At 39.6% G+C, this 959794-nt stretch overlaps 2 protein-coding genes, 1 long non-coding RNA gene and 1 other non-coding gene across 14 annotated transcripts; 2 read left to right on the top strand and 2 right to left on the bottom strand.

Annotated features, from left to right (window-relative positions):
- Window positions 1-250382: 250382 nt before the first annotated feature.
- On the bottom strand, window positions 250383-894984 carry SEMA5A (semaphorin 5A). 9 transcript variants are annotated; one of them, XM_065546089.2, is made up of 23 exons: window positions 894535-894984; window positions 781655-781751; window positions 724096-724296; window positions 681833-681932; window positions 663091-663136; window positions 586317-586379; window positions 575806-575904; window positions 573604-573817; window positions 551277-551562; window positions 546577-546712; window positions 539667-539871; window positions 506747-506954; window positions 487692-487809; window positions 474610-474791; window positions 470640-470783; window positions 460348-460495; window positions 416796-417021; window positions 411642-411860; window positions 402922-403092; window positions 400704-400859; window positions 399248-399295; window positions 393215-393426; window positions 250383-251017 (listed from the first exon to the last, which is right to left on the bottom strand). In XM_065546089.2, exons 3-23 carry the CDS (start codon window positions 724217-724219, stop codon window positions 250826-250828), a joined length of 3297 nt encoding a protein of 1098 aa, XP_065402161.1. In that variant the 5' UTR covers window positions 724220-724296; window positions 781655-781751; window positions 894535-894984; the 3' UTR covers window positions 250383-250825. The 9 variants fall into 9 exon arrangements, with proteins under 9 accessions (XP_065402161.1, XP_065402162.1, XP_065402163.1 ...); XM_065546090.2 differs by having other exon boundaries at window positions 894267-894984; XM_005556585.4 differs by lacking the exon at window positions 250383-251017 and adding an exon at window positions 383120-391127.
- LOC135971234 (protein SERAC1-like) lies at window positions 644196-645316 on the bottom strand. The gene has a single exon (XM_065546088.2). It carries the CDS (start codon window positions 645210-645212, stop codon window positions 644439-644441), a length of 774 nt encoding a protein of 257 aa, XP_065402160.1. The 5' UTR covers window positions 645213-645316; the 3' UTR covers window positions 644196-644438.
- A 132-nt stretch (window positions 894985-895116) lies between the features above and the next one.
- Window positions 895117-903262, top strand: LOC102138282 (uncharacterized). Of its 3 annotated transcripts, XR_010587298.2 has the most exons (7): window positions 895117-895413; window positions 898192-898326; window positions 898499-898677; window positions 899254-899357; window positions 900476-900577; window positions 901029-901305; window positions 901663-903262. It is a non-coding gene; the product is annotated as an uncharacterized lncRNA (long non-coding RNA). The 3 variants fall into 3 exon arrangements; XR_006699009.3 differs by lacking the exon at window positions 899254-899357; XR_012413585.1 differs by lacking the exons at window positions 898499-898677; window positions 899254-899357.
- Window positions 898038-898107, top strand: LOC123574290 (small nucleolar RNA SNORD123). Its single transcript, XR_006699173.1, has one exon. It is a non-coding gene; the product is annotated as a small nucleolar RNA SNORD123 (small nucleolar RNA).
- Window positions 903263-959794: the final 56532 nt, after the last annotated feature.

The raw sequence follows: 959794 nt of genomic DNA on the forward strand, positions 1-959794 counted from the left end.
CTTATAGTTGCAGCGCAAACAGCAGACAAGCTGGGCTGCCCTGGACAGGCCTCTCGGGATAGAGATGATGCACCTGGCCTCCAACGCTTGTTAAAGTCCTACTGTAACAAGCAAAACAAACAAACAAAAGCACATAGTGTGCCTACTCACAAACTTTATTTTAAAAATTCCCAAAGGAACATAAAACTCGATTCTACTCTCCAAATCATCTCCTGGAGTACGGAATTGCAGGAGCATGCGAGGAATGTGGGGGGGAGCATTATTTTACCTGGATTTGGGAGTCAGCCCCCAGTGGCCTGCGACACAGGGGAGGAAGGCCCTCTCCAAGTTCTTCTTCCTCGTATTTCTTCTGACTCCGCATGATCCGGAAGACAGAGCGAAACACCTGAGGCCGACAGCCCACCAATTGGTCGCCGCTGGGCCCAGGCAAGGAGAGGAGGGTTCGCATTCTTTCTCCCTCCACCTGTGCAAGACTCCAGATTGGGGAGGAGCCTTATCCAGCTTTACATCAGATACCAATCCTGGATAGTGCATAAGACGTTCCCTTGCCAAATGGAGCCACAGCCCGGGGCCTGCAGTCCAGGCGCGCGTCTCAGGCAGGGCCCTGTGTCCTGCGCGGACCTGTCCTGCGGCGGCTCCCCTGGGTTGAGCTAAGCGTCCTCCTCCCCAGGCACCTCTGCTGAGCCCTGGGACGGCAGCTCGGCTACACCCGCTGCGGCTCCCCGGAGAGGTCTCGGAGCCCCAGGGCCAGGGCTAGAGGAAGGCACCACCACCCCCAAATCCCGGCCCACGGAGCTCCCCCTGAAGCCAGAGGTGCGACGCGTGGAGGGCGGGGCAGGACCAGAGCCCAGGACACCCGGGTCCGTCCCTGAGGACAGCAAGGAGGGAGGCCAAGCGCGGTGCAACCTGGGACGCGGCCCTTGCCGCACCTGACGGGCTGGGCCCGCCCCTTCCTGGAGGCCTGCACTCAACCTGGCCCTTGTCCTCTCCAAGGGCAGCCTGGACGCCGCCCTCCGTGACCTGAGCCCGGGCGCAGGAATCCGGGGTCCCCTGCGTGGCGACTCCCTGGAGGTTTTATTCCGGGGGCTCGGGGGTCCTGCAAGTGGTGGTGGAGGAAAGTGGAGATGTCGGGCCTGGTCTGTGGAAGCATTGTCAGATGGGGAGGGAGAGCCAGTAAGAAAGAGGGGCTTTGACAGATCCCAGCCCAGATCCTGTGGGTCTCCAGAAGGGGCACGGAGTCCTTGCGTGGCAATGGCCTTGTGCACAGCTGTGGGGCGCCGTTTCAAAGGCCCGGGGGAATGAGACACACAAGGAACCCAAGAGGCCATTAGAATGCAGTAATGAGGCCCTCCAAAACAAGGAGGAGGAGAAAGAGTTACTGTTCTCCCTATAAAGGGGAATTATGTATAGTTACATGACTTATATATAAATATACATATGCAGTTGTGTATATACACATACACACGTCATAGTGGGTCCTTCTTACCATTCAATTCGCCCCTCTAAACTGTCCATTCATGGTTGTCCACTGTAAAAAGACTAAGTCCTATTCTTTAGAGGAAGATGCAAGTAGATCCCAGATGACTAACACAGAATCTGCCTTTTGTTTGGTGAGTTGTTCACAGTAGGTAGGAAAACTTCTTAATGCATTTCTTCTGATTAGTAACAATACCTCTATCTCTAGAACATTCAGTAACTCACAGAACTCCCTGGCATTTAATGTCTTTAGTTATTAAGGTGAGACAAGGCAAAGGTTTAATTACTAAGGTATCTAATACCAGTATCTCCTTCAGACATCATTATGTGGGTGCACAGCTCTCCAGGAAGATTTAGAACACAATCACATCATTTTTATTTAAAATATATTTCCGGTTAATCAATACCTAAATGTTTACCATAGATAATCCATTAGGTGACTCGGGTATTTTCTAGATATGTTTTTGTGACAGATAGCTATATTATTTTCTTTCTTTTTTTTCCTAACTTTTATTTTAGGTACAGGGATACACGTGAAGATTTGTTACATAGGTAAACACATATCACTGGGGTTTGTTGTACAGCTTATTTCATTACCCAGTATTAATCCCAATACCCAGTAATTATATTTTCTGCTCCTCTCTCTTCTCCCAACCTCCCCCATCAAATAGGCTCCAGTGATTTTTATTCCCTTCCTCGTGTTCGTACGCTGTCATCATTTAGCTCTGACTTTTAAGTGAGAACATGTGGCTTTTAGTTTTCTCTTCCTGCACTAATTTTCTAAGGGTAATGGCCTCCAGCTTCATCCATCTTTCCACAAAAGATATGATCTTGTTCATTTTTGTGGCTGGATAGTATTGCATGGCGTATATGTACCACATTTTTTTTATCCAATCTGTCATTGAGGGGCATTTAAGTTGATTTTGCAAATCAAAACCACAATGAGATACAATCTTACACTAGTCATACTTTTAAAAAGTCAAAAAATAACAGATGCTGGTGAGGTTGCAGAGGAAAGGGAACACTTATACGCTGTTGGTGGGAGTGTAAATTAGTTCAACAACTGCGGAAAGCAGTACGGTGATTCCTCAAAGAGCTAATAGCAGAACTACCATTTGATCCAGCAATTCCATTACTGTGTATATACCCACAGGAATATAAATCATTCCGCCATAAAGACACATGCATGTGATTGTTTATTGTGGCACTATTTGCAATAGACAGCTATTTTCTTAGCTGTTTTTCTTCCAGAGGAAAATGATTGCTCAAACTTAATGTTTATTTCATGAATGTGTAAAGGAGAAAGGAACCCCAGTAATTAAATCCCAGATGACTCCTATGACTGGAGGCAGGAAATGTTTACTCCACAGCCTTATCAGTGTCCCAGGTAGTTGCAAATAGCTACATGTAACACTCCTCTATGACACAGCCTTTCTTATCTCACTGTGTCATATTTTATTTTTTATTTAGATTCAGGGAGTATATGTGCATGTTTGTTATATAGGCATATTGCATAATGGTGGGGATTATTGGGCTTCTAGAGCACTCATCACCCATATGTTGAACGTTGTACCCATACCCAGTAAGTAATTTTTCAATCCTCATCCTCCCCCAACCTTTCCTTTTTTTTTTTTTTTTTTTTTTTTGGAGTTCCCAAAGTCTAGTATTTCCATCTTTACATCCATGTGTATCCACTGTTTAGCTCCCACTTATAAATGAGGACATGCCATATTTGATTTTCTGCTTCTGAATTAGTCCACTTAGGATCATGGCCTCCAGTTAAAAATATACGATTTCACGCTTTTTTATGGATGAATAGTTTATATGGCACAGTGTATATATGCCACATTTTCTTTTTTTTTGTTTGGAGATGGAGTCTCGCTCTGTCACCCAGGCTGGAGTGCAGTGGCGCAGCCTCTGCTCACTGCAAGCTCCGCCTCCCAGGTTCACACCATTCTCCTCCCTCAGCCTCCCGAGTAGCTGTGACTACGGGTGCCCACCACCACACCCGGCTAATTTTTTTGTATTTTTGGTAGAGATGGGGTTTTACCATATTAGCCAGGATGGTCTCGATCTCCTGACCTTGTGATCCACCCACCTCGGCCTCCCAAAGTGCTGGGATTATAGGCGTGAGCTACCGCACCTGGCCTCCACATTTTCTTTATTCAATTGACCATTAATGGACATATAGGTTGAGTCCATGACTTTGCTATTGTGAATAGTGCTGCAATAAACATAAAAATGCATATTCATATTCCTTTTTATATCATGATATTTTCCCTTGTTTAGATACCCAGTAGTGGAAATGTTGGATCCAATGGTAGTTCTATTTTTAATTATTTGAGATATCTCCATATTGCTTTCCATAGAGGTTGGACTAATTTACATTCCTACCAATAGGGTATAAGTGTTTTCTCTGCATTTATTGCCAACATCTGTTGTTTTTTGACTTTTTAGTAATAGCCACTCTGTCTGATGTAAGATAATATTTCAGTGTTGTTTTAATTTGTATTTCTTTGATGATTATTGATATTGAGCATTTTTTCACATTTATTGACCACTTGCATTTCTTCTTTTGTGCTTCTGTTCATGTCCTTTGACCAGTTTTTAATGGTGTTTGTTTTCTTCTTGTTGAGTCATTTGAATTATTTGTAGATTCTGGATTTTAGTCCTTTGTCAGAGGCACAACTTGCAAATATTTTCTCCCACTCTGTAGGTTGCCTGTTTATTCTGTTTATTATTTATTTTGCTGTGCAGAAGATTTTATGTTTAATCAAATCTCACTTGTCTATTTTTGTTTTTGTAGCATTTGCTTTAGAGGTCTTTTATTATAAATTAGGTGTTTAGGCTGATGTTCAGAACAATTTTTCCTAGGTTTTGTTACAGGATTTTTATAGTTTCAGGTCTTATGTTACGGTTGTTAATTCATCTAGAGTTCATTTCTGTAGATTGTGAAAGATAGGAATTCAGTCCAGAGGCATCACATTGCCTGACTTCAAATTATACTATAAGGCGATGGTAACTAAAACAACATGGTACTTGTACAAAGATAGATACATCAATGGAACAGAATAGAGAACCCCCAAATAAAGCCACATAACCACAATCAACTGATTTTCTGGAAAGCAAACAAAAATAGACAATGGGGAAAGGACACCCTGTTCAATGAAGGGTGCTGGGGATATTGGCTGGCTATATCCAGAAGGCTGACACTTCTTTAATTGAAGAAAACCTGTATTCTACATAGCCATGCCTCACAGTATAGAGTGAGCTGCCAGCTAGTACTGTGAAATTGTTGGAGTAAGAATTTCTTTTAACCTTATACATGTTCATAAGTAGCTCACATTTTATTTTTGGGATTTAACATTAAGCGTTACTTTTTAAATGTTTTCTTTGGCATTTGAAATTTAATTTCCAAAGACAGAAATAAGGAAATTCACCTATACACAATGTATAACCACGGACGAGGTTGGTGCAGTGTCTGAATGGGTGGTATCTGTGGAGATCTTTCTGGCTTAATCCAGCTCAGGCACTTCCCAGCTGTGTAACCTTCAAAGAAATCCTTTAACCTTTCAGGAATGGTTAATTATATGTGTTAACTTGACTAGGCCAGGTGGCACAGTTGTTTGGTCAAATACCATTCTAGATGTTACTCTGAAGTTATTTTCAGATGTGATTCCTAGACTTTGAGAAAGCAGATTACCCTCTGCAATATGGGTGGGCCTCATCCAATCAGTTGAAGGCCTTAAGAACAAAGGTTGCTGGAAGAAGAAGAAATTATACCTCAAGACTGCAACATAGAAACTCTGCCTAATTTTCCAGACTGTTGATCTGCAGATATTAGTCTCAAGACTGGAACATCAACTCTTTTCTGAATTTTCAGGCTGGGAGCGTGCCCTGTAAATTTCAGAGTTACCAGCTCCCATAAACATATAAGCCAATTACTTTAAGTCTCTCTCTCCCTCTGGAGTGTATGTGTGTGTGTGCATTATTACTTGGAATAATGCCTAGTATATAGTTAACACTAAAAATAAATTAGGATGTAAGCATATCTTTTGGGAGGCGACTATTCAATGCACTACACTCTGAAATTCAATTCGTTGTTTTTGTGTGTGTGCATATGAATGAGTCGAGTTCTCAGTAAAAATATTTTGATTTTTGTCAACTGAAGAGCATGTTTCTAACTTTAGTTTTTATCTACATGTATTTTTTGTTGTTATTCATATTGTCTTAATTTCCCAGATTTAAAAATAATCTGTCTTCTTGGGTAGAGTAAAAATACATGAATACCTATAGGTTTGATGCTCATTAATTTGTTAACACAAGGGCAACATTTTCTCATTTAGAAACCCATCCCCTTGACTCCTATTCTCTTCTTATAATAAATATATTTCTGACACTGGCAATTCTTCAATTCTCTTCCAAAGCTATTTGATTTTGTGGCTGAGTAAGGCATACAAAAGAGTTACAATAATTTGTTTATAAATTAGGGAATAAATTGGAAAGACAATATTATGAGTATCAACTGTTGTGTTCAAGGACACCAGGATGGGGCTCTATTTTTTCCTGTTAATGAGGATATCCTTTGGGGATCCCAGAAGATACCAATGTTAGCAAACCTTCTTCTAAATGAAGTGCAGGAGTGGTGTCTGGAAGTTCTTCTTCAGTGAAGACTGAAATCCTGAGTCAAAAGCCTCCATGCTGCAGTGAGCTTGGAGATTCCCAGGTATCCTCAAACCTTCCCCTGCTCCAACAGTTTCACTGCTAAATGCATCATGTATCCCTCGGGGACTCCAAGGCCACACAGAGCTGCCCTGCAGTGTGGCATCTGCTTCTCCTCTCTGTGGCCACCTGATTTGAGACGACATTCTGTAATGCTTGACAATAAATTCACATGTAATCTGGGAAGAGGGAATCTTACTCACCCACTTTGCTTGTTTTAGTGTGATACTCTCCTCAAGTTAAATACAAGCAGCCTGCATATACTTTTATAAAAACACATGATACAAAAACAATAGCAGAACAAGCTCCAATTGTTTAATTTTAATACATTGATGATGTATTAGTCCGTTTTTGCACTGCTATGAAGAAACACCAGAGACTGGTAATTTACAAAGGAAAGATGTTTTATTGACTCACAGTTCCTCATTGCAGGGGAGGTCTCAGGAAACTTACAATCATGGTGTAAGGCAAGGGAGAAGCAGGCACCTTTTTCACAGGGTGGTAGGATGGAGTGAGTGCAGAGCGAAGGGGGAAGCCCCTTATAAAGCCATCAGATTTTGAGCTGGGTGCTGTGGCTCACACCTGTAATCCCAGGACTTTGGGAGGTCAAAGTGGGTGGATCACTTGAGGTCAGGAGTTCGAGACCAGACTGACCAACATGGTGAAAACCCGTCTCTAGTAAAAATACAAAATTAGCCAAGCATGATGGTGCGCGCCTGTAATCCCAGCTACTCGGGAGGCTGAGGCAAGAGAATCGCTTGAACCTGGGAAGCAGAGGTTGCAGTGAGCCAATATTGTGCCATTGCACTCCAACCTGGGCAACAAGAACGAAACTCTATCTCAAAACAAAAACAAAACAAAACACAATAAAACCATCAGAACTTGAAAGAACTCACTCACTGTCACAAGAACAACACGGGAAAAACTGCCCCATGATTCAGTTATCTCCACCTGTTCTCTCCCTTGACATGTGGAGATTATGGGATTACAATTCAAGATGGCATTTTGGGTGAGGATACAACAAAACCATATCAGATGAATATAATATTTTGGCAAAAATAAAGAGTATCTTCTATAGCTGTGAAAATAATAGCAGTTATTATTGCAGAAATGGTGCACCATATGAACATTTTGAAAATTAAAGTGTATTCAAACAGTATCTTTCAAAAAGTGTGGACAATGCCATGCCAGCCAAGAACTTTATTAGAGCATGACATTTTTTGGGTAGATTCCTCATAGATATTAATAATATTCAGCAAAATGTTTCAAAACTTTTCTATTAAATTCCATTGGCTGTTTTCAGCTAAGTGTGAGCACAAATATAAATTTTCTCACAGAACCTGTAAAGTACATGTATGTGCTTTGGTCAAAAAATAGGCTGAGGCGGATATCCAAGTCTTCAGGACTCGGCGAGTTTGGTGCACAGGTGCATGCCTCCACTTGTTATATAACCTGTTTTTGTAAGTTCATACTTGGCTCTGAGCCATTACTGTCTGCAAAAGGTATAATTGCCCTGCTAATACTGTATAGGGCCTCTTGGTGCTCAGCTTGACTCAACATGGCTGGACATGGCTCTTGTGCAGGTGCTCTTGCATCTAGAGAAAGAGAGAACACCAAATCTGTCCGTCTTTGCAGACAGACAGAGGGGAGCCAGGACACAGCTCAACTCGCTTGTGCCCGGTGAGAGTAAGAGTTAAGCTGCTGACCCTGAAGGTAAGGGAGAGCTAGCTGCGCAGCTGTGTGTGGGAGCTGGACTAAGCAGCTGAGACCCGGCAGTGTGATAAAGCTGTTGATGAGAGCTTTTGCTGAATAAAATCATCTTTCACCTGCCTACGGCCCCCCACTTGTTCTTTCTGCTCACCTACCCACTCCCTTTGGACCTCAACATGACATTTGGCATAGTTGTGAAACTGACAGAACCCAAAACACGTTTTTTAAAAAATCAAATATAACATTTTTTGTTGACGTTTTCAAAAGTTGAATGTAATCAATGAAACAAATTCAAAATCTCTGTTAACATGTTTAAAATTTGATTTTAAATAGTGATGAAACTGAAACGTGAAATTTCTGCTGTAGGATCAAAACAGTAAAGAATACTTTGGAATGTAGACTGCCTGTCTAAAATATTGGGCACTGAACATCTATTATTTGTAGAAGGATTCTGTTAAATATTATGTTAAATTATGAAGCATACAAATCTCAACTCTTAGGGATAATTTGCATTCATGTGATCTCTTATGGATAGCTGATATGAATATAATTCAGCATAAATATATTTAAAGTGTATTTGAAATACACTGGCAATTTTCTGGATTTTCTATAGAAAGTTGAAAATTTATATACTCTATGATCCACCAATATATTCATAGAGGTGTAGCTCTATGGAGGAGTTAAGAATTCTAGGAGTTAAGAATATATAAGTGTCTGTTCATAAGAGCAAACTTGAGACAATTCAGATATCAACAGGACAATGGATTCACACTGTAGAATATTAAATAGTCCCGAAAAGAAATTTGCTACAGCTGTAAGCAACAGTGTGAATTAAATGTTATACCAATACTGAGGAAAGAAAACACAAATATAGAAAGACTACATATAATAGTCTTGTAATAAAATTAATGATAATAAACTAAATGATATTCTTTGAGGCATATACCAGGTGACCAAACAATACACAGATTTAGTTTATTTTAATTTTAGATTGGGGGGGTTGGCCTGTTGGTGTGTTCTCACATTGCTATAAAGAAATACCTGAGAATGGGTACCTTAAAAGGAAGATAGGTTTAATTGGCTTAGTGTTCTCCAGGCTGTACAGAAAGCATGGCAGCATCTGGTCAGCTACTGGAGAGGCCTCCAGTAACTTTCAACCATAGTTGAAGGCAAAGGGGAAGCAGGCACATCTTACACGATTGGAGCAGGAGGATGAAGGGGGGTGGGGGATACATGACACACGCTTTTAAACAACTAGATCTCATGAGAACGCACTCACTAAACAGTACCAAGGGGGGATGGTGCTAACCCATTCATGAGAACTCTGCCCCCATCATCCAATCACCTCCCACCAGGCCCCACTTCCAACACTGGGGATTACAATTCCACTTGCGACTTGGGCAGGGACACACATCCAAATAATAAATTAGGGGGTATGTTTGCAGTTTTATTACAGGAGTATATTGCACGATGCTGAGAGTTAGGCTTCTGTTGATCATATCACCCAGATGGTGAACATAGTACTCAATAAGAAGGTTTTCAGCCCTCCCCCACTTCCTTCCCCTTCTTCCTCCTTTTGGAGTCCCCAGTGTCTATTGTTTCTATCTTTGTGTCCCTGTATACCTAAGGTTTAGCTCCCACTAGAACATGCAATATTTTGTTTGCAGTTTCTGTGTTAATTCACTTAGGATAATGGCCTCCAGATGTATCCATGTTGCTGAAAAGGGTAAGGGCATGATTTCATTCTTTTCAATGGCTGTGCAGTATTTCACGGTGTATGTGTGCCACATTTTCTTTATCCAATCTACCATTCATGAGCACCTAGGTTGATTCCTTCTCTTTGCTATTGCAAATAGTGCTGCAATAAACGTATCCGTGCACTGGTCTTTCTGGTAGAACTAATTTTTTCTTTGAGCGTATCCCCTGTAATAAGATTGCTGAGTCAAATGGTACTTCTATTTTTCCTTCTTGAGAAAGCTCCAAACTGCTTTCCACATTGGCTGAACTAATTTACATTCCTTCCAACTGTGTATAAGCATTCCCTTTTCTTCACAGCCTCACCAACATCTGTTATTTTTTAACTTTTAAACAAAAGCCATTCTGACTAGGGTGAGATGGTATCTCATTGTGGTTCTGATTTGCATTTCTCTGATGATTAATGATATTGAACATTTTTTCACATGCTTTTTGGGAACTTACAGGTCTTCTCAGAAGTGTCCGTTCCTGTTCTTTGTCCACTCTTTAATAGGGTGTTTTATTCTTGTTAATTTGTTTTAGTTCCTTATCCGTTCTGGAAATTAGACCTTTGTCAGATGCATAGTTTGCAAATATTATTTCCCATTCTGTAAGCTGTCTGTTTATTCTGATGATAATTTCTTTATAAACAGAGTGTTTGAAGTTTACTCCTGGAAGAAGTAAAATGCTTCTAGTGCCCAAATAATAGCCTTTTCTTCCCCAGTGCAACTTTGGTTTAAATCGCATATATGAACTCAGACTCTTGTCATTTAAGAGCCAATAATGGTAGACCTTCGGTATGGTTTTCGGCAGGTTCTCATGTAATCATGTCCCAGTGCCCTATAGCAGTGACTTTGATTATCTACCCATTAAGGCTCTCAGCTGTGGCAGATTAGCAGCTGTGGAAGAGAAAGTGTCCTTTTGTAAAGGAATAGCCATGTAAACACGGTAAGGAGAAGATAACAGTCCTGCAAACAATAGCTACTGAAGAAACCTGCAAAATATCTAAAAGAAATGTTAGCAGGAAATGTTGAAAGATTTTTATTGAAAAAATATTAAGCTATATAAAAGCTGCCTGCACCCTGAATACCTGGGAGATATATGGTCTTCCCATTCAGGCAGATGCAAGAGCAAAAAGAGAACAATCCTTCCATAATTAAAATATAAAAACAAAATATTAAATTATAACTGTAATATAATTTTTTGCAAGCAGTTTAAAAGAAATACTTTCATAGATCTTGCTAATTTAACTATACACTTATCTGAAGAAAATTCTCAAGAATAATTGAAGACATGTAAAACGCAGTGCAAAAAATTGTCTTACCAAGTAGCAAGGCATATTATAAACCCAGAATAATTAGAATACCATGGCATTCATATTCTAAATAGGCAAGCCAGTCATGAAACACAATAGATGTATTAATATAGATATATAATTTCATATATATGCAGTTTATCATAAAGATGGTATTTCAAGTCAATGATGAATAAAAGAGAAAAATAAATTATAGAAACATCAAAATGGTAAAGATAAAACAATGCAAATCTTTAAACGTATTATAAGAAAATAAAAGAAATTCATTTAGAACTTTGAGTTAGAAAAGACCCTTGTAAACGAATTACAAATGAAAGTTTTTCTCTTTATGGTAAAAATCATAAAGGAAACAAAATTAATCTGATATCAAGAAAACATGCTTGAATAGGCCAAAGTCACTATAAAATTAAAATTTGTGTTAAAACTTTAAAAATATTTGATACTTGTATAAAATAAAGGATTAATATTTACAGTTTATTTTAAAACCTACAAATACTTATAACCACAAAAATCCAATAGACCCAGGGGCCAAGTGTGGAGATAGGGAATTCAGAGGACAGGAAATCCAAACACTTGCAACACAGAGTCCAGCCCACTCCCTGAGAGGTGGATGTTTGGAAACTACAACACAGGGATGTCACTTTTTTGCCCACAACATTTGCAAAATTGAAAAATAAAAAAATGCACCATCGAACTTTGTTCACCATATAGGGAAACGGGCACTGTCATTTCTCGCGTGACAGATTGGTTCAGTCTTCAAAGGACAACTTGGCAGTATTTGCTGACATGATCAATGCACTTCTCTTTTGGTCCATCATCTCCACTTCTCAGAGACAAATCTTAAGACACATTCGCATGGAAAAAAACCAAGATAGTCACATACTTTCCGTTGTGTCTTTGTACTTAGAATTACAATATGGGAGAAAAGTACCTTGACATTCATCTTCAAGGGAATGGTGACACTACCCGACACCCCCGTTGTGACGTACGGTGCTGCATACTCCCCAGTGACCAGCCCCTCTTAAATTCCAGACCGCTAAAAGGTAACCATGCTACAGTGTGGTGTATGTCTTTCCAGAATTTTAAGTACCGCATTTCCAGAGTTTTAGTTGGAAATTATACATACATACGCATATATCTATGTTTACTTATATGAAATTTTGTAAATATAATATGTACATATGTGTATACATATTTACATATGGAAATGTCTACACATAATACATAATTTTGCTTAAATGTGTTTTTCTGAACATAAAATTTTACTAGATACATTGTTTTTTACTTTGTAGTTTTTCACGTTTAATAGGTTTTAGAGAGATCTGTATAATAACTCACAGAGCTTTCCCTAATTTTTATTAAGCTTGGTTTAAAAAACGTGAATTGATTATAAGGTATAGGAGAATGACCTATGCATGTGTATGCACATGTGTCTGTGCATGCATGCATGTGTGCCCATATGTATGTGAATCTATGTAACTGTGTACATGTCCACGTGCGTGTGTGTGCATGGGTGTAGGTGTGCTTATGTATATGTTGATTATTTTAAAATTATTAAACCAAACTTGAATTCCTCGGGTAAACTCAAATTGTCCATGTGCATTTTTACTTTTTGTTTGTCTGTTTTAACTTGCTGAGTTTGTTACTATTTGGTTTAAAATATTTTAATTCACATTCAAGAAAGAGATACTGGCCTGTGGCTTTCTTTTTAGCACTTTCCTTCCTGGTATTAGCAGTAATATTTCAAAAATCGTTTTTTAAAAGTATTTTCTACATGGTATAACAGAGGCTTTGCTATGTTTATTTACTATCTGATATGCTTATTTGATCATGCTGCTCATTTGAAAAATAACATTGGTATACTTTTTCATTACATTTTATTAATGATAACAATGGTCCTAGAACCTTTATTTTGTGGAGATGTTATTTATTCATCTTCAACCCTAAGCACAAATTCTTTATTCTTGTGAATTCATTCATTCTGTGTGGCTTTAATAATCTCTGTGATAATGGGGTCTCATTGTTGAAACATGCACTGCTTTCAATGGTGAGGGGTAAAGGTGGAAAATAATTAGTATCTATTTTAGGTCTCAAGGTCTTTCAGTGACAGTAGGAAAAATGGGGAGCAAAACCAGAGTAACGAGGAGAGAACTTTGTCCAGAAGGGATGCTGACTTAATTAATTTACCCAAGCTCATCGGAAGAGTGGAAAATGGACTCAAGGGGCTTCTATTCCCACGCATGTATTTTAATTGCTAAGTATTGTATCGGACATTTTGCTTTTTCCCTGTTAAGAACTAATCTCATTATTTTTAATAAAGATGCTCTATAAACCTGAAGTAAAAAAATAAACAGAATCATATAGTCAGCTTAATCCATCCATTCTTTTATTTAACTAAATGATAAACATTGGCAATAAAGGCATACTACATGACATAAAATGAGAAGAAAAACTCGTAAATAGACATTGTTCCAACAACCAAAATATCACTGTGTTTTCCAGGCTCATAGTGATTTCTAATTAAGCGCGTTTTTCATTAGTATTTTTGTAACTTTTTAAAGTAACAATATTTTCAATGTCATCATAGAGTATCATAACCAGAATATGGGCACTGATACAGCCAAATCCAGAAGAATTTCATAATCACGAGGGTCTTCCACGTTGCCGTTTTACTGACACACTCACTTCCTTCTTGCCACCAGCTCCTTCTTAACCCTGCCCACCATTAATCTGTTCTCCACTTCAATAATTTGGTTCCTTTAAGAATGTTATAGGCCGGGCGCGGTGGCTCAAGCCTGTAATCCCAGCACTTTGGGAGGCCGAGATGGGCGGATCACGAGGTCAGGAGATCGAGACCATCCTGGCTAACACGGTGAAACCCCATCTCTACTAAAAAATACAAAAAACTAGCCGGGCGAGGTGGCGGGCGCCTGTAGTCCCAGCTACTCGGGAGGCTGAGGCAGGAGAATGGCGTAAACCCGGGAGGCGGAGCTTGCAGTGAGCTGAGATCCGGCCACTGCGCTCCAGCCTGGGCAACAGAGCGAGACTCCGTCTCAAAAAAAAAAAAAAAAAGAATGTTATAGAACTGGAATCATACACTATGCAATCTTTTGGAAACAGCTTTTTTATTTTTATTTTTATTTTATTTTATTTTATTTTATTTTTTGCGCATGGCATAATTCTTTAGAGATTCATCCAGGTAGTGGTCTGCATCAGTAGTAAATTACTTTTTATCACTGAGCAGTATCCTAGTCTAGGGTTGTGCGATATTTTGTTTAATATTTACCCATCAAAGGACAGCCGGGGAAGAGGAATAACTATGCCATTTCTATCTTTACAGATAGAAGTGTTTTCTTGCCCTTCCAAATGCCTTTTTTCTTACGAAAAAGTAACATTTTTCTGCTTTACCGTATTCCTAGTACTGCCTACTCTACTCTACCCATTTTATCAATTGCATGCCCTCCGTTCCATTGTTTCCCTTGTTTATTTGCCACGGAAAGGTAAGTGCTATCCAGGATGGTCTGCCAGAGCTATTTCTGCCTTGTTCTCCCCCATCCATCTTTGAAAAACTTAATTTTTGCTATTCTGTATCCCTGTAACAATGCATAAACATTTCTCTAATTTATCATCTGTAATTAGTTTCAACCATCATACACAGTGACTCTTAAATCTGTGATGGTTTTGGACAAGAATATTAGCACTCTTGCTTTCCCCGCTGCCTTTCCTCTCAAGCCACATTAAAAATTTGCTCACATCTGCCTTGATCAAGATTTCTAAGACTTAAATGTGGCTTGTAACCATAATCAAGTCTTCGCTTTTATTTCCTATAGATTAATTCTAGCATTTGAAAACAAAATTGCTTCTACATACTATTATGACGAAATAAGTCATGTTTACTGAATACCATTCTCTTCAGCTGTGATATCAAAAACCCCATTTTGACAGAATTTCCATGATTTGGTTTATATTCCTTGATGAAAATTAAGTCAGGTTTTGGTGTGTAAAATCTCAGGATGTTGGTCCTCTTGTACCCTGTGTGTGGTGGGGAAGGGTGTTTTCCTGCCCTTCCAAATGCCTTTTTTCTTATGAAAAAGTAACATTTTTCTTCTTTACTGTATCCCTAGTGCTGCCCACTCTACTGTACCCATTTTATCAATTGCACACACTCTGTTAAGTTTTTTCCCTTGGAGATTTCCTTCATGAACTCACTAATGTCTTGTTCTAATTTGGGTCAGTTGTTTTCTCATCCAATCCAGAGTTGTAAATTTGAAGTTTTCTTTCTGATTGGGCATCTAGATTCTTACATTCTTCTAGAAGATTAACAAAATAGCCTATTTTTAAGTGTTTTCAGTCAGAAGACAGAGATTCAGACCCCAAGACTGAAAGTTACTTGCCCTGAATGTATTCCATTGAAGACAATGCTTCAAGTACCTTATGAAGATTAGTTAATTCCATCTTTCAGCCAAGTCTTTGGAGTATGCACCGTTGTTATCACTGTTTTACAAATGAGGATTGTGAGGACCTGAGGTTTAAGTCTATGCCCCAGGCCATGTCATCATTAAATTTTAGAGCTGCATTTAAATGAGTTAGGCAGTTTAACTTCAAATATTACTCTCTTATTGACTATACTATAGCAAGTTCTAAATATTTTTGAGTCTCATTTCATTTGTAGAAAGCTATGATGATTATAATTATTGATATTAATGTAGGGTGAAAAGCCACATGTCAGGAGTGACCAGGGAGCAGATCCCGAACGTACAAGAAACAGCTGAAAGGTATGTGTTAAACCATATGCGAGGCCCAAGACAGCTGCATTGAAATTGCCAGGCACAGGCACGCTGGAATGGAAGCTTCTTGAAGGAAGGCAAGGAGGATCCTTTTCATGCTTGAGTCACCAGCACCGTGAGCACTTGGCTTGATGCTGTGCACACAGTAGGTGCTCAGCGTGCATTAGTCATAGGAGTGAGTGAACAGCAGAGTCTGTTCCATGCACTTCTGTAGCCCATCTTCCTTGCTCTATTCTGCTACTCTAAGCACAGCACTAGTCATATCATCGTGGTGTATTTAAGTAGGTATTTGATCTTTGTGGCAGGAAAATGATAGTTTCATTATAGCCTAACAGTAGAAGTTCCTATATTAGAATGTGTAACTAGAGTAGAAACAGTGAAAAAAACATTCCTGGTAAGGCACATGGATACGGTGGAACGAGTATAGACTTTGCTGTCAAAGAGTTGCTTGGTTAATACAATTACTCAAGTGCCTTCTATGTGCCAGGCTTTGCTCTAGATTCTAAAAACAAGACAGAAGATAGCAAGCAAGGCACATTCAGCCTTGCCTATCTTTTCTCTCTGATGATTGTTTGCTTGCTTTTAAAATTTTGGCTCTGTTAATAGCTGTGTACTTCCATATGAGGAATATTATTCTAAGCCTCAATTTTTGTGTAAAATAGAGATATAAAAATACTTATCTCAAAGGGTTTTTGTGAGCACTATAGAACTTATATATAGATCTATGGGAGAGAGAGAGCACTTGATGGGTAATAGATGTGATTTCTCTTCTTTCTCTTCTTTTTTTTTTTCCTTCACAGCTCATGGACAGCTCATGCTGATCTCTTTTGCCATCTGAGCCCTAGCTTTCTTTGAAGACCACTCTCTATTTAATAAATGGTGCTGGGATAACTGGTTAGCCATAGTCAGAAGAATAAAATTGGACCCCTACCTTTAACCATGTACACAAATAAGTTCAAGAAGGATTAATGACATAATGTAGGGCCTCGAATTACAAAAATCCCAGAGAATAACTCTTCTTGATATTTGCCCTGGCAAATAATTTTTGGCTAAATCCCCAAAAGCAACTGCAACAAGAACAAAAAATGGCCAGTGGGACCTAATTAAACTAAAAGTCTTCTGCACAGGAAAAGAAACTATAAATAAGCAGACAACTTACAGAATGGGAGAAAATATTTGCAAACTAGGCAGCTGACAAAGCTATTCAGAATCTATAAGGAACTGAAATCAGCAAGAATAAAACAACCCAATTTAAAAATGGGCAAAGGACACAAGCAAACACTTCATAAAAGAAGACATACTTGGCTGGGCGCTGTGGCTCACGCCTGGAATCCCAGCACTTTGGGAGGCCAAGGCAGGCAGATCACTTGAGGTCAGGAGTTCGAAAAGAAGTCATACAAGTGGCCCAAAAATATGAAAAAAAATGTTCATTATTAATCACAGAGAAACGCAAATCAAAACCGTAATGAAATACCGTCTCACACCAGTCAGAATGGATATTACTAAAAAGTCAAAAACCAAAGATGCTTGTGAGGCTGCAGAGAAAAAGGAATGCTTATACGCTGTTGGAGGGAATGTAAATTAGTTCAGCCAATGTGGAAAGCAGTTTGGAGATTTTTCAAAGAACTTAAAATAGAGCTACCATTTGACCCAGCAATCCCATTACTGGGTATCCACTCAAAGGAACATAAACCATTATAACAAATTGACACATGCACTCATCTGTTCACCGTGGCACTATTCACAATAGCAAAGACATGGAATCAATCTAGGTGCCCATCAACTTGGGACTGAATTAAGAAAATGTGGTACATCTACACCACAAAATACTATGCAGCCATAAAAGAGAATGAAACAATGTCCTCTGCAGCAACATAAATGGACCTGGAGGCCAAAGTTCTAAAGGAACTAACGCAGAAACAGAAAACCAAATACTGCAGTGTTCTCACTTCTAAGCAAGGCATACATGGGCATAAAAATGGGTACAATAGACATCAGGGACTACTGGAGGAGGGAGGGGGGATACTATGATAGGGGGTGTTCTAGGCTCATTACTTAGGGGCAGTATATCCATGTAAAAAATCTGCACTTGTACCTCCATATCTAAAATCCAAGTTGAAATAAAAAAAAATAAAGATCACTCAATGTACAGCATCAATTTTTGGACCAAGATGTGGCCATCTGTGTTCCTAAAGACCTGTAAATGACTTCTAAGCTTTCTGATCATCTTCATTGCTAGTGATCTCCTAGCCCTGCAGGGGAGTACCTGGTGTCACATTCAAGGCTCAATGCCCACTGGGTTCACCCAAGAGTGATTTATGTGTTAGTTTCTCCCTACTTCCTTGTGCCATTCTGGATAGCTTCTTCAGATGGTAATTATTTTCCGCTCCAGCCAAGGCCCGATTAAAGACAGAACGCTGGAGATGAAAAGCTCCGGATCACACTGGCAGACTCTACTTCAGACATAAACTCTGGAACTTGACAGCTATGATGGGTCTCTTCATGTTGCTTCCACAGACTTAATGATGTCTTTAACATCTCCTACCTGAAGGCATCACCCATCATGCCACTGAGATGCACGGCCATATTTCAGTTAATTTAGCTAATTTGCTAGTTTGTAAAGAAACACAGTTCATACAATAAGTTGTGCATCTCTTGTTTTTTGGCAGGTCAGTTTTGAAATGATAACTGTTGTGATTGATGTGCTCTAAATAACAAGAGAAAAACAGTTCACCCATATGCTGAGGTGATAAGCATATGTTCCAATTTGGAGCCAAGAGAAAAGCAAAAAAACACAGTTTAAGCAAATCTTAGTTCTTGACAAACACTCACAGGGTATTTCAGTGAAGAAATATGCATATAGCTCAGGGAATTAAGAAATTGTCTAGCTCAGGGTGGAAATGACACCTTTATAATCAGAGTTTCTTGACTACAGTGAGTTCATTCCTTCTGTGATCAGGGTTGAGTCTTGGAATTTCCCATCAGTAGACTGATGCTGCTTATCCACGTAGGCGAGCACTACGAGGACAGAATGTGCTTCCTTACTACATCACACTAGAGCCACCATCTGGAGGTGGTCACATGGGAGAATTTGCTTCAGTAAGTGGAGTGTAATGGAACAGGGCTGTTGATTGCCATCTGTCCGTTTATAGGAAGTGTGGGCTCAAAAGTAGAAGAGGAGGTTGGCCGCCATGCTGCTTGACTTATTTTACATCCATCATTTGTTAACCGTGGCCACATTATGGGCAATTTATTTTGTTTATTAGCACATCTGTTATTATTATTATTTATTCCTAATCATAGGTACACAATACTTATTGTTTCATGAAGATAAGCTTGGCTTTGCCCTGCAATTAATAGCAATTACGTTTTTGTCAGGCTCATCCAATGACTGAGTCAGTCTCTGTGTCTTTAAGGTCTTCAGGCGATTCCTGTGCTCAGCAGAGTTGAGAATCATTGGAGAATGGGGAGGAGCCGCATGGTCACCGCCCCCAATGTCATCTGTTGCCCAGAAGATGAGACCTCCAGAGGCTGCCACTTTGCAGAGGGGCATGGGGACATCCTCTTTCTGTCATGCTCTGCTTCAGCCGCAGCTGGCCTCTGCTTCAGGTGTGGCCTTGGCACCTGCTGGTCATTCTGGAGTCACAGTTCATCCACATGCAGCCACCTTCCTGCCATACTGGCTTTCCTCCCCTCTGAGGCTGCCTCTGTCCTTCCCACTGTGAGGGCCAGGCACACTCTGCCTCTCTCTTCAAAGGCTTACACCCTCTGAGACCTCAGGGATTTTATGAACCCTCCTTGTCTTGTCTGCAGCTGCCAGGGGACCCGTGTCAGAGACTTGCCTTCCTGGACCTCTTGCAGGCTGCATTCTCTACTCCTAGTCCTGGATTTTAAATAACCACTTCCTGGTCCTGGATCTTAAGCCTCCAGAACGTCTTCCCTGGGGGCTTAGGCATAACACACATAGCCCCCCAAGCAAGCATAGATCTAGCTGGCATCTTCCCAAACTTCTTTGTTTCCAACCCGTAATTCTGTTCAGGTTGGAGAAGTCTGATTCTGTTGTCTTGGGTCCCCTCTCAAGTCTCCCACACCCCTGAGTAGATGCTAACTGGAGCTGGTCCCCCACCTGAGCCTGCCTGCAGTGTATGTCGGTTCCCGCCTCTCACCTGCATTCAGGAGGTCACAGGGGAGAAGTAACAGGCACGGGCATTATTCTCTCAAACGTGGCTTCCTCTATGCAAATGAGACCAGCTGCCTGCAGGGCCTGCCACACACGGGGCTCACTCTGCCAAGCGTGGTTTGTGAACTGTCGCTGAAATCAGTCTAGTACATCTTGGGTTTTTAAGTGGTCCTGGATGTGGGGATGTGTAGCAGGTGGGAGGAACGACAGAGACAAGACCAGAGGGCAGTGGCTTCTGCCAAAGACTGCATCTGTCTGGTTCTTTCCTGAGTGCATCATGCTTGGACCGCCTGCTTTGAAGACACTGCCATCATACCAACAGCATGGATGAAGCCAACCTCATTCACGTATCCACTGTGTCGCATCTTCATGAATAACCGTCTAAGCCGGGAAAGCAAAGGAGTTATTTTACAGAGAGACTGCCACCTAAAAGGTCTTTAATACTCCATTAAGTTTGCAGTCCTTCAAGTGAATAGTGGCCTATTAGCAGACTTTGCAGACAGGGTTCATTTCCGACATGGCACTGGACACCTGCTATCTCAGAGTCCAGGTATGAGTGTGCAGGTGTGTGAGTGCCTGTACCCCTGGGGGAGACTGTGTGTGCACTGGAACAGATGCTGGACGCAGGGGATCCCCCTTATGGTTGGGACAAGCCTGGAAACCTTATTTTAAAGCAGCACAAACCATCTACTTCCTTAGAGCAGGGAGCTTTCTTTAAGCTGCCATGACTTGACCAAACTGCCTCAGGTGCTGCCTTGGGACCTGCTGGGCTCCCAAGACCCAGGACCAGGAAGCAGTCATGTAAAATCCAGGACTAGGAGTAGAGAAGTCGCCCACAGGAGGTCCAGGAAGGCAAAAATCTCTCTCCACATCTTCTAACCCCACAGTTATGGCTTCCATTTAAAAATCGCAGTGGGGAGCCAGTTGTGGTGGCTCACGCCTGTAATCCCAGAACTTTGGGAGGCCAAGGCAGGCAGATCATGAGGTCAGGAGATCAAGACCTTCCTGGCCAATATGGTGAAAACCTGTCTCTACTAAAAATACAAAAAATTAGCTCGGTGCGGTGGCACGTGCCTGTAATTCCAGCTACTGGGGAGGCCGAGGCAGGAGAATCGCTTGAACCAGGGAGTGGGAGGTTGCATTGAGCCAAGATCGCACCTGGTTACAGAGCGAGACTCTGTCTAAATAAAAAATAATAATAAAAGAAACGTCACAGTGAGGGCTGGGCACAGTGGCTCATGCCCAGCACTTTGGGAGACTGAGGCAGGAGAATCACTTGACCCTGGGATGCAGAGCTTTCAGTGAGCTGAAATCATACCCCTGCACTCCAGCCTGGGTGACAGAGTGAGACTTTGTCTTAAAAAAAGAAAAAAAAAATCACAGTGTGGTATGCCAATCATATTCTAACTAATAATGTAACTAAACTTTTTAACTATTATCAGGCATGCGATTTCACCCCCATAACATTCCATAGACATATTTTCTTGCATAACATTCAGCATGGAGTCTGACTCCTCATCTTTGGTGACAGGTGGAAATTTAATGTTTACTCTTAGCCCCAAATAGAACTGGATAAACTGATCCTCTGCAGCGGCCCCAGGCAGTGTCCTTGAGGACAGTCTCTCTGAAGACCCTCTGTTCCCTGCCCCACCCCCGGTGTGCTTTGTCTTTCTTCTGTCTTTACATAGCTGCCTTCACTTGTCTCCTGCCTTTGTTGTAAATCTGCTTTGTGCAGCACAGCTAAATTATTTATTGCTGTCTTCTGAGTAAAGTTTGCATAAACCAAATTTGCTAGAATGACCTTCCGGTCTACCACCTGGCCCTCCAGATCACCCCACCCCAGTTTAAAGGCCTGGACAAGCTTCCTAGAGAACTCTAACACAATTCTCCAGGTATACTCCCTGAAAAAAATGAGTGAAAAAAATATACCTCTATGGAAATTGGTATATAAAGAGAATTAGATGCACAGTTGTGTTTCTCATCCCATCCCCAGAAATAAAACTGACTCTGGTGATCTGTCACGTTTGTTTCGTGGGCAGGAGAACTGTTCCCATAGTGGCAAAGTCCTCAGAGGATCATGAGGGCATAAGTGCTTCCTGGTCTCTAAATGAGCTACTGCTGAAAAGAATCTGTGCATTTGAAAATAACAAGAGCTGATGGTTAACCAGCAGCCTTGGAGTTTTTATCACTATCCCACTAAAACCAATCTTTGTGAAACCGAGCCTCAAAGATTGCTTTTCAACTATTAAAAAAGCTGTCACCTCTTAGACTGCGGCAAGAGCAAAGCTTGTAGAAAAACATTTTTGTTCGTAAAAAAGACTGGAAATTCTGCATGTAAAAAATGAATTTCAACTTCTCATGTTGTATTTCAAATACATATTTCCCACCTTGCTTCATGCTACCTAAAGTGTAAAAGAGACTTTGTATATGTATTTCTGTATTTCTTACATTTAATATAGGTGAGGGTTCTACAAAGGAAATTCTAATAAAGACAGTTTTGTGGAGTCTTTACATGCCAGTTTAGGACAGACAAATCTATATACCTAAACGGCTTTCCTTTAGGACTGTGTCTTAATTTCAGCTATTTCATAGGATGTTTTTAAGGCAGCAAAATATATTGATATTTTTATTTGATTGTAGGATTATTGTCTCCAAGTTACATTCGTAAATTACCTTGGTTTCAGAATGGTTCCCTTGTCATGTATTAAAATGGTAATATTAATAGTCTCAACAGAACAATAGTCCTAATAGAAACTGGTAATTGAGAAGTAGAAATGAACTGCAATGCAATTCATCTGGGGTTGAAGTTTGTATAGGTGATTATAATAGCAGGTCCATGGAGGAAGCTGGAAACCATCATTCTGAGCAAACTATACCAAGAACAGAAAACTAAACATCGCATGTTCTCACTCACAGGTGGGAACTGAACAATGAGAACACTTGGACACAGGGTGGGGAACATCACACACACCCCTATTGTGGGATGGGAGGATGGGGGAGGGATAGCATTAGCAGATATACCTAATGTAAATGACGAGTTAATGGGTGCAGCACACCAACATGGCACATGTATACATATGTAACAAACCTGCATGTTGTGCACACGTACCCTAGAACGTAAGTACAATTAAAAAAAAAGAAAGACAAAAAAATAATAGCAGGTCCTGTGAAAGAAGTAAAAGCATCAGGGAAAAATTATTACATCCCATTGGCAGTAATAAATCAATGAAATTAATTCATTTAATAAAATACATTTGGGTTTCAACTCTGCCTTAGATCCTGTGCTCACTGCTGGGGGTTAAACTTTGGAGGCCACAATCTGCGTTAGCAAGGAACACTTAGTACAGGACAGTTACTCCAACTCAGCATCATTGGTATTTTGGCCTAGAAAAATATTTGTTATGATGGAGAGCCGCCTGTGCACTGAGGAGTGATTAGCTGCATCCCTGGCCTCTGCCCACTGCATACCCCCAGAATCTCCTCTCTGGTTGTTACAATCAGTCATGTCTCCAAAGTTTTCCAAATGTCCCCTGAAAAACAAAATCACAGTTGAGAAGTCCTGACCTAACAGGACAGGGAGACTGTTGGAGTCAATGAGGTAAGGTGAGTGCTGAGATGCTCAGGGCATCTGAGGAAAGCTGTGAACAGAGAATTCTGTGTCACGGCCAGGAGAAGCCGAGAGGCTGAAATGTCTTGTTTCAACATTAGTTCATTCAGTTGAAATAGGCTAAAAATTTTTAACTTAATCTAGTAGAAAATGAGATACCTCTAATGCAACCTTCCCAGTGAATAAACAACATTTTCATTATCAACCAATTACTATGTTTTGGAATTTGCAACTTGTTTATGATTTTATGATGGGGAAGTTGTCCTTAAAATATTGTCCTATATTTTTCCACAAGAGTTTTATAGTTTTGCCTTTTATATTCCTGAACTATAATCTATCTAGAAGATTTTCTAACACGTTTAAACTGAGGTAGTGATCTAATTGTAATTTTTCTATATGGTGAGCAAGTTTTTCCAACCTGGTGGTTTAGATTCATAGTCTAGGTTCTAAACAGCTGTGCTTTGCAATCTAGACTCTTTCTATTCTTTCATATTGGTCCATTTATCTGTATCTTTAAGAGTGCCTGCCTGTGGCCATGTAATATTATCATCTATATGGTAGAACACCTCCTCCTGTTCTTTGTCAGAATTGGTTTACAAATCTCAAGAGTTTGGTAGTGTCATATAAATTTTGCAAAATTGTCCCATTGCCCCAAATCTTTTAGTTTTCTATTTGAATCACATTAAATATTTTGTTTAATTTGGGAGGGATGGTTATATTAACAATATTTAGTTTGTGTGCCATTTATTTACTATTTTATTTGACTTAATTGGCTTTTAAAATTCACTCTCTAAAGAACTAACATTCCTAAGGTAATTCCTGAATATGTGATAATCTAACGTTTATGCAAATGGTATTTTATTGCATTTTCTAATGACATTTTCTGAATTACAATAGATTTGTGTTTATATCTTTACAGCTGCTTTGTACTCACATTTTATCACTAGTCTTTCTGTTGATTCTTCTGTTTTATATGAATATCTATATGAATATCCCCTGCAGAAAAAGACAATGTTTGTTTTTTTCTCATAATCCTTATGCTGCTTCATTATTTTTTCTTTTTGGAATGATATTGAGAAAAAATGCCTAAAATGGAAATCTTTGTAGATTTAGCTACATTATAATTGAAAAAAAAAATACTAGAAACAAGAGACAAGTGATCAACCAGGAATTTATACTTGCTTGTATATTGTTACCAGTGACTATTATCTAAAATATCCTAGGAAGTCCTAAAATCAACATAGATAAAGTAACATGATCCAGTAGATAAACTGTCAATGAATCTGAAAAGGCAGCTCATAGTCAAAAAATCTAAATGTCCAGTGTGTTTGAGCATCCCTTCATATGCTTATTAATAATGAAAAGATAGTATATTGAAAATTGAAATGCCACTCTGTGTTCTCCTATTGCTAAAGATTAGAAAGTTAGATACAAAATTCATTGTCAAGGTAATTTGGAAAAAGAAAATTTTGGTGGGAGCTTGGACCAATGCAGTAATTTTGAAGACAAAGTCCAGTCTTTAATAAATTGGACTATATGTTTAACTTCAAACCCAGCGATTCCATTCCTAAGGAATGCATCCAAAAGGAGTCTCAGTGAGCAATTAATCATAGATAGTGGAATATGAAAAGGTGCTAAAAATAATATCTGATTTACCGTAGGCATAAGCCATGACTGCCCCCACTGAGACCTGAATATCTTGTCACCATCACATGGAAATCTTATGCAAGTTCAAAATGACATCTAAAGAATACTCATTTCATTATTGTTTGAAATAATGAAAAATCAAAGAGCCTAGATCTATCAATAAAATAATGAGATATCACAGAACAATCCAAAATAGAACATACTGTCTACATATTAACATAGATTTCCCTCAAAAACAAATTTGAAATGAAAAAATAATATTGAATATATGGATTTATATATGCATATGAAATATATGATTTAAAAATTAAAAAAAAAAAGTTTGCCCACTATTTTTTCTTAAATAGACACAGGGTCTTAGTCTGCTCCAGCTGCCATAACAAAATATCATGGACTGGCTGGCTTAAACAACAGAAATTTGTTTCTCACAGTTCTGAAACTTGAAAGTTTAAGGTCATTGTGGGCTCTGGAAAGAACTTTCTTCTTGGCTTTTGGACAGTGATATTCTCACTGTGCCCTTACGTGGCCATGCCTTGGTATGTGTGCATAGAGAGCGAGATCTCTGTATCTTTCTTTTCTTATAAAGCCACCAATCCTATTGAATTAGGACCCCGAGTTTATGACCTTACTTAACCTTAATTGCCTCCTAAAAGCCCTGCCTGGGGGGGGCGGAGCAAGATGGCCGAATAGGAGCAGCTCCAGTCTCCAACTCCCAGCGCGAGTGACACAGAAGACCGGTGATTTCTGCATTTTCAACTGAGGTACTGGGTTCATCTCACTGGGGAGTGCCGGACGATCGGTGCTGGTCAGCTGCTGCAGCCCGACCAGCAAGAGCTGAAGCAGGGCGAGGCATTGCCTCACCTGGGAAGCGCAAGGGGGAAGGGAGTCCCTTTTCCTAGCCAGGGGAACTGAGACACACAACACCTGGAAAATCGGGTAACTCCCACCCCAATACTGCGCTTTAAGCAAACAGGCACACCAGGAGATCATATCCCACACCTGGCCGGGAGGGTCCCACACCCACGGAGCCTCCCTCATTGCTAGCACAGCAGTCTGTGATCTACCTGCAAGGCAGCAGCGAGGCTGGGGGAGGGGCGCCCGCCATTGCTGAGGCTTAAGTAGGTAAACAAAGCTGCTGGGAAGCTCGAACTGGGTGGAGCTCACAGCAGCTCAAGGAAACCTGCCTGTCTCTGTAGACTCCACCTCTGGGGACAGGGCACAGTAAACTAAACAAACGCAGCTGACACCTCTGCAGACGCAAACGACTCTGTCTGACAGCTTTGAAGAGAGCAGTGGATCTCCCAACACGGAGGTTGAGATCTGAGAAGGGACAGACTCCCTGCTCAAGTGGGTCCCTGACCCTGAGTAGCCTAACTGGGAGACATCCCCCACTAGGGGCAGTCTGACACCCCACACCTCACAGGGAGGAGTACACCCCTGAGAGGAAGCTTCCAAAGCAAGAATCAGACAGGTACACTCGCTGTTCAGAAATATTCTATCTTCTGCAGCCTCTGCTGCTGATACCCAGGCAAACAGGGTCTGGAGTGGACCTCAAGCAATCTCCAACAGACCTACAGCTGAGGGTCCTGACTGTTAGAAGGAAAACTATCAAACAGGAAGGACACCTACACCAAAACCCCATCAGTACATCACCATCATCAAAGACCAGAGGCAGATAAAACCACAAAGATGGGGAAAAAGCAGGGCAGAAAAGCTGGAAATTCAAAAAATAAGAGCGCATCTCCCCCGGCAAAGGAGCGCAGCTCATCGCCAGCAACAGATCAAAGCTGGACGGAGAATGACTTTGACGAGATGAGAGAAGAAGGCTTCAGTCCATCAAATTTCTCAGAGCTAAAGGAGGAATTACGTACCCAGCGCAAAGAAACTAAAAATCTTGAAAAAAAAGTGGAAGAATTGATGGCTAGAGTAATTAATGCAGAGAAGGTCCTAAACGAAATGAAAGAGATGAAAACCATGACACGAGAAATACGTGACAAATGCACAAGCTTCAGTAACCGACTCGATCAACTGGAAGAAAGAGTATCAGCGATTGAGGATCAAATGAATGAAATGAAGCGAGAAGAGAAACCAAAAGAAAAAAGAAGAAAAAGAAATGAACAAAGCCTGCAAGAAGTATGGGATTATGTAAAAAGACCAAATCTACGTCTGATTGGGGTGCCTGAAAGTGAGGGGGAAAATGGAACCAAGTTGGAAAACACTCTTCAGGATATCATCCAGGAGAACTTCCCCAACCTAGTAGGGCAGGCCAACATTCAAATCCAGGAAATACAGAGAACGCCACAAAGATACTCCTCGAGAAGAGCAACTCCAAGACACATAATTGCCAGATTCACCAAAGTTGAAATGAAGGAAAAAATCTTAAGGGCAGCCAGAGAGAAAGGTCGGGTTACCCACAAAGGGAAGCCCATCAGACTAACAGCAGATCTCTCAGCAGAAACTCTACAAGCCAGAAGAGAGTGGGGGCCAATATTCAACATTCTTAAAGAAAAGAATTTTAAACCCAGAATTTCATATCCAGCCAAACTAAGTTTCATAAGTGAAGGAGAAATAAAATCCTTTACAGATAAGCAAATGCTTAGAGATTTTGTCACCACTAGGCCTGCCTTACAAGAGACCCTGAAGGAAGCACTAAACATGGAAAGGAACAACCGGTACCAGCCACTGCAAAAACATGCCAAAATGTAAAGACCATTGAGGCTAGGAAGAAACTGCATCAACTAACGAGCAAAATAACCAGTTAATATCATAATGGCAGGATCAAGTTCACACATAGCAATCTTAACCTTAAATGTAAATGGACTAAATGCTCCAATTAAAAGACACAGACTGGCAAACTGGATAAAGAGTCAAGACCCATCAGTCTGCTGTATTCAGGAGACCCATCTCACACGCAGAGACATACATAGGCTCAAAATAAAGGGATGGAGGAAGATTTACCAAGCAAATGGAGAACAAAAAAAAGCAGGGGTTGCAATACTAGTCTCTGATAAAACAGACTTTAAACCATCAAAGATCAAAAGAGACAAAGAAGGCCATTACATAATGGTTAAGGGATCAATTCAACAGGAAGAGCTAACTATCCTAAATATATATGCACCCAATACAGGAGCACCCAGATTCATAAAGCAAGTCCTTAGAGACTTACAAAGAGACTTAGACTCCCATACAATAATAATGGGAGACTTCAACACTCCACTGTCAACATTAGACAGATCAACGAGACAGAAAGTTAACAAGGATATCCAGGAATTGAACTCATCTCTGCAGCAAGCAGACCTAATAGACATCTATAGAACTCTCCACCCCAAATCAACAGAATATACATTCTTCTCAGCACCACATCATACTTACTCCAAAATTGACCACGTAATTGGAAGTAAAGCACTCCTCAGCAAATGTACAAGAACAGAAATTATAACAAACTGTCTCTCAGACCACAGTGCAATCAAACTAGAACTCAGGACTAAGAAACTCAATCAAAACCGCTCAACTACATGGAAACTGAACAACCTGCTCCTGAATGACTACTGGGTACATAACGAAATGAAGGCAGAAATAAAGATGTTCTTTGAAACCAATGAGAACAAAGATACAACATACTAGAATCTCTGGGACACATTTAAAGCAGTGTGTAGAGGGAAATTTATAGCACTAAATGCCCACAAGAGAAAGCAGGAAAGATCTAAAATTGACACTCTAACATTGCAGTTAAAAGAACTAGAGAAGCAAGAGCAACCACATTCGAAAGCTAGCAGAAGGCAAGAAATAACTAAGATCAGAGCAGAACTGAAGGAGATAGAGACACAAAAAACCCTCCAAAAAATCAATGAATCCAGGAGTTGGTTTTTTGAAAAGATCAACAAAATTGACAGACCACTAGCCAGACTAATAAAGAAGAAAAGAGAGAAGAATCAAATCGACGCAATTAAAAATGATAAAGGGGATATCACCACCGACCCCACAGAAATACAAACTACCATCAGAGAATACTATAAACACCTCTATGCAAATAAACTGGAAAATCTAGAAGAAATGGATAATTTCCTGGACACTTACACTCTTCCAAGACTAAACCAGGAAGAAGTTGAATCCCTGAATAGACCAATAGCAGGCTCTGAAATTGAGGCAACAATTAATAGCCTACCAACTAAAAAAAGTCCAGGACCAGATGGATTCACAGCTGAATTCTACCAGAGGTACAAGGAGGAGTTGGTACCATTCCTTCTGAAACTATTCCAATCAATAGAAAAAGAGGGAATCCTCCCTAACTCATTTTATGAGGCCAATATCATCCTGATACCAAAGCCTGGCAAGGACACAACAAAAAAAGAGAATTTTAGACCAATATCCCTGATGAACATCGATGCAAAAATCCTCAATAAAATACTGCAAACCAGATTCAGCAACACATCAAAAAGCTTATCCACCATGATCAAGTGGGCTTCATCCCTGGGATGCAAGGCTGGTTCAACATTCGCAAATCAATAAACATAATCCAGCATATAAACAGAACCAAAGACAAGAACCACATGATTATCTCAATAGATGCAGAAAAGGCTTTTGACAAAATTCAACAGCCTTCATGCTAAAAACGCTCAATAAATTCGGTATTGATGGAACATACCTCAAAATAATAAGAGCTATTTATGACAAACCCACAGCCAATATCATACTGAATGGGCAAAAACTGGAAAAATTCCCTTTGAAAACTGGCACAAGACAGGGATGCCCTCTCTCACCACTCCTATTCAACATAGTGTTGGAAGTTCTGGCTAGGGCAATCAGGCAAGAGAAAGAAATCAAGGGTATTCAGTTAGGAAAAGAAGAAGTCAAATTGTCCCTGTTTGCAGATGACATGATTGTACATTTAGAAAACCCCATTGTCTCAGCCCAAAATCTCCTTAGGCTGATAAGCAACTTCAGCAAAGTCTCAGGATACAAAATTAATGTGCAAAAATCACAAGCATTCTTATACACCAGTAACAGACAAACAGAGAGCCAAATCAGGAATGAACTTCCATTCACAATTGCTTCAAAGAGAATCAAATACCTAGGAATCCAACTGACAAGGGATGTAAAGGACCTCTTCAAGGAGAACTACAAACCACTGCTCAGTGAAATAAAAGAGGACACAAACAAATGGAAGAACATACCATGCTCATGGATAGGAAGAATCAATATCGTGAAAATGGCCATACTGCCCAAGGTAATTTATAGATTCAATGCCATCCCCATCAAGCTACCAATGAGTTTCTTCACAGAATTGGAAAAAACTGCTTTAAAGTTCATATGGAACCAAAAAAGAGCCCGCATCTCCAAGACAATCCTAAGTCAAAAGAACAAAGCTGGAGGCATCACGCTACCTGACTTCAAACTATACTACAAGGCTACAGTAACCAAAACAGCATGGTACTGGTACCAAAACAGAGATATAGACCAATGGAACAGAACAGAGTCCTCAGAAATAATACCACACATCTACAGCCATTTGATCTTTGACAAACCTGAGAGAAACAAGAAATGGGGAAAGGATTCCCTATTTAATAAATGGTGCTGGGAAAATTGGCTAGCCATAAGTAGAAAGCTGAAACTGGATCCTTTCCTTACTCCTTATACGAAAATTAATTCAAGATGGATTAGAGACTTAAATGTTAGACCTAATACCATAAAAATCCTAGAGGAAAACCTAGGTAGTACCATTCAGGACATAGGCATGGGCAAAGATTTCATGTCTAAAACACCAAAAGCAACGGCAGCAAAAGCCAAAATTGACAAATGGGATCTCATTAAACTAAAGAGCTTCTGCACAGCAAAAGACACTACCATCAGAGTGAACAGGCAACCTACAGAATGGGAGAAGATTTTTGCAATCTACTCATCTGACAAAGGGCTAATATCCAGAACCTACAAAGAACTCAAACAAATTTACAAGAAAAAAACAAACAACCCCATCAAAAAGTGGGCAAAGGATATGAACAGACACTTCTCAAAAGAAGACATTCATACAGCCAACAGACACATGAAAAAATGCTCATCACTGGCCATCAGAGAAATGCAAATCAAAACCACAGTGAGATACCATCTCACACCAGTTAGAATGGCAATCATTAAAAAGTCAGGAAACAACAGGTGCTGGAGAGGATGTGGAGAAATAGGAACACTTATACACTGTTGGTGGGATTGTAAACTAGTTCAACCATTATGGAAAACAGTATGGCGATTCCTCAAGGATCTAGAACTAGATGTACCATATGACCCAGCCATCCCATTACTGGGTATATACCCAAAGGATTATAAATTATGCTGCTATAAAGACACATGCACACGTATGTTTATTGCAGCACTATTCACAATAGCAAAGACTTGGAATCAACCCAAATGTCCATCAGTGACAGATTGGATTAAGAAAATGTGGCACATATACACCATGGAATACTATGCAGCCATAAAAAAGGATGAGTTTGAGTCCTTTGTAGGGACTTGGATGCAGCTGGAAACCATCATTCTTAGCAAACTATCACAAGAACAGAAAACCAAACACTGCATGTTCTCACTCATAGGTGGTAACTGAACAATGAGATCACTCGGACTCAGGAAGGGGAACATCACACACCGGGGCCTATCATGGGGAGGGGGGAGGGGGGAGGGATTGCATTGGGAGTTATACCTGATGTAAATGACGAGTTGATGGGTGCAGCACAGCAACATGGCACAAGTATACATATGTAACAAACCTGCACGTTATGCACATGTACCCTACAACTTAAAGTATAATAATAATAAATAAATTAAAAAAAAAAAAAAGACAAATGTTTATATTTGTTCTAGCTCATGAGTACACAGGCATTTGATGAATTACCCTGTACATTTTCTGTACTTGTATTTTCCCCTAAATTTCTAAAAACAATAAAGACAAAATTTTTAAAAATAAAAAAATAAAAAAATAAAAAAGCCCTGCCTACAAATAAGGACACATTGGGAGTCAGGGCTTTAATATGTGAATTGTAGGGGAGCACAGGTCAGTCCACAGCACAGAGATTTATGTTCATTTATTATTAGTTTAGTTTAAAAGCAGTTTTATGTAAACATTTATGTATTTATATAAACACTAGGTGTTTACATATATGCTTTTAGCAGTTGGGAGCCAGGTTAGGATTAATTGCATCCATGTGGAAAGTATCATAAAATAAAGATTCAGACCAAAAGGAAAAATATAAGATTGTTCATGCGCTGATGGATGAAAACATATTTCATCATGAAAAATATAACTGATGGTGAAAACTAAATTCTATACCAGTGTGGACAAGCAGATTATACTATGTCAATTTAAATATCTCAGTATGAAAAATGAATTGTGTATGAATATAGGTAGAGGGAACCCAAATAAGAGCAAGGATAAAATGAAGCTATTATAATTAATTAGCAAGATTGAATCTAATGAGAACCTAAAATTTCACTCAACAAAAATAAGATCATATTTTAGATGTTAAGCAATAGAAGTAATATCTTGTGACGGCTAAGACAGATGCAAGATGCTGGCCCATGTAGATGGGGCAAATCCAGTATTTGTGAATTTTGTAGCAATTAATTACTAGATGAAATATTGGTAGATAAATGAAGCACCCCAGTTTAGATGTGGTGAGTTTGATGCCATTTATGAGTGAAATAACACTTTCACTTATAAGATCACCAGAGGCACATGCTTTTTTTCAAACTAGGACAACTCTGGTCACATTTCAAATGATCTCTATATTGTCAAATCCAGTGGTTACTTCCCTGTCCTCGTCTTATCTTTTTTGTTTTGTTTTGTTTTGAGACTGAGTCTTGCTCTGTCGCCCAGGCTGGAGTGCAGTGGCCAGATCTCAGCTCACTGCAAGCTCCACCTCCCGGGTTCACGCCATTCTCCTGCCTCAGCCTCCCGAGTAGCTGAGACTACAGGTGCCCGCCACCACGCCCGGCTAGTTTTTAGTATTTTTAGTAGAGACGGAGTTTCACTGCATTAGCCAGGATGGTCTCGATCTCCTGACCTCGTGATCCGCCCGCCTCGGCTTCCCAAAGTGCTGGGATTACAGGCGTGAGCCACCACGCCTGGCTAGATCTTTTTCTTGAAATAAATTTCCTCTCTTGGGTTTCACCACATGACACTCTCCTGTTTTCTTTTTATCTCCTTCACTCTTTCTTTAATCTCACTTACTGGCGCTTTTTTTCCCCCCCTAAATCTGCCTGGGACATCTGTTATTCGTTTTTTTTCCCCCCCTTCTCCATTGGCATACTTTCTCCAGGTGAGGTATTCAGTGCCACGGTTTAAATCCATTACATGCTGACGACTCACAAATCTGTATCTATAGTCCTCGCTTTCTCCGGAGCTCTGGCCTTCTACAAATAACTTCATACCTGATATATCCCCCTTGGATGTCAGATAAGTGTATGGCATCCAATATATCCCATATGTAACTTGAAGTCATCTCTCAACTTATTCCTGTGATTTCTTCATTTTAAGAAATAGCACTAGAATCTACTCAGTTGTTCAAACCCCAAACTTGCCACATCTAACCTCTCAGCATGCCCATGGGTTAGGCCCTGAATTACTCATGTCTCTGCCTCCTCATTACTTTCTGTGTATCTGTGGTCTCTTACCCAGACCTCTGCCTGGGAATGGCCCCTGCTGTCATTCTTGTCTCCCCTGTAGTGTCTTCCCCACACGGTAGCCAGAATAACCTTTGGTAAATGTGAATCAGACTACATTATTCTGCAGTTGAAAAGCATCCATTGGCTTTTCTGATCTTACTGGAATTAACCACGATCTCCTTACCACGGCGATTGTGAATCTATATTAGTTGATCACTGTCTGGTGTTCTCCCCTTGTCTGCTTTGCTCTCTGCTGACACCATCATGTTTCAGGCACAAGAGCATTCTTCATGCATTTGAATGCACTGCTGTGTGGCACTTACGGCTTCAGTTCCTTCTGCCTGGAATTCTTTTCCCTTGGAGCTACACACAGCTGATTCTTTCCTGCTGATTCAGTGCTCAGGCCAAATGTTGCTTTGAAGAGAGAGAGATCTTTCTAAATAATCCGATCTCAGGTAGACCTTCATTGCCCCATTTTCCAAATCTAGGTTGCTATTCTGTGACCTATGTTGTTTTCCGTTCCAAACTAGTCTGCACAGTAGATACAATTGTTTTTCTGTTTTAAAGAGGAAGGATCTGAAAGCAGACAGGTCAACTGGCTTGCCTAGGTTGTATTGCTTACAACAGGCAAAGGTAGAATTTAAACCCAGCACATCATCTCTGTTCAGAATCCACAAAAAAAAATAATAAATAAACAAAAATTAAAAAAAAACATGGTTACTATAATTCGGCACAATTACTTATGTTGAAAGAAATATCAAACAAAAAACACTGATTTGTGTTGTCATATATTATGCCATTTTTTATTCTAGGGCTCAATGAAGATTACCTAGTATTTTCAATGTTGGAATTTCAATGTAGGTCAAATGTTAGAAATATTGGAGATGGAAACAGTAAAAATTACATAAACAAAGCAACTCAAACCACAAAACTCGTTGATGAAGTGCTGTGAACACTAATTTTCTCCTGAATAACTGGAAACATTGGGAGCAATGCTTGATAGCCACTACCTCTGAACTTCTCAGCTATAATATGAGGGGCCTGAGATCACTTGCTGCATCCTCTTCCTCTAGAAACATTGTGTTGAAAGTAGATTTTCCTTACAGGTAATTATTCTGTCTCTTATGGAGATAAATCTTCCATGCTTGTCTTCAGAGTTTCAGTGGGTCACTGTGCCCGGGCTAGGTGGTGAATCCAGCTGTAGCTTATTCTTATTTCCACAGTCGTCCAGTGTCCACAGTGTGAAACTTGTTTACTCTAGTCATTGTCCCATGTAACCCACCTGCCATTACTGTTAATAGTCATTAACGAAAAATACCAATAGAAGGATCCATGAATATAAACCTGTATCTTGCAGTTCATGATTTATGCCTTTTATATTAAAATATATACTATGTGGATCACCTGTTCAAATTCTACTTTCTTTCATGACTATGTTTGAATATTTGCATAAGGGCAAGAATATCAGACAAAACAGCATCTCTGCTAACTACCAAACTGTGCTAAGCTCCTGTAGAAGAGTTCGTTAGTAGTCAGTTTATAGTATATTACATCATGGTAAGACACCTTTACAGAACCTAGATGTAAAGGCATAAGGCTTCACCTTTAGCTACTGAGGTAAAATTTTTCATTGTAAAATTTCTAGGAATAATGAAGTATGAAAGCTAAATGTAAAATGTTTTTATATGATTATACAGAAAAGGGATTCTTTTGTTGTTTGTGTTTTTTCTTTTTAAAAAGTTCAACTTTTATTTTAGTTACGGGGTACATGTGAAGGTTTGTTACATACGAATATTACTGAGGTTTTTGGCATGGAAAAAGGATTCTAATGGGAATAAATCTGTCTCTACAGATGCATTTGCTTTTACTGAGTCTTGCCTTATTTCAGAGTATGTATTAATCCTTATAACAGAGTCTATGGTTCCTTCGCTATGGTGGACGATTTATGAAGGATGTCTCTAAATTTAGATAAAGCTGATGAGAAAAAAATATCATCTATAACAGTTGAACTAGGGAAGGGACATAATCTAATGTCAATAATATTATATGTAAATATATATGACATATATTACACATAAAATATACATAAAACTTATGTTTTATATATAAAGTATATATAAAATATTATATACGTGTGTGTGTGTGTGTGTGTGTGTGTGTGTGTGTGTGGCCCAGGGGTGCAGAGAAATTCTAGAGGCAAGAGATAGCTACAATATGGCTTTTTCCTAACCTGAGCCCCATCTGTGTCACAGATATGCTCTTTGAGATGATTAAATACCAGTAGTGATCACTAATACGTTAGGTTCATAAATAATCAAACTGAAGCTTCATATTTCACCTTTTCCTCTTCCGAATGGGGAAAAATGGGTAAAATTAAAGAAAGTGGACAAGAAGGCTGCTTCTCTCTGCATTATTTGAGACTCCACAGGTCCATGATTAATTGAAAAATGACCTGAAACATTAGGGTGTTGCCCATTGGAAAATCCACACACACATGCACACCACACACTCACTCATAAACATAGTACAGTATATGATAATGACCCTGATTTAGACTATTGAACAAACTTAAAGAAGAGGACAGAGGTAAAGTAACCTAAATAAAGAGGATATGACTTCAGTAGGGCTCCCTGGGGTCCAACACCCCGGTCATTCCCTCAGGCTATATAAAAGTGCACTGCCGTTCTAGAGTGAAAATCAACTTCTACCCCCAAAAATGGGAAAAGAGTCATGAAAGTAGCTTAAATCAAGAGAACTAATAGGAGTACTGCCCATATTTCAGTATCATGACCAAGATGGAATGCCGAATACACACACGTAGGACAGGGGGAAAAGTAGGTATCATAGGTGAAAGGAGACAACAGAACCAACTATACAGAACTATACAATGTCCTCATAGTATGGATTTTACTATTATGTAGCAGCAAAATTTATAAAGTTTCAAGTGTGTTAATTAAAAGCACTTTTCATAGGCAAATCAGAAATATCTCAGGAAAGTTACTCTAGAAGCACTTGGAGGAAAAAAATGACTTAATTAAATTATTCTACTTAGGGATGAAAAATAATAAATATATTGGAGATTGAGAAAAGAAAATTTTGAGTAATAAATTCATTTAGAAATGGCATTAAAATATTTCATGTAATATCTAAAAGCCAGACAAATAAAATTACAATTAATACTACATTTTTATAATATTTAAAAAGCTAGAGAAATTATACCTATGGAATATTCTATAAAGACTGTAGATCATTTCAACAATTGATTAAATTAAATAAAGAAAAATTATTTCTATGTGTTTGGATTATAGATTTTTAGACTTTTATTTATTCTTTTTAATTTCTAAGAATAAAAATGTAGAAATAATTTGGTCAGCGGAGTAGGTAACTTTTTCATTATTAAAAAACTAGTGTTAAGTAAGAACCTTAGTAGGCCAGTATAAAAGGTTAATGAACGTACAGAATTTCTCACTTATAGTAGAAAAAAATAACTGGTGGAATGGCTAATGATGATTTCGCAGAAACTGAAAATCACAAGTATCTAAGTTATAGGGATAAGTCACCTTAAATATAATATTTTCTCTCTTCATGCAGATATTAATAATATGGTTCTATGCAGAATATGATGGAGAAGCCAAGTGTTTATCAAATTTGTCACTACCCAGGTCAATTTGCCCGATTGGTCTGGGGTGGGCATTGGATCTTTATCTTGTTACAAACTTTCTATTGAGTTCTTATGTCTTATTTGCCAGGGTTGTCCCAATGCCTTGAAGGATTTGAAAATAATATACAGGGTCCTAGTTTTCCCCAAATGACTATATCACGTAGCCAAACACTCCTACTCTCAGGTTCACCTGTTGCCTGGGCAATCACGGAAGTGACACTATTTCCAGGAGCCCACAATAAATACCATTTTTCATGGATCACTTACATATTAGCCTGTATTCATTATTTTATTAATAGGGCTACATTTGTAATCCTGTTGAAATATGAAACTTGTTTTAAAATGTTGGTGCCTCAAGAAGAGAACTCAAAACCAAATTGAGGGGCCTACAATAGAATTGGCCTCCAATAAGAGCCAGCATCTGGCTGCAAAGCCACCAGTGTCTGCCCAGTCCTCCCGTGGGCAAAAGTGGAGGATCATTCCACAATCATCCCCAACACTACTGCTCTCCTCTATACATTTAGAATTAACTAGTTTCAGTTTTGTTCGAGGTATTTATGTTTTAGTCTTTTGGAAACACACACACACACACACACACATCATTAAAAAAAAAAAAAAGAGTGCTTTGTTTCCCTTCTGAATTGCACATGAAAAGTGATTATGGAGATGGAGAGTTGAGGACTTGTAGGGCTGTTTTCTATTTTCTACCAATTTGAAAGAGCCTTTACACAGCTGCCTATTTTTAAATATTGTTGGAAGTACTCAATATAAACACACACAAGTTATTTCGAGTAACCGTATTTCCTGTTCTACTATCTCATTTCTAGCTCCCTCCAAGAATCATGTACCCAGGCTCCAGGCCAAGGTTGGGACCCCCTTTTGGCCTTTGCTTCAGCTACTATGGCACCCTGTGTACCGTAATACATGAAAATGTCCTGGCCACTCTTAGAAATTTCAGTCAAACATTAAAAATGGAAGTTTATTCTCCCCCACCAACCTTTATTTTTGTTCCAGCCTCAATCATCTCCCTGTTTTATGGATATCTAGAACATTTATAGTCATCCCAAAGTAACCTACCCTCCGGGTTATATACTATTTTTTAGGTTCTGCTGTTTCTCGTGAGTCATCTATGCCTTGTGTGCCTGATTTGCTGAGACATAGCTGGGAAGAGGGCAGAGCCAGAGTGTCTGTGCCTCTTGGGTACCTACATCCCTGAACACAGATGTGGAGACCCTCTGTGAACTAGCCTGTCTTCACTGCACAATATCATTGCCAGAGAATTTTGAGCAAAAATCTTCCATCTAGTAGGAGAGCCTAAAAAGGCTCTCATCAGAATTTATGAAATAAAATAACATCAGAACCTAAATAAAGCCACCAAATAGGTACATTCGTTTTAAGTAACATGTTATTGATTCCAGTCTTGGGTCACAAATCTGTAGCTCAAAATAACTACCCAAGTGTTTCTAATAAAGCATTCTGATTTAAGAATTTTTTAATTACAATTACACTTGTAATTAAAAATTGTAATTTTTTAATTACAATTAAAGACAGTTTTAATTACAATTAAAGACATTTCTCTGTTAAAATCTAGTATTCGGCAAGAATGCTTTTTTATATTTTGGCATTTATAGATCCTTGGCATGGTTTATGTAAAACGTAAGAGAGAGGAGGTGTCAGAAAATACAAACAATTCCCCTTGGACAGGAAAGCAAAAGGAAACCCTGGGGTAATATGGCTTAAGCATCACCATAATGTTAGCTGTCTGCTGTCTACAGTAAAAAGATGCTAAAATTCACAAAGTTTATAAATGATGGTTCTCTTCTCTTATTAATCTAATTTTTTTCCCTCAGGGAAATTTAATCTCAAAGATTTCAATGGAAAACATATTTCAGAATAACAAAGGACACCTTTTATCTATCTCAGAAAAGCCGAACCACAGCTTTCTGCAAGGGCAAAAATACTTGTGTTAGTGCACATTTAAACTGAGAAGTTGTAAAAGTTAACTTTTTAAAAAATAAGCTATTTTTAATTTTTTAATGCTATTTCTGCAATTCATTCTTAAGAAAATACACATTAAGCCATGTGAACAGTGAAACTTAGAGCTTTCTAAAACCTTGAAAGTTTTTATTTCTGTGTGTATTCTTTAAATCATACATATTTGAGAGTCTAGGAACTGAGATAATATATTTAATCAACAGCAACAATTTGCTAGGTACCTACCATGTGCCAAGTAGTGTGTTGGATGTGGGGACACGTTAGTGAACAAGACTCTTCCATTTTCCTATGAAATGATGAAACCCTAGTCACCATAAAGCCCAATCATGTTACAATGGGGGAAGCCCAGGGCACAGAGGAATGCAAGCAGGGCAGGCCTGCCTGGTCGGGAGGTCAGAGAAGGAATTCCTAATAAAGGGATATTTAAGCTGAGACCAGACCATGGCTGAACGACGCGGGAAGGGGAAGACTGTGCTGGGCAGAGGATGTGGCAAAGGCCTGCAGGTGAGACACATCATTGGTGCCCTTGGGAGAAATGACAACCATCAGCAAGTGCAGAACCTGGAGGAAGAGTGCTGAGAATGAGGAAGTGGGGCCAAATCTGGAGGCCTTGAAAGCCTGGAGGTTCGTTCATCTACGATCAGTGTGGAGGGGCATATTCAAGAGTTTAAAAAACATACTCATGTTTATAAAAGTCACTCCAACTATAGAGACTGGAGGCATAGCACAAGAGGCAGGAGACAAGTCAGAGATCTGAATCCACAGTCCAGGAAAAAGATGATCACAGGCTCTACCAGGAACTGAATGATACAAATAAATATAGGCAGGAGATATTCCAGAAGCAAAGCTAAATATATTTGGTGACTGTTCAAATGTTGGTGGTGAAGGAGGAGAAGACCAGTGCACCTCACATAGCTGTGCAGGTTGTACACTGAGCAACCCAGGAGTGCCATGGCCTCACATCTACATGGAAGTCTCGTGAAGAACTTGTGCAATGTGGCAGAACCTGGAAGCTCATTGATGAAAGAATGTGCCCAGATCTCTATGTTGAGCAAATGGCAATGATTGATTTTATTTACTATAAGTTAGAAGGAAATTGGGAAATTGGGGTTTACTATAGGGGAAGAGTGTGAGTAGCGGTGATGAAAGGAAATGATGAGGTGAGTACCAAACAGTTTGAGTTTGAACGGAGATGAGAAGAGAGAAATTGACACGTATTTGTCTGGATATTGGCCTGACAATGCATGTTTGTGAAACCTCAGTGTTCAGGTGATAATTAAAGCAAGACAGTTGCCTGAGATTCGACAATAATAGTGTTTGGGGACTGAAGAAACTTTGAAATTTCAAAACCTTTGGAATGTCCCAATTATCAATGATGGAGAAGCCAAAGATGAAGAGGTGGAGGAGGCACCCAAGAGACCAGGAAGGGAGCCACAGGGTCCAGGAAGAGAGTGAAGAAGAGGCAAAGTAGCTGGTGATGAAAAAGTGACAGTGTCCACAGGGCCTGTAACACATGGGTGGCTGTGATTAGAGTGATATCCCATTGGGAGGAGGGGCAGAATCCAGATCATAATGATTTGAGGATGGAAGTGAAAATGCAGAAATAGAGGCAAGAACTCCTGACAGCTCTTTTATTCAGTTTAGTTGCGGATATGAGGGCAAGAACAGTAGCAGAGGGAAAGTTAAAAGGAGTATTGAAAATACAAAGAAGGAGAATATTTTTTAGAAGGTTAAGCAAGCAAAGTTAAAGCAATTAGCTTCCCGTAGAAGTAGGTACATGCCATTTATTGTAATACGAGTGTGCTATCCCAAATACTTATACATTTTTGTTTCACTTGAGCTGGCTCAAATCAAAAAGACATAAACTGATACAGAAAGATGTTCACAGGAGAAAATTTTCAAGAATCATCTTGAAAATGTATATGGCCTCTAATACAATTACTATTTTATCACTTTCTGGAGCAGTTCTCTTTCTCTTTTCAATTTACCTGTTCGGTGGCTCACAAAATTATAATGCTAGTGGTACAGGAAACTCTAATAGTGACAGATATGGAGAAGGAAAAGAACATCAATCTCATACTAAAGAAATTACAGAAATTGTGAAGCTGATTTAGAAGCAGTAGATGGATTCCTGGAAAAAAGGACCCTCTTCTGTCTGCATCCTGGTAATCAGCAGACCAAGAGGGAATTATTAATGTGTATATAACATCCAAGTAAATGAATTGTTTGAAGAAAATTTAGGATTAATAAATAGCCCATGACTTGAGAGTTTTCTTTTGAATACATTTTTGGGATATTCTTTGAAGATGAATTAAACCTTTTGTTTGGCTAAATACATAATTATATCAAGGTCAGCAAATGCAATGTACTCTTAAGGTAATTAGGCATTTATCATATTTATACTCAAACTAAAATGCTTGTATTTATTAGGTTTTCATTATTTTCAATAATATTTTTAAGGTATTTTAGGATTAACTTACCAATTTTCTTGATTTTATTGTTATTACTGATTTTAATGTTTTTCTTCCTTAATTACTGAGATAAACGAATTGGGTCTCCTCAAAATTTATGTGTTGAAGCCCCAACTTCCAATCTAATGTTGTATGGAGATGGGGCCTGTGGACAGTAAGTTTAGATGAGGTCATGAGGATACGACCTTCATGATGGAATTAGTGTCCTTGTAAGAAGAGACACTGGAGAGCCTGGTCTTTTTCTCTGCCATGTAATGATACAGTGAGAAGACAGCTATGTGTAAGCAGGAAAGAGAACCCTTACCAGAAACCAACCAGGCTAGCACCCTGATCTAGAGCTTCCAACCTTCAGAACTAGGAGAAAATAAATTTCTGTTGTCACCCAGTCTATGGTACTATGTTAAGTCAGCCTGAGCAGAATAATGCAATTACTATGTGGATGCTAAATGAGGCTATGGAGATATGCCATGGATATTCATCCTAGGTCAGGGCTTGTCAGTTTCAGCACTTTGGGCATACCGGTTCAGATAACTCTTTGCTGTGAGGGGCTGACCTCTGCACTGTAGCATATTTCACCATTCCTGGCTTCTACCCAGTAGATGCCACTAGCATCTCCTGTCCCTGTTGAAAGTCACTGTTTTAGGTAGTGTTTAAAGCAAAAAAAATTTATTTAGCATAAGCACCATTATTCTCTTCACACCTCTATTCTCAAGTCCACAAGCCTTTGTTACAACCAACAGCAAACACATGTTATTTTAGCTCAAAATATAATATGTGAGCACTCTCCAGTGGAGGGAGACTCTGGAATTTTGATTAAATTCTCAAGTGAGTCAAAGATGGATATTACACACACACACAAAAAAAAGCAAAAACAAAATCAAAACAAGTGGAAACTGAGCTAAATACGAATTTGAGCTTAGCCACTAAATTTATCTTTAATATCCTATTTGCTTATGCTTTTTCCTGCTACTTTTTCTATATGCAAAAGTCATTGGAAGAGGATGTTTTGAATTGCTGTAAGGAATAACTAAAGCACGTCAGATGTTCTTATTTTTGAGGAAAAGATATCTTGGTGTATTTATTTCTCCATCCCATCAGCTAACAATGACTGAGTAGCCAGCCCATGCCCAGTGCTCTGCTAAAGACAACGAAGCAGGTATTTCAATCAAACGTGATGCTGGATTTCCCAGTTCAGGAATAGCAAATAGGAAGTACATGTGTGTCCACAGCAACATCACCAATAACACAGTCTTCTGCCAATACCGGAAGGGCTGCTGCTTCATCCCAGTCACACCCACAGATGCCCTTCATCCCAGTCAGATTCATCAGGAATATGAAACCTATCTGCCTAGCCAGTGACTGCATTTTTCTCAGACCTGGTTTCCCTGCTGTCCCTCCACATCTTTTAACACAGAAACTTACTGATAACATTCTGCGCCCCAAAATGTTCCATTCATCTGAGGATGAGGACCCAAATCTTTAAGCTAACCAGATGGCCCCTGGGAAAATTCTAGACTCTTTTTTTCTCTCTCTCTCTCCCTGTCCTATACTCAGCTCTACAGTCAGTGGCCTTCTGTCAGTCCTTGAACCGAACTTTCTTTCTGATCACTCAAGTGATTTTCAACTGCTACTATTTTTTCTCTGTGGGATAGACTTTGCTTAATTAATTCCACACATCGTTTACAACGAGCACAAATGTCACTTTCTTAGGAGATGCTTTCTGACTTTCTCTCTCTCTCTTACTTTCTCTCTCTCCCTGCTTTCTCTCCACTTTCTGCTCTTACCTTCATGAGGGCAGAGGAAGTGTCTATGTCTTGTTTCCTGTATAAGCTACAGTGACTGGCACATAACATATGCTCAGTAAACAATTCATTCTCAGTTTATTTCTATTTTTAAAGGCAAGACTCTGTCTTCTAGCTGAACAGAAAACTCAGCTTAGGGCTAAGCAAGTACTAATTTCCCTGAGTCCGGATGACCACCTATATATAATTCTATTCTGTGAAACCAAGGCTTGGTTCCTTCTAGTTGTAAGTTTATGAGGACTTACAGCAGATGTCAACACTTAAGGCAGATAAGAAATTTGAATCACATAAACACTGCTAATAACACAAGTAGCTTGAATGGATCTTAAATGTGTTATGCTGAGAGTGGGGTAGAGGCCAACATCAGTGGTTTACATATTGTGAGATTATATTTATGCATCATCCTTAAAGTGAGAAAATTATAAAGATGGATAGCAGAACAGAGGTTGCCAGGGTTGAGGCTGGAGGGAGTCTCTTCAATATAAGTCTGTATCTTAATTATGTTGAGGAGTACTCAAACATACCAAATGCCAAAATCTCAGAGAGCTAGGCACCTTCCCCCAACCCCCACAAAATGAGGATATACACAAGCTGGTATAATTTAAATAAGGTCTGAACTGATGTAGATAGTATTATACCAACATTGATTTTATGGCTTTGACATTGTTCTGTGGCTGAGATTATCATTGCAGAGAGCTGGATGAGTGATACCCAGGAACTGTGTATATTATCTTTGCAAACTGTATGGGTCTTAAACTATTACAAAATGAAATGTTATTAAAATGTTTCAGAACATTGTAATATCAATGAAATCTAATAACATGTAGTTATTGATTTCAGTATTATAATAGTGGAGGCTTTTGCTTATCTTATGTGAGAAAAGGGTAAACATGAGTTATAAATAAAATCAAACAATTTTGGTGATTAGAAATTAAGATTTGGGTGCTAACAAGTATTAAAAGGAAGAGATAGTAGAAATATTCTATTTATCTTTTCCAGAAATTATCCAGGGAAAGATTGTTTTCAAGGCAGTGTGGTTGAGGGAGCTTTACAAATGGCTTCATGAAAAAAAAAATAGATGTAATACTTTAGAATATAGTAATTTTAAATAACCAGTGACTGACCCTGTTGAAATAATGTGTAAGAAATATTTATGTTAGAATTGGAGAAACTTTATCTAATTCATTATCCATCACATGTCCTAAAGCAGTAATTTCAAATAACTAAATACTATTAGATTACATTTTGTTTTATTTTTAAGCAATATTATTCCTCTTAAAGATTTTGCAATATTTCATTCTCTCTCAAATGAATGCCTTCATTATTTTCAACGATGCTGCTGTATTAAATCAGCCCAGGGAATTTGAGGTCTTCTTTGTGGTGCACTTTCAATGTCTGTGTATGGGGGCATCCACCTGATGGCCCATTAGCTGGGCAGCATCCAGCCTGTCTATGCTTGACAATTTAGTCACCTGGAGCACCACCAGTCCACAATGGCATGCTCCCATACAACAAGGAGACTGCAGAGTTCTACACTTCCTTATGTGTGTTTACTGATTCTTCTTGAGAATCAGTTTCTTTAGCTGATGTAAAAGACCCTTAAGGAACACCACAGTTTGTGAGTGAGGGAAGAATAAAATCTGTGATAGTTAATTTTGGCCATCAACTTGACTGGATTAAGGCATACCTAGAGAATTGGCAAAGCATGATTTTAGGGTGTTTCTGTGAAGATGTTTCCAGGGGAGATTGCTGTGTGAGTCTGAGTGTGTAAGTGGTAAACCTGCCCTCAGTGTGGGTGGACACCATCCAATCTGCTGGGGTCCCAGATAAAACTGAAACAGAGGAGAGAGAAATTAGCCTCTCTCTTCTAGAGGTGCGAAACATTCTTCTTCTCCTTGGATATCAAAACTCCAGGCTCTCCAGACTTTGGCTTTTGGACTCCAGGACTTATACCAGGAGTCCCCTGGGTTCTTAGCCTTCAGACTTGGATTGATCCACGCTACTGATATTCCAGGTCTCAACTTACAGATGGTCTTTCATGGGACTTCTCAGCCTCTATACACATAGGAACCAATTCCTCTAAAAAAATCCCCATATATATGTATCCTATTGGTTGTGTTTCTCTGGACAATCTTGACTAATACTTTGGTACTAGTAGTGGTCGTAGAGGAAGAAAATTTTAAGAATGAGTTTTCTTTATTGGTTTTGGGGTTTCAATTCTCTAATCTCATTAGGCCTAAGAATACCTAAGACTATGTGTCTAATAGTACAGACAGCACTGATAATCTGTGGAATGAACTGTTTATAGAGATACACAAATAAATGGATTTGATACTCCTAATTTACCACTTACAGTAGGCAGGGTACTTGGTGACTGTGATGGTTAATATTGGGTGTCAACTTGATTGGATTGAGGGATGCATAGATGGCTGATGAAGCATTGTTTCTGGGTGTGTCTGTAAGGATGTTGCCAGAGAAGATTGACATTCAAATTAGTGGTCTGGAAGAAGAAGACCCACCTTCAATGTGGGTGGGCACCATCCGATTGGCTGCCAGCCCAGCTAGAACGAAGCAGGCAGAAGAAGAGTATTGGCAGCTTGCTGAAAATCCTTTCTCTCTCTCTTCCCATGCCAGATGCTTGCTTCCTCTTCTCTTGCCCTTGGATATCAGACTCCAGGTTCCTCGGGTTTTGAACTCTGACGCTTGCACTCCCAGAGGCTCTTGGGCCTTCAGCCTCTGACTGAGGCCCTCACTGTAGGCTTCCCTAGTTTTGAGGCTTTTGAAATTAGTCAAGTTACCAGCTTCTCTCCTTCTCCAGCTTGCAGGTGGCTTATTATGGGACCTCACCTTATAATCATGTAAGCCAATTCTCCCTAATAAACTCCTTTTTATATATCCATATATCCTATTGATTATGTTCCTCTGGAGAATCCCAATACAGTGACTCCATATATGCCATAGTCTGCTTGTTGGTCCCTTCCTAATATCATGTTAATATGTGATCCCCAGTCTTGGAAGTGAGGCCTAATGGAGGTGTTTAGGTCATGAGGGGAGATCCCTTAAGAATAGATTGATGCCCCCCCCCCCATTTGGGGGAACATTCTTGCTCTATTTTTTCCCAGAAGAGTTGCTTATTAAAAAGAAACTGGTAACTCCCCTCTCTCTTGTTTCCTCTATCATCATGTGACCTCTCCACAGGCTAGCTCCGCTTCCCCTTCTGCCAGGAGTGAGTGGTAGCAACCTGAGACCCTCTCCTGAAGCAGATGCTAGTACCATGCTTCTTGTACTGGCTGCACAGCCATAAGCCAAATGCATTTATTTTCTTTATAAATTACACAGCTGCAGATATTCCTTTAGGGCAACACACATGAACTAAGACAGTATGATACTTCCAAATATTTGCAGAAAACTAATGAATATAATGATGATGGTTGGTTGCATCTAATGTTAGACAAGGTAATGAATGAAAAGGACAAGCTTGGGGATGTGATCTCCTGGCTGCAGCTCTGTATAAATAGCCTAAGAACTTCTCAGTGTTACCTGAGTCAGAATCTTCTCTCCTGTAACCACAGGGCTGAAACTGCTGAAAGTCAGATGCAATCCCCTATCATATATTTGACTGAATTACAACAAAAGTTGAACTTTCAGTCTCACAAAGCGTATACTGTGGAAGTGAGGGCATTGTCTGGGAAGAATAGGATCCCGTATGTTGGACTGGGACGTGTGGGAGGACCCTGACAAGGCTGGGAACATTGAGCTCCTAAATTTTGAAGAGTCTTGTTTCCCAGTGAAAGTGGTCTCCCATCTGCTTCTTCACCTTGTTTGAAAAGATTAACTCCTCGTTGACTGAGAAAATGGTAATGGCCAATTTTGAAACAGTTGCCAAGCAAAACAGTGCTAATTCTCCTCAGGACCCACCCTCAACACCCACTCTGCTTCTAGAGCTGTAACTAGACTCAAATCCCAGTGGGTCCTTGAAGGTGAGGTTCAAAGTGTGACCCGTGAGGATGTGCACTATCCTCCACCTGAGTTTTCCCAAATACCACATGTTCTCACTTACAAGTGGGAGCTAAATGATGACAACGCACAGACACATAAAGAGGAACAACAGACATTGGAGGCTATCAAAGGGTGAAGGTAGGAGGAGGCAGAGGATCAGGAAAAATAACTGGTGGGTACAAGGCTTAATACCTGGGTGATGAACTAATCTTTACAACCAACCCCCATGACATAGGTTCACCTATGTAATAAACCTGTACATGTACCCCCGAACTTCAAATAAAAATTAAAGTTTTCTAACTTACACAAATGGAAATCTGGGGAACATGTGTGAGAAAGTATGGGATAATGGTGAAAGAAACATAAATTTGGATCAGGTCATATTTATTAATATGGAGCCACTAAGCAGAGATTCTGTATTTAATGTGGAAGCTCAGGGATTTAGGAAAGGTGCTAATTAGTTGGTTGGTTTGTTGGCTAAAACACAAATTAAAAGATGGCCTGGCTGGGCGCGGTGGCTCACGCCTGTAATCCCTGCACTTTAGGAGGCTGAGGTGGATGGATCATGAGGTCAAGAAATAGAGATCTTCCTGGCCAACATGGTGAAACCCTGTCTCTACTAAAAATACAAAAAATTAGCCAAGCGTGGTGGCGGGCACCAGTAGTCCCAGCTACTTGGGAGGCTGAGGCAGGAGAATCACTTGAACACAGGAGGCAGAGGTTGCAGTTTGCCGAGATTGTGGCACTGCGCTCTAGCCTGGTGACAGAGTGAGACTCCATCTCAAAAAACAAACAAACAAACAAACAAACAAAAAAGATGGCTCACTGTGTGCGAGTTAAAGATGTCTGATATCCCTTAGGTTATGTAGACGAAGAGATTCAAAAGCCTAGGGATATTGGAATGTTAGAGTAAATTCACTGCTTTAAACGTACTCACCCCAAATGGGAGGGTGCAGAAGACATGTCTTCCACCGGTAATACTTTGAGAAATATATTTGTAAGGGAGCCCCAGCCTCCCTGAAGAGATCTGTGATTGGTTTTTTCTATAGACCAGAGCCTACAATGGAGACTGCTGTCCTCAGTTGGAAAACTTAAATGAAATGGGAATAATTGGATCTGGGGAGGCAGGGTTCAAGTAGCAGCATTCACAATTAAAGGCAAAGTGGACAAAGCAACAATCAGAATAGCCATGTGGATCCATGGCATTAACTACTTAATCATTTTGCTCCTAGAAGTGAAACAGACAGGAAGACTACTAAGTTCTTACACCATCTATCATGAATCAAAAAACAGGAAAACATGGGCCCTCAGTCCATTCCTAGACTTAAGCAAGTTTACAGGTCCCTTGAATGAAGGGGTGACTGGGTCCTTTCCAGGAAGGATGCAGATATACTGCCAAAAATTTGTACTGTTCAACTTTCTCCCATACTTCCCCAAAGAGACTTACAGCCTTTTGTCAGAGTAACTGTGCATTGGGTAAAAGAAAATAATCAGACATTTTGGGGACTCCTGAACACTGACTCTAAACTGATATTGAGTCCAGGAGAACTGAAATGTCACTGTGACCCTCCAGTTACAGTAGGAGTTTATGGTGGTCAGGAGATCCATGGAGTTTCAGCTCAGATCTGGCTCACAATAGGTCTAGTAGGTTCCCAAAACCAACCTGTGGTTATTTCCCCAGTTCCAGATGCATACTCAGAATTGACATTGGCAGCTGGCAGAGTTCCCTGTTCCCTGACCTGTGGAGTTGGGACTATTATGGTGGGAAAGGCCAAAAGGAAGCCATTAGCATTGCCTCTACCTAAGAAAATAGCAAATGCAAAACAACACAGCATTTTCCTGGAAATATTGCACAGAATGGTGCCATCATTAAAGACTTGAAAGACACAGGCATGATGATTCTCACAACAGTTCCATTGAACTCACCTACTGGCCTGTGCAGAAGACAGATGGATCTTAGAGAACAACAGTGGTTTACTGTAAGCTTAACCAAGTGGTGACTCCAATTATAGTTTCTGTACCAGATGTCATTTTATTGCTTGAGCAAATTAACCTGGTAATTTGTTAGCATTTTTTTAATACCTGTCCATAAGGTCAACTGGAAGCAGTTCACTTTCAGCTGGCAAGGCCAGTCATATCCCTTCACCATCCTACCTCAGAAATATATCAACTCTCTAGCTCTATGTCACAACGTAGTTCAAGATGAAGGGATCTTGAGCATCTTTTTCTTCCAAAATATATCGCATTGGTCCATTGCGCAGAGTGATGACATTACATTTACTGGACCTAGTGAGTGTGAAGTAGCAAAGATTCTGAACTTATTGGTAAAATATTTGCAGTGATTGGTCAGGACTACCTTGGGGAAATTGGACTACTACTCCCCAATGGAGATAAGGAAAAGAATGTCTTAAATACAGGAAATCCTTTAGGGTGTCTCTTAGTATTGCCATGCTCTGTGATTAAGGTCAATGGGAAATTACGACCATCCAATCCAAAGAAGAATATAAATAGCCTAGACCTTTCAGGAGTGAAGGTTGGGTCACCCTGCCAAATAGAGAACCATGGCCTTTTGAGATGCTTGTTGAAGGTAAAAGGATACAGAATGGGTAGTGGAAGAACAATATAGTTGTAATGACCAGCTATGACTATGTGACCAGTTACAGAAACGAGAAACTATAATTGTCCTAAGTATTTCCTCCCTATTTCATTAAAAATATGTTTTTGTGTGTGTGTGCATATATTAAGCAAATCTCCTTGTTTTCAGTTCTGCTTTTATTCCCTTATTATGTAATATAAGATTTATTGACTTTCTATCACTATTTAAGTAATACTGATTTTACATTATATTATTTAAGTTATAGAATATCACCTAACAACTTTATCTCCTCTTCTGGGGAAGTGACTAGTCCGTTTTCAGTCATAGGGAGGAAAGTTGCATCATGTTAGGTAGAACTTTTACCTTGTTATTGTCTTTATTTGAAGATTAAGTGTGGTTAAAAGAGCTTTGTATGGGTGCCAAGTTGACAAACGAGTGGACTTTTGATGGATAATGTTAGGTGTCAACTTGATTTCACTAAGGAATACCTAGAGAACTGGTAATGCATTGTTTTCGTGTGTGTCTTCAGGGTGTTTCCAGAAGAAATTGGTGTGTGAATCTGAATAGACTAAATGGGGAAGATCTACCCTCAATGTAGGCAGACATCATCTGGGGACCTGAAGAGAACTAAAACAGAAATGCAACTTGGTATCTCTTCTCCTTTGGACATCAGAATTCTTGGCTCTCTGGCCTTTGAGCTCTAGGATTTACACCAAGGATCCTCTGGCTTCTTAAGTCTTCAGGCCTGGACTGAGTGATGCTACTGGTATCTCAGGGTCTCCTGCTTGCAGACAGTCTGTCATGGGACTTCTCAGTCTCCATAATCACATGAGCCAATTCCCCTAATAAATTATCTATCTGTCTATCTATCTATCTATCTATCTATCTATCTATCTATCTATCTATCTATCTCTGTATCATCTATCTCTCTCTCTCTCTCTCTCTCTCTCTCTCTCTCTCTCTCTCTATCCATCCTTCCATCCATCCTACTAGGCTCTGTCTTTCTGGAGAAGATTAACTAATACATAATCCACGCATCCATTTCAAGTCTTCAGAGACTCCATGGTGCCCGGTATTTTATTTTTATTTTGTAGAGCCTGGCCCATTGTGTTCTCCTACATTGTCTATGATACCTTAGTTTGCCAAGCGGGGGAGAAATAACAGAGTTTTTAATGATAATATGTGGGAAGGATAATTATAAATAACAGATAAGGTGATGCTTTTTTATTGCCTAATTATTAGGAGCATTTCTCACCTTGATTCATTTTGCAGTCTAACATTTTAAATGTTTTTTTGGTCATTCTAACTGTAGTCTCTAGAAAATACAAAGTCAGGTCTTCAGCTGAGATTGTGAAAAACTTCCCATTTGAGGAAAGCAACGAGATGTGAAAGGCCAGAGGGAATGTCGTGGGATTGTCCTAGAGGGTACAGTGACTTTTTGAACTGCGTCTGTGAGTACACAGTTGAAGTGAGTCTTGCAGAACAGGTAGATATAGTTTTCTCAGTAAACTTTCAGCAGTGTGTGTATTTGTGTGTGTGTGTGTGTGTGCACAAGCACACTCAGACTTGTGTATGTGTTCTGGAAAATCTTCACTATTATTAGTTTGGGTATTATATTTCTTTTCCTTACTTTCTTCTCTTCAAGCATTCTTGTTAGAAAAATATTGGAAGAACTGTCTTTTTCCTTATGCCTTAACTTTTTTTTTTTTTTTTTTTTTTTTTTTTACATTCTTTTAGTTTATCTTTACTGTGCATTCAGAGAAATTTTCTCAATTCCATTTTCTGGCTCACTAATATTCTATCCATTTTGTAGTTAGACTATTACATTTTTTCTTTTCCTTTTTTTATATCAACTCCTAAGTGCTTGAATAGACTATTACATTTCTACTCTTGTTAAAATTTTAGATTTCAAGTCTCTATAGAATTCATTTTTTTTCTCTTTGATACGATACTCTTTTTAGATTTTCTGGGATGATGATTGCATTGATTGTAACGTCTACTCTGCTTCGTCTTAGAGGCTTGCTTCTTTTTAAAAGGATAGAGCCTTTTACTGCCTTATTCTACTCTTGGATCAATTTCTCCCACATCTCAGGGATGCTATGGACGAATGTCCACCAATTCATAGTCTAATGTGCCAATTACTTTGCATATATGCGATGTATGAAAATATAAATATTTAATTCTCTTTTTCTTTTACCATATATTACATATTTGAAAACAAATACTAGCGTCGAACTACTTTTTTGTTTTCCTCACATATTTAATATATATTTATGTTGGCTAGGTCAACTGGCCTCTTAGTAAAACTGTTCTTTCCACATCCACTGTGTATACAGGTACTCTGTGTGCTACAGTTATGACCTGTAAACCTACATGCTATCAGTGTCAGGATGTCAAAACTATCTGTTGCTGTTCAATACTTTCCCCTCTTGTGACTTCCATTTGTGGTGCTGTTGTAGGATTTCTTCTGGGCCATTTTCAGATATTTATGTATAACCTCTACTCTTTCTTAGCAGTCTGCTTTTACTTTTCAATGAATTAATTCTTTTTAACACCAAAGGTACAGTATTCGGCACATGGGCAGACCTAACAGATCTTCTGTGTTTTCTATCCTTGGGCATATGGTCAGATGTTATCATGACTTGTATATATTTCCTAGCAATGATGGGTATGACCAGTGACAGATGTGATATTGTGACCCCTTTTGAAATAAGACTTGACAACTGTGTACTCCCATTATGAGTTGCTTGTAATGTTCATTAACAAACAGAGTTTTAAAAGGAAGATTGGCCTCAATATGTTATCTGGACAAATAGGAAGCACTACCCAGGGACCTCGTACCTCCTGTCATCCTTCTTACAGTGCACACCCATTTCTTCCTCCATCACAGAACTTCCCCAGGGCTCTAGTGCACTAGAGCAAGACTTGATTCTGTTGCTTGGCCCTTCCCTTCTGACTTTGCTTATCATATATGTGTTGTGGTGGGATGAGGAGGATTGGAGAATAAGCTGGTTATGAATTTTCAAGGACATAGTTCTAACTGAGGCATGGCTAGAAAAGTTATTATTGACACAACTGCTTTGTCTAACTTAAGGAGATAAATGATAGTGTTGATTTTCTTGTGTCTAAGGCTAGTTTTAGGACCCACCATTAATCATCCTTTGTGGGAGAAGAAGTATACTATGAAGAATATTATGTCAATTACAAGGTATGATTCTAATTATTAAAAATATTAAATGCCTTTGAAAATTAAGGTTTATAATAATGTACAATAGTATAATTAGGTCTAATTTTAATTCAAGATACATCTTATAAAGAATGTCCACCTACTATGTGAATATCACAGAACATCAGAGAAAGGGTATAAACAATAGCAAGGATTTGCCAGGATTTGATATGTAATTTGTAGGCCAACCAAAAAATATGAATTCGGGTATCTGGTTAAAAAAGAAGGAAAAAAATACATAGCTATAAGTACTAAAATAGAAAATGGTTTTATTTATCCTTTCTTTTGCAGCAACTTTCTCTATTTGTTATGACGGATTTTGTATTTGTTATTTAATGTATTTTAAGTAATGAAAATTAAAATTTAAAATTGTTAGCAGGAATTTTACCATTTGTTTTCATATTATGCAACGCCAGTTTTACATGTGAATAAATTAAATAAATGCATTTAATTAATTTTCAGAGTCACCTATGTTATCCAACTCATATTTTGTGGTTCATAAATATAAACATGTATATTTTGTACATATCAGAACTGTGGAAACACTGTCCAAGACAAAACTTACCTGTCTTTTGTTTGTTTTTACTTATTTATAAGTGTACTTTTTATCAACGTTGTCTGCTGTTGGCTTACTGATGAGTAAGGAAGGACCAAAAGGGAATGAAACTGTAGATTGTTCCATCTTTATTTCCCTCATCCTTTACATCATCATTTTCAGCATACATAGTTAACAAGCAAACGAAAGTAACATGAGTCAAAAACAAGTTGGGACAAGTTTCCTTGATCAAATGTTTCTTAAAACACTGTCATCTTTCTGTGTTCAAAGCAAGTTCTAGCTGTGGTTCTAGTGGAAAGCATCACCTCTCAGGCTGTCATTGCCCTGGTTACTAGCCATAGGTCTAACGTGCTTACCTTATATTCACCTTGAATCTAGCTGAGCTACCAGCATCATGGGTCCACTGGCATTCTGTGCTCACTGACCACTGAGAAAGCTCTATGCAAATATGATGGTATGGAACTTCGGGCAGGCACCTTGCCCATTCTCCTTGGCTCAATCACATTCTTCATTGTCTCACCAAACTGTAGTTACAAAACATAAGCACAAAGATAAAATTATTAAGAATTTCAAGACAGTACAGCATCAAACCAAGTGTGGGGCTCTTCTGTGGTCTAAGGTTTGTCCAGTTACACGGGTGGCACACCCATTAACCTTGTCCTGGATTTCACAGGAAGAATACCCAGCACAAAATATAGCCACTTGGTCAACCCAGTCACTCATTTGGACAAATTATCCATAATAAAGGGCAATGAGCCCATCATGTTGTATCTTCCAGGTTCACTTCTAACCGGCACATGTCTACCTATGTATCAAACCTGCACATTGTGCACATGTACCCTAGAACTTAAAGTATAGTAATAATAATAAAAAAGGAAAGATCCTAGTGATTACTTACATCAGCTGCGTCTGCTGATAAATCAAAAGCAAACAATCTTTCATGAATGTGGGCTGAATTCTGCCAGTTCTCTAGCATATTCTGCCTATTTGCTTCAAAGAAAAATTTTCATAAACTCAGTTCTCAAACTTCATTCTTTCTGAGGCATTTTCTGCATAAGAACTCTCAAAGTAGATCCAACTCTCCTGGATTTAATTCTTCATAAGGCCTTTGATGTTCTTAAGGAAGCATAAAGTATTGATTTCATTCTATAGATACTTATTTTACATGTGTCTTATAATTCTAATTCAATGGTAAATGGAATACAAAACCAAAATACCTTTATAATCTGTGGATACTAATGCACTCAATATATCTCCTTATACCTAGGAACAAACTGAATAAATATAATTCACTAGTGTACATCTGATTTTATTTCTTTTCATAGCCTGTAACTTTGCCTAAAGCTCAAAATTTCTTTCTAAATATTTCAAAAAATGAATCCGTTTCTTAGATAATTGTCACCAGTCACATAATTAAAACAAGAACATCAAAACAATCATTGGTATACTTGAAGCATATTAAAAACAAAATGTAAACAAATGAGAACATTGCCTTTATTCAAACCAGTATGCATTCCTGCAGCTTTCTCACCATGTTCTGGCTAGTCTTACATTCTATGCTCATTCATTTCACTCACCAACCAAAATTATGTCTCCAGTGTTAGATAGTCACACTCAGACTTGTCATCCTCACCTTGAGTTCAGTAAGACTGTATTCTTACGAAGGCCTGTTTACAAGCTTGGTTTTGGCTGGCATCTGGGAACATGGCTATAAACAATTTCCTACACCGATATAAAACTTCCCTTAAATGAAAAGAGTAGGTCATTGTGCCTGGAGTGTGGGTGAAAATAATATGCTCAATGCCTAGCAACTCTTTTCTGTCTGGGAGTCTGGAGTTTTGTATGTGTTAGGCAGAAAATGCCTACATTAGTAGCCTATAGTAGAAATCCAAGGCCCTGAGTTTCTACAGAGCTTCACTGATGGACAACACATCTCACACATTGCTCAACTCATTGCTGGAGAAATTAGGTGCATCCTGTGCAGCTTCACTGAATTAGGACTCTTGGAAGCTTGAGCCTGATTCCTCCAGGGTTAGCATCCTGGACCTTTCCCTTTGCTGATGTTGTTTTATTTCCTTTTTGCTGTACTGTGTCTTGGCCATGAATGCAACTAACTCTGTGTGAAGTCTTCCTAGCAAATAAGTGAGCCTGGGAACAGTCTTGGAGACCACCTGCACACTTGCCCTCTAGTCATTTGATCTCACTATTTCCCACTATTTCCACTCTTCTTTACATACTGACTTTATCTCATGAATATTTCTGTTTTGGGAACCAAAGTCTTAGCATTCCTCCACAACTCTAGTGTTTCTATCCCCACAATAACTCTAATGATTATTCTATTATTTAATAAAGCTCACTTTTATCACCACTATTCTATTCCTGTGGAAACAGCATGGTCACGAATTTTCTCTGGGTTACTGCAGGAGTCTCCACCTGCAGTTCTCTGGCTCCAGTATTGCACGTAATCATTCCTCTATCTTTTTTTTTCCTAAAGCAATCCTTGTAGGACATAAATACAATCATGATTTCCCCTACTCAGAGCCCTGGAGAAGCTCTCTGACTGATAGCTCCCTGATATTACACAGGAGGCCCCACTTCTCCAGCCTTACTGCTTGTTGAGATTGACCTTGCTTCTATGACCCACCTACAGGCATGAGTCATAACAAACTCTTCTTTTTTTTCTAAACACACTTGAGAGTGTAGTGCTTCAGGTCTTTGTGAAAAATGCCCTCTCTTACAGGAATTCTTTTTCCACGCAGCAGCTACCAAATTTTCAGGACTCAATAGTTTCCTTCTCCACGAACCCTTTTGGTTTCTTATGATAGGAAGAATTGACCACTGTTTGTGTGCTATACACCCACTGCCTGGCATTGCGTCCTTTTGTGATAAGGCCTGTGTGCATGTGCACATCTGTGTGTACATGTACATATATTCTTTCTCACAAGTAGACCAGATGGCTCACATCATGTTCTTTTGGGGCTACCGATGTCAGCCCAGTTACTGTGGACCAAATGATTATGCACACTCCCTTTACTGAGCATATTTATTACTACCCAGGAAAAAGGAGCATCAGTCATCAATTTCCAGCATAAATTCAAAATAAAAACAAAGCTTTTAAATAAAACATATTCAACATAGTGTGGACAGGGTTTTGTTTTGATTCCTTTTTGATATGGTTATTTTTAACCAAATATGGAATAATTTTCAAAGGTCAGATAAATAAGAAAGGTGAATGATTCATGTTTGGTTCAGATGAAACTGTTTATGATAATGTTCCTGTATTTTCTTTCATTGTTCAAAGCAGGATGCCATAATATGTATAATAATTTATTTCTGTGGTTGAGTTGGAATAAATCTACAGTATATTGCTATTGAGAGTAATAAAAACCAATAAGCTCATGAGTGATCCTGACATTTTCACTTGTGTGATCTCATACACATTTCATAAAGTAAAATAATTTTTAACTTTACAAAGAAAAAAACAAAACACAAAACGACGAAGTCACAGTTTTGAGCCCACAGGTAATAACATACCAGAAATGACAAAGTGGCATTTTTAGCCATACAGATATGAAACAAGGGAATAATAAATAATTACAGAGATTTTGAATTTTGTTAAGCAAACATAATAAAAGGCTGAAAGTTTTATTCAGCAACCTCCTGGCAAAAGAAAAGTGGGTGAGTGGGTGGTGACTGGAGTGCAACTCTTCAAGTTTCTCTATAACCTTAGGTGATAACTACTGTCCCAGCAGCTACTGGAGGCCCAGACAGAAGAGCACAGCAGGGGATCCAGCTGCATGGGTGGCTTCAGGGGGCACAGCTTCAATAACACAACCACAATGTGCAAGTTTAACAGTTTTGATTACTCACAGGTCCTCAAGTCAGGCAAGGCAACAAGAGTGGGGCACACAGCAGTCCCCACTCCAGGTCTCATTTGGCAACAGCAACCACAAGCACATACCAGCAGGCTTACCCTATTTAATGGTCATCTGGGTGGGTGTCCTACTGTGCCAAGTAACTTTCTATTGCATATTGCAAACACTTCTAATGATAAAGGCAGTTCAGCAATTTGGGGCAAAGCGGAGGTTAAAACAGGGCTCTGCAGAGGGATTTCTTATCTGTGTTGATCAGCCTTGGCCAGGCCTAGGTAGCAGCAAAGTCTGACTTCGACATAACTCCTGATACATGTGGTGAGCAGTGAGCATTGAATTTAATCCATGTTATCAAGTAGCATATGAGTTTTCCTCCCAGAGTTAAATGGTGGCAAATGCAGGCAAATAATGAAGAGCTGAACAATCACTGAGTTCAGAAAGCAAGCATCTAAAAGAGCTCTTATTTTGAAAAGATAGTAAAATATGACAGCTGTGAGGCTCCAGAAATATTACAGTTACAATAGATGGTCAAAAAAACAAACAACAAAAAAAGGATTACTAGTCACAGGACCTACCAAATATTCTTTAATATATAAAGAATACTTGTGTTATAATTATTGCTTTAAATTTAGATCAGTGAATTAATAGTAACAATGCACCTTAATCCATGGGCCTCTTCTAAAGTATGGGGGTTAGGCTTGCCAGTAAGTTCCTCCTGGTGCAGCCTGTGTGATCAGTTAGTTGTGAGTTCTTGTATTGCTGAGTAGGATTCTGATTTTCCATCCAGGATCAGTGAGAGATGTGGCTATTAACTAGCCATTAGAATATGAGAGAGGCTGGAAACTGCTAAGGACTGAGTATTTGTCATCTGTGCATCAGGATTGAGCAGTCTTTGAAGATGAACTTCATTCATGTTTGTATCTATATCTTGCACAGCATGTAAAATAAATATTTGAATAGCAAACCTTTGTAGAATGATGAGTGAAATGATAAACAAAAAATAAAAATTAACTTTATACTGAGTGGCATTTTCTGGCTATATATGGATCCTCTGATAACCATTAAATAAATGGAAGGTTCCTGAACAATGGATCACAGCCAGTTCATAAAATCCTCCCATAAAGTTCTGACCAAAATAACCTGATAATGTTTATCTTAATATCCTAGACTTCCATGTATCTCAGTAAGTTTTTTAAACTATACTATTACTCTATAATAAATCCAGAAAAAAGTATACATTGGGCTTAATTCCCTATTAATATATCATTTAATATATATTCTAATAGAATATTCAAAAAGATATTAGAATATAAATTCTATGAAGGTAATCTACTATTTAACAAGGTTTTAAAGTGAAACTGTCATATTAGAATTTTTTGTAATATTTGGAATCACTCTATCTTCATTTTAAAGTGAAATATATATATTATACTTGCAATATATAATACTATTATATATAATAGATTTTGAAGAGTAAAAAGAAATTAGTTTAGAGAACACTAGAGACAAGCAGAGGAAATGGGATCTTCTAGCAAGGAATTTTGCTTTCCATCTGAGCAAAATGCAGACAATGGAGGATTTTTCAGGATATCATCTATGTCTTTAGAGCATCATTCTTGCAGCTGAGTTGAAAAGAGATTCTGGGAGGGGCAAGTTTGGGAACAAAAAGGCCATTAGGTGTTATATAAACTATTTCTGTAATTTATGTATAAAATGTTAGTGGCTTGCACCTAAATGATGGCAGGGAAGATGCGAAGAGGTGGTCAAATCAAGGACATATTTCAAAGGTAGAGCTACCTAACAATGTTTCCTGACAGGTGAGATGTGTCACACTAGAAAAAGAGGTGGGTCAATAACAAATATCACGAATTTAACCTGAGAAAATGGAAAGATGGAGAAATAGAGAAAGGAAGGCAGTTACGAGGAAGGACCTAGTGCTGTTTTGACACACTGAGGCTAAAGATGTGTATTAGATGTTTCCAGAGAGCTATTGAGCAGGGCATCACTGACATAATTCTAGGAGTTTGAGGGAGGGGTGTGACCTAGTGATACAGTGATAAAGATTCCTGCATTAGACCTTGGACATCCATCAGCACATACATAGATGGCATTTAAAGTTATGAAAATGAGAAAACCAAGGGAGGCGCTATTGAGAGAGAAGCAAAGAGAACCACAGACTAAGCCTTGAGTTACTCCAAAATTAAACATTAAAAAAAAAAAGGAGAAACCATCAACATAAACTTAACAAGGTAACCAAGAGTATATTGTCTTCAAGGCTGTATTAGTCTGTTTTCACACTGCTATAAAGAACTGCCCGAAACAGCATGATTTATAAAGAAAAGTTTAATTTATTTGCAGTTCCACATGGCTGGGAGGGCCTCAGGAAACTTACAATCATGGCAGAAAGGGAAGCAGGCACTTTCTTCACAAGGTAGCAGGAAAAAACAGAAGCAGGAACTTCCAAACACTTATAAAACCATCTGTTGTCACGAGAACTCACTCACCATCACAAGAACAGCATGAGGGAAACCACTCCCATGATCCAATTACCTCCCATCAGGTCCCTCTTTCAACACCTGGGAATTACAGTTTGGATTACAATTCAAGATCATATTTTGGTCAGGCCACAGAGCCAAACCATATCAAAGGCCAAGTGAAAAAAGAGTATAAGAATGAGGGAGTGATCATCTATGTCAAAAGCTGCCAAATAGTTTAAGGATTGAGAATTGATCCTCAGATTTCATTTCATGGTGTGAAGATTATCCTGAACTTGGAGAGCAGTCCTGGCACAGTGTTAGGGCAAGGCCTTTATGGAGGGGGTTTAAAAGTCAATAGGAACATATGAATCCAATGAAGCAAGTGCAGAAAACTATTTGGAGAAATTTTGTTATAGTGGGAAACAAAGAAAAGGGACAGTAGTCGGTGAGGAGGTAAAGAGAGGATTATTATTTAAGATGGGAGATAGAACGTGACTTTTGCGGAATAACGCGGGTAATCCAGTAGAAAAAGAAATGTTGCTGATGTAAGAAACGAACGGGAGAGAGTTGGTTAAGTTTTGCCCTGGAATAGATAACAGAGAATAAGGACAAATGCAGCAGTGGAGATACCTGCATTAGAGTATTTCAAAGTAGCTGCAAAGTTCATATTTGCCAGTGAAAAGTCAGAGTGTGTGGGTGCAGATGCTGGTTGATGGGTGATATATGGCTTGGCTGTGTCCCCACCCAAATGTCACCTTGAATTGTAACAATCCCCACATGTCAAGGGTGGGGCCAGGTGGAGATAATTGAATTATCGATGCAGTTTCCCCCATACTGCTGTCATGGTAGTGAACATGTCACATGACATCTGATGGTTTTATAAAGGGGAATTCCACTGCAGAAGCTCTGTTTTGTCTGCCGCCACGTGAGATGTGACTTGCTCCTCCTTGCCTTCCACCATGATTGTAAGGCCTCCCAGTCACGTAGAACTGTGAATCCATTAAATATCTTTCCTTTCCTTTGTAATTACCCAGTGTTGGGTATGTCTTTACTGGCAGTGAGAGAACGGACTAATACAATCAGACTCATTGCTAGTGAGTGTTTGTGAAAGTTCTCTTTTTATTAATGAAAGAAGAATGGTTGCCTTTTGATAGTATGACAAAAGAAAAATGTGATTGAGGAGAGAGTATAAGGTATGAAATTGTCACATAAGAGAGTATGTGGAAAGTAATCAGAGAAAGGATGTGTAGTATGATTGCCAGGTAGTATTGCGGGCCCATGTGACATTAGTGATCATGTGTTAGATGGGACACCAGCCAAGCTGGTGTTGCATTTTTATCTAGCCCTTGTCAGTTATATTGGTGTAGTGCACAGCAGGCAGTTTGCCCAGAAAGCATAAAGCAAAGCAAAAGATGGGCACAAATTTCAAAAATACACAATGTAACAAGAATATTACTCCCCTTTCTTAGTTTACAATTATGTTTTAAATTCCATTTCTAATTTTTTTGTCTACTTTCACATCTTTTGGTTTTTGCAGAGTAGCATATGTTGTTTTAAAAATGCCAAACAGCTCTTAAAAACTGTCCTCTTTAAGAGTTTATTTTTAGGGATATTGTCTGTTTGTTGGTCTTCAGTACTTTCTCAGAAACTTACATTTCTTCATTTTCTTTAATTATTCTAAAACAAGACACGATATGTCTGACCAGTCTTGGTATGTGTTATCAGAAGGTACTCTGTATATGTTACTAGGTATGGTTGATAGCTAGATCGTCTTCCCCATTCACAGCTAGAGACAGGCCAGTGGATGCTACGAATGCCCATCTTATTCCCAATATTTCCATATATGTTCATGGTAGTGGTTATTATATTTAATGTCTGTTAACAGGTGCTTTTGATATTGTTTTTAAATTATCATTCTCATTTCCAGAGGTTAAACAAACCCCCTGCAGCTAGGAGTGGTGAATCCACACATACCTGATCATAAAGCTTCTGTGTTACTGAAGTGAGATTTAAACTTTTATTGTTGTTCTGTTGACAATAAGATTCTCTTTGCAACAATTTTATAGTGTAATATGTTCGCCTAGAGTTAAACTGATAGTACCAGGACTTTAAGTGGGTACAAATCCTTGGCAATCTGTGCTTGCTGACCACAGGCCAACCCTTCAGCTCTTGGCCAGAGATAATGCACGTGGCAAGACATCCCACTGCTGCTTTCTTGGTACCCTTTTATTCTAACCTGCATTCATTAAACACATGCTCATTTATCACTCTTTCCCAAATATTGAATAATGTTTTCCCATTATATTAAATGCCAATTTCATTTTTCGACCTATGAATCATTCTTTTCAACTTTGTTGCCTTGAGTGAGAATATTTATTATATTTTTTGTTTCTGTTGCCAATTTAAGAAGTCATAGAATATAATAACAATTATTTCTATCCAAGTCTTTTGACATCATTTGATCATTTGACTAAGCCATGCATGGTTGTTCATTGTGTAGCGTAATTTTGCAATATATTGAGGATGTTTTTGGTGGTATTATTATGAAAGGACCAATGGGATTTTGAGATTTATGTAAGTGCCATTTGCTTCAAGTTTTAGTACAATATTTTTAAATTTTGAGAATGATGAATGCTTAATTGGCACATTATAACCAAGTGCAATGAATATATTGAAGTTATCATTGGAAAATTAGAACAGAAGTGATCATTAATCTCATTATGATTAATATAGAAAAGGAGTCTGAACGTTGCTTTCAATGTTCTCTTGTGTGAAATTTAAAACTATTCTACCAGTTCTAACTTCAAAAATGTAGTTGTTCCAAATCCCAAGTAAACTTCAGGATCATAATGAACTTTAACTTTTTAAAAAGGAATTTCATAGATTTTTTTTGTTATTGTTGTTTGTTTCTTCACTCTGATTTATTTTTGTTACTGTCAGTTACAGTTCTTGTGTTCAGAAATTTTAAATTAGAGGCTCTGAATCTCCTGAGCATGGCTGTTTGAAGTGAAAACTAACCATATTTTATGACCTCAATACTTTATGCATGATTCTAAAAATGTTAAGGTCAAAGGTTTAGTCTTGATAAATTTAGGGTGATACCAGACAAATTAAGATAAAACAAAATGATATGTACTACTCAAAGTAAAATTGCATAGCTCAATGTAATCCTTCATATCTACCAAAAATAAATATGTAAATAAACAAATATACATGTCGTATTACAATAGTGTGGTAGTGTGCTTCTAGACGAAAGTACTACAGTAATTTACAATAGTGAAAATTAGGTCCTATTTAATCTACTTGCTCTTCTAATTAGCTTTCCTGTGTAATAAGCAACTCCAAATTTTGCTGCATAAAATACTAATTTGATATTCTTGGAGATTGCAGGGCTCGGGAACTCAGGAAGTCCACAGTGGATGACACTTCTCTGTCCCATGACATCTCAGATGTCCATGACTGGGAAATGGAACACCTGGACTGGGACAATCTGAAGGCTGGTGCAACTCAAGTTTTCATCCAAGTATTCAGTTGTTGTCTGTCAGCATGGTTTGGGCTTGTAACAGCATAAGAGCATGTTGAAAGAGGACCTCTGGGAAGAAAGCTTTTCAATATCACCAAGTACAGGCTCCATGACTTTTTCTGACTTAATCTAGAAGTTATGGCATTGATTGCATCATACTCTATCTGTCTCAGGAGACCAAAATCCACACAGTTTCAAGGGAAAGTGACATGATCCCACCTTTTACTGGATGGAGGGACAAAGTAATATGGTAGATGTGGAAATTATGCTAATACTGCTTCCACTTTTGGAAAATATAATTTAGAATCTTTGAATACTTAACAATTTTGTTTCCATACCTGAGTATGTATAGTCACATGTATACAGAGCATACTCAAATACTACATATAAAATCACATTTATGCAAATAACACAAATATGCTGAAATCTGCCTCTTGACTGCTACCTGGAACTCAGCTTACACTTCAAATATTTTTATGAATTATTAATAAGGAAAATCTGTATGAGTTATATTATGATAACAGTTCTTTTAGCATATGAATAACAAGTTTACATCAAAATTATAGTATTGAAGATGAAATTCAGAGTCAACTTTTTTCCCATACATTAAGTGGTGAAATAGCTTAAAATGAAATGGAAAAAAGTTAAAAGACTTGTACCATCATGCTAGAATAAGACTTTTCTATTTTTATTTTATTTTATCAGATTCAGGGTGTACCAGTGCAGTTTTGTTGCAAGCATGTATTTCATAGTGTTGAAGTCTTGGCTTTTGGTGTACCTATCACCCGAACAGTGAACACTGTATACAATAGGTAATTTTTTAACCCTCATCCTGCCTTCCCATCATCCCCCATTTTGGAGTCCCCAGTATCTATTGTTCTTCTCTGTATGTCCCTGGGTACCCACTGTTTAGCTTAAACTTATATGTGAGAACATGTGGTCTTTGATTTTCTGCTTCCCAGTTATTTCACTTAGAATAATGGCCTCAGCTCCATCCATCTTGCTGCGAAAGACATGACTTCATTCCTTTTATGGTTGTGTAGTGTTCCATCATACACACACACACACACAATATATATATGTTATATATATAATATATATATATATATAAAATCATATGTTTTTATCCAATCAACCATTAATGGACACAAATTGATTCCATGGCTTTACTATCATGAATAGTGCCATGATAAGCATACAAATGCAAGTGTGTTTTTGATATAATAATTAATTTTCGTTGGGGTGGGAATGCTGGATCAAATGGTAGCCCTACTTTTAGTTCTTTGAGGGTTTTTTACAGTGGTTGTAATAATTTACATTTCTACCAACAGCGTAAGTGTTCCCTTTTCTCTGCATCATTGCCAATATCTGTTGTTTCTTGAATTTTTCTTTATAGCCATTCTGATTTGTGCAAGGTGGTGTCTCATTTTGGTTTTAAATTGTATTTTTCTGATGATTAGCGATATTGAGAATTTTTCCACATTTGCTGGTTACTTGTATGGCTGCAAATGAGAAACGTCTGTTCATGTCCTTTGCTTGCTTTTTAATGAAGGTATTTGCTTTCTCTTTGTTGAGTTGTTTGAGTTTCTCATAGATTCTGGATATTAGTACTGTTTTGGATGCATAGTTTGCAAATATTTTTTTCCCATCCATTCTGTAAATTGTCTTTTAACTCTGTTGATTACTTCTTTTGCAGTGCGAAAAGTTTTTAGTTGAATTAAGTCTCATTTGTCTATTTTTGTTTTGTTGCATTTACTTTAAGGTCTCAGTCACAAACTATTTGCCTAGGCCAATGTCCAGAAGAGTAAAAAGCTGGAGGCATCAAATTGTCTGACTTCAAATTATACTACAGAGCCATAGTAATTAAAAGAGCATGGTATTGGTATAAAAACAGACACATAGATCAAAGGAATAAGAACTCAGAAATAAAACCACAGATCTACAACGAATTGATTTTTAACAAAGTTGATTAAAAAATACACTGGGGAAAGGACACCCTTTTCAATAAATGATATTGAGAAATGGATAGCCATATTTAGAAAAATGATACTAGACAAATATCTCTTATTATAGGCATAAATTAACTCATGATGGATTGCAGACTTAAATGTAAGACCTGTAAAACTACAGAATATTCTTATTCTGTAAAACTACAGAATAAGATGGTTTTCTTTAAAAGTTTTAAGATGAAATTCGGGCAAGTATAAAAAGTTTTTGTAATATTGTCTTCTATGTGCACTATGAGCTGATGTTATATCAGAAAACTAATCTATCTGAAGAAAAATATTAACAACAGCTTACTACAAAATGTATTTTTGACACTGTCTATAATCATAAAGATTTTATTTGGTAATCACAGGGAAGCTGTACTGAGAGTAATTTGTTTTCTTAGCCTGTATATTTTTAGTTTACTACTTGGTATTTTTTGCATAAAATATAATATACATGAAATGTACGGAAACATAGACTCCTACCATACTGTCACATTTCCTTTTACTAACTGAAAATCTCTTTCCCTTTAGCAAAATTTCCATTTAAAACTTACAGATCAAGTGAATATTTGTATTTAGTTATATGTATTCCGAAAAATATAACTTATTTAATAAAACATTTAACTAAAATAGATCTGTTAAGACTAAAACAACTGTTTTTAGATTATTAACATCTAACTTTATGCTTTATTCATTATTTAGATAGATGAAATTGTTCAGCAATGATCATCAACTGCTGTTGGATAATTACAAATAGAAAAAATAAAGGTCATTTCAACAAGGCTAATGGTAACCTTATTTTAATGGAATTTCCAGAGAATAAAAACCGGTAGGTTAAAAGATTAATGAGACAGAGAAAAGAAAGACAGTGAGCATAATCAAGATCTTCATTGTCCAGTTGAGAAGAGATTTTACTGCAGTTTGAAGCAAACATGGAGCCAATAGAAGGTATTGATTTTTCATTTTCTTATTTTTAAGATGACAGATACTACAGCATTTTAAATTCTTTGTGGAAAAACCCAGTGGAGAAAGGAGCTAATGATACCAGACACTTTACAGAAAGAAAAGGGATCAAGGTTCCTAACTAATGAAGAATAAATTTATGAGCAAGGATTTGCTTACAGACAAAGAAAAGGGCACCTCTTTTGTTTTGAGATAAAATATTATTAAATGCTAAATAGAATATTAAACTTACATTGCCTAAACATGAATCCTAAAGTTTTGACATAATAAAAGGTATTACAGAGTAATCTAGGCAAAAAAAGTGTTTTATTGAAGGACTTGTACTAGGATAAAAAGGAGTATACGTTTCATAAAAGGAAAGAAAAGGAAAAACTTTCCATCTGCAGCTCTTCCAAAGGAGGTCTAAGGAACTGCTTGTCTTTAAGGAGGACATCCTCCAAAGCTGACCAGGATGCATTCTGGCAGAAACATCTATCAGATACCCTCTTCCTTCTCTTCCCAAAACATAGAACGGTTATTTTGACATCTTCAAAGAATTTAAATTCCTCAATTTTAATAATATATTCTTATCTTTTTGATAATACCTTATATTTTTGACGTTTATATTCTAAATGTTTTAGAAATTCCTATCTAAATATAAAATTCCATAGCACAGTATGGAAAATAGATGCAGATAAATCTTCTTAACATAGTAATATTCTCAAATACCTTTTTGTCAAGGCATACATAAAGAAGTGACAGAAAATTATTTTTACTTTATATCATTTATTCTATAAGTACAGAATATATAGTCTGTGTATATACCTATCTAGGAATAAAAACAAAATAAAATATACATATAACATTTTCACTTATATTCTATTCCTCTGACAACTAAAGCCAATGAAGTAGTTAAAAAATCTGAAAGAAAGGTTGTAAAGAGAGAGTAAAGAAATGCAATAATATAGTGAGTTCTCCATGTAGCTTCTACTGCATGTGAGCGTTCCTGCAGTGGTTCCATTTATTCCCTAAACGTATTTGCCTCATCTTAAGAAAATCATGGGATATATGAGGCTCAAGAAGATTTTTCTGTCTCTGCTATGAGTATATATCATGTTGCAAGAAGAAAACTTCCAGCTCCAACATAAAAGCAAAATTGAGAAAAAACACTGAACTCTTACGAGGCTCTAATGTGGAAATATTCTTCAATTTTATTACTTATATTGTGCCATATGGAACAGTTCTCCTCCCTACCAAACATCATTTGGACACTCAAACATGAAAAACTACCATTTATCTAGGGAGTTCTTATCATTGTTTTTGAGGCATACACTAAATAACTTAATTTTCCCTGATTGACTTTATCATTATTAAATTGTATTTCTTAATATTATTCCGAGTTTCATTGATAGGAGTCTGATGAAGACCTAGGCCCTAGTCAACACCCTAAAACTTACAATTATAGGAATATCATGAAAATATCACTTTAGTTATCAGCATTTACCTATCAACAGTTGACTCCCCTGACTCCCGTGTGTTCAATATACATGAAATAAAACAACATACATAAAACCATATAATAAGAAAAGAACTCAAATGAAAGGATGAGGTAGTATCAGAAGCTCAAGATTCCCAGGAGATACACATGGTTTAGCAAAGGCAACATAATAGAACATGAGAACGAGGCTAGTGGCTGTTATTTAAGAAGTAAGGACTAATGCTTGTAGGGGTGAAGGTGGCCAATCTGACTGCTGGAGCAAGACAGACAATGCTTACCTGCCTTAAGAAAATGACATCATTAGGAGAGCTGTGACAATAAGCGAATCACTCAACCCCTAAGGTCTAGCTTCATTTGTAAAGTGCCAGGAGTTGATCAAATGTTTTAGAAATTCCTATCTAAATATAAAATTCCATAGCACAGGATAGGCAAGCACATGGAGAGTGAACACTAGAGACAGAAATTCTGCCTTGCATGCTTCTTCCTAAATATCACTTGGATCTAGTATCCTTTATATGGCTGTGTGTGTGTATGTATATACATATTATACATGTATATAATATATAATATAATATGCATATAAAATACACACACAACAGATATTTTTCTGCTTAATTTGGTTTAATTTGATATTCTTTTTCTTGTATCTTAAGGTAGAAGCTAAAGTCATAGATTTTATACCTTTTTTGCTATATAGTTTATTACTATATAATTTCCTATATATAATGCCTAAGATGTAGCTCACAAATTTTGATAGCTTGTGTATTCATTTTTCTTCAGTATAAATAATTTCTAATTTCCCTTTTGATTTATCATTTGGCCCCATGTGTTATTCACAAATTCTTTACTTAGTTTCCAAATGTTTGAGGATATTTTTCAGATATCTTCCTGTTAGTGCTTTACAATTTTATTTCATCCAGGTCATAAAACATATCATGCATCACTGAAATCCTTACAAATTTATTGAGGTTTATTATGTAACTTACAACATGGTCTGTATTGGTGGAAGTTTTTTTTTCACTAGGACTGTGTATTGGTAATGTTGTGTGGAGTGTTTTGGAAATGTCAATTAGATCAAACTTGATAGTTGTTGATTTGATGAAGTATTTTCTCTCTTTAATGACTTTCTGTCTACCTGTTCCATCAATTTTTGGGGATAGGTATTAACATGTCTCTGACTATAATTATGAGTATTTCTATTTCTCATTCCTAAAGCTCTTTAATTAGGCATATAAATGTTTAGATTAGTGTGTCATCTTGTTGATTTCATGCCTGGGGGTAAGCAGGAAAAGTGAACAAAAATGTATTATCTCATTTGTCTTAGAATAAAGTTGAGTATATTGAAAAAGAAGTTTCTTTCTAGTTAAGACATAAATAAGTTTATGTCAGCAATTTGATGACTTAAAGCTTGAAATATGGAGAAGCAATTTAAATTCCTGGGGGAAAGGACAGAGAGAAGATTGAGAAATCACATGGGAGAAGGGTTTGGTGAGAGATAGGACTAGGAGGACACCCAGTGGTATGGATAATCAAAATGGTCCCCTGCAGAGCTGAAATGATTAAGATGGGACTGGTCTTTTCTGTAGGGTATATGATATAAACTTTTCCTGTAAATGACCCACAATATATTTATTCAGGTCTGCTGTTACATTTCTATTCTTTGTTCAAGTAGAATCTTTTGCCCAAATTAGAAAAGTTCTTGAATCTCAAGTCTTAGTTACCTTGGTGAGGCCTCGAGATGGCAAAAATGCAAGAACACTCAGTCAATTTTGACCATCAAAATGGGAGTTTCTGAGAGTTTAAAGGACTTTAGGAACTTTTGGACTTTCCCAAACTAGAATTTAGGGTTGGATGGATTCTATTTTTCCTAGCTGGAAGGCAAAATTAACCAAAAGAAAGAATTTTTATTATTAAATACACTGAAGTTACCTTTTGCAGAAGTGGATACAGTAGAAAGAAGTCCTAAATTCTATATATATGTTTTTTATATATATACACATATATATATGTATGTATGTATATACTGTTTCTTATACTTACCGTAGGGAATAACAATGGTAAGACACAGTATTAGTACATTTGAATAATTTGTCATTTGTCTATGGTCAGATGTTATTCTGGTTCTAGTTTTTAGAACTAAAACATATAAACTTATACATTTTGACAGAGAGTTCATACATCTACTTATAATGAGTTATAGGGTCATTAAAGGGAAATTTACATTTATCTGAGGAAGGTTATAGAGTCTTTACTTATGCTATTTGAGTTGTGTTTACAACTTTCCATATGGCCAAACTTTAACAATCTTTCACACAGATAAAAATTTCATTTGCAGTCACTCAAATATACTTAAGCATAAAGAATATATACCCAGAAATGTCTGCAGATAATTGAAAGGAAAACCAGCAATTGTGAGGATATGGAGTATGATTTAAAATATGCTATCTACTTTAAGTTTTTTAGAGGAACAGATGGGCCCTTTTCTTAAAAAGGCAATAGCTTCCACTGAGCTGCAGGGCCTTTGAGTGGCTCAGTGCAGCAGGTGCAGTGGCGCAATGAGGATATGGTAGTGGGTATGTTGTCAGCAGAAAAACCTCCTCCACCCCCAATGGAATATCCTCCGAATAAACGATAAAAAGTGAAGTAAGAGCTACTCATAAGTTATTTTAGAAGGATATTGAAAAGTTCTAAAATTCAAAACCCATGCCTCATTCAACCTGTGGAATTAGGCCTGGTTCTGAAGTACAAACTTTCCTATATTTGACATTTCCAATGAAGTTGAAAAAGAGGTCAGACAAACATCCATAATCATACTATGAGGTGGTTGAAAATAATGGATAAAGCACTGGCTTCATATCTTGCTGCAACACAACCCCCCTGTGTGGCGTTGGGCGTGTTATTTAAAATCTCTGGGCACTGATTCATCATCAGGAAGACATAAACGATAATGGAAACTACCTGATTGGGTTGTTGTGAGAGTAAATGACATGGGACATGTGTAAAACTACTCAGAACTATTCACTGCATGTAGTCATTGTTTAATAAATGTTTGCTCATATTGTGAGCAAATTTCTTTACCAAAGAATGTCCATTTAAGCACTTTTCTCCTACTGGCCATATTGCATGCTACGTCTTGGGGATGTATACCTTAAAGACTTCCATAAGGAGCTTTATGAACCACTATATAATAAAAGTCATTTCATTGATATCTGAACTCTCCAAAAGCATTTTTAAAAAAAGTGGGCATCTAGAAAATGGCTCTATATTCTTAAGAAATACAAAGAAAAGGCACAGTCAAAACTTGATTTGTTGTTTGGGGGAGAAAATGATCTTTGCCTTAAGCCATCAACCTATATTATCCTGTTAGTTCAAAAGCCTCTTAGTTGAACAATATCTTTGTTACAAAGTATCTACAGAATGAAAATTCAAAGACATTCAGTTTAGGAATTATCACTAATTATAATAATATAAATGATTAACTTTATACTTTTTTTTATAAAGAAAAGAGGTTTATTTCACTCATAGTTCTGCAGGTTATACAAGAAGCATGGTGGGGGTATCTGTTTCTGGAGAGGACCTCGATACATTTGTTAAGAATTATAAAGTTAGCCAAGTGTGGTGGCTCACACCTGTAATCCCAGCACTTTGAGAGGCTGAGGCAGGTAGATCGCTTGAGGGCAGGAGTTTGAGACCAGCCTGGCCAGCATGGTGAAACTCCCTCTCTACTAAAAATACAAAAATTAGCTGGGTGTGGTGTCAGGCACCTGAAATCCTAGCTACTCGGGAGGCTGAGGCTGGAGAATCATTTGAACCTGAAAGGCGGAGGCTGCAGGGAGCTGAGATTGCACTACTGCACTCTAGCTTGGGTGACAGAGTGAGACTCCATCTCACATAATAATAATAATAAATTCAAGCTTTAGAATTCTTAACACATTTATTGAGAATGGTCTAATTTGTAAGACTGCATTACTACTATAGGGATCATGTTAAGACATTTGGCCTTTAAATGCAATAAAATGCTGTCATCAGGCAATATGTGAGAACCAAAATATTCAATTGTGCAAATGCAGATTGTGTTTATGACATTAAATATAGATAGATAGATACTAGATGATAGATAGATAGATAGATAGATAGATAGATAGATAGATAGATAGATAGATATTCTGTCAGTATCTATTGTCAGGAAAAGCTCAAAAGGAAAGACAGTGAAACAAACAGCAGTGGCTTCCTCTGAACTGAGAAAATTCAAAAAATCAGGCAGCAGTCACTTCTTTACCTGAAAATAAAAGCTGAGCCCAACCATATTTGACAACTAGGGCGAAAGGAACACAGAGGCTGGTAGTGCATTTTCTTACGTCAGTATTTGTCTTTTTGTAGATTTTACTGTAAGTTTAAATACATCCCTTCACCTGGAAAGATGCACAAACACAAATCTGACTGCACTGGTATGGAACAATCTTTTCTCTGGCAAGGCCTCATTTTCTCTTGTCAATGGGAAAACTAAATTGTGTGGGTGAACTCCCATTCTCATATGGGGGTGAATTATCAGCAAGAGCTACAGTTCATTTAACTAGCCCAGTTCGGAGTGGATATTCATGCCCCAAAGTGCCCCAGTCTTCAGGAAGAGGTGGATTCCAAAAACCACCTTGGACTCCTGCCTCCTAAAAGGGTCTCTGTGATCTTGATGGAGTAAGTTCTGCTCCAGTGCTAAACCAAAGTTGACATCTGGTGGGCAGTTTCATCCTCTGTGAGCCCAGGTGACTTCCACAAACTCCATCCTGGGTACTCGAAGTGGTTGTGTGCAGCCTGGTCTAGGCTTTGGACCTCCTGTGAGGCCAAGGGTAACTTGGGGCGCAAATCACATTCCTCTTCTCTCGTTTGTTCACACAGGACTAGGTGAGTCTACAGGAGAGGGGAGTACCAGCCCCATGTCCAAAAACACTGCTCGCATCCACAGGGAATGTATTTTTAAAACTGGCCAGGCACAGTAGCTCATGCCTGTAATCCCAGCACTGTGGGAGACTGAGGTGGGTGGATCACAAGGTCAAGATATCAAGACCAGCCTGGCCAACAGGTCAGTAGAGATTTAGTAGAGGTTTATTAGAAGCAAGTTGAAACCCTGTCTCTACTAAAAATACAAAAATTAGCCGGGCATGGTGGTGTGCATCTGTAGGTCCCAGCTACTTGGGAGGCTGAGGCAGGAGAATCCCTTGAACCCAGGAGATGGAGGTTGCAGTGAGCGGAGATCTTGCCACCACACCCCAGCCTGGCAACAGAGTGAGACTCCATCTCAAAACAAAGCAAAACATTCTTGCTTCTCTCAGCCAAGATAGCATTTTTCCAATTAATATGTGTGTGTGTGTGTATATATGAAAGGACTATAAAATAATAGGAGGGGGACTATTTAGGTTATTTGAAATTTTTATTATCCTAAATTCCAATAAATAAATAAATAAATAGATAAATCCACATCTCTCTCTTTGCAAACAGGTCTCTGTCCAAAAATCACCTCTCTAGTGAGGAATCTACTGTTCGCCTATTTAAAAATGAGGTTCCAATGACTATTTTACAAAAGGACATTTTCTTTTCTTCGACGTACTTTTCTCCAGTGGTTAATGTTTTAATTTAAAGTTTTCTATCTTTCCCACTGGAATGTTAGCCAGACAAAGGCAGTGACTATGTTTCTCTGCTCCACTGCCACATTTCCAGAACCCTGTTCACAATGCCTGGCACAAAGAACAAGCTCAAAAATAGTAGCTGAGTGAATCTCTGGAGAAATGAATGATGTAATTTGAGCCTAATGATGAATCTGATGCTTCCATTTTCCCATTAGAATACACTGCTTTCAGAATACAATGGTGATAAAGACAGGATCCCTGCTATTAAGCAATTAACTTTCTATGGTTATATTTAAGCTATGATTTTTAACAACTTTATTGAGTTCTAATTCACATGCCAAAACTGTACCTAGTGAAAATATATCATCCAAGGATTTTTAGAAAATTTATATAATCATACCATCACTGCCACAATTAAGTTTTAGAGCAGGTCCTTCAACCCAAAAATATTTCTTGTGCCTACTTTGCAGTTAATCTCCACTTCTAATCTTCACTCCAGGCAACTGTGAATCTTGTTTCATCTCTATATCTGTTTCTGTGCTTTTCCTAGACATTTCATGTAAATGAACTCATACAGTAAGTAGTTTCTTTCATTGACCATAATTTTCTTGATGCTTCTTCAAGTCACTGTATTTTTCAGGAGTCTATTTGTTTTTATTAATGAGTAACATTTCAATATATGAGTATACCTATTATTGTTTATCCATTTACCAGTGGATAAACATGTTTTGGCTATTATAAATAAGGCTGTTATGAAAATTCATGCACAAATCTGTGTGTAGACATAAGTTTTCATTTCTATTGGGTAGACATCTAGTATAGAATTATTGAGTCACCTGCTAAGTGTATGTTTCATGTCTTGAGAAGGTACAAAATTATTTCCAAAGTGCTATTTTATATCCCCACCAGCCAACTCTGGTTTTTCTACATTCTCACCAATTCTTGCTATTGTCCATCATTTTGATTATGGACACTCCAGTGTGTATATGTTAAATGGTATATTATTATGTTTTTAATTTGCATTTAGCTAATGACTAATGACATTGAACATCTTTTTATGGACGTATTAGTTATTCTACTATCTTCTTTAATGAAACATCTTTGTAATCTTTTGTCCATTTTTAAATTTACTGTTGTTATTTTATTTATTGAGTTATCACTATTCTTTATGATTTACAAATATTTTCTCTCAATTTAATGAAGTCAAATTTATCAATGTTGTATTATGGTTTATGCTTGTGGTACATCTAAGAAACTCCTGCTTGTCTTGAGATAAAATCAACTTTCTCTTGTTTTCTTCTAGAAGCTTGATAGTTTTAATTAGCTAATTAGCTAATTTGTAGCAACCAGTTGCCTATTTACCTTTCATCTTTTCTCCCACGTAGCTTTATTTTTTTCTTCTTCAGATTTTTGCAACCCAGGAATGAAGAAGCTCCCCCTCCTCATTTTGAATAGAGTGTAAAAATTTCCCTGATGCAATGGTGACCTGCATGTGTAACAGCCAGCCTACCCCAGGGGCCATGGAACGAAGGGCCACTGGTCACAGGAGGCAAAGTGAAACACATGGTAGACTAAATGAATTTTAAACATGCAGCAAGATGCAAGAATCAGGAGAAGCAAGGAGGAAGAGAGTAGGACACAACTGGGGGTCAGGAGCTCAGCTGGGCCACAAGAGAGCCCAGGCACTAGCTGTTAGAGAAGCCAGTTAATGCAGTAAGCCCAAAAGGAAAGGGTGAAGGCTTTAGTCACTTACTGTGATGGTAAAACAAGAGTCTAAAACCGAGACAGCACCAACTTCCTATGTTCCATTTCTCCTCATGTCCAGGATCAGGCAAGACACCACAGATGTGGGGTCATTTTACTTTTGAGGAAGGACTGAACAAAAGGCTCTGGCAGTTTTATGGTCCCTAAGGTCTGAGGTCAGGAAGAAGGTGAGAAGGAAGGGCGCAGTGTGGAAAAGTTCTGAATATTGAGTCAGAAAGAGAGAAGAGCCCTCAAGGATTCCCCCTCATTTCACCAGGAAGGAGGCCTCAGCAAAGGCCCCTGAAGACCACCTCTGCAGAGGGCCTCAGGTAAAGAGACCTAGGAATGAAGCACTGAAGCTCGGAAATAAGCTTAAAAAAGAGCATGACTGGCTGGAGGGGCCCGAGCCCTTGACTGTAGCTCCCGTCAGAGGATGCATGCTTGGCTGTGGTGCACCAGCTCCGGCGTGGGGAAAGCAGTTTCCCCTTGCCAGGTGGAGCCTTTGTCATTGCCTACAGTGAGGCCTTAGGAATCACAATAGGGTTTTAACCAAGAGCTGGACTCATCTCATGGAAGGGCCACATATCTTGACTCCTGTGTTATGCAGTGTTCCCAGGATGTATCTTCCTCCTTCCCACATCTACCTTAGCTGCTGATGTTCTTGTGGATCAAGGTGACTCAGCAGAAGGAAGGTACCTTTAACCAACCCTCCATTTTCCTATCACAGAGATACTGGGGCAGAAAACCCCAGGCTCACCAATAACCAATTGAGAAACCATAACTTTTCTCTGAGCTTGTCAGGCACTGGACAAAGGGAGCCAGATGAATACAACTAGGGGGTGGCCAATTCAAGGATGGTATAGCTTTCAACCTGGAGACCACAAGATCAGTGCCTTATGCAGAGATACAATTTACTTGATCCATCTATTCTTTTCCACAGAAATTCAGCACAGATCTAACATATAAGCAAATTGCTTCTATGTTTTAGCAGAATGGAATATTCAATTATTTCAAGATTTCAGAAGAAAAGCCACTGTTGGCCTCAAATATGAATAACACTCACAAGAGTTGGTTAAATTACTTTACTAATATTAAAGGAGTATATCAACAGAAACTTGGATTCTTATTAAAATTGCAAAATAAAAATAAAAATAAAATTAAAGCCAAAAGTAGTTTTGAGTAGACATCTGCCTACATAAGTAATTCAAATAGATGGGAATTTTTATTAAAAATGGAATGAAGAGGAAAATTTTTAAATGCTCATCATGCACCCTGGCTAACTAGAAATTTTGCTTCATTAAGGAAAAATCAAGAATAGACATAGTGGCTCTCTCCTGTAATCCCAGAGCTTTGGGAGGCTGAGACAGGAGGATTTCTTGAGGCCAGCACTTCAAGAGCAGCATGGGCAACAGAGAGAGACTTGTCTCTATCAAAAAGATAATAAAAACCAGGTTAGCATAGTATGCACATGTCTATAACTAACTAGGAGACTGAGGTGAGAGAATTGCCTGAGCCCAGTAGGTCAAGGCTGCAGTAAGCTGCGATCACACCACTACATTCCAGCCTGGCAACAGAGTAAGAATCTATCTCTACAAAAGAAACAAATGAACAAACAAACAAACAAAACAAACAGCAATGAAAACAGTGGCAAAAAAATGACATAGAGCTTTTTAAAAATTCAGGTACGGTAAAAACAAACAAACAGATGTAGAATTTAAAAAAAAGGAATCACTCAAAGAAATGCCCAGAGGTAGTAGAAATATGTGGCAGTATATTTTGAGAGCCTGTATTCATTTTAGGATTTTCAAAGTAAATTTTAAGCAATAACAAATATATGGCAATACATGAATATATTATTTATTTGAGCCCATATATACATTACTCTTCCTTTCTCTGGAGAATTAAGACAAAGTTCACATTTAACAAAGGCCACTTTAACAATTGGGACATCTATCTTCACACTTCAATTTGTTATATCTAGAATAGATATAACAAATTAATTTTCCCAAAGTAATACAATCATTGGCATGATAATTAGAGTGAAACAAATTGCAGTGGTCATTTAGGAAAATGATGAATCAGTTAGAACCAATCAGAGGCAGAAAAGTTAACAATAAGACTATGACGAATAGATGAGTGATGGTAAAATCTGACCATAAGATGTACCCAGAGAAGAACTAAGCTTCCATACCCAAAGCAATGAGCATTTCATTATGGAATTGGGGCATGCACATAAGAGGAAGGGAAATAGATTTGTAAATGTTAATATTGTATTCCAATCATTTTATAGTCAAATTAGTTTCTTCCTACAAAAAAAGTCTCTATTCCCTGGAAAAACAAATTACATTGTAAAAAACACAATATTTTATTATACTTTAACTTTCTTTTAGGAAATTACTTTTCCTTTTATTGGCAAGGTGACATTCCTTGCATTCATATTTTTCTTCTCTAGTATCTTTAAAGTTTTAAAATTAATTAACCCCCCCAACATAAAACGTTGTTGATCTTGAACTACTAAATCACTTTTAATTTTATCCAACAGGAACTATATTCAGATTATTTTTTAAAAAACTTATAACACAAATTCGAAATATATTTTGAATCTATAAGAGTTGGGTTATGAATGTTATTGCCAAAAGGGCAAATATTTTAAAAGTAATAATTAATTGGAATTGCCAATGACTTTTCTGATATTGATTCATGTGTTTTGGTTAAAAGCATGGGAAAAATCAGACATTTTTTGCTCTAAAAATTCTAAGTAAAAATTTAGAACTCTTGAAAGTACTTTGGTCTAGAAAAATCGAGGCTTAAAATATTGGCATACTCTGCTTTCCTGTAGTTTTGCTTTAACTCACACGCATATGTTAGTAGTAGTTGAGATTTTGCTATCAATCCAAAAGCACAGAGACTTTCAGTCTTGCTCCTTCAACTAACAAGAGGACCAATCTGGTAGAGATACAACTGGAACTGAGACTGGAAAGATTAATAAATTAATATGTTAAGAATTGAATGTAAATGACAAGTTGATGGGTGCAGCAAACCAGCATGGCACATGTATACCTATGTATCAAATCTGCACGTTGTGCACATGTTCCCTAGAACTTAAAGTACAATTTAAAAAAAAGAGAGAGAGAGAGAGAAAAGAATTGAATTAAAGCAAAAGCCATTATTCATGAACTTCTGCAAGGACTCTGAACTTTCTCCCAGGATTTACAACCCTGTGAGTTCAAACTTTGACAATTTCATCGGTAACCTTGTAAGAGCTGATGGTTTACATAACAGCTCAGTCAAATGCCAAAACTCCATATTATATTTACATTTAGGTACATATAACTAATCATACTGTTGATATAATAGTCATACTGTTGATATAATAGTCATACTGTTGATATAATAGTCATACTGTTGATATAATAGTCATACTGTTGATCATAGCTAGGCCTTAACATCAGAGATCTGTAATTAGTTCAGAAGAATTTGTAAGCGCTCATTTATTTTTATATTTATCTTTTAGTATGTGTAGATATATTACCTTATGTAGAAATTTAGTACATGTGGAGATGTAAAAGTACATTATTAAAAGTATAAATGCTCCCTTGTTTTTGTTTGTTTATTATCATTATTTTTAACTCTCCAAAAAGGTCCACATATAGAACTTTTCTGCAAACCTAAATCTTCTCTTTCCTTGCACTGGTAGTGGCAATATCTAAGTTCTACTTTTCTTTTCATAACAAAAAATTATGACCCTATTTAAGATGCTTGCCTAAATTCATTATTGATTTTTGTCAGGGCAATGATGCTCTAGTAAACAAACATGGACCTTTTAATTGGTTTTTCTTCAAGTTGTTTGAATTGATGCATGAACGTCTTTGAATTACCTTAATAATAATTTAATAGTACGACATCCTTGATATTTTTCCTGATTATCCTACTAAAAGATGACATATGCCAATAGAATGAACTGGCCTGCTTTAGGAACAAATATACCTGTATTCTTTTGAGATGAGAATCAGCATTCACCATCAATAGTAACTTCTTCTGGGACTAAGGGATATTCAGTTGATTCAAATTAATTTATTTTACTTGTAACCACTTTAAACTATATAATTACTTATTGATAAAATTATCTGTAGAAGTAACAGATTACAAATGATTAATTTTGGGAAATGTGTTACAATTTATAATTTTTTCTTAATAACTATTGCAATAACAGTCGATTATAACAGCTGTGTATCCAGTACAAAAATGTTCCCCCACTCACAGGATTGCTACAAATAAAACTATGTAAATGCAGTGAATGTCAGTCAGCTCATTCTTGGTAATTGAACAAAAAAGGGTGATCAAAATCAGCTTTTTAAAAATAGGAATGTAGACTGAATTTCACTTCATTTTTGTTACTGCGTTTCTTTTCTCCTCTGCCTAACATATCAAGAACAGGAAATTATTTTCACATTTAGTTTAATCAAATAATTAATTATATCTAAATATGGATGCCTTTTAGATAAGTCCCCTAGAGATATTAAAAATGTCACAGTACACCACTGTTTCTCACAGCTTACTCTATTAGAGCTTCTATAACAAATGATTAAAAAGTCATTCAATAGGAGTAATTTTAAACTATTGAATCATGGCTCACAGATGGGATATTGGCTGAAGACTCTTGGCAAGGTTAAAGCAAGTCAGATTCATTGTGGCCTCACTCAAGCTTAGCTGGTGTCATATTATAAAATTCAACTTTTCTTATCAGATATTCTTCTACAACACATTGAAAGCAACTCTGAGAAGATGAGAAATATGTGAACATCATACATAAGATAAAAATGGGCTGAGGCAGCAAGGTAAAGTTCTGATAAGCTATCAGCCTTTCAGTTTCAGTACTTTTCTACAAAAAAGAGTGAATAGTTAATTCAAATCTGTTTTCAAACAAAGTTACCAGAATATAAAGTTTCGGTTCACTCTGGATGATACGCAAAATCTTTACCTGGCGTTTTATTTCTTTACTTTCCTCTTTTCAATTCTAATAAGATAAATTAAAGGCTTAAGTGTCTATAATAAAAATAAAAACAAAAACAAAACCACATGATCTCCTGGGCCACCTGAAACTACAGGACCCAAAGCACTAGGCTGAAAATAGCCATAAGGATTTCTTTTAGCTTCTGATTTTATTGTAGGATTTATAGGTTCCTTGGTCCTAGAAGAGGTGCCCAGGCAGGAGACAGAAGCATTAGCCTTTGCTCTTGTTCAGCTGCTTTACTGAGTGGATGCTCTGAGAGTGGGAAAGAGAAGTGTAGGATGCTGATAGGGAGCTCTTCAATTCCTGAATCTTCTCCTCTTCATGGAAACTTGGAGAAGATCTAGAGTTGTCAACCCACAAAGAAGAAACTCAGTAAGGGAACACTTACTGTAATATTAAGTCAATCCCCTAAGCCCCAGGGCCATCCACAAGAAACTGAACTGCACCATGTGGATAAGGTAGGAGCCTTGGATGGAGAGAGGCCCAAGGTGGAGTGAGCTGCTTCCTTCACACCTTTCGTAGACTGGGCACTGAGCTAGGGATCTTGCTGGCCATGCTGACGATGATGAAGGGCCCATCTCAGGAAAGGGACACAATCATTACACAGCCAGCATGAGGGCAGGAGAACAGTATTTGCCCTTCCAAAAAAAAAAAAAAAAAAAACCTTTTAGGACTATATTCCAGCAAAGCTGCTTTGTCTCTGTAGACTCAGGAAGACCCCTTTAATTTGGGCATAATCGTGGAAAGGAAATAAATAAATATCAAATGCATTACAAAGCAAGGAGGAAACTGGAGTTCTAAATGCCACCCTTTTAGAAGTTGGAGAACAAATTCCTATCAGTGTAACTTAAAAAACATGAACTCACTGAACAAAACCAAATTATGTGTTCCAGGGAGCAATTATCTACGAGAAAGTAGGAGCGCCAGTTTCTAATCAAACTTGGAATGAGGCTAAATATGTAAAATCTCTTTTACACTTTTGACTTTGCCAGAAAAATTTTGCTTAGACTGCCCTATTAATTTGGAGTTCCACCCCAAGATAGAGTCATCTGGGATAAATAAATAAACTACGTATGCAGAATAATGGTTAGAAACACTTCTTACTGGCGATTCTGTTTCACGGCTGGGAGAGGAATTTTCTAATAAAAAATGGAGTTAATGGGATACTCGGCTCACCTTGATGATATTAATTCTCTCAAATGAGCTGAGAGGAAGGCAGTTAACCAGCCATATTATCCCAATTTTACCTTGTCATTAATCCTCAATTGCCTGTCCCAGCTCCGGCATTCTTTACCCCATCCTGTTGCTTTATCTTCCCCAATTTTTTTGGACTGATACTGCCACGCATGGCGCTGAGTTCTCAGCTTGTGTATAAATGCAATATGAAACAGAGCTGAAATGCATTAAGAATGAGCAGCATATTCTATTGTGGATTAATTTGTTATAGTTATCATATCATTTTTGATCATTCCCTTTCCACTGTTTGTTCTCTGACCTCATCGGGGTTGATGTGAAGCCTCTATTTCAACAACTCCAGGCTCTAACCTCCACTCCCATAACTGCCTATCCTTGAAAACTGTGGATAGCGTTTATGTGATCCTAGGCTACTTTTTCCTACAGATGCAAGGTCTGGACCAGTCACCAGCTGTGTGTACTTGGGACAAGATAGTAAACTAAACTTTCTTTCCCGAGGGGGTGACATTTAAGAGGTCCTGTTTCATAACGCTGCTGAGACGATGAAATGAGTCAGGGTATGCAGACAGCTTGCACCCATATCCTCTTAGTTGACAGTCTTTAATTTTCCCCCCGCCCCCACCTCACTAAATTTTGTTTCCACTTTCCTGGACATAGTCGACTTCTTCATCCTTCAAGTTCATGTTTCATCTCTTTCTCTAAGCCTTTCTTTGAAAGTCCAGTACCAGGAAATGGCCTCTCATTTCCTTGAACTTCTCTGGGGTTGGTGGCTCCTTGCTTGATACCGGATACTATTCTTCCCAGGGCAGCTATTTCATTAAGTGGTAGATCTAAGTTATTTCCCTGCTGGGATGGCTGTGGGCAAAGCCAAGCTCTATAGTCCTGCTTTTTATCTGATGGAATAGGTGCTGGGCTTGCAATGGCTTTCCTTGCTTCTCTGCTTGGTTGCCTCATGGATTCTAAACACCATAGATGAGAACATGTTTAACCTTTCCTCGGTAAAAATCTATCTGAGGCAGCCATCAGATATCCTTTTAGTCTCATAGGTGAACGTTGCTTAGAAGACAAAATGGGATGTGATCTAGTAAATAACTCATGGTTAGGCAATAATATCACGTTAAATTTTCAGAAAGATTAGCAAAATAAACCATTGTATAACCACTTCTGTGACTGGCAGAATAGAATTGCATTCTTATTGATATGGAAGTTGTGATGAATTATATTGGCTAACAGGTGGCCTGTGTATTTTGTCACTTCTTTTTTTAAAAAAATTAATTTATTTTTTATTATACTTTAAGTTCTAGGGTACATGTGCACAACGTGCAGGTTTGTTACATATGTATACATGTGCCATGTTGGTGTGCTGCACCCATCAACTCGTCATTTACATTAGGGATATCTCCTAATGCTATCCCTCCCCCATCCCCCCACCCCACAGCAGGCCCCAGTGTGTGGTGTTTCCCTTCCCGTGTCCAAGTGATCTCATTGTTCAATTCCCACCTATGAGTGAGAACATGCAGTGTTTGGTTTTCTGTTCTTGTGATAGTTTGCTGAGAATGATGGTTTCCAGCTGTATCCATGTCCCTACAAAGGACATGAACTCATCCTTTTTCATGGCTGCATAGTATTCCATGGTGTATATGTGCCACATTTTCTTAATCTAGTCTATCATTGATGGACATTTGGGTTGATTCCAAGTCTTTGCTATTGTGAATAGTGCTGCAATAAACATACGTGTGCATGTCATTACAGCAGCATGATTTATAATCCTGTGGGTATATACCCAGTAATAGGATAGCTGGGTCAAATGGTATTTCTAGTTCCAGATCCTTCAGGAATCACCACACTATCTTCCACAATGGTTGAACTAGTTTACAGTCTCACCAACAGTGTAAAAGTGTAAAAGTGTTCCTATTTTTCCACATCCACTCCAGCACCTGTTGTTTCCTGACTTTTTAATGATTGCCATTCTAACTGGTGTGAGATGGTATCTCATTGCTGTTTTGATTTGCATTTCTCTGATGGCGAGTGATGATGAGCATTTTTTCATGTGTCTGTTCACTGCATAACTTTTGAGAAGTGTCTGTTCATATCCTTTGCCCACTTTTTGATAGGGTTGTTTTTTTCTTGTAAATTTGTTTGAGTTCTTTGTAGTTTCTGGATATTAGCCCTTTGTCAGATGAGTAGATTGCAAAAATTTTCTCCCATTTTGTAGGTTGCCTGTTCACTCTTATGGTAGTTTTTTTTGCTGTGCAGAAGCTCTTTAGTTTAATAAGATCCCATTTGTCAGTTTTGGCTTCTGTTGCCATTGCTTTTGGTGTTTTAGACATGAATTCTTGCCCATGCCTATGTCCTGAATGGTATTGCCTAGGTTTTCTTCTAGGGTTTTTATGGTTTTAGGTCTAACATTTAAGTCTCTAATCCATCTTGAATTAATTTTCGTATAAGGTACCAGCTCCTCCTTGTACCTCTGGTGGAATTCGGCTGTGAATCCATCTGGCCCTGGACTTTTTTTGGTTGGTAGGCTATTAATTATTGCCTTAATTTCAGAGCCTGTTATTGGTCTATTCAGGGATTCAACTTCTTCCTGGTTTAGTCCTGGGAGAATGTATGTGTCCAGGAATTTATCCATTTCTTCTAGGTTTTCTAGTTTATTTGCGTAGAGGTGTTTATAGTATTCTCTGGTGGTAGTTTGTATTTCTGTGGGGTCGGTGGTGATATCCCCTTTATCATTTATTATTGCATCTATTTGATTCTTCTCTCTTTTCTTCTTTATTATTAGTGTTGCTAGTGGTCTATCAATTTTGTTGATCTTTTCAAAAAACCAGCTCCTGGATTCATTGATTTTTTGAATGATTTTTTGTGTCTCTGTCTCCTTCAGTTCTGCTCTGATCTTAGTTATTTCTTGCCTTCTGCTAGCTTTTGAATGTGTATTGCTCTTGCTTCTCTAGTTCTTTTCATTGTGATGTTAGGGTGTCAATTTTAGATCTTTCCTGCTTTCTCTTGTGGGCATTTAGTGCTATAAATTTCCCTCTACACACTGCTTTAAATGTGTCCCAGAGATTCTGGTATGTTGTATCTTTGTTCTCATTGGTTTCAAAGAACATCTTTATTTCTGCCTTCATTTCGTTATGTACCCAGTAGTCATTCAGGAGCAGGTTGTTCAGTTTCCATGTAGTTGAGCAGTTTTGAGTGAGTTTCTTAATCCTGAGTTCTAGTTTGATTGCACTGTGGTCTGAGAGAAAGTTAGTTACAATTTCTGTTCTTTTACATTTGCTGAGGAGTGCTTTACTTCCAATTATGTGGTCAATTTTGGAATAAGTGTGTTTGTCCCTTCTTATAACATTTTTTTCTTCCATTTAGAATCCCATCTTATTGTCATGTTTTATTGCCACGAATTCAGTGGAAGCCAGCGTTTAGAAATGAACTCAAAAATATAGAAATGTTTCCAAGTTTCAAAAATATTTTCTGTTCTTCACAAAGCAAGTATATGCCAAGAATGCAGTCAGACAGTTGCTAAATTAGATCATAAAGAAATTAACTATATCTGAAATTCTCAGATAGATGGTTTATCCAGTTATGAACAGTTTCTAGAGGCGAAATAATTATGATTGTCCAAAGTTCTTTGGTAATTTTTCTGCCACTCTGCAAAGGGCTTTACATAAACATTGTTCAACATTCAGAACACCGTAAGAGTTAGCAACACAGCCATTCCCTTTGAGGAAAGGTAGTGCTCAGGCTAAACTGGTGGGCTAGTGTGGCTGATGTCAGTTGCATTTTTCGGTAGAGTGGTGGAAGGATCTGGGGAATATTTGGCTGTCTTCCTGACACATGTCCGGTCTGTAAAATCACATTATTTAAATCATTGTTTTCTTTTATATAATTATGAACTTGAATATTATATGTGATGACGTATTTAAGATCTTACACTAATATTGATTTTGAAAAATAGAAAAATACGATATCTAGTGTATGGATTATATAAAATAAAATTGATCATTGCAGAAGACAAAAAATGTACACTACTCTCGTTAACCTCCCTATATAATACATTTAATTTCTGCATATTTCTCTCCATTTTGTTCAGGTGTTCATATACCCTATGTCACTGTGGTAAAGTAAAAAGACAATTTTCCCCTCTCTTTCAATATGTATTAACCCATAAGATTTATTGAATCCTTTCCATTTACTTAGATAGAGGTCCTCATTTTGAGAAAGTAATTTTTCCTAGAATTTTTCCATTTCTTTTGCATTCTCTGCTAGTCAGAAAAAGCACAATAATTGGCTATTTTCACAGAGGCCAGTGCTCTGCCATGTTAAACAAAATACCTGAATATATTTGGATTTTTGTTCTCTCTGAAAGTTGTCAAGTAGAATGTATTGTATGAAACTCTTTCAATCCCCCTTCTTCTGACTGAAGTTTTAAACTCTTGAGACACAGGGAGTAGGGATGAGCCAAAAAGAGGAAAGGAAGACCCACATATAAGACAAAAGCCATCCTGATGCATGGAACCATGCTGCCAGGTTCTCCTGTAAGAATATTTCTGGCCAGAATCAAGTGATTTTGTCCCATAATATTTCTCTCAGATAATATTCAGTCATTATCAATCCAGGAGGTTGGAATGATCCAGTATGAACATAGTAATTATTACTGTAGAATTAAGGATGACACACTGCTATGTTAGTGAAGATATTCACATTATGAAGGTAAAATGCTTGTGAGGATCAGTTTAATAACTGATAACATTAATAACTATAAATTTAGTACTTAAACTGAATTATGTCATTTTTCTTAATTATACTATTACCACCTGAAAAAGAGAACCTGCAATTGGCTTCCTGTAACACTGGAAGCCTTGAGGCTTGACCTTTCATTTGTCCTTATCTGTGTAGTTTTCATGCACGGACTAGAAGCTCTTTTAGCTGATGTGGCAGTCTGGCTTCATGTGGAGTCCAGGGAATTCCACTGAAGTGTTGTGCTTTCACTGACATGTGAGGTTGAACAGTTGATTTTTCTTATGCCGTCATTTCTGTAACTCCATAGTTTATTGGCATTTATTATTATTAAAAAGCATCTATTCTTTTTCATATTTTGTAGGACAACTTACACATTTTAAACTACTTTTCCTGATATTAAGGACTCACAACATTCTTTTAAAGTGCATGACTTCATGTCCTTTGCAGGGATATGGATGGAGCTGGAAACCATCATTCTCAGGAAGCTAACACAAGAACAGAAAACCAAACACTGCATGTTCTCTCTCATAAGTGGGAGTTGAACATAAGAATACCCATGTATTCTCATATACAGGGAAGGGAACATCACACATCAGGGCCTGTGGGGTGTGGGTGGCTAGGGGAGGGATAGCATTAGGAGAAATACCTAATGTAGATGATGGGTTGATGGGTGCAACAAACCACCATGGCACGTGTATACCTATGTAACAAATCTGCACTTTCTGCACATGTATCCCAGAACTTAAAGGATATAAAAAAAGTGCATAACAAACATAGGCAATTTTCACTTTATGTGTTACTTGCTGAAACACAGGCTAATAGATAGTACAATCTAAAAAAGAAGAAATGCTAAGACAAAAACAAAAATTAGCAACTTGAACACGCTGGGCAACTTCCTGAGGCAAAGTAGCTCTGACGTCTTAGTCGTGAGTGATGTTGGCAAAGGTCAGAAGACGGTAGAGGGTACACTTCCACCAGGCCATGTACTTGGCAAGGGCTCTGTAACCCAGACTAAAGTCCCACACAAGTATTCATGCCCATCACATGCTGGACAGTGGGGAGATGTCTCCAGCTGTCCTTCCATAGTTTGTAGAGATTTACTCTAGAATAAACTTGCTCCTACTCTCCTTGGCTCCACCAGGAAGCAGAATTCCTCATTTGCAAAAATTCTTTATGTATAAACATTGTTTCCTGCCGAGAAATCTCAAAACTGTTCACTCTGACAACCTTACTCAAGGTACCTGCTGCCTTATTTTGGTCTTATCTGTATCAACCAGGTCTTCTCACATTTGTTGTCCTGTTGGATCCGGACATTGCAAAGCTGATACTTGAAACTGCATGTTCTTTCTTCTGAATTCTAATCGGTGGAATGAGCAAATGAAAGCAGTACTCATCCTTTTTCTGGCTAGATTCTAAATATGTATCCAGTTGTTTATTTTTAGCTGTGTTTATGTTCATTTCTTGCTCAATTTTTTTTTAAAAAATGTGGAGTCCATCTGTGTTTTTCTTTAAGGCTTTTGACTTCTGATTAGAAATACGTTCCCTCATATTCATTCCTATAAATATTCTTAAGTTTTGTTCTGGATGCAGTTAAATTACTTGCAAGGTATTTTTTATCATGTTGATACTTGCTTTTAGTATACGAAGGCAGGACAACAGCCGTATTTATCCCAGGGCTAATTATTCCACATATTGAGGCAAGATCTTCCTGGATACTCTATCTAATGACTTTGTGAGTTGTGAAGTTTTCTACTATAGGTATCAGGAATGCACACTGTTCCCTCCCTTGTGTGAGGGCCAAGTGCATTTTCCTCTAATAATCTCATGTGATTCTTTTCTGGGCCTTGGATACTTTCTTCACATGTGTGTGCTAGTCAATTTCTGCTCAATATTGGAGGGTGATATTTTCTCCAAGTTTCTCTCTCTCTCCCTTTATCTGACTCTTTCCTCTTCAACACTCTTTCCTATGAACTCTAATTGCTTTGGTCTCCCCAGATTCCCAGATCCATCTCCTGAACACAGCTAGTTAAGCTCCCCTTGGTTTCCAATCCTTGCATCATAGTCTGAAAATTCTTCCCAGATAGGAAGTTGGGGCAACCTCACTTTTCACCTCATTTGTTTTCTGTCTCTAATGTATCATATTCTTGGTTTCTCAATGTCTGTTTTGTATACTTTGTTTTTCCATATTTTGTCTAGATTTTTTGTCTGTTGCAAACAGGAAAGAGGATAAAGATACTGCTTTTTACTCTATCTTGGACGGAAGAGGAATTCAAATTATCCTTTCCATTATGTGTTTAACATGAATTGCTATAGTTCAAGTTCAACTTCCTTCAATTTTGAAAATGTTTTACCCATTCAACACAATTTTTCATAAGTTTTTAAAGAATCTGTACAAAAATCATTTGTATATGTTTATTGGCTAATTTATAGGAAAATTGCTTCTGTAAAGTAGACCACTTTATGATACAGGGATAAGATTTGGGATTTTTGATTCATCTCTTGGGTATTTCTCTCAGTAGCACTTTAAAATTTTACCTCTGTATTCTGTGTCTTACAAAGCTTATTCCCAGATATTTTATCCACTTTTGTTGATCTTAAAAATGGAATGTGTTATTTATTTATTTATTGTTATTTGTATTTAGATAAGTTATTGATTCTTGCATATTAATTTTGCATCCAGGTGGTGAGGTACCTTCTATTATTTATTTGAAATTATTCCAACTGAATATTTTTATCTACCTGTACAGCCTTGTCTCTCATACATATTCCCTCCCTCCCAAAATCATAATTTGTTTGTATTGTTTTCAATATGCATGTAGTATAAGAAGTTTGGTGCCTGTGGCAGCCATTATTTTTATATGTTAAATGGGTTTTGGATCTTTCTCTTACCTTTGGCATGTGAATTAGAAAGCTGGGATTTGAGAAAATTTTATTGAGAACTCTTTTCTATTCTACTTTTCTATTTCATGAGAGAGTCATAGAACTTTATAATTTCTTTTAAATTAATTTAGATTGTTCAAGAGAGAGATTTTACATAAGTATTAAGATTTAGCATAGTGATTTATCTTATAAATATTCAAAAATAGAAGTGTAACATAAGTATGGTAAGTGGATTGTGTGTGTTAAGAATTTAAGTTACATATAGATGAATTAAATATCTGGGTTTAGAATAAGTCGTTTGCATTAGTAGAGCAAGTTTAAATATATGGCTTGGAGAAATATTCAAATTCAAATATATATTACCCAAGGCTTAAAACTGAAAGAGAACACAGCCAAAAGAAAACAAATGTGGTGAGTGTTATGAGGGTGAATATTTTCATTTGCTTTGATTAAATGTTTTATTAAACATATTTTAATATTGTGGTATCTATTAACTAGGTTAATGCTAATGTTGGTAATCAATACCTAAAATTTCAGGATCTTAAAATATAAATTTATTGGCCATGTGCAGTGGCTCACATCTGTAATCCCAGCACTTTGGGAGGCTGAGGAAGGTGAATCACTTGAGGTTAGAAGTTTGAGACCAGTATGGGCAAAATGCTGAAACCCTATCTCCACTGAAATTATAAAAATTAGCTGGGCATGGTGACTCAGGCCTGCAATATCAGCTACTTAGGAGGCTGAGGCAGGAGAATCACTTGGAATTGGGAGGCAGAGGTTGTAGTGAGCCCAGATTGGCCACTGCACTCCAGCCTGGGCAACAGAGCCAGACTGTGTCTCAAAAAAAGTAAATAAATGAAAAATAAAAATAAATTTATTCATGCTTTGCAAGGACAGATTTGGATAAGAGAGGCTACTATAAGCATTTTGGGAATAAAAAATAAACTGAGGAAAGAGTGTCCTACATGATTTCTGAAGATGAAAGCAGCCACCTGCACTCAGAGATGCTGTCACTGGCATCTCAGTTGGTGACGCACAAAATGGGATGTTTCTCAGGCTCACAGGAAGCTTCAGAAGTTTTCAGGAATCTCTGAGAGGCTCGTTTCCGCTGTCCCAGTCAGTGGCAGTGAGGTGGGGACTTCCCAGGAGCTCACCCGGAAGCCACAGTAAACCCGCATCTGGTCTGCCCTCAGCTGGATCTGAAGATAATGGTGTCTCTTCCTCTACTATCTTCCAAATTGTGTGCATATTCTCTTTGGCAAATTCTAACCTGGAGCCAGACAGGGAAAGGGATTTTTCATTTCAACAACACAGAGGAGCTTGTAAAGGGATGGTGGTGGAAGTGATTTGACAAAAGCCAAACATGCATGCTCACCAATCCTGTGATGTGATGGGTCCTGGTGGTATGGTGCTTTATTGCCCACTGATGCAGAGGTCTGGGATTGTCCAGCCTGTAATTTCAACATTGCCACGGGCCTGCACATGGCCAGTGGTGGTTGGAAGCCTGAAGAAGGCACATTGACTTCTTAACTGTCTTGGACTCAAAGTGGACAATATCACTTCCACTGAGAGAAAGCAGTTGCAGGACCCGCCCAGCTCCATGAGGGGCTGCCTCCTGGGGACTGTTAGTATTTCAAATGATGAAAGGAGGAAGAGTGATATAAATGAAAAGTTTACTTAAATAATTTAACAAAAAGCAATCAAATAGACCTTTACAATGGAAAAAAATGCTAATTTCAGTATACAACATGAAATAACAGATTGTCAACCTTAAATTATACTGTTGGCACTTTGAAATTTCTTATTCATTAAATGATTGCTTTCACTACCTTTAAAACATGCTAGCATTTTTTTTTTCTTTTTTCTTTTTTTTTTTTTTTTTTTTTTTTGAGACGGAGTCTCGCTCTGTCTCCCGGGCTGGAGTTGCAGTGGCCGGATCTCAGCTCACTGCAAGCTCCACCTCCCGGGTTCACGCCATTCTCCTGCCTCAGCCTCCCGAGTAGCTGGGACTACAGGCGCCGCCACCTCGCCCGGCTAGTTTTTTGTATTTTTTAGTAGAGACGGGGTTTCACCATGTTCACCAGGTTGGTCTCGATCTCCTGACCTCGTGATCCACCCGTCTCGGCCTCCCAAAGTGCTGGGATTACAGGCTTGAGCCACCGCGCCCGGCCGAATTTTTTTTTTCTATGACACAAATACTAGTGCTAAAATCATCCCTAATTGTATTGCATATAAGTATTGAAATACTGTTTTCCCTGTTCTCTGCTGACAGTCACACTGGTCCCTGTCCTAAAGGGAATAATTACATTGCTGAGCACTTGCAGAAAATCAACCTTAATTAAAAATTGATGAAGGATCTAACATTTGCAGGTAAAATACATTTTTTAAACAAACATAGCAATCACACATGGTATGCTTATTTGGAGTTTTATGAATATCTGTATTTGATATGGTTTAACTTCCCCACCCAAATTTCATCTTGAATTGTAGCTTCCATAATCCCCATGTGTCATGGGAGGGACCCAGAAGGAGGTAATTGAATCACGTGGGGCAGAATTTTACCATGCTGTTCTCATGATACTGAATAAGTCTCAGGAAATCTGATGGCTTTATAAAGGACAGTTGCTTTGCACAGGCTTTCTTGCCTGCCGCCATGTTAAGATGTGCCTTTGCTCTTCCTTTGCCTTCCGCCATAATTGTGAAGCGTCCCCAACCATGTGGGACTGGGTCCATTAAACCTCTTTTTCTTCATTAATTTATCAGTCTTGGGTATGTCTTTATTAGCAGCCTGAGAACAGACCAATACAACATCCTAAAACCTTATTTTAGCAGAATATAGTCTTGTTTTGCACTCATTATTGTGAAAAAAACAAACAACAACAAAAAAAACAGAAGTTACCTGAACTTCCACTCAGAACTTTTAGTAAGCAATGAGAAAGTAAACAATATTTTTCTGTAACATCTTCTGTTAACTTCAGTGTGAAATGAGATTTGAGAGAATTAGTTAAACTAGGAACACATTATACTTTTTCTTCACTTACACAAGTTTCATTGAACAGCCTCTGAATGAATGAGCTAAATAAATGATTGACTTATGTAATGTGTTTATTTCTCTGTCTCTACACCAGGCTCTCAAAATCAGATATTTTTTATTGCTTGCCTAACAATATCTGCCACATTAACTTTTGTGAAGGAATAAAAGTGGAAATTACTGTCAAATGTGCCTGATCACCTCTTTTCTTTTCTACTGAAATGGTAATATTCCTCTGTGCAAAAATGATCTTACCTATGCATTCACAGCACACAACTTTATTTCCCTTCCTTTATTATGGTATTGAAATTCTAATGAAATTTACAACATTAATATCCAATCACTTACCCTATATCTAGTCTGCAATGTTACATACATTTTTCTCTGTAGAAAAACAAGAAGTTACTGAGACAGATAGACTGTTTCCCCAAAGAGGCATTACTGTTTAAAGGCATGGAAAGAGGTTTACTGTATGTCCCCGGGTCATCTGAGTTATTACTTAAATAGATGCAACTATCAGTAGCTGCCTGAAATACAAGCTTCTTCAGTGATTATCTTCAATTTGTTTAAAATTTGAGACCAATTAACAGAAACAGTGCATAGTGCTAAAGATATTTTACAAATCATATATTTCCAAGCAACTTTATTGTTCTAAAATAAGCTTAGCACAAAAGGTTTCACCTTATAGATGCATTATCTAAAAGTTTTAGGCAAAGTGGATTTAAAAGTGAATTAAGTCTCAAGATAATAAAAAACACATTTCCATATAATCTCAAATATAGAGTAGTATTACCATTTATATTTTTGCAAAGCACCTTTTCCTATATGGGTTTCTCAAGCAGTTACTTGCAAAATAAAATTCACAACGCTGAATGGAATTGGCACGCACAGACTTCACGAATAGTCATGTCAGGGCCAATTATAGCGCTGAGTTTTTGGTGAATTTGGGAAGCAATGAATTTTGTTTTGCTTTTGTTGTTTATTTCTTGCCATCTTATGTATTTGTGAAGGAAACCTGAATGAAAGACAGTAATAGAAATAAAGTAGACTTCCTCAGAAAAGGAATGTGTGTATGTCCCAGTCTTGAGAGCAGGTCTGCTCTGCGTTTCTCCAAGGTGGAGTAGATCCTGCAGTGTGCTTTCCACGTTGACCGAAAGCCTCAGAAGCAGCTTCTTGGGGAAGACTGTAACGTGTTTGGGGTCACTGCAGCTGGACCACATTAGCTTTTACAGTCTTATGGCAGTGCTACATTAAGCTATTAAACAAATCCCGCATTTAAAAATCAGTAAGACATGTTAGTAAATCAAAAATATAACTGAATGGGCTCAGTGTTGCTATTTTAATCTAAAATCATTTCTTTGCCACTGGCACATATATTAATTTGGCACTAGGCCTCCATAACAATAGAAAAAGTAAAATTCCCTGTGAAAATGCACAGTAATACATGAGCCTTCATTTTAATAAAACACTAAATTGTAAAAAGTAAATTATATATTAATAAAGAAAATGTAAATATGATTGAGAGTATTATAATATTACTGTACCTAAGTAAGCCTAGAAAATTGAGATATGTCCAGCAAAGAATGTAACTTACACTTATGTAATTATGTAAAATCATATAGAAAACAAAAATATTCTCTATTTTTTTCTAAATGGAAATTGATGGGTTTATATCCCCAATTATTGGCCTATATTTTATGTACATTTTATGATATTTAAAACATTAGTGAAAATTGTGCTTCACTCTTATTATACTAAAAAATGGCATGTCAGCTTTCTGTTCTTTGGCAGATTTTTGTGTTGATGAAATAATGGCTTAGTATTGATTATAGCTTTGCATTTCCTATATTAATAACACAAACCAGCAAAGTTGCTTACTTCAAGCCAGTCGATTCAAGTGATTGAACATCTACAGCAAGATGCAAACAGGTATGCAGTTTAGATTTTAAGTACCCTATCAGAATCAATACCAATGATATCTATGGTCTGTGTGAAATCATTATAAGCTAAAACTGAAAAAGAATGATTTCCAAATGACTGAGCTATTAATTGCTTAATGTTTCCCTCCGTGTACATTTTATTTTTTGATGTACGTTTTGTCACTTCCTCAACGTATTAATATATGAACACTTTCTTTTTTATGAATTAAATTAAATATCAAGCTCTTTGAGAACACTATGCAGCATTAGTGAATTTCAGCATAAGAATTCCACCTCCAGGAACAATGGAGATTTCAAATGCCATGAATTGTTTTAGTAGAATTTTGCTTAAAATCATTATTTTTTATTTATAGTGATAAGAATTTACATTTAAAAGAAAAAAGTGGTTTTAAATTTCAAATTTTTGCATTTTACCTGTTACTTATTTTATATGGTTTGGTTACTAACAAAGTTATATACCCATGTATGGTAAAATTTATTTTTTATATACAAAGAAGGGACCTTACATTGACTTTGAACTGAGACACATCTTCAGAAGTTATGCCACTAGTAAAGACAAAATACATGGGAGGAAAGAAGGGGAACATAAAATAAAATAGGGAGACAAGACAGAGAGGAAAAAAAGGTAAGAGATGTGGGGGCATTAGATTTGATCTTTAATCATTTGGATACTAAGTATCATTCTGGTGAGTACTCTCTCTGTGATAGATCTCTGACACAGCTACTCTCTTTAGCACCCATGCAGGAGCTCAGGCAGCTAGTTCACCCACTCCTCACCCTTTGTCTAACCTCTCTAAATAGTCCCACACATGTTTGTGTGGTAGGGACATAATCTTGGCACTATAAAACTTGTCAATCCATTGTTTCTGGCTTCCATAATTTCTGCTGAGAAGTTACTGTAGGTCTTAAAGTTTTAGGTTTTTCATTTGGAGATTGTGTGTCTCTTATTCTCTGGTTACCTTGGAGATGTCCTCTGTCTTTTATTTTGAGTGTTTTACTACAGTTTTGTGTGTGTATGTGTGTATGTGTGTGGCCCAGCTGCAGTGACCCCAAGCACAGACAGTCTCTCTGTCACCCAGGCTGGGTGCAGTGGCATGATCTTGGCTCACTGCAAAGTCCGCCTCCTGGGTTCAAGCGATTCTCATGCCTCAACCTCCTGAGTGGCTGGGATTACAGGCATGTACCAGCAAGCCTGAATAATTTTTGTATTTTTAGTAGACATGGGGTTTCACCATGTTGTCCAGGCTGGTCTCAAACTCCTGGCCTCAAGTGATCTGCCTGCCTCAGCCTCCCAAAGTGCTGGGGTTACAGGCGTAAGCCACCGTGCATGGTTACAATATTTTCAGGTGTTGGTCTCACTGTGTTTATCTTTCCTGAAGTTCTCCAAGGCTTCTAAATGTGTAAGTTGATGTTTTTCATTATCATAACTTCGATTTTTGCTTTGTACTCATTCTCCCTCTTAACTTTTAAAATTATGTACATATGTTTATTATATCTATATAATAGTATATATATTAAAAATATATAAATTATATAATATATAAAATATAAAATTTATATATATATGTATATACAGTTGACTTTTTTACCATGTCCTGAATGTATCTTATAATATGCTATACTCTTCAATTCTTTAAATCTCTCTGTGATTACATTTGATTACTTTTATTCAACCAGCTTCTAGTTCAGTGATCCCAATTTCTGCTACTGCAATCTTCTCTTAAACCTATCCACTGAGTGGAATACAAATATTGTGTTTTTCCACATTTTCAGTATCCTTTTGACTGTTTTATAAATTCCGTATTCCCCTTGTTTTTTTTAATAAATTCTTTTGTTTTTCTTTCCAATTTTAGGTTCAAGGGGCACATGTGCAGGCTTGTGCCCCATTGATGGGCATTTAGGGTGATTCCATGTGTTTGCTATTGTGAATAGTGCTGTGATGAACATATGTGTGCACGTGTCTTTATGGCAGAACTATTTTTATTCCTTTAGGTGTACACCTGATGATGGGATTGCTGGATTAAATGGTAATTTTTTAAGTCTCTGAGAAATCGTCAAACTGCTTTCCACAATGGCTGAACTTGTTTACATTTCGACCAGCAGTGTTTAAACAGTCCCTTCTCTGTACAACCTTACCAGCATCTGTCATGTTTTGTCTTTTTAATAATAGCAATTCTGACTTGTGTGAGCTGGCATCTCGTTGTGATTTTTGCATTTGTTTAATGATTAGTAATGTTGAGCACTATTTCATATGCTTGTTGGCCATATGAACATCCTCGTTTGAAAAGTGTTTGTTCATGGCCTTTGTCTATTTATTTATTTATTTATTTTTGAAATGGACTCTCCCTCTTGTTGCCCAGGCTGGAGTGCAATGGCGCCATCTTGGCTCACTGCAACCTCTGCCTCTGAGTTCAAGCGTTTCTCCTGCCTCAGCCTGCCCAGTAGCTGGGATTACAGGCATGCACCATCACACCCAGCCATTTTTTTTGGTATTTTTAGTAGCCATGGGGTTTCTCCATGTTGGTTAGGCTGGTTGTGAACTTCCAACCTCAGGTGATCCACCCACCTTGGCCTCCCAAAGCCCTGGGACTACAGGCGTGAGCGACTGTGCCTGGCCCTGCCCACTTTTCAATGAAGATTTTTTAATTTTGCTTGTAAATTTGTTTATGTTCTTTATAGATTCTGGATACTAGATCTTTGTCAGATGCATAGTTTGCAAAGATTTTCTCCCATTAAATAGTTTCTTCTTAAATAAGCTTTATTTTAAAATATTTAAAATTGAATCCAACAATTAGTTGATTTTGAGGGATCACTCCAGAAAAGTAAACATTAATTAAATATCTTACTGCTTTTATGACAGGGCCAGCTTTTGTGTTCAGACGTAAATATGCCCTTTCATAAAACTTTCTGAATTTGTTTTTTCTCCCTCTCTCATTTTAATATGCATCTTTAAAAAAATTCCTTGTGAATGTTATTGTTTGGGGCAGCTTGCTGTAGGCTGCTACAAACTATTAAAGTAAGAATGATATAAATATACAAAATGACTGAAATATGAATACATTGGGTGGATTATGAATTTTTCAATTTACTATCTCATTCGTGGTTTTGTAAATTACCTTTCCATGCTTAACTGGGGGTGAAGGTTGGTTCGTGACATTCACTTGTGTAATTTCTTATTCCATCTGCTGTCATAGAGGCTTGATCTTTCAGTCTTCCTTAATAGCAAAGTGAAAGAGGCTCACAGAAATCTTTTGTTTCTTTAGTATTTCAAAGAAAACATTTCTTTATATACTCTTGATAATTGGGGCAATTTCAAGTCACCATTTACGTTTTTCATTTGTTTGTTTTCAAAGAACAAGCTAAGACATTGCCTTGTGCATTCTTGACTGTTGTTCAGAGCTGGAGGCTCTTACTAGGAATGATAATTAGACTATGCTTGGGTAAGAAAATAAATATTCTTAGCGTTATCATCTAACACAGTGAATGGTTTCAAATGATTATTAATACCAAAGTCGCTAAGTTTATTTCTCATGAAGTAACATTTTGACTTACTACTAATAATGTGTTAGATTTCTTCAAAAAGATATAGTCTCCCAATATAATGTAGGGAAACTAACTGCCAAATGAACTATACTCTATAAATTCAGAGGAAGGTGATTTTTAGGAATACTTATTCAAGGTCTTCTTGTCATGACGTTCTTTGTTCAGCAAGGTAATATTTTAGTTTCATGATTTCAGTGACTTATGGCCACATTATGCCAGTGATTTACAAAGTCCTATTTGGTTAGCTTCCAATTTTTCTCTTCCTTTTCTTTTCGAATTGAAAAAATATCTTTAATCTATCTCAGTCATAATCATATTTTATAAGAATTTATGTATACAGTGTTCTGACCTTTCTCTATCAGTCAGCACTTACTTTCAGTTTCCAGTAACGAAAACTTGACTTCAGAGGTTTATCCTTCATAAGGATTCATTATCTTACATAAAAGAGGTATGAAAGTTGGCTGTCCAGATTCCGATAGCAACTCCACAAAGTGGAAAAGGCTCAGATGCGCTTCTGTTTCCTATCTGTACTACCACTTTTAGCATCGAGCTTCCAACCATAAGCAGAATGGCAGCTGGGATTGCAGCACTCAGCCCATCCCATCAACATTTCTAGCAGAAGGAGCCCTGCCCATAGTACATTCCTTCATGTGGACGCCAAAGTTAATGAGATAAAGACACTTTCTAAGTGACAATTAAAAGAATGTCAAAACAAACAAACAAACAAACAAACAAACAAAAAACAGGTTCATTCATTAGTTTTTAAAAGAGTAACTAGATTAAATATATGTCTACAGAATGTTAAGGTCCCCAAAAGATTATTTTATTATAGACAGAGAATTTTGCAGACCTTGGTTTGCAAACCTGGTCACCAGACCTACTCATAGAAAATTGTGGCTTAACAAATCATTCCTTGGTTTTAACATGTTTTTAGGAACCTTGGACCTCCCATATCAGGGTTTCCAAAAAAATGGTAATGAGCTAAGGATGGTATACAATATCAATGAGTTTCCCTTGCACACCCTTTTGTTAGCAATCTATGGATCTAGTGATCATCCAGCAATGTAAAGTACATCACCAGTGATTTATAATATGTTTGTACCATTAATAATTTAACACAACCACCCTAGCAAACAGATTTATTTCTAAAGCTGCATATCTATTCATAAGATTTATTAAAATATCCATACCTATTTTTACGCACAATATAAAGTTTATAGTGACTGGACTATTAAATAAATTGTCAACAACTCATAGAACTTAATTTTCTTTAATAGCTGATGATTTCCCAATAAATGGCTTATGATGCACTTCATCATCTTAATGAAATGTGAAGCTCTTTAAAATGAATGTGCTTGCAGAGGAGGTAATAATGCGCTTCATAACAACATTGTAGATTACTCGTGATTTGCTAGCATGTTTTCCCCACATGATTCTGCCATAAATACATTATTAGTGCATTAAATCTGCCATTAAAATAAAGTGAGGAAAACATTCAAAACAGTACTACTTAAGTTATTCATCCCATGCAAATATTTTGTATCAAAGGTAAAGGTTAAATTAACATTATGAAACTCACGAAACACATCCGCAATGGTTTTTCATTGTTTTATCCTAAAAATACCATGACATTAATTGCTTTATCTTAAACATACCATGACATTAAGTTTGGTTCTTGTTTACTATGTAAGTTTTGTATTCCTTGAAGATTTTGAGATGCCTATGGTTTCCTGGAGTCATCTGATATCCACAGACCTTCTCAACATTGTCTTCAACAAGTATGATATATGGCATATGACTGTATATGCTATACTTTTATATGAGGGAGAGTACAGCAGGTTTGTTTCCACTAGCATCACCACAACCACATGAGTAAATGTGTCGCATTACAACATTCTGTCATGACAGCTATGACATCATCAGGCAACAGGAATTTTTTGCTCCATTATAATCTTATAAAACCACTGTCATATATGGGGCCATCATTGGCCAAAACATTGTTATGCAGTGTGTGACTATACTTCTAAAGTCATCCATCTACAATGCATGACTTTTCTCTATGTATTGTATTTTCTATTGCCTGGAAATAGACTCACACATATGTGGAGTTTGAACCAACTGCATAAGAATCATCTGCAAATGTAAGGGATAAGTTTTTATTATAGGATTTAGAATTTGAACCTTAATGAATTTTTGAAAATTATTACAGTAGTAATCAAATAAATTAAATTGTGTAATTCCTAGTGTCTCAGAGTCTTCACGTAACATAGTATAACATGGAAACCAATGTTTGTCTTGTTCTTGCTTTATATATGTTTCTACTTATTAAAAAACCAACACATTTTCAGACAAAAGTTATATACACACTTGTGAAAAACAAACAAATAAACAAACAAAAACAGATTTTAAGTGCTAGAGAGTAGCTTGTCATTTTTCCTGACTTCTTATTCAACTTCATCTTGGACACTTTTCAAGTTGAAGGATGATATTTGACATGAATTAGACTTTTGTGTCATTGAGTACTCTTGCTGGAAAAGCCAAACTCTGTGGAGAATAAAATTATACTAAGAAAATCTGAGATCAACTTATCTCTCTACAGATGTCAATTCAAGCTCAATTTTTTAAAAGAGGCCCTGACTGTTTTAGTACAAGGATGCTGAAAGACCTCATTTCAGAAAGAGGTAATCTAAGAAATTAGATTGTATGTTTTGTTCAAGCCACGTTCAAGATTCCCTTCTGGGGAAACTTCGTCCTGAGTCTGTTTTTTCCAGCACCTTCAACATACATTCAATCGAGTATCCTACTAGAATTCATTTGTTGGGCTTCAATCTCCAAACCAAGTCTAGAGTTTTTTTTTTAATAGGAATATTATATCCTTTTTTTAAAAAAACCTCTCCAGCATCTAGCATAATAACTGATACATAAAAATGATCAGCATGTTTTAGAAATAAAGAAATACTACAAAGGTACTACTACACAGCATACTTAAATACCTGGTTTTAATTAATTTATTAGATGTTGTTTCTAATTTAGTTGAGGTAAAATTACTCTTTCTTATGGATTTAGGATTAGTGGAAACGTGTGCTTTTCTATTGATATTTGGTGTGCAGTTTAATGCCTATAGCTGAGAATAGATACTTTCCTTCTCTGTTCATATGCAGCATGGCACCTCACAAAACTACATACTCAAGTCTTCAGTCTATGCTAAATGGTCTTCAAAGAGGAGATGCGAGCTAGATATATTTTAGTGTAGCATTATTATATCAATATTCTTTGTGCTTAGTGAAAAGGATTGTTTTTATTGTTTCCTAAATGTAAGAATGGGCATGAATTTTTTTTTTTTTTTTTTTTTTTTGAGATGGAACCTCAGTCTGTTGCCCAGGCTGGAATGCAGTGGTGTGATTGAGGTCAGACAATTCTCCTGCCTCAGTCTCCCGAGTAACTGCGATTATAGGTGCCTGCTACCACACCCGGCTTTTTCTATTTTTAGTAGAGACAGGGTTTCACATGTTTGCCAGGCTGGTCTCGAACTCCTGACTTCAAGTGATCCGCCCACCTCGGCCTCCCAAAGTATTGGCCTTACAGGCAAGAACCACTGCGCTCAGCCGAGTATGTAGTTCTAAGAAATGCTTTTTTGACATAAACTATTAAATATTGCCTCACCAAAGGATATGAACAGACATTTCTCAAAAGAAGACATTCATACAGCCAACAAACACATGAAAAAATGCTCATCATCACTGGCCATCAGAGAAATGCAAATCAAAACCACAATGAGATACCATCTCACACCAGTTAGAATGGCAATCATTAAAAAGTCAGGACACAACAGGTGCTGGAGAGGATGTGGAGAAACAGGAACACTTTCACACTGTTGGTGGGATTGTAAACTAGTTCAACCATTATGGAAAACAGTATGGCGATTCCTCAAGGATCTAGAACTAGAAGTACCATATGACCCAGCCATCCCATTACTGGGTATATACCCAAAGGATTATAAATCATGCTGCTATAAAGACACATGCACGCATATGTTTATTGCAGCACTATTCACAATAGCAAAGACTTGGAATCAACCCAAATGTCCATCAGTGACAGACTGGATTAAGAAAATGTGGCACATATACACCATGGAATACTATGCAGCCATAAAAAAGGATGAGTTCGTGTCCTTTGTAGGGACATGGATGCAGCTGGAAACCATCATTCTTAGCAAACTATCACAAGAACAGAAAACCAAACACCGCATGTTCTCACTCATAGGTGGGAACTGAACAATGAGATCACTTGGACTCAGGAAGGGGAACATCACACACGGGGCCTATCATGGGGAGGGGGGAGGGGGGAGGGATTGCATTGGGAGTTATACCTGATGTAAATGACGAGTTGATGGGTGCAGCACACCAACATGGCACAAGTATACATATGTAACAAACCTGCACGTTATGCACATGTACCCTAGAACTTAAAGTATAATAATAATAATTAATTAATTAAAAAAAAGAAAAAAATATTGCCTCACATTAACAAACTTATTAGTATTGAATTACTTGTGCCTCTGGAATTAACACTACTTTGTCATTATGTAGTATCCTTTTTAAGAACCTACTAGATTCAATTTTAGAGCTGTTTCAGGACTCTAGTATTAATATTCATAAGCTGTTCAATCACTTTCTTTCCCATTATGCAAATCCAGATACAAAAGCCAGCTTAATTCAGTGGGGATAAACTAGATTGCACTGAAGGAATGAATGAACACCTAACTCAGTTTTTCACCAAAGGTCTATTTTTAGGCAATGGCCTACATACAAAGCTGGTAAACTGGGGGCTCTCTTCCACAAAATCACTCAGGGACTTTAGTGCAAAGAATCACCGTTTCTGGCCGCAGTGTTGGAAATTGGGAACTTCACCGTCACTGGGGCAGAAGAGACTGCATGAAGATCTCACACTGACTGGGGCCATGCCAGCCAAATGTCACATCTTGCGGCCCACTAGTTGCAACTAGACTTGTGACTTGTCAAATGGCTAGGTTGTGTAGTCTTCCTTGTGCCTGAGTGGAGAGTTGCATTTTGGTAACCCATAGCAGCCATTAACATATTTCTATGTTTGTCATGCTCTAAAAGAATTGTAATAACTTACAGTGTCTACTTCCTAGAAATTCTGTAGGATTAAATCGGTTGATATGTCTGGGGCCTGGCACTAAAACCTGTCTATTTTTATAATTATTATACTAATTAGTATTACAGTTGCCCTATTTATCCATGGGGGATAAATTTCAGACCCCAGTGGATGCCTGAAATCATGGATAGTAGTACTAAACTGTCTATACATTACAGAGGGTTTTATTTCCCACGCATACATAACTATGATAAAGTATGATCTATAAATTAGACACAATAAATATTAACAATAATAATAAAACAGAAGAATTATATCCATATACTGCTCACAATTTCACAGAGAGAAGATTCATTCTTACCATGGATCCTTGCAATCGTAGCATATAAGATTTTTTATTTCCTCATTAAATTGAGGACATTCGCCTTTTCACTTAAAGCACTTTAGGGCTTCCCTATGATACATCCATGTTTTCGCCGTATCATTATTCTTGTGCTTTGGGGCCATTATTAAATAAAGTAAGGGTTGCTTGAACACAAACACTGAGGTTCTGCCACAGTCAATTTGATAACACAGAGGGCTACTAAGTGACTAACAGGCAGGCAGAGTAGACAGTGTGGATTTGCTGTAGGAAGGGACAGTTCAGGTCCCTGAAGGGTTGGATAGTGTAAGATCTCAACATGCAATTTATAACTTATAAATTGCTTATTTCTGGACTTTCCACTGGGCCCTTGTTGGCCACTGGTAAGTGAAATGAAGGAAAGCAAAACTGCAGATAAGAGGGACTACTGTAATAATGGTGGTGGTGGTAGTGGTAGGGATAGTAGTAACAGTTACATTTGCAGTAGTAGCAGTAGTAGTGATACTGATAATAACAATAGCAGCAGTAATAATAGTGGTAGTCACTATAGTGAGGATAGTAGTGGCAGTAGGAGCAATAGTAGTAGTAATAGCGGGATAGCAGTAGCAGGTGTAGAAGTAGCAGTAATAGTAGTAGTAAAAGCAGTAGTAGTAACAGAAATAGTGGTAAGGATAGTAGTAACAGTGATAATAGTAATATTAGCAGCAGCAACACTAGCAGTATTTGTAGCAGTAGCAGTAGTGGTACCAGTCCCCTCATTGCTTGGAAGAATTCACAAAAATTGGACATATACACCAAACTAAAGTTGTACCATGTGAATTTCATGTCCCATTTTTAATTTTATCCCATTGATTGTTCTATAAATAATTCTCTTAGACATTTAGTAGAGATATATTTATTTTAACCTTTATTTATTTGAAAAAAGTGTTGAAATGGTTCATTCTCCTATAACAGCAGTTTATACGCTCACAGGAGTGTTTTCACCTCCTCTGTGGTAGCTACTATCTTAGGCACAGGAACCAGAGGCTTTGCTCCAGCCTCCACCTCTTCTGAGTTTTCTCTTTTACCTCAGTTTTAATACGTAAGTCATAACAATATGACCTTCTAGGACTTTTTAAGGATTCAACGAGTTAATATGCATCAAGTACACAGAAGAGTGTCCAGCCTGGAATAATTGCTCAGTTAGAGCTGTTGGTGTCCCTTAATGGCTCCTCTGTCCCATGCTGTCTATTTGCACCAGCCCCTTTTTCTCTTAATCAGACATCAAATATTTCTCTATCTTTGACCTGATGGATTGCTTTTAGCTGTTATATTTCATAATCTATTCATCAAGCATTTTGGGGTAATTTTTATTGTTTTTGCCAAGGTCCTTTAGTCATGTAAATAGTGAATTTATTTTCAGTGTTTGCTCAATACATGCATTTAGTGCTATACTTTTTTCCTAATTGATTTGTATTTTCTTAATAGCTAATCATGTATCTTTTTATGTCCCAATTGACCATTCATGTATCTCTCTTTTAATGTGTCTTTTAAAATCTTTTTCTTATTTTAATTTTTTTCTTTGTATTGAATAGTACAAGTTTTCTATATATTCTGGATAACACAAATGTTTTATTTTAGCTTGTGGCATATCCTCTCTTTTTTGTTATCTTTAAAAGTGCAGGTATTTTTAATTTACGTTTCTTTTAATGTTTATAATTTATGCATTCTAAGAAAATTTATGTGCCCCGATCGTCACAGCGTTTGTCTTATAGAAGTCTTATAATTTAAGGTTTTACATTTACATTTAGGTTCTTGATCCATTTAAAGTAAATGAATGTTGTGGGATAGGTTGTTCATCCACCTGCTACCACATGTAAGCATAGACTATGGTTCCAACATAGTTTGTTGGAAAAAAGCTATATCTATCATTTGGTTTTTTTTTTATTTTTGTATAATGTTTGGTGGGATTTTTGCTGTTGTTTCCTCTTTTGGTTCATTTTGGCTTAGTTCATTTATTATCATTACATGGCTGGTGGTTGTATGTTCCTTAACCGTATGTTCAGGAACTACATTAGATATTACAACCTACCTCTGTGTAAAGGGGCACACAGCAGAACACAAGCTCGCTGCTCAGCATTGCTCTTCTTTCGAGGAGTTTGGCCCCTCAAGCATGAATTGTCTATCATTTTTGTTCCAACTATATCTTTGGCATAAAATCCTAGAGCAGCAATCTTTCAGTAAAATCTCTTCATATTAATAAAACTTTTGACATCTGTTCTAAATTGCCTTTCACAAAGACTGAATCCATTTACTCTATCACTGAGGTATACAGCAGAAAGTATATTTACTTATAAAGTGATTAGCTTCTATTGTTTCTTGTAGCAATATAGGCGGTAAACAAAGATGTACAAAATTGAAGGAGTGATTCTGTCTACAAGAAAATTATTCTATATATTAGGGAGAAAATGTAGTGGCCAAGAATCCTTTTTAGCTTAATAAAAAAAAAAAAAAAAAAGATAAACGAATGGCTTTTCCTTGATGAACTCCAAGCATCATATAAAGATCACTGTAAATTTAAACTAGACAGTATATCAAAGAATAATATTACAGAGAATTTATGGTTTCACTTATATCACTTGGCCATGAAAATAACTAAACCTTTTTGTGCCTTTCACTCTTTTGTGTAGATTTTTTCATCAAGGCATAAATGATAGTTCATGTGTTTTAATAAACTGTGCATGATTTGAGGTTTGGAATGCTACTTGTTCCCAATTACATGTAAGAGCTCCTATTGTGCTGTTGGTACTTAATAAAAGTGTGTTGAATGAATGTTTCATATGGGATCTAAACTTTGCAACATCAGCAAAATCTTTAATCTAAATTATGTCATCAACAGAATTGCCTTTTCCTGAAAATTTTTTTATGAGTAACAAATAAGATCCTCTTCTGTTGATCAAGACTTTATTGGTGCATTTAAGAGATGGAGAGGCAGCTGGGTGCAGTGGCTCATGCCTGTAACCCCAGCATTTTGGGAGGCCGAGGCGGGTGAATCATCTGAGGTCAGGAACTCGAGACCAGCCTGACCAACATGGGCAAACCCCGTATCTACTAAAAAAATATTTAAAAATTAGCCGGGCGTGTTGGACATGCCTGTAATCCCAGCTACTCGGGAGGCTGAGGCAGGAGAATTGCTTGAACCCAGGAGGCAGAGGTTGTGGTGAACCAAGCTCACACCATTGCACTCCAGCCTGGACAGGCAAGGGCAAAACTCTGTCTCAAAAAAAAAGATAGGAAAAGGCCTGGACTAAGCTTCACAGGTCAGTACTGAATAAAAAGAATCACATAATTTGTTATCTCAATTATTGGTTGAATATACATTTTCATATATTATCTAACTTCAGGGTCTTTTCTTGCTACTACAGCTAGTATACAAACAAGAAGAAATTATTATTTTTATAACGTCAAATCTGAGACTTAAAAAATTCTGGCAATCTGCCATGATTCCTGCCTTATGCCCCCAGTATCTATGATGTATGGGTATGCGTGAGCCTGAGAACAATTGTGGTTCCTGCAAACGTGGGGAGAGGACTTGGTTTGCACATACTCTACAATGCATTAGAGAAGCCGGAAGAGGTGTTTACCTACTTCCCTCATATATCTTAGTCAAGACTCTCCTTGCACCATAATAAAAGCCTCTTGGCCTACTTGGCCTTGGATATTAAATATGTCTGCAGAGCTTCAGGCATATCCTCACAAAGGTTCTCTCTAAGCACACCTTTTTTACAGAGCAATGGAACCCAAAGTATTGATGAAACTATTAATCAAAACGTCATTCCTTCAAATGTTATATTATGGTATTCAATATTCTTATGACAGTTTGATTTTAAAGGAGCTAAACTTCATTCTTTTTAGATGAAAAAGTCTCAAAAAATCTCAACAACTAAATGTCCTAAGGGATAAAAATTTTCCAAGCTACAGGCATTCTGTTGAATTAAGATAAATCTATGGTAGGCGTTCAGGGAAAATCTCTTACAAATAACTAGCCCAATAATGTCGGCGATGATTGTTTCTGCCTCAACAACTTGGTCACCATTTACTCCTTTGTTTACTCAGGTAATAGTATAGTTACATATATGGCAGGTTAAAAAATAACACAGGACACATCTAGCAAAAATATTATTCGAATCTGTAAACTGCAAAGCTACAAGCCATGGAGCGTATGGAGTAGAGGGAACCAAAAGCAATATTACCAAAAATAGTATCTAATGCTTTCCCTGAGAAACTGAGGATACTTGTCCATATGTCTGAAATTTAATTTTGTGTGAGTTAATACAGTTTTTTTATTAATTTCTGTTATGTACAATGCATACGTTTCAATGTAATGTTTATTCATTTAATGTTTGGTATGAGCAGTCTTAGTACATCAATACTAATAAATAATTTGAACAAGAACCATTGATTTAGCTCATGATTCTGTGGGTGGGAAACTCAGTCTGGGTTCCATCTGGTAGTTCTGCTGATCTTTGCTATTCTGGCTCGCACACTGTGGTCAGCTGGAGAGATGGCAGGTATTGATTGGTCCAGATGGTCTCATGCTTAACAGTTGTATGGCTGTTAGTTGGGGCAATAAGGGGTGACTGAGTAATATGTTCTTGTTATCCAGCAGTGTGCACAGAGGTTGACTGCACTGAAGTAACAGTTTCCAAAAGACTTAGCAAAGTGTACAAGACCTCTTGATGCTGGATTTGGGACTGACTCACCTTCATTTCCCCACATTTCATTAGCCAAAGCTTGTTCATAGGACTGGGGAAGGTAAGGGGTAGAAAACATACTCTACCCCTCAAAGAAGGACATGGAAAGTTATGTTACAAAGCACAAAAATCAGGGAAAAGTGAAGATTTGTGGCTGACTTTTCCATCTATGAGAAGTCACTTAAGTATTTTTGAGAAAGGTTGTGACAAAATCAAATTAAACACAGAATAAAACAAAAGGTAAATTTTGTATATTTATGTAAAACCATTGGTGTTTATGAAAATGGTATGAAAATCCACATTTAGCTTTACAGTGTCTCTCTTGGTTACTACCTTGTCTTCTTCATTATGTAGCACAAATAACATTGTTCACACCTGCTGGTAGGGTACATTAGGATGGTGAGGACCTTGGAAAAGACAAAGGTTCAAATCTGATATCCACATATAACTGAACAAAATAAGTTGTCATTATTTTATTTATGCAAGCATTTAAATTTAAAATACCTTTTAGTGATGATTGCATGAGATATTGCAGCAGTCAAAAATTCTCCATTATTCAAAAATAAACATTAGCCTCATTAATTTCTTCTCATTGTTTGACCTATTGTTTGACATTCATGTAGGCTGGTTTTTTAGTAATGAAATTTTGACTTTTACTTTGTAGAAATATTTTCATATCATCAACACATTCAAAGGTTGGTAAAATAATGAAATGTCTTTAATATTTGAGAGAAATCTATTTTAACTCACTAAAATTAGTTAATAGATTTTGTTATCTTTCACTGTGCTTCTGATGTTAAAGGCAAGACAAACAACACTAGCTGAAGTCCAAACTAAAGTAGCTTCGTAAGCATTGTTCTTTTTCTCCAAATTAACTCTATTTGAAATCCAAATTTACCAAAGAAAGGTTACAGCATAATAACATAGATGTGATATATCACCTTCAGATCTTCTGCTGGGGCCCAGTCATGAGAGCATTGCCACTGGTGTTAACCCACAACCTCCCTCAGCGAAGCAGTCCTCACACCATGGCTGCTCTAGTTATCAGTGCTTTCCTTATTGGGTCCTGACCATACATTCTTGCAGCCTCCCCAACCAACCACCAGTGTTCACTTGGCAAATATCCTCAGTTGTCATACACATGGAACCCTTTCACACCACCTGCGGCATGCCATCATGGTTTTCTGTATTGTTTTATTATGTTTGCTTTTGTTTTTGCTGATGAGTTCTGTATCCATAAGGACTCTAGCAGGAGTGAGTGGATCTTCTCAAATGTTTCACCTAAGGTGTTTTTAACAGAAGGACTTGGACCCTTCGCAGAGGTGTGTGTGGAAGTTATGAGAACCCACAGAGAATGGGAAAAAAAACACAGAAAGTAGAAACTGAAAGAAGGCATTAACATTCTTATGCTTGAAGGGAGAAAGGAGAGTGAGTATTGCCAGAAGATAAGGGAACTGTACCAGCGGAGTAAAGTCATCCAAGGCAGAGCTGGGGTTGCAGGTGGAAGAATGCAACCTTGGCTCAAGAGTGGCATGGATGGAAAGGAAAGGCGGGAGGATGGAGGAAATATCCAGACATCACTTTCTCTTTCTGCTTTCAAATTTTCAAACTCAAATATAAACTAAGGGTAAAGAGTTCTGGGTAATGTAAGCCACAGAGATAAGCCTTCTGGGGCACAGACACAATCAGCAGAGCATCATGAATAAATGCCTCTCAACCTGAACATAGTAAAATAAAACATGAAAAGCTTTAATGCCTACCAGTCCTAAGCAACGCCTGGGAATAAGAATTGACCGGCATTAGGAATGATTTTTATTTGTAAATTGATTGAGCTGGTGTAACTTAATTGAGGAATGTTTGAGCAAAGTAGAGTTTGTGTTCTAGGTGAATGTTATGGTTTGGCTGTGCCCCCACCCAAAACTCATCAACAGGTGTAATCCAAATTGTAATTCCCAAGTGTCCAGGGAGGGACCTGGTGGGAGGTGATTGGATCAAGGAGGCGGTTTCCCCCATACTGTTTTCGTGATAGTGAGTGAGTTCTCAGGAGAACTAATGGCTTTATAAGTGTTTGGCAGTTCCTCTCCTGTGCTTCACTCTGTTTCCTGCTGCCTTGTGAAGAAGGTACCTGCTTCCCCTTCTGCCATAATTATAAGTTTCCTGAGGTCTCCCTAGCCATCCAGAACTGTGAGTCAATTAAACATGCTTTGTTTATAAATTACCCAGTATCAGGTAGTATCTTTACAGCAGTGTGAAAACAGACTAATAGAACAGTGGATGTGGTCAGTCAAGTAGGCAGGAGAAAGTTCATACAGAAATGTAATTCTAATTTCTGCTAAGTGACAGCACTAAAATATTTGGATTCTCATTGCTCTAGCACGCTGCTCCTTCCTGGAATTATTTTAGAAAAGTGAAGTCTAGAACTATTTTTGAAGGAAATACTAGGCCAGAAGGAGAGACATTAGAAGACATCTCTTTCATTTTTAGAAAATTGTTATATAAAAGAAAGCTTTGAAGTGGTTTGTGTGGCTTTGCAGAAGAAGATATTATAAAATATTCAAAGCAATTAAGAGATGTCTACATCTGCTTGGGTTTCCACATAATAATGCCATAGACTGGAAGGATTAAGTAACAGAAATACATTTTCTCACAGCTCTGGAGGCTGGAAAGTGCAAGATCAGGGTTCCAGCAGGATTCAGTTTCTGGTAAGGACTCTCTTCCTGCCTTGCAGAGTGCTACATGCTTGCTGTGTTCTGCTACGGCAGAAAGCTCTGGTGTCTTTTTCTTTCTTGTTTTTTTTTTTTTTTTTTTTTTTTTTTGATGGAGCCTCGCTCTGTCGCTCTGTCACCAGGCTGGAGTGCAGTGGCGTGATCTCAGCTCACTGCAACCTCTGCCTTCCTGATTCAAGCAATTCTCCTGCCTCAGCCTCCTGAGTAGCTTGGATTACAGGCACGCGCCACGCCACCACTCCCAGCTAATTTTTGTATTTTTAGTAGAGACAGGGTTTCACCATGTTGTCCAGGATGGTCTCGATCTCCTGACCTTGTGATCCACCCACCTCTGCCTCCCACAGTGCTGGGATTACAGGCATGAGCCATTGTGCCTGGCCTTTTTCTCTTCTTATAGAGACACCAGTTCTACTGGATCAGAGCTCCACTCTGATGACCTCACTTAACCTTAAAATTTCTTAAAGGCCTTATATATTTAATATAGTGCCACGGATGCTAATTTTTTCAACATGTAAATCTTGTAGGAACACAATTCAGTCCACAGAAAGGAAGAAGAAAAATACAATTCTACCTGGGACCAAAATATAAAAATAAAAATTACTAATGAACATAGAAACAAATTTTTCCTCAATATATGAAAGAATATTCCAGAGAGTTTTTTTTTTTAATGAAATGGCTTCCACAGGCCATAGAAGAATGACCTGATTCATTCTATACTAACTGCAGTAATCTTGTTTTCTCCCACTTAATAAAAATATTTAACCATGGACATTTTTTCATTCAAAAAACTGAAATAGCCGAGGTGGGCGGATCACAAGGTCAGGAGATCGAGACCATCCTGGCTAACACAGTGAAACCCCATCTCTACTGAAAATACAAAAAATTAGCAGGGTGTGGTGGGGCACCTGTAGTCCCAGCTACTGGGGAGGCTGAGGCAGGAGAATGACATGAACCCGGGAGGCGGAGCTTGCAGTGAGCCAAGATCATGCCACTGCACTCCAGCCTGGGCAACAGAGCGAGACTCCATCTCAAAAAAAAAAAAAAAAAAAAAGAAATAGCTTACACATGTCATCAGACAGAGTTCAAAACAAGTGAAACAAATTTAAGCATAAAACATTGGGTGAGACATTGGTGATCTTCCAAAATCTTTCATTTGTAGAAATTCCACCCCATTTTCTTAATCCAGTCTGTCATTGATGGACATTTGGGTTGATTCCAAGTCTTCGCTATTGTGAATAGTAAATGACGAGTTAATGGGTGCAGCACACCAACATGGCACATGTATACATATGCAACAAACCTGCACATTGTGCATATGTACCCTAGAACTTAAAGTATAATAAAAAAAATAAAAAAATAAAAAAGAAACTGTACCCCAATACGTGGGGTTAAAGATGTTCTTGTTGGACCAACTTGGAGGGAAAGATGTCAACCCAAATTCCTGCCCACAATTTCTCCCCGACCACCTGTCATACTGGCTTCAACATGGTGAAGGATGTCTTATAACTTGATTGACAGATAACTCACAACACTTCTTACAACTTGGAGATGCTAAGATTTAATGTTCTTTTGGTCTTTGGAAATTGATGTTTGCAACTTAATATGATACCTTATAACTCAATGCCTTTACCATAAAGAAAATTGTCGGGTAAATGTGTGGGGCTATGGAATTAGGGATTTTTATTTAAAGGTAGAGTGCTCATTAGAGTTCATTGTTACACTATCATGCCTAACATTTGGTTGATGTTCAATAGAGTTGACATATTTGAAGCAGGTCCCAATTAGTTAGGAAGGCTGTGTACTACACTTAGATCTCTGCATGCTTTGGGCTCTCCATAGTGCCTGGCCTGCATCTGTTTCATGGTCAGTGTGACCTATTTAATGAAGCAGGAATACTACGGTCAGGAGTTATTACATAACCTCTCAAAGTTATTGTTCCCTCATCTGTTAGAAGAGAGATGGTATCAGCCCTGTGTGGGTGGTATGAGGATATGATAAAGTAGTTCATGAAGTCCTTCCCCCAGAAAAGATCTGATTTCAGTATTCTTGGTTTCTCCCATTTACTAAAAATATTTAATCATGAACACAAGCAACTCTTAACTATGCTTAAAAACAAAAGAAACTGGGTCACTGTGCTGACCGGGTGGCGCGCTGGCTCCAGCTTCATCAAACCTTGGGTGTTGTTCCTGTGCCATGATGGACCCCAGAGTCCCTCCTCCAGCCCCTGTCCCACCCGCTTCCCCCAACCCATCCATTAGGCCAGCAACACTTGTAGAGATCACTCTGGGCTTTAATGTGGCGCTGGTGGGCTGGGACACAAGGGAAGAAGATAAACGCCTCGCTGAAACATGGCTGTGTTTACTGCCTGCTCTGGTGGGACAGCCCAGAGCCCGGCTGCCCATCATGTGGCTCCACCCTAGCAAGGGAAAAAGGAGGAATGCTGGACAGGAGGCCCGAGGAGCCAGATGGCAAGAGAGTGACAACTTCCTTTCCTGTGTGTACTCTGTTCAGTTCCTTCAGAAAACGGATGCCCAGAGGACTCCCCACCCTGGCCTGGGTCAGGAAACAGCCAGCGAGAGTTAGGGGCCTTAGGGCACGGGGCAGTTGTTGCGTTTAAGCCGACTCTGGCCCTGACCCTTACTTGCTTCCGCAATCCCCTGGTCCTCCCTGATTCGCACCTGTCCCTGCCCTCCACTCAGATGTCCGGGAGCAAACACTCCACCCTCCACCCTCCATTTTCCCCCACCACTGCAGCACCTTCCGGCCTGTTGCTAGACAGCCTACCTGTATGTCAATAAACAACAGTAGAAAAGAGAGAGAGAGAGCGCGAAACAAAACATGGAGGGAAGGAGGGAGGGAAGGAGGGAGAGAGGGAGGGAAAGAGGGAAAGAAGGAAGGAAGGAAGGAAGGAAGGAAGGAAGGAAGGAAGGAAGGAAGGAAGGAAGGAGGGAGGGAGGGAGGGAGGGAGGGAGGGAGGGAGGGTGGGAGGGAAGGAAGGAAGGAAGGAAGGAAGGAAGGAAGGAAGGAAGGAAGGAAGGAAGACAGGAACCCCCCAAACAATCTAGAAAACCTATTATAATTATTGGATCTAATATTCTGTCTTCCAAAATGATATCTAATGTAGACAATAAAATAATCAACTAATGAGTGTTCTCTCATTATCTTTTATCTTTCTCTCCCTTTTTCTTTATCATCTATATAATACACAGAAGTATTTAGTAAGAGGCATGAGGCAGGAAAAAAAAAATAGTAGCTCGCCCTAGATAATTCTCAGTGTGAATAATAATACCAGAATGGTCTTATTGTGGTTTAATATTTTCTCTCTCTGCTTACAGATGTAAGGGCAGTGTTTTTAATCACATGATGCAGCTCAAAATGAAGTCCCTGTGTGGTTTTAATACTGAAAGGACACACGCTATTACAAGTGGGAAAAATGTTGTAACACTGACCTACTAAATGTTACGTCATTTGGAGCAGCTGAATTCAACTCTATTCCCACCACTGGAAGTAAAGTATGTTGTTATATTTACAGGAAACTTTGAGCTGATTTTCACCATTTTCAAAGCCTGAATAATTACGATCTTGGCTTACGTTAGACTACATTGTAAAAAGCTTATCAAGTTTTGTTTCGTAACTGTTTTTATCATCTTAAAATGAAACTGCATATATTCATAATAAATAAAGAAATGTCATATATTTGTAAAAAACATGAAGAGGACGTGGTCTAGCAGCCACCTAACAAACACTTATAGCCCGTGTGCAATTACAGTCACAATGTAATGTGGCACAATGTAATGTACAGCACCATGTAATCCTGTCACCTGGATGTTTACCTCTGAGAGTCTCTTTGGACAGAAAAAGAGAAAACTCAGCTCCTGGTCACTCTCTGCATCATCCTCAGAGGCAGAGGAGTACTGCCTGGTGTTGTCCAGCTGACACTCCTGGGAAAGACCATTTGTTTCCAAGCAATAACAGATGGATGTGTGAGTCCACGGGGCATAGGAAAAAGTCTCATTCAACCAACTAGGATTCACATACAACTGTATTAATCCACTTATTAATATTTGCCTAACACTGTCCTAGGCAGGATAAAAGACATCACTTCTGACAAACTACCTGGCTTATATATGTAAAATTCCATGCACCAAAACATAAACACATACTTTGTGGATTAAACATAGCTTCTTGCCTTAAAATAGAATCATTAAGAATCTCTGGGTAATTCTTCAGGTGACGTAATGTGTAGATGAAAACAGCTATACAAATGTTTATACACACACACACACAATACTAAACAGCTATACAAATGTTTACACACACACACACACACACACAATGCTCCAAAGAGTAAAAGGTGAATTCTAAACCAATGTTATATTTAGTGTCCCGTAAAATTCCTATGGAAATCAAGCAAGAAAAAAGAACCTTAGGAAGGAGGCTGCAGATGGCAGGCTGTGGGTCTACAGAGGTGGTGAGCAAGGCTTACGTAGAATTTGCCCTGACAAAAATTTTACAATGCAATCCAATGAAATAATCATTCTTCAAGGACAATGACAAAAATGAATATATGACTGCCATATTTTCCAAGTTCCACTTTTGTATCTTTTCATTATTTTCCACTCAAGTTTTTATCTATTTTGTTCCTCTGTGATATATTTTCACGTTTTGTTGAATTTCTCTTTTTTAGAGCATATAACAGGCAGGATAAGTAGTTCCAAACAATGAGTAGAGGTAAAATTTTTCAAGTGCAATTTCAGATATCTGACTCAGCACCTGGGAAATTGTGGGGTACTCTTGAAGCTTGAAAAGTCGTCTCTTGCAAAAACATTACATGTTTACATGGTTTCTAGTATTACTTCCTATTTTTCTCCACTGATAAATGAGATATTCTTAAATGCTTTCTAAATAGAAAATATTTTCTTTAATTAAATTGGCAAATAATCACAGAACCCTTAGAAATAAAAACATATTAAGCACAGTAATAAAAATGGTAAGTTAACCATGTGTACGATATTGTCAGTGAATATATAAGGTCTACGCCAGTTTTTGAAAATCCAGACATGTCTTAATCTTTCCTCTAACTTCTATAGATGAGTCCTCATAAGTCATCAGCTAAACATTATATATAAAAATATTTGTTTCTTTAATATATTAGGTGTAGTCTCATTCCCTATTAGTAATGTTTTTAGAAAATGAATGTAACAAGGTATTTTTATTTATTATTATAATTTTTTATTATTATACTTTAAGTTCTAGGGTACATGTGCATAACGTGCAGGTTTGTTACATATGTATACTTGTACCATGTTGGTGTGCTGCACCCATCAACTCGTCAGCACCCATCAACTCATCATTTACATCAGGTATAACTCCCAATGCAATCCCTCCCCCTCCCCATAATAGGCCCCGGTGTGTGATGTTCCCCTTCCCGAGTCCAAGTGATCACATTGTTCGGTTCCCACCTATGAGTGAGAACATGCAGTGCTTGGTTTTCTGTTCTTGCGATAGTTTGCTGAGAATGATGGTTTCCAGCTGCATCCATGTCCCTACAAAGGACACAAACTCATCCTTTTTAATGGCTGCAGAGTATTCCATGGTGTATATGTGCCACATTTTCTTAATCCAGTCTGTCACTGATGGACATTTGGGTTGAACATTTGGGTTGATTCCAAGTCTTTTCTATTGTGAATAGTGCCGCAATGAACATACGTGTGCATGTATCTTTATAGCAGCATGATATTTTTAAAAGCATATTTTCTTGGAAAATCTGCATATTTTAAGGTAATACTATTCAGAGCAAACAGACAAACAGGAGTTAGGACTGAGGGGTTTCTGATTTGTCCTTAGATTTTTAGTGTAACATTTAACTAAGTCACTTATGCTGGTAAAACAAATTATGATAACAAGATACATTTTAAAGACAGATACTTTCTGTTGAAGTAAGAGTTAAAAGGATTGCTTTTCTATTATTAAAGAATGTAGAATTGCTATTTTAAAAATACTCTGTTTAGTAATACACATATTTTCAGACATCCCTCTTGAAATGAACTTGACTTTGGCCCCAGTGGTGATTCACTGAAGTCAGATAGAAATTTTTCCTGAGGAATGCAGTTTCTTTATATTGTTTACATTATTCAGCTTATTTGATATTCTGAGACAATGCTTATTGTTTTTTAAATAAGATACTAAGTTTTGTGTCTCTATTTGAAGCCTTGCTTCATATGAAACATTGCTGTATATGTTTTTTGTTAGTAGCATAAAAATGCTAATCATAGAGACTAAAATATTAATGCATTCATCAGTCCTATTCTACTGCATTTATATTTCCAATAAAATTTTTATTTTTTTTTACTCAAACAGTAAATGAATGTCTAACATGTAATCCTCACTTCATGATCTGGTTAATAAAATTATATTATTATCTGAAATCCCAAATTTAGCTACAACCCTCATTCGTACCCAGTGTAAAATGTCTTAGGTCCTCTAATACAAGAAATTACCTGCTCTGCTGATACACTCTATATTGAAGGACAGGAAAACTGTATGGACATTCTGAGGGGCACATGGGAACAGCAGATATGTCTTCCATTGACAGTAACAGAAAATAATGCTAGATTTTTTATTTTTTAATTTTTTTACATTAGAGCCACCAACCCTGGGACATCCAAGATGTCCAATTCACTGGGCTCTTCCCAGCAGTTTATCAACCAGACCTCAGAGACATCCTGTAATCAGGTGGTCATTGCCCGGAATTTTCCTGTGTGTCTGTGAATAATGTCATTGACTTGAATTCTTGGGGGCCAGCATCCCACAAACCGAGTCTAAATTCCTCTTCTCTGACACAGCTGGTGCCTGGTGTTCTGAGGCTTGCAGCCCTCAGGTCGCCTATGGTGTTTCTGAGTCGTGTGCAATGGACAGTAGGTGTTTATGCACATATATTATATGACTAATTTATCAATTTCATGGTGACTAAAGTATGCATTCAAGAGTGGGGTGTTATTGCTTATGTTTTTCCGGGCTACTCTTCCATTAAAGTGGTTGGAAGAAAAATTTTGAGGCTTAAGTTAAAATGTTTTTGTCTCGTGTGCACAGAATAATTCCCAAACAAATATGAAATAATTAATCATAGCGAAACTCAAGTATTTTATCATAAACTTTTCTGCTCTTGTTACCTAAATACTTACTTGGGTTTGGTTTATTTGTAAAGATAAAAATCACATTAATTTGTCACTAATTTTGTATCACCATATACAACACAGAAACAGAAGAGGGAGGAGACTAGGAGAGGTGGAGAGACCCATGCATAACCCCCTTAAAGGGGATCCAGTAAGCAACACCTTTGAGAAATGACCTGTGTTTGTTCAACTGATGAAGAAGACGTTATAGTGAATTTTAATTGGCAATAAAGTTCACATGATTAATTTGATGCTAAATAAAGGATGGCAAAACATAGAAATGCTTCTTCTATCCTGACTTTTGCATACTAAAGTGTTCTAAATAATCCTAAATATAGTGCAAACTTTGCACACTTTCACTATTGAAACTAAAGTGTTGTAAGTATTACCAGGTTCATACCTTGGATTAAATACAGCGAACATAATTTACCCTTTTCTTAATGACTGGAGGTTGTTACTGTGATTTAATTGTGTAATGTCCTGAGAGCCATTAAGCCTTTAAAATGTGGCACAGCTCTCACCGGCCTTGTGTTTACTCTGCTCTTGCAGGACTCTCATAGCCCAGATTCCCAACCACCCCAATCCTCTGCAATGAGTTCTCTAGTTGTGTTTTGCTTCCCAAATTATTCTACTGGACATGCCTTCATCCAGTGCCAATTGATTTAATTAACATTGTCCATTTGTGTGTTGCATTCTGATCTCACAGTGACTCTCCATCCTGCAATCTAGTTGTCTACAAGGAAGTGCAATGGAGGCATAAAAGTAGCTTCATGTTTTAGCCTGGAGTTCATAAGAAAAATCAAGGCTGAAGATTTACATTTAGGAGCCACTAATATGGAGATAATATTTAATGTCTATACATATTTAATGCCACTGGATCGCATATGATCTCCTAGAAGGGACGAACACCTGAGTGTGAACCGGGTCACTCAACTATGTAGAGGTTGTACTGAGAGGTTGGCACCAGCAGAGGAACCCATCAAGAACTGGTCAATGAGATCTAAGGAAAACCAGGAGAACGGGTCTCGGGGAAGCCTAAAAAAGTAGAATTTCAGAAAGGGAGACAAATTTGTCTAATGTTGAAAAGTCAATGAAAAGTGGGAAAGAAAACTGCCTGTTGGGTTTGATAAGATGATGATTCAATGGAGACCTTGAAAGAGGAGAATGAAAAGTAAGAATGAGGAGAGGATGGATGAAAAGTGGAGACTTAGGGACAGAAAGTATGGATAAGCATGCTTCATGGACATTGGCTGTGAATGGCAGCTGCAGGAGGTTAATATGGCAAAGAATGCTTGTTTGTTTATTATTAAGGTCAGATTTCTATAGATAGACACAGATATAGATATAGATAGTTCCAGATATACATATCGATACAGATACAGATAAGATATACAGCATTTGTAGCTGGTATTGTTGACTACCTTCTTCCACTACCCATTCTGCATTCCCTTTGCCTTCAGCAAGCACAGCAGGTGGTGGTGTTTTTCCTGGTGGAGTGACCCAGACTTTCATGAAGGGTCTGGGCCATTTGTAGTCCTGCCTGGATTGGGCTGTTGTAGTTTCCCATTGACCTTGATTGTAGGGCGTGGTAAGACTAAGAGACGCCCTAATGAATCTCTTGTATTCCATGCATACTCTTCCTTACCTCCACTGTGGAGTAACAGACTGATTTCATCTTGATAGTCCAGGTCAATTACCCCAGCCAACACTGTCACTCCCTTCTTAGCCTGTTGGCTTAAAGGTAAGAGAAGCCCAAAGTGTCCAGGTAGCAATTTTAATTTCCAGTTTAATGGAAACCTTGTTGTTTCTCTTGGTGGCAGCATTCCTCCCTCTGGAACTAAAACCTCTAGGTCAACTGAATGCTATGTCAAGGGAACAGAAAGCAAAAATTTTGCTAGTGGATCACTGGCAGTGATGGTGCACCCCTTGATTTTTGGAGGTGTGAATCCTGGCTATGGGAGAAACAGTACCATACATTGGACGCTGATTCAGAGCACAGCCTCTGGAGAACTTTGCCCCAGCCCTGCAAAGTGTTGTCACCTAGTTAGCATTGTAATTGTGACTTCAAAAGGCCATTCCATCGTTCTGTCAATTCAGCTGCTTCTGGATGATGAAGAACATGGTAAGACCAGTGAATTCCATGAGAATGAGCCCACCGCAGCACTTCTTTAGCCATGAAGTGAGTGCCTTGGTCAGAGGCAATGCTGTGTGGAATACCACGATGGTGGATAAGACATTCTGTGAGTTCACAGGTGGTAGTCTTGGCAGAAGCATTGCATGCAGTATAGGCAAACCCATATCCAAAGTAAGTGTCTATTCCAGTGAGGACAAATCTCTGCCCTTTCCACGATGGAAGAGGTCCAATATAATTAACTGCCACCCGGTAGCTGGCTGATCACCCTGAGGAATGGTATCATATCGAGAGCTCAGTGTTGGTCTCTGCTGCTGGCAAACTGGGCACGCGGCAGTGGCCGTAGCCAGGTCAGCCTTGATGATGGTAGTCCAAGTTGTGGAGCCCATGCATAACCTCCATCCCTGCCACCATGGCCACTTTGTTCATGGGCACATTGGGTGATGACAGGGGTGGCTGGTGAAAGAGGCTCAGTGGTGTCCACAGAACGAGTCATCCTATACACTTGATTATTAAAATCCTCCTCTGCTGAAGTCACCCATTGGTGAGCACTCACTTGGGATAAAAAATATCTTCAGTTTTTGACTAATCAGAGAGGTCCATTCACACACCTCTTCTCCAAATGTCTTTGTCACCAATTTTCCAATCATGCTTCTTCCAAGTCCCTGACCATCCAGCCAAACCATTGGGTACAGTCCATGGATCAGTATATAACAACACATCTGGCCATTCCTCCTTCCATGCAAAGTGCACAATCAGGTGCACTGCTCGAAGTTCTGCCCGCTGGGAAGACTCCCCTTCTCCAGTGCCCTTCAGGGATGTCCTAGAAAGGGGCTGTAGTGCTGCACCTGTCCACTTTTGGGTGGTGTCTGCATATCGTGCAGAACCATCTGTGAACCAAGCCCTAGTCTTGTCTTCCTCTGTCAACTGATACTAGGGAACTCCCCATGAGGCCATTGGTGCAGACTGGAGGAGAGAAGGCAGGGTGGCAGGAGTGGACACCATGGGCATTTGAGCCACTTCCTCATGTAACTTACCTGTGCCTTCAGGACATGCTCAAGCCCGATCACGTATATATCACTTCCATTTGATGATGGAATGCTGCTGTGCACGACCCACGTTATGGCTGGATGGGTCAGAAAGCACTCAGTTCATGGTAGGCAGTTCAGGTCACATCAGAACACTTTTTATAAGCTCTGATCTACTTAGATGTTGAAGTTGCTGAGAATAAGGTTTGGATGACTGGAGGAGAGCTGGGGTGGAAGACAGAAGAAAAGGTATCAAGATTTTAGCAAACAATCCTCATTGTGGCTGGGAAAAAAGTGATAATGCAAGGAATTAAAATGAAAAATATGATTTTGTATGTACCTTTGTTACCTACTTCTCTTTCTTGTGATCCACATGTTGCCTTTTCCACAGGACACAGATCCATAGATCCATTGCAAATACTGAAGATCACAAACTCTGCTCTAAGTAGAGTCACACTTTCTGACGCTAGGGGAAGAGGATTGTTTGTTTGATTCTTCACTTTATGTTTCTTACTTAGCTAATGAATTGTACTTTCTTAACCTAACTTGGGACCCTTTGGGAGCTCTCCCGGGTTCATCACAGGCCCACACAAAGCCCCTCCACCTTTAGCTCCCATAATGTGGACAGCATCCCTCCCCTCTTTCACAACTGCTCCCACCTGGCTTCATGTTCTGTCTCCCACTCTATATAGGCTCTCCCTGCTGGGGTCTGTGCAGGCTCACAGGTGGTCCTATTGGGTAGAACTATACGGGGATTTAGGTGAAAACAGTTGAAGACCATTCTCTTGTAAGGAAATGCTGCTCTGGAGGATCAATCATGTAACTGATGGAGGGTGTCCAGCTTCTTGGTGTCTTGAATAAATAATTGAACAAAACACACAAACAAAGCAAGGCAAGAATAAAGCAATGAAAGCAGAGATTTATTGAAAATAAAAGTATACTCCACAGTATGGGAGTAGGGGGCTCATGAGCTCTGTTACAGAATTTTCTGGAGTTTAAACATCTTCTAGAGATTTCGTTGGTTATTTGGTGTATGTCTTACGTAAATGAAGAGGATGAAGTAGTTACAACGTCATTTACTTGGTGTACACCCTATGTAAATGGAGAGGGTATTTCCTGTCATACCTCAAGTGTTTCCATTCGATTTAGTTCTAGGAAGTCAGCATTAATTAGCCTCATGTACCCTTCCTCCAGACCCTATTCTCCTGCCTCAATCACACTTTTATACAATGAAAATACCTACGATTTAATTATATAATTTAGGACATTCATTTTCATTAATTTATACAATTTTAAACCTATTTCTCACAAGTATATTCATAAAATGTTAGCTTAGCTTAAAATCTTCCTGGTTTTAAGAGTCTGTACATGTCAGTGAACAGGCAACCTACAGAATGGGAGAAAATTTTTGCAATCTACTCATCTGACAAAGGGCTAATATCCAGAACCTACAAAGAACTCAAACAAATTTACAAGAAAAAAACAACCCCATCAAAAAGTGGGCAAAGGATATGAACAGACAGTTCTCAAAAGAAGACATTCATATAGCCAACAGACACATGAAAAAATGCTCATCATCACTGGCCATCAGAGAAATGCAAATCAAAACCACAATGAGATACCATCTCACACCAGTTAGAATGGCGATCATTAAAAAGTCAGGAAACAACAGGTGCTGGAGAGGATGTGGAGAAATGGGAACACTTTTACACTGTTGGTGGGATTGTAAACTAGTTCAACCATTATGGAAAACAGTATGGCGATTCCTCAAGGATCTAGAACTAGAAGTACCATATGACCCAGCCATCCCATTACTGGGTATATACCCAGAGGATTATAAATCATGCTGCTATAAAGAAACATGCACACGTATGTTTATTGCGGCACTACTCACAATAGCAAAGACTTGGAATCAACCCAAATGTCCATCAGTGACAGACTGGATTAAGAAAATGTGGCACATATACACCATGGAATATGATGCAGCCATAAAAAAGGATGAGTTCGTGTCCTTTGTAGGGACATGGATGCAGCTGGAAACCATCATTCTCAGCAAACTATCGCAAGAACAGAAAACCAAACACCGCATGTTCTCACTCATAGGTGGGAACTGAACAATGAGATCACTTGAACTCGGGAAGGGGAACATCACACACCGGGGCCTATCATGGGGAGGGGGGAGGGGGGAGGGATTGCATTGGGAGTTATACCTGATGTAAATGAAGAGTTGATGGGTGCTGATGAGTTGATGGGTGCAGCACACCAACATGGCACAAGTATACATATGTAACAAACCTTATGCACATGTACCCTAGAACTTAAAGTATAATAATAATAATAAAAAAATAAAAGAGTCTGTACATGTCTATATTTCAAAGTCCATAAGCCAAGTTTGAAAAGGATTTTTTGTTGACAAAACATGATCAATGTCAACTGGCTTTGTGGAAAAGGGCTGGTGTTGCTGTAGAGCTAACCAATATTAGAAAAACAAGAGCAACAAAAGTATGTGCAATCATTGAGACAGATGCAGATGGTATAATGCTCTACTGGAAGAGACATGATTAAATGCCAATCAAGTATTAATTCCAACAACATGTTTGGGTCACAGTCCTTACTGGGATGTAATAGAAAGAGTACCGTTAGTCATAGCTCTAATTCTGATTAATCTCTTAGTGAGCTATATGACATTGGTCATGCAGGTCAACTTCTCTCATCCTCGATTTGCTTCCCTGCAAATTGGGAAAAATTATATCTACTTCATTAAATTCATGTGGGAGCTAATATACATATTTCTGTAAAAACCCTAGAAGAGCATCCAATCATCCTTCAATAAATATTCGTACATCACCCATCCACACATGTATTTCCAAGTGATGTTAATAATAAGTAAACTTTGGTAAGTTTTATATGAATAAAACAAATACATTTTTCTTGCCATTTATTGACTTTACTCATGATCTCATAAATGTGTTAAATACTGATGGAAAGGTATTTTCTTACTTGTGTCCTCTTTTCCCTATACTATGTTTTAGTTTCTGTGCCTTCCAGTTCATACTAGTTTAATTTTTCTTAATTTTGTGTATTTTCACAAACTAAAATAACTTGGTATGCCCGCTTTTAGAACAAAAGATACCAAGATAAATATGGTTCTCCTTTCTGGGCTTACTTAAACTTTCACAATGACTCTCTAAAATAATTAAAACATAGGAAAATACACTGATGACCTCAGGATGCTAACATTATTTTTTTATTTTTAAGCCCCTTTAGTTTCTCACACAGTCTTGGTTACCTGTATCGTGGGTGTTCATATTATACCAATTTTTTCAGATTAAAAATTGGGCAGTCACAGGAGAAGAGGAACATGTTCAGGAGGATGTAAATAGTATGACACAAAGAAGAAAATTTAAATTCATCCAAATCTTGTTGTCTTAGTCCTTTCAAGCCTCTATAACAAAATCTCATCATCTGGGTAGTTTACGAAACAATAGAAATCTTTTTTTTTTTTTTTTAATAATTCTGGAGGCTGGGAAGTTCAAAATCAAAGCAGATTTGGTGTCTAGTGAAGGCCAGCTTCCTGGATCATAGTCAGCACCTCCTTACTATATATTACATGGTGGAAGGGACAAAGAGTATTTCTGGGGTCTCTTTTATAAGAGCTCTAACCCCATTCATGAATGATATGGTTTGGCTGTGTCTCCACCCAAACGTCATCTTGAATTGTAACTCCCCAAATTCCCATGTGTTGTGGGAGGGACCAGTGAGTGGTAATTGAATCACGGGGGCAGGTCTTTCTTGTGCTGATCTCATCATAGTGAATAAGTCTCACAAGATCTGATGGTTTTATAAAGAGGAGTTCCCCTACACAAGCTCTCTCTCTTTGCCTGCTGCCATCCATGTAAGATGTGACTTGCCCCTCCTTGCCTTGTGCCATGATTGTGAGGCCTCCCCAGCCACATGGAACTGTAAGTCCATTAAACCTCTTTTTCCTCCTAGTCTTGGGTATGTCTTTATCAGCAGCATGAAAACGGACTAATACAAGGACCTAATCACTTTCCAAAAAGTCCCTCCTCCTAATATGATCGTCTTGAAAGTTACCATTTTGACACATACTTTTGGGGCAGATATAAACATTCAAACCATAGCACTTGTGTTCGCTCTGTAAAAATTCCAGGAAACATGAAAGATTAGATTAGATTAGTTCAAACACTCTTGCAATTCTTGTTATATTTGTACCCTAAAAGTGTGCATTTGTGAATAGTTCAGAAATAATATGTCTGTGGTTTAGATTTGAGAACCTTGATAGTATTTCAAAGAATGGGAGAGAAAACTTGAAAGAATCTTGTAAGGCAATGCATGAAGTTATTCACATAAACTTGTGGAAGAAGCAAACACTCAGCCATTACAGATACTTATCTTCTTCTGTACATGAAATATTTTTTACCATTTTTGATAAATTTTAGCCTATGAATAGTTATATTGGTTAATACTAGTCCAACATTCTAAAGCATTAGTTTTTGCAGTCACTTCTGCGATTTCACAGCCAAAATCTATTTGGTTATTTCTTTAACATGAGACATGAGTGAGAAGTTAAGTTAGTTTTACAATGAGCCCCCAAATTATCTAAATTTTAAAAATCACATCGTCTTCATTTTAAAAATTTACTATAATATTATTAAAAAGGCATATATCCAAAAGTCATTTTACATAAATAGAAGAAACATTCTGGCTTTCAAATGTCCTTACACTAAGAATCAACTGATGGAACAATAAACATCGTTCCAAAGGGTGTAGTTGCTGTTGTCCATTTCCATGGAGGATTCGGCTGATTGTGCCTACTCTAAAAGTACTTTGCTATTCATAACATATTGCTGCTGTATCTTTTTAAAGTCAGAGATAATCATATATTTTGTTTGTTAAATATATTTATATATATTTTAAATATATTTAAAATACTTAAAAATATTTAAAAATATATTTTTAAAGCAGTTTTGAGCTCACAGAAAAATTGACAGGAAGATACAGAGATTCCTCATATACCATCTGACCCCATACATGCCTAGCCCTCTGCATTGTCAATATCCCACAATTAACCAATAAACCACAGTGGTGCATTTGCTGCAATCGGTTAACCTACATTGCACATCAGTATCACCCAGAGTTTATATTCGGGTTAATCCTGCTTGTTATACACTCTGCGAGTTTGGAAAAATGCATAGTAATATGCATCTACCATAAGTCACACAGAGGAATTTCACTGCCCTAAAAATCCTCTGTGCTCCACTTTTATACTTTATTTCTCTGCTTTTATGTTTCATTGAATATATTATAATTTCAAACCAGTTTAATTTTAGCTTGGCAATAATTATCAAAATATTTTAAAGTCAAATATCATAAATCATTTCCACCCACACATAGTTTACAATCAAAGAAGATTCACCTTTTCTGATAATAATCTGCTCACTGGTTGATGTGAAGAGGGGCCCCATTTTTAAATTCAGTTTTAACCTTAAATAATCAACCACATTCTCTAGTTCGTATTTGCATGGTGCTGTCATCCATGTGCCTGAACTTTTAAAAAATAAATAAAAGACATAAAAAGAAAAAATAAATGAGACAATGCCTGTCTCAATTTTTAATTACAAAGGGATCATATGCATATAACAGAACATTTTAAAACAGAGAAAAACACTAAGAAAAAAATGGCATAATATTGCATCCCTTTTTCATGAGAAAAAAATAACTGTTCCCCACTGTTAAACGGTGTTGCATTTTTTTCCTAGTAACACAGCATATTAATATACTTTCACATATACATGCATGCACAGACTTATACAAACCTGAGAGGATAGTCTGACATTTGTAGGTAGGGGTATATTTGATCATCTTGTATATGCTATTTTCTATTTATCTGTCAGATTTTTCTATCATTTCTTTTTTCTAACTAATGGCAAATATTATACCCACACACTAACCAATGTGAGCCCTTCAGCATCCTGTTTCTGCCATGTTGGAGGATCCGCACAATGGTAAATGGGTTACAATCTTTGCTTTCATGCCTGTGAGAAGCCACACTATCCCAAAATTTGCAGCATCTGCCATCTAATCCACAGACACATGGGCCCTGCTTTCTAAGAACGTCCTGTCTCTTTTCATCTTCCTAACCTCGGAAACAGAACACAAGTTCAATTTGTGAATTTGGAATACTTTGCCCTGTGGCTAGTGTCCCAAAGTGAGAGTGATCAAAGAGAAAGGCCACATAAACAGAAATACTAAGATTTGTCTATATCTTATTTCTGCCCCTGCAGAGTACGCTTTAACAGAAAATCTACTCATGATGCTAATAATGGGAGCATAAAACCTCTCATTATTACTACAAGTATTATTATCAATGTCCAGCTGTAAAGAGCATTATTTAGGACATAGTTTAGATTTTGTAGGCCTCAAGTGATCAATTTTCATAAAAACGTTTGAGGTTTTTCATTGGGAAATCTGTACTTTTTTATTTCCTAGTACAGCAATTTATTTGCTTCATTAATGATACATTTAGTACAAATCTAATCTCTCTCTCTCTCTCTCTCTCTCTCTCTCTCTCTCTCCATCCTTTCTCTTCTTATTTCTCTTCTTTCTCTGACTTTCCAAACATCTTCTTCACCCAGCTACCTTTAACACTGAGCCCTTAGACATTAAACATTCCTGGGATAAGGCTAAGGAAATAGATCTTTCTACTTTGGTGGACAGGAGCTATAAAAGAAAGGCGTTTCTGTAACAGGTCAGAGAAGTGAGTGAGTCAAGTAATTTAACAAAGAAAAGGAGCCCCTGGTCATCAGCCTGTGGAGATATTAACAGCTCATTATCTCTCTGCAGAATGGTGGAGCATGGCTACACCAATATTTGAACCAAAATGGGTCATTTCACACTGCCTTCAACTGAAAAGGTCCCCCCAAAATAAATCACACCTTTTTAGCCGCTCAGAGATTAAAAAGAGAAGAAATAGAGTAACAAAATACATCAGTAGTCAGAAACAACAAGAGTCAAAAGCAATACTGTATGTATATAAAAGTGTTTAATTACTTTCACTTCCTTTTCTTGACTATTATGCATTAATAATATGTTATTACTCTTTTTTTTTTCTTTTTGGAGACAGGGCTCGCTCTGTTGCCCAGACAGAAGTATTTAAAATGTATAGGCAGGTTAATATAAGAAATATCATTCCAAAAGAGTAAATTTTCTCTTTAAATTTTTTTAATGAATCAATTTCAAAAATTTTAAATAAATTATATTTTTCATTATATAAACTCAGGCATGTATGTACATATATTTTAGTGGAAGTAATCAAATAATTTTGATTTGAAGCCTTTTAAGGCTCAGGAATGTCAAGACAGACATCAAATATTTAACAGATCTATGATGCAAAAGCAATTTCAGAGGCTTTTGAAATAGACTTTTGGCCTTATGCTGAATCATCCCATACTGAGGTGCTCTTTGAGTTATTACATTTGCCCTTCATGTTTGTGTTTTTCTCCTGCTATTCGCTGGCATTTCTTGACACCACATGCGTTCCTCCTAGAGGATTCTTTTCAGTGTCGTGTGGTGCCTGCCCTGGTTTGAGCAGCTGCATAGCCAAACTCAACATGAAAGAAGAGAGTAAGTAAAGGCCAAATCTAACAGAAGCAGCTTTAGAGCTGGGAGCATCTTCTAGTGACACACAAAAAAAGACATGCTCCCCAAAAAAAGAAAGAAAAAAAAAAACATAATAAAGAAAGACACATTTCAAAGGTGCAGAGGAACCAACTGAAAGACCTGCAGATGACCAAAACTGGGTCAATTTCAGCAATAAAATAAAGAAATATTGGATTATAACCCAAAGTATAATATGAATATCCATAAATACACACTGATATAAGTAACAAAATAAATGAAAAAAAATGGAAGAAAAGAGAAAAATCTTCCATACAGAAAAAAGTCCAGATAATTTATGCTAATGCTGTACTCTCAAGGAAGTAAAGCAAAACCCTGATTCCTCAGGTGTGGGCTGTGCATAATAACTTCCTCCCAAAGAACACAGTACAGCAAGCCAAGAAAAGAGAGTAACCACACATTACAGAAACAGGGATAAGGCCAATATCCACAGGGATGGATCACGTTGACATTATGCACCCTTGATAAGATGTGTAAGAATGGCATGTTTCCTCTTTAGTCTTTATCTCAAGAGTCTAGAACCCCTGTCTAACCTTGAGAAAAATGTTCAGCAAACCCAAACTGAAGGATATTTTACAAACTACCTGACCAGTAAGTGTCAAGGTCATCAAAAAACAAAGAATGTTATGAAGTCTTTACCAGGGCCGAGGTCCAGAATGGTATTTTCTACATTTCCTTCTTGGGGTTTTACAGTTGTAGGTCTTACCTTTAAGTCTGTAATCCACCTTTAGGTAATTTTTGTATATGGTGAAAGGAAGAAGTCCAGTTTCAATCTTCTGCAGATGAATAGCCAGTTATCCCAGCACCATTTATTTAATAGGGAGTCATTTCCCTATTGCTTATTATTGTTGACTTTGTCACAAGTCAGATGGTTGTAGCGGTGCAGCCTTATTTCTGGGTTCGCTAACCTGTTACATTGATATATGTGTCTGTTTTTGTACCAGTCCCATGATGTTTTGGTTACTGTAGCCTGGTAACATACTTTGAAGTCAGATAGTGTGAGTCCTCCAACTTTGTTCTTTTGCTTAGGATTGCTTTGGTTATTTGGACTCTTTTGTGGTTCCAAATACATTTTTGAAATACTTTTTTCTAATTCTATAAAAAATGCTGTTAGTAATTTGACAGAATGCTCCAAAACAAATTGCAACGAAAACAAAAATTAATGATGGGGCCTAATTAAACTAAAAAGCTTCTGCATAGCAAAAGAAAACTATCAACCGAGTAAACACATACCCTACAGAATGGGAAAAATAATATTTGCAAACTATGCATCTGACAAAGGTATAACATACAGAATCTATAAGGAACTTAAACAAATCAAAAAGCACAAAAACAAACAACCCCATTAAAAACTGACAAAGCACAAGAACAGACACTTCTCAAAAGGAGCGTCACGTTGTCAACAGCACAGAAAAAAAAAATTCAATATCACTAATCATTAAGGAAATGCATATAAAAACCAAACTGAGATATTATTTCACACCTGTCAGAATGGTCATTACTAAAAAGTCAAAAAGTAACAGATGCTGATGAGATTGTGGAGAAAAGGGAACATTTATACACTGTTGGTGGGAATGTAAATTAGTTCAACCATTGTGGAAAGCTGTCTAGAGATTTCTCAAAGAACTTACAGCAGAACTACCATTCAACCTAGCAACCTCATAACTGGGAATATAAATTGTTCTACCATAAAGACACATACATGCATATGTTCACCACAGCACTATTCACAATAGCAAAGTCATGGAATCAACCTAGTTGCCCATAAACACGGAGTGGATAAAGGAAATATTGTACACACACACCATAGCATATTACGCAACCATAAAAAAAAATGACATCATGTCCTTCCTTAGGACAATGTCCTTTGCAGCAACATGGCTGGGGCTGAAGGTCATTATTCTAAGCAAATTAACACAGAAATGGCTCTCCAAATACCACATGTTCTCATTTGTAAGTGGGAACAAAACATGAAGTACACATGGACACAAAGAAGGGCAGAGTAAACACCAGCGCCTGCCTCAGGGTGGAGGGTGAGAGGACAGTGAGGACTGAAAAACGACCTATCAGGTACTATGCTGACATCTGGGTGACAAAATTATCCATACACCAAATGCTCACAACACACAATTTAGCCATGTAACAAAGCTGCACATGTACCCCTTGAACTAAAAGTTGGAAAGAAAGTATAAACAAATAAAACATAAATAGACAAAACCAAACAAAGAAAAGAACATCCTAGATGCTATCGCAGTCAAGAGCTAGTCAAGAGGAGCTTGAGGGCTAAATGTAATGTGATATCTGGATGGGATCCCAGGAGAGAAAAAGACATACGATGAAAACTAAGGAAAGGCCAAAAACACGGAAACAATTACATGAAGTAATTTGAGTTAAGAATGTGCTATTAATTCTTGTTTATTGGTTGTAACAATTGTAACATACTGTAATGTATGTTATAGTTATTATTAACAGTATGCGAAACTGAGCTTGGGTGTACAGGAACCCTCTATACTGTCTTTGCAATATTTTTATAAGCCTAAAACTATTCTAAGATTATAGTTTATTACAAAAAAGACAGCCTCTTTCATAGTATTTGTGTGTTTATTCTCCTTATTATTTGTCATATAATCTGTTGTTTTAAATCATTGGTTCCCCAACTCTAATCTGCTGGAGAATCGCTAATATCTTTTTAAAAATTGTATTAATAGTTAGGAACTTTGCACTGTGTTAGATTTCCTTATAAAACTGTATCTACCCAGATCCCATACTGAGAGATTCTAATTTATTTGCTCTCGTGTGTGCTTGGACAACAGGATTTTTAAACACACCCTAGAGATTTCAGTGTACAGCCAAAGCTGGGAAAATCTTTCAACAATCCACATTTCAGATGTTGTTAGCGTGTTCCACACCTCCTCAAAATGCGAAGAGCTAATCAATTGTATCAGTGTCTCTAGAGATGCTTGTTAAACATGCAACTTCCTGGTTTACATCCAGAAGTCAGAATTATTGTCCTTTACTGGCCAGCAGGATGCCTAACCCTGAGAGGAAAATACATTTTAAAATGAGAAGATAATGAAGGAGGAGAAGGAGGCAAAGAAAAGTAACTGGGAACTAAATGTTACTGGGCTTATGATTACTTATCTGGCATACATACTTTCAATATTTTTGTCGTATTAAATTCTCACAACAATCCTTGTAAGTTGGTTTTGTTATTCCCACTTTACAAATGTGGAAAGAGACTCAGTGATGCTTATCAACTCACCCTGAATCACTCAGCTAAAGAGTTCAATGCAATTGAGTATAGAGAGTGCACACACACACACACAAACACTGTCATCCCAAGGATACCAAAATACAGAGATGCTTTAGTCCCTTATATATATTTGCATATAACTTACACACATCTTCTCATATGTTTTAAATCCTCCCTAGATTACTTATAATATCTAACACAATATAAATGCTATGCAAATAGTTATGTTTTGATGTCTAGAGAATAATGACAAGAAAATAGCCTGTACATGTTGAGTACAGATGCAACCACCTATTTTTCTTTTTCTAATATTTTGACCTGGGTTAGGGAACCCACGGGTCTAAAAAGCTGAGTGTATCTTGTCTCTAAAATAATGTTCTGCTTAATATAACCATCAAGAATGTGGGCATTCGCTGTGTATTTCCCAGCTGTTCATGTTTCTTTGTTTTGCCAGGAGTTTCTCCTGGAGCACCTACAAAGAAGTGCCGGAGTCATGGGATTCGTACACATCGGAGTGGATCACGCCATGTTGTGGCAATTATTTCCATAGTGATGAGTATGTGGGTAGATATAAGGAAATGCCAGTATGCAGATCCCAGTATCAAACTCTGATAAATAACTAGGACATAATATTGCTGAAAAGTCCAAATTCCAAAGTGTGAAATGAAAACATTCAGTGATGCTGTAGTATACCTGGACAAAATGTGCAAATAAGAAACATCAGGAAAACACACAATACAATTTGGAAATATCATCTGGTGGCGCATTGTTTACTTAGGAGGAGAGTTATAGTACTATTTAGTTTATCTGCACAGAAAACATGAAGAAAAATTTTTACTAAGAAGAATTAGGAGGCATTCTTCGATAACGAAGAGGAACACACCATATGTTGAACCAAGAAGCTGTTTCATCAAGGAGCATCAATTGTGTTGCTGTATTAAAATTAGATAAAGGTCTTGACTACAGATGGTGAGAGAGAAATTAGTGGGGCAGGCTGCATAGAGAAAAAACAGCCTCAGAGCACGACTCCATCACAAGCTATGTGAAAGGCAACAGGAAAGAAAGCACAATGCTTTGGTGGATCTTGAGGTAAGATTCAAAAGTTCTCCGAATTTGCTAATTGTTTTTTCGTGGAAAGAAAATAATCTCAAAATGAATGAAAAGAAAGCCAGTTGGGAAGAAGGGTAGTTAGGGAGAATATTAGAATAAGAGAAATGAAAATAAAACTTCATAAAAATAGAAAATTTGCATTGGGGGAAATGTTTTCAGAAGATAATAAATGCTAAGGTGATTTTATTTGCTTCATTTTTAAAATTTTTATGTTTATTTTAATTGACAAATAATAATCATATTTATGAGGTACAATGTAATGCTTTATATAAGTGTACAATATAAAATGATTAAATCAGGCTATTTAACTAATCTGTCATCTTACGTATTTATTAGTTGCAGACCAGGGGTTTCTGGTTCACTGCTTTGTGTGTGTGTGTGTGTGTGTGTGTGTGTGTGTATTTTTTTTATTTTTTATTTTTTTTTTTTTGAGACAGAATCTCGCTCTGTGGCCCAGGCTGGAGTGCAGTGGTGCAATCTCAGCTCACTCCAAGTTTGTCTCATGGGCTCACGCCATTCTGCCTCAGCATCCTGAGTAGCTGGTGAGAGGTGACAATGTGCTAGCAGCCCTCGCTTGCTCTTGGCACCTCCTTGGCCTCAATGTCCACTCTGGCCACTCTTGAGGAGCCCTTCAGCCCACCACTGCACTGTGGGAGCCCCTCTCTGGGTTGGCCAAGGTCAGAGCCTGCTCCCTCTGCTTGCCGGGAGGTGTGGAGGAAGAGCTGCAGGTGGGAACCGGGTTGCGTGGGGTGCTCACAGGCCAGCACGAGCTTGGGTGGGCGCTGGCTTGGCAGGTCCCGCACTCAGAGCTGCTGGCCGGCGCCCCGGGCCCCTGGCAGTGAGGGGCTTAGCACCCAGGCCAGCAGCTGCAGAGGGTGCACCAGGTCCCCCAGCAGTGCCAGCCCGCTGTGGGCTCCTGCGCAGCCCGTGCCTCCCCGACAAGCATTGCCCCCTGATCTGCAGCGCCCAGTTCCATCAGCCACCCAAGGTCTGAGGAGTGTGGGTGCATGGCATGGGACTGGCGGGCAGTTCTGCCTGAGGCCCCCATGCGGGATCCACTAGGTGAAGCCAGCTGGGCTCCTGAGTCTAGTGGGGACTTGGAGAACCTTTATGTCTAGCTAAGGGACTATAAATACACCAATCAGCACTCTTTGTCTAGCTCAAGGTTTGTGAATATACCAATCAGTGCTCTGTGTCTAGCTAACCTAGTGGGGACTTGGAGAACTTTAATGTCTAGCTAGAGGATTGTAAATGCACCAATCAGCACTCTGTCTAGCTCAGGGATTGTAAACGCACCAATCAGCACTCTGTCAAACTGGACCAATCAGCTCTCTATGAAATGGACCAATCAGTTCTCTGTAAAATGAACCAATCAGCAGGATGTGTGTGGGGTCAGATAAGGGACAAAAAGCAGGCTGCTGGAGCCAGCAGTGGCAACCCACTGGGGTCCCCTTCCACACTTTGGAAGCTTTGTTCTTTCACTCTTTGCAATAAATCTTGCTGCTGCTCACTCTTTGGGTCCACGCCGCCTTTATGAGCTGTAACACTCACCGTTAAGGTCTGTAGCTTCACTCCTGAAGCCAGCGAGACCATTAACCCACCAGAAGGAATAAACTCCAAACACATCCGAACATTGGAAGGAACAAACTCCAGACACACCACCTTTAAGAACTGTAACACTCACCGCAAGGGCCCGCGGCTTCATTCTTGAAGTCAGTGAGACCAAGAACCCACCAATTCTGGACACGCTGGGACTACAGACGCCCACAACCATGCCCGGCTAATTTTTTGTATTTTTAGTAGAGACGGGGTTCCACCATGTTAGCCAGTATGGTTTCAATCTCTTGACCTTGTGATCCACCCACCTTGGCCTCCCAAAGTGCTGGGATTAGAGGCGTGAGCCACCGTGCCCGGCCTGCTAGGTGTATATTAATGTGTGATCTTGATCTTGAATTGAGGCTCTGAAAGGGTATGACAAATATTGATGGCCATCTGCCAGCTACAGAGCTGTGAACTGTTCACTCATTTACAGTTTATAAACAACAAGATGACATCTTCCAACTTATCTTTCTGCTCTAGCAGAGGTGGGCAGTGAGGATAACTGTTCAGGTTCCCTTTTTGGAGGTCTGGTGTTATGAGCATGAGACACGGCACTCCTGCAGGGCACTCGCGGAAGCTCTCCCTGTGCCCATGGACAGACCAGCTCAGGGGCTGACATCTAAGCTTCAGATGGTGCAGAGCTCTGAGTGTGTGTGAGTGTGAGTATGTATGAGTGTGTGTGTGAGTTTCTGAGTGTGCATATGGGTGAAAGCGAGAAAGCGTGAGTGAGTGAGAGAGTGAGTGACTAGTCATCAGCTGTGATGGTGAAATTTGTGTGCCAAGTTGACTGGATTGAAAGATGCCCAGAAAACTGGTAAACTTTATTTCTGGGTTTTGAACATGTCTCTGGAAGAGATGAGCACTGGAATCAGTGGACTGAATAAGGAAGATCCCCTCTCACCTGTCACTCATAAGAGCAGGCATCATCTAGTCCCTGGAGGAATTCAATAGATCAAAAAGGTAGAGAAAAGGCAAATTTACTCTCGTCTTCACCTGGAACACCCACCTTTTTCCCTCAGCTATTGGCACTTCTGGGTTCTGGGCCTTTGGGTTTGGATTTGAACTACACCACTCACTTTCCTGAGCCCCCAGCTCACAGGTTGCATACTATGGGACTTCTCAGCCTCCATAATCATGTGAACCAAAAGTAAATCTCTTCCTTTCTGTCTATCTATCATCTATTTATCTACTTACCTATCTATCTACTTACCGACCTACATATCAATGTAATCTATCAATCTGTTAATCCCTATCGATCTATCATCTATCTACTTCCTACCTACCAATCTATTAATCTACTTGTCTACCTACATATCAATCTCTTGATCTATCAATCTATTAATCTATCTCCGTCTATTTACCTACCTACCTACCTATCTACATCCTATTGGTTCTGTTTCTCTAGAGAACTCTGACTGAGACATCATCAATGTCTAGCTAATTTTGTCTAACTAACAGCTTCCCTTCAGTTTTGGCTCGACTCTATCTTCAATTTATGGCCTAAATTTTCCTAAGCCCCAACATAAAAGAGCATTATTGACCCCCTGTGATAATTTGTTTAATATATTCAACAATTTGTTGAATTAATAAAAGTAATAAGAACACTCACTGATCTACTGATGTGAACTGCTAACCTTACCAGACATGTGCCATGACTTGTCTATCCTCCTAGATGTTGTGTAAAAGCATTTGAGAAAATAATGTATAAAAATCACACAGGAAATGACATCAGTTATTTATTATTAAACTTTGTTCGGGTTAGATGTTTATCAGCAGTTCACAATATTGATTTGAACAAAAAGGCCTCCAAGCCAATGCAATGAAATTTAATTTGTTAAAGTAAGATGCATTATTCTTAAGTATTTATATTTAATATGTCCCATGGAATTTTGAACTTAAATTTGGTGATGGTAAAACATAAATCATTTTAGACATCAACATTTTCTGGAAGAAGTGTGCCATGTATGATTGCCCATGTCACTTGGTGTTAGGTGACATTTTGGTTCCAGCAGGTGGTGCCATAAGAGCATGAAGGAAACTCCGTTCTAAAAGGACCTTAGGGAGTGGGGACTCTTGGAGTCATCAGAGGCGATAGAAAATGTCACAGAGCTTCTGTGGGTCTGAAGGTTCATGTTTCAAATGTTCCAGTTGTAGATTTTAAGAAAGTATGTAATTTAAAAATTTTAATTTGTATTTTAAGTTAGTCATACATGCACAGATTTGTTATATAGTTAAACCTGTGTCACAGGGGTTTGTTGTAGAGATTATTTCATTATCCAGGTTTTAAGCCTAGTATCCATGAGTCATTTTTCCTGATTCTCTCTCTCCTCCCACCCTCCACCCTCCACTCTCCAAAATACCCCAGTGTGTGTTGTTCCCCTCTATGTGTCCATGTTTTCTCATTATTTAGCTCCCACTTATATGTGAGAACATGCGGTTTTTGCTTTTCGTTCCTGCATTAGTTCTCTAACGATAATAGCCCCAGCTCCATCTATGTTTTTGCAAAGGACATGATCTCATTCTTTTTTATGACTGCATAGTACTCCATGGTATATGTACTACATTTTTTTTAATCTGGTGTATCATTGATGTGCATGTAGGTTGATTCCATGTCTTTGCTATTGTGAATAGTGCTGCAATGAACAGACAAATACATGTGTCATTATGAAAGAATGATTTCTATTCCTTTGGATATATGCCCAATAATGAAATTGTTGGGTAGGGCACAGACTTAGGGTTCTGAGACCTTTAAAGAGTGAGAGTCAAGTCAAAGAACTATATTTTATGGTTGGTTGTGATAGAAGTTCTCAATGTTGTAAAGTGTGGGAAAACAAACATTTTATTTAATGTTTTCCTTGTATATAGCCCAAGACAAGCTAAAAGCTTTCCTCCTTTTGGATTCTGAACTGGAATGGAGGAATTGACTCTGGAAAGTCCTGTTACTTTTAATGGATTGAATGTTTGTGTCCCCCTGAAAATTCACACGTTGAAGCCCTAAACCTCAAGACGATGCCATTCGAAGGTAAAAGCCTTTGGAAGGTGATTAAATTTAGATGAAGTGAGAGGGATGAGGCCTTTATAATAGGAGTAATGCCCTTCTAAGCAGAGGAAAGGACACCAGAGCTTCGTCTCTCCACTATGTGAGGACACACCAAAAAGGTGGCCATCTGCAGGACAAGAAGTGGGTCCTCACCGGGATCAAATCTGCTAGCACCTTGACCTTGGAATTCCCAGCCTCCCAGACCTTGAGAAACAAATGCCCGCTGATTAAGCGATCCAGTATATGATATTTTCTTACAGCGTCTGCAGACAACTATGGCACTGTTACATCAACTCAACACATCCTAAACTTAATTCACAAGTGTGCAGCCATCTTAGCTCCCAGATCAACCTTCTGTTCACCAGCAATTTCCTGCCCAAATGAACATATTCTCAGGTACCTACTCACATTCTTTCTTGCCTTTCTTTTCTCTGCTTCTTCCTGTTCTCCTATAATTCATTGCTCAGCGTTTGCCTTTCTTCCTCTCCCTTCCTTCCAGTATCTCTTCTTACTTTCCTTTTCTGTAACAATTATATCATTATGCACTTTGTCCTTCATTATATCCTAGAAGATAAAAAATAATTTTACTCCAGTTTGTTTTGAGATTGTCAAAACACACCTTTGGTAGGTAAGAAATACATAGTCCCTATTGTCCATATTAGGGTCTGAACATCAGGAAAATCTTGGCTATTGATAAGGTTTGGCTGTGTCGCTACCCAAATCTCACCTGGAATTGCAATAATCTCCATGTGTCAAGGGTGGGACTAGGTGAAGGTCACTGGATCATGGGGGCGGGTTCCCCTATGCTGTTCTCTTGATAATGAGGGAGTTCCATGAAATCTTATGGTTTTATAAGCATTGGGTGTTTCCTCTGCTGGCACTCATTCTCTATCCTGCAGTCCTGTGAAGAGGTGCCTTCACCACGATTGTAAGTTTCCTGAGGCCTCCCCAGCCATGAGAACTGTGAGTCAAGTAAATCTCTTTTCTTTATAAATTACCCCGTCTCGGGTATTTCTTCATAGCAGCATGAGAACAGACTAATACAGTAAATTCATACCACAGACAGTGAGGTGCCTGTGGTACCTCACATAAAGACACCTCAAAATGTGATAGCAACTTTGGAACTGGGTAACAGGCAGAGGTTGAAACAACTTGGAAGGCTCAGAAGAAGACAGAAAGATGTGGAAAAGTTTGGAACTTCCTATAGACTTGTTGAATGGCTTTGACCAAAAATCTGATCGTGATATCAACAATGAAGTTCAGGCTAAGGTGGTCTCAGATGGCGATATGAACTTTTTGGGAATTGGAGTAAGGTCACTGTTGCTATGCAAAGAGACTGGCAGCATTTTGCCCCTGTCCTAGAGACCTGTAGAATTTTGAACTTGAGACGGATGACTTACGGTACTTGGCAGAAAAATTTTCTAAGCAGCAAAGCATTCAAGAGGAAGCAGAACATATATTTTTAAAAAATCTGCAACAGCCTGACAATTCAATAGAAAAGAGAAACCCATTTTCTGGGGAGAAATTCAAGCCTGATGCAAAAATGTGTGTAACAAAGAGTTAAATGTTAACCATCAAGGCATGTCTCCAGGACATGTCAGAGGTCTTCATGGAAGCCTCTCTGATATGGTTTGGCTGTGACTCCACCAAAATCCCATCGTGAATTGTAGCTCCCATAATTCCCATGTGTTGTGGGTGGGACCCAGTGGGAGATAATTAAATCATGGGGGCAGATCTCCCCTATACTGTTCTCATGGTAGTGAATAGGTCTCATGAGCTCTGATGGTTTTATAAGGGGAAACCCCTTTCACTTGGCTCTCACTCTGTCTTTGCCTGCCACCATCCATGTAAGTGAGACATGACTTGCTCCTCCTTGCCTTCTGCCATGTTTGTGAGGCCTCCCCTGCCACGTGGAACTGTGAGTCCATTAAATCTCTTTTTCTGTATAAATTATCCAGTCTCGGGTTTGTCGTTATCAGCAGTATGAGAACAGACTAATACAGTAAATTGGTACCAGGAGTGGGATGCTGCAAAGCATTCAACAGGTAACTTGGGTGCTGCTAAAGGCATTCACTTTTCAAAGTGAAACAGAATGAAAGTTCATAAAATTTGCAAGCTGATGATGCAACAGAATAGAAAAACCCATTTTCTGAGGAGAAATTCAAGCTAGTTGCAGAAATTTGCGTAAGTAACAAGGAGCCAAATGTTAATTGCCAAGAAAATGGGGAAAATGCCTCTAGGGCAAGTCAGAGAATTTTGCAACAGCCCCTCCCACCACAGACGCAGAGGCTTAGGAGAAAACAATGGTTTCCTGGCCAGGCCTAGGGCCCCCTTGCTGTGTGCAGTCTAGGGACTTGGTGCCCTGCATCTCAGCTGCTCTAGATATGCTAAAACAGGCCATTGTACAGTTTGGGCCATAGCTTCATAAGGTGCAAGCCCCAAAACTTGACTGTTTCCATGTGGTTTGGAGCCTGTGGGTGCAGATAAGTCAGGAATTGTGGTTTGGGAACCTCCGCCTCGATTTCAGAAGATATATGGAACCGCCTAGGTGTCCAGGCAGAAGTTTGTTGCAGCAGTGGGGAACTCATGGAGTACCTCTGCTAGAGAAGCATGAAAGGAAAATGTGGGGTTGGAGACCCTACAGGGAATCCCTACTGGGGCACTGCCTAGTGGAACTGTGAGAAGAGGGCTACCATCCTCCAGACCCCAGAACGGCAGATCCACTGTCAGATTACACTGTGCACCCGGAAAAGCTGCAGGCACTCAATACCAGCCCATGAAAGAAGCTGGGAGAAAGGCTGTACCCTGCAAAGCCACAGAGGTGGAGCTGTCCAAGATCATGGGAGCCTACTTCTTCCATCAGCGTGACCTGGACATGAGACATGGATTCAAAACAGATATTTTTGGAGCTTTAAGATTTTACTGCCTCACTGGATTTGGGAGTTGCATGGGACTTTAGTCCCTTCATTTTGGCCAATTTCTCCCACTTGGTATGGGTGTATTTACCCAATGCATATACCCCCATTGTTTCTAGGAAGTAACTAACTTACTTTTGATTTTACAGGATGATAAATAGAAGGCTCTTGCCTTGTCTCAGATGAGACTTTGGACAATGGGCTTTTTGAGTTAATGCTGGAATTAGTTAAGAATTTGGGGGACTGTTGGCAAGACATGATTTGTTTTAAAATGTGAGGTATATGAGATTTGGGAGGGGTCAGGAGTGGAATGATATGGTTTAGCTGTGTCCCCCCATCAAATCTCATCTTGAACTTCAGCTCCCATAATTCCCACATGTTGTGGAAGGGACCCAGTGGGAGATAACTAAATAATGGGAGGAGTTCCCCCATATCACTCTCATGGTAGTGAATAAGTCTCATGAGATCTGATGATTTTATAAGGGGAAACCCCTTTCACTTGGCTCTCTCTCTTTGCCTGCTACTATCCATATAAGACATGACTTGCTCCTCCTTGCCTTCCCACCATGATTGTGAGGCCTCCCCAGCCACGTAGAACCATGAGTCCATTAAACCTCTTTTTCTGTATAAATTACCCAGTCTTAGGTAAGTCATTATCAGGAGCATGTGAACAGACTAATACACCCTCCCATCACAGGCAAAGAGGCATAGGAGGTAAAAATGGCTTCATGGGCTGGGCCCAGGGTCTTGCTGCTTTGTGCAGTCTCAGGACTTGGTGCCCTGCATTCAAGCTGTGGCTAAAAGGGGAAAATGTACAGCTCAGGTCATTGCTTCAAAAGGTACAAGCCCCAAGCCTTGGTGGCTAACACATGGTGTTGGGCCTGTGGGAACCTCTGCTAGGGCAGTGTGGAAGGGAGATGTGGGGTCAGAACCTCTACATAGGGTCCCCACTAGGGCACTGCCTAGCAGAGCTGTGAAAAGAGATCCATCACCCTCCAGATCCCAGAATCGTAGATCCACTGGCAGCTTGCACCATGCAGCTGGAAAAGCTGCAGACGCTTCAATGCCAGCCTGTAAATGCAGCCTGGAGTGGGGCTGTAATCTGCAAAGTCATAGGGGTAGGGCTACTCAAGGTCTTGGGAGCCCACCTCTTGAATCAAAGTGAGCTGGATGTCAGACTTGAAGTCAAATGAGATTATTTTGGAACTTTAAGGTTTAATGACTGCCCTTTTGGATTTTGGACTTGCATGGGGCCTATAGTCCATTTGTTTTGACCAATTTCTCCCATTTTGAATGGGTAAATACACCCATTCAATGCCTGTATCCTCTTTGTATCTAGGACATAATTAATTTGCTTTTGATTTAACAGGCTCATAGGGAGAAACCACTTGCCTTGTCTCAGATGAAACTTTGGGCTTGGACTTTTAAGCTAATGCTGGAATGAGTTAAGACTTTGGGGTACTGTTAGGAAGGCATGATTGGTGTTGGAAAGGCAAAATTTTGTTTTGAAATGTGAGCACATGAAATTTGGAAGGACCCAGGGGTGGTTTACCTCATGCGGTTCTCATGATAATGAGTGAGTCTCACAAGATCTGATGGATTTATAAATGTCTGGTATTTCCCCTGCTGGCACTCATTCTCTCTCCTACCGCCCTGTGAATAGGTGCCTTTACCGTGATTGTAAGTTTCCTGAGGCCCCCCAGCCTTGCAGAACTGTGAGTCAATTAAATCTCTTTTCTTTATAAATTACCCAGTCTCAGGCATTTCTTCTTAGTGGCATGAGAGTGGAGTAATATAGAGTCAGATAGACCTTGGTTTGGACCTGGCTCCACCACTTTCATGTGTGTGACCTGGGTCAAGCTTCTTCATTCCTATAGTCTCAGCTTCATCATCTGTGCAAAGAATGAAAATATCTCTTCTCTCTTAGCACAGCTGAGATAAATGAGGAAATACATCTACTACACCATGTCTGGCACATGCAAAGGTTAAATTAATGCAAAATGTCATTGGCAATGGATTAAAATACATTAAATTACAAAAACTAAAATAAATATATGCTCTTCACCTTTGTTGTTGTTTTGCTTTGTTTTGTTTTGTTTTATTGAGACAGGGTCTCACTCAGTCACCCAGCTGGAGTGCAGTGGCGCAAACTCGGCTCACTGCAAGCTCTGCCTCCCAGGTTCAAGTGATTCGGGTGCCTCAGCCTCCCAAGTAGCTTGTAGTACAAGCATGCACCACCATGCCTGGCTAATTTTTATATTTTTAGTAGAGAAGGGTTTTACCATGTTGGCCAGCATGGTCTAGAACTCCTAGTCCCAGGTAATACACATGCCTCGGCCTCCCAATGTGCTTACATGTATGAGCCACCATGCCTGTGCCTGCTCTTCATCTTATATAAAATTCAGGCTAATTAGAAAAATGTCTATTCTTTGGGCTTATTAACTTAGATTAAGAAACCTCTGCTTTTTTTTTAACTTTAAATTCTGGGATATATGTGCAGAATGTTCAGGTTTGTTACATACCTATATGTGTGCCATGGTGGTTTGCTCAACCCATCATCTTGGTTTTAAGTCCCGCATGCATTAGGTATTTGTCGTAATGTTCTACCTTCCCTTGCATCCCATCGCCTGACAGGCCCCGGTATATGATCTTCCCCTCCCAGTGTCCATGTCTTCTCATGTTCAACTCCCACTTATGAGTGAGAACACGTGGTGTTTGGTTTTCTGTTCCTGTGTTAGTTTGCTGAGAATGATGGTTTCCCACTTCATCTGTGTCCCTGCAAAGGACATAAACTCATTCTTTTTTATGGCTGCATAGTATTCCATGGTATATATGTGCCACATTTTCTTAATCCATTCTGTCATTGATGGTCATTTGGGTTGGTTCCAAGTATTTGCTATCGTAAATAGTGCTGCAATAAACATACGTGTGCATGTGTCTTTTTGGTAGATTGATTTATAAGCCTTTGAGTATATACCCAGTAATGGGATTGCTGGGTCAAATGGTATTTCTGGTTCTAGATCCTTGAGGAATCACCACACTGTCTTCCACAATGGTTGAACTAATTTACACTCCCACCAACTCTAGTTTTAAGGAAAAATCCTATAGCAAAGTTTACTTTTTGCATTTTTTGTTTGTTTTTCTTTGAGGTTTATCAATCACAGTTCAGTTATGCAGTCTCAGACTTCTACAGGGCCTAGATACCTGATGAGTTATGATGTTCGAAATTTGTACCAGTTTAGCATCAACCCTCAACCCTGTCTAAATAACAAATATGCAACAAGTTTTTCCTGAGTTTAGACATTCTACTCCACTTGGTAACTATAAATAAGCATTCTTTGAAGGGTGTATTTGAAAGGGCAATAAGACAGTATATTAATCTGTTCTCACACTGGTAATAAAGACAGACTCAAGACTGGGTAATTGATAAAGGAAAGAGGTTTAATTTACTCACAGTTCAGCATGGCTGGGGAGGGTTCAGAAAACTTATGATCATTGGGGAGAGGGAAGCAAACACGTTCATCCTCACACGGTGGCAGGGAGAAGAAAAATGAGTGCCCAGCAAAGGGGGAAGCCCCTTATAAAACCATCAGATCTTGTGAGAACTCACTATTATGAGAACAGGATGAGGGAAATCACCCCCATTGTTCGATTATCTCCACTTGGTGCCTCCCATGACATGCTGGTTTATGGGAACTACAATTCAAGATGAGATTTGGGTTGGGGCCACAGCCAAACCATATCAGAGAGCTAAGTATATGAGTGTTTTTGTGTCATTCAGATATATTTATATCTATTTATATCTATAGATGGATATAAATTATCTATACAATTATCACACAGATAATTTTTATCTATCTGTCTATCTATCTATCTGTCATCTATCTATCTATAGAGTGGTTATTAAGAGGAGATGAAGCCAGGTTCAGTAACTAGTACCTGTAATCCCTGCTGCCCTGCCCTGGAATGCTGAGGCAGAAGGATGGCTAAAGGTCAGGAGTTCAGCCTTAGCAATACGAGCCTGTATCAAAAAAAAAAAAAAACTTTATTAGATTAGCTGAGTAGTCACAGTACATGCCCGTATGCCTGTAGTCCCAGCTGCTCACTGCTCGGGAGACTGAGGCAGGAGGATTGCTTGAGCAGTTTGAGGCTGCAGGTGAGCTATGGTCACATCCCTGCACTCCACCATGGGCAACAGAGTTAGACTCTGTCTCTAAAACAAACAAACCAAAGAGAGGAGATGAAAAAGAACTGGAAAGGATACCTAGGCATACCAAGAAGGGACACCCTTGTGTCTGAAGGGCACACCCCCACCAAGTTCCTCTGAGGCTGAGACTCTGCTGGAGAGGGCATGGTTTCAGCTCACTGGATGCCATGAAAGGTATGAAAGTGGCTGGAGAGCCCCTAGTCAGAGCTGGCCCACAGTCCACTCCTGGCTGAGCCGGGTAGTGAGTACTCCACAGGCCAGGAGGGGCCACAGCCTTGCTAGAGCATGAATGTGGCTGCAGATCTACAGACCTGTACTTAGGGACCTGGAGAGGTAAGCTGGAGAGGGAGAAATACTCAGGGGGCCAGGCCACATCACAGAGTAAGACTATAAGGGCATATTTGGAGAGGAGACCAAGACAAATTGACAACTGGCAAAACTGATTTCCCAGCATCGTCTGTGGTATGTTTTATTAACTCATACATTCTCATTTTGTTTTCTGTTTTCCAAAATGCTTAAACTTAACAACTGGTGATGCACCTTAGCACGAAAAGACCAAGGATTGGTTCAACAAAAGTCACATGCAACAACATGGCCAGTGTATTATTTTAGGTAAGAAGTTAGGATGCAGTGTGCACCCTGAATGAAAACCTGGTGATAACAATTCAGTTGCTCAACAGATGAGTGTTTAGTGCATGTCAGACTGTCGGGGGAAAATGAGATCTTATTTCATATATGTACATTAAAGAACAAACTTTTTAAGAACAATTAATAAGTGTAAAATGAACACACACATAGAAAATTGGTTATAATCACAATTTAAAATTTTTTTAATTGTACTGGTATAGTCAGTATTATAAGGTAAATGTCTCTTCTTCTCCCTTTCTCTCTCTCTCTCAGTGAGTTTTTCATAGTAGGAATAATGTCTTAAATTATTTTTATAAATTCAAAATTATAACACTCGACTTTCATAAAACTGGATGATCATAAAACCGGTAGTGCTACATATACTTAATATCACCATCCCATCCTGTTATGATTATGTCTGAACTCAGGTCATTCTTCACTGATAATGCCAGGCCATTATCTCTGTATAGTTATTGTCCCCTCCCTAGGAAGGACAGGAAGAGAGATGGCTTTAACTTCACATGACAGGATTAATGCCACAGTTGTTGAGATAAGCTCACAACATAAGCCAGCAATTCTTTATCCAAACAAGAGCCCAGGTTGCAATCCTCTGAAATACCCTTAATACCTTGGAGGGTATTAAGAGTTGCCGTAATCTATGTAATGAATTGGACTTTTATACTCCTTCAAAGAAAGGCTGCTTCCCTGCTTCCTAATTGGCAGCCTAAGAGGTTTTTTTTTTTTTTTTTGGATCCTGTATTGCGGAATAAATAAATTGCCAAAGTAGGAGTGAGGGGAGATTGAGGGAAGGAGGCCAGCGGGAGTGAGGGGAGGGTGTAGCTTCATTAATGGTGGGCCTAAGGCATCCACTTGGCCGGCCATTCAGTCATTCCGTTTGTGTTACCAGTCATTTGGGGAAAATGAGAAAAATCTGCATTTTAATAATTGCCCTTTTTTTTTAAAAGATATGATTAACTTTGAATGATAAATATAAAGCAAGTAACATAAGTTATTTTGTTTAAAATGGAGAAAATTTGTTATATCATTCTGTTTCCCAGAATGATCCAAAAGAGCTATTTATTTATGCATTTACATTGAAATAAAATGTCAGGTAACTCATATATAGAGAGAGGGAAAATCCAGTTGATTGCAAATATCAGAAAAGAAACAAGCTGATTTAAGGAAGGCCATCTCAGCAATGTGAATGGATGCTGAAGAGCTCCATACTCAGACCCATGTGTGGTAGGGCAATAAGCCAAGGGCACAGGTAACTTTTATTGTTTTTAAATCTGAGGAAACACGTTTTCCAGATTTTAAAAGGGGTAACTGTGCAGTATTTCTTCAAATAGCTCTGTTTTCCAAGAAAAGCAGTAAAATTGTTCAGAGAGTATGAGTATGAATATTGCTTCCTAAACAGTTGACAGACACCACACCTGGGAATAGCATAATGAATAAGCTAACTGAAAAGGGTATTTTTTTTTATTTCCAGCCTACTATTCTGCCAGAAAAATGATGTGTTGAAAATTTAAAATAAACCTAACCAGAGAGTTTTAATGTAAACAAAATATTTAAAAACCTAACCTTCCAAAGTATAATTTTTAGAAGATATTTATGACCCTCTTATATCTGTATTTGGACCCTGTTTGGAACAAATGCTTTAAAAATTGAAGGCATGACAATGTGGAATCTGGGAAGGGGGTGACATGTTTATAAATATGATGGAAAGGGTAAAGGAGAGAAAGCTCTTCACCTGAAAGGGGAGCCCAGCCTCTAGTATGTGTATAGAACCAGCAGTCAGAGAACCAGAAAAATAGAAAACATAGGTAGGTTGATGGCAGGAAACTCAATTCCAGTGAGATAGGGAAAAAATGAGGTTCACCCATGTGTGCTTTTGTAAGAATCACGGGTTGTGTTTTGAAAAATAAATTGAACTAATTAAAGAACATAGACAAATGAAAGAAGGAAAGAAGCTAGACTGAAGTGAGATCTAATAGAAGAGAATATTTAATCTTGATTACTCATTTTATGAGAAAGGGGAGAATATAAATCTAAAGACTGGCTTCCAAGGCTGGACCAAACCAGACCCACACCAAATCCCTCATTAATCTCATGGGGATGGTCCAGACACATCCTTTTGTTGCTTGTATGATTTAAAATATTTTATTACAGAAATATATTTATAAAACCATTTTCAAATTAATTTTTTGCTTGTCTACATTTCAAAATTAACCAAATTGCTTGTATCAGTTAGGAATATTGGGGGATTACAGAAATCCATGGAAGTGTGGTTTAGTCACAAGACGCTGTGTATCTTATATAAGAAAGTTGAAAGTTGACATTCCAGGGCTTACCAAGGTCTTCCTTGTTAAGTGGCTTTATATTTTCCATGTCAGGGATATGCAATCTGTGTTTGGGGAAAGTTAGGTGGTTTCCAACTGTTATTACAAATAAGGCTGTGATGAATATTTTTGTAAATATGTCTTAGGATATTTCCTGTAAATGAAGTTACTGGGTCAAAGTTATAGACATATTTAAAGCTTTTGATTTGATTGCAAAATTGCCCTTTGGAAAGGTTATCTTAATTTATATTTCTATCTTGTTTCTAAGTTTCTTCACTAGTGATGGAAGAGTTATCTTTTTTAAAAAAGTCTTTGATAAAATCATTCTGGAATTTTAGAGTGCTAAGAAGATACAGATACTTAATTAGATGATGAGGTCCATCTGTATAAGTGGCATAAACCATATTAATGAAGAGATCACCAGACCTTATCGTAGGGTAGTGCCTTACTTGTGTGAAATAAGAATGTAGTTGGTACCTCCCACTTGGTAAGTCCCTGTGTCGGAGTGCAGCATCAGTCCTTTCCCCCAAGCTTGTTTATATTAGCAGACACCCTTGTGGTTGTTTCTCACTTGTTTCTGTTTTATTTCCTAACAAGATAGCCACTGTTTAGGAGGGCCCTGACTGAGAAAGAGGTTAGCATCAGGTGTTTTGCGTGAGTGAGGAACACAGGAGAGAACTCAACAAACACGTGAAATAACAGAAGCAGACTTATTACTTACGGATCCCAGCGAGAATAGGACAGTGTGCCTCGCAAGGCCAGGGGAAGGGGAGAGCCATCAGCAGGTGGGAGCAGGAGAGAGGAAACAACAGACCTGGGAGCCTAAGTCTTTCCTGGGGTGCAAGTTGTCACCCAAGTAGGTTTCCCATGGGAAGCTGTAATTGGTGGGTTTAGAGCAAACAGGGAGGAGTCCCATGGATTCATGCTGCAACTAAGAGGGGGTCTCTGAAGCATGCCTGTGCAGTCTCTGTGGGTGTGGGGGTCAGTATGGTTAGTCAAGAAAGATGTATGTAGCTGTCTTACAGTGTGAGGCAACACTATACTGGATCCAGCACACTGAGGAACTGGGAGGAGACGGAGCCCTGGAATCTGTATTGAGGGTGATTAGCTCTGCTTCTGACATCAGAATGTTACACTTCGACTCAAAATGGACACCGAAGCAACATAAAATGGTAGGAATTCACTGCATTTCTCCTGTTTAAAATGAGAGTGTCTCCTGTTTCCTAGTTTATAAAAGTATAAAATGAGGTCCCTTGTAGGGAGAGCATTTGCTAAAGAGCTACAAGCTGTTTTATAGCATAAGAACATACTACGTTCCCGACCTGTCTTTTAATAGGCTGTCAAAGACCTTCATTTCAAATTTTCTTTTCCCTTTGATAAACGTTTTTGAGTCCTAAGATGTGACAGTTGGGGGAACTTTATTACCAGCCTGAAGCTATCTCTCCACTTTAGCATTTAACAAATGGAGACAATAGATGTTGTATAAGTATTTAGTAAATAAAATATGGTTTGGAAATTATAGTGTACCAAGCTATGGGTTATTTGTTAATATTAACTCACCTGAGCTAATTTAATTCTCATGTCATGCCGACTGAGTCAGATTCCCTTATTATTCACACTTTTCTATGAGAAAATTGAGGCTTAAAAGGTTAACTAACATTCCTGAAGTGACACGGTTAACAACCAGGGGAGCCAGGATCTATGCCCAGGAAGATCTGCTCCACAATCAAAATTCCTGGTCCCTAAGCTCTGACCCTGTAAATTATGTTTTTGTTTATTCCCTAAGACTAATCTCACTCCTTTACTATTCAGTGTGGGGTAGCTTTCCTGACTAGGCAATTGGAGTGAGTCTAAATGAGGACAAAGCACACGTGATCATCTTCCTGCTGGTGATTGATACAATCAGGCCAAACCAATATGGGCTGTGCAACAGGAGGAGTTGGTTGATTAAGTTCAGCATCTTTTCTCATAAAATGGGGTTAATAAATGTATCTATTTTATACAGGTGGGACTAGGGATTAAATGAGTTCATTTAAAAAGAAAGCTGATTTTACATAATTTAATTCTTATTCCTTCTGCAATTTAGCATTCGTTCAACAACAGTAATAGGCCGAGCTTCATGCTGTATTTGTTTGGAACAAATATTTTGACTTTTAAAAAAGCCACCATAAGTAATGTAGGGAACTCCTGAGACATACACAGGTAAAAGAATGCATAAAGAAGTGCAGGATTTGGAATTCCCTGGAATAAACACTGGAAGAGAGGAGAATAGCCAGCAAGACCAGGGTCTAAGAGGTTATAGTTTAATTTGGAAGAACTACTAGAGTTGAAAACAAAGAAATATACTTGGATTCTTCATTGTGTGGAAGAGTTAACATAAAACCTTCCTTAATTTTAATTTGATTTAGAAAGACGTGTCAAGAGTGAATTTGGGGACCACTGGAAGAGCTTCCTCTGTGTTTGAAGATTAGTCAGGGCCACATCACCAGAGCAGAATCAAAGGACAAAGGGAGCAGAGGGCAGGGCTTAGGAAAGAATGGGAGGCTTGGAGTTCTCTGCCATGCATCAATTTCTGCTTAGGACGTTTTCTCTGATGGAGAACGTATAAGAGTCATGAATAACAGGAAAATGCTGTAGTCTGAAAGCTCTGTGAAATCGTTCTCAGGAAAAAAATTGAGATTGTTGCCTGAAGTAAATACAGTTCTAATAGTATGTCTGGAAGAAGTGGATACCAATGTATTTATTCTTCCCCACTTAATCAGACATTTTTTTATAACATTCTTTAATATTTAAAATGTTCTATTGCACAGCTGGATATAGTCAGATGGATATAGTCAATAGTGGATAATTGTACATTTCAAAATTGCTAACACAGTACATTTCAAATGTTCTCACCATAAAAAATGTTAGGTACTGGAGGTGACATATATGTTAACTAGATTGATTTAATTATTCCACATCGTATTCATAGATTATAAGAACACCTTGTATCTCATATATTTATATAATTATAAATTATAAATTTGCAGTGAAATGTCGGTAATTCCAGTAGGTTATTCAATCAATACAAATTTTCTGATACACACTATTTTTTGAGACAGAGTCTTGCGATGTTGCCGAGGCTGATCTCCAACTCCTGGGCTCAAGGGATCCTTCAGCCTCAGCCTCCTGAGTAGCTAGGACTACCCATGCATGGCAAGAATACACTTTCAGTGCCAAGTATCCTGCCATGTACTAGAGAGACATTGATTAATGAGATAGTCTCTGCTCATGATGAGTTCACACTGAGCAAGTCTCCAAGAGAGAAACAACACAATGCAGTCCATGTGAGGGGCTGGGAAAGCAGCTAACCTCTCAAAGAGGACAGCCTAAGAGGAAAGGAGGTGCCCTTGCTGCCTGTTTGTATTAGTCCATTCTCACATTGCTAATGAAATACCCAAGACTGGGTAATGTATAAAGAAAAGAGGTTTAATTGGCTCCCAGTTCCCCAGGCTGTATAGGAAGCATGATGCTGGCATCTGCTCGGCTTGGAGTCAGGACTGGGGGAGTCCCAGGAAACTTACAGTTACAGTGGAAGATGAACAGGGAGCCAGCACTTCACATGTCTGGAGCAGGAGGAAGGGGTGGGGGAGTTGCCACACACTTTTAAACAACCAGATCTCAGGAAATTCACTCACTATCACAATAACAGCACTGAGGGGATGGTGCTAAACCCTTCATGAGAAACCATCCCCAGGATCCAATCACCTCCTACCAGCCTCCACCTCCAACACTGGAGATTACAATTTGACGTGAGGTTTGGTGGCGACGCAGATCTAAACCTTGAAGAGGATTTCCGAGGAAAGGAAAAGCGATAGGGCTTGTGTACTGGATGAGCTGAATTTGCTGCCCTACATCTGTTTCCTCCCTTTTTCACTGTGCTTTCCTTCTCAGGCTGACCTTTATGAACTGTTTCATTTGGTTCCACTGTCTCCAAACTCCCCATTGAGCTTGTGCAACGGGAGGAGAATGAGGTTTAGGTATTTACTCCTGGGGTTCCCGGCCTACTAGACCATGGGTTGGTAGGAGCTGTGATCCTTCATGTAAGGACACTGCTTCTTTCAGGTGTTCCTTTTCAATAGCAGTTACTCTCTGAGTTTTGAAAGCAGCTCCCTCCCCTCAGTATATGCCAATGATTGAGAAAATATCATTGCTCTTACTGTACTCTGGATGCTAAAACATCCCTTTTGGTTTTACTTTAAGCTTACACACACCATTATAAATATCCCACTTGAGAGTGCTAGTTCCTCTTAAGGTACTGACTGGATATAGCAAGTGCAACTGTCTCTGAAATGTGTAACTTACACAGTGGTAGTTTGTTGATTTCTTCATTAAGGTGTGTCCAATATTTACATCAATTCTAAAAGCTAGGAGAACATGCTCAGTTTTGTACTCAATATCCAGCATGATCTGGGGACTCAAAGAAGGTAAACCTGAAATAAACTGGGAATTATGCAGTGTCTTTTTCAAACAATTTAAACTCTACATTTTCTACTTTTTCTATAGTTTTAGGAATAACTAATCCTCTTTTTTTGGTGAGGCAAATTGTTATTATAAAGAACTGAAGGAAAGACTTTATTTATGCATATGCTCGAAGGAATAATGCAATTCGAAAGCATCTCATTAGCAAAAAGAGGGGTAAGTAGGATATTACAGAAACATTTCAAATTATTAAGGCGCATACTCTTAAATTATAGCAATATAGAAATGCCAACTCAATGGTTCTCATGTCACTTAATCAGTTGTTATGAATCATTTAAACATCAGGTCAGATGGCCATTATTAAAATTGAAATTAACTTTGAATAACATTTAAGGAAATGTTTTATGTTCACGGCCATATTACCACTTGTAAGAGTGTATTAATACATCATAGTTTGTGCATCATTTGAATGATTCCCACTTCTTCCACCACCACAGGAGAAATCAAATTTTATTCCCTTTCTAATATGAAATGATTTCTTTTGCTTTCACATTGTATAGAAGCAGGTATGAGTTTGCAAACATTAGTGGATTAATGTCAAAGAGTATTTAAAATACTAAATTAAAAGATGATTGTTCCTTGGCCCTTTGCTCTCTTTCCTTTAAAAGAATGCTAAATGTCATGTTAGATTTTCTGTTCTGCAAGAGTTTTAATGAGTTATCTATTTATAATTTGTGTGTGTGGCAGGGAGAGTGGTAGTTGGGTGTTATATATTCTCAACAAATCCAAAAAGAGGTGGTTATTCTACAAAAAAAAGTCTGAAACGTATGATACCATATTATACATAATTAGCATTATACAAATAAAGTTTATTATTTGTTTCTCTCCCATATGAACTCAGGGAAAGCTATAAAAAAGTTAGATAAATTCTGAGTCCACAAAGATAATGTAAGTGCAGAAAGCAGAGCAAGACAGAATATAAGAAATGACTTACAGCTGACAGCACTCTAGCCTGCTTACCTGAAGGTAGGACTATCTGAGAAACATCTGCTGTTGTGCTTCTTTTAAGAGAAATTCAGGAAAGTGCTTCTGAATTTTCTGTAATAAAATTAACTTTTTATTTATTTATTTATTTATTTATCTTAAATAATCAACAATTTTCCCTTGATAAAATTCAGAATATTTGATGAATCTACCTGCCAGTATGCAGGCAAGTTTCCTACTATTCCCTGCATTTATTTTCTACATACTTAAAAGACAGAAAGCAACATCACCACTATAAAACATGAAATTGATTACTGGGATCTTTTTATTGGACTGTCAAAGGAAGAGGCCACCACAAAATAAATTTAAACTCATTGTATGCCTAAGTCAGAGAATTAGGTTTGCAGAAACGACTTCTCCAAACTGAGCAAGATTTCTATGCGATTCTGAGAAATGTGTAGTTAAGAACTTGGTGGACTTCAAGAGGTAGAGGTATTTAGGTATTTGTTACTGTTATCTGGGCGGTCATTATTATAGGTGTGTGTGTGGTGGTACTATCTGGCTGGCATTCACAAGAGTTGTTACTGACATGTCTTTGATGCCAATCAGTGGATTCAAAAGTGTGTCCTATCACTAGTTGAATGAGTTTAAAAAGTGATGTCATGGAGCTGAGTTATCATTGATTAAATTATTCCTGGTGGTTACCTGCCATGATCGTAGGACAATCTATCTTTTTCAGAGACTGGGAAACTTGTATTCTCCTTTTTTGGTGAACTCTTATCCAAATTTTCAGTGAAAAAATGTTGATTATGTGCAATATTGAAGTTTAATGTACAGAAATCTGATCTGCAGTGTGAGTGTTAATATTTCACCTTGCGTTTGCCTTTGAATCATTTTTGAATAATTGGGTATAACATATCATCACTTCCTTCTCTATTTTTTATAGGCCTGAATGTTTAGAACTGCTGTCATTTTATAGTAGTAGATATGGTTTCAAATGTTTGAGTCTCTTGAGATTTGATTTGTAGTATGATTTAAAAAGAAATACTATGAACAATCATAACAGAGAAAGTATGATTAGGAACAGATCAAAGTACATGATCATGTTGAATTATGGTTTATATATAAGTAAAATTATAGTCACCCTGTCCTATATATTTATCAGTCTACCATTTGTTAAAGATAAGTAATGACTATATCCTTGGTAAAGATATATTTTAATAGCATTAATTGCTATTCTGGCCAATTTTTTTTTTTTTTTTTTTTTTTTGGCAAGAGGTAATATGCTTGACATTCCTTAAGATTCAGATGGTGATTGCAGGAAAACATAGACCTAGGCAAGTACAAGTTGTTATTGTTACTTAGGGAAACATGGAGAATTAAGACAGAAGCATACAGTATCAACTGTTACAAAAGAATTGCAGGTTCTTCTCTTGGTGCAGAGGGCTAAAGGCATGTTGTGGATAGTAATGGAGCCTGGAGGATAAGAGCTGTGATATCAGTCTGAACACATTTTACCTGCTTGTGCTCTCCAAGGAAATCTAGAAATGAGTGAAATGGCTTAATCTACTCAGGATTTTATTATACTCTCACACTACACCTTCACTTGTAGCGGTTACAAAGGATGAAAGACACAGCAGTAGCAGCCTCCAGGTGGCTCACTAGAGAGGCATCTGGTACTTGCCTCCTCCATAAAGAAGAACCAAAATTGTGAGAAGATAATCACATTTCAGATACATCATCTAAGAGAGATCACTGGAATTCAACAGAGAAGTGACAGGAAACACCTAAAGCCAGGAAGGAGAGGGAGGTGAGGCAACTTGCAATTAGCTGAGAGCCTGAAGAGGCTCTTCAGTGTGGGGAAAAGGTAAGTGAATAACCCCAAGTGCTCAACTTTTCCACCATAAACTCCAGCATGCTAGCCATGGGAAAGCCCCTAGGCCATCACAGGCCTTGAGACTAGCATAGGAAGCTACCTAGAGACCACACAGAGGCATTGATCCAGAAAAGGAGCTCATGCTGGATCCCACACATCTCCCAAGCTCTAAGCAGCCACAACAAGTTGCCATATTGAGAGCCCAGCCCCCACCAGACTGCCTCCTGCCTGGAAGCCCATCAGCCCCTGACTCCACATCTCTGAAACCCCACTAAAATCTCCTGCCTGTAGCCATTGCCACAGCTATTTGCTGCTTCCAGCACTGAAGTGTGAGCCATTGTCAAAGACCCTGATGCCCCTAGCAATGACACTGCTGAGTATTTTCATAGCCTCCAAGGACAGACTTCCTTGACCACAGCAGCTGTCACTGAGTTGCTGCGGCCAAGCCTGAAGGGTCAGCAAATAGCATGCTGCCTAGTCACCTATATACTTAATGCTGCTGCCACTGAAAGTGACTCTGTCCTCCCCAATCGCGAGGCTGCAGCACATCAGCCTCTACAGAGACTTTCCAGGCCCCTCCAGAGCATTCCACTGTGGACCCGAGGTGCTTATCCCACTTCTGCCTACCACAGCCAGCACCTGTATGCCACCACCGGGGAGCCTGAGGACAGGTATGCCAAGTGTAGCTCTGTCTGACCCTCCAGTGCCCAGGCATGCTCTCCAGGAGCCTGGGGCTCTCCTGGTCCAGTCCACTACTGTTGGCACATGAGCACTCTGCTTAGGGGGTCCAGGTTGGACCCAGCTAACCTGCTGCTACCACCAGAGTGGGAACCTACTCACATGCATCCATGGGCTTAGGGCTGGCCATCCAGCCTGTCACAGCCATGGCTAACACCAGACTGGATCACTTGGACCCAGAGGTTTGTCCCACCACTGCTACTACTGTCACCCACTCCACACCCACTGCCACTCATCCGCCTGGACCACTCTTACCACTACTACTGCCACTTGAACAAGCCACCTAGAGGCCCAAAGATAAGCATACTTGGGTCACCACTGCAACCACTGGGGTCTGAGGATAAGCTCACCTGTTTTCCTTATACCCAGCAAAACTTCACTACAGCCTCCACCAACAACTGACAAAATCACAGACAGCATGAATGCAGTTTACAGCCAAATAAATATGAAGAATAAACTATTGCATGCATGCAGAATCAAAACCACAGTCCTCAGTCCAACCAACACCCTAGCTACATCTTCAGAAAAAAAGTCCTCCCCTATGAAAGCATATTCTAAAAATTAAAAGAGATTTCTGTTACACCAGATGCATAGTTGTAACATGGACATAAGAAACATGAAAAAGCAAAGAAATATGGCACCTCCAGATGAACATAATAATTCTCCAGCAACAGATACCAATCAAGAAGAAATGTATAAAATCCCAGATAAATAATGAAATATAATGATATCAAGGTAGGTCAGTCAGATACAAGAGAATATGGAAAAGTAAAACTGAAGAAATCTTTGAATAAAATACAAAATACAGTTGAAATCCAACAATGGACTAGTTCAAGGAGAAGAAATAATCATGTAACATGAAGACAGATCTTTTGAAATTACCCAGGCAGACAAAAGTAATGAAGAAAGAATAAAAAAGAATGAACAAAAATTACATGACATATGGAACACCATAAAGTAAGTAAATATTCAATTTTTCATTCTCCCAGAAAGCAAAGATAAAATGAAAGTTTTAGAAAACTCATGTAATGAAATAATAGCAGAAAACTTTCCAAGTGCAGCAAGAGATTTAGATATACAAATATAGGAAGCTCAGAGATCCTCAGACAGATACAATGCAAGAAGGTCTACTGCATGGCATATTATAGTCAAACTGTCAAAAGCCAAAGGAAAAGAGATAATTCTAAAACATCAAAAAAAGCATCTAGTCACTTTTAATGAAACTTTCATCAAACTAACAGTGAATTTCTCAGTAGAAACCATATAGGCCAGGATATAATGAAATGACATATTGTAAATGCTGAAAGAACAAAACCTGACATCCAGGAATAGTATATCTAGCAAAGTTATCCTTCAAAAATGAAGGTGAAATAAAGGTTTTCCAGATCAGCAAAAGCAGAGAAATTTGTCACCCCCAAACCAGTCTACAAAAATCAGTAGAGTTTATATACACCCAATAATAAACTAGTTAAGAAAGAAATCAAGAAGGCAACTATTGGGGGAAACCAGCCCCCGATATTTCATGTAGGTTCTTTTCTATTTCCTTAAGTGTTTTGTTCATAAGACTCCCATAAGACATGCTTATGGGAGTCTTACATGTGGAAGCAAAAGAGATTAACATGAAAACACATTAAAGTATTAACAGAAAATACATGAAATTTAAAACCCACTGATAGAGCAAATGCACAAATAAGGAAAAGAAAGGATTTAATTGTTACCACTACAGGAAAATCACTAAATCTCTATGATAAATCATAAGATAGAAAGAAAGGTACAAAGGATACACAAAACAATCAGAATTCAATTAATAAACTGACAGGAATAAAGACTCACATATTAATAATAACTTTGAATATAAATGGGTTAAATTTCCACTTAAAATACCCAGATTGGCTAAATAAATTTTTTAAAAAATGACCCAACTCTATGCTGCCCAGAAGAAATTCATGTTACCTATAAATGCACATATAGACTGAAATTATAGTTATTAGAAAAGATATTCCAACAAACAGAAACCATAGCAGGAGTAGCTATCCCTATATCAAATGAAATAGACTTAAAAAATAAATAAATTAAAAGACAAATAAGGTCATTAATGACAAAGGGGTCAATTTAGCAAGGGAATATAATAATACTAAACATATATGTACCCAACAGCAAAACAACCATATATATTAAGCAAATATTATTGATCTAAAGAGAGTGATAGACTCTAATACAATAGCATTTGTGCACTTTGACAACGCAACCTCAGCCTTATACAGATCATCTAGATAGAAAATTAACAAAGAAGCATTGGATTTAAATGACACATTAGATCAAATAGATCAAACAGACATTTATAGAACATTTCATCCACCAGTTACAGAATATGTATTATTTTCATCAGCATATGGAACATTCTTCAGAATTGATCATATGTTAGCACACATAACAAGTTTCAACAAATCAAAAAAAATTAAAATCTTATCAAGTCTCTTCTCAGACCACAAATGAGTAAAATAAGGAATCAATAACAAGAGGAATTGAGAAACTCTACAAATACATTAGAATTAAACAAAAAGTTTCTTAATAACAATTGGGTCAAGGAAAAATTAAGGAGGAACTAAAAAATTTATTAAAACAGATATAAATTGAAAAAAATACCAAAACCATTGTAATATAGCAAATGCAATGCTAAGAGGAAAGATTATAGCAATAAAAGCCTACATCAAAACAGATATAAATTGAAAAAAAATACCAAAACCATTGTAATATAGCAAATGCAATGCTAAGAGGAAAGATTATAGCAATAAAAGCCTACATCAAAAAAGTAGAGTCCAAATAAACAATCTCACGATGTACTTCAAGGAACTAAAAAAAGAGAGAAGACTCGAATAAACAAAATCAGAAATAAAAATGAGATTTTATAACTATTGCCACAGAAATACAAAGGATTATCAGAGAATATTATGAACCACTATATACCAACAAACCGACCAAAACTAGAAAATATTGATAAATTCTTGTAAACATACACTCTGACAAGATTGATTTAGGAAGAAATACAGAACCTGAACAGGCCAATAACAAGTAATGAGATTGAATTTGTAATAAAAAAAATTCCCAACAAAGAAAACTGTAGGACCTGATGACTTTGCTGCTGAATTCTACCAGACTTTCTAATATCAATTCTCCTGAAACTTCTCCAAAAAATTGGAGATGAGGCAATTCTTCCTAACTCATCCTATGAGGCCATTATTACCATGATACAAAAGCTAGACAATAATGCAATAACGACAACAAAAAAACTACAGGGCAATATTTCTGAAGAATATTGATACAAAATTCCTCAACAACATACTAACAAACTAATCTAACAGCACATCAAAAATATAATATACTATGATCAAGTGTGATTTATATCAGGGATGCAAGGATAGTTCAACACATGCAGATCAATAAATGTGATGCATCACATCAACAGATGAGGGATAAAAACCATATATCATATCCATATATGCAGAAAATGTTAGTTATAATATTTAAATGTTATAAAGAGATGTTATTTAATAAAATTTTATAAAAGTTAACATCCCTTCATGATAAAATCTCTCAACAAATTACAAATGGAAGGAATATACCTCAACATAATAAAGACCATATATGACAAACCCACAGCTAACATCAAGATGGAGTAAAAACTTCAATGTAAGACCCCAAACTATAAAACTACTAGAAGAAAACACTTCAGGATGTTGGTCTAGGCAAAGATTTTATGGCTAAGACCTCAAAAGCAAAAGCAACAATAACAGAAATAGACAAATGAAATTGTGCTAAACTAAAAAGTTTTGTGCATAGCAAAAGAAATAAAAGAATGAAGAGACACCCTGTTGAAGGGCTGAAAGTATTTGCAAACTATTTATCCAACAAGGGACTAATACTCAGAATAAACAAGGAACGTGGAAATTCAACAATAGAAAGAACAAATAGTCCCATTAAAAATTGGGCAAAGGGCATGAACAGACTTTTCTCAAAAGAAGACATACATGCCAGGCATGGTGGCCAAAACCTGTAATCCAGCATTATAGAAGTCTCAGGCAGGCAGATGGCTTGAAACAAGCATGGTTAATATAGTGAGACCCATCTCTATTTAAAAAAAAAAAAAAAAGGAAAAAGAAAAAGAAAGAAAAAAAAGAAAGAAAAGAAGATATACAAATAACCCACAGGTATATAAGAGAGTGCTCAACATCCCCAATAATTAGAGAAATGTACATCAAAACTACCATAAGATATAAAATTACCCCAAATAGAATGGGTATTATTAAAAAGACAAAAAAACAATGCTGGTGGAGAAAGGGGAACTCACACTGTTGATGGAAACGTAAATTAGTATTGCCACAATTGAAAGCAACATGGAGATTTGCAAGAAGAAGAAGAAGAAGAAAGAAGGAAGAAGGAAGAAGGAAGAAACTCAAAAAACCTATGCAATCCAGCAATCCTACTACTAGATATTTATCCAAAAGATAATAAATCAGTATATCGAATGGACACCTAAACTCCTATGTTTATTGCAGTACTATTCACAATGGAAAAAATATGGAATCAACCTAAATGTCTATTGACAGATGAATGGGTTAAGAAAATGGGGTACACGTATACAAGGGAATACTATTTGGTCATGAAAAAGAAGGAAATCATTTCATTTGCAGCAACATGGGTGGAAGTGGAGGTCATTATGTTAAGTGAAATAAGTCCCGCATAGAAAGGCAAATATCGTATGTTTTCATTCATATGAGGGAGCCAAAAAAGTAGATCTTATGGAGGTAGAGAGTAGAATGATAAATACCAGAGGCTAAGAGTAGAATGAAAAATATCAGGTTTGTGGGCAAAGGGAGGGGTGGATAAACAGAAGTTCATTAATAGATACAAACATAGAGTTAGATAAAAGAAGTAAGTCCCAATGTTTGATAGCAGAGCAGCATGACTAAAGTTAATAACAAGGCATTGCATATTTCAAAATAGGTGGACGAGAGGACTTGAAATATTTCCAACACATAGAAATGTTAAATAGTCAAAGTGATGGACACCCCAAATAGCGTGACTTGATCATTACACAGTCTACACATGCAGCCAAATATCACACGCACCCCATAAATACATATGAGTATTTTGTATCAATAAAAAATGATGAATAAAGTGATAACCCATACAAAATAGGACCAAAACAGTATGCAAAGGAGAGTGTTCCAGGGATATAAGAAAATCATCTTCTGATTTTTGGCAACTTTCACTGAGGTGTCTTGGGAATCAGAGAGCACTCTTTATTTCCTTGCATTCTAAAGTCTTAAACTGTATCAGAAGTGTATCAAATATAGGTGGATATTTTTACCACCTATATTTCTATGGTAAATTTTAACCATTTAACACGCCCCAGAGAAGGCCTTAAATTCATTCATTTGAGACTATTTGCTATCTGGTGAAGGACTGATTCTACAAGGGGATCTGGAGTATTTCAAACAAAGCTTGATATTTTGTTCTCATTTTCATTTTCAAGATAAATCCATCAATAAACAATGCTGTTCGAATATTGTCTGGAAATGTTCAACTCATCAGTTATGGGAGTGGACACATCTTACATTTCAAAAACATAATCATTATCATGAGATTTCCTTGTATTTGAGTTGGTGTAACTAGAGCGTAGTGTAGCTTTTCATGTGACATACAAGAAGAACAGTTACAATAACCTGGGAAAAATCAATCTGGTGTTCAAAGGACGATTCTCCAGTCATCTGCCTATGTCTAAGAAGTCTGTAGTTACAGGGTTTCTCAGAACATTACAATGTATTTGCTTATGTTTTGAATTCTTTATAATATGGTTTTATTAATGTATAGATTAGTTATAATTTGACCAGGTAGAGGAGAATTTTCAGGTACTTGTGAAATTAGTTTCTATTCAGTATGTTTTGTTGGTTGTTCCCTTGGCAGAGTAGATCTCTACTCATAGCATGTTATAAAAGTTGTGCTTCAGAGAACTCCGTGTTCTTTTGATAATGGTCCCAAATAACATTAGTTTCTACCATGAAGAAAAGATTGTTAGAAATTTCCACCACTTGAGTGATTTTAGAACTCAAAGGGATATGATTGCCTTAATCATGTTTTAATATTTTCTGTATTTATGATGTTTTGACATCTTTGGGGGACATTGCTGGCCAGGAAGAGACTTTCCATTCCTGGGCCTGGTTTCTAGAGACAGTAAACAACTCACCAGTGATTTCATGTACAAACCAACCAATACGGGTCTGTACGTGCAATACCACTTTCCTCTGACTCTCACATACCCAGCCACTCTTTCCCCTGCCTGAAATCAATGCAAGGCCAGGTACCAACTAAGAACAGTCTCTCTGCCCAAATTATTCAAACTGGCCAGTTGCTGAATCCTGCTCGGCCTTGGCCTTACCTTTCCCACAGAAACTGAAAAAAAAAGACTGTGGCCAATGCCCTCTCCTCACTCCTGACACTGGCATCCCTTTGTGGTCCTGCATGGCACACGGGACTTCACTTTTGCAGGAGAACTGTGAGTAGCATTAAATATTTCTTTCAGTGGTATTGACCTTTCTGTGTCATTATTCAGTTACCTTTGTGAGTTAACACCTGGGCACAAATCCCTGATACTCTAAGTCCTCATTGATCAGGATACAGAGGCACGCGTGCCAACAAGAAATCCACATTATTTTACACTTTTGTTTATATACAGTTTTAACATGGGATTTGGGAGGTGAGGCGAGGGACATGGAAGCTGAGGCTGTTGATGTTTTTTGATGTGGCATCTTCAAAAAGGTTTTGGAAAGCTGTCTTCTGTTTCTTAGACAATACGGGACACTGGTCCTTCAAATAGCCCTTGTGCTTTCAATACATACAAGTCCCCTGATCTATAGGCTGCTAATTCTTAAAGAACAGAGCACCAGCTAGTCTTGTTTGCAGATACAGATCGTTTTGTTACTCTAGTTGTCAATACATTTTTTTTGTTAGCTTGCTTACGTTCTAGGACATTTGTTCCTTTCTTTAAAATTGTACTAAACTATACATAACATTTATCATTTAACTCTTTTACAATATTTAATTCAACACCATTAAGTACATTCACATTGTTGTGCAACCATCACCGCTAGCTATCTCCAGAATTTTTTCATCATCACAAATTTAAACTCTAGGCTCATTAATGACTCCCATTCCTTCCAGTGTCCTGGTAACCACTATTCGGCTTTCAGTCTCTATGAATTTGACTATTGTAGGTACCTCACATAAATACAATAGTACTATATTAATACTTTCACACCTGGTTAATTTATTTCACTTAGCATTGTATTTGAAAGGTTCATCCACGTTGTAGCATATATCAGAATTTCATTCCTTTAAGAACAATTAATATTCCATTATATATTCTATCAATTGATTATTATTATATATGTAGTATATATATTAACATATACATATATTATATATATATGTATATACACACACACACATACACACTACATTTTGCTGATTTATTCACCTGTCAATGGATATTTGGGTTGTTTCTACCTTTTGACTATTGTAAATAAGTGCTGTTATCAACTTTGATGTGCAAAACTCTATGTAAATTTCTACTTTCAGTTCTTTGGGGTATATAACTAGAAGTTGGATTGGTGAATCATATAGTAATTTTATGGTTAGCTTTTTGAAGAGTTGTCACACTGTCTTCCACAAAGGCTGCACATTTTACATTCCCAACAGCAATGTACAGGGCCTCCAATTTCGCCACATCCTGGCCAAAAGTTTTTATTTTCTGTCTTTGGGATAATGCTATTCTAAGAGGTATAAAGGAGTGTCAAATTGTAGTTTTGATTTGCATTTGAAAAGATGATGAGCTTTTTTTCATGTGCTTATTGACCTTTGGTATTTATTCTTTGGAGAAATATTTAAACAATTTACTCATTTTTTAATTGGGTTGCTTGTTATTTTGTTGTTGTGTTTCAGAAGTTCTTTCTTTTTGTATTTGAGCCCATTTTATTTTTTAACATTTATTTTTAGGTTTGGGGATACATGTGAAGGTTTGTTACATAGGTAAACTTGTATCATTGTTGTACAGATTATTTCATCACCCTCCTTCCACCTTCCACTTTCAAGTAGACTTCAGTGTCTGTTGTTTTCTTCTTTGTGTTCGTAAGTTCTCATCATTTAGCTCCCACTTGAAAGTGAGAACATGTGGTGTCTGGTTTTCTGTTCTTGCATTAGTTTCCTAAGGATAATAGCCTCAAGTACAATCCATGTTCCAGCAAAAGACATGATCTCATTCTTTTCTACGGCTGCATAGTATTCTATGGTGTTTATGTACCAAATTTTCTTTATCCAATCTGTCATTGATCAGCATTTAACTTAATTCCATGTCTTTGCTATTGTGAATAGTTTTATACCACTTTATAAAAGAACAAGTCTATCTTGACTTTAGCTCTTGATGTACCCAAGAACATTGTTTGAAATATTTCTGAAGTCCATTTTTAAATGTGTTAATTTTTATTTTGATTCATCTTCATTTTATTTATAAATTTGTATGTTTTCCCAGTCTGAACTTAAAGGCCTTAGATAATACATTTCTTTTAAAAATGCACTCTTAAATTGATTTTCTGGTTTATGCACAGCTAGATTATTTAAATCTTCTGCTGGTATTTCATATTGTGTTGCTTTAACCATTTTCCCCTTATGAGGACCTAAGAATCAAAGGAACTTGATAGTACAAAACTGATTTTCTATGACAATAATTATCAAAATTCTCAATTCTAACACTGATTTCTGTCTGTCTCTGTGAAACCTGAGGAACTACTTTAAAAATTTAGAGTAAAACTCTCCAGTTATCTCTAGATAGAGTTTAAGTTCATCTTCTATAGATCGAGAAAAATGAAGGGGATTTCAATTTCAATGTGAATTATTCCTGTTCAAAGGAAAGCCACAAGCAGAACCATGAGGGAAATGCAGAAAGAAGGAACAGAAGAGGTATGGAGAGGGTGGTGAAGACAAGGCCAGATACAGAGAGATGCAAGGATTGTGGGTTTCAGAAGACTTGAGAAGTAATGAACATTCCCAGTAGAATGTTTAAGAGAGGCTAACCTGGAGTTTTTATTTTTTTATGCTTAATCATGTAATTAGAGAAAACTTACCATATGTTTGATATTTTATTTTCCTTCTAGAGTCTCTTTTCAATGTATTATTGATGTATCAAAATGTCTCCATAACAGTTATTGCAGTTCTAAGTCTTCCTTAATAAATTCTTGTCAATTATCAAGCTAATTCTAAGAACCACTTTGAGAGGATATATAAAATGCAGGGCTTTGTGGCTTCCATGGGAGAGTTCCATGACAGACACAAGTGAGGCTGTACCTGGTCAAAAGCCTAAGCTGCTGAATGCTGTCTTGGTTTTGGAAAAGTACAGGGTAGGAATAAGTCATCTGATGTGAAAGCTGACAATCGCACTCCAGAATATGTCACTAGAAAGTGATATTTCTTTTGCTGTGAAGAAGCTCTTTAGTTTAATTAGATCCCATTTTTCAATTTTGGCTTTTCTTTGGAAGAAACTATTATCAGAGTGAATAGGCAACCTACAGAATGGGAGAAAATTTTTGCAATCTATCCATCTGACAAAGGGCTAATATCCACAATCTACAAAGAACTTAAACAAATTTACAAGAAAATAGCAAAGAACCCCATCAAGAAATGGGCAAAGGATATGAACAAACCTTTCTCAAGAAGACATTTATGCAGCCAAAGGACATATGACAAAATGCTCATCATCACTGGTCATTAGAGAAATGCAAATCAAAACCACAATGAGATCATTTCACGCCAGTTAGAATGGTGATCATTAAAAAGTCAGCAAACAACAGATGCTGGAAAGGTTGTGGAAAAATAGGAATAATTTTACACTGTTGGTGGGAGTGTAAAGTAGTTCCACCATTGTGGAAGACAGTGTAGTGATTCTTCAAGGATCTAGAAGTAGAAATACCATTTGACCCAGCAATCCCATTACTGGGCATATACCCAAAGGATTATAAATCATTCTATGATAAAGATGCATGCACACGTATGTTTGTTGCGGCACTGTTCACAATACTAAAGATTTGGAACCAACCAAAATGCCCATCAATGATAGACTGAATTAAGAAAATGTGGCACATATACACCATGGAATACTATGCAGCCAAAAAAAGAATGAGTTCATGTCCTTTGCAGGGACATGGATGAAGCTGGAAACCATCATTCTCAGCAAACTATCACAAGATCAGAAAACCAAACACCACATGTCCTCACTCATAAGCAGGAGCTGAACAATGAGAACACATGGACACAGGGAGGGAAACATCGCACACAGGGGCCTGTGGGAGTTCAGGAGCTAGGAGAGGGATAGCATTAGGAGAAATACCTAATGTAGATGACGGGTTGATGGGTGCAGTAAACCAACATGGCACGTGTATACCTATGTAACAAAACTGCAAGTTCTGCACATGTAACCCAGAACTTAAAGTATAATAAAAAAAGAAAATGATCTCATTTCATGATTTAATAAAATAAGGAGTATCATCACATAGATTTAGTTGGTGCTGTGGAGGGCAGAGAAGACGCGATCATTATTGACATGCCACCTTAGCACAAATAGGCTGCCATTCTAGCAGACCTCCAAACATCAGTCCATGGGACTGTCTTAATTGGAAGCTTCTTTGGTCCCTGCCTCCATCACTTCCATATGCTCTGGAAGACATAAAACGGAATAAAATGGAAGCACATGAGACAAGCCTTTGTGCAGATAAATCAATAAAAATGAATGTGAAGAAACCAGTAAAAGGATAAGAAGATTAATGATGAGCATATTTACTAAATTGTGCACTCCTCCTAAAAAGTTCAAACTCCTTTATAGAAAGGACTTTTTAAAAACAAGGCATCGAGTAACAAAATAAATGTAGCAATGCAACCTCAGTGAAAGAAGTCAGATCTGACATCATTGTTGAGAAATTCCCAGGCAGCACTTCAAAAGGCCTGTCAGACTGTGGGGAACAAGAAGTCCTCCAAGTTTTCCTATTGTTTCAAGATTTTTTAGAATGACGCCAAGAGGAGAGGGTCTTCAAAAGAATCTGATAAACTTTCCATTGTCAAAGAAAGAGGCTACTATGCAGTATCTCGTGTGAGTGTGTGTGTGTGTGTGTGTGTGTGTATCTGAGTTTCTTATTTGCTTAAACAAAGAAGATAGATTGTTGTTAACCTACTCTCTCCTACATGGGTTGTTGGCAAGCTTTAAAGCCAGTAGTGTTTAGGAGTTAGCATACCTTTACCTGTTAAAATGAGGTTATAGATGTTATTGACTGAGCTAATGAGTTTAACGTCGTTTTTGTTGATTACTTATTGTTCTGAACATGCCTGGGTCTAGGAATGAAGATGAAACAGTGTGGAACCCATGCTGATCCCAAACAGAAGCAGAATAAGCAGTAAACACAATTGTGCTGATTTAAACCCTTAGTATTTGGGGCTGGTGTGTATTTTTCTACATATCCCTGCCAAAGGGGTAAGCGCGAGACTCACATTGATTAATCTGATTACCCTTCTCCCTTAGGAATTAGTGATTTCTGGGCAGCAGACATTGAAAGAAACCGATCCAAGTTCTTTCTCAGAGAGGGAAACTGATACTGTGGGAGAGAGTGTGTCTCTGGCACGCTAGGCTGCACAAACTGAGAGTTTGCAGTACCTTCTTGTCTCCCATGTGGAAAAAGCGTGAGAAAGAAGCCCACACAAAAAAGGAGAACCAAGAGGTGAAGGAGGAGGGACAGATCTCTGATGATATGGCTTTAGTGCCTGGTCTCCAAGTCAGCACATCTCAACTTTTCATTTTTATGAAATGCTAAACTCTCTTTTATGCTTAAATAATCTCAATTGGGTTTCTTACCCTCATACCCCTAGAAATTCCCACTTCCCTTTAGCTCGCCTTCCTCAGCTAGATTTTTTTCAAGGTAAATCTGCAAGACTCCTTCAAGTTGCTCTTCCCAAATTATCCATTTAATCTATCCCTGTCTTGATTTAATATTGCCAAGGATTCCCAATGTCCATGGACCAAATTTTGAAATCCTTGAAAAACAAGCACATGCTGCTTTTCTTTCGATGCCCCCTCCTCTGTGACTGTGCTGGAGCCTCAGATGCTGGCCACGGTGTGTTTTTATAAGTAACCCGAGCATCCTTAGCACTACATTATGTCCATCCTTTTCCCATGTTCTTTCCTTTATCTAAAATGCTCAGCACCCTTAGCTTCATGAAGATAGGGGCGCATGAAAACCATTCTCACCCATAGATGGTGAGTATAGCTTGGTGTATGGGGCAGAAGTAAAAATCTGCACTTCTAATTTGCTGATTGTGTCCTTGTTTGATTTTTGCTTACATATTCATTAGTAAATTTAGAACAGTATTCACCCTTTTATCTTCCACAGATTTGTGGACAGGATCCACAAATTTAATGTTTAAGAATGAGCCATTTCTATGGAGAAGCACCATTAATTTTTTTTTATCTCTCACTGAGTAGTTTTGTGGTTATTTGTGTGTGTATTCTGTCTCCCAGATTGTAACTCCTCCAAGGAGACACACGGGTGGCATGCATCCTTAAATCACCTTGTGTCTTGAACACAAAAGTGCCTTGTTAGAATCTTCTGTGCCGGTAATCAAACCATAGGAGAATATTAACAATACTGGTGCATCTTACATATACAATATAATAGCACTTCTATTAGTAAAATTAGTAAGTGCTAGGATTTTTTTTTTTTTTTAGTTTTAGGAATTTGTATCTTTAAGGAAAACTTAATTCCAAATTTTAATTTACAAAATTTTTGTCATCATTCAGAAGAACAGGGTGACATCTGTAGCAAAATCAATATAAGACATTTCTATGCTTCAAGAGACCAAGTATACAGTAAACGTGATAATCCTTGATTTCTGTCACTTCATGATTTTTCTCTTGGATTTCAAGATGGTAGAATGTATATAAACTAAGGACTTTCTCCTCCAAAACAATAACAACAACAACCCCAAACAAAAACAAAAAAATGGCCAAAAATTGTATTCACAGCTGCTTTCCAATAACTACTTGGCATCTCAGATTCTGCTGTGTTCAGGCACACCCTTCCCTGTTGACTCTTTTAAGAAGGAAATGTATGGGCCTTGACTTCTGTAACATTTTGAAGAAAAACTGAAATCTCAGCACAATTTAGAACTTGTGTTTCCTAGCAGACATATAATCATTTATCCTCATCCAGAGCTTCTCAATCAAAAGAAACTGCTAGCTACAACTGGAAACATCTAAAAACACATGTTTTCCTAGACATGTGAGCATTCTTTAATCCTTTAAAGTCATAAAATACTTGGACATCTGCTGGATCTCAAGACAATCTGTGGTTGTCCCTAACATTTGAGTGAAAAAAAAAATAACAAAGCTTGATTTGTACTCAGAGCTGGTTTAGTTATAGCTCTTTCCTCCCACTCTTGAGGAAACCGAGGCTGGAAGGCAAAGTGCCTTTCCAAATGGCAGATCTCACTGGGGTAGGAGCAGGGCTGACCCCCAGTCTTCTGAGGCTCAGCTGAATGCCCTTTTCTTTCCTGCACAGAGTCCTGGGTAGAGTCTTCTGAGTGGGCATTTGTTCTGATGCACATTGGAGCAGCCCGCATGTGAAGGTCCATGTGGGCTGCGTGCCTCCTGCCAGTGTCATATAGGTCTCTAACCTGTTCCCACCTCAGTCAAGCGAAAAGGATGAGGTACCCTGAGTTGCATGAAGCCTCAGGAATCCATTCACCATCACCCGTGCTTCTCTCTGTCTTCATTTTTATACCTGCTGCCTGAAGGCAAGACCCATCTTCTGGCTGATTTAAGGACAGGCATTAATCGACCCATCTCCTTCGTTGTTCCCAAGTTCATGGAAAGCCACTGCAGTTGATTTTAATTTGAGATTATTTAATCTATATGATCATATAGATTATTTTGTATCATATATACAGAGAACCAGAAGTGCTGAAGTAAAGAGATGCCATCAATAAAAGCTGGTAGGCTGGGAAAGTGTATTTTATCAACAGAAAGCAGATCTGTCGTACATGATTGTGCATTATGACAAGTAAAAATAACATCAGTTTCCCATGTTCTAGGAGAATTTATCTCTCAAATAAAAGGGAAACATTGATACCATTGACCTGCCAAAGATGGGGTGGGGATTAAACCATCCATGAGTATCCTGGACCTGATCCTTTCATACCTAGAAGCCACTTCAAGGCTCTACCATGGACAGAGCACTCAACCACACTCCCAGATTACACCATTCAGGACGTCATCATTTATAATGTGTTTGTGTAAGAACTCAAGGGAGACATTTGTTAAGTTCCAAAAGAGTGGAGAAAAAAAAAGTGACCGAATGTAGAAAAGAGTATGGTTGCTCCCCATGGGGTGTGTAGAAGCAAAGAAAGGAAACATTTTCTTCATGCCTTTTGAGTTCAGCAAAGTGGTGTTGGTGACTTATTCGAAGAGGCTAATGCCACATCATGTGCCTCCTGCGGCTCACAAAGGGGAAGAGAGTTCCACCTGTGCCTTTTAATTTCAAACATGGAATCCTAACATTTTTAAAAGTCATGGCTTCACTTACATGTGGTCACCCCTCCTCACCTGAAATTGATTGTCTCCATGGAAGTGTTGTGAGAGACTGGAATTAGAATGCTTTGAAATAAATAAAAAATTATTCTTACAATTTGGGAGTATGTTTAATAGATTTATGAAATGTATACATTTTAAGATTTTAAATTTTAAGTCAATTATGAATTTATGCCCTTGATTTGGCTTCTTGTATCCTCAACCAGAAATTATCTTTTTCCCAAGCTCTGGTGCTGTTATCCCATTTCCTTCATAGATGCCCATTATGTTAGAGCCAAGGACCAAAATGAGAGCCAAATATAGAAAAATAAAACAGTTAACTGAAGTAAGTAAATAATCTACAGGTTTTACTTGTAGATTATTTTCTCTGTAGTTGGCACACACTGTTTCCCCTTTTAGACTGTTTTTATGAGCTCAAATATTGTATTTTATTTTTATATGTATCATGTCTAATATGGTCTGCGTCACACAGCCAGTTTCAAAATAAAAAATAAGTGAATAAATAATAGTAGAATATTAATATTTTTCATTTTTAATGGTGGACCATTTGATGTGTTGAAATCATGTTATAAGAATTTCTGGGCCAGGCGCGGTGGCTCACGCCTGTAATCCCAACACTTTGGGAGGCCGAGGCGGGTGGATCACCTGAGGTCAGGAGGTCGAGACCAGCCTGACCAACATGGAGAAAACCCGTCTCTACTAAAAAATACAAAAAAAAAATTAGCCAGGCATGGTGGCACATACCTGTAACCCCAGCTACTCAGGAGGCTGAGGCAGGAGAACCACTGGAACCCGAGAGGCAGAGGTTGAAGTGAGCTGAGATCACGCCATTGTACTCCAGCCTGGGCAACAAGAGTGAAACTCCATCTCAAAAATAATAATAATAATAATTTCTAATTCCCCATACCTTGAACTGTTTGCAATGCTCGGGTTGATGGTTTGCCACAACCTATCTGTCCCAGCACATTGTGGATATATGAGACTGGGTTGCCAGTGTTGTAACTAGTGGTAGCAGTCTCCTGCCTTTTTGTAAGTATGATGGCATAGAGTTATAATACCTTATGTCTCCAGATTTTGGTTCAACTGAAGAAAAATTGCGGCAGAAAACATACATGAACATATAGAAGTTTGGAAAAAAGTTAAGCTCATTTGTCAGGAGTGTAGAACTCCATAACAATGAAGTAGGTAATATGACACTGCTCAGGAGGAAGGCATGCTCCTCCCACGCCGAAGATCAGAACGTCATTCTATTCACAGAACAAAGGGCACTCTTAGGCACTAGAGAAGATTTTCATCACACATTTTGAGGAATTAAATGTCCAGGCTTCCCTAATACCGAGGGCAATTTGACTTTCACTCCGTCATCATCAACCTGATTAGATACCCCAGGTGTTCAGCCAGATCTTATTTTATATCACAGTTTCTAGTAAACCATGATGCAGTGAAACTAAATAGGTCTTAGCAGAACCTGACAGAACAGTAATTGTAGCACAGCACTAAAATTTACCCCCCGAAGTCTACTATGGATGTCTGTGTCTCACATTGTCATCTGTGGAAATGCATCCTTGACAACTCGAGTAAGGGAATCAAATCTACATGGCATGTAAAGTCAATGAATGAGCAAGAAATCTGGGTCTAGTGAAAATAATAAAAAATGATGGTGATGAACAGCAGCCATAGTAATTGAAGTCAGTGTTGCCATTTAGATGACTGCATTTGGATTACCAGCTTCACGAGAAAGGGCATAATGACAAAATGCTAAATGACTCTAATAATATTAATTTATTCAAAGGAATAAGACTTGCCAAAGAACAGTTTGTAATATGTCTTTACACGGCAGTAGAATTTATATAAAAGCCTACTTTCAAGTAACTTATATTAAAAAGGATTATGTATTTATACTGAAGTTCACTTTTCATACATCTTCTGACTTCTGGTTGACAGGGAAAGTACTTAGACTTGATCTTAGCAAGTAACTTATCTTGAAGGTAAGACTTTATTTGTGGATGGTCACGGTGCTTTCTTGTATGGAGGGCACACTGTCATAGGAGTGCTTATACAACTTTGGAAAGCAGAAGCTAATTAAGTCTTGGACTTGGGGAATATGTATTAGGTTGGTGCAAAAGTAATTGCTGTTTTTGCCATTTAAAAGTAATGGCAAAATAGAAAGAGGTGTGAAAAGAAACATTCTCCCCAGTTCACCTGCACCTAGTGCATGTAATAAATCTTACTGAAAAATTATCCTGAGAAAGCCTGGATAGGGTAAAAATGCCTATGATTTATTTGCATAGTGTGCAGTAGCAAATACATATTTACAAAAGATGCCAAAGGAAAATGTCAGTGGGCCAGGGATGGTGCATCTCTACTTGCATTATTCCCTAATGAAAATAAAATACTGAGAAAAAGGTAATGAATCATATTCTTGTCCTTATCTCTAGAGGCCAAAATAATTAATGCTAGGTAAATTATACAGGTACAAATCATGAATGGTTATGAAAGCTGCATAAGAGATACCCTAAAACTCAGTGGTGTGAAGAGAACATTTATCATAATCACACATTCTGTGGGTCTGGAATTCAAACAGGGCACATCATATGGAAGCTTGAAAGGCTAGAGTTATCTGAAGATTCACTCAACCTCATTTCAGCTGGTTGATACTAGCTTTCAGTGGGAGACTGCAATTCCACTGATGATGGATTTCTCCTTGTGGTCTTTTCTTATGGGCTAGTTTGGACTTTCTCGCAATGTGGTAGGTGGATTCCAAGGGCAAACATAGTGGTCAAATGACAGAGAGAGAGAATATGAAGACTAGAGAGACATGAAAGACTATGACATAGTCTTGCAAGCCACAATATACCATTTTGGCACAGTGATGTTCATACTATCCATGTTGATACTCCTACTCACCTCTCCGGGAAGGAGTATTGGTTACATTGTACAAAGGACATGCAGGATGGGAGATATTGGTGTGGTCATCTTCGGAAAGTGAAATACGCCCCAGTTACTAAGCAAGAAATGGTAGCCAGCCCAAAACCTAGGGGACAAGGGAGGAGGGTGTAAAAAATGGAAGACAGTAGGAAGCATACCCCTATTTTGAAAATCTACCTGCACTAAAAATTCTGTATAATGAACTGTATACCCACAAATGCCTGTAATGTATAAAAATTCTCTGTATTTATTTTGTGTTTCTTTGTTTTGTTATTCCAATGTCCTTCACAATGATTCCAAGGAAAATAATAGAGCTACAGGAAAACTGTCCTGTGACATTAATATGGAATTTATAAAATGAAAAAAAGCTAATTACAAGCAATACACATGCATAGTAATAAATATGCCACACACAAGCACATTTAGAATTTCTCTTTAAGAGGGTCTTTTCTCAAACTGCTTATCACTTACTACTGTCATCAACCTGCCCCCTAAAGTGAAAAAAGATGAAAAGCAGAATTTGAAAGTAAGAATATTGTCTTTCATTATTTACATGTATTAGGGTTTGAATTATCTTCTAACATCGTGAAAATACAAATAACATCATTCATAACATTTTAAAAGTTCAATCTATGGGAATTTATCCATTAATATAGCATCTTAATCTTTTTATGTTTTTTTGCAACTGATTATATTGAACTTATATCTAAGTGTTATTTTTTTCTCCTATTTACCATGGTTTTATTTGATTAGGTTTTTTCTCTGTGTTGAGCATATAAAACGTACTTTGATGTTTTCTCTCTGCAGTTTGAAATCTCTATATTTTATTTTTGATTCTTTGGTTAGAGTTGTGAAATTTTATATATTTATATGTACATAACTACTTATTCTGAAATTTTATTGAATAAATATAATTGCTATCCCGTACCTAACAAAGAAATGTTTCCTATAGTTTTTCATATACTGTATGATTTAAAATACTATATATTTAAGTTTTTAAAAATATCATTGATTTTTATATCCTACTTTAACCTTCTGGGTTCTTTTTTTTCCTGATACATTATATACGTTAGAAGCCTTTTATCTAGTGTCTAGCTAGTGCCTGTTCTTATTGGCCTTTCTTTGTTTGATAAATCTGAAATGGACTCTATTTTGCCTGATTCTTGAATGAAAGAATTCTAGGTAGAACCGTATTTTCACACACCACTTGGAAGAGAAAAAAATACAACCACTGTAATCTTCCATCTCTTTTTTCTAATGAGACAGCTAAAAGCTGCTCTCAGGGGAATCAGACCCACTGTCGTTCTTTTGTAGTTAAATGGCTCTTTTTTACTGGAAACTGTTAAGATTTCCGCATTAACTTTGACATCCTGAAGTTTCAGTGAAATGTGTTGCTTGTTTAAGATGCAAATTTACAAAATCCATTTGACCTGAGTGTGCTCATTACATTAAAAAGTCATTTTATTTATTTTTCTAATTCTGAAAAATTATCAGCCATTCTCTATTGCACCATTGCCCCAGTCTTTGTTTCCTTTCTTTCGGAGCTACTCAGCAATGTAGGTTGAAGCTTCTAATCTCACTCAATCTTCTATGTATCTCAGCTTGTCTCTCTCTCTTCTTTTCCCGTCCTCCTCATCTCTAATGCTCTGTGCTATGTTCTTGTGAGTCAGGGCCTTGATGTGTTTCCCGGTTCACTAGTATTGTCTTCAACTGTATATGTCTTCTGTCTCTATAGTTGGTGTGATTAAAAACATATCCAAAGCTGATTGTCATTTTTGGATGCGTTTCCTCATTTGTTCATGTTCTCATCTTGCACAGGGTTTGTTTCAGTTTTTCCTCCACATTCATTGCTTTCTGTGAGAAGTTTTGATGGATCACTTCTCAGAAGGCAGAGCAGGTGTTGCATCAGCAGTTCAGGGTTTCTTTTCATGGGATCTCTCTTCTCGATACAGCAAACATTGAGGCTATATCCAGTTTCTGTTGTGCAGGGGTCTCTGATTATTTCCTTTGTACTAACTGGAAATGTATGCACATTGTTTCTAACTGAAATCTCAAGCACAGGGCAGAGAATGTTCGGCTTCTGCTCTTCAAAAAAGAACTGAGACTCACGAGCCATTTTTTTTGAGAGCTGGTTTATTTTCTCCTGCAGTCAGTGAGTTGCGTTCAGTTGCTGATTCTGTGAGGCAAATTAAATTTGAGCCTCCACATGTTCGTTCAATTCAGTGTGCTTTGACCCTACTCTATAGATATACCCACAGCTATTTTACCTTACTTTTGAGTGTATGTGTGTTTTTCTGTTCTTTACCTTTGAATAGAGGGCAGAGTTGTTTTGGTATACACTATCCTTTTGACCGGAGGTCAAATCTTATCAGAAATAATGACACAGTTTTGGGATGTGGGAGCAGGAAAAAGACTGGTTTTTGAAGGGAACCTAAAATATATCCTTAGCAGTTGGTTAAATCTTCAAGTAAATTTCTTGATCCTGTTGTATGAAAATGTACACAGATTAAAGAACTTGAAGTTAAATAAACTAGAGAGGGCTATGATTAAAGTGCCTAAAATGCTGGCCAATCCATTTTTAGGTTTTAGATCTTGAATACTGAATAGCACTACCTTGCAGATTTAGATATGGGCTTCTCTGCTATATGAGTAAGAATTAACCATATCCTAGTGTATTGTAAATGGTGATCCACAAGATTATTATAAAATTATGTAATATTTTATATTTTGATGATATATACATAGTAATAGCCACCTCCACACACACACAGCTCCTGTTCACATACTCACTTTAGATCAACTGGATAACCACATCACATTTTTTTTTCTCTCCTTCCTGTCACCAGTTCAAACCACCACATGGCTTCAGCACCTGCATTCTGCTTACAAGTTTGCTGGATTCAACTTTAATAATTACAGTATAATGAGTGAAGATCAAATGTCATAATACATTTTAAAAAATAGAAGACAAATGTATTAGTCTGATTTCACACTGCTATAAACAAATACCTGAGGCTGGGTAATTTATATGGGAAAGAGATTTAACTGACTCCCAGTTCCACATGACTGGGAAGGCTTCAGGAAACTTACAATCATGACAGAAGGGGAAGCAGGCACCTTCTTCACAAGGAGGCAGGAGAGAAGAGAGAGGGGAAATCGCCACTTGTAAAACCATCAGATCTCGTGAGAACTCACTATCTCAAGAACAACATAGGGGAAACTGCCCCCATGATCCAATCTCCTCCGACCAGGTCCCTCCCCTGACACATGAGGATTACAATTTGGATTACAATTCAAGATGAGATTTGGATGGGGACACAGCCAAACCATATCAACAATCATGAAAAGCAATAAGAATCTCATGTCAATACGCAAAAAGGTTACCTTTAGTTATTTGAAAGTAAATTTCTACTAGATTATAATAAATTGTACCAAATAATAATGCAATGTCTAACTCTGTTCAGCAGTTTTCTTTGATCTCAGCAATTCACAAAGCAGCAGGTAGATGGCAACTAAAAGATGTCTGCATGACTCTGGAATAGAAAACATTTCATGGAATGTAACCTGTGTCACTTCAACTTGGCTTCAATAGGTCAATCATCACATGAATAAATGGCATAACAAATTAAGAAAGCTAATATCTAGAAGCCGGCCTAGTTATAGCAAAGAGTAGGTAGAGTTTGTCTTTTGAAATGTATAGTTTTATTTAACTTCTTATAAACAAGCAGGAATAGAAGGATAACATGCTAGGAAGATCAACAAATGGAATTTCTTTTTTGGAAGTGAAAATTATAATAAGTTGTATATATCAATTGATTAGAACTCCAAGTCAGGCAACATATAGCTTCCAAGATAGCATGAGAAGTACAGATTGAGGGCAAGAACTTTGTCTATCATGTTCACTAATGTGCCTCATCCTGCAGGACAATTCTTGACACCCAGTGGGCATGTGATAAAAATGGCATTTAATTAATTAATTAATTGATTGATTAAAGGATGCAAAAGTGCAAAGAACTGTACTGAGATCAAGACATGATGTAGGGTTGACACTAACTGGTTGTTTAACCTTGTATGTATATTAAACTTTCTGGGACAAATTATTCAAAGATGGGGGTAAATTAAATGATCTCCAGGGCTCTTTCAGTTCTTAAGAAGCCAATAAAAGGAAACAACTGGAGAATCAGGCATACAGGTAATTGGAGTCAATGCAAAATCTTTGACAAACACATATTACCTTCTCTGTTCAGTCCTTCAAAAGTCTAATAAGTGAGCAGCAGACTCACCATAGCTCAGAGACTGTTCCCCAGCAGTCCCTTAAATGTTATATGCCATTACGCCTGAGAAAATTAAAACTAATTAACCTAATTAGGAAAGCAAAACTGCTATCTCTTCTCTTTCACACTCTTTCTCACCTAGGATCTCCTTGTCCTCTACTCTACTGATAAAACATAATATATTGACTGATGAGGGTGTGAGGTCAGGACCTTTGAATGGTGGACCTGGGAAAACAAAAAGTGGAAGTGTAGGTGCCCTGAGGCAGAGGGCTGCCTTGCTGTTCTGTGCCAGTCCCATAGTTCCAGCTGAATGTGTTCATTTATTTCCACTTCCTTTTCAGAAATCTACAAGAAATGAGGACTCCCCTGACTGCTTTTTCTCATGAGTATGAGTTTACATTTCTTGTTGCTTTGCATGTCTTGTAATTTTGAATTATATCCTAAACATTAAGAGTGAGACACCACAGAACCATGAATTCTGATGTATGTAATCCTCTCAAAGTGTTTTTTTTTTTTTTTTTTTTTGGACATTCAATTAATTTGACTAAATTCAAAGTCCCAATCCTGTCTCCCTTGAAATGGGCAACAATTAAATTCCTCTTCTTTTAACTTTAGCTGAGCTTAGCTTAGTTTGTCTGACCTGTGGATGGTTCAAAGGTCAGCCAGAGATGTAGGCAGAGTTTATCCACGTGATTTGGTTCCCCTCTGCTGTGACTTTCTACACGTCCTACACGTCTTGGTTTCCTTTCTCACTTTCCATCTGCCATGTTCACCCTGAACTCTGTCCTCTCACTGCTCAATCCAGTAAGCCCTCTGTCATGCACGACCCTGACTAAAGCCCGCCCTCAGGCAAATGCTGTAAAAATCCCAAATCATCCAGTCTTCTTCCCTTTTACTGAGTTTCTAGTCACTGTTCCTGGGTCTTTTGAAAGCTCAACCATTCACTGATTAACCGAGCTAAGAATTGAAGCAACCACTTTTCCTACACTTCAATTAAGTATTCATAGTCGATACTTCTTTTCTTATTTCAGAGTAATTTTTATGTTACTAAGTTATACTAGGATGCTGTTCACTTTACCTCTTTACTCTCCCTATGCCCCACTCACACATACTTAAGAAGAGGAACACTTGGTATTAGAGATGTTTTGAAGCTGGCTAGATGCAGGGTGTAGAATGAGCCTCTAGTACTTTTCCAGTACATCCAAGTTAGGTCACTTTTTAAAATTAAGGAATATTATTAGTAATTACACCAAGAAAATTAATGTAAAGTGGCAATGTCTTGAGCAAATAAAATATGTGATTATTGTACTGATTGAGTCCGTTTCTAGTTCTCTACTGTATTAGTGGCTTAGGGCTGTCATAACAAAGTGCCACAAATGGGGTGGTTTAAAACAACAGAAATTTACTGTCTCACAGTTCTAGAGGCTGGAAGTCCAAAATCAAAGTGTCAGCAGAGCTGTGCTCCCTATAAAGACTTCAGGGCATCCTTCCCTTTCACTTCCCAGTTTCTGGGGGTTGGCTGGCAATCACTGGTAGTCCCATAGGTTGTAGATGCCTCACTCCGATCTTCCCTCTTCATGTTGCATTTTCCATGTGTCTCTGTCTTCCCATAAGCATCTTCTGATACAATTCTATCTGCTTCATTTTGTGTTTCCTTTTCTATTTCCAATAAAATGTTGCATGAATTCACATAGTTGATATAGTATTTTGCTAGTGTAAGGTATAGACAACAAAAGGCAGCTAAAGTCAAAATTATAAATGTTCCCCCTCCAAACAGTAATTATCAGATGGCAGGTACATTATGAGCATTAAGACAGCCTGGCAATGACGTCTATATTTACATTGCAGGTCTCTGTCTACATTGCACATTAATATTCTCCAACCTTGTCAAATGTAATTTCCAGTCATCTTTGTTTCATCAACATATTATTTTACAATTTAAACAAAGATGAATCATAGAAATGTTTCTGAATTTTTCTCAATACACATGCCACAGAATAGATTAAAATATGCAAGTTGTTTGCATAAGTTAAATATTCAATTTTGGCATCTTTAAGTTCTTTTTTATTTTGAAACAATTGTGGATCATTCATATCAGATGAGGACAAAGGACCTTGACCTCTGAAAACTTAGAATTCTATAATAGTAACTACATTAAAAACTCATCTTGTTAGAATAGTCATACTATCCTATTTTTATTCAACTACTGCTCGATACAATAGCCCAATTTTATTTTATTCCAAAAGTTTTCCTTTATAACTTTGTAAAAGAATGCCCATGTGCAATCTTCTTATTTAGAGAGTTTATGAAAGTGTCTTAAAATCTGGATCTTCTTGACTAACTGAATACTGAGCACTTATCCCACCTAATTTCTTGGAGACTTTAGAACTAGGATCATAAGCCTGTGCCCACAAGTATAATCTGGATTGCAGATGATTGGTTGTTCTTTGGTCAGCACTGTGTGTTATAAGAGAGAGTCTGAATGTGTGTGTGTGTGTGTGTGTGTGTGTGTGTGTGTGTGTGTGTGTCTGTTTGGATTCAGGCCTCTTCTACTCTTACATCTTCTTATAGTCAATGCAGGTGACCTTACTGGCACTGTGGATAATTCATTTCCCTGCTACAAATGTTGATTTGAAGTATGAGAGAAAGACACTCAGAGGGAGAGTGTTCTACAGCTATGCTAGTCAAATCTCCAGTAGAGGTGGAATTGGACACCTTGATTTCAAAATACTGCTCAGTGTTCAAATTCCAGGTCATAAGCAATGGGAGTTGGGAGCCAGAGACTTAGAGTTGTGCAGAGTCTGGCTCCGGGGTCAGACAACTCAGCTCTGATCACTGACTCCACCTTCCTGCCTCGTAGGTCAGATACTTCACATGAACTGTGACGCCTCAGATCCTTCCTCTATAATATCAGAAGTTGTGATATAATCATTGTTGGGATTAACTGAGATGATACATGTGAAATAGCATAGGACTATTCTTCCAATATTATCAATAATAACAATAGAAATAATGAATTACTGAATAAAATCTAAGATGAATGAAAATGACTAAGTAATTAAGGCCACAGAGAACAATGTCCCATCAGTTATAGTAATACAACACAATGTATGTTTTCTATTTTGTCCGATTTTATTACAATCATTATTTGTTGTCCCTCCCTAAATTCATTTTATTTTTTGGTGTTGATTTTCCTAGTACATCATTGATGGAAATCATGTCTGGTTTACATTCTCAGTTTATTGGTTTGCAGTGCTGGTTAACTTTAAGATCGATTTGTGTTTCTCTTCTAAAATCCCAAGGGCCAAACTTTCTACATTGCTGTCCAACAGAGAGCCACTAGAGGAGACAGTGACTTTCACAACTGGCTGGGTTCTGTCTGTTGCTTCCCCTGATCGTTCAGGATTGTCATGATACACTGGGGAAAATTAGCTTGGGCTCTTAGAATAGACTCCTCACAAAGCCCAATGGATTTCTTCGCAAAGTCAACTATGATTGTGGAAGTGCATACAAACTGATTATTTGGCAATTAATTTCAATATTCTATGTGCTAATTTGACTATTTGTGCCTAGAATTTTTGAAGGATTTCCTTTAGCTAGTCTTTTTCTTTCATGAAAAAAAAAAAAAAAAAAAAAAAAACCACGTTTTTCTATGCTTTCATAATGTCACGGACCTTACCTGCTTCTGGAGCCCTCATAATTATGTCTTTGTTGTCACAGTTCTTGGCAATCCTACCAATAGATGTTCCCTTGGAACTCTCTGAGATTGCTCAAGTATCATATGTAGGAGAAGTACTGATACGCACATCCCAGACAATGCCCTAAGCGTGGCCCTTTCCACCCTCCAACAGGCTGTCTTTGCCTACATCAATGTGACCTCTCAACTCAAAAATAACCTGGATGACCTGACTCCTGACTAGCCGACAAGGTACAACCCCCAACCCCCACCACCTAGGCACTTCCATGGGAAAGAAGACCAAAGGACAATTTGGTTTTTATTGAATCCAACACACAATCTTTTCTCCACCCTCAAAGCCCAAAGAAAACCAACAGAGAGCAAAACAAATCATCAAATGTGATTTTAATCATCAGTTTTAATAGTGTCAATTTAATGTTGATAACTGACAACAGTAGTTTAGTTAACTGCTTCTTAACAATGTGGCACAAAGCAAGTTAGAAGTAGATTTTTCAATGTGGCCTGTCAATTAGCTGTTGTTTTGGGACTTGAGACATGCTAAATGCGAGTGGACGGAAGTCTGTTCAGGAGGGAGAACGTCTGGCCATAAAGCGATATAATGTGAGGTAGCAATACATTTCTGACAATTAAGGGGAATTTCAGGTTGTGTTTCTTTTTCTCTTAAACACAGGTGTGAAAAGAGGGGCGGAATCTTATTTTATCAAATTTAAAGTTCTGGGACATGAGGGAAATAATTTTGGAAAATTAGTCAATGAATCAAAGACCTCAACATCTATTTCCAGATGTGTAAATCCATTTGTTCACAATTTATGTTACTAAATTACCTTCTGAAGAATAATATTGGTTATTTGTGTATGGACTATTCATATAAGCAGGTGATTTTCTCATCAACATGAAACATGGTAGTGAGTCCCAGGAGTTATCAGTGTTTCTAAATGGATGTTTTAAAGAGAGAATAAATTGGTTGTATTTTAAAATAACGATATGAAAGGACATACTGGGAAAGCTGAATTCATACTCACAGTGGGATAAAAAAGAGAGACGGGGGCTTTCCAGTGAGCTCAGTGGGAGAGAAAGTGCTTCTTGTAGGATGTCATCTCTTTAGCATTTGTGGAATAGAATATAAGAGTTACCTAACTGACACGTGAAAAAGATTACATGTATCTTTATTGGCTGAAAACAGTTCATTTTTCTGATGTAAAACAATTTAACATGATCTGAGAATATCAATTATCCTTTCTAAGACTCCTAATTTGTTTTACCTTGATAAAAAAGCACCAAAATGAGATGCGAGGAAGAGAAAGTGAGCAAACTTATTATAGGGATAATAATACACATATACACACAGAGAAAGGAGGGCATAATTTCTATTGAAAGTCCACTGAATTAAATATTAATCATATCTTTAAAACACAGCTAAATAATAATTTTGAATCAATATCTAAACTGATATTTGACCCAAAACTGGATATCAGTGTTTTTGAGAGACTCTAGCTAAATGGGAGTTCCAGTATCAGAGGTGGATAAATTCTTATCTCTGACCACTGGATTGAGCCATTTGGTTGTGGTATAGAATTGGAAACTGTGTCAAGGGTAACTAAACCCTGCTTCCAGAATGAGAAAACTAAACTTGTATTCAAAACAGATGCCAAGGTAATATAAAGTTATGAGAATTCACTACACATGGCCTGTGTAGTGAATTTAACACATAAAATTGACCATCACAAGCATGGAGAGAGCAGTGCCGAGAATGAGTCCTGTCCAGGGAGGGAGCGAGGGAGGGGAGAGGTGGGGAGATAGGGGTGCCCACTGATCTTGTGTGAGATCCTTGATTAAACCATTCCTGAAGATTTCTTCTCTGGGAGCCATTAAATCCTCATTTTACATTAAGCTGGTTTGAATTGGGTTTCTGCCTAGGGAAGAATCTTTTCAACTACATTCAACAAACATCTCTCGTCTATATTCCCGCTGAGGAGTCATCTTTTCAGTATACATGGGCCATTCCTGTTGTGGGGGAAAATCAACAGGTAAAGTGAAACAATAACAACAAAACAGGTACAAATACACTGACACAAAGGTTCCAGCTATCAAAAAACTGTTCTTGCAGTGGTCTGCATAGCTGATTTTGAAGTCATGAATTGGAAATATGGATCTGTACTTTTTTTTAGATATAAAATACATTTGCTCACTTTCTCTTTATTACATCTCACTTTGGTGTCTTCATCAATATAAAACAGCCAGTTGTGACCACAGGGCCTTTTTGGAAGATATAATGGAGCTAGACAGATATAAAATAGCCACTACACTTTTCCCCATTTGTATTTCACATACACATACATACACACACACACATACACACGCGAATCAGGACAGATATTTCTCTTATTCTCTATTGATATCATGATCTCAGCATGTGTTACTGGTTATGATTACAAGTTTTAGAAAAAGAAAAGAACCATTAAATGAATACAGTAAGCTTTACTCTGTTCTCTTTCTAGGAAAAGTAAAGAACAAGTGGCCAAAAGTATCAAAGAAATTTTGTATTTATGGCAAAATTAGAAAGAACTAGCATTCTTATACTTATTGTTAAATGGCTAGACTGAGTTATTTTCTATTTTGTCTTCTTATAGAAAAATTGTAAGGATCAGTGAACACTGATAACTGAGGCATGAAATGGAGGCCATTTTTACCTGCATTATCCATTTTGGCAATTATCATTTTTGACAGTAACTGCATGACTATAAAATTTACTCCTCAATTTGATCTAGGTAATATGGTTTCAGGAGAGTCAATATGAATTGACCTGTATAACTATAAACCTTCATAAATGTTTCATATCTTAAGTCATCAAATATTTTATCAGTGTCCTATGTGCTGCAATCACATAGAAACTTATTGAAATGGTTTCTATATTCTAATGAGTTAAGCAATATTTACAATTCTGCAAACCACATGAATCAGACATGAATAATCTCCTGGCATTTGACCTTTTCTTTTTTATTCATACTACCCTCTTTGCTAAGATTTGTGTGTAAGGGTTGAGGAGGCAGAATGTGGAACTGCAAAGTGAGGCATTTCCCCCATCCCCCCTACCTCCAGAATCGCAAACACAAACCCTGTTTACAGGAAAGATATACGAAAGAAGCAACTTAAGAATTTAGGTAGACAAACTGTCGATAACAACAACAACAGCAACAAAATGAAATATATGGCTGTTTGGAAATGTTACATGTGTGGGGTATCTATAAAAACAGAAATGTCATTTCTTACATGATTACAATGGATTAAATACAAAACTTGCAGATTTGCCAAGTTATTTGACACAGGCACAAAGAATACTACAGCATTCATATTTTTAAGATAGGGTCGAGGGCAGTATACAGTGTTGCAACAGCTGGAGTTTCGTTTTTCTCTACTTGGTGAGGAATGTAAGCCTATTGTAGCAGTCACTGCATGTTGGCTACCAATGTTCATTTCTTTATTTTTTTCTTGTTAACACAAGTCTCTCCTCTCTGTGGGGTGAATAACATGTTCCAAGGTAAAAATATGCAGCCATCCTCTGGTGTGAGCCTAGGAGATCCTGGGGTGCACTTTGGACAATTAGGCAGTCATGCCAAAATGGAACTTCTAAAGTTCATGGGAAGAACACGTTTCTCCCTGTCCCTTTCGCTTGTCTGGAATGTGCACCAGTGGCCCTCCTGTGACCATGAGTCTGAAGCCACATGCTGGATGGGAACCTCAGAAAACGCCAGGCTCTGAAGCAGCTGAGCTGCATCTTAGACTTACTGTTGGAGGAAAACCCTAATGTGTTCATGTCAACCTTAGGGGATTATAGAACAAATAAGCGTGATCCATCAGCCTGTGTCTTCCCCTTCCTAGAAATTGGAGGTGATATTTTCTGGTATCCTATCATCCTTTAAAAAAAATACAACTGATCTGTATATCCAAGCACTATAATCCCAATGTTGAAAACCTTGAAGATGAAATGTGTTTAGTCTTTACATTATTTCTAACACTGGAGGTAAAAATTGTTTAAAATATTTTAGGTATTTCTATTGGTTTAATGCATTTTTTTGTAAATGTCATTCTGTGAAAGTGCATTAGTACAATGTTGACTTTGCATGGAAACATTGTGTTGGTGTCAATGTGCATTCAAAAATATAATTCTGAAAAAAAATTAAAAATTATTTTTAAAATATTTATTTACATTTTAAAATGGAGGTCTATTTGAGAAACATATACAACCATAACAGAACACTTCTTAGGCCACTTTACATGCTATCATAGGCAATAGTAACATACATATTTTTCCAAGCATAAACATTCAGGTATATTAATGACAGTCATGCAAGTATAATGGCTATGAGAAGACAAACTTTATTCATAAAGAGATAAGTCAAACGTGAAATGTATAAATGTATATCACTATGGTTGGAAACTGTCTGCACCCAGCTAAAATTGCAGTTATCTAAATACCATTAGGGACAACCTAAGTTTTTTGACCGGATTGATCAAAATCCACAGAATTACCACCACACCACCACCTCATCAACTGCCCCCAAAGTCAAGATCTTGATAAATTTTATCTTTCACAAATGCAGCTGTACAAAAAGGACATTTCATCATTTATTAAAGAAGTATTAAGGTTTTTACATACAAACGCAATGCTCACACACAAAGTCAACATTGTAATAATGCACTTTCACAGAGTCACATTTACAAAAAGTGCATAAAACTAATTAGAACTATCTAAAAGTCATTATACCTTCAGTATTAGGAATGATGCAAAGACTAAATACATAACACAGAGATTTGTAAAAATAATGACTACAATTTTAAATAGTAAAAAAAGAAAAAGAAAAAAATGAAAATTTGACCTATGTGAAAGTACATTACAAGGAATAGAGTCTAGGTGATTGCATGGAGACAGTTCATAAGAGATAGCTGAACTTCATGATCATTAAATTATATTTTGAATTCTCTTTTTTTTTTTTTTTTTTGAGACGGAGTCTCGCTCTGTCACCTAGGCTGGAGTGCAGTGGCCGGATCTCAGCTCACTGCAAGCTCCGCCTCCCGGGTTCACGCCATTCTCCTGCCTCAGCCTCCCGAGTAGCTGGGACTACAGGCGCCCGCCACCTCGCCCGGCTAAGTTTTTCTTTTGTATTTTTAGTAGAGACGGGGTTTCACCATGTTAGCCAGGATGGTCTCGATCTCCTGACCTCGTGATCCGCCCGTCTCGGCCTCCCAAAGTGCTGGGATTACAGGCTTGAGCCACCGCGCCCGGCTTGAATTCTTATATCATGATGAATAGCTGCATTTTTTTCCTTTAGGTCACAGCTCTTTTCAGAGAATATTTTCACATTCATTTTCTATGTGGTGCTGCTCTTTATTAAATTTATAATTTTTTTTTTTTTTTTTTTTTTTTTTTGAGACGGAGTCTCGCTCTGTCGCCCAGGCTGGAGTGCAGTGGCCGGATCTCAGCTCACTGCAAGCTCCGCCTCCCGGGTTCACGCCATTCTCCTGCCATCATCATACATGTTCCCTATTAAATTTTCCCATCTTCTGCTCCATGCTTCAATGTTCTTTTGTGTATGCAGAAATGTATTTCTCATGTACTCATATATAGATAACAAATTTGGCAGAAACATTATTGGTGATCAAACAACAACACCATTGCATAAGTGTCTTCTTATTTTATCATGCACATAATTATTTTAAAACCGGTCAGTAACTTCACTGGCTTCTTCTGAAAAGGAGGCTTTAATTCATTAAAAACTCCTGGAATGCCATCAGCTGGAAGGAATGCTAGCGCAGGCAAATGAAATATTTTTATTTTAGTTTTTTCAACTTTTATTTTAGATTCATGGGTAAAAGTGCAGATTTGCGGATTTGTTACCTGGGTAAACATGTTGCTCAGGTTTGGTGTACAAATAATTTCATCATCCAGGTAGTAAGCATAGTACCTGATAGGTCGTTTTTATGACCTTCACCTCCTTCTAACCACCCCCCTTCAAGTAGGCCCTAATGTCTAGTCTTCCCATTTTTCGTCCATGTGTCCTCAATGTTTAGTTGATTTTATATCTGGAAATTTTCCTGAGATTGTAATTAGTTCTAGGAGCCTTTGTTTCTAGGAGCAGAAACAATGGGGTTTTCTAGGTATAGAATTATGTACTCTGCAAAAAGATAGTTTCATTTCCTCTCTTTCTATTGGGATGCCTTTTATTTCTTTCTCTTGCCTTACTGCTTTGGCTAAGACTTCTAGTACTATGTTGAATAGAAATGGTAAGAGTGGGGATTGTTGTTTTGTTTCAGTTCTCAAGGGGAATGCTTATAGTTTTTCCCATTTATAGTATGATGTTGGATATGGGTGTCTCACAGATGGCTCTTATTATTTTGAAGTATTTTTTTTGATGCCAATTTTTTTGAGAGTTTTTAACTTGAAGATATGTTGATTGTCATTGAAAGTATTTTCTGTGTCATGTGACACCGAGATGAGTATGTGGTTTTTGTCTTTTGTTCTGTTTATGTGAGAACTCACAAACTGATTTATGTTTATTGAACCAACCTTGTATCCCAGGATTAAAGCCTCCTTGGTCATTGATACGTTTTAGATTTGTGTCCCCACTCAAATCTCACGTCATATTGTAATCCTCAATGTTGGAGGAGCCCAGTGGGAGGAGATTGGATCATGGGGTGGGCTTTTCCCTTGCTGTTCTTGTGATCGTGAGTGATTTCGTATAAGATCTTGTTGTTTAAAGGTATGTAGTACCTCCCCTTTCTCTCTCTTCCCTCTGCTCCAGTCAGGTAAGATTTGTCTGCTTCCCCTTCACCCTCCACCATAATTATAAGTTTCTGGAGTCCTCCTCAGTGATGCTTCTGTATAGCCTGCAGAACCATGAGCCAATTAAACATCTTTTTTATTATAAATTATGCAGTCTCAGGTAGTTCTCTATGGCAATGTTAGAATAGACTAATATAGTCATGGTGTATTTTCTTTTTGATGTGCTGTTGGATTCGGTTTGCTAGTATTTATTTGAGGATTTTGTGTATATGTTCATCAGCGATATTGGCTTGAGGTTTTATTTTTTTCATTGTGTATTTGCACAAGAATGAGCTAAGGAGGAGTCCCTTCTTGATTTTTTTTTGGAATAATTTCAGGGGGATTGGAACCGGCTCTTGTTTGCACATGTGGTAGAATTTGGCTGTGAAGTCATCTGCTCCAGAGCTTTTTGTAGTTGGTAGGCCATTTATTAGTAATTTTATTTTGGAACTAATGATTGGTTTATTCAGGGTTTCAACTTATTCCTGGTTCAATCTTGGGAGGTTGTTTTTTCCAGGAATTTATTCATTTCTTCTTGCTTTTATCAATTACGTGCATGGGAGTGTTCATAATAGTTTTTGAGAGTTTTTTGTGTTTCTTTTTTTTTTTTTTTTTTTTTTTTGAGAGTTTTCCTCTTGTCATCCAGGCTAGAGTGTGGAGTGCAATGGCAAAATCTCAGCTCACTGCAACCTCTACCTTCAGGTTCAAGTGATTCTCCTGCCTCGGCCTTCCCAGTAGCTGGGATTAGAGGCACGTGCCACCATACCAGGGTAATTTTTGTATTTTTAGTAGAGATGAGTTTTGCCATGTTGGGCAGGCTGTTCTCAATCTCCTGACCTCAGGTGATCCACCCACCTTAGCCTCCCAAAGTGCTGGGATTACAGGCGTGAGCCACTATGCACAACCAGTTTTTTGTATTTCTGTAGGGTTGGTGATAATCTCAACTTTGCCATTTTTGATTGTGTTTTTTGGGATATTCTTTCTTTTTTACTTTATTAGTCAAGCTAGTGATCTATCAATCTTGTTTAGTCTTTCAAAGAACCAACTTTTTGTTTTATTGATCATTTTTATAGGATGCTGCTTCTTAATTTCATTCAGTACAGCTCTGATTGTATTTATTTTCTCCTGCTAACTTTGGCATTGGTTTGCTCTTGTTTATCTAGTACTTTAGGTGTCATGTTATGTTTTTAATTTGAGATCGTTCTAATTTCTTGATGTAGGCATTTAGCCCTATAAATTTTTCTCTTAACACTGCTGTAGCTGTGTCTGAGGTTCTGGCATGTTGGATCTTTATTTTTGATAATTTCAGTAAATGTTTTGACTTCTGCCTTAATTTTATTCTTTACCCAAAAGTCCTTCAGTAACAGATTGTTTAATTCTCATGTAATTGCATGGATTTAAGATATCTTCTTGATATTGTTTTCTATTTTTATTGCATTGTGGTCCAACCGTGGTGCTTGGTATGATTTTGTTTTTCTGAATTTCATAAGAATTGCTTTATGCCTGAGCATATGGTGATTCTTAGAATATGTGCTTTGTGCAGATGAGAAGAATGTATATTCTGTTGGTGTTGGGTGAAGTATTCTGTAAATGTATGTTAATCCTATTTGGTTTTCAGTTTAGATCCACATATGTTTGTTTGTTTCCTGACTTGATAATGTGTTTTACTGTCACTGGGGTGTTAAAGTATCCCACTATTATTGTGTGGTTATGCAAATGTCTTCATAGGTTTCTAAGAAGTTGTTTTATGAATCTTGTTGCTCCAGTGTTGGATGTGTACATATTTAGGATACCTAAGTCTTCTTGCCAAATTGAACCCTTTATTATAATGTAATGCCCTTCTTTGTGCTTTTTGATTATTGGTAAAATCTGTTTTGACTGAAATAAAAGTAGCAAACTCTTCTCTTTCTTGTTTTCCATTTGCTTGATAAATCTTTCTCCATTCCTTTACCTTGAGCCTATGGATGTCCTTATATGTGAAATGGGTCTCTGGAAGACAGCATACCATTGGGTCTTGCTTCTTTATCCATCTTGCCACTCTGGGCTTTTCAATTGGGTCATTTAGCAAGTTTACATTCAAGGTCAATGTTGATAAGTGAGGATTTGATGGTGTCATTGTGTTGTCAGCTTGTTGTCATGTAAATCTGATTATATATTGTTTGATAGTGTCAGTGGGCTATGTACTTAAATGTATTTTTGTGGTGGCAAGTATTAGTCTTTCATTTTCATGTTTTGCATGCCCTTAAGGACCTCTTGTAAATGTAATGTAGATCTGGTGGTAATGCATTCCCTTAGCATCTGCTTCTCTGAAAAGGATTTTATTTCTCTTTTGCTTATGAAGCTTGCTTTGGCTGGATATAAAATTCTTGGTTGGAATTTTCTTTTGTTAAGCATGTGGAACACAGGCTGCCAGTCTCTTCTGGCTTTTAAGGTTTGTGCTGAAAAATCCACTGTTAGCCTAATGAGCTTCAATCTGTAAGTGATCTGCTCCTTCTCTGTAGCTGCCTTTCAATTATTTTCTTTCATATTTACCTTGGAGAATCTGATGAGTGTGTACTACAGGCATGGTTGTATTATAGTATCTTGAGGCAGCAGTTCTCTAAATTTTATGAATTTTCATGTGGACCTCCCTAGTGAGGTTGGGAAAATTTTCATGGGCAATATCCTGAAATATGTCTTCAAGTTTCTTGCTCTCTGTACATCTCTTTCAGGAATGCCAATGAATCATAGGTTTGACATCTTTACATAATTGCATATTCTTGGAGTTTTTGTTCATTTAAAACATTTATTTAATTTTTTTTCTGCCTGTATTGATTCAAAGGAATGGTCTTTGAGCTCGGAGATTCTTTTCTCAGCTTGTTCTATTCTGTTATTAATGCTTCCAGTTACATTATAAAATTCATTTAGTAAATTTTTTATCTTCCTTCCTTCCTTCCTTCCTTCCTTCAAATGGCTATGTCTTTCAACTTTCAGATTGTTTTACCATTTTCCTTGGATTGGGTTTCAATCTCTTCCTGTATCTTGTTTAACTTCCTTGCCATCTAGATTCTGAATTTTATGTCTGTCATTTCAGTCTGGTTAAGAACCATTGCTGGGGAGCTACTGCAGTCATTTGGAGGTAGGAAGACACTCTGGATTTTAAGAATTGCCAGAGTTTTTTCACTGGTTCTTTCTCATCTGTGTGTTTCTTTAATCTGTGAAGTTGCTACTTTTTGCTTTTATATTCTTTGATGACCTTGAGGGTTTGATTGTTGTACAAGTTGGATTTGGTCAATCGGCATCATTTCTGGATGTGTTCATGGGGCCAAAGTTCAGCTCAGCATTCTTGGACTACATGCTCTGACCCTGGGTCTAGGGTTAGATACTTTTGTTTTCTGGCCTCTTGAGGTCAAGCACCTGCTGTGCTGGAGGGAGCTGAAATGGTCCCATGGCAACAACACTCTGACAGGAGCTGCTGGTAAAAGTGCACAGGCAGGGGATTGGTGCCTGAGACATGGATGAGTATGCTCTAACAGGGAAGTGTGGGGGGAAGGTGGTTGCTGCCTGAAAGTGCACAGTGGCACAGTGGCCATGAGCATGTGCATGCTAGTGGGCCAGTGGTGGGTCCACAAGCACGTGCATACCAGCAAAGTGATGGATTTTCATGTGCCCCTGTGTGCCTGCAGTGCAGCAGGGGAAGGCTGTGGACAAGTATGTCAGAGGGGTCTGTCTGCAAAAACACTACAATAGGAAGGTGGGGTTTTCTGCCAAATGAGCTATGGTGGTGGTTGTGGGCAAGTATTCTGGTAGGGCAGCTGAGGCTACACTGCAGGCAGTACAGGTAGGCAGGGACTCTGGACAAGGCCAGCATACAGGGGGGCATTCAGATCAGACTAACCTCATCCTGTAGCAACACAGCCCTGCTCTCTCCAAGACAAGCAGCATACAAAGGCTAAAGCTACCTTTAGGAGTATGGCAAGCCTTGAGGAATGAGCACCCATGGTCATGCTCCACTGCAGCCATTCCCATGCCAAATCCTCTGCATTCCATGCACCTTTCCCATCTCTGAACTATTTTCCTTGACAACTAAAATGTCCATGGGGGTTGTTGGGTCTTCTGCAGCTAGGATCCCAGAGGTCTGTAGCAAGAGTGGGCCACTTCATGCCTATTTCACTCACCCCTTGTCTAGGAGGGGCTCAGGGCCAGGAATGAGTTGTAGTGCTTAGCAACCCATTCAGGGCTTTCAGTTCCCTACCCTTTCAGTCCAGGGTCTATGTCCTCCTTATATCTACTCTCAATGTCTTCTTTACAAAGATCTGTTTGGAATGAAATGCCACACTTTTAAACTGAAGTTTTCTTGGTTTGCCAATGTACTCATATAAATTTTTTACCAAATGAGCACCCAATGTCAAGCTCCATGGGTTTTATTGGGGTCTGAATGGAAAAAAACAAGTGTTATTGGCAACAACTTGAAATTCAGTTTTTGAAGGCTTGATCACACGTAATTCCAAAGCTTTCATTATGGTTTAGGAATCCAATTGAAATCCATTTCTTCTGCATGAAGGCAATAACTAGATAATAGTCCTGTCTAACATAATGCTACTGTCTTGTTATTGTGATTTTCAGGATTTTAGGTGTTAGGGGTTTTAGATTTTAGGAATTTAGATTTAGGAATTTAGAATGTTGATTTTAGAGATTTTTGAATTTTCAAAATTTCGACATTCCTGATTACGGTGTTCAAGATTGTTTTTCAGGATTATACTACAAAGGCACATTTACCTCACCAGAAAAAACAAAAACAATAAGACAAAACAAAACACAAAAACAAAGAAACATTGTGAGCAGATCATAATTCCAAACATAAGCTTCAGTTTCCCAGTTGCTCAAACTATGATTTTCGTTTTTATTGTCTAGCAGAGAAAACATTCTTAGGGTGATTATGCTCCAGTGATTTATACTGCTTAGTTTGGCTGCTTTCCTCCTGACATGGGCAGGTTCCCAGTGAAGGCAGGTGGCTCTCCAGAAAGCTTTTCATCACCAGAAGGCTTAGAAACCCTGTAGGTGGGGTTTTGACTTTAGGGGGAGATCCAGATGAAGTCTGTATGTGCTTTTCACTTGGAGAAAGGTGAGCCCCTTCAGGGCTCAGCCAGGCCAGGGCCTGGTGTGGCTGACAGGGACTGAGTCATCATAGACTGCTACAAGAAGGTGGAGCCACATGGACAGCCACAGGTGGGACTTGAGAGAATCCAGTAGGAGGTAAGAGATCCAGGCCAGCATCAGCTAGCCAGGTACCAACTGGTCAAAGGGAAGGATGTAGTAGAGGGCAGCCTTGTGTCAACTGAATAATAAAGCAGGTGGATTCATTTTATGTAGTCAAGCATTAGTTCTCAGGCTTTACAGAGTAGTGAATGTCCCCAGAGACATGGTTGAAATTATGACCCAGGTCTGGTGGGGCCAGGATCCAGCATTTCCCACTCTCTTTGCCATGCCTATGCCTTGAGGACGAGTCCTGGGGACATTAGGGCTAGAGATGCAAAGTGAATGATAGACAGGCATTTCCCAGCCTAAGCCAGAAGTTAGGATCCCTCAAAGAGCGAGAACCTGGAGAAAATGCACAGTACAGTGTGGTGTGTGTGGAGATGGCGGGTCATTTAGGGGAGTCATCAGGGAGCATAGAGCACACATCTTCAGACATGAAATTTGAGAGTATGTCTGAGACTGGAGGCCTCAGCCTTGTGCTGAGATGCTTGCTTAATACCATCTGTAAAGACTGGAGCTCATTGAGTTATTGCTATCTGTAAAACTTTGGAAAAGGAGCTAACACTTTTCATGTAATAACTGCCAGGCATCAAAATAGATATCCTGAACCTACTCTTCTTGTTCTTTAGAGATGTAAAAGGAGTGATGGAGCCAAAGTCAAGGATTGGAAAACTTCTCAGATGTCTTTGTGTAACTGGGGCTGAAAGGGAGTGATTGGAATCAGAGAAGCTGGTGGGGTGCCGGTGGAATGAACTGCTTCTTCCAGACAAGGAGTGGAGAGAGCTGGGAAGAGACACCAAGCACCGAGGAACTGGGGCCCAGTCCATCTCCAGATTTCTGCATATTTCTATTGTTCAACATTTAGATTTCATAATTGTAGATAAAAAGATTGCCGTATTCTCATGGACATTGGGGATTGTTGAGAGATTCATACTGCACACTCTGTAGCCCTCCTCAGATCAATATTATCCTCAACAGAGCCCATTAGGAGCAGAAAAGCACCCGGCAAACTGACAGATCCACCCAAGTAGGAGACATTGAAAGCATCACACACTTCACTATTATGTAAGACAATCGCATTGCCTTGACTAGCTATTAATAAAATCAGTAATTCTGAACTTTACTGAGAAACAATATCATGTCTGTGGTAGGATGAACTAGTAAAAAATTCAAGGCTTTCCTTCAGCCTGTGTAAAGCCATGATTTATAGGCCCCGTTACTGTTCGTGAAGCCCAAAAGTTGCATCTACAATAATGCTAATATTTTACATGTAGCACATTTACAATTTTCTGCCATACCCTGAGTTATTTTTATTTGATTATATTTTCTATATATGTATGCAGATTTATAATAGTGTATAACTTTTAATGTGTATTCCATTTGTAAACAAAACTTTTCCAAAGGGTTTATATCAATTTTTAGACTGTTTACACACCCCCAAGAAGTTGACATAATAAGTAAATGAGTCAAGGATAAAAATGCAAATGCCCAAATAAAAAAGGGCCAATAGTTACCTTGAAAAAGAATCAAGCATTCTGGGATTTTAAAATCCAAAGTCCCATTTCTCAAAGAAGTCAAAATGTCTTTGTTTGCAGATGACATGATCCTATATATAGAAGACCCCATGGTCTCAGCACAAAAGCTTCTTAAGCTGATAAGCAACTTCAGAAAAGTCTCAGTATACCAAATCTATGTGCAGAAGTCACAAACATTTGTATACATCCACAATAGTCAAGCAGAGAGTCAAATCATGAATGAACTCCCATTCACAATTGCTACAAAGAGGAATACAGCTAACAAGGAAAGTGAAGGACCCCTTCAAAGAGAACTACAAACCACTGCTCAAGGAAACCAGAGAGGACACAAAGAAATGGAAAACTATTCTATGCTCTTGGATAGGAAGCATCAATATCATGAAAATGGCCATACTGCAAAAAGTAATTTATAGATTCAGTGCTATTCCTATTAAACTACCATTGACATTCTTCACAGAATTAGAAAAAAACTACTTTAAGATTCATATGGAAACAAAAAAAGAGCCCATATAGCCAAGACAATCCTAAGCAAAAAGAACAAAGCTGGAAGCATCATGCTACCGGACTTCAAACTATTCTATAAGACTACAATAGCCAAAACAGCATTGTACTGGTACAAAAACAGACATATAGACAAATGGAACAGGATAGAGAACTCAGAAATAAGATAGTATATTATAACCATCTGATCTTTGACAAATGTGGCAAAAACAAGCAATGGGGAAATGATTCCCTATTTAATAAATGGTGCTAGGATAACTGGCTATCCATTCACAGAAAATTGAAACTGGACCCGTTCCTCACGACTTATACAAAAATCAACTCAAGATGGATTAAAGACTTAAATGTAAAACCCAAAACTATTAAAACCCTAGAAGAAAATCTAGGCATTACCATTCAGGATGTAGGCATAGGTAAAGATTTCATAATGAAATTGACAAAAGCAAAAACAAAAATTGACAAATGGGATTTAATTACACTAAAGAGCTTCCACACGGCAAAAGAAACGATCATAAGAGTGAACAGGCAACCTACAGAGTGGGAAACAAATTTTGCAACCTATTTATCTGACAAAAGGTCTAATATCCAGAATTTACAAGGAACTCAAACAAATTTACAATAAAAAAAACCAACCCCATTTAAAAAAAGTGGGCACAGGACATGAATAGACACCTCTTGAAAGAAGACATTCATGCAGCCAGCAAACCTATGAAAAAGGCTCAACATCACTGATCATTAGAGAAATGCAAATCAAAACCACAATCAGATACCATATCACACCAGCCAGAATGGCCATTATTAGAAAGTCAAGAAACAACAGATGCTGGCAAGGTTGCAGAGAAATAGGAACACGTTTACACTGTTGGTGGGAATGTAAATTAGTTCAACCATTGTGGAAGATAGTGTGGCAATTTCTTAAAGATCTAAAACTAGAAATGCCATTTGGCACAGCAATTCCATTACTGGATATATACTGAAAGGGATATAAGACATTTTATTACAAAGATACATGCACACATATGTTTATTGCAGCACTATTCACAATGGCAAGGACATGGAATCAACCCAAATGTCCATCAATTATAGACTGGGTAAAGAAAATGTGGCACATATACACCATGGAATACTATGCAGCCATACAGCTGAATATCAAGTCCTTTGCAGTGACATGGATGAAGCTGGAAGCCATTCTTCTCAGTAAACACAGGAACAGAAAACCAATTACCACATGTTCTTACTTATAAGTGGGAGCTGAACAGTAAGAACACATGGACACAGGGAGGGGCACAATATACACTGGGGCCTATCAGGAGGAGGGAGAGCATTAGGAAAAATAGCTAATGTATGCTGGGCTTAATACCTAGATCGTGGATTGATAGGTGCAGCAAACCACCATGGCACACATTAACCTATGTAACAAACCTACACATCCTGCACATGTACCCCAGAACTAAACAAAATAAATAGATATAAATAAATAAATAAATACAAATAAAATGCAAAGTTTTATTTCTCCATCACCAAGTTCGTCAAGGCAAAGAGAGTAAAACCACACAATATTGTTTATTCCAGTCCTTCCCTTTGTTAACCTTTAGTAGGATTACCAAAAAAACAAAAAAACAAAACACACACACACACACACACACACACACAATTTGAGATAATTGAAAAAAATTTAATAGCCTTAAAAATTTGTTTTGCATTTACTCCACTTATGAAACAGAACTCCATGAAGTGTGTGATGAAAAAGAAAGACATTGTTAATCCCATTCGAATGAAAGGCATCCCTTGCTTGGTTTTTGGCTCCAACAACTTACTAGAGCATGGTGCTTTGGGGACAGAAGAATCAAGTCTGGGGTGGAGAAGAGAATGAAAACATTTCTTGGGCATAGCTGCAGGAAGTAACTGGTGCCTTACATGCTGCAGTTTGAATTGTGTGTTAGGAGAAAAGAGATGAGTGAGTTGGGGAGTAATAATGAAGAAATAGAACAAATGTAGGCAAGTTTTTGGTGGAAAATTAGAGACACGGGTGACTGGAGAAAATGTTTTTCAGATATTTTAAAAGTCATTTTTTAAAAAAATAGGAGATTATTGAGCATTTAAAAATGCTGATTAGGAGACGAAGAGAGTGAGGTTGAATATAGCTCAGGAAGAAGATAATTGCTACATCAGGGCTCCTGCAAACTGAAAAGGTTTTGGGATAAAGGAGCCCCAGTGAACTCGAGGAGAACGTGGGCTTAAGTAAGTAGCACCTGTTCCTAGTTGACAGGAGTGAAGAGAGATTTAATTAATGCAAGTAAAACTAGGTGTGTGCAATTAGTGAAAAAAATCTGAGATAGATTCAGTAATAGTTAAACTCCCAGAGGTGGTAGAAATAGGGCTTCCGCAGAATTAGAGGTGGAATTTTAGGAGAGTAGAAAATATTAGTATTTGTAATAATCTGCAGAGAATGGGAAAGTTATTTGGTTATAGTTTGGAGACTTAAGTGGATTGCAAGGGAGTGAATTTATATTTCATTCTGAGATGCAATTTTAATCTAGAGAGGTCTGACATTTGCCATCTTTACTATAAAATATTTATCAAAATCTTACTTTTTATGAAAATTTTGAATAGAGACAGATTCCTTTCTGAATATCATGTGGCTTCTCTGAATACTGGTGATATTTTTTCCTATTTACTATTTCTATAAGAATCGAGAAGAGGTTGACTTCTCTCCCACTCATAAACCCTATGGGTTTCATAAGACAAATACATAGAAAACAAAAACTAAACAGAAGAACAAACAATAATAAAGTTCAATCCCCAGTTTTGTTTGCAGAAAAGGCTTTTCAGTCATTTTTGTTCTACATCATTTTGTATTAAAAACGAGAGTGAGAAGGATGTTTAAAAGAATTAGGAACAACCAACTTTATAAAAGTATTACTCATAATAATCTAATGAGAGGTATTGAAACTTTCATATATTCTGTATATTGCATTTTACTAGACATAATCCCCATGGTCGATTTCTGAACTTTCAATACGGTTGTTAATAAGTTCAGTAAATTCCTTTCAACCGAGTATTACATTTCTTGGATATTGTTCTAGGAGAAGTAAATTTGTAAGCGAATCATGCTCACATTTCTATAATATTCTAATTAATAGATTTAGTTCTGCCACATTTTCCTTAACATATGCCAAATATATTTTAACTGCTTCCTAGATACAGCTATACGCCAGTCACATGGGGTATATTCTTTGTACAAGCTCACACTCATGCAATTCCACCCAGATCCTTTTGTTTCCTGTTCACCTTTTCCCTTCTTTCCTCCAGCAACCAAGTATCATAATGTCAAAACGTAAAATTTCAACATTAGGAAAACCCAGGCAAACATAGCAGCATGACTTTAGCAAAACAAGGGTCTTGTTCTGGTAAGAGTTTTCAGCCTGGTAAAAATCCTGATGCCTTCTGGAAAAGGACACCAGATTTTACTTTGGAAATCAGAGGCCACAGATTTTCATTACCTGCTAGTTTTATTTATTTATTTTTAATTTTAATTTTTGTGGGTACATAGTAAAGGTATATATTTACGAGGTATATGATATATTTTGATATAGCATTACAATGTGCAATAATCACATCAGCGTAAATGGGGTACCCATCGCCTCAAATATCTATCCTCTGTGTTATGGACAATCCAATTATACTTTTGGTTATTTTAAAATACACAATTAAATTATTATTGACTAGAGTCACTGTGCTGTGCTATCAAACACTAGATCTTATTCATTCTTCCTATTTGTTGTGCCTTACTTCCCCCTGGTCCTCTAGCTACCATTCTCAGCCTCTGGTACCCAACTTTCTACTCTGTATCGCCATCAGTTCAATTGCTTTAATTTTTTACTCTCACAAATCAGTGAAAACATGCAAAGTTTCTCTTTCTGTGCCTGGCTTAATTCACCTAACAGAATCACCTCCAGTTCCGTCCATGTTGTTGCAAATGAGAGGAACTCATTCTTTTTTATGCATGAATAGGATTCTATGGTATATACATACCACATATTCGTTCTCCCTAAGACTGTTCATAGACACTTAGGTTGTTTTCAAGTCTTGCTATTGTGAATAGTGCCTCAGGAAACACAGGAGTGCAGGTATCCCTTTGATATAGTGATTTTCTTTCTTTTGGGCATATCCCTAGCAGTGGGATGGCTAGATCATGTGGTAGCCCTACTTTTAGTTTTTTGAGAAATCTTCAAACTGTTCCATAGTGGTTGCACTAATTTACATTCACACCAACAGTGTACAAGGTTCTCTTTTCTTCACATTCTTGTTGGCATTTGTTACTGCCTATCTTTGGATAAAGGTAATGTAACTGAAGTGAGATGATATCTCACTGTAGTTGATGAAATCCCTCAACTTTTGTTTGTCTAGGATACTCTTTATTTCTCCTTCATGTTTGTAGATATTTTTGTCAATATAATCTTTTAGGGTACAAATTTTTCCTTCAGCATTTTAATGTCATGCCACTCTCTCCTGGCCTACAGTTTTCACTGAAAAGTCTGCTGCCAGATGTATTGGAGTTTGATTGCATATTATTTGTTTCTTTTCTCTTGCTACTTCTAGGACACGTTATTTATCCTTGACCTTTGTGAGTGTGATTAATAAATGGCTTGAGGTAAGGGGTTAAATTTGGGTTAAATTTGTTTGTGTTTTACATCTTTCTTATACTTGAATATTGATATCCTTTTCTAGGTTTGGGAAGTTCTCTCTTATATCCCTTTGAATAAATACTCTAATACCCCCTCCACATTCTCTTTAGGCCACTAGATCTTTGATTTGCTTTTTGAGGCTATTTTCTAGATAATGTAGATATGCTTCATTGTTTTGTATTCCTTTTCTTTTGTCTCATTTGATTGTGTATTTTTAAATAGCCTGCCTTCAAACTTACTAATTTTTCTTCTTGTTTTTCAATTCTGCTGTTAATTAACTTTGATTCATTCTTCAGTATATCAATTGCATTTTCAGCTCTAGAATTTCTACTTGACTCTTTTTAATTATTTAAATTTCTTTATTAAATTTATCTGATATAATTCTGAGTTCCTTCTCTGCGTTATCTTGAGTTTCTTTGCGTTTTCTCAAAAGAACTATTATGAGTTTTCTTGTCTGAAAAGTCCCATATCTCTGTGTTTCTAGGATTGATTCGTGGTGTCATACTTAGTTTGGTGAGGTCATGTTTTCCTGATGGTCTTGATGTTTGTGGATATTCATTGGTATCTGGGCACTGAAGATATCAATAGTCTTTGCAGTCTGGGTTTGTTTTTACCCATCTTTCTTGGGAAGACTTTTCAGGTATTCAAAGAGACTTGGGTGTTTTGATTTAAGTCTTTTCTCACTACAGCCATTTCTGTATAAGGGTCACCCTAAGCCCAGAAGTACTGTGGTCCTCAAAGACTTGTAGAGGTACCGCCTGGGTGCTCCTGGCCAACATTTAGAAGAATTCTTTTTTTCTCTTTCCTTACTTTTTCCCAAACAAGTGGAGTCTCATTCTCTCTCTCTCTCTCTCTCTCTCTCTCTCTCTCCCCCCCCCACCCCCCCCACTGAGATGCTGGATCTGGGAGAGGAGTGACACAAGCACCCCTGTCACCACCACCACGGGGACTATTGGGTCAAATTTGAAGCCACCATGGCACTGATTCTCACACAAAATGCACTGTTAATGCTACCTGGCTAACGCCTATGTTTGCTAATGGCTGTACAATCAGCAGGTGGTGCATCCAATCAGACATTTTCCCCCCGTTTTCAGGGTGCTAAGTTCCCCCAGACTCTGGTTTGTTCCAGAGGTGCCATCCATTAGCCAGGACCTGGAGTTGGAAACCTTAGGACTCTACTTGATTCTCTGTTCTACTGCAGCTGAGCTGGCAGCCAAACCACAAGACTCTTTTCTCCCCTTTCCCCAGGCAGAGGTGTCTTTCTCCATTTCCGTCGCCACCACGGGCCCATGGTTAGTACCACGAGGCTACTGCTGATGTTTACTTAAGGGCCTCAGGCTCTTCAATCAGCTTGTGGTGAAAGCTACCAGGACTGACACTCACCCTTCAGAGCACTGGGCTCCTGTCTGCACCAAGATAGGTCAAGAAATACCATCCAAGAGCCAAGGCCTGCCGTTGGGGACCCCAAGAGCCCTTTCACTGTTTTACCACACTGTGGCTGAGCTAGTACCTAAGCTATAACACCAAGTCCCTTTTTCTCTTCTCTCTGTTTTTCTCAAGGAGAAGGAGTCTCTCCTCATAGCTGCTGCAGATGTCAGTGTGCTGGATCACATTGAAAGCCAGCACATGTTGGTCTCACCCAAGTTTTCCTTCTTGTACTTCCTACTTACCATTGCTAATTATTGAAGGCCCAAGAGCTCTTTAGTCAGCAGGTGATGAGTCCTGCTAGAGCTGAGCCCTTCCCTTCAAGGCGGTGGGTTACCTTCTGGCCCAGGGTGTGTCTAGAAATGTTATCCAGGAGCTAGAGCCTGGAAAGGGGTCCTCACACCTCTGCCTGGGGCACTATCCTACTGTGACTGGGCTGGTATTCAAGTTGCAAGAAATATTGTCTTTCCTCTTCCCTCTCCCCTCTTCAAGAAGAAGAATAAGGTCTCTTTCCAAGCAAACTCACTGCCTGGTGTAGGGGGAGGAGTAGCCAAACACTCCCTTAGCCCCTCTAGCTGATGTTTCACTAGGTTGTGTGCTTCCCAAGTCTGCTGTACCTGGGTTCTGAGCCCAGCATAGCACTAGGACTTGCCTAAGAGTTGCAGTCCTTGTAGCCTAGACTGCCTTTCAAGTTTATTTAGAGCCTCAGAGCCCTTTTTCCCATGGTGGTGAGGCTTGCCTACACTGAGGTTTCAATTGCTGGGATGGGCAATTCCCCTCTGGTTAGGGCTCCTCTAAATGCTCCGTCTGTGAGTGTTAGCTGACTTCTGCCTGGTGTTGATAGCATGAGTTCCAGTGAAAGTCCCACAGTCCCTGCACTCTTCCTTTCTCAGGCATGAAGATTCTCTCTCTTCACCCTGCTGAGGGATGGAGGAGGGATGGTGTTGGCAATGTAAGACTGTCTTTCCTACTTTCTTCACTGCCGCTTTCAGCAATCTAAAGTTAAAACCAAATACTGTGATCACTAACCTGATTTTTGGTTCTTATGAAGGTGATTTTTGTGTATGTAGTTGCTAAATTTAGTGTTCCTGTGGGGAGTACAATTGGTAAAGGCTTCTATTCAGCCATCTTGCACCTCCTCCTAGTTTTAAAAACACATTTTCTTTCTTTTTATTGACATCTTTCATATATACAGAAAAAGTGAAGAAACCATATAAATTCAACTTGAATTCTCCCAAAATGAACACACCCATGTAAATATTACCCATATCAAGAAATAATGCCTTTCTAGCACAAAGGAGATTCCCTCTGCCCCTCTTAATCACTGTCTCTTTTCTCTCCCTGAGTTGAAAAACACCGTTTTCGCTTCACATATCCTAGCTAAGTGTTGGACATCTTTGAATTTTTGTTTTTAAATCATGAAGTCTGTATTCTATGTCGTGCTTCTTGTGTGTTTACGAGATTAATTCATGTTGTTTTGTACATATTCTATTTGCTGTATAGTGTTCTACTGTATGAATGAATATACTTTGACACTCTGTTATTAATGACCATTTAAGTTGTTTATTAGTCAGTTCTCACATTGCTATAAAGAAATACCTAAGACTGGGTAATTTATAAATAAAATAAGTTTAATTCACTCATGGTTCGTCAAGATGTACAGAAAGCATGATGCTGGCATCTGCTTGATTTCTGGAGTGGCCTCAGGAAACTCGCAATGATGGTGGAGGGAGAAGGGGACGCTAGACATCTCATGTGGCAGGATCAGCAAGAGCAAGGAGGGGAGGTGTGGCACACTTTTAAACAAACATATCATGAGAACTTGCTCACTATCAGCAGAACAGCTCCAAGGGAGTGGTGTTAAACCATTCATGAGAAACATCTTCATGATCTAATCACCTCCCACTGGGCCCCACCTCCAAAATTGGCTATTTCAATTCAACATGAGATTTTGGTTGGGACACAAATCCAAACCATGTCAGTTTGCTTCTATTTTTTTTTTCTATTAAAGATAATATTGCTACAGGATTTTTTAAATATATATGTGTGTGTGTGTGTGTGTGTGTACATGTACACATTTATGTTGGATATATAATCAAGTATAAATTTGCCAGTTGATAATACATACACGTACTTAGGTTTTTACACCAGCCAATCTTTCATGGATACTTCAGAGAGGGTTTCTCAACTTCAGTCCTAATGAGGTTGAGCCTTGTTGAGAACCACTGGGCCCAGCTGAGAACCACGGGGCTCCGCTGAGAACCACAGAGCCCAGCTGAGAACCACTGCTCTGGAGTTTACAATGTGAATTCATAATTACTTTTACCACTTCAAGGAATTTAGAATGCTTTAACTCTATTTATTTTTATCTCATATCATATGCATATTATATATTTTAACATTCTGATATTTAAAACTTAAAATTTTATAATTGATTCGGAAAATCAACATATATTCGATTTTCACACATTTATTTTTTCTCTTTCTCTTTATTCATCCTGATATCTCTGTTCTTCTTTCTGTAATCATTTTACTCAGGATAGAGGTTGCAAGTTATATTATGTTTTGATTGTCTAAAAATTTATTTGCCTTTTTAAAATATATTTTTATGGATATAAAATTCTAGGTTGTCATTTCAATATATTGAAGATTTTATTATCAGGTCTTCTGGCTTGCATTGTTTTCATTGAGAAATCTTCTGTAAAACCTTTTTCCTCTTTGAAGGTTTTCTGTATTTTTGCCCCCTCTGGAACTCTTATATTTTTCCATTTGTCTTGAATTTTGAGGTATAGTATCCTAATGGTCATGCTTTTCTTCTTTATAGATTTAACAGTATACATTATAAATTACGAATATAAAGTTTGATGTTGCTCATGTTTTACTGAAAATTCTTGACATTTATTTCTTCTTCATTCTTCTTTCTTCTCTACTTTTGGGACTCCAATTAGGCCTATATTAGACCTTGTTCATCATGTATTACATATTTTTTATGCCCTTAACTGTGTTTTTCTTCATTTTCTGACCTGTTTTCTTTTGATCAATCTTCTGGTTTAATAATCCTCTTTTCAGCCTCAGCATTCTGTTGCTAAATTAATGTATTATGTTCTTAATTATATTTATAATATTTTAAATTTCATAATTTTTTCTTTGATTCATTTCTATGGTTTCAGTTTCTCTACTGATAATCTCCTATTTGCCATAGAATTTATTGATTTTATTAATATATATGTATCTAATTTAAAGTTTGTGTTTGGAAACTTCACTATCTATATGTGCATTTCTTAGAGACCTGATTGTTTCTGGTATTTTTCTTCTTTATTTTCTGTCATTTGATCTTAGTTTCTAGTATATAAAGTAACTTTTTAATGTAATGCCATACATAAAGTATTCTAAATTCCTTGAAGTGGTAAAAGTAATTATGAATTCACGTTGTAAACTCCAGAGCAGTGGTTCTCAGCTGGGCTCCGTGGTTCTCAGCTGAGCCTCGTGGTTCTCAGCTGGGCCCAGTGGTTCTCAACAAGGCTCAACCTCAATAGGACTAAAGTTGAGAAACCTTCTCTGAAGTATCTATGAAAGATTGGCTGGTGTAATGTTGTGAGGACAGTTTGCTATTTTTATAGAGAATTTATTTTTACTTCTTATAGGCAGGAAAAAAAATCTATTTTTACTTCTTACAGATGTTTGATTCATTATTAAGCATAATTTTCCCTGGGGGTATTTGTGAAATAAAAAGTCAGAGCTTATGGCTCAGAAGCCAATTATAAATTTAATCTGGTGAGGGACTGACAGATAAAGGCTGAGCTTTAATCTTCTTGAAGGTTGGTTCATTCCTGTTTGTACTCCTTCATGGTCACCACTGAATGCCTGAGTTAATTACCAGGCATCCTCCTCTTTGCTGTGACCTGAACTTCATTTGTGGTCTCTCTAGTGCAATGAAATTTTGGAATCTCTACTCTGCTTCACTTCTCAGCTTTAGCTTCCTGACTGGCTTCTGAGCCACTGGGAACTGGTCTTTTAATGCACAAATTGCTCAAGGAAAATATAGTGCTTAGTGTTAAATTTACTTCTTTGTACTTCCTTTCCCTGAGTTCTTGGTTTTTACTGTCTTGGTAATTCTGCAGAACCTTCAAATGGATATTTTCTTAACTTGGTCAGGGTTTATAGTTTTTCTTGTTCAGAGGGTTGGCATGCAACAAGCTAATGTACAGTTATCAGAAAATCCACTATAACATATTAGAAACCTGGGCAAGTAAATACAAAATAATATAAAAACAGGTACTAATATCAGACAAATACATATATGATTGTCATGTACCTCCTCCCCTTAATCCAAAGGAATTTAATCTCCTACCTCAAAGCACTGTTGGTCAATGCAGAGTAAGGACTGAGGACGTTTATGTTACTGCGAGAAGAGACCAGAACTGGAGGTCAGATACCTTGACTCACACCTGACTTTGCCACTCCCAAGCTTCAACACCTTTAGGAAATCGTGTAACTTTTCTGTCTGATCTTTCTCACTTGTTTAAAAAAAAAATACAATAGCTACCTTTTCCACAGCTTTACTTTGTGTATAAAGTGAAAATGAGATACTGATATGAGGCTTATATAAACTTTCTAGAATTAAAGAAAAGGTGTCAGTAATGTTAACTTGTATCATTAGTAGATTGATGTGTTTATTAGACAATAAACTATACATCATTTCTCCATATAATTGTGTTGTGCAGCAGAAAGGGCAGAAAGAACCATGAGAAGAAACAAGATCAGGTTTATTTTCTGATTATAAAATTTATATGATCTATAGAACTAAGGCTGCCCTTTTTTACCCTCAGTATTTGAAATTAAATTAATTTTAAAGGCTCATTGGGAAGAGAAACACAGCACCATTGACCCTAAGCACTCTGCCTCAAGGCCTAGTTGGTTCTGACAAATCTGAAAACATCTAAGAGAAGCTAAATTCACACTCTGGTTCTTTCTTTCCCAATAGTGCTTCTGAGGGAGGGCTTAGTGTTCCACAACGTCATTGGTTGAAACTCTTGGGAATTTTGGAGCCGTCTTCTGCACTTTAAGGTGTTCTGTGAGATTCCTGATAAGTGGGAAATCACAAATCTCCATAGATTTGAATGATTCTTAAGTATTTACTGCTTTGGCCACATTTTATGATTTTAATTTATATAAAGCTTATATAACACTTTTACAGTGATGCTATCAATGAATTTTACTCATTTTCCTGATAGCGCAATGTCTTCAGTACTAGCAGAAAGCAATAGTGGTGCTTCTATCATTGATGCCATAAAGCAAATCGTAAGTTATTTCCACATGTGCCTGGGTGAATGAAAGATCCATTTCAGAAAGAATCAATCACTAGATAAGTAAAAAAGCAAAGAGTATAGGAAGGCATTTACTGTGGGAAATCACTGAGAAGATGAAGAATTACAGATGGCTTAAGTGCCTTCTGTGAGGGAACAGGCATTGTCCCTCCCTTCCCATTTCCCCACAAGGGAGTTCCATGTGAGCAGAAAAAGCTGGAGAGAGAGAATGTGGTGCTTGTGAATAATGCAGAGAGGATGACAAGCTTAAATATGGTGACGACAGAAACCCACAACATTTATTTCACATGTTTCTGGCTGGCCAGTTTATTGTAAATCTCTGTATGATTTTATTTATGTATCTATAGTGAAAAGTTATCCTCCCTCATTCCCATTATGGCAAACTAGTTACAATGCTATTTTTATTGCATCATAGTTATAAATATAATCCTGCATATTTTGAATATAGTTATGAAAACCCACCATTTCTTATCATCTGCATAAAAGAAAATAAAAGCAAGTAACAGAATAAAAATATAAGTAAATGTGTAGGTAACATAATTATAGAATATTTAATAGATTGAAAACATTAACATACGAATACCTCTAAAATATGCATGTGGGGGAAACTTTGGGAAAAAAATGAGTGGCAAAATAGTGGCACAGAAGTGAGATGCTGTCCTCCCTCCTCACACCCCAGCAGTGAGATGCGGTCCTCACTCCTCACATCCCAGTACTAAGATGGTGTTTTCCCTCCTCACACTCCAGCAGTGAGATGCTGTCTTCCCCCCTCACATCCTGGTAATGAGATGCTGTCCTCCCTCCTCACACCCCAGCAGTGAGATGCGGTCCTCACTCCTCACACCCCAGCAGTGAGATGCGGTCCTCACTCCTCACATCCCAGTACTAAGATGATGTTCTCCCTCCTCACACTCCAGCAGTGAGATGCTGTCTTCCCCCCTCACATCCTGGTAATGAGATGCTGTCCTCCCTCCTCACATCCCAGCAGTGAGATGCTGTCCTCCCTCCCTCACATCCCAGCAGGGAGATGCTGTCCTCCCTCCTCACATCCCAGTACTAAGATGCTGTCCTCTCTCCCTTACATCCCAATAGTGAGATGTTGTCCTCCCTCCTCACACCCCAGTAGTGAGATACTGTCCTCCCTCCCTCACATCCCAATAATAAGATGCTGTCCTCCCTCCCTCACATCCTGGTAATGAGATGCTGTCCTCCCTCTCTCACATCCCAGCAGTGAGATGCTGTCCTCCCTCCTCACATCCCAGTACTAAGATGCTGTCCTCCCTCCTCACATGCCAGTAGTGAGACGCTGTCCTCCCTCCCTCACATCCTAGTTGTGAGATGTGAGATGCTGTCCTCCCTTTTCATATCCCAGCAGTAAAACGGTGTCCTCCCTCCACACATCCCAGCAGTGAGATGCTGTCCTCTGTCACACCAGGTAACTGAGAGGCTGTCTCTGCTGTTTTACTTGCTTCTACCTCCACCTTCCTGTATGCCGTGTGTAGAGCAGCCAAAGTTAAATTCTCATGTGTGGATCCCCCATTCACCTTTTGAAAGCACTTCATGTATTTCATTGTGTGTGAGTTAAAATAAACAAACAATGCTTCATATGCCCTTTGAGACCCTGCATTACTAGAACCAGACTGTCTTTCTACATCCAACTCCTGACACTTCCTTACTTTTCTTTATAATGTCCAGCCATGGTGACCCCTTTTCTCACCTGAGAACATTGTCATGTGCTGCTCCCACTACTGAACTAACATCCTCCCTTCACCTACCTCCCTCCTGCCCATCTCAGTCTACATATTACCTTGGAGACCGCTGTCACTAATCTCAGACTCAATCTTTCTGCATCCTACATATTTGTTTTAATAGCTGCATATTGTTTTCAATTATATAACTTATCACAATTTACAGTTGAAATTTATTTGTTCTTTTATTTAACATTTGTATTTTCTGAAGCCAAAATAATATTTTTTATTCATAAAGGTGGTTGCACTGTTTTTCACAAAATCCAGAATATAATTTGTTAAATAATTTTTGAAAGGGTACATGACCTATATCCTCAATAATGATATACTAAGCTCCTCAAGAGAATACAGTGAAAATAAAGAAAAGGTATTTATAGTACGTTGCCGTATTTTTCCTTTTGGTTATAATCTAGATTATCTTCAATTCTCAGAATAAAATCAGTACCTTTTGCCTGTGTGTGTGTGTGTGTGTGTGTGTGTGTGTGTGTATGTGTGTGAAATTCAATGTGCTTTTTTATGCATTTAAATCTTATAAACATCTGTGGGAGTAGAAAGGGATAACCATGCCCATTATGTAGATGTCTAATAATCAATTTTTACTATGTATTTGTTGAGTAATTTTCTTTACAGCAATGACCTGTTTCTTATTAAATTCATTGTTTAATTCATCTTCTTCTTCTAACACAAGTGCAATATTCCAAGTGCCTTAATAAATAAGGAAGTAGGATTTTCCGTGCAGCCCCTACAATGCCTGGGGCCCTAGAAGTTTTCTCACCTCTACAGAAAGAAGGACATTTCTACTTCTGTGCAGAATTGGAAAAAATGAAAAAATGAATGTGATATAGCAATTATAGTGTTTGGCAGAGGAATCATTATATTATTCTTTTGTTTTGTTTTGTTTTTGAAATGTTGAGTGATTTTCTTCACAGCAATGACCTGTTTTTGATTAAATACCGGTCACTGTTTAATTTATCTTTTTCTTCTGACACAAGTGCAATATTCTAAATGCCTTAATAAATAAGGAGCTAAGATTTCCCCTGCAGCCTCCACAATACCTGGGATCCTAGAAGTGTATGACATTTCAAAAACTAAACAAAACACCACCAAAGAATAATATAATGATCACTCTGCCAAGCACTGTAATTGCCACATCACATTCATTTTTTACAACTATGCACAGAAGTAGAAATATCCTTCTTTCTGTAGAGGTGAGAAAACTTGAAGCTCGGAGAAATTAGAGAAATTGCCTGTAGGCATATATCAATGATATATGTAAGTGTTAGAATTTGAATCCAATTGCTTGTGACTTAGTCCAAAGCTCATGGTTGTTCCAATAAGCAATATAATGTTAGGACTGTGAGGGTAACCTTTGATGCCTCCAAATCATTCAAATAAAAGAAATGCATTTACACTGAATCAAGAATATTTACATCTTACAATGCACTCCATTTCCATATATACTATGGTACTAGTTTTTTTTTTTTTTTTTTAGAAACTAGTGCCTATAGTTCCTTCATATTAAAAGTGGATGAGAAGAATATTTTCTTCAGATCAGTTCTGATGTGATTTCAAACAAGCTTGAAACAAGGTGACCAGAGAGTGCTTTCAGTTGGCCCATCTTTATCTTTCTATAGGTACAAAAATTGGCCTCCAAAGGACTGCCTGTATTACCAGGGCCTGGATGTGATCTGATAGATTTATAAGTGAACAAAAGTTCAAAAACTGCTTCTTGAAAGTGTATATAAACAAAAAAACTTACTACTCATTTAATGTTTAAGAATATATGTTACTGTTTTCTGTCATTGTATTGAACTTGTATCAAACAAATGACATGGCTCTTTATTCAAATATTTTCCCATATTAATAAAAAAAAGAAATGTAGCTGGTTGCAATGTCTTAATCCCTTTTAGTATGGCACTTTTAAATATCAAGGAAACCAATAACAGGAACGTCATTTTGTTTCATTTTGTTTCTGCCTTGTCTGATAATATACCACCTTATTAAGAAAATATTCTTTATTCAGGCCGGATGCATTGGCTCACGCCTGTAATCCCAGCACTTTGGGAGGCTGACATGGGTAGATCACCTATATCAGGAGTTCAAGACCACCTGGCCAACATGGTGGAACACCGTCTTTACTAAAAATACAAAAATTAGACAGGCATGGTGGGGCATGTCTGTAGTCTCAGCTACTTGGGAAGCTGAGGCAGGAGAATCGCTTGAACCCAGGAGGAGGAGATTTCAGTGAACCGAGATCACACCACTGCACTGGGTGACAAGAGTGAAACTCTGTCTCAAAAGAAAAATCAAAAACAAAAACAAACAAAACAACTCTCTATTCAATTCAGGAAATAATAGTTCGTGGGATGTCATTTTATATCAAGTACTGTGTTAGCCGTGTTCCTATGTAACAAAGAAATGTGTTATAGCAAATAAACCTGTAACAAAGGAACCACAGAAGGTAACGATGCATCAGCAGAAGGCAGTACTGATTCTGACTGTGAATGAGACTTCCTGAAAGAAATACATGGCTACTCTATTTGTTCATTTGAAATATTTAATTGAAAAACAAAAAGTGAAGACATTCAAAGTGCTCAATGTGATGATCTGATATAGGCATATATTGTGTAGCAGTCATCACAGTCAACTTAATTTACATATCCATCATCATCCATGCTGTACCTTACACCCCCAGGACTTGTTCATCTTATTACTTGTTCTCAAATTTGTACACTTTGACCAACATCCCCCCATTTCCTCCCACCATGATGATCAGATATCTCCTCACACCAGTTAGGATGGCTATTATGAAAAAACAACAAGAGATAACATGTTTCACAAAGGTGTGGAGAAAATGGAAACTTAGTACCTCATTGATGGGAATATAAATTGGTGGAGCCATTATGGAAAATACTATGGAGGCTCCTCAAAAAAAGTTAAAGTTAGAGCTCTCATGAGATGGAGCAATTCCACTTCTGAATATATATCCAAAGGGAATGAAAGAAATCAATGTGTTGTAGTGATATCTGTACCTTCATATTTATTGCAGCACTGTTCACAATAGTCAAGTTAAGGAATTGATATGATTTGGATTTGCGTCCCCACCCAAATCTCATGTCCAATTGTAATCCCCAGTGTTGGAGAAGTGGGCTGGTGGGAGGTGATTGGATCATGAGGGTGGATTTTCTCCTTGCTGTTCTTGTAATAGTGAGTGATTTCTCACAAAATCTTGTTGTTTAAAAGTGTGTAGCACTTCCCACTTTGCTCACTTCCTACTGCTCCACCTATGTGCCTGTTTCCTCTTTATCTTCTTTCATGATTATGTTTTCTGAGGCCTCCCCGGCCATTCTTCCTGTACAGCCCATGGAACTGTGAGTCAATTAAATCTCTTTTCTTTATAAATTACACAGTCTCAGGTAGTTCTTTATAGCAATGCAAGAATGGACTAATACAGGAATCAACCTAGTATGCATGGGTGGATGACATAATAAAATTGTGCTATATATAAGCACAATGGAATATTATATAGATTTCAAAAAGAAGGAAATCCTGTTCTTTGGGACAACATAGGTGAACCTGGAGGACATGATGCTAAAATAAGCCAGGCACAGAAAGGCTGCTGCATCTTAACTGCACAAAACTGGAGAGTGGAAGGGCATGAGCCCAGGAATGTTAACAACTGAGCATGGGAATTTACTGAGATCACAGTCTGTTCATACAATGGTGGGAACTCAGGCTGGAAGAAAAACTCGGAATAAGATTGTGAAGGGCCTGGGGAGTCCTGCTGGGGATTCTCAAACACAGTCATTTTGAAAACCACTGCTTTTCTCAAACACAGATTCCTTCTGTTTTGGTTCACTATGGGCACGAGCATGCTGCAGGCAGAGAGCGTTTGTCAGGTTTCACTTTCTTTTGGGTACTCTTGTCAGGACGTTGCATGCATATTCATTGCCCAAACAACCCTATGAATTAGGTACTGCTATTACACCAGCTTTAATGATGAGGAAACTGACAGCCGGCACAACTTGTCCAAGTGACAGAATGATTGTCGGTAGAGCCAGGACTCACATCTAGGCTTTCAGTGGCCATGATTGCCATGTGCCTGGTGAGCCTGGTTTTCCCAAGGTTGGTCTGAGCCCACATCATACAATGAGGTCTGGTTTTTCTCAAGCAGTTTATAGAATACTGGTTCAATTATAGTCATGCTAAAGTGGCTCCATATAAAAAAGCCTGTTGGTGATAATACAGAATTCTAGACCCTCCTCAATAAAGTGCTTGCGAAAACTCTTAGCTGAATTTAGGTAAGAAAGAAAATTATCTCTATTATGATTGTTCTGATCAGAATTTATTTTTCACGTCTTCTGATCTTGTTTTCTTGCTACAATAGGCTACCCATGTTTTCTAAGTTTTTGGTTTCAGTACCACTTTATACTCTTAAAATATTAATGAGTTTTCCAAAAGAGCTTTTGTTTATAAATGTTACATCTATCTATGTATTCTATATTATAAATATAATATGCACACAAAATCACATTTGTGAATATGACCTCCAATCTCAGGGAGTATGGCTTAAGTATTAAGAAGGAGCCAAACTCAAAGTGTCAGACGTAAGTTTGCAAAAACTCTAATTTTCACTTGAAAGCTCAGATTATCATTGAAAACATATATTATCAGCTGTTTACTTTGATGCTAATGGTTCACTTTATACATTTTAAAGAAAATATCTGCCAATTATTTACGTTTAAATAACCATAGTTTGTCTGTCCTTCTTTCATATATAAAAGGTGGTTTCTGGAAAAAATGGTTTGTACCGTTTGCAAGTCAAATAATCACATAACTGATTTATCTTGAGATAACCACTGAATTTCTCATTTTAACAGGTAAAATATTTTTAAAAGGATGAGTACTAAAGGGTTGAAATTTGATAATTGTGATGCTTATTATTAAGTGTCAAATTGATTGTATTGAAGGATGCAAAGTACTGTTCCTGGATGTGTCTGTGAGGGTGTTGCTAGAGGAGATGAACATTTGAGTGAGTCAGCGGACTGGGAGAGGCTGACCCACCCTTAATCTGGGTGAACACTATCCCCTCGGCTGCCAGCGTGGCTAGGAAAAGCAGGCAGAAGAAGGTGAAAAGAGTGGACTTGCTGAGTCTTGCCGCCTTCACCTTTCTCCCATGCTGGATGCTTCCTGTCCTAGAACATCAGACTGCAAGTTCTTCGTCTTTAGATTCTTGGACTTACACCACTGGTTTGCCAGGGGCTCTCAGGCCTTCCACCACAGGCTGCACTGTTGGCTGCCCTACTTTTGAGGTTTTGGGACTTGGACTGACCCACTGCTGACTTCCTTGCTCCTCAACTTGCAGACTGCCTATCTTGGGACTTCACCTTGTGATCGTGTCAGTCAATTCTCCTTAATAAACTCCTTAATAAATGTATACGTAAATTATATTAGTTCTATTAGTTCTGTCCCTTTAGAGAACCCTAGTACATTAATTGTAATAATTTTTGATGCATTCGTAAGTCTAACTTATTTGTTTTCTTTGGTGGGAGTATGTGGTGGGGAGGAATATAACTGCTGCCTACACAGTTTCATGCCATTGCCTTGATCCATAAGCCACCATTGCTTTTTGCATCATCAATAAAAACATCAACACAGTTCTGGGATAAACCACGATATTTCAAAATGGTTATTTGATACTTGGAATATTTCAGCACCACTTAATGTTTTTGTTAGGCACTCACATAGTGGAAAATATTTCCTGATGACCGTTTCTCATATTGGACCAATGCAAGCAAAATAACAAGTCCCGCCACATGTACAGATTGAGCCATTTGTAAGGCAAAGGGAAATTCTGTTGAAGAGATATTACCCTGAGACTTTGGGTTTTCAGCAAAATGATTGAATCAACAAATTAGTGCATGGTGGGAAAGTGGCCCTGGTTCTTATGTTGCATTTTCATCCAGCTGGCATTCAGCAGTGTGTGCCTCAGCTATTGCATGTGGTCCTTCAGCCAAAGCAATGCTGTAACTCACCTTGGAAAATGCTGCCCTTGCTTTCTCATTTGTGGTATGAAAGTCCGTAACAAATAATTCGTGGATCTGAAAGAGTTCATCATAGCTCTGATTAGCATATTCAACTTCCTTTTCTTTATTCTTTGATTGATTGATCTCAAAGTGATGCTACGACTTACCTGGTACCATAACGGTATTCAAAAGGTTCCATTGCGTACGATTATAGTAAATTATTAACATTTATAATGCCAGCATAAAATAGCTTTCATCATATTTCTATTTATTATATATAGTTTTACCCATTTCTTAGTAGATTATGTCCTTTAATAAGTTAGAGAACTCTCTGATAAGTCAACTCTGAAGAGTCTCTTCAGATATAGATGATACTGGTATGGGTTAAGTATTATAATCCCTTCTAAAGCCAATGCTGAATTCTTGAATAGAATACAAATAAATTATCTTGTATTTTACAATAATACATTACTAGATTCTAAAAAAAAAAATAGTATAAATCAACTTTAAAAATTTAAATGTTTTCCAAAAAATTTTCTTGCAAAATGAGACAAAAATTGTACTTGCTTCTGTGTTCCTGTGTACAACTAAGAAAAATCACCAGATTTGGTAAAATTATGTACTGAACAGTAATGAGGCTGAAGAAAATTTAGCAGGTATAACCAAAGATAGAAAGGACCAGATGGTAGGAGTACTGAGAACAAACTAGTTAATCTCTGGCAGTGAACATAAGAATACTCTAAATGTAACACATTAGAATGCTCTGGAATACACATGAATACACAGACACACATTATATTAGTTATCAGACTGATGATGGCATCACATGATGTGTCCTCCAGGTAACTTTACACTACAACAGAATAAAAGTGGAAAAGGCAAATAATGTCATCGAATTCTTTTTGCTTTGATGTTGCATACTGCCTGGAAGACACACAGGAACTCTCTGGGGACTTCAGGTCCCATTCTGAAGGCCTCTCATTTTCCAGTATTTTTGACTACCTCTACTTAGAGGTAAGTGTGTCAATCTCCTTTTCCTGGGAATGTTGGAGTACAACATGAAAACAAAATTCACCTATTAAGCAGGACACTTATATTTTGTGACATTTTCTGAGTAGCAATCTTATAAAATTCTCTGTCAAGGAAGATACGTTTCAGGGCCATGGGATCTTCTTCTTCCTAAAGGGACATAATAATTCAACTGCCCTAATTTTAGAGATAATGAAAGTGAGTGCCAAAAAGAAATTAGTATTTCAAAATCATGGCCAGATGGATGAAGGACGTGAAACTATAGACCCAGTTTTACTTTTTATCTTGCTTGTATTAACTGTAGTATTAAACGTACTTGAAAGTACATTCATGATTCTACCTATAGAGCTTATTTAGTGTTCCCTCAGGGTACATATACAATGAACTACAATTTAACTGTCTATCTCCCAAAACACCCTATTTGCCATGCGCAGAAACACTGTTTGACCTAAACTAAAAAAGTAAAATGAAATCCTCAGCTTCTGCTTCAATTAACCATTGACCCTGTTGTACATATGATAGAACAAGAGCAAGATTCGGCTTGATGCATCTTTTTCTAACCTCAGGATTTAGTTGAGTGCAGAGGAGGAATTCCTCACCTTTCTTTTATGACCTAGTCCTATTTAATTCACTTTACTCCTGAGTACATTTTCTCTGTTGTTACTCATTATCCCTACACCATAGTAATTTATTGGCTGCCCAGAATAACCAAAAGTCTTTAACATACATACTTCAACCACCAAGAAACTCTCACTTTGCAGAAAATTCTTCCTGGATGGTAGAGGATGTCTTACCAACCAAAACATGGTACTTTTTGGTACCACTTCATTTAGCCATGTCCACCACTCCTCCCTGTTGCTGAGCTCTGCCTTTCTTTCCCTACAATATCCTAATGACTAAATGAGACATGCATGTAAAATCCTTAGCACGATGCCTGGCAAATGCTAAGTACATAATTTTTGTGCACTATTACTGCCTCATTTTTGTGAAGATATAATGGTTACTGCTCTTACCTCTCCGTGGAGTTGACACGATTTCTACATGATGTCTACAGAAGGGGTTTTTTGTTTTCTGTCATAACTTTGCCACCCTGGACCTATCTTTATCTACTCTTCATGTTACCTGGTATCACACAGCTTAGATTAATATTTAAGGATAAGTACATATGCTCAATGTCACACATCTGATGTATTGTGTTCAGAATTTGTATTAAGCTATAAATGTCACCTCTGAGAAATCACAGTATTCTGAAAATCTATTAAAACATTTATGTCATAATATCCAAATTGTGTAGTATTTGTTTCTCCCAGTTATGAAAAGTGTTCCTCAATGCATGCAACTGAAATACACTTAAATCAAAAATTCTATCATAAATATTTAATAGTAATAATACATGGATGAAACAATCACTTGTCCATATGGATTTGTAAACCATTTTGAGGAATACTGTCTAATGAGGATCTAGACTTTAACTGTATCTTACTAAACCAGGACTTCTGAACTCGGCTGAGTTACAAATCATCATACTCTTGTTTTGAAAGTCTTTCATTGCTGCCAACAATTCCTTGTCATGAATAAGATAAACTAGAAAGTAAATTTTTCCAGGACAACATCCTCTTATAACATCCAAAATAGATTTAGTTGTTCTATGATAAATGTTGAAGTAAATACCATTAAATAGTTCAATTTACTGTAGTTTCAAATTCACTACATGAATATTTCTTTTGTTCCTTTTCAACAATGAAACAGAATCCCTGCAGTAGAGGCAGGCACTAGTACTGGACAAGAAATGTTTTGGCAAAGACGAAGGCATGTTATATGATGGGGAAGACAGTATTTTCCCAGGTGAGTGGCTTGGCTGAGAGGCCAGTTCATCACACTTCCACTCCAGTGGGCCACCTGTCAAGTCATTCTGAGCTACAGAAGCTGGGCATCCCTTAGCTGGTTCGGATTCCTCTGGTGGTTCCATGTCACTGGAGAGAAGAGTGCTAAAGCTCTGGATAGGAAGAAAGGCAGGCCCCTTTGTATGTTTCAACTAAGGAGATACTCTCCTCAAGCACAAGCTTTGTGGCTCCAAGGAGTGACCAACCCATATCCCCTCTTTCATCTCATGCCCAGGTGACCAGGAGCCTGGAGGGGGGCTGGTCTCCTTTTTGCGAAAGAGATGCAGGATGTTCCAAAAGATCCAGTCTAAACCCAGCCAACCATGAGTCATGTGCACTCTCTCTGTGACACTGGGAAAGTCACTTATCCTTCTCAATTTCTTTCTTACAGAGGAAAAATATCCCTACTTTAGAGTTGTTGGGGAGGACTCTCTGCTGCCCCCAATGGAGGGAAGCTGAACTGCTCCTATGTCTCCCTCACTCTTTTTTTTTTTTTTTACATTTACATATTTTTATTTTTAAAATTTTTTTTTGAATAAATTTTTTTATTATATTTTATGTTCTAGGGTACATGTGAACAACGTTCAGGTTTGTTACATATGTATACATGTGCCATGTTTGTGTGCTGCACCCATTAACTTGTCATTTACATTAGGGATATCTCCTAATGCTATTCCTTCCCCCTCCTCCAACCCCACAACAGGACCCGGTGTGTGATGATCCCCTTCCTGTGTCCAAGTGATCTCATTGTTCAGTTCCCACCTATGAGTGAGAACATGCGGTATTTGGTTTTCCGTTCTTGTGATAGTTTGCTGAGAATGATAGTTTCCAGCTGCATCCATGTGCCTACAAAGGACATGAACTCATCCTTTTTTATGGCTGCATAGTATTCCATGGTGTATATGTGCCACATTTTCTTAATCCAGTCTGTCAATGATGGACATTTGGGTTGGGTCTAAGTCTTTGCTATTGTGAATAGTGCCACAATAAACATATGTGTGCATGTGTCTTTATAGCAGCATGATTTATAATCCTTTGGGTATATACCCAGTAACGGGATGGCTGGGTCAAATGGTATTTCTAGTTCCAGATCCTTGAGGAATTGCCACACGGTCTTCCACAATGGTTGAACTAGTTTACAGTCCCACCAACAGTGTAAAAGTGTTCCTATTTCTCCACATCCTCTCCAGCACCTGTTGTTTCCTGACTTTTTAATGATCGCCATTCTAACTGGTATGAGATGGTATCTCACTGTGGTTTTGATTTGCATTTCTCTGATGGCTAGTGATGATAACCATTTTTTTCATGTGTCTGTTGGCTGGATAAATGTCTTCTTTTGAGAAGTGTCTGTTCATATGCTTTGCCCACTTTTTGATGGGGTTGTTTGTTTTTTTCCTTGTAAATTTGAGTTTGAGTTCTTTGTAGGTTCTGGATATTAGCCCTTTGTCAGATGAATAGATTGCAAAGATTTTCTCCCATTCTGTATGTAGGTTGCCTGTTGACTCTGATGTTAGTTTCTTTTGCTGTGCAGAAGCTCTTTAGTTTAATTAGATCCTATTTGTCAATTTTGGCTTCTGTTGCCATTGCTTTTGGTGTTTTAGACATGAAGTCCTTGCCCATGCCTATGTCCTGAATGGTATTACCTAGGTTTTCTTCTAGGGTTTTTATGGTTTTTGGTCTAACATTTAAGTCTCTAATCTATCTTGAATTAATTTTTATATAAGGAGTAAGGAAGGGATCCAGTTTCAGCTTTCTACTTATGGCTAGCCAGTTTTCCCAGCACCATTTATTAAACAGGGAACGCTTTCCCCATTGCTTGTTTTTGTCAGGTTTGTCAAAGATCAGATGGTCGTAGATGTGTGGTATTATTTCTGAGGGCTCTGTTCTGTTCCATTGGTCTATATCTCTGTTTTGGTACCAGTACCATGCTATTTTGCTTACTGTCACCTTGTAGTATAGTTTCAAGTCAGGTAGCGTGATGTCTCCAGCTTTGTTCTTTTGACTTATGATTGTCTTGGCAATGCAGGCTCTTTTTTGGTTCCATATGAACTTTAAAGTAGTTTTTTCCAATTCTGTGAAGAAAGTCATTGCGAGCTTAATGGGGATGGCATTGAATCTATAAATTACCTTGGGCAATATGGCCATTTTCATGATATTGATTCTTCCTATCCATGAGCATGGAATGTTCTTCCATTTGTGTGTGTCCTCTTTTATTTCATGTGCAGTGGTTTGTAGTTCTCCTTGAACTACATCCCTTGTAAGTTGGATTCCTAGGTATTTTATTCTCTTTGAAGCAATTGTGAATGGGAGTTCATTCATGATTTGGCTCTCTGTTTGTCTGTTTTTGGTGTATAAGAATGCTTGTGATTTTTGCACATTGATTTTGTATCCTGAGACTTTGCTGAAGTTGCTTATCAGCTTGAGGAGATTTTGGGCCGAGAGATCTGCTGTTAGTCTGATGGGCTTCCCTTTGTGCATAACCCAACCTTTCTCTATGGCTGCCCTTAACATTTTTTCCTTCATTTCAACTTTGGTGAATCTGACAATTATGTGTCTTGGAGTTGCTCTTCTTGCGGAGTATCTTTGTAGCATTCTCTGTATTTCCTGAATTTGAATGTTGGCCTGCCTTGCTAGGTTGGGGAAGTTCTCCTGGATAATATCCTGCAAGGTGTTTTCCAACTTGGTTCCATTCTCCCCGTCACTTTCAGGTACACCAATCAGACGTAGATTTGGTCTTTTCACATAATCCCATATTTCTTGGAGGCTTTGTTCCTTTCTTTTTACTCTTTTTTATCTAAACTTCTCTTCTCGCTTCATTTCATTCATTTGATCTTCAATCTCTGATACTCTTTCTTCCTGTTGATAGAGTCGGTTACTGAAGCTTGTGCATTTGTCACGTAGTTCTCGTGTCATGATTTTCATCTCTATCAGGTCATTTATGGACTTCTCTGCATTGGTTATTCTAGTTATCCATTCGTCAAATCTTTTTTCAAGGTTTTTAGTTTCTTTGTGCTGGGTTCGTAGTTCCTCCTTCAGCTCTGAGAAGTTTGACTGACTGAAGCCTTCTGCTCTCAACTCGTCAAAGTCATTCTCCGTCCAGCTTTGTTCAGTTGCTAGTGAGGAGCTCTGTTCCTTTGAAGGGGGAGAGGCACTCTGATTTTTTTAATTTTGGTCTTTTCTGCACTGCTTTTTCCCCATCTTTGTGGTTTTATCTGCCTTTGGTCTTTGATGATGGTGATGTACTGATGGGGTTTTGGTGTGGATGTCCTTTCTGTTTGTTAGTTTTCCTTCTAACAGTCAGGACCCTCAGCTGCAGGTCTGTTGGAGTTTGCTTGAGGTCCACTCCAGTTAGGCTACTCTCAGTTAGGCTCTCTCAGTTAGGCTACTTGGGGGTCAGGAACCCACTTGAGTAGGCAGTCTGTCCATTCTCTGATTTAAACCTCCGTGCTTGAGAATCACTACTCTCTTCAAAGCTGTCAGACAGGGACATTTATATCTGCAGAGGTTTCTGCTGCTTTTTGTTTAGTTACGCCCTGTCCCCAGAGGTAGAGCCCACAGAGGCAGGCAGGCCTCCTTGAGCTGCGGTGGGCTCCACCCAGTTGGAGCTTCCCAGTGGTTTTGTTTACCTACTCAAGCCTCAGCAATGGTGGGGGCCCCTCCCCCAGCCTCACTTCTGCCTTGCAGTTAGATCTCAGACTGCTGTGCTAGCAATGAAGGAGGTTCCATGGGCATGGCACCCTCCCAGCCAGGTGCAGGATATCATCTCCTGGTGTGCTGTTTGCTAAGACCCTTGGAAAAGCGCAGTATTAGGGTGGGAGTGACCCAATTTTCCAGGTGCTGTGTGCCAGGGTTTCTCTTGGCTAGGAAAAGGAATTCCCTTCACCCTTGCCCTTCCTGGTTGAGGGGATGCCTCACCCGGCTTCGGCTCTCCCTCACCCGGCTTCGGCTCTCCCTCACTGGGCTGCACCCACTGTCCTGCACCAACTGTCCCATTTGCCTCAGTGAGATGAACATGGTACCTCAGTTGGAAATGCAGAAATCAACCGTCTTCTGTGTTGCTCACGCTGGGAGCTGGAAGCTGGAACTGTTCCTATTCGGCCATCTTGGTGCCCCCCCTTTACAAACCGTCTCCCTCACTCTTTTGCCAACCCTAGGAAGGCACCAAGAAGTGTGGAGCTCTAAAAAGTGCTCACAGAAAACAAAGAAATAAAACTGCAAGCTTTTCCATAGAGATGCTCCTTTTGATGTTTCCAGACCTAGCACAGGGCATCCTGCATAGTCCCACTACCTGTAGTCACGGGACCTGTGTCCAGGGAGGCACAGAGGGAAGAGAACACAGATATGAGGGATTTCAACAACTTTTTCCCTGAATTATCATTTAATTCTTACTTCTGTTCTGTGATAGCTGGTCCCATCATCCTCATTTCTCAGATGAGGAAATAGAGGTTAAAGAATTCTTCACCTCCCCAGTGACTTCTCTACTGAGGAGAGAGCAATGAGTAACAGAGAGGAACAGTGCTGCTTTGCTGTGGGGTCTTCCCATCTCCTTTCTCATATCGCCTGGTCGTGGCAGGTAAATGGGAGAGAAACCCACAGCCATGGCACTCCCATCACCCTGGTACCCCATGCAGGGAAAGCCAAGTGGCTACAGGTGGCCCAGATTAGTAGAAGGAGTAAATAATCTGATATCAAGTGCTTTCTTATAGCCTGTTAAACCATTGTTGAATCTATGTTTTCCAGCAAAAGTACATGCTTTTGAGCCATGGTTTTTCCAAGAAGTGCTGACATTAACGTATATGACTGTGTGTTTCATTCTTACACACAAACACACATGGCAATAGCAATCCATTAATAATTGAAGGAGATTTGAAAAAAAAAAAGTCCAGATTCCATCCTACTGTCCAGTTTGATTTAAATGTGAATTCCAAAAACCTAACATCATAACTAGACTAAAATAATAACCTCTTGCTCTATGTAAACTTTGAACAGATGACACATTGAATACCTGTGACTCAGAACTTTTTAATTTAAACAATATGTTGTAAATTCAGCTTCCTAGTAGGCCTTTGTGCCTCTACGGTGGTTTAAGGTGACTCACATCTTTCCCATAAATTATTTCAATTCAAACTCTAAAAAAATTCATTAAGTAGTGAAGGTAGGTGTTCGGTTTGTGTTACTTTAAATAAAGACAGTGAGGTTTGGGGAGGAAAATGCGGCCGGTAATTTTTCATGCTGAATTTAGAGTCCAGGTTAACATATTTTCTATTAAAGCATAATGTATAGATTAGATAATCTGATTGAAATTAAGATCAGGCAGTTTGCTCTTTAAGTATAATAGTTACAAGTTTTGTAGTTCACTAGAGGAATTATGTCACTAATAAAAATATAAATTGAAAAAAATGAATTTGTATCACATAAAATATTAAAAATGTAATTACTCTTTTCAGTCTCTATTGTTTTGGGAACCCATTTGCTGTCAATGGTGGACAGCTGTGGGATTTTGCTTATACCAGGGGGTGCCCGTTTCCAGATTTTTCCCTCCTGTTTCCCTCTGAGAGCTTTGTGGTGGTGAATCATCGTGTCTTGCCCCTAGTAGACATCCCCTGTCATTGCACGATGCGGAGCTCTGGGGTTAATGAGCAAGCTCCACGTGCAAGGCTCTGCTGTAGGTGCTCCAGGTGTATTCACTCATTTGATGCTCACGCACAACAACCCTTTGAGGTAGCACTATTATCATCATATTTTACAGGCAAGGGTCTTGGTTCAGGTTAACTAAGAAGCTGAAGTTACATGACCAGTGAGTGGCAGGGCTTGGTTAGAGCCCAGGTGTTCTGGATCCCCATCTCTTGCCATTAACTTCAGTGCCGCACAGCCTGGCCAGTCACAGTGGGATGGTGAGCTGTTGCGTACACCCCCAAAGGTGCTGCACTTGCAGAATGACCTAGTTGCTCTTGTTCATTCTGAAAATAGTTTCAAAGTGAAACTGCTTGTTCTGAAACCATCTATATCGATTTTGATCATATAAGTTAATTTTGTAATTTGTAAATATACAGGTTCAAATTAAGAAAGGCATTATCTTATTCAATTATGTCATGTTCAATAAAGAATACTCTGCCCAATTATCAAAGTAAAGAGAGAGAGGATGAATTAATTTGTCCAGTTTCCCAATGGGGCACAGTTGAGGAGTAAAACCTCAGTGGGCAGAGAGGGGCAATTAAGCTCCTGTGGCCACTGTGTTACAGGACATGACACTGTGCCTCCCTCCCTCAAGAAGCCTAGTGTCCAGCCGCTGAGAATCTAGGCATCTGAAGTTGAATAACACCGTGCGAGAGCAGGTGAGAGTGAAACAGTCTCTGAAGGAGAGCGGCACAGAACAGTGTGCTTAGCAATAAAGGCAGAGCCCATGGAGGCTGCAGCAGGCAGAGGCCTTCGTGAAGATGCAGGCTGCAAACTGGGCTTCCAAGGTCCATGAGTGCTAAGAGGAGGGTGAAGCCTACCTGGCAGGGAGAGAAGCAAGGACAGAGGCGTGGATGGTTGGGGTAATGCATAGTGATTGGAAGATGTACAGAGATGGCTTCATAGAGAAAGGCAGGACCTAGGAGAGAAGTTCAAGGTAAGATTAAAGGGTAAACTGGAGCCCACTTCAGGAGGAACTTGCATAATAGACTGGGTGAATATTATTTTTTGAAGTTTAAGAGTAGAAAAAGAGGAGAACAGAAATAGTTATTGCATACCTCCTATGAGACAGTCATGGTACTGAGTGTTAGAAATACAGTCTCATTTAATTTTCATAAATCATTAAACAGAGAGGTTTATTGCCATTTTACAAAAAAAGGAAACTGAGGTGGAAATATGAGAATTAATGTGCCCCCAGTTCTTGCCAATTGGTACGAGCCATACATTGCGAGCTCCACTTTTGCCTTTTTGCACTGCTGGAAGTTGAGACACTTCATCTTTGACTTTGGGAAGATGTGTGTTGATTCAACAAGTACCTTGGAAATGTGACCAGACAAGAACCAACACATTTGGTAGCTGCATTCTAAACACATTTTCTAGGAATTTTGCTGATATACAATTTGAAAGAGGCCTTTGAAAATACGGAGTTGTTTCATTGCCTCTTACTTCTGTAAGAGTAGGGTGTTCCTCTGGCAGGCTTCCAAATGGAATGCATTTTAAATCACTGCCACTGGCTGACTGTCAATAATGCTTCAAGGAAAGGAACTGGAGACCAAAATTCTACTCTGTAATTAGTTCAGATTCTTCTGACAACTTATCTTTCCATAATAAATCAGACAAAGCTGAAAGCATGATAAATTTAATTATAATTGACTGTGTGAGTATTGTCACTCATTTGCATATATACCAAGTCCCATGGAATAATTTTTCTTACCCACTTGAGTGTTAAGAACGAGGAAGGATCAAATTATGGAAACATTTGCCTATAATTAAAAGGGAAGCTGCTCTTTGGGACCAGGTCTGCTATGTATGTAAGGTTAACTTTCACCGGGCACTTATCTCTATCACTGTACATTGTCCTCATAATTAGAAACAACCTGATTCTCTCAGGTTGGAGGGCTTGTGGAACATATGGAGTATTTCTAGCAGATCGAAGATAGAACCTACCCCTAACTGCTTAGTGAGGAAGTAAAGAAGTGACCCTGAGGTCACACCCTGGAGATACAAGTGCCCCGCTGGCCTTGGTGCTGATGGGTTCTCTTGCTCAGTTGGGCCATAGGGGATCCAGACTCCCTGTCTCTTCAGTCCCTGTAGCACAGTCCAGTTCTGAGCAGGGCTGGTTCCCTGAGCATGGAGTTGTCAGGACCCGGGTCTCCAGGCATCTTCATACCTGGGGATGCAGAGAGCTGCTCCTGAGCGTTCTCCCAGGGGAGCAAGGGAAACTTCCCATGAAGCCAGTGGGAAACTTCGTTTTATACTTCATTGGCCCAGGTGCTACCGGGTCTCCAATCCAGATCTCAACACTGGCAATGAGAATGGACTAAATCTAGTTGTTTAGATTATCTGGGGGGACACACCTACAAAGGTGTGAGTTATTGAATCGATATTTGAAAATAACATCTGGGGCAAAATAAGGGCTATAGAAGGGGTTGCTAAATGAGCAAATGCTCAATAATAAATAATGAATGTGTGGATAGAACCTGCTTCTGTTTAATTACCTGAATGTAGGGACCACTTGAATAAAATTACAGTTTTGTTAGGAGGAACTACTTAAGAAATAGGTAGGTACTCAGTAGGCAATAAATTGCATATATATTCATGTGCCTGTCTCTATATGCATGTGACTGAGTTATTAAAGAGAGAAGAAACTAACTAGTGCTATTTATTTAATTGCTTTTGGTGGTGGGGATGTTAGGCGAGCCAGAGCTTCATTACGAAAGAATAAAGCAGCACCATCCCTGGCTCCTACCTTTTGATTTAATGGCTCTCTTTCTGGTTGTGAAGGCCTGGGCTTTGAGGGTCAGTTGTGGGGGAAAATAGTTTCTGTGCTTCCAGCTCACCGGAGGCCATTGTCCTGAGTTTTCTAGAACTGAGATGGCTGCTTAGAGTTGAGGCAGCAGAAGTGACTGACTCAGGATAGGAGAGAAGCCTGTCTCTGAACTTAGGGCATGAGAAGAATGGGAGATTCTGAAAGTTCTGGGATGCATTGAGTTGATGTGCACTGTGATTGAGGGCACAAAATCAGGAGGCTGAACTCAAAGGGGTTTGATAAAAACCCATGGTTGCCACAGAGAAGGGAAACCCATGATTCTAACAGAGCACTCAGGCTCCATCTGTGTCTGCAGCTCTAAGAGGACATTGTGAACTTAGTTGAGATCATTTGCCAAGGCTGGCTTATGGCAGCACAGACCAGCAGGGATCCTGTACAACCTGCACAGGGAGGGAGCAGTGAGCAGAGAACAGGAATAGTGATTGAGGTTGAATTTCCCAATTCCTAGGCAGGTGAGGGTCAGAGCAGATTTAACTTAAGCAGAGAAAAGCAACTTTTGCCACAGCAAGTGTTGCAAGACAAAACGCACATGTAACTGATTTTATTCTTAATCCAGAAGACTCACGCCCAGTGCTAGAAATGACAGTGTTCCATGATCGGTTAGGTGCACTCCCAACACTCATCTTCTGACCATCAAATTAACACTAATGGCACCATACTTTAGAAATAACTGTATTCCTTTTTTGATATGGTTTGGCTGTATCCCTACCCAAATATCATCTTGAATTGTAACTCCCACAATTCCTATGTGTCCTGAGAGGACTTGGTGGGAGGTGATTGAATTATGGGGGTGAGTCTTTCCTGTGCTGTTCTCTTGATGGTGAGTGAGTCTCATAAGATCTGATGGTTTTAAAAACGGGAGATGTTCTGCACAAGCTCTTTCTCTTTGCCTCCTGCCATCCATGTAAGATGTGACTTGCTCCTCCTTGCCTTCTGCCATGATTATGAAGCCTCCCCAGCCATGTGGAACTGTTTATTTTGTAAATTGCCCAGTCTTGGGTATGTTTTTATCAGCAGTGTGAAAATGGAATAATACACTTTTAAAGTAGTACCTAATCTTATTTAGCTTCCCAAACAACATTTAAGGAGGAATAGGGCAAAAATTATTATACCTATTTTAAGGAGGAGAAAACTGAAACTCTGAGTGATTTATGCCATTGGCAGTAGTGAGATTTGAGCATGGATGATTGAATTCCAAGGTTAGTGGTCTTTCTCACTGGCCTATCTACCTCTGTCATATTGTCTTTTCCAATTCTATTATAAAACAATAACTGCAGGAATCAAGCTTGGATATCCATTTTTTATTACTTGTGTGAGTGTAATGAAGGAATGGCTTTGTTGCTAATGACTCCCCAGATGGGCCCCTATCAACCTCTAATAATTGAAATTTACATTTATTGTTGATGAAATCTAGGTGCTTTCAATACAATGATTGCTTGAGGGACAAAAGAAAAGCTGACCTCTCTTACCACACAATCTGTTTTTATGGCTGTTTTCTTCGTAGCTTCCAGCCCTCTATGCACCTTTTATTTTATCTGAGTAATATTCATTTCAATGAATGGTTCATTTATTATAGTATAAAATATTAGATGCTTCTTTCTAGAAGCGACGTTGTCTTACGTTTTCATAGATTTATTAGTATGAGTATAAATTGCTCTGGAATATATTTTGAACATCTTTTTCTTCATCGTTTGCATAAGATGCCAGTAATTTATTCTCTTACATATAACAAAATGACAAAAGTATTTTTAAAAATTATCATTCCATGATAATGTGTCATTCAGTGGCCTGTTATAGGAATGTCTAATAATTTACAGAAAGGCATCCAGGGTAGATGAAACAAGAAATTAAGTAAAATAAGATAAAACAATTCTCCCACCTCCAACACACACACGCACATCAAAGCTGGTCACTCTGCGGACACAGACAGTTGCAAAGGCTTTTTCTCTAATTGGAAGAATCAGGAATTTAGTCCCATGCCTTGGGACTGTAGAAGAAATGATCTTGTTGTGAGGTGTGGCTTGCTTTGTAAGATTATTATATGTTGCCCTAAAGTAATAGTAGTTTCAAACACTTGTCAGTATATCTAGGCGATGTCCAAGACATCTAAGCTGATAAACTTGCTCCTGAAACAAGAAAATCGTTTAAAATTCCCACTATTTATTATGCATCAGCATAAAAATTTCTTTCTGGAATATGTGGTGAAGAGAGAGTAGGATGCAATTAAGCAGTGGATTTGGGGATAGGATGGGTCCACCCTAGATCATGTGTTTTCTTTTCCTGGGGTCTCAGTGCTAGTGTTTCCTTTCTGTGAATTTCCTGACACTTGTCTGTGTCTGGTATATTTTAGTGCCCTGAGAGTTCACATAACTTATCTCAAATTAAGTGACTTAATTGGTAAGGTGAAGGATTCTGGTGGCTTTAATTACCAATTACAGGATAATGATAGGTTTAAAATTATATTATAGGTTAGAGATATAAAATTATAATTATATAACTATAGATATAGGATCATATTTCCAGCTTAGATACCTTTATTGAAATATAGACAGAAATATTCAACCATCAACTGGATATCCTTACCCAGATGTACTACAGGCACCTCAGTCTCAACATGTCCACAGTGTATCTAGTCATTTCCCCACCCAAATAATTCTTCCTTTCATAAGCCCCTCCCGGGATCATAGCATGTCCATTCACCTTGTCTTCCAAGCCTTAAGACAGGAATTTCCAGGAATTTTTGATTCTTCCCCTTTCTTAATACGCATGCCCAGTGTCTGAGGCCAGGGCACTCTACTCTTCTGACCCTTCAGCTGCCCTGTCTCATCTTAGTTAACACTGTCATTGTTTCCCACTAGGACGATTGCAATGAGCCCCCAACTGTTGCACCTGCTTCTAGTCTCCTTCTCTGTCACTCTACCCTGACAATGAGTATCTAAAACTCATTCCTGATCATTCTACTCTCCTGTTAAAAACATTTCTCTTAATGTTCAATTAAGTTTCTCTTAACATTCAATTAAGTAAAATTTTAGTTTAGGATGAGATGTAAAATCCTTTTATGATAGTCTAAGCCAACCTCCACAGTGTAATCACTGGTCTCCTCCATAAACTCCCTTCAGAATTTCCTCTACACTATGCCCAAAGTTTTTAATTGAGATACAATTTACATACCATAAAATCGATCACTGTAAAGTGTACATATCAGCTATTTTTAGCACATTCACAAGGTTGTGCTACCATCAGTACAATTTTTTTTTAGAAAAATTTCATCACTCTGCCTTCAAAACAAGCCATGCTCATTAGCAGTCACTCCCTATTTCCCCCTCCTTTCACCCCTGGCAATGGCTAACCTACTCTGTCTTTATAGATTTGTCCATTCTGGTGACTTCACAGAAGTGGAGTCATACAATTTGTGGCCTTGTATACCTGACTTCTTTCACTGAGTGTAATATTTTCAAGGTTTCTTCAGGTAGCATGTATCAGTACATCATTCATGTTTACAGCTGAGTAATATTCCATTGCATCAATAGAACACATTAAAAGGTGTTTTATTCTTCAGTTGCTGAACATGTGAGTTGTTTTCTTCTTTTGACTATTACAGTATTACTATTATGCACTTCCATGTACATGTTTTTGTCTGAACATATGTTTTCCATTTCTTTGGGTGTATATTTAAGAATGGAATTTTGGGGTCACGTAGTAACTCCATGTTTAAGGTTTTGAGGAACTGCCAAATTGTGTTCCATACAGGCTGCATTACTTCGCATTCAGCAATGTAGCCAGCAACATATGAGCATTCTGATTCCTCCACATCCTTCCAAACACTTATTATTTTTCCTGTGAAAAATTATTATAGCCCTCCTAGTGGATGTGAGATGGCATCTTGTTACAGTGTTGATTTGAATTTCCCTAATGACTAATAAAGCTGAGCATCTTTCATGAGCCAGCTTTGTATCTTCTTTGGAGACATATCTATTCAAACCTTTTACCCATTTTAAAGTGTTTAAATAAATTTTGTGAATAGACCTTAGTTTTTGTAACAATTTTATGTTGACAGAAAAATTGAGCAGCTAACAGAGTTTCTAAATACAATTCCCCTACCCATTCTTGCACACAGTATCTCCTATTATAAACATCTTGCTTTAGTACAGTACATTTTTCATCCAATATTATAAATTATTAACTAAAAGCCATTATGTATTCAGATTTCTTTAGTTTTTACCTTTTTTTTTGTCTTTTCCGAGATATAGGACATCGTGTTACATTTAATGGTTATGTCTCGTTTAGCTTCTCTTGGGTGTGATATTTTCTCAGATTTTCTTTGTATTTGATGACATTGACAGTTTTGAGGAATACTGCTCATGCATATTATGGGATATCCCTCTACATTAGAATTTATCTGATGATTTTCTTATGGTTAGATTGGGATTATGGGCTTTGGGGAGGAAGTGAAACACCATTTTTATTGTATCAAGGGTCCATGCTTTAAACGTGACTTATAACTGTTGATACTTGCCTTGATCACCAGGCCAATGTAGTGTTTATAAGGTTTCTCCTTTGTAAAGTTACTCTATTTATTCTGTCTTTCCATATGGCAGTCTTTGGAAGGAAGTCACTGTTTGCAGCTCAGACTTAATGACTGTAGAGTCATGGTTCCCCTCCTTCAGACTGGAGTATGTAAATAATTTATTTGAAGCTCCGTATGAGAGATCTGCATCTTCTCTCTATTAATCTGGAATATTAGATTGTAGTTTTCTTTTCTTGTAATATCCTTTGTTCTGATGTCAGAGTGATATTGGCTTTGAAGAATGAGGTAGAAAATGTCCCTTCTGGTTTTTTTGTTAGATTTTATGATGGATTCGTGTTAATTTTTCTTAAATATTTGATAGAATTCAGCAGTGAGGTTATCTGGTCCAGCATGCATCTTTTCTTTGTTTCTTGGTTAGTCTAGCTAAAAGTTCGTCATTTTAATTTTTTTTCAAAGAACGAAATACACTTTAGGGTTTGTTGATTTTCCCCTGTTTTTTAGTTCTCTACGTGGTTAATTTCTGCTCTAATTTTTATTACTTTCTCTTTTTTGGCTTTCTTTCAGTTTAGTTTGCTTATTATTTCTAATTTCTTTCTTTCCTATTCTGTTACTATAGAGCAGGGTTGTGCTCAGTCACCTAGGCTGGAGGGCAATGGCATAATCATAGCTCATTGCAACCTCCACCTCCTGAGCTCAAGTGATCTTCCCACCTCAGCCTCCTGAGCAGCTAGGACTACAGGCATAAGCCATCACACTTGCTATTTTTTTTTATTTTTTAATTTTTTTTTTTTGTAGAGACTGGACCTCACTATGTTGACTAGGCTGGTCTGGAAATCCAGGCTTCAAGTGAACCTCCGGCTTTGTCCTCCCAAAGTGCTGGGAATACAGGCATGAACCATCTCATGTGGGCTTCTAGTTTCTTAAGATGGAAAATTAGGTTGTTGATTTGAGATCCTTCTTTTTTTAGTGTAGGTGTTTACAGCCATAATTTTTCCTATGAACACTGCCTTTGCTGAATTTTATAAGTTCCATTATGTTGTTTTCTTCATTGTCATTCATCTCAAAGTATTTTCTAATTCCAATTGTGGGAAAAGACAGTCTTTTCAAAAAATGGGGTGTTGAGAAAACTGGATATTCACATGCAAAAAAAAAAAAATTGAACTTAGACCCTTATACTGTGTACAAAAATAACTCACAATGGATAAAAAGACTTAAACATAATTTTGTAATTTCTTCTTTGACCCATTATTAGGAGCATCTTGTATAGTTTCCGCATACATATACTTTTCCAAAACCTCCTTTTGTTATTGACTTTTAATTTTAAGCCAATGTGATCAGAAAACATCCTATATATGATTTTAATTTTTTAAAAGTGTGATTTCAATAATTCTAAATGTGTTGACTCTTGTTCATGAAACAACATTACCTCTTCTGTAGACTGCTCTGTGCACACTTGAGTATGTTGGGTGAGTCTTCTATGGATGTTTATTATACTTCGTTGGTTTGTAGTGTTGCCCAAGTCTCCAATTTTCATCATGATCTTCTGTCTAGTGGTTCTATGCAAGATTGAAAGTAGAATATTGAAGGATGAGAAAAAATACCTATGGAAGGAATTATCGTGCAAAAGTCTCTACGTCCAACCCCAAGGCTGACATTCAAACCTTGCTGAGGAGAATACACCCGTGGTCCACAGTCCAACTCTCCCAAAATAACAAGTAACAACAGCAACAAACCACTATTCACTAACAGTGAAGTGTGTTGAGGTGCCGTGGGACATGGTTGGCCAGTAGGAAACTAACTCCAGAGGTACATATGAAATTCACTAGAGGTGGTATGCCTCGGCTAGCCAGGCTGTGAGAAGAAGATGAAACCCTTCCTCTTGCAGTGACTCTTCGGTGTCCTTAAATATCATGTCAGCTGGCAAATAATAAATGTTCACAGGTACAGGTCTAGCATCACCAGGAAGGGCAAAAAAAAAATGTAGCTTTCAGCCAAGGGGCAATAAATTGTTACATGATACAGACTGTTCCTTTAGCCTCTCAGCTTCCAGTGTACCCTTCTACACATTTTTGAGCTTCTGTACAATAATGGGACTCTGTGTTTCCACCTAAAAAGGGGAAGCCATCCTCCATATAACTGAATAAGCTATTGTTTTTTTCCTATCAGGAAGATGCACACAGTTGTAACACTCTGTTAGACTCCTTTCTTGGCTGTATTAATTACTGATCAAATTCAGTTATGGTAGCATTAAATATTCTATTACCTAAAGACTACGTAAAGTTATTTTCAAACAACTTGTACATAAAATAAAAATGAAGAGAGAAGGAAATTTTTTATTAAATATAAATAATATAAATATGTAAATAAACTATAATCCTCAGTTTTGAAATTGGTAACAAGGCTATAGTTGATATCTCTTTTTTCTCTTTTACTAATCATTTCACCTTTCCTTCATCCATAACCAAAGCTGGTCAAGGCTCCCTTTCTAGTGGAGTGGCCCAAATCCTCATCCCTGTATGGTATTGATACTCAAAAAATCCATTTTGATTACAGTAGTTGTATTTTATTACAAATAATATAAATATGCAAATAAACTATAATGCTCAGTTTTGAAATTGGTAACATGGCTGTAGTTTATATTTGGGTTTTTTTTGTGTGTTTTTTTTTTTTTTTTGGTCTCTTTTACTAATCATTTCACATTCCCTTTTCCTTCAGCCATAACCAAAGCTGGTCAGGGTTCCTTTTCCAGTGGAGTGGCCCAAATCCTGTATAGTATTGATACTTGAAAATTCTATTTTGATTACTACAGTTTTTATTAGCTGTTAGTGTTGAGAATGGGGAGTACTAAGCATCAGTCCTGAGAACAATTACGGGTTGTAGACATAGACTTCCTTACCCTCCATTGGTAGCAGTAATGGATTTTTTTCCTCAATAATAAGAATCAATTCCTCCACCAGGCAGAGCAACTTCATTTTCTCTCTGTTGGGATAAAAAGGCCAAAATGTCCAGATAGCAGTCTCATTTTCCGATGCAGTGAATTCTCACCCTTCAGGAAACAGGACCTCAAAACCAGTAGATCTCTGGGCCAAAAAGCAAAGCTTTTGCAAGCTGGCTATTAGGAATAATTTTGAGAGGAGATGGACCACCTTCTACACCTTGATGCTTAGACTCATGTATTCTGCCTCTGGAAGGAGAGAATATCATATAGTGATCACCAATTCAAAATCTATACTTCATCTTATAAAATAGAATGTCATTCTCTTTGGGCATTCTGCTCAAACTGGTACCATGACTGAGTCCCTAGTAAACCATACCACTGTGCAATTAGACCATCTGCTTCCAGGAAATGTGATAAGACCAGTTAATTCTATGCACATCAGCCCATTGCTGTACTTATTGCTGTGAAGTGAGTTCCAGATCGGAAGCATTATTGTGCAGAATACCATGCTGATGGATAAGAATTCTGTAAGTCTATGCATGGTGCTGCTGACAAGGAAAATTGATATTCAGTATGTGGCTATTTCAGTGAGGATGTTTATATTATTACTCATATGTACATGTTTTTATAAATATGAAATTGAATACTCTTTAACTTATTTTTCCTTTCTTAGCATTCTACGTAACTTTGTTCCATGCAACAAATTGTTGCATATTCTTCATCATATTGAGTGGTTCCAAAGTTTGCATGTCAGGAATGTCCAGTTTTTGCTTGTGGGAAGTTAGGTGAATTCCGAGTGTTTCATTACAAACAAGGCTGTGATGACGATCTTTGTAAGTCTGTCTTAAGACATTTCCCATAATTGAAGTTACAGGGCCAATGTCTGGCACATTCTTGAGGCTTTTGATTTGATGGTTAAATTATTCTTTGGAAACATTATTCCAGTTTATATTTCCATCTCATTTCCAAATACCTTCACCAGTGCTAGGGGAAAATTATCTGTTTTTTTAAAAAAGTCTTTGTCGGTTTTAGAAGTGAAGTCATTCTGGAATTGTGAAAGATGCCGAGAACTTGTATGTATTTAATTAGGAGAAGGAGTGGTCCATCTGCATGAATGGTGGGAGACATCTCAACCAAGAGATCACAGGAAATAGTTATTGGGCAGTGACATGGCTATGTGAAATAATGATGTAGTTGGCAGCCATTGCATTGAAAAGTTTCCTCTGTGTTAGTGATGGAGCATCTGTCTTTTCTTCAAGGGCCTCCAGTTATTTGTGGAAGTCCATAGAGGGAACCCTGTGTGTCCTCGTAAACGTACAAGTCTGCCTCTTTTCCCTTCTCTCTGGGTAATTTCTCAGGGGCCTATGAGCTCTGCCTGCAAAGTCTCTGGAAAACCCTCTTGCCTCCCATGCCTCCTGAGAACACTGAAGACCCAGAGTAGGTCTTAGAGCTTCTGGGCATCTAGGTTGAAGGCTGGTGCTGTGTAGAGGCTCAGAGGGAAAAGGGGCTGCCTCCAATTCTCAGAGAGAACTTTGGGTGGCCTGGTTGTGCTTTAGCTACTGACTTTCGAGTGTTACCAGCATACTATGCAGAACCATTTGTAAACCAGGCTTGAGTCTGTACTTTCTCAGTCAATTGCTCCTAAGGAATTTCCCAAGAAGCCATAGGAATAAATTGAGGGAAAGGAAGCAGGGCACCAGAGTCAGTGATGAAGGATTTGGAGCCACCTGCTCATGGGACAAAACTTATTGTGAAAGTTTTTACAGAAAAGTATCATAACCCATTGATGAAAATTATACAGAATATTCTACAGTGTAACAGAGAAAAAAATTTCATGGTCAATTAAAAAATGAGATAAAGTAGCCTACACAAACCAATTCTTCTCTTCAAAAATTAATTACCTAAATACACCCAGTAATTAAATAGAAAATATTATACTTATTTAATTAATCTGAATCTAGATGAATCATGTAAAAATGAAACATTACTTACATCGAATAAAAGGTTCATTAAGTTCAAAGCTTATCTTTAATGGTTAAACCAATCAAAGAAAAAACTTCAAGGGAAGAAAAGAAATAACATACCTCTTCTCATATATAAAGCAGATTCTTTTTTTTTTTTTTTTTTTTTTTGAGACGGAGTCTCGCTTTTTATGCTGTCCCATGGGTACTGACAGTGCTGTGACCTGGGAACATTTGGAGGACGGGCTTAATCAGAAAGGGGCAAAGGACTGTTGCATATCAAAGGACTGTTTGAAGAGCAATTTAGGATATAACGCTCATCTCATTTTATTGACTTCCCAGGCAACAAGTGCCCTTCAGCACCAGGTCACAGAAAAAAGAAACAGTTCATCTAGATATCTTCCTAAGTTAGAGAATCATCCACAGCAATTTTTAGCAACAATTATCCTGGAAGACAGAAATTTACAAGCACTGAATTAGGAAGCAAATGTGACTCTGGTTGAAACTGGAATGAAAACAAACAACAACAACAACAAATAAAAGAAACAATAGGGACAGAAAATAAAAAATACAGGGAATCTCAGGTTGGAGAATTGTTCTCTTGACTTCTTTTCATATGATTATATTTTTGTTGGGGAAGCAAGGTGATGGGATGAATCTGTTCTTTCTAATGTAGGCTATCAGAGGCTGAATTTGTCTACTATCTCTAGTTCAAGAAGTCTGTGGCAGAATTCTCATTTTGTGTACATGAAATAGACCTAGTACTGATGGTTTCCTGACAAGGAATGTCCACGTCTCCCATGGGTACCTTTTTAAGGATGAGATCTTGTGACCCATTCTTGTTTCCTTGTTCTCCCCTTGTTTGGTAAAGAAGTGGCATCTGCATTGTCCTATGGCTGAGAGTTTCTGGTTTTGTAAGTGGCCTAGGATGCATTCAACTACTGACCACTTCTTACCTTCATTACATTATCTTCACATTTTTGTATCAATCTCAGCAAGAATACATAGCTGACTTTCTCCTGGATCTGATGTAATTGGTTATTAGCATTTTTGTTCTCTCTTGAATGTGCTTTTTCTTTTACTGATGTTTAATCTTCACTGCCATTGCATTTGTCATGAGTTTCTCTCATCTTGTGTAAAAACACTATCTAAAGTCTTAAAGTACACACAACTATATTTAAGACTGCTATTACCAACGTGATTGTTTTTCTGTAGGTTAAATTACTGGGTTTTTAAAGCAATTAACTTGACCTGAATCTTCAGCCTCAAAAGCTGTACGTGTGCTATTAATATGTCCATCATCTTGTTCCAGGATAGAAGGTACTTCATGTACTGAAGTCTCATTCAGGTTCCATTAACTCAGAGTTCACTGGAGTCAGGCGTGCTGTGCTGAATGTTCCCCTGACAACCTCTGTAAGAAAAGGAGGCCCTGAAAAGTAATAACAATGCAAATAAAGAGCATTTTCTCCAAGTTAATAATAACACCAAACCTATATTGTCCTGGCTTTGCTTTTTAATAGTGTCTCAAATTCCAATGTGAAAGTGTGACACAAAATAAGATATAAGTACCTAAGAGGAATAAAGGCCAAATGTTTACAAAGAATTCCTTATATTCTAGGGATCATTCTAGGCCCAGTTTAGGCTGCCATAACAAAATACGTAGGCTGGGGTCTTAAGCAACGGAAGTGTATTCTTCCCAGTTCTGGAGGCTGGAAGTTCAGGGTCAGAGTGCTGGTAGGGCTGCTCCTGGTGAGGGCTCTGCTCCTGCCTGCCAGTGCAGCCTTCTCGCTGTGTTTCCATATAGAGGAAGGAGGGAGGTTTGGTCTTTCTGTCTCATCTCAAATCCCATTATCATTAACTCATCACATCTTCTCTTTATAAATCCCATCGTGGGGGTGCCTACCCTCATGAACTCACCTAACCCTTGTCCCTCCCACGGACCCTACCTCTAATACCATCACTTTGGGGGTTAGGGCTTCAATGTATGAATTTTGGGAATGCACAATTCAGTCCACAGCATCTTGGCTTCCCTCTAAGGAAGGAGATCTTGGTAAAGCGTACCTCTGAGTAGTTGCCCCAGAGGCTCACAAAATGATGTAGAGTGTGCCAGGCAGAGAACACAGAATAAGCAAAGCCTGCAGGAAAAGCACATTATGATGTGCCCATTAGCACAGCAGAGGCCCAGGACTGAGCCAGTGGTCCCAAAGAGGGGCATTCAGAGTGGGGTACCTGGAAAAATTGTCAGAAGCTGCAGCTGAAGGGAGGGTGGACTTTGAGTTAATACTGAAATGAGTTAAGACTTTGGGAGACTGTTGGGAAGGCATGATTGGTTTTGAAATGTGAAAAGACATGAGATTTGGGAGAGGCCAGGGACAGATGATACGGCTTGGCTCTGTGTCCTCACCCAAATCTCATCTTGAATTGTAATCCTCTTTTGAGAAAGGAACCTGTAATCCCCATGGGTTGAGAGAGGGATATGATTGGATCATGGGTGCAGTTTCCCCATGTTGTTCTCATGATAGTGAGTGAGTTCTCACAAGATCTGGTGGTTCTATGTGTTTGGAAGTTCCCCCTTCATTCTTCTCTCTCCTGCTGCCTTGTGAAAAAGGTGCTTGCTGCCCCTTCGCCTTCTGCCATGATTGTAAGGTTCGGAGGCCTCCCTAGCCATGTGGAACTGTGAGTCAATTAAAACTCTTTCCTTTATAAATCACCCAGTTTTGGATATTTCTTTATAGCAGATTGAAATGAACTAATATAGCATGGAGTGGAGGGAGTGCAATAGAGTTGGGATGGGCAAGAGAAATAGGGTAAATTTTGAACCTGCCAAGCTTGAGGGCCCTGTGAAACCTGTAGGGGAGATGTCAATAGACAGCTAGCCATGTGTCCTTGCAGCAGGTATACTAGTTAAAGTGACTCCAGCTGCTGTAGCAGATAAACATGTATGTACACTTAAAGCAGAGCAGAACCAAAGCAAAATCCTGTGTATATAATATCTCAAACCTAAGTAGAAGGCGATTACTGCTTACATACATAAATCCCAGGGTCGGTGTTCCTGGCTGGCAGGTTTTCCTTTGAGCAGTGATTTAGGAGCCCAGCCCCCCTTTTCCTTGTGCCTTCATCATCTTGAACATGTGGCTTCCAGGATCCCCATGCATGGTCATGGGGAGGAAACAATGTACAAAATTGATTGAGAGAGGATGGATTGGGTCATTTCTGCAAGTATCAGATATCACATAGACTCACTTGCCATTGGCTGAAATTTAGCTTTATGGCAACACCTAACTGCAAAAGAAGCTAAGGAAGGAGTACCTAGAAACTGTGTTTATCAATCTCCATATCTCAGGGCCCTATACTTAGTATCTGTGCAATAAAGTTAGGTATTATCGTTAGATGAGCGATTTAGCCTTAGGTGAAATGTATGGGAATACAGCATTATGTGGAAGTTGGAGAGAAAAGTCCCAAAGCCAGAGAAGACAGTGCATAAAATTCTGGGAACTATTTAAATGAGGCTTTAGAAGTGGCCTGGCACAGTGGTTCATGCCTGTGATCTCAGCACTTTGGGAGGCCAAGGAGGGCGGATCACAAGATCAGGAGTTTGAGACCAGTCTGGCCAACATGGTGAAACCTAGTCTTTACTAAAGATACAACATTTAGCCCAGCATGGTGGTTCGTGCTTGTAATCCCAGGTACTCGGGGCCTGAGGCAGGAGAATTGCATGAACCTGGGCGGCGGAGGTGGCAGTGAGCCAAGATCACACCCCTGCACTCCAGCCTGAGTGACAGGGCAAGACTCTGTCTCAAAAACAAAAACAAACAAAAACAACAACAACAACAACAAAAGCTTTAGAAGTAGCAATGGAGTATTCTTCATCATCACTGCCATATGTCACAGGATAAATAAAGCTGATAAACATAATGCTGAGGAAAACAAATTTGATAAAAGGGTACATGTTGCATGATACCATTCATATAACATCCACAATCAGATCGAATTACCCTGAAGCACTTGTAGCTAAGACAGAAGTTAACTTTATTTGGCAACGTGATTGGTGTGAGGGAGGAGAGGGCTGGAAGGCAGCACTTTAACATTTTTTAATCTTGATCCAGATACTGGTTTTATAAGTGTATTCATTTTGTTAAAATTTATTGAGGTGAGCACTCCTGATTTGTGTAAATTTTGTACATTGCATTTAAATAAAGCATATACTTTAAAATAAAGTTTACACTTCAAATTTTTCACACACATACTCTCATATAGAAATTAATTAACACCTAACTCTCCCTAATGAGGAATTATTGACCTTTATTTCATTTTCTCAATTTATATATTCCGATCCTTTTATACATTGCTTACTGCTCTACCCTTAAAGTAGGAATTATTTTATTTCAAAGGTAAATCTTTCTAGGAGATTATTTTTAGATAACTGAATCCAATGGCTTTGGATATTTTGATGTCCAAGGCAAGCATTTTATAGTTTGGACTCATTAAAATAACTTACTGTATTAATGGTCTTGAAAATTATTTTCAAACAGTACTTTTGTTGTCTGTGGTGGAGACAGCTCTCAGGCCACCAAAGACTCATGCCTCTTTTCCATAATATAGCTGTTTTTGCTGGCCACTTTTTATCTAGATGTAGCCACATGACTGACTTCTAGCCAACTAGATGTGGACAGATGTGATTGATGCTGCTTCCAGGCCTGATCCTCAAAGCCCACCAGACATACCCACCACTCTGTCTCTCCCTCAACCAGCTGAGAGGTCACCAGGATGTGGGTAACTTGAGGATCCAGGCAGTACGCAGGTTGAGCTTCCCATGGTATGGGGCCGTGAATGGGCCCACAGAAATGAACCTGCTCGTTGTACTTTATAGGAGCAAGAAATAATTTTCTATTATATCGAGTCACTGAGATTTTAGGTGCATCTGTTCCTCCCCTAAACATCGTACTTGTTTTCCTTGTAATAGCTGTCAATTGCTCGCTTAGAAAATTGAGCCTTGTTTCTTTGTAGGACCTTCACAGTGTACACAGCCCAGGACTTCAACACTCTACCATGCACCATCTAAGCAGTCTATCCCTGAATCAGTCATTATATTATTAATTTATATTAACATTAGCCAGCCCTCTTAGTTAAAAGTTCTTTATTATCTTGCCTTATAAGGAGAACAAAGAAACCCACTTACATGGAGAGAGCCTGGCAGTGGTTCAGATTTTGGTCTTCTTTAATTTGCTGCTGCTTCGCATATTTCTTTTGAATGGAGCATTAGGTAAAGGTGAAAGATTGATGGGTGTCAATGCTCAAAAAGAGAACTAGCTTCCAAGTTGTTCTATGATCCATAGTGTTCTATGATCCACAGTGGTCCTGATAATTAGAAATCTACCGGTACCTACAGCCTCCATGTGGGATGCCTGGGTTAAGTGGTGTTTTCTGCCATGAGATAGTATGTGGCTGTCATAAATAAAGACAAATACAGCATGCTCAGGGCCGTGGTGTTTGAAGATTCAGCAGGAGGTTGCTTTGCCTTTCAAGAAAACTCCAGGACTGGGTGATGGGGACTTCCATTGATGGTAAATTGCTTTATTTCCCTTCTCATTAAATTGAATCCCACACGACCAGTGAGCTCTGTGATGAAACAAAGCCTGCTTGTCCCTTACTCTAATTTATTTTAGATCTAATTTAAAGAGGAAAGTTTCTTCCAGGACAATAAAATATTTCCAGACCTAAGTTTGCATTCTCTCAAACAGTATCTCTAACAAAATGAATTCTATCAAGCACAGTTTTGTGCTCATTCACTGAGAGAAGCATGCATAGAGGGAACTGCACTAATAAGAGTGCAGCTCAAGTGAGTCTATATATTCACATGCATATGTCCCAACAGAACATTTCCAGCACCCTGAGGGCACCTGAGTGTTCCTTTCCACTCAGTATCCCTCCTGCATGCAGCTGCTGTTTTGACTTCTATTATTCTAGATAAGTCTAACCCAGTTTCTCAATATTCGTTCAATACTCATCTAACTTTTACCTATATCTCTCTGCTCTGGGTTTTAGAAAAATAGCTCTAAGTAGTGTTTACTTATTATTCAGTTGTTAAAAGCTGTTTTATTCTTTTGGGTTTTCCTTTAGGTTTTATACCTGGTACTACATATGTTGCCATTTTTAAAGTAAAATATTTAGAATTGAGGAACTTTTGAAAAGATGAGTCTGCAAGGGCAGCATAAAGTATTAGCAAAATAAGGACAAAGTGTGTGTCACTCATTCGAAGCCCACAGTGTTCCAGGCTGCCAGGGCCTCTGACAGGGAAGGTGCTGAGTCTACCAACCCTGACTCACCAGTCTTAGCATAACCTGGAGCCGAAGTGAGCCACAGAGCAATAGTGGCGATCCTTTATGATCCTCAGTCTGTCACTGAATCCTGAATTCTGGAATCATCTTTGAAAACGGTCATAATTTCTACAGCCTCATAGCTAAAATAAGGCTGTATGTGGGTCCATACATTCACCTGTAACCTCTATTTACTGCTTTTTAGCTTTCCAAAAGTCTTGAGACAAAGCAGAGTAAGTTGTCCAGTTTGTTGCTTCTCTTTCAAAATCATTTTGGATATTCTAGCTTATAAGCATTTCCACATACATTTTAGAAATATCTTGTTCAGTTTCCTTAGAAACTTGTTAGATTTAATGTGGAATTACCTTAAATGGATCACTTTGAGGAGACCTCACCTCTTGACAATATTGAGCTTTCTAATCCAATAACAAAATACATGTTTTCATTTATATAAATCTTTTATAATTTCTCTCAGGAATGATTCATACTTTTCATCATATAGGGCTTGAATATTAAATTCAAGGCTTTTATTAAATTTGTCTCTGGTTATCTCCTGGTTTTGGCATAATCATGAATTTCTAAAATTTTATTTTTCATATGTTTATTTGCATATAAAAGTCATTCTATTTTTGTATGTTGACTTTTTTCCCTGTAACCTTGCAAACATAACTTATTAGTTCTGCTATTTTTGTGTAATTTTTTAAGGATATTCTGCGTAACACATTCCTGTCTCTGAATAAGAATAATCCTGTTTCCTCATTTCTATTCTGTATTTTAAAAATTTATTTCCCTTGCCTTATTTCAATGGTTGAGATCTCCAGTATAAGGCTTAACAGAACTGGTGAGAGCAGAAATACTTGACCTTTCCTTAAACTGAGAGAGGAAGTTTTTATTCTTTCAAATTCTGTATTAGGTTAGTTTAGGTTATGGAAGGCTTTTTAAAAAATTAATCCTAGTCTTCTGGTTTTAAAAAATATAATGAATAAGTTTTGAATTCTCACAAATCATTATTTGCTTCTGTTGAAATAATCATAGAGTTTTTCTATATTGTCTCTGTGTGGAGAATTTAAATGATTGTGGTTTGAATGATGAACCAACTTTGCATTCCTAAGAATAACCTCACTTGACCTTTAAGTATTAGTCTTTCTATATATTTCTGCATTTGTTTTGCTAAACAGTAAGATTTTGTGAAGGATTTTGCATAAATGTTCTTGAGAGTCATAGCTACACTTACTTGTACTATCTTTGGTTTTGGTAATGAATGGGGCAATGCTGGCCTTATAAAAGGATTTGTCAAATGTTTTGTCCTTTTACTTAAAAAAAATTGCACAAGATTGGTATTACTTTTGTGTTAAATATTTGATGGAATTCACCAGTGAATCCATCTGGGACTTAGATTTTTATGAAAACTTTTATTAAACATTTAATTTTGAGTTAAAGGTTATTTGAATATTTTCCTTTTTGTTTCAATTTTGTTTTCATCTTTTGAGGAATTTATTTACTTAAGTTGATTTTTTTGACAAATTTATTCATCATATATTTCATAATTCTAATTTCTTATTTAAAAATTTTTTTTTATTATACTTTAAGTTCCGGGATACATTTGCAAAACGTGCAGGTTTGTTACATAGGTATACACATGCCATGGTGGTTTGCTGCACCCACCAACCCATCATCTACATTAGTTATTTCTCCTAATGCTATCCCTTCAGCCCCCCACCCACTGACAGGCCCCAGTGTGTGATGATCCCCTCCCTGTGTCCATGTGTTCTCATTGTCCAACTCCCACTTATGAGTGAGAACATGCAGTGTTGGGTTTTCAGTTTCTGTATAAGTTTGCTCGGAATGATGATATCCAGCTTCATCCATGTCCCTGCAAAGGACATGAACTCATCCTTTTTAATGGCTGCATAGTATTCATGGTGTATTTGTGCCACATTTTCTTTATCCAGTCTATCATTCATAGGCATTTGAATTGGTTCCAAGTCTTTGCTGTTGCAAAAAGTGCTGCAATAATCACACGTATTCATGTGTCTTTATAGTAGAATGATTTATAACCCTTTGGGTATATACCCATTAATGGGATTGCTTGGTCAAATGATATTTCTGGTTCTAGATCCTTGAGGAATTGCCACACTGTCTTTCACAATAGTTGAACTAATTTACACTCTCAACAGTGTAAAAGCATTCCTATCTCGCCACATCCTCTCCAGCATCTGTTGTTTCCTGACTTTTTAATGATCGCCATTCTAACTGGCATGAGATGACATCTCATTGTGGTTTTGATTTGCATTTCTCTAATGACCAGTGATAATGAGATTTTTTTCATACATCTGTTGGCAGCATAAATGCCTTCTTTTGAGAGGTGTCTGTTCATATCCTTTGCCCACTTTTTGATGGGGTAGTTTGTTTTTTTCTTGTAAATTTGTTTAAGTTCCTTGTAGATTCTGGATATTAGCCCTTTGTCAGATGGATAGATTGTAAAAATTTTCTCCAAGACACATAATGGTCAGATTCACCAAAGTTGAAATGAAGGAAAAAACGTTAAGGGCAGCCAGAGAGAAAGGTCACGTTACCCAAAAAGGGAAGCCCATCAGAATAACAGTGGACCTCTCTGCTGAAACCCTATAAGCCTGAAGAGAGTGGGGGTCAATATTCTTAAATATATTTAAGAATAGTCAAGACCTATTGTTGTGCTGTATTCAGGAGACCCATCTCATGTGCAAAGACACACAGAGGCTCAAAATAAAGGGATAGAGGAATATTTAACAACCCAATAGAAAGAAAAAAAAAAAAGTAAGAGTTGCAATCCTAATCTCTGATATTACATAATGGTAAAAGGATCAATGCAACAAGAAGAGCTAACTATTGTAAATATATATGCACCCAATACAGGAGCACCCAGATTCATAAAGCAAGTTCCTAGACATCTACAAAGAGACTTAGACTCCCATACAACAATAGTGAGAGACTTTAACACCCACTGTCAATATTAGACAGATCAACGAGACAGAAAATTAACAAGGATATTCAGAACTTGAACTCAGCTCTGGACCAAGCAGATCTAATAGACATCTACAGAACTCTTTGCCCCAAATCAACAGAATATACATTCTTCTTGGCACTACATCAAACTTATTCTAACATTATTCTAATTTTTAAAGGATCTCTATAATAGTCCATCTTTCATTTCTGATCTTAGTAATTTTTCACTTATCTTCGCTCCTTTGTCAGTGTAATAAGAGTTTTAAAATTTTACTGATGTATTCCAAGATCAAGCTTTTGCTTTTATTGATTTTCTATACTGTTGCTTTATTTTCTGTTTTGTTGTTTCCACCCTTATGATTTCCTTACTTATACTTATTTTGGTCAAACTTAGTCTTTCCTTCTTTTTCTAGCTTTTTTAGGTAGAAGCTTAAGTCATTGATTATGACCCATTTACATTTAATGTAATTTATGATATTCTTGGGCACATGATTAACATTTTATTGTTTATTTTCTATATGTGCCACATTTTCATATTTTCTTTTTTCCTCTTTTCCTGATTTCTTTTAGATTAAATGATTATTTTAATGTTATATTTTATTCTCCACTTTTAGATTATTTATTAAATTTATTTTATTTATTTTTAATAATTGCTCTAGACTTTCCAATTCACATATTTAGCTTAACATAGGCTACTTCTAAATTATATTATAGAGCCACAGGTAAAGGATGAGAATCATACAAAATTTACCTTCATTTTTCCCTTCCAACCTATATGCTAATGTTTTCATATATTTTATTTCTGCATATGTCATAAACTTCAAAGTACATTCCTATTATTTTTGCTTTAAACAAGTAGTTTCAAAAGTGTAGTCTGTGATCTCCCGTGGTTCACAAGATCTTTTCAGGGTATTCATGAGGTGGAACAATTTTCGTAATTGTAAGACACTGCTTACACTTTCATTCTCGTTCTCTCACAAGGGGAGTTTCTCAAAGCCTACATGATATACGATATTGCAACAGACCAAATGCAAAAGCACATATTATGCTTTAGCTTCTCCTTATTAAGTCTGGCATTAAAGAGATTGGCAGAATACTTTTTTAAATGCCATTTTCCTCAAAATTGTTTTTCTCTCTTGAAAAATGTAGTTACTTTTCTTAACAAAGTATTATTTTTGTTAATATAAAGGATTATTACTAGTTTTAAACAAATTAATAAATATTTTTATTAATAGATATTAATACATATGTCAGTTTTAATTTCTAATACAGAAAATATTAGTAGATATAAACCACATCGACACATTATCTGGGATCCTCTATAATTTTCACAACTACAAAGGTGTGATGAGACAAAAGTGTTTGAGAAATGCTCCTTTAAACTAAATAGAAGTCTAAAATACTTGTCTTATTTACATAGATATTTATCATTTCCAAGTCTGCACATTCCTTTATGTATATACAAATTTTCTTGTACTATAATTTTCCTTCAACCTGAAGAAATTTCTCTATCCTATCTTGTAGAGAAAGTTGGCTAAAAAAGATTGCATCTGATTTTGTTTGAACTAAATATATCTTTATTTTGCCTTCATAATATAAATTTAGCTAGATTTAACATTCCAGGGCATTCCCCCATCCCCTATCCTGCCTGCCTATCACTTTGTGACATTCATTATATTATCCTTCCCTGCCCTCTTCCAGCTACTGAGAATTATTATTTGAGAAGGTCAAAGTAAATTTCATGTTAAGAAAAGAAGGTAATTGGAATGAGAGGATGGATATTAACTTAACATTTAATACAACATGTGCATCTGCCCTTTTTACCAATTCATGGTCTATAGGCAGAAGCTAGGGTATGTGAAGTTGAGTTGCATTATTAAGTTTATAATCTTCACATAACCTCAAATCTATAAAACCTTTGTTCAACAGTCCAAAGAAATTTAGATGAATTAAAACTCTTACTTTAGTCAATGGTACTGTGTGTTTTGAGAAAGAATCAGTTGGGTGACCTTTCTATTTTTTTCCTGATATTTATTCTGCTAAAGTGACATAAAAAAAACTTAATTAGAACATGAAAATTCTTTATAGAATGTCATATTATTATCAAATTGTTTACTTGGCATTTAGGCACAGGTGTTTTCTTAGAAATTTTAAAGGGTACTGAGCTTTGCTTCTTTGATGCTGACAACTTTGACTCTATTTTAGCAATAGATGCAAACCCCAGAGCTTCCAGAAGACAAAAATGCAAACCTAGTTGCTGGAAGAGAACAAGGTAAAGAACCTATTGCCATCAAATACCAAACCAAAATTATAAAAAAAAAAAAAATGTAGTAACATCCAAACTTTAAAAATATATGAATGCTTAACAGTGTGTGCTATGTATAGAAGCTCAAGGCTGCCCCCTTCAGAGAAAACAATGCCTTGAAAGAAAGGTGGAAAATCAGCTTGTAGAGGGGGGGAAAAAATTCTAATAGATCTCAGATGCTTTCATCTCTATGTTGTACGATTTCCTATTTACAACTATTCTATTGGTGTTGGTATTTCTAGGAAGGCTGTGGCATAAACCAATGCACAGTTACTCCCTGTGCCCTTGGCAAAGAGCAGATGTGATTTGCTGAGAGTACACACATCCAAACCCTATAAGCTTCTCACCAGCTGCCTTCACTCTTCTCAACCACTTGCCTTCACCCCAAATACCTCCTTCCTGGCTCTATCCAAGTTTTACTCAGTATTTAGGGGCCCCCTTAATCGGCAGAACCTTCATGAAACTGCCCCATAGAATGCTGATGGTATTAGTGCTCTTTTTCTCAGCAGTGCAAAATAATGTTCTTTTATTTTACTTTAAGACTATGTTGGTTGGCTATTTACTTGTCTGTGCCCCTCTTGAGCTGTGCAAAGGGGTTACTGTCAACACCACTAGAATGTGGTACAGAGAGAGTATGGAGTTTACTGGGGACAAGCTTAGGATCAGAGAAGTGGGAGGTATACACACCCTTGAACTCTCAGTACCTAACATCATAGTCTTCATACCTATGTCCAACAAGCTGGTATACAGCGCCTTCATGTCTCAGATCCTCTGCATATGTATATGGCTTGGGAGCATGGAGCACTTGTGTAACTAGTACCAATGGATGCTCTCTGGTTTAAAAGTGGCTTTATCAGGAAGAATTAGCAGTGGCTGGTATCAGCTTGTTCTATTGAATTAACTATGACCTGCTGAGCCACTTATCTGATGAACTCCTAGAAGAATAAAGAATCTAAACCTTTAAAGTCAACTAGATTTGTCCCCTTGGGGAAAAAAAAAAGACCTTGGCCTTGTTTATTTTTTTAGCCCTAGGTTTAGCATACAGCCATGCAATAAATACTCTTTATGAACTGAGTGAACATCAATGACCAAAATATAATTTACACTCTACTGTTGTGTACAGGGACCCTGCATGCAAAACAATACATTAACTAATGTTTGAGGTCTGTAAAAAATCTTTGCTATCATTTTTCACCAGAATATTCCATCAGATTCCCCTCTGGGTTTCTCAAGACTCATTGTTTGAACTACAACCCAACAGGTGAGTGGTATCAGGCTGTCCACTAACATATGAGACTCTACAATCTGCTGTACTTGGGCTCAGAACCTTTCTTGCTACTTTAGCTTTCCATGAGCCCCTGGCATCCTCTCATTTGTTCATTTGACCTCACTGTTTTGCACACTACTGCCTCCAACCTACCAGCATCAGAGACTGCCATTTCATGACTTTTTATGCTATACTTATTCTTGAAAGCATTCCTGTGAATAACCAAAGGATAAGACTTTTCCTTCAATTTTACCATGTGCTTCTAGAATGCAAATACACACTATGGAGTCTGTTAACAAGGAAGATGCAGTTCCAGCTATCAGACAAGTTACAGGCCCTGCTTTTTGACTCTGGCAGTTCAAAGTATTTTCAAATCTTCAGCAGAAGAAAGAGAACAAATGGAGAACATGCTTGTTGCTGTCACAGCGGTTATTCTAAAGTTTGAGTGCTGTTTGGTTTTGTATCACCCTATTTTGCAAGGCATGAACCAAGAGCAAAGATACAAGCAATTGCATTTTGAAAGGACAGAAACACTGGGGAGAGTATACTGACAACTTCAAATTTGAATTAGTCTAGGATAGCATCAGATAGAGCCGTGCCTGTATTCTTCAGTTATACAACTAGGGACACTTTATTGCAGTCTGAGGTTCAGGAAATACCTGACTGATGTTTAATTGGAAATACTTTCTCATGCCTTTGTCTTAGTTTACTCGTGGCTTCTGTATTTTTTGCAGTCTCAGGTGGAAGTTCCTGTTACAGACTAAATTTCTTCATTAGTAATATATCTTCATTAGCAAGCAGCTACGGTAAATGAACCTTGCTAGGTTCATTTTTAATGTAATTTTGTGCCTATGATCTCAGCTAAATGCCATCTACTTAGTTCACTGCCACATGTATAAGCTAATAACCACATCTCAGGTATGAAATGTTAAAACCAATAAAATAAAACCTCAGTGGGGGAAATTGACTTTCTGTGAAGCTTCTCATACAGACTCTGTGGGTGTTTATGCCCAAATCACTGACCACTAGATTACAAAACTACATCCCACTGCTTTTTTTTATGGCTGTCGCGATAGGCAAAATCCCTAGAAAATCTGTTATTCTCAGCCCTAGAATCATAAAACTCTGAAACACACTGAAATTTGTAAATCACATTGGCCAAATCCCAGAAATTGCCAAATAAAGTCATAAATATGTTTTATAGCTGTAACGGAAGAAAAATAATCTCTTTTTGGTAAGCCAAACACATTACTCTATTAGGATCATCATCATCACATATTAGACTAAGTTACTTGCAGAAAGCCACCATTTTCAAAATCCCCCAGGGAGGTTTGAGAAGTTGAGTTACAGTGTATTGGTCAGAAGAAAACTGTGGTGCTTCAACAACAAACAATTCTAAAATCTCAGTAGTTTTCAACAATTCATGTTTGTTTCCAGGTTATACAATGAAGTCTGGCAAAGATACTGTGCCTGTAATAATCAATGCACTGCCAAACTGAAATAATCAAAAGGGTCAGATTTGTATTCTAAAGAGTTTATTTAATCAGAAAGCTAGGAATAGCCATTCTGGGATGCACCACTATAGAGAAACAGGGATAGTGCTTAGAAGTTAAAAGCCAAATTCTTGCTAACAGGAAGAAGACAAAGAAATATAACGGGATTACATTTTTTATACAAGGCTGGGCTTATGAGTCACAATAAATTATTCATAGTTTGTTTTATTTTCTCTGTGGCTTGTTTTCTTTTCTTTATACCTGGATTTCATTTTCTTTCCAATATAAAAGAATGTATTTAACATTCCATGTTAAGTCACTGTGATAACCATGCAGGCTGTGTGGAAAAGGTAAGAGGATTGGAGAGAGGCAGAGAAAGGTGGCAGAATAGAAGGCTCCATTGATCATCCCTCTGGCAAGGAAAACAATTTAACAACTATTTACACAAGGAAAGCACCTTCATAAGAACTAAAAATCATGTGAGCACTCATAGTTCTTGGTTTTAACTTCATATTGCTGAAAGAGGCACTGAAGAGGTAGCAAAAGCTGTCTTGAATTACCTCTAACATCCCCTGGCAGCACAGTGTGGTGTGGAAAGCATCCCTGGGCACTGGCAGAGGGCGAGCACAGCAATTTTGAGGCATTGAACTCAATGCTGTCCTGTGAAAACAGAAAGGTAAACCGGATGAAACTCAGCTGATGCCCACCTGTGGAGGGAGCATATACACCAGCCCTACTCAAAGAGAATCACCAATTCTGACAGTGAATTTAAGTTCCTGAAAGCCTCACCACAGTGGGCTAAAGTGCCCTGGGGCCCTAATAAACTTGAAAGGCAGTCTAGCCACAAGGACTGCAAGTATTACATGAGTCCTAGGGCTGAGCTGGGCACAGAAACAATAGTTTGGGCACACGTGAGCTACTGAGACACTAGCCAGGGCAGCCAAGGGGGTTTGGCATCACCGCTTTCCTAATCCCAAGCTGCACAGTTCATGGGCTCTAAAAGAGACCTGTTCCTTCCACCTGAGGAGTGGAGAGGGGAGAAGAAAGAGGACTCTGTCTTGAATCTTAGATACCAGCTCAGCCACAGTAGGATAGGGCACCAGTCAGACTTGCGAGGTCCTCTTTCCAGACCCTAGCTCCTGGACCACATTTCTACACATGCCCTTGGCCAGAAAAGAACCTGCTGCCTTGAAGGCAAGGACCTTGTCCTGGCAAGATTCTTCACCTGCTAACGGAAGAGCCCTTGACCTCTGAATAACCAGTAGCAATAGCCAGGTATTATGTTGAGGGCCTTGGGTGAAGCTCTGAGACTTGCTCGTATCAGTTGACACTCAGCACATTCCTAGCTGTGGTAGCTATGAGGCGAGATTCCTTCTGTTTGAGAAAAGCAGAGAGAAAAATAAAGGGGACTTTGTCTTGCACCTTAGATACCAGCTCAGCCACAGCGGGGCAGAGCACCACCTGGGCTCTTGGGGTCCCCTACACAAGAACTTGTCTTTTAGACAGCATTTCTGGACCTGACCTGGGGCAGAGGAGAGCCCACTTTCCTGAAGGGTGAGTCCAAGGCCAGGCAGCATTCACAAGTTCACTCAAGAGCTCTTGGGCCTTAAGAAGAACACTAGCTATAGTCTGGCAGTATTCCTTGTAGAACTGTGGTGGCGGTGGCCACGGGATGGGACTCCTCTGCCTCTGGAAAGGGGAGGGAAGAGTGGGAATGATTGTGTCTTGTGGTTTAAATGCCAACTCAGCCTGCGGTACAGTAGAACACCAGGTAGACTTCTAAGGTTTTCGACTGTAGTCCCAGACTCCTGGATCTACCTCTGGACCTGCCTGGGGACTGGGTAACTTGCTGCCAAGAAGGCAAGGACACAGGCCTGATTGGCTTTACCACTTGCCGATTGTAGAGTCTGAGGGCCTTGAGTGAACATAGGCAGTATCCAGGGAGTGGTCACAGCAGGCCCTGGGCAAGACCCAGTGCTGTGCTGGCTTCAGGACTCACCCCGCACAGTCATAGTGGTGGTGGCCACAGGGCTGCTTGTGTCACTTCACACCCAGCTTCAAGCGGCTCTGAACAGAAAGAGAGACTGTTTCTTTGGAAGAAAGTAACAAAAGGGAACAAGAGTCTCTGCCTAGTAATCCAGAGAATTCTCTTGGATCTTGTCCAAAACCATCAAGGTGGTATTTATATGAGTCTGCAAGAACCACAATATTACTGGGCATGGAGTGCCTGCTAAAGTAGGCATAGCTTAAATCACAAACCCAAGTCCTTTTAATAATAAAGATCAGAGCAGCAATTAATAAAATTGAAATGAAAAAATACAAAAGATCAACAAAAAAGTTGATTTTTTAAAAAGTTTGACAAAATTGACAAATCCTTAGCCAGAGTAACTAAGAATAAAAGAGAGAAGACCCAAATAAATAAAATCAGAAATGAAAAAGGACACATTACAACTGAGACTGCAGAAATTTAAAGGACCATTGGAGGCTACTATGAGCAACTATGTGCCAATAAATTGGAAAATCTAGAATAAATGGAGAAATTCCTAGACACATAAAACCTACTAGGATTTAACCAGAAATAAATCCAAACCTGAACAGATCAATAAAAAGTAATGAGATTGAAGCCTTAATAAAAATTCTGCCAATAAAGAATCCTAGGAGCTGATTGCTTCACGTCTGCATTCTACCAAATATTTAAAGAACTAATACCAACCCTACTCAAACTATTCCAAAAAATTGAGGAAGAAGCAATACCTGCAAACTCATTCTATAAGGCCATATTACTTTGATACCAAAACCAGACAAAGACACATCATAAAAGAAAGCTACAGGCCAATATCTGATGAATATTGATGCAAAAATTATTGACAAAATACCAGCAAACTGCAATCAATACATTAGAAAGATCATTAATCTTAACCAAGGGGGATGAATCCTTGGGATGCAAGGTTGGCTTAACATATGCAAATCAATCAGTGTGAAACATAAGATCAACAGAATGAAGAATAAAAACCAGATGATCATTTCAATTGATGCTGTAAAGTACTTGATAAAATTTAACATCCCTTCATAACAAAAACCCTAAAAAATGGGTATAGGAGAAACATTCCTCAACACAATAAATGCCAAATATGACAGACTCACAGTTAGTATCATACTAAATGGGGAAAAACTGGAGCCTTTCCTCTAAGATCTGGAACATGACAAGGATGCCCACTTTCACCTCTGTTATTCAACATAGTACTGGAAGTCTTAGCTAGAGCAATCACACAAGAGAAAGAAATAAAGGTCATCCCAACTAGAAAGAAAGAAATCAAATTATCCTTGCTTGCAGATTATATGATCCTATATTTGGAGAAACCTAAAGACTCCACACACACACACACACACACACACACACACACACCCCACACACACACAAACTTTTAGAACTAATGGACAAATTCAATTATGTTGCAGAATACAAAATCAACATATAAAAAATTGGTAGCATTTCTGTATGCCCAATGGTGAACAACCTGCAAAAGAAATCAAAACTGATCCCATTTACATTAGCCACACATAAAATTAAATACCTAAGAATTAATTTGAAGAAATGAAAAATCTCTACAATGAAAACTATAAAACACTGATGAAAGAAATTGAAGAGGACACCAAAAAATGGAAAGATATTCCATGTTCATAGGTTGGACGAATCCATATTTATAAAATATCCATATTACCCACAGCAACCTACACATTCAATGCAATTCATATTGAAATACCAATGAAGTGCTTCACAGAAATAGAAAAAACATCCTAAAATTTATATAGGACCACAAAAGACCTAGAATAGCCAAAGCTACCCTAAGCAAAAACAAAATAAAATAAATTTTAAAAAGGAAAAAGAAAGGAGGAATCACATTACCTGACTTCAAATTATACTACAGAGCTATAGTAACCAAAATGGCATAGTACTGGCAGAAAAACAGACATACAGATCAATAGAACAGAAACCAGAAACAAATCTACACACCTAGAGTGAACTTATTTTTGACTAAGGTGCCAAGAATATACACTAGGAAGAAGACAGTTTCTTTAATAAATGATGCTGGGAAAACTGGATATCCATATGCACGCACACACACACACAGAAAACTAGGCCCTTATCTCTTGTCATATACAAAAATCAAACCAAAATTGATTAAAGACTTAAATTTAAGTCTGCAGACTATCAAACTACTTTGGAGTAAATCTCCAGGACATTGGCCTGGGCAAAAATTTCCTAAGTAATACCCTACAAGCACAGCAACCAAAGCAAAAATAGACAAATGATATCACATTAAGTTAAAAAGCTTCTGTACAGCAAAGGAAACAATCAACAAAGTGAAGAGACAGCCCACAGAATGGGAGAAAATATTTTAAAACTACCCATCTGTAAAGGGTAATAACCATATATATAAGTAATTCAAACAACTCTATAGGAAAAAATCTAATAATCTGATCAAAAATAGACAAGAGGTCTGAATAGACATTTATTTAAATAAAGCATAAGACATACAAATGGCAAACACAGGAAAAGATGCTTAAGATCATTGATCATCAAGGAAATGCAAATTGAAACTACAATGAGATATCATCTCACGCCGGTTAAAATGGCTTATAGCCAAAAGACAGGCAATCATAAATGCCAGTAAGGATGTGGAAATTAGGAATTTAAGTTAATACAATTACTATGGAGAACAGTTTGGAGGTTCCTCAACAAAAAAATCCAGCTACCGTATGATCCAGTAATCCCACTGCTGGGTATATACTCAAATGAATGGAAATCAGTATATCCAAGAGATTTCTGTATTTTCATGTTCACCACAGCACTGTTCAGAATAACCAAGATTTGGAAGCAACTCGTGTCCATCAACAGATGAATGGATAAAGAAAATGTGGTACATATACACAATGGAGTACTATTCAACTATAAGAAAGAATGAGATGCTGTTATTGGCATATGGATGGAACTGGAGATCATTATGTTAACTGAAATTAGCCAGACACAGGAAGACAAACATTTGCATGTTCTCCCTTATTTGTGGAATCTAAAAATTAAAACAATTGAACTCATGGAGATACAGAGTAGACGGAAGGTTACCAGAGGCTGGAAAGGGTAGTGAGGGGTGGAGGAGAGGTGGGGATGATTAATGGGTACAAAAATAATAGAAAGAATGAATAAAACCTACTATTTGATGGCACAGCAGGGTGACTATAATCAATAATAACTGTACATTTTAAAATAACTAAAAGAGTATAATTGGGTTGTTTGTAACACAAAGGATAAATGCTTGAGGGGATGTATATCCCATTCTGTATGATGTGTTTATTATGCATTACATGACTATATCAAAACATTTCATGTACCCCATAAATATAGACATACTATGCACTCACAAAAATTATGTAAACATACTGCATACCCGCAGAGTAGACAAATGGTTAACAGAGGCTGGAAAGGGTAGTGAGGGGTGGAGGAGAGGTTGGGATAATTAATGAGTACAAAAATAATGGAACTAATGAATAAAACCTACTATTTGTTGGCACAGCAGGGTGACTCTAATCAATAGTAACTTAATTGTACATTTTAAAATAACTGGAATAGTATAATTGGATTGTTTGTAACACAAAGGAAAAATGCTTGAGGGGATGCATATCCCATTCTCTATGATGTGATTATTATGCATTGCATGACTATATCAAAACATTTCATGCACCCCATAAATATACACACCTACTATGTACTCACAAAAATTAGAAAATTAAAAAAATGAATGGTAAGAAGGAAATTAATTTATAAGGAAAGTCAACAGGAAGAAGGAAGGATCTTCCCTGGCATCCTTCACCATTTACATAATTTTACAAAATAATGCAGGTAAAAGACTTAATTCAGACAAACAACAGCTTACAGCTGCCTGTCACATGACTTGGGCCTGTAATTTACATTGCTTTAAGGTTCAAAAAAAATGTAGAGTTCCAATAGCTTAGATTTTGAATTACGTATTTTCAACATCTGGGCTAATGAAAGCAAAAGGTACATCCTGGTAGAAGTTACCACACTTGCTGCAACAGGTTAGGGAGGACATGGGAAGTGACATGCTGGCTCTTAGGGAGTCTGCCCGGCAGTTCTGCATTTCCTTCCACTCACATGGCAATGGTGAAAGCAGCTACACACCAGTCAGCCAACTTCTTAAGGGGCAAGGAAGTTTAGCCCTGCCATTCCCTGGGAAGGAGGACAAACACACATCTGTAAATGTCTCTAATGATCATTTGATGGAGAAACTGTTGGTAGAGAATGCAAGTTGAGAGCAAAGGCACAGTGACCCAGTGTAATCTTTTCAGTTGACAAGTCGAAAAACTGTGTGGTGGTGGAGAGCCTTGAGGCTTTTGGTTCAGCCCTCGGATGGCCTCAGGGCCTTTGGTGAAGTTATTAACTCTTTGGGGTTCTTTTGATTCCCCAGGAATTCTGTTTCTTATATGGGTAAAGTAAGGACACTCCTGGAGAGAGGAAAAGTACATGAACTTAGTAGACATCTCATTGAACTTAGAAAGCTCATTTCTCCAAAGCGAATTGGAAACTTGAAGATACGTGTGAACAGAATTGCCATACTATTGTTACTATTTTTAATTAGTTTTGGAATCAAGTCCAGAAGACAAAAAGAATCTTTGGAACAATTGCCTGACATGGAAATACTTGACCCCAAGATGTATTTTCTGTGTAAATTCCTGAACACAGATTCTCTGTGATATCCACCCAGGGACCAAAAGTACAATGGCAACCATTAATGTTAATTGTCAGAAATGCATCCCAGGTGAGAGATGGGTGATCTCCACAGTAACTAAACTTCAAGCTCTGACTTCCAGGGTAGTATCATATTAGTGCTCCTGGCTCATCTACATTCCTGCCCACAACACAATGCTAGTTATCTTCCTCAGCTGACAAACTTATAATAAGTGATTGCTTTTCAAACAACATTTTATTTTTCTAGAATATTATTTAGCCCCTTGCAAATATAAGGCTTAAACTATTCAACCAGATCAGAGAATTCCTTCTCACAGAAGGTCATCAAGAAAGTGTGGGACCCACTGACCACATGTAATACATTCAAAAGTAAAATCCAAATACTGAGGATTTTTTTTTCAACCTGATTAATTACTGCTGTGACTTCTAGGTTAAAGTCTACAGGAAACAAAAAGTAAAAGAATGGGCAGAGCCGCTGTCCGGGCATGACAGAAGAATTGAGTCTTGCTAACCTCAATTATTCTCCAGCCATGTCATTGTCTCTAGGGAGTGTGGTGTGTTGGTTCAGACAAGCAGGAAATGTCGCATGTTTTCTCACAAGAGACATACCAGGCTCCATGAAACAGCTGCCTCTAAACCTCTAGCAATGACAGGAAGGGATGAGCAACTGGAAAGCAACTGCCACTGGGATGGGGAACCTGTGGCAAGTACAGCAGATGGGAGTGCAGCCCAAGGCTTTTGCCTTGACTATGCTGGTGGCCCTCAGGTGTCCAAGAGGCTGCAGGTGGGCTGGGTCATCAGCCAGCGTCTGTGCAGGACAAACCTCCACACATAGGTGAGTGGTTTCTGCACTTGACAGTGAGCTGGAGGTGGCGGGGGGTCTTCATAACACATCACCTAATACTAACATCTGTAGCTCCAGTGAATCCTCTGAATTTCAGGGGGGCCACCTAGTACTTATCTTAGTTCAGCTCCATGGTTACAGTCTCCTAAATTGTTTCGTTCCAAATCCCCTTCCCTGCAGCCTCTAGTACACCCTGCAACTGGGAAGTTCCTTTGTTTGATACCAATTTGATCATGCCACTTCCTTGGTTGGAAGCTTGCACTGGCTCCAAATTACCTGTCACAAGAAATGTGGAAGTGCCTCTTCCTCCTCCCAGGCAGAGGCTGAGAATGCAAGGTGTCTGGGCAGGAAGTCAGCTGGTCTTTGCAAGTGTTCCTCTTGAAGCCCCAACCAGATTTCCTGCAAGTGAGGGAGAGACCCATTGCAAGTCAATGGACCCCAGTGGTTCTGCATCTTATTCCTAGCCAGGCAGAAGGGCAGGGTTTCATAGCATGGGATGAAGAAAATAATACTAATCACTCACTCACTTGAAAAAAATCAACTGTCAGATACAACCATGAAGACTACAGTAGAAAACAATTTCTACCACCTTTGAGAATTGTTTTTGACAGGTGTGTGTGTGTGTGTATGTGTGTGTGTATCTGTGTCTAATTCATCAGTCTCCCTTGAAGCATTGGAAGTACACAACAGCATACCTGCTGTAACTCATATTTGACTGTGGGCAGAGATAAGGGGCCATGATCCCTGACGGGGCTGAATAGGGACTGTCCCTGGCATCTCTGTCAGCCCTGGGATCTACAGCTGGAACTGGAATGTCAAAACCTTTTATGGAACATTGTAGTACCTGGAACGCCAGAGTACATCTGAGGTCTGACTGGTACTCGTGCTTCTGGGAGAAGAGATGTGTTATAGAGCGAGCCCATGCTGGGTTTTGAGAGCCATTTCTGGAAAGATGGGTAGAGCCTGACCCAGCAGAAGTTGAGGAATTGCCTTTGCTCCCAGAGTCATGGGGATGTGAACAGGAGAAAGCATTATGAAGTGGGTGTGCCCTGATGCACCTGTAGGGCCTTGGGAAGGTGGTGCTACAGGGAGTTAAGGAAGTATCAAGCAAGGCAGGTGAGGTCTCCCCACCTTGGAAGCATTCTGTGTCGCTTCATCACCAGGGAAAGGGCAGTGGCTCAGGGAGGGGCAGGGGGCTGTTAGGTAAGTGGAAGGATAGAGAGAGGATAAGGGAGGGAAAAGTGGGAAAGGTGTTGAGGGGCCAGGAAGGAGCTGGAAGGGCAGGAATGGATAGGGATGAGGATGTTGGCTGGGAGAGGAATGTGGACATGAAGAGTAAGTGCCAAGACCTGGCACACACTTGAGGGCTAAACATACACTCTTGCCCCTTTTTATTCATGACCTGGCAAAGTGCTTTTGGCCTCTGAAGAAAGGAGAGGAGGATGATTAGATCATCATGTGTCTACTGAATAATAGTCTCTGTAGTTGGGCTGTTAAGGTCATTTGCAACCTGAGCCCAATCTGTTTAACCCCACTGTTCTCTCATACATTCCCGAAACCACAACTGTGTTAAAAATTGGTGCTTTCTCAGAGTGCAAAGAACTTCTGTCCTCTACAGCTTTACAGTATCTAATCTAGAGATCGATGCTTTTCCTATCATTCATATGTGGACATTAAATATATCTACAGCTTTTAACAAGCTCCACGTCCCCTTCTCCAAGAGCTGAACTTCCAGGTCTGGTTGTTTATGGCAACCTCATGAAACGTACCGAGAGACCTTGTATTCGCATCAGTCATTCATGTCTGTTTCCTATTAGATCACATCTTCTTTTAGGTTTGGGAATATGTTCCACTTTTAATTCCCAATTGTAATTAGAAATGTGAATTATAAAATTAAAATAACTTTAGATATAGAAGCTACTAAAATTGCCATCATTTAACATTAAGGGCATTTTTCATTTCTTGTACTAATTCCTTAGAAAAAGACAGTTGAATTGTGTTTGCTTCATAGTTATTCAATGGTTTTCCTTTAGCTATAGCATAAATTCAAATGGCGAAGTACATCATTAATGGTTCTCCATAACCTGATTACATCTTTGCTTCCTCCTCTTTCTTCAACCCACACATCCCCAATAATCCAGAAACACAATGTCCAAGGTGGAAGAACCCTTTTTGCATTACCTGAGGTCATGCTTCTTTAAAGCCTGAAGACTCCATGAAATAAGTTTCCTTAACATAGAACTCCTTTCATTATGTTTGCCTGGCTTCTTCTCCCTTTCCCTTCCCTCCTCTTCCCTCCCCTCCCTCTTTCTTTCTTTTCTCTTCTTTTGAGGCTGATCTCAAACTCTGTTGCTGTGAAGATTTCTGCTCTGTCACCCTCCTTTTGTGCCCACAACAGATGCTCCCATCTCTACACAGCACATATCTTAATCTGACTTGTATTCCAGTTGCCTGTTTATATAGCCATCTCCCCTGATAAAGTATCTTTCCTTTGAGGAAGCGATGTTGCCTTATTTTGCTGTTTTGTCTCTGATTCAAAATTACTAAATAAACAATTGTTGGTTGTGCAACCTTAAATAATGAGATTACCAGAGGAGTTTTTTAAATGGTAACATCTGCTGTTGATATGGGGGAAAAAACACAAGCACTAGAGACTGATTAAAGATTTAAACATGATAATTAAGGATTTAAATATAAAGTAGTAAATCATAAAAGTTCTAGGAGGAAAAACATAAGTTCGTAGAGGATAACATGATGATAAGGATTTTCTAAGTATAATACTAAAGGTTAAAACCTTAAAGAAAACAGTTAATTTTCATTTTCAAATTTTTAAATTCATACATTGATAAAGCATGACGAAGTGAATAGAAAATAGACACCAATATTTGCATTTTCATGACAACCCTTCAAATAATAAATGATGAATGCAAGTAGAAAAACTACGAATGCATATATATCAGTTTGCTATGCTGCATTAGCAATGTAAAGCAGACCGGGAGCCTAAACAACAGAAATGTGTGGTCTCACAGATCTGAAAGCTGCAAGCCTGAGATCAAGGTGTGGGCAGGATTGACTTCTTCTGGAGTCTCCCTCCTGGGCTTAGAGATGGCTATTTTTCTCTCTGTGTCTTTACAAAAGCTTCCGTATGTGTGTGCGTGTGTGTTCAAATTTCCTCCTGCAGTCATATTGGATTAGGGCCCTCCTTGCTGACGCTATCGAGTTTAAAGTAATCACCTCTTTAAGTGCCTATCTCAAACAAGGTCTGGGGTATTGGGGCTTAGGACTTCTATACAGGAGTTTGGGGAGAAGGTGCAATCCAGCTCATAATGATACGGGAGGGAGCCGGGGAAGTGCTGGGTAGTGAAGGGCGAGGTCCCTGGTGAGTACTCCACCCTGGGGCCTGTGCCCACAGACCTAAGTGAGGACAGGCATTTCTGTTTTCATGCCCAAAAAGGTGCCTTTTGGCCCGCCACGCCCCCCATCCTGTTCCCATATTAACCTGAGACCTACTAGGCACAGATACAAGAGGCTAGACGTCAAGAACCGCAGAGGAACACTTCGGCAGACACCAGTGGGGACACCAGCAGATCCTGGCAGACACCAGCAGACCCCCGCAGACACCAGCAGACACTGGGAAGACCAGGGACAGCAGAGGACCAGGGACGCCCAGGGGAGTTCAGCTGGGGCAGTCGGAGAAGACTTCCGCTTCCGGGCCGCCCAGCTCCACGGGAGACCATCTTCACACTCCATTCCCCTTGCTGAGAGCCACCTCCACGACTCAATAAAACCTTGCACTCACCCTCCAAGCCCACGTGTGGTCTGATTTTTCTGGTACACTGGGCAAAACTCGGGATACAGAAAGCCTTCTGCCCTTGCCATAACGCAGAGGGCCTAACTGAGCTGAGGAACGCAAGCCGTTTGCAGGCTGCAAAGCTGAAAGAGGACGCTGTAACACACACCCACAGAGGCTTCGGGAGTCCTAAACACACCGCCAGACGCTTGCCTGGGGTGGGGGCCCAACAGCACTCCCCACAACCTCTGCTCTCCCTAGGGGTTTGCACAGTGTGACACTGAGCAAGTGAGCCACACCCCTGTGGCACGTCCTGCAAGCAGGATAAGAGAACTCTCCCGTATCAATAACAGTATGTTATTATGTTATTATGAAATTATCCAACAACAAATTTGAATAATTAATAAAATGAACTAAACCTTTGTTCTTTCACATTATTTATTATTAGGTTATGAAACAAACAAAAAGAAAGCTAACCAGTGTTGACTTACTAGCTTCTAAGGTGAGGCTGTTGGAACTGGCCCCCTGAAACTGCTGAGGGGTGTCTGAAATGATGGAGACGTTTTGGCGGTCTCATTACATCTCCTAGCAAAAGCCATTCTGTGTGCACATCCTCTGACCCAGCCATTACACCTCCTAGGGCAGAAATAGGCCCAGTTCTCTGAGATGTGTATGAAAGAATAGCCACCATGGTACTATTATATCGTTTATTTTATTTGGAATTGACTGTGACAAATGACAGTAATTAAGAATGTAGATATTCTCCACAGTGAGTATTGTAAATCAGTCAGTCAAGCAAAGCATATAGGGTGTGTAGTCAGCCCTCTGCCCCACAGCTCTAGCTCCTAGAGCTATGGGATGCTGTTTTGGAAACTGATGCTGTTTGGTGTAACTGTGGGTCTCTTCCCTCACCACCAGGTGCCTTGGCATGAGAAAGGCCCAGAGTTATGGCATAAGCCTTGGGAGCAGGGGTCACAACCCAAGGAGCTGGCACGAAGTCTCCTACCTGGCTGGTGAATTGGTAATTGAGACTACATTATGTGGAGCAACAGCCAACAAAAGTATATTTCTCATATACGTGTATCTGTGGGCTGGGATTCATAATCATAGCAGGTGCTATAGGACTGGAAGTTTGTATCCCTCATAAGTTGAAGTCAAAACTCATATGTTGAAACCCTATGCTCAGTGCGATGATATTTGGAGGTGGCGGTCTTTGGGAGAAGATTCAGTCAGAAAAGGGGAGCCTTTGCTGCTGGGGTTAGTGCGCTCATAAGACAGAACCCAGAGGGCTTCTATGCCCCTTCTAATATGTGATGATACACTGAGAAGATGGTTGTCTATGAGGAAATGGACTCCTACCAGATACTGAATCTCCTGGAGCCTTGATCTTGGACTTCCCCAGGCTCCAGAACTGCAAGATATAAATTTCTATTGTTGATAAGCCACCCATTCTATGGTATTCGTGACAGCAGCTTGAAGGGGAGGGCACCAGGTATCACGCAGTGCAGGGTGGTGTCACGTTGATCTGATGAGTGGGTCATATCAGAATTCTGAGATAAGAAAGCTGCCCTGTTAATTTGATTCACAAATTACAGAATTTCATTGAAATGGTTGTTATACTTACACTGCATAGAAACAGTATGAAACCCAGATATCCACGTAATAGTAATTAATTTGGTGGTTATAAATGGACAGTTTATCCAATGTCCCCCCTCACATTTTAATAGAAATGTATTCAAAAAACATTTTAATGGTGTTTAGAAATAGGGATCACTCAAAATGTGGTTCCTGGACCATCAGCCCAGCATCCCCTGAAGGCTTGTCAGTGGTGCTGTGGTGTGAGCCCCACCCCAGACCTCCAGAAACGGAACCTGCACTTTAATAACATCCCGTGGTGACTCCTAATCCCAGGAAAGCATAAGAAGCGTAGTTCTGGGAAACTACTCTCAGTCAGTTGAGAATAGTGAATGAGGGCATGGAAGACCTCTGGCAAAATGAAGGTCATAAATGGCAGTTCCATTTGAGTCTTGGCTTTAGAACAAGAAAATAGACCAGGGAATATGACTGTTCAATATATGTGAATTGAATTGTATATGGTGAGCCTCAAAGTTTTCTGCACATTAAAAGTACCTGGGAGGTTTTAAAAAAATACAATATTTGATCTCCCACTTACCAGACCTGTGGGGTGCAGCTCCCAACAATAGTATTTAAGACTCTCTAGGTGATTCCAGCCTGCAGTTGATGCTGAGATCTGCTGAACTACGTTGCCTTGCCTTCTCCTGACCCACTCAACCATCATTGAAAACTACAAGCCCCTTATAACAAAATTTTGATATCCTAGAATAAAAACCACCACATGGAAACACTATATCCATATGTAAACTGACATCTTCATTTGCTCTGGTTTTACCAGTCACTTCTTAAACATATAGCCATTTGTGTCATATATTTCACTCCATAATTTTGCCTTTGACAAACAATTCTGAAATATTTTACATTCTAAGTTCTGAATAATTTTCACTAAGATAGGTTCTAACTAAGTCTTTAATAGTATTTAATGTTTAAAGTTATATTCTTTCTGTGTTCTGAGTACTTCTGAAGATTACTATCAGAGCTTGCACGTTGTAAAAATACACAATCTGGGGAAAATTGTAGCTATTTGAGTGGCTAGGCTTCTGTTTAACTGTGCACTTGTAATTGGCAAGCTACTTTGCTATAAGAAAGTAGAATAGAAGGGAAAGGACCCGCTGATTGGGCTAAGGACAGGTGCACTCTTCTGTAATGGTTAACTTTCTGAAGTTGCATTAAGCAAATGCATGCATAGCAAAAGCACAAACGAACTGAGAAGAGCTGGTACAGATGGGTCCCATGTGCTCCTTCTAAACATTCTTCTTCAGTGGACAATGTATTTGAATGTGGGCTTCTGTGTGCCAGATTTTGTAGCACAAATTTATGTCCAACTTCTATTGTGTTGTGAAGATCACAAAATACACAGTGGCTACCAGATCTATTATATGAGAGACTTTCATAGCTGACACGTATTGTAATTTGATTCAAAGCATACAAACAATAACAACAAAGCCAATCAAGGAATGAGAACAATTCAGCAGGAGAGAATCATTTGAACAAGATTCAGTGCAATTGTTAACGAACATTAAGTCATGCGCCAGAGACCCGAATGCTGCGAATTCAGGGTTTGCTCTTACATTGGATTTTCAGCTATGAAACAGAAATAAAAAAGAAATGTCGATATCTGTTTCCTATTAGCTCCCATTTCATTTTAGGTTGGATTTATGTCCTATTTTATTGCAAATTATGATTGGGAATACAATGGGTAAAATTAAATAACTGATTCTACAGCAGCTATTAAAATTGGTACCTTTTAACAGAAAGGCTAGCTTTTCATCTGCAGTACTGGTTCCTTAAACTACACTCAATGCATCTTGCTTCCCAATCATTCAGTGGTTTTCCTGCTCAGCCCTGTGCCACTGTCCTCACTCAGTGATACCCATTCTCCTCTCCCACCTCAACAGAATCCTCGTAATTGCACCACCCTTTTTCCTACACTAACACTTTATTAGAAAGGAACTATCAAGATTATTCATACCAACCTGTAATTGATGAATAAACCAATCCATTATCTGCTACTCAAGGAGTATTTTTAAGTAAGAGTGGCTAAGAACCCTAAGTTCTTAATTTTCAAAATAAGACACACACATATCAGGGAGAACAGGAAGCCACATGATAGAGATGGTGAACTTTCAGGGATAACTCATTTTACTTGAAGAAAGGTTACATAAAATATTTTTTTTTCTAAAAAGATGAATGTATAATGTCACGCAGTACAAAATCCACATAACATTTACAGGTGAGATATAAATATTCACATATGAATTTCACTTTTTCTGAAGCGTCACTGTCAGCCACCCCCATATCTCAGTGGTCCCATTTCTCTTTCCTCTGCTTCGAGGAACAGTTCAAGAGGAGGGTTTTAAGAGGGATTGCCACAGGACAGACCCATTGACCTCTTGATGAAATCCACTAGAAGCAGGGGAACTGCTTATTTTTTCCCAGGTCGGATGAAGGTTGACACTCTGGGTAATGTTGCCAGTACTTCACATTCTCAACAGTCAATTACATACTCAAGGAGGAGCTGGAAACATGCAGCGGTCAGCCCTGCCCTACAATGACTGTGCTGTGAGAGTACAGAGAAGGAAAGATTTCACTGCTTCCAAAGCCCCAAAGACAAGCAGGGCTGCTCCCCAGAGCACTATGTTTTACAGCTCAGGAGGTCGCTTTATGGGTGATAAACTAGAATGATAATCCTTTTGCAGGGAAACAGACATTTGAGAGAGAATCCATGGCTCATGATGGCACCTTGGAAAGTCTGTGTTGTTACATCAATGGTCTCTTTGTCCAAGATGGGGATGAGATACATTAGACAACACACGATAGCTGAAAACGAAGAAATGTCAGGAACAATTGGTGTTTTAACACTAGCAAACGTCTGCAACAAATGGTCAGGTAAACAAATGGGGCAGAAGAAAGCTTCTCTCCACTCCTGCAAGTTCCTCCTCTTATCTTGCCTTCTAGGAAGGTAATGGTAGAAGAACAGGGGGTCTGAAAGGTTCCCCAACCTTTCATGGCTGCTTTTCACAGTGTTCCAGCCCAAAGTATGTTGGTTTCCTTTATCCCTCACCCTGCTGCAAAGCTGCCATTGTACTGACTTACTGGCTGGTGCAAGGCACCCCTCTGCTTAGAATGGGTTTGAGCAGCGAGTTCCTGAAAGAGAATGGCTTTACAAACTGGTTTCTAATTGGCTTCAGCCCCTGAGTTATCGTTTCAATGTATAATACAGAGAATAGCCTCACTCTCTGATCTGTCAGGAAGCTAGCTGCTATGGTTGCTTAAGGTAAAGAGAAAAGATGGTATGGATTTTTCTTTGCTCAGGACCCGGGGCATCAGCTCCATTTCTCAACACTTACTATAGTGAATATAGACTCCTCTTTGAACACAGCATTTTGCTAATAATAATTCAATGGTTTATCCTGGTATGTGGCCACTTCCTATTATAGATGCACAGAGATGAGAGGTCTACAACCCATGAGAGTCTGGGCAGCTGCTGTGTGTGGAGATGGAAGCATCATCTCCTGGGGGCCAGGGGAGTTTCCTCCTCTCTGTCTGATTGCTTGAAAACACGGAAGAACTACAAAGGTAGAGTATAAAAGCATTAATGACATATGAATTATCAGTTCACCCAGTAATTGGGGAAGGCAGATTCAACAATTTGATAATGATCTGGAACAAACATATCTGGCCAGAATGTAGATTAATAAGAATCATAATATACTGTTTTTGGTCAGATAGATAAGTATAAACACTGGAGAATTATTTAGCATTACCCAAAAACAAAACAAAATAGTAGATTTTTCCATGACCTCACAATTTCTACTCTTTTGGAGATACTAAAAATTAAATGAATTATACATTCACAAGAATATAAGCACTATTATGTTAATTTCAGTCTGATTTGTAATAATACATTTTTAAATATAAAATTTAATTGAGAGTTTAATGGATGCATAATGTGTGATGTATCTATACAAATATATTTATATTTATACATGTATCTTGATAAATCTAAGAAAGATGTTGAAATAAAATCTTGATACAAAAACATGTATGTAATGGACTGCTTATATAAAATTATAAAAATTCACTGTATTTTATCAGACACACATCTATAAAATTACACAGCATGTGTTACCATCAGAGAAGGGAGTAAAAGGATGTGAAAGGGATATAAAATGAATTATCCTCAATCTATAGTGTTTTACTTCTTTAAAATATAAGTGACTTACCAGTGATAACATCACAAAAAGAAGACAAATGAGATTGAAGTGTGTCCTGAGGTCACTCAGGAGGAGGCACCAGCATCCCCACTAGCACGTCGTTGCTTTCAGTGGTACCTTCCGTGTTACTTACGTGATCAAGTCTTTACAGATGACAGTCAAGGTACTGGTGAAATGGGAGTGTTCCCTGATGCCCCTGCAGGAGGGGTGTGGCTTGTCTGTTTGACTTCCATGTGCTCAAACCCCTTAGGGGAGGGGGAGCATGCAGATGGGCAAGTGCAGGAGCCAAGGCGAGCACCTTTTGGGCTCCGGCCCCATGGTAGTGTCTAGGGGTGGGTGCCTGTGGCTCCCAAAGCCCCAGCAGTCATGTTACAGTGCTTTTTTAGCTCTGCTGTCTGCAGATAGCTCAAGTGCTAACCAGTTCAGTGCCCCCTTGGTACCCAGGTTCTGGTCCCACATTCAGGAAGAATCAGGTCACATGGACAAACTGAAGGATGGTAAGTGCAAGATATTTTATTGCCAGATGGAGGTGGTTCTCAATAGGATAGATGGGGGAACTGGAAAGGGGATGGAATAGGAAGATGATCTTCCCCTGGTAATCCTGTGGCCAATCTCCTCTCTGACTGCCCCCATCCTCTAAGTTCAGAAGCTCCTACTCCTCTTTCCTTCTCTGCCGTGGCACTCTTCTGCTCCTCAGTTGTTCTGTTTGTTTGCTTGTCTGCTCATGGAATCTGGGGTTTATGGTTACAGGATAGGGTGGTGGGCCAAAAGGCAACATTTGGGTAAGAAACAAAAATACCTGTTCCAATTTAGGGCCGCGGGGTTCCAGGCTTGAGAGTAGGGTCTTTGCCAGGGAACCACCCTCTTCCACCCAGTATTTCTCTGTCTTCTGTCTGTATCATTGGAAGTACAAAAGAGAACCTGAATAGTAATTAACTTTATTCAGAATGTGGTAAATCCGACAGAACAAATAACCTGGCTTTCTATAACCAGTAGATGACAAGAAAAACAAAGAAGGGGCCAGGAAAAAAACCTAAGACCAAAAAATATTTGTTGACACTTTCTGAAATTTGAACAATGAATGAATATTATATGGCATTCAGGAAACACTAGAATTTTGTTATTTACAATAATGGTATTGCCTCCTTATCTGTTAGATTCATAATGGCAAATATATTGGTGAAATAATATCATGTCTGGGGTTTGCTTTAAAATACTTCAGTGGATTAGGGAGTATGGGTAGTAAAATGGTAAAAATGAAAGTAGATTGGCCAAATATGATTGTTAACACTCATAGAAATCAACAGTCAAAAACCCTATGTGTATGTGTAGATGTGTGCATGGGAATATGTATATAAGTGGATGTCTGTATATTTCACTGTGTAGGTTAAAACGTGTGTGTGTACATACACACATACATAAACATACACACATATATACATATACACACATTTTATACACATGTTTGTTTTGAGATAGGGTCTCAATTTGTCACACAGGCTGGAGCGCAATGGCACAACCTCAACTCACTGCAACCTTGACCTCCTGGGTTCAAGTCATCCTCCTCAAGTGAGCCTCAGCTCCCCAAGTAGCTGGGACTATAGGCACACACACCTATACTCAGCTAATGTTTGTATTTTTTTGTACAGACAGGGTTTCACCATGTTCCCCAGGCTTTTATACACTTTTTATTTGTGGGAGTCTCCTCAGGACACACATATATGATATTTTTCTCTCTCTCTCTCTCTTTCTACCTGAACACTTTACCAAAGAAAAGATAATATTTAATAATAGTAAAATTGTATTAAAATACCAACATAAATAATACAGCTAATGGAAGAGAAAATTCATGCAATTATTCTAGAGTTTTATTTGATGATAATAGAAGCTCAAAATCATTATTATATTTAATCTAGGGGTCCTGTTTCATGCATTTATAATGAGGAATAAATTAGAAGTCAAGTAAAATGTTTATGTAAAATAATTTTATTATGGTATTATTAACAGATTAAAAATAAAAATAATTATATACTCTTCATTAAGAAAAGGTTGAAATAAATTATGCTCTAACAGACCCAAAATTGCCCCTTAAGGGATTTACATGAATAGAAAGACTCTTGCAGAGGAAGATTCATAATCTAAATATATTTATTATTATGAATTATTCTATGTGCTTAATAACTCAATCTATCTAGTAAAAAATATTTAAACCTGATGAGATATTCTAAAATTGTAGTGAACAAATACATATCTGACCTATAGTATCTGTCAGATAAACTAAATTTTCCTCTAGTAACAAGTGACACTCACAGCTCAGTAATTAAAACAACAAATATTTACTATGCATTCAGACCATTCTGTAATCTGCTTTGTGTCATTGTCATTTGCATGCCAAACCCACCCTGGTGAGACTCCAGCTGTCTGGAACATAGGTGAACAGGAAGGCAGAGAAAAAAGGGAACACGATGAACAATCTGCTGGCTCAGACAGCAACACCTGGAAGTGTCACATGCCACTTTCGCTCACATTTTATGACTGAAGCAGTCATACTGCCACGTATAAATTCAGGAAATTGGGGAAGTACAATTCTACTAAGGAAGGACAGTGAAAACAGCTGAAGAATTTTAATCTGTCAAATGGGAAATAGTGAAACTAAACCTCCATTAGAATATATACAAATTTATATTATTTAAAGCAGAAATAAAATCTCAGAAATTTGTGCATGCGTGTTGTCCCTTAACCACACCTATATTTATATAGGGAATTTATAATAAGCCATTTAAGTAAGTTATAAACATATGTATTTTGAAGCATATACTGATGGGGGAAATAGCCAACCATTAAAATATGATGTAGCTAGATTCATACTTTATCCAAAATTTAACATAAAAACAAATTCTTAGAAGAAAATAGGTGAGCATTCTTATATGTTATAGGTGGTAAAGGTCTTATTGTCAGGGCATAAATTTTGCAAGCTATGAAAGATCTATAATACAGTATTGCTAACTGTACTCTCATTGCTGGGCATTAGATTTCCAGAGTGTTTACAACTTGCATAACTGAAACTTTATACCCTTTGACCAATATCCCTCCATTGCTGCCTCCTTTCAGTCCTTCTCTCTGTTTCTGTGACTTCAACTTTTCTAGATTCCACATAGAAGTGAGATCATGCAGTATTTGTCTTCCTCTACCTGGCTTATTTTGCTTAGCATAACGTTCTCTGGGTCCATCTATGTTGTTGCAAATGGCAGGATTTCATTCATTTTAGTGGCTGAATAATATTCAAATTTTCTGTATGAATGTATGTATACATACGAACATACCCAAAAATAATACAAATATTTTGTTATATTAATATATATTACTTTTTATTCATTTATTCATCAATGGACATGTAGTTTGTTTACATATCTTGGCTATTGTGAATATTGCTGTAATACACATGGAAGTGCAGATACTGCTTTGACATATTGATTTAAATTCCTTTGTGTATATGCTCAGAAGTGAGATTTCTGGATCATAAAGTAGTTCTAATTTTAATTTTTTGAGGAACCTCTACACTATCTTTTTTCTTTCTTTTTTTGAGACAGAGTCTCACTCTGTTGCCCAGGCTGGAGTGCAGTAGCATGATCTTGGCTCAGCCTCCCAGATTTAAGTGAATCTCTTGCCTCAACCTCCCAAGTAGCTGGGATTACAGGTCTGTACCACCGTGCCCAGCTAATTTTTGTATTTTTAGTAGAGACTGGGTTTTTTCATGTTGACCAGGCTTCTGTCACCTAGGCTAGAGTACAGTGGTGCGATTGCATCTCACTGCAACCTCTGCCTCCCAGGTTCAAGCAATTCTTGTACTTCAGCCTCCCTAGTAGCTGAGACTACAGGAGCATACCACCATGCCCAGCTAATTTTTTGTATTTTTCGTAGAAATATGGTAGAGATGGGGTCTTGCTATGTTAGCCAGGCTGATCTCCAATTCCTGACCTCAAGTGATCTGTCCACCTTGGCCTCCCAAAGTGTTAGGATTACAGGTCTGAGCCACTGTGCCTGGCCTCTATGCTATTTTCTATAATGGTTGTACCACTTTACATTCCCATCAATAATATAAAAGATTCTCTTTTCTCTGCATTCTTGACAACATGTATCTTTCATCTTTTTTATAATAATCATTCTCTCTAGTGTGAGATAATCTCATTGTACTTTTAATTTTATATTTTCCTGATGATAGTAATGTTGAACAGTTTCATATAGCGTTGTCCATTTGTATGTCTTCCTTGAGAAATGTTTATTTAAATAATTTGCATTTTTAGTTTGTTTTTTGGTGTGTTTTGTTGTTTGCTATTGGGTTGTATGAGTTTCTTATACATTGTAGACATTAACTATTTATAAGATACATGGTTTGCAAATATATTTTCCTATTCAGTATATTGTCTCTTCGAGCTGTTGACTTTTTGGGCTGTTGATTCTCTATGCAGAAGTTATGGAGTTTGATGATATCCCATTTGCCTGTTTTTGCTTTTGTTGTCTGTGCTTTTGTTGTCATAGTCAAAATATCATTGCCCAGACCAATGTAAAAAAATATTTTCCCCTGTGTTTTTTTCTAGTAGTCTTCCAGTTTTGGGTAATATATTTAAGTATTTAATCTATTTTGAGTTGATTTTTGAATATGGTATAAGATAAGGGTCCAATTTTATTTTTTTGAATGTGGATATCTTATTGTTTCAACACAATTTATTGAATAGATTGGGTATTCTTATTGGGTAGTCTTGACATCCTTGCCAAAGATCAGTTAACCATAAATGTATGAATATATTTCTGGGCTCTATTCTGTTTGATTGGCCTATATGTCTGTCTTTATGCTAGTGCCATATTGTGTTGATTCCTATATCATTATGCTACATTTTGAAATCAGAAAGTGTGGTACCTCCATCTATGCTCTTGCCCAAGATGGCCATGACTATTCAGGGTCCTTTTTGGTCTTATTGAGGGAACCAGTAGAAAGCCTCAACAGACATTAAAAATATAAAAGTGAACCAGATGAAAATTCTGAAGGTGAAAAGTTCAACAAAATAAATAAAAAATTAATTGAATTACTTAACAGATGACTGGAGTTAGAAGACAGACAATAGAAATTAACCAATCTGAAGAACAGAGAGATCCCAATTGAAAAGAATGACCAGCTCTTCAAGAAACTATGAGCAACATCAAATGATCTGGTATACACGTTGTTGGTTCCTTAGAGGGAGAAGAGTGTATAATTAGAGCAGAATAAAATATTTGAAGAAATAATAGCTAAAGCTTTTCAATGATGGATAAAAAATTACTCATGCATTCAAAAATCTCAGTGAGACCCAAGTAAAATAATTATTAAAGATCCATAGGTAAACACCTTTTATTCAAAACACTATAAACCAAGTTTTAAAAAAATGACCTTGAGAGTAGCCAGAGGAAATAGACACATTATGTACAAGGGGAAAAGGATGAGAATAACTGGGAATTTCTAAAAGATAACAGAAGTGCACTTTTTAAAGGGTTGGATATTAAAAAAAGAAAACAAAAATCTCTTATCAGAAAAACATCTTCCAAAAATGAGAACAAAATCAAGATACCTTCTTGCCAACAAAAGCTGGGACAATTTGCTGCCAGCACACCTGTACTGCAAGAATTTCTAATGGCTGTCCTGATTGAAGGAGAAGGTGTATAGTTGGAAAAGCGGATCTACAGGAAGGGATCATGAGCACCATGAATGGCGATTAGATGATTAACTATAAAATAAGGTATGGTCTTTCTTCTTTTAATTAATTTAAAATAAAACTGACTTTTGAAGAAATAAACAATAACACTGTAAAGCAAGTTTTTTGACAAATGAAGAAATAAAATATATAACAAAAATAGCAACAATTAATAATTGAAGAAAGTACTTTATTACTCCCTGTATTATGGAAGAAAAAGGACAGCACTGTCAATTAAATAGCTTACCTAAAACCACATGGTCAGCAAGTAAGATCAGGACCTGACCTGCCACCCTGCTCTGTTTATCACTGTTATTATCAATGTCTCTTATTAAGTTTTCATAGCATTTGTATAATTAAATTCTCATGTTATGTTTATATGATGAACATTATATTATATGTAATACCATTATATTATATTGATTCATTCTTATAATTTCATACTTTATTCAGTTTCCTTAGATTTTATCTAATATCCTTTTCTTATACCACTATCGGGGGAACCCATCCCTGATAATTCAATGTTATTTCACATAGGTTCTTTTCTATTTCCCTAAGTATCAGGCAGTCAGAGAAATAAAGGGAAAGAGTACAAAAGAGATAAATTTTAAAGCTGGGTGTCTGGGGGAGACATCACATGTTGGCAGTTTCCGTGATGACCCCTGAGCCATAAAACCAGCAAGTTTTTATTAACAGTTTTCAAAAGGGAAGGAGTGTGTGAACAGGGTGTGGGTCACAGAGATCACATTCTTCAAGGGCAACAAAAGATCACAAAGCAGAAGGTCAGGGTGAGATCACCAGGTCAGGGCAAAACTAGAATCACTAATGAACTTCCATGTCCTGCTGTGTACGCATTGTCATTGAAAAACATTTTAACAGGGTTCAAGAGCAGAGAACCGGTCTGACTAGAATTTGCCAGGCTGGAATTTCCTAATCCTAGCAAGCCTGGGGGCGCTGCAGGAGACTAGGGCGTGTTTCATCCCTATCTACGTCTGCATAAAGGCAGACACTCCCAGGGTGGCCATTTTAGAGGCCCTGCCCTGGGAATGCATTCTTTTCCCAGGGCTAATTATTAATATTCCTTACTGGGCAAAATTCAGCGATATTTATCTTAACCGTTTTTGGTAATAAGAGAAATATGGCTCTGTTCCGCCCGGCTTCCAGGCAGTCAGACCTAATGGTTGTCTCCCTTGTTCCCTGAAAATCGAAGTTACCATGTTCTTAAGGTGCCCAGATTTCATATTGTTCAAACACACATGCTTTATGAACAATTTGTGCAGTTAACGCAATCATCACAGTGTCCTGAGGTGACATACATCCTTAGCTTATGAAGATGACGGGATTAAGAGATTAAAGACAGGCGTAGGAAATCATAAGAGTATTGATTGGGGAAGTGATAAATGTCCATGAAGTCTTCACAATTTATGTTCAGAGACTGCAGTAAAGACATGCGTAAGAAATTATAAAAGTATTAATTTGGGGAACTAATAAATGTCCATGAAATCTTCAGAATTCAGGTTCTTCTACCATGGCTTCAGCCAGTCCCTCCATTCGGGGTCCCTGACTTCCCACAGCATACCAGGATTCCATCCAAATTACGAAATTACATTGAGCAGTCATGTCTCTTTAGGCTCTCCTTGGTTGTGACAGTTTCTCAGGCTTTCCTTGTTTTTAATGACCTTCAGAATTTTGAGTAGTGCTGGTCAGGTATACTGTAGAATTCTTCTCCTTTGGGGTTTGCCTGCTATTTCTGTCTTGATTATATTTGGATTGTGGGTTTTGGGAAAGAAGATCACAGAAATAAAATGTCATTTTCATCACATTCTACTAAGGGTATGTACTTGGTACAATGAACATAACTGATTGCTATTGATGTTAACTGTGATTACCTACATGAGGCAGTGTTTAACACATACCAATAAAAAAAATAACACAAGGCTGCATTAAACAACTGGAAATATGATAGATATATTTTAAAGGCTGAGTTAAATGACACAGCTTTTTATGACTTTCAAGGGTGCTAAATTTCTAGATGGTCTTATTATTAAGAGCCATGAACTACTCAGTAGTAGATTAACTTTGTAAAATAAATGTTATTTTACCCAATCTAAGAACTTCTAAGTTTTAAAGGTGATGTTAAAAAAAATGAAAACAGACTTCATAGATTGGAAGAAAATATGTGCAAATCACATATTTAATAAAGTGCTTGTATCTAGAATACGTAAAGAACTCTGAAAACTCAATAAAGGGAAACAAACATGTTAGTAATAAAATGGGAAAGGATTTCAAAAGAAGATTTCACAAAGGGACATGTAAGAATGGCAAATACACAAATAAAAGTTTCTCAAACTCTAGTCATTAGGGAAATGCAAATTAAAACCAACGAGATATTATACACCTACAAGCAGAATTAAAAGTAAAAAGACAGCTTATAAAAACTGCTGGCAATGATGCAGAGTAACTGGAACTATCACACACTCTCAAGGAGGATGTAAAATGGCACAACGACTTAGAAAACAGTTTGACAATGTCTTAAAAGTTAGAATTCCAAAGTTAAAAGCTTCATACGATTCAGACATTCCACTGCTAAGTATTTAACCAACCTAAATGAACACATCTGTGTACACAGAGACTTACATGCTAATGCTCATCTTACCTTTATCGTCAATAACCGACAACTGGAAAAGTCTAGATGCTCATGAGTAGATGAGTGGGTGCTATACCCATACCATGAAATATTTAGAATATTAATAATCAAACAGAATGAATGATTGCATTTATACACACAACAACCAGAATAAATCACAAAATATGAGTGAAAGAAGTATATTTTCTAAGTGTATGTACATGTATCCCTGTAAATATACCTACTTTACAATTCTACAAGATTCAACTAGATCAGTGTTCGCCTGTGGACGGGTGTGCTGAAGAGGGAGAAGAATTTTGAAATGGCACAGGCACTCTTACAAGTTGATGGGTATATTCACTTATCTTGATTGTGGTGATGGTTGTATATTTAAGCATACATTTTACAGTTTCTGTATGTGTGAGTTTTTTATGCCAACTTTATCTCAATAAAACTTTTTTAAAGCTTCAGTAAATTTATGTATTTTAAAATGCAAAAATAAGTCGCCTTTCTTTAAATTTTTAACCTTCTCCTATTAAATTATCTCTGATGTATTCTTAATGAAACTGGAAATTGGAGCATAAATGATTGTGAGAGTTGCTTCCAAATATTTTTGTTAGCTTTCTTTCTCGGTCTCTCATATTTAACCTTTAATTAGGCTTAATTTATGATGGATAACTAATTGTTTAAAGTAGTGTCCTGCTGAGTAGAACATGGTGCTTAATCTAGTGGAGCCGCTGATGCGAGGCTCTGCTTTGTCATCACTCTCATTTAATTGAGTATCATTAGTGGTTATTTATTTAAAAACATGTTGCTATTTAGAGTTTTGGACAAGAACAGTTTACTTGGGAGAGTGACTAAAAGAATAAATCCCCCCACTATTTAGAAAGGAGCTCCAAGTCCGTAAGTCAAATCCCACTTTTAAGAAAATCCTGACCATTTTGTAATAGTTTATACATTTTGTGATAAGTATTTCTACTTCCATACCTTAACATTAATCATGAACACTGGAAAAGAATTTCAATAAAAATAGTTTTAGATTGTAACTATGGCAATGACTGGCTCTAAATACTTCTTATAAAAATTCTGGTGACTGTCGTGAATTAATTACTGGTAAAATAAGTTATGCCTCTTTATTTGCATTTTTGAAGACACAGACTTAGATTAGAATTTAATGTAATATTATCTTTGACACTTTATACCTTTGACAATGTTTTTAGTTGTGTATCCTGAGTGGAAGGGAAATAGAATTCTATTGGCAATCAGCCATATTCATTGTTAAGGGGTTCTTATTTTTTAAAATGAACAATAAATTTTACAATACTTTTAGATTTACAGACAAAATGCAAAAATAGTTTGGAGAGTTCCTGTATACTCTATGTTCCATTTCTCTTGTTGTTAAGGTCCTGTGTTTTACAGTATACTTGTCACAACTAATGAACCAATATTGTTATATTATTATTAACACTATACTTTATTTGGATTATAAAAAGTTTTTCTCTGATGTGTTTTTTTCTGTTCCAGGATCTAATATGGGATAAATATCAGATTTATTCATCATGTCTTCTTATAAGGCTCATAAAAAATATATAGACCTTCTTATAAATCCCTTCCTACTAATTACTGACAGTCTTCCTCCCTGAATTCCAAACATGGCCATAGTTTTGTTCAGTGGAACTACACATAGGTAAGAAGAGATTTGCATTTCACATAATAATTTGCCAAAACATGGATTCAGATGAAATTTCTCTAAGTCATCTGCTACTGAGGCTAAACCTGCCAGTTGCCTTAAACCTTTAATCTTCCTTCAACCCCATGTGGCAATGCTGTGTGTGGCCATTCTGGTTGGCCTCCTGTGAGGCCTTGTCCTGTGCAGGGAGAACCCAGAAGTGGAATACATAGTTCTGATACACACCATAATCACTGTGCTGAGGACAGCGGAGGGTGATTGCCACCCCTCTGGCATGATCCCTGAGCTTGCACCGAGGATACATTCACAGGGGGAGGTGGGTCAGACTGTCCCCAGAAACCTGTAAGCTTTGAATTCTGCTGATAGTTACAACTAACTAAAAAATATACAGTCTTTATTTTATAAACATCACATCTGTACTTTTCTCTATAACATCTGGCTATTTATTATCTCAGTATAATAATTGTAGTTGAGTAGAAATGTAAAATCTTAGAGATACATGAGTTTTCAGGAATCATCCAAACTAAGACAGTGTGGCAATTCCTCAAAGAGCTAAAGACAGAAATAGTATTTGACCCAACAATCCCATTACTTGGTATATACCCAAAGGAATACAAATTGTTCTATTATAAAGACACATGCATGCATATGTTCACTGCAGCACTATTCACAATAGTAAATGTATGGAATCAACCTAAATGCCTATCAATGATAGATTAGTTAAAGAAAATATGGTACACATATACCATGGAATACTATGCAGCCATAAAAATAAAGAGGTCATGTCCTTTGCAAGGATATGGCTGGAGCTGGAGACCATTACCCTTAGCAAACTATCACAGGAACAGAAATCTAAATATACATGTTCTCCCTTATAAGTGAGAGTTTAATGATGAGAACACATGGACTCATAGAGGGGAACAACACACACTGGGGCCTGTTGGAGGGTGGAGAGTGAGAGGAGGGAGACAATCAAGAAAAATAACTAATGGGTACTAGGCTTAATACATGGGTGATAAAATAATCTGTACAACAAACCTCCATGTACCCCTGAACTTAAAGTAAAAGTTAAAAATAAGAAATCATCCAGCCTAATGCCCACCAAAATTCACATTTGAAATATTTCGATATTTTAAGGGTTAAATGTATTTTTTCTCCATCCACGTTCAACATATGTCTTGTTTGGTATTTTAGAGCATCACAAAACAGATCACCTTGCCCTTCCACCACAGATCTTTTCAAATCTGTGGCATACGCTATGAAATTCTTCTTTAATCTCTACTAAGACTGGACCAATGCTTGTTGTTACTAGTCCTCTCCAATGAGGCTTCCAGACCCACCCCGTGTCCTGCCCAGCCTCTCCTGAAATATGATAGTTATTGGTCTACCTCCTTTGTACCACAGAGCTGTTCTCTGGGCACTTTCTAATTTTATCTCTTTAGCTTTTGTCCCCACTAAAATCAAATTTTTTTCTTAGCCCAGATGGCACAGACCACTAGGGAGGAATCCCTTGTTGTTCTTTTATTGTACTTATTAGATGTATTCAGGCTTAGAGCTAAGACTCTATGATAAGCAGCTTCACAACCTCTCTCAAAAGTGGCTTGCTGAAGCTCAGATAATCTGGTTTTAAAAATCATATGTGGAAATAAATGAAGGCCAACCAACTAAGAACAGCAAAGGCTATTAATTCAGAGCTTCTTAGGGTATAGTAGGAGATTCAACCAATCCCACCTGCATTTAGCAGAGACTCCAAGACAGGCAGAAGAGCTGGAAAGTTTCATGGGGGAGAAGACGGAAGGCTCTAGGTGTGCCCTGACTGGAGGATGTTGGCCTGGGGAAGCTGCAGGTGGGCTAAGGAGAAGCAGGTGTTTTATGAGATGCGTTAGGAGCATATTTGCCTTTTTTTCTAGTTGGTCCTAAGTTTGAAGCAGGGACAAAAGTTAGGGAAACTGCCCATTAAGAATCAAGTCCTGGCCATTTTGGGCCAATTGTTACAGGTGTTATTGTTTCGTTTCCCACATCACTGCTAGAGAGAGTGCCCTGCCTTCCTACAAGTCTGACTTAGAGAGAGAAGGCTGGCTTCCTCGGCCGGTTACTGTAGGTCATGGGTTGGTTTCCTGGGCAGGATGCGGTAGATTATAGGAATTTTTCTGCCTCTCCAGAGTCCCCCAGATGCCGGAGTGATCCACAGGACATGGCTCACAATTGTGCTTCCTTGAGGTTTGCTTCATACCATAGCATTTAATAGAATATGCAGGTTATAGCTCTGATGGAAATCAATTAGAAATTGAATGAACTAGTATGTTTTGGTGGTACACAGATACATCTATGCAGTATCAAATGTCCATGTATTTCCTCTCTGGGAAATATTCAGTGAATTAGAAAAGGAAATACATTATGTAGCCAATTTAAAAATAGGTCTTGCTATATGGATGCTCTGGTACCTTTGTAGAGTACACACGTATCTCCTGTATGTATGATCAATCAGATTATCACAAAAGCATGGACTTCAGTCCCTCAACAACTTTCAGACCACAGGATTTGCAGAGAATTTGTTGCTTGAACATCAAACAGGCTTAAGAAAGTCAAACAGAAGATGCAGAAAACTAAATTACAATAAGAGTAAACCCTCGGGAAATAACAAATATTTATTTTAAACCACATTTCTGTGTATTTGATGAGAAATGTCTTAGGGGGTCCTCCCTTCTCTCCTGGCACTAATGGGTATGGGGTAGCGAGTGTGGTGGGAGGATGAGAGTCATAGTAATTATCTGTCTATTCTCTTCTCCTGCAATTGAATCTGAACCAATTTTGGCAGAAACTAATTTTGTTTGTTTGTTTTACTATCATCAATCCCTGGGAACAGATCCCTAATCCTTCCTCCAAAGACAAAAAAAGGAGAATTTCTGATTCATGGGAGGTGCTAGCGAATGTTGTTAAGCACATGCATGAATGCAGCAATGAATGGATGAGTGAATGAATGACTTCACTGCCCTTTTCCTGTTTGTTCAAGGGGTCAATAAAACTTTTGTATTCCGTGGATACTTTATCTTTCACATATTTAGAATAAATGCCATACTTGTTGCTTCAGATGGCCTTCTTGTATTACATTCACAGAATGATATTGATTGAAATACAGTATCTAAAGCGAAACACTAGTATATATTTCTCATGAGGGCTTACTTGAGACCTTTGGGCATAAGCGATTGATTAATGAGGGTCTAAAAAGGAAAAAGAAAATTATTTTTTGTGTTTTAGACAGACACATTTAAACAGTAACAATTTAAGCAGTAGTGTTTATCCACATGATGAAGAAGCTGAGAATCCATGCTGGAGTGTGTGAGGCCACCCAGGGAAGAGCCACCCTAGACAGCTGTTGCCACCCTGGGCTTGAAGACCAAAGACAGGAGGCAGGCATCAGAGCCCGGAGCTGGGGCCACCCAGTGGCAAAGGCAGGCACAGAATTCTACAGGGACACAGAGGAGACCCAGGCACTGCCAGCCTCCACCTAAGAAAGGAGGAGAAGAAAAGCTCTGGTTTCTCCCTCTCCTTCCCACTCTCATTTCCTGCTGGAACTTCCTATTGGCTGAATCCTGCCAGATTAAAGCTGTCCTGGGAGAAGAGGAAATGCAGCTTGTAGGGATCAATCCTGTGTGCAGGGAAGGGGTGAAGAGTGGGATGAGGACGAAGAAAAATAAGAAGCAGCCCAGGGTGAGGGAGACACTTTCGATGAATATTCCTGAATCTAGCATGACTAGGGCCATGGCTGTGATCAAGTTATTAACTTGCATGAGCAAACCCACTGCCAGTGGAGTTTTCCTGACCCCTCATGTTCAGAAAATAATTGATTCCAACCTTCCTTCCAACGACTATGGAAATCTGAAAACATTCCCCAGGTCTCTCCAAATTTTTAGCAGATCTACATTTCCCCATCTATGTTGTCAATGTAGTATCTCTATGAATTAGATTGTCTTGCATGTGTTTTAAGGAAGTCCTCATGTAATTGCTCTGATATGATCTCAGGTCCAAGAAACAATGTGTTCTGCTTTATTTCCCTCATCAAAGGCATTTGATACATCAGGGTAGAAGAGTCTCTACTGGACACCTGGGGGTATGGGGGGGGTCATGTCACATACTACATGAGGTAGAACTTACAATGGCCTGGGTCTCCTGACACTGATAGTCTCTCACTCGTTTATACAAATAGATACCTCCATTCCTATTTTATCTGCTTTTTTCCTTTCTTTCCTACTTCTTCTATATTAACTGTTCACTCTCTTTTCTCATGAATAGTGCTTAGGCTCTCAAAATCCTTGTTTCTGTTGAGTATATAAGTCACCCCTGACATCACTGATAAACTACACTCCACACCCACCTCGAAGTATTTCACAGACCAACGAGAACTCTCCTGTGATAGGACCTTTGTGGAAAATATAAGTTCTTAGATTGGATGAAACATTTATGGATTTTTTTTTTCTCTAAGTGAATCTATTCTCAAGCAGTTTATAGCTCCTAATATTGAGATCATCTAGAGACTCAGCACTCTTGAAAGTCATAAAATATGTGTGATTTCACTTTGCCTTTAAGATACATCTATCATATTTAAAGTTATTTAATATACCTTAGCATTATATCATTTATGTATGTTAAAAATTACCTCATTCAGGTGATCAAAGTCAACATCAATAGCAATTGGTTAGGTTCATAGTATGTACCCTTGGCTGGGGGTGGTGGCTCACACCTGGAATCCCAACACTTCAGGAGTTCAAGACCAGCCTGGCCAACATGGTGAAACCCCATCTCTACTAAAAATACAAAAATTAGTTGGGTGTGGTGCCAGGTGCCTGTAATCCCACCTACTCGGGAGGCTAAGGCAGGAGAATCGCTTGAGCTCAGGAGGTGGAAGTTGCAGTGAGCCAAGATGGAGCCACTGCACTCCAGCCTGGGTGACAGAGTGAGACTCCATTGCAAAAAGGGAAGGAAGAAAGGAAGGAAGGAAGGAAGGAAGGAAGGAAGGAAGGAAGGAAGGAAGGAAGGAAGGAAGGAAGGAAGGAGGGAAGGAGGGAAGGAGGGAAGGAGGGAAGGAGGGAAGGAGGGAAGGAGGGAAGGAGGGAAGGAGGGAAGGAGGGAAGGAGGGAAGGAGGGAAGGAGGGAAGGAGGGAAGGAGGGAAGGAAGGACCCTTGATAAGATGTGATGAAAATGGCATTTCATTTTTGTAGTCTTCCTTCCCCAAACCCACAACTTCAATCTAATCAAAAGTAAAACATCAGTCAAGTCCCAGTGGAGAGGGATTTTACCATATACCTGACCAGTGTTCCTCAAAACTGTGAAAGTCGTTAAAAACAAGGCAAATCTGAGAAAATGTCACAGCCAAAGGAGCCTCAGGAGATATGTCTACCAAATGTAGGCTCCACCCTCAGCCTACCCTGGGTGATGTCACCCACCTATGGTGGTTGTCATGCATTTGGATAAAGGCAGAGTAGCATCTGATTCATTGCATAAACAATGAGGCTGAGTCCCTGATGCCAGTTCTGGCACCAAAGTCAATGTCATGAGACTCTATTTGTGGGATTTCCTCTCCACTTTGCCTGAAGTTTTAAACTCCTTTTAAAATATTAAAGGCAATTAAGAGAAGAGTTTTACAATTGATAATGGAAATGCTATAAAGTCATGACATCATGATTTTTTATACGATATTTGCTCAGGGCAGATTGTCTTGTATTTAATATTTCCTTTCTGTCATTTCTGTTGTGATTTTTTTTTCATTTAACATTTAGCACTGTACTTTCCTTTTTGCCAAATCTTTGCTTTTGCTAAGAGATGGATTAGAATAGATTAATTTCAGTGTGTTTTTCTCTGAATTTATCTTACATTAGAAATGTTCTACAGGAAATGAGTTAAAAATCAGCATTTTATTTTGATCATAAATTACAAGCTGTTGTGAAAATAGAATTTACTTTTTTTAAGGAAAAAGAATAAAAGAATATAGCTGGTATAGGTAGTATTGTGACCTGAATTTCACTGCTTTCTTTAGAAAGTAGGCCTGAACGAGGCAAGTTTTCTCTTCTCTGATGTTAAGTGTGACAAATTTTAGAGCAACAAAAAAATTGCTTGGATTCTTAAGGGTTTTGATATATTTTCTCTGTGGCTTGATAAAAGCCAAAGCCATTCTATGAAGTGCAGGTCTTTTGGGGGTTTGCTCTCTTTTTTCATTGATTTGGAATGAAGATTTCTGAAGCAGCAGGGATTAACATCAGGCCCTGATTTTGCAACTGTCTATCGTCTGCAGGACCATATTCCAATATGCTTCTTAGAAATCAACCCATGGATAGTTGGGGCAGCTGTCAGGCTCTCTCAGCAGGTGGATCTATGAGGACAAAAGAAATAATAATAGAGAAGGCAGGAGGAAGCTTTCGGAGGTCATGGGTATGCTTATGGTAAAGATTGTAGCTGCGGTTTCATGGGTGTATATTTGTCTCCAAATTCACCAAGTTGTACACGTTAAATGTGTGCCATTTTTTATATATCAAGAATTCCCTCCTTAAGTGGTTTTTAAAAAGGAATCAACCCAGTTTGCAACTGGAAAGTTAAATATGTATTTCTAAGAAGCATATAGGTAGAGGTAGTATTGTGACCTGAATTTCACTGCCTTCTTTAGAAAGTAGGCCTGAATGAGGCAAGTTTTCTCTTCTCTGATGGTAACTGTGACAAATTTTCGAGCAACAAAAAATTGCTTGTAAATAGGAATACAAAACGTTTGTGCCTTTAAAAAAGTGGATGGCACTATAAATCAAATACAAATCATTATCATCTTTCATTTTCCCTTTCAATTGAGTAATTGTAGAATTTGGGTTGAGAGCGAAGGTATTACATTGCGTAAGAGTTCTAAGATAGTCCATTACGTTACAGGGGAAAATAGATAGAAAAGAGCAAACCTTTTTTCATGTGTGTAATACAGGTATGTTTCCCCCAAGGAAACTACCTTTAACAGTTTTACTAATGACTTAGGTAATAAATGCTCATTATAAAAATAATGACAACACGAACAAAAGACCATCAGCAAATATCAAAGAGCAGTAAAAAGGATAAAGAATCATGAGAAATTTAAATACTTAATACAGGTAAATTTTCAGTGACCATTAATTCACACCCTTAGTATGCACACTCATATAAACATATGCTAATTATAAGTATATACAGTATTTTACATAGAATACAAATATAGACAATATGCACGTGTGGAGTAAGAAACCTAAGGAAATGGTGCCAACATGAGAGATATCGCCTTACCAAAATATTTAAACAGTATAACTCAGTATTAACTAATTCCCAATAATTTAAACTCAAAGTTCTAGTGTTTCATTTCAGAATGGCAGGTGATTATATGGGGACAATTGCTAGACCTTCTGCATTACTTTAAAATAGTTCCAGTTAGAAAAAGTAACAGCTCCCCAAAGATGTTCATGCCCTGGTTCCTGAAACCTGTGAATTTGCTCCATTACATGGCAAAAGGGCTTTACCAGGTATCATTAAATTTATGGATGGGGAGATTTAGCTTAGATTAACCAGGCTCAGACCGCATAAGCCCCTAAAAGCAGAGAACTTTCTCCAGCAGAAGCACAGAAATAAGGCACACAAGAATATTGTGAAATTTGAAACGTGAGAGAGACTTGAATTTGGCTTTGAAGAGGAGGGAGGTGATGAACCAAGGAATTGAGGTGTCCTTTAGAAGCTTAGAACATCTCTCAAAAAGCTAGGAAGGAAATGGGGACCTCAGTGCTACATCCACCTGGAAGTGATTCCTGCCAACAACCAGAATAAGCTTACAAGTGGATGCTCCTCCGCCTCGAGGATGGAACACAGGTCTGTAGACATCTTGATTTCAGACTTGTGAGACCAGGAACACAAACATCAACCAAGCTACCTGGATTTCTGCTCTATAAAATTATGAAATAATAAATTTGTTGTTTTAAGCCTCCAAGTGTGTGGTAATCTGCCATGGCAGCAATAATAAAACAACTATAATACCTACATTTATTTCATTCTTTTTTGTTACAGAGCAATTGGAATATCTAAGCAGTACAGTTCACCTTCTACTAAGCAACCTTATATTTTGGCTTAAAATGCAGCAGCAAGAAGGGGTATGCTTGGGAGTGGTAAATTTACCTCAGAGACAATGGTTTTCTGAGTATAGGCAAGAGTCTTCTGAACTAGTCTTCTGAAGCCTTCAAAATCAGTTACTTTTTTCAGAATAAAGAGCCAATATCAAGTTGTGCAAAACAATATGGGACTGGTGAAAACAAAACTAAAATAGTTGTGCTTAATTTAAGCAATATAATAAATACTCTTATTTTTAATTCTATTTAAATAAATATATCCCTATTTAGATATGTAAAAATAATAGTTTAATTTATAATTTATTAATAATCAATTTGCTTATTTTGTAGATTTTAAAACAATTTTTCTAGCTCTTGTATTGGTAGGGTAACACTGGCTGTACTTACATTTTCCAAACTTTCAATAACCAAAATCTTTTCCACCATGTCAGAACACACATTTTAAAATTTAGCCCTAGCTTTCACTAAAATCACTTAGTTTTATCTAGATCTCATGAATCCTGAATATACCACTTTGGAAGTCTGACTTTTTTTTCTCTTAAAATATTTATTGATTAGTTTCAGCATTTGCTCAGAGCTAACAACCTGCTTTCTCTTTAATGAATGAAAAAAATCAAAGACACTTTAACTGAAATGTTTGTTCTCAGCTTTGTTGAAAGAGATACATTTCTCACTGGATAAAAAACACGGTTGTCTGAAAGTAATACAGGAATTTTCGTGATCTGAACTTACTTAAACTAATAATAAAAAATACTCCAGTGCTAATTGTAGAATCTTGGGTTTGGTCTTCTCTCCTCAATTATTTGCAGCACACACCAAACAGCAGAGAATGTTGGACTGTCTTTTGAGGCTGGAGAAAAACTAGCGCATGCCCATGGATATTGGTGTAGGCAGATAAAGCTATACCATCTACAGGTGATTAACATAATGTTCCACAGGTGTCATTAATTTGTGGCACTGGCTCTCTCTCTCTGCATTCTTCAATTAAGTGATTTTAAAAATCCTTCCGGGTCTCTATTTTGAGTCACTAAGACAATCTCAGGGCAAGAGTACCTGCTGCAATTGCTGTTTCTGTGGAAGTGAAAATCTCAAACACCTAAAATGGCAGAAAGAACACTAAAATGTATTTGAAAGTATTACAGCCTATATTCTCTTTGTCTCTGGCTTTGGTCCATCTTACAGAGAGCTGATTGGTTCATTTTGACAGCGTGTTGATTGGTGCGTTTACAAACCTGTATCTAGACACAGAGTGCTGATTGGTGCGTTTACAATCCTTTAGCTAGACAAAAAAGTTCTCCAAGTCCCCACCCCTCCCAGAAGCCCAGCGGGCTTCACCTCTCCCTGGCCCTGGCCGGGGGACTTTGCGGCACCTAGTCCAGGCACTTCGGCAGCCAGAGAGACCTCGTCCCAGACAATCAAGAGGAAAAGAGGGGAAGCGAGAAAGAGACAGAGACCTGCTATCGTGGCCAACACGGGAATGGCGGTCCACGTACGGGATTCAGTCTCAGATCGAGCTCAGCAGGCACTGGCCGGCCTCGCCAAGGGCGGGGCTTGCCGAGCTCCCGCTCACCTGGAACCCCCGCCCCTGCGGCCCGTGAGCGCTGCGCGCAGCCCTGGCTCCCGCCCGCGCCTCTCTCCACACTTCCGGGAGCCGGCTCCTGCCTGGACCAGTCCCAGAGAAGGGCCCCCACGGCGCAGCGGCGGGGCTGAAGGGCTTCTCAGGCGCGGCCAGAGCGGACCCCGAGGCCGAGGAGGCGCCCAGAGCCGGCGAGGGCTGCTAGCAAGCCGTCACCTCTCACCAGGAGCCGCAACTGCTGGTCCTGCCTTCGCGGCTTTGCTTTGACTTTCAGGTGGAGACGCGCTGACCTGCCCCAATATCTATTGTTTGCTAAATTACTCCAAGATATAGTCAAGGGCAAACACCCATTTATAAACACAAATCATGTCAGGTTTTCAGGACCAGCACAAACAATGAAGTAAACCGCACCCTCCTTGAATATGTGGCAAGTTTGTGAGGGTTTCATGAACCCGTCCTGCATTTCCAGATCCACCCTGAGGCGTCTCCCTGGATACAGTCCTGTGGATCAGCCTGTACTCAGTCGATTTTACCTTCTGTGTCTGTTTGTCACAGTCCTCTTGTCCTACTGCTTATCACTGCACGTTCCCAGCTCCAGCAAGTGGCCTACGCTTTTCCCTCCACAGCCACAGGCCCGACACCCGAGCCCCCCGGTGGCAGGTGGCCCTTCCATGGCTGAGGTCACACACACAGCCTCGCACGCTGCCCTTCTCGGGGCCTCGGGCACCTTCGGCTCTCCTCCAGGGATTGCACTTGTTCCTGCTGCCCGCAGAGGTTTCCTTCCTGTGATGACACTCGGAGGGGGCGCTTTTCTTTTCTGGCTTCGACCATCACAGAGCTGCTTTGTATTCCCCGGCAGCTGCCACGCTTCCCTGAAAAGGCGGCTTCCGTTCTGCTGGAGATGAACTGATTCGTCTGGCGGCCAACTTAAACAAGGAGGTACTTTGAGACCATTTTTTTGGTATCTGTCTTTTTCTCTCGACATTCGGCTTCGTAGTTGTGAGACTCTAAATACACGTGGGGTTTAACACAAGGCCTCAGGGGTTTTGAGGATTCCAAAGTGATCCCTGTATCCAGTTATGACCACAGAACGAGGTCACAGGGGAGAACAGACCACTCATTGTGACATTTGACACCAGGCAGCAGATGATACAGTGTTCCCCTTGTCTGTAAAGAAGGCGAAGTTGCATTTCTGGTTTCTAAATCCAGAAATTAAGAGTTCACTTAATTGCCAGAAATCTTCAAGGGTATGGTAGGCTCTGAGCATTGGCCTGGCCCCTTATTTCCTGGCAGTAAGTACCAGTTCCTGAAATTCTTTTTCTACTATTAAATGTAACCTGCTGACTTGAAGAAGCATTTAGTCATTTACTGTCACTGTAAACAAAAAATAACAATGTTGGCTGGGCAAAGTGGCTCACGCCTGTAATCCTCACACTTTGGGAGGCCGAGGTGGGTGGATCATCTGAGGTCAGGAGTTCAAGACCAGCCTGGCCAACATGATGAAACCCCATCTCTACTAAAAATACAAAAAATTAGCTGGGCGTGGTGGTGGGCACCTGTAATCCCAGCTACTCAGGATGCTGAGACAGGAGAGTTGCTTAAACGTGGGAGGTGGAGGTTGCGGTAAGCTGAGATGGCTGCTGCACTCCAGCCTGGGTGACAAGAATGAAACTCCCATCAAATAATATTCATAACAATATTCATAATAACAATGCTCAGTGCTTATCTTGTTTCTTGCTTTCTCCCAAAATGTTAGTAGTTACATGTAAAAAATGAATTCCCTCTTTAGTTAAACTAGCTTCCTATGTGGTGTCCACTTGCTGACATAGCACAGCAAGGATCCCTTGTGTAAAAAATATCCCTCTTCAAAAGAATGAGGACTGACACCCCTAGACAGCCTTACTGACACATTTTCTTGTCTCCACTACCCTCTAGTACATCAATAAAACCTCTCAGTAGCCAGGCTCCCAGGTGGCACCAATTAACCATGCCTCCTGGTAGTGCCCTCCACGCTAATTTGGACGAGCCCTATGTAACCAAGAGAATGTGGTGGTGGCAATGCTGTGTGACTTCTAAGACTAAGTTATAGGAAGCTTCTGTGACCCTGTAGAACATCTGCCTTGATTTTTCAGACCTCTCCGTCTGTAAAAATCCAGGTGCCAAATGAGAAGCCTAACTACCTTGAGACCACCATGGTTTGAGGAATCCCAAATTGGCCACGTGGAGAAGGTGCCTGCCTGATCTACCCCAGCTTTTCCAGCCCTCTCAGTCCAGATGTCAGGCACATGGTTGAAGAAGCCTTAAGATGTTTCCAGTCTCAGCCCCAGTCTGCCTGTAACTGATGGAGGAATCCAAGAGGGAAATGTCCAATTGAACTATAAACTTCCAGAACTGCAAGAGGCAATCATAAATTGTTGTTTTAATTCTCTTAGTTTTGGGATGATATACAGCAATAAACAGAACAGCACTTCATAATTGACCAAATGGGAGAATGTGTGTTGGAGAATTAACAAAGCCATTTTGAATTGAAACTAATGAGAACACTAACTTTGTTCACCCACACAACCCCCATCCTTTCAGCAAATGCCCTTTACTTAAATTCTTAGTTTTAGCAAACATGTATTTTGAAAAATATGTACACATATGTATATGTATAAAATATACATATACATGTCAATCACCTGGGTCATAAAGTTCCTAAATTTATCTGCAACACAGTATGATCTTTGCAATTGTCATGTACATTTTTTCAAAATCTCATAATCCTGAAAAGCATTAGGCACAGAATACAGACATCCTTATTGGATATGGGACCCAATTTTAAATTTGTCTTTACTTGTTAGCCTTTTGGGATGTCTGACGTCTTACAAATTCAAAACTGTTCTTTGCATTTTTGGAAAATTTAATGGCGTTTTCTGAAGTGTCTCCACAGAATGTAACTTTTGGTTAACTTCATGTAATGCATATGAAAGAAAAAAAGCCAGTTTTTGAGACTCTCATCTTAGAATGATGGCATATAATGCCAAAGAGAAACATGGAGAGAGTCCAGCCTAACAACACATGTGTTCCTAATCCTGTAATCTGTTTTCTGCACTCCATGGAGGATGGTATTTTAGATTTAAAAGCAAATTTCATCATGTCTTTCTTCTAATAAAAACTTTAAATGATTTTTCAGGGCTTGTAGGATGTAAAGACCAAAATTTTTAATATATGTATGAGATCTCTGCATGGTCTCATAGTATATCTACTGTTCAATAAAAGTATTGCAGTAATTCCATATTCCAATGGAAAAAATATACACCTAACAGCATACAAATATTTTAAAGATGCATTAGATACTAGAAGACAATATTATTTATAAACTTGGTACAATTAACAAATATATACCTAAACAGTGAAAGCAAAAGATTAAAAAGCATAAATGGCATAACAAATTTCACTCAATAAAATTATATTTTCTAGAATCAATAACACAGTCAAAGAAAGTAAGTGAAGGAACAAATTGGGAGGAAGTATTTATTACATGCACCTAACAAAGGGTTCTAAAAATTGATACAGAAAAAAGCAGCAAAAGCAACAAATAAATAATTGACAAAGGATATGAATGGGCATTCATAAAACACATAGAAACAGATATGAAAGATAAAAATGTTATCTCTCTCCAGTCATCAGAAATCTGAATACTAAATGAGTGACCTTGTTGCCCATCTTGATCAAATCAAAACCAAAACCAAAAAAGTAAATTATCTTGAAAAATTTAGTAATGATAATATTGTAGGAAAGTAGCCTTTTCCTACCGAGTAGTTCTATTATATTTTAAATATGTTTCAACAGATGTCTTTTTTGAGATGTATGATATTTTTACACAGAAGACTGAGATGACAGGGTTCTCATCAGTTGTCCATGAGTCAGTAGCTCCCATTTAGGGAAATCTAGTCACTGCTATGCTATTAAAACTTCTCACATGAGCTTGGAGGATGGTGGCAGGAGGTGGGTGGGGGGTCCTAGAGGAGTCATCATTGTGAAAAAGAAACGTTTTAATGATTCACCTCACCTGGAAACAAATGAAAGTGAGGCCCTGACATTCTCCAAAATTATTGCAACCATGAGTTAGACGAATCCTCTCCTGGGACTCTCTTTTAGACTTAAGACATGGATACATGTTGCTCTGACTTTAATGAGAGACCAGTTTTATAACAGTACCAGTAAAGATGACTCTAGTTTTCATATTTGACATTTTTAATCATCTTCATCCCTTGCCAGTATTCATTTTGAATGCAAACTTCTGTTTCAAACACCCCAGGCGCTTCCAGTACATGTTTTTCCAGTAGACTACCAGGGCCGAGGTGCCTCACTCTTTGTCTCCATCACTAGGAGGTGCTCAGTGCAGAAATCTGCTGCACTCCAATGCAGTGTGGGTGCCAGAGTAGAACCCCGGCCCGCAGGCCCTCTGACCAGCTCTTCATGAGTGGTGCAGGATTGTGCATGGAGGAGAAGGCTGTGATCCACAACCCTTGCAAAGAGTGATAAGCAAATGCATGACAGTAGAATTGACCATGAAGTATATGAGTTTCGAAAGACTGAATTACTATTGGAGACACCATCGCTACTGATCTTCATGATAAAAACATGTATTTAAAAATTCTGTTACAACACACAGCATTTGGTCTGTAAAAACACTGTCTCTTATTGCCAGCATTGCTTCTGAAGCCCTGTGGTGACATCTGTTTTTTTTCGGAAGGGAGTCTTGTGTCTCCTAGTAGATATTCTCTGCACATACCTGACTTTGAGGGAGGACTTTGCACAGGTGCGTCCTCTCACATGTGTGTTCATTAGGTGCACTTAATGGTCTATGTAAAAATCATCATTTTAATGATCATGCCACAAAGACATAACATTTATTTCAAGCTTACATTTTATCTTGTAAAATTTCTCTTGGTATTAATTCCTCAAGCAATTTTATTCAGCTCCTGTTGCTCTGCTGGGAACTAGGACTGTCATCTGGATCTATAGTAAGAATAAACAGTCACTTTTTAATTTCAGGCAAGAAGACAGTGTAGACTGGGCTCCCAAATACATCGACATGGATTTAATGGGCAAGGTAAGTAGTTCTTAAATTTAATATATCTTACTTCTCTGTGTTTGGTAGTTGGCAGCACTTGGAGGGAACCCTGTATGTATTTGCTGTAGGTGGATGGATGTTTTGTGTTATTATAAAGCAGCATTTAACATGGGTTTCTTAAGAGTTGGTTCTCTCACCCCTTGTAGCTCTCTCTATGATCAACATAGGCAACGTTGGCAAGCGTGTGGTGTCAGAAATTGAGATGTAGCTGTTACAGCTGTTACAGCTGTTACAGTTTACATGAGCCACGGTTATGTTTTTGTCTTCATGTGTATTGGGAATATATCTTTTTCCATAGCACTTTCTTTCTCCTGATCCTTGGGTACTGGTTAGTCAATCACAGATTGGTTAAAAAAAACTTATAAAATGTAATTTAATATGAGGTGTTTTAAAAGTCATTTCCTACTTGTTAGAATAGTTTTAAAATATGCCTTTATATATTTATTTATATTTTTAACATATATTTTTTATTGTGATAGCTTTTGGTGTACAAGTGGTTTTGGTTATATGCATGAATTATTTTGGTTATATGGTTTTTGGTTGTAGTGATGATGTCTGAGATTTTAGTGCACCCATCACCCGAGTGGTGTATGTTATACCCAATATGTAGTTTTTAATCCCTTAACCTCCTCCCACCCCTCCCCCTTCTGAGTCTCCAGTGTCCATTATACCGCTCTGTGTGCCTTTGCGCATTCATGGCTTAGCTCACACTTACAAGTGAGAACATATAGTATTTGGTTTTCTATTCCTAAATTACTTCACTTAGAATCATGGCCTCCTGCTCCATCCAAGTTGTTGCAAAATACCTTATGTTCTCCTTTTTTATGGCTGAATAGTAGTATTCGTTGGTGTATATATGCCACATTTTTTTAGTCCACTCATTGGTTGATGGGCACTTAGGTTGGTTCCAGATCTTTGCTATTGTGAATTGTGCTGTGATAAACATACACATACAGCTATCTTTTTGATACAATGACTTCTTTCCCTTTGAGTAGATATCCAGTAGTGAGATTGCTGGATTGAATGGTGGATCTACCTTTAGTTTTATGAGAAATCTCCATACTGTTTCCTATAGAGATTGCACTACTTTACATTCTCACCATCAGTGTATAAGCATTCTCCCTTGACCACAGCCATGCCAACATCTATTGTTTTTTGATTTTTTAATAATGGCCATTCTGACTGGGTTAAGATGCTATCTCATTGTGGCTTTAATTTGCATTTTCATGATGCTTAATGATGTTGAGTATTTTCTTTTCATATATTTGTCGAATACTTGTATGTCCCCCTTTAGGAAACGTCTATTCATGTCATTTGCCACTTATTGATGATATTATTTGGTTTTGTTTTCTTGCTAATTTGCTTGAGTTCCTTGTAGATTCTGGATATTAGTCTTTTGTCAGGTACAGAGTTTGCAAATATTTTTTCCTGTTCCGTGGGGTGTCTATTTACTATGGTGATTATTTCTTTTGCTGTGCAGAAGCTTCTTAGCTTAATTAGGTTCCATTTATTTATTTTTGTTTTGCTTGCATTTGTTTTTTTGGATCTCAGTCATAAATTCTTTGCCTAGGCCAATCCAGAAGTGTTTATTCTAGGTTTTCTTCTAGAATTTTATGGTTTCAGGTCTTAGATTTAAGTCTTTAATCTATTTTTGAGTTGATTTTTTTTATATGGTGAGAGATGGGGATCCAATTTCATTCTTCTGCATGTGGCTATCTAGTTTTACCAGAACCATGTATTGAATAGGGTGTCCTTTCCCTAATTTATGTTTCTGTGTGCTTTGTCAAAGATTACTTGGTTGGAAGTATTTGGCTTTATTTCTGTGTTCTCTATTCCATTCTATTAGTCAAGTGTGTCTACTTTTATGCTGGTATCAAACTATTTTGGTAACTATAGCCTCATAGTATAATTTTAAGTTGAAGAATTTTAGTCTATTCATCCAAAAGCAGTATAAATAAAGTGATAATTCTATGTGTCTTGCAGAACAGTTCTCTGCTGGCTCTGATTTGCTCCAAACCTTATCTGCTAGTGTTCTTTCTGGTCTGACTCATCTCTGTTTAATATGTAATGAAGTAGATTTAAGTGTTATCCTTAGGATGTGGTGCTCCCTTGAGGCAGGAGAATAGGGTCTGGAGTCAGGGAATATAAGGCCAATTCACGCTGACTTCCTAGAATTAAATCAAATGAAAACACTTCAGCAATGACAGGAAATATACTCTCCATTTTCCTAGGGCATACGCCAAGTAAATGACTTTGTAACTTTACTTCATCCTATTCCTTTACATAAGAGTGTACACCAAGTAACAAATGGAAACCTCTAGAGGGTATTTAACCCCCAGAAAATTATATAGCCAGGCTCTTGAGCCCCTATGCTCAGAACTGCTCACACCTGAGGAGTATACTTTCATTTTCAATAAATCTCTGCTTTTGTTGCTTCATTGTTTCCTTTGTTTTTGTATTTTGTTCAATTCTTTGTTCAACATGCCAAAAACCTGTACATATTCCACTGGAAACACCCTCACTCCCATTCTAATATTCTTTCTTCAGTGGGTAATAAAAGTCGGCTTCACGTGCATATGCTCTGCCAGATGGCAGAAAAGGCTGGGCTTTAATTAATTAATTAAAAACTTCACGAAATATCCACTGAAGACTCGTTATGCCACAGGACTAATGCTTGGTGCCAGGGAGACGGAGAGTAAGGACTCAGATCCTATGCACCAGCAGCTTTGCTGCTCAGAGGGGCAGACAGGCAAGACAATGAAGGCACAGAGGGGGAGAGCAGAGCCTCACACTGGAGCATCCCCAGCCTGCTCCATTGAGAGTCAGAAAACATGACTTAGAAGAAGTGAAACCTCTACTCCATCTTGGAAAATAAATAGGAATGAGTGAGACTGGATTTGGCTGGGGAGGGAGAACAAAGCCATTGACTAGTGTGTGCCCAGACACCAAAGGATGCCTTGGCAATGGTCTGGGAAGCAGAGGCTGACTGTACCCTGAAAATGGTGGGTGTAAATCCCTCAAGATATGTATACCTGGGACAAGAGCTAGATTTCCATTCAGCCCCAAGCTTATTTTAGTAATCAGAATGCAGGAAAGCCACACCTACACATATTAATTCCTTTCCCTCAGACTTCTGCCTCTAGGTACACACGAATAAACTTTTATTTCCTTTGAAGCAAAAGAGTTTCTCTGACTTTTAAAGGGCAGAGCTTTCTGGGCCCTGGAGGGAATTCTGATGCATCTCCCAATCTTCTTTGTGTAGATGCATGCCCATTTTATTTAGAACTCTCTTGTAAATGGCCAGAATGAGAACTAGAACATCTAATTCCAACTATTTGCTTGGTGTAATTGCTTTTATGTGTGTCCTGGTGTTTGAGAGATTTTTCTAAAGGCCATTCCTAACAGTTGAAGAACCTGTTGAACCCAATGGGCAAAAACAGGAATGTCTATTTTGTGACATTGATAGGCTTTTGACAATTTAGTGAGCTGTGGGGGGTAACCACTTTGAGGATTAATAACTTAGATGGCCCTTTTTTCTGTAGGCTGAGGATTAGAAGATGTTTGTAGACAATTTAGTGTCTCTTCACACTTGGAACAGCTGATAATGAGTAATTCTTCCTGCTTTGCTTTGGAGGTAGAAAACTTAAAAAAAAAAATAAGTTACAGGAGAGAAAAATAAGGAAGTTATCCCATCAGAATGTACATGCTGTAAACCTGGTCTATTCTGACTTTCCTTGGTGGTTTTCAAATAAATTCCTCACTTGGATTCTGGAAGGAGATTCTATAGAGTGAGGCTGCAGTGCAGCAGGAAGCCCATTGACCCAGCCATAGACAGTTTTTTATTCCAGCTGGGTCCTGCTGCTAACTTACTGAGCACATTCAGCACAAAACAAATAGTTTCTATGTTTGATTTGGAAAATGAAAAGTTTGGATCAGATAGTATCTAGGGTTCTCTTAGTTCCAAAATTGTGTGCTTTAAGTCATTGCCTTTTAACTGCTTTTATTTTTTCTCCGAATTTTTCTTTTTAAAATGAATGTCAAAATCTGTAATTTCCATGGGTAAAAATAGTAAGTAACAACAACTCACTCATCCTCACCAGATGTCAGCTATTATTCTAAGCAGGTAAATACATTAACTCATTAATCCTCATGGTAACATGAGAGGATGGATATTATTTATTGTGCCCATCTTACAAATGACAAAACTGAGGCACATGGAGGCTCAGTGAATTGCCCAAGGTCACATGCAGAGATTATGAAAGACTTGAAACCTGAGAGTGGCCCTGGAGCCTGTGTAGGGGCTCTGCAGTTTCACTTTCTATAGCACAGGGAGGGGATTATAGATGGGAAAGCGGCCAGTCTGATACATCAGGTTAGGACAGGCATTGCTGCTTTCTAAAACACATCACAGTTTCTAACTTCCCAATCTATTATTTAGACAGTGGATCTTGAGTTCCATGAGTGCCAATTGGTCTGGTTTGGTTTGGTGGCCCTGGGAGGTAGCACAGATCCAGCACCCCTTAAGCCTCTGGTGAGTCATAAGGTGACTGAGTGAATGTTAGATAGCCAGGTGGTAAGGGTCCCCAGAGAAACTCGAACCAACCTGCACACAGGGCGGAGTGCACACTGGGATGGAGCCACAGAAGTTCATGCCATTTGCAGCCGGGAGGAGCCTGGAGCCCTCTCTTCCTGTGTGGAACCTGGGATTCAAACTGCGAGGCGGGAAGCACTAGAGGAACTCTGGCCTTGTGGAGAGCCCCTGTTTTCCCTCGATTTTTTTTTTTTTTTCTTTTCACTCAATAAAACTCTGCTTTACACACCGTTCAAACCATCTGCCAACCTAAACTTTCATGGCTGTGGGACAAGGACCTGTCTTGAGCTGAACTAAAGAAAAGTCCTGCAACAAGTGGACAATAGAATTTGGGGAAGGCAGAAGTTTAACAGAGTTTTCTAGGCTTCATCCATCCTATCAATTTTGGTAAGGACCAGGATAAACCACTTATTTGTCAAGATTGACAGTTTTTATTCTTCGAAAATTTTTATTTTGCCTCACTTTTGAGAAGTGGCATAAAATTACATATTTACAAAACAAGTAAATTTGTGAAAGTAATGGAGATTTATAAAACAATTGACTATAATTTCATTGATTATAATTTATAATGCTACCAAATAGAACAAATCAAGGGGTTGTGAGTTGCCATAAATTACCTTTGATTAAGGCCTTCTTGCATCAGTTCCTTGAAAGAGTGAATTGTTATATTCACTATCTCAGTGAATATAACTGAGGGTCTGGCCCAAGGCTGTGGGCTTTCACCTTCATTGCTTGTGGTGCTTGTGGCCATTTATCTTGAGTGACAGGTGCATGCTAGTCCCACACCAGAGTCTTTTAGCATTCTAGTCAGCATTTTCCCAGCTTCCACAGTGCTAGTATTATAAATGCCATGTCTTCTGTGTGAGCTTGTACTTACGAAGACACCCCCAGAACAAAATAAGAGTCTACAAAGGGGAATCATATAAGAAGAGGATGGTGGTCTTATGTGAAATGTGTCTGCTAGATGGAAAATTGCCCAAATTGCATACCTATGGATGGCCAGAATGTCTGAAGCTGAAATTCTAAATCATTCAATATCATGTGGCTTACACTATCTTTGATGGATCCAATTTTTTGTCCTCAAATAAAAATGTTTGACTAAAACAGTGTAATCATAACAAGGAATACATAATGGGGCATGCAAATGAAAAAATAGGCCACTCTTCTGATCCACTTGAATTATTATATTTTATCTTATTTCATTGTGTATGTTAATATGAACTTCCTTAAGGCCTTTCTAAAGATAGATATTGTATGAGTCAACCAATCAATCAACAAGTAAACTATAAACAATGATCAGCTCAGTGTATCCTGTTTGAATCTAAATTTTTGGTGCTATGAATCTATTTATATTAATGACAAGTATAAATATTGTTATGCTACCCTGAGGGGATAAACATATATTAGCAGAAAATATTTTAATTGGAACAGCATTAGCATTCAGCTCTGATTTACTCATTGAGGAAGAAAGTCACACAGAATGAATTTCCTGAATTTGTCCCCATGTTATAAATAATACCTTATAAAGAAGCCTATATTATAACGCTAAAGATATGTTTATAATATATAGTTTTATGCAAAGCTTTTCTTAATGAGAAAATGCTTTTATTCCAACGATTATCATTTTATGGTGTGTTTCCTTTAAGTGGTATTGTTACTAAGACCGTATATCTTAAAACAAAATGGAAAGATTATTAAATGCAAAAAGTGATCTTGGATAAAAATATTGATAAATTTGAGTGACCTAAAATTCTGGTTAAATTGTGCATTGCATATTAAATTGCATTTGCATATTTTTAGTCTATTCATCCAAAAGCAGTATAAATAAAATGATAATTCTATCCTTTGTGTGTATTAGTTATATAATGTTTTGTGGGATAAAATTTTGTAGCTTTAATAATAACAGGAAATTTCATGCCAAATTCCTATGTTTTGTCCATATGTAGATAAAACAACTATTTTTGCTTTCAGTCTTAATTCTAAACAAAATATCAGCTTGACTTATTTTCATATTCCTCAATGTTTTTAACAAAGTCAGTCATTGTTTGTTGTTGGATGAATGATGCAAGCATAACATTTTAAGTCATACTTTATTCGATATATGCAGGATCAAATCAAAGGCTTCAAGTAGAAATCAATGCATTTCATTTATCTTGTGTAGCCAACTATACAACAATGCAACACAATTAAATTAGATTATTAATTTATTTTAATTTGACATAATATAATTACAAAATTATTTGTATTTATATGAAAATAATTCCATAATCATAAAGTTTCCTTAACATTGCTGAATAATATAAGATGCACTTGGGTTAAATTTTGATTATTAAATTTAGATTTTCTATGTGTGTATATACGTGTGTGTGCTTGTGTGTGTGTGTGCAAGAGAGAGAGGCAGGGAAAGAATATAAAAGAAAAGTGTTAAGAAGGTAGTTGAAGGTTGAGGACATATTTGCATCTCATCTTTTAAGTGCAAAGATGTTTTGGATAAGTCAAGATACACTTACATATGATGCTCACTTTTAAAAGACCATGAGTAAAGCTTTAGGGCCTTTACCTATTGCAGGAAAATCTTTCAAATGTTTTAAACTAGTTAAACCATTTTCTTCTTTAATATATTAATTTAGATCATGGTGTGGCTAAATGTGACAGGAACTTTTAAAATGGTGTTACATTTGGGAAATGTCTTTTCAGAGAAGTTTCTTCAACTTGAATTAAATCCATAGCTACCAGTGGCCTGATGTATGAAAATTCTCCCTGTTCCTTGGACAGCAAAATCTATGGTAGCACACATTAAATAAAGACATAATATTTCCTTAATATGAGGAACACCCACTATTCCTGAGCCTCTTCTTAAAATTAACATTGTATTATCTGTTACTGTATTTCTGATTTTTTATTTCAAGAAAAACTGCCTTTTAAAAAGATACCATATTTCACAAGGGATCTAGATTTTATATTCTCCATTTCTGCTAAAGGGAAACACTAAGTGTGTAATGACTCCAAAAGTATAAAATATATATTTTATAGACATTTAATAATATACTACTGGATATCATCATATAGGTTAGTAATGTTTGCTATAAGCATAGTATAGTGTTCAATGTGGCGTATATTTAATACTAGGACTGATAGATATTAAATTGTGTAGATTCCATTGTTGTTGTTGTCGTGTTTTCAAACTGTATTTGTCACACCAGAAAAAAAAATAAAAATTAACCAAGTAACCTGTACATCCATCTCATGGCTCATTACTGACCATTTATAAAATATAGTGAGTTCATATTTTAAAATTACATTCCTGTACTTACTTGTATTAAGTTTAATCTATGAAACGGCACAAACATTAATACTGAATCAGAGACTTCTGGTTTCCATTTTTGGCATGTAAGGAGTCTGGAAATCACCACTGCATTGTAACAAAAAGTAAAAAGCTGGACAAACATAAAAAGAAACAATTCTTCCTAGATCTTTCTGAAAAGTAAGGTCACAAGGAAACCACTACCCCCAAAACTTAGACAAACAGATAGGTACAAAGAATCACAAGGTACTGGAGCAGAAACTCATGACCAAAAACTGCCATGGGAATCAATAGCAGAATATGAATAACTTAACTATATTCAATGAATTCCTGGAAGCTCAGTGTGAACAAATACATAAATTAAAAATTCCAGGGCGACCCAGGCATAGGAAGGCTCCCATAGTTTTGTGACTTTCACCACCTGCAACTCTACTGTATTATCAGAGTAAAGACCTGAGAAAAATTCCCTTGATTTGCTTCTTTATTTTTATGTAGATGTGAAGGGAATAACAGCAATTATACATGGTATGATACAGAGGAATATTTTGTTATTATAAGGTACTTGCACTATGAAGTAATATGTTGCTATGTGAAGGTTGACTCGGATTATTCAAAAATGTATATTGCAAACTCTAGAACATGCACTACAAAAAGGTTTAAAAGGATAAGTATGATTTACATACTAACACAGGAGAGAAAATGAAATTATATAAAATGCTCAACTGAAACCCTTAAAGGCAGAAAAAGAGTGGAAAACAAAATAGAAAATGGCACAATGGCAACAAATACAAAGTGTAACAAATATGATAGATACTAATCCAATTATATCAGTAATCACTTTAAATGTCAATGGACTAAATACACCAATTAAAAAAGAGACATTATCAGAGTAGATTAAAAAATGAGATCCAACTATATGTTTTCTATAAGAAATCCACTTTAAATATAAACGTATGTAGATCAAAGGTTAAAAAATATATATTCCTTTCCAACACTTGTCAAAAAAGCCGATGTAGCAATGTGATTTCATACAGCAGACTTCAGAGCCAAAAATATTATCATGGATAAAGGGGTGCATTACATAATAATAAAGAGATTATTTCCTTAAGAAGATACAACAATCCTTGCTATAATAGAGCATCAACATACATAAGGGAACACTAATAGAAGTGCAAGGAAAAATAGATGAATTCACTGTGGGTCCATTCTCACATTTCTGTTAAATTTATAAAGGAAGGTTTAATTGGCTCATGGTTCTGCAGGCTGTACAGATGGAAGTATACTGGCTTCTGCTTTTCGAGAGGCTTCAGGAAGCTCCCACAATCGTGGCAGAAGGCAAAAGGGGAGTGAGATGTCTCACACGGCAGGACCAGGAGCAAGAGAAAGAGATAGGGAGGTGCCATGCATTTTTTAACTAACGAGGTCTTATGAGACCTCACTCATAATCACAAGGACAGTACCAAGAGGATGGTTGTATTAGTCTATTCTCACACTGCTATAAAGAAACTATAGGAGACTGGGTAATTTATTAAGGAAACAGGTTTAATTGACTCACAGTTCCACATGGCTGGGGAAGCCTCAGGAAAATTACTATCATGGTGAAAGGCCAAGGAGAAGCAAGGCACATCTTACATGGCAGCAGGAGGGAGAGAGAGAGAGAGAGAGAGAGAGAGAGAGAGCACAGGGAAAACTGCCACTTTAAAAACCATCAGATCTCAGTCAGGCACGGTGATCCAGCACTTTGGGAGGTGGGTGCATCATCTGAGGTCGGGAGTTTGAGACCAGCCTGGCCAACGTGGTGAAACCCCATCTCTGCTAAAAATAGAAAAAAATGGCTAGGCATGTTAATGGATGCCCATAATCCAAGCTACTTGGGAACCTAAGGCAGAAGAATCACTTGAACCCAGGAAGTGGAGGCTATAGTGTGCTGACATTGCGCCATAGAACTCCAGCCTGGGCAACAAGAGCAAAACTCCAAAAACAACAACAACAACAAAAAAAACCCCACCAGCTCTCATGAGAACTCCCTTACTGTCATGAGAATAGTATGGGTGAAATTGTCCCCATGATCCAATCACCTCCCACCAGGTCCCTCTCTTGACATGTGGGGATTACAGTTGCAGATGGGATTTGGGTGGGAACACAGAGCCAAACCATATCAATGGTGGTAAACCATTCATGAGAAGCTGTGCCTATGATCCAGTCACCTCCCACCAGGCCCCACCTCCATGATTAGGAATCATAATTTGACATGAGATTTGGGCAGGGACACAGATCCAAGCCATATCCACTATTATAGTTGGTGACTTAAATACTTCTGTGTCAGAAAAGATGGAATCCAGCCAGCAGGTAGAAAATCAGTAAATACATACTTGAATTCAAGAGCACTGTCAATCAACTGGATTGACATCTATTGACATCTACTGACTATTCATTCAGGGTACACATTATTCTCAGGCTCACATGTAATATTCCCCTGTGATCACACTCTGCTCATGAAACATACAATAACACATTTAAGAGGATAGAAATAATAAAATGTCGCCTTTTAGACCACAGTTGAATGACACAAAAAATACACATCAGAAAAATGACTAAAAAAAAAAAAATCTGAAAATACTTAGAGATTATACACAAGACTTTAAAAGAACACATGGATCAAAAGGAAAATTCAAGGGGTGGAGGAGGATGGTTTACGGGCACAAAAGAAGACTTAGATAGAATGAATATAATTTAGTATTTGATTACACAACAGGATATCTACAATCAATTCATTTTGCATGAAAATAACAGAGGATAATTGGATTGTTTGTAACAGAAAGAAAGGATAAATGCTTGAGGTAATGGATACTGCATTTACCCTAATGTGATAGTTATGCATCATATGCCTTTAACAAAATATCTCATGTATTGTATAAATGCATACACCTACTACATATCCACACAAATAAATTAAAATTTAAAAAATTGAGAATAATTTTAAAATATTTTAAATTGAATTAAAATAAAAATATAACATCAAAACTTATGGGATGCAGCAAAAGTAGTGTTTAGAGAAAAATGTATAGCATTGAATGTATGTATTTAAAAAGAAATATAAAAAATAAATAATTTAAGCTTTCTCTTTAGGAAGTGAAAAAAAAAGAGCAAATTAAAACCAAAGTGAGCAGAAGAAAAGGAAAATTAGAGCAGAAATCAATGAAATTAAAAACAGGAAACCAATAGAGAAAATCAACAAAACCAAAAGCTGGTTCTTGAAAAGGTTAATAAAATAAGCTTATACTCAGGCTAACTAAATTACAGTGAGAGAAGACACAAATTACCAATATCTGAAATAAAGGAAGGAACATTACCAAAGATCCCTTGACATCAAAAATAATAATAAGTCTTATGAACAAATTTATGCCAACAAATTTGATAAACTATAGGAAAGTCATTTTTTGAAAGACATAATTTGCCAAACTTACCCAAGAAGAAATAAACAATATAAGTAGCCCATATCTATTAAACAAATTATATAAATAATAACTTTACAAAACAGAAAGCACTAAGCCCATATGAGTTCATTGGTGAATTCTACCGGACATTTAAGAAAGAAATTATACCAATTCTATATAAATCATAGCAAAACATAATAAAAGGGAATGCTTTCCATCTCATTCTGTGAGGGCAGCATAACCCTAATACCATCACTAGACAAAGACACTGAAGGAAATGAAAACTACCTATTGGTAGCTTTTATAAACATAGATGAATGCAAAAAAAATGAACTCAACAAAATATTGGCAAATTAAATTTAACATTAAGTAAAAGGAATCACAGACCACAAACAAGTTGGATTTATTTCGGGTATGCAAAGCTGGCTCAGCATTTGAAGATCAGTTATGTAATTGTTCATGTAAATAATTAAACAAAAAAACTTACATAATCCTATTCATGGATTTGGAAATATCATTTGAAAAACTCAACACTCATTTATGATTTAAAAAGTAAAATCTCAGCAAATGCAAATGAAGGAGAATTTCCTCAAATGGATAAAAATATCTACAAAAGCCCTACAGTTAATATTATACTTAATCGTGAGAAACTAGAATCTTTCTTTCAAAGTATTATTATGAGCAAGGGAAGAATGTCTCTTCTCGCTACTACTTTTCAATCTTATCCTGGAAGTCCTACCTAATGCAACAGGACAAGAATAATCAAAGTTCTGCAGAGTGAGAAGGAAAAAATACAACTGTCTTTGATTGCTGTATTAATTTATTCTCAGATTGCTATAAAGAAATACTTGAGACTGGGTAATTTTTAAAGAAAATAGGTTTAATTGGCCCGTGGTTCTGTAAGCCATACAGAAAGTCTAGCAACTTCTACTTCTGGGGAGGCCTCAGGAAGATTCCAATCATGATGGAAGGCAACGGGGACACTGAACATGGCCAGAACAGGAGGAAGAGATAGAAGCAGGAGGTGCTACACGTTTTTAAACAGCCAGATTTCATGAGAACTCACTGACTACTGTGAGGGCAGTACCAAGGGGGATGGTGCTAAATTATTTATGAGAAATTCACCTCCATGATCCAATCACCTCTCACCAGGCCGTGCTTCTAACACTGGGCACTATAATTTGACGTGAGATTTGGTGGGGACACAGATCCAAACCATATCACTTCCAGATGACATAACTATCTATGGAGAAAATCTGAAAGATTTGACGAAATAACTTCTGAACTAATAAGCAAATACAGCAAGATCACAGGATGAAAGATTAATATACATAAGTCAATTGCTTTCCTATATGCCAGCAATAAATAAGTAGAATTTGATATTAAAAATATTACCATTTACATTAACAACCTGTCAAAAATAAACACTTATAAATCTAACAAAATACGTAGAGTATTTATATGAGGAAAACTACAAAACTCTGAAAACAGAAGCCAAAGTTGAACAAAATAAATGAAGAGATAATCCATGTTGATGGATAGGAAGATATAATATTGTCAAGATGTCACTTCTTCCAAAATGGATATGTACATTCAATACAATCCCAATAAAAATTTTAGTAAGTTATTCTGTGGATATTGGTGACTGATTCTGAAGTTTACATGGAGAGACAAAAGACTTCAAAGAGCCAACCCAGTATTAGAGAAGAACAAAATGGGAAAACTGACATTACCTGACTTCAAGACTAAAATAATCAAAGCAGTATGATATTCGTGAAAGAATACAAAAATAGATCAGTGGAACAGAGCAGAGAGCCCAGAAATATGCCTACATAAATATAGTCAAATCGTCTTTGACAGAAAAGCAAAGGCGATACACTGAAGTAAAGATAGTTTTTTCAACAATTGATGCTGGAAAACTGGGCATTCACATGCCAAAAAGAAAATCTAGACTCAGACCATAACAGTCTTCAAAATATTAACTTAAAATGGATCCCAGACTTAAAGGTAAAATACAAAACTATAAAACTCCTGTACTAAATCATGGGAGATAATCTAGATGACCTTAGGTAAGGTAATGACTTTTCACATACAACACAAAAGGCATGATCCATGAAACAAATAAGTGATGAGCTGGATTTCATTAAAATTCAAAACTGCTCTGTGAAGAACAATGTCAAAATAATGAGAAAACAAATCATAGGATGTGGAGAAATACTTGAACACACATGTCAAATAAAGGGGTATTATACAAATAAATCATAATATTTCTCAATAAAAAGTGGGCAACCCAATTATAAAATGGCAAAAATATCTGAACAGACACCACACCAAAGTCAATATAAGATGATAAATAAACATATGAAAAAATGTTTGATGTGATATGTCATTAGGGAATAGCAATATCAAACAAACCTATCAAACAAACTGCATACCTATCAGAATGGCTAAAGTCCAAAACATTAATACCAAATGCTGGTGAAGATGTGGACCAACATATGAGCAAACTCTCATATGTGGCTGATGGGAATTCAAAATGATATGGTCACTTAGGTTTGGTTTCTTTAAGAACTAAATACACTCTTACCATACAATCCAGTGATTGCTCTCCTTGTTATTTACCCAAACAACTTGAAAACTTGTATCAACATAAAAATGTGTGCACAGATGTTTAAAGCAGCTTTATTCATAATTGCTCAAACTTGGAAGCAACCAAATACCCTTGAGGAGGTGAATGAATAAATAAACTGTGTTATATCCAGACAGTGCCATGTTATTCAGTGCTAAAAAGAAGTGAACTGTATGGAAAGATACAGAAGAACCTTAAATGTATATTATTAAATGAAACAAGTTCATCTAAAAGGCTACATAATGTACGATGACATTCTGGAAGACGCAAACCTATGAGGCAGAAAAAAGATGAGTGCTTTCCAAGGTTGAGGGGATGAATAGGTGGCACATAGAAGACTTTTAGGACAGTGAAACTATTCTGTGTGATACCACAACCGTGAATACATGTCATTATACGTTTGTTAAAATTCATAGAATGTGAAAGAAGAGTAAACTTGAATGTAAACTATAAATGTTTGTGTAATAACAATGTGTAAATACAAATCTATTGATTGTAACAACTGTAGTACCGTGATATGAGATGTTGATAGTGGGGGTTGTAGGTGTTCAGGGTCAGGGACCTTAGAAACTCTACTTTCTGCTTGATTTTGCTTTAAAATTAAAGCTTCCCTAAAATGATCTCTGTTAAAGAAAAATGAATCCTTACTTGTCAAAAATAAGATAATTGGATTCTCTTGGTTGAAGAATACAAAGGATACCTTTTTTTTTTTTTTTTGTTAACAGAGAGAGTCTTTCTGTGTTGCCCAGGCTGGCCTCTAACACCCGGGCTCAAGCAATCATATTGCCTCAGCCACCTGAGTAGCTGAGAGGCATGTGCCACTGTGCCTGGCTCATACCTCATTTTTATCCAGTTATTTCACACTTTTCTAATTAACAAACCATGTTAAAATTTTTGAATGTATTGCGTTTTAACATGGTTCCACGTTACTGTATAGAGTTTTATTCACCTTTTATATTTTACAAAATAACAAAATTACTAATATATTACTGATTTCATTAATAGCTTGTAGTTGTGCTTTTATTTCATTTTCAAAGGAGAAGAAATGACTTCTGTTACTATTTCTAGAACTACAGCCTAGACATGTGTGTCTTAAGAATAATTATACTAGATATACTAGTTTGCAAAACTCTAGAGACCTAGAGGGAAGGGAACTGCAGAAAGAGATGAATCTGAAGTTCTTTAAAGGATCTGTTCCATAGAGTACTGAGGAGCACATACAGGTGGAGCATCTACTGGAAGCTGGGACTTAGACCAAAAACTTCCCTTATCTCACCTAACGTATAATAAAATCAAGAGAGAAAATGAAAAGATGGCCTTCACCCTGAGGAAGACTGTAGAAGAAACATATTTAGGTAAATATCAGAAAGTTAGTATTGAATGTATAAGTATCCAATAGGTATATCAGCAGTAGTGAGTCTGTATGGGTCTGCAGTAACCTCAATTCTTGCCTCCTCAGAAGAGAGAATTTGACTGCAGGGCATATGGCAGAGTGGGAGACTGATGCAAGTTTTAGAGATGGGAAGTTTATTAAAAAGCTTTAGAGAAGAAATGGAGGGAAGTACACTTGGAAGAGAGCCAAGAGGGTGACTTGAGATATTCATGTGCGGTTTGACATTTGACTTGGGGTTTTACATGCTGGCAGGCTTCCAGGAAGTTGCATCTCTTCTCCCCTGATTCTTTCCTTGGGGTGGGCTGTCTGCATGTGCAGTGGCCTGCCAGCACATGGGAGGAGCTGCATGCAGAATGTGTTTACTGAAGTTGTATACATGCTTACTTGAGATGTTTTCTTTTATCCATTGAGCGTCACCAGTTAAACTCTGCCATTTCACCTCTTAATGCACATGCTTGAGCTTACTCACCTAACTCCTGAGGTCTTATCAGGAGTTGCTGATCATCAGTTTCAGTTTTTTTTAATCTTTTGGGAGACGGCCTTTCCCTGTGGGCACCAGCTGTGACTAATTATTATTTTAGACAGATGGTTTAACAACCAGCTGACCATTACCTGATGGTCTCCTTACATTCCTGGTGGGGTGGAGCATAGAGGACTCTTTTGCCTTGCTTATGTCTGACTACCTACCTACTGTAACAGTTAGGCATCTAAGTGGAGCTCTTAAATAGGCAATCGGATACCTGAGAGGGGGAGTTCAGTGACGAGATGTGTACTTGGGTTTCATTTTAAATGTTGACTCTACAGAAAGCCTTCTCAGGCTATTTTAGCTAAAACCCTTCATCTCCATAAATCTCTGGCATAATTTCCTTTTTGTTTTCATTATGCTCGCTAGTTAATCTCATTGGTTATGCCTGTATTTGTTTGTTGGTGTTCTCTCTCTCCAACTGTGATGTAAACCCCATTAAGTAGAATCTGGTGTTCATTCTTTTATCCAACTTTTATTTTAGAATCAGGTGGTACATGTGCAGATTTGTTACAAAGGGATATAGTGTGATACTTAAGTTTGGGATCTGATTGAACCTGTCACCCAGGTAGTAAGCATAATAACTGATAGGTAGTTTACAGCCTTTTCTCTCCTCCCTCTCCCCATTCTGGTAGTCCCAAGTATCTAGTGTTTCCATCTTTATGTTCATGCATACTCAATGTTTAGCTCCCACTTATAAGCAAAAGCATGTGATATTTGGTTTTCTGTTTTTGCACTAGTTCATGTAGGAAATTGGTCTCCAGCTGCATCCATGTTGTTGCAAAGGAAATAATTTCATTTTTTATTACTGCATAGCATTCTATTACATATATGTGCCACATTTTCTTTATCCAGTCCAACACTTATGAGCACCTTGGTTAATTCCATGTTTTTGCTATTGTAAATAGAGGTATGATGACCATACGGGTGCATGTGCTTTTGGTAGAATGATTTATTTTCCTTTGGGTATGTACCCAGTAATGTGTTTGCTGAGTCAAATAGTAGTTCAACTCTTAGGTCTTTGAGAATTTTCCAAACTGCTTTCCACAGTGGCTGGAACAATTTACATTCCCACCAACACCATGTAAGGATTCCCTTTTCTCTACAGCCTCGCCAACATTTGTTATTTTTTGACTTTTTAACAAAAGCCACCTGACTGGAGCCAGATGGTATCTCATAGTTTTGTTGTGCATTTCTCTAATGATTAGTGATAATGAACATTTTTGAACATGTTTTCTGGCTGCCAGTACTTCTTATATTGAGAAGTATCTGTTTATGTTCTTCAATCTGTTCAAAGATTTTATACACTTGTCATGGAAAAGTACTGCCCACAAAGGAGATGCCTGATAAAGACTGTGGAAAAAATGTCTGAACATATAGTCATAAAAAAGAAGAGAGGTATGTGAGCTAATGTTAATGATTTTGGAATTATCAACACACAGATGGTAACTTGCTATTTTGAAAGGATGAGTTTCCTCTGAAAATGAGATGAAAATAGAGTCCATGCAGATTTCTGAGAATATCATCATTTAAATAATGCACAGAGGAAGTCGATAATACACTAAGCAACCCCTAAGCAGGATAAACAAAATAAATTCATCACCTTGGGTACAAAATAGTTAAATTCATGTAAACCAAAGCTAAAATGAAACTCTAGAAAGTAAAAAGCAATAAGATGACACATTGCATACAGAGGAATGAAGGTATGAAAGGCAGCTAATAGCACATTAAAAACAATGCAAACATTGTCAGCAGAACAGATCTTCTCCAAGAAATGTTAAAAGTAATTCCATCAGGCTAAACTAAAGGTAGTTAAAAACCTAAATTTTCAGGAAGGCATGAATAACACTGGCAATAGGAAAATATGATACACAGAAAAGTAATCTTTTTTATTTTTTTAAAACACATGACTGTACAAAACTATGACATTGTATTTGTCTTTTATATGATATGAATATGTAATGCATATATATCAATTACAGCATAAAAATTCATGCATGTTAATATGAAATCTTGGTGTTTCTAGGCTGGTTCTATAGAAAGGGGTACAAAATGAACTCTAAGTAGTCTGTGAAGAATCAAGGATGTATTTTGTAATCCCAAGAACCATCACTACAAAATAGCATGCAAAGATTTATGGCTAACCTGTCAATGGTTATTCATGCCTTATACCACACAAAAATGTACTCAAAGTGGATTAGAGACCTAAATGTAGAACCTAAAACTACAAAGTTTCTGGAATAATATAGAAAAACCATGTTGATGACTTGGAGTCAGCCAAAGAATCCTTAAATAGAATATAATATGGATGGATCACAAAAGCAAAAAAAATAAGTCTCATCAAAATTTAAAAATGCCCACAAAAGAAATAAATAAAAGGCATCCAAATTGGTAAAGAGGAAATCAAACCGCCTCTGTTTGCCAATGATATAATCATATACCTAGAAAACCCTAAAGACTCATCAAAAAAAGCTCCTAGATCTGATAAGTGAATTAAGTAAAGTTTCAGGATACAAAATCAATTTACACAAATCAGTAGCACTGCTATACACCAAAAACAACTAAGCTGAGAAAAAAAAATCAAGAACAAATCCCCTTTACAACAGCTGCAGAATAAAAATAAAATACTTAGAAATATACTTAACAAAGGAGGTGAAAGGTCTCTACAAGGAAACCTGGAAAACACAATCATCGACACAAACTAATGGAAACACATCCCATGCTCCTGGATAGGTAGAATCAATATTGTCAAAGTGACCATATAGCCAAAAGCAATCTACGGATTCAATGCAATTCTTGTCAAAAAGCCATCATCATTCTTCACAACTAGAAAAAAAAAAATCCTAACATTTACATGGAACCCGAAAAGACTACATAGCCAAATCAAACCAAGCACAAATAACAAATCTGAAGGCATCACGTTACCTAACTTCAAAGTATACTATAAGGCTATAGTAATCAAAACAGTATGATACTGGCATGAAAATAGGATAGACCAATGGGTCAGAATGGAGAACCCGGAAATAAAGCCAAATACCTGTAGAAAACTGATTTTCAACAAAGCAAACAAACAAAAAAAGGTGGGGAAAGGACACACTGTTCAACAAATGGTGCTGAGATAATTGGCAAGCCACATGCAAGAGAGTGAAACTAGATCCTTATTTCTCAACTTATAAAAAAAATCAACTGAAGATGGTTCAAATACTTAAATCTAAGACTTGAAATTATAAAAATTCTAAAAGATAACATGGGAAAAACTCTTCTAGACATTGGCTTAGGCAAAGAACTCATGACTGTTAACCCAAATGCAAATACAATACAAACAAAAATAAAGAGATGGGAAGTAATTAAACTAAAAAGCTTCTGCACAGCAAAGAAAATAATCAACAAAGTAAACAGACAACCCCCAGAGTGGGGGAAAATCTTCACAAACTATGCATCCAGCAAGGGACTAATAACCAGAATCTACAAGAAAATCAAACAAATCAGCAAGAAAAGAAACCCAAATAATCCCATCAAAAACTGGCTAAGGACATGAATAGACAATTTTCAAAAGAAGATATAAAAATGGCAAATAACATATACAAAAGTGCTCAACATCCTTAATGGACAGGGAAATGCACATCAAAACCACAATGCAATACCACCTTACCACTGCAAGAATGGCCAGAATTTAAAAATCAAAAATTAATAGATACTGATGTGGATATGGTTAAAAGGGAACACTTTTACATTGCTGGTGGGAATGTAAACTAGTACAACCACTGTGAAAAACAATATGGAGATTCCTTAAATAACTAAAAGTAGAGCTATCATTTGATCCAGCAATCCCACTCCTGGGTATCTACCTCGAGAAAAATAAGTAATTATAAAAAAGACACTTGCACAGGCATGTTTATAGCAGCACAATTAGAAATTGCAAAAATATAAAACCAGCCTAAATTCTCATTAACCAACAAGTGGATAAAGGAAATGTGGCACACATATACCATGATTACTACTCAGCCATAAAAAGGAACAAAATAATGGCATTCACAGCAACCTGGATATAGTTGGAGACCATTATTTTGAATGAAGTGACTCAGGAATGGAAAAGTAAACATCATATGTTCTCAATTATGATTGGGAGCTAAGCTAAAAGGACACAAATGCATTTAGAATAATACAATGGACTTTGGTGACTTGGAAAGAAGGGTGGGAATGCGAGGGATAAAAGTCTAAACATTGGGTACAGTGTACACTGGGTGATGGGTACACCAAAATCTCATAAATCCCCACTGAAAACTTATCTGTGTAACCAAACACCACCTGTTCCCCCAAAAACCTACTGAAACAAAAAACCCTAAAAATAAAAAGATGGCATAGTCCATACTTGCCTATAGCCTATGCAGCACATCCTTCTGTGTGGCTTACATCATTTCTAGATTACTAAAAATACTTAATACAATGTAAATACTAGATTGGTATTTTTATGCTTTATATTTATTTATATCATTTGTTGTTGTATTGTTATTGTTATTTTTATTCTTTTCAAATATTTTTGATTCACAATTGAATCTGCAGATGCAAAACCCACAAATACAAAGGGCCAACTCTATTACAAACTGTACATCTGATAAGGGCCCAATATCTAAAATACAGAAGGAAAATAACTCAATAAAACAAATAACACAATTTAGAAATAGACAAAGGATCTGAATAGACATTTCTCAATAGAAGAGATACTAATGGCCAACAGATACATAAAAAGATAGTCAACATTTCTAATAATCAGGGAAATGCACATTAAAATCACAATGAAATATCATCTCACACCTGTTAAAATGGCTATTATCAAAAATAGATGTGTTGGTGAGGATGTGGAGAAAGGGAACACTTGTACACTGATAATGTAAATCAGTGCAGCTACCTTGGAAAATAGTAGGAAGCTTCCTTATAAAAATTACAATTGAATTACCATATGATCAAGCAATTCCACTTCTGGGTATATATTTGAAATGAAATCAGTATGTCAAAGAGAGGTCTTCAAATCCTATGTCCATTTCAGCAGCACTAGCCAAGATATGGAAGTAAGTCCATTAATAGAGGAAAGAATAATGAAATGTGGCATGTATACATAAGAATACTACTCAGCCTTTAAAAAGAAGGAAATTCTGTCATTTGTGACATTATGAATAGAACTGGAGGACATTATCCCACAAGCTAGGCACAGAAAAACGAATTCTGTATGATGTCACCTATGTGGAATGTAAAACAGTTGATCTCATTGAAACGGAATAGAAAGATGGTTACATGCAGTTGGGGATAGTGAGAGGAACAGCAAAAGTGAAGATGTTGATTAAATGGTGGAAAGATTCAGTTTGACTGGAAGAACAAATTTTAGTGATTTATTTCACAGAATGGTGGCCACAGTTAATAATAATGTATTGTATAATTCAAAATTCCTAAAATAGATTTTTAACATTCTCACCACGAAAAAAGAGAAATTGGGGAACTGATGAAATTGCCAATTATCTTGATTTAATGTTTCTAAATGTACCTATAGATCAAAACATCACATTGTATCCCATAAATATACAAAGTTACTTTTTGTCAAGTGAGAAAAAGAGAATATTAACTGATACAACTTCTTTGGAAGGTAATTTGAAAATATGTTTTGGAAGTATAATTGCATATGTACTTTGATATATCAAATCCTATATGTGAAGCATTCTGTCAAAATTCTTGCACACATGTATTAATAAAATGATATACTGCAACTATTCTCAATAAAATACTGCTTGTGACAGCAAAATGTGGGAGCCAACCTAAATATTCTTAGCAATAGTCTCTTAAGTAAACAGATTATACTCATAAAACAGAGCAGTAATAAAATCACATTTCATTGTATACCCCTTTATATTTTGTGAATTTTAAATTTTGTGAACTTTTTGTTGAAGCAAAAAACAAACAAACAAAAAAGAATTATGAACTAATGAGCTAGTATCCTCCAAGAATAAAAATAGAGGCATATTTAATTTTGTAGCAAAATCGATTAATATTGGCATCATTTTAACTTCAAACATATTTTACTCAATGCATATGAGATAGAATGTAAAGTCATTGTTTTGTAAAACATTTCTGATTGTCATTAATATTATTACTCTGGGAAACAAGAGTAATTAAAGAGCCTCAAAATGGTCAGCAAACTATTCCAATGTCAGTTTCTTCATATGTTTTCCAGCATTTAATTGTGCCATTGGGAGGGTGTTAGGTTTGTTCTTAGAATTGTGCAGCAGTATTTCATGTGGTAATCTACATTTCCCTAATGAATAATTACGTTAAGTGACTGTTTAATACCTATATCAATGTTTAATTTTCAGTATTGTTTTTGCTCTTTTGTATGTTTTGTTTGCAATTTGGAACATTTCTTCATCAGGAATATGTTTTGAAAATATTGTCACTGTATATGACTGAGTGTTTTTATGTTTTGTTTTGTTTTCATCTTCATAAGTCTCTTTTCAAAGAGCAGGCATTACATTTTTTTTCAATAGTTTTGGGGGAACAGGTGGTTTTTTGTTACATGGGTAAGTTCTTTAGTGCAAATTTCTGAGATTTTGGTGCACCCGTCACCTAAACAGTGTACGCAGTGTACACTGTACCCCGTGTGTAGTCTTTTATCCCTAACCTCCCTAGCCTGCACTCTCTGGAGTCCCCAAAGTCCATTATATCATTCTTATGCTTTTGTATACTCATAGCTTATTTCCCCCCACTTATAAGTGAGAAGGTATAATGTTTAGTTTTTCATTCCTTAGTTACCTAACTAACTAAACACTTCGAATAATGGTCTCCAGCCATTCTGGGTTCTGTAGGATGGTGACCCTCTTATCACAGCTCCACTATGAAGTGACCCAGTGGGGCAATCTGTGTGGGGGCTTCAACCCCACATTTCCCTTATGCACTTCCCTAGCAGAGGTTCTCCTTGAGGGTCACACCTCTGCAGCAAACTTCTACCTGGGCATCCAGACATTTCCAGACATCCTCTGAAATCTAGGTGAAGCTTCCCAAACATAAGTTCTTTTTTTAAAAAAATTTTTTATTATACTTTAAGTTCTAGGGTACATGTGCACAGCATGCAGGTTTGTTACGTATGTATACATGTGCCATGCTCGTGGGTTGCACCCATTAACTCGTCATTTACATTAGGTATATCTCCTAATGCTATCCCTCCCCCTACCCCTCCTCCCACGCAACAACAGGTCACAGTGTGTGATGTTCCCCACACTGTGTCCTAGTGTTCTCATTGTTCAGTTCCCACCTATGAGTGAAAACATGCGGTGTTTGGTTTTCTGTTCTTGTGATAGTTTGCTGAGAATGATGGTTTCCAGCTGCATCCAGCTGGAAAGGGCATGAACTCGTCCTTTTTTATGACTGCATAGTATTCCATGGTGTATATGTGCCACATTTTCTTAATCCAGCCTGTCATTGTGGACATTTGGGTTAGTTCCAAGTTTTTGCTATTGTGAATAGTGCCGCAATAAACATATGTGTACATGTGCCTTTATAGCGGCATGATTTCTAATCCTTTGGGTATATACCCAGTAATGGGATGGCTGGGTCAAATGGTATTTCTAGTTCTAGATCCTTGAGGAATCACCACACTGTCTTCCACAATGGTTGAACTAGTTTACAGTCCCACCAACAGTGTAAAAGTGTTCCTATTTCTCCACATCCTCTCCAGCACCTGTTGCTTCCTGACTTTTTAATGATTGCCATTCTAACTGGTGCAAGATGGTATCTCATTGTGGTTTTGATTTTCATTTCTCTGATGGTGAGTGATGATGAGCATTTTTTCATGTGTCTGTTGTGAAGCTTCCCAAACATCCATTCTTGACTTCTGTGCACGTGTAGGCTCAATACCATGTGGAAGCTGCCAAGGCTTGGAGCTTGCACCCCGTGACACCACAGCCTGTGCTGTACCTTGGTCACTTATGTCCATGGCTAGAGTGGGAGGGATGCAGGGCACCAAGTCCCTAGGCTGCATACAGCAGGGAGACCCTGGGCCAGGCTCACAAAACCATTTTGTCCTCCTAGGCCTCTGGGCTTGTTGTGGGAGGGGCTGCCTCGAAGGGTTCTAAGATGCCCTGGAGACATTTTCCCCATTGTCTTAGGAATTAACATTTGGCTTCTCATCAACATCTACAAATTTCTGCAGCAGGCTTGAATTTCTTGTCAGAAAATGAGTTTTTATTTTCTGTCTCATTGTCAGGCTATATATTTTCTGGACTTTTATGCTCTTTCACCTTTCAAAACTGAATACTTTTGACAGCACCCAACTCACCTTTTGAATGCTTTGCCACTTAGACATTTATTCTGTCAGATACCCAAATCATCTCTCTCAAGTTCAAAGTTCCATGGATCTCTAGCACAGTGGCAAAATGCTGCCAGTGTCTTTGCATACCAAGAGTGACCTTACTCCTGTGCCCAACAACCTCCTCATCTCTATCTGAGACCACCTTAATCTGGATTTTATTGTCCATATTACTATCAGCATTTTGGTTAAAACCATTTAACAAATCTCTAGGAAGTTTGAAACTTCCCCACATCTTCCTGTCTTCTGAGTACTCCATGTCTCTAGGAAGTTCCAAACTTTCCCACATTTTTCCGTTTTCTTCTCAGCCCTCAAAACTCTTCCAACCTCTGCCTGTTACCCAGTTCCAAAATTACTTCCACATTTTCAGGTATTTTTACAGCAGTGCCCCGCTCCCAGTACCAATTTACTGTATTTGTCTGTTTTCATCCTGCTGATAAAAACATACCTGATCCTGGGTAATTTATAAAGAACAAGAGGCTTAATGGATTCACAATTTTACATGACTGGGGAGGGCTCACAATCATGACAGAAGGCGAAAGGAATATCTTACATGGTGGTAGGCAAGAAACTTGTGTGGGGGAACTCCTATTTATAAAACCATCAGATCTCATGAGTCTTATGCACTGCCATGACAACAGTATGGGAAAAACTGCCCCCATTCAGTTTTCTCTACCTGGCCCCCCTGACACATGGGGATTATTACAATTCAAGGTGAGATTTGGGTGGGGACACAGCCAAACTATATTACTAAGTATTTTGTTATTACTATTATTATTATTATTATTTCACCTCTTGTAAAAGAGGTTGAGTTCTTGATTTTTTTCTCAACTTGGTTGCTGTTGGTGTATAGCTGTGCTAACAATTTGTGTAAATTGATTTCCTATCCTGAAACTTTACTGAATTTATTCATCAGATCTAGGAACTTCTTTGATGAGTCTTTAGAGTTTTGTAGGTATATGATTATATCATTGGTAAACAGTGACAGTTTGACTCCTTCTTTGTCCATTTGGATGCCTTTTCTTTCATTCTCTTCTCTGATTGCTCTGGCTAGGACTTCCAGTACCATGTTGAATAGAAGTGGTGAAAGTGGGCATGTTTGTTTTGTGCCAGTTCTCAGGGGAAATGTTTGCGACTTTTCCCAATTCAGTATAATGTTGGTTGTGGGTTTGTCATAGATGGCTTTTATTATCCTAAGGTGTGGCCCTTCTATGCCACTTTTACTGAGGATTTTAATTAAAAAGGGATACTAGATTTTGTCAAATGCTTTTTCTGGATAAAAAGACTAGTGAAACAAACAAAGGAAATCACACTCCTAAACATATATGCATTTAATGCTAGACCTTTCAAATTTATAAAACAAATATTACTAGGCCACAGAAATGACATAAACTGATACACAATATTAGTGGGGGACTTCAGTACTCCACTGACAGCACTAGACAGGTCATCAAGACAGAAATTCAACAAAGAAACAATGTACTTAAACTATGCCCTAGAACACATGGACTTAACAAATATTTACAGATCATTGTACCCAACAACTGCAGAATATACATTCTAGTCCTGAGCACAAGGAACGTTCTCCAAGATAGACCATATGATAAGCCACAAAACAAGTCTCAATAAATGTAAGAAAATGTAAACTTTATCAAATATTCTCTCAGACCACAGTAGAATAAAATTGGAAATCAACTCTCAAAGGAGCCCTCAAAACTGTACAAATACATGGAAATTAAATAATCTGCTGTTGAATGATCAATGGATCAATGATGAAATCAAGACTGAAATTTAAAAATTATTTTAACTGATGCATAATAGTGACACAAGCTAGGAAAACCTCTGGGATTCAGCAAAAGCAGCGCTCAGCGGAAAGTTCATAGCATTAAATGACTACATCAAAAAGTCTGAAAGACTGCAAGTAGATAATCTAGTGTCGTACTTCAAGAAACTAGAGAAAGAAGAATACATCAAACAAAGCGGAAGAGAAGAATAATGAAGATCAGAGCAGAACTAAATAAAACTTTAACAAAAATTACAAAATATGATTGAAACAAAAAGCTGGTTCTTTGAAAAGATAATAAAAATTAATCGACCTTTAGTGAGATTAACCAAGAGAAGAAGAGAGGAGATTGAAATATGTTCAATTAGAAACAAAATGGAGGATACTACATCTGATGCTACATAAATACAGAAGATCATTTAAGGATACCATGAACACCTTTATGTGCATTCACTAAAAAACCTTGAGAGGACAGATGAATGCCTGGAAATATACCACTTTCCTTATTAAGCAAGGAAGAAATAGAAACTTTGTACAGACCAGTAACAGTGAGATTGAAATGGTAACCAAAAAAATTCCAACAAAAAAAGGTCCAGAACCAGATGGACTCATGGCCGAATTTTATCAGACATTCAATGAAGAATTGATACTGATCCTATTGAAACTATTCCAAAAGATAAATAATTGCTCCCTAAATCATTTCATGAAGGCAGTATCACCCTAATACAAAATCAGATAAGTACATAACAAAAAAAGAAAACTACAGACAAATATTCCTAATGAACATGGATGCAAAAATCCTCAACAAAATATTACCTTACTGAATTCAACAGCGTATCAAAAAGATAATTCACCATGATCAAGAGGGTTTTATATCAGGAATGCAGGGATGGGCTAACATATGCAAATCAATAAATTTGATACACCACATAAGCAAAATTAAATATTATTCCATTTTATATATTAGACTTGAGTGTCAGTGAATTTTGGTATCAGCAGTGGCTCCCGGAACTGAGGAAATGCTGAAAAGTTTCAGTATTTTCTCCCAATCTGTGGGCTTTCTCTCAGTCTGTTACTTGTTTGTTTGTTGTGCAGAATATTTTTACTTGGATGCAATCCCATTTGTCTAATTTTGCTTTCGTTGCTGTGCTTTAGGAGTCCTATTAAAAAACACCATTGCCCAAACCAAAGTTGTGGAGTTTTTCCATTATGTTTTCTTGTAGTAGCTTTACAGTTTTAGGGCCTTACATTGAAGTATTTTACCTATTTTGAGTTGAATTTTTATACGTTGTGAGCTACGGGTCTAATTTTATTTTTCTGCATATGGATATCCAGTTGTCCCAACATCTATTTATGTATTCTTTTCCCATTGTGTGTTCCTGAAACATTTGTTGAAAATCAATAGACTGTAATTACTTGGATTTTTTTCTGAGCTTTCTATTCTGTGCCATTGGTTGATGTGTCTGTTTTTATACCAGTTTCATACTCCTTTGATCACAGTAACTTTGTAATATATTTTGAAATCAGAGAGTGTGATGATTCTAACTTTTTTATTTTTTCCAAAAATTGCTTTGTCTATTTGGGGTCTTTTCTTTTTCTATACATATTTTAGGATTTTTACTTCTATTTCTGTGAAGAATGTCATTGGCATGTTTAAATAGGGGCTTATTAAAACTGTAGATTCCTTTGGATAGTATGAGTATTTTGAGGGTATTAATTCTTCCAGTCCATGAACATGGGATATCTTTTCATGTATTTGTCTTCTTCAATTTATTTCCGCAAAGTTTTATTGTTGTGGTGCACAAATATTTCACTCTTGGATTAAATTTAGTTCTATGTATTTTTAGTGCTATTGTAAATGAGATTATTTTATTAATTTATTTTCAGATAGTTTATTATTAGTGTATAGACATGGTACTAATTTTTGTATGTGAATTTTGTAAACTGCAACATTGCTGAATTAGTTTATACATTCTAACAGGTTTTTAGTGGAGTCTTTAGCGTTTCTGGGTATAAGACCATGTCATTAGCAAACAAACTTTCATTTCTTCCTTCCCTATTTGGATGCTTTTTCTTTTCTTTTCCTTTCATTTCTCTTTTCTTTCCCTCTTTCTTTCCCTTTGTTTCCCTTTTTCACTTTCTTTTCCTTCCTTTCTTTCTCTTTCTTTCTCTCTCTCTCTCCTTCCTTCCTTCCTTCCTTCCTTCCTTCCTTCCTTCCTTCCTTCCTTCCTTCTTTCCTTCCTTCCTTCCTTCCTTTCTCTTTCTCTCTCTTTCTTCTTTCCTCTTCTTTTGCCTAATTGCTTATGCAAGGACTTTTACTACTATGTTTAAAAAAGTAACAAGAATGAGTATTCTTGTCAAGTCTCTGATCTCAGAGGAAAAGCTTTCAACTTTTTCCTCATTCAGTAGGCTGTTAATTGTGAGCTTGCTATAAGTGGCCTTTAATGTGCTGAGACATATTCCCTCTATATCCATTTTTTGAGAGCGTTTAATATGAATGTATATTGAATTTTGTCCAATTTTTTTTTGTTAATAGGTAAGGACTTACTATTGAAATTTTAAATATTGTTTTCTGGTTAATTTTTATATCTGCTGTTTCTCTCTTGCATTCTTTTTTGTGGTTTAATTATTTTCTTTATTGATATTATTTGAATTATTTGTTTTAATCATTTGTGGATATACTAGACATTTTTGCTTTGTGGTTTCCATGAGGCTTGCATAAAAAATCTTGTACTAATAAAAGGCTATTTTAAGCTGATAATGACTTAACTTTTATCACCTGCATGAAGTCTACGCTTTTGCTCCCCTTGCCCCACAATTTGCTTTGTTTCCAAATTTTATATGTTTTACAGTTTGTGCCTCTAAGAAATTATTGTAGCTATAGTTGCTTTCACCTGTGAGTTTTGTATTTTCATATTACTCCTTGGAAATACTTTTCTTTAGTTTTGAGAACTCATTTTAGCTTTTTTTTTTTTTTTGGTAAGGAAAATGTAGGGATAATAAATCTCTTAGTTTTTGTTTGTCTGGGAATATTTTTTATCTCTTCATTATTTTTGAATGACAGTATTTCTAGGTACAGTATTCTTTATTGATAGTTTTTATTTGTTTGTTTTGCTTTTGAAGTATACCATTCCATTCCTTTCTGACCTCCAGGGTTTCTGTTGAAAAATCCCATGAGAATGTAATGGGGCTCCCCTTGTATGTAACAAGTTACCTTCCTCTTGCAGCTTTCAGTATTCTCTCTTTGTCTTCAAATTTTGACATTTGATTATGATGTGCCTTGATGTGTGTCCCTTTGAAATCATCGTATTAGGTGTTCCTTGAGCTTTCTAGATCTGAATTTCTATTTCCCCTTCCAAACTTGGGCGTTTTTCTGCCATTATTTATTTGAACATGTTTTATGTCCTCTCTTTCTTTTCTCCTTTTGGTACATCAAGAATGCATATATTATTTTACTGGATAGTATTATAAAAGTTTTTGAGGCTGTCTTCACCTTTTTTTTTCTTTTTGTTCATCAGATTGGATGATTTTAAATAACCTGTCTTCAAGTTTGCTAATTATTTTTTTCTGCGTGATCTAGTCTGCTATTGTACACTTCCATTGAATTTTTGAGTTCAGCTGTTGTATACTTTGGGTCAATTATTTCTGTTTGGTACCTTTAATATTTTTTATCTCTATGTTGACAGTCTCAGGTTGTTCCTTCATTGCTCTCCTTACCACAGTAATCATCTGTACAGCCATCTTTTTGAATTTTCTGTCAGGTAAACCACATATCTCTATTTCATTGGGATTTTATTCTGCAGCTTTATCTTGTACTTTCATTTGGAACATATTTTCCCATCTTCACTTTCCTTGACTTTATGCATTTTTCTATGCATTAGGTAAACAAACAAAAATCCAAAACAAAACAAAATGCTACTTCAAAGTCTTGTTAAACTGGTCTTGTGTCGGAGATATTCCTCCTTACTCAACCTGGATAGAGATATTAGGTGCCTGAAAACTCTTTATGCTTGTCCAACCTGCTGCCACTGTTCTTAGTGGCACCCAAGAAATTAGAAAGTGTCAAAAAGTTGTGTTATTGCTTTGAGGAAGTAGAGATAGAAGCCAGTCCCTTCACATGCAATTGAAGAGCATAGAGTGATAAATTTGTGGTCCAGTTTCTTCTTTTCTTGCAGAGAAACTTAGAGCCAGAATTTACTTTCTATACCTTCTGCCCTATGTCAAGGAGAGGGTCTAAGGCAGATGTCTGTACTCTTTATCACACTGCTCACTTTGAATGGGGAGAGATGGCTGCTGGACATTTGCAAGTTTAAAAGTCATCTATTTGTTCTCTTTAGTATAAGAGTGTAATGAGTGCAGAGCTTTGTGAACTCCCAGAATTAGGTAATTTATGAGGCAGTCCTTTGAGTGGAGGGTATAAATGTTAAAATTTTCAATATGTACAGAAACTACTCTAAGGGAGATTCTTCCAATCTGAATTTATTGCTGGAGCAAACTAGGACACAAAGTGTGGGGAGTACCCACTCTCCTGTTTGAGCAAGTTTACATCCTGTACCTTCCTTACAGAAATTTCTAGTCTGGAGTTATCACCGAAGCAAGCCAGCAAGGAAGGCACATGCAGTGTCTATTTTCCATTTCAGGCATGGAGAAGTCTCCTTGCCTCCTTTCAATGAAAAATTGAAGGAGTTAATTTCTGGAGCAAGCTGAGGGAGAAAGCTGAGGAGTGCCATTCCTACTGTTTTTGCCGGCAGAGGCCTGTAGCCTATTTCTATGGAATGATTTCAGGGCTGGAATTATTGCTGGCGAAAGCTGGGGAAAAGGGCACAGAAACTTCTTGCCCTTTTGTTCAAGCAAGCAGCCTTGTCACCCCTTTTGTAGGACGAATATTCTGGTCTGGAGTTATCATTGAATTAAGCCAAGGAAAAGTACACAGGGGGTTCCCTCTTTCCCGTACAGGAACAAAGATGTCCCTTAGCCTCCCTATAATAAGAAATAGAAGCAATTTTCCTCAGAAACAGGCCAGGGAAAAGTGTGAGGAGTGCTGTTTCTCCCATTCTTATATGTAGAGGCCTCCAGCCTCTTTTGTGGGAGAGAGTTGTAGGGCTGGACCCACTCCTGTTTGCAATAAAACAGATGGTTCTCACCCTTCTTGCAGAGGGAACTTTTTGTCTTGAGTTATTACTGAAACAAGCCAGGAGAAAAGGGTACAGAAAGTGTTAGGCTTCCCGTTTAGGCTGGAAGAGATTCATTTTTTTATTTTCTTAGTATGCTTCCTGATACTGGCTTGATGTGGGCCCAAATGACAGGGGCTGCTGGGAAAGTGTGCAGCCAAACTCTTTCTGGGAGATGTTACAGTATCTGGGAGTGACCATGCGGTTCAGAACTCCTCTTTGTTTTTTGTGCTTGAGAAAAAATTTCTGATGCCCTGTCACGGCCATTTTTCAAGTAGGGTGATGTAAGAGCCATGCCCTTCTACAGGAATTGTAAAAGTTGGACATTCTATGTGTGGTATATGCCTCTCCAGAAAAGAGCTGGGAGCTGGGGTTTCCTTCTCAATTACGAGGTGCTGTGCTCGGCATAGGGTTAGTGCATAGGTGTATCTTCACTTTTCCCATCTATTTTGATATGGATATTTTCTCAGTCCCCAGGTGTCTCAGAGTCTTGAAAGTAGATTTTGGCTTCCTCTGTATCCATGTCTAGGTGTTTACTTCTTAAGTCTGTGGGAGGAAGAGTCAGGAGCCTCCTATTCCACTATGTTGTTGACGTCACTGCAATTTAAAATCTTATCAGCAATGTATGAGAGGCTAGCTTCGTTTGAAATAAAAGTTTTAATTTTCCATAGCAGGAGTTCCAGTCATTCTTAGTTTCCCACAGATTGCAACAAACTCAGTCCAGGTAACAACAACTTTAAGCTCCGGTTGTATACATAGAGATGTTGTGGGGACACATGGAACCAACCCAATGTGACAGTTCTGAAATTTTTGAATATGGCACTGTGAGGCATTAGGCCGCTACCAGCATGGTATTGAGGAACTTTCCCTGACCTGTTACCATCACAGCTGTGAGATGAATTCGGGATCTTTTCAGGGAAGACTCGTGTCATCATTGCTCATTGAATTGTAAGTGGAGAAAAAGGAAAATGAGGTAAAGAAAGATTTCCCTAGAGCAGCCATCTTAGGTGGCAATGTCTAAAAGTATTTTTGTTTGACAAAACTGGAGAGGTGTATTGTACTAGCATCTACTGTGTGGAGGCGAAGAATACTGCCAGACATCCTACACGATGTATATGACAGCACTCCAAACAAAAGAATGATATGGCCCAAAATGTCAACAGTGTGAGGTTTGGAAAACTTGGTATATTTTTACCTCTTCCCTCACCCCCTGCTCCCTCCAAGACACACATACGAGCTGTTAAAAGTGGTTCCTTTTAGGAAAGAAAGTAGCTTTGGGTAGCAATATGTGGAAACTCTGAGGAGAAGGAACATAGTCTTTTTGTAGAATATATAGTACATACTAATATATGTATTATAAACATAATATATTTTACAAAACACCCTACTGTATTTCTCAAATGATTGAAAAAAGCATGTTGTCATGTAAATTTTGTAAATAAAAAGCTAAAGATAAAGGATTATACTGTATACCAATAGATAAAATTTTACTTCTTTCTTTCTGATGTATTCCTTTTACTTACTTTTTTTTCCTGATGGTTCTTGCCAGTATTTCCAGTACTGTGTTGAACAGAAGTGGTGAGAGTGGACATCCTTGCTTTGTGCTGAGTATTAGATGATTATAATGTTAACTGTGGGTTTTTTCATAAATGTCCTATAATACGTTGAGTAAATTTCCTATATAGCTAAATTGTTAATGATTTTTTGTCAAGAAAATGTGTCAAACTATGTCAAATGACTTTTATGCATCAATTAAGATTGTATAAGAAGTGCTGGGGAGGTTATTGAGAGAAGGAAGCCCGTGTACACTGTTGGTAGGAATGTAGATTAGTGCAGCCATGTAGAAAACAGTATGGAGGTCCCTAAAGAAATTAAAGATAGAACTTACATACCACCCAGTAATCCCTCTTCTGGCTACAGATCACAAAGAAATCAAATCACCACCTCATAAAGATACCTGCGTTTCCATGTTAATTGCAGCGCTGTTCACAATAACCAAAATATGGAAACATTTGAAGTATCATCAATGGTTGAATAGATTAAGAGACTGTGGTGTGTGTGTGTGTGTGTGTGTGTATGTGTGTGTTTGTGTTTAATAAAATATTATTCAACCTTAAAAGAGAAAGAGATCCTGGCATTTGCTACAAGATAGATGAACCTAGAAGACATCATACCACATGAAATAAGCCAGACACAGAAGGAGAAATGCTGTGTGATCTCACTTAAATGTGGAATCTAAAAAGAGAGCTTTAAAACATTTCAAATACAGAAAGAGAGAGAATAAAACAGGTGGTTACCAAGGGCAGGATACATTTCCCTAGTCCCATAAACTGCCCAACTGTGTTTTATTACATCTGACCACTGGCTTGGTATTTACCTATCTTTTCTTTGTACTTTTGGGGATTTATTTCCCAGTTCCAGTAGGTAAAGATGTTCTCCTATTTTGTTTCTAATTATTATCAATTTTGTGGACTCAGTTGCTATGGTAACAACTTAAGGCCTTATCGGGGAAAGGAGAAGATGGATTTGTTCCTGTATTGCTGTGGATATACTGAGTACCGAGTTTACCTTAGAATATAAAGCAGCTCCTCCACAGGTGACTCACCCTCAGTCTGTTTTATTGGGTGCACATTCACAAAAGCAGGATGTAGAGAATGACTAGACATATCCTTCCCTGCAATGTAAAACACCATCTAAATGGCGCTTACCATACCTCACAGCACAGATAGTCGTCCCTCAGTGGCCTTCAGTGCAGGCAGTTGGTATGCAGTCCCAGACCCCACTGGAAGCTCCCATCCTCGGGAGTCAGCCACAAGAGCAGGTTCACACCCGCGTCTCCCATGGTTTCAGCACTCTGAAGACCTTACGCCTTAGGATCAAGAGCCCAGGAAGGAGAAAGGCACCTGCAGCCCGTTCTGAGTGGAGAGACCAGAGATGCATAGGGACCCTGGAGAACTTTCTCTTTCAGCTCCATAGCGGTGTAATCAGGAACCTCATTTGCTTCACTGGGGGTGCCTGTCTTGCCAGCCTTTTCTGCCTTTTTCCAGTGCATACAGGGAGTCATTGTGTTTTATTTTCCATAATTAGTCCCGTTGGGACATTTCTTTCTATTCCCTTTTTCCAGTTTATTTCCCGGGTTCATTACTATATGGTGATATTACGCAGGCAGTCAGAGCTGGGTGTAGTTAGCACAAGGACAGAAGTAGACATGGGACAACAAGAGCTGGGAAGAAGCATAGATCCCAGGCTGGGGCCTTAGCACAGCTGGACTGAGAAGGGTGCGGTTCTGAAGAACGTGGAGCTGCTGAAAGGGGGAATTTCAGGGAGCCAGATCAGTAGCCTGATGGAGTATGAAGGAAAGGACCTGTTTCTGAGGCTCCTGGTGGCTGGAGGGGTGGTCCAGAGTCCAATGACCTAAGTCTCTATGTCTCTCTAAGGAACTATCACTGAAATTTTGAGCAAAGTTGCTCTCTTTTCTGGCCCCAAGATGGGCATTCCTATTGAATTCTTCCTTGGTGTGGAGTATGAGGTCGTGGCTAGGCCTCTTCCTCCAAAATCAACACTGTAACATGATAGAACTCCCCAGACTTTGTAACTGGGGTCCTCTCCAAGGGGTCAACCCACTAAAGGGAGTCACGCAAGATTCCTCCTGCGAAGCCACCTTGCACAGCATCCTTGCCAGGCCAAGAATTGGGTAATGTGTCCACTGCTGCCTCTTTCTTGCACTGCCCAGCCATCCTCAGTTCTCTTTTTTCCCCCATTTAGTTATCTCGGGGAAGATCAGAAAAGTCATGAAAACTTATATCTTGCTAGGATATAAGATCCCAGATTCCTCATTTTGCAAATATCTCGATCTTTATAGAGGGATGTGAAACAGCAGCAGCAACCTCTGAGCCCAGTCTTATAATAATGCATGTAGGTTTTAGATTTTGTCTCATATTAAGCATTTGACTTTTAAAAAATGCAATTTGGTAATCTCTACTTTCTATAGGTTAGTGATTCGATCTATGTTTATTGTGATTAGTAATATTTGGACTCATTCCTAATGCTTTTTTGTCCTACTTTATATTTTTAAAAATCGTTCTTTCTTGACCAATTTTATTGTTCCATTTTTACATGTTTATTTTTAAATTTCATTTTACCCCTTTACCAGTACGTAAATTTTATGCTTGGTTTTCATTACTTTAATGACTATCCCTTCAATTTTGTAAACTGCACTTACGGATGTCTACAATCAAACAATATCTGAACATTCCCTCCTGAATAGTAAGATAAGCTTAGGAAACATTAACCGTTCATTTTCCTTCCCACTTCTCAACTTGCATGCTGTATTAGGCCATTCTCACATTGCTATAAATACCTGAGACTGAGTAATTTACAAAGAAAAGAGTTTTTACTGGCTCGTGATTCTGCAAGCTGTACAGGAAGCATCACGCTTGTATCTGCTCAGCTTCTGGGGTGGCCTCCGGAAACTTACAATCATGGCAGAAGATGAAGAGAGAACACACACATTATATGGTCAGAGTAGGAACAAGAGAGAGGAGGGAGGTGCTACCCACTTTTCAAAATTCAGATCTCACAATAAATTACACACTCACTATCATGAGAACAGCACCAAAATGAGGGAGCCTCATAAGAACAGCACAAAAATGAGGGAGCTAAGCCAATCGTGAAGGACTACTCACATGATCCAATCACCTTCCATCAGGCCCCACCTCCAACACTGGAGATTACAATTCCACATGAGATTTGGGCCCAGATATAGATCCATATCCATATCACGTGCTATTGTAGTCTAATATTTTAATTCTAGAAGTTCTTCATCATCTTAACTTTAGAAAGAAGACATTTTTAATTATTTTGTCATTTTTTAATGCAAAAAAATCCTAGTTTGTATTTACCAACACATTCACCAATGTTTTGGTTCATTTTTCTCTTAGAGTCATTTTTCTTCTTTTTAAAATATATCCTTGAAAATTATTTAGCGAAGTTTGACACATGGTGATTTTTTTTTTTAAGATGGTGAATTTCTTTTTAGTTTTTGATAATCTGAAATATATTTTCCCTTCACTAATGAAAGCAACATTTCTGAATAGACAGTTGCAGGAGGAGATTAAATTTCTGTGAGACTTTAGTGACGTAACTCCCTGCTTTTTTGGCCTTCACTTTTGTGCCTGAGAAGCCATCTTCATGTTATTCTGTTAGGTGAGCTGTCTTTCCTCTTTTTATCCTAAGACTTTTCTTTGTCTTTTGTTTGTTGGTTTGTTTGTATGCTTCATTATAATGTGAAAAGACAAGTTTTCTTTTATTTATCCTTACTTGTATTGCTTGTGATTCCTGTGTTTGGGGACTTGTACCTTCATTCTTGTACAAAATTCTCAGCCACTTTCATTTGGAAAATTGTCTCCTTGCTGTGGTCTTTCCCCTTTCTGGGATTCTGATTATCTTTATTTCCAATCTTCTCAATCCATTCCATAGATTTCACCTTTCTGTAGCCAAGTGTGTTTCTAAAGATGACTCAACATGATTCACTTGCCCTGTGAGCTTGACATTCATCTCATCAAAGAGTGGGATGCACCTAGTCCCAGCCTCTGGAATTCAGTGGATTTTTATGACTGTCTCAACCAGTAGAATATAGCAGATGTGATTCCATCTGATTTCCAAGGCTAGGTCATAACAAGTCTTTTGGGACACCTGCTTTTGGGACCAGCCTCACAATATGAGAAACCTCAAATAAGCTTTCTCATGGGGTACACAGGTAAAATCTTGTGTGTGGAGGCCACATGCAGTTGTTCTGGTTGACAGCCCAACTTAGGTACAAGCTGCCAACCAACATCAGCCATCAGACATGAGGGTTGATGTCACCTAGGCCATCAGCCATCAGCTGAAGTCGCCCCCAGCCTTTGAGGTCCCTCACGTCATTGAACAGAGAGAAACTGTCCTTGCTTGTAGTTGTGCCCTAAATGAACTACATGTGTATGATAAAATAATTGATTTTTTAGGCTACTAAGTTTTGGGATAGGTTATTAATGATTCAATAGAATCTGGAATATGTCTGTTGCTATCCTTTGCCTCAATATATTCTGCATAATTTCTTTGTTTCTATTGCCAAAGATACCAGTTTCTTCTTCAGCCTTTCCCTAATTGGCATTAAATAGACTAATTGAAGTTTGATTATTAGTGGTTATATTTTTCATCTTTAAATGCTTTATTTAGTGATTTTCCAAATATCCCTTGCCACTTCTGATAGTATATTGCTGCTTAATATGTGATTCCTTCTTTTGTTTAGATATTTCATACATAGTGTTTTTCCATTATATTTATAATTTTAGTATCTGAAGCCTTTGAGGTTTAATTTATATTGGATTGTTTCTACTGACTACCGATCATTGGTGACTTGATTTTCTTTTGCCATTGGTGGTATGTTTTTCCTCATTAGTTAAAATTAATCACAGAAATACTGTGGGCCTACAATGTGTCAAGGATTAAAGGAAGAGTCTCACACTTAGGTCTCCAACATTTACAGGTGCTAGGCTTGGTTTCCTGATACCAGACGTGGGGATGGCTTTTTTTTTCCCCAGGAAATTCCAGGTTTTATAATATATGTTTTCCCTGCAATATTCTATTTTTCCTTTTGCCCTTTAGACAGTTGTCTTACATCCGTAAGCTTCACAGTAAATTTAAGATGTATTTGTTTCGATTCATCTAAGATGGAATTACATTATATTTAGTCTGCCATATTGCTAGGAATACAAATCCACGAAAACCATTAACCATAGATGGAGCTACAGGTATAGTTATAGTTATATATGTATATTAATACAAATCCTTTAAAAGTAAGCATTATGTAGAGTCACATATATCATTGCATCGATAAGAAACATTTCAAATGTATTTGGCAATGACAAATTAGAGTTAGATTGTTCATGTGGATTAGTAAAGAATAGGAGTTTTATTCAATAAAAAAGGGTAGAAGGCTAAAAGTTTGAAAGTCCATAAATTAGAAATATGATAGCAGCTTTACTCTAATGATTTCTGATTTCTTCCTCATAAATTTCTAATTGAACTTTTAGGGGAAGTTAAATTGGATAATAAAAAATGGATTACAAAAATCACTTTAAATGTTCTTCTTGTTCATGGTTAAAACATAAATAGCTTATAGCTGGGAAGTTACCAATAATTATCTTCCTCACACAGAGGCATTAGATAATTCTGTTTAAACTTAATTTGTATATTTTATAGGTTCACTTTTAGCTGTGCATCTTAATATGTAAGAGAGTAAATGATTCTTTAATTTGTGTTCAATAACACAGAAATTTAAATGCATTAGTACTGCTGTTCTGGGATATATTTAGTTTGTTATTATATAAAATGTTACTTTGCCTGTGACATGTAGCTCTGAAGACTTAAGGCATTTTTTTCTGCCTAAAATAGTACAGAAAAAACTGTGGCAGTCATGGTTAGATTTTCTTTGCTCTTTCAGCCTTCCAGGGCCACTTACAAAGGACACTTGCTTTGTACTCACTTGACAAATTTTACACACTTTCTAGGATACATTGGTGAATAAAATTCAAAGTATGAGAACTAAATATGCTCCCTCCAGGAATCACCACTAGAACTAATTTAAAGAAAGCACACACACAAAATACAAGCGTTGTGAGAACCGGGGAGGCAACAATAGCAAAGGTGTTTTGGATGCTAGAAAGAGATGCTAATAACTGACCTGGGATACTCAAGGCGGGATTTTATTGTGATTTGAAGTGTAACATATATGCCCTGAGAGGATAGTGAGCAATGCTGGGAGTTCACTCGCTTCACAAGGCAGGTTGTTCTGATAGCTGAAAACTGGCACCACCAGGTGTCTCAGAACATGGGGCGAGGGAGTAAAATCAGGAAATTGAAGGAAAGATTTTGATAAATAGTATTCATGAAAATAGGCCAATGCCAAGGATAATTTTTTTTTTTTTTTGAGATAGAGTCTCTGTTGCCTAGGCTGGAGTGTAATGGCATAATCTCAGCTGACTGCAACTGCCGCCTCCCAGACTCAAGATCTTGAGATTTCTACCTCAGCTTCCCGAGTAGCTGGGATTACAGGCACCCACCACCACACCCGGCTAATTTTTGTATTTTTGGTAGAGATGAGGTTTCACCATGTTGACCAGCCTGGTCTCCAGCTCTTGACCTCGGTGATCTGCCCTTCTCGGCCTCCCAAAGTGCTGGGATTATAGGCATGAGCCACCGTGCCCAGCCTTGATCGTTATTTTTAAATGAACAATGAATACTACTAAGGTCAAAGAGAGAATAATCTGAATTGAGAGACAAATAAAAAGGAGGGAGGGAGGAGAAAGAAAGGGAGAAGAGAGGAAGAGAGAGAGGAAGAAGGGAAGAGGGAGGTGGGAGAGAGAGGAAGAGAGAGACAGAGGGAGGTAGAGGGAGGTAGAAGCGAGAGAGAGAGGGAGGCAGGGGAGAGAGGGAGAGGTAGAGAGAGAGAAGAGAGACATAATGTTAACATATAGGAAAATGCCATATTGGTTTGCTGCCATAATTAAAAACAAACAAATGTAAAAATAAATCATTTGCACAAAGAAAGACTTACACTGCAGTCTAATGCCACAAAGACTTGTTTATTGGTGTGGGTCCACGTGAAAGTTGATGTTACCAAAGAGGCCACAAAAACAATAGTGTTTCAGTTGCTGCTGCTCAATTTGACTTACTTGGATGCCAGTATGGATAGAGAAAACATGCTTTGATTTTCCTTTTGTTTTTCATTCAGACTGCAACCATGCCAACTTGAGGGTAATTTAATGGAAACCTTTTCCGGTTACTCATAAATAAAGTGTTTGAACAGTATTGTTTTTCCTTTCAGTGCATTGAAAACATTGGTTTAAATATTGAAAACTGAAAGGAACTAGATAACTTCTACCCAGCTTTCCAAATAAAATTGAGTGTTAGCTTGAAAACAGCTCGAGGAATATTTGGTCAAAGGCTATTTTTTTTTTCAAGAAGTTTTATGCAGCTAAAAATGAGATTTTGAATAAAAGTAATTCTTTGAACATATCTAATTGTATTCCATAGATCTTCCATGCACTTTAGCAGCATAGTGCAGACAAAAAATTAAACTAGGAAACAATCAAAGAGAGAAAATGGGTCATTTTTATTCTGAGATTAAAAATTTCCAATTCTAACCCAGAAGTTGAGATTTACTTACTGGTGTATCTAAATATATCTACTTCTATGTTCCAGAAATGAAGTATACATTATTTCTGACAATAAGTAATAAGATTCCAATTAACACAGAGAGAGTAGAACTCTCTAGTAAGCACCATTCCCAGACACTCAGGATGCTTCCCTTCATGATGTCCTTTAATAACATGATTTTTCACTTGCTGTTATTACATAGGGATTTAGCAGGTGCCTAGTATTATATTTCATTGCATGGATGTACTAAACATTTCTTAATGTGTCTCTTATGGAAAAACATTTAGGTTACTTTCACCTTTTGCTATAATAGAAAACATTGCTTTTTAATTTTACTTTTGACAAACAATAATTGTATGCATTATATATTTTTGGGGTACAATTTATGTTCTGATATATGTTTATACTGTGACATGATCATCTTAGAGAATATTTCAGCAGTATTTTTTTTTTTTTTTTTTTTTTTTTTGAGACGGAGTCTCGCTCTGTCGCCCAGGCTGGAGTGCAGTGGCGCGATCTCGGCTCACTGCAAGCTCCGCCTCCCGGGTTCACGCCATTCTCCTGCCTCAGCCTCCCGAGTAGCTGGGACTACAGGCGCCCACAACCGCGCCCGGCTAATTTTTTTGTATTTTTAGTAGAGACGGGGTTTCACCGTGGTCTCGATCTCCTGACCTTGTGATCCACCCGCCTCGGCCTCCCAAAGTGCTGGGATTACAGGCGTGAGCCACCGCACCTGGCCTAGCAGTAGTTTTTAAATGACCAGAAGTATAATATTTGAGTGAAAGAGTAAGTGCATGTTTACATTGGATTGATGTTTATTGTGTATTTTCTCCCGTCTGCTGTTCAACCTTACCAAATCCCACCCTGGACATAAGCCATTAAGGTAGTCTCAATGGGCATCAGATGAAAAGACAAGAAGAGAATCCAGGCAGAAGCCCCAAACTCCTGTATCTAAAGAAACAAAAGTGACATATTTTTGTAAATGAGACAATTTCAATGTGGGTGAAGCCCAAGAGAGCGCGGGTGAGGACAAGGGAAGCTGTGGTGTGGGTTATGGCTGTAAAAAGTAGCAGGATCGCAATAAACATATGTGTGCATTGTGATCCTGCTGCTTTTTACAGCCATAACACACACTATTCACAATAGCAAAGACTTGGAACCAACCCAAATGTCCATCAGTGACAGACTGGATTAAGAAAATGTGGCACATATACACCATGGAATACTATGCAGCCATAAAAAAGGATGAGTTCGTGTCCTTTGTAGGGACATGGATGCAGCTGGAAACCATCATTCTCAGCAGACTGTCACAAGAACAGAAAATCAAATACCGCATGTTCTCACTCATAGGTGGGAATTGAACAATGAGATCACTTGGACACAGGAAGGGGAACATCACACACCAGGTCCTATTATGGGGATGGGGGAGGGGGGAGGGATAGCATTAGGAGATATACCTAATGTAAATGATGAGTGCAGCACACCAACATGGCTCATGTATACATATGTAACAAACCTGCACGTTGTGTACATGTACCCTAGAACTTAAAGTATAATTAAACAAACAAACAAAAAAAGCAGGATCAGCAAGTGACAGGTTCTAGGATGCTACACCACATTTGAGGGCTTTACTTTGAAGTCTAAGAGAAGCCTTTGAAGAAGTCAATATTGCAAGGACATGGTCAGATTAATGCTTCATCATGTCGCCGTAGGAACTGCATGGACCAGAATTGGGTGAGATAAGGTGAATAGTAGCAAGTGGAAAAAAGTACAGCCATGAGAATTTATGAAGAATGGAAGTCAGTGAGATGAGCAGGGACTGAAAAGTGACAGAGCCGAGAATTGCAGGTGGAGCACTTCTCAGCACCAGGCTACTCACAAAATAAAGGATCAGTGTGAGAGAAGACTCTTGGAATGCTGGCTTAGAAAAGTGGATGGAAGGAGGTACCCAGAACCAATGTAGGGATGGCAGCATGAGAAATGGCTTTACGTAGAATCATGACTTCATAATGGAGCATAGACTTTTGATAAGTTTGAGGCTCTGAAGTGACAATGAGGTACAGCTACCTGATAAGTAATTGTAGGCGAGTTTAATAGGTATATATTAAATTCAGGAGACAAAAACAAGTTGAAGCTAACAAAGTGGGAGCTTTAAAAATGCAGACTAAAGTTGCAGCTGTACAAACAAATGCAAATACCCAGGATTCATTCAGTTGCAAGTGTGAGAAACAGATAACATTGGATAAATAGAAAGAAATGTAATGATTCACTTGTCTATAGGCCTGGACTTGGCCTCAGCCATGAGCGGCTCTGAGGAACCTCCCACAAGGTGAATGTGTGGAAGTCTGAGTCCACGGCTTGCTTTCGGCTCGTGTCTGCTCTCTGCATCTGTCTCCGCTCAGCTTTCGTGTGTTGGCCTCACTGACTTCCTCTTTTGGAGGAGACAGGATGACCAGCAGCTCTCAGCTCCATGATTTGCAATCCAGAAATACTGATTTCTTGCTTGTCTGTTTTGGGTGCTGTACCAAATGTACCAAACGCTGCATCAAATCTTGTACCAAATGCTGCGTCTGTGGTAGATAGCCTCCGAAGCTGAGTACTGACACTTCAACGTCCCTTTATATGTGAAAGCTTCTTCTCCTATCGACAGATTAATCTGTTTCTTGTCTCCCTGGATCTTGGCCAGTTTCGTGACTTGCCAATAGGAGGTAGTAGATGTGATGTTGTGTCAGTTACAGAACTCGTCAGTAAGAGACCTGAGGGCTTTCAGTTAGTTCTCAGATCTGGCTGTCATGCTACAGAAAAGCCCAGGTGATTCTCCTGAAGAGGGAGGCCTATGGCTATATTCTGGAGGATAAGAGGCCATGAAGAGAGGGTTTGTATGGAGGAGAGGTGAGTAGAACCAGTTGATACACATCAAAGCCCGTGACTGGACAGAGAGCCAATTTGACCTCTATCCCAGCCTAACTTATGGCACCAACTGAATACAGCCTCCTGAGTCACTGTGGCCAATGACACCTGGAGAAGAAGACCTACCCTATGAACCCCAGAACACATGACAGAACATAAATCAAGGTTTCTTTAAGGCTCTGAGCTTTGAGATGTTTTACTGTACAGAACTTCTACCTGAAATAGGGGCCATAGCACAGCTATATAATGAGTCAGGCTGGCTCATTCCTTCTCTCTTGTTGCTATGGACAGCAGAGCACTCATGTTGAGGGAAAGAAGATGTTTCCTAGGTGGAGGTGGACATTGTAATCAAAGGTGGAGGAAAGGGATGCTGACTGGACAGAACAACTGTTATTCACCACCAAGAGGAAGGAGGGAAACAAGAAGACCTGAGGATCAGATTGTATACCACTTCAGTGTTCAGGTGGCACAAACAAACACTAGAGGAAAATAATCATCAGCAGCCTGGGAAACATGGCAAAATCCCATCTCTACAAAAAATAACAAACACACACACACACACAGAAGCAAATTAGCCAGGCATGGTGGCATGTACCTGTTATCCCAGCTACTTGAGAGGCTGAGGTGGGAAGATTCATTGAGCCCAGGAGATCAAGGTTGCAGTGAGCTGTGATTGCACCACTATGCGCCAGCCTAGACAACAGAGTTGGACTCTGTCAGAAAGAAAGAAAGAAAGAAAAAGAGAGAGAGAGAGAGAGAAAGAAAAAGAAGAAAGAGAAAGAAAGGAAGGAAGGAAGGAAGAAAGAAAGAATAAAATAAAGGAAGGAAAGAGAAAGAGGAGAAAGGGAAAGAGGGAAGGAAGGAAAGAGAGGGAGGAAAAGAAAGAAAGAGAGAAAGAGGAAAGAAAGAAAAAGAAAAGAAAGAAAGAGAAAGAAAGAGAAAATAGTGATCATACAATGCATGAGCTCAGCTGAAAGTTAAGGGAGAAAAGAGCATCGGCTTCTCAAATAGTGTGTATCCCTCATCAGGATATGGTCTATGACTCATTCCCTTTCCTGACTCCCCAATAAGATTATATTAATGTCTGAAGTTGAAAGGTGGAGATGGTTCCTATACAGAAAGATTGTGCAAATTTATTATGTCCTTTCAGTAGCTTGGTGAACTGTGCTGTATCAAAACCTGCCTTTTCCCTCACACATTCTAAAGACAAGAATGTTGATACAACCTGGGAGCATAGACTAATACAGAAACAATCATCTAGGTTATTTTTGACCTGAAAATTTTATTGATGATAATTCCAGAGTTTCATGGACATCCTGAGACACGCTAGATAAAACACAGTAAAAACAGCCTTAATAAATTGCTTAGCTCAAAAGAAAGGGAAACACTCTGGTCAAGAAGTGCCCTAGTTCCTTAGGGCTGCTGTAACAGAATACCACAGACTGAGTGTCTTATTAAAACAGCAAATTCACTTCTCACAGTTCTGGAGGCTGGGAAGTCCAAGATCAAGACACTGGCCGATTATGTGTCTGGTGTGGGTCTGCTTCCTGGTTCATAAATGGTGGCATCTCTCTGTGTCCTCACATGGCAGAAGGAAAAAGAAAGCTCTCCAGGGTTTCTTTTATAAGGACATTAATTCCATTCATGAGAGATCCAGTTGGATGATGTAATAACTTACCAAAGCCCCACCTTCTAATACCATAACATTGGGGGATCAGGGTTTCAATAAATGAATTTTATGGAGAACCAAACATATAGTCTATAGCAAATTACTGGGGAACTCAAGCTGAATTTCCAGCAACCCATCACATATAGGACAGAGGCACAAGAGTGCTAGGATTCTAAATCTCAATGAGAGCAGGTTTTGTGGCCTTCTGTCTAACCAAGAGGGGACATAGGTCTGACTCACTGGCAGAGAGCCAAGGTCCTTTAAATGCTGCCAGTTTAAGCAGCAAGAAAGCCACCTCCACCCCAAAATGAACCCAGAGCTTTCTATCTTCCTGTGCCTCAGGATAAAAGACTCACTTCCCTCTGAAAATGTAAGCTTCCTGAGCATAGGAGTTTTTACTCTGGTTAACTGGGGTTCTTAGCACCTAGAGCACAACACACACCATAGGAGTTCAGCAAATATTTATTGAATGAAATAAAACCTATAAATTTGGTCTCTGCAGCACAGAGATGTGGAGTCTGAATTTGCATTACCTGCATGGACAAGAAATGCCAACCTGAGACTATGCCAAGAAATATGACCTTCCATTGATGAAATTAGGGACTGTAGGAGAATAAAAGGTATAACTCCTCTTGTTCCCTTCTGTAGAACACATCTGATTAAAAATGGCCACCATAAAAACTACACAAAGAATATGATAATATGGGAGGTGGTATGGTTTGAGACAGAAGGGCTAATAGAGGTTTTCCTTTGGGGAAAGTGGTTGGGTTGTATGTTGTATAAATGTTTTTAAATGCTGAGAAGTAGGACCCAATAGACTGTGGAAGGTAAAGATACAATAGAGCTGAGATTGGATGAGGGAGTGTAGTCACTGAAAATAATGTGGGCAGGGAAGTTACGTTATATAGGCACAGGCACAATCTGTGATGGAAGGGAAGAGAGAAAAAATGAGTAATTAGTACCTGATCATGTCAGAAGTTGAGCACGGTCTTGCTTTATAGCTTCTATTTTCTATGTTGGGAAGATATAAGGTTATCTTCCATAGTTGGCAGAGGAGAGGACTTTAGAAATACTTATTCCCAAATGCCCATCAATTTTAGACTGGGTAAAGAAAATGTGGCACATATACACTATGAAATACTATGCAGCCATAAAAAGGATGAGTTCATGTCATTTGTAAGGACATGGATGAAGCTGGAAACCATCATTCCAACCAAACACAGGAACAGATAACCAAACACCGCATGTTGTCACTCATAAGTGGAAGTGAACAATGAGAACACATGGAGACAGTGGGGGGATTATCACCCACCTGGGGAGCAATGGGAGGGATAGCATTAGGAGAAATACCTAATGTAGATGACGGGTTGATGGGTGCAGCAAACCACCATGGCACGTGTATACCTATGTAACAAACCTGCACGTTCTGCCCATGTGTCCCAGAACTTAAAGTATAATAAAAAAAGAAAGAAAGTAAATAAACAAATATCAAACAACAGAAAGGGAAAATGTAAAAAAAAAAAAAAAGAGAAATACTTATTAATACTTACTACAATTAGCATTCATGTATGAATGACACTTTCTTGTCATTATCTCCAATCCTTAGGACAACACTGCAGGGTATATGGTAAAATCTCCATTTTACAGATGACGAAATTTAAGCTCTTAGAATTCTGGAATTTGACCAAACCAAGTAAATAGTGACGATAGTATGGTAATGCTTGCTCCTACCAGCGAACTCATTCATCTTCTTAGCATTCACTTTGGAGAAGAGCGATCGGTTGAAGTAATCATTGTAGAATGTGAGGAAAACAGCCTCATGGGAAACACAGTATGTTGGGGTGAAGCATCGAGGCACCAATCAATGAAGGTGGACAGATTTATGGTCACTCTAATCTATGTGATTCTAAATTCCCCACATCCCAACTCCTGCCTTGGGCTGCTCAGGTAGACAGATCCAATTGTGCTATTCACTGTTAAGATTTATGATGAAAACTGAAGTGAAAAGGCAATGAGCAAGTGAAGTTTTGGTAAGGGTATTGACTGTATTGCACTGCTAAGACCAATGGGTCTACCCCTAACATTGCAAAACAATGGTACATGACAAAGGTACAAATAGATCCTCAAAAACCATGTTATAGGTAATATGAACAAAGCTAACAATTTACTCAGTAAAATATGCTCTATCATTCCACCTTTTAAAATATGTTGGTAAAATGACAACATTGAAATATACATACACATTCACTCACTGTGGTGTGAATGTTTGCATCCTCCCAAAATTCATATGTTAAAATCCCAACTCCCAAGTGTAGATATTAAAAGATGAGGCCTTTGGGAGGTGATTAAGTTGAGAACAGAGCTATCCTTATGTGATTAATATCCTTATAAAAATACCCCAGAGAGCTCTCTCCCTTCTACTATGGGAGGACAGAGCTAAGGCATCATCTATTCTGGGGTCTCACCTGCCACTGAATTGGCCATATCTTAATCTTGGGCTTTCCAGTCTCAGAACACTGTGAAATACCATTGTTTGTAAGTTACCCAGTTTATGATATTTTTGCTATAGAAGCCAGAATGAATTAAGACTCTATGCTTTTATATAAGAGAAAGCAAAATATTAAAACTATCAAAATAGTATTAAACTAATATTTAATACTAAAACTATTAAAATTAAGTTATTATTGACCATGCCTGATTATTCTATTAATAGATTGGAAATGGTTGGATGATTAGTAATATTAGGACAAAATCATTAATTCTGTTTTATAGTTAAAATGTTCACATCAATGTGTGAAGTCATATTTGACTCAAATTCATATTAATAGTTTGAAAGACTGAAAATAAAATGTAATTGTTTGAAGTACACAAATTGTATATATTTTCCCAAACATCTAAAGTTAATGTAACAAAAATAAAAAATCTGGCCAGGCGCCGTGGCTCATGACTGTAATCCCAGCACTTTGGAAGGCTGAGGCGAGCAGATCACTTGTGGTCAGGAGTTTGAGACCAGCCTGGCCAACACGGTGAAACCCTGTCTCTACTAAAAATACAAAAATTAGCTGGGCATGGTGGTGTGCCCCTATATTCCCAGCTACTAAGGAGACTCAAGCAGGAGAATCGCTTGAACCCGGGATGGGTAGGTTGCAGTGAGCCAAGATCACACCACTACACTCTAGCCTCAGAGACAGAGTGAGACTCTGCTCACATGTTAAAATATATATAAAAATTAGAAAGCAATATAAGCCTAATTATTGAACATAAATTTCTATGTCAAATTATCTAAATAGTGCCATATTTTATTTAAATTTAATGAGAATGTAATTAACTCAATAAACATTTTTAATAAGAAAACTATTCCCAGTCCTAGCATTCTATATCCATTTGTTTGGCTATGTAAAGAATTATGAGCCTGCTATGAGCAGTTTGTTAGTTTAGGGTATTTTAGACGATGCAAATTTAAGATTTAAGTGTACTTTGCAAAATACCCTTCAGCCACCCTATGCAAATTGCAATAACTTGCTAATTTATGAGTGCCTCTATGCAAACTCTGAAGGTTTCCCATTGCCCTTATTCTAAATTCAACTTCTTTACTTTGGTCTGGCCTTTGCTTATTTCTCCAGCCTCATGTCTCGTCACTCTCCCCTTCACTCCCAACCCTCTACTTTCATCTCTTGTTGCTCACGTGACTTTCTTGCCCACTCTTCTGTCATCAATTTCAGGACAACTATCCAAGATAAAAAGTAAGTTCATGGATTCTTCAGGTAGTTATTGAGCCCAGAAGGTAGCAGGAATTATGAGTGCAGAGATGAAAGTCAGCTCCAGAGTGGAGAGTCTTGCACCTGGGTAGGGAAGCAGACATTGAAAGCTGGTAGAATGAGTGAGTCTCAGATGCTCATGCATTGTGCTGGGGCGTGGGTTACTTGGGTTCACCTTATTTGGGTGAATTCTGGGAAAATTTCCTTCAGGGAGTATCCCTGAGTGGGTCATGAATGAGCCAGGTGGGGTTTTGCAAGAAAGGAAAGAAAGCGAAGCTGGGAGGTGGATGTGCATGTTAGGGCTTGGTGTGCCGGAAGTAGTAAGGCAGTCTTATTTGTGGTTGAACTTCTTAAATATTTCTGCTGAAATCCCTAATGGCAGTGGGGACAGCCCAGGGACTGATTATATAACTGAAGAAGTCTTTTTACCTAAGGGATTTCCCTTTACAGTTTTATCTTTTAGCTCATACATTCATGTAAAAGTTCATTCTAGTTCTCAAAACCCTTGACATTGTTTTGTATAAAAAGGATAGTTCTTGATAGGTTTATGTTTAATTGTCTAGCATTCATTCTCTCCAAAGTTTTGAAAATATCAGTGTGCCAGCACAATAACCCATGTTTATCCTGAGGCTACTGGCCACCTCACTGCACCCTTGGCTCATAGGCCCCGGCTGGGTAATGATGTGTGCGGTACTGTTTCCTTTCTCCTCCATCAGCCCCCACACTTTAGCAACATATGCCAGTCAAGATAATTGTATGTGGATCAATTGGGCGTAAGTGCAACAGAGTCAATTTGATAAATGGCTGATTTAGCAAGACCTGATTCTGTTTATTATTCTGACTGAATTAACATTTTTCTTTCTTTGGGGTAGTAAAGGAATGTTAGCTTCTTGATTTCCTTATTTATTCTGAAACAAATAGATATTGCAGCCCATCTGCAAATATGTTGCTGTCCTTCTAACTAGACCCCACGTTTGAGAGTGAAATGTGCCCCCAGAGAGAATAAAATGCTTCCTCCTCTCTCACCGCCAGTTGAAAAGGGGCAATCTAAGCTATTGATGATGGTGGCAGGTGCAGGTGCACTTACCTCCACCAGAGGCAAAACTTAGGACAGCAAGGATAAATGGTCTTGATTCCAGGGGCGTAGTACACTTAGTGACTGTATTTAGCAATGCATGAGAAGTTGGGTTTGAAAATCCTGAGGTAATGCTTCTTAGTCCAAAACAAATGAAAAATATTAGGTATATCAGAGTACTTAGCAGACAGTTGTCACAGCAGTATTTTGATTTAAAGATTAGGAAAATTACTTGTCAGTGCCCACTCAAGTGATAAAATGAAGAGAAATGAGATGCTTGAATGAGTCTTGAGTGTCATTTGGGCTCTTTCTTCCTGTATACATTTATTATTTTAAAAATCCAACACTTCCAAAACTTCACAGCTTCCACTTTATGCCAAGTACAGTTGCGAGGTGTTAAGGAAATAACAATTAATTCCTTCAGATAATGCTTGTGTTTCTAGGTGCCAGGCACTGTCCAGGGGCCATTGTCCAGGTCCTTTTTCATGTTCCTTGATCTAATTTGGGGGGAAAGAAAACCTGTAAGATAACAGACTAGCACATTAACAGGCATAATCCCAGTAATGAGAGCAAAAATGATAATTTCAATAAAGTTATGTGGTTAGGTGGGGCTGGGTGGCCACTGTAGATTACATGGGCTGAGAAATTTCTCTGAAGGGATGACATTTACATTGAGATTTGAGTGTCAGGAAGGGGCTCACTATGTAGAAGTCAAGCAGAGGCAAGTTATTCCCAAGGTCCTAAGAAGGGGCTGGAGTTTTGGAATAGTGAGGAATAGGAAGAAGGCTGTCTTTCCAGATTGCTGTGGGGCAGAGGGAGTGGTGTGGCCAGGGGATAGAGGGTTGACAGGCCTGGACACACAGATCTTTGATGAGCCAGGCTTTGACATTTACCTAAATCTGAGAGGTAACCCTTGGAAGATTTTAAGCAGAAAAATGATAGGGTCAGATTTGCATTTTTAAAAGATTGCTGCATGAAAAATGGATATAGAATAAAAGAGGGAAGGAGGAGGCAAGTGAGGTTGATGGTTACATGAGAAGTGGCTACAGACACGGGGGAATATGGAAGGATGAAGATATGTGTTGGAAGTAGTGTCAACTATACCCCCTCATGAATGAAATGGGGAGGGTGGGGGTGAGGAAAAATGAGATAAAGCTAGCCTCTCACTCCTGCTTAAGTGAAGTACTGTAGGTTTCTTTTCCTGTCCCATGTCTGACCCTGCACACCCACAGATCTGTTTCCTCCAAAGCCGCTCCCGGGAAAACAAAAACTGTAGCTGCTCTGGCTGGACACTCCATTGAGCCTGATTGCTCTGTCCCCTGCACATCTCGTCCCTACTCCGGCAACAGATCTAGTCAGCTCTGCATTCCACATGTGTCAATCATCCATCTGCTTCTCACTTTTCAGATGCTAATTACATGGTCCTAACCCGTCTCCTGTGGTGCCTGGACCATTTCTACAGCTTCCTAGGATTCCTTGCCCTCCATTCCTGCTTCCACCCAACATTGTCAATCTGAGAAGCAACATTACCTTCCTAAAATGTAAATCAAAACTGACATGTCACTGTCAGTTCAATTAATTTCACATTACAGCTTCTACAGAAGCCAGCACTCTTTGCATGGTCTCAAAGGAACCATGCAGCCTCACCTATCTACCTTTCTGATTGTTTGAAAGCATCCCACTACACTGCCTGTTGTGACCTGCCAGCTGTCGGTTTCCTTTTCTTTCTGTCTTAAATCATGCCCAGCTCCACTCTGCCTAAATGTTCTTGTTCTTGCCATTCCTTCCAATGAATTTCTCTTCCTCCATATATGCACAGTTATGCCTTCCCTAATCAATCATATTGCAACTCAAGTGTGCCACTCTCAGATAGGTCTTGCTGGAGTGGCCCAGCTGAAGCATTTCCCTTGCCACTGCATGCTTTGGTTGCAGAAGTGAGTGTAACTCTTGGTCCTGCTATTCCTTGCTGCTCTGTCGTGGAGCTGGCCTTCAGTACTTTCCTCTATCACTTTTCTTCAAGGATATACTATCCTCTATGTAGTATTCTAATATATAGATGTTAGATCTTAAGTGATTATAAGGGATTTAATCACAATAATCTATGATAGCTCTAACGCACAGGTATGGTGAGATACCTTGTCTCTTCTTCTTGATTAATAACCCAGGAAGAGAAGCCAAATAGCTCATAGCCCCCGAATTAGAGGCCTGGCCCCTAACTGACAAGACATGACTTTCTGCTGTTCTTCAGCCTGGGACTGATTGACTGAGTGCTTTAATATAGCAGGTTTTGTCCCTCTGTGGATATTGCTGTTCCTTCTTTTTTCCTGGTAATTTGACTATCTTGTGTGTTGAACATGAGTGAAATGATTGAGATTCTACAGGCAGAGAATATCCACTTCTGGACCACTGGGTAAAGACCCCAGGGAGACATGACCTTTACCAAGTTTTTCCAGGGGAAGGTACAAGGTGGTGGCAGAAATTAAACTCGGGCCGGGTGCAGTGGCTCACACCTGTAATCCCAGCACGTTGGGTGGCCGAGGCAGGCAGATCATGAGGTCAGGAGTTTGAGACCAGCATGACCAACGTGGTGAAACCCCGTCTCTACTAAAAATACAAAAATTAGCTGGGCATGGTGGTGCACCTGTAATCCCAGCTACTCAGGAGGCTGAGGTAGGAGAATTGCTTGAACCCAGGAGGCAGAGGTTGCAGTGAGTTGAGATAGTGCCACTGCGCTCCAGCCTGGGTGACAGAGCGAGACTCTATCTCAAAAAAAATAAAAAATAAAAAAATAAAAAAGGGGAAAAAAAAAAAAAAAAAGAAATGAAACTCTGGGGTCAGACACATCCTGATTGGAATCCTTCCTTCTGTTAGCCCTTAGCTGAGTGATGTGGCATAACTCCTTTAGTCTTTCAAAATCTCAGTGTCCTCCATGGTCATGGGCTCATTCTTTAGGACTGCACTGAAGGTCAAATGAGGAATCACACTCAGAGCGTCTTTTGCTTCTGAACATGGGGAATCTTGTGGGGCGAACCCATCTTCTGGTTACTCCAGGTCATGACTTTCCTGAGACCTGCCACTTCTCCTCACCTCTCAGGTACAGCCGTCATAACTGCAGCACAAACTTCTAGCGTTCCTCTCTGTGCAAGGCAGGCCCCGACGTTCATCAGGAGCTTAGAGGTGGGTGCAAACACCATGGCACTGTCAGTTCCACATTGCATTTTAGCCCTTCTGTGATCTATGGGAGAACCCATGGTGGAGCCTTATCTTTTGTCATATGAGCCTGGGAGCCATGTCTGACTGTTAACGCAATTGCCTTTTTAAATGGTCATTGTGGGCTCAGAGGGGTGGCTCATGCGTGTAATCCCAGCACTTTGGGAGGCCAACGGGGGGTGGATCACTTGAAGTCAGGAGTTTGAGATGAGCCTGACCAACATGGTGAAACCCCGTCTCTACTAAAAATACAAAAATTAGCCACGTATGGTGCATGCCTGTAGTCCCGGCTACTGGAAAACTGAAGCAGAAGAGTCTCTTGAATCGGGAGGCAGAGGTTGCAGTGAGCCAAGATCATCACTCTGCTGCACTCCAGCCTGGGTGACAGAACAAGACTCTGTCAAGCAAACAAACAAAACAAACAAAAAAGTCATTGTGCAGATTCATCTGCAATGAGTGCATGGATGCTTCTGTTACATTCTGTTTGAGGAACTCTATCCTGGGTGACTAGTGACTTTGCAGCCTGTGTGATTCTCTGCAGGTGGAAGTGTGAGGGTATTACCCCTCTGAAAAGATTCAGCCTGTGCCTGGTCTGTTCCTTCGGGAGAAGCCCCAGAACTGGGGAGCGCAGCAGGTTCGTGGGTCCTCATTTCTTCAATGCCCATGCCCGACCTGCTGGCCCTGTCAGCCGAGTGCCATTAGACACAGGTTGTCCTAGGTGCTGTCTGCATCCAGGCTGAGTTCCTAAGAATCCTTATTCCAATTGGGGTGTGATAGTTGCTTTTAAAAACAAGAATAAAGTAGAATATTAGCAGAACCCTTTAAGATATTCTTTTCAGGAGTGGCAGGAATGGCAGTTTGCAGACTGATTATTTTGATTATTTGATTGTTTTAAATAGGTTTTCATCACATGTAATTAATTTTTCATGCTGGCATGAAAAATCTGTTTATTCAACTTCTGCAAATTAGCCTAGATCACATATCAGTTCCATTAAAAAAAAATCTTTCATTTCAGAATCAGTCACAACAATGACTAATTAACGCCCTATTAGTTCTCTCAACATAAGTTGTGAAATTATGAGTCCTATGAGACTCACCAAGCAGTTGTGGTTTGTGACCATATTCCTTTGTCTTGTTTCTCTCTCTTTCTAAGTTTTCAAGCAAATGGTAGCTCAGGCATCATCTGCTGAAATGGAAAAGCACAGGGCATCCTTTGGGGAGGTCTGTGGGCAGACTGGGTCTCTCCTGGGGACGCTGGGGAAGGTGGGAAGGACGACGTGGGGCCCACCAGTTCTTGAACAAATGCTCTGTGTCATAGAGTGATTGAAGTGGAAACCAATGATAAATTGGGGAGAGGAACTCATGCTTCACAGCCCCCTGATTTTAATGTTCCGTGTGGAGCCACTGCAGCACGCTGCATTTCCCAATTAAACAAAAGGAGAACCTCTCACATACAAGCAAATGCAACACATTCTTTGGAGTGATGTCTGTTTTCCAGACAGTTTGCGAGCAAGGTCCACAACATGTGAGAACCTCACTTTGAGGAAGAAGAAATTTACCTTAAAGTCACTGTCACAGGCTTTCCTTTCCTCCCATGTAACATTGACATTAACAAACTGAACGGATTTAAGTGACATCATTGTATTTTTCTTAAGTGAACGTATTTTCTTTCTACTGCTTCACAAACCAGATTATTATAACAAAAAAATGGTAGTAATGGGTAATAGGGAAGCTCTACTTATATTTAATATTTCTCAATCACTAGCAACAATGGTAGTTATTTTACAGGAAAATAGAATATGATTGTGGGGAAAAGATTTATAGGTAATACACAAAAAGGGCTCTTGTTACCTCCATAAAACAACAGCATGGAAGAGATTTAATAATAACAGAGATTCAGCTCTCAAGATCAATAATTTCATGTTCCATTGTTGTACAGGATTGCCATCTGGGGGTTCACAGCCACAGAGCCCACATTGAGTTACTAACAGAACTTAGTTTATAGACGAGAAAAAGTCTTGAAACTCACAACTTAACTTACAACAACCTCTTCTAGTAACAATTTACTCAAATCTGTCCAAAATAATACGATATGCCTAGAAGGAGAATGACTTTCAATTCAGCATAACGTGGAGAAGCAAAACTCTAGCTGAACTCCATGACATGCTAATGTGTCACCCCCTGCTGCTTCCAATCTACCTGTTGTCCCCCAGGAGAAATAAGGAGCGGCCACGGTCTGGATGACACCATTTAAACTTAGGGGGATAAGAATTCAAACTCTTCATCACCTTCCTCCTCCTCAAAATCCTCCTGATCCCCAGCCCCACAACCTGCCAAAGTCCTCAGGGTCCATCTCCCTCTAGGACAATCACCGAGAGATAGGCTCTTAAGAACACATCTGTGAGAATATTCACAGTCCATTATAGTGCTTTGCTTTCTTTAATTCAAATGGACAGCTACAATGTTTGTTGTAAAATTTGATTTGAATAATAGAAAGTGGCATTCCCAAACCCTATTTGTAAATACTGTGTTTAGCAGAGGAGGGAGTTCTTATTGCTTTCTAAGAATGTTATGGAATTTATATGGCATTGAAATGTGAGCCAGGATCAATTTAAACAGAGCTCTGGATGGCTGAGACTTGTGTGACAATCAGCACATTGTTGAGAAGATGAACCCCTGAGACACACAGCCCTAGGTTCAAATCTGAGTCCTGCCCATTAATTAGTTAAATGGCTATCATAGAATAGATTAATTTTATTCCTCTGTAAAAATATAAAAATGATATACAGTATTGAAACTTCAAGGTTGTTGGAGGGATAAAGGATAACAATATATGTGAGACATTTTGCAAAGCGTCAAGTAAATACCAAGACTTATCAATGCCAATGTCTTCATAGTTAACAGTGATTCTAGGAAGTAAAGACTAATACCAGGTGTTATTCTAGGATCAAATAAACACAATGTAGTTGTACAAACTCCCAGGGATGATATTTCAACTTAATAAGTAACTTCTTTCCTTATAAAGCTAATTTCATGACTACTTGGAAATTGAAATACTTTTCAGTCCAAGATGAATATGATGTAGTATTCTCTCAAAATGAATAAGATATCCTGTGTAAGTCAGGATCCTTCTAAAGCAGGTTTAGAAAGGCAGTCTGTTAAAATGTTGGATTTCCAAGAAGTACAAATAATTTCTTTTTTGTTTTTTGTTCGTTTGTTTGTTTTTCGAGATGGAGTCTCACTCTCTTACCCAGGCTGGAGTGCAGGGGCCTGATCTCGGCTCACTGCAGGCTCTGCCTCCCCCGTTCAAGGGATTCCCCTGCCTCAGCCTCCTGCATAGCTGGGACTGCAGTCATGTGCCATCATGCCCAGCTGATTTTTGTATTTTTGGTAGAGACAGGGCTCCACCATTTTGGCCAAGCTGGTCTTGAGCTCCTGACCTCAGGTGATCCATCCACCACGGCATCCCTAAGGGCTAGGATTACAGGTGTGAGCCACTGTGCCCGAACAATTTCTTTAAATCAACATGATTAAAAATGAAAGCAGTTTTTGAATTGAGCTTTCTTTGTTGTTGTTTTTACTAACAAACAGAAAAATTTACTTTTATGGGGTATATTTCCGAATTTAGATAATTGCATAAAGTGTAACCATCACCAAACTTTGTACCGGCTTAATCCTCAAAAGTAAACCCCAGATAAAGGACATATAAGACATTTTTTAAAATAATTGTCTTCTTCTCAATATAAATACATTTCTTATGATTTATCCAGAAGAAAAGGAAACAAATATGATTAGTGATGATTCGTGAAAGTAGATGTGATAGGAAAACAGACACATTGCTGGCATGCTGGGAACTGCAAATCCTTACAGCATTTTCAGTGACTGCACTTGTTTTCATATGGAATGTGCAGAGAAACCTGTCTCAGTATTGAGCCTCGCATCCCCCAAATTCCTAAAAGCCTTGCCCTCCAGCCACAGAACTTAAAAATTATGTAAGGAGTCTGCTTGGAGCTCATTTAGCCAATGCCAGAGGCACAGATTCCGTCTCTTCATATGGTCATGAAGCCTCTGCTGGAAGGGCTAGGGACACATTTCCTTGAAGAAGTAGTCAGTTCAGTGTCAGTCAACTCAAAATGCCTGAAAACTTTACCTGAAAATTGCCTTCCTGAAAATCCTTGCAGTTGTTTCCCAGCCTTTCATTGGGATCATAGAGTATGAATGCATTGAATTTTCATAAACTGAATTCCACAGCTATATTTCCCTTTCTGAATTTCTAGTTTCTTTAATTTTTTATATTAAATGATTTAAAGCTTATATTTTTCATTTGCCACAGGGAAATATGAGGAGACCTAGATGACACCTGCTTGCCCTGTAGGCTGATTGAAGAAAATAAATCCCTAGCTTAGGGCGTCTGGGTCTTTTATAATAGGCCGTAAGCCTGTCTACTCCTTGCTTGAAGGGAAACATAGTAAGCACGTCTGCCCTCTGTCACTGTCTTCCAAAACTCTTTGCTATAGAAATATTCTGGAAAGGACAGTCTAGAATAAAGCCAATTATTATCTGTGTTCACAAGACTTTCAGAAACTCAAGAAACACATAGACAATTGGCTTTCAACATTTGGTTTATTTCAAATGCTGAAATGTATTTCCAGCTAATCAGCCACCATGTTTATTCACTTAGCCTCAAGGCAGCTTTATTCTACTTTAGTCGTATGTCTTTTCCTCTATTTACACAAATGAATATGGAGAGTGATAATCCAAAATATGTTCCTTTTCATTAAATGTATAAAGATCGATACTCTGCCAACTCCAGATAGATTTTATTGTTATATTTTAGTATTAACAAGAGAAATTCAGGAGAACAGGCAAACCAAGGACAGTTACGTTGAACACCCAGAAATAGGCAAGTTGCTTATTATTACTGAGTTACATCCAAAAGTTCTAGGAACAAAGGGTGACGTAGATACGTGTTGAGCAGAGTTCCCCAAACTCGAATAAGGGAACTTTTTAAAAGTTAAGACAAAATGGCAAGCATGTGTAATCCCAATTTGTAAAAGACTATCTGAAGAATCTAAAAACTTATTCAATGTAAACATCCTTCAACAATGTTTTAAATAAAATTCTATCATCTTAACTGGTAATTACTGTCACCAGTGGCTGAGAAGCCTGAACAGAAGGGCACCAACAGGGGGTCCACATGTGTGGGTCCCTTTGGGGTAGCTTCACCATCAGAGAACCGATTGTGTGCACTGCTTCAATGACACAACCACAATGTAAAAGTTAAAGAAGTTTTAGTACTTAGAGACCCTGAAGGCTACATAGAATGCAAGGAGGCCACATCACACACACACACACACACACACACACACACACACACACACACACACACACGTCAAGGAGCACACGCACACAGAGAAAGTAGGGATCCAATGAGGCAAGGTTTTTATTGCGTTCAGGGTGTAATCCAAACAGGTTTCTCTAGGAAAGCTTTAACTGGTAGATTTAAAGCTAGCAGGTACTAATTCTAGGAGATCATGCTGTGACTGAGAGGTTGTCACTTTCAGTTGGCAGACAAGTATCTCAATGGTCTGTTTAAAGGCAGTGGTGGGAAAGTGGGGAGTCCAGTCTGCAAGGTGGAAGAGACGCCTCCAAATTTTATCTTTGACCACTGGTTGGAGCCATTTGTTTGGGGTATAGAATAAAAATTGTCAACTGTGACTGAGCCTTACTTCTGGCATGAGAAAATCAAACATATTTAAAAATGGATGCTGAGGCAACATAAAATTATAAGTATTCATGACAAATACAAATTATTAATTTAAAAGGAAAGGTTGTCTTTTATGTACATAAGTAAATAAAGATACATGAGCTAAAACCACAACATGATAAGGAAAGGTTTTATAGACATTATAATTTTGGAAATTTAAAATTCAGAATTTTGTAGAATTCTTGTTCCTGAGAAGATTCCTTGTTCCCACAGAAGTATATAAGCTATAGCTTTAGAAGTTATTGATAGGAATTCAAATTGTTTTTTGTATGGAACATAAAGTAACCCTGGCTACATGTGAAACTAGTTTGTGTAAGCTTTAACAGACAGATGACCACTTTAGTGTAAACTGTGATGAAAGAAGGATTGCAAATAGCACAGCAAAGTTTCAAATCCCTGTCTCTGAAGCAGGGTTCTGTGTTATCCTCCAATTCTGATCTACTCATGTCTGCAAAGTTCACATATGAGGTTTTTTTTGTGTGTTTGCATTTCTTAAAGAAATACTACTCAAAAATGAGAACCAAATAATTAATGAGAGTGAAACCCTTACCCTTCTGACATGCAGACCCTCTTGTTAGCATCACAGAATTAGCGGATTAAAGCTTTTAGAATTTCAAAGATATCCTTTTACGGTAGCAAGTAAATCCTATTATACATGCAAAGTGTAAGTTCTCCAAGTCTGTTTTATTTTCAAAATCCCCACTTTATTCCCTTAATTTTCGCTTCACAGCAGCAGTTGGCAAAGGTTCTGATCATTACTGTTTCCCACAGAGTGGAAATGAGACGTTGCCAAGTTCCACACAGCAAGGGCGGGCATAGATGTTGTTTGAAGTCAAGTCTCCACCAGGCACACTCATGACCCAGGGCCTGTCCATTTTCTCCAGAAGTCTGAACATGTCAGGAGCGTCAGGGATGGGGCTCCCGAACTACATTTCCCATTTATCCCTCTTAGCTGTACTCTGAGTTCAAAAGGAGGGAAAGCCATTGTGATCTATTTGCCTTTGGGAGTGATGGGCTGTCCCACCCCCAGCTTGGTTGTCCTGATACCCAGAGCTCGCATGGAATTTCAGACATTGGACATTCTGGTCTACTATCCCCAACTCCTTCACTTTAGACAAAGTCATAGCTTATTTCCTGACGGACAGCTGAAAACCTATTTATGATTTTCTCTCCCACAACTCCTCTTCCGAAAGAGCCCTTCCTTATGGGCAGGTTGGCGTTTGCCTTGCGTTCTTTCAATCTCCCACTCCGCCCATCGTCCCATGAGGCCCCCTGGGGCCCAGAATATCACATGCTGTTTTCCTTTGAGGACCTTTAACCTGCACTGTATTGGAAATGTAAATAATTCTCTCTAGGACATTGAAGTATCCCCAGAGCTTCCTCGCAGTTCAGGAATTGGAGCGTTATGGAATCTTCCAGCAAAAAGAAAATATTACCGTGGAATTTGATTTCCAGTTCATGTCTCAGTCCACAGATTCTGCCAATTACTGCACATTTCCTGAGCTTCTATCATGTGAATAAAACTAATAGGCAGGTCTATCATCATTCAGAATTTTTCAAGCATCATTAAGTGTTATAGCACATCTTCCATCAGCACAAACACTGTAGTCAGCTACCTTCAGAAGTCTGGGATGTATGGTCCCTCCCCAGCTCCACTTTACCCTAGGTGGCACCGTCCATCCTGTGCAGCTGCCAATCTCCTTCCCTTTGGATGGACCATGGTACCCTCCATGCTGCTTGGGGGCTGGCGATGTGCTCTGAGACACTGGAGACCGAGATCTTGTGTTTGTGTTCACTTTATCTTCTGCTGAAGACTCTGACAGAACAAAACTGAACTACCTGGAACTTCAACTCTTTCACAATTCAGATCCCAAATGAGTAAGCGGTGGGCCCTTAAGCGGTGGGCCCTTAGGAGTATTCTGGGGTGACATCACTAGGAAGATCGTCGGGTTAATGGTTCTGAAAACGTAATTCGCTGGTGACACACAAGGTGAAAAATATGCTTACACGATCCTTCCACAGCTCTACAAGACTCCTAAGAAATTGATAATCTGAAATATTTAAACAGGTATCTCTGCAAGAATTTTCACATAGAAGATTAATTCAACAAAATAGGCTATAATTTTAAGGTACAAATCAATCATTTCAGGAAGATTGACATTTCTGAAAATTTAGTTTATAATTTAGTAATATAGCTCTAGTTCACATTGATTTTATCTCCTCTTGCCCATTCCACCACATTTATCTTTTTTGTTGCTCTCAGGTTTACATAAGTAAAGTTAACATTTTTTAAGTGTACTAAGACTTGTAGAGTCATGGAACCACCACTACAATCAAGGATACACAAAAGTTTCATCACTCCCAAAACACCCTTGAGCTGCCCCTTTTTGGCTACATGCTTTCCCCAAGCTTACCCTTGTCAGCCACTGGTCTATTCTCTGTACCTTGGTCTTCTCCTTTTCTAGAATGTCATATAAATGAAATCATGCAATATGTAACTTTTGGAAACTGGCTTCCTTCACTCAGCAAAAATATTTTGAGATTCATGTTTTGTTGGATGTGTTCATAGTTGGTTCTTTCTTATTAAAAGTCATATTCCATTATGTGGATGTACCACAATTGGATTCTCCATTCACACATCAATGGTTATTTGAATAGTGTTCAGCTTGGGAACATTTTGAACAGAGCTGCTATTGGCATTTTTGTGTACAGGTATTTGTGAACATAATATTTCAATTATCAAAGAGTGCTGTCACAGAGTCATATGGAAAATATATATATGTAATTTATAAGAAAAATCTAAATTTTTCCCCAAAGCAGTCATATCATTTTGCATTCCGAAACACAAGAGTTGGTCAAGGGATGCAGGTGGACCTGCCAATTTCCAGTCTGAAGATCTTTCTTCTATATTACTGTCTCCCAAATTTACTTTTTGACATTTTCATATTTACTTTAACCCAATATTTTAATATAACTCCACTGAAAAAGTTATGAAATTACTGTCTTGACAACGGTTATTATTTTAGCATACGTCCATGTATAGGTGTTAGCATCTTCCTCTCTAAATCGTGACATAGCACCACCTCTATCTTGTCTAAGTTAAAGAAATATACTGAGGCGCGGCCAGGCGCGGTGGCTCACGCCTGTAATCTCAGCACTTTGGGAGGCTGAGTCGGGTGGATCATGAGCTCAGGAGATCGAGACCATCCTGGCTAACACGGTGAAACCGCGTCTCTACTAAAAATACAAAAAATTAGCCGGTGGTGGTGGCGGGCGCCTGCAGTCCCAGCTACTCAGGAGGCTGAGGCAGGAGAATGGTGTGAACCCAGGAGGTGGAGCTTAAAGTGAGCTGAGATCTGGCCACTGCACTCTAGTCTGGGCGACAGAGCGGGACTGCATCTCAAAAAAAAAAAAAAAGAAAGAAAGAAAGATACTGAGGCACATGAGTAGATGCAATGAAGGCTCCACAGCTCATAGTGAGTGGAAATAAGGCGAGATTTATTAGCCTCTGTAATGGTTTTTAATGAAATTTTCTAAAACCTTAAAAACATGGCTTTAATCTTTCTAGGGTTTTTCTCTTTGAAGTTATTTAAAATATTTTATCTTCTTAGAAAATGCTGAAAACATATTTTTTCTCATCAATGCATAATTTCCATGAACCCTGATTTTCACAGGGGCTTGACATGAAAGATGCTAGAATTCTTCATTTTTAATTAACAAATGCATGATCTCACATAGTCATCATTTTTGTGGTGGGAGCCCATAACTTCTACTGTCTTTACATTTCTCAAGAATACAATATATCATCATTATCTATCCTTACCTTGCTACACAATAGATTTAAAATTTATTTCTCCTAAGTATAATTATGAAGTCTTTGACCAACATCTCTTCATAATCTCTCCTCATAGCCATCCCAGGCCCTGGTAACCACCATTATACTCCCCACTTCTGTAATATTAACTTTTTAAAATTCCACGTATGCATGAGGTCATGTGCTGTTTGTCTTTCTGTGCCTGGCTTATTTCAGTTATCATAAGGTCCTCCAGATCATTCATGTTGTCAAAATGACAGGATTTCATTCTTTTTATGGCTGAATAGTATTCCATTGTGTGTGTGTGTACGTGTGTGTGTGTGTGTGTATTTTTACTACCTATTCATGTATTGATGAACACTCAGGTTGATTCCACATCTCGGCTATTGTAAAGAGTGGCGCTAAGAACATGAAAGTGCAGATATCTCTTCTACAAACTGATCTAATTTCCATGAGATACATACCCAGTACTGAGACTGCTGGATCATATGGTAGTTCTATTTTAAATTGTTTGATGAACCCTCATACTCTTTTCTGCAATGGCTGTACTAGGTTATATCCCCATGAACAGTGAATAAGGGCTCCCTTTTCTGACCATCTTTGCCAAAGCATGTTGTCTTTTGTCCTTTTGATACTAACTCTTCTAACCGAAGTGAGTTGCTTTCTCATTGTGGTTTTGATTTGCATTTCCATGATAAATAGTGATGTTGAGCATTTCTTATAGAGTTATTGGCCATTTGTATGTCTACTTTTAAAAAATGTCTATTTAGGTCTTTCACTCATTTTTTAATCTAGTTATTTGGTTTTTTGCTGTTGAGTTGTTTGACTTCCTTATATATTTTGTTTATTAACTCTGTGTCAGGTTTACATTCTATAATTTGTCTTCCTACTATGTTGATTGGGTCCTTTGCTGTACAGAGACTTTTTTAGTTTGATGTAATCTCATTTGTCTATTTTTGCTTTTGTTGCCATTGCTTTTGAGGTTTTATCCAAAAAATCCTTACCCAGTACAATGTCATGAATTATTCCTCCTACATTTTCTTCTAGTAGTTTCATATTTTCAGATCTTATATTTAAGCATTTAATTAATTTTTACTTCACTTTTGTAGATGGTAAAAGATAAATGTTTCATTTTATTTTTCTACAAGTGAATATCGAGTTTTTACATCATTATTTATTGAAGAGACTATCCTTTCTCCAGTGTATTTTTCTTGATACCTTTGTTGAAAATCTGTTGGTTGTAAATACATGCATTTATTTCTGGGCTTTCTATTCTGTCATCTCTGTATATCTGTTTGTATGCCAGTAGCACACTGTTTGGGTTGCTATAGATTTGTAGAATACTTTGAAGTCAGGTAGTGTGTTGCTCTCAGATTTGGGTTTTGTTTTGTTTTATTTTCCTTTATTTTATTTTTCAAGACTGATTTGACTTAGGTGTCTTTTGTGGTTACATACAAATTTTAGGGTTAATTTTTTCCATTTCGGTCAAGAATATCATTGGGTATTTTGATAGGAATTTCATTGAATCTGTATATTATCTTTGGGTATTATGGTTATTTTAACAATATTAAATCTTTCGTTCTATTACATGGAATATATTTTCATTTATTTGTGTCTTCTTCAATTCTTTCACCAATGCTTAGCAATTTTCATTGTAGAGATCTTTCCCCTACTTGATTAAGTTTATTCCTAAGTATTTTAATTTTTATTTGCTACTATAAATGGAATTGTTTTCTTGGTTTCTTTTTAAGATACTTTAGTATAAGCAGATAGAAACACTACTGGTTTTTGTATGTTGATTTTGTATTCTGCAACTTTACTGAATTTATTTATTTCTTCTAACAGTCATTTGGTGAAGTCTAAAATTTTCCGTAGATAAGATCATGTTGTCTGCAAGTAAAAACAATTTGACTTTCTTCTATCCAATCATGTGCCTTTTATTTTATTCTTCTCCTGACTATTTGCTCTGGTTAGGTCTTCTAGTACTATGTTGAATCAAAGTGGTAAAATTAGTACTCTAGTCTTGTTCCAGGTCTTAGAGCAAAATTTTTCAACTTTTCCCTATTTAGTATGTTAGCTGTGGTTTTATCATATATGGCCTTTATTGTGTTGAGGTACATTCTTTCTATATCCAGTTTGTTAAAAATTTTTATCATGAAGAGATACTAAGTTTTGTCAGATAAATTTTCTGCATCTATTTAAATGATTATATGAGTTTGTCTTTCATTCTGTTAATGTGATGCATCATGCTTATTCATTTGCATATATTGAACTATCCTTGAATCCCTTCAGTGAATCTCACTTAATAATAGTGAATGATATTTTTAATGTACTACTGAATTTGATTTGCTAGAATTTTGTTGAGGATTTTTGAATGTATATTCATCAGGGATATTGGCCTTCAGTTTCCTTTTATCCTAGTGCCCTTGTCTGGTTTTGATATCACAGTAATGCTGGCCTCATAGAATGTTACTTGATATACATATAGTTCCTCTTGCTCTCTTTGGTTTTCCATTTGAAATGACTATTTTTTCTGTCCCTTCATTTTCGGTCTCTGTGTGTCCTTACAAGTGGAGTGCTCTCTTGTAGGCAGCATATAGTTTTGTCTTATATATTTTCCATTTAGCACTCTGTGTCATTTAATTGGAAAGTTTAATCCACTTATATTCAGTGTAATTATTGATAAGTAAAAACTTACAACTGCCATTTTGTTGCTAGTTTGTTTGCTTGTGTGTGTGTGTGTGTGTGTGTGTGTGTGTAGATCTTGTTATCTCACTGTCTTTCTTTGTAGTTAAGTGATTTTCTCTGGAAATATGTTTCGATTCTTTTTAAAAAATGTTTATTGTTTATAAGTTTTTATTTTGTGGTTACATGAGACTTATTTTTAAAATCTCATATTTTAAACAGTTTTTAAAATAAATGACAACATATTTTGTTCACACAAAAAAATCTACACTTTATCTGCATTCCCCCACATTTTTAATTTTTGATGTAACAATTTATGTATTTTTATATTGCCTATCCCTCAACAAACTATTATAGTTATTATTTTACTAGTTTTATTTTTTAACCTTAACATTGATGGTGTGTCATGTATATACCATGATTACAGTAGTATAATATTCTGAATTTGATTGTACAATTGGATTTACCAGTGAGTTTCATACCTTCAGATGTTTTTGCATTACTCATTAGTATTCTTTTTATTCAGTTTGAAGTATCCTCTTTAGCATTTCTTAGAAGACGTATCTGTTGGTGATAAATTCCATTGGGTTTTCATTGTCTGGGAAAGTGTTTACCCTTTATTTCTGAAGGATAGCTTGTTGATTGGCAGGGTTTTTATTTTTATTTTTTCCTTCATTACTTTGAATCTGTCATCTCACTCCCTTCTGGCATGTAATGTTTCTGCTGTGAAGTCTTCTGCTTCCGGGCATATTGGAACTCCCTTATATATTATTTGCTTCTTTCCATATGTGGCTTTCAGGATCGACTTTTTTTTTCTTTGACCTTTGATAGTTTGACTATACTATGTCTTGGGGTAGTATTATTTGAATTGTATCTGATTGGTGATCTTCAGCCTTCTAGTAGCTGGATATTTATATCTTTATCCAGGTTTGGAAAGCTTTCTGCTCCTATTTATTTAAATAAGCTTCCTACCTTTTTATCTTACTCTAATCCCTCTTGAATGACAATGGGCCAAACATTGTTTTCATAGTGTCATATAGATCCTGTATGACTTTCTCATTTTAATTGTTTTGTTTTTCATTTCTCTGATTATATATTTTCAAATATCCTGTCTTTCAGTTCATGCATTTATTTTTCTGCTTGATCAATTCTGCCACTGATTCTATTTTTAAATTTCGTTCATTGTAGTATTTACCTCCAGGATTTCTGTTTGATATTTTAAATTATTATTTTAACCTTTCTGATAAGTATCTCTGATATGTTTCCGAATTATTTCTCTGTGTTTTCTTTAAGTTTGCCAAAGAGCTTTCTTAAAACAGAAATTTTGAATTGTCTGATATGTCATACATCTCCATCTCATTAGGGTTAGCAATGAGCACCTTATTTTGTTCATTTTTTGAGGTCATGCTTGCCTAATTAATTTTGTACCTTATACTCATGTGTCAATGTCTGTGTGTTTAATAAGTAGGTATTTATTGAAGCCTTTGCAGTCTGACTTTGTATGTGTCCATCCTTCTACAGTAAGTCTGTTCAGAAATTCTGAGCAGACTGACTGTTGTGGTCCTTAGATCCACGAACTCTGAAGCCATTTCAGCACTACAGAGTTCCCCAAGCCCAGGTCATGAGTCTTGCAAGAGCTCGGAAGATGGTTTCATTCCTAACCTATAATTTTCTGGGGAAGACCCAAGGAGGATGCCTAAGCTATGTGGGAAAGCTGACTAGGAGCTTGAACCCAGGAGACCTGTGGGCTTTGCTTCCTGCAGCATGGTGATGCTGACGAGTCTTCTATGTTGTGGCATGTTTACTGGCAGAAAAGGAGAACAACTACAGAATTCCACATGCTGATTACTGTAAGCTCCACCCCTACTCTTTATCTCTAGCTGACCTCAGATAGTTTAGCCCTGCCAATGCTTGCAGTGATTTTTGTGAGATAAAATAAAAGCAAACCTCCTGCTTAGAGTCTCAGAATGGTGGGGAAACTGGATGCCCACCTCCAACTCACCTTTTCCACTCTAGGAACTATTCTACCCCACTTCTGGTGCTTGGAGGAAGGGCACTGCGATCAAAGAGAGCCATCTCCATTACCATGTGATTGGTTTTTTTTTCAGCTTTGAAGTTCAAGAGAGTATCACGACCTTGCTCCCGAGTTAAGAATATTCAGATTGGTCATCATACTTCTGGATAGTTGCTAGTTTGGATTCTGTGGCTAGGAATGAAGCCAGAGAACTTCAATTTCAACCTTTTTTTTTCATGTGACTTACTGTAATTCTTTATAGACTCTGTGACCTTGAAGAATGAAAAAACCATAACATAGAATCTATCTCTTCAAGAAAATAACATCTATTTTCTAGTAAAGTACTTTGATTCTTTGGAAAAACATATATTGTGAACATTCAAGGTCTTCATCATATGAACAGCAGCCATTTCTAACATCATTTATCCCTGGTGATACAGCAGAAGAGACTTATTAAATAAACAATAGTCTTGAAAATTACTACCATTCACTTTTTGAAAGATCCAAGTGGTTACATTTCTAACATGGGAAGTATGCTGTTATCGAATTATCAAAGCATTTTAACTACTGTTTTCATAATGGTAAGCTACCTGATTTAGCAAAGAGACCCCAAATTGCATAATGGCATAAACACCATAAAAGTTTGGTCATTGTGCCCACATACCCTTTCAGGTCAATGAGGGTTAAATGAATTACTGATACAGCAACAATACAAATTTATCTCAAAATAATTAGGTTGAAATTTTGGGGGTCTCCCCTTGGCAGTGTCAATGCCTTAGTTAACATGTGTCTCCAAGACTCTCTGGACGCCTCCAACCAACACATGAGCAGAGGCTGAAATGGCCCATACCAGAAGTGATGTACATAATTTTCCAATGCTCACATTGTATTGGCCAGAATTAGTTATCTGGCCCCACATAAAGATGCTAAGATAAGAAAATAAATTTCCTGGGTAGCCATTTTCCAGAAACAATTCTAATTCACAAATAGGGGAACAGCAATCTTTTATGGATAGTAAACTTTCTTTGACAAATAAGTGTTAACAGAATTTGTATTTGTTTTACTTATTTTACCAAATACTTTGTGACATTGAAACATGTCCTGAATTTTTTCGCCTAAATATTTTTCTATTTTTTCAAGTGTCTAATCTTTTTCTTTAATCAATAGCATTAAGTATAGGCAAGAAAGTATAAGCTAGTATCCAACAGAGTGTTTAAATATTGCTTCTTAACATATTTATCTATTCTCAATTTTAGACCTAAGTATTTATTATATAATTTCCCTTTGTCATGGCTCCTAATTCCTGTGTGATATATGATATATGTGATGTATTTTGGCTTATTTCCTCATTTCTAACTTTGAATTACTATTTTCCTGTTAGCAACATGTAAATTACCGTTTACCTATTTTGTGAGATATTTTTCAAGGATTATAGTTTTTTTCAGAATGTATATGGTTTTTTTTCTAAATTTTCCTTTTTTTGTGCATTATGTCACATTCTTGCCTTTTAGGTTCCACTCTTTTTTTTTCTCTCTCTTTTTAAACATCTCAAAAATATTTATTTTCAAATTTTTTCACAAGCTTTGAAACAATTCCAAAATAGATAAAACCCAAATGTTAATCAGTTGGTGGCAGTTTCTGGATGTCCCTCAAGAAGGTTAAGGAGGGATGTTCTCTTGTGTGCTTATGTTTGTTTCTTACCTTACTTGGGAGCTGTTTAAGGAAGGCACACTTGGCCCCTAGTGGTGAAGACCTTATAGTGAAAGAGTTTTACATTTGTCTCTGCCTGGTGCACAATATTTTATCACTTCTAGACTATTTTTTTTTCTATCAGCATTACTGAAATGTCTAACTAACACAAAATCCATTTTAAAGGTAAAATTGCATAAATTTGACAAAGGTATACAGTCATGTGACCACAACAGTTATTTCCTTTACTCAAATTTCTGTCTAATTTTCTTGTAGAGGATTTGTTCATACTTCCATCCCCAGACCCAGGTAATGCCAAATCTTCCTATTACTAAAACTGTGCCTTTTCCAGAATTTCATATAAATGCAGTCACAAACCATGTGTTTCTTGGGGGTATGTTGGACTTATTTTACTATGTAATGCTCTTGAGATTCATTTCTGTTGTATGTATCAGTAGTTTCTTCCTTTTTTATTACTAGGCTTTATTCCATTAGATGAGTATACCACAATTTGTTTATTCATTCACTAATTGATAGACTTTTGGGCTATTTTCACTCTTTTGCTACTATGAATCTGTATGCTACACAAATTTTGCATACAAATATTTGTTTGGACAGATGTTCTCATTTCTCTTTGAGTACGTATCTAGGAGGGATTGCTAGGTTATATTTTAAAAAGTTTGTCTTTATAAGAAATTGCTGACGGTTTTTCAATATGGCTATTTCATTTTGTGTTATCACTAGCTTTGTATAAGAGTTATCTTTGCTCCAAATTCTCTTCATTGCATAGTGCTCTCTGTTTTTAATTTTGGCCATTATAGTGTGTATGTAGTGATACCTCAGTAAGGTTTAAATTTACACTTCACTAATAATAATGTAAGTCATTTATATGTACTTATTTACATCTGGAATTCTTCCTTGATGAAGTGCATGTTTATATATTGTATTATTTAATTTTAAGTGTGTTTTATATATTCCAGATACAAGTTATTTATTGTTTATTTTTCAAATATTTTCTTCCAGAATTTTGGTGACTTTTTCATTTTATTAACAGTATCTTTTTTATATGGTTTGGCTGAGTCTCCACCCAAATCTCATCTTGACTTGTAGCTCCCATAATCTCCATATGTCATGGGATAGACCCAGTGGGAGGTAATTGGATCATGGGGTTGGGTTTTCCCATGCTATTCTAATGACAGTGAATAAGTCTCATGAGATTCGATGGTTTTATAAAGGGCAGTTCCCCTGCACATGCTTTCTTGCTTGCTGCCATGTAAGACATGATTTTGCTCCTCCTTTGCCTTCCACCATGATTGTGAGGTTTCCCAAGCCATGTGGAAATGTGAGTCCATTAAGCTTCTTTTTCTTTATAAATTACCCAGTCTTGGATTTTCCTTCATAACAATATGAAAATTGATAAATATAGTAAATTGGTACCAGTAGAGTGGATTATTGCTATAAAGATACCCAAAAATGTGAAAGTGACTTTGGAACTGGTAACAGGCAGAGGTTAGAACAGTTTGGAGGGCTCAGAAGAAAACAGGAAAATGTGGGAAAGTCTGGAGCTTCCTACAGACTTGTTAAATGGGTTTGAGCAAAAAGTCCAGGCTGAAGTGGTCTCAGACGGAAATGAAGAATTTATTGGGAACTGGAGCAAAGGTGATTCTTGCTATGCTTTAGCAAAGATACTGTCAGAATTTGGCCTCTGTGCTAGAGATTTGTGTAAGTTTGAACCTGAGAGAGATGATTTAGGGTATGTAATGGAAGAAATTTCTAAGCAGCAAAATGTTCAAGAATGTCACTTAGGTGCTCTTAAAAACACTCAGTTTAATTCATTTACAAAGATATGGTTTGGAATTGGAACATATGTTTAAAAAAGAAGCAGAGCATAAAAGTTTGGAAAATTTGCAGTCTGATGATGTGATAGAAAAGAAAAACCCATTTTCTGAGGAGAAATTCAAGCCAGCTACACAAATTTGGGCTGTGGACTTTTGAGTTAATGCTGAAATGAGTTAAGACTTTGGGGGATTGTTGGGAAGGGCATGATTGGTTTTGAAATGTGAGGACATGAGATTTGGGAGGAGCCAGGGTGAAATGATATAGTTTGGCTGTGTCCCCCACCCAAATCTCATCGTGATTTGTAGCTCTCATAATTTCTACATGTCATGGGAGGGACCCAGTGGGAGATCATCGAATCTTGGGGGCAGGTTTTCCCATGCTGTTCTCCTGATAATGAAGGTTCATGAAGTCTTATGGTTTTAGAAAGGGCAGTTCCTCCACACACTCTCTTGCCTACTGCCATGTAAGACATGCCTTTGCTCCTCTTTTGCCTTCCACCATGATCGTGAGGTCTCCCCAGCCAGCTGGAACTGTGAACCAATTAAACCTCTTTTTCTTTATAAATTACCCTCGTATTTCCTTATAGCAGTATGAAAATACGCTAATACACTTTATATGATAAAAATTAATTTGTTGTATTGTAATTTTTCATATTTTTATTTCATAGGTTGTACATTTTGTGCGTTTAGAAATCTTTGCTTAACCCAAGGTCACAAAAAATTTTATCCTGGAAGTTTTATAATTTTGGTTTTTGCCTTTATGTATGATTCAGGTTAACTTATTTATAAAGTATAATGTAATTATTGTGACTTTTTCACATGGATACATATAATTGTTCCAAAATCACATTTGAAAAGATTATCCTTTCCCCAATGAATTATCTTGGCAATTTTATGTCATGTATGACCTTAAACCTTAAAACCTTAAATATATGAATCTGTTTCTGGAACTATAAAAATATACTCTTTTTTTTTTTTTTTTTTTTTTTCAATTTGAGATGAGCTCTCTCCCTGACACCCAGGCTGGAGTGCATTGGGGCAGTCTTGGCTCACTGCAACTTCCATCTCTGGAGCTTAAGTGATCCTCCCACCTCAGCCTCCCAAGTAGCTGGGGCTACATGTGTGCACCACCACACCTGGCTCTGTGTGTGTGGTTTTATTTTGGGGGGTGGGGGTTGTTTCTTAGGGGTTTTTTGGGGGGTCAAGGAGAGATGGGGTTTCCCCATGTTGTCCAGCCTGGTCTCTAACTCCTGAGCTCAAGTGATCTGCTTGCCTCGGCCTCCCAAAATGCTGGGATAACAGATGTGAGCCACCATGCCTGGCCTAAAATAATATACTTCTATATTTAACCTTTCTTCCATAACGTTATTATTATATTATTGTTTATTATGCTACACATTAAGTCTACACATGTAATGAATACATAGTATATTATTTTTATTTTTACATGAAACAATCATTTTTCTTTTAGGGAGATAGTAAGAAAAATGTCTTTGATATTTACCCACAGATTTACTATTTCTAGGACTCAACACACTTTTTGTTTAGAACCATATTTTTTTAATCTGTTGACATTTTTTTCTTTTTCTGCAAAACTTTCTTTAACACTTCTGTAGAGAAAGTCTATGGCAATGAATTTGTTATCCTTAGTTTACACAAAAAGTTGTTATTTTGTCTTTATTTTTAAAATATATTTTCACTAAGTACAGAATTTTATGTTGACAGGATTTTTCCCTCATACTTCAGATATGTCATCTCACTTCCCTTGTTTGCATAATGTCTGTTGATATCAGATATCTTATCAGAATGTCATCTTAGCTTTGTTCTTCTATCTGTCATTTTCCTCTGGGTGCTTTTAAGATCTTTTTTTTTTTTTAAATCACTGGTTTTCAGAAGTTTGATTATGATTTGCCTTGTCTTTTTCCTCATCTTTCCTCTTCAAGAAGTTTGTTGATCTTCCTCGATATGTGAGTTTATGTTTCTCCTCAAATGTGTGTGTAATTTCGGGCAAATATTTTTTCAAATATTTTTCTTCTCCTTTTCCTTTTTTCTTCTTTTCTTTTCTCTCTCTCTCTCTCTCTCTCTCTCTCTCTCTCTCTCTCTCTCTCTCATCTGAGACAGGGTCTTACTCTGTCACCCAGGCTAGAGTGCAATGGCACAATCTTGGCTCACTGCAACTACCACCTTCCAGGTTCAAGCAATTTTCCTGCCTCAGACTCCCAAGTAGCTGGGATTACCGGCACCTGCCACCATGCCCAGCTAATTTTTGTTCTTTTAGCAGAGATGGGGTTTCACCACGTTGGCCAGGCTGGTCTTAAACTCTTAACCTCAGGTTATCCACTAATCCTATGTAATGTGGCAGATATAACAATCATCTTCCCTAGGAGAATAAAATTCACAACGTGCTCTCTAATGAATCCATATGTAAGTTACATGTTTTAACCTGATTTTTGCTTTAGGCTGTCCCAACATTGTAATTAACTATACCCAGGTCTGGTAGTATGGATGTAGGATTGAGACATTCCCTGAAATTTCTCCCTAAATCTTTTTCTCTCCTTTTTTTCCCCAAGCATCTAATCCTTTCTTTCCATTTTGCCACATTAACCTTGGCAAGGCAGGTGAGCCATCATCCCTTAGGGTACTAGAAACAAATTCAAAAGGCATTTTCACTGAGCTTGGGTAAAATCTCATTGTCTCACAAAGAATGACTTTCATAAGCACAAAATACTTATTACACAGTTGAACAATAGGGTTTATTGTTACCTGGGTCCCATTTTAATGTTATTATACTGTTGAAACTTATTTCTCTGAAAAGCTTCCAGAAAATTACCTGACTAAACTGTAAAGTTAACGGCAATGGATTTTACGATAAACAAGAGAGTTAGCTATTTTCTAAGCACTGAGCACTCACTCTGATATCCTGAGCTCTGGCTTAGAATTTGACATTTGCTGACTTTCTACAACAGAGGGCCCATCCTTAACCAAAGCTCCAATCCCCTGATCGAGTGACCTTTCATTCTCTCGACATACCTAATCATCTTTCTTTCCATCAGTCTGTACTCTCTACTTACAACACCTTTTCACGCAGTTGTGCTGTAGTTATTGTAGTTATATGCAGTTGTGCAGGTCTAGGAATGGACTATGGCTTCCTGGTGATGGCTTCCAGGGTGCCGATTCTTCCAGAGGCAGCAATGTGATTTACAGATTTAGATTGCTAGGGAAGCCCCTGGCCCATGGTTAATAGCACAGAAAGTCACACCTCTCTCACACCAAAGCCATACCAGCTCCACCTTTAACTTTTAACTGTTCTACGTATTTGTGGTTCACTTTTTTTTTTTTAGTTTTCAAGAGAAAGAAGTGCTACTGAACAAAATCACTGTTCAGGAATAAAAGTTGTTTTTGTTTTTTTCTTTTTGTTTCGTTGGAAAGATAACTAAAGCTTTTCATTGTAGGGCTTCTCCTGATCTTTCTAACTTCCCTCTTTTCTTCTCTTCTCTCCCTATAAGCAAGCTCAATTCCTACCAGACTCGCCTCTTTACTACCAGCCACTGTAACACGTCACAAGCATTTACACATCTTTTCATTGGCTGATACTTTTCCCTTTGCATAAGATGTACAACCCCCGATTTTCAACATCTGCCCTTCAATAAGTACTTGCTCCATTCCTGCCTTTTCAGGTAAGTGCCCAATTATTCCTCATTTCCCTCATGATCGGCATAGCCACTTCACAATAAAGCCTTGAGAATAATTTTCCTTGATCATTTCCCCCAAAGTTGCACAGAGTAGGCTTCGATCTTCCACACCACATGACTCAAGTAGTCCTACACACCTGAAAACACTAGCAAAGAGTGGGGCTGCTCACCAGTAATTAATAAACTCATTTCAGAGTGGTGACCTTGCTAGTGCCCTCAGCTACATGGGCACATCTGCTCCACCCCCCCCCCCACTTCCTGCCACTCCCTCAGGGTGAACTGGGTCGGAGAACGTTGGCCTGTCTGCTGGATATGACATGTGAATGTGCATGAGTAAACTCTGAATTTATGGAAGAACAGCATCATGTAGCCATATGTCCTTGAACACAGTAATACAATCACTGCATGTGTAGGCAGCGGTTCTGAAAACCTTTTTATGAAAGCAGAGATGACATGGGGAAATGACTGGATTATTGAGGGCCAGCATGATAGACATTTTAGACATTTTAGTAGGCTTTAAAAATGCCTGTGCGAAGGTGTGATCAGCATTTATTAAGAAATGCCCAAATAAATGCTTCTCTTTTCTTCTTTCTCTTCTCATTCAGTCATATCTTCTTGTCTTTATACAATGGAGGTCACTTGTCAAATCAAGATAATTGGAAGAAGAAACACAAACTATTTAAAAAATGTTACACTTGTTACACTTTCAAAACAATCACTGAGGCTCTTTCTGGGCCCAGGATCATGGGTCTTATCTACGTCCCTAGACTGATCTTCCACAGTCCAGTGTGATGGCTATCCTCACCTTCATTCTCAAAACAATTCTCATCTCATGGCTTTTGGTCATCTGACTAAGGCCCCACCACTGGACAGCCAAGGCTGGATTAGCAATCAGCTCTGTTGCCTGGAAACTGGTGCTGCCTCTGATCACCACGGTGGCAATGGACATGGCTCTACCCTATGGGAAGAATGGAATTCATGCAGCAAGCTTCCAAATACTTCCACATTGGATGGTCATGAATTTCTAGACGTTTGATTCTATTGTTGGTAGCTCTCCCTTTGGGCTGAAACACAATATGTAAAAACACATTTACATTTATTTTGTTTTCTAAAAAAATATTTTTCCATTACCTTCAAACACCAGATTCAGCAAAAGATGCTCTGTATTTATGTTTTTGTGTGCAATTAAAATATTACCAAATCGTTTTAGGATCGTACTGCAAATAAAACTTGTACCCTTCGGTTCCAGGTGACTTAACTCTTTGATATATTTCACACTAGCGGCCCCTCTACCCAGTAAAATACTTTTGGGCATTCCCACCATCCCCACTGTCTGAATTTTGGGATATTTGAAAAACTCTCCCAATTCTAATTTCTATAAAACTTTTGAAAAAATATGAATCAGTGAAAAATCAAACTCAATGATCAAATGGGAAAAAGCATATCCTGGTATGAAATGTTTTGTTGGCAGATTTTCCTTCTTATTCTTGAGTAGCTTGTGCGGCCTGTTAATGACCTTACCCTCCATTTTCTGAAGGGAAGTTCAGAGTATTTCGGAACTTCTGTATTTCTGTTCTTTTTACCCTTTATGGTTTCCCAACATTATCTCTTTTGGTAAAAGAAAAATATACCAGAAAAAAACAATTACTAGAGCAAGCAAAAAGCTACCTGCCAAACTCTTTCCTTCTCTGATCACAAAAGCAGAGAGCCCAAGATAAACAGCAACCTTGACTACTGGCCAAAGAAAATCAATTTTTTTCATAATTTTTGAAAAAATTGAAGTACCTCACTGTCTGTTTCAAGAATACAATCTAGTAATGAGAATATTACCTTAAGTGTACAGAAAGCTGTTCTTCATCAGAGCTAAGAGTATTTTGTGTTTGAACAATTCCTTCCATCTTCCACGGAAGCCAGGAATGACTTTGCTCTAAGGAGGTGCCCTGTACTCCACAGAACAGAGCAACCAAGGATCTAAATTGAGAATCAGTCTTCACACGGGCACTTCTGTTATGGATAATCATAACTTGCCTGTGTTTTACAGACACTTAATCAATCCCCAAAATAGACTTCTGACCAACCTGATTCTACATTTCCCTGCTATGGAAACATATCTGTTCCAGTATTGACTCCGTTTGAAATCACATTTCCTTTATTCAAATACTATGCAATTAACAAAATGTTCAACATCCCAATTGCCACAAGGAGTTTTAATAAAGTATCATATATTTAAAGGTTATTTACATCATTATCCAGATTTTATAAAAGCAATAATAGCAATGTCTTATATTTGTTGGGCACTTTCTAGGCAGTCAAGCATTTTTCTTAATGTCATATGGATTAACTCAATAATCATTAAGATAAATCTGCAATCTAAGATGTTCTTATTATCCCCATTTTACACATGAGAAACTGAATCATAGCAAGTGGCAAACAGCCCCCAAATCACCCAAACAGTAAAGGACAGAGGCACTATTAAAACTCAGCCCATACCTCCTCTCTGCCATAGGATGTCTTTTTTACTGTTCATTTTATCTTTCTTTTCTTTCAAAAGGCCGTCTGAATTATATAAGCTTCAGATACTTTAAAAATGATCTATCCCTGTGAGTATGGGCTAAAAAATGTATGTGTCACAAGCTGAGTCAAAATGACTACAAGTCAATGAAAAATGTTTCTCCAAATTCAGGATCAGGCCTGCCTTAGTCAGTCCAGACTGCTATAACAAATTACCATGGACTTCTTTAGGAGGCTGAGGCTGGCAGATCACGAGGTCACGAGTTCGAGACCAGCGTGACCAACATGGTGAAACCCCGTCTCTACTAAATATACAAAAATTAGCTGGGCTTAGTGGCGTGTGCCTGTAGTCCCATCTACATGGGAGGTTGAGGCAGGAGAATCGCTTGGATCAGGGAGTCAGAGGTTGCAGTGAGCTGAGATCGTGCCATTGCACTCCAGCCTGGTGACAGAGTGAGACTCCATCTCAAAACAAACAAACAAAAAAACCCACAAAACATAGACTAACACAACATACCATGACTTAAACAGCACTTACTTCTCACAGTTCTGGAGAGTGGGAAGTCCAAGATCAAGCCCCTGGCAGATTGTGTCTGGCGAGAGCTCACTTCCTGCCTTGTGGAGGGCCACCCTCTCACCGTGTCCTCCCATGGAGCACGAGAGAGCTCTTGAGGCCTCCTCTATAAGGGCTGCACCATCCTGACCTAATCACCTCCCAGGCCTCACCTCTTCATACCATAACCTTGGGGGTAAAATTCAACATGTGAATTTGTGGGAGACATAAGCACCCAGTCCATAACTGAGCCTCTCCAACTGTCACACTTACTTGTGAGTATGTATTCCCCTGGCCCACTGGGCAAATGTGAGCAGCTCATAGACTCAGAATGGAGCCCCTCAAGCTGCTGTTCTTACCTGTGCAAGTGTGTGCACCTGGTGAGCCCTTCTCTCTGTCCCTTGCCCACTGAGCAACTATCTCTGGAGCACCCTCTAGGTATAGGGCTCTCGGCAGGCCCAAGGAAGGGCAATGAAAGAAAGACAGAGGCTGTCCTTGCCTCCTCAGGCTTAGGGTATAAAGGACAGGACTTTCATCACAGGACCACACAGGAAATACTGACAGCCTCAAGGCTTGCTGTGAAGGAAAGGTGCCCAGGGCACTGTAGGGGACCCCCTTTCTCTCTGTTTGGCAACTTTCTCTTCTCTTGAGGAAGTTACTTAATTTCCTGAGCGCAGACTGCCTGATTATCCACGTGTCTGTGTTTCAGGCTCTCTCTACCACTGTCTCTACCTCTGTCTCTCTACCTGCGTCTCTCTCTCTGTTTTATTCTCTCCATTCCCCTCTCCTTTCTCTTCCCTTTTTCTCTCCCTCAGGCTGACGTTTCAAAGGACTTCAGATGACTTTAAACACTTTAGGGAACAGGTGTTCAGACGGTGGTAGGAAAGTTTTGATTCAGCCTTAAGCAGCCTTGACTTTGCTGTGTGACTTTACAGATGTCACCAAGCGATCTTCATTCTTAGAGGACAGTCACGCCTTACTTCACAACCTACGTGGGCTATTACAAGGATTCCATTCCTTAAGAGATAACGTGAGCTTTAAAAGATTTAAAAGTTATCTATCTATCTATCTATCTATCTATCTATCTATCTATCCATCTATCTATCTATCAATCAATCATTATATATTATAGTTAGTGCTATCAAGGGCACGTGGAAATTTTTAAAATTTTTTCTCCTCAAATAATTAAAAAAAAAATAAGCTAAATGTTTTAGAGAAAATGAATATATACCACAAGAGTGTGGGAGAAGACGTTTCAGAATATGTGATTTTAATTATCTTAAACCATTAAATGTGAAACATTCCAAAGACCTAATCCCATCTCAAAGAGCAAACTGTTTAGGAAATTACTGTCAGCTCCAGTGTGACCCCATCACTCTGCCCTGGGCTTCCTGTGGTGGTGTAACTCTAATCACATTCTGTTATGTTTAATTCTTAGGGTCTCATTTTTTCTAATTATAGTGTGAATTTTCTGAAAGCAGGGAATTGAATCCTTTTCCTATTTGCATTATCACTGCAACTCATGAATTTTAAAATGTTTATGGATTTGAACTGACTGTCTGCCATACCTTGATATACCCCTATTTAGAAGAGGTGAGCTTTCCAGCATCTTTTTCCTATATGGCCATTATGTTAGTTTTCAGGGACTGCTGTAACAAAATACCACAGACTGGATGGTTTAACAATAGGCATGTTTTCACAACTCTGGATGCTGGAAGTCCACAATCTAGATGCCAGCAAATTAGGTTTCTGGTGAGGGGACTCTTACTGGCTTGTAAAATGCCACCTTCTCTCTCTGTCCTCATGTCATCTTTCCTTAGCACAGGGAGAGAGAGGGGGGCATGAAAGAGTGAAAAAGCATGAACAAGCTCTCCTGTGTCTCTTCTTATAAGGACATTAATCCTATTGGTTCAGGGTTCCACCCTGATGTTCTCATTTGACCTCAGTTTCTTCCTCTGAGGTCCCATCTCCGAATACAGCCACACTGGGGATTAGAGCTTCCACATATGTGTGTAGAGGGTGGGAGCACAAATTTCCAGCCCATAACAGCTAAGGCGGCCAAACCAGATGTAAGTTTATATGTTCCGTTCACGTCAAGACTTGCCTGTGTGCCTCCATTCGCACTGCTCCAGGCACTTGGCTGGCACCAATCGGTTTACAAATTTCCCCAGATTTATTCAGGTCAAAAAGCCACCACTCAGAAGCAGAGCCAGACAAAAACCTCATAATTGCTGAGGGTTGGTCTTGCACCAAGCATTTGGCTTTTTTTTTTTTTTTTTTTTTTTTCTGTATTATTCTTTCCTTAAGACAATGTCAGTTCCTCTCCCTGTCTGTAACCACAGATTCACATTTCCCAGGTGTTGCCCTGTGCCGTCCCCAGTGACGTCCACAGCTTCTCCTGGCAGGTTGAACGGATGGATAATGCCTGGCCTGGCCCCAGCTTAGAGGATGCCTCTCAAGAGCATCAATGCGTGCATGATTATTTTGCAGTCATTCATCTGTTCCCCGGATTCGAGCTGGGTTTCAGGGAACCTTTTTTATCTCCCTTGGTCTTCTCTGACATAAATACCACTGTGCTCTCAGCAGATTTGGTCACCCTAAAATCTGTCACTTCTGCCTGGTCATTAGAGAAGGAATTGGTACAATCAGTCTTCCTTAACCAGTAGCTCTAACTGCTAACCTTTATACTCTATGAGCTGGTTGTTGAATAAGACAATGCTTCCCTCTCATAGACTTTGTAAAATAAATAGTTGTTCTTGCCTACCACTCTATCTATGGATTGCATCTTTTGTCTCTTGTGAGGGAGTTAACAAAAACCTTTCCAATCTAGAAAATATTGCATGTCTAAATAATTCATGTCTCCTGAGCTTCCTTTAGTGTCTACTCTGTCAATTTCAAAAGTTCAGTGGTCTATTCATTTTATAAAACTCAGCACTCACAATTTTTCTATTTTTATTAAATCTCTATTGGCTGAAGATTTACTTGATATTCTTTCTTTGTTAGTCTCATCTTGTTCCTCCTGACATTTTTAAGATCAAGAAAAACCATATCCACTGGACTCACACTCTTTGGACTATCTTTTTGTTGTTGTTGATGTTGTTTGAGACAAAGTCTCACTCTTGTCTCCCAGACTGGAGTGCAATGGTGCGATCTCGGCTCACCACAACCTCTGCCTCCTGGGTTCAAGCGATTCTCTTGCCTCAGCCTCCTGAGTAGCTGAGATTGCAGGCACCTGCTACTACACCTGGCTAATTTTTGTACTTGTTTTAGCAGAGACGGTATTTCACCGTGTTGGCCAGGCTGGTCTCGAACTCCTGACCTCAGGTGATCCGCCCGCCTCAGCCTCCTAAAGTGCTGGGATGACAGGCATGAGCCACTATGCCTGGTCTGTTTTTTTGTTTGTTTGCTTTTTGTTGTTTTTTTTTTTTAACGCATTGCATTTCTCACTGATTTTGCAGTTCTTGAACAAAATTCAGCAAGTGACATCTTTGGATGCCCTTCAACAGGATCTGTAGAACAATTACCAGGAATTCCAAGTTTGGCCTTAGTGTTTATTAATAAAATAATGCCTGTACTCTAAATGGACATCTGGTCACCCTAGCACATGGATCTGGACATTCTGCAGACCTGCTCTTGAGCCTGATTACGTCTACAATGATGAGAAACTGTCCTGGGGCCAAATTAAAGAAGTCCCATTGATTTTCTTACCTAAGGACATGAAGTTCACAATTCACTAAAAAACTAAGTACTGTGAGCTACGAAATTGGAAAATATTCATCTGATTTTAGCTGAGCTCAAATTACCTCTCTCTGGCCTATGTGTCATGTAAACTTGTCTAGAAGGCAGTAACTTTTGCTTGTAGCTGCCCTTAGGACACATATAGAATGAGGATTATGGAATACCATCCCTTCCCGCAGCCTCTGTCTCCGGTAGAGTTCGCATAGCTGATTCCACATTGTGCTATCACAGCTGGAAAAAATGTAGAAATAGACACATACATGCTGAACCTCTTTAGAAGGAGTTGCTGTCCATGATGGAAGCCTCCACAGAAGGCAGCTCAGGTTTGTTTGCTAATCAGAGTGAACCGTAATTGTCCCATGGCTTCCCATATGTCCTGACTTGGCAGCTCTGAGCACAGGTCTCACAAGTCATGAATGGCACAAGTGAACCCTTGTTCAAGCATGATCCTCCCAGGAGTAGTTAATATTCTTGAGATAGTATTTCTTCCAAAATTGATTTACAGATTCAAGGCACCCTTTTTCAAAATCTCAGTAATATTCTTGCAAAAATTGACAGGCTGATCAAAAAAGTCACATAAAAATGCAAAGACCCAGAATAGACAAAACAATTTTTCAAAATAAAAACAAAATTGAAGGACTGTCTTAGCTTGTTTTCTGTTGCTAAGACAGAATACCTGAGGCTGGGTAACCTACTTTTAAAATATGTTTATTTAGCTCAAGGTTTTGTAGGCTGAAATGTACAAGAAGCATGCTGCCAGTATCTGCTCAGCTTCTGGTGGGGGCCACATGGTAGATCAAAACATCTCAAAGAAAGTCAAAGGGGAAGTGGACACATGCAAAGAGATAAAACTAAAGGAGTGTCCTGCCATTGTAACAACCCATGCTCCTGAGAGCTAATTCATTTCCATGAGAACTAACAGAGTCTCATTGGAGCGAAAACTCACTCACTACTAAGAGAACACAATCAAATTATTCATGAAAGATCTGCTCCCATGACCCAAACACCTCCCACTAGGCTCCACCTCCTGACATGGGTACATTGGAGGTCAAAGTTCAGCATGAGCTTTGATGAGGAAAAATAAAGCATATCCAAACCACAGCAAGGACTCACATTTTCTGATTTCAAAACTTGCTATGAAGCTATGGTAATCACAACAGCATGGTACTGAGATAAACATATAGATCAATAGAATAGAATTGAGACTCCACAGATAATCCCTCACACTTATAGTCAATTGATCTTTGACAAGGATGTCAAAACAATTCAATGGCAAAAGAACAATCTTTAAAAAAAATATAGTGCTGGGGAAACTAGATATTCACATACAAAAGAATAAAGCTGAACCTTCATCTCACACCATACGAAAAATCAACTCGCATGTTATAAAGACTTAAATGTAAGAGCTAAAGCTATAAAACTCTCGGACAAAAGGTGTAAATCTTTATGATCTGGATTAGACAATGGTTTCTGAGACATGACACTTAAAGCTCAAGTAACCAAAAAGTTAAATATATTAGACTTTTTGAAAATAATAAAAACTTTTTGTGTTTCAAAGTATAATATCAGTAAAGTGAAAAACTTCCATATAAGAGAAGAAAGTATTCGCAAATCAATCATGTATCTGACAAAGGCCTGGTATCTAGAATATATAAAGAAGTCTTACCATTCAAAAATAAAGGAAAATAACACAATTTAAATGTGGGTAAATGATTTGAATATATATTCCTTTTTTATTCTTGCTATTTTTTAAAAAATAATTTCAACTTTTATGTTAAATTTAGAGGCTAAATATGCAGGCTTTTTTGTTTGTTTGTTTTGTCTTTTGCTTTTGAGATAGACTTTCGCTCTTGTTGCCCAGACTGGAGTGCAATGGCACTATCGGCGTGATCTTGGCTCACTGCAACCTCTGCCTCCCAGGATCAAGTGATTCTCCTGCCTCAGCCTCTCGAGTAGCTGGGATTACAGGCATATACCACCACACCCAGCCAACTTTGTATTTTTAGTAGAAATTGAGTTTCTCCATGTTGGTCAGGCTGGTCTCCAACTCCAACCTCAGGTGATCCACCTGGCTCAGCCTCCCAAAGTGCTGGGATTACAGGGCCACCACGCCTGGCCAATATGCAGGCTTTTTACAAGGGTATACTGTTTGGGTTACAATTGATCCCATTGGGTTACAATTGATCCCATCATCCGGGGTACTGAACATAGAACTCAATGGTTAGTTTTTCAACCTTTGTCCCTTCCCTTTCTCCTCTCTAGTAATCCCCAGTGTCTATAGTTGCTGTCTTTATGTCCATGTAATACCTACTGTTTAACTCCCACTTATAAGTGAGAACATGCAGTATTTTGTTTTCTGTTCCTTTGTTAATTTGCTTAGGATAATGGCCTCCACGATGTCTATGTTGCTACAAAGTAAAGTATTTTGTTCTTTTTTATGACTGTGTGGTATTCCATGGTGTATATGTACTACATTTTCTTTCCTTTATAAATTACCTAGTCTCGGGTATGTCTTTATAGAAGCATGAGAATGGACCAATACAGGTGAATTCCCATTTTCCTCCTTGAATTAAAACTCAAAGTTGATATTTATGCACTATCTTGCTATTTCCAAGTGGTTGAGGCATGCTAAAAGCCTCTAATTTGCCATCTTGCAAAACAAACAAACAAAACAAATAGTTCTCCAAAGACCATAGACAAAATGGTAAATATACATATAAAAAGATGTTCAATATCATTAGTCATTAGGAAGATTCAAGTCAAAACCATCATAGATATCACTTCAAACCCACTAGGATGACAATAATCAATGAAAAACCAGTTTGGGTAAGAATATGAAGAAACTGTCACTCTTATATACTGTAGGTAGCAAATTGAAATGAGGCAGCCACTTTCGAAAACAGTTTGGCAGTTCTTTAAAATGCTAAATATAGGGTTTTCATGTAGCTCAACAACTCTACTCTTAGATACACACCAAAGATAATTAAAATATATTTCCCAGTCAATAATTCATATACACATTTATAGCACTGTTATTTATAATAATCAAAAGGTGGAACAACCCAAATGTTTATCAAATGATGTATACGTAAGCAAAGTGTGTTATGTCAATAAAAAGGAATATTATTCACCCACAGAAAACAATTAAGTCATGATTCAAAACACAACATGAATAAACCTTGAAAACATACTAAGTAAAACAAAGTCACAAAAGGCAACACATAGTATGCTTCCATTTCTATAAAATGTCCAAAATAGGCAGATCCACAAAGATCAATACAAGATTAGTAGTTGCCAGCAACTGGGGGAAGGGGGAAAGGAGAGTGACTGCAAATAGGTGTGAATTTTCTTTTTGCTTTGATGAGTATGCTTTGCAATTACATAGTAGAGATGGTTGTACAATCTTGTGGAGATACTGAATATAATTAAATTATGTACTCGAAATAGGGAATTTAAAAAAATGCATTTGTAAAAGAAAAAAAGAGGTTTAGTCTAGGATCAGGGATGTGTGTCAGTACTGCCATGAACAATAGAGAGCCACACACTGCTATGAAGTGGTGGTAGGTAGAAGAGGTCACACTTCTTGGGGGTGGCCTTTTATGCTCCTTGGAATAATAGGCATGGCTTAGAGGACCTCACCTTCATCAAATGTGTCCCATTTCCTAGGTAGATCTGCTGATATTCAATGGGCCATGCAGCCTTCTCTCTTGTATGTCGGTGGTGTCTAATGAGGAATGCCAAAGTGTCTCCACTTCCCAATGGTCTTGATTTTTTTCTTTTACACCATGGAAACTTTGTATAATCTTAGGGATAGGGATTGGGGAGAAAATTCCAAGAATAACTAAAGTTTGGTTCAAACTATTTTAACCGATTCAAAGAGATAAGGATTAAAAATAAGTTTTTTCTTGTATATCTGAGTTTGTTGACTGAGAGTCATACTTTATACTTTTCCTTGGAAACTTAAGTTTCTTCCTTAGATTGTTACAAAAGATGCATAAAAAGCTAGTAAAAACAAAGATCTCCTTTTGCAATTATAGCTATTAGTACTATGTAAAACAAAAACAAAATCTTTTGATAAGGAGAACTCATTCTTGACTCTGCTATTTATTCAACAAAATTTCCAGTTTAATCACCTAGTTGTCAGTCAATTCAATTAAAATCAAATTCTATTTAATAAATTGTGTTCCACCTGTCTCTTCATGTCTCCTCTTTCCCCGATAAATCCTTTGACCACTTTGCCTTTCCCTCCCGGCTGCCCTCTTGCTGTGTTTACTCCCAATCCATCTCTGTGTTAAGTATCAATCCAGGAGTCGCCTCACCAGGGCTGTTTCCTTTTCACTTGCATGGCTTTGATGCCTATGTTATAATAATCAGAGAGAAAGAGCTCGTGTCTGCCCACAGAGAGCTTATTAAAATATTAGAACTTATTTTGTCCAATCCTTGTCTTTCTGGTGTGTATATTCTTTAGGCCTTGGCCATCCTGTCCCACATAGAGACTGCCATCATAATCAGAAACAGAAACTTAGCTTCTGCATCTTTTGTCCCTTCCAGATGATCTTTAACACGTTCTGCAAAGCCAACAAAGTCCTCTTGGTCATCAAGCCTCACATTTCAAACCTTTTGAATGTTTAAAAGGTTGTGCTTAAATGTGTGATATTTGCTGTCATTAGACAACTATATTTTTGACCTTTTATTGCATTGGTTCCATCTTATCAATGATCATTGTTTCAATATTAGGAATTGATACCCAAAGTCCTATCTCAAGAGTATGTGATAGAGGAAAATTTAAACATTCAGAAAGATTCCTCATGAAGCCACAAATTAGCTTTTCATATACAATATTTGAGTCCTAGGTTTTTGACAGGTTACTGGATTCCACTTCTCAGACCTGTGTTTCCCAAAACAACACAAAACTATTTCCCTCACCTGGGCAGGTTGCTTTAGAGAGAAAGCAAAATCAGAGCTCTGCAGGCAAGAATTAGGCAGGAGTGTAATCCACTTTCCCATAAAGGAATAACCTTCTGTCTTCAGAAATGAGGCATGTTTTACACATTTATGCATTATTATTGGTTAATTTCTCAAGTCATAGATAGGTAACATATTAAATTATAAAAGTTGAAAGTTCCAATCTTGGTTAGTGGTAATTACTTCCAGAGAATATTGCTTGCCTCCCTGATTGTTAACTGCAGTCGTGAATTTACTCCTGGGCCTCCCGTGAACCTTCTCCTCATTTGTATGGCGCATATATTTCACTCAGGCTCAAAGGCTTCTGCAGTCACTCTTACTAATTTATAAAATTGGTTCACCTACAATTTTGAGTCTAAAGAGGGAAAATGGCTTGCACTGCTCCCAGGGAGAGAAGATGAATACAGGTAAAGTGAGTCCCTGAGTGATAATAATGACAACCATACTATCATTTATTAGGAACTTACTATATATCAAGCATTGATGGTATATCTTTCAATTTTATTATCATTCATGTTCTTTCTATATGTTACTGCCCTATGGAATGATGAGGAGATTGAGCTTCAGGGAGTGGGGATAAGGAAGTCAGATGGTTGAGCCATTTATCATTTCTGGATCTTCAGGCTTACTTAAACCTGTCTTTCGGGGTTTGAAGTTAAGCCCCTGCCCCAGCTTCCTTCTCCATCCTCCCATGTCCATTCAAAGATGCAGATTAGATCGAGGGAAATTTCTCTTAATAATGCAGGATCTTTATTTCATGAGTGCTTCCTGAGTATATCTAATGCTTAAGCAAAACATAGCAAAGTCTTTGTAACTTACCCAAATTTTTGTGAAATGCCTGATTTAATGAACTTTTCCAAAGAATTATGGTTTCAAGTACAAACAATAATACTGCTTACATAAGAAGGAGAATGGCTAGCCCAAATTGTATGCCCTATTATAAAAATCTCATTAGTAACTGACAGTGTTCATTTGTCATGTGCTTATCCCATGTGTGCATGCTAACTGTTGCTCAAAATGGTCTGTTTGACTTTTCTTCAGGGAAGATGAACATTTTCCCTGTTTATGGGATGCACTTACTGAAAACGTCATGTACTAATTTCAATTATTCAAATTTAGAATAGATGGAACATGTGTCAATGAATTATGCTGTCGAATTATAACAGCCAATATTTGTGAAAGAACAACATCCCACACAGACACCCTCTTTTCTTTTGAGAAAGGCCCACCAAGCCTGGATCCCATAAGTATTCTAGTCTCAGGAAAGAGAATAGTAGGAAATAGATTGTATGTTTTTTTCCTCTTGGGGGAGGGTTAAGATGAGATGTAAGAAGGTGGGTGGGGAAGAGCTCCCAGGTGGGAAGCCACACATGGCATTTCTCCTGCTCCATTTTCTAAGTTGATATCAAATATGGGGCCAACAAATGACCTTCGATCCAACTTCATTTATAATCTCTTGGGAATTGTGCATTTGCTGTGTCCTCCCAATCTCATGCATTTACTTCCTTAAACTTCTGTCTCTGTAAAGGACTCAATGCAGCTAAGAGAATAGCTATTTAAAGGGCATGGACCATGCCACCCTTCATTTTATCCCTGCCTATTAGCACAGTGAAGGAATACTGGAGCCTTTCCAACTATCTGCGAACATGTGAATGTCTTGTTCTGGGTTATTTACTTTTCGATTGTCTCCAGATTTTAGAATAGGGGTGGTAAGAACTCTAAATGCAGAGTCAGGACACATCTTTGAGCACAGAGAGTTGGAAAGTGTATTTTCATGAAACACTTTCTAAAGAGCTCACAGAGATTAAAGAGTTCACCAAGATTTTGGACAGGAGTTTGAAATTTACTTAATTATTTCCAAGAACAAGGCTGGAGGGAAAACAGCCTTGGTGGGGATTTGCCAAGCTGGGTTTGAACCTGGCTGCACTTGTTTGGGTCCTTGAGGCATCCTTCTCCTCTCTGTAAAATCAGGGAATTTAACTACTATCATTTCACCTCAAGATAAATTCAGGGATCAAGAAAATTCCATTGTTTCACAAAACACAATTTCTTGGAACTTCCAGCTAAAAAGGGAGTAGAGAAAGGAGGGCAAATATATTGCTCCAAAGGGAGGGTGATATGTTTTGTGGCACTGGGTGGAGGAGGCCCTGTGAGCTGTGCTGTTGCCTGGAATCCACTCTCTAAATGGCTGCTCCACTGTCATCTCCCATGCATGTTCCTGATAGGGATTTCCAGACATGTTGCCACCACCAGCATCCTTCTCTTAGGGAAGGGTGGGTTCTTGTCACCAGGAGGCACAGGACCTCAAGAGAAGCACCATGAAACCAGGTAACTTGCAACTACTATAGGAAACAGGAGGTGACTTAGAGTGATTCTGAGGCAGGAGAGAGGAAGCAAAGTGAGGGGACAGGAGATAGAATGTAGATGTCTTCACTACCTATGCATTACTTTTAAAGGAAACATGGCCCGTGAATCCATCCTTGTGAGGAACAGCCAACCCTCTGCCATTTAGGCAAGGCCACTTAGATTAAGAATTAAAAATCATATTTCAGCAGTTTTCTGTTTCCTATGATAAAGCTCATTTTCAAAATATTACATTTTATTTCAAACTCATAGTTTCTATGTATTATATGAGGAATTGTATTAAACATAATTATATTTGAGCTTCATTTCCTCCATCATGCTTTTAGCACCTCTACTCTTAAGATCTCTGCAACACTCAGATCTATGTTAACCAAACGTGAACTTGTGGCTTCAGTCCAGGGTCTCAGTCTGCCTGCAGGGGCATGGTAGGAGCTGCAATGCTTCCAAGAAAAATGTACACCAAGCAGAATAATGTGATAAAAGCAATCTCTGACACCATTTTCTCTTTGACTTTATAAAAAAAATCATATCTATTTTATAAAAAATAAACCAAGAATAATTTTAGAATAGTTTCATATTACTTTAAGGGAAATTTCCACTTAGACTAAATATCCATAATTGTGCAGTCAGTTACGTTCAATCCTTTCTGCTATTTTCCCCAAATGGGACTTGAGGAGATACTTTAAATGAAAAATTGCATCATATATTTCAAATAGGTCGAGAAAGGTATTTGAAGTCATATTTCAACTTATTGTTTAAAGCAAGTGAATGAAAGGAGGAGGACCTGGATACACAAGCATTTTGTGAGACCATCTAAATATCAAAACATATATTACCAAGATTACAACTGTTCAGGAACAAAAAGGCAAGAAATAAAATTATGGTATGACACTATTAATTCCATTCACTTTCTAAACTCACAGCCAAACATAGGTTATTCATGTAATGCTTTAAAATTTTAATTTTTCATTGCTTAATAAAAAAATAAGTAGGGCCGGGCGCGGTGGCTCAAGCCTGTAATCCCAGCACTTTGGGAGGCCGAGATGGGCGGATCACGAGGTCAGGAGATCGAGACCATCCTGGCTAACACGGTGAAACCCCATCTCTACTAAGAAATACAAAAAAAAAAAAAAATAGCCAGGCGAGGTGGCAGCGCCTGTAGTCCCAACTACTCGGGAGGCTGAGGCCGGAGAATGGCGTGAACCCGGGAGGCGGAGCTTGCAGTGAGCTGAGATCCGGCCACTGCACTCCAGCCTGGGCGACAGAGCGAGACTCCGTCTCAAAAAAAAAAAAAAAAAAAAAAAAAAAAAAAAGTAATTTGGAGGTTAAAACAGTTTAATCTTTATAACATGCTTCACTAGTTCATCTATTTATATAGTTTTATTAATTTTTGGCCGCATATTAAGTGGGCTTTTTCAGCTTTTTGGTCAACTGAGAAATATATATAAAATAACTATACACATATACATTTATGTATACATATGTGTATATATGAGATATAGAAATACATACATACACGATTTTTTTTCCTTTTTTAATGGGATCATGACCATTCAAAGACGGCTTTCACTAAACAGGGTGGTCTTCCTGGGTCAAGCTTCTTATCTTTGTGTTCATGCTGACTGACAGCCGTTCATTCAAGAAAAACCTTGTTTTATGCAAAGAAGCATGGAATACGGTGTGTCGGAGAGAGGGTAAGTATAATACAACTCAATGCATCATTCATCCGCTCAACCTGATACCAACGCTTTGTAAACAGAAAGCCTAATTGACCTTCCTTGTCACGTATTTCCTGTTGCCCATGGAAATATTTCTAAAAGTACTTTAATACATCCTCATGCCCTGTCCTGGCCACCATTCAAAAGGCCTGAAGATTAAACAGGAGTGTTATGAGGTTTCCCCAGGAGGAAGTGGTCTGCACTTCAGTCTGACGAAACTCACTCCTTTGAGCAGTGGCTATTGCTTAGCACCTCTGGGGAGACAGCACACTTGGAGGCGATACAAAGAAAAACGCCACTAAATTGTCTCCTCAACGGTAGGATTTATTTCAATGCTCACATACAATTGAATGAGACAAACTATTTACATAAAACATAAGTACAAAAAATATAATACAATTTATACTGTACATAATCAGGATTCCCTCGTTTTATTCCCCACACAAACGGCAGCTAGAGATGGTAAGAAGGGGGTTGCTAGGAAAGGGTGACTGCGTACTCAGCAGTGCTGAGGATAGATCTTCAGAATGCTTTTTCATAAAGATGATGAACAGGGTTGAGATACAGAAACTGGCAATGCACCAAGAGCAGTAAGAGAGCACAACATATTCACTCCTGTAATAATAGCTACGTTTTTCTTTCTTATAAACGTGTTCGTTTCTCAAAGTTGAGGCTTGGAGCAGGTGTGAGTTGACTTCCACTGGTTGGTTAGGTAACCTCCACCCACCCCTACTCCGACTTCCATAGTTGATCCAATGTAGCAGGTGATGAGCTTCCAGTTGCCACAATTGGTGTCTTAAGCTGATTTCAGAAAACACTGTATCTGTCAGGTGTCATTAAGCAGCGATCTGCGATACAGACCTAGACAGCTCTCAGGAAGCATTGAAAATCATTGAATTGATGGACAGGAAAGATAGAAGTCACGACCATTAGAAATTTCTATTGCGTACATCTAACAAGAAGGTTTTGAAGACTATCAATCGTTCAAATGTAAGGATTGAAAGAAAGTGTGGTGTGCCCATGGCCCCCTTAGGAAGGACCCAGCAATCCACAAGTGTTCTAGCAGAGCAACCCAAGATCCATTTTCTCATTCAAACAAAGGGGAAATGTAAAGTTGTCTCATTGTTTTAAAAAGCTAAATTGTAATTAAGATACATTGTCTTTCAAAATTAAATTTAAGATCAGTAACTTGTCTGCAGCTTGTCTGCAAGCTTACCAAGGGCTGAAATTGGCTTTAGAGAAGGTTAACAAAAAAAAAAAAAAAAAAAAAAGAATCTCAAATAAGTTTATTTTGTGTCACAAAACAGCCAACAGCAAATTAACACAGAATGAGGCATTTAACATTTGATAACATCTTTAAAAGTCACATCAAGCTGCATAGCACAAAAGTTTTGCTATGCACTTTTGAAGAATCCAACATTGGACAAAGTTTGTGCATTTTCTTGCCGATGATGTAGAATCTCAGTGGTGAAACTAGGTGGTTGGGTTAAAGGTTCATACTGTGCTTTGTTTCAAAGTGCAGAAGTTCAGCTTGCTTTTGGCCAACAGTCACAGTACAAGAGAAAAGCAATCAACTTCAGTAGAGATAATACTAATACTTTTCTTAACCCAAATTAAGAGTGACAACGTTTGTGAACTTGTGAAGCAGTTTTGATATGAACTTAAAAATAATCAGGCAATGTTGTAGGTGGTTCTCATTCCGTGCTCACTGTATCTATGCCAGTTGTCACCAGCCTGTGTCTGATATTCCTCTATCTATGGACTTGCCTGAAGATAAACAGAAACGAAAACCTCTACCTTCTACAGGCATCATGTTGACATTCTTATTACAGAACAGACGCTATCATGTTTTTTTGGAACATGTAAAAATTAAAGTGATGTTAGTTTCTAGAAGGCTAATACTGAGGTCACCTCTCTTCTGAGCATATACTGTACTTATTCTGGTTCTACATCCCCAATGAGGGCAAAAATCACATCTGAAGATGATGTGCTTCTCGATCATTTTCTATTCCTGAGTTCAAAGAGGTATAGGAGAATAATTTTCTTTAACGTAAATCCAATCAATCTTCTGCTTCTAATTGGACCAATAGTATCCATATGAAATGATAAATGATCATCTTAAACAAGGCACTAGCAACTTTTTCTAGGAAATTAAATTATCCACACTAACAGAGAGGGGAGAAAATGATGCTCTCATTTTAGCAACATGATAGAATAGTTCTGATTTTTCAGAGTCCAGATTTTGCTCTCAGCTTGTATTTATCTAACATTTGAATCATTTTATTACCGCCATTCATCTAACATTTGGACCATTTGGCATTAAATTGCAAAAGGCTGAGAAAGAACAGGATCACATTTGAACTACTGGCCCCAGATTTTAGAGCAAATATGAAGGGGTGGAATAAATTTTCTTGACTGACAGTTTAAGAAGCACAAAAGAGTGATTTTCTACCTCCTCTTTCCTCCTTCCAGGTCTGAAAGTACCCTTGACTAGTTCCTGCCATTGCACCAACACAGTAAAACATGTTTGCTTGAGCAAGAATTGATACTGACTCCGATTGCAGGGAGTAAGCCTTTCTATGGCAGATATGATCTAATATGATCTATCAAAAAGATTGTGTTTTGAGACAGCTTTCACTAGGAACTGTACATTTTGTGCCAGGCTCTGAATTTGGTTCTGAGAATGCTCTATGTCACTTGCAATGTGCACTCTATTTTCAAAAGAGGATAGGATTCTCTTCCTCATGCTTCTGTAACACGTACCACATTTCTGATAATGCAACAGGTGACCACTGAATATACCTCTGATCTATCTGCTAAAACAATGTGTACAATGCATCTTTAATATAAGTCCGCAGGAAAGCAGTATGAAAGAGTCAGTTTAGAAATCATCACCAGCAGTTCAACATTACATCTTGTTTACCTTTTCTATCACCAAACGAGAAAAGCAGCAAGGATTAAAGCAACATATTTTCCTTTGCTTTATTAGGTTAACAAGCAAGGATTAAAGCAACATATTTTCCTTTGCTTTATTAGGTTAACAGAGCACATAACCTTGGCTCAGTATTTGTAGAGTTAAAAAAAATATTTAAATCAATTATAATTAATGACCTCAATAGGTGAGAATAGCAGAAATACATTTCACGATGATCCCCTGTCTCCAAATATTTTATCGTACATCGTGCATGGCATTCCCTTTTGTGCATTTCGTAGGTCAAAGTGAACATTTTTCTATGTTCTCCCATTTCACCCACTGCCCAAAGAAGTAAGGGGCTCAAATGGCATCTAGTGTATGACAAGATAAGCATAGGTAATTACAGATAACCACAGGTAATCAAACATCGGCAATGTTGTATCAACATGCTTCCCCGAGAACACCAGGAAGTGATGAAGAAGTTAGGATGAACGAATGGGCTAGGCATGGCCGAGGCCATCTGTAAACTCCAGTTTGTACCATATCGTAAGTGGTGAAGAATTTGCATACAGTTAAGGTTATTAATACCGTCATAGACATTGATTATTGGAGGTGTGGGGCTTAAGCACAGCCCTGCCACGTGGAAAATGGTCAGGCAGTTGCAGTTTATTTTATCAATCACTGGTACCTGTTGCCTCTGGTTCTGTGTTCTAAAGCCATCTCTTGAGATAGAAATGCTGAGGTCAGTGGAGTTACCCCCAACGCCACATACAAGAAAACCCCATTGAAATGTAAACGACACCCGGAGCCTAAAGAAAGCTGATGGCCCAGGGACAACGTTGATGACTAAATATCTTGACAGTATTGGGGAAATATTTATGATTTATTCTAAAAGCAAAAGGAACACTGCAAATAAGCAAATGAATATTTGTAAATTCAAATGCCAACAAGGCTGTGTTTAGACAAAATGATTAGCTAAGTATAGACTTGATATATGTTTAAGGTAAAATTCCCTTTGATATTCGATTATATGCTAATGGATCCTCTTAGAGGGCCACTTGGGGACATGGAGAATGTTATTGAGACTTTGCTTTTTTTTTTTTTTTTTTTTTTTTTTGAGACATGGTCTCTCTCTGTCACCCAGGTTGGAGTGCAGTGATATGATCTCAGCTCAGTGCAACCTCAACCTCCAGGGCTCAAATGATCCTCCAGCCTCAGCCTCCCAAGAAACTGGGACCACAGGCGTGCACCACGATGGCTGGCTAATTTTTTGCATATTTTGTAGAGACAGGGTTTCACCATGTTGCCCAGGCTAGTCTCAAACTCCTGAGCTCAGGTGATCCGCCCACCGTGTCCTCCCAAAGTGCTGGGATTATAGGCATGAGCCAGGGCACCCAGCCTTTGTCCATGACTTTGACAGCATGACTCACTAATTCTACCAGAGACTCCAGTGGGAACACTCAGCAAAATAGGCTCTGACTCCCACAATTTCCATTCTTTTGCAGATGAATGAGGAAGAAAGGACGCCCTTGACTAAAACTGTGGCACTCAGGGCAGTTGATCCTGGCAGAGTCCAAGGGTCAGACCCATGGACCTGTGAAGTGGGCCACCGTTTCTGGGAACTGTCCATAGCACTCACAGAGGTAACCAGGTCCCACCTTTCATGTCACCTACTTATCCAACTGTTTCCTTCATTTGCTTCTTTTCTATTTGCCATCACCTGTGACCCAATGGGGCCAGACCCCTGGTTCATCCCAGACCATATGCACATATGAATGGACTCTCCCTAGGGACAGAGGTTTCTCCCCGGCAGGGATGCCCTCACCTTCATTCAATGTTCATCATCTCTTTTCAATTCTTTTAGAACCTCAGCCCCACACAAACACATTAAATGCTCTTTATTTCCCTCAAATATGAATGCTAACTCTAGCGAGAGTCTACTTGAACAGGCTTAGGGAAACATCTTTACACATATGAGGAAGCTGAGATGCCTCATATAAGTCACAAAAAGCAGCAGCATAGAAATATGCTTGGAGTGGAATGGGGAGTTCTGGAAGGAATGCCATGAGTCTGAAGACTGTGGCTCTTCCGTGCGGTGGAGCCTGACCATGTGCCCCCGAGTTCCTTAGAATTCACTAAGTCCATATCATTCAGAGGTTACAAAATCCCAGTTTTCACCAAAGTCACATGTCCCTGGAGCTAAAGGAAGCCCACATGTTGTACAGTGTACAGAAATTCTGTTCTCCTTCCTGTAAACTATCAGTACACTGTAAAATCAATATTAGATGGTGATGAGTCTAGCCTCAAGAAAGGACCCTGAATAGCACTGGGAGTCACTTTCAAAGAATTTAAATGTAAGACTAAAGCCAGCTTCCTCATGAAAACCAGCCAATCTCCAACTGTATTCAGAAATAACTTTAGAAGTTAAATAGTGATTAATGTCATTTTACATCAGGTGCAGACAGGTGTAGCTTAAAACTATTTGTTGCTTTTTGTTCCACTTGTACCAAAAACAAAAAAAAAAAAAGAAAAAGAATAAGGGAAGAATTAAAGAAGAAAGGAAAGAAGAAAAGAAGGCAGGAAGGCAGGAAGGAAGAACAAAAGGAGGGAATGAAGGACAAAAACAAAGATAAAGAGAGATTGAAAAGGTCATTCAGGAATTTAAAATGTGGACCACAAAGTTTCACCAGGACTCCCAAACAGCCTAGTCCTAAGGAAGAGCGGCTTTATGAAGGAGGTTCTAACACAGGGGAGAGATCGCACTGTGAAAGCCCAACGTGGAAGGGTTCACTCATTAAGCGTGGAGTATGGAGCCAGAACACGTGAACGGGAGCTACACAGTGATGGAGAAACACAACTTATTCCACAGCTGGTAAAAATACTTAGAATATACCTGAAATTATCTAAACACTTGCTATTCTGTCAAATAAAAGAGAGAAAGAAAGGAAGAGAGAGAAACAATGTTCCTGTGAACAATGTGGTAGGAAACAAAAATGGGATTCTTTTGCAATGCTAATTTCAAAGGTTTATATTATTAACAACACGAAGATCCTGTAGCGAGGGACGGTGTTTTCCCAAGTCACTGCAAAATATTCATTAAAGACCAGCTTCGATGGCATTTAGAAACCATTTCCCATCAATTCCAGTGAAGTATTCTTGAAATATTAGAATTCTCTTTCCAAGGGAAAATAAAATGTCCCTTTAAGCTTACAAAATATTAGGGAAGAAGACTAAAAAATAACTAAAATGTGCTACATAGTGATTTTTTTTTTCTTACAAGAAAGTGATGAGATGAGTTGAAATACCTGATGAAAATCCAACCTAGGAACAATTAGAGAACAAGCTGGCTAGATTTCCCCTACTGAGTATGGGCTTTGATCATGTGTATATAGACAGAAGACTCTGACATATGAAGAATGCGTGAGAGGCAACATGAAGTTGCAAAGACCCTGAATGTCATTTACTTGCAATCCAAAAGAACTTACAGAGCCCACCTGCCATTTCAATACCGTGTCATTTCTGTAAATTTGGGTATATTTATATTTTGAACTCAACAATATTCATTATTAAACATAGAATTCTAACACTTTCTGAAATTGTTTCTTTAAATTGGAAACTAGGGTAAGGGTAAAAGCACATATGCTAATAAAATTCTGTGTTCCTTAGTACCCCTACTATATATTTTTTCATAGATCTGAAGGTTCATTTGTCAGTAAGAACACATTTCCATGTCTACCCAGGACTTTATCACATGCTCAGAGGCATCAGATGAACTTTTTCAGTTGTGTTATTATTTTCAATATTTATTCAACTAACTGCCATATGTTATGTATCAGTTGTTTGTGAGAAACGTATATATTTTTTTCCGGGGACCTCTGTGAATGGTGTTATCACACTCTTAAATGCTTATCGATGATCAATGATGAGACCACAGGGATCCCAAAAACCCTTACTTCCAGCTATCCTGACTTTCCAAGGTGCATCTTGAAATGCTGTTGCCTCCATGCAGGGAGAGGCGAGGGTGGATGGACTGGGTGGGTGGGAAGGCAGCACTGAAATAAAAGAAAAGGCACCAGAGCTGAGCATCTCCTGCTCCCCTGGCCTGGAGGCAGCAAGTAACAGCAGAAACTGGGGGTACCACTTCGTATGGACTTGGTGGACTCCAGAAAGCCAGCTTTACATGGCATTAATGCTCTTGGTAGGGGCTGATTGCCCACACATTGGTTATATCAGAGAGATGAAAAATAAAACATTATCATTAATATCAGTTCTTTCAATATTCTCTATAACATAAAAAAGTTGCTTTTAGTTATAATTTAGTATTTTCAATACTTTCACTAATTGACATCATAAATGTTCAAGACTTTTCTTTGCAGGGAGAGAGGAGGTGTGGAGTCTATCCAAACGCTAAGTAAGTGGTTGGTTATTTTACAGACTGGCTCTTCAGGACATTACTATGGACCAGACGGGTGGGCTTCCAGGTCAACAGCATGGCAAGGAACTTCCTAGAATGCCATGAAATCCAAAAGTCAGAATAAGGGGAGTTTTGCAGCAACCTGCAGAACACATCCACGCTTCCTTGCGCCTGCGCCTCTGCTCCGCTCCCTCCACCAGCAATGGCACAGAAACTGCATCAGGAGCAAGGTGAGATGCCTCACAGTCAACTGTAACCTCTGCAGATGTGGGCCAGGTAGAATTCCTGCGCTTCCCAGGCAAGATGAAAACACACAAGCTGCTTCCAAGAATCCCATAGCTTTATCCAGATTTGGGAAGTTGGGCGATCCATGGTGAATAATTGTTTGGCCACATTCTTTTTCTTCATGTTTTGAAATATTATGGACCTAAGCACTTCTTGTGGAGGGAGCAGGTCTTTCAGAAAAAGTGCCTATTTTCTTGAATTAAAACATCATGAAGATTTACACCCCAAAGCAAGAAGACATTCATATTTCTAAAGACTCCTTCCAATGTGGGTGGCACATTTATAAAATAAAGCTCAAAAAACAAACCAAGGGACTTATCAGAAAAATAGGATGAACACAATTAAAAACTTCACACCCTGACTCATTCAACAACGGTCAAGATTTTCACGATGTCCTATTTCAATTTTTTTTGCTTTTAAAACTGTGTATTTTTGGCAGCAATGGGACACTCTGGTGGCTTGAAATGCACTTGAAATGTATCCAAACTTCAACTCTGAAGCCTCAGAAACATGGGCAGTCATGGGGCACAGGCCTTGAGGAACTGGGGATTTACAAGAAGCCAAAAACATAAGAACTGTTAGTACTCATCATAATTATTGAGATCTGTAAAGTAGGCGTTAGAATAGGTCTTCCCAGTGAGATGTGGGTTGAAGTATTTGTTTCTTTCCTCTAGGATCAAGTTGTTTTTGTTAAATGCCTGGAAAATATATTAAAAAAAAAACAGATTTAAGAATGCTAAGTAAACGAGGATGACTATTATGTTGAATTTGAGTTCTCTGCTAAGGCTGCATTATTTTAAAATATGTTTTCTTATTTATTTGCTTCCCCAGATGATTTGCCTCATGGAGGACTTGCCTAATTACCAGAATAAGGTTGGCAGTTTGTGATATCTTCTGGTGAAGTTTTCAACTTTAGCTATGAAGTTACGAAGAGAAGCAGGGGGTTAGAAAACCCAATTCTAAATCTCTAGAAAACCTAAAACTCTAATGATTTCAAATTCACAGACAGTTTGAATGTAACTGAATATATGTAACTGAATTCATATTCATATAACTGAATAGATATGTAAGTAGCTTTCAGATGACCGTGGGTGCGTACATTTATCAGAGACCTTGATGGAACTTATTTAAGTAAGGGCATCAGGTTTCAAATGCCTTAATTGCTTTTCATCCTGAACTTGTTAGAAGGTGATCACTGTAGCCATTTTCTGTGCATAGTCATTAAAGTCACCTGCAGTTTCAAAGAGCCTCAACTGAGCCAGATAGAAGATCTATATGGAGAGGAATAAAATGAAGATGAAGGAGGGTGCCCAGAGGCCATCTGTCCAGGATTAGTCTGGGCAAAGTATCAGAAAAATGTTCTGGCAGGATTCATTAAAGACTGGGCAGCTGTCTGTGCCTTCAAGGTCCTTTACCTTCATGGCAGAAACATTTCTGATTATCTTAAAAATGGCTGTTGAATCTTCAGTGGGAACACAGGACTGGGTAAATTGCCTTCTGATGCCCGTAGTAACAGTGACCAGAGACAAGATGATGTGTTGGAATCACGCTCAGAGGAACCCTTTCCTTAAGATCCAAATGTTTGTTTTGAAAGCTCTTGTTCATGGAAGAAGCTCGTGCTCCTCTTCTAGCTTCCTCCCTACTCTAGGGGCTCATTTCTGAGAGGCTAGGAAGGGCCTGTTATTAATTCCTGGTGTCCATTCCCCAGATCTACCATCTGAGTAAGCGGGGAGATGCTCATGGCTTGTGGATCTTGGTTTAAGCAGGGTCCAAGGGGAAAAGTTAATTGGCGTGTCTCCATCCAGGTGGTGGAAAATAGAGGCCATGTGGCTGAGAGGAGACAAGTATGGACATTGTGGCTCCCGGGACATAAGGTCTCCCAGCCACCTGAAGTCGCAAGGGCTAAAGATAGTCCTTATTCTCACAGAGGGAGAAAATTCGATTTCAAAGGAAACCACCACAGGAGAGAAAAGGCATCAAAATACTCCCTCCGAGTGTCATGGGAAACCAGGCACCTAGCAGGAATATCAAAATTTACTTACACTTAGCTCAGGAGATTTCCCTTCGTTCATGTGGGTAATAAGGGAGGTTGGGTGCAATGGACAGAAGCCTTTGACATCTTTCCAGCTACACCCTCACCTCTGTGTACACACAGTTAGAACAAAGCCTCATATTCTTTAGGACATTTAAACCTCACAACAGCAATACAGGAGCATGTACTCTCATATCCATTTTAAAGATAATCTCATATCCATTTTAAAGATAAAGAAACTAAGGTTCAAAGAAGTAAGTAACTTGTACTCTGAACCATAATGCGAAGTGCCTCAAGTAAAAACCACATTTATTTTCCTAGGCACTGTTCAAAGCATTTTAGATAAATGACCCCATTTAATTCTCATTATCTCCAGTTTATAGAGGAGAAAATGGTGGCTGAGTGAATGAAAAGAACTAGCACAGGTTTACCCAGGTATACTTGATGTCCACCCATGAGCCAGGCCTGTGAGGTTCTAAGCTGATACCCACCCCACTTCCTTCTCAGAATGTGAAGGGAACTAACCATTTACTCTAAACTCCCGGGTCACATCCTGGATTAATTACTCGTGGGGGAAATTAAGAACACACATCACCCAACACCAGGTACAGCAATTTTACATTATGCAGAGTTGAAAAGCCTTTACTCTGCTTGAACATTATTTAAAGATAGTTTTTATAATAATAAAGGCAGGGTCCACCCGCCTTCTGTGCACACCTTCAGTGCACACCACTGTCGCTGCCGACTCCTTACCTTGATGGCCTCCACCGAGTCGTACTTGTCCAGTTTGTTGATGTGGTTGGTTATGCTGGTATTAAGGGGGGCGGGTGAGACGGGGTGGATGACAGTCGCATCGTGGGATTGCTGCTGGTACCGCTGGCAGTAGGTGTAGACGAGCAGGGTAAGGAGGCAGCCAAGGATGGAGCTGCTCAGCCCCACGGCGATCATGTGGAACATGTTGAACTCTAGGGAGACAGGAGCAAAGTGATGCCACACTTGAAAAGAACATCCTGCCTAGCTACTCCCAATGCTAGGATGAAAAGAGAAAGTCAAAATGAAAAGCCTCGTCCCCATTCCCAAATTAAAGAAACCATCATTCTTAAGTATTTTGTTGGAAACGTCGTGACCATCAAGAAACTTCTCCAGAGCGAGCACAGGATTCTTTTTTTTTTTTTTTTTTCAGATGGAGTTTCACCCTTGTTGCCCAGGCTGGAGTGCAATGGCGTGATTTCAGCTCACCACAACCTCCACCTCCTGGGTTCAAGTGATTCTCTTGCCTCAGCCCCCCGAGTAGCTGGGATTACAGACATGTGCCACCACACCCGGCTAATTTTGTATTTTTAATAGAGACTGGGTTTCTCCATGTTGGTCAGGGTAGTCTCAAACTCCAACCTCAGGTGATCTGCCAGTCTCGGCCTCTCAAAGTGTTGGGATTACAGGCAGGAGCCACCGTGCCAGGTGGAGCACAGGGTATTTTAAATTCATTCTCTTACGGATGATAGTCCTTTGGAGTGACCTTAAACTTTAATACACTGCCAGAAGCATTTTTTCTTATTTAAAGGTTTGCACAACAGTGTTCTTCTGCTTCAAGTTCAGCCTAATCCGTGGTGTGCAGGGTTTCTGCAGAAAAGGTTATTCGTGCTCCTCAATGGGTTGGGCCCCCCTGTGTGCAGCAGGGCTGTGTCCTGAAAACAAGGGAGAAGCAGCTACTCTCCCAACCTACTGCTCATCTGCAACCCAGACTGCTTTTAGCCCTCTCTCCATTTCATCCTATTTAAAATGTTTTCTATTCACACAAACTCACACAGTTTCCATGATATTTTTTGAGTATGAATATGTACACATTAGAAAGTGCAAAAGGGTCTACAGGAAAAATAAATCCTTTTCTACAGGTAACTATTATAAGCACTTTCTCCTGTGCCCTTCCAGAGACACTCGGCACACACGTGTGCTGTGTGTGTGGTGTGAGTACTCTCCTGTGTGCCACTTTTTCTCACTTATGTTGTATTTTGAAGGTCTTGTCAAGAAAATGGTTGACTAAAGAGAAATAAGGGATTTGTGTTCAATCAATAAAATATGATCTTTTAAATAGTCATGAAATGACCTTCTTTTCTCCAATGTTTTCCTATTTAATGGCATCTCTTCTGTTTCATTATTTTCCTGGAGTTATGAATACAAAGCATTCAGAAAACTTGCCAGCATGGACTTATATCTCTAAAATAGGATTGGCTCAAGTGACATCAAGGCACCATACCAAGACCTGTGTTATGTCTGAGAAAACAACAAAGACAACAGATATTCCTTGTGTGTGTTGGTGAAATACTACTATTAAAGTTTCAAGCCTTTCCAGAAAGGAAGGCAGCATCTGGGCAGTGCCACAGCGCTGGGTTTCGGGAGAACTGGGTGAAGCAGAACAAGGCCTTATCTTCCTCTGTGTTGTCGGAACCAAGTGGCTGCTGCCCATGGGGTGCTGGCCTCATGTGCCACCTGCTAAGAGCACATCCTGAGGACACCAGCTTTCCCCCAGGGTGTCTCCACACACCACCAGGGTGAGGGGCGGTGTCACCAATACCTTCCCTGACCTGTCAACCCTGCACCCAGAGGGACAATTGGAGCTATGTGCTGAGCATCACTGCAATGCTGGCAAGTCTGCCTGGCTACAGAGCAAGGTTTTCCAGGCTCTAGAGATAATGAGAAGAGCCTGCGGGTTTGCCCCTGAACCCAGAGTCTGTGTGCATCTTAACCACCCCAGTCTCCTCCCCAGGGATTTTCTGAGCCACCTTCCGTGTGCTCATGATCCTCACCACCTGGAAGGGACTCCACCCTGCCAATGCTGACCCATGGGGCTCTAACACTTGGTGTCAAAAGGAGGGACACTGTTCACTGAGTGCCCACCAGACCTAGGCCTACGGGGCTCTGTTTGAGTACTTCCTGAACCTCATGTAACCCTCCAGTGGCTGAGAGGCCCCAGGGAAGCTGAACCTACAGTCAGGAGATGCCATCAAAGCCTCACCTGTGATACGTGGCAGAGGTTGGATATCTCTCTTTGTCCCTAAACCCTGAACTTTTCCCTCTAAGCTGTGCTCCTTGGCTGCTCCAGATGTGTTCCAGGACTTTGGAGCTGGATCTGCCCCCTTGGGTACATGGACACTATGAAGGGAGGCTGCCTTCCCTCTGACTCGCCGTCAGGCAGAACTCACAAGACAGTCCTGATCACTGAAGTCCCAGTGGACAATGCAGTTCCTAGCACAGGCGCCCAATGTAGTCAGCACTAAGGGCTGGATCATCCCGGACGACAGCACTAGAACATTCCACAAGCATCACCCACTCCCTGACAACCACCTCAGTTTTTCACTCACAGCTTAGTTGGTCAATGGTTTCAGAATCTTTGGCCTTTCCTGACTCTGTGATGAAGCCTCTAGGGCTGGAGAACCCCCAACCTGGGACAGCCAGATAAAGTATCCAGGGGGTATTCCACCAGCAGCCACTGGGACTTTAACTGTAACACTGACGCTGTACTTAGATAAGCAAGAGCTGATTTCACACAAGTTCTTACTTCTCTGTATTTCGGCTGCTAGCGCTCTCCAGGGTCAATGCTTTGTACCGAAGGAAATACTTCCTGCTGCACTGATAACTCATGTTTCATTATAACACAGGGAAGATGCATATGGTCTCCATATGCAGATACTGTGTCACTAGTCAAATGAATCATTCCAGCAGGTGCCTGGGAAGGGCTGGGGCCAGCTGACATCTTTATGATGATTATATAGTCTTTGTGTCTCATGCAACTAAAAATAGCTCTCTAAGATGAAAAATTTCAGTGGAAGCACATTTTTCTGCATGGGGAAAGTAGTGCCCATTAAACCTCCTCTAAATGTGCTTACTGTAGTTCTTTCCTTTGAATATGATTTTCTGCTGTTGATTTTCATCAGTAAAGATGGAATACAGACCAACTACCTTGTTGGTTCAATTGGCTAATTTCCTGTACAAAGTTTGATTGATTTTCCAACAAAATGAAAACGAAATAAAGATGCCTATGTTGTCAAAAACATCCTTGCTAGGTAACTGTTTTCAACGATTAGCCCTACAATAAGATTCATCTAAACTGCCTATGCCATTGTGCCAGTGCCAGTGCCAGCAGCCTAAAGATCTAAACAAAACAAAACAAAACAAAACCATTCTGAATATCTCAGAGAAGTTCCACTTCCTGTGATTTAACCAATAGCATCTCAAGGCTTGTGCAGCCATTAGGCACAGCTGGTTCAGACACACAGAAGTAGTATTTTAGGGTGGGGATGGGCTTTGCACAAGGTTCTCCTGGGTTCTCAAGGCCCTTGAAGGTCTTTCACAGGGTAACTCAGGCTCAGCGGGAGGAAAGTGAACTGCATATGTCTAGCAGCAGGCACAAATATCTAGCCAGCTCTGCTGAGGCATCAGCTGTTTGAGCCTCAGGCTCTCTATGGCCTCCCTGAGAATGGGAACGCTTATAAACTCTGCTCCACTCTTGACCTACACTGTCCTTGATGACAGCAGAGTCATGGACCCTGGGTGTTGTCCAAGAGTGTTACTTAACCAGGGCTACTGTGGCTCGAGCTTCCTGAGTACTTATTGCCTATGAGTACTTATTGTCAGGGCTCTTTTCCTATGGTGCTTTGGGTTCAAAACTCACACTGGATCCCACTGGCTAAATTTCATGTGTGCACTTGGGCCAGTGACATCACCCCTCTGAGCCTCATGGTCTCCATTTATAAAATGCAGATTAAATACATAAGTACTGTTCCTTTTCTATAATTCCCAAGTGCAAAATCTCTGAAAAGTAATGTTTCATCAGTCATCTGGTATTAAAATGTCACTGACCTGACCCATTTTCTGCAGACCTGAGCAGAACTTCTAGGAAGACCCTTAGCATCTGCACTTTTTCAACATCTCACAGCAGCATTGTTAAGGAGATTGGTTGTAGAACAACCCCAGGTCCTGTGCAGGTGTTATGTAATTAGAGTAAAGGCCCTACATACCCTTCTACCATCTAGAAACTGCTGAGTTCCGAAACCCTTCTCTATCTCCAGAGGTGTTACATGAAGAACTGTGGACCCTGGTGCCTACATGAATGCTCCTTGTGAGGACCAAATGGGCTTTGCACCATATTCTTGTCTATAACATGTAAAACAGTGTAGAGCACACAATTATTGATCTAAAAACATTAGAGGGTACTAATTGGCATGATCATTTTTACGTGAACCGGTTGCATATTCATTTTGTTGTTGGATCCCATGTTAGCAACGGCCAGTTAGTGAACTCACTCCACTGACTGAGCTCAGACACCTAACATTGCCCTTCTGAGGCACTGGGGTCTCTGATGATATGATTGCTTGTCAGAGGGCCTGAGACTGCCTGGGTGCCCATCATAAGCTCAATGGTCTTTACAAAACTGACACAGAGCAGGTGTTCAGCAAGGTTTACTGAATGAATGAATGAATGAATGAACTAACAGACTGCTGACTGAGCAGACAGAATGTCACAGATAGTGAGCTCTTTTATTATTTATTTATTTATTTATTTTTGATACAGGGTCTCATTCTGTCACCCAGGCTGGAATGCAGTGGCACGATCTCAGCTCACTGCAACCTCCGCCTCCCAAGTTCAAAGATTCTCCTGCCTCAGCCTCTCCAGTAGCTGGGACTACAGGTGTGTGCCACCACGTCTAACAAAAAATTTTTATATTTTTCGTTAGAGATGGTGTTTCACCATGTTGGCAAGGCTGGTCTCGAACTCCTGACCTCAGGTGATCTGTCTGCCTCGGCCTCCCAAAGTGCTGGGATTACAGGCTTGAGCCACTGTGCCCAGCCAGTAAGCTCCTAATCAAGGTAATTGACAATGGTAGTTAGGAATGATACATTCCTGAAACATGCCTATGAAGCTTCAGGTTCCATGTGAACATGTAGAGGCAATGCCTGTTGGGCTGGGCTCTCTGGGACACCCTGTGGAATGGATTAGGAGAGCAAATGGGAGTCTATCATCATCAGTCACACATGTGGAAATGAAGGTCTCAATGTAGACACTGGCTTGGATTCCGAAAGGCGGACATGTGCTGTTCCTTGGTTGCTGGACAGCCAACCTCTCTGTCCAGGTATGTTCACAACACCAACAAGTACTTTATGGGTATATGTAAGGCACAGACTGTAAAGTCCAAATTTGTCATGGACTTGAATCAGATAATGTTGTCTTTGACATTCAGGGTGGCAGCGGGTTTGAAAAATTCCTCTAGCACTATGGGTATAACCTTATACCTCATTACAATTTAGTCATTTCAGTGGGTTGCAGATTGGAGGCTAGCTGCCATGGATTTGTTGTATAAATATAAACAAATTGTTTGAATTCTACTTTACTCATGAAACTAGCTATAGTGAATACCGAGACCACTGGTTCATAAAGCTTAGCATCCATCAGAATCACCTGCAGGGTGAATTGAACCACCGACTGCTGGGACCTTCCCAGGGAGGTCCTGATTCTGTGGATCAAGGTGGGTCCTGAGGATCTGCATTTCCATCGAGTTCCCAGGCCATGCTCTTGACGTGGGTCTAGGCACCCCACTTTGAGAACCACCAATCTGCACATCAAATATTGACTATTAGCATTTATGCCATGGTAGAATGCCTGGGATCCATGACTTTCTCCAGTTTTTCATTCTTGGCCAAGAGGCAGAAACATTATAGAAAACATGCAGGAAGGGAAATGATTAGAATATATCAGTATACCCATTACAATTACTTAAAAGGAATAACGTACCTCCACACCTTTTCTCTTCTACGCTACTGGATCTTGCCACAGATACTTCTGGAAAAATAAAAGTCAAATCACAATGTGTAAAAGGTGTTGGGAAGACAGTTCATGTTCATGCTTCATGTATATTTGTCTAATGATTCTGAATTTCATGTGACACCAAGTTTCAAAAGCCTGATTAATTACCAGAAAAATTCTACTTGTTCGTTTGCTTGTTTTAACCAACATGATATGGATTTGGCCAAATCACCTTGACTGGGGAGAGAGAAGATTCATTTATCACAGAAAGATAATGCTATGGTCTCTCGGGTTGAAAGCAGGGAATGTGCTCATTTTCCATTACAAGGTGTCCTGCCACAGGGGAACCCCCTGCTCTGCCCAACACACAGAGTACTCGTGTGGTATTCTTGCTTCTGAGACTTGTTCCATCAAAGCCAGTGTTGTCACCTTCCCAGCAGAGGGACGGCCCATTCACCAGAGCTCAAGGACGTCTCCAGAACAAGTTAAGTCCCTCTTCAGGACGTCCCTGATCTCTTTGCATGCCACACGTGAAACCCACAGCAGGATGCAGAGAGAGGCCACATCTCCGACGTGTTTTAACTCCCGAGGATAAAACATCACTCAGGAGTCTAGAAACACCATCCTTTCCTGTACTGATTTTTTATTAGACAACAAGAATTAAAAATATGACTATGGTTAAAAAGGAAAACAGTAACAACCACTCTTATAGTTCTGTGTCATACATGATTGAGGTATGGTGTACTAATTTTCTCTAAAATAGTATCTTCTACACAGACGAAAGAACACAAATAAAACTGGCTTATAGAATTCAACTCTACTATTTATTTGTAAGAGGCTGGTCCACGTAACAGTCCTAAGGCACACAGTGGACATATGCGCAATGATTTATGCATTCGTATAACACCTTGTTACAGTGAGCGTACAACAGGTGACCAGCTATCACCAACAACTATGACTTTACCATGAAAAGCTGGTAGAATGAGGGCCAACCTCTTCTCCAACTGGAGAATAATGATGCATTTCTACCTTCCCAAGTATATTAAAGATTGCATAAAGAGAATGGCACTTTTTCTCCATGCACCAGTGCATACACAGCGAGCACTGCCTAAACATTTAACCTAATGTTAAAATAAGCAAATAACCAAATCAGACTTAATAATAACCAAATATTTTCATTTTTTGAGCAAAGTCTTCTGATTGTATTATAGTCAATAAACTGCAAAAGACACTTTGCCTAAGAAATCTTAAACTCATGAACTGAATTCATGTTTAAATCTGCAGTTATCTATAGACCTATATTTTAAACATCTTAAACCACAGGGCTTGATAGAATCATTTCTATATCACCAAATAAGCCAAATACAACTCTGACCGATGAATCATTTTCTCTCTCCACGTTGGAAGTGGTTTTGTTCTTACTGATAGATACCTCTGCTCTTACCTGGGATGAAATTAGAGTCAAACACACACGGCCGGCTCTCCGTGGTGTTCCCGGAGCACTGGCTGCCCACGGGGAACAGGAGGATGCACTGGCGGGCACGGACTTGGACACCAGAAGCTTCACACTCAGACCAGTCTGACCACTCTGACCAGCTCTCTGCAGAGATCAGAAGAGGGGAGTTGGGGCGGAATGGCCAATAAGCTCAATCATCCTGGACTCACTGGCAAGTTACATATGTGATTTCTGGATTCCATAGCATGTTTTAAATGGTTCTGTGCATCAGTAAGATGTAGTTGTATCATCTAACAAGTCCAGTACATACAGTACACATGAGGATGAATAAAAATGCCTGCGCTGGTATATATCTGATCAGATATCATGTGCTTAAAATAAATTTCCTAAGACCCACATTATTTTAACGTTGTAAAGTAATTGTATTTATACACTCAATAAGTGAATCCATGAGACCCAGCTGTGTGTGTACCATCAGCAGCAGAGGCACCTAAGTCATCAATGCAGGTGCCATTTCCCTATGGGTAATGCTACCCTCAAAGAGCGTCAAATGCTTTCCTGAAAATTCTCCACTTCCTCTGTGCTCAGGCAAGAGAAGTAATTGTATGCTCATGAAGGTCCCAGGTTGCTCAAAGGGAGTCTGAGGCTACACAATTACTTTCTCTTCCGTCATAAAAACAATTCCTCAGAGTCAACATGCCAAAATCAGGCTACCTTTAAGGTAGAATTCATCTTATCTCGTGTCTGCTGTCTCTGAAGAGATAAGGTCAATGCATAAGTCTCGGGTCAAGGCCAAAAGATGGGCATTGACAGGAAACTTCACCCCGAAGTGGAACATTTACCAGGATTTGTGAAATTCACCCAGCCATACAAACGTGTGAAAAGGAAGGAGTAACACTGCTATATAAGTAAAAGGGTTAAAAAAGTAAACTCTCAATATTGTTTACGAAATTTTAGCCCGGATAATAAGGTATTTTTCCATGCAGTTTGCTTTTCCCCCCTTTTTAAATAGAAGCGTCCACTTTGCAGTGGCAGGGAAAATTTGAAAATCAAACTTGTGTGTTGCTCGAGGTAAAGGGTACAATATTTCCTTAGAAATGCAGAAAGTGTCAGTTTTTGGAATGACAGTGAGAATCTGGCTTCAAGGCCCTTTTCAATATACATAGAACCTTCTAGAAAGATGTGCAGGAGCAAGCTAAAAACAAAAGTGTGTGTTTCAATGTCAAAGTTAGACCAAGAAAAGAATAGCTCATTTTCATTCCAGGTGGTTCCTTCATGTCAGTAAACCAAGCTATTTCTGGTGTGGTGGTGGTGGTGGAGTCCCTGGGCACCTACATCAGCCACAGGGAGCTTGGAGCCAGGAGCTCCCACACCCACGGGCCCATGTCTGGCTCCTGTGAGTTGCACTTCACAGCGGTGCTCCCTGCTCCCCACCCTGATTTTCAACAACAAAACCTCAGACTCCGTTATTAGGCTACTGGCTTTAAGAATGCTTTGCTATCACCAGTTTCTGTGGTTTGCTGTGCTCCTCCTCTTACTGATTTGATGTCTTGCTTTTTCTTTCCTTTAATTGAACTGCCTCTAAATTACAGCCCATTGCCCATAGATGAAGCATCCCCCAAGAGTGCTTAGTGTCCTCCTGTCACATTTTAGAAGTCATTCCTGGAACACAGGTCTGGAGATCTTTGGAAGGCACGTGGCTGCACCCAGGCTGGTTTTGAGACAAAAAAGCTGCAGGCGATTTCCCGACTCAGACCTCCAGACTCGGAGCGGGGCAGTACAAATGCTCGTTCTTTCCCACATTTCCTTGGACTTTCTCTCTCCCTCCACACAGCAAGGTGTTGCCTGTGGGTCACTCGTGTTATTAGCAAAGTCAAGAATAAATTGGAATGCTGATGTTTCCTAATTAGGGAGATTGGGTGTTGTACCAAGCCACAGATTCAGAACTCGTGTTTGAAGCCTTTCGCCCTCTCCCATTGCTGGGCTACAGGCTTCGAACACAAGTTCTGAATCTGCGGCGCAGTGAGAACTGCTTTATTATAGATGCTATGTTTTAAAGTCACTTCAAGGGTAATAGCATGTTGTTAACTTGTCCACCCCCCTTTCAGTACTTACTGGGATGGGGTATTATCAACTTCACCATTTATCCATTAAGGAAAGAGGCCAATTTGTCCTAAAGCTGTGCAGTAGGGGAGGTGCCGCTTACCTGGGCAGGGCTGCGTGTTGCAGAGCGCCTCTTCTGTGTGCAGCCCCAGGCAGATGTCCCCTCCATAGGCCGGGGCTGGATTGGAGCAAGAGCGGGTCCTCATATAGTGTCCACCGCCGCATGTTGCTGAACATTTCGTCCAGGGGGACCAGCAAGACCACACGCCATCCACTGTGAAGGAACACAACGTCACAGCCCTTCCGTAATCCAATCCCAACCAAGTGAAAGGAGTTACTAAATGGAAGCCAAGCGGATTCTGTTTAGTAAGGGAAACAAAATGCAATCTGCACTCCAGGAAGGCTTCCGTGCATCGGCGCACGTAGCAACGAGGCTTCTGACCCCTCGCAGGGCTGCATTTGGAGTCTTCCTCTTGGTGACAGATCTGGCTTTACAGATTCCTCCCTACACTTTTTCAGTTCCCTTTATTCATTCCTTCAGAAAATATTTCTAAATCTGTCGTATCTAAGTACAAGCATGACAGCAGAGCGCAAGAGGTGTCATACTAATTCCAGCCCCTGAGAACAACCGTGAACCACCTTGTACGGTTATGATGTAAAGCCCCAGCCAGTTCTCACCTTTGCCATCTAACTAGCCAGACAAGACTTAAAGCCAAGGTAAGTAGCTCAAGTCACAAGCTCCTTTACTAATTGGAGTATGGTTTACTCCTTGACAGTGGGATAGAGAAAAGCTAATGGGTCCCATGAGGAAGGCAACTGAAGAATGCTCGGTAAATTCAGGCACAAAGTGACCAAATTAAGTACATCCACACAGACTTGACACTATGTTTAAATCACTACAGAGAGGAACCTGAAAATCTGCAGCCATATGTCGGGTTAGCTATTCAGGGTGCAGTTTTACAATGTGAACATTAGGCCGAACTGGTTCCTTGACTAACCATTTCCATGACAGCTCATAATCCAGCACATGTCTCTGCCTGCTCAAGTTAGTCTCTTGAATTCTTTAGACTGGGCTCTTGGTACCTATAGACTGGCCTGCCAAATGCTGCGGTCAGGTGGCCCACCTGAATCTGGGAGACTTTAAGACTCAGTCCTTTATTAGCTGATCTTGCTAAAACCAAGACCTCATGTTGGCTTGGGCTTGTGACAATGTCAAATATGATTTTCTCTTTAGCTAACTCCTGACTGTGCCTCTCTCTTGCTAGCCATACCTTCCCTATTATTGCTGAGTCCCAGGACAAAGCTACAGGATTTTGTCAAACAAGGTGTTAGATCCTAATCACGAGTTAAGCACCAATCATAAACACGGCCAACTCAATTAAAAAGCTGAGGAGAGACTCACTATTGCTATATGTAAAGAGTGTCATATTTTAAAGTTCTTTGTAGCCTACACAAAGAAACAGGAGCAACTATGACAGAGGGTGCCAAAATCATTCAGGGCATAAGATTGTTTTAGCTAGAATAACTTAGATTGTATTTTAATACGGCTGTTGTGATATATTACATCATTATGGTGTAATGTTTCTTTTTAGATATTGGCAAAAGTAAAAAGAAAGCATTTTTGAGAAACCAGAGCAAAAATATCATCTTTATGACAATATTCTAATTTGCAGAAAGTAAAAAGAAAACAAAAATATTTAAACCCAATTTAGAAATAAGTTTGCAATCTAACTGGAAATTGTGTGATTCAACAGTTTACACAAACTTGCAGAATTCAACAGTATTTTCCCTAAAAGTTATTCAGTATCTCAGACAGTTACAGGAACTGATCAAGTATTTGATACTGGCTGTAATATCAGCAATAAAAAAGGCAGGCATGTGTTTTCTTAGAACTTTTGAATTTTAAAAAACTCTCTCCCATATCTGTCCTCACTGAAGGAAGCACTTGCTGACAGTTTTTCCCTGTTTGCAACCTAAATTGGAGCTTGGCCTCCAGGGAGTACCCTTGCATACCCATGTGCCAAGGCAAAAATAAGTCCTTGTGACTTATAATAATGGCAAGTGTCTTAGATCTTGGCTGTCTAAATGCGTACAAGGCATCTCAGGGCTCAGAAGGGTCTAATGTGTGCCCTAGATTGTGTCAGGGCCTGATGTACAACTAACCATGTGTTCTGAAGATCTCTGTATGGCATGATGAACCTGCAGATGAGTGGCTGACAAGTATATGAAAAGATGCTCAGCATCATGAATCAACAGAGAAATGCAAATCAAAACCACAATGACCATCACCTCATACCTGCCAGAATGGCTATTATCCAAAAAACAAAAGATCAGTGATGGCAAGGATGTGGAGAAATTGCAGCCCTTATACACTGTTGGAGGGAACGTACAATGGTGCAGATGCCTTGGAAAACAACGTGGAGGGTCCTCAAAAAATTAAAAATATAGGCCGGGTGTGATGACTCACGCCTGTAATCCCAACATTTTGGGAGGCCAAGACAGGTGGATCACCTGAGGCCAGGAGTTCGAGACCAGCCTGGCCAACATGGTGAAGCCCTGTCTCTACTAAAAATACAAAAATTAGCTGGGCATGGTGGTGCACGTCTGTCATCCTCACTCCTCAGGAGGCTGAGGTAGCAGAATCGCAGGAACCTGTGAGGCAGAGGTTGCAGTGAGCTGAGATGGCGCCAGTGTACTCCAGCCTGGGTGACAGAATGAGACACCATCACAAAATAAAATAAAAAATAGATAAAGAGAGAATTACTGTAAGATCTAGCAATCCCACTTCTGGGTATATAACCAAAAAACTGAAATTAGGATCTCTGAGAGACATCTGCATTCCCATGTTCACTGCAGCATTTCTCACAATAAGCAAGATTTCAAAACAACCTAAATGTCCATCAAGAGATGAATAGATAAAGCAAATGTGGGAGGTGCATACAATGAAATATTATTCAACCTTAAAAAATGAGATCCTGCCAGATGCAACACCATGGATGAACCTAGGGGAGGACATTATACTATGTGAAACAAGTCAGACACAGAAAGACAAATAATATGTCATTCCACTTAGATCAGGTATCTAAAATAGTCAAACTCATAGAAGCAGTGAGTAAAATGGTGGTTGCCAGGGATTAGGGGAAGAGGGAAATGGAGAACTGCTGTATAGCTGGCATAAACTTCCGGTTATTCAAAATGAGTCAGAGCTAGAGATCTACTATACGTCGTTGTATACCTATACTTAACAATACCATATTGTGCATTCAAAAACATGTTAAGAGTGTAGGTAGATTTTATGTTGAGTGTTCTTACCACAGCAAAAACAAAAACAAAAACAGAGACTAAATGGGCTCATTTCAATGGTTCCATAATCATGCAACATCTAATGATCTCACACCAGGAAGCTGATGTACATAATATACCCTGTGATATTTCAAACAGTATTTATTCCTGTCCACATTTCTACTAACATGTATGCCAATGTGTATGTGATCTAGTCTAATAAATCCTCTTCCCACACACACACCGACTGTCCATCTGGTATCATGGTAAATTCTCCTGGCACAGGATTGTTAAACAGAGAGAATGGAGTTGTTGTTTGAATAATCGTTTCAGAGAGCATTTGGAACAGATCCAGTTGCTGAAATATTCCCACTTGGGAGTTCAAATTGCAAGATCACACTCTACCTCCACCAATTTCAACAGTCAAATAACTGGGGAAATGGATGTTTGTAGTACAGAGGGAACTCAAAGGAGGCCTGGAACCGCGTCCTCACTCTGTCCGGGAGTTGCTTAGTCTGCAATTGCCCTACGTCCCCAGACCAATCCTAATGCGGTGCTTGCTTTCTGTCCTCTCGATCCTGTCCTGAGGTTACAGGTTTCAACCTACATCATGGAGCCATGATGTAGGACACTGATTATTGTACTAACAGTTCATATTAGAAAGCATTTCTAAAATAGATATTACAGAATACAAATCTTAATGAAATAGTCTTCACCGTGAGGGAGCCTCTACAACCTGGTGGGGAAGTAGAAAGTTGCAGAGCCAAGAAAACAAAACAAATGTAAGCCACTGTGCAAGGCACAACGTGTCAGGGGCCTGAGCGAGGCTGAGCCACTAAAATAGATTTTTTTTCCCCTGCTATGTGAACTCTACCGGACTAAAAAAAATAACATTAGTAATAATAATAATTAAAATAATAAACTCATTCAATTATTCCATCTCCATCCTCACAACTGCCCTGGGGGTTGTTCCAGAAATGAATGACTTGAGGCACAGAGAGGTTAGGTCCTAGGCAAGTGAGTGGGAAGCTGGGGCTGGAACACTGGCAGGCTGGGCACAGAACCTGACACACAAGCACAGGTTATGGCTTCCCATAATTCCTCCCATGTTGCTAAAAATCACATAGGAATCTCCTCATGGCTTGAATCAACACCTAATTTAGCTCAAGAAACACTGGTTCATGGGAGGATCAGACAAACAAACTCAGGCTCAGATCCATGGTGCTTTCAAGGAATCAAAGCAATTAATTATAGGAAATTATTTTTGATAAAATGAAATTTATACACGAACTGACTTGCTAGAAGAAGATAACATTCTTGTTGTAGGGATTCTAGCTAAATATTCCACCCACTACAGTAAGATGAAAAACAACGGCAGTAACCAATATACAGCTGCCAGAGATCTAAATAGAAAAGTAAAAACTAAATAACTAAGGTTTGCACAACAGGCTTCCTGTGTGTGATCAGAGATGTGAAGCCCTTCACTCACAGTCTCTCAGGACATGGGCAAATGTGGTATTGATTCTCCAGCATACTAAGGTCTGGACTACATAGGTTTGCACTGCAGGATGGCTATGCTCTCTGCTCCTAAGGATCTCTAAGAAGAAATTTCCTCCACCCACTGCCCCCTGCCTGGCTCCACTTCAAAGTATGGACTCAAGGACTCCAAGAATGAAAAGGAAGAGAGGGTTCTGAGCACACCAGAGATGCCTAAGAGATTTGTCTACAGGACACACAACTGCCAGAATTATTCTTTTGATTCAAAGAGTCTGTCTCTCCATTAGATTTAGTGTTTCCTCCCCCATAGAATTATTTTTGCAAAATACAAAACAGAACCATCTTAGTTAAGTCTGATGAAAAGAGTTTGTGTTTACTTCATTAGGTTTTATGGGGTCTAAGCCAAACTCTGAGGTTACTTTCCTCTTAGCTGAACATTACTTAGCAACAAAAAAACATCTGCTGTCTGTACCTTTGTAGGTCAAGGTCTGGAGTCTTTAAGGCTAAATCGAATATGCACTGAGGAAAAGGAGTAAAGGAGAAATAATTAGCTATTTCTCAATGCTGGGGTAAATTATACAGGTGAAGGTGAATAAAATGATCATTTCAGCGTGGGCTTGACTTAGAAACCTTATTATAGTTTATTATGCACATTAGTCTTAGAGGTAACATTTTTTCATTGATTAATTTAAAATGTATTTTTACATTCTCTGGTTTATTTTATTTCTATTTTGAGACAGAATCTCACTCTGTCACCCAGGCTGCAGTGCAGTGGCATGATCTCAGCTCACTGCAAACTCCACCTCCTGGGTTCAAGCAATTCTTCTGCCTCAGTCTCCTAAGTAGCTGGGATTACAGGTACATGCCACCATGCCAGGCTAATTTTTTCTTTTTAGTAGGAATAAGGTTTTACCATGTTGGCCAGGCTGGTCTCAAACTCCTGACCACAAGTGATCTACTCAACTCAACCTCCTAAAGTGCTGGGATTACAGGTGTGAGCCACCGTGCCTGGCTGATTTATTCTCATATTTAATTTTAATGAGAAAATATATTTTTAAATAAAATACACTGTCCATTTGTAATTATCCACTATGAACCCAACAGGGTTAAAAAGGAGTAAATTCGCAGTGGAGAGTATCCTAAATGAGACAGGAATTGGCCTCTAACTGGTTTCCTGGTGACTGTGCAGCTCAGCATTCACACCCCTAGCACTTCCAATCCTCCCTGCTGGGTTATGCCTTGTCATACGTTTAGGAATTTGCCAGGCAGAGGAAGCACCACTCAGCCCTGACTCACCCACTGCCTAGTGCAAAGTGACATGGGCCACTCTGAATGACTCCACAACACTCTGCAGAATCTTGGCTTTTAAAAAGAAAATGAGGACAGAGTTATTTCAACATATTAAAGTTATGTATACATGGTATTGCCTTGACCACTAAATAACTAAAATGAGAGCAACCAACAGATCATGTTAATAGAGTGTCTCTGAGATGAGTGGTGACCCTCTGTACTTGTGCACTAGGACAGCATCCAAGTGTCTGGAGGAATCTGCACATCCTATCCATGGCAACAAGGATAGGGTCTGGAGCCCAGGGAGACAAGGGTGGGTGGAGGGACCCTGACATTCCCATGACGTCTGCCCCTGTTCCAGTTTATAGCATGGACCTGAGTCTAGCGAGCTCGCCCACAGGATTCCTCTCAGCCCCCAGAGGAGGACTCCTTCCACTGGGGCTATGGGAAAGAACAGTTCAGTGACCTTTCCCAGCCTCTCAGCATCAGCTTGGCTGGGAAAGCTGGGTGGGCAGAGGACGAGTCTCCTGAGGCTGGAGAAATTCAAGCAGAGACACCCTAGGAGGAGCCAGGCAGCTGATAAGAGCAGAAACATTATCGGGAGCCTCAGCTACAAATCTGGAAACTATATATTTTCAGTTTTATATACATGTTTATTCATCTATCCATTCATCCATCCACGTACCCAATCCAATGAATGGTCATTGAATATCTGCTACAAGCAAGTTTTTTGATGTAAGAACTCAGAAAGTTTTATCTACTAGAAATATGTTAATATTCTATGCCTTTAAAAATGTTGTATCCAGCTTCAGAATGAGCCTTCCTCCCAATTTCCCATCTCTGGTTGTCAATTTCACCAGCTCCTTTCTGTCCCTCAAGACCCAACTTAAGGGCAGCCTGCTTGCTGTAGCTGCCATGATTTCTCCTTGGCGAAATCCACCAAGGGGCTGGCTCCTTGGTGGATACAGCCACTGCACCTGGTTGTCATAAACTCAGTAGCCAGCCACCATACTGGGTTGACACTCCTCCCAGGATGCATCCTCCCTAAACTCTTAAGTTTCTTTCTGACCTGGATCATAGCACTGCATCTGTGTATACCCTGTAAACAGTGCACAGTCGGTTACTCAAAAATGTTTCCCGAGAAATGACATGAATGAAGAAAGATCAGTTAATCAACTCTTTGTCTCCTCATTATTAACAAACAATCCCTGATGGGTATTTCTAGTATATGCCAGGCCCCTACTGGGAGCTGAGGTCACTGCCATGAGTGAGACCATGCCAGGAGTCCCTGTCTTCATGGAGCTTCACACAAAAGTCAAGGCAGCCTCCCCAGTCACAGATCGGCCCTCGGGATGGCCATAATGTGTGGGCCAAAGACTTTCCGTGGGTTCTGTACAGGACAGCAGGAAGTGGGAAGCTCTGGTGGAAGTGTTTCAGGTGCTAGGGACCCTGAGCTGTGGCAGGAGGAAGGCAGAAACAGGGGCTTGAATATTATAGGGAAAGACGGAGGAGCGTTTTGGGCATTGTCAGAGCAAAAGCCCTGGGTGGGGGCTCTTTCGGCTCATTTTCATGACTCTGTGCTTGCTTGGGAATTCAGTGGAAGGAAAAGCCAGGCCTCAGGAAGAAGACCAAGACAAACAGCTCCGCTAGGCCCACAGGAGAGAAGACTTGGCATCTTTGGAGGACTTAATTAATGAGGTAGAACCTTTGTGACAGAAGACATGGGGACCAAGAACTGACTTGGCAGGCCCAGGGTCCAGGGGTTACACCTTTGATACCCGTGACCCTGGATGACCATGTGATGGTACATGGAGGCCATATGGGGGAGGGCTGGGTCCATCAGTGGCCTGGGAAGGGATCAGCCTCCAGAAGGAGCTGATGGTCGCTCCAAAGACCCTGGATATTTCAGACCACATTAGAAAGGCCGGCTTTTCCATCAGACACAACAACTAGAGTCCATATCCTTTGAGTAGCTCATGGGAAAGTTTTAATTCCTTTTACAATCAGAAGAAAAAAACATGAACACAATCTAGCCTAGATGGTATTTGTCTTTCCCCAATGCATTAGGGAGTGGGGAACCCCTGCAGACAAATGTGCCCAGGGCCCAGGGACGGCCCACTGTGACCCGGCCTATCAGATCTTTCGATACAGACAACTAAAGCTGCATGCCTGTCTGAAAGGAGGGCTGAGAGAAGGGCCTTAATATTGCTTGGAATGATTTAGGATTTGGTTTCAGGTCTGCTGGAGAGAAGAGGTTTCTTTTTCTTTCCTTTTCCCACTCTGGGCTAATCCAGCAGGTGATGACATCACACAAGACATTTTTTTATTTGTTTGTTTGTTGATTTACTTTTGAGACAGGGTCTCGCTCCGTTACCCAGGGTGGAGTGCAGTGGCCTGATCATGGCTCACTGCAGTCTTGATCTCCTGGACTCCAGAAATCCTCCCAACTCAGCCTCCAGAATAACTGGGACTACAGGCGTGCACTGTCATACTTGGCTAATTTTTGTATTTTTCATAGGGATGGGGTCTGGCTGTATTGCCCAGGCTTGAGCTCTTAGGCTCAAGTGATTCCCCCTCTTTGGCCTCACAAAGTGCTCGGATTACCAGCATGAGCAACCACGTGTAGCCAAGACATTTATTAAGAACACAGATCTCAAACATAAAGCCAGGATGCTGTGTGAGGCCTGGTAAATAAGAAGATTCACCAAGACCCTTGAGTTTTCAGATGTTTTGTTGATTACACAATCCACTTACCTGGGCAGGGCAAAATGTTGCATTCCTGATATTCTAGAGATGGGCCAAGGCAAGGCATTCCCCCATACTTGGGTTCGGGGTTGTTGCAAACACGCTTCCGGTTCCGAATGCCCCTGCTGCAGTCACGGCTGCACTGTGACCACGACGTCCAGGCTGACCAAGCCCCGTTGACCGTGTGGGCAGAGTATCTGCCAGCACGCAGGAAATCCCCAGAAAGCCCTGCCAAGGAAACAGGTGAAGTGTGATTCCGTTACAAGTTTCAGAGGAACCACAGTCCATGCTGACTTTCACTCTGTAGCGGCTGTCTGCCTTATGTCTAGAACTACCCTCTCACATTCCGTTGAGCTCTTTTTACACTTCAGCAGCCAAAAATCAGACAGCCTCTTGTATCTCAAGCTTCTTTTCTGCAGTTACTATGAAATAAGGCTGAAATCAAGAACTCCATTTGTGAATGTGGTGAAGCCTTTACACCGTAAATAATAGATTCTATATAGGTAGTTCATTTACTTTTTGAAGAAACTTCTTACAAAGAAAATACAACTTTCTTACTTCCCTTGGGAATTCTACAACAAACTGCCCTCAGACACAATGGGTAGAGCCTGCCCTGAAGGACCTCCATCTGGAGGAAGGGAAACATAATTCAGACATTTTCTAAACCTATTCTTTCAGCTGTTAACCTTTCAAAGGTGAATTAATGCTGGTGAAAGGGGCCAAGTCAATTGCTCCTGGATCACAGGCCAGAGAAACTCCTGTCTGCTCCGTAGAATTCATGCCCTAGAACTGAACACCGCACTGAGTGACTGCCAAATGTTTCTATGAAGTTTAGAGCACACCGCCTAACAAAAGGTGTTTCCCAAGGAGCCAAGAAAGGCAGCAGCAGCAGCAGGTGGGCTGTGGGGTGAGTGGAGAGTTGCTGTGGCAGGAATCACAGCCAACAGGCTTTGAGGACATATTGTGGGTGATGGGTACAGTGAACACTTTCACTTTCATATAATTAGCTATGGTCAAAATTCATGTGTGTTTTTATGAAAATGTCTTCCCACTCACAATACTAAAAAATATTCAATAATCTTCTCAAATGTAGGCAATGTGACACCAGCTTTAACAAATAACTCTAAAAGTAGGCAGTGAAGTTCCGGGTAAGTGTGCTCAGAAGACAAGAGTGCCAACAACTCTCGGCGTTGTTAAGCAACTCTGTTGTTTACTTTAAAAATCTGTTTCTGAAAGGATGGCAGGATACTCTTCAGAGAAATTGAATTAGAAGTGTCTTTCTGTGATAAACTAGTATTCTGTGGTGAATCAATAAAGAAAAACTATGCACAAATCCAACCTAATTTTATGTGGTCAGAGGAAAATGAGTCCCATTTTGTGTTTTCAAGATACCAATACCAAAATGTGAGACCATAATGAGAACTCAAAGCCATTAAGACACAGGAGGATTAAACTCTGTGCACACGTATGTTTATAGTGGCACTATTCACAATACCAAAGACTTGACACCAACCCAAATATCCATCAGTGATAGACAGGATAGAGAAAATGTGGCACATATACACCATGAAATACTATGCAGTCATAAAAAAGGATGAGTTCAGCTGGGCGTGGTGGCTCATGCCCATAATCCCAGCACTTTGGGAGGCCAAGGCAGGTGGATCACAAGATCAGGAGATTGAGACCACGGTGAAACCCTGTCTCTACTGAAAATACAAAAAATTAGCCGGGCACGGTGGTGGGCGCTTATAGTCCCAGCTACTCGGGAGGCTGAGGCAGGCGAATGGCGTGAACCCGGGAGGTAGAGCTTGCAGTGAGCTGAGATCGTGCCACTGCACTCCAGCCTTGCTGACAGAGTGAGACTCCATCTCAAAAAAAAAAAAAAAAAAAAAAAGGATGACTTCATGTCCTTTGCAGGGACATGGTTAATCTGGAAACCATTATTCTCAGCAAACTAACAAAGGAACAGAAAACCAAACACCGCATGCTCTCACTCATAAGTGGAAATTGAACAATGAGAACACATGGACACATGGAGGGGAACATCACACACCAGGGCCTGTTGAGGGGTGGGTAGCTAGGGGAGGGATAGCATTAGGAGAAATACCTAATATAGATGATGGGTTGATGGGTGCAGCAAACCACCATGGCACGTGTATACCTATGTAACAAACCTGCACGCTCTGCACATGTATCCCAGAACTTAAAGTATAATAAACAAAATGTATTGAAGTCAGATACAAAATAATATATTAACATTAATTGTATATTTTACATAAATCTAGCCATATATTTAAGTAACCCAATGTTGAACTTTTTTAAAAGGAAGTAGTAAAAATCAGCTTAATTTCTCAAACTTCAAGTGTTTAACACTTATCAAAAGTACTTTTAAATTCCAAGTTTTCATATGTTAAATTTCAAACCTCAAATTAAAATAAAACTGTTGTTTAAATGGAAAAAAAGACAAGTCCATGATCTACTTTTGAAGGAAATATAGACTATCTTTTATAAATGTGTATTCAAATTTTCCTTAGTTAATATTATGAACATTTAAAACAAATATTAGCTCTGGTTGTATATGTATCCGAAAATGGGAGGAATAAAATGTGTAAGTTCAGAAAAGAGACTGAAGATGCACAGAGAAACACCATCATTCATTTTCTACTTTTTCTTTGATATCATAAGAAATACAGTTCACAGCCCGTTTTGAAATAAGAGAATAAGTGACAAATTAGAGATAGTGTTGCCAGATTGAGCAAATAAAATACAGGAAACTCAGTTAAATGTGACTTTCAAAAAAATAAATAACATTTTATGATAAGTATTTCCCAAATATTAGATGGGACACATCTATATACTTAAATAATTGGGCTGGGTGCACTGTCTAACACCTGTAATCCCAGCACTTTGGGAGACAAAGGCAGGCAGATCACTTGAGCCTAGGAGTTCAAGACTAGCCTGGGCAACTTGGAGAAAATCCATCTCTACAAAAAATAAAAAATTAGCTGGGTATGGTGATGCACACCTATAGTTCCAGTTACTCAGGAGGCTGAGATAGGAGGATTGATTGAACCCTGAGATTGAACCATGATTACACCACTGTACTCCAGCCTGGGCAACAGAGGGAGACCCTGTCTCAACAAACAAACAAATAAAAACCAAAAAATTGCATGGGTCTTAGTCATTTAAAAAGTTATGTGGGATATACTTATCCTGAAAAAGATTCATGGGATATACTTATACTAGAAAAAAACTTCTGAACGATAGCTGCAACCTGCATTTAAATTTTGTGCTTTATCTCACCACCCTAGGTGGAGTTCACAAGATCATCATTTATAAAATGTACATCTTTAAGTCCTCAGTTATCCTTCTCTTGGTATTTCATCATATACCTTCTCTTCTAAATACAGCAAGAGTTTACAAAATTAAAAAGAATGACTATTATTTTGTTACTCATTTTTTCAGCTGGGTGGTATTTGTTCAAGTTATATGTTTATTCACATCAAACACTGTATGAAAGCAGACTCTTTTTATTCGCTTCAAGAAACAAGGAGCTTGTGTAATCACTGAACTACAGTGAGCAGTGGTGTGAGGAGAAGAGAGAGTTAATGTCAGTGAGAACAATAGGATGAGGAAGCAGGCTTGTAAAGCAAGTGGCTCCTGCTGCACCTGCTGGGCCTCCAGGCATCCAGGCTGTTCACTGGCTCCCAGGAGAAGTCATGGTGATCTGTGACAAGAGAGCAGCTGGTGGCCGTCACGCAGAGTCACGCTGTCTCAGAGCCTTCCTTGTAGCAACACCAAGTAGATCCACCAAACCTCCATGAATTTATCCCACAATAAATTCTGTCCAATATGGCAACACATCAGCTTGGTGGCACTTGTCTAGGCTATTCACTCTGGGTATAAGACCCCTTCTCTATAAATGGTGCCTGTCCTTTCATGTTGGGAGAATAAGGTAGAATCACCAGTGCAAAGATGCTAAGGCATATCTAAAAATGGCCTCAAGATATAACAATCACTGTTCTCATCAAACTGTGTATCAAGGACCCATCTATGAGTATCTATTTCCTTTTCTCTTGGTATCTTTTCTTTTGGAAGAGATTTTGCCCAATTAGAGGAGACTGAAAAACAGAAATGAAGAACAAAGCAAAGCATCAAGCTCTTAAGGGCCACCAGGCTCAATTCCTTTTTCTGCAGTTGAGACAGCTGAGCTCTAGGGAGAGAAAGTGAATTGCCCCAGGTAAAAGGACCACTTGGTGTCAGGGCCAGGCAGAGGCCAGATCTGGTTTCTGCCTGAGGACTTTCTCCATGCTATTACTATGGCATTCAAGGGATTTACTCAAGTATGAGGAGCAAAATGATTTCAAAGACTAGTCTAGTATCCTCACACACTGTGCTTTTTAAAAACAGAAAAGTCCTTTTATAGGTACAAAGAGAAATGCACTTCCATTGCCCTTGTGAAGTTTCGGGATAAATAAAGAAAACTTTCTTTCAGCTTACATTTTAGTGCCAGATGATGTATGAAAGATCACTGATGCTTCCCCAGTACATTTTCTGATACTAAATAAATCTCACACAAATGATTCTGGGTCTATAATAAATATAATGTTACTGGGGGTCTGATTTCATAGTATCACTTCAATATCTAACTCCTTACAGTAAGGCTCTTTTCTTTCAATTTGTCCTACAGTCAGTTGTGCTGTACAGGGATCATTGTTTTCAAGGCTGCTAAGCCATAAATAACCAAAAAGAGGCCGGGCGCGGTGGCTCACACCTATAATCCCAGCACTTTGGGAGGCTGAGGCGGGCGGATCACGAGGTCAGGAGATTGAGACCATCCTGGCTAAGACGGTGAAACCCCATCTCTACTAAAAATACAAAAAAAAAAAAAAAAAAAAAAAAAAAAAATTAGCCGTGCGTGGTGGCGGGTGCCTGTAGTCCCAGCTACTCGGGAGGCTGAGGCAGGAGAACGGCGTGAACCCGGGAGGCGGAGCTTGCAGTGAGCCGAGATCACACCACTGCACTCCAGCCTGGGCGACAGAGCCAGACTCCATCTCAAAAAAAAAAAAAAAAAAAAAAGTCCTACTGCTGTTTATGACCTTAGAGATAAGATCAAAGGCCCTTCCATGGAAGTGGGTCAGTCCCCACGGAATCACTGCTCACCGTCTGTGGAGCAGCCACTGGTGCCGTCGCTAGAACAGTACCGCATTTCGATTCTCTGTCTTCCCACTTCCAGCAAATTCGGATCGGGCAGGCGGGCTTTGCACGTGTATCGGAATCGCTGCTCGTAGTGGCCGCCGTTGTCAGAGATGTTGACAGGCGTCCAGGGTGTCCAGGGTGTGGTCTTCTTCAGCTCAGGACACGGGTTGGTGTTGCAAGGCTGGTACTCCTGGGGAGAACGTGCAGGCGAGCATTACCATACAGGGTGAACAGAGCAACCTCACCAAAGGCTCCTTTCCTTTAGGGAAAGATAGGTGTCTCTAAAACACCAGCTCCTAAGACACAGCTACTCTACCAAACTAAAAACACATTTGTGTTAAATTAGGCATTCAAAAGAATGCTCAGTGTTCAAGACATCTCCAAAAGGAATCCGCAGTCTCTCCTGTGTAAACAGTGGGAATGAGACAACAAACTTAATTGCTTGTGGGAAAAAACCCCAGCGATCCCATAAAAATCATCTTCCTTTCACTTAATGACTAGCTCAAAGTACCCATTATTCTGATGTTAAGTTTAGCATTTTCTTGAAAAGATTGATCTGTAAACCTCGTAATATGCAGTTTGAGATTAACGGATGTCTTAAGACCTGGGATCACAGATGTGAGGTGTTAGAGTGGTAGGGGAGCCACAAGATAAAATGATGCAAGAGACTTTTTTACGTATAAGAAGGTTTCCCATCATCTCACAGCTGACACCTTCAAAGCCCTTCTCAGCATCTCCTCAGAGTACACTGAAATGTAAGTTCTGTTCCCTCCCTCCCAGGTACCTCCCTTGGAACCACAGGTAGGAAGGTCCTGGGTAGATGAGCACACAGTGGCTTTGGAGGTCTGGCAGGTGGAGATGATGAAAATCTGCCTGGAGCACCTACTGATTTATTTGACAAGCGTTCTACATACAATTGCTGCAAACACAGAGCCCAGTAGGAGGGATACAGGAGTCGACCTTGGATGCCGTGTGACATAATTTCTCCATTTTACAGCAACGGGTTTCACTGGAGGGGAAACCTTACACGTAATACACCTAGTGATGGCCACAGGAGTAAAGATTTTTAACAATATTTTATTAATAAAATAAGAATTAAATCACTCATTAAGCTTTATCATAAATTAAGAAAATTGCTCTATCATTTCTCCACCTCTTTCAGTTGCATATTTTGATACTTATCACCATACACCTAAACTTGACTTTGGGTTCTTTTGGTAAAACCTTTGAATCTACAAATTCCTTCGGTTTTAGAATTATTATTATTATTATTATTATTATTATTATTATTATTATTTGAGACAGAGTCTCGCTCTGTCGCCCAGGCTGGAGCACAGTGGCACGATCTTGGCTCACTGCAAGCTGCGCCTCCCCAGTTCACGCCATTCTCCTGCCTCAGCCTCCCGAGTAGCTGGGACTACAGGCGCTCGCCACCTCGCCCAGCTAATTTATTGTAGTTTTAGTAGAGATGGGGTTTCACCGTGTTAGCCAGGATGGTCTCAATCTCCTGACCTCGTGATCTGCCCGCCTTGGCCTCCCAAGGTGCAGGGATTACAGGCGTGAGCAGAAATATTCTTGATTACTTCATTTCATGCTCCCCCTCCCTTTTCTTGCTGCATCTCTTATCTTTTGGATGTAAACTCATTTATCCATTTTTACATTTCTCATCTTTTATCTCATAGTTTCCATATCTTCATCTTTTGCTCTAGTTTCTGGAAGATTTCCTCAACCTTATCTTCCAAAATGATGATTGAAATATTCATCTTATCTACTACATTTTAAATTTCCAAAAGCCTTTTTGTGTCTATTTTTTGGTTCTTGATTATTCCCTTTTATTGTATCCTGTTCTTATTTTTTTGGTCACACTACTTTCTCCAATTTGAGTACATTGATGATTTGAATACACTGAGTACACTGATGAATTATTTCAAGGTTGTAGTCTCTCTCTATAGCTTCTGTATCTTCTAGTTGCTGAATTCCCTTTGCTTTTTTGGATCGCTATCTTTCTTGTTAGATTGTTTCTTCTGTGATCTGAACATTCTTTGTTTTCTGCTTTGAATTAGAGTGGAGGGCTAAAAAGTTTAACTGGAAGGTCTAAGGACAGAGAAGTCTATAGACCTGGTCAGATCTGGTTAAGCATCTTTAACCAGAATTTAAGAATCTTTGTCAGAATCTTAAACCTTTCCTGCTGGACTCTTCAGAGACCCCTGAGAAGACTGCTCCAGTGTCTTGCCTGTCTGGATGCTGGAGACTGAGCCATGGAGGATCTGGGAGCCAAGTGCAGGAAGAGGGCTGAATTCTCAGTGTCCAGTAGACAGTCATTTATCTTACTCTGCGTTTCTCGGTTCTGAAGCACCCAGTTAACTGAGCTCAGTGCTCAGAGGTCCAGAGACGCTCTGTTTTCCTCTCCAGAAAATAAGCTTCCTAGCATCTGCCGGACAGAGGAGGTCTAGTCCCCTTGGTGGAGTAGGAGAGAGATATGGAGGTCTGACAACTTCTTAAATAGAAGTCAGCCAATGTTACTTTGCCACTAACAAAGAAAACGGGGCTGCTGATTCCTGAGCTCTCTGAGGGGTCTCTGGTGTGCATTGAGATGATTCTTTTCATGTATGTGCTGGAGGTCCCCAAGATCCCTCCAGTTTCTATGATTAGATAGCAGGATCCATAGGACTCTGTATGCAGCAGTGTTCTCAGCTATAATTTATTACAGTAAAAGAATACAAAGCAAAATCGGGAAAGAGGAAATGCACACGGGGTAGAAGTCTAGACAAAGCCAGGTGGCACAACCAAGAGACCTCTCTCAGCGGAGTCACAAAGGATGTACTCAGGTCCCCCAGCAGCTAGTTCTGATGATGTACAGGGAAGATGGTCTACTGGGGAAGCTCACTGGAGACCTGGTATTCAGGGTTTTCACTGGGGTCTGGTTGCAGAAGCATCCTTGCTTTGCATTTACCAAAAGTCCAGATTCCCCCAAGGAAGCTTTCAGTATACACCACATTGTTTGTACAGACAATTTAAGCACAGAGAGCCACTCTTGCCATCTGGGAATGGTAGAAACCTTCCTGAAATCCAGATTCCCAGATGCCAGTCAATAGCTAGCCTTGCAAGCAGGCCATTCTAAGAATCACAGGACTGGGCAGCATTGTCTTCCACACAGTTCTCCTCTGCTAGACTTGAATTCATGCTTCTTCAATGTATTTCCAGATTCTACTTTTTAAAATCAACATGGTTCTTTCTCTTTTATTCTGACTTTGTGCATTTATGCCTTGAAAAATCAACCCCTCTAATACTGTATTAGTATGTTTCCAGTAGGATAGAAAGCAACTTGTGTCTCCACGCCACCAACTTTACCTGGGAACCTAATACGATCTTTATTTTGTACTGTTTTAAATACTCTATCTTTTTTTACTTACAATGCATTTATTTTTTATTTTATTTATGGCAGATAACACTCAGGATTTTTGTGACATCATAGGCTTTTAACAGAAAATATGTAAAGCGATCATTGCTGTTTCTTTGATTTAATACTCTCCAGGCATTCCTCCCAGCCTATGCCATCTCTACATCAACAAATACTAGAAAGATAGATGACTTCATTTTCTTGTGTTTATAGCATCTTTTATTATGGCATCTTTTGAATGCTGCCTCTTAAATGAAAAAGCCCCAATGAATGCCATAAACCCAATCATGTAAAAAGCCAGGCACAACACGTGTGTGATCTCTTTCACTTGGAATGAAAACCACATGACAGGAAAGCAATAAACCCTTGTCTTGGACCCTCTGTGCCTCTGGTATGGGGATGCTCTCACCTCTGGATTGAAAATGCCACATGCCACTGCCCTTCCCTCCCTCACTCTGAGCCAGCCTGGCCAGGTAAGCATCCCAGAGCTCCTTGCTGAAATGGGCTCAAAACACATGCATCTTGGCCATGCGTGGTGGCTCACGTCTGTAATCCCAGCACTTTGGGAAGCCAAAGTGGGTGGATCACCTGAGGTCAGGAGTTCGAGACCAGCCTGGCCAACATGGTGAAACTCCATCTCTACTAAAAACACAAAAATTAGCTGGGCGTGGTGGCGGGTGCCTGTAGTCCCAGCTACTCGGGAGGCTGTGGCAGGAGAATTGCTCGAACCTGGGAGGCAGAGCTTGCAGTGAGCCGACATTGTGCCACTGCACTCCAGCCTGGGCAACAGAGCAAGACTCCATCTCAAACAAACACACAAACATCATGTGCCATTTACGGACCTCTGTGTGAAGAGTGCTGGTCTTGAGTCTTCACAAATGCAGCATTACCTATAAATTAGTAAAATCTTACATCTTCATAAACAGATTTAAAGGATTCCACCAATAATTCTTAGATTTCCCACACTGCAAGCTTCGTTCTTTCTACGGAGATGAAGTTTAATTTTTGAAATGAATGAGGCACAAATGTGTTTGAAAGCTGGCTCAAGTGTCTGCATTGGCATCTGTGTGTTGGTCCCAGAGGTGGGCACAGCTCACAGCTAAGAAAGATCAGTTTAGTCTCTTTAGATCTAAGCCTCCAACAACAGTCTGTTCATATGTTCTTATTTTCTCACGGTTCAAAGCTTAACGTGAGACTCAGAATTTCTCCTTTCAAGTGCTTTTTGAGATTTAATTATGATACATTCGCTTGAAGTATCAAATTATGAAATGGTGAGAAATAGTATGGCCAATTTGTTTTATCTTAATGAGCAAAATCATGAAGTGATTTAATTCTATTGTGATCACTTATATGGCTTAACTGAATATGTATGTTACAATTTACTAGAAAACCGCTGCTGCAACTATCCAAATGTAGATGGAACTTTAACAACACTGCACTTAATACTAAAGAGATAACTGATTTTAAAAAGGATTTCAGGAAGCTAACTATTATGATTTGGCATATAAGGTTATTAATATTCTGGTGGAAAACATGAGATAAGAATGTTTACTAAAGCAATTGTAAATAATTCCTCCAAATATATTCCCCATGTATTATGTATTCCAGTCAACAGTGATGAAAGCACTCATTTAAACATTTAATCCTGCAACGTGGGAGCCACTCTGCTGGTTCTCCCTTATTTCTATGCCAAGTTCTACAGTCATGGCTTCCTGTGTTCCCTCTGTCCTCTCCATCCTAATGGCCTGCTCTAATTCAGGCCCCCATCACCACAGACCTGATTTACAGAATGCAAGTTTGTAGTTCCCTAAAGCTTAAGTGCCTATTTATAATTCTGCATCCACTAATAGACTGCAAATTTGTCAAAAGCAAGAACTTTGTCATGTTTATTTTATATTAGCAATCTTGAACATAGTAACACTTTTTCGTAAGTGGATAAATCATATTGATTAAGTAACAGATAAGCCTATTGAGATGAAATTTGCATACATTTGGGGAACAGATTTAGATAGTTAAGTGGAACCTCCTGTTTTGCTGTTTATTTTTCCTTTGAGAAAATTAACATATCTTGTATTTCATACACTGAAAGTAACGTAGAGAGATGGAGACAATCCAAGCAGAATTTTGATACCACATGCTCAGAGTGAAGCACAAAAATTACCCTTAAAGTCATCTCATCTATAGCTGAATATGTAAACTAAATTTATTCTCATATGGAATACTTATGGTTTCCATATGCATTTATCAAGTTCTCTTTCAGTAACTAAGCTTGGCCTGCTGAGACTGAAAGCAATTCACATAAGATAAATAACAAAGTAATTGAATTGTGCTTGCAAAGAGCCACAATATGCAAGCATCTACATGGAAGTAGAACCATGCTCCCAGGAGCCGGTGGCAAACAGAACAAAGACTGACCGGAAGTTCTGGAAATTAGTTTAGTTGTACCCAGTAAGGAAGGTGTATAAAGGAAGGTGGTGGATTCAAAATTATATGGTCACAGAGTGTCTTCTGCTTCCCACCAATATGGAGTAACAGAAACTGGATCAACCCTTTTACCCAAATAACACAAATTTATATTAAATAATGGTTCTTAAGGTACTGGACTTCAGGCAATAAAGGTCAGTGATCACTGAGTAATAGGAGACATATTAGGGGAGACCGACAATTGCCACAGCCTACAGGCTTGAGAAGGTTCCCGGGCCACGGCATGGGGAGCAGAAACCTAGGCACAGGCTAGAGACTGAGGAGACAGGTTTGAGAACTGGAGAATGCCAAAGTGGCTGAAATTATTGGAAAGGAGAAAGTTGCACAAAGTGATCACGTCAGTGATGTGCAAAAATCACCCATCAAGATTTCAACTGAGTACAAATCAGGTAACAGGGGTTTTGGCTTAAAAAATCAGCGTGTTCATGTGAAGAAACTACACAGGAGCAGGGAAAGATCCGCCTGAAGTGATCAGTGGGAACAGTGTGTGTTACCCATACAACACCAGGAACAGTTCTCGCTTCAAAGAGCAAAAGTAAGAGACCTCATATCATTGGTTGGATACCAAAAGGGGCCTTGATTCCGCAGTGGGGAAAAATTACTGCAGACTAAGCGTGGCTTTGATCCCAAGTAACTAGGACTAAACGCAAGCACCAAAACCATCAAACTGGTTTTACATAATTTAATTATGTCCCCAAAGAGAACCCTAGCATATTTTTAGGACAACAGACGTGTCTACCAGTTTAAATTCACAATGTCTTGCATCCAATCTAAAATTACCACGTATGGAAAGAGGCCAAAAACACAACCTGTAATGAAGAGAAAAATCAGTCAATTGAAACTGATGCAGATATGACACAGATGACAGAATGTGTAGTCAACAGCATCAAAACAGTAATTATAACTGCATCCCATATGTTCAAGGAAGACATCAAAGATATAAGAAAGAAATAACTTGCAACATACCAGCTGTAATATACAAAACATTTGCAGATAATTGCAAATGAGACAGTATCTCCAAAGTCATTCTATGAAGCCAACTTTGATATCAAAACCAGACAAAGACAGAAGGAAAGAAAACTACAGGGGAGTATCCCTTATGAATGTAGATGTTAACATTCTTAAAAAGACTTTAATACATCAAACCAAAAAATATACCAAAAGGTTAATACCTCATGGTCAAATGGCTAGTATGTCATCAATGAAAGACTGGGTTATCATCTGAAATTCAATTAATGTAATTCATCATATGAACTGTGTAGAAGTAAACTTGTATAATAATCTCAATAGATGCAAAAATTGTTGGATAAAAATCAAAATTAATTCCTTATTACAACTGTCAATCAACTTGGAACACAAATGAATTTCCTAAAGTTCATGAAGGACAGCTATTAAAAACCTACAGACTGCATCACACTTAATGGTTAAAGCCCGTGTGCTTTCCTCCTAAGATGAGAAACAAGGCAAGGATGTCTGGCCTTATCACTTCTATTCAAGATTAAACTGGAAGTTCTAGCCAGTATAATCAGGAAAGAAAAAGAAACAAAAGTCATTCATATTAAAAGTAAGAAGTAATTATATTTTTACTCACGAACAATATGATTGTCTATGTAGAAAATGTTATGGAGTCTACAAAAAAAAAAGCTACTAGAAGTAATAAGTTAATTTATTAAGGCTGCAGAACACAAGATCAATGTAAATATAAAATATTATTTCATTCCTATGCACCAGCAACAAGCTACCAGAAATTAAAATTTTAAAAGAACACTACTTACAGTAGCATCAAAACATAACATACTTAAGATTAAATCTCAAATAAATAGGTGCATGACTTTTATAATGAAAGGAAATGGAATCACTACAATCCTAATTATACTTCCAGGAGGCATTTTTGGTAGAAATTAACAAGCTAATTCTAAATTTCATATGGAATACAAAGTATCTAGAATAGTCAAAATATTTTGGCAAGGAAGAACGAAGTAGGAAGACTTATACTTTCTAACTTCAGGATTCATTATAAAGGTACAATAATCAAGATGTTGCAGTGTAAGCATCAAGATAGAAAGACTGAGCAAAAGAACAGAATGCAAAGTCTAGGAACAGACCCACCTGTTTATGGCTTATTGATTTGTTTTGTAAATGTGCAAAGGCAATTCAATGGAGAAAGCGTAGTCTCTTCTGAAAACGATGTTGGAATAATTGAATATCCGTATGTGAAAAGATGAATTTGGATCAATAACTTGTTCCATCTATGATAATTGACATAAATGGATCATAGTTCAATATCTAAAACCAAAGAACTCCTAGAAGCAAACACATGAGAACACCTGTGGGGTCACAGGTTAAGCAAAAATTTTCTAAATAAAATACCAAAAGCATCATCCATAAAATAAAAAAACCAATTAAAATAAATTAAAATCAGAAGCTTCTGCCCTTTAAGGATCACTGTTAAGAAAATTAATGGTGAACTATATAGTCTGAGAGAAAGCATTTGCAAATCATATATCTGATAAAAAGACTTGCATTCGTTATGTATTTTAAAAGTTAAAACTAGAGTATAAAAACTAATAGAAAAACTGCTGAAAGATATGTATAGGTATTTCAACAAAGATATGTGATCGCAAAACAAGCATATGTAAACTTAGAAAAAGGTAAATTGAAACCACAAGTAAACCACTACACATGTATTAGAATGACTAAAATTCAAACAACGACGGGGGGAAAAAAAAAGCCCCCAAACCCCAAATCCTGTGACAGTACCAGATGCTGATGAGGACACAATGCTTTATATTTACTCAGCCATCCCAAATAAACATCCAGTGCATGTATTTGGATGTGGCTCATAGAAGGGAAAAAGACTTGATATTCAGAATGCTACAAGACAAATTCAGTGTATGCTAGTTACTCTGAAGATAGGTTGATGATTTAGAGATTTTAGATATTCCTGGTTTCTTTCCACTACTCTTAAGAGTCATAAAAACACAATAAAATACAATAGAAATGTTTTGAAAAAAATGTGAAACGAACATTATAACCAAAAAAGTTGAGTATTTCTATGTAGAAATTAATCCACAATCCCACTGTTCTATGCAGTAACTCCATTTCTGCAGGTTTGCTCTAACTCATACACTCCTGATAGCATTGTAAATGGCACAAAACTGTTTGATAACTGTTTGATACTTTGCTAAGAAGTCAAACGTATACATCGCACATAGCCTACCCATTCCATTCCTCTATATTTACCCAAGAGAAAATAAAACACATGCCCATACAAACACTTGTACATGAATGTTCACAAAAGCTTTATTTGTAATAGTCAAAAAACTGGAGACAACTCATACGGCCATCAGCAGGTGGACAGCTAAACGAAGAATCTTATGGAATATTACTCAGCAATTAAAAGAAATGAACTCTTGATATACAGAACAACAAAACATCTGAAAATAATCATACACATAAAAAAGCCAGCAAAAAAAAAAAAAAAAAAAAAAGGGAGTGACACTGTAGAATTCTATTCATATAACGTTAGGGAATATGAAAACTAACGCACAGAGACAGAAAGCAATCGGTGCTTATCTGAGACTAGGGAGTACTGGGAGGCGTATCAGGGAGGTGTTGCAAAAGGAAATCAGGAAACTTGGGTTGATGGACATGTTCACTACCTTTATTGTGTTAATGGTTTTATGAATGTACAAATACCTTAAAATTGATCAAATTTTTATCATTGTAAACATGTAGTGCATTGTATGCAAACCATACCTCAATAAAGGTACAAAACTGTATGGTCTCAGAAAAACAAGCCTCTCTCTAATACATGGTGTCTTCTTTGCTCATTTAGAAATTATATCTTGAGGCCGGGCGTGGTGGCTCATGCCTGTAATCCCAGCACTTTGGGAGGCTGAGGCGGGTGGATCATGAGGTCAAGAGATCAAGACCATCCTGGTCAACATGATGAAACCCCGTCTCCACTAAAACTACAAAAATTAGCCGGGCGTGGTGGCAAACGCCTGTAGTCTTAGCTACTCAGGAGCCTGAGGCAGGAGAATTGCTTGAACCTGGGAGGTGGAGGCCTCAGTGAGCCGAGATCGCGCCACTGCACTCCAACCTGGTGATAGAGCAAGACTTCATCTCAAAAAAAAAAAAAAAAAAAAAAAAAACATGTCATTTGCATTTGCAGCAACACGAATGGAGCTGAAGGTCACTGTCTTTAGTGAGATAAGTCAGGCCCCAAAACACAAATATCACATGTTCTCACTTATATGCAGGAGCCAATAAAAAGTTGATTACATGGAGGTAGAAAAATACAGTAAATAGAGTTTAAGAAAGGTAAGTGGAAAAGAGAGAGGAGGACGAAAGAGAAGTGGATTAAAAAGTAAAAACACGCAGCTGGATAGAAGGAGTAGATTCAGTATTTGACAGCAGAGTACAGTAAGTATAATTAAGCAGAAATGCATTGTACTTGGGTGGTGGACACCCTAAATACCCTGACTTGATCACACACACGCACATTATACACATGTAACAATATTTCACTTGTATACCACAAATTTGTACAAATAAAAAATGGTATCCCAAACAACTGTGAGTTTGTACATACCTGCATATATTAAAATTATAGTAATTTTTCTCATGGCATTTATGTTTGGTTACTTAGGACTGAAAATGACCAGTATTTGTAGATAAACGCTTCATAAATATAAAGCGTGCACCATCCATTCCATTTTTACATTCCACCATATGTGTCCAAAAAATGACGCTATTTTCTACCACATAGCCAGCCAGTACATTGACTATGCATTATGATGTGTGTTTGTGTGTGTGTGTGTGTGTGTGTGTGTGTGTGTGTAGCCTGTGCATGTTCCTCATTGTTTTAAAATCACTTATTTCCCTTCTAATCAGTTTCTTTGGGAACAGTTCATTTTCCTGCTGGCATGGTCCTTTGAACATGAGGGAATTATCATACAATCACCTTCCATGGGATTTGGAGAAGTGTGCGAGTTACAGGGTAACTTAGGAGAACTTGACTTCCAGGACTGTTTCTTACTTCCTCACCATCCAACCCTCTAAAAACACATTTAAATGCTTGTAGGACCTCCCACCAAATGCCATATAAGAGGACAGACAAGCTGATCTCCTAACACCAAAATGCCTTTGCAATCCACAACCTTGCTTTAGATTTACTCAGCCATCCCAAATAAACACCCAGGGCATGTATTTGGATGTGGCTCATAGAAGGGGAAAAGAGGCGATATTCAAAATGCCAAAAGACAAACTCAGTATACTCTAGTTACTCTGGAGACAGGTTAACGATTTAGAGATTTTCAATATTCCTGGTTTCTTTCCACTACTCTTACTAGTCATAAAAGCACAATAAAATACAATAGCAATGTTTTGAAAAAATGTGAAAACAATATTGTAACCAAAAAGTGAGCATTTCTAAAGTAGCAAATCATCCACAATCCCACTGTTCTATGCAGTAACTGAATTTCTGCAGGTTTGCTCTAAGTAGCTACGGTCCTCTCTAAATACCTTATCATGCATCATGAACGTTTACTATGCCACTTGTTTGCAAGGGGGTTTCCCAAGCCTGTGAGCTTCTCTAGGGCAAAGCCTGGGATGGATGCGACTTCATGTCTCACCTGAGTAACGCACCCTCACTGGCTCCAAGTAGGGAGCAACTGAGCCAAAATCTCAAGGGCTTTTCAATGGACGGGTTCACTTTCAACCTGTAGCCAACCTGGGTTCTTCTAAGTGCAGAAAAGCAAACACATACTCCTCTGCTTTCTTGCTCAAAAATGATGTATGTATGCGCACACACACATATATGTGTGTGTGTATACAAAAATGGAACTGGCTTTCCTCCTTACACATTATTTTAGGCATTCCTTTTTATAACAGTCTAAAGCTCAGGAGAATAAGAAAATCAGTGCTGCCACTGGAAGTCTTCTTTATTACAGAGGCTGTGATTTGTGGGCACTTTTGCTTCCATAAACTTACATCTGAAATGATAAGATCCATCTATTTATTTTATTGTCTCACTGTAATGCCTTTAAATTCTCACTCTCTGAGAGCAAAAGCCAGGAATTCAAATATCTTTTTCCTAGCAAGTATCTTGCAATGAGAGGAGTAAGTACTTTTAGATAGAAGTAAATACCCATCCTTTGGGAAAAGTGTCCTTCTCAAGCTAACAATTGAAATGGGTGACCTTGAGCAGAGACATCCACCTTTTACTTCTATTCTTCCGTTTTTAAGGGAAAATGTTTAAAGATACTATAAGTGCTTGAGAACATGAAGGTAATTTGTACAGATCTTAAGAGTTCTTATGAGGAACTTTGGAAGCATTCGAATACGTAACAAAAATCAAAGTGAGATTGTGTTATTTAAGATTAAGGCTTCAGCTGAACTGTCATGAATTTGCTTTTACAATAATTCATGGGGACATTTACCCTAGATTCTTTTAAGGACAAAAAAAAGTGGCAAATATTGGTCTGCCGTCTTACCAGAAAATTTCAGCTGGGTATGTATACACACACACACACACACACACACACACAGTCATACATATGCAACAATAAGAAAAACAAGATTTAGAAAAAAAAATTCTGCCTATAATAATAGGATATGTATGTGATGGTTACAGTCACATAAACATACTTGTATAGGGCCAACCTGGCTCCATTTTTTGGCAAGAAAATATAAAATAAAATTAGAATAATAGAGTACTTATGGCAGGCACAGGATAAAACCATACTCATGTCCTTGGTGAACCATCTCATTGATAAAAATATATATTGCATTAAAAACTCTTCATTCAGCAGCATAGGCCACTAATGGTAAATAGTTTGCAAAGACCTGATGATTAGTCTATGATAAATTAATATTTTCTGTTTAAATTGATATCTAACATTTTTAAGTTTTGAGATTTGAGAAATATAAAAAATATAAATATACAAACTATAAATATAAATAAAAATAAATGTGAATCGCATGGTTTAAATATATACCAACTTGCTTTTTACCTGAAAATTAAAGGCAAATAATTTAAATACCATTTTCCTCTCCTAGATCATTTGGATGCTATTAAAAATTTTTTGCTTTTTAAAACTAACACTCCTTAGCAAATGCAAAAGGACGGAAATCATAATAAACAGTCTCTCAGACCACAGTGCAATGAAATTAAAACTCAGGATTAAGAAACTCACTTAAAACCACACACCTACATGGAAACTGAACAACCTGCTCCTGAATGACTACTGGATAAATAACAAAATTAAGGCAGAAATAAATAAGTTACTTGAAACCAATGAGAACAAAGACACAATGTACCAGAATCTCTGGAACACAGCCAAAGCAGTATTTAGAGGGAAATTTATAGCAATAAATGCCCACAAGAGAATGTAGGAAAGATCTGAAATTGACACCCTAATGTTACAATTAAAAGAGCTAGAGAAGCAGCAGCAAACAAATTCAAAAGCTAGCAGACAACAAGAAATAACTAAGAAAGAGCTTCTGCACAGCAAAAGAAACTATCATCAGAGTGAACAGGCAACCTACAGAATGGGAGAAAATTTTTGCGGTCTATCCACCTGACAAAGGGCTAATATCCAGAACTTACAAAGAACTTAAACAAATTTACAAGAAAAAAGACAACCCCATCAAAAAGTGGGTGAAGGATATAAACAGATGCTTCTCAAAAGAAGATATTTATGCAGCCAACAAACATGAAAAAAAGCTCAACAGCACTGGTCATTAGAGAAATACAAATCAAAAACACAATGAGATACCATCTCACACCATTTAGAATGGTGATCATTAAAAAGTCAGGAAACAACAGATGTTAGAGAGGATGTGGAGAAATGGGAAGGTTTTTACACTATTGGTGGGAATATAAATTTGTTCACCCATTGTGGAAGACAGTGTAGCGATTCCTCAAGGATCTAGAACCAGAAATACCTTTTGACTCAGAAATCCCATTCTGGGTATATACCCAAATGATTATAAATCATTCTACTATAAAGACACATGCACACGTATGTTTATTGCAGCACTGTTCACAATAGCAAAGACCTAGAACCAACCCAAATGTCCATCAATGATAGACTGGATAAAGAAAATGTGGCACATATACAACATGGAATACTATGCAGCCATAAAAACGGATGAGTTCATGTCCTTCGCAGAGACTTGGATGAAGCTGGAAACCGTCATTCTCAGCAAACTAACACAAGAACAGAAAACAAAACACCACATGTTCTCACTCATAAGTATGAGTTGAACAGTGAGAACACATGGACACAGGGAGGGGAACATCACACAGCGGGGCCTGTCGGGGGTGGGGGTTGGGGAGGGATAGTATTAGGAGAAATACCTAATGTAAATGACAGGTTGATGGGTGCAGCAAACCACCATGGCACATGTATACCCATGTAACAAAACTGCATGTTCTTTACATGTATCCCAGAACTCTTAAAGTATAATTAAAAAAAAAAAAAAAAAACTGAAGGAACTTAGGATGAAACAATTGTAGCATCTTCTTCTATTGTCTTACTCAATTGGTAGAACTCCTAAAGACCTCTCACAAAGACTCAGGGGTAACCATGTAGTTTGCACTACCCAGTCTTCTTGTTTTCATGAGGCATGTGGTATTGTGTGTCCTCAGGGTCCACAGGTGAACAGTCTTGCTTAGAGCCTTCAGAGCAGCTGGTCCATCTTCTTCCATCACCTGCACCCTGACTCCTTCATTGTGATGCAGCTCTGATCTGAGGAGCCCTCTGATAGGAAGCACCCACTCATACACCTGTGGTGGGGAGAATTCTAACAAACCCCAAGATTCCCACCACCTGGGTGTCACGCTCTGCATAATCTTTTCTCTCTTGGAGTGTTGGTAGGAAGATGATGGGATAGTCACCCTCTTAATCAGGTTACAATAATCCACCACCTCCTCGTACCTAGAAAGAGATTTTTTTTTTTTTTTTTTTTGCTGGCTTTGAAGAAGGAAGCTGCCTTGTGGTGAGTGGGCCATATGGCTAGGACTAAGAGCAGCCTAGGAGCCGAGAACGCCACCCTCTAGCCTATAGCCAGTGGGAAACACAAGACCTCAGTCCTAAAACTGCAGGGAACTAAATTCTACAAATACCTAGCAAGCTTGAAACACTCAGCCACAGAAAGACTGCAGTTCTGGCCAACACCTCAGTTTCAGCCTGTGCGACATTGAGCTGAGGGCACAGTTTGAATTTTCCCAGACTTTGACGCATGGAATAATCAGATAATAAATACATGTAGTATTAAACCATTGAATTTGTGCTAATTTATTACAGAGTAATAAAACCCTAATATACATATGTATGTGTAGATATAGATATAGATATATATACATCCAGTTTCCCACTGGCAAGGAATTTTCCATATGGAACACTCATTATCATCTTGCTATGGTATTTCTACAGTGTTTTCTCGTGAAAAAGTTTCAGTTAAAAAACATGACCATTACTTGTTATTAATGGTACAAAGGCAATTTGAGGTGCTGATGAAAGTCCTGCAGGTTATCTAGCAAGGTGAGGTCAGTGGTTACAATTCATGTTATTTTAAGGTGCCTGATACTATTCAGAACTCACATTTCTGAATTTAACTTTCCAGAATAGTGACAAACTATGCATGTGTTGACAATTTGTACATCAATTTTAACAATTCCATTAAAGCTCTGAATTTCAGTCCACTATTTTTGAGTGAAATGTGTTGAGTAAGTATCTTTGGCTTTAAGGGAATTCACAGAACTTAAAGTGGTGTTCTATTCCTTCCAGGGAAGAGTTTTTCCTAAAGGACGACTCCACAGGGTACTAATGAGTGCTACAGGAAAAGCATCTGTTGTCAAGAAAGACTGAGAAGTCTTGGGTTAAAGAAAGTTAAATGGGTTTCTCCAAATGAGTGATCAGAACTGCGCTTGGAGCCCTTTTACTCAGAGCTTCTTGCAAATGCTGCCAGGGAGAATGCTATCTGGAATCAAACAAATTCTCAAAAGATGTGAGAATTTTGTTGTTGTATGACAGATTCTACAATCGATTTACTGATTTAAAAACTGAAAATAAGGGTGTATCCCTACTGTTTTGAAACTGTATAGAAGTTACCTTTTTCTGCCCAATGTAAAAAGAATTCAAAAGATTGAGGATGGAGTCTTATGTTCATAAAATTCTTAGCCCATTGCTTCTGTATTGTAATGAGCAAAACCGTCTAAAATATCCACCTCCTTTAAGACTCTTTGTAGGTGACTGAGTTTCCAGTGACCACCTGAGACAGAGAGTTGATTCTTCATTAGTGTTGACGTCTTGAAAATGATTTTCATGTGTCTGTTGGCTGTATGAATGTCTTCTTTTGAGAAATGTCTGTTCATATCCTTTGCCCACTTTTTGATGGGGTTGTTTGTTTTTTTCTTGTAAATTTGTTTGAGTTCTTTGTAGGTTCTGGATATTAGCCCTTTGTCAGATGAGTAGATTGCAAAAATTTTCTCCCATTCTGTAGGTTGCCTGTTTACTCTGATGGTAGTTTCTTTTGCTGTGCAGAAGCTCTTTAGTTTAATGAGATCCCATTTGTCAATTTTGGCTTTTGCTGCCGTTGCTTTTGGTGTTTTAGACATGAAGTCTTTGCCCATGCCTATGTCCTGAATGGTACTACCTAGGTTTTCTTCTAGGATTTTTATGGTATTAGGTCTAACATTTAAGTCTCTAATCCATCTTGAATTAATTTTCGTATAAGGAGTAAGGAAAGGATCCAGTTTCAGCTTTCTACTTATGGCTAGCCAATTTTCCCAGCACCATTTATTAAATAGGGAATCCTTTCCCCATTTCTTGTTTCTCTCAGGTTTGTCAAAGATCAAATGGCTGTAGATGTGTGGTATTATTTCTGAGGACTCTGTTCTGTTCCATTGGTCTATATCTCTGTTTTGGTACCAGTACCATGCTGTTTTGGTTACTGTAGCCTTGTAGTATAGTTTGAGCCAACAGACACATGAAAAAATGCTCATCATCACTGGCCATCAGAGAAATGCAAATCAAAACCACAATGAGATACCATCTCACACCAGTTAGAATGGCAATAATTAAAAAGTCAGGAAACAACGTGCTGGAGAGGATGTGGAGAAATAGGAACGCTTTTACACTGTTGGTGGGATTGTAAACTAGTTCAACCATTATGGAAAACAGTATGGCGATTCCTCAAGGATCTAGAACTAGATGTACCATATGACCCAGCCATCCCATTACTGGGTATATACCCAAAGGATTATAAATCATGCTGCTATAAAGACACATGCACACGTATGTTCATTGCAGCACTATTCACAATAGCAAAGACTTGGAATCAACCCAAATGTCCATCAGTGACAGATTGGATTAAGAAAATGTGGCACATATACACCATGGAATACTATGCAGCCATCAAAAAGGATGAGTTTGTGTCCTTTGTAGGGACTTGGATGCAGCTGGAATCCATCATTCTTAGCAAACTATCACAAGAACAGAAAACCAAACACCGCACGTTCTCACTCATAGGTGGGAACTGAACAATGAGATCACTCGGACTCAGGAAGGGGAACATCACACACCGGGGCCTATCATGGGGAGGGGGGAGGGGGGAGGGATTGCATTGGGAGTTATACCTGATGTAAATGATGAGTTGATGGGTGCAGCACAGCAACATGGCACAAGTATACATATGTAACAAACCTGCACGTTATGCACATGTACCCTACAACTTAAAGTATAATAATAATAAATAAATTTAAAAAAAAAAAAAAAAAAAAGAAAATGATTTTCTTCTCTGAGTTCACTCAGAAGTGGGCTAGTCAGCCTAAACTGTGATGCTCTGTGCTCACTCCCAAGTTCATTGCTCTGTGTTATAAGCAGGAGAGTTCACCAAGGTCTGCCCAGCGTTGTACTCCCTTCAGTCCTTAACCTAGTGCCTCCACTTTCTCATCTGTAAAATGGGATAGAAAGTCATCCACAATGCTAATTTAGAAGCATTAAGTGAGATAATGTGTTTACAGTGATTAGCATGGAGCCTGTTCTATAGGGCATCTTTACACAGAGCCCTGGAAGCAAAGATCAGATGCACATCACGAAAGCATGACGGATTCTCCAAAATGGCCACTGGAGAAATCATCCTCTCTCCTAGAAAATGCACATGGTCACAATATCCCATAATTATCCTACGAGGAATATCCACAGCAGGGTGCATTTATCTAACTGGTCAAAGAAGTTTAAATTTAACTTGCATCCAAGTTTCGAGGGGTATCATTTTACTCCATCTGTGCTCATCCAGCGGAAAATTATCTTCTAAATATGATGTTATCTGAGTTTACATGAAGCTGTCTTTTTATCAGTTCATATTCTATAAATAAGTAGTTAAGATTTACTGCTCTAAAAGATAGTAGTAGAAACATTTATTTAATCTAAAATTCTCACATCATGAATGATGTATTTGGAACGTGCACAGCTATGGTCAACGTCCTTGTCACATTTCATTTAATTGTATGAAATATTTGGAACTCTTGGGTGTTTTCCTGGCTCTCTATGCTGGGATTTCATCATTTAATGGATCTGGGAATTGGAAAATATGTATGTGTTATCAACATCACTTTCCTACAATTTAAATCACAAGGAACTGCATTTTGTTGTTCTTTTATTGGTCAATTTACTATGGGAAATTAATTGTGTTCCTCTTAAATTCAGATTTTAAATGACTTTTTAAAATAACTCAGGTAATTTAGTTAGATTCTTATTATGGCATTAATATTTCCTGCCAGAACTTATGGATAATGACCTACATACCATAATTTAAACATGTACATGTTTGAAACTAAAAGTCAAAGTAACGTTGCCTAAGACTTTCTATTTACAACACAGTTACGATAATTGAAATATCAGGTTTTCCATTCATTCATCCCTCAGTCCATCCATCCATCCATCCATCTTTCAGTAGTCACTGTTCAAACATCTATACCATGTGCAAGATGCGGAGATTTCTCCTGAGAAGTCTCAGACACCAATGGTTAAAATAAACCCGTGAAGTTTAAGGAAGACATGTGGAAGTGCCGTCAGCCCTACAACAACTACTTATGAAAGGAGTTAAGATGCAAGAGGGACTTAGTGTTACATAACACTAGTACACAGTAATTGTCACTCTGGCCAATCCCATGAACCACCTGATCGAGGACTCTGTGTCTGACAGACTGACTTGTTTCATATACAGGTGCCATTGTCTTCCTTGATCATGGTACTAGAATTGCAACACATGCAGCAGTTTAGTTACCTTGAGCAATCAATTCTGCCTAAATTATCCATGCCCTAAAAGTGGAATATCATTGCTAAGAAAAGGAAAACCTTAGAGAAATCTTAGCCCCTTAGCCCCTTTAATAAAAGTTGAAAATCTTGATCCAAGAAAATAAAAGACCTACTAGTTAGAAATAATAAGTTATCAAAATAGTTGGATGTAAATATTATTTTTGTAATAAAGCTTAAAATTTTTGAGCCCTGGGTTTATAGATACTCAAGATGTGTGCCTCCTGTTCCAGCAGTCATCCAAATGAAAAGACTAGAGTATGATGGTGTCCTTCCCAGAACAGGCAGTCCCAACTGAGGGACAAGGTTAATTTGAAAGCCCACAGGATGAGTGGGGCTCCTTGTTCTCCAGTGATGTTTCTGTTGGCTTCCCTCCTAATACGGTTGGGCTATGTCCCCATCCAAATCTTATCTTGTGGCTCCCAAAATTCCCACGTATTGTGGGAGGAACCTGTTGGGAGATAATTGATTCATGAGGGCAGGTTTTACCCTTGCTGTTCTCATGAGTGAATAAGTCTCATGAGATAAAATGGTTTTAAAAACAGGAGTTTCCCTGCATGAGCTCTCTTCTCTTGTCTGCAGCCATGTGAGATATTCCCTTCACATTCCACCATAATTGTGAGGCCTCCACAGCCACGTGGAATTGTAAGTCCAATAAACCTCTTTCTTTTGTAAATTCCCTGGTCTTGTGTATGTCTTTATCAGCAGCATGAAAACAAAATAATAAAGCAAATTGATACTGTGAGTGGGGTACTACTGAAAAGATACCCCAAAATCTAGAAGTGACTTTGGAACTGCATAATAGGCAGAGGTTGGAACAGTTTGGAGGGCTCAGAAGACAAAAAATGAGGGAAAGTTTGGAACTTCCTAGAGACTTGTTGAATGGTTTTGCCCCAAATGCTAAAATGCTCATAGCAATATGGACAATAAGGTCCAGGCTGAGGTGGTCTCAAATGGAAATGAAGAACCTGTTGGGAACTGGAGAAAAGGTGACTTTTATTATATTTTAGCAAAGAGACTGGTGGAATGTTCCCCCGCTCTAGAGATTTGTGGAATTTTGAAGTTGAGGGAGATGATTTAGACTATCTGGTGGAAGAAATTTCCAAGTGGCAAAGCATTCAAGTGGTGACTTGGGTGCTGTTAAAAGCATTCAGTTTTATAAGGGAAGCAGAACATAAAAGTTTGGAAAATTTGCAGCTTGACAATGGGATAGAAGAGAAAATCCCATTTTCTGAGGAGAAATTTAAGCCAGCTGCAGAAATTTGCATAAGTAACAAGGAGCCAAATGTTAATCCCCAGGACAATGGGGAAAATGTCTCCAGGGTAGGTCAGAGGTCTTTTTGGTAGCCCCACTCATTACCGGCCCAGAGGCCTAGGAGGAAAAAGTGGTTACGTGGGCTTGGCCCAGGGTCCCTGTGCTGTGTGCAGCCTAAGGACTTGGTGCCCTGCATCCCAGCCACTCTAGCCATGGCTGAAAGGGGCCAACATAGAGCTCGGTCTGTGGCTTCAGAGGGTGCAAGCCCCGAGCCTTGGCAGCTTCCATGTGGTGTTGAGACTGCAAGTGCACAGAAGTCAAGAATTGGGGTTTGTGAACCTCCACCTAGATTTTAGAGGATGTATGGAAACACATGGATGTCCAGGCAGAAATTTGCTGCGGGGTGGGGCTCTCATGGAGAATCTCTGTTAGGGCAGTTTAGAAGAGAAATGTGAGGTCAGGAGTCCCCTCACAGTGTCCCTAATGGGGCACCACCTAGTGGAGCTGTGAGAAGAGGGCCACCATCCTCCAGACCCCAGAATGGTAGATCCACTGACAGCTTACACCACACACCCGGAAAAGCCGCAGACATTCAATGTCAGCCTGTGACGGCAGCTGGGAGGGAGGCTGTACCCTACAAAGCTGCACCGCCAACAGGGTTGGCGCTTCCCAAGACAATGGAAACCCACCTCTTGCATCAGTGTGACCTGGATGTGAGACATGGACTCAAAGGAGATCATTTTGGAGTTTTAAGATTTGACTGCCCTGTTGGATTTTGGATTTGCATAGGGCCTGTAGCCCCTTTGTTTTGGCCAATTTCTCCCATTTGGAATGGCTGTATTTATCAAATGTATTTAGGAAACAACTAATTTCCTTTCTATTTTACACCCTCATAGGCAGAAGGGACTTTCCTTGTCTCAGATGAGACTTTGGACTGTGGACTCCTGAGTTAATGCTGAAATGAGTTAAGACTTTGGGAGACTGACTGTTGGGAAGGCATGATTGGTTTTGAAATGTGAGGACATGACATTTGGGAGGGACCAGGGGCAGAATGATATGGTGTGGCTCTCTGTCCCTACCCAAATCTCATCTTGTAGCTCCCATTATTCCCACGTGTTGTGGGAGGGACCTGGTGAGGGTCTGGGTGGACCCACATGGAGGTGGATTTTTTCCTGTGCTGTTCTCATGATAGTGATAAGTCTCACAAGATCTGATGGTTTTAAAAATGGGAGTTTCCCTGCACAAGCTCTCCTCTCTTGTCTGCCGCCATGTGAGATGTGCCTTTCACCTTCCACCGTGATTGTGAGGCCTCCCTAGCCACATGGAATTCTAAGTCCAATAAACCTCTTTCTTTTGTAAACTGACCAATTTAAAAAATTGGGTATGTCTTTATCAGCAGCGTGAAAATGGACTAATACACCTACCAAAGCCAGGAGCAACATTAGCCAGGAGCTTCCCAATCTGCAAGCAAAAGAAATGTATTTTCTCACAAAAGCAAATATTCTTTCTAAATGAAGTGACAACATCATGACCCAATAATCTGTTTATGAATGCTGTTGATAGATTTATTTCTGAGATTTATGGCCATTTCTTTCTGAACTTAATTTAGTTCTTAGAGTTATAATTAAGTTTATTTATTATTGAGAATACTATTAATGCATTTGATTTTATTTTCTTTTTTTGCCATAGCCTAAACACATTTCTTACATCTTCTTTTTTTAATCTTACATTTTTTTTAACTTAAGTTTTAGATTATCAGGCAGCAACTCTGTTGCTTTCTCTGTGCCCACTTTTGTGGACTTCTCTCTACTTCCATCTGTGTGACAATCTGGGAAATAGATAATTAAGCTGATAGAGAAAGTATCAAGGAAACAACGGGATACAGCATAATGTGAGGACATCATCTAAATCCTTGACACCAGGTATGGGTCAGCAATATCCCTGTTGCTCACCTGCTCCCTAAATCGGACCCTGATCCTGGCTGCCGTTACTGACATGGCTATTTTCACAAAACTGAGCGCTACAGTGCAATTAAAATATTCAGGATGTTTAAATCAAATGTATAAGTTGAATTTAAACATTTCTAGACTTTAAAATATTTAACATATGGCAATGATATAAAATAGTTCATTTATCTTGAAGTTTCCTATAAAATAAATAATTATCCAAATCACTGTTTACAGACTGGATCTTCATCTGCTTTAATATGATTGGAAAATCATTCTGCTGTGTGTTTCTAAAACATAAAATGGTGATTAAATAATTAAATGGGCAAATTTCTTTTAAATTCATATTTTTAGTCACAGATATTTATTTTTATTATATTTGTTTATTTTATATTTATTTTTCCTAATGCATGCTGTATATACACTCTTTAGTTTCTGGCTGTACAAATCATTCTCCTTATCACTATAAACACACACACACACACACACACACACATACTTTTATATATTAAAATATGATAACTTATAATGGAGGTCACTTATATGCCAGTTCATATATAAGGTTATCTAAGCCAACATGTTGCTTCTTTAATAAGGTGGGATGTTTCTTATTCAAAGCCCTCTTTCAGGCCTGTAAAAAATGCTTCAGTTGTTATTCATATAATTCTCTACCCTGAATAAATGTTTTTATTTATTTTTCTCTCCTAGGAAACATTGCAAAATTTAAGCAAGTGTACTGACTGCATTTTGCTTCAATTTCTGTTCACTTAGACAAATAATTCTACAAAAATTATAGAATTATAAAATTCTATATAAAAATAATTCTATAAAAATTATAGAATTATAAAATTCTATATAAAATTCTCTATAAAAAGAGCAGATGTTTCCTAAAAACATCTGCTCTTTCAAAATATGAAGACAGTGGCCAGGCGCGGTGGCTCACGCCTATAATCCCAGCAAAAGTGCAAAAGTGGCCTCCCAAAGGGGAGGCAAAGGCGGGCAGATCATGAGGTCAAAAGATTGAGACCATTCTGCCCAATGTGGTGAAACTATGTTGTCTGTACTAAAAAAGTAAAAATTAGCTGGGCATGGTGGCATGTGCCTGTAGCCCCAGCTACTCAGGAGGCTGAGGCAGAAGACTCGCTTGAACCCAGGAGGCAGAGGTGGCAGTGAGCCGAGATTGTGCCACTGCACTCCAGCCTGGCAACAGAGTGAGACTCCGTCTCAAAAAATAATAAATAAATAAATAAATAAATAAATAAATAAATAAATAAATAAAATGAAGAAAATATTTTTCAATTGCTTAATTTTCCTATAAATGTAAGTATATAGAATAAGAATAATTTCTACGTTAGGGTGAGTATAGAAATCTAAGTTTTCTCTTATACTGTTACAGAAAAAAAATAGTTTTCTTTATTTTAGAATGCTTCTCAATATTAGCGGTTGCTCAGCTTTGTTGCACTCTGAAGTTTTCTAATCATATTCGGATAAAACATTACAAAACATCGGGATTGAGATGTGTGGTTGTTTAAACAAGAATTTACACAGGCAGACGCAGATGACAGCAGCAGCAGGAAGCCTACATTTATAAACACACACACACATATATATATATATATGGAATTCCACAAAATTATAATCCAAATAGGAGTGTAGAGGCTGTCGTGCAAGAGATTTTGAACAGTAGGTCATGGTGCCAGTTTCAAAGGCACTGGGCTAATTAGTAGTAATTGCATTTCTGCAGTTCCTTGTTACCAGCAGAATCAAACTCAAAGTGCTTAGCTTCTCTGATATTTGGAAGTCTCATCCATGGCACTGTGTTAACCACTCCCACCCCTGTGGCCTGTATCCTAGCCACATGCCACAGTCTGATAGCTCACAAATGCTGTGGGTTCAGGCCTCTATGCTTTTGCCAGAGCTGCCATCATTCGTGCAAGATTCCGTTCTCCTAAAGTTACCTGAAAACACTACTCCTTCTTTGTGCTACCACCGTACCCTGGAACTGGCGAAGGATGCAATACCCAGTGACCTGTCTGTGCAGGGGTCTCCCTAACAGACCGCGAGACTTGAGAAGACAGTACTTATCTATTTCTCATTCCTTTATTTCTGGCCAAGCACTGGACACTAGCTATTTATCACACAGCAGGCACTTGGCAAGGATCAAACCTCACAGCACTTCCTCTGTAAGACATGGTGCTAATGTGGCCCTTGCACCAGAAAACAAGCTGCTGTCCCTTGGATAATTTTTCATAACTTTTGTTCAATGGTGTTCAAAATCTTTACTCTTTACTCAATAAACAATTTTAAAAAGATAAAAAGAGATAAAGATCAAGCTGCTAGAGTTCAAATGGGTCAGAGACCAGGAGTGCATCCAGTTGTGAGTCCCCCACCAACTCCCCCCATAGAGGCTCAGCATGGCGTCTTTCACGAAAGACGGCAATGGACGAATATTGCACTACATGTAATGACCAGTCATTAACCAACAACCTCTGACCTTTGAGATGCAGCCAAGAGGGCTGCAGGGAATCTTTGAGATAAATTATCCCCATTCTTGACCTTACCACCCTTATTTCTTTACCTTGTTGCATTGAATTGGCTGTGATCTCCAGTACAATACGGTATTGAACACTAGCAGCCCTGGCAGGAATCCTGGGCTTTTTCTTGACTTTAACACAAAGGTTTCTAACCTTTCATCACTAAGTATATTTGTGGTAAGATTTTAATAGGTATCCTTCATAAGGTGAAAGCTCCCATTCACTCTATGAATTATTCACTCACAATTCATATTATGATGAGTGTTAAACTTACCAAATGTTTATTCTACATCTATTGAAACGATTGTAACTTTCTTTCTCTCTTAATCTTATCAACATAAAATGTATTATTTACAAGATTCTCCACTTGGTCACTATAAATATCATATTGTGAATATGAATATGTAAATATAAGTGAAATGTAAATATGTGTGTATACATGTGTAATTTATATTTAAAGCCTGATGAGTTTACTCTGTACAAGATTGTGCAGTCTGTACAATGCACAAAAGAAGCCGTGTGAGAGCGTGGAAATTCAGCCAGAATCACCTCTTGTGCCCTGAGCCTTGACATAGGGCTCTCTGTGCCCAGAGGAAGGGGGCCAAGTCTTTGCACAAGAGCATGCTGGCTACCTGCGAAGACCTGAGCCTATGGTGTTGTGACCTCCAGCAGGGTAAACTTGTTCTACTTCACACAAAGACACTTTAGACAGGATAGCAGTGCCTCTGGATGCCATTTATTTCTAATCCTCAGGCCCAACGCCATTTACCCAGTAACTCAAGCACTGGACATGCTACCTTGGGTGAACCTGCTACAAAGGTCCTCACTTTCAAACGAATTTCCGTTTCCATCTGCTGATAGCTCTTTAACTTCTAGTGCCTTTCCCTACTCCTAAAGGTGGCCCTGGAAAATGCCATGAAAGTTTAAGTAAAGAAGAGAAAGATAATACAACTTAAAATGTTGAAAGAACTTTTCTCTGCATGTCTCCTTACAAATGCGATGACCGTTTGGGGACTTCTGGTGAAACTGCTTGATCTGTGCAGCTGGCCTCAAACCTGAAACAGACCATTCTCCCTTAATCTGAATTCTGCCAATGCATGTAACACAATGCCTAAGAAACTATACATGGAGCAATTACTTTATGCCAGGTACTGAGAATGTCCTGAGGATGCAATGATGAACCAAGGAGACAGGGCACCTGCAGCTGGGGAGTTTGGAATCTCAAGCAATTCTCCAAGAGTATCCCTTGGTCCCTCATGCAGAAGCACAGGAAAGCCCCGGCATCACCAACATCCTGTCACTTCATGTTCACCAGTGACTTTACCCTAATATAGTGATGAGAACATGATTTATAATTTAAAGCTGTGCCAAGCAAATATCTGTCCTCCACTGAGATGTAAATGAAATGTCTGCAAAGTGCCAGGCTTGTAAAACCTCCTTTGGTAACAGGAGGCCTGTTGTAAGTAGTTACGTAGAAAGCTTATCATTTTTACCTTGAGTGCTTAGGCTGGGAGTTAATTCAGATTCCTCTCAAACCAAGAAGGCAAAAGCTGAGAGGTTCACAGTAAGCTCACAGTCATCCCTACTCAGAGGCCTCTGCTACGCAAACAGCAGTGCTAAAGCAACAAAGGGAAGTAACAAATTCTGCTGAGGGAAAATAAACCAAGTCTACTTAGAAAAATTTACAACATCCATTGATTACTTTTCTTTCCCCACAAAACATCAAGTAAAAGTTAGAAGCCAGTTGTCAGAATTTTAAAAATCCACAATTTCTATCAGAATGAAATGACGTTTCCCTTGTCCAGATTTATCGTTATACTGTAGATGTACAGATATACATGGGGTATATCTGAGAAAAACAGGGCTCTATAGAGCTGAAGATGACAATCCAGACAAGGAGAGAGCAGTGTAGGCCCTGAGAAGGTTGTGTAAAACATGTGCACCTGAGGAGAAGCCTGTCAAATCCCTTCAGGAAGGCACACACATGGAAGCACCAGATTTGTGGTTTACAAAATTCAACATAAATCACAATGGGTCAGAATTATTTCTATTTCTAGTTTAAGACACGGGCTAAAAGACCCATTTGTTTTTGTGAGATTTGCAACTGAAAACATAAGAACTGCACTGAAGACCCACAGGCCAACCCCTATTCTGTCATGTAAAGCATGAGGGCTCCTCAGTGGACATAATACGGCACCCTCAGGACTGTAAGCAAGCCACTACCACAACTCTAGGAAAACAACAGAGCCTCAGCCAATTCCAATGCCAACTCCTCTTGTTGAAACAAATGTCTTGGCATCACCATTTGTATGACAGTCCCATTGAGCACTGACCTCCTGAAGTCTCAATAACCACCCGAGAAAATCCAGATGATGGCATGGGACTTCTTCAGAGAAGCCTGGCTCATGCACAAGGAGCTTAAAGTTATGAGCTTGACTCCTTCCATTCTTTGAACACCTGTGGCTTGCCTTCAACTATGATACTTTCTATCAGGCATCTGTATTATTTGCTCTTGGGATCTTTCTGATTCCAGAGTGAGAGCTCCTTAGGGTCAAGCTCAGCAAGTCAACCAGCTTCATATTCTACCCAGCTGCATCCTGAGTGGTGCCTCACACTCATGGTTGTTCAAGGCTTGTTGTGAGAGAACTAAGCTGGACTAGACGACTAGACTGCAGTTGATGTGCATGAGGTGCGGCATGGGAAATAAGACTGTATTTGATGAACATGCAGGATGATGGCCTGCAAAGGGCTCAAGGCCATTATGTTTACAATTTTATTTACAGGAGGAAGCTCAAATATTGGCATTTGTACCATTTTAAAGTATGAGATTCAGATTTCTTTTCTAATAAGGCTCTCTATATTAGTTACATGTGCTCAATTCTTGCCTGTGGGGGCCTGATAAGGTTCTGGAAGGTCACTGCCAAGTATTATCTAATATCAAACCCATTTTTAATGACTGTACACTATTACTGCAGGCACACGGATTTTCAATGCTAACATTTTACCATTTGGAGCAGCCTGGCAAAGCTAATTAGAAAGAATTTGAAATAATTTAAGAATATGAACAGGAAATGAGATGTTCATAAGCATATATCATCGAAAGAAAAGCTAAATGTGAACTAAGAGTAGCTCCATTTTAGTGTGAAGAATCTCTTTGAATAAGAACACAAAATGTGTTGCATTGTAAGAGACAGCAGGAATGAACCCAAGAATAGACAAAAACAACATAATGCACAAAAATAATCACTTCGTCTGAAAAGGTGGTGACACTCATTTCCCAAATTGCCATTACCTTTTAAAAAAAAAATACGTTAAATAACTAGGTTCATTTATTCACTATCCTACTCTGCAAGGTGTTGAGAAAACAATAGTGAAGAAAATATTGTCCCTGATTGTAAAATCATAAAATGTCATTTTTTAAATAGTAGTAAGCTTTAAAACAAATTAGTTCATCTAATAGTGTAATGGAAATTTCCTCTTTGGAATTGAACTAAATCCAAGTTTACATAACTTATTTTGAAGAAACATCAACCTTAAATTTGAGTTTTTTAAGATTAGGAGTACTTACTAAGGTAAATAAATTGTAATAAGGAAGGAAGTTGTAACTAAAGTTGAAGCAATGATTGTGGAAAAGGAGAATATGGCTATACACATTTATCTGAAACCATAACATTATGTATGTATATACAATCAGATAGCTTGCCTCTTTTACATAGTAAGATCAACATGTTTTCTTCCCTGTAAGAAAAAATAATTTAAAACATGATGTAACATTTTTTGAATTATTAATGGAGTTCTACTGTGTAAATTTTAACCAAGAAAGTTGGTGCAGCTCTAATTATGCAACTGTGATAGCAAGCTAAAAGAACTGAATGGCCAGGCGCGGTGGCTCATGCCTGTAATCCCAGCACTTTGGGAGGCTGAGGCAGGTGGATCACAAGGTCAGGAGTTCAAGACCAGCCTGACCAATACAGTGAAACTCTGTCTCTGCTAAAAATACAAAAGTTAGTTGGGCGTGGTGGCAGGCGCCTGTAGTGCCAGCTACTCAGGAGGCTGAGGCAGGAGAATGGCTTGAACCCATGAGGCGGAGGTTGCAGCGAGCTGAGATCATGCAGTGAGCCGAGATCATGCCACCGCATTCCAGCCTGGGCAGCAGAGCGAGACTCTGTCTCAAAAAATAAATAAATAAATAAATAAATAAATAAAAGAAAAATAAACTGAATGACTGTGCACCCCCATGCCTGGTACTCAAGCCCTTTCAGGAATGATGACTACTCACTCTCCAGATCTGTCACTTGCCGCATCCCTGTACACATCCTCTAGCCCACAACTGATTGTGCTTCCAGTGTTAGATGTGAATCCCATGTCCTTGGGTCCACAACCTGCACACAGAGCCTTTCAGGGAAGCTCCTCCTCTTAACTTGGCCGAATCCTGTCCGCACCGGTTGGTGCCTGTGACCCTCCAGCAAGGTCACTTCTCCCTCCTCATGTTCCACTCAGTGTTCTCTCATAATTGTTCTGATGGCATTTGTTACTTCCTTACTATTTAGCTATTTGAATTATGCTTTTTTCTCCTAAGCTAGAAAGTAAGCTCCTTGAGAAAGTTTACTGTATCCATCTACATGGGTCCTCTTGCACCAATTCTTTACACACAGTAGGTAGTCAACATGTTTTCATTGACTAAATACATAGATGAAAGATCTGAAAATTCTGTAAAGTACAGTACCACAGACATGAATCAGTCATTTAAGTCACTGAGAATTTTCTTTTCTTCCACACACAAAATTACTTCAAAATGAAGAGTATCATGTGAGATCACACCAAGCATTAGAGAAATTAATGATCAAAGATGATGCATGTAATAGGCAGAGTTTCTTTCTTCTTCAGTTTCAGATGTCAAGGCCTTATTACTGAAAGCTATTAGCAATTGCAAGAAGGTAAGAGAAATAAACCAATTAAATGAGCTTCATAATGAAAACTGCCCAGCGAATGTCAGAGGCTCCTCTGAATGTCTGGATTCCATCTGTTTGCCTCTGCCACTTTGTCTCTCTGTCTTTCGAGTTTGAGAGTCTTACCCTTCCAGAGCTTCTGACTTATGTGCAGAGCCCGAATAATTTTATAAGACAGATTTCACATTCCTTTCAGCCACTGTCATTTCTCCCACACGATGACATTAGAGGTCATTCAAGGGCTGCTTTCTAATAATCTCAGGGCAATTTCATGGGATTAGGATAGATCGAAACAGATGTGGGCAACACTTTACGTCATGATAGAAACAAGATGCCAAATAATAGTGTGTGGATGTTACTTTCTCACGCAGCATGGCTTACAAAATACTGCAGGAATGTGACATGCAATGGGAAGAGTGTTCTTTGCAACTCTTTCTTCCACAGTAGAACCTCATGAGATTCTGCAAGTCAAACAGATCTTGGAAAAAAAAAAATATGCCATGGAGGGAAATGAAGGGACAAGTGTTCAGGAATGACAGTTACTATGGCACACCATCAGCCACAGAGAAAACCAGCTATTTATTTACTTACACTGACATATTTTGAAGACTTCCAAATGTAACCTTGTATTCCTCTTCAGAAATATTAACAAACTAACGCAAGAACAGAAAACCAAACACTGCATATTCTCACTCGTAAGTGGGAGTTGAACAGTGAGAGCACGTGGACATGGGGAGGGGAACATCACACACTGGGGCCTGTCGGTGGGGGTCGGGGGCTAGGAGAGGGATAGCATTAGGAGAAACGCCTAATGTAGATGGTGGGTTGATGGGTGCAGCAAACCATCATGGCATGTGTATACATATATAACAAACCTGCACATTCATGTACCCCAGAACTTAAAGTATAATAAAAAAAGAAATACTAACAAAACATATAAATATAGTAGCAGCTGTTGTGCCTTTCTTGCATTCACATAGAAGAATTCTGAACTAGGCTCCAGTTCTTAAAAACTTTTAGGATTACTAAAGGGAGAGTGCTTGGGAAGAAAGAAACAATGGAATCTATAAAAAATAGTCAATGTTTTAAAATAATTTTTCACACTCCAACATCTGTTGTTTCTTCTTTAATTACAAGTTGCCTCGAAAATTATTATGTGTGCAAGTTGTTTTAACAACTGAAATGACACATGCTCAATAATACCATTGGAGGCACTCGGATGAAATAATTTAAAAATGGAAACTGCAAATCTTAAGCAAAACACAAATTAAAACATATTGTTGATATAATTAAGCATTTCTGTCACTTCTACCAAAGGAAGCATGGTTTGCCATGAGGCAAACCAAACAAGTATAATGCAATCAAAACATATTTTGAAAGTCTCTGGCTGCATTTGTATAAACATGTGAACTGTTCCTATAGCATGCCCCATTCTTGTTCATTGAACATTGGTATTAAGATTATATTGTATATTGCGAATAATGCTACAGTGAACGTGGGAATGCAGATGCTTTACAAGGTAGTGATTTAATTTCCTTTGGGTATATGCCCAGAAGAGGGCTTGTAGGGTCCTACGGTAATTCTATTTTTAATTTTCTGAGGAACCTCCACACTGTTTTCCATGCTGGCTGTACCAGCCTACATCCCCACCAAGAGAGGACAGTCTACATTCTCTACACCCTCACCAGCACTTGTTATCTCTTGTATTTTTATAGTACCTGTCCTAACAGGTGTAAGGTGACGTCTCATAGTGGTTTTGATTTGTATTTTCCTGATGACCAGTGATCTTGAGCACCTTTTCATGTACCTTTTGGCTATTGTTATGTCTTTGGAGAAGTTTCTTTTCAAGTCCCTTGACATTTCTTAATTGGGTTATGTATATTTTTTATTTTTGGTATCAAGTTGTATGAGTTTTTTATATACCTTGGATACTAATCCCTTATCTCATATATACTTTGCGAATATTTTTCCCAACATGTAGGTTGCCATTTCATTCAGGAACAACTTAAGTGTCTATCAGTAGATGAATGGATAAAGAAGCTGTGGTATACACACACACACACACACACACACACACACACACACACACAGTGGAATATTATACAGCCTCAAAAACGAGATCCTATGATTTGTCACAACATGGATGGATGTGGCATACATTATGCTAAATAAAATAAACCAAACAAAGCAAGAGAAATAATGCATCACCTCACTTAGATGTGAAATATAAAAAACAAAAGGTCTCATATATGGAGAGAGAAAATAAAACAGTGGTTACTAGGTTGGCAGGAGAGTGCAGGAGGAATGAGGAGATATAGGTCAAATAACACAAAGTGGCAAATATGTAGAATGAACACCTTGAGAGATCTAATGTATAACATTAGGACTATAGTTAATGATGGTGCGTTGTGTTCAGAAATTTGCTAAATGAGTAGACTGTATGAGTAGCTGTTTTTTCATCACAGAGAGAAAAACGGGTAACTATGAGAGAAGGTGGATATATTAATTTGTTCCACTATAGTAATCATATGACTATATGTATCTTTTAACATCATGCTGTATTCTTAAATATACACAATAAAATTTACTTTAAAAAGAGAGGGGAAAATGTATACTGTGAACAGTAGCATCAACACATCAAAACAATGTAAATAATAAATAGGTATCCAGAGCATTTTGATTTAAGCCTCACAAGTAGTAATACTGCCCAAGGTTTAAGTAGAGACCACACTTCCCTTATTTACCCTGGTATCCCTGAGTCCATCACAGGGTAGAAACCTACTCTTTATTAAATAAATGGTGGAATAAAATGGGTAAAAAACCAAGATGCTCAGATTCTAGGTACAGAGTGTGAGCTCAGGTAAACCTCGCTGAATACTATGATGTATGCAGGGCTTTTGAACCTGAACAAACCAAATGAAGACCACGCTATAAACAGCACAGTCAATTAAGGAGATGAAAATATCTTTTGAGCAGACGTATGTCTCTGCACCTTTTTGTCGAATTCTCTACTCACTTCATTTTAGAAAGGTGTTGGAAATGAGTCTGCAGAGGCAATATGCTGGCCTCTACAACATGGAACCTACAACGGGCGATGGCTCAGGTGATCTCCACCTTTTCTGTATGTTGGATGAGCAGAGCTAATATCAATTAGACCCACAGGTTTCAGATGGGGATCCTGGGGTGGGGAGAGTGTTACTCTCACTCAGTCATGGCCCAAGTGCCACATGGCATGAAAATATCTCCTGGAACCATGGCCCAGCCTGTACAGCAAGGTGATGGGCTGAAATAGAATTTTGAAAGGGAGAATAAGCTATACAAAGATGCAAATGAATACAAGAGCCCAGCCTTGAGGCTACAAGTTGCACATCACAAAAAGGAGTACTTGGCTGCTGGTAAGAGGGACAACATTAGTACATAACTTATGTTGGCTGGATGGCCAAATCTCTTTTTAAAATATATGGGCTGAGTGTGCTGGCTCATGCCTATAATCCCAGCACTTTGGGAGGCTGAAGCAGGTGGATCACTTGAGGTCGGGAGTTCAAGACCAGCCTGGCCAACATGGTGAAACCCCATCTCTACTAAAAACATAAAAATTAGCTGAGTGTTACTCAGCTACTCAGGAGGCTGAGGCAGAAGAATCACTTAAACACAGGAAGCAGAGGTTGCAGTGAACTGAGATCATGCCAGTGCACTCCAGCCCGGGCAACAGAGTGAGACTCTGTCTCAATAAATAAATAAACAAATAAATAAATAAATAAGAAAAATATGAACAAGGAACACTACTCAAGGAGACCACTGTCTTCTAATTTCAATAGCAAGTGCTTGGTAGAATCAGAAGTAGACAAGGTGAGCTACAGAAATTGACCAAAAACATGTGTCCAATTTGAAGGGAACATTTAATTGACTGAAAGGCCCAATGAGTGTTCTTTATGGATGATCAATTGATTAGCCCCAATCTGTCAGCAGGACCACAATCAAAGACTGAAGACGCATTTGGAAAAGGATCTCGTCTGATTGTTTTTAAATAAGCTCCTATTAAGACTTTAAATTTAGAGAGTTACTCTTAATTACTCATTTTTAACAGTTAAAAATCTGACATTTAAAAAACCAGAGACATGGGTTCCATATGACTGAGCATTTGTTATGCCTTCAAAAGAATCTGTTCATTCTGCATGTACTATCTACTCATGTAGGCCTATAAAACATTTTTTAAATTGTGGCCATTTAGTAGAAATTGTTACAATTTAAATATCATTATTGTGTCTCCATATATAAGTTCTGGTTATTTTAATATCAAGTATTGAATAATCTTTATCATGGAATTTATTGGAAAGTTATAAAGGAAAAATTGTGTATGTGTGTGTATGTAATTTAAGTCACTTTTACAGTAGAAAATCTCTTCATGAAAACTTTCAATTAACTTTGCAATCACTGTATTTGAATTATTGTAGGCATAAAATTTTTTAAAACCATAGAAATGTACAGCAGAGTCTTCCAACATTATAAATAAAACATTTTGGTGAAATATTCCAGATCTCCATACCAACTGCAATTTCCAGAGATTGTTGATGATTATTTGTATGTCCTAGAGGCAGACTCTTGATGGATTAATTTCTATAATCCATCATTTTTCTTTTCTCTCCATCTGTGCCATACATCATTCTTAAACTTGATTGAGAAACTTTCAGTGCTAAATTCTAGAAAACTTATACTTTTGTGGCCATCTGCTGTACCACTCAATTTTGTGTACTGATACTAACTTTTTCAAAAAGCTTAAGCCTCCTTTAACAACATGTGGCATTTTCACTCTGACAATCTTTCATATTTGCAAGGTCTTCGCTGAGACAGTTTATAAAAAAAAAAAAAGAAAACAAACTTTGCATTCCCATGTTTGTGAAGATATAATATCCAGTTTCAGCAAGGGGGATCAATTATTCCCTTTGCGGAAGAATATTGGGAAATACAAGTGAACGCATTTTACAACCAAAATGCAATGGAAGAGTTCTGATTGCAACCTTCTTCATAGAGGTCAAGGTCATCTCTTTAGCTTTCGTGGAAATGGGTTACATGAAAATCCTAGATCATCGCCCCCAGATACAGCAATTGTTAAGGAGGGTCATGACTTTCCCCATGGCTACTGAACGGTATTTGAAGGGTAGCTTCCATAAAGGGGAGGGGAAAGACAAAGCAGTCTTAATGATTTTGACTCAAACTAGCTGAAGCCACCAGAGATTTGATTTCACACATCAGCCTGTGCCCAACACGGGTAGATTTTGGGGAGATGAGCCCCTTGGTGTCCTTAACTCTGTCTCCCTGCTTTGCTCCTGTCCTCCTCCTCCCTGACCTAGCTACTCTCAAGGCTGCCAGCTAGTGGGCAGCAGCTCCAGCTTCACTCCCAACATTCTGTGTGCAGAGAAAGAAAGGGCCTTCCCTTCCTGTATCTCTCTTATGGAGACGAGAGAACCTTTCCAGAAACATGACTTTTCTTTCATGTGTCCCAGGCAAGAATTGGTCCACACAATGGAGAAACCCTGTGCTAAATAAATATGCCTGGTAGAAAGTAGAGTGCCATCTGGCTTAATAATCAGCATCCATGGCTATGTGATGACTGGGAAGTTCTCACTAGTCCATGGGATCTGTAAGGCAGGAGAGCCCCAGATTCTGTTTAACCCCAATTATTGGACTGTAGCCTCAGAAATCCTTTTCTCATTGGTCCGTTCTAGCGTGGTCAGGATTTGTTGTCACAAACCCAGGTGTAGTATGTGCTTTTGGGGCCGCACAGCCCCTCAGCCTTCTGTGGCCCAGCTGTGGGCAATGTGGTGGTCAGTTCTCTGCCAGACACATCCACCTGGGGCACACGCCTTCCTTCCTGTGGCTTTCCATGTTGGGAGTCTTCTCTGAAGCCCCAGGAGACTGCTGGGTTAGTGAAGGTGCAGCCTGGGTGCATCCTCATCCAATGGTAGCTGTGAAGGTGGCACGTTCCCGAGAGGCATCTGCAGGCTTCTCAGAAAATCAGTTCTGCTGCCCACAGCAGTGACCTTGGTGACAAACTCTAATGGGAGCTTTTCCCTCTTTCCTGCCTTACCCCCTCATGCTCCCCACCTGCTGCTGTCGACTTATATATAAAACCACCTACCCTAAGCCCTTGTCTTGTCTCAAAATCTACTTTAAAGAGGGGTCAAGCTATGATGCCAGACTTGTCCCTCTCAGCTCCTATTCCCACGATGAAGAATGTAGTCCAAAATAAAGGTTGGGATCTTATATGTCTCCGAGGCTTTGAAGAACACACTGAGTTTGTATGCACTCAGTTCAGGGCCAGCGTGGCAGTCAGGGTGCGCTGCCCTTTTTCAGAAGTGCTACTCACATCTTCATAAGGTTTAACACTCCCTTTGGAATTCTGCAGTGCACAACCTGCACAACTGTATGCAGTGCCTTTGGGGGAGAAAGTGGAAAGAAAAAAAAAGGAGAAAGATGGGCATCACTCCTCAGATGCATCTGGATATCTAGGGCTTCCCCAAGGTTTCTTGCATTCTTCTGGACCCTCAGTTGCATGTACATTCTGAAGCCACCAGGGGTTGTCTCAATAAGTGATTAACTGTTTGCTAACTGTTAATAGTTAGAACCATTCACTTTATCAAATCTCGTATGGGTCATATTTAGCTGGATACAACAAACCTCTATCAGCTCATTAGTGTTCAAGTTAATCTTATGAAAACTACAGTCTTTAACCTTTTCAATTACTTATCAAAGATTAGATGAGGCCACACAGTGTAATGGGGAAACAAGCAGGCCACCATTACAAATGCCTGGCTTTGAGGCTGGCAGCACTTCCTACAGGCTGGGCCATCTCGCTTCTTTGCTCCAATTTCTACATCTGTAAGTCGGTTATGCTAATAACAATACTACGTCATTGGATTGTTGGGAGGAATTCCTCACCAATTCCCTAAGAAGTACTTTAAATGATACCTGGCATGTAAAATTATAATGACAGATGATGACGGTGATGAAGAATATTATTTTTATCTATAAAAATTCTGCATGCTTTCAGTGGAGTTAGAGTCAACTATTTTATGTATTTCTTAAACTTTATTTTAGAAAATTTCCTTTCTAGGATTATAAAATGGTATTTTCATGAACAATGGATAAACCGAGTTGTATCTAATCCAGGTCCACTGGCTTTTTAACGTAAGAACAGCTTCCAGCCACATCAATAAATAGGCCATACAAATAGCCAACTATCTATATAGGGTCTGCACCAGTATCCTATTCAACAGTAGTCTGTATGAATACCTTACTATTCACATAGGGTCGGCATCAGTGAGGTTTCAGGGGTATTGTTAAGGGCAGCAAATGAACTTTTGGAAATGGTTCCAGGCCCAAAGTAAAATAACAATCCTTTAACAAACACATATAATTTAATGTGAGCCGTAATGTTCAAGTATCCACAGCTTAGTATATGGTGGGATGACATTGCCCAAACATAACCAAATAAACAAAAACAAGTGAATAAGGAAAAGACTTTTCATGTATCTCTTCATAACAACCCACCTGCCATCTAAGGCAGGACTATGAATCTCTAGGAAGCCACTGTTCAAAAATGAGGACACACCAAATATGAATACAAAGGAAACTAACGATTACAAACAAACAAGCAGCCAATTTTAAAACAGCTTGTTCAATTGTACAAATGTCAATCATCTCTCTCAGGCTACCTTTCCTGTATATTTTTTGACAAAAGGAAGTGCCAGCTGTCTCACTTGAATAAAAGTACATACCACTGCGGAGGTTGTTACGCTCTTGAAAATACTTTAGTACTAAAAATTAAATGGGGAAGGAGAGATAATTTTTTACAGTCTAGGAAGACAGGAAATGAGTATTTCTAAAACCCACAGGAAAACATTGTCTGTGGAGTATTAAGATGCTGCTCACCTGATACCAGTCAAATAGGAAACTTACAGATAAAATTATCCCAGAAATCAAAATTCAATCAGAGTCTAGTCAGATACACGACAAAGATGCTCAGAAAATGTTTTACAAAATAGATCCTAAAAATATAGTTTTTATACCATTAAATTATTTATACTTACGAAAACACTAGCATTGTCAGAAGTTAAAAAACATTTCTTGAAATGAAACTACAAAAATCATTGACAGTTTGCTTTAGATATCCCCAATTAAGAACAATATAATAATTAAAATTTATACGAAAATATTTACAACAAGCATGTGGTTTGTAGAAAAATCCTGAACATGGATTCAGAACCCTAATTCTGAATAAAAGCAGCAATATTAGGCAGATGAGGCTACATGCAGCTCATACTTTTTAAAAAGTGCGTAACATGTGAGACTCAAATAGTTTTTGTCGTATTAGTGAGGCTGTTTAAAGTTGGGCTTACACACACATTACTGGCCAGAGGCAAATACAGCTGAGACTGCTGAGAAATACGACTGGAGCTAAAACAAATACAAAATATGCCTGTTTGGGGCTTTTGAATGGTCTTGTTTCATGGGTATGAGATATTAGATCTTTCCCATTAATTTCACTGTTCTTGTTCCTGTACTTCCTGAGGGAGATACAGCATCCTGGATTGTCTCAGGACCTTTGAGTGGAAAGACCTGGATCCGGGGTCTTGCTGTCTCCAGCTGCAGGGTTTTTGGGTACCTAACCGGTTTTCTATAGGTCTTGACTTTCTCATTTGGAAAATCAGGAAAACACGTGACGACCTTCCCCAAAGCATTCTGCAGACCCTAATGTGCTACAGAAAAATGTGGTATTTTGTAATGTCTGTCATTATTTTCATATGTCACAACCTCTTTAAACTTCCAATGGTCAGGTTTCATTTGCTCTGAAGATTATCCCTTGTGCCATTATTTGACACAAACAAATGTTAGTGTGTTATATCAACTCTGATTGACCCTCACAGAATCCCTTTTGACAGCATGTATTGATTATAATGTCTTTCTTCTTGACCTTTCCAGGCTTTCTGTGGTCTGGTTCCTTTGTATCTAGGAAATAAATATCTACCCTATGCTTCCTGTTGCTCTCTTAAATCATAGCTTTTGGTCAATTGTTTCATACTTTACATGATATTTCAGTAAGAAATATAGTGCTAGAAATACTAAGTCTGTTGTTCTTTGTAAATTATTTTTGCTGTATCTGACGCTGTCTTTAGCTCTGACATAGCAAAAAAGTAATTTAAATCTGCTAAACCTTTGAGGAAATTTTGAGTTGCATCAATTTAAGAACTAATTCTACGTATACAAAATAATATTTTATATCTTTCTTCCTTTCATGTGTCGTAATTTTCAGCCAAAATGTAGAGTTAAGATTTGTGTTATGAGTTTATCTTCGATTAATTCCTATGCTCAGGATGATCTCCTAATAGTATTCTTATGGTTGGCTAAAATGATCACAATATGATAAAAATCAAGAATGTAAATCAAGAGAAGAGCTATAGAAAGACAAAAAGCTCCTCTTTCTTTTAAGCTACACTCCAACCTAAATAGGAGTAAAGAAAAGTAAGGCTTATCATTTATCACTTAACATTGGGCAAATAAATTATGCAAATGGAGTTGTGCTATTAAATTCTATTTTGTGCCCAGAGGACCAGTTCTCAAATGCTGGTCCAGTCCCCCACTGGCAACTTGCTACTGGGCAAGTTCATTAGTCTTTCTCAGGCTGATTTTTTCCATCTCCAAGCAGAGGTAATAATGAAAACTGCCTGGCAGGGATACAGAGAGAATAAACATAATAAATTTTAATTACTCTTAGTGTAGTGCAGGGCATGTAGTAGGCACTCAACAAAAGTTATTTTATGATGTAATACAGGATTTCGGGCTATCATTAAATATTAACTCCAGTATGTGTAGTTATAACTTAATTTCAATATTTAATTTGACATCACCTAGTAAGTCGGGATTTGCAAAGCTTCATCCAACAAGAATTATTAGTTACTATTGTCAAAACAGGGAAAAAAGGAAACACACATATGAGAGTCATAATCATTTCTATTTTATAAATGTCTATGTTAGACTTGGCACTGGGCTAGGATATATAGAAATATTAGGTACTATATGTAATCTTCTAAACAGCTTTGTCATTCAAGTGTTCATGCTTCATATTTCATTTGAAAACAACCGTGTGGAGAAGTAGAACAGCAGGTAAAATCTCACAGTGACTCAGAGGCAGAGCCCCTCTGACCCACCATCCTGCTCCTCCCACCCACTCGGTGAAGTCACAGGCATGAGGGGCTGAGACACAGACCTGGGGAGCAGCAGCAAGGACCAGAGGAGCCCAGATGCTGCTATGGGTTTAGCCTACTTGGAAGTGGGGAGTAAGCATCTGTTTTTTAAGTGTCTCATTCTGAGCTCATTGGAGCTATCAGCCACCAGGGAGGGACATTTGCTAGAAGTGGTCCCTCAATCAGCTGGACACATGTGCCCCAGGGTCTAAAGAAGGAATGCCAGGGTCAGGGTCCAGAGAAGGAAGGCCAGGGTCACAGAATCATCAATTTCAGGGTCTGGCCCTGCATTTTGCAGAGCAAGACAGAAGCCCAGAGGGCAGTGAGTGTATCTCAAGTTCACAAAGTGACAACACAAGATCCAGGTCCTCCCTCTGTGTCTGTCAATCAGCTCCCCAAACTAAACCAAGGCTCTGGAGTTACCCAAGCTTTCGACATTGAGCAATTTACAAGTAGGGATTCGTGGAGAGAACTAATAGCTCTTGGCAAGGGTCCTTCACTGCCTCTTTATTGAGATTCAGATAAAGGCTTGGTGACTTAGTCTAAGACAAGGACATAGAAATTTCACAAGTGAAGCTGGGAAAATCCTTTCATGAAATTTCAGCTTTAAAGTGTTGGCAGAAGCAAAGATTCTTGAGTCTTTTCTAACCGATGCATACTTGAACTTGAAATAATCAATTCTTTCTTTTTCTATAAGCTGTTATAATAATCAGGAAATTCAGGTTGTTATACTTTCCACAAACATGTTCTGTATTGTGTAAATGACATTTCACTAGCTGACTCCCATTTTTAATAAGATGGAGTTCAGAGAAGCAGCTGAAGCCCATGGAAAACAATGAAAGAAATGAGACTAGGAAGGAGCACTCAAACGTGAGACCTGCCAGACCTTACAGATGGCGCCCTCCTTGATACAGGAGCTCTGGGTAGGAAAAACCAACACCGCCTTCTCCAAGGATGACGCTGAGACTCAGAAATGTCACCTCTTCTTATCCAGTCACACACTGGCAAGGAGATGGTCACTTCATGACTCAAAAATCAATACTTTTTTTATACTTAGCGCTACTATCTTGATATTAGAACTCAATAAAAACCAAACCCTTTGTGGCCAAAGATTTATGAACTGCAGCTAGAATATGAAGACCAAAAATGTTGCTTTAGCTAGGTAACTATCATTTTTAAGTCAACGTCTTAGGAATTCAACTGATAGTATAGATCTTGCAAACAATCCAAAGAAACCGAGCCCTTCCTCTCTACTGCTTGTATTCCTCAATTGGTGTGAGCTGGCATTCCTGCCTTAGGACAGACAGAAACCGAAAAGCATGGGAGAAGCCATGTCAGAAGAAATATAAATAGACTCCCACCACTGACAAGTAGATTGCTCCTCATTGCCACAATAACACCTTCCTAGAAGTAGACTACCCAAAGGCTAAGTTTGGTGGTAAAAACAAAAAGAAAAACAAACTCTTAAATTTGCTAAAAAGTGACAATAGTCTCTTTGGAGACACATGTATTTTTCTGGATTTGAAAGCAGCGGTTACATTTGTTTCATAAACTGTAATTCTGTAATAAAGCAATAAATACATTGACATTTTAGAAAGACCTTCAATGTTTACATTTATAATCAGATGTGTGTCACACATACACACATATTACAGTAACTACATAAAAATGCTACATTCTTGCTTAATATAATTTTTTCGTTCATTAAGCTATATTTGAAGGTAACTATAAAAGTCAATTAACAATGAGAAAATTAATGATGTGGACTGTTTTCTGAATTTTTCACACTGCAATATATTTAGAAACTAAGGTGTGAGATCAACCCAGATCATCCATTCCTGTGGTTTCCCAGCAAATGAGACAAACCTCGACATGGCAATGCAGCCCTCAGTGGGCACACATCATGCCACCAGGAACAAAACATGACATTCTTCAGCACAACGGAAAGTTACCCCATTTGAATGGTTTTCCTAGAACATGTGAGTGTTCATAAATTTGCCATTTTAAAATTATTTAAAATAAATAGTTTTAAATGTCAGCATCTGAAATATCAATAAATATATATCTTAATGAAGATTTCTCATGGTCTACAGTTAGTTCAGGCTGATCTGGAAAGAACTATCTTTATAATAAGTACTAGATTATATGAGAGTTATGACAATATCTTTTCCAGTGTGAAGAGGAAGAAATCTAATTGTGATTTCCAATAACAGAAATCTCCTTGGGTCTGGTGTAATATCTGACAAAGCACCTCATAACCCTCTTCCTGTCTCTGAATTTCCCAAGGATATCTCGGCTATGTGATTTTTGCATGTCACAAAAGCAGGCTTTACAGCAGCATATAAACATTGCTCAGCCTCACGAACCAAAGGATAAAGAGGCTGCAAAGGCCAACTGGAAAGATCAGTGAGGAAAGAATTCAGCTAGACCTTCTCGTGCTGAGCTTCTCCATCAAAACTTTTGCTACTGTCTGTGTCCACTCTGGAGCCAGCACCAGGGGCAGGCGAGTGAGGGAAAATGCTGTTACTCTTACAGAAGAAGCAGGAAGAGCAAAAGTAAGCCTTTTGAAAAGAGCCTGCCCAAGTGGAATTTTATTTGACAGTTTAAAGTGTTAAAAGAAATATAAACTGTAAAGGCAGGTTTTTTAATTCTCTCTGCATTGGCACCAACTTGCTCTAACAATGGCTCCATATAGTTTCTCAGTCCCCAGGGTGTATCTGGTTCATCCCACAGTGTTCTATACCTTGGTGTAGGCCTGGCATGGAATAATATTCCATGTCCCAAACCAAATACAGTGTCCATATACAAGCAGGCTGAAGGCTTGTCACTCAGAAATCAGAACAGAAAAACTCCTGGGACAGTTGATCCCATGTGTGAATATTTGATTCATGAAGCCTCCAAGCTACTCTGAATTTCCAGTATTTTCACCAGATATTCTAATTAAATTGAAAAACTTGCATGATTTTGCAATCTAGTGCTTGACCATGTTGTGTTTACAGAGCACTTAGTGTTTGCAGAACATCTAGTGTCTGCCAAGAATCTAATGTTTGCAGAAGATCCAGTGTGTGAGAGGACCTGATACCTTCCAAGCATCTATTGTAGGGGGAGCATCCAGCGTCTGGACATGTCATATTTATAGAGCATTTAGTATCTGGAGAGCATAAAGTGTGTGCAGAGCTTCTGGCATGTACAGAGCACCTGGTGTGTGAGACCACTTAGTGTTCGCAGTGTACCAAGTATGTGCAGAACCCCTAGTGTGTGCAGAACATTTATTGTCTGCAGAACCTCTAATGCATGCAGAGCATTTTGTGTGTATTGAGTCTGAATTCCTGGTTCTGGATGGTGAGCTGGGTATGAGAAGGAGGCTACTCACCACATTGCAGCCTGCACAGTCAGGCCCGTTCTCACAGGTCCTGCGGCGAGCTTGAATGCCACCCCCGCACTGGGCTGTGCACCGTTCCCAAGGACCCCAGCCTGTCCAGAACATGTGTGGGGGACATAGCAAATGTTCATTGCAGTACCTGTAATGAGGAAACCGAAAGGAAAAGGAAACTAATTAGTGCCACTTGAAACCACCGACGTTTCCATCTCCATCCCTGCAGCAGATGTTGAACCCATGGGCATGCTCTGCGTGGGGGAGCTTTTTGTATTTTAAGCAGTTGCACCATACAGAAGGCAGATGTGGTGCTGGCCATGCTGTGTGTGCACAGACAATGGGATGCGCGGCAGACAGTGAAGAAAATGCTAAACTCACAATGCAGGATGGATCTTCCTGTGCAGCCAATTAAAGGAAAAACAAACAAAACCCTTCAAACAGACACCCAAAAATAAGAGTATACAGAAAATATCTAGGTAGGGCATTTATCTTCTGAACATAAACATTGAAAGATAAGGCAGATTACAAATACAAAGTCAGCATAGCTTTACTTGGAATCCCTTTCTCATTCTTGAATCAAATCAGCTCATAGTTATATTAGGATAAGCTAAAGAAAAGTTAAAGCATGGGATTAGCATGAAGGCCCATGCAATATATTGCTTAGGCTATTCTACTTGTAAATTTATTTGTAGGCTCTCAAAATAATGCCAAACAATTTAAAAGACCACTCGTTATTCAAAAAGAATTGAATTATTATACAGTTTTACAAACATTAGTTCAATTTTTCAGTGTTTGAATACACTTCTATACTTCTACATATTTTGCCAAATGTCAGTCAAATATCCAAAGCCTCCTTTATCCTCATCATGAGTCATATTTCTCTTCAATTTTTAACACTGCAAGTGAAATGAAGTGAAGTGAGGAAACCAAACAAACAAAAAACGAAAAGGAAACAGCCTGGCATTCTACAGATTACAGATCATAGAAAGGCAGAGGTTACTCTGAACAGCAGCAAATGCAGCGAGACATACTCGCCGATTAATAGTCCATCTACGAAGCCCAAATTCCCAAATTTACCTTCTAGAGAATACTAGAATGCACAACTTTTTCTCATGTCCTCCTCTCTTGCCAGGCCATCTGCCTTAAGAAACAAGAGGCAAAGGTTCCCATCTGCTGGCATAAGTCAGACACCTTTATTGTCATCAATATTAATAAAGACTTAATCCTGCAGGGCCTATGCAAGAGGAATTGCAGGGGGCTTCCTGATCACAGGTGTTCACAGTTGAAGAGAAACACAGGGGTATGAACACAGCTCAGGATGTGCAAAACTATCTTAATACACAGTGGCATTACTGTAATTATTTATGCAGAAGTAAATGCTTTTACGGAACTGAAAATAAGGGCAAATGGTAGCCAGCCACCAGGAAAATAAATTTGGAGAGTGTAGTTTCTCGACAGTAAATGCTGGTAAGATGGAACTGTTTTCCTGTCAAGCCAGAAAAATTTCATGGGGAATGTGAGGGCTTCAGAACAGGGACAGTGTGAAAAGCAGAAAGCAAGGTCAAGCTGAGGGGTGCCAACAGGATGGGGCACACTGAACCCCTGCCAGCGTTTTGAAAAATAATGGAAGGTAGAAATGGAATTCTACACATGAAAGGTCATTGAGAAGAACAAAACAGAAAAAGGCAACAGGGAGTGGGATGATCTGTCTTTACCAAATACAGTAGAAAACTGGAACTTTATGAGAAATCAGGAAAGTTCCACAGAGCTCCAGAGACAAAATAACTCCATGAGAGTTAGATGGCAGACTTATCTCCAGGAGTGGTGTTTCATTTGACTATGCTCTGGAGTCCCTGAGATTCAAGGAGCTCCTCATATTTCAGTATGGGGTCTGCATCTCCCCAGACAGGGCAGTTTAGCAGCAGGAAGAGCCCATAGAACAAACAGCAACTAGAGGACACTGGATTGCAACAATTCAAATGAGAGATACTCCAACCTCGAAAAAAAACTACAGTGGTGTTGGAAAGAAGGGGAAGAAGTGGTGGAGATGGAGCTTGGTATAGTTAAAGAACAATATGGCAACTGTGTGACTGTAAAGAAAACAAAACAAAACAGGGGAGTCCAAAGTCAGCCTCGTAACTGAAAGTGGAAGGCAGAAGACACTCTTACTTCCAGGGACAGAGAGGTGATATGCAGTGGGTGAAGGAACCTCCAGAGAGTCAAGAATCAATTGGGCAAGCAGTTTAGTTTGTCTAAACTTACATTTTTGAGCATAGCCAATGGAACTGAACAGTTATCACTCTTGCTTATCTTTTCCACATTTAAGATAACACAGAAATGTAAGGTTTTCCTCTTTAGATGGTAACTATAGTCTCCCAGGGTCCGATTCTCAGAGCTCAGGGCCACTGGACATTCCTACATGTAGTAGGGGAAGGGAAAGGACCTTCCAATTAAGAGATCATGGCCTCCAGATAGGAGAGACAAGACAAATGTGAGAATACAACAGATGAAAATCATTTGATCTTAGGCAGTACGTGCAAATGTGTCGAGTTCCAATAAGTAAATATTAATATGTGTGTTGGTTCATGGAGTATTCCAGGAGAAAATTGACATTTGTTTAGAGAACATATTTTGAGGAAGTCAAGAAAACTCAGAATATCAGAACTCTCAGCATTTAGTTAAAATATCTATGTGTAGATCACTGTGGGTAGAAGGAGAAGTAGGCCATCTCCATTTCTAAGCTGATTCACCGGCATTTAAAAGGCATGGACTTCTTAGAAAACTTGATCCTAATTTCAGCTTTCAACAACCCCCCTCCTAAAAAACAACAACAAAAAAATGGGTATGGAAGGCAGAGGGAAACCTTACTAAAAATGTGTATAAGGCCCTTAACTTTTAATAAAAAGCACAGCAGCTGAGCTACCATTTCCCCAAAGCAAAATAAACCATAGTGCACAAATCCTTTCTCTTATTTGCTGACAGCAGGCCACCTCTGAAAATGCTCAGCATGTTATTATTGTAAAAATCTACTGCAGGGTAACCTGTGCCTGGAACTTTCAGCCAGTGTTAATAAATTGTCTACTGAGCTGCATTTTAAGGTTGTCAATAACCTGCCTTGTTTTTTTCTCTTTCTGCTATAGTAGTCCACGAAACAAGCCACACCAGGATCTGCTGGGGCGTCACCCTCTGAAATCGCAGCCTCCCCAGTGAGAGAGGTCAGAGGGAAATATAAATTGTTAGGCTAGCTCTATCTCTTTGTGTCTGGGTTTTCACTTAGGAATTCACCCTGGAAGAGACTGCTCAGAGGCAGAGTCCTTGGAAGCCTGTAAGTATGGATCCTCCACAATTGTGAGAAAGCATGTCCTCTGACCTGCTCCCTGCCCCCACCCCAACTTACTCACGCTCCTGAGAGAAGCCCCTCTTATGAAGCTATACAAAAAACAACGAGGTTGGAAGTCAGTTACCTTGGCATCTCTGCTGGTTAAGCGTTTTTAAAATTAATTGTGGATAAAATATCTACACAATGGGCCAGCAGTTGGTGTCCTTTCTCTAGTCCCCAACACGCTGCTGACTTTTAGCAAATAATGAGCTACAGTGTTTTCCAAATGGCTCTTGAGTGTCTCTACTATGTTAAAGCATTGCAAGTCACAGATGCATCTCATGATGCATTAATAATTAAGATTTTAATTTTGCCCATGACTGCTTATTCTCATTTTGTATTTAAAAGTCAATTGATGTCCCAGCACTGTTTCTCTATAAATTATCCACTTTTTAAAATCACAAATCTAGTCTCTTATGAAAATAATGACCTTTTATAATTCCATATGGACTAGATTCTCAGCACTATATCATGCAATAAATTGTGCTTTCTGTTACAAATTATAAATTGCATAAATTATGTTCCATTCTGGTTAGATCCATGCTAGTTGCTCACTGCAATCTTTGTTAACCTGAACCAATCAGGGCCTCTTCTGAACTATGTTCTCCTTGCTTCACTCTAAATGATGAGCCCTCTACTGGGCCATACTGCTATAATTAAATTTTTATGTCAACAGAGAAACTGCATGTACATTAAATCTACCATAATATTTAATTCAAGCCATTTAGGAAGAAAAATAACTTGTGAAGAACATCAGTTTGCCTCACCACAGGATTCAGCAAACATACCGATGAAGACAAATAATCACATAATAAAAACCACTGAGCCCTGGGACTCTTAACTTTGAGAACGCATTGGACAGGCTCTATCATGGTCCCCGTGATCCCCAGCTCCTAGAATTCACACCTTGTGTAATCTCCTCGTATTGACTGTGAGTGGGACCTGTCACTGGCTTCTAACCAACAGAATATGTGAAAGATTTTGCAATGTCACTTCTGTCATTATGTTGCATAGATTGTAATGCCCTTATTGCAAGAAAACTTTCTCCCTTATTGGCTTTGAGGAAGCAAGCAAAAAGGTGAGAAGGACCCAGTTGTCAAGGATTTGAGGGCAGCCTCCAGCTAACAGCCATCAAGAAACTGAGGCCCTCAGTCTGACATCCCACAAGGAACTGAAGGCTGCCAACAACAACATGATCTTGGGGGCAGGTCTTTCTCTAGCTGAGCCCTGATGACATCACAGTCAGGGCCTCTATGTTGATCACAGCCTTGTGAGAACCTGAAGTTGTGCCCAGTCTACGAAACTCACAGACACCATGAGCAAATAAACACCTGGTGCTTCAAATGCCTAAGTCTGTGGTAATGTTATTATACAACTATTAAAACAGACTGTGGTACGTCGGAGTGTGGTGCTACTGTAAGAGGTTAAAATGTGAAACTGGCTTTGAGACCAGGGAATGGCAGGAAGCAGAATAATTTTGAGGAGAACATTAAAGAAAATCTAAATCACCTTGAATCATCCATTAGTAGAAATCTGGAGTTAAAAGACATGGCCAGTAAGGGTTTAGAGGAAAATGGGATAAAGAACTAAAACTGAACATCAAAAAAGACAACCTTTCCACCACACACACAACAAAGAAAAATATGTGACATGATGCATGTGCCAATTGGTTCAATTTAGCCATCCATAATGTATTCATATTTTAAACAACATTTTGAACATGATAAATATTTACAAATTTTGTCAAAAATAAATTAGTTATTGAAAAAGACAAAAACACAATTAGAAAAACAGACAAAATATTTGAATAGACATTTCTATAAATAAGATACACTAATGTCCACTAAGCATATGAGAAGAAGCTCAACATTATTAGTCACTAAGGAAATTCAAATCAAAACCACAATGAGATACCAGTTCATACCTACTAGGATGGCTAAAATTAAAGAAAAAAAAGTAACAAGAATGCGAAGAAATTGGAACTCTCATACATTGCTGGTGGGAATGAACATTGGTGAAGTCCCCTTAGAAAGCAGTGTGGTGTTTCTTCAAAAAGATAAACATAGAATTAACATACACTGCAGCAATTTCACTCCTAGATATACAGTATTCACAAAAGAATTAAAACAGGGACTTAAAAAGATACTCATATGCCAATATTCAGTACAGCATTGACAATAGTCAAAAGATGAAAGTAAACCAAGTGTCCACTGATGAAAAAAAAATGGATAAACAAAATGCGGGATAGCCATACAACTGAATCTTATTTAACTTTACAAAAGGAATAAAGTTCTGACACATGCTACAACATGAAGGAACCTTGAACATTATGCTAAGTGAAACAAGCCAGACACAAAATGGCAAATACTATAGGATTCCACTTATGTGACATATCTATAAGAGGCAAATTAGTAGAGACAGAATATAAATTAGAGGTTACCAGGCATTGGCAGGAGGGTGGAATAAGGAATTGTTATTATTGCTTAACAATTACAGAGTTTATGTTTCGGGTGATAAAAAGTTTTGGAAATAGTAGTTATGGTTATACAATAATGTGAATGTAAATAATGTCACTGAATTACACACTTATAAATGATTAAGTGGCAAATTTATGTTTTTCGTGTGTGTGTGTGTGTGTGTGTGTAAAACCACAATAAAAACTTAAAAAGTAAACAGGAATGTATTATCAGGAACTGGAAAAAGGGAGAATCGCATTACACAATGGGTAAAAGCTGCCAAAATTGTTACCTATGGTAGTATGAAAGGCAAAACACCTAAGTTGAATTACATAACTAAGGAAATTTCCAAGCAAAGTGTTGAAGGTACTGCTTGGTCTCTTCATGCTGCTTACAGTAAAATGTAGGTGAAGAAAGAAAGACTGAGGAATGGATTATTAAACTAAAAGAATAGGGACTGGATGATTTTGGAAATCATTCACTTTTAATGAAAAATGATGCAAAAAATATAAAATAACTTTCACAGTCCTTTCAAGTACTGTTAGGGAAGGTTGGAATAGTAAAAGCTGAGGTAGTGACTATAAAACCTTTTATTGCAACCTCAGAAAGATGAAAGAATTGGAGTAGTATTTAGTTACACAGAGTCCTTTCTAGAGCAACTGTGTGCCTCACAGATCCTCTCAACTGCATCAGATCACCTCTAGTAAGCTGGAGGGTGCTGTCTCTCAGCCATCTCAGCAGCACCCCAAGGTAGAGAAAGGCTAACTCAAAAATGTCTGTGAATGTAGCTTTTGTGTAGTGGAGTAAACCTTGTGGAAATCCATTGAAGACTCATAATGTTTTTCAGAAACTTACTTCCACAAAGATACCAGCAGCTTGGATGGAAAGGGACAGAGAAAATACCCATGAAAGGCTGCTGAAACCCTACACATTCTACTGACAGGAAGGAAGCTGACAAAACTACCTAGCTACAAGCACATGCTCTCTTCATGAAAAAGAAAGCCTGATTCATGAAGTATAACTAACAGCCCAGAAGGCAGAGCCAAGAACCATAAAACATTATGCCCATTCCTTGAACTTAATTAAGCAACTCTCAACACTTGCTCAGCTAGATTTCATAATTTATATGGAACAGTGATTCCTTTATAATTTCCATCACCCCATACCACCTACTGCCTTTTTTAACAGGAATGAATCAACTCTGGAAGATAGACTTTACAGTGACCCTAGTGAGCTCTACCTCCTGATATTCATACCCTGTGTCATCACCTCCTCTAGGTTGTGGAGGCCTGTGTCTTATTTCCGACCAACAGAATATGGCAAAGGGGTGAGATGTCACTTTTGTGATTATGTTACATAAGTTTGTAATGCCCGTCTTGCAAGGAGACTGTCTTTCTTGCTGGATTTTAAAAGGCAAGTGACAACACCAGGAGGGATCACTTGGCAAGAAACCGAGAGTGATCTCTGGATAACGACTGTGTAAGGAATTGAGGTCTGCAGTTTGACAGCCCACAAAGAACTGAATACAAACAACAACCACATGATATTGGAAGTGAATCTTTCCCCAGTGGAGCCTCAGATGAGACCACAGCTCTAGCCCATGTTTTGATTGAAGCCTGCTGAGGCCCCAAGCATAGGATCTAGCTAGCCATATAGGAATTCCTGACCCATTGGGACTATGGGATTTCAAAAAGAAATGTGTGTTGTTTTGAGCCATAAAGTTTATGGAACTACTATTACACAGCAGGAGGAAACTAGCACAGATAACACCATTTGCATCTTGATAATATTTATAGAGGTCCATTTTTTCCTTTTGTTAGTAGCCTCTCTGGGAGTTGGTGCTTCTACTCAGCTCTTGATACTCCAGAAAATCTTTTCAAGAAAATGTCAGAAGAGAAAAACAAAGTGTCTGTACGTTCTAAAGTACATGTAAAATTAAGCTAGCATTATTTTTCAGAAAAAAAATAATGTAAATATTTCTGATATTTTTGTTGCAACAAAGCTCCCATTGAATAATTCTACATATTGGAGATGTCCCAGATGAAAAATCACTAACTATAAACCTACCATTAACTTAGGGAATCTTTTGAGAAGATCAATTCATTATCTTGTGGCTACCCAGGATTTCTTGAGGGTTGATGGTGTTCAGATAAATATGATATAAATTTATTATTTCTTATGCCTAGTTCTTAGTCTTTTGTATGCTCCCATGGAGATCATAGTCTCTTTCAATCTTGAGTTTAGTCCTCAAATATCCCTATTGTTGGATCTGAATGCTTTTATATTTCTTAGGTGAAGAGACCTTTCGTATAACATGGCAGAGACACCTAAGAACCTATTGCTTATGAAGACCACGGAAGAAACTTTAGGTACTTGGTTTTTCTGGTTTTCATTAAGCTCCTAGTAGCCCCCTAGAAAGACTATTCAATAGAAAAGCTTAAATTTTATAAAAATTTTACATAGTCCCTGTTCTTAGTATCCATCTCTTATTTAAATTCACGTTTTCCCCCATTGAGCAAATGCTAATCTACAAGTGAACATTTCTTCTGTACAAAAGGAATATTTTACATGTAAGTCCCTCAAACACACTTGCCGTCTTCATTCCTCATCTTTTCCTGAAGACACTGCTGTATGAAAAATCCTATGTGGATGCAAACATACACATCTGTCAGCCACATTGTGAATCAGCCTCTTCTTTCCTGAGTGATCAGCCTGGGAATGGTGATAACACATGCTAAATTTGTGGTGGTGCCTTGACTCTAGGGAAGACTTTGCACAGATGGAAGTGACTTTGCCTCGATGGGCTGTACAGGTTGAGCATCCCTCAGCTGAAATGTTCAGGACCATTAGTGTTTTGGATTTCACATTGTTTCAGATTTTGGAATATTGGTGTCTATATAATGAGATATCTTGGGGATAGGACCCAAGTCTAAATACAAAATTCATTCGTGCATCAAATATACCATATACACAAAGGCTGGATGTAGTTTTATATATTTTAAATAATTTCTTGCATAAAACAAAGTTTTGACAGCATTTTGACTGCCACCAGTCAAAAGATTTTGACCGCAAAAGTCAAAAAACCAGTGTGGAAATTGCCACTTGTGACATCATGTTAGTACTGGAAAAGTTGTGGATTTTGAAGCATATTGGGTTTCAGATTTTCAGATTAGGGATGTTCAGCCTGTCCTAGATGACAATGTATAGCATTTAGAAACTTCCAACCAATTTAAAATTGTAAAAGGCTTGGAAATAATAGGGAGACAATTCTTCCATAATAGGCTTTCTCACTTATCAACTGGTGTTAGAAAATGACAGGCTTGCACAAGACTGTCTCAGGGACTGCTTCAAAAATGACAAATCCTGCTTGGTAAAAATCATCTTCATTTCCTATTAGTCAAAAGGAATGAAATCTTAATTGGCAAGTGAGGAACTCACTGGAAGAAAGAAAGGAATGATTCTTCCTAGTTGATTTTAAGTTGTAATAAACACCTACTGGAGAGCTATATAAACAGTAAGTCTGTTGGTTCTGTTCATATAAATACTAAATGCATAGCAAATAACTATATATAATATTTTTATTCGAAGCTCCACTGAGCTCATGTCATCAAATATAAACCTACTACATTTTAATTAAAATGCATTGAAAGTCATTCAACAAATTTATATTAGTATAGCTGAATAAGAATTCTGAAAGCACTATGAAATTTACCTACTTGAATTCTTTCCCAATAATGACAAATTAGAATAAACATAAATAGTATATTTAATGCATATTAAGACAGATTCATTGATCTTGCAAAACAGATTCAATGATTACGATTGCAGAGGTTGAGCCTGAAACCAAACGTCTAATTCTACACCAAGAAACAAATTGTTAAATCCAAGACGAAATCAAAATGTCGCCATGATGTGCTGAAAGCTCAAAATGCACGTGGAAAAGAATCCCGAATTTGGGTTGTGCTGCAGCTTCATTGAGGGTATTTCTGAATATGCCCTTCCATGCCTTCCAGAGGATTAACTGAGTACGATGAAAACCTTACCGCACCCGCCCATAGTGTCTGCATCCGGGACCTTCTTAGGTCCTCCTTGGAACTGAAGCTTTGAGACCGGTCTGGTTAAATTCTCACCAGAATAAGTCTCCTGCAGACGTACTTCCAGAGTCTCCAGGAGCCTAACACAGCACAGAGGTCCCTGGGGACTCTAATGCCTTAGCAATTGCTCACCAGAGCCAACCCAGCTGTGTAGGCACCGGAGCAGCCCAGTGATGCTGTCAACGAGGCTTTGATCAAAATTAAAGGTTGCCAGGAAAAGAAGAGGACGACTGGCTCAGCGGAAAGGGATGCCACACATAAGCTACCGTAAATCCAACACTAAAACCGCGGGGAACCCGACCTGGCCGGAATGAGAGTAAGCGTGAGGGTGGCGGTGCTGGCAGCCAGGTAGTCACGTACCTTTCCTCGCGGTTCTGTCCCACGCACACCCGGCCCCCGTGCCTGGGAGTGGGGTTGCTGCAGGAGCGCTGCCGCACCTGGAAGCCGATCCCACAGGTAGTGCTGCAGGGAGACCACGACGTCCAGGGAGTCCAGCCTCCGTTCCTGAGGGAAGGGAAGCAATGCAATCATTAGGTCAGGCAGGCTCAGAGTCCAAGCCCTGTCTGCACCCACAGCCTGTGTTCCCCAGGAGGATCACGCTCGGGGCTGCTGGGGAGAGGGCACACCAGCCACGGAACTGAATGGACTGCACCCTGTGAATCTCAATTCCTGCGTCGGCAGCCCCCAGGCATCTGGTTTCTAGTCAAGATAGGAAATTTGAGAATAAACTTTTAAGTGCACTATAAATAATGGACTATATTAGAACCTATCAAAAAACTTGAGTTATGAAAATATTAAACTAATAAAGAATAAGGTTATTTCACTGACAAGCATTTAGAAATGAATCCCTACACCTCTAGAGTTTATGAGTTTTTTGGACTTGTATTATATCATTTATAATCTATGAAAAGTGCACCTCTGGACAAAATGCTCATCTAAAACTGCCTAAAATGATTTCTTTTAAAATCTATTAATATCAGTGACAATCAGTAACTCTCCTGATAGCATTCAAACTGATAAAGAGTGTTGTATTGTTAGAATAATGTTCAAAGCTTTCAAACGAAAGAGTGTTGTATTGTTAGAATAATATTCAAAGCTTTAAAAGGAACTTTATTAAAAATTTAAAAAGGACATCTAAATTCAGATTCTTGGCTATCTTTTAACAAACTGACAGAGACATAAAGAGCGCAAAGTGCAAATTGCATATAACTAACTGTGTATTTATGCTATTACACATATAAAGTAATGTAGATATATAAAAATATGAAATAATAGGATGAACTAATTTTTTTAAAATTTTACATTATATTGACAGCTCTAGAAATGTGTTAGTATTGTATTTTTTCCTCAAAATGCCTGTATTCAGACTGGTTATAATTTAAGTGTCCCCCTTAACACTTCGTTCCTGCTATTAAAAAATGTATAGGTTTTTTTAACTTTATGTGTTAAAATGTATATTAAATCCACATTCCAAACTTCCAAATAGATGGTCTACTTCGTGCAGAATTTTTTTCACTTCTGCAATCACATATGCATTTCTTTGGATATTTGTCACCTTCATCCATAAGATTTACATTTCCTGTGAAAAAATATTAGCTCATATTAATTCTCATTCTTACTTTATACATTTCCTTTTAAAACATGGAGGTCAACAACTATGCCACTGAAGTTCCTGGTATAAATAATATGTTGAATAATATATTAAAAATAATTTCAAACAAAAATTATTCTGAGAAAATTCTTAGAATATTTCATGTTTTCCTACTTTATTGAAACCTAATGATTTAATAAAATATGTAGTCATAGCTTTATGTGTGATATTATAATAAAATTGCTCTATAATAATTTAACCAAAATTATCACACAATAAGACAAATCTTCCCACATTTCTTATAAAGGTAATCAGCTAGTATCTTACACCCTGCTACCTACAATCTTAAAAATTATCCATGTTATTCACTGAATTATATTTAAAAATTTAAATAGCAATTTTAGTATAAATAAATTACATTTAACTTGCAGAGTTTCATTATATATGAAAAAAATTGTTAGATCATGCAGAAAATGGTGCTTTCAAATTTATTTGGAAACTCTTCATTTCTTTTTTTTTTGTTTTTTTTATTTTTTATTATTATACTTTAAGTTCTAGGGTACATGTGCATAAGGTGCAGGTTTGTTACATATGTATATTGTGCCATGTTGGTGTGCTGCACCCATCAACTCGTCAGCACCCTTCAACTCGTCGTTTACATCAGGTATAACTCCCAATGCAATCCCTCCCCCCTCCCCCCTCCCCATGATAGGCCCCGGTGTGTGATGTTCCCCTTCCCGAGTCCAAGTGATCTCATTGTTCAGATCCCACCTATGAGTGAGAACATGCGGTGTTTGGTTTTCTGTTCTTGTGATAGTTTGCTAAGAATGATGGTTTCCAGCTGCATCCATGTCCCTACAAAGGACACAAACTCATCCTTTTTTATGGCTGCATAGTATTCCATGGTGTATATGTGCCACATTTTCTTAATCTTTTAGCAAATGTGGATTGACTTTTTTTTTTTTTTTTTTTTTTTTTTTTTTTGAGACAGTCTTGCTCTGTCACCAGGCTGGAGTGCAGTGGCACTAACTCAGCTCCCTGCAACCTCCGCCTCCCGGGTTCAAGCGATTCTTCTGCCTCAGCCTCCCAAGTAGCTAGTAATACAGGCATGCACCACCATGCCCAGCTAATTTTGTATTTTTAATAGATTCGTTTTCTTCATGTTGGTCAGGCTGGTTTTGAACTCCTGACCCTGAGTAATCTGCCCACCTCAGCCTCCCAAAGTGTTGGGATTACAGGCATGAGCCACCGGGCCAGGACACAAATGTGGAATTTTATGACATATTCCATTTACAATATATGGAACATGTTTGTATATAGGGTAGTAAGTAAATAAACGTGTATACAAGTAATAGGAAAAGAATATCTGAGGAAAGAAGTGAATGCAGCTTTACATGTATATGTCTATTACCCAGACCTGAGTTCCATACTTCTAAATGCTGCTTAGAGGCAGACATAGTTACCAAACAAGTCACATAAAGTAAACAGACATCAGGAGGGGGGTCACTTTCATGATTATTAGTACAAAGCTATCCACTCATGCTTTTAAAGCCTCATTCAAACTAGTTCGCTTACTAAATTTTTAATCTTTAAATAACTACTAGTTGCACTGCAGCTCTGCTTAGAAAATGACTTTCCAACTAGAGCAAGATCTGAAGACATACCAATAAATAAGTTATAGCAATTCATTTGATAGTCTTATTTTTCCATTAAACAATATGAGCAAAGAGTATTAGCTACTTGTTGTCATCTTCAAACAACAGCACTTTGATAGCTTTTGTAAGTTTCAGCCAGGCATCTGTGGAAATCATTTCATTTAATACAGAGCATACAGTACATAATACAATGTTGATACGGCTGTGTCCTCTGTAATACAAAAAACAAAAACAAAAAACCCTAATCTCTGTGGCCCTGATTTATTCCTTTCACCTTGGTGGTGAGAAAAATGTGAGCAGAGGGCAAAGTCTGCCTTTTGCTCCCGCACTTTACTTTCCTGGCCCGCTTCCTCTTAGGCATGCGTGCCTGCATGACCTGGGCTGTCCTATAATTTGATCACCCAATCTGATGTCCACTGTTAGTGACTTCATAAACAATTGTCCCAGAGACTTTTTTCTTTTTTTTCATTCTAAGTAGGCTCATGGAAAGCAGATAATATGTTTAAAAAATACCGCCAATTAATGAACAAGTGACAAAGAAGCATAAAGACCGATCTCAGAAGCGTTCCTGATACTTGCTTTAAAATTTCTCTGTGATCATGGTGTTATAAGTGCAAGGGATGGAGAGCAAATAGAATATAGTTGTAAAAAAAATAAATAAAACAAACAACACCACAATAAGCGGAAGCAACAGGAAAGCCATTCAGTAGGTTATGTTATTTAAACTGCTCTCTTGATTACCCAGTGCCTAATGTTAGCTGAGGTGAGAGGTGAGGTGCTCTGAGCGCCGATATACTACAGAGTAGATAACATGGATGTTTTCCTTAAACAAAGTCAATCATATTGTTCAAATTATAAATACTTTTCCTAATCTAATGAAGAGTATGTGAATAAGTGTAGATCTGTAATCTAGTTTGTAGTTCAAAATCTCCTTCCAAAAATCATGTAATTTTTAAATGGTGAATTTCCATGGTGTTTCACCACAGTTGTCTCCAAAAGGGAGTTAATGTTATGATGTCCCAAATTCCTCGAGAGTCTGAGTTTAATACACAGCAGCACAACTGGCATGTTCTGAGGGGCACACCTGGAACAGTTGGCGATCTCCATGCTAGGGCCTTCACATTGCCAGCCACCACACTGCGGGGCCGGGCTGTCACAGGAGCGGGTTCGACAGAGGCAGGATCCCACAGCGCTGCCATCCGTGTGCGTGCAAGGCGTCCACGGAGACCACATGCCAAAGTGTCCATCCACGGTGAGATTCCTGGTCTAGGAAGCAAAACCAAGTACAGGTTCAAGCTGAACACATACTACAGTAAAAATAAAAATTTCCTCATAAGACAATCAAAACTCCTTTAGTTATTTTTTGTTGTTGTTGTTGCAATTAGAAAAAGATTGCACAAGGGAGTATTTCAATGTAAAGCCGCAGAGGTCATTGCTGGAGATGGTGAGGAAGAAGCAGGGAGGGAGGCAGAGGGAAAGGGGAGGCAGAAAAGGAGAAGAAGAAAAAGAAGAGAAAGATGAAGAAGAAGAAGGAAAAGAAGGAGGGGGAGGACAAGGAAAGGAAGGAAAAGAAAAAGGAGAAGGAGAAGAATGATGGGGGAAAGAGGGCTGAGAAGAGAGGAGGAGGAGTGAAGGATACTAGTAACTTGGCAATCAAGTTATGGCCAAATTGTCCACTAATTTGGAAAATTCAAAACGAAGAGGAACTAGAGTGAAAAATCACAGCTGCACAACCCCATTTCATGTTTATGTGCCTTTAAAAAATGAAAGCTTAGTAACATTTATCATTAAAGACTTGGTTTGGCTCTCAAACTGAAAGCATTCAATTCAGGACATATTTAAAGAGCATCTACTAAGCAGCGGCAGCGCTTCTCTTTGTTAAGTGTATCCCAGTCAAACCTGTTTTCTGATCAACTTCTAAGAGCTTATGGGCCAGTGAGAAAGATCTAGACAAGTAATTATTACCCCATGTAGAATCCGATGATGGATTCACAAATGGGGGCTATGGGAGCAGAGGAGAGAACACCCAACAGGCTCATGGGGTCTGGGAAGAGCAACGAGGGGCCTGTGTTGAGTCTTAAAGAGTGAAGAAAGAGCCAAGTAGAGGGGCTGGCAAGGGCTGGCAAGGGTGAGGGCAGAGGAATGAGGCTGCCAAATGGGAAGCGTACATGGGCATTCCCCGTCAGTGTGGGGTGAGCTGGTGTTCAAGGGGAGCAACACCAAGGACTGAGGAGGAGCCCAGGGCAGGGACCTCATGGGGAGGGGTCAGGGAGCCCCCTGAGCTTGCTGGTGTGGCACCTCTGAAGGCACCCAAGGGGAGGGCATAGCATCGCTGGGACATGCATGACCAGCTCTGGTGCGGCAGAGGCACCAGCGCGTACCTGGCTCATTGAAGTAAGGGACAGCTTCCTGCCAAATCCGATAAGCAAATCTGCTCAGGAGGTGGCAGTGCTGCTGGGAGGAGAGACTCATGTGGCACAGCCTCACATCACATGTCCAGAAACCAGCTAATGGATCTCTCCTCAGAAAGGCAATGGGAAGACGGTCTAAGACTCCTGTTTTGGTTGTTGTTTTTGAGATGGAGTCTTGCTCTGTTACCCAGGCTGGAGTGCAGTGGTGTGATCTTGGCTCACTGCAACCTCCACCTCCCAGGTTCAAATGATTCTCGTGTCTCAGCCTCCCGAGTAGCTAGGACTACAGGCACCTGCCACCACACCAGCTAATTTTTATATTTTTAGTAGAGACAGGGTTTCACCATGTTGGCCAGGCTGGTCTCGAACTCCTGACCTCAAATGATCAGCTCTCCTTGGCCTCTCAAAGTGCTGGGATTACAGGCATGAGCCACCGTGCACGGCCTCCAAACCTCCTAATATTAATATGGAAACTTAAGCATCCCTGAGAAAATCTGACCAAGGAAGAGCTTTGGTGATGAGTGAACCGCATGCTTTCACCTGGCCCTCTGTGGCCGGCTGCACCCCTCCTCCTCTGCCAGAGTTCTCTTCTCGAACCATCTATTACCTTCAGAAAGACTCATCGTCCTCACAAGAAACAAGTCACAGGAAACAACTCTATGTACCATACAGTTCATTCTCTTTGGATTACACACTATACCCATACTTTGCCATTTCCAAATAATGCCGACACCATATTTTGTGGGTAAAAATATAGGTAAACTTTACTTTTGATTCATCATTGCCCCAAATACAATAGGATCTAAACATGAAAAGTGTTCGTTGTCTTTGACATAACTGGTTGGCCAAATCCAGTTGCTATACTTATGACTATCCCTCCTTTCTAACCAACCCTCTAACATTTTCTATCCAGTAAGGCGGATGGGATTGGAAATTTCCCCCCATACCTGGCTATTTATGTAAGAAACTGTGACAAAAGGGATGGAACGGAGCTGCACCATCTGTTAGAGCAATTCTTTTCTTTTCTTTTTTTAAATTTTACTTTAAGTTCTGGGATACATGTGTAAAACGTGCAGGTTTGTTACATAGGTATATATGTGCCATGGTGGTTTGCTGCACCTATCATCCCATCATCTAGGTTTTAAACTCCACATGCATTAGGTATTTGTCCTAATGTTCTCCCTCCCCTTTCCCTCACCCTCCGACAGGTCCCGATGTGTGATGTTCACCTCCCTGTGCCCATGTGTTCTCATTGTTCAACTCCCATTTATGAGTAAGAACATGCAGTATTTGGTTTTCTGTTAGAGCAATTCTAAGTGCTACGCTGGATCCTACTCAAGAGGAAAATATCCCCATTTCCAAGATCCCAGTGGCCTCCCTGTTGGCTTAGATGAAAAGACAGCACCTACTCTGATCATCAGGTTCCCTGAAGACCATAGTGTTTTCTTGGAGAAACCAAGCCTTGCATGACAATGTGACTCAAGCCACTAACATAGCAGATACGGTTGTTAAAGAGGCAAAGACCCTACCATTTGGGAGTTTCAACATTCTCCTTTCACCTCTTTATCAGCCCTCCCTCTTGTCTCCAGCCAAAGGACTCCTGTGTCGGTGGATAAGAGGTGGACAGTCAGTTTCAAACGCAGTACCTATGAGCAAACACAGTTCCTATGCTAGCACATCCGCGCCTGCTTTAACATCCAGACTCCTGCTTGCTGTGCAAACATTGCTGGTATTGTTTTGACTGTAAAAAGCACAAGTCTCTTGTTCACAGAGCCAGCCTCAAGCAATAATGGTGGTCAGACAGACAGAATATTTGCATCATAGTTACACAATATATAGGTCTGTACTATTTTGACTCTTCACAGTGTGGGCTCAGTTAAGAAACCTTCCAGGGCTGCTGAAGGCCCCAGGGAACACCACCACGGGATCTGTGACCATCCTAAGCCTGCAGGTGGGAGGGAGGACAGGGTAGCTGGAGCCATCCTTGGTTGAAGGGGGTAGGGGAACGATACTCCAGTCTCATTCCTCTTGCCCATGCCTCTCATTACATGAGCCCAAGGCCACAAGACAACAAGGGAGAGAGGACTGGACATTGGATGTGAGGAAGATCAGACCCTTGGGGCAGAGAGTGAGTGGGGAGGGAGACTCTCTGAGAGGTTCTCTGGGACAATTGGTCATCCTTTGCCTCACTTCTCTATGAAGCTGTAACAACTCCAATAGTTCATCTTGCCTCCGCTCAGAAAGCCAAATGCACTGGGAACAACAGGAATGACAGGAAAGAAAGAGCTGAATTATTACAGGACCAGGCAAGTGAGGAGAACAGGAAGGAACTCCTCAAGCCTGGCTCCCTGAGAATTGAGGGACTAGGGGTTTGTGACAGTACTTTGGCAGGCCAGGGCTAGCGAACCAAAACAGTTAACTAAATCACAGGGGTGTGAAAACTGCCTCCAGGCAGCTGAGTCCATTCCTGAGAGGGGTCTCAGGACTACCCGGCGGCTTTGGTCAGCTGAAGTGCTAAATCTGAACAATATCTCAAAGACCACTTCTTTAGGTTTCACAATTGCAATGTTATCTATAAGGGTAGTTAGAGAAGTTATGAATCTTGTGACCCCTGGTTACCTGAATCTGCAGTAAACAGCTTAAAGAAAAGCAGGCTAAGTGTCAGCAGATCATGGTTTATACCTAGTCTTCAGCAAAGTTCAAGCCCTTATCATTGTGAATACAGATTCAATCTCTAAATAAGAGGACAGGGAGGTAAGTTTTCCTTGCCTCAAAATTTAACCATAAACTACATTCCTCTCATAGTTATCTTGGCACTGGCCTCTGTTATTATATGCAAAACAAGAATACATAAAACAATTTAGCCTGCGACGTTAGAAGCAAGATGGAATCAGTCACACTAGAATTCGCTCATCACTTCTAATTCTGCAAAGGCTGTTTCAAAGGCGTGAGGGGTCATGCAGGATGGGATGCTGTGGAGGTCAGAGTAGTTCTATCTTGGATGCTAATCCCCCATGTTGACTTCTGATTAACCCCAGTTCTGGGAATGCCTCTAAGATTTCCAGTTTACCTGTCATTCCTTGTGTAAGAGCATGTACTTAATGCAAACCCTGCCCTTCAGCAAATTCCTAGGCATTCCCTCTGAAGCACGTATACCCTTTCCCTATGGCACATAAGCCCTTGGAATAATCCATGGAGCTCTACCGGTCCTGCAGCTGCCCAAGAGCATATTTCTCTCTGTAAGTTCCCAATAAACTCACCCTATACCAACAAACTGAATTTGTCTGCCTCACTCTTGGGTTTCTTGAGTCCTTCTGTGTTTGGGGGTTTATTTGCACATACGTCCCTTTCATGAAGCAGATGCATTTGTGATTTTTTTTTTGAATGTTTATAAATCCCCCTAGTATTAATCGGAAACATTTGAGATGGCAGAATTGGGACAGATTAGAGAATCTGAGGCAAAGAAGAGTCTTTCTAAGCCCCTTTAGTCTCCATTTTCTCATCTAAAATACAAGTGGAATGAGCAGGGAAGTTCCTAGGATCTCCTTAGCTCTAAGAGGTCATGAGGAAATCCTAAACTCAGGATGATATAGACAATAGAAATATCTAAGACTGTGAGGCCAGAAGGAAATACAATATGCTGGTGACAATAGAATGAAGATGGAAACAGAAATCACTCCTAGTTCCAGTCCACGTGTTTCTTTAAAATAATCTCCTGTCCTGGAAGGAACCTGAGAATTTCCATTTTTCCAAAGAGGCTAAGGTAGGGACACCAGCCAAGGTAATGGATTTTTATGAAGAAAGTACTTTGGAACAAAGGGGATTTGCATTCATTATGGGAATTATTCCTCACCGTTGTGAGGTGAAGCAGAGGGAGTAGGAATCTATAGTGAGTTGGGCTGGTACCACCAGCCACACTTCTGAACCTCAAACAGGACATATCTGAGGTCAGGGTTGAATCCTGACTAGGCTATAAGCCAATCATGGCAACCCCCTCAGTTGGGCCAGTGCTGGGTCTAGAAACTGGCATGTGACCCAGTTCTGGCCAATGAGACTCAAGAGGACACTGCAAGAGGTTTCTAGAAACTATTTTCTTTCAAATGAAGAGGAGGAAGCTTTCTCTGCTCCTTCTCTTCCTTCCTGCTTTGGACATGGTTATGTGTGAATATGAAACTTGGCAATCCTGCTGCCATCTTGTGAGCAAAAGGAGAAAGGCTAGGGAATCAAAGACTTGATCATCTGCTGTCCTCCCTGAGCTGGGCAGCAGAATCAGCCCCTCATGATGCACCACAGGGTGAAAATAGTCCTTTATTACACCCTATTCACAGGAAATTTAATTACCATTAGGCACATGCAATCTATCTGATTTAATCTATTTATGCTATTTTTATAGGAAAATTAAACTAAGATTCAAATGAATTTGGTAACACCCCAAAGATTCCCTAGCTAGTTATTTGGAAGATGTAATTTGAAGCACTAGTCTTCCTTTTTCCCACGCCCCAGAGTTTCCAGAGTTTCTCCACATCGGGATTATTGACATTTGGACTGGATAATTTGTTGTAGGGGCTGCCCTGTGCATAACAGGATGTTTAGTGACACCCCTGGCCTCCACCCACTGGATGCCAGTGCCCTACCACCCCAAGATGTGACAACCCAAAATGTCTCCAGACATTGCTAAATGTCCCTCGGGGCAACTTTTTTCTTGACTGAGAACCACTGCACCAGACATTCTTTGCTCATTTTCTTTTGGTCTAGCATGAGTTAGTAGGGTCTTAAGCAAAGAGATGCTATAAAAGTTCTTTTTCCAAATATATGAATCAGCAAAAGAGGAGCTTATAAGAAAGGCACAGGAAAAGAGAGGAAGAACTTGAAATAAGTGATGGCTAATGAAAGAATGAAGAGGAAGAGGCAAATAAAATAGAGCAGAAACAGTTACCAAACCCTGGAAAGAAAAGGAACTGCATTGGGCAAATCAAAGTGACAGCAACAGCAATTGCACTTCAACAGGATGAAAATGTGAGATTCAGTTTCTGGCCATGGCTGGAGTAGTTGAAGACTTTAAGTGTAGCGTTTTCAATCCAAGATCACTGTAGTCAGTTCTACCGCATTTCAGAACGAGAACTTGCAATCCTCAGATAAGTACATGGGTCTTTGGGTACAGGTTCTCTGTGTTGCATTTAAGCACTTGCTCATTTTGACCTTGAGTATATTCGTTTAAGAATCTGCCTAGAAAGCAGATCCATGAATAACAATGTAAGTGCTGTGGCTTTACTTTTTCATATGAATAGGTATTTTTATATTTTCTTAGGCTTCCTTAAACAGACATCAGACATATATCAAGAATAAATTATCTGTAGTTGTGCTATCTTCTAGATTTCTGTAATGCAACTTTCTGTTAGGGGTATGTGTATTATACTATTTAATATTAAACATTAGACCTTAGTAAGACATACACCATGTAGTGGTAGTTTCGTGTATGCCAGGCACTGTGCTTTACAGGTATTAACTCCTTGAATCTTTAACACATCGCTAGCAACTACAGCCCATTTTACAGATTTGAAATGGGCTGAGATAGGATAAGTAAGTTGCTCAAAGTCACTCTGGTTGTCGAGACCATCCTGGCGAACACGGTGAAACCCCGTCTCTACTAAAAATACAAAAAAAATTAGCCGGGCGTGGTGGCGGGCACCTGTAGTCCCAGCTTCTAGGGAGGCTGAGGCAGGAGAATGGCGTGAACCCGGGAGGTGGCGGAGCTTGCAGTGACCAGAGATCGCGCCACTGCACTCCAGCCTGGGCGACAGAGCAAGACTCTGTCGCAAAAAAAAAAAAAAAAAAAAAAAAAAAAAGGTCACTCTGGTTGTAAAAGACCCAGGAATCAAACAAGCTGGTCCAGAGCCTATGATCTCAACCACTTCATTCTGTGAAGTGATTTGTAGATCCTTCTTTGGTGAGAGTCTCAAAGAAACGAGCTTCAAGTAATTTTACCCCCAACTCTGTAATAGCAAACCTCCCTTCAACTAGGAAATAGCAGGTTTCCAAGTGCTAGCTAAGGAAGATGCAATTTTTGTTACTAAGCACCATCCACAATCCTATATTTCATTTGTTCATGTCCATTTCATTAATTTCAACTGACCAAGGATGTAGATGCATTTGGTGAGTGCAGAGGTCCCTGGAGCATATCTTTAGACTCTTACGGTATTCCAACCACTATTGTTTCATGACCTAATTGAAGTCTTATTTTTCTATTCTGATATTTTTTCAAAAGTTAAAAAAAAATTCCTTTTTAAAATTTTCAGGTAAATTTTGCAACAGAATATAACAAAACAGAATGTTAGATATGCTCCTTGGGAAAGCTTGTCTCATGCTAGGATATCAACTAAGCATCATCCCTAAGCCTATCTCTGCAAACGAGTTACACAGGAAACACAGTGCCTCTAAAAAGAACTAACCTGAAGCGATGCGCAGCCTCTGATAGGATGGGTGAACTAGGGAAATAGTTATCTAATACCTCTGAGCCCCACCTCTTCCATTTATAAAATGGAAGCAAAAATGTCCATCCCTGGGGATCACAGTGAACATTAAATGAGACAATCCATTGAAAGTTGCCTCACATGGCACTGAGCACATGTTCTAGACACACAAGTAAACCTTAGGACTTATTTCTTTCTCTTATATCAAGATTCTATCACAAATTCAGAAATAATCTCTCACCTGCTTTCTAAGCATCAGCTGATGGTTGCCTCTGCTTTAGGAAGATGTTGAGAGCTTAGAAGGGCATTATCCTGAAGATTAGGGATAATGTCAAAAATATTCAATTTAAATCCTGGTTTCTTTCCCAGTGCAGTTTTGGTACATTTGATAAATCCTTTAGACTATAGTCTATGGTACTGCCAAGTAAAAGAGGGCTCTGGGCTTGATCATTGCTAAAATCCCCTTTTATTCTAAAGACACTAACTACATAATGGCATTGAGAAGAATCCTGTTATTAGGAGACCCCTAGGTATTTATTTGGTCTTTGTATTTGTTAGTTATTACATTATGTATAGTCCATTTTGCTTTGCTGTAAAGGAATACCTGAGGCTGGGTAATTTATAAAGAAAAGAGGTTTATTTTAGTCACAGTTTTGCAGACTGACCAAGAAGCACAGTGTTGGCATCTGCCTCTGGTGAGGGTCCCACAAAGCTTACAATGAGGGCAGAAGGTGAAACGGAAGAAGATGTATCACATAGTGAGAGACAGTGAGAGATGCTAGGGTCTTTAAAACAACCAACTCTCGTGTGAACAATAGAGAAGAATGCACTCATTACTGCAGAGAGGGAATCCAGCCATTCATGAGCGATTCGCCCCCATGACCCAAACACCTCCCACCAGGTCCCGACTCCAACACTGGGGATCACATTTCAACATGAAGTTTCTGGGGAGTGAACATGCAAACTATAATGCATGATGCATTTTGGAATAAGGACTCATTACATCATATGGTACCCTGGTCATCATGTATCCACAAAGGATGTGGATGGTATTCATGAATAAATAAAGTTCAAGTAGATTCCTAAGACTATGCTATCCTTGTTAAACAACATTATGATTTATGCAGGACATATATATTATTCTAATCAGTCTAGATATGCCAATTTAGATTTTACTGATGCACTTCAAATCTCTTAAACTGAGAGTAATGTTTTCAATTACAATATTATAAGCAAACAGAACATTAATCAATATGTCAGTAAACTATTGCCCTGTCATCTGGACTACAAAAACCCATAAACATTTTTAAATAGGTATCTCTCTGTAGAAAATAAGTCTTCTTTCAGTCCCTAATTCCCTAGAAAGGTTTCTTGTGGGTCCCTTATCCAATTCAAACTCTCTGAGTAGCAGAGGATCTAAGCCACTGCCATGGCCTGAATGTACTCCTTCCAAATTCAGGTGTTGCCAGTGTGATACTATTAAGAAGTGGAATCTTGAAGAGGTGATTAGGCCAGGAGGGTTCCTACCTCAGGAATGGATTGGGTACCCTTATAAATAGTTGTGACAAAGAAAGGTGGCTCTCTCTTGCCCTCCTACCTTCTTCCAGGTGGGACACAGCAAGAAGCCCCTCACCAGACTAAGTAGTGGTACCTTGATCTTAGACTTACCAGCTTTCAAGAAGGTGTGAAATAAATTTCTGTCCAATTTAAATCATTCAGCCTTAGGTATTCTGTTGTAGCAACATAAATGGTCTAAGACAGTCATAAGTCACAGCCACTGCATGAGGTTTGACTAGAACACTAACTTCGGGAAACTCAGTTGTGCTATGTCATTGATCCAAGGTTTGTGAAGGTTTACTTGGGAGAGTCACACACAAGAGGGTCTGAGGGTGACTCACCATCAACAACATTTCTATAACTCTTACTGCACTCAATGTAACAGGATCTCCTGTCTTTCATTATGCAGCTTGCACTTTTACATGAGGTATAAGATATTTGGTCTCATCCAAAAACCCCTCAGCTTATAAAGCTTAATTTCCTTTGGATAGAGATACATACCTCTATAATCTATATATGTAGAGGTAGGTAAAAGTGTTTACTGATTGCAAACTTCCCTCTGCTTTTTTTGTATTTTACCATCTCTAAAATAAATGGCATCTTACAATCCATGAGAGAGTTTTTCGTTGTTGTTTCTTAGCAACATATAAAGCAGTGGTACACATCACAACCAGTGGCATATCAGAAATGATTATATATGATAGATTTGCCCAATAAAATTAAGCCCTTGTTCCATTTCAGTTAAAAAATAACATGGAAGAAAATTACATTTCAATCTTTTTTTAATACCTCTCTAAGTTAATACTGCTCTATATTAATGCAAATCATTTACATCTAGGTCATCTCCTTCTAAGAGACAGATTTTTCGAAAAAGATGTATTGTTAGATAATATGAATTTCTCATTTTCAAAATGGTAGCCTATATAACTCAGAAATATATATGGTTTCCTTTCCTGTGTTTTGCTCAAAATGACATAATGTATTGTCTTTTGTTGCCTTCTTTGTATATGCTTATCTGAAGTGTATCTTGATATGTGATACAATACATTGTGTGGGATGACAGGGATAGTTTTGTGTAATTAAATACTCTGTCATCAGAAGAAACAGACCTTGTAATGAGTGTTTTGCTGACTGAGAGCTAGATATCACATCTAAGCTTTATTTTTGAAAGCAGAGATGGTAGAGGAGGCAGCCTTGATGCCATGGCAGATCCTTGTTACCTTCTGACCTTACATGTTAAAAACTCAAGTAAGGTCAGACGGCAACAAAGACCTCAGGTCCTCTCAGTAGCAGGAAACAACTTTAGTGACCACCCTCTCTTCAAGTCTTAAATATTAAATCCTTCCTTTTCTTTTTTTTTTTTTTTTTTTTTAGACAAGTCTTGTTCTGTTGTCCAGGCTGGAGTGCAGTGGTGATATGCTTTGACGCTATGTGCCCACCTAAATCTCATCTCAAACTGTAATCCCCATATGTCAAGGGAAGAACCTAGTTTGAATCATGGGGGTGGTTCCCCCCATTCCATTTTCCTGATAGTAAGGGAGTTCTCACGAGATCTGATTGTTTAAAAGTGAGTTTCTCCTGACCTCTCTCTCCTGCTGACTTGTGAAGAAGGTGCGTGCTTGCTTCTTCTTCACTTTCTGCCATGATTGTAAGTTTCCTGAGGCCTCCCCAGCCATGCAGAACTGAAAGTCAATTAAATCTCTATCCCTTATAAATGACCCGGCCTCGGTATTTCTTTATAGAAGTGTGAAAGCAGACTAATACAAGTGGCATGATCTTGGTTCACTACAGCCTCAAACTCCCAGGCTCAAGCAATCCTCCCACATCAGCCATCGAGTAGCTGGAACTACATGTATGCACCATCATTCCTAATTAAATTATTTTACTCTTCTGTAGAGTTAGGGCCTCACTATGTTGCCCAGGCTGGTCTCAAACTCTTGGCTTCAAGCAGTCCTCCTGTCTCAGCCTCCTAAAGTGCTGGGTTTACAGGCACGAGCCACTGTGCCCAGCCAACTCTCCATTTAATGACTAAAGACATATACAAAACATATATTCATTATAAAGCAAGCGTGTGGGTGTGTATTTCTAGTCCACGAACTCCACCCCACAAACACTAGAGCTTGGAGGGAAAGGCCTCTTTAGTCTGAGGGTCCTATGGGGACATGCTGCCTGTTGGGAAGCTCTCATTACAGATACTAATAATTATATAATTAGTATTTCTCAGATATATGCTAAAACAACTCTGGGTCCTAGACAATGGCCTTATTACTTAAGAAACAAAGCTATTATCTTAAGCCTTTTTTACAATAAAAAATGCAAGATCAAAGATCTACAAGAAGATTTGCTGACCTTCTAAAGTGTATGTCTGTACTTTGGAACCACATTTCAGGTATTAAACATTATGTTTTATCAAGCCGCAAAGAATGAAAGGTGAGCACCCTTATGCTCTTAGTATTTTTCAGAAATAGGAAGGGATTAAGAACAAACAATGGCATTTTTCTAACCATTTTAAAGGGACTTTGCAGAAAAATTGGATTCTAAAATAATAGATCTGAAGTTAAATAATCACAAGGACTCACAACTAATCCTACTAGGAAGCTCTCCAGAGCCTAGATGTGGTGATGCACACACTGTTACAGCGAAGGCCCCTTGATTCAGTGCCAACATTTGGGAAGTAACAATGGTTTGAATAGCCCCAGACTTCCTTGCTTCGTCCCGTCTGGTTTTCCGAATTTCAAGCTGAATAACTGGCTTCATGAATATGTGGCTGAGATAACAGAAAGGGTAGGTTCTTTGGTGGGAAACAGGCTGATGGTTGTGATGTCTTAGAAGTGCTAAAGCATGGAAGAAACAGCAAGGAGTTCACACACTGAATGTGCCACACCTCTGTCTTGCAGAGATACCACAGAACTGGTGGGCAGAGATTAGCAGTTTTGTGAAGGCAACATGACTTATGACTTTTCCATTTTGTGGAAGTTAATAGTTGTTGTTCATATTCTATGAGAAAACATAAGAGAATTTGAGATCACTGGACAAAATGTTCTCAAGACCAAAAATCCTCCAAAAACAAACAAAAAAAAGCAAAAAATATTCCAAATACTAGTTCCTATAAATGTGGACCCAAACAAACGTATTAGCAAAGGAAACCATGCAATGTGCTTTTCTTGGATTCAGTCTGGCTCTCAATACAGGTGAGTTTCTCCTCACTCCACAGAGTCTTATATGGGAACGCACAGTAGGCTGTCTCTTCCAGACCTTCCTGTGACCTTGAACAGGATCTACGGGTTGGCCCCACATGAAGGTGAAAATAATATCCTTTAGTTATTCTTTTCCCGTCTTTCCTTATGTCAGCCTCTGGAATTATATCTCCCAAAAGAAATTTATGGGTGTGGAAGTTCCTGTTTTATTAGTGCTCTAAGGGGCAAAATAGTCCACACCAAACTCTGGAGGGGAAAAAAATCCAAGAATAAAACAGAAACCATAAACTCCATTATCAAATCAACACAGTTTTCTCTGAAGACGTTTCTCTTCAAACAGACAAAAAGCCTATAATAGCATTCCATGTGGCCCCGTGCAAGCCAAGAGTCAAGTGATCTGAGAGAGCACAGACTGGGTTTGCAAAAAAGGTTCTCATATGAAAAAGGTGCAGACAGTGTGGCTGAGGATCGCCACGGGAGCATGACTCCCGTGGGCAGCATTTTCAGAGGATGGAGAAGGCGAGCACTCACCGGACATGCAGAGATGCTCTGTTCCCACTGCGTCATGCTCAGGCTCTCCTCCAGGCTTGTGCATTTCTTCATCACCACGTCCCAGCCACAGTAAGGGTCCTGGGCCCCAATGCAGGTGCTGTAAAGACACACACCAGATGGTCAACAGAAAGGTCGCTTTTCCAAAGATAAGATACACAAGACAAGGCGAACCTGTCCCTTAGTAGAGAGTTATGGGATTTCTTAGATATGAAGCCCAGTGGGTATTTATTTAGGCTGTACAATGGAGAACATAGCTATCTGCACACTCCAGTAAGTACCTAATATTAAACCATTTATACAGACATTTTGAAAAATCTATGTTTTAATCTAACATACATGACAGATGACTAAAGATGAGCCAACACGAGTATTTTGCTGTCACAAATAGTGCTAAAGTCAAGATTCTACAATGTTCAAAAACAATATAGCTGTTACCACCACTACCATCACCATTATCATCCTCCTCCTCTTTACAACAGGTATTATTTGTTGCAGATGCTTAAACGATTTGATAGGCAGGTGTTATTTTCACTTTATTTACCATTACCATCATCATCATCATCATCGTTATTACCACCCACTTTATTGATGAGAAAACCGAGGCACAGAAAATTTGAGAAATTAGCCCAACGACATGCAGATACATCCAAAACTCTTCAACATGAATCGTTCAAAAAAATAGGAACATCTTTCATTTGTTTACTGTAGCTTAAATGTATTAAAACTTTCAATTTCATAGTAATTTCATATAGCTGTGTCTATAATATCCTACATATGATATCAGAAGTATTGTAGATGGCGGATATTTTCTTTTTAACTTTGTCTAAATGAAAGAGTTCATACACTACACGGGCATTATTAGATGTGGGCTGTGGCCTTTACATTGTAAATACAAGCAAAGGTAAATGAGGGAGGAAGAAGACAGAGACGATAGTGATGGAGCCAGAAATATACAGAAGATAATGTCATGGGCACACAGGACATTGAACCTGGGAATTCTGTGAGTGGACGGAGAAGTCGGACGGGCAGGAAGCAGATGTGAGGAAAGAAAGGCAATGCCAGCATGGAGGTGCTAATGACCCCTCCTGGAGGTAGGATAGTAATTACAGTGAGGGAGGAGGACCTGTTACAAATTAACCAAGGACCAGAAATCTGATAGGACCAGAAATCATGGCTTAACCATTGACCCTGTCGGCAGGAAGGTAGCATAAGTAAGCAGTGATGAGTTGTTCATATTCATAATATAAAATAATAATTGTTAAGAGAAAAGGTACTAATTATATATAAAGCTCTGTTCTAAGAATGTGACTTATATTTGGTCATTTAAACCCTATGACAACCTTATAGATACAGTACCTCTATTAGGCACTACATTGATTCTCGCTTTGAAATGAAGAAACTGAAGGAGGGAAAGATTGATTTGAAGGCTGTACACCTAGGGAAGATATGTTTGCAGTTGATAAATCGACTGATATGTAGTAAGTTATTATAGGGCTATCATTTATTAATTACCTAAAGAAGTGCAAATGATTTAAAAAGCTGTTTCTCAGAAGTAGGGCTAGGTTGGGGTACAAAAAGGTATGAAACAATTACCTGTTCCTATAACCTCATTAAAACTCCTTGATATGCGACCACATGCAGACATGACTTCTATTAAAAAATACAAACAAGGCAGTTATAAAGGACAAGGTGAAAGCCTATTTCCCCAGTAGTAGGTACTGTTTATACTAATTCAAATATTCTGCAGATATTTTATCCACACATATGAGCATGCTTGTGTGCACATATCTATTTATACACATATGTATTTTGTTATTGTTGTTTATAGGCAAATATATGTTTTATATAATTATATGTAATACACACGAATGTGATTGTACACAGTTTCACATTTTGCTTTCTACAACCAATAATATATTATTGCACTATTCCTGTCAATAAATATAGCTCTACCTTATTCCCCTTAACAGCTGTATAGTGCTTCATTTTCTTTTTCTTTTTTTTTTTTTTTTTTTTTTTTTGAGACGGAGTCTGGCTTTGCCGCCCAGGCTGGAGTGCAGTGGCTCGATCTCGGCTCACAGCAAGCTCCACCTCCCAGGTTCACGCTATTCTCCTGCCTTAGCCTCCCGAGTAGCTGGGACTACAGGCACCCACCACCACACCCAGCTAATTGTTTGTATTTTTAGTAGAGATGGGGTTTCACCGTATTAGCCAGGATAGTCTTGATCTCCTGACCTTGTGATCTGCCCGCCTTGGCATCCCAAAGTGCTGAGGATTACAGGCGTGAGCCACCGTGCCTGGCCAGTGCTCCATTTCTTTTATGAACCAACATTTATTTAAATTTCCCCTTCATTTTATTTATTTTATTTTCAATTTTTTATTTCCATAGGTTCTTGGGGAACAGGTGGTGTTTGGTTACATGAGTACTTTTGTGGAGATCTGTGAGATTTTGGTGCACCCATCACATAAGCAGTATACAATATCCACTGCATCCAATTTGTGGTTTTTTTATCCCTCATTCCCTTCCTACTCTTTCCCTCGAGACCCCAAAGTCCATTGTGTCATTCTTATGCCTTTGCATCCTCATAGCTTAGCTCCCACTTAGGAGTGAGAACATGCGATGTTTGCTTTTCTGTTCTTGAGTTACTTCACTTAGAATAAGTCTCCAATCTCATCCAGGTTGCTGTTAATTTATTCCTTTTTATGGGTGAGTAGTATTCCATCATATATGTGTATCACAGCTTCTTCAACCACTCCTTGATGGATGGGCATTTGGGTTGGTTCCACATTTTTGCAGTTGTGAATTGTGCTGCTATAAACATGCATGTGCAAGTATCTTTTTCATATAATAACTTCTTTTCCTCTGGGTAGATACCCAGTAGTGGGATTGCTGGATTAAATGGTAGTTCTACTTTAAGTTATTTAAGGAATCTCCACACTGTTTTCCATAGTAGTTGTCCTAGTTTACATTCCCACCAGCAGTGTAAATTTCCCCTTTAAAATTATTAAATTTCCCCTTTTAAAGCAAGGCTGCAGTACTCATTTTTGTACAGATTTTCTATCGGATAAAATTTTATTCGTGTAACTGTTGAGTCAAAAGTTATGAGCATTATTAAATTTGGACTAACCAACAATATGGGAGTGCCTCTGCTGCCTCATCCTGTTACATACTGGATGTTACCTTATTTTTTTTAACTCATCCAAGGGGTAACTCTTTCAGAAAGTTTGTATATGAAAAAAAAAAGTAGAATTTCTCAATTGTCTGTTTTCATTTCTTTCAGTTGTGTCTTAGGTTAAGGCTTAGCATACATGCATATACTTTTTAAACATTTGCATTTGCCATGTGTAAACTTCCTATCCATATCCAATTCCAAGGAAACTTCCTATCCATATCTAAGATTTGATCTCTTTCATGAGTCGTTCATTTTATTACATGGTCATCAGAAGGGGTGATTTTTGCATTAAAATGCAGCCCTCTCTGAGTAATATTTTCCCTGTTTGACATTTTTTTATTGAGATACATGTTATAAAATTTTACGCAGTAAAACTTATGAACGTTTTCCTTTATAGCATCTAACGTGTGTTCCAAATTAAGATTTTTCTCACTTAAATCTTCCCAACTTAAAGATTAAGCATTGAACATTACAGAAACATTAAAGAGTATAGAAACATCACTCTCCCAATTCCTTCTGATTCTTCTAAGGTATCATTTCTTTGGCTCCCCATCCTTTTACCATTTGAAATGTATTTTTCTCCTCCTCATAAATGAACAAACAAAATCAAAAATCACATATACATATTTAAAAATCTAAACATCTCAAATCCCACACAAAACAAACAGATTCAGGTCTTAGAGGAAAAATAATAGATGTGAGTATGCTTTCTTTTCCTGTTATTCAAATGACATCATTTTCAAATACTACAAGTTTATAACAGAGAGTGTGAGCATAAGCACTTTAAAATCTCTAGCTTTGGGAATATGACTCCCAATAAGGTACTATGTTAAATTAAAAAAAATTTCAATGATCAGTTTCATTGAATAAAACTTGAACCTGTATTTTTATTGTAAAACACATATAAAAATTTTCTCAATTCTCAAGACACACAATTGACTTAATAACACTTTTTTTTGTGTGCAGGGAATAGAGATGGTGAGAATAAACTATTACAACCAATGACTAAGACCATGAAACGTGTGCCTTTATTATCCAGGTGTCAGCAATTTCTTCCTGAGTAACTTTGCATGTGCAGTGTTGTTCTGTAGAAAAATACCCAGAGGAAGTTGCTGGAAATCTGAAGACCCTTCAAGTACAGCCCATGAGACAGACCTGGGTGTGGTGAGCACTAAGAGTCCTGCTCCCTGCTGTGACCTCACCCGGCTGCGCCAATGAGATCAGATCTGGGAGTGTCCTCATCTTACTAAAGTAGCCAAAAGTGACATATTTATATTTGCGGCTCCTATGGCGAAACCTGAGAGTAATTCTTTTACTGACAAAATCACATAGTGTATATCACATACGGGAACTCTATGTGCATGATTCTTTACACAGAGCAAAAGTATAGCGAGGCTACTTTTGCTATACTTCAAAGAGATCATTCAAAAGGTCTGCATTCCTTTTCATGTTTCTTATTAAAGCAACATGACGAGTAGGTAAAATTAAACCTCCAAAAAGGGAAAAATTCCACGGACTCCCTACGTTTACCCCAGACTTCCCGTGCAAAGCTGCTTGGAGACTTAAAACAATGCCACAGTGTTAGAGGGAAGTATTTCAAGCTGTTTTAAATGGAAAGCTGCATGTAATAACATCTTTTTCTTCTGATGATGCCAATGGTTCTGCATGTTCTTAACATTACACTTATCCTTTAAAATGTTAACATGTCTTTACAAACACAAATGCCCATTCAATAAAATACCATGTATATTCCAATATAATTCCCTCATGCAAAATATCTTACACCATGGGCAAAATTCTGATGAGATCTACCTTTATTCTAAATTATGTCTTAAGAAAATCTATCACACAATTTTATTTCTGGAAGCTGGGTCTCTAAGAAACTGTGGAAAATTGTGTGTTTCCAATTAACGCAGCCACCGTGAAAGTGGCTTTTCTGTATTCCGCTTTGAAAATGCTTTTCCTTGTGTGATAAATATTTTTAATATGAGTTTTAGCGTGATTTAATTATTCCAAATTGTCAACATATGTCATAGCATCATTTTGCACCCCATAAATATATTCTGTTCAAATATAATTGTCAAGATTCAATTTTAAAATTTCCATAACGTGTTAATGACCTTACACTACTCTCATTGTACATATTACCCTGGTATTCGAAAGTACTTGAATTTAGATAAAAATATTAGTCAGAATCTGAAGGTTTAGTTTTTTTCGAAAACACACTTATTGAGGGTACTTTTTAGAGCTAAACGTGTATTTGGAGGCAGGCCTTAATTCTAAAAAGCAGGATAAATGTCTCCTTTCCTTTTCACATGACAATAACATCAACATATATCTAAATTATTTCTTTACATTTTAAAAATTCGCAATTATGTTTTTTGTTAGTTTGAGTAACAGAAAATAAGTTTATTCACTAAAATATTTTCACTGTATTTCTGAAAAGTTGAGAGGTATTGCTGAGTACAATTCCTCGTGCATATTAGATTACCTAAGTATCAGTGATGACTTTATCCGGCTTGTCACTGTCACACTAATTATCATGAGGTCAGTTTATTTTTTATATTAAGAATTTTTGCCATTTTGTTAATACACAATGTATTCGTAAACATGGGATTTTAAAAGTGTTTCAATCATGTATTGATTCAGCACATACTTATGAGCACTTGGCTATGAAGTTGACTTTGAAAGTGCTGGGTGTACCATGGCAAACAGACACTGTCACTGAGTTCCAAGAACTTACCATTTGGTTAAGAAAGTAAATATTAAAACAGTTACATGATAAATATCAACAACGAGTTGCAAAGGAAGAATTCAAAGGGCATAAGAGACTGGTGAATCCCCACTACAATGGCTGGTTGAGTCTGGAATAAGAGGATATGTAGGTACCGGAACAAATGGGATGAACAGAAGTGACCCATTTGATAGGAGCCAGCAAGAGCAGAACCTTTTTGCAGAGAGATCAGCTTGGGAAAAGCACTCAGCCGGGAGAGAACTTGGCAAGTTTGAAGAACTGGTAAAATGGAGGCTGGACTTGGGCTGAAGCTTGAGGAGTGAAATGGGCAGAGTCCTTGGGCCCGATTAAAGATTGAGGGTTTCCTTGCAAGTGTTGCATACTTTAAAGTGCTTCCCAAATACTATGCAAGAGTCATACTTCAAACATCAATATTGATTTCTTTTATCATTACAATGATTGTGGTAGTGATCAACCTGTCTATGAATTATCCCTTCCCCAATTTCTAAGAAAATCTGTCTCATTCCTAAGCACCATGTCACCATATACTTCATAAGCTATTCTTTTAATTAAAAACATTACTGGCTAGGCACGGTGGCTCATGCCTGTAATCCCAACACTTTGGGAGCTAAAGGTGGGTAGATCATTTGAGGTCAGAAGTTCAAGACAAGCTTGGTCAACATCGTGAGACTCTATCTCTACCAAAAATACAAAAATTAGCCGGGCGTGGTGGCACATGCCATGTTGGGAGGCTGAGGCAGGAATCACTTGAACCTGAGAGGCAGAGGCTGCAGTGAGCCGAGATCGCGCCACTGTACTCCAGCCTGGGTGACAGAGTGAGACTCTATCTCAAGCAAACAAACAAACAAACAATCTTACTAAAAATAAGACTGAAGAAAATTCCAAGTAGACAATAACCTTCCTGAGACATCCACAGATCCTTCAATTGGTAAATCCAACTAGAACGTACATTTTCTTTGTTTTCCTCTTCTGCAAAACTGAAATAAAAATACCTATTCACAGGGCTGTTTTGAGAGTTATATCATGCTAGATAGTATATTAAAAAGTTTTTTGAGATGGAGATGCATACCAGTTGCTATAATTAGTCCCTAAGCACAATTTCAAGTTATTATACACTATGGACTTCTGAGGTAGTTGAAAACATTCTATATTGAATACGAAGTCCAATAATAATTCATGCTACATGGTATGATTTGTAGGTGAAGCTAATGTACTCGATTTCAGTTAGTGACTAACTTTTAATACTTTTAATGTATTAAAAACTACTTGGCTTAACATTAAATGACATTGATCAAATACAATGGCTATTTTTTACATTTTATTTTGCACTTAATATTAAATTTAAATAATTGACTTACACTGGCACTAATACTAATCATACTTGACAAATGTTCTTTTAGTTAAAACCTTAATAGGCAAATATAACATTTCAATTTTCCTGAAAGATCTGTTTTAAAATTGAACAAGATTGATACATATTTTACAGTGAAGCATTTCAGGAAAATTGATAATTTGAAAAATAGTGATGGAATTAGATAGAGCATATTTGAAATAAGCAAGCCAAAAGTTCTTTCTGGATCTAGGACTTGTGATTAACTTGGGTTGCCAGCTTTGGTTTCTGACCTGATGCAGAGACCCCGTTCCACTCCCTCTTTAAGCACTGAATCGTGAGCTGTTTATCTTGACCTCTTTGTGGGCTTCAATCACTGTGAACTTTTCTTGAGAACAAATATAAAATCTTTCTAGAAAGGCCAAGACTGTCTCCAGGACAAAGCTAAGAAAAGCAGATTTTCCATGGCTAGGATTGTACCAGGACACCAGACCAGGACAAAGGGGGCATAGGGTGTTACAATGGCCCAACGTCAACCTTCCATGGTTCCACGATGTGGAAGTAACTCACCAGGAAAAAGCTGTGTCGATGTGCTCAAGAAGAAAAGAAAATAATTACTGGTCACTTCATTCAGGGAGAAGCCCACATCATTGGTATTCCACATCCTCTATTCTATAAGTAGGCATAATTATAGGTACCTCCAAAGTTCACCCTTCCCCAGTGTCCTCTCCTCTTGGCTAATTCCAATTTAAAATGAAGACACAATTACTTATTTGCTATATAACATGTTTTTCTTTTTCAAGAGAAACACTTCTGTGAAACAATGTTTAAGGGTCAACAATTATGCCTGAAGAATGCAGAAGGTGTCAAGTAATACATTTTAATATTTACTCAAAACCTTAAAGGGGAGTACATCCAGAGGGGGAAAAATGTATTATTCTGTTTTCTTATAATTCACCTAACTTAACAGTTTGACCTCAATTGAGTGGATGAGGTTCAATGCCAAGGAACCCTTCTGTGTAGTACAGCCCGCCCCTCGGAAAGAACATTTGTCCCTCTCAGCAGGTAGTTACAGCAAGTGTGGGTCTGCCTTGAATTTGGATTCTCTGGTGCCCTCACGACTGCTGGACAGCTGGTGACAGTGGTGAAGGCAAGCACCTGGCTCTCTTCACACTAGGCCCTGTGTAGCTTTCATCAGTGCCGAATCCCAGTTGCTCTTGTGTGGATAGAGACATGTTCATTCGAGACAGGGAATTATTGCAAATCTACTGACAGATGCTCCCACTGCTTGGATGAGGCCATGCTGACATTACTCACCCAAGCACATAATGTGGTCATGCTAGAGTCTCATGAACTGTTGATTTGCCCTGACAGAGGCAAGTAACAATTGAATGCAAGGAGCAGAATCTGGCCTGATGGGTCCAGCACCTCTCAGACAATGTGAAGTTATTTGAAGGCAGAGCAGCAAATGATTGGCTGGTCAGTTTGCCTTCAGTTTAATCCGGAGACCATGTGAAATATATGTGGGCAAAGAAGGTAAACCACACATACAAGAGCAGTCTGTCCTGTTTACTTTCCTTTTCTTTCTTGTTTGTTCATTCACTTTTTATTTTGACTTACATCTAGAACAAAGGGAGATTTGAAGCCCAGCCTTCAACATAGTGTGCAGAAAGTGTAAAAGACCACTCACAGGCAACGCCGGCTCAGAAGGACCTGCATGAACTGAGTATAATATTAAAACAGGAAACGAACTATCTTGTGTTGAATTCTTATTATGTACCAGACCCCTAACATAGCCTCTCTCTCTTTATCTCCAATAACACACTCCTATGGAAACAGGGCTGAGAAATGAGATACGAAGAAGTTGAGTAACTGGCTTATGGTCACACACCACACAAAAGCCCCGTCCAGAACCACCTGAACGCAAAGCTCGTGCTCTTTCCATAGGCAGGCTGTTTTACAAACATATGAGAGCAGTTATTTCCTTAAGAATTCACTGGACTATGCAGCAAATAAAAAATCTTAAGAGAAGCCCAGATGCTCCTATTTAGGATAACTGAGGTGCAGGGGTCTGCAGCCAAGAAATGCGGGCAGCTCAAGCTTTCCCATGTAATTTTTACATAACTTTAAATTTGAGAGCTCAAAAGCAGGAGGCCTGTGGAGTAGATATTAAAGAAGATTTTTTTTTTTTTTTTTTTTTTTAGATGGAGTCTCACTCTGTCGCCCAGGCTGGAGGGTAGTGGTGTGATCTCGGCTCACTGCAACCTCCACCTCCCTGGTTCAAGCAATTCCCCTGCCTCAGCCTCCCGAGTAGCTGGGATTACAGGAGCCTGCCACCACACCCAGCTAATTTGTTTTTGTTTTTTTGTGTGTGTATTTTTAACAGAGGCTAGGTTTCACAAATGTTGACCAGGCTAGTCTTGAATTCTTGACCTCAAGCAATCCACCCTCCTCGGCCTCCCAAAGTGCTGGGATTACAGGCGTAAGCCACTGCACCTGGCCAAGAAGGAAACTTTTTCTTTCTGATCTCCATTAGTTGTGTTTCTCAACTGAAGTACGAAAGGTTGGTAATAGATTTTCAAACTTTACCCAACTGACTGTTGAAAACACACCTTGCCATTTAGAGACCAAGGATACATTCTCTTAGTAAAGCAGTTTCATGTGTTGATGAGTTCTTACCCACCCTGCCCAGGGTCTGGGGATGTTACTTTATGACAACACCGGAATACACTGTGCTCCAGCCCAAGCCTAACTTGGAACCCCTCTAATCATGTCTTTCTCACTGTCCTAATTAGCACTTACCACTTTTGTTAATGCCAGCACCAACAAAAACTCAGTGCATTTACTTTCTGCTGTTTCTCTATTTTTTAAAAACAGATTTAATGGTGGCATCCACGTAATGTTGCTGTGCTTTATTACATTTTTGTTGTATCACACAGATATCTTCATAGGCATCGCTTAATGGCTTCAGAATTACTCAATCAGAGAACAATCATTGAAAGGGTGTATCATAAGTGGTGATTAATTCCCTTACTACTGGAAGTTGAAAATTAGAACACTGGTTATGATACAGATACAGCTTAAAAAATAATCGGAGAGGAACATTAGGTGAGGATGTTAGGTCCTTGTGTATTCCAGCATCAGACTTTAACGATAAATCGATTTTGGAATAAATTCTAAGGTAACTCCAAGGTCCTTTGGCTCAGTTCCATGAGAGCAGGTGATTTTACTTATACCAGAATTTCTTATTACAATCTGAGTCCCCTGCAGGCAGGGTCAGAGATGCCTCATTCATCATCCTCCATGCAGGGCCTCACGTGGTGTTTGGCATGTATTGAGTTCAATAAATATAATATGAAGGAATTAATTACAAAAAATCCACATTCTCTAGAGGTTAAACCAAAGCCAGCACAAACAAAAACTCAAGACTTTGAGATTTGGCAAACACTACATTCATTCTGAGGGGATAATATTTACTTTGTCAAATGGGTACATGCCAGAATGTCCTCCTGAATGTTTATTTGATTAATGACCAAATGAGTATGGCTGTCTGTCTGGGAGACCACGTGGGAACCCTGCGATTTCTCTGTACACATTGTGTGCTTTTCCCATTGGCAGAGGCTGTCTTTAGGGAATATTTAATTATGAAAGGTGTCAACCTATTAACTCCAGCTTTTAAAACTTTGACTTTTAGAGCAATATACGTCCTGTAGTAATCTAATTTCCACTCTAATTTTTTGATGAGGTGTTAATTTCTTTAACTAAATGATATTATTAAAGGCTAACTGCATTAAGAATGCCCAAATACCAGTTCACTCAATGGAGCCAATGTCTTTTTCTTTTTTTTCCTAGACGGAGTCTTGCTCTGTCACCCAGGGTGGAATGCACTGCAACCTCTGCCTCCTGGGTTTAAGTGATTCTTCTGCCTCAGCCTCGGAGTAGCTGGGATTACAGGTGCGCGCCACCACACCCAGCTAATGTTTGTATTTTTAGTAGAGACAGGGTTTCACCATGTTGACCAGGCTAGTCTCGAACTCCTGACCTCTTGATCCACCTGGGTCGGCCTCCCAAAATGCTGGGATTATAGGAGTGAGCCACCACGTCCTGCCCAAGGTCTTTTTCTTAATGCTCCATCTTTCCCTCGAGTTTTATAAGGCACAATTTAAAAGGTGTGACTCTTTTATATGTAGGTTATATGTAGTTTATAATTCTTCCAGTTCCCAGATTTTCTCTCCTTTCCCCCAATTAGTTCATTAAGCAAAAATAAAACAAATCAAAAAATAAAAATAAAAAAACCACCCCACCTAAGGCCCAAAGGCTTTCAATGCTTTTGCTACTGTGTGATATTGCCACATTTTTCTGTAAAGGAATTTTGTTTTGTCACAGGAATTTTGCTTGTTTTCAAGGTATGAAGTAAATTAGCAGATAAGGGAGAGGCAGAAGGTCCATTTGTTAGTTTAACAAATATTATATTTACTGACCCTTTTTTGAACTGGATACCAGGCTGGGGCCTTCATTGAACCCAGAAGCACAGAGGAAGCCCAGCCTTTGGGAGCTCGTGTTCCCACATCTTGAATGAAGCCTGTGCTGGCATGCAGGAATTCACAGTCTACTTTCTGTTCTATGATGAAAGATTAATTGCACACTCTTTCAATGAATGTTAAATAAAAAGGTAAGATTGTATGAGTAAGTATCCAAAGGGTAGAAAAGTTCATGATGTTCAGAAAATATTAGGGTATTGATTAACCTATGTAATGTAATAGCTCATTTGACAAATGTAATATCTAATTTTATAAATTAGTGTTATTAAGGGACATTCATTTATTCAAAAGGCAGATGATAATCTCACTTAGGGGTCAGCAAACCACACAGCCTGTGGCCAAATTCATACGGCCCCCTAAACTTTTCCTGAAACACACAACTGGGGAATGTTCCTCACTGGTAACTGTTCATGAGTGCACAGAGGCCACAGGGCAAGGCTGACTCACAGGTGACCTAAGCTTTGGCCCCAAGATCCTCCCTGGTCCTGCAACATGGGAGGATTATGAGGAACTGCTGCAAAACCATTCCTCCCGCATCCCTATGTCCCAGGAAGGCTGTCAGGAGTTTCTCATTGCTTTCCAGGTTCTGATGAGTTGAAAGGCTTTCTGCCCCCTCATACGCCCATACTAGGATACAGCTTTAGGCTCTCAAACTGCCAGCATGAAATGGGCCCCGGGGAGTGCAGTGCCTTAGTTCTCCTGCTGCACCATCACCTGGCCGTCTTGTTTTGTTTTGGAGACAGAGTCTCATTCTGTCACCCAGGCTGGAGTGTAGTGGCATGATCTCGGCTCACTGCAACCTCCGCCTCCTGGGTTCAAGCGATTCTCTTGCCTCAGCCTCCCAAGTAGCTGTGATTTCAGGCATGCGCTACATGCCCAGCTAATTTTTGTATTTTTAGTAGAGACGGGGTTTAGCCTTGTTGGCCAGCTGGTCTCAAACTCCTGACTTCAAGTGATCTGCCCTCCTCAGTCTCCCAAAGTGCTGGGATTACAGGTGTGAGCCACCATGCCTGGCTGCCCCTTTTGTTTTGATGTCATCCAGTGGGACAAGGGATGTGGCGAGTAGACTCTTTTTTTTTGCTTTTTTTTTTTTTTTTTTGGCTAAGTAATAAACTGTCTGTATCTAACAGTGGATCACAATTTTCTCACCAGACAAACCCATCAGCCTTGCTTGACCCACACATCTACCTATTCATATGGTCTGTGGCTGCTTTCACATTGCAAGGGAAGAGCTGAGGAGTTTCAACAGAGACTGGACACCTGTGCAGCCTAGAACAGCTTCTCTCTCTCTGGCTCTTTGCAAGGAAAGTTTGCTGACATGCTGATCTACTCAACTCAGTCCTTAAAATGACTTTAAAAGTCCATATCAGGGCTGGGCACGGTGGCCTATGCCTGTAATCTCAGCACTTTGGGAGGCCAAGGTGGGTGGATCACTTGAAGTCAGGAGTTCAAGATCAGCCTGGCCAACATGGCGAAACCCTGTCTCTACCAAAAATACAAAAACTTAGCCAGACCTGGTGGCACACGCCTGTAGTCCCAGCTACTCAGGAGGCTGAGGCAGGAGAATCACTTAAGCCTGGAAGGTGGAGGTTGCAGTGAGCGCTGAGATCACACCACTGCACTCCAGCCTGGGTAACAGAGTAAGACTCGTCTCAAAAAAAAAAAAAAGAGTCCAAATCTGCAGCCCTCCCATCACCACACCTCTAAGTTGTTCTTTTCTTAGCCTTGAAGAGGTACAGTCAGTCATACTACTTACAAGGCTATAATAGTTTCTTGTGGGAGAAAATAACAACCTGATTTATAGACAAGACAAGATTATTAGAGGGCAAGTCCTGTGATTGCTCTTTCCTTCCTGAAGTACAGAGGTAGGAACCCTATTAGTTCTTAGCCAGAGCTCATAGGGCAGCAGGTTCTGAATTCACACTGGTGTTTACACCAGGCAGGTAGTCAGTAAGTGTTTGCTCTTGGCTGCTCCATCCTGGGCCTCCTTATGGAGACTTTTTCCACTTAATTAATTAATTTATGTATTGTAGAGATGGGGTCTCACCATGTTCCCCAAGCTAGTCTTGAATTCCTGGACTCAAGCAATCCTCCTGCCTCAGCCCCAAGAAGTGCTGGGATTACAGGTATGAGTCACCACTTCCAGCCTTTTTCCACTTTAAAGACACCAGTTAGAATGGTGATCATTAAAAAGTCAGGAAACAACAAGTGCTGGAGAGGATGTGGAGAAATAGGAACACTTTTACACTGTCGGTGGGACTGTAAACTAGTTCAACCATTGTGGAAGACAGTGTGGTGATTCCTCAAGGATCTAGAACTAGAAATACCATTTGACCCAGCCATCCCATTACTGGGTATATACCCAAAGGATTATAAATCATGCTGCTATAAAGACACATGCACACATATGTTTATTGTGGCACTATTCACAATAGCAAAGACTTGGAATCAACCCAAATGTCCATCAATGACAGACTGGATTAAGAAAATGTGGCACATATACACCATGGAATACTATGCAGACATAAAAAAGGATGAGTCCGTGTCCTTTGTAGGCACATGGATGCAGCTGGAAATCATCATTCTCAGCAAACTATCACAAGAACAGAAAACCAAACACCGCATGTTCTCACTCATAGGTGGGAATTGAACGATGAGATCACTTGGACACAGGAAGGGGAACATCACACACCAGGGCCTGTTGTGGGGTTGAGGGAAGGGGGCGGGATAGCATTAGGAGATATCCCTAATGTAAATGACAAGTTAACGGATCCAGCACACCAACATGACACAGGTATACATATGTAACAAAACTGCATGTTGTGCACATGTACCCTAGAACTTAAAGTACAATAAATAATAATAATAATAATAATAAAAGATAGTAAAAAGAAATGACCACATGGTGCTACTGGACCATGAGCCAGGTGCATGGCCTGGCCCACAGGAGGAGGTTCAGCTTTCCTGTTTTCCTCTGCTACACATTGTTCTCATATCTGGGCTTACCCAGATTCCCGAATTCCTCAGAAATTAGTGAATGTGAACTCACTTCATGCAACTTACACACAGATGTGGTCAATAAGGCCTAACACGAAAAAGGATATGCATGAACAGTGCGGTTTCTCTTGCACTCTACATCCCCAGAGATCACCACCGATTGCAATGAGTTAGCTTCATCTTCTGCATGATTTTCTCACTCTATCTATTAAATGGCTGTGCTAAACAATGCTAACATCAAAACACAATTTTTGGCTCATCTTTGAGGTCAAACTTGACTGAAATACAATTTTGAAATATTCACCTTTTAAAATAACTTTCCAAGGGAACAATGCTGTGTTCCAATCAGTCACAACACATGTGTGTAGTTAGTACAGGGAGGTGCTTGTCACCACTCCCAATCCCCCACGTCTGAGGTCGCACGATCTCCTTAAGAACAACTGGAGAATGGAAACTCAGCTTAGAAAGCTTTGGGAAAACAGAGTACAAACCCTCCTTCATGTTTGCTTGATCCAGTCTGACAGCAAGCAGAATGAGGAAGAGGCTAATGGGAAGAAGGGGTAAGCATCTCTCAGGAGACCTGGCTTCTGCCTGTCCGGGTACTGACCAGCTCTACCTCTCAGTTGCACACATGAAGAATGCAATCCAGCAGCTCCTTCAGCCGAAATCTGACCACTGAATGGGTGGTCCTCATTGTACTCGGGGCAGCAGAAAGAACCAGTAATACAGCATAGGCCTGGGACAGTCTCGGCTCTGACCCAGGTCTCATGTTGCAGTAGCTATGAGACTTTGAGCAGGACACCAAAAATCTGAGCTGCCATTTCCTCATCTGAGCAATGGATATGGTATGCTACTTTACTTTCAGGATTGACATAATCATTCTGCAAAATTCTCATAAAATCTAGCATATTGTCAGACATGTAAAAGAAATTTGTGAAATTGTATCAGTTATCATTTATACACATTTTAATAAATGTTATTGTGCATTGCCTTTGGAAAAAAAGACTCAAGAAAATTAAACATGTAAATATGATTTTGAAGGAGACAGGTAATTTAGATAAGCAGTTTCCCTTTTTAAATACTTCTAGATTCATTTATGAGACTGGTTTTCCAATAATAAATGGCATCACTGAGATTCTATGATGGAAAGTATATTGGAAAAGAAATTAGTATCCAACTATTACCCAATTGTTTTCCTATTCCTATTTAGTGTACTTCTTTAAGCATCTTTCTGAAAGATTAAAATTGCTTTTGTCAAAAAAAAAACCCACAACTTTTCCTTATAATTTATAAAAAAAGTTTATGCAGTTTTTATTCTTTTTAAAAAGATTCTTTTCTCCATGGAATGTTAACTAGGGAGGGTTTCCTATCTTTCTACAGGAGGAGGATAGTAAAGAAACACATTGGAAATATTCAGAGAAATGCTTGGGTTGAAATCTTTAGTTTTCTTTTCTAGAATGAAATACTGAAGGGCCAGGCACAAACTAACCCCCTCTGAGGACTCGAAGACCACAGTCCATCAGTTGAAAATGAAGTTAACGATCTCTTGTTGCTTTTCTCAGAGTAAACAGCAGGGTGATTAAGCTCCAGCTATAAATGTCAAGCTCTTTCCCTCAGGAGCCCAGTGAAGACACACCAGTGGCATCATTCTCCTTGAAAGAAAAGAGGGAACGGTGAACTCCTCCCCAGGCCTCTGCGCCTGGAGCACCAGCTCCTGTGGATCCACAAGTGGGCTGGCAGTTCAGGTGCATGAGAGATGCCAGGGACACCGTGCCTCTCATCGCTAATCTGATGCAGAACTTAGTTCCTAAGCTGCATGTGCAAGAGGCTGAGCGATTGTGACCCAGACTCAAGGAAGTAGAACAACCTATAAAAGATGAATTGCCTCATGCTCTGTAAGCCATGCTCCCCCATTCTGGCACCAGAATCACCCTGCAGACAGCACAGGCCTGCGGCTTCCTGCGGGTTATCCTGCGTCACCCTCCATAAAGGTCATCCCTCACTGGGCTGGAGTTGAAAGACGGGTATCCTTCCAGATACATTCCAGCTATGACATCCTGTTGGCCAGACCCCAACCCTGTTACCCACTGAACCAACAGCAACCAGGGAAGAATAATTTCTTCCCTAGGCTAGTTCTGCAGGGAACACATACCAGAATAAATTTCAAGCAGCCACTGGTTAAATTTACGAAGTAGGCATATATAACAATGGCAGTTAATAAATATCACTAGCTGTTACTAAGGCTCACAATATCATTATGATTAACTGGGAGGTTCCTCACATTATTCCTCAACTCTCTGTCTCATTTCAAAGGAGACATTATATTATAGACTTCATTTTCTAGAATCATCTTGAAAGGCATATTGTTGGGATTACACATAAAAAACTTCCTTCCACCTAAGAATACTCACTTTGCAGAATACTTTAAATTTTATACTCTCTCTATTATCCTATTTGATTCTATAGCAATTCACACATGTTGGATGAGAAAGTGAATTCTCAAATACTTTTGTGACCTGGGTCAAGAAATAGCAACAACAGGGCTGGGCGAAGTGGCACACGCCTATAATCTCAGCACTTTGGGAGGCAGAGGCGGGCAGACCACTTGAGGTCAGGAATTCGAGACTAGCCTGGCCAACATGGCAAAACTCTGTCTCTACTAAAACTACAAAAATTAGCCAGGCATGGTGGCACATGTAATTCCAGCTACTCAGGAGACTGACTCAAGAGAATGACTTGAACCCAGGAGGTGCAGGCTGCACTAAGCTGAGATCACACCACTGCACTCCAGCCTGGGTAACAGAGCAAGACTCCATTTCAAAAAAAAAAAAAAGCAACAACAGGTCTGTACCATGAATCCTAGCTTCTAAGTGCCAAAGCCAGTGTCATTAGGCACCCTGTTTTGAGAGAGAGTGGCCCATGTAGGATAGATGTTTGTGAGTGATATATCAAAAAGGACTATTTCTACTCCAAATCTGCAATTTCACCCCACTTTAGGGGGTGGAATTAAACAAGATGCCTAAGAACATTTAAGATTCTGATTTCCCCAGGGGTGATCTTTTGTCAGGGGTCAGAGTGTATATACAATTTCCCAGAGTAAAGTGCTGGTCAAATGTGTGATGTATACAGTACTTTTTCATTTCCTAAGCACCTGGGCCAACATGTTTCCAAATTAAACTTTAAACACAACCATGGTCGATTGTGGATGGCCCATGGAAGATAAGACTGGCCTGAGGGTGAAGGAAGATGCAATGACACTTGGGTTTCCCTGTGGCTGGGAGACCTCCCTCCCTACTCTCTCTGCAGGCTCAGGAGAGAAGCAGCACTCCAGGGGAGCGGATGTCAAAGATAGTGGCGGTGGGGGGTGTCCCAGAAAGTGGGGGCCACCGCAGCAACATCAACCACTCCTTCTCAAGGGGTTATCAGTATAAGAGCTGTGGTCGAGAAGGACATATACCTTAGAATATTTTTTGTTATTTCTATATTCAAATAAAATACAAGCTTGAGGCCAGGTGTGGTGGCTCAAGCCTGTAATCCCAGGACTTCGGGAGGCCGAGATGGGCAGATCACTTGAAGTCAGGAGTTCAAGACCAGCCTGGCCAACATGGTGAAACCCTGTCTCTACTAAAACTACTAAACTTAGTCAGGCATAATGGCACACATCTGTATTCTCAGCTACTCGGGAGGCTGAGGCATGAGAATCACTTGCAGCCAGAGGTTGCAATGAGCTGAGATCTCACCACTGTACTCCAGCCTGGGCGACAGAGTGAGACTTCATCTCTCTCTCTCTCTCGCTCGCTCTCTCTCTATATATATATTATATACACACACACACACACACATATACACACACATACACACACACACAAATATACACATACATATACATACACACACATACACATACATATATATGCTTGTGCCAGATTAACAGATTAATACAGTCACCAAATATCAGTATTATCACTGAGTGTTCTAAGGCACTGAATGATTTATTTTAACCTTGACAACTGCTTACAGGTATTATATCGTGGCTTCTCCTCTGAGGAGAACTGGTGGGTTATTCTCATCACGGTTAATCTATTTTCATGAAAGTTCTGCATCCTAGCGCACAGGACTCTCAGAGGCATGAAGGGCGGCTCAGGCCATTCAACTTCAGGGCATCTGAAGTCTCCCCAGCTCTCTCTGGGTGGGCCCTTCACACACACTAGTGCATCCCGGCCCCGGAGATGCCCTACCTGTGTGTGCGGTAGAACTGGCACCTCTTCAGGGGGATCTTGACCACGTGCTCCCACAGGCCCACCAACAGGACGCTCTGGCTGTGCAGGATCTGCAGGCTCCTGATGGGCTCCCTCCGCCTCTCAGGGAAGAGCTCAATCTCCTCCAGCAAACAGCTGCTTGCGGTCTGATTCAGGGGCGCCCGCACTTTCTTAATGGTTCCGTAATCTGTGAAGGCCACAGGATGAGAAGGAAACAAGGTCAGCGGGTCTCACAAACCAATCCCTGGTTAAACAGAGTGTGCTGTGTATGCAGCCATGGATCTCCAGCCAGGAAAGCCATCTAAGCATCCTTCAAAAACAGTACACCTGGCCCCACTGCAGACCAGTTAGGTCAGCTGCACTGGATGTGGGGCCCAGGCAGCAGTATCTTTTAAAATGAGGCTCTCATGTAGCAAGAGATGAGGACTAATCATATCCAATTGGACCCTTCCAGTTCCAAGTCTAGGGATGGAGAGCTCAAAGTAGCAAGCTTTGTGCCGTTCCATGGAGAACATCAAGGGAGAGAGACCCTCAAGGAATGATCTGGGATTCTTAGTGTCAGAGGTGCTGACTTTGGTGCCCAGCAGGGCAAGGAAAACACAATGTGATGGGCAGCTTCAAACATCCAGGACAACAGTGATGCCCCCTCCTCCTTCCTGCCCAGAGAAGTACACCCTCCTCCATCTCTCTCCCTCCTCTGTCTACATTAGTTCCTCCTTTCCTTCTAGTGCCTGCTCTTTGGGATGATTTTCTTGGGCTCAACTCCTCTCAACCTTCTTTCCTGTGCTTCTGAATATCCATTTCTGGCCCGATCTAAGCCCTCCCCGCTCCAAGTTTTCTGCTCCCTGGGTGTTTCTGTGCACTTATTTATCTGCTTGACTGCTAACACTGCTGGAGCGTGAGCGACCCCCGAACCATGCAGCCTTCCCAGCTATGAGGGGCACGGAGTAGGGTCTTCTCAGCATGCCAGTGGGAGGGTGGCGGGGACAGCATGGCTAGCACCTGTGTGTAGGGGGGACACACAGTTGAAACAAACATTGCTCTCCCAGGTACCCTGTGCTGTACCCCCAACCCCTTGCTGACACCCTGCAAATCCCAGGCATGAAATCCAGGCTTCTGGAAGCCCCTCAGAGATCCACTCAAGTACCTGGAATCATCCTGAAGGCCCTGACTGAATAACACCTTCCATGATCCTGAGTTTTGAAACATCATGAATCTTATTTTGCAAACACAGAAAACGAGTTTAAGAAGTTATTCTAAACCCAGAAGTAGTCAAGAATATTTGACTTCAAGGCTTCCTATCAAGCAATTAATTGCAAAAGACCTTGGATAAACTACTTTACATTTTTCTCTCTCTATGAAAGCCTTAGAGATGGAGGCTATTTGTGTTTTTAAAAAAATACATATGCAGACATGTTTTAGCCTGAATTTACTTTAAAAAGTATATCTGAAACGTCTCCAATGAGCATTTTCTGATTATGCATTGACTGAAAAATCATGTATACAGTACTGGCAAACAATTGCTTGCTTTTGCTTTAAGCTAACTGGTTAAATAGGTGACCTTTGAAAAAGGTCAAGCATACACTGAAGTACGCTATATGCTGGGAAGATTTTAAAATGATCTCAGAGAAAAGAGTATGTATTTGTGTTCATGTAAAAGGGTGAGGACAAAAGAGAGAGAGAACGGGAGACAGGAGAGAAAGAGGCAGTTGTGGTGTAGAGAGGCAGGCATTTTAACAAATTCACAGTTCACAGAGGTAAACATGTAAGAAAAAATGTATGTCTTAATTCTACAATTCAAATTAATTTTGACTTGGACATCACAGTTCATGAGCTTGTTGGAAAATTCAACCTCAGTGATTCTTAGGTCTCTCTGCCTGGGGTAGAGTGAGGCGTCAATAAACTTACACAGCACCAAGGAACTAACAGGGAGAAGACGGGGGCTTCAGGGAAGGTGACTTCAGCACACATATGTCAGCCACAAGGCCCTGCAAGGAGGTCCCCATAAGGCACCAGCAGAGGGAGGTGTCAGCCTTCCCATGGAGCCCTGATGGGCATAGAGCCTGTGGACGCCTTTGGGACATCATTAGACACGGGGACATGATCTGAGCCACAGGTTAGGAGGGAGGCAGGAGCAGAGCTTGTGTGAGAGACCGCTGTGTGAAACAGGGACTTTCATAGAAGTTCAGGGGTGGGGTGGGCTGCCTAGAGTCGGGAGCCAGCTGGAGGATCACTATGCTGTGACCAGCATCGCACTAGTTGCTTACCAGCCCAGTGTGGCACGGGAAACAGAGTTTACAGAACTATAGCCTATCTGAGAATTTAACAAAGACTCATTGTTATTTATTATTTATTTTGTTGAAGGATTATTCTTCTGAGAAACCTGCCCAAATTAACAACAGTCAAGATGTCAATATGTTCATATGTATTTCAAATTCTTAAGTAATTGTGGAAAGAATCGAACTTGTAAAGATTCGTGACAATTTGACTTTAAAGAATGAGCCATCATTGATCACAAACTTTCACTGCATATTTCTGCACGCCTTGTATCTGATTTTCCAACTGTAGTTTTCTAACAAAACTACAGGGCTTAGCATTTCAGAGCAAAGTGCTCAGCGTGGGGTTGCATGCTGGTCCACAATGCATGACCTTGCATCTTCACTCTCTGGAGTGTCTGGCATGTGACAAGTCCCCTCCACAGTTCCCCCTTCCCTCTGCATCAGGTTCAACACAGCACACAGGGACCCCTCCTGTCTCCTTGAAGCTCTTCCTTCCCCTGCCTGTGCCCTGCCCTTGCTCTGAACTCCTGCGTGCTCACGCATTTGGTCACAGTCTTCTCATCCCCTGTCCTCATGATCACCTTCGGGTCTGTTTTCAAAGTCGGGATCTTACTGCTGAATGTGGGCTCTGTATCTGCAACTAAACTTCCAGGGACTGGAGACACCAGAAATTTGACAGGCCTCCCTGACTCTCCATGTGGCCTACCAGCATGTCCCACCTCCTGTGACCTTGTCTAAGGGACAGCAGCACCATAATCCCAGTGCTGATGATGGGACCTCTCCTTCCCTGTCAACCACAGCTCACCTAGTTCTCATCCACCCGCTCCTGCCATCCCTGCTACTCCTGAGGCTTCCTCTACACCTCTGTCACCTGCATCTCCCCAGCACACTCACTGCTCTCCTCACTGCATCTAGAGCCAGGCTCAGGGCATGCACTTGGTGGCCCCACGCTCCTGCCTCCACCTTCGCCTGTACCTCTCTGTGCTCTGGCATCGGCCACCAGGAAGCACTTGCAGCCCAAGAGCCTGTGATTGTGGCATACCCTGGACATGCAGCTCCTGTGCCTGAGGTGACAAATGACAATGTTATTTTCTTTCAGTGGCAGAAAGACGGAGACTGCCCTATAAAAGAGACATCCCCCAAAAACCCATAGATTTCTATTTGACATGGGAGGACAATAGCAGGACCCTGGTGGATCTTGCAAAGCTATTTGTATTTGGTTGCTGTTCTTACTTTACAACATTTACCGTGGTTTTAGTTACTAACTTACTTGTTTTGTGGTTTTTACACTTGATCTTAGGCTCCATGGGGACATTAGAGCTATGCCAGTTGTGTCCTGTGATGTATGCGTAGTGGCTGCTATTAGGGCCGGTAGAGATCAGATGTTTCACAAATATATGCTGGTGAAAGACTGAACAAATTAGTGAGGGAAGGAAGTGTGGCCAGCCTGGAATGAGAATGTCATTATTACTCCCATATTTACTAAAGAGTGCTGATTAATATTTTTCCCATTATGATCTCTAGCAGGAGTTATGATATAAGGGAGTATGAAGGTGAAACGATAAACATGAATTTCACCAATATGGAAAGATTTCAACCCAAGATGTCATAAACTAAATATAATTGGTTTCATCCAAGAAAATATTAACTGTGAAAATCTGCCACAAGAAATAAAGCCACACAAACCTTCTATACATCTGAAATGTAACACTCCAATCAAAGTTATTTGCAGGAAAAAAAATGTGCCAGAAAGATATAAAATCTTCTTAATCATTCTTTAACATTCAGAGATCAACAAGTTAAAAAAAATAGGCATTTCCTGTCCATCGCAGCTCCCCTTCCCAAGGAGGGAGGAAAATGTGATGTGGAGCTGCAGAGTCAGTGCTAACCAGAGGATGCTCAGAATGAACATTGCTTTGGTGCAAACTCTCACACTAATTGCCATTTTGTGAAAATGTCCCCTACTCATTATGCCATGGACACAGATCTGAGTGTCATGTATTTATAGTTTCTCTCTCAAATAGAAAACTATAGATACTCATCATGAAAGGGACAGAGCTACTTCAAGACTTTAAATATCCATTAATGCTGATATTATTATTCAAAATACACAAATTATTCAAAAGACACAAATACTTGTAATTACATGAAAATATCATTAAATATTACACTTCACTACATATTTGTCTCATCTTAGTAGAAGAGTAGGGATGTTACATTCTAGGATTACCAGATTCAATAGAGGCTGCCCATTTCAATTTGAATTTCAGATAAACACGAATAATTTTTTAGTATTAGTATGCGCTATTCAATATTATTCATGATTTATCTGAAATTCAAATTTGAGTGGGCAGCCTGTATTTATATTTGCTATATATGGCAGCCCTATTACATCACATCTCCTTTGATTGTCTTGGCAAGTTAGTGAAGATATATTGAATATATGTAGCAACATATTCCTACTTTATAGGTGAAGATATGGAGTCTTAGAGAACAGAACTGATACATATTTTCTATGAACTGGTTAGACATGAAATGACTTTTCACTTCAATGTTGATGAATGAAATAAAGGATTATAACAATGGACTCCACATTGAACATTAATTATAAGGCTGATACTGAGGATACAGACTGAAACAGAGGAAGAGGTAGTTGTGCTTTGATTGCATTCTTCTATGCGCTCTTCTAGAAGTCACAGAACTTAACCAACTGGACGGCAATGAAAAGAAAGTCAGTATTCTAATGAATGCTGAAGAAAGCTCAATATCATTGATCACCAGAGAAATGCAAATCAAAACCAAAATGAGATGCCATCTCATGCCAGTCAGAATGATGATTATTAAAAAGTCCAGAAACAACAGATGCTGGTGAGGCTGTGGAGAAACAGGAATGCTTTTACACTGCTGGTGAAAATGTAAATTAGTTCAACTATTGTGGAAGACAGTATGATGATTCTTCAAGGATCTAGAACCAGAAATACCATTTGACCCAGTAATCCCATTAGTGGGTATATACTCAAAGGAATATAAATCATTCTACTATAAAGTCACATGCACACATATGTATATTGCAGCACTATTTATAATAGCATAGATGTGGAACCAACCCAAATGTCCAACAATGATAGACTGGGTAAAGAAAACGTGGCACATATACACCATGGAATACTATGCAGCCATAAAAAGCAATAAGATCATGTCCTCTGCAGGGACATGGATGAAGCTGGAAGATATCACCCTTAGCAAACTAACACAGGAACAGAAAACCAAACACTGCATGTTCTCACTCTTAAGTGGGAGTTGAACATTGAGAACACACGGTCACAGAGAGGGGAACAACACACACCAGCACCTGTTGGGGGAAGGGGAGTAAGGGGACAGAACTTAGAAGACAGGACAATAGGTGCAGCAAACCACCATGGCACACGTACACGTATTTAACAAACCTGCACATTCTGCATATGTATCCTGTTTTGTTGTTGTTGTTTTTAAGAAGACATAAAGAAAAAAATGTTAGCATTCTCCTCCATTAGAAGCCTTTGTCTGCCATCCATCTCAAGGACAAGCAGAGGCATGTTCTTCTGGCCTTAATGACCCCATCCCTCCATACATACAAGGTGGACTCGGGCATCCTTGGGCAAACAGTGAAGGACCTTCTTGCACCCTTAAACCATCTGTTTAAAGAGAGTAACATGCAAAGAAAAGTTTAAATAACTATAGATGAGTAGAAGTTATGTGTACACTTAAATGTTGGTATTTCTGAGAATAAGATAAAAGGATGACTGCCTAAAGAAACAAGGACCATGGAACATGCTATCACCAGACCAGCTCTCGAACAAGCAAAGGGCTTCAGTGGCATGCCTGCCAATGAGAAGAAGAGAACTCTCCTCGGCACAGATCACTACACTGTAGGTCTAAACAATTCTTTATACACACAGACATACACACACACACACACGCGCGCGCACACACACACACACACACACACACATATATATATATATATATATATATATATTTTTTTTTTTTTTTTTTTTTTTTTTTTTTTTTTTGCTGGTGACCAATGCAGTCAAAGAAGACCAGGAGTAAATCTGATGGCAGTTAGAAAATGCAGAGGTAAAACTGGATTACCATAATGACAGAGATGGTCTCTTCAACCTCTACAATCTGAGTCATTAGGAAAATGACCAAAAGCAAAAGAAAAGGTCATAAATGAAAATAGTTTACAAAGGTAAAGTTTGCACATTGTCACACAAAACAGTGATAAATTCCATTTGAAACATGACTACTGGGGAAGCAATATTTACACAATGTTTATCAAAAGACAGGAGTGTAACTTGAAAGGGACAAAAAGAAATTACCCTTGAAGAATTCCAGCCACAAGAAATGACCCATGAAACACAGAATCTTGTATTCTCAATCCCCATCCCACAGTAAAACGTGTTCATGTCCTGGAACAAATGAGTTACTAAGTACGCTGTGGGAAGAGCAACTGGAAAGATATATGTCTTTTTTAGCGGGGCAAATTTTTTTTTAATGGGAGTTTGAATGAAATACTGTTCTTAGAGTAGAGTGTGGCAGTAAGCAAAGCTGCCAGGACAAATGGCTAATGCATTTCATGGGAACACAGTGACCTGAACATAGGACCTGGGGAAGCAGTAAAAGTGATTAGGATCCCCACAAAACCTTCAAGCACTGAGGTTTAGGAGGTAGGAATCAAAAGGGTTTATTTAGACCAGCACTGTCCAATGGAGATATATCAGAGTCCACAAAAGTAATTTAAATTTTTTCTAGATGCCACATTTAAATTTGAAACAAATGAAACAGGTGAATAAATTTTAATTATATATTCTACTTAACCCAATGTTTCCAAATAATTATAATATGTGATATATCATATGTAATCAATATAAAATACTCGGATTTTTTATATGAAGTGAAATCCAATTGTACTTTATACTTATAGTCCATTTCAATTCATACTAACCACATTTCAGCTGGCCAGGGACACATTTCAGGAGGTTGTGGCTAACGTACGGGACTGCCTGAGGATGTACAGGAGTGCCCTCGTGTTGCTCTGGAGAGCCAGGTACTCCTGGCTACACGCAAACAAGAGACAAGTCCAAACCCACAACATCATGAGCTTCAGTTTTCTGCATTTCACATATTGAACCTTGCCCTATTTTTTAAATATAGAGGTCCTTCTATATAAGTGTTTAAAAATCTCTGCACCAGGCCAATTGCCTCCTCTTTCAAGTAAGATGATGGAGGTTCATCAAGGTGAAGTGACAGCTCGCAGCTACATGGCCAGTGAATGTGGCCATGAGAACAGAAGCTGGTCTCTAACTCCTTACCTGGACACCTGCTATCACTTGCTGGCACACAGCTTACAGGCAGTGGCACATGCCCTGTGAGAGTGAATGTCATTATTGGTGTTCATTTCAGAAACTTACTGATGGACAGAAAGCAATCACGACCATTAGAGAAGGTTATTTCTGTTTTTCTTCTGTTTGCTTTGTAGAGTTTTCTATCTACCTAGAGGTCAAGCTAGTTCCTACTTTTCTTTGGAATGTAGCTTCTGTGTCACTTTTATGAATAACCCTGACTGACCTCCCAACCAGAAACACTGCGGCCAACATGATTTTCCATCATCCAGAGCCTGAATAATCCACATAGTAAAGCCAGTGCAAATCTCAAGGGAAATCAGATAAATTTATTCCTGAATTAAGCTAACAAGGAAAAGCAAGCACAGGTATATAGCATGATGTTCAAACAAACAAGTGTATGTGTGTATATGTGTGTGTGTGTGTGTGTATATATATACACACCATATATATGTATATATATACACACCATCTTTTCTTCATTAATGTAAGAAATGCAGTTGATTTCCTTAATCCAGCAAGATACATTCTTGGGGAGACTATGAGTGGCCCTACTGATTTTGGTCATCTCTAAATTTGAACCTTCTTTCATCATTATATTTTCCAAGTTAAACTTTCAGTCAAAGATGTGATGGATGTTAAGATTGGAAGGTACCTAAAACATATAGTTTAAATTGTGCAGTTGAGAAAAGCAAGGTCCAGAAATGTTAACTGATTTCCAAAGGTCAGACTACTGGCCCAGAGTTTAGGTCTTGTTCATACAGATCAAGAGCTGGTTTCTAAATTTTTGAAGGTATTTTTGTTTCAAAAGTATAAAAAGAGAGATATGCAATCCCTATAGCGGTGCCTCAGTAATAGCAGGGATTGTGAGTTCCTAAAAATCAGGTGAACTGATGCAACAGCATATTAAATAGCAGTTGTTATTCCAGGAAAAGATGCGGCTGTGATTTATAGACATGTGTTTATCTTATCATACCATTGACTACACAGAAAACTAGTGTCCAAGGGATGCCAAGTCCAGGGCAGATGTGACTTCTCTATCAGGCTTCAAGCTCCCATTTCTATGAGCTCATGAAGCAAACAGGGAAACAAACTGATTTAAAAAAAAAAAAAACAAAAAAAACCTTCTATTGCTGTTTCATTTTTTAAGAAAAGAATTTAGATAACAAAGGATTTGTTTAAACATTAAAATTGACAATAAAAATAAGCCCCTTAAATCACTATTTGCTATAAATAATGTAGACTCTCATGTGCGTAATTCAATTATCAGTGGTTAAAAATTAAATATTTTTGGCTCTGGGGGAAAATAGCTGCTATTTTTTAACTTTCAATGTTCAAGTAGCTAACATGAATTTTATAGTTTGAACAAGACTCAGTTTTACATCTTCAGAGTACTGGTCAATTTAAATGAACACAAATGTAACGATCTCTCATTTGTAAGGCAAATATGCCTTATACTAAGATAGAGACTGCTATGAGCTGAACTGTGTCCACCCAAAATTCATATGTTTAAGTCCTGGCCTTCAGGACCTCAGAATGTTTAAGGTAAAATGCAGTCATGAGTGTAGGCCCTCATCCAATATGAGGGATGTCCTTATAAAAAGATAACGTTAGGATACAGGCACAAAAGAAAGACCATGGAAGGACAAAGAGAGAAGGTGGCCCTCTGCAAGCCAAGAGGAGAGGCCTCAAGGAGAAACTGAACCTGCTGATGGCTTGGTCTTGCACTTCCAGCCTCCAGGGCTGAGAAATAAATTTCTGTTGTTTAAGCTGCCCAGTCTATGGTACTTTGTTATGGCAGTCTCAGCAATATTGTATTATAGAACAATTATAAATTATTTATATAATATAATACATATAATATATTTATATAATTTATATAATTATAAACATACATAATATAAATATGTCAAGAGCAGGAAACAGAAATTATAGGTTTTGACATCCAGATAAACTGTTAAGAGCAATTTAAAAACTAGATTATAAATATTTTTCTGCTTTCCTCTAAAATATTGTGATTCAAATTCTAATATGGAAGCATTATAAATTATACATTAGATTCTATCTTTTTAACCTTGTACTATAACCTTGTACTCATATTATAAATAGCCTGTTATTTTTAAATGTTTTCCTTTATTTCACGTAACCACCTATAAATGTAGTTCTGATCTAGAAAAGTGGCAGCGAATGACATAGGACATGTAACATTTTGCAAAATTAATGCATTTTGATAAACATTATGTAATAATTCATATGGTTGGTGCTACTACTCAAAAGCCTTTATGCTAATGCCTCTGGTGATCTTTGGGGGGAATTCAGAGAGTAAGAATGAACTTTCAAGTACCTAAAGAAAAGGTCTCTGATTATAATGAATTTCTTATTGAAGGATTTCTAGAATTTTAGCTCCATCAACATCTGAAAATTTTACAGAAATAAATCTTTTGAAGGAAGAAAGTAAAATGGGAAACAAGGAGGGATGGAGAGAGGAGGGAAAGGAAACACAGTGAATCCAATATAACATTTGCCATCACAATGAGTAAAAGTAGTGTGCAATTGTCCATACTTGTGTAAGATTAGCTAGCCTTCTATCATCATTAATGCACGAACAATGAAAAAATTTAATGCTTAAACAGTATTTCCAAGAAAATCCCTGTGTCTCACGTGTATAATGGCTTAAATCCTGATACACCTGAGAACACTGAGCAATGAAAAAAGACTCAAAGAAGTTATTTTTGTACCAACAACAGCAACCTGAAGCACTTCCAAAACAGAAGATAAATATATATTTTCTCTAAGGTGCAATAAAAACTTAAGGGTAGAATTGTAATATATCTGATATATATAAAAATTCTTATTTTGTATGAAAAGAAAAAAAGTCATACCCACAAAGAAAGGAAAAACAATTGAGGAAAATGTGATATAAAAATAGATTATTGCAAAGCATTGGATGGTTAAATCCATTATCTGGATTCCATTCTCATTTCATTAATTCTGTAACTTTTGTTATAGTTTAAGGTATTTTTTAAATTACTCAGCCTTCAGTGTGCTGAATACAATAAAGAAATTAAACCTGTGAGGAAGACAAGTGGTACCCCTGACAATGGTCACTTGTGACAAGACTGGAGATTTATGTGGACAGGGAGTCCACTGACCTGGGAAGCTAAATTAGTTTATTTCCAGTTCTGCATTTGGATTCTATTTGATTCTCTGCCACTATATCCAAGAGGCATTTCTAGTGTTTGGCTCTTCGACCCAGAGTCACTGCAGAGTAAAAGAAAAGCTTTTGTATTTGTGTGTGTTACCGTACCAAGCATTATCAGGGAGGTAATGATGAAACACCCGCTTCCACTCACTGGGCAGCTCGTCACCATAGCAACAGATCATTATATAAAGTTCATCAATTCAGCTGGTCATTATCCCAAAGCAGCAGACAGCTAATATGTTAAGGAAAGTTCTTTCTCTTAACTTGTAAATGAGCAACTGAATTAAATTGGTCCTGGCAGTGGGAGCTCAATATTACATTTATACAGAAAAGAAGAATTCAAAGAAGAAAAAAAAGGTCTTCTTGGCTAGTGAATACTTGAAAAGGAGAATTTAATTCACTCAATTATCAGATGCAACTAATGGCTTATTTTTTCCTTGAAAAGGATAGCCAGTCAGTTTAAACTTTCCTGGTCATAAATTAAAAGCAATATTTTAAAATCACAAAATATTATTCTTTTAAACCATATTCTCATAGACTGACCCACTGCGTGTAAGTTCTGGAGAGCCAGCTCTAAGGAATGCAGCCTGCCTTGTTCACTGTGACCCGTTGGTTTCCTGAACAAAGCCCGGCACATAGTAGGTCCTCAAGCAGAGACATATTCAGTGTGTGGCCTCTGGGGCACAACGGCCCAGGTTAAACTCCAGGCTCCCACAATCACAGGCCGTGTGACCAAGCGCAGGTCACTGATATCTCTGTTGTCTTCTCCCCGATGCCCAGCTCACAGGGTCAGGGGACACTAAGTGAGTTTATCCGTATGTTTGCTTGGATGGCACCTGGCACACAGGACACATTGTATAAGAGTTTGCTGTTATTCTTTTCTTGTTAATGTTTAGCTTGTACATGGTAAGTCCTATTCAAGTTTTGTCTAAAATCAGCAGGATCCTTGCTTCACCACTACTCACTGTACATATGCCAGGGGGAGAAATGACATCTCTTTTACAGCTGCTTTGGCTGCCTTGCTGAACAAAACCTCAAAAGCTCCTTGCAGTACCCTAAATCATAAGCCAGCGCTTATAGGAAATTTCCCACTGCGTTTCCTGTGAATAAAAACCATATTACTTTTAAAACAAGAGTGCAATTAATAGAGTCCTCTGGGTATCCTTTCTAAACTCTCATCTAACCCACAGCTTAAATGTAACTCCAATCATTCTGTTAAGGAAGCAATTCAAGTTTCTAAAAGGAAATTACTTGCCTTAGATTTATTGTATCTAAATTACAAAACAACCACCCAGTTGGTAAGGTTGGCAGCCCTTCTCTGACAGTCACCAGGCAGGCGTCCAGAGTCTAAATTACCCTCTAGCCCCCAGTGGTGAAATTTATACTGTGTCTGGTCCCATTAGTTGTCAATTGAGATGATTGAGAAAAATCTATGCTAAGCACTTTTGCACTTTGGAAACATTAATTCCAAAGGAAAAAAGAGAGCTCTCTTACTCAGTGGAATAAGAAAATTATTTTGTCATTTTTCTCAGTGGCTACATTACACCAATTACGACTAGTGCCTGATGTTCCAAGTTGTTTGTTAGCTCGTTATGAGCTTTCTTTAGGCACTGTCTTCTCCATTTCTGTGGTTTCAAATAAAACCTGAGGCTGCCATTACTGACCTAAACCTTCCTCTCTGGCTTCAAAGAAGGCTTTCCAATCAAGTCTCAGGCATACCACATGCAGCTAGAACTCAGTATACCCCAAACTGGAAACTCAATGTCTCTCCTTTGTATAAAATCTGTCTGTGCACCTGAAATCCTGAATCCACTGGCTAGGATGACATATTCAATCAGACTATCCTACTATTCAGCTTCATCTCCTCTCTCTTCACCCACAGCTGCAGCTCATTTCAATGTCTCCCCCTTTCCAGAACACCCCAGTTTCTAGATCTGCACGCTTTGCATATTCTGTGCCCTCTCCACCAGGCAGCCATCTCCCCATCCCCTAAGAGCCAGCTCCCAAGCCTCTGCTCAGGGTGGAGGGGGAACCTCTTCTCACCTCCCAGCCCAGCTCAGTGCTCCCAAAGTCTGTGTGCTCATAGAACGTATTCCTCCTTCAACTAAGACAGTGCATTGAGTCAAACCAAAGAATAAATGTCTGTCTTTTATGAGACATAAGCTTTCCTTGGTGTGATGTGCTGAGCTTATCCTTATTCATGACACCTTCATGCTCTCAGGATACAGTAGGCTGTCAGTCGAGGCTTAGTAAATGAACATACGAGGATTTCACAATCCTAGAATCACGCCTCAGAAGTCAATCTTTAAGCTCAAGGTGGAAATATGTCTTTCAATTTTCCTGGTTATTATCAAGAAATAGCAGAATAAGCATGTTAAAAAGTTCTATAGGTGTCTGGAGCACACAGGTCATTCCTAACTTTCTATGCACCCCCTCACTGACCACTCCACTGAAAGTTGCCCAAGAGGTGAGAAGCTGAAGTGAGGTGGCGTGGGATGGGGATCTGAAAAGGAAGCTGTGACAGGAGAAGAGCCCTAAGTACAGCAGAGTGGTTCTCAAGCTTTATGACTAGAGAAGCTACTCAGGGAGACGGCTCAGATGGACCTTCCAGTTGCAACCCCTGAGACTGTGATGGGAGGTCTGCAGTGGGCTTGGGGACCATCGTCAATCATTAACAAACATTCTAGGTGTCTCTAACTCAAAGCATTTAGGATGATCCTCTGACCAACAATAAGGGACTGTTTTTAGTCTACATCACCAGATGCCAACAGGGAGGTCACTGATGAAGGAGCTTTGAGTCTTGACTATTCTTTAACTTCCAGAAGCCCTTATGTAAAGTGCTAATCATGGTGCCAAGATCAAGGGAAGCACTTTCTGTGTCTTTGTCATTGTTACCATGTGGGTGAGGGGGAGGAGGATGCCATGGCCAAGGGCCTCCCTCCACCACAGAAGCTCTTCTTTCCATATATTAAAACTGCTACAGGAAAAACCAATGGGCAGGGAAGCTACCTTCAACCTGTGAGTGATAGGGGCTGGACGGACACTGCTTCCAATTTAATGAGTGATAAATAGTGTGATTCTTGCTTGACAGATGCAAAATCTGAGGTTTGCAGAGGCTACATCATTTTCTGACAGCACCCAGCTTATAAGAGGTGGAGGGAATATTTGATTCAAATGCACCTGGAACAAAGGCTTAAATGTTCCTCCAGGTCATGTTGCTGTGGCTTGATCCTTTTCTAAGTACTTTATTCATATATTAATCTCATCCTTGTTCTAAAATCCTAGTGCATTAACCATCACCCAAAGAGTTTCATTTAACACACACTTGAGTCATTCCTTAATGACATCACAAAACTCAGGCCCCTCTGCCAAAACTGGAACCTTCTTAAAGTTAAGGATGAAGCATTTGAGTTACAAAAGATGAAAAAATCGTGGGGGTCTAATGTGCAGCATGGAGACTAGAGCTAACAATGCTGTACGGTACACTTGAAATTTGCCAAGAGAGTAGATTTTAGGTGTCCTTACCACAAGAAAAAAGCGAGCAAGCAAGCAAGCAAGCAAAAAAGAAAGAAACAAAGAAAGAAAGAGAAAAAGAAAAAGGTAACTGTGTGACCTGATGGGTATGTTAATTAGCTTGACTGTGATGATGATTTCACAATGTGTTCACATACTGAATCAAGTTGCAGACCTCAAATATATACACTTTGTATTTTTTTTAAACCCTTAATAACCACCTCTTAAGTTTCTCTTATATCTTGAACCTCACAGAGTAAGTAATGTGTCCTCTCTCCATGCTTGTTTATTAGTCATGGAGTAATACATATATAATGAGTTTGGCTTTGTTTAGATAGTTGGATGATAGCCATGGCATGTAAACGTGTTGAGTTGACTGTGTCGCACCCTTGTTTAGTACTTACTAACTGGACTTTCCCTCTAGGAGCAGAACTATGTGATGTTCATGTGATGCAAAAGACACACCCGGTCAGGCTGGGCTTGCTCACCTGACATTCTTCTATTGTTTTCCATCTGCCCTTGAACAAATAAAATCCTGGCATAGCCAGAGGCTCTCCCACTCTCCTCTGCCTTCTACACATAGAGCAGCTTCGGTGTGGCCTCTGACCAGGACTGACTATTCCTTCAGCTGCTTCATGACAAGGAGGGGCCTCCAGGCTGCTCAGGTCTGTGGTGGGCCACTCAAATAACACTGCCCTCGTGATAATTACCGACTCAGAACTACCAACGATTTGCCCTAGGACACAAATACTCATTATTTCATTTGCTCATTGGGTGAATATTTATTAAGAGCTTATTTGGGTCATATTCTAGCTTAGCTGCTCTTGTTGCAAAAATATCAACTTCCAAAGGTTTTCTGATGTTTGGACACTGGGCTCAATGTCCACTGATTTCCTTCACCTGAGGGAAAGTGTTACTTGCAGGGAATTATTTTCACCTGTCAGTGTTCTGTCCGGGAGGCGTGAGCCACAGTGAATGGTGCATATGAATTAACAAGTCAGGAGTGACAATGCCTCCCTTTTTCTAGCCTAAGTATGAACAGCATCCGTGCATTCTGAGGGCTTTGAAATGCTTCGGTGTCCTACTTCCCATGTCCAGCCTGCTAGGGTGGAGGAACCTCAGTTGTGTGCATGAACATGGATGGCTTATTTGCAAGAAATGTGGAATGAAAAATCAATGTAAAACTTGGATACACAACACAGTTCTTCACTTTTGGGAATTTACTTTGAAGTAGATACTCATGCATGTCACTAGCACTTTGTGCCATACTCCACTCCCCAACATGTACATGTTATAGGAACCTACTCTTAGATGTAAATAGATTAACTCTACATTAAAAAATAAAAGACAGGGCATGCATATTGAAATAGGCTGAATGTTTGTGCCCCCACCCCACCCCCAGATTTAGAGGTTGAAATCCTAACTCCCAATGCCATGTTATTTGGAGGTGGGGGGCTTTGGGAAGTAATTAGGTCATGAGGGTGGAGCCCTCATCAATGAGATTGGTGCCCTCATAAAATAGGTCTCAGGGCCCTGACTTGTCTCTTTCCCCTGTGAGGACACAGGGAGAAGGTGGCTACTTATAAACCAGAAAAGGGTCCTCATGAGAACCCAAGCATGCTGGCATCCTGATTTCATGGCTTCTCATCCCCTAGCACTATGAGAAATACATTTCTGTTGTTTCTTTTTTTTTTTGAGACGGAGTCTGGCTCTGTCGCCCAGGCTGGAGTGCAGTGGCCGGATCTCAGCTCATTGCAAGCTCCGCCTCCCGGGTTTACGCCATTCTCCTGCCTCAGCCTCCCAAGTAGCTGGGACTACAGGCGCCCCCCTCGTCGCCCAGATAGTTTTTTGTATTTTTTAGTAGAGACGGGGTTTCATCGTATTAGCCAGGATGGTCTCTATCTCCTGACCTCGTGATCCGCCCGTCTCGGCTTCCCAAAGTGCTGGCATTTCTGTTGTTTCTAAACCACTCAGTCTACAGTAGTTTTTTATAGCAGCCAGTACTAAGACAAGTATATAATATACGAGATCACTTCATTCACCAACAGTCCTACTGGGGAATTTCCAGCCATCCTTTGGGTGGTGCCCTGTACAGAGTTTGACCTGAAGCCTACACCCTCCTCCTTCCTCACCCCAAGACCTACATATTGGTTGGGTCAAGAGAGCTGAGAGAAGAAGGGGCTTCATATGGGAGAGGGGTTGGAATTCCTCTGCTATCCTGAAAGAAACAGAAAAAGTGAAAGAAAAGGGGTGAGAGTGAAAAACTAGAAAGACAGCAAAAAGATGCCTGTACCCCCATCAATCCTTCCTTGTGAACACAGTTCCTCCCATAATGTTTTCAACTCACACAATTCTGTCCTTTTTTTTCTTTTAAAACACAATCTGGGGAAGGGGTTCAGTTGGTGGTTGACAGTGAGAGAAATTCATTCACCCTGAATATCGACAGGATTTGGTGAGCATAAGCCCAGGGATTGGTAACAGAAATGATGGGGAGGGCTGTGGACTTTGAAATTGACAGTCTGAAATACGAAAGCAAACAGTAAACATCTGGAGGGCAGGAAAGGCCCAGCTGGCATCTGAGGGGCAGGAGTGACATGTTTTCTTAAATGTTGATTTAGAGAAAAAATGGTTTTAAATTGGGACTCACGGTTGAAATGACAAACTGAGAGATTCATCCACTAAACATGCCCCACACTAATCATGCAGAGTCCAGGGCCTCCAGCTCTCTGGCTTCCACTGACTCTCCAGTGAGGCTCCCCAAATCTTTTCAGGGATGCAGATTTACTTATGATCTGTGAGGAATCCCAGCCCAGTTCTTACTGGGCAGCAGGAAAATTATGAGTCTTAACCATTTCACTGCTTTCCCTCACTGGGATGTGGGTGGCTGAGAGGCAGTCTGGTCCCAACACTAGCTATATGTCCTCCAACCAACCACACATGCTGTGGCAAGGGTTCCAGTTAGACAGCAGGAGTCAGAAGACTCGGGGGACAAGAGGTCGGTGCCTGGAGATGGGGCGGAAGGAGCGGGCACCAACTCACAGGGCACAGGAATGGCTCTGATTTTGAGATGGGGATATGTCCTGGGATGCAGGACAAAGCTCAGACACAAGAGCAAAAAATTGTTCACTTGAGATGTCAAAGGCCAGGTCACTCAAACTGCGTGAAAGGCTCAGAGCTGATAAAAATGAGGTAACACTGACCCTGGGCCCCCGAGCTCCTGGCATGCCCTGACTCCGAGCCGGAAAAACTCCAGAATCCCGGGGAACTAGAAGTGAAGGTTAAGTGACCCCAGCTGTAAGTGCTGGGAGGCTCCAAAGACAAGCTGCCAGGTGAATTACCACAGGTCAGCAACCCCATAAAGCCCCAGACACCTGGCTATTATCCAATCCATGCACAGAGAAATGAATGCTGCCTAGAGATATTAAAAACGCCAACACTGTGTAATCAATATGATTTCTAATTGAAGGAAAATTATAGTTTAACTCAAAGAGCAGCAGCTCCTTGAGAAGATTGCCATTTAAAGACAATTTACCAAGGACAAATCAAGGCATTTGTGGTTGAAACTAATTTTTTCACTATGAATCAGTGTTCTTCTGTTAAGGACAAGGTCAGGTTTTCAAAATTAATCAAATGATCATATCACTGAAGGCCTAAATGAAGTTTCTACCCTGGTAATTAATCTTAGCGATCACTTCAATACTAAAATTAATAATTTTTTAACTAAAATCCCTTAATCATACTTGGGCATTCAAAAAATTAATTACTAAATTTTTATCATGGTCACAAATACATGAAAATTGAAGCCTACAAAAACCTCTAAACTGTTCTGGGGGTGTGGAAATCAAATTCCACCTGGCATAACTGAAGATCACTTTAAAGGATTTTTTAACTAATTTCAGACAACAACGCTCAATATTTTAGTAACACATGAGAACAATTCTTAACACATATTTTCTGGTTACAAGAAAGACATCTTCAGTTTCTTGAGCAAACTTTCCTTTCCTTTATCTAAATTTTAATTCCTCAAAGAAACATACTATGTATTTAACCAGATTCATTATATTCAGTTGAAACACAGTGGTTAGAGTAAAAGTAGGTAGCAAGAAAGGCCCTTCTAAACAATGCTTTAATCTCAAAACGGTTTAAAACTTGCAAACATAGCTGAGTTTTCACAGCCTTCAAAATCCAGAATCTAGTGATAAGTGTTTCTCTTGGTCAGAAACTTATTAAACGTGTGTTGATTGTTCTTAAATGGGAAAACAAAATCAAAAGCTCTTTACCGCTGTTTTCATATTGTTCCTGTTTTGGGATTAGTCAAAATAATGAAATGGAGCTGGTGAAGACCTGAAGAAAGGATGAATGCACACAGGGACAGATGGCTCGCTGCTTTCCAATAACTCATTCATTCAGCATTTACTTTGCACTTACTAGAGTCAGACAATTCCAGACAGGGAAAGTTGTTTTCTTCACACTGTTTTTTGTTTGTTTGTTTTGTTGTTGCTGTTGTTTTGATCTAGAATAACTGGCTACATAATTATAACTTCAGACATTCTCAACTTTAGGAGCATCTTTAGTCCATTCAGGGTGCTATAACAAAATACCATAGATTGAGGGGGGGGAGGTTATCAACCACAGAGATTCATATTTCATAGTTCTAAAGCCTGGGAGGTCCAAGATCAGGGTGCCTGCAGATTTGATGTCTGGTCACAGCCAGTTCCTCAGAGATGGCACCTTCCTTCTGTGTCTCACACGGTGGAAGAGGTGAGGGATCTCTTTGGCATCTCTTCTATTAGAGCACTAATCCTATTCATGAGAAATCCATCCGCATGACCTAATCACCTCCTAAAGGCTCCACCTCCAGATACCCTCACATTGGGGATTAGGTTTCAACTTATCTTCAATCTGGAGGGACACAAGCACTGAGACCATTGCAAGAGGGCTGGTTAATGACAGGCTACTTTGATTCTTCAAACAAGGTCTCATTAACACATTGCCTGTCCTCAGCTTCTCTGAGGAAATGTGGATCTGATGAGCAGGACAGGATCGTGTAGGAAAAGCATTGCCTCTAGGGACACAGCTCAACCCATCATTCCTTTCTTAACATTATGAAAACGTAACATTATGGAACTCCACAGCATCCTTGGTAAGAATTCTGTTTAAACACCAGAAAATACCACACTTAAGAAACATAGTGTTGGACTTCTCTGGGTTTCAAAAAGGAAAGAGAGATGAAAATACGATAAACCAATAAATAATGGAGCAGATTTTTAGGCTGTTTTGAAACAACCAAAATGAAAGTAATTCTGATGTTGACATCTCTGCAAGCGACAAATACTGTTTTCACCATGCCTGGGACAAGTATGCAGTTAGTTAGACTTGGGCATTGTTAGTAATTGCACCACTGTAAATTACAGCTTACTGCAGACAGCCTGGTGTAAGGAAATGTTCTAAGTGTTAATTTGCTGGGAGATTTGAGGCGTTTGTTTCCACTAATGACTTCCAGGTGGGAACTGCGATATTGACAGTTGCACCTTACTTCCTACTCCCAACCGTCTCTTACTCCCAGATATGTGAAATATCTTCCTTCTGTTCCTCAAGGTATCTCGGTACCCTCATCTTTTCTGCAAAGGCTTTTTTGAAAAGATGTGGTTAGGTACCTTTTCTTCCAGTCACTCTGCTGTGTAACAACTCCTGGAGGAAAGTTCGTCTGTAACACCATTGTTACCGCTATTTTATCTCGCATTGGAGGATGCACCCATTCCTTCCATGTCCTTCAGAATGCACTGCTGTCTGTTTTAGAATTTAATTACAGAGGTCAAGGCCTAAATGTGTTTAGTAATGGCTGGTCATCATTGCCAGGCAGGGGCATCTATACAAGTTAACAAGGATGACAGGATGTGCTTAGATCGAGAATAAAGACATCAGACGCTCAAAATCAAGGCAGAAAAAAAAAATCCTATAAGGAATTTGACTTCTGTGATTAGCTGTGCTTCCACTTTGCACCAGTAAATACAGCCCAAGCAACCTCGCTCCTTCAGAAAGTCTCTGTTACCATGTCCTTCATGTTAGACTACATCATAATAGGAAGCTTTACGCTGCAGACCTTTGAAGGGGTAAGAGACGACAGCTCTGTGGTGATCTGAGCGTGGAGTCAGAGAGGTCTCCCTGAGCAAAGATTCCATTTGTGAACACATCACAGCAGAATCAAATTATTCCAGATTTTACGGTTCTAAGGAGAATTTTGTTTTCTGATTTCACAGCTTAGAGAATGACTGTGGTGGGCCAGGTGACAGCAATTTTATATACTCTTCTAATACTCAGCAAGTAGAGGTGTGGGAGAGTTCTACAATTCTGCTCTCTGCATCTCCAAAGGAATTGCAAAGGTCATCAGGTTCCTATGTGTTTGTGGAGGGTCAAGTTACTCCCAAGCAGTGGATACTCTTTTCTTGCAGGATTCCTGAAATCCTCTCAGTGGTCCTTGAATAACTGGGTGTCAGAGACGCAGCACACCCTGGGACAGAGATGCAGTCACCTCACTGCCTCTATTTCTGCCTCCAGTTAGGCACATGTTTATGCCCCCAGTTAGAAAATGAACACACATCCCACTGGCAGTACAAATAAAGGGAAGAAGGAAAGTGCAGAGATGGCTAGCGGGGTGCAAGCAGAGATGGTGGTGGCCTCTACACATTTAACACTGACAGGTAGGGGTTTCGTGTGTTCGCTCACTTGGTTTCAGTTAGCAGGAAATTACCCTTTGAATGCCATACACTATATGGCATCTTCCTCTTGTCCTTCTCTTCTACATTCCAGAATTTTTCTTTTTCATTGAGACATTTGCTCATGGAGCATTTGTGAAAATGGAAAACAACTCCGCTGGGTGGAAGCACTTCAGCCAGGTTTGGGTAACTAGATGTAGAGCAAACAACCAGTGTAATTACTCAGGCAGCACAAACCAGAAGAACAATTTCTCCCTTTAAATAGGAAGAGCCCTCGTAATTGTAGTCCTACCTGTTGGCTCCAAGGAAATCCATTTTACATTTAATTTTAAACTTTCAAAATTAAAATATATTTAGAGGGTTTTTGGGGGGTGAGACTAAGAGGTGGTATCTGTAAGATAGAGGGCATCTAATAGACCTCCTACCATAGGCAGATTCCTGAAACAGTCCCTACCATTCCCAACTCCCAGTGTTCATGTTCTGTGCAGTCCTCTCTGGTGAATATTGACCAGACCTATGAATATGACGGTGTTGTCACTCCTGTGATTAGATCGCATGACAAGGCAACAGTGAAGGGATCCTGCAGATAAAAGTTAGATTACAAATAAGTGAATTTTAAGTTAATCAAAAGCTGGGTCATCTTGGATGAGCCTGAGTTAATCAGGTGAAAAACCCTAAAGGGCCTCTCTGAGAAGATAGGCTCTCCTTGCCGGTTGCATAGAGTAAGTGGCCACATTGAAGAAGGATATGGGCGGAAAGCTGCAGGTGGTCTTAGGATGTGAAAGTAAACTCTGCCGACAGCCAGGAAAAACCTAGGGCCCTCTGTCAACACCATGAGGAAATAAACTTTGTTAATTAACTGAATAAGCTCGGAAGCTGACTCCTCGCTAGTCAAGCCTTCAGATGAGACTGCAGCCCTAGCTGGCATCCTGATTGCAGCCTAGTGAAATCCTGAACAGAGGACCCAGCTAAGCAGCACCTGGGGTCCTGACCCATGGAAATTGTGAGCTAATAAGTGTATGATGCTCAAAATTGCTAAGGACATGATAATATGTTGTACAACAATACAAGAATAACACCTCCTCTGAATACCCTATTTAACACCTGATTGAACTGTGTGTGAAGCCCAGGGTCCCCTCTGAGGTTAGCTGTCCTGCTCTTTTTGAAAAAAGGGGCTCCAGTTCTGGCATAGGTAACCTAGTTCCTGTTCCCAAAGCTGATGGTGTCAGAGGTGGGTTCCTCACACAAGGATGCCCACTCTGCCAGTTGACCAGCAGCCTCAGCAGGGGCCTAGCCTGTAGCATGTGGCACATGCAGGATAATGGTGATGTGGTCGTCAGGTCAGACTCTCCCTCTCAGGAATGTGAGTTAAGGAATGCACAGATGGGTGACCACTGATGGGGCAGCAAAAACATGTATCCTTAAAACATACCCCATTGCTTAAAATAACCCAAGGATTTCCTCACTGCCAAAAGAACCTAATTGAAATTAGGTAGAATTTGAATAGATTTATCAGGTAGGGACAACAATAAAGACCATGCTTACCCAGCATGTGGGTGCCACTGTAACTGGACTGCTCCAAGCAATGCAACAGAATTAATCCCATCAACAGACTCAGAGGAGCAGGAGCAGCAGCGATCACAGTTGATTCATTGGAGTGATAGCACTTAAATTCTTCCTATTTGGCTAGATGCACAGTCACTTAGAAACTAGAAAACTGGGGCAGTTATAGGCTGCTGAAGTCTCTTGGGAACCTGGTTACCCCACAGAACTGAGTTCAGGGTGCAGGTTACAGAAAATGAAGGCAGAGGACAAGATGAGTGCTTTAAATGATGGAGTCATTTAAGATGTTCTTTTAATTGCAGCTATAAGACAAAACTATGGGAACCAGTGATGTTGACTCTATCCCCAATATGCCTGAGGTTCTATGAGGGCAGGTTGTGTTCCTGATATAGCCTCATCTGAACATTTGGAGGGCTTCATTCTGGTGTAAATATACATGTATTTTCTGTCAATATGCATTTTCTGAAGTCAGTGCTTTGACCTGGTCTTCGTTGAAGACTGAATTGTTTGTCTTTGTTCACAACCGTAGTGAGACCCATGCAGGTCCTGAGAAGCTGCCAAGGCTCATCTCCATTGTCTCTTCCCAAACTTGGGCATCCCAGGACATTCCTAGGAGATGCAGGCCTGGGCTGCTGTCAGGTGACCCTAAAAGACATCCTACATCTCACAGGTTACTAGGGTTAAGTGGATTTTGATTTTGAACTCAGCCTTAGCACCCTGTTAGAACTTTAAAATTAAGCATGAGGATATTGGAAATGGGCACACAGGGACGCATATCAAGAATCACCATCCAACATATGAAATGGATTGGCTTGCGAAGACTTAATTTTTACATATTTATCAGTATAATTTTAGTTCTATCTCTGGTATCCATAAACACCTTGGCAGAACTTATAATAAATTGGAATTTACATGACAACAAATCAGATAAATTGAAACCTTCAGCCTGCCTCATTCAAAACTAACAAAATTGATATCTCACGGTGACAGAACATGGATTTATTCCTCAAAAAAAAAATTTATTTGGTAAATGCTCGTTATGGAGAAAATAATTTTTAAAAAACTACCAAGAATCTCATTATCCAAGTTAAATCACCAGCAGAATCTGCTCTTTTAAATATTTGTTTAAAAATATTCTCATATATTGAACACAGGAAACACTTTCAACTACATTCAGCTTGCACACTTGGATCTTACCAAAGTGAGCTCCAGAGTGGTGGAAAAAATGGATACGCTTTTTTTTTTCTTTTCTTTTTGAGATGGAGCCTGGCTTTGTAACCCAGGCTGGAGTGCAATGGTGCATCCTTGGGCCACTGCAACCTCCATCTCCCTGGCTCAAGTGATTCTCCTACCTCAGCTTCCTGAGTAGCTGGGATTACAGGCACGCGCCTCCACACCTGGCTAATTTTTATATTTTTAGTAGAGACAGGATTTCACCATGTTTGCTAGACTGGTCTTGAACTCCTGATCTCGTGATCCGCCTGCCTCAGCCTCCTAAGTGTTAGGATTACAGGCGTGAGCCACTGCACCGGCCAGATAAGCTCTCTTTTAAGACATGCCAGCATTCTGTATGCATAATAGTTAAAACGTGTTGGTAATGATTGTAAAATATGTTTTACCACAACAAATAATATGGGTGAAGATGAAGGAGCCCTTTCATTGAAAGCTGTTAGTACCTATAAAGACCTATGTGCTCACCATCAACTAGAAAAGTCCTTTGTAAAAACACTGGCTGATTCATCATCAAATTAACAGTCAAGTGGGTCTTCTCATAACTGAATTTTCCAGGGTAAATAGCTGTTAAAAATTCCTAAGCATGTATCTACATTATATACTCCAGTAACTTGTGTTCTACGTTAGACTTGTCTCGTGAAGCTTTGATGTAGAAAATGTTTCGAATGTCCCTCTGTAGAAGTAGAGATTAGACTTAGCAAAAATAAGAAAACCTGGGGCACTGAATCAAGATTATAAAAAATCCTTGTAGGTATATAATACCATCATCTCAGACAGAAACAATACTACCCTAACTGGGTTTCTGTATAAGCAGGAGGACAGCAGGTTTGGGAACAGGAGTCCACTGGGCTTCATCTCCTAGCCACTGTCATTAAACCTAAAGGAGTTATATCAAAAATTTGTATCAGGTAGGATCTGTATCAAAAGAGGTAAGGAAAAACAATTTTGTTTACTTATGTATTTTCTGTCCACAAACCACAATCTTTACTACCGAGGGCAACTTTCAATCAATACTAATCATGTGAAACCTGAGAGAAAGATCATCTGCTTCAGGTGGGTCCAAAACAAAGCGAGGTGGAGAGGAAGCAGGAGGCCATGAAGAGAACAGGAAAATTGCTCTATGAAGATGCAGTCGGTTGCATCCTATTTAGAACATATTGGGAAATGGACTAATTCATAGCTTATAACTTCATATTATTTTGTGGTTGGGAGACCAGGCATCAGCTACTAAAAATATTCAGAAAACATGTTTAAAAGCGAAACACATTAAAATACAAGAACTAATGCTCCCACATTTAATCAAACAAAACCATTAGTTGTTGTTATAGCATTTTAGGTGGTTTGGCATATATTAAATTATATTCAACAGTATATTTTCATTTTAATTGGGCCTAACACAAACTCGTACTAAAGAACTAACTGTGTTCATGGAGTTCGGGATACTGAACAGCGTCAGGCAGCAGGAGAAAGTCAGGCCACTCTTTAAATTTGACTGTAAGAACAGATGCAGTGTGGCAACGTCTACACATGTATATTGGTAACCTAGGGCTGCTGCAAGATGGCGTGAACCAAGGGGGCGGAGCTTGCAGTGAGCCGAGATTGCGCCACTGCACTCCAGCCTGGGAGACACAGCGAGACTCCGTCTCAAAAAAAAAAAAAAAAAAAAGAAAGTACCACAATTCTGGTGGGTTTAAAGCAGCGGAAATGTATTGGCTCACAGTTCTGGATGCTGGAAGTCTGAAACCAAGGTATCAGGAGAGCCATGCTTCCTTAAGAATCTGGGTGGAATTCTTCACTCATCCTAGTTTCTGATGCCAGCTGTCCATTCTGGGTGTTCCTTGGCTTGCATGTATGCACTCCAGTCTCTGCCTATGTTGTCACATGGCATTCTCCTGGCTTGCCTCTTTTCTCATCTCACAAGCACACCAGGCATATTGGATTAGAGGGCCACTGTACTCCAGCATCACTTCATCTCGACGTAACTAATTACATGCTCAAAGGCCCTGTTTCCAAATAAGGTCAAATAGGGTACTGAAGGGTTACGAATTTCAACATACCTTCTTTGGGAACACAGTTTAACCCACACCACCAGGCAATTGAGTTGCTATTACTTGCAGCAATTATTCTATCAATAAATAAAAAATTCGGCTGGGCGCGGTGGCTCACGCCTGTAATTCCAGCACTTTGGGAGGCTGAGACGGGCGGATCATGAGGTCAGGAGATCGAGACCATCCTGGCTAACACGGTGAAACCCCGTCTCTACTACAAAATTACAAAAAGCTAGCCGGGCGAGGTGGTGGGCACCTGTAGTCCCAGCTACTCGGGAGGCTGAGGCAGGAGAATGGCGTGAACCCGGGAGGTGGAGCTTGCAGTGAGCCGAGATCCAGCCACTGCACTCCAGCCTGGGCGACAGAGCGAGACTCTGTCTTAAAAAAAAAAAAAAAAAAAAATTCATTAAAGTTTATCAAATAAGCACTCAGACTCTACAACATACCCTCTTTAGTTGATGGGAGCCCCTTACATAAAGAAGCACACATAATGCAAGTCCAGACTCGGTTTGGATTTATAATTTCTGGTGAGAAGGACAGAAATTGGAGTGAATGTTAAAAAAAAAATCCAACATAATTTTTCACAAGTTAATACTTGTTCCTGACACTTAGATAGTTGCAAATTGCTTAGAAACATTGAGTGAGATAATTCTTAGGAGTAGTGGCAACCGTAAATGTATTAACTTAATTTTTGGTACCCGGACGGATATCCTTGGGGTCTCTAAAGTCTTATATATGTTGTTCAAAGGGAATGTCAAGGTCTATTCCTCACTTAGCCTCGCCTTACTTTTTTTAGAAAGGGACTTGAAAGCCTTGGACATTAGATGCTAGAAACAAAAAAAAAAATGAAGGGAGTTAAGAAAGTTAGAAACAGAATTTCCCCATTTGCCGAGTTAGTTGGCCACTGTCACTCTTGCAGAAGAAACTTCTAGAGTATATAGAACATTGTTTCTTTGTCTTTTCCACAAGTTCATTTGGGAAGTCATATTGATCTCCTGACTTTAAAAATGATTCGTAGAAAGCAACCATAAAAAGGCACTCTTCTGTATTTAAAATGAGTTTGGAAGGGAAGAGCGGGAACGGGGGAGGTCCCTGGTTACATTTCCTCCCTGGTGCTCAGGGCAAAGCTAAGTGAAGGTGACAGGCGTGAGTCTCGGGCCCCCAGGTACATCAGGGCATCTCTTCTTTTTTCCCTGAGGTTATTCTGACCCCTGCCTCCACCCCTTGTGCACCTCAGAACCTCCCTGACTTGGGGACCCCTCTTTCTTACTCCCTCATTCTTCCTCCTCAGTGAGATGATGTCCATTGGCAGTAGTAAACTTTTAAAAGCCAGATTCATAGGTTCACAGGATCTAACCTGTACTGAAAATAGTCAAAATCGCATGTGCCAAAACTCCAAAGTCCTTACAGGTGAAATTCCAACTTTACCTGGTATCAATACCTTTCAAAAGCACTGAACGGCATGGATTTCAGGTGTTGTCCTTAGAAACTCTTCTGTTGTTGCCTTTCTCACCTGTCCGGTGGCTGGTTTTTCTCAATTGGCAGACTGCCGGCATCCCACCAAACACACACACACAGTCACGCCTCCTTCCCCAGCTCATACCCTCTCTTGGCTCCCTTTGGTGCTTTATTTTGGGGCCTAACTCAGCCCCTCAGCCAAGTCCTCTCCTTCCGCTTGGCCTCTCAGCCCAGGTTCTATGTCTGCATCTCGGAAGACTGGGGATGGGATTGATAGAAACACTGCTCTGAGGTCTGGAAGGGATGCAATAGTGAGCACATGGAGATGGAGAGGGGAGACTAGAAACATTGACAGATGCATTTCCCCGTGACAGGTGCAAACTGGCTGCTGACACCCACAGGTAAAGTGCCCTTGCCAATCCCCCATGGTCCTCCATTCTGCTGTCTCCCCCAACCCCCTGCCCCACCTCACTCCCAGCCTTAGAGTCACTCATCTATTAAGAAGTTGTCTAGATGGGTATAGATTTCCTCAACTCGCCCCAATCTCCCTCCACCCCAACTTCCCATGAAAAACAGCACAACTTCCAACTTTAATGGACCTGTTTCTCTCCTCACATTGCACGTTTCTTCTTAACACTGAAAGCCCTGCCTCCCCCATCCCATCTTCCTGTTTCATTTTTTCCTATTTAACATTTAATGTAACTGCTTGTTTTATTGCTTCTGTCCCCCTCCAAAATATACGCTTCCTGAGATCAGGGTGTCTGTCTATCTTGTCCATTGCTGAACCCTCTCCTGTGAATTTTGGCACAAAAACTCCAGTGTCTTCTTTTCACCACGCCTGGCTAATTTTTTGTATTTTTTAGTAGAGACGGGGTTTCACCGTATTAGCCAGGATGGCTCGATCTCCTGACCTCGTGATCCGTCCACCTCGGCCTCCCAAAGTGCTGGGATTACAGGCGTGAGCCACCGCGCCCGGCCAGGAGTCATTCTTAATTGCACCCATTCTCCCACTCCTCCAAAACACCTGCTGCGTCTGTCAGCTTCTCTTCAAGAAATTAACCAAGAGCAGCATTTCTCCAACTGATAGGTGTTCCATTATCACTCCTACAAGAAGACTTCTCACATGTTTTTCCTGATTGTCCCCTCACCCATGAAATTTTACTACAGATATTCTGTACTGTATATTTGCTTGTATAGTACATATCTATTTGAACAAAAATAAGATTTTTTGTCCCCCTAAGAAGTAATGTTTGCTTCCTTGAGGGTGACACCCGCCTATCTTCAGGCTGAGCCTGCCATGCTCACCTCCTCCTAGACCACCTTGATGACTTCAATAGCCTTGACCCCAGCCTATTCTCCCTCACTCAATTACAATGCAATGACATCTAGAATGCCTGCTTATTTTTATACAATGGCAGATCCTGTAGCAATACAGTACTGTTAGTATAGAAAGAAATTTTACCCCAAATTTTACCCTCCTTCTACCCTTTTTGTTACCCTCTGATTCATTCTCCAGGATTTATAGATAGTAATCTTTGAAAACATGCCTCATATCATGTAACTTCTTTTCTTTACAGAACTTTCAGTAATTATAATTATGCTTAGATTAAAATCTGAAATTTTAAACATAGCTAGAAGGCACATATTAGCTATCCCTGCCTGCATCTGGAGCCCTGAAACTCTACAGGGTTGAATGAACTCCAGGCATTGTTGGATCCCTTACTGTGGTTGCCTAGAAAACAGAGCAAAGGATTCAAGGATTCGGTGCTAATGCATTATTGGGGGTGCAATCCCAGGGCTGTGTGGTGAGGGAAAGGAATATGGAGCAGGAAAGAGCAGGGAGTGATGCTACATGATTTGTTACCAAGGGGCTCTTCCTTTATGATGAAACAGAAAGAGACATTTGCTTGGCTACATGAGGAGCCTGCCCTTGGACAGTCGCCTGGAGGTGAAAATGGAAGGGGAATTCACCAGTTGCATTTTGCTCATACCCCACATCCCTCTGGGTGAGGCTTGCTTCACGGAGAGTTCATCCTCCTGCACTTCTGGGCTGCAGCTACCAGCTCCTCCAGCACCTGCTTGAGAAGCCATATCCCACTCCCAGAAGAGTGGGATCTCATCCAAGCCCAGGTGTAGCAAAGCGCCACAGACGCCTGACCACCAGCTGCTCAGCATCACCTGGAAGAACCTCCTGGTCCTGCGCGGGAATCTGTCAGCCATGGTGGTAGCTGAAGCAGAGCATATAGCTGAGGGTTCAGGGTCAAGTAAGGCTGAAAGAACCTGCTGTTGAACTGATGACCTGACCAATCAGCAGTCCTTCTCTGTTATCTGAGCTCCTTATGCTCCACTGCACCCCAGAGTCTTGGTTCAGGTGACACCTTATTGCTTCTTCCTCAGGTAGTAAAATGGGTCCCCAACACCTTACTCACCCTCTTTCCACAACGTCTTTCCTGAGGTTTTTGTTCTGATTGGCTTCTTTGGCTAGCAGCCAAGGTTTTCTGTTTTTGAAGTAGGAATCACAGATACATTATCCCTAAATTTTCCATGTACCTTTATTTTTGATAGAAAGATTACCCTAGAATAACATTCTTGAGTCGCATTTATTTTCCTCTAACGTGTGCATATATTGTTCTACTTGAAATCTGGTATTGAGAGTTCCCTTATTTTGGTTTTCCTTTCTTTCTCAAACCTTCTCACATCATTTGGCTGAATTTAGCCCCGAATTAGTCTTATTTTGTGTTTGTAAAAGAGATTTTTGGTTTTCTATTCCTTGAGATTTTCATTTTTGAGAGTGTCTGCCTTTTTTTTATTCTTGGGTGAGTATAATATGCTCAATTCACATTTTCTTTTTCTCAGAATTTTGTATAACCATGTTTCACAGATTTATACAGCTGCAGACTAACCTGAGATCATGTGACTTTTTTCATTTTTGGTTATTTTTTTTTCCTCCTCAATACCTAAATAATTATTTCTGTATTCTTGGAAATCAAAAACTTACGTGGCTAGTGTTTATTTATTCTGAATTAATATTGCGCAAATACAGTACGTTTTGAAATTTTCAGACTCAATTCTTCCTTTCTTTCAGGGTAGTTTTCTTCGATAGTGTCTTTGGGCACAAGTTTTTAGCTCCACAGACAGCATTCTTTGGTTCAAAGACACCAATCACTCTGTGTGTTCCATGGTCTTCGTGGGTCCTTCATATTTAAAACCTTATCTTTTATTTCTACATGTTCCACCTTAATCACTGAAAACACTTACTCTCTGTCTAAGCTTTAGGTGTGTTTTTATTTCCATGAAGTTTCTAGTTTAATTATTACTCTTGTAGTAGAATAGAGCATCATTTTGATCTTCTATTTATTCCCTCATCTCTGTGAACTTCCTTTTCGTCTCATTTTGTCTCTTTCATCATTTCAACTCTGGGTACTTACTTTATTTACATTGCTCTCCCTTTTTTCCCAAGCAAAGTAACTTTGTGGCACATGTCCTTTTGCTCCTGCTGGGATGTCTTCCATTCTATCTGCTTTTCTGCAGACTGAAGTGACAGGACAAGGATGCAGAGAAGGAAGCTCAGCTCAGGCTGCCTCTTTGTTGAAGGTCTTGAGCTTTCATTCTTTCCCCCCTTTTTGAGACAGCATCTTACTTTGCTGCCCAGGCTGGAGTACAATGGTGCAATCCTAGCTCATTGCAGCCTCAAATTCCGAGGCTCAAGCAATCCTCCCAAATCAGCTTCCAAAGTAGCTGGGACTGCAGGTGTGCACCACCATACCTGCCTAATTTTAAAAATGTTTGTAGATGTGCAGTACCACTATGTTGCCCATGCGGGTCTCAAACTTCTAGCCTAAAGTGATCCTTCTGCTTTGGCCTCCCAAAGTGCTGGGATTACAGGTGTGAGCCACCGTGCCCAGATCTATTTTTTGAGATTTCTATAAATATTTCATTCCAGAAACAATCCTGTCTGCAGTCTCATAAACAAGAAGACAGTGCAATGGTAATTCCTTCTTTTCTCTTAAAACAAATGAAAATCAACGAAATCCTTTCCTTTTCCTTCCATCTCCTCCAGACACCTCATCAATCCTCCACTTCCCTTCCCTGAAAAGCTTCTAGAAGAGATGCCCTAAGCAGCTGGTTCCATCTGACTTCAGCCAGTGCTCCTCCTCCTCTCCACTTCCTCCTCTTCCCACAAACTGGCCCTGAGAGGTAGCTGTGGCTTCCATCTGCCCACCCAGTGGTCACATCTGTCCTTACCTTACCTGACCACTCAGTGGCATTGCCTGCCACCGGCCAGTCCCACATCTGGCTCATGGATTGTTTCCCTTATGGGTGCAGGGCTGGCCCCGTCTGCTCAGTCCCTGCTCAGCTTCATCATTACTTCCTAGCAGAGATCGATGCTGACTAGCAAATGCAGGAGCTTGCTGGGCACCCGGGGCCACAGCCCTCTCTGCGTGTCTGCTGTGTCTGCTCGCCATCACCTCCCTGGCGTCTTACTGACTGGTCTGTTTAGTATCTGCTGTCCCCACTAGAACGTAAGGTCCAGCAGGGCAGGTGATGCCTGTGTGTTCACCAGTTTACTTCCCAGTGCTTCAAATGAACTCCACAAATAGTAAAGGTTCAGTACATAGTAGCAACTTCATGGAAAAAACAAAAAAACAACTAACTGGTAAATATGTGGTAAATATGTAATTTGGAATTGAGAAGTTCTTTCAACCAAAAAAATATATTATTGTCAGCAACAAAAACAGTAATTGTGCTCCATGAGAAATGACAATTATACAGAACACTGGACAAAGAATGGGGAGAGGCAGACTTCATCATGAGATGGCTCTGTCTGGGGACCTGAAGGCAAGAAAGAGAGGGACAAGTCCACAGAGCTGAGCCAGGTCCCTAAGGCTGGCCTCACACACTCAGAGCTGTCTGTGTAATAAACTGACATGGAACATGCCTTCTACACTCTAGTTTCTTTGGAAACTGAAGAGATCTAATTGTTATTTGTAATTTCGAAGTATCGCTGCCTATATTTGCTGTAAATGTTCCATTATTTATGCCCCAAAACATATTCTTTGAACACTGCCATGCACCACCATCCACGCAAATATTTTGCTGAAGGCGCTGTTTTTGAACAAATGAGAAATCACCATGACAATCCCAAGATAATATTTCACCCAGCAATGTCTTCCAACAAAGCATACCTTTGTCTTAAATTATCCAAATTCAAATGCTCTTGCCAAGAAAAGACTTACTTTATGAATATGTGAGGAATAATAGCAAAGAAACAAGCCATTGTCTTTCCAATTAAAGCTATGACTAATGTAGTGAAAATAAATTGAGCTTTCCAAAGAGAGGCACAGAGGCTGAGGAAGATAAGTGAGCATCACGGGTTTTGCTGGTTGCAGGAAGAGACAGCAGACGTAAAGCTTGAAATTGAAATTGCATGTTTAGAATCTAAATCTAAAACACAAAATCAGAAGATGGTAGAAAACCCCTCAGAGGAGGGCAGAGCTCCTACCTGTGGCCAAATAGATGATGTGGACGAGCGCTTCTCTGCCCTGCACCACGTCGACGACCACGTGGGAAAAGCGGCTATTGTCCTCCATGAAGGAGGGCACTGTGGTCACCGGCTGCACCACCTCATGCATCAGAATGAACTTCTGAGCATCCTGCAGATTTCTCTCGGTCAGGTTCACGTACAGGCCCTGGTCCACGGTGCCACACTGCAAGGGAAGACAGGCCGGGTTATCAGAGCCAGCAGCCTGGACACGCACAGCTGGCTGTGGCCATCCTAGCTGGAGAGTCACTTGGAAATCCAGTAAGCCACAATCCATGATTGAAGTATGCAAACATGTCTGCTTCTCTATTCTTCCTGCAGCCCCTGTCCTTAGCATCCTTTTCATGTTAGATTTGAACTCCTATCTTGGGAGTCTCCCAACATCCTCATAAATGAACTGATCAGAAGTTAAAAAAAATGAAAGTGGGAGTGATTGCTAACTTCAAACAGTAGATGCATAGAAACTCCTCCTTTTCTGTCGAGTCACTTGAAAGCTGCGTGGCTAAACACATACTATTATATCTGTCTAATCAATCAGGTAGCAAATTGAAAATGCAACAATCAAGAATCTCATATAGATGTATTAGTTTTTCTACTGTAGCAGGGGGTCTGTAAGCAAGACATAGATTTCAAGGTGATAGCATTAGGTCATTCTAATCTGTAAAGCAGAACAGCGTTCACATGGGCTACAAAAATACTGTGCTCGCCTTATTGCTTTGAGCTTGTGTTTCAAATTAGAAGAAATTATTTAAAAGGGTTTAGAGTCCAGGAATATGGAAAAGAACGTGGCAAATTTATAAGAAGAATGGGAAATGAGGAGGTAAGGGAAATGAGGAAGGAAGGGAGAGGAGGGGGGAGAAGAGAGTAGAAAGGAATAAAGAAGAAAGAAGGAAGGAGAGATATTTCAGATAGAGCAAGTATCGTGGAGATGAATCTGGGATGTGCAAGGGGAAAATCAGCCCTGTTGCTGGGAAATAAATTCAGAGCTGTGCTGTGGGGCGGCTGGCAGGTGTTATATAAGACTGTTTCTGGCAAGGATGAGGTAAAAAGAGGGATAGAAAGGAAAGCACAGCTTTATTAGAGCCAAGCTCAGAATCAGAAAACTGCTACCAACCTTTCTCATGTCTTTCATAAACTTTAATTCCTGGTACAAATGGTGACTGATCCCCAGTAGAACTTCACATAAGTAAGTTTGATGGAAAAGAATTTCCAGGCCCATGCCACCTGAACTGTTTATAACATGTCACATCTAATATGAGGTTTTATAACAGGTGAGAGGTACAAATGTGTACGATGGAAATTGCTTTTTTAAAAGTAGACTTTTTTTTTTTTTTTTTGAGACGGAGTCTCGCTGTCGCCCAGGCTGGAGTGCAGTGGCCAGATCTCAGCTCACTGCAAGCTCCGCCTCCCGGGTTTATGCCATTCTCCTGCCTCAGCCTCCCGAGTAGCTGGGACTACAGGCGCCCGCCACCTCGCCCGGCTAGTTTTTTGTATTTTTTAGTAGAGACGGGGTTTCACCATGTTAGCCAGGATGGTCTCGATCTCCTGACCTCATGATCCACCCGTCTCGGCCTCCCAAAGTGCTGGGATTATAGGCTTGAGCCACCGCGCCCAGCCTGACAATATTTTTACAGCATTTGATAAAACGCTCCATATGCCATAAAATGATAGGATGGTTGTAGACAAAGAGAATCTGAGAGTTAAATGGATTTCATGCATCCAGTCCAAGGCTTAATTTAGTATCACACCCTTGCAGGGACACCCCGTGTTCCACAGGCAAAGACTGTGTGAGTTTAGGTGAGGGGCTCCGCCCTGCCGTGACCCGAGTGCTACTCTGGCTTCATAGCTCTCAAGCCACACGGAATCAGGTGAGTGGTAACTCTCCTGCCACATGGTCTGAGGTGAGGTCTGGCCTCTCAGTGTCTGTCTCTTTACCTGTCTGTCCAGCGGCTAGGAAAATAATTACTCTGCTCAGTTCTCAGGGCTACTGCAAGACCAGCTGAGATGATCCATGGAAAGCATTTGTAAATTAACTGAAAGTCCTTATAAATGCCAAAGAACAACACAATGTGCCTGGCACTAAAGAGAAGCCATTCAACTCATGGTGAATGGTGAATGGTAAATGCATTGGTCTTGGAGCAGGACAGCAATTCTATGGTCTGTTGAGTTTCAGTGACCAGAGGGAAATGAGTGTATAAACAAAGAAGGGAAGAAAACACTGAATGAATATGCGAGCAGTCGTAATTGGGGGGTGAGGGGATGTGCTAGGAAGTCTTATATAATTACATTATTGAACAGTAACATTTGGAGGTCAGGGACATGTCCTTACCTGTCAACACATGTTTTGCAAAATGAAAAAGAGCTCTCCTAGGCTTGATCTAATGTCTACGCAGGTGAGTGCTAGTTCTGAGCATGGCGTTACGTGTGATGGTTTATATTCCTGAAATCAGTGGTGATATCTAAAGTACAGTGGCAATTAGCTGCCTACCTTCTGGGTGAAGTTTGCACACAGGTCATGTTTTGTAAGTACAGTGTTTAAAAAAAAAAATTGGTAGCATGAAAACCAGGAGGCATAATATAAAAATGAGAATCTCTTGCTGTTCTTAAGGAACTCAGAGAAATTGGAGACCTAACAGGGAGTTCTCAGTGGCAGGGGTGAGGCAGGATCACTCACCATGCCTTGTCATCTTTATTTTTATGTCCGCATGTATCAATCTTATTTGTGACTGCCAGAATTGCCAATAATTGGTTTTGAGGTATACTCTACTGCTTCTTGGTTTCTTTTTGCTGGCTATAATGAATACTCCACCCAGTGCTTCTATTTCAAATAGTTGGAAGAGCATTCAGAGTTATAGAACCTATGTATTGGATTGTAAGCAACCCACCGAGCTCTCTAATACCTGAAAATTTTCTAGCCTTGCCTTTTATGCTGAACTCCCATTGTGTCTGTGTGGGACACAGTGTGACGCCCTGGGTTCACCATGCAAGAAGAAAACAATAAAGATAGTAAAAGCCAAGCTCTCATGTGCCCTACAATCCACAACCAGTTTTCATGCCAACATCTCTTCAAGTAATTCGTCAGTAATTCTACTATTTTTTTAAATGATAATAAATATTTGCACTTTTGTTTATTTACTTGTTTCTAGGACAACAAATCCATTCTTGTTCTAGCACACTAGCACATGGTGGTCAAGCCCACAATCACCTAACCTCCTGCAGGAGTGCCCAATTTGATCAGCCCCTTCGTGCACTCACTCCCTTGCATCTTGCTGCAAACATGCTGGGCGGGCCAGGGGGTGGTGGCTCACATCTGTAATCCTGGCACTTTGAGAGGCCGAGGCAAGTGGATCACCAGGTCAGGAGTTCAACACCAGCCTGGTCAAGATGGTGAAACCCCGTCTGTACTAAAAATCCAAAAATTTGCGGGGTGTGGTGGTGGGCACCTGTAATCCCAGCTACTTGGGAGGCTGAGGCAGAGAACTGCTTGAACCCAGGAGGTGGAGGTTGCAGTGAGCTGAGATCACACCACTGCACTCCAGCCTGGGCTGAACAGAGCAAGACTCTGTCTCAAAAACAAAACAAAACAAAACAAAACAAAACAAAAAAAACCTGCTTTGCGTATCAAAGGGTTCTAATGGACAGGGTCAGATCCCTGCACTTGCTCCTCCAACAACTGCCTCCTCATCCACTTAACTACATTTGAGGGTCTATTTGTCCATTTCAACTCCATCCTTTCTGACTGACACTAATCAAAGTTGCACAGGAAATTCTGGAGTCTGTCACAGCTCAGCTGTGCCACTGGGCCTGGGTGACGTTTTACATCAGTGATTGTCGTGTGTCTTACTGAGGGTCAGGATCTGGATGACTTTGAGGACTGCAGTCTCTAAGAGGGCAGGGCTCTGAAGCACCACCTAGAGTGGTTTACATATTTCGTCTGAGAAAAGTGACTTTTTGTTGTTTTGTTACTGTTTTGAGATTTCTATATAAAATGTTGAAATATCATGCACCATCTCTCCTAACCCATTCTTCTTCCTGAATCCAAATCTACTTTCTGCTTCTCTGATTAATTAGCTACTTCTAGGATGTAAGTACTGCACAAACTTCTAAATGTCAGTAGGGAAAACAAGAATTTTAAAAATCTAACCACTTTCCGTTGTTGGTTATTGCAAACATAAGGCCTCTTATACATGTCTGGGGAGGGATCCTTAGTTCGAATTGAATTCTCACTCTATACCAGTCTGGATGGTTTCATGAATGTCAGTGAGGATACTTTGCCAGTGTGGTTATCAAATAGAGTAAACATAAAGAAACCACTTGCTACATACTTGTACTAGGAGTTATACAAAGAACCACCATAATCTGTAACTCAGCTCCACTGGAGTCTTAAATAATACTCAGAGAAGAGACGCTCAGTAATGCAAGCTTCCTGCCTGAAACACACGCCAATTTCTCCATGCTTCATTCATTATGCTACATGGACCGGCTTCCATCCCATAATGAGAGCAAGCCCTTCAGTGGGACACTGGCATTATAAAACCAGGCGCTCCTGGCCTTAGGAAATGAGATTTGCTCTGTGCTGGAAATGTATCCAGATGAACGGGCTACAAGTTATCCACCGCCTGGAGGTGGTAAGGGGCTATGAAGTTTACTAAGCCAGGCTGTTCACAGTAAAGACTTTTGCAATAAAAACATCAGTGTATTGAAAATACGTTATAAATCCAGTAAGCATTATTCATTATTTAACCTTCAGGATTTTATTACACAAAGGACTTTCTTAAAAGGAGTATTTCCTGTACATAAGAGGAGAAAAGGAGACAAAATATGCATTTACACAACATGTGATACGTAGAAAGCACCAAATAAATGATTCATTTTTGTATTTTTAGAGACAGGGTCTTGCTCTGTCACCCAGACTGGAGTGCAGTGGATGGATTATAGCTCACTGATTGAACTCCTGGGCTCAAGCAATCCTCCACCTCAGATTCCCAGATAGCTAGGACTATAGGTGTGTGCCCCTATGCCTGGTTAATTTTTTTTTATTATTATTTTTGTAGAGATAGGGTCTCACTCTGTTACCTAGGCGTGGCTCCAAATCCTGGCCTCAGGAGATCCTCCTGCCTTGGCCTCACAAAGCACTGTGATGACAGGCGTGAGCCTCTGTGTCCAGCCCCTAAGAATTGTATTTATCAAATATTTTATACAGTAAACAATGCACATTAATCAGTGTTATCAAAATTTACTCCTAAACTATATGCATGCATTTTTATTCCTCTCCCCTTTTTTTGATGGAAACATGCAATAAAGATGCATAATAGATAGATATGTGATAAAAATGCACATAATTTGCTCAAGGAAAGCAGCACATGGCAAGACGACATGTAAGCCAGCCATCCTATTTTTAATCCCATGCTCCTTCAAAAACTTAAAGACAACAACAAACACAAAACTCCTTCAAAACAACCATAATTGAACGGTCCTTGTAAAAATCAAAGTAAAGTGTAAAATCATCGAACCTTTCCATACTCCCAACTGTGGGAGTTCCAGATACAGGACCCACTTCTACCACTGATTAGTAATAGTAACTAATGGTCATTTAGTTGGAATAGGCTAGAATTTTGCATCTGAGGATGAGGTTGGGATCCTCCCTTGGCTACTAATCAGGTGTGTGGCCCTGGCCAGGTGATCTCCCCCAGGCCCAATGTCCTACCCTGCACATGGAGAAGGCATTACCCACCACAGCACTGCCGCCAGTGTGCAAGCTGATCTATCTGAAACATCTAGCACAGGGTCTGGGACTTGCTGGTGCTAAAAATGACAGCCATGATAATGATGATGATGATGATCTTAAGAAAGCTGTCAGAAGGCCCTCCAGGGAAGCCTGCAGCTATGGGCCCAATGTCTATAAACCACCCAAATTCCCACTCTCCAGTGTGGCTGTATATGCAGATGGAGTCTTAATGGTAGTAAATGAGGGTAAGTGAGGCTATGAGGGTGGGGCCCTGGCCCAGTGAAGCTGGTGCCCTTTCGAAACAGGAAGAGATACCCCAAAGGTGTCTCTCTCTCCACCATGTGAGAACACAGCAAGATGTCCACCTGTTAGCCAGGAAGAGAGGGCCCACATCTGAAAATGACCCTGTTCACACTCTTGTCTTGAAGGTCTAGTTTCTAAAACTGTAAGAAAATACAATGTGTCTTTTTTAAGCTACCCCGTCAGTGGTGTTTTGTTACAGCAGTCCAAGCTGACTAATACACCTGCCAGCTCACCAAACATGAGTAAATTGCTTCATCTCTTTAGGTCCCAGCTTCTTCTGAACACCGGGAGATGGATAGCTCACAAAGCCTTGGAAGCTTGAACCTCCTGCAGTTTTGTGATAACAGATGAACGGCCTCCACCTCCTTTTCTTTCCTCAGCTGCCGGCATCACATTCTGTCCTTCCCAACAGGGAATCCCGCCACATTTGCCAATTAGCGCTCTAATCCTGTTTGTGTGTCTCCACTGCTCTGTGCCCTGAACCCCATTCATTAGAATGTCATTCATTAGGGATCAGAGATTCTGAGGACACAGAGCCCAGCATCATTAGTACTAATTGAAGCCTGGATTCCTAACGTGCTGCAGAATGCTGGCCTTTTTCCGCCCTGTCTCAGGCATCACAGCTGACAAAAGGCCCTTTTTGGGTCCAGGCGCCACAGTTCACAAAAGGCCTCGGTCTATGGACATTAGCCAGCAGAGTGTGGGGCTGTCTGTGAGGGGCGAGGGAGACAGCGGCATGGTGCCTGCACCCCGGTTTAAATTACCCTGGCCTGTCTACACAAGGCTTCTGCATTCTTCATGGGGGATGTCGACAGTGCCCCTTTGCCCCCTGAAAATTACCTGGAAGTTGGGGTTTGGGTTCGGATACGGTAGCCAGGCCGAGCGCGAGTTCTCTTGGTACTTGAAGGGCCCGGCGAAGGCCTGTGCGATGGCGCTCAGGTTGAAGATGCACACAGCTGAGGCCGCGATGCTGTTCCTGGGAGCCGAGGGAGAGAGAGGAGAAGGCAATCAGAGAGCTCAGCAGCACCTGCTGACCTCCCCTATGGAGTAGGCAGCAGCTGTGACCTGGAACAGCTTCCAGAGGTCTCAAGGCCACAGTCTCTTAAACATCCCAAAAGGATGAAGTCAGAGCGTGAAGGGGGCTCCCCTGTGGAGGAACAAACATCTTGGTATAGAAGCCAGGCTAGTTAGCATTTACCACACTTGTAATTCTGTCAGCCAGGATTAATTCACTCAGCTGCAACAGAGGCCAGAGGGATTCTGAAGAGCTATCTGCTTCACCTTTCAAATTCTGGAAGAAAAAGACATTCTTCTCCAGCGGATGGCATCTTTCATCAGCCTGAAACAATTCCCTTCCTGACCTATCTGGTCACTTTGCCCAGCAGCAGGGCAAGCTGTTGTGTGTGTGTGTGTGTGTGTGTGTGTGTGTGTGTGTATGTATGTGTATTTTAACCCAGATATTTGTCTTATTTGTCATCCTTTCAAAAAAATCAACTCAAAGTATTTTATGAAAAGTGACTGTCTGACTCTTCATATTTTCTTTTAATTTAAAACAGATTTTAAATTCAAAGGGTCAAAGAGAAAAATCTGACATAGCACTGACCTATGAAATCCTGAAGTCGTAATTTAGAATTCAGGCTCTGAAAGTAAGTCATAAGTGGGAGCCCTCAGAAGGTCAGTGCCCTCTGACTAAGTATGGAAACAGCAACATTATTTGGTTAAGTAAATTCACATTTTGAGCTCAGTTTGGGTTCTCGAAGGGGAAGTGGAGATAAAAGGAGAAAGCTTACATATAGTTTATCTTGCTCTGAGACAATACTACATGCACTTCTCATCCATTTTTTTTTTCCTGCATCAAAGGAAAAGTCAAACAAACTCCAAAACTGAAATACCTACCTTATATTTGTTTGATTTGATAAATACTGAATAGGAGCTAGGCACTATTCCAAGGACTTTACTAATTCCCATTCATTTAATCCTCATAAGGTGAAGGAAATTCACAGGTAAGGAAAACCAGGCACAGTGAGGACAAGACCCTTCCCCAATGTCAGCCAGCTACTAAATGAGGAAACTGGACTTGAACCCCAGGCTGGCCCCAAATGCCAGGATTTCCAATCCTTTGCAATATCTCTGGGTGAAGTAGACAGGATTCTACTTCAGGAGGGCAGACAGTAAACACATCCTTATGGAAAGGTAGGGCCTTGAGAGTATTGAGGGCCTTCTGCATTTTCTCCAGAAGTCCAGCACCAAGGACAAGGCCCAGCATGATGCATACAGGACCCGGCGCTGGAAAGTAAAGGGGCGAACACCAGCTATGGGTTGTTCAGTTTGCTGTTTTGACTCTTCATTATCCCTAGAGAGAATGGGAGAAGTTAAAACACAAGGACAGGGAAGACACTGGCCTTTGAATACGTGAGTAGACTTTAATAAGGAAAAGAAGACAAGTATGCTGGAGTAAGAACGGCTAGACGCAGGACATCCCATCCAGGCATGCCTTGGGCCAGGTGCAGAGGCAGGCAAAGTGGGGATATTATGAGTAATAACAGTATCTCCTTACGCCCCCTGCTAAGCACTTGATAGGGATCATCTAATTTCTCACAGAGAACCTATAGATCCTGAGAAGACCCTGACTTACAGATCAAAAAACAGTAGCACAGAGAGGTTGCTTAGCCCAAGTCACAGGCTGCAGAGAAATGAAGCAGGATTTGTACCTGCTTTGCATGGGGCCCCAGGTTGCCAGATGGCTTCCAGGTAAAGGAAGAACCTGATATTCTTCCTGCTGGCATAATGTTTCTCTGTTCACTACAACCACCAGGACTGAATGGGCTGACCTGGGCTCTGGTGTCACCCAGAGACTCCCCTGGATGTCCCAGTAGTTGCCAGTGTGAACATCCTTTAATAGTGTTGTGGGAACACTTCCTCCTGTCCCCTGTGCCATCCCCTGGTGAGCACAATTGGTATAGCAGACCCCATGCCTGCCTCTCTACCCTTTCACTTGCTGTGCTCTGGGGGCAAAGGGTGAGCCTGTGTGACTCCACTGTGCTCCTCCCTCTGCCCTGCCCCCTCTTCCTAGGATGGGATTGTCTACAGGAAGTAATTATTCACTCACTTCTACAGGGTCTCCAGACCTGTGGGCAGGCGAGGGCAGGCCAGGTCTAGATCATGACCTTGAGAATGAGTAGGCTTAAAGCTGGAATCAGTATGAACAAGCTCACTTGGATGACAGACCTGCAGCCACCTGTTCCAACCTGGCTTCTATCAGCAATCAAGGTAAAAATTTAGAAGAGCAATAAAAAAACCTACCCCCCACAGCAACTTTACTATCTGTATATCCATATCTATACATAGTAATACTTTACTACAATCTCTACACTATAAACAACTATAATGGTGAGCCACCATTTTTAGATATCTAGGAAAAAAGCCAAATCTTCAGAGACTCCACTGTAGCAGCACACCATTTCCTTCAGGCCAACCCATACTCAAGTGATTGAGAAAACTACACAGTCATGCTAGGGACAGAAGGAGTCAAAACGGTCATCTTTTCCCCATTCCTCTAGAGCTGAGAAACCTTGATGAATGTACAGAGGCAAAGCAATATTCTAAGCCCTGAAGCTCAGCCCAGTATTAGACAGCTTTCTAATTCATAATATCTCTGATCCTCATTTTCTTTCCATTTGAAGCAAACGTTGTCTGAGACACGAAAAGGAGGTGGAAAATATTGTGAAATTTGAGATGGGCGTATTAGAAATGCATTCCCAAGACCTAACACAAATTAGTATTCCAAGGAGAAAGGGGAGATGTGACACTTCTATCTCTAAAAATATAGATTCTGTACATTGGGTGACTTCTGACATGATGGGAATTTGCAACACTAAAGAAATAGTCCAGAATAGTCTGAAACTTATTTTTGCAACTATCTAAATTGACCATATACCATCTTGGAATGTTTCAGGCATGGTACTTTTATAACTTCTGAAATTGGTGTTTTGTTTTGTTTTGTTTTGTTTTGCCCAGAGCCAGGGAAATGAAGAGCTAAGTAAACTGGACTCCGCTTGTTCATAAAACTGATGTCAACTGAACAAATGCACACTTATCTTCTGTGACCTACACTAGTTTTTAAACAAAGTTTTGGAAAGAAAATCAACTTCAGAAACTGTAGATTGATTTTTTAAAGAAACTTATCAAAGAGAAGAAATAACCTCTGGGTTGAAGACCAGATTTACGAAAACAAATATGGCCATGGGGAGTAAAGGGTATGTGTGGAGCCATCCAAACTAGCCTTACTTTTCTAACCTCATGTCAGAAAGAAGACTCTTCATGGGGGGTAAAAGCTGTTATTAAGCAAATATTAACACCCAAGTTAAGCAGTTGAGAGACCAGGAAGAGAAGGTTAATGAGGAAATAAGCTGCAGGTAAAGTGACATTTTAGAAATGCCACTCATGAGCAGGCATCTGATGCCCAAGAGATGAAAAAGTAAATTAAAACACTTAGGAAGCAGAGAGGACATCCTAGGGTGATCATCTGTCCTGGTTCACCCAGGAATAAGAGGTGTCCTTAGTTACAGGGCTGTCATCAATACTAAAACCAGGATAATCTCAGGCAATTCAGGACTTTTGGTCATCCTACCTCATTTATCAGCACTTCCAACCCAACTAGATTTGGATCCTTTACTTTAGATACAAATATTTGGCTTTTGCAGAAAGTGTTAAGTCACAAGACAAGAGATTTCAAAGGTGATCCAAATCAGAACTCATAGTGTAGGATCAGCAGCACCACAGCCAATGTGTAGGAAAGTGATGCTGAGAGTCTCAATGTGATCCTTGATTCCTGGGTTTGGCGTGTGCTCCTGTTGAATCTTACACAGCATATCAGCTAAGGATGGGAAATAACCTTGGGGACATGTGATAGTCCACTAGACTAAGAGTGAAGGAGATCAGAAAACTTCATAGGCTTAAGCCAGCCCAAATATTGTTCATTCTAAAGTTAGGAGTATCTCCCTGTCCCACCCCCAAACAAAACATACTATAATTTTTATAAAAATATTTTAAAAGTATAATTGACATAAAATGCAGCCATGGAAAATGTGCCTTTCAAATATGAGCAAGGTTTAAGCAAGAATCATGTTATCTCAAAGATTTCAGATTCTCCAGACAACACTATTTTCATTATACACAAATGCATGAATTGCAGATAGAAAAAAATATACATATAATATGTACCAGTATTTCAAAAAGTGTCCAGAACACAACGGCAAATCAGGAAGGAGCGATTTATAGTAGAATAATTTAATGTCACTATATCCTAAAGACTGACACAAACTTTCTTGATTTGGAGTATTTTTCCTAATACCAATCTCACAAATCACGTATCTGTCTAAAGGTAGTTCATTGAAAAGTCCTCTTTTTTTGTCTGTTTAGCCCAGTAAAATAAGAAAGATTTTCTTTAAAGCAAATTTAAGACCTCAGAGGTCAAAGAACAAAAGACTTATTCAGAATGAGTAAGAGAGAGGGGAGAAAAATTATTTCAAGTTACATACACATTGGTGGTAAAGATGCCATAGATCAAATCCAGCTCAGGCAGGAAGAAAGTGCTCTGCAATTCGTTGTAGTAAAAGGGGACTTCCCCAGGACGGGAGCAGTTCAGGCGAGCCTTCATGAATGTGGTCCAGGTGTCTTCCAGCAGGAAGCGCCCACCAATATCATTCTTGCACACCCGGGCAGCTCTGGAGAACACTGTTTTCCCACAGTCATGCTCTACTGCATTTTCTCGGAAAAAGAAGTAGGTAAAATTTCCGATGTCATAAGATGAAACAAAGTTTGGCTCTGGGAAAAAACAGAAAAGAGGGAAAACATCTCAACATTCATGTCATTCCCTTTTGGTCTTGCCTGCTCAGTACTTCATCCAAAGAGACATGGTTTTGTTTAGATAATACCTGGTTCCTATAGGGCAATTGGGAGGCCCTGTGAGCAGCTTAATGATCTACACTGTTGGGAAACTCAGTGTCATACACAGATTCTAACTAATGGGAAGGCATTGGTATGACTGCACACTCAAGTATCCTGAGCTAAATTAGGGCTCAAGTTAATGTGACGTTAATACCATCAAACATTGGCAGCAAATATTTGCAGTACATTTTAGAGCAATATGTATTACTTTTTATTTGCAAATTCTTACATAACCTTCAGAAAGAGAGGGAGAAAATAGGATTAAAAAGATGAAATGTGACTCAGAATATAGCAGTCTACAATCCTATTTGTGTGCAAGACAACAAAATTATTTGACTTAACTTATATCCATTCCTGTGACTTTGACATAAGGTATGTGCTTTTACTAGGGACTTTAAAACTGTTTTCATTGCTGGGAACAAAAATAAAGACTAAAACTGTAAGGTGGGTCTGGAATTAGCTTTAGCAATTTCTGTTACTATGGTGACCATGGAACGGTGAAAAAAAACTCTGATTTTCTGATTTCTGGGTTGCTTGGTAATACATTTAGAGGAGGGAAGAGTATTGGGATGGAGACATTGCTTTGTAGTTCTCTGGTCACAATTAGCTTTAAAATGGGGATAAAGAAATGACAAAATTATGACAAAGCCTTTACTTAATCACCAAGCTCATTAGGAGTTTAGGAAATATACATTATCAACTGAATTTTACATAAAGCATTTGAAATTTCAGCTTCCTAACCTCCAGTTTGAAACCAGTGATAATAGAGAGAGTACATGTTGAGATATACATACTCCCTAATATTTGCTTTTAAAAATCTAATCACAAGGTTTTATTCTTCTCTATTTCTAAATGCTATTCATTCAATCAGCAAGTATCTTAATTTTATGGTGCAAACTAGGATAACTGTAGCAGTAACCTTTGGTGTCCAAAATTAATGGAAAGATACAGACAACAAGTATATTCACAAAGACACATTTTCAGGAACAATTAGTTTTTGGGGGCAATTCAGTTGGCCTTGTACTTTTCCAGATACAATTGCATTGAAATAATAACATGCTACTGGCAGGACAACTAAAATATATGTGGCTGCAAGATAAGCCATTAATGTTAAGAGTAAGACACATAAACAGAATCATCTAAGGTCTGAAATGCAGAAGTTGACTTCAGACATTGACAAAGGGTTGGCATTGACTACTCTGTTATTCTGTCCAGGAAGACTATTGTCAATTTTCAATCAATACCTATATTTGATATTTTCACAAAATGTTTTAATTTAATCCAACTTTACGTTTTAAAAATATTCTAATTTTTAAAAAAATTTTAAAAAAATATTCTAAAATTTTAAAAATATTCTAAATGGTTTATGTATGATACTTTTCCCTTCAGTACAACACACTGTTAAGTCATTGAAGTAAATCAAGTAATATACTGAGGTGATTTTAATTTATAAACTGTCAAACATATTCTTAAGTCACTATTGCTTTCACCCTAAATGACTATTTAAAAAAAAATAAAACTTGAATTGCATAACATTGTAAAAGATGGAGGTTAGATATCTTTACTCTAATAGTATGCTTTAATATCCTGGAGAGATGCTCACAAAAACAGCAGATTACACATCTGTAATTTGTGTTTTTGGAACATAAAGAAAATACTGGGGGCGGGGGGGGGCAGTTAAGTTTGTGTTCACCATAAGTCTCCAAAAAAGAATTACTTGATAAAGCAGTCCCCAAAAGCAAAGATATGGAACAATTTCAAAACCATGTGTAAAGAAAATAATCACTGGCATGTCTAATTCTAAAGAAGAGGCTAAATTATTTTGAAATGGGTCCTGCACCCTGGCTAAACAAAACTAGAGTTTGGGAATTGTACAAAACAAGCAACAACAACAAAAACAGCAAGAAGAAACCCCACCTAAAATGGGGAAAACAAAGAGAGAAGGCGTAAGGGTCCAAAGGTGTCTAGCCTGGGACTTAGGTTACCAGCACACATGCAGGAGGCATGAGGCAGAGTCCACCAAGATTTATCAAATATACTCACTACTACCCACTTCTGCTACTAACTTGGGGACAAATGGCATGAAAACCACATAGTAAATAGCTCCAGTTTCTCAGAAGTCCTGAGCCAAAAAAGAAGAAGATACAAAGGAAGAAAGATCTTTTATGGTTTCCAGCTGAAGGTTGAGTTTATAATAAAAACAGCTAATATTGTAGAATGCTAATTCTTGCACCAAGATCTGTGCTTGGTGCTTTATATTCCCACTGAACTCACAAGAATCACAGAGCTAGGTGATGTGCTATTCTTCCCATTTCATAGATGAGGACACTAAAGCCCAGAGATTTAATAACTTGTCTAAATTCACATAACTAGCAATGGCGAAGGGGGATGGAAAATCCTGAATCCATTAGACCAGGGGTCACCAACCCCTAGGACATGGACCAGTACCAGTCCATGGCCTGTTAGGAGCCAGGCCACACAGCAGGAGGTGAGCAGCAGGCAAATGAATGTTACCTCCTGAGCTCTGCCTCCTGTCAGATCAGTGACAGCATTAAATTCTCATAGGAGCAGGAACCCTGCTGTGAACTGTGCATGTGAGGGATCTAAGTTGTACACGTCTTAAGAGAATCTAATGCCTGATGATCTGAGGCAGAACAGTTTCATCCCTAAACCATCCCCTCTATCCACCCCCAGTTGATGGAAAACTTATCTTCCATGAAACTGGTTCTTGGTGCCAAAAAGTTTAGGGACCACTGCATTACACTATACTGAAAAAAAAATAAACAGTGGTTGCAAAAAGAAAACAGTCAATTAAATGCTAGCAATATTCAACAGGATTTGACTTTCTGCTTTAGAAAAACAATGGTAAGCTCTTGGCTGGACAGTCATCTTTCCAGGCGAGTGGTAAGCAGGTTTTACTTAGGAACAGTCTGAGGGGGGCTTCAGAACCAACTAGAGAAACAATAAATGATGAGATGAAACTTTAAACCACAGCTATCACGGATGTCAGGAAGGACACAGAAAGAAGAAAAAGTGGGAGGAAGAAGAAACAATTTAAGGACTTATTAAACAAGAACATTGTCGGAAAGTGTTTGACCCAACTCCAGAGGGTGTTTCAAGGAGGGCCCACCATAGCCTCAGAGAGCCAGTAAATGACTCTCGGGGGGTCATTCCATACCCTGTGTCTGTTCCAGCAAACCACATCCGCTTTTGCAGATAAGGAGAAAACTGAGTAATGGTAGGCAGATTGGTGCACAGTTTCCTCTTCCCACAGAGAGCCTCCACCATGTCTCCAAACTACCCTGAACCAATGTTATAAGATCACAATGTGCATTTTAGATAGAAATGCTCAAATACAGGTTTTCCTTTTGGTTTGCAAAAACAAGAGAAGAATTTGTATTCAGAGTATAGTGAGTGCTGTTTGTTAATTCATCATGCAGTGCAGGTCGTGCTGGTCAGGGAGTGAGACTGCATTTGGTAACACATCCTGCGGCCCCACACTTCAGGGTGAGGGTGGACCCCTGACTGTGTGACCTGCCATTAACTAGGGAAACACAGTTTCTTGAAAAGTAGTCTCTTGAAATTCAGCTAGCATCCTGTTCCTTTTTCAAAGACAATAAAAAAGTGGGAATAATTGTAAGACAGACAGTCAAATAGCTGTTATATTTATTGATACAAATTTGGAAGTAGGTGATGTTAGAGTCTTGCCAGGCAGGATGATAAGATGAATTTTGTTTTCCTTCCGTTATTTAAGTTCTGCCTTTTCTCAAAATGCAATTCACCACAAACTAGTATCTGTCACTCCTGAGTGAGCTGAACAAGTCAGAAGGAAAATCAGGCCTTTTCTTCTTGTGCACAATGGATAGGAGTGCATGAAAGAGAGATCTCAGGTGTGCTGCTGACTACATCACAGGAAAAACAGGCATGTCAGCCGCTATGTAAATACACACATGGAGAAACTCTCTTTTCTAATGTTTGTAAAACATACTGAGTTATGTATTACAGTGTTGTACAAAATATATCATGTTAATAAGAATCATTCTTCACGATATAAGAACTTTTATTTTGCATGTTTTCTTACATAATAGTGACCATACAGATAGGACTAGCAGAAGTGACCCACCATATATGGAATTACAAGTGATGCGAAGAAAAGCATCAAAAATTTTGAGATTTTGACCACACAAAACCAAAAATACTGAGCATCCAAATGAAGCCTCCCATTCTATATTCTTTCTATTCCAATGTCTAAAGCATCAATATGGGGGTATACCATATTCAAATGGCTCAATCTGAGCATTGATATAAAAATATTTGTCTACAATGGAAGTGAATATTAAAGGCACAAAGGAATCCCTACTCTAAAAAAATCTTACTAGAATCAAAATCTATTATAAATTATTTTGCAGTCAAAAGTCGCCTTGTGACACAGTTGCCAAAGTCAGGCTGGAAAAAGCCTGTACCCGATGCCTGTGGCTCTGCCCTTGCTGGACCATTGACATCTGATACTTCCTGTTGTTGCATCTGACAATCAGGCCTAGTTTGCAAAGCTGTAAAAATTAAATGGGCTGATACATAGTAGGATGTCAATAAATGGTGGCTATTATTATTTTGGCATCATGTACGGGCATTTTCCAGCCTGACTTTGGCAAGTATCACACAAAGTGACTTTTGACTGCAAAATAATAGTCACCATTTACTTACTCTCAATGTCCCTTGCAATAATTTCTATTGAACAGAACTTCACATAATGATAATGAATGATCAAGTATATATATATATAATATATATAATATATATATAGCTTAAAGGTGTTCAGAGTTTTAGGATTATAAATAAGCCATGCTGAATTTTGTTTGTTTGTTTGTTTTGAGACAGAGTTTCACTCTTGTTGCCCAGGCTGGAGTACAATGGTGCGATCTCAGTTCACTGCAAACTCCGCCTCCTGGGTTCAAGAGATTCTCCTGCCTCAGCTTTCCGAGTAGCTGGCATTTCAGGTTTTTGCCATCACACCCGGCTAATATTGTGTTTTTAGTAGAGACAGGGTTTCTCTATATTGGTTAGACTGGTCTTGAACTCCCAACCTCAGGTGATCTGCCCACTTCAGCCTCCCAAAGTGCTGGGATTATAGGCGTGAGCCACGGCGCCTGGCCTACCATGCTGAGTTTTTAATAGCAAGCTATTTCACAAAAATAAGATGAGTTAATGGAAACAATATTCAGAGGTGACACACAGCCAGCAGTTTTCTGTTCCTAAGTTGTTAGTATCAGTCGCTACAAAATGCCTTCCACAAGCATTCCCAGATTTTAGACCCTCTCTTTCTTGGGTACACTGTTTCCATTGTCATAGTTGATGGAGATAAAACTGCTGTAGAAGCTTCCAGGGCAAATATATTTTTATCTAGGTATTCATTAAAATTAAAAGCTGATAACTTAAAATTAAATGAAATTAAACAGAGGTTAAAAACTATTGGTAGGCTAAAGTTCTTTTCCTGAGGTTTCTACTAAAAGACAGATGATGATGATTGATAGAAAGATTTCAATAGATGGATGCACACATTTGTGTCTGTGTATATGTGTGTATCACATATGTGAGTATAGAGATATATGTATAGATGGCTCAATACCTCCACCTACTGGCTGTGGGAACTTAGTCACATTATTTACCAGTATATTTTCTCTGTTTTCTGTTTTTGAATAACAATAACAACATCCAACATGCAGGATCATTGTGAGAATCAAAAGCACTTGGCTGGTAATTATCAAAATACAGACCTCTATTTATTGAAAATAACTCCATAAATTAATATAAACACACATGAGAGTCAATATCATCAGTATTTAATTAATAAGATAACTCACTGAGTATGCATTCTGTATATCAAATTAAGGTCTACACTTATTCCATCAAGACTGAAATCAAACACGGTGGCAGAGCCAGCCAGAGTACTGTTCCAGGCACTTCCTCCCCGCCCCAAGGGGCAGTCCTGGCCACGGGGTGCTCCTTAGTAAACTGATAGACACAGCCCCCGTGCCCTCAAGAGCAGTGTGAGGAGACAAACAAGACAGATCAACACGTGCTTACAGTGAGGACAAGGGTACGGAGGGCCAGGGCTGGCAGGAGAAACAGAGGATCAGAAAGGAGAGAAAAGGGAAAGGGCAGGGGTGAGGCTGAGAAGGGGCCACCCAGACAAAGACGAGGATGGGGGAAGAGAACATCCTGCCAGAAGGAGCGGCCTGGGAGAAGACCAAAAGCATGGCAAGGAATGAAATGAAGCCACAGTCAGGATCGAAGGGATCAACAGGACAGGAGGTGGAAAGCCAGGCAAGGCCAGGAGCCCATAACAAGCAGTATGGATTTCAACTGCCATTGGAGAGACAGAAAAAAGTTATTGCTAAGACCCTTGCAGTAGGACTGGAAAGACCGTTCCAGCACGTTTAATTCCTTCCTTCGTCCTGGGGAATACGACCCATTGAAAATGCATTACTTTCCTGAATTTGCTTATTGAAATAGGAACCATTTGTACCATGGCGACACGGGCTGGCTTCCCCTAAACGAGAAGTACCACTTCTGTACACCGCCCTACAAGTCCAAAACTCACACCTACAATTCTCCATATCTTTGGGTCTATAGGAGTTTCATTAACTGAATATTTGTCTAAATATTCTAGCTTAAAGTGACAGACTTCGGTGTCTACTCTGCTCTTATTCCATTCCAAGCACGTAGCCCTCTCTTATAAAATTCTGCCAAATCACACATTCCTATTAGTGATACATAATTTCAGGAATATTTCTGAAAATTGTCAAAACACAACATTTCTATTTGCCATGTCCATTTTTTCTGATGCTATTTTAAATTTACAGGTTCACTTCTTGGAAGAATTAATCATTTTATCTGCAAGATCAAATTCATACGTATGAGTTTTTTCATTGGAATGTTAAATTTAAAAATCTGGTAAATATTTTAACGCCTAAAAAATATATATGTTAAAAGACTGAAAGGAAACCATGTAAGATTTTACTGAAAGAAGACATTGAGCTCCAACGTTATTCAGTTTTTATCATACTTCTTCCCAATAAGCTACTGCAGAATAAGGAAATGTGCAGGACGGCTCTGGCTTTGTCTCCTGAGTTGATCTGAGCTGGCGCAAAAGGAGGACCAAGACACAGGGAGCCGACTTCCCAATATGTGGCAGTGAGTGAACAAATGTCAGAGGCCCTTGACTGGGGTAAATAAAAAGTTCAATAGAATAATATAGAGACAAATTTATAGAAACACATAAAACTGGGCATTTTAGAAACAAGATGACAAGATGATTTATGCTAGAAACTGGGATGCTTTTAAGAAGGAAAGGAGGCAACATTAGTCATCAGGCAAGGACATCAAGAGGGATTCAAGACCGTCACTAGGAAACTGCCAGAATCTCTAGACAATGAACATTGAGCCATTTCCCAACTGTTTTATCTGTTCTAGCACATGTCTGCATGATATCTTCTCTACACGGAGGCATCCCTTCTTGTAGTGGATTTATTTTTTATGAGGTTTCCCTGACTCATGTATACACAGTTCATGCAAGTATCCTCATAATGTGGTAGTAGGAGAAGGAAAGATGCATTCATCCCTTTTCGTGCGGAATGTGCACATTAAAATTCAAAAGTAGTAAAAGACCTTTGGCAAGTGTATTGACAAGTGTATTGGCAAGTGTAGAAGCTTCTTCACACGATTGGAGAGGACCTGTGGCTCCCCAGCTTTTCGGCCCTCTGTGCTTGATGTACAGGATGGAGCGATACGGTGCTTTCAGAGCACCATAAGAACTGACTCCTTATGTCACTTAACCACACTTTTGTACCCATAAAGGTCTGCATTAAATTATCACACAGGCTCTTCTGCTTTGGGTTTAATAACCCCAGTTTATTGCATCATGCATGCAAGTCTATAACAATCAAGAAAAGGCTCTCAACCTTTTCCAGAGTCCACATACCCCTCTTCCATGGCCGCTCATGCATGAAAATGTGGGCACTGGGAGAGAGAGATGGAGGCCATTTGTAACGTTGGTATTTCCTAAAATGCCAACTAAACAAAAGGAAGGTCAGCAGCTTGTAAAGAAGGAAGGAGGCAAGCTCTGGAGTGGATCTGTTTTCAAGCTCTAGCTCAGGTATGCATCAGGTATGGCCTGTGTTCAGGGGGCAAGTCCCTCTGAGCCCCATGGTGCTCATCTGTAGGAGGATAATGCAATATCCCTTAAGAGATTATAAGAAGGATGGCAGATGACATGGGTTTGGAGCCTCCCATCTACCTGGCATATTATAAATAGCCATTGTGACTCTTCCTTGTGGGTGGTGTAATAGCTACAAGTAACAAATACTCTAATAAGTACATGGACAGGCAGGTGATATGCATGGAGGCCATTGATTTAAAACGATTTCTGACCTACAAAGATAATAGGATCAGATTCACAGCACGATGTCCGAACTGCAGCCATTCCACAAGGCATAGGCAACTGGCAATGCCTGCTGACAGGCTCGATCAGGCCTGAATATTAGAAGAGGGCATCTCATTGTGCTATGTCACATGTCACACAACTTTGCTCAACATACTTTCCATCCATGTTGTCTCATCCTCACCCTAGCAAGTTTAAACTTGAATGAGATATCAGCCTTGCACTTGTAATGCTGAAAAGAACTTATTTTTCACAAGGGCATTCTTTTTAAGCATCTCCCCAGGTGCTTATTTGGAGAAAAAAAAAAAAAAACACTAGGCTGCTGACTATGTAGTCTTGATTCTATTCTGGCTTTACAGAGCTTCTTCTTTTTCTTTAGAAATACTTGCATTTTGGTACCCACATTCACTTCATTCTCAATCCCCATTTGTCTTTGTTTTGCTTGTTCTCTGACCTCTATTTCCATTTTTGAATTTCCAGCTGTAGCGAATCTTGTCAGTCGAGAGAGCACCTCCTACAGACCAGTCACAGCTCCAGGTACTATGCTGTGTGTAACCTACCAAACAGGCTCTCACTGTCCCCAGGGTGGAGATCAACAAAGTCACGCCAGCCTGGCTGTGCTCAGGCTGTTTGGAGTCAGCACCTGGTCCCAAGGAGAAGCATTGAGCTCCCCAAAGCACCTGTCTTCAGGAGAAGCGGAAACAATTTCTCCTTGACTTAAGTAAGCATGGAGGAGATTTTCATCCTCCAAGTAAATTATCATTCATCATTAGAAGGTTAATAATTGCATTTTAAAGACCTCAAGAGTCTACTTAATGCTTGAGTAACACCATCAATGTATTTCAAACCAATAGAATTTAACATTGTTGCCAAAAGAGTTTTCTCAACTAGAATTATAATAGCTCATAAAAAATGATACAGTTGAAAAGAGAATGCTTGTGGATTTCAAGTGAGTTCACCTCCACATGAAATCCTGGCCGAAATCTCAGAGACCACAGGACACTGTGGAGTTCCCTGGGAGAACCCAGTGGGACAAGTGCACATTTCCACCAGAGAAGGAAAGCCAGCAGGTCTCTGAGTGTTAATAAGTCTACGTGGATTAGATGTTCATGCTGAGTTATTAAGGCTCATGTAGGAGTTAGTTTTTCCAAGTTCCTACTGAAGTTTTTCCTCTGTGTGCAAGCACATAGTTCCTTCAGAACTCACAAACTCAATTTGCACAATATTAATTTGGAAATGTATTTTCACATTTTCATGGGTTTATTGTTTCCCCAACTTGACTGCCAGTTTCTTGAAGGCAAGTTTTATTGCTTCTCTATTTTAAGCATCGACCATTAAACATTTATTATCCTGCCTTACAGTAATCAGTTCATACAGTTATTAACGATTAATATTTTAATACATTAAAGCCATTAAGGTATTTCTCTAAACACATAAATTTGTTTTAAGAGCGACTTTGGCACAGGGGAAAATATGACTTTGAAATATATTCATTACCAAATACATAACTTAATGTTCCAGATTCATCCAGAATGTTATCCAATTGATTGTACTGCCTTTGAGAAATGACAATATATAATGGCTGAAAACGGGGGTCCAAGTGAGATGGGGGCTCAAAGGGAAGATGTTATAAATTTTTGGACCTGGTTCAATTTCAAATATGCATATCTGTGTTTTTGTTGCTGTTTAATTCTAATGTATAATAGAACATTCTCCCATGTTTAACATTATTCATATTTCTGCTATTTGTGAAGTGTGCTAATCTCTTACACATTCAACAAATATGGATTAATCCTGATCTATGTTTCAGACACTGAATAAGATGCTAGCACACAAAGCAGGTTTCCACAGAGCCCCTGCCCTTAAGGAACTCATAAAATAGTGGGGGTAACAAAGAAGTCAACCATCTAACCATTGTCTTCGTCCATTCCAGCTGCTGTAACAAAAATACCATAAACTGGGCCATCTATAAACAACAATTTCTTTCTCACAGTTCTGGAGGCTGGGAAGTCTATGATCAAGGCACCAGCAGACATGGTGTCTGGCAAGGGTTTGCTTTCTGGTTCCTAGCCGGCACGTTCTCATTGTGTCCTCACAAGGTGGGAGGAACGAGGGAGCTCTCCAGGGTCTTGTTTAGGTGGGCACCAATCCCATTCATGAGGACTCCACCTTTATGACCCAATCAGCTCTCAAATGCCTCACCTTCTAATACCATCACCTTGTAGGTTCGATTTCAGCCTACTACTTTTGGAAGGACATAAACGTTCAGACCATAGCACCATTTAACTCATTAATTAGAAAAATATCCATTGAGTGCTTGCTTTAATGCCAGCACTGTTGTAAGCATGTGGGACCAAGGAGTAAGAGAAAGACATAAGCCCTGGTCATTGGGAACTTTCACTGTAGTGGCGGGAGGAGACAACATTATAGCTGAGGCTAAAACCGAACATGGTAAGAAGAGCCAAGAGGGCCAGATAGGACGGAGCTATGATCTGAAATAAGGTGGTGAGGCGCAGGTTCCATTAAGAAGATGGCATTTGAGCAAAGACTCGAGAAAGATGAGACAGTTGGCCAGATGGGTTTTCTGGGAGAAGAGCTTTCCAGGCAGAACAAGGGCCAGCAAACTCCAGCCCATGGGCCAAATCCTACCTGCTGCCCATTTTGTGAATAAAGTTTTATTAGCACCCAGTCACACTCATGCATCCATAGACTGTGCAGACTTTCATAATACGATGGCAAGATTGAAAAGATGCAACAGTGGCCATGTGGACTGCAAAGTCTAAAATATTTATTCACTGGCCCTTTATAGAAAAGTTTGCTGAGCCCTGAAAGGCAAGGAAGAACCAGAGGCACTGTGTGGTATTTCAGAGGCTAAAGCCAAGGGAGCACATAGATGAGAATGGGAAGGGAACAGGAGGGCCACGGCAGCACTCTGGCTTTCTCTGCAGGTAAAATGGGGGCTCTTATAATGTTGGGGCAAGAGACTAACCAAGAGCTCTGGTAGTATGGGAGAAAGTGCAATCTTGAACAGTGTGAGAAAGGGATGGAACAGATCCACCAGAGACTGGGGAAAATGGAAATTTAAACTAAACTAACTAGGAGCCAGAATTAGCCAGGAGGCAAAAATCAAGGGAAGTGAGGACACAATAATCACAAACTGCAAAGCAACATGGTAAGGAAGGCAGAATGCTCCCAGGAAACTGCACATGGCTCCTGAAAGGACACCAAGCATGCATGCGAGAAAAATAGCAGGAGCCAGGGCTGTTAAAACAGGCAGAGCCAGATCATAGCAGCCAGGGAAGAGGAAACAGGCAGAACCCACAAAGGGTTCCAGAGCTCCGGCCAGGCCTGCTGGCCCTCTCCAATCCAGCTTGTGCTGACTGCTGACAGCACCTCCCACCATCTGGGAGCCCCTGCACAGGTGCAGAGGATCGGGGGCAGGGAGTGTGTATTCATCAGTATATAAAGAATAATGCTGGTAGTGTCATAAGAATTTGTATCTGGAACTGCAAGATACAACGGACTTAGCTTGCTAAAGGCAGGTTTTTAGAACGATACCAGATATTTATGATGGGTTTCTGCAAGATGTGGTGGAAATGTTAGAAGTCTGGTAGGTCCTTACTCAGGGATCTCTGTATCATGGCCAGATGTCACCATGGAAAAACCAGTACCGTCATTTGCCTGAAGATTAGTTCTGGAGCTCTGGGTCCTGGGGTTGCAAAAGGCCATAGCCTGTCATGTTCTGCCCACATGTTCTGATGATGCATGCTTTGTGCCTCTGTGCTCATCTTAGGCTAGATTATGAGAGCACTCACTTCTGCCATCCTTCCCTGTAGTCTTTTGAGATAATAATTCAGATGTAGAATAAGCAACACAAGATCAAGCTCACTGTTGAGCTCAAGCATCAGCAATGCTTAAGAGTTTTTTTAACATTGTTCAACTCAATAATGAATCTTGACTTGCTGGGTCTTGCATTCTTGAGTCTTGCACCCCTTCCCCAGAGACATAGGGGCAGGGAGGGATGCACAGTGGACAAAGCAGCAGTTTAAGTGAATGCATTGTCCACAGCAGTGCTCTAGAGAGAGGAAGAAAGAAACACAAGTAAAACAGCCCTCTGCCTTGGGCAAAGCAGACAGGAGATTGCCATCCCTACCTGAGGACTTCTGATTCTCGTGGGAAACAAGAAGACAACTCCATCTGCTAAGAATGGGAAAGATATGGCTGAGATGGGAAGCCTGAGAAATAAACAGATTTACCAGCAGTAGAAAAAAGTGTTAAGATTGTCAGCAGAAAGTAAGATGTTGTGACTTCAGACTTCAACAGTTGAGCACTTCTTCCTTCAGACAGTGTTATAGTTTAACTGTACCCATCCCCCAACCAAGAAATATGTTGACGTCCCAACCCCCAATTTTCATGAATGTGACCTTATCTGGAAACATGGTCTCTGCAGATATAATAAACTTCAGATATTCCAACGTGACTGGTATCCTTATAAGGAAAGGAGAATTTAGACAGAGGCACAGGAAGACAGCCATGTGAAGATGGAGGCTGACATAGGAGTGAAACCATCATAAGCCAAGGAGTGTCTGGGGCTACCAGAGCTAGAGGACGTAACCATGGTTCTCCCCTCAAGGATTTGCAGAGTGCATGGCCACGCTGGCACCTTGATTTTGGACCTTTGGCCTTCAGCACTTTAAGACAATACATTTCTGGTAGTTTCTGATGGTTATTTTTATTTCTGTGGGGTCAGTGGTAACATTTTCTTCATCATTTCTAACTGTGTTTATTTGGATCTTCTCTCTTTTCTTCTTTATTAGTGCGTAGCTAGTGGCCTATCTTATTAATTTTTTTTTTCAGAAAACCAACTCCAGGATTCACTAATCTTTTGAATGAGTTTTCGTGTCTTGATTTCCTTCAGTTCAGCTCTGATTTTGATTATTGTCCAGATGAACACTGTGGGACTCAGAGAGAATTGCCCTTTAAATACAGGCCATATTTGATGCATACCTGAGCTAGGACTTCAGGCTTGATTAGGTCCTGTTTCTTCTAGCTTTGGGGTTGATTTGTTCCTGTTTCTCTAATTCTTTCCTTTGTGATGTTAGCCTATTAATTTGAGATCTAACTTTTTTATGTGAACATTTAGTGCTATGAATTGCCCTCTTAACACTCCCTTAGCTGTGTCCCAGAAATTCTGGTATGTTGTATCTTTGCTCTCATTAGTTTCAATGAACTTCTTGATTTCTGCCTTAATTTAATTGTTTACACAAAAGTCACCCAGGAACATGTCATTTGATTTCCATGTAGTTACATGGTTTTTGGAGTGATTTTCTTAGTCTTGACTTTTATTTCTATTGCACTGTGACATGAAAGTGTGCTTGGTATGATTTTGTATACCTTCTTTTGTAGCTTCTGATGATTGTTTTATGTGTAATTATGTGGTCAATTTTAAAGTATGTAGCATGTGACAATGAGAAGAATGTATGTCCTGTAGTTTTTTGGTGGAGAGTTCTGTAAACGTATATCAGATTCATTTGGCTCAATTTTGAATTCAGGTCCTGAGTATCTTTGTTAATTTTGTGCCTTGATGATCTGTCTAATATTGTCAGCAGAGTGTTAAAGTCTCACATTATTATCGTGTGAGTCTAAGACTAATTGAAGGTCTCTAAAAACTCTGAAAACGTATGAATCTGGGTGCTCCTGTGTTGGGTGCATATATATTTAGGATAGTTAGGTCTTCCTATTGAACTGAATCCTTTACCCTTCTTTGCCTTTTTGATCTTTGTTGGTTTGAAGTCAGTTTTGTCTGAAATTAAAATGGCAAACCCTGGTTTTTGGTCTTTTCCATTTGCTTGGTAGATTTCTTTTCCAACCCTTTATTTTGAGCCTATGGCTGTCCTTTCATGTGAGACAGGTCTCTTGAAGACGGCATACTGTTGAGTCCTCCCTCTTTATCCACCTCGCCACTCTGCCTTTTAAGTGCAGCATTTAACCTGTTTACATACAAGATTAGTATTGATATGCATGGATTTGATCCTGTCATTATGTTGTTAGCTGATCATTATGTTGTTAGCTGGTTATGATGTTGGCTTGCTTGTGTGGTTGCTTTATGGTGACACTGGTCTGTGTGTTTCAGGGTGGTTTTGTATTAGCTGGTAGCAGTCTTTCCTTTCTATATTTAGTGCTCCTTTCAAGATCTCTTGCAAGGCAGGTTTGGTGGTAACAAACTCACTAAACATTTGCTTATCTGAAGATAATCTTATTTCTCCTTCACTTTGGAAGCTTAGTCTAGCTGGATATGAATTTCTTGGTTGAATACTTTTTTTTAAATTTAAAAATGCTGAATATAGGCCCCCAGTCTCTTCTGGCTTGTAGGGTTTCAGCTGAGAGGTCCACTGTTAGCCTGATGGGATTCCCTTTGTGGATGACCTGCCTTTTCTCTCCAGCTGCCTTTAACATTCCTTCTTTCATTTCGATGATGGAAAATCTGATGACTGTGTGTCTTGGGGATGATCTTCCTGTGTAGAATCTTGCAGGCATTCTCTGTATTTCCTAAATTTGACTGTTGGCCTCTCTAGCAAAATTGGGGAAGTTTTCATGGATGATATTTGAAATATGTTTTCCAATCTGTTTGCTTTCTTCCCCTCCCTTTCAGGGATGCCAAGGATTCATAGATTTGGCTTCTTTACATAATCGCATACTTCTCAGAGGTTTTGTTCATTCCTTTTATTCTTTTTTCTTTGACTGTCTTATTTCAGAGAACCAGTCTTCAAGCTCTGATATTCTTTCCTCAGCTTGGTTTATTCTGCTGTTAATACTTATGATTGCCCTGTAAAATTCTTGTATTGGGTTATTCAGCTCGTCAGAACTGTGAATTTCTTTTTTTATATCGGCTATTCCTTCCTTCAGCTTCTGTATCACTTTATTGTGATTCGTATTCTCCTTGGATTGCGTTTTGCTCTCCTTCTAAATCTCTGACTTCATTCCTATCCATATTCTCACTTATAAATGAGAGCTTAATGAGGAGAACTTATAACACAAAGAAGAAAAAAACAGACACTGGGGTCTACTTGAGGGTGGAAGGTGGGAAGAGGGAGAAGAGAAGAAAATATAACTATTGGGTACTGGACTTAACTCCTGGGTAATAAAATAATCTGTACAACAAACCCCCATGACATGAGTTTACCTTTGTAACAAACCTTCACATATCCCCCTGAACCTAAAAGTTAAAAATTAAATATTTTTTTTAAAAGAGAGAATAAATGTCTATTGCTTTGAACTACCCTGTTCGCAGTACTTTGCTTTGGCAACCTAGGAAACAAGCACGGGCACTGTTCAAAATGTCACTGAAGGCATGGCTTGATGAAACAGAATTCACTGGTGGCTGTCTGCTGGCTGGCTCGAAGTTTGGGCCGAAGGGTGCGCAGTATATGTGCATGCAGTCAAAGTTAGTGACAGTTCTACTGGGTGTTTCATCAGTTTGCCCAATATATGTTAACTAGTAGAATTATGCAAAGGGACTACCTAAATGCATAAGTAAATCGTACCATACACAATTTAATCATAGTTCATCTGAATGCAAAAATTTTGCTGACTCAGGTTAGCAGGTACTATACCTTCCCAACTTCTCCTGCTGAGACAATTTTCTTTCCTCAACACAAAAAGGTTGCAAAAAACTGAAAAGCATGCAAAACAAAGAAGGGAGTTTTGTTCATTATTATATGTAAGCAGCTGCTAGCTGAGTGGTGGTCTTCTAGAGGATTCAAGTCCTGCTAAAGTTCTGGAAGCCCCAAGACTAGATGGTGATGGATATGTCTTGAATGTGCCAGTAAAGAGGAGGAAAGAGGAGGTTGGAAGGTGTCAGTAATTCAGGAACCACAGGCCCAAATAATCACTCATTTATTCAGTCAACAAACATGTATTAACTCCCTACTACATCTCAGACATTGCATTGGACTTTGGGGAGTTCATAATAGCTCCCCTTATTTGTGGAGTACTGACTATGTGCTGACACTAATACTCATCATCTTTGTTGTCTCACTTTATTCTCACAATATCCAGGTCAGGTAGTCAACCATCTGCAATATACAGGTGAGGAAGCCAAGAACTGGTAAGACAAATTTATGCCCCAAGGGCCAAGCCTCAGATCTGTCTGACTCCAAAGTCTCTACCATCTACCTTAGAGCTTCACGCCACATATTACTGGCTACTCTTTGGAGAGTGGATCAGAGAGGGGCTAGTGCAGCATTTCACATGAGGAAGCCTTGAACAAGCACAGAAGTGGAGGAATGAGAAGAAAGACTCAGGTCTTGGAGCCACTCTAAAAGTGGTCTCTGCAGGACCTGGGGTTGAGTGGGTCTGGAAAGAGAGGGAAGGAGTCGGCTGAGATTTGCAGGTGTCTGGCTCAGATGAGAGGTAAATCATGGAGCCTGCTCTGGGCTGAGTTGTGTCTCCCAAAACTTATGTCAAGGTCCCAGTCCCCAATACTCCAGAATGTAACTATGCTCAAAAACAGGGTCTTTAAGTGGTTAATGAGGTTAAAATGAGGTCATTGGAGTGTACTTTAATCCAATATGACTGCTGTCCTTATAGGAATAGGAAATTAGGGGCTGGGCACAGTGGCTCATGCCTGTAATCCCAGCACTTTGGGAGACTGACAGGCAGATCACTAGGTCAGGAGATCAAGACCATTCTGGCTAACATGTTGAAACTCTGTCTGTACTAAAAATACAAAAAATTAGCTGGGTGTGGTGGCAAAAGCCTGTAGTCCCAGCTACTTGGGAGGCTCATGCAGGAGAATGGTGTGAACCCGGAAGGTGGAGCTTGCAGTGAGCTGATATTGGACCACTGTACTCTAGCCTGGGCGACAGAGTGAGACTCTGTCTCAAAAAAAAAAAAAAAAAAAAAAAAGAATAGGAAATTAGGAAACAGGCATGGACAGAGGGAAGACCATGTTTAGAAGACGTAGGGAAAAGATGACATTTACAAGACAAGGAGAGAAGCCTCAGTAGACAACAACCCTGCTGACAGCTTCTTGGACTTTCAGCCTCCAGAACTTTGAGCAAATAAATGTCTGCTGTTTAAGCACCCAGGCTGTGATACTTTGTCATGGCATCCCTAGAAAACTAATATGGGGCCCACACCCAAGATTGAAAAACAAAGAAATGAACGAAAATGGAGTAGGCTGAGCTGAAAGTACTGCAAGGAGCATTCAGCTGGAAGTGAACATCGCATCTGTGGACTAAGTCGGAGCTGAGACCAGATCCGTGAATGGTCCTCAATAGGTGGGTATGGTGTGAGGCAGAGGAGTTAAAATTTTAGAACAGAAAAAAAGTGTAACACGTATACACCATGGACTACTACTCAGCTATAAAAAGGAACAAAATAATGTATTTTGCATCAACTTGGAAGGAGCTGGAGATCATTATTCGAAGTAGAGTAATTCAAGAATGGAAAACCAAATATCATATGTTCTTATTTATAAGTGGGAGCTAAGCTATGAGAATGCAAAGGCATAATAATGATACAATGGTCTTTCGGGACTTGTGGGGAAGGTTGGCAGTGGAGTGGGGATAAAAGGCTATATACGGGGTACAGTGCACACTGCTTGGGTGAAGGGTGCACTAAAATCTCAGAAATTACTACTAAATAACTTATCCATGTAACCAAAAACCACCTGTACCCCAAAAACTATTAAAATAGAAAACTAACAAAAAACAACAACAAAAAACTTCAGAATAGATGGGAATCCAAGAGGAGCATGTGGAATGAGAAGAGTAGGCAGAAAGAAGGGATTGAGGACAGAATTCTCAGGGATAAACAAAGCTTAAAGATCAGCTGAAGGAAAAGAGTCAAGGACAGGACAGGCACTCAAGCCACAGGGTGCACCAGCTACGTATGGTGCGGCATAAACATTCTGTAAAAGAAACTTTGAGGCAACAATGTCATCCTTCCAATAAGATAGTTAAGGTAATGGCTGGAAATTGGTCCTCAAATAATGTAACTAGACACTGTGGGACTGGGGAGAACCACCGCAGCACCACATGGTGAGATGCAGAGGGCACAGAAGATGCGAACGGCCTGAAGCTGGGGGGTTAAGAATGCTGTCCTCAATAAGGTCAGCCAATAATGGAGGGCAAGAGATGGGGCAGGGACTTACCCTCCATTCCTCCTGTTTCTGCTGAGAGAAAATTTCCACTGCATGGCCACCAAAGCAGGAAGTCCTACCCCTTCACCACCCCGTTGTAGCCTCCTTCTGGAACAAGTCCAACTCTCAAATTTGATTTTGCTGACTTGGTTGAAAGCTCAAGGGAAAAATCTGAAAGGGTCATTTAATGGGTCCTTAAAATCACCATATGAAATTGGAGCATTCTTGGACATGGCAGAACTAAGGGTGTTTGGTTTTAGCTTGTTGGGGTTTCTTTGTTTTTGTCTTATTTAAGAGAAAAGACATCTGAACATTTTTCTGAAATCATGAGTCATCATTAGGAAGAAATTTGAGGTTATGGTGAAAAGAAAGATAATGGATAAGGTGGCAATATTTTCCAAAAAATGAAAATTACTCCAGAACACAGCAGAAAGAGAATCAGCTACAGAACCCGAGTGACAAGAAAAGGTAAGTTTGAGGACTTACTGGGAAAAATCCTTTAGAACCTAACATTTCTCTATAATGTAGGAGGAAAGATAAACCCATTGAGACTCCCTGGGAGAGGCTGGGAGAGGACTGGAGTGGGGGTAGTTGCAAGGGGAGAGGACAGGAACTGAGGTGCTTAGACCTTTAGGGAGCTGCCCTGAGGGCCTCACTGAGGACAGAGGCTCCACCTTTTCTGCTACCCTTTCCACCACAGGGTGATTCTCTCTAGCACCCCAGTGTTTAAGAGACACAGAAGCCAAGGGGTGGACCCCTCTGGGGCTCGATTTAGTGGGAGTCAATGCAGGCGGGCAGGAGGGTAAGGAGAACTAAAGGAGGAAGACCTGAGACAAGGGCGTCTGGCAAAGAACAGATGGGATGCAAAGCATGTGTCCTAGTTCAGCCAGGGAGGATAAATGTCCCTGTGTTCAGGCTCAGCAGGAGATGGAAGCAGAACCTATTGTGGTTAGGGGCCAGAATCCATCCTGGAATGGAGGGTCAATCAGAGAAGCAAATCAGGGCCAACTAGAAGTGGAAATTGTATCTCAGGGTTCAGCAGTGGCAGAAAGTGCCCTAACAAAACACAGGAGAGGTATGAAGACAACACTTCCTATGCAATCACTCAGGGTCCTCAGGCAGGGCTCTTGCAGGCCAGGGAAGGACAGTGGGGGAGGGCGGTGGAAATGCTGCTTTCCTGAGAAATGCAGGCTATTCATTGTCATGCAAATTGTGCTGCTCTTACGGTCTGAGTGGTAGAGCCAGCGCATTTACCTCTGAATTATTTCAGTGTCTGCAGTTATCAGATCTTAGAAATGAACAGCAGAATGTTTTAGGAATCAGAAACACGAATTTCTTTGTAAATCAAGTGACAATGTTTTGCCTACCACGACTGTGATCAACACCGTCTTAGTTCTTCCACTGACTGGATGGCAACACATGACTCTCCAATGGAAAAGGAGAATTGACAGATGCTGACAACCAGGGGGTTGACCAATGCTGAGCACCTGATCAGCTGGCGGTCACTCAGTCCCATGTAAGAAGGCGGCTAGTGTCTATAACTCATGCTATGACCTGAATGGTTTTTCCAGGATATTCTTCAAGTGTCACTTTGGGAAAAGAGAGAGTACTCCCAATTGCTTTTTACTTTGCTTCTGGCAAATTCTAATTACAAAGCCTTTATTGGGATAGGGATTCTTCATTTTTAAGTGGAAACTTCTCAGCCAGTCAGAATCAACAAACAAATGGAAAGAAGAACTTGAGGCTGCACAGATGAAAGTTTTGGGGCCAAAAGTTCATCCATATAGAATCAACTGATTCCACTGAAGCCAGTTCAACAGAAATGATGTTAACGGGAGAAATCTAGTTAGTGCTTCAGTTTGGGAAAACAATTCACGTTTTCAGTTTGAGAAAGCGAATGATGAGGACATCCTTTTTTTTCTACAGGACAGTCTTTTAAAGGCAAACTCTGATGGTTAGGTTGACTGTATTATTTGGCAAAATATTTGCATTGAATATATGTACATGTATCCATGGTTCTGCATATGTGATGAGTCTAAAGCAGTGGTTCTCAACTAGAGTTAATTCCCCCCTCCCAGGGAGTACTGAAAAATTGCTGAAAACATTTTTTGTTGTTACAAGTGGGCAGAGGAGGATGCTACTGGCATATAATGAGTATAGGTTGAAAATGCTGCTAGACATCCTACAATGTGAAGGACAAGACCCCCCCATCCCACAACTAAGAACAATTTGGCCCAAAACATCACTAGTGCTGAGGTTGAGAAACTCTAGTCTACATAATTAGCCGGTATGTGGCAAAAGTCTACTAACTCTCAAGATTTCACCTTTGTACAAACTATCAAATAAATGCTTGGGGCAATGGATTACGCATGGTACATATACATCGCCTTTGTAGGTGAATGTGTATGTGTATGTGTGTGTGACCACACTCACACATGAATGCACAGATACACAGTGGGATGCATTTCAGCTGATACATATCAGGACTTTGTACACAGTGAACCTCAATTTAGATGGTTGTCACCATCTTCTGATTGCTTAGTGAGCAAGTGACCAAGTTCTGGCCCAGAACTGAAAGAAGCCTTCTAAGGGTTTCTGGTTTCTTTAAAAAGAAATATACAGATGAAAAGGGGACAGGGATGTGGCTCTTCTTTGAGTGGATATTGCCACATGTGGATGCAATACCTGAAATTGCAGAAACAATTTTGCAACCACAAGCAGAGGTGGCCTGAGGGCCCATCTGCCAGACTGTGGATGGCAGAGACTGCAGTGAATACTTGCCTCCTTATTAACTCCTGAGCCACTGAATGAATAAACCCTGATGATGCCTCCTACTAACCTCTAAGTATGTGAGTTGATACGTTTCTTACATTTTTAATTGTCAAACTTTTTGGAGTTACCTATAGACAAACAAATTCTTTTATACAGTGGTTGAAAATTACATGCCATGTTAGTAATTTCCATTTCTAGACACATAAAAAGGAAGTTAAGAAGTAATGCATAGGACTCTACACATAGCTATGACAAGCTGTCAACTTTTGTAGACATTAAACAACAATATAGAAAAAAAAACTCAGCTAGCTTCTATAAGTGGTCATATCAACATTAGCCATATTATCATGGTCTAGAGGGTTGGAAGTACCACTGCTCTTCCAAATACTAAATAGCCATATGATGTCCTTTTTATCATTAGTCCTGAACAAGCTACACTTTGATTTCTTTAGAAGATGAAGAATTCATTTTTATTTAGAGTGTTGTAGTTTGCTTTTGAGCACCAAATCACCAGAAATCAAAAACAAATGAGGTGGGAAAGAGGGAGTGACGGAAGGCTTACCATTGAGCCATTTGGAGTTGTACTGCGCCGTGCGGAGAGGAGGTAAAATGCCCAGGCTTCGGTAAATGGCAGGATCACGTCCTGGAAAATCCATGGCCGTAGCAGCATAGAGCTCCCCTCCAGCTGTGAGGAGCGCTGTGGAATTGTGCTGGGGACTGTAGGGACAGCGGGCCATGCCACTGATCTGATCGTGGATCTCAGTCAGGTTGCTCAACTGTGGGGGAAGATGAGGGGAAAAGCAGTTATCTCTGCACAAGCCCCTTTAGTGATGCTTATGGATCACATCCACCATAATCACAGTGATGCTTGTGCAACAGCCTCTCTGGCGCTCACCGGGAGACATGACCCACTTTTACACTCCAACTGATGAAAACAGCCTGCTCCGCTCACTGTAAGAGAGTCCATCAATCAGTCTCTTTCTCATCACTTTAGTTTACTGAACCTCATACCACTGAATACTCACAAAATAAGAAATAAGATCATTGTATGTATGCCTTCGATTTATAATGCACAAGTATTGCATACTTTTCCACTTTAATTTAAAAACCAGTGTAAATATTTACAGAAATAAGATCACAATAAAGAATTATGTATAATTGCCTAGGCATGGTGGCTCATGCCTATAATCCCAGCACTTTGGGAGGCCAAGGCAGGCAGATCACTAGGTCAGGAGATCGCGACCATTCTGGTTAACACACTGAAACCCATCTCTACTAAAAAAAAAAAAAAAAGAAAAAAAATACAAAAAAGTTAGCTAGGTATGGTGGCATGCACCTGTAGTCCCAGCTACTTGGGAGGCTGAGGCAGGAGAATCACTTGAACCCAGGAGGCGGAGGTTGCAGTGAGCCAAGATCACACCACTGCACTCTAGGCTGGGAGACAGAGCAAGACTCTGTCTCAAATAATAATAATAATAATGTATAATTCTATAATTCTATCAATATAAGTGAACCAAAATATAATGAATAGCCCCGAAAAATGTATTCACAGGTAAGGATGTGTGGATATTCAACACTACGTGGCCCACATTTCCAATACTTTTGTTTTTTGTTTTTTGGGTTTTTTTTTTCAGTTTTCAGAGAGATATCCAAGTGTCTTGAAGTCATTTCATATGAATCCAGTGTCCCAAATGCTGAATTCCCAACCAATCACTGAATGAGAAAAGCTCTTGGGTACTGGCGGATTTTTTGCTCAATTCGGTTCTTGGTTCTCGCCTGAGAGGTATTGGAGCAGAAGGCTCAGGGCCAGTAGGTGCAGGCACGCTGCTTGCTCTGCTATGAGATGTGTACCCGGGTAAGTTCCCTCAGCTCTTTATGTCTCAGGTTCTTCTTTCATAAAAGGGAGCCCCAAAGAGTAGCGATCTTGTGGGGCAGATGTTGAGGACTGAACCATGGCACTGGTGAAAGCGTTTCAGGGCAGGGTGCGGCACCTAGAGAGCTCCCTGAGCTTCACACCCCTTATCATCCATCTCCTCCCTTTATTTCCAACAACTGAATGCTAACCTGAAATCATGAACCGTAAAAGCAGATGGTCAATTAAGGTCTTGAAGAAAGTTGTGCAACCAGGGAATGAACATATTTCTTCATGATATTCCCAGAGGAAGATTGCGTTTATAACCTGAATTAGGAAGATTCCACGTGTGTTCTACTGACCCTGCCACGCTACTGCTATATTGTGTGCAGCTCAAAATTACTCTCTCAATGATTGCCAGGTTAAAGACAAGAAAGAGGGTCAGTTATAACTGGACTTTGCCTAGGGTTCAATTTCTTAGTTTGCTTATTTTTTTTACATACTTCTTATCCAATGTGTAGGCTAATTTTTTCTTCCCTACGATTGTGATTTTAGACCATTTTAATAATTTTAATAAATGTAAATAACAGTAACAGTATCTCTAAGACATCAAAGAATATGTTTAGGATTAATGTTTAAAGTCACTGGTGAAAACAATGCTGGTTGAAATAATTTAGAAACATATTTAAGTTTAATTATATAAGTTATAATTAGTTCCAGTTATTTATCTAATTGATGGTCCTGATTAGAAATACATCAATAAATCAAATATTTATTCAATTTGACAAAAAGTGCTTTTGAATTAAACAGCAACACCTTGATGTATAGAAATTCATTTACAACTAATATTTTAATACAATGTTTGACCTCTTCTGATATTAAATTCTTTTGAGGCACAAAAGTAAGCCATACCGAGCGGTTGGTGCAGACAGGTGTGAATGCATTGGTCCCACAGGTGAATAACCGGTCGCCACCCACCAGAAGCACCCGGATGTAGTTCTGACATTCCTCCTAAGGGGGGAAAAAAAAAAAAAATATATATATATATATATATATATATATAAAATGAAAAACATGCTAACAAGTCTAAGCACAAGAAGAATGGTGAGAATGAATACATTTTATCTAATAAATATGTAAACCATTAATAAAACGTAAACCATTAAAAAAAATAAAGCTTTAAGATATTGACCAAAAAATAACAACAGAGTTATGAAACAATTTGATTTTTATCAAATAAATTTACTTGCTGTATCTGCACCTTGTTTGATAAAGAATATGAAGATAAACACATGTTCAATTAAATTCTCAAAGCATGCATCTAATTTTGACAGAACTGATTTCATTTTGAATTGTATCTGATAGTAGCACAAACACTAAATGGCCTTGGATGGCTATTAGGAAAATAAATAAAAGGAACCTATTAGATACCACTCGTGAAACAGTGCCTTGGAAAACTTCCTCAGGACTTTGAGAAAATGCTGCAAGTGCTTCTTGATCAGAAGGTCACATGAGAAACTCGGTATGCAAACTGGAACAAATTTTACTTTATGGGATGAAACTGCATATTTTAAATACAGAGCAAGTATCTATATGCATTTTTAACTCATTGATTGAAAAGTGAAAATATGCTTAATGAGGAAAAGATGTTCGAAACATTTGGGACAAAACCCTAGGCTGAGGGATACTCCAAGAATGGAGTATTTTTGTGGTTGCCAATGTTCTTAGAAAACCCTGGGTACGGTCACAGCAGTGATGAACATGTGAGCTGGAGAGCTCCTCATTTATTCGGCAAGCATCCACTGAGTAGCTCCTCTTTGGTAGTCACTGGGTTAGAAGTCCCAATCCAGGCCCCCGGCAGAAAAATACAGGTTCATGACAATGACCACAGAGCTGTCCATGCGCTCTAATGAGCACACACAGAAGAATAGCATATTACATAGCTCCAAAGGAATAGGGAAGGGAAGAGGTGTCGAGAGGCTTCCTGAAAGAGCTGACAACTAAGTGTTAAATAAAGTGAAAGATTTCGTGAGGCTTCCTGGAGGGGGTGCTTGTAGGACACCTGTCGGACTTTACTGAGCAAAGGAAGGAAAAGACTCCCCAAGCAAGAGGAGCAGACTGTGTGAAGGTGTCATGGCTAGAGAAAGCATGGCGATCTCCTGGTGTACAGAGAAGCTCACACAGAAGCCGAGGAGCCTGAAACAGGCCAGGTGTGCCCAGGTAGTGAGTTCACATGTTACTCCGAATGTGAAAGGAGCCATGAAACGTTTTGACTGCATGAAGTATTGATGAGTTCTCATGTTTTTTCACTAAAGAACCACTCAGAAACCAATTCACAGGATAAGCTGAAGATAGAAGGCTGGAGACAGGAAGCCAAGGAAGAAGTCACTTCCGTAACTCAGGCTCTTGTCATTTCGTACCTAGACCAAGGTGGTAGGTGTGAAAGGACAAACCCAAAATAGTGAGTCGATTGCATGCAATGGCAAATTAATGACGCACAAGGCATGAAAGATGCTGCATGATAACATGATGATTTGAATCACATCATGCTAGAAATCAGGGGAATCTGGATGTAATGGTATAGCTCAACTTCCCTTCAACCAAATGGACCCTCATTCTAGATGAAAGTGTTAATTTCCCATAACCCAGTCTACTGCATAGCAGCTATACAGCAGCAATGCATAGTGCTAATTTTTGTATTTTCTTTACTAGAGACAGGGTTTTGTCATGCTGCCCACGCTGGTCTCGAACTCCTGGGCTCAAATGATCCTCCTACCTTGGCCTCCCAAAAGTGCTGGGATCACAGGTGTGAGCACTGCTCCTGGCTCAGATTGGCTTTCTAAATGTAAAGTGAAATACCAAGGGTAGATTATCCTCCTAACATTATTCCTAACAGTAATAGTAATTACTTGTCATTGGAAGCTGAACTGAGGAAGACAGAAAACAACTACAAAGATCTAAGTAGACTTTAGAAGAATTACCAAATGCTGGTAAAGAGTAGACGGTGAATCTGGTAACGGAGAAAGGTACAACGGAGGTGGGAGGCTTGTCTTGTTTTGTTCCATTTTGTCTTTATTCCTGGGGAAAGGTCAGGAGAGTTCTAAAGTGAAAGAACAAAACAAAAGACTTCAAAGAACCACAGAGTTCCTCCTTCCCAGGCTGAAGAGAACACAGGCAGGCCAGGGAAGAAACCAGAGGGGTACAGGAGCCTGTAAAGACAGGCAGAGTGAGGATGAAAGAAGGAAGCCTATGCCTGTCAGAGGAGACCCACAAAGACATCTTCCAGAACACAGGACAGAGCAAGCTGATGGATTTAATGGATGACACAGACATGTTAATGACACCATCATAAGGACTGGAATGGAAAATTACAAACAGTATAGAAGGGTGGGGATTTTGTTTGGGTTTTGCTGCTGCTTTTTGAACTCTTTTAAAAGCAAGGCAAGATGTAAAAGAACTCATTCTTTAAAAAAAAAAAAAAAAAAAAAGCAACAGCTTGCTACAAGGTAAACCACAAACAACATGGGCAAGGGTAAGTTGTTCCAGGAGAATCATCTGGATTGAAATGTGATTTCACAGCGGAGCTCTACAGCCCTGGTGAAGAGAAAGCAAGGGCCTCCAGTCAATTACGGAAAGGAGAATAACCAAGATATCAAATATGGTGTTTACATTAATTCCTCAAAGGAAGAACAAAGTGCAAATAAGACTGTAGGTTGTTTTCTTTAGTTTTTGTTTTTTGAGACAAGGACTCACTCTGTTGTTGCCCAGGCTGGGGTGCAATGGCTTAACCACAGTTCACTGCAGCCTTGACTGCTTGGGCTCCAGTGAGCCTCTCACCTCTGTCTCCCAAGTAGCTTGGATTACACGTGTATGCCACCACCTCTGGCTATTTTTTTTCTTTTTTTTCTTTTCTTTTTTTTTTTTTTTTTTTTTGTAGAGACAAGGACTCATTCTATTGCCCAGGCTGGTCTCGAATTCCTGAGCTCAAGGGATCCTCCTGCCTTGTCCTCCCAAAGTGCTGGAATTGCAGGCATGAGCCACAGTGCCCGGCAACTGTAGGTTGTTAACATCCCTGATGACCACTCGCAAGCTTGATGAAGAACCGGCATGTTGGTCGGGATGTGTGATAACCATGGTAACCATGGTGCAGCAGTTTGCCAGGGAGGGGCAGGGCACCAACTGATAGTGTCAGAAAATCAGAGAAAAAGTAAATGAGGAAAGGGACATAATTATTTCAATGAGGGCAGAGAATGAAAGAGCATGTTCTGATCATCAAGACCATGTGAGAATACATGAAGACACCGGCTCTATTATTGGTGATGAGCCACATCGCCATGTGTCACTGGTGTGCTTCGCAGAACTGAGAGTGTGGGAAAAAAAAGAGGACGATGTCAGGGATCTGGATGATCAGGCAAGGAGGTCTGTGCAGAATCTTCATAAAATGATGGAGGGTGGCCCCAGCCCTACGGAACCCAGAGGAGCCTGTGGCAATCAGGAGCTAATGAAGGAAGGTAATAGTGTAGTTGGCCCCAGCCTTAACTAGAGGTCTGCGTTATCACCAATGATGGTAGGTGTGCTCATTCACTGAGTCCTACAGGAGCAATGTGTGGAGGTGGGTGGTATTTGAGTTTCTTCTTAACTGTCAAGAGCAGAACTCAGTCACCCAATTGGCTAAGGGCATCTCACATACTTCCCCGTTCTTACTCCCTTAAAGGCATCGTTGTGTTTAATTCACAGATTGTGAATTCCAGATGTGAATTCCAAACAAATTCATTTAAAATAATAAATGTTTTAAAAAGAGAGATTGGGACAAGTTCAACTGAAACAGAATGTGAAAACACAGGAAAAAAAAAAAGTAGAAGTATTTAGCTTTTGAGTGGAAGATAAATTTGGGAACTGGACAGTCAATACTGTGAATAAAAGGAAATGAGTGGCTGGGCATGGTGGTTCCACACCTGTAATCCCAGCATTTTGGGAAGCCAAGGTAGGCAGATCACCTGAGGTCAGGAGTTCGAGACCAGCTGGGCCAACATGAAACCCCATCTCCACTAAATACAAAGAATTAGCCAGGCGTGGTAATGCATGCCTGTAATCCAATTGCTTGAACTCAGGAGGCGGAGGTTGTGGAGAGCCACTGCACTCCAGCCTGAGTGACAGAGCGAGACTCCAGAGTCTCAAAAAGAAAAAAAAAAAAAAAGGAAATGAGTAACAGTTCTAGGCTGTGTAATAATTAGTCTCCTCTTGATGGTGTTTTGAAAACTCAAATTCTCTCACAGATCTACTGGCAACTCACTTTGCCAATCTCTGTTTCAAATGTGGCCTTTCCATGGGTTACCTGAACTTGCTTGAAGTACTGCTTGGAGTCACCTATTTTAAAGTAGAGTCATAATGTACAAACCCTTTAGGATATTCTTTTAAAGGTTTCTCTTATAAATCACCATACTTAAACGTCTATGATTTTCCTTTTCTCATCTAAGAATTTTTTCTTCTAGCCCATTTCCAGACCTTGAAAATGGGTGAAGAGGATTTAATGAGTTCCGATTTTCTAAGAAGTCACAGTGCACATCTCCAAGGCCTCTAGTGGCTTGCTGCCACATGGCTTCTAGGGTTGATAATGAGAGTCATCTGTCTACATTTTGATCACGGCACTTGAACATTAAAACGACCCATGTGGGCCTGTGATCCACAGATGGATCAACCTTTCCTTCACTTCAAGGCATTTAATAGCCAAGGTGCATGGTTGCTGACTCACAGAAAGGGCTTTTCGATGGAGACTGGCCAATACCCACTTGGTCTCAAGGACACAAGACCCACGTCCCAGCACAGAAAACACGTTTTAGGGCTGTTTTCTTAATGAATTAATTGGTTTTGTCATACAGCATTTCATGATTTTTTTTAAACAGGTATGTTCTGTGGATCTCTCAGGTGTCTCTTCAGCAACACCCAGCCCATCGCCCAACCCATTAATTTTAGGGAGGAAAAGATAAGGGTGAGAAGCTGACAGCCTTTATGTTAATCATTGTGCTCAGAGTGAAAGCAATGTGTCCTCTTCATAATGTGTTATCCTTGTCAGCATCAAAGTGCTGAAGAAAAGCAATTTATAGGAATTGCATGAGCCTTTCAAAGTGGAACCCACATCAGCCTAAGTCATGATGACCTGGTGACTCTTGCAAAACCATACCTAACCCAATCAGATGCGTATATGTATGTGTGTGTGTGTAAAGGGTGTGTCTATATAACTGTATACATGTATTACTTGTGAATATATGCACATGCATATAACAGATGCAATATGTAGAGATAAACACACATATATATATATTACATGCTATGTAATGTAGTATATTGATATATAAAATATACTATACTGCATATATGTACATACTCTATTTTCAACTGAGCTGACTTCATGGGAAACCTTTTTGGGCACCTCAATTAAAAATAATAAAATTATTATTTTGGACTACAATGTGTCCCATGTATTGATTAACTCACAGCTTTCAAAATATTGGCACTTAGGTACAAAATGTCAAGATCCAGGCCTACACCAGCAGGTTCTCAGGTAGTATGTGTCGTGAGTTTCTTCTCCTATTCACTAGGAGTTTACCTCTTTAAAAGCATAATTTGACAACTTGGTGAATAGGAACACAGGATATGACAGAGAGAACAATATACGTAGCTCTGGATTCTAATCAAAACTCTCCCACTAACTAGCAAAATAATTCTAGGAACTTGGTGTCAAAAATTCTGAAATGAGATCATGAACAAAAACTTTTGAAAATCACAAAGTGTCATAGAAGCATACAGCGGCTCTTTCATTCCCATAATAATCAGCTGTGTTTCCTTTGTACGGTTCCTAAATGTCAGAGTGGGAGGAACATCGGTTCAGACATAATAGCCCAACACACACAAGGAACTCTTGTTAGGTCGTGAGAGAACTGACTATTTGTGTTTAAAATAATATTTGTGTAAAAGACACTTAAATAGTTATAGAATTCAATTTCTATAATGCTATGTCCAGAAGAACTAAACACAACAGGTTTTATTATAAGTTTTTGAATCCATAAAAACAGATTCCCCACCCCCACTTTTTTTTTTTCCATGAAATATTTAAGCCATTGCAGGCAAAGGCACTCCCTCTTTTCCAAGTGAGCTGAGCATTTTCTAAATAAAATAGAACACAAACTTGACAAGGGCTTGGCAGCTTCAGTACCTACCTTCTTTTCAAACCTGACTCAAATAAAAAATCTGGATAACTTCTCTTGACCGTAATTCCCTAAATTATACTTTTAATGGATTACATGTGAAATCATATCTGTGTCTGGACACAGACATCCCAGGGAAACAGGGGGAAATCTGTCATCTCTACTCTCCTCCGCTCTGCAGCAAGCTGAGGAATGCTCCCATCAGAGCACCAAGTGGGTACAGGCAGCGTCCTCCCTGCAGACCCAGCCACCTCCTTCCAGACAAGCATTCCAGCTCAGCTCTGCAGCTAAACGCATTATGTGTGGAAGCACAGACCACTTTTCTCAGAGTAGGAAATAAAACAACTTCAGTTTAAATTGCTGGCATTTTTCTCATTTCTGAGATGTCACATTTTGCATTATTCTTTTTATTTCAGGGAGAAGGGAAACTTTGTGATTCTGTTCTCATAAGAACTTCAGCATAAGCAAAACTACGAAACAGCTGAATTCGCCATCTAAGCTCATGACCACGAAGAAAAGTCTTAATGCCATTCACCCAAAGAGACGTTACCCATCAGTTAAATTGACTGTGAAAATGTTCTCTGAATTGGCTCCTAGAACTGTCAAAATGGGGAAATGTGGGTTGTCTGAATTATGAGTTTGGGGGCAGTCCTTTGGAGGCTGCATTTGGCCCAGTTGCCCTTGTTTATAGGGGCTGCCTTGTTTCTTTCCCTTCTCTGTCCCAGGAGCTGGGCTTGGTCACCCAGGTTGGTCACATCATGGTCACTGTTCAGTTACTATGTTAAGAAAGAAAGAGAGATGCCAAATAAGAAAGAGGAACTTGTAAAGGTGGATGAAGATCTCTCTCCTCTCACCACCGATGCACCAGCCCAGTGCTGTCTAGACCGACATGTTTGTTTAGCTACTGCATCATTTTTGTACATAGGAACTTCCAATGCACACAGTTCTGCTACATAAACCGAGTTCTACTTCAAAGCAGCAGAAGTTATTTAAACTCTGAGTTTATCAATATACTTAATGCAACCTAAAAGAACGTGTGATTAATCTTTCTCAGAGTACATGGTGCTTGACACTCATCTTCATCTGTCTTACTATATTAGTGTTAAAAAATCCATTCACCAATGCAGTTTGAGTCAATTAATAATTACTGATTTCCCATTATTTTTAATCCATTAAACCCCAAAGCATGTGAAACATAAAGGTTTGATTTTATTTGAAAATGTTTGCTGCCCTCATTTGCTTTCTGTGTATCAAGAAAATTCAATTAAGTGTAGTAACAATTGGTATCATCTGTGAATCGAGGGTATATCACCTACCGGTCACAAAAGATGGCCTTTTCCTAATAGTTCTCTGGGTTCAATTTACTGAAGTTCTAAGCTCCAAACAACCAATGATCACGGCTTAAGGCAAAACGTGGGCTAGTTCTGCTTCAGTAGAAGCAAATTTTCACCCCAAGTAGAAATAAGCTATTAGCAAAAGGCAACCACACAGATTCTTTGTAAATTATGAACTTCCAGACTATGAGGCTACATGACATAATCTGATGCTTTGCTTTAGTAGGACAAGGAGTACAAGGACACTGAAGCTCATAGAGGGGAAGGGAGTTAACTGTTAATTTTTTAAACATCTTTGTAACAAATATATACATGTAATCTAGATGAAATATGAGAGCACTCTAGGAAGCATAAAAATAAAAATAAACAGTGTAAAAGTAACAAATAAATTTACAATTTTGGAAATCAAAGCAGGGATTCCCAACCAGGTCAATGTCTGGCAATGTGTTTCCTGCCATGTACGGAATAGCTGCCATGTCAAAGAACAATCTGGCCCCAAATATCAATAATGACGAGGATGAGAAACCCTAAAGTTCACTGCCCTGGTGTGGGCTTCTCACGTTCATTTACTCATCCAGTGGAACATCTTTAAACGTTCACCATGGGCTGGGTGTGTTAAGATCGGATGAGGAAATAGCACTGGAACCTGGGAGAGGGAAGGAGGGTGGGGACCCTCAGGTTTGGGCTATCAGCTAAACATTTTCAGAACAGACACTGATGAAAAGTGTGCATCAACAATCTCTGTTGCTAGGTTGCTCAAACCTGAATAGTGCTTATTGGTGTGCCCATAAGACCCAGAAAGAAAGAAGAGGAGATGGAAGAGCAAAGTACCAGAAGAAAGATAAAGACAAGAAGAAAGAGGTGAGAAAAAGCAAGAGGGAGAGCTAGATCACTGTATTAGTCTGTCCTCACACTGCTAATACCCGAGACTGGGTAATTTTAAAGGAAAGAGGTTTAATGGACTCACAGTTCCACATGACTGGGGAGTCCTCACAATCACTGCAGAAAATGAAGGGGAAGCAAGACACATCTTACACGGCAGCTGGCAAGAGAGCTTGTGCAGGGGAACTCCCCTTTAAAACCATCAGATCTTGTGAGACTTATTCAGTATCATGAGAACAGCACAGGAAAGCCCCAACCCCATCATTCAATTACCTTTCACCAGGTCCCTTCTAGGACACATGGGAATTATGAGAGTTACAATTCAAGATGGAGTTTGGGTGGGGGACGCAGTCAAACCATATCAGGCGTCACATGGAGCACCCCCTGGGAGGCACTGATATCCCCAGGCAAGGCCCACTGCAGGCTTTGAGAGCCTGGAAGGGTGGCGCTTGCATCAGTGAATCTTACTAGTTGAAACAAAGAAATCCATCTTTCCACCCCTCACTTCATATACGTCTGACTCTCCAGGTCCCATCTCATTCCTTAGCACAGGTGGTCTTATTTAAAGGACTGTGCTCTGACCAGTGAAGTGGGGCCGAGGGTGGAGCCACACAACCCCCACACTGAGACTCAAACACCACAGGGAGGAAAAAGGAAACTACTTAGAAATCACTTCTTCAAAAGTTCTATACATCGTTTCTACAAACTCACCAAGAAGGTTATGGGGGTCCCCAATGTGCGGGTTTTGTATTATTTATTTATTTTGGGGAGCATTTGAAGATATCAGATTCAAATTCTTTGACAATTGGAGTACCTTTAAATCTCCTTACATCTCTGATTATTTATCTCAGAAGCCTTTTCTGAGGTTAAATATCTTCCAGAAAATACCCTTCATCAATTCCTGCTTTATTTCCCCCTTGTCTCCAAGTGTTTCCCTGGCTAAGACTGCACCTTCCTCCTCCTCTTCTTCCTACTCCTTTATTCAGGGTTGGGAAACCCCATAACTAAGCTGGCTGACACCTGCCTCAGTGTCTGACTCCCACAGCCATTCAGTTAAAAGGCAGGGAAGCAGACAATGAAATTGGGTAAAACAAGGTACATAACACTCTTTTATAAATACAGAAAGGGGAGGATCTTTTGCCAGTGCTCTCTGCTTTTGCTATAGTTTTTTCCCCAAGCTCTTGGTCCTGGGACCGACTTTGCAAGGCAAGCCCTCTTTTCTACTCTGTGTATAACTGCTGTCGTTTGTAACCCAAAGCATAATTCACCACTGGAAAAGTCCGTGCTCCAATAAAATGTAAGAAGATCACTAACAGAGTAAGACACAGTGAGCCTGTGCACAAGCTGCAGAAGAATTTCCTCAAGTTGATCATGAATAATTTTCTCAAAGACACAGTCTTCCTGGAAAGGCAAAGAATTACGCATCTTTTTGAGCCAGACAAACATTTGAAAGGAGCCTGCAACATGTACAATTGCTTAAGAAACACATTTCCAACCTTAGCTATAAACTGTGCATTCTATAGGAACATGGGATGTAGATTTTAGTATGAAAAGAGAATTTATTATAAAGAATATGTTAAGATACATTATAAAGAATCAATCACAAATAATATTTTACATAATAATTTCATTTATCATATCCTTACTTTCTAGATTTAGTTGTAAAGTATGAAAGAAGGAATTTAAAACATTTTAAAAATTCAGGCCCATATTTTTTCCAGTGCTATCAATCAATTAATTTCTTATCTTAGTCTAATAACATAAAGGACAAATTAGCTCTGATCTTCTTGTGTTCTGAATCCTTTTTGGAAGTGATTGATTATTGTGGTTAATTTTAATTAATATTGAAAACTTGAGGATATACCATATACATATTTTGAATCTTGCTTTTTTCACTTTTCATGGCATCATAATCAAGAATACTCTTCTTATCAATGTGCTTTATATAGTGCAGAGTCCTTCAAAACAGGGTGATGGCTGCTCATAATTGCATCCTTCTTACCTTTGATTTGCCTTTGCTGTAACAGGCCTTCTTAGTAGCTTCGTCACACTCCCATTCCACAGCCTGTAGAAAATACCAAGACAATAGCAGCTATCATGGTTTTGACTGAATAAAACAGAAAATATAAATAAGACACTGGTAACCAGATTAGGAAATATGGCTGCACCCTAGCAGCAACATTTTCACACTCAGAGAATTTACACCAAAGACATGAAATGTATCCATGGGCTTAGATTTAGCTCTGAAATTGAGGAACAAGGACCTTCCCCCTTACTATTTGCTTTTAGGTAGTAATGATGTGATGTTTAGATCTAGTCACTGTTAGAAAAGAACTACGAGTTGGTAACTATGGCACTGATGGTAGAAATGATGGCTTCGGTGAAACCATAGAATAGACCCAGACAAGGCTTAAAGGAGAGGCCTTGAGACCAGATAATTTAAATATTCATTTTAACATTTGTATTTTATTCAAATAATATATCATTTATAAATAGTCATAGATAACGAAGAATGATTTTGCGTATCCTTACTACCAAGATACACCTGTAAATGATAATCAATCAATAGATAGCTCAGGCAAAGAACATAGCTAGGATTTTTCCCCAACAGCAGTCATTTTCATACTGCTATTAACTCTGACTAAATATTTAGAGCTACAGCTTTAAAATATTTTTTCTCAGAATTTCCAAATCTCACTTATGCTGATTAATTTGCTATGTGTGCTTTCACGTCTGATGCTAACTCACAAATGAAATATGTGATTAGTGAAGAACACAGACAGGGCTTGCTTTACAGAAAGGATGCCTGCAAACATCCATGGCCTGGCTCTCGTGAATAGTTTTTGCGCAAATTGAGGCATCTGGGCTTCTTTTTTTCTTTTCTATCATTGTATAGAGTGTGAACGTTTATAGGGTAAAAATATTTTCTCCATACTCCACACCTGTTATTACAATTATTTTCTATTTTACTATTAAAATTGGATTTCTGAAGGATCAGGAATGTGCAGTAATTCAATCATTAACAGAAAGACATTTTGAGATAGAGACTTTTTTCTGTTAATTTGAACTAATGTCAAATAATAAACTAAACCAAAAGTTACCTAGTGTCAAATCATATGAAGGAAAATAATGGCTTCACTCTTATTTCTAGTAAGAATTTTTTTTCCTAATTATCCAAACTTGGGAGAATAATAAAGTCAGGCTAACACCATTCTCTAATATCTTCTGCCTTCCAAAGAATGTTGCATAACAGAATTAAATCATAAAACACTGCATCTTGCATAATTTATGTTACTTGGCAAATGGTAGTCCATAAGAAAAGTATTCTAGAGAGAACCACTTCAGTGTCTTTGAAACCAAAACAATGATATAACTGTTTTCCCTTGTGCAGACTTGAAGATTTTTGTCAATGTCAACATCTGATAAGAGAATTTGTTAATTCCTCCTGTATTGCTTCCCTGTTCATAATGTTTGATGGCAACAATAAAGTCACAGCTAATCAGCATCTGATGCAAACACATGACTTGAATTCCATACCAGGATGACAAATATTTTCATGAAAAGCAATGACACCTCCAGAGAAAACAGCCTCCCATACAGTTGCATAACTATATCCCCATGAAGTGCAGAAAAAATAAATGAAAATAAATGCACTGTTGTTCATCTGATTTGACCTTCAGTATATTCCTTTCTTAGATCTCTTTACAAAATATCACTCTGTTGTTTGTATTTAAGTAGATATCCACCTCTTGGCCTTTACTTAAAACAGTATTGAGGACTGATTAAAACAGTATTGAGGATTGAAAGAATATGATATATTCTTTATATATCTGCTGTTAGACAATTACTAGGAAAACTACACAGTGAAATACTTTAGATAAAGAGTCATTTATGTGGCTTTCATTGGTCTAGTGATTTTGTTAAAAGTTAAATAATAATGTTCTCTTCTATAAACATGAAAGCTATGAAGAGAAGGATTAGTCCCAGGGCTAACGGAAAAGAATATTTACCAAATGCCATAAAAATTGTTCAGATCCTGGCGCTAAAATGGCAAACAAACAGCTTCACAAGTCTACCTAATGCCCAAACTTTATATTTTCAAGATAAATATTGGCCAAAGATTGAAAGGGAAAATAGGAGAAGAAAGAATGTGAGAGTTTTAAAAAATATTTCATTACTTTATCCAGCATACCAAAACACAATAACTGCTTTTACAAGTTTATTAGACCCACAATAAATAGGATAAATCTTACAGATTTTCTGAAGATAGTGGTTAGAAAGAAAAAAAATTTATTTCCTAAGGCATTTTATTACAGTCTCACTAGCTTGCCTATAATATTCAAATCCAGAATTAATTAAAGACCATGATTGTACAGCTTTTCTGTTCACTTTCTACCTGAATAGAGAACAGGATAAAGGGAAATTTTATATTAAGAATGGAACTTTACTTATTCCAGAAGACAGCAGGAATATATACACATTATTGGATAGCACAGAATTTGAAAAGGAATAGAATGGAGAAAAGTGCCTTTTCCAGATTATACTAGAATGGGATGTTCCAGATTCATCCCATAGTGTCCTCCTATTCACTAGGTCAGTTAGACTTTGCCCATTTCATTAGTGGACAGACTTGAAACTTAAAAAAAAAAAAAAAATTCCATCAGAGACAAATAAGAGTATCAATGATTCACTAGGTCAGTTAGACTTTGCCCATTTCATAAGTGGACAGACTTGAAACTTAAAAAAAAACCAAATTCCATCAGAGACAAATAAGAGTATCAATGAACCTCTTCTCTATAGGATCTTATTTCTCACAGTGACCCATTTTTCTGTTTGAAATTAGGCTATGTTTTAACCTGGTCACAACTTCCTTGTTCTTCTAGATCCATTCTAATGAACTAAATACCTTTTAATCAAGCCTTCTCTTTCATTTATCAGTGAAGATTTTTATTCTTTCATGCATCGTGATTATAGAACAAATCTCACTACTGATTTGAGAAGCCACCTTTCCACTTGCATTTAAATTTATTTAAAGATGTTTTTCCACCAACCCAAACCTATGTTTACAATAGTCAAAACAAGTGCTAAAGCATTTTACACTTCAGATCTCAACCCAACGTTCATAGTCTCATTTCTTGAGTCTCCCTTTTAAAAATATTTAATTTTTGTCATCTTTTGTCTTTTTCTATTTCAGGATAGCCCAGTAGAGAAAAGAAGTATTTCTACTGTATGCTATTCAATACTTTGTCTGCATTATACATTTCAGCAGCAGACATATAGCAGAAATATTGTGGTTACTTGAATATTCAAAGATTAGTCATAGTAGGCAGTAAGTCTGAAACATCTACATTTTAAAAGACACAATGATTCCTGTTTGTAGTAAATTTTTTTCTGTAAATACATACAAATAAAACCTGTACTATTCAGCAACTCACAGAAGTTTTGCTTTATGCAAATGCATTATCTCCTTCATTTAACAAATATTCATTAAGCATCTACCAAATGGAAGACACTCTTCTATGTGATTGACAGAAGGAAAAACAGACATAGAGATACACGAGATATTAATTTACAATACAGCATAAGTATATTCCATCAGCCTAGACAGAATTATATTAAATCTGAAAAGTCAACAGTGTTCATTTTCATTGCTCTAGTAGCCATATGCAAGTTAATCTCAGGTCCAGTGACACACTCTGACTTATAATATTAGATTTCAGGATGGGACAAACATACAAAGAGAGCTACAAAAAAAAAAAAAAAAAAAAAAAAAAAACAGAAGAGGCTTATGGAGAACCCATTTTATATCTGCATAAATCCTGGGGATGCAATGAAGCCCCCACTGTTTCAAGATACAGCACCCATTGGGCCATGTTGCACACAGACATACTATGGTTAGAATAAAGGGAACTGTGATCTCAAGAGTAAATCAGATGCAGAAAAGAAAAAGAGATTGGTTCTTTTTATATATGTGTTACACACATACAAATCCACAGTTCTCAGAAGTATATAAACAAAGCTGTGTATTATCACACTCCACCGCCAGATAAGCTAATTAGATAGGGACCAGCAAAGGCAGACACTTCATAAAAATGAAGAGAACAACATTCTAGGCAAATGGGCTACTACTCTTTCAGCAGATGGCTTTGCTAATTAGATACTGGCAAAAGATAACATTAAACAAAACTAGTTTAATTACACAACGCCAAAAATTAACAATCACCTGAGGGCTTTCTTTTTTCATATGTTTACATTCATATTCTTATGTCATGTATTCTGCGATGTGCTGGGAAATGTTACATTGCCATGGCAATTATAAACAAATCGTCAGGGTATGCAAGACTATATCTTTGTTCAAAAATGTAACAAAATCCAAGTGAGTTGGAACTAGAAACAACTGTGATTGGACTTGAATAAAATGTTAATCTATAACAGTAACTTTGAGAGAGGCCATCTTTGCTAATTATAATACCATCAAGGTCACACGTGTCAGGGTCCTAGAATGGTGTGCATTGAACAAAAAAAGGCAGTAAATATTTTAGTCAATTTGGAAGGATTTGTTCGATGTTCCTCTGCCTTTACTTTCTAGTGGATATTCAATGTGTTTATTATTTTTTCATATTAATTTTCAGTATACTTGCATTTCCATCCATGTCAAATACAAAAGCAAGTACAATTATAACCTCAAAATCAAAAGACTAGCCAAACATCTTATGTTCTCACTGATATGTGGAAGCTAAGCTATTAGTAATGCAAAGGCAAAAGAATGATACACTAGACTTTGAGGACCTACAGGAAGAATGGGAGGGGGGTGACAGATAAAAGACAACAAACGTGTGCAGCATATACTGCTCGGGCAATGGGTGCGCCAGGATCTCACAAATCTCCACTAAACAACTTACTTATGTAACCAAATACTTCCTCTACCCCACTAACATATGGGAAAATAAATTTTTGAAAAAAATGATCAATGTCAACATTTAGAAATTAAAAAAGACTGGAAGAGCACTAGAGTCATATCATCCCACTATTTCTTGATTCTCATACACTGCCATCATCTAAAATTAGAAGAAATATCTTAACCTTAGAGATACCTATGAAATGTGTTCTAATAATCTTTAAAGCCCTTATGCTAATGTCCGAGATTTTCTTACACATAATAACATCATATTAAACTTGCATTGATAAGGAACTGCAGAGTGGTGCTCCTAGCCCGTTGAATGCTCCCAGCCCGTTGAATGTTCGGTTTTCTAATTGGGAGTTGACAATGTATTCATTCCCTAGAGCTGTTGTGAGAAACTACCACAAACTGGGTGGCTTTAAGGACAGAAATTTATTCTTACAGTTCTGGAGGCTCATTGGCAGGGTTGACTCTGACTGAAAACTCTGAGGGAGAATCTGTCTGGGCCTCCCTCCCAGCCCCTGGGGTCTGCCGCTGATCTGTGGTACGACCTTGGCTTACGGGGCATCACTGCAATCTCTGCCTCACTCATCGCATAGTGTTCTCCTTGTGTCTTTCTTTGTCCAAATGTTCTTCTTCTTATAAGGACACCGGCCACTGGATTAAGGCCCATTGTAGTCCAGCAATGACCTCATCTTAACTAATGACATCTAGAAAGACTTTTTTCAAATAAGATCATATTCTGAGAATCTGTGTGGACATGAGTTTTGGGTGGATACGCTATAACCCAGTACAAACAGTGTGGCATAAGAGATTTGGAGAACCAATTCATAGTCACAAATTAGGGTCATTGCTCTGCCACAAATTAGTTGCCAATTCTTAAGCAAAATAATGGTAACAATTTATTAAACTTGTGATGTGCTAGCTACAGTGCTAAATGCTTTCTATACACTTACCTCGTTGAATGTGAGAGGTACTATTATAATCAGATTTTGGATGAGGACTTTGGGCAAATAACTTGCCAAAGGCCCCAAAGTATTAAGTGGCAGCCCCAGGATTGGCACTTTATAACCTGATCTGGAGCCTGTTATCTGAACTACTTTCCTGCTATTTAAATTACCGAATTAAGTACCCCTTGTTACCTGATTTTTACAGTGTCTTTGTTTTCCACCCCATAATTTAGAAAAATATATATCTGAAGCACAGAAATTTGTGCATGTCTAAGTTCAGAGCTGTTGGCATTCAGTAAATATTAATCAAAAAAGCCATCAATTCCCTTGTCAGAGAATGTATTCATGTTTAAAGCCTCTGGGACCATTCACAGCCCTAGTATCGATTTTAAAAGGACCATGATTTGTCTAATGAAACTCTAAAGTCAAGAAAGGTACAGCCAGGGTATGATATAAGAATCTTGGGTTGGTTTTGTGAAATTAAACATCTTATGTATAAGAACAGTTGGTTCCTGACACAGCAGCAATGTCCAGATTTCAAAATTTAGTCTGAAGATCCATCACTCTTCTATTAAGCCCTCCGGGGGCTTCCCACTCCTCCTGGATTAAGAGCCAAAGTCATCTAGAAAATTCTGCTATGTCCAGGTACTTATTTCCTAGTGCCCCTACCCCATTATTTTATGGGTGGCATGGGTTTCTCAGCATGGTTTCTGAATAAAGCAGACACATTTCCTATGGCCTGTGGACCTACTGGCCCCATTACCTGGAATACCTTCCTCCAGATGCCTACCTAGCTAATGCCTGTGCCTCCCATGTACCTTTGTTCAAGGGTGAGCTCCTCGCCGGACCCTCTGTAGCCATATATGTATATGTGAAACTGCCGTTTGCCTCCCCCTTTCTCACCAGAAAGCAAACTGCACTTGGGCAGGCAGCTTGGCTGCTTGGTACACTTCTGTGTCTGCAGCACCTAGGACAGTGCCTCACATACAAGTACTCAATACGTAGTTGTTAAACAAACGAATGGATGTATTAATAGAATGCCCTACATCCATGCCCTTGGAAGTAGCTCAGGTGTCCTTCTAGAGACGCCTTGTAGAATGGGCACATGAGGCTTGTCAGCCCTTGAGCTGGTTGTGTGAGCCTACCGCGTGTTGCACCTCTGTGGCAAAAACATACCACAAGAATTTCTCTTCCGCACTTCAATTTGCCCTGACACTGGGAAGAAGAATATGAATGTATCTGCTCTGGGAAGACAGAAAGGGAAGGATCAGAGCAAAGATTTTACTACTTTTTCAGCAGTAGACATTTTTTTTAAGTAATGTCTTAAGCCTAATCTCAAACAAAAGGAGATAAAAGTGGTACAGTATTCCCCTTGTCTGTAGTTTTACTTCTTGATACTGCGGTCAACTGAAGTTCAAAAATATGAAATGGAACATTCCAGAAGCAAACAATTCCTAAGTTTTAAATCGTGGACCATTCTGAGTAGCATGGTGAAATCTCAAGCCACCCCACTCCATCCCATCTGGGGAAATGAAGGATTCCTTTTTCTAGAGTATTCACACCTCTATGTTCCTGCCCATTAGTCACTTAGGAGCCCTCTCAGTTATCAGATTAAAAAAGCATAGCACACACAGTGTTCAGCACTATTAGAGGGTTCAGGCATTCCCTGGGGGTCTTGGAACATAACCCCCGTAGATAAGAGAGGGACTACTATATTATGTCAAAGTCATGTTTTAAGTGCAAAATTATAATACTAAGTCATTAGAAAAATGTGAGGCCAAGTGACTGCTGAGTCATAACACCCTCGGTATCCAAGCATTTCTGTATTTTGCTCTGGTTGCCTACTTTTGAAAAAACCACAAATTTATAAAAATTAATAGTTATAAACAAGACCACTTTGAATCTCAGTAAATTTGGAGTATAAGTTGAAATGACAGCGGACACCTTATTCCATACTCTATAATAAACCAGGTAAGCCAAGTAATGTCACAGTAAAAGTTAATTTACTGAGTGAAGGATTCTAAAGTGTTAAAATTCTGTACATGGTATACATTGGTATAAGTGTTTGGTTTTTTGTTTGTTTGTTTTGAGTCGGAGTCTCGGTCTGTTGCCCAGGCTGGAGTGCAGTGGGGCGATCTTGGCTCACTGCAAGCTCTGCCTCCCGGGTTCACGCCATTCTCCTGCCTCAGCCTCCCGAGTAGCTGGGACTACAGGCGCCCGCCTCCACACCTGGCTAATTTTTTATATTTTTAGTAGAGATGGGGTTTCACAGTGTTAGCCAGGATGGTCTCAATCTCCTGACCTCATCATCTGCCCGCCTAAGCCTCCCAAAGTGCTGGGATTACAGGCATGAGCCACGGCGCCCTGCCAAGTGTTTCTTAAATAATGGGATTAAAGTAATATATCGTCTCAAATCCCTGAAGCACCTCTAGAATCTGAGGGTTCTGAGAAACACAGTTGGCAAGTCACTGTTTTAAGGAACCAAATTTATCTGATAAGAAATGTTGGGGCTGGACCTGGGGTCAGACAGAGAAAAACCAAGTGATGGAAGATGAGTTCCAATGACCCTGCTCCTGAACATGAGTGAACCCTGCTGGGATGATCTTTTGAAAGGAGAACATTAGAGAGAGAGAGAGAGAGAGAGAGAGAGAGAGAGAGAGAGAGAAAACAGTATCAAGGACATTATAATATCTGGTATAAAATTGAAAACCATGATTGTCAGACCCTGAAGCATCAAACAACTGGTGCACTTCAAAAATATTTCTAAGGTAAGGCTCATAAGAGCCTTGCTTCTTGGCTGCAGGGTTTTACAGAAATTATTTTCATGGATGCAAGTAGGATTGGTTTAAAAAGTGGTACACTGTCAAATTTGTAAGACTAAATGTAGTGAAAAACATCAAATCACTGGAGGGATGGCTATTTTTATACATGAATTTCCTAAAAGTATTAGTATAAGGAACCCAATTCAAAGTCAATCAAGCAGGGATAAAGGTACTGACATTGGAGTGTATTGACTTCCCAACGACTGGCTTGCCTAGTTTAATATTTCCCAAATGCATTTGGTGGAAAATTGATTGCATCTAATGTTATATTTTCTCTCTTTTACAACATACAATTATATCTTATATCACATAGATGATGCCAAGTACCACAATATCTGTATAATGTTCAACAGAAATTATGTTTGCTAGAAATTAGATATATCACAAGCAAATTAAAATTAGATGTTTTATCTGATGTAACATTTATTCTGCATATGTAGAGATATCACAAGAGGAATCAGTTGATTATAGAAAGTTATGAAAAATATCACACCAAGCTGAGCTTAGTAAGACTATCTGAAGATTGTATGGGACACAAATATGAGGTCACAAGATACATTTTTAAACAATATGAGAAGCAGCATGTTGGCATGGGATTCTCTGTAAAACCTTGACCAACACTAGGGTTACACGACTTGATATAATGAAGCCCGTCTCGAAAATATCTTTACAAGGCTAAGTTTGCGGTGTGGCTTTGATCAAATGTTTCTTTCACACACCAGTTAACTACTGACAATAATATTCTAGCACTATTGGTAAAAGTGAAGATAAACCATCCTGTCCCTAAAACAAGAAGAAATTTCACAGATATATGCCAAAGTTTCATCTGGGAATATAGTTAAAGGGTTCAAAAGGGACCGGATGTAGCAAGTAATAAGAAGTACCAATCTTTTTATTTCGAGGCAACACGAAACAGATGTAGAAAACAACGCCAGCAACCACAGCTTGAATGCAAATGAAGGTGCAGAAACCACGCAACTCTTTGTTGTATGGCTTAGAATTTTATTTTGCTGATGTGAACGAAATATTTTTATGTTTTCAAGAGGAATATCCCATTTGTGATTTTGTGTGTTAGATTTCTCTTGCTTAAAATGTAAAGCCAACTATATTGGCATCATCGGTTTGAGTCCTATTATTGTATATTCTGGCTAAATCTTAATGAAGACATTCTATACAAACTGTCAGCCTAATAGGCAATATTGATGTAAATATATGGGTGTTTCCTTTCAGTTTCTCGATAAATCTTTTCTATTTTCCTATTCTTCTGAAACTGCCTTCATGAAAACAAATAACACTTCATACCTGATTACTTTCTCTAGAGTTCTGGGTTAATATCTATGCGCTAGATTCACTGGAGCACTTACAAAACCCAGATTATGAATGTTTCCTGGGGAATTGTTTTATACTCATGGAACCACTCAGAATTTATTCATTATTCAAGTTAAAAATGCTTGCTTCCTGAGATACATCATATCAAAGTCAACAAAGATTGACTTTACTTCCAGTTTAAGAACATATTGATCTATTTTCCAGATCTCAAGATATATACAAAACCCTCCTTATGAACCTTATTCAGCATTATTTCCATAAGCTTTTGTTTTCAGCTAAAGAAAATGAACACGAAAATTTGTTTTCTAGTGTAAGTTTGGGTAGTCATTGTTTACTCTTATTTTAAATAAATAACAGGATAATATACTCTGTTCAAGAAACACATTATTTACTATATTATCACAATGGTAAATGAACACTTAGTGAACATGACTGATATATTCATGTCCTAGTTAATATTTAACACTCTTATAACTTAATGACTATCTGCTTAAACATATTAAATCAAATAAATAATTTAGCATTAAACAGCAATTGTGTGGTTTTGCCATTTATTTCTCCAAACATTTTTCTCTCTTCTATAATTTGCTCATTTACATGCCAGAGATGTCCTAGAATATTGTCATTACTATTATTAAGATGTTTGATAAGAGCTCCATCTAAGAAAAAAGTCCAAAAGCATTTCAAGTGTGAGAATAAGAGTTGGTGAATTTTTAATGTCTATAACATGAGATATTTTGATGGAAAATTGATGCCCTTTGTTATAATTTTACAACAAAATGAAGGGAACATGAGGCACTCCTTCTCTTCCATCTATTTAAATCAGTCCTTTTGTTATGTGATTAGCCAGGGTTGGCAACTAATTGCCAAATGTTACAACTTGACTCAATTTCCTACTGAAGGAATTTGATTTTGAAATAAATTGCCTATACCAATTAGGGCCTAGAAACACAAATTTGTATATATCTGAGGGTGGAACATTGGAGTAGGATGAATACAGGTCCCTTAAAAGATATCCATCACCATCTCTGCAACCTGTGAATGTTACCTCGTATGGCCAAAAAAAAAAAAAAAAAAGGGACTTAAGATAATTAAATTAAGGATCTTGAGATGGAGACATTACCCTGTATTATTCAGGCAGCATCTCAACATCACTGAAAACATCCTCATATGAAGCAGGCAGAGGAAGATGCGGAGCACACAGAGGAGAAGGAAATGTGACCATGGAGGCAGAGATTGGGATGAAGGAGTCTCAAGTCAAGGAGGCTGGCCACTACCCGAAGCCAAATGAGAAAAAGAAGAAATTGTTTGCCCTGAATTTCTGGAGGAAGTGTGGCCCGGAGGACCACTTTATTTTAATCCCGTAAGAATTATTTTGGACTCCTAGCCTCCAGAACTATGGGAGAAAAAATTTCTGTTGCTCTAACCCACCAAGTTCATGGTAATTTGTCACAGCAGCCATACAAAACTAATACACACATACATACACATGAATTACACAGATGAACACAGTCACACTCAGGCGAGTTTAGGAGCATGGGGTGGACATGTTAACATCTGTGTGTCTGTCTACCAAACATCTGGGTCAGGCCCATTGTTGGAAATCGGAACATGTCATCCCAAAATATGCCTTTGTCATGGGATTATTTTGAGTTGATTATTTTGAGAAAGCCTAGACACAGGAGAAGCTCTGAAAACAGAGTAGAAGTTGTCTTTTTGTAAGGTAAGCTTACATATAGAAAGGAAATCTCTATTTGTAAGGTTGTCTCCCTTACTGTACCAGGAAGAGGAAGATGATCCTAAATCAGGAGATAAGTCAATGGAGAAGGCACTGACTTAAATGTGCACAACAAACCTTACTCCTGCTAACCACGCCTTTCTGGTTACGTTGCCATTACTTGCCTCTCCTACACCTATCTTTCTTTTATCTAGCTGAAGATGGTATTTAAGCTTGAATTCTAAGATATCTCTTTGAGAGTGACTCATTTCCCTGGGTATCTCCCATATGTATAAGGCATAAGCATATTTTTAAAACTTGTTTGTTTTTCTATTGTTAATACGTCTTTTGTTACAAGGGCCCAGCTGAGAATTTAGAAGAGTAGAGGGAAAATTATTTCTTCCTGCCCTACACTATATATATGAAACATGTAGTTGTTAATATCAAAGAGCTCTTGGGGAAAACATGCTGTGATCTTGGGCATCTTAAAGGGGAACACTCAACCCAGATGTAGGGATCTGGAGATGGACGAAGGAACGTTTCTTAGGGAGGTCAAGGCTTGAGCTAGATCTTGAAGCAATTGATCAGTGAGTGAATAAGTGGAAGAGCAGATGTTCAAGAAAATCAAATGAATAAGCCAGTGCAAAGGCCTGAAATGGGAAGAAAGGACATCTAAGCTGGAGAACCGGACCCCAGGGTAGGGATTGGAGAGGTCTCTGGCTACACGCTGATAGGCAGCTAAGGACAGGCCTGCTGAACCATGCTAAGAGGAGTTCAGATTTATTTTTCATGAGTTGAAGAAAAGCCATGAATAAAATTTTAAGCAAGATATTGGCATGGTGAAATGAGTAATTGAGAAAGACTTCTCTGTGGGTATGAGAAGACCTGGAATGCAGTGTGGCTATAGGGGTGAATACAAGGAGAGTGATATAGAGGTCATTGTAGGCAACCAGCAGGCAGGCATTGGGAACCTGAAATAAGCAGGGACAATAGAATGACAGAAGAAGGGATGGGTAACCAGCTATTTAGTCGTGGGAAAGGCACTGTCTTTTGATCATGTAGATGTGTGGGTGGACAGCAGTAGCACATGTCTGCCTAATCTATAGTATGAAACTAATTCCCACCCATTCCTTAAGCTGGGTTTGGACTGAATGCCATACACAATTCTGGACTGCTTTCTTTCCACCCCCATAAGTAACTTTAACCTTAGACAAATAAAACTACCTTTACAATCCTGTTTAAAGAAAATATAATAAGACAGTAAATCTCCATCCAAAATAGCTAAGTAGTTCAAGAAAAAAGACCGAATTCATACAATGTTTTGATCATCACACTTTTAAATCAAACACACTTTAGTTCACTGGTAATACATTTTGGATTTTCAAAACAAATGAAAAACCAACCAAACAAAATCTTATGAATCACACGCAAGTTACCTTTAAAACTGTAGGAATTCAAAGTCAGTCAGTACCAGAACTTCTTTTTCAAAGTAATATAATGATTTATTTGTTTGGAATTCTGTGTCCTGAGTCAAGCAAATAAGATGATATAAAAATGACAACAACATAAATTTCAAAATGAGAGAAAATTTACAACTCTTGACTTCCAAGACATTTAGCAAAGCTAAAGAAGCTGGAATTTGAAAGTGGAAAAACATAAGAAAAATAGAATAGCAAATTAAGATTTTCATATCTCTGAGTCTTACATTTTTCTTAGATTTTCACATGCTATGGTTTTAACACACCTCCAAAATTTACGTTGAAATTTAATTGCTGTTGTAAGTATTAAGAGGTAAGAGGTAAAACCTTTAGGAGACAATTAGGTCTTGAGAGCTCTTTCCTACTAAATGGGTTAATGCCATCGTCACAGGAGTGGGTTAGTTATAACTGGAGTGGGTTTCTGAGAAAAGGATAAATCTGGGCTAGTGTTCTCCCTCTGTCTCATGAGCTTTCTTCATATGATCCCTTCCATCCTAGGATGACTCTAGTCAGAAACTGACACGAAACTCTTGGACCTCACAGCCTCCAGAACCATGAGTCAAGTAACCTAGTATTTTGTATAAATTACCCAGCCTGTGGTAGTCTAACAGCAGAAAAAGTTCTAAGACATCACATCTGAGAAAAATTCTGAAAAGAGCCATGCTATTAAATGCCAATATCAATTCTCTCTCCAACCTAGAAGAGGAAGGGCATTTCTTCCTTAGTCAGCCAACTTCAGAACTCACACTAAAGTGTCAGCTTTACTGCATCTCAATTATAGTTCACAATATCAAGAGCAAAAATTCAATGCTATTTTTTAAAAAATACTTTAGGTCTGACTCTGATTTCTCAAATTTTGACTATGACTATGAGTCACGACTACCAACATTTAGATCAGCACCGTGAGATTAACCAGAGCCAATACGTAAACGTATACAGCAGAAAGCCATCAATCAATCTGCAGTGGACACAATGTTTCCAATTTTAACCATAATAGAGGAGCAAAGCAACAACAGAATCCTGGAATCAGACAGTGTGTGACAGTACAACAGCCTAAAAGACCTGCTGGCAAGACATATTGGGAAAATTAGTCAAGGAGCACATGCATGCTCAGAGATGAGAATGAACCAATTCCTGATGGTGAAGATGGCTGGTACTCTTCCGCCCATCACAACTAACTTTACCCTGCCAACAATCTAGGGTGTAGGTACCAGTATTACATTCATCTTACACAGTAGGTAGAAAGGGGCTAAACAACTTGCCAAAGATTACTGAGCTTTTAAATGGATGGTCTGGGATTATGAAGTCAGGCCACCCTGGCTCCAGGGTTCACAGTCTTAACCCATGTGCAATGGACTCTTCTTTCAGTGAAGGAGTTGGCAGGATCTCCCAGATTCCTAATTCCTTCCTGTCTCACCAGCGCTCTATGACAGATTGAGTTTGATTGCTTTGAACTTGTCAGAAAAAATAAAATGTGATGCTTTTGAAAGGTAAACAGGCCCTCGGTGGGAAAGCAGGGAATGAAATGGTTTGGCTAGAGAGATAACACTGCTCCACATCTTCACTACTGAGAGTTCAACACAGTTGTTATGATTTCAATGCTGATTTCACACAGTCATCGATTTGAAAGCTTCCCCCTATTCCTGCCCTGCAATCTGAGCTCTGAAAGTACATGGAAACCACAAAAGTAAACTTAATTGAGAATAGTCTTATTATTCTGCAAGTTTGTGTAATTATCCAAACCCACTTGAAATAATAACAGAGGTCAAGACAAAGAGCATGCATGGTTAAACATGAATATCATTCCATAATCTGACACAATGTATGTGGGTAAAGATCATTACACTATACATAGAAAATTCAAACTGGGTTGTATTTACAAAACAAGTTTATATGTTGAATTAGGAGAATATGGCAAAAACTATCCCAAAGAGACATTATGCAAGCTGATAAGCATGGAGGTCAACAAGCTTTGTATACTGGAGATGGTAGGACAGATCCATCCATTATCCGGGCACAGCCAAGAAAGTGCACTTAAAGTTGCAATCTAAGATTCTAAGATTCCATATCCCTCCTTTATGGTGAAAGATGGGGTCCAAGTTTCTCATATGGAATATAATGGCCAAGTCCTTTCTAATATAGCACAGAGCAGGGACGCCCTGGGGAGGTGTGAAGAACCATGGAGGAGATGAAGATGAGGGCCTGGTGCACTCTCGGGTTCTCACCCTTTTGCATGGGCTAGCTCCCTGGTTTCTGACCTGCTACCTCCCAGAACACAACTCTTCCTCATCCCCAGCCTCATTATCCCCCTACTCTCCTCTAATTGGAGTATCCACCTCATTAGAGTCTCCTTAAATGGTCTCAGGGCTGACAATAACACAACAATTTATGAAAGAGCTAAACATTCCTCCCTATGCTATCACACAGGCAATGCTTAAGTACTGCATTTTAAATTTAGTGCTTTCTAGCACAATCATACCCCAAAAGAGCTCTAATATGTCTGAAACAAGTAATACTAACAGAGTTGCCTGCCTCATTTCCTAATGCTTCGAGCTCTTATTAGGCCGAATAATTAAGAAAACTATTTTTTCTTCTTTGTCTTTCCAAGTATGATAACTTTCCTCCATACATGTCTATATGAGCTTTTACTCAAGGACAGCTGATTTAATGGGTTGTGATGATGGATAATTAAGTCTCTTCATTATTCTCTTAGGATTATTGTAGCTGTGAAAATCAAGCCGCATACACATACATTCAAACAGCAATTAAAACATATTTAATTGCTTTTTAATTTAGAAATGATTTCTGGTTTTGGAAGCTATCTGTGGCCTCAATATGCTCATCATTTTATTTGCATATCCAAAGACTTTATCAGTCTTTATAACCATTTTGATTGGTCTACCTCCTATGGTGTTTTGACAAATATTATTATAATCTGTTAGATTTGTGTTCCTACTAATACACTATCCAGGTGATTTAACAAACATATAGTGCTTCATTATTCAGTTTTAATAGAACCTATAAAAATACAAATGTAACTAGTCCAAATGTGATACAAAAACATCTCAAAATCTCACCTTTTCAAGAAATCTGAGTCTGGTTATTACCGAAATAACTCCTCCCTGTGCCATCTACACTAACCTCTACTTTTCATTTAAATAATGATGAGCCTCAGGAGAAAGAAACTCAACATTAGGAAGTAGCTTCTATAATGCCTTTACATGAATGACAAACAAAATTATTATAGCATGATCATCCTAAGATAAAACAGTTAACTTTGCTCCTCCCATGCCTAACATCATTAAGGACATTCCTTGAGGTTCAGTAATGTTTAATATCAACAGATTCACAACATACAAAATAGAAGTAGAAACATTATCAACTATATAAAATCACTTGATTGGTTCTACACCAAGAAAACGCCACAAAATAGGAATTGTTAACTCTCCAGTAATATTCCTACATAGTCAGTGGAACTTGGAAATGTATTCAACTAATATTTACTGAGCACCTATTATGTAACAGAATTTTGGATATAATATGAGCTTTCCTAAAGCCTGCTGTGTTTTAGAAATTCTCAGCCTACTAAAGACAAGAAAAAAAAAAAGTAATCGTAATACAAGTTGAGAAGTAAACGTATATACTGTAAGAACAAAGAGAGAAAAAACATGTTTGTAGAGAAGATGGAGGATTACACAGCAATGCCCAGCCCAGCAGCCATCTGAGCAGGAATGGAGGGAAGACAGAAGTTCTTGAGAGATAGGAGAGACATATGCTTGCTGAAAACAGGTACCAGGATGTGCAGTCTGTGAGAAGTAGAAACACGTATCACGCTCATGAAACTGCAAGAAGCGTGTATGGCCGAATCCCACAAGCAATGGTGAGGAACAAGCAGATCTTGAAGCCGGAAAAACAGAAAAGGTCAGACCATGGTGTTTCTTACATGATATTGCTTGAAAATAGGAATTTTTTTTTTTTTTTTTTTACACGTTTAAGAGTTTTAGGCAGTAAGGTAATGTCACAGTTCACATATATTAAGCCACAAACCACAGTAGGAGGCAGGAGGAATGGAGGACACAGAGCATTACAAACAACTGCCCGAGGCCAGAAAGCAAGTAAAGGAGCTAAGATTCAGAGGTGATCAGATGTGCAGTTTAGAAGGATAACTTGAGGAAAAAGGGATAGAATGTATGAGAGGATAGAATACAATTAATAAAAGAACATTAGCTAGTTTAAGCCCAAGGGGATAAGGCAATGAGTCTGAATTCAAGAAGCCTGAATAAGGCTGAATCCACTGTAAGTTGTAGACCGGACAGAACAGTATAGGTACACATTCAGGGACCATTTGATGAGAATGTGGAACTAGCAAAGACATCCATGGACAAAAGGTTTTGAATCTGAGCTCTGAGGTTAGTTTAAGGAGCTCCATCCAACTGATGATGGTACGAAAAACTATTCTACTGTTCAGGAAAGAAGTTAGTTTGGAGGTAAAGACAAAATATTCCTTATCTTGATTTTATTTTTTTATTTATTTTTTTTTTGAGACAGAGTCTTGCTCTGTCGCCCAGGTTGGAGTGCAGTGGTGTGATCTCGGCTCACTGCAAGCTCTGCCTCACGGGTTCACGCCATTCTCCTGCCTCAGCCTCCCAAGTAGCTGGGACTACAGGTGCCTACTACCACGCCCAGCTAATTTTTTGTATTTTTAGTAGAGATGGGGTTTCACCATGTTAGCCAGGATGGTCTCAATGTCCTGACCTCATGATCTGCCCGCCTTGGCCTCCCAAAGTGCTGGGAATACAGGCGTGAGCCACTGCGCCTGGCCTATTTTGATTTTTATACGTCTTTGCTTGGGAACAAAGGAGATACAGTGACATAAGTGTGGCTCAGATGTTTTGTTTATTTTTACTTTTGTTCTTTTGAGGGGGAGGGAATGGAACAAGAAGTCACTTACAATTGCTCACACAATCATCCATCTGCATTTGTCATAGCTGGTCAACATGCAGGGTCCACACCAAGGTGCTGACCACATTATGGGTATGACTAAGGATGAGGACCGTCATGTGAAATAGCTTTGTTGAGCATGAGAAATGATCTACCCTAACACAAAGACAAACGGCGTGATCACCATGACGTGGAGATCACAACGATGCACTACAGCTCATTTTCCTAAAGAACAGAACAAAGTGTCCATTATAGCATTTGACAATCCAAGCATTCCTTCTGGGACCACCTTCTGCCCATGGCTCATCCTGTCCGGGTTTTCTTCCTCATCACTAGCTGCTCCTTCTCAGTCTCCTTTAGCAGACCAAGCTGTGTTTCCTCCAATGGTGGCATGGTACTGGCATCTGCTTAGGATCCTTCACTTTCCACTCTACCTTCCTCCCTGGGCAGTATTACCTTATGTTATGACAGTAAACACCATCAATACAACGCACTGGCATTCATGTTCATTTCTGGAAACTATTAATTCTTCCATCTCTCTCCTGGGTATATTCCTTGGCATATCCAAAGTCATCTCAAACATAATACATGCAAGTCACCAGCCATGATTTCCCTCTCTGCCTCCCAACTTGCTTCTTCCCAAGTGTTGCCCATATTACTACCCACTTAGTTGCTCTGGTCAAAGGTATACAAGTCATCCTTGAGTCTTCTCGTTTCCTCATTGCCAACATCCAATCCACGAGCAAATCACGTTGACTGTAACTAACAAACAAAACATTCCAAATGTGTCCATTTCTCTACCAGTATCTCTTGCCTAAATTCTAATACAATTTCCTAACGGATGTCCTTTCTCTAACTTTGCCCCATTATAACCCTTTCCTCTACAACTCACCCAAAAATATCTTTTTAATAAGAAAAATAGATGATGTTTAATACCTTTGAGTGGCTTGCCATCTAGGTACCTAAAACACAATTCTACGTCTTGGGCCTGGTTCATAAAGCTTGAGGAGTTTCTGCCCCCAATTCTCTGACCCCGTGTGTCACCATTCCTCTACTTGCTTGAGCCCTGTGATCTAGCAACTCTAAACCTCTGTAGGTTCCATTAGCCTTATCCATCATTTCCTCTTCCAAACCTTTGTATTCACTGAGTTCTCTTCCCCCGAAGGTGCTTTCCCTCAGCTGCACCTGACTCCTCATTATTCAGATATTGACTCAACTGCCATTCTCTGAGAGTAAACTATTCCTTGCCACACTATCTACAAGAACTTCATAAATACGTTCTATCACATCCCTGCATTTGAATTCTTGGCAGCACACTTACTACTTTCTAACACTTTTCCTAACTATTAATTGATTAAATGTCTCCTCCAACTGTCATGACACTGCTAAGAGAAGTCTTTCCCTTGGTTCAACACTTTATTTCCCGTACTTGGAAGTCTGACTGCCCCATAGGAGATCCTGATTGAATATGTGCTGAAGGAAGGAATAATCCAGGAGTTTGAAAAGATGCAATGAGTTTACTTTTGGAAACTTTCTGTCTGAAGATAGGAATTTCAAGGCGAGAGCCTCATCACATTTGTTATCAGGTGAACCTGGTTTTAAGAGCATAAGTTCAAGAGTAGCACGAAGACTGAAAAAATCACTTTGCATTTAGTTCTCAAACTCATCTTGCCTATCTATGTGATGCGAATAATAATCTCTGACCTTTTTGGTTCATAAAATTGTTGTGAGACTTAATGAGATAGTTATGGGGGCACCGTATAAACTCTCAGGCAAAGTAGTTTAGTAGAAATAGTTGGGTCTGGAATCTGCGGTCTGCATCACCAACGGGAGAGCTTATTCATGGCATCACGGTATTTGCTGGTACACTGAGTGAGTTGCCACCTGGCCCTTGAAGAGTTTTGCATCTGGCAATAATCCAAAGAATGACTCCACTGCGAAGTAATAAACACAGAGAAAACTCTTTACTTGTCACCTCTATGACCTTCTCATAGCGTCTTGTATTGGAGACATTTCAATTGCTCCTTGGATGGAAATTAGCTCACCTTTTACTGTCAGTAGGAGACATGGTACATGTGCCACTACACTGGGAAATGGCCGCACAACTATTCTAAGTGGAAAGTAAAGCTCGACACATCTGTAAACCACCCACATACATCTTTTTTTCCATTCTACATTAAATGTCACTGAAAGGTCATTGAAAGCACATCAAATGAAATGAAAGCTCCCATGTCACCCTGGAAAATGTCCATGAAAACAGTCAGCTTCAACACACAATGTGTGGTTTATACTAGGGACTGGGATTCTATTTTGCCCTAAAAAAAGATTATAATTTCTCCTTCTGACAGATGAGGTCAGTGAATAATGTTTAAAATAGATGACATCCCCTCACCTCTTCCCCTTGCTCCTTGGTCATAGGCACCACTAGTGGTTCAGAACCCCCAGCACTACAACCACCGTTACATGCATCGTGGTGGTGGTCAGGGCTTGCAGATGTTTTATTACAACTATACCAGTGGGCATCCATGGGAGCATTCAGCAAAGCCCAGGAACAGGGTACACAGGGGTGTGCAGGGCAAGTCAGCCCCTAGACAGCTCTGTATCCAGCAACCGAGGCCTCAGAAGGCAAAGAGAAGTCAAGCAAAGGGCAAGGAGGGTGTTAGGGTGTTGTGTATCCTTCCTTCAAGGCTGTAGATGATACCACTACACTCTACAACTAGCTGCTAGCACCCAGTGCAAACAGGCTGAGATTTTGACCTGCTGAATACACATTTGGACTGAATACTGAAAACTCACTGAGAAGAAACACTAGGGGGAAGAACTGTCAAATGGCATGGCATATTACTAACATAAAAAAAAGAAGCATTCCTGCTGATTTGAAAGGAATATCAAGAGAAGTTATAAGCCTTACCATCAAAATGCTGGCTTGAGTCCTAAATCTATATTTTCATGTAAGTTCTTAAATTAAAAGGCTCAGTGAATCAAAATTTTACTAGGCAATGAACATCTTGGTTATTGGGTTACAAATGAATTGATCGAACTTACTTCATCTTGGGATTGGATTTAGGTTACCTATTGAAGACTGGTAGCCAACAACAAGCATGTTGTCCTTCAGTGAGGTGGCAAGAGACCACAGGCCTATCTCTTATTCTGTCTTCTCCACTTGCAGGCTCAAAGGCCAAGGCCTCAATGTGCCAGGTCTCTCTCTCTCCTTATGTGTACAAGACAATGGAAGAAGTCTTGCCCTAATCAGCCTTAGGTTATCCAGGGGTACGAAGAGCTGGGCTGAATCCTGGCGATGAGATTTAGTCAAGTCTTTTCATTTCCCTATCCCTCATTTTTCCTCACTGGTTACTGGATACAATAAAAATAGCAACCTCAAAGGGTCTTGGTGAGTATTAAGGAGTGCTTACAAATAGCATTTAATCCAGTGTCTGCACATAGTAAGCCTGTGATATTGTTAACCACATAATTACTTCCACTATTCTTTCTTTCTTTCTCTCTCTCTTTCCTTCTTTCCTTCTTTTCTTTCTTTCTCTTTCCTTTCTTCCCTCTTTCCCTCTTTCTTTCCTTTCTTTTCTTTTCTTCCTTTTTCTTTCTTTCTTTCTCTCTCTCTTTCTTTCTCCTCTCTCTTTCTCTCTCTTTCTTTCTTAGATGGAGTTTTGCTCTTATAGCCCAGGCTGGAGTGCCATGGCATGATCTCGGCTCTGTGGAACCTCTGTCTCCAGGGTTCAAGCAATTCTCATGCCTCAGCCTCCCAAGTACCTGGGACCACAGGGGCCTGCCACCACACCTGGCTAATTTTGTATTTTTGATAGAGGCGGGGTTTCGTGATGCTGACCAGGTTAGTCTGGAACTCCTGACCTCAGGGTATCTGCCTGCCTTGGCCTCCCAAAGTGCTAGGATTACAGGCATGAGCCACCAAGCCCGGCCCCATTATTTTTTACAAAAAGCCTTTTTAATCCCATTCTAATTCTTTTGTTATCTGCCATTCACTTGGAAATACAGCTATAATGGAAGGGAGAAATGCAAACTGCTCCTGGGCAAAATTTGCTTTTAATATTCTTAAAAGGTTTGTAGTAACAAATTTTTCCCCACATGTTCACTTGAAATTATTCTTCGCTTTGGGGGAGATTTAAAAATAAAATTTTAAATAAATGCCTAAGGAATTCCAAATGATTTGGCAAGTTAAATCCATTCTGTCAGTAGAAAAAAAAAAGATACAGATGTCTGCCAACAAAAAATCAGTTCAAAATATTGGGTTGCTTATTGCAATATCTGAAGAAACCTACAATGGTTCTGTGCAGTAAGAATTTTTGAGAATTTGTTATCATTGAAAGAAAGAAAAACTTCCCCATTCTTTTTCACTCTGTCCTCCAGGTCATCTAAGTCAGGGGTCCCCAACACCCAGGCCGTGAACTGGTCCCGGTCCATGGCCTGTTAGGAACCAGGCCACACAGCACAAGGTGAGCAGCAGGCCAGTGAGCATTACTGCCTGAGTTCCCCTGCTTGTCAGATCAGCAGCGGCATTCGATTCTCATAGGAGCATGAACCCTCTCGTGAACTGCGCACTGCAGTGAGGGATCTAGGTTATCCACTCCTTATGGGACTCTACTGCTGGTAATCTGAGGTGGAACAGTTTCATCCCAAAATCAACCCCCTCCCTTTCCCTACTGCCCCATGGCTTGTGGAAAAACTGTCTTCCACGAAACTGGTCTCTGGTGTCAAGAGAACTGGGGACCACTGATCTAAGTCATTAGAACTCTTGTACTCTACCATTCAACCTTTACCTATGACATGAATTTAGGTTCTTGCAAAATAACGAGAACATGGGTTTTAATGCCTATGATCTGTACTTGGCCATGTGATTACATGGTGGAAGGCAAGTTATCCTCAATGATCACACTTAGAGTTTAACCACATGAACTACTCTAAAGAAGACGTTCTCATGGCTGAGTTTTCCCTGTGTCTCTTGGGTATTTCTCAATGAGCACTGCATTTAGAAATAGATCTCGAAGTGCTCTGATCATGTATCTTTTCTCAAACACACATTCCCCTCATCTCTCCCCATCTCCCCTGCAGAAATTGATAAGAAGTGAATTTCACCAGAAAATCTATTTTTGTTATTGCCATTAAACTAATTTTAGGATTGGAAACTCACATATGGTCACTATGTGCCTACCTTCTTTTTAGGAAACATGAGTCTGTAATGAAAGATATAAATGAATCCAAATTCAAGTTTAATTTTGGAAATCATATTGTAAGATAGGAAGAGAATAAAACATAGCATGCAGATAGATCACATTAGTTTTCATTTAGACCTATTATTTACCATTTAAGAACATTTTACATTTGCCAAATACATTTCTATAAGCCAAGAAGAATCAGATTTGTAGAGTTGGAATAAAGACAGAAAAAAAGCAGGAGCCCAGAAGGGGGAAAAGAAAGGAAAAAGAAGGCCAGGAAGGTGAGGGGAAGTGGGAATAGTCAAAGGAAAGAGGATGGCAAGGACAAAGAGGAAGTGAAAAAACATTAAACCATCTAGGCTTAAAGTAAATAACACATTTTATTTCAGTATGTTCAAAGCAAATCCTAGAATAATGTACCAAGCACTTGAAATCAAAATATAGCCATATGCTCTGGGAATGATTTTATAAAGAAATGAAGGCAGAACTGATGTCAGCTGAATCACTTGAGAAGAAAATACCCTAAATTTCTCAGCTTTGGGGTACCAGGTTGCCGGGGGTGTGGCATTCTCATAGTGACACCTCCCACCCTGAGGTCGCCAGTGGGTTAATGTTCAGTTTGCCCTTGGTAGATCCTGGCAACCAGGAATGGAAACGTAAAAAAGGAAGCGCAGCTCTGGTCTTATAATTTTCTGTATATTTGAGAACAAAAAATATCTCTTTCCAAACAAAATGAATATAGTTCTTCACTAACAACAACGTTCATCACTCTCAAAAGTGTGAGGGGCTGGCTGACTTGGGGATGGGGAGAAACATGGGGAAGGGGTGCAGTGGGGAAGAATTAAGTTTCTTTACCTACTAAGTACATTATCCCGTGTTTCACACCCCAAAGATGTGAACAGAGATTGACTTTGATCTGAAATTCCTTCTAATCTTACTTTGGGAGTCTTCATTATAATGCACAAGCATTTTAATATTTAGGAATGAAAGTTAGGGAAAATTCTTCCTATGTGGATTGAATGACTGAAACTCTGAGTGAATACTCTGTTGTGGATGAAACAAGTACATTCCCCACAGCCCCAAACCAACGCCAGACATTGTGGTGTGAGCCTAAAATTCAGCTCCATGGTTGTGTGCTAGCTCAACATCTGGGAGACACCAGGAGGGTCTCCAAGGGCCTAATTACATATTCCCCTCCTGAGGCTCCTCTTGTGGGTGAGGAGTTCTAGACAAATAACCTCCTTATTAGAAAGACCAGGCCCAGTTCGGGCCTATCCCTGAGGTGTGGGCTTCAGCTCCCTATCAGCCCATGTAATTTATCTAACAAGTCAATCCCATCCTTCTGTGGAAACCAGAGGCATCCCACCTTCCTTCCACTGTAAGGCCTGCCTCCCACGGCCCCGTGATGTTCAACTCTTCTCCAGCGGGACTCCCATGTGGCTTTGTGTGGTGTGTGGGGTCCTCCTGCTGCAGGCTGTGAGCATATGTGACTCATAAACTGCTGCTGATCTCACGTTTCCAGTGCCTGGTGTCCCAAGTTCAGCTATCCCCATAACTCTAGGGCAAGGGATCCCTCCCTCACGAATAAGACAAATAAAAGGAAATTAAAACAAGCATCAATTTCTGGGGTATGCTAAACCAAGTTCAAGTGAGCTGTCCACTTAGCTTCTGTTTAGGCCACTGCAAGGCAGTTTTCTCCCTCCCCTGCAAGTCTGGGTTCCAGACACAGGATTCAGCAAGCCCTGGCTGGCTGTCCACCAGGCGCTCTTGAGAATGTTAAGGGCTCAGCAGGCACACCGTGTTTTCATGTTGAGGGCCTGGCATCTGAAAAATGCTAGGGGGAGAAGGGCAGTGTTGTGCGGAGGAAGACCAAAGAGTAATTGCTACATTTCAACATTCCTTGCCCCACGGCTGCCCTGCTTCCAAATCTCTCCCACATTTTCTCCCACTTACCACGAAAAAATCCATTTATCTCCTATTTCCTAATCTGTTTGTGAACAAAAGGCATCCGTGCTCAATGCCACACTGTATGAACTCCAAATACTGCTGGTGCTACGTCTGCCTTGAGGGCATTTTAGGATATCAGGGAATGGTTCGAGTCTCTGAATACAGGTGGATGTTTCCAAAGGAGAGAACAGTCTTGTCCATGGTTCTGTGTTTTATTTGATATATCAGACAACACAAGATGCCAGAGTTAGCCAGGGCACATTTTAAAGCACAAGCGAGCTTCTGTGCTTTCTAAGTATCTTATAAATAGAGTCTTTTGGCAAACTTCTGCTTTTAAATACTATTATTAATGAGAATGAATGGAAATAAATTATCTGGAGGGTTTCCTGTTATTTGTGATAATCTCTAGAGGGCCATGGCTCCTTAAATAACTAGATACTACACATTTTTAAAGTCTCTATCCATCTAATGATAAAATGCTAAGTTGAATACACCATTATTATTCAATGTAATTTCAGGCTAAATTAGAAACTTTTATCTGGTCCCTTAAGGCAGTATTAGAAAACAATATTTTATCTTTTAAGAAACTTCTTCTCACCCTCATGAGAAAGAATGTAAGAAGATTATGGCAATAAAATAATTATAACTATTCTCTTTTGACAGGACAAAGTAAGCGCGATTAACTTATTTCTCCTAGAGTAATAAAGGTAACTTATCCAGCTTAGAAAGCCCACCAAACTCTAGCCAACTTGTGGCCAGACCCTGTGTAACTCACTACTGTACCCCAAGTTCAGGCTGCTGAATAAATCAATACAAACTCAACTTTACCAAAGCAGTATCAACATGGAAAGTTCGGCAAGCTCTGGAAATTGGAAGAGTAAATATGAACACCTGATACAAAACACCTAACTGGGTACAAAATGAAGGAGAGAGATTTTAAGTATGCACCTAATTTAATTCTCAGAAGACTCTCTTAAAATCCCATTGTAGAGATTAGAAGCCTGAGATTCAGTGAAGATGTGATATACCTTACATAGCTCTGCCTAGCTAGAAAGTAGCAGAATCAAGATGGATTTCTAGGTTGCTGGCTCAAAACCTTTGAACAGCTCTCTGAGTCCACACTGCAAACAGGATGAGGCTCTTACATGACATTCGCATTCAGAAAAGATTCGATTCTTGTTTAATATATGAGCCAAGAAGAGTTTCAGCTGAGAAGCCCGCCACACTTTGTAGGCCTCTGGGTTTGGAAAAACTCACAACATAAAATCTCACCTGAATCTCCCGTAATTTGCCTCTATATCACACTATCAAGCTGTTGCCCGATCCACTTGAAAACCCTGGTTAGTTGAAACCATCAATTCCTTGTGACAGTTCATTGCATCTTTGGCCCACTTTACTTTAGGAAGTTCTTCCTTAAACTGAGTTGACATCAATCACCCCATACCGTGTACTCTTTAGTTCTGGGTCTATGCCTTAATGACACAGAGATAAATTCTTAACTGGTTTCCACATTATTGTGCTTTTCTTATTTACAGACCCTGAAATCTTCCTCCTGGGTCTTCCAGACCGGTGTTTCTAAAAGAGTGTTCCTTCTCTCATTTCTCAAATCAAAGGCATCTGATTCCTCTGACTGTCCTGGTCTCTTTCTTTGCTCTTCTTTCTGATTAACTAGACCCCAAAAGTATAGAATTCAACTAAAATAGTTAAAGATAAAAAGACACATCTGAGATTGACTTCAGAATCATCTCTGGCCGGGGTGGGCATGGGGGAAGTGGGTAAGGGAAGAGATAAGACAAGATTTACAGAACACTTTTTAAATCGGCAGCTGGGCACAAAGGGTTTTATTACACTATTCTCTTTACCTTTGCTAATGATTGAAATGATCATAATAATATACATTGAGTAATGAAAATATGATTAAAAATTATAGAGCCATGTAAATATGCTGATTTGTACCTTCTGAAACACCTGTAGTATTTCCCATTCTTGATAAACGTAGTTGGTTCTTATAGTTCTTGTCAGTGACAGATTTAGCACAATTGTAGGGCTTCTTATTTGCCCTTCGCAATTTTATATTGGTAGATTTCATCTGTTAAGAACCTATGGACCCTAAAGCTGTCAATCAACTGATGCACTTGGGATGATCCTCAACAATTTTTAAAACATCAATAAAAATACAGAGACAGGCTGAGTTTAGAAACCTAGAGAATCAACTTCCAAGACATTTTCTGTGTGTGGAAGATGTGCACAGTTAGCAATTCAGTCTGGAAGGATGACTGAACAAACAGTGATAAGACCACCCATTCACTGAGGAAAACACTGAAAATGGAGTCATGAGACTCCCGGGCAAGGAAGTGTAAAGCTTACTTTTTATCCTTTTTTGGCAACACAGTTCAGAATTTGTCAGTAAATAGTAATGTTATAGCACTGATCTGGAATTTGAATAAAGCTAAATTATGATGGAACTAAAAATGCCATCTTAATAAATACTATTGCCCCCAGGCCATAAGAGCTGATATAGAGGTAGGACATATTGAATCCAGAATTGAGCAAAAGATAATTAGATGTTAATAAAGAATTTATTTTCCCTGCACTGTGGCAAATTTCATTTACATCACACTTTATAAATAATCACCTTCAACACTTCAACAGATTGCTGTAATCTATCATAAATTTTTTAAATGCTACCTTTTATATAGATAATTAATCAGCACCAACTGCTTGAATTTGTAATTGCTTAATAATTTGGGGATAAATGATTATCTGTGTTTTAAACATACTAATTTATTTTTGAAGTAAGTATATTTCTATTTGTTTTTAAAATGATGACAATTTCCAGATCAACAGCTTGGAAGGCATACAACATTTACATCGTACAGTTATCTTCTGGATGCTAAGGACAAAATGCATTTTTTTCCTCCAGGTTGCAAGATCTATAGACTGATAGAAATGCATCCCCCTGCAACAACACACAGCACATGTAGTAGAGGAATGAACTGAGAGAAAATCCATGGGATACAGACTGGGAGCCTCACGCCTCTAATTTGTTATCACACCGAATCATCCAACATTCTCACCTACAACAAATGACTGAGACTCTGCTCACCCCCTCCCCCAGCTCTGTGAGAGACACCTTGGCGCCAGATGGCAGGCAGGAGATGGCCAGGTAGATAATACATGATCTCCTGTAGGCATGGAAGCAGTACAAATAGATATTAATAATAATAACCTATTGTGTTAGAGCTGTGACTTGTCTCTGACTCAGTAGAAAGACACTGGAGATGGCTGTGGAATTCCTAAAAAATACAAGAACAGTATTTGCGTTCTCACTTGGTTTTTATTAGCTATGCAGCCTTGAGCAAATGGCCTCACCTCTCTAAGTTAGCGTACTCACTTGAAAATACGGGGAGAAAATAATAAATGCCCTAATTACCAAAAAATGGTGAGGTAGAGTTTGAAGGAGATAATGTTCATGAAAATATCCTTGTTAACACTAAAACAGAATAGAAACATTGCAATTATAACTGCTATTGTAAGAGTAGCAAAACAGGCATAAAATATAAAATGTAAGATTATATATGATGTTGATCTTAAGGCTTCTATAAATTTTTATAAAATGTATCTATTCATATTCTCTACGTCAATATATACATAATATGAAATGTAATAAATCTGCATATGCAAAACATAAGAATTACTTCTAACATTCACTTCTGAGTTAGAAAACCAGTGTTACTAGATTCCATATGACAATGAACTCCATTGAGTCCCCTTTTTACAGCTGCACAGAGAAGACTCAGCAGAGTAGGCCTGAGACTGTCATCCTAGAAGAGCCTGCTTGCAACATTGGCACCTTAGCTGGGGTCACATGTCAGGAGGGTTTCCACGATTCTCTGTTAAAAATGGCTCACTATGCCTCAATTATTAATACACGCAAGTGGTTTATGCAAGCATCTGCTTTCCTTCCAGAAGTCTGCAATTTTAATACATTGCAGGCAGAGAGGGCCTATGTGATCGGCCCACAGGAGAAACCCAGGGCATTAAGCCTTTCTGGTAGACAACACTCTCCTTGTATTATCACAATTTGCTGATGGAAGGTTTAAGTGTGTCCAGTGTGATTCCACTGGAAGAGGACTCTTGGAAGATTATACCCCGTTTTCTTCATAATCTATGCACGCACCACTTGTCTTTGCTGATTTTGTTTTTTTCCTTCACTGTAATAAATCACAGCTGTGCATATGACTATATGCTGAGTCCTTGAGTCCCAGAAAATTATTGAACCTGGGGGTGATCTATGAGACCTCCAATTCAATAACATTACAAATCTATATGGAAATGACAATTTTCAGAGATAGGTGACCCAAAACTTGAGCAAGTCCCAAAGGAAACAATAACAATCTAGAATCTTTCTAGATTCTGGCCAGAAAAGGAAGTACAAAAGGTACTGAGAGTTGGGGAAAGTCGAGGCTGGTTGGAAACATGGCATTCACTTTGGGAGAACATTCTCAGGTTGCCTGAGAACTGACTGGAGATGCTTCCAACATACCTAGAAAGCAGCAGCCCAGATTTGGCATACTCTGATGCTGGGGCGGCAGGTAGGGGCGGCGGGAAGGAGGGTTTCCCCAGGACAAGGTTAAAGAGCTTTGCTTTACCTGGAACTTCTGGTCAGAAAAGAAAAAAGAAATAGATGAAATATGAGCCATAATGTTATTGAGATGTAAGAGGCAGACTTCTCCAATGTATATCAGAATGGCAAACTACAGCCTGTGGGTCAAATCCAGCCCACTGCCTATTATCTGATGGCCTGCTTGCTAAAAATGGGTTTTATATTTTCACATATTCAAGAAAGAATTTGTGAGTGTTTGTTTTCTCCTTTTTAACATAAGGAACTTGATATGGTTTTGTTCTGTGTCCCCCACAAACTTCGTGTTGAATTGTAACCCCCACCTGTCAGGGGAGGGGCCTCGTGGGAGGTCTTTGGATCACAGTGACAGATTTCCCCCGTGCTGCTCTCATGATAGTGACTGAATTCTCATGAGATCTGATGGTTTAAAAGTTGACTTGCTCTCTTCTTCTTCTCCGTGGTAAGATATGCTTGCTTACCCTTTGCCTTCCACCATGATTGTAAGTTTCCTGAGGCCTCCAAGCCATGCTTCCTGTTAAGCCTGTGAAACTGTGAGTCAATTAAACCTCTTTTCTTCATAAAGTACCCAGTCTCAGGTAGGTCTTTATAGTAGTATGAGAATGAATGAATAAAGAAAATTGGTACCAGGAATGAGGTACTGCTATAAACATACCCGAAAATGTGAAAGCGACTTTGGAACTGAGTAACAGGCAGAGGCTGGAACAGTTTGAAGGGCACAGAAGACGACAGGAAAATGTGGGAAAGTTTAGAACTTCCTAGAGACTTATTGAATGGTTTTGACCAAAACACTGATAAGTAATAAAAACAAAGAAGGGGATTGCTGGCAAGATGGCTGAATAGGAACAGCTCTGACCTGCAGCTCCCAGCGAGATCAACACAGAAGGTGGGTGATTTCTGCATTTCCAACTGAGGTACCCGGTTCATCTCACTGGGACTTGTTGGACAATGGGTGCAACCCCAGAAGGGGGAGGCAAAGCAGGGTGGGGCATCGCCTCACCCGGGAAGCACAATGGGTCAGGGAACTCCCTCCGCTAGCCAAGGGAAGCCATTAGGGACTGTACCCTGCACTCCGCCCCAGATACTGCGTTTTTCCCACACTCTTTGCAACCCGCAGACCAGGAGATTCCCTCCGGTGCCCACACCACCAGGGCCCTGGGTTTCCAGCACAAAACTGGGCGGCTGTTTGGGCAGACACTGAGCTAGCCACAGGAGTTGTTTCTTCATACCCCAGTGGCACCTGGAACACCAGCGAGACAGAATCATTCACTCCCCCGGAAAGGGTGCTGAAGCCAGGGAGCCAAGTGGTCTGGCTCGGCAGGTCCCACCCCCACAGAGCCCAGGAACCTAGGATCTACTGGCTTGAAATTCTCGCTGCTAGAACAGCTGTCTGAGCTGGAGGTGGGTCACTGGAGCTTGGTGCGGGGAGAGGAGCATCTGCCATTGCTGAGGCTTGAGTAGGCGGTTTTACCCTCACAGTATAAACAAAGCCCCTGGAAGGTTGGAACTGGGCGGAGCCCACCACTGCAGCTCAGCAAGGCCACTGAAGCCAGATCGCCTCTCCTCTCTGGGCAGGGCATCTCTGAAAAAAATGCAGCAGCCCCAGTCAGGGACTTATAGATAAAACCCCCACCTCCTTGGGACAGAGCATCTGGGGGAAGGGGAGGTTGTGGGTGCAGCTTCAGCAGACTGAAACGTCTTCCCTTATGGCTCTGAAAAGAGCAGTGGATCTCCCAGCACAGCATTTGAGTTCTGATAAGGGACAGACAGCCTCCTCAAGTGGGTCCCTGACCCTGGTGCATTGTGAATGTGAGACACCTCCCAGTATGGGCCGAGAGACACCTCATACAGGAGAGCTCTGGCTGGCATCTGGTGGGTGCCCCTCTGGGACAAAGCTTCCAGAGGAAGGAACAGGCAGCAATCTTGGCTATTCTGCAGCCTCTGCTGGTGATACCCAGGCAAACAGGGTCTGGAGTGAACCTCCAGCAAACTGCAGCACACCTGCCGAAGAGGGGCCTGAATGTTAGAAGGAAAACTAACAAACAAAGGAATGGTATCAACATCAACCCAAAAGGACGCCCACTCAGAGACACCAGCCAAATGTCACTGACATCAAAGACCAAAGGTAGATAAATACACGAAGATGGGGGAAACCAGTGCAAAAAGGCTAAAAAGTCCAAAAACCAGAACGCCTCTTCTCTTCCAAAGGATCACAACTCCTCTCCAGCAAGGGAACAAAACTGGATGGAGAATGAGTTTGACGAATTGACAGAAGTGGGCTTCAGAAGGTGGGTAATAACAAACTCCTCTAAGGTAAAGGAGCACATTCTAACCCAATCCAAGGAAGCTAAGAACCTTGAAAAAAGGCTAGATGAATTGCTAATTAGAATAACCAGTTTAGAGAAGAACATAAATGACCTGACGGAGCTGAAAAACACAGCACGAGAAATTCATGAAGCATACACAAGTATCAATAGCTGAATCGATCAAGTGGAAGAAAGGATATCAGAGATTGAAGATGAAGTCAATGAAATAAAGGTGAAGACAAGATTAGAGAAAAAAGAGTGAAAAGAAATGAACAAAGCCTCCAAGAAATATGGGACTATGTGAAAAGACCAAATCTACGTTTGATTGGTGTACCTTAAAGTGACAGGGAGAATTAAACCAAGTTGGAAAACACTCTTCAGGATATTATCTAGGAAAACTTCCCCAAACTAGCAAGGTAGACCAACATTCAAATTCAGGAAATAAAGAGAACACCACAAAGATACTCCTAGAGAATAGCAACCCTAAGACACATAAACATCAGATTCACCAAGGTAAAAATGAAGGAAAAAATAATAAGGGCAGCCAAGACAGAAAAGTCGGGGTACCCACAAAGGGAATCCCATCAGACTAACAGTGGATCTCATAGCAGAAACTCTACAAGACAGAAGAGAGTGGGGGCCAATATTCAACATTCTTAAAGAAAAGAATTTTCAACCCAGAATTTCATATCCAGCCAAACTAAGCTTCATAAGTGAAGGAGAAATAAAATCCTTTACAGACAAGCAAATGCTGAGAGATTTTGTCACCACTAGGCCTGCCTTACAAGAGCTCCTGAAGGAAGCACTAAACATGGGAAGGAACAACTGGTACCAGTCACTGCAAAAACATACCAAATTGCAAAGACCATCCATGCTATGAAGAAACTGCATCAACTAATGGGCAAAATAACCAGCTAGCATCATAATGACAGGATCAAATTCACATATAACAATATTTTATTTTATTTTATTTTATTTTATTTTATTTTATTTTATTTTATTTTTTGAGATGGAGTCTTGCTCTGTCCCCCAGGCTGGAGTGCAGTGGCGTGATCTCAGCTCACTGCAAGCTCCGCCTCCCGGGTTCACACCATGCTCCTGCCTTAGCCTCCGGAGTAGCTGGGACTACAGGTGCCCACCACCACACCCAGCTAATTTTTTTGTATTTTTAGTACAGACGGGGTTTCACCATGTTAGCCAAGATGGTCTCGATCTCCTGACTTTGTGATCGCCTGCCTAGGCCTCCCAAAGTGTTACGATTACAAGCATGAGCCACCGCGCCCAGCCCACACATGACAATATTAACCTTAAATGTAAATGAGCTAAATGTCCCAATTAAAAGACACAGTCTGGCAAATTGGATAAAGAATCAAGTCCCATTGGTGTGCTGTATTCAGGAGACCCATCTCACGTGCAAAGACACACTTAGGCTCAAAATAAAGGGATGGAGGAATATTTACCAAGCAAATGGACAGCAAAAAACAAAAGCAAGGGTTGCAATGTTAGTCTCTGATAAAACAGACTTTAAACCAATAAAGATCAAAAGAGACAAAGAAGGGCATTACATAATGGTAAAGGGATCAATGCAATAAGAAAAGCTAATTAACCTAAATATATATGGTCCTAATACAGAAGCACCCAGATTCATAAAGCAAGTTCTTAGAGACCTGCAAAGAGACTTAGACTCCCACACAACAATAGTGGGATACTTTGATATCCCACAGTCAATATTAGGCAGATCAACGAGACAGAAAGTTACCAAGGATATCCAGGACTTGAACTCAGCTCTGGACCAAGTGGACCTAATAGACATCTACGGAACTCTCCACCCCAAATCAACAGAGTATACATTATTTTCAGCACCATATCACACTTATTCTAAAACTGACCACCTAATTGGAAGTAAAACACTCCTCAGCAAATGCAAAAGAACGGAAATCGTAAAAAACTGTCTCTCAGACAACAGTGTAATCAAATTAGAACTCAGGATTAAGAAACCCACTCAAAACCACACAACTACTTGGAAAGTGAACAACCTGCTCCTGAATGACTACTGTAAATAACAAAATGTAGGCAGAAATAAAGATGTTCTTTGAAACCAATGAGAACAAAGACACAATGTACCAGAATCTCTGGAACACATTTAAAGCAGTGTATAGAGGGAAATTTATAGTACTAAATGCCCAAAAAAGAAAGCAAGAAAGATCTAAAATTGACACACTTACATCAGAATTAATAGAACTAGAGAAACAAGAGCAAACAAATTCAAAAGCTAGCAGAAGGCAAGAAATAACTAAGATCAGAGCAGAGCTAAAGGAGATAGACACATGAAAAACCCTTCAAAAAAATCAATGAATCCAGGAGCTGGTTTATTGAAAAGATCAACAAAATAGACTGCTAGCCAGACTAATAAAGAAAAAAAGAGAGAAGAATCAAATAGATGCAATAAAAAAAAGATAAAGCATATATCACTACCTATCCCACAGAAATACAAACTACCATCAGAAAATACTACAAACACCTCTATGCAAATAAACTAGAAAATCTAGAAGAAATGGAAACGTTCCAGGACACATACACCCTCCCAAGACTAAACCAGGAAGAAGTCGAATCCTTGAATAGACCAATAACAAGTTCTAAAACTGAGGAAGCAATTAATAGCCCACCAACCAAAAAAAGTTGAGGACCAGATGGATTCACAGCCAAATTCTACCAAAGGTACAAAGAGAAGCTGGTACCATTCCTTGTAAAACTATTCCAAACAACAGAAAAAGAGGGAATCCTCCCCGACTCATTTCATGAGGCCAGCATCATCCTAATACCAAAACCTGGCAGAGACACAACAAAAAAAGAAAATTTCAGGCCAATATCCCTGATGATCATTGATGTGAAAATCCTCAATAACACACTGGCAAACTGAATCCAGCAGCACATCAAAAAGCTTGTCCACCACAATCAAGTCATCTTCATTGTGAGGATGCAGGCTGGTTCAACATACGCAAATCAATCAAGGTAATCCATCACTTAAACAAAATCAATGAGAAATAACATATGATTATTTCAATAGATGCAGAAAAGGCCTTTGACAAAATTCAACAACCCTTCATGCTAAAAACTTTCAATAAACTAGGTATTGATGGAACATATCTCAAATAATAAGAGCTATTTATGACAAACCCACAGCCAACATCATACTGAATGGGCGAAAAACTGGAAGCATTCCCTTTGAAAACCAGCACAAGACAAGGATGCCCTCTCTCACCACTCCAATTCAACACAATATTGGAAGTTCTGGCCAGGGCAATCAGGCAAAAGAAAGAACTAAAGTGTATTCAATTAGGAAAACAGGAAGTCAAATTGTCTCTGTTTGCAGATGACATGATTATATATTTAGAAAATCCCATTGTCTCAGCCCAAAATCTCCTTAAGCTGATAAGCAACTTCAGCAAAGTCTCAGGATACAAAATCAATGTGCAAAAATCACAAGCATACCCATACACCAATAACAGACAAATAGCCAAATCATGAGTGGACACCCATTCACAATTGCTACAAAGAGAATAAAATGCCTAAGAATACAACTTACAATGGATGTGAAGGACTTCTTCAAGGAGAACTACAAACCACTGCTCAAGGAAATATGACAGAACACAAACAAATGGAAAAACATTCCATGCTCATGGATAGGAAAAATCAGTATCGTGAAAATGGCCACACTGCCCAAAGTAATTTATAGATTCAATGCTATTCAAATCAAGCTACCGCTGACTTTCTTCACAGAATTGGCAAAATGTACTTTAAATTTCATATGGAACCAAAAAAGAGCCCATATAACCAAGGCAATCCTAAGCAACAAGAACAAAGCTGGAGGCATCATGCTACCTGAATTCAAACTATACTACAAGGCTACAGTAAAACAGCATGGTACTGGTACCAAAACAGATATATATACCAATGGAACAGAACAAAGGCCTCAGAAATATCACCACACATCTACAACCATCAGATCTTTGACAAACCTGACAAAAACAAGCAATGGGAAAAGGATTCTCTCTTTCTTAAATGGTGTTGGGAAAACTGGCTAGCCATGTGCAGAAAACTGAAACTGGATCCCTTCCTTACCTTATACAAAAATTAACCCAAGATATATTAAAGACTTAAATGTGAGACCTAAAACCATAAAAACCCCAGAAGAAAACCTAGGCAATACCATTCAGGACATAGGCATGGGCAAAGACTTCATGACTAAAATACCAAAAGCAATGGCAACGAAAGTCAAAATAGACAAATGGGATCTAGCTAAATTAAACAGCTTCTGCACAGCAAAAGAAACTATCATCAGAGTGAACAGGCAACCTAAAGAAAGGGAGAAAATGTTTGCAATCTACCCTTCTGACAAAAGGCTAATGTCCAGAATCTACAAAGAATTTAAACAAATTTACAAAAAGAACAAAAAACCCCATCACGAAGTGGGCAAAGGATATGAACAGACACTTCTCCAAAGAAGGCATTTATGCCGCCAACAAACATGAAAAAATGCTCGTCATCATTGGTCATTAGAGTAATGCAAATCAAAATCACAATGAGATACCACGTCATGTCAGTTAGAATGGTGATCGTTAAAGAATCAAGAAACAACAGATGCTGGAGAGGATATGGAGAAATAGGAATGCTTTTACACTATTGGTGAGAGTGTAAATTAGTTCAACCATTGTGGATGACAGTGTGGCAATTCCTGAAGAATTTAGAACTAAAAATACCATTTGACCCAGCAATCCCATTACTGGATATATATCCAAAGGATTATAAATCATTCTACTATTAAGACACATGCACACATATATTTATTGTGGCACTATTCACAATAGCAAAGACTTGAAATCAACTCAAATGCCCATCAATGATAGACTAGATAAAGAAAATGTGGCACATATACACCATGGAATACTATGACGCCATATAAAAGGATGAGTTCCTGTCCTGTACAGGGACATGGATGATGCTGGAAACCATCATTCTCAGTAAACTAACACAAGAACAGAAAGCCAAACACCACATGTTCTCACTCATAAGTGGGAGTTGAACAATAAGAACACATGGACACAGGGAGGGGAAAAATCACACACTGTCAGGGGGAGGGGTGCTAGGGGAGGGATAGCATTAGGAGAAATACCTAATGTAGACAATGAGTTGATGGGTGCAGCAAACAACCATGGCATATGTATACCTATGTAACAGACCTGCATGTTCTGCACATGTACCCCAGAACTTAAACTATAATTTAAAAAGAACACATCTAGTAGAGACAGCATTGACTTATCAATAGACCCAAAAAACATGTTTAAATCAAATTCTGGAGTCGTTTTTATTTTACTTTATCAGTAATTTTAAAATCAGCTGCATTTACTAAAGATTATTAAAGTTATGTAAACTTGAAAAAAAAATAAGAAGTCCCAGCTGATGAGGTCTCAGTTAGTAATAAGGAACTTACTGAGAAGTGGAGTGATGGCAACCCTTGCTGTGCTTTAGCAAAGAGACTAGTGGCATTTTGTCCCTGCCCTAGAGATCTGTGGAACTTTGAACTTGAGAGAGATTATTTAGGATATCTGGTAGAAGACATTTCTAAGCAGTAAAGCATTCAAGAGGTGATCTGATGGTTTCTAAAAGTGTATGTTCATATGCATGAACAAAGAGATTATCTGAAATTGGTACTTAAAATTAAAAGGAAAGCAAAGCATAAAAGTTTGGAAAATTTGCAGTATGGCCATGTGGTAGAAAAGAAAAACCCATTTTCTGGGGAAAAAAATCAAGCCTGCTGCAGAAATGTACATAAGTAAAGAACAGCCAAATGTTAATAACCAAGACAATGGGGAATATATTTCCAGAGCATTTCAGAGACCTTCATGGAAGCCCCTCTCATCACAGGCCTGGAGGCCTAGGAGGGAAAAATGGTTTTGTGGGTGAAGCCCAGGGCCCTGCTGTTCTGTGCAGCCTCAGAACACAGTACCCTGTATCACATATGGTCCAGCTCCAGCCATGGCTAAAGGGGCCAATGTACAGCTCAGGCCAAGGCTTCAGAGGATGTGAGCCCCAAGCCTCAGCAGCTTCCATGTGGTGCTGGGTCTGCAGGTGCACAGAAGGTGAGACTTGAGGTTTGGGAACCTCCACCTAGATTTCAGAGGATGTTTGTAAACATCTTACTGTCCAGGCAGAAGTCTGCTGCAGGGGTGGACCCCTCGTGGGGAACCTATAGTAGGGCAGTGCAGGGCGGGAATGTGGGGTTGGAGTCCCAGTATGGAGTCCCCACTGGAACACTGCCTAGTGGAGCTGTGAGAAGAGGGCCACCATCCTGCAGACCCCAGAATTATAGATCCATGAACAACTTGCAATATGCATCCAGAAAACCCACAGGAACTCAACACCAGCTCATGAAAGCAGCCAAGGGGGCTGTACCATGCAAAGCCAGAGGGGCAGAGCTGCCAAAGGCCTTGGGAGCCCACCCTTTATGTTAGTATGGTCTCGATGCAAGACATAGAGTCAAAGAAGACTACTTTGGAGCTTTAAGATTGAATGATGGCCCTGCTGGGTTTTGGACTTGGATGGGGTCTCTAGACCCTTTGTTTTGGCCAATTTCCCCCATTTGGGATGTGAACATTTACCCAATGCCTGTACCCCTATTGTATCTTGGAAGTAACTAACTTGTTTTCGATTTTACAGAGACTTGGCTTGTCTCAGATGTGACTTTGGACATGGATTTTTGAGTTAATGCTGGAATGAGATAAGAGTATGGGGGATTGTTGGGAAGCCATGATTGATTTTGAAGTGTGAAAAGGACATAAGATTTTGGAGGGGCCAGGGGCAGAATGATACGGCTTAGCTCTGTGTCCCACCCAAATCTCATGTTGAATTATAATCCCTGCATAACAGGGGAGGGGCCTGGTGGAAGGTGATTGGAACGTAGGGGCAGATTTCCCCCTTGCTGTTCTCATGATAGTGAGTGAGTTTTCATGAGATCTGATGGTTTAACAACGTGCAGCACTTCCCCCTTCACTTTCCCTCTCTCTCTCTCTCTCTCCTGCCCCACCACAGTATGACACGCTTGCTCTCCCTTTGCCTTTTGACATGATTGTAAGTTTCCTGAGGCCTCCAAGTCATGCTTCCTGTTAAGCCCGTGGAACTATGAGTCAATTAAACCTCTTTTCTTCATAAATTACCCAGCCTCAGTCTCAGGTAGTTCTTGACAGCAGCGTGATAACTGACTAATATCAACTTGCATAGGACCATTTTGTCACTTGGCCTGCTGAGGCTAAAATATTAACTATCCAGCCCTTTCCAAGAAAGAGGTGACTGAACCCTGATGCCGAATGATGAGTGCTTGCAGGACGGGATTTTGGAGCAATTTCTTTTAACATGTATTTTTTCTTAGAGGAATTCCATCTTAGGAGTTGGAAAAAAATACCAATGTTGAAAGCAAATCTAATACCAGGGCTTTGTACACTGACAAATCCAGGACCCCTAATTACAGATTCTGATGTTTTACTTTACATTTACTCTAGCAGATGTCTTTGTATTCAATAGATTCCATTTAATTGTTAATAAATGGACCAGTTACTACAAAGAGCACATGATTCCTATTGCTCTTTTCAATGAAAATAGAAAAGTAAAGAAAAGAAAGGCAAAGATGAAAGTGGGAAAGGTCCTTCAAGACCACCTGAGCAGCATCATTCTTCACAGGTGGGAAAGTGAAGTACATCTGGAGACAGGACTTGGCCCAGGCCACACAGCCCTTGCAGAACCAGGACTCCCTGAGCCTGATCCCCTGTTAGTGCCTATTTCCATGAACAGGACCGGGGTTACTACTCATAGGAAAAGCTCTCACTTGCCCAGCTTCAAATTATAATTATATCAAGGATGACAATGTAAACATGACATTTGAAGTCCAGTTTCCTACATTAAAACACGCAGTGTTCAAGACTTCAGTTATTTTGGTACATAGGCAAATTGGATACCTCTGAAATTAAGAGAAACAATAATTTGAAAAGCAAACCAAAATTTTTAGGTGGAGGACTCTCAAGTTAACCAAGCTTGCTAAGATGAGAACATCACTGACAACAGCAATATTCATCCAATTATCTTCCTCAGACCTGGAAAGAAATTGTTCCAATTATGAATAAAATGTAAAGTTTTAGAAAATAACAATAAATAATTATATGTGTAGGTATATCTGTGTATATACAATTTAAATAATTCTTCCATTAATCTAACCCTATTCTTCATTAATAATATTAGTTAACATGAATTAAGAACTTCAAGGCATGAGAAAAACCACTTTAAAAGTCTCATTTAAGTTTCATAATAACCCTATGAGGTAGGAACAATTATCATCCATCCTTTATAGATAAGAAACCAAATATATTTATATTACTGAGTTAAGATGAGTTATCAGAATTTCATTTCTAACATTTAATGATCCTGGTAGTACAGAAAATACACATAAATATCAGTTACTGTACTTTGATAATGTATCTTTACTTCTATAGGAATAAAATTTCCATTTTCCCTCTAGCACAGAATTTTTCTTTTCTATGATGTCAATACCTTTACTTCATGCAAATACCTATTTCAAGCCAGTCAACAACTCCCATCCAAAATGTTTTCCCTATAATTTTCATATATATTTATAACCGTGGTCCCCAAATAGGGATAGTTTTGCCCCCCAGGGGACATTCAGCAATGTCTGGATACATTTCCAGTTGTCACAGCTGGGAAGGGTTGTTACTGGCATTTAGTGGGTAGAGTCCAGGATGATGCTAAATATCCTATGCTGCACAGGGCAGCCTACACAACAGTGAATTATCTAGCATAAAAAGTCAACTGTGCCAAGACTGAGAAACCCTGCTTTATATGAAAAGCAAATCCCATACTCATATTATTGTATTGATTATCTCTTGACTTATGGACTAACAAGGTTCTTCAGGGACAACAAGAATTATCTGGATTCTTACAGACCCCCAGATCACCAAACAGGGTAAGGCAAATAGAGCCATACAACCTGATTGACAGGAACCAAGAGATACTGCTGTCCCAGACCAGGGAGAAGACAGCATGCCGTGACTAATGGGCAACAGTCAATAATTTCATATCCTCTTTGTGATACAGGCACTTTTTTTTTTTTTTTTTTTTTTTTTTTTTTTTTGAGACAGAGCCTTGCTCTGTCACCCAGGCTGGAGTGCAGTGGTGCAATCTCAGCTCACTGCAACTTCTGCTGACCGGGTTCTGCCTCAGCCTCCCAAGTAGCTGGGATTACAGGCGCTTATGTAATTACAGCCACCACGCCTGGCTAATTTTTGTATTTTTAGTAGAGACAGGGTTTTACCGTCTTGGCCAGGCTGGTCTTAAACTCCTGACCTCATGATCCACCCGCCAGAGCCTCCCAAAGTGCTGGGATTACAGAGGTTAGCCACCGTGCCCAGACCAGGCACCTTTTAAGTAATGTGAGAGACAGCTCATGCCTCATTTCCTTCCACCTTTAACACAAGAGCATCATGGCAGATTAGTTTAAATCTTGGAGCAAAAATATTAATGCCAAACACTTAAAATGAATAAAAATAAAATTACAAAAACCCATCAAATAGAAGAAAGTAAAACAAACAAAACAAAAAAAATGAAGCGAAGAGGAAGTTGGTTGGAAAGACAGGAGACCAAACGTGATTCAGGCAGTGAGTCCTGTGAACATGGGTATGGGCCACATATTTGTCTTTATGGTTTTCAATAATGCAGAGAAGAGGACATAGGATTTCTAAAGGCAGAACCCTGAAAAAGCAATAACTCACCCATTCCTAAAACTTTCAACCAATGTAATACACATGTACAAAATGACATATTCTTTCCTCTCTGAAAAATGAATATTGAGGAAAATGAGCACTATACAACATATATTTATACCTAAATCCTAAATACTTTTTCTAGAAAATAAGAAAAAACAGTATAATCTCAAGTGTCAGAGGTCCATGGAGGTATCATGCACTTTCTGGCAGTTGTAGCTGACCAGATGGATAAAGGAACCTCCAAGCGGACCCTTCCTATGTCATCAGATTGCTCTAAAATACATAATTCCATCTTCTCACATGTGCACCTCCCCATCCCACAGCATCAATCCTAAATTCCTAGTGGTAGGCAAAATAGAGTCCCACTTCCTAATCCTTACAACCTGTGACCATGTTATACTTCATGGCAAGGGGAAAGTTTAGATTGCAGACAGAATTAAGGCTGTTAATCGATTGAGCCATGAAAATCAGGTATCTTGTAGAACCTGGAAAAGGCAAGGAAACTGATTCTCCACCGAAGAGCCTCCAAGAGGGAAGCAGAACTGCCAACACCTTGACCTAAGCACACTAAGACCAATTTTGAACTTCTGACATCCAAAATGGTAAGATAATAAATTTCATTGTTTTAAGCCACCGAGTATGGGATAATTTTTTTGCAGCAGTATCACAAAACTGATAGATCTCTTGTTTTAGTTTCCTTTTGCTGTCTAATAAATTGCCATAAACCTGAAGCCCCGAAGCAATACCTATGAATTATCTCTCAATTCTCATGGGTCAGGAGTCCATTCGTGGTTTAACCAGATCCTCTGTTTAGAATCTCATTGTCCTGCGACTGAGATGTCTTTTTAGGCTTGTGATAGTCTTCTAAACTCATTGGTTGCTGGAAAAAATTCAGTTCTTTGTGACTGTAGGACTGAGATCCTTTGATGCTAGGGAATGCCCACCCCTCTCTGCCCTGTGGTTCTCTATACAAGATGGAATTTTGCTTCTTCAAAGACAAGAGAAGAGCACCTGCTGTGGCCCTTTTAAAGATTCACCTGTTAGGTCAGATTCATCCAGGATGATGTCCCTTTTGACTAACCTATACTCAACTGATTAGAGTTCTTAATTCCATCTGCAAAATCCCCTTACTCTTACCATATAAGGTAAACTAATTATGGTCCTGCCCACACTCAAGGAGAGGAGATCATACAGGGTATGTCCACCAGGGGGCAGAATCCTGGGGCCATCCTGGAATTCCACCCACCACACTCCGTGGCTGGGCAAAGTAGCTAATGTGCCAGTTTGCCTCTGCCTGTTAATTTTTAACCAAATGCCCCAACACAGGCAAGTTAGTAAGTTTTGTCCACTGCCCTGGACATGCTCAGTATTAGATAGATAGAACATATGCAAATGTAGGCACGTTCCTCTCTCTCCAATGACTGTTCCCAAGGTGTTCCCCAACTGCCCCTCAACAGTCTCGAAGAGTGCTCAAACTTCACCTTATTTTCATAATCACAGGACACAACACAGAACCCGAGGTACATGGACTTAATCACTATACATCTCCATGCATGTGATACGTGGTCTTACTAAAAAAATAGATAGATAGATAGATAGATAGATAGATAGATAGATAGACAGACAGACAGACAGACAGACAGACAGACAGGCAGGCAGGCAGACAGATAACAGATAATAGATAGATGATAGATAACAGATGATGGATAAATATCAAATGATAGATAACAGATGATAGATAACAGGTAATAGATTAATAGATAGATATTAGATAGATAGACAGATGAGAGATAGATGCTATCTGTGCCAATTTTTTTCTCTTGATTGAATACTCTAATTCCAAATGAAAGCACACCATAATGGATATCTAACACAATAGTCATTTGCAGTAGGCTATAAAACAGTAGCTAATACAGAATTCTGAGAGAAACTGGTAGTGACAAGGAGAAAGCAAAAGACCTTCAGTTTCATATTGTAAACTCAAACTCAGATTTGCTTGCCTGAAAAGTATCAATGTAGACACATCCTGAATGAATTATGTAGAGAAGGCAACCGTTAGGGAGTTAGCAATGAGCCAGCATATAAGGAAAGATGACAATATAATTACTTCCATTCCTTTTCTATAATGGATTGAGCTGATTCAAATTCGACATATTTCATCAATTTTTTTTTTTAACAATCGCAAGTGATGGTATTTTTCCCTTTATTTGCTAACTCAGTAATTCTTTTAGTGGGTAAAATTTTGAGGAAATCACAAATGAAACAGACTCCCTGATCATTGGCTAATACAGACCTAAGATGTTTTTGTATAAAATGAAGAACAGTCTTCTTATTTGTTCTTGCAGTTTTTAGCTGGAAGAAGCCTACCAGCACAAAAAGGATAAGCTTTAATAAATAGCTCTCCTTGTGACAATGTACTGCACATTGCTTCAATTATAGTTCTATTCTAGTACTGGGGGAGGGAAGGATCCGTCCTGGCAGCCAGAACCCTGCCCAAGAAAATGTGATGATAACACAGGAAGGGGGCACCCCCTTAGTCAGCCAGACAGACTCTACCAGTCTGAGGCAGACTTCCCAGCAAGAAAATTCTCACATCCTCCTATTCTAATAATAGAACCAAGTAGAGGAAGGGAGGAAGAAACATCTGTAGTTGTGTGCTAAATTCCTCAAGCCTCCAACACTTTTTGAGGCCCCTCCCTTTAATTCGAAGCATTTACACATCATTCCACAGTCTCTTTTTCCTTCCAACTATCATCTAGTATGTCTTCTACTCTAGAAAGGATTTCTAACATTTCTTGTTACAAAATGTTCCTGCGTGAAAAATGCTAGTATTTCATGATACAACTGACTCAACATCATAGTGCAGTGTAGGATTCTACAAATCATCTTGTTATTCTCCATAAATATACCCCTTTCCTTCTTCTGGAGAAAATCTCAATCTTCAATCACTGGGCCGTGAACCTGCCAAGACAGTGACCTCTGAGTCAGTCTGAAAGAACAAAAATGCCTAGAGCTCTTCCTCCACAAAGAAACATGGGATTAACAAGAAACTCTTTAGTCTCTCAACATACGTGACATCCAAATTAAACACACGGTTTAACACAAACTATAGTTGCCCTGTTAAAACTATCAGTCAAAAGACTCAAAACTAGCCAGGCCTGGTTCTTCTCTAAGCCAGACATAAACACCAGCTCACAAGTTCCCACAATATCTGTTTCTAGATATGTGATCAATCTCCCTGCCAATCATTCCTCCACAGGCAGGCAGAGGTGACTTTTGAAGCTTCAAGGATTGATCTCAGGAGCATAGCATGGAGAACACACTCTCAAGGAGATGAAAAGCCCTTCTCAAGTCATGAGGGTGACCTCCTGTAATGACCTTGACCCAAATGTTCTGATGATGGCTGCTTCATAGCGAGCAAAAGGAATACTGTCTTAACAACAATTTATTGTCTATTTTAAAATAAGCAGAAAAATAGATTTAGAATGTTTTTGACACAAAGTAATGATAAATGGTTGAGGTGATGCATACCCCAATTAGCCAGATTTGATCATTATACATTGTATTTGCTTGTATCAAAATATCACAAGTGTTCCATATGTAGGTACAACTATAATGTATCCATACAACTTTTTTTTTAAAGGATGCTTCCACGAAAACTGAGGCAGGCTGCACTAAGTGATATTTATCTGTTTGTATAATGTTGCAGAATGCTAGGAGTTTGTTTCACCATATTGACTAAATACACTTGCTAAGATAAGGTGTAGCAATTCTATCTTTAACATTATAATAAAAAGAGTTACCCAGGAGACTTCTTATGAGCCTGTATTTGATAATATGCCATGTGTATTATACATAGTTGGGTTACCTTTAACTGATTATAACAACATAAAGGCAAATTTTCAAGTAATTGCAATGTTTTCATAAGATGATTGTTGAAATTTATATTATAGGCATTTTTTTTCCTACCATCGATTTTTTTCCCCCAGACTCTGGTACCCCTCTATACTCTTTTTTTCTACCTCCCAGACCATATTAATACAGTTCAGCAATCATTGTTTGCTGACTGGGTTTGACTTCCCATGTACTGCTTTGGGTAAGGGATATTTGCATGCAGACAAGTGTGGTCCTCTCGTCAGCTCACCACCTCACCGCCAGGAAACTGCCCCTTCAAGAATTGACTGACCAAGCCTGGACAGTTAACTCACTCCTCCAGTCCAAATAATATATTCCTTATTCATGTGTTTTTATTCAATCATTCATTCATATTTTCATAATCTCCCCCCCCTTACACACACTTATACACACATACACACACACACACGATGTGAAGTTTTATAATTAAGTATATTAAGACTGAAAAATGGCAAATTCATCTTGGCAAATACCCAAAGGAAAGCCCATCAGCAGAGAATAAGAAACACTGAATGATAAGATAGCTGAGAGTCCCCCAAGATCTTGGCCTTGGGCCGGGCCCCTTCGCACCTTGGACCAGAACTGGCTTTGGACTCTGATCTTTGCACACATTTCCTTTTTTAGGTGCAAGCAGAACAATCGCAAGCAAATGCTGTCCGTCACTGTTTTCCTACATGTACCCAATGCATTGAGGGAGAAAACATACACTCCTGGGGTGGCCAGGAATGCAGAGGACCAGAAGCGAATGGGTCAGTTACCCACTAACCCTCCCCCATCCACCTGCACTTCTTCCAGAGACACAGGCAACTGTGCACTTGAGCATGGACACAGGCACACACGTGCACGATGAATACAGACATTCATCTTTATATTAACCCAGGCAGCAGCGTGATCCAAAAAATGCCATCCATAATAACATCATCGGCTAGGGTTAGTTGAATATCTGTTAAGTGGCTTTGGTGTCAGCAAAAGTATCAAATTCAGCTTTTAGACATCACATAATACAATAGATATTATTCAGTGTAAACAGAATAGACACTACATCCTTTCATATATACATAATTCCTAAAGCTGAGTATTTCTTTGTACATGGTAATTATTTTTAGAGTAATGTAACTGAAACTTTTCCCTAAATATGATTTAAATAATAATTTAAATGTCAAAAATATTTTAATCTTATCCACTGCAATAATTTATAATTTATAAACCTTTAAAAATTATATTCTTCTGAAATAAATTATATCCATTTTCTAATGTTATGTCACCCTAGTACAGGACTTGGCAAACTACAGTCAGCAGGCCAAATCAGGCCCACCATCTATTATTATAAATAAAGTTTTATTAAAACTCAGCCATCCCTATTCATATACATACTGTCTACAGCTGGCTTTGTACCGTGATGGCAGAGTTGATTAGTCATACTGGAGACCACATGTCTCCACATTTACTATCTGGCCCTGTACAGAAAATGTTTGCAAACTCTTGCTGTAGCCAAATATGGCAAAGTAACTTAAAAATTATTTCCCTCGGCCGGGCGCGGTGGCTCAAGCCTGTAATCCCAGCACTTTGGGAGGCCGAGATGGGCAGATCACGAGGTCAGGAGATCGAGACCATCCTGGATAACACGGTGAAACCCCGTCTCTACTAAGAAATACAAAAAATAGCCGGGCGAGGTGGCAGCGCCTGTAGTCCCAGCTACTCGGGAGGCTGAGGCCGGAGAATGGCGTGAACCCGGGAGGCGGAGCTTGCAGTGAGCTGAGATCCGGCCACTGCTCTCCAGCCTGGGCTACAGAGCGAGACTCCGTCTCAAAAAAAAAAAAAAAAAAAATTATTTCCCTCGAACCCTACTTTTTTAAAAATAAAATGTCATCATGTTCAACAAAACTCAATAGATTCTGAATATCCTTCCAAATATCCTGAATATTCTGAGTACCAGAATAGTAGATTCTGAATATTGCTATCTTCAAAACCACTTATGGATTAAGAGAATAAGCCAGCAAATGTTTAAGATAAATGTAAAAGAGACACATGACATATCTAAAATTAATTAAAAATACTTCCCCAAACTGGGAAAATATTAAAGCATATTTTAGGATAATTTATGAATCAATAGTTCTATAGAATTATGTGACACCATCACATAAGATAATTTGAAGAAGGTTTGACAAGACAATTATCAACAAAGACATGGGTGTGGAAGAGGCAAACACAAGGGTTCCCAGTGGAACCAGGGGGCCCAAAGGAACACTGGGGGATGAAGGGTCACACAGGAAGAGCCAGGTGGGTGTGGCTGCTGCGGTGTGAGGCCATGGTCACAGCCAGTCCCAGGTGACCCAGTGGCAGCCAGTGGGGGAAACTGTAGCTGGGACTTCCCTCCCCTTTCTCCCACAGGCCTTCCAAGGACCTTTTCCATGGCCCATGCAGCTGGCCATGAGAGGGCACAGGGGCATGACGGCAGTCACAGGAGCTTCCCAGCACAGAGGCAGGAATGGACGCTGGGAGGGGCAAGAGAAAATAGCCAGCAGGAGTTCACTTTCTTTCAAAGATGATAAAATAGGAGAAAATAAATGTGAAACTGTTCTCTACAGTGTTTATATTTCTAGCCAAGAACACTCTCATGAATGAAATTCATTTTCTAAAATTAGGGCAATGCTAAGAATAAGTCTTTTCTCCAACATTAAAATAAAAACAAATTTACCAAAAAGTGGTTGCATAATGAAGCGGCTGGAACCAAAATGTAGTCTTGGTAAGATTAAGCCCACAGTAGCTAATGTACAAGTTGTAAACTAGATCTCATTCATATCATGTTGATATTTGAAAAAAGTAGAAATGAGGACACAAAACCAAAAAAAGGAAAGCATTTTTACCTCATCCTTCAAACAAAAACAAAAATATTTTTTCTCCCCAAATGATTTTTAAATTAAATGCTTCTTTTGTCAGAAAGTGAATCCTAGCCTAGTTACATTTCCATTGATGGTTTAAGCCTATTAGAGACCGTGTTGCTCACACAGCATATTGAATAGGTCTCTAATGGTATTTTCACAAATGTTTTTCTCCTACACTCTCATCAATGAGATCTGACATTTACTTCCAACCAATGTATATGTCTTCATTTATATATTATAAACACATGCAGCTGTGCATGTATAGAAGCATATTTTAACTACAGTATACATATTTTAAAATAATGATATAAAGATAAAATGATTGATATTATAAAGTAAATATTATGTTATAGTCTAATTTAATGAAAGTTTTTAAACCTTAGTGCAATAATTTATGATAGAATGAATTAACATTCTGTTTCCTACATTCAACTTATATTAATTTTTAGTTTAAAAACTGCTATAACTGAAGTGGACACCTCGAACAGATACATAAATCCAATTTCTTGGGAGGCCGAGGCAGGCAGATCACAAGGTCAGGAGATTGAGACCATCCTGGCTAACATGGTGAAACTCTGCCTCTACAAAAAAAAACACAAAAAATTAGCCGGGTGTGGTGGCGGGCGCCTGTAGTCCCAGCGACTCAGGAGGCTGAGGCAGGAGAATTGCCTGAAGCCGGGAGGCAGAGGTTGCAGGGGGGTGAGATCACACCACTGCACTCCAGCCCGGGCAACAGAGCAAGACTCTGTCTCAAAAAAAAAAAAAAAAAAAAAAAAAAAATCCATTTTCATCATTGGCTGTTTTTAATAAATTTTGATATACTACTTTTTTGACTTTATGTACCAATCAGACAATGTTTTTTGTTGAAATTTGCCAAGAACATTTTCATCTTCACTGATGTCAAAATCTTGTGCTTAAAAATTCATCAGAAAGATTAAAAAATGAGCTTAAAGTCCACTGAAACTTGCCTTTGGGGAGTTTTTAAAAAAGGTTAAAAGTACATATAAGACATTTCAAAAGTGAATTTTCTAAATGTATATATTTAAAAATCAGGTAAAATTGTTACTATAGTGACTGTTGAATATCATCTTCAATAACCAAGTCACATAAGGACAGAAACCTTTTGAGGTATCTGATTTAAAAATTACTTTTAATTTTTTTTTATTTCAATAGGTTTTTTGGAAACAGGTGATATTTGGATACATGAATAAGATTTTTAGTGGTCATTTCTGAGATTTTGGTGCACCTATCACCCAAACAGTGTACACTGAACCCGGTGTGTAGTCTTTTATCCCTCACCCCGTCCCACCCTTTCCCCTGAGTCCTCAAAGTCCATTGTACCGTTCTTATGCCTTTGAATCATTAGAGTTAAGCCTCCCCCTTAGGAGTGAGAACATACAATGTTTGGTTTTCCATTCCTGAGATACTTCACTTAGAATAATGGTTTCTAGGTCCATGTAGGTTGCTATAAATGCCATTATTTCATTCCTTTTTATTTTATATATATATATATAATATCTTCCTTGAGTGTCTTTTACTTCTTAAGGGTTTAAGAAGCCATTTCCTCACCCAGGGCCATATGAAAAATAAACTTCCCTTTGTTTTAATATCCAAGCGGAAGTTATCACAAAAGTACACAAACTTAAACTTTTAAACATGTAATTGTCAACGTTCCAGCTTTGATACTCACTGTGTGGACAATCAGTAACTGCTGCTTTTTAACAGTAGCAATAAATCTAATACATGTTATTAAATTCTGCAGTTTGTCACCATTTGTGTTTGTGTAATTTTTCTTTCATGTCTGTTGCACTTGTGCTATTTGATCATCTAATTTCTCTTTTACTTTTCTTTCTCCTCCTCCAAAATGCAGGCTTATTTGGATCAATTATTGATCTGTGTCTACATATATATCTACATATATCTATTGATATGTCTATATATAAATATATATGTATGTATATATAATATATATGTACATACATATATATTTATATATATTATATATATATTATACATATATCTCTAACAGCCCTATGTCCAGTATTTGAACTTGAGAAACTGTTAATCCAAATTAGTAATAATGTTTAGGCTAGAGGTGGAGGGGATATTGGGTACTTTTTGCAAAAGTGAATACACAATCAAATAAAAAATAGTAATACTGTTGGTGGCCACATTAGCTGTAACTAACACAGAGAAAAGAAATAACGAGCAATTGGTTCCTTTCTTTGTAAGATCACAATTGCAGTCCATACAGTTATATCCTCCGTGATTTACCACAAGGTAGTCCCTCTGCCAATAGTGGTGTAAGTCAATTGAAAACACATTACATTTTAATGAATCATTTAATTAAAGGGAAAGGAGAGACATGAAAATGAAACAGGGAACAAAAGCTCACGTCACATACAGCAATGGGTGATCTCCAAATCTTGTCTCCCTGTCTTTGAAATAAGACCAGACAGCACTTGGCCTTCCTGCACATCATCACCTCGCCTCTCAGCTCGGCTGCAGCCACTCAGGGTTTGGGACTTCAAAGTGCTGTGACTCCTTAGTGCCTCATAGGCACTAAGCCTCCAGTATAAGCCCCAGCACCCCCAACCTGCCTCACTCTATGGACTTGCACAACCATGAGCTGCTTTCCATCCACATCAGCAAAGCTGTCCAAAAATGGGGCAGGGGACCCTGGCCTTCATTTCAAAAATCACAGTTCTGCCAGATGCCACGAGATGGATGCTAAAGCTCTGTTCCTTCCATTCCTTCCTGGATTCCCCTGCCTGCTCCTCACACAAATATGGGTGTCATGACTCTTTCATGTCAACACCTATTGTGCTGAACTCTCCACTTGGAATGTCTCAATACCCAGTGCTATCCTTATGCCTTGACAAAAAAAACTCTCCCTAGATTTACTGAGCACTCTACTTGCTTAACCACTCAGAATCCAAGCACCACATGTGTCATCTGCTTTGTCCAGGGACACTGGACTTCTAAACACTTCCCCCACGGGGAAGACAATCCACTCTTCCTTTACATTGAGAGGTCTCAATGAAGAAATGGCTTCCAAACCAGCCAATAAGCCAGCCCCATTTTCAGATCTACCTGGTTCAACAATTCATTCATTCATTCCTTCATTATGTCTCTCACTCATCCACTTTCACTTGCTCTGTTTTCCTCCTTTATCCCTCTCCTTCTCTTCCACCACCAGAATTCTAAACTTGCCTTTCAAATACTCACTAGACAGTTCGACTGGAATCCTCACCATCACTCAAGATCACTAGGGCCAAAGTACAGCTTCCTGTCTTCCATCCCTACAACTGGCCTACACTTCTAGCCCCTCAAAACCCACTCTCCCTGCTACTCTCCAGTGTTTCTCGGATCAGATACACTATTTTCACAGCCCCTGTGAGGGTCCATTCCCACAAAGGCTCCAGAGCTCTAGTTTCCCAGGGTTCATGTTCAAAGCAGGGATTCCCACTCCCCCAAATCCTTATTCTGTAAGCACAGAAAGGATTTGGGAATTTCCATTATTAAAAGTCCATTTGGGTGAATCTGAGGATCAACAGATTCTAGAACTCCTACGTTCAAAAGGCAGTAAGCCTCTCGTCCTAACTGCCCTTTGTAATGCTGATGCTATTGACAGAGGCAGTGCCTAGGATTAAACTCCCCTTTGTGAGTTGGAATTCTGGTTTGCAAACCCCATCTACTTTTCAGAATTAAGTGAACAAAGAGAAAGATGAGAAACCAAATAATTCACACTGAATGTTTGAATCTTCGGCTAGTCAGAATTTGATAGTGGTCTAGGTGGTACATGGGAGTGACTGGGGAAAAGGACAAGTAATGGGGAAGGAGGAGGAGGAGGATTTTCTGCTCTTCCGAGTTTATGGCAAAAAGTTAACAGCGTGTGAGCTGGAGCCAGGTGGTCTGAGAGCTAATCTGGAATGCACCAAGGCTAGAGATACTTGATGCTGACCTGTTTTCCTCAAGCAAAATCAGGATAAAGATGATACCCATCAAATATAAGCACTGATAAGATTAAATGGAATAATGCATGCTGAGCTCTTACCATAGAGCTGCACATAAAATAATAACTCAATATTAGCTATGATCATCATTATATGCGTAAGATTCAGGAAAATTTAACCTCTTTATTTTGTTACATATCTTCAGAGAACTATCTTGTACACATCCAGAAGACCTGAGTGGAAATCATTGTTCTCATCCAAATATCACTCAATGCTTCTTTAATTCTAGGTAGAATAATCAAAAAAGACACTTTGTCTCCATATGCCAAATAACAGCCCCGATCGACCAGTTAAACAACCAGATAATTACTTATCAACTAAGGGGTATTTTAATGTGATGCATGATAACTAAGGACTTAAAATCACAAACACAATCATGTTAATTCTTAAAGGGATGTGTAATTGGGGCAAGAAAATAGAGAGTTGAACCCCACAGAAGGAAAGAAATAGAATCTAAAAATATCAGTCATTTTAAAAGTTCAAAAAAAGGCTTTTAGTGTATAAAATGTATAATTAATTTACTATCTGTATATCCATTTACAGGCTTATCATATCTTTGAGGTTGAGCTAGAAATCGTCAAATACATTAACTATATTTAACCAGCTGTGGTAAACTGTGATTTGTCAAAAACTGGTAAAACACTATTTTTTTTTTTTTTTTTTTTTTTTGAGACGGAGTCTCGCTTTGTCGCCCAGGCTGGAGTGCAGTGGCCGGATCTCAGCTCACTGCAAGCTCCGCCTCCCGGGTTTACGCCATTCTCCTGCCTCAGCCTCCCGAGTAGCTGGGACTACAGGCGCCCACCACCTCGCCCGGCTAGTTTTTTGTATTTTTAGTAGAGACGGGGTTTCACCATATTAGCCAGGATGGTCTCGATCTCCTGACCTCGTGATCCGCCCGTCTCGGCCTCCCAAAGTGCTGGGATTACAGGCTTGAGCCACCGCGCCCGGCCACTATTTTCTTTTTAAAGCAGCTAAATGTAACATATCTACAAGGAGTCCTCCTTGCATCAGCTGTAAGTACATGATATGACATAATTTACAACTATAAATATAAATTTTATATGTAAATAGAAAAGTCTCTGTGTTCTATCTGAAATACTGTACTTTTCACAAATGCATTGCTTAACAATTAATGTGGTCAAATCTTATAATGCCAAAATGTTTTTTAATTACATATTTCACACCTCTATGCTCAAGCTTAATTTGGTTACCTGTTATTCTCTAATTACAAAAAGGAATCTATATTTAAGAAAGTCTTGGACCAAATATAAAACATCATTCAGAAAGCAGGCTGGTCAAAAAGTAAAAGCTTTTGGTTTCTAAATTTGAGGATTTCTTTATGAAAATATGTCTTCTGTAGTATTTTACAATTTTTAAACTTCAGGATTTGTACAGGCAGTAATAATAGGCAGGAAAGTAGGATAAGGGGAAGGAGAAACAGCATACTTCCTACAGGTGAGACATTATGCTCCAAACTGTTATCTCAAAAAAAAAAAAAAAGATATAAAAGCATCTCCTTAGGGAGCTGTAATGGATTACTAAGTTACTATGGGCAGAAGCTTCTTGATCTCTTTCTGGGAGACAACCAGAGCAAAGAATGACGGGAAATAACAAAGGTGCAGTTAAAACTCAGAAAAGAAAACCAGCATAGCTGAGCTTCCATTATGAGAAAATTAAAGGGGTGGGGAAAAGCATGAAAACAGTGTGGGATGGCGGTCACCCAAGAAAATGCAATAATAGCTGAATGTTGGAAAGTGACAAATTCAATTTAAAAAATATATATCTATATATACACAAACATATGTGTGTATATACATATATACACACACACATAGGTATACACACATACATATGTGTATATATGTGTGTGTATATACACATATATGCTTTTTCCTACGTTTTTTTCCATCAACTCAAATATTCCACAAAGGGGGAATTATGCCTGCAGGAGCACACAGCTATGGTGTGAATGACTGTGTCCTCTGAGAAATTCGTATGTTGAAATCCTAACCTCTCAAGGCCAGTAGGAGGTAATTAGGTCACGAGGGTGACACCTTCCGATTGAGATTCATGCCCTGATAAAAGAGGCCTCAGAGAGCTCAGTCAGTCACCACGTCCACTAGGTGAGGACACAGAGAGAAGATTAATTCTGTGAAGCAGAAAGTGCGCCCTCAGCGGACACTGAACCTGCTGGTGCCTTGTTCTTGGACTTCCAGGCCTTCAGAACTGTGAGCAATACATTTCTGTTGTTTGTTTGTTTGTTTTTGTTTTTGAGAGAGTGTCTCACTCCAATTGCAGGCTGGAGTGTAGTGGCATGATCTTGGCTCACTATAGCCTCAAACTCCCAGGCTCAAGTGATCCTCCCACCTCAGTCTCCCGAGTAGCTGGGACATGCCACCATGTCAAGCTAAATTTTTTTGTATTTTTAGTAAAGACAGGGCTTTCCCATGTTGCCCAGACTGGTCTTGAACTCCTGGGCTCAAGCCACCTGCCCACCTCGGCCTCTCAAATCACTGGGATTACAGGTATGAACCACCATGCCTGGCCAATTTCTATTGTTTACAAGTTACCCAACCTAGGGTATTTGGGAAAACAGCCTATATAAACTAACAGACACACAAACACACATAGAGTTAAAGAATATATAAAGTTAGGAGACAAAAATGTCCTCTAGTCATTACAAATTATACTAATGTCATTGTGACTTGAATTGTGTCCTCCCCAAAATATACGGTGAAGCCCTAACCCCCAGTACCTAACAAATAATCTCATTTGGAAATTAGGTTTTTACAGAGGTAATCAAGTTAAAATGAGATCATTAGGGTGGGCCATAATCCATATGAGTAGTGTCCTATAAAAAAGGGAAATTTGGATGCTGAGCCAGACAAGTATAGAGGAAAGAGGATGTGAAGACATGCAGAAGAAGATGGCCAAAAGGCTCGAGTGGTGATGTGTGTACCAGCTGAGAATGCCAAGGATTGCTGACAAACACCTGCAGCTAACGAGGCGAGGAAGAAGACTCCCATAGAGCCTTAAGGAAGAATACGGCCCTGCCAACACTTGGTTGTAGATTTCAGGCCTCCAGAACTGTGAGGTCATCCATTTCTGTTGTGTTAAGCCACCTAGCTTTTGTTCCTCTGTTACAGCAGGTGTTAGAAACTAATACAGATGCGTAGAATAAAAGCAACACAACCAAGTCCTTTTTTTACCTTTTAAGTTTTTTTAAAAAGTCCTTTCCTAAATAAACAAAAATACATAAGTAATTTTTAAAACTTACATAGGTTAATTTTCTAGTGCTGTACTGATTGGTTCAATTGTTAAGAATACCGACTACAAGGTCAGTTCTCTCTTTGACATAGAGTTTTGAATAAGGAGTTTGATGGAAAATATCTGCAGATTAAGGTTCTTTTTCAAGACTGTGATGGTAGCTGACATTTTTGCAGCTTTATTTATTTTTTTTTAGATGATTCCATTTATATGAAATATCCAGAACAGGCCAATCCATAGGAAAAATAGATTCGTGGTTACCAGGGGCTGGAGAGGGGAATGAGTGGTGACTGCTAATGGTTAGAGGGATTCTTTGGGGGATGGTGAAAATATTCTGGAATTAGATTGGAGTAATGATTATACAACTCTATGAGTATATTAACATCGAATGAATTGTATAGTTTTAAAGGGTTTTATGGTATGTGGATTATAAAGAAAACTAGTTGAATTGGAAATATCACCATAAATTTAAGACCTTTTAAGAAAAAGGTAATTGTTCTGCTCTGTTACTTAGGTGTCTAGGAGCCCCCAAGGTCCACCAGCTCTACCTTCATGAAGAACTATTACGCACACCTAGTGCCTGGGTTTTGGACTCTTAACCTTTTCCTGTAAGAAGAATCAGATCTCCTTGGAGAAGCAGCCATATCTCGTAGGGCAGGAAGAATCAAAAAGAGCCAGGGATATCTTGTCAAAAAACCATGGCACCTTCTAGCCACTTTGGGAACAGAATTTAAAAGCATAAGAAGGTCAGTGTACAGAAAGGGTATAGAGGCCAGACGACGGAACTCTCAGCTTCAAAAAGAAAACACCACTATAATTCACTGGAGCAATTCCAAGACATGGCCCAAAAGGGGAAATTACGTAAAGTATACTAGACAAGTCCTGTCTACTGATGTGTCCCTAATTTCTCATAAAAGGGAAAAATGAGAAAATGCATTTAATTGGTCAAATAATATAGAATACTGTGATTTTTTTTACTGACAAAATACGTTCCTCTCATTGAGATTACATAGTTACTGCAGTTAATAATGGTGGTTATTCGTTCTGATTTCTCTTAGAGGTATGAGATTTTTATAAAGAATAACTTGCACCCCAAGAATATCAGAATTCAGTATTCACTGAGAGCCTTGTTTTCTTCTTTTTTTTTTTTTTGAGACAGGGTCTCATTCTATTGCGCAGGCTGGAGTGCAGCAGCACAATCACAGCTCACTGAAGCCTCAATCTCCTGGGCTCAAGCAATCCTCCCATCTCAGCCTCTCAAACAGCTGGAACTACAGGCACATGTTACCACGTCCAACTAATTTTTTTTTGTAATGTTTTATAGACATGGGGGTTCTCACTGTGTTGCCCAAGCTGGTCTCAAACTACTGGCCTCAGGCAATCCTCCTACCTCAGCCTCACAAAGCACTGCGCACTGGGATTACAGTTGTCAACCACTGCGCTCAGCCCTGTTCATTCTTTTTTTTTTTTTGAGACAGTCTCGCTCTGTCACCAGGCTAGAGTGCGGTGGCACAATCTCGGCTCATTACAACCTCTGCCTCCCGGGTTCAAGCGATTTTCCTACCTCAGCCTCGCAAGTAGCTGGGACTATGGGCATGCGCCACCACGCCCAGCTAATTTTTGTATTTTCAGTAGAGATGGGGTTTCACCATGTTGGCCAGGATGGTCTCTATCTCTTGACCTCGTGATCCACCCGTGTCAGCCTCCCAACACGCTGGGACTACAGGCATGAGCCACCACACCCGGCCCTCATTCTTTAAGATAAAATTTTAAGAGTTACTTCCTGTGAAGCTGTAAATGACCTCTTAAGCAGAGTGAAGGGCTCCTGAAATCACCTTTATCTCTCTTACACACTCTGTGACTGTTTATTTACCTGCCTCCCTGTCATCCCTGACATCCAGCCCAGGGCATGGCACACAACCAGAAGTTAGCATGTTTACTCAGTTACTGGGTGAATGCTAGCCCCTGACACAATACATTGGAAAGAGTGGACACTCAAAAATATTTACTGAAGTGAATACATGAGCTAACCTTCTGAGCAGCTAGACTCTGACTGCTTTCACTAAGAGCCAAAGATGTAAAATACTGGATACACTCATCCAGCTCTGTTTGAGGTAAGGAAGCCAGCAACTGCCTGAGCTCTTCTTCAGTGGAAGAATCTTCTTTTAAAGATGGCAAAGGAGGTGGTAGGAGAAAAAAGCGAAGATCACTCTCTTTGCTTCGTGCCAAACCAATAAGAGTTTTCGGATCACAGGCTTGAGCAATTAGCCTATACTGGTAATCATGCCAATGATGGGCCTCCGACATCTCCTGCACAGCCTCGAGTCGCGTGGTTTTGTCATCTGACTTGCTCTTCCATAGGAGCAGCCACACAGCACACTCATGATCTTCTATATCAACTGTACTAAAAGGGTCAGCAAATGGATTCCGTAGTATCTTGGTGGATGTTGCCAACACTTTTCTTACTGCTTTGTGAAGTTCTTTTCTTGCCTGCCAGGCAATACCATGATTTTCTCCTTTATCTAAAGAAACTGTGTGCACATATATACATGACTTCATTTTTTCTCTTTCTACCACTTGAGTATCTAATGTCACAGCTTTCTTCAGGGCCAGAACTTCATATGTAAGAAATAGAGAACCTCCTAAAATAAGTGATCCAGTAAACTTTATTATATTTCTGATGTCTCTCCAGCGTGTGCCACTTTTCGGCGGGGAAGTAGAGGTTCCTACTCTTCTGCAACAGATGACACAATAAGCAGCCAGGGACATTCTGCCAGCACGCAGACTCAGCCTGTCCCCAACTGCTCGCCGGACCCAGTTGTCTGGGGAGCCCTCCCCTTTCCTCGGCTCCCGGCCGGGGCCTTCCACCCGGCGGTGGGCGGCCTGCAGCTTTAAATATATACCGAGTCACATCCTTACTAAAGAAGGAAGGTAATCGTCAAACATTTTAAAACACCCCATTCCTACAAGATTTTGAAACGCCATTATCACAGCATTTCAGTAATGAACTCTCACAGTCTTCAGCTCTGCCCGCTGTTGAAGAGAAGTAATCAGTCTAGATGGATACTTCCCTTATGGAGCTTTTAGGGGCATAATATCCATCCAGTTAGTCATTTGGACAGGCTTGATAAACCAAGCCCACAGTCAACCCGCCATTAAAAGCACAGAGTGAGTTAGATTTGCGGCACTCTCAGTATTAATTAGACATTGATGGTGGGCATCACTGTTCAGAAGAAGGGGACATCTCTAGCTAATGTGTGTGCAGACCTCAACAGTCTTAGAGCTGAAAGGGCCCTTAGAGATCATCTGTTCATCTAGTCTAATCCTGTCAGTATGAGGAAAAGCATATTAGAACTGCAGGTAAGACAGTAGGTGAAGAAGGAGCCTGGCATTAGAGGGGAGAAGATTAAAATAATACCTGGCAGGAATTGGCGTTGGGGGAGAGAATAGACAGAAGACGTTTGGTGCCGAGCAAGAGAAATAGCAAGTAGAGATGTGCCTGGAAGGTTTGAATTCAGTTGGAGGAAATCAAGCAAACACCCAGGAGGCAGGCAAGCTGGGGATGATGAATTCATGTCCGTCTCCTGCAGGGGACTTTCTCTGAGCTGACCTTGCATTCTCACCAGCTTTCTATCTTGGGTGGGGTGCTGACCAGTGGAGTGGGAGAGGAGGACTTGGCAGAAAATCTTTACTAATGACCCAAGTCAACCTTGCCAGCGTTGGGCTCAGATGTCAACTTTAAGCATCCCTTGAGGTATAAACTTAGGCAGAATTTGATCATTTACAAACATCTGTCATTTGAACAGGTTTTGGGAAGGAGGCCATAAATGTTAGCACCTTTCTCTGCTCTCCCAACTGAAACTCTAAAATGCTAAAGCATATTTTCAGGAAAACATAGTGTGCTTACTCCAAATGGCACAGACAAGAGCCACACTTCACATCTCCTTCCCTGATGGGGCTGGACCTCAGATATTCAAATGTAGCTGAGAAGTAACAGAAGAGTTTTGAGGTCCCTCAGGGGCCCTGCTCTAATAAGAGCCAGAAGTTCCCAATGCTGTCACCTCCAGATATTATTACAGTACTGAAATGACATCCAAAACATGAACAAAAAACTGAAATTCTACCTTCTTGTTTCTCCTGTTTTTTGTTTGTTTGTTTATTTTTTGGCAGGTCTTGCTCTGTTACTCAGATTGAGGTGCACTGGCATAATCATGGCTCACTGTAGCATCGAACTCCGCAGTCTCCAGTGATCCTCCTGCCTCAGCCTCCCATGTAGCTGGACCTACAGGCACACCCCACCACACTTGACTAATTTTTGTATTTTTTGTAGAGACAGGGTTTTGCCATCTTACCCAGGCTGGTCTCAAACTCCTGGGTTCAAGTGATCCACCCATCTTAGCCTCCCAAAGTGTTGCAACTGCAGGTGTGAGCCATCGCACCCGGCCGTTTCTCCTCATTTCAAATGCCATGTCCTGGGTGCTAAACAGGACACTCCCCTACAACACAGAATTATCTGACCTACATTTCCATAGTGCTGAGGTCAAGAAACTCTGAGACGGAGAAAAAGAGGAGTAGTAACTTAGAACAAATCTTACAGCCATAATACAAGGTGTAGCCTTACGTCACCATGGGTAGGTAGAATCTCTTCCAAACAAAGAGGCATAAACCCAGCAATATTTTCTTCTAAAGGTCTCCCGAATACTACTTGAATTGGGTTGAATGGTGGTCTCCCAAAATATATATCTAATTTTTGGGATATATACCATTGTAATGGTAATGGTAATAGTAATGGTAACCTTATTTGGAGAAAGGATCTTAGCAAATGTAATTAAGAATCCCAAAATGAGATCATCCTGGATAATCTTGGCCAATCCTAAATCCGGTTGCAAGTATCCTTATGAGAGAAAGTTCAGGGCTATATTAGACACACAGACACACAAAGGAAGCCATGTGAAAACGGAGGCAGAGATTGGAGTTAGACACCAAAGAACACCTGGAACCACTAGAACTGAAAAAGGCAATGAACTTTTCTCCCCTAGAGCCTCCAAAGGGAGTGGAGCCCTGCTGATATCTCAGTTTCTGACTTCCAGGCTCCAGCACTGCAAAAGGAAAATTTTAGTTGTTTTATGCCACCACATTTGTGGCAATTTGTCATGGCAGCCCTAGAAAGCTAATACACTACTAAACAGATAATATGTTCAGACAACTTATATTCTTTCTAATGGCCAGAACTGACTGATTTAAATGTGACTTCCAAAAAACTCTGACAACTATATTTACAAGCCAAGTGTTTCTCATGAGTTACATGAGCTAAATGACTCCCTTCACCAAAGGTAATGTTTAGTATTTTAAACGGAAGAAAGTCACACTTGGTATTTGTCTCAGAGACAACTCTCTAAAGACAGCCTCTTATCTCAGAGTTGATAAATTCTAGGCAGCGAATTCATAAGCATCAGGTATCTCAAAATGTGAAACGTCATTGAAATCTGTTTTGAGAAGTTTTAATGTGAGCAGCAGACAGGAGTAAAATCATATTATGCAAGCCCTTAAGGCTCACTGGCAAGTGATAAAAACTCAATGCCGGCCGAGATGGGCGGATCACGAGGTCAGGGGATCAAGACCATCCTGGCTAACACGGTGAAACCCTGTCAAAAAACTAGCCGGGCGAGGTGGCGGGCACCTGTAGTCCCAGCTACTCGGGAGGCTGAGGCAGGAGAATGGCGTGAACCCGGGAGGCGGAGCTTGCAGTGAGCTGAGATCCGGGCACTGCACTCCAGCCTGGGTGACAGCGCGAGACTCCGTCTCAAAAAAAAAAACAAAAACAACAAAAACAACAACAACAACAACAAAAAAAAATCCTCAATGGCAAATAGGTTACACCAAAAAAAGGCTACATCTTTTTTGAGACGGAGTCTCGCTCTGTCGCCCAGGCTGGAGTGCAGTGCCCGGATCTCAGCTCACTGCAAGCTCCGCCTCCCGGGTTTACGCCATTCTCCTGCCTCAGCCTCCCGAGTAGCTGGGACTACAGGCGCCGCCACCTCGCCCGGCTAATTTTTTGTATTTTTAGTAGAGACGGGGTTTCACTATGTTTGCCGGGATGGTCTCGATCTCCTGACCTTGTGATCTGCCCACCTCAGCCTCCCAAAGTGCTGGGAACTTAAATATATTTTAAAAAGAACTTGAGGATAGATTCAAAGAATGCCTGAACTTCCTATTTCTTCACCATAAATATCAACTCCTAAAAACTTCCCAAAAGATATCATTAATTTTTTTTTAAAGTTTACACACATAGATACATGTTTCTTTGTAGCATACATTTATGTTTCTAGGAGGTAAAATATATTATAAAATAGCTGGAAGAGAGGCTTTCAAATGTTCTCACCACAAAGAAATGATAAATGCATGAGGTGATGAATAAGCTAAATACCCAGATTTGATCATTATGCCAAATATATATGTACAGAAGCATCAATTTTATCCCATCAATATGTACAAATACAATGTGCCAATACATATTTTTAAGGGGATACATTAAAAATCACTTAATCAGAATCCAAAGAAACAAATAAACGACAATTCTTGAAAACTGTAAGTTTAACAGATTCTAGACAAAATATTTTTTAAAATAACGCATTTTGAAATTTGAGCTTGCTTTTAGCATTATTCTCAAAGACATACAGAAGGGAAACAATGAGCATTTCTCCAGCAAAATATTCCCTTCTGTACAAGAAAGATCGCTTGTTGAAGAAAAACAAAATAGACATTACGGAAAATTGATTTTATCATGAACTATAATAAAGCCTGAGAAATTACACACAAATAGACTGTGGTGTTTATGTTCCACCCAAATTTGTTTTCATTTCTTAGACTCAACTACTCAAAATAATCCTGTTTGTTTTATAATTGGAGCAGTTTTCTTGTATGCCTGTTTTCTCTTGTATATCTATTTATCTTTGTCGTCTATATAATAGCAATTCTATTTTTCTTAGTGATAAAAATAATCTTCATATAATTAACACTTTCTCTTTGTTAACCTTGTGATTTGTGTAAAAAATCTACTTTCCTCATAAAGTCATTTTTATAATCTTCTAATTTGTTCCTTAATGATTTTCGATGAACTATATCTATGAAAGAACATGTCCCTATTTTTTTGTGACTTCTTTATTGATCTGATGTGTCTTTTTCATGTCATTTCCTTCATACTTTATGAATATAATATCATCTTTATACTATTTTTAGCTGAAGTTAAACATACACTCAATTCGTAAAGAAATCTACAAGATCTAAAATAAAATATTAAAGAAAGCCCTCTATGTCATACAGCCTATATAGTTTACTTAAAGCAAAAACTTTCAACCCTTTAACTGGTATTTTTCTCCAAATTTGTAACTAATAATATTTTACTGCTGTTTCTTGGTATTTTCAGTTAGAAATATTATTTACTGGCTCCTTTTTACTTTATCCCTCTTTCACCATCAACATAGATGCATGCTCCCTCCCCCACTTTCTCAGTATTGATTTATGATGATTCTGCAGGAATATGCAGAGCCTACATATTTATAACTATGCAAATACTCTTCACAGATGGGCCATGAAATAAGATTTTACTACATCTTGTTTCTCAAAACAATTATACATTTCCTAGAGTCAATACTTGTCTCTTGTTTTTCTATGGAGTTATTATCTTTTTGTCCCCCATACCGAAATGTAAGTCTCCTTTTGGTCTAAATGCATTCAGACACCTCAGACATCCCATTATTGATATCCTCCTGGAAAGATGCCTTCGGTAACTGTATCATCTACTCCAGCCTGGACTGGTGGCTCCCAAGGCCGGCTGCACAACAGTTCCACAATTATCTTCCTTTGCTCTCATCCCAGGAATGTTTTCCTCCCTCTCTCCTGTATTGGAGCCTCTATTTCCTGGGCCTAGTGTGTTAACCATTCATCTATTTCCCTTCATTTTTCATCTCTTAGTCTTTATTCAACTTTCTGGGAAATTTTTATCAAATTTATTTACAAATTTTCCATGGATCTTTTTATTTCTGTGATCACATGTTTTCAAAATAATCTATGAAGGCTTTTTAAATATTCTGAATGTTTCTTTTCTCCTTGTTTCATGGTGGTAATATCGTCTCTAATTTCAGAAGACATTCATCGTAATTTCTTGTCTCTCTGCCTTCCAAGTTTCTTATTTAATTTGGTTCACTCTGTGTTGTTCATACTGGGAACTGCAAGAATATTGGAGCTGGGCACCCACATTGCTTTGTAGACCAGCCATCATTACTTACTCTGGGCGGGATTTTTTTGTATTGGAGTGACTACCAGTGTCACTATCCTTAAGGTTCTAGTTGTAAGCTGATTAGATACCACAAAAGTGTACACCGAAATCCATATAAAATATATGCAAAGAGAAATACTGACACTGGGGAGAAGGGCTGGGATCTCAATATACACGACATATACACACACACACACACACACACACACACACACACACACACACACATACTGAACTCTCCCCTTCTTTAAGGGAAGTTCTCAAGGGATATCTGGGTCCCCGGTCCAATGTATCAGCAGCTTTGTCATCTTCCAGAATTGCACTTCTGTCTTCTTCCAGCATGGCAGAGGAACCACTGTGTTGAGACACAAAGTGAATGAGCAGGAAGATCTGGGTTCTAACTGCTTCTTCCATTGTCTCCTGAGTTTGTGGTTTCTCTTGAAAAGTTGGCTGTGGATCTTATTTTTACCCCTCTGAAGGTTATGTCTTTTTCTCTTACTTGATTATTTTTAAGACTTTTTCCTTTTCCACCAGTTTTCAGAAGTCTGACTATAACGTGCTGGTGTGGTTATCTATCATATTTGAGGTTTGCAGAACTTCTTAGTCGGTGAGTTGATAATTTTCATCACTTTGGAAAAGTTTCAGTGATAATTACTAGGCATATAGCTTCTGCCTTGTTCTGTCTCTTGTCCTTTTGAGACTCAAGTTGTATGTGAGTTAGAGTTTTGAAGGTGTTATGTGTGTCTCATACTCTTTTATCTACCCTGTCCAATTCCTCTCTGTACTTCAGTTTGAATATTTTCCACAGACTGGTCTTCCAGTTCACTAATACAATATTCTCCTATGTCTAATCTGCTGTTAAAATTATTCATTTAATTCCATATGTCAGATATTGTTTGTTTTTAAAAATTATAGAAAATTTATTCAATTCTTTTTTATTCTAATGTTCTAGTAAAATTCTCCACTCCTTAATTAATCTATTTAAATTATCCTCTACTTTCTTCCTTATATTAATCATAATTATTTAAAGTCACCTACTGCTAACTTTACTAACTGGATCATCTGTGACTTTCATCAGCCAAGAGCAATTCTCCAGAGGAAGGGGTGGCTATGAACCAGTATCAACCAACCCTCACAACAGCCAGGGATAGGGTGCCCTATTCCATAAGGAGAGCTGGGTAGGGTGTCTCTTGTGTTATAGAGATTTTCCTTTGATGTACCTGTATTGTCACTTAAATGCTTTATTTTAAATCAATGAAAGAACAGTAAATATGTTCCCTTCATCTTGAATCAGAAGCTAATGGCTATGGTTTAAAATTGCACGTGATTTTGATGCTCTTTTATTCAAATGGTGCTTAGCAATTTTTAGGCAATGAATTGCATGAGGTCTTTGGACTCCAAATACTACCAAAATTACATGTATAGTCATGTCTATTTTCTTAGGAAGTAGACTATTCTTAGTAGAGAATTTCTGCATAGGCAACTTGCCTCTGCAATCTAAGATGCATGTAAATAATAACTGAGTATTACCAAAAATTGAAAGAACTGAATTTCAAAAATTAAACTGTACAACCAACCCATATAAAATCATTGAAGGGATCACGCAGTATCACTTGAAAAAGCGGCAAAAGCCCCCACAACAGTAAGAATTGATACAAGCAGATTAAACATTGTGTTCTAATGAAGAAGTATTATATAAACTCTTAAAGGTTAGCTATGAGAGCACAGCAAAAGGACTGTTTGACAAACATACGTTAAACAAGGGTGTTGCCCATCGCAGCCCTATCTACAATGATTCTACCCATCTCTGTGACAGTTATCGATAAATTCTGAATGACAAATGGCTTACATGTTAAAGAGTCACCAAATTAAGAGTTTCAATCCATCCACTCCAGACAGTGGTCAGCCAATGTGACTCGTTTTTTGTTTTTTTGTTTTTTATTATTTATGTTTCCCCTTTGCTTTTTATTTTCACTTGGTTCTTAGGTAATTGGGAGACAGCTTACAGAACACATGATCTCTTACTCAAACAAGAAAACATTACTAAAATTTGGAGCAACGAGTTTTCCTGGTACGTCGGCTTATTTATTTTTGTTGGCATTTTGCAAGGGGCATACAGGTAAGGGAAATGAACACAGGGCAGAGAATTCTGAGCATGTCCGTCACTCAGCAGTCATGGCAGGTACAGGGGCCATTTTTGAAATAGAAGGAGAAATGCATTTTAGATAAATGAAATGAACCCCTCCATTTATCTAGCAGCTTGTGATTGTCAGACAGTGTTTGCTATTGGATTACAGAAATTGCCTGACTTCATTTCATGAAACTGAATGATATACATGACTAACAAAAATATTCATGCATCTTCAAATTAGTTTTTGAGGCCACAAGCAAAGCAACAATTTAGAAATGGATAAAGAGAGTTATTAGAAATTAAGATATGCACAACACAAAAGAATGAATTCAATAATAAAGTATGTATTTTTTTGTCAAAGACATATAAACACTTCATTTCAGTGGCAGAGACTAGTGTCTGTACAGTCAGAGTCAGGAACATCAGGAAAACTCTAAGTAAGATACCTAAAAGTATTGAGTATTATCAATCATAGTGGGTGCTATTGGCACCCCATCCAGCTCTTCTTATGAAACAGGATACTGTATGCTTGGCTGCTGTCAGTGTTGGCTGATCCTGGTTCATAGCTTCCCAACTCTTTAGAGAACTGCTCCTGGTTAATTAGAGCTACCTCACCAGGAAGTTACGTCACCAAACACTCCAAATTTGACAGCCGAAGAACAAGGGAGACTTGGTTATAAATCGCCACAGCCCTTACCTCAAATGGGATCAACAGTGGTTCTATTTATGCTCCAGAGCTGTATCTGGGATTGGATTGAGGCTATACTCCAGCTGACAGTAAATTTTTGCCTACTGCCTTTCTTTGCTATGTCACTCACTCCCTACCCTTTCAGAGCATGCCTTAAATAAATCACATGCTTGAGAACCCCTGTCTCAGATTGTGTTTCCAGGGTACCTGACCTAAAACTCATATATGAACTTCAATTAAAAATTAACAGTTATATTCACTGTAAGGCAGATGTCAACTATAGGAGGTAGTTTGGCCAGTACAAATGAGTACAATAAAGCAGCAATTGTCCTCTGGAGCCCTACATACCCAGGTCCAAACCCTAGCTCTACCACCTAACAGCTGGCTGATCTTGGCTAAACCACATAAACTTCTAGACCTCAACTCCTCTGCTGTTGAATGTTGAAAATAATACCCCTACTTTAGTGCTACTGGAGAACTCAATGAGATGATGCTTGCAAAGAGCCAAGAACAGAGTAAGGGCATAATGAGTGATGCCTGCTATTATTTTTGTTGCCGTCATCATGATTTCATGACAAATTAGGTCATTAAAGTTACATCAAATAAGCATAATGCCAAGTTTCAAATTAGTAGGGAATGTTTTCCTTAAACAAACAGGAATTCAGGCATTACTTAAGCATGACAGAAGAAAGAGCAAGTGGAAGGATGATGCATATTAAAAATTTAATCCTGACAGAGAATTTAGGCATAAACCCAGTGTACTGTTCTTCCTGGCTGTCCTCTCCAACATGTACTATAGAGAAAACTGAGGTACAGAAAGGTTAAGTGGCTTGCTCAAAGTATTCCTGCTTGTTATTTACAGAAATGTTAGAAGCATGAAGAAATCTGTTTGTATGTAGCAAAAAATTAGAATGGTAAGGCAAGGTGAGATGAGGGTAGAACAGGGAACAGTTAAGTGTATCCCCAGGGGCCAGTCTTGTTTTCCCTAGCACTGACTAGGAGAAAATGCTAATATCTGTCAGTGTCTGAATGCATACAAACCACGCTTCCCAACCCGCCTTGCGGTTTCTTGAAGCTATGTGACTGAGTTGTGGCCAGTGGAATTTAGGCACAAGGGATGCACTTTCTGGCATGGCATGATCCTTTGCATGATCCTCCACTCGACTTTGTCTTTCTTCCCTACTGCCCCTGGAGGCATGGGTTGAAGATAGGATACCATGAGACAGAGGACACTGTGGCCTCCTGAATGGCAGCATGGAGCCAAGCCCCACAGACCGCACTGGACTCACTTGCAAGGGAGGAATAAGTCTTCTGCATGTGAGTGTTCAGCTTCTAGGAGGGCGGAATTGTTTTAACGGCAGTTAACTCAACTTGGCTCATATTCTCTGAAACTAGTAAAATCTTAGTCCTCATCTACATAAAATATACATAATCAACTATAAATCTTCCAGAACGTTATTTAAAAAGTAGAGTAAATATGTTTGAATAAATGGGTATATAAAACAGCATCTGACAGAAAATCTTCACCAAGGGAACAGATGTAAGAACCTAAAATCTGAGGAGAAATGAAATATAAGGGCCTAGAATCTGAGGAGGACGGTTGGTAACACTGTCTCAGGTTACAAACTTCTGGGTCAAGATCAACTGGGGATCATGTAATTATTACACAGGGAGTCCAAATAAACACACCAATCAAACATTGATAAACTAAAAAAAAATAAATAACTGAGTCATATTGTGTTCATTTATCAATTCAGGAAATATTCATTGAGAACTTGCTAAGTACTAGGTATGATAATAGGTGACAAACCTTTTCTTAAAGGGAGAGTTTAGTTTATATTTTAAGCTTGGTAGGCCAGACAGTCTCTGTTGCTACTGGTCAAGTTAGTTGAATAGTAGCCACAGATGTTATGTTACAAAAAAATAAAATGCAATATGTCTGGATTCCAAATAAAACTTATTCTTATAGGCCAACAACATGCAAATGAATGTCTATGTTCCAATAATACCTTAACTATGATCAACACACCTCAGTTTTTAACTCCTGAAAAATTTTAATAAAAATAATCTTTAAAATCCACTTCTATGACACTAAGAACATATGATAAAGATAGGCAAAAAAAAAAAAAATGAGCTCAGAATCATGACTTTTGAGAGCTGTGGGGGAGACAAGTCTCTCCTTGCCCGATAAATATAAAACATAATTTAAAAAATTAATCAATGTGAATATCTTGTTGGAATAGTTATTGTAAATTATTAATTAATATATCATGCTTTAAATTATACAGAAGAATTCCAACAGAGGGTAGTTATATTATAGTGTTATGACCCATTAGAGGGGGTATTATAAATTGCCTCAATTTATTTTTAAATTTAATTTCATATTAATAATAGGAAGTAATTTAAACTCAAGAATCCCAGCAGCTTCCTTAGAACTGGCCACTAAAGATTCATACGGGGGTGTGTGTGTGTGTATGTGTGTGTGTGTGTATATATATATGCAAACTATGAATCTTCACTGTTTGGATTTCTTCATATATGGAGACATGTATATTCAACATATATATGAAGAAATCTAAACCAAAAAATTCCCTAAGCACATCAAAGATCTTATATGTTCAATTAAGTAATCTTAATATCACAGATTAGAAAATGGCTTCTTTAAAACATATGGAAACTGAGACAACAATCAACTAACACAGGGTTTCTCAATGTTGGCACTGTTAGCATTCAGAGCCAGGTAAATTTCGCTCAATAGGGAGGTCCTCCTCTGTGCATTGTAGAAGGTTTGGTACAACCCCTGGCCTCTACCCGCTAGATGCCAGTCAAAGCTTCCCCACCAGTTGTGACAACTAATAATGTCCCCAGATATTGCCAAATATTCCCAGAAGGTAAAATTGTCGGGAGTTGAGAACTTCTAATCTAAAAATTGACTTATGTTGACACTCAATCCCCCCCAACCCAGATATACAGGAAAGAAGTTAATATCCACTTTAACTTTTGAGAGAATTCTCTGCCAATATTGATCATGTAGTCAGAGAGATTTAACAGTTTTCAATTTAGAAACCATAGAGAGGCAGGTGGCAAATTGGAACACAGATTTCATTTTTTCTGCTTATCCCAGCAGTTGTGAGTGAGAAACAGGCAGTGAATTTCTTTCCGTTAGTAACAAAACAATATAAAAATGGATTTGGAGCTATTTCCCAAAAGAATTTCAGGAAGACAGTGAGGTTAAATGAGCTGCAGCCCCTTTGTGTTTTTTGAACTCTGTTCAGCGAGCATCTACCTCCAGCCATCTGCGGTGGGATCCCAGATGGGCAAACGCTGTGAATTAGTCTTGAGGCCAGCTGCAGTTTTATATTTTTCAAAAAGCTCTGTTCTTATAAATAATCTTCATGATTAAGGTGAGAAGAAAACTGATACTGAAGATTTGAATCTATGATTATGACATGAGGTAGAAGAAACAAATTATGGTCAACCATCGCTATGCCTGAAAACGATTGGTTTTCAACATGAGATGGCTAAACTTCAGCACGCAGTGAGTTGCAAAAAAAAAAAAAAAAAATCATAGTCTCTGATCAAAAAGGTGCCCTATACGTGAAAATAAATTAATATTTGATTCTCTAGTCATTGATGATAAACAGGTTTTATTTCCTTAAAAGCAAATCTTGGTCTTTAGATGTTAAGAGACATCCTCTCTTAGTATGTTAAGGCATAGCTGTCTGAAAATCACAAGAAATATTCCAAATAGAGCCATTTTACTTCATGGTACATTTATATGTAAATACGCATATGGTCATGCCAAGAGATTTACCTCATGCAGATAACATTCTCTCAGGGTAACAGAGTACTTGTATCCCAATTCCTGCTCAAATCTTCATGTCTTTAGCAACTCCACCAGTGATGTTTCTAGTGTGTCAAAAAGACAAGATTCTTTTTTTTTTTCTCAAAAGGGAAGAGACTTGTGATTTGAAGTATGTTGACTCCATGTCCAAAATATTACTTGCACCAGATTTATCAGGCAACCTGACTTGGAAGTGAGTTTTCTCCTTCAGAAGCCACCCCACAAAAGCCTATTTTTCTCATCACTGAATTTCAGTATGGTTCTACAGAGCTGAGCCGCCATGTGTGACAGTGCCTTGATAGATATCATAAGGTTGGGGAATGGTGGGAGGGGACTGGAGAGGGTGCACTAAGGCGGTGTCCCCGTGCTCCTACTCCAGCCAGGAAGTGTGCTGGCTGCTGGACAGAAAGTCCCACCCTTGATTTCAGGGCAGTTGACAGGGACAATGCAGTGGGGTCTCCAGAATCCTATGAATGTCACTAAGTAGAAAAAAAGAAAGAATCATTATTCAGCATCTGCTTTCTCATCATTGTTGCTAAACCAATGTTAAAGCAGGAGAAAAAAATTGGGAGATAGGAAAATTGAAAAACAGTATTGAGAAGACAAGTGGCTGGTATGTAAGGAATGAATATATCAGTCAGGAATTACCTGTCTCATCCACAAATTGTCCCCTGGGGTGACAGTATGCACACAAGTGTCTTAGGATGTCTCTTCCAAAAGCATTTCTTATTACTCTAGCTTCTGGGTTAACGTTACTTTTCTTTTCTTTTCTTGAATTTAGGGACAAAAATACCATGTATACCTACCACTCCATTAGTGTTAAGTTTTAAAAGGTTAGGGAAGAGTGAACATATTAAATACCAAGGGATGGAAATTTGTAAGCCATCTGTTTTGACTCTACCACCTTCCAGGTAACATAATCTAATAATTTCATCTAATTCTGAACAAATAAAAAGAAAGAAAACACTTCTTACAATACAGGAATGAATTTCAACACGAGGCAATAAGTACTAGTCAGAAATAAAGGCTATGAGGCTGTGAAATGCCTCAGAGGGTCACCAGCCAAGCAGACACAGGATGGGTTACCAAGAGGTGATGTCTCCAGTGAAACTCAAGGATGGGCAGTCTTTTTCTCCAAGAAAAAGAAGATAAAGAGGGTGAAGGTGTTTGAGACAGGACAGCAAGAGCAAATGCTTCAAGTTGGAAAATAGCCTACAGTTTGGAAAACAATACGCAGCATGACATGACCAGACAAGGTAGAAACTGCCCCCAGGTGATCAGGAGAGACACAGGTAATGCAAACTGCCACCTGGAGGTGAACCTCTGTCCCGCACAGGGGCAGAACCCAAGGATGCCCTGTCTAGTGTTAAATAAAGTCTACTGGTGAAGCACATTCATTTCTCATTGTCTCCAGTTTTCTTGAAATTGGTTGTCCTCCTTGATCTGTTTCATCACTTTTCTACATTTAAACAACAATTTTTAACTTTGGAGACAGAAAAGGGGAAAAATATTAACCTGAGATATACAAATCAACCCCCATGATTTGTGGTAGAAAACAATCTTTCTACGTAATAATTGAAGGCACACAAGTCAAATGTTCTGTCACTTATTATCTAAAACTACGCTTTCCAGTGGGGCACACCAGCCACCCGGAACACTTCAGCTCTGGCTGGTCCAAATGCAAATGTGATGGAAATATAAAACACACACTGGAGTTTGAAGACTGAGTTCCAGAAAAAAAAAAAAAAAAAAAAAAAGTGCAACAGATCATTAATTTCTTATAAGGATTCTATGCTGAAATTAAAATATTTTGGACATATTAAGGTAGTAAAATATACTGTTAGTAGTCATTTCCCTTGCTTCTTTGTACTTTTTTCAGTGTGCCTAGCAGATCACCTTAAATTGCCTATTTGGCACACATGGTGCTTCTATCAGACAGCACTGTTATCACACCCTTTGTCTACCAGTGTGCTTATTCCTTTCTGTTACCCTTGGGAACTGTTATGTAAATTAAAATAAAATATTCATAGAAACCAACAAGACCTCTTTGCTGGAGACATGTGATATATTAAAAAGAAAAAAAAAAGTGTGTCATGAAGAAGTGCCAGCCTTCTCTCTCCAGGCTAAGTAAACAGTAGGCTACAGAACTCCGTACACAGCCACAGAATATGAAAAAGCAGAACTGCCCTGCTTTGCACCAATGGTACCGCAGTCTGACCTCTATCATTAGAGCTGCATTTTCAAAACCGCAGTTCAAACAGTCACTGTCTTCTTGCTTGGTGCTATGTCAGTAGACTAAGCTCTCACCAGGTGGTGGTACTGATGGGCATCCTACACTTCAGTAATAGCTCATTAATCCCATCAATAGTTGCAACCTGATTTCCACCGAAGGCAGCCAAGACCAAGGGAGGCAATGATGAGAAAAGTACAATTAGTTTCCTTGACTTCACAAAAATATATACACATGAGTTAATGGAAATACATCTCCTCACTTTTTTGCATCTATTTATTTGGACATCATGTTAGTAAAACTTGCAAAAATATCACAATGGACTTTCATAAGTCCTTCACCTAGATTCCCCTGTTAACACTGTATCATATTTGCTTTATTATTTTTGCCTCTGTACACATGTATAGCTTCTGTGTATGTATGTGTATAACAATTGTAAAAGCTATTTTGATATAAGTTGCACAAATGATACCCATTACCCCTATATATTTTAGCATGTTATTCCAAAAAACAGTGACATTCTCCTACATTACAGTTATCAAAATCAACAAATTGATATTAATACATTTCTACTATCTTATCCAGACATCTGAATTTCTCCAGTTTTCCCAATCATGTCCTTTAGAGTAAGAAAAAATATATCTGCTCCAAGATTCAATTTGAGTCAAGTATTGCATTTGAACCCCATGTCTATTTGTTCAGCTTTGTGATGGAATAGCTCTTTATTATTCTTTTTTCATACCTTTCATGACTTTGTGATATCTGAAGGGTAGAGGCCAGTTTTTTTTTTTGTGGGATGTCCCTCAGTGTATCTGATGGTTCCTCATAAGGTTAGTAGTCATAATTTTTGGCTGATATATCAAGGACATCTTGTTGTGTCCTCCACGCATCAAATCACTGAACTCTGTCCCATTGCTGGTGAAGTTCCCCTTGATCTTTGACTATTTGGTCATGGGCTATTTGCCAGATTTCTTTACTATCAAGTTATAAGTTTACCTGTTGTAATTAATAAGTATCATATAGGTAAGTACTTTAAGACTACTATTAATAAAAATATTCTGGCTGTCATCAAACTCTGACCCATAAATTAAGCATCCATTGATCACTTTTACCTAAGTCAATTTTTAGTATAATGGTTGCCAAATCATGATCTCCTAATCAATTTATTCCTTCAATATTTATTAGTTGGCATGTGTTTACTCATTCATTTATGTTTTATGTTAGTATCTACTCATGGATTCTTATGTTTTTCAATGTGTTATAATCTACTACTGGCATTATCTATTTTGACAATCAAACTGTCCCAGATTTCTTCAGTGAGCTCACTTCAAGCTGGCTCCTAGTTTCTTGTGACACACCCTCATCATTCTTTAAATATTTTCCTTAATTTCTGAAACAACAAGCTCTTCCAGTCTTATCTGAGTTCTCCCTGCCCAACTCTAGATTAAGTCACTTCTCAAGAAATCCTTCATCTGTTTTCATGGAGAATTAAGTTTAGAAACAAAGTAACATGTATGAAGTGTGTTCACTGCTACTAAGACAATACTTCTAAACCCTCTTAGCTGACAGAGCTAGTAAATTTGGAAATAAATGTGTATATGTAAATATATGCTTGTGCACACCCAAGCTCACTTTTTAACACATGTGATATGCCAGAGAGTATACCATGAGAATCAAAATGAATATATGTAGTTTCTATCTACTAAAAGATACAGATTTTAGAAAATGTTGTCTAAAACAATCTTTAAAATGGCATTTTGATTAAATTTTTGATCGCTTTTTTTTTATTGGCACATAAAAACTGTATATATTGATAGCGTACAACATGTCACTTTGATATATGTATACGTTGTGGAATGGCTACATCAAGCTAATTAACATGCAAGTATCTCACATACCTTTATTTGTTTATTTATTTATTTATTTAGGTTGTGAGGACACTTGAAATCTACTCTCTTAGCAATTTTCAAGCATATAGTACATTGTTAGTAGCTATAGTCACTATGTCATACGATGGATCTTTTTAACTTATTCCTTTGTCTAATTGGAATTTTTTGTCCTGTGGCCAACATCTCCCTAACACCTTCCCTGACCTTCCAGGCCCCTGGAAACCATCAGTCCACTCTCTGCTTCTAAGAGTTTGTCTTTTTTAGATTTCACACATAAGTGAGCTCTTGCAGTATTTGTCTTTCTGTTACTGGCTTATTTCACCGAAAATAATGTCTTCAAATCGCTGATCATTCTGATTCCTTAATAATAAATTCATAATTTTACCACTCAATTAGCTCAATGAAAGACTCCAGATATATACTAAATTGCAGTAGAAAGACAATTTATTGTCAATTGTGATTAAACTATTATAATGGAGATTATTATTATTAGCACTTTAAAAAATCAAAAACAATAAAAATTACTGATAAATTGCTATGTTTTATCTCTTTTGAATGTCTTACTTATATTTTACCATGCTAATATGGAGTTGGTAGTGATCTGTGGCCATTTCACAGATGAGTAACCAATAATTCCTAGAAAGTTATGGAACTAGATCACAAATAAGGTCCATGTGTCTTCAAAGCCCTTGCTTTTTAATCAATATTAGCTTGGGATTGGCTGATTTTAACACCCTGCTAAAGTAAAAGATAGATCTAATACTAAAACCTAGCTCTGAAGATCCCTGAATGCTCAAAAGCAGCAGCATTAAAGAGAGAATAAAATAATATAAAATCCTCTCCAATCACTTCTTAGAGCTCTAGTACATGAGAGTGAGACTAAAATGGGTTGAAGAACTTTTTCCAAACTCTACACAGCCCAAAGATTCTGGCATGGTCCACAGGGAGTTCCAGAATCTTGGCGAAGAAGATATTTGTGTCTTAACTCTCTTATTTTCTAGGAGACACTTTTTAAAGACTAGAGGGAAAAGTGGGCTTTTGTGACTCAGATCTGCTACTAAAATAAATACTTCATGTAAGCACAAGATCTCAGATCCATTGTCCAAACCGCAACAACAGAAGGAGGTAAATTTCATTTTGATCTATTTCCCTTTATTATTTGTTAGAGTTAGCTTTTAACCCAAGTATTCATATTTATGTTAATATAAATTATAAAGAGGAAACAAAACTGTTTTACAAGAAATTGATGCATCAAAATAATAATCGATGATTGCTGTGGGGAAACGAATGCATCCAGGCTTTGAGGTAATGTTCCTTGAATGGTCTCTCATCTAAGGAAGGATAAATCAGGATCATATCCACGGAACAAAGAGGGCCACCTGGCAGGAGGAAAAGGCTAATTGGGAATTAAGGGAGGTGATGACTCATAACAAGTAGGGCAGCCTTAGTCCTGAGGCCTGACCCGCTGAGGAAATGAGCGCCTGCTCAGCCTGGATTAACACCTTTACATACATCTGTCTTCATCTCCTCAAACAGTGAGTTAATTGAATGGAAAATGAAAGCTTGAGAAAAATAAATTGCACCTACCTGGATGAGAGACAGATCCTCAAGCTGTAACCTGAAGAGGTAGTTTCTACAAAATACAAAAAGAGAGCAGTTTTATTTTTAATCAATCCCAGAAAGTGAAGAGTTTATAAAAATTTCAAGAACAAAGAAAATAAAATAATAATTTTGACTTCAAAAGCATCTTCTTTCTAAGAATATGGTTAGCACTACTTTCCTTGGATCTTAGAGTACAAAGAGGAATTCAAGATGTCAACAAATACACATTTGAGATTGGTGAGAAAGCTAACGAATAAGTGGGGTGTGTTTGTACATAATTACGGTAAGTGTAAGTCATTAACTGGCTCTCTTGATCTATATGGAATAAATAAAAGGACATGGGCATTCCATTCTGAAACCGAGTTTCACTTAAGCAAGATGATGTAAAAACATTCCTCATAGGTCTTCCTTTTTAATCATCACCTAAATTCCCTATGTTTTATAATTAAGATTTTGAATTCAAGCAATGCTCTGAGGTTCACAGTACTCTACCTTGTAGGATGGATTCAGTATGTAATAAAAGTTTAGAATTATGAACTTGGGTGCAGTATGGTGGCTCACACCTGTAATCCCAGCACTTTGGGAGGCTTAGGCGGAAGGATGTTTTGATCCTGGGAGGTGGAGGTTGCCAGGCTCCTGGGAACCATGGCAAAACCTGTCTCTACAGAAAATACAAAAATTATACAGGTATAGTGGCATATGCCTATGGTCCCTGCTACTCAGGAGGCTGAGGCAGGAGGATGCCTTGATCCTGGGAGGTGGAGGTTGCAGTAAGCTGTGATCACCCCACTGCACTATGGCCTGGGTGACAAGGTGAGTGAGACCCTGTCTCAAAAATAAATAAATAAATAAATAGTGCGTGCGTGTGTGTGTGTGTGTATATGCAAGTATGATATATATCAGGGTATTTATGTGTGTGTATATATATATATATATATATATACACACACATAAATATAATTTTCAGTTTATGGAATTTGGTTTAAAAAAAAAGAAAAGAAAGAAATATAAACCAAAGGAAACTGATGACATCAAGGGCTTCAAAGAGTCAGTTTCACTGCCCAAGTGCAAAATAGGAAATCAGAGAAAAGAAAACTATCAATTTCAACAAAGAAGGGGAAGAACAGTGAAATATGCAATGGAGATCAGTAGAGCACAGGGAAAAAAGATACAGATTAGTTACACCGGGCTTTGGACTCTAGTGTTGCAGGTTTTAGAAATAACTCATTCACCTCCCTCAGTATTCTTTGCTTCGGCCTCTAACTGAAATCCTGGCATCATGTAAATGGGAAGATGGGGCAGGAATGTGCACCAACAGCACCCCAAAGAGGAAGGGAGGAGAAAGTCAGCCCCAGTACAAATAATAATGGCAAGAAGATGCTGGCACATAAAGGTAAACAAACTAAGATGCAAATGAACATGAGGCAGGATCTCCAAGAAGCCAAGGATGTTGTTATAATGGGCTGGTCCAAGGTCACTTCTATGGAACAAAGAGAGAAATTTTACAACAACAATAAGGCATAAATGTTGACTATTTTCACTATCGTGGGGAGGGGGGTAAATATATAAGTTGGACATATGTCCCAGTAGAAGTGACAAGTGACAGCCAAAGTGGCCCAAGGGTATAGCCTTGAGATGACCAAGAAACATCCCTATGGTATGGACAGAGTTAGGGAGGACGAAGCCCCCATGCCAGCTGGCACTCAGAAGCACATGTACACACACAGCTGCAGGATGAAAGAGGACCAGGCTCACATTCAGTTATCTCATGAATCCAGGCATTGCCTCCCGGGCATTCAGGTTTCACACAATTTGCCCCCTCACATGGGCGTACCACCTCTCTAAACTGAGTGAAAACAGCCTTCCCCAAACCACAGCAATAGTCTCCTTAACACACTCTTTCTACCTTTCCAGTCTCACCTCTGATATACCCCAAGAGAAGCTCCCAGAGCACTGCTTGGCACACGCCACCTCCATCACAAAGCCATTTCAGGAAAAGTTCCCCTGTCCTTTATTATAATGCTGCAGCCCTCTATGAAAAACCAGGTAAAGGATACCTCTGAGGGGAGGGAATATTACAGGAAAGTCTTTTGATTTAGTCGGTGCCATGAGTCTAGGACTCCAACAGAAATGTCATCTGCAGGCCAGGCACATTGCCCTGTAATCCCAGCACTGTGGGAGGCCAAGGTGGGCTAATCACTTGAGCCCTGGAGTTCTAGACAGGCCTAGGCAACATAGGGAGACCCCATCTCCACAAAAAAGAAAAAACACAAAAATAAGTCAGGTGTCGTGATGCATGCTTGTAGTCCTGGCTACTCAAGGGGCTAAAGTGGGAGGATCGATGGAGCCTGGGAGGTCAAGGCTCCAGTGAGCCACGATCCTGCCACTGCACTCCAGTGGGCGACAGAGAGAGATCCTGTCTCAACAACAGTCGTTTTCAGAGGAACAAATGTGAACTTGGTGCACACACAGAAGAGTATGTTGAAGCAGCCAAGGTAGCTGGCACTGGAGGGTGACTCGCATCTCAACATCAGCCAAGCTTTCACCCAATGTGACCTAGAAACCAGCACACCTCCTCTAAGGGAAGTGAGAAATCTACACACACATGCAGACAAGGCTTTCAGAAGTGGGGCTTACGTGTGATATCGTTTGGCTGTGTCCCCACCCAAATCTCATCTGGAATTTTAATCCCCGTAATCCCCATGTGTCCAGGGAGGGGCCTAGTAGGAGGTGATTGGCTCATGGGGGCGGGTTGCTTCATGTTGTTCTCATGATACTGAGTGAGTCTCATGAGATCTGATGGTTTTATAAGCATCTGGCATTTCCCCGGGTTGCATTTCTCTCTCCTGCCACCATGTGAGAAGGCCCAAGCTTGCTTTCCCTTCACCTTCCACCATGATTACGAGTTTCCTAAGGCCTCCCCAGCCATGTATAACTGTGAATCAATTAAACTTATTTTCTTTATAAATTACCCAGTCTCCGGTGTTTCTAGTAGCATGAGAACAGACTAGTACACAGCGGCACCAGGGAAATCACTGGCATTGCACACCCATCGCCTCTATGGGCAGCTCAGCTCCCCACTCCCACATATTTCTCACTGTCTTTCTGGTTTCAAGAGGCTGCCCCTTTGCTATGGGAGGCAGTATTACCTAGCGATTAAGAATATTCATGCAAAAGCTGGAGTTCTGCCTCTATACAATCTCAGGAAGAAAGCATTTCTCTCTACGCCTTAGTCTTTTCATCTGTAAAATGGAGCTAATAATCAAACCCATCCCCTAGCGTTGTTGTGAGGTTTAAATCTAAGAAAAACACTTAGAATGAAGTCTGACCTACTGTAAGCATCAATTAATGGTGCCAACTTCTATGTTTATTTTGTCATTGGTCCTGGAATCCAGTGGTCCTACCCCTTTTCAACCCACTGGCAATTTTAAGAAAGACTTCTTCAGTAAATATTTCCAATAAAAGAAACTCATTCATTTAGTAAATGAATTACCTAAGAGCTTTGGTGATATCTCATGGTTCCTTCTTTCTTGCATACTCACACACATACGTGTGCACATTTATGTTCACACTATGGTATCTGTCTCCGGAAACTTTCTTGAAAAGAAGCTCTCATAGCCAAAGGAAGAGCTGGAAATGCTGTCAGGCCCTTTGAGAAAAGATGATAGCAGAGTCTGCAGTGCTCTGTAGAGCTCTGTGCAGATCAAGCGAAGAGATCTCTGTCTACTTGGGTCGGGAGTGGAGGAGACACAGAGATTCCCGTATGCAACACCCGCTTCCAGTTTTCAGGTGTTTTCCACAGAAGAAGGTAACGGCTTATAATAAAAAATATGCCACATTCTCAGTCCACATCTCCATAAGCAAAGATAACTCTTCTGATCATTATTTTTCTGCTTCTCAACTTCCAATGGGTTGTAAGGTACCCCGCCTGTCCAGAAACATTGCTAGAGGAGTTCAACCATCTACCTCTTCTCCTTCCAAATACCAGAGAGCTATGGTGCCCTTCCAATTATCTCACAAGCAATAACAAATCAATATGGCAGAGGTATTCAATAGGTGAAAGGAAGGGGCAGAGAGGATGGAGGGGCACGCTTACTATGAAATACCATCACCACCACCATCACCATCACCACATCCGATACCCCAGGAAGGAAAGCACCAGAGGATTTGAACTTTTCTTTTTCTAGTATTTTCTGGGTTGCAAGATAAAAATTGGTGATTATTTTACCCCATTCTCATATTTTTAATCTAATAATATAGAGTCTAAGAAATCGAGAACTAAGCTGTCACGAAAAAGTATATACCCCTCGATTTATAGATGAGGAAACTTTTATAAATTAAGAAGTGCAGTGAGATTTGTCCAATAGTGTAAGGCTTCAGAGAAAGTCCTGGGATTAGAAACAAGCCTCCCGTCTTAATGTCCCTTGTCCCATTATGCCTCATGGCCTCACCTATTAGTCATTCAATGTCCCCTTCCTAATTTCACCTGCACCAAACATGCACACCCACAGAAACAAACACAGCAACAGCTCTTATGCTATGAGTATTTCATATCTTCACTGGTCATTTACAGGACCATTTACAAACCATTTTAAGAAAATTCAAGTCTTAGTTCTGCTAATAACAAATTTGATCCTAGGCCATCAATTTTCACCTCTGGGACTGTGATCTGGCTGTGATGTATGTCTCCCCATGAGGAGAACAGTTTGAGCCTACGGGTCTGGCTGTTTAAATAGCACCTCTTTTCTCTCTTTTTATTTTGCCTGAATAACTCCCTGCCCGTACCTAATTCTAAAAATAGCCCTATTTCTTAACTTATGAAATGAAAGAGATAAACTATACAATTATCTCAATGTATTTAAATACAACAAATTCCCAAAAGACTATGACCATGTTTAGATATACACAATGCCGGCCGGGCGTGGTGGCTCAGGCCTGTAATCCCAGCACTTTGGGAGACCGAGGCGGGCGGATCACGAGGTCAGGAGATCGAGACCATCCTGTCTAACATGGTGAAACCCCATCTCTACTAAAAATACAAACAATTAGGCGGACGTGGTGGCAGGTGCCTGTAGTCCCAGCTACTCGGGAGGCTGAGGCAGGAGAATGGCATGAACCCGGGAGGCGGAGCTTGCAGTGAGCCGAGATCGCGCCACTGCACTCCAGCCTGGGTGACGGAGCGAGACTCCGTCTCAAAAAAAAAAAAAAAAAAAAAAAAATATATATATATATATATATATATACACACACACACACACACACAATGCCTAAGTTCTATGAATAAATGGCCATCTAACAAAAATCTTTTTATTATGGCAAATTTAAATCATTTCCTGAGAAGTGTTTTTCATGTGTTATTTTTCACAACTGAGTAACTTATTTCAAAATAATCTTAAAAGAAACCTCAACATATAAAATAGATACAATAATTCTTTAATAGTATAAATTTATGTAATAAGTACTTATGTATTTGTTAATAATAAAATCAGCTGATGAAGCTTTCTTAAAAATTGTAACACTCCACCTGTCAGAACTATTTATCGTCTTATACAGATCAACATCTATTTAATGTGTATATTCATGCCAGTTGATTGGTTATATTTTTGTTGCTTTTTATTTGTTTGATTTTTAAGGCACAGAGTTGGTAGGTGCTTTTAATTTTTTTTTTTTTTCTTTCTGAGATGGAGTCTCGCTTCTTCGCCCAGGCTAGAGTACAATGGTATGATCTCAGCTCACTGCAACCTCCGCCTCCCAGGTTCAAGCAATTCTCCTGCCTCAGCCTCCCCAGTGGCTGGGATTATACGGACGTGCTACCATGCCTAATTTTTGTATTTCTAGTAGAGACAGGGTTTCACCATGTTGGCCAGGCTGGTCTTGAACTCCTGACCTCAAGTGATCCTCCCGCCTTAGCCTCCCAAAGTGCTGGGATCACAGGCGTGAGCCACCGCACCTGGCCTAAATATTAGTTTAATAAATGACTATGGTCCATGTAAAACCTAAGTAGTCAAATGCCTCGCTACACAAACAATTTAGTATTCACCTTATCTTATTACAATTTTCAGCTATTTTAAATAATATTTTAAAAGATGAACCATAAGTAAAACAGCTGTAGAATTCCCTAATCACATCCCAAGAAGTAGAATCTGACAAAACATAGTGTGGATTCTGCTATTCTCAAATCTCTTTCCTCGAACTATTTGGCCCCACGTACAACTCCAAATGCATTTTTGCTGTAGGAAAAATTCCAAGCCAGCTGGCAACATAAGGGACTTGCAATCTCTCAAGACAGCTTGATTCATCACAGTTTAGGTCAATGACCTACAGTTAAAGGTTACAAAAAGAAAGAAAACCTTCTAAAGGGGATAAAAAATTGATATTCCCTGGTGTTGGGCTACTCACAAACTAAAGTAAGATCTATGGAAGCCTGCAAGTGGCTGTCCTCCAGGGTATTACACAAGAGGCAATCACTTTATCTTGCAATTGTGCGAGCACAGAGGAGGGAAAACAATATGTGTGAGGTTCAGGAGAAAAGCCACCAGCCTTTCCAACATGAAGAAGTAATGCTTCTGACCCCTGGCCAACTGTAAATGCTAACCAAATGTTGCACGTAGGGTCAGTCTCCCTAATAGGGCAATGCTCTGAGCAACCCAAAGCATTTAAGTGATCTCATTAATCTTCATAACACCCCAGATGTAAATAGGTAGTAATAAGGACTATTGCCATTCTTCAGGGGAAAAGGCAGTGGTGCAAGAGGTTAAGAGATTAGATTCTTTGAATGTATTAGTTGTATAGCTTGGGGGAATGGTTCTATACTTCTATTTTTCTCCTGTCATTACCAAAGTGAAAAGCAAGAGTTTGCCAAAGTGTAACAGTTCAGTTTTGTGGCTATAGTAAATAAAAATATGAGTTTTTCTTCCCTTGGTATGGATCTACTTTTTTTTTTTTTTTCAAATGCCATGGAATAAAATTTGACATTGCACATTCACGTGCAATAAACCAGATTCCTTTTAGGAGTAATAATATATGAGCAGTACATAGATCCAATGGGCTGAATAATTCAAATCACAAAGCTATTAAATTTGGCAGATGCAAAAATCACAATATTAAAGCCCATTCTTCGTTTCCCCACTAGACACCTGAATGGGTTTTCTACGTCTTCACCAAAGTTTCTTTCTTACTGACTCTAGGATTGAATAACTCATTCCTGGGTCCCATCACTTCCCCTAGCGGCCTATTAGAAACAAATCACTAAGCACAACAATATATTCTCGGAGGGAGCAGTGGGGACCTTAATAGATGAAGTTCATTTGTATCTTCATGTAAAGTAATAAAATGCAGCCAGCATTAAAGAAAAGGTTGAGCCATCATGAGCATATTAACTAAATGACTCATTTCATCTAGAGACACTATAAAACTTAACTTTGACCTCCATAAATTATGAAAGACACAGGTGTTTTAAAATGACATTCTCTTAGAATAACTCAACTGGTCTCTGATGAATATGACTATAAAATCGAAGAAAAAAATTACAAGTTCCTATTGAACATGTGAGTTAGAGGCTTGCTTATAACCGAGAAAAGAAGAATTAAGGAAGGTAGATTTGTATTTTGTACTAGAGCAAATGAAGGCAGAAGCCAAGTAAATGTATAAAGACATTTCAACAGTGTTGACAGAAATATTTGTTGGTGTCTAATAAAAGTTTAGACCAAGGCCAATCATGAGACAATCTGGAGACAAAACACACACTGCCCACGAGCCAGTTGGGGGAGTCTGAGAGCTGACTAGTCTCTCCTGTGCCTGCACCAGCTTCCGGCCCACAATACTTTCCTCACTGCCAGTTTCCTTCCATCCTCACTGCTGTCAACATCTAACTGGCATAGAACTTTTCAAGTACAGTGACATCCTACATGATACCCACATTTTCAATTGCACTGGTAGACTTTTGAAGATAACAAATTATGTTTGAGATGGAGTCTCACTCTATTGCCCAGGCTGAAGGGCAGTGGCAGGATCTCAGCTCACTGCAACCTCCATTGCAGGCATTCAGCAATTCTTGTGCCTCAGCCTCCAGAGTGGTGGAGATTACAGGTGGATGCCACCATGCCCAGCTAATTTTTTTTTGTATTTTTAGTAGAGATGGGGTTTCGCTGTGTTGGCCAGGCTGGTCTCGAACTCCTGACCTCAGGTGACCCACCCGCCTGGGCCTCCCAAAGTGCTGGGATTACAGGCATGAGGGAGGACGAAGCAGGTAGATCCCCTGAGGTTGGTAGTTCGAGACTAGCCTGGCCAACATGGCGAGAACCCACCCCTACTAAATATACAAAAAAATTAGCCAGGCATAGTGGTGCACAACTGTAATCCCATCTACTCGAGAGGCTGAGGCACTAGAATCCTTGAACATGCCAGGCAGAGGTTGCACTGAGCAGAGATCCTGCCACTGTACTCCAGCCCGGGCTACAGAGCAAGACTCTGTCTCAATCAATCAATCAATCAACCAATAAACTAAGGAAAAATAGTAACTATATCCTTTTAAACATAAAATGTTGTTGTAAAATTAGTTTATCTAAATGTAAATATTTAACATCGTGATCATATCAGTAACTTTAAAGAATATAATGATTTAATTTAATCATGTAACTCATATAATTCACCAATTCACCAACCTATCTATAATTGTGATTTCCAAGACTTTCCATTATGCTGGTCGACTATAAGCAAATTCTAGGAGCCTTTTAATTTTGTGGTCATAACCATCCTAAAAAATGTCTGCTTCATGTAGTTTTTTCATGGATTTCTCAGAAGATAATTAAATGTCAAAATTACAAAGCCTTTCCAAACAGTATAACATTATATTTAAATAGTGAGATCACATTTAAATTACAGTTTTAATTCTTTTGTAAATTTTTTTCTAAAATATTTTAAAATATGGTGACAAATTTATAATATGGTCATGCGATTACTATCTCCTCAATCAGAATTTTCTCTACCCTCCTCAAAAACAGTAAATATGTATTCTTCAGGCTATACAAAGTTCAAGATAACTGTAATTTAATTTTTGTTGCTGTTAATGCTGTTATGTGTGTCCGGTACCCATTCTCCCAGAATCATATTAACTTCTTTCATTCCCTATCCCAGAAAGACCATTTCAAGCTCCTTAAAAGTCTTGGTTATTAGAAATAAGTTTCAAAGAACACATTAAAACTGAGATCAAACCATTTTAATAGCATTGTTATATATTTAAATACCAAGATTAAAAGGTGCAAAAGTAGATGGATAGCCTCTTATTACTTAGCAAGTAGAATGAAACAACAAAGATACATTTTAATGGCATGCAATAACTAGAACAATGCTGCCAGCAAATCTCAGAGATATAAAATCAGAAAAATATTTTCCCACAAATATATTTAGGGTAAAAGTTATTAATCAATATTGTTAATAATTACACTAATAGTTTACATTTTATTATGCTTTAATTATTACTTGCAAATCTCTCAGTGCTGTGAGGATTACAGATGACGATTTATTGCTCTAAATTTAACTCTCGACTTTTGTCTTTGTGGGTCCACTGGGTATATGATTTGTTCTTTTCCATTTTTCAGTTAACAGAGATAATTTTTCATTTGAAAAAAATGCCAACTGAGTATTTCTATGGTTCCTTTAACCTGTGATTTCCTAGGACTATTCATGCTTTAAATTATTTCCACATACAATTAATTTTCTAGGTTATCTTCAGTATTCATACAAATCTGAGATTTTTTTTCTCATGTATCTTCTAATAATCAAAGAATTACAGCTCATTCTCCTATATGCTGTATCCCAGTCACACTCCCAAAATTCACTGCATGGTTTGATCCTTGCCACCAGCCAACCCATTCTGTTGGCCATCAATTGCTGTCAAACCCAGCACTGAAACATGTCTCAAATCTGGCTTCTCATCTCCAATTCCATCATCACTGCCTAAGTTTAAGCACCCTGTACCCTCACCTGATCCACAACCCTCAACTGCCATGCCTCGCTCCAAATTCTGCAAGTTCTAGCATGTCCTGCACACAATATGGTGGACATATCTTCCTAATGCAAACATGATTATTTGAATACATAAACGTAGAAATCTCCTGGGCTTCTCAATGACTTTAGCAGAGGTTCTCAAATTTACCAAGCCAGCAGAGCAATGGGAGCTTGATTAAATCAAAGATTCTGGCCGGGCACAGTGACTCACACCTGTAATCCCAGCACCTCGAGAGGCCAAGGTGGGTGGATCACTTGAGGTCAGGAGTTCGAGACCAGCCTGGCTAACACAGTAAAACCCTGTCAACACTAAAAATACAATTAGCCGGACATGGTGGCGGGTACCTGCAATCCCAGCTACTCGGGAGGCTGAGGCAGGAGAATTGCTTGAACCCAGGAGGCAGAGGTTGCAGTGAGCCTAGAGGACCAAGTCTAAACTTCTTTATAATCTGACCCCAACGAATGCTCAGGGCTTCACCTCTAATTACTTCCCCCTCTCTGTCACCAACAGGTGCCACGGAGCCAAGCACTTTTCAGCCTCATCAGAATCTCTGACTTTTCCCATGTGATTCTGTCTTCCCTGCCAGATTCCTCACGTATCACTCAGGCCCAGCTGGAGGAGCACCTTCTCAATGCAGCCTCTTCAGATCCATGTACCATCATATCCCTTTACTCTTGCTGTTTTCAGGACCCTTTACTCAGACTTCCCTTGGAGAATTGAATTGCTTGTGCCCCTGTCTCACCCACTAGGCCAGGATCAGCATACTTTTTGTTATGGGGCCAGAGAGCAGATATTTTGCTTTTGTGGTCTATGTCCCAACTACTCATCTCTGCAGTTTTAGGTCAAAAGCAGCCACGGAAGATGTGTGAATGAGTGGGTGTGGCTATGTGCCAATAAAAGCATATTTATGAAAACAGGAGGCAACTCTGGGGCCCCAGCTTGCCAACCCTTGTGCTGGACTAGAAAGTCCTCATCAGGTAGAGAAGATGCTTCATCTTTGTTTCTCTAATGCCTAAGATGCTTCCTGGCATAAAGTAGGTTCAATAAATATTTGATGAACACAGAATCTTGAAAGAATAACTACATGAACTAATACATTTGGATGAACTCTGTGTGGACCTGGGTAGGAGAAAAGCTCTCACTACTTAGTCTGTAGCACATGCACATGCAAATAAGTTATTCAATTATTATCAAAGCCCTTTGTTGGTTTGTTCATGGGATCTGGGAAATAGGAAGCCTTTGTACATTTATTTATTTCCAGCTGTCTCTTGGTATCCCCAGAGCATTGGCTCTAAGACAACCTCGAGTGCCAAAATCCATGGATGCTCAAGTCCCTGATATAAAATGGATTGGTATTTACCTATAACCTACGCACATCTTCCCATATACTTTAAATCATCTCTAGATTACTTATAATATCTAGCACGTAATACATGTAAATAGTTGTTATACCACATTGTTTTTATTGGTATGATTTTCATTGTTGTATTGTTTGTTTTTCATTTTTCCAAATATTTTAGGCTTGTGGTTGGTTAAATCTGCAGATGCAGAACCCAGGGAAGACCAACTGTATGTTCTTAGTTATTTATAACTAAATAGGTAACTGTTGTACCAGGCCGATATTCTCCCCACTCAAGCAGGGAAAAAAATACAGATTCATTTATTTTGTTTTAGTTTTAGTTTTTGTTTTTTTCACAATAGCAGAAGGAACAGAATGGTTAGAAATCTTTCCCAGGCATGTCAGTCGGCCACCAGTTTGTTAAAAGCACACCCCCTGAGCCACCTAAATCAGCAGAGCTGGGAGGGGCATCCTAATTTTGAACAAATGTCCTAGCTAATACTTAAGAACACTAATGTTTGGCAAATATTGGACAAAAGGTAACAAAGCCAGCAGACAACAAGGAGACCTTTTAACATATATAGGATAACTAATCAAATAAGCCAATTAGAAGAAAGGGGAGAACAGGTAGAAGAAAGAGAGAAGCCCAGAGAATCTTAAAGGACATTCCTGTGCATAGGGGCCAGCCCTGAGAAGGTAAGGGACAGAGAAGCGGAAACCTTTAAACCCTAAAGTGGGGGTTCATAATTTGATTGGAAGAGGATAAAAAAGACTGCAATGAAAAGCACCGTTCCTTTTCCATCACCAGCTGCTTGTCCTAAGTCATAATTAATGTAAACACAACGTGAAAATCAGCATTACCTCGGATCTCTTTCCACAATGGGACTCTACTCCTTTTTGCATTCGCTGCTAATCTCTGATTTCATACCACTCAGCATGTATTTCCTTTAATTGTGTAAACTTGACTAAAATATATCCTTTGGAAAAGACGAATAAGTGTGGCTACTGGAAGCAGAATCACTGATCTGATAAACATCTTCAGTTTCCCTGTTAATTATATATTGCCTCCAACAGAGTAATTCCCAGGTAAAATTTTCAAGTAAAAACGAGAATTATAATCACCAAAAAATAATGATATTGGCCAGTTGTTTAAAACAAATTTTATGTGAATTTAAAAGTAATCCCCCTTGTTTAGAACCAGAGATAAAGTCATTTTTTAAAAAAGAAACTCATTAAATAGAAACCTACCATTTATTTTATGTGATCTTATAAGAATATATGCTATGCTAAAATAATTGGGAGGCCATTAGACTGAGAAGTCTTCACTTCTTGAGTTCCTATGTAAACAAACCAAAATTCAACTCAATGTAAATAGTAAAAGGAAACTTAAGCTTAACCAGTCAGAAACGAAACCCTAACTAAAGTCTAACTTGAGATTTAACCAATTAGAAACCACCAACTAACCTCTAACTAGGGAGTTTCCACCAACAAGAGGCATTTTCTTTGTCTTGCTTCTGGGAAGAACATTACAAAAGTTTCCTCCCTTGCCACCCCCACCCATAAGTGGAGAGCTGCTGGAAGTCTGGTGATACCTGATTCCTGAATCTCTAAATGTTCAAATAAACTTGTTAAAATTTCAATGCACCTAAGTTTATCATTTAAGGGCTCTGAATACTTAAAGCAAATTCAGCCCAAGCATAAAAACAGCAAGTTAATCTTTCCTATTTTATCTTTAGTTCTGTAAATCCAAACCATTAGCCAAACAAATGGTTCAAAATAATAAACTAAAGTGATCAGAAATCCGTACTATTTGTTGTACATACACTTATACAGACATATCTTCTGATATCTAGAATTACTGTAATGGTAAGTCAAGGGGTTTAGTGCAAGGTATTCAGACAACTGTGGGCTGCTACTCACACTGGGTCAGGTGTGCAAGGTGTGCAGCTATGGGCTGTTACTCACACTGGGTCAGGGGTGCAACGTGTGCAGTATGGACTGGTACTTACATCATGTCAGATGTGCAAGGCATGCAGCTATGGGTTGGTACTCACACTGGGCCAGGTGTGTGAGGCATGCAGCTATAGGCTAGTACTCACAATGGGCCAGGTGCACAAGGCATGCCGCTATGGGCTGGTACATTGGGTCAGGTGTGCAAGGCATGCAACTATGGGCTGGTGCTCACATTGGGTCAGGTGTGCAACGTGTGCAGTGGTGGGCTGTTAACTCACATTGAGTCAGGTATATGAGGCATGCAGCTTTGGGCTGGCACTCACATTGGGTCAGGTGTGCAACGTGTGCAGCTATGGGCTGGTACTCACATTAGCTCAGGTGTGCAAGGCATACAGTTATGGGGTGGTATATCAGGCCAGGTGTGCAAGAAGACTCATGCATCCCTAGTGCCTTTTGTTCCCTTGGTGACTTAATGTTCTCCTTTTGTGATGTTATTTTGTATAGAATTAAAATCAAACATTTCCAAGTATGTAAATCATTATATCTGCTATGAATTATGATCATTACCCAATCCAAGTATTGGGTGTGTGGCCTCAATCCCACCACCTTACCCATGGCAGATGTTTAGGCCATGTGGACTCACAGGTATTTGTTTGAGAGCTTACAGATGAACTTCCTTACTAAAATACCATAGTTTGTAAGACTGTACCCTTTGATTTATATTTATATTACACTCAAGCTTTTTGGAGAAAAGTAAGAGAATCAGAATTGAGTAATTGGACGAAAATAACTTAAAGACCAAGAAACACATTTAAAAGGCTGAAGAAAATTCACATTTTAGAAACTGAGACAGATGTTAAAAAAAATGTTTTCATTTAGAAAAATCACATTTTTGAATAAAAGTACCTACATAGCCAGAAAGAGTGACTCCACATCTTCCCCCACGGTTCAGTGGGAAAGATTCATGGTACAGATGCTTTGATAATAAACTCTTTTTCATTAGCACTGTAGGGCTTTATGCATTATAAAAAATATGGCCAATTTGTAAATGCCCAACAGCAGTCAAACACTGCCTTATGTGTCAACCGAGTTACTTGCCATTTGGAATAATACTTGGATTCAGCACAGAATACATATCAGAGTGATTCAGGATGGAATCACTTGCCACCCTTAGAATGAACCTGAAACACTAAAGACAAACTAATTCATTTGGGAAATAAAAATGTAATCACCCTCCCTTGCATCTGTTGCAACAATTCAATCTGCAGTGAAACTTCCTTGCATCAAGTGTGTGGAGTGTTATCACTGCCATTCCTTTTATAATCTTCTATACAAAAAACAGTCATAATATATTCTTTCATTTTGAATTTTTTTTATACCGAGAAACTGATCTTAGTAGGATTTGTGACGAAGAAGTATGCAATCACTCAACAAATATTATCCCAAGAGAAGGAACAAATAGAAATCAAATAATGCAAGGAAATAACTGAAAAGCTTCACTGTGATTATCTCTGAAATTGTTTTTTTCTTTATACTTTACAGTGTATTCTATATTTTCTAAATGAAGATGCCTAATTTTCATCATTGAAAACACAAATATTATTAACTTTTAAAAGACAGGGGTAAAGCAAGATATGACTGTCGATGCATTTAAGATAATATGAAAGTTCATGTGCATCTTGGAAATGAAAATGTATGACTTCTTCCAGAAATTCCCTGAATTCAGATCCAAGTACCTTCTGATGCTCCATAACCACAAATTGCCTAAAGAAAGGCTTCTCTTTTGCAGCACAATGAACTTCCTTTATCAAAGAGTACAAAGAATCTTTAATTGAATGCAATTTCAGGAACATAAAGTATCACTAGTATAAAGTGAAACCATCCAATAAATGGCTCCACAATGCCTAGTGCTATGAGAAAAAAAATTGAGTATCATTATATTTTTTCACAACTCATATTTTTAAACCATTACTGATTTCTGAAACATACACCTGTTATCTAAACTTACTCTTGCTAAGTCGAGTTTTGCCAAACAGGAATCTGAGGGCTGGGTTATTTTTAAAGTTTTATATCTGACTCATACTCCCTCTCAAACTTTCTGAGCCTAATCCCATGAAACTTCCCAGGTGAAATTCCTATTCTCTTCCTCAGGTAGTGTCTGCCTGAAAGGCATATGCACACGTATGTGAAACCCATGAAGGCCCTCAGAGTTTCCCTAGGGCTGCACGCTCACCAGCTTGCCTGTTAATGGGACAATAACTTCTCGTGAGTTATTTTAGCTCATGTTCACAACAGCTGAAAGGGGTAGAAATTGTTACATCATCTTTACAGATGAGAAAATTAGGCTTTGAAACTGGCTTAGAGTCACTTAGGTAAGGGCCAGCCTCTTTTTTTCTGTTATTTATTTATCAAATGTCTATAATGTATCACACACTTCTCTAGAATAGAAAACTACAGCCCATGCTCCTGGGGTCACCCAACGTTTGGAACATACTTATGATAAAAATATAAAAGGTTGTTATTTGGAATTCAAATTTAACTGGGCGTCGTGGATTTTTATTTGCTAAGTCTGGCAATCCTATGTATTCATACCCACCATGCCATACAGCACTCTAGGTTGACTCAGTGGCCCATCCAATCCTTCCCAGCAGACCATGTTGATATGCAATGGATGGAGACCTCCAGGAATGCTGGGATGAGGACTCCAGGGATATTGGGATGCAGATTCCAGGGGCCCTGGGATGGAAGCCACAAGACATATTGGGATGGAGACTCTAGGGACACTGGGATGGACACTCCAGAGACATTGGGATGGAGACACCAGTGATATTGGGATGGAGACGCCAGGGACATTGGGGTGGAGGCTCCAGGGAAACTGGAAGATGCTGAGATAGAGACTTCCAGGGATGCTGAGATGGAAACCATCAGAGATACTGGACAGAGACCTCTAGGGATACTGAGAGAGAGACACCCCACTGACACTGGAATCGAGAACTGCAGGGACTCTGGTATGGAGACCTCCTGGGACAGGTACCCCTTGAAAACAATTCCCAGCTGCTATCTACAGCCAGAACAGGAGCAGAAGACATCTCTTCACAATACCCTAATGTGCTCTGTGGCTTCTCACATCCCCTAGGAAAATCCTGAGTCACTGACCAAAAGCCAACCACTTGCAGAATGATGTGCTGGTCTGTTCACACAGCACCCAGGGCCTCCAGAGACAACAGAGAATCTCGTGAGTCCAAGTCATAGAAAAACCTTTTCCAAAGTTCTTTAGAGATGAATGAGGGATGCAAGACTCAAAACTCTAGTTGAGGGCACACTTGTACCTGCTCCCCCGGTAAGGGGTCGGTTCCCTTGGCTCAGAGTGAAAGCTCCTTTTCCCTCAGGGTGAGCTTTGGTGTATACAGCCTGCCACTGGCTCACACTCTTGCCAAATGTAGGTATCTGGGATAAGCTGTTATAATCCCAATCCCCTTTTCCCTAAGTGTTCACCCAGATGCAGAGGGGAATGCATACAAATTCAACTCTGGAAATAAATGTGTTGAATCAACAGGTATCTTTGAGCTTCTAAGAGCAGGAAATATCTGTGCTATATTCTGGAGAAATAAAGAAAAGACAGGCACTTCCCTTGCCTTCTGGTAAGTCGCCATCTGATAAGGGTGACTTGTCAAGAAATAATGCAATATCCTACAATAAGTGCAGTTAAAAGGAAAAAAAAAAAGTAGATGTCAGGTATGTTACTAGGGCCATACAGGACAGAGAATGTGGCAGCTCAGGACTGATGGTGAACCCTTCAGCCAGGTCCTTACTACAGTGGGAGTTTACCAAGCAGATAATTTGGAGTAGGGGTGGGTGGTAGCCAGTATTCCAGGAAATGAGAAAGAGGTCAGAAGGGAAAAAGCCCAGAAGAAAGAAAGCATATTCCATAACTGTAGGCAGAATAAGTAATTCCACATGTCTGGACCATGTGAGAATGAAAACAGGCAAGTCTGGAAGGGAGGTGGGAATGTAAGGCAGAAGGGCTGGCGTACCTCACCAGGGAGATAGCACGGATCCAATGGGAGCTACTGAAGGTGGGCATTTTTAAAAGATGATGTTGGCTGTGGTATGCAGAAGGAGGATAACCTCTGAAGGCCAGGAGACTGATTTACCACCACTGCAAAACACAGGCCGAACTCCAAGTGATGAAATTTGATGGAAGTGAGCATCAGAAATCCCCCAGTATTGCTACTGGACTAAAGTAAGGAAGAGAACACCAAGTAGCCTTGTCCAATCCATATTCACCGCCTCCTCACAAACATCAGAAGAGGCGAAGGTAACTTGCTAGGTGCAATAAACTATGCCAACTTCTTCCTGCTCATGTAAAATTACAACCATTCATCACTTCAAGTGTTGAGTGGATGTACAAGGACATCTCAAGAACTGAGAGCAAAAGCAATGATCCTAGAAACTGTTCAATGTTTATCTAGAGTGCCCAGAGTATAAGCTAGATTTAGCTGCACTCGGGTTTATAGAGAGACTGCAAAACCTCTGTAGCTATGACAGGTATGCTTTATACTCTGGTACATTTGGATGAAAAATATAATGAACTCTCCACTGTCCAATGTGTCATCCTTAGATGCCAGAAGAACCCAATTCTACAAATGGACCCTTTATTCAACTTTAATAATATCAATTTTCCTAAAAGATGGCTATATAATCCCCAAATACGTAACTTGAATGCAAGGATTATGCAGGTTTTCTAAGGAAGTGATAGTGAAGACAGGGGAAAGAACTCAAATTTGTTTTGTGTGCCGGCGGCCTCATCGTCAAACTGGGATACAGATGTTGAGTAGATACAGGAACACGCACACCCTTAAGAGACAAAGATAAAAATAACTTCATTGAATCTCAATTTACTGGTATGTGGCCTAATCAAAGTGACAAAGAAAGGTGGTAGTGGGCCTTGGAGTACACATCAAGATCTCTGGATCTCTAGAATCCTATTGAAGAATATAGTGGGAAGTCAGGAACATGTTTTCGGGAGTCAAACTGCCTGGGTTTGGAACTCAGGTCCATCTTTTCTTAGGCATATGCCCCTGGACAACTTATTTATCTACTTTCTTCCTCAGTTTCCTCATCTCTAGAACAGCAATGTTGATAGTACCTACCTCTTAGGTTTGAATGGAGGAACAAATGAGTTCATTCGTGTTAGAACGGTTACTGGCACAGGGTGAGGGCCCAGTCAATGCTTGCTCTAAAGGGCAGCCATCAACATCTTACTAGCAGTAGTATATTTTACGACACTCATACTGTATTTCATTCTTATAAGGAATAATATTATTCAGCACTCTTCAGTTTTGTCAGGGAAGGTCACACGTAACTGCACAGATGTAAAATGAAGTCCAAAAATATCTGCGGTGGCAAAATACAGTATCTCTCACCTTGCTCCTACAACAAGTTCTTTCTGTCCTGGGTCAAAGGTTAACTGCGAGAAATCCACAGCATTCTTCGCTCTGAACTCCCGTAACCAGGGGCCAATTTCTAAATAGAAAAAAATAAATAAATAAAAAGATAAAAATGAATTATTTTTCCTCTGGGGACCACAGAGAGTGCACAGCAGGTAGCAGACGTTACCTTTCAGAGAGGATTCGGCGGTCCCTCTATGCCATCCTTCAGAGCCCACTGGAGGCTTCCCTCAGGATGCCCCATAAGCCGTACTAGGAACTTGTAAAGCACAGAGGGCAATCACCCAGTAAAGAGCAAGCGAGGCATCAATGCTTGGTTGTGATTTACAAGCCAGATGCGCATTTTCCTTTTGGCTTTGGGCTGGGCAGAAACTAACACAGCATTCACATGATTCATCAGAGGAATACTGAATGCACACAAGACCATTTCCTGTGCAACTTGACTCAACAGAGCTGCAGATTTTTAAATATTACAAAAGCCTCCTTAGGAGCAAGGACCAAGCACACAAGCACCATTTGCCTTCTTTCACATTAGATGTTCCATTTCTCTGTCCTTTGGGTTTCTATTTTGGTCCCATGATTAGACTTGTTAAACACATTCAGACCTTTCTAGATGAGAAATCCACAGTTACTTCTAGGCTTCATTTGCATTTTTTTTTCTGAGGGAAATCAGGAAATAGCCACACTATAGAGACAGATTTTCACAAGCACGGTTAACTCCTATTAGACAGCCTCCAGTCCAGAGTCCGATAATTATAAAATGACAGTATTTGAAGAGAGATAGGATGCTGCTTTAATGAGCCATTTTTGCAGCTTTCATTAGCTCATTTTTAACACTAAAAAATATTCAATGAGTTGCCCACCAATCATGGGATACCTTATCATTATCATTGACAATTAACCATGTCATCTGATTGTCTTTTTTTCTGGGATTTAGTATTTTGAATAACACCACCCTGACTAACCAGGCACATAACAACTGTCAAATCCATGAAGATGTTGGTTTGAGGAAAAAGTGTATAACACAGGAAAGAATCTCCTCCAACAAACACTGATGGTAAACATGTCAGTGTTATGATTTTAACGGGGGCATATGGAAATATGCCCCCCATTCCATATCATATCCTGTAGAAATAGTTTTGTTGATGTGAATGAGAGGGACTATTTTTTCAGGAACAGTCCTGTATAATAAACGTGTCTTTTCTCTACTAATAGTTATTGGGGGGAAGTGATATCATGTAAAGTTTATCTTCTTAAAGGAAACCAGGGGGGAGTCATATAGAGAGGGATTTGTAATGTGTATGATATCTTGAGTTTTTAAGGATTTTTATATAAATTTCTACATTTTATAGGCAAATCAATTAAAACAAAATACAAAGAGCAAGGTATGTAAAGGCAATGGAACTATGAAAAGTTATTAATAAACAATCCTTCCAGGACTTTATAATTCAGTTAAAGAAACAGCACTAGTATCCTTAAACAGCATGTCTATCAATGCAAGTGTTTATAGGGGCTTGTGGGGTTACAGGAATTATTCTTATATGAAAAGAAGAGATGATTGAGAGCTGGGGTAAAACAAAAGGAAAGATTTGACCAGAGAGTGACAGGAAAGATGTCCTAGAGGGGCAAAGCAAGACAGAAACATGGGAGTCCATGGTGCTCCCTGTGGCCATAACTGGTATAACTCATTTTCACTCCATCAGTGTCTCCATTCCTGGGCAAGAGAGAACCCAATGGCTCTTGCATCTGCATTGCTCCCTGCAGTGCATGCAGCATACAAAACAGCACCTTGAATGTGATAGGAAATAATAAATGTGTGAAATGAAGTAAGAACAAGTAAGTGAATTCAAGAGAGAAATAATAAAAAAGGAAAGCAAATAGGAAAAAGAGAAAGTAGAAAAGAAAAAGCAATAGCAACTTACGAAACTACTAGGACAGGAAACTGAAAGGTTTATTTAAATACAAACTGTAGAAAAATTCACTTTCACTTTAAAAGGTTTGGACTTCATTTCATATATGACAGCAACACTTTGAAAAGTTTTCAGGAAAACACTTGACCCACTCTAGCAGATGCCTTTGGAATATCAATGAGCCCTTGACAGAAAGGATAGTCTGCAAATAGTAGAGAATGGAAGGAAAAATAGTATATTTTTTAAAAACCTAAAAACCGTACAATTAGGTATGGGTTTACAATTTAGGTATTGGCTTTGAAAATGAATAAAGGAGATGTGGGATCACTGATTAGAGATGAAGTCAAGGGAAACAAGTTAAAGAGAACAAAACAGTTTCCAAATTAAATGAAAAAGAAAACAGTGATGACTGAAAGGTATCAGGAGTTTGAGGTGGCTTTAGAGAAAGATAACAACTTCAGGTACAACAATGGGAATGTTGCACATGAAAAATTTCCAATGGTAGGTTGGCCCACAGCCATTGTTAAACATTGCTAAGACCTAGAAATGTCCATAAAGATGTTCTAGTTCAGGAGGTTCATCATTCAGATGGGAAACACATGACCAGGGAGCACTGCCAGGACCAGGCTCCAGAGTGAACATCAGGGGCTCTGTTCACCACAACTCACAGCCCCCAGAGCTGGGCTCACATCCAATCTTCAAACCACGTGAGGGAAGAACAGAGGGCCAAGGGCTGACCTTCCTGCTAGGGGAGCGAAGAGATGAGCCTCTAAGAGGAAAGAAGACTGTGAAAGACAGAAGAAAATCAGGTTACTCATTTCCCATGCATTCATCTTTCTTTTTAGTTAGAAGACTGGGAAGAAAGTGGACAATGGGAACCAGGCTAAAGAGACATAGTGAGGTTTTGGTCCCTATACTGAACAACAGGAAGACAGTTATGCTACTTCCTAAAATACCCTGAAGTAATAAAAGGAGTCATGCACAGAGGAAAAAACGAGTTAACAGCATAGGGTTCTGTCAATATTGTTCAAGTTTCCTTATTTGAAATTCTAATGAACTTTCCCAATAGAACTGTGTATTTTTATGGTTAACACAGATCAAAGTTGAGTAATCTGCATATTCTCTTCTTTTTGACTTTCCTGCAGAAGGTTGGCCATCTTAACTTTGCATATTACGTTGGCTTCTATCTCACTGATACCATGAGAACCTTGTGAGAAAGTCTCTGCACCAACTCACGTCTTGAGCTAAAAAGAAGCCTGCGCCAATAACTATCCTCCCAACTTTCCCAACAGATCAGAGAAAAGGCACTCGATCCTCTTTTCAAAGACCAGTTGCTCTCATCTCTTCTTTCCTCTTTAATCGCTTCTCTAAATTACCTAGGCTTTCCTCTGAAATCTCCAATGTTACCTAGTCCCTTTCCCTCTGCCTATATGTACATCCTGTCCTATTTTTAAAAACATTATATATTTTTATTACACTCCCATGTTATTACAGCTTCAAAAACCCAAATAAAATGCATAATAAACTTCCAAGTACAATATAACAATATATCAAAAAAAATCACACACATACAGACACACACACACACACACATACACATACACACATACACACATACACTATATTTCATATGGAATAGGGCTTATCCCAGAAACACAAGGATGGCTCAACAATCTTAATAACAGAAAACCTATTACTACAATTCATCATCACAATAACAGATTTCAATAGTAGCAGGAAAACATTGTCAATACAGCTTTCTAAGGAATCAGAAAATGAACAGTTTTGGAAACAGAAGAGCTAAAAGAGTTCAGGGCAATTGGTCACAAGCTACATGCCAGAGGAAGGTCGGGGAGAGTGAGGGAGCAGGAGGGGGTCCACAGCAAGTGGTGAATTGAGGGGATACAATTTTCAGTAACATTAAGATGCTCATTGCCCCCAAACAGTGATTTTACCTTTTTCCTCCTATCCCTATTTTCTGATGTTGCTGAAATAACCATATGATGAAATGGAGCTTAAATATGGCAGTCAATATGACTATATATATATATACATATATATATGGAAATTAAGTTATAACACAAAATTTATAAATTTCAACTGAATACTGGATAATTTATAATACTTGACTTTATCCTAGATAATCCAATTTTTACACAAACCTTTCCATGATTGTTGAAATATGGTCTCCAGCAATGATTTTTTTATTGCAAAATTACGTGCATTGATTCATATTTGCCTTCTCTTACAGCTACATAAGCTCCCATGTGATTGGTGTGTCAATATTTTATCAAAAGCATAATTCCATTTTTTTAAATAATACAGCCTTACAACTTCAAGAAACGATTTCTTTTATGAACAAGTCAGTATTAATAAATTTGTTCCAAAATATTTGACAAATATAAACTAGAGATAAGCTAAATAGATTCAAGTTCATGTCCCTTCCAAAAAATAAGAAAAAAAATCAAAGAAAAAAGAAATGCAAAGAGAAAGAAAGGGAAAAAGGGTAAAAGCTACTATTTTGAAAAACCAGACACTAAAGATAGCCAAGGTAATGATGTTTGTAAGCCAAACAACAACAACAACAAACAAACAATAAAGAACAGCTCTTGTGGAAGGCATGACAGTCATTCCAAAATCTGATTGAGAGCCACTCCACATGCTAACGCCTGCAGCACCAACTGTCCAGAAACCAATCTGATTTGTTAGCAAACACTGACCAAGGAAACCTCCCAGGTACACTCAGGGCTGGCTCTGGATACCTGTTTCATTCCTCACACCTTCAAACTTTGGTTAATTAAGGGGCTGAGAAAGCAGGATTTCAAAAGCTATATGGGTGACTTGAAATCCACATTGGAAACTAAGATGCAAGTCAAACTAGGTGGGGCCAGGACTGGTGGGTAAAGACTCCTGAAAAGCATGGAGAGCAACATACATAACACACACAAGTACAGTATGTAGAAATACAACTGCATATCACAGCCTGCTTCTATTTATCATGTAGTTATGTAACTGATTTAATCTGCATCTCTGCATCATGAAAATAATAATGCTAACAATATGATTATCAGCAAAACAGCTCAAAAATAGCTAACATGTAAATAGTAGGTTCTATCTTATGTACTTTATAAGTATTAATTCCTGTCTTTCTCACACCTGCCTTATCATAGGTGAAGAAACTGAAGCACAGTAAGGGTGAGTGTTACCAAGATCAATAGCTGGTAAGATACAAACCCAACCAGCCTAGTGTTTGTGCTTCTAGTCAGTATGCTATATTATTAAACTTCAGCAAATATAAAATTTAGTTTCCTATACAGCACATTTGGAAAATTACAGGAAGAAAGAAAACTTGACAGCCTCTCCACTTTGAAAGTTACTCTATTCCCACTGATAGACTATTAAGCAAAATCACTACTCACTCAGTTTCCAACTATGGACTAGAGAAAAATGAAATACAACAGGAAGCTGGGTCTCTCAAAACCAGCTACTACTTTAACCTGTGAATAAAACATCCATTGTTTTTGCCCATGTTAATAAGGGTGATGATCTACACAAAAACCATTCATCATTTTTATTACCCAAGTGTCTTTATGGAAGTATGGAGGGAAAAAAATGACAACCATGTGCTGATCTGCTTCACTGAAGTGAAGAACATTCTGAAACCAGAGCATAGGAATGATACAAGCAGTGTGGAATGCTTGCGTTTCTAAGCAGTCTAAATCACTCAACTCCAATATGGCAGAAGCGGGGTGAGGACCAGGTACTGCCCTGAAAATGGAAGAGCTGGGTCTTCACCTCCTCAACATGGGCACTTTCTGTGGGCAGTACAGGAAAAGAAGTGCAGGGCATATTCTCCGTGGAAGAATTCTGGAAGTTCTTTTTTCTGACCTCTTCCTGAAGTGGTAAAAAGAGCCATCCTACCTCAAAGGTAGGTATCTATTACGCTTTAAAGTTGACATGCTTCTCCCTTCTATGGACTTCACTTTTGGTTTCAGCGCATTACATAAACCATCCTATCAGTGAAATCTGAGCCACAACTATGATAGAAAACAAGGGAGTGGAATGTTTAAAAGCCAATACAAGTAAAAGAAGAGCACGGCAGGTCTGTGCTGGTGTACAATGCTGTGTCTTGCCTGCTACCAGTTTCCTTCCCTTTCCTTTGCAGTCTGCATTACCAGGCCCTGTTACTCCAGCAACCACTCAGAACAAGGTAAGCTCACTTTGGGCAGTAAATCAGCAGCAACCCCATGCCATGTGTATCCCCAACATAAGATACATCAGGCCTTCAGTCAACTTGGTTCTCTCTGAAATCTTTTCAGTGATTATCATAGCTTTCAGTTCCAAAGCTTCACACACTTGTCTGGTGCCAGTGTGTGAATGCAAAACACTTCGTAAGGAAGGAAACATGCACATTCATAGATGTTTAAAATATGCTGGTGAAAAACACACATATCAGAATAACCAACATCTCTTACTTATACTTTTTTATTTACTAGCTATATTTTCAGTACTGACTTGGTATCAGGAATTGTGTGAGATACTTTTACATATTAACTATTTTTATGTTTATAATCTTGTGAAGCTACAGCTATCATTTTTGTTATAAACTTTTTTAAACCCCTGAGATTTTGAGAAGTTAAATATCCAAACATGACATAAGGTTTAAGTAGCTAAACTGGAATTTAAATGCAGAATAAGACTAAGGCAATATTTCTATAAGATACAAATTAAAAATCAATTTTCCAAGAAATGTATAAAGAGAATGACGCCTTACTGCCTAGTGACATATAAGCACGGTTTAATTTATCAAAAATGGTAGTTGTACCCACCAAAGGAGAGCAAAATTAGAAAGAAGGGAAGCTGGTAATTTCCAGATAGGAGACAGGAACGTTCCAGCCTGGCTGCCTACTGGGTAGGGCACAAGTGAAGAAGGAGTACCCCAGAGAAAAACAGAAAGAAACCAGGGCACACCCCACCCAGGCAGTAAGAAGTCTAGGGTGAAGAAGATCTCAATAGTGGAGGATTTTTCTCCCTCAATAGTTTTTCCAAGACAAGTCCTATTTACATCTGCAAGTTCCAAAATGTACATATATGCTAAACCTTACTTTTGCTTTGTAGAAAGGTTGGAAAATATGAGACCAATTTTTTTTTTCTCCAAATAGATGAGCCTCTACTATTTTCAGTATAACTCCTATTGAGGGCTTAGTTGAATCAAAGCAGCTTACAGCAGGACATGACATTAGCTGCCCTGCAGTCCAGCCCTTGACTTTATAGTTGAGGGCAGATGTGTTACACCACCTGCCCAGCAGTCCAGCCCTTGACTTTATAGTTGAGGGCAGATGTGTTACACCACCTGCCCAAGGCTATGCATGTGCAGTGAGCTGGAAAATCCCAGTTCCTAAGATTTCTTTGCTGGTCTATTTTCTTCCCCATCACAGCACTAGTAGAATATCTAAGTAGAAATATGATGGCTGAACCTCACCTAACAGGGGTGTTTAGATCCTGAGATTTGACAGGTATTTATGGTATGGCCTGAAAATCATGCAAACAATTGAAAACATGACGTAAACCTACCCCTGTTTCAGAAAGGTAGTGCATTTCAATTGGTTACGAGATGGTCATTGTTTCCAGTAGAATTCTGCTTCCTAACATTTCTCTTAAAATACCCTGGAAAAATATCAAACACGTTTCTTTAGTTGTTCTATATTATCCTGCGACAATCTAACTTGGAGAAATGACGGGCCTGGAAAGTCACATGGGAGTCCCTTCCAGATATGAAGTTTGTCCACCACCTGCCCTGTCAGCCTTGGTCACCAGCCACCTGCCCCATGCAGGCCCCTGCTCCTGCCCTCACTGGAACAGCGCATGCATTCTTTCCTACCATTTCACAGATTGGTGGTTAGTATTTAATGCTGATTTACATTATGGATACATTTTATAACATGGATTCCAGGACATTAAAAAAAAAAAAAAGTGGTCTCTACCAGGCTGACCACATTATCTAAGCACATGAACATTTCTAAATGATAGTACTTTAAAGGACCAAAATTATATATATCTATAGTTATCAATATATCTAGGTCCCAAGGCCATCACACTCAGCAAGCATCCTCCTTCAAACTACCCAGTATAAGAACAAGAATGCTCTTGCGGACTGCACAAACTTAGTGACTTAGATTAAGCTTTCCAAATGCGGATTATAGTCATATTGTATCTAGATATACTGTGTATATGATTATACACAATACATATACTGTGTATTGTAATGCATATATTGTGTATACATATATAGTGTATATGTACTTATTCCTATACATGTGTATACATACAGACACATAAATACATGATAGGCACAGAAGGCAGAGAAATTCTAGATGGACATGTAAGGGTCCCTGGAGAAGCCCCACCCTCAAGCTGAAAAGCCTGAGACTGCAGCCCAAAGTGAGAGCTTATATTGTTTTCCCGCTTGAATGTTACCTTTTCCTAAAGCACCCATGGCCCCACCCCACCCCGTTCTATGGCTATAAAGACCCCAGACTCAACTGGCAGAGAGGAGAAGCTGCTGGACATTGCAGACCATGGCTGGATGTTGGACAGAAATTGGCTTGACTTCAGAGGGACAGTTTGATAGCGTAACTTTGAAGAATCCGGCCAGAGATGGCTGGACTCCAGGGGAAGATTACCTTCCTGCCCCATCCTGCCCCCTGGAAAGGGGATGCCCTTTCCAGCTCCCCTTCCGCTGAGACCCACTTTCATTGGCATTTACCACCATTTACCTCCACATTTACCACCTTTCAGTTCCTTCATGTAACCTCATTTTTCCTGGACACCAGACAAGAGCTTGGGAGTCATGAGTGCAGACACAAAAGGGCCCACTGAGCTATTAACACTTAAGCTATCTGCAGGCAGCAGCGCTAAAAGAGCACTGTAATACGTCCTCTGGGGTTTCAGGGGTCACGGGTTCTCTGCTAGATGTTGGTGCGGGCCCACAGGGAGTTGGCTCCTGCCAGCATCTAACATTACTCACCCTGGCTCCGGCATCTGCTCACCTGTGTGCTCCCTCCAGCATGGGGTAGAACACAGAGGGTCTGAGTGAGTGGAACTCACCCCTGCCAGTGCCATAGTGGCCAGCTGGTTCCAGCATGTGTGCACTCCAGTTCCCACCTTGTTTGCACACTCCCTCTCACAAGAGTTGAGAGTTGAGGGCTGAGTAAATGAGGCAGCCTTATCGCAAGTCCTGGGAAGTGTCAGGGAAATATCTTGCTTCATACATACATAGATATATAAACATAGGCATCAATGTAGTCATTCATACATATGTGTGTGTATATATATGTATTTGCCTAAGTGTATTTAAATAGATATTATAGACACTTATAGACTATAGTAGAGAGAAAAAATTACCCAAAAAATTTCTATATGAAATGAGTATGTCCCATTTATAGAACTTTTAAAAAATAAAAATATTTAATAATAACCAATTAGAGAAATTAAAACATTTCATATCAGGAAAAAAGACCCAAAATAGCAAGAAGCATAAAGCATCTTTCATTTGCATTTTCATTTGTAAATATGACACTTAAAACACAGCATTTTAAAAATGCAAGCAATGCTTTTTCAAATCTTTTTTGGTTTCTATTGCAGTCTGTTTAAAGCGAGTCAGGTGTTCTACCAAGTCTTCATATGACTTTGTTGCATTAACACATAGTATACCTAATCCATTTTTCACATGTTCATTGTAGAAAAATATTCACAAACTACAACTTTTGCAAAAGGTCTACACTCTGGGTTTGGATTCCTGTGAAGTTCACTGTTTCATCTTGGGCAGCCTTCCTGGTGGATGTCTCAGAAACCAAAAAGCTGTGATAGCTCCTTTTTACTCGATGAGCTCCTGATTGGGTCTCCCTTCAAACACCATTTGAAAACTGCAAGTCTCTTGTCACACTTTTTTTTTTTTAAACATCCTGGAATCTATGGCATAAAATGTGTCCATAATGTAAATCAGCATTAAATACTAACCACTAATCTGTGATTGTAGGAAAGAATGTGTACACTGATTCAGTGAGGGCAGGAGCAGGAACCTGCATGGGGAGGCAGCTGGTGACCAAGGCTGCTGGGGCAGGCGGCCAACAGGCTTCATGTCCAGAAGGGACTCCCGTGTGACTTTCCAGTCCTACCATTTCTCTAAGCTAGATCGTCACAAGATAATACTTAACAACTAAACATATTTTTCCTGGGTATTTTGAGAGAAATCTTAGGAAGCAAAATTTCACTGGAACCAATTATTATCTCGTAACCAATTCAAATGCACTACCTTTCTGAAACAGGGGTGGGATTAATGCATTCCACTGTCACCCCATGTTTTCAATTATTTGCATGATTTTCAGGCCATACCACAAATACCTGTCAAATCTCAGGATCTAAATGCCAGTGTTAGGTGAGGCTCTGGCTACTCTGACCCGAGGAGTTCTGAGTCATTCAAGGGTTGCCTCAGACCCACTTGGCAAGTGCAAAGAGACACTAGTAAAATGTTGTCAGCAATCTGGGTTCAAAATCTGTCTCACGGCCTAGAGTTGCCTTCCCTTTTGTTTATAACTTTTAAGATCTTTATAAATTCCTATTTCATTAAACCATCTGAAGCAATTAATTAGGATAAGAAACAAGCTGATAAGTGCCTGGGTTTTATTGCTGGATAACTCATAGAAGAAGCAATTTCTACTCATCCATCAGGAAAGACAGATTTTTTTTAATTTATAAGATTATGCAAATTCATATATTATAACACAAACTAAGCTTGACCCTCAAATTCCTGATAACTTTGTCCTTCTTGCTATGAAGTTGGTACCCAGCCTGCCACTCCTTTAAACTTTACGTGGCTTCAAAGTACTTCAAGTCACCCATAGCAAACTTTACCCACTGTGGAAGGGTTTTAATTTTGACTCCTGACGTGCAGCATATGATTTTAGGCTATAAAATCTAATTGCAAAATCTCCATGTTGTGACAAAGAACAACAAAAAGTAATTTCCTTTAGATTTATAACTTTAGAATTACAAATGATGTTAATATGACTAAAATTACAAAAATGAACAAGTTCCATTCAATAGGCACTTAGATTATTCCAGAAGTGGCCAAAGTGCTGGCTGTGTAAACAGTGATAGCCAGAAGACTGACAGGTACAAAGAAAGCCATTCGCCACCAGATAACGACAGAGATTGCAGAGGAACGTGTCACAGATTTCTTAGAGCTTTAGGGTGTGTGGTTTTAAAATATCCAGAAGAGTTCTGCTACATATTCAGAATCTGCCAGACCTCAGCTTTAAGACAATAAATCATTTGCTTAAGGAAAATCTCTTTCTGTCACATCCTCACAATTCACACATAAGTTTCCTGTCTGCCTCTTCACTACTGGAAAATCTTTATGTTCTAATCTAAGTCACTACTTCTGCAGACCTTAGGATTCAAGGGAAGAAGAAAGCTATGGGAACTCAGGAGGCAAGACAGGGTTGTGCAAGGAAGTCTTCCTGCTTGAAGAGAGGTCTAGTAAGTCCCAAGGTGGCCTCTTTGCCTCTTCGCCAAAGTACAGATTCTATCTATGCATCAGAACTAGAATATGTTTTCCAAGTCAGACCAAAGTTTTTCCCTAATGCTTAGGGTTAAGCATTAGGTGGATGTGCATCAAAAATACTGCGGCAGCACAGTAATTCATTGATGTAGTCAAGTAATACTTATTTATTGAGTACCTGTTACATGGAACAGTAGGTACTGCCTGGAATACAAAGTTATATAAGACAGACCTCTGCCTTCAAGGCATTTATAATTTAGCTAAGATGAGATACACACAAAAGAGAGTTAAACTGAAGAAGATAAATACTATCTGATCCCAGGGAAAAGCATAAATATGATAAATGCTCTAAAGCAGCACCATCCAATGAAAATATAATGTAAGCTACACATATAATTTTGTATGTCCCAGTAGCTATGTTAAAAAGCTGTTAAAAAGGGTTGGGTGCAGTGGCTCATGCCTGTAATCCCAGCATTTTGGGAGGTCAAGGCAGGCAGATCACTTGAGGTCAGGAGATCGAGACCATTCTGGCTAACACGGTAAATCCCCGTCCCCACTAAAAATACAAAAAATTAGTCAGGCATGGTGGCATGCACCTGTAATCCCAGCTACTCGGGAAGCTGAGACAGAAGAATCGCTTGAACCCAGGAGGCAGACGTTGCAGTGAGCTGAGATCATGCCACTGCACTCCAGCCCCGGGTGACAGAGCAAGACTCCATCTCAAAAAAAAAAAAAAGCAAACCATGCTATCAAAATAAAATTCATTGAGATATTTTTGTGTGTATGTATTCTAAGTCTGAAATCCTTACACTTACTGCACATCTCAATTTGGAATGGCCACATTTCAAGTACTTTGAAGCCATACCTGGAGAGTGGCTACACGATTGGACAGCACATACCCAAGATAATAAGAACAGGCTTCCTTGGTAACATGGAGGCTTTGTTGGATGGAAAAACAAATTTACTTGTCTTCTCAGAACCAGCTGCCATGGAGGCCAGCACAACCTAATCAGGCACTGATTCCAACAAAACTACCCTCCATTTACCAAATATACTGATGAAAGTAACACAGTCCTTGGAATTTGGTTGACTTGGGTTGGAATCTCACATGTAGAAATTTTTTCTGTGGAACCATATTCATCAGGTAGTTTAATAATGGGTTGATTCAGCACATCTGGAGTATTCAAGCCAAGCATGTTCCAAGATAATGTCTTGTCTTTGATTGGCTCCTGGGAAATAATATCTAAGCCCTTACAATATTCTGTCTGACAGGAGTGTCTCTCTCTCTCTCGACCTGAGATCTTTGAGCCATGCCAGATAGTTTACACTGACAATGCAGTTTACGGTGGGGACCTGTGGCCAGGCTGTATCTGGTTGACTTCAGGAAGGGCTGGAGGCTGAGTAACTAAGGTCAGTCACGCAAGTATTCCATGCCTTTGTGATCAACCCTCAATAAATCCCTGGAAACCAAGGCTACATTGTGTTCCTTTGGTTGGCAATATTCCATTCATTTTGCCAAATGTCATTTCTGGGAGAACACAGTGCTGTCCTTATGACTCCACTGGGAGAGAACAGTCTTTCCCGAGTTTTCCTGAGCTGAGGATTTATACACAGTCTTTCCTGAGCTTTGCCCCACACGCCTTTTATGGGTGCTAACTTTAATCTGCATCTATCCCGTCACTGTAATCAACCCTAACTGTAAGTATAAATGCTTTTCTGAGTTCTGTGAGTCCTTCTAGAGAATCATTGAACCTGATAGTGGTATTGGACACCACCAACTCAAAGCTTCTCCCTCTTGTGATGATAATCCCAGTAAACACAATGATAAAACCTATATAAATATCCCTGGACCAGATGTGTTAGTTTGGAAGAGTCAGAAATATATAGAAATATATAGAGTGATTTCTATATATACTCTCTCACTTTATCAGGGCACTATGGTAATCTAGGAATTATCTAGGAAGAGATCCAGTTCCCTCCAATAGCATCAGAATCTCTTAGGCAGCCAGTCTGTAGCCTTTCCAAAGGGTAAATTCCTTCCTAGGATCAAGCTTGCAACTTCTTTACATGAGTTGTAATAGGCATGTGGCTATAAACCAGACAAATGCCATTCATGATCCAGTTCCCTCTAATAGCATCAGAATCTCTTAAGCAGCCAGTCTGTAGCTTTTCCCAAGGGTAAATTCCTTCCTAGGATCAAGCTTTATTTGAGTTGTAATAGGCATGTGGCTAGAAACTAGACAAACGCCACTCATTATACAATTAGTGTGTTTCATTGTTATCTTTCTTCACATATTTTATAGCCCCTGCCCTGTTTTTTTCAAAATTAACATAAGAAGTTTCTTGCCTTATGTATTCTTACTCTCTCACAGAAACCAGTACATTACCAACAAATTAAGAAAAAATTAAAGATATTCCATTCCATTTTTCATTATTCTATTGAGCAATTAACACTGATATTTAATGAAGAAAGCCAAAATGCATTCTGCTTTGGATACATATTTCAACAGAGTGGGATAGAAGAAAAGTCAGATCCCATGTCATGAGTGTCCCCAGTTCATTGTGAAAGACACAGGTGAAGACACATTCTTAGTCTGTGGTGTCCCCATAGACTTCCAGACATATGGACTAGCTAAAAACTTTTGGAAGCCAATCAAATCCCAAGTCTCAAAGCTGTACTCTACTTGCATTGGCTTTCTCTGTCTGCAAGGGTCTACAGACCAAGGCACTCTACCTTTGGCCTTCACTCATTCTCAAATTCCCCTGCTTTTCACTTCTCTCTCATCATTCATTCAAGGAGACCCCCTTAGCCTTGTCATAACACTGATTCTCATTTCTCCATGTTGATATCAGGATTCCATCCTGTATGAATTATCTTCCTATGTACTCCCTGTTTTTTCAAATTCTAATGAATATAACAGGTCGGGGGGTACTTAAGAGTAGGGTATAAGTTTACTAATATCTGTCTTCTCATATCTAGTGAAATAGTCTTCAATGCATGTGTTAAATGGAACATGGGTCATATCAAAGCAGCATGCAGTACTATATATCATCTGTATTCTTCCTTAATAACCTCCCTAACCTCCCTCCTTTCCAGGCCACCAGACACTGCCAATCTGATATGTCTTTTTTTTTTTAATTTGTATTTATGTATCTATCTGTCTCTCTATCTATCATCTATCTATCTGGAGACTAGTTTATGGCGCTGGCAAATTTTTGTATTTTTGGTAAAAACAGGGTTTCGCCATGTTGCCCAGGCTGGTCTCGAATTCCCAGTCCCAAGAGATCCACTGGCCTCTGCCTCCCAAAGTGCTGGGATTACAGGCGTGAGCCACCACACCTGGTCCAATTTGATATATCTTGACTAGCAATTGTGTTAAAGAAGCACTTATGAACTATATTCTATCATTCTTCTGATCATTTTACATGGGATTGTTTATATCTAAATAATATTGTGAATTTAGTGAAAGGTCATTTTTAACATTTACAAAATATAAGTATTAGTCTCTAGGCTCTAAAAGAGGGATTGGCAAACTATGATCTATGGGCTCAATCTGTCCCATCACCTGTTTTTGTTAATAAAGTTTTATCGGAACACAGCCATGCCCATTGTTTACATATGTTCTATGGCTGGATGTGTGCTACACTGGCAGAGTTGAGTTCACACTATTTGACCTGCAAAGGCCAAAATATTTACTATCTTACCTTTTCCAGAATAAAAGTATGCCAACCCCTGCTCTAGAAAATCAGAGTAAAAGACTCAACAAATATGTATTACAGATAATTAAACATGCTAAGCATAGTGTTTTAGAAATGAAAGAAAGAAGAAAGAAAGAGAGAGAAAGAAAGAGAGAGGGAGAGAAAGAAAGAAAAGAAAGAGAAATAAAAGAAAGAAAAAGGAGAGAGAGAGAGAAAGAAAGAAAGAAAGAGAAAGAGAGAAAGAAGAAAGAAAGAGGGAAAGGGGAAGGAAGGGGGGAAGGACGGAAGGAAGGGGAGGGAGGGAGGAAGGAAGGAAGGAAGGAAGGAAGGAAGGAAGGAAGGAAGGAAGGAAGGAAGGAAAGAAAAGAAAAGAAAAGAAAAGAAAAGAAAAGAAAAGAAAAGAAAAGAAAAGAAAAGAAAAGAAAGAGGCAGGGAGGGAAGGAAGGAGAGAAAGAGAGAGAGAGAAAGAGAGAAAGAGAGACACAATTTTAAAGTAAGAAGGAACCACCTCTGGGCACATCTACTCAAATCTCTTCCCTAAGACTCCAGAAGAGTAGAGGGTCTTGCTGAAATTCACCCAGCTAGATATCAATGTGGATTAGCTTAGAAAGAGCCCCTAATCGTTCACTCCATACAATTTATCATATATCACATGGCATCAATAAGGAGGAGCACTTCTACAATATTGCATCCCATAGTTTTATATGGCCTTTAATATCTTCCAGTGAAAATGATAAGGACATGCAGGAAATCATTACCATCTTCATAAGTTGAGTATTTTCTACACTTTCACACAAAACCATTTTGAAACTCCAGCTAATTACTATACTTCCATTTCCTCTGAGGGAAAAATAAAATAAAAAGCAAACCTTCTGGAATTCCTAGCACAGCCTATTGGTTAATGTTATCTACAGTCCCATCAAAGTCACTGGCCTCACTCCCAGCCTTGCTTTGGTACCAGCAGCCCCAAGTCAAACACCCAAGATGTTAAACTTTAAAAAAAGAAAAAGCACATGTTAAAAAAAAAAGAAACAAAGGCTGACATTTATGGTTTCAGGGTTTTTATTTCCAAGAAGGTGGATTTCTGCCACGGCCCAGCATCCCCCAGAGAGCTCAGCATGCCACACCTCCAAATCACCAGCCTCTGCAAAGACAGGTTCGCAAGGCAATGAGGAAAATAAATACCCTTCCGTTGGCTTTGCCCTTTTTGGTTTATTTTGGCGAATCTCTTCATAGTTTCATTTCAAGGTACTAACCTGCCAAGACCCATAAGCCAAGGGGTATAATAGTCACTCTTGTTTCCCAGCGAGGGACGAAGCCATCACGTGGACAAACTAGAAGCCGTATTTACGGCCCCACTGACTTCCTGGGAGAAGGTTGTGAATTCAACGTTACAGTCACATTTCTAATCTTGTTTTCAATTTTTCTGGACATGTTTATATTCTAATTTCCTGATGTGTGCCAAACAGCTTCAGAGACCCTTCCTGCTGTGGGCCCAGTTTTCAGTGTTTGTCATGGTGAACTTTAATTATTTGCTTGACCCCATTAATGTTCTTCACTAGACTGTCTGCCTCCAGGCACGTGACAGCTGTTCGTTCATTCAGGCCTTCGTGCGGCACATGCGTACCTACTCTGCGCCTGGTCCCGCTGTAGACACTACAGACACCGCAGGAAAACCAGCAGAGAAGGCTGTTCCTCTCATTAACTGCTTATCCTAATGAGAGAGGCAGAATCAATGAAATAAGCAATCAGTGCCATGATGTCAATAAAACAGAGTGACTTTGTAGACTGTGACTTAGAGCAACATGGTAGAGTCTGCGAGGAAGGCCACTCTGTGCGGGTAACATTTAAGTTGAGACTGGAATGACAAGAAAAAGCCACATAGAGGTCTTGGCAAAGGGCATTCCAGGAGAGGGAGTTGTCTGGGGAAAGGCCCCAAGGTGATGATGATCCAGGGAAAATCTGAGCAAGAGAAGCAGGACAGGGCCGGGCGCGGTGGCTCAAGCCTGTAATCCCAGCACTTTGGGAGGCCGAGACGGGCGGATCACGAGGTCAGGAGATCGAGACCATCCTGGCTAACACCGTGAAACCCCGTCTCTACTAAAAATACAAAAAAAAAAAAAAACTAGCCGGGCGAGGTGGCGGGTGCCTGTAGTCCCAGCTACTCCGGAGGCTGAGGCAGGAGAATGGCGTAAACCCGGGAGGCGGAGCTTGCAGTGAGCTGAGATCCGGCCACTGCACTCCAGCCCGGGCTACAGAGCAAGACTCCGTCTCAAAAAAAAAAAAAAAAAAAAGAGAAGCAGGACAGGAGTGTAACAAGAGACAGGAGAGGAGAGGTGTGAGGGAGATAGGGCCAGTGCATGCATTATCTTGCAAGTAGAGGTAAAAAGCTTTGGATTTTATTCTACAGGAGAGGTTGGCAAACTTGCTGCAAAGGTCTGGATAGTATTTTAGGCTTTGTGGGAATATAGTCTGTCATAACTCCTCAACTCTGCTGTTGTCGCCACAGACAAGAGTGGGCGTGGCTGGGTTCCACTAAGACAATACTCACAAAGACAAGTGGGAAGCTGATTCAGCCTGTGGCTATAGTTTTTGCCAACCCTTGTCTATGGCACTAGGAAGCCAAGGTATATGTAAGGAACAGTCGAGGAGGAGGCATGAGCTGTGGGGCAATTTTTTAAAAAATCCTAGGACTGTAGTGTGGGGAATGGTCTACAGAGGATGGAGAATGCAGGAAATGGGATAGACCACAGTGGTCTGAAGGAGATGGAGGAAAGGGGGCAGATGTAGGAAGCATTTTGAACTAATTGATTAGGAAAATAAGGAAACATGAGAAACTGAGGATAACACCCAAGATTTTCACTAGAACAACTCAGTCCACAGGGTGATTTCTGAGACAGGAGAGATGGAGAAAAAATAAATTTGGGGAACAATCCAATAGTTCTTTCCTGGATGTCTACGAGGAGGTCTTCACTAGAAATTGCAATGGAGATGTGAGTAAGGTGGGAACAGGGAAGTTCTGGAGCTCAGAAGGGGCTGGGCAGAAGATAAAGGTTTGGTAGCCCTCAACATACAGATATCATTTAATAAGGTGCTAGAGGGGACATCAAGGCGAAGAATGACAGAAAGAGAAGAAAATGGCCACTCATACTGAGAGTTAGAAGAAAGATGTATGGAGTCTTCAGCATTAGAACAAATGAATGCATGCAGAAATGTATGAATAAAGCCCACATCCCTGTATTAGGAGGGTAATTCCTCTCTATCTACAACCTCTATAGTTCACTGGAGAATTTCAGAGCGAATGGCTATGACAATTTTGATCTTAGAATCAATTTGATTATTTAATGCCATCCCTGATACATCCCTTATCTTCATACAGGCTTTTAAGGACTTCCCAATTGGATTCTGTTTCTACTGACATCAATATAAATTGGAACCTGCTCCTTCACTTCAATTCTCTCCCCAGAAGTGAGAGCTGATAGCCCCAGGTAAGTCCCCAGCCACCACTGAAGATGCATTTCTTCTCTGGGGGTTACCTTGAGAGACTGAGGTTCTGTTGGTTATGATTATATGGTTTGCTAACATAATTGTGAACATAATTTGTTCTGATCTGCTTCTGCCTTCCAGTCAACCCATGTTCTGTATATTAGAAGAAGAAAGGGTTGGTGTGTGCATGTTTGTGCACACACATAAGTGAAGAGTGTTTAGTTCTGCCTGTCTGTGCCTCAGGATACGGAATGTAACAGATGTTACAATAACACACATTTTTTGCTTTAAGAAAAGGATGAAGGAGGTAGAGTGGGCCAACTTGTAGACACTTTGGATTCCAAATCAAACCAGAAAAAAAAAAAGAAAAGGCTGCACACAGTTACAAGAAAGTGCAAGCGGAAAAGAACCCCCACCGAGTTCAAAGGGACTTGTGTTTAATCAGACAAAAACAACTTTTATAGCCTCAGGAGCCCGTGTGGTGTGTGAGGAAGTTGTGCAGCAGGATGGCATTAGGCATTCAAGCCAGCATGCTTTTGTTTTATTTTCTTCTTTCTTTGTTTGCAACCAGGGTTCAAAGAAATTCACAGTGCAAAACAGATACTGAAGTAGATCATACCCACGAATTAACATTGTCATGACAAGCAGCTCTGTGTTATGAGCAAAATTACAAGTGATCCATCAAATAAAGCAGTTATTGTCTAAGTAAGAGCTCCTTTCTTCCAGGATTCCACCATGTTGCTAGCTTTGCCTCTTCCAGTGAAACTCTCATGCACCTAATATGAACACCAAGCAGCCTCCTGAACATATTCATTGAGCCCGACTTCAAGAGAAAGCCCTGAAAGATGAGGATGTAGCAGCTGGCAAGACATGGAGAACCCTTTCCTTCTGAAAAAAATCATTCTCCTTCCTGAGCCCATTCACACAGGGCTTTGACTGTTTCCTACCTGAAGGTCACATGCATGGCCAAATCTCCATCTCATTAATTATAACTCTTGGCAAGCCATTAAAAATCTCATTTCATTTTACCATCCACCCTCCTTTTAACTGACTTTTCATAATTATAATTCTATTTTTGATATACTGGACCTATTAAATTTAATGCCATACAGAGATTTGAGAACTCCTTAAAAAATGACTCAAGCTGGACTGTGTCCACCAAAGGATGTGTAGTCCTTGCTTAGGAATATGAGAGGGGAAAACTGCAGTGCATTCTATTTTCATACACAGAGGAAGAAAAGTCAAGTTAATTGCATATGGTCAGTATAATAACGCTGTCATTCTAGAAGGGCTATAATTAGCGAGAATTGTTTTCACAAACAGAACCGACCAAGCCCATGACTCCAACTTGCATTTGTTCCTTTTTTTCCCCCACCAGTTATAAACATTTCTATTTTTGTTCCTCCCCAAACATAAACATTACTCCATTAAAAATACCCAGGGAGAGGAGACCCTGACAGCATCACTGCAAACTCTGGGAATACAGATAAGCCTCTCTGCAAATGTTGAGTCTACTAAATGGATTAGAGTGCCAAGACAGGGTTGGAGGAACTGTTATCCAACAAGCTAACCTTTACCTGGTAACTTCAAGACAGGAAGCCCCAGGTGAGGCCCCTCTCCTGGACACAGAGGAGTGCTCCAAAGCCCCATGTGAAGATGAGGGGCCGTTGGTATCTTTCATGTCTGAAGATATATAAGGCAAAACTTACTTAGCTCCACGTCATGTCGTACAGTATGGATGAATAACTATGGGACAAAATTCTCTCTCACTTTAAACTACAGCTATTTAACAAACATTATTGGGACAGGAATTCTGAGCAGTGCATTTTCCAGTGCTGAAATTCAATTAAGAAAGAGGGATTGTTGAATTTTGTCACACTAGACTGAGACAGTGGATCATCTGGAGTATCTAACAGTGATTCTTTCCCCAACATGTGTTCAGAGTCCTACTGCTCCAGCTTCTAGAACACACTTTCCTCTGTCCCCACTGCTTTTGGCTTGTACTCTCCATACCTCTCATTCCATCACTGCTTGTCCGTCTATGCCAAGTCTGTTCCTTGGTGCCTGAGCGCTCCAGGCAGCATCTCTAACATGCAACCTCAATAAGACCAAAGCCACTAAGAACCACACTGGTTCCGTTTTACCTTCAACCCCATTCTCAGTGCTGTCCCATGTGCTTTTGGTCCAGGGACCACCCAGAGCTCCTTTGGCTTCCCCACACCTGTCATTCTGGCTCCAGCTGGGATGACAGCTGCCACAGAACCTCTCTGTACATCTTCTTCAACAAGAGGAAGGGTCCTCCCTGTGCACACAGTGCCCAGACCTTGCCTCTCAGGCCCTATGCTGCAGCGTTCAATTTGTCGGTCGACACATCCATCTTTCCACTAAATGGCAGGTGCGCTGCTGTGTCCTACACTCCCAGTGCCTAACACAAAAGCTGCCCTGATGTGGGCACTTGATAAAGATGTGATTTAGTGAATGAATGGATGTGGGTTCAAAGAGTGACTGAATGAATAAATGTCAAACACACTGATGAATGAATGAACATGAGTCATTCAGTGCACCCTCTATGTTGAAAGAAATGAAGCTGGAAAATAAGACAAAGCTTGGGATGCTAGGAGAGAGTTCTTTGAACTACATTTGGAGTACACCTGTCCTCTATGCTATGATAAATATGCCTGGAATCTAGAAAAGGAGGCTCTAGATTGAGGCATTGAGGTACATGATGAGATAATTTTCCCTCAAAACTTTTTGATTCAGGGAGCAAAGCACTGGTTCAGAGCCCTCTTGCAAAGATAGTAGGATGTGGGGCTATGGAAAAATTCAAAGTGAAAAAGGTGAGCACATACATGTTAATTAGGACTCAGCCCATTTCCGCTCTCAGGCAGGCCCCCCAATCCTCAGCACCAGCAACCAAACCAGACACACACACTCATAGACACGCACACAAGGCAGGAACACCACAGTAGCAGCTCCTCCCCCGACCAGCTAGAGGCTGCAGAATATGAGAACCTGGCCTTTGCAGTGTGACAGGCCAGGAATCTAGCCTCTGCTCTGTTCCAGAAGCACCATGGGTTCGTGGACAAGTTAATTAAATTCCTTAGTTTTTTTTTTCCTCAGCTATATAAAAGGGGGAAAATGGTCACTTTATACAACTTTTATAAAGACTAAATGGTATACTGTATGTAAGGCACTCAGTAAGCATTTGTTGTTGGATTGCTATTGTGAGGCACTGTTGGAACTTGACATTGCTATGCTTAGCCTGGCTTGGTCTTTATCCAATAGATTCCCTTTATAACATAGTAGCCAGAGTAAAGGAATGGCCAGAGAAGGAATTTCCTTGCATAACCAAACTGAAGCTGAGTTGATGATAGGTTAGACATCTAGGGAATCTGAAATGAGTCAGTCCTTCCTTTCCTGAAGGTCATGATGTAACTTTTGTACCTATAATAACTATTCCTCTACAGCTGATTTTGCCGGGTTTTTTTTAAGCCAAAATTTAACCAATTCCAATCAATCCCGTCTTTATATTTGCCACCACTCCATGCTAACTTGTTAGGCAATCAAGTATTCAGGTTAGCATAACTCTCAAATAAGTATTTCCTTACAGAGGAAAAACAAAGAAACAAAAAACTATGAAAAAATATTATCCTTTAAAGGCAAAATGTCCATCCAGTTTTGAAGATTAAGAACCACTGGGGCAGAAGAGGTAGAATGACCTAGAATTCAGAACTGCACTGATAAAATTATTCCTCTGACAACACTAGGAGGTTGATTCTCCTAAGGTTGTCTAATAGATTTAAAAATTTTTGTTATCCTTGTTTTATAGAAATACAATGAGAAATATAGACATGGTTTTGTTTAGTTTTTAAATTCAAGATAAACAAGAATTTCAACTGTGACATTATCTCTCAGCAACAGCCTTTGAATCTCTTGCATAGTTCAATGAACTATTCACTAGATGAACCACTATTAACCTCTGCAGTGGGTCATCCTACTTCATCTGTACTGTTAGTGCATTAATCAGAAGTTAGCATCAGGTATGCACACACCTGTGGAGATAATGTATACAAGTGTTCTCCAGAGGGATGGGATTTGATTCCGTAGGTGACACTGATGGAATACAGCAGTGAGAGTCTTAAGAAATTTGATAGATATCACAAAAGAGACATTTTTAATAGTGTAAAAATCAGTAAAGGTGTTTTTCAAAATATATATAATTGAGAAAATATATACTACTCTAAAGAGAGAGTAGATTATGAGATAGAGACGCAGGAAAGGACTATCTCAATTGTGTCCCCCAAAGCAAATAAATTTTTATTAAGTCCAGTACCTTGCTTTTTATAACAATACAATAGCTTACAAAAGAAAACGAAGCTTTAGTACACACTCTTGGAAATACCTTTTCAGATGATGGTGAAAATAATAAAACAGCAATGAAAATAATGACACCCATAAGAGTACACACTGGGTGCATACAATATTCTCAGCACTAGGCTGAGCAACACAGTGGGTATTTTACGTACACATTCCTGAATCCTTGAAAAATCCCTGAAGCCATATATTATTACTTACATTATTCATGCAAGAAAACTAGAGCTCTAAGACAGGAAAAGCAAGAAACACAAATGATTCTTTTCATTTTATAATTTTATTTATCAGTCCATGATTTATCTTTTGAATGCCTGATTTTCTATCTTCTTCATCCTAGGGGAGAGAGTATTAAGTTCTTTAACAGCAAAGGATTAAATATATAGTCATTCTCTCCACCAAGATCTATAAAGTATTTGTTTGGGGCACAAAAATAAATAAGACAGAAATCTTGCCCTTTAAAAACTCAAGTCTGGCCAGCTGCAGTGGCACATGCCTGATATCCCAGCACTTTGGGAGGCTGAGGCAGGCAGATCACCTGAGGTCAAGAATTTGGGACCAGCCTGGCCAACATGGTGAAACCCTGTCTCTACTAAAAATACGAAAACTAGCCAGGCAAGGTGGCGGGCACCTGTAATCCCAGCTACTCGGAAGGCTGAGGCACAAGAATCGCTTGAACCCAGGAGGCAGAGGTTGCAGTGAGGCAAGATCATGCCACTGCACTCCAGCCTGGGCAACAGAGCAAGACTCTGTCTCAAAAAAAAAAAACACAAACAACAACCACCACAAAAACTCAAGTCTATGCAGCATCACCTACTTTCTTCCTTAAAAATAAGACGAATACATGGTTCTGTTATACGGAAAGGAGGGAAAGTGATGAAAATTATACCAGCAGCACCTCCATTTTTCCTGTGAGGTAGGACTGAGTCACATATATGTTTATATGTTGTGAGTTCTAGATAAACAATAAATGTCTTACTCTGGGTTTAAATGTGAGTTAATCCGTTCCTCTCCATGCATCACCTTCTAAGAGATTTCCTCAGCATTTTCTTCCACCTCATAATGCTCTTTCTCACTACATCTATACTCTCTCTCATCCACATCATGATTTCTTGCTCTGACCTTATTGATGCTACTAGGTTGGTGCAAAAGTAATTGCTCTTTACATATGTATCTCTTTAAACACCTTCAAGTCTGTTGGGAGTTGGTCTATTTCACGGATCTAGGATCCAAATTCTGTCACTGATTGCTCTGCTGACACGCTTAGTCCCATTCATTGTTTCATTAGTGTGTACCCTTTGACTTGAGTTCACCATCACCAAAAAGCTGTGTTTACAAGGAGCCCCAAATCCGGGAACGGAGAACACTGCCATGGGCATGAACACTAGAGGGCGCACTCAAACTCGAAGATTTGGTGTTCAGGACCCTGCTGGCAAGGAAAGTTCTTATTTGGGCGCCCCGTGGGAACCTAGAGGCGCAGTGTCTTCTTCATGAGACAACGTCCATCCACAACCATCTTCGTCTTCTCGTCCTGAGGGGCGAATCTGCAGTTTTTTTGTGTTTTTGTTTTGCAGGTAGAACAGCTCACTGTGGCTTCTGGATTCAGTTTCTGGCCTCCCTGCTCATCAGACTCAAGCCTCACCCGCTTCTCCCATCCCTGAGCATGTTTATGAGCCCCAGCCCCCAGAGACATTTCAACTTGGGTTCCTACTGAGGATTCCAGACTTGACCTCTCTTTTTATTTCTGTCCCCTGGAACTGTCCCTTTCTTGCTTTGGGGATGTTCTCTATTTTTTTAGTGCCACTATATGAGGGTAAGAGATCTATCCCATCAACTCAGCCTACTGTTTTGCTGGAAATCTTACAAAAGAACTATCTTCTTTATGTTTTCACCTCAATTCCAGAGTAACTAGAAATACTACCCTACGTAGTGTGCAAAGGGTACACACTAATGAAACAATGAATGGAACTAAGCGCGTCAGCAGAACAATCAGTGACAGAATTTGGACCCTAGATCCGCAAAATAGACCAACTCCTAACAGACTCCCAACCCTACGTGGGCAGAGACACTTAGTTTGAATGCTGTTCCAGTGTTTTCATGTTGATAAATATGAACATTTTAAATCTTAAGGGAAGATAGGTAGTTTTAAGTCCGTCCTTTCAATTTTACATCTGCATTTAAAAATATAATTTAAACTACTATTTAACCATTAATTATATCCCAAAAAAAGAGGATATAAAAACCCAAGTGAACACAAAGTTAACCTACTTGCCCATGGTTTTGAAACCCAGCCCACACAATTCCCAACCTCTGTAGCATGTTCCCTTGGCTAGATGAATATCAAATGTAAGATGATTTCTATGGTTAGGAGTTGAGTTGAAAGCAGAAACTCTTTAGTCTTAAACTAGAAGTTTCATTTTTTTATGTGCAAAAGCATCTATCTGCAAATGCCCAAATGAGAAACAACAGACTGGCTGAAACTATTCAGCACCACACCTGGCCACTAGCGAGTGATCAGGATTTTTCAGGGACTGCCTCATCTCAGCATAATATTTATAATGCATCTTACTTTTTACTTTTGAGTTTTTATTTCTTCGAACAGGGTTAGGAAAATCCAGTAATTAAAGATTCCAGGACTCTAAAGTACATTTCAGAAAAGCAGAATTGTTCATGAGATCTTATAACCATGCTAGGTTCTTCGGACATTACTTTGTGTGGTTATGTGACCAGAGGAGTTTGGTCTCAGGCTATAAAAGGCATAAGTCTTTCTAATCTGTGCATGAGCAAATATAGCACACAGGAAATCATTGCAAAGCGCTGATATAATCTTTTCTGTTTTACTCCATCTGAAGATGGCTCCTGTCTGAACCATGCACACTAATCATTTAATGTTCTACAGAAGAAAAAAACAAACAGAGCAGGGAGGGAGATGTGGTCATATACTGGATCTACACTTAAAACAGTGAATGGCTGCTACCCCCCACCTCCTGCAGTAGGAAAGGGAGGTCATAATTACATGGTGGGGCAGGAATGGGTCAAAAGCAAATTGCCTGAGTGAGAGAAGTTCTAGAAGGTCACATGGTGAGACTGGCTGAAAAGTACCTCCAGAACTAGTGAATGTTTTCACTTGGCTTGAAGTCACAGAAAGAGCATTGCAGCATAATAGAATTACACATCCTTTGGGAGATATCCTTCTCTCACTAAGAGTGTGAAATTCTTGGTGATATCAACCTAAGCTCCACGTAGTTATGGAGGTAAAGGAAACTGGAGGCTTTGAGAATTACAAAATATACCACAGATGGAATATTATCCAACTATATTTCTTGCCTCCCCTAAACATCAGTTACACGGTTCTGTCAAGAGATTCAGAGCTGCCAAGGGTCAGTTGCTCAGTTGTAGCAAAAACTATTTTCAGTTCATGGAATGGCATGACTAAATCAAAGAAAAATAAAATAGAATAAAAAGGCATCTCAAGTGGCCAGAAAACATGGGGCATATGGAAGTAGGCAGGCAATGAGGCAGGATGTTCACGAGAGAAGCACAATATTTCATTAGCTCCTTTAAAAAAAAGTTGCTAAAGAAACCTGGAGGGCTCAAATTTGGCTCAGAAGGAAGGGGAAGTCTGAAATAAGTATAGTAATGATAAACACATGCGAAGTTCACTATAATCTTCCCACTGTTTCTTTCCTTGCTAAGTTAATTTTTCTTATAGCAGGCATCTTCAACAACCAACTATGTCAATTTATTATTTCCATATGTTCTTTCTTTCTTTCCCCTAAATTCCAAAGACTAGTCATAATTATATGGTGGGGCAGGAATGGGTCAAAAGCAAATTGCCTGAGTGAGAGAAGTTCTAGAAGGTCACATGAGCTTTCAAAATCTGAATTAAATCAGAGAAGACATTGAACAATTTTGTGCAGACACCTTTGAGAGTGAAGAACTATATCTTATAAATGGTGTGAATAATGCATTTGGCCCTTAATACAAACTTAGTTGATAGCCCTGAATGTAATTCCTACTACATATCTATATAAGTCAGGCTTCACAGGTCTAGATGAAATTCTTTTCATATAATATTTTCACTGAAGGAGCATAGCTAGTATTCAGAAGGAATATCCTAATAGAATTTTAAAGCTTTTCCCAATGAGAGATGGCTTGCTTTTATCATGCTTCTTGAGGAGAAAAAAGCTTAAGAGGTTTCAAATAAACAGCTTATCAATATAGAATATTATTTAATCAGACCAGAGACATAGTGAGATTAAAATTTTAAGGACAAATTATTCTGCACTAGCTTTCATAATTTTTAATTATAATTTCTACAATTTTATAACGTAAGTTATTTGAAAACATACTTAGCTATTCCCAAAGAGAATCAAATTTCCATTGCTCATCTCAAAAGGCATAAAAAGCACCAACACATCCTTCCATTCCTCCAAACCTGTTGTGCATCATATTTTTAAATTTCAAGTCATTCAATAAAATGTCTTCTAAAATACAAAAAAATACATAAAATGAGGAATTAATTTATTTTCTTCTTTGTATCTCAGATTTGATTGGGAATAATTTGCAAGGGTTTTCTGTTTCTTGTCAGAAGAGTTTCTGTTCAGTTATTCAATAAAACATGTATTGAGTACTCATTGTTCAGAAAGAGCCCTATGGAAAGCAGAAGATGGAGTATACATTTATTCAGGGTTTTATCACAGCAGAGACAGACATATTCCATGACACATATATAAGGATACCCATTTCTGTGGGCAGATGCATTAGAAAAGATACAGAACTGACAACACAGCTGAGGAGACACGCTAAACTATCCTAGTACAGACCTTCCTTGCTGACAGAACCTGATTTTGTTCAACAATCAGGGCTGGAGCATGGGCAAGGCTAGTAAGTACCTTGTTTGCAGTGTAAAATTTCAGGGGATATGAAAAAATTCAGTAATCAAGATAAATAGTACTTTAATATAATTTTTAAAGGTCTAAATTAATGCAAAACTCCAGGATGAGCACACCATCAACATTTTGAATAAAGACCCTGGAGCCCCAAAGGGGCTCCGCAAGAGACTGTACTGATCCTGTCTTTATTTAAAATCTAGAGTGCTGTTCATCATTGTTTGATTTTTTGCATTCATATACCTTTTTAAAATATTGAATTAGTATATTATTTCTCTTGATTACTCAGTGTTTCAGCACCATTTAAATAGTGTACCCAAGACGAGTTCCTCACTCACCTAATCCTGGTCCCAGGCCTGCTGGACTCAGGAGTTAAATAGTGGTTTTTTCCATTCCCCCTTGGCAGACACTTCCTTTTCAATTACACCTAGAGGCAGCCACACAAATAGCTCTGGCCATTCATATGCAAACAATTCTGCACATGGCTTCTATGTAAGATTTGGCTTTTGTTGTTGATTTCTGATACTAAGCAGAGAGCAAAGAAGCCAGTTACCCCCACCCTCCCACTACTGCCTGTCTCTGAACACTGCCAGCAGCCATCCTAACATGAAATAAAAACCAAGGGCAAGAGCCAACCCCGTGAGGATGACTGAGCAAAACGACAGCACTTGGGTCCTTGCTGCCGCTGCTGAGCTCTGAACCAGCCCTGCACTGCTTATTCTTTGCATCTAGTCAGGAGACAATGAACATCCTTATGATATAAACCACTATTAGACTATCTATCTATTACCTGAAGTCAAAATATTTCTAATGGATATTCTAGCTTAATAGCCAGTGAGCTTTTGGAGTAAGGGTTTCTAAACTTTACTGCATTGATGACTTAAAACATATATGTTAATATTTCATCTCTGAATCATTTGCTTCTAGGCAGTGAAGCAGTGCAAATTCTCAATGGAATTCTCAATTGGAACATGGCTGTAATCTCTTTATATGATAATTAATTGTGGAAATGTATGCAAATTAGAGGTCAAACCATCCTTGAAATAAAATATATTGATTTTTTCCTACTAAATGCTTGTGATAAAAATGTCAGTGTCAATAATGTCAACAGAAATCTCCATTTGTATTTTGCTCTTGCAAATAAAGAATTCAATAAAGAATTCTATTGTGTTGTCGTTTGAGGATGAAGGAGGGAATTTTCCTGAAGAGATAAAGAATGTCCCAAATGTCCCTTATGTTCCTTTGTTTCCCTAGATTCAAGAGCAATAGAATCAATGTGTTAGGAACCTTAGATATAATAGCCCTATAGGCTCATTTTTCACTTGAAAAAATTGAGATCAAAATAGAAGACAATAGGAGATTTTCTATACATCAAAGAAGCAGTTAACAGCAGTGTCGCAACAATTGCACAGGTTTCCTTTCCCAGTCTAGTATTCTTTAAACATGAACCATGATGCTTTCTAAAAAATTTGACTCAGAGAGGAGGTCAAGGCACATGAGTCTCTGAGTAGAACAGCCTACATCGATATTCATTAAGTAGTGCTGGAAGGCAAAGGTCTATAATTGTGCTATCCAATTTGGTAGACACTGGCAATAGATGACTACATTTAACTAATTAAAATTAAATACAATTAAAATTTATTACTTTAGAAGTAACATTTCAATCCTCAACAGCTATACATGGCTAATGGCTACCATATTTGTCAGTACAGAATATGAGCATTTCTATTATCATAGAAAGTTCTATTGGTCAGCACTGCTTTATAGCCATGAGTTCGCTTATTGTTCTGTTTCTAATTATAGGAACAGGAAGAAGGGAAGGATCACCTATAGAAAACTCACCCTGAAAGGGTAAAAGAAGAATTGCATGCATTACTACAAAAGCTACTCAGGCTAAATATGTATCTCTCTCATTTCCTCTGCATGGTAATATAATATCTATTAATTTCAAAAAGTATTTTTATCACTTAAATTCAAAAGCATCTGAAAATCAACAATTCTCAAATGTCATGGCACCTTCTGAAAGCATGCATACATCAGAAATTTTCCTCCGAAGACTGCCTTTGGGAGTTAAATAAATTAGCTTTCTTATGCCAAGTTAACATGAACTTAGCCCTTAAAATAACTTCGGGAGGAAAACTTTACTGATAAAACAGTCTGAAATAGTCTGGTTGTTTCTTCTCTCCAAATCTCATGTTGGCATGTGATCCCCAATGTTGAAGGTGGGGCCTAGTGAGCTGTGTTTGGGACATGGGAGAAGACCCCTCATGAATGATTTGGTGCCCTCTTTGCCGTAATGAGTTCATGTAACATCTAGGTTGTTAAAAAAGAATCTGGGACATCTGCCCTGTCTCTCTTGCTCCCACTCTTGGCATGTGATATGCCCACACCCCCTTCACCTTCTGCCATGAGTAAAAGCTTCCTGAGGCCTCACCAGAAGTCAAGCAGATGTTGTTGCCATGCTTGTACAGCCTGCAGAACTGTTAGCCAAATAAACCTCTTGTCTTTATAAATTACCCACTCTCAGGTATTCCTTTACAGTAATGCAAAATGGACTAAATCACAGTCTATGGTGGATTTTCATTAAAGATAATCTTGGATTTTAAGTATTCTGCTGAAACATGTACACATACATACACACACCTAGGTCTTATTAAATCTTACATAACATATTATTCAGAATTATCTTTCGCATTGTAAAGTTCTCGCATAATGCTTGGACTTGATGCTCAAGAAGATGTGGCTTTGTATCTTAACAAACTCAGGCTATTTCTAAAGCAATATGATTGCTAGATTCGACACTCTTGACAAGTTTATGAATCTTCATTTGAGTTGGGACTAACATAATTTTTAAAATTAGCTTCATAGAGGTGCCATTTAGATAGAATAATATTTACTCATTTAAATGTAAAATTTAATGACTTTTAACAAATGTATAAAACCTGTCACCACCTCTTCATCTTGATATAAAATATTTGCAGCAACTCAAATAATCTCTCATATACCTTGCAGTCAATTTCCTCCTTGACCCTGTATCCAGGCAGCCATTAATAGGTATTCTGCTGCTACAGTTCTATCTTCCATAGAATGTCACCTAATGAGATAATGAATACATAGTCTTTTGTATCTAGAATCTTTCATTTAGCATGATACTCTGAGATTCATCCAGCTCGGTCTCTGTATTTGTAGTTTATTTCCTTTTTATTGCCCAATAGTTCTCCATTTTACATAATTAATTTGTCCATTTCCATTGATGAAGTTTTGGGTTGTTTCCAGTTTGGAGTTTTTAAGAATAAAGCTTCTATAAACCCTTGGATACAATCTTTCTGTAGACATTATTCAATATTATATTACTCTTGGGAAAATACCTAGGAGTGGATTTTTTGGGACTTACTGTAAGTATATGTGTAACTTTTGAAGAAATGTCACATTTCCAAAGTGGCTGAATTATCAATGCATCATCATCCTGCATTATTAACAAAAAAACAAGTGGTCCAGTTGTACCATATCCTTGCCAACACTTGGTATTGTCAGCCTTTCTAATTTTAGTCAGTCTACAGTGTGTGTGGAGGTATCTCATAATGCAGTTGTATGTCTAAATCTCTAGTCCATTTTTTAAAAATTAGATTGTTTTCTTAAGTTTAAGACTTTATATATGCTGGGCACAAGACCACATATACATATGGTAAATGTGTGTATCGCTCTCTTTGTGTGTATGTATATCAAATATTTCACAAATATTCCCACACAGTGTATGGCTTGCTTATCCATTTTCTTAATGGTGTCTTCGAAGAGAAAATGCTTTCCATTTTGAATGTGGTCCAATTTATCAAATTTTCTGGTATGTGCTTTTCATATTCTAGCTAAAAATCTAGGCTGGGTGTGGTGGCTCAAGACTGTAATCCCAGCACTTTGGGAGGCCGAGATGGGCAGATCACGAGGTCAGGAGATCGAGACCATCCTGGCTAACATGGTGAAACCCCGTCTCTACTAAAAAATACAAAAAACTAGCCAGGCGAGGTGGCGGGCGCCTGTAGTCCTAGCTACTCGGGAGGCTGAGGCAGGAGAATGGCATAAACCCAGGAGGCGGAGCTTGCAGTGAGCTGAGATCCTGCCACTGCACTCTAGCCTGGGCGACAGAGCGAGACTCTGTCTCAAAAAAATAAAAATAAAAATAAAAATAAAAAAACAAAGAATCTTTCCTAATCCAAACTTTTGGAAATGTTTCTTATATGTTTCCTTCCACAAGTTTTTAAATTTTTGCTCTTAACCTTAGGTCTATCATCCCTATCAGTTAATTGTTGTATATTGTGTGAAGCAATATTTAGAGTTTACTTTTTGCAGAGAGATGTACAATTTTTCCAGTACTACTTGTTGAAGACTATCATTTCCTCATTGATTTACCATAGCCTCTTCATTAAAAGTTAATTGACAATATATATGTATATGTGGGCCTATTTCTGATCTCTGCTTTCTGTTCATTGCCTTATAGTTTTCCTCATGCAGTTACATCATTGTTTTGAGTTCTTGTAGTGTAGGTCTTCCAGCATTTCCCTGCATAACAAACTAAAAAGAAAAGGCAGCGGTGGAGCTTAGAAGCATACCTCGTTATCATGATGAAAGTTGCGAACCCCTTCCTTCACTTAACCCATTCCCTGCCTTTTATTTTTCCTCAACCCTATCACTATGTAACCAATTCTACTACATGTCTATATCTTATTATTATCTGATTCTCCTAATAAAATGTAAACTCAGTGTGGGCCAGGATTTATTTCTGTTTTACTTTCTGGGGTAACCCTAGTAACTAAAACAATTTCTGGCACATAATAAGCACTTAATAAATATCGAGTAAATTATTAATGAACTGGACCTCTGCTTTCATCTTTAAATAAGTAATGCTGTGTGCTGAAGCCAGAGAATTGAGTGGCACAAAAAATCAAACATACAAATGAGAATGACAATCATTAATCACCTCTGAGAGCTGCCATGAGCACTCTGCTCAGCTGTTCCTGGCGTCAGGGTCTTGCTTCATTGATTTTAGTTAACAGGGTTTAGAGCCTCTCTAAGGCATACCTAGATGTATTTTCAGGGTAGGATGGGTCAAATATTGTTACCCCGACTTTTTACAGTGGGGATTAGAGGAATCCATTCATTTTGGTGCTTTAGCACACAACATCACTGTGGATGACAGCATGAGTCTGGCAGGGCCCTTCATTGTGAATAAGAACACTGTCTCACTCATGGAACATGTGTGATTAGACTTGCCCCTGGGTCATATGAAGGAATTGGGAGAGCAAAAGATAAAGAATAATTCCACCTAAAGCTAGAGATTACCTCCCAGCCCCTCTATAGTCAATCATAAAAAAGATTCAAGAAAATACAAATTTAAAGTGTTGATTAAATCAAAAACTAAATTAAATAATATTTGGAAACCTTAATGCACTCTTTTGTTGTTGTTGTGCTGGTAACAGAGAGATACCACCATTGCTGTCCGCTGCAGATGGCATAAGCTTTGTCTCCCAAATGTAACCAAGGTGGCTTACCTTGTTTTGATATAAAGAGAAGACAGGAGAACATAATCCAAGAAAAATACTGCCTAATTAAAACGTTACTCACCCCACATTTAATCTCCAACTCTTCCTCTGTACATAAGATAGGGATTTTTATCTACCTTCAGTATGAGAAATAGATGAATTGCCTATTTAATGTTTAGAAAGATTAGAATATACTTAAAGATAAATAAAATACAATAACGTACCATTTGAGGCCAAATGGAAACACTCTTTTAAATCAGGATTCTAACTTTACAAATTCTTATTCCCAGTGTTAACTCAATCACATTGCACAACTTTACTTATAAAGCAATCCACTCAAAGACTTAAAATAATAAAAACTATCTCCCTGTTGAGACAAATCAACCAAAAAACAACTGAAATTTTACCTGAAGATAAAATATAAATATTCAATCTTAAAAAATTATTTAATTAGTGGCCCTAGAATGCAAAACTAACTTGAAAGTTATTAATAACTTTCAAAACTCAATAAACCATTTTCATCAGAGTCTAATTATTGCTTATAAAAATGCACAACAGGGACCCTCTCAGCTCTCATGAGCCAAAGATCAATAACAACATTAAAGCCCAGTCTACATATTAAAACCAATTCTCTTTGTTAATAACTTAGAGTGGTTACATGCAGCATTTTCTCCTAATATCTCTGTGCACTCCTGAATAATCATTACATACCTAGATTACAGGATTGAAAAGTGGTTTTTTAAAAATATTTCATTTCTCCAGATAGAAAACTGACAACAGACTTTAAAATCAGAAACGTATCCCCAAATGCATTTTTTAATGTAAAAAGCAGGCAATGTGGTTATACCTTAGCTGGTTCCTTTGCAAATAGATTAGAATATTTTGCCAATATGATTTTGACATTATATCACATAAAACATCCAGTCATGTGCATGACAATGAAAAGACAAATTATTCACGGAACAAAGGATATTTAAGGATCCATAACAACACGTTTCCTCCCCAAGTAAACTCTTAGGAGGATAAGTCATATTCTATAGTGAAACAAGTGAAGATCACACTTGGTTTATGTAAATTTTAGTTTACAGAGAAAATGTTGAGTTCAAGAGAGTTTTCAACAATTAGCAGTGTCTTCCTATATGTTAATCAGATTCATATGAAAATATTAAAACTAAATATTAAAAATAATGTCATGCTATCTGTTTCTAATTAAAATAAATGTTCTTAATTCCTCCTTGGAGAAAGTAGGACATTATCATGCAATCACACACATTTATGATTTCTAAAGGTCAGAGTGGTAGATCTGAGACTAGATGAACAGAGAGATACTGGAAGCAATTTTACCCAAGATTTATATATTCAGACTCAGAAACCTCTGGAATCTCAGAGGGACTCAAGGAATCCTCTACTGCAGCCCCTCCTCTGACAATGAGGTTGCTGTATCCTAATGAAGAGGCTAAACTCAGCCAGTACCATGACTCCGCACAACTGCTTGGTGCATTAGACACCAGACAGCCAAAACCCAGAGAGGAAACAGAGCATCATGAGACATGCATGGAGCCATGGGATACTCATGGAGCCATGGACACACATGGAACTGTGGGACACGCATGGAGCCATGGGGCAAGAAAGGATATGTGGACATGCGTGGAACCATGGGATATGTGTGGAACCATGGGACACACAGGGAGCCATGGGACATACATACATGGAGTTGTGAACATGCCTGGAACCGTGGACACACATGGAGGGATGGGGATATGCAGGGATACATGGACACACATAAAGACATGGATATGCCTGGAGCTGTGGGATCTGCATGGAATCACAGACAAGCATGGAGCCATGAGACATGCATGTAGCTGTGAGAGACCCATGGGACCACGGCACATGCATGGAGCCATGAGACACACATGCGTGGAGTCATGTCACACACATGGAGCTGTGGACACACATGGAGCCTAGCACAGAAACATCTCATTCACTCATCCAGCATTCCCTCATTTTCTGAGAGGTTACAGTTTGTTGTGCTTGACACTGCCCATGTTACGCCTTCTCCAGCCACAGAAGAAGCAGATGGCAGGTTGAACAATGCCAGTGGCCCAAGGACAGCACAGGGGTCAAGGGAAGAGTGACAGGAGGCCGGAAAACAGGTAAGAAAGGCAGTTATGATGACAACATGTAATGTACACATGGCCACATTCGAGAAGGGCAGAAAGAGCTTCCTTAGACTGGGAGAGGGGCTGGGGGCACAGTGAGTGAATGTGAAAAAGAGCCAACTCAGAGTTACAAAACATATCACATATTCTTCCTGTCAACATTTAACAAAGCAATGCGTGCAACACACACATAAATATAACGTCATATAATGATACGTTTTGAAAGGAAAATATAGGATCCATGAAAAAATAATCATTCATACTGTGATACGGGAATAAAACCCAAGTTTAAAATCCTAATTGGTCACTTTCAGTCACTGCTTTTTCAATCACCTTAGACTATATATGGGGATAAAGGCAGCTGTTAAAATCCAAGATCCTTAGGGAAGCAGCAGAAAACCAAGTGCAACCCCCAGCCCAGTCCCGGTGATGACCCAAGCTGGAGCAGTCATCTCAATTCCCTCCATGCCTTTCCCAAGGCACTGGAGCTAAATGTTGCAAATCCTCTATCATGAGTCCATGCAGCTCTTCCATGAGTTTCAGAACAATTCTCAGGCCAATCAATAAACCCATAAGTAGGAGGACACTCTACAAGAACATCAAGGAGTTAAAGATAAAGATCGCTGGGACCTGGGAATGGAAATCAATAGGGCCCTGCCTGATTCTGCAGGCAGGAGTAATCTTAGGCATTAATGCTAAATGCTGCCAGCTAAGAGCCTGAAGAAAGGCCTCCAAATCAGTCATATGAAGGACCCAAGCAAAGTACAGCATGACTCACATCACTGGTGGTCTTTCTTTGTGAATAATGTGAAATCGCTTCCCACAGACCAATTCCTATAACAGGAGCTTGCTCTCTAAATAGCCAGCATACTGAGTAAACTTTAATCAATAAACAAACAAAAGCAGAATATGGCACATCGCCTTAAGTAGACATTAAACATTTAAAACTAATTTCAGAGATGGTTTTGAGAATCAGTAAGCATGCTGAGAAACACGCTGTCTTGAAGGGTCACAATTTTTTTCACTCTTTATTGGAATAGACATTTGAGCAAATGACAAGGACATATTTCTGAACGGTGCGTCTGTAATGGGTCAGGGTGTTTTAGCAGCCACTGCACAATCAGGGATAAATACTCCAGAAAATACAGTCAAGCAAGTAACCTTGCAAACACAGCAAGTTGTAAAAGTGTGTTGTGCAATGAACTCCACTAGACAGGAGGAGCCTGCAGTGGCAAATACTTCACAGACGCTGGAAAAAAAAAGATTATACCAGCATCTTCTGCCTAGCCAGGTAAATCAGATCAAGACTGTGACAGAACATGCTAAGTTCCATGAAGACATTCTGTTAGCATCCAGTTCTTCATCAGTAGCCTCCAGTGCATAATATTAAATCATGGTATTTTAAACATGCATGGAAATCAGAATTTTAAGTCAAGATTATCTGGTTCTTCCTTTATTTTCCCCGGTCAGTATCTCATCCTGCTTTCTCAAAGTTTCTTGGAATGGTGCCTTACAAAAAAGTGTTCACGGGGAGTTGCGGAGGCCACTTGTTCAGCTGTAACATGAGCCATTTCAAGGCCTGAGTGGGCCCATAACATCACACGACATTTTGTGTGTGTGTGTGAAAAATAGTTTTATTCTCTCCTCAGAGAAGCACTTCCTTTCTAAGGCCCTGTTCTCTTGGCCTGGGACCTACCTACTCCTCTTCAGCCAAGACAGAGATCCTCAGGAACTCCTTCCTCTCCTGCATCCACCCCCACCCACCAGCTTTCCTGCATCCTGGGTGCTTTGGCCTCCTGCCCTCCAGGCTCACTGGAGGTGGAGTTGGCTTCCTATAACTTAACTGGGCACCTGTTCCCAGTTGCTATCCCCTCCTACAGCACCGGGGTCTCTGCTTAAACAATCATCTCCCCCCTCCTCTCTCTTTAGCCTCTTCCTTCACCTTGTTCCTTCCCATCACCATTTGAGGATGGTTAAGTCATGCTCTTTTAAAAGTTGTGCCCTATGTCCCTGCATGGCTGACATGAGTTCTTCTCTCCTTATATCTATCATATCATCCCTAACCTTCGATGTATCCCCACACACATCACCATCCGGTTTCTTCCTCCAACCCTGCGGTGAAACTGCTCTGATAAATGCTGCCTTTTATGTGTCCTCCCAGAAGATATACTGAAGTCCTAACCACAGGTACCTCTGAATGTGACCATATTTGGCAACAGCACCTTTGCAGATGAATTGTTTAAGATGAGCTCATACTGGATTAGGGTTTGCCCTAAGTTCAACATGACTTATGTCCTTATAAAAAGAGAAGACAAAAAGACAGGGACACAGAGGGAGGATACCATGAGACTACAGACTAAGAGACTGGAGTGATGCATCCACAAGCCAAGGAATGCCAAACATTGCTGACAACCATGAGAAGCTAGGAGGAAGCAGAGAATGGTTCTTCTCTAGAGCCTTCAGAGAGAACACAGACCTTCAAACACCGTAATTTTGGACTCTGGCCTTCAGAAATGTGAGAAGAGACAATTAGGTTGTTTTAAGCCATCTAGTGTGTAGTAATTTGTTACAGCAGCCCTAAGCAGCTAATACAGTGCTGCTGACAGAATTTCTCAGAGTGACCAATTGTCCTGGCTTTTCCAGAACAGAAGCAACCAGGAAAGTCCTGGGAAAACCAGGACAAGTGTGTCACTCTTCCTTCTGGCACACACCTGCCTTGAACACTCTGCAGTATCTCACGCTCTGCTGGACACCGCCCTCTTGAAAATATCCCCTTTCTTGGTTCTCAGGAAGGCTTGCTCTCAACTAGATAATTCCATCTGGTGGCTCACAGGAACTCAGCCTTTTCCATCTAAAATCACCACACCCCTCATATCTGCTTTCTCTTCTTGATTCTATATGGAATCAACAGCCAAGAATGTGGGGATTGCAGTCAGGGCTTTCTCCTTGCTCCTGCTCTGCATCTACTGAATCCTCAACCACACTCCTTTCCAATTTCCAGAATCCACCTCTTCTCTACATTTCTGCCTCCCTTCCCTTAATGCAGTTCCTCCTCCCGTTGGTCTCAGTAGCAGCCTCAGAATGGGCTGTTCCTGAGAGCACGTTGTCATCCTCCAGATAGAGGATAAACTTGTTTAGATGCCTTCCAATGCCAGGCACCTCTGAATCCCCACTTGCCATGTGAGCCTCATGCCCTCTACCTCCTCCTCCATATCTTAAAATAAGATGTCCTGACTTCCTGTACGTGAGGCTTGCCAGGACCTGCAGCGTTTCCTCTCACACTTCAGGGCTTATCACTTGCTCTTTTCCTCTCCATGGAAACTTCTCCTTTCACAAATTTTGTAAACACCTTCTAACAATCACTTGGGATGCAACTCTGGCATGGCTTCATCCTAGAAACCTTCCTCAACCACCATCCTACAGCCCAGGATGTGGGCTTAGAGCCCCCTCTCCTAGGCTGTGCAGCACACAACATAGGCAGGCACCTGTTAGGACCCTTCACAGAATGTTATGCAATGGCCCTTTTGGTTCCCATTGCTAGAAATAGTCTAAACCCTTTTAATAGGAACTGAGCATCTTCTTGATCTCCTCAATATCTAGCAAAGACCCTGTACACAACAGGCTTCTCCTAAATGCTCATTGAATGTTCACTCCGAATTAAAAACATGCAAATAAAAATACACTGAGATGCCATTTATGCATTGAGTTTTGTCCAAATCCCAAAGCCTGATGTTGTACTCTGCAGGAAAGGCGGCAGAGAAACAGGTATTCATATCCAGGGCAACTACAATGCACAGTGGCGCAACCTCTATGAAAGAGAATTGGGCAACATTTCCAAAACCACATACGCATTCACCCTTTGGCTCAGAAATCCCAATTCTAATAATCTCATTCAACGGTACACTTGCAAAAATATTAAATAATGTTTACAGGAGGCACTACTCACTGAAACACTATCCATGGTCACAAATGACAGAAAATAACCTAAGCATCTCTCAATAAGGAGTTTTTGATTAGGTTAGGGCTCATCACATAGGGGAAGCTATGTAGCTACAAAAAAAAAAAAAAAAGAATGACATAAATCTCTACTAGAGAGTAGGCTCCAGCATATACCATTAGGTTAAAATAATGCTACACAGAGACAAGTCTATATAATAGCCACCTTTCATCTAAGAAAAGATAATATAAATATATATTTGTATGTGTGTGTGTGTGTTGCTTTGCTTCTATTACAAAAGTAGCCTAACCCATAAAATATAGGTAAATAGCTAAATGCATAAAGAGCTCTAGAATAGGATCAAGAAAAGAGGAAGTGAAGTCAGATTCCTTTGAACACCTTTTGCTTCAATAATTTGACTTTGAAACACTGCATAAAAACTTAATGTCAATTTTAAGAATTTCTAAAAATCAATAGAAAAATTAAACAAATGATAGTAACTGGGTCTTGGGTTGGTGCCATAACCACACAGAAAGAAATTATTTCTACTGATTTTAAAGCAGTAATTTTGCTAGAATTTTCCAGTGAAATATTTACTGTGAGGACAAAAAAAAAAAAAAAAAAACAGAGAAAAAAGTCATTTTAAAGATTTTTCAATAATCAAAAACAACTAGGGTTGCATGGAGCTGTTATTCTAAAATGACTGAGTGTATACTAAAGGAAAAAGGCAAATAAATAATTAGGTTGGTCTGCAGAGACTTGAGATTTTGTGCAAGGAAGAAATAAACACTGAGATGGGAAAGGTTAACAAAGACCCTAGAGTCCTGGAGATGAATTGTAAGTACCAGGAGAAGTTCATGGTATATTTTTAAAATGCTTTTCTTAGCACTGTCCACTGAGAAGACCTGTGGGCACGTTTGGTGCTCAAAGCATCCAGAAATGAGCGATTCCCAGATCTACGGAAAGAAATAGGTAAAAGGAATAGGAACATCTTGACACCCAGAGAGCAAAGAAGCTCTCAAAGATGACTTGGATGGAGTCAGAAGAATCCAGAAGCCACTCTCAAGAGGTTACTCTGGGCTTAAAATGCTACCACTTCACCGTGTACAAGGATGTAAGCTACATGGATTAAAATCCATCAAATATGTAAAAATTAGTGTATTAATAATAATTCTAATAATCAAAATAAGAAAAAGGCAAACATAACATCTTATCCATCCCCTTTGGATGACAAATGAATGACCTCTGGGATATTAAAGAACCAACATATTTGTATATTTTTAAAAAATAAAAGTATAAATGGGTGGGGGGCGGGGACCATTTATTTTGACTTTCCTGCATAAAGTGTACCTTCAGGATATTCAAATAGCTAGGAAGGAAATACAGTTTATATAGAAGTGTTCTAACCACTAAACAAGCAAAATAATAAAATGAGAAAATCCCAGTTGTGTACTCATCGGTGAATCAGTAGATTGAGGCACTGATCATCAATGACTGATCATTTCCCAGCTGGATATGCTCTGCCTCCTGAAGGAAGTACACAGCACTACCCATGATATAGTCAAGACAAAAACATCCAAACCTGGATCTCAGCAGGTGTCTTGAGATTACTAGGAATTTACAGACCTCTTTGGAAAAAGGAATATTTGAACCACACAATCAGAATGCGATGAGCAAACTCCAGACTGTGGGAAACTGTCCAGGACAAAGAACTTGGTTTCTGTAATTTGCAAAGGGTATGAAATAAAAGTAAAATATTAAAAGAGACTCAAGAAATATACCAACCAATGGCAGTGGGTGGAATTCACTTAAATTCTGATTTGACTTAAGTGGCCAAAAGATGCCAAAGTATTTATGAACCCATGAAAGATCTCGCAATGCCCACTGGGTGCTTGATGATGTCATGAAATCATTTATTGTTTGTTTGTTTGTTTGTTGTGATAATGGTACTGAATTTCTTATCTTTGAGTATTATAAACTGAAATCTAATGGATAAAATTATTTGATTTTTTTTAAATTTCCTCCAAAATAATTTAGTGGATGTGAGATGAAGCATGAGTGGAAATTGAGATGAAAAAGGATGGGGATGGGCCATGAATGCGACAAAGTCTATTTTCTTTTCCACTCTGAATGCTTGAGTGCCCGGATGTGAAGGACCTTAAATAAATTTCAATGAATAAAAGAATAAATGAGTGGATATACAGATTAATTATGTAATCCCACCAATCCATAGAGATACGTGGGGCATTAAATCAATTCTGCTGCCATGCAATGCTAGATAGAAACAAAGGGGTAAGTTTGTGGCTAGACTAACGCATTGCAGGAAAATGTCACAGTGAAAAATTTTAGGCTTTCCTTAGTTTTGTTGTTATTGTTATGGTCACATTTTTATCCTTTGGTTCAAACACTTAGGAGGCCTGCAGTACCTGTTAAATAAAGGTGAACAGAAACAATGAGATTTTTTACCTTGGTAATCCCTGTCTTAGATCCCTCTTGAGGTAGTGATCAGTTTCTGGATATGAAATTCTAATGATAGAGGTTTTTGTATTTTTACCTTTATTTTAAACTATGTCTAAAACCAGAATCACTGGATTATACAGCATTTGTGTTGCTCTATTATCTTCTATCACTAAATACAGAATGTGCCTTTAGATGACGGCTTTGCATTCAGTGCTTGCTGGTCCCTTACCTTTATAGGAGATGACTGGGTGCTCAGCTCTCTGGCACTGAGTCGTACCCTGTGCCTCTGGGCGGGCGAGTCTCCATAGCCCCAGGCTTGAGAACAGCCATGCTATAACACAGGTTCCCTTCATGGTGGGCAAGGGGCCTCTGACTCTGGGCTCGTGTCTTCTAAACAGAAGCTCTTCTTCCCCTCATGTGTGGAAAGTGCCTAAAACACACAAAAGAGAAGAATCAGACGACCATGAGTTCATTTTCCGGTGGGTGGTCTTCTGGTAAAACTCCCTCACTAACATTAAGGTTACACTTTGTTGAGCTAGAGGAGAGCTTGGAGGGCTCAGACCAGCATATTTTGTCTACGTCATATCCCAGGCTGTATGAATACATGCGTGAGTGTGTGTATCTCAATACAGACCTCTCATTCTCCCCATGATTGCATGATATAGCCCATTTGTTTTAAACGAGAAATGCTCAAGCTTAAGCAGTACTGTCATCACACTCACTCCTAAGGAATGTAGATTAATAGATGGGATTGGCTGGATTTCCCTTGGCCACCTGTCCTAACCCTTTGCGCAAACACAGGTCTATATGTGGAAACCCTACAAATACCTGCCCATCCCTTTTTAACATTTAAAAGACTTATTTTTAAGAAGGCCATGGCCATTGTCTTTTACCAATAAACTGATGAATATTATGCTACGCAACTTTAAAAAATCATCACGATTTGCTAAATTCTGTATTTTGTGACGCAGGATAACCTTTTAAAATTGTAGATAATCTGCCTGCAAAGTATCTGGCTAGAGATCAAGTGTGAATCAAACAAAATCTATATCGAGCACCTACTGGGTGAAATAAAAGTACTATGCCGGGAAACTTTAAAGATTATGAACAATTTAAATGATTAACAAGCATTAAAGTAATATAAGCCTGTAAAAATAACTATGATCCAAGCTGTTAGCAAATCTTAAAAAGAACGGGAGTGCTGTGGGAGTCAAGGGAGAGTGCGACTGCTACAGAGAAGGATCTATGACGGGTCCATGGAGGGGCTCAAATCTGAGTGTAATGCTGGAGGATAAGGAGGATTTCAACAGATGGAGGTTTCTAGAATGACATTCCATCCCCAGGGAAGAGAATGAAAAGGCACATTGGAGGGGCAAGAGGAAGAGGTATGCAACATGTTTTAGGAATGGTGTACCATACTCGATCCAGGAAATTTAAAGGGAATCATTGGGAAGAGCTTACAGAGTAGGTTAAGATTTGGAAGGCAAACTACACTAAGGTGTGAGGTCTTTATTTTCAGGCGACAAGCTACCGTAGTATACTAATGTTAGAAGATCTTACTAATATTAATAAGGCCATTATCACAATAATGTACCTAGGAAATTAGGCAGATGAGAGCATAGAAATGGAGAAGTCAATTTGAAGCCACTACAGTTGTTAAAAAGAGAAATAAATGAAGCAGTGACTTTGGTGGTGTCAATGGGAATAAAAAGGCAAACACAGTACACGACGACTGTGGGTAAAGGAAACTACAGCAAATTAAAGACGGCCACAGATTCTGGCATTCCTCGCATTGAGAGGTGGAGCTATGTTCTCCACCTAGAATCTGGGTTGGTTCGGTGACTGCTCTGCTCATTTGAATACAACAGAAGTCATCTTGTGCTAGTTTCCAAGCCCAGGCCCTAAAAGCCTGGCAATTGCTACATCCTGCAGCTTAGAACACATTCTTTAAGACACTGAGACACTAGGTCAAAAGTCCAACTACACTGAGATGGCCATGCTAGAGAGAACACGTTTAGGTGCTCCAGTTTTTGGATCACACATGAGCCCAACTCTCCAGCCATGAGTGAAGTTGAAACCCACTGAGTAATTTCAGTAGATATTATGAGAGCAAAAGAATCTCTCAGTTGAGCACTGCCCAAATTCCTGACCCCACAAATGTAAAATATAATAAAAGAGTGGTTGTTATAATCTGCTAAATTTTGGGAACACAGAGCAAAGAGACACTGATGAACTTAAGGCAGATAATGTAAGTGACTTCAAGGATTGTGATGCCATTCATTTTAATAGGATAATCAACAGAGGGATTTTGTTTAGATGAGATTAGAATCGTGTGTGTGTGTGTGTGTGTGTGTGTGTGTGTGCACATTAAGTTTAAGACACCTGGCCGGGCATGGTGGCTCATGCCTGTAATCCCAGCACTTTGGGAGGCTGAGGCAGGTGAATCACCTGAGGTCAGGAGTTTGAGACCAGCCTGGGAAATATAATGAGATTTTGTCTATACAAAAAATAAAAATAAAAATTGGTCAGGCGTAGTAGTGTGTGTCTGTAGTCTTAGCTACTTGAGTGGCTGAAGCAGAAGGATTGCATTAGCCCAGAAGCTCAAGGCTGCAGTGAGCTGAGAAGGTGCCACTGGACTCCTGCCTAGGCAACAGAGCAAGACTTTGTCTCTAAATATAAAAATAGTAATTAATAAATACATACATAAAAGAGAGAGGAATTAAAGAAAATCCAGAGAAAACTGAGGTGGGACGCTATTAGGGTCCCAGTAAAGAAAGTGAAAGAAAGGAAAGAGGCCTTCTTTAAAAAGGAGTGCTTACCACCTGAATAAATGGTGAGATTTCAAGACAAAGAAAACATAGATTTGAGAGTGTATCAAATTTCACATTCTGTATTTTTTGAGTCAACCAAATGGGGAAGAAGGATAAGACATGATAATTTAAATTTTGAAATGGAAGAGTAGAAAAATTATGGGTTAATTTCATAGAGGTTGGTTCAATATAAATAAACCTGACCAGAAACCTGAAGGTCCAGCTGAGTTTAGAGTCTCTCATTCCCTCAATATTTACTGAGTGACAACTGCATACCCAGCATGTAAGAATTTGCAAAGGAACCAAGCAGCACGAGGTAAGGCCTACTGCATCCACAAGCAGCAACCATGGAGCTAATATAAAGAAGCCAAGTACAGACTCACCAGGACCAAGAACTTCAGAGCAGGCAGGAGGTTGGGGTCCTTAAGAATGGAAGGAATTGTACAACATTCCCATTGACCAAAACATTCAGGTTGGGCAGAGAAATAGGTAATGGGACTGCAAATCAACACAAGGGAAGAGTATAAATTCTGTAGGAACAAGAGATGCTGAGCATGAAGGTGGAGGATGGGCTAGGGAGGAAAACGGAGAGCCAGAGGCTCATCTATCCACCAGCCCACAATCCCTGCCCAAGCACAGAGCACGGTAATGGACAATGGATGAGCAAATATTCATTGACCCTGGGTTATAACATTAAAAGTATGAGATTCACTTTTGAAAAGGAGTTACAGTGTGCAACACTGGAGTATGCTTTAGAACTCCAGTCTAAAGGTAACCAGATGAAGTAGCCTATCTTTTCTGAGCCTCCTGACCTAAGACTTAAGATATGAAATTTTATCAAATTATGTATTTTAAAATAAACACTTGTTAGAGGTGCTTTAGATGTGATTTCATCCTGTTAAAAGCAAGGAGGTTTGGGGCACCCATACCAGTTCAGGTAAATTATCACAGTCACACATCAAAACAGATCAGCAATGATGAAGATAAAAGGAGAAGGATGATGAAGTGGCAATCAACCCTTAATACATGCTAGCTCTGTAGTAAGCATGATGCCAAGCACTCACACCCATGCCTGGCACCCAACAGCCACCCAGAACCATATCACTGATAAGTCCACTCTCACAGAGCAGCAAGCCATCATGGAAATGGATTGGAGCACTGTCCTGCCATCATCTCCAAGAATGAATGCAAATCAACTAGGGACTAAGAGCACATTCTTTTCTTATACACAGTTTTTCAACGTGCACATCTAAGCCAACATAGATTCCCCTTCTGCTACTGATGAAGGGCATCATCCAGACCTGCTTGTGACTGAAACTGTCCTTTATTTACAATATGCCGCCCACTCTGATCTTAAGACATGTGACGTTAGAAGCCCTAACATCTTTGCCTCCTGAATGAAAGGAAGAGAAAAATAACACAAGTGTCTGAAATGCTCTTTCCTTGGGATTTGGAAAGCGACAATTAGAGAAGAGGGGAAATGACACATACAGAGAACGAGCAGCTAAAATGGAACACGTAGTTCGAGGGTGATGAGCTGAAATGACATGTTTGTCATGTTAGGAAAGAACATTTAATGAGAACAGGTAATTTTTTGAGGTTTATAATTTTCAGACTGTAACATATTACCTTTTTTCTTAAACTAAAGGTACTGTAAACTGTCATTATGGTAAGGTGACAGGAAAGGGCATTTATAGTCTTCATGTAGAGACGTGGGCTTTTTTGAGCAGCTTACCATGGAAAGCTAACTCCTTGAAGACGCTTTTACTCTAAATAGACTCAGCTTTAAATAGCAGGTACCTCCTTCCTGGACTCAGCAGGTCCATCTTGTACTGAATCATGGAGCTCTTGCCTCTCAGTGGTGTAGGAGGAACACATTTATATCAGGGCTTTTAGTGCTCAAGCTCAGCACTATTGACATTTTAGTCATATAATTCTGTGTTCTGGGCTATTCTATGCCTTTAGCAGCATCCCTGGCCTGTACCTACTAGAGCCAGTAACACCCCCCTCCCATGGCCAACTTTGCACCAACCAAAATTGTCTCCAGACACTGCCAAATTGCCCCAGTTGAGAACCTCTACGATAGATAGATAGATAGATAGATAGATAGATAGATAGATAGGCAGATACATACATACCTACATACATACATACGCATACATGCATAGATAACTTCCCTCTTTGGAAGTTAAATGAGCTGCCGTGACTTGAAAGATTATTCAAAATATGCTTATCTAAAACACCAAACTAAATTTGTGTTGAGTCATTCAGGCAAAATTTCAAAATATATGAAATTCCTGTTAATTTTAACTATGTGCTACATTTGGGAAATACATTATGAAGGAATTTTCAAAGGATCAAAGTTGTTCTAACATCATCCTACCAACTCTAGAAAAATAAAAATATATGACGTGAGTTAATATGAAACAAATGATTTTGCCAATATGAAGATTTATTCTAGAAAGCCAGTTTGGGTGACAACATATAAGCATTTTTGGTGCCTCTACTTCAAAACCCCTGAAACCCCTAAAATTCCTTTTATTTTCCTGATGCAGGAGGATATCTCTATAAGCTTGATCTAAATAAGTACAACTCTGTATAGAAGTGTTTGTGCAATAAATAACATTTCTCATTCACTCCCACGCTACAAATGAAACTGAATAGGCTTTGGGGACAGAAAATAACTGCTCCTTTTAGGAAAAAAAAAATTGCTGTCAGATAAAAAAGAAATCAAAGGAATAAAAGCTTCCATGAGGCGTTTTGCTTAGGGAACAGTGTCTAACCAGTTATTAATAAATACAGATCCAACATAAGCTTAATGTACTTTTCAGAGGAGGCTAGGTTTCTTCTGAGCTATAGGCCTATCATAAAGATGGATATAGCCTAATCTGTTGTTACAGTCCAGAGAGCCCACAAACCCCTCCTGGGCCCATCCCCTACTTGATGGCATTAGAGACTTCCTTTGGCAAGAGGACAAAGGAGTCAGGTGAGCGAGCTGACCCAGTGAGGTGGCCTCAGAGATGTCTCAGGAAGTCCTGCCCCATGCATGCCACAGCAGGACCATTCTTAGTACCAAAAGGCTGAAGCTAGTATTAGAGGCGATTGCTGCATGTGTGCCTCTTAATTAGGAACAGTTACAGCTTGTTATAATGTAGAAAACATAACATCCAAGATTTGCAGAGTTGGAACGTGTTTTTTTTTTTTTTTTTTTTTTTTGAGACATAGTCTAGTTCTCTTGCCCAAGCTGGAGTGCAATGGCATGATCTCGGCTCACTGCAACCTCCACCTCCTGGGTTCAAGCAATTCTCCTGCCTCAGCCTCCTGAGTAGCTGGGATTACAGGCGCCCACCACCACACCTGGCTAATTTTTGTGTTTTTAGTAGAGACAGGGTTTCACCATGTTGGTCAGGCTGGTCTTGAACTCCTGACCTCGTGATCCTCCCACCTCAGCCTCCCAAAGTGCTGGGATTACAGGCATAAGCCACCGTGCCCAGCTGGAACATGCTTTTCAAATGTTTGTTTTCGCATTTGTTCTTTCCATTTCTTACCCCTGTTTTAGGGGATCAGATGAACTGCTCACACAGAAACTGGAGTCCCCTCCCAGACTGAATGCAGCAGAACTACTAAAGAATCATTCCAGCAAACCAACCAACCCCGAAGCCAGGCCCTACACATCCGGTCAGAGCCAAAGATGGGGTCCAGTGCATGATTGTCAGCTACTGCCCAGTAAATACTGCTGCCTATTCAAGAACCCAGGATTCAACTTCTGCCTTTCAAAGAAAATCATGCTTTTCCAGGAATCGCTGAGAATTAGTTTCTTCTTAATCTGTCTCCACCACTCACACTGCAAGACCTTCCCTGTGGTCCCTCTCGCCTCACCAGGGTCCTCAGAGGCAGCCTTGCACACTCAGTAGCCACATCTGCACCCTTGCTGATGCCATGAGCCCCTCATCTGCCTAGTCCTCCCACTGCTCCAGGTACAGACCGTCTTCCATGGTCACACCATGGTGGCTGACGCCAGCTGCAGTGGCAGCTCCTCTCCAGAAACCCAGATGGGACAGTAGAGTGCCTGCCACACCACTGCTTCCATGTGAAAGGTTGCCTTGGATAGACCCAGACCTTTTGTGTTTCTAAGTCTTAAGTTTTGCTTCTCTCTTTCATTGTAAACAATCTACACATAGTTCCAATGCCAAGTGTATGTGCTCCAACATGCTGAATTGCCTGCCTGAATGAATCCGAGAAAACAGAACTAGTGTCCTACGGGCCATTTATAATCCACCCATCCCCTGCCACTGAGTGAGCCCATTGTGAGGTGGCTTAGGCCCTTGGTACATCTGAGACAAGAAATGACTCAAGGACTCCCAGAATTTGGAAGGTGAACGAGGAAAGAGAAATCACCTAGTCTCTCTTCCCTCTTTGTAGCTCAGAGAGATTAAACAGTGCATGTGAGATGAACGGTGCCGTGACAGGCCACATCAAGACAGGTCCTGCTACCTTCTGGCTGTTTATATTCTACAGCCTGAGCTCCCTGCTCAAGCTTCTAAAACCACATACTTGTGGTCACAAGGTCACATGACCTGATCACTCCCAGACTAGGAGCATAGTCTTGTCTCTAGTGAAAATAATTAGGGACGCACCTAAGGCATGAAAACAGGCAGTGTCTCCAGGGTGTCCGTAATCCGTATTAATCCAGCCATACTGAAGGATTTCTTCTGTGGACCAGGTACAGCTTTCTAAGACAGGAGTGAGGATGAAGACGACGGTAGCCCCAGCACTCCCAGATCACAACTCAGAGTCGTCAAACAAAGAAAAACCTCTTTATATTTATGAAATAAAAGTAGGAATAGAAGCAAAGTTGTCGGAAACAAAGAAGGAAGAAATCCTCCTGAATGGGGGAATATAGAAACCGTGATCTTTAAAGAGGTTCAAGTTAGAGTGTTCAATGAAGCAGGAATAAACAATCCAGGAGAATCAAAGCCCCGGTGTGTTTAGGACTAGAAGGAATGTATTAAATGAATCTATGCTCTTTTCTTCCTGTTGTATCAGATATTCTAGGTACAGTGCAGGAAACAATTAAATGAAGAATCAATAAAACAATAAACTTAAGTTAATGCAATGTTCAAGTAAATAGATTCTTCTAATCTTTTTCAAAAACAATAACTGAACATTTTATTATTTGGGAAATATAGTGAAATTAAAGGTTTCCTCTTATTACATTGAGCCCATAAGGGGAATCAGGATGTTCCAACAAATATATCACATCTCTTCAATTTTTATAGCGCACTTACAAAGAAACAAGATCTTTTTTATATTATTTGAACCCATGTGTCTTGATTGCCAAGTTTCAGCTGAAAGAAATTTGTCATAAATGAACTAGGGAAACATCTTTAGGAATGTGTTACTGAAACACGGGCCACCCTTAACTCCAGAAACACCACTGACTGCTACCTTCAGGTAATTGAAGAAGTTGGCTTTGTTACCCATAGATTTTCATCACATGTGAACCCAGAGGAGATGGAATTTTATGACTATATAAAAGGACCTCATGATATAAAATGGAAAAAAGCAAACATTAAACTATTTTATACATTTCAATAATGGTTCGGCTCCAGTGACCTTCTTTTATATCTCTCTTCAAAGGGAATTGTTATTACACATTTGTCTTCTTCCCCTTGTTTAGCTCCAGATCGCCTGGAGGAACGATAAAAATAAATGAAGTCCATTAGATAAAATTATTATTTACACAAAGGCAATATTAATTTTATCTGTCAGCAGGTTTTAAAACTAAGTGAAAGTTCATTCAATCTACTTCTGTGTCAGCTAAACCAACAAAAGCCCTTTCTAAGAAAAAAAGAAAAAAGTACTTAAATAATGGGCTTTCGAGGCAATGTAACTACCTGGGCAATTTCGAAAGAATTTACCTAGAGACGTTTCCTCAGGGCAGGAAATTCATGTGGACACACTAAAATATTCCAGTTATAAATGGCGCTCACCATATGAAGTTACTATTCATAGCTCTCATTCGCTTTTAGCTAAGAGGTACAAGAACAGAGCGCCATTTTCTCTCTCATCCACCACACGATGTGGAGTCTATGCCCGGAGAGAAAAGCAACGCTACCACAGTGGGAAGAAAAGACGATACCCTTCTACTGTCGTCATTCTGGTCATTATCACTGATCACCTCCTGCTTGTGAAATCCAGGGAGCTTACGGAACTAGTCATCTCCATGGCCTTTGTGACCACTGGCCTTTCCTGGAATATCTCCTGACATCCTCTGTTCCCTGGATTCTGTAACTCCCCAATCTCCCTGCATTTACTTCACACCTAGCATTCTCCTCAAGTGAAAGTACACGCCAATCTCTTCTGAATGTTCATTGTTTTCTCCATCTACACATTCTCAGAGGCCCTTGTCTTCAGACCCGTGTGATTTCACATGGTCTCTAAAAACTGGTGGCTCTCAAATCTAGACCCTCTCCCCAACCTCTGTATACAATCTAGACCCTTACATCAAAATAGGGGTATTTACATAAAAAAGCCAGTGTAATTGCTCGAAAGCAGACCTCGTTATCTGTCTTCATCAGCTGTCTCCCTTGTGTCTACTTCCTCTCATAACTAACTACACCATCACTCAGACAGTCAACTCAGAGCTCAAGGGACACCCACCATTCCCTCCTCCTCCATCTTCCCAAACTCACTCCTCATTTTGTCAGTGTCTTGACAATCCTTCCCTTACCCACTTCTGGAATCCAGGCCCTCCTCTCCATCCTGACCAACATCCTGTATTTCTTACCTCTGCAATTTCAGCCGTTTGTTGTTGTTGTTGTTGTTGAGTTTCCTTGCTGCTAATCCCAACCCTTAAGCATCACCTCTAAGGAGCCTTCTATGAATTTTTTCCCACTTTTCTCTCGTCCCTATCTGACCCCACTGTACGTTGATTCTTATTCCTATTACAGCCTTTATCATCCTGAACTACAATTACCTGTGTATCTGCCTCCTTCTAAAACAAGGCTATGAAAACCTCAGTCTCCAGACAGTACTGGACATAGTGCAGACAAACAGTCAACACCTGAGAAGTGGATGAATGGAGAAAAAGAATGCAAATCCACATGTGCCTCTCTACCTTACCTCTGTACCTCTGTACAATATTAGCACTTCCATTAAAACGCTATCCAAGTTCCCTTTTTTTCTATGACTCTGCCATTCATTGTCACAGATGTTTTATCCCTCTTTTAAAATTCTCTTAACATCTGGTCCAAATACAAAGATTCCCATGGTTTTGAAAAATGTCCTTTCTAAATGTCATAATTTTCCAATTAATGGTCAAAGGGATGAAGGGATTACTATAGCCAGACAGACTTAAAAAAAAGGGGGGTCCCCTGGACCTGGAAACATGAAAGCAGACGGAAGATATAACCAAATGTATGAACCCTGAGGGGGTCAGATAAGTTATTCCAGCACAGGTAATTCGCTGGAACCACTTGAAATGTCAAAGGACAAAAAAGGAGGACATTACAATTCACAGCAGAAAGAAACTTACTGAATTAATAATTTTAGGCTAAGAAATACAAATACCTTAAAATATCAGAAAAATTTACAGTAAATAGACTGCTAATACGCTTAGATAAACTAGACTATTTAGCAGAAAGTCCTCTGATGTGATGTTTTCAGATTTTAGCCAGGAATAACATGGTGTATATCTGAGGAAACCTCTTAAATCCAATGGACTAGACATGTCAATGTTGATACATTTGAGTTAATTAAAACTTGTCACAATCTCCAGTCTCAAAAAAAAAGTCAGACCTCTAGAGCATTAATTATCATTTTTGGTGAGTATATTAAAAATAAAAACAAGAAATCCATCCTAAAATAAAAATTACCAAGACATATCCTATAAAAATCAAAGATTTCACTAAGTAGACAATAAAAAAAGATACAAGAAATGCAAAGTAGGTTATGTACAGTACTCAAACATCTTTCACAGGTTTCCTGAAATAAACCTGTACGATAAGTATTCTCATTCCTTGCTATTTTACAGATATAGAGTCAGGACTCAAGGAGGTCCCATTGCCAAATGGAAGAAGTAAAAATTGTAACAGGTAAGTCCCTGGCCCTACAACCCAGGGTCATCTTGCCGTCCCCTCACTTCTGCAAGGATTGTCTATTGACTAAGGATTGGGACCCAGGCTAGACACACAGGTCATCCGGCTGAAGACATGAAGCTGATGATTTATTTCTACCAACTAACTTCTTGTCGAGCCTGAAAATGTGTTTTCTTAGAGATGAAAATTTCACTAAGTAACTAGCTGCAGCATCGTTCACTGACTCTGGGACCAGAGACCTCACTGACCAGGATTTAATCCAGCAAATGCCACAATAGTTTTATCCGTGTCATGTGCCCTCCTCTGTCCGTCATCTATACATCCTTCCTTGAGGCAGGGGTGGAGGGGCGGGGTGGGCCCATGGCTCATTCAGTCCCATGACTTAAATAACATTTCCCGGCTGGTGAATGTAAGTGTACATATCACCTTCAACCTGTGCCTGAAACTGCAACTTCCATCTGCTGCTTCACCTCTACCTGAGACAAAGAATTGCCTCCAAACTAACCAGGACCAAGCGAACCACTGGCGGTCCCCCTTCCCCAGCCTGCTTCTTGGCTGAGTCTTTGCCATCACAGCTGGAGTCATTTTGGATTGCTCTAATTCCCCCTCACAACACTCTAAACCATAAGAAAATCCTGTCACTGCTGCCTCAAAAAATGTATATCGCACCCCTTCTCTCCCGTCTGCTACTGCAATCCCACCTCAAGCACCTTCCTCTCTCACCTGGACTTAGCAGAGGCTATTCTAATTTGCCTTGGTGTTTTTCACTCATGCCCCTCAAAAGTCCATTTTCTGTGTTGCATCCAGATAAATCTTTGTAAAGAGCTCACCAGGTTAAGTAATTTTTCCCTGTTCAAAAATTTCCAATAGATCTCTTTGCAACCTCCCTAAAATGCAAGATCCTGACCCCCACCAACAAACCCTCCTCCATGGCCACCTCCCTATTTCTACATGATCTCCAGCCCTCCTGTTCCCTGTGCTCCCACCACCCACCTGCTTTCTGGTCTCGAAACCCACCAAGCTCATCACCTTGCAGATGGCACTTGCTGGTCCTTAGATCCTAGATCTTTTTCTAGATTCTCCCAAGGTCCCTTCTCACTATTCAGGTTTTACTAAAATGTCACGTCTGCCGGAAGGCCTCCCTGGCCAGGCAGGCTAAAGCACCTCCCTTTTACTCCATTATTAGATTCCATTATTATTTTTCTTCTTCATATCACTTAAAAATACTTAAAGTTGCTTGACTGATATATTGGTGAGTTTGGGGATTTTTTTACATCCTGTTATATGAAATTGATTTAAAGGATCTACAATTTTCACAGCTTCTTCTTTTAATGTGCTGTATGTACATCAAAATATCACGTTGTACATCTTAGGTATATACAAGTAAATAAATAAACAAAAATATTCCATAGGCAAACAGATACAGGTATATTCAGTACCTTCAAGGAAGGTAAATTGAGGCTGGGAAGCTTCAGTATTGGGACAGAATAAAATATACTGGCGAGCTCAACGACAGCAAAATAGTTTCCAGAGGCCTTTGTCCTCAGTCATCTCAGTGATATTGGATATGTACGCTTGCATGGGAGGAATAACAGGACTTAGATTATGATAGTCAGTTGATGTCCTTGTGTGAGTCCTGTTTAACCCACTAGAATACAAGTAACTGGAGGACAGAGATTTTATTTTGTTCTCTCGCTATCCCGAGGACCTAGGACACAGTATGACCCATATAAATATTACCTACTGATGGACTAGGTAGTGGAAAGGCCAGAAACCAAGATAGTCATTGTCCAAGTGATGGATAAACTCACTGTGAAGGCCAAGATACATCCTACTAAATAAAGGCAATGACTTTGTTTTGGCCATTGAGTAGCGATTATGGTAAGTTTCGGGAGCGCTGCTATGGAAAAGTACAAGTTAGTTCACAGTCGGCCAATTAGGTGAAATTTAGGAACACAAAGTCAATACAGAATTAACTTCCCCTAAAGCATCTAATGATTAGCACATAATGCGATGCTATAACATCTCACATGCTGTGAACATACGGTATCTCATCCTTCAGTTCATTAGCCTGAAATGTGGAGAGGTCATGGAGGACATTACAGTAAAAATCTCCACGGTGGAAACGTAACCCCCAAGTGTCTTCACTTCTGTATTTGAAAATATTAAAAGCTATGTGATGGGGAATATGTTAATGAAAATACAAAAATGATCCCATCCTAAATATAAAGCCAGAAAAAGTAATGACAGATGGCACCCATTTGGTAAGTAGTTCCTAAATACTGAAGGGGTTAAATACTGTTGCTAGATGCCTGAGTGTCTCCTTTCTCAGTCCAAAAGAGTGAGAACCATCTACGGTGTTCCTCAGCCTACAAAGTCCCAGCAATCCGCCCTGCCTCCAACACTAGTTTAGGAGAGGCAACCTTGCATAGATAGTAGGAGCACAGACTCTGGATCCAGATTGCCTGAGTTCAAATCTTCACTCCACCATTAACCTTATGCTTCAGTTTCCATGTCCTGTAATATGGAGATCAAAACCATAGCTTAAAATTATATGAGTTAATTTGAAAGAACTTAGACCACTTACTGGCAATTAGGAAGCGCTAAAAAATTTTGACAATTATAAACAAATAAAGGCTATTTTTAAAAAAAAGGAAAATGCTTTATAAATCTTGTAGGAAAGACATGTCTAACAACCAAATTAGTGTCTTCCTAAAAAAAGACAATAAAATCAGTTCAGTGTTTAATAAGAACTGTGAGAATGTGCTGCCTTAGCCCTAGGAAAATTCAACATCTGCCCAAGAAATCTATAAAAGAATGCTCATAGCAGCATTGTTCATAATAGCAAAAAATTAGAAATAATACAGGTGTCCACTGAGAGAATGCAAATTTTCATGATCTAATTTATCACAGTGAAAATGGATGGACAACAGCTATATGCAACATAAATATTAGAAATAAGAACATCGAGAGAAAAAAGAATAATATATTCTGCTACTGAATATATTATATAAGAATAATATATAGTGCTACTGTGAATATGAATAAGTGTGGTGTGAACAACAGAGGTATTCCCCAGGATCAAGCCCCCAGTGGAATTAGGTCACCTACAGTCCTTCTTAGGCCCCACACTTTCCCACTTCCACCCTTCTGCCTAGAACACATTCCTCCACGTCCACATTAGAACTTTATCCATTCTCTGAGGTCCAAATCAAACACCGGCTCCCCCAAGAGTGGTAACCATTTACCCTGTGAGAAGCAAGGAAGCCTCCAGGAAGCCTGCTAAGGACACACCATTGCCTCCGTGGCCCTCAGCAGGTCCTGCCATGGAGTCTGGATTCCTGTGATGTGGGATACGCTGTCCCTGCTGTACATTAAAGCCACAAGACCAGAGCCTGGCCTGCTTGTTACTGAGGCCACTCACTGCCCACCAAAGTTCCTTGCACATAGAAAGTACCTAATATTTATGGAATGAACATATCAACCAACTGAGCAATAACAAATCATGGAAAGAAGCCCCAGGTTGATGTGGGAGGAAGTGGGGGAGCAGGCAGGTTTTGGACGTGTGGGAATCATGTCAATGAAGTGGAAATAGAAAGATCACACTTTTGGCAGAGAAATGAAATAAAGTCTCAAGATAGAATGTACCAAGAATGGGGGCAGCAAATGCAGTTTTTGTTTGAAAAGACCAAAGTTATAAGTAGTAAGATCAGATAAATTATGGCACATCCATACTATTAAATATTATACAGCTTATAAAGCCAATGTAGTAAAACTCCATATACTGAGTGTATAAATCCAATCATGATGTGAGCAGAAAAAAATAAAGTGTAGACATTTATTTATCCATAGATTAAAACTAGAGAACAAAAACTCCAATGTTTGACTAAAATAAACCAAGAAAATTGTAGTTACTTCTAAGTCATGGGGAAATTTTAAAAAATATAATTCTATATTGAACTTTCAACAATATGCGTTTATTAATTTGGTAATTTAAAATGAATAAAATATTTACATTTAAAGGACGGAGATAAGATTAGTTTTATGGGTTAACCAGTGAGACAGGATTTTGACGCACATAGTTAGATCCAATTCAGGGTTGACTTGCCAGGTGTAAGACAGCAGAAAACCATGGAGGGAACCATTGCTGCAGTGCGGAAGAGAAAGAACTGGTTCAAAGAACAGGCGGTGTGAAGATATAAACCTTGATAAAGCAGAGGTCTTCTTTCCGTAAGTGTTCTCCAAACTGAACATGAAATCTTTGTTATTCTCAATAATAAAAATCTCCAAACCCTCTCTTCAAATATAACACTTTTAGTAAAGAAAATAATTATTGCTTTTTAATAAAATTTGTCCTATAATTTGCATTTCCACTGCCAACAACAAGCATTTTACTTTGCAAACAATCCTCTTTGGCACTTGGTTTTCTTTTTTTTTTTTTTTTTAATATTACACTTTAAGTTCTAGGGTACATGAGCATAATGTGCAGGTTCGTTACATATGTATACTTGTGCCATGTTGGTGTGCTGCACCCATCAACTCATCAGCACCTATCAACTCGTCATTTACATCAGGTATAACTCCCAATGCAATCCCTCTCCCCTCCCCCCTCCCCATGATAGAAGACTTTCCCAGTGCTACAATTCCTCATTTTGGAAAGATGAGTTTCATAAGAAAACAAAATTTAATACTCTTTGTAATCAAACTACAAAAATTCTCACTTCTATTAAAGATGCATCCCATTTCCCATTTGTGATTTTAGAAACAGCATCTTAAACTTGAGTAAAAGCTTTAATACGAAAAAAAAAAAAAAGAAATCTTTGTTATTCTCATGTAAAGTTGGTCCAAAAAAAAGTTATGTTCAGAATGTGTGGCGTACAGGTGTAGCCTGTGAGTCAATGATAGCCATTTCTAAAACTAGAACTTGCGACCTCTTACTTGCTAGTCTCAGTTTACGTGGAAGGAAAAAAGTCACTTGTACCTAAGGAAATGAAACTGGTTTTATCAGCTCCATCAGATAAACTATATTATCCAAAGCTCTCTGCTTATACCAAGAAGAAATGTTCAGGCACCTAGTCATTAACAAATACTTTCCATTGTGACCTGGCTATACTGTGTTTTGGTCCTCAAAGTGGCCCCCCCGTAGCTAGGTAAATAGCACACACCTGTTAATTCTTTACAGGAAAAGTAGCACACATGTTTCTTTTCTCTCTAAGCAATAGATTACATTTCTGGCTGAGTGAGTAGATGAAAGTGAAGTGCCTTCTCAAACATCATATGTAGGAGGAAACGTGTTCTGCTTAATCTTACTGTTCAAGAAAATCCCTGCAGTTCTCTTTGATTATGACCACAGTAACATAAGAGACAGTTCATTAACCACAGAGATGAAACTGGAGGCGATGGGGCTGTGCTTTAAGGACCAAACACCTCATTCTGGAAGGTCAGATGTTTCCTAAGCACAAATCTCACAGTTTAAGGACACTTCCTTGCAGGGGTATACAGACAGATCTATTTAGTTTAGTAACTAATGCCGTGTATCACAATAAATTGACAGGTTGTGGAAGGAAGCTACCCACGGGAGAAGTCTAGAAAAAAGTTAGTTTACAACTTGTAGGATCAGACAGTACTTTAATGACTGTAAGTTTTCAAACACAAACATGAGGCACTTGGTTGGTATGGCTGCTTAACAGAATGTGCTCTTTTGATTTAATGCACACACACACACACACACACACACACACACGCACACACATATATCCTAAGAGCTTAATGTTATTTATCTACTTTGCCTAGTTGGTTTCACCTCTAGGACATTCTCCAAAGGAATTCATCAGATATTTTGTGCTGGGTATATTTTCTTATTTTCTGTATTGTTGATCCTCTGGCATTTGGAGACTTGTTCCTAGAGGGACTGGCCCTCCTAGGGCTAGCATGTTCCTAAAGACAGTACACAACACCCCAGAGTATACCTCTGCATACCTGCCAACCAGCCAAGCCAGAGCCTATACCCTCAACCATCTCCTTTATCAAACTCTCACCCAATGGGCCAATGTTTCCCCTACCTAAAGCACCCCAGAGCCAACTACCACGGCACTAGGGAACACCATATAGCCCAGCACCCAGCAAAAATACTCAAACTCTCAAATACTAAACTTAGTGTACCCACCCTCCCCTGCCCATTCCTTCCCGAGAGAACCCCAGTCAAGGCTCTGCAAGCCTCAGTCTTCACTCTTCTTCTGCCTCCCAACCCTCCCTGGTCCTTCCCCACATGGCTCTGTGTAATGTGGTGAGCCTCCTGTTGACAGAGTCTGTGAACATAAACCTTTTCTTCATGACCATCATGTCTGCCTCTGCTGTCTCACCATCCTTGATTAAAACAAATCCCACAGACGTTTTTAACACAGATGTCAGCAAAGATTTACACTGAAATATATTCAACCTAGTCTGATTATTATGTATTACAAGCATAGTTTGGAAGCTTCTACTGAGGAAGAGGGAAATAGTTCTATACAAATGGAACAAGGAAGACAAAGAAAAAAACACAGGACCAAAGAAGACAAAATAAAATCAGGAAGATGAGACATTGCTTTTAAGATAAATATGCTCAAGTTAGAATTAAGTGTATTGGCAAGAAACTCAACTCTGTGTACAGCACATAAACAAACACACACATAGTCGCACACCCACATATACACATCCACACAACTGCACACATAAATGAGTGCTCATGTGAATGCACACACAAAAACACTTTCATACTGAAATATAAACATACATTTCCATAATTTATAAAACCAGCTGCACCTATCAGTGCCAGGGTGCAAATTCCAGCTCAGTCACTTCCTGGTTGTATGTTCTCTACTTCCATCTTCAAGTGGGGATAATACTAGAGTCTTTCTCAAATGGTTTGTAAGGATTTAGTAATTTAATCAACATAAAACACTTACAACAGTGCCAGGCCCACTGCAAGTACTCAATAATGGTTAGACATGACAATGGAGGTCTTTAAGGTTATAATTAACATCTGGAGAAAAACATACCCAATCATTAGAACATTCTGAGATATATGGTTTTGCACATTATTAATACTTTTGGGCAATTGTTTTTGCAAGATTAACGTAAATTAGCTTGTATGATTATTATAATAAAAAAGTCATGTATCCTTTTGCCAAGAAGATGCTGCAGACAAGAATCAAGATGAATTGGGAGCTTAAGCACCCTCTCTAATTCACACTGCCAGAGGATGGCAGTAGCTTTACTAATAAGTCCAGTCCCCATAAACCTGTTATACATGATCATGCTTGAAGGATGGCATCAAGAATGTAGAAGACAGTGTCGAAGACAACCTTTAATTATGTCTAAAATGACTAGAATTCTCATACCAAGTTACAGCCAAATCACCATCCAAACAGCCTCATCCTAACTCCACAACACCATGTTGATCACGATTCCCTGGGGCTTGGCATGTGAGTGGTGCTCTCCTGATAGGAAGAGCTAATCCACGCTATCATCTTCAAAGAAAAATAAAATAGAGTGCAATGATATGCCCAACTTCTCTACAGGAAATCCAACATGGTCAACTATTTTTTTTTTTTCACAGTAGAAAACTAGAATTTAAATTAGATTTTTTACATAACCAGCACAATGACCAAAGACTGCTAACTGAGAAGAAAACAGAAAAACACATCAAGGAAAACACTATGATATTCAGAAGCCTAGAAAAAAATATGACACCAGTGTGGCATCCAATTCCAGGTCAAATTAAGTGCATTGGTGGCGGGCATCCATAACTTCCTACATGGAAGTCCGAGCTGAAGTGTTCAAAAACACCAGAGCTGGCATCTTCATTTATCTTGAGAGTTTCCCCCACATATCATACTGAAGATAAAATACAATGAGATCATAACTCTTCAAAAGTGTAGCTTATTGTGCAATATTTTTCTCCAGTGGCTAATGGTGATTCTCACAGATTGGAACAGAAAAGGTTATAGCAAGGAGCAGGTCTGCGAGCACATTGAGAAAACAATTTCCTAACAGACAAGAGCCTCGGTAGAGTAGAAAAGACTCCAGCATGGCTGAGGATACTGAAGAACTGCAATTCAGGTAGATCAGGTACCAGGCCCTTCTGCCCTTCAGATGAAAAGTCTCCTCCATTTACCAAATTTGCCCACAAAAATATTTCCATTTTCTGTGTGCAATGTCATAAAAAACTGTGAAAAAAACTATGAGAGTTTGAGAACCACAGGCCTAAGTTTAATCCGGAAAAGAAACCATGATTCGGCAAAGTGAACCTTCTAGTGCCAGGTTATCAGCAATCTAGAAAGTGGCTGTGCCAGGACTTGAATTCACATATGTCTGAATCAGAAACCACTGTGCAAGCCTGTGCTACCAATGGTATAAAGACTGACTGTTTTGAGAATCCTGATAATCTGCAAAAATATTGTACCATCATCACCAAAGAAGACACCATGTTTTTTTAACTTTGAAAAATGTGTGCTTCATTTCAAATGTAAGATAGTGTTAAGATAGTTGCATCTCTATAAAAAATGAATTTCAATAACCCAGCAATCCCACACCTATGTATATATCTAAGAGAAATAAAACATCTGTTCACATAAAAACATTCATAGCAGCACTATTGATAATAGTCTAAAAAGTAGAAATGATCTGAATGTCCATCAACTAATAAATGGAGAACAGATGAAGAAAATGTGGTAGATATTACCATGAAGTGTTATTCAGCCAGTAAAAGGAATAAAGTGCTGACACATGCTATAACGTGGATGCTATAACATGCTATAAGCCTTGAAAACATGCTAAGTGAAAGAAATCAGGCGTGAAAGGCTACACATTTTATGATTCCACGTATATAAAATATCTAGAATAGACAAATCCATAGAGACAGAACATAGATTAGTGATTGCCAGGGGTTGGTGGGAGGAAGAATGGGGAGTTTCTGCTAATGGATACGGGTGTTCTTTTTGGGGTCATGAGAATATTCTAAAATTAGACAACAGTGGTGGTTACACAGCTCTGTGAATATACGAAAAAATATGAAAAATCTCAAGAGGGTAAATTTTATGATATGTGATTTATATCTTATGTAAAGCTGTTACTAAAAAATAATTTCCAAGTAGCAACCAGGCTACCAGGTTCTTGTGATGATGGTTCCAGCAGGAGCTGGTGAGAGAGAAAGAAGTTTAGGGTGTGGCTGATGACCAGAACGGACCTTGAGGGGAACTTCTTAGTCTGGGGTAAGGAGGCTTCCATAGTGGTGTTTGGTGGTAGCAGTGACTATGGGAGTCCCAAAAGTAAAGGAGAGAACTCTTTATATATGAAGCTTTCCACAGTCTAGGTTCCCATTAGCTTGACACAGATGGTCAAGGGGGATAACCTACTGGTATACATACAAAGTAAAAGAGCCATATACACCATGGAATACTATGCAGCCATAAAAAAGGATGACTTCATGACTTTTGCAGGAACATGTATGAAGCTGTAAACCATCATTCTCAGCAAACTAACACAGAAACAGAAAACCAAACACCGCATGTTCTCACTCATAAGTGGGAGTTGAACAAAGAGAACACATGGACACAGGGAGGGGAACATCACACCCCAGGGCCTGTCACAGGCCTTAAAGTAAAATTTAAAAAATAAAAGAATTAGGCCAGGCGCGGTGACTCACACCTGTAATCCCAGCATTTTGGGAGGCCGAGGCGGGTGGATCATGAGGTCAGGAGATGGAGACCATCCTGGCTAACACAGTGAAACCCCGTCTCTACTAAAAATACAAAAAATTAGCCAGGCGTGGTGGTGGGTGCCTGTAGTCCCAGCTACTCGGGTGGCTGAGGCAGGAGAATGACGTGAACTCGGGAGGCGGAGCGTGCAGTGAACCAAGATCGCGCCACTGCACTCCAGCCTAGGAGACAGAGCGAGACTCTGTCTCGGGAAAAATAATAAATAAAATAAAGTAAAAGAAAATAAAAGAATTAAACTCAGACAACTTAAAAAAATAAAATAAAATCTTTTTATCATTGTCAATTCAGAATAATTTGATCAATTTAGATGAATTAAACAATCTGAAGATCTAAAAAAATGTACAATTGACATTCTTCTTCAGTAGTTTGAACACAATGCACATTTTTTACTGAAATGCACCAGCTTTCCAGATAGCTCATTGACCTATTAATATTCATGAAGAAATCAACTCTACAATTACTTTAAATACTTTGCATTATATATAATTATAATTTATTATAACTTATATTACCTAGAATTATAAATTACTTCATGCTTTATATTACTTATTTCCATGATTTATTTAATACTTGTGTTGGTGGAGACCTGTCTCTGAGCTCAGGAACTCACTCTCCTCTCCTCATGCTCTCAAGAGCATGCTTTTGTGTACTCTTAGACAATCCTGAGAGACTAGGTACATATTTCTTCACTCAAACACGTTTAATAGAAGTTTCCATTCTTTTCCCAGAATTTTTTCCACTGTTCAAGCAATTAAGGCCAATAGCTAAAGAAAACTTTTTCAGTACTGGTGATTCCCAAAGAGAAGAGCAAGCTGGCAGACCCAGTGAGCATGAAGGTGGATGAGCAGTATCCGTAAAAGTCGTGCCACACTGCCTGGACCTATTTCTTCCACTGTGTATGAATCACAAGTGCTTGCATATTTTACTGCACAGTGTGTTAAGTTTCAGTGAAGACAAAGGGTCTAGTGCCATATGTCAGCCAAAGACAATGTTTCCCACGGTGTCCACCCTTAATTATTAAACATGTTCTTCTAGAATCTCAGAACTATCCCAAAGGCCCAAAGGCCATATGTTCCACCTCCTAATGTAAGGCCTCAATCACATGACACCTATGCAATCACAAGGACTCAGCATCCCCCTGTGGTCCTCCTCTCAGCTCCTAAAAGAATCACCCTCATTTCACTGTTCCCACAGCACAGGGTTATAATGTGGGATGCACTGTTAAAACAGTATTTCAGATCACAAAATAGTTACGTTCCCCAAAATCATAGTTCTATAAATCATTAGCAAGCACCTTTTTATAAATTAATTCCTTGACCACTAGGCAAGACTCTCGTCCTATGGGGATTTTCTGGGCAAAATTTTTGTCCTATAGGAGTTTTCCTTAAAAAATTTAAAGATGAGAATCAGCCCGGGGTTGCTAGCTAAGCTCAACACAGTCCTAATGAGCAGCTGCTGCTTCTCCCAACTGTCACCATTCCTCCATACCAATGTCGCTGAGAAGGTCAGCACACTGTCTTCAGCACGCGCTAATAAATCAAACCCAAGTTTGTCCCAGTCGAAGAAGTCCCATGTATGAATTGCTACACACTTGTCTCCGCTGGTCTACAACATAGAAAATTGTGTCCTTATTTGTTGTAACCACCTGTTCACTACAATTAGCTCTATACACATACACACTACATGCTAGACTCAGATGTCTAAACCATACTTCTTTGGCCCATCTATCTCTCTTAATGTCAATCTATAAGGGAGGATCCACAGAACGTTCACGTAATTCCTACAATTAACAAGGAGATGCAAGTCATTGCCAGGGACTAGTAAGTTCTGCTATAAACACACAATCACAGAGCAAGAAAGGATTTTGGCAGCTTATCCGCTCTTTCATCACCTCTCTGGCTTTTGAAAAGTGGAGTGTCTCAATCTCACCTCCAATTTCACAACAGATGCTATGACTTTACCTATGATTCCTCCATGCAAATGTGACTATTCTATAGGCCCTTTGAACTTTTTCTGGAATCGCACAGATGTGAGTTTGAAATATGCCCCACTTTCCAGCTTTGTGACTTCGAAACAGTTACTAACCTTTGGTAACTCTCTTTCTTCTTAGAAGAAGTACTATCTACCTGTCAAGTTTTTGAGGACCCAGTAATCTCTAGTACCATCTACCTGTCAAGGTTTCGAGGTTTTGAATGTTAGTGAGGTGAAATAATCTACTGGTACCATCTACCTGTCAAGGTTTTGAAGACCCAATAATCTCATCATGCTTTTAATGTTCCCAATACACAACCAGAACTGCATTAAGGGTCCACAAGATGTTATCTGTTGAGTGCCCTTCTCACCCTGCCCCAGCCAGTGTCCTGGTTGAATCATCCCTGGCTCTGTTCTCCTTTTTGTCTCATGCATCCTCAACATGGCTTAACCCCCTCTATCAGAACCTTCTGGACTTGGTCTTATGATAGCCCTTGAACATGCCCAGTAAGATGCAACACAAACTCACTCCAAATTCCCCTTCCTGCCTCATGGTCCACTTTGCACCCACAATTCAGCACCCTTGACACCAGCATTTTATGCCTCCAGGCCCCTTGCTCTTTATGCTCCAAATGCCATCTCCAAACTACAATTTGCTATCTTCTCCCATTTTATGAAGGTCCACCACAAATGCATCCACAAAAGCTGTTAATTACCCTCTGTCATCACCCATTAGAATGAATTATTCCTTCCACTTTGCATTCAAACCCATTGCATGTATCCCTTATTATTTCACTTACAAAGTCATATAATGTTTATGAACTTAACTCCCCAATACAAACCAGACCATGAGCAAAGACACTCTTGTAGTACAGTACACATTTTTATCCCAATCGAGCTTAGGTCTGAAACATTGCAGAGACACAGGTAATGCTTGTAATACAAATGAGGAAGTACACAGAGAGATTAGGAAGCCCAGCTCCTCCACCAGGCACCCTAGTTTAAGTCTCTGTACTGCCCCTTGCTGGCTGGGTGACTTTGGGCAAGTTATTGCACCTCACTAACATTCAGTTGCTCGTTACAACACTAGGATATTAATTGTACTTTCCCCGTGGGTTGCTATGAGGATTGTAATATTGAATTCCCTCCATGCATCATCTCACACTGCCTAGCATACAATGATTAACACATACCCGCTGTCACATTAGAATGAAAATTGGAACCCCTAATTTTAAACCATCTCATACTCTGCTGAATAATGAGCCAGTCCTCTTTGCTGAATACTCCTTGACCGTCCACAGAGGCTTAAGGCTTAGAAGCAAAGAACTTATTAAAATAGAAGGAGAGAATGAGAGAAAAGGGAAACAGTAACTGTTCACAGACAGCTCTCCTCTTCTGCCACTACAGCCGGTCAGAAACATGGCAAAGGTCTGGGTATAAAACTACAGAGTGTTTACATCCAAGTTCTAAGCCTCACCCATTCTCCTACTGTGAATCAGTTTGTTTGTTTTGTTTGTTTGTTTGTTTTTTGAGACAAAGTCTCACTCTGTTGCCCAGGCTAGAGTGCACTGGTATGATCTTGGCTTACTGCAAACTCTGCCCTCCCCCCTCCCCAGTTCAAGCCATTCTCCTGCCTCAGTCTCCCCAGTAGCTGGGATTACAGGTACATGCCACCACGCCAGGCTAATTTTGTATTTTTAGCAGAGATGAGGTTTCACCATGTTGGCCAGGCTGGTCTCGAACTCCTGACCTCAGGTGATCTGTCTACCTCGGTCTCTCAAAGTGCTGGGATTACAGGTGTGAGCCACCGTGCCTGGCCTGTGAATAGGTTTTAAAAGAATTTCATATGATTCCTCTGTTCATTTTCCCATCTATGAAATCTACAGCTGTCATATTTCCCAGAACCATGGGGATACACATTTTCATTAGCTGCCTGCCATGAAGCTAGATTAAGAAGACATCAATGACTTTTTCTAATCAAAGTCATAAAGTCAAGTGGTTTCAAATAACAATCTCCACTATATATATGTTAAAGAGAAAAACAGCACCCATATTGTAGCCTGGGTGCCCATAATCTTCTAATACCAGCAATAAATCTTTCTGCCAAGGCTAAATCATTTATAAACATGTTAACACAGCGCAAGTCTCTAATGCTATATCACTAGATTTCTTATTTAATCAAATTGTTTTAAAACGTGTATTCGCAATACTGAGTGATTCAGCGGTTTATCTTATGAAACACCATCCCAGTGTCCCATTGGACACAAATTATTTGAAGGCAATGTCCCCTTGTTAAGGATAAAAACTCTGATTAGACTAACCTCTGATAGCTAGTTACTGAGCGCACGGAAAGAATGCAGCCACTAGTGAATAAACAAGTACTAAGACCTTCCAGGTGGACTGTCTCAGGTGACCTCCAAAGGTTAGTTCATGTAGAAAGGATACTGGCGTTACAACCAGAAACCAACAAGTGATGCCCTCCTTTTGAAAAGTATTAGATTCCAGGATGGATTATCCAGTCAACCAAAGAAAGGGCAAATGTAAGGTAACCAGCTCTCCAGAGCGTGTTCTCTCACCCAGTTGAATGGGAAGCTATGTGATTTGGAAGCAACTTCTAGAGTTACAGAATGTTAAACAAGATACTCATTATTTTACCCCACCATGAAACAACAAGCCCAAACAGCTAACTCCAGGAACGTTTTCTGAGACTGTGTGCACATCAAGAAACAAGAAACAAAATAGGGTGTTGAAAACACCCACATGTTACAGCATTTCTGTCCTTCCTGAGGATGGGAATAACATTAGAAATAACTTCCAGAAAAACAGACTCTCCAGACGTCCAAAATTCCCCAGAAATCTCACCATTTGGACTGACATATATACTCTGGAAAAATTGTTCCTATCATCCAGTAGCCACGAATTCTAACTTAGGGTTTTCTAAACTTTCCATTCCAAAGGCAGCACCTTTCTTAATTTTAAGCAATGTTTAAAGTCCAAAGCCCCAGGACAACATTTCTTCTGAGCCTGGGTCAGCTTCATTCAGCCTCATTGAACTGAATGATGTATAATCAAAGCCAATGGGATTCTGAAGGAGCCAGAAAGTGAGAAGAATACTAGACTCAAACCTGAAAAGAGCTGAGTCAATTACAGAAAAGTCCTGGCAAAGTAACTTCAGCCCCATGAGGTGCTGTTTCTCTGTGGGTAAATAAGGATACTGGCAACCCCTGTCTCTCGGGGCATTCGCAAGGAGTGAATGAGCTAACATGTACAAAGGGTGTTCAGAATGCAGGGTGCACAGCCAGTGGTCAATAATCATGAATTAATCTCCATGCCCTTTTAAATGGAGGGACTTCAACTAGGCTGGATTCTCTTCCATATCACATATTACTCCTTACCACTGAATTAGCCATATAGAAGCATATGCAGGTAAACAATGTCTGTAAGAGAGGTCACCAACTCATCCACGGTGAGCAGATGCAGACAGGTGTATCGTATAAGGTCACGAGTGGTCAGCAGAGCAAAGGACTCACAGGCCAGCAGAAACAACAAGACAATGAATATCTAGGACCTGTCTTTACCCATCAGGAATAAAAGCAACTTGGGTTTCCAATTTACCATGAATGATGATGATGGTACTACAGGTCCTCTGCCTTATGTAGTCAGAGAAGTAGACATGGAGGAAAGACTTTGTTAGAAATAAAGGAAAGTGAACATGGTTAAAATGACAACAACAAATTAGCTCTGTCACAGAGGATTCCACATGCACAAGAGCAGTATTTGTCCAAATACTAACATTTTCCCAGTGGCAATAACTTACTTACTGCTAAGTCCAGCAGAGGCAGTGATACTAATTTATAATGTGTGAAATAAAGAAAAGATACCACAGGCTTTTAAAAGGCTGGCCAGTGGGAATAGTCACATAAAGATCCCAGCCCAGATTTATTAAAAATTACAATAATTAGGCCTAGAAAAGTAGAAAACTAGAATTATTTTCTCAAACATAAAACAGACTGCCCTCGTGTCAGCACTCAAATCCAGTGAGAATTGAATATATTTCTGTTTTGGGAAAAAACCAACAACACTGATTGTATCTTTAATAAAAGGAGTTATAAATATCGAGAAAATGTTTTGATTTGTATAAATCCATCAAATATAAAATTTAAGCCTTAAATATTTATTGGATATGTAAAGCATGGATAGCACTGGACATTTTTTAAAATGATTCAAAGAAATTTTAACAGGTATTAGGGAACTCAAAACCAAATTAGAAAAGAAGAAACATATATAGGTTAATGTATACGAACTGATAAAATATCAGGTTTAAAATCATAAAACGTCTGTAAGTTTGACACAAATTTGAAATGTTTATATGAAGAGAATGTATGAAATGATATTAAATGATATTAGCCCAATTCAAGTAGTTGGATTTCAAACAGGTCTTTCAGTGAAAGTTAGACAGTTATTACCATGGAATTTGGAGAATGGAAAATTAAGAGATTCTAGAATGAGGAATGTATTCTATCAAATTTCTCAGAGAATAAACACTATTCCAGAGTTTCTTAGCTTCAGCATGACTGTCGTTTTGGACAGGATACATGTCTGTTGTGGATCTCTCCTGTACAGTGAAGGATGCTCAGCACTATTGCCTGCTGTTTTTCATGAGATGTCCATAGCACAAGAAACAGTCTTGACAGTCAAAATGACGTTTCTGAATATTGACAAATGTCCCCTTGCAGAGGAGGAGAGGACAGAATTGCTCTCTCTTCCATTGAGGACCACTGCTATATACAAAGATACAATCTAAAAAAAAAAAAAAAAAGAGTATGTAAGTAGACTAAACATAAAAAGAAAATATTGTGATTTTAGTTTCCATATTTTGATTTTCTTCTCTACCTACTGTGCTAATATGATCTTACAGAAAGTGCTACACATAGTAATCCAAACTGCATCCTGAATTGGCACAACACAATTTCAACAACACAATTTCAACACAATGAAACATGGGTTTCAAAAATCAGTTATATAACGCGTACCAGATAAATAGGCTTCCGTTTCCACAGTAATAAGGACAGCACAGTTTGGTAAACGAAGTGAACATTGAAATTTAGCCCTCATTTAGCACATTTCCAAAACTTAAACAGGAATCACAAACCTCCAAGATAAGTGTATTTTGGTCCCATAAGCTACCTGGCTGCATTCACTTTGCTTTGCTCATGACAACAGAATTACCAGCCAAGCACACACCTGTGGAAGAGGGTATATACCTTCACAGGGATCAGCATTAAAGAATAGAGGAAAAAGAATTTCCTCAGTCCCCAGCTATCTCCCTATCTCTTACCCTCGTGCTGCTAGGTCAACTAAGCCATTCCTTATCAGTGGACACAGTAGCCTGCCAGATTCCTGTAAGCTCTGAATGGTGAGTACCTAGCACAAAAGTCGCTTAAGGAAAAAGAATAGTCTGTAGTCCTGCCTCACCACCATCACCATCACTATCATCATCATCTCTACCACCACCACCACCAATACCACTACCACGACCACCATCATCATCGTCAACACCACCACTATGACTTTTAGCATCACTGCCACCATCACTACCACCACCACCATCACTACCATCACCAACACCACAACTACCACCATTATTACCAATACCACCACTATGACCATCACCACTACCATCACACCACACTACAATCACTACCACCATCATCATCACTATCATCATCACCACTATCATCACCACCACCATTTTCACCACCATCTTCAACATCATTATCACCACCACCACCACTGCAGTCACCAACACCACCACCACCATTACCACCATCACCATTACAGCTAGCTAGACGTCTCACTCTCCACAGCATGGAATTCTATAACCCTGCATTGGGCTCCAGCACAATCAAACTTCTCCTTGAACATAATCCACTAAGGCACTCCGGCTCACACTTCTTAACTCCACTAGACTTTTCTACTTCTGGCACTTTTACAATCCAGAACTTTCTGAAGTCATCATCTTGATCTGGGATATCCTCTACACACAGATTCTTAGGTTACCAACTTATTAAGTCAAACTTGAAACACAATGAATATGCAGTAAATACTGAATTGCTCACAAATTACAGAAATTCCCTCCATGATATGAAACAAGCTTTCCAGTGAATGGGCATCTGTTGATTTAACTCCTACCTCGTGATTAGTAGGTGCAGGCATAGTACTAAGTATTTTATATTATCAATTTATATATCCTCATAACAGCACAACACAATGGTTACTATTATTATCCTCCTTTTTCATATGAAGAAACTGAGGCAAAGGGACATTAAGAAAGGTGCCCAACTTCACAGAACTGAAATTTGAATCCAGGCAGCAGTCTCGCCATGATCTCTGAACCACTCTATTGTGTAGCCACAGTACACTGAAAACAGTTTCAAAACAAATTTTAAGTTATGTATTTTTTAAAAAGTCATAGAGTCTAAGAGATAGACAGTGATTTTTCTAACAACAGAATCCTATTTTTAAGGGCCTCAAGCCCAGCCTCCCTCTCCTCTGAGAGCACATTGAAGAAAATCTGGAGCCATTTTAAACACAGTTTAAAAATCACTGATTTTACGGCAAACATTTGTTTTTCCCAGGCATGGAAACTAAAAGCAGAGGAAGGGTAGTAGTTTACCCAAGTAACACTGAATTAGTTGGCGGCAGAGTTGGAACTAAAACCCTTGAGACCCGATGCCAACTGGATGCCTTTCAGTTATCCCTTGGCACCCTGGCTAATCATTAAATAGATTTTCTACAGAAAGGTGCAGTTTCATATTTACCAGGTAAGAAACATGGTTGATGACACATGAAAATGATTCACTAGAAAAGCCAAAAGATAATCATTCACCCAAACACACCTCTCAGTAAACCTTCAGAATCTAATATCCCACAGTGCAATTTGGGATTCAGGCTGTACCTCTCATCTAAGGAGTCCAAAGCCCTTCTCAGGCAACCCTGGGTCACTAAGTTACTGGCCAGTTAGCAATAGAGAAACCATGTAACAAATATTGTACTCATCTGGTAGGCTGAGTTCATGGCCAAGCCAGAACCAAAACTCCACCTCCCTCTGCACATCCACCTGTGATCCGGTGCACGCCCCCTGCCCCAGTCCCGGGCTCCCCTCCCCACCCACACCTGTGAGGGGACCTTTACCTGCCTGTGCGGGAGGCTCCTCAGCTGTTTCTCCTTCTCTGTAACTGATTTACTGGCTGACCTTCAGACCATCTTAAACCTTTCCATGACTAAGTTTCTCCCTGTGCAAAATTACACTTCTCTCTCCGAGGAGGTGTTGAGAATGATTAAATGAAACTGGCCACAGAGTGAGAGCTCCTCAGACACGAGGCATTAGATCGGGGGGCTGTGTTGTCCGCGGGGTGCTTTCTGGGGATCATTCACGCAGATACCCAAATCAAAGCCTCCAGGTAAAGAAAACGACTTTGGAAAACTCTGTGATTTTAACAAACACACAACAACCCCCTCCCCGTTCTCTGGTTTCATATTAAGATTAAGTAAATCTTTTACTGAGGGCTTTTTCTGTATCTAGGCACAATGCAACCCTAATAAAAAAATTTATGTATCTTCTATGAAAATACCTGTAAAAAGAATTTGATGGGAGAAAATCTCTTTTAGCTTCTATTTTACCATGAGAATTTCTTTTTTAGAGACTGTTAATTAAAAGTTAACACAAAGGTTTCATTTCTCAGTACCTTTAATTTGTTTTTATTAAATTAAAGAAAGAGTATACATAACAGATAAGCATACACCTATACCTATAATAACTGGGGGAAAAAAATCATATAATCATGTGGGTCTATTAAGAAAGTTAAAAATTAAATATAACAATGCACTCCAGAAGGATGCTGAGATCTTATTAAAAATAGAGTATATATGACTAATAAATTTTCATTCTCATTACCATGCTCCAAATAGTTATTTTCTTTCTTAATTCACCTTTTGAAAGCATTTTGTGCCATTTTCCTGGGGCTGTTTTACTGGGTGACTTCCCGGGGCATTCAACAGTCAATCTCTGTAGGATTGGGATTTTCATTTCACTTGTCTTTAATCTTGCAAAGCATTCAGGCTACTCTTTTCACAGATATAAATAAGTCAATACAACAGTCTTCAGGTACAGAAAAAAGACATTCTTCAGAGACAAGGATAAAGGTGGAAGCCATCATCCTCAGCGAACATACACAGGAACAGAAAACCAAACACTGCATGTTCTCACTCACAAGTGGCAGTTGAACATTGAGAACACGTGGACACAGAGAGGGGCACATCGCACACTGGGGCCTGTTAGGAGGTGGCGGGTGAGGGGAGGAATCTTAGAGGGTGGGTCAATACTGCAGCAAACCGCCATGGCCCACGTATACCTATGTAACAAACCTGCACATTCTGCATAGATACCCCATTTTTTTCGAAGAAATGAAGAAAACGAAAACATTTTTTAAAAGAATAAAAAACAGAAAAAAAAGACATTCAAGCCGCCTACATTTCCACAACAGAGCCTTCTCTATCTACTCACTATATTTATTCCTGAGTTATAGCAAATGACAACTTCCATCTGGACTTTTTTTAAATAAAGGCATTTCTCATTTCATCTTGTGATAATTTGAAAAACTATGTATACTGTGTAACCTAAATAAAATAAGATTATAGCACCACTCCAAAAATTACTGTCAACTCCCACACATACTAAGCTAGTGGATCTACCCCAGGCAAAAGAAACAGGGTCAGATGCTGCCTAATGGAAGGGTAGAAATCAAATGGCATGTCTTTAGCCTGTTCTTTGCTATGCCACTGGTTATCTGTAGAGTCTCCAGAGTTTAATAAGTCTTCTTAATTGGACACCATTTAGCTCAGCCCTGGGGTCAAGTAGACAGATAGGAAGCAAGTTTTCCATGTGTATTCTGTTCCTTATCTGCACAGTGGATGCCCTCTGAACTCAGCCTCATCAGAGGCTATGTGTTTCAGTCCATATGCAAGCGATGTGCATGCTGCCTGAAGTGGAAGCAAAAGTTTGTTGTTAGCTGCACACCCATAGAGCACACCTGAGCCTCCCTATACAATGCCCAACTAGAATAGGCTGAGCACTTCCCTCCTGTCACTTGTAGACTGATAGTCCAGTCCCATCATTACGGGGTCTCACCCACTGCCAGAAGGATGGCTCACCCCTAGTCCCATGAACTCAGCTGTGCTCATGAGATACCAATAAGGAAGGCATGAAAGGAGAAAATAAAAATTAATCTTGTATCCACAAAACATAAAAAATCACATTAAGTATGCCATCATAATTATAAAATATCACCACTTATCACCTATAAGAAGGTAAACTAAGGCTAGTTAAGGGCAAATGATATTGTGACTGTCCGTACTAGGGCATTTGTTTAGAATGAGATAGAAGATCTTAGCTAAATCCATGCAAAGTGTTCCCTGAAATGAACATTGAGTCTCCTCTAGGAAGGTGATTCCTCGTCTCAGTAAAAGATGGGTAGAAAAATCAGTCTTATCCTGGGTTACAGAATCCTCTTTCCTTTCTCCCTTCCCCTTCTGCTTGTCCTAGTTAAGCCCTAGAAAATTAACTGTATAAAGACAAAATGTAGTCTACCACTTATTAGATTATTCTATATCTAAAAGACTATGCATGAAGATCTTTGGAATTATTTCCTTGATTGACTTACAATATTCTTCAAACTCTCAGATCAGGACTCCATATAAAATAAATTTATAAACGTTTTTATTGTTATTCCTCTACTACTTCTTTATTTTTTTTCACATGGAAGAGTCCCCCTGTTTCAGATAAGGCTGAGAAACTCTTATCTGAAATGCTTGGGGCCAGAACCGATTCAGATTTTGCTTTTTTTTTTTTTTTTTTTTTTTTCTGGATTTTGGGATATTGGCATATACATAATACGTTATCATGGGGATAGAACCCAAATCTAATCTTGAAATCTCTTTATGTTTAAATATACCTTATACACATAGCCTGAAGGTGATTTATACAATATGTTTAATAATTTTATGCATGAAACAATGTTTTGACAGCAGTTTGACTACAATCCATCAAATGAGGTCAGGTGTAGAATTTTCCACCTGTGGTATCATGTTGGCACTCAAAAAGGTTTCAGATTTTGGATCACTTTGGACTTTAGTTTTTTAGATTAGAGATGCTCAACCTGCATTTTCTTGTATAAAGATATTTCATTACCATGGCAAAGCATTCCTGTACCATCCATTAACAATCTCCAGTGTTTCATCCACAATGTTTACCATTCCATATTTCCCATCCAGTGAAATGTATGCATAACAAGTATTGGCAGGAGATAAAACAAAATCGTCACTCCCAGCTATGGGTACAAAGTCAGGTGGCCAGGCATTGGGCTCCTAGCAGTCAAGATTGAAGGAGACATTGGGAATGGTGGGCAGGTCTTCAGGAAAACCAGAAATAAAATTATCCAGTGACACGACAGTGGCCAAAAACATTTCTCAAATTGTCATGCAAATGGTTTAAAGAAGGAGAATGGGCATTACCTAAACACAGGCCACTTACGACAGCAAATGTAACCATCTACACTAGATATATATGGCATTAATCAGAAATAAAAAGGAGAAGAATCAGAAATAACACACCCAGATTCTGAGCCTTTGGAAAGATTTTGAAAGTTTAGGCAAAGAGCATCCAAGGCTTCAATGGCATGTACAGAGTACTGAGCAAGATGGAACTAGGAGTCACATGCATGGGCTGTTACACACTGATATATCGGGCAAAGCCTTCTGGTATATTCCAGGAAGACTTCATAACAAAAGGACCTTAAGATTTAAAACAGTATTAATTGAAAAGAATAAGGCCTGCTGGGGACTAAAAGTGGGGTAAGACAGGTTTAGAAGAAAGGGTAAGAATGAATGCTTGAAATCACTGCATAAATTAGTAAGTTTACATATGTGTTTACCCTGTTAAGTATCCACAGTTACAGGATAGGGAAGGCAAGTGATAGCAGATATTATGTGACAATGTTTTTGTTATACATAGACAATAAAACTCCATTTGCTCAATAAAAGTCAGATTACAGAGCCATAATAATGTACATGTTTCTGAAACATTCCTGTATTTTGAGTTTCCCAAAAAGCCTAGCATTTATAAAGTTTATCACTGGTCCTTTCAACAAATTTCACTGAACGTAAGGCAGGTGTGTATCAAAATAGGTATATAAAATTTCTGTAAAGTAAATAAAAACTCATCAAAGAAGTTGGAACAGAACATTTACTAACTTTTTCTTCCATTAGGGAGGATCTGATTCATAATTGTCATCTGTCTTTCTTGACTAACAAGTGAGAGCTAAAAGGATACCCAACCCTTTTGTCACGGTGAAAAGAAAATCTCTTATGTAATTATTTTAGAAAAACACATACTGCATGTATAAACAGATGTTATTATAATCATCATATTTCATCTTAATAATATTTGAGGCTTTAAAGAATACCATTGAACAACATTAATTTCCTTTACAATAAATGAAGCATAAGACATGGAAAACTACTCAGCTGCATTCAAGATGTAGCAATTCAACTATAAGGAAAAATTACTTTCGTCAAAGATAACAGTTTTCTCTAGCTCTTCCTACTGATGCCTGTGCAATAGAGTCTCACTAAATGAGCATAAAATAAAAAGATGTCCATTTGATCTTCGGACAAAGATCAGATCTGATGACACAGATCTACATCCAATGGTCTGATTGTGGATCCTGCATAAATAGATGGAAATAAGTTCACTTTCAAACATTTAGGCATCATTGGCAGGATTGATGCTTCTGCTTTCTACCAGTCATAACATGAAAACAGTGGCAATGCCCTTTGCTAGAAATCTTCATGCAAATGCAACAAGAAACTCACCCAAAACATTAGCAGAACCTACCAGATCTACTCATTAGAAGAAAATATCAACCATAGGTATCGTTCACAACTAAGAGAAGAAAAGCATTAGTCATTTTTCCTAGTATCACAGCATGGGCTTTTGAGTTGGCAAAAATGGGAATGAATCCCAGCTTCATGACTCTACCCTGGGAAAGTGACATACTTCTGTGTCTCAGCTTTATCTGTTAAATGGGACTAAGAGCCCGTTACCTCGTAGGGTTCACAAGATGACTGATTGAAATAACATATGTAAAATACCTAGGACAGTGCCTGCATACAGCATGTCCACTATAAATATCACTCCCTTTCATAGGTGACTGCTCTAAAAATATTATGCTATTTCATAGATGAGTCTCAATTATTTTGTGATTCATTGCCTCCCAAAGATCAATCTCCTTGAACAAAGGGAAGATCCAGTCACCATGAGACAGAATGGATACTGAAGCATACAGGCATTTGACTCAAATTCATCAAAAAGTTGCATTTTTCAGTAAGTCAACTATTACCAAGTGCTTCTCATGGATAGTTATTTTAAGATGCAGTTTTCCAGAAATGCTGCTTTCTTAAACAAAGTTTCATTCCAGAAAGGAAAAAGTCTTTGGCCAATTTAGAAGAAGCTTTGTACCATGCCTGGGAACTGCTCAGCATCTGGGGTTGCTGGATTTTAAGATGGAGTTCTCCTATCTAATAAAGCTGCTATGATCATTGAACACAGACACATGTAAGATGTGTCGGGCCTTGGGGACGTAAAATGATAGCACGAGGAGGGACAGGAATCTAAATGCTTTGTCGCACACACCAAAGGACAAATAATTATCAAAGAATGCTTAGGGGAATTTAATTTAACTCTGCATGTAATGAAAGATGAAAAATTATCTTTTCCATTAACATTAATGGCATTAAAATCAATATTTTTATAATTTTCTCAACCTATTTTTTTTCTTTCAACTGGCGAAGTGTCAAAAGGCAATAAAGAGAAAAAAAAGTACTTCCAGATGGTTGGTCTAAGCAAATCGCGTGGAATTTTCCTTTAAATAAAACGGAAAATACAGGCAATAGAAGCCCTGCTGAACACCTATGAAATCAAAATGACTGCTCTCTGCAGCGTTGTAATTCACTCACTGGTTTAAGACCTTACTCTATTTCAAAGAGTCTCCCAAATTCGTATAATGTTCTGCAGTGCTAGAGCTGGCATCAGATCTCTGATGTAGCTGAAAGATGCAGACTGTGAAATCTTCCATTGTTGGACAACTTTCTTATTTGGGACATAGTTGAGAAAGCTGAGCAGCCAAAAAATAAAATAAAATCAATTGTCCTTTCAAAGGCAGCTTTAAAGCCACACTCACTCAGCTCAATAAACTCTGTGTTTCAGAGGTAACCTCAAAAAGAAAACACTTTCAACTTGTTGTTCCAAGTGTACATTTTACACTAAACCTTGTGCTACTTGGAGAGATATTGGTCACAATTATGGCAGTGGGTCATCAGATGAGGAATTCTCTCTCAAAACCCTTCTAGATAAACTGACTCTCAATTTCCCCAACCTTTACTCAAGAGATTGGATTTTATGTGGTCTATCCTTTCACTCTAAAATTCACTAGCACACAAATGAGGAGAAAAAGTGTTGAGAATTGGAGAGGTGGGAGGTCAGGGAAGAGAGAGGGTCACTGGTGCAGCGGACTGTCCACTCTAACCCATTTCTGATCACTGGTAACCACAGAATGAACCCCAAAGCCATCGCCCATCAAAAGGCAGGTCCCACACTTCCCAGCAATTAGATCCAGGTGGAGGTGAGCTCTCTGGGACAAAAAGGGCAGAGCCAGGCAGCCAGGTAGCTAGGGTAGACAGGGCCTGCCTCCCTCACCCCCACCCCAGAGCCTCTCACCTGCAAACTGGGTACAAGCAGTTGGTGTAACGTCAGGAATATTGTCAAAGGCAACATGAAAATTAGAGTGCATCAAGTTCAAGACCTGGACTTCACACATTTATGGCTACATAAATTCACACAAAGTCTTTATGAATTTGTCATTGCTTTTAATTTAGTAAGATACCTTCAAAGCAGGAGTTCAAAACTGGGGCAATTTTACTTCCCCTCCTCAGGAACATTTGGCAACGCCTGAGGACAATTTTGGTTACCACAACGAGGGGATACTACTGGCATCCGTCAATAGAGGCCAGTGATGCTGATAAATTTCCTATAATGTGCTACCCCTACCTCAAGAAGGGATTATCCAACACAAATTATCAATAGTGCCAAGGTTGAAAAACTCTGCTTTACACTGAAAAAAAGAAAGATGCAATTTAGATAGCATTATGCTCTGTAAGTAGAAAAGAAGTTGGTAAGACCAGAATCTCTTACCACTGAAATGTTTCTTGGCTACTAAAATAGGGAGCCTGGTACAGTCATTGAACAGCTTTCTAATTTTCTTTTATATCCTACACAGATTTTCTCTTTATTCTGCCATGCAAAAAAAAAAAAATAATAAGGGAGGCAATTTATAGCAAGCATTTGAATTCTCTGCTGTATTATTTTAAGATGCTGCTGCTTTTACATTTTGCCCATAAGAAGTTTTACTAGAATAAATAAAACCAGTTGGACACAATTCACAGAAAATTGTTTTCCAAAGAATTTTTTTTAATATTATAGGCTGTAACCCCTAATTAAATATGTGATCCCACTGGATTTTATATGTAGAATATATTTACCATATCTACATGTACACATTATCCACTTTACTAACTTTTCAAAAATTTCTCACATAAATCTGGATTTTTAAGCCTTAAATGGGATCCCAATTTGTACATTTTTCTTCTCAACTATCCATATCTTTTGATAGTGAATAGACCAGTCCTCAGTTATTCCTTAGCACCTCCTATATTTGCAATGCAGGACCCAATTATTACTTCTATTACTACTGGTAGTTCTCAAAGTTCCAAGGAAAACGAGTGATCATGAAGGTTCAATTCAGCTGATTCCATAATCACATTCTTGGCTCTTGAGACATTCGCCCCGTCACTTCTGTGCCTTGTCTTTATCACCACAAATCCTCAGATCGGCACATCCCTTGCCCATCAGCCACTCTGCTTAACAACTCCATTTTTACATTTATTAAATCTTTCCTGTCAGAGTCAGTTTGGACTCCTATAATAAATTACCATATACCAAGTGGCTTGAACAAGACAAATGTACTTCTCACCGTTTAGAAAGCTGGAAAGCTCACGATCACAGTGTCAGCAGATGCATGTCTGAGGGAGCTCCTTTGCTGGTTTGGAGGTGGTGTCACCTTTTGTATCCTCACATGGCAGAGAGTAGAGCACAGGAGCAAGCTGTCGCAGTGTCTCTTTTTTTTTTTTTTTTTTTTTTTTTTCCTGTGTGAAACTACAGACACATTTCTTTCTTTTTTCTTCTTTTTTTGTTTGAGATGGAGTCTCACTCTGTCGCCCAGGCTGGAGTGCAGTGGCGCGATCTCAGCTCACTGCAAGCTCCGCACCCTGGGTTCACGCCATTCTCCTGCCTCAGCCTCCCGAGTAGCTGGGACTACAGGCACCCACCATCACACTGGCTAATTTTTTGTATTTTTAGTAGAGATGGGGTTTCACTATGTCAGCCAGGATAGTCTCGATCTCCTGACCTCGTGATCCACCCACCTCGGCCTCCCAAAGTGCTGGGATTTCAGGCGTGAGCCACCGCACCCGGCCCCGTGTCTCTCCTTATAAAGGCACTGATCCCATCATGAGTGCTCCACTCTTAAAACCTAATCATGTCTCAAAGGTCCACCTTATAATACTGTCAAACTGGGTGTTAGGATTTCAACATATGCATCTTAAGGGGACATGAACATTCAGTCCATAACACTTCCTATATGCAAAGCAGAGCAAAATAAGGGCAAATACTACATTTTCAAAGTTATTTGCCTCAGTAGCATCAGCATTTGGTTCCAGCTGTAATCCTCAGCCCCTCTCCCATGATAGTAATCAAAGGTTTGCCATTTGCTGGAAATTCCTGCCCTGGAAAAGGAGTGTTCTTCACCCTCTACATCTGACAACTGCCCTCCACAGTTCACAAATACTGATGGCGCACTAAACCATAAGCTCTGTAGGAACAGGAACTCTGATATATACGCATTTATGCCCCCAGAGAGTAATCAAATTGTACTACATATACTCCTGGTGCTGATGAGGACCAGTAATGAGATAGATACAATGTATCCAGAGACATCTGTTGGTGCTAACGAGGGCTCAGGCAGGTAATAGGCATTCTAGCCATTTAGGACAAAGTAAAGGACAAATAGATCTTCTGTAATTTCAGTCATTTATTTTCTTCTGCTAGCTTTCAGGTTGATGTGTTCTTTCTTTTCTAGTTCCTTTAGGTACAACGTTAGATTGTTAATTTGAAACCTTTCTAACTTCTTGATGAATGTGTCTTGGGGCTATATGCTTTCCTCTTAACACTGCTTTGGCTGCATCCCAGAGATTTTGGTAAGTTGTGTCCTCATTTTTATTGATTTCAAAGAATTTTTTTTTTATTTCTGCCTTAATTTCTGTGTTCACCTGGGAGTTATTCAGGAGTAAGTAGCTCAATATCCATGTATTTGCATAGTTTTGGGAGATCTTGGTATTAATTTCTATTTTTATTGCACTGTGGTATGAGAATGTCCTTGGTATGATTTCCATGTTTTTGAATTTATTGAGGCTTGCTTTGTGACCAAGCATGTGGTCGATCTTAGAAGACTGTGTGCAGAACAGAAAAATGTACATTGTGTGGTTGTTGGGTGGAGTGTTCTGTAGATTCTATAGAAAATGTTTTGGCCAGAGTGTGTGCCTCACTTAGAAAGGATGGGGAAAGATAGAGGAAGGGCAGTGCAAACTCATGTTCAGTGGTCATGGTCAGTGAGGCAAAACTGCATCTCTGAGCTCAGGATCAAAGAGGAAGAGGCAATGATGGTCTAGGATGCTGATTACCCAGCTGTTGTATTTCCTAAGTACAGGTTTTAAACATGCACACATCTGTCAACCTCTTCTGATGATGTGCAAACCTAAGGAGCCACAGACGGGCCCTGATAAAGTCCTGAGATAAAATAGGGGGTTTTATCTGTTTCCTAGGGCCTGCATACACACACAAGTACATGGCAGATTTAATATTTCATAAATGACACCCAAATGACTCCTGTTTATCATCTGGGAGCATTTCATTTTTTTCTCAAGAATCATTGTATGACAAGATATGGCAAAGCTCAAATTAAATCAACACAACAAATAACCAACAAAAACAAGTCAAGTTTCAGAAGGGCAAATTAAGAACAAGTTTTGTTTGTCTGTGGTGTCACACAGAGAAAAGTTATGTCTAGAGTAGATACTCTTTGATGTACATCCCAAAAGCTCTATTAGCACATCTGCAGCCAAACCACTGGTTTCAGGATGTGTACTGTTGGGCCCCTCAGTGGCCATATTGGTTCCAGATGGAGTTCAAATAACATAAAGGCCTTTGTTCCAGGGCTGAACTATTTCATTTCTCCACTGGTAACTTGCACACAGAGTGCTCCATCATGAACGATGTGCAATGCACAGGGGTGATTCAAAAAATGTACCAGAGAGACTGCTAAAACTCATGGAAGCCCCTGCTTTTAAGTGATAGCAGCAGCATTTGCCAACAGAGTGGTGCTGGTGGGCTGTATTACATTCCATCTTTGTTTATGCAACACCCCTGGAATAAAAAGTTAGGCATTTACCATTATAATTTACCTTAATTATAGTATTTGTCACTACCTGTAATGCACAAAAGAATTATGGTAGTTGCACTCATAGAAGAGGCAAATGAGACACAGGGAGACTTTTTGACTTGCACAGGGTTACTCATATGCTGGAGAGAAGGGGAAATATTAAATATCTTACATCAAATACCTAAGGGCAGACTTAAGGATTTCTAATCCACTGCTGCTGACTGCTGGTATTTTAAGAAGGGAACTTTCAAAGAAGAATGAATGTTGTCAGAAACATGACTCCTAACATAAGGAAGCAATGACTAGGGGATGGGAGACAGCCTATAGCCCTTGTGAGAATATTTCGAGCCCTTTAGAAAACAGGAAGGCTCTCTGACAATCTTACTTGTAACCAGGCTTCTGCTATGTCCAGAACAACAAGGTTAGAATTCATGGCCCCACCAGGCACGGTGGCTCACGCTTGCAATCCCAACACTTTGGGAGGCCGAGGCAGGCAAATCACAAGGTCAGGAGTTTGAGACCAGCCTGGCCAATATGGTGAAACCCTGTCTCTACTTAAAAAAATATAAAAAATTAGCCAGGCGTGGTGGCGTGCACCTGTAGTCCCAGCTACTTGGGAGGCTGAGGCAGGAGAATCACTTGAACCCCGGAGGTGGAGGTTGCAGTGAGTTGAGATTGCGCCACTGCACTCCAGCCTGGGTGACAGAGCGAGACTTTGTCTCAAAACAAACAAACAAAAAGAATTCATGGCCACATTTCCCAAATTTTCATACTTCTGCAAGCTCACTGCCTATTTCAGGGTCATTTCTTTTGAACTTATTTCCTCCCCTACCCACATAATCAGTGTTTATAGTTTAGTGTACTGCCGTCTGTATCTTCCTCCATGTTTCTGCAATAACATACAAACACAGGTATTCAGACACAGGGGATGGAGGTCATTTTACTTTATAATTTGGGATTTTCTCATAATACCATAAAATCTCTCCAAGTTAACCAGATATGATTTAAATTAATCTTTAATCACATCTGAGACATTCTTACAACCTAACTGACATATAATCTATGCTTGATTGCTACACATTCAATATGTGAGATCAATTTTAGGGAGAGAGGAAAGGAAGCAGTAAAAATAGCTTCAATAAACATTCACTATACATGTCCTTATATAGGTATGCTGGCATTTTTATTTTTACAATATATATGCCCAAATATACTGGTGGTTTTCTTTGTATAGTACATATTCCCAAGGGTTGTAATACTGGGTGAAAGAGTTTGTATATTTTTAATTAGGATTATCAAACTGCTTTTCCCAAAAAATGTAAGTAATTCATGTTTCCATCAGTCATGGGTGAGAGTCCCCTTAGTCAGCATCCTTACCTGCAATGGGTGTTACCTTTTTATCCCTCTCTTTTAGAATGATATCTCATTTGAATTATCCTAATAGTAATGGATAGAACATTGTTTTATCTACTTACTGGACACGAGGATTTGCTCTTATGTGAATTACCTATTCATATATTTTTCTACTTTCTTATGGGCTGCCTGAATTTTTCTCATCAATTTATAAGAGGTCTTTGTATAATAGAAATATTAACCTTATGCCTATTGCAGGGATTGCAAATATTATCTCTATCTAATGCTAGACTTTTTAGATGGTTTATGTCACCTTTTAGCAGTTTATTTTAACGAAAGCCAAATTACAGTCTATCCCTTAGGTTGCCAAAAAGAAGGAATTAGCAGAAAATTCTCGTTCTGCAATTACTAAGATAAAACATCCAGTGAAAGATGAACTTGGAAAAGATTCAGTATAAATAAAAGTACATGTTCAAGGATGCTTTCTTAACCTTTGGCACAGATGCCACCTTGCCCCTCCCTTGGCTTATACGAAGCCATCATACACCAAGTCACTAACACAGTTGGTCTCACCCTTTGATGCAGATGTTACTAGGGTGTTGCTCTCTGAATAATTCTTCAACCTGGGCAAAGCATTTGAATTGGGAATTTTCAGCTATAATTGTCACTCTGTGCCGCTCACAGGATGCAGTCTTTGACCCGGACATAAATACAGACCAGAATTCTGAGCCCAAAAACTATCTCTAGCATCCGGAGAAGAAGGCATCATGAAAGGGGAAGAGTGTAGTTGTTTATATACAAAATAAGTTGAATTTGCAAGGAAGAACTGACTCTCTTTTTCTTTAAAAACGGTAGATAGTATCGAAGTTTTTCTCCTCTTTACAGACAAAAACAAAAAGGCTAACGGAATGCAGTCAACCAAGAACTAGTTTCTTACATTTCCATTGAGGGTTTCTTTCTCCAGATCTGTCATTTTTCAGAATTTTCCAAGTAATAAAATCATAGGCTTTTTTGTTAGATGGCTGGAAAGAGAAATGTATTTGTCATCCTGTCCGATGTTCCAAAGCATTTTTCAGTGTTGTTTTTGTTGCTGTTATCTTGTTGAATTTTTATCAGACTATTATTGGTACCACCAATAAAGAGGATGTTCAATTATGTTTCTAATCCCAAAAAGAGTGCAAAAAAAATTAATCTTAAAAGTATAGCGGAATCCACTTTTTTTTTTTCACTGACTCCATCTGCAAGCCAGGATCAACTGTAAAATCATTTTATGAAGAAGCAATATTGCAGGGATTTGTTCTCTGGGTCTAACAGACTGCTTGCAAGCCAGAGTTAAAGGTCCTGAACAGTTGATGCAAATTCCACCTCTGTATTTCACTGCCCTCAGTGAGCTCAACATCATTCATTTAAGCATGTATTAGCTGATATTTTAACACCACCATGCAGCAGAGAAGGAGAATCACATAATTTTAAAATTCAGGCTGAGGGCTACTCTGGATACAGAAGGTTGACTTCTGACCACCTGCTTCCCCACTAGACTTGTTCTAAATGGCTTTCTCGAGAGGTGATTCACAAGTGCTAAAAAATCATGAATTTTTAAAATGAGATATTTTGGATTACTTACAAACTACTTTCCATAATGGCATTTTACCAATGAAATGATCCACTGGATGAACATGACTTATCCTCAGTTATCTGTTTTATTCCTGAGCTCATCTATTTTGACAAGTTCTTGATCACTGTGCCTTACAAATTATGCACAGTCTTTTCACAAAGCCTTCACTATGGATTCTAGGAGCTCACAACCTACCGATTCTCAACACACAGTCATATATTCTGCTTTACAGTAGAATACTTCTGCCTCAGGGAATCCTAATGGCCAGGGCCAAATCTTGTTTTCACTAACCGTGAGAAACGTGAGCCTTATTCTTTATATTAATAAGCCAAATGAATTTCTCTTTGATAGAAAATCAAACTTCTAAGCCACTGATAAAACTCTGGTGACATCCTGAGCTTCATAGGTTTGATCGTCTTACAAAATGTGTTAACAATGCAAGTGAGGTTAACAAAAATCCTTGCAGGGAATCACACATTGAGTGGCTCTCTGGGCAGCATCACTAACTGCTGCATTTTATTAACAGCGAGTCAAAGAGCCTCTCACCCAACACATCACAAATGTTCACAGAGATTCAATGAGTCAACAAGTATGCCTACTGCAACTGGAACTGACACTGAAAATGTTAACTACATCAACAAAAATTCTCAGCAGGCCTTTCAAACACTAAACTTCTCCCTAGCTCAAGGTCTCTGAGGAAAAAACACAACAATTAAAAGAGCAGTGTGGAGTGAGAACACAGTACAGCAAATTTTTAATGTCAGAAAGTAGCAATTTGCTAACTAAGAAAACTGGAAAAATCATTATAACCTATGGCTTACTTTGCCCAGCACCTCCCAAGACTCAACTGGAAAGAGCCTGGTTTTGAGAAGAATGAAAGCCTGAACTGCTGATTGTGAGGGAAAAAAAAAAAAAAAAAAAAAAAGCAAAATAAATGCTGAAAGGAACTCACATAAAATATTTCATTGTAAGAGTCTGACCTTATTTCCTACAGCCAGAATGGCATTTTACGATACAACAGCGGAGAATTTTGCTACTAAGATGTTGAATGAAATCCCTCAAGAGGAGATTTACCTTTGAGATTTTCTGTCACTTTTAAGATCACTTCTGAAGTATCAAAGCAGTACTATAGCAAATGAAATATTATGAGGAGCTTTCCAACAGATGCCAATACCTTCCCCAAACATGTCTGAGGCATCTCCTAGGTCAGAGGCCCTGGATTTCAAATACACTGCCAATGTGTCAATGACCCCCAAATACACAGCTCTATTCCCAATCATTCCTTGATAGCCCACACTTGTGTATCTGTCTACTCTTTAGACCCGATGAGAAATGAAAGCCTTCAACTCAAAGTTAACATTGCCCTAGGAGAACTGTTGTTTTTCCCTCCAAAACCTACCCCTCCCCAAGGCTTCTCTGTCTCAGTCAGTGGTCCACCATCCACTCACTTACTGAGGTCCAAAACTTCCAATTCATTTTTAATTTATCTTCTCCTCTCCCCAATGCCCAATCCATCAGAGCACCACAGACTCTACCTGTAAATACGTCAAGCCCATCCACTTTTCTCCTACACTAACAACCCTGTAGTCTGTGCCACCATCACGCCTGACCCCATCATCTGTGAGAGCTTCAAGCTGGTCTTCCTGCTTCCCCTCTAGCTACTCTGGAATCCACTCTCCTGACCCAGTGGTGACCCTGATAATTTAAATGACAATTTGGAAATGTAAATAACTCATATCCCACCACTGCTTCTCCAAAGGTTCCCAATGCCCCTAATAGGCATAGAAGTTTCATATCCTGGCTTACAAAGCCCTACACGTGCTAACTCTTACCCACTTCTGTGGTCTCAATTCACACCACTGTCCCCTTCCCCACTACACACAAACCAATCCAAAGTTGTCCCCTATTCGCTCTCTGTCACATGAACTCATCTGAATTCTTTGCATAGCACTTACCACTGGACAATATTTATTTTTATTTATTGTGAATGCAATTATTGCTTATGGTCTAACTCTTCCATCAAAAATGTATGCTACAGGAGACCCAGGAGCCTATCTGTCTTGCTTACGTGTATATCACCAGCGCCTATAACCAAGGCTCATACACTACATGTGTTCACACACACAAAAAAAATACCTAGGGAGGAGGGAGAATGCAAGTTATTTCTCATGGTCACTTTGACTGCAATTTTCAAGAAAAACAGTCAGTGTGTTACAGCGACAGTAGAAGCACGATTTCCAATCAGACATTAATTGAGATGCCCACTAGCCCTTGGTGACCCCATGTACAGGAAGAGATGTTTCAGGGACACCATTTGTTTATACAGATGTCTGTCCTTGAGGGATTTTTGTTTGAGATCAACCACCAATCATGTGTTTTCTGCAAGGAAATTATACAGTGAGGGTGGGTTCCAACCCTCAGAATATTTGCTAGCTCAGTGAAATAAAACCAAGATTCCATTTGGAGAAACCTATAGCTGCTTTACTTTGCAATAAATTGTAAAATAGGTGGGTTTTGTTGTTTTAGAATTCTTTTCTGTAATAGTCTACCAAGAGGGATCCCTTGGGGCCTTTAGAAAATAAAAGGGGTAAAACACATGCTGGATTAAGAAGTTATATATTATCCACTGGGCTCAACCATGCAGGAGGCCTCAGCATGACCTTGGCAAGTTTCTTAACCTCGTCACACTTTGTTCACTCACCTTTAAATGGTGATAATATTAGAACCTGCCTACTTGTTGAGAAGATGAAATGGCATGCGTAAAGCAGTGTCTGGGACACAGGAAGTGCTCAGATAATGTAAGCATTATGAATTATCACCAAGTTATTACCAGTGCTTCGAGAAATATTTCAGATTTGGAAATGTTGGAAAATCCACATTATTAAATTTGTATTGTCATTGCTACATTACAAGGAACTATTTAATGACTTGCTCTGAGCATGTTCAAGTCCTCCTTTGGCTGCAAACAGATGACTACCGCAGGCCCCTGGAGGTGACCCAGGATTAGCTACACTCTATTCTTTCTACACTTGGAGAACTGGCATGTGCTTGAGAAAAGACAAGAAAAGCTACTCCAAGTTAATAAAGTCTTCACAAATCATGCACATGTGATTAGAAATGTTCGTTCTGAGTGTATCTGATCATTTAGTATTTGATCAAGAAAACAATAATTACTTTGTACATGATCTGCCATAAAGACAAAAAATGAGCAAGAAAATAAGAGTCAAAGTTAGAAAACATACAAGACACTTAATGTTATAATCAGAGAACTGAGTCACACTGTCATAATTCACTTTATTGTTGCTAATATTATGATGTCCCAGAAGAAACTTCCAAAACATTTACGTAGACCTTTTTAACACCTGGTTTATAAAATAACATTAAAAGAATATAGTCCAGTACATAAAACAGGAAGTTATTTTAAAAACTGAAATTGGCCAGGTGTGGTGGCTCACACCTGTAATCCCAGCACTTTGGGAGGCTGAGGCGGGTGGATCATGAGGTCATGAGTTCAAGACCTGCCTGGCTAACATGGTGAAAACCCAGCTCTACTAAATATATAAACATTAGCCAGGCATGGTGGCAAGCACCTGTAATCCCAGCTACTCGGGAGGGTGAGGCAGGAGAATCTCTTGAACCTGCGCGGCAGAGGTTGCAGTGAGCCGAGATCCCACCACTGCTCTGCAGCCTGGGTGACAGAGCAAGACTCTGTCTTGGTGGAAAAAAAAAAAAAAAAGAATTCAGCTCCTAGAAAATACCGGAGCAGAATGATAAAGTTAACATATAACTACATATCAAGCTGAGTCAAGAAGAAAGGAATTTCAGGAAGATACACAAAAATGATAGTGACTTGGGAGAAAAGAATAGACCTGCCTATGGAAGTGTACGTTGGTTCTCTGGTGACGTTTCAGCCTGAGCACTAACATAGGAAACATGCTATCCTTCTCCTGCTTTACTAACATTCTGCCTTCTTGGCTGATGCATCCCTGTGCCAGGCTGATGAATACATTGCACCTGCTGCTCATGGCTGGGAACACAACCAGCAACAAAGCACAGTCACAACTTCAGGGAGGTAAGGAAGGTGAGTGATTGTCCATACTGTGTGTGTGCATATCCACAGTCACACATGTGTACGTAGCACCAAGTTAGTAAAAAGTTCTTATTTAAAAGGTGCTACCTAGGCTGTGGTTTTCCTCTAGTAGGTAGATCCTTGAGCAGTCTACCCCTAATTTGCCACAAATTCATAATTAAGTTACATAGCTGGGTGTTAGTATATTGTTCTAGATATAGATTTCAGTGATTTTAACCCTGCCCTAGTGCATCTAATGCAGTAGGGTCCTCCAATGATAAGGCTATCTATATCTATTTAACTATAGCTATATTATTTACATACACGCACTAATATAGGTAGGCATTCTATCTTCCTGTTTATTCAACTCTATCTGCATATGTGTGTGTGTGTGTGTGTGTGTGTGTGTATATATATATTCAACTATATCTATCTATCCATCCATCCATCCAACTGACCCAGAATTGTGCTCACAGCAAGGCAGATACTCTTAAACATTAGTGCTGTCCCCTGGACATGTACATCCAGATAACTATATTATGGGAACTACAATTTCAGTCTTCTGAGCTTGGCTTACCCCACAACCTGACCGTCATGCTGTGCTGCGCTATTTTTATGTTTAATATATACTCCTTGAAGACGATACTATGAAATGCCACTGTAACACTGATTGATTGTGTTCAAATGCTCACTTTAAGAAAGGTTAGATGCCAGGAAGGAAGTGATATTGAATCCCACAGTGCAGGAAAGCAGCTACACTGGTTTCGGTCTTGATGCTATTTGAATACCTCACCTTCCTTTTCTGTTCTCCTGTACAACTTACAGATAACCATTAATAAGAAACGGACTTTAGAAGCCGCTCACGGTCTTTCCTGTCTTTGGTACACTGTAAGTGGTGTTCAGTTGTACTGGAAAACAGTGAAGACTATTTGAGAAAGCAGTAAAATGAATGGCCCCGGCTGGACAATATAAGGACAGTCTATAATGGCTACAGCAAATATAATTATTTAATTATTGTAAACTTATGCAATAAACCTCTTAAATTAAATATAGCACAATCAGAAGGCTAGAGGAACACATTTTATCACACTCTTAAGGACCATTAGAGAAGTTATATTTTACAAAATTTCCATCTGAATCACTTCATTAAATAACACACACGTATTCAGTGCTTATTATGTGCCAGAGTGTTAAGTATTGGGAAGATGGATGCAATAATCAAGCCAAGGACTTCACAGCAGGAAGAAGAAGGACTATATGTATTTACAAAATACTACAATGAATCCAACTTTAAATTGCCATTGCAGGGATGTGCACAGGAGTGTGGAGACACAGACAGGGTGCAACTTAATTCACCTGGCTACGGAGAAGGAAGAGAAAGGTTCATGGAAAATGAGACAGGTTAGCTGAGAACTGGTGAACAAGCAAATATCTACCCACTGAACGATGTGGGGGAAATTATACCAAACGCATCCATCTCTGATTGGGGATGGGGAGGAAGAATCCCATTCTTCTTGTCTTAGCCAAGCTCATAGCCTTCCAGCTCTGTGTCCAAATTAGAAATAGGGTATTAGTCTTGCAATTCAGAAAGTCCCAGAAAAATCCATCCATCAATCCATCTACTCAACAAATGATTATTGACATCTTATTACATCTTAGTCCCTTACCTCGCCTAGGAATGGAGCAGTGAATGAACAAAATAAGCCAAATCCCTGGCAGGGTAGAGCTTACATGAGAAGGCGGGGGCAGAAGTTATATAAAATAGATAAACAAAATATGTCACATATCAGACAGTGTTAAGTTCTTTGGAAGAAAAGCAATAAAGCAGAGAAGGAAAATAGATAATACCAGGGAGACTGTTTCCATTTTAATCATTTGATCAGGAATATCTCCTGAGAAGGTAAGAGTTGAATAAACGTGAAGTAGACCAAGGAGCGATCTTCAGGGATCTTCAGGTAAAGAGTGCTGCAGGCACAGAAAACAGTCAGAATGAAAACACTGGGCAAGGAACGTGGCTACTCTGTTCCAGGGAGAGCAAGGAGGCCAGTGAAACTGAAGCTGATGCTTGGGAGAGAAAGATAGAGAAGAGAGAGGATGAGGACAAAGAAGGGACACGTGGTGCCTGGCGGGCCAAGTGAGGAAGCTGGCTTTCCATCTGAATAAAGCAGCAGCTGGTGGAGGATTCTGAGCAGAGAGCCAATCTGGTCATTGTGTGGAGAAAAGACCATGGAGGCCCAAGAGCAGAAGCAGCGAGACGGCCGGAAGACCTGAGCACTCACGGGGACCAAGTTGCTGGGAGCTTAGCTGAGGCAGGGAGCAGTGAAGGTGTTGAGAAGTGGCAAGATTTTGGATATATGTCGAACAAAAAAACAATAACAATAAGATTTGTTGACAACTGATTATGGGGTGACAGAGAAAGAGAATAATCAAATAGTATTCCAAGTGTTTCAGCCTGAGCAAGTGGAAGACTGGACTTCCCATTAATAAAATGAGGAACTCTACAGAAGGACATGGCTAGGGGATGTGGGGAGAAAAGGGCTCAGTTTGGACATGGTTAATTTGAAGACATAAATTAGACATCCAGTTGTGAGGTTAAATAGGCGGTTGAATATATAAATAATTCTGGAGCTTAGGGATAGGTTTTGGCTGCAGATAGACATGTGGGAGTAATTAGTGTGCAAATGGTACTAAAGCCATGGGACTGGAAGAGATTTCTCAATGATGAGAATGGTGAGAAAAGAGACAAGGTCCAGGCACTGAACCTTATGGGACTCCAGTGCTTGGATGGCAGGGAGATGACCATTTGAGGCTAAGATGCAAAGCCCAGAGATACAAGGTCAGGCCAGGGAAATGGAGCATCCTAAAGCCAAGTAGAGAAAGTATGTCAAGGAGGTGGGAGGGGTTGATAGTATAAAAGCTGCTAACTGTTAAGTATGATGATGACTGAGCCTCAACTGCTGGATTTAGCAACATGGCAATGATGGGTGATCTTGGCTAGACAGTGCTGAAGGAATGACTGACGGATCAGACTGGGCTCAAAAAGAAATAAAAAGACAGAAATGGAAGACAACAAGTACAGGCAAACACTTTAAACAAAGTTTTTTTTTTGTTTTGTTTTGTGTGTGTTTTGTTGTTGTTGTTTTGTTTTGTTTTGTTTTAGCAAAGAGGAGAGAAATGTGTTATAACTAAAGAAAAAATTAGAGGCCACAGGTCAAATTTTCTTAAGATGGTAGATCTTTCCATTCCTATTGGAAAAAAAAAAAGAACAACATAGAGGGAAAAATAAAAGCTGATTATGTAGGAAAGAAAGGAAATAACTGCTTAAGTACTGTAGGAGCAAAGGAATGGGATATAGTTTGGCCAAACTAGGGCTAAGAGTTTCTATCAGAATTAATCAGTGTCCATTAGCTGGGATACTGTGATTGGCCCACTTGGGTAGGTACTTCACCTTTAAAGCATCACTGTAGTAAGGAGGCGGCCTGCAATGGAGAAAAGAGGAACAGTTCTCAAAAAGTATGTGGCCCCTGAGCTGTGAGACGGGTACCCCAATTTATATGTACTAAAAAAAAAAAAATCTGAGCTACAGTAAACGACTTAGATCAACCTACCTAATTCCTCAGCACTGGAAATGTAAGTGCACTATTCTTAGATACTGTCATATGAAAATACGATGGTATTTACTTCCCAGAATCTCCCAACCAACTTCCCAACCTTTCCTTTTTCTGCTTTGGTTTAACCAATAGTGGTTACGGCTCAGGCTTTAGACAAAAACAAATGAAGTAAAATGACTCTGATTCCTTTGTGGCCTGGGAGGCTCAAAGAGACACAAACACACACAAAACCCCCATGAAAAGCTCCGCTACATAAAGCGTGAACTGATTCGGTTTGCAGCCCTGCAGCTATAGGGGCCTCTCCAATACTCTGATCCGGAAACCACAGGGCAGGAAAATCCCCCAAGTCCCATGAAATCCAAAGATCCAAACATGGGGTCATTTTTATGCCCTTAGGAAAGTTCTGCCAAAAAAAGATCTTACACACAGTGTAATCGAGAGGGCAGTATCCTTATGGGCACATGTAGATCTTCAACTCCAAGCAATTAACCTCACACACATCTGCCCCTCTAATGGGTGTCTGAGAATAAACAGCACACATCAATCCCTCCCAGCCTCACTCCATGACGAAACTAAGGAAAGAAAACGAATTCTGAACATCACCACACAGCTGTGATTCACAAATATTTATAGTAGCCATAAAGCTGGTGACCTTCAGGAAGATAACACACTTGGCAGACATTCACCTAAACACAAGAGGGGAAAAGGCCCAAATCTCAAATAGCAGAGAACAGAGAGAGAGGCAAGATTTCCCAAGTTCCATAATGGGGGAATTCCAATGCATTCTAATGGGGATAATGGAAGCTGACAATTCTCTTGTCAGTGAACTTTGGTAAGCAGAGTGAAATGCTTGTGACAAAACAGATCAGCTCTGCACAGGCCTTTCTGGATGGCCTCACAGAGATTCTCCATCAGGCTGGCTACACAATTGGATGGGACTCAGGAGTACTGTCTACAGCCCTGTATTTCTGACATTATTAAGAACGACAGGCTAAACCTTTCTCCCAAATTACAATCACTCAGCATGTTTAAGCAAGTGTGTACCTTGTATCAACAATATACATAGAGATGCACTGAAAATATCACAAAATAAAATTCCTGTCAGGAAAGTGGCATCAAAAGAAACACTGTCAGCAACTCAGCAGGCACTTTTTTTTTCATATTTAGTCTCTTTGTCTAGTTTAAACCCCTCCTTACCTATTATCACACCCAAACCTATGTCTTCTCACTTTCCTTATTTTATAGCCAAGAAATCCAACAAAATCAAGAAAAGTAGACTGAGAGCTGAGTCTTGGCCTGATCTGTCCACAGCCAGGTGGTTATGAATCTCAGAAAGCGAGATCTAGATTCAGTCTTTTGGAACTCCTGCCCTTAACATTATTGTGTGCACATCAGCACATCACAACAAATTAATATTTTATGTCAGTGCTCGAGACTGCACAAAAGAGGACATCCACCCATACATATGTGATTTGACCAGCCTGAACTCGGTCTTCGACACCTGCCATGTAACATTTAATGCAAACACCTTAAGTTACGTACAAGAATCAGCCAAGAAGCAAAGCACTGTGATCATGATTTAATCATGGTTAATATAATGGGTTAAGTTCTATAAAAAATTTTTTAAAAAGGAAATATAGTTGTTAAAATGTAGGCATAGGCTATACAAAATCTTAAAATAGAAAGGTACCTTTTCCCTAACAAAGAAGAATGAATAAAAGAATGAGAAAATTTAAGTTGTCTGGTTCTAAACTAGGTCTCTATTTGTAGAAAGGAGAAGCGTGTAGCTGGGATTTTCTCCCACTTGTACAAATATTGTTATTGTCCGAACATCCACAATAAATTAAAATTGGGGATTGATTTTTTTCAGTAAGGACAAAGAAAGGCAGAATAAAACTTTGAGAAGATTTTAAAAAGAAAAACTATATTTTAAATTTAAACTATATTTTAAATATTTAAAAACTATATTTTAAACTGGTACTGAATTAAACAGTTAAATATTTTTAATAAGATCAGAAGAAAGTAAAGAATCTTGTTAATTTTTTTTACTATTATCATTTTATAGATGAAAATGTTTTGTTTAATTCCTAAGCACTGATTAAAATCATTATCAAGAAAAAATCTGACATCACTAAAATAAACTTATTTAAATTTAAAAGGAAAAGCAACAAGCAAATGAAATAGGGGAAAAAACAGTGACAATAATGAGTTAATATACTTAATAATTAAGTCTTAAAATCTGTAAGAAAAACACTGAGTCTCTATAGCTAAACAGTTATAAAATCTGGACAAATAATTCTCACACACGTTTGTTTGTCTCTCTCTCGCTCTCTCTCTCCCCCGCTTCCCCCTCTCCTTCCTTCCTCCTTTCTCTCTTTCTCTTGCCTCTTCTCAGAGTAATGGCTAATTATCGCTTGAAAAAAAATTAGCAAAGTAACACAATGAGTAAAAAATAAAACATATAAAGAAAGAATATTATCAAATTGACCAAAATAATTAATAATAATACTCAAAGTTTTTGAGTAATGATACTCAAATTTGTTTTAGCAAAATAAATTCTCCAGCATATAAATCAAGTATAAATATCTACAATACTTTTACAAAGCCAAACTGGCAGATTTTTAAGACTCCCTGGGTTTTATGTAGTAAATCAACTATAGCTCTTCTGAGCTAATGAATTAACCCTCAATTAAAAGAAAGTATTACAATAACAATTGCTATTGGTTTTGAAGCATGTACTTCATGCACCAAATACAGTGACTGGCCCAAAGTGAGAAAGTAGGATTGGAACTCAGGCGTATGAAGTCTCCCATCACCCTTGTCTTGTGCATTTCAGCACGGTCTATGACTTTTGTGAACTGGAAGCAACATATGTTCCACAAAAGAGAGCAGGCAATGGCATTACAGTGCCTTTACATGATAGAATATTACGTATACATTAAAATAAGCGTTTTTTCTTCAATTTGCAATAATATGAGAAAGTATGTATAAGTGAAAAAGCAGTCTGCAGAATTGTATGCCTACTATTATCTCAACTCTTTAAACTGCTTATCAAAAATATTCCATAAAAGGCTCCATTAAATGCCATCTGTGATTGTCTTCGATAGAGGCATTATAGTTGAATATTCCCCTTCTTTTATATATTTTCAGTAATGAGCATTCACTACATTAATGCCCTTTAAAATTTTGTTTAATTGTAAAAATAATAATACTCCTGAAAATCTTACTGATCACATGGATGATACAGTACAAACACCTGTACTCCAGAGATCATCTCTGTTTAGAGTTTGGTATATATTAATATATATTCTAGTAGACTTGATAACACACATGAACTTGTGTATAGAGATTATGTGTGTGTGTGTGTATTTCTTTTTTATTTTTTTATTTTATTTTATTTTATTTTTTTTTTTTTTTTTGAGACAGAGTCTCGCTCTGTCGCCCAGGCTGGAGTGCAACGGCCAGATCTCAGCTCACTGCAAGCTCCGCCTCCCGGGTTTATGCCATTCTCCTGCCTCAGCCTCCCAAGTAGCTGGGACTACAGGCGCCCGCCACCTCGCCCGGCTAGTTTTTCATATTTTTTAGTAGAGACGGGGTTTCACCGTGTTAGCCAGGATGGTCTCGATCTCCTGACCTTGTGATCCGCCCCTCTCGGCCTCCCAAAGTGCTGGGATTACAGGCTTGAGCCACCGCCCCCGGCCGTGTGTGTTTATTTTTAAGAGGGGATTATATCAAATATATTATTCTGCAATTTGCTTTTCCAGTTAATAAGGAATCAAGGATAGTTTTCCATTACTTTTAGGATCGGAATTTTGTTTTTTATATCATTGCCATTAAGGTGAAGCACACTTTGCCATGGCACATAGAATAAGTACCTAGGGCCAGTGGCCCGCTGACAAAGGCATGTCTCCAAAACTCCTACTACATTATCAGGCTCTTGAGTTTGCTGCAATTATAGATTTCTAAGAATGAATGAACGAATGAATACAATAGTTCCTTGCTTAAATTGCTTAAAGAAACACAAATTAATTGGTCTTTCAATTTTCTTTGCCCATCTTTGTAAATGGTATAGTAGAGTCAAATATGCCTTTAAGTGTCAGAAATATCCTTTTGTAATAAAAATGTAAAATTTAAAACAATCATACCACAATTTATGTGGCAAAGGGTATCGCCATGTTATTTCATGGTTTAACTATGTCAATCCTGTTCAAACTCTGTCTTTGCTCATAATAGAAGAGGGATATTTGAGATCAGAACATTCTTGTTCAACATAATTATCAGACAGCCCAAGATAATTGCATGTTTACCCTAATATATATAAAAGGCAGCAATATGTATATAATATATATAAAAGGCACCTTATATATAAGGGTGCAAACTAACAGTGTCACTCTTAGAAACTATGTAAAAACCAAAGTAGGAAATACCATCTAAACTTATTTCATAAATGAGTTATATATACTAGCTTAACAAAATATCAAGAAAATAATATTTATCAGGCCCTAATTTGAGCAAAGCTGTAATTTAGGTGGGACTTAGACTAACACATTTGAGGCATATAGACTATGTCAAGCAATGGAACATCAAATGCCCTTATTCCAAGGGGTAAGGTTTGCAGTTACAATACACTTCATTAAAATTTGTTCATAATTAAAACCCAAGTATCCAAGATAAATTGCATTGTGGGACTAGCACCTACTGTCCCCCGAAACACTCTCATTCACTATACTATGAGGTCTTCAGCAGTGCAAGGATCATGTTAATCATAGCTCAGAAAGCTGCTTAGCCTGGAGGCCAAATCCAGCCCGCCGCCTGTCTTTGTAAGAAAGTTTTATTGTAACACAGCCATGCCCATTCACTTACATATCTATGACTGCTTTCATACTACAATGGCAGAGTGACGCAACGAAGACTGTACAGCCTGTAAGCACTAAAATGTTTTCTCACACTTTTTAGAAAACGTTCGCCAATTCTTGATTTGGATTACTGTTTGAAAACCTGATTTCTTAATATTTGTTCTGAGCTTCCCTGTACGAGTCTGAGTATTTCCAGTAAGGAATAAAAAATAATGTCTGACTGTGCTTATTCCAGGGAGGCATTGTTAGTGCTAAGAGGCAGTTTTGTGTAAAGGTTAAGAAGATAGAATCAAATCCCAGCTCTGCCTCTGACTCACTGCAAATCTCAGGCAGATTACTTAAGCTTTTGGTGCCTCCATTTCCTTATCTTTAAAACAGTGACCATAATAACAGAATCCTGAAAGGTTGTGATGAGAATTGAAAACATCTCAGCGCAGGGCCTGGCACACAGTGAGGACTTATATTAGCTAATAACTCTACCTATCACATATCATGATGACCACTGAGCATCCAAAGCGAGCCAACACAGGCTCCATGTGGCCATTCTTCCAGCTCTCAGGTGTTGTGGTTCTCCACGGAGGAGGGAACAGGAGTTTCCAGTTAAGACACTATGTGAACCTGAATCTACGTGGGCTGGAGAAACATGCAAAATGCAGACATCCGTTTCTTCTGCAAAACGTAAGGACGACACAGGAGAGCCTCTCATCTCAGCTGAGCACATCTACACATCTATACAGAGGGCCCGGCTCTGAGACCCATCTAGCCTCCTTCCTCATAGAAGAAAACAGGGACTGGGAACTCATAATCCGAGAGTGGGAATGGTCACCAGTTATTCAGAAAATCTCTTGGTTATCTAAAATCAGCAAAGCACTTTGTGAATTGGGAAGAAATATAAGCCTGTCCACAATGAGACGGTCATTTAGTTAGGGAGAAAAATAAATAAGTCAACAAACAAAGGCAGTGTCTTTGCAGTGACTAGTAAATGGAATGATACCGTCACTTTCCCTCACTTTACTTGTTCCTCCCCTACACCACCAGCCCTCTATCCCCCTTCACCCCTTCCTTTCTTCTAGTCTTCCCAGAAAGTGGCAACACCTAGGTCTCAAGTGCTTAGGAAAGGCTCCAGTAAAGCCAGCATTTATGAGCCAGCCTTTGGAAGATCCAAACAAGCACAGTTGGTGGTAGGAACAGATCACTGGCCCCAGGAAGGAGGAAATTGTGTGGAGGCCTGACCAGGAGGATCCCTGAGAGTATCATGAGAGGTTTAGGGCTCACCCAGTAGGTGCAGGGGACCATAGAATGTCCCAGAACAGGAAGTGAGATGACAGTGGTATGCACTGCAAATAAGTGGGGGGCAGAGCACAGAGGTAACCACAAGAGACAAAACTGAAACCCGGTAGGCAGTCACACTGGGGCACAGAAGACTCTAAGAAGCATCTAAGCCTTTTCATGTCTTCAGGTTCCTGAGTGATGTAGCGGTGGCACACGACCAAAATTGTTTTACTTGAAAGGTTTCTCTATCTGAAAGCTTGCTCATTCACTCTTTTTTATTTCTTTCTTTCTTTATTTTTTATTTATTTATTTATTTATTTTTGAGGTGGAGTCCTGCTCTGTCACTCAGGCTGGAGTGCAGTGGTCTATCTCAGCTCACTGCAAACTCTGCCTCCTGGGTTCAAGCGATTCTTGTGTCTCAGCCTCCCAAGGAGCTGGGATTACAGGCACGTACCACCACGCCAGGCTAATTTTTGTATTTTTAGTAGAGATGGAGTTTCACCATGTTGGCCAGGCTGGAACTCCTGACCTCAGGTGATCCACCCTCCTTGGCCTCCCAAAATGCTGGGATTACAGGCGTGAGCCACCACACCCGGCCCACCTTCGTTTTTAATAACAGAAGTAAAGCTCATAAGCTGGCAAAAATATTTCAGTCTGTAATATTTTTGGTTTCTTCCCTTCTCATTTAGATGTCTCACTTACCAAGGAGAGAGAGGATGGAGGCCGCGTTTCCTCAGTCATGAATCACACTGACTCCACAGCCATGTGGGCACTCTGGCCCAAGTCTCACACACCAACCCTTCAAAAAAGAAAACAGAGAGATCCAGTCAACCATTTTAAAAGAGGACGTGGTCATTGGTGATGAATTCTATGAAGTTCCATTAAAGCCTGAACAATCAGCACAAGCTGCTTTAGCCACGTAGGATTAGAGCAGTGACGCAGGACAGCTTGGCATCACAATCATGCTACCCTAGTTCAGGATCGTGTGCACTAACAGATTCTTTGTCTTCAGAAAAGGAGAAATGAACGTTTAAATGCTGTTAACAGATGAAATAACTCTCATGAAACATCCAAAAGAACCATTATTTCAAACCCATTGAAATTATCTCAAGCAGTCTGAAAATTAAATTAAGATTCATTATATGAATTTATCCATTTCATGATGACTCATTCCATTTTTTGGAACACATGGTACCTTATACAATGCATTTCAAAAACAGGAGATAAAGGCAGAAGCACAAACTCTGCTAGAAATGTGAGTTTATATTTTTATTTACATATTAATTTATTAGGTACACAGTTATGAGGCTTTATAGAAAAAGAATGATACACCATGAATAACAAGCCACTTTGCCAAAACCAAGTAAACCTGTCCAATCTCCTCATTCAATTTAATATACAAAAATTCTGAAAACTCGATATTGTCATTGGATGGAAAGATGACCACAAAACACAAGCCTCCCTAGAAACATGAATGCCAGAAGCTGAAAATACAGGTGACTTTCCATCTATGATCCATATGAGAAATGTGTTCATCACCAGTGAAGGACGCCTGACTTCAAACACTGCATTTCAGGGCTCATGCTTTTTTCTGTTCTCCTCATTCATCTGGTTTCTCTCTTCTCTTCCCAGGTGGCAGCTTCTGACTGCTATAGATGTGAAACACCCTGACATTCTTCCTCCCCACCCTGATGAAGGGAAAATTGGAGAAAGAACTTCCCAGAACATTCTGGCTGTCCCTCTAGGCAGTGATTCCCACGCGGTCAGCTTCAGTCACGATCCAAGGCCATCTGCCTGCAGAAAATGAACTGAACAACAGCAGCTGGAAATTTATAAAATTGTATACCTGCTGAATTGCCATTTCAGAAGCCCTAGGGTTCAGAGGCCAGGGAACAGGACAAGGTGGCACTACCTCTCCATGAGGCTCCCTTCCTCCAGGACGGGCCTTTGGTATGTTCATGGGAAGCAAGGGGGTGACCCAGGGCAACACACTGGGACATGCCTGCCTGAGACACCCCAGCAGCCCAGGCACCCTCACATCGTGCAGCACAGCCAACCCTCCAGTCCCAGCAGAGTCTTCGAAAGTCGGTGACATCATCCTTGGGACAGGACAAAGTGCAGATGCAAATCCTTGAAGCCAAAAGAGGAGCCAGGGAAGAACACTCAGTCTCAGAAATATTCCTAAGAGCGGCCAATTGCTTTTTCACGACATCACTAATATCACCTTTGGGTGTGGCAACAAAATATGTTAGTTGAAACTTCTTTATTAAATGGCATGTTTGAATACACAAGCTTCCTCTCTCCAGTCCTAAAATCTGTTTTACGACAATTATTACTAAAACATCCTTATAGCTGTTTAGATCTGAGTTGAAATTTAAGTAATAAAGTTTGACAGATTCTCTGCTTACTGCCATGAATAGCTGGCAATTTCTGTAAGTTCCCACGTCTCAGAACTACATTAAAAACAGGGCTAATAGGTCTCCTGCCTCCCTCAGTGAGGTCACAAATGAGCTGATGTGACCCCTCAGCTGGACAGCAAAACCACACCTGCAGAATATGGGTCAGTCTCTTAAATGACAGAGACTGGGGCCAAAAAGAACATTGTAAGAATTCACAATCAGTAACACAACCAGAAAGCAAATACTGCAGGAAGAAGACATCCCTGCTGAATTCAGCACGGACAGCCCACAGCCTGGACTGCCAGACAGTCCTGGTCCAACCAACAGACTCCAAAACCCAGCCTCTTCCTTGTGGAAAAGCAATACCCACAGGACAGAGCTCTCTTGGCTTGGGGGAAAACACAGCTTCCTATAGAATATGATGTCTAAACAGGAAATCGGTCCCAGCAGCAGGATTCAACGGTGTCCACCCAAAAGGGTTGTTACTATGCCTGTGTTTACATAAATGGTGAAAAAGATATTTTACCAGCCTAGTGCTTGTCAGCCAAGTGAACAGTATTGGGACTTTCTACTCCTGCAGGTCAGCCCTTGCCTGGGGAAGAGAGGGTGCTCACCAGGACACCCACGTGTGCGTGGGAGCGTGCACTCAGGAGCTGAAACAACAGTAACAATGCAGAGACCTTGAGTTGGAGCCAAGCTAGAGGAACAGACAACCATTCTTGCAGGTCCAGAAGCAGACACCCCCTGTCCTCTCCCAGCAAGGTCGTAAATTAGCCAGTGCATTAATCATAAATCACTGACATATTTTCTAGAAAACTGAGAAGAAAGCCAAAAGGCAAAGGAATTACATAGCCCCAGAGGCTCACCCCAGACTGGAAGTTGGAAATTTTTTTTTTTTTAAATACTTTAAGTTCTAGGGTACATGTGCATAACGTACAGGTTTGTTACATATGTATACTTGTGCCACGTTGCTGTGCTGCACCCATCAACTCGTCATTTACATCAGGTATAACTCCCAATGCAATCCCTCCCCACTCCCCCCTCCCCATGATAGGCCCCAGTGTGTGATGTTCCCCTTCCCGAGTCCAAGTGATCTCATTGTTCAGTTCCCACCTATGAGTGAGAACATGCGGTGTTTGGTTTTCTGTTCTTGTGATAGTTTGCTAAGAATGATGGTTTCCAGCTGCATCCATGTCCCTACAAAGGACACAAACTCATCCTTTTTTATGGCTGCATCGTATTCCATCGTGTATATGTGCCACATTTTCTTAATCCAGTCTGTCACTGATAGACATTTGGGTTGATTCCAAGTCTTTGCTATTGTGAATAGTGCCGCAATAAACATACGTGTGCATGTGTCTTTATAGCAGCATGATTTATAATCCTTTGGGTATATACCCAGTAATGGGATGGCTGGGTCATATGGTACATCTAGTTCTAGATCCTTGAGGAATCGCCATACTGTTTTCCATAATGGTTGAACTAGTTTACAATCCCACCAACAGTGTAAGTGTCGCTTAAAAATTTTCCAACTACACCGGAAGTTGGAAAATTTTTAAGCGACACTTAACTACCCATTTAATAAGAAACTGCTTATTTTTTGTAAATGTAGAAATTTCTCTATTTGACTCAATTCCATATTACCCTTATTCTTTTCTCTTTTAGCTTAGCACTAACCTTGGTACGAACAACCTCTGAAATCCTGAGTCATAATTTTCAGAGTTCTGCTTATTAAAAATGCCACCATGAACATACATGTGCAGAATTATCATGACAACACTTTTGATTTACAAACAGTAACTCTTTCCCAGAAGTTTTGCCCTGTGGCCACCTACGCTCTTCAAATTGTCTCTAAATGGAACGACATGAAGAAGATTCCATATCAATTATAACTCACTAAGTGCTCATCAGCACATGACTTTCTGCGAAAATATGCCACCTCTTCCCTGCCCAGCTTACTCAGAATGAGGTAAGATGTAGACTTAAACATTATTTTGGACACGAAAGGTGAGCTGAGTGGTAGCCTTTATCCTGAAGATACATGACAGAAATGTACATGCCAGGCCAGTCTTACGAGCTGAATTTAGAAACTGTACAACAGTAAGATTACACTGGAAATAAAAATAGAAAAGACCGCCTGGCATCAGAAAGTTTAGTGGAGTGATGAAAAGAAACCCTAAAAGATACAGGTTCAAGAAACCTAAGAACTGCTAGGCCAGCATTTCCCAAAGGCAAGAATTCCACCAGTGGCCATGGTGTTTAATTGACAGGCTTCTCAACATCAGTCCCTCAGTTAATCACCATGCACAGCGCAGCCCCATGGCCACCCTTGGTGGGTGTTTAGAAGACAAAGCAAGAAACTATTACACTCTCAGGGGCTCTCTATATGATTTTTCTGCTATGTAGTTCAGTAAATACTATAAATTGGAGGAAAGAAAAGTTACTTACAGGCAGAAGAGTCAAGGAAAAGATTTCTGAAAATGGGAAATGTGATGTGGGCTCCGAGGGATGAGTAGGAGATAAGGAGTCTATTAAAAGAGATGCTGAAGTATGTTTTAGTGGGTGCATTGCAGGTGAAACAAACAGTGGATGAGGGAGGGACAGCTGAAAGTCATCAGGTATAAGAGAAGAGCCATTTAGGCCAGCACCATGGTGAGTTAAAGCATGAGTTCCTGGTACCCTGGAGTTGAGTGGAAACCCCACCACGGCGTCCACCACAATAAGAGTTTGTAGGAGTGCAAACTGAATGAGATAGGTGAAAAAAAGTGATCCCACAAAGGTAAAAATCTGGACTGCAAAGCCAGGAGAATCACAGACAGAAAGCTGGCCTCATGCTCAAGTCTCTGGAGGAAGACAAGGAAGTAAACAGGAGGGTGGAATCCAGGTGAGAGGCCAAGGAGCAGGGAGGGTGGCCTCAGGAGTGTGTGGAGGCAGCCAGCATCGGCTAGCAGGAGCATGTGCCACGATGACTACCTGCAAGGTCACTCACATGCAAGGGCATGGATGGATGGCTCAAAACAGCCACTCCAGACAGCTAAGAGATGGGAAAAGTATATGACACACAGATCGTAGGGAATGTTAACATGAGAAAGAGATGAGACTTCATCCAAAGGAAGGCAGAGTCACTGAAGGTTCAGTGGAATGTCAGGGTGAGCAAACTTTGGGAGGGTGAATATGGCAGCTCTGCAGAGGATGCACAATACAAGAAGGGGAGAAACTGGGGCAAAAAGCTGCCACCAGAGAACTCCAAGTATGAGGAGAATTACAGTAAAGGATGCACCTTGCCCTTGCCAAGTTCCTGGGAAATCACCTCTAAGACCTTAGAATGTCCTGCCTGATGAGAGACTTTGTTTTAGGGGAGCTTTAGGCCACACAGATAGTCTAGGCTAACTATGTGGTTAATGGCTGAGGGCTTGGGCCTCCCTGGATTAGTCTAGCCGTGTCTATGTGGTCAATTCTCAATAAAAACTCAGGACACCAAGGCTCAGGTGAAGTCACCTGGTTGGCAATACCCCATGCATGTTGCCATATATCCTTGTAGGGGAAGAAGCACTGTCCATGTGTCTCCACCAGAAAGAGACCATCAGAAGCTCCTGGCCAGCCTCTCCCGGACTCCAGCTGTGCACCTTTTCCACAGCTGGAGTGTAAAGGGTACTGCTGTACCCTTTGACTGAGATCAACCATAATCACTAATACAACAGGTTTTATACATTCTTAGAGTTCTTCAAGCAAGTCATTGATCCTGAGGATGGCCATAAGCCACATGGCAAACACGGTCAGGGGACCCCACGTGACTAAGTGTGCAGCTTGGGCCCTAAACGTCAACATTTAAAACCCAGGAGCAACAAATGGCATATCACATTGGAATTATTCACGAAGAAAATATATTCCACATTCCCAGAAATATATTAGCCTTCTAAAATAGATTTTAAAATATGCTAAATAAAAAGACAAAACATCACAGTCCATTTTTGCAAGGAATCACTTATATAGAAACATCAGTCTAAAAACTCAGCATGTACTTACTGAGGAATGAATGTTCTTGAATTTAGGGCAATAACCTAAATGACGAAAATCAGAATTTTCTCAGTAGGAATTAAAATACAAAATGAGTAAAGGGCATTATTTTTGGAAATGCCTTCATCCAGTGCCACTGGTTTGACTGAAAGGAACTATGCGGAGGACCCAGCACTCAGAGGTGGGCTGTGGGATAATGAAATGCCATTCACTCTGGCTGTAAGCACTGCAACCCTTTCTGTCACTGTCCCTAGCCCGGCTGTCCAGGCTTCCATGAGGTCACCTCTGACAGCCTCTGTCACTTGTTCCACATAGGTGGTCTCCACACAAATGCGCTTAGATAAATCAACACTGGACATTTAGGATAACAATGTCCCTTGAAAGAATGGCAATCTCTGTGTTGGGGATCCTTGGAAACCCCAGGCACTCAAGAAAACAAAGAGTGTGTGACAGGAACAGAGAACAAGCCTTTGAGGCAAAAGTGGTAGGGAAGAAAGCAGAGAGAGGGGAGGGGGAAGGAAGAGCAAGACAAAAGGAAGAGGGGGAAGAAAAATACACTACAAGCAGGTACAGGGGTAACAGGATGTCCTGAAATAGTGCAGCCTACCGAAAAATATGATATAATCTATCATTATAAAATGGATCTTTATTGTTTCCTTCAACTTTTGTTAAAATAAATTTTATGGAAAATTGAGGTTTACAATATGATGTAATGGTGACATATAGATAGTAAAATGGTTACCATAGTGAAGCAAATTAACATATTTATCATCTCACATAGTCATATTTTTTGAGGTAAGAGCAGCTAAAATCTACTTATTTCACAAAAGTTCTAAATACCATATAATTTTATTAGCTATGGTTCTCATGCCTGCATTAGATGTCTTTGAAGGATACAAATAACAGCAATGTCAGCTTCAGGTACGAGGGAGGCAGGACAGTTCCTGGCCATTCCCTTCCACTGGCAGAACGTCTGCTGTCACCTGCCACCACATTCCTGAGCAAATATTCCAGCATTCAAGGAAACAATTTGAAAAGGAAAAGCAAAATGCACAAAAGCTTGAGGTGATGAAGAAATTGTACGATGAAGGCAGCAGCCAGCCCCAGCCACTCTTACCACGGTCCAGGGAGCAGCCGCGTACCCCTCCCTTCTCTCCTCTACAGGCCAGCACTGGTTGGGGTCAGAAGCTGGTCTGTGGAACAAGTCCATTGAGACTCCCAAATATAAGATTGCTGGCCACTTTACATTCAAGACAGGGTCAGGACTCAAATGAAAAATGGGGTAATTTTTAAAGATAGATCTCTGGATTTGTTCAATATCACCACTTAAATTTTTTTTAGTGTTTTTTCTTTAATTTTTTATTTAATTTCCATAGGTTATTGGGAAACAGGTGGTGTTTGGTTATATGAGTAAGTTCTTTTGTGGTGATTTGTGAGATTTTGGTGCACCCATCACCCGAGCAGTATACACTGTACCCTATTTGTAGTATTTTATCCCTCACCACCTCCCACCCTTTCCCCCGAGTCCCCAAAGGCCATTGTGTAATTCTTACGCCTTTGCATCCTCATAACTTAGCTCCCACTTATAAATAAGAACATATGATGTTTGGTTTTCCATTCCTGCATTACTTCACTTAGAATAATATTCTCTAATCTCATCCAGGTCACTGTGAATGCCATGAATTCATTCCTGTTTATGGCTGAGTAGTATTCCATTGTATAGATATACCACAGTTTCTTTATCCACTTGTTCATTGGTGAGCACTTGGACTGGTTCCACATTTTTGCAATTGTGAATTATGCTCCTATAAACATGCATGTGCAAGTATCTTTTTCATATGGTGACTTATTTTCCTTTGGGTAGATACCCAGTAGTTGCACCACCTAAATTTTGAACAGTATTTGACATTTTGATGTCTAAGTGCTGACAGCAGAGTTAGAAAGAGATAGGATATAGTAGGCCCAGCTCTTAAAGATTTTTCTTTCTTAATGATGTTCCTTTGCCGCTTGGTTTGCCTGCACCGGCCTAAATACAGAATCTGTGCATGACCCCAGCCAAGCTCTGCACAGACAAACAGGTTCTGAATGAAGTCGTGTCTCTAGCAGGGACAGCACTGATGCAAACACCCGTGGCTTTAGAAAGTTAGAGACCTTACACAAACTGTGGGACAAATGTACAGAGAGAGCACACACACATATTTATAATCAGATCATTATAGATATAAAATGCAACAATATTGCATTCCAATAAGCAAATAAATGGCCTTACTTTCCACATCAGCTTGTACGTCCAATCAGAGACTTTTTCCCGTATCCCAGTTTAGCACACTGGGTGTTATGCTGAATGACATGCGTAAGACCACAATGACATGGGAGGTCTCTGCCCTCAAGGAATTCAGCCTTTGGAATCGCTTTTCCCCAAATCACAAACAATCTCATTAGCAACCAGCTGATATTTGATCTAGAAATAATTCCACATATTTATCAAGAACATTTAATAAAGAATCCCTTCAGTAAATATTTCTCATGCCATTAAAAAAAAAAAAAAAAGAAAGTGTCAGATGTTGAGATTGCCCTTCACTGAGTCTCTGGCTCCCACAGGGCCAAAGTAAGAACACCTGGCGACCAGTCCCAAAAGTCAAGGCCTCATGGACAGTAAGTCCTCACGTGATGACAGATGACCTCACACCTAGGTCATTTAATCATGCAAACATCTGCCTCAATGACTGGCAGGGGCAAGTGCGACTTTCCTGTACAGAAGAGCAGGCACTTCTACAAGTTGTATCCAAAGAGTAAGATGGCATGAAAGAGATACACTCTTCCCACTTGGAGCCTTCATGCCCAGATCCAGCTTGAGACCCCTCTCTCCATCAGACAGTAGTCAGTGTGAATGGAATGATCGAGAAATATTAAACATAACTCAGACCTAAAGAAGAATAAACAAAGTAACAGGGGATTTTGTTCCTCAAAGCATTGACTAATCCTAACAACAGTTTGGGAGGAAGAAATCCAATTGTTTTCCATTCTGTCTTCATGCAGATTATCCTTTGGTGAATATTTAAAGCTAGTAGAAATAGCTGGTCCTCAGTATTGCCTCAGTAACGGAAATAAAGCTGGAGTAAACACTTCCTATTTCATTACTCCCACACGAGACAATGATGTGTTCTGAGCTGCAAAGAGGCATGGGGGCTGAGGAAAAGAAAGACAGGGTCAAAAATGACTTCTTTATTAAAGCAAACAGGTTGCCAAAAACTAAGCAACTGCTCAAAATGAGCAATTTCTGTTATGGGCTCTCTAAGGACACCAGGGCCTCAGAATAGTGAATACTTTCTTATTTCAGCCACCATGTGCCAGATTTTCAAAGGGCAGGCTCACTTTTCATGCAGGCAATTTTGAAGCGCTTGCACAAGTGGTTAATTTGCATGGACAACCGGCCTCTGGGCTTCCACTCTGACAGCTAAATTGATCAATCCTTTGTAGAGGAAAATCTCAGAGCCCAGGAAAAAACGGTGTCTGAGACCCTTTGAAAAATGTGGTCTCTCAATTCCTACTTATTCAGAACTACACATCCAACAAGACTGACTCTGTAAGCAGCAGTTTGCCCACACAGAGGAGACTCAAGATTTAACTCTAGTCCTAAAGTTAAGATTTAATTCTAATATTAAGATTTAACTCTTTAAAAAATTATTTAACTTCTCTTGTTACTTAACTATCTCTGTTAAAACATTAAAAAAAAAAATGGGCTGGGTTCTTATATCAACCCTTGGGTCATTACATAGAAGAGCAAAATGCCTGCCACAGATTAAACCACATCTGACACCAAACCTTTCTCAGAGAAAAAGCTGAGCTGAGGCAGACAGGTCTGTTGAGAAATATGAAAACAGAGAGGAGCTCATTTATCCCATAAAAGTTGGCTAACTGAAATTCACAATGAATTATTAGTGAAATGGCAATAAAATCATTCAGAAATATATTTTCCTAAAAACAGAACAGGCAGTAGATTTTCAGAAGTTTCCAACTACAAACTCAGAAAAGAGAAATGAAAGGATGTGCTCCTTCGACTCTGTAATGGAAAGGAGATTAGTATAAACTCGTGCAAGCCAATCCAATGTGCATATTGGGCTCTCCGTGACTTCACTTATTTTAGATACTTAAGCCCTAGTGTCACTGTTTTACATGGTATATACAATGATCTTGGCCAAGCCAATTGTGTTTTGCCTTGTAAGACAAACTCTGGTGTTCTATTCTGGCTTAAATCTAGCAAATGCTCTGGAGTCGTTTTAGAATGTTTGCTTCTTTGAATACATGAAAAAGAAGACTTTTAAATCCTTCTGAATCAGTCCCAATGACCTGTTGGGTCTTTCATCGTCCAAGATGGGCACCAAGGCCTAAAGAAGAAAAAAGCATCCCACTTTCGCATTACGGCATGCAGGCAAGTTGCTCAGGAATGTGAATCATTCCACCTAAACATTCGTTTCATGTTTTATAGAGAACTTAACACTATACGAATCCCTGAGTGTGTTGCATAACCAAAAATCTAATTCTGTTCTATTTGTCATCCTCTCAATATAAATTAGTGATTAAAAAGGAGAAATAAGCTACAACACAACAAAACAGATGGTGTCTTACCTTCCTATAAACACTGCTGTGTTTAGAGAGTTTACACATGTGGGGGAATGTAATGACTTATTTTTTTCACATTTGGCAATGAGTCATGTCATCCATTTTAGCACAAACTGTCCTGAAACTTCCTCCCAAATGAAGACATGGAACAGTTTCACTAATATGCAAAAGCACCCATGCCAGCTGCCTTTGATTAGTCATGGTGCCTCTCTGCCCACTCTGCAGCCTTCATCTAGGAGAAAACCTGATCCAGTCGGACACCCAAACAGAACCAAAAGGTCAGCATGTCCTGAAGTCAACCTGCTGGGGAAGTGGATGCACTTTTGGAGGGGCCAAGATGCTTCTTCCCTTTGTTTTCCAACACATACCCTTAAAAATTCAACCCAGGAACTTGATTTAACAGTGTCCTCTTTACTTTGAACACTCTCCCCAACCTTGCTGAGCTATCCTGCGGACCTAACATATAGAGTTGGAAGAGAAACCATGAATAATCTCAGGAAAGTTCTAACTTCACCAATTATTAAAGGAGCCAGAGTCCATCCCAACTGCCAACATTCAATGGAAGTCCACTCTGTGAAACTCAATGGGAAGGAAACAAGACCAATCTGAAATGCAAACCATGTTTGACAAAACTGTGTTTCATTATTTTACACAGACAGTGCTTAGGGCTATGCCTGACACATGGTAAACCCCTAGCAGGGAGTTAGCCCCGCCCTTTCTGCCTATCCCAACAATGGAATTGGGTTTATGTTTCCCATTCATTATCTGTCAAGACAACTCCTCCCCTCCCTCTGTGGCATGAACAGTATTAAACTGACGGCTGGTGTTACTCAGCTTTTTGGTTTTGATTTGCTAAGCCATTGAGATAGTAACACCTCTCCTGGTGGTACCCGTGAAGTTTATTTATGAAACTAAATCCAAATCTCTGTAATTCTTGTTCTTTAGATTTTCTCTTATTGGCTTGACTTCATCACTGAAGCCATTCATCCTAACAGCCTTGCCTGCTGGCTCTCTGAAATCCAGGTGGCCCTGACATCCCAGTGTGATGTAGTTGCCTCTCCTCTGTGACGGTGACACTTGATGCTGGCCTTTCTGTTTCTCCCATCACCCTCCATTGTTTACTTCTCTGTCTCCTGGTCAAGGGCGGGCTTCTGTCTTAGTCAGCTGACTTTGCATTCCCAAGGCCATGCCCAAGTAAATGAGCATATTCAAGAATAACTGTTTAGTTGGTGGGAATGGAAATTAATTCAACCATTTGGAAGACAGTGTGGTGATTCCTCAAAGACCTAGAGGCAGAAATACCATTTGACCCAGCAATTTCATTACTGAGCATGTACCCAAAGGAATATAAATCATTCTGTTATAAAGATACATGTACCCGTATGTTCATTGCAGTACTACTCACAATAGCAAAGACATGGAATCAATCTAAATGCCCATCAGTGATAGCCTGGATAAAGAAAATGGGGTACACGTACATCATGGAATACTATGTAGCCGTTAATGGGGACAAGATCATGAACTCTGCAGGGACATGGATGAGGTTGGAAGCCATTACCCTCAGCAAACTAATGCAGAAACAGAAAACCAAACACCACATGTTCTCACTTACAAGTGGTAGGTGAACAATGAGAATGCATGGATATATGGGGGGGAACAACACACATTGGGACCTGTTGGGAGTATGGGGGAGGGAGAGCATCAGGAAGAATAGCTAATGGACGCTGGGCTTAATATCTAGGCGATGGGTTGACCTGTGCAACAAACCACCATGACACATGTTTACCTCTTCAATAAACCTACGCATCCTGCACATGCACCCTGGAACTTAAAATAAAAGTTGAAGAAAGAAAAAAGAAAAAAAAGAACAACAGTTTGATGAACATTTCTCACTTTTATCTCCAAATGTGTGTAAATATTAACAGGGGCATATCCCTAAAGTTAGCTCTAACATCAATCAAAATCACCCAAAAATGCAGGGAAAATTAATCCGGGTGGTACCTGGAGATGACCTGAGCCTCACCCAGATCTAGAAGATACCACACACAGAGAAGGTGCTTGGGTAACATTTGGCAGATAGCAGCGTGCAGGAGTCCCTTTCTTACAAGTGATTAAACTGCAGCTTCCACGTCCAGAGGCTCTAAGCCTACCTTGATCCCATCTTTCCTCAAAATAAAATTCTCTTTTCAATCCTCCTTAGGAGGTTTTCTAGGCTCAGAAGAACCTTCCATGCTATTCATAGGAGATTAGAGCTCCCTGTTTTACATAACAATGGCTGTCCATCCTATTCACGCTCATAAAAGGACTCAACTTTGCACAGACTCCCCTGTGCAAACATACCGATGTCTCCCCTTCCTGTCCATTAAGCTGAGTCCCCTATACCAAGATCCTTCTACAGACCCCCCTGGGGCAGCTGTCTCGACTGCCCTTGAAAACCACTCTCAGTCTCAGAGACATCTCCAGAGGAGGAGGGCTGCTCATGAACACAGTCAAGCAGGCACGACGAGGCCAATACGGTGGCCAACAGGGACCAAGAAGGAAAATAGTTTCCCCTTAGAAATATAAACAATATCTTTGTAAATGTCATGCTTATACTGATAATCCCCTTAGTAAGCTCATTTTCATGGATATCAGGCCAGTTGCTAAGTATAAATTGTTCCAGTGTCTGAAATTAATGATACTTGGTTCAACAGGAGTGTTCCTGTATATAGCGATTCTACAGTCATTGATTAAAACAGTCCTCACTTTTGCTATCTGGACTCCCATTCTCCTTCTATAGGCATAGGCTTCAGGCTCCTTCACCCGCCCAATGACCTGAAAGCATCTGACCCCTCGCTGCTGCCTGTCACACCCCACACCCCTCACCACTCACCCAGCTGTCCCCTTTCCCCAGTCAGCCACAGAGAAAAGTTTGAAGGAGCTTTCTTCTCACTGCCCAGTTTTCTATTTTACAGAAGGCTTTAGAAAACACATATGTGCTCTGGCTAAAATAAAAATGAAATTATAATGTGATCTACCACATCAAAAAAAAAAAAAAACTGAAAATAGTTTTAGTTAATTCAGCATCAGAAAATCAATATGTCCTTAGCAGCATTCTGTGCTTGACTTCAAAATGTGTGTTTTAATCTCGACTTTATTACATGTTGTATTTGGTTAGTTCACACTTAAAATTCTCATCAACTGCTTTTTAGGTCTGTGGATGGGAAAGTACTCCATAAGAGAAATCAGCCTAATAATTGAATACAGAGCTTTAAAAAGAAAGACTTGTATAATTCTGAAGGGGACAAAACAATGACGCAGAAATAAAGTCAGACTACAGCAGTTCAAAGACCTGTCCTTGTTTGTGATTTTTTTTTCTAATATACAGACTCAAGGGTTCAACTAAGAGGCTGTTGTCAGTTATGCTTCTCATCCATATCCTCTCTCAGATCAGCAGACATCTAGCCACTCTGCTGCGTGCTAATATAAAATCTGTCTCTGTCTCCTCACACGCCCCGTCAGAGAAACCATCTAATCATGAACCAGCCTATCATTACAGTAGCCACTGTAAACGCTGGGGAAATTAAACAATAAACAAGACTCCTCATTCAAATGGGAAGCTGGCAGCATTGTTGGGGAGATGACAAGACCCATCATTAGACTGGGAACAAACTGCCTTGCCCTGTGTGCCCTTTACTGCTTCTCTTCTTCAGGGTGCGCTGGAAGAAGGGGCATAGCTATCCATTATTCACTGACAATCTCATAAGTCATGCCCCTTTCCTAACTATTGTAAAAGAGCTATAGTCAGAAAAGTGGGGTGAAATGTTGGTGACAGCTGCTTATCTCAAAGACGTCGAAGGTAAGCCACCAAACCATAATTTGATGCAATAATATGGTGTCTATTGCTATTCCTTGATCAACTACTCCCAATCCCTTCAAGTTAGATTTCTCCTATTTTTGTATTCTGGAGTACACAGAGTTCTTTCACCAGTATTTAAGAAGATGCAAATTGATCATAACCTCCCTGAAATGGAAACAAGGAGGGTAAGAAATGGCCCAGGTTTCTTGATTCCCTCTGCTGTGAACTTGGGGCCATGTCACCTTCCTCGTCTTCTTTCCTGCATGGCTGAGGATGGCAGACAGTAACTCTCCTTAGCAGACAAGGCAACCTACCAGCATGGAGGAAACAGCAAGTAAGGACTGCAGTTCTACTTGAGCCACCTGGTAGAAGAGGAGGAAAAAATAATGATGAAGGAAATCTGAAAAATTGAAAGGCATTAGCCCTACACTTCATCCACCTGATGTTACATAAAAAACTGTATCAGTAGAAACAGACTCTTCCTTTCACCCACTTCCTTCACCTTTTCCACCAGATTTCTTCCATTTGTCACCCCTGCAGCTCAGAATTGGCCCTGCCGTGTCTCCTAATGCTGAGGACAGACCATTAAAGAAAGGAAGGGCAGAGAAATTACAATGACATGGCTTTGTTCCCCAAGAACATTCACTCCGGAAGCTGTCACTGCTCAAAAGACATCTTCATTCTGGCTCAAATGGCCAGAGGGAGCTCCCTTCTCCTCAATTCCAATTTGCTTTGACAGACACGTGGCTGTGAAGCAGTGGTTTGCTTCCCGGAGCCGAAGCTGCGCTGGAATTCCAAAGCTGCCCTAGCCCTGTCAACAGAAGTCAGCAGCTTGAAGAGGAACTGCTATCCAGTCACAGTCAGCGTTCCCTGACACCTGATAATACACAGTCTCCCAGGCAACATGCATCCCATCTCAGATTATTCCAGCCCTGCCTCTAATTGCTCCCACCAGGGCAAAAAGGGTGGCATTCTGTTTTGGAAAGAATTATTAAGGTCATGTTGAAAAGAAAGTCAAGGTGAACCCCCGCAAATACGGCTGCATTCTTTAACCCAGACCAAACAAAACTTTCTTTGAGATTCTAGCCACACTCTCCCAAAACAAAATTTTAAAAGAAAAACTGAGATGCACTGCTAAATTATATAATGAGAGGAACCCCAGTTTCCTCACCCAGCTTGTTACCGAAGAAGATATTTATTACAAAACCTCCAGAGTCACTGTTCTCCTCCAGGTCCATGCAGAAGCAATGAAGCCCAAGAACAATAATGCCATCAGGAGGGCAGGCAAAAAGCTCAAATTAGCTCCCAAAGGGGTCTAATTCATCATCCAGGAAGAAGGACTGTTCTAAGAGGTGCCTCAGAGGGAAAAGCCTGTCAAATGACTCAATGCCACCAGACGCTGATCTGCCACCAGAAATGCTACAACCACCACAGATACTTACTGTGATAGACAGAAAATCCTGCTTCATTATCCTAAGTCTAAACATGTACTTTATACCCGTGGGATTCAAAGTACAAAAGGTGTCAGATCAGTCTATATGTTATTTATTTTACATAGCAATTGAGATTCATGAAAGAAAAATACAATTGGTCCTCATTATCCATGGATTACATATTTGCAAACTCACCTGTTAGCTAAAGTGTATTTGTAACCTCAGAATAAAAACTTGAGGCACTTCCCAGTCATTCATGGACATGAGCAGTGAAAATTTGAGTCTCCTGACACAGGCATTCCCAGTCAAGGTCAGACAAGGCAATCCTACACGTTCTTGTTTCAGCTCTCATATTGAAAATAAGTTCCACATGCTCTATTTAGTGCCACATTTTTTGCACTTTTGTACTTTTTGTTGGTGATTTATTTGTTTAAAATGGCCCCAAGGATAGGGCTGCAGAACTGGCTGGTATTCCTAAGTGCAGGAAGGCTGTGATGTGCCCTATGAAGAAAATGCATGTGTTAGATAAGCCTTGTTTAGGCATCAATTGTAGTGCTATTGACCACGAGTTCAACGTTAATGAACCAATTGCATATATTAAATAAGTTGTCTTTAACAAAAAATGCACTTGAAACAAGATTATTTATTGATCAATTGACAAAAATATTGTGACCAGAGGCTCGCAGGAACCTAACCCTGTATTTCCCCTAGGAGCAATAGTTCAGGTTTTGCTAATTCAGTGTTTACAGTGACTTTATAGAGTATAATTACTACATGCTGTCAATGATAAGTAGAATCGACGTAAAATATCAAAGGACATGAGCAACAGATATAATACCCAATCAGCGTTCCCCAGCCTGACATAGGATCACAACAGCCTAACCTGAAGGACTGTGTAAGTAGAGTTTTTTCAGATCACTCAGAAGAATAACCAGCTCCATAGATGGAGATCCAAGGGAAGCTACCTACTCACTGCTGAAAGCAAAGTACTAGCCCTCTTGCTTCAGGGGAGCACAGAACTCATCTTGCTGACTGCAAGCTGGGAGCAACTGGTGCCTGACTGTCTAGCACTAGTCACCCTGGGCAGAGACCTTTCTGAAGTCATCGTACAGTGAAAAATAGACTCCTCAGAAACAGAAATCTGTACCATTGACGGGCATCAGAGACAACAGGCTGGTGGCCAAGGTCACGTGTTGAATGGAGGGAGGAGGCTCTGGCTGTGACTCATGGGACTCTTTACTGCTCTCATTACATAATGTGAACCAGATCCTCATCTTCTCATCAGATAATGATCTTTGCTCTCCAGACTTAAGGGGTGATTACAGTCTGAAGAGTTGATTGTGTCTCATTCCACTTGTGATAATATATTCCTGATGACCAAGGCTAACTGAGGCTATTAACTTGAATCTTCAAATACCAACAGTCATAAGCGGTCCCTTTGATATATTCGCATCTGTTATGTGTTGAATTGAAAAAGGTTTTCTTGCTACAAAATGTATAAAGGAGAAAAAGTTAAACTGGTACAGAACAGCCAGTGCTGTTTTTTCCAATCCAGGAAAGCATCTTAATTCAATTGAATAAATTTTAGTACACTGAGATCTTTAACGTAAAAGCAAAACAATACAAAAAAGCAAAGTGATCCATAAATGTCACAGCATAAAAAGGTCCAAAGCCCTCACTTTATTGCTTCCTGATAGTCTTAAGCACTTCTCCTCTAGCAATGTTTTCCTCTGTATTATAATCTTAAGAATTATAACCACTACCTTTTGGAGTGGAATTGGCTTCCTTTTAAACCACTTTCCTCTCTTTATGATGAAAAGGAAATTTGAGTATCTTTCTCTACCTCCATTTCTACATGGTCAGTTGTCAAAAGAAAGTGAACAAAAATAAAAGAACTAGATGACACGTGTTCTCGGATCCAGAACATATACTAATAAAGGGATGCACGTACTATTGGGCTGCAGATCCTAGAAGACTAATGTCTATCACGATCACAAAAAAATTCTAAGTTGGTAGTCTCATAAATGGATTCATGAAGAAAATCAGAATAATTTATGAGTTATAAATCAAACTCAAGAGTTACAAATAGGATTCAGGTGCCAGAATTTTCATTCCACCAGCATCAGATGGGGCTTTACCTGACCGTGTCCCTGAGGCTGAGTGAACTGCAGACTAACTGCACCTCTGCCCGAGTTCTCTGCTCAGATAGCATATTGCAGTTTACTTTATTTTACTTTATGTATTATTATTGTTATTATTATTATTATTTGAGACGGAAACTCACTCTGTCACCCAGGGTGGAGTGCAGTGGCCTGATCTCGGCTCACTGCAAGCTCCACCTCCCGGGTTCACACCATTCTCCTGCCTCAGCCTCCCGAGTAGCTGGGACTACAGGCACCCGCCAACACGCCTGGCTAATTTCTTTGTATTTTTAGTGGAGACAGGGTTTCACCATGTTAGCCAGGATGTTCTCGATCTCCTGACCTTGTGATCTGCCAGCCTCAGCCTCCCAAAGTGCTGGGATTACAGGCGTGAACCACCGCACCCAGCCGCATATTGCAGTTTATTTCTAGAGAAAGCATCAGGACTGGGAAGCAGTATGTCAACACGAACGGGCCAGAACAGAGAAGGGTTTGAAACTGTAATCAAGCAATCTTATTATAAGAAATTGTGAGAATTATTTAAAAATGACTATTCCATTTGACTTTTCAGCCAAACCATGCTCTAAAATTCCCCCAATCTCTCAGAATATTAGAAGCTAAAATAAGGATGTGTGTATAAATACATTAACTGAGAGCTTTAAAGAGATCTGGTGACAACATGAAAGGAAGGCTTAAGATCCACTAAAATTTTGAACTGAGAAGCAGAGAAATGGTTGTTATTTGACTAAAACTTACAGAAGGCCCTTCTTCTTCCGGGAAGCAGGAGTGGGTCCGCAGGGGACACAGTATGGAGAGCCTCAAATCACAAAGCACTGAGAGAAAAAAGGGATCAAAAGAATTTCAGGACAATCCAGAGGAGGTGCTTAAAAAGAATCAAGTCTCTGCCAAAGACAGAAAGAGCCAGCTCTTTGTTTCAGAGAGGCCTGCAGCTACAGGACTTAGATTGGGGCATAAATTCTAATTAAAGTAAATCTTTCTAGATTCCCTGAAGAATTTCCACTCACCAGCTTCATCTTTCAGTGCGGCTTGAGCTACTTGCTACACGGCTTGACCCAGAGCTGCTCTGTCCCTGGCCATGCCAAGGAGGAAACTGTGTGTGGCAGCCACGCTCTCCCTACCTGGGAGGTTTATCCTCTTCTGCAGCTGGCTGCTTCTGTAAAGACAAGCGTCAGGCTCTGGGTACAGATGAGCATCAGGATTTGACCAGGGAAGAGGAAGGAGGTTAGGAAGCAGAGAACAAAACACAGCAAAGCAAGAAAATTAAAACCTCTAACCTTCAAGGGATTTCAAGGAGAAAACAGAGGAAAAAGAACAAGTAGAAAAAAGGAAGGCTTCTTTGAGCAGGCAGAGCAAAATTAAGGACACCTGTGATTTTAGGCGCTAACAAAAAGCAGATGTCGTGGCCTCAGACTCCCGTCCCTTCAACCCAGTCCTCATGCAGCCTAACTGGACCCCAAACCACAAAGGGGCTGGAGGAGAAAAGGGAGGTCTAAGTCAGCCCAGCTGCAATAACAAAGGCAGAAGTCTGGAACCACAAAAGCTTTTAAAAATAAACACTGTGATTCAAGGCAAGGGGGTGGGAAACAGCACTGGGGGAAACTTCAAGAAGCACTGGCTCTCAGCAGACATCATTTTAAAAACCCATTTGGAAATTGCCATTCAATGAGGTGTTTAAATGAGGCTGTCTCACCTAAGTAGAATAGGATCAAACAGAGAGATCAGAAGTACCCTGCCCTGCTCAGACTGTTCTACAAAGCAACTAAACTTGCCTTTCATCTCTCCAGGAATACTTTCTCCATCAAAAACTTAAAGCCTCTAAGACACTGCAAGCATCTGGAGTTTTCATACTGTTATACCCCCTACACATTCTAGATCGAGCCTAGCAAATTAGCCCAAATATGTATCTATTTCAGAGCTTTTCAGGAAAATAACTGGTCTCCCTGTTTGTACTAACCACCCGCTGCTTCTAAATTCAACGTCTGAATGTGCAAACGATGGCCCAGAACTTCCTAAGATACTTAAAAAGGAAACATGTGGTAAACCTACAACACACGAACTCTCCTTGAAGAGGACTTCTCAAAAGCCCCTCAGAGGAGTAGAAATCGCACCATGATCTAAGTTCACACCCTGTCACCAGTTTCTACCTGTGCAGAGTATATATGTATTTCTGTTGTTTTTTGTTTTTTTTATAAAACTCCTCTCAGTTTCTTCTTCTGTAAAAGAGAGGTAACAGCAACCAGGTTGCAAGTAAATGTTGAGGTTTCAACAAAATGCATACCAAGTTCCTCACTCAAAATTGCTCTTAACCCTTCAATATTATTATCATCATAACAAACAATTATTTCTGACATCAAAGGGCTGATGGTTAAGAGTGTTGGAATGGTCTACTGTACAAGCCTGCATCCATGACTTTACCCATCTGTGCCTCCTTGCTTAATATAAAAACGAGGTATGTTAGATTAATTTCTTTAAGGCCCATTTGAGGATTAACACGTCTAGTTGTCTGGGAATTTGATTTCTTCTTCTGTATTTTGCAACTGTAAGGATTCATCCTATTGCGATTAGGAAAATTTTTTTCCTCCAAACAACTTTTCAAAAAAAGAAAAATTAAATACATTAATTTGATGCCTTTGGGGGCAATAAGTTTTGAAAGGGTCACAGGACAAGATTTTGATATGAGGTACAAAAGGAAAGAAAATTAATTCTTGAAAAACCAGCATCTCTCCTTTTATTTGAGGGTGAGACAATGCCATTATGTATCACAATGTGTAAAGGCACAAAGAGCTAATGACAAAGGGCCTTTTTTGTTCCCTAGTCATAGCAGTTTTGTTCTAAATCACCAAGTCTGCTACCTCCTAAAAACTGATCTGATGAATCTTTCACTCTTTCTCAAGCTTTCGAAATAATGTAGAATCCATAAACCCTAAACTAAGATGAACATTTGCCAATGACACTCCTTCGTCATACTTTAAGCTACTCCTCCTCATAAGCACATCAGCAATAAGGCGGTTAAGGTGATGCAGACGGCAGGCACTCGCCCATATGCCACCCAGCACACCAAGGTGGCTTTTGGTCAGATTGCCCAGCAAGCTACACAAGATGTTGGCAAACTGCTCTGGGGCTGTGGGAGAGATCCAAACACAGAAGCTCCAAGGGTGAGGGAGGGAAGACTCTGCAGAGAACCAGGACTCCGTGTTCAAAGCTGAGTTTGCTGTAAAATGGAGCACAGGATCCCTGAATTCCATGAATAGCAGTGCCAGCTCCTTGGAACATGTATGAGCATCAGTTTGGCAGGAACCCAATAACAAACAACAGATATAAGAAGCTGAGAGGCTCCTAGGCAGGGAGTCCCAACGATGTGCACATTTTACAATCAGATTTGTACCACAGACATCCTTTAATGCCCCCAGGGACAACTTTCAGCTTCAGTTAGAATAAGGTAAGTTGTGTTGTAGGAAAACTGATTCAAGTAGTCTTAGAAGACTCAGCCAATAATTTGATCTATTTTTATAAGAAAATATGAACCAGAAAGATTTTTATCAATGCCAGTGGCAATAGTGTATATATTATGCTATACATAGTATATAAGGTTAATAGCTAATATCAAATCTTAACTTTTTTTAAAAAGTCCCATAATTCCACTATTTTCTTTAAGGAACTGTTTCCTGGAAAGCCTTTGATGGATCATGATTTAAACTGCTTTTAAGGCAGCTACCCTGACACCTGCTTCCTCCTGTTCACACTCCTGCATGATCCCTTGAAGGTAGGTGGGACCTGTGACTTATTTCTACCAATAGAACACAGCAAAGATAATATAGATGCATGATTGTGTGATTATAATATATAAAATTGCAGCACCCATCTTGCCAGCATCCCTTTCTCCCTGGCTAGCTTTTGGATTCAAACAGCAAGGCTGGAGAAATCCATACAACAAGGAAGTGCAGGCAGCCTCTAGAGCTGAAAAAGCCTCCAGCAAGAATATGAGGCCCTCAGTCCTACAACCACAAGGAAACAAATTCTGCCTACAGCCTGAATGAACCCTGAAGCAGATCCTTCCCCAGTTGAGCATTCAGATGAGATCACAGCCCCAGTCAACTGTCCTTGATTGCAGCCTTGCAGAAAACTCAACAAAGCTGGATCTAGACTTCTAATCCATAGAAATGGTGATATAATATAATGTATGTTCTTTTAAGTCACTAAGTTTGTTGTAATATTTTTATGAGTTGATATTAGTAGATAACTGATAAAGATCATTAAATCTCAAGTTGTTAAATACAGAGAAAGATAAATAATTTTATTTAAAATGAATCTATATGATTGTTTATTCAATGGAACTGGTCTATAATAAAATATAAATGTATATTTTAAATGCCTGATTTTTTTTTAAGGTTCTTTTTAATTACAGCACAAAATCAGGCATTGCAGATAACTGATTCCTTTTCCATTTACAATTCTGCTGTGATTCTAAAGAAAGCAAGGTCTTAATCAAATAAGTGAAATAAAATAACATAACATCAAAATATCAGCATTTCATCATTAGTTACCACAGAGAGTTCAGCTTTTAAACTGACCTATGATGATTAGACAGTGCCACATCATCTTCTGTCAAGATTTATTTTCAAATTTTTGGTAGTTCATATAAAACACCTCTGAGAATACTCAGTAGGAGATTTTTATTCTGATTTTATCAATAATACAATTGAAGAATCTGATTGTTGACCAGGCAACAGTAAAGTACTGTATTACTAAATTGTGTAATGATAGGAGTTCATGGGTTAGAAAAACTGTCAGTGAATTTACAGAAATACATTTAATATTGTCATAAATATAGACTTTAAAAATACATATAACAAAACAGTTTTAACAAAACAGAATATATTCAAGCAAAGATGCAAGTCTATTTCAACAGATTAAGTATATCCCCAAAACATGAAACAACCTATGCAGATACTAAAGTATTTTTAAAAGCATATTTATGAGTTATAATTGGTATATTATTTCAATCTGTCTACTATTAAAGATTAAAAAACTAGTAATAAAATATAATACGCTAGATGTTCAAGTAGCAAAATCCTACTCACTCAAAGCAAAATGATTTTGATTACTTCTTTATTTTTTGGAAAAACAGAGAAAAATGATTTTCAGTCTTGAAATGTTATCAACTTGAAACTGAAAGAAACATTCCAAATTTCCATTTTTGAACTCCCAAATATTAAGGAATTGCTGTCTTCTAAAATTAATTCTCCTTTTAATGATAGTGTATGACACAATCAAATGAAATTATTTGTTATATTAAAGCCATGTATTCCCTTACTAAGAAGCAGCTATGAGAACCTTTGTCATTATGTTTTGAAATTTGTCAGCTTATTACCTTAAGACTTAAATGTTGTTAAGCCAATATCTATTTTGTTATTTTTATGAAGAGTAAGCTGACAATTTTTCCCTCAATTTGCTATCTTAGATTTCCCTAAACCTTGCTTAGCAAGTACTCTATCACTTCTCTTGGTCTTAACTCCAAAGATGGATGAGAAAACTTGAGTAAAGACAGGCTCACTGTAATTTACATCATTCATGGAAATGCCTCATTCCTTGGTCATTGGCTTTTCTCAAACCTACACTTAGCATAGAGATGACCTTGCACGGAAATGATGGTTAAAGGCTCAGGTGTGAAGATCAGCTAGGAAACTATTTTGGCAAAGTAGGAACATGGAAAAGCTGAATACCAGGTATTATTTCAGATTTGGTTTTGTTCTCCTCAAGGTGTCTTACAGAGAATGCTCACTGAATCTTTCAGGGTATCTTAAAGGCATGGAAGATTATAACTTAGAAAAAAGCAAATATCATGACCAAGAGCTGACACCAAATGGAAATGCTTACAGCAGTAGCAGTCAGCTGCCTGAAAACCTCGGCTTGTCCCTGTTATTACTAATGGCCCAGGTAAGGCAAAGTCCTTAGTTAGAAACTGAAAAATCAATTATTGGCTGACACGTACTAGTTGACCTGACGATAGAATGGCATAGAGAATGATATTTTTCCAAGTAAAGGCCCATCATCTTCTGTTTTTTTTACAGTATGAATCAAACGTGGGGTCAGGAATACCTGCTCAGAAACACCACGGTGGTATCACTCCAGCACACCTTGCTACCTCTCTTCCCTGAAGGATGCATCTGTAAGAAGCGGTGTAATTAGAGATACTTCACTGCACAACCATATGTGGAGGAAACAGCAATAGTAAAGTCCTGCAGAGACAACTAAGTAAGAGACAGGCAACGATTTTTTTATTTAAAAAGTTATGAGTATAGTCTAAATAGTTTGGTGTGCTTGCACACACATATGAACGTACTCCGCAGATGCTCGCCATTTATCATTCTGTTACCTAGGATGGGACTTCCACTCTGTCCTATAATCTCTAAGTTAGCCTTTCTAGCAAGAAAAAATTAGGGATCAAAAAGACACTGAAACTGTGGCAACATAAAAGACAAAAACACAAATGTCTTGATCACTGGCCTATATCCATTGCTAGGATGGTGGCACTGCTATCTACAACCTTGGCTTAAAGACCTCAATCCCACGACTTTCTCATACTCAAGTTCTAGAAGTGTCTCTACCCCAAACCTAAACAAAGTGTTCACCAAGTCTTCCCCAAAATTGCCTCTTACATGAGCATGCTTTTTAAAGAAGACATACATGCGGCCAACAAGCACACGAGAAAGATCTCAACATCACTGATCATTGAAGGAATGCAAATCAAAACCACAGTGAGATACCACCTCACACCACTCAGAATGGCTATTATTAAAAAATCGAAAAGTAACAGATGCTGGCGTGGTTACAGAGAAAATCAATGTTTAGACACTGTTGCTGGGAGTGTAAATTAGTTCAGCCATTGTGGAAAGCAGTGTGGTGATTCCCCAAATAGCTAAAAAACAGAATTACCATTCAACTCAGCAATCCCATTAATTGATATACATACCCAAAGGAATATATATCATTCTACCATAAAGACACAGGCATGTGTATGTTCATTGCAGCACTATTCACAATAGCAAAGACATGGAATCAACCTAAATACCCAGCAATTTTAGACAGGATAAAGAAAATGTGGTAGATATATAGCATGGAATACTATGCAGCCATTTAAAAAACACAAAAAAACAAAACAAAAAAAAAAAAACAAGATCATGTCCTTTGCAGGAACATGGATGAAGATGGAGGCCATTATCCTTAGCAAACTAACAAAGGAACAGAACCAAATACCGCATGTTCTCACTTATAAGTGGGAGCTAAATATTGAGAACACATGGACACAAAGAGAAGAATAACAGACACTGGGGTCTATCAGAGGGTGGAGAGGGAGAGGAGAGAGGGGATCTGAAAAAATAACTAAGGAGTACTAGGCTTGGGCCGGGCGCGGTGGCTCAAGCCTGTAATCCCAGCACTTTGGGAGGCCAAGACGGGTGGATCACGAGGTCAGGAGATCGAGACCATCCTGGCTAACACGGTGAAACCCCATCTCTATTAAAAATACAAAAAACTAGCCGGGCGAGGTGGCAAGCGCCTGTAGTCCCAGCTACTCGGGAGGCTGAGGCAGGAGAATGGCGTGAACCCGGGAGGCAGAGCTTGCAGTGAGCTGAGATCCAGCCACTGCACTCCAGCCTGGGCCATAGCGTGAGACTCCATCTCAAAAAAAAAAAAAAAAAAAGGAGTACTAGGCTTAATACCTGAGCAATGAAATAATCTGTACAATGAACCCCCATGACATAGTTTAACTATATACAAACCCACACATGTATCCCTGACCTTAAAAGTTTAAAAAAAAAATTTTTTTTCAAGAATGCCCTGGGACATGAACAATAAAAATGCCTTTTGTGGATGCTTAAAAAAAAAAAAAAAAAAAAAGAACAATAAGGATGCAACTTGCATCCAAGCTCTCACAAAAGACTCATCTTGTGGGAAACTCTCTTAATTTATTTTGAGCAAGAAAGTCTTATTGGGGAACCAGATAGTCTGAAGAAAAGCAGAGAAAGTGTTCTCAAGTGCGAAGTATGGCTTCTGACCACGAATTCTAAATAAAAGATCACTGAAACAACTAAAGGGAGAGAGGGAGGTTTTGTGATAAACTGCATTTGACAGAGTTCCTTTAGATCTAGAAAAAAACAAAACCCTACATACACTTATGGTATCGCCTAAATACTAAAGGCTTCTCGAGGGAAGGGCAGGAGGTCAGGACAACATCATGAACAATTAAGTATTATTTTCCAGGCAAGTTAATTTTTTATTTTTCTAAACTTTGTCAGTGGTAATTATTCTCTAAAGAAAAGGAGCCTTTATCCTGAACCTGAGTAAACATGGTGAAGTTGCTATAGAAATAAAAAAGGCAAAATCTAAACCATAAAAAAACTCTGGTGCTAAAAATGGATACTCTCATTTTGCTGCAAAATTATAGGTTCAGCAGGTGCTCCGAGCCACTGAGACCTCTGCTGCCAGCGTGGGGCTTTCCTCTGTCCCTAAGCAGCTCACTGTCTTCCAAGGAAGCAAAGTCATAGAAATGGCAAGGTGTATTAAATATTCTGGTAGTAGATGCTAGACCACCAAAGTTGTTTCAAATCAACAGCTGTAAGCATCAGACTTAGCCTGGAATGTGTTCTCATCTGGCTCTGTTGGAAAAGTACTCCACACCCCCTGAAGGTGTTTTCACTGTGCGTTGTGGCTTTGGGGGAACGCTATCTATGTTGTTGTTACTGGTTGATAAGCTACACTCTAAAGGCAAAATCCAAAAGAGTCTTTTAAAATCTGTGATGCTGTATTCAGATTTTCTAAACCTTGACACTGTTGACATCTGGGGCCAGATAATCCTCTGTCATGGGCAGGGCTGGTCTGTGCATGGTGAGATCCTGAGCAGTGTCCCTGGTCTCTACCCACAAGATACGAGCAGCAGCTCTCCCCACCCTGAATGACAACGCCAAAAATATTATTAGACATTGCCAAATGTCCACTAGGAAACAAAGTTGCCCCTGATTAAAAGCCACTGTGTTGGATCCATTTAATAGTATAACTTTCAAATGAGGCCTTGAAAAGTATACGGTAAATCTATTTGCTTCCCTATCTGGAAGATAAACAGTTACATGAAAAAAGCAGGAGCCAGAACAGTGTCTAAACTCCCATTTCTTACTACGAGTATGCATACATACACACGTTTCCATCGGCTTAGAAAATTTCTGGAAATAACTGTTAAGAAGATGTTTATAGTGCTTGCCTCTGGAGAGGGAAGTGTTCACACTTTCCTAGTGTCTTAACCGTTTACTATACTCACATACCCCTTTTCAATCATTTTAATAACATATTTTAAATAATTTTAATAACATATTTTTAAGTCACATTCAATATATTTTTTAGAAAGCAGTAGGTGTAGGTGTTGCTTTTCAGTCACGTTAGAGTTAAAATGGGGTTTTCCAAGCCATTTGAAATTCCAAAGCCCCCACTGAAGGAGCTGGGTCCCAGGCTTGGATGCCATCTGCCAGCAGCAGCCCCAGCCCTGGCATGGAAGCTTGTAAACTATCACAGCCTCCTTTGAGTGGCAAACAGAATAAAATGGAAGCAAGTGCCACAAATGCCCACAAGTGATGTGGTCATCATTCTCTGGAACAAGATCCCTAGTCCTGAAGCACTTGGGTCTCTTTTGGAGCAGACACCGGTGGCAAGTCCCACAGAGGTCTGCAGCCACCATGAAGAGCGGTCTGAGTTCTCCATCCAGCACGATAGTCTGCAAGCGTGTGAGGACCTGTGGCTCGTGTTTCCTAGTAATCCCCCAAAATGCTTCCTTGAAATGCTTCTTTCAGAAGCCCCAACTACAGTTACCTGGAACGAGCTGTAAAACTGTATAACATGAGGTCATTTCATTCTGGATTCTGGCTCCCCAACAGAATCAATAAGAAAACATCAAAATGCTGGGCCCCAGGCCTGCTGCTGACTTGCTGAATCAGGACCTCTGGGTATGGGAACACAGTCTCATTGTTAACATGTTACCAGATGTTGCTACGAAACTTTCTGCTTATCTGTGGGTCAGTATTCAAGAGTTTCCTTAATTTTCAAGTTGAAATAAGAATCTTATGTAAAAGATAGTGACTCTCCCAAGGGCTGAAATTTACAGATTTTCCCAAAAGAGATTCCATGTCTCAATCTTGAAATGGTTGGTAGAAATTTATGCACGAAAAAGGAGCATTTTAAAGACTTATCATGTGCCAAGATAAATTAATACAGTCAACCCTCCATATCCATTGGTTCCATGTCTGTGGATTCAACAATCAGGGGTGGAAAGTAATTGGGATAAAGAAATTTCACAAGGGCCATAAGGCAAAACTTGAATCCACCATGTGCCAAATACTATGTTGAATCCAAGCAAATGAAATGATGTATAGGTATTATATTGGATATTATAAGTAATCCAGAGATAATTTAAAGTATATGGGAAGATGTTCACAGGTTACACGGTAACACTACACCATTTTCTGTCAGAGACTTGAGCATCCACAGAGTTTGGTATCCACAGGTTCTTGGAACCAATCCCCATGGATACAGAAGATGACTTTATTCTCCATCTATATTCCATTGGGCTGACGGCCATGTAGGTATTTGATTACTTTTTACTGTTTTGGGTCCTTGGGAAAAACAACAAGCCATGCCTAGAATGATAAGGCGACATCTGAACAGGTTCCCCAAACACAAACAGGAGCATGCATGGCACTGAAGTGAGACAGTGAGAAGAGAACTTCAGAGAGAAGTCCATTGTTGCTAACCACAGAGGACCCAGTGGGGAATTCAGAGAGAAATTACAAGTTAAACCAATGCTAATTGTTGACCAAGAAGGCCTTAACATTTCTTTCTCTCAAGGGTAATGTCAAGCCAGCCAAGGTCTGAGAGTTGGGGGTGCAAGTATCTGAGCAGCTGTACACACAAATACCTGGGGACCAATGTGGAGATCACTGGGAAACAGGATTAGACCAGTAGGACTAAGAAAAGTCCCCAGGCAATGAAGGAATCATGCCTCACACGATCAGCGTGGTTGAAGAGGATGGAAAAGAAGGGCTATGGAAGGGCTATTGAGCAGTGAAGTTATTTATGAGATAGAATTTTGTGGCTATTTGAGAGGGGGTTTGGAAAAAAAGGGTAAAACTTAGAATGATTCTGAGATTTCTAGTTTGGGAAACTAGATACGTGTATTTATAGACAAAGATAAGGAAATCCAATTACCAAAAAGTCATTAAATGAATACAATCTGCTCTTACATTACTATAAAGTTATTATTTTCCATGTTTATCATAAATATTTCAGAGCTAATTATCTGGGCTTGGTTTCACTTGTGTACTTGGCTGATTCTTCTCATTCCTCCTCTTCCCACTCAGCATTAAATAATTGGCATCCACTCCCAATGAGCATTTCTGAAATACTCTTCAAAGTCATTGCCAAGGGAGAGATTGCCTTTTTGGATTGGTGTGTCTCAGATTTATCACAAGAGTGGGCAGATGTGAGGGAAAAGGAGAATGAGCTTTGGCAGTAACAGTGCAGAGAAGAGTTTCATTATTCTTAGTGAGCACCAAAAGGCAAAAAGGCATCCTCATAAATCATTGTCCAAACCAATAGCCTTCCCCACAGACAAAGTTTTGGACCTTCTCATCTTTTGTGCTAAAAGAATCAGATACCAAGAACAGGGAGATGAGATGCATGAATTGTTCTTTTCTTTGTTTTCGTTTTTGTGTTTTGTGTTTTGTGTTTTTTTTTTTGAGATGGAGTCTTGCTCTGTTGTCCAGGCTGGAGTGCAGTGGTGTGATCTCGGCTCACTGCAATCTCCGCCTCCTGGGTTCAAGGGATTCTCCTGCCTCAGCCTCCTGAATAGTTGGGATTACAGGCACCCGCCACTATGCCTGGCTAATTTTTGTATTTTTAGTAGGGACAGGGTTTCACCATTTTGGCCAGGCTTGTCTTGAACTCTTGACCTCGTGATCCACCCACCTCAGCCTCCCAAAGTGCTGGGATTACAGACGTGAGCCACCACACCCGGCTGCATGAACTGTTCTGAGGCCTGATGAGCGTTTGCTTATTCCCAGGTTAGAACTCCAGGCACCTTCCACTTCCATGGGTGAGAACTTCAGGGTATTCACTGAAGGACTCCAAAGTTCTCCTTGAACATGCCATGTTGAGGAACCCCTCGGCTGGCCAAGTGGGTATACCTGGAAAAAGCTCTTTGTTTCCTGGCACAGACTAGAGGACTGTAAGCATGGATGGCTTTCCAACTGGACAGAATCTGGTAAACAAGCACCAGGAGCCTCTAAGCCAGGATCAAGCTGAGGCAGGTAGCAGCAGTTCTGTGCCTGGAGGTGGGAGCCGGGGTGGGAGGAAAGTCTAGGCAGGCCTAAGCCCGCCCTGGCCCAGCGTGGGTCTGGCGTCCTGCCTGCGGGAGGTTGGTTCCTTGTGCAGAATTACTAAATGCTACAAATAAGGAAACACTGCAGATGAAAGTTTTAAAGGTTTATTAGTAATAATGCCATTCGGGGCACTAAAACTTCAAAGTCCTTTGACCAGCAGAGTCTAACTAATCTTTACAACGCCCCAGTGGGCTAGGTAAGCAAATAAATATTATTATCCCTATTATGTGGAGCACAGAGAGCTATAAGAGGCTTTGCTCAGGGCTACAGGAAGATCAGCGTTACTCACATCTTGGTAACTACCAAGTCCAGACTCAGAACAGCAGGCTGCCCCTTGCTCCACTGACTCATGCTGCCACGAAAACGGCAGGGAGGGTCCGGGAAAGAGACTCTCACGATTCGCAACAGAACTTGTGACAGAAGCAGGCATTGTTGGTTTTTTTTCCTTGTTGCAGCTTTAATAACAGTAAATGACAGTAATTTTGCCCATTTAGAAATGTCTGACTTGAGATGTTAGGCAGACGCCTTCATTACTGGAACATCTACTGTAGGATTTTGACAAATGTCATTCAGAGTGGGACCAGCTTGCCCAGGGCTCCTCCCTAATGGTGGCTCCTACATTCTAAGCCTTTCCAGGTTAACCTAAAAAGTGTAGGTTTGGGAACTAAACAGTCCTTAGTGGGGTCTTTAATCCTTCTTTTAATAAATTACAATATGTTTCTAAATAAACACATTTTGGAAAATATGAAATGGTAAAAAGAAAATGGTAGTGTGTGAACTCTTCCTAGTAGAATAAGTGATTTCTGGTAACACTTGGGGGTGTGTCCTACCAGTAAATGATTAGGCATATAAATACATTTATACTATATAAAATTCAGGCTATCTATATTTATTCAAATCCTTGAATACTATTCAAAAATCTGGTTTAAATGGCTACATAGCAACCCATCAAATGGTGGTATCCATTTACTCAGCCAGTCTCCAGCTACGTAATAGTCTGGGGTTTCAAATTACTGGTATCACAACACCAGATAAACATCCTTTTTCATGACTATTTCTATTAATTTCAAAATTTTAGAAGAAGAGCCACTGAATAAATGGATTCATACATATTTAAAGCATTTCATACCTACCATCACATTGTTCTCCACGATATTCTATTGCTTTCCACTTTCATATGTTGTAAGAAGTTCATTTTTCTGAGCCTCCAAAATTTCTATGTTGGTGGGGCTTAAGAGTAGAAATGGGTTTTTTTTGTTTCTGGTTTTTTTTGTTTGTTTGTTTTTGTTTTTTTTGAGATGAAATCTTTGTCACCCAGGCTAGAAAGAAGTGGCACCATCTTGGCTCACTGCAACCTCCGCCTCCCAGGTTCAAGTGATTCTCCTGCCTCAGCCTCCTGAGTAGCTAGGACTACAGGCACCCACCACCACTCCTGGCTAACATTTCCATGTTTAGTAGAGACAGAGTATTACCGTAGTGGTCAGGCTGGTCTCAAACTCCTGATCTTGTGATCTGCCCTCCTCGGCCTCCCAAAGTGCTGGGATTACAGGAGTGAGCCACCACGCCCAGCCAACAATGGGTTTTAATTAATGGCTAGTGAATTTAGCATAAGGTCATGCTTAAAGCCTAGGTTTTAGTTATATGGAATGTTTATTCGGGGTAGTGAGGGAGGGCTACCAGAGAACAGAGAAAGGTAATATTTACCCACCTCCAAAATAGCCACCACCTTCTATTAAGCAACCATAAAAAACAACTCATGTACAAGATTTTTGCAAGCAAGGTGTCCCCATTTCACATTCGAGAAAAATGAGGCTCACAAAAATTCACTCATTCGCTCCAGGTCATTGTTCCTACGTTTGGAGCCAGGATGCCAGCCCTAGGCCATGTGTTCCATCCCACTAGGATATAAATGGAAATCTAAAAGTGCTGGAGACCCTAAGCAGGGTAGACAAGAGAATGTTTTTGTTCATGATTTTTTTTATCTTCTTCCAAATTATAAATGGCAGAAATGTTTTTGATGCTAGCTCCAAAGCAACCTTCATCATGCAATGAACCCCCAGCAGGCTTGTATTAAAAGCACTTTGTAAGAATCTTGGGTATTTGGAGTACTTTTACTTAAATCTTGAGTAACACATGTTTAACAGGGCAAGCTCTGAGCCAGACAAACGTGGCTTTTATTCCTGAGTCTGCAGTTTAGGATGTGTACAACTTTCAGCAGGCCCAGAATGGCAAACCCAATCTTCATTTGTGAAATGAAAAAGAGTGAGAATTAAAAGAGACAGTACATGCAGAAGGATAATTCCAACGTCTGGACATGGTAAGTCCTCAAGAAATGGCAACTCTTAAGATGAACATGTTAGGAGGGGTTCCACTGTTTCAGACAAGGTCATGAAGAGGTAGCATAGGTATTTGATTCACAAAGAGAGAGAAGGTAATCTCAATTCCACAGGCTGGAAACTCTATTCCCTTGATGTTAGGGCACGTCCCCAGGTTGCACAAAGAAGTTTCAGAAGTGGCAAATTCCTTGTTCCTGTAGTGTGTGCTTCAAACAAATTATGTAGCAATACTGTACAATGACTAAGAGATTTGGTTCTGGGGAAATAAACAAAATTAGATTCCACAACCAACTCTATCCAGGAAGTACCACTGTCTCCTGAGTCCTTACCCTCAGTAAGCTGCGTGTGTAAAATAAAGATCATTGTATTCACCAGCTCATGTGAGAAGTGAATGAGACAACATGACTTATGCAAAGATAAGGGTAACAATGTCCATCACATAAAACAAAAAACTCGTACAGGAATTACAGTATCCATGAGCACTGTCCAGTCTTCCCCCCACTTCACCTCTTTGAAGTTGGCCATAGTCCCATGATTTCTCTGGCCAGTGAGATGTAAGTGGAAACCATGCCTCCTCTGGATGAGAGTCTTCCCAGGGTCAATGGACCTTATGCCATGTTCTCTTCTTTCCCCAGCAGTGACCAGCAACTCTCAAGATGACAGCTACCCCAGAAATCAGCCTGCCACCCAAAGAGAGACCTCTTAAAAGAGCACCTCCAGCAAGCCCAGATGCACATGAAGCACAACTGAGAAACAAACATTTGTTCTTTGAAGCTGCAGAGATTTAGGGGTTGTGTGTTACAGCAACCTGGCCCATAGAAACTGATGAAGATATTAATATGAGTAGCTTATTAGTCCATTACGTCGAGCTGGAAAAAGAGATCTTATTGATTTTTTATCAAAACATTAATGATAATTATGATGAGGAGGGCCTTCTTAGATAGAATAGGTAGCTGAAAAGAAAAACAATGTAATGTTGAAGACAAAACCCTCATTCAGGACCCTCTGAGAACTGACTCTGCTTTCTGCCTTGGAAAAGGTCAGGGCTCACTGAGGTCGAGCCTAATTTAGGAACCAGGAGAACCCAATTCCCCTCACATCCATATATCACACACCTAAGTCCACAAGAAGGGTGATATGAGTGTCCTGAGGATGAACGAGTGACGGGGTCTCAACATGTTGGGGCTGATGTCTCAGTTCTACAGGACCCTTCTTGGGAGTCTCCCTGAAATACTGCCTAACTGGGTATCTGACGAGGAACCAGGTGAAGGAAAGCCGCCCAGAGATAGCCTAGAATTGCCTTCCAGAGGTTTCTGTATCACTGAGTGGGTCCATTAAAGAGAGAATGGTGTGGTCCCTTCCTACCAATCCATAATCCAACAGAAACACTGGAAGTTTTTCAGTACTCGCATAAGAATAAGAATGCTTGATTTAAGACTAGAAATACACCGGGCTCGGTGGCTCACGCCTGCAATCCCTGCACTCTGGGAGGCCGAGGCAGGCGGATCACGAGGTCAGGAGGTCGAGACCATCCTGGATAACATGGTGAAACTCCATCTCTCTAAAAAATACAAAAAAATTAGCCGGGCGTGGTGGCGGACACCTGTAATCCCAGCTACTTGGGAGGCTGAGGCAGGAGAATCACTTGAACCCGGCAGGTGGAGCTTGCAGTGAGGCGAGATGACGCCACTGCACTCCAGCCTGGGTGACAGAGCGAGACTCCATCTAAAAAAAAAAAAAAAAAAAAAAAAAAAGACCAGAAATAACTTAGGACAATTAAAAAAAAAGATATTTACCAAAGTAACTGGTCTGATTACACACTGGTTTGTTAGAAACATAAGCAAAGAGAGTTTTTAAACATCCAAAATATGCATCCTAGATAAGTTTTATAAGTCAATGTTTGTTAAGTTGAATAACTGTTGCTATTAACAATCTTTGCAACCAATAAGTCTGCATGTACCCCTTTTAACAAGAGTCATTAAATACCTAGGTAAACGATACAGTTACAAGCAAACTCATTTGCTCAAAATTAAATGCTCTGTGGTATGCTTTTATTTCCAATTTTTCCTGAAGGAAGAATGCAGAAAAATAGAAAAAGTAACACCCTGCTCCTCTTAGAAAAATGATTGAATGCTTTATACAGTGTAAGATCTATAATGCAAAGTATTAAGAATGTGGCTACATTTTTTTAATTAAAAAAAAAGCTATTGACTATCGACTCATTGCTTCTGTCTCTCAAACACATACAACCAATCATGTGTTCTGACAACATTCGTCCTCTGGGAAATATTTCCTCTACTTCTTCCCTAAAACTTGGCAGTGTGAGGTTTTGTTTTGGCTTTTGTTTTTCTTCTCTCTGCCTCATGACACTTTTGAGCATAGGAAAGACATCATCTACTGCCCTAGAAGATTCTTTGCTTTGATTCTTGTTCTTTTATAGCACCCTCTGATAGCATTACATGACTTTGGAAATCAATTCTGTGCTATGAGAATAAGGTTTGAAATGAAAAGTTCCTGCCTTGTGTTCAAAGGACAGAGTTAGTTTTATTGAGGCTAGAACGTATTTTTCCCTGTATTGTTCTGTAGACACAGAAACAATCCTTAGCTCAGCCTGGGTCAAAAGCCAAAGAAATTGTCTGAAATGGCAGCTCCTGAAGGAGGCTTGAGGGTTGGGAGGTGATGAGGAAGCAGCCAAGAAAACAGTATAATAATAATTTTGTTCACTTCCAGATATTCTCCTAATGTTTTCATAGATCTACTTTTCTTCATTGTATAAGCTGCATATGTCCACTGTAAAAATTTTAGAAAAATGTAATAAAAGGGAAAAAAGCATTCACTACCTGAGCATCTACAGACAAGCATCACTATCATTTTGATGCACTTTCCAATCTTTAATCTATTCAAAATTATTAGAAGTATATATAAAAATATATAAAATACATATATAGAATTAGTATTTATTGAATAACTTATGTATACAATATATTTCTATGCATATAAAGTGAAATCCTTTAAAAGCAGAATTTTAACAACTGCATACTATTCATGTTATTTATGTAGCATTATTCATTTCATCATTTCCTTACTTGTGGCCCTTTCTTTGCCCCGTATTTTAAGTTGTTCATTCTTTTTTCTGTATTTTGTCTATTTCCATAATAAATAAGAATGATAAAAGTCAGCAGGGAAAAGAACCACCAAATCACCTCATCAAGTAAATTATTTACAATAACAAAAACAAACCTAAAAACTCTACTTGTAACCGTTTTACTGGTGACTAATACTTCTTTAATTAATAAAACCTATCGGCTGCATATGGCAATCAGTGGTAAAAAAATAATAATAATAAAAATAAATAAAAATAAAAATAAAAAAACCACCAACCGAACAATAAGCCCATGAAGACCAGTAAAATAGCAGGGTGCTCTGATCCTGGGTTCTGACTCTCCAGGAACACCCACCAGAGATCAGGCTGCCAAGACCAAGACAGAGAGCAGGCAGGGTATGTAGATTTTACCCCAAAATTCTGGCCAAACCTAGGGCTCAATATATTCACTGGGGAGAGGAATAAGGAGGGAAAGAAGGGAAGAAAGAGGGAAGGAGCTGAAGAGGAGGGGCTGGGGAGGAGTAAACGAGAAGAGAAAGAAACAGGCTCAGGGAGATGGGCTTGGGGAACGTGGTGTGCCTGGCCCTGGGTGGACTGGCAGAAGGGCTTCAGCAAAAACTCAGCCCTGCGAACTGGCAGAGAAGGGCACATATGCGTCAGCACGAGAATACCAGGCATGACTATCCAAGTGCTGGAGAAGCCATGTAGTCTCATGAGCTGGAGGAAGGGAGCAGATGAGCAGCGCAGGAGTCCAAATGCTGGAAGAGCAGAGCTGTGAATCAGTGATCAAAAGACAGGGTGAACACATGGAGTCAAAAGATGCTGGTGAGAAGAAAGACCATACAACAGATAGGAACGGAATGCCCACTCCACAACATACGGGGCATGCAAGATAATCACGGACATCCACCCACAAAAAACAATGTCAAATGAGTTTTTTGGGGGGGGTTTTTTTTTTTTTGTTTTTTTTGGTTTTTTTTAATATTAGAAGGATGGTGGAGGGTATAACAAAGGAGGGGCTAATAAAAGGCAAGGATGCTGAGAGAAAGAAGGCCTCTCCAAGGTGAAGAATTCCATCTGTCAGGGCTGGGTCCTGATGATCAGATTGATCAATGAGAGAAAGGATCTTACGTGCGGTCCGAGCATCCCAAAGAAGGCCGCTCCTGTACACCCAGCTGAGGCCAGGTGCGGATGTGATGTGTGGAGTGGGGGTGTGCCTGAAGTCAAGGCTAACCCAAAACATCTGCTGGCTTAAAGGGATTCTGGCGGAGGGCTCAGACACACATGGGGACACCAGCTGTGAGAGGCATGAATCAAAGGACAGAGGCTTCCCACCAGGAAACAGGAGTCTGGCTTGAAAAAGACCCAAGAGTAAACAGGCACATGTGAGAAACATGCTTTTAAAAAAAAAAAAAAAAAAAAAAAGGGCATTCTGGTATTTCATCTGAAAGAGTCTACACATGTTTTAAAGATTTATCCATTCACTAAGAAATTAAAAGAGAAACACCCACCACGTGCGAGGCACAGTGGCATGCATCTTTCTAGCTCAAAGTGAATTGAATGTGCCCATGCTTGCAGAATCATTTCCATCATCAGAGTAGAAATGGCTGCTTCCATTCTGTATGGTGGCAACTTAGTGAAACTTACTGCCACCGACATGGCCCCATGTCATCCAGCTTTACCCACCTCTCCTGCCTCACCCCCGCGCCCAAGACACTCTGGCCATAACAGCTCACACGAGCCAACCCTCAAGGGCCACTGGTTTCTGAAACAGGTGAGCCTTTTCCTGCCTCTGGGACTTCACGTGTTGGAACCCACCTCCATTCTTGTACTTTTGGTTCTTTCTTATTCTTCACGTCTTTATTTATTTATTTAGAAACTGAGTCTCACTCTGTCACCCAGGCTGGAGTGCAGTGGCATGATCTTGGCTCACTGCAACCTCCACCTTCCAGGTTCAAGTGATTCTCCTGCCTCAGCCTCCCGAGTAGCTGGGATTATAGGCATGCACCACCTATTGTCATATTTTTAGTAGAGACTGGGTTTCGCCATGTTGGCCAGGCTGGTCTCCAACTCCTGACCTCACGTGATCCGCCTGCCTTGGTGTCCCAAAGTGCTGGGATTATAGGCATGAGCCACTACGCCTGGCCTACATCTGTTTTTAAACGTCATGTCCTCACAGAGGCCTTTGTGGCCCACCATGTCAAAATCTTCACCATGCCTTTTCTTCCATTGCCCCTATCTCAAGTTTAAGTAAGTACCCAAGTCTTCGTTTTCTTATTTGTTGCCTATCGCCTTGGCTAGATTTTCCAAAGAAAGGAGCGTCTCCTTCTTAGTCATGGGTGTCTGTTGAGTAGCAGAGGTTCTGTGAATACATTCTCCAATTTTGAGCAGGTCAAAACAGGACAAACACAGAATAAGTTTTAATGAAAAGGCAGCCTTTAAAGTAACATTGATTTTCCATTTCATAAAACTTTTCAACCGATTTTACAAATATACAAGAAAATTCATCTGCATAATACCTAAGGCATTATCTATATCATAACCTAATTGTCCTGAGCAACAAAATAACTAAGAACCCCACAATGAAAAATAAAGTTGATTTGGCCAATTGGTATTGACTGGAAGCTACTCTGTAGCAGGAAAAAAAAAGTCTCATTCATATTTGTATTATCAGTGCCAAGCAAAGCACCTGGCAATTAATAAGTGCTCCATTCATGTGATTTTGATTAAAGTTTTCACCTTTTAAACTAACATATGGCAGTTATCTTTAAAACTATAGAATGACACAGGTGGAAAGAAAATCTCCCTTCCATTCCAAAACTTCAACTCATTTTACAGAGGTAGCTAATGAGAACAAGTCAATGTATATTCTTTCAAACATATCCATGCATTAATGATCAAAAATACCTATGCAAGGAGACATTAGGCTATGCATGCTGTTTAATACCTTTCTTCATTCACTCTTCATTCACATATAATAGATGCTTCCATGTTTGCAAAAATAGATACATCATTCTATTTAAAGGCTGTACATTGCTCTGCTTTATTTAATCAGGTCCCTTCTGTGGACATTTAGGGTTTTGTCCACGATTAAAAATAAAAAAGCAATGAACATCTACAATTGTGCAACTAGGTGGACATAAATACAAGATAAATCCCCAGAAGTGGAAGTGTCGGATCAATTAATGTTGATAGAAACTTCCTAAAGCACCAAACAGCTATTACAGTTACATCAACCCTTGCACATGTTAGGGATTTACTTTTTTTTTTAATCTTTACCAAGCTAATAGGTGAAAAATAGTTGATAGTTTAAATTTCTTTCATTCTGAGTGAAGCTGAACAGCTTTTCATACTGTTAGCTGCCTTTTTGGTTTCTTGATAAAACCTTAAGGAGACTGATGCCTCCATACCAGGTACCGGGAAGGATATGGGAATAGCAACAGCCCTCTGAAGATAGGCTGGATGGAGTCAGGATTCCCATCCACACAGAGTTCAAACCACCCTGGGCTCTGCCTCTCCAGCCCAATTGCCTAACTCATCTCTCACCTTACCCATGCTTTTGCACACTACGCCTTATTATTGTTGAAATGCCTGTTCTTCATTTCAGGTGACATACTTTTCCATCATCTTTACCATAACATCTACTAAGGCAAAATAAAAACACCCATTGTCATTAGAAAACAGCAGAACTGTGCCAGATGTGGTGGCTTATACCTGTAATCCCAGCAGTTTGGGAGGCCAAGGCAAGAGGACAGATCACCTGTGGCCAGGAATTTCAGACTAGCCTAGGCAACATAGCAAGACCATGTCTTTACAAAATTAAAAAGAAAAACTAGCCAGGAATGGTAATATGATTTGGCTCTGTATCCCTGCCCAAATCTCATCTCAAAGTTCAATCCCCACATATCAAGGGAGGAAGGAACATGGTAGGAGATTGGATCCTGGGAACCATTTCCCCATGCTGTTCTCATTATATAATGATATAAAAGTGTGATTCACGTGGTGGCAGGTGCCTGTAGTCCCAGCTACTCAGGAGGCTGAGGCAGGAGAATGGTGTGAACCCAGGAGGCGGAACTTGCAGTGAGCCGAGATCACGCCACTGCACTCCAGCCTGGGTGACAGAGCAAGACTCCGTCTCAAAAACAAACAAAAAAAAAAGTGCGATTCATTCTCATTCTCTCTCTCTCTCGCTTGCTCTCTCGCCACAATATAAGACCTGCCTCTTTTCCCCTTCACCTTCTGTAGTGATTGTAAGTTTCCTGAGGCCTCACCAGCCATGCAGAACTGTGAGTAAATTAAATCTCTTTTCTTTATAAGTTACCAAGTGTCAGATAGTTCTTTATAGCAGTGTGAAAACAATGTAATGCAGGAAATTGGAACCAGGAGTGGGACATTGCTACAAATGTACCTAAAAATGTGGAAGCAACCTTTGAACTGGGTAATGGGCAGAGGTTGGAACAGTTTGGAGGACTCAGAAGACAGGAAGATGGTGGAAAGTTTGGAACTTCCTAGAGACTTGTTGAATGGTTTTGACCAAAATGCTGATAGTGATGTGGATAATGAAGTCCAGGCTGAGTTGTTCTCAGATGGAGATGAGGAACTTATTAGGAACTGAAGCAAAGGTCACTCTTGCTATGCTTTAGCAAACAAACTAGTGGCACCGTGCTCCTGCTCTAGCGACCTGGGGAACTTTGAACTTGAGAGAGATTATTTAGGGTACCTGTCAGAAGAAAGTTCTAAGCACCAAAGCACTCAAGATGTGGCCTGGGTGCTCCTAACAGCATATAGTTATATATGTTCACAAAGAGATGATCTAAAATTGGAACTTATATTTAAAAGGGAAGCAGAATATAAAAGATTGGAAAATTTGCAGCCTGACCATGCAGTAGAAAAGAAAGAAAACATTTCATAGGGAGGAACTCAAGCCAGCTGCAGAAATTTGCATAAGCAACAATGGGGAAAATGTCTCCAGGGCATTTCAGAGATCTTCATTGCAGGCCCTCCCATCACAGGCCTGGAGGCCCATGAGGGAAAAATGGTTTCTTGGCCTGGGTCCAGGGCCCCGTGCTCTGTGCAGCCTTGGGACATGATGCTCTGTAACACAGCCACTCCAGCTACAGACATGACTATAAAGGGCCAAGGTACAGCTTGGGCTATTGCTTCAGAAGGTACGAGCCCCAAGATTTGGCAGCTTCCACGTGGTGTTCAGCCTTCAGGTGCACAGAAAACAAGCACTGAGCTTTGGGAACCTCTGCATGTATTTCAGAGGATGTACGGAAACACTTGGATATCGAGGCATAAGTCAGTTGCAGGGGCTGAGCCCTCATGGAGAACCTCTACTCAGGTAATGCAGAGGGGCAGTGTGGGGTTGGAGTCCCCACACAGAATCCCCACTGGGGCATTGCCTAGTAGAGCTGTGAGAAGAGGGCCACCATTCTCCAGACCCCAGAATGATAGATCCAATGACAGCTTGCACTGTGCACCTGGAAAAGCTGCAAGAACTCAATGTCAGCCGGTGAATGCAGGTACAGGGGCTGTACCCTGCAGAGCCATAGGGTCAGAGTTGCCCAAGGGTTTGGGAGTCCACCCCTTGCATCAGTGTGCCCTAGATGTGAGACATGGAGTCAAAGGTTATTATTTTGGAGCTGTAAGATTTAATGGCTTTCCTGCTCAGTTTTGGACTTGCACGGGCTCTGTAGCACTTGGTTTTGGCCAATTTCTCCCTTTTGGAATGGGAGCATTTACTCAATGCCTGTACTCCCACTGTATTTTGGAAGTAACTAAATTGCTTTTGATTTTACAGGCTCATAGGTGGAAGAGATTTGCCTTGTCTCACATGAGACTTTGGACTTATACTTTTGAGTTAATGCTGCAATGAGTTAAGACTTTGAGGAAAGTCATAATGTGTTTTGAAAAGTGAGAAAGACATGAGATTTAGGAGGGGCGAGGGGTGGGATGATATGGCTTGGTTCTGTGTCCCCACCCAAATCTCATCTCGAATTGTAATCCCCACATGTTGAGGGAGGAACCTGGCAAGAGGGATTGGATCATTGGGGTAGTTTTACCAATGGTGTTCTCATGATAGTGAGTTCTCACAAGATCTGATGGCATAAGTGTGGCATTTCTCTCTCTCTCCTGCTACCTACATGTACAACATGCCTCACTTCCCCTTCACCTTCCACCATGATTTTAAATTGCCTGAGTCCCCTACTGCCGCCAACCATTCAGAACTGTGAGCCAAGTAAACCTCTTTTCTTTATCAATTACCCAGTCTCAGATAGTTTTCTATAGCAGTGTGAAAACAGACTAATCTACCTGGTGACACACGGCTGTATTAGTCTAGCTACTCAGGAGGCTGAAGCAGGAGGATAAATTGAGCCTCAGTTTGAGGTCAATGAGCTATGATTGTGCTATGGCACTCCAGCCTGCGCAACCTAGTGTGACCCTGTCTATGAAAAAAAAAAAAAATCTTAATAAAGAAAATAGCAGAACCTTTCTACAATAAGGGATGGCGGGATGCCAGACAAAGAAAAGCCATGGATGTGGGCTCTGCAGCTTATGTGTTCCACCTGGAGTGTTGGAGCATCAGGTTCCTCATCTGTAACAACACCTACCCTGTAGGAATGTTGTGTGGGTAGAAAGAATGTATGTACAGTGCCCTGGACTTAATACAATCCAGAAATGGAAATGGTTATTATTGGCAACATGACGTGGGGCGTTTGTGGCAAGGAATAAAATCTTCTTCGGGTATTAATTCTTCCTTCACACCAGGATTTCAGAACAAGGGAAATCTTTGCTCTACTTCCCCATCAAGAATCATGTATACAACCTGTTCGCTGGAGGAACACCTTGGGCTGGGAGGCACCCTGGAGATGGCCACTCCCTCACTAGCGTCACCAGAGGGTGTTGATAAGAGAAGGCTGCAGGGAGAGGAGGTGGATGATCACACACATCACCTCTAAGGTGCTGGAGGTAATGCATTAGTATAACAGGCACTCACAAAATACTTCTTGAAAGAATGAATGAACTACCCACCTAAGAAACCCTCTGATAAATGTTTTTTTTCCCTCCTCGTTTAAACCAAGAGTTCGCCACCACAGCATGGCTGACATTTGGGACCAGATAATTCTCTGTTGCTGGGGGCTGCCCTGTGCATTGTAGGATGTTCACCAGCATCCTTGGCCTCTGCACATTCGACACCAATAGCACACACACAAGGGCAAGTTGTGACAACTAAACCGTCTCTAGACATTGTCAGATGTCCCCTGAGGGCAAAATCACCTCCAGTAAAAACCAATGGTCAGACTATAGGAAAGCAACAAAATATATTTTTGAGGCTAAAAATAACTTAACTTTTTACAATGTCCCTGAATCCAAAGCTGTTTTGAAGGCTGAGCAAATAATATAGCTATAACTTAGCTATAGCAGGTCCTTAGAACAATTTACAACTGACTGGAGAATGTTAACCGCCTGAGGCAAATCAGTCCTTAGCTGCTGCTATTCTGGGGGTGGGGAGGGGGACACAGCATTAATAATTCAATAAATGAAAGGCTGCAGTCAATGAGACCCTAGAGTTATTTATTTAGACAATTAGGTTCATTTTTGGTGGCAATCCTGCTTTTGTGAGTATGAATACACCATGTCTATTCTTCAATTAACCAGGAAAATTGTACATCACAGATCTGCTCTTACTGCCTTTCAGCTGGAGGACGTACAGTTCAAGTGGTCCTGAACCTTCAAAGGTGGGAAACAGGCTTGGAACATTCATCACTTACACGTGTGCCTCACACAGAGCAGATCCATGCATTGGGGATGTGTAAATTAGACGTGTCAGCATCAGTCCTCACCGTTCCTGCCCTAACTTTCCAGCCCTAATCCAGGGCAAGACACGGATGAATTATGTCATGTAAAATTTAGAGCCATTGACACACAGATACGCTCAGTTTATTACTGTTAGTGATGAACAATCCTACCTTAACCACTAAGAGACTAGACAACGTAGTTTTTTGTTGTTGTTGTTATTTGGTTTTTTTGTTTTTTGTTTTTCTTTTTTCTTTTTTGAGACAGAGTCTCACTCTGTTACCCAGGCTGGAGTGCAGTGGCACGATCTTGGCTCACTGCAACCTCTGCCACCCAGGTTCAAGTGATTCTCCTGCCTCAGCCTCCTGAGTAGTATTACAGGTGCATAACTATCACGCCCAGCTAATTTTTGTATTTTTAGTAGAGATGGAGTTTCACCATGTTGGCCAGGCTGGTCTCGAACTCCTGACCTCAAGTGATCTGCCCACATTGGCCTCCAGAACGCTGGGATTATAGGCGGGAGCCACCACACCTAGCCCAAAACATGGTATTAAATATATGTCTGGTGAAGCAAATGCAAGACCTTTCCTGTTTTGACTTTGCTCACAATTTAGGCTGCAGGAACTGCTGGAGGTCCCTGAAGAGGACCTCTTTTGGTGGTTTATTTTGGTCTAGATCACAATGTGGAAGGTGTCCCTATCACTCTCTTGTGGTCAAGAGGAAGTCAACTCAAAGCCCTATAGACTACAGTAGCTAATGGGAATTATTTTTTTTAAATCATTGGAAAGAAGAATATCTAAACCAACTTAGTCCTGTTCACTGGGACGAACCATTAGAAATTCTAGAGATTTCTCCCAAAGCTGTTACAGATTTTCTTTTTCCTTAGGTATTTATAACCTTTGCACTTCATTTCTAGTATATATTTTACTTCCTTTTCCCTTTCTTGCTCTCCTTTTTCTTTTTTGGTTCCACTTATTTGTTTAGAAGTCAGATTTTATAATAATTACGGGTGGCTGCAAGCTCTGAGGCTTCACAAAAGGCAGATACTTAGACAGACCAGGAGATCACAGAAAGGCCACTGACAAGATTCCAATATGAAGATGCCCCGACCATTGACTTGTCCTTGACAGCTAAATAAAGGCCATGTCCCTACCGTGGGGAGCAAGATTTCTTATGCACACGCACATCTATCGCAGGCCTTGGAGACCTGGGATCAGTCAGATCCCCGATGAGAGCACAAAATGGAAATCATATCTCCAAACCACTTTTGTTTCACTAAAATCAAACTGATGTCTCAGTCAACAAAACATAAAGAGTTTCAGCGCCTCGTGAAATTTCACTGACCCAAAAATTACCTCTGTCAACCCAAACACAGCTTTCTTTTCTCGTTTAATGTGATCTCTGTTGTGCTCACCAAGTCCAGTAGAGTACCAAGTGGGATGCCCATGAATGTGCCGGGAGCTGAGAGCTGAACAGTGCCTGACATTTCACCCATTTAAATTACAGACTTTCCCGCCTCCAGAAGATCCAGGACATCTATAGCATGTGTCCAAATGTGGCATGGAAGAAAAATATCTTATTAACTCAGCACAATTATGGGGTCTGAGATCAGAGGAACTGGATGCCTCGTAATGTAGAGCAGCAGCTTACAGGAATGGAACTCAGAGCAAATAAATTTTGATTGAGGAAGGAAGACAAAGGAAAAACACAAGACATTACCTAGAGTGATCATCCCTAAAGGCCAAGATTCTGGGTGAGTGGGAGGTGGGAGGAAAAACAGCCCCTCTCAGGCATACAATAACAGGTGATGTGGATGCTGCTCACTGGGGAACTGGGGATGCCCAGTGGTGTACCAGTCAATGTTTAATGACCACCCATCTGGAGAAGCCCTGACCTGTAGTGTGTGCCAATTTCCATGGTGTAAACACTCCCACCATAGCCTACGTTAAGCTACTATCACCATGTCACTGAACACAGAGACAGGGAGACACACACGCAATTGGTTCTCACGAGGTAGGAGGAACAGCTCCGGCACAGAGCACCCCTGGCAAAGGAAGTGGAACTGAAAAGAAGCCGGGCAGGGGCCCTGGTGACCCACTTCTTTTGACAAGGGATTTGTGTGGATGGGGCTTCTGTCTTGACACAGCTGGACTTTCCTGATCATTTATTCTCAGAAACTGAATGGAGATTGTTTCCTTTGTCACTCCCAATTCTGCTCTATGAAATTCTTAGGAATTTAAAAATTCATGATGAGCACATATTAACTTAAATTCAAACATCAAAGGACTGCTCATTTTTTTCTCCTGTTGTGACTTTATCGTGGTAAATATTGCATTAAATTGCCGTGCCAATAACTGAGATTCAGGAGCACTTTAGTTATGAAGAGATTTCCTGTTCACGGCATTTATTGACAAAGATTTTCACCTTCTCATTCCCTATCTCTCTTCATTCTCCCTCTACCACTCCCTCTCTCTCATTTTCTCTCCCACCATGTTCTCTCTTTGGGGCTGTCTCCAACCCTTCTCCATGTATCTTTTCACGTATCTCTATATATCTCTTTCTCAACTTCTTTACCTTACCCCCTCTCCCTCACTCTTCTCTCAACATCTCAGTAAGGGAAAGATTTCTCATCCTATCTGCATAATATATCTGACAATTCCAGGCACTGTTTGCTAATCATGCTTAAAAGAGTGACATACCAGAATGCAGAGACAACAGGAAGAGGTAAATTAATGGAAGCACTGAAAAATACCAGGCATAACAAAAGCCTGAACAAGCTCTGCATGCATAAAGAGGTACTATGCATTAGGCATATGGACTTAACTTGAGATTGTGTACCATAAACAAGTACAACATGACAAAAAGAACGTACAGACGGAGTAAACTACTAACCACTTAAAGTTGGCTGAAAATCCCACAATATGGATCCTGTGTTTTATTTCCCTTTTCTTCTCTGGTTCCCCTTACCCTGGTACCTGCCAACAAAGCCTTTGATTTAAACATTTTTATATGTCAAAAGATACAGGAAAAAAAGTAACTTAGATCTAAACATGGAAACCTCTTACGTTACAAAATGAGTGGAATTAAAAAATAAATGAATACACAAAGTCTTGGGGGGAGGAGAAAAAAACAGCTGAGAAAAGAACAGACAAATAAAAAGCCCACTAAAGACACAGATCATGCCAGGAGTGATTCCTTCTTTCTGCCTGACACAGGCTGTGTGGCCAACATATGTATCAACAGACAGGAAGTAACAGAACTCCAAACCAGACAGGCGCTGGGAGCTCATTCCATATTCACAGAATCATATTCGGGAGGACAGGGTCCCAGGAAGTACTAAATCAAACCCTGTCACTTCACAGTAACAAGGAAAGGATAAAATGAATTTTTGATAGCCACAGATTTTTCAGAGGAAAAAGGAAGAGATTTTCAACTTGAAACCATTACATTTTAGACAAGTTTTTTAAAAGCTTGAATTTCAAGAATTACAGCAAAGCACGTGCTCTGTGTTCCTCTGCTAACTAAAACTGAAGGCTGTGTTCCCAGTTCTTACAGTCATTTGACAAATACATCAACAAGAATTAGCCACCAACATGATTTCCTTGGCCTCCCACAATCAGAATAATATAAAGAAATTCCTTCCATGATCTCTTTATTTTAACACACCGGTTGTTATTTAGTGTGTCATCAGGGGGCTGTAGGCAAATCGCTGGCTGGCTGTCACAGTCAACATCAACACCTTTGAAGTCAATGATACTAAATGCAAACCCTAGAAGTGTCATTAATGAGCATGTTTTAATAATGCTACTGAAGAAGTCTTTTACATTTCAAGAAAAGTACCAGAAATAACTCTGTAGAGTTTACGGTAGCACGTTTGAAGTGTTGCTAATCATTACATATCGGTTTATTAATCATTACAAATTCCATCACGGTTAAATGTTATTTGGATTCTTCATATACTCAACGTTGAAGGTGTAATTAAGAAATGGCCTGATTGATACCAGGCGAGTCGGTCTCAATTGAACTAGGATTTCCTTGAATGTAGTCCTCAGGGTGGATGGTATTGAATGGATCCACAGCACTGGGGTTCTATGGAGGGTCTTGCATCAGCATCCCAAAAGTTCAGGTCCTTCTCTCCTCCTCCCAACCCTCCATTACACAAGTGCCCCCAGAGTCAGCGTAGTATCTGTGCAACAGACACCGATGAGTGGGGCTGCAGATATAACAAATGAAGGTACTGGATGTGGACATGAATTTGAATTTCAGAGAAACATCGAATTTCATTTAGATTAAATATAAATTTAAGATAAACAGAAGATATATAATTTGTTAATAAAAATACAGTTCAGACTTAGACTAACATGATTATTCATTGGTTATCTGAAGTTTAAATTTAACTGAGTGCCCTGTATTTTATCTGGCAACACTACCCAGGGGGAACATGTGTGGAGCCTTTTATGGTCTAGACATCTGCCTCTGGGTGGGACCATGATGGCCATCTGAGCACATGTACCTGTCCTTCTCCCACCCTCAGACCCTGGAAATTGAAGAGAAAAAAAAAATGATGTGTTTAAAAGAGAAGTTTCACAAAACTGACAGAAGACAAGGAAAAGGTGTCATGTGGGTCAGAAACCTCGAGAAATTCCTGAAAGACAGAAAAAAAAACCCAGCTCATCTTAACAGAGGAAATTGCAGCCTCAGAAATGAACTAAAAAAGTTGCTGGAAAATGCTGTAGTATGTCTAGGAATGCCCCAAGCTCAGAGGCAACAAATGCAATGAGCAAACGAAACAGAAGCTATAGAGATTAATTGGGGGAGCATGTTCAGAAATGCTAAACAAGGAGTGCCTGCTGCCCCACCCTGCGTCAAGCAGCAGGAGCATGGTCTGTCTAGATAGAGCCACCAGGGTGACCTCTCGGGCTATAGAGGCAGAGAGGTGCCCCGAATGACTGGTGATAATTGGGTGCACCAGAAAATGAGAGCCTGTTACATACCAACTCCACCATCCTCAATGCTCTCCATTTATATAGAAAGCAAAATTGAACCCACAGATAGGAGATCATGGACTCTCGAGATGACCAAAATTCTTAGAAAAACCAACATCAAAATAAAAAGGCATTGAAGAGCAGACACATGAAGAAACGGAGTTAAAGTAGCAACTATCAGGCTTTAAAAGTAGTATAATTAATATCCTTAAAGATTTAAGATATCACCTAATTTAAATGAAAACGAACAGGCTGCAATGGGGAAAGCATATTTTAGAAATAAAAAATAGGATTATTTGCAATTTTAAAAATATAAAACTCCATGGGGACCAACCCAAATGTCCATCAATGACAGACTAGATAAAGAAAATGTGGTACATAGACACCATGGAATACTATGCAGCCATAAAAAGGAATGAGATCATGTCCTTTGCAGGGACATGGATGAAACTGAAAGCCATTATCCTCAACAAACAAACACAGGAACAGAAAACCCAAAACCACATGTTCTCACTCTTAAGTGGGAGGTGAACAATGAGAACACATGGACACAGGGAGGGGAACATCACATGCCAGCATTGTTGGGGGGTGGGTTGTGACGGGGAGGGAGCACATCAGGACAAATAGCTAATGCATGCAGGGCTTAAAACCTAGATGAGGGGTTGATAACGTGCAGCAAACAGCCATGGCACATGTATACCTATGTAACAAACCTGCACATTCTGCACATGCATCCTGGAACCTAAAGTAAAATCAAAAATAAATAAATAAATAAAACTCCATGGGTTAAATTGCAAAGGTAACACAGCTAAACATCAAATCACTTAGCTGGAAGATGGCATTGAAACAAGGAGACAGTCAGGAGAGATGTGTAAGTTCCAGAACCCACTGAAAGAAAGTTCTAGAGGGGAAGAACAAAAATCATAGATGGGAGGAAATACTCAAAGAAAAAAAAAAGAAGAAACAGAAATATTAGAATGCATGGAAAAAATGGACTCCTCAGACTATAAGAAGATAGACGGAATGCAAGAAGAAACCGTACACATAAAGTGATGAAATTCTGTAACAGATGATGAGAAAATCTGAAAAGCTATCTAAAGAGGGGGCCAGAGGTAGAAAATTTTACCTATGATAACCTGCTTCTCTTAACAGTTCTGATTGGCCACACTGAACGTTAAAAGACAATAGAGTCATCTTTTCAAATTTTCAAATGAAAAAATACTGTGATTTTGAAATTAGCACCCTCTACTCCACAAACTTGTGTTCAGTTGGGAGATTTCTAGATATGCAAGAATTCATAGATTGCCACCCATAGATCGTCTCTGGAAAAAAAAAAAAAAAAACTAGTAGAAAATACATACAAACAAAACAAAACACTATCACAAGTCATGGGAAGAAAAGTAACATACACTATAAAGTAAGAAAGATGCACTGGTAAGTACAAGAACCAATAAAACTTTTATTTAAGCCTAAGTAACTGTTAATTAGAAATCAAAAAATTAATAATAATCTGGAACTAAAATCCCTGGAAAATAAGAAGTTCACATTAATTATGGTCTTATTTGGCAGCAGACATTATTCTAAACTCTTTCTGTGTGTTAGCTCACTTAATCTTCGCAATAACCCTAAAAGGCATTTACTACTATTATCATTTTGTAGATTTGGAAACCGAAGGCCAGGGAATTAAAACCTTGGCCAAGGTCACAGAGGTAGGAAGGGATAGGCTTGAGCAAGACACCGACCATGGGAATCGGCTTCCAGAGACTCCAGGCAACCCATAAGCTCAGGTGTCAAGGCTGAAGGGTGGAGGTTTGGGGGAAAGAGGGAAAGCAGTGAAATGGGGAGAGGAAGGTTCTTGTTTGATTGTGGGTTAGAATTCCATAATAATTCCGTATGTGGAGGAAAAGGATATAGTTCACTCTACATTAAAGAGTTAAGTGAAAGTGTTAAGTGTAATCTCTAACACAGAAATAGAATATACAATTTCTAAAATGATAGGACACTCCTCCACTCACTCCAGTCTTTTTTATATTGCTTACTGGAATTTTATGTCTTGTCCATAATGGGTGCCACATATTCTTTTAATTTTTAGGTATTTTGTATTGTTGCTGTCATTGTGAATGGATCACATTATGGTGTGACATATGAACCAGCAATTGTTAGTAACTAGAAAATTAACTTTTGCACATTTAGCATGTGACTCATACCCCTACTGAACTCTTATTTCTTCTAATGCTTATAATTGATCATCTTGTGTTTTGGGGGCCAAAAATGTAGAATAATTTTATATTTCCCATTTCAACATGCAAAATTTTTCTATCCTTTTATATCCAGCTGTATTGCTTAGAACTTCCATACAGCATTAAATCATACTGGGATAGCTGACCTCGTCATTTCGCCACCTTTAAGGGGAAGAAGCTGGTTACCCCATAGGGTAGTTTATGTTCTGTGTCTATAGGTATTGAAGGAGCTGTTGAACATTCTACTAAACACTTGCCTGCGAGGCTATTCAGTCCCCACTTTGGCTTCTTGAGTTTCAGGCTGAATTACTGGCTCTTTCATCCTTTCTTGAACAGATAAAATGGGCCTAGATTGGCATGTTCACCTACACGTGAACCAAGATGAAGTCTCAGAGGAACCACCCTCCTAGATCTCACCACTGGGCATTTTACATCTTGCACAATGTTTAAGAGGCACTTATAAGATGACTCCAGATGTAAAATATGCTCCCTTTCACATGCAAGCTTGTGAAATAACTCAGGACATTAATTTTGACCTATTATATTCTAACATCATTCTGTCCTATTATCTGCCTGAAAGCATATTATTCATTATGGCCCTCAGGTCAGGAAAATCAATGACTAATCTCAACTCCGTATCTATTGAACATTGACAGCTGCATGGGGCATATGTCTGACATAAGACTTTGTCCTCAAGTTAATCAATTCCTAAATTGATGTGGCCTATGCTCTCTCACGCAGCCCTTGTGTGTTCCCAGATGACACATATTTATTTACAACATTTAGTTGTTATATTCCAGAATAAAATTTTTCCATTTGGGGTATTTTCTGAAAACAAAAGGGCATTAGGTCTAGGACAAATCCACCATGAGGCTCAAAGATTTTGGAAAGAAAAATGTTAGAAATCTATGTACGAAGTTCCTTCTGAATCGAGTATATTTTAATATGGACTATTTTCCTGTGTTTTTTGCATTTTAAGTCAATACCATCTTCTTCTCAAAAGCATCTTTTGACATGTTCAATGGTTGGTTGGTTTGATTGGTTTCATTTCTGGCTGTTTACTTTGTGGTTACCTCAGAGAGAAACCACTTAACATTTTCATGAGTATCAGGCCTCTGAATAATGTGAAATCTTGGGCAGGGCTCATGCACCATTTTCTCAAGGACTTTCCCAATACTCAGCCAGGCAGGTTGACACATACAACCATTACATCCAAAAAGCATCCTTCAGCTTTGGCCCAACTAAAAGAAACTAAAAGAAACAGAATTGAGCTAACACAGAATTGAGCTAACAATGAGTTCCTTTACTTCTAATGAAAATTGTTCAACAAAGAATTGTTCAACAAAGAACCAAATGTTAGCACAAAATATATATATATATATATATATATATATATATATATATATATATATATATATATCCTGCTCTCAGAATGCTTACTAAATGGCAGGTGCAGTGGTAGGCTTGGGCTACACAAGGGTTTCCTTCCGTGTAATTAAAATTATGCAAAAGGGAACAAAATGTCAGCCTTTCCATAAAATACATACCTTTGGAATCCCTCTTAGGAAACAGGCCCTACGCCAGGCTAGAAATGTAAAGTGGGAAGGAGGGCCAGGGCACCCACAGGGATGGTAGTAAATGTATTTTGCCACAACTAAATGGATTGCGCCAGATGTTGTGGGTTACACAGCCAATGTCTGATCTATAATATTCACTTTAAGTATAAGAAATTTTGAGAAAACCACTCTTCAAATAGCATGATCAAAATGATTCAAATAGAATATTTTTAAGTGAAGTAGGTATTTAACACTTAAGAAACAAAAGTGTTTTTGAAAAAGGGCTTGGAGGCTAGGAGTGGCTCTAAATGGGAATAGCTGCTATAAATTATCAGTGGATAGCTTATTTCTAACTTCATCCATTCCAATCACAGTGCAAATTTCTATCTAATAAGTTACTCAAGTGAGTATCTGCTTTAAGTACACTGACTTCAAGTACCACTCAAAATTTCTAATCTTTGGTTATGCGATGTCAAATTTTCTTTGACCCTCACATGCCTGTGGCTCCATGCTGCTGTCAATGTTTTTCTTCTTGCTATGTGATCTTGCAGAAGACACGGAAATAAGCCAGTACAATTGGCAGGCTAGCTGAAATGAATACTCCAGAAACTCATAATTAGAGAAGAAAATGATTCCCATCTACTCCCCAAACATACTGAATTCCTCGGTGAGACTGTGCAGGTAAGATAATAAAAAATATATAAAATGTCTGAGCAAATTTCATCAAAATAAAAGCATGTAACAAATAAGATTGTCAACTTTCTTCTGCTCAATTTGACTAAAAATGTAAAAAATAGCAATGTATGCAATTTCAGAATATTAAAACAGGTCCAATATGAATTCACTAAAGGCCTTACATAGCAGAGGAGAAAAACCAAAGGCAAACATAATATATCTTATTTAAACTGACACAAGTTTTGTTTTGACATAACCTATGGTTACACTGTAGTTTTTGGAGACTGTAAATCAGATGTTTAGGAATGAGAAAGGACAGAAGATCATTTTCTTCTTTCATATGATCCATTATTTTTCTCTGTATTTGAAAATAATAATAATTTTTACACTAAAATTATGCTTTGGCCATCAGTATTTTATTTCACGAGATATCAAAATCATTCATTAAAGCAGATGTATTATAAAAAAATAAATCAGGGCAGTATCCAGTTACTGTACTCAAGTAGGCAGGTGTGAAGGGTCACGGGCAGCTCTTAAAATAACTGGTCTGCAAAGCTCCAACACTAATGCCTAATCCCATATCTTGTCCTGAGTATGTGGCCCTCTTCCCAGGGCTGTCCCCTGTGACTCCTTGGGGCAAACCTACTTAGAGAGGTCTAAGGAAGCCTGCCCAGGGGAAGAGTGTCCCTGACAATGACCTCACACTTAGGCGAGACTTAAATCTGGCTTCTTTTATTCAAATTATCTCGGAGTTGGTAAGTGGCAATTGGTCAATGCTCAGGCTGTCCCCACTGTCACATGTGGCCTGCCTTTCCACTGTGTCTTCTTCTAGATATACAAAGTTATTACAGCAGGCACTCCACCTATTGTTTTCTGTCAGCCTCATGGAGTGGCTCCTATGTCACAGAGTTGTCCAAACCCATTGGCAGAAACAGATAAAATGGAAGCCAGGAGTCTCTGCCCACAGAGACAGGGACAAGTTATGCTCCTTATATGTCTATAGAAGGTGGTCAGCACATTGTTCGTGATGTCCTCAAGTTCAGTTTTGGACAGAAATAGTCGTATGACACACACCCATTTGCCTCAGTTTCCCTCACTAGGCCTCCCCTGAGAGCTGGAGTCTGTATTTGCAACTTAGCATCAGCCCCTGCCCCGCCCCCATCAGCCACCCAACCCACAGCAGCACTTCGAAGTTATTCCATATTTACTTATGTAGATTGCATACACAACCTGAAGACTTGAATGGATGCAAATGCAGGCAAAACAATAAGGAGGTAACAGTTTATAAAAGGCAATAAATATTGGCAAACTTCCTGATTAAAGTTAGGTTTAGATTTCTATCATCAACTTCAGTGTTGTCATTAATCAGATCACCTTTAAATTACCACTGCCAAAATAATGTTAAAGTAAAAAGAAAAAAAACACAAAAATAACAATTCTTTAATAATAATTAAAAAAAGATGTTGTATTACCACTACCATTTTACCCATCAGAAAGGGGCATGATGCCCTAATGCCTTGAAGGTAAACCTGGTAGTCCTACAATCATGAGTGGATATTCTTATTCAATATATGCATTGCAAGAGGGAACCACAGATAAAAATCAACTGACTTGCCAGCAGTGGTCCTCAATTTACAGACAAACACTCCTTGCCACTATTCTCTCTCTTCCTTGGCAGATCTATGGCCAATCTTCCTGGATTACAGACAGAAGACATGCAACAGCTTTTAAAAAGTCTATCCATTCATTTGGAAAGGTCGTTCCTTCACCCAAGAGCTATTTATTAAATGCCTGCTGTGTATGAGACATTCTTCTAGGAACTGAGGACCCATCAGCAAACGAATCAGATAAGCATTGGAGCTCATACCGGGATGAGGTGAGAAAGACAACCAAGAGCGTTCAAAAATAAATGTTATAAGTTGGAAAGTGGTAGGTTCCATAAAAAACTATAATCACTTGTTGATGACTTCTTCTGTGCCAGAAAAACATAAATTACCAATGAAGTGTTATTGCACCTTTTTCCAGAAGAGAGAAGTAAAGCTCAGAAAGATTAAGAACCTTGCTGAAATTCACACAAATAGGAAAGCTAATGCAGGGATTCTGTCACATCAGTGGGAGTGTTTCTAGTCATTTCACAGTTAGACTCTTGAGCAATCCAGAAACAGACCCCATGAGCTATCTGAATGGAGTAAACCAGGCTCTATGCACACTGCACTCTGAGCAAGAAGTTAACACATTGGTCCTGGACACCAGACAACCCAACATCTGTTTACCTCCCCAAGACCCAAGCTCCTCATTATCATCTCCCTAATGTCTGCAACATCCAGTTCTATTTGCTTTCCATTTTTACAGAAATCTTTATTTAGAAGAAAATAGCATACCATGGAATATTAGTCCATGCTAAAAAGACATGAGCTAGCAAGCAATGAAAAGACATCGAGGAAGCTTTAACGCATGTTACTACGTGAAAGAAGCCAATCTAAAAAGCCTACATACTATGTGATTCCAACTGTATGACATTCTACAAAGGGTCAAACCATGGAGACAGTAAAAAGATCAGTGGTTGCCAGGGGTTGAGGGGAGGGAGGGATGAAGCAGAGAGCACAGGGGATTTGTAGGGCATGAGATTGGTCTGCATGACGTTCTATTGGTGGATGCATGTCATTAGACATTTGTCCAAATCCGTAGAATATACATCACCAAGAGTGAACCCTAATGTAAACTATGAACTCTGGGTGATAATGATGTGCCAGTGTAGGTTGACCAATTGCAACAAAAGGACCACTCTAGTGGGGAATGTCGATAATGGGGGAGGCTGTGAATGTAAGAGGGAGAAGGTGGGATAGGAGAACACTCTATACTTGTTGCCCAGTTTTGTTGTTAACCGAAAACTGCTCTAAAAATAAAGCCTATTAGTTCATAAATATATATATATAAGCCTATTAGTTCATAAATATATATGTATGTAGCAGCATCTATCTATATATATATAACATTACAAAGCATACTGTCATTTCATATTAATGTTTATTCAAAAGGTTGCACAATCCTAAACTTATACATATTTTTCAAAATGGCCTCTATCTTTCCCACACTTGCCTAGTTTGATTACTGTAAGACTCCTCGAGAATGATGCCCTGGTAAAATTAATTATTAATTATTAACTTATTTATTTCTATGGGGAGAACATCAGTACAGTATTTCTATTTATAAAACAGAATTGAAAGCCATGGGGCAATGGAACTAAGAAGAGAAAAATCTAATTAGGGCCTGACAGCCTTTGATAATAGGATTAAAGTTACTTTCCTCCCAACTCCTAATATGCGAAGTCAATAGCGTTGTGTTTTCTCTTCTTAGAAATGCATGGTATGCCCCTGCAAGCAACTTTTCCCATGCTGTAATGTTCACAACTCACAGAAAGCAAATATGATTTCTTTTATGCACTCTCAGGAAGATGTCAACCAAACATGAACGCAACACACTAGCAGCCTCTCAGAACTGAGCTTTACAGAAATGGAAACTTTTGAAAGAATATTTTCTAGCAGCAAGTGACGAAGTGTCTGTTTGAATTCATTTCTTAATATGCTCAGGTTCAATGCAACGGATGCAAGGTTACCATAACTTTAACAAGCAGCATCTATTTCTAGCATGTGCTAAATATTGTACCTATTTTTTGGTAAATTTTAAAACATACATTTATATAAGTAAGCCATATTCTTATCTAGACCTGTACTTCAAAATGGTCTTTATAAAGACTGAGCATAAAAATTCCTGTTTATTCAAACCAAATTAAATCAGCAACTATCCACAGAGCTCTTCTCCCTTGCATAATTAGGCAGGTATTGTGGGCATAATAATAAATAAAATTTAAGACATCATTTAAGATACTGGCCTCAAGGTGCCTACCTCTGGGGGCTATAGGAGAGACAAATGGGACACATCAAAATTAATTATCTTTTAGCTCTCAAACTCAAGACAGTCATAGAAATAGAACATCAAGACAGTACAATATCGATTCAAAAATTGACTAGGTATATGGTGACACACATAGACCTCCTTTTCCTTCTGAATATAATCTCTTTGCTTTCCAGACGAACCTCCACAGATGAGGCCTTAATCAGAACAGAGTCTATTCAGGACACATATCGATAACTATTGAGGTCAGTGGCTCCCCAACCCGGCTGCTCATCAGGAGGGCGGATGCTTCCTAATTGACATTGCTCCTAGCCCCCAGGCCCTGATCTTCTCCCTTAGTAGGTTATGGATGAGTCAGCTTCTGCCAAATCCCTGCCTTCCATGGCCCCCTGAACCAAACTAACATTTGTACAGCACTTTAGAATTTCCACAATGTCCCTTATCCTCCTAATTTTTTAATTCTGTGCAAAATCATTGTTGCCATCTTTTAGATGAAAAAACACAGATTGTATGATGTGTTCCTGTTTTCAGTCAGCGAATAATAAATACCACGGGTTAAATTTAGATATTAGGCAAGAGATGTTTCCAAAACAAGTATTTTGTGCTTTAGACTAGCGTATATCAATGGCATCAAATCACGTACAAAAAATTCTGCTTTCCAAAGCACCCAGTTGAAGTATTCAAGGTTCTTCCTAAGAAATAACAAATGCACCCTTTGACATGTTTCTTTTAACACTTTTTGTTAACTGTCCATTTATATTAAAATATTTATTCTGAAATTTCAACTAGAAATTTCAGGAAAAGAATATTTGTGCCTATGTGCACAAAAGTAATCGTAGGATAATCCAAAGTGTTTAAATTCTATTTTTGTTTCCCCTTTGAGGCTGCCATTATTTTAGGTAAAACAAAAATCTGTGTTCCTTCTAAGCCATGGGACTTCGATATCTTCAGGGATACCTGGAGTCCCTGCTGAATTAGTAATTACCCCGGCAGTGATTAAACCACCAACGCTAGGAGTCAGCAGGCAGGGAGTATCCACAATAGGAGTCTCTGAATGACAATGTCACATAAGAGCAAATTCAAGAGCTACCGTGAAGTCCACTCATGGGAAAGCAAGCAAGTAAATGAGCTGAAACTGGAGGGGAAAGCTGATGGTTACAGGAATTCTTTTGCCTTGAGCTTTTATACACCCAAGCAAGACAGCTTGGCTCTCTGTTTGTACAAGGACCATGTCTAGAAACAGAATCTGTGCTCCACTAAATATATATTTATTGAATCCCTACTAGTGTCAGGCCCTGTAGCAAGCCCTCAAACGTGAAGGAACAAGACTGAGCCCCACTCTAAGGTAGTTTACATCATTGAGTAACCAGCCCCTCAACAAGACTACAGTGAGACCAGTGTACACTCAGCAGGATGCGTCCACAGCAGGATGAACAGAAAACTGACAGGGCCTCCGGCTCCAAGTAGTTCTTGACAGGGCAAACCCATTTCCTTTACATTTGAAAGGGGACAGTAATCAGTAAATAATACATCAGACTATTTGTAGTTTATTCTTACTTCTTCAAGTTTAGCAATTTGTCCCTCTTATTTACTTAAACTCTTAATTCAGTCTGCTTAATTTTTCTTCATAGTATTTGTTTTTACCTTTTCAACTGAATGCTCATTGGTTTACTCATTACCCCTCTGCTCCCCTCTCCCATCCATACACACTAGAATGGAAACTTCATGAGGATCCAGATTTTTGTCACTGTTATATCCCCAGCATGCTGGGTACATAGTGAGAACTCAATATTTATTTTATTTCATTATTATTATTATTATTATTATTATTATTATTATTTGAGATGGAATCTCACTCTGTGTCACCCAGAGTGGAGTACAGTGGCGTGATCTCGGCTCACTGTAACCTCCACCTCCCGGGTTCAAGGAGTTCTCCTACCTCAGCCTCTCAAGTGTCTGGAATTACAAGCATGCACCACCACACCCGGCTAATTTTTGTGTTTTTAGTAGAGATGGGGTTTCACCATGTTGGCCAGGCTGGTCTTGAACTCCTGCCCACCTCAGCCTCCCAAAGTGCTGAGATTATAAGCGTGAGCCACCACGCCCAGTCTCAATATTTCTTAAGTAAACATTTGAATAATGTCAACTAATCAAGAATGTATAATTGCATAACCTGATAAAATGAATTTCAAATGGAGCTTAGGTGTAATATACTAATTGAAGTTTATTTTGTAGGGAAGCACTAGAAACTTCCACCTAGACAGTCTACAGAGGCCACTGAACTGTAATGAAGTAGCTACCACTAACATTAGAATTACAGGGAATACAGCCAAAAGAAATATTACCATGTTTTTTCAGGTCAGAAAACATGTCTAATTCAACCCAGCTGGGATGCAGCAGGGTCAAAATTTGAAATTCAGAGTTGTTGGAATTTAAGGTATAAACTCTGTCCGCTCGGTCACCAATCTGCCTGCCAAGTAGTCAAGAAAAAAATGACCATCCTAGAGTATTCAGTTACCTAAGGAAGGCTGGGTCTCCATAGACACTGCCCTGATTTTTCACTTTTACAAAATTTTTAGATATACATATCCATAATTTACAGATAAGTCTATGAGGATCTTTTTTAAGCCCATAAAACCACACACACAACCTGCTACCAGCTACCAGGAGTGACAAAGCTCCAAGCAGAGCATTTGAGATAATCACTGTTCATTTGTGTTTTAATATGCATAGAGAGAAAAGGCCTTGAAATAGCCTTGCATATGAATTCAATATTTGTCTTTTAAATTGGTTAATCTGGTACAGTCTTACAAATGCAATGCTTTATTAAAGAGAATATCACATGGTAGCATTTTTCTCTCCCCTTTAGTTGAACACATTACATACTTACAGGGACACAGTATTTCTCTTAGAAACACTTGGGAGCTAGTAAAGCCACAAAGCTAAGGAGACAATCAGCTGATGATCAATGATGAGCTCCTAAGAGTAAGCAGCCTCTATATAGTCAGCATCACTGGTTTCTCGGGAAAAGAATCACCGTTGTTTATCTTGCTGCAAAATGTATGCACAAGTATCATTTAAAAAAAAAAAAAAAAGCCCTGACTTTTTTATGACTGCTGCTTTTCTAAGATATTTTCAAATATACACTCCATCAGGTTCAGACACAATTGACTGGGGATAGAGACGGCTGTAGTGCCGATAATGGAGAAACTAGCCAGAGCTTCAGATACTTGTTTCCTAGCATATCTCAATAATTGGGTACACCTCACAATTTGTGAGACTTGATGTTGAGTGGCACAGCGTACTCTGGTAGCAGGCACTTGATAAAGACTGTGTTGGCAAATACTTAGCCTGCACTTCAAGATACCAAGCATATAAGCATGTCACAGATGGTGACAGTTAATCTTCAAAAAACCCTATGTGGAAGTAGTATCATTGTCCTCATTCTACAGATGAGGCAAAAGAGGCACAGGGATGTTACTTACACAAGTAAGTGATGGAACAGTGGCTCAACTATGAGGTTATTGCTGTTAACCACGAGGTTGATTTGCCTTCATTAATTTCTTCCTAAAACTGCACATTTCACGTGAGTCCCTCTTTTGGTCTGTCGTTTGACTCTTGGCTACTGCTTAGAGGAAGATTCATTCTATTATTTTCTAAGTTAGCAAATTATGTGTAACTCCTTGGGGACATGACACAGGCAAAGCTGTATACAGAGATGTATGCAAAGACACCATCCCAAGTTAACCCTAACAGTCTATCTGATCCTGTATGTAAGTGGTTATATTGTAAATAATTTTAAATTTTCTGTATACTGTGATGTTTTGATAGCTTAAAAAAGCTTTCTGGCTGGGAAGAGACTGCCCCTCCCTGAGCTAGTCAGTTCTTAAAGATGACCATGGGCCCAACCTGGAGCTTACCTTTGATACGCAAATTGACAGATCTGGAGCCACACCTCCTCCGTCTGGGCCCTATGGCCCAGGAGGCACTATTCCTCTGTCATAACCATCCCCGGGTCAGGCACTATATTTATGATAATATATTTGAGAGTACCATTATCATAAATAAATACAAGGAGTCTCAATACGGCAATTTCGCCATGAGGGGAAAAGGACTTTCATTCACCATCCATCGAATTCTTTGGAGATAATTGCAAACTTTGTAATACTTTCTTTCAGTTCAGAAATATAATTTAGAAATTTTAATACAAATTTCTGGAAGTTCTGACATTTTTGAAAGATAAATTTAAACTTGTTATCCTTCAGCTTACTCAGACTACGGTATGGATGCTACATGAAAGGTGCTTGGTCATTGAGGCGCCATCATTATGAAGACGTGGGGTCCACAGGGTGCATTTCCCAGCCGAGATAGGGCAGCAGGGAATAAAACAGTGGGAACAGTAGATGAGCCTCATACTGCAAAACCGCGGCACACACCCTGGAGTCGTTTGTTTCCCGTGAGCACGTTGTCTAAGTACTACAATAACCAACTCCGACCCAATAACCTTGTCATGCCTGGGGCCATTATGACTCAAGGCTGCATAGCTGGAATCAAACTTAAACCATGAATATATATGACATATTTAGCACGATTTAGGCGGCGGTTAGGTGTGGAATTGTTAGCATGAGTTTTCGTCTGTATTTGACATATTCTGTGTATATGATTAACAGTTACAGCATTCACTCTATCAAACAGATATATTAGTTACTGCAAGCTATAAGGAACGTCATGAAAATGTATGCATGTTTCAATTATGATAATGCCGCAATTATGTGAGTAAACGCAAAGCAGTGGATGTAAATATAGTCACAAAAAGGTCCTTCTCCTACCTTCCATGAGGAGGAGGCTCATGCTTTTGTGGTGCCACCTGGTGGAACAAGGGAGATGAGAGCAGAGGGTCCTGAAATGGTTAACTGGCCCCTAGAGACACTCTTCACAATAATCCAAGTCCTACGCTCTTAAAACTTCACAAACTTTTATGGAGCACTTAAAGAACTTTTTTTTAAGGGAAAACATCAAAGAATGTAGTGTTATGTCCTTATTTTCTTTCCACCTCACCTGACTCAATTTCCCCACATTAAAAAATGTCATCAAATGCCAAATAAAGAAAAAAGCAGAGAATGGATAAGAACAAGGGGTGTACTTGCTAATGAATGCACTCCAAAACCAAAGAAATTAACAATGGTACAAAGCAGCCTAGCTTCCAGTGGAATGTGAAGGATGCCTCATTGACCTAGTTATTTGCATGTTTGTCTTCTTCCTCCATTAAACTGCAAGCTGTCTGAAGACAGCGTAACATTATCAGTCAATGTTACATACAGAGTACACTCTATAAATAAACTAATGTATGAACAGGAAGTTTGACAGGCAGCATCTTTACTCACAGTCCAGAAATGGACAGTTCAGTTCTTTAGTATTTTACTTTTCTTTTATCACTCAAGACAAAGATACTACAGCAATAGCAGATAAATAATAAAACCACAATCATCTATACACAGATATTGTCATTTCCTTCAAAGTGCCCCAGTGTGGCTGTGTATCATTAACTTTCATCCACTAATAATGAAAACTAAACGTCATATGAAGTACAGAGCACAGAAGTGTTTCCACCACACAGTAATGTAGCAAGAAGAAACTGAAATAAGAAGGCTTGGGGAAAAAAAAAAAGGCTGAAGCTGGTGCTGCCCTGAAAAAAAAAAAAAAAAGGTTTTATTTTACAGCAATAGGTTCATAAATAAATAGAAAACAATAAGAAAATACATGAGATCTGAAGCTCCATTAGCCAGCATCCATCTGTTACTCATATTTTAATATCTTCTATATCACCCTACAGCACAACATATGCAATTAAGAAGAAATGGCTTTGCAACTTTTTGGAGATAAGTTATTGTCAATGGGCCAACGACACAGAGCCAGATGTAAATCGCTAAGTCAATTTAGCACCAGTTTATAAAGTTTTGATTAATCCTCAGCTCATTTTATGTTATTATAATGCATTACTAAATGCGGCACATGGTTTGGACTTGTTCCTTCATAAATTCACTACATATTGATCCTGACGGTGGGGTGGATGTCATCCCCATGGGGCCTCTGAAGTGATATTCCTTCCAAATGACAAGAGAGCTTCTGCTCATAAGACACATGTTAAGAAATGTCTGGCAAAACAGCAAACCTTCCAACGGTTTTCATCATGTTAGCTTTTGACGTGTGCATTTGTAATGAAAGTGCGTCTTGTAATAGCAGCAAGACACTCGTTTTCTCCTGACTGATCCAGACATCATCCCACTCCATCCTCAGGGAATCCATTGAGCTGATCCATGCTGACGTCACATAATGGCCCACACTGAGGTTTGCTGAGGATAGGGAACTGGATAAAATACAGGACACCCAGTTCAATTTGCATTTAAGATAAATGATGAATAACATCTTAATATAACTATATTACATGCAGTATATAGGGTATACTTACAATGAAAAATCTGCTAATTCTGGCAACCCCACATGCAGAGTTTCAGGTGTGGTCTGTGCCTGGCTGCGGTCCACACTGTATGTGTTTTAGGAGAGGAATATGTTTACGCTACAATTCCAAGTAGACTTGCTCCCTCCGGAGGCTCTCCCTGCCTTCCTGGAGCTTGCCAACACACCCCTTCTAAATTGGCATTGACTCTAAGAGAATCTTTCATCAATATCTTCAGAAGCTAAACTGTTAATTAAATATCAAGCTGAATTAATACCCTAGTAGAAGAATTAACCATCCCTTTATGAAAAAAAAACTAGATACTGATATAATGGTCCCTGTGTGAGGCTAGAATTTCTTACACTGATTTTCTTGATATTTATGATGATTTAATACAAAGACTATGGGGAGAATCAACAATATTCTGAATAAAATGGCTTTTCTCCAATTAAAATATACGTGGATAACAAAACACCTCAGCGGCTTCATGCAATTGTGTCAAAATGGTTGCTAACACAATTTAATCTCTGACCTCTATTTGAAATTTCCTGTAACATAGAAAACTAAAGTCTATGCTTACTTGCATTCTTAAAATGTAGAAGAGAATCTAAATTGCCAATGAATTACCTTTACTCTAAAGATAAATGTCAACACATACATATGTCTCTATATGTGTCTGTGTATTTGTGTGTGTGTGTGTATGAAATACTTTATTAAGTACACATACAAAAACATACACACACATCCTTCTGGTTTTTTTCCTATGTAGAGAATACAGAAAGAGTATTAAGCAGGTAAAGGAAAGCATCGAAAAGCAAGGTCCCCAATGGAGGAGTTCAGAAACATGAAGTAGATGCTGATGTTACCATATCCGTTCTCCCTACTCAAGAAGAAGGACCAGCTCCCTTCCCTCCTCCTGCTGGAATCCGGGCTCTGGGCTGCAGGGGCAGCAGCTGTCTCACACCCTTTAAGTACTGACCAAGAAGACAAAAACTACTCGCACCAAAGATGACCGAGCAAAAGAGAAAAAAGCCTGAATTCCAATGGTCACCCCAAGAGCACCCAAGGACTCAGCACACACAGCTGTTACATGACAAAACACAGGTCTTGGTTGGCTAATGTGCCATCAATTGAGTCTTTCCATAGGTGCAGCTACTCATTTTCCTGTTACAAAATGGAAAACCCAAAACCTTCCATTCATCCACCCGTAGAAAACATAACTTGATCAGTTTCTAGATTGTTCTACTGTAATTACTAAGCATAAGATGGAATTGAGGTATCTATATTTTTTGTGGCCTAGTCAAAATATTCAAACAGAAACCAAAATGGACAAATATTTAATCATGAGCATTCTGAATCGGCTCTTACTCTTTGTCCCTAAATATCTTTTAAATAACAAATAACAATATTGAGGAAGTCGCTGAAGGATGCAGGTTAAGAACTGAGGAAACACAACACATTCCTGTGTTCAGCATGGGCTATTTCTCCTTGAGCACAGGGTTTATTGCTCTGTAGCAGTTAAGACAGATGATGGGTATAACATGCACAGTTGGAATTTAAATAAAAACAGAAGCAGCCAACTATTTGCAACATGATGACGTTCCCCTTATATTTAAGGAATTATCCACAGATATATATGAATATCAGAGGCACCATTGGACCCAGGGTAAGAATGCCAGGCTGAGCCAACCATGTTTTAAGCACATGATTTGGAGTAGCTAAGACATTCATGACAAGACTGACAGTATCCCAGCAAAAACGTATGCCAGAGATAACAGAGAGCTGGCCTGGAGTCGCTTTCAGCTGTTGGTATCTCTAAACATCCTGCGTCTTGAGCTTACAGAGTTGCATGGGCTTCCTCAAGTGTCAGCCAGCCTAGTCCTGTCCAAGGAAACACGTGCTGAGCTTGTCACTTGGTACTTGGCAGGCTCCCAGGGAAGCCAGAGAGCACAGTCATGGTGGGAGGCCTTTAGCACTGCAGTCCTCAACTTCAAGGAGAGGAGCAAGCCTTTGAAATCCATCAGAGAAAAGATGCCTGAGAAAACAGGGGCCACTCTACAACTAAATACACTTTCCCAAAGGGTTCTAACTGGGGGAAGGACAGAGTAATGGAGAAGGAAGAAGGAAAGGAAAGCAAAGACAAGAAGAAAAGTGTCAGGGGTCAACAGATTTTGTTCCATTCTTTGATTTCCTGGATATTTTCCCAAAGGGATGGTAGCACATTAAACCCGGGCTCAACCAGAGCTACAAGTTTTATTTTAGCGAAGGCATTTTCTTGATCATTTGGCACTGTGGCCAAATAATGACAGCTGAGGGAATATATGAATAACTGGGATAAAGCTGTCAGTGAAAGGAAACAGAGCCTCTGGCTTCTCCGGTATTTAAAATAACATAAAATAAAGAGAGAGAGAGAATTCAAACTACACTGTGAAACCACTCACCCATTTGCAGGATAACGTACGCATAGAGGGGCACTTCCTCACCCCCCATGAGGAAGGGACTTGTCTGATTTTCTTCCTTAGTAACACAGAGCATGATCTAAGGCAGAACTGTGAGGTTCAGCAGGGAAGAGGAAACCAAAAGAGCCCCCAGGGCTCCAGGCACAGGTAACATCTTGGACGCTCCTAGCAGGTTGCTGGGGAAAGCCTGTCTGTATCTAGGAAGTGGTGTCCTAGAGACTATCTATTTCCATGAAAAGCTCCCAGTTAGTTAATTTCAGAGCCAAACACAGGAGCCTGGGATCACAACAACCATGTTCACTCCATTACCATGTGCTACTGATCAGATTCATCCACATGCTGGAGCCAACCTTGAATGGTTTGAACTTCACATGGAACCATCTCCGTGTATTTTACATAGTATTCTAAAGTTGCATTTAAAATTTTAAAACTAAACACTTCAAATGTTGGACACCTTGTCATGGATGAAGATCTGCACAATAGCACTGCCCTTAAAATGCCATCACTCTTTAAGGATAGAGTAGTTCATTGCCTGCCACACTGGGCATATTATAAAACAACTTCTTAGGATGAAACAAAGATTAATTTTAAGTCATAGATTTCTTTAAAGCCCAAAGATTTGGCATCATTTAGGTCAATAAATGTCCATAGTAATGCCTGGAACAGACAAAGTGCTCAATAAATGACATCTGGCATTCAGCATCCCCTCTAATTATAATGAAATACATTTCACAGCCAGGTGTGGTGGCTCATGCCTGTAATCCCAGCATTTTGGGAGGCTGAGGTGGGCAGATCACAAGGTCGGGAGTTTGAGACCAGACTGGGCAACATGGTGTCTATCTCTGCTAAAAATACAAAAATTAGCCAGGCATGGTGGCGTATGCCTGTAATCCCAGCTATTCGGAAGGCTGAGGCAGGAAAATCTCTTAAACCCAGGAGGCGGAGGCTGCAGTAAGCCGAGGTCGCGCCACTCCACTCCAGCCTGGGACACAGCAAGACTCAGTCTCAAAAAAAAAAAAAAAAAGAAAAGAAAAGAAAAGAAATACATTTCACTAGCATCATATTATACATTACAATCTTCTTGCTAATGTTATAAAACCGAGAAAAAAATGTTTATTTTTACAAATACAGTTTCCGCAAAAGCTTAAAAAACCTATTTTCACTAATGTATTTAGCAAATATTCAGGTTCTGTTGTTTTCCAGAAACTTCTGCAAGCTCTAGAGATGCAGAAGTAAGCAGGGCAAAGTCCCCTTTCTCACAGAGCATGGATTCACATGAGGAGACAGGGAATAACCCAATAAGTACCGGGGTCTTGAATGCAACAGCAGGAAAGCATAAGTGCTATGAAGGGCAGAGCATGCTGAGGGGCAAGGGGAATGCTTCATAGGACTTATACAGAGTGGTCAGTAGAGCTGCCCCTGAAGAGGTGACATCGGCACAGAACCCTTCCTGAAGAAAAGCGAGTACATGAGGCTAGAGACAGGTGCAAGGGAGGAATCACTGAATGAGGGCAAAGAAGGAGCTGGGAGCCAGGTCATGGGAGCTGGGTCACCATGGGTCCAAAGCACAGACACCACACTGGCACCAACACCGCCAGTGGATTATACCCTGGTGTCCAACCAATGGCAAGGGCCAAAGCAATAGGTTCCTTTAATGTCATATCCTGATTTTTCAATCTATCACCTTCTCCAAAGGCTTCCATTTTCCTCTCTGTTTTCCTCACCCCTGTGTTTGGTGTAATAGATAGTATCCAATCATCATAGCAGTCGTGGAACTCATTTTTAACTGAAATAAAAACTTGTTACTTAGTACATAATTTCTCCTGATCAAAAATTCCAGCAAAGTTCAGAACACTGAAGAATCGAAATTCTAATTTAGTTTTACTAGTTGTCCTGCATTTGAGTAGAAAAGACAAATTCTAAAAAAAAAAAAAAAAAAAAAAAAATCTAGAAATATTTAGTATTCCTACTATGGTGATAAGCTGATTTCATATCAAGGAGACCAAGGATGTGAGTCCCAATTTCCTCTCCCTGCCCTGAGTCTAGCACTTATTTCTTAGTTCACAGAAGGCAAAAGGTGAAAGCATTTTGCTTTCAATAAAGAGCTCATTTGGGTTTGCTTTATCCTGAGGAAATCCATTTAGTATAATTTTTTAAAAATTAAACTTCACATGCCTATGACTCACACTTTCAAACCACACCCACACTCCATCAGTTATTTTCAATAATTAACAGTGTGTGATCTCAGATACAGCCTGGATGTTTTGGAGAACAGGAAATCGTCTGCTAGATGGTAGCCTCATATTCCCCTTGGAAGGCTTCTTGATTGAATGCTACAAGTTGTCAAACCAGACTGGTTCATTTGACTCCCCCTGAAGCGCTTGCAGGAGAGTTACTCAGTCTCTCTCTTCCAGAAAGGAGAGCAGCCAGAATGCCAGAACCCAAACACAGTCACCCCAGTCCTTGAAAGCTGAGGACTCTGGTGAGGGAGAACCTTACAGGTGGCTCCCAAAATGTCTCTGCTGGCAGCTTTTCCCAAGAGGAAGGCCAAACTGCTGAAGCTAAGACAATGATTTATTTCTAACTGCTGCTAGGAGGTATGGTGCAGGGTTATGGATAAGCAGCATGGCTTGTCTTCGTTGTCTTTGACTTTCTGGCTTACATTTCTGTGATCAATAGGAACAGTCTCAAAGTGAGCAATCAGAAATTTGTCCTGGTAGATTAACTGTCATGTAAGCCACAAAATACAGCCAGATGAAAAATGCAGAAACTAAAACCATACAGAATGAGTTGAGATATCAAGAGAAATAGCACTGGATTACTGGTGGTCCTCAACCTCATGTGAAACTTTCAAGTATAATTAAAGTAACACATTCACCCAGAGTAATTTACATTATTGATAAAAGAATAGAAAGGACTAGATAATTTAGGCTTCTTTTTAGAATCATTAGAAGATTGATTGAGCAATAGACAAAGGCCAATTTAGTTCCAAAAGTTTTAATTTTATTTTAGCTATAATGGGGACACTCTTTTACCTGGCTATGTACATTGCTTTAAATTCAAGCCATTGGTGAGAAGTTGCTAAAGTTGCCTGATTTCTTAGTTTGTTTATATCTACACTTAGCTGCTATGCAGTGTGTTAATACGTGAAGATCTAATAAACTATTAAACAGCTCTAATGTTCAGGGTGACTCCCAAATTATTTTTAAAAATCATTAATATAATGGGTCATATTTGAAATCTTTCATTTTGGGCTGCAAGTAACTATCCAGATAGTCTTACACAGTTCAGTGCTTTGAGAGACTGCCAACAAGAGATCCCATTTAAAGCGGAGGCCATGCTTAATGAACAACGAAATGTGGTCCCATGGGTTAGGGTTGAAAGGAAAGGTCCTAGGTCTCTTGCACGCTCAAGATAAGGTCTAAGATGGCTTATGGGGTACAAAATCTCAGTATGGCTTCCATGCACTGCTTACTAATTGTGGGCAAAAATTGCAAGCAGACATGTTAAGAAGGTGATGAAATTTATCAAAACAAATTACTTGCAAGCCAAGGCCAACAGGGAGCTTCCAGAGCAGCACCCTCAGTTATCAGGTCGTGGAACACAACACCAATTTCCATGGGTTCACTTTCATGCTGAAATCATGCCTCCCCCTCTATGTGCTATCCAAGGATCACCATGTTTCCTACAGGGAGCTCTTTTCTGTAACCACCCAGACGCATGAGCTTGTGCTGAGATAACTTTTAAAATTAAATACGTACTGAGTATTTCTTGAAAGCTGATTTCTTTTAAGTTTGCTACAACCAATAAAAAAATCAAATGGGCATCAATTCCTCATAGAGCAATGTTTACTCTTGTTAGAAAGGAGATGCCATTAGTAAGATAACATAGGTATTATTTTACTAGAAATAAAATAATTTTAATAAATGACATGGGTGTGTTTCATTGCAATTAGGTTTAATCATGTTTTCTCACTATAATAAAGAAGCACCTGAGTCGACACAGAAGGCGTGATTCAGTTTTCACCACTGCCCTAAAGTAGTGGGTCTGTATCTCCATTATCTTCAAGTCACTTTCAGGTTAAAACCATCCCAGAGTATTTGGTGTAGATTTACATGATAACTAGTTCCTCAAAGAGAGGGGATGTGAGCAGTCTTCAAGAATATACCATCTGGTGCAGTATGACTTCCCGGTAACGGTTTATCTAAATGCCATCATTTTGTTTTTCCCACACATGCCTTAATCACCTTCTTCAGGAATAAATTGGCTCTCTTGTCAAATAGGCTTTTCCATGGTTTCTACACAATACAGCTCTAAATGCTTATTGCCCTTTACAGGATGTACTCCTGAGGTCTTTCCTTATTTCTTGGCTTCCATGTTTGATGCAATCTCCTGTAAAGTCTTTGAGATAAAGTCTCAGTCAGTGTAAGAGAGAAGGAAACAGGCACCTGCAAATGCTGAATGGTGACCCAGGCAGAACTTGTGCTCTACCCTAGAGGCGCCCACCGTGGAAGGCTGCTCTTCTAGCACAAGGTAAAACTTCAGAAAGATGCCTTGGGGAAGCTTTTCCAGAACGTGATCATAGAATCCTAGCAACCAGGGAAAGATGAGTCACTGTGAGTAGGTTGAGTCTGAAGATACAAAGCTTTGAATTTATCACCCTGCATTCCACAAACAACCAGAGCATACACTTTTCTCCACTGTTTCTCATTTTGATCACTAGAGCACCTGTTCTATGGATTGAGCAAGACACCAGGAAATATCATCTCCCTCTTCCTCATGAAGCCTCCGCCACCCCCACATCCAGTATCACGAAATCCTGTACATTGAGCCTCCTAAATATCTGTTAAGTGGACCTATTCCCTCCCACTCCCCTATCACCACTCTAAATGTCACAATTGAAGTGGTCTCCTTGCATCTGATCGCTCCTTGCTACAATCCATTCTCCACGCTGCAGAAGGGGTAGTTTGTAAAATTCCCATCAATGCATGCCAGTGACTGTGGAATGGACAGATACAGCATTTCAGTCCTTCGGCTACTGCAAGCTTTCTTAAGTCACACTCCTTTCAACATGCAGCTCCCTCTGCCTGGAATAGCCTTCCCCTCTGTCCACCTAGGCCTTCTCCCTTCTGCGGGTGTCCAGAGAATGGTCCTCCTTTGTAAGGTCTTCCTTGAAGTCCCCTGCTTACCACTGCCTTGCTCTGTGCTCCAGATCCTCCTCTATTTTCCCTTCCACAGCCCTCCTGCCACTTCACTGCAGTGACTTCGCAACTACCCATCTTCTTTGGCACGAGGGAAGTTCTGACAGGTTTCATGGCCATGTTTGTCTTCTCCATCACTGTATTCTCAATACCTATTACAGAGTAAATGCTTAAAAACATAGATGAAGAAAAAGTGAATCTACAACTAGGGACAAATTTACAATGAGGCAACCCCAAGGATGCTTATCAGAGCTCTGTGGATTCAACAGTGAAAATGGCAGGCATGATAAATCAATGCCTCAAAAAGAGAAGGGAGGTTACTTAATCTGCAAGCACTGAGCAATTCTGGCCAAGCAGAGGGAATGGGTGGGTACAAGGTGGTGCCTTCTACGACTCACCTTCTACGACTCACTACAAGGGGAAGGCAGGTGACCATAGGAGCTGAAGAAAGGAGGAACAGGATGAGAGGAAGAACTTGGAAAGTTCACTTTTACATTTCTTCTATGGTATGCTAAGTACCCATTGCCTGACACTTAGTAGGCATCCAACATAAAATAATAATAATAATTATTATTATTATTATTAATTATTATTATTATTATTATTATTTTGAGACAGAGTTTCGCTCTTGTTGCCCAGGCTGGAGGGCAATGGCATGATCTCGGCTCACTGCAACCTCCGCCTCCTGGGTTCAAGTGATTCACCTGTCTCAGCCTCCCGAGTAACTGGGATTACAGGTGCATGCCACCACACCAGGCTAATTTTTGTATTTTTAGTAGAGATGGGTTTTCATCATATTGGTCAGGCTGGTCTAGAACCCCTGACCTCAGGTGATCCACCCGCCTCGGCCTCCCAAAGTGCTGGAATTACATGTGTGAGCCACCATGCCCAGCCCCAGCATAAAATTATTGAATGAGTGGATATGGGTTCTACAGCCTCAGAGTCCCTGCAATACCATGGTATTAGACTATCCACATGTAACCAAAGTTTATCATTGTAATACTCTAAACTCTGTAAGAAGTCTCAGAATTTCATCTTAAAGTGTAGTTTCTGAGTTAGACCATTGGCAAATCCTCTGCTCTCACTAGATAGTTTTTCCTCAAACCACTCATTCATTAATTCAAGAAACATGTATTGAGAACCTATCATAGGCCACCCCCTCTTCTAGGAAGTGCGGAGACATTACTGAACAAGACAAGGTGCCTCTAATCATGCACCTTACTGGAGAAGACAGAAAACAAAAAATATATAAACTAGAAAGAATATTATTTCGAGTAATAGGAGGGAGAAAGGAACTAAATGCAGAGGAAAAAGCAACAGATTTTACATGGGGATAGAATGTCTGGGGGGGACTCTCTGGTGAGGCAACCTCCAAGGGACCACGATGGTGCAAAAATTAATTTCAGGGAATCTGGAAAGAACATTAAAAGAAACAGCCTTAAGATTGAAAGCCATGCCATTTTAACTCCCATGGCATCTGGCTCAACGCCCAGCCCAGAAGTCTCACCTATTCACTCATTCAATCTTCTGCTCATTTACGACCTCATTCATTCCTTCTATAAAGGGTCAGTGAGGATTCACAGCACACCAAGCACTGTGTTAGACAGTGATAATATAGCAAATGTTTATTGCTTTATTGGGAGAATGAGTGTATATTTGAACACATTAAAATCTCCAGTATTTGACAGATTTTGACATACAAATGGTAACTTCATGTAATTCATAGATGCTATTTATTTCTAGATTGGTAAGCACAAACTATTGGGAAGTAAATAATACATTTTGGAAACTTGGTTTTTCAAGTTCTTTGTAAGAACTCTTTTACATAGCATTGTAAAAGATATTTTACATTGTACTTTTAGTTGCAAAGGAATTTCATAAATGGGTTATATCAAACTCTTTGAGGAACTATGTAAGTTCCTTTAAGGAACTATTTGTCAGCCTTATTCCATTTACAGCTAATAGTTGAAACAAATAAAATTGCATTTTCTTAAAACATATTACATTTCTAATCCTTCTCCCGAGTTAAAGCAAATTTAGAAAATTTTGCATGTATTGGTATATATCACAATTCCCTTCATTTACCTCCCAATTAGAATTTCAACCTAAGGCTATCTTTGTAATTTCTCAGTAGAGAAATGTTTTAAAATATAATTTCAGATAATTCAAGGAACTGAGTTAAATAAGTTTGGAGCATATTTTTGGTGACAACTATTAGACATACAAATTGTCACCAACTGAATCATAGTCTATTTGGCCTGCCATGCCAATTCCAGAAGATACCTGAGAAGTCATTGTTGTCTTAGGCCATTCAAATTTTCATCTGCATCTGTGGCCATGAGTTTCCTGATATCTAGTGTAACAGAAATTTTCTGAATTTTCCAGTAGTCATTAATGGTTCTTTAATTCATATACTCATCCAAACCCTTATGGAAATCATTTACAATGAATCATTATGATATATTCTTTAACTCTTGGAGTGATGAATTTTATAGGTATATTTACAACAGTGCTACACAGTCCTTCTACAGCTTGTCAAATGCACATCACATACAAAAGATTTTGTGATGTCATTATATAATGTTCCTCTTATCTCTGTTACTCATTTTGATACAGAATTGGAATATATCCTGTTCCCAGTTTACACTCCCTTAAGTTAAAGAGATATATTCTTTTTACAACAGAGCCTAATGTTTGCATCTGGCTAATTCAGAAGGTAATTCCAATAGTGAAAACTATCTCAAATGGTAATTATTTGGGCAGTATCATTTCATGCTACTCAGAACCCAAGGAAAAGTCTCTGATATCCTGGAGACAGCAGTCTTGATTAAAGAAACTGAGACCACTTAGCTCTCTCAGAAGACCTCTCTAACTTGAAATATTATAGTCTGACTTGTGCAGAACCTGTGCCCCAGATATAATCTAAAAACAAAGTTAACATTCTACCACATGGTGACTACACTAACAACTTATTGCATACTTTAAAATTGTGTTAAAAGTAGGTTTTCTTTGGGAGGCTGAGGCGGGCAGATCACAAGGTCAGGAGATCGAGACCATCCTGGCTAACATGGTGAAACCCCGTCTCTACTAAAAATACAAAAAATTAGCCGGGTGTGGTGACAGCTGCCTGTAATCCCAGCTGGTCGGGAGGCTGAGGCAGGAGAATGGCGTGAACCCAGGAGGCAGAGCTTGCAGTGAGCCGAGATCGCGCCACTGCACTCCAGCCTGGGCGACAGAGCAAGACTCTGTCTCAAAAAAAAAAAAAAAAAAGAGTAGGTTTTAAATGATCTCACCACACACAAGAAAGGTAAGTAAATAATGTAATACATATGTTAATTAGCTGGATTTAATCATTCCACAAGATGTACGTATATCAAAACAGCATGTTGAACACTATAAATATATATAATTTTTGTTGATTAAAAATAAATTAAATAATAATGAAGCTGAATTCCTGTTAACAACTAGAAAACAAACAATTTGAGGGCAAGTTATGATAAATAATAGTATGTAACACTAAGGCAGACAACAGTATTCTGACAAAATGTGATTTGTCTTCTTCTTTACACAGACATCTTGTTCTCTTTTGACCAGAGACAAAAGAAGAAAAGTCTTGGAAATATCCTTCACGGTTTGGGGATGAATGAAGGCAGAGAAGTATTCATCAGTCTTATGCTCCTGGCAACGAACGTTAAAGGAAGTCAAAATTTTGGCTTCTAGAAAAGAGAGGAGCTGACATAGCCCCAGCTCCACCTCCCTTGTCTCAAAGCATAAGAGCAGAATTGATTATTCTCAACCTCATCCATACATAAAAAAGCATGCTAAACATCTACTTTTGTATGACTTTAGCAACAATCAAAATAACTTCATAATTTTGCATTTCCTTTTTATTATATATAACATCATATTTTACTGTGTTTCCATACACCTAACCCTTAGAGCCTCCTAAGCCCTCCGAATGGGAAGCAAAGTAGATATCATTGCTTTTCAAATGAAGAAGCCGGATCTCAGTGCATAGTAGGGACTTGTCTAAAGTGATGTGGGTAGGAAGTGGTGAATCCAAAAGCTGAAGTTCTGATCTTCTAACTCATAATCCAGTGTTATTTTCCTTTCTATCTTTTTTTATTTTTTTTAAGATCAGATGTTCACAGTAACTGAGCAGTCTCTCAATGCACATGGAGTGGTTTTAAAAGTCAACATTAATGTTCAATTCTGCTGCACGGTGTCGAGTATTCTGGAAAGATCTCAATAAGAGCCTGATCCCATGCCAGCAGAGGCTCTGTTATGCATCCTGCTTTTCCTTTTAAGGCATTTTAAATTAAAGGAAGCCTTAGACACCATTTCTTTCTGTCCCACTGACAACCAAATCCTTTCAATGAAAGCACCAATTTGGTTTAGCTACAGATTATTTTTATCTGTTTTTGAAAGTCACATAAACGTGACCTGAACAAATACACTCCCCTGCATGTTCTTCCTGAATTTCAAAGTTTTTCAGTAATTAAGCATTTTTCCTAGAGTGTTGCAAACCAAACAGAGTTCTGTGCCAAAGCAAGGAATGCATTAATGAAAATGAAGAATAAAAGGAAACCAAATCCAAGTTGCAAAAAATGCTCTGCCTTATTTCGCTAAAATGAGATGCAAATATATATATACTAGCTGAGGACTAGAGTAAATACAACATGCTGATGTGAATTTTCCTACTAAAATTTTTCAAGAAAATAAATATTCCATCTCAAGATATATTTTTTAAAAAGAATCACACAGTCACATGAATTAAATGTGTGTCTTGGTAAATTCAGGGACATTAATAATTCATTCCAATAATAGTATTAAACCAGAAAACTTTACTATCTACAGAGTGAAAAAGTAATAATCTAGCAGAGAATCCTATCACTGGATTTCACCCAAAAAGGCATCAAATCCTCTAGATTCCATCAAATTTCTTTAAAAGGAAAACCACTTTTTCTTTTCAGGATGTCTTAGAAGTTTGCATTAAATGAAAAATGTGCACAGCGTATAGAGTGGTTCTTCAGAAAACTTCAGCCACTTGGAACACATGTTTGTGTTTAGGGGAAGACGGAGGGAAAAGAGAGGAAAGGTTGGGAAGAAAGAGATCATAATGTCTTCAACCAAATTTACAACCAGTGATTGTATGATATTGTGGCGGCAGCAACTCCTCACACAAAACAGATGGTACAACACAGAGCTGTGTCTTAAAATGCCAAGAAACTAAAGATTCTCTGATTCCATCTACTTCTGAAGCTTTTCCTAACAATCTATGCCCCAGAGTTGACTTCAGAATATTTTTACATTTTAATTCTCCCCTTATTTGAATTACTATAGCTATTATAGCTTCATACAGGCTCATTATACATTTAAACATTAATTTTATGTTTTTAAACTCAATACTCTTAGGCCAAAAGCTCACTAGTGAGATAGTGGAGTGGAACATTAGTTTCCTATGTAACAAATTGCCACTGTAACAAATTCCCATAAACTTGGTGCCTTAAAACAACTCGTATTTATTCTCTTGCATTTCTGGAGGTAAGAAATCTAAAATGGGTTTCATTGGGACAAAACCAAGACCTCAGCGAGGCCCTGCTCTCTCTGGAGGCTCTAGAGGGGAATCTATTTCCTTCCTTGCCTTTTCCAGCTTCTAGAGCTGCTTGCCTCCCTGGGCTAGGGCTTCCCTTCCATCTACAAGGCCAGCAGCAAGGCATCTCCAGTTCACTCTTTGCTCCATCTTCACATCACCTTCTCCTCTCTCTCTGCAGCAAATCTTCCTCTGCCCCCTCTTATAAGGACTCTCATGATTACATTTAAGACCCACATGGATAATGCAGAATAATCTCTCACCTCAAGACCCATAACTTAATCACATCTGCATCATTCATTTTGCCATGTCAGGTAACATTCATAACTTCCAGGGATTAGGACAGGGACATCTTTGGAGGTCACTATCACACCCTCCGCAGCAGCAGAGGTTAACCTCTTAATGTCAATCATTTAGAACTACAGTCATCCTTCAGTATACCTGAGGGATTGGTTCCAAGACCCTCTCCCATACCAAAATTCACAGATGCTCATGTCCCTGATATGTAATAGTGTAGCATTTCCATATAACCTATGCATATCCTCCCATGTACTTTAAATCATCTCTAGGTTACTTACAATACCTAATACAATATAAATGCTAAGTAAATAGCTGTTATACTGTATTGCTTAGGAAATAATGACAAGAAAAAAAAAGGTTGTACGTGTTCAGCACAGATAGAACCATCCTTTTTTTCCCAAATATATTTGATCCACAGGTGGCTAAATCCATAGACATGGAACCCACAGATATGGAGAGTCAGCTGTTACTTTAAAATCACCTTGCAAATGAAAATATGCTTGTTAAAATTCCTTCAAAACGATCATTCTTAAAAAGAGTTTTAAAGAGGACACAAACAAATGGAAGAACATACCATGCTCATGGATAGGAAGAATCAATATTGTGAAAATGGCCATAATGTCCAAGGTAATTTATAGATTCAATGCCATCACAGAATTGGAAAAAACTGCTTTAAATTTCATATGGAACCAAAAAAGAGCCCACATTGCCAAGACAATCCTAAGCCAAAAGAACAAAACTGGAGGCATCACGCTACCTGACTTCAAACTATACTACAAGGCTACAGTAACCAAAACAGCATGGTACTGGTACCAAAACAGAGATATAGACCAATGGAACAGAACAGAGTCCTCAGAAATAATACCACACATCTACAGCCATCTGATCTTTGACAAACCTGACAAAAACAAGAAATGGGGAAAGAATTCCCTATTTAATAAATGGTGCTGGGAAAATTGGCCAGCCATAACTACAAAGCTGAAACTGGATCCTTTCCTTACTCCTTATAAGGAAATTAATTCAAGATGGATTAGAGACTTAAACGTTAGACCTAAAACCATAAAAACCCTAGAAGAAAACCTAGGTAATACCATTCAGGACATAGGCATGGGCAAGGACTTCATGTCTAAAACACCATAAGCAATGGCAACAAAAGCCAAAATTGACAAATGGGATCTAATTAAACTAAAGAGCTTCTGCACAGCAAAAGAAACTACCATCAGAGTGAACAGGAAACCTACAGAATGGGAGAAAATTTTTGCAATCTGCTCATCTGACAAAGGGCTAATATCCAGAACCTATAAAGAACTCAATCAAATTTACAAGAAAAAAACAAACAACCACATCAAAAAGTGGGCACAGGATATGAACAGACACTTCTCAAAAGAAGACATTCATACAGCAACAGACACATGAAAAAATGCTCATCATCACTGGCCATCAGAGAAATGCAAATCAAAACCACAATGAGATACCATCTTACACCAGTTAGAATGGCAATCATTAAAAAATCAGGAAACAACAGGTGCTGGAGAGGATGTGGAGAAATAGGAACACTTTTACACTTTTGGTGGGACTGTAAACTAGTTCAACCATTGTGGAAAACAGTGTGGCGATTCCTCAAGGATCTAGCACTAGAAATACCATTTGACCCAGCCATCCCATTACTGGGGATATACCCAAAGGATTATAAGTCATGCTGCTATAAAGACACATGTACACGTATGTTTATTGCGGCACTATTCACAATAGCAAAGACTTGGAATCAACCCAAATGTCCATCAGTGACAGACTGGATTAAGAAAATGTGGCACATATACACCATGGAATACTATGCAGCCATAAAAAAGGATGAGTTCGTGTCCTTTGTAGGGACATGGATGCAGCTGGAAACCAGCATTCTCAGCAAACTATCACAAGAACAGAAAACCAAATATCACATGTTCTCACTCATAGGTGGGAATTGAACAATGAGATCACTTGGACACAGGAAGGGGAACATCACACACCAGGTCCTATTGTGGGGAGGGAGGAGGGAGGAGGGATAGCATTAGGAGATATACCTAATGTAAATGATGAGTTAGAGGGTGCAGCACACCAACATGGCACATGTATACATATGTAACAAACCTGCACGTTGTGCACATGTACCCTAGAACTTAAAGTATAATAAAAAAAAAAAAAAAAAGTTTTGGTTAGTGTAGATTCCACTCAAACTTAGTCCTCAACTCCATGCATCATTAACCTTACGGATAAAAAATTATGGGATGGGATCCTGCAGTAGTCTCATTCTGCCAACCTAGAATACTAAAAAATTTAAAGTCATGTTCCTCCAAACGTTTTTCTCCTACACTCAAATCGTATTTTTATAACAGCATCTAATATACTAAACTACATCATAGCCTAGCCTAGCCTATTCTAAGCATGCTCAAAACACTCCCAGGAGCCTACAGTTGCAAAAATCATTTGGCAACTCAGTCCACTGTAGAGTATTGGTCGTTTACCCTTGTGATCGAGTGGCTGACGGAGCTGTGACTGATGGCCACTGCCCAGCATGGTAAGAGAGTGTCCACCATATATCACTAGCCTGAGAGAAGATCAAAATTCAAAATTTAAAGTACAGCTCCTACTGAATGTATATCATGTTAGCACCATCATGAAGTCAAAAACTGTAAGTCCAACCATCTGAAGGCAGAGACCATCTCTAGTTCGTCATGCAACTGAACCTTAGAAACACCTTTAAAAGTTAATATAGGGCAGCTTAATTTGACATTAAGAAATGTTCATTGAGAACCTTGAAATAAGTGTGAAAAATGCATGTATAATATGGTTATGGCAATAGAGGACTTGGCAAAGAACTTGGGAGAGCATGCAATGTTCCCAATTAATTTTAGCCCCCCTAAGAATGACACAAACAGAAGAGCTTGCAGCTGCTAACAAACGACAGATATGTTCTGTCACACCCCGGCCAGTCCAAAGGGTAATGCGGCTAACCTGATAGTCCCCAGGAATAGCAGCTGTCAGGAAGGTGCTGCTACATGTCAGATCCAGCTCCTTAAGAGCAACTGATAAGAAAGAGATGAAGAAGAAAACAGCTTAATGTCAGTATGAAATCTGAAATTCACTTAATCATGGGATTTTAATTTCTTAACCTCCCCAAAAAATAGTATGCTAAGAACCCAGCTGTGTTCCCTGGGGCCAAGGTGGAGACCCATAGGACAGCTCACTTCTCCATCAACTGCCACCCATGTGGCACCTCATAAATGAAAGTGGGACAGGGACACTTTTATTAAATCATTTTCTCACCTCTGAATATAGTTATTTGACATTTGTTAAATCGGTACAAAAACAATCTCTTTTCATTGAACCAAACATAGCCCAGGTACCATGTGTTTAATTCAATTTAATTGAACAAATTTACGGAACACCTACGGTATATAAAGCACTGTGCAAGGCACTGCTGAGTCCAGTGTGAACCCTGCCTTTACAGAGGTGTGCAGACATGCACACACATATACACAGACACACTCACATGACACACATACTGCTGCACACGTATACACCACACAGACACAGATACGCAAACACCATGCAACACATACACACACACCACACACACCGCACACACCACACACACACCGCACACACCACACACACACCACACACATACCACACACACACCTCACACACACCGCACACACACATTACACACACCACACACACCACACACACACATTACACACACCACACACACACCACACACATCACACACATACCCCACACACACCGCACACACACCGCACACACACATTACACACACCACACACACCACACACACCATACACACCACACACACACCACACACACCACACACATACCACACACACACCACACACACCACATACACCACACGCACACCACACGCACACCACATGCACACCACACACACCACATGCACACCACACACACCATACACACCACACACACACCACACGCACACCACAGGCACACCACGCACACCACACACACCACGCACACCACACACACACCACGCACACCATGCACACCACACACACCACACACACACCACACACACACCACACACACCACACGCACACCACACACACCATACACACCACACACCACACGCACACCACACGCACACCACACACACCATACACACCACACACACACCACACGCACACCACACACACCACACGCACACCACACACACCACACACACCACACACCACACGCACACCACACGCACACCACGCACACCACACGCACACCACACACACCACACACACCACACACAGCACACACGCACACCACACACACCACACACACCACACACACACCACACGCACACCACACACACCACACACACCATACACACCATGCACACCACACGCACACCACACACACACCACACACACCACACACACACCACACACACCACACACACACGCACACCACACACACACCACACACACACACCACACACACACCACACATACCACACACACACCGCACACACCGCACACACACCACACACACCACACACACACGCACACCACACACACACCACACACACACCACACACACACACACCACACACACCACACACACCACACACACACCACACACACCACACACACACCACACACACACCACACACACCACACACACCACACACACACCACACACACACACACACCACACACACACCACACACACCACACACACACCGCACACACCACACACACACCACACACACACACCATACACACCACACGCACACCTGCCACCCATGAAGAGCAGGAGTTTTGCCCATCACATGCAGAACTGGGAACCTACACATGGCAGGGATTTCGCAGCACCGTTGGAAGCAGCACTTAGAATATCTAGAAAAAGAGATTTCTCTTCTTTACCATTTCCACACTCTCTCCCACTGAGCTACCCATATACTCGGCTGTGCAGGTTATAGTGACCACTGGACACATTTTTAAAACTTAGAAAAGTATCTTCACTTTAGTATGAACAAGAGAATCCTTTGTCATCCCACCCAAGGGAACCAGTGTGACGAGAGATGACGGTTTGTGTAGAGAAAGGGGTCAACCATTTACAAGGAGTGAGCCATTCCCTAAGACGTTGCTTCATCAGAGCATCTTGGAAACCCAGAAGAGGGAAGAGTATCAAACTGCCTCTGTGTGCAAGAAGCCTGGCTCCCCTCCCCGTGCAACTGGAAGACTTAAGAGTCAAAAAAGTAGTGACCATGGGCCATCCTGGAGCCACACGGGGGCAGCATCTTCTGGGACACAGGGGAAGCACTGAGAGGCATTTAGGAACCAGGGATCCATGGTCATTCTTAGTTAAATAACTCGCCCATTATTTACATCCTATCCCAATGGTGCCAAAATAAGACCACTGAGCTGCAAAGGATCTCTGCATTCTACCAAATCCTGGTATTCTCACATGGGCTTCTTCAAAAGTACAGAAGGTTGTCAGTGTGAACACAGTGCACTTCATGGCTATCATACCAATCCCTGGGTGTTTACATTCTTCTCAGTGACATTAACACAGGCACATCCATGTCAAGGAAGTACGATCTGTTCTTTTCAAAATAAAACATGTCCAGTCTGGAGTGGGAGGGAGCAAGCCCACCTTGTGGCCACTATTGAACTACCAAAACCCCAACAGAGAAACCAATTCTGTGAAGCCTATGGGGAATGCCACATTGTTTCTAAATAAAGAACCATAAATTAAGTTTAAATTTCGTGTGGCCTGTTCAGTAAATGTCTCTGCAGAAGGAAAAGGGAATTGACTCCAAGGATTTCAGTTGCTCTGAGAGTGTGTATGGCATCAATACTCGCTTCTCTAAGTGGGGTCCTAGAACCCGGGGCATCAGCATCATCTGGAAACAGAAATGCAGACTCTTAGGTCCCACCCCAGCACCCCTGTACTAGGATCTGAATTTCCACAGAATCCCCAGGTTCTCTGTGCCTTTAGGTTGGAGAATCAGTGGAATAAACACCAAGAGTGCAAACAAGATCAAAAAAGTTACCTGTTGTAATTCACTTTTTCAAATAATTGACTAACATTAATTTAATAATTAATGAAGCTAGTGATGATTTGGAATCCCTTGACTAACAGAAGGGTTTTAATGTAATTAATCTGCAAAATGATCAGTTTTTGTGCATCACAAAACCTATAAAGTTTATAAAGATTGTTTTCCTAGCTGGTTATGAAGAAAATAATGTCACAAAAGCATCTAAGGGCTGCGCCGTACCAATGAGCCGACTCCCTCCAATCTGCTTTCTTGTAATCATAGTGACTCAATTTCCAGATTTAGACAGAAAGAAAAAACACAGAAAACTAACATAGAGGATTGTTCTCCCTTCTGGTCACGGTTTATGGTAGCAACAGGTGAAAAAGGCCAACAGAAGCAGTGATTTGCCTCATCACATTAAAAAAAACATTTGCTTTCTCTTCCAAAAGCGTAAGTAGTAACTATGGAAACCAGACAAAAACGTTGAAAATGACTTGCAATTCACAAAGAGCAGAACAACTCTATTTCACCCACAAAAAAAAAAAAAAGAAAAGAAAAAACAACTATGAAAAAATCCACCGAAACCTTCCCCAGGAAGAGTTGGATCTGCAGAAGACATAATGTGAGTGCTTTGCTCAGGCACCATCATAAATTGTTTGATTTGCTATGGAATTGTTAAATTATGGTTTTACAAATGGGTTATTTAGCTGTGACTCCATTTAAATCTACCATTTTATGTATCCTGATGATAAAACGGGCCCTTAGCTGAGCCAGCTAATTCCTCAGGTAAAAGGCATATTCTTTTGGCAGTAAATTAACTTCAGAAGGTCAGTAGGTGGCCTATCACCAATTTTAGAGATTTAAGAAATGCATGTATTGTCGAAAATACTTAATTTACACCTAAGGAAGCTGAATGACTGATCTCAAAAATTCCAGCTATTATCTGTTTACTAAGTTGGTCCTCTGGATATCCCATTTAAAGGTTGATATAAATGTACACATTATTTATGGGGAGAAAATAAAGCAGGGAAACTTCACCCAGTGATGCCAACCTACTCACTGCCCAGAAATTTCCATCCAATTCCACTGCCATAAGCAACTTCTCTGTGTGTTCTCCCAGTTATCTGTTTGATGTTGCTGTATCCTTCCCCCACTTTCAGATCAAATGTTACTTCCTTTTCAGATGAGCTTGTGCACTGCTTAATCTTAATGGAACCCCACAAGGAGAAAATGACCGCTTTATTTTAAAAAACAGAGGAGATGCTGACTCACAACAGAAGGGAGTAAAGAACTTCCTTAAAAATATGAATCTCAGTGATACTTTTATAGCCCAGAATGACACGTTTATCTTTCACCTATTTTTTTTCATTCCATGCAAGAGCAGAAAATATTTTTTTAAGCTTGATAAGCAAAGACTCATTTGGGGATACCTGCTACCTGAATTACCACTATCAGGGTTAAATTAATAACTATGGCATATTATAAAGCCATAAATATAATTTTGAGCTCCACTCTTCCCAGCATATTTATGTGAGTTTTTGTCTCATTTTGTGTGTTTGTGTTGGGTTTTCTTCCTTTCTCTGTAAAACACAGAGCTGCTAAGCATCACTCTGTTATCGTACACTGATGGAGTGTGGAAATAAATGCCAATATCATTTGCAGAGCCATCCTAGTTGTGACTTTTTTTAAGTGAGTATCCCACTTTCAACTAAAACCTAAGAAAGAATTCTAAAATCTTTTTCCCCAATTAAATGTTGGCACTCATAACACATTGCTGATGGATTGACCAAATTAAAAAAAAAAATCTTAAGTTTAATGCTGTTTTCTTCAGATGGCATTAACAGTGAAGTATGTCCCTAAACTTTCCATTGTTCAATGCTGGGTTGGCAAGCAAGAAAAATCTTTTTATCGCCAAAATGCAAAAACAATCTGAACTAGCTGCTGTGTCCATTCCAGCTTCGTTTTAATTTGGTGCTAATTCTCTAATTTGCTCATTTATTTTCTCTGGCCACGTAATTAAGGCTGAAGGAATTCTTTTACAGCTTGCCACGGAGCCCTCCATGTCTAAATTCCTTAGATACGTTTCCCGTCACCATGCATGTGCTGAAGCCAAGAACTAGAAAACCATCACTACGAAGTATTACAAAATCCACACAATTAAGTGCTAAAACCAGCCTGGGCCAAAACCGCGCTGAAACCCAGCTCAGACCAACCCAGCCTGCCCTTTCAAGTCTGTACATCGGATCGCGGTCCAGTCCTTTCTCTGACATCATCAGCCTTCCTTTTTCCTTTTGCTCTAATGGTATGTTTTCAATGAACTCTGACGCATTTCCCTGATTGAAAACTATTTTAATACTCCTAGACAGTGTGCTTCTGAAACTTTGTCACAACACATGCAATAACCAAAAGTTTAGACCTGTGTAAAGCAAAGTGAAAAATGGAGTGTCATTGAACCCCACAATTCTTGAAATGTAAGTCTGTGGGAATAGCCAAAGACAGCCAAGTGAGATGGTTTCCAGCCATGGCACCTCAGGAAGGCCCCTCACCTGGCCTAGCAACAGCCATTCCCACCCCCAAATTGTAACCTCAGAGGTACAGAACCATTCTCTAAGTGCTGTGACCTTTCCTCCTACAAATCATTCATCCGTCCAGCATTTCCTGAGCACCTACTCCAAGCCAGGCACTGTTGTCAGGACTGGACATACAGTGAAGGAAGCAAAATCTCCACCCTCATAGGGTCCGCACTCCACAGGAGGAGGTAAACCGCCAAATACATGAGTAAACCTATGGAGGATGCTGGAGAAGAGAACAGAGGAACGGGGTGGCAGGAATAGGGCAGGGAGGGAGTCGCTGACATGAGTGAGGGGAATGTGAGCCTCTTGAAGGACAGGACACTGGGGCAGAGTCAGAGGGGCTTGGGGGGTGAGGGTGGGTAGGGGGAGGATGGGAGCTCAGAGCAGGGAGGTGGGAGAGCAGGCACTGCTCACCAGTGCCTGGGCCTATCTGAAGATATGGGATGGTCTGTTGTTACATGTTTTATACTGTCTCAGCCAGGTGATCAAAGTCTGCGGCATCACTGATAAGTCCTGTCCATAGCACTCGTCCTTGATACCATGATGATGGTACTTCACTTCCGTGTTTCCCTCCAGAAAATCCTAGCTCCAGGCAAGTCATGAGAAAAACCTCAGACACGGCCAAACTGAGGACATTTGACAAACTACCTGATCAGTCCTCCTGAAAACCGTCAAGGTCATCCAAAACAAGGAAAGTCTGAGAAACTGTCACAGTCAAGAGAAGCCTAAGGAGATAGGGCAGCTAAATGCAACGGAAGGTCCTGCACAGGATCCTGGTGCAAACAATGGACATAGGGAAAAAGTTAGCAAGTTAGAATAGAGCGCGGCCTTCAGTGAGTAATGATGCATCAGTGTCGTGCATTAGCTGTGGCCAATGGCGTTAGCAATAGGAGAACCTGGGCACAGAGTGCATAGGAACTCTCCAAACTGACTTTGCAACTTTTCTGTGCATCTAAGACTATCCTGGAAGGTTTTTAGGCCAGGCCTGGTGGCTCACGCCTATAATCCCAGCACTCTGGGAGGCTGAAGCAGGCAGATCGCTTGAGGTCAGGAGTTCGAGATCAGCCTGGCCAACATGGCGAAACCCCTTCTCTACTAAAAATACAAAAATTAGCCAGGTGTGGTGGTGCACGCTGCCTGTAACCCCAGCTGCTCAGGAGGCTGAGGCAGGAGAATCACTTGAACCCAGGAGGTGGAGGTTGCAGTGAGCGGAGATCACGCCACTGCATTCCAGCCTGCGCAACAGAGTGAGATACTGTCTTAAAAAAACAAAAAATTAAAATAAAACAAAATGTCTTTAAAAGTTTATCATGTTAAAAAAAAAAAGATTCAAATGTTCTCTGTCTAGAAATAACGATTCTAGAATAAAAACGGCAACAAACGAAAAAGGTGGATGTGAAACAACTATACAGGTAAATGAGTCAGGATTTAACACTGCTTGGTCTACTCCTGCTGAGCGGTTTATGAAATCTACTGGAGCCCTCACAGCTGGCCATTCCATTTATTTGAAGCTCTGAATAATTATTTTTTCCCTATTGGTCCCAGCTATTTCTTCCAGGGCCACACACTACAATGAAAACCTTCTTTCCTGTCAGCAGTGCCTCAAGTCCTCGGAAAGAGCTTTTCTAATAAAGCATGCTCTCCCTGCAGCCGTGTTCTGAGCCTCCCTTCACCAGTGCCTGATCTGACTCCAAGGATGTGGCCCAGACACCTTCCAGGGAGGAGGGGTAGAGGGGACAGTACCTGCTCAGTTCAGGCTGTCTGTCACACCTGTCCTCAGGATCCTCCCTCCCTGTCTTTAGAGGTCCAGGGAGCCACTGAGAGGCTCCACCTATTTTCTGAGGTCTAAAATCATCCTGGGCTCCAGAACGGGGTCTCAGACAGCCTCCGTGTTAATAGCCTTCGCCTGCATGGATTGAACTTAGCAGCCCTTTCTTCTTCCTTCCTCTGTTACCTCCACAGCCTGACACCATGGTGACACCCACAGATGACTCAAGAAAGGATGGTGGCAACTTCCATGTAGAAAGGCAAGATCAGACTAATGTAATAAAAAATATCATACCTTGGAAGCAGTCAGCCTGCATATACGAGACAGAGAAAATGAGGGAGAGACAAAGGGCGCAATTGCAAATAAAAGGAGAGGTAGGAGGGGAATGGTGGCTCACATGTGTAATCCCAGCACTTTGGGAGGCCAAGATGGGCGGATCACCTGAGGTCAGGAGTTCGAGAACAGCCTGGCCAACATGGTGAAACCTCATCTCTACTAAAAATACAAACATTTGCTGGGTATGGTGCTGTATGCCTCTAATCTCAGCTACTCAGGAGGCTGAGGCAGTAGAATCGCTTGGGAGGCGGAGGTTGCAGTGAGCTGAGATTGTGCCATTGTGCCATTGCACTCCAGCCTGGGCAACAAAAGCAAAACTCCATCTCAAAAAAAAGGAGGTAAAGAGTATGTCTCCTCACTCGCCTGAATGTGTTTAACTCCACGCCCTCCAAAATGAATGATTTTAACCTGGAAAGCTAAACCAAACCTTTGAGGTCCACCATAACTATGGAACTAATAATATTTAAAGGAAGTTGAAATTTCCCAAATTTGGTCTCCAATGACAAATATGATTCCGCATCTCCTGTTGACTTGGAACATTTCAGTTCATGAGAGAACTGGTCCTCAACTGAAATTGAATGCACACAGCCTTTTATGCACTGAGATGGACACGGCTTCCCTTCTCATAGCTCTTCATAACGTTATTTAAACCGTTTCTCTGGGGCCATTTTTACTTTTCTAAATGACGATGCACATGCATATTTTGAGTATCTGTGGTCTCTTTTTCTAACAAGATAAAACAAGTAGTAAGTGACAAAGGTGATTTCATATACACAGCTAATAAGAGTGTTTAAAACCTAATATCAGCTGAAGAAATCTGTTCCTTATTTATGTAAAATGGGAAGCAACTCATCCAGTCAAGAGGAAAATGAAATCAACAAATGAAACATACACAAGAGAACTGCAATAATTGCCAAATTCGGGTCTGCAGAGAACAACTGGATTCCAGCAGAACACAGCACCTGGGCAATGGCGGAATGTGTGCATCGTTGTCTCCTTTTCCAGAGCCTTATCTTATCACAGCCCTGTTAGAGATGTAAGCTCCTGGTCTCTCCTTGAAGGGGTGGTTTCAGTATCTAAAATGATAATCTTAATTAGGTTCATGAATCCCATAAAAATGCAGGAATTGTAAATATTTCAAGTGAAAATCCTTCCTGGGATGTCTCATATCTTAGCTAGAATTGCAACCACTCCATATTGTATAAAATTGTTCACAAAAATTTTAAAAAGCCGAACAATTAAACATATTCTAAGTGTCTCTCAATTGCCATACAAATCTCTAACGAGGGACAAAGGGAAAGTGACATGACTCAGAGTCTCAGCAGTGAGTCATCAATCATGGCAAAATAATCACCCTCCTGGGTGAACTCTCTTTGTCAACAGTTGGTCTGGAGGAGGAGGCACACAGGCACACAAAAATCAGCAAGTTCTTAAAAGCACTCAAAAACTTAACTCTCTGGACAAGGTCCAATTCAAATAAGTTGTGACGATCCCCAGGAGCAGAAAACAGCTCTGTCGACAAGGTGCCACCTCCAGGTCAGCCTCTGTGCTCTGCTCCCTTACAGATGGTGTACAGGGTCAATTAGTGTCTGTCTGTTCCCCAAAAGTTCATGTCCACTTAGAACCTCAGTGTTATTTTTATAGAGTTTTTGCAAATAGAGTTAAATTAAGATAAGGTCTAATAGGGTTTAGGCTCTGTGTCCCCACCCAAATCTCATGTCAAGTTATAATCCCCACATGTTGAAGGAGAGGCCTGGTAGGAGGTGCTTGGATCATGGGGGTGGTTTCTAATGGTTTAGCATCATCCCCCTAGTGCTGTGTTGTGATGGAGTTCTCACGAAATCTGGTTGTTGAAAAGTGTAGTGCTTCTCCCTTTGAGCTCTCTGTCTCTCCTGCCTCCATGTGGAAAAGAGTGCTTGCTTCCCCTTCGCCTTCTGCCATGATTGTCAGTCTCCTGAGGCCTCCCCAGCCATGCAGAACTGTGAGTCAACTAAACCTCTTTTCTTTATGAATTACCCAGTCTCAGGCAGTTCTTTAAAGCAATGTGAGAACAGACTAATACAAGATCATACTGGATTAGAGTGAGCCCTAATGCAATGATGGGGGTCCTCATAAAAAGACCACGTGAAGGCAGAAACACACAGGGAGCACGCCACATGACTACTGACTTAGACACTCCACACTGGAATGATGCCTCTACAAGCCAAGAAATGTCAAGAACTGCCAGCAATTACCGGAAGCTGAAGATAGACCTGGAATAGACTGTCTCTCAGAGCCTTTTTATAAGAAACCAACCTGCCAACACCTTGATTTCAGACTTCTGGTCTCCAGAACTTCAAGAGAATAAATTTCTGTTGCTTTAAGTCACCAAGTGTATGCTAATTTGTTATAGTAGCCCTAAGAAGCAAATACAGATGGTAACAATGACCACAAAAATAATAATGAAAATCCCTTTGGTCACAATATCAGTACTTAATTTTCAACCATTATTAATGAAAATAAATATATACATAAACACTTTTTTAGGATGGCTTGACAAATATTTAATGAACTATAATTTTTCTTCCCATGAAGGGATTTGAGTGAGGGTCCTGCCTCACAGTCATATACTAAACATATATCTATTGAATGCCCAAAATTTGATACTTTGGCTTAGATACCATGGCAGGCTAAAATCAAGCTAATAAAAAAGAGGCGGGGGGGGGGAACAGATTTGAGAGGATACTAATTTTACAACAAAGTTTACAACCTATTGTTTGAATCATATGAAATTGCCAATAGTTGACCTTTCTTGAACTACAAAAATAGCTATTTCATATGGTTTAGGCCAAACGTTGAAAACTATAGCCATAAGCCAAATCTGGCCCACTGCTTGTTTATGTAAATAAAGTTTTATTGGAACACAGTCATGCTGTATGTTTGCATAGTCTCAACTGCTGTTTTCACACTACAACAGCAGAACTGAGTAGTCATGACAGAGACCATACAACCCTAGAAGTCTAACATACTTATTATTTCAACCTTTAACAAGAAAACTTTGCTGATCCCTGATTTAACCTAAAATGACTGGCAGCAACGGTAAAGGCACCAGGATTTCAGAAGCAGTCAAAATCAATGCAAAAGGAATCCTTACTAGTGTGTCCATCTGAGACTCGAGACATAAACTGGGACTTGAGAAAGAAACTGAATTCTGATGGAGAACAAGAGGCTCTCAAAACAACAGTTCAAGCCAAGGACAGAAGAGACAAGGACCCAAGGGATGGCAAGGATGATAATGGCTGTACTGGCCTTGGGGACCCAAATACCAGGAGCATCCCCAATCACTGGGATACCTCAAAATGCCCCCATTAGGTTCCAGACCCTGTCCCTGCTAAAAACCTCACATAAAGTAGGACTAGAATGAGAAAACTTTGATAAGGTTTCAGAGATCAAAATTTGTTGAACACCAGACTGAGAAATTGTATCTTTTTTTCCTTTAAGCATGAATCAATAGAAGGATATGTAAACAGTATGATAGAAGAGTTACATTAGGAAAATTAATTTATAATAGAAGTGAAATAATTGAGTCTAGAGCAAAAACTGTATTATTCAGAATATCTATTTCTGTGGCCCTTTTTAGGGTTGTATGATAAAGAATAATTACTCTAATGATTGCAGTAATTACATTTTAAAGATTTATAAAGAGTTCTAGAGTTGGGAATCCCTTTGGGGTTATTATCAAATAGAAAAGTAATCAAAAGGAGCCTTTTCTTCTTCATTAATAGGCCACACATTACAGTCAAAACATAATCTGCTATAAAGCTTGCATTGTACATCGAGCTGCAAAGTCTTGCTACCAAATGTTTCCCAGGGATTTATAAATATTGAAAGGTAGAGAAGAATTTGCTTGAATGAGGAAAGTTCTCCTCTTTTCCATTTACTTCAATTATCCAAAAGCATTTTAAAAATATTTAACATTAAGCTAGAAAGCCAAGTGGGATGTGTGTGTAAGTAAACTAATAGCTAAATAGATATGTGCATGTTTATCAACCTGACATTAAATGTATCTTCAACCACATATATAAGAGCTGTCACAGGGTCATACAGTTTATTGATTTTATCAAAACTAATTCACAGGTGCCTTTAATTATGTAAACCAGCTGTTCACTGCCCAGTAAAGACCTCAGCTTGCAAAGACAGAATTATCTACTTAGACTGACCTAGAACACAGTTGCTCCCAATTTTTTTTATAATTATTATACTTTAAGTTCTAGGGTACATGTGCACAACGTGCAGGCTTGTTACATATGTATACATGTGCCATGTTGGTGTGCTGCACCCATTAACTCGTCATTTACATTAGGTATATCTCCTAATGCTATCCCTCCCCACTCCCCCCACCCCACAACAGGCCCCAGCGTGTGATGTTCCCCTTCCTGTGTCCGGATCTCATTGTTCAATTCCCACCTATGAGTGAGAACATGCAGTGTTCGGTTTTCTGTTCTTGTGATAGTTTGCTGAGAATGATGGTTTCCAGCTGCATCCATGTCCCTACAAAGGACACGAACTCATCCTTTTTTATGGCTGCATAGTATTCCATGGTGTATATGTGCCACATTTTCTTAATCCAGTCTGTCATTGATGGATATTTGGGTCAACCATTGTGGAAGACAGTGCGGCGATTCCTCAAGGATCTAGAACTAGAAATACCATTTGACCCAGCCATCCCATTGCTGGGTATATACCCAAAGGATTATAAATCATGCTGCTATAAAGACACATGCACTCATATGTTTATTGTGGCACTATTCACAATAGCAAAGACTTGCTCCCAATTTTTTTTAAAAGAAATGGTGCTGGCCCTTAATTATACTGCAGCAATTTCTTCTCATGAACTTTTTAGCTATGAGCCCTTGAGTCATCAGCAACTGAAGGTCTGGAGAAGCCCTGGAGCAGCTTGGCTTCAGCTGTACATTCAGGTCCCCTAGTTCACTCTTTGCTGTGGCCAGAGAGACAGGGCCTGCGGGCAATGCTCAGAGGGCCAGGATTCTGGAAGTTGCTTCAGCACTCGTGGGCTTTAGGTGACTATTCAAGAACTGGGAAAACTACCCACCCTACTGGGCTGTCAGTGACTTCACAAGACAATGCATCTACATAGCTCTTGACATACTTAGTAAAAGATGCTGGAGTTTTTAACTTCTCAAGTTGTTCCCCTTTGCAATCAGAAAACCAACTGAAAATTGATGTTAATGGTCATTATCTTGGTGACAGACATTTGCCAGGGTCTCAGAAGGGTTGTATGGCAAACTCCACCTGGGTGTGGTAAGGGGAGTGTAAGATGGAAAGTATTGATAGAGGCCAGGGAAACACAAGGCATAGTGCAGGGACAGGGCTGGTCACAGTGGGCTCAGCTATCACCTTGAATCCTGACAGCGTGGGAGAAGTGAGCACTTACCAGGTCCCGAGGGTGCTGAGGCCTTGCGTGGAAGGATGCAGCCAGGCCCGGGAGACCCCCCAGAGCACAAGCCCTTCTACCTCCCATCTTCTCCATGTCCCCCATGGGAAGAAGCCAACCAGAAGCAGAGGGCTAGCAAGACTTCAGTGCAGTCCAGAGCCTGGAGAGGGCTCTGGAGGATCTGGAAGGACAAGTAGAAGATGCCCAGCACACTTCTCTTTCTTTTTTCCTACCATCAAGAGATGTTTGCTCTTATGCAAAGTCAAGCAACAATTCCAAGCCCTGGTTTTATTTTTAGCAAATTCCAATTTTTCCTCTCACCTTCCTTCCTGCTCTCTGTGTGGGCGTCCCTGTGCAGGTGACCAAACAGAGGCGGCGACTCAACTGCATTTTGCAAAGTGCTTTTAAGTGAACAAAGACATTAAACCACACTTCAGCTTGTAACAAGAATATCTATTTCTTGAATCATCACAACAGTAAAACTTGCTAACATTATGGAGTGCTCACTATGGAACAGGCAATTTACAAGCATTAACAATTTCTAATGCTGGCAAAACCCCTATGAGGTAGGAACTATTGCTATCATTTTAGAATTGGACAAAGTGGGGCATGGAGAGATTAAGTATGTTCCTCAGGTCCTCACAGCTAGCAAGGGGCAGGACTGAGCTTCAAAACCCGCAACCCGGATCCAAAATCTGCTCACCAAACCACATTTATACTGCCTCATAATTACAGTGAAAAGACCTAGAAGATCTTGATATTTAAAGAAATCCTGCAACTAATCTTCTTCATAGAATAAAAATATCTATTTTTATGAAAAAATCGCCCATTTTGTAATTTGTAAATTTGACATTTGCATGTTGCATTTCCTTATGTGCCCATGTGTCAGTTTCCAAACATTGTCTTTATATAAATGAAATAGAATATGATCAACTTAGGCAAGTTCCCACTGCGTAGCAAAGACTTCAGCTTGCAAAATATGAGTATCTACTTAGAGAGACTGACCTAGAACACAGTTCCTCCCAATTTTCTAAAGAAAATGGTGCCAGCCCTCAGTTACACTGTAGCAATTTCTTCCCATGGTCTTTTTAGCAACGAACCCTCAAGCCATCAGCAACCAAAGGTCCCCAAGAAGTCCTAGGGCAGCCTGGCTTCAGGCTACAAGTTCAGGTCCCTGATTACACATTTATTTTCTGGGTTCCTATTCACTAAACATGAGAAATGGGGTGGGACATGGCATTTTTCATGATGGCCTCAGCACAGTCTCCCCACCCACAAATTCTTCTGCAGTGTGATTTGCCACTTGCCCATCCATGGGCACTCTTTCTCCAACCCCATGAATCTGAGCCCTAGGACTGCTTTGACCAGTAGAATACAGTGGAAGCGGTCCTATGCCTGGCCTGGACACAGTCTTTAAAGGGTCTAGAAATGTCCACTTCCAGTCTCAAAGCCCATGCCATCCCATAAGGAGAGAGAGGCCATGTGGCAGGATACCAGGTGACTACTACTGCATGAGGCCCAAGGAGAACCGCTCAGCTGAGCCCAGTCCACCCAAGAAATTGTGAAACATAGTAACAAATTGCAGGTTTAAGTCATTAAATGATGGGATAATTTTTTGTATAGCAATAGATCTCCAGAACAAATGAGTTTACCAATGTAATGCATTTTCTTTTGGGAAGAGGGAAAAAGATAAGAGAACTACATTGTTTGCTCACATTCCCAGGTAGAAGTTTCACCTGGGAGCCGGGAGTCTCTAGATTTCAGGAGAACCTGGCTCCAGAGACCAGGCAGGCCTATTAGGGATAGCTGGTTCTTAGGTCATGGTGATTTTATTTGTAGGACTTGGTACTTATGGGAAATCCATAGAGCTAGACAGAAGAGCTGCATTTTCTATTCTGAGCCCGTGGTAGCCCTGTATCCAGATGGTTCTGGTTATGACCACACGTCACTCCTTCCAGTTTTGAAAGCACAACCAGCTGTCAGCTCCATCAAGGTCTGAGGAACTGCCACCCACCCGTGGCTGTGTGCTCTACGGATGGTGGCCAAGCCTCGGGTGAAAGGGCTACCCACCTCCACCTGCCAGCTTTGCTTCTCACCATTTCTGCCTTGCATGGCTGAAGCAGAAGTCCCCACAGCCTCCTCCCCAGCTGCCAGACTTGTCGGCACCTTTCCTAGAGGTCAGGATCCTACTTGGCCAGCCCTTGTGGGCAGCCTGCCCCTGCCTGGGAAGCCAAGAGCATGACCTGCCCTGCCTGGACACCCACCAGATGCACAGCTCCTCCCAGTAGCTTCTGGGTATGGAACTGTGGCCTTTATGTCATGCTGAGCTACAGAGCTGAAATTGCTACTAATATATTTCAATTAAAACAAAACAAAACACGTAATCTTCTTATGCCAGGAATATTTCAGTCATTGACCTATAGGCCTCTGCCAGCAGTATTAAGACATCTACTAAACTGAGGCCAGAATTTTTTTTTTCTTCACATTATAAACTAGTAACATGCTTTCAAATACCAGACTCCTCCTAGTATTTAAACCCTTATAATATCCCATGGGTATATTTGAAAGTAACTATGAACTTAGCTTTCTATTATTCATTCATTCTGCTTGAAGCTCCTCAGGAAGAGGGTGGGGGTAGGAAGTGTGGAATAAAATCCTTTTTGGTAACCTGAGCTATTACATTTTCTCTCCATACTTAGAAGACCCAGATCCTCCCCTCTTTCATCCTCCCTTGTATCACTGGACCTGTAGCCCTAGGCATAGTTCCCTGAAACCCAATTACCATTAGATCCGAAAGGTGTCACGTGGAAATAGCCTCAACAGCTGGTGTTCGACAAGGCTCAGCAGCCAGCGCAGGCTCCGAAGAGCGGGCAAAGGCAAGGCGGAGGCTGGGAAGCCCCAGGGAGGTGTGCGGGCCACGTTAGGATGGACATTCGTGCATAACTCCTTTGCTGCCCTGGCTCTCTGCCGCCTCTGGCCATGTTAGATGCGACCATTTCCACAGATGCGTTCCACAAGCAAAGCCGGCAACTGTTTGCTGTGTTGAGTTATACCACGAAGGGACAGATCATGTGTTAAAAAGAAAAAAGAAATGTGCTTACACATGGTGCTGGTGATATCAGCTGAGTTCTGAGATTTCCGTCTTGTAATGACATTTACATTTTTATATGTAGTCTTTTGAGATTGCACATAATTTGATGGATAATTACAGCATAAATACATTTATCCAAATTAAACATCCAAAAAGAAACTACATACATAATTTATAAACTCTTCCAGTCTCAACCAACACACTGACCAAAAAAATTAATAAAATGTTCTCTTTTTAAAGTTATTTGCCAAACTATATCCGCAAACCAGGTGCTTCTCTTTCAGGTTTACATAAAAGGACAAAAGGAAGAAAACAGAATAGAAGTTAATTATTCTGGTTCACAAGCCCTTATGTAAAGAGAAATGATTAATCGATTGCATTTGCCCACATCTTGAGAAATGCATACTCTTTGGCATTCTGACCACTCAGCTCAGACCTCGGCGGCACTCAGGATGCATCTATAGTGGGCAGTAGAAGCGAGGAGAGATCCTTCTCCAGAGCTCAGAGGTTAATCAAGGAATCTTGACCTGCACAATGGAATCACCCAGGAAAGAAGCTTTCCAGGAAACCCCAACTCCATGCTAAGGAGCTACGAAATCGGAGGGAGAGAGGCGAGAATGTGCCGCCAGTCAGCAGGGAAGCCTCCTCGGAAGTGAGTTCTAAGCAGCTTCGTTACCTGACTGCTGTAGCTCCAAGTACCCTCTTCACATCCTGAGGCTCTTCCGTTCCCAGAAAGGTCAGCCCTCCCCTTCCTTATCCTGACTGCAAAGTGTTTTCAACACTGGAAAAGGTCATCTTGCAACAAAGATGAATAATGTGGGTTTTGTCCCTTAAAAAACTCCAGGAAGCATCTTGCGTGGGAGTCCTTGTGAGACCTCGAGCACATCAGATATGAAGGTCTCTGCATCAAGCACTCTGACCAGAAACAGCCCCCAGAGCAAGGTCCTAGAGAGGTGGCCAGCACCAAACTTCTCTATGATCCTGAAAAGGAAGACTGTAAATAGTTGTATCTTTTCTCAGGCACTCTTGAGGCCATTTCTGATCTTCAGGCCACCTACATTCGTAGGGAACTATATCTGCAGACCCCATATCCTGGCTTTGTGTGGTCTGACAGATGTGGCTGTGTACCCTGAGCTGGAGGCTCCTCTCAGACCCCCGGGCAAGTACCAACACTGTGTCCGTGCCACATGGGCATGTACCTTGGAAGCTCCCTTCAGCCTCAGCAAGTGAGGAAGCTCCATCAGGGCATGCAGACACACAGGACTCTTTCTGTCACTCGCTGTCCCAAACCCCACCCTTCCTCCCTCCTGCCGTCACTGCAATTCTGCCCTGAGGTTCCTAGGAAAGCCTCAGGGTTTGATTGAATTGAACCTGCAGCATTGGTTTCGGTCCTTGAGGCACGCTGGCAAAAAATGGTATCCGTGCCAGGACAAGGGACACCCAACTGGAAAACAGATACTGAAAGAGCAAAAACCATCTCGAGTCTCTACACACTGTCTTCCCAGGGCAGAGCCTAGGGTGTGTCCCAGAGAAAGTTTCTAGTAAGTCTCCTGCGTCATAGACCAAATGCTACCATTTACCCTAGTATCTTTGCTGGAGCAAGACGCACTAAAAGCAAACAAGTGATCCAAGTTATAATGGGACCCATCATAAGCCCCTCTCTAAGAAGATAATAGATGACTGTCTATGAAGTTTAGAAAAAGACCTACCTGTGGACAAAGAGATAAACTGGGAAACCTCAGCTGTGTCTTCTAGGTTTTAGAAATCTATAGAATGTTTTTGTCAACCTGGAGGCAGTCAATATTCAATGAATAAGGCACGATAATTCACCAAATCCCTATCCCTTTGACTCAAATCTGTCCCATCTGCTGTATCAGTTTAGGACAACAGAAAGTGTTTGTCAGAAGAAAGACATTAAATATCCCCCCATCCTTTTATCAACTATGGATTACTTTACATGTGAACAAAAAACCTTAGGGAAAAACAATAATCAATGAACTTTTTTTTTTTTTTTTGAGACAGAGTCTTGCTCTGTCGCCCAGGCTGGAGTACAATAGTGTGATCTCAGCTCACTGCAACCTCCACTTCCCGGGTTCAAGCATTTCTCTTGCCTCAGCCTCCCAAATAGCTGGGATTGCAGGTTCCTGCCACCATGCCCAGCTAATTTTTTTTTTTTTTGGATTTTTATTAGAGACGGGGTTTCGCCATGTTGGCCAGCCTGGTCTCGAACTCCTGACGTCAGGTGGTCCACCTGCCTCAGCCTCCCAAAGTGCTGGGATTACAGGTGTGAACCACTGTGCCCAACCTGCATGTACATTTAATAAAAAGGCATTTCTCTAGACATGGGGAAATGTAAATATAATTCTTTCAAAGAGAGATGGTCATTTGTCTCTCCAATGACTGGGGACAAGTGTTATCACAGATCTTTTCACAGAGGGCAACTGTATCTTCCTTTTATTTTCCACAGATAAAAGGCTGCCATGATAGCCAAGCCCTTTCTCCACTAGGCTTCTCCTTTGACCCTGTTTTTCATGTAAACAAAAGAGAAGAGTGAGGGGGAAAAACCTCAGCTGTTCTCCTTTATGCTCCCTGCCAATACAATAAACATGTCCCTGGTAGGTATTAACGGTCCTTCCACCAAGAGACTGTCATCTTCTAACAGCCTGCAACTGCTCCCAATTTCATGCAGTGCTCACTTTGTCAAGCACCTAATTCCAAAGCTTCCGACCCCCATGCTCACAATTAGAGGTTATTCTTTTGTTTTCTCCAAAGAATGAAGCATTGTTTGGCCAAAGCCATCAATCCTAGTGTTAGATTTACGCTGACAATTGGAAGATGTTGAAAATGCCAATTCGTCTGCTTCCATGATACTGTGGTGTCCAAGATACTGTCACTAATTTTGGATCATTGGAAATATTCCACCACAGGATACATTTGAACTTGTTAAAAATAGCCCAGCTACCCTTCTGAACATTTCAACTTACTGTGGCATCAACAGAGACGTGCTCCTAGTTACAGCATTGGCTTGCTCCTCCGGAATGCAGGAAAGGAGTCGAATTTCATGATACGGAATTTTTGAGGTTGTCCATAAGATTTTTAAAATAGACCTTTCACTTCAGTGTAAAAGGTTACACACACAGTAAAAGATTATAAATATAGAATTCAATGTCTTCTCTCCAAGTATAAGCAGACCATATTGTATATTTTAGGTATAAAATGTTCACCTAAAATATTCAATGTGAACAACTGATACTATTTTCAGAATACTCCCTGTGCCTCCACTCTACTTAAATATGGAGCATTTAATTAAGTAAATCCAATTAATCACGTGAAAGTTAATGTGGGAAAAGGAAACAGCTAATAAACTCCCAATGGCTCAGAAAAGCAAAGCATTTCAAACACGCAGACTTTAGAAGTTTCCTATGTGCCTCTAATTATGTCTTTATACAAATTCCTTTAGCCTTCTCCCAATTCTGAAAAGTCTAAGGTCAAATTCTTTTCTATAAATATATCTACAAAAACTTTTTCTTCCCACACATAGGGAAGACACAAAAGATCGAGTGAGCTGGAACCCATGGCCCCCTTCCTCATGGGTTTTTAAAACATCAGACATAAACTGCAACATATTTGGGCCACTGCAAGTATCAAGCAAAACAGCAAACCAGCAGAAGTCAAAGTCAACCCCAACAGCTGTGTTGAAAAAGATACACCAGCACTCACCTGAAGAAGAACAAAGATAAAAGCGAGTGACCCTATACACTTTCAAGAAAGCAGCCTTCCCTAACCTGCTTTTGATTTGTGTTCATATTAGCCCTGCAGGCTTAATCAAACCCAGTAGCCAACTGTGTGTCCACTTAAAAGTGCAATTAAAGAAGAATCCACAAAGGCCACTGGGCCCTGAGGGCCTCCCACAGGAGGCCCCACTATGAGTAATTCACTAATTGCGCCCTCTGTCCCCACTCTTAATGATGACTCTGCCACGCCCCCAGTCAAGATGCTTATTCTCCCCACTTAGGGCCAGCTCCAAAAACCTCAAGGCAGGAAGTGTGGGCCCAAAAGCCCGTTCTGCAGAGAACATACACTTTTAATTAAACAACAACAAATTAAAGGCTCATTGAAAAACACTTAGCAACAAATCCAAAACTGCACTAAGGTCCGTGTGTGACTACCACTAATTAAAAGGACTCTTGATTACAGATCCCTGGGTGTGATCTTGCAGCCAGGACTTACGAAGGGCCACGATGGAGCCCACTCTGAGGAGCAGGCCAGCCAGTGTTGCACCCTCATGGGACACTGTGGTACCAGGAAGCGGTCCCGATCCAGACCCCAAGAGAGAGTTCTTAGACCTCGTGCAAGAAAGAATTCAAGGTGAGTCCATAAAGTGAAAGCAAGTTTATTAAAAGCAAAGAAAATAGAAGAATGGCTACTCTGCAGGCACAGCAGTGGCAATGGCGTGGGCAGCATGGGGCGGGGGTTGTTTAGAATTTTATTTGGGGTTTACATGGGGCAAGTCAGTCTTCTCCTCTAGCCATAGTCCGAGTTCAAAATATTGATTTCCTTCAGCCTACCTCAATAGACAATTCCTCAATAGATACTCCCTTTAAAAATGTCTTTCAAGATTTCAATGGACAGGGCACATGACCACAGTGAAGCCTGACTCTTGTCCTGACTTGTGTATGACTTCAGGAACTAAAGTCCAAGCACCTACATTGACTCCTTGAAGTTCTAGAGAGGAACCTGACTGCACAAAGCCTTGGGTCAAGACTGAATGACGTGTGAGCCCCGGGAAAGCCCTTCTGCTCTTCCCACCTCCCAGCTTCATCCTGAAGATCCTGGCTGGGAATACTTAAGGGCTTTCCTCTGCACCAAGACAAACCTCAGGGAGCGGGAAACTCTGCAGGTGGGCCTGGAAACACTGTTCAAAGTTAAATAACATTCGCAGGCGTAAGCTTTCAAGTGAATGAATCTTTGCGATTCTTACTTGCCAGCTTGCAGTTTCCTGAATGATTTCTTTTCGCAAGCTGGTGATAGAACCTAGGAATTCCATCACTGCTGGCAGACGGAAAGTAAATTTGGCTCCAGGCCTGACTTTCGGAGTCAGCGTGGAAAGCTGCAACAGCCAAGATGTGCTGCCTGGACGCGCTGAGATGCTCTCTCTATATGGGGCCCCTCCTTCCCAACTCTCACCTCCACTCTCCCAACCTACCCATGACTGCTGCACAATAGACATTCAGTGTGACATTCTTAGGTGAAGAAAGCTTTAGAAAAAATACTAGTTTAAAGTATGCATTGTTAAAAAAAAATGTAGGGGAGGAGTGGATCGGCAGAGTGAGAATACTTTCAACTCAAACACCTGGATTGGGTTCAGGTCTTCCCACTTGCTCAGCACCACCTTTGAGGTGTAAGGAGGCGAAGGAAGCGAGAGTGCTTCAGCGGTGGAGAAGAGGGGGGCCTTTAAGGGGGGCTTTAAGAGTCTCTTAAATCTTTAAGAGACTCCAGATTTTTCCCACCAGGAACCAGGACTGAAGAAGGGAGGGAATCTCTTGCCGTGCGGCAAGCCAGGAGAGAGTTACCCCATGGGCAGATGCTGGCTCTTCCCAAGCTCGAGAGCACCATCCAATGTGACGCAGACGTCGGGATGTAACTGAATAGCCATACATGCCTGTCATACTCAGAACTGACTTAGATGTGGTCCCATCTGTAGGCGCCAACATGAAATCACCCAGGAACAAGACTAGGAGAAAAAGGACGTGTGCTCCTGCTCCCATCATAGCAGCAGCAGGCTGAATCCCACAGCAGAGCAGCCAGATGCTTAGAGATACCTGATAATATCAGATACAGGGCAAAAAACCTGGTGCACCCACTTTGACATGGGTTTGGGGGAGGACGGCTTGGCTCAAAACTTTCTGGTGAACAAGGAGCATAATAATTAAAATTATTTTGGTTTAGCAGAGAAATTAACCAGAGGAGGACAATGATAAGGAGGGGGGAAAGGAAAATTCCTCTGATAGATGGGGGAAAGTCACTAAAGGGTATCTGAAGAGCAGCCCTGTGCAAGAAGACAGGAGGCCGGGCACAGTGGCTGATGCCTGTAATCCCAGCACTTTGGGAGGCCAAGGTGGGTGGATCACTTGAGCTCAGGAGTTCGAGACCAGCCTGACCGACATGGTGAAACACTGTCTCTACTAAAAATACAAAAATTAGCTAGGCATGATGGTGCATGCTTGTAGTCCCAACTACTTGGGAGGCTGAGGCAGAAGAATCACTTGAACCCGGGAGGCAGAGGTTACAGTGAGCCGAGATCACACCACTGCACTCCAGCCTGGGCAACAGAGCAAGACTCCGTCTGAAAACAAAACAAAGAAACAAACAAAAGACAGGAAACTGCAGTCCAGGATTCCCCTTTCCAGTTTAGATCATCCAGACACCGTGTCCTGGGCAAAGGCTCAATAATATCTGACAATGGACCCCTGCTCTGTAAAACACCATTTTTCTTTTATATTTACAGCCTGGAAATATTACACTTAAATGCAATGTCTATCTTTAACTCCTAGGCTCAAGCTTCAATAAGGTTTCTCTTCACTGACACACTGGCAAAGATATTCTGATTTTAAACTTCAGAACAGTGACAGGAGGACAGGAGGTGCTGCAGACACGAGGCATTGGACATGGGCACCCTGCCAGGCTGTGAAGTGAACATTCGAGGCCCTTCCCTAGCTTCTCGCCTGCCAGAATAAAGTTAAAATCCCATACATCTTAGAGTGTCCAAAATCAATATTGGAGGCTAACATTTGGATGCTTTTCAGAAAAGAAAATGCTTAGAAAAAGTAGAAATCATTTTTTAAAAATGGTCTAATACATTTTATCCACTTAGGACAATGTCTTCACATAATTCTGTACATAACACTATTAGCTGCTTTAATTATGATCAACTGAAGCTACCGGAACCAATACAAATCTATGATTAAAGGAGATTTTAAAACAAGAGAAAATGCCCTTGCTTTCTTAATCCTTCTGTTTCAAAACTAAATATCTGCCCTGCTAACACAGACATTTTTCCAATCTTGTAACCAGCCAGTCTGTTTAACTGAATGGCTAATTAATTATCCTGGAAATCTAGAGAACATTAGCTTGTTGAAAATGAAAGAAAACAAAACCAAACCACAAAAAGTACCTACCTAAACAGTATTTTATCGACTAACCAAAACCATCAAAAGTGGTATGAAAGATGAAAATGTCACCCACCCCACTGCCATCTAATCAGCGGAAGGAACTATTAGTGCATCCTCATAAATAACTCTGTACCTCTGATGAAGGGTAATAATTTAGGATTGGTAATAGAAAAACATGGTCGTTCTGTAAATGTTACTCTTAATTTGCTTGTGAGCTAGGCTTCATGTTTGGGAAGAGGCAAGTTCAAAGTGAGCTGGTCAGAAATGACCCTGGCAAACGGTAAATCAAGCTATTGCACTAGGACTTAAAACACTGTTGCTCTCCATTTTTGGGAAGAAGTAACTAGAAAGACGGAAGAAATTAGGAGCTATGAAAATGCTGACCTGAAGTATCACAGGACTGGATAAAAAAATACTCTATTACCAATGGAGAAATGCATATGAGTGCTAAAGGCCAGCTAACCTGGACCACATCCCAAAAGCCATGCTGGATGTATCTGGACCGTGGACCACCTGTGCCAAAGTAAACACTCCCATGGAAAGCCACTGTGTGGAAACCAACTGGTGTGGGGAAAGCAAGGTGCCCACAAGAGAACTGAGGAAGCCTGTGGCAGGAGGCAGAGAGGATTTTAACACACTAAACAGATGGAAGGTGCAGTAAACAAGGTGGGAGAGCTAAAGACACTCACTTCTACCCAGAGAAAACAGTGGAAGAGGAAGGAAATGAGAGGCAATTTGTATGTATCTCTACCCAAAACCTACATTCAGCTTTGCATTTTAACTGCAAAATGTGCCAAAGCAGAATCAGAAGAGCTAGAAGCAATTATTTGATTCTTCTCTTTCTAAGGTTGGGGGGCGGGGGCGGAAACACTCATCTTTAAATACTTAGGCTCTGGGCATTTAAAAATCTGCATTCTGCCACTGGTTCTGGATGTCAGAAGTTACCTGCCTCTCCAGCTGAAGCGAAGGTCTTGCTAAGAGAGTGTACAAGGACACAAAGCAGGCATTGGGAGCTTCTCCCCCATCAAAGGACAGCAACCTCGTTTGTTGAACAGAATGATGCTAGGAGTCCCAGACTCTGTAGCTCTAATGAGACCACGAGATTCTGTGTTGTCAAAGATGTTCCCCCTGAGCTATGCACATGAAATGATAAAATGGGCAGAGGGGTATCCTCTAAACAACGACTGGGAATTGGGGTACACCCAACATTCAGCAGCAAGGCTGGCTGATGAGTTTAACTGATTTAATCTGGTTATATTGTCTCACCCGGAAACAACCTAAGTTTGCTTGTTTTCATAATAGAGATCACAGCTCAGATAGACTTCCCAGGAAGAAAGTGCCTCCGTATCAAAGAAATGTGCTCATCCCAGCACCCACTAGCCCTGGCGCTAAGCTTTGTAAAAGTAATGGAAACGCAGAATACCTTTCCCAGTAGACACAGCAGGACTCGTATTTAGGCCACTGGCAGTTTAATTGACTCTAATTTTAGGGATGATGTCCAGAATTTTTTTTAAAACTAGTTTTATTGAGGTATATGTTACATGCCGTAAAATGTACTCATTGTAAGTGTACAATTTAATGATTTTTAGTACATGTACAGAGTTGTACGACAATCTCCACAATCCAATTTCTTACCATTTCTATCAGGCCCAAAAGGCCTGGGCTGCCCATCTGCTGTCACGCCCAGTTCCCACTGCTAGCCCCAGGCAACCGCTAACCTGCCTGCCATCTTTATGGGTTTGCCTTTTCTGGGCATCTCTATAAATGGAAATACATGGTGTGTGGTCTTCAGTAACCGGCTTCCTTCACTTGGCGTAAGGTTTTGAGGTTCACACATATTGCAGCATATATCAAGAGTTCATTTGTTTTATTGCTGAATAGTAGCCCATTGTAGGGATAGACCACATTTTGTTTACCCATTCTTCTGTTTTAACTTATTAAATCTATAAATCCAACTACATGACTAGGCTTATTAGCCTAATCTCGGAATTATAATAAAAAGCCTGCCATATTTTAAAAATATTCTAGGATGTCTAAAATCTCTGTAATATGTAAACATATGTAATAAGGATCCAATATGTTCCCCGGAATTTGTGTGCTTGGAGGGGAGGGTGCTGTTTTAAATAAGAACATCCCTGAATTTCAATTTTTCTATGTTTTAATACAGGTTAAGTATCCCTTACCCAAAAAGCTTGGGACCGGAAGTATTTCAGATTTGGGATTTTTCTCAGATTTTGGAATATTTGCCTTATATATATCAGCATTTTTAGGGTCACGTTGGTGCTCAGAAAGTTTCAGATTTTGAAGCATTGTGGAATTGCGATTTTTTTACTAGGAATATTCAATCTGTACACAGAAATTATATTTATGCTAATCTCCATGTCATGCAAGGTCATCAATTCATTTAACAAGTACTAACTTACTGTGCAAATCGTCGTGTATTAGGAAATAGGAAACATGCAGTCCCTGTCCCACCCCTGCACCTGCCAGTTTACAAAGACATTTGTATTTCAAGACTGCGCTAATAAATCAGTTTGGAGGCATTTGGAACATTTTTCTCCAAATAAAGAATATAAGTAGTTTTAGAGTCCACAGTGAGCCCCCAAAAGTCTTGTTTAAGCCTTAGTTCTTTCTCTCAGTAGACTCTATTGCAGTTGATACTATATACAATAGTATCTAAGGGTATTTGTTGATTCAGTCACTCACCCAAGATGGCCCGAGAGCCTTCTGCATGCCAGGCACTGTTCTAGGCACCATTGACAACACAGCTAATGAACAAAACAGTCTCATGGTCTCCTAAGCTGACATTCTGTATCTGTGAAAGACTTTAAGAAATAAAGGCAGTGTGTGGAGTTGTGCAAAATGATATGGAGAGAAGGCTGGGCACAGTGGCTCACGCCTGTAATCCCAGCACTTCGGGAGGCCGAGGCGGGCGGATCACGAGTCAGGAGATCGAGACCATCCTGGCTAACATGGTGAAACCCCATCTCTACTAAAAATACAAAAAAAAAAAAAAAAACACACAAACACACAATTAGCCAGGCATGGTGGTGGGCGCCTGTAGTCCCAGCTACTCGGGAGGCTGAGGCAGGAGAATGGCGTGAACCCAGGAGGTGGAGGTTGCAGTGAGCTGAGATCACACCACTGCACTCCAGTCTGGGCAACAGAGCGAGACTCCGTCTCAAAAAAAAAAAAAAAGATACGGAGAGAAAAAGAAGAGTCTAAAGGAAGAGAGAAAATGGGGGGCAGGGGTATTTTCCATGCTATTTGGAGCACCTTTCTGAAGGGGGGATGCTTGAACAAAGATCTCAAGGCAGCAGGACTTGGTAGCAGTGAGCCTTCTGGGAAAGTGGTCAGAAAGCATTCCAAGTAGGAGAAGACAGGCAAAGGCCAGGAGGCTAGCCACAAGGTGGATGGGGCTGGAGGCAGAAAGGAGGGACTGTGGCAGCAGTGAAGACTGGTCCCAGAGCCAGGATCACACAGGACTCTCCCTAGTTCCCAGCCTCGGGTGCATATCCCTCCTGCAACTGAAGATTCCACCCCCACAGCAGGTCTCAGGCACACAGACCCATCTGAAGGCGAGCAGCACCAATGCGAGAAGCTGCAGACCCTGACTTAGCAGGCATGGTCTGTCACTGCATGCAAATTCCCGGGCATCTGTCTTCTTCCCTCAGATGGTTCTCCAGATCCTTGTTCACGCAGTGTGTTCTGAATGACCATTTTGAGGCCCTTCCTTTGTAATCGAGCACATTGCTGGCCATTCTTGAAGAGAAATCCTCCCTCCTCACTGTCTTCACCTCCGCTTTTCCTCATCTTGAAGACAGGGTTCGGTGAGCAGCCATCGAGCTGACACGGATGTGGGATTCTGACCCACCCCTGGCCGTTGGTCATCTTCGAGGCCATCTGGATGGTCCAACCGCTGTGTTCAGGGTCCTCACAGAGCTTTTGCCCAATTCCATGAGTCACAAAGGTACAGTTACACTCTGTCAACCAGTCCCACCCACACCACCCATTCTCTGGCCATGAATCCGTCCACCCCAGCTGGCATCTCTCCGGCACAGCAGGAGAGTCGTCCCCTCAGGATCCCCCACTGCCAGCGAGTACCTAATTCAACGAGGAGGCTTCTCCCACGGCCCTGCCCAGTCAGGCAAGCATCTTTATTAAACCATGGGCTTCTGCTCATCATTCCACCCAGCTCTCCTACAATACTAACTTTCTTCTAAAGTCAAGTCCAGAGTTAGGAATTTATATGACAAACATACTTAGTTTATATTCACTCGTCAACCCATATGAACAATGGCTTCATTATAATATCTGCTACACAAAGAAGTTTAGCATCCTGAGCAATTATTTTTCCTTTATGCCGCCACTTACAAACAGTGTTCTTAACTTGAAAATCAGGCCGGGCACGGTGGCTCACGCCTGTAATCCCAGCATTTTGGGAGGCCAAGAAGGGTGGATCACTCGAGGTCAGGAGTTTCTACCAAAAATATAAAAAATTAGTCAGGTGTGGTGACACGTACCTGTAATCCCAGCTACTCGGGAGGATGAGGCATAAGGATTGCTTAAACCTAGGAGGTAGAGGTTGCAGTGAGCCGAGATCATGCCACTGCACCCCAGCCAGGGTGACAGAGCAAGACTCTGTCTCCAAACAAAGAAAAAAAAAAAAAAGAAAGAAAATCAGTAGTTTTACAACAAACCTAAATCTCAGTCCTGTAAAAGGAGTCACAGAAGCCAGCTGTGATTCTAAAATCCATTTGGTTACAGGATGCCTAACCACAAATGTCCCTGGCCTCCGACGTGTTCTCTTTCCACAGCAGGTCTGGGGGCACCGGCAGGAGTCAGCTGCCTTGGTAGCTGGCTCAGAACAGCTTTGGGGGCCTTCTGCAAGATGTGTCACATCTCCAGTTTTGTTTTGTTGTTTTGTTTTGTTTTTACAGGAAGAAAAGCTCTCTGTGTGGAATGTTCTTTGAAGTCGGTTTGCGAGGAATGCCATCTCTCCTGTGATTCAGGAGAATAGAAGTTTCGGTTTTATGATTTTGCAGACAGATCACAGGAAACTGCTTAGCAATTTTTTTTTCTTAGTTGCTTTCCTTGACACTGTTTTTCTTTCCATGGGTACATCATACATCGTTGCCAAACATTGGGTGGATTTGAACTGATTGAAAGAGGCTCGATTTTCTGTGAACAATTTGTCCTTGTGCTATCCTGATTGTCACTCGCCTATAACTTATTTAATTTCACATCTCAGCAAATACAGCATTATTTCTCCAATAGAGTTGGCTTCTGATAGAATCACTCTACTGGTTATTTATCATACATATCTGTCATTGAATTACCTATTGCAGTAGTATGATTTACTCAATTGTACATAAAAATGTAACATAAAATAACATTTTTCCTGTGTATACTCCTTCATTATTCTACATGAACCCTAGGTTAGCCAATTCTACAGAAATTCAGTGACAAATAATGGGTGGACGATGGGAAGATAAAAGATTAGTGGGCTCATGACCTTTCGATAACAAAAGAAATTCATCCTCTAAAAAAATTATTCTTTTAAAATAGTTTTTTTTTCTCAAGTGGTAATCAGGAAACCAATTCTAGGAAACCAATAAGGAAAAAAAGAGTTTAAAAATAGAATGATTTTATTTTTTCCAAATACAACAATACTATGTCAGTACATTTTAAAATATAGGAAAGGGAAATAAAGTGTGCTTGTCTTTGCTCTTGTCAAACCACCATTAATCTTGGACCAAAAAAGAAGGAGAAGAAAGAAGATGACAACAGCAATTCCTTTGGGAAAATTTTCTGTGTTCTTGAGCCCACTGTTGGGTTACCCTTTTTTTTTTACATTTCACGCACAAGGTGAAATATGACTTGTTTTTGAAGTTGCCTGGCTTCAAAATACTCTGTGAAATGGACAGCCAGGTTTTCTTAGCTATACAGTCTTTTAGTTGGCAAAGATTGTGTCAATACTCGTATGTTGAAATAAATTACCTATTATCCAATACCTTCTCTTGGATCAAGTTTTCATTTGTTTTGTTCTATTTGGCTTCAATTTTGAATCAAAGCAAGTTTTGAGTAGTCTCATTTATATTGAAAAGTTTGTCTATGTCTATTCTAGCTTACTTTAATTTTGCTTTTTCTTCTTTTCTCCCTATCAGAAATTGATTTTGTATATCTGGATAACCAATTCTTTAAAAGTTCATCTGAAAAATATGCTGTATATTTACCAAGCATACCCACATCTGTTTCTCCAAAGTGCTTCCCAGCAACCACATCTCACCCGCTGAATTTATCCCCAAGTTGCTCCCAATCTATACAGGAATTGGAAACAGGAGATTGCCCCCTATCTATAACAGATCATCTCTGCAGGGCAGCAGAGTGATAAAAACCTAATTTTCAACCAAACTTCTGCATCTCAATTTTAAAAAGTTGCTGAGAACATATGTGAAATTATCTATGTTGTCAACTGTACTCAAGACAACTGAAAGTACTTATAGATGTTCATTTTATGATTCAAGAAAACAATTAACTTTCTTGATATAAATTTGCAAGTAGATGCAGGTGAGCAGAAACGTACAAGGTTTCACTTTAGACACTTTGTACTGAATTGTAACTCAATTTGTTAGACATCATAATTTACATTTTAAATATTATTTAACACATAAAAACTTGTCACCTTGGTATAATTATACCCCAAGCAATTTGTCTGGGTAACTATAGCAACAATTGCAGAAACAGTTTAAAATACAAAATTGGTACAATTTTAGAATCAAGAATTATGGAGGATTTATTGCAGGATGTAGGGCTGCTGTACTCAAATAGTTGTACATATACTACTATGAAAATGGATTCCTTGACTGGGATATATTATAAATTCATTTGTTCTGTCTTGCACACCATCTGCTTTGTAACTCAAACCTCTTCATTGGGATGAGTTTTTGATGTTAGTTAATTGTAGAGTTCATGATTACTTGTCTACATAATACAATGCCTTTATACTTTTGGCTGGACATTTAGCAAAGGTTTTCTGCCCCTCCTCCACATCTTCCTGTATCAAAAGAAAAGACTCAGTTTCAATGACTTTATGACCAAAAAAGAAATCATTGGAAACTCTTCAAACTCATCACCAAGTTAAGTAAAACCGTGTCACGATTCAGATACGCAGCTCTCTCTAACATCAGGAGCGTCTGACATCGTCCCCAAAGAGCTGGCATCTGTTATTTTGGGCCCCTAGCACACAGCACAGAGAAAGGCTTGTTGGTTGTAACATTTGTCCTTCAGCAAGAGGCTAACATGACTCTGGAACTAAATTTCTTACTGCAAATCCACGGATGAGGCTTCAGAAGGCACCTGACTCTCTAAAATTTATGCAGAAGTTTGGATAAATGTGTTTGTATTTATTTTGGTCTCGTGGTCAATACGTTTTAACAGCCTCGGTGCTGTAAGTTTCTGTGTTTCATTCTCGCAAGACACGTGATGAAATCATTGTAAAGGGAAACGGCAGTGAAGAACACAGGCTTATTTTAACCAAATTCTGAACATCTCAAAAATTTCTTTTGGACAGAGACAAGCTTTACCACCCAGGAGACCAAAGCCTTTGCTCTCAGCAGGGATCTCGCAGCTGTTTGACATTACAACAACCAAATGAGTTAGTGCAATTCACAAAAGACATCAAATGATTAGCATCATCTGTCTTCTCCCTGTTAATAAAAGTACATATTGGCTAAAAGCACATAAAAATAGATGTCAGTTTGTCACCCCCATGCTTCAATGTGTATACAAATGCTTAGCGTGACCTCACGGAGCAATGTGGATGAGCAAGCTTCTATAACCAAAGTTTTTAAAAGAAAGAAACTCAAGGAAAAAAACATCTGTGTTTCAAGTGAACCAAACAATTACACTTAGGGCTGTTTTTTCATGAAAAACAAACATAGAAAAAGAAATCTTTTGGAAGGGAAAAAAATCCATGTTTCTTTTGGTGTAAATACAGGCACAGACAAGAAAGTTATTTCAGTTATACATAACTTAAAGGTATTATCCGCCTTAACTGAAACTGTATAAAGTGGTCAGGATAAACATTACACTCTCTAAAATAATGAAACTGGCATTAATTAGCAACAAATTTAGCAATCCTAATTAGGTATTGAAAAATCTTTCTTATTAAAGTCTGGTTTTGTGTTTCTGTCTCCTTATGAACAGACTACCTCTATAATTAATAACATATCTGCTGATTCCAAACTCAGCCATTAGGATAGAGCTCTTCTGGGTAAGCTAGACGTAAAACTTGTCTTTCTTCAAAACGAACTAGAACAATCATTTGTGACTCCTGATGTGTTAACTAAAGTACCCCTAAAAAGCAGAACGGTATGAAACAAAGCTCACGCTATCTTCCCTCAATTTCGATTTCTTTCTGAGTAAATGCAACAGTCACAAGGAAGACAGATGTCCAGACAAGGAAGAGTTTACAGGGATCTTCTTCTCTGGAAGAGACCTTTCTAGTTAGAGCACTTAGGTCTGGCCGCCACCTTTCCTGTCCCCTCTTCTAGCAAGGCTGACAGCTCTCCATAGCCACCGGATCAGCTCCCCCAACCCCCGGCCCCCAAAATGAAATTACTACAAGATCTGCCTGGTTCTGCTGTTTGTTGCCTGGGACTCCCGCCCACTCGCCCAGGACCCAGCAACTGCCTGTGGCGCCTGGTCCTCAGAGCGCTCGCTCGCAGCGCCCCCTGCCGGGAATCCCGAGGACGCCGCAGGCGCAGGAAAGTTAAATCCCAACTCTGGCCGCGGCGTCCAGGTACAAAGCAAGCAAAGGGCTAGGAGGTGAAGGCGCTTCCCGCCAAAGCCCAGGGAACCAGGATGTGACCACGCCAAGCCAGGCACCGGGCGCCGCGGGTAGCGAGCCGCGGGAATCACTCCTCCACGACTGTTCCCACGCACATCTTGGGAAAAACCGTTCCCTCTGGGGCCCAAAACCCTGAGCCAGGGTTTGTAAAAATCCGTGGAGCACCGGAGGGATACCTGGGGAAAGGCGCTTGCCTAGCTGCAGCCCACCTGGCTGGTGGTTCCCCAGGCCTCTGCACCCCGCTTTAGTATCTTTCATTAACCAAGGCGCTTGGCGGAGTTGAGCCCAAGTCCCACCGCCTCCCGGTTCCCCTGTAAGGAAAGCAGGAAAACCTGCCCAAGCCGGCGAGGCTGCGAGGTAGCGGCTCGCGGACCGCCAAGTCCCGACCTCCGTGTCCCCCGCCCCCGGCTCCCGGCAGTGGGAGCCTGGAGGCGCGCGGGTGCGAACACAGACCAGTGTGCGCACCTTTCCGGGTGTTGGGCAGGGGTCACGTCTCGCCCACCGCGACGCTCCGGCTCCTTACCTCTCCATGCTCAGACCTCGGCACAGGCGGGTACACAAACTTCCAACCCGTGCACTAGCTCAACTGTGGGCGCCCCCGGACTGACGGTGGTCCTAATCCTGTACGCGGAACCCCCGCCCAGGTGCTTGCTGATGGATCCCACCCGAGATCGGCACCACCCACCAGCCGACGGCTGCAGTCTCCCGGTACCGGCCAGCGGCGCGGCGCGGCGCGGCGCGGTCAGGGGCTCCGGCCAAGGCCACGCAGGGATCGGGCGGGGGTCGCTCACCAGGTGCGGGGCGCGCTGGTGCCAGTCATCCAGTGCCTGGGGCCAGAGCGGCTCCGAGGATCCTCTTCAGCACCTGGCTAGGGAAGTGGAAGCAGCAGCTGCAGCCGCCCCCTACTCGCTGCGCTCCAGAATGGGGGCACCCGCTTGGGGGCCACGAGAGCAGTCCCCGAGCGCGTAGCCAACCGGTGGGTGGGCAGGTTCGCGCCCAGCAGAGACGACCCGCGAAGTGGCAAAGTTGGGTTTCTGAGACAGCTCCGCAGGGCAGTCGCGGGTGGGAGAGGGGAGCGCCCCGGGATAAGTCACACTGGCCGGGCCTCCCCTGCAAAGGGAAGGTGGAGGGCCGGGGCTGCAGCGGGCCAGGGGCTGCGAAGCCCACCCGCGGCGGGAAAGCAGCGCTCGGGAGCGGGCGCAGCGAGAGCAGCCGCCACCGGCGCCGCCTTCCCGGCGAGTAGATCCGCGCGGGGCGAGCGGGCGCGGAGAGCGCGGGGCGGGGAGCGCTGGGCCTCCTGGGCCCGCCCCCGCCCCGCCCCCGCCCCGCCCCCGCCGCCGCGCCTCCTCCTCCTCCTCCTCCTCCTCCTCCCTGCCGGGGTGAAACTCCAGCGCCGCACCCGCGCCTGACCTCCCTGAGCCCCGCCCCTTCCCGGTACGGGACCCCCACCTTCGCTCCCGGGAGCCCCGCTGCACCCCAGAGTTCCATTCCTGCTTCCCCAGTGCGAGTGCGGCCGAGCGCTGACTTTTGGGGGCTCCCTTCCCCGTCTCACTGGGTCCCTCTGCGGCTCCCCCGCCCGCTGTCCCGCCTCAGACGTGGCTGCACCCCGGAGCGGGGCGCCGGCCGAGACCTGAGACGTGGCGATGCCGCTCTGCCGGCCTCGGCTCCAGGTACGTGCTCTTCCCTCGGCTGAATCTGGCCCTGGGTTTGGGGGGCAGGGGCCGTCTGGTCCTCCGGAACTCGAACTTTGTGATTTTGTTCTTTCTGTGTGACACCCTCATCCGTTCTGAGAGTGAAACTCCTTAAAGAAGACGAGAGAGTCAGTCGTTGCGGGTTCTTGGAGGAGCCCTTTGGGGGTGAGCCTCCCGGCTAGTTTGGGTCGATTTCAGAAGGTTGAAGTCCAGGAAATGAACAAATCTGACGAATCAAGGAGGCAGGTGGAGGGGTCCCCAGGTAGCCACGCTGAGCGTTAAGAGAGAAGTCCCGTATGGTCAAAGTCATTCGTCCAATTCTGAGCCGAATATTCCTTGTTGCTCTTTTGCAGGATCTTTGGGCCTTACTAAGTACTCAGGTGAAAAGTTTCTAGTTGGAAAGCGAGTAAAGTACCTTTGAAGACGTGTGTAATTGGATACTTTGTTGCAGGTTTTCAGCTTCTGAAGCAGGCGGTGGGGGAGAGAGGGAGGTTGTCAGCCTCGCGAAAAGAGCAAATGGTAAAGTTATAGGAGTATAAGGTATAAAACTTGGGTGCGGAGTCCTGACTGGCCTTGAGTGGCCCTTTCCCGCTGGATGGGGGTACGGGACAGTATCTCTGGGCCCTTTTTTCTCCATCTGCACCTCAGAGGGAGGCTTGAAGGTCCCTGCATGAAGAAACGCGTGAATTGCCCTCTCCTAACCGCAGTGAGGTAGGGACCCGGTAAGGACCCGTGTTCACACCAGCGCCCTTCCAGCCGGTGGTGGGTTATGGATGGGCCTCGCTGGTCCTGGGCATGGTCCAGCGCGTCCATAAGGGTTCCACTGAGCTCATCAATAAAACAAAGAAGCTGTTGCAGGCTGCAGGGTGTCATAGCTCTCGCACAGTAGCCATGCAGACCTGAGAGGACAATGGAAATACAAATTGCCATCGATGTGTCTATTTTCTAGAACTTTTTTTTTTAATAAAAGAGTTAAGTGAAAGCAGTTCCGAAGGTTTCTATGAAAGCCCAGCCCATCCCCAAATGCTCAGTTTCTGGCACGTGTGATCTGGCTGTCTTGGGTACTCAGCCCTTACTGGGATTTCCTTTAAGGCCTCTGGGAGGAAGTGTCAGTAGCCGGCAGGCCTCCTTGGCAAGCATTTCTCCCTGGGTTGTGGCGGGGGCTCCTGGCCTGCTATGTGGCAGCTGCAGGCTCCTGGGGACCTGAACGAAAAGCTTAACCGTTCTCCCTTCCCTTGCTTGGCACTTAGGACACTAGTTCCATTCCAGACATTCCGATTCTCTTGCCTACGTGGCACAGAGGCCTAGGAGCCTCCCTGTGAGGCAGAGGCAGGCCAAGGTCTTGCCTGGCTGCTTCTAGAGGGGAAGATGTAGGGAGGAAGCTGCCTTCTGCTTGGATTCTGCAGCCTTTGCATGGACCTGTGGAGCCTATGTGGCCAGGGTGAAGGAGACAGAAATTAGAACCCAATGTATTCAGCTAATCCTCTTCTTGCCTCTGAACATTGCAGTTAATACTTTAAAAGAAAAAGAAAAAGAAAAAATTCTTGGCATATAGAGCTAAGCAGTGGGAAGAAGATAGCTTTCTACAGCATAACCCAGTAGGTCTGATAACATAACACTTAACTGGATAAATTCTGTAATTTTGTGTGTATGCAGGGGGAGAGTTGAATTCAGTTTTGCTGTTTACAGGCTGCACCAATGCTCTGTTAAAAGATGTATATTTTAGTGATAATTACAAAATAATTGCTAATAAGCAGGTAAATAAACCAAATTATAATTTAGAGTGCATCCTTTGTTTAAAGTGAAATGGATCTAAATTGAGGATGTAATTTTGAGTTTTAACCTGGGGAAAGTTCTTTTTATTTATTTATTTTTTTGAGACGGAGTCTTGCTCTGTCGCCCAGACTGGAGTGCAGTGGCGCGATCTCGGCTCACTGCAAGCTCCGCCTCCCGGGTTCACGCCATTCTCCTGCCTCAGCCTCCTGAATAGCTGGGACTACAGGCACCCGCCACCACTCCGGGCTTTTTTTTTTTTTTTTTTTTTTTTGTATTTTTAGTAGAGACAGGGTTTCACCAGGTTGGCCAGGATGGTCTGGATCTCCTGACCTCGTGACCTGCCCGCCTCGGCCTCCCAGAGTGCTGGGATTACGGGCGTGAGCCACCACACCCGGCCAACATGGGGAAAGTTCTTTACCTTTTCTCAGCTACAGTGTCTTCACCAGGAGCTTAGACACACCAGCCTGGCAGGGGGATGTCAGTTGTCTGCTTGAAAGGAGAAAGACAGTAATCTGTGTAAAATACTCACCCAGCCCCCAACATATAAGCAGGCTTTCCATAAACAAAGTCATTTTGAAGTATATACAAGTATTTCTTTTTTCTAAACAAAATTTTTCTTTTTTTTTTCTTTGTAAAGGTCTTACTTGCTAGAAAGCTCTCTGAATTACGCTGCTTCTCATCACATAAAACTAAGGATGATCATTTTTAAACAAACAAACAAAAATATTTAGTTCTCTTCTTTTCAAAATAAAATACAGCTTTCCCCAAACTGTTTTAGGTGAGCCATGCACACAATGTGAAAGAATGAGGAAACCAACAAAACACTTGGTGAAAATGATGAATTCTGGGGCGCTGATTCATGTGACTTGAAAAACGCCATCCATTTCCTGATTCACCTCACTTTTGTTCGGAACTATGAAAGATCACTTACATTTCTGTACTAATTGACCAATTTTGTCTTGTCTTTACTTCCCTCCCTAGTGCTTGAATTTCAGCCACATCCCTAAGCTGCCATCTCAGACCAGAGGAACAGGGAGGGGGCTTTCTGGAAAGAACATCACCTGGAAGAAATCAGGACATGACTGTGGGCCATGAGTGACCTTCAAGGAAAGCCAGGTATCTGTGGTATTTAAGATGTGGTAAGATTGTATTAAAATTATAGAAAAAACCTCAATCCAGAAATCGTGGCCTCTTGACATTTACATCTTAACTGGATTTTCCTGCCAATGAGACACATTACAATCATCCTCCATGAGTGTTCTCTTTTTACCTGTCTTCATTCTTTTAGATCCGTGACATTTAAGAACTGAAGAAACGAAAAGATTGTCTGATCAGTCCCATCGGTCTTTTTCCTAATGCTAAACATTGATACAAAGATGTGAAGTTTGATGTCTCACTAAGACTGCCTAGTGCTGCTTTATTGCTCACCTACTTCAAAGTATTGGGAAAACATGATTATGGGTACAGGTGAGGCTGGGTTGCACCCAAACAGGTTTCTTTTGTCAGATTCTTTTGATGGATTAGGAATCTACAAGTGGGGAGATTTAAGGGAAATAGCCCCTACACTTGCATTTTCTTTAGGTCTTTAGGGTTCTCTTACCCTGAGAAACACGCATTCCTCTTTAGTGTAGCAGCCCACTCTATTGGCAAAGTTAAGCAGACTAGTTTTATTTAAAAAGAGCCACCCAGAACCTTAGACAGATAGAAAATACTTGAGGCGCAGATGAGAGTGAGCACAAATGTGCATAGCACATGCAGTTTCCTGGCCCTTAAACTCAAGGGCCACGTCAGTCTGCTCCTCCAGGCACAGCCTGGGACCCCATCATGTGCCCGGCTCTGCAGTCTGAGCTTCTACTCAAGTCCACCAAGGCCTGCCTCACACAGCCCATGTCTGGTCAGAGGGTTGCACTTTGCCACTGCCATATGTTCCCAGAGGTTGGCACAGCATGACCTGGACCTCACCTAACCCAGGCAAACTCGGCTCATCTTTGAGCTCTGTGGAACCCATTTCTCACGGAAGAACCACATTTCCGCACCTCACAGCCATGTTCAAGGAAGCAGCCTGGGTAAAGCAATGACTCAAGGATACAACAAGCAGACCACACAATTAACAAGACGTGCTGACTCGCAGGAGCAGCTGGGGGAGGGTAGGTGTCGTTTTCCCTGTTTATTTTTTTTCTTAAGAAGAGTTTACTGATTCTTCTTTCAGTACGGGCCTTTTAATAAGATACTGTGCTTTACTTCAGCTATGTGTGCAGAAAATTAAAGGATTCTAGAAGTCTGAAAGTGTTTTGCCTTGTCCTCTTGGTTAAATTTCTGGCTATATTGTCTAGCAACTCAATTTGCTTAAACAAAATTGGTGTGTCGAAAAAGCCCAAGTCATCTTTTATAAGTATGGTCTGGGGAGAAGAAAAAGAAAATGCTAAGTTTAAAAGATTTTTGGACTATCTGAAGAAAATACAGATAGCTTGTGGCATGGAGATAAAGCCTCGGGATGGTTTCCAGGCTGTTATTTTCTGACATTGAGTCTTGTATATATCTTGAATGTCTATAAGCAAAGAATGGCTATACATTTTTTTTAAAAGATATGTTTTATACTTATTAATCAATGTCCTCTCTGTTCCTCTGCCTTTGAAAATAGAGCTTTGGGGAAAAATAAGTACCTTTGGAAATATGTTTTCAAAAATAATATTCATCCTGCTTAGATTTAGAAGCACAGATTGCTCTGCCTTAGTTTATTTCATTATTTACCAGAGAGATTAACTCAAAATAACCTTGAGTTAATGAAAAGATGGTTTATTAAGTGAAATTAAATCCAAAAGTAAAATGTCTCCTGAAGCAAATCCGTAGAAAGAAGAGCCATCAAGGATCCAGTGGGCCCTCCAGCAAGTGCTGTTTCAGACCCTCCTTTCCATTCCAGTCTCGTTGCCATAATTCACAGTGTCAGTGTCTCTCACCCAAAATACCAACACCTCCTCTTATTGTCTCCCTGACTCCAGTTCCAGTGATCATTCCCCAGTCAGCAGCATCACACCCACCCCTCACACACACATCGTTATCATCATTACCCTTAATAACACAGACCTGATTTTATTTGAATTGGAAACCACTTGGCTTTAAAAAAAAAATCTCCCTTGCAGCTAGGTGAGGCCATAGAACTCAGCCATAACCCATAAGATGTAAGTGGAGTAGGATTCTAAGACAGGCTTTGTAAAAGGGAGCAGACAACTAAATGGGCATGATCTTTCCTGTCCTTCTCTCCTAGGTCTGGATTCCCACCTGGAAGTTGATTGTGATGGTGGAAATACCAGGCACTTGTTGGGTGCAATGGCTCATGCCTGTAATCCCAGCACTTTGGGAGGTCGAGGTGGGTAGATCACCTGAGGTCAGGAGTTTGGGACCAGCCTGACCAACATGGTGAAACCCCATCTCTACTAAAAATACAAAAATTAGCCAGGCATGGTGACACGCACCTGTAGTCCTAGCTGCTCGGGAGGCTGAGGCAGGAGAATCTCTTGAACCAGGGAGGAGGAGGTTGCAATGAGCCAAGATCATGCCACTGCACTCTAGCCTGGGTGACAGAGGGAGACTCTGTCCCAAAACAAACAAACAAAAAATGAAATGCCAGGCACCAGTTTAGACTCTTGAGGATATAAGTTATGAGCCAAGGATAATGGTGTAAAAAGTAGCCTAAATCCCTTGTGACTCCATAGAGCCCCTGCCTCAGTCCTGAATTACCTAACCCCAGACTTCATGACCTGAGAAAGAAAGAACTTTCTGTTTTGCTTTAGCCATCATTGTTTCTGTTCTGTTTTTAGCAGGAGAATGTGATTCCTTACTGATAGAGGGAATTCAGTTCCTCCAGGTCTGGCAGCCCTGAAGCTTCATCCCTCAACATTGCGGCCTATGCAGCCAGTGCCCCTCCTCCTTTCTCCCACCCAGCTTTCCCATCTGCAACCAAGCTTGTTGCACACCATGTGCCAGACGTACGGCTGCACATTCAAAAGAGAATGAAAAGACACACAGAGGCGATCCCTGCCCTTTCAGAAGTTACAGCTTACCGAGTTACAGCTTACTGAGTTATGGAACCCACAAGTATGTAATTCTAAACCCTGATACATGCTATGAAGGACAAATATATGGGTGTCTGGTTTAGTCTGGGGAATGGGAGAGGCATCACTGAAAAAGTAGCATTTGAGATGAGAGTTGAAGGAAGAATAGAGACCAGCAAGAAAGTGGGAAAGATAAAGGATGAGAGTAAGACTCCAGAAAAGGGTGGAAATGGTGATTAACTTTGGAATTTAATTCAAACACACTTGTTAAAGTATCAAGGATAGTAATAGTAATTGCAAATGAATAGCAATAGATACTGTCATAGTCCATTTCAGGCTGCTATAACAAAACGCCTTAATTCTCAGTAACATCTAAACAATTGCAATTTATTTATCACAGTTCTGGAGGCTGGAAAGTTCAAGATCAAGGCACCAGCAGGTGAAGGCAGAGTCTCTGCTTCCAAGATGGTGCCTCGTTTCTGCGTCCTCTGGAGGAGAGGACCACTGTGTCCACACATGGCTGAAGAGCTGGATGGAGAAAAGGGCCCAGCTAATTCCCTCCAGCCCTTTTACAAGCCGCTAATCCCACTTATGAGATCACAGCCCTTACAGCCTAATCACCTCCGAAAGGCCCCACCTCTTAATACTGTTGGATTGAGAATTAACTTTCAACATGAATTTTTGGGAGGATACAGTCAAACCATAGCATTCTTCTCCTGCCCCCTCGAAATTCATGTCCTCATATACAAAATTCATCCCAAAATTGATAACTTATTGCCAAAATTCTTAACGTGTTCCAGCATTAACTTTAAAGTCTTAAGTCCAAGGTCTCATTTAAACATGATCTATATCAGATACAGCTGAGACTGAAGGTACACTTCATCCTAAGGCAAACTCCTCCAGCTCTGAGCCTATGAAATCAAACAAGTGATGTGCTTCCAAAATACGGTAGTGGTACAGGCATAGGATAACATTCCCATTCAGGAAGGGAGAAATGGGCAAGAAGAAAGTGTCACAGGCCCCATGGAAGTCCAAAACCCAACAAGGCAAACTGTTAAATCTTGAGGTTTGAGAATGGTCTTTTTTGGGTCCATGTTCATCCGTACACACTGGGGCAAGGGTTGGACATCCAAGGGTCCATCCAGCCCTACCCCCATGGCTTTGCTGGGCACAGCCCATGCTGTAGCTCTCACAAGTTGGAGTCTAGTGCCTGTAGCTCTCCTAGGCTGGCATTGCACACTGGTGGCTCTACCAGTTTGGGATCTCGGGGGCAACCCTGACCCCACAGCTCTGCTGGTCATTACCCTAGTAGGCACCCTCTGCACCTATCTCACCTTTGGGACAGTGCTCTGGGCTCTGGGCACTCCAAGACATCTTTTGAAATCTACATGGAGATAGCCATGACTCCACAGCTCATACACTCTATATAAATGCAGAGTTGGCACATCAAGAATGTCACCAAGGCTTATTACTTGTACCTTTCAGAAGGGTGGCCCAAGCCACATCTGAGCCCACTTGAGCCCCAGCTGGAGCAGCTAAAAAGCACTGTGTTAGAATGCGGAGAACAAATATCTGAGGAGGCCGCAGGCAGTGAGCCCTGAGGTGCCACAGGTGCCCTGGGCCCCTCCCTTGAAACCTTTCTGACTTGAAGGCCCTGGTACTCTGGGATCATGATGGGAGCGGCAGCCTCAAAGATTGAAATGCCTCTGGAATCATTCTTCTATTGTCCGGATAAATAGCGTCTGGCTTCCTTATAGCCACACTAATATCATATCAAACGTTATGTTTGCTTAGCCATGCCCTTGGTATTCTCTGAATATTCATTTGCAATTACTATTCAGAGGGCTGAGCATGCCCTTTGAACCTTTACAACCTGGAAAGACTGAAAATTTTCCATATCTTTAAGTTCTACTTCCCTTTTTATTGTAAATTCATTTTTAATTCATTTCTCTTCTCTTGCATTTTATGATAAACAGTCAAGAAAAGCCATGTAGTACCTTGAACACTTTGCTTAGAGATTTCTTTCACCAAATATCCTAGTATATCACTCTTAAATTCTGCCCTCCACGGAGCACTAGAATGCAGACACAATTCGGCCAAGTTCTTTGCCACTTTATAACAAAGATAGCCTTTCCTCCAGTTTCCAGAACATTTCCATCTGACACCTCACCAAAATGACCTTTAGCATCCATATTTCTACCAACATTTTGATTACAATCTTTTACATAATCTCCAAGAAGACTGAGGCTCTGTCTATAACTCTTCTTCTGAGCCTTTACCTTTGACAGTCCATTTATGGAAATCTAGGCTTTTTCTAGCCTACTTTGCCAAACTCAGCCTCTACCCATTACCCAGTTCCAAAGTTGCTTCCACATTTTCAGGTATTCACTACAGCGGCACCCCACTACTCATTACCAATTTCTGTTTTAGTTCATTCCAGGTTGCTATAACAAAAACCTTAAGCTGGTTACTTTATAAATAATAGAAATATATTTCTCATGGTTCTGAAGACTGAGAAGTCCAAGATCAAATCACCAGTAGGTTCAGTATCTGGTCATTGCTTCCAAGGCAAAATTAATCCTTATTTTATTATCAGCATTCCAGTGAATAGAAGAATCATAGGCCAAATACTAACAAATTCAAGGATGTTTTATCATTAGAAAATATGCTAATATAAATCACCCCATCAAAAAATTTTTAAAAAACCATATGATTATTTCAATAGCTGCAGAATATGTTTTGATAAAATTAAACATGTGTTTGTCATTCAAAAAAAAAAAAACCTCTTAGCTAACTAGTAATAGAAGGGAATTTACCTAAATTGACAGACTATCTACCAAAAAAAAAAAAAAAATCAACAAAAAACTTGTTATTTAGTGGTGAAAAGTCTTAGGCATTCAATTGAAAGAGAAGATCAAGACAACCTGTACTTTCAGTCACTGTTGTTGAAGAGAAATATCTGTAAGGACAAATCAAATCTCCTTATGGATATTTCTCTTCAACATCTAAACAGTGATTGAAAAGGGAAAAGTTAACTTTTAATTTCAGATGATATAATTGTATCTAATAAAAACACTTAGGAAAATCTGCATATCAACAATTAGAATAAAGAGAAAGCTCTATTAAGTTCTGAAAGACTTTTGTGAAAAAATTATAAAGCTAAATTTAAATCCTAAAGAAGAACAAAATAAATGTATGCTATTCCACATTGATGTATTGGAAGATTCAGTATATAATACCTTGAATATAAAATATTCATACAGAAATATCCATGCTACCCAAATTTATCCTTCAATACAATGTATATCTCATCAAAATCTCAACTGGCTTTTTACAAAACCTAACATCCTAAAGTTTATAAGCAAAGCAAACACAAATTTCCGTAAGTGATTAAGGAATGTCTGTAGATTAGGAACAAGGTTGATAAGCATCATATCAATATTGTTCATAGGGCTATAGAAATTAAGACATGGAGATATTGACCCAGGGACAGACATAGAGAATAATAAACAAATCCTATAAACAGACCCACATAGACCCCCTCTTGAGTGACATGTGACAAAAGAGGTATGGTGGCTCTCTGGGGAAAAAAGTACTCAATAGATGGGCCTAAGACAATTGACTACTCATATGTAAAAACAGTGAATTAGTACCCCCCCCTTAAGCTATTTATAGAACAACTTCAAATTAGTTTAAAGCAAAGTGAGAAACAAAACATTACTTAAGAAAACCTACAAGACACTATCTGTATGACCACTGGATGGGAAAGCAGTTCTTAAAACAAGATACAAAGACTAGCCATAAAGAAAGAGAAATCAATACAGTAAACAACATTAAAGTTTAGAACTTCCATATGATGATATACAACTTAAAAACAAGCCATAGCCTAGGGGAATTTTCAGTGCATACAAATGACAAAAGATGGTAGGCAAAATATATTTTCAAAGTCCTACCAATCCATTGGAAAAGGACAAAGCAAAAACTGTACAAATGAAACAAGAAGCTCAATGGCCAATAAGTATAACAACACAAGCTCCCCAATAATCATGGAAAGTCAGTTAAAACCAGGATGCATCATTTCATACCAATCAGAGCAGCAATAATGAAAAAAATCTGACAATACCAGCTGTTATCAGATGTTGGCAAGGGAACCTTTAGAGGTGTAAGTTGGTACAATCACTTGGGAAGGCACTGTGGCCACTCTTGCAATGTCTAAAATGTACATTCCATGCAGTGCAGTTGACAAGGTTGCAGAAGGAACATGTAGTATACTGCCAGTTTATATAAAGTATGTAAACCAAAAAATCAGATCTATATTTTATGGATACATGCACAGTAGTAAAATAGCACAGAAATGATAAATAATAAATTCAGTAATATGGCAAGGGAGGGAAAAGGGAGATTGTGCAAAGATCATCAAAGGCCACCAACTTTATCTTTGATTCTGTTTTCCACTAAAATGGAAAAAAAAATGCAGCAAATAATGAAAAATGTTAAGATCAGACAGAGATGCTTTGGTGGGTGTTCATTAGATTATTATCCTTTTCTGTATGCTCAGAAGATTTCATAATTCAATAGAGAGGGTTAATAGGAAGGAAGAAAGTGCAGACAGGAGGTGGAAACTCATTAGAACAGTTTTGTCCTGAAGAGAAACAAATAAACTGGTAGCAGGTGGACCTGTGCACATAGGGTTATATTCCACAGTGGGTCATTGGAAGCATGTTTATATGTTGGTTGAGATAACTCCATGTACAGTGAGAAAGTGTCTACATAATAGAGAAATAAGATAACTCCCGGAACGAAGGCTTTGGAAAGGTAAGAGTTCACAGGAGTTCGTTTGGAGACAGTAGAGCCCCCGCCTTGAATGGTCGTTGGAGTAGGAACCAGGGAGACCAGGTAGAGGTAGAAATGGATTCTTCAGTGGTGCAAATTGTTCGAGGGCTTGCTGCCCTGGGGGCTTATGTTTTAGTAATGAAGTATGAGGCTAGATTTGGGTGGGGAGTAGGGAAAAGACATGAATGTTAGAAAAGAGAAGAGAAACTATGAAATGGACATCTTGGAAATCAGGCAAACAAACTTACTGGGAACGTGTACTGGAATGTCATGCGGTGTTGGATGACCAGTCAAGGCTCATGGTAATCACCCTAAAGTGAACCCCATCAGCATATTTGTGGGATTTTCTCGAGGAACATTCGGTAGCTCAGGCACCGGTGTGAATAACATGGATGATTGATTCCAACCAGGAGGTGGCATCCCCACACAAACCGGAGAGAGGAACAGAAAAGTCGAGGATGTCTGCAGGGAGGCGACTTTAAGGATGGTCACACAATGTAAGCTAACAAGGAGGACACAGGGAGAAAAAGGATCATAGTTTCAACAGACTGGAGGACTAGATGAGGTCCAGAATCCGAATGTTTACTTATGGTCCAAGATGTGTTCATGATAGTAGGGGCTGCAGTGGAATTACTGTTGTTAGAGGAGAGGACAGATGGCCAGCCTCCTAGAGGTGTAATCAGTATAGATGTTTAAGTCAGCAAAAAGAAACTTCAGTGAACAAAGCAATGTGACACAGGACGTTCAACAGACAACAGCCACAAGTAAAATCACTTTATAGATGTTGAAAATGTGGTCCAGAGAGTGAATCTCTACAAAGTAAATCCCAAACTAATAACCGAAAGAGCCTGTGAGTATTTGACTCCAAGCTCCCTTCTCTTTCTAGTACCAAACTGCTTATACAAGTTTCAACACAGTAAACTTTAACAGTTATACAATGGAATTTTATCTGAATCTCCAATAACTCCCCTCAAAGGAGCTGAGGATGACCCTTAACCAGTATGACTAATCAGAAATATCTGGGGAATTTTTTCAACATACACAAGCCAAGGCTGACGCTATACGTAGTGCATCTGATCCCATCTGATGCACAGCCTGTTCAAGAACCAGTGGACTTCAGATTATTTTCAGTACCAAACCTCACCTGTTTTTAAAGCACAGATCATTCCGATAGTCCTGAGAAACAACTGGACCAAGAGAACAAACAAGACTTTAGTGCCCAGTTGTGTTTATCTGGCCATCTCTAAGGTTCTAGAATTATTGTTTTGCATGCACTATATAGCAACTCATTCCATCCTGGACTGTATTGAGAAACATGTTTTCTATTCTGTATCTTATGTAATCACAAAAGAGTCTTAGTGTTTGCTTATTGTGCTCAAAGATTCACTTTTATCAATTTATTGATGAAATATCCACTTTTACTAATTTATTTCTATAAAGTGTTTTGCTTATCAGTAATGTCCTCTGCAAAATTCTCATTGCCAGATGTATTACTTTAGGGACTACGTAAATTATGGTGGTCTCTGTCTCACTCACACACACACCTTTTCTCTTCTGCTAGGATCAGCTTTCACAGCTGTGTGCATGGGGGAAGGGGCCTCTCTGGGATATGAACTGAGGAAGGACGCCCCAGTGACCTTTGTTTCCTCTCTCCTACCCCAACTTTCCAGCTCAATCAGCACAGACGTGATTATGTAATCATGCCAATATAAGAGCTACGATTATGTTTACTTCACCCTTCCCCTACCTGTAGGAGATAATACCATTTCAGCTCACCCAGGGAAATATATCAGAATTTTGGCCAACTGCAGAAATGGCCTATATAAATACACTGCTCCCAGAAAATTCTGCCACACCTTCCAGCCTCCGCCAACTCAAACACTGAGTGAGCTGGATTGCCTTCTATTTCATCCCCTGGAGCGTCATGGGGTGGAGTGTGTGGACGTAATGTCAGATTCATCCCTATGTGTGACAGCATCAATGAAGTTATAAATATCTAAGGCTTGTGGCATTCCCTAGCGAAGTGTCTCACAATATGCCTTTCATATATCAATAACTAACAGGTTTTGGGGATTTCCTGCTTGCCCGGCTCTAGTCTGAGGTTTAAAGTATTAACTTACTGAACTCTCAAATTAACTGTGCTGGGGAATGTTATTACGCCCACTTTATGGATAAGAACACTGAGGCACAGAGAGGTTGAGTAACCTCCCCCACGATGAAACAGCTAGGAGGCATAATTGGGAGTCAGATGGTGGCATTGCTGACTTCAGAGACTGGCTCTTCCCCAACACCTCCATGGTACACGAGGGCCAGGGTTGGCAAACTCTTCCCGTAAAAGGTCAGAGAGCAAATTTGTTAGGCTTCGTGAGCCATACAGTTTCTGTTGCAACTCTAGACAATATGTCAGTGAATTGTGTTCCAATAACAATGTATTTACAAAAACAGACCAGATTTGGCCTCCAGGTCATAGTTGCTGATCCCTGCTCTAGCCCAGTGGTTCTCAATTTGAGCATGCTTTAAAATCATCAGAAGGGCTTTCGAAAATCAGACCGGTGCCCAGCAACATCCTGAGTTTCTGATTCAGTGGGCTTTGGATGGGGCCCACACTTGGCATCTTTAGCCGTTCCCAAGTGATGCTAATGCTGTGGGTCTAGGAACCACCCTTTGAGAACCACTGCCTAAAGGAACTTTAACAAACACAGTCTGCAGGTTATCTTCTGAAAGCACGTCAACGTTCATGTAAAATCTTACCATTCCTCTAAGTCTTGATGACTTAGAGACTCCTTTGTCTTGCAGTCTCTGGACAAAGACCATGTTTTATCTTCTTGGTATTCACAGTGTCTGAGATGGTGACTTCTGTGTCCTAGGTACTCAAAAATGGTTGCTTGTGGAATGAAACTTAAAGGAATGACAGTAATGCTATGTTAGGTTGTTCCCGTTAATTTTAAAATGTGACGAAAATACTCAGGATTGGAGTAAATCGCTTTAACTCAGAGAATGACTACCTAAGCTAGGCAACTTGTTTCTATGGTACAGTAAGTCATTTTTCCCAGTTCACTCATTTAAAGAAAATATACACCTTAAGATAGTCCTGAGTTTTGCCCAAGTCACATTAAATGTAGCCTGCCCCAAGTTATGATCCTATATAAGAAGCAGCTCTTGCTTGTCAAGATATTGTTCCTTAGGGATGAAGGACAAAAGAAGTTGTAGGTTATGGGATTTTGCAGAAGGCATTACCAGTCCCGGCAAAACCAGTTCTTACAAAAAGATTGGGATCAGGCTGACTGGACACACCTAGATATAACTTGAGCAGAGGATACCTGCCAGGACTGATTTCCCCCTTGGGTAAACAGCCAGATGCAAGGCAATGTGCAGGCCATTTAAAATCTCAGTGCTGTGACCAAACCAGAGCCTCGTGGTTCACTTTATTTAGAAAAACAGGTGGGAAATTAAAAATCCTCCAAACTATTTTGAATTGGAAAAAGAAAACCTCATTTGGTTTCAAAGCATTTTTTTTTTCACTTTTCCTAACTCTGAGAAAATGTGAACACTGTAGCAGATTAAAAAGACTGCTCGCTGCCTTCCATATACACAAATCAGGGCTTTCCTGCGTCCAAATGTTAATTTGAACTGACAAAACACTCTCGGCACTTTAATTTTATTTCATAACGAAAAGGCAAACTTAACTTCTAAGCATTTTTATTCCAAGTTTAATGGCTTACATTCCCAGGGTCAGCAAGCAGATGGAGTTGGAGACGAGAATGTATAATTGCAGATTATGAAACAGCAAAATTAATATTACTTTGTTAATGTCAAGATAGGATTTGAGAGCTAGAAGGGATTTTCAAGATCATTGATCCTAAACCTCATCATACAGATGAAGACACTGAGGCTGAAGTGATTATGTGTCCTTCACATAACTGGCTTTGCAGAGCCAGTTGGGGACGGAGCTACATCTGCTGCCTGGTCTCCTGGCAATTAGGCCAGTCCTCCCACTGCAGTACACCACTATCCTCATCAATTCCTTACAGGAAAGAGGCTCTTATCTATCCTTCACTGCTTTACCTTTCAGTGTAGAAGAGTGTGTGTGTGTGTGTGTGTGTGTGTGTGTGTGTGTGTGTGTGTGTGTGTGTGTGTGTGTGTGTGTAATAAATGAGAAGGAGGAGGGGGAGGGGGACGAGGAGGAGGAGAGGAAGAAGGAGAAGGAAAAGCGAAGAGCCAGAACTGTTGGAGTGCAACCACTTGCAAATTTCCCAGGGACCTAGCTCCTTCCGTCTGTGACTCTGCCATTCTCAGTGGGCTGCCCACATCATCATGGTCCATGGTTAACCATCACCTTGAAAATTCCAGCCAGGAGAGAGGAGAGAAAGAAGTGGAGTGCATACTCTTCCCCCTACAAATGTGCCCTGAATGGCACACATGCATTTCCTTGGCCAGAACTTACTTGCATGGACAGACCTAGATTGTGGGTCACCATGCGCTGAGCTAAACATAGTATATAGTATTATATCCAAAAGAAACAATGGTCACTAAGGGCTATCTAGAGGTTTCTTAGTTGACTCGCTGGCCATCCAATATCTGTGCTTACCTTTCATCTCACATAAAGAACACACGTATCCTCGACCTAATGGAGGCAATCTGTGTATGTCTTATTGCTACTGCTTTCACCTTCAAGTTCATGATCTGTACCTAACACACAGTGTTATCCACTAAGTCCAGGCTTCCTCCTCTCAGTTGAACAACTGTAAACTAAAAGACAAGTTTTCTGTGCACCCATTGGATCCAATATAGAATGGTAGAGTAGGAACAGAAACTTCAGTGGCAGACAAATGGCAGTGGTGGATCCCTGCTAATGAATGCATGCTTCCCAAGAGCCACTGCTGTGAGACTGATGTCACTCCATCTGGTATCCCCTGGGAAACTCTCTGGAAGGAGATCACTAGGAGTGTGTGGGAGGGGGTATTAGTTCATTTTCACACTGTATAAAGATACTACCTGAGACTGGGAAATTTATAAACAAAAGAGGTTTAATTGACTCACAGTTCCTCATGGCTGGGGAGGCCTCAGGAAACTTACAATCATGGTGGAAAGCAAAAGCAAAGCAAAACACGTCTTACATGACAGCAGGAGAAAGAGCGCATGCAGGGCAAACTGCCAGACACTTATCAAACAACCGGATCTCATGAGGACTCCCTCACTATCATCAGAACAGCATGGAGGAAACTGCCCCCATGAGCCAATCACGTTCCACCAGGTCCCTCCCTCAACACATGGGGATTACAATTCTAGATGAGATTTGAATGAGCACAGAGAGCCAAGTCATATCAGAGTGCATTGCTCTGGTTCAGCTGGGGCACACACAGCCTTTGCCACTCACCCCCAGCAGGGTGGCCTGAGTCACCAATCAAGCTTGTCTGGTGGCTTCTTTGGCAACACAATTTCCTCAAAAACTTAGCAGGCAACTGTCATTTAAACCTGAAGATTTAGCATCTTTATTTTCTGGACTCTGTGTATTGCCAAAAGTCCTCTCGAGTTAATGGTGTCTACCTTGGCAGTGTCAGGAACATAGTCCTTGTGGGAAGGAAATTCCCCTATTCTGGTCTCTCACTTTTTGGCAGAAAAGTCCATAAGTGAGAAGAGTTAGCAAAATAGGATCACACAGTTCTATCTCCTCCCCTTGCAGTCCATTTGGAACCACCTCTTATCACTGTTTCAGTTTTGGATAAGGTTTGGCTTTATCAAACTTGCAAAGTCCCAAGAGAACTCATATTCACTTCAAGTTGACTGTGGGCCATGAGGATGTTCCCATCATGAGAGGATCTAACTTAGCAGAGCTCTGGTTCTCTTTCATTTTTGCTTGATGTGCAGCCACCTCTAGCCCAAATTTGCCTCTCTCATGAGGACTTCTCTCAAAAGTGTCAAGTGTCAACAAGAAAACATCAACATTCCGAATTTTCTGATCATTTCCCCTACTGTTGGTCATGCCATGTGTTCTTCATCCCAAGATGCTGCAGAGACAATGTCATTAGATGCTTTGTCACTGCATAACAAGGGTCACCAGCTTTCTACCCACCAAAATCTGCACTTTTGCTGTCCACTATCCAGATGCTTTCTCTAAGCCAATGACATCAGATTTGCCAGCTGGATTCTAACAAATGCCACGCACAACATTCTCTTCCAAGTACCAAATTCTGCCATATACATTCAGCTGTGTATGAGAATGATCCAAATTTGCAGTGACCTAAACACAAAATGAGTTTATTGCTTTCTCCCATAAACATCTAATGTGGTAACTGTGCTCCACAAGGTCATGGGGGCACTCAGGTTCCTTCTCCTTGTCATTTTACCATGCCTTGGTAATGTTCTGGTTTCGATGGCCCAATATTTCTCACCACCATATCTGCTTTTCAGCCAATAGGAAGGGAATGAGATGGTTGGTATTATCTTGCCTGCTAAGTAAGGCACAATTTGGAGATTTCACACATCACTCATTCAATCCCATTATTAGGAATTTAATCTCAGGAATAAACTTACTTTTTTAGGATGTCAAAGTCCTCAGACAAGGGTTTTTATTGCTAAAGAAGTAGAGGAAGTTTGTATTGCAGAACATGAACAGTCTCTGCTGCATTATGTACATCTTTTTAATATTCAGCATAAATATCTAGAACACAACCTATAATTAAAGATGTAATTCAGCATGGATATGCTGTTTACCTCTAAATCTCCTTATCTAGAATATTGGTGAACCTATCAACCAGGAATTCTTGGGAAATTTCTTATCCAAACCTTTAGGGCTATCTGATCTTTTGCTGTCATTTGATTTTCCTCTAACTCTTCCAAAATGGGCATCCACACAGAATTACATCAGACCAGCATTTCATATCCAAAATGATATTAATTTGGTGAGTAAGTCTTTATGTAACTGTTCAAACTCCACATTTTGGATGTATCTGGTTTAACTCACTATTTTAACTTGCCCATTAAGCTTTTATTTTCAATGAACATAATTTTTATTACTAGAATTTACATAATCTTTTGGCTATTGAACTTACTTTCTGTTTTCTGTTGTGTCATTAGTATCTGAAGCATGCTAATTTTTTAGTCATTATCCTATTATTCTTGTATCTGAATCTACTGTTTGTGTTTTCTGCTAATTTTTGCACATGGTAGCCTGTTCTTTTTGTGATTTTTAAATGTAGGTTGTGAGTTTGTTTGCTCTGTGGGGCTTTATGAAAATCCGGAATGTCCTGGATTAAAAGTTTCCCTCTTTTAGAAGGTTCTGGGCATGCAGGAGTGGTACCAGGCAGGGATAAATTTTTGTTGTTACTTTCCTCCTTTGGGGGCTCCCAAGTATAGTCACATCAAACTAAAACCTTATGAGAGAAATACTGTTATTATTTTAAGGGAAGAGTTTTTCCCACCAAGATCCCAGAAGACAACCTCTTTGTTAACTATTTGCCGGTCAGTGGATGTTTTATATGCCTGTTCAATAGGGCTGACTGTACTAGGATGGGATTTCACCACATCATCACGCATGCCCCAAGGACTTATTTGCTCTGACCCCTAAAATCCACACCTATGGTCGTTGGTTACCAAGAAAGGCACGCCCTGTTTCCCCCTGCTCCCTGCCTCCAACTCACCCAACACAACTGAGTAAATATCTATTTTCGATTCTGTGGCCTTGATAATTTCCTTACTTTCTTTTGAGCTTAGCTATGTATTTCAAAGAAGTTTAGTTTATTTTTATCTAGCCTTTGTAGGTGTTCTGTAGTAGTATAGTTTCATAATACTTAACTGTTTCCATAAAGAGAAGTCAGCTCCCTAATTTCATTCATGAAGATGCAAACTGTTACTTACTTCAACCTAATAAATCGCAATGGAAGCAACTAAAAGACAATATTTACAACATTTGTGAGGGACAAGTGGCCAGTATGCTTGTATGATGTGGCATATCTGGCTATTTAAGCTGGGTTCCAGAGGCTCTTCGGTACAAACTCCACCTCTCCTTCCCCAGCAACTCACTCTGTCGCACAAATCTCAGTAAGAGTTTACACTCTCTCCTATGCCCACTAGTAGGGAAGGCAACATGGATGGGAGGCATGAAAAAGGCAAAGATCAAAGAAGGAAGTCTGAATTTGTGCTCCTGTATTTTAGGCGAGACCAGAAGCTTTGGGGGGACTCATGACTTTAAAAGTTCATGAGAAACTTTTTGAGACTCACAAGCACTAGGAGAAATGCTTCTAGGTTCAGGAAATCAGATGTAGTGTAAATTATAAAAAAGAGCACATTTCCTATTTCTGGAATTTTTTTTTTTTTTTTTTTTTAACAGGGTCTCGCTGTCTTACCCAGACTGAAATGCAGGGGTATTTCATGACTCACCACAGCCTCAGCTGCCTGGGCTCAAGCAATTCTCCAACCTCAGCCTTTCAAATATATGGGACCACAGGCGTGGACCGCCACACCCAGCCAATTTTTAAAATTGTTTGTAGAGATGAGGCTGGTCTCAAATTCCTGGGCTCAAGTGATCCTCCCACCTCAGCCTCCCAAAGTGCTGGGATTACAGATGTGAGTCACTGCACACAGCATGGAAAATTCTTGCAACGTTAGAACAGGCATGGCAGAGTTTATGGGATTGGCACCACTCTTTTTCCACTCAAGAGAAGATAGTTTTTCTATTGACTCCCTCAGGGTATTCTTGACTGTTGGTGGCAGCAGTGTGGCTTCCTAATACTCTGTCCTGACAGTAGACATGGGCAAGTGGGAGCCAGAGCTAGACACACAGAGGAAAGCAGACAGCAGGTGGTATGGGTGCTCACCACCTGGGCTTGTTGGCTTGTGTGAGGCACTCCTTTGGGGACTCCCGAAGTAACTCAGAGAAAATGCTTTGTAGGGAGCTAATTTCTAGCAATCAGGCTAGGGGTCACTGAGCTCCCATAATTGATTGAGTCTCTAAAGTTAAGGAGACTTTATGCTGGCAAGATATGGGTAGACCATCTGAGTGCTGCTAAACATATAAAGAGTGTTCAAATGATGGGCATCTAGGTTGATTCCATAAAGAAAATGTGGCATATAAACACCATGGAATACTATACAGCCATAAAAAAGAATGAGACCATGTCCTTTGCAGGAACACAGATGGAGCTGGAGGCCATTATCCTTAGTAAACTAACTCAGGAACAGAAAACCAAATACCACATATTCTCATTTGTAAGTGGGAGCTAAATGATGAGAACACATGGACACATAGAGGGAAGCAACACACACTGGGGCCTATCAGAGGGTGGAGGATGGGAGGAGGGAGAGGATCAGGAAAAATAACGAATGGATACTAGGCTTAATACCTGGCTGACAAAATAATCTGTACAACAAACCCCCATGACACAAGTTTGCCTGTATAACAGACCTGCACATGTACCCCTGAACTTAAAAGTAAAAATATAAAAAAGAGTGCTTAAAAGACAATCTCAAACAAAAGATGAATGAAAGACAACTCATAAAAAGAGAAATGAAATAGATTTCACACACAAAAAATAATTTTACTAAAATATTTAAAAATGAAATAACAATATTATTTCCATCTACCAAACTGACAAAGATAATTATGTATTTGCCCTCTTATTTATCTGACTGATGGGCATGTAAACTTGTATAAGTGTGACAAAGAATTTTTTATAGCTATAATGAAGCCTCCTGAATCTTATGGCCCTTTCAATGCCTATTTCAACACATGGAAAATTGTTTATGAGATACTCATAAAAATTTGCATAATGTAATTATATTATGACATAGGTCAGTAGCATAGATTGTAAAACAATATGTATGGAATATAATCCTAATTGCATATATTTATACAAATATGCATTTAAAAACAACTGGAAGTTTTTACAGTCATCCCTCATTATCCATGGAGGATTGGTTCTGGGACTCCCTGTGGATACCAAAATCCATGGAGACTCAAGTCCCTTATTAAAATGTAGCACTTGCATGTAATCTACACATATCCTACTATATATTTTAAATTATCTCTAGATTACTTATAATACCTAATACAATGTCAATGGTACATAAACGGTTGTTATACTGTGCTGTTAAGGGAATAATGACAAGAAAAATTCTGTGAATGTTCAGTACAGATACAACTCTCCATTTTTTAAAAAAACATTTTTGACCCATGGTTGGTTGCATCCATAGGTGCAGAACCCACAGGTATGGAGGACCAACAGCACACAAATAAGTGGTTATCACATTCTTCATTCTGAATTTCTCAATTACATTTTTTTCACAATAAGCATGAGCTCTCTCTATATTCAGCAAAAAGAGAATAAATGCTATTGTTGTGATCATATTGTCTTCATCAATTGGCCTTTCGTGGCCTTAGATTTTTACTCCCATTGTTTTCTGATGCACAGATCTGGAGAGAAGCTCAAGAGAAGGAAGGCTCCCTCTTCCCACTCTGGGCTCCTATGACCAGGTCTGGCCCCTCACAGCTGCTGCCAAAGAGAATTTCCAGAGACCCAGTTGGCTTTTGCTTGGAGGACCCCACTCATGGTTGGGACATTCCCTTAGTTAACTGTTCCCCTTCACTGAGGACTCATGTTTCGCATTCTTGTTTGTTTTTCTTTTTGCTTTGTTTGGAAAGATCACTGTCTGGATTATTCTGCTGGTGATCAATTTCATCACTCAATCTTCCTACTGAGTTGCCTATGCTTATTGGGTTAAACCAGAGAAAAGTGTTTTTTATGAAAGTTAAAAAAAAAGGTAAGTAATAGCACCTTGATCTAATTTAACCTATTTCTATGATACCTAAATTATCCCATCAAGTGGAAAAAATTTCATTTTTCTGATTAATTAGAAATTATGGTTAACTGGGTGCCCCACATGGATAGTGGTGCCAGATAGAGCTACAAGGGCCCTGAGCAATACTTTCACATTAGTGGAGATTGGTTTATTTTTTACTTCAGTATTTTTTGAATATGGTTTTCTCACTAATCTAAGCCATCAATTTGGAGGATCAGGTTAGAGTATTGACATTGAAATAAGCTTCATACATATAAAAAAAAGAACGATTTCCTCCTGGATTCAATTTAAAGGAATAAGCATGAAAAGAAAAAGTAGATAACTCTCACAAAATTTAATACATTGATTGGATTTGCAAGACATTTTTAAATAAAATTTAATTCAAAATGTTGAAAGCTACAGATGACTGGAAATAATGTAAAAATAGAAAATCCAATTTTAAAATACGTATTTCATGTTGGAGTAGAAGAAACATGCACCTCAGATTATCCCTAAAGTTCTCAAAGTAGAAGAATAAAATAAAATTTAATCTAGAAATAAAAGTAGAAACCTTTCAGCAGCTCTTGGGCAATAATTAGTAAATGGGTCAAGTAATTACTATTTAATCTAATTGTCATTTTCTTTATAATAGTTTATTGCCTTTAACCTTGGTTTAAGAAATGAGATTCTGTTGGTATGAAAGTGATATGAGTATTCCTCAGGCAGGTAGTTGGATGCACATATCTGAAATTCAACAGAGGGATATGGGAGTCCTCCATTCACAGATGATGAGTCTGGATGAGAACTTAGAGTGAGAAGAACCAAGTGCAAGAATTGAGTTCCTGAGCTCAGAAGTCAGGGAAAAAGGAGTAACCAGCAAGGAATCCGTGAGTGCCCAATGAGACAGGAGGAAAACTAAGAGAGCTCAGTGCAGGGAAGCCAGGAGCAGGAATATGTCCAGGAAGAGGCAGAAATCAACCCCATTAATGCTGATGAAAAGGCAGCTACAGAGAGAATTGCCCATTGGATCTAACTCTGCCAAGGTCACTGGGGACCTTAACAAGGGCAGCTTTTGTGGAGTCGTGAGTCTGAGACAAGGTGAGAGAGTCATGAGTCTGAGAGATTGAATCCTAACATTTCAGATCAAACCAAGAGCAGAATGAGGACCACTTATCTAAATATTTAAAATGTAAGTGAAACTAACAAGTTGTTTCAGAAAAGATGCTCTATCTTCATACCTTGGGAAAAGATACTTTTGATGTAAGATGTTTCCATAGGAAGAAAGGGGGGAAAAGTATCTGGGATCTCTATGAAGATTTTCTTACAACTGCATGTGAATCTACAGTTGTCTCAAAATGTATCTCAAAAGTTATCATTATCTCAAAAGTTAAAAACTGTTAGCTTTGTTAATAACCTGGAAGGACAGGCTTGAGTTTAGATATTAGAATTCCTCAGAGTTCTGCTTCAGAACCTGGAGAAAGGACTACCTGTAGAATTTTCAGGGCCCAGTGAAATGAAAATGCGGGGCCCCTGGTTCAAAAGTGATTAAGCATTTCAAGATGTTCATAGCAAGACATTACACCAAACGTGGAGACCATGTGAACACAGGACCCCGTCTGACTGCACAGGATGCATGATCTCCTTCTAGCAGTTGTTTGGACTTGTGTGGTTTGAACTTCTCCCTGGCACCATCATCTTGCCCGCCTGTGAGGCAGAAAAGGAGGAAGGTGTAACTTGAAAGCTGTCAGAGGTCAAACATCAAAAATAGAGACAGATTCCTGATGACACACTTGCATCCTTCAAGTCTTTGTTCATAAACCGCTGTCTCTGTGATACCTACTTGATTAGCTGATTTAAGATTTCACCCCCTCTCCTCACATGCCCATTACTGATCTGTATTTTTTTTTCCAGAGCGTGTATCACCTTCTAACACAATGCATACTTTATTTTATTGTGATTATTGTTGATCTCCTCTCACTACTAAGTTAACACCATAAGGACAGGGATTTTGTCTTTTTTGTACTGAAAACCATGCCAAGCCCATATTTAGCACCCAATAATATATCAAATAAATGTATGGTTGGAGAAACTTAGGGTCTAATAAATCAGCCTTAATGTGAGGACTCCCTGGAAAAAATTTCCCAGCTACAGAATATCTGTCTCCTCTCGAATGTGAGTCCCAAATGACACAGTGGCACACTCTTGTTTCCTCTTTAAAATGAAACATTGCAAAGGCTTCACATCATGGAACCCTAGGGTTGAGTTCGCCTTTTATTGCTTTTGGACCTAAGACCACAGACCAAAGCAAGAATACTGGAGATGTCACCTTTAAAATATAAAACTGAAAACAGCAAAAGTTAGAGAGTGACTGAGTAGAAGAATAGGCAACATTTTAAAATTGATTTTACAAAGGCAGTCATCAGACAGCACTGTGTCATTTTAACTCAAGATTCTCAAGTGGCTCTCATGCTGATTGTTAAAGCGAGAGAATGATTGGCCCTAAGATGATGTACTCCTCCCAAGAATCTGAAATTCATAGATCATCTGGAAGGACCAGAGTGCTTGTGGAGTGATGGGGGATGGGGTAGATTATTATGGGGAAGAAGAGGGCTCCTCAAAGGAAAAATGCAAACAGGAGACTGTAAGAGAGAGGCATCGGAAGCAGATTTTATCACTTCCCCAGGGCTCCTGGGTGCCAGAGAGGATTGTCTGAGTCTAATTAAGAAGTATGGACTTGGATCTCATTTCAGGTTATGGATAAAATCAGTCTTATATCAAGTCATCTTGCTTCTGGTGCCTGTGTTTATTAAGCTCAGGAACAGAGGAAAAGCCAAAAGTCTCCTTCCAGGAGACCTGCATTTTGTGTTATCTGTGCTGTTTATGATCAACCTGAGGAAGCTCTACCTACACGTCCACAGCACTTAACCGTGTTTCTTTGATTATTTGGGTTCCAAACCAAGATTGTGTCTCACTTTTGGGCCTTCTCATGGCTGTCTGCTGGAGTCAGATAATAAAGTAAAAAGAAGTTGGACAAAAGAAAAGAAAAAAATAAAGTTTACCTGTTTTAGTCCTACACTTTCCAGTACTCCGTGGAAAATTCCATCTCTTCTTTGATGGTCTTGATTCTAGAATTCAAATGTTGCCCGATCACTTTTCCCCAGCTTGCCACCCACTCTGGGTGTGGGATGTGGCTGAATCTCAATGATTACACAAAATGGAAATGGAGGCACATCAGAGATTTATTGTTTCAACCTTGGAGACTGAAATATATTAAAATAAGTGGCAAAAATCATGAATCATTGCTTGAAAATGCTCGTGAGTTTTCACCTTGGGAATTCAAGGTTACATAACTAGATAATTATGCTTTGCATAATATGTCAATCTTTGGGCTTCCATATCAGTCACAATATTAGCAAGAGAAGAAAATCTTCAGCAGTCTATACCCAGCTGCTACCGTGGAAACATCCCAAAGTCTAATTAAGAGTTTGAAAAAATAGTTGTAATACTCCCTGAAGAACTCATCTACATTCCAACAACATTGGGAAGAGCGATAATAGAATTCTACCATGTAGTTAATATTAGTAAGTCCAGGAAAGTATTAAAGAACAAACATTTTGACCACAGCGTAGGGAGACCTGGCGGTTTTTGCCCAGAAGGACTGATGTGACAGCCGTGTGCAGCTCTTCCCATTCTTCACCTGTACAAATGGAAGAGTTTATTGTGTCACTGTTCTTCAAAGATAACTTTCATTATTGTTGTTTGCTTTTGTTGTTATTGTTCATAAGTCTTCAGATCAAGGAATGTCTGATGGAGAGACTACAGAAAACACTGACCTTTGATTGACAGTGATTAGGCGGTGTTTTCCTCCACTAGAGCATGAGATACGTCACACAGAGGGTGAGAAATGAAGACGTATGGCCAAGAGGGTGCATTGGGATAACTTGTTTTGTCGACTCTTGGCTCTCTCTTCCTGGAATAAGATTCTCCCTCCCCTTCTTCACGTGGTCAGACTGGACAAGGAGACTTGCTTTGGCTAGCAGTGTGAGCTGACAGGGTGTGTACGCTGCATCTGAGCAGATGCTTTAAGAACTTTGGTGTGGGCTGGGCACGGTGGCTAACGCCTGTAATTCTAACATTTGGGGAGGCTGAGGTGGGCAGATCATGAGGTCGGGAAATCAGGACCATCCTGGCTAACATGGTGAAACCCCAGCTCTACTAAAAATACAAAAATTAGCCAGGCGTGGCTGCATGGCTGTAATTCCAGCTACTCCAGAGGCTGAGGCAAGAGAACTGCTTGAACGCTGGAGGCAGAGGCTCCGGTGAGCTGAGATTGTGGCCCTGCACTCTAGCCCGGGTGACAGAGCAATTCTCCTTCTCAAAAAAAAAAAAAAAAAAAAAAAAAAAAAAATATATATATATATATATATATATATATGAAGAACTTTGGTGTGTTTGTCTCACTTCTGAGGCTCCTTTCCTTTGGCCATGACCAGGACATGTCTCAAGTAGGGGCTGCTCCTTCAGCTTTTATCCTGGAATAAAGTTACATGAAGCCAACCCACAGGGAATGTAAAATGTGAATGATAAATAAACCAGAGATTTGAGGGTTGTTTGGAACTGTAGCAAAATAAATATAGTGAAAACTGATAGATTCTGGAATTACCTGTTTAGTTGAGTACCCACACAACAAGAGTAAAGCAATGCTGTGCCTACAAAGCATCAGGTCAATATGGCCAAAGGTTTTTTGGTCAAAATTTAAAAAATCTGGAAGGCCGGGTGATGTGACTCATGCCTGTAATCCCAGCGTTTTGGGAGGCCAAGGTGGGAGGATCACTTGAGGCCAAGAGTTTGAGACTAGCTTGGGTAACATGAGACTCCATTTCTAGAAATATTAAAAATCAGTTGGTCATGATTGTGCACACCTGTAGTCCTAGCTACTGGAGAGACTGAGGCCAGAGGATCACTTGAGGCCAGGAATTTGAGGTTACAGTGAGCTATGATTGCACCACTGCACTCCAGCCACGGCAACCTAGTGAGACCCTGTCTCAAAAAAAAAAAGAAAAAGAAGTTGGAGAAACAAAGGGTTGGCAGCATATAAACAAAACACCTAGACTAGCTTGGGTAGTCTACACTGAAACTTAGACTGAAATGATGATGTGGCTTGCCCTACTGACTGATTGTAATCACCATGCCAAAAGAATTCGTAGTGCTTTTGAATTTAGGACAGTCCTGGCAAGTAGAACTTACCTGCACTCTACATAACTATACTGTGTGCTGGATATGATTTTCTCAGGGAGTAATCAAAACAGATTTCTGTAGAGATGAAGCAAAGTTCAGAGGTTTTGTGACCTGAATATCTGTACATTTAGAATGGAATGTCTAACCATAACTGATTCAAAGGTTATTTGATTTCTCTCCTGCTTTATGTAAGTTAGTTTTAGATGGGGGTTGACAGATTGCTATTCTCTGTTTCATTCCTCTTGTTATCTCCAAACAAAATTATTAAGGCCTCAACATTCCTTTTTAAAAAATCAACATTAAAGCTCACACATTCAGAGTCATTTGTATAAATTACATGGGAAGCTGTTGCCCTCCTGCGATCGGTGGGCTCTGAACAGAAGTCTGACACAGCTTGTCAGTGTTCTTGTTGGGGCATCAATAACCTTGGCCTTTGGGAAGGAGGGTTGGATGAAGACGGATGGGTGGTGGACTCTGCCAGTCAGGTCTCTCCACTGCCAATCATGGACACCAACGCACTCACTAGAGGCAGAGCTACTTAAATGCAGTTACCAGATGCTGCCGCCAGAACAACTGTTCCTCATCTCACTCGGAACCATTGCTCTGGCTTTGCTGCTACCTATTAATCATTTTAATAATGTGACATGCTGCTTTTTCTTTGTTTGGTGTATGCTGGAGTGATGATATTTTCCAAAGAATGATTCACAATGTGTTAGAATTCATAGTTTACATGTGCCTGTCAACCATTTGTAATGCAGGTGTTTAGAAAGTTAGCATATTTGAGTAGAGCACTGATAGTGAAGGAGGCATGTTTGAATTTACCTAAAGTCAATAGGAAAAATTTAGGCACACATATGCTTTAGCTTTCCTTAAATAATTTATATTCCCTTAAATAAAATGTAAACCTACCATACATTAATTTATTTAAGTGGTTTCTGCTCTCTATATATTTTCAACTTATACTTCTGCTTTATTATGACAATGCTAGCTGCTGTAACAAACAAATCCAACACTTTGGTTGTTGAATATAATGCAATGTTTTGTTGTTGTTGTTCATGGTTCATGTAACAGTCCAGTGAGAAATTCCTGGAAAGTAGTCAGTTTTCCTTTAACCCATGACTCAGTGATCCTAAAGCCTTCCATCTTGTGGCTCCACTATGCCCCCTGGGTGCTAGAGTAGACCCTCAAAGTCTTCTTCCTCTAACCAGCAGAAGGACAAAAAGACAGTAAAAAGAAAAAAGCATATCTGCTTCTTAAATGCCCCAGCTCAGAAGTGACACACATCCCTCCAACTCATATCACATTGAAGACAATTGGATATGGCCAGACTTAAACGTAAAGTTGAGGTGGAAAATGTTGTCCTAAGTTGGGCAACCATCTACCAAAACCATCTCTGTATTATGGAAGAAAGAGTACCATTTTTGTTGGCTAGTTCTCTTTCTCTGCCACAATCACCTTGTGAGATCATAAGTTTTTGCTCATATATTTTAAAACACAGGACTTCTTTTTATGTCAATCAATGTTATGTCAATTCTATTTCAAAATTCAAGGGGTAACTTTTACATACATCACTGGATGATTAACCTTCTGGCTCCATCTTTCTATACAAACAATTTGTATTCTAGTTCTCAAAGCATTGTTGTGTAATGCTTGCTAACTAATATTCACTTAAACTGGGTTCACATGGGGAGTTTCATACCCATGATTTGGGGTTGAGGACAAACATAACAACATGTACATCACACACTCCTTCTCTTACATACCATAAAGCCGTTAGTACTATGACCCCAGAGACTTACTCCCCAGAAAGAATCCAAATAATTTCTAATTATCCCCCATTATTCATTTACTCATTCAGAAATACTCATTATTTTCCTGCTAGATGCCAGGCATGAAGTCTCATTTTACATTCTTCAACCAGTGTGAAATATTTCATGTAATTACCTATAATTTTGCCACATTTTCTTAATCCAGTCTGCCACTGATGGACATTTGGGTTGATTCCAAGTCTTTGCTATTGTGAATAGTGCCGCAATAAACATATGTGTGCATGTGTCTTTATAGCAGCATGATTTATAATCCTTTGGGTATATACCCAGTAATGGGATGGCTGGGTCATATGGTACATCTAGTTCTAGATCCTTGAGGAATCACCATACTGTTTTCCATAATGGTTGAACTAGTTTACAATCCCACCAACAGTGTAAAAGTGTTCCTATTTCTCCACATCCTCTCCAGCACTTGTTGTTTCCTGACTTTTTAATGATCGCCATTCTAACTGGTGTGAGATGGTATCTCATTGTGGTTTTGATTTGCATTTCTCTGATGGCCAGTGATGATGAGCATTTTTTCATGTGTCTGTTGGCTGTATGCATGTCTTCTTTTGAGAAATGTCTGTTCATATCCTTTGCCCACTTTTTGATGGGGTTGTTTGTTTTTTTCTTGTAAATTTGTTTGAGTTCTTTGTAGGTTCTGGATATTAGCCCTTTGTCAGATGAGTAGATTGGCACATATACACCATGAAATACTATGCAGCTATAAAAAAGGATGAGTTTGTGTCCTTTGTAGGGACATGGATGCAGCTGGAAACCATCATTCTTAGCAAACTATCACAAGAACAGAAAACCAAACACCGCATGTTCTCACTCATAGGTGGGAACTGAACAATGAGATCACTTGGACTCGGGAAGGGGAACATCACACACCGGGGCCTATCATGGGGAGGGGGGAGGGGGGAGGGATTGCATTGGGAGTTATACCTGATATAAATGACGAGTTGATGGGTGCAGCACAGCAACATGGCACAAGCATACATATGTAACAAACCTGCACGTTATGCACATGTACCCTAGAACTTAAAGTATAATAATAATAAAAAATAAATTTAAAAAAATTACCTATAATTTTTAATGTAAATTCATTAAGAACTTTCCAAAGGGAAATGCATTGTATTAACTGATTCTGCACCTCCTCCCTGTAACATGTCCACCTGCTTCTTCTTTTTTTCAAAATGCTCTGGCTCCTTACTGCTCAGCCGGGAAGCCATTCTCCCACAGTGCTTATGTACTAAAGTGTAAATGCTGAGCTGCTTTTACTGGTGTGGAGCAGTGGCTCACAGTTTCGGAGACCATACTCTTCACCTCCCTTCCCCAACTCCTTCTTGTGCCTTCTCCTCACCGGGGGAATCCATCAGCCCTTTAACTCTTTAGGGGAAACACCCACTTTGTTGAACAAAAGTCTGTCTCTCATCACTCCTTGATCATCCCATGAGGTCCCATCCCAGAGAGGCTCACTTTGAGAAATGGGGAAAGAAGTCCATACTAATGACTTGGTAATAAAGTTAGATTGGTTTTCAATTTTGTTTTCTATTTTATTTTCAACCAAAATGAAGGAGAACTCATTGAATTGTCAGCTGATAGATCATTAAAAGCAATTTTTGATGATAAAATGTAGTATGATTTCTGGAGTATAGTTTGGAAAGTATTCAAGGAATTGAGTGGCATTGTTATAACAATCTTACTCTATTTCCATCTATCTATGTGGATGAATTTTCTAAGTAGTTGAACTTTGAAAACTGAGAAATAGAAATAGAATTGATGTTAAATCTTTTTTTCACTTTAGCAATAAGTAATATTCATATGGGGACATATGAACTAAAAGAAAAAAGCAATAAAAAGGAAAAGGAAGAAAATAGAGGAAAAACTCCCTCTTGCTAAGGATGCGTTTTTCTATAAAATGTTATGTTCTTTCATATAATTATAAAAATTTGTGAGACATTTTCATTTTTGTTTCATTGTACCATGGTAATTATTGCAATGATAACTAAATCCACAGTTATTCAAAATGTAGAGCAGAGTGTTTAAAATATCGCATATTTTAGAAAATTAAATATAAATACATACTCATTTATATTGTAGAGAAGTATAACGGAAATGCAGATTTAATGACTGAAACAAATTATGTAAAACTTCTCCTGTGAAAGAGTTCGTTCAGGTAGTTTAAAAATAGGGAATGGTAGATATCAAATTACTTTGGAATTTAGATTTTATTGGGTATATTTACAGAAGAAAACATAAAGGTTTTACTTAAAATTTCCAGTGTTTGTAAGACATGAAAATTTATATCCTTGTAATTATTTAAATTTGTGATAAGACATTTTGGATATTAACCTAAAATGTGAGAAGGGATATATAGTTTTTCAACATCTTTTTGGGAAAAATATTTGAAGATTTCTATCATGGTATTAGTGTACATCCACATTTGCATGCACCAGATTGAACTGGAAGCAGACAGTATGCTGACATCCAGGTCTTCTCCCTCTTACCTGAACACCTTGGGGCTGGAGACGTATCTAACTTCACAAAGGTAATATGACGCCTATATCATACAGTACGTAAAGCCCTGTGGTGGGTTAAAAATGACCATAAATCCTTTGCTACTTCTCCTTTTGAGAGGTGGGGTCTATTCTCCTTGACCTGAAGTCTGGGCTGGACTGTGACTTATTTTGGCCACTAGACGGTGGTGGAAGTGACATTGTAACCTTTGAGTCTGGGCCTTACAAAAGCTGCAGCTTTACTTCAATCTTCTTGGAGTTCAACCTCTTAAAATCCAATAGCCTTGCTGAAGAAGTCCAAGTGAGTTACACAGAGAAGGCTCATGGAAAACAACTGACATAGTCAAAGGCCCAGCTCAGTCCCACCTGACAGGCAGCTCTAACTGCCAGCTATGTGAGTGAGCTGAGCTACCTCTGACATCCCCAGCTCAAAGGAACCTCCAGCGGACTGCAACCCGCAGCTGATACCAGGAGGAACAGAATAACTGCCCAGCTAAGCCCATCAACCCTTAGAATCACAAGATAATAAATGGTTATTGTTAGTTAAAGCTGTACGATTTGGTGTAGCTCATTACATAGCAATAGATAATTGGCATTTTCTCCCAATGGGGTCTAGGACAGCATTATGAATTTGAATCTGAACCTTAAGGCCCAGATGAAATCTGTTCTCCAGAATGCAATCACTAATAACACCCATCAGAGGTTCCCTGTAACATCCCAGCCATCACTGCGCACTCAGAGGCACCTTTCACTGTGCTTTTTGTATTTTTCTTGTTGTTACATTAGCCCATAAGCTCCCCAAAGGCAGGGAAATATTATTCTTCTCTATCTTTCTGGAAGTCCCAACCTTTGGGCTTTGCACCCAAACACACCTACAAGGTGAAAACTTGCCATCCTCAAGTATGCTTCTGTCTCATCTTAGTGTACTATATATGTCTACAATTACCCCTCTTTTGTAGATATGGACACTGATGCCCAGAGATGTCAAGCATGTTTCTCAAAGTCGCATAGCTAATAAATGGAAATGCTTGAATTTGAACATTGGTAGGTAGGCTTTGGAGCACTACAAATGCTTTCTATATTTTGAATAACCATCACTTAAGCTGCCTAATTCAGCCAGTAAGCATTTCTCAGGTGACAGGAGGTTATATATAAACTGGTGCCTTTTTACCTACAAAATTTGATACATTTTGCAAATTTTTATAGACCAGCAAAATACTGTATTAGTTACCCAAAGTGATACAAATATGAATGACTATTTATGGAAATCACTCAGAAGTCAAATATACAGATATAAAAATATATACTGCTCACACAATTTGCAATTGCAAAAATGTGGAACCAGCCCAAATGCCCATCAATCAACAAGTGGTTAAAGAAACTGTGGTATATATATACACACACACATATACACACACACACACACACACACACACACATACATATGATGGAATACTACTCAGCCATAAAAAGGAATGAATTAACGGCATTAGCAGCAACCTGGATGGGACTGGAGATTATTATTCTAAGTTAAGTAACTCAGGAATGGAAAACCAAACATCTTATGTTCTCACTCATAAGTGGAAGCTAAGCTATGAGGATACAATGGCATAAGAAGGATACAATGGACTTTGGGGACTCAGAAGAAAGGGTGGGAAGGGGGTGAGAGATAAAAGACTACAAATTGAGTTCAGTGTATACTGCTCGGGTGATGGATGCACCCAAAATCTCACAAATCACCACTAAGGAACTTACTCATATAACCAAATACCACCTGTTCCCCAAAAACCCAGGGAAATAATTTTTTTTAAAAAAGTAATTATTATAATAAAACAAGTCACTCACATACACACAGCATATATATATATAGCTCAACTAATTTTGTTGAATCAGTGAATTAATAAACTACTAGTTCAATCTCCCTTGCTCATCTGTCAAGAAGCTTACAATCTCCTTTATTAAGAAAAGAAAACACGTATTCATTAAAGTAGGTGCTCTTACAAAAAGCAGCACAGCCAAATGAGACCAGAAAGTAAAAGAAATACAAGCTTTAATAACAATCAATTTATGTCCAAACGATGCTTACCAGATACAAGCTTTACTTAAATTCTTTTTCCCCCTTTCTACTTAACTGTTGTGGACACCTCAGACCTTCTCAACAGTCCTCTTGCTTCCAGGGCCAAGTGCTTCCAAACTCCAAGCCCCTCACAATTCTAGGGCTCCCCCCTGCCCCTCTTCATTCTTCCTGCTATTTATGTGTTTGCTCCACCAAAAGTCTTCATCTTGCACTGGTCATTGGCCCTGTGTCCTCCTCTTCGTTGAAATGTACTGATTTTAAAACTTACCCCCTTCGTGAGAAGTTTTCTCTTTTATAGCCCTGCCTTTTCCAGGAGCCAGATGCCTTTTCTCCTGAACTTTTATAAGTAAGTCTGCAAAAATAACCAAATTCATTTAAAGTGACACCTGAGAGGATGAATTCCTGAAAGTTGCATTTAATCAAGGGTAACCAGTTTGCCATGCCCTGAAATTATGACGTGTCATGTTAGAAAGATGTACAATTTGGCAACATTTTCAAAGTCTGTAGATTTTGAACCTACAATAAACCATTGACCTCCCTATTGTAGGAGCAAACACTTTTGAAGAGAACCTGCATTCGACTTGCTAAATCATGTAAAACAAGGTAGAAGAGAAAAAGGATTCAATTAAACATCACTTGGGGATTTCAAAGAAAAGACATTAATCTTTCTCCTCATAAAACTCTTCACCCACAATTGTGATGAATTTGAATGATTAGTAATAATCTCTCAGGCTTAAAAAAAATCTTGATCATTGAATTTGAACAATAATTCTTTACTATTTACATAGAAATTGTTAGAGGCTGAGATTTTAGGTTTATGGTTTTACAGTAATAAAATTATTTTTTTCTAATTAGCCAGGTGTGGTAGTTGTGCACATTTAGCCCCAGCTACTCAGGAAACTGAGGCAGGACGATTGCTTAAGCCCAAGAGTTCAAGGTTGCAGTGAGCTATGATTACATCACCCAGCCTGGATAACAGAGTAAGACTCTGTCTCTAAAAATAATAAAATAAGGCCGGACATGGTGACTTATGCCTGTAATCCCAGCACTTTGGGGGGCCAAGGCGGGTGGATCACTTGAGATCAAGAGAGCAAGACCATCCTGGCCAACATGGTGAAACCCCGTCTCTACTAAAAAGACAAAAATTAGCTGGGCGTGGTGGCACGTGCCTGTAGTCTCAGCTACTCGGGAGGCTGAGGCAGGAGAATCGCTTGAACCTGGGAGGCGGAGGTTGCAGTGAGCAGAGATTGCGCCACTGCACTCCAGCCTGGTGACAGAGCGAGACTCCGTCTCAAAAAATAATAATAATAAATAAATAAATAAATAAACAAGGTTAATATTTGTATTTATAACATAGAATTATATATAAATACCCAGTTTGCCAATCAAATAGTTAACATCCAGGGCATTGTAGAATATAAATGCACATTCAGGTTCGTACAGAGGCTATGTATTTAGGTAGTATTGCTGATAAAATATCAACAATATTGCCCTAAAAGACTGCTTCTGAAATAAGAAACGTTTCACATTTTAAAAGAAATGTAAATATTTGTCTATTTGCTGCTGACTTTCACTGTATCACAAAACACCTGAAGGGCTGCTTGCCTTCAGATTTTATCTTAATCGTAAACAGTGTTGATGATGAAAATCACGCAGCACTTTATGGCAAATCTGAGTTTTTGTGTGTAGTGGATAAATGGCACATCTGTGCCCAGTGCTGTGAATTGCTCCTCTGAGATCATGATTTAAAGAGGGCCTGGAAAGATGAATAACTGTCCACTCCTGTACAGTCATCTCCACCGCTGCTCTGAGGTCAGGTAATAGCAGGGGCCTTACGTCTTCTCACTTGCTTAGGGACCTGAAGTCCATCCCTGCAACATAGTTTCCCTGACAAAGCTTCCCAGGAAATTAAGGTCTCTTTGTAACTTGTTATCTATCAGAAGTAACTGTCTGCATTTCCGAAAACTGATCAGCTCCTAAAGGCCAAAGAGCATAGCCACTTGCCCTTTGCACTTGGCCCCCACTGACACCATTCTGAGGCTGTAGGCTCAACTTAAGTGGACCTTGATAAGGCAAGCACGAAATGCATCAGGCTTGTGCACACAGGATGTGGCCCACTCACATTAGGTGGCCCATTCTGTGGTTGTTCTAAACTCAGGGTCAGTAATGATCATAATAAATTGCACCAAAGTGCCGGGGGATGAAGGACAAGATTGCTTCACAGGCTGGAGATTACAGCTATTGTAGCTTGATGAAGTAGCCCGTGGTCCCCACACTTCCTGGACAGCTAGCTTATTAGGAATAAGTCTTTGTCATCAAATTGCAGAGAAGACTGCAAACTCCTCTTACTGGTTTCATGAGTAACTGTCCCCAAGGGAGGCTGGCATGACTGTCTGGTAAACTCCAGGCTGGGAACTGTTTGTCAATATGGTTGCAGAGGATTTCAGTGTGAATAAGACCAGGTGCCTTTAAAACTAGATTTTGATAGAATGATACAACCAATAATATTACCATTTTACATGTTGTATCAGTTAGGCAGCTGCATGGAAGAGAATGCCCAAACTAGCAGTGCTTTATCCAAAATAGAAATGTATTTGTTGCACCTGTAAAAGCAGTCCCAAGGCAGGCATCGAGGGTGTGTGGGGGCCTGCTTTCCTACGTCTGCAGGACACAGGATTTGTCCAGCTCACATTGCTTCTGTTCCCAGAATGTGTCTCATGACCTCAGTGTCCTGGCAGGATACCAGAGCTCCAGCCATCACAGCCATGGTCCAGGGAGGAAGAAGGTGGTCCTCTTCCATTCAGAGACACTTACTGGGAATTGCACAAAGCACTTCTACTTATATTTCATGGGCCGAAACACATGGTCACATCTAGGTTCAAGAGACATGTGCAAGCAGTCATTTGACTTGATGTCAAAGAGACTAGAAAAAAAGAACTGGGGTCTTATTACTAAGAAAAAGTGGAAAGTGTATACTGGGAGGCGGGGGCAAGTAGGAGCTTCTGCTACATATAATTATAACCTCTTACCATGTAAAGGACTTTCCATGAAGGGCTACTTTTTTAAAACAAAGTCTTCTCTTTTAAAGCTGTCACATTATTTAAACCTAGAAACAAAATAAATGAAGAATGCTTGCCTGCTCATGATGATGACGTAGAGAATTATATTCTGGCTAGACATTACTTGAAATCCAATAAACTGTACTGACCATATATTGACTCATCAAGTTCCTAAAGAACTTTGATATGGTAAAGTGATCACAGAATTAAAATATAATTCTCACTAAGCTAGATTGAGGTGTTTTTTATTATTGATATTTACTTTGGTAAAAATAAAATAAAATAACAGCAAAAAGTCTATAAGGGAAGATTGCATTCATCAGTCCGGAAGTTCTAAAACTAAAATCACTAAAGCTTTTTAAAGCATTAGGATTCTAGTCATAGAATTAAACTATTTATTATTTTGAAAAAGGGGTTACAATGACCTCTCCAGTGTCCTCCCCCCTCAAGACACACACACACACGTTAAAATTTATATTTTGAATTCTAAATCTGGTTGCTATGACAACTACAAAAACGACACTCACTTTCATTGGGGCCTGCTGGTTCCATTTGTTTTTAAAGAAAAGGGTGTATTTTGGTCCTTGTGAGACAGGAATGATGGATAGAGTCTGAGACTAGAGGTCAGAAGACTGGTTTCTATTCTCAGCTTCCAGCATTGATTTGTGTGGCCGAAGCCTAGTTACTTAAAGTCTTTGGTTTTATATCCGCTATGTACAAAACTTACTTTCCTTTGATATGTACCCTTCATAAGTGGTAGGTGTTAATTGAGGAATTTACCATGAAAACCCTTGAGATTCTCCCATTCTGGTACTGCCCAACCTAATTTCCCTGCGCAGGTAATTCTTCTGCATTACACAATCAAGTGTACTCCGTGTAGCCAATACCATTGGAATGCTGTGTTCTTGGCATGCCTTTGTGTCCAGACGCCTGAGGAACTGCAGATTCAGCAGCTTCAAAACTTCAAGAAATTGTTTGGATTCAGATGTACTTCAATGATAAGAAACCCATTTATAACCCATTTGCAGGCAGGGCCTGGGGAAGCAGGTTTCTCTAAACACTTTGCATAAAATTAGATAAGATGAAGAGAGTTTAGACAAAGCTCAGGCTGGTTCCATTTCAAATCTCAGATCCCATGGACATGTGAAAGAACACCTGGGATGATGTGTTTCTGGCATAGACCAGGCAATTTCACCTGCCACACGACTGTGCCTAATGAATGTTTTCTTCTCACGTTGAATGGATCTTCTGCCACATCTAAACACACGGTGTGATTGTCAATTGTTCTGTTACCATAAAGTTCTGAGACAAAACTTCCCATGTCAAAATAAATCAGTCTGCTAAGAATTTTTTGGTTCATCTGGAAACCTTGGGACTGACTGCCTATATTTCCAGGACTATTTAAAAATATTTTAAAAGGTCTGTCAAAAAATGGGAATATATGAAGAATCAGCATGATAACTAGTTTGAACAGGTTGCTCATGAAGCAAACCACAGAATGTATCAGAGTTAATCAAAATGTAAGTCCTCAGAACTCTTTATGATACTTGAGACTAACATTGGCTTCACTTTAAATCACAGACTTTCGAGTCAGGCAGTCCTAGGTACACATCTTCTATTTGCCTTTTACTAGTTGTGAGATTTTTGGCAAATGACTTAACCTCTCCGAACCTCAGTTTTCTCATCTGTGAAATGGAAATGTCTGCTTCCCAGGGTTATGGGGGTTAAAGAATGAAACCGTGAAGAATGGAACTAGCCTTCAACATCAGACACTCCCAAGGTTCTTTCCTTTCTGTTTAGAAGTCACCTCTGTGGAAAAAGATGGCAGATCCTACACAGGTGATGGGATTTTACGCTCAACCTGGACAGCTTTCAATCCCTCCTTCTTATTTGTGTGCAAGTAATAAAATAAAAAGAGCTTGAGTTCCAGAATCAACACAGAACCCCACAAAGCCCAGACTGAGCCATTTTGTTTCATTCTTTGTGTTCTTTCTTTCTGCTCATTAAAGGGAACATCTGGTCGGGCGCGGTGGCTCAAGCCTGTAATCCCAGCACTTCGAGAGGCCGAGACGGGCGGATCACGAGGTCAGGAGATCGAGACCATCCTGGCAAACACGGTGAAACCCCGTCTCTACTAAAAAAATACAAAAAACTAGCTGGGCATGGTGGCGGGCGCCTGTAGTCCCAGCTATTCGGGAGGCTGAGGCAGGAGAATGGCGGGAACCCGGGAGGCGGAGCTTGCAGTGAGCTGAGATCCAGCCACTGCACTCCAGCCTGGGAGACAGAGCAAGACTCGTCTCAAAAAAAAAAAAAAACAAAAAAAAAGGGAACATCATCTAGCAGACACTTAAAGAAAATGTAAGGCAACCATGGCTAGTGTGGGGACACAGGACTCTGTAAAGGTGGAGGAAAGATTCCAGGGGTGCTGTTAGCCTAGTTCTGCCCCTTCAGTAAAACAGTGTCAACAACCCTTGCATTCCTGCAGCTTCAGGACAGCATACCATGCTCAAAAGTTTCCCTGGACTTCCTGTCCTCCCAAGCAAGTTGCAGCTTTTGTCTTTGCTCATCAACGTTAGCGAGTGTAAAGCCTAAGGAAGGTAGCATGTTAGCTGCCTTTGCTTTCTTTCTCCATCCCTTGGTATCCTGAGGAGCATAAGGATTTAAGAGTTGCTAGGCGCGGTGGCTCATGCCTGTAATCTCAGCACTTTGGGAGGCTGTGGCAGGTGGATCACCTGAGGTCAGGGGTTTGAGACCAGCCAGGCCAACATGGCAAAACCCCATCTCTACTAAAAATACAAAAATTAGTTGGGTGTGGTGGCGAGCGGCCATAATTCCAGCTACTCAGGAGGCTGAGGCAGGAGAATCACTTGAACCCGGGAGGCAGAGGTTGCAGTGAGCTGAGATCGTGCCACTGAACTCCAGCCTGGTGACAGAGCAAGACTCCGTCTCCAAGGGGGAAAAAAAAAAGTCAACGAACACAGTTCTGGGAGCTCCATGACACTGATTTTAAGTAGAGGAGCTCATTGTAGCCTACTCCGAGCACAGCGTTTTATTTCCAAATATTGTTCTTCCAGATCTAGAAGCCACACTTTCTATATTTTAAGCTACATGTCACACTTCTACAACGAACATTAATTTTGCTGAGGAAAATATACAAATGCATGGCAATGACATAATAAAGCCACTTCTGGGGGAAGAGAACACAATGCATCTGCTGATCTCCTGCCACCTCACCCTTCTCCTGCTCAGTGCGGCTCAAAGCAATGCACACATGTCAAAGACCACAGAGGAAGCTGCGGACTTCTTTTCCCAACATTTCTTTCAGAACCCTGGCAAAGATCTCACATGTCAGTGTGTAGAGGTATGACAGATAAAGATTCGTGAGTGCATGTGTGAGAGAGAAAGAATATGTACACTCAATGAAGATGCCGTTGTACACATGGCCTTGGAGTCTGTGTGAGGGCAACACACCCTCAGCCCTCCAGGTCAGCCTCCGGTCCTCCCACATGAATGCTATCCCTTGATTCCTACCAGGGTCATCCGACACTGGCCTCAAGCCAGCTCCTCCTAGGAGTCTTTTTGGCTCTCATGGTCATCAAACAGCTGTTCTTTGAACACGTTCTAAAGTTCCTCTGCAGACTGGCCACCCACACCTCTCTCTTCACCTCCACATGAGGAATAGCAGTTTAATCACGCATAAGTTAATATTTTTCTGAATCTGTGTTCCTTAGACTCCAGGATGCTTTGCAGTGTGTATCAATGCAAAGGGCATCATCACCATCACTCTTGGCTGGAGGTAGAGTAGGGGGTGGGGTAAAAGATGTAGGGCTCCTGTAGCCAGGGAGAAGCCTGATGAATTGTCATTCCTCCTGATAAGGGCACGTAGATCAAAGCTATGCTGGCAATAGGAGGGAATAAGACACCTAGGCCGGGCGCGGTGGCTCAAGCCTGTAATCCCAGCACTTTGGGAGGCCGAGACGGGCGGATCACGAGGTCAGGAGATCGAGACCATCCTGGCTAACACAGTGAAACCCCGTCTCTACTAAAAATACAAAAACTTAGCCGGGCGTGGTGGCGGGCGCCTGTAGTCCCAGCTACTCGGGAGGCTGAGGCAGGAGAATGGCGTAAACCCGGGAGGCGGAGCTTGCAGTGAGCTGAGATCCGGCCACTGCACTCCAGCCTGGGTGACAGAGCGAGACTCCGTCTCAAAAAAAAAAAAAAAAAAAAAAAAAGACACCTAAGCTCATAAAGAGAAAGCAGTCCCACCTATCCTGTAATTAAAGAATAGCAAATTAATACAACAGGATGTGCATCTCTCACACTTACTACCTGGATGGCTTGAATGAGCCTGGTAACCCTCCAGAGCCTAGTTTGTCAACACGGGAAAAAAAGAACATAAAACCAGGCATACAGACCTGTCCAGAGCATTGTTCATGTAAAACCTGGCATATCATGGAGGAAATGGTGTTGTAATGTCCCTGGTCATGGGGTACATCATCTGCTACAATTCTTTTTTTTTTTTTTTTTTTTTTGAGACAGGGTCTCACTCTGTCACCCAGGCTGGAGTGCAGTGGCAGGACAGGATTACGGCTCACTGCAACCTCCACTTCCTAGGCTCAAGCTATCCTCCTTCCTTAGCCTCCTGAGTATCTAGGATTACAGGTGCATGCCAGCATGCCTGGCTTTTTTTTTTTTTTTTTTTTTTTTTTGAGATGGAGTTTCGCTCTGTCACCCAGGCTGGAGTGCAGTGGCGCGATCTCACTCACTACAGCCTCTGCCTCCTGGGTTCAAGCAATTCTGCCTCAGCCTCCCAAGTAGCCGGGACTACAGGCACGTGCTGCCATGCCCTACTAATTTTTGTATTTTTAGTAGAGACGGGGTTTCACCATGTTGGCCAGGATGGTCTTGATCTCCTGAACTCGTGATCCGCCCACCTCAGCCTCCCCAAATGCTGGGATTACAGGTGTGAGCCACCACACCTGGCCTGTATTTTTTTGTAGAGATAGGGTTTGGCAATGTTGCTGAGGCTGATCTCAAACTCCAGGGCTCTAGTGATCCGCCCACCTCTGCCTCCCAAAGTGTCAGGATTACAGGCGTAAGCCACCACACCTGGCTTTGCAATTTTTAAAAACTTAATAAAACTGAAAGTTGGCCAAATTGAGGGCAAACAAGTAAAATAATAATTATGTGCACTGTTATAGAATATGTAATCCTTTAAGGGCATTGGGTCATACATGCTCAGAATTCCCTAAATATGATCCATATAATTTGTTACATTAATTATATTGATTATATTCTGATGAATTTGTGATAAGAAAACAATTTTTAAATGCCCTATGTGTCATGATTATAAAATTATAAAAATTAAGACAGTGCCTGGTTATATGACTAAGATCAAAGTGTAAGAATGGGAAGTCTAGTCACAAAGCCCACATATATGCAGTTACCTGAAAAAGTGGCAGTGCCACACAGAAGAAGAAATGGTCTTTTTGGTTGATGCTAAGCCAAGTGATAGGCCAACTGGATATCCATTAGAAAAGATGCTTCTGACCCCAACTTCACACTAAACACAAAAATCGATGACAGAGGGAGTGCAGATCTAAATGAAATGACCGAACAATAAATCTTGTAGAAGAAAATATAGGAGAACATATTCGTGACCATGGAGTAGGCACAGATTTCTTAAGCAAGATCCATAAGATGTTAATTATAAAGGAAAAATTGATAAATTAGAACCACATTAAAATCAGGAACTTCTGTATATCAAGACACCATTTGGATTGAGAAGAAAACTCAACGAATGAAATTTTTGAAAAATATGTATCTGAAAAAAAACTTTTATCCAGAATATATAAAGAACTACAAATCATCAAGAAAAAGGGAAGACTACCCACTGTGCACATGGCAAAAGACTGGAGCAGGCACTTCATGAAAAAGGACACTCCGAAGAACAAATAGACATATGAAAATATGCCCAACAAGGCTGGGGAGAAATAGGAACACTTTTACACTGTTGGTGGGAGTGTAAATTAGTTCAGCCATTGTGGAAGACAGTGTGATGATTCCTGAAGGATCTAGAACCAGAAATACCATTTGACCCAGCAATCCCATTACTGGGTATACACCCAAAGGATCATAAATCATTCTACGATAAAGACAAAAGCACATGTATGTTTACTGGAGCACTATTTACAATAGCAAGGACTTGGAACCAACCCAAATGCCCATCAATGATAGAATGGATAAAGAAAATGTGGCACATACACGCCATGCAATACTACGCAACCATAAAAAAGAATGAGTTCATGTTCTTTGCTGGGACATGGATGAAGCTGGAAGCCATCGTTCTCAGCAATCTAACACAGGAACAGAAAACCAAACACTGCATGTTCTCACTCGTAAGTGGGATTTGAACAATGAGAACACATGGACACAGGGAGGGGAACATCACACACTGGGGCCTGTCAGAGGATGGAGGCAAGGGGAGGGATAGTAGCATTAGGACAAACACCTAATGCATGCAGGGCTTAAAACCTAGATGATGGGTTAATAGGTGTAGCAAACCACCATGGCACATGTATACCTATGTAACAAACCTGCACGTTCTGCATGTGTATCCCAGAACTTAAAGTGAAAAAAATATATATATATGCCCACGAGGCAACAGACAAATGTGCTTAAGACCACAGGAAGATATCACCACGCAGTCATTAGAATGGCTAAAGTGCCAACGATGAAAAGTATGGACGTGGAACCAATGAAAACTTCTTACACTGCTGAACACGCTATATGCCTGTGGCCCAGGGTTTAGAGCCAATAGAATCAGACAAGTGTGTTCATAAAAGACGTGTAAAAATGTTCATAGTGGCACTATTTGTATAGACCCAAACTGGAAACTACCTAAATGCCCATCCACAGTAGAATGGATTAAAAAATTGTAGTGTATATTCACACATCGAATGCTATGCAGCTGTGATAATGAATGAGCTACAATGACATGCAACAACACAGACGAATGCCACACACAACAGTGAGGAAAGGCAACCAGACACAGAAGGCAAAGGTCATCTGCTTTAGAAGTCAGTAGTTACTCTCAGGCAGGGGAAAGGAGATGTCAGGGGATCCTCTGATTATGTGTTTGGTGATGCTGTGTTTCTTCTGGTTGCAAGATGTGTTCAGTTTGTGAAAACTCCTTGAGCCATATCCTTATGATTTGTAGCATTTGTGAATCTTTATGGTTTGTGTCCTTTTCTGGGTGTACGTTATGCCTCAATAAAAAGTTACCCCCCAAATTACAATACATATGGAGACACACACACACATATATATATACACACACACAAACACATCCAAGCTCGCTAACACCAGATTGGAGAAGCAGTCTCAATGTCTCAGTCCTACCCTGTAACTCCTGCAGTCCTTCCAGCTGCTAACCCACAGAATACTTCATTTTCGACGCATTCTGCCCCAATGGATCTTGCATCTGAATTTCCTTATTGTCTTATCAAATGAAAGATATATCAAACCTTATAATTAGAGTTTGTTTCCCATCAAATCCACTGCTCCATTCCAGGTCTGGGCTTAAGACGCTGATTGGCGGGATTGCCAGCTGAGTAGGTCTCAGACACTCCTGCTCCTCTTCTGGTTGAATCAGTAGGTCATGAATAGTTATTGACACCAACTGAGCTCAAAATCATTGCCGTCATTACCAGTCCACGGAATCCAAAGAGACAGAGTCATCCACATTTCCCACTGCGATTGGTGAGGCATTAGAAAGGATAGATTTCCACAGGGCGAGGCTGTGGAAATGACTTGAAAACTCTCAGTGGCTAACTGATAAAAAGGTATGCCTTCCTTGCACCACAGGCTCTGCTCGTCTTCACGATCCAAGAACTCAGGTGGCCCAGGTTTCCCTGTTTCCATCATCAAGATGGGAAAGCAGCAGGTGCTGGTTCTTAAAGCTTCTATCCAGAACACTCATATCTCATTGGCAAAGACAAGCCCGACATTCTCCTCAAGGATGTGCCATCCTCCATGGGAGGGGCACTGCATACTGTGGATTCCGGTGCCTCCCACCACAGGGGCAGCTAGGGGGTATCAGCAACACAGGACGCTGATAAAATCACATTGATTTTCTTCCCAGGTGTGGTTTGGAGAGAGGAGCACTTTGGGTAATGAGGGAAAGGAGGCACAGCCAGCCAGTCAGCAGGATCAACCCTGGTCTTCAGTGGGTGATATTCCATCCAGTCAATTTTATATATATATACACATATACACATACATACATATATAAACTCTTATTAAGGAACAAAATTTGGGCTGGCCATGGCTCATGCCTGTAATCCCAACACTTTGAGAAGTTGAGGTAGGAGGATCACTTGAGCCCAGGACTTTGAGATCAGTCTGGGCAACAAAGAGAGACCCAATCTCTAAAAAAAATTAAAAATGATAAAAACAGCCGGCCATGGTGGCACACACCTGTAGTCCTAGCTACTCAGAGGCTGAGGTGGGTGGATAGCTTGGACCTGAGAGTTGGAGGCTGCAGTGAGCCATGATTATACTTACTGCACTCCAGCCTGGGTGAAAAAGCAAAACCCTGTCTCAAAAACATATTCAAAAAAAAGGAAAGTTATGTAATGATATTTGCTATCACTGCTAAAACCTGGTAAGACTTTCTTCAGGATCATCTTGACAGGCATAGGGACTACTGCAATGGGATTTTGCAGTCTGGGAGAGAGATTGGGCTCAACTCTGAATACAACCTGGACAAGTGGGAATTTCTAGCCCAGGAGCATGGTGGGGGTCAGTTGATGGAAAATTACCAGGAAGAAACATCAAGGGTAAGGGGAATTCTGGCTAAGCCGACCTAATGGGATTCTTACTGAAGACAGGCCAAGGTGATCAGACTGTATCTGTGGAATGGTGGAGGTGGAAGATCTTGATCAGACATAGACGAGATATTGAGGATGAGGAGTTCCTGCTAAACTGACTTGGCCGGGATCTTGCTAAACTGAACTTTACAAGGAAGTGCACAGATGGGCCAAGGAGAAGGTTCAGGAGCCTGACTAAAGTTTAATCAAAAAAGAATCTTTGTCATTCTGCAAGCTCAGAGGGGCTCCTGGGTGATCAATAATAATTTAGCTCCATTTTCTTTTGTTTGTCCAATGTTGTACTTTAAAGAACACCTAAAGAAAAAATAAAATACAATCAAAATTTGGAGAAATAATTTCTCCATAAAGATGTGAGGGGCTCTGTATTTATTTAACTTAAAGATAAGGAATAGAGTCAACAGCCATTAAGTAAGTGACTTGATAATACATAAACACATTTCCTCATTCCTCTTAGAGATGAGACAAGAAGAAATTATTTATTTAATAGCAGAGCCATCTTAGGCTAAACACTAGGAAGAGCTGACTTTGCATTTTGTTCTCTAGGGAGATTGTGAGGTGTTAATACGCCCCTGAACATAGTATCATTGAATTAATTTGGGGATTCCCCCCACCCCTCCCATCACATTTAGAAACATTTATTGAGGCTTTGCTCATTATATAGTAAAGTTAACCTCCTCTTTATAAGAGAAGTGTACTGAACATATGCATAGTATTTGCAGTTCTATAAAGTTTAAAAGAAAACAAAATAAAAATGAAGTTTATACCGCAGGTGACGGGGGCTCAATATAAGTTGTTAATTTTATTGGGTGAATTATTTTACCATAAAAGTAAGTTTCAGCATTTTCTAGAAACCCTCATTTTGTCTGAGGATCTGACAGAGCTGCTCTCCATACTTACACGGCTCAGCTGGCAAAGGGAGGACAAAATGATTGTAAATAGCTTTGCTTTTCCTCACTGAAAGCCTTTTTAGGCTTTGAAGCCTCTAATGAAGGGAGAAGACACTGGCTCCACACTCCAGGTACAGAGCTGTTTGTGATAAGATGAAAAGGATGTTTTTCTTACCAGATATCATTCTCTTCAAAAGTCGTGTTTCCTACACAAAGCGACTGCATGCCAAATGTGCCATTTATCTCTTCAGAGCACAGTGACTGGCTTCTTAGCTCCTGATATAATGGTTAGCTCTGGATTTTTTTCAGTATTTTCTGTATCTCTGTTTTCCTCTCAACTGTAATATTCCTGCATCAGAAGACGAACTCAGAAGTTGTGGTTCTACGAATGAAATTAGTTTCCACTGTGAATTTTATTTTCTTATCAAATCGTACTAAAATAACTATTCACAACAGTGTTTCACCACATTGTTCTCAAATTTGGTGAAATTTCATTTCATTCTTCCCGTTGATTTAAAACATAAGGTATATTGGATGCCTAATTATTGCTGCAATTATGTTCTGAAATACGTAATATAATATTGACCAACCGTATTCTCTATGGTGGTAAAACATAGAGAATGCACACTGACCATTTTAATCCTTCCAAGGTGTACTATCAAGCTGTGGTTATCTTTGACAGATGACACCATCCTACGGCAGGAGACCATCTCCCCGGTTCACACCAGGACTCCAGAAGGGATACCCCAGGGTATCCTACTGTGGAGAACATAACTGGATGCTAAAGAAGAGGTCTGCATTAACTGACTGCCCAGCAGCTCCTTCCCCAGCTGAGCTCATTGCCATCTAATCCATTGCAAATATACAGGAGCGTGCCTTGGCTGTCTCTTTCGAAGTGGAGAAGCTTGACATTTGGATACGATCGGTTGCAGAAGTTAAGAACTAAGTTTCACTTCTTTATTTAACCTGAAAGTTCTCTTAATTCCCTGCATCATTGTGCCAATAATTCGGCCTTCTGTGATTTTGCTGGATGAAGAAGACATCTGGATTTGATTTTAGAGAAAGAAAAAGCCAAGACAATAAATAAGTGTGTTTGTAAATGTAACTTTTAGGTCCGTTACATGGTTTTGTCCTGTTTCTTCCCACCCCACTCCCAATTCCCCTTCCTGTTAAAACCTCAAGTCAAATCACAAACCTATCTGGCTGCTTTCAAATGTAAAAGAAGACTTTACATCAAAAATACAGACTTCTCTAATGGTCCAAACTACAACTTTAAAACTTAAATCGTTCCTATGGATGCAAATACTTAAGAAATCGGTCGTAAAATAATCTCTCTTTAAAATATAAACCCTAGCATTTTATAATGACAACAAACCATGTTTGTCATGGGCAAAAGCACTGTTTCCAAGTCTCTCATCTCACAAGAATGAGAGCCTCACTGGTCTCCCCCCAGCACCTAGAGCAGAAACTGGCAAAGAGCTGGCCCTTCTTCAATATCTGCATGATGAATAACTCTCCATGGAAACCAGTGCCACTATGGTCAGTGACAACATGCTGTAACTTACTCCGAAGACAGCAGGGGCGGGGGTGACACCGGGAGCTCAGGCAGTTTGCACTAGGCTCTCTCTGGGTCTTTGTTCATGCCCCTTCCCCTCCCTCCTCCTCTGTCACTGGCCTCTCCATATGACGTCGCTCCTTTTCTTCCCCTCCTCATCATGGCCTTTGTGCCTTTTCTTCTCCTTCCCCTTAATTTCCATGTTCTCCCTTTGAGCTTTCTCTTCCCTTCCTCTCATTTTCCATTGTTCTTCTCCCCTTTCCACCTTCTCCTTTATTTAGTAAAAACATGGATCTGACGTGTATTTTAAATTCACATTTTAATATCCTATCAGCTTCCATTCCTCATTTTTCTTGTGGAGCATATGAATTGTATAGGTGTTTACCTGCCAACAACTACTTTTTGCTTGTTTGTGGCAAAAAAAACAAAACAAAAAACTGCCACGATGACAAGTGCCTCTTGCCAAGTCGGGTGTGCAGGTGCGGAGTCACACCCAGCTGCCCTCAAGGTCCACACATGGCCCAGTCATCTGGCAGCTTTCTGTCTATCCCAAGCATCCTAGTGCCTGTGATAAGGGGAATAAGTAACCCTATTGCCACCACTCCCAGCTTCTGAAGAACACAGAACACAGAGCTCAAGGGAAAGGAGAATTCTTTTGCAGACAAAAGATAATTTTGTACTTTTAATCTGGATCCCTGAGGTCATGTCCTCCCCCCAATGACCATCCCCCATCTTTACTGAAGTACAATTGATTAATACAAATTGTATATCGTTTCGGTGGACAATGTGATGTTTTGGCCTGTGAGTACACTGTGATATGATCACTCTAATCAAGTTCATCAGCATATCCATCGCCTCACATAGTTGCCTTTTTTTTTTTGCCTGTGTATGGTGATAACATTTAAGATCTACTCGCTTAGCAATTTTCAAGCATACAATGCAGTGTTGTGCCCTTAGTGAGGTCTGAATCCTATTGATTATCCAGTGCCTGCCTTTTCTCCCTTCCAGTTTTTCTGTTCAGTTAATGTTGGTGCCACATACATTAAATTGAGTATGTGGACAGCAGAGTGTAGTTCCTGAATGAGGAGAAGAAAGAGAATATGAATATCTATGATTTATTTCTTAACAGGAATAAGTGTGAGGTTTATTTCTGATACTTTCTATAGGAGAGTCAATACCTGTTTTTATCAAATATCTGCCTCCTTAATTAAGAGCAATAGCTGACAAAACTTTATCAGCAACGTCAACATGACCTTGTCACGTTACCCTGCTCTGACTTCAAAGAAAATTTAGATAATGTTAAAGGATTAGAAAAGAATAACAGAAAGTTCAGCATGCCTACTTTAAAACACCTGAGTTTTCAAGTTCTCCAGATATGTTATATATAACTTTTTATTATGTAACATATAATCTGGGAAAAACCTTCTTTCTTCTTGCTAATATCATACACATTTGTACTGTTTCTTTTAAAAACTTGTAGAAAACTTGGAGGGGAAAGCATTTCTAGCCTGTCCTGTTGGTCAGTGGATTAATTTGCTTCCAGTAAGTGCCTCTGTACCGTCATTCAGCCTATCCCTTCTCTGGCATGAAGCTTTGCCTTCCTGGATGCTCAGGACATGTGATTTGAGGATAAGTTTACCTGGGCTTTTCAGGTGTCTTTGTTTCCTTCTGTTCATTCCAAAGCTTTTGCTAGGAACAGGGAAGCTGACATATCAGCAGGCGAGGATCCTTCAATAGTGTGGTGGGTGAGGGAAGGTTGAATAGCTAGAAAATACAAAGGGAAGAAAATAACATACTTTGCCATTTCTATAACCTTAATACAGTTTTAATAAAATTTTTCTTTGGAGGCTACAAATTCATTTCTTTAAATAAGAAGCTTTGTTGAGCAAAAATATTCTTACAATTGCCATTAAGGGCACCATTTTGTTCAAGATGAATCCATTAAACATTTTCTTTATCATAATTAAGCCCAATATACCAAATGCCAAAGATTAGCTATCAGCTTAGTACGAGCCAGGAAGCTGAAGAATAGCTGTATATTCAGTAAGCCCCAAAGAGTTTGTTTCTGTTTTGTTTTGATGCTAAGGAAAGGCAGGTGGCTCAAACCCAGGGCAGTGTCTTTGTCTCTGCAGGATAAGCCTATTTAACTCAGCTTAGTTCATATCTTCAGATGCAATCCTTGCCAGACCAGTGACCTCGGGGAACCCTAAAGCCAGACAGACCACCTGCAGAGGAGAGCAGAGGATCAGAGGAAGGTCACAGGTGGCATGAGTGGTGGGCTCTGACAGGAATAAGCCCCATTAATGGGCTATTATGTAAAGAAAGCTGGTCACCTGGCCTCCCACCCCTGGCCAGGAAAACCTGGACTGCAGTTTCAATCCCATTGCACGGCATTTAGATATTTGTCTGCTGTGCTATCTGTGGGGTTCTTGAACTTGTGACTTTTAAAGACAATACAAGGACAGACTGGTAATGACTGACACTTAGTTGAATGAAAATTACCCAAAAGTTTACTAAGCAATAAACTTCAGTCTAACTAGATACCCAATAAACTGTATACAATATGCAAATATGGAACTGACTGAGAACATTAATTATTTTCCTGTGGTCCAATTATGAAAGGAAAAGAAGCTTTTTTCCTTTTCTCTTACCAAATGCAAAGTGGTTATTGGGAGGAAAAAAGGTGGGATTCTTGCAAGCGAAGCAGTAAAAAGAAGGGGTAGGTAAAGGAGAGTGGACGGACCTGCTCAGAGAAGGATTCACTGGCCTGAGGAGTGGTAGTGATGGGGGTTCTCCTGGGCTGGAGACCTGGACTCCCAGCTAGCACCCTACTTGGGGTCACCTATGAAGGTAGTGTGTGGTGACTTGAAGGCTTATCTCTAGGAGCTGTGACCTTTGAGGCTGTATCAATGACCCAAATTACCAAATTAGTCACAAGAGAGCAGATGCTGTGAAGAGCAGGTTGTCTACCGTCGGGTGAGCTATGGAAAAGTCAGCAAACATGGCTGATGGGCCAAATCCGGTCAGCCTCCTGTTTGTGTAAATAAAGTTTTATTGGCACATAGCCACACCCATTTGTACACTTATGATCTATGGCTGTTTTCATACTTCAGAAGCAGAGTTGAGTAGTTGTGACACAGACCCTATACATAGTCTGCAAAGCCCAGATTATTGGCTAGCTGACTCTCTACCGAAAAAAATGCTCTGACCTTGGGCCAGTTAGCGTGGACTGTGGGCTGAGAGGAGATCGCACCCGCTGTTCTCCTCTTAGCCTGGAGTCAGGAGATCCTTTGCAAATTTTTTGGATCCCTTGAGCCTTCCAGGATACTCCAGTGATCCGAGGCCAATGAACAATGACTCATCTCCTCATCCTCCCAATTCTCACCAGCTTAGTTCCAGACTTAAGTATGAGATAATATTTTATATTTATATTACAAGCACTGTAACACAAATGTGTACCTCCTAGGTGCGACATTGGTTTCCTATTGTTGCTGTAACAAATTGCCGCAAAATTAGTGACTTAAAACAACACAAGTTGATTATCTTACATTTTGCAGGTCAGAAGTCCAGAATCACTCTGTGTGAACTAAAAATCAAACGGTCAGCTGGGTTTTGCCCCTTTGGAGGCTCCGAGGGGAGATTCAGGTCCTTACCTTTTAGAAGCCTCCTCTAGTCCTCAGCTTGTGGCCCCGTCCTCCATCTGCAAAGCCATCACGATAGCATCTTCTCTCCTCTCTGACCTCTGCTTCCATTGTCACATCCTCTTAGACTCTGATCCCCATGCGTCTCTCTTATCAGGATTCTTGTGATTACGTTCAACCCACCTGGATAATCTCTCCGTCTTAGATCTTTAATGTAATCATACCTGCAAAGCCCCTTTTGTCATGCAAAGTCACATTCCCAGGTGCTAGGGATTAGAACGTGGAAGTCTTTGAGGGGCATCATTCAGCCAGCCACACATAGAGAACTTTGAGGCTTTGATGCTAACTTTGGCTTCATAAAGAATTGCTGAGACGCCATGGATGTCTAGGGGGAATGGGACTATTCTGGTCCTGTCTAGAGTCTCTACTTTCTATTCACTCTCAACTCTCATTCAGGAAAGGGATGGATGGGAAACAGCACAGGCAGTCACTGGTTCATAGCTCTCATTAGCACTGCCTGCCAGGCGAGAATGGCCAGGGACCCAGACGTGGCAATGGAGTGGGCACTTGGACAACCTTATTTAGTAAACTTGGAGGACTCCTCTGGTCCTCTACAGCCCTGACTCATATTTCCACTCCCTGGGAGGGGCTTCCTTGTCCACATCATGTTCCCCCATGGCCATACCTTAGATGGACATTGGGGAGAATGCCCTTTCTAGGGGAAGCAGGCGTAGGTTTTGCAGTGCAGTGCAGTACTTGTTGCAGGTTTAGGGATCAGGACACTGCCATGAGGGGTCAAATACTCAGAGGTTATTTGTGACCAGATTCCAACTAGCTTTACAGTTTTCCTTAAAAAAAAAAAAAAAAAAAGCTTCTGATTTGTTATGGGCTGAAATGTGTTCCTAATTCCTAGTATCTCAAAATGTGACTCTATTTGGAGGTAAGCTCTTTAAAAGATAGTTATGTCAAAATGAGGTTGGATGAGTGGGCTGTCATCCAACATGCTGGTGTCCTTATAAGAAGAGGAGATTGGCCGGGCACGGTGGCTCATGCCTGTAATCCCAGTACTTTGGGAGGCTGAAGCGGGTGGATGACCTGAGGTCAACAGTTCAAGACCAGCCTGGCCAACATGGTGAAACCCCATCTCTACAAAAATGCAAAAATTAGCTGGGCATGATGGCAGGTGCCTGTAATCCCAGCTACTCGGGAGGCTGAGGTGGGAGAATCCCTTGAACCTGGGAGGCTGAAGTTGTAGTGAGCCAAAATTACGCCATTGCACTCCAGCCTGGGCAACAGAGTGAGACTCCATTTCGAAAAAAAAAGAAGAAGAAGAAGAAGAAGAGGAGATTAAGACACCACCACATGCAGAGAGATGACCATGTGAGGAGGACATCAGAAGAAGATGGCCACCTACAAACAAGGAGGGAGGCCTCAGAAGAAACCAACCCTGCTGGCACCTTGCTCTCAGATTTCCAGCCTCCAGAACCATGAGAAAATAAATTTCTGTTGCTTAAGCTGCTGAATGTGTGGTGCTTTATAGTGGCAGCCTGAGCAGACTAACACAGATTCTAAGCAATGGGAGCTCTGTCAGGTGTGTGCGTTGGGGGAGACATTAGAGAACTGTTAGTAGCTGACACTCACAGCGGCTGCGGGCACTGGCCCAGGAAAGGGCTTCTGGGCAGCCACGAAAACAGCATCTACCCCAGCGGGCAAGTCCCCAGTCACAAAAAGGCAGTGCAGATGCTGGAGGATCAAACCAAATAAGAGCTTTTGACTGCTCTAAGCTATGAAACACAAAAATTGGGACACCACCAGGACCTTTTGAAGTTGGAGCTTGAAGTCTCTTTGTAGGCAGAATATGTTTTGCCTTAAAAATAGCACCCAATGATAACCCTTATCAACACCCATTCTGCAGATAACAGGCCTCCCTCAGGGACCATATAGGTGCCATTCTCCCCTAAAGTCAACTGTAGCCTCAAAGAGCCATTGAATTCATAAAGCAGCATGGAGATACAGGTCATATTTTCTCCTCTCTAAACGTAGAAGCTTGTAAGGCTACATGCTTTCTAGACACAAAATACCGTATTTCCTTTGCATCTTAATCCATTCAACTCTGGTTGCAGTCATCTTCTTATTATTCACTCCATACCAGATAGATGAATTTCCATGATTTTCTAGTTTCCATTCTGGTTCTCCTGTTCCTGGTAGGGATAACAGAGAACACTATCTTTCTCTTTCTTCAAAGATTCTGTCCTGTGAGAATGTTCCTCTCCAGTGATCTAGTATAAACTGCACCATCCAGCTCTACTCACGATTTCGCTGACCACAGATTATTTGTGACATAGATTCTTATTTCTCATTTCTCCTGTGATGTTATACCCTGTGTCAAGCACAGAAGAAATAATGGAAACTACATTCACCTTTATTTTCCAAGCTTGATAGAACTATAGTGATGTATAGCAGTTGGCATCAAAAGATGAAGGTACAGTGAGACATTTGGTTTAGTAATCAAAGAGGTGAATGAAATAAGATGGAACACCAAGTTTGAGACTAATATTTACACAGTGGTATAACCCAATGGTGAGTTGGATATGTTTTTTTAAAAGCCTACACATTTTCTTCTGCATAGGACATCAGACAATGAAATACAAACATGTAGAGTTTTTTGTTGTTGTTGTTGTTGTTGCTACAATCAAAGCTAGAAAGGTTTAGAGTGTTTTCTTAGTAAACAGTCTTCATATGGTTAGGAAGAGGTCTTCAGGCAAATGTACCATTTCTCTATAGGAGAAATTGCTCTTTCTTCTAACAACTGCTGAATTTAGTTTTCAGATATTAAAGTGTGGAAACCAAATGGACGTCCATCAAAAGGATTGAATTGGTGCAAAAATGAGTGACTTCTGGACCTCTCTTTATGGTTGCTTTGAGAACTACTGCATCTAAAACTGGACTACAATAGAAGGTATAGATCCAGCAAAGGAACATACTGGGGACTAAGAGGGGCAATTTTAAGCATGTAGGTGATCTCAAGGAGGCTGATCTCAAGTAGGCAGACCACAAAGGATCTAAAGTCACCAACAATGTTGCACAAAGATGTCAAGAGACACTTGCACGGGTCCTGCATGGATGATCATCCTTGCAGGTCTATGAGTGGGGTAGGGCTATCGGAGGCTCCCAGTTCAATAAAGAGAGGCAAGTACAGAGAAGAGGGCCTCTGTTATTCAGAGGACCAATACTGAAATCAGTTCCAGATACGTTCGAGTAGTAATAGTTCAACAAGAGATGGATTCCATGGGAAAGAAACTTGCAAAAGACTAAGAAGAGAAGCAAGTTTATCAATATGCAATCAGGACTGTATCCCACAAATGAATGCTATAGTTCATCTCTTCTTTCAGGACTTACTGAGGATTTGCTACGTGCATTCACCAGGTCAGCACTCGGCATCAATGCAGCAGTATCCCTTCAGCAGTATCCCTGAAGCTACCGTTTCAGTGGGAGAGCAGGTGGTGACCCTTCTGTAAAGCAGGTGAGGGGCTGAAGAACGGAGAGGAAGGGGGTGGAGTTTTCCATAGTGTGTTCATGGAAGGCTTTGCTGAGTGATACAGTGAAAGGAAATGAGTTATGCAAAGATCTTGGGGTGAGACGGGAGGAAGAGGGAATATTCCAGGCAAAGAGACTATGACAGTTAAATTTTGGCGTCCACTTAACTGAATTAAGGAATGCCTAAAAGCTGGGCAAGTATTGCTTTTGGGTGCATATGTGGGGGCGTTTCCAGAGGAGACTGGCATGTGAGTTGGTGGACTGAGTGGGGAAGGGCCACCCTCAATGCAGGTGGGCACCATCCAATCAGCTGGAGGCCCGATAGAAGAAAAAGGCAGAGGAAAGGTGAATTCACTGTCTCTCCTGGAGCTGGGACACCCTTCTTCTCCTGCCCTTGGCAATTAGAATCATAGGCTCTCTGGCCTGTGGACTCCAGGACTTGCACCAGTGACCTCCTTGGATTCTCAGGCCTTTGGCCTCAGACCGGGAGTTACACCATTGACTTCCATGGTCCTCGGGCCTTTGGACTGAACTTCTCTAGTTCTTCAGCTTGCGTATGGCTTATTTTGAGACTTCTCTACTTCCATAATCTCATGAGGCCCTTCCTTTAATAAATCCCAACTGTCTGTTTATCTATCTAGCTAATCATCATCTATTTTCATTGTATTGATTCTTTCTGGAGGACACGGACTAATATAAAGAGTAAGTGCAAAAATCCTGACTTGACAGTCAGAGTTGCAAGTTCCACCAACAAGAACATTGGTGAATCTGGGACAGGGGTATTGAAGGAGATGATGTCAAAGAGACAGACAGTGGCTGGACATGTGTGGCTCTGTAAGGGCCTCCCACCCTTCATGTGATGGAATTCCACCCTTCAGTGTGGGTTTTGTAAAGGGAAGTGATGCCATTTGATTTCTCTATTAAGAAGGTGGCTACAGCTGCTAATAAAATCCATTCTGAGATCACCAAGTGTAAAACCCCGTGCATTTCATGAAGCATTTTACTTGATGCTCACGGCAACCCCATAGGAGCTCACTTATTATATTCTTGCCTGGAGTCACACAGACAGAAAATGACTGAATTTGGAGTCAAACCAAGACTTGTAGCAGTAGAATAGCCACAGTACAGCATTGCATCACAAGGGAGTATGGGTGAAAGGGCGAGAGTAACTCAGCACAGAGACAATTAGAAAGAAGTGAGGTCCAAGGGTTGGTCTCAGCTGCCATCACCAGACAGCATTGCAATGGGGATTGGGACCTGAAACCCTGGAATGGGCTCTAGTTCCATTAGCTCGTACTAGTTTGCTGGCTGAGATAAGCCATTTAAATCAATCTGGACCTGCTGCTTCACAAATAAGGTTGCTGAACTCCAAGACCCCAAGTTACATTTTGCTCTCAATGATCCATATACTGTATAAATGAAGTATTACATTATCAAAATATTTTATATTGAATTTTATTATCGTTTATTAGGTTTTATAGAATTAAAAATTATAGGAGTAGAAAGGTCTCGATCAGCTAGCTCATTTTATTTATTTTTAGCTTTGTGGATGAAAAATAATGAAAACCACAAATAAATAAAAATAACATCTTTGCAGCCAGGCACGGTGGCTCATGTCTGTAATCCCAGCACTTTGGGAGGCTGAGGTGGGTGGATCATCTGAGGTCAGGGGTTCGAGACCACCCTGTCCAATATGGTGAAACCCCATCTCTACTAAGAACACAAAAATTAGCTGAGCATGGTGGCACACGTCTGTAGTCCCAGCTACTTGGGAGGCTGAAGCAGGAGAATCTCTTGAACCCGGGAGACAGAGGTTGCAGTGAGCTGAGATCGTGCCATTGCACTCCAGCCTGGGTGACAGAGTGAGACTCCGTCTCAAAAAAAAAAAAAAAAAAAAATTGCAAATATGTATTAATATTCATTGCATACACAGACATGTTTCATGTACAGACACACTTGTACACCCATACATGCACTCCCCCAGCCACCAATACTTCTGTGTCATAAACTCCACTCCAGTGTGACTGGTGCTTCCTGGAGCTCCACCAAAGAGTTCCTGCCACGGCAACCCCTGATTTTACCCTCCGGAGACAATCACTGTCTAAATAGGTTGGCTCTATCTCTTGTGGACACTGACCATGTTTTACTGGCTTCTCAGCATCTTCGAACACCCTTGGGTATGTCTGGGGAATTTCTAGCCTTGTGAGTCCCACCTTCCCAAAGCAGACCCCAAAGGACTGAGAGTTGTAAATTTGACAGCTGGGTCCCAGGAGTTTCCAGGCTCCACCAAGCTGATCCTCACTCCCCAGACTCTCCTTTGGGAAGGATCAGCCTGAGGAAGGAGGCTCCACTGGAATCTACCTTTGGTGGGGGCATCTGACTCCTGGAGGTGACAGCTTGCCGTTCTAGCCACTGGAGCAGATGCAGCATGAGACGCAGGGCAGCAGCAGCTGCATCCAAGCTTGACAGCGGGGCAAACCGTAGCATCCCAGGCTTGGGGGTGGCGGGAGGGGGGTGGGAGGACTCTCACTGTCAGGCCAACTCCTACAAGCAGAGAGCCTATTCTCTAGGCCTCTTAAGGATGTCATGGACTCCCCAGTCTACTCTTTTTCGCTGAATCCACCATAATGAACTATTTTTTACTTGTAACTAATAAAACGGTGTGATCCTGACTGCCCAACGCTTGTTGAGACGTGTCTCCAGAGCCGATACACATTTAAGCAACATGTATTTTTATACTTAACAATGGAACTCAGCTGTACATCCTGGAAAGCTTAGACCCATTCTTTCTTTCTGACTGCCCCATGGTATTCGATGGTATTGTATTGGTGCCCCATACTTTGCTTAACAAGCCCCCTATTGCTTTACCTGTAAGAGATTTTCTTATTTCACTGTTCTATACAATGTAGCCTGACACACACTGGTCGTTTTCAACTCACTCTGTGGCTTTTGTATAGATTACTAACAGTAAGATTGCTGAAAGATTATATACGCACAGTAAAATTCTTAACATATAAAAACAAATTTTATTTTCAAAGGTTATTCTAATTTATACCTGTACTAAAGATTTATGAAGACACCGATTTTTCCCCATACTCACTAATACTTGATGTTATTAGTCCTTTGAAATGCTGCCATTTTGAAAGGCAAAATTTCACCTCATTTTAATTTATATTTTAAAAATTATTAGTTATTTTGAGCATATTTTTACATAGTTACTGGCCATTTGTATTTTTCTTCTGTTTTGCCTATTTATATTTGCCCATTTTCTAGTTTTTTACTGATAGAGATCACATTATATGTCATACATAATATATAACACATATTGCAAGTAATTTACGTATATTCTGTCACAAATATTTTCCCTAAGTCTCTCATTTATCCTTTAATTTTATTTAGGGTATTTTCTACTACACAAAAGTTCTATTTAGCACTTGCTGGAATGATTCAACTTTAGAGAATTTAACAATGTAATTAAGTAAACTAATCAATAATTTGAGTAAAAAAAAAAATCACATCAAATCCAAAGGAAAAAATAATGATTGAATTGAGACAAAAATGATCATTAAAAACTTTAAGTAAAATAAAATATTTGATTAAATGCTTTAGGTAAAACTTTAAAAAAACTTCTTAAGAGGAGTTTTGAATGCTATCAGAAGTCATTATGAAAACACTACACTAAATTGTAAAATCCTAAATGCATTCTGACTGAAGTTGGAAGCACGACAAAGTGTAGGGTATCTCCTTACTATAACTCAATCGTGTTTGGGAGGTTTTAGCTAATGCAATCAGATAGAATTAAGTGACTGATGTAAACTGAAAAAGAGATAAAAGCAGTATCACTCTTTGCAGATAATATGATTTTACTCCTAGAAAATGTAGGAGGTAAAACTAAAAGAAAACCTTTTAGAACTAATTTTCCTTTAAAAAAATTCACAGGAAGGTGTCATTGTGTTAAGTAGTGACTTTGAAACCCTCAACAGCTTTCCTCTATGCTAGCAGTAACTATTTAGAAATTAAAATGGTAAAAGTTTCTATTCATGACAGCTACTAAAAGTACAAATGGCCAAAAATAAATTTATCAAGGAATATACAAGAGTAGAATGTATACTTCAATATTAACATTTTATTGAAGACATAAAGACTTCAGTAAGTGGAGACATGTCATATTCCTGTATGGGAAGACTCAACATCATAAAAGCTTCTCAAATCAATGTATACGTTTTATGCAATTCTAATCAGAATTCTAATGAATTGTTTATATATTATGGTCCTGCTTTTGAAACTGGATAAATTGATTGTAAATTTCCTATGGATGAATTACCTTGATAATTTCTGAGAATGTTTTGGGAAATTATATTTCAGGTATTTAAGTGTATGTTAGAGCTACTCTAGTCAAAACGATATGTTACTAGTATAGGAATAGACAAATTGATGACCAAAACAGAACATAGAGTCCATTAACCAATCCCAAAATACTTGTTTTCTTATGGTAAATGGTACTTGAACAAATAGCTAATAGCTTAGAAGAAAAAATATGCATTTATACTAAATTACAAAATAATTTTTAGCTAGATTAAAGATCTAGTGAAAAGATAAAATCCATTTAATGTAATAGTAAAATATAGGAGTTATGTTTTTGTTGTTTAGCCAAGTCAGGGAGGTAATTCTCACTAAGTCTGATAACCTGGAAGACACGCAAAAAAAACAAACAAAAGAAAAAAAAACTCACCTGATCTCTTTGATTATATATTAACCCCACCATACTATAGGTTAGGATATAAGACCTATAAGTGGAAATAAGTAACTCATGCAAGATCACTCAACTTGGCAGACAGAGAAAATTAAGGGCTAATCAGATGGTCAGAATGTTTAAGTGGTATGAGTTACACACTTTTCTCTTTCCCAGTCATTCATAAACTTTAATGAACATTAAAAACCACCTGGAGTGCTCATTACAATTTACCTGACTCCCATTTCCAGTTTCTAATTTAATAGATCAGATTAGGGACTGAAAATTTACATTTTTAATAAGCTCACAGGTAATGTCGGTGCTGCAGAGTGTAGCCTCACTTGGAGTAATAATTTGCTATGCAACTTCCTTCAACAAAAAATCATGCCGTATGTATATATAAACTTGGATGTAATCAAAGAGCATACATTTTATTCCAAGTTATTTTAGGGGTACATCCATGTTATGGGCTAGTGAAAACTTAGGCTGGAGGGGTAAACAGGTACGAAGAGTCAACTCAACATCAAACTCCATCAGGGACAGAAGTATCAGGTCAGGTTGAGGTTACATAAAAGCAACATAATTAAGATATTTTGTTTATCAAAAGAAAGTTATATTATATTAGTGAAAATGGCAGTGCAATGACATCCAAAAATCTCTTCTCCATAAAAGTGATGAGAAAACTGGTAAAAGTTGTCAGAATCAAATTTTTCTGAACTCTGGAAATTAACCAAGGCTTGGAGTAACATGGAGAGGGTTCATTCAAGAATAAATGGCTAAATTTCAGGAAGGCCAGTGAGCTTACGGCATTTAATAGTCTCATTCCCTGCTCTCCAGGTGCACAGCAATCTTGTAAAATAAAACTCGGCATTCCTATTGCAGGCTGGCAGAACCCCCAGAGGTAACAGAATGAAGTTGGAGATCTTACACAGCTCCACTTCCAAATAATTGCTCTTTAGAAAGAGACCTATTTCATGGTTTCCTGGAATGTTCCCACTTACAAGGCTGTCTGTATCTGACCTGACTTAGAGACTGCCTGATACAGAAAGCCTTCTCCCCAAGGAACATTTGTTGAGGACAATTAAGAGGCACATATTTTAACTTTGTAGCTGCTTGAGGTGGTGAATAGCATTCGAAACAACCAATACGCTAGCCAAAAAAGCTGTAAAAAGAAAAGCTGGGGCATGAGACAGTCCTAGGAACTTAGAAAATCCTGACCTATTCCTGGGAATCTAGAAGGTCATGTGTATGTCAGTATTGGCCACACGGTCCAGGCTGTGTGCATGCTGAGGAAAGACCTGAGAAGGCCGTCTGCTCTCACCTCTAGCTGACCTTGAGGCTCTGTGCAAGCAGAAAGGGAAAGCTAGGCAATATTGTCAACTGCCTGACTGAGTGTTGAAGAAGTGTTCTAACACATGAATACAGCTCCTTGGCAGAAACAGGAAGATTTATTTGTTCCAGACATTTGAGGAAACCTCTATCTAATCATTAGCTGTAGAGACTTTAGTAGCTACACACGGAAAAGAATACAGACTTTGCAGAATTAGTTTAGAAAAATCCCTAAATAAACAAAAATAACTAACAACTACAAGCAGCAATAGCTATAAACCTGGAGTGGGGAAGGTCTAATTTTTCTGGCTGTCAAATTACATTATTTTAAATGTCTAGTTTCCAACAAAAATTGTGAGACATGCAAAGATACAAGAAAGCATGGTTTACATGCAGTTGGAAAAACAAGCATTCAGTAGAAATTGTCTCTGAAGAACCCCAAATGTTGTGTTTACTAAAGAAATACTTTAAATAAGCTGTTTTGCTCAAAGAGCTAAAAGAGAAAATGTGTCTTTGCTTGAACATTTTTGAATATGTTCAAAGAGCAAAAAGAGACAATGTCTAAAGAACTAAGGAAAAGTATGATGTGTCAGCAAATAGAGAATATTAATAAAGAAATAGGACTTTTATTTGGAAAAATCAAATAGAAATTCTGCAGTTAAAAAGTACAATTAATGATATGAAAAATTCACTAGAAGGCTCAATAGCAGAGGTGAGCATGCACAGGGCTCAATAGCAGAGATGAGCATGCAGAAGATAGAATAACAGAACTTGAATATAGTCAATAGAGATTATGAAGTATGAAGAACAGAAAGAAAAAAGAACAAAGAAAAATGAACACAGCCTCAGAGATCTGTAGAACAACATTAAGATTACCAACAACATGTGAATAATGGGAAACTCAGAAGAATTGGAGAGAAATAATGGGGCAGAAAGAACATTTGAAGAATTAATGGCTGAAAATTTCTCCAATTTGTTAGAAAACATTTAGCCACACAGACAAGTAGCTCAATGAATTGCAAGTAAGATAAACTCAAAGAGATCCACAGGTATATACATCATAATCAACCTGCCAGAACCCAAATACAAAGAGATAATCTTGAAAGCATCAAGAGAGAAGCAATTGACCATGTACAAGGGATTCTCATTTAGATTACAGCTGATTTCTAATCAGAAACCACAGAGACCAGAAGGTAATAGGATGACATATTCAAGGTGCTGAGAGAAAAAAAAAATGTCAATTAAGAATTCTATATATGGCAAAGCTAGGCTTCAAAGATAAGGAGAAATTCATATTTTTCCATTTTTAGGAAAACTTTGTGTAGCCACCATGGCTCTGATCTCATCTTGAATTGTACTCTCAGAATTCCCACATGTTGTGGGAGTGACCCGGTGGGAGATAATTGAATCATGAGGGCGGTTTCCCCCACACTGTTCTCATGGTAGTGAATAAGTCTCACAAGATCTGATGGTTTTATCAGGGGTTTCCACTTTTGTGTCTTTCTCATTCTCTCTTTGCCTGCTGCCATCCATGTAAGATGGGACTTGCTCCTCCTTCCCTTCTACCATGATTGTGAGGATTCCCTGCCCGTGTGGGACTATAAGTCCATTTAAACCTCTTTCTTTTGTAAATTGCCCAGTCTTTGGTATGTTTTTATCAGCAGCATGAAAACAGACTAATACAGGCTCGTACCTGTAATCTCATCACTTTAGGAGGCCAAGGTGGGAGGATCACTTGAGGCCAGGAGTTTGAGACCAGCCTGGGCAACATAATGAGACCTCATTTCCATTAAAAATTTAGAAATAGTTGGGCATGGTGTTATGTTCCTGTAGTCCAAGCTACTTGGGAGGCTGAGGCAGGAGGATCACTTAAGCCCAGGAGGTCGAGGCTGCAGTGAGCCATAATCAGGCCACTGCACTCCAGCCTGGGCGACAGAGTGAGACCCTGTCTCTAAAAAATAAATACACACATACAGAAATAAAACTTAAAAAACAAGATAATTTGTCACTAGCAGACTTACCTTACTAGAAATACTAGAGGGAGTCCTTCAGGTAGAAATGAAAAAACGCTGGACAGTAACTTGGATTCATGTGAAGAAACAAAAGACCAACAGTTAAGGTGATAACACAGGTAAATATAAAATACATGATCATTGTAAGTTTTATTTGTAACTCTCTTTTCCTTTCTAATTTCAATGACAACTGAATAAACAATTATAAATTTGTTGATATATAAACAACGGATAAGGATGACACTTGTGATAATAACAGCACAAAAAAGGGGGGAGAGAATGAAGAGCAAAGTTTTGTGCACTGTTGAAATTGGTATGAATCTGAACTAGTTTGTTATAAATTAAGATGTGACTTGTAATCCCCAGAACAATTTATATGAAAATCACTCTAAATATATGGTAAAATACATGAAAAGAAAAGTAAATGATACACTAGAGTATATTTAACAAAAGAAGGCAGGAGTAGAAGAACAAAAAGACATGAACATATAGAAAAAATAGTGAAATGTCAGACTTAAAGACAAAGTGAACATTCTTGTCTGTGGTACAAGGATTGAGATGGATTGATGCAAACAACAGATTGCCAATACCAGGAGATTCATAGGGATGAGGAAGGAGCAGGAGAGAAATACTCCTAGAAGGAAATCCATTGTGTTAAATCCTGTACCTCAACCCCACCAGGTAGTCCCATTTGTCCCCCCTGCAGGCTCTTGAGCTGTTCCTACCTGCTCCAAGGCTGGCTCCCACTCAGTAGTGGGTTTACCATAACGAGAATGAAGCTTACAGTAGGAGACTTCCTTCAGAGATTCGGGGATGTGGCAGATTCAGGCACTGGCCAGGTACGTGGAGCACTGCCCCAGCCCAGGGGTCAGTCACCATTACACCTTGCTGGTGAGAGGCTACAGGAAAAGCCAGACCACTGGCAGCATTGCCTTGGATCTCGCAGCCCCAGTAACAGTCTGCCCCTTTTGGACTGATGGAGCATCCCGAGCTGGTAATTTACTTCATGGAGATGGATCTGAAGGATGCTGCTCTTCTCCCTGCTTGGGGTGGACCAGTCCTGCAAGAACAGGAAGTTTAGGGCAAGGGTGTGGGAAACTGGATGGTCACATCCTGAGAGATTGGGAAATTAAAGGCCCAAGTCGTCTGAGGGCTTAGCCTAATTCTCCATCTCTCACAACCCCCTAGAGCCTCTGTTCCCACTAGAGGCTCTGAGGGCTTCCTTTGACTCTGCACCCCTCCTTAGTCCCCAAAGAAGAACCCGCTGAGCAAGAAACTGCACAGAAAGTCACCATCGTGCATTAACCAATTATGAGAGATAAAACTGAGAGAAGCTTTTCTAAATGATCAATAATAACAAAAATTCTGTCAACCCTGCTAGAGGAAAGATGGAATTAGCTTTCTATTCTCTCTGCAGAAAATGATATGACAAAACTGTTGTCCTAGGAAGAGGCAATAAAAGAATATGCAGGAAAAAAAAAAAAAAAAACAAAACCACAGAGAAATGAGTATTACCGAAGTGTGTCAGGCAGTCAATGACAACTGCTAACAATTTCATGTTGTTTTTCTGGATTTAAGATGTTTGTGATATTTGGTAGCTTTTTAGTATTTAAATTTGCATGATTTTTTTTC

The sequence above is a fragment of the Macaca fascicularis genome, chromosome 6, assembly GCF_037993035.2.
Source record: "Macaca fascicularis isolate 582-1 chromosome 6, T2T-MFA8v1.1".
Classification (NCBI taxonomy): domain Eukaryota; kingdom Metazoa; phylum Chordata; class Mammalia; order Primates; family Cercopithecidae; genus Macaca; species Macaca fascicularis.

Coding starts and splice junctions, on each gene's coding strand:
- LOC135971234 (XM_065546088.2), bottom strand. CDS start 645,212: ATGTCCCTGGCTGCTTATTGTGTCATCTGTTGCAGAAGAGTAGGAACC.
- SEMA5A (XM_065546089.2), bottom strand. CDS start 724,219: ATGAAGGGAACCTGTGTTATAGCATGGCTGTTCTCAAGCCTGGGGCTA. Junction 470,784..474,609: donor GAGATCGCCAACTGTTCCAG/GTGTGCCCCTCA, acceptor CCCTTCCCTCAG/GAACGGAGGCTGGACTCCCT. Junction 251,018..393,214: donor ACTCGGTGGAGGCCATCAAG/GTAAGGAGTCGG, acceptor CTGTTTTCACAG/GACAGCATTGAGTTCAATGC.